Here is a 949,745-nt window from a genome sequence, read left to right as displayed (position 1 = left end):
CTGCACGTGGCTTTGGGGAGAGCTCACGATTGTCATGCTCCTCTCCAAGGCTACATCGGGTAGTTGGGGAAGGTTTGATCTCCACTGGATCCGGCCATCTTGCAAACATGTCCTTGACCCGAGAGAGGCACCACAACTGAAAACACAAATGGCCTGAAGTGTGTATACACCTACGAGGAGTCAGCAGCGATGCATTTATTAAAATCAACAAAAATGATAGCTAATCGTAGAAATAAGTATTAATAACTTCTGCAACCCTGGGTACCTATGCATTTATTTGCTGAGATGTTACTTCACCCCATACGACACCTTCCCACTTGGGACCCTCACAGCTATTCGTGGCAGAGCTCACGGGCTGGTCACATGGCTCGATCACATTTTCCAGCGCTCAGATGTCCTAAAATGGTCATAGGACTGAGCTCTTCCTCGTGGAATGTCAGAGGAAATGATGTCGGCAACTCCCGAGTCTGGCCCATGAAAACCCCCCACAAGCTGTACCCCATGCTCCCTGCTTCTTCCAGCCTCATGTGGACAAGCACGGCAGGTTCAAGGTGGACTAAAGCCAGAGTCACAGGCAGAAGAAGCCCAGGTCCTGGAGTCGCTGCCTAGAGGGCTGCTGGCCGATAAGGAACATGCATTTTGGTTTTCACAGGGGCTAGAAATGAACTTCTACAATTTTAGAGCCGATTTACAGCTGGCACTTGTTCATGACAGGAGCTAGTATGAGCTTGACTAACACCAACTCTCACAGCCTATCCTACTTTGTATTAGACTCATGTATAGACTTTTAAAAATCCCCTTTCAGACTGTAAACACCTCTGTGTATTTGGAGTTGCTCAAATGGTTGCTAAGTAAGTCTACCGAAGAGACGGCAACTGTGGTCAGGTGGCAATCCTCATTAAAAATACAGAGGGGGGAGGGATAAAGTGGGAGACTGGGACTGACACACACACACCGCTATATATAAGATAGGTAGCTAATGGGACCCTACTGTCCAGCACAGGGAACTCTACTCAACACTGTAATGACCTATGTGGGAAAAGAACCTAAAAAGGAGTGGATACGTGTATATGTATAACTGATTCACTTTGCTGTACACCTGAAACTAACGTACATTGTAAATCAACTCTAACAAAAATTGTTTTAAAATACAGAGAGGCATCCAGACACACAGTCGTATAAGGACAGAGAGCAGACGGGAAAACAGGCCTGAATTCCCGTTTTTGGAGGCCTATGACATTTTGTCTGTCTGGAAAGACAGTAAAGCACAACGTCCTAGTGATATTAAAAAAGAAAAGAAAGCATAATCCTGTATTAAGCTATTCACCTACAGCAAGACCTCAGCAACAGCACATTGTGTTTTACTAACGCACTTCTAGCCCTGCATACTTGGGACTCCAGACACACCTGCTCTACATCCCTGACGCCTCATGGAGAGGATGAAGGGCTGGACCACATAAGCCCTAAAGTCCTGTCCAGCCCTCACAGCCCTGGCATCTACTGACCAGTCCACCAATCCAGTTAAATTGGCTTATTAAGTCTATTAGGCAATTTATTATGCTTTCAAAATAAATTGTCTAAAAAATTTCCAACCTTTCATGAAGGTAAAGCCTAATAAAACACTAAAGTAATTTTTAGTTCTGAAAAACAAAAGTTAATGAAGATGATTGGATAGTGTCATTAAAAAAAAATCTCATCTTGTGATAGGTAAAAAATATTATCTCATTTTGGGCTTCCCTGGTGGCACAGTGGTTAAGAATCCGCCTGCCAATGCAGGGGACACAGGTTCGAGCCCTGGTCTGGGAAGATCCCACATGCTGCAGAGCAACTAAGCCCGTGCGTCACAACTACTGAGCCTGCGCTCTAGAGCCCGTGCATCACAACTACCGAGCCTGCACTCTAGAGCCTGCGAGCCACAACTACTGAGCCCGTGAGCCACAACTACTGAAGCCCGCGCGCCTAGAGCCCGTGCTCCGCAACAAGAGAAGCCACCGCGATGAGAAGCCCATGCACCGCAACGAAGAGTAGCCCCCACTCGCTGCAACTAAAGAAAGCCCGCGCGCAGCAACGAAGACCCAACACAGCCAAAAATAAATAAATAAATAGATAAATTTATTTATTTAAAAAAACACTATCTCATTTTAAACTGCATTTCTTTGATTATTCACAAGGGCAGATGCGTTTAGATGATTCTTAGGCATTTGTATTTCCTCTTTCATATGTCATTTAGTTTTAAGATGAGAACACTTCAGCAGGACCACATCTTTCAGCCAGCGGCCAACTGAGGGAGGCCAGAGGATCCTGCCCAGAACTGTCACCAGCTCTGGGGACAGAAGTGTAGGACTCCTTGCCTTGGTTCAGCTCTGCATCTCTGAGTGCACACCGGACTATCATGTGTTAAATGCAATGGAAGCACAGCATTGGCAGCGAGCAGGGGTCCATATTTATTCTCTTTCTGTGACAGCCACATCCAATGAAAGAAAAAAACAGGGTTACAAATTCCACCCAGGATCTGGAAAGCCAGCTGGGCTGCTGGAGCTTCTTTCTACTTCTCCATGAATAAACATTCTACTGAGGAGTCCTGAACAAACAATGCCTCTAATCACGTGTGAGGCAGAGAGGTCCCCAAACTCCACTAACCAGGAGACAGTGGCTTTGCCTGGCGGACTCTAGCGCAAAAATGTGTTTTTGCCAAAGAAACCCTGTGACTCTGTAACTGGATATGGGCTGAAGTCACTCAGAGGGCGGAAGTGTTGAATCAGGGGGCATTTTTTGGCTCTGCTGCTTACCCCAACCTAACCGTGCTCTGTGGCCACAGCCCTATCCCAACATCACCCCGCTGGGTTCCACCAGCAAAATAAAACAACACTGTGGGTTTCAAAATCAGTTAGAAATTTTGTTTACAAAAACGGCTTGAAGTGCCCGCCGCCGCAGCAGCAGATCTACTAAAATTGGAAAGACACAGAGAAGATCTATATCTTCTGTACGTACCTTCAATACTAGCATGGCCTCAGCAAGGGTGATGCAAATTTGGGACAAGGTCCCTATTTTATATGTTGGTTATACCTCAGTAAAAAAACAGATTTAAAAAACTGCCAGAGAGGAAAATTCTAATGAGGACCCTCATTAGATGGGTCTAATGCCCAGTAGCCAGTGCCCCCAAGCTCAAGTCAAGGACACATTAGCAGGAGCAAGAACAAGGTAGGAGCGTTCTTGCTCTCCCACAAAGGGCCTCACCCTTGCGGATGCCACCATGTGGGGTGTCAGGGACTGGCAGGCCAGCTGGGCCTGGCGCTCTGACATGTGTCACGGCTTTCCCGTGGTGGCACAGAGTGGCTGCATCCCCTGCCCCGCAGAAAGGCCTGAGTTTTTCACCCACAGGAACGCGAACACGAATCCCGATGATAATTTCCAGCTTAAAATGGCCAGACCCTTAGGAAAATCTCAGTGATAAAAGGTACTCGTGTTTGTGTCAAGAGAAACCACACACCCAACCTGAAAAGCCAGTATCAACAACCAAAATGACAATGGAAAACTGCACAGCAGAACCCAGCAAGTATAATGTGACCCGACTGGGCGCCATAGGGAACAGCATGGAGCAGGGTACGGCAACGATGAAATGACTGTATTTTTCCAACATTAAGGAAACATCCTCAAAGACAGAGGCAGACCCAGAAAGGTCTGTGCGTTCTCTGTCCCAGTTCCTGGGCAGTCCCGGGATGCTCCCCATGACACAGAGTCTCTGATCTAGGCTTTAAAAAACAGCTTCCGGGGGCTTCCCTGGTGGTACAGTGGTTGAGAATCTGCCTGCTAATTCAGGGGACACGGGTTCAAGCCCTGGTCTGGGAAGATCCCACATGCTGCAGAGCAACTAGGCCCGTGAGCCACAACTACTGAGCCTGCACGTCTGGAGCCTGTGCTCCGCAACAAGAGAGGCCACGATAGTGAGAGGCCCGCGCACCGCGATGAAGAGTGGACCCCGCTTGCCACAACTAGAGAAAGCCCTCGCACAGAAATGAAGACCCAACACAGCCAAAAATAAAAATAAATAAAAATTAAAAGAAGGCTCAACGTTAAAAAAAAAAACAGCTTCCTTTTCCCTCTCTCCCTCACTCTACCCCCCACCTGCAACACAGATTAACCAAAGAAAAGTGATCAGACTGAAGGAATATTTATCGAGTGCCAACTGCATACACTGTACCAGGGGCTTCAGGATGTGGCTGAGCAGAAAGACAAACTCCCTGCTCTAGTTCAGCAAGTGCAGCCAGCCCAGAAAGGTCCAGGGAGGGTGTGGCAGTTACTGGGCAAGGGTGGCCACAGGGCTGCGGGTTAGGGTTAAGGCAAAGTGCCCGGCCCTTTTCTATTCCAGGGAGCAGCTGCCGCAGAATCTCTACCTGCTTGATTGGCCCGTTGAATAAACAGAACTTGTGATCATTTGTACGCATAGAAGTAAACCTCCCTTGACCTGTTAAGCCCCCTCTGACTTAAACAAACAAATAGCTTAAAAAAAAAAACTGAAACAAAATATACATAGAGTAAAATACACAAATCTTAAATACACAGCTTGATGAATTTTGGCATTTGCCTACACCCATGAAACCACCACCCAGATCCAGGTGCATCTAACCATGACGCAAACCAAACGGGTATGCTGCAGAAGAATGCAGAATAGAATCTGGTGGATCTCCGATACGCCTTTTTAAAGTTGTTTTATTGCTGTTGTTGATTTTATTTTGATGTTTAGAGATAGTTTACTCTTTTTGGGGGGAGGGGAGGGAGTGGGGTTGGTCCACTCAAGCAGGAGCTAGGAAACATTCTCCTACCAGGCACTAGGTGACACTCACCCAGGATGGAATATTCTGCTTGTTTAATCTTTCTGGATCCCTAACATCTAAGAAATGTTTAAGAAAACATTCAGGCTCCAACCTAATGCTGCCATATATTTGCAACCTTCCTGTTTAGAAAGGGGTGTGAAGCAGCTCATCCTTCATATGCAACCTGGGTGCTTTCTCAAGTATAACACCACAGACTTAATCCCTACAACTTTTATTTTTTCATTTTTTTGCAAGCCATTGCTTTTCCTGGGAGAATAGCAAATGATAGAAAATATTATTTTCAGGTCTTCAACTCTCTCTTTTCCAGCTTTGTCTTAGAATTTAAATGAACAGAATAAAAAAAAATTTTTTTAAGGAAAAACAAAACAGAATTCCCTGGCGGTCCAGTGGTTAGGTCTCGGCACTCTCACTGCTGGGGGCCAAGGTTGGATCCAATCCCTGGTCACAGAACTAAGTTCCCACAAGACCAAGTCATACATAGTGGCCGGGGGTGGTGGGGGGGGGAGAAAAGCAAAACAAAACAAACACCTCCCACCCTCAGTGTGGAACACGATCCATGCACCAGAATGGAACAACCAGCTCTCTCCCAGAGCCAAGGATAATTTAAGATGATCTAATTTAAACCATGGGATTCTTTGTTGTTGTTTTTCAAATTGAAGTATAGTTGATTTACAATATTGCATCAGTTTCAGGTGTACAGTACAATGACTGAGTATTTTTGCAGATTATACTCTATTATACATTATTACAAGATAATGGGTATAATTCCCTGTGCTGTACAATATATCCTTGTTGCTTCTCTAGTTTATATTGGGTTGGCCAAGAAGTTCATTCGGGCTTTTCCATAAGATGTTACAGAAAAACCCAAACAAATTCTTTGGCTAATCAATATATAGTAGTTTGTTAATCCTATACCTCTGATTTGTTCCCTCCCCTCTTCAACCATGAGATTCCTTATGGTGGTTAAGGATTGACAAATGCTCAAATCTTAAGCACTTCCTACCTTATACTATATAACACAGAAAAATATTAGCATATTAATTCACATAGTAGCCACGGCTTTCCGTCGGTGTATGACACCTTACAGCGTGTTTGTAGTAAATACTACGTCTATATGGAACATTATCATGGTCGGGTAGTAGCCTAAGGAAGCAGATGTGCCGTTTCTAACGTGAAGCACAACACAGGCTGCTGCTGAGGCCACAGTGCAGCTCACTCACTTCCACTCTGCCTGCTAGGACAGCTTCTTAGCTTACATGTTATTTTTCAAAGTATGTCAAACTTTTAACATTTGTATACAAAATTGGGAGCATGGAGAACCAGGCGAAAAGGGGATCCCAAAGGTGGGGATTCCCGTTTCCCCACAGCACTTTTTCTTTTAAGATATTTTATAATTTATTTCTTATTTATTTATTTATCCGCCCTCCACCCAGCACTTTTAACAGCTGCTCCCACCGTCACTCTGTTTGGAGTGGCTGCTTTTCCTCGCCTGCTGCGGTTTATCAATCAGCATCCCCATCACTTAGTGCCACAAGTGAGTCCCTGTCTGTGGACTTCTGCCCACATCTGATTATCCTTCCAGATGCACAGAGTTTTAATGAAACATCATACAAAGGCAAGCCTGCGTGCGGGGTTCCCAGAAGCTGTGCGGGCCCAGGAAAGACCCCATGACTTTGAGAAGGTCACTTCTCATTTTCCGCCTTGTTTGCTCCACTTGTAAAACCCAGTGCTGTCCTCACACGTCCTCACGGCGCCCTTGAAGCTTCAAAGGGAAGCATCGTCCAATCTCTAGGTTTCTCTCTTCTGCCCAAATGCTGACGGCTTAGTCCCCATAACTAACTAAATCAAGGAATTCTTGATGGTCCACAGCAGGCACGGACAACTTGAAAGAGTTACCTGAACTTTTTGGCTTTAAACAGTACGTTTAAACAGTATTGTTTAAAAATAAACAGCAAACAAACAACAGACAAAGAACCTCACTGAGTTCAGAGCTGAGACAAATTTTTCCAGCTTCAGGGACAATGTAGACAGGGTTTCCGTGCTGTTTTCATGCCCGGACACAGCGGGGAAGCCATGCCTGGAGTTAGTGGCCTCTTTGGGAATGACTGGCAGTCAGGAAAGCTGTGGATCCCATGACGTAAAGATGCGATTTTTATCTCCAACCATCTTTTCTGGGGTGTGAAGGGTTAACACCAGCAAGGCGAGATTTTGCTTTTGTACCCCTTGAGCTTCTGGCTGTTTTTTTTTTTTTTTAAACCTTTAACCCTATCCTCTTGGCAGAAAAGGGGACCTGGCTGTGAACTCGGCATCAGGGCCGACCCTTAGTCCTTCTCTGGGTCTGACATGATGTAAGGAATGTAAATGCTCTGGTTCATCCAAATAGGGCTTTCCAGCAAAGCCTGGCTCAGTGCCAGCACCCTTCCAGAAGGGAATAACCTTCAAACTCCGGCCCCGTAAAGCTGCAGACAGCAGAGTCCCAGGCCCGATATGGAGTTACAAACCAGTTCTGAGTAGGGTGGATCTTAATCCCCTCCCTGCTTTTGAAATATTTATCAAGATATAACATGGGCTTCCCTGGTGGCGCAGTGGTTGAGAGTCCGCCTGCCGATGCAGGGGACACGGGTTCGTGCCCCGATCCCGGAGGATCCCACATGCCGCGGAGCGGCTGGGCCCGCGAGCCATGGCCGCGGAGCCTGTGTGTCCGGAGCCTGTGCTCCGCGACGGGAGAGGCCACAGCAGTGAGAGGCCCGCGTACAGCAAAAAAAAAAAAAAAAAAGATATAACAGACCTACGAGGATCCTGACAAAAATGACCTTTCCCGCCAGAGAGAACGTAGCCTCAGGCCGGGGAGAAGCAGTCAAGCCAGCTGTCCACCCAGGTGGTGAGAGTTTGGAATTTACTCAGCCCTTGTGAGTCCCACGGCCTGTGCCTACTTCCCTTGGAAAAGAGAACTGAAACTGGTTAAAAATAGTTCTTCTCCAACCCCACCAGCCCTCTGCACTGAAGCTCCAGAGAGAGCCCGGGGTGCAGCACCCATGCTCACAAACAAGAAACAGCGCTCGGTAAAGATGGATACGCGCTCTGTTTCTGTAAATAAGTTCATTTATATCATTTTTTTAGATTCCACATATCAGTGATATCATACAATATTTGTCTTTCTCTTTCTGACTTACTTCACTTAATATGATAACCTCTAGGTCCATCCATGTTGCTGTGGAAATAGACTCACAGACACAGAAAACAAACATAGGGTTACCAGAGGGGATGGGGGGGAGGATAAATTAGGAGCTTGGGATGAACAGATACACACTACTATGTATAAAATAGATAAACAACAGAGACCTGCTCTATAGCACAGGGAACTATATTCAATGTCTTGTAATAACCTATAATGGAAAAGAACCTGAAAAAGAATAGATACATATTGTGTACATATATGTGTATGCATATACATAGATATGTGTGTGTATGTATATATAGCTGAATCACTTTGCTGTACACCTGAAACTATATTGTAAATCAACTATACCTCAATTAAAAATAAAAGGTTAAAAAAACTGATGCGGGGCTTCCCTGGTGGCGCAGGGGTTGAGAGTCTGCCTGCGATGCAGGGGACGCGGGTTTGTGCCCCGGTCCGGGAAGATCCCACGTGCTGCAGAGCGGCTGGGCCCGTGGACCATGGCCGCTGGGCCTGTGCGTCCGGAGCCTGTGCTCCGCAGCGGTAGAAGCCACAACAGTGAGAGGCCCGCGTACCGCAAAAAAAAACAAAAACAAAAACAAAAAAACTGATGCGTAGGAGCCCCTCCTCTCTCCATACGTTCTGCCTTTCCCACCTCCCCCTTCTCTGCAGGAGTAAACTAATCCTTATTCCCGGAGCACTTTGCCCTCTTCCGATCCTGCCACACTCCTCTTTTCCCAGCACTGCCCCCCTGAAGCCCCCCCAAGCTCCCTGAGGGCCTGCTCACCCAGAGGCCACCTGCACCTAGAGGGAGGGGCTGTTCCTCGGATAAAGGGCTAATAGGGAAGTAACCACTAGAGGGTGACATAGCTACACACAAGCGGCTTCCTGGGGCCTGAGTGAGGCCAGAGCCGGCCAGGCGTCCCGCTGGAGGCCCGGAGATGGAGCCAGGCGTGAGCACGTCACTCCAGTGAGCGCACTCACAGCGGTGCCCGCAGGCTCCGCCCTCGCAGTCTCCTTGTCTCATACACACACACACACACAGACCCACTTTGGCGGTCTACCAACCAGGGCCTTAGGTGTTGCACACGAAAGCTACCCCTCGTCATGGCCCATGACTGTTCATGGCGGGGTCTGCATCTCAGTCACTGGCAGCTGCTGCTTTCATGGACCCTCCTTGTTTGGTGTCGCGCAGAAACTGCACCCTAGCCAGGTGCGCTGACAAACTTACATGCATCCTCAGGGCAGCGGAGCAGTGATTTAGAAAGTGGCCGTAGGTCTAGACCATGGCGTTGAAATCCCGGTTCTGTGGACCAGATTGTCTTGAGCACTTACCTCTGTGCCGTGGTTTCCCCACCACGAAACAGAGGTAGTAATGGAACCTACTTCACAGTCATGTAGGTGGACCTATGGGAGGAAGAGCTGAGTCATACTCGTAAAGACCTTCAAAGAATGTCTAACACACAATAAATGTGCAATAAATACCAGGTATTCTGGGGACTTCCCTGGTGGTCCAGTGGCTAAGACTCCCCGCTTCCATTGCAAGGGGCCTGGGTTTGATCCCTGGCTGTGGAGCTAAGATTCTGCATGCTGCGTGGTGCAGCCAAAAAAAGAAAAAAAAAAAAAAAAAACAGCTATTTTGACGATGGCCAGGAGTCGTACTAGGAGGTTCTGTGCATTAACCCGCTCAATCCTCACAAAGCTCCCAAGATAAGAAAATTGCTAGTCTTATTTTACAGACAAGAAAACCGAGTCTCCAAGTGATGAAATAGCTTGTCCTAAGTCACGGAGCTGATAAGTGATAAAGTCAAGGTTTTGACCCAAAATCTGTCTGACTAAAAACCCACGTTCTATCACTACCTCACGGGGAAAACTTCGGACTTCACACCAGAGACTCAAAGGCAAAAGACAGTAGGCGGGGAGGACATAATTATTATAAATATTATTTGTATTTTACTAAAAAAGGAGAAACTTCAAGAAGTATAATTTCACAAAAGTTTTAAATCAGGAGAAGGAAAACCAGGGGGTGGGAGTTTCCAGCAGTACCTGGGAAACCCGCTGGATGTGCAAATTCTCGGTAGACCCCCACCAGATCTCTGACTCAGAGACCTTCGAAGTTACTCTGATACACATGCAAGTCGGAGAAGCCCAAGAAAGCATGAGAGTTGGTGATGAAAACCTAGGTCGGAGGAAAAAGGATGGATGTGTGTCTGGCAGACTCCGAGTCTGGGACTGTCTCTTGGTTTTCTGAATGGAGCACGACTCTTCCCGACGCCGGGAGGAGAGAATGAGGGGCACAGAGACAGGGGGCTCCCCCCACGTGAGGGACCGTCTCATCACGCTCTTGTGAGTTTGCTGTTTCCGCTCCTTTAACCTGCGCATTTCTTAAAAACAGGAAACAACATTTTTAAAATGTTTAACTGTCAGTAAGGATGTATCTGTACAATTTGGGGGCACATCCATGTGGGGCTTTTTTTGATGGTTCATTTATAAAAGAAAAAACCAGAACAGTGTTTATTAGCTCCCTCCTAAGGGCCAGGTTCCCCCGAGGGCCCTCCCTTTCCCCTGCGTGGTTTTTCTCAATGAGTTGTCACCACAGTTCTGTGACCAGGAGTGACTTTTCATTTTATAGATGAGGACATTGAAGCTCAAAGCGCTCTAGCCACAGAGCACACAGGCTGGAGGGCACACAGGCATAATGGAAGAGCCGGGACTCCGCTGCACAACTTGGGCTGCAAGTCTGGGGGACACAACTCCTCAGGACACTGCCTGGGGAACAGCCCTGTGTCAAAGGGCCTCGAGTCACGGGCACCTAGGGGAGCCCCCCTCGGACCTGGGCTGTCCCAGGGGTCAGTCAATGTCTCAGTGGTCCCCTCCCACCGCCCCCAGGGTGTGAGGCACCAAGCTCTATTGTCGGGCAAAATGAGGAGAAAGACAGCTGATTTAAAATAATTTTTTCCCAAGGCAATCTCTGTTCTAAAAACAGTAGCAAAGTCCAAACCATGAACTAAGAATTTCTGACTTCAGAAGCCAAATTCCAGTTCCGGATAGACAACAGTTAAAGTTTCTTATTCTTGAAAGAGAATAAAGAGAAAAAGCTAAGAATTCTTTGAAAAGGTGACTCTTTTTGGGGGGCCACGTCGCACGGCTTGTGGGATCTTGGTTCCCCAACCAGGGATTGAACCCGGGCCCTCAACAGTGAAAGTGCCGAGTCCTAACCACTGGGCCGCCAGGGAATTCCCTGAAAAGGAAATTTTCAATATTCTTCAGTACTGAAGAATCAGAACAATATATGACAATGTATGTTTGCTATTAGGGCATTCTTATTTTTTCCTAAACTAGTAAGGTAAAGCCAGCCTGTTCTCTAAATAAATTTCCACCCTATGTAATGACTTTCCTCCCATCAAAACTATTCAAATTCGAGGCTTCTCTGCAGTGGTCCTCTAAACTGAGAACGTTTTATTTATAACCATCACTCCACTGGCACTTACCCCGCTGATAATACGGAAACTATTTTGTAGCATGTTGCTGGGTCCTGAGTCCTAAGAAGCAGACATACCCTCTGCATCTTTGGCTACTCCAGGGCACAGAGCCGTGCACACCAGATGTAGGAACATTTCCTGAACGATCACATGATTGAAAACCCACCTTCCCAAGCGTTCAGTGCTTGGAAATGGCTACATTTACAATATGGCTTGTTTTATTTTAGCGTTGTCATAGCTACTTGCTTGGTAACAAGTACCTAAGGTGTTTGTTAATATTAACAAATAATAACTGATACTTAGGGTTATTCGATCAAAGTATTTCTAATCCTTTGGTCGGGTGCCTGAAAATATGAAGATATATGTTAGGCTTCCCTGGTGGCGCAGTGGTTAAGAATCTGCCTGCCAATGCAGGGGACACATGTTCAAGCCCTGGTCCAGGAAGATCCCACATGCCACGGAGCAACTAAGCCCGTGCACCACAACTACTGAGCCTGCGCTCTAGAGCCTGCGAGCCACAACTAGTGAAGCCCGTGCGCCTAGAACCTGTGCTCTGCAACAAGAGAAGCCACCACAATGAGAAGCCCGTGCACTGCAATGAAGAGTAGCCCCCACTTGCCACAACTAGAGAAAGCCCACGTGCAGCAACGAAGACCCACGCAGCCAAAAAATAAATAAATTTTAAAAAAATAATAATAAAATAAATAAATTATTTTAAAAAGAAAATATATGTTACAGTTAACACTCAAAAGTTGCAAACAACATATTTCAAATGCAGCCGCATTTCCAGTGTAAAAGGAGGGGGTGTCCATTCATCCGGGGGTGATTATTAATAGCACCCCGTCTCTTTTGCATGAGTTTTTCCAGTTTGTACATGAAAGGGCATGGTCATCCTCAGGAGAGGGCTCCAGCTACCCAGACCTCAAGCCCTTATTTTTATTGGGGTGGATAAAGCCCTTGTTTACAGGATACAATGTGCTAATAATTTGGGAGAGAGTAAACAAATATTTCGGGGTTCCAGCAATTTGTTGACGTGAGGACAATTTTCACCTATTTTTCCTATTTATTTACATCTTCATTTCACAATGTTGGTTCTGTTTAAATCTTTTCATTTTTAATTGTGGTAAAATATGTATAACGTAAAACCACCTTAACCATTCTAAAGTGTACAATTCAATAGTGTTAAGTACATTCATATTGTGCAACAAATTTCCAGAACTTGTTCATCTTGCAAAACTGAAACTCTGTGCCCCAAAACAGCCCCCCTCCCTCAGCCTCTGGCAGCCACCCTTCTACTTTCTGTTTCTGTGATTCTGACTATTCTACATACCTCATATAAGCGAAATAATACAGTATTTGTCTTTTTGTGACTGGCTTACTTCACTCAGCATGATGTCTTCAAGCTCCCTCCATGCTGTGGTGTGTGACAGGATTTCCTTCCTTTTTAAAGGCTGAATAATGTTCCATCGTATGGATAGACCGCCTGTGTTTATCCATGATCTGTGAGGGACACTTGGTTGCTCCTACCTTTTGGCTGTTGCAGATAATGCTATGAACTTGGATGTACAAATGGTGCATCTAGACTCTGCTTTTATTTATTTTTGGTATATGCCCAGAAGTGGAATTGCTGGATCATAAGGTAGTTCTATTTTTAAGCCTCCATACTGTTTCCCACAGCAGCCATACCAGTTCACATTCCCACCAACAGCACGCCAGGGCTCCAATATCTCTACCTCCTCAGCAACACTTGTTATTTTCTGTTTTATTCATTGTAGCCATCCTAACGGGTGTGAGATAATATCTCATTGTGGTTTTGATTAACATTTCCCTAATGCTTAATGATGTTGAGCATCTTTTCACCTGCTTGTTGACCATCTGTATGTCTTCTTTAGAGAACTGTCTGTTCAAGTCCTTTGCGCATTGTTCAGTGAGGTTGTTCTGTTGTTGTTTCTAGTTAAATATTCTCTTTGCACTCAGTGAATCAAGTCCTCACTATGTCTTACCTTTTCTCTAATCAAGAGGTGCCCCAGGATACTCTCCTGCTTAGAATTACTTAGGAATAGAGAGAATGTTGCCTTGACATGGGGAAGTAGTTGGAAAGGCACGATCTTATAAACCTCAGATATCCATTGTTACTGGTGGTCCAGAAAAGTTTTGACATGTATGAAGTCTTTCGTAAAGAGATTATATAATTGTTATCGTTCTCATTCACTTCAGTTCAACCACATTTACAGAGCGCCTACTGCGAGGCATCCATTGTGCCATGGATACTTTAGAGTTAACATAAAACACACACAACATGTTTTAACTCCTTTGATCCAATGCCCACCAGCTAGACTCTGGGTCACTGTTTCTGGACACCTACATTCTTTTTTTTTTTAAATAAATTAATTTAATTTAATTTATTTTTATTTTTGGCTGCGTTGGGTCTTCGTTGCTGCGCACGGGCTTTCTCTAGTTGTGGTGAGCGGGGGCTACTCTTCATTGCGGTGCACGGGTTTCTCATTGCAGTGGCTTCTCTCGTGGCAGAGCACAGGCTCTAGGCACGTGGGCTTCAGTAGTTGTGGCTCGTGGGCTCTAGAGCGCAGGCTCAGTAGTTGTGGCACACGGGCTTAGTTGCTCTGCGGCAGGTGGGATCTTCCTGGACCAGGGCTCGAACCCGTGTCCCCTGCATTGGCAGGCGGACTCTTAACCACTGTGCCACCAGGGAAGCTCTGGACACATATATTCTTGAATGAGGAGTTTAAAAGCTACGGATCTCTTCTGATCTTTCCTGCCTCTCTGTGTGAGGAAGCATACATCCTTTTTTTTTTTAATATTTATTTATTTGGTCGTGTCAGGTCTTAGTTGTGGCTCGCGGGCTCCTTAGTTGAGACATGCGGGCTCCCTAGCTGTGGCATGAGAACTCTTGGTTGCGACATGCATGTGGGATCTAGTTCCCTGACCAGGGATTGAACCCAGGCCCCCAGCATGGGGAGCGTGGAGTCCCAACCACTGCGCCACCAGGGAAGTCCCAGGAAGCATACATACATCCTTAAGTAAGCCTGATCTTTGGGTTGGGCCTCACAATTTTCCCAGGCCCCACCCAGATGAAAAACACACCCTATCTGAAAAACCAGTGTCTTTAAAATTCTTGGTAAAGTTTTAGAGACTCTGTACACAGGGCTATCACCTCTGCTTCTAAACAGAAGTTCAGAAATCATTCAGAAAAAAACTTCACCTTGGTTGCAAGCCGCTGAATCATATACAAAAGTCTCAACCTGGGCTCAAAATATGAGTAGCTGTCCACGGGACCCTCTACATTGATATACATCTTCTCCAGACCACCAGTCTCTGGTCCATAATTCCCTCCACCTATTTTTGCATCCTAAATCACAGCCTAAACTGAAACCCCCAAGAAGCCAGTGCATGTGAAACTATCCCTATTCTCGGGGTTGCATTAGGAACAATGCGAAATGTCGGGCTGAGACAGGGCTCAGAGAGGCTCATGGTTTCCCAGAGGGTAACTGTTGAGAAAATCCCTGGAGATTATCCAGTCCATCTGCCCTAGTGAAACACAAGGAAACTGAGCCTCAGAAAGGGGAGACACCTCCTCCATGCCCCAGACTCAGCAGAGGGCTCACCTGATGCCACTCTGTTTCCCCACTAATGTGCGTTTTCTAAGATACGTCTTGATGTTTATTCTCCTGTTTATTGAACGTGAACACAATCCTACTGCTGAAAATCCTTGTCACATATGTTTGAACGCCTTACATAAAAGGTCCTGAATTAATAACATTCTAGAGTTAAACTCAAGAAAAAACTTCACTAGATCTAGGAGCAGGTGGTCAACTTCTCGAGAAAGCGCTTCCGGGCACCTCTGAACTACTTTTCAGACTTGAGAGCAGCAGGGGGTCTGGAGGAGGGACACGGCTAACTAAGCTCCTCCTCTTCAGGTCAGCCCCCACCCCGCCCCCCACTGGTGGTCTAGCACTTTGTTTTGCGATAAGGAGGATTAAGGTGTTGTGGATTAAGACCTTGATATCAACACAAACACATCGGACATCCACAGAACAACAGAAAAAGTCACTTCACGTAGTGCGTAAGATAAAAGTTTAGGTGGCAGTGACTGAGACCAGTGTATGCCTAGATACAGCCCAGGAGAAGAGTGCCAACCCAGGTGCAGCGCAGAATTGAGACTGTCACTGCACAGCACATTTGGAATCCTCTAGATGACCAACACAACCCTACATGATTCCAGGAGGGTTATAAAAATCTCTGGGCCTTACACCACGTGCATCGTGGGTGAAGGATTTTGCTTCTGCATTTCCTGATTTAGGAACAGGGGAGGTGGGTGGCAGTCTGAAAAGGTATTCTGCCTATTACTTATCTGTATGTATTTGGCCCGCTACTGGTCTCCTGGGCAAAAGAGAAGTGGCCAAAAGGGGACCTCATATACTGAATATGGAACCCAGTCAAAACCTTGTTCAGGTTCTCAAAGAGTCAATGAAACCATTCTCCTTTTTTGATAGCTGAACCAGGCTGTCTTGCATCTTGTTGTGTGGATCCACAAATTCCTTAAAAACACAGAGGGTCATTTTCTGGTTCAAAAATTCTTGGTTTGAAGGTAGTTAAAATGAAACTCTTTTGAAACCCTCTCCTCTGAGTGGGCATTTAAGACCCAGGAGCCACGCTCTAGACTGGCGCATTCCATGGTTCCAGAGAACACAGTTTGTAAACGAACAGACATTTGCTGGAGCACCTTAAACCAAGCCCAATCGTCACTCTGTTTTGTCAAAATATAAAATTGGATCGGCACATACGAACACATTGTCGGCACAACTGGGCCCTTCATCGTCTAAGAGGCTGACAAGAAAGAAAGCGGTGGCCATAAGGGTTGAGGGGAGGCTGCTCCCTCAGGGCGCGAGGCAGGCGGAGGCGACGCGGCGCAGCCCAGGGCTGCCGGCCGAGTGCGGAAGCGGAGGAAGTTGTGATGCATCAGGGGCCGAGGGAGCGCACTGGCGGCGGTGTCTGGAAACACCCGGAACATGCTAGAAGGAAGTGGTAATGGCTAGATCCAGAGTGCGCCCTGGGGGGAGGCCGTGCTCGGCTAAGGGACGCGCGGGTAGTCCTGAGTTTCTTCCCAGTTTAGGGCACAAGACTGGAGAGAAAGGAACCGTGGGAAGCCGCCCACTGGGGAGGGCCGAGGAGGTGGCTGCACAGACGCGCGGCGGGGCCCCGGGGACGGAGGCGGGGAGGAGAGCGGGGCGGTCACCGAGCAGCGGTCCGGGGAGGAGGGTCTTGCGGGAGGATAAAGGGAGCGGGCTGGAGGCTGGGCCGGGAGCGCGCGGGGAGGCCTCGGACCCGGCGGCGCGGAGCCTAGGCACGGGCCGGGCGTGGCCGGCGGCTCCCCGCGGTCGGTGGAGGCGGCGGAAGCGGTGGCGGCGGGCCCGGCCGGCGCCCCGACGGCGCGCACAGGGTTAACCCGCGGCGGGCCGGCGCTCGGTTTCCAGGACAACGCCGGCAGTTCCGGCGCGCAGGCTCGTACCATCGCGCGCGCGCGGGGGAGCGCGGGGGGCGGGGGCGCGGAGGCGCGGAGAGCAGCGGGTCCGGCCCGGACGCCCCCGGCGCGGCCGCCGCTCGCCCCGGGTCGGCTCCGCGCGCGCGCTCCGTGCCGGCCGGCGCTGCCCCGCGCGCGGACGCGGGGGCCGAGCGCGCGCCGGCCCGAAGTCCCCCCGCCGGGGCGGCCGAGTGCGGGCGGCCCGCTGGCAGCTTTGAAAAGCGGGCGAGGACAAAGGCGGCCGCAGCCTCCCGGCGCCCAGCCCGAGCGCGCAGCCCGGCCCGCGCGGCGCCGGAGGATGCGGCCGGGGGCGCGGCGGCGGCGGCGGCGGGGCGCGCGGGGCGGCGCGGGCCGGGCGCGGCAGGGCTGAGCCCAGCAAGGGCCGGGCTGCGGGGGCGCCCGCCCGGGATGTGAGCGCCGAGCGCGCCGGGCGGGGAGGGCGGGCAGGGCGGCAGGAAGGACGCGCGGACGGGAGGAGGAGCGGCGCCGAGCCGGAAGGCGGGAGGCGCGTCCGTTGGGCCCGCGGCGCGGCCGGCCAGCCGCCTCGTCGCTCGGGCGGGAGCGGGGCCCGCGCCTCCTCCCCGGCGCCGCGGGGAGGAAGATGGAGACGCACATCTCGTGCCTGTTCCCCGAGCTGCTGGCCATGATCTTCGGCTACCTGGACGTGCGCGACAAGGGGCGCGCGGCGCAGGTGTGCACGGCCTGGCGGGACGCCGCCTACCACAAGTCGGTGTGGCGGGGGGTGGAGGCCAAGCTGCACCTGCGCCGGGCCAACCCGTCGCTGTTCCCCAGCCTGCAGGCCCGGGGCATCCGCCGGGTGCAGATCCTGAGCCTGCGCCGCAGCCTCAGCTACGTGATCCAGGGCATGGCCAACATCGAGAGCCTCAACCTCAGCGGCTGCTACAACCTCACCGACAACGGACTGGGCCACGCGTTCGTTCAGGAGATCGGCTCGCTGCGCGCCCTCAACCTGAGCCTCTGCAAGCAGATCACCGACAGCAGCCTGGGCCGCATAGCCCAGTACCTCAAGGGCCTGGAGGTGCTGGAGCTGGGCGGCTGCAGCAACATCACCAACACCGGCCTCCTGCTCATCGCCTGGGGCCTGCAGCGCCTCAAGAGCCTTAATCTCCGCAGCTGCCGCCACCTCTCGGACGTGGGCATCGGGCACCTGGCCGGCATGACGCGCAGCGCGGCCGAGGGCTGCCTGGGCCTGGAGCAGCTCACGCTGCAGGACTGCCAGAAGCTCACGGATCTGTCTCTGAAGCACATCTCCCGGGGGCTGACCGGCCTGAGGCTCCTCAACCTCAGCTTCTGCGGAGGCATCTCGGACGCAGGCCTCCTGCACCTGTCGCACATGGGCAGCCTGCGCAGCCTTAACCTGCGCTCCTGCGACAACATCAGTGACACGGGCATCATGCATCTGGCCATGGGCAGCCTGCGCCTCTCGGGGCTGGATGTGTCCTTCTGTGACAAGGTGGGGGACCAGAGCTTGGCTTACATAGCGCAGGGGCTGGACGGCCTCAAGTCCCTGTCCCTCTGCTCCTGCCACATCAGCGACGATGGCATCAACCGCATGGTGCGGCAGATGCACGGGCTGCGCACACTCAACATCGGGCAGTGTGTACGCATCACGGACAAGGGCCTGGAGCTGATCGCCGAGCACCTGAGCCAGCTCACCGGCATCGACCTGTACGGCTGCACCCGCATCACCAAGCGCGGCCTGGAGCGCATCACGCAGCTGCCCTGCCTCAAGGTACTCAACCTGGGCCTCTGGCAGATGACGGACAGTGAGAAGGTCAGGTGAGGGCGGCAGCACCAACTCCCCCGGCCCCGCCCTGTTCGTCCTCCTGCCACCGCCGCGGCCCCCGCGCTCACTCGACACGCACACGTAGACCCAGAGCATTGCCGCGGACGCGGTGGGGGCGATGACGCGGAGCCCCAGGCTCGTCCTCCCCTCCCCCACCTCGTTGCGTCCGGGGTCCCTCCGCCACCCACACCCTCTCCTTTTCCCCGAGGATGCGGAGATGGACTCGCCACCCACCAGCCACTCCTCCCAGCAGGGGTTTGGAGGACGGATTGAGCTACCGTATCCCCGCTGCGCTGCATTTGGAAACGGGGGTGGGGAGTGACCAGTCCTTTCAGCCCTGGGGAGTTGGGGAAAATGTCTGCCTTCACTTAAGCTTTCATTTGAATACTGTGATCTGGTTTTTATTTCGAAACGTATAAAAGCAAACCCAACTACAACGGCCTTTTCACCCTTCCACTTCGTAACTAATCCCAGTCTCTCCTCATCAGTCCTTTGACAGTACTCTGCTACTCACGCTCATTTCATTTGTATTGTCTTTCTTTTTTTATTTTTTGAAGAAAGTTGACATCATGGTCTCTTTTTTTTTTCTGCTGAGTATAGTCTATATATTATATATATATAAATTATATATATATGTGTGTGTGTGTGTATATATATATATATATATACATATATATATATATATGTATGTGTGTGTGTGTGTGTGTCTGGCTACCTCGTCTTAGTTTACTTTTTTCTCTGAAGCCCTGGAATTCTACAAGAGAGATATTTTGAGACTGAAACATTTTTGTGCCTGGACTGGAAGGATGCCCATCGGGTCTGTACATCTTTTTTGTTTTGGCTTCTTCCCAAACCCCATCCACCCCGTGTATCCCACTTCACATTCTGGTTCTGCTTTCCTTTTTCTCCTTGTCCATAGGGATTTGAGGGCCCAGCCGTGATCCTAAATCTTGACTTAATTTATAGCACAAATGTGTGGGAGACATGAGAGTTGGACTGTTTTGTTTTTTGTCTGTTTGTTTGAGATGCAGATTGTGTCTTGAAAATGATGATTATATATGCAGATTCTGCCCTGCCCTCCCCCTCTTTCAAGTTTCCCCACGAAAAGGTCACACAGTGAGGGTTCCTGTTGGGAGCCGAGAAGCTTCCAGAGCCCCCGGGGCTGAAATGTGAAGGGGAGGAGACTGAAATTCATGTCTTGTCTCTGCTCTGTTAATAAAACGGGAGTTTGTGGGTTTTTAAACATTCTGTTTCTAAATGGAGGAGTAGATGCCTTTATTTTGATGGGGGTTGGGACTTGTGGCTTTAAAAAAAATCACTTTTGTGTAGGATGTACATTTTTGTTGGATTTTTTTTTTGGTTTGTTTATTGTTTTTTAGAATCCTCCACAGCAACATGCGAGACCATGGAGTTAAAGAAACCCAGAGACCTTTATCAATTAATTGTACTGTTTGTGAATTTGTATAAATAATAACAAAGATCCTCTTAAAACGTTTATATTCTTACAGTAAAAGGTTAAACTGATATTTATATAATAAAAGAGGAAATATGAAGTATGTTTTTGAAAAAAAAAAAACCAAAAACAAAAGCCTTGTATCTGTGCATTATTTTTAAGGCAGTGTGTGTTTGGGTCCAGGCCACAGTAGGAGGTGCTGTTTTGCGTCTCTGAAGTAAAAGTATAAGATGCAGAGTTCTATGCAGCCTGTGTGGTGTGAGCTCATGGTGAAAAATTTATCCTATATAAGGTTTACCACTGACATCTACATGTTTTGTTGCTAGAAATGTGATTGGAATGGCGATTTATATAACTTCTGGTTCTGAACTGTCAACAACATGGAAATTTAAAGAAACTGAACAAAATGAAACTTCTTCTTAAACCAGATTTGTAAGAGTCAGTTTCACCAGGGTGGCCAGTTTTTCTCCACATGGACATGAGATCTAGGGGTGATGTTCGAGAAATGCGTCCTGAGATGTGGAAGTGGGAAGAAAGATGGGTTTCTTGCCCTGAGGGGTTGTGGGGAGGCTGCGAGGGGGCGGGGAGGGCGCCAGGGCCATTGTTGGGAAAGTTAAGGGCGCTCAGTCATGCGGACTGAGGCTCAGTGTGAGCAGGGCGGCAGGGCGGCAGGGCGGGGGCGGGGGCCCCTCCTTAGCATTCCCCGCCAGCCCCGCCAGCCCCGCCAGCCCCGCCAGCGCCGCCGGGTTGGAGCACTTTCCTGGGGGCGGGGAGGCCGGCCTGGAGTTCTGGCACATTTGCATTTTAAGAAGGCGGCCACTCGAACCCTGGTGAGGGTTCTTAGACTGAATTGGGGCTGAATACCAACAATTCCAGCAAAGAGCTCCCTTTGGTAGACAATAACTAAATCATCTGACACCCTGTGGTTGGGCTGTGGAAACGGAAGTGTATAAATGCGCCAGCAGTGGGGTTTTTCATATTCCTGTTTCGCAGAGGTCTGTCTTACTTGTTTCTGAGGGTTTTTTTTTTTTTAAATACTGATCCCAGGAAGAGCCGATAAGAATAGCACAAAACTTTCCTGGATCAACACCTCTTTCCAGGAAGAGAGCTAGAACCAGGTTTCTCTTGGGTAGGACTGTTTTGTAAAGTTTCCAAGCTTGCTGTACGGGCCTGTCACAAAAGCTGCATTGTTCCTTCTTGGAGAGCCATCACAAGTGGGTCTAATGGAGCCTGACACTAGATCCATCTTCCTTTTCTTTGGGGAAGGTGTGGATCTCTTTCTTCCCTCTTAGGTTACAGTGCTTACTGCCTGGAAAAAAAAATGTGTGAACCCTAGTAAGAAGAGACTGAATCAGGGTCAGCTTTCTGATTTAGCATTTGCCTCTACAGCACGTGAAGCTTCCACAAGCTGTGAGTTCTTAGGCTGTTTTTCTTCCAAGAGATCGTGTGGCTGTGCAGATTCACTAAGAACCTGGGCACCTCCTAAGTCTTAGGCTCTGTGCTCACCTTCATTTAATACAAAAAGTAATCCTACCAACTATAACTGCAAGGTTTTCTGTTTCTCTGCTTTGTCTTGGTTTTTACTTTAAAGGTTAAATATAAGCTTGACTCAAGGCTGGTAAATTACTGTTTGGAAGTTAAGATCACGGGCCTGGTGTCCTCATCCTGAACTGGTCATAGTTTAGAATGTATCTGGAGTGTCTCGGGAAAGATGAATAAACCTCCTTGCATCAGTCAGAGGTGACTGCTTATCCCTCAACCTTTTTTGTCAGAAAGAAAGGAATCAGGGTTGAGAACCAATGGTGTGCTCTGCCTGGTACTTGGAAATTTCTCCTAGTCCTCAAAGCAACCTGCTGAAGGGTACCCTCTTTTCCAGATAGGAATACTGCTCGACTAAAGTCAGCCAGCCACTAAGTCCAGCCCCATTCCACTCCACGAGAAGGATCAGCTACTGATCGCACCTTGGTTTCCAGGAAGGCGACTTCCCAGAAGCGAGTGGTGGCTGTCTGAACCCAGGATGGACAAGCTCAGGCCAAGGGCACCAATTGAAAGGGAGTAAAAGTGGATTTGGCCTCACCATACCTACAGGAATGGAAGGAAATGCTTCTAAAGAATAGAAGCACTAAGAACATAAGTGGATATGTAATATGTGGGTGGTGCACAAGTTGAGGCACTTCAGGGCAATTTTGAGAATAACAGAAAAAACCTGGCTCAGGTATTTGCGAAAACTTCAGAACTGAAAAAACAATAGGAACTTAGTGTAAACTTTATCACCTGGAAGCAATAAACCTCAGTAGGAACTGTGTTGGTGGCAGTCAGGAAAGGGTTCCGCGTACTTGTCCACGACTCATGGGGCAAAAGCCATGAAACATCTGCTGAGAGGATGATGTGTAAGTGAACGGCGGGGTTCAGACAGTGTCTGCAGCCTCCTCAAGACCACGACAGGCCTCTAGCTAAGAGTGCTGGGTGTTGCTGAATAATAATTCTCCCTGCCATAGACGCCTTCCTGCCCAATTCCTCCGTCCTAAGGCGGGGAGGGCCCACTTGATTTATCCCACCTTTGGCAGCAGTGACAAGGATGCTTGCCTGACTTACGGTACATCCTTAAACAGTTAAGAAAATTCAAACTGATCATTATTCTTTCATGATTCAAATCAACAGCAAAGATCTGAAAAAGCCAATGTTCCTTTTATGGGCATTCCTTTTTAAAGGTAAGAGCCTTCTCTTAAACGGAGACATACGATATGTAAATTGAAGCATGGCTTATCCCCCAAATCCAGGTGCTTTCCCACAGTAGTTATTAGATGCTGATCTTGCAATATAAGTAAAACCCTTCTCTTCCAACTTAGAGAATCTGAACTCAAGTTTTCCAAGGGGAGAGGGGAGTGGCCCCCAGGGACCCCTGTGTTTCCAAAGGATAAGCCCCTCTTCTTAAGAGACCAGATTTGTAAAACAAAACCAAGACCTTCTGACAACCATTGCCCTGCTCCCAGGGCTCTGCTGCGGCCAGGGGGCCAGTGAGTCAACCCGAGGTTGCCCCCTCTGCTGCCCCTCCCCCCGCATCAGACGTCACCCCCTTTAAAAAGTTAATTCTGTCCCTTTAATAGAGGGCAAGACCTAAATTGTGTGCCACCGTGACCCCTGAGGAGTCAGGGGCAAGGCTTCTGGTGAAATCATGTGGGTCCTGGGCAAAGCACAGGATTAGAAATCAGAAATCTGCATCGAATCCCGAGCCAGTGCCCAGGCCACACCTCCGTCTCATCTTGTCAAGGTGCTTGCTCAAACGGTACGGAGCAAGTTAAATTTTTTGAAAAGTGAATGTTGTCAGACAGAGGAGACCTCATATTTGGATCAGTGCCAACTATTAAGAATTTAGAACGTCTCCGAGGTGAGTGCACAGCTGGGAAAATAGCGAACACTCAGGTCTCGGATAGAAAAGGGGTATTTCCAGACCTTTAAATGTCCACAACTGATCAGTTTCAGCCTTTTCCTCTTTCGCAGGGGTGGAGGTCAGGGTCTGACCTGGCCTGGTGGAGCTGCCTGTACCACCTGGAGCGCTGGGTACCATGGACAAAGCCGCTCCTCCCGTTTAGGGCAAGAGGAAGTCGGCACGAGAGCAGAAGTGACGGCACGAGACGGGGTACGTTGACATCCCCCCCAAACAAAACAATCCAAGTGGAATCCCTCCATCTCCTGTTTCTTAACCCAGGAAAGTGCACATATTTTCTGAAAAGAAGACTTAAGTTTTTTATTATCTCATCACTCTTCCACTTTGTGTAAAGGACAAATGCCCCATGTCCTGTGCATTCGCTTTCATCTGTGAGAGTGGACAGCATCCGGGTCACACAGGCGGGATGTGGATGCGGCCCGCGGACGCACGGAGTCTCGACCGTGTTTGGCTTCCCTGTCTCCGGATTTGTGTTTCCCCAAAGCTGGTGGATTCCGGACATTTAATTTTATAAACGGGGAAAGAGGCTGGATGAGGGTGAAAGACTGCCCGGGTGACCGCCCCAGACTTTACCCATCACTGGGGAGGCCAGTCCCCAGCAGGAGGGAGCCGGGGGTCCTTCCTTCCCTGAGCTGCTGTCAAGCAACACCCGACCCCCCGCTTCTGAAGAGAGCTGAGCTAGAGCACATTATTTTCATCTGGAGTAAACACCCCGAATGCTGAAAGTTATTATTATTATTTAATAAGCATTACTTATGCAAACTCAGACATGTACGTTACATATGCAAACTCCTTTTTCAAGAAGCCGGAAAACTAGTGCAAGGAGTTGGTAAACGGGCTTAGGGTACTGGTTGGTCCGAGTACGACTGAGGGTCCAGTTGGTCCCCTGTCGTCCTCAAGCACCTGGGCCAGCTCTCCAGCACTGCTCGGTCATGGACAGTGACAAACAGACGACGCAAAGGCCTCCATGCTGAGAAGTCACAACTCCACACGCCCGGGGCCGCCTGTCACAAAGGAGAACTGAGCTGTGTGAGCACCAGGTGTTTTCTCATCACTCAAGGATAAAACGTCCTGACTTTACAGATGTTTTACCGACAAATCCCTCCTGTCCCGAAAGAATAAAAGGGTCTAGTCTAGTGTGTTCACATCAGCACCGCTTCTGTTCCCTGCTCTCCGGGGGATGTAACCCTCAGGCCCGCTCACGGCACCAGCAACGACCCCCTGCCAGATCAGGGCCTGAGCGACAGGAACGGCACAGACACAGCGGGGAAAGAGCCCAGTCCAGATTCATTTCTTATAAATAGTGTGGAATTACTCCACATGGTTTGGAAAGCATTGTTTTCCCCATCTAAAAAGATGATGCAAATATTTACTACAAATGTTTGTTTGTTTGTAATAGTGTTCCTCCTTAGGGAAGGTTTACCCCAAACTGGCATTTTTATGCGCACGCTTGTGTACGTTTGTGTAGGAATAGCTACCGGCTTCCATTTTGCTTTTTGAGAAGTGGTCTCTAAATAGAGAGGAACCCCCAAAACTAGTCCTCATATTCCTTAGAATCTTCAGTAAAATCACTGAGGCCAAAACTGGTCAGATGCGTGAAATAAGGGAGGAACTGCAACAGTTAAACCCCTCAAATTCTTGCCTTCTTAGATGGAAGATACACTAACCAGGGCCTTCCATTTTTACCTCAGTGTTTTAAACCTCAGCTTCCTAGCTTCAAAGCCCACTGCTATGAACTACCAAAAAGAAAAAGAAAAAAGGCCAGTAGGTGTGCCTTGAGCAAACTATATGAAAATACAGCATTAAAGTGACAACTTCGAGCTCTTCTAGTTCATTTCGAATGCACAAAATTTAGTGTCTTGCAGGGATCTATGGTACGGCCAGGTTCTGTGGCCTGAACATTGTCGAGCTCCCAGCGCAGCTTCCTGACATAGCGGGCAGAGAAGCTCTTCGGGTTTTCTGAGCCTGGACTGGATAGACAACTGGCCTTCCCAGCCTCCCTGGCGTCCAGACGCCTGGCCATTGTGCTCGGAGTCAAAGGGCGACAGGACAGTGACCCATAGCAAGACAGCTGGCCTATCTTTTCCCCAGACGCAAGGGTCTAATGCTCAATGGAATCACAGAAGGACCCGCGGAACTTCACTCCAGTAAAGCAGGGCACGGGGTTTCGCAGGGACAGCCTCACCCCTGCTTGCATCGGACGCTGAACTGCGTCTCTCTGAGTTAGGAGGCAGGTCGCACGGCGCCTCGTGAAAGGCAGGGGGGGAAAGTCCATCCTGCCTCTTGCTGCGTTGTTCCTCGACCTTCCCATCCCCCGCAAACCCCCTCCCACCTTCTCCCACCCATTCACCCTCCCCGCGGGGATGCAGCCCTGCGTCGTGGCCACACCAGTGTCAGAGGCGGGCGTCTGACCTCGTGCTTTCCTTGACCCCAAGTGCACTAAGACGATTTTAGGATCCACTGCGGGGCAGAAAAGTAAAGGACGGTTCATGCAAAACTCCACGTATTTGTTTTCCACGTGGAAAGACGGACGGCGCCTGCTAGCCCCGAGACCCGTCAGCAGGTGGCAGCATTGCCTGCGAGCTGGATGCCCTCCGGCAGGTGCCCCCCCCCACCCCCCGTCGCCTCCCCACAAAGACCTTCCCGGTGTGAGTGAGAGCTGGCGAGACAACCTCATGTCGCCAAGAAGATGAAACGGAATTTTTAAGTATTGGTGGAGTCAGGGACCCCGGCGCTGGGCACTCGGCTTGGGAGCAGGTATCAGATGCGCCTTCGGGACGGTGCTCTGATGTACCTGGCGGGAATCAAACATCAACTCCTAACTTTTCTTTAAGACCATCTCATACAGATCCTGTTAGGTTGCCATATTCGGGGAGTTTGGGAGAAAAACTTGGGAAAAAGTTTACACTCATACATGGAAACATCCATTTTAACAGGAGGAGCAAAAGTGCTGGCTTTTTTAAAATTACACACACACACACACAAAAATATTAAAACATTTTTAGGAGTATCAATTTTTAGTTTTTTATTATCAACCTGAGTATCTTCTAAAGGAGCCCATGAAAGCGAGAATGATTAAGAGCCCTGATAAAGCAAGTGAGGCTGTTCACATACCTAAATTCCTCCCCTGGAAAACAGACATGAGGAACAGGAAGCAGAAATTAAGACAAGGAGAAAGAACTTCTGAGCCAACTTGGCCAGATTCTGTAAAATGCCACAACGAGGGACAGGCTGGGGTCTCCTGCCCTCTTGGCCCCGAGTGTCTGGCCTCGGGGAATGAAAGCAAGGATCTGGAGGGCAGTTGGTGCAGATGTGGAATAAAAGTGTGGAAGGTGGAGGTGGCCGTGTCCTGGGGCTGCTCCTGCCATGCCGTGCCATCCCAATGAGGCTCGCCCCCAGCACGGTGACACAAAGGTCATTTTGGGTTAGAAAATGGGAGAAGAGAAAGGAGAAGCTTCTGGAACTCAGGGCCCAGGCACGAAGCAGATCACTGCTCCTGCCAGCAACCAAGAAGGTCGTAGGAAACCAGAAAACCTCCCGGCAGCTTCGTGGACTCCCAGGCTGAAATACACTGTTGTCAGTGACACACAGAACGAATACAGATTCAGGGAAACAACCCGGAAAAAGAAAACAGGTGGCAGAGGAGAGAAAAGAGGACACGGATCACTCACGTCAAGCGGAGGGGACCAGGGCACAGAGGCCAGGCGAGGTGAGTGCAGGGGAGGCCAACGGCCAGCATGCCCAGCCTGGACCCCAGGAGGCACTGGGAGGGGTGTCTGGGGCCACCATCTCCGGGAACAGCGTTCCTGGGCTGCTCGTGTTGTCAGGAAGATAGTCCTTCTTCCTCTGGTTGTGTGACTCAAACACGAGACAAAAATTCCGATTACTGGGTCCCCGGGCTGGCCTGGGGAGCTGGCAGTAGGGTGTTGGGTCCCCGGTAAGGGGACGGGTCCCACTCTCAGAGTGTGGCTGTTACTGCCCAGCCTCCTGGCCGTCACCGTCAGGACAAAGGTTCTGTGCTACCCACTCTCCCCATCCTGCAGAGAAAACCACCCAGAATGACAGCGACCCAGGGCTGTTATGTGACACCTCCTGTGTCGTGAGGCTCCCCTGGCCTGGACTCTGTCCCTCGATCCCCAGGAGTCGGGCCTCTGCGCTGTCCTGGCCGGCACTCGACTCACCCCACGGAGACAGCTTCTGTTTTAGGTCATGTCCCCAGCCCCAGCCCCAGCGGCCCCGGCACAGTGAGCAAAGCCAGGCGGCCAGCACCGCACGTGCACACACCCCTCACCTTCCTCTGTCCGCTCCGTCCTCCCCACAACAATACAGGGGCCACGCGGCCATCACTGGCCCCCTGAAGGGGTCCGGCCGGGCCACCCGGTCCCTGAGTCAATGGAGACCACGGCGGGCGTGCAGGCTGGCCTGGAGTGGGAGCCAGGCACGCGGTGGGCACGACCTGGAGCACACAGGCCCCTCCGTGCAGCCCTGACCCGGCGCCTTCTGCCTGATGCCTGGAGGGAAAGCCCCACGAGCACCCCACGCCTGGGGGTCCCCATGCCTGGGGGTCCCCGCGCCCTCGGCTGCTCCTGCCTCTGCACCTGCCGTGAACTCGCGGGGCCACTGAGGCCCTGTGGGCAAGTGGCCGCCGACACCTTCCCGCCTTCCCAGAGCCCAGACAGGCCGGCTGGTGCTAATCCACCCGCCGCGCAGCTCAGCAGCTCCGCTCCCCTAAGCCCCTGATAACGGTTTTACTAAAATCCTCTTTTGATGGAAAAAAATCCCAGCTGGACATTTCAGGCCTCGCACAATGTACAGGCCTGCGGGTCCCTTTCCCACCTCACAAAGGCCTCTAATCAAGTGGAAAATGTGCTGGAGGCCAGAGGTTGGGTCTGCAATTATTTTTTAAGGGATTACGGAGAAGAATAGGGGCAACGAGGCCCTCCCCCGCTTTGTTTTCCATTTGGTCCTGCTCGGCATGCTTGGGGCTGGGGGAAGCCACCCAGATCTCCGCACCCCAGGCCTCACCTCTCCCTGCCCCGTGGAAGGATGGCATCTTTGAACACCATCGCTTCAGGAAGATTGAGAGAGTCTGGAAGCAACATGCAGGCCCTATTCTGACCCCGTTTAAGCCCCTATTTATAAAACCACTATGGAGCGGGCTCCCGTGTGTGGGGAGAGCCCTCATTCATTAACCTCTGACCCCGCTCTGTATGCAGAGGGGAGGGTCCATACGCTGCTGGGACTGGGAGCATTCACTGGGGCTTCCCAGGCTTTGGAGGGCAAGAGGTCGTGTTCCCAATGTCGCCAGATCCCCTCCTCCTTATTTATATACATTGACCCTTCCCCTCACACTGAGCAAATATCCAGGAAACTCCTAAGGCAAAACATGGATAAAAATACAAGACACCAACCATTTTTATCAGCCTATTTGGAATCTTCGTTTAAAAATGCACACTACAGAAGGGAGTCTGTCTTCCCTGTACATTGGGAAGGACCTTTTCTGATGTCATTCGTACAGGAACGTTCATTAAAGGTCGCCTGATAAAAGGTGAACATCTCAGGTTGGCCCTCTGTTCTCATCCTTCTATTTCAGCCTAGAGAAATGGCTCACCCTTCTACACCAGCTGGTTAGTGATGTATGCAGATCCGCAGTAAAAAGGACATGACCACAAATTCCTAAACTCATTCTGGGATGATCAAGGATTAGGCTGTTTGGCTCTGAAAGTTAGAGGTCAGCGTATATTTCAAAATAAATACGAGGCTGAGTGATAATTTTCAGGTCCCTTCTTCAAAGTCCCTAAAATAAAAGCAACTACCAAAAGCAAAACAATACCTCTGGCCTGTTTTCATCAGTATTTATGACTTACTGACATGTTTTGCCTCATTGATTTTGCAGTTCTCTCTCAGAAGGACCCTAAACAATCAAGTAGATGGAGAGAAACACAATTCTTACATTTAATATCTTACACGAAACACGATGCAGATATCATAATAGTATTTCATGTCGGCCTTCAAAGTTCCTTTGGTGGGTGTTACAGGAGGAGAGGACCACATAGTTCCCCTAAAGAAAGCAAGTCGGGGTGGACCCTGTGGGGTCCTCTCCCCAAATCGTGACAAACACGTTTGCTGAATCACTTCTGCTGCTTTTCAAAGCGTGACAGCTTTCTCCAGGAATGAGTAATCTTCACCCTGCTGTAGAAGAAGACGAGCTTCTCTGGAAAGGTGAAGTGATACATTTAAGGGCATCGCAGGAGACAGTGGACCATCTCTAAAGTAGAGCCTGAGGGGGCCTGGCTCCTGAAATAAGGGCAACTCATGAGATAAGCCTGCCTTACAGGGGAGGGGTCCCAAAGCCTCCTCTCCCAGTATACTTCCTGAGTCACCCACCACTCAGAATGCTGGCTCACCTCTGTCCTGGGCTTACCACCATGATTTTGGTATTCGTCATTACCCTTATACTTCTCCATCCTTTGAACATACTCTGTTGAACAGAATATCAGTTGTTTTCAAAGCCACTCTTCTTACCAAAACCAGTTTGGGGGAGAGTAAAATAGCAATTTGGAAACAATAATCTGATAAAATACGGACAGCAACACATCTCAGATTTCTCAGGACAGATGAAACTTTTAGTACTTTGGAATGTAAACCTCTTTCAGACTCTCATTAGATCACAAAGGTTTCTAAAAATCAACTTAAGACCAACTCTCTTAATTTTCCATTCAAAATACAAGATGAACATACACAGAATTAAGAAGTACAAAATATGGGCTTTCAAATTAACGAGAAAGTTTTGTTCAAGGTCTAAAGAGAGAAGGAAATTATATCTTGAGGTTGAAATGTTATCAGTCCAGGAATGAATAGTCTTCATCCTGCTTTAGGAGAAGATGAACTTCTTCTCCTAAAGGTGAAGTGATACATTCAAGGGCATCACAGGAGACAGTGGACCATCTCTATCCTGAAGAAGATATGAAACACTGCTTCTCCAGATCACACTGGGTGGGGAACTACAGGAGAAACGGAGCCTCATTTCTCCACAGTATTTTCTTCAGTTCTTCCTCTCCTGCTCTTGATAAACCAGGTGACGACATCTCACTCCTGCCCCAGCTGTCGCTGCGCAATTGCTTCATATTTCTGAAATTCTCCTGTTCACTCATTTTCCATCGTTACGGGCGCACTCATATTCTGACTCACCTAATTCTCTAAACCTCCACCTCCATGCCAGGTCCCCTGCGGGGACCACCGCATTCCTGACTCTGAGGCCCTCGGCTTCCCTGCCCTGCCCTACAAGCCCATGCCCAGCACCTCCCAACAGCCATGGAGCCTCCCAGAAACATCCAGACTGTGGTGGCCAGAGAGTGAAGGCTGCCATTCCTGCAGTTGACCGGCAATCTCTACACAGAAGCTTTTAAATATTATTATTACTACAATATGCCTGCCTATTTAAGGCTGTTCTTAAAAGTGATATATAAACCTTTATTTCAAAAATCTGTGGACTTCCCTGGTGGTCCAGTGGTTAAGATTCCACACTCCCAATGCAGGGGGCCCAGGTTCTATCCCTGGTTGGGGAACTAGATCACGCACGCCCCTGCACACTGCAACTAAGGCCCAGCGCAGCCAAATGAATAAATATTTTTTTAAAAAAGACCCAAAAGTCTGTATTTAAAAAAATCATCCAGAATAGAAAAATTTGGATGGCAAAGCTGCCTTCTGATCCTCATCTGATGCCACTTCCCTCCCCTGAGGGGCCCCGTTGACAGTGGACCGTATCCTTTTGGACCCAACTCCAGCTTTCAGAGTTGACAACAGTGGTGAGGTGACAAATGCCTCCAATTTGGGACTGATGATCTTATTCTTGATCTGTATAAGATCTTGAAATTAACCATCTGTCAGCACGGGTTAGGCCCCCAGAGGGTCCACGGTAATTGGGCAACTAAGACTACTTCCCCCTGGGTCTCCAGCTTCAGAACCTCTTCCAGGTCCTCCCTGGGACGATGATGAGTTTATCTACGTGGTGCTGACAGTCATGCGGCAGGGCTGATAGCGCTTGAGCCCGGCTTTATCAGTTATGGAGCTAAAACCGCTTTAAGAGCCTATAAAAACGCTGACAAGTATTCCTTCTGACCAACCCATATGATGGTGGGTTCACATCACAAGAGCCTGCCGGTTTATTTGGATTAATTCCTAACTAATAGTTTAAATGCTCTAGTTTATGAATGACTTTTTTTCTTTCTTTCTTTTTTTTTTCGGTATGCGGGCCTCTCACTGTTGTGTCCTCTCCCGTTGCGGAGCACAGGCTCCGGATGCGCAGGCCCAGCGGCCATGGCTCACGGGCCTAGCCGCTCCGCGGCATGTGGGATCCTCCCGGACGGGGGCACGAACCCGTGTCCCCTGCATTGGCAGGCGGACTCTCAACCACTGCGCCACCAGGGAAGCCCCTATGAATGACTTTTTAAAAATACAAATTAGTGTGGGCTCAAGGCTATCTTTCGCTTGGTAAATGTTTTATTTGGCAGTGATCGTGGCAGAGGCCCTGCTCGGGCTTCCTTGCAGACCCCTTTCTTGGTGCCCAGAGGAGTGTCTCCTGTGTGTTTCAGGGGGAAACACAGTCGGGGGCGGGGGTCCTGCTTCCCAGAGTGCTCGGTGCAGGAGGCTGGGCTGCGGCCCAGGAGGCGGAGCTGAGGTTCACGCCATCCAAGGCCAAGTTCCCTCCAGCCCAGGCCCCTGGCTCCGGTCAGCCAGGTCGGCCTGGACTTTGTCAGTGACGCACAAGCTAAAGAGTTTCGAGGGAGGCCAGGCCGGCCCAGGTCCCTGATGTCCAGGATGGTCTGAGTTGTCCCTGCACCCTCTCCGGTCACTCTGTTCTATTACAGAAAGGGTTTGTGAGAAGGAAAGGAGTGATTTAAGGGTTCCTCCTGCCCTTCGAAGCCAGTGAAATGTAGACAGAAACCTCGCTGGGCTGTGCGGGGGGCACACCTCTGCGGGCATCTCTGGGTAGACACGAGCCCAGGGCACAGGCCCCCGGATCTGGGGCTTCCCTGCACCGGGACCCCGTTGTCCCAAGATCCCACAGAGGGAGAAGGTTGGGGGCTTGAGCCCCAGGACCCAAGACGCCACCCTGAGGGTGGCACCTTCCCTCACCCTCCCTCCACGAGTGTGAAAACCCAGCACACGCTCTGCTCACCGTGGCTCCCAGGAGGCTGCCAGGCACCTCCGTGGGCTCCCAGGACTGTCAGCTCCGATGCAGACACAGCTGGACAAAAGCCAACAGCAGCTCCAGGGGCAAGGACCCCGGTGCTGGGGGTGGAGAGGGTCCACCGGATCCCAGAGCATCCTGCATGAGCTTCACAAGTGGGCTTCTGGGGCGAGCGGGAGATGGGAGACCAACAAGGAGGAGGACATGGTCCCAGGGCCCCTGTCAGTGTTTATTTAAAGTGCCTTTAACCCCAGTCCTGCACAAAGACCTGTGCTCATAGCTGGAATACTCAGGGCCAGAGACAGGTAGGTAGGTAGGTAGGTACCTACTAGGCAGATAGTCTGTCTAGCCTGACTTTCTTTTTGTTCAGCTTTTAATCAGCATCTCCCGAGAAAGTGAACTACTTTTATCTCAAAGTGGAAGAAACGAACCCCAGTGAGCAAAGAAGGATAAAGCTGTGGAGGATCTTCATTTTTATTTTCATAGAAGTTTTTTTTCCTCTCTCAGGGTTTTGCTTATCCGTCCATATACGTCCATAGGAAATATTATTCTTAGAGTCCAGAGTCTGTTCACATTTGTTTGTATAGATTTTTAAGGCAAATGAAAGACAAGCAGAGTATGCTTTGATACCAAGTGTTGTACTTAGATGGTGTGTTTAGATCTTTCTCATCCAGCTCAGGGGCAATTCGTCTATCATGACTGACCTAAAATTACTTTTGAAATACACTATCGAGTTCATCAAAGACCACTTGTAAAAGAAGGCCCCTAACTTTTCCAACAAACTCCTACCCACTTCTCGATGACCCTGACGATGCTTGACTTGTACTGAAGTGCTCAGCAGAACACCTGGGGCTGTGACCGGCCAGGTCCCTAGGGAAGGCAGGCTCCTGCTTGCTGCCCACACCCAACCGTTAAAGCATGCACAAGGCAGGTCTGCAAAACTTCGTGGGGTTTATTATCGCCAAGGCCCCAGATTTGGAACCCTCAGAGGAAGGGTCTGGAGATCGCCCCGGCCAAGCCGGCCGCGTGGCCCTCGTCAGCTCCTGGGCGCGTGCGCTGTCTCCGCTCCGCCACCAGCCTGCACGCACCCCGCCTCTGGTTCACACGCCGCTTCTCCAGGTGTGGTCTCTGGATGACCTTTACACAGGAGTCGCCTGGGTGCTTGCCAGCAATGTATTTTTCAGGGGGAAGGGTTCACAACCTCTCTATCCCCAGAGATGTCTTCTAAAAATGGACACCGATCACACTTCTATCCTGCTTAAACACCTCCACCAGCTTCCTGTCGGTAAAGGATAAAGTCCCAGCTCGTCACTAAGGTCCTGAAAGCCATCGGGGCCCCAGTCACACGTCGAGGCTAACCTCCCACCAGCCCTCATCCTCCTCAACTCCAGTGCATGCTATGCCCCAGGCCTAGAATGTTCTTCTCCTCTGTGTGATTGGAGAGCGCTTCTCACCCTCCAAGGCCAGGCTCACGTGAACTTTGTGAAGCCCCCCGTTTCTGTGTCCCCACAGACACAGAAACCGTTTTGGTCCCCTGGCCACCACAGTCTGGATGTTTCTGGGAAGCTCCGTGGCTGTTGGGAGGTGCTGGGGATGGGTTGTAGGGCAGGGCAGGGAAGCCGAGGGCCTCAGAGTCAGGAATGTGGTGGTCCCCGCAGGGCCTGCGGATGCTGAATTGAGATTGTTAGGCATGGAGATGGTGGTTTAGAGAATTAGGTGAGTCAGAATTTGAGTGCGCCCGTAACGATGGAAAATGAGTGAACAGGAGAATTTCAGAAATATGAAGCAATTGTTTTTGGTCCTTCCCTGAAACAGTTTCAATCACTTGACAAATCATTATCATTCATTAGTAATGTTTCTGAGTGTCCCTATGTGAAAGAAATCCGCCACACATTTCACACAGATGCAATTTCTCTCCCTGTGGAGTTTTCCTGTTAATGGAAACGATGTAGAATATATACGTCTTCCATTTACATCTCCTGTTTGTGTTTGTTGTTGCTTCTTGTTTTGTCTTTCTCTCTCTCTGGTCCTGAGGAATAATTTCCTGGCTTTATAAACCAAGGTGCTCACTTCCTTGAGCACCTTGAGTGAGGGGATGCTTTGTGAAAGAACACAGATTTAAAGAGGACTGGGGTGAGCAATGGAAGAGAGCCGAGGAGAGGTGGACTAACCGGGCTGCCCTCCCTCCCGGCATGGAGAACCCCCCTGGTGGTGGCCCCCTCCTGCAGGGAGCAAGGAGAATCGCTGGGGACAAAAGGAGGGGAAACTGATAACTAGCAAACTGTATCCCACCATCAGAGTTCTCACTGCCTCTTCTCAAATTACCTGGTCACTTTGATCCATCAAATTCTCCTGGTCCACATTTCATAGCCACAGGGACTGGATTCCACAGGACACAGCTGAGGAATCCCAGAGAGGCTCAGCGTTCACCAACGTTCTCTTCCAAAGCTCTCTACCAGCTGTTAGTCCAGCTCTGACAGCCCTGGGGTTGGAGAACTTGGTCTCTTTTGTTTGTTCTAGAAACTGCTGCCTGCACCCGGTCTAAGGACACTGATAAGAATCCCCTTCCCGCTGCCCAGTGGGCCTTCTGGTTTGGGCTCTGGTGTAAGGGTCCCAGGGCATGAGCTTCCCTACATGTGAACCTGGCAGGCTTAGATCTGTGGTGTAGGGAGCCTTCCTAAAAACACGAGAGTAGCATCCAGGGGTGTGGACAATTTGAGGGTAGACCTCGTATTGAATCACAAAGATTTAGAGGCAGTGATTATCTAGTCCCGTGGCTTTAAACTTATTATTATTATTTTTTAAGAAATAGAAGTCTGCTTTTCTACTGATATCATATGTTGAAGCAAAAGAAATAAAAACATGCGTGTAGCTGATATGTGGGGAGGGGAAGGGACCTCCAGACTGGCCCCTAATTAAGAAATGTCTCAAAAACATCTTTTCTAGCCCACTCAATCCATTTTACAGATGAGGAAATGGGTACACAGGGAGATCAGGTCGATTTCCAGATCACAGAGCCAGGGACCAGTCCAAATTTCCTGATGCTTAATCCTCTGCCCTTTCCATTATCACACCCTGTCTTTGACAATCTATTCTGAACCTACGGAATTACATGTGGCAATATTAAGCCACAAAAATTACTGACTCGATGCTTTCATTAGAGACTCCCTCCTGTTCATTTCCTCAGAATAAGTTTTTAGTTCTTTGTCCCACATTAACTCCAGTCGGTAATTTTGAATTCCTCTTGGCAGAGGTAATATAGGTCAGATTCCATTAAACACATATCACTACAGTAAAAAAAAAAATTTCAAACCCAGCTCGTGGTCTACAGACTCCAGTCAAATTTAATCAGCGAGAGTTTAGTACTAAACTGCAAAAGAATTTCAATAGTGTTTTGAATTTTACTGTAAAGAGATCTGCCTATAGTATATCCGTTGGCCTCGTGTTGGAAGATTGGATCATTCAGACAGCAGTGGGCTTCCAAGCCCTCCACCATCAAAGTGGCTGCATGTTACAGAATCTGACACTAGGACATCCTGGCCAGGACCCCTGAGGAATTTACCCCCCTCCACTTAGCTCCCCAGGTAGTCAGATATGATGTGCAATTTGCTGCCCTGGCTCAGAGAGAACAACCGCCAGCTTTCCCCAAGCCCCTCATGGTCCCCCATGGCCCCTGCCGCACCCTCTGGGATGGGCTCTCTAATCCCAGCTTCGTCAGTAAGAAGCTGGGTTATTTACAAGACCGGAGGGCTTGTTAAAGCAATAATGTCCAAGGCAGTTTAAAAGAAGGGAAGATGAGTGAGAATTGGAAAGAAATGTATTTGCATATCTGAAAACTAGGGGCAGGGCAGAGGCAGGCTGAGGCGGGTATGGGATGGGAGGCTGGCAACTCTGTGAAAGCGCCTGGGAGCGGGGGTCCCTTGGACTCAGCCCTGTACCCTTGGGGTCACCGGGTGGGGTGATGCTGCCGTGACAGGAAGGATTGGTCCCAGAAGTGATGGCAACGAGAGGGAGGGTGCAGGAACGAGGAACTTGTCCACACAGAGCATAAATCCAAGGCCGAGATCCAAGTCAAACATCGTATTGGAAAGAAGAAACAGAACAGAAACATTTCAGATGACAAAGCTGAAACTCTGAGATGAGGCTCCTGAGATCTGCCTCTCGTGCCTGACGGCCAGAATCTCAACCCTGTCATCTCTAGACACCGAGTCCCGGACACTCGAGGCCCCGGGGGCAGAGGGATCCCGCCCGCCACGCAGGGGATCCGGGCAGGGGACGAGGTGTACGGGGCCAGCGCACCCCCTACCCGGGTTTCTCAACCATTAGCTTGTACTTGGAACCTGGTATTAGAACAGTTCATGCTGGGACGCTCTCTGAACTCTTGCCCTGTCTGGCACTTCTTGCCATGCAAAGGGAGGAGAATTTTAACAGCACTGAAAAAACAAGGGAGAGAGGATGAAACACTTGTAAAAGCTTTTGCTAGCATTGAGTCGTGCACGCACAAGCCTGCAAGTGGTAAACGGACTATATGTTCTATAACACGTCTGACCTCACGGGGCAGCCAGGCTAAGTTAGGGCTGAGAACCAAGCTGAGGTTCTAAACATCAGGGGCTTTTAAATACCTCTGAACTACATATATGCAGGGGCCTACAGCTTTCTGACGGGGGCTGAGCTCTGGGAGCACGTAAAGTCTGCACCACAGAGGACAGAGCAGTGGGGTCGAAAGCTCAGTTACCTCGGCGGCTTCCCTGCTGGCGCAGTGGTTAAGAATCCGCCTGCCAATGCAGGGGACACAGGTTCAAGCCCTGGTCCGGGAAGATCCCACATGACGCGGACCAACTAAGCCCACGCGCCACAACCAACTGAGCCTGTGCTCTAGAGCCCGTGAGCCACAACTACTGAAGCCCACGCGCCTAGAGCCCGTGCTCCACAACAAGAGAAGCCACTTCTGTGAAGAAGCCCACGCACCGCAGCCGAAGAGTAGTCCCAGCTCGCTGCAACTAGAGAAAGCCCACGCGCAGCAATAAAGACCCAACACGGCCAAAAAAAACAAAAAAGAAAAAGAAAAGAAAAAGAAAACTCAGTTACATTAACTGTTCGCTACAGGACCCTAAGCAAGTGAGCTACCTTCTGGTCCTCAGTTTCCTCATCTGTAAAATGGGAATATTAAGACCTACTTCATAGGGTTATGGTTGGAATCAATGGAATCAGGTGATGTATGCACAGCATCTACCACAGTGCCTGGTACCCACCAGATGCTTCGTCCATTCAACCAGTATCAACTGAGCATCTCACTATGTGCTGGACACTGGAAAGAAGAGTCAGGAGAGATGGAATGGTACCTGTCGCCTTGGAGCTTTCAGGATGGCCACTGGTCTAGGCACCAAATAGCACTTTCTGTGAACTCTCTTGACTGAGGTGTGCTGGGGGTACCAAGTAGGTAACGGAGACAAGGGAGATGCAGACTCTGTTCCTCAGCTGCTTAAATCTGATTGAAAACGTGACAGAACCACATCACTGATGGCTGTGCCACCAAGTCACTGTGGCTCAGCTTCTGTGTGAGTAGGACACAGAGGCTGGAAAGGATTTGGGGCTTGCAAGCCTGCCTGTGCATCAGAATCCCCCGGAGGAGCTTTTAACACTCCAGGTTCCGGGGCCCCTCCCCAGACCTGCCGGATCAGAATCCTTAAGGGCAGGGGCTCGGGGATCTGCCATGATTCTTAAAACGTCCCAAGGAATCAAATGCAGATATCTTGGTCTCGGTCCATCTGTAAGACCCTTTTTATCAGTAAGGTTCTGCGATAAGTTGCTGTAACGCAAGCTGAAGCTAAGGGTGCCACAGAAAAGGCCTAGGAAAGTGTCATGAGGGTTAGGAGAAGGGGAGGTGGCTGGAACCCGAACTTGAGGTCTAGAAGGGAAACAGAAGCCAAACGTCTGGCCGGGGGACAAAGCCCTTGAATGGGAATAATCGGACGGAGGTTGGAGAGGTAGGTTGAGACCAACTTCACTCATTCATTCATTCATTCACTGTGTGGCCTTACTTGGAAATAGGGTCTTTATAGAGGTAATCAAGTTAAAATGAGGTCATTAGGGTGGGCCCTAATCCAATATGACTGAAGCCCTTATAAAAAGGGGAAATTTGGAGACAGACAGACAAGCACAGGGGTTGGGGGGGAAGACGATGTGAAGACACAGGGAGAGCGTCAGGCGAAGGTGGGGGGATGGGAGCGTGCGTCTACAAGCCAAGGCCCCAAAGATTGCTGCAAACCACCAGAAGCTGAGCCAGGGGGCTGGAGCAGATCCCCCTCATGGCTTCGGGACGAGCCAATCCTGCAGGCACCTTGATCTCAGACTTCCAGCCTCCGGACTGTGAGACAATAGGTTTCTGTCATTTTAAGTCCCCCAGCTTGTGGTTGGTGCTTTGTTGCTGCAGGCCCTGGAAAGTGATACGTGATGGAACAGCAAAGGGAACAGGGGCCAAAGAACTGTCAGAGGCTGTACAGTACAGCCCTGACTGCTCCTTTCTGCTAACTGTGCACCCAGGGGTGCCTGGGACCCCTCACTGAGTATAACCAGCATCCATAAGTATTTGCTGAGTAATTAAGGAGACGTCGGGGGAAAAGGGGGCGTAAAGAGGGGTGCTCGGGGAGCACAATGGGACGCAGAGGAAACGTACACTCAGTCCCAGATGCGCGAAGTTCTCCAGGGGAAGCTGATGCAGGAGGGGACTTGGGGGAGAAGTCTGGGCAGAGATGAAGTTTCAGGAATTGCCCATCTAGAAAGAATAGACCAGATGCACTTAGGAAAATATATAGGAGAAGAAAAGAGTGTAATTTAGGGTCTCAGAAAAGAACAGAGGAAGTGGAGAGGGAAAGGAGATGGACAAGCCGGTGGCCCAAGTTCAAGAAGGAGGCAGCTGCAGGGCCCTGGATGGGGACGCGGGCTGGACACGCGTCACTTCCTGTCCAGGCAACTATGGGTCTGTTTTCCTTCCTTCCTTCTTCCCTCCCTCCTTCCTTCCTTCCTTTTTTAAAACATAAATCCATGGCAAGTCTTGAATGGTTTTAAATGAAGTGGCTTTTTTTTTTTTGGCTGTGTTGGGTCTTCACTGCCGTGTGCGGGCTTTTTCTCTAGCTGTGGCGAGCGGGGGCTACTCTTCGTTGCAGTGCACAGGCTTCTCATTGCGGCAGCTTGTCTTGTTGCAGAGCACGGGCTCTAGGCGTGCGGGCTTCAGTAGTTGTGGCACACAGGCTCAGTAGTTGTGGTTCTTGGGCTCTAGAGCGCAGGCTCAGTAGTTGTGGCACACGGGCTTAGCTGCTCTGTGGCATGTGGGATCTTCCCGGACCAGGGCTCGAACCCGTGTCCCCTGCGTTGGCAGGCGGATTCTTAACCACTGCACCACCAGGGAAGCCCAAATGAAGTGGGTTTTGAATTTCTTAAGTTCACAAAAAGGTTCTGCGGGGGGGAAAATGTGTTATTGCTAATCCTGAGTGTTTCAACAGCAACCTTAACCTGAAAAGCTCAAAGAGCATAGGATCAAGCAAATAATCGAGTAGAAAAGATCATCTCCCTCATGTCACAGATAAGAATGTTCAGGAAGTACAGATCTGTAGCTCAGTTTTACCCAGAATATCAGGTTCAGGTGAAGAGCTGGGTTCTGACTCCTGGGCACATATTCAAATCAAAGCACCAGCCGGTTTATTCATTCATTCGACCCGTTACTGATCAGTTGGCACCTGCCCTAGAGGCACAGAGATGAATCGAATCATCCAGGCACTTCAGACAGGCGCACTGTCAGGTAGTTTTTAAAAAATGTTAAAGACCTTAACTAGAGAAACTTTTAAAAACAATAATGTTCCCTTGCTGACTGACTGGGTAAACAATACATGGACTCCTGGATGAACCTTGAGGATCCTGTGCTGAATGAAATAAGCCAGGCACAAAAGGAGAAACACGATAAGCCACTTATCTGAGGTGCCTAGAATTGGCAAATTCAGACAGAAAGTAGGACGGTGGTGACCATGGGCTGGGGGAAGGGATGGGACTGAGCTAACGGGGGCTGAGTCTCAGTTTGGGAAGATGAAAACATTCTGGAGATGGACGGTGGTGACGGCCGCACAGCAATGGGATTGTACTCAAAGTCACAGAACTGAACACTCAGAAAGAGCTACAACGGTAAATTTTAGGGTATGTACATTTTACCACAATTAAAAAAAGCCACACACACACAAAAAAAACCCCCACAATAATGTTTGTGAATCTATCAGGTAACTGAACAAATTGAAGTTCTTTTTCCAGGAGCCGCTATCTGAACACAAAGCCTTTCAGCTCAGTGAATTGCTAAGTTGTTATGCTTCCAGATTCTACGCTGAAAGGAAAGTATTCCACTTTCTCTCGCCCAATTTGATAGCTAGCACTGCCCCATGGATCAAAAGCCACATGGAGGCCTTTGTGCCTGTGAGTCATGTGTGACAAGTTCTTACCCTGCACAATTAGGCAGCCGATGATGCTGACACAGAGTTCCACCACCAGGGAGAAGGGAGGCTCCCTCCGCCCGGCTGCCACAGAAGGGAAACTGCTGCAGGGCCCATGCAGAAAGAGACCCATTCCCACCCCGACCAGGGAAGCTGTCCTTTCATTTAAATTGCGTGTCACCAGCGACAGTAACTATTAACATTGGTCTAACAACTGGCATTGGAAGCTTCCTTTTAATACACAGAGAAGGTGTGACTGACCTCACTCAAGTAAAGAGACCAGGTCTAAGCTGCTATTCCAGGACACGCTACACATTTTACAGTTTTTATCACAATTAATTAGCATTTGCATGGTTAAAAGTAACTTTTGGCTTTTACTTTATTACATGTTCGCTTCCAGAAATGTTAGAAAATAAGGATAAGAAAGGGGAAGAAATAGCACTTAAAACTGTCACCTAGAAACTAACGCCACTTTGTAAATCAACTATACTGCACTCAAAACAAACAAAAAGACCCTCTATCACCTAGAGAGAACCACAACCTAGAGAGAACCACAACTTACACTCGGCCACAGCACTTTTAGCTGCAGCTTGCCCTCTATTCCATTTTCTGAAGTTCCATCCCTTGTACGGAATTTACCACCCTCCCCAGTTACAAATGCCAAGTGTGATCCAGAAGGAAGGCGGGGGTGACTTTCGCGGCATCTCACAGTCTGGAGGAAGGGGCGTCAGAGTCAGAATTCAGTTCTCCTCTGGCCGTCCACGCCTCCTGCCACTGCAGTAACCATGTGGACAGTTAAAGCCACCGCCAACCACAGCCAGAGCTGCTGGCTGAAAACACAACCTCCTCTGAGATGGTTTCCGTTATTTGGATGTTTGAGAGCCGGCCAGAGCCTGGCCTGGCCGCTGAGTGAACATCTGCGTGAGGGACCGGCCAGAGAGCCACCCGGCAGCTGGGGGCCATATGGGCAAGGAGCCTCCCAGCCAGCAAGGCTTCCCTGCACCCCCTCCTCCCTGTACCCCTCCTCCCCCTGCACCTCCCTGCTCCCACCCCTCCTCCTCCCTCCTCCCCTGCTCCCCCGCCTCCTCCCCCTCCTCCCCCTCCCCCTCCCCCTCCTCCTCCCCCTGCTCCCCCTCCTCCTCCTCCCCCTCCTCCCCTTCTTCCTCCCCCTCCTCCTCCCCCTGCTCCCCCTCCTCCTCCTCCCCCCTCCTCCTCCCCCTCCCCCCTCCTCCTCCCCCTCCTCCCCTTCCTCCTCCCCCTCCTCTTCCCCCTGCTCCCCCTCCTCCCTCCCCCTCCCCCTCCCCCTCCTCCTGCTCCCCCCTCCTCCTCCCCCCTCCTCCTCCCCCCTCCTCCCCTTCCTCCTCCCTCCTCCTCCCTCCTCCCCCCTGCACCCCCTCCAAGGATGGAGAGCAGTGCCTGGGCCTTCACAGTCCTTCACAAAGCACATAGTCCTAGGAAGCCACCATGCATCAAAGTCGACACTCCAGAACATTCTATCACAGTTTAACAATTCTGAAATCAAATGCAAATTTCAATGCTGTCAGCTAAACACATTTCAGTGACAGAACTGTCATTGCCACTGAATGAGAGAAACCGGTCACAGTTGTTCATCCTGTTGTCACTTCAGCTGAGCAATGTCCACTGTTGGTACCACACACACTGAGTTTACCTGCAATTTAAAGTGTCTTCAAAAAGATGACACCAGGATTCAGCATCGAAACACAAAGTTCTTACAAACACTGCAAAGCAGGAGGGCTGTTGTAAACTCACTGTTTCATGGGACTGTCTGAAAGGCCCTGTATCATAGGCAATTGGCACTGTTTTTCTCTCTTTGCCACAAAGAAGCACAGCATAAAACCAAAGGAGTCCAAGAACCCTTGGTTCATGTCAAGCTTAGCATCTCAGTAATTTTCTCACAGAGCCCCCAGGCCTCAAGAAATAGCGGATCGTTCCACTGAGTGAGTAGTTAAGTCCAAACAACGCAATAAGCCTTTATGTTCCAACTTAGAGCCATTTGAGAAGATGAAGCACATAATTTGAGAGAAAACTATTTTCACCTCATTCTTAAACAACCTCACAATAACCCCTCAAGGTGAGCTCTCAACCCCCTTCAGAGATGAGGAAGTTGAAGGTCAGAGAAGTTCAATGCCTTTCCCAAGGCATCAGAGCTAATAAATGCTTCTGCCTTGTAATATGTGTCTTTTGGTTTTTTTGTTTCTCCTTTGAGGCAAGGACTGTCTTAGCCGTGTCTGCTTCAGCAGAACCTAGCACAGCATCTTGCCACAAAATAAAATAAATAGTTCTTGAATTAAATAATCTCTTCCAAAGAACTCCTCCGGTTACAGCATCTTTGGCATTTTGAGTAGCTAACTCTGCACTCGCCACGTTGAAGAGGATGATGAGAAAAAGATGAAGGGAAGAAAGGAAATGAAGGGAAGAAAGCACGGCTGGTGGCAGAGCCCGGACAGAGGTGGCCGAGCGTTACCAAGTGGAGACCCTCGTGGGTCTGTGAATTCGTTTCATTCTCCTCACGTGCCCTCCCCACATCCTGAGCCTGAGTGCAGGATGTACGGTTACCATGGCGCTGGCAGAAACTGTCTCCGGGGCACGCACCCAGGAGAAAGCCTGGGCAGATTGGTGGATGTGACACGAGATGTGCCCACAGGCCCCTGTGGCTCTGAAATGACAGCACATGGAGAAGCGGGGACCAGAGAGCTCCTGAGACCTCAGGACCCATCCACGGGGAGCCACGTGTGGACAGAAAGCTCAGTAAACAGGACTGAACAGAAACCATCTGGGAGCCACCACTGAGCCCCAGAGTGAGCAGTCCCCGCACCCCTCCTTCCAGGCCCTGGGTCTCCCCTGCCCCTCCCGATGCGGCGGTCGGGGCAACAAGGTGGCAAAACGAAAGCAGCCTGGCAGTGCCTGCTGTGACCTGGGCCTCTGTGGACACGAGTGTCCTCACACGTCACCCCCTCGGCTAGCGGCAGGGCACACGGCGGTCACGAAGGCAGGTGCTGGCCTGAGGTCAGAGAGCCTGGTCTCCGACCCAGAGCCTCTGAGTCAGGACTGTCCCCCTCACCTCTAATCCTCAAAGCCTTCTCACCCCCATAAAGAGGGGCATGCGGCAGAGTGGATCGACTGTCCTAGAATACGAAGCATCAACCTATTCCCACCTGCTCTCGGAAAGTGATTCCCATGAACGACAGGGCTGCCAGTGGACGGAAGGAACTGCCTGGAATGGAGAGCTGCCTGACCCCCAGTGACGGTCATGCCACTGAAATACGACAAACACTTCTCAGGATATTTAATATCCAATTAGAATTTCATGTTATCTCTAATCAGCTCCAATTATCTTAAGAGGCATCATGAACACACAACTCCATGAATTTCAATTCGCATTTATTTAAAAGGCATACACCGGGTAGTATTTTGGGAGAAGGAAGAGAAGAGTGGTCACAACACATAATGATACATGTTGCCTTTCCAAAAAGTCTACTTTTATTTTCAGAGGGCTTTCATTCACCTCTAAACTTCTTAAATTGTGCAAGACACAAAGGGTGTGAAGCTCAGGTGACTGTGGAGTTTGAACATCCCTAAGACCCCCGAGCTCCAACGGCAGGTGCCTCACTTGGTCAGCGTTCCCCTTCCACAAGCCAACTGTCAATGGGGCTTTGGTGCACAAGCCATCTGCCCCAAAGGAAAGTCCCCAGGCTTCTGAGATCCTGCAACCCTCAGGATACCAGGTAGTGACAAGTACAGGATTTCCTACTTATTATCTAAGAAAACAACATTAAGTACTCCAAATAATATGAAGATTTCTATTTTGTCAATCTGTCATGGCTGGACTGGATCTTCTAAAGATGCTCAGGTTACTTTCTCTACCGATAACTAATGCAGGATGTCTCAGAGACCTGTATTAACTACTCAACATATTTCTTCTTCAGTGACACAATGCACCCAAAAGTAAGGAACCCACAAAAGAGGAGAAAGGATTTGCAAATCATATATCTGATAAGCTACCATATAATAATAATGCAACTCAATAATTAAAAGACAAAAAATCCAATTTTTAAAATGGGAAAAGGATCTGAATAGACATTTCTCCAAAAAAGATATACAAGTAGCCAATAAGCATGAAAAGATGCTCAACATCACTAGACATCAGGGAAATGCAGATCAAAACCATAGTGAAATACTTCATACCGATCTTAGTCTGTCATAACCAAATACCATAGACTGGGGGCTTAAACAACAGAAACATATTTTCTCACAGTTCTGGAGGCTGCAAGTCCAAGATCAACGTGCAAACACAGCTGAGTTCTGGTGAAGGCTCTCTTCCTAGTTTTCAGATGGCCGCCTTCCCACTGTGTCCTCACATGGCAGAGGGAGGAGAAGCAAGCTCTGGTGTCTCTTGCTCTTATCAGGGCACTAATCCCCATCATGAGGGCCCCACCCTCATGACCTAATCTAACCCCAGCTGACTCCGAAAGGCCCCACCTCCTAATATCACCACACTGGAAGGGAGGACTGCAACATGGCAATTTTGGGGGAAATAATTCAGCCCATGGCCTTACTTATTAGGATAGCTATAATTAAAAAGACAGATAATAACAAGTATTGACAAGGTGTGGAGAAATCAGAACTCTCATACACTGCTGGTGGCATTTTACAATGGTACAGCCACTTTGAAAAAGTCTGCCACCTCCTCAAAGGGTTAAACATAGAGTTACCAAATGACCCAAATTCTAAATTTCACTCCTTGGTATCTGCCCCAAAGAAACGAAAACATACTTCCACACAAAAACTCATGCACAAATGTTGACAGCGACGTTATTCATAATAGCCAAAAAGTAGAAACAACCTTAATATCCATCAACTGATGAAAGGATAAATAAAAGGTGGCCTAGCCATAGGCCACAAAAGAAATGAAGTACTACAACATGGATTAACCTGGAAAACATTATGTTAAGTGAAAGAAGCCAGTACAAAACACCACATATTGCGTGATCCCATTTTTATGAAAAGTCCAGAATAGGCAAATCTATAGTGATAGAAAGTGGATCAGTGTTTGCCTAGGGCTGGTAGGGGAGTTGGAGGAAAATGAAGTGATTGCTAATGGGTGTGGGATTTCTTCTGGGGGATGAAAATGTTCTAAAATTGACTGTGATTATGGTTGTTCAACACGGTGAACATACTAAAGACCACTGAATTACACACTTAAAATGAGTGAATTGTATGGTATGTGAATTATATCTCAATATCTTTAAAAAGTAAGTAGTAGCTAACACCCCTGGAGTCCAGCTGAGATATGCCTTAGGAGTAAGGACCTTGCCCTTGAGTAAGACCTCTTCTAAACACAGTCTAATAAAATCTCAAACCAAGCCCTAACAAGATCTACAGGAAAGACGGAGTTAGAGTTTGAGCCCTGCCAAGTTAAAGTCTGTGCTGCCAACAGATTTGTACTAACCAAGTGCCACACCACACCTACATTGGCACCAAGTGATCAGCCAGTAATTTAATTGTCTGCCAAAGCAAGAAACAACACATTTCAGAGACTGACAACAAAATCCAGAGTCTTTAAAACATAGTAACACAATGCCCAATATTCAATAAAAAAAATCACTGGACATAAATAAATAAATAGGAAAAAGTTGAGAAAAAATAGTTAAGATAAATAAAATTTGACATGGTCTAGATGTTGAACTTAGTTAACAAAGACTTCGACGCAGCTATTACAATCATATTTAAATCATGAAAAAAAATGTTCAAAGAATTTAATAAAAACTTGATCTTTTTTTTTTTTTTTTTTTTTTTTTACAAATCCACATTTATTTATTTACTTTTCAGTAAGTTTAAATCCTTGAAGGGTACAGCATCACACGGATTCTGTGTCCAATGGCCTTAGCAGGAAGATTGCTTCGGAATTTGGCACGAACCATGCCACTGAAAAACTTGATCTTAATGTGGAAACAGATAGGGAATCTCAGGAAAGAAATGGAGACTATATAAAGAACCAAGTGAAAATGTAAGCATGGAAAAGTACAATAACTAAAATGAAAAATTCCCTGGATAATCTTAACAGCAAACTGGAGAAAGAGTCAGTGAACACTTAGACACAGCAATAGAAATTATCTAATCTGAAGAACAGAGAGAAAAAAAGGATTAAAGAAAAATGAACTAAATTCCAGGAACCTGAGTGACAATATCCATCAGCCTAATATAAGTGTAATGAAAGTACCAAGATAAGAGGATGAAAATGGGGCAGAAACAATATTTGAAGAAAAATGACCAAAAATTCCCCAAATTTGATGAAAACCACTAACTCATAGATCTAAGAAGCTCACTAGACCCCAAGAAGGATAAACATAAAAAGAACCATGCCTAGGCACATCACAGTCAAACTGCTGAAACATAAAGATAAAATATTGAAAGTGTGGGGATTGTGGAGTTGGCAGAGACACAGTATGTAGAGGGAACAAAGACTTTGAAAAAGATAGCTGCTTCCTCATTAAAACTACAGAGGACAGAACATGATGAAACAGCACCTTTAAAGTGCTGGAAAAAAAAATGTGTCCAGCAAACATGTCCTTCAAAAACAAAGATGAAGTGGAGACATTTTCAAGTAAATGAAAGTGAGGGAATTCATTATCAGCAGACCTGCAGTATAAGAAATGCTAAAGGATATCCATAAGGCTAGGAACCCAGAAGAATGAAGAATACCTAAAATGGTAAATAAGCGTGTAAGTATAAAAGACTCTTCTCTTTCTTCAAATAATTTACTTAAAGGACACATGACTTTGTAAAGCCAAAGTTCGAACTCTATAAGGAGGGGTTTATAACATATGTAAAAGGAAAAGATATGACAATATACAAAGGGTTAGGAGCACGTAAGTAGACTTATGCTGTTGTACGTTTATCATATCTGCAAAGTATGCTCTGTGAAGAGGTCCTCTAAATGGACCTGATTATTTAAGGATGCTACAGTTAGTTCTACAGCAACACACACGCCCCTTGCCAAAAAAAAAGCAGGGAGGGGATGCATGGAAAACAAATACCAACGTGGCAGACTTTAACCAAACCATAACAAAAATTGCATTAAATGATCCAAAGTTAACATCCTCAGTGGGAGGAAGGCCGACATCATGTACCCCAGAGAAGATGCACTGAGGGACAGACCGTCCCTCCTGTAGTATTCCTGCCCCAAATGTACAGCCACGACCTGCTCGTGAGGGAACACCAGGCAACCGAAACTGAGGGAGGGACAGTCTGCACGTGTACACATCCAAGTGTCAAGGTCAAGGAAGACAAGAGAAACACCAGGCAGTATCACTGACTGGAGGAGACTGATGCGACGTGACAACTAAATTTAATGTGAGACTCAGGACTGTATTGGACTGGGGGCCAGAAAAAGACATTAGGGAAAAGCTGGTGAAATTGGAAGATCTGTGAAGTACTTAATAATACTGTAGCAATGTTAATTTCCTGTTGTTTCCTGTGCTATGGTTATAGAAAAATATTAACATTAGGGGAAATGACACTATTTTTTGCAACATTTCTGTAAAAAAGCTCAAATAATTTCAAAGCCAAAAGTTGAAAGATGGTACTAGATGTAAATAGACTAAACAGGACGATTAAAAGACAGAGACTGTCATATTAACCAAAATCTAGAATAACCTAAATGTCCATCCAAAGTGAATTCAATGGTATATACCCAGCAATTAAAAGGAATGAACTACTAATATCTCAACAACATGGAAAAATCTCACAGATACTATGCTGAGCAAAAGAAGCCGGACAGCAAAGAGCTGAAACAAAACCCCTGAGAATTCTGGTATAATTCTGCTTATGTGAAATTCTAGAACAGGCAAGACTAACCTAGAACGACATCAATCACATCAGTGGTTGCCTGAGTTGCAGTGGGTGTTGGCATGGAGAGACAGTAAGGGGACCAGGGGACTTTCCAGGGGAATGGAAATACCTTGATTCGGGAGGCAGTTGAATGAGTTTGTCCAAATTTATTGAACTGTACACTTAACAATAGATGAATTACATTGTATGCACATTATACTTCAGTAAAGTTGATCAAAAAGAAAAAGTAAGGGAAATCCCTGGTGGTCCAGCGGTTAAGACTCCACGCTTCCACTGCAGAGGGCACGGGTTTGATCCCTGGTCGGGCAACTAAGATCCTGCATGCTGCGTGGTTTGGCCAATAAATAAATAAATAAAAAGAAAAAAGGAAAAGAAAAAGTTGCACACACACTCCCTCCCCCATTCAGCTGCGGCAATACAGGGCAGCACGTGAAGAAACAGAGGGCAGAACGCGTGAAGCTTATGAGTTTTGAGGCCGCCAAGATTTCCCCCAGCCTCCAGATGCAAACAGCATGTGCACCCATAAAAGCTAGAGGCCACTTAAGGCTCTTCCTTAAGGACGATTAGCAGTGCACCTCAACAATCTCACTCAAAAGAAAACAGTTCAAAGCTGTCTGGCAAAGTGGAGACCAGGATTCTCCTGATTTAGTTACAGTATAACAAACTGTATCTGAAAATGCAAAGTCGCTGAGGTCAGATTACTGTGGAATTGACAGGTTTGTGTAGTTTATTAATGCCACACCTAAATGTGAAAATAACACCAAGGTGACCCCTTCTCTCCAGACATAACCCAGCCTCAGATGACGTAGGCAGAGCTAGTCACTGGCTATTGCACAAGGGTGGTTTGCGAGGTTGTTTAGAAGCATAATTAGAGAGAACACCTGCTGGGCAGGGCTTTCTATGGGCAAGGCCCTGCTAAGTGCTTTCCACGTGTTTCCTTTAATCCTCTCAACGGCCTCTAACAGATGAGGAAACAGAGGGCAAGAAGGTTTGGGTGGCTGGTTCAAGAGCACCTATGTGTGTGGTCACACTGCTGGTGATTTTGTGTTGTCTTTGTTTTGGTTCGTTTTTTTTTTTTGGCTGTGTGGCTTGCGGGATCTTAGTTTTCCGACCAGGGAATCAAACCCGAACCCTCAGCAGTGAAAGCGCCGAGTCTTAACCACTGGACCGCCAGGGAATTCTCACTGCTGGTGAGTTTTGGGGCCGGGACCGGGCTCCTACTGGGCTGCAGAAGTTGATGTTTTAAGCACTGTACGTAGAGATTAGACGTCCTCTTTCATGATGAACACATTGTGTTCATGGTGATGATATTTTGTCTGACATACCTTCCAAGGCCAAGGCAGTGAAACAGGAAAATATAAAATGGAAAAAACCAAAAAGCCCGGAACTCTAGTTATAGGATGTAACTTCCTTTTGATCCTTTGGGATAGGATTTTGCCTTACCAGACAAGCTTCCACAAAGTTTCCAAAGACTCTCTCCTAGAAATAGAGGAATGAGAGGACAGGTGCCACGTAGGAATCACTGTTGAGTCACCAGGGGCTGTGTCTCGTCAGTGGATTTGAAAAGCCTCTGGGTCACCTATCCACTCGGTACATCCTGCAGGGATGAACAGTGCCTCACAGTGGTTATAAGCCACTTTCACACACATCGTCTCACTTAATTCTACAACTTGGTGAGGTAGGCATTGGTGGGGTGCATTGTGAACCCCAACAAACAAATTACAAATGAGGACAGGGAGACTTGTCCAAGGTCCCTGGGAACACAGGGGCAGTGACCCTGGACTTCTGATTCACAGGTGACCACAGGGGGCCGACCGTCCTCAAGCATCCGGGTCCAAGGTCTGTGGGACATCTGGTCTTTGCCTAGAATTTCCCACCTCAGTTCTAACTCTTAGTCAATAGATGGTCAGCATGGAGGTGACACTCTGAATACTCTATTTGGCAAACAACAGAAGCACATTTCCAAGGGAACAGCAAGGCAGGCACCAGGAAATGACAACAGGTCATCTTAGTAAACAGTGATCAATGACATTGACTTATGTCACCAAATCTAAGATGCCATTTATCTTAAAATGCACCATTATTCCATCCCACTAAGAGAGAAAAGTACTCCCAATTAAACACATTGATTTTAAGATGAATCCTACAACAAGGTCCTACTGGATAGTGCAGAGAACTATTCAATATCCTAAGATAAACCCAAATGGAAAAGAATATTTTTTAAAATTTATTTTATTTTATTTATTTTTTGGCTGCGTTGGGTCTTCGTTACTGTGCGTGGGCTTTCTCTAGTTGCGGTGAGCGGGGGCTACTCTTTGTTGCGGTGCACGGGCTTCTCATTGTGGTGGCTTCTCTTGTTGCAGAGCATGGGCTCTAGGTGCGCGGGCTTCAGTAGTTGTGGCATGCGGGCTCAGTAGTTGTGCCTCACGGGCTCTAGAGCGCAGGCTCAGTAGTTGTGGTGCATGGGCTTAGTTGCTCCGTGGCATGTGGGATCTTCCCAGACCAGGGCTCAAACCCATTTTCCCCTGCATTGGCAGGCGGATTCTCAACCACTGCGCCACCAGGGAAGTCCCAAGAATGTGTGTGTATATATATCTATATCTATATATTTATATCTATATATATATCTGAATCACTTTACTGTACAGCAGTAATTAACACAACATTGTAAATCAACTATACTTCAGTAAAATAAATTTTAAAAGATTATTAAGCTAGCTTTATGTTAAATTTCAAATGAATCCCTTAAGATGCATCCTGATCTCAGATATGTTAAAATGTGTCTTAGCATAGAGAACAGACTTGTGGTTGCCAAGGGGGAGGGGGTGGGGAAGGGATGGATTTCGAGTTTGGGATTAGAAGATGCAAACTATTACATATAGAATGGATAAACAACAAGGTCCTACTGTAGAGCACAGGGATATTCAATATCCTGTGATAAACCATCATGGAAAAGAATATGAAAAAGAATATATATATATACACATATGTATAACTGAGTCACTTTGCTGAACAGCAGGAATGAATACAACTTTGTAAATCAACTCTATGGCTATAAAATAAATTTTTACAATGTGTCTTAGTATTGATGAAATACGGTAATCCATGACCAGCTTTCTCCAACTGGGGTGATAACCTTCTTAGGGGTCACTAGCTCATTAGTTTATCAACACTACTGAGTGCTAACGATGCTGATGGCTGGGGCTACTCCAGGGACCCACTCAGGTTGGGTCCTTCAAGGAAAATTCCAAGAGCCTGGAGCCATGAGCCCACAACAGCGCCTTGTGAGAGCGGCTGTCACAGAGGTGAACTTTCAGATTTCCTTTGTCTCCTCACTGCCAAAACCAGCCGAGTTACACTCAGTCCTTCTGGACCAAACCCTAAGCAGGCACTGGAGCACCTGGGTGACGGCTCCTTGACACCTTCAATTTGTTCAGCAGAGAGTTAAAGAAGGGGGCTGACACTGACTCCGTGCAGGAATTGCCTTAATTCACACAACTCATCACAGTGGATTCTCAGAATAACCCTATGAGTTGGCCATTATTATCCCTGTTTAAAAGATGAAGAACAGGTCTTCCCTGGTGGCACAGTGGTTGAGCGTCCGCCTGCCGATGCGGGGGACGCGGGTTCGTGCCCCGGTCTGGGAGGATCCCACATGCCGCGGAGCGGCTGGGCCCGTGAGCCATGGCTGCTGAGCCTGCACGTCCGGAGCCTGTGCTCCGCAACGGGAGAGGCCACAACAGTGAGAGGCCCGCGTACCGCAAAAAAAAAAAAAAAAAAAAAAGATGAAGAACAGGGAGCTCAGAAAAGCTCAGCAACCAGGGGGAGGTCTATCAGGTGTGAATGGCCGAGTGGGGATTCAAACCCATGTCCATCCACTTGCCCCCAAAGGCCACACGCTTTCCACTACACGGGGGACAGAAAGCAGGGAGGGCAAAGGCCTTTACAAGCCTGAAAATCACAGCCATGCTAACCTGAAGCCTGGAAGGCTTATGCTGTCTAAACAACCGCACAGCAAACAACCACCCTTCTGCTGCAGGATGCCCCACTCTCAGGGGACCCGCCGGTCAGCAGTAAGGCTGGTCACCCCCCCCACCCCCGAGGTGGTCCCCTGCACTGCCCCAGCTGCACAGAGGGCCTCCCCTAAGATCTGCTGAGAACACAGCGTAACCAGCCACGTGCCTGGTAGGGAGGATGAGACGTGAACACAAATGATCACGACGTAAGACAAAGTGTGAAAAGGGCCACACAGATGACCTCTGAACTGCAGCAGCCTGCAAGCTCCCAGCCAGAGAGGTCATTTCTGACAGAGGCGGGCAGGGGGCTGGCATCTGAGGCGCACCTTGAAGGACAGGCGGGGTCCCACAGGAAGGAGGAGGGGGAGGGCGCCTGGCTCAAGCGGACATCGGGGAATGGGACTCCGGTTTGGCTGCAGCACAGAGAAGCAGAGAAGAGAAGCCTGGGAATGTCAGCAGGGTGAGGATTGAAGGCTACTGAACACCAGAGTCAAGATATTCTATCAATTCAGTAGGGTCGCAAGGAGTCACTCAAGGATGTCGAGCAGGGGACGGACCCAGGGCGGCAGGGTGACCGTCTGGGAGCAGGTGACTGATGTCCCTGGGGAGTGGACCAGGGACCAACAGCTGGTGGGAGAGCGGGGGCCCGAATTCACATCCCTCACATAAGGGCTCACGCCCAGGCAAGAGCCCCCAAACAGGATGCGAAATGGATAATAATTCCAAGGGATTTAAGGGAAACGGAGATAAGGAGAGATTCTCAGGAAAGGAACAGACGCCTTCAGAACAGCGGTGCTCAACCAGGGGCAATGCTGCCCCCAGGGGAGAATGGGCCACGTCTGCAGACATTTGTGGTTGTCATCACACTGGAGGGCAGGTGCTACTGGCGTCTAGTGGGTAGGGGTCAGGGATGCTGCTAAACACCCCACAATGGATAGAACAGCCCCTACTACAAAGAATCATTGGGTCCAAACTGATCAACAGTGTCAAGGTTTAGAAACATGGTTTGGGGACCATAAGGAGAGGAAAGCGGTACCCATGTTCCACTCACCAGGCAGCTCATGAGCCCAAAGGCAGAGGAAGCACAGGGCTTTCTCTGCAGAGACACAGCTACTCACCAGGACCAGTACACACCTCTCCCCACGCCTTTCCTCTACATTCCTGCGCACGTGCTACGGCCAGGCCCGACAGGCACCGAGGGTGAGGACAGGAGCAGCCCCTGCCCTCAAGGCATCACCTTCCAGAAGGGGGACAAGCACAGAAGAAACACACACGTGTCTGAAAATGCTTACGTGCTTGCACATGTCGCTGTGGTACAGACTGAAGGGGGCACCTTTTTCCTGCACGAGCCGGGAGGCCAGCAGGGCACTTGGAGCAAAACAGTGACACGACCTGACCTGTCTGAGCAGGACGGCCGCCGCTGCAGCAGGGAGACCAGTGGGGAGGCCGCTGGTGGTGGACTGAGCCGGGGTGGGGGGGGTGGAGGGGGTGAGGAGAGGCCGGGGATCTGGGGATCCTCTGGGAAATTAGACATGTCAAGATCCACTGCTGCTGGGCTTCCCTGGTGGCGCAGTGGTTGAGAGTCCGCCTGCCGATGCAGGGGACACGGGTTCGTGCCCCGGTCCAGGAGGATCCCACATGCCGCGGAGCGGCTGGGCCCGTGAGCCGTGGCCGCTGAGCCTGCGCGTCCGGAGCCTGTGCTCCGCAACGGGAGAGGCCGCAACAGTGAGAGGCCCGCATACCGGAAAAAAAAAAAAAAAAAAAAAAAAGATCCACTGCTGGACTGAATGTGGGCCGTGAGAGAAGGAGAGAAACCAAGGAGGAGCCAGGGCTTACGGCGCGAGCGACTTGGAGGGTGAGATGGAGCAGGTCTAAGGGGAAAGGTCAGAAGGTCAGGCTGGGATGCCCCTCAGACCTTCTAGAGAAGGTGCTGCTTGAACAATCGAGATACCAGTCTGAAGGTCAAGGGAGAGGGGCCAGCAGGAGATGACGGTGTGAGATTAGCAAGGGCCTGTCGCCTGCAAAGCCAGTGGGTCCCCGCTTGTCAGCCCGAGGTCCCCTGTGGTCACAAGGAAAGTCTGGGACGACCGGCAGAGGCGTTTGGTGGGGCGGAGTCAGTGGATCTGAACGCCTCTCGGTGGGAAAGCCTCTCCAGCGTGCACTCGAGCCCTGCTCCGCTGCCGGCTACTCTACCACCACCCTCCCCTCACCCTCCCCTCCGTTTGGCCCTGCCGGCTCCTGGGCGCACCTGAGGGCGAGGCCCTCCACAGGTGCTCTGCGGGTGGACGGACCTGGCCTGGGGAAAAGGAAGACGCCCTCGGGGGATCCCCCCCTGTGTATTTAAAGCGTACTTCAGGTTTGATTTTGCAGAGGTTACCTTTTTAAGAACAAGAAAAGACAACATGTCAAGATCTTGAGTGGTTTCCAAACACAGGGAGTCTCCCAGCATCTGCTTAGTTAAAAGGACTCGTGTGAGACGGGGCCCTGCTTGACCCCCAACCCTACAAGCCCCATCAGCATCCTGAGAGCGTCCACTCTCCTTCCCTTCATAACAGCCAACGCTGAACACCCATCCCCTCCCGTCGGTGGTCGCTCCACAAACCGGGACCCTCCATCCCACGAAAGTCACGCCGAATGGGATGCGGTTGACGCCCACGAGCGTCACTTCCAGGACTGGCGGGAACACGCTGACACTGCTAACAGGAGCAGGGCGGGTTCCAGGTTCCCCCCTCACAGCTCGCAGCCAACGACGCCCAGCCCCGCACAGCCTAGCGCCCTGCACACCCAGATCCTCACCACCACGGCCTCTCGGCAACCACGTGAGAGGAACAGACAGTTACTGTTTCCACTTACAAGTGAGGCAACCAAGGTACAGAGAAGCCGGGTTACGTGGCTGGCTTCGGAGAGCCGGGCCACAGCCGCAGTGCCACCCTGAGGCCCAGCCTCTAGCGTCTTAGCTTCCCGCAGCCTGCGGACTCGGGGCATAAGCCACAGTGCCACCCAGGACCCTCATGCCATCCGCCAGCCCCTGCTCCCCAGCGGACAGGACATTTCTAGCCCTACGCTTAAATACAAAATCTCTTTAAAGGTTTAACTACTTTGATTGCAGCTCTTGTACGCCAGACAAGATCTGTATGAAGTATTTAGTAATTCATTACTCAGTTCCCCAGGAGAAACTTCCCAGCGAGCATGGGTGACGTACATAATCTTAGAGACGATTCCACAAAGGGAATCAACTTCCTTCAACCTCCCCCAGAGACAGGAACGCCATCATCTCTGGGTATCCGCTGGGAAGAGGAAGGGTGGGCCCAGCAGGAACAGAGCCCAGGGCTGCTCTGAGGCTTCTCCCCCAAAGTCCCCTCCAAAAGGGGACACAGTGAGACCCGGCAGCGAACAGGGTCACCCCGAGCCCGTGTCAGAAAAGCTTTGTTCTCGCTTCTTTTGCTCTCCCAGCGGGGCTCAGAGCAGATCTACTGACTGGACATTCCAGATAACTCGGATGTGACCTTCAGGGGCTAAAGTCTGTAAACCAAGAACTTCTCAGACTGAAGCCAAGACCTCGGGAAATCCACCCCGACCCTTTATCCATTAGTGAGACAGGAGTGACCCTGGAGGGGTTAGCATTTCTGGGGCTCAGGGACCCTGGGTGCCCCCCAGGAACTCAGGCCCTGGCCCCTAAGTCACCAGCAGCTGGACACAGGGCCTCGAGCCATCCTTGGGAGGCCGACTAACCACAGGGGCCCCTCCGGGCCAGAGCCCAAAGCCAGGAGCACAACCTGAGCCTCCAGCTGGCCCACAAGCCCTGCCTGCAGGCCTGCAGGGGGTGAAACAGTAACTCTGTGAAAGCAGCCCCGCTGCCCCTCCGTCACGGCCCCTCTGTCGGGAACGGACGCCTTTGATTGGCTGCCCCCCCCCACCCCCAGGCCTGGTCCACAGCAGAGGGATTTCCAAAACGGAACCAGCTAGAGCTGTTTGAAACAACAGACTGTTAGAACTGGAAGGGCCTCCAGGGCAGTCTAATCCCAAGCCCCACATGACGGGAGAGACAACTGAGCCCCCCAGAAGAGATGCTACAATGCACCCCTCCCCCCAGTACACCTCCCCTTGAAACCTCACACAAGAACAGGACATACAGGCGGGCTGGGTCCTCCTGGGCTTTGGAGGGTCGGGGTGCAAAAAGAAACACCCCTGTGTCTGAGAAAACACCCCTGTGTCTTTAGGGCCTGCACTTGCTCCCAAGGGGGCCCTGGGGCCCTGGGCTGGGCTGGCGACAATTACAGTCAGCATGAGGGTCTCGGTGGCAAGGCTTGAGCTCCCTGAAACTTCTGTGCCTGATATTTGGATGGCTCAGGGGAGATCTTCCCCCAGGACCAACCAGCTTCCAAAAAGAGTTGGGAAGGAAGCCCCGCGGGCAGAGGCTGGGAGGAGAGAGGCTGTAGAAAGTCTGGAGGAGAACTCAGGCCGCACAGCTGGGAAAGACCCAGCTGCAACCACAGGGGCAAGGAAGTCTGCAAACGCTGCCCAGCGGCCAGCAGGGCGAGACCAAGAGCCAGTGGGTCAAACTGGGATGAGGGGGTGGAGGCTTAAATTTACCCAGGGAAACAGAGCCCACTGGGGGGCTGGGAGGAGTGGGCCGTGACTGCCAAGGCTGGCCAGACTGGACCAAACTGCAGGCCCGCGGTCCCAGCTCTGCCAACTCGCTGCCTGGGGGAGTGGATGGTCACCCCTCAGAGATGGGGAGAAGGTGACTTTTTTTTTTAACATCTTTATTGCAGTATAATTGCTTCACAATGGTGTGTTCATTTCTGCTGTGTAACAAAGTGAATCAGCTATACGTATACCTATACATATATCCCCATATCCCCTCCTTCTTGCGTCTCCCTCCCACCCACCGTATCTCACCCCTCTAGGTGGTCACAAAGCACCGAGCTGATCTCCCTGTGCTATGCAGCTGCTTCCCACTAGCTATCTATTCTACATTTGGTAGTGTATATATGTCCATGCCACTCTCTCACTTCGTCCCAGCTAAGCTGGGAGAAGGTGACTTTTACCATGAAAGGTGGTTCAGATGGAAAACGATAGGGCCTTTCATCTTCATCACAGTGTCCGCTCCCAACCCCTCTGCTGGATTTCTCTGGAGTGCTGGAGGCAGTTTGAAGACACTTAATAGAAACCAGCCAGGGATGCCCCTGGGGTGAGGATGGGGAGCCCCCATGTCCTCTCCTCACTCGGGGTTTCTAGATCTGCTATCGTGAGTCTTGAGAGACTTGAAGGGGCTACAAAGACAGCACCAACCGACTGACCACTGAAAACCCTGGGGACCATGCTCAGGTGTGGGGATGGAGCACGGGGGGCGTCTGAGGACCTGTTCGGAAGATGATGAGGGGATGAATGACAGGCAGGCTGGAAAGGAGCTTGGGAGCACAGACCAGAGCGGCGAACAGGAAAGCTTCGTGGCCTTACTGGTGCTTACTTCGGAGGCGGCGAGGCCTAGCACTTTATGTAAAGCCTCCTCCCCTGCTAGACGCGCCGGCCGTGGCCGTCCAGGACCCGCAGAACCACCCCAGGAGTGAAAATTAGAACAGGCTCGCCTGGGCTCCTCTCCTTCTTGAAGAAGAGCCAACAAAAAACCTTCCAGCTGCCGCCGGGGCAAGACCAGGGTGAAATACGCAGGTGAAGAACAATCCCAGATTTTTTCTTTTCACAGCATATGGCTCCCAGCAATTTGGCTTAAGCTTTGGGCATAGAAATTTTTTTTTCAGAAAACAGTTGTTTCAAGCCAACAAGACACCCTTGGAGACATGAGCACGACCAAAGGACACGAAGAGGGCTGCTTTCGGGCACACGGAGCAGACGCCTGCTCACACATTCATACTGGAATACACGGGAAGTCGGGGCCTGGGAAAGCAGGGCCGGCTCCTGCTTCCCGGCAGGCAGACCCCAGCAGGTCCCACGCCCAAGGGCTGGTTTTCTTTAGGAACGGAGCGGGGCTGCCCTTAGGTCCTTATCCACACGTCACCTCGGTAGGTGCTTTGCTCCACAAACTTCCTTCCCTGCGTCTGCTCCACCTGCGCCTTTTGGGGCGGGGACCTGGCCCCAGTCTGCCTCTGGCCTTGGGCCCCGGACTGGACCTCCCCCCAAAGAGCGCAGCCACTTCACTCCTCCCGCCAGCGCGCAGAGGGCTCTGAGCACTGCCTTTCCTTCCCAGGAGACGCACCTCCTTCCTCCTGCTATTTATAACCACAGATCTTCTGTGTGAAGAGAGAACAGATGCTATTTTGAAACAGAGGAAACCACCACTCAGCCTTCCACGTTCCACAGGTCGGCAGTTCTGCCGGGGGACGCGCGTGTGTTCCTGGCGGGCGTGTGGGCACAGGCTCGGGGCCGGGCCTCACTCACCCACGCCTGAGATTGGAGCCTTGCCTTTGAAAAGTAAACTGCACTTATCACCATCAACAGGAGGGCCGGGGTCCAGGAAACGGTCCTCAGTTTTCCTAGAGTGTGCCCGCTGTGCCCTGGCCCTTATGTTGCCTTAGGGCCAGCCTCAGGAGGGGTCACCATAAGCTTCCAGCCCTGTGCCTGCCTGGGTGCTGGTGTTTGGCCAGGAGCGTGACTCTGCCCCACTGGAGTTTTCCGCACCCATGCTGATGGCATGGCATCACAGCTCTGGCAAGTGGGCACTTCCTTGGCCGCTAGACTGGTAACACGATCCTGGCCTTTCTCCTCCAGGTACCAGGCTGAAACTCTGCCCAGGGTTGAGGCAACTGAAAGCTGTTGCCAAGCAGCCAGGTGGCAAAAGCAGTGAAGAAGGCCCGGGGTAAAGTGGAGAGTAAGTTCCCCAGAACACCTGGGTCACCACTCAGCTCCCTTCTCTGTAAAACAGAAGCAGTCCCGCTTCAGGCAAGTGGAATGGTCTCTCACGAAGACTTGCAGGATGAGAACCTCTAGGAACGGGGGCTCTAACTAGATTGCGTGGCCAAATGTCCCCCGAGGCTCCACGAGGAGGTGGCGAATGGCCACCCCGCACCTCTCCCGGCTGGGATGGAAGAGGCAGGGCGAGCGGAGGCGCAATGAAAGAAAACAGAAAACTAGGAAGACCAGCCGGAGACCTGCTCGGGCTTAGGCAGGAATCCAGGCACCAAACTAGCACTGCTCGCGGGGGTTAAAAGAATCCAGATGCAGCTCTCGCCACAGTCTGGCGGGCGCGGGGCGCAGACCCCACCGCGGACCCCAGCTGGGCCCGAGCGAGCCGGGAAAAGCGCGCGGGAAGCTCGGGGGCTCGCGGCGCGCGGACGGGCCGGGGCCGAGCCTACGCGCCCGGGGGCGGCTCCCCGCGGCTCCGCGGTCGCCGCCCGGGGACCGAAAGCGGCGACACCCGCCCGCCAGGAGGGCGGGGACCCTCGCTACCTGCCGGCTGGGGGCGGCCCGGGCGCGGCGAGAGCCCGCGGCCCCAGCTTTGTTCGGCGGCGGGGACCCCTTCCCCTGCGCGCCCCCCGCGCCGCCGGGCCCCGGCCCGCAGACCCGTCCCGGGCCGAGCTCGCGGTCCCCGGGCGCGGTGGGTGGAGGGGAGGCCCCTCCCGGACCCCACCTCCCCGTTCCCGATCCGGGTGCCCCGACCGGCCCGCGGGCGCAGGGAAGTTGGGCGGCGGGGCGCGGGTTCCCGTTTCCCGGCCGCCGCCAGGCTTACCTGCGCGTCCGCGGCTTGTCAGGCCCGCGGGCTCCGGCTCGCTCTCCGCCCGGCCCGGCCCTTCTAGCGCCCGCGGGGCCGGGGCGGCCGGGGACGCCGACTCTTCGCGCTGCGCTCCGGTCCCGCCGAGTGTCCGCCCGGCCCCGGGGGTCGGCCGGTCGCCCCCGCGGAGCCCGCGCTCCTTGCCCCGAGGGCTCCCGCGCGGCGCCGGGTCCGAGCCGATGGGCGGAGGCGGGGCGCGGGCGGCGGCCAAGCGGAGGAGGCCGGGCCCTGCGCGGGGCTCGGGCCGCCGGCTGCGCGCTCCTCTCCGCCGCGGCCGGGAACTTGGGCCCGAGTTGGCTGCGGCGGTGGCGGCCGCGGCTCTGAGTGTAGGGCCGGGGCCGGCCGGCGGGTCCCGGGCCCCGCGCTCCGCCCCGCGCCTCCTCCCCGCCCCCGCCCCGCCGCGCCGCGCCGAGCCAACCCGCCCCCGGGGCTCCTCGCGGGCGGCACCCGGCCTCGCACCTGCCTCCGCTCCCCGCGCGCCCGCTCCTCCGCGGGCCCCGACCCCCGGGCGCGCGTGGGGAGCGCCCCCCGAACCCTCCGCACACCCACCGGACCCTTCGCCGGAACTCGACCTGGTCCTCCGGGAGCACCTGGGGTCTCACGCGCCAGCAGCCCCCGGGGCGTCCAGCGCTCCTGCGGGGAGCCCCCAACTCAGGGACTGCGGGGCTGGAGGCTCTGGGACTCACGTAGTAGCTTTTCTACCCACATCAAACTATCCTCCTTGAATCTCCCCAAGGAGTGGAGTGATCTGTTATTTCTGCCTCACAAACCCGAGCCATTCCCTCTGGTCCTGGACCCCTTTCGACAGCACCCAGCAGAGCCATCCCTGGGACAAGGAACGCTGACGCGGCGCGGGTACACCAAGACGGGTGCTTCCACATGGGAAACGCGCGCTCCCATCGCTCCTGGGACAGCGTCCGGCCTGAATCAGTCCACAGTCACTGACGGGTGCCTGAAAAGTCACTAGAGGCTCGGCTGGGACCGATGGCCCCAAGTCTGGGTAGTGCACCCTGGGTGAGCCGCCCCAGAGGGAGTAGCCAAGGTCCCACGGAGGCAGAGGTCCAGCTCCGGCCCTGGACCCTATTCCAGACCCCAGCACCAGGGCACCGACCAACGGGGCCAGCATGGTTGGAGGCCGGCCCTCCAACTGCTTTTTTTTTTTTTTTCAAAGTTCTGAACCCCCCCAACCTTCTCTTCCCTGAGTAGGAGGTCGCTCTGCTAAAGAAATTGCCTTTGAATGCAGTACAGTGAGAAGAAAAAAAAAAACAATAGCAGTAATCGAAGGCTTGGCCTTTTTAAATTAGTAACTGAACAGGGTGACCACCTTCCCCTTTCAGTGGGGGAAGGGACCGCGGGGGGCGGGCGGTGCTCAGGGAACGAGGGACCAGGAGCCCACCGTATTGGGCTGGCAATAAGGAGCTATTGTCCTCCGGGTTTTACAATAAGGAAAGTAAGAGCAGTTTTAGCAAATACCAGACTAATTAGAGGGAAAGTCTTGCTTGGAATTGTGCCGTCTTGGCCGGAGGTGCCTGACGACTCTTCTCACCTCGCAGTGAATGGGGTTTATGAGACCAGGTCCAGCAACCTGAAATGAATGGCCTATAATTGCCGTGCCCCCCCCCCGCCCCCTTCACGGAGGGGAACTAGTTCAAGGCTTTATCTTTGGGGACAGATGAAACCCAGAGGGTAGCTGGCCTCATTCAGGATGAAAGCTTTGAATCCACCTTGTCAGATTACAAATAGGCTCAGTTCCTCTCCTCCTGAGAAGAAAGCATCGGCTCTGGGGTTAGGGTCTTTGCGGGAGGTCAAGGGAAGGCCTCATGCAGGAGGAGGCCCTGATCATTCCAGAATGCAAACTGGGAGAATTTGGGGATTCACTTCACACTCACATTTCTTGAGCCCTAAACACAGATGGCTGAGAGCAGTTCCCAGCCACAGGAAGTTTAAAGTCTAAAGGAAGGAGCACAAGAACGGGCCACTTTGCTTGCTCCCCCCTCCAGCTGACCACCCAGGGGGAGGGCAGGTGACAGCAACCCCAGCTGTCCCTGGGGTGGCCCTGCACCTCCCACCTCCATCTCGGTCCAAGATGAGTCAACAGTTGTGGTCCAGCGAGGGAAGCTGCAGCCCGCCCCCCAGGAAAGGAGCATGTGGCTGAGTAGCTGGGAAAGCATTCACACGAGGAGCCCCGAGTCCTGGGCTGGATTCCCAAGGGAAGTGGTGAGCGCCCCACTGCCTGAGTCAGCCCGGAGATGAGAGCCGATGGGACTGTGGACAGATCTTGCCCATGTTTTGTCTGTGATTGCTGGGTGGGGTCTCTTGCCTTCTCCCCCAGATAGAACATACCCTGCCTTGGCATTTGTGGTTTAAACAAAGAAAGAGAAAGCAAGGATTTGGACATATGGAAATTAGTAAAGACTCCTGCTTTTTATTGGAGACGCTATTCCCCCGTCCTGGTCATGCCCTCACAGGCCACCAGCCACATTGGGAGGCCCCTTCCAAGCCAGAACAGCTAACGAAACCCCATCAGAAAGAGACAGGAGGAGCCAGCCTGTCGGGGTATTAGGTCTAGGGCTGACCCCTGCCCCTTGGGCTGTGCATGCTGAGGGCGACCGTTCCCTTTCCATCCCAGCCCCGGGAGGAAGTGCTTCGGGGAGCGCGGCTGCTCCAGATGGAGGAGGAGAAAAGCGCCCTGAAGTGGGAAAGTCCTCCCCCCACCCCAGTCTGCTTCTCTAGCCCTTTCTAAGGGTTTATAGGGATGCACAGAAAATTTCTTGGGGGCACCAGCCTGATGAGCCTTTGAAGCGAGAAGACACAGAGGCAAAACCAGTAACCGCTCTCCCAACAGCTACTTCATAGGCACATTGCCTGTGCCATTCGGTGTTCATTTTGTGCTTCTTATCTGGATGCCTTTCTGAGAACGAGGGCTGACAAAAATGGTAGATTCGGACCCAAATGTCCAGATACCATCCATAGATTCCCCCACGGCCTCAACGGTAGCTGAGACATTCTGGGACGTGTGGGTCAGGGGAATTCTAAGCGCTGAAGGCAGCAGGTAAGAAGAAAATTCTGCTGTCATGAGCTCGAATCTGGCTCTGCAGTTCACTTCTTGGGAAAAAGTTCACCCCAAGAGGCCAGCAGCCCAAGGAATCTGTATAAAGGCAGAAGGAGGCTAAAGTATTGACAGTTTCAACTGCTGATATGTGCAGAGTTACGTTTTATCTTGCTTGAGATCCATCAAATGAGGACGGCTCCGCTCACCGCACTTGGAGGGGTCTCCTGTAACCAGTTCTCCCCAAAGAGAGGCCAAGTGCCCTCCAGCGTGAGATCTAACGAGGGTGCTGAGCAGGGGGCTCCACGTCAGCCCCCCCGGGAAGTCCAGACTCACTGCCTGTGGGATCTTGGGCAAGATGCCATTGCTGTCTCTCAGCCCCGGTTTCCTCATCTGCAAAGGAGTAAGACGGCAGCCTGCCTGGGGGAACCTGAGGACTAAGTCAGGCAATTCAGGTGAGGAAACCGAGAACCACGTCTTATATGTGGTACACACTCAATAAAAACTAGTAACAGTATTACTACTCCACAGTAGACAGGGCCTGAGTTCGTTCCCATTTGGACAATCTGCTGTGGCTCTCAGCCCTTGAACTCCTGGATCTTCATCCCCATTTTTCTCCTACGAGAAGACATACAGGGCCCTAAATTGTTCCTTGAATGAATTACTGCTTCACAAATATGTAGAATGAGGCAGCTGAAGGTGTCACTAAAAACTGGCAGCCTCCATCAGCATCACCTGCCAGGGCCCCAGTGTGCGTGGACAGGAAGCCCTCGCGGGCGGGGCCCCGGGAATAAACTGCTCCAGAGTATGGCCCAAAGGGAGGCCCTGTTTGGAGTCGCCACGGACACGAAATGCTACCTCCCTTTTGAGATGCCAGTGTCCCCATGTCCCCGTTTCCCCTTCTCAGCTTTGACTGAAGTCCTTTCGTGTGTTCTGTACGGACGGATGTAGGAGGGCACAGGGACACAGTGCCCGTGTCAGGAGGTCTGCCCTCACGGTGGGGCTGGGGGCCGCAGAGGGGCACACAGCCAGGTCAGGTGCCCCGCTGTAGATCCCGGTGCCCTCAGGACGGGGTGGACCCCGCGCAGGTCACCTCCTCTCTTGGGGCCGCAGTATCCTCGCTAACCTCACAAAGCCAAGACTGGGTCAAAGGGAAAGGGAAGCGGCTGGAGGTGTGGGTGGGAGACGAGACTCTGACCCCACGACCATCTCGTTTTGAGGGTCAGTGGGGCGGTCAAGTGTTGACGGCAGGAAACAGCGACCCGGAGCGGGGTTAGAGGTCGGGGTGGCTGGAGACGCAGCTCCAGCACACTGAACTGATAACTACGAAAGCCAGACGGCCAGGGTCAAGGTGGGAGGGGATGGAGCCTTGGGGATAATCCCTGGGAGGAGAGCCCCAGGCAGGGGCCCTGGGGTCAAGTGATGTGCTCTTCATAATATGGCCCCTGGACACGCTTGAAATCAGAAGAAAAGTGAGGCGGGTGAGAAATTCCTGGTGTTAGAGGAGGGGGCCAGGAGCTCCGAGGGGTGGTTAGCAGTCCACGCCCTGAGGGGCCTTCCTCCCTCCTCTCCTGGGGATGTTGAGTCTTATGACCAGAGGGTGTCTCACCATCCTCGGGCTCCGAAATTGCTGCTTGGGAGGGTTCCTAGGGCCCTGGTGGGTTGGATTGCGGGTTCGTCAGAATCTCCCAGGAAAGACTGTTACAAACACAGACTCCCAGGCTTGCACCTCAGGCCTTCTGAGGAGGTGTGTCTATGGTCTGTACTTTTAAGACCCCACAGGTGATTCTGGTCCTTAGCTCAGTCTGAGACTCGGCCACAGGGTCCCACAGGTCCACACCCAGCAAGCCTGAGAGGAGAGGAGAGGCGCCCTGGCTCCCAGAGGCCCAGGCGGACAGCAGGGCGGAGGGGAGCCCACCTGGGTCCCCAGCCCGACTCCAGCCCACCTTGGCCTTGGCGATGCATCATTCGAGACTGGGCTCCAGGTCCACCATCACCATGGTGTTTGCGAGTTAACTTTCGCTAAATGGTACTAATGAGGATGAAAAGGAAATCCACAGGAAATCCAATCATCTCCTGGTTAAGTAATGCTTTGTCCCCGGACCTATCATTATCATCAAAAGCATTTATAAACTTCTGAATTCCACCTTCTGAGCTGGGAAGCTTTGCTGGCAGTTTCCTGGCTGGAACTTTTGTTTGGCTTGAGAAAAAATGGTTATACCACAAGAGGCGAACAGTGACACATGGGAATATATCATCGTAATGGACAGGAGTTACATCAGACAATGTGAAATTTTAAGCACTTAGCCCAACACCCTCCCCTGTTCTCTGATCTTTTTCACTCTGTCTACAAGCCTCTGGGTCCTAATACATAACTAAGTTCAGCACCTGCACTAACCCTGGATGTCCTTAAACAGGATGATCAATGAAAACAAGTCACAGGAAACAGCAATCAGCTTCAACGCTAATTAGACTCTGGGGATTCTGCCTTCCTAGAGGCCCTTCTTGAGACTTCATGCTCTGGCTATGAAGACAGTGAGAGAGAAAGATGATGAGCAAAGAGACTGAAATTATATTCAGTGATTCCTTTCAAGTTTCAACCATGGGCCTTAAACACCTCTGATTCTAAGAGAAGAAACATATAAATGCCGTTGGCTTTGAGAGACTTGTTGGTGGGCTGGAGGGGCTGACCCGTGTTTCCCAAACCTGAGTGGGTGGGAGGGAAACTGATAAGGAGAGAACAGAGTGGGAGGTGACTGCCCAGGAGGGGAAAGTGCTGGCTAGTGACCTCACCCCCTCCTTTATCAAACTCCTAACCGCCCCTCCTCCCCCCAGCCCTGCTTCATTTCCTTTTTGCCTTTCTTGTAGCCTGGTAACCACACCTGTATCCCGTCGGCTGATTTCATTCGTGGGCTGCCATCTGGGGTGCATTTTAAGCAGGAATTTCTGGAAACAGAAGAGCTACCAGACCCACAGCAGATTCTCCAGGGGTGGAATTTCAGGCACCGCGGCATCTGGATGGAGGAGATGCTTCAGGGCCCTGGGGGTAGGTGGGACGCTGGGAGCCTTCCCAGTACCTTCAGATCTCAACACCCAGGCGGCCGCCCACCTCCAGTTCGCTCCCCAAGGCTCTGTCAGGGCTCCCCCTGTCCCAGCTGGTGGCAGGCAGCCAGGAGCTGCTCGCTCAGCTTTTCAGTTTAAATGTCCACCTGGGTTTGCAGTGAGTGACAGGGACACGGTCTCCGGAAGCTGACAGAGAAGGCCCAGGTCATCGAAACCCAGGCCTGGCAATCCAGGGTCCCCAGGAATTTCACCCGCTGGGATGGGTTTTGAGTGTGTGTTTCAAAGATGCCTTCATTCTAACAGTTAAAGGTTCAGACCCGACCTGGTCACCATCAATATTCTAAAAGCCTCTCCCTCTGCACTTAGAGAACCCTGAGCGTGGCCGCTATGACAGCGACCTGGACAAACAGAGGACACTCTTGCCCCGGCTATGAAGCACGTACGTTTTGACTTAGGGCCAAGCCCTGGCCCGAGAGCCTTTGATGTGGGGAGACAGAGATGAATCAGGCGGTTGGCAGTTGGGCCAGAGAGAGGGAGGGAGGGGTGTTTCTCTCTGGGGAGGAGTTGGCTCAGAGCTGCCGGAGGAGGGGAGGGAGGGCCGGAGCTGGGGGGCCTGAGCAGGGGTGGCCCGAGGGGGGCGAGAGTGGGCAGCCGGCGGGCGTGCTGGGAGGGCCTTGGTTCAGCCGCCAACGCCATGGGCTGGAGGGTCCCCACCAGCCGAGTGGAGTCCTCACTGCTTGAAACAGAAGAGTGAACTCTCAGCCTTGTCCCCTGGGGGCCGAGGGAAGACCGTCACCCCCAGTGAGGGAGGGGTGACAAGGAGGCCCCTCACTGCCCAGGACTGGCCTCCAGATTCCCTGCTACCGAGAGGTGGTCCTGAGACCGACAGTGCTGAAGATGGTGCATCCTGTCCTGTTCCGCACGGACAGCCCCATCGCCCCAGCCCAGCCCCACGCCGGGGCCCAGCTTTAACCGCAGAGCCCAGTCTGACTTTCTTTCCCGTCTCAGTGGGCTCGGGAGGGGCTGGCGGGCTGGTAGCAATAAAGGATGTTTTGAGCAGCTGAAGCCACAGGCAAACGCTCAGCTATGGACAAGCTGTGGGGCAGCCCCAGGGCACTACCCGTCTGCTCATTGCCCAGGGCAGCCAACAGGAGGAAGGAACCACCTGGGCCGTGTTCCTAACCAAGGGAGACGTTCACCTGCTTGCAGCCCTGGCCCGGCCAGGCCTCCTCGCCCTCCAGTAGCCCCCTGGGTGTCCCTCCACCTTCCTCGGGGCCCTGGTGCGGTGGTCGGGGAGGGAACACCCTCTCCAGCATAAGAACCACTGTTTGGGAAGCGCAGACCCTGGAGCCCAGCTCTTGGGAAAACCTTCCAGATTAGGATAGTTCCCATGGCAACGAGTGAGGGTGCTTTATCAGTTACACCATGTCACAGGGATAACTGTTAGCTTTTATGGATTTTCCACTAGTATGTGGTGCCAGGAAATGTGTGCAGGGACACCTGCTCGGTCCAGAGATTATATTGTAACAGCGTCAGAACAGCGCTGACCAGTCCTAATGGAGCACGAACCGCGAGCTGAGGAATGTGACCCTCCTGACGGCGCTCTGAGGACAGCACCCTTGTCGTCCCATCTTGCAGGTGAGAATGCTGAGACCCAGCGAGGCCAGGGGGACCCAGGTCAGGCCTCACCTGTCCCCAGGTGTACAAGAGCCAATGTGGAGACAGAGGCTTCTCCAAACTCCGCCCCAAACACCCCAGGTCTCCATCTCACGCCCACCATCACTCAGGGGCGGGAGTCACGCTGGCCCAGTTCTATAAATAGCGGTGGGGGGGGGGCGGGCTGGGCTGGAGACCGTGGGAGAAATGCAGACGATAAAGTGCTTTTCTGCGTAATCTGTTCAAGCTCACAAGGAGGCAGGAAACCAATTTCCCCCAAACCAAGAAAAAGGGCAGTTCTCTGGCCCCTAGGGCTGGAGACATGATGCTTTTAATAAAACAATTCTGGGGCGGTACCTGGAGCTCCGGGGAACGAGCGCTACCTGCCAAGCTGCTCAGGCCGGGTCAGGCCCGAGCAGCGGGAGGCTGCTGCTTCCTGTGCGCTGTGTCCCCTCCTGCCCCACCAGCCGGAGGCTGCAAAGAAAGCAAAGACCCACTGGATCCCAGGGTGGGAGGCTCCCCCTGGTGGCCCCGTGGACCCCCTTGCCGGTGGCCCCTGGGGTCTCAACGGGAGGAGGGAAGGAAGCAGAGGTTTGAACAAGTCCAGAGTCTGCCATAGGAGAGGCCGGTGCACTCCTGGGCGTGAACCCAGGAATTGAGAAGATGCATCAGGACCCTGAGTTCACAAGAGCAGAGGGGTGGGAACAGCTCAGACATCCACTGACTGACGGAGGGATAAACACAACGCGTAGACACACCCAGTGGAACATTATTCAGTCTTAAAAAGGAAAGAAAATTTGACTCACGCTACAGCATGGATGAAAGTTGAAGTCGCTGTGCTCAGTGACATAAGCCAGACACAAAAGGACAAATATTGTGTGACTCCACTTATGTGAGGGCACCGAGAAGAGTCAAATACATAGAGACAAAAAGCAGAATAGTGCTTACCAGGGGCTGGGGGAGGGGCGGCAGGAGTCTTTACTGTTTAGTGGGGACGGAGCTTCAGGTGGGGAAGATGAAAAAGTTCTGGAGACGGATGATTGCACTACAGTGTGAATGTACTTAACACTATTGAACTGGACACTTAGAAATGGTTAAAATGGTAAATTTAATGTTATTTATATTTTACCATAATAAGAAAAAAAAAACAAGAAAAGAAAAAGAGGAAATGTGTCCATCCATTCCTGTGGGGATAAACACACCTTTTTCCAGAGTTCTAAAAAATTTCCCAAATCACCCAATTTGTGCTGAAATTTCCTGGGCTTGTCTCAGCCTAGAATGGAATCTAGGGGGAATACTGTCTTAAAATCCACTCAGTTTGGAAGAATAAATTGGGAAGGATTCCTGTATCTGATGTGAAAACTTACAATATAGTTGGAGTAATCAAGGCAGCATGGCTTAATGGAAGGACAGACAGACCAGTGGAACAGGGTACGGAGCCTGGGAACAGACCCACACAAACATCCCCAAATGCTGTTGACAAAGCTGCAAAAGCAGTTCAATGGGGGGATGGTTGTCCCCAGCAGTTCAGTCTTTTTTTTTTTCCCAACATATTTATTGCAGTATAATTGCTCTACAATGGTGCGTTAGCTTCTGCTGTGTAACAAAGTGAATCAGTTATACATATACATATGTCCCCATATCTCCTCCCTCTTGCGTCTCCCTCCCACCCTCCCTATCCCACCCCTCTAGGTGGTCACAAAGCACTGAGCTGATCTCCCTGTGCTATGCAGCTGCTTCCCACCAGCCATCCATTCTACATGTGGTAGTGGGACGAACAGTCTTTTCAGCAAGGGGTGCTGGGGCCACTGGGCACCCATAGGTTGAAAATGTGAGCCTCAACATCATACAAAAATCAGCGTGCTCATCACCAGCCACTAGGAACACGCCAGTGAAATCCCCGGTGAGGTGTCACCCCAGACCCACGAGAAGAGCTAAAATGCACAGAGCGACAACACCAAACCCTGGTGAGGCTGTGGGAAGCTGGCTCTCCCATAAGTTGCCAGTGGGAATGCAAAATGGTGCAGCCACTCTGGAAAAGAGTCTGGCAGTTTCTTTAAAAACTAAACATACACGCACCGTACAATCTGGCATTCGCACACCTGGGCCTTTATCCCAGAGAAATGAAAACTTGCACTCCCACAGAACCTGTACCTGGAAGTTCACAGCAGCTCTATTTGTAACAGCCCAGACTTGGAAACGGCCCACATGTCCCTCAACAGGTCAGTGTGTGAACAAAACGTGGCCCGTCCATACCACTCAGCGACCAAAAGGGACCAACACTGATCCGTGCAACAATCAGGGTGGATCTCAAAGACATTCTCCTGAGAAAAGCCATTCTCAAAGGTTACAGACCGAGGGGCTTCCCCGGTGGCGCAGTGGTTGAGAGTCCGCCTGCCAATGCGGGGGACACGGGTTCGTGCCCTGGTCCGGGAAGATCCCACATGCCGTGGAGCGGCTGGGCCCATGAGCCATGGCTGCTGAGCCTGCGCGTCCGGACCCTGTGCTCCGCAACGGGAGAGGCCACGGCAGTGAGAGGCCTGCGTACCGCAACAAACAAACAAACAAAAAAAGGTTACAGACCGTGTGATTCCATTTATGCGACAGTCTTGAAACAATGAGATGGGAGCAGAAGGGTGGGCCAGGCTACGGAGGGAGCACGAGGGTGACCTTTGTGGCCAAGGAACTATTCCATATCTTGACCAACTACACACACAATGAAATTGCAGGAGCACACACGTGCACACGCACATACACAGCCCGAGTACACCGGTGACACCTGAGTAAGGAAGGTCTGTAGGCTGTACCGTCAGTTTCCCGGTTTTGACCTGCTGTGTGAGATGTGACCATTGGCACAAACTGGATGAAGGGTATGAGGACCTTTCTGTACTATTTTTCTAACTTCTTATGACTCCATAATCATTATTTTTCAAAAGACTAGGAAAAAAATTCCACTCACCTCAAGGGACAAGGGATAAAGGGAAGTAAGTGCAGTGGGGCGTTGATGCCAGCCAGGCTCTGTCCATGGATCATCTGGTCCAGCCACCCCTGTGGTCCCATGAAGTCTGTCTTGTCCCATTTTAGGGACAAGGACACCAGGGCCCAAAGTGGAGGAATTGTGCTTCAGACCAAGTCTGTGTGCCATCTCTGGGGAGTGGAAGCATCGTCAGGCAGCCTTTGAGACAGAAGAGGACCGAGGAAGTGGCGGGTTTGCCACAGTGGCCGTCACCCCGGAAACAAGCTCCATCTCGGACTGAGCAGTTCATCCCCTTGGGTTCCTGTTGGATGTCATCGTGTGAGCTGGCTGGTGTCCCTGCCTCCTGAAGTCTCATGTCCTCTAAACGCCCCCTTTGCCACCACGCTCTCCAGCCATCAGCCCAGGGGGCCCTGACTGAAGGCTGATCTCGGCCTGGTGCTTGGCTGTCCCCTCAAGGAATGTCCCTGTTTCTTCCCGTTGCTCCAAGTGCCCTCTCGCTGAAAGAGCTGGTGGTCCCACGCGGACGCCCACGGTCCTTTCACAGCTCTCAGCTCGTCTAGGATCCATCCTCTTCCCCGACCTGCCTCCCCAGCACCCAGGGTGTCCCCGTGCTTCACCCTCAAGAATGTGCGTCTCCCTGGCACAGGGCGGGTGCTCTGGGTGCGCTCGTCCGACGAGTGATTGTGAACGTGCCACGGTGGCCTCGTGCTGATAGGAACCGCGTGTCTATAGGTTGGTCTTACCTTTGCCACCCGATGGCGGGTCCCTCAGCCGCCCAGTTCCTGCTCTCCTGGCCCCGAGCCCAGGACGCAGCTTTAAAGCAGCCACGAACCACGAGCCCCCCTCACCCCCTTGCTGGACGCGCACCTTCACCCCTGGGTTCAGGCCTGACCTCCTGTGCCCCTGACACAGCACCCGCTGCATGCAATGTAGACGCACAGCTCCGTCACTGGTAACACCCACTCCTGCACCCACACTGCAGGTGGCGCTCGGGCACCACCCGTACAGACCAAGCCCTAACAACCCCTGGAACCCGGCCCCGGTCCAGAATTGTGACAAGAGGAAAATTCCGGCATGCCCTGGTTGGGGGTCGGCAGACCACACCTCAGGGGCCAGATCCAGCCCACTGCCTGTTTTTGCATGATCTGCAAGCTAAGAACAGCGTCTACATTTTAAAGTGGTTGGAAAAAAATTTTTTAAAGAATAATATTACATGACACGTGAAAATTAGATGAAATTTGAACTTCAGCGTCTACAAATAGAGTTTCATCAGAAGACACACTTTTATCCACAGCCAAGCAGAGACTGTATGGACGGCAAAGCCTACCATCAAGACTTCCTACAAAATGAAAGAATGGGGCCCTCATTTAAAAAAGTAGTTAAGGGACTTCCCTGGTGGCACAGTGGTTAAGAATCCGCCTGCCAATGCAGGGGACACGGGTTCGAGCCCTGGTCTGGGATGATCCCACGTGCCACAGAGCAGCTAAGCCTGTGTGCCACAACTACTGAGCCCGTGCTCTGCAACAAGAGAAGCCATCACAATGAGAAGCCCGTGCACCGCAACAAAGAGCAGCCCCCGCTCGCCACAACTAGAGAAAGCCCATGCACAGCAACAAAGACCCAATGCAGCCAAAAATAAATAAATAAAATAAATAAATTTATTTTAAAAAATGGTTAAGAATCCCACGATGGTCATAGTAGAGCAGAGGACGAGTGTGGTGGCCCCTCTAAACCCAGGGTCCTGAGTGACACCCATGAAGCTGGCCTGTCTGTCTCACTACAGAGGAACATTGCCAACATCTGCTCTGGGGGGTCAAACATCAACTGCTTTTTAAAATTTTATTATTATTATTATTATTTTTTGCGGTACACAGGCCTCTCCTGTTGTGGCCTCTCCCGTTGCGGAGCACAGGCCCCGGACGCGCAGGCTCAGCGGCCATGGCTCACGGGCCCAGCCGCTCCGCGGCATGTGGGATATTCCCGGACCGGGGCACGAACCCGTGTCTCCTGCATCGGCAGGTGGACTCTCAAGCACTGCGCCACCAGGGAAGCCCTATTTTTTAATTAATGTTAATCTTCCAGCAAAACATTTAGAGGCAGTTATTAAAGTGTTTCTGGACACACTTTGAACAGAAATTATTCAGTACGAGGACACAACATGGGTTCACTAAAAATAAATCATCCCAGATTAGACTCATTTTCCTTTCTGGTGGGATATCTGCTGGGGGTGGGAGGTGCCATGCATGTGTGGGTGCCCCAGCCCTTCCGCTCAGGCAGTCACCCCACACTCACCCCAAAGTATCAGGGATAGTCTGTGACATTCCTTCTCTTCATGCAGGAAGTCAAAATTTTAAAGTGTAGTTTTGAGTTTTCTCATTTCTCAGATATCTTGATAGCTCCTTTGAAAGTCTGCTCCATAAGCCTTGTAGTTGGGTTGAAAAGTTCTGTTTGAAAGTTACTTCCAAGTTATTTGGGGTTTTTCTCAAGCCGTTTCAGAGGCTGTGCGTGAAGTTGAGTATGTGTTGGTGTTTTTGTCAGATACAGCAATTAAATTTGGTACAAACGTAGGTAGCAGCTATAGTTTCTGGCTCCACAGTGGGGAGTAGGTGAACCCCCATCTCATCCCCAAGGTTCACATCTACACTTTGCAGTTGCTGGCAATTTGAGAATCCCAGTGAGCGCTATAGTTTGGAAGCATCAACTGTCTCTGCCGTCTCCGCTGGATGCTGGATTTATTTATTAAACAAAATGTGAGATGCCGCCTCCATGGGTGGCATCAGTGGGGTGCCCGTGCCTGGTCGGAGTAAACAGCATTGACCTTTGCTGCTTCTGGTAGCACAGACCGATTCTTGCTGAAGTAGGAAGGGCTGGAGATGGATCCAGGTTCAGCCTGTGCCTGGCCTCCAGTCAACCAGCTCTCAGGCGGACCTTGGGGAAGACACGCCCTGAGCTGGGGCCACGGCGGGAAAGAGCTGTAGCTGCCGTGTGATTCAGGCGGGGCTGGGGCCCTAGTGCAGGGGGCTCGAGTGCGGTGCTGGAGGGGGCACGGCCTGCAGGGTGGGGATCTGGGCCTGCCCCCGAGTGGCCATGGGACCACGACCGGCAGGCTTAGTGTTTCCAGACCTCCTTCTGTTTAAAATGAAGAGACCGGACAGGATTGTTTTTAAGATCCTTTGCAGCTCTCATCACCCACAAGTCTACAAGGAAGAATTTCCTAACATGAAAATCTGTTCAAAGATAGAACTGGTGGCCCCAAGAGTGCGAGGGGCTGTGTGTAGTCCAGGGGATCCTGTAATAAGAGGGGAGTTTGGGCAACCCCTTAATAGAAAGCAGCTTCTCTCTACTTCCGATATAAAGTGAATTCCTCACAGGGTTTCTGCTCTAAACCAAACAAATCTCATAAAAGGTAGTTTACTCAACCTTCTTATGCCCTGTTCCCTGTTTGGAAAGCAGAGGAAGCATGCAGGTGTCCTTTTAGGGCAGAGCAGAGGGAGGCAAAAGGATGACTGGACAGCCTGGGGCTACAGGGAGGGTGCGTCTGGGATGGGCCAGCAAGGAGCTGCCAGGACACTGTCAATGTTTCAGGGACACTGGCCCTGAACCGGGGTCGGGGCTGAGCAAGGGAGCGGGGAGGCCCCGGGGAGGCTGGTGCCGGGGAGCCAATGAGCAATGACCGGGCAGTGGACAGGCCTTGGTGCCGGGCGGACTGGCTCAGGCTTCATCCTGGGCTAAGAGGAACCTTGAGAGATTCTAGGCAAGGGAGCAACAGTGACCAAAGCAGTGCCCAAGACTGCAGGGATCTGGTGTGGAGCAGCCTTTAAAATTAAAAAAATTTTTGTGTGTGTGACAAAAAACATATAACAGGGCTTCCCTGGTGGCGCAGTGGTTGAGAGTCCACCTGCCGATGCAGGGGACGCGGGTTCGTGCCCCGGTCCGGGAAGATCCCACATGCCGTGGAGAGGCTGGGCCCGTGAGCCATGGCCACTGAGCCTGCGCGTCCGGAGCCTGTGCTCCGCAACGGGAGAGGCCACAACAGTGAGAGGCCCGCGTACCGCAAAAAAACATATAACAGAACATTTATGATTTTAACTATTGGTAAGTACACAATGCAGTGACACTGAATTCACAATGTTGAATAATCATCACCACAATCTACGCTCAAAAGTTTCATGTCATCCGCAACAAAAACTCCATTCTACATTGTTTGTATTTATTTTTTAATTAATTTTTTTATTGTGATAAAATTTACATAACATAAATGTTACCATTTTAACCATTTTTTAGTGCATAATTCAGTGGCATTAAGTACATTCACGTTGTTGTGTGACCATCACCACGGCTCACATCCAGAACTTTTTCATCTTCCCAAACTGAGACTGTCCCTGGTAAACACTAACTTCCCATCCCCCTCCTCCAGCCGCTGACAACCACGCTCCTACTTTCTGTTCCTGTGAATTTGCCTATTCTAGGGACCTCCATAAGAGGAATCACACAATATTTGTCCTTTTGGGTCTGGCTTAATCACTTAGCATAATGTCTTCAAGTCTCCTCCATGTTGTATCCTGTGTCAGGATTTCTTTTCTTTCTTTTTTTTTTTTAAGGCTGAATAACATTCCATCTTATGGATACTTTGTTTCATCTGTTCATCCATCCATGGACACTTGTATCGCTTCCACCTTTTGGCTTTTGTGAATATGCTGCCATGAACATGCGTGTACAGGCATCTCTTTAAGACCCTCAGCTGTCTGGGGTTAGACCCAGAAGTAGAGCTGCCAGGTCACCTGGTAGTTAGTTTAGTTTAATTTCGGAGGGAATGGCCGTATCACTTGCCGGTACCTTTGAAAGAGCCCCACAAGCTATACCCAGAGAAGAGGCAGGAGAGCCTTTAAGGCAGGAGAGGTGGAGCCAGGCCGGGGGCCGGGCAGCCCGGGGGTCTACCCAGCTGGCCGCAGCCGGACAGCGTGAGCCCGTGTACGCGGCATCCCGCTCTGAGCTCTGATTCCTTCCCATCCATTCGTGGAGTGCGTTTTTATTGAGCACCTAGGATGCTCCGGACGCTCTTGTATGCAGAGGGTACACTGATGAGAGAACAGATGTGAGCCGCATCTCTCTGAAATGCAGACGGGACCCCAGTCGGTCGCGTGGGCAGGGCTGGCTTGGCGTCCAGCTCATCGCAGGCACTTAATCAGCAGCCCCTTCCTGCCCTCCGCTTGCAGCCGGGCGACCGAGGGCACCGCATGTGCTCTACAAGTAACTCCCTTCTCAGTCTCGTTTCTTAAACTCACGGGGGGCCACGAGTCACCCCCGGCAACGGCGACTGATGCAAATCTGGACACAGACCTCACAGGGGCCCCCGGAAGAGCTGGTGAGACACAGACGTGAACCCCGGCGTCGGGCCAGGAGAGTGCCCAGCAAGCCGCCCGGCTGCCCACAGCTGGGGCTCTGAGTCCGGGAGGCTAAGGAGGGAGCGTGAGGGCGCGCGGAGGGGAGAATCCCGGCACGCAGGCCGCCCCACGCTCCTGCCCGGCCGCGTCCTCCCGCTCTGATGCCTTCTGGATCAGCTCAGGAGCCTCGCCCCAGACATGGTCCAAGTTGGCAACAGCTACACGTTGGGCTGTTTGGCTTTTAATAAAGTTTATGATTTAAATCTTGCACTCTTAACACCTTCTTTGCAAGCCTCCGAGGGGAACAAAAATGTGGAAGTTGTTTACTCATTTCCTTCATGTCAGGGAGACCCTCTGGGCCAAAGCCTGTGGGTACGTGTGCGTGTGAACATGCAGTTCGGTTGTGTGGCTGTCCATACACACACGCACACGCACATCCACAAGCACACGCTCAGGGGGAGGGGAGGAACCTTTAGAGAGACTGGCTGCCACCGCAGTCCCTGCAACTTCCCCAAACATCAAACGAGCCTTCAGCACGAAGACCCTCCTCTGAAGAAGCAACACCTGCCTTAGGCTCTGTGTCTCTGCCCCCTGTGGTCGGCGACGTAGGAAGGAGCCTCGTCAGACTGCTCAGAAGCTGCTGGAAAGAAAGGAAAATCTCAAGGCCCCAGAGGACCCGATCCCAGGGGAGCCGATGGTGAGGCCACAGCAAGACCCTCAGCCAGGTCCCGGGCTCCAGGCTCAGTCCCAGCCGCCCCCCTCCCAGCCTGGAGGCAGGATTGTGACCGGGTCGTGGGCAGACAGGGTCCCCCCAGGCTGGCCCTCAGGGGAGGCCTCCTCCTGACAGCCACCTGGCCAGTACACTTCCAGCCACACGGGCCGGAACCGGGCCCGCTGTGGGACGGTCCTGGAGTCAAGGCTCGTGGGAGGCTGCCGAGTGCACAGCAGTCCCAGTGTGAGCACAAGTATGCGCCACTGCATGCAGGGGCCCCAGAGAAGGAGCAGCCGCCCGCCTGCCCTCGGGGGCCTTCCAGCCACAGGCCTGGGCTGGGGAGCAGGGGTCAGCTGTCCCCCCACCCCCCGAGCTGGTCTTGGATGGGGACACTGCACCTCCCACAGGTTCTGGTCCACGTCGGGGGCTGCGGGCTGGACCCCACGGCGTGACGTCCTGGCTCAAGTACCCGGCATCAGGCTCCAGTCTCCCAGGTCCATTTTGCCACTGTGACTAACAGGCTGGGCGGACAAAGTCCGCGTTCAGGAGCCTGTCCCTGTGGGAGGAGAGCATGGCCGCGGCTGATGAGGCCGGCGTGTTGGCATCTGGGTTTTTCCCTCTACAGCGGAAGCAACATGACTGTTGGCATCGATGTCCCTGGGGGAGGGCACTGCAGCCAGGATGGGGGGGCCTGGAACAGGGCAGGTGAAGAGGCCTGTGACCCCCAACAGGAGACTTCCCACTCCAGGTCCCGCGTCCCCCATCTGTGGGCGTGGACATCCTTATCTCTATTTTAAAAATGAGGAAACTGAAGGTGAGGGAAGCCAGGTGGACTCTCCAGGGCCACACACCCGACCTGCAGTACAGACCGGAGGGGGACCCCGTCTGTCTACTCCTGGCCCACTGGCCTTCCCGCTCATGGCCAAGGGCCCCACGGGCCAAGCCCTACTTTGCTCTGGTTGCCCGCCCGTCCAGCAGGGTGGGGATACTGCTCCCTGTACCTCTGCAGGCCCCACAGAGGCCAAGCGTGGGGAGGGGCCAGGCAGCCTGGAGACTCGGTCCCTCGATGGCCCCCTGGACAGGAAGGCTGAGTGGCTACTCGAGTTTTCTTTTTCCCTAAAGCATCAGGTGGCTCATCCTGACGTCCACACTATGGTGACAACCCAAGGAGAGCCTGACCGAGCCCTCCAGCCACCCTCCTCCTCGAGCTGGCCGGGCGTGGAGGCCCTGCCATCGTGATCGGGAGGCCGCCCACTGCCCAGCCAAGCTCCGGGCGGGGATGCCGCAGCTTCCCGCCAAAGCCCGACGGGAATCCTGAGAAATAAATTCATGGGTGGATGCTGTCCTCGCCCTCCCGGGACCGCGGAGCATGTCCCTTCAGGCACAGGCAGCCTGGGGACGCCCAGGGTGGGCAACAGGTGCCAGGCGCCGTGTGGATGGCAGCGGGAAGGCAGGGCGTCCCTCCGGGCCCAGGCCCCCGGGGGCCCCCCTGCCCGGTTCCTGCTGGTGAGAGCGTGGCTCCCCTCTACCCTCTGAACCCCTGCTGGCCTCGATGCCCCAAACCCTCCGGCCAGGGGAGGTGTCCCCACATCCTCAGGCCCTCCCTGGCTCTGAGCCCTGGACTGGCCACGAGCCACTCAGAGAACAGGGAGGGAGGCTGGGGACACCGACAGGGGTCAACCCCCAGGCCCCTCACTCCCTGCTGTGTAACCAGGACCCGGGCCCAGCCTCCTCCCAGTGCGTCCCACAGCCTCGGGCTGGCGGACCGCTCCCTCCCAGTCCAGACACCCAGCTGCCTTTCCCCGGTCAGCTCCCCGCAGTGGCTGCAGGGGGGACCTGGGCGCGTGTGCCACACTCCCTAGCAGGCCTTCCTCTCCAGGGCATCGCAGGCCTCCGGGCACTGACCTTGGGCCCCGCCGTGCCCTCCAGCCGAGTGAGGGACCTTGCCCTGGGGACACCAGACCACTCGCCCGTGTCCCTTCCTGCCTCCCCCTTATCCTTGAACCCCTCTGCTGGCAAAACTGTCTTCCAAGGTCAAACTTGAGGCCTGTGAAGAGCACGGCCTGCCCTCCTCTGCCCATCTCCCCTCCCCACCCCGCCCCCGTGGACCCCGCGCGCCCAGAGAGGTGGCCACTGACGGGGGTGGAGGGCATAGCTCTGGAGACAGAGCCCCGCCATGGACGAGGGCACGGCCCTGGGAAAGCTGTGTGGCCGCCCTGGGCTCATCTGTGAAATGGGGCAAGAGGACCTACCACACGCGACGGCTACAAAGGTGCCACGAGACAAACACGTGATGTGCCGAGTCCTGAACTGGCGCCCAGGCCACGGTCCTGGGAGCCCGAAGCTGAGCCGCTGAGCGTCGGTGAGGGATCCGGGGGTCTTGGGGGAAGGTCCGTGTGGGATTCCTGGCAAGCACAGCTGCAGGGTGTGAATGTTTAATAAGGCACACACGGTAGACAGAGCAGTGTGAAGAGCTGGGTGCCCAACGCCCGGCTTGGACAATGACTCGCAGCCAGTCTCCCTGTGTCCACATCTTGCTCGTCACTGCCTCCACGGCACACGGGCTGGATGATCTTAAAGCAAATCGCAGATGTGAAGAAAGCAATTCTATGCTTCACAGTCTTAAAGCAGCTTTCAAACAGGTGAAACATGATCATCCATTATCCCCGTTACAGCTTGTGACCTAGAGAAGGTTGGGAGATGAGGTCGAGGGCGGCCGAGGCTCCGGGCTGCGAGTCCAGGGTCCCCCCCGGACACGTGGGAAAGCGTGTGGATCTCAAGCCAGCGTCCTCAGAATGGTCCCTCACCCCAGGGTCTAACCAGCCCCTAACTGTCTTTGGGTCAGCCCGAGATGCTCCAAATAATCGCAATCTTCTCCGGATCCAGAGAGAAAAACAAGTTAATGGATGGAATTCTCCACTGAAACTTCTCCTCTCACGTATTTTCCTTAAACCTCGGGGTCTCTGCATCCCTTTGTCTGCAGCTGAGCTGGTGACCACGGGGTGCATCAACAAGCAGTGAGACAGAATGAATGGAAAACCCTGGGACAGCGACCACTGCCACCTGACGGCTGGCTGTGGACACATCTGCTCATGCTGGTGATTTCGTGCAGCAAAGTCCACGTCCTGCCAGCGAAACTGTTCCCGCTTTACAAGGGAAGGACGGGCAGCAGCGGGTCTTCAGCCCTGTGAGCAGCGCTGCGTCCCAGGCTGGAGGGGGTGAGGCCGGGCAGAGCCGGGCGTGGCAGGGCTACGGGGTGGCGGCAGTCGGCCCCCAGTGCCAACACCCGGGTAGGGGGTCAGCAGCACCTGCACGAGAGCAGGCCAGCCCCGCCGTGGGGGAGACACAGAAACAAGCGAAGCAGAAAACCAACTCTCACCAGAGTGCCCCGAATAATTCCTCCCTGAGCATCAGGCCCAAGACAAATGCCAAAGCTGGAGATTTTCTGAGCAGATGCTCTCGGCAGCCTGGTACTCCTGGTACCCGCCTTCTGTCGGCTGATGCAGCTCACACCTCTGAGTCTACACATGGGCGCACGCCCCAGGGGAGCTCCAGCACCCCCTGAACCAGGCCCTCTGAAGCCGTGCCCGCCCTGTGGGCACTTGTTCTAAGCTCTGGAACCGTCAGAGCTGAATCGGGGACAGGGGCTTGGGCCTTGGTGTGCGGACTGTAAAACACAATGAGGGGGTTGCCAAGCTGGAGTCCAGGGGGGCACCCAGAGGGGCACCCCCTTCTCCGCGTCAGGGCCAGGGTGCTGTCCACTCTTCCTCCCTCCCTCCCCTGACCCGGGCATCCCTGGTACCCCGAGTGGGGATGACCTCGTGGGGACCACGGGCCTCTCCTGCTTTGCAAGCATCTGAGGACACATTCCACTTGGATGAGAAGACTGCATGAGGCTCAAAGAAAGACACAGCACGTGATTTTTAAATAACTTTATAATTTCCTGATGGATTTAGTTTGTGAATAAAAAAGAAAAAAACGAACAAAGTGTTTACAATAATTATCAAGGCAGATTCGACTCTAACTCAGTTTCTCTGTAACGTCATGATTGTGTCAGCCACGCGACGGGGCAGGTGCACAGCTGAAGGCAGCGGTGCGTTTGCTCACAGACCCCACCCCTCGGCCGCTACTGTTGCCAGAAGGAACTCAAGCTACAGGGGGTCAGTGCCCGGCGCCCTGGGGCCTCATCAAAGGGCAGCTCTCTCTCTGGAGCAGCAGGAGCCGTCTCAGGAGTCCACCCCCTGCACACCCGCTGGGCTCGAAGGCCCTGGGCCGCCCCCAGGGGTCCACCGTGCAGAGGTGGAGCACAATACTGCTGTGGGAGGGTGGGGGGCTGCCCCAGCCCGGGGTGGGGGCTCGCTGGCTTTGGCAGGGGCCACTTCCTTTCCTGGCCAGGCTACTGCTAGGGCCCAGACGGACGGCCTGGGCCTGGGAGACCTGGGGTCTAAAAAGCTTTCAGGGAAAGGATCCAGGGACTGAAGCCAAAGGAACTGGGCTCTGAGGAGGACTCACCCATCCAGATCATAGGCTCCAGGCTGGCCGGGGCTCGGCCCGTCTTGGATGGGCCACCGGAAGATATAGCACCAAGTGGGCAGGAAGAGGTCCGGCGCCAGGCCCAGGTGACCACACAGCATCCGGCACACGGGGCTGCGGCCAGTGTGGGCTCACAGATCTGGAAACACCCCACAGAGGTCCTGAAGGTGGATGGGCAAACCGGGGCCCAGGAGCCTGTTCCCCTAACTCAGCGGTTGCCTCCTTCCCTGGGTGGTCGCCTGCCTGGACCACGGCCACCGTGTTTCCCCAGAGGCCAGCTCAGCTGCCATCCCAGCCAACTCGGGGGGTGTGGAAGGAGCCTGGCTGCCCCATAGCTTGAATTCCTTTATTAACATGAGGTTGGTGGGATTTTTTAAAACACAGCTCTTTAATTTTTCAGTCCTACAACTACTTTGTAATATCTTAATAATCTCAACAATGGACACAAGGTAACCACCCCAATTCTCTGAACCACATAGACAACATCGACAAGCAGAGAAACAAAAGAGGAGGTGGGTGTGGGACAAAAACCCACTGCCCCCAAATCAATCCCTAAAACCATCTCTCCCCCAAGAGTCAGGAGGAGAAATACCTACAACAGGGTCACAGCACTCGCCAAACACACTGGAAAAACCCAGGAGACACTTGGTTACAGTTTTGACACTAAAAAGTTTGGAAAGTTTTTGCTTAAAAAGAGTAAGACAGCCATTTTGTTCAGAAGGATTCCCCTGGATGTTTTCTTCTTGCCCAAATATTCCCTTAGTTCACGTGGGGGAAACACCAGATTCCTCTGAAGACACTTCTTTGACGGTGCGTCCCTGCCAAGAAGCCGGGGCCGGCAGTGCGGGTGCGCCCAGGTCTGCTCGGCCCAGCTGCCTGCCCCCACGCAGCCCCCCGGCCCCCAGCCACACACCCCCTGCCCCCCGCGCCCTCCCCTCCCCTCTCCTCCCGCAGCCCTGGGCTCCCGCCGGTGGGGCATGAAGCTGCGGGGGCGGGACACAGGGTCTGTGGGGACTCGGGGAAAAAACACTCGAGGGCCACATCTGCATGGCCACGCCCTCCTCCCCTGCTCTTGCCTCAAAGGCCCCGAGGCCACCCGTGGGCCTGTGCTTACACAGCAGCAAATCCCAACGCCGATCCTGACCATCAGCCATCGGCCAAAACTCGGAGACGACTTCCTCTTCTCCTCTCCCTCTGAGGAGCGGGTGAGCCTGTGGCTCCTGCGGAAAACCCAACAGACCTTTATGGACACAAAGGGCAGAGCCCCGTTGCCGCCATCCACACTGGAGGTGCCTCAGGTCCCGTCTGCTTCACTAGTATTTCTAAAGCCCAAGTGTCAGGAAGAGAGGAGCCTTCAGATGGTAAGGTACACGGTCAAGGTTAGAGCCGAGATGGATTTGGGGATTCCCATTCACATCTCTTCACATGTTAAAGCCCACTTAAAATCTTCTCCATTTCAAACGGTATCCAAGTCCTTGCAAATCTCAGTCCAGACACTGCATCAAGAGCTCAGTGAATGCCTGCGATGGAGGTACATGGGAAGAGGAGACGGTCGCATTGTCCTTCTTGTGTCCTGAGCCCCAGGGCAGATGACACCCACTCTTCCTCTTGCTTCCCCCTTCATGATGACTTTGATCTGGGTACAGAGCTTCAGGTGCTACGGGGAACGAGACTTGCCAATGGGATGGAGGAGTTTGGTGGACATCACAGGTAACCCGCAGTGAGTTTTCAAGGTTACAGATCTTCGGTAGCAGCTGCATGAACTTGTGAAACCATGAATATCATAAGAGGTCACGGAATGACAGATCTCATGTGATGGGAATTGTGCATTTAGCAAATGTTGGCTCAACGAATGACCTGAACTTAGTAAGACACTCTAAATGCTAAAAAACTATGTTAACTTTGCCTGTGGTATAAAGGCAGGTCCTTGTTCACTATTAAACTTTAACCAGAGCCGACTTTCATCCAGGACCAAACAGCCCCTAGAACCATTTGAGATGCTAGGATGACCACCCAAGATGCACCGAGCAGAGTCCCGCTATGGTTCAGAGACAGACAGATGGCGTCTGCCCAGAAACTGTTCTTCTCAGAAGCACTTGCCCAGAGGAATCCCATAAGGCTCTGGAGGGGAAGCCACAGGAAGGAGAGCAGGCAGGAGGGCAGGTGGCAGGGATGGAATCTGACGGGTGACGTGGAATCAGCAGGACCCGGGAGACCAGCTAGAGAGAAGCCGGCCAGGCCCGCCGCTGCTCTGCACGTGGCCTCTGTTCCTGTTCCCTGTTTGCTGTGGTCCCGGGGAGGGTGTCTTTCTACTGCAGTTCTTGCTCTGTGGTGGACAGCATGAGATTCCGACTCCAGCCCTAAAATACTGGGGGCTTTCTACATGATTTATGGACAGTGCCATAAACAAATGGGATTGAGGTAATTGACCACAAACGGCCACCACTTGCTGTCTAACCTCCGCTGCACCCCCTCTCTGGCCAGCCTGGCTATCAGGAAGCATCTCAGTAAGAAATTTATGAGCAGAGTCCATTTAAACCTTCGGTAAGGAGCACCCGACAGCTTCTCACAGGGAGAGCTTGTTTTACGGCAGGGAGTCAGGGCCGCTGGAGATGTGACCATATAAGTTAATGGTACAGTCACGGGCTGCTGGCGGGAAGATACAGGACTGACGGCTGTGAGGGCCTAACAGGCAGCATCGGAGAACTTGGCGTCGGGGGGAAAGGAGAAAACGCAAGACAGACCCATGGAGCCCAGCAACTCTTACCAGGATGTGAGTGTCTGGTGGGTGTCTGGCCAGAGAGGTGGTCAAGGGGCTACAGAGCTGGGTGAAGTGACCTACTTCTTGGTGCCTGGTATTTAAGGCTGCCATTATCCACGCCTGGGGAAGATGTCAATACCTTCCACGGGATTTGCAACTTTGGGGTCAATTTTGTGATTTGCAACATGGACCTGGCCGAGTTCGACAAGGTGCTCCTGGACGTGTAGAGAAAACACCATCCACCGCTGCAGCCCATTAAACAGTACACTCTCTCGGGGGACAAAACCCTGAATCCCGAGTCACCAGATGGGATCCTGCAGGCGAGTAAGTGACTCAGCCTTCTGCCCACCAAGACCCATAAATCCCATTATAACGAGAAGTGCTGATTTGTGGAAGATTTTCCTGGAAAAGATACCTTCTATTAAGATGGGGGAGGGGAAGGGTATGCCTCTTACTGTTCTGACTTGACCAGGTGGGTCTCACAGAATCCTCGACTGCCCTCCCTCCCTGCAGAGGCTTTCTTCCAGGATGGGTGCCCGACAGCGACTTGCACACAGTAGGCACTTCATAACGGTTATCCGAATGAAAGAAAGGGGGAAGGGATGCGTGTGGGATGAGAAACACTCATCCGAAGCAGAAGCTCTGGATCAGGAGGAAAGCTGAAGGGGGGAGGCTGGGCCCCCTGAGCGTGGAGCGCGGGCGGTGGGGTGACGCAGAAGCACCCCGTGGGCCCTAGACTGCTGACGAGGGAGGTGTTTGGGAGAAGCCGGCCTGACCCCGAGGACCGGTCGCCTTCCACAGAAGCAGAGCTGCGGGGGTGACCACACTGCCCTCTTCTCTTTCAGTGACAGATGTGCTCTGACACACCAAGCCAAAGGTCCTCAACAAGAGGGACTCGGCCCAGAGGCCAGGAGAAGCGCAGGGGCCAGTGAGGCACGGAGGCCAGGATCTCCGAGCCCCGGCGCAGCCTGCCCGCCGTCCCGCACAGACGGCCCTCGTGGAGAGTAACCAGGACGGATGGGAAAGAGCAGAGTCGGTCGGCTCTCTGTCCCTGTTCTCTCTCCCCACCGTCTCTTTTTCTAATACTCTTTTTGAGATTGTTTCTCGTCTTTTTCACCCTTTTACGAGAAAGCACCTGTTGTGACGTCAGAACGCACGGCACCCTGGTCTGCAGGGAAGGCGTCTCTCAGTGAGCTGAGCTCTGCAGAGTCCAGACTTAGTCCGCACGCCACGCACAGAAGGGAGGAGGGCTCTCCCCCGTGTCCCTCTGTCAGGGCACAGCCGCCCGCGTCCACGGTGTCACTGCTGATGGCTGGATGGCAGCTCTCCACAGAGGCTCGGCCACTCACCCACCCTGGACAGCAGGACAATTAGCGCAGAGACAACAGCGGAAGATAGGAAGACAGACGCAGAAACGGTGCTGGAGCCACACTCGCGGGACTAACCAAGACAGGGCAGAGTCTGGAGTGTGTGTTGGCTGCCAAGAGCCGTCTGAGCGCCCCCTCCTCGTACTTCTCCCTCCTCGGCTCCTGGGCTCATCGAGCGGGCTATGGTACTGGGCTGGCCGCTCCCCACGGAGACGGTCACGATGACTCCTCCAGGGCGCTGACCACCTGCTCCAGGATGTCGGGGCAGTGGTCTGCGATCTGCTGCAGGATGGCGTTGGCAAACTCCTGTAGCTCTGAGCTGTCCCGCTCTCCCTTCTCTAACTCGTGCTGAAGCTGCAAGGAGAGATGGATTCAGATAAAAGAAAACAACCCTATTGGCACTGAGTTAAGAACGATTGTTCACCAACAAAGAGATGACACGTGCAACGTGGATAAAACTGGAGGGCATTGTGCTCAGTGAAAGAAGCCAGACAGAGAAAGATACATACTGCGTGGTGGTGTCACTTATATGTGGAATCTGGGGGAAAAAAAGTCAAATCAAATTCAGAGACACAGAGAGTAGAACAGTAGTTGCCAGGGGCTGGGGGGGGGGGTGTGAGAAATGGCAGCGGGTGGTGAAAGGGCACAAACTTTCAGTTATGAGATGAATGAGGTCTGAGGTCTAAGGTACAACATAATGACTAGACTCCGTAACACTGTGCTGCAGACTTGAACTCCGCTAAGAGAGCAGGACTTAAGTGTTCTCATACAGAAAAAAAGGAAATCGTGAGATGACGTATGTGTTAATAACTCGACCGAAAGGATGGAGAATCCCTTCGTGATGTCTGTGTACATCACACCATCAGGGTATATACCTTGAATATATTACAATTTTGTCAATTTTTGCTCAATAAAGCTAAAAAAGAAAAGAGAAATGACAAAAAAGAGGCAGTTTCTATGTGAAGTCTTCCTGTGTCAAAATTAACAATCAGGAAAGTGTAAAAGTAAATATCAAATGTCTCTTCCTGAAAACGAAGGTTAGTGACTGGTCCGAGGCCCCGAGAAGGTGACCTGCAGAGCTGGGCTCCCACCCCAGGGCTCGCACTCCGGGAGTATCCTCCCACTGGGCGACACCATCACTCACAGGCCCAGGAGAGGGAGGGGTACACGCGTGATCAGGCAGGATCTTCATCTTGCACCCTGCTCCCTGCGTGAGCGGGGCTTCCCCCACTGGCCACGTGCCACTCCCTTGCTGACTGAGCCAAAGAGAGACACGCCAGTCCTCTGTTTGTTTACAAGTATATTTCCTATTGTTTTAAACACTCTCTGACATTCCTTGAGGCCCCGAACCAGCATGTACTGAGGGCCTACTATGTGCTAGGTGCTGAAAGACGAACGGATCTGCACGTACACAGATGATTATGACCCAGCAGGGAAAGGGCCACGACCGAGGCCTGAACACGCTTCGGGGGAGTCAGGAGGATGTCCGCTTCACCCTGGAGGGGTCCGAGATGTTCCCGAACAGGAGCGTGCCCAGGAGATCAGAGACAGAAGAGGCGGTCAAGCAATAAAGCAAGTGCAGACGCACAGAGCCACCTTGGGGCTTGGTGCAGACCTAGGGAGAGTGAGCTTCCCCTGCAGCTGCAGCATCAGGTAGGGGGCTGGGTGCGCAACGACAGAGGTGAAGCTGAAGGGACACACTGGGGCCAGACAGCACACACAGAGCTACGGGGCTCAGACTTCATCTGGTTAGAGCAACAAGGACGACACCAGCAGCAGCAAGTCCGAGACCTTTAAAACGGCAGAGCGACGCGATCAGCTTCGCTTTCTCAGAAGACACGAGGAAGATAAAGCACGTCAGCCTGAGTGGAAGGAGGGACATGTCGAGGGAGGTTACTGTCACGAGCCCGGGTAGAGTGAAGCAGGACTAGACCTAAGGTGGGCCCAGGAACATGGGGGGACCAGGTGGGTGGGAGATCTTCCGAAGGCAGGACTGGCGGGAGGCAGGGTTACGTGAGAGAGAACAGAGAGGCAGACAAATAAGACTGAAACTACAGGAGGCGGAGCAGGTTTTAGGAGAGGAAGTAAATTAAAACTTGAGTTTAGGGGCTTCCCTGGTGGCGCTGGTTCGAGCCCTGGTCCGGGAAGATCCCACATGCTGCGGAGCAACTAAGCCCGCGAGCCACAACTACTGAGCCCGTGAGCCACAATTACTGAAGCCCACGCACCTAGAGCCCGCGCTCTGCAACGAAAGAAGCCGCCGCAGTGAGAAGCTCGCGCACCGCAACAAAGAATAGCCCCCGCTCGCCACAACTAGAGAAAGCCCACACGCAGCAACAAAGACCCAACACAGCCAAAACTAAAAAATATATATATATATATAAATTGAGTTTAAAGTGTAGTTAAAAACGTAGGCTCTGGAGTTAGGCTGCCTGGGACTCAATGCCAGCTCTGCCGATTATTAGTCTGTATGACCTGGACCCCTTGGAGCCTCAGTTTCCTCATCTGTAAAAAGAGGCAATAATATTTATAGGGTTGTTTTAATGACTTAATGAGATAGTCATATAAAGTACAGTACAATGCCAGACACACAGAAAATGCTTGGGAAATGTTAGATGTTGTTGTCGTTATTGTTACTGTTTTTATTAAACAGATAAGATTACCCAGAAAAGAGCATGTAGATTAAAATGCAAAAAGAATCCAAGTTTCAATTACACTGTTGACAGAATCTAGATGCTCTGAGCCAAGAATGACTACGCTGCTTTTTCAAACATCAATATAGCAAAGAGCTGGGAACAGATTTGGCAGTCTTCTTTCTGTTAAACGTTGCTAAAAGACCAGGACGTGCAAGGGCCAGATTCAGACCACACGAAGTCTTGGTGTACCTCAAGCTCTGGCTGCATCGTATGAATAAGAGTCTCTGAAACAGGGAAACCAGGGAGGCAAGGGGCCTTGTGAACACGGCTGCACAGGCCGTAACCCAGAAATACTGCTCGGTGAAAATGCTGCAGCTCTCAGGCCTCTTCAACCAGCTGAAGTAAGTGAGGAGGTTCTGAGGTTGTACTGCTTCAGTTTCTTACCTTAATCCTTCCCAGGAATTCTCTGGACAACTTTGGTTTACATTCTGAGCCAGGAATCTTCACAAGTCATGTAGCTATTGCCCATAAAATATTTTTTATTCTAATTTGGGTTCTGTTAAGTTGATAATCATGAAGTTACTAATGAATATATTTTAGTTTAACAACATTTTTTCAAGGGTTTTATTTTTCTGATTTAAAAAGTATTACACATGCATTGTAGAAAATTTAGAAAAAAAAGGCACCCCCCAAAATCACCTATAATATTAGCATCAGGAGATAACCACTTCTATATAGTCACATATTCCTTGAGACTTTGTTTTATTATACATACATGTAATTTTAGAAACAAAATGGCAATGATATTATATAGATTATATATACGCTGATTTTGTTTTCACCTAAAAATATGCTCTAAATAATTTCCAAACCAAATCCCAAAGGCTCTTTCTGAACCTTGGTAACTGATTCTAAAATTTATCCTGACGTTTAAATATATAAAAAGAGCCAAGAAAACATTATAAAGGAAGAAAAATGATGTAGGACTTGCCCTACCAGATTATAAAACAGTATAAAAGCACACTAATTAGAAGAGTATTATATTGATAAAATTAGATCAGTGGGATTTGGAATATGATCAAGATGCATTTGAAATCAGTGAATTGTATTAGGAAAACTTGGCCCAGTTGTGGTTAGATTCCTACTCATGTCATACGTAAACATAATTTAAAACTGGCTAAAGATCTAAATTTAAAAATTATACTGGGGCTTCACTGGTGGCGCAGTGGTTAAGAATCCGCCTGCCAATGCAGGGGACATGGGTTCGAGCCCTGGTCCAGCAAGATCCCACATGCCGCGGACCAGCTAAGCCTGTGCGCCACAGCTACTGAGCCTGTGCTATAGAGCCCGCAAGCCACAACTACTGAGCCCGTGTGCCACAACTACTGAGCCCACATGCCTAGAGCCCGTGCTCCGCAACAAGAGAAGCCACCGCAACGAGAAGCCCGGGCACCACAACGAAGAGTAGCCCCTGCTCACCGCAACCAGAGAAAAGCCTGCGCGCAGCAATGAAGACCCAGCGCAGCCAAAAATAAATAAATAAATAAATGAAATAAATTTATATAAAAAATAGAAATGTAAAAACATTCATTCAAAAAGTATTGACTGATTTGCCCATGAAAAGGAAGGCAGTTCTGATACATGCTACAATATGAACCATGAACACATTATCTGGACTGAAAGAAGCCAGTCACAGAAGATCACACTGTATGATTCCATTTTTATGAAATGTCCAGACAAGGCAAATCCAGAGTTAGAAAGCGGATCAGTGGTTGCCCAGGGCTAGGGTGGGACGGGGTGATCAGAGGGAATGATGAAAATGTTAGAAAGCTGATTGTGGTAATGGTCGCACAAGTCTGAGAACATACTAAACCTATTACATTGTACGTTGTAAACGGGTGGATTGTATGATGTGTGAATTATATCTCAAAAAAACTGTAAAAGCATACTGCCTGAGTCCTGCATGCAAAGTGCTGTAAAGGCCACAGAGAGGAATGAATGAGCGCTACGGCCCTCAGCTTGGGTAGAAAGGGGAGTTGGCAGTAGATGTTAGAGGACAGGAGAAAGGGTCACTCCAAACAGACAAACAGTACGAGCTGACCAGGCGCGGAGGAGGAGGAGATGCGCTTGGTTGGTCCCCGAGGTTTGGGTCTCTGCAGAAGCAGCGCCAGGTGTCCCCAGGCCGGCCAGGCGCAGGCACTGCCCCCAGGACCCCCCAGGCCACTCCACGCTCTCAGTGAAGCGAGCACCTCTTTACCAGAACAGCAGAGACAAACTGGCGTAAGTTAAGAGAGCGACAGCAGGTACGGCTAGGAGGCGGGGTTAGAGGAAATACACAGGAGCCCCGGAGGGGTGGAGACCGAGAGCGGGAATGTGATTATGACCCACAGACATCAGGGGCGAAGCAGAGGTGGGAAGGGTGACAGCCCTGGAGGGGGACGCAGAGCCAGAAGTGATGGAAGAAGACCAGGGGACAAAGCAGAGGTCGACGTAAGGCTATGCTTTTTCCAACATCTAATGAATGGTCTGCCTAGGAAAAGGTGTTTAAACACAGACAGGGTCAGAAGAATCAAAAGTTGAGAGAAGGCAGTGTTCCTTCATTGGCGGGAGCCACTCTCCATCCCGCAGGCCTTCCTCTGTCTCCAGGGGTTACGGCTGGTTTGCACTTTATCTGGAAGCAGCATTAAACATGGGCACGGCTGAGCAGGGAGAGACTTCACTGGCACTTGATCCATTATAGGCTAACATTTCCTGTCTTGAAAAGAACTCTCAAAGATCAACCTTTCTTGTGAAACTGGAATTACTTTTTAAATGAGGATTTTTGTTTTGACTTTGAAATGCAAAGCTTTAGTCATCCTGAAGTCCAAGGAGCACCGAATGTGTCGGGAACATGTGGTTAAAACTTCAGGCCACTTAGGAAAGAGAGGCAACGTGAGGAAACCAAACGAGCAGCTTTAGACAGCTGTATTATACAGCACAGGTGGGAAAACAAATCTTGAGATGGATTAGTACCTCGTGATTTTAAAATGTTTCATTAGCATGCACAGCGCGTGTAAAAAAGGAAGTTTCTGCATGGTTTCAGATGTGGCAGGTCCCATGGATGAAGTGGGAAAGGTATATTCCAGCTTCTGAAACTTAATTTATCAGATCTCACTCAAGATATTCCTGTCCCCGCCCCTGCCCCACCCTCAGGTCTGCCTATCCATCCCTCACCACCTCCCCAAAGAAAGGGCTCCTTGGACTTCACACCAGGGAAGAATTTCCCAAAACGCACACACGTGTGCTATTTGGGATTTAATGGAAATGCTGATCACATCTCAGCCACAGTGAATCATATCCTTCGCTGTCCCTCTTCCCTTCCTTGTTAAAGCTACAAATCCAAATTTGGTGGATATAAATATGACTGAGTAATCCAACGAGATCTTCCATATCCTAGTCTCTGCTTTCTAATACTGGCAGGCCAGTTCCACCACTGCAAGTACCACAGTGAAAAATACTGTCTTCTTGCTTACTTTCTTTTTTTTTTTTTCGTGGTACGCGGGCCTCTCACTGTTTTGGCCTCTCCCGTTGTGGAGCACAGGCTCCGGATGCCCAGGCTCAGCGGCCATGGCTCACGGGCCCAGCCGCTCCGCAGCATGTGGGATCTTCCCGGACCGGGGCACAAACCCACGTCCCCTGCATTGGCAGGCGGACTCTCAACCACTGCGTCACCAGGGAAGCCCTTGTTTACTTTCTTAAAAACATTATAATTATACGTAGCATGTAGGTTTACACAATCTCCCTGCTAGATACAGAGATGCAATTTTCCCTGTATGTATTGAAGGCTTTGCATCTAAAGACAAACAACAACAACCCTAAAAACATCTCCAAGTAAATTAATTTCCACTAAACTGCAAAACAAACTTGTTCCCACGAATCCCGCAAGCTCCTTCTGTAATGTAAGCATTAAGTCCCGTACCTCAGCATCTCCGTTTCCTCCATATATAGAATATCTAACACAAAACCTTCCTCAAGTGTCTTGGGCCTCTTTCTACTTAACCTTAAGTGAACTAAGATGCTCTGGAGGAAGGGACTCTTGTAGTAAGAGATGTACAAGTATGTGCCTCCAATAGAGAAAACAGAATACAGGCTCTGCTAAAAGAAACAGGGGCTTGGAAATGTGGGTCAGGATGACCGGAGGGCAGCGTCCTGCACGTGGGCCTGCTGCTGTCGGTGGCAAAGGGCACGGCTCAGGACAGCTCACGGTGCCAGCAGCCACGAGCCTGAGGACCGTTACTACGGCAACGCAGGCCTGACACAGCCTACCTCAAAACGACCCCACGACACTGCTGTTCTTCCTCCTTCTCCAGGCTACCTTGACCACCTCCCACGTCTCTGTTCCGTCAACTAATTCTGTTTCCAACCTCTGCTCTCCCCGATCTTCGACCACAGCCTCAGGGGGCACTCTCATCCAAACTTTCTGAGTCTGCATATCACAGGCGAGACCAATTTTCCTTTCTTTCACCATCAAACATCTAAAAGAACAGTCTACATTTGCTACCTCTGTTTCTCATTTCCCTCCTTAACGTCTCAGAATTTAGTTTTTGCCATTTCACCAAAACTGCTCTCTCCAAAGTTTGCTAAACTAAGACTTCTATGCTGAAAACCACAGGACGTTATTTGGAGAAGTAACACAGCTCTTAAATGGAGGAATACGACATGATGACAGATTGGAAGGCTCAAATTTGTAAAAGTGTTGGTTCTGCCCAAACTACCTATAGATTCAGCGTAATTTAAATCACAACCACGGCAGGTGTGTGTGTGTGTGTGTGTGTGTGTAACTGACACGCTGACTCAGAGTGCGAGAGGAAATGCAGAGCCCAGAACAGCCCGAGCAACCTTGGGGAACGATCATGGAGAAATCTTGCTACAACACAAAGCTCCCGTTATTAACACAGCTTGCGACTGGCACAAGAACAGACACAGAGACCAAAGGAACAGAACAGAGAATCCAGAGGATTAGCCCAATCCTGGGAGTAACCCGAATGTCCATCAACAACTGAATGATCAACTAACTGTGGATATTCACGCAGTGCAGTGTCAGCGGTGAGAATGGATGAACCACACCCACGCACAACGTGCTGCTGAACGGAAGCCAGACAGCAGAGTTCACACTGGGTGATCCTGGGCATATAAAGCTTAGAAACAGGCAAAGCCAGCCTGTGGCGCTGAAGGCAGGCTGCTCCGGGAGGTGCACTTGTGACTGGAAAGCAGCTCTGCCTCTTGTGCCCGGTGCTCGGTCCACGAGCGTGTAAACGCACAGACTTGTACACATACGACTCCTGTAGTATATTCTGTGTAGCTGTCATACCTCAAACCCTAAGACTCCAAACCAAACCGAACCTCAAGGATCCCCTAACAGCACCACCTGTCGGTCGCTGGTCTTCGTCCAACACAAGCCCCCCTGGACACTTGGCCCTGGGGACACCTGCTCTGAACTCTCCCTCCCGGGCTTCCTGGCTCTCCTCTACCTGTCCATTAGTCCATCTGTGCGTTTCTTCCCTGTCCCACGGCTGCTCCTCCCCTTTCTGCTTCCGGCCCGACACGCAGGGGTTCCCTGAGGCCTAAGGAGACTGTCCTCTGTTGCCCTTGGGTCACCCTGTCCATCCTCGCTCCATGCAGTTCAATAATCATAGCGACTAACCTGCTGGACATGGATCCCGGCCGGGTCTGCTCTACGTGCTTTAGTGAACCAGCACATTTCATCTACTTTCTTTGCCAACTTAATTATTTCTTTTCAGGTGGGTTTTGTAAGATGTTTTTATTTAGCAGAGAACTGCACACATATACAAAACAGAACAGTATAATAACCCTCATATGACCTAAATTTAACCATTTTCAAGGTATGTATAATTGTAGCTCCCTTCTTTCTCCCGAGCTTCAGACTAACATTCAAATGCCTGATAAACACTTTTTTGTGAATGTTTCACTTATACATCAAATCATAGTGTTCATACTGTTTAATAAACTGTTCTTTTCACTTAATAATGACTAAAAATAGTTTGTCATGTGATTAAGTATTCTTCTAAAACCCAATTTTTAAATGGGCTGCATTGTAATCCTTTTAATGGATGTATTGTAATTTAACTAATTCCATTATTAGAAATGTAGTTTGTTTTCAGTTTTTCACTACTATAAATATTAATGTGTTGAAATTTTCTGTACATAAATCTTTGCATATCTGTGACTGTTTTCTTAGAATTCCTGGGTCAAAGGGTATACACCTTTTTAAAGTTTCTGACATGTTACAAAACTGTTCAGAACAGTTGTACTAATTTTCAGTCAACAAATAAGGATGACCATTTCCCAGCCTCCCGGTCCACTGGGGTCACACACCCCCCTCAACCTTGCCAATATGACAGGGCTGCTTTCGTTTGCAGTTCTTTATAGTTCTTTTCATTTGTGATGAAGCCAAAAATAGAGGCGAAACATTTAAAAATATATTTATTGGCCATTTCGTCTTCTGTGAAATTCTTGTTAGCGCCTTTTCCAGGCCACGTTTCTTTCAGTTTAGTTTCTTCCTTGCTGATCTCCTGGTCACAACCCTAACACAGGCTCTCATATCTTAGCATCTTTTGCTTATTGCAATAGCTTCACAATCATTTCAACCTTGGTTTGTAGGAGTAATCTTTCTAAAACAGGTTGGATTAGGTTCACTCCTCTTCCAAGATCTTAAGTGATTTCCTACCTACAACAGAGTCCAATCTCTTGGGCATGGCAGCCACCCTCCGGCCCCATCCTACTTTTCCAATTTCATCTCCTGGTATGTCCGTGCCACCCTCTGCCTTTGCTTTCACTCTGATGAGGTTCCCTCACCCTGGGGTGTGGACAATCTTACCTCCTACACCTCCCTCTTCCCCATCTAACTTATTCTTCCTGGTGGAGATCATTCGCCCCTTTTGTCTGTGGAGACATCCCTTTTCAGAGGTGAACACTGCTGAAGTATTCATTTTGTCTCGTTTCAAGAGTTCGCTACATGTTCAATTCCCCAACTCTTCAGCAAGCTCCTCAATGAATTCTTTTTTACATACCATGTCTGCCTAGCAAAACAACCTGCACATAGCAGACAATCGAAAAACAACTGGAGAATGAACTAAAGGAAAAGATGCTAATCCTGGGGGAAAACACCCATAACTTTCCCAAGAGCTTTTTAAGACAAATCTGAAGCATCTCCAAATCAAGACTGTCTGATGGTGCAGGCCTTGTAGCAGGACACATCAACTGTCCATGGTAACACCCACGTTGCTAAAATTCCCAAAAGACAGAATATGGCGCAAGCACAGGATACCAAGGTGGCCTCTGGCAGGAACTTTCTGGCTTTGTCTGCTGAATGTTATGATAATGTATTCTGTTCTTAGTAGCTATTCCAGCCCTCAGAGTAGTAATATGATTTCTAGAGGGACTCCAGCCAAGAATCACAAACGCAACAGCAACCCAATCTGGATGCTCAAAGCAACACACGTGGGAGGGTGTGTAGCAGAAAGGCAGGGGGGGCGTGTCAGCCTCCACCGCTGCCCAGGGAAGACGGCATTTCAGAGAGGATACCTCACAGCCTCACACTCCACAAAGACACGTCATGAAAGGCTGACCGTGAGAGAGACCACTCCAGCCCCCTTCCTGCTTTCCACATCAGGACAGCTGTCAGAGAGCAGAGCTGACAGTGGAAGGATGATCCGGACACAGCCGGGCGGGACGGAGGGGCAGAGGTACAGCGGAGGACGGGCTGACAGGCCTGAAACTGCCCAGAACATCCACCGCCAGCACAAGTCAGGGTTTCAGGGCAGGGGCGGCCTCTCTCCACAGCCGAGTCAAGGCCAAGGGAGAGCGAACAGAAACCCGTGAAAAAGGGAAGGCTTAAAAGAGAGAAAAAGCCTTATTTCAAGGCAAATAGTCCTCTATTCACAGACACATGATGAGGTGAAAGAGGAGGATGGAGGGATGGTTACAAGAAACCTGACTGAACAGATTCAGTCGTGCTTGGTAGTGACTCAGGTTAATTTGTTTCTGCAGCTCGTTTGGTGGTGGGTGGGAAATTACACTCAGTTTTGTTTAATCTGAATCTGAACTTGAAGTTTTTGACAGCTAGGTCCCAGGATGCAGAGGCCATGAGGTCTGAGCTGTAAACGGACATGATGACTGGAGCCTTCCAGAAGTGACGGTCAAGCCGAAGTGGTCCTCTATCCTGGCCAGATCTGGGTTACAGTCCCCAGCCCCAATTAGCAGGCTGCTTAACTACATTTACCCAGGAGATATGAAGACATGAAATACCCCGAGTTTGGATTTTCGAACAACTAGAATAAATTGCAATGTATTTTGTCATAATTATCTGCTGAATAAAACATAAAACTTACATGGTCAGAGGGACCTGACAGGATGGCGGATATTTCATACCCAGGTAGTAAATATTTCATTTACTTTTCTACAGGAATTGGGTCACTTTTTTTGCTCTGTAGAATCCCTCTAGCATTTAGTAACAGGGAAAATGAAAGTTGCCCTTGAAGAATCTGTCCTACGATACTCCCCACAGATTACGATAAACTCCAAGGCCCTCCCTTCCTTGTATTTCAAGTCCAAGCTTGCAGCTTGAATCTCCCAGTTTCCTTCCCAACGTCTCCCCCAACCCCAGCTGCCTACCGTTAAGAGCCTGAAGCAGCTGCCACCCTGCCCCGGACTCCGCAAGATGACCGGATGCGGTGGTGACTGTGAAGTTGCTGCTGGGCCTTCCCCTCCCCCTTCCCTGCCTTGCAATGAACCCCTCTGCCCGGCAGTGTCTGGATTTGTCTTCCTAAAGAAGGAAAGACTGTTGTTGCTTAGGCCAAAAGTAAACAACGTGTCATTGCTCCTCCATGATGAATCTGGAACAAAACGATGCAATAAAAACAAGAGTCCATTCCACCAAGGGGATCCACAGTCAGTTTCACTGATGACAACAGGCCTCTGCACAGCGATTTCCTCAAGATTCAATCTGGTGAAATAAAGGAACTTCCTCCTCTCCTTCCCTCACCTCACGACAGGTAGCAAGGTAGGAGGAAAGCCCCGGCACTAAGGCCTCCCGAAGCATGAAAATCATAAATGACTTCCCAGTAATGCCAAGAGCACGTTAAGCCTGGCACGTAGCGGGTGCTCCCTAAACGGTTACTGAATGAATGCTTGCCATGTGCCTTAGGGGAGCTAGATTTTTCAATGGTTAAAAACTAAACAAAGAGGGGCTTCCCTGGTGGCGCAGTGGTTGAGAGTCCACCTGCTGATGCAGGGGACACGGGTTCGTGCCCCGGTCCGGGAAGATCCCACATGCCGCGGAGCGGCTGGGCCCGTGAGCCATGGCCGCTGAGCCTGCGCGCCCGGAGCCTGTGCTCCGCAACGGGAGAGGCCACAACAGTGAGAGGCCCGCGTACCGCAAAACAAACAAACAAACAACAGACAAAAAAAACCTAAACAAAAATAAAAACAAACCAAGAGCTTCTCTGCTTCCCGGCTATGGCACCGAAAATCCTGCAGTGTGGTACTGGCAACCCCCTAGCCCCGAAGGCAGAGAGGGTTTTTTGTGACTCTGTATTAGTACAAAGCACACAATTTAGTTTCTACACTAACCCCCTCCCCTACAAAATATCAAACAGTGGAACTACCAGACCTAAAAGCAGGCCGATTCCAAAACTGAGAATCAAAAGCCTGGACAGGAGCTAACAGAACCCGCAGGTCAATTCTCTAACCTTAAAGTGAGGCGAGCAAGGCCTAAAGAGGTGACGGTGCAGTTCAGGCTGATGGAGCGTGCACCCCGGGAAACCTGGGGCTCGTCCTTCACGCGCTGCCAGCAAGCGGTCAGGGACCAAACTGCCGTCTCCAGACGCACAAGTGCTCCGGAGAGAAAAAGAGGGTATCTCTCCTGCCTGAGGCAAGTTTTACAAGGAAGCTGGTCTTGCTGGCTAACCACCGGACCGCTTAGAGTCGGCATGTCACTGTGGCTTATCATCTTTTGAAGGTTAGTGTCAGTCACGGTTTTGTGAGAGTCAACAACCTGGAGTCAAGGGACCCAGGTGAACTGGGGTCAGTGGATCTAGGGACCAAAACACAGGCTGCTAACACCTGGATACAGCAGGAGCTGGAACCAGGTACAGACAGTGATGCAACAGTCCAGGTTCAGACACAGTTATCTGTACATAAACCAGCACAAACTTCTGCTTGCTGATAATTCTGTTCTGTACTTGCAGATGTCACTAACATACTGTCTTAATTTCTAACCTACTTAGGTCTAGACACTTCTAAAATGCTGGATGCGCTCCTGCCTGAAGTATTCTTCCCTGGCTGAGATAATCTGAGTTCTTTTTCGTGATATTCAACCTCCCAGGTTACTCTCTTTCCAGAAAGGTTCTGTCTTGATACAGATGTTATACCTTCTCTGAACGAGTTAGGGAAGGGAGTGAACAGAGGAGGAGACAGAAGACATGGCTACAAAAGATAAAAGTGGGAAGAGACACCCCCCGCCCAAACCCAGTAGGAGGTTTACATTGGGCTGATTGGCCTCCTATACATTAAATTTCAAGAATCAAGAGAATGGGGGGGTGGGAAGAGAATGGGGAATCCTCTCTTGTGTAAAAACCTTGCAGAACACCAAAGGAATCTGACGTATCATCCCATTCAAACAACAAGCCAGTTGTGACTATAGGTGATACCACGGTATTGTGTAACTGAAATTTGCTAAGTAGAACTTTAGAAAAGGTAAGTAATGTGAGATGAGAAATGTGTTAGTTAACTTGATGAGGGGAATCCTTTCACAATGTATATGTATAGCAATCATCACATTGTCCACTTTGAACATCTTACAATTTTATCTGTCAGTTGTATCCCAATAAAGCTGAAAAGAGCAAGCCAGGTACCCATGTGGGTGGGGCGTTTAGATGCAGTGCTTCCTGAGGCAGAGACGGACCACTTCCCAGTCCAGACTTGCTGGGACAGCACTGGAGGCTGGAGAAAGTACAGAGGTTTAAATGGGGAAGCAGAATTCCTGCCAGGCAGGATTTTAATTGGTAACACCTCACACCACCTCCTACAAACCTGTTAACTGACGTGAGTAGAGACATTCACTTTAAGAGCCTGTAGTTATCCACACGGGGAAGAATGTCCCTCTCTGTCAAAGGGACCATCAGAGCAGCAGCAGGGTTCTGAGAATCTTGGACACGGCCAGGCCAGGCTGGCCAGGCCAGGCCGGCCAGGCCAGCGTGTTTGGTTTGGTTTCAGAAACGAAACGTGTCAAAGGGAGAGGATTAAAAACAGGAAACAAACCACCCAAACAACTAAGAAATCTAATGCTGAGGCCATCAGGACGATAAGGACAAGGCTTTGCTGCATCTGAGATTTAAGTGCTAAACCAGCACACAGTTAATCCACGCCTATGAATCACTGCGGCTGAGCAGGTCCAGAGAGGGAAGCGGCCTCCACTGCAGTGGCACGTGCTCAGTGCACATTCCATGTCCAGCACGTGGCACCCGATTCTAGGGCCAGCGTGACGGGGAGAGACTGGCAAGGCTCCCTCAGGGAACCATGGATCTTGTTTGATTTTTGCTTTTTTTTAAGTGCCAACCTGACACATTCCCTGGGTGGTGTCTCCCAACTCCCTGGTAAGATGACAAAATGACCTTTTACAAGCTCCTGGCCCAGCAATTCAGAAGGGCCATGGAAGGGGTGCCACTACCGCTTCAGGCTCTGGGGCCGTGTGGGCTGTTCTGAGTGACCCCTGGGTACATGTGACCATCGTCTGGAGGACCATGTATGGTGATGGGGTGGGCACAACGTGAGGATAGGCACCTGTGCTGACGTGGAAAAGGCTGGTGGGGCGGGGCCTGGACGGTTAATTTTGGGTGCTAAAGGGAAGACAATGTGATGTGATTTGAAAGCTCTTGGGGAAAGCTGGGTTTGAAAGAAAAATATTCCCTTGGCCTCCTAAAGCTCAGGACTTCTGCAGTCATGTTTCCTTAGGTGAGGAAGGGTGAGAGGAGAAACCCAGGGACCTTCCAGTCTCATCTGGCTCAGCGGATGCTCAAGGCTCAGCACACGGGGAGCACAGTCCCCTGGAAAGCGTGGGCGAAGCCACGGTGCTGCAGGGCCCGAGCGGCCTCCCACAGTGTGGTTTCCATGCAGCGGGAATGGCCGCGGTGAGAAGGGAAGTGCACAGCACTCCCAGGAAGCTTCTCCCAGCCCCTGCAGGGGGGGCGGTCCCCGAGCTTCGCGAAGCGGCAGCTGGAGAGGGAGGCGGGCTCAACCTTCAGCAGCGGCCCGGTGAGCAAGGATGCTCTGCGCGGGCAAGAGGAGACGGGGGTGACAGGGTGGCGCACGGACCGCCCCGGGCACATGGCCCGGCGGCCCCTGCGTGCGGCTCTCCGGCTACCCCGCGGCCCGTGTCACCAGACAGGACAGAGCTCAGGAGCCAACCGCGCGGGGAGCAGGCCGGGGCTGGCAAAGCCACAGCCCCGAGGGAGGCTAAAGAAATCTCCGGACAGGCATTTTAATGACCTCCTATTCACTTTCCTCCCCGAAGAAAGTCCCAGTACTTGGTCAGCACACGGGGCCTGGGACAGACAGGCGTCCATGCCTCCACCCACGCGGCCTGAGCCCGACGGCGACGCCCGGCAGCCCTTTAACGCGGCCACCGAGAACACGCCTGTCTCGGGGGCGTCCTCTGGCAGGTGGAGGGGGTTTTCTCCCCCGGGGACTACAGGGGGATGTAGTGGGGACAGGTCTGGGACGGAGGGAAACGTCCAGGCCCCATCTGACCCCTCGGCTTCATCTTCCCGGGCAAGTCCTGTCGTGTCCACCTCAGCTCCCTCACATGCAAAGAGCCAGGGGCAGGGGATGAGGCTGAGTAAACGCAGCTGCTCCTGACGGAACAACACGGGACCCAGCTGAGCTCCCGAGACTGGAGGGTCGGAAGGGTCTCCTCTCCCGGCTCCTTGTCCGGCTCTCATCACAGGACGCTCCAGAAAACTCGATACCCTGTCTTTTCGGTGATACCGTCTTTTCAGTGACTCCCTGCCTTCCCACAAGGTGCATCCTGACGCCCATCTGTGCCAAACTTAATCTTATGAATAAATATCTGTGGACTCAAATTTAGGCTAAACACTTGCAGAGGGCTGCTGTGGACTTCAGCTGTGCGACAGGCCGACATCAGCGAACCCTAAGGACGATGATGCTTTATCACCAGGCCTGGGTCACAGTGGAGACTAAGCTGGTTTTTAACGTGGCACGTTGTTTCCGTCTGAACTCTCCTCTTCCCAGCCACTCACCGTTCCTGTCATCCTAGTGTTCAGGAGCCTCGGGCAGGCTAACGTGGGAGACACCGTGCTGCGCTTCCTAGAAACGCCTGCACTTAAAAAGGTACGAACCTCGGAGAGATGCTTGATTCAAAGGAATAAACTGAACCAGTGACCGTCAGGCAGGGGCTCCATCAAATACCCCACCCCCTACCTTAAGCTGACACCATAGCCTGCTTTTCTGTTAAGACGGCAGTAAGATCTTAGCATTTAAGTTTGGCTGAGAGTTTCTATTAGAAAACATTTTTTTTTTTTTAGTTTGATAACATTAAAACCACTATTTATCTTTAAAAAGAACCCCATGAAAAATCCCGTCCATCAAAACCTGATTTTTAGGGTGACTTCAATTTACGGCAAAATCTGTTATCTTCAGTGTTAAAATTACAGGCTCCCTTTCACCAGGAGCTCACGCTAGGTGGGGCATTTTCTCTTGTGCCAAAGTGGTCTTTAAAAAGAGGTAGACAAATCAGTAAGATAGCATTTATACGGTGCAGAAGAATGCCACTATCTTATCTCCAGAAAATTCCTGATTTCATTCATTCACTAAGCAAGCATCTGCTTCATACTTTATGCCTTTGTGTCTATTACACAGCTTTTAAAGAAAGGTCCAGTTTCTAAGTTGTGTCACAGGGCACTCTGGACTGACATCACCAGCAGGCCCTGCATCCCCACCTCCCCCCACCCAAGGGAGGATTCTGTAATTAGTGGATGTGAGCAAGACTCTCCAGCACCCCCTCCCTCTTAATAGGCGGGCCTCGTGATTTATGTGGAGGGCCGTCTCCAGAGCTTGCTTGGAAGTTGGTTGTTTGAAACGCTGAAATAATTACTTAAGTGGTAGTTAGGGCCCCAGGAGGCCCCATGGGCTACTGGCCATAATGTTATGGGCTGAGTCATGTCCCCTCCCCCAACTCACATGTTGAAGCTCTAACCCCCAAACCTTAGAATGCGACTGTATTTGGAGAAGTGATTTAAAGTGGTTAAATTCAGATAAGGCTGTTAGGGTGGGTCCCACTCCAATCTAACTGGTGTCCTTGTGAAAAAGAGGAAACTTGGACACCTACAGAGACACCGGGGATGTACCTGCATGGAAGAAGGCCGACGTGAGGACACAGTAAGAAGGCGGCTGTCTGCAAGCCAAGGAGAGAGGCCTCGGGAGAAACCAACCCTGCTGACACCTTGATCTTGGACTTCTACCTTCTACCTTCTGTTGTTTAAGTTACCCAGTCTGTGGTACTTTGTTATGGCGGCCTTACAAGCTAATACAGTATCGTTGGTGAGCAGTGTCACCTAACCATCACAAAACCTAACCATCACTCGTAACATTTTATATATTGGAAGATGCCTTCTGCGTCCCAACTCCTGCATCAGAAACACATCTTCACTTGCCCCAGTGGCAAGTGAGTGTGGCCTGGTCCCATCTTTCCCACTTAGCACTGGAAGGGGTTCAGGGAGAAAAACCTCACTGCTCCAGCGGCCCTGATGTTCCTACAAGAGGTGCAGGAGAGTCGCTTAGAGGCTCAGCGAGTACCAGGGACAAGTCAGAACAGCAGCAAGTGGGGACTGGGTCGCTGGGAAGAGGGGACACCTGGAGGGAGGTTGTGGCAGTATGTCCCCCACTCTCTGGGGAAGCAGCGCTTTAGGTCAGGGGGCACAGGGAGTCTAGGGGGGAACAGCAGCACTGTCTGTAAACTGGGAGAGGGGTGTGGTCCAACACCTTTTCCTTTTTTGAAATTCACACAGGTCTCCCCTAAGAATTCTGCTGTACATACATATGGCCAGCGTGACAATGAAGCTTGGCATCGTGCAGGTGCACTGGGGCAGAGATGTGGCTGGGACCATGCTGGACACTGCCCACTAGACGTTTAAGTGACTTCTGTTTCTAGACTGTCCCACCAAACCTTTGGTAAAGAATTAAATAGTGGTTTGAGGAAAGCTAAGGACAATTTATTTCAAAGCCCTGACTAGATGGGAAAACTGCCGTTTCCAAGGTTTCTCTGCTCCACGGGCTTTGAGGAGGCAGTCCCTGCCCCGGGCCAGTTTCTGGACGTTCGCAAGGGTAAATTTCCCTGCATTATCTCTGTAAGTCAATGTGCTGGACTGTAGGAGTTGTCAAGACTCATGAAAACTCCAAGATGGTAACTAACTGCTCCTGCAGGATCTCCGGGGAATCACAAGCGCTGACCTCCTCCTTCCGTGGGAATACTCTCAACACAAAGGAAAAACACAGGGCAGCTAAAAAATATTAAGATCTCTATAAATACAGAGCTTCATAATTAAAAAATGTTCCATATTCCTATTTCAGAGCCCTAAAGGGTCCAGTGCAAGATCAAGCTAATGGAAACAAAATTAAAGGTTCCTGCCCTCTTTGCTGTGAAGCTGAGGGCACAGGACACCTGAATTCACAGTAGGTGTTTCACGTTCATTTTTATTTAGTCTCGGCCAGCTGGGGGCAGGCCCTGGTGACGAGGATCAGGATGGGGAGGGAGAGACTGTGGACAAGAGAGAAACAGCAGAATCCCCTTCTCTGAGATAAGTTAAGGGAGGAGATGGTCTGGAGGGATCTTTTGTATCAAAAAAGCTCTGGTCTAGCTGAGTCTCGTAATACAGTATTCTCTCTCTCCACAAACAAGATGACGTAGCACGTTTAGCACAAAGCCTTTAAGTTTGCTCCTATTTAGGTGTATCCTTTCATGTGTCCACCATTCAGCTGCCCTCAGGTCAGGAGTGACTTGCAAAGAAGGATTAGTATCTGTGTCATTTCAACTGTGTGAGCGAGTTCCTCACCTCCTCTACGTTCAAATCCTCACTTCCTCTTCCTCCCCACAACCTTGTTTTAGGGGGTTTTACCAGAAGTCAGGCAACAGGCTCAGGGTCTCAGGGCCCAAGCCAGCAGCTGGCCAGGCCCTGTCCTCTCTCGTGGGGTCTCCCAGCGCTTCTACCTCCTTTTTTTTTTTTTTCCTTTTTAGAACAATCTCTTCTCTGCCAGATTTTCAACATCCAGCTGGCAAGATACTCTGCTCTTTGCATGAAAAGGTTAATGGAAGCTGTCAGAAGGAGGGGAGAGTGCCAGACTGTGAGAGCAGAGGGGAGAGAAAGAGTGAGGCTGCCCCACAGGGTTTTCTCATAAACGTGAGACAGACAGACACACACACACACACACACACTCCATCCCCAAGCCCAGTCAGGCACAGACCCCACCTGTCCTCAGGGCCTGCAGCTCTTGCTGCTGGATCACTGGTCACCTCGCTCAGCCCCTCATGCTCCGCCGCTCTTGGTCTTTTTGGACAAGAGTTCAATGTCGGAGCCGAGGAAACAAGTGCAAACATCGCAAAGAGAAGAAAACCAGATCAGAAACATGCAGGCTGGGAACCAGGACAGAGTTTGCTGCCCATAAAGAACCCATTCTTCTCTCTCTCGTTTTCTCTCCCCGTTGCCCCCAAAAGCTCCCATGTCCACGTGGCCCACTTGCGGGCTACGACGATCTGTGCAGATGCATTCACGAGAGAAGAGTGTCACGTCGTGACTGACGACCCACGAGCCCCCAGAATGAGGGCCCAGTGCCAGCCCGGCATCAACCATCCCAGACTCACCGCCCTGAAGAGAGAGGGGCAAGCCAAGCAGCCACTGATCAAAATCGAGAAAACAAATGGAAGAAGGGCTCCGAGGAGACGACGACGTCCGAGCCAAGTTGTGCAACAATACTTCCCTGAAGGTCAAAACTGGACTGGGTGCTGGGAAAGGGGCTGGAGTCCACAGCCGTGACCCACGGAGCGAGCTGGCCAGTGAGGGCTCATTCCAGCGTCGTCGGCCGTCAGGGGGCTGGCATTCGTGGTGGAAAAAGGACGTGTGCTCCAGGGAGAAATTCTACTTTCAGCTTTTCAGCAGAATCTGCCTATCAGTCGAACTGCTTCAAAAAGTTCGAGAGGAGACTGGAAATGGGGTGTGACTTTTCTGCTTTTGTTTTGAATTAAACTATCATTGACATACAGCAAGATGCACAGATCTCTGTACATCAGAGTGTACAATTTGATGAATTCTGATCAATATATATGCCCACATGACCGTCTCACCAACCAAAACACAGAACATTTCCATCGTCCCAGAAAGATTCCCAGGACCCCTTTCAGTCAATTCCCACAGGCGTCCAGCATTCTAGTTTCTATCACCACAGATGAGCTCTCCCTGTTCTGGAAATGCCATAAAAAGGGAATCAGACATTAATCAGATATTCTTTTGCACCTGGCGTCTTTTGCTTAACAGTGTTTTTGAGATTCATTCATAAAGTTGCTTGTATTAGTAGTTCGTTCCTTTTGGTTGCTGAGTAGTACTCCATTATATGATATATGGTAATTTAAAAAAATCTCTTCTGTTAATGAACATTTGGGTTGTTTCCAGTTTGGTGCTTTTACGAATAAAGCTGCTCTGAACAATTTTGTACACATCTTTTTGTGGACGTGTTTTCATTTTTCTTGAGTAAACAAGGAGGAGTGGGATTGTTGGGTTATAGGACAGGTGTGTATCTAATTTAACAAGAAACTGCCTAAGAGCTTTTCAAAGCCTTGGACCATCCTCACCACTGCACATAGAGTTCCAGCTACTCCACACCCTCGTGGACATTTGGTGAATGTGTAAAATTCACATTTGGTCAATTTTAGCCATTTTCTTGGAATTGCCCTATCTCACTGTGGCTTTCGTTTATGTGAGCACTGTTTTCGTGTGCTTGGTTTGTGTATTTTCTCTTGTGAACTGTCTGGTTCAAGTCTTCTGCTCATTTTAAAATTATGTTGTTTTGTCTTTTTGTTTCTGATTTTAAAAATATCTTCTCAATAGAAGTCCTTTGTTCAATATATACATTGTGAATATTTCCTCCCAGTTTTCTGATGAACAAAAGTTTAAAGTTTTGATAAAGTACAATTTTTCATTTTTTCCTCTCATGTTTAGTGTTTTATGTCTCTGTGCTTGCTGAATTGGGGGAAGTTTCAGCAACATATGTGCCATTTGGCTAATACCTAGAATTAAGACATAACGTTCATTTATCCCACTACAGGTGACATTACCTTCAGTCATTTGGGTTTAGATGGTGTCTGCCAAGTTTTTCCAATGTACATCAACTAAAAGGATTTTGTGCTAATTAACTGAAATAACTTTTTGTGTGCGTGTGTGAAGAGACACTTTTAGACTACGCAAATATCTTGTTCCTCAACCAACTTTCACCCACTGGTTTTCACGTTCATTGATGATTCCAGTTCAGATCAGTTATTACTGTGATGGTTGCCAAGTGGTGATTCTCTAACTCCGCCACTCTTTCTCCATGTATTAGCTGGCATTCTACTACAGGGCATGGCCCCTGCCCCACCATGTGTTTGCTTACTGATTTCTCTACACTAGTACAGACTCACAGATTCCTGTTCTACTCAGTGGGCTGTAATTTGTTACTATTATTAATTTTGCTACTCAAATTCCTGAAGATTTTGCTATTGGGAGACCCCATGTCCTTCCTCTTCTTCTTTTTTTAAAAATAAATTTATTTATTTTGGCTGTGTTGGGTCTTTATTGCTGTGTGTGGACTTTCTCTAATTGCGGTGAGCGGGGCCTAATCTTCATTGCGGCGCAGGGGCTTCTCATTGCGGTGGCTTCTCTTGTTGTGGAGCATGGACTCTAGGCACGTGGGCTTCAGTAGTTGTGGCATGCAGGCTCAGCAGTTGTGGTGCACAGGCTTAGTTGCTCCGTGGCATGTGGGATCTTCCTGGACCAGCGCTCGAACCCATGTCCCCTGCACTGGCAGGCGGATTCTTAACCACTGCACCACCAGGAAAGTCCCCCCCACCATGTCCTTCTGACATATCCCCGCCACTCTTGGAACACTCTGTTACTTTCTGGTATAAGATGCTCTGGATTTATGTTGTACTTTGCCACACACAGTCCTAGGCTGAGCCATGTCTCCAAGGAGCCCTGGTTCCTTTTGGTGAAAAAAGGCATCTATAAACCAAGAGCTGGGAGCTAGGTGAGCTCCTTGTTACTGGTGTGTCACTGCTTCTAGGTGCTTCAGCAGATAAAACTAGGAAATACACACATGTATCCATGTAGATGAGCACACAAATGTACACACAGAGAAAGCTAAGTCTATTATCTGTCAAAAACCCTGAGTCCATATGGACACCTCCAACAGCAACTGAATGCCACCGGACTTGCCTTCACCCTTCTGTATTTGTTACTTCCTCCTCCTGGAGTAACAAGCCTGCTCCCATGAGCTTCAGTATACTTACTCATTTGTTCAGTCTCCTTGTATGTAGCCAGTCTCCCAACCATCTGCACCATCATCTTGGTCCTTGCCTCCAAATGCCACCATGCCAGCTGAATCCTCAGCCCTGGCCCTGCCAAAAATGCTGGCCATGTGGCCCAAATCCTTGATCCCAGCCTGCCAAACACACCCGAATTTTTGGTCCCACCAAATATATAGGCCAGTGTCAGTGCCAGATTTATGGAAACACTAACAAGGTTTCCTGCCCAGGAGTTGGCAAGAGGGCCTGGCAAAGAAAACAAGACACCTTCTGTAGAAAGTGTGTGGTGTGGGAAACGTGGACCTGGAATTTCAATTATGAGCTGTGATTCTGGAAGATAACAGACAGTGGTCAAATATGGGGCTGTCCTAGAATCAACAGAGAAGATGTTTAAATCTAAAACTGAACCTAATGAAACCTTTTTCTTCATTCTAGCCACTTTGTACCACTATAGCATTCTACTTTGACACAACCTCAATCTACTTTTTCAAAGAAAGTTTCTCTAGGGCTCCAGAGCCATACTTAAAATGGTATGAGACTTACATTTATCTGAAAAATTTCAGCAACATCTTTTCTTCCAATAGCAAGTGACTAGAAGGCTCAGGTTCAGTAAACACTAATGAACAGAGAGATAGCCTGAGTAGTATGATGTCATTTATTTCAAATTTATATCACGTTGAACAATACTGCACATTGTTCGTGTAAACAAATATGTATATTAAAAAGGTAAAAACGTGGACTGTAAAAATGCGAACCAGTTCATGACATTGGTTGCCACCGCAGATGAAAAAGGAAAAATGCAACTGGGTACAAAAAAGACTTTAACTATATTTTGCATTAACAGGTGAGAGCAGCCTGCACTGGGAGAGGACAAGAGTGTGAAGGGGGAGCCCTGTGGTGTAGGCATGAAGGAGCTACTGAATCCAGGAAAAATCAGCATTCAAGACTTTGCACTAAATGTACAATTCACCACTGGAAAATTTAAAGCCTGTGGAGCGATGAAAGTAATTCAAACCCAGCTCAATTACTGACTTGACTCAGTTCCCAAATGCTAATGGTCTGATAGAAGAAGAGGAATTGCCTATTTCCAGACATAAATGTTATTAATCTCAGTTTCTACTCTTCTTTTACATATAATATTTACCGCTTAATAAAAAATAATGAGACACAAAAACAGCAAATGAACTTAAAGACATATTGATAGAAATTATCCAAACAGATAACAGGAATCTCCAAACGTAACATGAAAAAAATCCCCAAAAGAAACAAACAAAAGCCCCCAGACATCGAAGAGATGTGGAACGATATCAGATGGTCTAACAAATACATAATTGTAGATACAGAAAGGGGAGAGAAAGGGACGAAAGACATATCTGAAGAGATAAGAGCCAAGAATCTTCCAAAATTAATGAAAGACAACAAAACATAAGCCCAAGGGACACAGATTTCAAAAAGGATTTTAGCACAGACAGGAAATATAATGTAAAATACAAATAGGCACATTATTTTCAAATGGTTGAAAACAAAAGGTTAAAAAAAAAATCTTGAAAGCAGTCAGAGAAAAAAGAAACATGAGAGGGTGGGGGGGATCCCGCACACATAAATACAGCAGACTTTTCAATAGAAACTATGGAAGCCAGAAGAAAATGGAACAGCATCTTTAAAATATTAAAAAAACAGGAAGTCAATCTAGAATTCTATACCCAGAGAAGAATATCTTTCAAAAACAAGGTATTAGCTTGCATGGGCTGCCATAAGAAAGTACCACAGACTGGGTGGCTTAACAACAGAAATTTATTTCTCACAGTTCTGGAGGCTAGATGTCCAAGAGCAAGGTGTTGGCAGGGTTGTTTTTTTTTAAGGCCTCTCCTTATCTTACAGATGGTTGCGTTCTTGCTGTGTCCTCACGTTTTTTTTTTTTTTTCCTCTGTGAGCACACAGCCCTGGTGTCTCTGTATGTCCCAATCTCCTCTTTTTACAGGGACACCAATCAGATTGGATTAAGGCCCACCTATCAGCATCTTCTTAATTACCTTTAAAGGCTCGATCTCCAAATATAGTCACATTCTTGGAGTCAGGGATTCAATATATAAACTTTGCAGGGGACACAATTCAGCCCGTAACATCCTGCCTTCTGTACCCCCCAAACTCATGTTCTTCCCACACACAAAACACATTCACCCCCATCCCAACAGCCCAAGAGTCTTAACCCACTGCAGCATCAACTCTAAATCCCAAATCTCACGTAAATATCATCTAAATCAAGTGTGGGTGAGACTTAAAAAACATGATTCATCCTGAGGCAAAATTTAAATGTGGACCTGCTGAAACCAGACAAGTTATCTGCTCTAAAATACAATGGTGGGATGGGCATAGGCTGTCCCATTCCAAAAGGGAGACCCTGGAAAGAAGAGAAAGGGATCATGGGTCCCAAACAAGTCCAAAACCTAGCAGGTCAAATTCCATTAGATTTTTTAAAAATTTATTTATTTATTTATTTGGCTGCGTCGGGTCTTCATTGCGGCAGGTGGGGGATCTTTTGCTGCATCACTCGTTGTGGCTCGCGGGCTTCTCTCTACTTGTGGTGTGCAGGTTTTCTCTTCTCTAGTTGTAGTGCGCAGGCTCCAGAGAGCGTGGGCTCTGCAGTTTGTGGCACACGGGCTCTCTCGTTGAGGTGCGCAAGCTCAGTAGTTGTGGCGCGCGGGCTTAGTTGCCCTGCAACATGTGGGATCTTAGCTCCCTGACCAGGGATCGAACCCACGTCCCCTGCATTGGAAGGCATATTCTTTACCACTGGACCACCAGGGAAGTCCCTCATCAGATTTTAAGGCTTGAGAATAAGGCTCTTTGGCTGGAAGCTGTCCTCCAGGCCCACTGGGGTGGCAGCTCCAGCCCTCTGGCCCTGGGTGGCAGCCTGGCCTATTGAAATCAAGGAGGAAGAGACAGCCTTGCCCCCTAGACCTGTGTCCTCTAGGCTGGTGAATATATGTTGTCAACAAGAAACTCACTGTAGATATAAAGACGTCGACAGCTTAAAGGCAAATATATGAGAAAAGGTTTATCGTGCACTCACAATTCTAAAGAAAGCTGGAATGATTACATTAATGTTAGACAAAGCAGACTTCAGAGCATGGAGTATTACCAGCTTTGAAAAGAGATAGTACATCATGATAAAAGAGTCAAGTCATCAAGAAGATATAACAATCCTTAATGTGTATGCACTCAATAACAGAGCTTCAAGATACATAGAGCAAAAACCGATAAGGTAAGAAAAATAAACAAACCCATAAATTTAGGTGGTAAGATAGCCAGCCTCTAAGAGGGCAAAGGAAACAAAACAATTCTGGGAAATCTTCAGATGTAAAGTAATATTTCTGTAGGCCAGGCAGTTGCAGATAATAGGGTCATAACTCAGGATGGAGTCTGAGTGGTTCTTCTGACATCAATAGTCAGATTATCCAAAGCTACTGAAGGGCACTGAGGAAACTGTCTTGGGTCACCAAACAAACACTCAGCAAGGTATATACTAATAAGCATTCTTTACATGTACAGTACTGTGCCAGGCACTTTAGAAATATAAGACATGGTTCTGGCAGTGAAGAAACTCATCTAGTTAGGGAATAAGAATCATAACTATGAAATACAAAGTAATAAACTATGCAGAACTCACTAAAATTCACTCACTCATCTGAGTTAGTAAGCAAGTACCAAGTACCTGACGTGGTGCGAATTTTAAGATGAAAATGATACGGTTCATGTCCTCAGCTGACAGAAAGCCTAGACTAATGGGAAGACAGATATGAAAACTAGTAAGTACGAGTGCCACAGGTCCTACAGAAGCCCTAAGGAGGGAGCGGCACATTGGGCCTGGGGTTTCAGGAAAGAACTCATAAAAGAAATGATGTTTGAGCTGAGTTTAAAAACTCAGATTCCTATTTAGATATTCCCCAGGGAGACAAGGCAGGAAAGGGCAGAGCAGGCAGAGGGACCATTATGAGCAAAAGGACACAAATGTGAAAACTGTTAAGTCAATTAACAGTTTAAAAGGCTGTCAGTTGTTGTATGCTTCAGGGATAGGGTGAGAAGAGATGTGCATTTAAGAATCAGGCCAAATGAAAGATGTGCATTTAAGAATCAGGCCAAATGAAAGTTGCCTGACTTCTGCTTTGATAAGAAGTATGGACGGTATCCTGCCTGCCTTTCTCCTTCACTTTCTCTCATTCCTTCAACAAACCTTTACTGAGCAGATACTATGTGCTAGGCACTATTCTTCGTACAGACAACAGTGTTGAAAAAGACAGACAAGGCTTTTGTCCTGTCCTCATGGGGGTGTGTGACCAAGGGGAGCATGGCGGCAGTGAAATGCATGGGACATACAGAGTTGAGTAACACAAATGTCAGGTGCAGAAGGCTCTATATCCCCAAAGAAAACACACACACAAAATAAACCAACATGCATATTTAGTGGTGATCTCTATCTAATGTTTCTTGGGCTTCAAAAACTAAAGTCAAACCTTGCTCACAATAGGCAAGTCATTTTGTATTATCACAGGTCATCTTTCTCGACAGCCTGCACCACTCCCTTAAAATCTTACTTGGAGAGAGGGGACAGAAAATGGGTTGGTTTCTCCACCAAACTCTAACTGCTCTGGAGAAGCTGATGGAAGGTGTGGTTAGTTGCTGTGCCCCTTTACAGATGACCCTGGTCACCTGCTCCCCAGGTTTTCCAGGGATGCTGCTGAAGATAACAGTTTCATACACCTCATGCAACAACTTCAGTAACTGAAGCAGGTTATCAGCCAAGGGGAAACGTGACAATATTAACATGATTCACGTATGTGAGCAAAAGTGTTTGGATGATAACATGTGGGATGGCATGCCTTCTACTGAACTCCTGGTTTTTCACTCAAAACTTTCTAAAAAACTCTTAGCTTGAGATTTTCTACCTTGGCCTCACCCTGAAGGTATTTTTTTCCCCCTTAGAAAGACTGATTACTTCTATTCAGGCATATTTGGAAAACAGGACTGAGCTAAAATACTTTTTTTCATTTCAAAGACAAGTTGTTTCACAAAGAAATAATTTAATGCCAGTTAAACTTTGATACATCACTGTTCGTGCTTTAAGATGCCCTGTCTCTCTGCAAAATTTTGTAGTGGAGTTTCTAAAATTAACTGGCTGTGTGCTCTGTTTCCAGCGGGCTTCCAGTGGCATGTAAACTTCATGGTTATTAATATCAAAAGGAGCCACTAGAAATTCGATTTAATTCTGTCCTTTAAATTTCTCCCTCTTTTGAGAAGAAATTAAAATTTCCATGGCAACACGCTAAATTTGAGAGGTCGGCCTTACCTTTTCCATCACGCAAATCAGGTGGGTGACCGACAGGCCGTTAAATGGGTCTGTTTTTAGGCAAAGTCCACACCCGGGAGTCAGTCCCGCCCTGACCCCAGCGTGCAGTTCTCGACCCGCGGCCGTCACTGCTCCCTGTAACCTCACACCACAGGATGTGCCCTATTCGACACAGCCTCCGCTCACGCATCGTGGGTGAACAAATAGGAGGCATTCAGCTGGAAGACAGTGCACAGCTTCGACACTGGTGCAGAGCTTTAGCAGACTGATGCCACAATCACATCTACAAGGGGCTGGGACCCCATCAACCCCACTCTGTAGCCAGGGACAAAAGCAGCTTAGGATTACTGTTCTAAAGCTGCTCGATCTCTTCTTTTCTATTTTTATTTCTCAGTGTTTATTCAGTGTTTCTTTCTTTTACTTTCCATGTCTGCCCTCATCCCGTTTTCTCCTTGTTTCTTTTATTCATGGTTTTTGTCTCCTTTTAGCCTTCTCATTTTCTCTACTGAACTAAAAAAATCACGACATGGAAAAAAGAGAACCAATGGATTTTACAGGCAACAGTAAACAGAGAGTGGAGCACAGGAGGGGAACCTACACTAATTCATCTAATGGTCCTTTTATTGAAAAACTTAGGAGGTTGTGACCCACAGTTCCCCAGAGACAGCTGACTCGTCAAGGATCCTCATCCAGATATCCCCAACTCAGACTTCCTTTCCATGGTCACAATCACGAGTGGCCATCAGTTCTGTGAAATAACAGATTCCCCTTAACCCTCTCCCTTCTGAACCAGCCGTTTCTGATTCTTTGGCAAGTTACACTGAGGGAAGAATAAAGTGGGGCTTCCTTCAAATGGTAGCTCCTAATATCTACTGAAGAACCAACCACTGTTAAGAATCTTGACTCTGAACCCTGAATTCTCCAAGGCAGCTTCTACTGCATCAACCTAAAGAGCAGCTGAATTTTGTGAGGGTGTCGCCAGAGCTCAGGTGAGAGGCCTACCTGTTCCTGGGTCATCTTCTGCAGCTCATTCTCCCATGCTGCCTGGTCATCGTCCAAGTTATAGGAAGCTGGTGGAGTGAGTCCTTGAAGAATCAGGGGGTCTCGGTCATGGCAGAGGGCTGTCAGGTGTCCAATGTACAACTTTAGTTTGCTTCTGTTTTGGTCAAGTTCTAAGAGGGGCTGGATGATCTGAGGTGAAAAAAAATGAGGAAAGTCAAGGTCAATCTGAAACAAGAAGTTCCAGTCTCTTTATGCCTCCCAAGGCAAAGAAACGGAGCAAGACTAGAGCTCTTGTAATAACTACAGCAATCTTCAGGATTGTAAAGAGAAGCAGGTCCATACACCTGCACGTGTACACAGTCACACCCACCCACTGTTCTGGGGGCCGCGTGGGGACCGCTGGCATGTATATCAATGCGAGATGCAGTTCTGACTCTGGGCTGGAGATCAAGCACAGGGTGAGCTTGTTTTTGCAGAGGTGACATTCCTGATTCAGAAAGACTCCAGTTACTTCACAATTGCTCGTCCCATCTATTTACAAGGAGGTTACAAAAAACCGCTAGTGATTCACTTTGTTATGAAGCAGAAACGAACACCCCATTGTAAAGCAATTATACTCCAATAAAGATGTTAAAAAAAAAACCCCAAAACTGCTAGTGAAACGTGCTCATCTGAAAGCCTGATGCCACATGTTGCGTGTGTTCCTTCACCTCCTGCAATGGAAGGAAGGGTCTGCCTCCTGAGAAAGTGCGTGTTTTTCTCGGCCACGAGATGTGGTGAGTGAACTCATGACTAGATCTGCCTCCTGGCTGGAGCTCCCTCGTTCACTGGGCCGAGGCCATCTATCCTCCTTTTAATGGGTGACAGATAAATCCTTACACAACGCCAGACCCCTGAGCCTGAGCCCGGGCCCAGTGTGACGCTGGGTCTCTTCTCTTGAGTAGCAGTCCTGCGCTAACTCTGTTTTGTGTCCCCTTTACCCTGGATGGATAACTATCACCTCGGCTCCCTCTGAAAGCACATCAAAGGACAGATGACTTCATCGGGCGGCTCTCGGGCCCGATGACTCTTGGTACTGGCGAGCCTGAGGGGCGGAGGCAGAGTGGGCCGGCTCTCCAACGCCGAAACGCTGGCACAGCATCTGCCTGACACACAGCAGCTGGGGGAGCCGCCAACCCGCCAGATGCTGGCAGGTCCCAAACGTTCCCAGGGCTCACAGGCAGGGTCTGCACCTGCTGTGTGTCACCGGGCTGGCACTTTTCACCAGCAGGACACCTCTGACCCACCTAATGAACAAGGAGCTCACTAATCTTCAAGTCAACAGAAATAAGGCCTGGTGTTACTTTCAACAGTGACGCTGATTTCTTCCTGGCCTAAGAGGACTCCCCTGCTGCTTTCCTTTTAAGAGTTTCTAAAATAAAGTTTTATGTTTTTTATTGTGAAATCAATGCATATTTTACTCTGAAAAGTATGGGAGAAAATATAAAAGAAATAATAAATAGCCTATAGGTATTCCACCAAGAATACCACTTGCAACATTTTGCTGGTTTTCTTCCAAGTCTTTTTATAAACTTACATAAATCAACTTTTAACAGTATCATACTTCACGTTTTGCTTAATACCCTGTTTATCCATTTAGTGTTATATTGTGAGTACTATTCACATTACGTATTCCTGGAAAACATGATTTTTAATGGTTGCTTTATAAATATATCACATTTCCTCTGTTTCTAATACTATTTCCATAAAATAGTTAAGAGAGGGAACAGCCAAGGCTTAGTGTCTAAAACAATCTTTAACTTACTAGAGAGATCAGAGTTCAGAGTTTAGGCCTACGTGGTATAATACAATATAGAAATTGGAGCCTGTCTAGACAAACCAGAGAAAGTGAATACATTCAGCATTATTACTGTTTTTAAAACACACACACACACACACACACACACACAATTCTCTAAGGATAAAGGTTACACATTCAGGGGCTGGGGTGGAAGGCTCTGGGCTCTGTAAGGGACCCCTAATCAGCAGGCTCGTGGTATGAGTCCTGTGTTACCTGTGGTATCAACACTGCCAACCACAGAAGGACGAGACTGTTTTGCAGAGGATTTGGAGAGTGGGGAAGTTGGATAGATTTCCACAGACAACACTAATCTCTCAAAAAAGACTTGTATTTTATTCCTGGCCACAAATGCACACAGTGTAGAAGATTTAGAAAGAGTTCCAAAGCAGAATCTTTAAAGGCAAGTTCAAGGCAACTCCTTTAAATGCATGTTCACCTTGCACATCAATATCCCAACTGTCTAGCCATGGCTCTCCTACCACACCTCTCATGCCTCCGAGCACTGCAGCCCTATTTCATTTCCTTTTTTTTTTTTTTTTTTCAGTATGCGGGCATCTCACTGTTGCGGCCTCTCCCGCTGCAGAGCACAGGCTCCGGACGCGCAGGCTCAGAGGCCATGGCTCACGGGCCCCGCCGCTCCGCGGCACGTGGGATCCTCCCGGACCAGGGCACAAACCCGCGTCCCCTGCATCGGCAGGCGGACTCCCAACCACTGCACCACCAGGGAAGCCCTCCCATGTTTTTAGCTTGGCCTCCTCTAGCTTCTTTCATGGACACATTGATTTTAAAAAATCACTTTGGGGATTTTCATTGGATTTGTGCAACTTACTCCCATTCTTTGTGTGTGTGTCTGTGTATAGTTGCCATCATATCTGGGCTGCAAGGCTGAAAGAGCTGGTATCTTAGGTAATTACTGTTTGAGTTGGAAAACTGACATAAAAAAGCACGAGCACTGAGGAAGAAGACAATGTGATAGATGGTGGTAGTGGAGAGGTCAAATGTTTCACAGTAAAATGGAATCTGGAAAGATACTACCTCACTGCTGAATGACTGGGAATGAAAAAGTGGACTTTTTAGGTCCCTGTTCTTAATCAGAGATGAATCTCAAACTGATTTAAATGTATTTCATGCTGAGGTGCTGACAGATTACAAAATATGTAGTGTTTTGCACTCTGAAATTTTTCAAAGTCCAATTGAAAAGTTAAAAAATGATGGAGTTTGAAAAATTTTTCAAGGATAAAAATTCATTCCATGCAATGACCAAGATGCCCTTTCTTCTCATGTCAAAAGGAGTCGCTTTTTTAAAACAAAACAAAAAAACTATAGCGCTTACTCGGTGAAAGTGTATGAAACTGCCCAACCAGCACAATTCTCAAATCTATCCATCAAGGAAAAAAAAAAAAAAAGTCACCGTAGCCTCTCTGGGACACATTTAACCATGTCAATCACGTGGGAAATGTCCTTATCTCTTCCTTCTCCCCATCTAACTTGGGCAGGCCACTCAGAAAAGAAACTGCATTTCCCACAAGGTAGAACTGCCACTGCCTAATCTCAAGAGGGGAGAGGGACACTTGCCAAGTAGGAAGAGAACGCCTTACAGGATCCAGAGGTTATGTCTTTTGTCCACATACAACCTCAGTACATTGGCAAGAGGTCCTACCAAAAGCTGTCAGTAATGCGGTCAGACCACATCAGTCCTACAGCTATGCAGAATTAGAATTACCTATCTTTTTTTTGGCATAAAGAAAGTTAAAAAATGAACTTGTCAAGATAACCTCTGCTTTTATCAAATATAATGCCAAAATGTCAATATCCCCCCAATCCTACACTTACCGAGCTGTTAAGGAAAATAATTTAAATTATAAAGGGGAATGAGAGCTTTCTGGTTGACTTACTGAAAGCTTTGTTTCTTCTTGCAAGGATTTATTTATGTATCAGACCCTCAAATTGGCTTCAGAGGCCAGCATTTGACGACACACGGTGATGGAAGACAGTGACCTCCGGAAGGTGTTTATTTTAACCTCCCTTCCACTTGAGCAGGTTAGATGGCTAGAGATCTTTTGGAAGACAGACCAGCTGCTCCTCTATTGTTCGATACAGATTGCAGCTGAAAATTCTACAGCATCCCATTTCTGCAACCCATTTATCTAAGACACGGGAACACATGTTCTCGGACCAGGATGGGACGTTCAGCGAAAGGCCCCTCCAGTCAATTCCATGGTCTGCCCCCTTCTCCCCACTCCACTGTTTCTGTACTAGATCTTTAATCTAAGTATAGGTGGGTTGGTTATGGCACATTCTGGGAGCTCATTCTGAGAGGAAAGGTATACCCTGAACTGAATATCACTTGGGACTTAAGGCATTTGCCCTTGCAGTACTAATATTTTATTGTCTGGAAGATGCCACTGTTTTTCAAGCTAACATTTATTGATCATTTACTGTGTTCCTGGCAAATTATTTTTATACTTACTATGGTTCCTCTGTCACTACAAAATCCTCTTACTCTTCTTTCTATCTGCGGAACTCCTCGGAGGCAGGTTCAGCTGTCCCTGGATTACTGCATAAATGCCAGTAGCAGTTCTGACTTCTCACTGGGTCATCATTACACCACTGTCCCCCAGTGTAGGTTCACTAAAGAAATCCTGGAACAACTAACGTATTAACTTCCCAGAAACATTATTCTTTTAATGACATTCTTGTCCAGAGGCCTCAGCAGAGAGCTAAACTCTGAAAAGTAAAAAAGGAGGCAAGGGAATAAAATTCAATGGTCTAGCCTCAAAGTCTTTTCTCTCAAGAACTGACTTTACCTTCTTGGTTGCGGTGTGCGTGAGGATGAGGAAGATGAAGGGCGGTACTGGGTCTCTTCACAAAGTTTTGGACCTTTGTGTTACTTTCTCACTTAAATGCAGCTACTTTGTGCAAGAATGTGGTTCTTTGAACAGATATAGTAAACTGTCATGATATTTTTGCTACATTAACTAGATATACTGCATATCAAATCACACATATTGACACTAAAAAAATTATGTAATTCACTTAACAAACGTTCAGTGAATGCCTTTGTGCCACGCCACAGCCAGCTTTTGCTGGCAGGAATATTAAGAATGAGATGTGGTCCTGTTCTGCATTAAAAAAAAATCATGAAATAATGGAACTAATGTGTTGAGTGTATATAAGAATTCAAATGCATATATTCAGGATTTATCTTTGTTTTAACTTTAGTTTTGAAGTTTACTTTAGGCAGACCCTTAAATTGCTAAATCAACCTCTTTACCTTGATTTGAGGCTTAGTTTGACTTAGTCTTCACATATAAGGTTATAAAATTCAACAACTTGTTTATTCTTAGTGGTCTCTGAGATCCAACCTTTTAATTTAGCCTTCCCATTTGCAGCACAAACAGAAGGATACTCAATGGACCCCCTAAATGTTTTTGGTGTTATGGTCCTTACTCATTTGTAATCCTAGCAAGCTGAAAACAAATATGCCTTCGAGAATACCCCTCTATCTTATACTTCTCCTGCAAGAGAGACACTGGATAAACATACGCCTCTCAGGTCACACCCTCATAATAACTGATATAGAGCCAGGCTACAGAAGGGTTCATGAGATACACCTGCATGACCTTCATCAAAAAACAAACCTTATTGTTAACAATGGAAATCTGGAAAGTTTCAGCAGCTTTAGCCTGAGTTTGTGCTTAGTGAGAGAGCTACAGTCTTTGGAAAAAAAAAAATCTCTTTTAGGGGGAAGTCAATTTCTAAAGTTTCATGAAAAGTTAAAAAGATAACCTAAAGCTAAAGGCAAGAAAGTTCAGAGCTCCAAATCCTGACCCCCACTTCATAACCATTTTTCATGTGTGTCTATTTGACTCCTCAAACAAACTTTAGAGAATGGGACCGTCTTCCATTTATCTTCCCAAACAAAAAGTCACAACAAATACAAAACCCAGAATGACATTTCTTATGCTATAAATATTTACTAAGTACTTGGAATATTAGTTCTGTACTAAGCAGGGTCCCTTCCTCAGCATCTCTTACAGATGATCTACTATTACCACTTGTTTAGTTAATGGAATAACTAACCAGGCAATCACTTAGGTTCAATTAACTTTCTCATTCCCCTCATCTACATCCTGGGGACAAAGGTCTTCTCGTTGACCAAATGTGGGTCAGGCTCCCCTGACCTCTCTTCTCAACTGGGCCCTGACTTTTGGGTGTTCATGTTCATCTCTATATTGTCCAATTCCCCCAGGAATTCTAAGTTGGTTTGTATGTGACGGGGTTCCTCATCGCCCACTATCCCCCGGGCGATGTCTGATCACTCTGCCTGCCTGAGGCAAGAATCCAGTTAGGTTGGTTTAGCCAGAATCTCCCCCTATCCCTGATGTTTCCTCCTTAGGAAGTGTCCATCCACTGACCCCCACCTGCTCCTTGGCTGTAAATTCCCACTTTTCCTTGTTGTATTCAGAATTGGGCACTGTCTCTGTCTCCCTCACTGCAAAACCCCACTGCAGTGGCCCCTAAACCCATCGGGATTGTCCTGAATGAAGTCTGCCTCACTGTTCTTTAACAAGTGAGTAAGTACCACTAGGAGTTCACGTCCAGGGCCACTAGTGAAACCGAGTCCCCCTAAAACTGACCTCCTCTGCCGACAGTTTGTGATTAACCTCTCTAGGGGAAACTTTATTCCGTTTCTCGTCCTGAACCGGTTCCCCTAAGAGTGAGGAACACCAAAGAAAAGGGGGGACTGAAACCATGTGCAAGCCCCTGTGTCTATATCCTTCGAAGTAAAAGCCTTTTGCTTTAGTCTCTCAGCCCTCTCCCGAGTCTCAGGAGGCTGACTCCAGAGGGAATGACCAGGAACTGTGAAGTCGTGGAAGCAAAGAAGAGCTCTGGGTCAGGAACCTGGTAACAATTCACACTGCACACCAGCCACACAGCAGAGCTGTGAGATATGGATAAAGCCCTGACACACATTCCTAAGCTGTTTTTAGAGGAAGCAGACCCCCACAGATGAAAACTACTGACCATCAGAGAATGCAGACCCCAGGCTGGTTGAAACCGGAAGACTGGTGATGCTCGAAACTTCACCTTGTTGCCAACCAGTCTGAGAACTGCGTATGAGCTGATCATGCATCCTGTGACCCTCTCCCTCACACACACTGCCTTTAAAACCCCTTCCCTGCAAGCCATCGGGGAGTGTGGGTTTTCACCACGAGCTGCCCGTTCTCCCTGCCTGGCCCTGCAATAAACGCTGCACTTTCCTTCACCACAACCCGGTGTCAGTAGATTGGCTTTGCTGCGTGTGGGTGAGCAGATCCAGGTTTGGTGTGGTGACACTAGGTGGCTGAGATCAATAAACATTAATCAGAAATCTTACCACATACAGAAATGCTGGGTTCTAAAAGTAAAAACTCTCTCCAAAGGTTTCAGATTTAAAGAGCTTTACGGTTTGTTAAAGTTAGATGTGTCTTTGAAAACGGCAAAAGGTTTGAAACATGAAAAAAACAGTGGGAATCATTTAAAAAATAAAATGTGATCATTTCCTCTTAGTTTTACAACTCAGAAATCTGTTGTCAATTTTCCTTTAAGCATGCATTACCACTCCAGCAAAACAAAACATCCCCTATTTCTTGACCCAGATATGGAGACAAATATCCTGTACTCAAAGTTGTAAGGAGATAGGAAACAGAGTTTAGAATAAAATGAATCTTGAAATCTGAACTACAGAGCTGCTAACTGCATTTTGCCTATTTACTCCTTATTCAGTTAAAACCTATCCTATCGTATTCGGTACAAGGAATCCTAGTCGAATAGAGAGCAGAGTGTGTGGGCCCTGCCACTGAGGGAAGAAGCCTCCTGCTGAGCCCACCTCTTCATGGCCACGAGAGCAGCTTAAGGCTGGAGGTATTGCAAGGACTTGCTTCAGTATCTGGAAACTTGTAAAATCGAGGAAAATAAGGGCATTCACCAACAAGAAGGCAGACAGGTGAGCACAGACGAAGGCAGTGCACATCAATGGGCAGTAAGTGGAGAAAACGCTGCATGAGGCACCGAAGCCATCACGCGCTGACTAGTGGAGGGGACAGGAGGGGACGCATAGTGTGCACCCTGGGGGGATGGGCAGACGAGGCACAGGGAGGTAACTATCAGCGCGACTAGATTCAGAGATGCCAGTGGCGCGTGTCAAGCAGCCCTTCCTCCCTGCTCTCTCGATAGAGATGGGAAAGCACCTTCGATTTCGTGCCTGGCTTGAGGCTTGCCTTTCCACAGTAAATCATTTACTGTATTTTAGTAAACAACGTAGTGGGTTAAATATTTGTGTGTGTATGTGTGTATATATTTTACAGGAGTTCCCCACAGTAAAGTTCCAGGGCTATACTCTAATGAATTACAAATTATGGGGAAGAAAGGCTGGGCATGGGAAAGAAAATAAGGCAAAAGAGGGAGAAGAGGGGTTCACACTTTTCGAACAGGCCAGGCAACTGAAGGCTGATGCTGAATTTCAAAGGAAAAACTGGTAGGCAGTTGGCCACAGGCGAAAACGGTGGCCTCCACCCCGCCACGCCTGTGCACACACCCGCATGCTGCGGCTGACGACACCTGCTCCGCCCGGTCCTCTGAGCTCCGGCACCTGAAGTGCTCGGGCCGCGTCAGTGCTGCAGTCAAGCACTTCTCAGCACTATTACACCTTCTTCACAAGACAGAGGGGTGGATGCGAAAAGCAGTAACACGCTTGTTGCCTGCTGTGTGGAACACAGTAATGACCTTATCAGGACAGTTCATTTTCTTCTCTCTCTAGCCACTGGGCGTAGAAGGCAGGCCAAGCCGAGCTGTGCCCGGTGCACAAAAGGAACCTCCTGACCTGGCTAGGATCTCGGTAAGTAACCACGGATGCGAGTCTAGATTACGGGGAGACCGCCCAATCGCTCCGCCTCGAGGGCCACAGGGAGACAGACGAGCAGAGAGCCAAGCACGCTTATCTGGTGACTAGGAGACTTGATAGCCTATCTGTACAAGGGCTCCCAAGCGGAGGCCAGTCTCTGGAGGAGACTCCCCTGTGACTGGCAGTTATTTCAAGGCTGGGCTACAAGCAGGCGTGTGTGCGTGCACACACAGAGAAGCTGGAGGCGCAGACACGGGCAACTGGCCACTAGTCCCATCGTGACCGCAGCTCCAGCATCACACCCCACAGCACGGACTGCAGACGCGCAGCATCTCCAGCTGAAAGCGTGCGACGGCTGCAGCTCCAGTCACTGTGTGTCCGCAGGCTTTGGCTTCCCATCACACAGTGCTTCACAGGAACCTGGCCTTGGGGGCACAGGTGGGAGGGAGGGGTCCCCTATCACCTGGAAGGCAGGGAAGGTAGACATGTACCTGTAGCTGTGTGTACACATCAGAGACGGGTATCTGTGCTACTAGAGAAAGGCCACACACAGGAATTGAGTCTCTTAATGCTGAAGTCGGAAACAGCCAGGACATGACCCGTGACAGGCCGAAACACCTGTGAGTGCGTGTAAGGAGGCACATGTATACGCCTGCAGTGGCGAAAGGGGGCCGGCAGGATGGGAAGAAAGATCTGTGCAAAGTGGCCCTTAGCCCGGAATTCAGCTTTAGGATGGCTTAGCACTCTGCTTCACTGGGAGGATGGAAATGTTTCAGAAAACCATAAAAGAGCCCTTCAAGAACAGAAACCAGTACCAGGGCAGGGGGCACCAGGGGCATCTCCTTCACTCACTCTGGGCTGAACGAGTGCTGGGTTCTGGGGGCTGGCCTGGTGCGCCCCACCTCCACCCACTGCTCTGCTTGTGCCCACGCACCCCCTTCTCCATCTCTCCTCCTGACCCACCCACATGAAGAATCTTCATTTCCACTCCACACACACACACCAGAACCGTCATATATCTAGGAATCTAAGAGGGATCTTGGCTGCTCTGACAGAGCTGTCCTTGCTGGATTTATGTCTGCCACAGTCAATCAGGAAATCATATTGCAAAAGCAAATTCTTTCTGAAAATTTTATACACCATGAACAAAACCCATGGATTAACGATTTCCAGACATCACCCCTTCCACCTTGGGAGTAATCCAGGCTTTGGGTGGAAGAAAAAGATTTGGGAAAAACAAAAATTAGGAAGACTGTTTTTCTCTACCCATTTTCTTTATTTGGGGATAAAACCTCCACATGATCACTGAACTAATCTCTCCTCCCCCTACTTCTGAAAGTTAAAATTCCTTAGCGTGACACAAACTCTGACAGACATCACCATTTCAATGTTTCTAGCTGCTGAGGTTTAAGCAAAGCTTTATTATCGGAGGATATAACAGTTACTATGACAAAAGAGGTTCAGCTCAGAAATACCAGAAGTCCTACAAATTGTGGCTGATATTATATAGGGTAACCAGCCAGGGTAGTTCAAGATTAAATAATCTGGGGCACTCCAAGCCCTTCTCCGGAAGAAGGGCCCCTGTGCCCTGATTCTCCGGATCCCCCTGATCCAACACAGGGCTCAGTAAGTGCTGACTGAAGATCAATTCTGAAGTGTAGGGTCAGAGCAGGGCGGTCCCACTGGGATGCCAGATATGGAATGCTGAGAATGAGCAAACCCGCACATTCTGACTGAGCCAGGAGACCCTGAGGGAAAAACTGCAGAGTACGGCAAGTAAAAAAATGGGGTGCGGGGCAGTCCAAGGGGAAAGTTCCAAGGAACCAGAAATGGGGGTACATCTAGACTGAAGCATGTGAGGCTACCTGATATAACAAAGAATAAGCAGCTTCTGGTATAGTTGTAAAATGACCTGATAGCGGGGGAAAAAAGTTAAGTTTGTGCAGAATCTTCGTATTGGTTTTATCTACCAGGATCTAGTCCCACCTTTTAGTACTCATAAAAAACCTATCATGCACATCGACCCACATCCAAATTTTGTAGCAATTTTAGTGAGGGAATACAAAGGATAGAGACCATGTTTCTGATAGAATCAGAGGACGTAACACTTTATGGGTGTTTAGAAAACAGAAAACGACGGACAAGTGAAACAGAAACTCCCAACTCTAGAAAGCAAGCAAAAAAGAAAAGGGAGAGGAGAACACAGAAACACCTTTCTTCACCATGTTAATCTGTCCATGTTATTAGTGCTTTCCCTGGTTTCCTTCCAGGGAGTATACTTTTGGTGTTGTGGACTTGAACAGCAACGAACAGGAGGAAAAGCTCTCTCTGTGCTTTAAGCAAACTGCCCAAATGTATGCATCACACAATTTTGGGGGATTCTTCATACTCAGTTGCCTTGTGGGCTCTAGCAGCTATAACCTTCTCATATATGAGATGCTACTGCTGACAAGAAATAGAAACATGGGGAGCAAAGTCTCTGCCATCTTATTCATCTAAGCAGTAAAAGCTCATGACACTTGGTCTGATACATTTCTGTCATTTGTCTAGCAAGCCATCCACATATCATTTCCCAGATGTGCCATTTCAAAGAACAGTGCAGAGTCATCCTACAGCGGGCACGTGTGTTTCAGACCATCCTGTGAGTCCAGTGCTGCACGTTCTATGTACCTGGAGGTTTTCCGCTTTCCCTGACTCCATTACCATGCCTGTCTCAATGATCATACATTTCTGTGCATGAGAATAAAGCAACAGGTTCACGTGTTAAGACACATTCGTACGTTTATGTGCGTGCGCGCACACACGCACGCGGAATGTGGTCTGATTGGGAGGGCCCAGGCTCCTCTGAACTGGAACTCCTGCATCGTAGCATCTCTTGCATCAATGACAACGTGTATGTTCCAGGGAAGCACAGTTGTTTGTCCAGCTGCTTGTCTTACCTATGATTAGGTTAGCTGCTTCCCTCGTGGAACATTTTTGTTAGTTAGCCATGGAATTCACTGAGGTGGTCCTCAGCATCTCGTGATCTTAACTAGGAATTTTATCTACTTGAACACTTCTCTGGAAAGAGCAGCTGTGGCATCTCACACCTTACAGCACCACACGTTAAGCAGACACAGTGGTGTCACTCTTTCGTGCCAGGGAAGGCGATGTGACTGGCTGTGGCCAGGGCCATGGCCACGGCCATTAACACGATCATTCAAACACCACAGCCATACGCATGCAGGCCCTTGGCTGGTGATTATGTTAACTACTGGGCATCTAGTTTCAGAAACTGTGGTGAAGAAAGGCTTTTTTACCCAGAGGCTACCCTTCACAGGGACAGAGTTGTATCAGTCATGTTGTGTGCTGCAATATCTTTGCACTGCATTGATGACTCTGTGAAACACTGCAAAGCCACAAAGCAGTTAACAGCGTGGGCTCTGGAGACAGGCTGGCTTACCTCTGGGGCCTGCAACCTTCTAGCTATGAGACCTGGGACCAATTACTCGGAGGACAGTATACCTTATGAGACTGTAATAATCCACGTGTCCATCACATGGTAAGCTTCTTCAATAATTATTCACCATTATTATTTCCAAGAACCTGTTTTACCATCTGTAAAATGGGAATGACAATTCTCATCCGTGTGAGCATTTGAGCACATGTAAAATGTAAGGTACTCTTTTTTTTTTTTTTTTGCGGTACACGGGCCTCTCACTGTTGTGGCCTCTCTCGTTGTGGAGCATGGGCTCCGGACGCGCAGGCTCAGCAGCCATGGCTCACGGGCCCAGCCGCTCCGTGGCACATGGGATCTTCCCGGACCGGGGCACGAACCCGTGTCCCCTGCATCGGCAGGCGGACTCCCAACCACTGCGCCACCAGGGAAGCCCTGCAAGGTACTCTTGATAACTCCAGCTGACATGCTGACCCCGAGGACACCTTAACCCCATCATCTGCACGGAGCTCCAGCAATGACCGGATGGCTACAAAATGGCACATGAAGAGATGAGAAGCATAGAGAAGAACTGGAAAAGCAACACCATAGACCAGAGGTCAGTAAATAAATGACAGTCCATGGACCAAATCCAGCATCACTGCCTGTTTCTGTATAGTCCATCACTAAGAATGGGTTTTCAAATGGTTGGAAAAAAAAATCAAAAGGGTATCTGGTGACATGTGGAGATTATCTGAAAATCAAATTTCAGTGCCCATAAATAAAGTTATATTAATCATAGTCATATTAACCTTCACTCATTTACATATTGTCTGAGGCTGCTTTCCCACTGCAAGAGCAGAGCTGAATAGTTCTGACAAAGAGTAAAGTTCACAAAGTATAAAACGTTTACTATCTGGACCTTTATAAAAAGGTTTGCCAATCTCTACAGTAGACCTATTCCAGATAACAGGGTAACTTATAATATTAGGGAGGAAATGCTTATAATTTTCTTACAGATTACTTAAGAAATAAACAATAATTACTGTTAAAAAATTCAATTCACAATGAATAGTACTTGAATTAATAGTAATATCAACACAAAACAAAACATTGGCTAAACAGAAAACTGGATTTGGCAATGGGCATAAAAAGAAAATTCACAGTTGCAGAAAGTTCTAATGAGTAAAATTTGATCTGGACAAAATCCCTGATTGATAAATAAAGTCATTATAAAGTTTAAATATGGAAAAGAATTGATACTTAAATAATTCAATAAAATAAGAATATGGAAAAAGATGGACATTTTCAACCTCACGCCTGGAAAACTGATAAAGAAACTGAATTAACTTAGTTTCAGCTCCAGCAAATATTCAGTGAAAATCCCTTGACATTGGTATAACCTGATTTAGATGTTTGTGAACAGATCAAATGTTTCTACTGAGTCAAATATTCTCAAGGTTAAACATGGATAAAACACTAAGTATATCGTTCTGAGCACAGAGGAAGTTATCTTAGCGACCATCGAGGTCATCGACACCTGTCTCCTTGCCCCACTTTCTAAACAAAAAATTCAACGCCCGGGGAGGTGACCCGGGCCGTGAATGTGGCTGGACCGAAGTCACTCGGCGTCCAAGTGCCATAGCCACCATGGAACACATGGGCTTGTGCAGGGCTGTTTATGTGAACAGTGCCTGTAGGCAAGTTACCTTTCTGAACCACAGTGGGGCTTTCAGGCTGTGTTCTCTGTCTGCGATGTTTCTGAGAACCAAGCTTCCTGGTGATGAGCACACTGGCGATCCTCCTCCATCCCATCCACTGCCACGGCATCCAGGCCGCATGGCCTCCTCCAGGACAGCCAGAAGCTCTGACATCTCTCCTGCCCACCCTCCACAGGTTGCCACGGCACACAAAGGTCATCATGACCCACCCGTGCTGGCGGCACCAGCCATGTGGCTTGTCACCCTGCCCCAACACCTGTGGAGGTTGGCAGTAAGTCCACATGTGCTTTGACATGCCTTCCTCAAAAAGTAAAGCCTAAGATGCTCCGGCCCATTCAGCACAGATGGTCTCAGTGCCTTGCGCTGAAGGAACAGAACACAGTAGAGGTGGTGGTGTGTGACTTCTGATAATGGGTCATAAAAGTCACTGTGGCTTCCTCCTTGCTCCCTTCTCTTGAATCACTCATCTTGGGTCCAGATGGTGAGGAACTGAAAGTTCCTGCCGGTATGAGCTGTGGGTAAGCATCCTGGAACGGATGCTCCGTCCCCACCAAGCTTTGGACAACTACAGACCCAGCTGACATCCTGACTGCAACCCTGGAGACACACACGCAAGAAGAGCTACCCAGCCAAGCTGCTTCCGAATTCATGACCTGCAGAAAACACTGACCTAACAGGGGTGTATTGCTTTCAATGCTGCCAAGTTTGGGGGCAATGCGTTATGCAGAAATAGAGAATGAATTCACACCCTAAGCAGTATCCACAGGGAGCTACTGAGAGTTCAACAGATTTACAGTATATCTGCTTGGCAATCGCCTACTGTTCCTTCAAGATGCGGCACAGTGTTACCTCCTCTGTGAGCTCTTGAGTCTCTGGTGCAGACCTGGGTTTTCCTATGGCACCTCGAATTATTTTTTCTGTTGGAGAAAATCCGTCCTTTATTATTTGTTTTATAGTCTTGAAACATGTGCTTCAACCCATGTACCTAGTGCAGTGTACATAGGAGACTCCCAATAAATATTTTTGAGTTAATTCTCTCATTTCAGTCAGTTTTAAACCAAACAATAAAAACTTCAAACCGCACTACGGACTTATTCTGTATGACCTCAGGACCCAGGTGTCAGTAATAGACTGTGGAGAATGTGCATTTTAGTTTGTAAAAATATGAAGTCAGGGATAAACACTCTGGTTCAATTCTGGAGGATGTAACAGTGTGAATACTAGATTTCAAATAGTGACCCATCAACAAAATGACTATGAGAATTTAAACGTTTAAGATTTTTTCATTTAATACCCAAAATGCCAAAAGAAAAATCTGAATAACTTATTTTATATTCACATGAAAAGGAACCCAGACAGTGTAACAGCTTTTGGGGTCTGCCAAATCCCTCCTCACGCAGAAAGTCTGTGATTCTAGTCTTGAAGAAGAGAGAGAGGTATACGTTCAGTGTTGACTATCTTTCAATGAAAAGAAATGAAGTCTTGCTAACAAGTGGTTTGCCTTAAAACCTGAATTTTCACCGCAAAGAACTAGCCATCTGTTTTGAATATTATAAAGACTAAGCCTCTATTTGTGCTCAGCTTTGATCTCCTAGGATAATAGGAAGACAGTGATACAGTCCAGCTACACCTCAATCAAGTGTGCTCACTTAATTTATCCCAGAAATGCTGACTGACAGATCCAGCTGGAAACTTTAGTCTCGTCATCCCAGGATCAGGAAGAAGGAGGCAGACACATCAAGGGAGAGTAGCTTTTTTGTTTTGGTTGATGATGCATTTTTGTGTCCAAGAAAATATTCCTTTAACCCAAAACAGATAGTAACCCTAAAGACAGAGAGAATGTATAGAAAATAACAAATTAGGGAGAAGCTGAGGACAAGTTAATGAAAGAAATACTGCAGAACCCTACTGTAACAAGACTGTTGTTAAATAGTTCAGATAAAATGTGAGTCAAATCATATCCTCCAAAACATAACTCTATAAAATAAAAATGTGATATAATAGGCAAGTGTTAGGCTTATCTTCCAAAACTGGTATTAAAACGGGTCCTACCACATGTTAACTGAGGGGTGGCTGATAAACCTGACAATGTATTCTAGAAGGTGGACTGGGAAGCCAGCATGTCATAACCATGTCAGATTACAGGATAACCTGTTAGGGTACAGAGTATATTAAAAGATTAAAATATCTACTACAAATGAATAAAACTTTAAATAAAATACATGTAACTTTTCTTTAGGGTAAAAGCTCACCAGTTTTTTATTTCAAAAACTATTTATTGAGCTCCGTGGGGTCTCCCCATTTTCAGAGGACTGTGAAAAACAATTAGGATGTGAAGAATTTTATTTTGCATGAAGTACAAGGATATTTTTATTGTCCAGGAAGAATGTCTGAGTCACGAATGGTACCACAAACAGGAGGAAGACGGCACTTCCTTATTAGTCAAATGCTGGTAATTGTTAAGGTAAGAACCCATGCATCTGAGAGCTTATGTTCCAGAGATGTTTAAAACACTGCAATTTTCAGTCTAAGAAATACATCAAGTGAGCCACAGGACAATGTCACCTTAAATCATTCAGCAGAAACTACAAAAATGTAGGATGTACCTGTGGAACACTGTAAACTCTGTCTTAAAAATACACTGAGAGAAAGGTCTCTCCCCCAGATTACTCACAACTCACTCACGTGGCCTAAGAAGAGGTCCCTGCCTCACTGAGCTCATGTGATCACCAAGCCTGTCAAGAATCACTTACAGCCACCGTGCAGGGGTGGTGCTCCTGCTTCTTTCTACGGCCTGAAAATAATGCTCAGGTCAGAAAACTTCAGAAGAAAGTGTCACCTGCCACCAAGGGTGCTTCTTAAAGGTGATTAGGTCTGATAACATCTGTGGCTGACCTCCCGCACAGATACCTGGGAGAGGTGTCTACACTGTTGCTCAGGCAGTACTGGTGACATCATTGACGATTCAGTAAAGAAGACATTTCTTTTGCTGCAGGAAAAATTAATTACTAGGATTGTGGGTTACTTGTGCAAGGGGAGGAATGTTACTATATGAGGAGAGAGGAGAAACCTATAAAGTGAAGAGGAGCATCAAAGGATCTTGTAAATATTCGAGGATTTTACCACAATCAATACCAATGTCACACAGTCCTTTACTGAGCACTTCCTGTGTGCCAGGCAGAGGGCTAAGTGCACTGAATACATTATTACATGTAATCCTCCCAAGAATCTTCACTATAGGTTTTATTACTACCATTTAACAAATGAGGAACCTGATGCTTAGAGAACAGGTTGAGTGACTTGTGGGAAAATCCACAGCTACTGAGCTGGACTCAAATCAGATCTGGAGCCAAAGCATGCTATTTACCACCAAACTAAACAGCCATAAAGTAATATAACTGCCGTATAGGGGACACAGGAGAAAACATGCTTTGTCAGTTTCACAGGTAGGACATGAAAGGAGAAAATAAAAGAGACAGGATAAGTAAAATCAGAAACGAAAGAGGAGACGTTACAACTGATACCAGACAAATACAAAGAATCATGAGGCTACTACGAACAGCTATGTGCCAACAATTGGGACAGCCTAGAAGAACTGGATTAATTCCTAGAAACATACAACCTACCAAGGCTGAATCATGAAGAATTAGAAAATTTGAACAGACCAATAACAAGTAAGGGAACCGAATCAGTAATTAAAAACCTCCCAAGAAAGAAAAGCTGAGGACCAGCTGGTTTCATTAGTGAATTCTACCAAACATTTAAAGAATTAACAACAATCTTTTAAAAACTCTTCCGAAAAAATGTAAGAGGAGAGAACTCCTCCAAATTCATTTTACAATGCCAGCATTACCTGATACCAAACCAGAAAAAGATGCCACAAGAAAAGAAAATTACATGCCAATATCTCTGATGTACATAGATGGAAAAATTCTTGACAAAATATTAGCAAATCAAATTCAACAATACATTAAAAGGATCATATACCATGATCAAGTAGGGTTTATTCCAGGGATGCAAGGATGGTTCAACATCTGCAAATCAATCAATGTGACATACCACATTAACAAAATGAAGGACAAAAATCACATAATCATCTCAATAGATGCAGAAAAAGCATCTGACAAAATTTAACATCCACTTATTAAAAAAAAAAATCTCAACAAAGCAGAAACAGAGGGAACATTCCTCAACATAAAAAAGGCAATATAATGACAAGTCCACAGCTAACATAATACTCAATGGTGAAAAGCTGAGAGCTGTTCTTCTAAGATCAGGAACAAGACAAAGATGTCCACTCTCACCACTCTTATTCAACATGGTATTGGGAGTCCTAGCCAGAGCAGTTAGACAGGAAAGAGAAATAAAAGGCAGCCAAATAGAAATGGAAGAAGTAAAACTATCACTGTTTGCAGATGACATGATATTATATGCAGAAAACCATAAAGACTCTGTCAAAAAACTGTTAGAACTTATAAAAGAATTCAGTAATATTGCAGGATACAAAATTAATACACAAATCAGTTGCATTTCTATACACTAATAACACACTATCAAAAAGAGAAATTAAGAAAACAATCTCATTTACAATTGTATCAGAAAGAATAAAATACCTAGGAATAAATGTAACCAAGGAGGTAAAAGACCTGTTCCTTGAAAACTGTAAGACATTGATAAAAGAAATTGAAGAAGACACAAATAAATGGAAAGATAGTCTGTGCTCATAGATTTAAGGAATTAATACTGTCAAAATGTTCATACTACCCAAAGCAATATACAGATTCAATGCAATCCCCATCAAACTTCCAATGGCATTTTTCACAGAAACAGAACAAAGAATCCTAAAATTTGTATGAAACCATAAAAGACCCCCAAATAGCCAAAGAAATCTTGAGAAAGAAGAACGAAGCTGGAGGCATTATGCTCCCTGATTTCAAATATATTTCAAAGCTATAGTAATTAAAACAGTATGGTACTGGCATAAAAAGAGACATATAGATCAATGGAACAGAATAGAGAGCCCAGAAATAAACCCATGGATATGTTGGTCAATTAATTTATGACAAAGGAGCCAAGAATATACAAGGGGGAAAGGACAGTCTCTTCAATAAATGGTACTGGAAAACTGGACAGTTACATGCAAAAGAGTAAAACTGGACCAAAATCTTACACCATACACAAAAATTAACTCAAAAAGGATGAAAGCCTTGAATGTGAGACCTGAAACCATAAAACTTCTATAAGAAAACATAGGTGGTAAGCTCCTTGACATAGATCTTGGGGATGAATTTTTGAATCTGACACCGAAAGCACAAGCAACAAAAGCAAAAGTAAACTAGTGGGACTACATCAAACTGAAAAGCTTCTTCACAGCAAAGGAAACCATCAACAAAATGAAGACAACCTAGTGAACGGGAGAAAATATTTGCAAATCATATATCTGATAAGGGGCTAATATCCAAAATTTATAAAAAGTCATACAACTCAATAGCAAAAAATTCAACTAAAAGTGGGCAGAAGATTTAAATAGACATTTTTCTACAAAGACATACAGATGGCCAACAGGTACATGAAAAGGCACTCAACATAACTAATCATCAGGGAAATGCAAATCAAAACCACAATGAAATATCACCTCACACTTGTTGGTTACTACCAAAAAGACAAGTGATAAGTATTGGTGAGGATGTGGAGAAAAGGGAACCCTTGTGCACTGTTGGTGGGAATGTAAATTGATGCATGGAAAACAGCATGGAGATTCCTCAAAAAATTCAAAATAGAACTACCATATGATCCTGTAATTCCACTTCTGAGTGTATATCCAAAGGAAATAAAATCACTATCTTGAAAAGATATCTGCACGCCTGTGTCCCTTGCAGTGTTATTTATAATAGCGAAGACACACAGACAACCTAACTGTCCACTGATGGATAAAGAAAAATGTGGTGTATATACAGTTACCCTTGAACAATGCAGGGGTTAGGGGCACTGACCCTCTGAAGAGTCAAAAATCTGTGTATAACTTACAGTTGGCCTTTTGTTCTGTGGTGCCTCTGTATCCATCATTCCATAACTGCAGATTCAACCAACTGCCGATTGTGTAGTACTATACTACTTACTATTGCAAAAAAAAAAAAAAATCTATGTATAAGTGGATCTGTGCAGTTCAAACCTGTGTTGTTGAAGGGCCAACTGTACACACACACACACACACACACACAAATATTATTCAGCCAGTAAGAAAGAAGAAAATCCTGCCATTTGTGACAACATGGATGGACCTTGAGGGTATTATGCTTAGTGAAATAAGTCAGACAAAGAAAAAGACAAATACTCTACAATCTCACTTACATGTGGAACCTAGAAAAACCAAACTCATAGATACAGGGAACAGATTTGGCAGTTGCCTGTGGTGGGGTTTGGGGGTGGGTAAAACGGTTGAGGGGGTCAAAAGGTGTAAACTTCCAGTTATATGATAAATATGCCCTGGGGATATAAGGCATGGTGTCTATTGTATATCTGAAAGTTATTAAAAGAGTAGACCTTAAAGTTCTCATCACAAGAAAAAAAACTGTAATTATGTGAGGTGACAGATGTTAACTAAATTTATTGTGGTGATCATTTGGCAATATATACATATACCAAATCATTATGTTGTGCACCTTGGATTAATACAGTGCTATTTGTCACTTATAGCTCAAGAAAATGGGGGGGGAGGGGTTGCCATGTAGAGAATGAGCTTTGGTTTAAATAAACGTCAGGAGAAGAGTCAAAATGTAGGCAGAGATCATTAAAGTCAGGTGCTTATAAAGCTCCCATTCTTCTGTTACTTCTCTACTGAAACCATTCTATACTGTGTGTGCAACCAGATTATTATTTTCTCTTATGATTTAACTTGGAGTGCCTCCTCACTATATTATTATAAGGTTCTTTTTCTTTTTCCTCCTTCAGTGTTAAATATCACTAGCCTAGGGCCAATGCACAGTTAGCCTGGGAGGTTACTAACTTCCTAAAGTAAATACCTTTTTATCCATAGCATCTCATCCTCTATGACAGGGGTCCCCAACCCCCGGGCCACGGACCGCTACTGGTCATGGCCTGTTAGGAACCACACCGCATAGCAGGAGGGGAGTGGCGGGCAAGTGAGCGAAGCTCCATCTGTATTTACAGCCGCTCCCCATCGCTTGCATTACCACCTGAGCTCCACCTCGTGTCAGATCAGCTGTAGCATTAGATCCTCATAGGAGAGCAAACCCTACTGTGAACTGCGCATGCGAGGGATCTAGGTTGCGCGCTCCTTACGAGAATCTAATGCCTGATGACCTGAGGTGGAGCTGAAGTGGTGATGTTAGCGCTGGGGAGCGGCTGCAAATGCAGATCATCATTAGCAGAGAGGTTTGACTGCACAGAGACCATAATAAATCAATTGCTTTCAGACTCCTATCAAAACCCTATCAGTGAGTGGCAAGTGAAGACAAGCTCCCACTGATTCTGCATTATGGTGAGTTGCATAATTATTTCATTATACATCACCATGTAATAATAACAGAAATAACAATAAAGTAGAAATAAATAATAGAAATAATAATAAAATGCACAATAAATGTACTGTGCTTGAATTATCCTGAAACCATCCCCCTACCCCCACTCCCTGGTCCAGGGAAAAACTGTCTTCCACAAAACCGGTCCCTGGTGCCAAAAAGGTTGGGGACTGCTGCTCTGTGAGATGTCTAAAATAACAGCATAAAAAAGAAACATATACTTTTATATATAAAGGAAATGATGTTATCTGGCAATCTGCTCTCCAGAAAACACTAGAAAGTCAATATTCAATAAGTATTAATCGAATGCCTGTTATGGCCAGACAAGACAGAGTGACTTTTCATGTTAGTTTACACTGCTCCTTGTTGACTTAAGACTAATAAAGTAGATTTGAAGACAAAGAATATTCCTGGAAAATAAAGAGGGATATTTCATAATAACAGGGAGGTCAGTTTATCAAGAGTATACAACAATCAGAAATGGATGTGCAAATAATAACAGAGCTTCAAAATACATGAAGCAAAAATTGAGAATTCAAAGGACAAATAGAATAATTCCAATTATACCTGGAGATTTTAATACTCCTCTCTCAGCACTTAGTAGACTGCCCCCCACCCCCCTGCCAATTTTTAGTAAAGTCATAGAAGATCTGAACAACGCTGTCAGCCACCTGGACCTACCAATATTTATAGAACACTATATGCAATAACTAAAGAATATCATTCTTTTCAAGAGCACATGGTAAGTTCACCAAGATGATCATTTTCTGGGCCATAAAGCATAAGTCTGAGAAATGATTACATCTAGTAAGGCTCATACTTTGCTGGTACACATAGTGTTTAAAAAATTTTTTATACACAAAACATTATTTATGTTCTTAAGTTTGATAAGGCAAATCATCAACTTCAAAAGCTTGAAATTTTGTTAAGAAAATCTGTTCTCTGGAGAATTAGCAAGTAAAGTGGATAGCAGGTCAAGACTTGGGCAGTGTTTTAGGGATCACGCATGCATTTCTTTAGGTAAAACCTTTATAATATAATTATATTCACAGCACATTTTAGAAAACTTGAAATACTCTACCATAGAAATTCCAGCTGTGGCCAGCTAACTGCAAACTGCACTTTGTTAAACCAACGACTGTTAATATTTTAGTGCAGTGAGATCAAAAGTGCAATAATTAAAAAAAAATTGGTAGCATGTGAACACTTGTTAGGAGTTAGATTCTATTGTGGGAGAAGAGAAAGGAGAACGGAGACTCAGGAACAAGGTCATGTGAATGTGGCTCATTTCTCAGTCTCCTGGTGAGGTTACCTATGGGCCGTGTTTCCTATGACACCAACAGGACTGGGCTTCCTGCTAAGGCCTGCACAGAAGCTCCTGTGTTCTGCCAGAACAGACAAGGCAGCTTCACATTGGGGGAGGAGCCTGCTGAACTACATTCAACTCCTGCGTGGCCCCAACAGGCTCCACGATGACCAACTCCACCCACCCCCAGTAGGGTGTAGTGTAGATAAAGAGAATTAGCACACAGACTTTGTCAGCTTCAGCTTTGTCTGGCATGCAGGGTTCAAAGAGCTTTTTTTTTTTTTTTTTTTTAATTGGAGTATAATTGCTTTACAACGTTGCTGCACAACGAAGTGAATCAGCTATAGGTATACATATATCCCCTCCCCCTTGGACCTCCCTCCCACGCCCCCCATCCCACCCATCTAGGTCCCCACTGAGCACCAAGCTGAGCTCCCTGTGCTATACAGCAGGTTCCCACTAGCTGTCTCTTTTACACGTGGTGGTGTATGTATGTCAAACCTGATCTCCCAGTTCATCCCACACCCCTTTCCCCACCCCCTGTGTCCACACGCCCATCCTCTACTTCTGTGCAGATGGACCTAGAGTCTGTCATACAGAGTGAAGTAAGTCAGAAAGAGAAAAACAAATACTGTATATTAATGCACGTATGTGGAATCTAGAAAAATGGTATGGATGAACCTCTTTGCAGGGCAGGAACAGAGACCCAAAGAGCTTTGTGGTTGGCATCACGCATTTCAGCTTCTTTCACAGCTTCAGGATAAAGCCACATGGAAAGTTTCCCGTCTTCACAGTGCACGCCTCTTTCCACAGCTTACCTCATTGTTCTCCTCGGCTGTGTTTGCAGTGAGAGGTCTACACGACCCTCATCATTTTAAGGAGGGTAACACCAAGACACAGACTCTTCAGAAAGAAACAACTCCAGAAGAGTGAGATCGCCAACAAGCACGGGCAGTGAATCCAGGGGTGCAAGGCCACCAATACGTGTGAACTTACTCATCATAATTATTATTTTTTCTAAGAAAAGGATTTCCTCAGTCAAACCTCCAGGGCATCGGATCAAAGAGAGTTACTGACACAGCTGGACTATATTTTCTAGCCAATTGGCCTGGAAAGGAGAATCTAGACAGTGTCCTGGCAACCGTTTAACACAGCAGCAATCCATAAAAGAGGGAAAAAGAACTCTGTAGACCGACTTTTAAAAGTCTTCTTTTGCTTCTTTATTTCTCTTTATTTATAAGGACAGTTTGGGGGTAATATCCAAGCTCTAGGGGTTGTCCAGGGTAGGCACTCTGGAAGAATTACTGACCCTGAGAATGCAGAGCATTCTTCTATAGACAGAAACTAAAGGTTTTAGTCCATAGTACAGGTTTTTGTTTCTGTTTTTTTTTAAGACTATATACTTTAACTTATCATAAAAAGTATACCCCAAACCTACTGGCAGAGTATCTGATCAATTTTCTATTTCCAGTTTGATGTAAGTCACTATAAACCTTACCAGGACACTGTTAAATCATGCTAGACAGAGTAGTTTATAAATAAAATAACAACAGGAGAAATTTATCAACAGTTACATGCCCTGGAAGTTCTCCCCAAAATGCATAAAAGAAATTCTAAAAGTGACTATTAACACACAACAACAACAACAAAAGCCACAAGCCACAAACCCCAATCCCCACTATGTCACAAGCATAGCAATACACACAGGAATCAGGTGAAATGAGAAGGCAGAGAGCACACCAAGGATTTAGTGAATTACAGAGAAACAAGGCGTGAGATGATCGTGTGAAAAAAAAGTGACGGCAAACAAACAGAACGCATGTCTGTAGTTAAGGAGAGCCGTTTCTCACCGTGCTGAACAAATGGCTGCCCTAGGAGCACGTGGACGGCTATGCCCATATGCCCTCCTCCTCGTCCTACGGGACGGCAGAGACCCCAGAGCAGCGTGGGAACGAAAAGAGCTGGTTAGTATTCAAAACAGAGACACAAGCACGCTGTAGCAGCAGCAAACAGTCTCTCCTCTCCTGACCCTTTTTACATCAGGCTCTGACTCGTAATTAGTTTGTCACTGTACCTCCTGCCTGCCGACCTCTCTGAGACGCTCTCTCTATCCACTGCTGGATCTGGGCAACACTATCAAGTGGGAGGCTTTTCCTTATTTTTTGCCTTTTCCTCAACCTCTCCCCATTCCTGTGCGCCTCCCACTACTGCGAGGTACCCAATTCCTTGTAGGTATTAGTGAAACCCGTTTCAAGGAAAGGACCTAATACTCGTCGTATATACACTGGCGTCAACTTAATTCCAGGTACCCAGAAGCAGGCAGAAGCAGCCAAGTGATGTCTTGGCAGGAACAGACTGCTGACATCGAGGCACAGCTCTCCATGCTGCCTGTGTCAAAGACTGTACTGTTCTCCCTCTAAAACATAAGGTCTGCCTCAACCGGCTGAGAAAATGTCATCAAACCATGACTATACCTTCTGAATCTTAGAACAAAATTGCATTTTCGATATTATTGCTGCTTTCACCTGCAATATTTCTTCTTCTTCCCCTAAGACAAAGCTATGCTATCATTTGGAGGAGATGCTCAGTGGGGGAGTTTTCCTTGACTCTTTAGTCATATGGATGTAATTACTTAACTATTATTTTTCTCCCTCAGCTGTATATTTTAAGATTGAGTGTGATGGAGATGTTGAAATCTGACTTTTGGCAATGGGATATGAGGTAATCTGTTCACTACTCTCCCCCATCCATCATACTCAAGATCTTGGGAGAGTTTCCTTCTTCCAAAAAAACTGGCATTGAATATGGTTCCCCTTCAGGCTGACTCATCACTGCCTCTTCTGCACTGATGAGAAGTTGAAGGCAACAATTTAAGAATGACATAGATGGACGGATCCACCAAGGAGATGGGAGCGAAGAAGCTAAGTTTCAATCTTCACGTCTACTAGGTGATGAGCAGAGATTTTAAAATTTGCAGTTAGATAATATTCAGTAGTTACCTTTACACTGCACTGTGCATGCCTCACTGAGCTTACAAGCAAAGTTTTGTTTTTCTACTGAGGCACTGTTTCTTAAATAAGAAAAGCAGGACAGTTACAAATTAGTGAGTATCTCTGAGAAGATTAAATTTTTTTCTCATCTCAAGGATTCTTTAGTGTCCTCAAATCTGCTGAGTATCTCCTCTTAAAATATTCAGAATCATGTACCACCTTCCTCGACAGAAACTGACTCTGTGTTAAAAAAAAAAAAAGTTTTCAGAAACTGATTATTTTTATTTTTCTAACTTGCACCCCAGAACCTGTAATGTGCTAGTACAAAATACATCAAAATAAAAGCATACTGGTTTTCACAAGACAATCAAAAGCAGTCTTACCTGGTCTGGGGAGGGTTTATGGTTGGTTTGACTGGAATGGGAGGATCTGAAGTGGTCATCCTCATAATTGTCGGCCATGAGCTTCATTCGATTTTGTGTCTAAGAGGAAATGATGCGTAAGGTTAAATTTAGGTAAAATTTCTGTGACACACTGCAAAGTAACAAGTGCCTTAAGAATGTCCTAAGAAAGGATAAAACGAATCCTGTCTGAAATAAAATAAATTAAACACAGGATTTCTGAGGATATTGGGGGAAGAAAGTTTAGACACTATTATGGACTGAACTGGGTCCCCTCAAAATTCATGTTGAGGCCCTAACCCCCAAGCCGACTGTGTCTGCAGACAGCCTTTAGGAGATAAGTCAGGGTTCAGTGAGGTCATAAGGTGGGGCCCTAATCTGATGGGACTGCCGCCCTGTAAGAAGAGGAAGCGGGAGATGAGTCCCCCTGCCGCATGGGGACACAGTGAGGAGGAGGCCTCCGTGAGCCAGGAAGAGGGCTCTCACAGGAACCAAGGCAGCTGGCACCTTGATCTTGGACGTCCCCGCCTCCAGAATGGTGAGAAAATAAATTTCTGTTGTTTAAGTCACTCAGTCTATGGTATTTTGTTATGGCAGCCCAAGCAGGCTAAGACAAGCACCTAAATTTCCACAGGAATTTTGGAGGGAGGAGTAATCTCCCTAAATTAAGCACTTTATTGCAGTGCTTGTTTTTATTTTTTAAAATAAAGACTGGATTATACTACATATAGGATAGAACTCTGCTAACTCTATTTTTTCACTTCGTGATATTAGGACCCATCTTTCCAGGTTACCATAAAATTACTCACCCTTTTTAAGAACTATTCCATTTGGGGGGGATGTTATATAACATACAGACCATAAATATTGGGGGAAAAGTTATCATTATCTGTAAATGAAATCATTATATACCCAGAAAATCCAAGAGAATCAATTGAAAAATGATTACAATTTACAATAAAGTTCAGCAACGTGATCAGACAGAAGCTATAAATTAAAATTCAATAGCTTTTCTTTACACCACCAATAAACAATTCAGGTTTTGGAAATGAATTGAAGATTCTGAAATCCTTCTCTTCAACCCTAGACCAGAAGAGGATTATTATCCCACTGTCTCTTCTCCATGTTCACCAAAATGGAGGACTGGATTGGTAATTCTGTGTGCTTGGCTAATTTAAAACCCAGGTGAATATAATATATATATATATATATATATATATATATATATTATAAAACATTTTAGAGAATTCCCTTTGCAGAGCAAGCAATTCAGAAAATGCATGGTACCAACACTATGCATAAAATCAAACAGCAATATTTTTAAAACCTGAAGTTTTAAAAGCATTAAAAATACATTTGCTAACATTATATGATTCAAAAATGTTCACTGTAGATAATCTAAAACACAAAAAGAAAAAAAAAGAGAAAAATTACCTGTAAATCCCTCTAACCAGAGATAATCATTGTTAATATTTAGGTGCACCTGTTCAGCCTCTTCCCTATGAACATAAAAAGTAGCATGCTTTTCCGATTTATTCTCTATTTCTGCTACGATATGGTATTTTTTAAATTGCTATATCTTATGGTATATTTTGATATCTGGTAGGACATGTTGTCTTTCTCCACCAATTCTGCTTTGTCAAAATCTCATTGGGTATCTTTGACATATTTTCTTTTCTAGATGAATTTAAAACATTTTGTCTAGTTCCATAAAAAAGTTTAGAGAGATTTTTCTTCAGTATTTTTTCACATAATGATGCCTGAGCAAGGGTAGGGCCAAAGTGCCTGGGCCTGAATTCTAGTTCTGCCTCTCACCAGCTAGCTCAGCTGGGGCAAGCTACTCAAATGCTCGGAGCCTCAATTTCTTCACCTTTAAAATGAGAATAACAATACCTTCTCCCCATAGGACTGTTGTTAGGATTAACCGTGTTAATACAAGCTCTTAGAAAGGTGCGTGGCATACAATCAACACCCAATACATTTTAGCTATCACCACCGTTATGAACATTTCTTTTCATGTCATTAAGTATTATTCTAAAACCTAATTTTAACTGGCTGCATAGTATTCAGTTGAATAGATGTTTAACGAGTCCCATGTTGCTAGGCATTTGGGCTCTTTACATTTTCACCTAGTAATATATGCACATTTCTAAGCCAGTTCCTCCCTCCAGGATATAATGACAGCAGAGAAAATACTTATCAAGAAATTGTCTGTGATATCAAACTTATCTTTTCTGAGATGACTTACAGGGACCTTGAAAATATGTAGGGCACTGTTTCTTATGTCAAGCCATACTTATGACAAATGGAGAGTCGTCTGCAAGGCAGCTCTGGGGAAGCGTGAGGGAGACAGAGAAGGGCAAAGGGGCGCACCGGAAAGTGACTACATGCTGCACCTCACTCACTTTCACGTGGGTAAGAAACATTTCCCCATGGACTTTAATAGGACCCTGCAGCAAAAGTACACTTGGATTGTTATTATCTTAGAACATGACACGCAGTCTTTAATGCCTGATACCTAGTGTGAGTTTAAAAACTTAGAGAAGAACTAATAAAGCACATGCCAATCCACTTTCAAGGCAGGATGTATCTCAAGTATTTCTCAGGAATGAGAATGAAAGCCTCGCATGAGAACTGATCACAGGAGACAGATAAGACCACAGGTTACTTATTTGATCCATGTAAGCGAATGAAGAAATAGTCCTAAGAACGTCTCCATTTCTGAAAGACATGAGGTTTATCAAAATTTAGCTAGTGTTCCCAGGTCAAATATTCATTAATTTGGTGTGAAGTCTGTTTCCTGCACAGTCAGAAGCTGAGCACTAAGTATCTGACAGCTCACAGAGCAGTAGATATTATACAGATCATATAAAGGACACTCTGCTCAAGGATCTCTTGTTCTGCACTCTTCTTTTTTTTTTGTGGTACGCGGGCCTCTCACTGTTGTGGCCTCTCCCGTTGCGGAGCACAGGCTCCGGACGCGCAGGCTCAGCGGCCATGGCTCATGGCATGCCGCTCCACAGCATGTGGGATCTTTCCGGACCGGGGCACGAACCTGCGTCCCCTGCATCGGCAGGCGGACTCTCAACCACTGCACCACCAGGGAAGCCCTCTACGCTCTTCTTAAGATTAAGACCAGCAAGCATGAAAGGTACTTTATATCCAAATATTTTCCCTCTTGAACCATGCACGTGCATGTGCAGAGAGCCGAACTCCCATGGTCCCATGACATGAAGAACAAAGTTGTTTGAAGGAAGGAAGGAGAAAAAAAAAAAGGACAGGAGGAAACTTGCTGAGATAAACTTTTTAAGCTGTAAACACATATCTGTGTATATAGGTATACATACCCTCCCAGAGGAAAAGTTCATCGTTTATTCTGTTAATCTTTTCTTTTAGGACTAAGATGTCAATGCTCAAAAAAGGTGGTACAGAAACTATATATTTCACAGAAAAATACTTAGTTAGGTTAAGAAACAGTATATGTTGGTTATTCAAACCCAGGTATTAAAAGAAAAGGTTGGAATTCTGATCAGAGTTACCTGGTTGTTCACTAATCTGTCCTTTTTGGTTTCTGATAACACTATTAACCTACCTAAATGAGTTTTAGAAATAATACTACTTAGAAATATTCTGAGGTATTTTAGAAAACATATCATAAATAAGTCTTAACCTAACTAGCATTATTTCCAATTATAATTATCTTTAAGAAAGCATTAAAATTATTTCTGCCTACATTTGTTAAACTTTGGAAATCATTTTATTATAGTGAGTTTTAATTAAATTTTAATTTGCTATTTTGGTATTTGATATACAAAATGAGAAAAGCATAATCTTCATCATTTTCAGGTGGGTCGGACTCTGTTGGTTATAAACTTAGCAAAATTTCAACAAATTACCTATGAGCTTTATTTTAAACTTCATTTCATGAAAAAGTATGTTAGTCATTAATTATTCTTTTTTTTTTTTTTTTTTTTTTTTTTGCGGTACGTGGGCCTCTCACTGTTGTGGCCTCTTCCGTTGCAGAGCACAGGCTCGGGACGCGCAGGCTCAGCGGCCATGGCTCACAGGCCCAGCCGCTCCGCGGCATGTGGGATCTTCCCGGACTGGGAACCCACATCCACTGCATCGGCAGGCGGACTCTCAACCACTGCGCCACCAGGGAAGCCCTAGATCAGTTGCTTCTTAAGACTGCACTTCCATCATCCATGACAGCAGCTTGGTGAGAGCCTGCATTTTTTTTTTTTCTTTTTGCGGTACGCGGGCCTCTCACTGTTGTGGCCTCTCCCATTGCGGAGCATAGGCTCCGGAGGACGCAGGCTCAGCGGCCATGGCTCACGGGCCCAGCGGCACGTGGGATCTTCCCGGACCGGGGCACGAACCCGTGTCCCCTGCATCGGCAGGCAGACTCTCAACCACTGCGCCACCAGGGAAGCTCCATTAATTATTCTCAAGTTGTTCATTTTATACACACTTGACTGAAGATTATCCTTCTAGCTGGGAAAGCTCCTTTTCCACTGGTTGGACAGATTTTGGGGGACTCCTGTGAAGCAGTGTGGTAGGCAGGGGATGGCAACTAGATTAGAGGAGACAACCGTGCTGAATTTAGCCCGACAGCAGTCATGGTCAGACTACCTTCACATCCTATTTATTTTCTCAGCTGGAGTGCAAGGTCTAATAGAAAAGTGTGTCTCCTACTGATTTTGTTTTGCTTTTTAAAGATATCAGTTAGATAGTTTAATTTTGGTCCTGATTAGGACCAAAATGTGGAAGGAATAACCATCCTGTGCATTCTGTGTACAGTAGCCGACTTTCTGTGTCCTTCGGACACGAAATTACTCTTGCGTTCTGGCAAACATGAGCTAAGCTTGTCTTGTATATTTCTTGCCCCAGATCTGGAATCAGCTGGTTTACCAAAGAGCTCATTCATTCAGTGGGACAGGAGCGGGTGCTGGGTGCTCAGTGCTGCTGGATTACTGCTTTCTGGTTGTTTCAGCTGAGAGGTAGGAAAAACTTTCTTTCTTATTAAGAGGGAGAAAATTATAAATTAACAGTGATATTTTCAATTTAGATTTAAGATTCTAGATCTGCATCTTAAAGAATAAGTTTTTACTTCTTTGATTTTATACTTTATATATCTCTTTTCCTCTTATGCTGAAAAACCTTGGTTCCTAACAATAATGACATAATTACTTCTTATTTGCTTTATCCATCAATTTAATTCTTTGAAAAAACCAATACCAATGTAATCACTATCAATATGCCTTCAGGATGAGCTTTAAAACTTCTTGGCATTATTTTTTCTTCTCATTGGAGTATATCTTACTGAGAATGTATAGAGAAAAAGCTGTAATATATAAGGTTAGTTGAAATAATTCTCTGCTGTATGTGGCTATGCAACAATTTAATAAATCACTGGATTCATTTGTTTCAGTTTGTTTACAAAATTCAGGAATTGCTTTCCCCTCTTTCTGATGTCATTTTGTTTTTGATTATGTAAAACATCCATATGATTCTAGAGTCAAAACTATATAACTAGGCACTTTCAGAGAAGACTTGCTTTCAATCCTGCCTTCTCTATCCTGTTCCTTTCCTCTTTTCTTAGGAAATTTTTGGGGTAAATTTTAAATTTACCTTTACATTGTTCTTTCTGTAACTGTGAGCAAGCATACACTCTCACAAACATTCATGAATTTACCCACTTTTCTCACATAAGAAGTAGAATATTAATACACTATTCTGCATCTTGCTTTTTCATCTAACAACATATTCAAGTGGTCACTCCCTAACAGCAGAGATGTTTCCCACCCCCTTCTTCAGCTGCACAGTACTCCACCCCGTTGGGTGTACTGTCATTGGTTCAACCAGTCTCCCACTGCTGGGTATCCCCCACTGCTGGGTACCTGAGTTATTGCTAATCTACGGCTACTACACATGCTGTAGCAAACAATGTACCGGCACACGCGGAATTACCTTGCATATGTGTTATTTTGTGATTCTGAAAACGTATCTTTGGGACAGACTCCTAGAAGTGAAGCTTCTGGGTCAAAAAGTGAAAACATAGGTAAGTAATTTTATTACACGTTGCCAAATTCCCTCCACAGGACCTGTACATTTTGCGCTCCCACCGGCAGAGTTTTAAGAGTGTGTGACATGTGCAGCCCTGTCAACTGAATACGCTGTTAAACCCTTCCTTCATTTTGGCCAAATAGCACCTCAGTTTGACTTTATCTTAATATGAGTGAGGTTGGGCATGTATTCATGTTTAGAGACTATCTACATTTCTTCCCCTATGATCTTCCGTTCCTATCTTTTGACTATTCCCCCCACCCCCCATTAAATTGTTATTTTCTTCTCCATTTTTAGGAATGCTCTTTTTTGGGATATTAGCTCTTGGTGATGTAAGCTGCAATTTCTCTTCTGAAGTCGGACATCTGTCTTAATTTTCAGAGCCCACCCTCTCAACTACGACACTATCCTGTATCCACTGTTCTTCCTTCTGATCCTTATACTTCCTCTCTTTAGTTATTTTTAAATCTTCAAGAAAATATTGCCCGTCTAGGATCTTAAGTCTTCAGAGAAGTAATCTCCTCTGTTACATCCTCCTCGTTGTGGACTGACTGTGAGCTCATCCTAAGGGTCACATGTTTTTTTTCATGGTAATACTGTGATATCTGGGCTGTTGAAGGATCCCAGCAGTGATACGGTAATTGCTTCTGCTAGGCTCTAATGGGGCATACATTTTTATTCTAATATTTCAGGTAGGAGCTTCCCACGCCCAGTGGCAGTATCAATTTGTACTCTAAATCTGCTGGAGATACAGGCTTCAGAATTCTGACATCTTATAAGGGACCTGGGGTTCCTTCCCAAGGTCACAGCAAAGAAAAGCTTTTCTCATCTACTGGTGGTAAAGGTCTGACTCAGTTAGTCTTATTTCCTTTCCCTTGAAATGGCACTCGTCTGACTGTCCGACCTCGCGGCAGAAGTTCAGTTCCAGGTCCCCAGTTCATGTCATCCTAAAGTCCCGCCTTCTTTCCCTGTGCGGGCACTAAAACCCAGCCCCAGCCCTAACTGGTCACAACTGGTCATAATGCCCAGGGCTGCTGCTGCTTTAGTTCACACCCCTCTTTGCTTCTGACACCTGCAGATTTTTTCTGTCAATGAGCTCAATCACGCATCACAAATTCTGAGAGGGGGTTAAAGCTTATCCAGTATCTTTAGGTTTGGAACAAAAGGATTTCAGTGTTATCTGGAACCTCTGTCAGATTCTAATAATCTGTCTACATGTCTTTTCTTCCCATGGATTGTGAGTCTGTGAGGGCTAGGACAAAGACTCATTCACCCATGTATCAACCTAGTAACTAGTAAAATTGCCAGTATACATACATATACACACACACACACACACACACACACACACACACACACACACACACACACACACACACACACACACACACACACACACACACACATATATATTCCTTAACATATGTTTGCCAAATTCAAGAATCTATTTTCCATGGTTGTTACATTTGGGATTATATTTTATTATTGTTCCAGCAATGAGCTTCATATTTTGAAAGCTTTTTCTATGATATTACCTTTATTAAATAATGTTCTTTTCCATTTGTATTAATTAAAAATAGATACACTTACCAAACACAATTGCTCATAACTATGAAAAATCCAGCATTACCACAATGAGTTATCTCAGCCAAAAGAAAAGAAAATAGACATTTTAACTAACTAGCAGAGTTTTATCTCAAATAAAAACATAACTGCTGTTACTTATAATAGGTTCAAAAAGAACCCCAGCATCCAGGCACTCTGGTTTATAAGCACTTATAAGGTTCTTTTCTTTGATTTCCTCACATACAAATTGATTTATGTGTGAAAAGGAGAACTTCTGACTATAGATATACAGGTATTTTTTTTGTTACTCAGTGGATTTTTTTTTCTTAAGGTTTCATGTAATCTTCTCTTATCTAAAAGGATATACTTGAATACATCACCATTTATGGCATTAAGCTCATAGGATATCTGTTCTTTCTACATATTCTGTATTTCCTAGCAAAACTCTACTTTTTTTCCCCTCTTGGTAGAAAGCAAAGAAAACAAACACACAGCAAACTTTCTGATTTTTTTTTTAAAGGAGCCTAGGTTTCTCCATCTCATTATAATCATTCCTTAGTTCTTAGAAAGGTTTGTGTGGGATTCCTTGCTTCCCTAACTCAGAGACGCACATATTCCTTCTTTCTCAGCCTCCAGAAAGTATTTATTAATCTTAATGCTTAGTCGTGATTATTATGTATGTCTAACACTTTCCTATATGCCATGCAGACTGTAACTTTGAACTCTGAAGGAAGGAAGCTTATTCTTTCTCTCTTTCAACAAATATTAACATGAAAATAAAGACATATTCAGTGTTTTAAAACTAAAAAATACTTTAAATACTTTATAAGAATTTCTATTCTATTTCTAAATTTTGAGAGCTGTCCTGTTTCTGGCAGGCCCGTGGTGTGTATCTGTAGTATACTGGGGTGAAAAATCAGAGCCAGATCCACAAAGCTACAGGAATGAAATACCCTGTAGGCCGACTTGTTTATACTGACCCAAACCAATGTCTGAAATGAGACTGTTTAAAACAAAGTGCAATTGAAACTTTATTCCTGATCACTGCCTCAACTTTCTAGCACATACTTCTCATCTTTGCAATAAACCTAAAGTGACCCTTTAGGTTTACTTTTTTACTTGCAATAAACCCAGTTGTAATGTTATAAGGATCATTTCTTCCAGTTGTATCTGTTCTCAAAGAAACAGAAGCCCTACATTCTGCAAAATAACCAGAATGTTTAGGGGGAATATTAGCTGGATCCAGTGAGACTCACCATCATATCTAAGAAAAGAACAAAATGTAGGTAGATGTTTTCTGTTATTCTAGAAACCAGTGAACAAAGGTCAGGATCCGAGAGCATTTACCACAGCTTTGTTTATGGATTACGCGATCTGGGTGGCTAAGTATACAGTTAAAATTTTACAGATACAGGGGCTTCCCTGGTGGCGCAGTGGTTGAGCGTCCGCCTGCTGATGCAGGGGACACGGGTTCATGCCCCGGTCCGGGAGGATCCCACATGCCGCGGAGTGGCTGGGCCCGTGAGCCATGGCCGCTGAGCCTGCGCGTCCGGAGCCTGTGCTCCGCAACGGGAGAGGCCACAGCAGTGAGAGGCCCGCGTACCGCAAAAAAAAGAAAAAAAAAATTTTACAGATACAGAGGCCACGAAAAAGAGAAGTGACACTAAATTCCTTCACATGTAACAGAAAAGACCGAGCCCCCCCATTTAAAAAAAAATCTTAGATTGTGTTAAACACAAATTTAAAAAAATCATTTTCTCAAGGATGGTAGCACAAACTATAGGTATCTATTACAATGCATTCCAACCCAACAATTTAGTGCTCCAAAGCAGGAGAGTTTAGTACTCTCGCTTCAAACAGGACACCCTTCCCTTAGTAAATACACAGAAATTAACTTTAAGTTATTTTATGCTTTTTATATTAAAAAAAGTAAAAACATTTTCCTCTGTTTGAGGAATAGCTGAGCAGGCAATGGGGTAATCTTCAAGAATTTGAAGCACTTTTAAGCACACACACACAGAAAAAAGATGCCTTTTAGATAAGAAGGATCAAAATTCTTAAAGTAAGAAGTTTTGAGGGAATTTTATGCTTTCCTTTTACAAAACCATGGTCCATGTGTGGAAAAGGAATGAATGGAATTGACTCAAAATAAAGGTAACTATAAATTGTACACTCATGAGCACGTACACTGAAGTATCTTTAAACAAACCCAGGGATGTGAGAGCATTTGGGTTCTTACTGGAAACCATCCGTATGGAGAGCAACTGACAGAAGGCCAGACTCTGCAATACCACCTGTTCTTCCTGTTCTGTGAGACTTCATTATAAAAGGATTTCTCTGTACATATGTGCTTTCACAAACCTTCATATGTGGTTATGCTGGTAAAATCAGCAAATAACGACCAATGCGTTCTAGGCGTCTTCTCTAGTCTCCAAAGTTACTTCTTTTTTTTGTGAAATTGAGCTACATGGCTTTCAGTCTTTTGTGTAAAGGAAAAAAAACCCTGACATTTATTAGAATCAGGCCTTTCTAAAACAAAACAAAACAAAAATTAAATTTGAAAAAGTATCTTAGGGCTTCCCTGGTGGCACAGTGGTTGGGAGTCCGCCTGCCGATGCAGGGGACGCAGGTTCGTGCTCCGGTCTGAGAGGATCCCGCATGCCGCGGAGCGGCTAGGCCCGTGAGCCATGGCCACTGAGCCTGCGCGTCCGGAGCCTGTGCTCCACAACGGGAGAGGCCACAACAGTGAGAGGCCCGCGTACCGCAAAAAAAAAAAAAAAAAAAAGTATCTTAAATGATCTCATATATTTAAGGTTGTGGAAATACTTCACTGATCATTTCAATAAACTCAAGTATTTGAAAAACTCTGATTTCTAGAAATAAACGAGAAGCACCAGGCATAGATAGGTTCTAATAAGGAATGAATACCCATTAAGGATCATTTAAAAGGCATCAGTGGCTGAATAAATTAGTGAAACTAGACAGCAAAACTTGTCTGCTACTAGAGGTATCATTTTCTAAAACACATCAATAAGTGACTGGGGCTGGCGGGTAGGGTAGTGATTTCAAAAAAACTGGGTTATCTGAATACTGGCACTAAAGTTCAACCTCTACTGAGGTCACTTGGATATCTAAACCTAGAACATAACTATTGTCTTACTAAAGAGAAAAGGTAGTTTTGCCTAAGTCTTCCTTCAAATATAAAGGTTAGCTTTAACTTGCTGCTTCTAGAAGATGGAGCAGACATACTTTTCCCCATACCTCTGATAAGTACAAAAGTAAAACTAAAAACTATCTGTAAGCTATACATACAAATGTAAAACTACAGCCACACCAACATAAAAAAGGTGGAGAGAAGACACACTGGTTAAGGACACTGGGACCCAAAGAATGCCACAGGTGGTAAGTTCCCTGGATTTTCTTCTTGCCTCATGTATCAGACCTGGAGCTGGAAACCAGCGAGCTGGAAGCACCAACGGTCACAGAGAACAAAAGCCTGAGCTCTCTAGCCCAGGAGGCCTAGAGGGGAAAGGGGCAGCCTAGCAAGATAAAACCATTTTAGACAAATAATCACTCTACTCAAAAGGTCACAGGAAAAACTGCCACCCGTGGCAGCAAAGCTAAATGGTGAGCTGGGGCTTGTACCCCACAGCCTCCCCTCCCCCCGGGCACGTGTCAGAGGAAGCCAAGGAGGGGGCAGTAACCAAGCCCCCCCAGTGGCAGCGGGGACAGGCGGGCGGAGCGGTGAGTCCCACCCTGGGAAGTGTCAGAGGAGGCCCAGTGCTGCACAGCAGGAAGGAGGCCACGCCGCAGTGCTTATGGGGGGAGTCCTACTCATCCCGGCAGGAATAAGTCAGGGGAGGCCTAGCAGGGGTACAATTCATACCTCTCCCCGGAGAGATGGGGAGCCCCACTCCCTGGGTGTCAACAGAGGCAGAGGGGAGCCTGGATTTGCCTCCACTGGGCAGTAATGAGGCCTCACCACCCCCTCCTCTCTGCAGTGTGCCAACGAAAACCAGTTGGCAGAGATGGTTTAAATAAGACCCAGAGTCACAGGGCGTGACCCAGACCCCAAATGTCCAGGCACCGATAAAAAATCACTCCTCATACTGAGAACCAGGAAGATCGCCCACTGAATGAAAAAAGACAACTATGGTTAAAGGCACAGGGGAAGCGAAACCCTTCTTCTTGACAACAGACTTAGGTATTTGGGCAGCAGCTGATTAGCTACCACAGCTGGACTGTGAGGGGCCAGAAGCAGCCAGAAGCTGCTCCGAAGGCCTGCCCACCGAGTACCGCCCTCCCCAGCAAGCCTTGGTTCACCTCCTCCCAGCCCTGGGACAGGTCGGGGAGTCAGGCAGTGGGGGGCTGCTGTGTCTGCAGTAGACCTAACTCTTAGCAGCCGCTTCTGGGAAACTTCTAGGTCAGGAGAGCCTATCCAGCCCAGGTCTCTGTAGCCATCTGACCGCAGTTAGTCTGCAACTGGGTTCATCTGATCACCCAAAACTACAGCTTTATGTTGGTGGTGAGGACACCCCAGCCCCGAGAACCAGCCGCAGCCCTGCACTTCCTAGGCATGTGCAGGCAGGTCCTTTTGACTAGCCTCCCTGTTCTTAGGTTAAGAACAATTCCTTCTTTCTCACACACGTAGCTCCTTCCATTTAGATAAATAATAATAGTAAATATTAATTTTATCAACTCATAAGTTATCAATATATTTTTACTTTTATTGATTTGGAAATTATTAATTTGGAAACTTATTGATTTATTAATCCATATTAATGGACAGCTGTTTATAATCTAATTGATTTTTTAAAATTCTTAATTTATGTCACTAAGAAATACACAGATGTCCTAGAAATGTCCTACAAATGTCCTAGAAATACACAGAAATTTACTGGCTAAGGATCAGTTCTAATTATATCAAGATGTGAAGTACAATTTATTACCCAACTATATGAAAGACTAGTTCATGAAATAACTGTGGCACTTAAAGTGAATAGGTTAACCTAACCAAGAGTTAAAAAAAGAAAAGGTACTAGATATTTTTGCTAAGGGATTAAATGCAGAAAGATTGAAAACTTTAGGTTCTTTAAGGAAAATAGAGAAAGTAACCTGAAATCGATAGTATTTAGACTGAACTGTTTTCGGTAAGGAATTCTTTTACCCTACATTTATCTTACGTCTTCAAAATACGGCTGTAGAATGTTTAACTCCCATCCTCCTTGTTTCCAGGAACATACCTTTAATTTAAAATGTCAAAACAGCAAAAAGCCTGTGGGGTACATAATATCACAATTACCTGTGATGCACTGTGCCATAAATGCTTAAAGCATTCTCAACACATGCAAATCATGGAAAAAAGATCTTAAAAGCCCTGAAACCTTATAAAAAACTTCCAGCAGTTCTTATCCAATAAAGCCGATTCTGAACTCTAAACAATAGGGTGGTGGTGTACAGAGGGTATCTGTTTGCTGAGTTATATTATGTAAGGATTAAAAGAATGGCATGTGTTAATATTTTCATGCAAGTGTCAGAAAACAGTAAAAAGTAAACATAACGCCTATATTCTCTCTTGAGTAAGCAAATACATTTTTGATGGTACTTTTATGGTACTGGTACTTCTATTTTGATGACTCCAGAAATCAGTATTTCTAGCTCTCACCTCTATCTGCAGTCTAACTGCCTTCTTGATTATTTCCACCTAGGTGGATACACAGACACCTCACATTCCAAATATGGCCTTTCCTCTGGACCATTGGTCCCAATTAGCAAAGCCACCTCCACTTACATGCCTCAGACATTCCACGCTGGCCAGTGGTGTGTGGGTGGGAGTGACCTCAGGGCCCAAGTGCAGAAGCAGCAGCACCCAACCCGCCAGCTCTCCCTTCCTCTGCTGCAGTGACTGAGGAGGCCTCACACTGAGAGATTAGCTACAAAAACTGAAGCAGGCCTGGATTACTGAACTGCTGCACGCAGAGACCCGCAGTGGACCCTGCAGGACTGAGATGCATTAAACCACAATGATGCGCCTAGACTACGCACTACCCTCCATCTCAGCTGTCCTCTATCTTAAAATTTTTAATTAATTTTTCCTCTTTTTTTTTTTATTGTGGTAAAACATATATAAAATCTGCTGTTTTAACCACCTTAGGTATACAGTTCGGTGGTATTAAATACATTCACACTGTTGTGCAGCCATCACCATCATCCATCCCCACAGCCCCTTATCCCATAAAACTGAAACTCTATACCCTTCAGACGATAACTCTCTATTCTCCCCTGCCCTACCCCTGGCAGCTACCATTCCATTGTCTTTACAATTTCGATTACTCTAAGTACCTCGCACATGTGGACTCATACAGTATTTGATTTTTTGTGACTGGCTATTTTCACTGAGCATAACATCCTCAAGTTTCATCCATGTTGTAGCATTTTGCAAATTTTTAAAGTCTGAATAATGTTGCCTTGTATGTATATACCACAGTTTGCTTATCCATATTCCTTGACTGATGGACACTATGGTTGCTTCCACATCTTAGCTATTGTGAATAATGCTGTTCTGAATATAAGTGTACAAATATCTTGTCAAGATCCTGCCTTCAATTCTTCGGATAAATACCCAGAAGTGGAATTGCTGGATCATATGGTAATTCCATTTTAAATTTTTTGAGGAACTGCCATACTGTTTTCCACAGCAACCATACCATCTTATATTCTAATACTGCACAAGGATTCCAATTTCTCTGCATCTTAGCTAACACTTGTTTTCTGTTTTGATAACAGCTGTCCTAATGGGTGTGACATGGTATCTCATTATAGTTTGATTTGCATTTCCCTAAGATTAGTGATGTCGAGCATATTTTCACATTCTTATTGGCCATTTGTATGTCTTTGGAGAAATGTCTATGCAAGTCCTTTGCCTATTTTTGAATTGGGCTGTTTGTTTTTTTTGTTTGTTTGTTAGGTTTTAAAAGTTCTCTATATATTCTGCATATTAATCCCTTACCAGATATATGATTTGCAAATGTTTTCTCCCATCTGCTGGTTTCCTTTTTATTCTGTTGTGTCTTCTTGATATACAAAATTTTTAAATTTTCAGAAGTCCAAATTGCATATTTCTTTTGTGACCAGTGCCTTTAGTATCACATCCAAGAAATCACTGCCAAATCCAATGTCATGAAGTTTTTATACTGCTTTCTTCTAAAAATTTTATTGTTTTAGGTCTCATGCTCTGGTCCTTGATTCAGCTGGATTTAATTTTTGTATATGGTGTTAGGTAAGGGTCCAAATTTATTCTTTAGCATGTGGATATCCAGTTTTCCCAGCACCATTTGTTGAACTGACTGTCCTTTTCCCATTGAATGGTACTGGCACCCTTGTCAAAAATCATCTGACCATGTATGTAAGGGTTTATTTCTGGGCTCTCTATTCCACTGGTCTATACATCTGTCTTTAGACTAATAGCACATTGTTTTGATGCTTTTAGATTTGTAGTAAGTTTTGAAATCAGGAACTGTGAGTTCTCCAGTTTTGTTTTTTTTCAAGATTGTTCTGGCTTATTCAGGGTCCCCTGAGTTTGATTCCATATAGATATTAGGATGGGTTTTCTATTTCTGAAAAAAAGCATCTCTGGAATTTATATGTGACTGCATGAATCTGTAGATTGCTTTGGGTAGTAGTGATATTTTAACAATTTTAAGTCTTCCAAAACCATGAACCAGGAATATGCTTCCATTAATTTATGTCTTCTTTAAATTCTTTCAGCAATGTTTTGTATTTTTCATTGTACAAGTCTATCACCTCCTTGGTTAAGTTAATTCCTCAGTATTTTAATCTTTTTAATGCTATTGTGTGTGAAATTGCTTTTGTAATTTCTTTCTCAGGTTGTTCATTGTTCGTGTATAAAAATGCAAACAAATTTTTATATGTTGACTTAAAAAATTTTGTTTTGAAGATTACTATTATTCTATTTTATTTATTTATTTATTGGCTGCATTGGGTCTTAGCTGTGGCATGTGGGATCTTTCATTGTGGCACATGGGCTCTTCGTTGCGGTGGGCTGGCTTCTCTCTAATTGTGGCGTGTGGGCTCATCAGTTGCGGCACGCAGGCTCTCTAGTTGTGGCACGTAGGCTCCAGGGCGTGTGGGCTCAGTAGTTGCAGCATGCAGGCTCCAAAGTGTGTGGGCTCTGTTGTTGTGGAGTGCAGGCTTCAGAGTACGTGGGTTCTGTAGTTGTGGCATGCAGGCTCTCTAGTTGTGGCATGCGAGCTCAGTAGCTGCAGTGTGTGGGCTTACTTGCCTCATTGCTTGTGGGATCTTAATTCCCCAACCAGGGATTGAACCAGCATCCCCTGCACTGCAAGACAGATCCTTAACCACTGGACCACCAGGGAAGTCCTGTATGTTGACTCTTTGCATCCTACTTTGCTGAATTCATTTACTAGTTCTAACAGCTTTTTTTTTCTGTGAGAAATCCTTACGGTTTTCTACATATAAGCTCATACCACCTGCAAACAGAGATAATTCTGCTTCTTCCTTTCCAAACTGGAGTTCTTTTATTTATTTATTTTTGCCTAACTGCTCTGGATAGAACTTCCAGTACTATGTTGAAAAGAAATGGTGAGGGACTTCCCTGGCAGTCCAGTGGTTGAGACTTTGCCTTCCAATGCAGGGGGTGCGGTTTCGATCCCTGGTTGGGGAGCTAAGATCCCATATGCCTTGTGGCGAAAAAACCAAACCTTGAAGAAGAAGCAATATTGTAACAAATTCAATGAAGACTTTAAAAATGGTCCACATAAAAAAAAAAATCTTAAAAAAAAAAAAAAAAAGGCAAAGAAGTGGTGAAAGCAGGTACTCTTGCCTTGTTCCTGATCTCAGAGGAAAAGGTTTCATTTCAGTCTTTCACTATTGAAAATGATGTTTGCTGTGGGATTTTCATATATGGATTTTATTATGTGGAGGTAATTGAGTGTTTTTATCATAAAAGGGTGAACATAAAATTGGTTGAACTTTGTCAAACCAATTAAGATGATCATGTGATTTTTTCCCCTTTATTCTGCAGATGTGGTTTATTACATTGATTAATTTTTTTTTTTTTTTTTTTTTTTTTTTTGCGGTATGCGGGCCTCTCACTGTTGTGGCCTCTCCCGTTGCGGAGCACAGGCTCCGGACGCGCAGGCCCAGCGGCCATGGCTCACGGGCCCAGCCACTCCGCGGTATATGGGATCCTCCCAGACCGGGGCACGAACCCGTATCCCCTGCATCGGCAGGCGGACTCTCAACCACTGCGCCACCAGGGAGGCCCTACATTGATTAATTTTTGTATGTTGAACCAGCCTTGCATTCTGGGAACAAATCCCTCTTAGTCATGATATATGATGTTTTAATATGCTGTTGAATTCTGTATGCTAGTATTTTGCTGAGGATTTCTGCAACAATGTTCATGAAGGATACTGGTTTGTAGTTTTGTTTTTCTGTAGTCTCTCTGCCTGGCTTTGTTTTCAGGGTAATGCTGGCCTTACAGAATGAATTAGGAAGTATTCCTTTGCCTTCAATTTTTGGGAAACATCTGAGGAGGACAGGTATTAGTTCTTCTTTAAATGTTCTTCTTTAAAGAATTCAGGAATGAAGTCATCAGGTCTAGGGCTTTTCCTTGTTGGGAGATTTTTGATTACTGACTCAATCTTCTTACTAGGTCTAACTCAGATTTTCTATTTCTTCATGATTTAGTCTCGGTAGTTTTTTTGCTTCTAGGAATTTGTCTGTCTCATCTAGGTTATCCCATTTTTTGGCTTACAATTGTTCACAGTACTCTCTTATAATCCTTTTTATTTGTGAAGGATCATAAAAAGTTATGTTTACACTATACTGTAGCCTGTTAAATGTGTAATAAAAAATTACAGACTTTAATTAAAAAAATTGCTAAAAACTGCTATCATCTGAGCCTTCAGTGAGTTGTAGTAGTAAAATCAAAGATCACTGATCACAGATCACTGTAACAAATATGATAATAATGGAAAAGTCTGAAATATTGTGAGAATTACCAAAATGTGACATAGAGACACAAAGTGAGCAAATGGTGTCAGAAAAGTGTCACCTACAGACTTGCTTGATGCAAGGTCATCACAAACCTTCAATTTGTAAAACAAACAAACAAAAAAACAAACCAAAAAACCCCAACAACAACAAAACATGGTATCTGTGAAGCACAATAAAATGGAGTGCAATAAAATGAGGTATGCCTGTCTGCTGTTACTGCTGGGTAGAGTGTTTTGTATATGTCTGTAATGTCTAGTTGGTTTACTGTGTTTGTTTTTTTTTGCGGTACGCGGGCCTCTCACTGTTGTGGCCTCTCCCATTGCGGAGCACAGGCTCCGGACGCGCAGGCTCAGCGGCCATGGCTCACGGGCCTAGCCGCTCCGCGGCATGTGGGATCTTCCCGAACCAGGGCACGAACCCGTGTCCCCTGCATATGCAGGCGGACTCTCAACCACTGCGCCACCAGGGAAGCCCTACTGTGTTTTTTTTAATGTGTTATTTCCTTACTTATGTTCTGTCTGGTTGTTCTATCCATTACTGTGAATGGGGTACTGAAGTCTCCCAACTATTACTGTAGAACTGTCTACTTGTTCCTTCACTTATGTCAGGTTTTGCTTCATATATTTTGATGGTCTGTCCATTGGTGTGTAAATGTTTATATCTGTTTCACTGTCCTGCTGTATTGAACCTTTCATTAATATATAACATCCTTCTTTGTCTTTTGTAAACTCTTTCAATTTAAAGTCTGTTTTCTTATATTAGTAGAGCCACTTATGCTCTCTTATGGTCACTATTTGCATGGAGTATCTTTTTCCATCCTTTCATTTTTAAACTTTTTTGTGTCTTTGGACATCAAGTGGGCCTCCCGATGACAGCATGTAGTTGGTTTATCTGTTTTTATCCAATCTGTCAATCTCTGTCTTTTGATTGGAGAGTTTAACCAATTTAAAGTAGTTACTCATAAGGAAGGGCTTACTTCTGCCATTGTGCTATTTATTTTCTACATGCCCTATAGTTTTTTGGTTCCTCACTTCCTGCATTACTGCCTCCTCTTGTATTTAGTTGATTTTTTTTTTGTAGCAAAATGTTTAGATTCCTTTCTTACTTCCTTTTGTGTATATTCTCTATCTATTTTCTTTGTGGCTACCGTGGGGATTATATCTAACGTCCTAAAGTTATAACTGTCTAATCTGAATTTACACCAGCTTAACTTCAAAAACATATAAGAACTCTGCTCGTTTACAGCTCTGTCCCCACCCTTTCTAGCTGTTGATGTCACAAAACTACATGTTTATACAACGTGTAACCCAAAACATAAAAGTAATTCTTCTTAATGCACCAGTCTCCTAAATTATGTAGGAAACAAGACGTGGAGTTACATACCAAAGTTACAGTAATATGAGCTTTTACACATAATTTTTTTCCCTTAAATCTATTAGTCTCTTAAATGATGCATAAAACAAAAACTACAGTTACAAACCATTGTTACAATAATACTAGCTTTTATAACTGCCCATGTATTTACCTTTATTGAGATCTTTATTTCTCCATGCAGCTTCATGCTACTGTCTAGTGTCCTTTCATTTCACCCTGCAGGACTCCTGTGAGCATTTCTTGCAGGGCAGATCTAGTGGTCGTGATCTCCTGAAGCTTTTGTTTAACTCAGACTGTCTTAATTTCTCCCTCATTTTTTAAGGAGAGTTTTACTGGATATAGGATTCTTGGTTTTTTCTTTTAGCTCTTTGAATATATCAGCCTCCCCAAAAGAGTCTTCTGGCCTCCAAAGATTCCGGTAAGAAATCTGCTGAAAATCCTATTGAGGATCCCTTGTATGTGATGATTCTCTCTTCATCTTTTGAAAGTTTGATTATAATGTGTCTCACTTTGAATTCATCTTACTCAGAGTTTGTTGAGATTCATGCATGTTTACATTTATGTCTTTCAGCAAATTTGGGAAGTTTTCACCATTACTTCTTCAGATATTCTCCCCGCCCCTTTCCCTCTCTCTTCTTCTGGGATTCCCATGATGCGTAGTTGCTGTCCCATAGGTCCCTAGACTCTGTTCACTTTTCTTAAATCATTTTTCTTTCTGTTCCTCAGCCTTGATAATTTCCCTTATCCTATCCTCATGTGCACCGATTCTTTCTTCTGCCTGCTCAAATCTGCCTCTGAATCCCTCTAAGTGAATATTTCATTTCAGTTAATGAACTTTTCAGCTCCAGAATTTCTTTTTAGTTTCTTTTTAGGTTTTCTGTCTCTTTATTGATATTTCCATTTATCCACACATCATTTTCTTGACATCTTCATTCCAAAAGGGAGAAGTTGGAAGGAGTAAAGGGGTTGTCAGTTCCAAGCAATTTTGAAATCCAGCAGAACACATTCCATTAGGCTTCAAGGCCTGTGAACAAGGCCTCTGTGGCTCAAGGCTGTGCCCTCTGGCCACGTGGTGGCTTCACTGGCCTCTGCCTCTGGGCCCCCAGCAGCTCCGCTGACACAAAATCTTAACTTTAAAGTCTTGATTTTAAGGTAAAACTAATCAATCCTATCAGAATTCAGGCAAGCAGTCACTTGCAGGACTGAGCAGGGTATAGGGCCTGAAAGGGAGCATGAGGGCTTGGTTTTGGGGTGCTGGTAATGATCTGCTTCTTGGATGTGTACGCTGGCTACATGAGAGTGTTTCCTTGTGAACATTTACTGACATGTACACTTAGATGTGTACTTTTCTATGTGTATATTTCAATAAAAAAGATTTTTTTAAAAGGTTGTATAACAAGAAGATTTCAGCAATAGAGGAAATTATCTCTGGACAGAGAGAGTTATTTCCATTTAGCTCATGTTTTGTCATTCTCTACAGTTAAAACATTATGGTAATGAAAAGAAGATGTTAAGTTATGGCTGCTCCTACCAGCTGACATAAAAGTGAGAGACGTATTTTAGTCTCAGAGTATTAAAAGATATAATTTAGCTATTTTAACATTATATAGTAAGAGAAATAGTTATTGCATGGCCACAAGAACAGTTGTAAGCCAGTGGCTAGTAATATCATTACCATTCAGGTAGATAATCCAGGATTAGGAAATACTGTTATAAACAGTGAATGTCTAAATACAGTTAAAGATGGCAATCAGCTGAGTTAGAACCAGCCTTGAAAACTGCTTTCCTGTAGCATATAGCTCTGCCTGGTTATCTTTTCTAAACAATAAGGTAGATAGGGAGGCAACCGTGAGGAAAACTGTTGCAGAGATCACTTGATCTTACGAGTCTTCCATTTAGCAGAGACTGGGACAGAGCTGACTAGAGGGATAGCACACAGTGCGTCCTTTCTCTGGATCCGGGCCAGTGACTGAGAGCCGATGAAGAAGTCAACCAGGCTCTTACACGTGTTTAATGTGAGTCTTAATATACAGCTAGGTATTGGTTTCAGGCCTGCAAGGTGGATACATTTGCAAAGAGCACATATATATTTAAACATAGTTCAATCTCTTTGGATATTTCTGGTGAACTGGCTCATTAAAGTGCTAGGGAGGCCTGAAAGGTGCATGTTCAAAACTATTTTCAGAGACCACCTAATTTTAGAGTTGACTACTATTAGGCTGCAATTTCATACAAGTCCGGGAAAAACATCATACCCAATTCAGAATGCCATATTGAGGAACATGACTGGCAATATCACAAACTTTATTTTAAGCATTCTCTACCTTGAAAAACAGCTACCACAAATCCTGTTTTAGTACTAAAGCTCATCAATTTATTTAGTTAATTAAACTCTTACACTGTATAAAATCTTTGAAATACAGGGGGAAAAGCTCTTGAACCTCAGGTATAATAGATGTTCATTCTTTGGCAGTCACTGTTTTCTAGGAGCTTTTTTTTTTTTTTTTTTTGTTGCGGTATGTGGGCCTCTCACTGTTGTGGCCTCTCCCGTTGCGGAGCATAGGCTCCGGACGCACAGGCCCAGCGGCCATGGCTCACGGGCCCAGCCGCTCTGCGGCATGTGGGATCCTCCCAGACCGGGGCACGAACCCGTTTCCCCTGCATTGGCAGGCGGACTCTCAACCACTGCGCCACCAGGGAAGCCCTCTAGGAGCTTTTAACAGCTTTTCAATCTCTATTTGCTCTTCTTAAGAATGCAAATGTACTGATTCTTAAATTCTGCTGTTCAAAAGATATCTTAATAAATGATGTGTAATATTTTGGGGCCAGATTTCCATATATCTGCCCATGTACATATATGACAGTAACAGTATTTTCATACCAGAATCATTGGTGATGGTAATTTAGGATTACGACCACACAGGTTTTCAAACTTGGCTGCTTAAAAATCGGTCTCTCTGATTTCAGATGCCCTCTGAGTTCTCAGTCAGAACTCTCTAACTCTCATTAATTCAGTCAACAATTTCTAAGATAATTGTTGAAAATGAGAAGGTATCTGTTGACATAAGATGGGGAATAGATTTTGGCCTGTCAAGCTTCTGACTTTTTAAACTGAGCACAGTCCATTATGGTAATTTATTTTCACTGTAATTTAGAAAAGAGCTTATTAAAGTACTATTTATCACAAGAGAGAATTACTGGGTCATTAATAATACAGCTAAAGGTTACTGAAATCTCTAACCAAAAGCCCACGATGATGGCAACACATTTCAGTGTAGTGATCAGCAGTGTTGGCAATGGAGTGACATGATTTGTTCTAAATCCCAGCTCCATCGCTTACTAGCTGTGTGACTTTGGGCAAATAACTGTCTCTCTCTTAGCATCTCCTCTGTACAATAAGGATAACTGTACTTCACAGGGTTGTTGTGAAGAGTATGTGAGTTAATTCATGTGAAGCACTCAAAACAAGAGTTAGCTCAATAAATTTTAGATATTCTTATTTGTGAATAATGTTTTCAAGAAAGCCAGATAGTACGGGTGATTTAATTTGGTCGTGTACATTGTCCACGGGAAGGGCATTCTGTAACAGGTAATGTTATAGTTTTATATCACGCCTCTCATCCTTGAGTACAAATATCATTTAATTCCATATTCAATTTTTCTAAGTATCCACATTAGTTCAACAGGGACCGAAAGGGGCAGTAGGCATAGATTCTGTGGAGTACATTGGTCTGAACCGATCCCTGCCAAGAGAGGTTTAGTGGGGGAAAGGGGAACCACCCTACACCAGCCTTCCTTTTACTCATGTTTAATGAGATCCTCAGACCAAGGTCAGGGAGCACAGGAAACAGTTATAAATCATGCCACCTGACGGGAGAAGGAATAGGAGGGGCACGTGCACTGGGGCAGGAAATCTAGGTTGATTTATTTGCATTGAGACAATTCAAGAGGGATCAGGAGACTCAGAAGGTTTATAAATTCCCTGTGGCATCATAAAAGGCAGCGGTCTGACAATAGGAAGGGCAAGCTAGATTTGACGCTAGAAAAGAAGGGAAGAGTCTTATCAAAGTTTTGTGAAGAATTTTTCTACATCTGGAATTGATGACAAAAAAGATGGAAGAGATGGAAGAAAGGAGGTTGGGAGGATTCCAGATTTCCCCACATCTCCCAACCTCTGGACTTCACTTAACTCCAAGCAAGCAGAACTCATCAAAATATGATCTATTTCTTTGTAGGATACAAAAAAGGTTTCAAGGGGATAGTGAGTAACCAGGATTTTTTTTTTAACTTTAAAATGCAATACTTACTACTTTCATAAAATAAGGAAATTCCTATAGACAGATTTAAACAACCCTTACATATGTGTTTTCTTATGCTTTACAATTCCTTCTTTTAAAACTGTTCCCAATGTCAGCAATTAGCAGGTAATATAGCTATAGGTAAATATATTGAGTTGTCAAAAATTGGAAAATACAGAACTTTAGACCTCAAAATTAATTTTATCTATCCATCTAATATTATAGATGAGGAAGATAAGACCAGAGAGGTAAGTTAGGAAGCTTGTGACTTGATTCATTAAAAAAAAGAAAGAATAAATTAGTGGCCAACACTTAGATATCAAGAGATTTGTAAGTGAAGGGGGTCAAAAAGTACAAACTTCCAGTTATAAGATTAAGTCCTGGAGTGTGATGCACAGCATGGTGACGAGAGTGAACAACACTGTGCTGTACATTTGAAGGTTACTGAGAGTCAAGATCTTAAAAGTTTTCATCACAAGAAAAAAAAAATGTAACTGTGTGGTGATGGATGTAAACTGAACTCACTGTGGTGATCGTTTCACAATATACACACATATCACATCATTAGGTTGCACACCTAAAACTAACATAATGCTGTATGTCAATTACACCTCAATTTTAAAAGAGAGATTTATATATATGGATTCTCTGTGTGGGGGGGCGGTATGGATGACTGGATAACACAGGGCTCTCGTCTTGCACGGTCACAACGAGCTGGAATTAAAAGCGGCAGCCTCTCTGGACAAAGTACGTGGCCCCCAGTTCATCATGGTCTCTCCTCTTGTCTTACATGTGTCCCTCCCCTCTTGAGTTATGGCATCTGCCTGGCCCACACAGCCCTCAGGCTCGGGGCTATAAGGCAGCAGAGTACTGAATAGTACTCTGTAGGTTGTGAAGTGCTGTGTATTAGTTGATGGGGCTATTACTGCTCCAGATGATACACTTAGTTTATCAACAGAGTTGGAGCTGGAGCTGAGGTCTGGAGCTGGAGCAACAGTTACCGGTGGGGATTCCTACGTTTGAAGAGGACACTGTGGCTCAGAGTAAATAAGCAACAACTCGCAGGACAGCAAGTGAACAATGCTGCTGCTTCTTTCCTCCTCCCTCTTGCATTTTAGCTTCTGCCCAAAGGAGGACGAGAGTGTGAATGAAGAGAAGCAAAGAATGGCTTTGCTAATGTAAGGAAAAAAACCAATTCCATGGCTAGGAAATTCCAAACTACAAAGATGAGTCTTGAAGTGAAGATTAAAGCAGAGATTAAGCTGAGGAAGTAGAGGGCAATTGCAGAGGTGAGGGCAGTGAACGGAAAATGCTTTGCATCCAGTTCCTCTCAAATAAATCTGGATACCAGCGGCAGAAAACATGTAGCTGATCCTAATGTTTGTAGTGGTTTAGAGGAAGAAGTATGTATATTGAATACTTAATATGTAAGAATCTAGAACTGAAGGGAGATAGGATAATTAAAACGAGATGAGCACGTTTATCTGACCAAGTCAATACGGGCTGTTGAATCATGAAATAAGGATTGAACTGTAATCGTCTACTCTGTCAACTTCTGGATATTGGATATTCTAAGCAGAAGGTTTTCACTCTCTCTGATCACCACGTACCAGTCACCTTCAGGGAATAACGTCACACAGATGGCTGAGGGGCTGGCTCGTGGACACGGCAAGTACAGGACAGAGCAGGCAGGCCAGCACGACACACAGGGAAGGGGTCCTCCGGCGGCGCCAGACGCCCGTGTGTCCTCTGAGGGATGCCTGCTGCGTCCCAGCACCTGGCATTGCGGGAGCGTGCTGAGCGGATGCGCGGATGCTGGCCTCATCCCCAAGAACACAGGCGCTTGGCGAGGCGGCCGGATGCCTCTGGCTCTGCCCCCCACGAGCAGCCTCTGCAGCACTCCCGCTACCTCAACACTTGCTGTTTATTTTTTCCTTTGTTCACTGACAACTCAGGAGCTCTCTGTAGCTTTGCCCTATTGCTGTTCTCTTTTCATAGAACGTAAAATCGTTTTGTTATTCTCTCTCCAAAGTTAAATGTCACTTTTAAACTAGTTTTAATACTACGATGAATGGGTCTTCCCAGCTGTTCCAGAACTGGTGGCCCAGGCCCAACGCCGGGGACAAAGGCGAGCTCAGCAGGTCACGTTCTAGAAAGCCCACAAAGGGGGTGGGGGGGCAGAAAAGGCACCCCTGTCCACCAGGCCAGCCCCTCACAGCGCATGCCTTTTCTGGGTTGAGACTGGTGTGCGGTGACGCTAAGCCTGGTAGAAGGAGTCTTGACGTTATGGGGAGCAGACAGTCATGCACAAGGGGGGCCCCTGTGCTCAGTGAGAGAGGCTCAAAGAGAATTCAGCCCTAAATCCTAGAGTCTTCAATCTTGAAGACAGGGTTTGAGTAGAAGAAAAGGAAATAGGCTTCTCCTTCCTTTGTTTGGTACCTACTCAGGCATCAGACTTGTTGGTTTGCCTTGTGCTTATCTGAGGAGGAGAGAGGACACCTAGAGACAGAGGGCAGGACGGACAGAGGAGCACGTGGCAGCCGACACGCTCTCACTCTTCAGCCCAGCAAGGAGCAGCCAGGTGTGCGTCTTCTGGGCACTGATCACCCCTCGGGGGTCAACGTTGGCCAGAGAAGCAGCACCAAAGGGCTGCAATGGCATCAGAGGACCCCAACACCAAAGGAAGAGGGAGAAAGGCATGAAGAGGACAGGACTTGTACCCTCCTGCTGCAGGCCCCTCTTGGGGGCGGAGGCAGGCAAGAGAGGATGAAGCGAGGTTTGCTCTGATGCCTCATCTGCCTTCTGAGGTCAGAGAGTGAAGTGGTCTTTTCTAGAGCTGAACACACACATGGAATCACATAGCACGTACTCCTCTACACCTGAGCAGTGTCTCACCACAGGAGGACACCACTGTTTGCTTGTTCACTCACTTCTCGTAGCAGCCAGCCTTCCAGGCCGCCTGCACTGGTCCCCCCACGTTGTAGGCGGCTGGTGCACGTGCAACAGGACAGGGGGAAGTGATGGTGTGCCCCTTCCGAGACAGGTTATAGGGACATCGTGGCTTCCATCTTGGCTGCTCTCTTCCCCTCCCCTGGATCATGTGCTTAGGGGAAGCCAGCCCCATGTCCTAAGTAACCCTATGGAGAAGCCTAAAAGGTACAGAGCCCGGGGCCATGTGAGTGACCCCAGAAGTGAGCCCTGTTGCCCCAGCCAAGTGTCAGGTAACTGCAGGTCTGGCCAAGAGCCTGACTGTAAACTCATGGGGACCCTGAGTGAGAACGACCAGCTTGGGCCGGTGTCCTGGGCCTGCTCAGCGGCTGTCAGAACCCTTAGTTCTACCTGATGAAGCAACAAGTCAGGGGAGAAGTATCATGCAGGTACCCTGTGTGTCACAGGCAGCTCCCTGGAGACTAACCAACTGGTAACAGGAGAGCAGGCAGAACTTAGTAAAAGACAATTTCTGAAAGCAAGATTCACTTAATTCAGATATTTTTTCATACTGGACCTACTGAAAATACTTGGGGCAACAGTGAAGTCCCCCCTTTTCCATTAAGGACTTAGGGATTAGGGAAATTAAGCGGTCTTATGAGGCTAAAGAAGTAAAATACACAAAACACAACAGAAAACTAAGGAAGTCTGTGAAAATGCTTGTCTGAAGAGGACAGGATCCCCCCACTGCCGCCAGGACCACCCGGGGGTCACGCAAGGAAGGAGAGCGGGGACTGCTGGGAAAAGACTGCAGGGCCAGAAGGGCGATGTTTGGCCTGGGACAGTGAAACCGAAGACCAGAGACCCTGTGAGCAGGCTCGGCCAGGTGAGCAGGGGACGGCATGTCTGTCTGACAATCAGCTCACTTCCCCAGTGACAGACCCGTTTCCACCGAACATGCACCAGGAGACCTCAGCTCATGGCGCAGCTCTGCACGGACACACTGCTCGTCTCAAGACCTTGGTCCTCTCTGAAGACACTGACTGATCCTCACTAACTGCTCCCTAATGGAACAGGAGACAGCATCCACTTCCTAGCGGGGAGAACGAAGCACAGACCCAGGGCAGCCCCCCCGAGGTTTCTGCACCCACTACACAAGCACAGATGCATCGTTTACGACCCCTCCAGCCTCCTCAGTCAGCTGAGCTAGCCTTATCCATTCCTAGTTCTCCTATTGAACAAAACGGAAACTGATCATTTGTTCAGAAAATATGAAATAAGGACCAATTAGAATTAGTTACAGCTCTTAACATGAGACAGATTGAGCAATGTGAGCCGGGGTGACAAACTGCTGATAAATTTTTTTGCTCAGTTTTCTTCTGTAATATGAAAGAAGTCTATCTCTCTCTCTCTCTCTCTTTTTTTTTTGTCAAGCTAGGTGACCTGAAAATGATTATGTGGCAGAATTCCCACAAATGATGGATAAAGTGGTTGAACTTGCAATAAAGGGAGGCCCCCAGAGCACCTTTGTTTTACTTTCCCTTGTGTCACTGGCACCCAGGAGAGGCTGAAAGTTCATAGTGAATTCCATCTCTTAAAGGGATGATCGTCCAGGGGTACCAGAGCTTAAGTGGGTAAAAGTTTTCTTTCACTTGCAAATGAGCACTGGGTTGTTTTTTGCTGGTCATCTCTCTATCTTGCAGTAGGGAACATCTTCTGGTGTTTTCTCAGCAAAGTCAGCCACATAAAGTCTATTTATAAGCAGTTTTATTAGTCTTTAAAATAGAGAAAATATCTTTATTGTGTAAATAGTGATTCTTGTTTATTTGAACATTAAATATGATGCTAGGACTTCCCTGGTGGCGCAGTGGTTAAGAATCCGCTTGCCAATGCAGGGGACATGGGTTCCATCCCTGGTCCGGGAGGATCCCACATGCCGTGGAGCAACTAAGTTCATGCACCACAACTATTGAGCCCTCACACCTAGAGCTCGTGCTCTGCAACAAGAGAAGCCACCGCACCGCAACGAAGAGTAGCCCCCGCTCGCCACAACTAGAGAAAGCCTGCGCACAGCAACAAAGACCCAACACAGCCAAAAATAAATAAATGAAAAATGATGTTATCAATTGATGACTGATCCTCTAAAGTAGAAAAAAAGAAATTCCTTCACTTGAAAACTTTCCTCCTCTGATTACTTCAGGCAGAAGGGCAAATGTGGGCAGCCCAAATGTACAGAACAAGTGGCGGAGGATGAAGGGGATGACCCGGAAGGCAGGAGGTGGACACTCATGTACAACAGGAATGGCAGGAACAGCATTAAAGATGAAGAGGACTCAGACTTTGAAATTCAGCTTTCTCCTTATCTTCAAAGGGGAAAAAGATTTGCCCCAGTTTTAAAACTGTGGTAAAGTATACACAACATAAAATTTACCATTTTAACCGTTTTTAAGTGTGCAGTTCTGTCCATTAAGTACATTTATATTGCTGTGCAACCATCATCAATGAGGAAATTTCTAGCTTTTATTTTCACAGATGAAAGGCCTCATGTAAGTATGAAGCATTAAATTTGGGGAAGGTTTTGGGTGGAAAAGAAAAGGGCAAAACTTTGCTCTTACCATCAGAGCTTACCCAGCCTTGAATAGAAATCACTTAAATGAAAATATCCTTAGCGCCTTCTGTAGCGGGAATCTGACTGGACGTAAGGGATAAGACTTTTCACCCGCTGGTGGCATGTGCACACCACCACCAGCCCCACACCACTGCTGCCTGCCCTTACATGTGGCCTCTGCCCCTGGAGGCACCACTGAGGACCCCAACAGCACTTGCCAAGGACCACGCAGTTGTCAGTGCTGTGGACGACCCCTGCGGCCTGACCCCAAGAGACATGCAAAAAAACCCCTTCTAAAGCAGTCCTCTGACCAAGAATGCTCTGTGCTTCCTAGACAAAGCAGAGATTTGAAGGCTGAAGTCTCTGCTGGTGAAGATCAATTAGGTAAAGCTGAGACATCTGGCCCGAGATGGGAGACCTGAGTGCATGAGCTGGCACGGACGCGGGCAGCCTCCCCTCAGCCCCGCTAGTCATACCTGCTGCTTGAGCTGCTGCACGAGCCGGTCCTTCTCCCGCTTCAGGGCAGCCACTTCTTCCTGGGTCTTTTTCTTCGAGGATGAAAGCTCCAAAAGAGCTATATTGGCATCTTTCTCACTGATGGCGGCCAGAAGGGCTTCCTGCCTGCAAAAGAAAGAAAACATCCAGATTTCCATCTAGTCCTCACAGCAATCCTCAAGTTACTATTACCATTACCCCCATTTTATGGGTGACGAAACTAAGGCTTAGAGAGTGTATGCAGCTGCCCAAGTTCACACTTGAAGCAAATGGTCCGGGCAGGAATCCCATTCAGGGCTTCTTGACTCTAAATGTCTTTATCAGGTCGTTACACTGACATCTTAATGAAGAGTTCCTAGATCTAGTTGTAGTTAAACTTGGAAAGTAAACGAAGTTAATGACTTTTTTTTTAAAGTAAGAATTATCCTGTCATCTATACATTTTACCCATTTGACTCATTCTTTTGATAAGTATTCTGTGGTTTCCAGGCAAACGAGGCACCAGCAAAACGGAAAACATTTTTATGTACAGAATGTATAACAAACTGTAAACATTAGTAAATAGGATTCAGGAAATCAGCCAGCTGTTGCTGGGGCACTCTGAACATCTATGAATCTTTTTATCTCATCAATGCAAATACATTTCCAGTCAAGGCTTTCCTTGGCAATGATCTGCACATTTTGAAACAACAATTTAAACTTCACTGATTCCTTGTGGTTTACCTAACAACTATTTTTGGGTTTATACCCAGAAGGAAAAGAAGGTGGGATTTTAGGGGAGGGGCGTTGAACTGAGAAATTTACAAAACAATCAGAATGAAGTTGGTGAACAATTAGTCTCATAGTCCAAATGCATTCCTCTATAGCTCATCTTTTATGTAATACGTCATCTGGAAGAAGACAGATTTGATTTACAGGAACTATAAAAGTGGCCTGAGCTTTTGACCTGAGGAAATGCTGGATCTGAGAATGCAGTGCCCAAGTTTAACCTTGCTTCTGTCTCTTGTTAAGTTAATTACGCTTCAACAGCAGTCATATGGAAGAGTTTTAGTTTAGCCACAAACTGGAAGACTATCTTTCGCACATTCTGACAAGGATAGTCCAAACTCAGATGGGTAGGTCTGGGGAACTCTGAACGAGCAGTGCTAACAAATGGAAGACGCAGATCAGTTTACACCATGGAAATGAAGATTTGTTTAACTAGTCTTTGCTGTTGGAAGGGAAGATTCATTGACCTCGGTATAACTTTCCACTGTCCTCACTCTATATGAGTCTAAGAAATAGCAGATGGCTTATCCCATGAAGTCAACACCAAAGGGATAACGACAGTCTAAATATATCCACTGACCACTTGAAAAAAATATGTTAAGTGGTGAAATGAGCTTAAAGGTGAAGGAGTTCAAGATGGTCTCACTCTGCGGTTTCCTGTTAATTGCTGTCATCTGTTCCCTTTTGGGGAGCCCGGAGACTGACAAGCTGGAACGAGAAATGTGCCTTCTCAATAAGGGGGCTGCATTTCTGTGCATCAATAGTCAGAACGACACATTTAGCAGCAGGCAAATAACAGAAGACAAATGAAAGATAAATTACTCTGTCCAGTTAGACCAAGTCATGAGAACTTCTGCCGAATGCAAGATACAAGGCGATAGGATCTGAGTTCCATTCCGTACTTAAGGAAAGAAGCATCATAATATGAAATGGTAAAAAGTATCCTATACTATTGAAACATCTTGACTGAATTCCAAATTCTTTTATAAATGATATGCTTGGCCAGCTAGTGTGGTACAGTTAATCTCTGGGGTAAAATGTCACATTCCCCAAATGCAATATGATATAACAGGTGCCAATTCATATTCTAAATTTTAAAATAAAGGATGTGGCACTGGAGTCTGAGCCATTGGAATGGTGCCTTTTTTAATAAGATATATATTTTGAAGTCTTTTTTTCTTTTTCTATATGATTCAAATAGAAATTTTATTATGTCATTGATGCTATTTACTTTTTATTGAGCACTGATAATATACTATGAACTGCACAGAATCAAAATTTCTCTCCCATACCCAAGGTTCTCACCCTCTATAAATTCCCTAGCAGATTAACATAACACTGTCCTTTCCATTTTAAAACTATACTCTTGATATTGACTTCTACATGTGTATGTGCCTATAAAGGGCAATTCACAGTCAAGAGAATGAAATGTTTTGATTACATATTGCACATATGATCATGTAAACTCTGGGTAATGTTAGTATCTTTTGTGGGTTTATTAGCTTTCAGGTTTTTCTCTTGTTTTTGGAAGGGGACAGAGATTGTACTGTTTTGCCTATAATTTTGGTAAATTTGTTCTTTCCGACACCACGGGAAGAACAACTTCTTGAAAACAATTTGGAGGACAGGAACAAAAATAAAGCTAATAAATAGTAACAGCCATCTAATTTTTTGGGAATAAGAAAAACTCTTGCTCCCTCAATACATGTGATAGTAAAGACCATATTTGTAGTTGAGCTTATGTGGTTAAGTTTTACAAAGAACATTCAAGTGTCTGAACTAAAAAATTTTAAGAATACCCTGCTTTTTAGAGGGAATGGAGGGCTTCCCTGGTGGCGCAGTGGTTGAGAGTCCGCCTGCCAATGCAGGGGACGCGGGTTCGTGCCCCGGTCCAGGAAGATCCCACATGCCGCGGTCCGCAACGGGAGAGGCCACAGCAGTGAGAGGCCCGCGTACCGCCAAAAAAAAAAAAAAAAAAAAAAAAAAAAAAAAAAGAACCAGAGGGAATGGAATTTAGAGTGAAAAAAAGCAAATAGCAAAAAGGATTTTATTTTAGTAGCCACCTATTCTTAATATAACTGCTTCTTTGAAAAAAAAAGGTATTTTCTGATAACAAAGTAATGTTCATTCATTGGTGAAAAATGGAAAGATACAGAAAACTGTGAAGAAGGAAATAAAAATACCTGAAATAATTCCTTTCTAATCAGAGTCAATTACTTGAGAGCTGAAAGTCAGCTATTCTAACACTAATATGGCTATTTCAAAGAAAATGAACCTTGCTGGGGATTAATAATCAACTTCAAAAACTTTACTAATCCAAGGCTCTCCACAGAAAAGGAACACTTGCTGGTGGAACACTTCCTGACTTCGTTTCCCATAAGCCCATAGGGAGTAACACAAGCACATGAAGCACAAAAGGGAACATATATAGGCCACAAGCCCAGACAAAAGAAGAACTAAAATGCTCTTCCTGCCAAATCACTCTCCTTGTTCTGTTAGTGGCTTTTCCTCAGTTAAAAATAAAAAAAATTATTTGTTATAAAGCAAAAAGTAAAAATAAAAAAATAAAAAATAAAAAAAATTGAAAATGTGGACACAGAACCTTTCAAAGTGATTAGTAATTCCCTACTGCATGACTAACAGGCCCCCTGACTTGCATAATGAGTAGGTAGTAACAGAAATCCAACTTTAAGTCATTAGTCTAGTCACACCATCTCTGGTGCTGTAAACTACCATAACAGTTGAACCTGCCCTTTGACCTGCAAATTCTAATAGAATCAAGATGTCGCTAAAAGTTCTGCTGTGGCATTTGAGCTTCAAGAAATGGTAAGACCACCTTCTCTGTCCCCCTCCCCCTTCCAGCAAATTTCAGAAACAAGAGGCAAATACCCAAGGCAAGCGGAGCTCAAAATCCTGCTGGTAACTCCTGAATCCTTAAGGACAACACACGAGTGCTCTCTTGCTAGTAAATGACAGTGGTTAGCAATTTAAGAGTGAGTCCTAGGTAAGCGTGTGTTTAACAGAAATACAAGACAGAAAAGGAGTATGAATGAAGGGATATTATAACAGTTTATTTTTCCCTCTTCCTCCAACTGGGTATTCCAAACGGAATGATTAAATAATCGTGTTTCATAAGTTTCGTAATCCAGAAAACACGAGGAAAGAGAGCAGATGAAAGCAACAGTGAGATCAGTAGCTTTGGACGTATTACTGTCAAAGACATGTAGGCACAGTTTACTCCAATTTTAAGATGAATCTGAAATCCAGATTCTCTTACTGATGCCTCCTTTACTTGTAATTTAATCGGTTAACTATCCGGGGTGAAATCTCTTTCACCCCTTCGTTTCCCTTGGCGAGGAGGTCCTCCAGCCTCCCTCACGGAGGCCTCAGAGAGTGTGGCAGATACGCAACCTTACGAAAGCTCAGCGGGTGAGCCTGGATGAAATACCTGAACTTCCAAATCTGGTCCCTGAACATCTCCTTATGTCCTCTCTAGGGAGCCTTTACTCAGATACTCAGCATTATCTTTAATATAAAATGTCTACACGAGTCAGGTTTTCCATCCATCATAACGTATCTCCCATTCAACGTTAACTGAATCACCACACTTCTAGGCCCACAGCCTGAGAACACTGAAAAAATCTGATTTCCTCTTTGTTCCCCAGAACCAATATGCAAGTTCTGTTGATTCTTCCTTTCTAATAGTTTTTAATGAACCCACCACTTTGTACCTGCATGTTCACTATCATGGTCCCCACCATCCTTTTATCACGGGCCTGCATGATTCTTAAAACGCCTTCTCTGACCTCACTGCTGTTCTCACGGTCCTGCTTCCAGCATCACTTTCATCAGGTTTCTTAATGTATTAAACACTTGGGCCTAATACAGCTAAAATTTTCTATCTACTTCTTCCTCACTGTCTTCCAAGGACTGTGTGTCACTGAGACATGACTTGTTTTCACTTAGTTTTATGCTACACGCTCTACCTGAAAGGCCTGAGCTTTCTCCTCACCGGCTGCTAACTTCTCTCTGTTCAGCATTCCCTTCCAGCACTTTCACAGTTTAGCTTAATAGGCATCTGCTCTGTGAAGGTCCTTCAATTCTTCTACATGGGTCTGCTTCCCCAACTATACTATGCTTATGGCTCATGTCTTTAAAGTTTTCTTTTAATGTTGAGTTTATTGGTCTTTCAATTTGTTGCCTTGCTAATTTTTAAACTTTTTTTCTTTTTAATTGTGGTAAAATACACATAAAATTTACCATCTTAACCGTTTTTTAACCAAGACCAGGGACAGGAGGCTGTCACCTGAAGAGGGGGTGGGGTGGGTGTGCCCCCAGGACGGGGAAAGCGAGTGGTGCCAGGCCTCTGCTGCCCGCTGCCTTGCTGCAAAGTGCTCCCTGGGCTCCCAGTGGCCAGGGTACAGCCCAGGTCCCATCTGCTTAAGCACCATCCATTCTCCCTGAGCCAAGAGCTTGACCACAAGGGCCATGCTGGCCAGTGGCACAAGGCTCCAAATGCTGTTTCCCAAGCCGGCTGATCAGAGGCTGCAGCTAGGATTCCCTGCCAGGGGTCTGTGGGTCCACAGGGACCTGAAACAGATTTTCCAGGGTTTAAACATCTGTAAAAAATGTTTGTTTTCATTTTGATTACTCTAAAAAAGGACCCCCTTACCAGTCACAATGACAGAACTATTTTGTGACAACTAGCAATGAAAAGGTTTTCACAGATAAAAAAAAAATACACATAACATTTACCATCGTAACCGTGTTTAAGGGTTCAGTGCAGCAGTGTGAAGGACGTTCACACTGCTGTGCAACCAGCTCCAGAACTCTGTCTTGCACAACTTAAACTATGTATTAAACGATCCCCATCCTCCTTCCCAAAGTCCCTGGCAAACCACCCTTTACTTGTCTCTATGAATCAGGATACTCTAGAGCCTCACGTAAAGGCAGCCACACAGTATTCGTCCTTTTGTGACTGGCTTACGTCACTTAACATAAAGTCCTCAGGGTTCATCCCTGTGGCAGCATGTGTCAGAATCTCCCTTTTCTTCAAAGCTGAATAATACGCCACTGTACGCAGCCATCACACTTTGTCCATTCATCAGTCGATGGACATGTGGGTCGCTTCCACCTTTTGGCTACTGTGAATGCTCCTATCTTTAATTTTTAAAATGTATTATTTTCCTCCTAGAGTCCTGGTTCACGACTGTGAACACCAAAAGCTTGCACATACTGTTAGTTTTCTGCATTGCATGTGCCTAAACCATTTACACTTTTTTCTCTTCTTTTCTTTTGGCTGCAGTTACTCTACACTCTGATATTATCTGCCAGTCTTTCTTTTTTTTTTTTTTTGCCTAAAGTCTTTGCTCAGAAACAGCTGGAATACAAGCTCCACGAAGGCAGGGTGTCTGTCTATTGTGCTATGTGTCCCAAGTGCCAAGAGTGGCTCCTGGCACCGACAGACACTTCATACATGCACCCTGAACCAACAGCTCCTCCAGCTCTGACTCCATTCCCATCTGCTGTAGTGGTTCCCAACTGCTCCAGTGTTTTCACTTATTCTGAAGCTGGGCTTCACTGTATTTTTTTAAAGGGCTTCAAACGCTTGGCTTATTTATTTATTTATTTATTTATTTATTTTTGGCTGTGCTGGGTCTTCATTTCTGTGCGAGGGCTTTCTCTAGTTGCGGCAAGTGGGGGCCACTCTTCATCACGGTGCGCGGGCCTCTAACTATCGCGGCCTCTCTTGTTGCAGAGCACAGGCTCCAGACGCGCAGGCTCAGCAGTTGTGGCTCACGGGCCCAGTTGCTCCACGGCATGTGGGATCTTCCCAGACCAGGGCTCGAACCCGTGTCCCCTACATTAGCAGGCAGATTCTCAACCACTGCGCCACGAGGGAAGCCCCACTGTATTTTTAAGACTTTTTTTTTTTTTCAGTCCAGCAGCATGGAAAGCAACTGAGCAGAGGGTTAGACTAGGGGATATCAAAATTTGAAAATATGAAAAAAACCAAGACTAGAAAGAGACCACTAGCTCTGGCCAATTCACATTTCATTAAAAGAAGAGTTTTGCTTTTCTCTAACTAGACAGAGGACAACTGGAGAAGTAGGTTCAATTCTGGAGGCCATGATTTAAGAGGCAATTAAAAGTAGAGGGATCCAAAGGAAGGTGACAGGATGGGGTTATACAAGGGCATATTAATCCAAAAAGATTTACCCACAGAGCATGACTGATATCAGAATAGCAGAAACAGGAAAGGCAGAAATAGGATTTTAATCTGTGTCTCTCTAGAAAGCACACATGACACTAAAGGGAGGACAGTCACAAAGATACAGATTTCACTTTATAAAGTGATCATCTAACGTATTATCTCCTGTTAATAAGTAGAACTGGGAAGCCTAAAAAATGACAGGGCTTCTCCTGACTAGGTGTGTAAGGAGGTTATCAGAGGTATTGTATAAATGATTTTGCTTTGAGTGGTAAGTCTGTCCCCCTTTTAACTGTAAGATTTCAGCACAGTGAATGAGATGAAACAACAATGCTAAGTGCCAATAAATCGTATAGGCCATATGTGCTGAAGTAAGTGATACAGCAGAAAAAGAAAATCACCTGGGGCCGAGGACATGGGAAGTCAGTGGGCCTTATTTTGACAGAGATAATAAGAAAGACAGAGAAAGTGATGTGTATAAAAGCACAGGTCGTGTGAGGACACACGGCATGACTGGATTAGAGGGTTTCTATAGCGAAAGGACAGAGGGAGGGGGATGCTGAAAAGGTGGCTTTGGTTCGGGGCACGGATGGTCTGGAAGGGCAAGAAGGAGTAAACACCGACTGTGACACCCCTGAGGGTTCTAACCTGAACCCGGCAGACAGAGGGTACTCAAAATGCTGAATAAGGAATGATCTGATTTTGAATATAATATAGAAGCATCAAAAGTTCCAGAAAAGTAAAGGAAGGTCTTAGAGAGACTGACTTAGAGGCAAAGAGGAGAGATGAAATGATTCTGGAAGCAGAAGGGTCAGGAGGCTCCTGCTAGAGATGTATCATGAGCAGAATTCTTACATTACAAAAAAAGTTTTTAAAGAACTAAGAATAGAATGCTGCTGTCTGACTCTGGATTCCAGAGTCACAGGAGGACTGTGATAAATCGCTATACTATTCAAAGAATATGAAACACACAATCAGTATTGGATATATGTTTTGATGATGGAAAGAAACTTTTAAACGTCACCAAACATAGACTATCTGAGGGCATTTGATCCAGCAGCAGAGCTGGGGTCCTGCCTCATGTGACCTTCTCACAGCAAGGGGCCAGCCCTCTGCACACGATCCTGCTCCACCTCCTGAAACAGGGGAAAGAGACACACTGGCAAGAGAATGGGTAGAGAAGTTATCCCGGTATTGTCGAACTTCTGTATTTCAGAAGTGCTTGAAAAGAATCAAAATTAACATAAAGGCAGAAATTGCTGGTAGTTACAGCTCAGTAAAGGAGGCTGATTGAACAAAATTTTGTGCAGAAAAGCTGTATTCAGCTTTTCTCCTCACTTTTTCTGAAAAATGAGCATTTTGATATATCCAACCCACCACAGGTTATGACAAGTTTGGAAAATGGAGTTTTACTGTGATATTGATACTTCTGCTGTAAAGCTTCTGCCTGCTTCTCAGACGGGTAAAAACTTGATGACTGTATTCCATGTGTTAGGAAAAAAACCCCAAGAGCCTATATCTTTTCCATTTGTTTAAATATAAAAATTGTAATCTAGTCCACAGAGAGATAGAAAGCAGATCAGTGGCTGCCCGGGACCGGGGGCAGGGCTGCAGAATAACTAGAAAGGCCCATGAGAGCTTTTGGAAGTGGATTATAGCTCGACTATGGTGGCAATTACAAGTGTATACAGTTGTCCAAGCTCACCATACTGTGCACATGGGCACCATAAATACGGCATAAACTACATTCCATGATTATATCGGCTTGCCCCAAAGTAAATGTCCTCGATTCCAGCTCCCCTGGGACTACTGAAAGTTTAATATTACCAGGATATAAAGATGATTCTTCTTATCCTATGTTTCCTTAAAATATAGCAAACATCCAGTTGCTTCCCTCATAAAATATACCTGTACTTACACTTCAAATGAAAGATAAGTTCTTCAAAGAATTCATTTTAGGAAGTTATATAAAAACATTTATTCAATAATGCTGCCAAATTTATCTTTAAAACTGACTTCAAAATCTATTACATTATTTAAGTATTTGGAATTATGACAAACATCCTTTTTATTAAACTGAATTTAAGTTCTGACATCAAGTCTGGGCACTGAAGTTAGACAACCAGTCAAGATGATATGTTTTTAGGACCACAGTGAGGATAAAAATATATTTATTTTCAGGGACACCTCGTGAAGCAGCTCTGGAAGCAACTGCCAAGAAAAGGATTACAAACATATTTGTAGCAATGACAGCGCCAAGGGAATAAGTGTAAAACTGTCCAGGTGACTATTTTGAGACCAGTCGGATCCTCAGTTCCTACATTCGTATTAAAAAAAAAATCCTTACCACTTCATAGACAAACCATATCTTCATGATAGATCAGGACAACACAATCTTCTCTAAACAATATTGTATCTGGAGACCCCCTTCTGCTGAGTATGACTTCCAGACTCTTGTTGTTGATACTCTAAGTTCCTTTACTTTTGAATTATCCTTAATCAAAGTAGCTTGTTCCTTTGGTAGCTCAGTGTGCCCTCCCCTCCCCACTCCTGCTTCTGGGGTGCCATGCGTCAGTGAGCCACCGTGGATTACGTGAATGGGGGTAAAACCACAGGAATGGTGGAGAAACAAGAAAGGATGACTTTGAACCCATGATAACTTTATAGAGCAGAATTAATATACCAAAGTTTGGACTTTGACAAGAAAGAGACATACACTTGTATACAGTTTGCTCTGTTATTTTTGTCGGAGCAGGTTAACATATGTCCTAACTAGTTTTAATTAAATGTTTTAAATCCACTTAGCATTTTGTATACAAGAGGGAAAATCTATGAAAAGTCTACAAATAGTAAAATGACAATATAACTGGAATCTAAAAATTAGAAGAGCAATTGAGATAGGAATTAACCACAGAATACATTCTTTTTTTTTTTTTTTTTGGCGGTACACGGGCCTCTCACTGCTGTGGCCTCTCCCGTTGTGGAGCACAGGCTCCGGACGCGCAGGCCCAGCGGCCATGGCTCACGGGCCCAGCCGCTCCGCGGCATGTGGGATCTTCCCGGACCGGGGCACGAACCCGTGTCCCCTGCATCGGCAGGCGGACTCTCAACCACTGCGCCACCAGGGAAGCCCAGAATACATTCTTTAAAAAAAAAAAAAAGAAGCTAGAAGAGAAAGGCATACCTTGTTAAGATAATGTCTGCTTATTTAATATGTCATTTTACTTACTGATTAGAATAAGATCCACTAAAAATTTAGAGGATCCAAAGTCAGTTGGAAAATATTGGCACACAGTACCTTTCTTTAAAACAAATCTAGAACTATAAAATTAGTCAACTATCAAATTGTAAGTAAAATGTATCTCTACATTCTCCATGTTAGAGGATTCGATTGATGATGTATCTTTTGTGATATCCAAAGATGTGGAGACCAACAGTCCCTTCAATATGTTAAGCAGGAATTACAATTTATGGTGAAACATTACACCAGGAAGGAAAACAGTATCATTCAGATGAGTGTCTCAGGCTTTGTTCTCTATACAATCACAGCTCACTAGTGATTTGTCTCTATCTCTGGTTCAGTGTAGAAGTGATTACTGAATTCTACCTAATGTCCACCTGTTTCCAGAGAGAACTCATAAAAAGGAAGAACGTGTTTTATTTGATCTAAAGTGATCTGTTGTTCATACCACAATTACTGATGCTCGTCTTAAAAGGAAAAAAGCCTCCCTTGACTTGCTTTCCCCTAAAGCTGCTATGCCTTCTGGTCAAAAATTTTGGGACTCCAATACAGTATTGGATTCCTGATTTCAAGATGGCAGAACAAAGACCTAGCAGCTCCCAATTCCTCTGGAAAATCACCCCCAAACAACAGAAGAGCAAAAACCAGAAACAAACCCTATCTTTGAAGATACAAGATTTATGTTATGCTGAAGTGTAATATATAAAGAGAAAATGGACATGGAAATTCTTAGCACAAGAAAGTCAATCCAAAGTGCCTACAGAGGGAAGGACTTATGAGAGGGAAGTAGATTTACCTGCAGAATCAAGAAGAGCTCAAGAATGCTAAGTCCACCACTGTGGAAAGGTGTGTAACTCAAAGAAGTATAGCAGACTTGCTTTACAAGCAGTGATTCTCAAACATAACAGAAATTATTAGAAATGGAAGGCTGTTCTCTACTCCTGACCTACCGAATCTGAATTTCAGGGAACAGCCAAGCCACCTATACTTTTTTTTTTTTTTTTTTTTTTTTTTTTTTGCGGTACGCGGGCCTCTCACTGTTGTGGCCTCTCCCGTTGCGGAGCACAGGCTCCGGACGCGCAGGCTCAGCGGCCGTGGCTCACGGGCCCAGCCGCTCCGCGGCATGTGGGATCCTCCCGGACTGGGGCTCGAACCCGTGTCCCCCTGCATTGGCAGGTGGATTCTTAACCACTGCGCCACCAGGGAAATCCGAAACAACTGATTTAAAAGACCAACAGTAAGGTGTTAGGTTTCCCTGATTCCCCACATCCTTGCCAAGACTGGGTTTTTAATATTTGTATTTACTTTTCCAAATTTACTAAGTACATACAAAATCTTCCAGTTCCACTGTAAAAATGATCAGCTTTCAAACTCTTAAATTCTGACGACACTGCAGATACTCATGAGACTGACCATCGCTGAACTTAGAGATATCACGCAGAGATGACTCATGTGGTGTGGTTCTACCCAACAGATTGTCTGAAAGGCGAGCATTTCATGATGTATTTATAGGCAAATTTCCTCCTATCTTCATGGCAAGGGCCATCACAAGATAGACAGGTGAATGTAGGATCTTCTGCTTTCTAAATTCTGCCTTTAAAAATAGCTGGCAAGCCAAGGGAGTTTTTGTTGGGGATTTACTCAAATCCTACCAAAATCCCTAGTGAATTATGTCTTAAACCCAATGATTTGTGTTGGAAATCCGGGGGGTAAAAACCGCTTAGCATGAGCCTCAAGAGATGAAGTTAAGTAGTGGGTTCACAGTAACATCTGGGGATGATGTGTACAGAAAGATTTATATGGCCTTTTCTTTCATTTTGTCTTTACTATTTCATAATAGTAGGTCCTTTATGCCTCATGCTTGATAGTATAATATGAACAGAACACTTCAGAATATGAACTTCCCTTATAAAGATACAGTCCCTTCAAAATAATGGTCTGCTGGTTATTGTTATATCCACACTTTGGGCTGTATCATTCACTGTGTCTTCTTTTCTTAGTAAGTTTCTGTTTCCAAAGGAAAATAAAGTCTTCTTACATTGTTCCTCAGAACTCAAACACCAGAATCCCTCCATTTATTTAGATGTCTGTTTTAAGAATCATTGAATGCTTTAAGCAATTAATCTCTGCACTTTGTCACTGTCCCACTGTTTACTTAACCTTTTCCAGTTGTAGATAGATAACATGTCCATACCAGCTGTCCACATGGTGCTACCATGGGGGCTGTCTGCCTTGCCTTTAGCTTGCACTGCATTCCGAGTCTCTTTGCTATGACATCTGCTAGAAGAATGCCAGTGTATCATGGCACTCATTCTCCACCTTCTAGCACAATCAAGAGCCCAGTGTGCCTTGATTTCACAAAACGGCCAACATTATACAGAACATCTAATGTCTGGATTTGTGGTACACTGCCTGAAATAAAAAGTCGGAACCGTTCCAATGAGTAAATATCCCAGATATTCTGCAAGCTGTCTATGAAGCCCTTTGAGAGCTGTAGGGATACATATGCATGACTGCTGGGGTGCTGCGAGGGGCCTGAAGATGCTGGGCTGCTGAGATGCTGAAGGTCACCAAGGTACGTGCTGGACAAAACAGCTGAAAGCAAACTCTGCAATGGATTAAGGATTCAACAATTCCATCATTCACCTCCTATCAGTCTGTTGGCAAAAATTGTAAGAACAACTCCTCTCCTACACAGGTTTCCAACGAAACATCTGGTGGGGAAGTCCTATAGGAATACACAGAGGTGACTATGCTTGCACTCGCTAGATGAACTGTTACTGTTGTCGGCTGGGAGCCCGTGTTCTCTGCATCCTCCCTTAGGTTCCAGCTGCTTGTCAAGTGATCGACATAAATTGGGAAGCAGGGCCTCTACACCTGTTTTTCCATTTTACATATAAGGGGCACATGGTGAGGGTAGGCATACAAGGAGGGGAGATGTAGAATCTTCTGATAAAAGTGTTTTTTTTTAAATTTTGAAGTTTCTCTGCATTAGCAATTGTATTATTTTTAATAGGGAAAATACGTTCAAAATAGTAAAGCAATAACCATCGCTTTACTTCTCAAAGATATAGGAAAAGGACAACTGAAAATATTATTTCAAAGTAAGTTTTAGAATTTATGGTATGTAAACTAAAAACGTTTTTAAACTTTAAAATTTTTGCTTATTTTAACAAGAGTAGTAAAGATTTTAAAACTATGGAAAATGATAACGATTACTGCTCGTAATTTGTTATGGCCTCCGGATCTCTTCCTCCCCAACTGAGTATTTTCTCTCTTACAGCACCTCTGTTTGCCTTATGTTATAGCAGCGTATACACTTTTCCCACTTCTGAAAGCTGATCAATGACATGAAATTTACCATGTCCACTTCAACTCAGCCAATCTTTGAACCACGTGTAGTGAGTGCCTAACTGGTACCTTCCTCGCAGGGGTAATTCCATTTTACTAGTCACTCTGTGACTAGTTAGCTCAGCTGATCAGAGCAAGAGTAATAAAGACAAGATACTTTCTCTTATTTCCGGTCTGTTCCACAACCAAAATTTTTACCTCTAGCACACATTTCTCAAAAGTGTATTCCACAGAAGTAAGGCAAGAGATATTAACAAATGTCCCATGGAGAAAGATTGCCATAGTCAAATAAATAGGAGGAACACTGGACCTAACAGGACACTGGCACAGACCTTATAAGAGCTTTTTATGATGTAAGTTACATATCTTTAATAGAAGGCCATGTTTTAAAGCAGGGTTCCCCTAATTACTGCCCACAGGCCAAGTCTGTCCACCACTTGTTTATGCACAGTCCATGAGCAAAGAATGGCTTTTACATTTTCATATGGTTGAAAATTTAAGGAAAAGAATATTTTTGTGATATAATATAAAATAATATTTTGTGAAAATGATATGAAATTCAAGTTTCAGTGTCTATAAATAAAATTTTAATGGAATGCAAACATACTCATTTGTTTAAGTATTTTCTATGGCTGCTTCAGCACTACAACAGGAAATTTGGGTGGTCTGACAGAGACCAAATGGCCCTTAAAATCCAATACATTTAGAAAAGGTTTGCCAATCCTATTACAGACCATTTCCAAACTTACTTGAATGGAACCCTACTTCCTTCCTTCCTTCCATGTCTCAGGTAACACCTTGAGATGTAGTATTCCAAGAAAACAGTTTGGAAAGTGGTGATTTAAGGATAAGCCAATGGTTCCCCAAGAGAATAAATAGTCTTAACGAACTGGGTAAAAGTTTACCATGATCAACACTGTCATGATTACTACACAGCTAGATGCTTTGCTAAGCACTTTACATGGATTAAGTAATAAATCCTTACAACTACCCTATGAACTTGAGAGAGGAGACATCTAGTAGGCAGTTGTACTGATGGGCCTGAGTTAAAGATGGGTGTGGAAATGGTCAGCATAGAAGGTAGGTGAAATAATACACGGGCCCACCAAGATCAGGAGGGGCACACAGCACTGGTGGAAGAAAAGCCTGTAAAAAACTGAGGGCAAAAGTCTTAGTAGAAAACAAGGTGTGAGTGAGTGGTATCTTGGAAGCCAGAGAAAGTTTCAAGAAATAAGAAGTGATCAAACACTTTAAAGTGTTTATGGACAAGCCAAGAAAAAGAATGCAAAATCTCCTTTGGATTTAGCTTTCAGAATGTTACTGGTTAGTTTAGAAAGCAGTTTCAGTGCTGGGATTGAACAGGGTTGAGGAGTAAACAGCAGGAAAGAAGTAGAAAGAGACCATAAATTAGTCTTTCAAGATCACAGAGAGCAAAACTAGGATCACAGACTCTTAGAACAGCAAAAGGCCTTACAGACCATCAAATCCATCCTTGAAAATAATTGCTTGATTTTGTTCCATTACATTCCTGTCAAGTAACCCTCCAGCTTACGCTTAGACACATTTAAAGACATGGAATTCTAGTTATCCCAAAGCGGCCTACACTAGCTTTGATAACCCCGCTATTAGAAATGACTTTATAATCAATCCTGAAAGCTTCTCTTCTAAATTCCTTAATTCTATCACTTTAGGCCACATTAAAGAAATTTAATCACTCTTCCACATAACTGTCTTTTTAATATTTAGAAATGCTATTCTTTCTCCTTAGTGCTAAACAATTGCTTGCCAAAAGTTTGTCCAAGGTGCCATGGCCTAATTTTGCTCTTCCTTAAGCCCAAGTACACTGAATACAAGTCTTACAGAGCCAGGTGATCTGTATGAACTGGCATTTGATGGGCTAATTGGCTGATGAATTTCTAAGATAAGCAAATATGTCTAGATATTTTATTTAAAGCAATCTGTAAGCTGTATCATGTGTAAAGTCTACTCCTTAAATCTAAGTTAAGCAAAGAGCTGATAAATGTTGGACCTCTTGCCTCGATTATCTTGGAGAACAAAGTAAGACTTATAACTGGAGAAAACCATTCGAAAAGATACATGCACCCCCCACTTTGTTCATGGTAGCACTATTTACAATAGCCAAGACATGGAAGCAACCAAAATGTCCCTCAACAGATAAATACAGAAGATGTGATATATATATATACACTCACACATACACACACAACGTGTATATGTATATATATACATATATACATACACGTGCACGTGCGCGCCCGCACGCACGTGTGCGCGTGCGCACACACACACACACACACACAATGGAATATTACTCAGCCATAAAAAAGAATGAAACAATGCCATCTGCAGCAACATGGATGGACCTAGAGATGATCATACTAAGAAATAAGTCAGGAAAAGAAAGACAAATACCATATGATATCACTTATATGTGGAATCTAAAAAAAATGATACAAATGAACTTACTTACAAAGTAGAAACAGATTCACAGAGTTCAAAAACAAACTCATGGTTACCAAAGGGGAAAGATTGGGGGGAGGGATAATTTAGGAGTTTGGGATTAATATATACACACTACTATATATAAAATAGATAATCAACAAGGACCTACTGTACAGGGAACTCTACTCAATATTCTGTAATAATCTATATTACCTATATTCCTATTTTTACCTATATTCTGTAATAACCTAATATTGGGAAAAGAATCTGAAAAAGAATACATATATACATATGTATGTATAACTGAAACTAACACAACATTGTAAATCAACTATACTCCAATATAAAATAAAAATTACATTAGAAAAAGAAATTAATATAAAGAGTACAAATAAAATGTGGATTTTCAATGGCTCTTTCATGATCAGACTGATATTAGGAAACTTTATAGGGATTAAAATACAACATTACTGGGGAATGTTCCTGCTTGAGTCATATGAGGCAAAATGAAATGACCTCCTGTGAATTGTATCAAAGTTGACATAGGGCCTTATTATCTTTTACTGATTGGCTAAGAGTTCAGATATCTTCTCTCTGTTAGTTTCTACGGCAATCTCTGCAGAGCAGGAATCCTTAATGTACCATATCTCTGCAACTACCCTAGGAAGTTAAGAAAATTAAAAGACTTTTGCAAAGAAAAAACAACAAAACATTATATCTTAGTTTATGAAGTTCATTATTTGATTTGCCCAAATACACCTCTGGGCGAGATGACTCATTGCTTCTCATACCCTAGAATTTTATCACAATGAGAACTAAGAGATCGGGTTGAGTACATATGCTTAGATGGCATAGAAGACAACATTTTAAAAAGAAAAAAGATATTTCAAACAAAGTAGTCCTGTTCTAGAGTAAATACGCATTGTCTTACACAGGAGATCACGAATATAAGATTTATTTTGTACATACTTTGAAAGAAACCAAAAGAGAGAGAGCAACAGAAAGTAAATGTAAAACTCTCCAGATAATCTCTACTATGTGTATTATTTTAATTTTCACAAATTTCTGTGACTACTCTGTGCATGTCCCATCATACTTGAGGGTAACTGCTTTAAGAGCCTAAGACCAAAGGTGCAGGGAATGAGAGATTATTTGAGGATCTACTGACAGATCTCAATTTGATGTTTTCTGGATTAAGATTATGAATTCGAAGAACATTCTAGCCACAAAAATTCACCATTCTATGTAAAACATAATTATACAAATTCACAAACTACACATGATAACATTCAAACCATTTGCAGTTTGGCTCCAAACCAATTTTCCCAGCCTGATCCTTGAATATTTGGAAAATTCTTATGTTCCCCAAATATATGCTTCCCATTCTTAGTGCCTTTTAAATTCTTTTCACCTAAAATGCAGTCTTGGGTGGATGGAGTCCGGTGACCCCTAAGAGCCCCGGGAAGCAATGAGGTGGGTGAAGCCTTAGGCCTTCTGAAGCTCCAGGGAGAGCAGGGGATTTCCATATATTGTGTTGGATGGAAAGGAGGCCGAATGGGTCTTTGGGCCTTCTGAGGCAGTATATACTAAGCAGTGATTTATTTATCAACTGTTTAACCATATGAGAAAAGGAACTGGTTGTTTTCTTCTAAAAAGTTATTTGTAAATGACACTTGTAAAACTGGAAAATAAACCCTTTCCAATTTGACTGGTTAATCACATACATCTAGAAATTATTTTCCCCCTGCATTTCATTAATAATGTCTCTGCATTAAATAAGAGAATCTTAAATTCTTTAAGCATATAAATCTTTATATTCTGGATACTCTTGTTGAGAAGCATGTACCGTTATTTTATTTTAAAAAAACATGTTTAAAAATTTCAAATATCAAGAGACTGAGAAGTCCAGTCACAGACTGGGAGAAAATATTTGCAAAAGACGCATCTGATAAAGGACTGTTATCCAAAATATGCAAACAGTTCTTAAGACTCAACAATGAGAACCTGATTAAAAAATGGGCAGAACTCCCGGGCACATTGCCAAAGACGATACACCCATGAAAGATGCTCCATATCATCAGGGATACGCAAACTGAAATGATGAGACACCATGACACACCTATTAAAATGGCCAAAATCTGAACACTAACACCACCAATGCTGGTGAGGATATGGAGAAACAGGGACTCTCGTTCACTGCTGGTGGAAACGCAAAAACATACAGCCACTTTGGAAGACGGTTTGGCAGTTTCGTACTCACAAAACTAACCCTACTCTGACCACATGATCCAGCAAACACACTGCTTTGTATTTACCCAAGTGAACCAAAACCTATCTCACACAGAAACCTGGACAGGGATGTTTACAGCAGCCTTATTCATAATTGCCAAAACTTAGAAAATCCTTCAGTGAGTGAGTGGATAAACTGTGGCACATCCAGACAATAAAATATTATTTGGTGCTAAAAAGAAATGAGCTATAAAGCCATGAAAAAGACATGAAAGGAACTTAAATTCATATTACTAAGTGAAAGAAGCCATTTGACAAGGCTACCTACTATACAATTCCAACTATATGACATTTTGGAAAAGGCAAAATTATGGAGACTGTGAAAAGATTAGTGGTTGCCAGGGGGTGGGGGGAGGGAGGGATAAAGAGATAATAAGGAGAGCATAGAGGACGCCTGGGGCAGCGAAAATACTCTGTATGATACTACAATGGTGAGTACATGTCACCGTACATCTGTCAAAACCCACAGAACATGCAAAACTATGAGCGAACCCTAATGTAAACTATGGACTTTGGGTGACAGTGATGCACCAATGTAGGGTCACTGATTATGATACATGTGCCCGCAGTTGTCACTGGGGGAGACTGTGCGTGTACAGGGGTGGGAGGAATGGGGACTCTCTGTCCTTCTGCCCAATTTTGCTGTGAACCTAAAAAATAAAGTTTATTAATTAAAAAAAAAAGTCCAATAACTAAAGCCAGAGTTAGTTAAAAGTCTCTGTTGAGAGGATGAAAAGATAACGTACGGACTGGGAGAAAATATTTGCAAACCACATATCTGACAAAAGACTACTATTCAGAATAAAGAACTCTCAAAACTCAACAGTAAAAAAAAAAAAAAATCCCATTAGAAAATGGGAAGAAGGCTGAAAAGCATATAGAGGGCAAATAAGCACATGAAAAAGATATTCAACATCATTCTCCTTTCGGGAAATGCAAATTAAAACCACAGTGAGAGGGCTTCCCTGGTGGTGCAGTGGTTAAGAATCCACCTGCCAATGCAGGGGACACGGGTTCGAGCCCAGGTCCGGGAAGATCCCACATGCCCCGGAGCAGCTAAGCCCGTGTGCCACAACTACTGGCCCTGCTCTCTAGAGCCCACCAGCCACAACTACTGAAGCCCATGTGCCTAGAGCCCATGCTCCGCAACAAGAGAAGCCACGACAATGAGAAGCCCGTGCACCAAAACAAAGAGTAGCCCCCACACGCCGCAACTAGAGAAAGCCCGCGCACAGCTACGAAGACCCAACGCAGCCAAATATAAAAACAAATAAATAAATTTATATATTAAAAAAACAAAACACAATGAGATATCACTATACAACTATCAAACTTGCTAAAATAAGAAAAGAGACAATGACAAATGCTGGTGAAGATGGAGAAAAACAGGATCATTTGTACAGTGCTGCTGAGAACATAATATGGCACTGTCAGTCTGGAAAACTGTTTGGCAATTTCCTAAAATATTAAACGTGCAACTACCGTATGATCCAGCAACTGTATACCTGGACATTTATTCCAGAAAAGTGAAAACTTGACTTCACACAAAAATCTGTACACAAATACTTATAGCAGGTTTATTCATGATGGCCAAAACTGGAAACAACCCAGGAAAATTAAACAAACTGTATTACATCCACATTATGCAGTATCACTCGGTAATAAAAAGGAAGGAACTGCTGTAGACACAACAATCTCAATGAATCTCCAGATAATTATGCAGAGTGAAAAAAAATCTGAGAAGATTACATACAGTATGGTTCCATTTAGATAACATTCTTGAAATGACAGAATTATGGAAACAGAAAACAGATCAGCGTCTGCCAAGAGATGAGGAGGGGGCAGGGATGAGAGGGAAGTAGGTGTGGTTATAAAAGGGAATCTCCGTGGTGTATCTTGATGACATCAGCGTCTGTGGTTGTGATACTGTGCACAAAATCACAAGACGTTACCACTGGGGAAACTACCTTAAGAGTACAGGGGATCTCTCTGTATTATTTCTTACAAATACATGTGAATCTACAATAATCTCAAAATAAACAGTTTAACGAAAACAACAAGACTATTTCATTCAGGTTAAAATGAAAAAATATCATGCTGTCCGTATTTGGCTCAGTATTTGGCTACCCATATAAATCCTAAGTGCAATTCTAACAGATTCTCTTTATTAGAGCTGGGGAATCAAATGAAGCTCAGAAAGCTGGGCAGAACTCCAAGCTTACTGCAACACTGGGAATCATAAATTTAGGTACAAAAGAGGATGACTGATCGTGGCTTAGTAGTCCAGTGAAGAATTTTCCAAACAAAAATTTCTTGAAAAGCCTATGAGCAACAATCTAAAATATTCAAGTCAGTTCTACTTTACAGAAGTAAATTCAAGAGAAAATATTAGTGACAACTACGTTTCAGAGCTATTTTTTAGGTTTGTAAGCAACGAATCAAAGATTGGGTAGACTGAAACAGCACACAAAAAGCCCGAGGACACATTCCGAGAAGGATGCTGGACTTAACCAGTTCTGGACTGTACATCCCTATGAAACAGGAAGAGATCTCTTGGACATGACATGAGCTGCGGCTGGCTCTGCCCTATCTCACTTCATGGATTTATGGCACTTCCCCAGTCAAATACCCATCCCAGAAACCATGTGTGGCTTACACGACTGTCATTCCTACTATGGTATGGCATAAATAAATCACGGGGTTGGGTCAGTACAGCCAGCCTGGAAAGTGACTCAAGGAGTCAGCAGTACCGTCCCTAGGGCTATGTGCTTTATCACAGTAAACCTCGGAACAAGATACGACTTCCGGACTCAAGAAGCAGCCTTTAAATCAGGGCACCTGGGCAGCCCTGGAATCACTTAAAAAATACAATAGGTCTCAGTCCACCGCAGTTCCTCAGTGCTGGCCTGCACTCGCCCCAGGCCAGTTGCTTTTAACACTATTCAAAATGAATCCTTTCTGAGTGAATTATTATGGTGAGAGAACTATTGAACAAACCTAAACGCATCCCATCCTCTGATCTCCTTTCCTTTGACCTCCGTTTTTCCCTGACTTTATTTACCCATTCAAGAAAATAACATTCCCCAAGTCAAATTTCCCTCTTGAGCCTTTTCCCAGACTTTAAAACCAAGTCTGGGAAAAACCCAAGAAGGCCACCTTTCGGTGCTTAAAATAAAAAAGCAAGGGACCGTGAGCCTGGTTTCCCCTACATGAGGCAATAAAGAGCACGAGCTGGAGTCATGCTGGGGACAGACCTGCCAGGGCGTCGCTGGGCTTGGAGACCTGCACTGCCATCAGCGTGACCTGTGCAGACAGTACAGATACTCCAAACCAGGACTGGCAATAGGGCCAACCTCTCGTCCAGGAGAACAGGAAATATAACCAGCTGTAAAGGTTATGTGTTGGTTGAAAAGGGCTTTTGACATTAAGCTCTAAGTATAATCACCAAGCTATCTGTTATGTTCTCAACTGTTTGAATAAAATGCTTAACGCCACTAAGACAAACAAAAACCACATTCCTAGTTATCAAAAAGAACTACTTTTAAGCCAAGATGCCAAACAGTTTTTAGCTAGACAAAAAAACTACTAATCCGAATCAATCTCACTTTACAGATTTACTGAAGCCTCCAAGCCAAAGGCCAGTCACATACTAATATTAACTTATGCTTCCCCTTGTAGAAACCCTGTATCATGACCATAGAGCTGACTCCAATGCCCCGATCCTTTGGGGGTACACTGAGACAAATTTACTTTAATTCAGTAAAGACCTACTTGATTGTATATATTTGGGAACAACAGGTACAAAACAGTAAGAGACAGGCTGAGTGAAAACATGGAGTCTGGCTCATGAGCCCCGCCACACCATCCCCCGTCACGGAGATGACTGGACTGTACACATGCCTCAGGTGTTCAAACCCTTAGCATGAAACTTGAGGCCCAGGGGAACCACAACGATTAAATCGCAAACATATCAAGGCTCAAGGCTTTCCAGTGAATCAAAAAGAGAGAAAAGAAATGACATTTTTTTTTTTTTTTTTGGTGGTACTCAGGCCTCTCACTGTTGTGGCCTCTCCCGCTGCGGAGCACAGGCTCTGGACGGGCAGGCCCAGAGGCCATGGCTCATGGGCCCAGCTGCTCCGCGGCATGTGGGATCCTCCCGGACCGGGGCACGAACCTGTGTCCCCTGCATCGGCAGGCGGACTCCCAACCAGTGCGCCACCAGGGAAGCCCAAGAAATGACATTTTGATGGCAATGTGATGCTCATATCTCAAGGGACAAGGTCTTCATAAGTCCTGATAGGAAGCCTTGTCACGTTATATTGTAAAATATTATACATTTTTCTCCCTTAAGCTGATTCTTCATCATTGACCACACAGTCCAACAAGTTTCCTAAAAAGAACTCAGTAATGGAAGTTCTTTAATTAATGAATACTAAAACCTCTGGAAACAAGAGACACAGACATTTCCTTCTCAATGACCTCTGGCTGTGTCCTGCTGAAGAAGACATCCAAACCTGGAAGAGGCAGGGGCAGGTCATCTGCTCTGGTCATGGAGTGTTCCTTACTAGAAGAGCCACACGCCTTTGCAGCCCGCCAGGCGGCACAAAACACACTGCAAAATGAATCACACTCTAGAGAAGCAACTAACTGGAGAGATATATGAGAAAACGGCATTTAAAAAAATAACGTTCACTTCTAGATAAGCCTTGAATTCTTAACCTGGAAGCAAAAAGGATGATTTTTGTGGCATATGTGAAAATTGATACCAATCACAAAATCCATTTAGTAGTTTGTAGGAAATAACGTCTTAAGGACCATCAAAATGTCAGTAGATAGGTTTAAGTTGTATATAATTTTTCGACATAGCAATTACTACATTATCTCAACTTCCCTCTTCAAAGCAATTAATTTTTATTTGGGTGCATTTTAAACTGACTAGTAAGTTAAGCACACTTGGAAAAAGGAAAAAAGTTCCTGGCATTAAAATGTATCTTAGTATTTTGATGACATATTTCAAGAAGATACATTTGAAAACTGCAAACAGTTAAGTCTTGACAAAGATGAATAACTGTTTGTCTCATTTCTGTTACTATTTAAACACTGGGCTACAAAATACCATCGTCAATCGATCCTAGCCCCAAGTCTAACTGCCCCCCCAAAACAAAAAAAACTCAAGATTAAATAAACACATGTCACAACACAGTTTCCCAGACACTACAGTAACTAGGTATAGTACAGTTAACCAAGCCAGGACCCATGTGGACACCAAATCCAGAGATGCTCAAGTCCCGCACATAAAATGGTGCACTGCAGTCGGCCCCCGCATCTTCCGGCTCCGCATCTCAGGATTCAACCAACAACACCTGAGCTGCTTCCACCCTCTGGCTACTGTGAACTGTGCTGCTGTGAACATATGTGTACAAGTATCTGTTTGAGTGTTTGTTTTCAATTCTTTGGGGCATATACCTAGGAGTGGAAACGCTGTGCCACTTGTATTTGTAAATACAGTTGTACAGGAGCACAGCCGCATTTATTTATTAACATGCTGGCTATGGTTGCTTTTACACCTCAATGGAGAGTGAGCAGTTGTGAAAGAGACCATGTGTCCTACAAAGCCTAACACGTATTCTATCTGGACCTTTGCAGAAAAAAGTTTGCTGACTCTTGTTATAGTCCATTATAGTAAGATGTAGAAGGGGTGGAGAAGCAGCTGATTTTGTCTTATAAAGTTAGGAGGCCTGTGTGTGTGTGTGTGTGTGTGTGTGTGTGTGTGTGTGTTCTGAAGGGGGCAATGGGAAGGGGATCATTAGGTCCTAACAATACTACCTTGGAAAAAATCATTCATATTCTGTTTTGACGTTGAGGTGAGGGTCACCGTGCTAACCCACTACATTAAAGCATTTGCTGAGTGCTTTTCAAAGGAGGCTTCAGAGCGAGACTGAGCTTTACATTTTATGATTACAGGTTAACTACAGTTCCTCATTTTCTCGACACTGTATTCTCCCTTGGCTTTTGAGAAGTCACACTTAACTGGTTTACTATCTAACTCATATCATTTCTTCCCCTCCCCGACATGGTAAGTTCCCCAGTGTTCCAGCTTAGGCCCCCCTTTCATTTTATACTCACTGCTCATTCCTTTTGTTTGAGCTACAAACCTACAGATACCCAACTGTCTACTGGACAGTTATAACAATGTCCTGTATCTCAGTGGACCACATCCACATCCACCTGTGTCTCACTCCGACCGACACCTGTCATCCTGAGCTCCTCTATCTCCTAACCCACTATGTCCAACCAATAACCAGCATGTTACACCTCTTCTGTCTTTTGAATTCAATTTCTCAAAAGTCCCTTAAACCTCATAAGCACTGCTGTGTGTCAGGATCCCAACAACTACGGTGTTTCCATGGCTTAAATTTTGTCCTCTACACCTCATTCTCCACAGCAGAGTCACACATCTGAAACGCAAATATGAACGTCACTTACATGTTCAAAACATTCAGTAGCTGTTCACTGCTCCCGAGATGGAGCGGCCAGCCTCCAGAATGACCCCCGAATGACTCCGCAGCCAGGCATTCACACCCTTCTGCAGCCTTTTCTGCGTAACACCAGTGCTGATCTGGGACCAACAGAAGATGGCAGAGGTGATGCTTATCTCTTCCACGATGAGGTTATAAAAGAGACCGTGTGCCCTCTCACTCCTGGACCACTTGCTCTGTGAGCTGCCCCACGGTGAGGCACCGAGGTCTCCTGCAAACAGCTGGGGAGGGAGTGAGGACTCTTCTCAACAACCAGGTGGAGCAGCCACAGTCAAGCTTCAGAGGACTTCGGCCCCAGATGGCCCCTCAGCTGCACTTTCATGAGAGGTTGGGGCCAGAAGCACACAGCTAAGTGGTTCCCGAATGCCTGACCATCAGGAACTGAGATAATAATTGTTTTAAGTCACTAAGTTTGGGATAATTTGTTGACTAATACACAGGATAAAGGCCAAATTCCTTGGAATGGTACAGAAGGCCCTTGGTGAGCTTTAATAACGCCTCTCTTGCTCCCATCATGCATTATAATTTACGCCCCAATACTACTGAAGTACTTGTAATTCTCCATGTCTTGTCAACTGCTTCCCAGCTTTTACAATCCTTCTCTGATACCACAACCACCTAGAAGCTGGCCCTGATCATCAACTCCCATCTCCCCTTACGTCGTACGTAATTGGAGCACTGCCAGAACTCTGTGCTACCCCCACACACAGCACACCCAAGGCCAGTGCACGGCACAACTGGCGATGTGATCAGTATGTGAACGGCACGGTGTGTCCACACACACAGCAGCTTTATGTATATGCTCCCATTTTAACTTGATCATGCTTTAGTATACTTGCTTATATATCTTCCCTTAGCACCTAAAATAGGTATTCAATAAGCCCTTGTTGAATGAACAGACCTGTGTTAAATTTTCAGTATAATCGTATCACACAAACACTTAAAACATACAACTTTAAAGAACAAGAATTGTGCAGAACTGGCAATTAAAATTTTCATTTCCTATTTTTAATTCTAACTCGCGACACAAACTTTTCATCCACAGAAAAGGAACAGACTATAGAGATGTAGTGAACGTATCCTAGGCAATCCATGTCCAAAACAGAAAAATTTTTTGTTGTTAATAGAACAAAACATGTAAATTTTAGGTCCCTTTTCACATCATGAAACACATGGAAAGTGATAATATTTGTATAGAGAACTGATGTGAAAGGCTGAGGCTGCTCTTGGCCCAGTGCTGATGCCTGTCTGTGATACTGCAGTGGAATGCAGCTTCCTGGGTCACATATACAGTATTCTTTCAGATCGCCTTTAAAACTAAATACGTCAAATTTGCCTAAAGGTGGCAGATTTCAGAATCCAACTCCCCACCCAGTACTTAGGAAAAATAATCAAAACACTGTAAAAGCCGCAGGAACCAAACAAGACAAAGGTCACAATCTTGACTTTAGCTACAGGTAAGGAAACAAAACCTCTGGTGGGGATGGACGAGTCCTTGACTGTATTCTAAGTCCAGAAGCAATCCAAGGTCAGAAGTGAGGGGAAAAAATCATGAGCGTTCCCAGTAATAACCTCAAATTTGGAGGAAAAAGATTGAAAGGGCAAACTGACAGTTCAAGAAATGAAAGTCAGGAGGAACACTTATCTCTAGAAGTCTCAGTATAGGCAAGAGAAACTACCAGGATATGCCGTTTTCTAGGAAACACTAAAGAATTTAGCAAAGGATCTGAACCCTACTCGCTTCTACCAAGATGAACATAGGACATTAATCAAAATTTCAGAAGGAAAAAACAGAGACCAGGTCTTCCGACAAAGACTGTGCATGGCCCTAGCTGAGGCACTGTCCCTTCTCCCCACACTCTCAGACCAAAAGCAGACTGAAGTCAACTCCCAGCCACTCACACTTACTCTCAGAGGAGGAAGCTACGAGGTTTCAGATAAGGTGGGGGTAGGAAAGATACTAGGGAACAGCTGCCCACTCTACATTAGAAGACACAGATCCAGGAATTTCATAACCAACTAAATCTTCAAGTATAATGGCAAAATAAATATTATCCAGCATGCAAAAACAAAACATGAAAAGAAGAATTCAATATCCGTAAGCCTTTGCTTAAAAAACCAATTAAAGATAAAATTCAATAAACAAAACAAAACAAAAAAATCAAAGAATTCAGGAAAAGTAAAGAGCAGATTCAGAAAAGGGCAGGTGACAAAGCACGGAATTTAGATGTGGAACCTACACTGAGTTAATTTGGAAATTATAGTTATAAAATCAAATGTAAATATTGTAAACCTTGGCGAAGCTGAAATTATCAATAAAGCATATCTTTAAATACTGGCGAGAAGTGAAAACTTCATTTTTGAGAGCATGATTAAATGCTGCTGAAAAACATGACCTAATCTTTTAGTCTTTTCCTATCCTTGGAAAGATGTCTTAGGAATTCTTCTGCTGAACAGTAAAGAAATACTCAGTTGAAACTCCATTTGCTCATTCTGTTACAATCAGGTAAAATGAAATTCAGTTTTTATTCAAAATGGCATGTTTCTACGACCCCACTAATTTTCCCCCTATTTTTCCTTCTGTATATGTGCTTTAGAAATATGACAGGAATCAATACTTACTACAAATGATGACTTCCCAAACAGTTGGTTTTGGGGCTATTTTTTTTCTTTCTTATTTCTACTTTCGCTATTGCTTAAATTAAAAAAAAAAATAAGTAAATAACATAATTAAAAACCTGACTTGAGGGCTTCCCTGGTGGCGCAGTGGTTGAGAGTCCGCCTGCTGATGCAGGGGACACGGGTTCGTGCCCCGGTCCGGGAGGATCCCACGTGCCGCGGAGCGGCTGGGCCCGTGAGCCATGGCCGCTGAGCCTGCACGTCCGGAGCCTGTGCTCCGCAACGGGAGAGGCCACAAACAGTGAGAGGCCTGCGTACCGCAAAAAAACCAAAAACAAACAAAAACAAACAAACAAACAAAAAACCTGACTTGAGGCACAGTGTGACACAAGAAAAAGCATGTGTTTGGACTTCAACTCTGCCTTATACTTGCTGTGTGATCTGAGACAAGTAATTTCTTGAATCTCATTTTCCTATCCATAAAATGGTAATACAAATGCCTAAATTTCCCAGAGTAGCTGTTAAGATTTTGACAATTTAAAATACGACACCTCTATTATAGCTGTGAATCTGGCATGAGGAAGGCACTTAACAAATTTTAGTTTTCCTAGAGAGCTCAGGTTGCGACAACAGAAGTAGAAAGAAGAAACCCACTTATACTCTTGGTCTTATATTTCTCTCCAATTATATCTTTTAACCTTTAGTCAATAGTCAAATGGATATGAGTTGGGTTTTTTCTAATTTATTTGTTATTTTTATTTATTTATTTTTGGCTGTGTTTGGTCTTCGCTGCAGTGTGCGGGCTTCTCATTGCAGTGGCTTCTCTCATTGTGGAGCACGGGCTCTAGGCGTGTGGGCTTCAGTAGTTGTGGCACGTGGGCTCAGTAGGTATGGCTCACGGGCTCTAGAGCACAGGCTCAGTAGTTGTGGTGCACGGGCTTAGCTGCTCCGTGGCATGTGGGATCTTCCCAGGCCAGGGATTGAACCCGTGTCCCCTGCATTGGCAGGCGGATTCTCAACCACTGCGCCACCAGGGAAGCCCTGGATATGAGTTTTATATCCCAACATTAGTGTGCCTAAGGGCTGTTAGTTTTGTTACAACATGATGATGAAAATGTACCAGAAGGAGTTTTCAATATAAACTTCCATGTGGTTCCCGAGTCTTTCCTTTCCTCCTCTTGAGAAATCAGTCTTTTCTGGACTCAATGCAAAGAGAATATCACATTTAAAGTGAGAAATCAGTCTCTTCTGGACTCAATGCAAAGAGAATATCACATTTAAAGTGCGTTAAAAATATCTTTTCCTCCACTGAGATTCTGACAGAATCTACTGAATTCCGAGAGCAAAAGTCATGATGAGCAAAGAAAAACAAGCACCACAAAACCGATCAAGTTATCTTAAAAAAAAAAAAAAAAGCTCCTCCCCAAAAGGGACAATCCCCCTCCTCTTCAGGCCCATAAAACGATTTTAACATAGTTAGATGTTTTATTTATAGACAAAGATGAAAATGTTTTAACACATGAAGTCTGTAATTTAAAAGGGAAGCCTCTCACCACAGCTCATTTCAGCACATCAGCACGTAGCTCGGAAGCACTAGGACAGGGAGGCCCAGCACTAAACGGGAATCAGGGCTGTGCGGAAGGAAAGGAAAGCAGCTGAGACCCAAGACAGAAGGGAGAGAGGCAAGAAGACTCATGACACACATGGTCAGAGGGGTAGAAAGGGTAGTTAAGTGCTTGAGGGATGAGTTAGTAACAGCTACATAACTTCCTTTAGAAATGGATCCATATCAATACCAACATAACTAACCTCCAAAGTGACGACACATCTTCTTCAAGGAAGAATAGACACATAGTTTTTATAGTAGATATCGTTTTCCTGATGTAGCTTACAGAAACCTTCTAAATTAAAAGTAGCATGGGGACTTCCCTGGTGGTGCAGTGGTTAAGAATCTGCCTGCCAATGCAGGGGACACGGGTTCGAGCCCTGGTCTGGGAAGATCCCACGTGCAGTGGAGCAACTAAGCCCGTGCGCCACAACTACTGAACCTGCGCACTAGAGCCCATGAGCCACAACTACTGAGCCCGCGCACCGAGAGCCCGTGCTCCACGAGCCCATGCGCCACAACAAGAGAAGCCACTGCAATGAGAAGCCCGCACACTGCAACGAAGAGTAGCCCCCGCTTGCCGCAATTAGAGAAAGCCCGCGTGCAGCAATGAAGACCCAAAGCAGCCATAAATAAATAAGTTAGTAAGTAAGTAAGTAGGTAGGTAAATAATAAAAAAATAAAAGTAGCATGATGAATGGAATGTTTTCATGCCAAATGGAATGTTTTCATGCCAAAATAATGAGAAGCAGAGTTCCCAAAATGTAAATTACAAAGATTAATACCAAAACTGCTATCATTTAATGTGCCATGAAATATTTTAAAATCAATGATACAGGCTAACTAGTTGCAACAAATGGTACTCTCCTTGGCGTGATGGAGTCTATAACGGAAAAAAACGGTCCTTTGCTTCAGAAGCTTGTCTGCACAGGGCTCTGCTGGTCTCATGGTGCAGACACAAGAAATCCCAGAAGAGCTGCAACATCTGCTTTAAGCCCAGGAACTCCCACACCTGTCTGTACAAACAGGGACGTTTCTGAATAAACACTTCAAAGCTGCCGAGTGCCAGGACTGGTCAGTTCAGGGGCTGTCAGGAGTTGTGGACAGCATGAGTGACAGGCAAAAAGATCACCTAGGTATTTATCTCATTAATCTTCGAGTGTGCTTAATTCTTTTTTTTTTTTTTTTTTTTGCTGTACGCGGGCCTCTCACTGCTGTGGCCTCTCCCGTTGCGGAGCACAGGCTCCGGACACACAGGCTCCGCGGCCATGGCTCGCGGGCCCAGCCGCTCCGCGGCATGTGGGATCTTCCGGGATCGGGGCACGAACCCGTGTCCCCTGCATCGGCAGGCGGACTCTCAACCACTGCGCCACCAGGGAAGCCCGAGTGTGCTTAATTCTTAAATTTAGAGTGTTCCTGTCTGGACTCATCCAACGGATTCCTTACTGGTCTTCTGCTCTGGTCTCTCCCCATTCCAATCCACCCTTAATAGAACCAGCACTATTTTCCTGAAATATGGATCGGACTGTGTCACTTCCCTGTTCCCTATGTCTACAGAATAAAAATTTTAATTAGTGGCATAGCATACAAGGCCCTTCCAGCATCTTCCTTCAGAATTTGCCTCAAATATTCTTTGCCCCAGCAATACTAAATTTCTGATGGTTCCTCAAATACACCTTAGTATTTCATACCTCTATGACTTTTCATTTTCTACTTTATTTGGTCTATTAATACTTTCAAAGCTCTCTTCTCTTATTCCTCCTAAGAGACAGCTAGGGGGTCTGTGACGCCTGCCTTAACCATCCCAGGTAGACCTGGGTCCCTCCCTTGCTTCAAGCTCCCGCTGAACCCAGCTCATATGTCTTTTATATCTATCAACACAGTATATTATGATTTCCTGCCTTCCATGCCTTTCATACATGAATTCCCAAGACAGACCAGTAACTGGCACAAACTGTTTATCTCTCTATGAAATACACGAAGAAATTCTGATAAATATTTTTCCAAAGTTCAAACAAAGATTTGAATATCCACTCAGTGATTCAGAAACAAACCTGTCCACAGAATTACCTTAAGTATGCCAGGCTGATCTTGGAGCCTCAAATTAATCCTGACACACACTACAACATGGATGAAACCTGAGTTCATCATGCTATGTGATAAAAGCCAGTCAAAAAAAGACATACTGTATGATTCCACTTAGAAGACTTATCTAAATTAGTCAAATTCATAGAAACATAAAGTAGAATGGTGGTGACCAGGGGCTGGGGCAAGGGGGAAAGGATGAGCTCTTCAATGCAAGATGCAATGTTCTGGAGATTGGTTTTACAACAAGGTGAATATACATAACACTATGGAACTGCATTTAAAAATGATTAAGATGGTAAATTTTATGTTATGTGTTTTCTTTAACTGTATAAACTATTTATTAACAGACAACGCCCACAAATTTATTTCTTCTTGGGCACACCTGCAGTACAGCCATGGCGGCCCGTGGTCTTGGTGTGCTGGCCTGGACACCAAGTCCCCAGAAGTGGCACAGCCTCTGTGGGTCCAAGTCTTCTCCGGTCGCTCCAGGTCTTCCCAGAGCTTGTTGTCCAGACCCTTGGCCAGGACCTGGCTGTGTTTTCCATCCTTCAGGTCCTCTGTCTGTCTAAGAACCAGTCTGGGGTCCTGTACTGGCGTGGATTCTGCATGATGGTGACCACACGTGGCACCTCATCCTCAGTGGGCTGTCCTGGTCAGGTCCACGTCTGCTTTCCTCAATACCACAAGGGTGGATCTTCGCCCCACACCCTTAATTGCAGCGACGGCAAAGGCAATCTTCCATCGCCCACCGATGTGGGTGCTGAGTGCTTGCGAATGTGGTGGACCTTCTCAGGGATCGCTAGGGAAATGGTGGCGGCCTCAGCGGTGGCGTGCGAGCCTCCAGTGAAAGAGCTATGTTTTTTTTATTTCAATAAAAAAATTTGAATTAGGGACACCCTGGTGGTCCAGTGGTTAAGAATCCACCTTCTACTGCAGGGGACGCGGGTTTGATCCCTGGTCAGGGAACTAAGATCCCACGTGCTGCGGGGCAACTAAGCCTGCGTGCTGCAGCTACAGAGCTCACAGACTCTGGAGCCCATGCGCCACAACTACTGAGCCCACGCACTCTGGAGCTTGCACACCGCAACTAGAGAAGCCCGCACACCAAAACAAAAGATCTTGCATGCCGCAACAAAGATCCCGTGTGCCACAACTAAGACCCGATGCAGCCAAATAAATAAATAAATAAATTTTTAAAATTTGAATTAAAGAAAGGCAACTGCAAGTTAAAAAATATAATTACAATGCTTAGGAAAGCCTATTCTAGAGCAATGCCTAAACACATGGTAGACACACAATAGTTTTCATGACTGAATGTGTTAAGTAACTAAATTTCTCTAGTAGATGATATGTATTTCTGGGATATAGTTTATTTCTCTGGGAATCCTCATTTAATCCCCCAATTCTGTCACGTATTTCCTATAGTATAGAATGAATGGGATTTCATGGGAAAATAGAAATGTTAATATCCAATGTTTTAAATCAGTATTTGTTTGTTTCTCTGGAAGAACAGTAAAAACAGAGGTGGAATGAAGTGGCAATATACCACTTAGAGTTAAAATAACAGGAACTGGAAAACACTTTAACAAAAGGAGACCAGGAAAATAGCTTGTGGTATATCATTCAGTGGAATATTATGATATTTAAAATAATGATATACATCATTAACTGATTTAGAAAGATTTTTCATATTTATTGCTAGGTGGTAAAAATCTTTATATGGAGATACAAACAGAATGAAGAATAGTCATACAACAAATAATTAGTTAGCTCTAGGGTAGGATTACAAGTGATTTTAATTTCCCTCTCTAAATGTTTAGGAAATATCTGATTTAAACATATTAGCATGTACTCTTTTATAACAAGAAAAAAATAAAACCGTTCCACTCTGATTCAAGTCCAGTGTTTCCCTGTTGATTTTCTGTCTAGAAGACTCATCCACTGTTTAAAGTGGGGTGCTGAAGTACCTGCTTTTACTGTATTCTCTACTGCTGCCTTCAGATCTGTTTGTATTTGCTTAACATTTTCAGGTGTTCCAATGTTGGGAACATATAAAATTACGACTATTTTGTCTTCTTGATGAACTGACCCCTTAATCATTACATAATGATCTTTTTGTCTCTAGTTACTGTTTTTGGCTTAAAGTCCATTTTGTCTAGTGTAACTACACCTGCTCTCGTTTTGTTTCTGCTTTCAGGGAGTATCTTTCTCCATTCTTTCACTTTGAGCCTATGTGTTTCTTTAAAGCCAAAGTGAGTCTCTCGTAGGCAGCATATGGTTGGGTCTTGTTATTTTATCCATACAGCTAATCTATGTGTTTTGATTAGAGAATTCAACCCGTTTACATTTAGAACAATTATTGAAGGTAAGCACTTCTTAATATGCCATCTTATTCATAGTTTTCTGGCTGTTTTCTAGTTCCCTTGTTTCTTTCTTCCTCTCTTACTGCCTTCCTTTGTGAAATGGTGATTTTCCACAGTGCTATGCTTTGATTCCCTTCTCTTTATCTTTTGTGAATCTACTGTAGGTTTCTGCTTTGCCATTACCATGAGGCTGAAATAAAACATTTTATAGCTCTAATAGTCTATTTCAAGGTAGTAACAACTTAGATCATACATAAAAACTCTACCCCTTTACCCCTTTTATGGTTTTGATGTCACATTTTATCTTTTAATACTGTGTATTAATTAACAAATTACAGCAGTTACAGTTATTGTTAATACTCTTATCCTTTAACTCCAGAACTTTAAAACTCTTGTTTTATATCAGAGTTAAAACGCCACCATATTACAGTATTAGAATATTCTGAATTTGGTTATATACTTCCCTTTACCAGTGTGTTGTATATTTTCATGTCTTCAAGTCACTAATTAGCGACCTTTCACTTCAGCTTGAAAAACTCCTTTCAGCATTTCGGATAAGGCAGGTCTGGTGATGAGGAGCTCCCTCAGCTTTTGTTTGTCTGGGAAACTCTTAATCTCTCCTTCAGTTTCTCAAGGACAGCTTTGCCAGGTAAAGTATTCTTGGTTGGCAGTTTTTTTCTTTCAGCGGCTTGAATGTACCATCCCACTCTCCCCTGGGGGTAAGGTTTCTGCTAATAAAGCAACTGACAGCCTTATAGGGATTCCCTTGTAAGTTATTTAAGCTTTTTTCCCTCCTGCTTTTAAGATTCTCTGCTTGTCTTTGGTTTTTGACAACTTTATTACAAAGTTTCTTGGAGAGATTTCTTTTTTATCAGTTTTATGGAAATAGAATCAACATAGAACACTGTGTAAGTTTAAGGTACATGACATAATGACACATAGAGAAATGATCACCACAATAAGTCTAGTTAACACCAATCACCTCACATAGCACCAAACGTTTTTTTCCCTCGTGATGAGAACTTCTGGGTTTACTTACTCTCTTGGCAGCTTTCAACTATACCACAGATCAGTGCTAACTGCAGACTCCATGTTGTATATTACATTCGTGGTGCTTATTAACCTTATAACAGGAAGTTTGTACATCTTGACCACCCTCACCCAATTCCCCCACTGCCCACCTCCAGTAACCACATATCTAACCTCTTTTTGATGTTTCTTTTTGCAGATTCCACACATTAAGTAAGATCTTTCAATATTTGTCTTTCTTTGACTTACTTTACTTAGTATAATGTCCTCCAAGTCTATCCCATGTATTGCAAATGACAAGATTTCCTTCCTTTTTCATGGCTGAATAATATTCTTGTGTGAGACATTTTCTTTAACCATTCATCTGTTGATGGACACTTAGGTTGTTTCCATGTCTAGATTATTGTAAATAATGCTGCAATGAACATGCGGATGCAGGAGATATCTTTTCGAGATAGTGATTTTATTTTCTTACAATATATACCCAGAAGTGGGGTTGCTGGATCATATGATAGTTCTGTTTTTAATTTTTTGAGGAAACTCTGTCTTCTATGGTGGTTGTACCAATTTACATTCCCACCAACAGTGCACAAGGGTTCCCTTTTCTCCACATCCTCACCAACACTTGTTATTTCTCGTTTTTTTTTTTTATGATAGTCATTTTAACAGGTGGGAGGTGATATCTCACTGCAGTTTTCATTTGCATTTCCCTGATGATTAGTCATGCTGAACACCTTCCCACATACCTGTTGGCCATGTGAGTATCTTCTTTGGAAAAATGACTATTCAGGTACTTTGTCCATTTTTAATTGTATTATTTAGTTTTTTTTGCTACTGAGTTGTATGAGTTCATATATATTGGTATCAACCCCTTATCAGACATGACTTGCAAATATTTTCTCCCATTTGGTAGACTGCCTTTTCATTTTCTTGATGGTTACCTTTGCTGTGCAGAAGTTTTTCAGTTTGATGTAGTCCCACATGTTGGTTTTTGCTTTTGTTGCCTTTACTTTTGGTATCAAATCCAAAAAATCATTGCCAAGACCAATATCAAGAGCTTAACCCCTATGTTTTCTTCTAGGAGATTTATGGTTTCAGGTTTTATGTTCAAGTCTTTAATCTATTTTGAGTTGATTTTTGATTTTTTGTGTATGGTGTAAGACAGGGGTCCAGTTTCATTCTTTTGCATGTAGTGGTCCAGTTTTCCCAACATCATTTATTGAGAGACTTCCCTTTTCCCACTGAGTATTCTTGGCTATTTTTGTCATAAACTAATTGACCATATACGTATGGGTTTCTTTCGATTCTGTTCCATTGGTCTATGTGTCTGTTTTTATGCCAGCACCATAGTCTTTTGATCACTATAGCTTTATATATAGTTTGAAATCAGGAAGAGTGATGCCTCCAGCTTTGTTCTTCTTTCTCAGGATTGCTTTGGCTACTTGAGGTCTTTTGTGGTTCCATACAAATTTTACAGTTGTTTTTTCTACTTTCATAAGAAATGCCATTGGAATCTTAGGAGAGATAAGGTGTCTATAGATAGCTTTGGATAGTACAGACGTAACATAATGTCTATATGTTAATTAATATTGAATATTAATTCTTCTAATCTATAAACACAGGATATCTTTCGATTTATTTGTGTCTTCTTCAATTTCTTTCATCAAAGTCTTAGAGTTTTCCATATATAGATCTTTTACCTCCTCGGTTAAATTTATTTTTAGTATTTTATTGTTTTGATATTATTATAAATAGGATCATTTTCTTTATTTCTTTTTCAGATAATTTGTTGTCAGTGTATAGAAATGCAACTGATTTTTGTATGTTGATTCTGTCCTGCAACTTTACTGACTTTGTTAATTAGATCTAAGTTTTTTTGTCATATCTTTGATTTTCTATATATAAAATCATGTTATGTACAAATAGAGACAATTTTACTTCTTCCTTTTCACCTCTGATGCCTTTTATTTCTATTCCTTGTTTAATTGTGCTGGCAAGGAATATCAGTACTATGCTGGTTAGGAAGGAGAGGATTTCTTTAAGTTGTTTTGTTTGGTGACTTATGAGGTTCATGTACTTCAGTATCCAAATCTCTCCCCAGATTTGGCAAGTTCTCAGTTATTATTTCTTTAACTAAGCTTTCCGCCCCCTTCTCACCCTCTTCTCCTTTTGGAACCCCAATAATTCACAGATTGGTTCTCCTGATGGTATCCCACAGATCATTTGGGTGTTTCCTCACTCCTGTGTTATTGTTGTTCTCCTCTGACTGGGTAATTTCAAAGCTTGTGTCTTCATTCTCACTGATTCTTTACTCTGCTTGACCAAGTCTGCTGTTGATGCAGCAGACTTTTCATTACACTCAATGAAATGAATGAAATTCACTGATCCTCAAATGGATCGATCTGGCCTCTCTTAGCCTGTCTAAGTCTGCATCTCAACCTTTCTCCCTTCATGATGCAAGAGACACAATAACTTCCAGGAGGCCAAGAGCCCACACACAAGGAATCCTTCAGTTAGAGAAGGGGAGAGAGAGGAACTTCTGTTTGGTTCTTTTTCATGATTTCTTATCTCATTAAACTTCTCATTTTGTCCCTATATTATTTTTCTGATTTCACCAAATTGTCTGTTTTCTTGCAGTTCACTGAGTTTCCTTGAAACAGATATTTTGAATTCTTTACTGAGTAAATCATAGATCTCCACATCTTTAGGCTCAGTACGGAAGGTTACTGTGATCCTTCAGTGGTGTCATGCTTCCTTGATTTTCAATGTTCCTTTGAGTTTTGATTGCTGCCTTCACATTTGCAGGTGCAGCCACCACCAGGCTTTATTAACTGCCTGCTTCAGTGCATCCAAACTCACTTTTTTTACTCCAATGGAGTGCTAGATCTCTGTAAACCTGGACTTCCACAAAGGCTCTCTTCTCTGTGGGTGACTGTTTAAGTCAGTGTTCTCCAGGGGCTCCCAGACCTCAGTCAAGAGGACCTGGAGCTGGCTCATGAGTCACTTCAGGGTCTACAGTGGGGAATGAGGTCTGTCTGCCTATACATACACAATGCATGGGTGGGCGATATTCCTTCCAGATCTCTTTGTGTATGATGACAGATCCTACAGCTCCCATAAAGACACTTTTATTCCTAGATGGATGCTGAATATTTGGGGGGCGGGGTGTAGGTGGAAGGAAACATCTTATGCCTCCACAATGCTGATGTCACTTGTCTTTCCACTTTGAAAAATAAAAATTTACTGCTCCCCTGCAAAGAACTGTTGACAAGATTAGAGAGATACCAGAAATTGCTTCCCGCAGTCTATATATGGTTTACACAAGTGTTTCATCTGCATGGCATTTTGTTTTTAAGTGAACATGAATGCTTTGACACTGTCCCACTTTAATCATTTATATTATTTTCCATTTCAATAATTTACATTATCTGCTTAGCCCTTGAACACATCTGAATTTGCTACTACAGGCTTTTAAGATTGAAAAACTGGACCAAGCAACCATGGCAGAACCTTCTCACTTATGTAAATTGAACAGTGTACTCCTCACATTCAGGTGGCTGCTTTAAAACTTAGAGTTATCTCAAATTCAAAAGCATGACATTTTGGTGGGAGAGGACTACTTCCAGCACAGTATACTGCTAAGCCTGGAAGTCCCTCTGGTTCCATCCATCCTGGCTATGCTGAATAAATGTCTGAGCACTTGAGTGTAAACTAGAAATCTTGCAACCTAAGTAAGGGTCACCACTGTGGCCAGTGCTGAAATCTGGGCCACCCAGGGCACATCACCAGAGCAGAATAAAAATATCCATAGAACTATGCAGGATCAATTATTCAAGACAAAACGAAATGAGCAATCCTTGATTCCTCCATTTCCTTCATCCCCAATATCCAAACCATCAGAATGCCAAAGGCTCAACTTACAAAATACATTATAGATCTATAAACTTTAAAAACATAAATTACACCATGCCACCTCCCTGGTCAAAATTCTCTGACGGTTTCCCACTCTATTTAGAATAAAATTCAAACTCCTTTAAGACCTTAAATGACCTGGGTCTTGCCTACATCTTTGGGCACATTTCCTATGAATCCCCTCATTTATTATACTCAATGGTTTTGTTTCTATTTTTCTAACAGACCAAGTTCAATCCTGCATCAGGGCCTCTGTATTTGGACCAATTTATGCCTGGAATGCTCTTACCCCAGACAGTCACATGGCTAACTTCTTTACAACATTAAGGAGATAAAGTTCAAGGAAAACCTAAAAGAAGCATTCTTAGACCCCCTAATCTAAAAATTTCCCCAACCCCAACATATTATAAAATCCCTCCAGCAGTCAATTTCTATGTAAGCTTTCTTATATTTTCTTCCCGTTACTTAATCCTTGTCTGAAACTATCTTGTTTACTTATTTTATGTCTAAAATACACTAAAATGTATCCTCCACCTCCATAAAGGCAGGGCTCTTATCTGCCTTGATCACTTGTGTATCTCTTGATATTAGAGAACTTTCTAGCGCATAATGCTACTTAACCAATGTCTGGTGAATGAATTAACCGATCTTCAATAACTGTATCATTTGTCAGTAGCGATATGAACTTCCCATTATCCCTTTCAGCTTGGTGTCTGAAAGCTCCTCCAATCCAATGGAGACTCCATTAAAATGATACTGAAGAAAGATAAAAAGGAAATAACTTCTGTTATGGGTTTATTTCCTATTTGTATTTCTTTAGTATCAATATCAGATGGGACCGTTCAAAGAATTTCTGAAAGAGATAAAAAGAAGCAAGTGCACTGCCAGGTGAACAGGAGTGGAGGAGTGTCCTGCAGTCCAGGGAAATGCAGTAGGAGGCTAACGGTGAGATGGAAGCGAGTCCTCCCTGAAAGACTCCAAAGAAGTTCAGGACTCAAACAAGCCTGTGGGCGGGACAGAAAGGAGGAGCCAAAAATAAGGGAATTCATTCAAACTCTTAACTACTAACTCACTGCAGCAGCTGTCCCTCCTCACTTTCCTGTCTTCTTATACAGGACATGCGGCTTATTATTCCCCCCAGCTATAACAAGCAAGCAAGCAAAGAAATATGACTGGGTCCTCTATGATACTAAATAAACGACTTAGGGAGAGGTAAAGCTCTTATGTCAGAATTGGTGCCCCTGAGTGAATTCTTCATTCTAGACTTGGGGGGACCCTCCAACCTGGATCTACGCCCATCCATCCTAACGAGATGTCTGACAGTTAACAAGTTCTGTTTATGTAAATAAAACTACTTGCCAGCTGCCTCATTCAGAGGAGAGGCCTAGCAGGAAAGTAAACCTATAAACACCACTAAAGGAATCTCAATGCAGCCACCTACTGCAATCAACTCAGTTCTTAAATATGAATGGGCCATTAAGGATCATCAGACGTTTGTGGAAAACCTCCAAAATGAAAGAGAAAATAAATAATAACTGAGGTAGAAGGAAATACCACTCAGGAAACAGATGAAAGTTCTTAAAAAGGTCTAATGACTTTTCTCAGAGAAATTCAAGAAGGTATTAAAGCTACAAAACAAAATCTAGGAGGTCATGAAAAAAGAACATTAGATTATAAGACAGTTAAAACACTCATTACCAAAATTAAAAAAATTCAAAAGGACTGAGAGAAAGTCAAGAAAATACCCCCAAAACTGAAGAAATAAAACCCAAAGAGTTAAAAATATAAGAGAAATTGAGGATTAGTCTAGGAAGGTCCCAAATCCAACTACTAGAGGTTTTAAAAGGTGAGACCAGTTAAAAATGAAGGAAAGGCCATTATCAAAAAATCTACAAACGATAAATGCTGGAGAGGGTGTGGAGAAAAGGGAACCCTCTTGCACTGTTGGTGGGAATGTAAATTGATACAGCCGCTACAGAGAACAATATGGAGGTTCCTTAAAAAACTACAAATAGAACTACTATATAACCCAGCAATCCCACTACTGGGCATATACCCTGAGAAAACCATAATTCAAAAAGAGTCATGTACCACAGTGTTCACTGAAGCACTATTTACTATAGCCAGGACATGGAAACAATCTAAGTGTCCACTGACAGATGAATGGATAAAGAAGATGCGGCACATTATATACAATGGAATATTATTCAGCCATAAAAAGAAATGAAATTGAGTTATCTGTAGTGAGGTGGATGGACCTAGAGTCTGTCATACAGAGTGAAGTCAGTCAGAAGGAGAAAAACAAATACCGTACGCTAACACATACATATAGAATCAAAAAAATAAAATGGTTCTGATGACCCTAAGGGCAGGACAGGAATAAAGACACAGACGTAGGGAATGGACTTGAGGACACGGGGAGGGGGAAGGGTAAGCTGGGACGAAGTGAGAGAGTGGCAAGGACATATACACACTACCAAATGTAAAACAGATAGCTAGTGGGAAGCAGCTGCATAGCACGTGGAGATCAGCTCGGTGCTTTGTGACCACCTAGAGGGATGGGGTAGGGAGGTGGGGGGAGGGAGAGGTAAGAAGAGGAGATATGGGGATATACATATACATATGACTGATTCACTTTGTTGTGCAGCGCAAACTAGCACAACATTATGAAGCAATTATACTCCAATAAGATGTTAAAAAAACATTAAAAAATTTTTTAAAAAGTAAAAGAATTGACACTATATAAATAAAAAAAACTTCCCTAAGTTCATATTCTGCCTAAGACCAAGAAAGGAAGGAGAAGGAGCCTCTCTATGAATATCAAAAAGACAAGTGTTTCATCACATAATAAGTAGGAAATGACCTATCAAATATTTCCTGAAATCAGAGGACCAATTTTAAGCCATTGATACACCTTTTGATTAGTATGATCACAACCATGACTGATAACAATGTTGATTTAATTTAATTCTCACAACAACCTAAAGAGGCGCTATAATTATTTTCATTTCAGAGATGGGAGAGACACAGATAAATTAATTAACTTATTTGAATTCACACAGCTAAAAAATGGCTGAGATTCTAACTCTGATTTTGACCTATATGATTAAATAGCAACATTACCAATAAAAATATGATTACTGAAAATATTGTAATCTGACAAGCCTGTAAATCTAAGAAGCAATTTATAATAAAAAATTCTATTAACGGAAAAATGTTAAATGTCTCCATAGTGATGCAATTAGCAAAACCCAGAATGCAGGGCTAAGAACTTGGTTTTTTTCAACAAATATACTGAAAGGGGTAAAAGAGATGGAAGGGAACTTAAAATAGACTTAAGAGACATATAAAGCAGCTTCAACATAGACATTGATTTGGATGCTGAGTTCCAAAAGCTACAAATAATCAAAAGTACAAACCATTTAGAAATAGCCTGATAAATGTTAACACTAACTTTGATGAAAATAAAGAATTACTGTTAAGTTTTTTCAGCTGTGATAATGGTACTGTTGCCATGTTTTAAACAGAACTCTCATCTTTTAGAAATATATACTGAATGACCTAGGATAAAATAATATGATGTCTACAATTTGCTTCAAAATAAAACAGAATGGGGGAAGTAAGAATACAGATAAAATAAAATTAGTCATAAGTTGATCACTGTTAAAGATGAATGACAAACACCGAAGTTCACTGTTCTACTTTTAAATATGTTTAAAATTTTCCATAAAAAAACCACCCCATGTCTTGAACACTGGAATCACACAAAATGTTATTACTTGAGTTATAGACTGAGTATCAGAAACTGAAAAACTTGCATTTGATTGACTTATTAAAAAAGAAAAATCACAAGACACAAAACAACGAGTTGCCAAAGTAACGGAAGAGGCGCCCAGCTCTTCTCGCCTAGTACACGGTGACATTCCAACTCATCATGTAAAGGTTTGCTGTTCACAAGTAAAGATTTTTGGTTACAGGAGTGTTTATAAAAGGAACATTGAGCAATGCAGAGGGTATCATACATTACAAAAGTAATAAATTTTTTTGCTACATATGATTGATTATTTTTAAATTTTAGAGAGTTTCAAAGCCCAGCAATATTCCATGTTTAGTAAACATTCATTAATTAAACAATGTTTGCCTGTTCACACTGACCTGCCACTGTGTGGGGCAGAGTGGGTGCAGGAAGTGCCGCTGCCCGCAGGGGTGCAGTATGTGAGGTGGGGAGGGGTGGACAGACGGAAGAGGGAGCAAATGCTTCACTGCTGTGAGGCCTGGAGAACAATGGTCAGCAGAAGCATAATCTCCATTTAGAATAATGAGAGATTCACCAGCATCTGAGACTGAAAACAACACTGGAAGGTTGACTTTAAGTACTGACATTGTTTTCAACTGAGTTTGAGATGGTTCGAAAACATTCCCAGAAATCAAATAAACAGGTGTAGCTAATAATTCTGGGATGTCTAATTTGGCCTACTATATGCAGTATCAGATAGTTTTTAAATATATATATCTCCCTCATCCTCACCCTGGGTAAAATGTGGCCACAGTTATTTCTCTGCACATAATTCATTCTCATTCTCATTCTCTCTCTCTCTCTCTCTCTCTCTCACACACACACACACACACACACACAGTCCTTCCAATGTTTCCTCTTTGCCTGGATTACAGTGACTGGGACTATAACCTCTGACTTGCTATGTTGAGAGTAACACGATGTATATTCTTCTTTGGTCTCCATGAGTGACAGGTACCCTGGAAAGTCCACCAGTTAATCTTCTTGAGATGCATTCTAGGAAGAAGTAAAAATCTTGGCAGGCTCCAGAGTGAGGCGAGTGCACTGTCTGGGTTCCCCTCCCACTCGGCCAGGAGGGCAGACTTTCAGGTTCATTATCAACTCAACAGTATGCCTGTCGGCTGTCAAGGGTGAGAGAAGGCTGAGCCTCTTAAGGCGTCCTGGACTTTCTGACTTCTCTAAAGTAAAAGCAAATCCATAACAGACAGGTATGTTTTAAACCTACTGCACCCATTTATCCACTTTAATTTACTGGATCAACTAGCTCAGAGTAGGAAATGCCTAACACTGGATTTGCCATTACATGGCCACTATTCGAACACCCTATTATCAGGACTAAGGGTGGGAAGGTGGCCATGTGAGTTCAGGGGAGACAGGAGCACTGACTTACCTCTCATATGACCCTAACAACGTGGGCTCAAGTCTGACTGAGAAGCAGAGCTTAGAAGGTAACACAGCAGAAATGAAATCCTGGTAAAGAGGGTGAAGCACAGTGGAAGGGAGAAACAGCTAACAATGGTCTCAAGAAGTACTTTCGTGTTGCACATTTAAAAGAAGAAACATGTGGGGTTTTTCGATTTTTTTTTTTTTTTTTTTTTTTTTTCTTTTTGCGGTATGCGGGCCTCTCACTGTTGTGGCCTTTCCCGTTGCGGAGCACAGGCTCCGGATGCGCAGGCCCAGCGGCCATGGCTCACGGGCCCAGCCGCTCCGCGGCATATGGGATCCTCCCAGACCGGGGCACGAACCCGTATCCCCTGCATCGGCAGGCGGACCCTCAACCACTGCGCCACCAGGGAGGCCCTGTTTTGTTTTTTAAAGCAGACAAAAACAAAAAGCAATCATTCCTTCTAAGCAAAATATTTTCCCAACGTCTTTTCTATTTTGGAATGTGGGTTTAAGTCTTTAATTTTTCTCTGGGTAAAACGTGGCCACACAATTTCTCTGCAACTGATGTACTATTCTTTCTGCCCACACTCAGACTTTAAAATTAGAATTACTCAGGTTTCAGACACTACATACTTATGCCCAACTTTACTGTCAGAAGTATATAGAATATTCACATTCCTCACAAAACATATACTGTATACCAACTTGGACCCTCTTTTTTAAGATATAAGGTTACTTTACAAATGTAATTTTTCCTATTGTGATGTTGAAGAAGCTTAGCAATAAAAAGAGAGATGGAAGAAAAAGAAGGTTTCTCAATTCCTAGACTAGAATTCTCTTTATTAATCCACTGTTGAGGCACACTAACTCTTACTTATTTTTAATCAGCAAGAGTAAGGAAAAATCACACGTGGAAAAGAAAGTCAGAGGTAATTGAATTAATCCAACAAAACCTAAAATGGACATATTGAGGTTGGCAAACTGGAAAACCAAGTTGGAAATGAAAGTTTAGAAAATACAAACAGGCTCAAAATGGGAAAATGACTACTGAGGCAAGTTACAGCAATTTTCAGTAAAGATGGAAGTTCAGAATTGGAGAACTGTACCAGTTGAGAAGAGGTGGACCTAAAAGAAACTGCTGAGAACTGTGGAATTATCATCACTGAAGATGTTCATATGCTGGAATCCAACACCCGCCTTTCTGGAATGGGGTCAGTGTATGAATGCTTAATTCACAGCAATTTCTATAATTGCTGATCTTATAATTCCAGATCTTATCAAGAAAGAAAAAAAGGATGAACCAATAGTTTTTTTTTCTCATTGAAAATTGTACACATGAGAATAAATGAATATGGATGTTTCTTGGAAGAGTGGAAAGAATCCAGTGGCAATCAAAGTGGGATCTGGCACCAGTTCTGTCACTAAGTTGGCTTCTGACTGTGCATGAATCACTTGGCCATTCCGAATGCCAGTTCCCTTACATGTAAAGTAAGAGAACGGAAAGGAAGGGAGGAGACCAGTGTGCACCGGGAGCTGGTCCACACCTGCTCTCTTCTCGTGGCAAGATGCCGACAGCATCCCTGTGGGTAGTGACTGCTCTGCTCCTTCTCATGAGTGATGGAGGTTGGTTCACAGAGGCTAACTTGCCCAAGGTCACACCTGCAGAGTAGGCAGCAGAGACAGGGTGTGTGTCCAGCCCGGTTTGACTCTGAGGTCCGAGATGGAAACAAAACTGTACTGCCGCCTCTCAGGAGTCTCAAACAGTACCAGTGACCTAAGTTCTCTCTGGTTTACTCTTGAGAGACTCGCCACCCCTTCTGCCATTTCCTGACTGAAGTCGCTTCTTCGGGATCCCGTACCCACTCCCGACAGGATCTCGTGGCCCGGTCCCCAACCTCATCTACTGCCCACATAGTGACCAGAGGGTATTCCTAAGAGATACAAACTTGGCCCGGTCCCCAACCTCATCTACTGCCCACATAGTGACCAGAGGGTATTCCTAAGAGATACAAACTTGGCTTTTTGTTTTTTGGGTTTTTTTTTTTGCAGTATGTGGGCCTCTCACTGCTGTGGCCTCTGCCGTTGCGGAGCACAGGCTCCGGACACGCAGGCTCAGCGGCCATGGCTCACGGGCCCAGCCGCTCCGCGGCATGTGGGATCCTCCCGGACCGGGGCACGAACCCGTGTCCCATACATCGGCAGGCAGACTCTCAACCACTGCGCCACCAGGGAAGCCCCAAACTTGTTATTTTTATATCCTTACAATAAAGGCTCGAAATACAGGAAAAATGCCCAAAGCTTGGGAAACACACACTGAAGTCTTCATAGTGTGCTCCCAACTTTCTGCCTGCTGCTGCCCGAACACAGCCATGCCTTTAGCGCTGAAGACTGACGGGGATCACTCTTCCTTTCATCCGCACAGAAGACTTCCCCAGCCTTCAAGTACAGTCTGTCCCTACCAAGCAGCCCCCTCCATCCACGCAGCTCCAGCGCTGACCAGCCCAGAAGGAGTCTCCCCCTCCTCCTCCTCCTTCCCTCTGTGGCAAAAACCTTAACCTTTAAACCATAACTCATTTGTCATCATCTCCTCTGTGATCTCCTCCCCATCAAATTCCCTGTGAGCTGGTTCTTTCTTTGAGCTTCCATACCTTTACCAGATACCATCTTACATTCGTTTTGAGCCTGTCTTCTCTACTGTGAACTCCCGGGGTTTTATTTACCTTTGTATTATTGCCCCCGCCCCCTTATCACCTATCAGTGTCTGGCCAATAATAATGACCAGACTTAATAATTTAAGTTTGTTAAATGAATTAATAAATCTGAAGAGGGGAATGCCTTCCTCAAAAGTGAACATCCCTGCTTCCTCACGGACACTGCAGTGGCCTCATTTCCAGCAAACCATCAAACCACAAGAGGTCAAAACTCATTGTGTTTAGGGTGTTTGCGTGTATGGTGCAAGGGTGAGTAAGGGGCAGGAGAGGAGGAGAGAAGCGAGGGCAGAAGAAGGAGCTAGGAAGACGGCTCAGACTAGACTGCGCAGGGCTCTCCAAGAAGCGGAGGTTTATCCTCCAGGAGGTGGGTGCTACTGAAAGAATTTTAAGCTGGGAAACGACACTGCCATGTTTACTGTGTGAGAAGCTGTTTAGCAGCCAGTGAAGTCGGAATTCAAAGGTGAAAACAGGCTGAAGACAGAGGACTCAGGAGGCAGTCTGGTTCCAGAGCTCCCCTCTCAGTAGTAAAGGGAGGGAAGCCTGCCCAGAGTGAGCGCGGATGGCAGACGGGCAAGCTCAGGCCGAAGGGAGCGCCAACGCTCAAGTAGTGCAAACAGTTCACGTCCATAATTACTTACTATCTACTATACATTATAATAATTAATGTGTGCTAGGTACTGCGATGGAGAGAGATAAATGAGAAACGATCCACAGTGAAGTGGGGAACACAGACTTACAAACAAATAACTAAAATACAGAATTACGGTTCAAAACAAACAAAAAAAAGGTCATTACCAGAGATAAATAAGAAGTATGAGAAAAGGGTACCACAGAGTCAAAGGGAGGAAACAGTCTCGAGGGGAAAAAAAAAAGGAGGGGGTTAACTAGTAGGGTACAAAATATTATAGAGCATCACATACAATGAGGACGGAAAAGATAACAGTTTGCTTCTTAACTTTTGTTAAGTAAATAAATTCTGAAATTTCCTATTGAAAAAGGTGGTGTCTCCAATTAGGTATTTTCCCCCAGGTGTAGATTAGAAATTCCCATAGTTCTAAACACTGTATAAGACTAATTCAATGTCGAATACTTTAACAATGCGGGATCTAAGTCTCTTACTGTATCAAGTAGGTAGATATCAATTCAAGTATATAGTCCTATATGAGCACAAGGACATTTATTCAGTCTCCTATTACAAATTTGCAAGCATATGACTGACTACTCCTCAAAGCATTAAAACATAGAAAATGATCTGATCACTTGTTCTAAAAGGACTGGTATGGAAAGAAGTAATTCCTTATTTCTAGGAATATGCTATTAACATGGGAGCGATTATGTATTTACTTAATTTTATTAGCACGAGAGGTGAGAAATGCTCCACACTGTGTAGTTGGGTACAATGAATTCAATAAACTTATGGAAGCAGCAAACAGTAAAGGAAGACAAACACTTATTATATAAACACCCAAGTGTTATTTATAAAGATTTCTAAACCAACTGCCTGCTTTCTCAGTATAGTACCTAAAACCATGGGTAAAAGATACTCCATCTGGGCCTCCCTGGTGGCGCAGTGGTTGAGAGTCCGCCTGCCGATGCAGGGGATACGGGTTCGTGCCCCGGTCTGGGAGGATCCCATATGCCGCGGAGCGGCTGGGCCCGTGAGCCATGGCCGCTGGGCCTGCGCATCCGGAGCCTGTGCTCCGCAACGGGAGAGGCCACAACAGTGAGAGGCCCGCATACCGCAAAAAGAAAAAAAAAAAAAGATACTCCATCTGAAGTGCCCATAGAGAATCTTCATCAGGAGTAGAACAAACTTTAAGTCTCAAGTTTCTAGGAATGAAGCCTAGTTTGCCTTTAAATTACACTCAGAAGTAAAAGAGATAACTCAAAGCAGAAGCTACATTTTCTATGCTGATAATTCAATGTATAATTGATGACTTAAACACATCATTGACAATCAGGCTCCATGGTGTATGAGCAGCAGGCAACTGCCACTTTCACAAGAGGTACTTGTGTCTCATGAGAATATGCAGTAAAAAAAATTTAATCCTGAGATAAAGTCACAAACATGTGTAGCAAAGTGAAGGTCAATTGATTTGTAATAGGTACTGGAGGGAAAAGACTGAGAAAATAGGAGTAAATCTAGCTTGTTAACAGCAGGAGTAAAAGGCAATCAAGTACAGACAATGCTCCTTACTCCTGGTAGCGATGCTCTATAAAGCAGCTGTGAACACTGAATTCACAAATCCTGACCTGCTGCTCCTAAGGGAAATATAGGATGAGGTTTCTGCGAGCTTCTGGGTACAACGTTTACACCAACCAGTCCATACCTAACCATGTTTTATGTGTTTTTGTTAAAGACACCATATTTAACATACACTGTTGACTCATTAACACTGGACTCCAGGCCAAGAACACGACCTACTGCTCACGCCTGAATGGAGCTTCACCAGCACACGTGTTTCCTCCGTAAGGCACATCAGAGGTACACCAGGCAGCCCTTCGTGCAAAGAGGGGAAACAAGTGGCCTCCACAGACCGTGAAGAGGACCCTGTGTGGAGTGTGAGAGCCAGACGAGAAGGCAGGCAGCACGTGGCGCAGCCCCAGTGGGATGTGCACGGAGGTGAGTCACAAAGCCTGGCCACTCTGCCCCCGTCCACGAATGGCTGTGAGAGTGTCTGAGTGCTGCGTCTGGAGTTACAAATAAGTGTTAGCAGCAGGTGAACTGGCATATACGGAACCCACAAATAATGAGGGGTGACTTTACTTCTCTCTCAAATGTATTAAAAGCAAACAAACCTTTGTTTTCCACCCCATTAATCAATCCTGCTTCCTATTAGAGTGACTGTGAACTGACGAGGGCCACCTCTCTTTGCATCAGTTTTGCTTCCAGTTTAGAAAAGACACAATGTAGCTGCATATCAAGAAACTAAGTTAAATCCAGGACAAAATCCTGAGGGATTCCCTATGCTTCAAGAATCACAACATTGTAACTTCTTGAATAAGAACATGTAAGGAAAATTGTGGATGAACTCAGTAAAGACTGAGTTTATGAATGGATCTGAACAACAAACTGGAATTCTTAATTCTGTATCTCCTCAGATTATACTTTACATGATAAGGATTCCCTTTTTCAAATTCTAAGGTTAATCTCATTCCTAGTGGATTCCTGGCATGGAAAGGTTCAGAAAGGTACAGGTCTGATTCCATCCGACATCAGTATTCTTCCACCAACTGTGAGAGCTTAATTTTATATATGAACACTCTACCACTGATTTCATGTAGACAACTTTGTTTCTATGAGAAATAAAAATGTGCTCCACAGTCATGGAAGTGGAAGAATTTACTAAGTAGAGATAATGGGCAAGTCACAGCTTAATAAATCCCTACATTTTAAAAAAAGGTGCTGAGAATTCACTTTTCCATTACAAAGGCCTATGAGTGAACACAGCTGCAGGAAGCAGCCTGAGAAATATAGGGCAGATTTTATTTTTTTAATGACCATTTTAGGGCTTCCCTGGTGGCTCAGTGGTTAAGAATCCGCCTGCCAATGCAGGGGACATGGGTTCGAGCCCTGGTCTCGGAAGATCCCAAATGCCGCAGAGCAACTAAGCCCGTGCGCCACAACTACTGAGGCCTGCGCTCTACAGCCCGCGAGCCACAACTACAGAGCCCGCGAGCCACAACTACTGAAGCCCGCGTGCCTAGAACCTGTGCTTCACAATAAGAGAAGCCACCGCAATGAGAAGCCCGCACAAAGAGCAGCCCCCGCTTGCAGCAACTAGAGAAAGACTGTGCACAGCAGCGAAGACCCAACGCAGCCACAAATAAATAAATTTATAAAGAAAAAAAATTACCATTCTAAGAATGGCGATGGATGTTGTCTAATTCGTTCTACAATAATAGAATAACCTTCCTCCTCCCTCTCTCCATTCTTTCACAAAACACTCACAGGCCATGTAATGTACTAGAAGGTACAAGATGAAAACAATCTGGCCTCAATAAATAGTGAACCTATTGGAAGAGACTATAAGTAAAGAGGTAAATAAAATCTAGTGTGGTCTTTCTGTAAGATATCCAAACTGAAAGATATCCAAACAAATTTTTATCTACAGTGGAATGGATAAATAAACTAAGGTACAGTCATAGCCTGGACTACTACACAGCAACAAGAATAAATGAACTACAACCACACGTAGGGGTAGCAGAAAGCAGGAGAGACATCACGGAGAGCTACACATACCATACTAAGAAAAATAAGTTTTCTTGTGGAGGATGTAAAGGGTCGGAGATGGTGACGTTGAAGAATTTTAAGGAGAAGATTCAGCAGATCTTAATTTTATACCAATCATTACGTCAGGCAATGTGAAGCATGCGTTACAATGAGACAAGAAGACCTCTTAGGAGGCAATTAAGGAAATCCAAGCAAAAACCACCATGAAGGTACAAATTATGGTACAGAGAGGACAAGAGAAATCAAGTATTTAGAAACAAAATGTTTGTGAGCAGGAGAGTCAAAGAGGAGTCCCAGAATCATTCTAGAAGGAGCATGTGGCATTTTTTTTCTCTGCAATATTTTTTGTGATAATAAGACTCTTTAAGGGTTAGCTAAGCTTTGCGGCCACAGAAAAAAATTCTAAAATGGAAATTGCAAAAGTTACCCCCCAAAATATTTTTGAATGTTGTATACATTGGATATTCTATATTATATAGGTAGAATAGAATACAAACTGCAGACCTGCTGCATAATTGTGTATGTTGTAGTCCACACATAGAAACTGTAATGTTTATAGATAAGGTAGCCCATGTAGAAGCTGACCTTCTGAGGAAAATATGTGAAAACCTTGAGGTTTTGTAACATCTTCAAAGAGTTAGAAACGGTGGACACCAGAACTCTTGATAAACAAAGTAAAGAACACAGTAGTATCTGTTATTTTAGTGCTGTTCTAACTGTACTGAAATAAGTGAAACAGTATAAAATATCAAAATGTTCTACATGTAGAAAGGAAAATATTAAGTGAAATTCCTTCAGTAACACAGAATGCAGTATGTGTGTGTATACATATTACATGTTTAGATATTTTAGTGAATTTAAGCAGAGGTCATCCAAAGACTCACAGGGAAAGCAGCAGATAGTATATTAACATAAGAATGAGTTACAGCAGTTGAGTATGCTTCTGAATATGAACTCTTGTAACATTTCAGAAGAAAGTCTGGAGAGTAATTAGATTAATAACCTATGAAGTCAATTTAAATACCTAAAATCACTTTCTGTTCTCTTAAGTAGTAAATATAAAAAGAAGGACTTTCATAGCTACACATTTATTTGTGTTAGTGAATAATTTATCTTTTATAATTGCTGACCATCTGAAGTGGCAAAGAGATTGGAGTGGGTAATCTGAAGCACTCCCAAGCAAACTGATGCAGAGAAAAAGGATAAAAGTCATATGCAAGATGCAAAATTTGGGGAAGAGAATAAAACAAAAAAGAAACAAAACAAAACAAAAAGAATTGCACTTAGGATCTCTTCGGTTCTTTGGAGTTGGAGACCAATACTCAAGGCAGCTTGGATGTTTATAGAAACCACTGGTTTCTAGAAAGTTTTATAGAAACTTGCCAAGAGTCTTTTCTAATTTGATATTCTTGACAAGGAAAGTTTTATGAAGTCCTTGAGTTACAAATGACTTGGGAGGGAAAACGAATGGAGTAAGTTTGGAAGAAACACAAGACATTTTAATATACCGTAGTGATAACATGTACTTATTTTCAAAAGCTGATATTCTTCCGCTATGTGTATATACACAACACTAATTCAAAATTTATTTCTTTGCAGGAATTACCCAGAAGCTATCACTGGCTAAATTACAGCGGCTTATAAGTAGATCCAGTTTACACACACACACACACACACACACACACACACACACACATCAATACAAGACTACAACATACATGCCTGATAACATATGAGCCTGGCTTAAGGGTTGCTCATGTCAGCTTCTGAATAAATGTTTTACTCACTGTAACAGCTCTATTCTCTCTGCGTGTGCGTGTATATATATATAAAACTAATAAATATATATTAGTTTCCCACTCGTATTCATTTTTCCATTGTCTGGTAACATAAAAGAAGTCACCGTCACAAAGATCAAGCCTGGGTAATGGCCTCCTTCTGAGTAAAATAAATGGTTCAATTCTGCCTCTATATTCACATTTAAATAGAGTGCAACAGACAACAGACATTCTCTGATTAAGTTTTATTCCTCTAAATACTACCTCTCAGGATTTCATATTACAGAAATATCTTTGGCTGAAAGAATGGAAGGAATCCAAAAGAACTTACTCTCTGCTCAAATGCAGCATGAGCTGGCCACTGTGTTATCCACTTTCCCACAGTTTCTCATTGAATTATGCAACTCTGCAAGACAAGCATCTACTAGTTTCATTTACATACATGAGAAAACAGAAATTCAGAGTAAATTAAATGTTTATGCTGAAGGTCACACAGTGTACATTTAAATTTAGTTCTAATTTGAAAGCTCATGCTTTTACTACCATGTTAAAGAAATATTTAAAATATTACATAGGTAATACATTCACATGGTTAAAAATTTTTTAAACGTTTGAAAAAATATATTTATGCGTGTGTGTGCTTGTCTGACCTTTGTGTGTCATTTTCCCTCCCACTGACCCGGATGATAACACATAAGCATGTGTGTGCCTGCATACGCATATGCTCTTGCCTCCCCCTTGAAAACACTTTGCACACTGCTTTCCACCCTGCTTTTTCATTCAACAATATTAGCTAGAATTACAGATGCATATGCTGTCTTACCCTACAATTCCACTGCTGGGGTTCTATGCTACAGAAATACTCACACATCGGTTGAAATACCTTTTATACAAGTTATTCTTATATTTATGAAAATTCTGTCTTATTATGAATGTGTTACTATTTTGCAGCAGTGTGTGTAAAATGGCTAAGTGTCAGGAGTAACTTAAATGGCCATCGGTGGAGGACTAAGTAAGTACAGTACCGTGGAATACCATACTGCTGAAGGAGGACGAGAGGGAGTAACGCAAGGCATCCCAAATATAGAACTGGGTCAGCAAAAACTTAAAAGACAGATAATACACAGTACACGCAGGAGTCTGTGGCAGGGCCTTTTGTTAAGAGGAGTTTAGCGATGGGAATCAAAATAAAATTTGCTTCACGTTTTGACTCAGTAATCCCATTAATGAATCTCTCCCAGAGAATATGCTTAAATATGTGAGAAGACGCAAGTATAACAATGTTCTTTGCAGTACTGTTTGTAATTTTGCAAAACTGGAAAAAAATCTGTATGACCTTGAGCAGAAAAATGATAGAAAAAACACTGGGACATCTATACAAGGGAACACCAAGCAGTTGTTAAACAGAATATGCAGATCTTTATGTTGACATTAATAAGTACACACGACACTTTTCAGTTAAAATACTAACTGCAGGACAATGTGTCTAACACTTTGTTTACATATGTAAAGTCAGAAAGACAATATGTCAAAGAAAATGAACTGAGAGGCCTCCTCCCACCATAAACACACAGGAGTCGCACAAGTGTTCTCTATGCCTTCCCAGTCCTACCAGAGCTTTAGCCACTCTGAAAATTAAACCTTATTACAGGTTAAGTAAAGAAATCCAGGATTTAAACATGCCAGGTACATCTCTGTGATGGCCACAAGTGTGAAAACATAAGTTAAATTATGAACACTTCTAATGATAAACTCAACTCACGATGCTTCAGCAATGATACCAAAAGGTAATATAGAAGAACCTAAATGGAAAGACAAAGTCTGAAGTGATACCTCATCACGATGAAGTCCTGCCATCAACCCAAGCGACACTTTTAGCAACGCAGGTTTATGGGACTGACTGGCAATGTGTGCATGGACACCAGACACTGCTCTGTATCCAGAGGGCTTAGCGCATCAACAGCAAAAAGCAACGTGAGGAACGGAAACTCAATGAGTCCTGATTACAACAATCACCTGTTTGGGGGCTTTCAAAGCAGTTACCAAATCCGAGATGGGGCAAGGGTTAAGAATTTTTCTATTTGCTATCTGAGCAAAGCAGAAAGCTAATCAACAGAGGCAAGTGCTAGCTTTAAACCACATGTGCAAAAAACATACCACGTATAACATCAACAGTAAGGGTGAATTAAACATCAAAACTGATTCTTAAATTATACTCTCAGCATAACTGGGTAATAAAACTGACATTGACTTGACACGAAGGAATGAAGAAATGATCATTGTGGACTATAACGTAGCAGAAATAACAAGAGCTATCATCAAGCAAGCATCAGTAAGGTCAAAAGTCAGGAGCATGGAAGAAATATGGGCTGAAAGTTCTCTCCTTTGGGGACTCTTCCCTCTTTTTGTTGGGTATGACATATTCTAACACTTAATTACTCCTACAGAGGAAATGCTTTTCTAGAAACTCTTCTTCACAATTACAAAGAGCTGAGAATCACACAGTAAATTTTTGGCAGTTAACCTGGGCGAGACTGTTGCTTGGAGCTGCTACCCCCAAACACTAAGCTTCCCAGCGAACAGGGCTGCTGTGGCCCATGAACTCATCTCTGTGGAGGGCCCCACCGAGAGCCCCGCGTGTTCTACAGCTCGTGCCAACACCCCTTTCAACCCTCCAAAGGCTCGCTTGCAACTCTGCATAAATTGCCAGTGTCTCTTGGCTCCAGAGACAGCTTCACCTGCAGGGCTTCATTTTTCTGTTTGACACCTACTGTTGATTTTCCTGCATACTACAAAAGAGCCCTCTTCAGTGTTTCTCACACAATGACACAATCAGTCCTCTGTAACTCAGAAGAGGATTAATGATTGGGTTTTATTTGATTGTAGTTTTGATTAATCCTGACTTTGTTCAATTTGTGACCTTTGCTGGAATCCCAAGGGCTGGGAATTAGAAAATGCACACTGCACCACTGTACTCGGAGCAGTGTGAGCTTGCCAATTTACTTCATGCCTCATTAGCCACAAAAGCTATGAAATTGTAGTCCAAAACAGCTTCACATTTTTTCAGGCTATGGGTACAAAATTCTGTATGAGCTTTTCTTTCTGATTTAAATATAGTAAGCCAATAATTAAGTCTATCCTGGTTAAGCTCATAGGGTCCTAATTGCAATTGGCAGTTACCTCAGTAAATTATCAAACCCAGGCAAGTCATATCATGATGTAGCTGTCCTGACTTCCTGAGGCTTGGAATTATTAATAGTTTTCGTGAAAGGGTGGGAAAAAAATCTGACTTTTTGGATTGCAAACAATTACAATATTCTTTAATAAATTTGTTTTTGGCATTAAACCGAATTTATATGACTAAATTTATCCTAGTTTGTGTTAAATCTTAAAGATATCACACCGTGGAAAAGTTGCTGTAGTTTTTCATTGTTTACTATTTGAGAATCAGCTATTTATAATGTTTTTATAAATAATTTATAATACATAACATTCTACATAAAAGTGTTACCTTTTGGAGCTTCCAGAATCAACAAATTATTTATAAGAAACTGTAGAAGATGCCCCTTTCTGTGATACTCAATTCTGCTATTGATTAACTAAAAAAAAAGTTCATTAAAGAATGGAGAAATTATACATATAAATGTACACTGCTTCACCAATTTTTGATGCAGGAGAGGTCCAAAGCTCACCATGTGATCCAATGCCTTAAATTCTGCATTGTACAAAAAAGACCCCTCAAGTTCCAAGTTTGTTAAAGTAGGGCTACTTCTTAAAGACATTTGAAAGTAATTTCAGTTTAAAACACTTTTAGATTAAAGAAATTTCCCCCCATAGTCAACGATTACCTCACTTTTACCTAATTCAAAAATGATTTTTAAACAATGATTTTTACTTTTATCTTCTTTCCAAAACATTCAGCTTTAGTTTCACAGAAATATTTTTTTTCTTACAAGTATGTCATTGGTTCCATATAAGATAAAAACACATAATTACAATATCCTGAATAACTGGAATAAACAAATGTGGAAAAAAACATAACTAACTTTCAGTAATCGCTCAACACGTTAGCTGAGATGCGTGGGGTATATTTCAGGATCTGGACTGTGAATGGGACAGTACAAGTAAAATGTTTAAAATCAAACTCAATTTGTGTGAAAGAATGGACCAACTCATGAATAGGGTGGATGACTCAAGCCTAAAAATCAATGTGATTTAACAGAGAGTGGTCTTTTTTTTTAGGAGTAAGAGAAGAATCAACCAAAGTTAATATATTAAATTATATATTTAAGTATATTAAAATATATTTTAAAAACAACTGCTTTTCTTCTCTGAGAAGCAAATGCATTTTAGAATCACCCTCAATGGGTTAAGAGGTCACAAGCAAACATACTACCCTCTTACTTGTTTCTGTCTATCACCCTTCATGCTTAAGACCAGAGGTCAAGCTAAAGGTACTGAAGGGGCATTCAGCAATACTAAATTCAGAACAAGAGCTCTAATGCTGTATGCAACCACACCCCTATCACAGATAAACAGTCCCACTTATTCCCATTATTGAGGAAATCATACAAATAGTAGCCACAAGCAGGAGAAAATGCACTGTTAAGACAAGAAATTATGCTATCCAACCCCCAAACTGAGACGCAAAAGACAAAATGATGTTCTTGGGGGAAAAGGGAGTTATACTGTTTTCAAACAATGCAATTATGTAACCCTGGATAGCATAAACAAGAATTGGTTTAGTTTTCCATACTACAAATTCAATCATAGAAAGCCAATGGAAAAGTTTTTATATTACTCAAACTTAATCAAATTCCATTCCATTCAGCTGCTGAATGTGTTGAAAACACTTATTTTTGGCTATATAATGTATCTCCACAGGAAGAAAGAAAACCATGACTAGTTCAAGAGAAACAGCCAGAAAGATAATTGATAACTCTATGTAATAAAGCAACTGTTCTTTTTTTTGAGCAAAAAAATAGAAGAGTGCTTATAAAGTTCCACTCCAAGAAATTTCTAGTCTAAAATAAGTTGTACAAGTTAAGTCCTGGTAACCCAGAACCTATACAGAAAAAAAATTCTGACTGTGATGCTTGCAGGCAATAAAGCAACAATGGATCTAGGTTAGAAGTGACAATAAAAATTGCATTGATAAATTATTTTCCTAGACATATGTAGAAACACCAAAGGCACATCTCTCTCTCTTGTTCTCTAAGTTCATAAGGCCTTGTGTATCTCGCTACCAGAAAAAAATTCCTTATACTTGATCACCCCAGTTCTACTATTTTAGGTTTTTGCAATTGATTCTATAAACCAACAACCACCGTCACATTAGATTTTTAATGACACTTATCAACCTACTCCACATTATGTAACTAAAGCAGTAACCTTAAGAATCTGGTTCATTACAAATGAAACCAAAGACTTTGCATTGTGTTTCTTAAAGAACAAAGTCTCAATGGGAAAATGGAAAAGGAAATAAGAAGACATTCAAAAACAGTATATCCATGTCAGTCAATACATTATATTAAATCATAATTTAAAAGTTCTACATGAAAGATGGAGAAGATTAAAATTCAAGCAAATTATCTCAGGATTTATGTATAAAATCCATAACATGGGCTCAAAGGTCCCGTGTGATGTAAATCTTGTCCTTTTCATGCGTTCTGAATACCTAACCCCATTTTCTACACTTGACCACACTAGCTTCCCTTCAGATCCTTGAACACCCTAAGCCCTTCCCATCACTGGACCTCTCTTTATGCTAATTCCTCTGCCTGGAATGTTCTGCTCTTCCTCCAGTTCCTTACTGGTTTCTCAATCAGATGGCACTCTTACTCATTCCTCAGGTCTTTTTTCTATCTAAATCTTTAAATACTTCCAATATTTTTTTCAGCTTATTGAGACATTACTGATGTATAATATATAAAAGTTTAAGGTGTAAGGTGTACCATGTGATGATTTGATACACAGTGATGCACAGCTTGCTTCTTTTAATGGTATCTCATAATTCATGTTGGCTTTCTTCACTCCTTTTTATTCCTTTTGCTCCTCTGACTGGATGATTTCAAGTGACCTGTGTTCTAGTTAACTAATTCTTTCTTCTGCTTGGTCAGGTCTGCTATTGAAGCTCTCTAGTAAATTCTTCAGTTCAATCAATATATTCTTCAATTCTAGGATTTCTGTTTGGTTTTCTTCAATGGTTTCTCTTTCTTTACTGAACTTCTCATTTGTTCATGCATTGTTTTCTTAATTTCATTTAGTTGCCCAGCTGCTTTTTTTAAATTGAAGTATAACTGATTTACAATGCTGTGTTAGTCTCAGGTGTACAGCAAAGTAATTTAAATATGTATATTCTTTATATATATAATTCATATATATACATTCTCTGAGTGTGTGTGAATATATATATTCTTTTTCGGATTATTTTCTTATAGGTTATTACAAAATATTGAGTATACTTCCCTGTGCTATACAGTAGGTCCCTGTTGGTTATCTATATTACATATAATAAAATTTATATATTTGTTAATCCCAAAGTCCTAATTTGTCCTTCCTCCTCTTTCCCCTTCGGTAAACGTAAGTTTGTTTTCTATGTCTGTGGGTCTATTTCTGTTTTGTATGCAAGTTCAGTTATATCTTTTTTTTTTTAAGATTCCACATATAAGCAATATCATATGATATTTTATCTTTTTCTGTCTGGCTTACTTCACTTAGTATGATAATCTCTAGGTCCATTCATGTTGCTGCAAATGGCATTATTTCGTTCTTTTTTATGGCTGAGTAATAGTCCATTGTATATATGTACCACATCTTCTTTATCCATTCATCTATCAGTGGACATTTAGGTTGCTTCCATGTCTTAGCTATTGTAAACAGTGCTGCAATGAACACTGGGGTGCATGTATCTTTTCAAATTATGGGTTTTTTTGTAGTTCACTGAATTTTTTTAAGAGGATTATTATTCTAAATTATTTTCCAGACAATTCATAGATCTCCACTTCTTTAGGGTCAATCATCGGAGTTGTATTAGTTTTCTTTGGTGGAATTATGCTTCCTTGATTATTCATGATCCTTTTGGCCTTGCTTTGGTGCTGTGCATTTGAGAAAGTAGGCACTTCTTCCAGTTTTTACAAACTGGCTTTGGCAAGCAAAGCCCTTCATTGGTCAGCCCATCCAGAGATTCTGGGTAGGCCGTCTGGTGGTATCTGCAGTCAGACTGGCTTATGGAGTCCCTGAACAAACAGATCAGGTACCTGGGTCAGTGGAGATGAGCCTGGTGCTTGAGTCTGTGCTGATGGGCTGGGACCTGCATCTGCATGGGAAGATCTGGATCTTGGGTCCACTGGGGTGGACCTGGTATTTGGGTCTGCAGGTATTTGCATCTGCAGGAGCCAGCCCAGTGCTGGGAAGGGCCAAGAGCCTGGTTTTACAGGAGCCAACCTGAAAGCTGCGGCCACAGGAGCTGGCTGTAGATTAGGTCTATAGGGGCCCATCTGGGAGTCTGGATCTGTGGGAATCGGCCTCGAAGATGAGGCAGCTGTGGTAGCAGGGGGTCCGTCTTGGTCCTGGAATGAGCTGGGAACCTGTGTATGCAGGAGCTGGTCTGGAGTCTAGAACCACAGAGACTAGCCTGGCACTTGGAGTAGCTGGGGGTCTGGAGCCATGGGAGCTGGCCTGGTGCTGGGGTGGGTCAAAAGCATGGGTCTGTGGTAGTTGGCCTGGCACTAGGTCTAGCTAGGACCTGGGTATGCAGGTGCCCACCTGGAACCTAGGTTCAAGAGGGATGATTGTAAGCCTGGGGCCACAGGAACCACCCAAGGCTTCAGGAGCAACCTGGTGCTAGGATGTGCTGGGGGTCCAGGTTCACTGGAACCAGAAAGGAGCTTGGGGCCACAGGAGGTGCCTAGGGCAGCAGCAGGAGCCAGCAGGCACTGGGACCTGGGTTTGCAGGAACACACAGGGAGCCACTCAAGGCTGCAGGAGTTGGCCTGGTGCCAGGGTGGACCAACTCTAGGGGTCCATGGTAAAGCTGGTCACTTTCCTTTCCTCACGGGGTGGGTGTCTGCACTATGCTGTCTGGGCTTAGGGGAAAGATAATGGGAATACTGTAAATCTATCTTTCCTACCCTCCTCAATGTACCTTTATTTCTGTGCTTCATGCAGGGTTGGAATCCCTCACATGAATCCTTGGCTCTTACAAAGGTATTTTTGTGCAGGGACAGCTGTTCCAACTGATGTTTCTGGCAGGAGCAAGAGTGCTAGGGAGCCCTATGCCACCATTTTGCTGACATCACTCTCATTCCTCAGGTCTTAAATGCCACCTCATATGGAAGATCATTGCACATTAGCTCAGACTCCTTATTATACATTTTAATTTACTACTATACTTTTTGTTAATTAGACATTATAATCATAACTAAATTATTATTTGCTTAACAGGTCATCTTATCACTAGACTATTAGATTAAGGAACTGAATACATCTTGTTCAAAAGCACATTAATGTCCAGTACGGTTCCTGAAACACAGGTACTATTACAGACATATATTAAAAGACAGAAAAAAGAAACAAAGAATAGGAAGGAAGAAGAGAGAGGGAGGAAGAGCAGAGGATGAGAGAAGTGGGAGCCAACTGAAACACTTAACTGGGAAAACTTTCCCAATGTTGAGTATGTTTATAAAAAATAAGCCAAGATATTACACCACTTTTTGTAATGAAAAAGATGGGCTGTATATATATTAACATAGCATAATTTAATAACCTGGACCAAGCATTATATACTACTCTACCAGCTACAAGTTCACAGAAATCATCAGCTAGAATTAAATGTAGAGACAGACTGATGGAAACATGCTATTAGAATAACTACTGGTCAACCAAGGCAAGTCTCATGCTTCTAACTCTACTGCCATTTGATAAAAGCAAACACAAATACATTTAACACTGTACGAATGGAACAGGGAAGAGAAGCTAGTGGTCCCTTTTTCTTGGAATGTAGCTGTGTCTGTTTTAGGGCTCCTGGAAATTCTAGGTTACGCTAGCGAGTGCAGTTAAGTAAGACAGGCAGGATTCAGATCCCAGTATGTCTATCCTTAAAGTTCATACCGGAGAAGACAGCTAACTGCTGCAAGTTATGAAACACGAACTTGATTATAGGCCTCCTGTATCCCTGAGAAATGTTCCCACTCTTAGGGTAACATTCCTCATTCTCCACATTTCTATGCCTCTGTTCCCAGTCTCACTCCCTTGAGAGTTATCTGATTGGCAAGTTTTGAAGAAAGAGATAAACATGCTCATTTTAGCCCTTCTGCTCTCCTGTCTTCGGATTCGTCTGCCTATGCAGAATGTACACCCTGTTCTGCTCTCTGCATGTAGTAAAGTGCCTGCAGTTATCTAGCTGTGCTCTAATTCACGAGTGAAATAGTAGGAAGGCTACTTGGCTGCAAATATAAAGTCGTGTACTCTAATCAGCTTTATCAGTATAAAGATAATAATACTTTTATCTCCCTTTTTCTGAGTCCTCTGTTTATCCAGAAAATCTTTGGCAAGGGATACAAAACATACCTGCCCAGGAGTAAAAATCCAGAAGAAAATTCATCCTTTTTACTATATATAGTAGTACTTTTAGAGGTTTAAACTGTTGTTTCTTTCCAATCCCCAAATGTTCTAACCTCTGATTATTCATTAAGATTCTAATAAGTAATACAGCAGTAATTAACAGCCAAGGACTGTTTTAAGTGTTTCACATGTAGTAACTTATTTATTCCCCTCAACACCATGTATTATTATTAATCTCCATTTGATAGATGAGGAAACTGAGTAACTGAGAGGTTAAATAATCTTGCACGTGGTCACACAGATAGGAAATGGTGATGGCTCTTTTAAAACCAAATTGGGCCCAAGAGTCTATGCCCTTAACTAGTCTTCCTCAGTTTAGTGGGTCTTGAGGGTCTTTACTTTGTTTTCACAAAGTAAACAAGAATGAAAAGGAACAGAAAATATCAGTACACAGCGAGTAGAAGTCCTGTTTTGTTTGGTACTTGTTTCAGTTATTTGCGTGTGTTTGTGTGTATATGAGTGAAAGAGAGACAGGACAAAGGAGGGGAGGGGGAGAGAGAGCGAGAGAGAGAGAGGAGATGTAAAAAGCTCTTCCTCCTGGGGTCAGAGTCTCTGTTCTTAATTAAGATGCCCGCTGTCTCCCCACAGGCCGGCGAAGAGCCCTGGGTCCTCTGGTAACAGCCTGGGACACACTTCACCCTCTTCCCCTAGAGTCTGGCATAGCAGCCATTCTTCCTGAACTAGGGTGCCATCGAGTCTTATTAGCTAGTATCATTCCACAATGCTACCACGGTTCCCACCCTGCCCCAGGGAACTCAAAGGGGCACTGAAGATTATTTTCAACTTGGGGCAGAAACAGTGACATCTGTTAGGCAACATATGAACCACTAGCTTGAGGTGGCTCCAGCACTTGCATCGCCCACAGATACATATGTCAAGACAGTCTCCGTCTGTGAACTTGAGTTCCGAAGCTTGCTGCGATGAAGAGCCCAGTACAGGAGCGCACCGAAATCAACGCAGGACAAGAAATGAAGGTGGCAGTGGCCAATCTGATCCCCAGATCTGAAAACTGTGCAGTGCCCAGTAAGCACACACTCCATTAGTAAGTTACTGTGGTGATGAGAGAACAAAACTAAAATATTCTTTCTTTCAATTTACGTATTATCTTTGAAGTGATCAGCAAATCGTTAGGACATAAATATTTAAAATGTATAAGCATAATTATTATTAAGAACTGTTAGGTATTTATTTTGGCCTGGAGGCCATGAAAAATTGACTGACTGCACTGAAACCAAGAAAATTTGGGGGACCTCTGCCCTACAATAAATAAAAACTTCCCTTAAGAAGCTGTAAGATAAAGTCTAGCATTTAAGTTGTAAGAAATTTCAAGTACTCCTTCATTCTGTGCACGTGGAACAACATAAATGGCTTTTGTTTTTCATTAAAGAGCCCTCACTAATATAACTGAATATGAGCTCTCAGGTCTTTCTCTGCTTCTAATCTGCTGCAATACTCTGGGATCCAACAGAAAAGTGCCTATGGAGTCATCACTATTATTCATGCAAAAAACTTACTGCTAAAAAATAATAAAAATATCAACTGTAAAAATATGATAATTCAGCAGCCATTCACCTCTTATCTTATCCCTGTCTCTGGCAGAGCTAGGACTCTGCCCTACCTGACAAGCAATTCTGCTATTTTAAATAATGAAATAAGGTCTTCCTTATGCATGATGAGTGTTCACACAAACATGAGCTTTGGGATTTAACTCCTGATGTTTTGAACCATGTTGTCAGTATCCAAATGGGATTTACAGTGGAGCAAAGCCACCACTGTTCACACTGCATTACAGCTACACTAAAACACAACAAGATACCACAGTATTTTCATCTGGAACTTTTTATTAGCCTACAGTTCAGTTCAGTTCGAGCCCATGAAATGCGCAGTGCTTTCTAAGTTGAAAGCCTCTATTTACAGTACTTCTTTAAGTAGCTGAGATGGAGGAGGAATACCACACAGGATATGATCCCTCTGACCTAAAGAGCAAGTAAAAATGCTCAATTTTAAATAAAAACTCTTGGGTAGCATAAAGGAATCATCAACTTAACAGTGATTGGTGACTAAAACACTGCTCTGGTCTTAGTTTAAAGTAAAAAACAAAATACAGCTCTTGAGTCTTCTTATGCTTTAAATGTGAAAACAAAGATGGGATAGGGAAGCACCCAAAGCTAAAAAGTGGTGGGATGAGAGGAAGCTGCTATGGCAAAGAAATGCCTTTACACTAACGACACCCCAGGGTGAACTGAAGGGAAGAGTCAATTCATTCAAAATCCAACGTGCAGTTTCTACTCAATGCGAAGCTCTAAGTAACGACCAACACCCTACCTCACATGATTCTAGAGCCTGCAGACTTATTAAAGCATCTGTTCAGAACTGCAGAGCAGAGGTATAGAGGTGGGGGTAGGGTGGGGTCTCATTTTATGTACCACTTATTAAACTGAACTATTCCTTCTTTCTTTATTGGCCCAAACTTAAGTGACATGATTAACTATCTTCAGGGAAAAAAACAAATTTAGTTTATCTTCATTTTCAATTCAAAGACACTGACAGCAGCTGACATTTGCTAAAATAGCCCTCATCTTAGTGACAAAAGAAGTGGGATTCGAATGAGCACTGGCAGGTAATGGGTGGGCTCTGGGGCCGTTCCTGCTCTGGGGTCCATCAGTACTTCCCAGAATGGTGACTGGGAAGAAGAACGGATCTGCCCGCTGTCCCTACATGAACCTTCCTGAAAATAACTATGCTAAAGTATTTCTATTGTTTGCATGTGATGGATACATCATCATTTATATGTGTTGTGCAATTATCTGGATACTTTCTAACAGATGGAATAACAATAAAATGAGAGGAAAACACTCTCTTAATTAGCACAGGCCCAAGATATGCACATCTGTCCTGGTGAAGAAACCCTCTGATGAGGCCTTCTTCCACATCTGGAACCACTGACAGCTTTGAGCCTTATTACACTTCATCGCAATAGGGCTTCATCCCCAGAAAGAAGGGCTGGAGGATCCACTTAATAACACAACAACTTAACCCTGGTGTCTCAGAATTTTCATACTGAGGGGTTTAGTCACATTAAGCCCGCCTATAAAATAAAAGTAAAACAAATAAAAAATCAGAGTGAGAAATAATAAGAAATGTCCTCAAGCACAATTTTACACGGAGAAATTGAAAAACACAAGCACGTGTGACTGTCTTATCTCTCCAGGAAATTAGTAGCCAAAGAGCTTCACTCCTCCAGTTTCTACTTCAATACTAATGGGTTCTGCAATTACCACATGGAACAAGCCCCCTGAATACCACCTGGTCTACCTCCCAGCAGTAAATTCCACTCCCATGCTTGTCATGGCTCATTTAGATAGCACAGTGAGCTTCCTCTGTGAGCCTGCTCCCAGAGCTCAGAGTTGAAGATATAATGAGATACGAAGGTGTTTATCATGAAGTAGAATGGAACTCTGAGCCAAAGCAACAGGAGATGGATATCACGAGCAGGCTGAGAACAGAAAGGTTTTTTTCTTTAAAGTATATTGGAAAAATAAACTATTCCATAAGACACAAAGTTTGGGTGAAGATGAAAATTTTTAAGCAGAAGTAACTCTCCACCTTACAGAAACTTAAGAGAAAATAACATTTCAGAAACCAAGTAGGGCCAGCACATCTTTCATCATTGCTTCTTGCTACCTTTCCACATAAAATTTTTTTTTTTTTTTGCAGTATGCGGGCCTCTCACTGTTGTGGCCTCTCCCGTTGCGGAGCACAGGCTCCGGACGCGCAGGCTCAGCGGCCATGGCTCACAGGCCCAGCCGCTCTGCGGCATGTGGGATCCTCCCAGACCGGGGCACGAACCCGTGTCCCCTGCATCGGCAGGCGGATTCTCAACCACTGCGCCACCAGGGAAGCCCCCACATAAAATTTTGGTTCAACAGAGTTGTAATCTACCCCATCCCGCAAGAAATGGCAAAAATTTTGCAACAGATATTCTGTCTAAAAAGTAGCAATCAAAATCCTTGTTATGGATTTTGAAGACTTCAAGAAGGAAAAGTATGCATATAAAAATAAAGGCCAAAAAAATAAATTAAGAGAAGGAAAAAAACCTAAATTCTGAAAACCAATTTGGTTTAAATTGAAACTTACACTTCTGATAAACATTATGAACTAAGCCAACATATAAGGATGCTTCCCTCTTGCTCCAAACTCATGAAAACACTGCATAAAATAGAAACTGACCATGAGGTATCAAGCATGAGCTAAACTAAACTGGAAGTGCCAATAATGAAGATAGAACTCAAAGCACTGATGAGAGATAAAGTAGAAACGGCTCATAAGGGGTAAAACACTTGGCTATAAGCCTTAATAACTAAGGGCTAGGGAAGAGGTTCCTGGATTCAGGCTCCACAGGAGACAGAAATAACCTATGCATTACAGCTAAAGAAGGTCACAAAGGTTGGCTCCATCTGTAAAATAGGGACCAGAAAAACGCTGCCTACCAGCCCAGCGGGGCAGTGAAGAGTCCAGAGTTTTGGGTGTGAAAAGAATCACCCATGAGAACTCGCTGGTAAATGAGATACACAAAATTCCAAGCACATAAACTCACACAAAAACTGGTCCAGAAACAGTGAAACTCACTGTCTCAGACAAGCTCAAAGCTGATCTGAAGGAATAAGACTCCCAAGGTAAGTAGCCCCACAGAAGATGAGCTCATAGTCAAAGATTACAAACCATATAAGAAAACAAATCCTCATGAGGAAAGTTAAAGAGTTACAAGAGACTTCACATTGTAAAAACTAGAAACAACTGAACTGTGTTAAAGGGCATTTAAATAGATATGAGAAGCTCTCCTAACAGAATGCCATGTATCAGACTCTCCAGATTAATCAGTATCCTTTCTCCATTCCAATAAATTCACTGATGTCCGAGGCATATTGACATAGGGCATCTAGGAGGCAACTGCAGAAGACTGTATCGGGCTGCCTTCCAACTTGGTTCATGGGTCCACCCCTTCTTCAGCACGACTCAAAGATAAACACGCTCTTTCCAGACCTCAGAGGTAGGTACTAATAGAGTAAGACAAAAAAAGGTGCACTTTTCCCTTCCCAGTGACTTGGCATGTGACTTGGTCTGGCCAAACGGATGAAGAAGGTTAGTTATAGTTAGTCTGCTGTGGAAGGAAGCTGTGAAGGACTTCTGGGAAAGTTTTTCTTACATGTAAGAAAGAGACCTAGGAATACCTGGAAATGATGTCATCACCCTGATTCCGGCCTGAGGGTAAAATCAACATACCGTCTAATGCCAGGATACCTGGTCAACAGATAATTTTAAACATTTCTACTGTAGCTGTATTTATGCCTCTTTTGCTTACCTTTTATAGACTATTTTTTCTCACTACAATGTATTCAATAATAATATTGTGAAATCAACATTGAATACTCCCCCATAATCTTATGAAATTAAACCACCACACCCTGGATAAAACATGAATCAACAGGAAAAGCTCAGGAAACCAAAAGACCTAAAATACACAAGGAGAAATTTCTACATATAAAAATTTGGATATAGCTAATGGGAGGCTTAGAGAAAAATTTATAGCCTTCTATAATAACTGACAATATTCGAGTAATTTGGAAAAAAGTAAACATGGTAAATGTAAGGAAAGTAGAAGGAAATGATAATAGACCAGAAACTAGTAGAGTGAAAACAAACATAAAATAGAGGTGAACAAAATCCCAATCTAGCTCCTGAAAAAAAAATATAAAGTACACAAACTTCTAGTAACACTAAACAAGAAAAAAAAAAGTCACAAAGCATATGAATTAAACAGGGCATATATACAGTATAGATTTAAAAAGCACCACCTGGGCTTCCCTGGTGGCGCAGTGGTTGGGAGTCCGCCTGCCGATGCAGGGGACACGGGTTCGTGCCCCGGTCCGGAAAGATCCCACGTGCCGCGGAGCGGCTGGGCCCGTGAGCCATGGCCGCTGAGCCTGCGTGTCTGGAGCCTGTGCTCCGCAACGGGAGAGGACGCAACAGTGAGAGGCCTGCGTACCGCAAAAAAAAAAAAAAAAAAAAAAAAGCACCACCAATCAGAAATAATAGCATTGCCCTATTAGATCCACTGAGAAACAAACTTTTACTGTGTTAAGTCACAGAAAGTTTTCAGCAGGTTGTGCTACTCTAACTAACAAAGCTAATAAGGGGTAACAGGATATATATAGAACAGCAGTATTTTTTTAAAGATAGCTTTTTACATACCAGGAATAAAAAAGTAGAGAATTTAATTGAAAAAATATATCATTCATGATAGCAGCAAATGAGGTATCTAGAAATAAATCTAATGTAGATGTGTGAGAATTTTGCTGAGAAAATGCACAAAATGCTAATGAAAGTCATAAAAGAAAACTTAAATAAATGGATAAATAGGCTATGTAAGTGGATGACAAGACTTACTGTTTATAATAAATATCTAATTTTGCCTAGTCTATTAATAAATGCAAGTTCTTATCAAAGTCCCAAAAGAGTTTTTTTTTAAGAACCTAGTCAACATCATTATAAAATTTCTATGAAAGAGTGAAGTTCCAGGTGATTCTGACTGAAGCACACTGAGGAGACTTCTGTCCTGCCATACACCAGAACTTAAAAGCAGAACAGTATATAAAACAGTAACAATCTAGCACGGCCATAACAGGTAAATGGAAAACTGAACAGAGCCCAGGAACAGACTCAGGCACATATGGGCACTTACCATATTATATAGGGGATATTACAACTGGCTTTCCATAGCGAAAAACTAGAATAAAAAACTTTGCTCACACAATACATTTTAGGTATCTTAAGGACTTACGTGTGGACACAAAACTTTAACACACATAAAAACATTCTGTAAAAAATATAACATCCATTACAGAATGTTTTATCAAACGATGCACCCCTCTTATATGGCTGTTTATGTTTATCTTCACCCACAGAAATCATGTGTGCATAATAAGTCTATGAGCTCTGTGATGTGAGGAAAAAAATACATCATCTCAGTGAATATTTTACCCACAGTGCTTAGCACAGTTTTGGAGCACATAGTCTAGAAACAAGGTGTAAATGGTGTAAAAACGCTCTAAAAAACAAAACAAAGAGCAAAGTGATGGGGGCACCAGTGTTGACTGGGAAGATTTAAGCTGGTTTCTTTACAGGCAATGTGATTTGGTGTCAGCCTTGAGAAAAGGGTGGAACCATAAAAGGCAGAATATGGAGAAAGCATTTAAGACAGAAGAAAGGTTTTAGCAAAAGCATTAAGGAGGGAGAATGTAAGTTTGAATAGATTTGGGATAATGGAGATAAGAACCATAGAGGGAAATAAAGCCAGAAATGCTCCAAGGGACAAAATTATGGAGAGCTGATTGAAATACAGAGCTTTTGAAGGTTTGTAAACGTCAGTGCAACATAATTAGATTTATGTTCCCAGTGAAAGTAAGAAACTTATTTCCATTGAGCAACTGGCTAGAAAAAAAATGCTTTGAATATACGCCTATATATCAGAAAGGTCATGACTACTTTTATCCAGTTCATATTCAACTCAGTGATGTGGACTACACTGCCCAAAGATTTAAAAAAGAAAATAAAAGCAAATGAAAATAGTAATATAAGACTTTATTATATTTCATGTGATGGGACAGAGAACCATGATATGAAATGAGTACTTCTAATATCTGCCTTTCACAAAAAAAAAAAAGATACAGTGAAGAGGTCTTGATTCTTTTTTTAAAAAGTTAATGAATAATGTCCATACACATGTCTGAATCAATCACACTCCCCCCACCTTTCCAATGCATAGCCTTTATTTTATCTAACTCTAAGAGTAATACACCCTCATTATGGAAAATGCAACAGGTATGAGAAAGAAAAAAAACACCCATATTTCCACCATTCAAAGATAAGTACTTCTAACATTTTGGTGATTATTCTTCCCAGCTTTAATTTTTTTGTTAAAAAATGCATCTACATATACACACAGAAAAATCAGTTTTATGCTTTTTTTTCTCACTTAACATTGTATCATAAATGCTTCCCCAATTTCTTATTCTTTGAATGAATCGATCACACTTTTATGAGAGAACTACCCTATTTTTACTGTCTCTTTTTATAATGTTAACCCTCAACTCCAGATTCTGAGCATTGGATAAAGGCGATTAGACACATTCGCAAATTATGAATGCTTTATAAATGAGCTAAGAAAATGTAAGCAAAAAGAAAATATATACAAGCAAGACAGTATGATAAAAACAAGAAATGATGAAAGAAAACGAAGATATGCAGAGTAGATGTGGCTGAAGATAAAGGAACACCAATTGGATGACTATATGTCTGGGGTACTGTGAGCTTGAGAGACAACACCAACGTGAGGCCAGAGCCCAAGAGGGCAGATGTATTCTGATAGGTTCACTCCAGATGTATACGTTGCCCTCCTGTGAAACTAAGCTTAATTTCAAGATCAAACTGTTTGCTATCTCTGCTAGGTAGTAACCACCTTGCTCTAAAAAGCAACAGTATCTCTAACAGAAAATGCATGGCCACAAACACTAAGAAGAAATAACTTAATTCTGGGTGGAAAATTATACCAATGTCCATGGATGCTGTAAGAATGTCATTATGTGGAAGAAAAGGCAATGAAGAAAAAGAATAAATCCAGTCATAATTTCTTTCACATGCATAGCAAAGACATTCTCTGCTAAAAGGAGGGGTTCATCTGTTTCCCCCCCGACAGTGACTCCTGTATAAAACTTATGTGCACATCACAGATATTTCCCTTAGCAAATATTCCTAAACAAATAGACATCCTAACCAAATAGTTTCCTAGAACATTAAACCACAAAGAAAAGAACTCTGGATCTGAACAATGTTCAATCTGTCTTGAAGATCTAACTTGTAGAAATGACAAACAACATAAAGGCTGTTTAAAAATCATCAGTAATTTGGTTATACATCCTCTTAGAACACTTAATGTGAAAATAATTCAGTACAATTCAAAGAATATTTCCTGAGTGCCAATGTGTTGGGTACTGTGCTTGTTTTTCAGGATTCAAGAGAGGAACACTTCTGAATGTCAGGAGTCTGGAGGAAGATGATAAAGCTTGCAAATAAATGACTGTAACACAATGGGGTAAATCCTATAGAAACAGACATAATAGAGATTTAACTGTCATCTGCAAAGTTATATACAAAAATCCTTTACACATAAGTATCTTTCACCTTTATCATTCAATTCTTTTCATTTTCTTAATGGTGTCTTTTGAAGAAAAGCCTTTAATTTTGATGAAGTACAATTTATCATTTTTTTCTTTTATGGTTAGTATATTATGTATACTAAAATAATCTTTGCTTATTCCAAAGTTTCCCACTTTTTTCCAGAAGTTTATGGTTCTCCTTTTATGTTTAGGTCTATGATCCACTTTGAACTAATTTCTGCATATAGTATGAGGTCCCTACCTCACTTTACCCTACACACATCCAGTTGTAGCTGCATCATTTATTGAAAACACAAGTGTTTCCCCATTAAATTACACTGGTGCCTGTGACTGTGTATCTGTGGGTCTATTCGGTACTCTTCATTCTGTTCCATTATTCTACATGTCAGTGTTCATGCCCTAACCATACTTTTAATCACTGTCATTGTAGACCAAGACTACACAACTGATAGTGAAAGTCTTCCAACTCTGTTCTTTTTCTTTCTCTTTTTAAATTTAATTTTTATATAGCAGGTTCTTATTAGTTATCTATTTTATGCATATTAGTGTATATATGTCAATCCCAATCTCCCAATTCATCCTCCTCTACACTTCCCCCTCATGGTGTCCATACGTTTGTTCTTTACATCTGTATCTCTATTTCTGCCTTACAAACCAGTTCATCGGTACCATTTTTCTATATTCCACATATATGCATTAATATACGATATTTGTTTTTCTCTTTCTGACTTACTTCACTCAGCATGACAGTCTCTAGGTCCATCCACGTCTCTACAAATGACCCAATTTTGTTCCTTTTTATGGCTAATATTCCATTGCATATAGGTACCACATCTTCATTATCCATTCATCTGTTGATGGGCATTCAGGTTGCTTCCATGATGTGGCTTTGTAAATAGTGCTGCAATGAACATTGGGGTGCATGTGTCTTTTTGAACTATGGTTTTCTCTGGGTATATGACCAGTAGTGGGATTGCTGGGTCATATGGTACTTCTATTTTCAGTGTTTTAAGGAACCTCCATACTGTTGTCCATAGTGGATGTATAGATTTACATTCCCAGCAACAGTGCAGGAGGGTTCCCTTTCCTGCACACCCTCTCCAGCATTTGTTGTTTGTAGATTTTGTGATCATGCCCATTCCAACTGTTGAGCCCATTCTAATTAGTGATGTTGAGCAGCTTTTCATGTGCTCCTTGGCCATGTGTATATCTTCTTTGGAGAAATGTCTATTTAGGTCTTCTGCCCATTTTTTGATTGGGCTGTTTGTTTTTTAAAATTGAGCTGAATGAGCTGTTTATATGTTTTGGAGATTAATCCTTTGCCTGTTGATTCGCTTGCAAATATTTTCTCCCATTCTGACGGTTGTCTTTTCGTCTTATACAGGTTTCCTTCACTGTGCAAAAGCTTTTAAGTTTAATTAGGTTCCATATGTTTATTTTTGTTTTTATTTCCATTACTCTAGGAGGTGGGTCAAACAAGATCTTGCTGTGATTTATGTCAAAGAGTGTTCTTCCTATGTTTTCCTCAAAGAGTTTTATAGTGTCCAGTCTTACATTTAGGTCTTTAATCCATTTTGAGTTTATTTTTGTGTGTGGTATTAGGGAATGTTCTAATTTCATTCTTTTACATGTAGCTGTCCAGTTTTCCCAGCACCACTTATTATTATTATTTTAAAATTTTATTTATTCATTTTTGGCTGCATTGGGTCTTCATTGCTGTGTGCGGGCTTCCTCTAGTTGTGGTGAGCTGGGGCTACTCTTTGTTGCGGTGCACGGGCTTCTCAATGCGGTGGCCTCTCCTGTTGCAGAGCCTGGGCTCTAGGCGCACAGGCTTCTGTAGTTGTGGCATGTGGGCTCAGTAGTTGTGGCTCATGGGCTCTAGAGCGCAGGTTCAGTAGTTGTGGAGCCCGGGCTTAGTTGCTCCATAGCATGTGGGATCTTCCCGGACCAGGGCTTGAACCCATGTCCCCTGCATAGGCAGGCGGATTCTCATCTTGATTGATTTGCGTATAGTGAAGAATCCTTGCATCCCTGGGATAAATCCCACTTGATCATGGTGTATGATCCTTTTCATGTGTTGTTGGATTCTGTTTCCTAGTATTTTGTTGAGGATTTTTGCATCTATATTCATCAGTGATATTGGTCTGTAATTTTCTTTTTTAGTAGTATTTCTGTCTGGTTTAGGTATCAGGGTGATGGTGGCCTCGTAGAATGAGTTTGGGAGTGTTCCTTCCTCTGCAATTTTTGGGAAGAGTTTGAGAAGGATGGGTTTTAGCTCTTCTTTAAATGGTTGATAGAATTCACCTGTGAAGCCATCTTCACAGGCTGTACTTCACAGTCCTGGACTTTTGTTTGTTGCAAGATTTTTAATAACTATTTCAATTTCATTACTTGTGATTGGTTTTTTCATATTTTCTATTTCTTCCTGGTTCAGTCTTGAAAGGTTGTACCTTTCTAAGAATTTGTCCATTTCTTCCAGGTTGTCCATTTTATTGGCATAGAGTTGCTTGCAGTAGTCTCTTATGATACTTTGTATTTCTGTGGTGTCCACTGTAACTTCTCCTTTTTCACTTGTAATTTTATTGATCTGAGTCCTCTCCCGCTTTTCCTTGATGATTCTGGCTAGAGGTCTACCAATTTTGTTTATGTTCTCATAGAACCAGCTTTTAATTTTATTGATCTTTGCTACTGTTTTCTTTGTTTCTGCTTCATTTATTTCTGCTCTGATCTTTCTTTCCTTCTACTGACTGAATTTTGTTTGCTCTTCCTTCTCTAGTTGCTTTAGGTGTAAGGTTAGATTGGTTTTTAAATTTTATTTATTTATTTTGGCTGCATTGGGTTTTTGTTGATGCACACAGGCTTTCTCTAGTTGTGGCAAGCAGGGGTTGCTTTTTGTTGCACTGCGCAGGCTTCTCATTGTGGTGGCTTCCCTTGTTGCAGAGCACAGGCTCTAGGCACATGGGCTTCAGTAGCTGTGGCTTGTGGGTTCTAGAGCGCAGGCTCAGTAGTTGTGGTGCACAGGCTTAGTTGCTCCATGACATGTGGGATCTTCCTATAGCAGGGCTTGAACCTGTGTCCCAGGCATTGGCAGGTGGATTCTTAACCACAGCGCCACCAGGGAAGTCCCAGGTTAGACTGTTTGAGATTTTTCTTGTTTCTTGAGGTAGGACTGTATTGCTATAAACTTCCCTCTTAGAATTGCTTTTGCTGCATCCCATAGGTTTTGCATTGTCGTGTTTTTGTTGTCATTTGTCTCTAGGGATTTTCTGATTTCCTCTTTGATTTCTTCAGTAACCTCTTGGTTATTTAGCAACGTATTGTTTAGCCTCCATGTGTTTGTTTTTTACATTTTATTCCCTGTAATTTATTTCTAATCTCATAGCGTTGTGGTCAGAAAAGATACTTGATATGATTTCAATTTTCTTAAATTTACTGAGGCTTGATTTGTGACCCAAGGTGTGATCTATCCTGGAGAATGTTCCATGTGCACTTGAGAAGAAAGTGTAACACGCTGTTTTCGGATGCAATGTCCTATAAACATCAATTAAATCTATCTGGTCTACTGTGTCATTTAAAGCTTGTGTTTCCTTATTAATTTTCTGTTTAGATGATCTGTCCATTGGTGTAAGTGAGGTGTTAAAGTCCCCCACTATTATTGTGTTACTGTTGACTTCCTCTTTTATAGCTGTTAGCAGTTGCCTTATGTATTGAGGTGCTTCTATGTTGGCTGCATATATATTTATAATTGTTACATCTTCTTCTTGGATTGAACCCTTGATCATGAGGTAGTGTCCTTCCTTTAGGACAGTGTCCATTAGGTAGTGTCTCTTGTAACATTCTTTTTTTTTTTTTTTTTTTTTTTTTGTGGTACACGGGCCTCTCACTGTTGTGGCCTCTTCCGTTGCGGAGCACAGGCTCCAGACGCACAGGCTCAGCGGCCATGGCTCATGGGCCCAGCCGCTCTGCGGCATGTGGGATCTTCCCGGACTGGGGCACGAACCCGTGTCCCCTGCATCGGCAGGCAGACACTCAACCACTGCACCATCAGGGAAGCCCAGAAGACACTTTTTTTTTTTTTTTTTTTTTTTTTTGCAGATCCAGTTTTGATACACCATATTTTTCAAGGAATTTGTCTATTATATCTAAATTATCAAATTTATTGGCATAAAGTTGTTCAAAATATTCTCTTTTTAAATGCCATTAGAGGGACTTCCCTGGTGGTCCAGTGAGTAAGAATCTGCGTTCCCAATGCAGGAGCCTGGGTCCGATCCCTGGTTGGGGAACCAGATCCCGCATGCATGCCACAACTAAGAGTCCCCATGCCACAACTAAGAAGCCTGCATGCTGCAACTAAGACCCAGCACAGCCTAAATAAATAAATATTTTTAAAAATGATTCTATTTAAAAAAAATAAATAAATGCCATTAGAACCTCAAGTGATATCCACTCTTGCCCTCTTCCATTACAAAAATTTGGTAATTTATGAGTCTTCATTTTTCCCTTGATCAGTCTTGCAAGGGGCCTACCAATTCCATTGTTTCTTTGAAGAACCCATGGTTGACTGTAAGTTCTCTGTGCTGCTAGTTTTCTATTTCCTTGATTTCTGCTCTTATCTATATTATTTCCTTCATTCTATTCACTTTCATTTGCTTTACTCTTCTTTTTAAATTCTCTTAGTGTGGAAACAGTTCACTGAATTAAACTTTCTTATTTTGTAATATAGGCATTTAAAGGTATACATTTCACTCTAAGCACTACTTGAGCTGCATGACACAAAATTTCACATTTGTGTTTTCATTTTCATTCAGTTCAAAATGACTTCTCATATTCCTTATGACTTCTTCTCTGAGCCACGGTATTTAGAATTGTATTATTTAATTTCCGAACATTGGGGGATTTTTCAAAAAATCTTATTATTACCTTCTAATTTAATCCCACTGTGGTCAGAGAACAATTCTGACATATTTTAGTCTTCTGAAACTTATTAAGATTTGTTTTTATGGCCCAGCATATGGTCCTCATTGGTGAACATTCCATACATATTTGAAAAACATATATATTCTTCAGTTGTTGGGTGTACTACTCTATAAATATTAAATAGATCAAGTTGACAGTCTTCAGAGCTTCTATATTTTTACTGCTTGTTTTTGGTTCACTTATTCTATCACTTTCTGAGAAATCAGGGTTATAAGCTCCAGCAATGACTGATGAGTATAGATCTGTCTGGTTTTCCCTTTAGTTGTCAGTTGGCTCTTCATGAATTTTGAAGCTCTGTACTAGGTGCATGCATATGAAGGATTGTTATGTCTTTCTGGTTAATTATCTGCTTCATCATTATGACATGTACTTCTTTATCTCCAGGAATACTCTCTGGAAGTCTCTTTTACCTGATACTAATATAGCCATACCAGATTTCTTATGATGACTATTTACAAGGACTACCTTTGTACATTCTTTAAATTTTAACCTACTTGTGTTTATTACACTGTATGTCTTGTAGACAGCATTGTTTCTTTTTTCATCAATTCTAATAATCTCTGTCCGTTAACTAGAGTGTTTAGCCCGTTTGATTTTGACCTAACTACTGATATGCTGAATTTATATCTATCAGCCATTTACCCCTCTCTGCTTCACTCCTCTCTTGTTCCTTTGCTGTCCTTTTTCTTCTGGGTAAATGAAGTAATTTTTAGTGTATTTTATTTCCTCTATTGGATTTTGAGCTTTTCGTTTTTGGTTTTGCTTTTGGTAGTTGCTCTACAGCTAACAATATGCACCTTTAAACTTATCAAAGTCTATCTAGATTAGAAATTATAAAACTTTGGGACTTCCCTGGTGGTCCAGTGGTTAAGAATCCACCTTCCAATGCAGGGGATACGGGTTCAATCCCATATCTTAAGTCAGGGAACTAAGATCCCACATGCCACAGGGCAACTAAGCCCACGTGCTCTAGAGCCTGCATACCACAACTAGAGAGCCTGCACACTGCAATAGAGATCCCACATGCCACAACTAAGACCAAATGCAGCCAAATAAATAAATAAATAAATAAATAAATTTTTAAAAAAAGAAAATGACTTAAACAAAAATTCGAGACTGATAGTTTGTATTTTTACTTCACAAAGTTAACAACCTGACGACCATATGTTCCTACCCTCCCCAGTCTTCCGTGCTACTGTTGTCATACCTTTCAGTTTTACACCTATTATAAACTCCACCATTCAATGATATTATTGTTGCTTTAGAGTCAGTTGTCTATACATATCAGCTTATTTACCACGTGTGTTCTTCATTCCTTCCTGCAGATTCATGCTTCCATCTGGTTTCATTTCCTTTCAGCTGGAAGAACATCCTTTAGCATTTCTTACAGAATATGTTTTTTCAGAAATGAATATTTTTTTAATTGAAATATAGTTGATGTACAATATTATATTAGTTACAGGTGTACAATATAGTGATTCACAATTTTTAAAGGTTATATTCCATTTATAGTTATTATAAAATAGTGGCTATATATCCTGTGCTGTACAATATATCTCCGTAGCTTACTGTATTTTAGTTTCTTTTAATTTTTAAATTTTTTTTAAATTAATTTTTTAATTGGAGTATAGTTGATTTACAATGTTGTGTTAGTTTCTGCTATACAGCAAAGCGAATCAGCCATCACGAAGACATACCTCCACTTAGAGATGAATTCTTTTCATATTTATTTATCTGAAAAATGTCTATATTTAACCCTAGTTTTTGGACTTTGTTTGTTTGTTTTTTGGTCCTAGAATTCTAGGCTGACAAATTTTCTTTCAGTACCTTAAAAAAAGTTCCATTTTATTCTGATCTCCAATTTTTGGATAAGAACTCAGCTATCACAGTTTCCCTTTACATACTGTTTTTTTCTTCCCTTGCTGCCTCTGTTATTGTCTTTATATTTTGTTTCTAGCAATTATATTATAATGTTTATAGGTGTGATTTTCTTTGTATTTATCCAGCTTGGTTTCACTAAGTTTCTAGGATCTGTAAATATACACGCTTTTTAAAAAGACTATTTTTTAGAGCACTTTTAGGTTAACAAAAAAATTGAGAGGGATGCACAGAGATTTCCCCATACACCTTCATAAATCAATGTATTTTAAATCAAAGAAATATTTCAGCCAATATTTTTACAGACTTTTTTCTACCCCCTTCTCACTCTTTTACCCTTCTGGAATTCCAGTTACATGTATATTAGCCCATTTGATAATGTCCAACACGTCATGGAGGCTCTATTCATTTTGTAAAAACCCTTTTTCTCACAGTTGTTCACACTGGATTATTTCTATTGATCTGTTTTAAAATTTATGGACTCTTTCTTTTGAAGGCTCTAATCTGTCATTAAGACCATCCACTGAATTTTTTCATTTAAATTTCCATTTTTAAAATGTTTTCCTTTCTCGGCTGAGATTTCCTATATGTTCTATCATCAACATTACATTTTCTTTAAGACTTTGAAGCACACTTATAGGAGTGACTTTAAAATCACTGTTAATTCCAATATCTAGGACTTCTCTGACTTGCTTTCTACTGCATGTTTTTGTTCACTATGGGTTACATGTTACTGTTCTTTGAATGTCTGGCGATATTTTTTAATTGAATATAGAACACTGTAGATCATACACTACAGAGACTCTGGATTCTGTTATTTTCTTCTGAAAAGCAATGATTTTTATTCTAGTAGATAATTCAGTTAATGGCTGATTTCCTTGACCTTGTATAGGCTTGGATTTATCCTTTGTTGCGCTGATCTGTTGAAAGCTCAGGGTATTTCCCAAACCTCTCTATCTTGATGGGACTCATCCTCCAAATTCTACTGTCCCTGTAGACTTCCTTGGGGCTTTCAGTTTTGTTACTATCGTCATCTATAGTTAGCTTTATTGTAGGTCATGGTACCTACTCCTAAAACCCAGACTTTCTGCTATCTCAGCAAGACGCCTGAGGTTTCAACAGGACTTTTGCCACTGTGACTGGGTTGGAACTGAAACTTCCCCAGCACTGCCGCTCTAACCCTAGCATCACAATTCCACTTCCACCCCCGGAGCAGCTTATCACTGGTAGGGCCTTGGGGAGTCTGACCCAGTGAACACGAGGCTTAGTCCTCATGGTGGACACCTGACCCCCAACTTCCGCTCAGTGTACTGTTTACATATAAATCACTTCTCTGATGTCCTCAGCGCATTTGCAACTATAGCATCAAGGATGTCAGAAGGTCACCTAGTCGGAGAATCATATGAGTTTTAACACGACAGGAACCTTAGAGGTGCAGGAAACCCTTTCGCTTCAGCACGAGCAAACTGCCAACCTGAAAAGTTAAGTGCAAACTTAACAATTTTCAATTGTGAGTATCATGCTTTGCAAATATGCAGCTTGACCAATTTCAAAGTGTTTTTATCACGTTATCTCATTTAATCCTCACCACAACCTCATGAGGTAGGTCAAAGTATTATTACCCCAGTTTATAACGAGCTCAAACTGTAAACACATTCTTTGCTACAAAGAGCATCTTATAATACTCTTTTACTCAGAATCTTCAGCCAGGAAAAGCTTATGATTAAATAAATGGATTACTATTTCTACATACAAAGCTTGAGGGAAGTTTTATCCATTTACAGAATGAGCAAATACCTTTATGGTACTCTGAGGGACACAGAGAATGAAGATCCTGAAAGGAAAATAATTTTTTTTTAATCCCAAACTAAAAAAGCCTCTCATAACGGTATATTATGTACAAAACTTTTCTTAAAATGAGTATTGCAATTAGCTTAAGGCATTAGGTTACCTACCTGGAAGAGCTGTCCCTTTAACTGTTTCAACTGTATTAAACAAAGGGACTAGGGTTCAACCTACAACTCCAGTAGAGAAAAAAATAAAAAGATAAGTAAGAAGTAGGACAATAATCCCACTCCTTTCCCCTTTAGGAAAAAGAGGATGACCTATATTCTTAATTTCATCCCTGCACAAGCGAGGACATTCTTGCACACAAACCATATACTGATGGGGGAAAGACAGAATTATAAAAACTGGAAAGGAGAGGGACTTTGGGGCTTTTATCTGAAAACTTCAGCTCTTTACTTAGAGATTACCACAGCCATTTAAGACATTTTAAATGAAAAAAATGTTTAGGAAGCATGATTTCTTCAGGAGAGTGGTTTTTTCTGTTTGGAATTTATATCTGGCCTTAAATGGCTAAAAGGCAGAATGGATTTAGGATTAAGGGAGGAGAACGGGCAAGGGATATTAGGGTTGTTTGTAAATGATCCTAATTCAGGTCACAAGAAAAACATTTGAAATACGCGTGCCTCATCTCGAGAGAAGCTGAGCATCAAGGTCACCATTTAGGATCAGGGAGAGTAAGGGACTCAAACACTGTACTGTAAATACTGTAATTACTGTACTTAAGAAACCCATCTCCGTCACTGTCCTTAACAACTCAGAGCCCCACCTAAACTCCTAGTGCTGATGAGAAGAGATGTTTGACAGTTGATACCACACATTCTGTGAAGTAGGAAGCGTGAGAGAGCTGGATGTGAGGGTAGAAAACGAAGGGACAGGATTAAGGAGTTAACCAAGGCTAGGAAGGAAGTCCCCAAGTCAAGAGTTAGAAACTTTTCTTTATAATTTTAATGAGGACCAGTCCCACTAGTGTTATTTATTGCTATACTATACAGCATACTTTGCTTTCTTTGTCAACTCAAGTGTAGGAAATTTTCATAAGAATTTATGTGATTTCCCACAAAATATTTAAAGCTCAGTATTTCAGGCCACTGTGAAAAATGCTTCCAACTCCACTAAAAGTCCTTTGTCATATGTCCAATGACTCAAACAAAGGCATTTGGTGAAGTATACATGTGTGGCTTTGCAAAAAGTATACATGTTCTAGTTCTTACCTATCTTAAAAGGCATTTCAATTTGTTACTAGTATATAATTTGCACAACTATTATCAATTTTGTGGTTAATTTGGAAGACTGTCATAGATCCCCAAATGGGATTTTATTTTTTAATGTCAGCAACTCTACAATAAATTTTAAAATGAAATTCTACAGATTAGGAGATAAAATAATTTAAAATACAGTCTCATTTTAATTATTCAAAGTAAAACAGGTTGATCACCTAACTATACTAACTCCAAATAGCCTGAACTTTTCCCAGTAACCATTTTCTACAGCTTCCTTAATTCCAAGCATACTGCATTTTTCTCTCAAATTAAAAGGCAAATATTTTTTAAATGTCAGAATTCAGATTATATTACTGAACTCTTCTTAGGTACATAAGAAAATTTATTTTACGGGGGTGGGAAGTTAGGTCTTTCTGAGCCAGAAGTCATCTCACGAGTATATAATGTGGCCCACAGCGCTTTGGACTTCTCTAGCAACTTTATTAATGGGATGCTATTTATCACACAGTTCTAGATTCTCAAAGAAACAAAAGAGCGATTCCACCACCACCTTCCGAAACAAACCAATTCTCAGTATAGTCAAATGCGTAGTTTGATAAAAGTTTACTCAAAATAAAACGTGAGTCTTTTGAGCTGTATTCATAATGCTAACATAGGGTGAGACTGCAGTCGGACTTTGAATGCAGGGCAGTGGAGAAGGAATCAGCTCATCTAGAAATCTTTTTTTTTTTTTTTCGGTACGCGGGCCCCTCCCATTGTGGAGCACAGGCTCCGGACGCACAGGCTCAGTGGCCATGGCTCATGGGCCCAGCCGCTCCGCGGCATGTGGGATGCTCCTGGACTGGGGCACGAACCCGTGTCCCCTGCATCGGCAGGCGGACTCTCAACCACTGCGCCACCAGGGAAGCCACATCTAGAAATCTTGATAGTGAAGCTCGTGACCTGAACTGATACTCAGAATTTATTATGGTTGTTATTTTATTATTTTCCTCCCTCTCCCGTTCATCCCTTCTTTCTTAGTCAAAGAGGTTAACATAAAAGTGAAGTAAAAAAACAGTGATTAACAAAACCACAGCATAAGGAGAAGAACCAATATGAGATCTGCCAATGAAAATGTCCCTTCTCCCCAAGGCTAGCCAACCAACTCGAGTGCTTCTTCTGAGACACTGGCAGGCTACCAGGTGAACACTTCCACATCTCCCCAAACTCACGGCCGTCTGTCTGTAACAGACACTCAAAAATTACAATTATAAATACTAGGGATAGAAGAGAACTATCAGGGCATTCCTTTTGGTTTGACTAGTTCAAGATTATTCCAGAAAACTAGACTATTCTGGTGCTTTGCTGAAGGACTGTCTCTACAAATAGGCCAACCATCCTTTCTTCAGGGAAGATTTTTCTTATTCCAGATTCAGAGTCACACATGTGCATGTTTCAGGCTCTTGTGCACATTGCATTCCCTTCATATTTCTTCTACATTTCAAGTTCTCTGGTTATAGTAAACAAGTCCTTTTAACTTGTTCAGTTATTATTAATAAAACAATGAAAACATTTAAAATATGGTGGGTCCTGCCATAACTACAGAAGGAAGAATCTTTTTGTCATTGCCAACAACCACAGATAGGATATTACCTTTCTTCTTTTAAATTTTGCTCAAATACTTTTCTGTTTTCCTGCAAATTGTTGCCAGTAAGTACATGCAGCAAGCTAACAATACCCACTACTAAGGGTTTCCTATGCCAGGTACTGCTCTCAATCTCATATATTAAAAATTTCTTATTCTACTGTGATGAAAATGCTATGAAGCAGGAACTATCATTATTGCCATTTTACAAATAAGGAGACTGAAGCACAAGAAGGCTAACTAAACTTGCTGAAGACACAGAGCTAATAAGTGGCAGAGTTAGAATCCAGATTCAGGCTCTTTCATTCCAGGAAGTATGCTCTCACTATTTGCCATAAGTAATTAGATGCAGATATCATGCAGAACTACTTGGGGGGAGTGAACTCCTTGCAAACTGACAATGAACGAAGCAAATTCTGAGCAAAGTTGTAGAACTGAGACACTCCCAACCCAGGACAGATGATTAGCAGAAACTGTTCAACATATGGAGAGGAGTCCAGAACATAGCAGAAGAAAGTCTATTCCCTTGTCAGCTATGCAGTGAAAAGGAATCAAAAGTTTACTGTATCAGAACCCACAATATGTCATTCATAGTGTTTTGTGTATAATTATGCTTAGGTTAACTGTACAGCTTTTGATTGAGGTTTTATGAATTATTACTTAATATTTGTATGCCAAACTTTAAAAAATTAAACTCTAGTTGATTTACATTATTATGTTAGTTTCCGGTGTACAGCATAGTGATTCAATATTTTTATACATTATACTCCGTTTAAAATTTTTATAAAATAATGGCTATATTTCCCTGTTCTGTACAATAAATTGCTGTAGCTAATCTCCAAAGTATACAAACAGCTCATATAGCTCAATATCAAAAAACAAGCCACCCAATCAAAAAATGGGCAGAAGATCTAAATAGACATTTCTCCAAAGAAGACATACAGATGGCCAAAAGGCACATGAAAAGATGCTCAACGTCGCTAATTATCAGAGAAATGCAAATCAAAACAACAATGAGATATCACCTCACATCAGTAAGAATGGCCATCATCAAAAAAATCTACAAACAGTAAATGCTGGAGAGGGCATGGAGAAAAGGGAACCTTCTTACACTGATGGTGGGAATGTAAACTGGTGCACCCACTATGGAGAATAGTATGGAGGTTCCTTAAGAAACTAAAAATAGAGTTACCATATGATCCAGCAATCCCACTCCTGGGCATACATCCAGAGAAAACCATAATTCAAAAAGATACATGCAACCCAGTGTTCATTGCAGCTCTATTACAATAGCCAAGACATAGAAGTAACCTACATGTCCATCAATAGATGAATGGATAAAGAAGATGTGTTTTATATATTTATACATATATATGTATACACACACACACACGAACAGTATTCAGCCATAAAAAGGAATGAAATAATGCCATTTGCAGCAACATGCATGGACCTAGAGATAATCATACTAAGTGAAGTAATCTGGACAGAGAAAGACAAATATCATGATATCACTTATATGTGGAACCTAAAAAAAAAAAAAAAAGATACAAATGAACTTACATACAAAACAGAAACAGACCCACAGACATAGAAAACAAATTTATGGTTACCAAAGGAGAAAAGAGCGTGGGGGAGGGATACATTAGGAGTTTGGGATTAGCCACCACTCTCAACAGCATGTTTGGATAGACGATTAGGCCTGAAGTGCTTAATTTGTTTAAAAAAAGGTATTAAACAACCATTTTATTAAGATATGAAAATGAGAGGCAACAATAAGGAGAAATTTAAGTGCAAATTAAAGCAAGGACTACTTTAAAAACGTTAAGTCAGTAAGTCTGCATGACAAAAATCTTGTAGAAAACCTAAGAACAGCATGATGCTGTAGTAGTATCTCCTGAGCAAACGAGGAAGGTGATTTAAGAGACAGGTCACCTGTCAGAGCCACGTTTTAACACCTTATTTCTAGAACTTTTATTTAATGTTTATTCATCAAATTTCTATACCACTTATAAGTTCTCTGAATACTTTAATTACTTATCCCACGCCTTAGTGCGTGAGTTCTTGATCTTACCAAAAACAGTTTTGCAAATCACACTATTTTTCTGAAATGTAATCTCTAACCTGGGTTGGCAAGGGAAGTCCATAAGAAAGTTTAGCACTGTGGTTCCAAAAATAATAATAATAAAACAAAAAAATCTCATGCAATTCCCTTCTAATGGTTTAAAGTCAAGCATTCTTTAAAAAATTCTTTCATATCTTTTCAAAGTCCAAATAATAAAGGAAAATTCCTTTACAAATCCACCACTGTTTTGCTATGGACACTTGAACTGCGTGGGAAAGATTTGACAAGTCAAGTCAAGGTATTGGTACACAGAGAAAACGACACAATACTCCTATACCGTTGCTTTAGCAGGGCCTGTTTGTGCTTAGGAGTATCACATCGATACCTTGTATTCCCGAATATTATATCCATCCTTCTTCTATGTTCTTATCATCAGTGATAAAACCTTGTCTTAAACTGCTTCTACTAACCTGCTCGTAAGAAGCAAACTTTCTCATCATGATACTCAGAACCCTAAATTCTCCCCTTTCTCCCTGCGTATCAACCTATTTCTGGCTTCAGTATCTGTCACTTCTGAGAGCACATCACCTGTAATACTTTTCTAAAAGATCAGGCTCTCTTAACCTCCCACTGTGTCCTAATAATCCATAAGCACAGGGGACACCCCGACATTTGTTTCCTCAACTCCTGGGCTGCCGTCATGATAACAAAACAATCATGCCCCATGAAAATTCATGCTGAGGTGTCATGGCAAGATCCTCTGCTACTTTGTAATTCTCATATTCAACATTTATTGATAGTTCAAAGTAGCAGAAAAGAAGAGGGGATGTTAGCTGCAAGCACTGGCTGGGCTCAGAAAGACTGTTTACTTTAGGTCAGAGAGAGTGCGTATTTATTGCAGAGAAGAAGGAACTAACAGAAAGTGAGCAAAGATTATGTGAAAGAAAATTAATGGAGACAGATTGCAGAGGAGGGAACCAGAGCTTAAATCTGTGATAGAAATAAGAAGAGAGCTTGGTGAAGGAGAGACAGTATCTCCTCTGAGTCAGAAGAGAAGACGGCAAAAACACAGGTAACTGCTGAGGTGATGAAGGTAGCCGAGGGGTCCCAGCATAGACTTGGTTTCAGTAAAATGAGAGCAGGACAATTACATAGGGGTGGGGATTGGAGTGGTGGAGAAAGTACTAAGGGACTTAAAAAAGAGACATACTTGTTCTGAAGAGAAGGAAACCAGAACTTTTCAAAGTCACAGAGGAGAAAAAGAAGCAGCTGTATTATGCACAGCAGATATATACAGCCTTCACAACAGACTATCTCAAGGAAGCTGCAAGATGCCTGGAAAGTAGGAAAATGATGTAAAGAAAGGTTCTGCTAAAAGTGGCAATTTTGTAAAAACTGACTGGAGAGTGTGGCAAATATTAATGGTTAAATATGGGGGATGGGTATAAGGAGGTTCATTATACTATTCTCTACTTTTGTGCACCTTTGGAAATGTTTATAATAAAAAATGTTTTTAAAAATTGCCTAGCCATCATATGACCTCAGGAGCAATGGTTATCTTCCTCAGAAAGCTCAACAACTTGCCAGAACTTTCCAGAAGGTTCTAGGAATTTCAGAGACACAATTGCATATGGAGACATACACTCTAGAGGACTGCAAAATTCAATGACAGGGAGGCAAAAAAAGTTTCTATTTGACCAGGATTTGTCCCAAATTTGTTCTAAGGAGTGAGAAACACAAGTGAGCATTAAAATTAGGCTAAGTGGGTCAGGCGTGACAAACAGGGCCAGAAGATGAAAGCGATGAGGACAAGTATTTCTACTAAGCATATGCCTGAAGAACAATATTATAGAACTTACTTCATCTCCAGAACTTCCTCTAAGTGTTTTCTTCTCTCGGCCCGAAGGTTGGTCAAATGAGTTTCCTTCTCTGCCAGTGACTGCTGAGTGCAGGACAGCTTCGCCTTCATGGACTCCAGCTCCTGTTTTACCTTCTCCATGGCCATCAGTAACTCCTCCACCTACGATCAATACAGAAAAGACAGAAACTGAGCATCTGGGTCAGGTATAGTCAGAGGAGCTGGGCAGTGGGCAATACCTGGGTCCACAAAATTGAAGACACACCCATCAAAAATTCTGTACTCTCGCAGGATCAGACATAAATGGCAGTTAAAGAAATACGTCTCTCATCTTCCCTCCACTATAATTCTTCTCAGTTTAGGTCCAAAAAACCCTCATTTTCTTTTTGACAAATATAAGGGCATCAGAAGTAACACTGTGCCAGAAACAATCCCTTCTAAGGAATTTATTTGGAAACAGTCAAGAAACTTCCATGGAAATAACAATATAATGCAGATAAAAATATAAGGAACAAAATCATAATAAATATTTCTAGAAGGATTTTAGGAAATAAAAGCCATAAACTTGACTAATACCAGATGCAGAATAAACATAAATGAGTCATTTTTATTCGTTCAAACTAAGATTCTTCTGTTTATACCATTACAAAGAATTTCTTGTTAAAGAAACAGCTAGAATTCAATCAGATAATTTCCTGCTCTAAAGCTAGGTAGGTAGAGATTTTTTGAGGAAGGCAGGAAGAAAAGAAAAAAAATATATGACCAGATAGAGAAGAGACAGAATGCTTTTAAAAGACCTGTAAAGGACTTCCCTGGTGGCGCAGTGGTTAAAAATCTGCCTGCCAATGCAGGGGACACGGGGTTGAGCCGTGGTCCGGGAAGATCCCACATGCCATGGAGCACCTAAGCCCGTGCACCACAACTACTGAGCCTCTGCTCTAGAGCCTGTGAGCTGCAACTACTGAGCCCACGTGCCACAACTACTGAAGCCCGCATGTCTAGAGCCCATGCTCCACAACAAGAAAAGCCAACGCAATGAGAAGCCCGTGCACCACAACGAAGAGTAGCCCCTGCTCACTGCAACTAGAAAAAGCCCACGTGTAGCAATGAAGACCCAACACAGCCAAAAATATAAATAACTAAATAAATAAATTTATTTTAAAATAACTAAATAAAATAAAAGACCTGTAAAAACATGAGAGAAAGAAGACAGAATGCTAAAACACAAGAAACTAAGAGAGCAAGTTCTGTACTTTATCAGTTATTTCCACTTACTCCAGGTGGTTCCAAAATCAGATTTAAATAAACATGTTCATCTTAATTCAGAGGCAAAAATATGTTGCCAAAATATCTGTTATTACCTAAAAAGAACCTCAACCATAAAATCAAACAGCCAAGTATACCAATCACAAGAGTTTACAGTCAGTTTGCTACTTGACAAGAAATAATCTTGGTTATAATCCTTTCCAGAGGTAGAGGTGAGTGTAGGTAGATGGACTGGTAACAGCTGTTAAAAAGTTACATTTAGTTTTTTGGCACTTGAATTATTTTACTTTGGGTATCTTCTCAGAAGTGATCAAGTTAATGCTCTCAGCTAAACAGCATCCTGACAGTCCCAGTTGCTGTGAGATTTCTTCTTATTATGCAGATCTCTTTGGATATGTATTCACATACCAGCAAGCTTTATAAGAACATATAACTGCATGCCTTTTTGAAAACTGTCAATAAGGATGATTCTACATTATCAGTTTAATTCATATAAAATCTTAGCAAAAACTAGATTAAATTATGCCCCAAGGTATACTCTTATAACACAAAATCAGCCATCAACAGCATCATTTATAGAAGGTCTAATAAATAGTGAGATGTGTCCATCTTTTATGAACTTAAGCGTATCTCACAACATCTCCCTCCCATCCTGTCCTTCACTGCTCCAGGCAAGCAATGGTATCAGTTTCTTATATAACTTGAAGAGATATCTTATACATCCACAAGCAAGCATGTATAAACTATTCCTCCTTTTCCTATACAAAGGTAAGCCCACTCTATACATACTCTTATGCATCTAAAATTTTTAGTAAATTTTTATTGAAATACAACATAAATACAGAAAAATACATAAAAATTATAAATGTACAACCTGAAGAATTCTAAGTGAACAAAGCTATATAAAGAGCACACAGACCAATAACCAGAACACTACCATCACTCCAACCCCCCCCATATCCTTTTTCTAGATTAAGAGTAACCATTACTCTAACACTCTAGATTAGTTTTGTCTCTTTGTTTTAACTTTATACAAATGGAATTACATAGTATATAATTTTAAGCACAGATTCCCCCCCCGCCCACTGGTGTTATATCTGTGAGATTCATCTACATTGCTGGGTAAAACTGTAGTTCTGTAATTCTCATAACTGTATGATATTCCACTATGCGAAAATAGTAAAATTTACTGAAGGCACTTTTGATAAACAGAAGTTTTAAATTTTAATGGCATTTAACAAAATTTTTCCTTTATGCATGTTTATGTTCAGAGCTTTTTGTATGATGAATATGGCAATTTTGTCAACCTCAAGGTCATGAGGATATTATTCTTTCTTCTAAATCCTTTATTGGACTATATATTCACATTTAACTACATAACATATATGCAATTGATTTTTTAATATGGTATAATGGTCAGACTCATTTTTATCAACATGGATATCCAATAGACACAGCACTGCGAACAGTAGAAGGACTTCACAGTCACGGTAGGAAGGTACTTTTGGCCTGCTTGGCAAAAGATCAGAAATTACTTAAAGACAACTTATAAATTATAGGAAAAATAATTTAATAATGTTTTATATTGCACATAACCACCTTTAAATTTCATAAATGATCAATCTGAAATACCATATGCACTGGTAAAAGGTGTATGTATATATTCCAGAGCTAAGAGCAAAACACACACTTACATACTCACGACCCAGTAGTTTTTGTTAAGTGCAATTATTCAACTGTATCCTCTGACTCTCCTGTGATAGGTCATCACTATTCTTAATTTGTGTACTTATTTCCTTGCATTTCTTTATTTTTACCTCTGATGCATATATTCCAAAATAAATCACTACTCAGTTTTATCAGTTTATGAACACTGAAAAAATGGTATCTACTGACTTTATTTCATCCCAAATTATGTTTATTCATGCATATCAAACAAGGGCCCACCACAGGAGTATAACCCGGATCCAAGAGCAAGGCACACACCTACGTGCTCACCACTCCAGAGTTCAAAGCAATGACAGTCAACAGCACTAAGGACCACAGCTCTGAAGCTTACGGTTTCTCACTAAACTGAATGGGCTCCTTGGGAACATTACTGGTTCCAGATTAGGAGGCAGAAATATACAAAAGACGGACTTCGTACATGTAGTGCCAAAAGAGCAGGAGACAATAAGGGTCAAGACACAGAAACTCTGGTAAAACCAGAGGAAATACAGCCGAAGGACGAGAAGAAGAACGCCTAGAGGGGTACCCCTATGACTACAGATGCAAAAAGCGCTACGAAGTCAAAGCCCGCAGGACGTACACACTGAGGTTCATCCCAAGAATGCAAGGTTGGTGTAACATAGAAAAGAAACGCAATAAATCATGCTAACAAAAGACATGACAAAAGCCACGTGATCATTTCAAAAGAGACAGAAAAAGCATTTGACAATTCCCAAAACCCTTTCGTGATAAAAACATGCAAGAAACTAGGAGTAGAGGAGAACCTCCTCAAGCCAATAAATGGCATCTATGAAAAACTTTTAATGATGAAAGACTGCATGCTTTCCCTCTAAGACCAAGAACAAGGCCAGGATGTCCGTTCTCACCACTTCTGTTTAATATTGTACTAGAGATGACAGCCAGTAAAAAGTAAGCTGCAAAAAACTTAAAGGCATCCATATTGGAAAGGAAGACATACAATTTTCTCTAGCTGAAGATGATACAATCTTATAAAGAGAATAATCCTAAGGTATCCATTTAAAAAAGTAAACAAATAGGGGCTTCCCTGGTGGTGCAGTGGTTGAGAATCCGCCTACCAATGCAGGGGACACGGGATTGAGCCCTGGTCCGGGAAGATCCCACATGCCGCGGAGCAACTAAACCCGTGTACCACAACTACAGAGCCTGCGCTCTAGAGCCCGCGAGCCACAACTACTGAGCCCGTGTGCTGCAATTACTGAAGCCCGCATGCCTAGAGCCCATGGTCCACGAGAAAAGCCACCGCAACGAGACGGCCGTGCACCGCAACAAATAGTAGCCCCCACTCGCTGCAACTACAGAAAGCCCACGCGCAGCCATGAAGACCCAACACAGCCAAGAATAAATTACAATAAATAAATTTTTAAAAAGTAAACAAATAAGTATACAGAGATTACAGGATACAAGATCAATATATAAAAATCAACTGTATATCAATACGTAGACAATGAACATTCCAAAAATGAAAGTAAGAAGACAATTCCATTTAATAGAGCATAAAAAAGAAGGAAACACCTAGGTATAAATTTAGCAAAAAAAAGCAAGGTTTCTGTTGAAAACTATAAAAGATTGCTAAAAGAAATTAAAGATTTAAATAAATAGAATGAAAACACGTTCATGGATTGAAAGATGTAATATTAAGATGGCAAACTGATCTACAGGTTCAACAAAATCCCTATAAAACTCTCTCTTTTTTTCCCAGAAACTGACAAGCTGATCCTAAAACTCATATGGAAATGAAAGACAGCTAAAATAAGTAATCTGGGGGTGGGGAGTGGGAAAGAGGACTCATACTTCTTGACTTCAAAACTTACTACAGAGTTTCAGGATGGTACTGGCATAAGGATGGACAAAGAGACCAATGGAAAAGAACTGAGAATCCAGAGATAAACCCTAACTTTTATGGTAAACTGATTTTTGACAAGAGTGTCAAGGCAATTCAATGAGGGAAGAATATTCTTTTGATTGAAAGGTGCTTGGACAACTGACCTATTGCTTTACATTTTAAAGTTCCCATGCCATTAACTTCTTAGCGAAAATGAGTCTGGATTCAGTTGATTGTTTTTTTTTAATGATACTGTTTATGGTGTTCCTCTGGTCCTCACGTTTCTTGTAAACTGACAGTAATAGGTAAAGGCTTCACGAGATTTGGGTTTGCTTTGTCTTTCTGACAACAGTACTCCATAGGCAAGGTGTGTACATCATATTATATCACATAATGACTGTCTCACTTTTAGCAATAACACTGATCAGTGTCTCAGAACCATTTATTGAAAAATCCATTCTATCTTCACCTTTGACATCCATCCAGTATCCCCGTAAGCATGGATATGTTTCTATGATTTCTATTATGATCCACTGGTTTGCCTATTCCTACACCAAAACCACATTATTTTAATTATTATAGCTTTATAAGGTTTGACATCTAAGAGAAATGGTGTTCTCTTTTCAAGAGCATCTTAGCTATTTTTGAATTTCTGCAAAAAATATTTCCTGAGTCTAGCATAGTCCGGGCACTGTTCTACAACAGTTTATGGAAGAGATATATATTTAGGACTTTAATATCTTTCAGAAAAGATTTATAATTTTCCCCATAATGATCTTGAACATTCTAATAATATCTATTCCTTGGAACTTTATACTTTTTTAAATGCTATATTAAATATTATCTTTTTAAAAAAATGTAATTTTCATTTTGGTGCAGGCTATAGAAATGCAACTGATTTCTATAAACTTACACTGTATCTAGTGTCTACTTAAACACTCTTTATGGGGGCTTCCCGGGTGGCGCAGTGGTTGAGAGTCCGCCTGCTGATGCAGGGGACAGGGGTTTGTGCCCCGGTCCGGGAAGATCCCACGGAGCGGCTGGGCCCGTGAGCCATGGCCGCTGAGCCTGTGAGTCCGGAGCCTGTGCTCCGCAACGGGAGAGGCCACAACAGTGAGAGGCCCGCGTACCGCATTAAAAAAAAAAATACTCTTTATGGACTTCTTCTCTACTATGTAGACAACCATTCGTATATCTTAATGATAGTTTTCTCTCTTACCTTCCAATCCTTATAGTATTTCTTTCTTTTACTTGCCTTACTGCAGAACCCAGAAAGTCTACAAAGATGTTGACAGCATGCACTCTGTCTCATTCCTGATCATAAATAGAATACTTTAAAAGTTTTATTCATAAGTAAGTAGTATAATTTTTAATAGCTGTCCTTTGACAGGTTAAGGAAATTCCCGTCTACTACTAGCTAGTTAAGAATTTTTTAAAATTATAAATTAATATAAAGTTTCTACATTTCTTGAGATGATTATATGACTTTTCTCCTATCATATTTTAATGTGGTAGACTACAGTAATTGGTCTTCTAATGAAACCAATATTAAAATCCTGGAATAAACCTAACTTCTTCAAGCATATCTTTCTTTTTCACATACACTCATTTTGAACTGGCAATATTTTGTTTAGGAATTTTTGTATTTATGTTCGTGCTTGAGACAGGCCTAAACTTTTACTTTCCTGTATTAACTTTGTCAAGTTTTGATATGAAGTTATGCTGGCCTTATAAAATATGTCCCTCTTTTTTATTTTTCTGGAATTGTTTCTATAAGACTGAAATGATTTGTTCCTTGTATGTTTATTAAAAATCACCAGTATAACTCTCTGGGCTTGAAATTTGTGGGAAAAAGTTTTATTACCAACTCTTTTTTTTTTTTCAGGTTTTCTTTTTCATATTTAGCTAGCTTTGCTAAGTTTCATTTTCCTTGGCTTTGCTCATTTAGTCTAAATCTTCAAATGTACTGGCAAAGATATTCTTGTATCTTTTCAATACTGGCGGGACTTGTAGTCAGGAGCCCTTTATCATTCCAAAAGTTGCTTGCTCACGGTGCCTTCTTTCTTTTTCTCTTTTAGTCTCACCAAAGGCCAGTCAATTGTCTTAGTGTTTTCAAAGGACCAATTCTGGGTGTTATGGATCCTTTTTATAAAAAGGGGGGAGGTTTGTCTCTTAGACTCTCTACCTTGGGCTGCCATGGACATTTTCTTTTGTCCTGCCAAGATACAAAAACCAACGTTCAAGTTCAACAGCTTACCAAGTACTTTTCTTTGAATTCCCTCTCTATTCATCCCCTGGCCTGAGAATTTTCTACATTCTTGACAACTTATGAATGCATATTTTATCAGCCATCTTCAATTGTTTCTGTGGAAGTTATTTTCCCAGCATCTAGTCTGCCATGGTTACAGATATGTTTTATCTTTCATTCCAAACTTGAACTTACAGAATTTTCCTTGTTAGTAAAACACAATTTTCTTAAAGATTGCTTAATTTTCCCATCCATTTGAGTGCCAGATCAAGGTATCAAGGTATTTCTACCTCAGATCATACACACATCCAAATAAGCTTTAAAGCACTTTAGCATTTAATGCAAGAATGGTGCCATAAACCAGGATTTCCAACTAATCACCTGATTTGTGCTCTGGTTCCAAGCCAGGGAAACAGCTTCAAAGCCAGATGGAAATTCTTCACTTTCTGTTACTTTCCCACAGTCCCAGAGAACACATTCAGCTGTCTCCACTCGGACACCCACCCCGCTCTGTGCCCACCACACAGCAGTTGTTGTGTAGTTTTGGGTACAGACACTGAGAAATGAAGGTAATGAAAGCCTAGTAGAAGAAGAGATACATAGCACACCGAACAATGAAGAAATTCTCCACAATTTTAAAATGTACTCCAGGTCACAGTATGATTTTCGAAAGCACACGCTATAAGACATTAAAAAAAAACAGAGCTGGGATTCAAGTATGTAACCTAACTGCCTCCACTAAAATATTAAGGAGAAAGTTCAGGGCTGACAGTGTGCAGTGCCAGCAGGACCAGATGGTTTGCTTAAATCACAAGCTAATAAACTTTTACTCAGAATAAGAAGGGAACAAATCATGGCTTTACCACAGACCCATTTTCCCTAAGAGAGCAAAGCAACTGGGCGCTTCAGGTAGGTGCTGGCAGAGACTGAATCTTCAAGTTTCCCGCCTTCTTCTGTTCTACAACGAAGAGCAAACTACTTTTTGTAGTTTCCAAGATGCTTATGGAAAATCTTGTTACAGTTTCTTGGGAAGATAAGAGGCATAAGTCTCCAAAGGAGAAAAAAATGATTAGAAGAAAAAAGGAGGGGTACAAAAAGAAGATTATCTAGAGGTTAAGCATTCATTGTGTAAGTCAGATTTTCATAAGTCCCCTAGTTTTCCTGATTTCAATGAAATTCTAGATTAAGACACACTCTGTTATACAACGCCCCCCCCCAATCTAGCTCGAGTTGAGAAGCATGTCTGAAGTATTAATGAGAACTTACATACATACCTACATACATACATTCCCCTACCTTCTCCTAACAAACTGCTTTAGGTACCTCACAACCACTGCTAATGAGAATTTGAATTCACAGAATTCCCAAGAGATTTATGCTAGTATTTATACTAGAAATCTTCTCTTTATCCCCATATGTTCTCTTTGTCAAAGCATGGTAATTCTTTGACCAGGTATATACCAATAGTGCAGTATTTTATGAATATGGAATACCTATAGCTATTACAATAATAATAAGAGCAACTTACATTATTTGAATGCGCTAAGCCTTTTACATATGTTGTCTCATCATCCTCACAAGGATCCTATGAGGTGGCATTATTGTTAGCGTCAGTTTTACAGAAGAGGAAGCAGGTTCAGAGAGTTTAAGTGCCTTACCCCAGGTCACACAGCCGGAGGAGGCAGAGTTAGGGTTCCAACCAGGCGGTCATTCCACCGCTGTTCACAGTTAATGCTGCTTTGCTACAATGTATCAGTGTTCAAAAAGTCCTAAAACAGCCTCCCACAACTGTATCTAACGAATCCCTCTGGGGAGTGTGCCTGTGCCCACTTTTGCATCTTTCTATCCCTCCTTTCTCTCCCTTCTCTCCCATCTGCTCCCCCCCCACCAGGTACTTAACTCCCTCCATGTGCCAGGCACTGTGTATTATACCACCAGGGCTTAACAGAAATACGTGTGCTTCCCTAGTGCTCCATGTAGAGATACAGTCATTAACTAATAATATTTGTAAATGTATAATCATAAATCATGAATAAGGAAGGAAGAACAAGACGCCATGAGAATAAGTAACATGAGGGCTTCCCTGGTGGCGCAGTGGTTGAGAGCCTGCCTGCCGATATAGCGGACATGAGTTCGTGCCCCGGTCCGGGAAAATCCCACATGCCGTGGAGCGGCTGGGCCCGTGAGCCATGGCCGCTGAGCCTGTGCGTCCGGAGCCTGTGCTCCGCAACGGGAGAGGCCACAACAGTGAGAGGCCCGCGTACTGCAAAAAAAAAAAAAAAAAAAAAGAATAAGTAACATGAGGCTTTGATCTATGTTTTGGGGGCCTAGAGAAAGTTTCCCCAAGAAAGTCAAGGAGCAGATGGGGAGGAAAAGAGCATTCCAGCTCCAGGGCCCAGCAAGTTTAGAAACCCTGAAGTGGGAATGCATATACCTACAAGAGAAGATGAAAAGGATGAAAGTATCGCAAGCCCTGAGATCAAGGGGAAGGAGGGGGCACACGTGGCAGGAAAGGAGGAAGCGGGCAGATGCAGGGCTGTGCAGGCCATACGGGGGGTCCCCAGAGCAACAGAGGTACCAAAGGATGTGACCAAACAGAGGAGCGAGATGATTTAGAATGCTAAAATCAGAATGACTAAAATAATGGGCCAAGGAATCTAAGCTGAACAGAGAGCGACGCAAAGCCAGGGCCAGTGGATTGGTACAAAGCAAAAAGAGACAAAGCAACCCAAGAAAGATAGTTGCAGTGGAAACCTGAAAGCTGAAATGACAGGGAAGTGTGATCTGAGAGGAGGACGCTGTAATGAGTGGGCTGGAGGTGGACTGGGGTAGCAAGCTCTAGGACGCCAGATATGGAATGAAGAAAGGCGGTGACCTCTCGGGCCAGGAAGCAGAGAGGAGAGACAAGCGGGTTATCCACACAGATGCTGAAGCTGGTGAGGCAGCAAACGTCTGCAGCGAAAAGCTTCGCGCTACAGCTGAACAGCATGAGCCCTGAGGAAGCAGAGGCCCTTACATGGGTGTGATGGACCCGTGGTCTGAAGGGTTACAGGAAGCAAGACGGAATTAACATTTACGGACCACCAGGAAGGGCTGTGGGGAGTTTCCAGGGGAGAGGCCAGATGACTTCGGGCAGAGAAGGTGAACGTGGCCCAAGAAGTAAAATAAGAATGTATGTGCCAGGGGCAGGCACAGGGCAGATATTCAATGAGTATTTGTTGAACGGGTGAATAAATGGAGACGGATGAATCTGTGAATTCTGGTGACGTAGCAGGAAATGTAAAAGGGATGAGAAGAGTGGAAGAGCTGGGTTAGGGCAAGAGAGCATTGAACACTACGGGGACGCAGGTGCAGAGCACAGACGCTCGGGGGCTTCTGGGGGTGGGGGGCAACGTCGGCTCAAATGCAGGACGAGAGGCAGAGCCAAAGAATGGACTCCAATAGGTCCGCGGAAGAGAGTGGGCACCGCAAAATGAAGCTGATGCCCCTAAAAGAAGAATTTAAATAGTTTGCGTTTTTAGTCCCCATGTGAATGCATATGACATAGGATAGTGTTGATTATAACTCTCTATTCTGTTTATTGAAAATAAGATATAAGTGATTCTTGAGGTAACCTAATGGTAACAGATACCACTGAATTTAGCAGAATAATGTTAGGCTGAGGGACTGTCAGGCACTACTCTTATCTTTCATTCCGGACTTTATAAAGGAACCCAAACATGGGTAGAAGGCACAGATAACAGTACTGAAGAAACAAACCACAGAAACCACAGTTCAACTTTGGGATCCACTCGATTTCTTGACCTTTTATATATAGTTGGATTTCGCCAATACTCGACAATGCCAAATAAAACCAGCAAATGACACTTTTAATAATTAATGTGCTCCATGGGTGAGGAATTTACAAAGTGTTTTTACCGTCCCTCAAAATATGCTTCACATCCCCTTAGGACACTGAATAAGGCTTAACAATGCATGCGGCTCACAAGTACCCACACAGTTGAGGCTGACATGCAGGGGCGCTCAGTTCACACTGACTGGCTGTATTCCTTCACTGGTAGCTGCCTTTAAGTTTCCAGTAACATTGCGCTGTGGTAACAAATCTTCAACTGAAGATCAATTTTAAAAGAGTGGAAACACAAAAATGTGAAACAAATGCTTCTTTTTCAAGCCATCTCAATTTTCCTTTTTTTTTTTTAAACCAACGCAGAGGGCTTGGGTACATAAATCCTATAATAAGCACTCATCACTCCAAAGTGGAGCTTGAAAAACCAGACACCAATAAAATGTGGGTGCACATTTTCAAAGCAAAGCAAATGTCCCCCTACTGGTAGGACTCTCATCATCTGAGTGACTGAGGGTGGAAAGAGGCTTTGGAAGGGCCAATGTTTATCTCACTGCCAATTCTCCTTAGGTAATTTCTTGGTAACACAGCATCAAAACTAAAAGGTAAAAAATCTGAATTAAGCACTGAAAACTATTTTTTCCAGAGACTGTTACTTGATTAATGTCTCCTATAATTTGCTTATCTTAGCAACAAACAGGTTGTACCAGAATCAAGTAAAATATAAAATTAATAATTTCCTAGGTCCACATAAACTCCACGGCTCCTATTCTATGCCTATAAGAAAGAAGGACAGAAATAATCTAAATAACATCACATTTTCTTTCTCCAGCGAAGAAGATGGGACAACTATCATTTTGCACTTTTCTGCATCTGGGTAACTCAGGAAAAGAAATACAAAAAGAGGAGGAATGACAAGATTTTCCCTTGAACTTCGAGCTCTGGTAAGTTCCCTCCTGAAAAAAAACTGTTTCTGCATTGCTGGGAAGTCAAGGTAACAGGATACAGTACATGATAGGAGGGCTGTATAAGTTGCCTAGGTTTTGGAAAGAAATCTCCTTAGTTAAAATTATGTATTTGGTTATTTGGAGAAAGCCTTAATTCACCTTTATTACAGAAAACAGCAGTCCTCTCACTAGCATGAAGTCACCAACAGGGAAGAGAGCATTTAGGGCTCAAGCCCTTCCTCTAAGGTCAAATGAACAATTTGAATAAAACAGCTTCAGACTGTTTCCTTAAGTTTTCAACAATGAAACCAAAAACTTACTGGCATTTTAACTGGAAATGTTAATCCTCATTTGCATTGCTAAAAAAAATCAAATAGCTACCTAGAAGTAAAAAAGTGACATTTCATTAATTAGAGATACATTTTGTGGGGAAAACATATTTCAATATAACCCCTGAAAAATGGTTACAAAGAAAATATTGACCAATGACAGTTATTTGACCTTATCAAAAGTATATTAAATAAAAGTGTGGGATTTAATGTCTGGCAACCCAAGGATACCAAGAGGGAACTCATAAGTATCTCACACACACACACAGGATTATTCTGGTCTGGCCATAGTAAATGAGGCTGAACATTTGTGTACTGCCTTTAGAGGCTACCAAAACACTTGTGGGGGATTAAGTTACTCCACACAGGTGAGAGTACAGAGCCCTAGAAAGACTATGAAACTCGCCCTACATCACAGTTAATAAACAGAAGAAACCGAACCCACGTCACTTGATGCTGGCACAAAGCCCTTCACACCCACCCTCACTGCCTCTTCGTTAATTCACTAAAGAGGGTGGAGGTCAGAGGTAGAGACACAGGAGCACCAACGCAGAGCTTGGGCCACGCCACACACGAGAACTATCTGCTGTGTAGGATAAGTGCCATTGTGCAGATTTCTCTAGGAAAATATGTTTCACTAAAAACATCCAGGAAGGCACAGCCAAGGAGAACATAAACTGCATATAAAGATCAGCAGGAAGCCATCTGGCTCCCACGATTCCACCTTCAGCCGTATCCTGGATGACTGCCTCTATCATCAATAACTTGGTTTCTCAAACTGCACAGCAGGAGGTAACAGAATAAGGGCCAGACACCCCAAGAACCATTACAAGCAAACTAAACATCATCTGTTACAGATCTGCCACAAAGATTCCAAAAGCACTTCCCAGTGTGGCAGTGGTTACACAGTTTAGACACAAGTATAAAAACACACCTACTTTGAAAACCAGCATCTACAGACTCCGGCACTCAACTGTGTGGTTCATTTTGGGGTGTGCCAAGGTTTTATTTCTTCTCCACTGCAGTTAATTTTTTCATCTGATTTTAACTTTTGAAAACACAGATGTGGCCCTTTTGTTAAATAAAAAGAAAAAATCAACCTGAAATTCAGAGACACAGATATTTCCTGAAGTTCCAGGATAACATAATTATGTACTATTTTTTCAAAACTTTTCAAAAGTAAGAAACTAACCAAAAAGACAACCAGAAGTGTACTATTTTAAGAACTACTTTACGAACTCCTGATGAATATAGGGGTTTTGTTTTGCTTTTTTGTCATAACCATTGCATGTGGTTACTTCCTGGAGGCTTCAGTTTTCTTTCAGACTTTCTTTAGCTGTTGTCTAGTGACCCCATCTGGCAAAATTATAGAGGAAGTTATATTGGCCCAAGCTTCTAGCAAGTCAAACTTTTTTTATTTTATGTAAGAAGGAAATAAGAAAATAGAAGTTCAGGGTGAAAGAATTTTAAGGATTTTTAGCTTCATCCTTCTATAATACATAGGATAAGAGGAAAACCATGTAATTAAGAAAAGGTCATGCCATTCTAACTGAAGGAATTCATGTTGCTGCCTTTTCCTTGTTATTCTTGAAGATGCTTGTTTAGTATTCTGATCTTCTATTAAAAGTTGTATTAAAACTCTGAGACTTCTGCTTGCTTAATACAAAGATGAAGTAATTAATTCAAAAGTGTATCCAGCATAACTGGATGAATAAGATTTTGAATAGGACAAAGTTGTTTAAATTTTTAAGTACAGAGTTACTAAAAACAGAGAAATGTCAGTTTAAACCATGAAAATTGGCCTGAGATTATAGGCTTTAGTTGTCTCTCATTCTTACTATCAACATTCAGAGCTTGATTTTACTAAACGGGGTAAAAATTACACGCAGAAACGGAAGGAATGCTTTTAAAACACTGAGAGTTTCATTTTAATTCACCATCTGACTTATTCTGCACTTGTGAAGGTGGCTACAACATTCACACAGTTTCAACTCTTCTTTTGAACATTCGCTGTCTGAGACATTTGAGTTTTTAGACATGCTGTTATTTGAACATATTTGGGTAATTTCCATTAATAAGTGGATTGAAATGCAGAATAATATTGGGTCGCCGTTACCGCAGACTGTATCATTCCTTTAACTTGAAGCCCATTTCATACTTCTCTCTAAGATCAAAAGGAGGAGAAGTCTAAACATGGAGATTTCTGCTATGGCCGGGTACAGCCATTTAACTTCTTCTTTCAACAAGCCAGAGATGGCAGAACTCTCTTTGAAGTGGCAGCCCTGTTGGCCTTTGAAGTCCCTTGTCAATTGCAGAAAGGCTCTGGTGGGGTTTGTTTTGTAGCCAGCTGTCACCGTGAAGGCAGACATGACGTATTTCCAGCAGTCTCACTTCAGGGTCTGTCAAGTGACTGATTTCATAACCAGTCACCATAACAAAGGAGATTCAAACTCACTGACATGAGAGCAAGGGTCCACAGTGAAACTTACTAGGCTCCTCTTGACAGAGCCTGATTTAAATACTCAAGTGATTACACAATGGCAAAGAGATGACGGCTGTGAAGTTAACTGTCACATCTCCTCGGATCCTTGAATATTAAAAATGTACTTTCCATATGTTTATCAATAAAATGTTTCATAACAACAGTATCTTCAATCTTTGCACTGAGGAGAAATGATGACTTCTGCAGAAATCAGTAAACTGCTTTAAAAGCAGAGTTTACACTGCTAACTTACAACTAGGCTCTCTTATGTAAGACAATGATTCCCTATAGTTCTGAGACACATGTTTGCATTTGTAATGCTTTTAGACTGCTCAGCTGCTCAAGTCAAAAATCCCCACCACTCCTGACACAGAAATCAGTTTAAGACTTAAAAGGATAAGTAAAGAAAAACAATTTAACATGTGTTAAGAAACTTCTATAAGCTATAAATATAGCCCATGATAGCACTATATAAAAGGAAACAATCTTAATAATATTACAAATCTATTTTTAAGGTGGGGAGAGATGATACCAATCTTGAAAAATCAAATGTTAAATTTACCAATGATGATCAGAAGTATTAATCCCACTGGAAGGAAAACAGGGTAAGAACAATAAGATTTTCCTACTAATCTGACCATAGTTTATACCTGTTATGTAGAATGTTTTGAGCTTTCACATGTTTTTATGAACATGGCTTGCTGCTGTCAGAGCAGAAGACCAGATGTACACAAGACGTGTAGCTCCCAGGGGCTCTCGGACCAACCTCAGTGTGGCTAGTGCTGCACGTTCATCCCAGGAAACACAAGTCCTCTATTTCCCACTGAAGGTAGGTCACAGGAATCCCAATGATGATTCCTAAATTTTACTTTTCCATTCTGGCTACCATGCTTTAAACTCAAGCAACAAAAAAAAGGTAAATTACACTCAAATAACGGTATCTATTCTAAGTCTTTAAATCTTCAGTTCTGAAATCTTTTGAGTTTTTCTGATCAGATGACAAAGCGCTTCATTAAATCCTATGGAAAGGAACTGTAGCAAAGAGTAAAACATGTATTAATTAAAAAAAATGTTTGGTAATGTCTGTAAAAATCATAAACTTACCATGAAACTTTAAATTGTTTAGTAAATAAAGTGATGCTGCTGTTATTAGGGGTATAGACACTCAGGTGGTCAGAATTAAACTTCATTCATTCACTCATGCACTCAAAAAATATTCATTGATTGCCACTATGTATCAGACGTGACGGTAGGTATCAAAGATACAACAGTAAACAAGACACAGCCTGGCCCTCACGGAGCTTTCTTTCTTCTAGAGAAGACAGAGAGTCTCTTTGGTGACAGTAAATAAGTCATAACAACACAGTAAAACAAACAGTATAGGATGCTGCTGCAGAACATGGGGGAGACACGTAACTCAGACTTGGAAGGTCAGAGAGGGCTGTATGGAAGGAGAAGTGGGATTTATGCAGACAAGAGAAAAGGGCAAAGATGAAGGCACTGCTTCATATAGAGGGAAATGCAGTTTCATAAATGCAAACCAGTCTTCACCCTTCTGTAAAAGGACCCAGTGAGCACTGATGCTCTTTTTCTATCCAAGAAATATTAAATACACCCAAGATTTTATTACTGAAAATGATTAAACAAGACTACTGAGAAAGCATTATCGTGGTGACTGGCAATTAACAGGTAATCAGTAAAGCAGTAGTTGTATTAAGAGAAAGATGTTACGTACACTTCCTGTGTGCCACATTTTCTGGTAATAAGCCGGGCACATATTTATGGAGTCATCAAAGGCTTACTTTGCAGAAATATACAGAGTAAACAGGTACTCTCTCAGTTTATGTGCGTTTGAGGTTAACTGGAAGAGGCTTGTATGTTGTGAATGGCAAACACAAAGCTAAAGTGAAGAAAGAAAAGCCAGCCATACCTCATCTCCCGACTTTATATTCTGGGCTCAGAGCACTCTTCTGAGCTAAACCTGTATATCCAACTGCCTGCTTGACATCATGAGAAACAGGACACAGGTACTTCCAATTTAATATGTACAAAGCTGAGCCCCTACCTTAAACTCCTCCTCCCCCGGCTTCCACAGAGTTGAATAAACACCACCGCCCTCCACTTACACCGTCATGGCAGAAAAGGTGGGCATCGGCCCCCCACATCCTCCTCCCTAACCTTCCCCACGCAGACCAGCAGCAGACCCTGCTCATCCCACCTCCAAGCGGCCAACACCCTCCCACGCCCTTGCATCATGCAGTATCTTCCTGACAGGCACGGCCCTCCTACCCTTGCTCTCTATTTATTCTTCAGATAACTGCCAGAAGAGTCTCTCAAAACCTAAAATGGATTTTCATCACTCTTGTGTTTGAAACGATTTAAACCGCAATCTGGTTTCTTCCTACCTCTCCAGTTTCATGTCAGACCATCTGTTCTCACTTGTTTATTTACCCACTCGCCTACGTACGCGCTCAGCCACCAGCTCACTTCTACTCACTCCTCTCCACTAACCGGTTTTCCTTTGGTTCTCTGACTGCACCTCGCTCTTCCATCAGGGTGTCCACACACCGTGGTTCCCCCGGAGGTACACCTCTGGCCATTCTTAATCTCACTAAGTCCTGTATACTTTTCCATGTCTCAGTTTAAGCATCAATGCCTTTGGGATGCCTTCCCTGACCATTCATTCTAAATAAGGTCCTCTTGTTATACTCTTTCATAAAACACTATACAGGACTATTATTTGTTTGTGGTACCACTTTAAAGAATATGTTTAAATCTGTGATCACCGGATCTCCCTAACATATAAACGCCGTTAGGAGAAGGGACCATTTTGTCTGGCTCACAAAAATAGTCACAGCTTCTAGAACATAGCAGCCTCTCAATAAAATTAATTAAATGAACAATGGAGTAAATGAAATAGGTGATATCTCTGAGGGCATTAAACTCTTAACAGTGCTGGGGTGGCACATACTCCTGGTGGACAGACACCTCCTTCTCACTTGTATAACTTATTCTACTCCTTTTTCTGACACTAACTCTAACGCTCATGCTATAAATTTAAGTGTCTAGTTATATGAGTATGGGGAAACACACATGATTATGACAGCTCATATTTCCCCATTATTTCTTAAAGGAAAAATTACTTTTGACAAACATGTAGACCACGGACGTTTTCCCAAAAACAAAAGTGAAAAAAGGACCAAGGACAAGCAAAAAAGTGCATGTACTTGTCTATTTCATTTCTACAACTCTGACAGGCTCAGGAGAAAAAAACTAAGTCGGAGCTGCTAAGTACATGTGTGTCTATGTATCTATCCATCCATCTAACACATCAGAGAATCCAGCTGTCTGATACACTGACCACTGGACAGATTAATTAAATAAATATAAAAACTCAGTCCTGCCGGGGCTCTAGCCACAGTTGATGTATTCAACTGGAACATGTGGCTGGGCTGTCATCTTACTCACATCTTATAAGACGTACCCAGTGTCTCCAGGTTCTACTGGATAGTGCTCCTATAAAGACTTCAGAGGCTTCAGTAACCATCAAGCACTTGTAATGAAAAATGTATATCCACAGAATTTATGTCAAAAGTGAAAAAGTGGGCTTCCCTGGTGGCGCAGTGGTTGAGAGTCCGCCTGCCGATGCGGGGGACACAGGCTCGTGCCCCGGTCCGGGAAGATCCCACATGCCGCGGAGCGGCTGGGCCCGTGAGCCATGGCCGCTGAGCCTGCGCGTCCGGAGCCTGTGCTCCACAACGGGAGAGGCTGCGACAGTGAGAGGCCCGCGTACCGCAAAAAAAAAAAAAAAAAAAAAAAAAAAAAGTGAAAAAGTAACCTCTGTTTAGAATTCAAATCCCTTTAATGGGGAATGGGATTTGGGTACCACATGTGAGCACCAAGAGTGTGCGCTGCTAGTGGAAAAACCTCTGTTTTCTAGGCACTTTCAGTACACAGGAAGTGTGTGTGTACATCCATGTGTTTAAGGGGAGAAAAGGCATGAAAATCCAAACAGGTATTTCCAATTGCAGTTTAAGGTTATGAGGATCAAACACAGATCTTTTAAATCCTAAATATTTTGTATCTTCTTATTTCTAGGAATAAGGTATAAGCATAATGTTCTAAAATCCATATTTTGCTTTAAATAGTGCTAAAAAAGTATTCTTTTCTTTTCTCCTTCCTAAAGGAACCCACAGAATACACGACTTTGTAAAACTGAAAAATATTTAGCATTAGGATAGGATTTCACAGTACACATTTCTAGTCCTTTACTAAAGCTACCCAAACTATCTTCATGAGGAAAACCTAAAAGTAAACTGGAAAATAATGGACAGACTACGATCCTGCACTGACCTAAGACACACTCTCAGAGGATGAACAACCCAATGACCAAAACCATGCCCACCTGAGCAACCTGTTAGCTGGCTGTGGCATCCTCAGTTGATGTAGATACTACAAATTCTAGGCCAGGCAAGGGGAGAGGACAAGGATTTCCTCAATTCACAGGAATCAAAACTTCATATATATGTAACTGGGAACTTTTAACAATAAGCATGTCATCACTGGTACCGAATCAACTAGGTAGGGTCTATAGATAGTAAGTTTCTCTGGGGCCTAGCCAGGTTGGACCAGTCCTCCCCTTGGAGCTATCGAGGGCAGTGGTGGTAACAAGAGAAGTATCAGTAGTAGCTAATGTTGACCGACTACTACTCTCTTTACACATACAACAGCCTCTCTTCATGCGGCAGATATACTACATTATGCCAGCACCTTTATAGCACTATATACCAGCACCACGTTTCTTTGACAGCTCAAGAACTGACACAGAAATAACTCGCCCAAGATCACAATTTGTAAGTGATGGAACCATAATTCCAACCAAGGCTTCCAACTTGAGAACCCACTTTTCTAGCCACCAGGTACTACAGTTTCCCTAAAGTTCTGCAGTGGCCTTCTGAACTAGAGAGTCACAGTATAAAATCTCTGTACCTAACGTATCACTTCTGCCTTTCTTGGACTTGATTCTCCTAACACTGATGATGCTAATTTCAGCTTTGTAGGATAAGAGTGTTTTCTCAGATGAGACGAAAACGCCTGAGGGAAAAACTGGTTTGAGGGTAAGAAATAAGGAGTTCCGAATTTGGATGGTTTCAGGTTGAGATTTCAATGAAATACTGGAGTAAAGATACAAAATAGATATGAAGTAGCCTTAGTTTGGATCTCAGAAGAGAGAACCGGCCTGAACGTACAAACCTGGCGTGGTAGCAATTCTACTACTAACTACTAATGCAGCTCACATTCTTCAGCACAATTTCTTAGCTCTTGTCCTGAACACGTTTTTTGCTAAGGCACTCTCATCTCAGAAAATGGAACCACCACCTCTCAGGCGTCCTGTCGGAAATCAAAGGATCATTTTTGTTTCTTTTTCACCCTTACCCATACATGCAATTCATCAGATCTTTTTAGCTCTGTTTCCATTCTAAACCCGTTCACTCTTCTCCACCGCCACTGCCAGTATATGAGGTACTCAGCCTAATCTGCCCACCCTCCCCTAGACCAGGAGTCTTCCACAATGACTGTGTTTGTACACCTCTTAAAGAGTTTATGTAACTAGGATCTTGATATATGATTTTTTGGCATCATAAGTTAGAGTTGGTATCGCATCATAAGTTAAAGAGTTGGTAGGCATCGGGGGAATTTACCTCAACATAATAGAGGCCATATATGACAAACCCACAGCCAGTATCGTTCTCCATGGTGGAAACCTGAAACCATTTCCACTAAGATCAGGAAGGAGAAAAGGTTGCCCACTCTCACTACTATTGCTCAACATAGTTTTGGAAGTTTTAGCCACAGTAGTCAGAGAAGAAAAAGGAAAGGAATCAAAATCAGAAAAGAAGAAGTAAAACTGTCACTGTTTGCAGATGACATGATACTATACATAGAGAATCCTAAAGATACTACCAGAAAACTACTAGAGCTAATCAATGAATTTGGTAAAGTAGCAAGATACAAAATTAATGCACAGATATCTGTTGCATTCCTATACACTAATGATGAAAAATCTGAAAGAGAAATTAAGGAAACACTCCCATTTACCATTGCAACAAAAAGAATAAAACACCTAAGAATAAACCTACCTAAGGAGACAAAAGACCTGTATGCAGAAAACTATAAGACACTGATGAAAGAAATTAAAGGTGATACAAACAGATGGAGAGATACACCATGTTCTTGGACTGGAAGAATCAACCTTGTGAAAATGACTATACTACCCAAAGTAATCTACAGATTCAGTGCAATCCCTATCAAACTACCAATGGCATTTTTCACAGAACTAGAACAAAAATATTTCACAATTTGTATGGAAACACAAAAGACCCCAAATAGCCAAAGCAATCTTGAGAAAGAGAAACGGAGCTGGAGGAATCAGGCTCCCTGACTTCAGACTATGCTACAAAGCTACAGTAATCAAGACAGTATGGTACTGGCACAAAAACAGAAATACAGATCAATGGAACAGGATAGAAAGCCCATGTACATATGGTCACCTTATCTTTGATGAAGGAGGCCAGAATATACAGTGGAGAAAAGACAGCCTCTTCAATAAGTGGTGCTGGGAAAACTGGACAGCTACATGTAAAAGAATGAAATTAGAACACTCCCTAACACCATACACAAAAATAAACTCAAAATGGATTACAGACCTAAATGTAAAGCCAGACACTACAAAACTATTAGAGGAAAACATAGGCAGAACACTCTGTGACATAAATCACAGCAAGATCCTTTCTGACCCACCTCCTAGAGAAATGGAAATAAAAACAAAAATAAACAAATGGGACCTAATGAAACTTAGAAGCTTTTGCACAGCAAAGGAGACCATAAACAAGACGAAAAGACAACCCTCAGAATGGGAGCAAATATTTGCAAATGAAGCAACTGACAAAGGATTAATCTCCAAAATATACAAGCAGCTCATGCAGCTCAATATCAAAAAAACGAACAACCCAATCCAAAAATGGGCTGAAGACCTAAATAGACATTTCTCCAAAGAAGACATACAGATGGCCAAGAAGCACATGAAGAGCTGCTCAACATCACCAATTATTAGAGAAATGCAAATCAAAACTACAGTGAGGTATCACCTCACACCAGTTAGAATGGGCATCATCAGAAAATCTACAAACAAATGCTGGAGAGGGTGCAGAGAAAAGGGAACCCTCCTGCACTGTTGGTGGGAATGTAAATTGATACAGCCACTATGGAAAACAGTATGGAGTTTCCTTAAAAAACTAAAGATAGAATTACCATATGATCCAGCAATCCCACTACTGGGCATATACCCTGAGAAAACCATAATTTAAAAAGACACATGCACCCCAGTGTTCACTGCAGCACTATTTACAATAATCAGGTCATGGAAGCAACCTAAATGCCCATTGACAGACGAATGGATAAAGAAGTTGCGGTACATATATACAATGGAATACTACTCAGCCATAAAAAGGAACAAAATTGAGTCATTTGTTGAGACGTGGGTGGATCTAGAGACTGTCATACAGAGTGCAGTAAGTCAGAAAGAGAAAAACAAATATCGTGTATTAATGCATGTATGTGGAACCTAGAAAAATGGTACAGATGAACCGGTTTGCAGGGCAGAAGTTGAGACACAGATGTAGAGAACAAACGTATGGACACCAAGTGGGGAAAGCAGCCGGGGAGTGGGGATGGTGGTGTGCTGAATCCGGCAACTGGGATTGACATATATACACTGATGTGTATAAAACTGATGACTAATAAGAACCTGCAGTATAAAAAGCAAACAAACAAAACAACTAATACTAAACTTTCTTTGGGTTATTTGTATGGAAATATGTTAATATAAATGTTTCAGACATTACATGAAATTCATAAAAATCTTATACGTCCTGGTATAATGTTATAAGTCATAAATTCTAGTTATTACTTTAAAATGTATATCTCAGAAATAACTAAATTTCCTTGTCAACTGCATTATTATGAACTTTCATCAAATCTTTAACTGTGGTCATTTTTAAGTCTTTTGTCACTTACAGACAGTTCTTGGTGTACTCTGATGCTTTTGCAAATATGTTCCTATAAAAGGGTTTCATCATCAAGGAATTCATAGAAAAGACTCTGACAAGTCCAGGTTTCTGGTAACTGACTATACTGCTGAACTGAATGAATAAGCATTTTCAGAACTCTAATGGAAAACTGATGAACTCATAAAAGTGCTAACAAAAGATCAAGATGAAAAAAAAATTAATTACATGGGACTGAGTGAACTGATGAGGATGATTATAATTTTTGTGACTTTCTGTTTGAATTAAAAAAAAATCCCACAAGGACTCAGAGGCAAAAAATATACAAATCAATTTTCACTGCAAAGTAAAGGAGCTGTTACAGTGGAGGATTACTGGACTGAATGTCAATATTACGACATAGTATGAGTGTGTTTCGTGTTTGGTACTTGCAATCATTGCTGCTTTTGTTGTGGTCATCCATTTACAATGCTTGGTGTCAGTCTATTTATCTCTTGTAAAAATAAAATACAGTGTGTGTGTGTGTGAAAAAAAAAGTACAAGAAAAATAAATAAAATAAAAATACAAATGGCTTATTAATATCAATCAATCAGCCTCAGAAAGCAAATTATAAACAGTTCACACAATAGCTTAAAAAAGAACATGTAGGGCTTCCCTGGTGGCGCAGTGGTTGAGAGTCCGCCTGCCGATGCAGGGGACACGGGTTCGTGCCCCGATCCCGGAAGATCCCACATGCCGCGGAGCGGCTGGGCCCGCGAGCCATGGCCGCGGAGCCTGTGTGTCCGGAGCCTGTGCTCCGCAACGGGAGAGGCCACAGCAGTGAGAGGCCCGCGTACAGCAAAAAAAAAAAAAAAAAAAAAAAAAAAAAAGAACATGTAACAGCAGTCTATATACCATGACATGATTTATTATTAATTGCCAAAATTTCTACATGATCTCTAGTATGTAAGCCTTGTCACTAAACAATGATCCCAAAGCAGAAAAAAATCTTTACAGAAAGACAAAATGGGGAACATTTTGAAAATAGAGGGAAGAATGTAAAAAAGGTAAAATCAAGATACAAAAAAATCCCTCTTTACCCTGGAACAATGGTTGACACTACCCCTTCTCTGAGGCTCTCCACTACCCAAGCTCTGTTTAAGTGTACATTAATAAATATTCAAATAGAAAGTGGACCGAGACATTTATCTAAGAATAGGGCACTGAAAGAAACTCATTCTGGAAAGATCAATTTTCCTTCAGCTTTGCTAATAAATGTCAGTTTGTCTTTCCACACTTGACACTAAAGAAACCAGATCCTTGTATCTAAGTTATGAGGGGACTCCCTGGTAGTACACACCATGACACGTCTGCTTTGAAAGGTACTCTTCTTCCTTGCTATGGAGCTACCCTAGCTCACAAGAGCTCTGGTGGTCTGATCAAAGGGCTCCCCAAAAGATTCATGTCACCCTCTCACTGAACACTTTTTACAAATAGTTTGGCACTTATGTTTCTCCAATAAAGAGATGGAAACAACACTGGAAAAAAGACACTCTTATAATGGGAACTGAGATTAGAGCCTTCACTTGTTAAAACTATTTCTTCCATTCAGACCTCCCACCTTTAGTTATTCTTCCTAATAAAAAGTTTAAAGCAAGGGTAGAGAATCTAAAAAGACATATAAAAACAGAGAAAACAAACAGAAACAGCAGAATTCTTTAACAAGTCACCTCCGGGTTGAGATGCTGATGTGGGACTCCCAGGCGTCATGACATCTATGTCCTTCATACCTGTTACCAACCTCAACTTGTTATAACTTTAACGGCTCTTGTGAACAAGACAGGCTATAAAATAAATAAACCTTTTGCTATTTAAATCAACATCTTTGACTCAGAAGTGTTTGTGTTTTCCCATTCAATTTAAAAGCAGGGTTGTGCTCAGTCTGGTGACAGACAGCCAAGTTAAATTTCATCTCATCAGATGTGTCAGCATATACAACATCAATATATACAAGTCAGCCCCAAATATGTAACGCACAAATGACTGCATTAACATGAATCAATTCTTAATATGGCTATGTTTTAATTCTTATTTAACTCTAAATACTTACACTAGGTGAAGTGCTTTGAAACCCTGCAAACATACATTATGTACTGTTCACCTAAGCCATACTGGCTGGGCTTCACCCTCCTTTAACCAGCAGCACTGCCGTTAACTGTAAAAAATCGCAGACCTGTTTTTCAGCACTGGTCCTGGCTGACTCCTCCTGTGCCAGCACCATCTCTCGCTCTGCAGTTATCTGTACACTTTCTCTTAGTGCTTCTTCCAGCTCTTCAATCCTGTCATCCTTCTTACGGAGACTGTCCTGGAAAACGACGGAAGACCAGGTGAAGGAGACTAATTAACTCAAGGAGAGCCCATTTATCAAGAAAGGGCTATGTGCTTATAAAATGTTCTTCCCTTCAGAAGTACATCTTGGCCAAAAAGATATGGACACAAAGGAAAGAATAAAACAGGGGAAGAGAGACGTAAAGAGGTTGAAGAAGTATATTATTAAGAGCAAAGGGTCAAGTTAGTTAAGCAAGAGAAACCTGTGATGGACTTTCTCCATAACACACAGAAGAAAATTGTTTGTGTTAGGCAGATAGGCAGCAGGGGCTTGATTATTTTAAAATGCAAAGCTGTTTTTGAACTACTCTCTAAACTGGGCTGAGAGCCAGCTTTGATGAAGCCTAAGTCACAACACTCAATAGCTAAACACTCTCTCCCTGCAAAGTTAAGCCTAGATGAAAAAGTTAAGTAAACAGCATGATCGGTCAGATTATATGCTACATATAGACAATTGTTGGCAAATTCATTTTTTTAAAAAAAGAAATGCAAAAGGAGATTTTTCCCAATGAATTCAAGAGAGTAAAGTTTTCTCTCAATCTCATATAAGAAAACTAAAAATAACTGTGATAAGTAACTGGTCTGGCTAAGGATGAGTAATTTGGTTAGACAACCAAAACCCACTAGGCCTAATATTCTACACAAGTCTAAGAAGTAACTTTTGGGGAGGTAAATATGGATTTCTACCAGAAAGACAAACAAAATCCTACAGGACTTTAAAATCATGTAAGACAGACGATCTTAAAATAAGAAGAATAAATGAAACAGTTTTCAAGTAGTATGAAGAACTGGATTCATCAGATTACTCTAAGCATTTCTTCTTTAAATTCTTATAGAACCAGAAGACCAAGAATAAAGAGCTGCCTTTTATTAATAGATGAAACAAAGAACAAGATTTGTCCATTCATTCTCCAACTTTCTGAACACTCATATCAGCAAAAGATACCAAAGGATTTTGTCTTTTATCTATGCAACTCTTATTTGATCTTATTGTAGTTCAGTTTTCATAAGCACAAAGTACAAGAAAGTCCTTTTTTGACAACTCTGTCTTCAGAAATCTAGAATTGAAATCTCTCAAAGGTAAGTCAGATTCTTCTCCCAACTTTGATGGAATGGCATCTATTATTTAACATCCTTCCTAATAAAAAGTTGTTATATCTTTTGCTCTCTCCCACTTTTCTCAATTAAAAAAAAAGATTTAGGAAAAAGAATATTCACATTTTGATGATGTATGTTCTTTTTTTTTTTTTTAAGTTTTCATTCTTCTCGGAGATAATGTTATAAAATACTCTGATTTAGTCCCTAAGTAAGGTTCTATTTTATGCAGGGCAGTTTAGCTACATCAAAAAAATGCTCTTTGTTGAAATCTAAATGCTTCCAGTTTGCTTGCCATTAACAGCAGAGTACAATAAGGGTTTCTACAACGAGGCCAAGCAGAGAGAGACAAGGAATGACTCCCGTGAAAACAAAGTCCAACATAGTTTCTCTTGATTCAAAGAAAATGAAATGTAACAGGATTAAGTGGAAAGGAATGGATGCAATGATCAGTGCAGTCCTGTCAAATCCTCTAATGAATAACTACATCTGTAGTAACACGGGATTCTGAATTACAGATTCCTGTAAGCAAACAGAAACACAAATGTTTCCCATTATCAATTAGCTATGAATAGCTCAGTATTATGTTTATATCCAGCCTATTGCATCCTTCACCCTTAAACTGTCTTCTGGAGATCTCCTGAGAGGCTTCTGGTAACCTAACCTAAAATGAGGGTTATTCCAAATAGCTTCCCAGGAACCCAATTTCAAGCAAACAGTTTACTTGCTCTTCTGCATGGGCCAAAAAACAGCTTTGAGGCTTTATCAATAAAACTTTTTTTTAGAGCGAGGATAATTAGTAATTTGTCATAAGGCAGATGATCAGTGCAGGTTTTCATACTGAAAGTTTCCCTGAAACCAGTGTTAAAACCAGAGTCTACCAGATGAGCTGTGTGTGCACGGTCATTTATTTAAAAGTTTTCTGGACCTAATGGCAAAGCCTGGTTCAAAATCTTTCTCCATGACAAAAACGAAAAACAGAAGCCAAGTGAAACCACAAATAAAAAGAAAAGGAGAAGACTGTTGAATCATTTTTATGAGATACTGTAAGTCATGTTACATCTCAGTATAAAACTAAGTATGGGACCATCTGCTCTAAGGAAATCATATTAAACCAGGGCAGTAACGAGAAAAATGAAGATAGCAAATCAAATAACCCCCACCATCTTTAACGAAGTCCAACTACTGAAACCATATAGTGAATAAAATTTGGCTCTAGTTTTGTTTTTGGAATCTTAACAGATATCTGCTAAGGCAAACCAAGGAAGTTTCCTTTGTACTGAACAAAACCTTGAATCTATTTCATTTAATAAAATATTGAGCCAATGCCAGAAATAAATAGAACCTTTTAGTTCTACAAATATTGGAGCCCTAACCACACTGCTAGGTCATATTTATAATTATTCTTTCTTGTCCTCACTATTTCTTCAAGGTTAAATACATTTTTCTGCACTTAGATTATAATATGGGTACTTTTTTGTAACGTTTAGAATACTAGAGAAAAGAAAAGATCTTAAAAAGTTTAGAAAGGGCAAAAATGATCACCCACAAAGAATAAAAAAATGGAAGGCAGTGGAATTTTTAATGGCAACACAGAAAACTAGAAGACAATTGAGGCGATGCCTTTAAAACTCCGAGGGAAAGATGACTTCTGATATAGAATTCTACATCCAAACTATCAATCTAATGTGAGGGTGGAATGCAAAGTCTGAAAAACTTGATCCCACATCACAGACCCTCAGAGAGCTACCAGGTCTGTGTTCTGTCTCAAATGTGCATGGTGAAGGGAACTGTGGAGGTGACAACAAGCCTGGAGAATAAGTACAGTTTGGAGTAGAGGAAAGAAATGCCAGGAAAGATGTTTCCAAGAAAAAAGTGCATGTAGAGATTCCCTGAGGTTAATTAATAAGGGATGATGTATTTTACAACAGTAACAATATTGGGAGGAATGTCATGGTTGGAGAAAGGAATTTGGGAATAAACTGGTGATATGTATACAAATAACTAATAAAACAAACAAACCAATTACCACCACCAGGAAAAACTACGAGTCCAATAAAGGAAATGAAGTCGTAATACACTACGTGCCTTGGTCACAATAATGCAAAACTTGATATAACTATATTGGAAAGACAGAGAGGGAAGAATGCGGGGTGACTTGTGTAAAAAAGCCAATTCCTCATCACTCAGGATAAGAAGTCAACACATAACTAATGTCCAAATGAGAAAAATAATCAAATAACGATAAAAAAGTGGAAGTAAACAACAGAAGAAACAACCCAAAGAGGTGAAAGTGGTCATCTCCGAGGGGCAGGAATCAAGGTTAGACAAGAACGAGGCAGATGAGCCGTGCAGTACTGCCTTGCTTTGTATACGATAGAAATATATATTGCTCTGAAAAAAATCAAAATGAAATTAAAAATGTTAAAAGAATAGCACACACTGCCAAGTAAATTAATAAGAATATAGAGAACTTTTGGAAATAGTTATAAATGTGGTGACTATTTCAGATACTGATACTCTAAACATATTAACTATTTATCATGGAAAGAGAAGAGCTGGCCGGACAAATGTGTCACAACTCAGTGCTAATGGCAAAAAGGAATACAAGTTTAAGAAAACAACATGTACGAATTTTAAGCCACTGTACTCTTCAGTTTTCTCTTCAAAAGTCCTGTGAAGACACAGAGAACAGACGTGTGGTTGCCAAGGGGGTGGGGGGATGGGAGACAGAGGGATGGGGAGTTTGGGATGAGCAGATGCAAACCATTATACACAGAATGGATAACAATAAGCTCCTATTGTACAGCACAGGGAACTATATTCAATGTCCTCTGATAAACCATAATGGAAAAGAATATGGAAAAGAATGTACATGTATAACTGAGTCACTGTTGTATGGCAGAAATGGACACAACATTGTAAATCAACTAGACTTGAATAAAATAAAATTTTTAAAAAGTCCTGTGAATTTCTTCATGCCAATAATTTGCACGAGTAGGTCAAAATGATGATGATAAATTCTTTTCCAGTCTTTAGGTAACTGGGATACTCCAAATAATAACATTTTTTAAAGGAATGATAATGTTGCCATAAGTTCTGCTATTAAACCAAAGATTCTGAAGATATCTAAAGCTTAAATATCTCAACAGCCGAGGTCTGAGGCCCAAGCCAAGAGCTTTCAAAACGGTCCCCCATCCCCTTTTCTGTGCAAATGGTTTCATACACACATATACACACACACACATACACATACCTATAAAAATAGTAGTGAGTAGATTTCGGTGATAGAGTTTGACACAGAATTCTGGTGATAAAACTGCTCGTCTATACTATACTTAACAGTGTGTTTTGGTTTGAAGAGAAAAGTCTCTCATGTGTTCACTGCCCTAACTTTGAGCAGAAGTGACAGTGACCACCATATCCTCTGAATGTGTGTGACGCAATAAAATGTCACTTGGTAAAGTGGTGGACTTCAGAAACTGTGAAACACAACAGACTCGGTACACTCTCAGGCCCAGGCTCAAGGAAGTAGGGGATGTGCTGAGCCCCCGGAAAGTACTCCTTGGTGGCTCTGAGAGGGATCGTACCAAGTACAGCCTAAGGCCCTGAATGTGCTTTACAGTCTTAACTAGACTTTCTCTTTCAAAAAGTCCACATTCACCCATCTTCAACATAAATCATGAGGCAGCCACACCACTCAAGTTTGTAATCCTGGAGAAATCTACACAGAACCTCCGAGATCCCTAGTCCCTTCTATCCCTGGGATGCTCCACAGGCTCGAAGGCTCTGAGGCATCCAGAAAGCAGAAAGATGACTTATGGGAACTAAATGTAGATAGAGATTAAAGTTAAGTTCAAGAACTTCATTTCTGTTGTTCATACGCATTATTGATTTGCAGCTAGCCTGGAATAAAGTCATAACTTCTCATTTGTCTTGTCCAGTGCAACACAGCCACTAGCCACATGTAGCTAATGAGCACTTACAATGTGTCCAAACTAAGATGTGCTATAAATTCTAAAGACTTACTGCCTCCCCAAAAAAGGAATGTAAAATATTTCATTAATAATCTTCACATTGATTATATATTGAAATGGTAATATTTTGGATACACTGGATTAAGTACATTATTAAAATTAAAGTCATCTGTTTCCTTTTCGTTTTTTTAATGATGCTATTAGAAAATGCAAAATTATACGTGTGCTCACGTTGTATTTCTACTGGACACCACTCAAGTTTTTACATACGAAATGCATCTATAAAAGGCTATACAACACACCATGTTTTACATAAATTCATAACTCTTCTCTTAATTCATAGCCCGTCAGCACATAAATATGAGGTACTAGGTGAGAATCCTTACGGAAAACACTGTCAAAAGCTCTAACAAGTGATTGAAAATTACTGCAGTGATAACATGAGTAAAAGAAATTCAAATGGCACTTACTGTTCTATCAACAGAGAAAACTAAACTGTGAATTGAAAGGAAAAAGAAGAATTCAGGCATGTGGCAGATCACTTTAGTACCTAGGATACAAAGTGCCCATGTTAGCTATTTATTGTATCAATTTAACAAGTTACCTCAATACTTAGCAGCTTAAAAGAACAGTGAACATTTTTTGTCTCACACAGTTTCTGTGGGTCAGAAACTCAAGAGCAGCTTAACCTAACAGTCTGGTTCCAGGTTCTCTCCCGGGAGGACAGCTGAGATGCCTGCCAGGATTCAGTCCTCTGCCTCCTCTTACATGGTTGGCAAGTTGGTGACGACCACTGGCAAGGGTCCTGTCCACATGGCACCTGGCACTCCTCAGAGCAGGTGACCCTGGAGAGCAAGGCAGGGCATCCATGTCTCTTGTGTTCCTGCTTCAGAAGTCACATACCATCACATCTGACACTTTCTACTGTGTACAAAGACTAACCCTGCCACAAGACGACACAAGGCCACAAATACCAAGAGGTAAGGATGCTCTGGGGCCATCTTGGAAGATGGTTTTCATAGTACCCGAGGGTATAGCTCCAGTACAAGAAAACTGGATTATCAACGAAGCAATGAAGAATGAAAACAGTGATTAACAGTACTGCTTCTGAGAGAAAAATAACTGTTAGGATAAGAGAGCCTTTACTACAAAGACACAGCTTTTGTTATGAGATTATATTAAAGTGGAACCCAAATGATACCAAATTAAAATGAAATCACATACCTAAAATGTAAACGGCAGACATTCAGAAGACATCACAAAATTGGGTTATGGATCAGCATATCATTGGATATGAGATCAGCAAAATATGCATTCTGTCAGGAATTATTTAGAAGAAAGTCTGCAACTAGATTGAGTTCTAAGGAGAGATGTTTTCTTGTGATTATGGTAAACATCAGAGTAATCCAACTTAATTCAATAACAGTTCAGTCCTAAGAATACACAACAATATGCCAGTCAATCAAAGTTCAAACTGAAAACAATTACTGGGTCAATGTTTAGAGAGCTATACAATAGAGGTTTATTAATACGTTTAGCCTCCACATTTTGGGGGAATTAAGCCAGTTTTTTAAGAAAATATGAGAATGAAATATTCACAGTCTTGCTGGCTCCCACTGAGTAAAGCCCTCTATAAACTCCTGATCCCTCATGGATTTTGATGATAATTAAGTCTACTCTTTATGCCAACTCTACTTATTAGCTGGGGTCCAATGAGACCACTTCATTCACAGAGGAAAGGGTTCGACGCAGGTGGGTTTTGTGACTAGTTTTGGGGGGATGGTAGAGGGAGAACAAGAGGAAAGGGGAAGCTACTAAAGAATTTCTTATATCTTTAAACAAGAAGCCTCCTATACTCAAACGAGATTAGAGCAAAAGCTGTGACAGCTGTAACTTCACTCAGGCAACTGAAGAAGACGACTGGACTGGACCCTTTAGCAAATCCCATAATCCCACTCCCCTAAAACACTCCTCTGAACTTTACTTCTTGACATCAGCTCTGTCAACATCAGCTATAAACCAGCTGTAAGACTCTATTCCCCACTGCCTTGCCTTCAGATCAAACGTTCAATAAGGAAAGCAAAGGCAAAAGGAAACAAGGAACAACAGCAATTAAAAATTAATTTTTTGTTCTCTTCAAATAGCTCCCTCAAAATTAAAAGAAAAAAAAAGGCTCACTATACAGTAACATAAAAGAAATCACTTGATACGGACAGATCTCATTAAGCTTTTCTCAGCAGCAGAAGGAAGGTCACTGCAGATTTCATGAAAATCTGAGGGAACAGCCCCCCACGTCCACTCATCCCCCTGCCCTGGCCCTGCCAGTGGAGGTCATTCCCTCAGCTTAACATTAAGAGCCACTTCCTCTGGGGTAAACACCACTTACCAGAGAGTTTAACATGCTCTGAAAGATATTAATGTTAACTGCTATCCATTTATCCTTACTGTGAAGAGACCATGCTTCCTTCTTCGTCACGCTCAACCCCACTGCTATACCTCCTCCCCATCCCCCAAACATAAATACACATGCGGAAGATTTCATTAAAATCATTCAACAGGTCAGAATTCAATTACCAACTGCTCAGATGCTTGGGGTGGGGGGGGTTGAAGCCAGATGCATTGATGAGGTCAATTTTAAGAAATGAAAGCTAGCCTAACACAGAGACAGAATTTGGTTACACACCAACCACTTTTTGGTTTAAGGAAATGCTTTGGGTTCAAATGTAAAGATATTTTCTCCCCCTGTTCTCTTTAAAGTCCCCCAAATATCTCCCACAGTTTACATTGTTAAAAATCAAAGTCAAAACAAAAGCAGATGCATTTCATTAAGGAAATGGAAACATATACATATAAAATGATGCTTTATATAAATAACTTTTATGGAACACCGAGTACAAATATCCCACATAGACTGGCCAGGTTCTCATCTTGAAAATTCTGGTAGCTGGTAACAGAAGTTCAGGCAAGGACATGGGGTTTACCTAATCGTAGGACACGTCTCCTCTGATCACTAATGCTTATTAAAAAGAATAAGCACAAATTTTCAAAGTCTTCCCCCAAAACCCCAAAGACAGCCTTTTACTTAATATAATAAACAATTGATGTGGTCCACAAGAGGCTGTCTCTTGCCTCTGAGGTCTTGGCAAAGGTGCGATATATATACCTGTTTCTGCTCTCTCTTAAAAATAAAAGGAATCTCTTTGGAGATTCCACTTTCCAAATGCAAAGGAGGAGTTTCCACAATAACACAAAGGAAAGGATTAAACCATATGTTTCACTGAAGTGAGACCCTAGTAACTTGTGAGAAATTTCATGACAAATGTAACTTTAACCACTTACTGTTTTATGGGGAGCATTCCTGAAATAAGCTCAAATGATGTGATTAAAAGTTCCCATAGAAGAGGGCTAAACTTAACTGCAGGAAATAGCTTAGTAGGCTACACAATCATACTATCAATACACATTCTTTCAGTAAATTTCATTGGCTATCAAATGGAACTGAATTTTGTCCAGGGGAAAACATGTCTACTGAGGACATTTCAAACATGGCAGAATTTCTTAAAGTCATTTTGAGACTTGTTTTGCTTTTTCCTAAATGGTAAGAAGTGGCACAGTTTGAGCTAAAAGCTTTAAAACTTTGCACATGTGCCAACAATATGAGTAGGTGCTTTACCTGCAGGAAAACACAATTTTCAAGTTAATTTCAGCAACTATCCACAGGGTTGTAAAAACAGATGCTGATTTGTATGTACACTTTTCCTATATAATCCCTAACTCCATTTAATATTTGTTGAGAACTCCATAAAAACCCAGTTATGCTCATATTCTAGATAGAAAAAGCCCTAAGAAAAAAACTCATCCAAAGGGAACAAAGGATATAGAATTAAATCTTTAAATAGGTCAAGAAGGTCTGTTAAGAAGAAGCCAAAATTTATTTTTACAAAAACAAGAAGAACATTAATACATCAGAGGTATCTTGAATGTGACACATCACATACTATTTCTGGAAGGATGTCAGATAATCAATTTTTTAAAAGGTTATCTTAAACTATTATCCCTATGGTCAATGGAAAAAGCAAGGATAAGTGGTCTTCATTTCAGAAAGAAAAAAAAAAATCTCTTACCAAAATGGAAGAAAACAATTTTTTGTAGGTAGAGCAAATAAAATACAACTGTAAAGAAAAACACAAATGTTTCACTGATTCTGCATCTAAGAGGAGAATATGCCTAAATACATGTAAAGCTGCATTCCCCTATCTCTATTTCTATTGTTTTCACTTTCTTTGAACCTTATTCTTAATAGTCATTGGTCTCAGGAGAGCTGGCTCACAATGTTCTTTCAGCAGTCCCATTAATCTCCCTGACAGTCCTCTCTCTCAAGGTTAAATTCAGATACTTATCTTTGTCATAAATAAAAACAAAGCACCAAACCACTACTGATATGAGCCACTACCCCCAGTTCCGTCTGCTTTGCCGTATTAGAACCTGCAGTTCTGTCAAAAGACAAAGTGTCACTGCTGAAAGAATAAAAATATAAAAGGTAAACATCCTGAACCAAGGGAAGATGGCATTTCCTTTGTTAAAATATGCGAGGCCCTTAGAGGGTAACCTGTGAAATTTTAAAGAATATAGGGTGCTAAATATAATATCATCATACAAAATTTTTTAAATTTGTAACTAAATTTTTATTACTTATAACAATAATTGTAGCTGTAATTAATGAACAGCTGCCTCTGTAAAAGATTAAGAAAGGCTAAAAAGAAATGTTAAAAATAGCCCTTAACCTAAGGCAGATATAAATTAGTCGGGGGGGGGGGGGTGGCGGGGGCGGAGAAAATGATTAAATCACACAGGAACAATTCTAAAACAATGTATTGAAAAATATAAAACAATAAAATATAATTAAACATACAGGCTGAGGAACAACAGATAAGACAATAACAAGAACAGGGTAGAGTTCATCAACAAAAGTTAATTTTAAGCCAGAATCTTCAGGCAGTAAAACTGGACATCCGCAGGAAGAAGACTGCATAGGTAGAAGAGCATAAATTAGAAAACCAATAAACTATATTTAAGGAACACCAACACTATCAGGTTGTATAGAATAGAGTAGCTATGCTAGTGAGTATCTCACCTAAAAATGAGGCTAGAAATACTTCAAGGATTTGGTTGACAGGAAGCTCCCAAGGGCAGGCTAAGATGCTTGTGAATGAGAGGTCTTGCAATCTATTGATGCAACTGAAATCAATAAACAATTTTATAGAGAACCAACAATGGGCAAAGTACCAAGACAGGGTTCCCAAACTCAAATATACGGGGAAACAACACACAAACCAACAGCATATAATACAAGGTAAGAAAATAAGCCTTGAAATCAAAGCAGAAACAAGCTGTAATGGAACTGCAACACAGTGTGATTAATTCCCACCGCAAGGATTTAGGCAGGCTTTACAAGGGAGGGAACATTTGATCTGAACCTTAAAAGATGGGTAGGCTTTCAGTACAAAGCTTTTCTAATCCCAAAATGACCATCAGTCAAATCAGCTAAGATTATGCTTCCACGTAATGCTTATTTGGGAGGCTCTTGTTGCTGGGATTTACCTAATTCCAGCTCTTCACGCAGCAATTACTTATGAATTCCACTACAGCACATCTTTTCACATATCCAGCACACAAAAAAATGTTTTAATAAGCATATCTAATGTTCACAGGGGGAAAAAATTCTTATTTATCTCTATATCCTCACAGCACTCAGCGGAATGACAATTCCACAATGGGCACTCAATAAATGTTTACTGAGGATAACCACAGATTATTCTGAAATCTGATGCAGCCAACTGCAGTGAAACATGGCTTACAGAAAATGTGAATGAAACAACGCAGATCTAAATGTAACTAATACAGAGCTAAGTTCTTGTGTAGTGGAAACAGAAAGCCTGGCAAACTTCGACACAGACTGTCAACAGAAGAGGCGCTATAATCGAAAAACATGATAGTAGGAAAAACATGATAGTAGGAAAGGCCTGTCACCAATCTGTGCCTCATTGCTTTTATCATTCATGTCCTTTATTTGTGAATATCAACTGGAATTGTAAAATAGTTTAAATGTTAGTATGCAAGGACCATGGCAGAAACTCTTTAAATACCCACTGTATAACCACGTCTTAGAACAGTCACACATATACCTAAGATATTCCAAAGATCTTGCGAGGGGCAGTGAATTTTGGTGAGCGTGTGACAGAAATACTGGCAAGGTAAGTATCTGGATTGCTGTGGGACCATCTACTATGCTCAAGGTCAACAGGGCAGAATGTAAGGCACCCCTTTCCCCAGACCAGGGGGATCGCTGGGTACTTTCTCTCTTGACCATCCTGGACACACTGGATCAGACCACACACGGATGCTGTCCTTCTCAGGCTCTCAGCAGCATTAACAATCCTCTCCTGCCTTCAGTGATGTTATACTCTCCTTTTTCTCTCCCGCTTCAACTGGCCTCTTCATTTCAGCTTCCTTTCAAGCACCACCCTCTCCTAGTCTGTCCCAGCTCTAAACGGTGAGGATCCTAAGGGTTCAGCTCTAACTACATTTCCTTCTGTCAATATTTTATCTCTAGACAGTATCTGATTCTTATGGATTAAAATATGATTTTTGATTTTTAAGCTCAAGTCTCCAAAATTAATTTAACTACACCAGACTTCTCTAAACTTCAAATCTGTACTTCCAACTGCTGGCTTGACATCTCCATTAGGGTATCTCCCAGATACAGTCACATGTTGAAAATGGATTTGTTCTCTTTCCCTGGAAACCTGTTGACCTCACCCTCAGGGTTCGCCCATCTCATCACTGAGCATCGCCCCACACCCTGTTCCCCATATGCCAGGAAACCTAGGAGCCATCCCCCTTCCTTCTTCTCCTTTAGTGCCCACATTCCAACCCACGAGACATTCTTGCCTGTTCTACCTAAATGTAACAAATCTCAAACCCACCCTCTCTTCTTTTTTCTCTTCTGAGCCTCCAAAAACCTCTATCATCACCTCTCACCTTCATTATTACTACAGGGCCTCCTACTATGATCTGAGCTCCTTTGGAGGAGGGACATTGTTCATCATCACTATTTACACAAAGCAGGTGTGCAAGACATATTTACTGACATACACTTTCTTCATAACCACTCTTATCCCATTCTAATCCGTTGTCCAAATACTGCAAAAAAAAAAAAAAAAAAAAAAAACAGTACTCTCAAAATGCAAATCAAATCCTGTCCATCTTTACTTAAGGTGCTTCGCTACTTATAAAATTTAAACTTCATACACGGCCTACAAGGTCCGGCATTACTAACCCACACGGGTGCCTGTGTGCCACCTCACTCACCACACTCTGGTCCTCGAACAACCTAAGGTAAGGTTTTACTTACCTTAGGGATTCCCTCCGCTTTAAACACTGTTTCCTCTGCTTTGCTTTTTAAGACCTCATCTTCATGTCATACCCTCAGAAGGGACATCTCTGATGGCTCTCCCTAAATTTGCTGCCTACCATCTTTCCCTCCTCCACTATCTTTCACGTGCCCGGTTTATTTCCTTACAGCACTTACCATAATTTTTACTTACTTGTTCACTTAGTTTTATCATTATATTCTCCTCCATGAGACAATATGCTCCAGAGGGCAGGGAACATGTCTTTTCGTAACTGCATAACCAAAGTTTAGCAACAGAGTTCTACACTTAGAGAGCATTCAATAAATTTATATTGAATAAATGCAAGACATCAAGTATGTCTAAAGAAAATGAGCAAAATTAAACCTAGTATCTTGGAGGGATAGAGACTTGTCAAGACATATCAACTCTAATAATAATGGTCTATTATCGATATCACCATGGCTTTAAGATTTGGGTCAAATCTTTGGAATAGTCAACTTGCTAAACTGAATTCTAAATTAAATGATGGCTTTAGGATGTCAAACAATATGGAGAACACAATAATATCTGCACTGCAAATTTAGAGATGGTATATGAAAAAAGCCCAAGATATCTATCCTGTATCATTACGTTTGGTGGTAAGATGTTTCTGAAATTCATAACTCACTTGTTTAAAGGAGATGGGAAAGTGAAGTGGGTGATTATAAGTGCTGAGGAAATATAGAGTCAATGATTATTTTTAATAAAATTTTAATTCTGAACTATTTACAGACATACAGAAAAGTTGCAAAAATAGTACAGAGTTCCCATACACTCCTCACCTAGCCTTCTGTAAAGAGCTTACATAACCACAGCACAGTGATCAAAACTAGGAAATTCACATTGGCACAATACCATTAACCAAACTAAAGATCTTATTCTAACTTCCTCAGTTTTTCCCTAATGTCCTTTATCTGTTCCAGGATTTAACCCAGGATCCCACATTTCATTTAGTTGACATTTCTTCTAAGTGTCCTCCAATCCATCTAAAACAGTGTTCAGTCTGTCTTTCCCTGTCTTTCAAATTCTTGACATTTTTAAATATACTGCTCAGTTATTTTGTAAAAAGTCCCAGAATTTGGATTTGTCTGGTTTTTTCTCACGATGGAAATGAGGTTATGCATTTTGCAGACACACATCCGCATCTCTATACCTCCCTGTCTGCATATAAATTGAACACCAGGAGTTCTTACTAGTATTTCTGATTCCAGTCTAGCACCCCAGGTGCTTTTTCATTATTCTTTCTTGAATAATGAAAAAACTCAGCCTTCATTACCTACAATATATTTCTTTATTATTACAACATTTATGCACAGTTCTTCTGTCTTTAGCTTCACAGTATTCAAGAAAATGGCTTCCAAAGCTCCTTAGGTCCATTCCCTTCTTCCCCACCCCTTTGAGGGCAGTTATGTTACTCATTTATAAAACTGGTTCATCTGTTAGGGTTTGTACTCCTTCTGGGGTTCCCCCAACCCCACACCTTGACTGGTTTTATCTAGTTTTTGGGAAGGGTAAAGAGAAGTGTCACTTTCTCCTCAAACCTACCACCCCCATCCCCTTCCCCTTCTTTCTACTAATCCCCTCCCAACCACTCCCTTAGATAACTGGTCTCTTTCATTTCTAGCTTATTGTTCCTGTTTTCTTCGGCAAAAAGGATCAGATATATGTGTGTTCTCTCATAATGAGCAGCATACTACAGAGAGTCTTTTGTGTACCCCTCACCCCGGCTTGACAAGATGTCCTGGAAATCACTCCACATCAGTTCGTTAGAGATCTCCCTCATTCCTTTTTGGAGCTGCCAGTCTCCAATGTGGATGCACCACAGTGGATTCAAGCACTCCCTTATCTATAAGCAATTATGTTGTCTGCAATACTTTTCAATTAGTACAATACTGCAAATAACCTTGTGTACATGACCTGTGAACAACGTGGGGCTTAATCTGAGTATAATTACAGTCAGCCCTCCGCATATGAGGTTCCTCTGCATCCATGGCTTCAAACCACAGACCATGTGGAACTGTAGTATTTACTACGGAAAACTGTCCGTGTATAAGTGGGTCCTCGAGTTCAAAACTGTGTTGTTCAAGGGTCATCTGTAAGTGTATCTTTATACTGTTGGAGATGTGTCTTCAGACACATCTAGACATTGGAGAGCTGGGGCAGTACCTGCCTATGTATATAAAAAAAATCGCTCTGGGGACTTTACAAATTATTAAGAGCACAAAAGGGCTTCTAAAACCAAAAAGTCTGAGACTAGTTAATGTAGATCATAGTAATAACTGTTCAAAACACGAAAGTACAAACAGGATGCAGTCGAGTGCCTTCACAACTAAGGCCATGCTAAACAGCAGCAGTGTTTACAGCCTGTGAGATCCCGCGATTCCCTCTATTCTCAGGGTAGCATTTTCATTTCATATGTAAGGTATCTGTTTAATCTCTTCAGGACACTTTTAATGTGTTGAGCCAAGAATAAAGTAAAAACTTATCTCGAAACTCACTTTATGCCAAAAAGAAATACTTTTATTTCCACCTGAAGTATTTTAAAAAATGGAAAATTAGAACAAAATGAAGATACCTTTTCAGAACACTTTCAAAATAAAACATGGAATTTTGAATTAAAGAAAAAACACACAGAAGAGCAAGGACAACGAATGTGCAAATGCTACGCACAACTGTCAAGGATAAGCCTCACACATGATGTTGAACAAAAGAAGCCACGGAAGAATAAATATGATCGCTCTATTTACGTAAAGCAAAAATATGTAAAACGAATCTATACTTTTTAAAAATATATACACAGGTTGTAAAGAAAAGCAAAGAACAATAAAAGTCACAATAATGAAGGAAGGGAAGAAATGATGATTGGGAAGGAATACATAAATGATTTCTGGGATGCCAGCAGTATTCCAATTCCTTGAGACAATCACTTTACGTGTATTATTCACACTGTGCATGTGAGTGTGTGTGTGTGCTTTATGTACTTTTTAAAATGTATATTATTCTTCAGAATAAAGAAAGTTAAATGAAAAAGTAATACCACCGCTTTGTGACAAACTGTAACCAGAAAGAGTGAGGTCACCAATGAACTAAACACCATAACTGGCAGTCACTGAATAACGAAAGGCAAAAACGAACCTTCTAGTTTAACCCAAGCTTTACTCTTCACAAACAAAAGAAAATACACTGTGTGTTTATTAACATGATAAGCATAATTAATCTTTGGAAGCCAAGGTGGCATCTGATAAAGATTAAATATTCATTACTCATCAAAGTTCAAAACATTAGTTATAAAGCATTTCTTTTTAACATGATAAAAAATATTTTTTAATCCTCAAATTACTATTATGCCCATACTGGAAATACTACAATAATTCCTTCCCTTCACTTCACCTATTTCATGGAAACATCAGTAATGGACTCATATGTACATTCAGAAATTTAAAACAAAAACAAATTCAGATAATGAGAACTTTTAAAAATACAAATCCTCAAACAATTGCTTTTCTACTCCCCTACTCCCCCATGGATTCTACCATTAGCCATTTCTCCAAGAATCTCTAGTGTCTTTCAGTGGGGACTCATATTTAGGGATCACAATAGGGTCCTAGGGATACTCGCCACCACTGGGTTGTCATTTGCAATGACACAGTTAAGAAACAAGTAGCAGAGCTAGTGAGTAAAAGAGCTGAGATCAGATCCAAAGTGTCCTGCTTGTAGTCCAGTGCTCTTTTCACATATCTGAATGAATTGCATCCGTGTGTATCTTGCATATGGCCATCAGCTATCATTTTTCATAACTTGAATATCTGTCACCTACTGAGACACCTAGGAAAAGTCACTCATCCACACTCTAAATTCATTTTGTCTATATGTAATACATAAACAAATAATCTGATTCACTTATCTGCCGGGTTATATAAAGAGGAAACAAGAGATGACCTATGAAAGCACTTTTTGTGTTACTGTAACACCTGACAGAAGATTAGAAGGGCACGCTTCGGTTTACAAAGACAGACTGGTAGCAGAAACCATTATCTGGCAGGGGTGTGGGGAATGAGACAGATGAAACGGGTAAGGCGCTGCCATAAACAAGGGCTTGTCTTATAAAACAAATAAATATTCTCTATAAGTAAAAACAATGTGATCCTAGTCCAGAAAGCAGGTTGAACTGAAAGCCTAGAAACAGCCTAATTATTAAACAATTTCATAAACCATAAAGATGTCAATTCAAACGTATGAGCAGTGAAATAATTTTCTATAAATACTCTAGTGTAATTGTTAGCAATGAAGAAAAAAATAAGACCCTCACAACACAAACTACCCTAAAATTATTTAAATTAAAAAGTAGGGGGCTTCCCTGGTGGTGCAGTGGTTGAGAGTCCGCCTGCCGATGCAGGGGACACGGGTTCGTGCCCTAGTCTGGGAAGATCCCACATGCCGCAGAGCGGCTGGGCCCGTGAGCCATGGCCGCTGAGCCTGTGCGTCCGGAGCCCGTGCTCCGCAACGGAAGAGGCCACAATAGTGAGAGGCCCGCGTACCGCAAAAAAAAAAAAAAAAAAAAGTAAAGGTTAAAAATGAAAGCCCAAAACAACTTAAAAATATTTATAGGTAAATGTTTATATGTTCTCAAAATGGGGATAAACTAAGCAAAAAATCTACAGGGAAAAAGCCACCATGGAAGACAGAGATAGATTTAATTACATTAATAAACAAATGAAAATATAAGATATGAAAAAATACTCTTCCTCACTGGTAATCAGAGAAATATAAATTAAAACAAAAATTAAATATTTTCCACCCACCAGATTGGCACTAAAAAATAAAAACGGAGGAAGAAAATTTATAGTATCAACTGTTATTGACAAGGGTGAGGGAAAACTGGTATGCTGCTTTTTCAAAAGCTGGTATATTTGAGGAAATTCATACTGTTTCTATATGGAGTATGTATTTTATAATCAAAGTTGTATAAAAGAGGAATGAAAAAGGGAATTAAAAAGTCGGATTTTCAGGTCAGAAATGAATTTGTTATAAAGCCTAAAAATGGTTTCTACATAACAGATAACTCCTCCAAATCTCTCCAGTAAAGATTTCTGTGGCTATGCAATGTGGCATAAACACTATCACACCAATTAGAAACTATAATGAGAGAAAAACAACCTGGCAGTGGCTAGCAGTCCTGGCAGGAGTTTTAGAGATTTCCACCACGTCTACGGCATTCTCTAAACTTAAACTTTCATTCAGACAGGCGAGAGATCCAGGGAGTCTCAGTTAAAGTCACAGCCGAGCCACTAAGAAAGCTGTGTGCATGTAGGTAATTCAGTTTCTCTGAGACTATTTCCTCATCTGTAAAATGTGCAAAACCCATCTGCCCCTCTGGACTAGTGAAGGTTAGAAACAGTGAATGACCAGGCTCTGGTTTCCAGCACTGGGCAAACAGCTGGCACTTACATGGTCACTGCTACTCTTGTTACTGAGTCTGGTTTAACTTAGTCTTGTGAATAATTAGGTCCAAACATCGATTATGTCTCCAGTGAAGTAAAAAAGTATGTTTTAATACATTCTGTATGACTGAAATACACTCTCTAAATTGAACTTTTTAAAAGTAAGGAAAGGGCCTCCCTGGTGGCGCAGTGGTTGAGAGTCCGCCTGCCGATGCAGGGGATACGGGTTCGTGCCCCGGACTGGGAGGATCCCATATGCCGCGGCGGCTGGGCCCGTGAGCCATGGCCGCTGAGCCTGTGCGTCCGGAGCCTGTGCTCCGCAACGGGAGAGGCCACAGCAGTGAGAGGCCCGCGTACAGCAAAAAATACAAAAATAAAATAAAAAAATAAAAAAATAAAAGTAAGGAAAGAAAGAGGAAGGGGGGAAAAGGTACGAAAGGTGGGGGGGGAAAGGAAAGGAAGATGGAACGAAGAAGGAAGCCAGGCAAAAACCAAGACTGGCAATGCACTTTAATGAAGGAAAATGGCCAATCGTTACGCCGACCACCTGAAGCTCAACAGGCCCCACTCACCACACGGACACTGAACTTACCAAGGAGGCGGGATTCCCTTGAGGAGACAGACTTTCTCCTTTGCTGAGGTTTCCTCACAAAGCTGTGGAATAGAACTTGCCTTTTCTATTTAAAGCCATACCTTTACTGCTAAACAGTTGGTCTGAGAGGAAGGCAGCGGGCAGGGTTAGAAAGAGAGGAGAAGCAGGATGGAGAGTGAGCCACGTGCAAGCGGGGAGGGAACCTGCTGGCCCAGGGCCGGGCCCCCTGCCCACCTGCAGCTGCTGGGAGCTGTCACTGAGGGTGTCCTCCCTGCGGCGGGCCTCCTCCAGCATCTGCGCGCTTTTCTTCTTCTCCACCTGCTCCTTGTGCTTCAGGTTTGCTACCTTCTTATTCTGGTCTTTCACTTGCCTGTGGATAAGGGGAGAAAAATCAAGCTCTTCATATATACGCACAGGAAAGAATGTTTATTCGCCGACTTACACCACTGACCTCCAAAAACACCTGAGAACCAGCAGGAGTTCCTGCTGCAAAACAATCCCCCCAACACTGCCAAGCTCTTTCCCATCAATGGCAGCAAGCTGTTAACCAGGATGTTCTGGGAGCACGTATTTAAGCGTGTACCTTAGGAAGCACAATGAAATCATAAAACAAAAAAAAGGCACGGGATAGTGTGAAATGGCAGAAAAAGGAAATAAAATTCAGAGATTTTTGCTGGAAATATGAAAACAGGCTCTTGACATCAATGCTATGAAACTATAGAATGGCTATTTAAGAAAGGTTTGTAATACAACTCTAATTTTACTGTTATTAAATATTTGAAACTTTCAAAAAGCTATATATAACATATATGTATATAAAACAGTCACATAAAGATCCAGGGCCCCAGCTTAAGCAACAGATCATCCTATCTACTTCTGAAGCTCCCTATCCAACTCCACTGCCTCCACACTAAGATAAGAAAACTAGACCAAATGCTAGGTCACGGGTAAAGAAGACTAATTTCACCAGACTGGAATCATGATTACCAATCAAAAAATATGTTTAAGGCACTGCCCAGGAGAACATGGGCTCTGGAATGCAAGAGGATCTACATTTGTTTATGCTCTGACAGTCTGTGAAGCTCTTTACATTCTCCTTACTCATTAGGTAGACAAGTATTTGGTTAAACACCTCTCTCATGTACCAAGCATGAGAAATATCAATCCATGAATAAAAATAGTTCCTGCTCTCAAACACCTCCCAGGCATCCAAGCACATACAGGGTATACTAAGTGCTATAAGAAAGTGCCCAGAAAAGGGGTCAGGGGTGGTCGTGATGATCGGGAAAAGCTTCCTGGAAAACGATCTACCAACTTTCCTAAGGGATTAGTCCAAAGGTTACTAGGTGAGAGAACAGCAGGACTAAAGCCCTGATAAAAGCAGAACGTGTCCCGTTGGGAGAAGCCACATTCACTATGACTGCAGCTTAAAGCTGGAGCAGCAGAACAAAGGAAAAGGAAGCCAAAGGTAAATGAAAGCCACATAATTATATCATGCTGAGCAAGGAAGTTGCAGTTTATCCTAAGTGTGTAAGACTTTATGTATGGAGATGATATAATCAGATTTCCAAACTTTTGGAAACAAATCGAAGGGGATTCATGGAAACAAATCAAAGGGAGGATGCAACAATTAGAAAAGAATTCACTCAACTCTGCCTTAGAGTTGCATCAATAAACTGAACTAATAATGAGACCATACAAGCCACCATGGTCTATATTTAATTAACATCCTTTAAATCAGGTAATGACAGCCTGTGGTGAGGTCTCCTCTCAACACATTCTATAAAAGTTGCTTTATCTCCAAACTACATCATCACGGTTTGTCAGATAAAATACAGGACATCCAAATCCATATTTCAGATAAATGACAAATAATGTTTTAGTATAAGTATGGCCCAATATTTATGACATATTAATACAAAAAATTATTCAGTGTATATCTGAAATTCAATTTTAACTGGGCATCTCATATTTTTATTTGCTAAATCTGACAACCCTACAGAAACTCAAATCTTGACTAATTGTGAAATTAGTCTTTCCTCCCTTCTCTATTGAATTTGCCATCTTTAGCTCATCTACAGAATACCAGGTAGTTATCTACAACTGCTCTCTAGACAAGCAACATTTACCACTTCTCAACGCATAATGGCGTGAAATTCAATACTCTTCAGTGGAAGATCAGGTAGGTAGATCAGCACAAGTCTGTTCACACACTTATTTCTACCAATGAATCATCCAAAACAGTAACACTATTTTATTTTAGGAGAAGTTAGTTAACAGAGGTGTGGCTACACTGTGCTTACGTGGCCTACTACAAAAAACTCCAGGCAATATTACTGCTTGAAAGGAAAATAAATTAGGAAATATACTCTTGAACAATAAAGGTATTTAAGAACGCCAAAAGAATGACAAATGGAAGAAAAAAATGCAATTAACAACAGATCATTCTCTCAGATGATAAACTCTTGCCCATACGTCGAACTCCTTGTAAATAGATCGCACAGGGTCAGAAATGCTCTTGGCCTATAGAGCCCTGAACGCTTTGGCTGAAAAGCAAGAAAATAACTAAGCCCTCACAATTCTACTAGACTTCTTTTTGTGAATGACATCTTATGAGGTTTTAGGGACTAGCATCAGTCAATAATGAAAAAAATTTTCTAAAATGTGCAGAGAAATGGTTGTATGACCTAGTTTGATTTTAGAAATCAATGTAGAACTCTTTCAACAAACTAGATGAAACAGACTATAACAACAGGAAGGTACTTGAGCAAGTCATAAAGTATTTAAATTTTATTACATAACAATACAGGGACTCTGGTCTTAACACAGTTAGTAGGAAGCATCGCACAGATTCCAAACATTTGTCACGAAGACAGGTCTGCAAAGGCCACTGCTAAATAAAACATGGGTAATAATAATATTGCGCTTAATCTGTTTAGATCTATGAGTGAAAGAGACGACATTTATAGGCGTAACTTCCTGAATGTCTTGCCTTTAGCCAAAGGTGCTGCTATATAATAAAAAGCAAAGATGAATTATGGACTCAATCATGTCTTTTCATCTAAACATGGAATTCGTTCTTTGTATTCATTCTCTGGGGCTAATGTCACTGAACAGGAACTAAAGAGATGTGTGTTTAAGGATACAGAGTGTGAACCTTTAGTCATCGTCACTCTAAATAAAATCTCTGCTCTGTTCTGAAGGGAAAGGCCGACAGAGGAGGGCAGGGGAGGAAGAGCAGAAACAAATCCATTCAAAATGGAAAAGCTCAGTGGAGACATGAAAATACAACACTACAGGTAATTGTCACTATTAACACAAAACAGGCTAAAACAAACACTGAATGAATAAGTACCTTGCCCAAAGTCATACAATGAAGTAGTCTAAACATCCAATCCAATCTCAAACCATCAATAAATTATATTCTCTTGATGAGTTATTCAACTGGACTTGGCAAAACCGTAATTAAAATGATGAAATGCTTCTATATATATATTAAAAAAAAAGCACTAAATTCCAATCTGGAATGACAAGAGGGTTTTTAATATATTACAGCCAAAATGATTCTTGCCACTGGAAAAACAAAACTTGTTATATTTTTTATTACTTGAAAAATAAACTTATTTAGAAATAAGTATAGTTTAATGGCATTTACTGTTAACTAAAAATGAATCAGCTAAGAATATTATAATTAACCTAACTTGTAACTCAGAGAATTATGTCTACACCAATGACTTCCATGGACAAATTCTTCTGGAGCCTTTCATAAGGTTTTGTTTAGAGACATTTAGATCAAAATCTGTCATGCAAAAATCAAAATACAGAACAAAGTGATAAAACTTCCCAGTAAAACTATGAGAGCCCTTGAAGCTTAAGTTACGGAGGAAAGTCCTCCAAATACAGGGCAAAAGACTTCATGATATTTTTCTCCTAAAGCTGAATTGTGATCAGACTTGGAATTACTTAAGTGGTACCCTAACTGTTTTACTACAATGTGGAGAAAATATTTAGAGTAGAAAATTGGAAAATCACTTTTAAAATGCAGTATTTGTGCTTGCTATGTTTATTGCAAACACTGTAAGATTTCTTCCATAATGAATATGGTCTACTCAAAGTAGAGTTCCATAAAAATGTTTAAAAAACAAAACAAAACTGAGTCTTTGGTAGTAACAAGTCAGGTGACCAATAATGGAGATGAAAAAGGAATTTTTTAAAAGAACGTGAGAAACATCAAGAATTAAGAAACATGTAAAAGAAGAAAAGCAAAACAGGCCAAAACTCAACAAGGTGGTAAGAGAGCTAGCAGAAAACAATGTCACATAAACTATTAAAAAGCAGAGCTCCAAAAAGAAGAGAGAGAGTCAAAAATCTAACACCCCAGAGAGGCCGGTAGGCCCGAGACAGACAAGTCCACTAAATTTGGCAGAGTACCAGTGAAGCAATTTTAGCACAGCACTGAGAGAAGATTCCAAATTATATTGCTTTGGAAAATAAATGGGAAGTGTGAACGTGGAGGCATCAAGCATAAATGATTCTTTCAAAAACTGTGCAAATAAATAGAAAAGAAAAAGTAAAAGGTAAAAGTAAGATACTGTAGTGAACTGAAACCAACGAAAAGACACTGGAAGGATTGCTTCCATGTCTTTTTAAGGATGGGGAAAACCAGGATATGTTTTATGTTTGGGAGAGTCAGTGGGAAGAAAGGGAAGAGAAACAGGGAAATAAGGAGAAGGAGGATTCAATTTATGGAACAAGGTTTTGAAAACTGGTCAGAGGGAAAGAATGAACAGGAAGTTTAGCCTCGGAACAGAGCTGGGTCATTTGTCCCACTGACAAATGTAAGGTAAGGATGAGCGAAGAGAGACATTCTGAGACTGCTGATACGTAGAGAGAAGGAAGAGGATGGTTAAGAACCCCTTCATGAATTAGATTCATATAAGTAATTATGAAACAAAGGTTTATTTATTTTTTTAACATACACCCCAAACAAACTGCTTATTTTTAAAGAGTCAAATGTAAGAAGACTTTTTCAGAAATATCGTCAAGCACTGAGAAGAAATATCAGGGAGAGAGATTTGGAAAAGAGAACCTTTTTCCCAAAAAAAGCCTCAACTTCATCTTTCTACCTAAAATAGAAGCTTCAGCACCTTAAAAATAGAGTCTGAAAGTATCATTACAGAAGGGACACGGCTTCTTTTATCATCTTCTACACATAACATACACAGCTTTGCACTTTCTATTAATAGTGACAGGAGTCAAGAGCACACTGTAGTGTTTTAAAGACGCTGAAACGTATGGCACCGTACTATGGTATCCTGGACCAAACAGGAGTCCATGAAAAGAGCAAAAAGGAGTAATTGTAACAGCTCCGTTTACTGACGGCTCACCTGGTGCCAGACGCTGTTCCAAGTGTTATCTGCATTAACTCATTCAAAGTTTCAGATACTAGAGAACTACTCCAATTTTACAGATGGGAAAATTACAGATGAGAAATCTGCCTAAGAACACCTGAGCAATCTGGGACTCTAATCCCTAGGCTAGAGTGCATATCATATAAAAAGCCCTGAGGCTGAAATGAGAATATCTGGCTTCAAATCTAAGTACCACCACTAACTAGTTGGCTCACCCTAGATGTAGAAATCATGTTCCCTAATCCCAGATCCTCATCAGAATAACAATCTGTCCTGTGTAACCCACGTGCTGACAATATTTTCTGAACCCTATCAGAAATTCTCACACCTTAATTTACATTGCCATGGCTCATATGCAAAATAAATAACTTTTAAAATGCAGGTTTCTGATTGTTTTCTGCCAGCTTCCGTTACTAATTTACTTACTAATGAAGACAGATGCGTTAGAGTTACTTAATGGACTCTGTACTTGTGTTACTTGCCTAAAAAGTGGAAATTCACGAACCTCTCTACATACTTGCTGGGCAGATCAACTGAAATAAAACCTGTAAAGCTTCTCCCATAGAGCCTCTGACACATGAACAGCAGGACTGGTGGCTGTTTTTGTCACCACCAGTTCTACCATTCAGCAGAGTCACAAAACAACCCCCAAACTGAAAGGGTATGTGTAGGTTTGTGTACGTGAAATAATTCAAAGGTTCTTATAAAAATCCACAGACTGTGGCAATTTTCCCTCCCTCCTTCATGCTGCACTTTACCTACTAATATAACAGCCAGAATGTCTCTGGATGAAAATATAATAAAATTAAAGCAATATTTTTCACTTCCTCATTCCTCTAGTGGCTTCCTTTCATCCTCATTTCTTTCTCAGTCCAAACCTGGTCAGTCTGATTCTCGCTTTCTGACCACTCTCACTATCTTTTGAAGCACAGAACCGTGAATCCACTCTTCTGATAAATCTAAGATTCGTGACATTTTCTGCACTCATAACTGAATTTCTAGACATCTCGTTCCTGGGATAAGTTCCATCATTTCAGTTGCTTATAGGAATTCAAGACAACGTTAGTATACAATGTTCTGTTACATATCTTTGTTTTAGGACAAGCATACTGACCTTGAGGTGAGACTGAAGGAAACAGCAAATCCAGGAAGAAAGTGTGAAAGAGAAAGTTAGAAAAAATTAGTGAGGCCAATTATCAGAAATAATATTATTCACAGACATAGACAAAATATAAAGCACAGGATTAGAGAAGGGAAAGGAGTCACACAGATTCTGCACTGGTAACAAAAATTAGTAATTTCAGATTTTCAACAAGTGTATTTTCATATTAGATTACACCACTGTACCTTAATGTAAGTTTCTAAAGGAACAAATTTTGTCTAAAATTTACCATTTCCTAGGGCAGGAAAAAAAGTAGTTTCTTAAACACAAAGGAAAAGAAAAGAAGGCTAGCTGCTCCCCTCCTCGTTTAAGTAGTTAACTGTGATCCTACAACGTCAGTCAGCTTAGTTCTACACACACCCATCTTAGAACTGACAACTCCTTTACCCACCCCAGTCCATTTCTTAGACCCAAGTTATCCAGGAGCAAAAGCAGAAAAACACTGACAGCTTCAGTTATTCTGTAGAATACAGAACTCTAATTCATTTGGAAATTTTTGAAATAATTTTCTCAAATGTGAAAATAATGTTTTCCTAATTACAGCCATTATTTCTCATTCCAAATCTATCAAATCCACCCCCAATGGTGCAATCTAAAAGCAATAATGAAGAATATATGGTTCTATAAACATCAATTCATTTCCCGTACTGCTCAGCAGAAAGAGATGCAAAGTAGCCATGCTTCATATTCCTACCCTAGCATGAAGCCCCTGAGGTTCATTATTGCTTTTCATAACAACAGGCAGTTTTCCCTTTTTAAAAATTAATCAATTTCATTGAAAGTAGTATCGATATTATCCTCCGAATACTTAAGACTTCTAACAGCCAGTGCCATCCAGCTTACCTTCAGCATCTAAATTTTACTTTAAGAATCTAAAACAAGAAGTTTATTTCTTGAATGCAAGCACCATTTCAACTTGCACTTTAATGTTTTCTAATATTTCAGTACTAAAACGAGAGTTTTTAAAAACTCATTGTCACAATAATGAAAGGCAAAGATAACAAGATTTATGATCACCATTATATAAGATAAATAGATGGAAAACAGAGAAACAAAATGACAAACAAAACTCCTCACAACCACACAGCGAATACGTGGTGGATCCGTGAGAGGAATGTAGGTCTGCTGACACACCTCCTGGGCATACTTTATATGTCCTATGATGCTTACAGATTCCTGAAGGGATCTACAAAAATCCATGGATCTTTGGCATTTGGAAAACAGTGTAGAATGCAGACAATGTTCAAAGTCAAAGAGAGGCCAATCATTTATCTAAATGACTATTCCCAATGATCTTTTTTATTTTTGTTGGTTATGACACATTACGTTAGAATAATTTTAGATCAACAATGACACTCACTGAAATCTCATACAGATGCAAAGCTTTATAAGAGACACGAGAAAATCCCTGAAAAAAGAAAAATTAAGCTTATTCCTGTCAAGAGTGAGCAACCTTAAGGATCTTTTTAACTATTTTACAGTTCAGGCGTCATATTTCACTTTGGCATCAAACTTTAGCTCTTGGGAAATAAATTTAGGAGAAAAAAAAATCTGCATTCAGAATAGCTATATATAATGCTAATGTTTCCAGTGTAAAGTAAAAACTTGAGGTAACCATCAAAATTTCTATCAAGACTGTAATAAATTATAAGGTGCTGTGCCCACAAGAAACTTTAGGAATATGGCCTAATAGAATTGACTATGTAAAGCTGCGTGATTTATTCTTCTTTTAAATGAAATCAGTGAAATTCATCTAGGAGGAAGAAGAAAGAAACAAGCGCCACCCCCCGCAAAGCAAGCTGAAGCCAGCAGTATCAGACAAAGAACCAGTCACCTTCCGTTATAACAGTCGCAGCATCTCGTTTTCCCTTTTTCTTTCCATTTTTTTAAACACAACCCATTCTCCCTCAAGAAAGCACAGTCACCGCACTCATTTCTCCTCTGTTCCAACTACATCAAGACCACATTCACCAACACTGTCCTTCGTGGATCAAAGATACATGACTATAAATTTAAAAGTATGGAAATGCTTTAAGGAACCATTTTCCTCATGAATTGTATACTAGTTTACACCAAATCTATATACAGCTTAATATTAATTTCCCTATGGGAGATTTCTGAAGACATTAAGCTGAATGATCAATTCAGGATTTCTTTACAGAAAAGATATTTACAAATATGAAGATTAAATATGTAGGTTTATATTCTCAGGTTATACTGTGCCAAAGATGCCTGAATATACTGTGATACCAATATAAAATCACAAACATAAAACCCACTTTCCCAATGAAAATGACAAAAAAAATTTTAGGTCAACCTAAGCAAATAAACTTTCAGGATGCAGTTAAAACAGTCAAATATCTAATTATAATAGTAAACATATTCATCTGGTTACACACATTTAAAATGGAATACATGAGACGATAACGTTAATTTGGAAATACTTCCTTCCACCCCAGTCACTGAAATAATTTTATTCACTCTCTTTGCGCACATCTTCAATATCAATTCACCAAAGGAAGAAGATGCGCCATTACTTTATGTATTACTAAGAAATAAAAAAATATATACCAATTAAATCACGCCATTATTTATTTACGTATCCCAGTTTCAGTGATGTTAAAATGTAAAAATACAAGTTAGAATTGGTATTTCACTGTGACAGAAGAGGAGAGAGGTTATCTATACTTTTGTTTAACCTGCAGATAGAAAAGTAACCCTATTGAATTATATGAAATAAGAATACTTAATGTATATGCATTTACTTATATTTTTACAGAAAGAAAAGTACATGTGCAAGGGTAAACATATTACAAACATATAGAAGAAACAAATATAAAAATATATTCAATATCACAAACAAGGGTATAAGGCACTATTGAATCTCCATCTGTTTGATGAAAGGTCTGAATGTGTGGGGGATGGGAAGATAAAAGGGAAGAAATGTGGGATGATTAGACAGTAAAATGAGAAAGGAGCTGTGTCTCTATGTTTTAACATATGTATTTATTGGGCCCACAACAATGTACAGTCTTGGGACAGAATGTGATAGATACTATAACAAAAGCACACACACACAAAAAAGGAGAAATTACTACCTAAGAGAGGTCAGTAAACTTTTTTTTTCCCCAAAAAAAGATAACAATTAAAAGGGGTCAAATTCCCACAAATGAATAAGGGGAAAGAAAATTTTAGTCAAAGAGAAAATACTCAGAAAAAGCAGCTAACAAAAAAGCATTCATCTCCTAATTCTAAAGCCCAGTTTTAAAGAAAACAAAGAGTTAAATCTACTAATATCAGACCCAAAGTTGGAAATATCCTGTAAACTCTAAGTTTGCCAACACATTTTGAAAGATTTATAAAAAATAAAAATAACTCCATTTTCATTACATAAAATTTCAGATACTAGTAAGCTTTAAAAGCAAATAAAAAAACTTAAAAGGTCATATCCTCGAGCCATGAGGATTTAAGCCTAGCAACTATCTTCCCTAAATTCTCCAAATACCACCAGAGAAGTACCTTCTCTTACACATGCACACGTGCAAATAACACCACAGACTAAATCTCACTCCTGGCATGATAGGAAAACGACCCCATTCTTTGTGTTCAAGCTCAGTTCATTATTTTGATCTTGAACTACAGAAGTATAGATTCCTCTCACTTACCAAAATGAGGTTAACAGTTACCGCTTTAGCAATTTAGACAGTTAATTCAGGGGCAAACTACCTTGAGCCTGAATTCTGAGCAAGCTGGGAACATCCTTACTTAAAAAAAAAAAAATCAAGCAGCTCCAGATCTTATGAATAGATCATATACCAGTTTTTTAACAGAGCCAGTTGTTTATAAATCAGAATGTAGTTCCCTTGGAAACATTATAAACACAGGTTAAGTTCTCTTGCTAGTCCACAAAATTTAAGTTTAATCATGATGTAAAAGCCTAGAACTAATAGTTCTAGATGAGGTCTGGAAAAGACAGCAAAGAAAATGAAAGTGACCATCACAAAGCAGAGAAACTAAGTTTCCTCCTAATATTATAACTACTTACAAGACTGGCCCCAAACTGTGTTTAAGTACCTATACGTATGTGTGTGTGTGTGTAAATAACAACACTGATTCCTGGTTCTCTTGCCTTTGTCAGAATAGTACCAAGAGCAGCACACTACCCCGCCTTTCCCTCTCCATTTCACACCTCCATCCACGCTACAGTTCTAGGACCTAAAATTAGGGGCCTAGGATCCAAACAACCTCGCAAACCATTATCATTTAATACTGGTCACAAAAATTAGAAGACCAGACTTAAGAGTCTGAAGTTCAACAAGAAGCCCCTTTTCTATAATAATTCTGTATCCTGGGGCACACATTAATTGAGTATGTTAAGTATTACTTCCCAGGAGAGCTCTACCAGACCGCGAATGGAAACCTCCTCACTGAAATTTCTAGGTACCGGCAAGCTGTGGAAGAACGCCTCTGCCAGCCTACAGAGGAAAAGTCCGCTCCTTGCTGGAGCTTTGGTCTTCTGAGGCTAGATGATAAACTCCTTGAAGGCAGAGATTTTGTTTGTTTTGTTCCCTGTTGTGTCCCCAGAGCACAGAACAGTGACCAGCAAATTAGAGCCTTCATAAGTAGAAAAATTAATTCATTAATTAATGAAGAAGGAAAGGGTATATTTTGTGGCAAGGAGGAGAGTGAGTTATGGAGTGAAAAACAACTCACAGATTGGCTACTGTTCTCAAGAGCTTGATAACTACAAATCTGACTAACAGTAGCGTTTTTAGAGATGCATATTTAAAGGGAGAGTAACCAGGTAAAAGCAATAAGGAATGAAAAGAACTTTAGAGCTTTCAAAGATTAAACATGTCTAAGAAAACATGTCCTTTCTTCTCATCTTTTAATCCCTCTTATAAATTTCAAAACACAACCCCAAATGAAATCTATATCCATTAAAATTCCAGTTTTTATATTCCCACAAATCAGGAAATATAGTAAATCTAAATTTCTTATAAATTATTTAGGTTACACAATAACATTCTATTATTCTTTACATCACTGAAAATTCCTAACTTTCATAAACCAAAGGCAATCCTTTATACCTAAGTTATGTGAAAAATCAGAAGACGGGTGTCATTCTCCAAACATATAAGTTTCTAAGTGGGATGCTGAATCTAATTTAAATAAACCTCACATTAGAGTAAATTGAGGATTTCTAGTGCAAACACCAAACTCTGCAGATTCATTAGTGCTTCTGTATCAGAAAAAAAAATGTAATAAAGCAAATACAGAAGCAAAATTATGCACGGGGGATAATGCTCCCAGTATACTGCCATGGCATGGGTATTTAGCTAAAGGGACACAAGTGAAAGAGCAGACAACAAGCAGTCTTTCAGGAGTCTGAAAAGATACTACTATCAGAATTTCATCAGCCTACATTACTAAACATTTTAAACCTTATGCCAAAGAAAAGGCTATTCATCACGCATCTAAATAGAAACTATAATATGCTCACTTTAGAAGAGAAATATTCAATTTACATTTTGGGTTCCTCATGCTAATCTAAGTCAATCTACTCATATAACATGTCAATGTTTAGGTTTGTTTTTACTATTATTTTCTCCCTTAAAGTCATCTGTGGAGACTATCCAGAGCCACCAGGTGATGACTTTCTTGAAGTGTCAACCTGGGTGGGCTACAGCACCCAGTTAACTTACCAACACTAATCTAGATGTTGCTATGAAGGTATTTTGAGGATATAAGTAAAGCCTATAATCCATTTAAGTAAAGGAGATTACTATCCCAGATAATAGAAGTGGGCATCTCTCAATTCTTTGGAAGGCCCTAAAAGCAGGTTTCCCAAGGAAAGAAAAGAAATTTTGCCTGCGGACCACAGTTCTGGCCCGTGCTCATGGGACTTCTATCCTGCAGGTGATCTCCTCCTGACAGCTTTCCCATACACATTTCAGACTTGCTTAGCCAGCTGCTGACAATCATGCAAGACAATTCCTTGTAATAAATCTGATATATATATATCATATATGTTTCAATCCAAAAATATATATTTCAATCCAAAAATGAATTGAAACATTTTTCAAGCAAGGTATCTGGAATAGCAAGCAATAATTTCAATGCAGAGCTCTAATACAAAAAAATCAAACTGAAAAATAAAACTTTATCAAGAAATTTCTTTTCTGAAATACTGAAATACATTTAGTGGGAAGTCACTAATCCATCAGAAGTATCGTATTTTAAAATCTATAGAGTTAAGATTTGAATAAAAGTCTGATTTCAAAAAAAAATAAAAAATAAATAAAATCTATGAAGTACTGTTGATTTCAGGGTGACACAAAAGCAAAGAAAGGCATGTACTCATGTAAGTATGTAAGGAGAGAGTGTGTGTGTGTGTGTGCACACGCACGTGTGCTGGGGGTAAAGATGCAGTGCAGAGAAGACGTACAAAAAACATACATAATCTAATCTTGAGACTCTGATAACTTGTTAATTCTGATTTAAAGAATTTTATCCACCCATCTTATCCAGAACCAGACCAGAAAACATGAATAGAGTTAATATCAAAATAAGAGGAAACAAATGAGTAGGTGATCAGATCATTTATTCACACTTTCAACTTAGTGAAGAAGAATTGTGAGGGTTGGACTTTATCCTTTTAGTTTTTTGAAAATCAAAATTCTATGGGTACAGAACAAGAGGAAAAAATTACTTCTAGGGGAAAATATCAAGTCTACCAATATGCTAAAAATTTAAAACTCAGTAAACAACTTATGAAAGTATTCTACTACTTCCCAACATTCAAGAGCATGAAAATAAAATACTTCTATGAATCAGGCTCAAAGGAGTCACGCGGATTAATGACTTCACTCTGTCACTGCCAGTCTCTCTGACTGTTCAGAATACAGTGATAAATGCAGTTCTACTGGAAGAAGTATTTCTATGCACTTGTGAATTTATGTTAAATGCATGGTATAAAGGAAGAGGCCAAGAGGCATATGCTTTATCTTTAGTTCAAAATACCCTAACAAGAAAAAAAGGCAAAGAAAATTCCAAGAGAGCTATCTGGCTGGTTCTGTTTAAACAAAGCTCATTTTGAAGAAGTCAAAGTCAGAGATCAAAAAAAAATCACATCCAAGTCTCCTAAATTGTCCTCAAAATGTCCCTCCTTCTAAATTTGACCTATGTACCAATGTAATAGCTTGCTTCTCCACAATACAGAGTCTAAAAATTCACAGCCCAAAAGAGCAACAGCTCAACATAAAAGGTGTAAACCAATTAAAAATTTTAACTCCTTGAACTTGAGGTTCATTTGTTCCTTAAACAGATAAATAAATAATTAGAGAGCAAGTGGCTATCTGCACTCTCTTGATTAGCCAGTAGAAAACTTTCATTTCTTAATCAATGAATACTTTCTCTTTCCAATCAATGATGCTGAAGTCCATAGCTTCCTAATCTATTCCCACTCTGTGTTGCCTTTCAGAGACTACAAAAATGAAGTTACACTGACTTAGAATAAAAAGTAGGTAATAAAGTAAATTCAGAGAGGCAGATATATTGGAAAAATATGTCCCGAAAAGTACATAGTTTTAAAACCATCCTTCAACCTTTCTAACATAGAGAGTGCCTCTTCAGCTTCCCTTTCCTTACCTTTCCAACTCAGCAATCTTCTTATCTTTGTCATTCTTCTCATTTTCCACCTCCTTCAAGATTTCCAAGAGGCGGTCAACTTCTGCCTGGGCCTTGCTAGAGTCATCTTTGTACCTGGCAATCTCTCTCTCCAATTGCTGTATTCGATCACTCATCTCTGGACTGGCTCTGGCTTCCAGTGCTGCCTCGTGTGCCTACAAAGAAAATGTCCAAATTCTATCAGATATACATACAGTGGTAGTGGGCAAACCATGTCCCCAAAAGCCACCTATACTCCAATTTCAACAGGGTATTATCAAACATCTAATAGCTAGCCTTCAATTTATAAGGTCTTCTCTGCTTAAATATTACACAGACAAAATATCACTACACAGTTACAATTTTTTTTTATAACTGGAGGTTTGTACCTTTTGACCACCTCCACCCATTATACAAACACACACACACACACACACACACACACACACACACAGCCCTCCATTTCTGACAATTACCAATCTGGTCTCTGTATCTATGAGTTCAGTTTTTGGTTGGTTTTTGGTTTTTACATTCCACATATAAGTGAGATCATACAGTTTTTGTCTTTCTCTGTCTGACTTATTTCACTGCCCTGCTTTAGAAACAGACATGATAAAATAGTCAAATTCATTCAACATCTACCAGAACTAAAAAAGCTGTATAAGACAGGTATATTGTTAATTAAGATCTCTGTGATCTACTTTCAAATTCCTGGGCATAGGTAACTTATTGATTCCATAAACAGTTATGTGTTAATGAATAAAACTAAAGCTGATTCCCAAATATAATTAATAAATTATTTTTATTACATTATTATTTTAGATTTTATTCTAAACAGCAAAATTCATACAAATACCTTCATAAAACAAGAATGAGTAGGCCTGTTCCATACGGGAAACTACTGTAACTCCAGTTTCAACATGTAAAAAACTCAGAAGTCATCACTACCTTTCTTACAAGAAAAAGTTGAAAAACAGAAAATCAATGATTTTTCTAGGACCTATCAGAGAACTGAGGTCACAGGAGAAGTTACCCCTCCAACATCAAGAGACACTGGCAAACCCACAGAGCTGAAGCTGAGATCTGCTCACCTGGAGCAGAAGCTGTGAGCAGAAACACTTAAGTGGTAATTTTAAGGAACTGCTGTGGGCTGAGTGTGGACGTACAAGCAAAAGAGTGAGAAAAGTCCCAGGGCCGGCGGTTTTAGGGGGGGCCCATACTTTCATGGGCTTTAATCCAGGAACTACACCAGGGTCTCACAGTGAAGAGCCAACAAAAATCCCCTTGTGGTTCTGGCTCCAGGAGGGGAAGAGTAACAATTGTGAAATATGCCCAAAGCGTACTCTATCCAAAGACAGACCCTCAGGAGTAAAAATTTTAACAGAGCTTTATCCCACCTGGGGAAAGGGCATTTCTCCCACTCTAGCCCCTGCTAGTAAAAAATAAGACTCATATATTTGACACAGATGTTGGAATTATCAGACAGGGAATTTAAAGCAACTATGATAAATAGCTAAAGGCACAGGACTTCCCTGGTGGTCCAGTGGCTAAGAATCCGCCTTCCAGTGTGGGGGACACTGGTTTGATCCCTGGTCAGGGAACTAAGACCCCACATGCCGCAGGGCAACTAAGCCCGCGTGCCACAAGTACTGAGCCTCCGCGCCTAGAGAGCCTGCGTGCCACAAACGACAGAGCCCATGCGCTCTGGAGCCCTTGTGCCACCACTAGAGAGCCCATGCATCACAATGAAGATCCCACGTGCCACAACTAAGACCCAACACAGCCAAATAAATAAATAAATAAATAAAATATTTTTAAAAAATAGTTAAAGGCGCTAAGGGGAAAAGGAGACAACATCCAAGAACAGAGGGGCAATGTAAGCAGAGAAATGGACACTCCAAGGAAGAATGAGAAGGAAATGCCACATATTAAAAACATGTAAGATCTTGCTTATAATGTGGAATCTAACAAAGGTGAACTCGTAAAAGCAGAGGGTAGAAGGGTGGTTGCCAGGGGCTGGGGGCGGGGGAAATGGGAAGATGTTGGTCAAAGTGTACAAACTTTCAGTTATAAGATGTATAAGTCCTGGGGATCTAACGTATACGATATTGACTCTAGTTAACAATGTTGTGTTGCATACCTGAAATTTGCTAAGAGAATACATCTTAAAAAGTGTTCTCAACAACCTAAGTGTCCATCAGTGGATGAATGGATAAGAAAATGTGGTATGTACGTATATATGTATGTACACACACAGAGGAATATTACTCAGCCATAAAAAGGGGGAAAGTCTTTTCATTTGCCGCAATATGGATGAAACTTGAGAACATGCTAAGTGAGATAAGTCAGACAGAGTAGATAAATATCATTATGATTGCACTTATATATGGAATCTAAAACAAAAACAAAAAGACCAAGCTCATCGATACAGAGAAAAGACCGGCAGCCTGCCAGAAGCGGGGAGTCAGAGGTGGGCGACATGGGTGAAGGTGACCAGAAGGTACACATTTCCAGTTACAAAACAGTAAGTCCTGGGGATGTGATGTACAGCATGGTGACTATAAATATGTACTGCATATGTGAAAGTTGCTAAGAGAATAAATCTTAAAAGTTCTCATCACAAGAAAAAAAATTTATAACTATGTATATTGATGGATGTTCAATAGATTTACTGTGGTGATGATTTTGCAATATATACAAATATTGAGTTGTTATGTTGTACACCAGAAACTAATAAAATGTTATATGTCAATTATACTACAATTTTTTTTTTTTTTTTTCTGTACGCGGGCCTCTCACTGCTGTGGCCTCTCCCGTTGCGGAGCACAGGCTCCAGACGCGCAGGCTCAGTGGCCATGGCTCATGGGCCCGGCCGCTCAGCGGCATGTGGGATACTCCTGGACCGGGGCACGAACCCGTGTCCCCTGCATCAGCAGGCGGACTCTCAACCACTGAGCCACCAGGGAAGCCCCTATACTACAATTTTTAAAAAGTGTTCTCACCACACACATGAAAAAAGGTAACTATTTAAGGTTGATGAATGTGTTAATTAGCTTGACTGTGGTAACCATTTCACAACGCATACATAGATTAAAGCATCATGTTGTACACCTTAAATATATACAATTTCTGGCATTGAAAAAGCTGAGGAAAAAGAAAAGAGTGAAAATGTATATTGCAAACTCTAGAGCAACCTATATTTAGGTTGGAGGAGGGCGCTGTGGGAGGAGTATAATAGGAAAACATCACTAATTAATTAAAATGAAAATTTACAGTCGTCCAGAATGAAAGAAGGGAAAATATGAAAAGTAAAATGGCAATTAGTAGAAAAACAAGTAATAAATCAGAGTAGGGGGAAGCCACCAAGTCCTCTATCCAAAGGTAACTTTATTTTTTCTCATGAACCTAAACACAAAGTTTAAGAGATCATAAAAATGACCAGCTATAGAAGTATCATGATAACAAGGAGATTAAAAATAAATAAAGAGAAAATGTGGGATTGTCATAAATAGGCAAGTTTGGAATATTAGTGAATAACATTTATTACTCTTGTCAGTTACTGCTCAGTTTCATAATCCTAAATACATCTAACAGACTTATCTTCAATATTCCAACATTAAATAGAAAATTACTTCCACTTATTTAGTGAGGGGTAAAAAAGTCAATTACCAAATCTGAATTAGTTAATCTCAAAAAAAGTATTTTCCGGGCTTCCCTGGTGGCACAGTGGTTGAGAGTCCGCCTGCCAATGCAGGGGACACGGGTTCGTGCCCCGGTCTGGGAAGAAGATCCCACATGCCGCAGAGCGGCTGGGCCTGTGAGCCATGGCCGCTGAGCCTGTGCGTCCAGAGCCTGTGCTCCGCAATGGGAGAGGCCACAACAGTGAGAGGCCCGCGTACCGGAAAAAAAAAAAAGTATTCTCCTACTTATTCAAAAGTAACTTTAAGCTACTGGATTTTCTTCCTTTCCTTAGCTTAAGAATATGACTTCATTTCTGGCATACCCTAAATAATGATTCATCACGAGGTGTTCATGCTGAACACACCCAATGTATGGAAAAAGAACACCACCAAGTCTCAATACTAGGCTGGGCCCCCTTTTCATCAGTAACCACATGAACTGGACCCAATTAATCAGAGTTGGTAACTCAGAGATAATAAGTATGAAAGTGCTTTGAAAACTACCAACTGCCATATAAGTATTAGAGAGGTATAAATCAATGAAATGGATAGTAAATACCTGTACCAAATTCTAATATTCACTGGTATGGGTGACTATCACTGTTAAATTATCTCTTTCCAGGAAGCCTAATGCTAATAGAAGAAAAATATCAGATAATTGAGATTTTTACATTGTGGTCTTACATTTCATCTATAAAGGAGCTGCATATTTTAATCTTACTCTGAATTGCCAATTTTCTAAGAGTTCGGGGACTCTCAGGAGTAAAGTAAAATCGGACAAGAATGCCAAGAGAATTAATCAAGGGATAAATGGTATTTTGAATTTTAGGAGATTATTACTCCACTGGTAAGTTATTCCATATGGACACTATAGAGTTTTCTACTATGCTGTTATTTAAAGCAAAGAAAGAACAGTAATCAAGACAGTATGGTACTGGCACAAAAACAGAAATACAGATCAATGGAACAGGATAAAAAGCCCAGAGATAAACCCACGCACATATGGTCACCTTATTCTTGACAAAGGAGGCAAGAATATACAGTGGAGAAAAGACAGCCTCTTCAATAAGTGGTGCTGGGAAAACTGGACAGCTACATGTAAAAGAATGAAATTAGAACACTCCTTAACACCATACACAAAAATAAACTCAAAATGGGTTAAAGACCTAAATGTAAGACCAGATACTATAAAACTCTTAGAGGAAAACATAGGAAGAGCACTCTAGGACAGAAATCACAGCAAGATCCTTTTTGACCCACCTCCTAGAGAAATGGAAATAAAAACAAAAATAAAAGCTTTTACACAGCAAAGGAAACTTAAAAGCTTTTACACAGCAAAGGAAACCATAAACAAGACGAAAAGACAACCCTCAGAATGGGAGAAAATATTTGCAAATGAAGCAACTGACAAAGGATTAATCTCAAAAATATACAAGCAGCTCATGCAGCTCAATATCAAAAAAACAAACAACCCAATCCAAAAATGGGCAGAAGACCTAAACAAACATTTCTCCAAAGAAGATATACAGATTTCCAACAAACACACGAAAGGATGCTCAACATCACTAATCATTGGAGAAATGCAAATCCAAACTACAATGAGGTATCATCTCACACCAGTCAGAAGGGCCATCATCAAAAAATCTAGAAACAATAAATGCTGGAGAGGGTGTGGAGAAAAGGGAAACCTCTTGCACTGTTGGTGGGAATGTAAATCGATACAACCACTGTGGAGAACAGTATGGAGGTTCCTTAAAAAACTAAAAATAGAACTACTATATAACCCAGCAATCCCACTACTGGGCATATACCCTGAGAAAACCATAATTCAAAAAGAGTCATGTACCACAATGCTCATTGCAGCTCTATTTACAATAGCCAGGACATGGAAGCAACCTAAGTGTCCATCAACAGACGAATGGATAAAGAAGATGTTGCACATATATACAATGGAATATTACTCAGCCATAAAAAGAAACGAAATTGAGTTATTTGTAGTGAGGTGGATGGGCCTAGAGTGTGTCATACAGAGTGAAGTTAAGTCAGAAAGAGAAAAACAAATACCGTATGCTAACACGTATATATGGAATCTAAAAAAAAAAAAGGTTCTGAAGAACCTAGGGGCAGGACAGGAATAAAGACGCAGACGTAGAGAATGTACTTGAGTACACGGGGAGGGGGAGGGGGAAGCTGGGACGAAGTGAGAGAGTGGCATGGATATATATACGCTACCAAATGTAAAACAGATAGCTAGTGGGAAGCAGCCGCATAGCACAGGGAGATCAGCTCGGTGCTTTGTGACCACCTAGAGGGGTGGGATAGGGAGGATGGGATGGAGATGCAAGAGGGAGGAGATATGGGGATATAGGTATATGTATAGCTGATTCACTTTGTTATAAAGCGGAAACTTAAAAAAAATAAATAAATAAAGCAAAGCAAGAAATTGGAAAAGTTTTCTTTAACCTTTTTCAACTGCGAGTCCATCTTCAGACACTCTTCCTTCTTCTGCTCCAAAGCAATTTCTAGTGTCTTAAGCCGTGAGTCCTTTTTCAGTCCTGCGGAAGCCAGGGAAGAAGCATGCTCTTTCAGATCCAAGAGTGAAGCCTAAAAGAAGCAACATACATCTCGAATAAATACTATTTATTAACAAAATGGAGAATTAAATTCTTAAATTTATTTTCCTGGTGGTTTGTAGTTTCTTTCTATTAGCATATACTGACATATTTCCATTTCAAGAACATGAAATACAGAACAAAAACATTAGCTCTGGCTTTCAAGTCCTAACTGAAACAAAATGAATTCCCAAGAAATACCAACTGAAAAGTGATTTAAAGAGCTCTACCAATACATGTCCATTCCCACAAAATAAATCGAAGTAGGTCAAGCTTTGTGAATGTAAGCAGTCAACCTTAGTAGCTACACTGACTTTTTTCTTCTCTTCTAATTTTGGAAGAAACATTCTATTAGAAACTTAAATTCCCATAAATTTTCCTAAAGATACTAGAAAGAAAACCCTGAGAATGTCCCTAAAGCTCATGATTATCTGATCACAAGGCATCAGGCATTTTTGCTATTTAGGTGACATCGACAAGATTCTTCAAACGTAAAATCAAAGTATATTAAGTCACCTAATTGGTCAACAATCATTTAAGATTTCTCTGCCAATGTTGAGGTGATCGTTAAGAGCTGATGTAAATAGACTGTCCTCCTGTGCATATTCCGTTCGTCTATCAGCTTCCTCACCATTAGCACAATATTCCTCCAAATGTAACTGGAGAAATACTGTTATTTTAGGATCTGTAAAGTGTCATTAACAAGTAAGAAGCCAACTCATAACAGCTGGAAGAGGTAAGAGGTAAGACTTAGGAAATAAATGATTCAATCTACTACATCTCTGCAAAGCTTCCTGAAATAATCCCTGCTATAAGAAGATTCTTTAAATCTTCCAACAGATCCTTTTTTTATATGCATTATGTAAACACCAACAACATATACACACAATGCACTGGCTAAGCAAACCAAATAATTCCATTTTGGTGATCTTGACCTCTTTCTCTGAGAGGTCGCCTTGCAATAGGCTGACTTTTTCTTTCAGGTCTTTAAGATCTTTTTTGTAGTTATCAATTTCCTCCTGCTTTTCTCGCTCATCTCGGTCCCGCTGGTCCTTTAAGCGTTCGATTGTCCGCTCCTGATAAGAGAGCACATCAATACATGAGAAAATTCCTTTCGTACTTCTATCATATGACTGCAGTTCAGCTTCTAGCTGATAAAATTTCACACTTCCATCCTCCATTCAAAAGACAGTGAAAGGGCCTCCCTGGTGGCGCAGTGGTTGAGAGTCCGCCTGCCGATGCAGGGGATACGGGTTCGTGCCCCGGTCTGGGAGGATCCCATATGCCGCGGAGCGGCTGGGCCCATGAGCCATGGCCGCTGGGCCTGCGCATCCGGAGCCTGTGCTCCGCAACGGGAGAGGCCACAACAGTGAGAGGCCCACATACCGCAAAAAGAAAAAAAAAAAAAAAAAAAAAGACAGTGAAAGGTTGTTAATAATTTACCTTTTAAAGAATTCAACCTTCCAACCTATCTTGCCCTAACATACATGTGGTTTTGTTCTTTTGATTCCCCTAGGTTTCTTTTCCTATAACCTTAATTAGTATTAGATGTCCCTGAAGTATTCTTTTGGAATAATCTCATTTATTCAAATCCCAAGCAACAAAAAACTTATACATATACTCTAAGGACAATAAGTAGCAAATATTTCTTTTCTATATATAATTCACATGTTGCCTACAAAGCAATGGAAACAACTCACAACTCACACAGCAAAAAGGAGGAGGTTGGAGAGATTATGATTTGTTGAGCTTAAAGCATAAAGAAGGATAAAGAAAAGAGAAACCATTAAAACTTCTGTCAACAGATACTCAGGAAGTTTGAAAGTTGAAGCAATTTAAGTATATTTATGGGTATTATTTCTGAATATATTCGGGGATCAAGCCTTGATCCCTGGGCAGGAAGCCTGAAACATTCTGAGTCCAAGAGGCTTAAGGAACAGTAACCCCATTCCCTAAAGAAAAAATAATAATAAGAAGAAGAATCCAATTAAAATGCCCCACCAAGAGTCCTTAAACCTCCTCCAAGACATTAACACTTGTCATGTTGCGCCACTTCTTTATTTAGTCAACCATTCCTGAAAAAACTAGGTTTGCTCACAATGAAGTGGCAAGGCCACGACTAGAAAAACAGCAAGTACACCGTATTAATAACTAAAATCCACGGATATCTTAGATCCCAGGGCGGCACAGTAAAAGAGGCCTAATGCTGCCTCCTGACGGTCAGTGTCTGACATCCCCACATCACCGAATTCTAGCTGACCATACACATGAAAAGAACACAGTAAACAGGGAGCGCACGGCTGATTCTTTAGAAACGTCAGCCACTGCCCTCCAGCACGGAGTCCATCCTGCCTAGCAACAGATGCTTAAATTGGCAACAACAAAACGAATCTTCTCCCCCTCACCCTGGGTACGTCGGCAACAGGACAGGCAGCTCTCTTCCCTTCTGCCACGGTGACGTCTCCTGCCTCCTCTATCAAGTCTCGTCACTAGAGTGACTTTCGGATTACCGAGACAGCAGGAGAAACGTGTCTGTGGGGGTCCGGGCCAGTCACCCACCTTCTCGGCGAGGGCCTCCTCCAAAGTCGTCAAGGCGGTGTCGGTGCTGCTGGTGTCAGCCTGCAAGGACCTGACTCGCTCCTTCAAGCTGCTCATCTGCTTTTCCTTGTCTCTAAGTTGCTCTTGGAGATTGTCAATCTGAGTTGTGCACACACGTTTAAGGGGGGGGGGAAGGAAATCAAGAGAAACACAAACAGTCACAATAAAAATCATTTTAAGTTGGAAACAGGTAGATCAGGGTGGTCAGTGGGTGCCCCGTAGAAATAATGTAACCCTAAGGGTCTTAGAACGTCATGCAAAGCTTTAAACTGAGAATTTATAGCCAGAAGAGAGAAAAGACATACACATGGGTATGGCTATACATGCAGAGTCGTAAATCTCCATAAAGAAATAAGGAAAGTAGCTAGGGAGAGAAGAGCCAACATATAGGGATGGGGATAAAGGGTCTTACGACCTACAGAGAGGAAAGCCATGAGAAACTGGATTACTTCCAAAGCAACAGTGCAAATGCCCAGAGAGATTCCTTTAAAAAATGCTGAGGGAGGACAGCGAGTTGAACAGCTGTACGCTAAGAAAAACAAATCAGCCGTAAAAAGGAAAAACTGTTCTTAAATGCTAGTGTTCAAGTTAGGTTTTTATATCATCTTTTATTTGAACAGCAAGCATTTTCAATGAAATTTATTATTATAGTTATTCATTCCTTTATATACACTAGTACGCATTCATTTACTCAAAAAACGATTGGTGAATTCTCTATTATATGCCAGGCACTAGTGACACAAAGAAAAATGAACAGACCCATTTTCATTATAAGATGGGAAGGGGACTTGATGTAGCTGAATCCAAGCTATGGATGGGCTTCCGTGCCATCCTAACGAGCACACATTTTACTCTAGACAGATGGGAACTATAAGGGACTTTTAAGCAAAGAAATGGTCCGGTCAGTTCTGTATTTCAGACTGATAATTCTGATAGCTGTGGAGAAGATATTCAATATCTAAGGGGAGTTACGTAGAGACATGAAAACAGCTAGGAGATCATATCAATTCAGGTAAGAGAGTTTGGAAACTAAATGAGCTAAGAGAGATGGAAAATAGGGGATGGGTTTGTGAAACAGCGTGGAAACAGCATATTATCACTAGGGAGACTCCCGTACACACAATGAAAAACAGTAAGCAAAAATATGGAGGAACTGTAGAGAGATATTCTTAATAAGCAAAAGGAAAATAAGTAAGACAACTATTCTAAAATTCACAAACTTCATTCTTTCATTCAGCGACATGCTAGGCAGTTTTCTAGGTGTTGAGGATAAAGAATTAATCCAAACGGACAAAAATCCCTACCCTCAAAGAGCTTAATCCTAATACGGTAGACAAGGAATGAATGAATGAAATGAACATAGTATGTAGGATGGTGATAAGTCCTACGGAGAAAAATGAAGCAGGAGAATATATTATCATCATCTACTCTTGAACTAGCTGGTTTATTTCACATGGCTTTCAAAAAGCAACATAAATGTTATCTGCTTTGGGATGACTTTCTTGCTCTTACCTCCATGACAATAAGATGACCACAGTCTGTATGCCATCACACGTGAACAAAGTATTGATCTATATACATACATATACACATCCCCCATTCTTTTCTCTATCTATACACTTGCCTCCATTCTCCCACTTATCTCTACATTATAACGCGAATCTCCAACCACACTGTTATTACTCATTCCATACACATCTCCACAAACAGACTGGATCCTACTCCTCTACCCCAGCTTTGTGTCTTCGTATCTGGCACACATCAGGTCTATAATAAATATTGGCTCATTAGTCAGTAAATAATACATAAGCTTGGATTTTTATAAACTGTATTTAGGCATACACATAAACTTCTGCCAAGAAAAGAACTACAAAAGAACCTAAATCCAACCTTCCAATAATTCCTGCATCAATCAATTTAATATAAGCTCTTGAAGGGTCTGCTTCATTCCAAGCAGACCCTTCCCAGGGGAAGAAAAAAAGGTCCCTCTCTACAGTCCATGAGAATTCCACAGCAGAACAAATAAGCTAAGCGGAAAGATTCAGTGAACTCAGAATAGGGAACCATGAGTACTGTAAGGCTTGGATTTTCACTCTTTAACAAAGGAAGAATCCTACAGGTGAACCATTGAAATTGGCTCCAGTCTTTTCTATGCCAATAAAGTCCAAAGCATACTGTGAGAGGAAAGACCATCACATATGAAAAGCATTAGTTTCCTTTAGTTTAATCAGACTCTCCTATTGGAATCTCATATGTATCAATACTTAGGTAAATTCACAACCACTAAATAGATTTTGCCACTTAAAAATCTAGTACTCCATAACATACAGATGGCAATGCCCTGGTGTTTACATGTTTAACCAGCTGTGCGGGTCATCTTAGTTGCTGACATATAAACCTTATACAAAAAAAAAAGATATGCTCATTCTGTTGATTAGACTTTTTTTTACCAAGAAAGAGCAGTACAACCACCTTTTTAAAAAAATAAAATTTAATAGAACCAACCAAGTTTTACATACAAGAAAACAGAGATTTGTTTTATGAGCCCACCTAATATACAAACAGCCCTTACATGCATAATAAGGATTATACCCCTCTTTCTCCTCCATCATCAGCATCTAAGAAAAAATTAAGACGTTAACTGTTAACAATTCCACTTGTATAATTTGTATGTAGTCCAAGTATTAAAGGGATCCATTATTCTTTGCCAGCAAAAACAAACAAAAAAAACCCAAACAAACCAACAAACAAAAAGACTTTTCCTGATATACTCAGGTGCAGAAGCTGCTAAACCAGGCAAAATCCCCATTAACAAGTTCTCCCTAAGCTACTTTCTTATCCAATTACCCAGCTGTCTAAACTGTTGAGTTGGAGGGGAGGAAGAGGATGGCTATTCCTGGGGAGCAGAAATAGCCATTCCACTGTGAAGAAAGGGCAGCGCTCACTAGAGCTGTCTCCTTTGGGCAAGCTGCTATCGGCAAGGAAGACTTGCAGTAGACGCAGATATGTGCAAACCAGCTGCAAGAGCATTAACCCAAAAGAGGCTCTGTGCGGTGTGTGGGAGGATGGGTGTGTACAAAGCACTTTCCGTTTACCCAGCATCCTGATGGACAGCAGCTGAATCCTACTGAAAACTCCTTTTATATATCCTCACTTTGGTTGTGACTCAAAATCGTGATTTTGTGATCAAGGCTCTCTGGGTTCAGACACCTTGCTAACCAAGGGGTGTATGAATGCTATCATGTTAATCTTGCCATTATTCTCTTCTTTTAACTAATCCAATATAGAGGCTGTGAAAACCGTTCACCCTAATAGTCCCATATCACACCATTTCAGTATTTACTATGCAATTTCTATAAAATATATAGTGGAAATCCCATTCTATACCAAGTTCAATTATCCACAGGATCTAAAATACACTATTTACAAAAGCTTTGAATATAACAGCTAAGAGAAAAACTGGATCAGTTATGCACATACTTGACTGTTAATGATAAAGATGATTGTTTCAGAATCATGCTAAGTGGAAAAATACTCCTTTAAATATGCTCAGAATATCTACCCCCCAAAAAGAGGAAAACTTTCCATTTTGTAGAAACAGAAACCACGGAATCCCTAAAATGGCAATATGATAAAAATAACAAGAAATTACTCGTGATGGGGGTGGTGGAGGAGGCAGAGGCAGTGGCGACACGAGGGGCCACTAACACAGAGAGTGTGGTATGTGTCAGGCACTGTTTTCAGAAATCTATGTATAACAGCTATTGAAGCTCCACCACAAGACTATAATTATTAGGCAATCGAGCTCCAGAATTGTACTCTTAATCACTGTGCTATAAATAATATGTTCTATGATGGGGGGAAAAAAAAGAAAGAAAAGAAGAATCACACAAAGATGTCTCAAGCATCTTTCCATAAATGATTCCTTGTTATTAAGTAGTGTTTATCAATAAACACAATGTTATTACTACAGTCACATATGAAAATATTCTCCCCTACAGAAGCAAAGAAGGAAGGGTGGAGGTACCAAGCCACTGCCAATGCAGAAGAGCACCTTCCACGTACTTCCGTGTATAGTCAAACATAACACACTAAAGCTGTTGGGCAGAACCAAAGGTACTTGATATCAGGATCAATATCATGATAGTATTAGGACAGTCTGTTTAGCCTTTCAAGGGATAGAAGGAGGCTAGTTTATTTACACACACGGACTAAGGAGCACTTAACATTAGCTAAAAAAGCGTTTCTTCTTTTACTTTAATAACTTATACTTAATAATACTGAAAATCAATAAAAATTGTTGCAGAAAATGATGTATTTTATAATTCTATGGGCTCTTCCTACTTTATGCACAACCGATCTGTATTAAGAAGAAATCATTAAGCAGCTATTAACATGTATTCAATTTCTGCATGAGTAAAATTGTGTAGAGATCGAAGGAATTGGTGTTTATTCTATATATGTGTCCCTGGTGATAAATAGGGAGGGGGAGGGTCAATCAGGTTTATACATACAGCCTAAAATCATACAGAAAAACTAAGAGTGAAGAATTCAAGAAGGAAACACTTTTAAATAACTATTTAGAGAAAGAAGGCGTTTTCCTTAAAATGACCTCTCTAATTAGAGTACAACCCTGTTAACTGGACTAGAAAGAAAATAGAAATAATTATTACATTATATAGAGCCTTTCTTCTCCTCGTACAATTCTTATTTTACAAAGAGAGAAAAACTGATGAAAGAGGAGGAAGACTAATGCAGAATGCATGTTGCACGTGAATCCATCAAATCTGCACACCAGCTCCACAGTGGCACAGATTTCTTAACATCTTTTGTTTTGGTTTTTATCAGCATTGCCAGTTGTCAGAAACTATCATGGTTCAACGTGGGTGATTTATTCCTAGTCAAGTGAAACTGATTACTCTGCTGCTGAGGCCCTAATCACTGAGCAAACTATAGAAGGGACTTCCTATAGGATGTAGTTCTAAGGGACAAGGAATCCCAAAATACTTCTTGCAGTCACCTAGCTACTTGGAACATCACTTAAAGGAAAGAATTTTTTTGATGATGCCTCCACACTTGTTCTAAGCAGCCATCAGTGTCAAATGTATTGTGCAAAGTAAGTTACTCAGAAAGGCTCTGACCTTTACCTTCTTGGTTAATAATACCTCTCAGTATCAGTGGTAAAAGTACAGTCTGGATGAACTGGTCATAATCAGCTGGCCAAAGAGATCTACAGTAATCAATGGAATCTAAAAAGGAAAAATTCACTAAGTCCCCTGATCTACGCAATTGTTTGTCTACCATCCTGCAGGCCCGTGAAATGTACTAACAAGGCACAACTATACTTTACCAAAATGATCAGGGTTTGCCCAGACTGTACTGGCCTCTAGATTTTACTTGTCCAGTTATGTGTTTCCAATGATGAGAGGATACAAGAGTTAACAAAGTCATGTGGAACTCTAAGCAGTGTTTTGAACACAATTTAGGTTGTTAAAACTCCCATATCTATATTCTCAATTACTGTTTAGGGTCTTCAATAAGCCCAGCAAAGATTCTGGCTGACAACCAATTATTTCTTTGGTTGAGTTTCCCTCCCAATTGTGCTGTTCTCTCACCATATAAGTAATGGACAGATTACCAAGATAAATAAATAGCTAGCTATGTCCCACTGGGCAAGTTACTTGTTCTTTCTAATTACTTACCTACAAGACAAAGACCACTAATAGTACTTTCAATTCTAAAATACAACTGTATTCTTATGATGGGAAAGACGAGAACATTGAAAAAGTAATAAACTTCAGCAGAGTACTACTGTATTTTATCTTAAAAACTGTTCAAATTGAACTATACAGGAAGTATAGGTATGACCTTTAGGAAAATACAGAGTCCATTGCTCTGGTCAGATTTTATTAATTGCTGGGAGGGAAGGTAAGTTCCTTCACAGACTTGCTCATGGTACAGATAATGGAACTAGGGACCTCTTGAATTAAAATAACTGGATAATATGAAGCAAAAGCTGGTGAGACCAAAGGTCACTGCTAGTCAAGATCTGCTTGGTAGACAATTAAGGAAATGGCTCAAATACTTCTTTTTATATCTGGCAGGCATATATAAAAACTTGACGGATATTCATACGCTAAAATTGCTCAAAAAAAAAAAAGAGGATCCATAAATCTATAGTGGCTATCCTTTTGAAGCGGCGGCAATGACGAGACTGTACTTAGGACCTCAATTCACATCTATACAAATGGCATCCCTTGAAGTTGTACAATAATAATAGATAGAACACTCTTGGATGTAATAGTTCACTACATTTTAGTGATGAAAGAACTCAGTATTTTTAAGTAACTAATTAAAGCAGACACACTAGGCTTAGTTTCTGCCCATCCCCCCACAAAGAACCACTATTCTTTGTATTACTTTTTACCAATAACAAAGTTGGGAAAAATCAAGTACATAACAATAGAAGGCTAGCTAAATTAAATATGCTCTATCAACCATTACAGTTCATATACTTGGTGATTAATTAAGGATATGCAAACTTCTTTATTATATATATTACATGAAAATGAAAAGTTATCAAAATGTACAATATTATCCCAATTTGAAGGAAAAGTTTACTTTTACATAGAATTTTCCTTGTTATACCTTTTTCACATTTTTCAAATATTCAGAATGGACATACATCATTTCACTGATAATGACAAAAGCAATAATTTTCTAACTCCTATCTGAGAAATCTTAGGATTTACAAGAAATATGATTAGAATCATGAAAAGAGAGATTCTCCTAACATATGCACTTACCAACATGGGAAATCTCTAGGGGTTTCTGTGGGACATGTGAGCATTTCTATTTAACCCACACCTTCCACAGGTTCATACTGTGGGACGAAACCAAGCTGTCAGAGACTTGGGGGGTTTTCCGCAATGCCAAAGAAAGACTGAGAGATGACAGATGAATCCAGAGAAACCAAGACTTTCAAAACCTATTTGAAATATAAGGTGCAAAGGAAACAGCAATAGGATGCTTCACATATTTTAAGTCTAAATTCAAGTTCATCTCACTAAATTTTTATTTTAGCCAGGCCTACTTTTATGGCCTGAAGTAAGCTAACTTGTACTAAAAGTCAATCCTAGTGTGACAAGGCTAGGCTTCCCAAGAAGCAGACCTTGAGACAGATTTTACTGTTCAAGAAATTAGAGGGTGCTCTTGGGATCAATACCAGTGGAAAGGAAGTGGTGGGGGGAGCATGATGGTGCAGAGGGAGAAATTAGGATTCCACGAAGTCCCAAAGGATTCAGACAACCCCATGGGGAGCTCTGAATCTGTGATGACCTTTCAGAGCTGCTCCAAGTCAAGGCAATGGATTCAAGCTCTTGTACCCTACAAGGATCAATCACTGGGTACCAATGGGAAGGGATGTGGCCTTGTACAAGGTAGGTCTCTTTAGCCAAGGCAATCTCCACAGGGGATACTTCCAGCACCTGGGGGAATACATCCTTCAACCCTCAGGGGGGATCTGGGTCACTCGTCACAGCATCCATTATACCCAGCAGCTATGTATGCTCTTTCTAGTTAAATAATATTTAACATGAAATTGTAATTGCCCTCAATTTATGCTATTTTTGAACCATATACATAATTTTATGGCTTTGTAAAACCTAGAGACCCTTGTATCCCAACTTGATTGTTTCGCCAATGGTGGGCATTTTGAAGCAGGAGCTCAGGGATGGCCTTTAAGGTGTGTCTGACATCCCAGTCCACACAAATGAGCCATGTGCATTTTTACATGAAGAGCACCCACAGCTTTCATCAGATTGTCAAAAGGGTAGGAGAAAAGTAAAAAATCATTAATTAGTGGCATTCTTTTCAAATACCCACAGTATTTTCTAAAACGAATAGCCACTTCACTTAAAATTGCTTGCTTAGCTGTTTTACAAAGATACTGTGTTACCAAATTTGCTGTGTAAGAGTTTGGCCTGGTTGGGATGCAGGGAGAATAGATCCAAACAACAGTTCCTCACCTATATGCAATGGAAGCCCAAGAATCTTATTAAATTTAGTAAATTCTCCTTGGTCAACTTGAATGATTTTTCTAATCTGAAAAGCCCCTGTAGGAAAAAAGAGTGTCAGGAGAAAAAAGTAAGGAGGTCTGGCAATTACAGGAAGATAAAACAGATAAAGGACAAAATACATGTCTGATGCTGGAAGCTATTTTCTGGTGAGGGTATACATAGTGGTATGGCAGAGAGAAGGAAGAGCACAAAAAGCTACTTCATCAAAGTTTGATTTAATAACTTCTTCAGGAGGTTAATTATTTCAACTTCTCAACTAGAGTTGACAGGCACCTAGGCGTCTATCCAAACAGGCATTCCCACAGGTGAGAATGCAATGCAAGTTAATTCATGCCAAATTATAAGCAGTTTTAAGCAGAAGAAAATATTAACTGTGCTTCAAAACTCTGACCAAGAATATTTTTTCCAAATCCTTTTCCCCTTTCTAGATACTTATCTATGTAATATTTATACTGTGACAAGTTCCTACTACAAGGTCTCCTGAGAGACTACTAAGAACAACCTTTGTCCCAAAAGGAAACTGACCCTTCCATACTGACTTGTTCATTACCATTTTTCAAGTTTAAAATATGTTTTCAGTCAAAAGAGAACTCAGGGCACTCCAAACTAGAGCTTGCAAGACTCTGAGAATATTAATATGGCATACGATCAATAGAAAATGGACATATTACATAAATCCTCAAATTATTCATGAAGCTACTTAAAAGTCCAAAGAAATGATGTTTAGTAAGAGTCAAAATTATTTCTGTGTTGTACAAAGCATTACACTATAAGCCTTTGAATGCTTCTTGTTTATATTATACCCTAGCACTTAAAAATAAAGCATTTATCCAAAGGCTATGTTCTCTCAGGTCCATTCCTATTGCCTCCATGATAATGGTGGTAGAAAAAGTTTCTACATCTCTCCAGGTGAAAAATACAAGGCTCTTTAAAAACACATCCACTCTTATCCCAGGAATGCCAGATTGATTCACCATACAAAAATCAATCAATATAATGTACCATATTAATAAAGAACAGAAAACACATAATCATCCCAATAGCTACAGAAAAAGCATCTGACAAAATCCAACACCTCTTCATGATAAAAAACACTCAATAAACTAGGAATAGAAGGGAACTTCCTCAACTGGATAAAAGGCATCTGTAAAAAACCCAGTTAACATCATACTTAAGGTGAAAAATGAAAACCTTTCCCCTAAGATAAAGAACAAGACAAGGATGTCCATTCTCACCACCTCTATTCATCATTATACTGGACAATTAGGGAAGGGCAATTAGGGAAGAAAAAGAAATAAAAGGCAGCCACATTGGAAAGAAAAGGTACAGCTACCTCTATTTGCAGATGGCATTATCTTATACATAGAAAATACTAAAGAATCCACTAAAACACCATTAAAGATAATAAACCAATTTAGCCAAATTTCAAAACCCAAGACCAATAAACAAAAATCACTTGTATGTCTTTACACTAAATACAAATAATCTAAAAATGAAGTAAAGAAAATTCCATTTACCATAGCATCAAAAATAATAAAATATTTAGGAATAAATTTAAAGAAGTGCAAGGCTTGTAAACTGAAAACTACAAAACATCAATGAAAGAAACTAAAAACAACCTAAATAAGTTAAAAGACATCCTGTGTTGATCAACTGAAAGACCTGACGTTGGGGGGGGGGTTACTTCTTTTTTTGGACTCCCAAAAGCCAAAACGATCTTGAAAAGGAACAAAGGTAGAGGATTCACAGTGTCCAATATCAAAACCTATTACAAAGCTACAGTAACCAAGACAGTGTGATGTGGGAAACAGACAGACATATAAATTGATGGAACAGAACTTAAAGTTCAGAAATGAACATGTGTGTCTATGTACAACTGATTTTTAGCAATGGTCCCAAGACCATTCAGTGGAAAAAGAACAGTCTTTTCAACAAATGGTGCTGGGACAAATGGATATCCACATGCAAAATAATGAAGTTGGATCCCTACCTTACACCATATACAAAAATTAACTAGGAATGGACCAAAGATCTAAATGTAAAAGCTAAAACTATAAAACTCTTAGAAGAAAACACAGGAGGAAATCTTTGTGACCTTCAATTAGGCAATGGTTCTTAGATATGATGTCAAAAACATAAGCAACTAAGGAAAAAACAGATAAATTGGACTTCATCAAATTTAAAACTTTTGTGCATCAAAGGATGCTATCAAGACAGTGAAGAGATAACCCAGAGAATGGGAGAAATATTTGCAAATCACTTATCTGATATGGATGGAATTTCCCGAATAAAGACTTTCTAGAACTCAACAATAAAAAGACAAATAACTCAATTTAAAAATGGGCAAAGGATCTGAATAGACATTTCTCCAAAGAAGATACACAGATGGCCAGCAATTACATGAAATGACATTCAACATCATTAGTCATTATGGAAATACAAGTCAAAACCACAACAACATACCACTGCACACCCATTAGAATGGCTATTTGAAAAAGAAAAATAACTAGTGTTGGCAGAAATGTAAAATGGTTCAGCCGCTTTAGAAACAGTTTGGCAGTTCCTCAAAAAGTTACAGGTAAAGTTAACATCAATTCCATTCCAAGATATAAACTCAAGAGAAATGGAAAACATATGTTTATACAAAAACTTGTACATAGATGTAACATAATCATTATTCAAGTGGAAACCACCCAAACGTCCAGAAACTGACGAATGGATAAAAAAAAATGTGCTATATTCATTACTATGGAATATTATTCAGCCATAAAAAGGAATAAAGTACTACACTTGCTACAACATAATGAACCTTGAGAACATTAAGTTAAAGAAGCAAGACATAAAAAGCTACATATTATATGATTACATTTATATGAAATGTCTAGAATAGGCAAATTGATAAAGACAAAAAGGTAGTGGTTGTGGAGTACAGGGGTTGTGACAGGTATGGGTTTCTTTTTAAGGTCATGAAAATGTTCTGGAATTGGACAAAAGTGATGGTTGCACAACCTTGTAAGTATACCAAAAACAACTGAATTATATAGTTTAAATTAGTAAAGTTTATGGTATGTGAATTATATCTCCATTAGGGAGGAAAAAAAGGCATCAATCCAATTAACCCCATGGTGCTAGCTTTAAAAGTCAAGGTTCCCCCCTCTCCCCCTCCACCCAGGGGTTTTTACAACCAAAAAATGTTTCTAGACCTTGTACAATGCCCCTTTTGAGACAAAACTGTCCCTCCCTTCCCAACTAAGAAACACTGATATAAATGGAATAAAATTATAATCTATTAATTTGAAGTGTCTATCTTTAAAAAGCATAGTTTCTGTGACAGAATAAGAAAATAGAAAGAAAAAAAAAAAGTCAAGGTTCCCAATATCCATCAATGAAGCATGAAACTACTCTAGTACTGAGATTTATCTGGCGTTATTCCCCAAATAACACAAATACAGATAACAGTTTAGTCAAGTTTCTCTGTTCTTAATGGACTTAAAAATTCTCTTGCAGTCACTGTGTCATCCATGCACATACTCAGTCTGACGCGCTTCTAGATGGCGTCTCTTCCACGTCAGATCACTCATACGCAAAAGTTTTCATCTAGACAGTTGTGCTGCTCACCTATGATGATCTCCAAATTAAATACGTAGCATTAATTCACCTTCTGCTGTCAGCCTGCCCTTTCCACACACCTTATTCCTCTGTACCCTTTTCCTATCAATTATTTTCATACCCAGTGATAATGCCTCAACTGGGTAAAACAATTTAAAACTGTTTAGAATTCCTTCTGGTTTGAAGTGACTTCTGTTGACAGCAATGGATGATAGTAGACGTCCTATGAATAAGAGATTAAAACACTGAGCAAACAAACAAACAAACAACAGAAAAAAACACTGAGCAGAACATAGAAATACACAAAAAAGTCATACGACAACAGAAAAGAAAGTGAGAGCTTTATTACCATACCGCACAAACAAAACCTCGCCCTCATATTCTCAATCCTTTATCCAACATTTTTATTCAACTGGAGCAGATATTTTGCACAGACGGCCGCAACAAGGTCTCCGACTTTACGGCTCTTCTGTAAGTGGCTTTGCCACTCCTCCAGTAAGATGTGGAGCATTTTTCTTGACGCTCCCGCCACCAAATCAAGTTAGGTCCTGTGACTACTGTGACCAAAAGAGTACAGACAAAAGGAATCCCCTGCTGCTTCCAAACCAACTCCTAGCGTAACCCTTAACTGGCCACGTAGCCAGAGGCCAAGGAATACCCAGGCAGGATGTATGCAAATGAAGCAGCCATCCTGGTAGTGGGTCACCCAGCTGCAGACACCCCCAGCTGTCACCAAACAAATCAGGGACAAACTACGGAAGACAGTCCTTCCTGAATTCCTGATTCACAAATAAAATGACTGTTTACTCCACTAAGCTTCAGCGATAGTTTATTATGCAGCGTGAGGTCTTCCTCCCCCCCACCCCCGTCTATCTTTACAAGGCTATTGTTCTTTCTGTTTTAATCACTGATATCGAAAGTGTATTGTTTCTAGATTATCAGAAGATAGGGATGAGGCATGCTGTGTTTTCTTTTATTGTTTTTAATTTTTGGAGAGGGGTGTTCTGGAAGAGGAGGGATGGTGAGGAGGAACATATAATGAAAAGATATTTTGTAACAAAGTAAACTAAGATCCTCCCTTTTTTAGAAAATAATTCTTCAATCATTGTAAGATGTCACTTGTATAATACCAGGATCATTTAAAAACAGTTATCTACTGACAAATGGAAGTTAAATCAGACTTTGCAAGTTCAACTATCTACCCTCCTTAAGGTTTACTTGAAAAAGCGAGGGGAAAAAAGTTATATGAAGCAAAGTAAATCCATATGGAGCATATTCCCCAGCAGAAATGTTATCATCAATCAGACTTTATTTACTATGCATTGTTTTTTCAATAAAATATTTCAAGAATTTAGCTATACATATTTACCACTGAGGAAAAAATTTTTAATTAAACTGAGTTCTATTAAAAAATAATAAAGAAAGAAAGAAAAGGGAAAACTCTAATGCCTAAGTATATTAAGTTTCCAACTTAAAATCCAATTAGGGCCTGACCTGCTCTTCTTTCAACTTAGCTTCATTAACAGCTGGCTTGTGATTTTAAAATAATATTTAGAAAACATTAAAATTAATCCTTATTAAAAATAAAAGCAGAATTTTAAAAATATTAATTTTCTCAGAATAAATTAGTAAATATTGTTTTCAATGATAAAATATATTCTTTCCATTTTATGATATGGAAAAAGTGAAGAAACTAACATGTCCTTAAGTCAAGACTCTACGGCAAACAAATAGAGTATATAAAGAACCTATTCTTTCTGACTTCGTACCGAAAACAAAATAACAGGAGACTTAAAGAACCAATCTAGGACCACAAAAATGGAAAACTTTCTAATTCAATTATCAGTTAGCTTTCTGCTACTGATAAATCTAAACTCTAAATACCAAAACCTAGGACACTGGAGGTGCAGGCAAGGTGAAATAAAGAGACGTTACAGAGGCAGAGAAGGGGAGGATGAGAACGTCTGCGTCAGCAAATTAAACTCCAAGCTACGTTACCATTTATAATCAATCAAGCAAGAAGCTGTACAATTTCAACACAGATTCTGAATGCAGCTCAGATTCAAATGCTCAATTACATTTTCCAGGTCAGTGATTTATTATGAAGAGAAGGAATTTCCTGTGACACAAAACTACTTTAAACCGTAGGGGAGAGCCCTGGAGAGGAGAGGCCAGTGCTGACCCCATTGTACTGCAGGCTTGGCCGTCCGCGATTGTCTCATTTCACCTCTGAGCACAGGGCTATCCCCGTGCGTACACACACATATACCACCTAGAAAGTCGGAAGGCTTTGGGCAGGCAGTGGTGGCCCAGACAGAGCCAAAATCGCTCCAGAGTATGTGATTCACAATCCAGCCATTATCAAAGCTGCTACTATTTTCAGAAAACAAGGATTTTTAATGCATATTTAACACACCAAAGTAATGCCAAAGTAATACATTGTTTCCTGGTATTCTCCTTAAATATGAAAATAGTTAAATATTACTTAAATTTACAATTATAAGTAATATTTGTGAGAAAAATAATAGAGAATGCAGATGCCAAGAACAAGGAAAGGACGAAAGCAGAGTTACCATCTGATCTTCCTTATGGAATAAGTGTCTAAATCAAGAAGCAAAATAGGGACCTCCCTGGTGGCGTAGTGGTTAAGAATCCGCCTGCCAATGCAGAGGACACGGGTTCAAGCCCCGGGAAGATCCCACGTGCCATGGAGCAAATAAGCCCATGCACCACAACTACTGAGCCTGCGTGCCACAACTACTGAAGCCCACGAGCCTAGAGCCCATGCTCCGCAACAAGAGAAGCCACCACAATGAGAAGCCTGCGCACCGCAATGAAGAGTAGTCCCCACTCGCTGCAACTAGAGAAAGCCTGCGCGTAGCAATGAAGACCCAACACAGCCAAAAATAAATAAATTTAAAAAAAAAAAAGAAGAAGAAGCAAAGTAGGTTAAGTGTTGCATAGAATTAAGACATGTCTCCAGGGACTTCCCTCGTGGTCCAGTGGTAAAGAATCCACCTTACAATGCAGGGGATGATGGGTTGATCCCTGGTCAGGGAACTAAGATCCCACAAGCTGCAGGGGCAACTAAGCCCATGCGCCACAACTGCTGAGCCCACATGCCACAAACTATAGAGCCCACGAACTCTGGAACCTGCGTGCCACAACTACAGAGCCCATGCGCCCTGGAGCCTGCACACCACAGCTAGAGAAGAGAAAACCTGCTGCCACAACTACAAGAGAAGCCCACACGCTGCAACGAAAGACCCTGCGTGCCTCAATGAAGATCCCGCATGCTGCACCTAAGACCTGATGCAGCCAAAAGTAAATTTAATTAATTAATTAAAAAATAAAAAGACATGTCTCCAGGAAAATCTCAAGTTCCACCTGTAAGGTTATACTTCAATATACCACTGCAGGTAAATTTCTAAAGTTTTTGATGGAAAATCTTCAGGGCCAGGGGAAAGAAGAATTGAATTCTATTCATTAGTTTCCTAAATAAACGAATAGGACAATAAAGATGAGTACATTGTCTGAAAACCTTCTCATTATGTAAGAAATGGGAATAATTTCCCCAGAGACCAGGTAATATGAGAGATCATAATAAGAAAGCAAAGGCAGTGAGAGACAGAGCTCTACCAGAACTTTTTAGGAATCCGTATCACAAATGTATGAAGTACAGAGGTGAAATTCCAGGGCGCGACCCTCTGGAAAGGACACTATTCCCCGTTTTCATTCAAACCGCTCTCTCAGCTTGGGACGTCTTACCCCTTCCCCATCTGCCTAGCAAACTTTCACACACCTTTCAAGACTCGACTGCTAAGACTTCTCTTAGACTCCTTTCACACAAGGTCGAATCTGGAATGCCTTGCTTTGTGCCCACTGTACACCATTTGTATGGTAACTTCTTTAACTGCTACAACCCTGAGACTCTGAGAGCAGAAACGATCCTGTCTGTGTACTTAGCACAGTGCCAGGTGCACAGCAGAAGGCAACACTGACTGCATGAATGAGACAGCTGAGGACGCCTGGGAAGACTGGGACGCCCACAAGAACATAAAGTGACTTTGCAACTATAAATGTACTCAGTAAGGGGGGAAAGGAGAGAAGCAAAGAAGATTCCAGTGTATACAAATAGACACACTGCTTAGAAAGCTAGGCCAACGTGTACATCATCAGGTGGCTCACATCACTCTAAGAAGGAATTATACAGAATGAGATACAATGGACTCAGATTTTCAAGACAGATTTCTTCTGGATGAAGAACAGAGGAGAAAATGGATTTACAAAGGAACTGTACTGTATAGCACAGGGAACTCTGCTCGATATTCTGTAATAACTGAAATGGGACAAGAACTTGAAAAAGAATAGTTACATGTATATGTATAACTGAATCACTCTGCTGTACACCTGAAACTAACACAACATTGTAAATCAACTCGACTCCAATATAAAATAAAAATTTAAGGGCTGCCCTGGTGGTGCAGTGGTTGAGAGCCCGCCTGCCGATGCAGGGGACACGGGCTCGTGCACCGGTCCGGGAAGATCCCACATGCTGCGGAGCGGCTGGGCCCGTGAGCCATGGCCACTGAGCCTGCGCATCCGGAGCCTGTGCTCCGCAACGGGAGAGGCCACAACAGTGAGAGGCCCGCATACCACAAAAAAAAAATTAATTAATTAAAAAATTAAAAAGTAATAAAAAAATAAATTAGACCTGCAAACAAACTGGGATAACCAAAAAAACAAAACAAAACAAAAATCCTACAGACAACAAAAGGAGGTCTTAGAATTGTTTGGATAAACATATCAATCTGATAAGAGTTTTCTTACAATATACCACAAAAGTCCTTGCTGGGGCTATGCAACATTTTATCACCTACATGGACGTATAAAGAATATATTCATGGGCATCCCTGGTGGCGCAGTGGTTAAGAATCCGCCTGCTAATGCAGGGGACACGGGTTTGAGCCCTGGTCCGGGAAGATCCCACATGCCGCGGAGCAACTAAGCCTGTGCGTCACAACTACTGAGCCTGCGCTCTAGAGCCCGCGAGCCACAACTACTGAGCCCACATGCTGCAACTACTGAAGCCTGCACACCACAACTACTGAAGCCCGTGCGCCTAGAGCTTGTGCTCCACAACAAGAGAAGTCACCACAATGAGAAGCCTGTGCACAGCAACAAAGAGTAGCCTCCGCTTGCCACAACTAGAGAAAGCCCACACGCAGCAACAAAGACCCAACACAGCCAAAAATAAATAAATAAATTTACTTTTTTAAAAAAGAGAATATATTCATAAGGGTTGAAGGCATAAAACTGAAGGAGATAAATAGACTAAATAAATCAAGTTTCAAAAGATTCTCAAAGATTAGAATCATTGGCTGAATTTAGCAAAGTAAAATGTAATAAGAATAAACAATATTAACACCTATTAATATATGCATGGTATATAACACTTCGTGGGTTCCAAGGTGCTTTTATACACATTACATCATTTAACAATCCCCCCAAAGTAACTATTATACCCTGTCTATAGATGAGGAAACTGAGGGTTAGTCAGTTTTCCCATTACCACATTTCAGGGAGGGCCAAGAACAGAACATTAATTACCTTCTAATCATCTCTCTTGCAACTAGATTCAAAATTCCAAAGAGTACAAGTATGGAGGAAAAATGAGTGTAGAAAAACAACTGCCATCAGAAAAATTAATCAGGGCAAGTAAGAATAATGGGAGGAACAGCAATATTTCACTGAGGAAAATAAGATTTGGGAGCTGTCGAATATAGGCTCCCAATATCTAAAAAATCATCCTGCTGAAGGAGGATTACACTTGTTCAATACGGCCCAAGTTAATCTTAACCAGCAAATACAATAAGTAGCTAAATTCTGGTTCAAGGAAAGAGGGTCAAAACTGTCCAAGCCATTCATTCATCTTAATTGGACATATCTGACCATAAGCTGAATAAATCCATTTGCCAGACTTTGTAGGAAATTTTAATCAAACGAACAGCTGGGCTTTATCAAATGAGACTCTACATCTGCATCAGACATTGTTTCAAAATATACAAATAAACTTCTAGAGAAAGGTGGTTCTAATTTCACGATTATAAAATTAGGAATAAATTTAAAGTAAAACATAGGAAAAATTCTTTCTCAATGAAGATAGATATGTAGGTACAGAGAAGGTTTTTTCTAGGCATTTTTATTATTCATATTAAAATAAAAGGAAATATATAAAGTATATAATAAGCACTCATGTACCAGCAATGCAAATTAAACAGAAGTAAATCTGCCTCCAGGTATTTTAAATATATTTCAAATATAAATATATACCTATACGTTATGAAGTATGTTAAATTACACACAAACGCATTACCCATCGTAAGAATGAGAATTACCTAAACTACCTAAGATACTCATATATTCTTCCTTATCCCAACCTTCTTCCCTTCCCTACCTCCAGAAGAAATAACTTTGCTGAATTTTTATCCTGAATATTCCCTTGCCCTAAAACGAAAAGAATAATATATTCCACTGTGTAACTATACCACAACTTACTAACTCAATCATTCTGTCCATAAACATTTGCAAAGTGTTTCCTCAGTTCTGTTTTGGTTTTTTCCTTAATCCACACAACGTTACTATGAGCATTCTTACATACATCCTGGAGTTCATCGAAAGTGTATGTATCTGGCAGGGTACCCTTATGTTTAGTAAGCGCTTTCCAAAATAGCTGTACCTATTTGAAAACCCAACAACACTGTGTGAGAAATTCAGTTCCCATATTTACCAACACCTGATACTGTCAGACTTCTTAACGTTTGCCAACACAGCTTACAATAGTAAGTATAAAATGGTTTCCTAATCTGGTCTTATTTTACATTCCACTGATTACAGTGAGGGCACATAACTTTTCATATTTATTTGCCATGTATATTTCCTCTTATATAAATTTTATTAACACATACACAGGTTGTACAAAAACCTGCATCCTGACCTAAGATACGGGTGCATGCATAAACACCAAAGCAAGCATTTATTTCTGGGACAGAATGGAGGGGAATACTCTCAAGAAAAGATATGTCAAAGGACTTTGACTCTGTTTGAAATTTTACTTCCCAAGTTGAGTAATTACCATTACTTATTATGTTATTCTCTATGCTTTTTGAATCTCACAAATAATTAAATTATAAAATGTAAAAAGATAATATAAATGCATGGTCAACAAGCAAGCACCCAGAGGACTTCCCTGGCTGTCCAGTGGTTAAGACTATGCTTTCCAACGAAGGAGGTACAGGTTCAATCCCTGGTCAGAGAGCTAAAATCCCACATGCCTTGCGGCCAAAAAACCAAAACATCAAACAGAAGCAATACTGTAACAAATTCAATAAAGACTTTAAAAATGGTCCACATCAAAAAAAAATCTTAAATAAAAAGGTACACTTTAAAAAAAAAAAAAAAAAGCAAGCACCCAGGACCTCTCTTGAAAAAGTGTTCAAAGGAGTTCTTGGGGAACCAAGAATTAAAAGAAATGTAAACCTTGGGAACAGGTAAGCCATGGTGCTACAAACAGTGGTAAACATTAAATTTACTTAAACACAGAAATAAAGGCTAAACAATCTGAATCACTATTACAGAAAAGACTTTTTCCCCTTCAAAAACCAACACAATGTAAATACGAAAAGTATTGTGGACTCAGCAAAAGACAACAAAGCTTACCAACAAAAATCAGGTAGGGGGATTATAAACAAACTAAGTATTTTTCATAAAAAGCAGTCAAAGAAACAGAGGCAGATAAATGGAACAGACCAGAAACAGGCCCAGATTTAAACAATTTATTTTTGGCATTTCAAATCAGGAGGAAAAAGGTAAGATTATTTAATAAATATTATAATGATGACTGGCCACATATAAGAAGAAAAAGCTGAATCATTAAAGCCAATATATAAATTTTATAAAACAATTTTTAGGTATAAAGAAAAAAGAAACTTTAAAGGTACCAGAAGAAAGCATGCGTGAATTACTTAATAACCCTGGTGGGCATAAGGACTTTCTGAGCATGACCGAAAACTGAGAGGACACAGAGGAAAGGACAACTAAATTTGACACATAAATTCTAAAACAAATACCATAAAGGAAGTAAAAAAGAAAATGACAAACAAGAAAATATATTTGTAAAACATGAGAAAAGAGGCCAATGCACTTACTAGGGAACCCCTATAAATCAATAAGGGAAAAAAATGAACCATCTAATAGAAAAATGTAGAAATGACATGAATATGTAGCTTCAAAATAAAGAAAACCCTATGAAAAAATGCTCAACATGCACTCAAATTTAAATAAATATTAAGCAAGAAAGTAGATATTTTTGGAACTTCCCTGGTGGCGCAGTGGTTAAGAATCCACCTGCCAATGCAGGAGACACGGGTTCGAGCCTTGTTCCGGGAAGATCCCACATGCCGCGGAGCAACTAAGCCTGTGTGCCACAACGACTGAGCCTGCGCTCTAGAGCCCACAAGCCACAACTACTGAGGCTGCGCGTCTAGAGCCTGTGCTCCACAACAAGAGAAGCCACCGCAATGAGAAGCCCGTGCACCACAACGAAGGGTAGCCCCGGCTCGCTGCAACTAGAGAAAACCCACGCACAGCAACAAAGACCCAACGCAGCCATAAATGAATGAATGAATGAATGAATGAATGAATGAATGAATGAATAAATAAATAAATAAATAAATAAATAAATAGGGGGGCGGGGGGAGAGAGAGAGGAAGGAAGGAAGGAAGGAAGAAAGAAGATATTTTTAAATTATCTACCAGGTCAGTGGAAATTTTTTAAAGGTTTGGCAACAAACGTCTGATGAAGCTGTGCAGAAACTCATCTTAATATATAAAAGCACAAGCTTTTTAGAGAACTGGGCATCCATCAATTTTTTTAGATGCATACAATATCAATTCATGAATGAGGTATGTTTATGTCATTAATTGTTATGCTACTATAACAAATATATAAACAAGAAAAAAACCCTATAAATATCTACTTATACAGCTATAGGACATCAGTTAATTATGGTGCAAGTGAGACACCGAAAACCATGCAGACATTAAAAACAATGAGATAAAGCTACGTATAAAAAGACACAAAAAAATGTTTATTTTTAAACGAATAAAAAAGTATGATCCCACTTGTCTTTTTTAAAAAAGGTGTAGGGCCTCCCTGGTGGCGCAGTGGTTGAGAGTCCGCCTGCCGATGCAGGGGATACGGGTTCGTGCCCCGGTCTGGGAGGATCCCATATGCCGCGGAGCGGCTGGGCCCGTGAGCCATGGCCGCTGAGCCTGTGCGTCCGGAGCCTGTGCTCCGCAACGGGAGAGGCCACAACAGTGAGAGGCCCGCGTACAGCAAAAAAAAAAAAAAAAAAAAAAAAAAAGGTGTGTAACATACGTATGCCTATATATGCATAGATATTTTATAGGAGAGTATACAAATAATTACTAACAAGTTACATCTCTAAGGAGCTGCACTGAGAGGGTCAAAGGATGAGAAAAGGTAAGTTCATTTCATATGTTTTTGTACTTCTTGAATTTTTTTTACCTTGAACATATATTACTTTCATAATTTAAAACTAGCTAATTTTTTAATCCACATTGTCATTTCTTAGTGTCTTTTCTTTGAGGTATAACTGACATGTAACATTGTGTAGTTTCAGGTGTACAACATAATGATTCAGTATTTGTATATACTGTAAAATATCACCACAATTAAGTCTAGTTAACGTCTGTTACCATATATAGTTACGCAATTTCTTTTCCTGTGATGAGAACTTCTAAGATCTACTCTCTTAGCAAATTTCAAACATGCAGTACAGTACTGTTAACTATATTGAGTCACCATGCCATACGTAACATCACCAGGACTTATTTATTTTATAACTGCAAGTTTGCACCCTTTGACCCCCTTCTTAGTGCATTAAAATCTAGATTTTAAAACAGTTGAGTACATTTACTCAATATTTCAAATATTTCAAAATGAATATATTTCAAATATACTAGTGATTCTACATTATGCATAAAAATTAGACAAAAGAAGTTTCAGAGGCTAAACTTTTACAATGATTGTACAACTCTCTCCCCCAAAGTATACTTCAGAATTATTTTTTTCTATTAAAAAAATAATTGTGGGCACACTAGAGGTTAGTAGCAAAGTTACAGCAACAATCTACAGTGGGAATAACCCAGGGATTTACAGCAAGCCAAAACATTAATACACACTGACCAAGAAAAAAAAAGAATACTCAAGTGTATAACACGTTTTGCAAAGCTAATGTGTTTCAAAGTTCCCAATTATAAAGCAATATAGGGACTTCCCTGGTGGTCCACTGATTAAGAATCCACCTTCCAGTGCAGGGGACAGGGGTTCAATCCCTGGTCGGGGGAATAAGATCCCACATGCCAGGGGGCAACTAAGCCCATGCGCCACAACTAGAGAGAGAAAACCCACATGCCACAACTAGAGAGAAGCCCACGCGCCGCAACGAAAAGCTTATGCGCCACGATGAAAGGTCCCATATGCTGCAACTAAGACCTGACGCAGTCAAAAACAAACGAACAAACAAAACGCAATATAGGGGAAGTTTCTACAAGCTAAACATAGTCTAACCATATATCCAGCCATCATGCTCCTAGGTATTTACCCAAATGAGTTAAAAACTTGTGCCCACACAAAAACCTGTATGTGAATGTTTATAGCAGCTTTATTCATAATTGATAAAAATTGGAAGCAACCAAGATGTCCTTCTGCAGGTAATTACATAAACAAACTGTAGTACCTCAGACAACAGAATATTATTCAGTGATAAAAAGAAATGAGTTATCAAGCCATGAAATGAAATGGAGGAATTTTAAATGCATATAGTAAGTAAAAGAAATAAGTCCTGGAAAGGGTGCATACTGTATGATTCCAAATACTTGACATTCTGGAAAAGGCAAAACTATAAACAGTAAAAACATCTGTGGTAGCGAGCTGGGAGAGAGATGGATAGGTAGAACACAGAGATCTTTAGGGCAGTGAAGATACTCTGTATGACTCTGTAATGGTGGATCCATGTCATTATACATTCGGCAAAACCCACAGAACTGTACAAGACAAAGAGTGAAACCTACTGTAAGCTACAGACTTTAGTTAATAATAATGTACCAATATCGGTTCATCAGTTTTAACAAATGTACCACACCAATGCAAGATGTTAAAAACGGGAAACTGGGGGCAGAGAGTAAATGGGAAAATGCCCTAAAAATAAAGCCTGTTAATTTAACAAGAAGAAGAAAGCAATAGGGGGTATCTCAAAGGCATAGGGAAGGGAAGAGCCCAGCGGAAGGTGCTCGGCTGGGGTTGTAGTTAAGGTGGGACAAAACCAGGTGACAAGCAAGGAGGAAGGGGGAAGGGCCGCACCACAGCACACAGAGCACTCGTGTGGCCGGGGAGGGGCTGCTGACCCCATGCTCCTCTTGGGGAACTCACAGCGAGCCATTTGTTTGTGTTCTCCGCACTCACGCATTCTTCAAGTCTTGGTAACTGGAACATGTCTCTCTCCCGGCTCAGAAATGATCAGTGGAAAAGGAACCAAAACAAGTACCTCATTATGTGTCAAGATTAACCTGGGAAAACTGTGGGCTGTTGACTGAACTGCTTCTCTCAATCGGCTGGTACTCTAGCTTTAAAAGTTCCCAGGAGACAACCTGAAATCCAGAATCTTCTCAGAATAGAAAAGAGTGGGGGAAATTCTGAACACATCATCAAACAGTAAGAGCCTCAAGCCTTTGGAAAGAGCCCAAAGGCCAAAAGCAAGACCTGTAGAGCTCTGTCCACACTGGTGGGTAACCTGATGATTATCTAACAAATTCAGCATGTGTCTAACAGAGCTCCAGAAGAGTGAGAAACCTTGGGGTTCGTCTGAGTTAGAACAATCTTTGATTACAGCTGAGTCACCTCCGTGTTCTTAATACAAGTAAGACCTGGGGTCTTTTCACTGTGTCTATTCATGTGATAAATGTCGCCCTCCAGTGTGAAATGGAAGGATGCCCTTGTTCTGTGGGGAAGACAACTGTGGAAGAAGTAGCTATGAGGACGGAGAGAGCCACCTAGAATGCCCCCTCCAAACCCGTCAGCAGAAGGCCTCTTCCTGGGGGCCTCTAACAGATCCTGAATGCTGCAGAAACCCCAGAGGCTTGGGATCTGGGACCTTCCAGGAACTCAAGATCTCTCTTGCTGAGGTCCTTTCCATCATCACACGGACCAAAGTCCTCACCAAAGCCTTTGTGCTTCTCACCGCCTTCCTTACCAGGAAGCTCCACACGCCAGCCAACTATCTCACTGGCTCCCCGGCCAAGACCAATCTTCTTGGCTTTCATCTTGGTCATAGCCATCTGCATCACATATACCACCACCCACACCTGGAACTTTGGCCAAATCCTATGTGACATCTGGCTGTCTTCTGGAATCACGTGCTGTGTGCATCTCTGCATGACTGCTGTGGACGGGTACTGGCCATCACCAACATCCTGTAGTACAATAAACGCCAAATATGCGGCCTCTACAGTCACCATCGTCTGGGCCGTTTCATCTCCATCCTGTCGCTCTTCTCCCAGATCTCCTACATGACCTACTCCACAGATGGTGCCTTCTACATCCTGTCCGTGTGGCTCATCACCTTTCACACGGCCTCCTGAAGCCACCAGATCACCACAGCCCAGCTCATCAGAGTTCACTATACTCCCTCAACCCCCAGTCTCGCACTCAGCCAGCTCCCCTTTGTCAACCGCCTGAAAATCAAGCTTTTGCTCATAGAATCCTAGAGCAAGAGGACGTTTGCACCTCAAGAAAGGAAAGCCATAATAAAAATAATTATAGCTCTCTTGAGAACCTTTAACTGCCTCTAAACTTACTGTGTTTTTTTGTTTATTTTATGTGGATGCAAAAATTAAAGCTATTTCTATTTTATCAGCAAACAGTGGTCCAGGAAACACATCATGAAAGTTGAGTCTAATGATGTTGGTACAGTAACTTCTACAACAAAATAAGCAGGCAGAACATAAAGGCTCTAAGCACTGAAAATGACAGGTATAGAGGCATTATCTTAAAAGAAGCAGTAATAATCTAAACCAGGTTTGAAAGTAACTGTGCTACCTATTTGATAACTGTTTTAAGACAAATCAAAGTCTATAACATGACAAATTAGTGAGGCAGCTAGTGTACTAAAAAGAGCACAATTACCAGCCCTCTAGAGCCTACTCCACTGGCCCTCCACAGCGAAATGCAAAGAGACTAGACAAAGCATAATACATGTTATATTTGTATGATGTCCTGTAGTGTCAAAAAGCTTGAACACATACTACTGTCTAATCCTCCCAACAGGGAAGTTGTTGTCATGGATAAAGCTGCATTTTGGAATAAGACCAACCTTGTGACAAAAAACCTGAAGCTACCACTTTTTTAGCTAAACAAATTTGAACCTCCCTTATTATGTAATATGTCTGGGACTTTGTTGGTTTGGGGCTTGCTTTTGTTTTGGGGGCAGGAAAGGGGAGCATGCCAGAATGGATACCAAGGTATAAAAGTGTTTTATTAGTGAGTACTGAAATAACTTAATGGATTGGGACTAACATTTTTCTATTTCCTTTAAGAAATGGGAGAAGAAAGTTTAGAGTATATTTTGTGAAAATTTTGTTTTAGCTGTACCTCTAAGCATGTATACCATACGTTGATACAGATTAATGTAAAATATATTTCTTATTATGTGTCATGGCCTAAAAATTTAGCCACTGATTATAACAAAGCAATCAAGATCTAAAATCCACTACCAAAAAGTTGCAAGGATTAAACAAGATTACAGATATAAAGTGGCTAACATAAGTGCTGCCACTCTGTTTTTACAAACTATGATTATTCCAGGATGATGAGGTGTTATTTCTAACTTCAAACCGCTGTTCACAGTTATTAAAAACTTTTTTTAATGTTTATCTAGTTAAAAATAAGATGTGCATTACTTTCAAACAACCTTTGGGTTCTAACCAATGTACTTGTGACTTGGCAAAATCCACCAACATTACAAATGCATATCCTTTCACCCAGCAATTCTACTTTAAGTAATTTACCTAGAAATATACTTCACTTATGAATAAACTAAATATGCACAATTTTAAAATGCAGCATCATTTTAAGCAGACTGTCCATCAGTGGAAACCTTGTAATAAACCGTAGCACATCCACACAGTGCTGTTGGTAACAATGAAGAAGCCCCGGGAGAAGTTTCAAAATATATTAATGGGAAAAAAAGGAAAGCAAAGGGAAATAAAGGAATGGTAACATTTGTGTTTAGAGAAACATTTTTGCTTTATATGGATTATGCATAAAATGTTTATGGAAGAACACAGAAAGAGGTAAACAGAAAAAAAGAATATGTATTTGCCTGTGTATATGTAAACTGTGCCTGGAAGCGTATACAAGAAACGGGTAAGGGGAAGTGAGCAGTTGGGGGTAAGGTGAGAAGAACATATGTATAAAAATGTAAAACAAAGTAGCATCCACTAACAAGATACTACAGTCACCCATCTAGAGTGATCAAATTTTTATGTTGACTCATTGAAAGCAAATGAAAACCAAATTAATAGAAGACAAATATTGAACATGGTCCTCTGTACACAAAAGAAAAGCTGAATTTGAGGTTTAGCGAAGAGAGTTTTATTCCTGGGCTATTGTTAGAGGTTAAAAGTAAACTGGGACAATGTCAAATATTTCTGATCTATCCCCTCAGCGGAGAAGAACAATAAATACCAGTGTCTACTATAACTATTATCTCCAAGGTAAAAGGGGGAGGGGAAGACAATTATTAGTACTTTCCTTATTTATTACAGTGTTAGCCTCTTTCCAGTTATGATTAAGGTAAAATAGGAAAGAAAGTCTTCCTTTCCTTGACGTACGTAGGTTAGATGTCATTACAGTAGCATGTGTTCCTATTCAAATTGCAGTCTTGCAAGAATCCCGGCCCACGTACTACCCTAATTCCTGGCCCTACAGTTGCCATACGAGACAGAAGATTAGGAGAGGTAGAAGAAGGCCAATGCAAATACTCGCAATTTACCAGGCACTTTTCAGAGACAGTAGCGTGGAAAATACTACTGAAGATACCAAACAGTGTGTACTTCGAAAGTGTAAACACTGAATATACAGAACAGTTTTCACAGTCTACCTCCTGCAGCAATGGTTTCAATTACGACCGGCAAAACTATAAACAGAGGAATGACAGGGGAACTCTGACAGCACTTAGGTGCAACTCAGTGGTAGGAATGAGGACGTGGGTCTGATGCGGGGCCCTGGGCTCAGAACGCCTGCACCTCACCTTCTTCTGAAGGACATTAACTTTCCGCTCCTTCACATCCAGCATGTCCTTGAGGTCATGGATCTCTCCAGCTTGTGTCCCCTTCTCCTCAGCCATGTCCTGGATTTGTTTTGTCTTCTTATTCAGCATGGTTTCCTTCTCTTCCAAACGCAACCGCAGAGCATCCACCTAAGAATATAACATTTTTACAAATGATTAATTGAAAAGAAAGGAACGTAATTCCTTCCAAATAGATGTGTACAGTTGCCTAAATGATACTTTTATAGTAAACTTTCATTAGAATCAAATAAAATACCACTCTAAATACAACTGTGACTATTTAGAAATGAAACCCTAAAATTTTGTGAGCACTTCCATAATAAAATAAAATTTACATCCGTTAAATTACAGTGTAATCAAAATAAATAGATCTGAATAAAGGGGACAAAATTGGAGAATTTATATAAAGGGGTTGAGCTTTGCTACTTCTATAAAAGTGGTATAATCTATTATGTTTCTCAAATTTTAGAATCATTTGGAGGATTTAAACAGAATGCCAGGCCAAGCCACCAGTTTCTAATTTGGCAGGGTTGGGGCTCAAGAATCAGTATTTCTAACAAGTTCCCAAGTGATGCTACACTGCTTTAGAAAATCCAAAATTAGAAAGAAAAACGAAAGCGTCACCAAACATGACACCTGCTGTATCACAGAATACAATCTAGCTGCAGCTGACAATCCCATAATGCACTTAGAGATCTGTAAGGCAAAACAAGATCTACTTTCAGATCTCAAGACTAGTCAGCTAAAGCTTGGTATCCACGTACCTTTACCACCAAAGTTGAATACCATCCATTAGGTATAATTTTAAAATAATTAGAAATCTAATATTAGTACTTATTTTTCCTTCCAGTTTTGGGATATAACTGACATACAACACTGTGTAAGTTTAAAGTGTACAGCATAATTATTTGACTTCCATGCATCATGAAGTGATTATCACAGTAAGTTTTGTGAACATCCATTGTCTCATACAGATACAAAACTAAAGAAATAGAAAACAACCTTTTCCTCGTGACGAGAACTCTTAGGATTTTCTCCCTCATTGACTTTCACATACAACACACAGCCATGCTGATTACCTTTTCCTGTTGTGCACCGCACCCCCAGTACTTTTTTTTTTTTTGCGGTACGCGGGCCTCTCACTGTTGTGGCCTCTCCCGTCACGGAGCACAGGCTCGGGACGCGCAGGCTCAGCGGCCATGGCTCACGGGCCCAGCCGCTCCGCGGCATGTGGGATCTTCCCAGACTGGGGCACGAACCCGCATCCCCTGCATCGGTAGGTGGACTCTCAACCACTGAGCCACCAGGGAAGCCCAGTATTTATTTACTTGATATCTGGACGTTTGTACCTTTTGACTATCTTCATCCAATCTCCCCTCCCCTGATTCCTCACCTCTGGTAACCACATATCTGGTCTCTTGCTCTGAGTCTGTTTGTTTTTCAAGTACAACTGACCTACAGCCCTATGTTACTTCCTGAAGCACAACAGTGTAAGTTGATGTTACTATACATCTCAAAAAGTCTATTACAATAAGTCACCACACAATAATATTCCACAGTTACTGACTGTATTCCCCACACTGTACATTTCATCCCCTTGACTCATTTATTTTGTTACTGGAAGTTTGTCCCTCTTAATCTCCCTCACCTATTTCTTTCCTCTCCCCATCCTCCTCTCCTCTGGCAACTACCTGTTTGTTCTCTATATCTATAATTCTGTTTCAGTTTTGCTATGTTTGTTCATTTGCTTTTTTAGATCCCACATATATGCGAAATCACACAGTATTTGGCTTTCTCTGTCTGGCTTACTTCACTTAGCATAATGTCCTCAAGGCCCATCCATGTTGTCACAAACAGCAGGATTTCCTTCTTTCTCATGGTTGAATAATAATATACACATACACAGACAACATCTTCTTTATCCATTCATCCACTGAGGGACACTTAGGTTGCTTCCATATCTTGGTTCATTAATGCTGTAATGAACATAGGGGTGTATGTATCTCTTATAATTAGTGTTTTTGTTTTCTTCAGATAAATACCCCCAGAGTGAACTGCTGGATCATACAGCAGTTCTACTTTTAATTTTTTGAGGACTCTCCATACTGTTTTCCACAGTGGCTGCACCAACTTACATTCCTACCAACAGTGCACAAGGATTCCCTTTCCTCCACAGACCACAGACTCACCAACACTTGTTACTTGCGGTCTTTTGGATAATAGCCGCTCTGACAGGTGTGAGGTGATATCTCATTTTAGTTTTGATTTGCATTTCCCTGATGATTAGTGATGTTGAGCATCTTTTCACATGCCTGTTGGCCATCTGTATGTCTTCTTTGGAAAAATGTCTACTCAGATCCTCTGCCCGTTTTTTGTGTTTTTTGTTTTTTTTTTTGCGGTACGTGGGCCTCTCACTGCTGTGGCCTCTCCCATTGCCGAGCACAGGCTCTGGACGCGCAGGCTCAGCGGCCATGGCTCATGGGCCCAGCCGCTCCGCGGCATGTGGGATCCTCCCGGACCGGGGCACGAACCCGTGTCCCCTTCATCGGCAGGCGGACTCTCAACCACTGCACCACCAGGGAAGCCCTCTCTGCCCGTTTTTTAATCAAGTTTTTTTTTTTATGTTGAATTGTATGAGTTCTTTGTATATTTTGGATGTTAACCCCTTATTGAATATATTATCTGCAAATATCTTCTCCAATTCAGTAGGTGGTCTTTTTGTTTTGTTAATAGCTTCCTTTGCTGTGCAAAAACTTTGTAGTTTGATGTGGTCCCACTTGTTTAGTTTTGCCTGTTTCCCTTGCCTGAGGAGACATATCCAAAAAAAATTACTAAGACTGATGTTGAAGAGGGTACTGCCTATATTTTCTTCCAGAAGTTTTATGGTTTCAGGTCTCACATTTAAGTCTTAAATCCATTTTGGTTTTTCGGTTATTTTTTTTAATTAATTTATTTATTTTTGACTGCGTTGGGTCTTCGTTGCTGCACGTGGGCTTTCTCTAGTTGTGGCGAGCGGGGGCTACTCTTTGTTGTGGTGTGCGGGTTTCTCATTGTGGCAGCTTCTCTTGTTGTGGAGCACGCGCTCTAGGCACACAGGCTTCAGCAGTTGTGGCATGTGGGCTCGAGAGCGCAGGCTCAGTAGTTGTGGTGCACAGGCTTAGTTGCTCTGTGGCATGTGGGGTCTTCCTGGATCAGGGCTCAAACCCGTGTCCCCTGCATTGGCAGGTGGATTCTTAACCACTGTGCCACCAAGGAAGTCCTTTTAATCCATTTTGAACTTGTTTTTGTGCATGATATGAGAGAGCAGTCCAGTTTCATTATTTTTCATGTAGCTGCCCAGTTTTCCCAACACCGTTTGTTGAAGAAGCTGCCTTTTCCCCACTCTATATTCTTGGCCCTTTGTCATAGATTAATTGCCCATATAAATGTGGATGTGTTTCTGGGCTCTCTATTATGTGCCATTGATCCATGTATCCATTTTTGTGCCAGTACCATACTGTTTTGATTACTGTAGCTTTATAATATAGTTTGAAATCAGGTAGCATGATACCTCCAGCTTTGTTCTTCTTTCTCAAGACTGTTTTGGCTATTTAGGGCCTTTTGTGTTTCCATACAGACTTTAGAATTATTCTAGTTCTATGAAGAATGCCATTGGCATTTTGTACTTATTTTAAAATCTATTCACAGCAAATTTCATTAAACATACTCACACACCAAATTCTTTTGTTTTTTTGCTTTCCCACTAAGGATTTATAGTTCAGCAAATAGTTACACATTTGATTACAGAAAAACAGGGAGGTGGGTTTCTTTCTGTTCAACAAAAATATAACATGAGTCATACATGCAAGCCACTTATGAAATTTTTAATTTTCTAGCAGCCACATTAAAAAGTGATAAAGGAACAGGTAAAATTAATTTTAATAATATATTTTATTTAATCTAATATATATACACATTATTGTCATTTCAAACCTATAGTCTATATAAAAAAACTATTAACAAGCTATTTTACATTTCTGTTTTGTACTAAGTCTTCAAAGCCCAATGCATATGGTAATTGACACTTATGTCACATCTCAATTTGGACTTGCCATGTTTCAAGTGCTCAATAGCCACATGTGGCTGGTGGCTACCACACTGACAGTGCACATCTAAGATAACAAGTATGTTTCTACAAAATATCTTTAATCTTGAACTTATACTATATTATTTTTCCTGTCTGAATGTAGAATAACCCACAAAGAAAAAATAGGTCAGACTTCCCTGGTGGCGCAGTGGTTAAGAATCCGCCTGCCAATGCAGGGGGACACAGGATTGAGCCCTGGTCTAGGAAATTCCCACATGCTGCAGAGCAACGAAACCCATGCGCCACAACTACTGAGCCTGCGCTCTAGAGCCTGCAAGCCACAGCTACTGAGCCCGTGTGCCACAACTACTGAAGCCTGTGTGCCTAGGGCCCGTGCTCCACAACGAGAAGCCACTGCAATAAGAAGCCTGCACACCGCAACGAAGTAGCCCCCGCTCGCCGCAACTAGAGAAAGCCCACGTGCAGCAACGAAGACCCAACGCAGCCCAACGATTAATTAATTATTTATTTATTTTTAAAAATAGGTAATATGGGTAATGACTCACAGAGAGAATACCAAAACATCAGGAAATATTATTATTACATTATATCATAACTATATTATTACATCAATAACATATTGAAACTATATTATATCAAAACAATAAGGTATCTGAGAACCAGTACTGTATGTTTAGTGGTACTTACTGCTCAATAAGTATTGTGGAAAATTCCCTAGGAGACCAGTCTCATTTGAGACTGATATAGATAAGCCATCATGTACTTACAAATTACGTTGGACCATGCTGGAGAGGAAAAACATGTAAATAAACAACATTTCATTCTGCTAAACTGTATTTCTCTCAACCACCTCAATGCCACCAGTCTCACCAAGCCAGAAATTGGGGAAGCCGTCTTTTCAGGTCTCATTTATAATTCGTCAGCACAAGTTCCACTGCCCCCTCAATAAACACTCTTGCACCTCTAATTTTCCTCTATTCTTCTTTAATTAATGATACAGGGTAAACCTTATTACATTCTGGAAAGGTCCACCTAAGAACTTTCAAACTCTGAAAATCTTATTTCTGAAACACGGTTCTTTCCTTTCTTCTATGCCTACTAAATCTACTCTTTGTCCAAAGTATAACCTCTGATCTATCATCCCTAACTTTTTGTTATTCACCTCCATTCTGGTTTTATTTGTTTTTCTCCCAGCCTGAGCAATCATTTCAAATACAGCCTCACATCATCTTTTTTTTTTTCCAGTCATGTTTATTTTTACAGACCTTTACTTCTGTATTAAACAGTTTTCTTCATTCTACCCTCAGACTTCTGAACCTTCCTGCACATGGTCATGTATATGCTTGCCAACCACATACACAGCATATCAAAAGTCCTCAGGGGGCTTCCCTGGTGGCGCAGTGGTTGAGAGTCCGCCTGCCGATGCAGGGGACATGGGTTCGTGCCCCGGTCCGGGAAGATCCCACATGTCGTGGAGCGGCTGGGCCCGTGAGCCATGGCCGCTGAGCCTGCGCGTCCGGAGCCTGTGCTCCGCAACGGGAGAGGCCACAGCAGTGAGAGGCCCGCGTACCGCAAAAAAAAAAAAAAAAAAAAAAAAAAAAGTCCTCAGGATTCTATTCTCAAGCATCGTATTTTCTTCCCTTGTATTTTCCCTGTGGAAAATTTCAATTTCCCATGGTAACCGGCAAAACTGGTACTTTGAGAAGAAAGCAGACCCAAGATCTCAAAGCTAAAAATAAGTGATAGAGCATGGATTTAAGATTAAATGGTCTGTCTTCAGATCCTAAGCTCTTAACCACTAATTCTGTAAGATTTCATATATGTAAAACTCTACAAAATGCAAACTAATTACAGTAACAGAAAGCAGACCAAGGGTTGCCTGGATATGAGGGAGGAAGTGGGGAGGAGTGAAGAACATCAGGGAGAGGCAGAAGAAAGGGGTTACAAAGAGGTACAAGAAAACTCAGGGGACAGTGTTCTTTATCTTGATCATGCCATTGGTTTCAGAGGTGTGTGTCAAAACTTAACAAACTGTACATTTTGAATATATGCAGTTTATTTGATGTCAATAAATTTGATTTTTTTAAGTAAGCAAAATTAGAAAGCATGGTATTAGAACAGGAATAAACCAACAGACATTTGCCACGGAAATGCGAGCCCACACACTCACACCACTTAGTGACCCACACACATATAAACAGAGGTGACACTGTAATCAGTGAGGAAAGGGCAGAGTATCAAACTGTTTTTAGACAACTGGCTACCCATACTGAGGGAGGGGGGAAGAACCCTGACTCATATCATACACAAAAATGAATTCTAGAGGAATTAAAGCTCTCTATATAAAAAGCAGATCTTTAAAACTTTTAGAAAGAAAGATACTTTTTTTGTTTGTTTGTTTGTTTGGGTTTTTTTTTTGCGGTACACAGGCCTCTCACTGTTGGGGCCTCTCCCGTTGCGGAGCACAGGCTCCGGACACGCAGGCCCAGTGGCCATGGCTCACGGGCCCAGCTGCTCTGCGGCACGTGGGATCCTCCCAGACCGGGGCACGAACCCGTGTCCCCTGCATCGGCAGGTGGACTCTCAACCACTGTGCCACCAGGGAAGCCCAAGAAAGATACTTTTTAAGTATCTTTTAAGACAGGGCAGCATGGAAGGATTTTTTTTTTTTTTAAAAGACCCAGAAAGGATACATCATAAAGAAAAAGTACTGGTAAGGCCAACTACGTTAAAATTCAAAACTCCTACACGTCATTTACCATATTAAAATGTTTTAGTATTTTACCTATATTTTAAGTGCCTGAAATGGTTCTTAGTAAAAATACTACTAAGGAAAATAGAGGCATATTTATACTAGCTTTTTAAATTTTTATTTTATTTATTTTTATTTTTGGCTGTGCTGGGTCTTCGCTGCTGTGCATGGGCTTTCTCTAGATACAGCGAGCAGGGGCTACTCTTCGTTGCAGTGTGCGGGCTTTTCATTGTAGTGATTTCTCTTGTTGTGGAGCATGGGCTACAGGCGCATGGGGTTCAGCAGCTTTGGCACGCAGGCTCAGGAGCTGTGGCTCGAGGGCTCTAGAGCGCAGGCTCAGTAGTTGTGGCGCACGGACTTTGTTGCTCCACAGCATGTGGGATCTTCCTGGACCAGGGATCGAACCTGTGTCCCCTGTATTGGCAGGCGGATTCTTAACCACTGCGCCACCAGGGAAGTCCCTACACTAGCTTTTTTAAATGTTGATATTTTGTCAACTGGTCAAAATTAAATGTGATGCAATACTGAACTTCAATTTTCAAAATGTATGACCATTTACAATCACTCCAAAAAAATTAAATGCCTAGGTATAAATCTAACAAAACATGTACAGGCTCTGTATGCTGAAAATTATAAACGGCTAATGAAAGCAACTGAAGAAGGTCTAAATGAGTTCTTCCCATGAATAGTATATGAAATGGAAACTTGACATGTGTAAAGATAGCCAATCTACTTAAATTTTTCCTCAAAGACAAGGAAAAAGAAAAGATTACTCAGCAGTGACAAAAAAAAAAAAAAAAGTGTTTTACTGACAAACAGTAGAACTACAATAAGCCAAGCCCAGCGAATCCAAAAGATGTTACATTACAAATTTCCAGTTTTGGTGCCTGAATTCAGCACTAGAGAGCTCAGAGCAAGAATCAAAATCCAATGCAGAACAAAGATGGAATACATGATCACCACTGAGTTCTCCAATGGTCCTTTCTAAAGTGCAAGGTGACAAAATTCCTGAAGCTACCCCCAGTTTTCCTTCATCTACCTATTAAAATCAGAAACACTCCACTATGCAAAGAAGGAAAAAAGGTCCAGAAGGGAAATGTCAGAACAGACTGAATATTTATTCAACAGGGAGAAAAGAACTGCCACCACAGAGTGAAGATGCTTGTGAATAGGAAATTCAACGACCAGGCTGTCGAGATGCCAGAAGAACTCACTGACCCCTATCCACCTGGCATTTGTTGAGGCTCAGCTCCAGCCCGCCTACATGGCTACTAGTCCCATCAGACAGTATCAGATGTGGTTCCTATTAGTGAACCCATTACAGGGCATCCATCAGTCAGGGCGAGTCAAGAGGGAGCTCTCCGTGAACCCTCTGACCCACTGCACAGTTAAAGAGGTCAAAGTCTTAGAAAGTACACATGCCACAAATCTAAAAATAAATAAATCTCATGCCAAGTCATTTCTACCTAATTCCTACATTCTAATTTGTATTCTGTATACTATATATTCCACCTCCAATATGTATTCTATATATTCCAATAACCACAAGCGAAAAAACAAAGCAACTTACCTTAAAAACATTTTACCCGATACCCCTGAAATACACTATTAAATTCTTATTGCAGAAGTCAAAAGCCCAGACATTTAAACCTGTAGATAAGCCTGAACTGCCTTGTCTCTCAGTTCTTCTCAGCATTAATTTCAGAAAAATGAAAGGCTTTCCATCTGTGGGTCAGGAATCAGAATGCAGCAGGAAAACGTCCCTCATCACTTCTAAATGTTTCTCATTCTGATGGGACCAATGTCTCAGGATAATAACTGTGAGGTCTCATATTTGTTGCTTCTTTACCAAAAGTACCCAGATGCCCCAGCTGCACTTTTATGTTAGATCCCTGACTCTGCTAAGTGACCTGGAAATGGGCCTGCACTAACCACTCATAAATACCCGCATGCCGATTTGAGGGAATGTCAGGTATGAGACCCACAAGAATTGGTGACTGAAAAAGGTAAAGAATGAAAACTCTTGTTATAAACATACAAACCTTTGGTGTTATTGCAGTGGAAAATGCAGGTTTTGACATTAAAAATATTTCATATCACAAATATTAGCCACAGAAACTACCCAAGCCCACAGCCTAATTACTAAGTGATCTTTTCTTTTTAAAAAAAAAATAAATTTATTTATTATTTATTTTTTGCTGCATTGGGTCTTTGTTGCTGCATGGCTTTCTCTAGTTGCGTCAAGCGGGGGCTACTCCTCGTTGTGCAGCTTGGGCTCCAGGTGCACGGGCTTCAGTACTTGTGACTCGTGGTCTCTAGAGTGCAGGCTCAGTAATTGTGGCCCACAGGCTTAGTTGCTCCACGGCATGTGGGATCTTCCCGGACCAGGGATCGAACCCGTGTCCCCTGCATTGGCAGGCGGATTCTTAACCACTGCACCACCAGAGAAGCCCTACTAAGTGATCTTTTCAATTCAAATCAGCTGTGTACACTTTTTCTTGGTCTGCTTTTTCATGCAATGCAGAGTTTAAATGGGCTGGTCTGGAGATCTGAGATAAAAATAACCACAAAAACCACTTTGCTACTACTAGATTAATTGCTCTGAATTCTACACTGATCTTTTGGTTTGGTGTGAACTAAATTCAGAGTATAATTTTGCGTGAGGTCCGTATTTTGCAAACCACAAAAAACATATTCAGGAAAGTCCCTCGGAGACTAGTAGGACACACAGTCATCACCCTAACACCATTCTTGGCAGGAGGAATAAGACCTTGTTTATTCACATCAACTGAGCTGAAGGAACAGCATCTAACCAGCTTGCCAAGCATCAAGGTCTGTGGCAAACAGGTTATGCCAACTTCAACAAAATCAGAAGGTTCTTCCTCCACAAGACTTTCTCTACCAATGGACATGAACAGAAAAATGGCTCCATTGCTCTTTTGGCCTTTTACTTCTGATCACAAAAGTATTAGTTATCTCAACCCATCTTAACCTTCTTTTGTTTTACATCAGTAAACAGATCTACCTAAAAGCACAAGAGCACCAGTAACTGCATGCCAGTAACAATGGCATGTTTCCTATAATTCTTCTTTTGCAATTATATGACTCACTGCCTTTCTAACTCTCTGACCACACCATTTCAGTTTTCTTCACTGGATCCTCTGTCATCTCCCCCTCTTTACATCTCACTCTATACAACCTTCCCCTGGAGAAACCAATGCATCCCTAAGGCTTTAGCCACTACCCCCATAATGACAGCTTCCGAATATTTATTCCTAGCCTCTTCCTAGCCCCAACCAGTTCTAAAAACCTGAGATTCCAACAAAAGTTTCTGCTTTCACTGAATATTTAGTTTAGAATGAGCTTTTTTTTTTAAACTTTTCTTTTAAAGGACCTTTAAAGATCACCTAATGTGGTCAAACATAAATGTAAGTTAAATCTGAGTACTGTCTACTATATTGTTTTCTGCATTTTTCCTATATTTCATAATTTTTTAAAAATTTATGTATGTATTTATTTGGTTGTGTTGGGTCTTTGTTGCTGCGTGCGGGCTTTTTTTAGTTGTGGCGAGCTGAGGTTACTCTTAGTTGCAGTACGCGGGCTTCTCATTGCGGTGGCCTCTCTTGTTGCAGAGCACGGGCTCTAGGCGGACAGGCTTCAGTAGTTGTGGCACATGGGCTCAGTAGCTGTGGCTCGCAGGCTCTAGAGCGCAGGCTCAGTAGTCGTGGCGCATGGGCTTAGTTGCTCTGCGGCATGTGGGATCTTCCCGGACCAGGGCTCAAACCCGTGTCCCCTGCTTTGGCAGGCGGATTCTTAACCACTGTGCCACCAGGAAAGTCCCCATAAATTTTTAAAAAATTAAATAATCTAAACTACTCCTAATTTTAAAGCTGAGGAAATCAAAGCCGAAACTAAGTGACTTGCCCAAGATCACTAAGTATAATTTCCTATCACCACATCTCCCACTGTTCCCATCTAGAAAGGAGGATGAATGAAGGGCGTTGGGTCATGAGACTGAGAATGTACACAAGCAGACCTTATAAAAGGCTATTTCAACAAACTGCACTGAGTTCTGTTTGACATTCCAACAAAAGGTTGAAGAGCTCAGAGAAACTTGCAAAAGGCCACAGGCAGAGATGTGTCATTCAACAGTGCACAGTTTATCTGTACAAGGGTGGGAGGGGGGGCCTACAAAGTTATCATCTAAAAAAACCAGCGACGATATTTTAAAGGTTTATTTATTTATTTATTTATTTATTTTTGCGGTATGCGGGCCTCTCACTGCTGTGCCCTCTCCCGTTGCGGAGCACAGGCTCCGCGGCCATGACTCAGGCTCAGCGGCCCCGCCGCTCCGCGGCATGTGGGATCTTCCCGGACCGGGGCGCGAACCTGTGTCCTCTGCATCGGCAAGCAGACGCTCAACCACTGCGCCACCAGGGAAGCCCCCAGCGACGATATTTTAAACCCACTGATATTTAATATTCACCTCCAAATTCAGGTAAGAACTTCATAATTAAAAAATCTATTCTAGCCACATTAAACATCTATTCTAACCTTAGGAAGTTGGTATTATTATTATTCTCAGTGACAGATGAGAAAATGGAGGATTACAGAGGTAAAATAACTCATCCAAGGTCACATAACTAATAAATGTAGAAGGCTATTTCAAGCCCAGGTCTGACAAGCCCATACTTTGACCACAGTGCTACTAAATCCAGACCACCTCTGTGAAGGTCAACAGATTAAAGGAGATGTTCATAAAACAGGAGTAATTCCATAGATACTATATACTGTACACTGCCCAACACAAAAGGACCTCATACCATGGACCTTGAACAGGAAAAAAAACAGGTCTTTTCCCACATCCCGTTTTTCCTTAAAGAATTTTAAAATTAAAAAAAAAAACAAAAAACTGCTGAATCCATGTTCTTTTTCATATGTGCTTAATTTAGTGATTTGAGAGCTGGACGAAAGTCTAGGGTAGCTTCAGAGAGGAGGATGAGGTCAATTAAGAGAAATTATAGGGGGCTTTCTTGTGGCGCAGTGGTTAAGAATCCGCCTGCCAATACAGCGGACACAGGATCAAGCCCTGGTCCAGGAAGATCCCACACGCCGCGGAGCAACTAAGCCCGTGTACCACAACTACTGAGCCTGCATTCTAGAGCCTGCGAGCCACAACTAATGAGCCCACGTGCCACAACTACTGAAGCCTGCAAGCCTAGAGACTGTGCTCTGAAACAAGAGAAGCCACTGCAATGAGAAGCCCGTGCACCACAACAAAAAGTAGCCTCCCCTCACCGCCAACTAGAGAAAGCCCGCACGCAGCAACGAACACCTAATGCAGCCAAAAATAAATAAATAAATAAAATAAATTTATTTTTTTAAAAAAGAGCAATTATAGGAACAGAAATATAGCAATTATAGAAATAGATGAGAACTTTCAAAGAGCTGGTTCAAACTGTCTTTTATGGGATCCAACAGGAGAAAGCTGCTTTGGAAAAAGTGAGCCTTGTCAAGTGTCACCAGAGTAACTTAAGAAAAAAAAGCAAATCCTGATAAACAGGCATATAACATTCATATAATCACCCCAAATTCAAAAGGAAGTTAGCTTTTCTACTGTTATCTTTTAGAATGAGACCCTTATATTTGAGCAGTTGTCCTAATAACTTACAGGGGTAATTGCTGAAACTCAGTCCTAAAAACAAATATAAAAACCATCCAAGAATGACCACAAATACAGTCTTTGTTCTCTATGGTACAAGAAACCAATCACAAGCCCATCTGTGTGAGACCTAGCTAATGAGAACACTATTTCAGAGGCGGGTACAAAGAGAAGGATGGATTGCCAAGGGGAAGAAGTCATCTATTAGACTGTGACAAGCTTGCATTATCAGTAACCAACTGCCTGGTTCCCTGGTTCCCTGGTTCCCACACCTGCCACCTCCATCCAAAACTATCACAGCAGCAAACCTGGCAATAGGCTCACCTCCAAAACACTGGCGCCCTCTTTTGACCCTTTTGTAGTACTGCATGCATACCAGGCATTGATGTGAAAAAGTCTAATAAAGCCACAAATTAATAAATTTGCAGGTAACATTTTTCAGATAATTCTATATTTGCAATTCCCTGAATAAACCTTAATTTAGCTTGATAAAAATATTAAACAGCAGACCTTCTACATAAAATTTATGCCAGTGAAAAGAAAAGCAACAATGTTCTCTTAACTGTTTTAACAGTTTACATATATTAGTTGATAGTATTACAAGAATTAGAATGATGCCAATAACTGACAAAGACCCTACTATGTGCCAGGCACTAGGAGTGAATAAGTTAGTTTAATGCTAACAACCTAATGAGGCAGGAACTCCTCTTCATCTTACAGATGTAAAACAAGGCACAATGAACCTAAGTAATGTGCCCAGGACCCTGCACCTGGTAGCAAGTGGTAAAACTGAAGTCCACACTCAGTAACTGTGACGCCAGAGCCAGAGCCTTATTTATCCCAAAATATCCCTCTGAGGTATCATGATAAAATGAAACGTGATCAAAATAGAAAAAGTATAAGTTGTAAGGAAAATTATAAATACATCATCCAAATCTCTCATTTTCAACAAAATCCCAAACTGTAAAACAATAAAATACTACATGAAACATTTTGGTCATTTTCCCATTCCCCCTCGTTTGAAGATTCTGAACTTCTGGGTCTGAGATTTTTTTTTTTTTTATGCATTCTTTTTACTACCCATTCCTTTTTCATTACGCTATGCCTTTATTTATCTATTATCTTGTTCTTTAAAAGAAAAGAAAAAATTAATCCATACTGTATGCTTTATTTTTCTTCTATACAGCAGAACTGCTTACCTATTCCTACCTAAATTCTCTATTTCACTGAGATATTTAGAAAATATTTTCCTTAAGACAGCAAATCCAAATAGCATCATCAATTCCTTCTCATTGCAAATATGATAGATTCTCATCTGTCTGGAATTATTTAGTGTGTTCCTACCTCTAATCAAAGCTGGCAGACTAGCTAATCTTCTAATATTTCTAAAAATGCTAACTTTATTTTCAAACAGGACATGAAGGCACGTGTCTAATAATCTGCAGTTCAAAACAAGATTTATCTCAAACATTTCTGAATTCCACAGTTTGCCTACTTAAAGCTATTCATAATACCAAAAATTAAGGACACTTAATGACCCAACACAGGCTGACCAAGCTCACTCCCATTCATGACTGAAAGATTTACCACGGGTGAGGACAAATGCTTTTACAACTACCTTTTCATTTCATAACATTAGTTTAAAGTCTACTTAGAAGCACAGACTTAGTCAAAGTCTGAAGTATCAAAAACATATCTTAACTGCACTGATTTAATTTGTTCGATACAAGAACAATAGAAACAAGACGGTTAGAGTTTAGTACTATAACTGACCACATCGCTAAAGAATCCATCACCACAGTATCCATAGCTCCCGTATCTCAACACAACAAGAAGTGCACAGGTAAACGCACAAGAAAAGGCGCTGAGGAATGGGCTCCGTGCAAACCCCATGACTCCTGTTACCTCGGTCTGCAGGATGGCAGCCCTCTGCTCTTTAGCAGTCAAGGACTCCTTCAGCACTTCAACGTGCTGCTTGCTGTCTGAGAACTGGTTGGTGAGTGTTTCCAACTTTGTCTGTAGGGCCAGTAGTTCGGTGTCCTTTCTGGACAGCTCCTGCTTCACCTGACCAATCTAGAGAAGAAGAAAAAGCAGCATAAGGAAAAAAGAAATAAAACCACCACCTCTGATCTGGATCTTTGACAGATCCACGTCAAGATATACAGCATTAACTTTATGACAGGACACAATTCATCTTTTTGCATCATCTAATCTCAGCGGACCCCCCACCAAAAAAAAAAAAACAAAGCTTATTCAACTAATAGCAAAATTTCCAGTTTTCATGTATTGTCTCCCCTAAACTTTTGAAATCCGTTAGAAAAGGAATGGAAGAAGAAAAATCCCGATTCACTTAGATGACTATGAGATAGCAGTAAGCATCTGAACACGACTAAAGCAGTTTTCATCTTCTTAAGTCATAGGAAACTTCAAATCATACAGCAGGATTAGTGTAGATGGAATACAGAAAGAAAAAGGAAACGTCCTACTATTGCTATTTAAACTCAAAAGCTGCACATTTATTTCTTCATTGTCCTTTTTTCATTCTCAAATGAAAGTGTACATAAAGTCCTTCTTAAAAAGCCACTTTAGTGTTATAAGGCATTATAAACATGTGCTTTCTAAAAATTATATAATTTTGAGGAGTTAGGGGTACTGAACTAAAAAAAAGATTCCACCTACAAAGTTATATTACCTACGACATGTCATATCAACTAAATGGATAAAAGTATATAACCTAAATAAAGAACGCATAAAATCTCATTCTGTAAGAATCTACATGTATCATCAAATTTGAATTACTCTGACAAGAGTAATCCATAAATCAACAGGTGCCACTCACTCTCCCATAAATTCTTCTCATCTTAACTTAGAAAACATTTAACAATCAAACATCTCCTTTACATTTCTACTGTGTTTCTAAGAATTTTTACTCTTTTATTCTAAATGTAAGCCAAATTAACAGACATCATATCTGTTTTTACATTATATCTACTGCCTAAGCAAGGTAGCTAGCTATACACTAAAATATAGACTCTTGGAAGTATAAATTTGATAAGAAGTCAGTAATCTCAGTATCACTGATGACACAAAAAATACTTTGTAAAAAGTTGAATGTATCTAAAGTATTTTGACTGTAATAATCTTAGGCATAAGGGACAAAGCTTTCGAGAATAATTTCCCATGAGAAAGTATGAAATAAATTTTACTGTAATTAAAATTACTTTTAAGGAGCACTAAAAATAAACTTATAATTTACTGTTCTGTTTCAGCAGGAAGACAAGCATTTTTCTCATATGCATGAAATCTCTACTTACAAATATAATATTCATTCATTCAACAAACATTTCTGTGTGCTCACTGTATGCAAAATACTCGCAGCTGCTAAGGAAATCAGTGGAAGATAGCTGTAAACAGCAGCTACTTCCAGCCTGTAACACAGATACGTACCCAGGAGCTGCCACATACTGTAATGGTGTAGCATCTTTCATGACATCCCTTTACCAACATCCCACCCCTAACAAACAGAATGCACTAAAAACGCACTTGTGGTATGAATGGTCAGGAGAAACGTTCAAAATGTTCTCACCTCGTCAGCTAGAGAACTATGGCTTAAAGATTACTCAAATTTCCAGCTACCTCTGGACCATGTGATCAAAAATAAATATAAAATCTCAGTTTCCTCATCATCTGCATTGCTAAATAATCCTCAAATAATGCTATACTGACCATAAAGATTGAGAAAAAGAAGAAAATATTCTAAATAGAAGAGTTTAGAAGCACAAATTTTCCTTAAAAGTTAGGAGCATAAGGCTTTTGCAGTCAATCCCACGTGAGAACAAATGAGTGTGTCTTCTTGGGTAACTACCTCTTTAAGCCTTGGTTTCCTGATCAGTAAGATGGAGAAAGCAAACCAGTGCCACTGTATTGCATACAGATTAAACCAAAAAAAATGTATAGAATGTTTAGCCTGTTGTTCGACACAAAAAGAAATTAATAATACTAGCTGAGGAACAAAAGTTATAGATCAACTTCTCCTCTAGACAATACATGGTTACAACAAACCAAACTGGACCCTTTTAGACAAAATATCTCACTTTTCTATCTATACTATAAAGTGGTCCATAAATAGCAAACACTAAATTAGCACAAGTGGTTTTTTTTTCTTGTAATGCTGCATTCCAGTCTCATCCTACCGTAATTTTCAGAAGCAGGTTTTTTTCCTGACACTTGTGAGACAAATGTGTGCACAGCCTAGTATAGGGCAGTGGAGTGCAGAGCTTACCAGCACAGGTTCTGGAACCAAATGGCTTGTGTAAAAATCAAACTCTGCCTCTTACTGTGTTTCCTGAGCACCACTGTGTTACCTCAGCTTCCTTATCCGTAAACTGGGTTGAGAATATACCTACCTTAGTAGGTTATAAAATGCTTATAATAAGTACTCAAGTGTTAGCTATTTTATTGTAATCATTTTATCACAGTTTGAAATGGAATTTCAAGTTCTCTAGACAGATGATTGAGCTACTGAATAGATTTAGAGACTTTAAGTTTCATGCTACTTCTAATTTACTAGATAACTAAATAAGCTAATCACTTCAATACATCTGTTCCAAAGAAAGTAAAATTTGTTGCAAAATCACCTATCGGGGACTTAAAGATGATGTCTACATATGAAGGTAAAGCACTTCACTCAAGAAATCAGATTGAAATAAACCCTGGGTGATGGACCTAGAACATCTGCACATTCTTTGTACCTAAGAAGAGAAAGAGATCATGCACATAAATCAACAAGTTTCTGGTAACAGGAAAGGAGTCGAGAAAAAACAGCTTTGAAGCACCATCCACACAGTGACAAAGCAACAATAAAAAACCAGGGTCAGAGCTTCCAGAGCACATGAGGGCTCGCTGCACACAGGGTGGCACGCGGGTCAAACGGGTGAACAGGAGTCAGTTAAAGAGCAGAGCAGGCTGGTTAGTGCTAGTACCGGGCAAAGCTGCCGACCACAGAGTGAAAGTGTGAGCGCCCAGAGCCAGAGCAGCAGGGTCCCACTGTGGGATCACTGCACGCAAAGGGTAAATCTTACGGCAAAGACCTCGGCCTGAAGACCAGCCGCTCTCTTTTTCAGCTCCTCCCCTTGAGCCTCTTTCGAATTTAGCTCCTCCTTCAGTTGCTCTACCTGTCACGACATTGTTATTCTTTTTCACTCATGTGTCAACTTAGGTCTTTTTATTATCTGCTTTTGAGCCAGAGCAGTAACTGGAAATAACAATAACTCATATAACACAATCAAATCTGTTCCCCTAATTTCCTCTTCAAAGGACCCTAGATGGGCTCACTGTTTTCACAGGGTAATGGACTGAAATGGGCTAATCAGCAAATGGGAAGTAGAGACAATATTTTATTTTGTTCTCAAGTTAGAATGACAAATCAAAACTAACAGCAAGTTGGATATGTGAATTTTTAAGTTCTAAAAGTTACATGAAATTGGCCATAGTCATTGGTAACAGATTCTTAAAATAACAGAGGAATATTCTACTGACTTATATGCAGGTATGGGTATCACAGAAAGAAGCCAGAAACTGTATCATTAAAGGAACAGTTTTCACTTCTGAGAAATTAGGGAACTAACACAATTGGGATATGGGGGGCAGGGGGAGGGGAAGGAACACTTATTTTCTAGCTAATATTTTACAATTGAAATTATGATCTTTAAAACACCACAGACCTGATAAACTGATAACTGTAATAAACTAAATCCTCCAATTTGCCTAAAATAGTTTATAGAATCAAAATAAATGCCTTTGGCTCTAAGGAAGAAATACTGTGACTGAGGTTATAATACAGACTGATATGTCTCAGCGATGCTTCTCCTACTGTACATACACCCCAAGTGCACGTGGGAAACAATAAACCTGATACACATGGGTCTTCTCCAACGGAGAGCACAAAGGGGTTTCCTTTAGGGAACTGTGTTTGAAGGGAAAACACGATTTTATTTAAGCCATTTCAGGAAAAAAAAAGGGGGGAGGTGGATTCAGTCTCTTAGGCTGAATTTCACTTCTATATTTGTTCACAAGACATAGAGAACATGATGTTTCATATAGTGAGAAAAACTCATCTGGATGTCATCCTACTAATCGCCTCAGAAGTACTGGTAGACGTGAAATGTTAAACTGTGATGATACACACTTAGCCTCATACAAGTAATTTTCTTTTAAGTGAAATTTGAAAGAACTATACAACATCAGTAATTCTGACTTTAATTCTGGGAAGTTCTATCTGAAAGAATTACGGTACAAGTATTCTTCCCTGAAGCCTGATAAAACAGCGTGAAGTCCATCATCACTAAAGAAGTAGGAACATGCATCAATTTTTCAAACCCCATTTAAAAATTACGGTATCACACACCATTACCTTGTTTTTCATAAATTTAGAATGGCTCCGATAGACCTCCATTTGCTTCATTTCTTCCTCTCGTTCTTCAGTACTCAAAGCCCCGTTCGATTTCAGCATCTGAATCTCCTCTTCCAAGTCTCGGAGCCCACGCTCCATAGAGGAAATTTTTGAATCCTGAGGACAAAGGAAGATTTAGACATTAAAGTATTCGCAAAAAGTCAGAGAGGTTACACAAGCCTGTCTTTACAGATGTGAAATTTAATAAAGAAAAACAAATATGTAGAAATATTGCAACTGGTGCCTTGCTTCTAAAATATATCCTTCACGGCCATATGGTGGAGAGGAGAAGGACTGAGATCTATACTATGATTTTTTCCTCTACCCTTTCCTCTGCACCCTTTTGATTAAAGTTGAGAGTATTAACTAAAGAAGTAGAAGCAATGGAAAACTAGTTAAAGTTTCTTAGTACTTTATGGTCAACAAACTTCTAGTGAAAACATTTATAATATTAACAGTAAAACCTTTTCTAGCTATAGTATTTTATCGTTTTACTTGATGACCCCTAAAAGGTTTATTTCTGCCCCCAAAGGAGTGGGGAAAAGAGTAAGAAGGTTTCAAAGACTTACACAATAATGTGCATAACCGTATCTACAATAATAAAGATCTGATAACCTCCCACTGCAGAAAAACAAAGGGATGAATAATTACGTTAACAGTTACACTTTATCACATAGTGGTCCCGCCTTATCCACAGTTTTATTTTCCGTGGTTCTGCTTTCTGTGGTTTCAGTTACCCGAGGCCAACTGCGGTCAGAAAATATCATATGGAAAATTCCAGAAAAAAACAATTCAGAAGTTTTAAACTGTGCACCGCTGTTCCAATCAACATGATGAAATCTCACACCATCCCATTCTGTCCCACCGGAATGTGAATCATCCCTTGGTCCAGTGTAACCCCGCCCGTAGTCACTCACAGCAGTCATCTCGGTTATCAGATGGACAGTCCTGGCATCACAGTGCTTGTGTTCAAGTGACTGTTTTTATGTGACAATATTTTTTTTAATACCGTCCCCAAAGCACAAGAGTAGTGATGCTGGCAATTCAGATTTGACAAAGAGAAGCTGTAAGGTGCTTCTTTTAAGTGAAAAGGTGGAAGTTTTCACTAAGAGAAAAAATCATATGCTGAGGTTGCTACGATCTACAGTAAGAACGAATCTTCCAGCAGTGAAATTGGGATGAAGGAAAAAGAAATTTGTGCCAGTTTTGCTGTTGCACCTCAAACTGCAAAAGTTACGGCTACAGTGCATGACAAGTGCTCAGTTTAGATGAAGAAGGCATTAGATTTGTGCAGTAAGATACTGAGAGAGAGAGAATGAGACCTATTCACATAACTTCCATTACAGCATACTGTTATAACTGTTCTGTTTTACTATTAATTACTGTTGTTAATCCCTTACACACTGTGCCTAATTTATAAAATTAATCATAGGTACGTATAGGAAAAAACATAGTATATATGGGGTTCGGTACCACCTGTGATTTCAGTCCACTGAGGGTGGTGGAACCTGTCCCTGCAGATAAGGGGAGGTTACTTACTGCATTAGTAACCTTACTTATTCACTATACTTCACCATGCATGTGAAATATCTCATAATGATTTCTAAAAAGAAACATCACTGTCCTTATAAATCAGCATCACCATGAATATCACCTCCTAGTACAACAACCATCTATACTCATTTTCTTGGTTTTGTCTGTCACAGTATCTAGCTTATCCCCAGATTACTTTAGATGTCATCAATTACAGCAAAACTCCTCCATAGAGTAGATACTTTCACATCTATAGTTGCATATACTTATTCACCTAGGAAGTAAAGACCTTAAAGAGCATAAAGTCAGTACAGCTTTATTTTATTCGGAATTTTAGAGAAACCATTCCTTTAGGAAGCAATCTTGAGACTGACTTCCTCTTTTCACTTTACCTCAAACCTGTCTTGACTGACCTTCCTTGCTATCTGAGAGTGTGCCGATAAAAGTTAAAGGATTTATCATGAGACAATTACAACTAGCTATTTTTAGGTTTGGGGGAGATGGGAGGGCTGTACTCCTCTGACTTGCATTGCATTACCTTTAAAAATAACACAACAAAAATTTTCTTTTACAAATCTATTCAAATGCAACTTACATTTAGTTCAAAATTAAACATATTAAATTAACACAATCAGAGACGTTCTAAACCTAAACCAGGATTTTGATTTACTCGTTTAAAACTACCCTGGCCCATAAAGAATAAATCAATAAACAACTTCAAATGCACTATCTGAAAATCCCAACACAGACAGAGAGGCAGCTCTTGACCAAATCAGACACTCACTATCAAATCATGCACCATAAAATCTGCACCTAAAAAGGGACCATAACTGCAGCTCTGAACGCCATGAGGCAGAAAAAGAACCTGCCACGCTACTTTCTGGGATGAGGCCAGAAAATTAACGCCTGGTATGTTGGACTAGTTGTAGCACCGACCAGTACTCAGGCTGGGTTTATGTGAGGACAGCCCCTTCCAAGGAGGTTTCTTACTCCTAGAATGTATAATGACGAAATAAATAAATTCTTTATCATCTTCCTACTCTATCCTTGCCCGGCCCTGGGTCTCCATCATTCATCAACCAACCCCACGGAGTCCACTGAAATCCTCTGCTCGTTGTTAAATTTCCCAAGTCCTCAACTTTTTTTTCAAAAGTTGTCTCCCTGCTCTAAGTAAACCCAGGCTTTCCCAAAGGATATAATTTCCCTGAACGCTCTCCAGTGAAGTCCACTAATCCCCCAGCATCACAGAGTGGCAGGGAGAAGTGTGGGCACCTCCAGGTTCCTCGATGCTGCTCCCATCTAAAGCTCACACGCCTCTTCACTCTCCCTCCACGCGGCTGCCATCTAGGGGCTCACCCCGCCACTCCCGCCCACGGAAGAAGTCTTCAGCACCCGGCTGACAACAGATCTCTCCTTCAAATGCCACTCTTGCCATAATCCTAGGACTTCAATGTCCGACTTCCTTGACGTCCGTAATTCCAACGCCCGCATCCTCTGGCCCATTTGAGCTCTCCAGTTTACAAGACCACATCACCCGGGACTCTCCTCCCAGGCCTGACACACCGTCACTCACATTAACTGCTGCTCTTGCATCTCACAGAGTCCTCCACCTCCCTAACTTCTACGTTTTCTCCCAACCTGTCCATCCATTCTGAATTCTCTTCCTTCCTATCCAGGCTACATTCCTGGACCGATCATCCCAACTACTCCTTCACCTCCACCTTCAATTCACTTGCATCCCAGTAATTCTGCTATATCTACCCAGCAAAACTCTAACCCTAGAGCAGTCCAGTAATTCCTCCCTGCTCCTCCACTGCTAAAGGGAAAAGAAAAAGTCAGAGAAGGGAGAAGGAAGCAGAGGGAAGAAAGTGGGAGAAAGGAGGAGGGAGAGGAGGAGGAGGAGGAGAGAGAAAAGAATATTACGTCACCTTGAAGACAGCTGGGCTCTTTTATAATCCACCATCACCTCCTTTCCCATTTCCCCCAAAGACCAGTCTAGATCTTCATGATCCTCTCAAGCTCATGCCACACTCTCAGCATCTCAGCTACTTCATCTGCAATTTCAACATAACATCCACCTGACCCCACTGGGCCACCAGAATCTCAGTCTCTTGCTTCTTAGCAGAATGGCTGGAGGTTAACACAACTTAAAATGGATCTACTGCCAGTTAAAACCAGTACACTTCCTTATGCCATCAAAAGGCAAGCAAAGTAATTCTGTGAACATAGGTACACTCGTGTGTTTTTAGGTTCCAACAGGGATCAGAAAATAACATGTACAAATAAACTTGTGGGAAATGTGAACATGTAATTAAACCTTTCTAGAGGTTGTTTACAAGATTATGTTCAAGACTATGAACTGTCTAACTATAAAGAACCCAGAATCCACTAATTTGGTATTTGTTTGGTAAACCCTTTCCCCAGTGAGAATAAAGATATATACAACAATAAAAACAAGTTTTAAGAGGAAATCATCTAAATTAAGAGAACCATTCTGATAACTGTACTTGAGAAGCATCTGTTTACATAAAACTATTTATATACCAAAAACTAAAGATTCTTGTCACATCAACAAATATTAAATGAAGGCACATGATGCAAAATACCATGTCAAACTTTTTAGGGGATACAAAGAAGTTAAAAAAAGAGACAGAGAGGGAAGAAGGGGGAGAGGGAGGGGTCCCTACCTGTAAGAGTCTTCCAGCTCTTGCAAGAAAGAACATGTTGTTAATAAAAATAATAATAGCATAGCAGCTAACACTGACTGAATGTTTGCTATGTGCCAGGTCCTGTTTAAAGTGTTTTACTTGTTTTAACTAATTTAAACCACAAAAGAACCCATGGGATAGGTACTATTGTTATCACCATTTATCAATAAAGAAATAAAGGCATGGAGAGGTTAGGTTACTTGTTCTATGTCATACAACTGGTTAAATAAAGCCAGATTCTGAATCCAGGGAATTTAACATAGACGGCAAGTGCTTAGTCACCAATCACCATAACATTCAGCCTGAAGATTTCTAACTACTCAGTAACTTAAAGCAGAGGTTTTCAAAGTATAGTCCGTGAAAACCTGGGGGTGCCTCCTAGCCCTTTTGAGAAGTCAAAACTTTCTTCATAATAATACTATAACTTTATGTGCCTTTTCCACGGTGTTAACACGTGCACTAAAAGTATAAAGGACAGGCAAAAGCGCTCGTGCCTCTGGACAACAGCGCCAAACCGTACTAGCGGTCAGTGTATTCTTCAGTGTCAGCGCTCTCAGACAAAAAAGAAAAATAAGAAAGAACATTTTAAAAACACTGGCTCACTTAGGAATGTCCCTGGTGACTTTTCATGTGCTCAACCCTTGAGTATGTATCTTTGCACCATTCTGTGTGATGAGACAGGAGGGGGCCAGGCCCGGCTGCTGCGTCCTGGGTGTGATGCTGCTCTGGGTGCTCTGTGAGCTGCAAGCTGAATCAGGTACTTTTTTCACGGAACTCTATTCTTACTCGAGAGAAGAACTGACACACAAACTTGGTATTTGGCAGACATTTTCTTAAAAACAAATGAAATGAGTCATTTTAAGAGAATAAGGGGCCCTGATATCAAAAGCTTTGAGAACAGCTGACTCCAAGAAACACTGGAGGAAACAAAACTGAAGTTCATTTAAGGTGTCATTTTCATTAAGTCTTACTATTTCTTCTCAGCCTACAAAATGAGTGAACTATTATTACATACCACTTTCTTAAACTCACACATGAAAGTGTGATCACTTGAAAGTGTGAAATGACACACAAGATTCCTTAGGAAGTTCTCACTTACCTTCATTTCGATAACAGTTTGCAGAGCTTTAGTTTTGGCAGAATCGGGGGCATTCTCAAATCTCCGATGCATCTCCTATACAAGAGAAGCAAAAAAGAGAGTAAGTGTCCTCCTTTTCACTCTCATTTTTTCAAGAGCAGGGTGGAGAAGCGAGGGAGTAGTAGTTACATGCAAAGATGACTACCCCGGCCTTGTGAGACACTCTGATCCACTTTCTGTCTTCCTGACCTTTCCCTGTGGACCTGGGAGCACACAGACTGCATTCAGGCTAAGGGGCACAGGAGGATCCCCGTCTCTGCACACCTGGTTATACACGGTAAGTCACACAGACCCCAGCCACCACAAGAGGTGAAGCTCCGGCACGTCCCCAGGTTGTGTGTCACTCTTCCACAGGACTCCGAGACATATTATCAGAACTCCAAACAATCCAAAAAGGGGATTAGAAATAGTTCCTTTTTAAAAGGAGAAATCAGGACTTCCCCGGTGGCGCAGTGGTTAGGAATCCGCCTGCCGATGCAGGGGACACGGGTTCGAGCCCTGATCCGGGAAGATCCCACATGCCGCAGAGCAACTAAGCCTGTGCACAACTACTGAGCCTGCGCTCTAGAGCCCATGAGCCACAACTACTGAAGCCCGTGCGCCTAGAGCCTGTGCTCCGCAACAGGAGAGGCCACCGCAATGAGAAGCCCGCGCACCGCAATGAAGAGTAGCCCCCGCTCACCGCAACTGGAGAAAGCCCGTGCGCAGCAATGAAGACCCAACACGGCCAAAAATAAATAAATTTATTTAAAAAAAAAAAAGAAAAAGGAGAAATCAAAGTAGTCACAGTCCACACTGCACAAAACAACTGAAAGCATTTGTGTTGACAACCTCCTTTGCATAGCATCCTCCCCCAGAGCAACAACCACCGGGCTACCTACGATGGAAATCTCTCTCTAGAGGGGCTACGATCAGAAAGAAAAAGAAGGTAAGACTGCTGAACAAGTTTCCTAAACAGTCTACCTGTAGCAAATAGCAGAAAAACATAGCTATTTTTTTCAATCCAAATGTCAGTGCGTTCAGGATCAGAAAGGTAAGAAGGAGATGGTAGAATATCACAGTTAGGGTTTTCAAGGATCACCCTGAAGTTACCAGACCTCCTCAGGCTATTTTCTTGTCAGATTCTGTCAATGTCTCTGAGTCAGCCAGTACTTCCAGAGTACCCTGGTACAGCCCCTAGTGATGGCAGAGAATACAGATGGATACTTTCCACCTGAACAGTGCTGGTGGAATTCTAGCCCTGCCCGCTGCTCTGCCCATTTGACATGTATATAGATGTTTACTAGGTCACTCAAACTTATTTCATCCAAAACAAAACTCGTGATTTTCTCCTCTTCAGCCTAGCCCCTCCTCTGAAGACTGATGAGTCTTGCCCATCTCCTTAAATGGCATTACCTGCCGGTGGTTCAAGCCAAACAGCACAGTGTCTCCTCTCATTCCTCCCACATCTTCACTTCCTACCACCTTCTAGAGCAGGTCCTAATTGTTCCAGCTCCAAAAGATTTCTTGAATTTATCATTTCACTCCACTTCCAGTCTAGTTTAAGCCTAGATTACTACAACAGCCTCGAGTTAAGTTTCCTTTCCTCTGTCCATTTTAAAGAAAGCAATGGTGTACTCTAGATAAAGCATCAACAAATCATGGCAGTAGTCTGTTTTCAATCCTTCAACGAGTTTCCTATTTACTTCTCACCCTCTACAAGGTCAACACAATCTGATCATAACAGACAGAAGACTAGCCCTCCTGTCATAACTATGTTAAAATTAGACAAAAATGCATAAAGCAACTGTTTTCAGACACTGGAAAACAAGCAGCACAGCACTATGATCCTTGAGAGAAGAGAAACTAACAAGGTTATGGTCCGGACTTGCTATCCAATATGTGATGCAGGGAGAGGAAGACCAAATGGAAAACAGCAGTCCCGCAGAGCTCAGAAGACAGATCAGTGGGTAAGAGTCCCAAAGACAGTAGAAATGTGCAGAGAAGAATGACACAGAGGAAGAAGCTAGCCAGAAGAGCAGCAGTGTCTGATCTGACAGGGGTCCCCTGGAGTCTTTGACCAAATACTAAGCCTGCATGTACAGGGAAAGACTCCACAGTGTCGAAGAACAACTACTGGGGACAGAACAACCACCAGAGAGCTATGAGTTGAGCAACTACCTGAACTCACATGGGGCTGGGAAGAATTCAAGCTCCAAAGAGCCAGAGTGGAGAGAACATCAGAGGCACTGAGCAGCGACACCTGAGAGGCCACGTCTTAGGAGGAGAGACAATCTAGCCCTGGAGGGAAGGCCACTTAGACTACAGCCAACAGTGTAAAAGCAAGTCTCATTAAGGATCGAGTTAATCCACAATTAACCCCTGCAAGATAAAACACTTCACTAAGACAGTAAAATGCAGAACACATTAATCCAGGACAAAATCTGAACACATTAGTTCAGACCATAATCACCTCTCACCTGCATTAAAACAACAAACTCATCAGTTACCCCCCAGCCTCTAGTCAGTCCACACTGAATCTACTCCCTACACTGTAAACAGGTGATAAATTGGGCACGCAGATATTTAATAATATGTTTAATAAATGACTGCAAACTTTAAAATGTAACAAAAATAAAATGAATCTTGCTAATTGTAAATAATCATCACCTCTTAATAAAGTCCTCTAACCTACACTTCACATTTTTCACTTAATATTTCTGTATCTACTTGAAATACTAAAACTGCATTTCTTTGAAATATCTCACAATTCAGACCCTGAACTAATTTCATCTGACGCCTTTCCCATTACCTACTTCCAAATTAGGGAAATTTCGAAATGCTTTACAGTGAAACTATTACAATTTCATTTTAAACTCTAGCAAGCATATTAGCAATATATAAGGAAAGAAATCCATTTGAATAAAAAAAAATCCTCCTCTGCTAAGGAACTAGGGTGCACTTTAAACCATTCGCAGGCATGAAGCTTTCCTGTTAAGATCCTGTAAAACCTATCGGTTGTAACAGATTTCCATTCAAAGGCCTGCGCATTCAAGCTCATTATGAACACGTCCTGCAGTCAGTGGGCTGACCGGCGCCCCCTTCCCAGAGAGCACATCGAGCCTCTGACTCCTGCACTGTTAATAAAGGGACAGGACTCTGGGAATAAAAAAGAATGTACCATTCAGACAAATGTAAGAAGTCGAATGTGCTAGCACTTGCTTTATTTCCCTCTTTTTAGCCTGAAAATTTTCACTCTACACAAATTAAAATACAGGCAGAATTATCTGGATCTTGTTATACTGTCAACTGTGGTACACGGTAGAAAATGTGTTCAGTTCCTCTCACTGATTTACTAAAGAATAATGACTAGAGAAGGAAAACAAACAAGTTAGGAACAAAATTTATCCGTTGTGAGTAGTTTCTTTCTTTTAAAAAGTAAATCAACATTTACTTACACAACTGAGAGAAAGGAGCATTTGTGACTGAAAAGTAGTACTTATGTCTGAAATTTCTTTCTTTCAAGTTTCAGGTTTTAGCCTCCAGCACCCTTGGTTCAAGGGCAGACGTCCCTTCAGCAGATTTCAATCCTCCACACGAGTTCTGGGCTTACTGTACTCCACACGGAGAAGTGAAGAAGGAACCCGCACTACTCTTCCTGTACCTCAACTCCGCCGTTGTCAGACAGCACTGCACTTTGACCCTTTACCATCTCAAGTAACGCATGCTTCTGAGAAAACATATCTTCCTGTCAAAATGGGAATGAGGTACAAATGACACACCAAAAAAAAAGGTGAGGAAGGATAACCTGAATCAAGTTATGCGATGCAACTGTTCACACTTTCCAAAATCACTAGGAAAGGGCAAACTAACTAGGGATGCTTTTTCTTTTTTATTTCTTCCTACTCTTTTGTCCAAGGTTTCTATTTTTTTTCTATATATGTTTATTTCTCTTTTTTTCCCTCTAACCTCCTCTGCTTTTACCTTACAACTGCCAAAGATACAAATAGGCATTCCTCAGACATGTTAGAGCCAGAATTCCTAGCCTAGAACCTAGTTAAAGAGTAGGACTTTTAAACCTCAAACACTGCTGCAAATATTAACATGAGAGCAGTTGTACTAAACAAGGTTTGTTGACTGAAATATTATAGAGACAAAAATTAACATACGTGTAAATGTTTTAAAACAAATTAGTATTCTAATTTCTTTTTTCTTTTTTTTTTTTTTTTTTGGCCGTGTCGTGCATCATGCGGATCTTAGTTCCCCGACCAGGAATCGAACCCGTGGCCCCCGAAGTGGAAGCGCAGAGTCCTAACGACTGGACCGCCAGGGAATTCCCAACAAATTAGTATTTTATTCATCACAATAGGATCTACATTTCAAAAAAACAGGAGCACATATAGAACCGAAATATTTATTCAGCCTATAGACAATGCTTGGTATGCATATGGATACCCGATCCAAAAATTCCATAGCCAATTCAGGTATGTTCTGCCAACAGACTGAGAACCAAACTTTGGTGTATCACAGAATCAATCACCTGTAAAGCCTGTTAAAACTCCATACGCCTGGCCCCAGGCACTAACCATGTCTTGAGTGTAGTTCAGTATGTGTCCAATAGATGTCTTCACGCTTCTATCCATCAAAGGAAAGGCACTCCAGTAAACAATACAAAACCTAACAATAAGTCACGTAACAATGTAATTTCAGTACAAACAGAAAATACAATGCTTAATTTAATTTTTGTTTTTCTTCTTTGGCTTTTATTTGGGGGAATTATTTACCTGCTATCTACAGAATCATGTTCATAAACAAAATGGAAAACTAATCACAAATGTTCCTGGATATGAATGCCATTTTAATGTTACTGTATTTCATCAAATCTAAGATGCCACTGATTGTAAGGCAAATCACTGTTTAATGTGTTGGAAAGAAAAGAAGGAAATACCTCCAAATAAACCATGACCCAAGCTTCTATCATTCAGAATTTTTATTTTATACTGATTGCAAGACCCTTTTTTACTTATTTAACCATAAAGTTTAATCATATATCGTTTTGAACTGTTTTATAATTTTCTCCAAACCAATAACTGTTTGTTTCAATGCTGATTCACAGCATAATATTACTGAAGACATAATGAACAACAGCTAAAGTTAACATGAGAAATAGCAACAATGCTCACAACACTGACTAAAATGAGCAGCTGTTAACTGTTTGTGAGTACACAGGCAAACAAATCGAGCAGGACTGCGGCCTTGCTGACAGAGATTTCAAGATGCCATCAAGGATAAGACTTATTAACTCAATTTCATACTGTTGAGATGGGAAAAACTATGAGCCTTGGAATTGATGAAAACCCGCTTTTTTAAAAGATGGACAATAATCCAATAATAATAAAACCTATGGATATCCCAGTGTTGCCAGCCCTCAATTCTTTCTGCCTTTCTTGACACACTAGTGATATAATGTACAATAGCCATTTCAAGTCACCACTCACCCAACCTACAGTTGTTAAGTTCTTTATTAGACTTCCTTGTTCACTCGTAATTCTCCCTCCCCCATTTATTCTCAACACAGCCAGAGTAAATTTTAAAAGCTAAACTAGATCACTCCCTTGATTAAACACTGGCGCAGTTTTCTCTTGTACTTTGAATAAAATTGTTGCATTACCTGCAGGGATCCTGAAGGCGAGTGCTTTGTCTCCTAGAGGGCATGGATTTTTGTTTTGTTCACTGTTACTGTATCTCCCTGTGCTCTGCACATGGGTTAGTGCCCAATAAATATCCGATGAATGGAATGTGTGACTCTGGCCCTGGCTACCTCTTCAACCTCTCATCTCATGCCTGTCTTCCCCTTAGACCATATGCTTTTGTCCTCTAGTCTCCTTGCTGTCTCCTGAAAACTCCTTCTCATCAGGCTTTTGAAACTGTTAACCTTCTTCATGAAATGATTTCACCCAAATGCTCAGCAAGACTGTTTCAACTTGCTTCAGATCTCCCTTAAAGGGCACCTCCTCAAAGATGCTTACCCTGTTTATCCCCTCTCCCAACATAATTAGACTCAACTAATTTATTTCCTCTCATAATTATCAGTTTATTGTCTCTCACCAGATTTTTAAGTTCTAGGAGGGCACAGACCATGTGTTCTGACATGAAAAATGTATACCCAGCGTGTATCCCAGGGTCACATACATTTTAGAAGCTCAATGGATGTTTGTTGAGTAATGAGCAAAGAAAGGCTGTGCCAAGTGCCTCCAGCACCTTGTCACTCTGGAAAGGAAACAGTCGAGCCACATGTTACAAAGTTTTACTCCAAATTACCATCTGAGCTTCTGTTACCTGTATTTTCTAACATACACAAATTCAATTGTTTAAGGCTCTTGCTATGGCAATAAAAGATTCTTTCCTGTCTCAAGATTGTTTTAAAAGCTTTTTCTTACATTCTCTTCTAGTGTTGTTATTTTTTAAGAAGTAGCTCTTTACTTCTTCTAGAACTTAATTTGATGTAACTATGTATTGTTTTCCAAATAGATGGCGATTATTCCCAAACATGTATCATATGCTTAAAACTATATTACTTCTGGGTTCTATTCTGTCTCATCAATCTAGCTATCTATTACTGTGCCAGTACCACACATTTTAATATCACTGGGTTTAAAACACATATATCATGAGCTGCTTAAACAAGTGTTCCCGCACTGTTCTTCTTGCAAAGAAACTGCAACATCATTTGGGCACGTGTCAAGAATATTCCTATTGGGATTACATTAAATTCAGAGTTGGGGGAAAGCAGCATCTTTATATTAATGTTCCCATCTACACTGTAATGAAAATTTAGCCCTATCCTTTCCATTACCGTTACTGATATTATTTATTCCATTTTCCTTATCTAACTGCACTGCCTAACACTTCCAGAATAATGTAAATACTGATGAACACAGCTGTCTTTGCCTCTCCCTAACTTTAATGGATGCGTTTAGTGTACGTCAGAGTAAGCACAATTCTGGTTACTAGTTTAAAATATGTTTATAATACACATTTACTGAGTTGTTTTATTTAAATCATGCTATAAAAGTATCATTCAATTCTTAATTTTAGTTCATTTGGTTTAGTTTTCAAAGTGTCTGTAACATTTTATCTAATGTCTTTGAGATAGCTATCAAACACTACAAGGTTATCTTTTCCTTTCACCTATTACAAATTATAACTGTGAATGACATATTGAGCCGTTCTGGATTCCTAGAATAAACTCCTTTTGGTCAGAATATTATCCTTTTATCATAATGCTGATTTTATCTGCCAATATCTTATTTATAACTTCTATATCTAAGGTCATGAGCAAAACTGGTTTGGGGTTTTAGTTTGTTTTCTAACCTTTGTTAGGTTTTAGTATCCAGTGGTCACACTGGAGAAAAAAGAATTGGAAAAGCTATCCTTCCTTCTGTAAGCTCCAGGCTTAAACTTCTTTCCCTACATTTCAACTTATTCAACCAACATTTCTTGAGTACCCACTGTGCAAGATAAAATTTCATATGTATATATATATATATATCCATCCACATCCTTGGTGCAAAAAATTAAGTGAACAATGAAGAAACACACATGGAAGTATACTATAATATTACTGGCTCATCTACATATATGTATAGAGCTGCACAAGGAAGACTTCACAGCAGAACTGAAATTTGAGCTAAGTCTTGAAGGCAAGTAGGAGAAAAAGAAAGGAGAACCAGCATTCTAAACATGTGTTCCTGAAGCAATCACTTCTACTTGCTCTTAAATAATTTTAATCCATAGGACTGTGTTTCCTGTAAGATGATGCTACATTACTAATAGCAACTGGAATTGTGTATTGATACAACTGACAGGGCCTATATTTCTTTCCACATTATGTTCAGAAGTGGGACTTAATATTTGTAGAGCTTGTTACTTCAAAATTAGTCTTAAATTCAAGTTTTTTCCTACTACTTGTTCAAATTCACCATATTTCTGGTTGCTCTCTGCCAGAATAACACTGTGGCTTTTCATAATCCTTAACTATTCACTATTTATTAACTCCAAAACTCAAAAATAAATGGGCACAGGTTGAAATATTCAGAACAGAAGGAGTAAAAACATAACATTCAAAGTTCATCACGATGCTGGTAGGGTTTTCATGCTGCATGCTGTTTGATTTGAGATGATTACACCTCTAACAATGTTCTATGGCCAGGCTCCAGGTTACCTAATTAAAATATAAACTCTTTAAAGTAAACTGAAAGAAACTCAGGATGGTGCCTACAACACAGTAGTTGATAGAAAATTTTCTAAAACAATACAGTCCAGTAATTTGAAGATTGTAACGTACATAGCTGCAGATTAACCGTAAAAATACAGTATATGCTTCTGCGAGGATAAACTGGTCCAATCACTCTGGGAGACAAGACTGATATTCAGAGTTTTGAAAACGTACACACCCTGGGCAAATTCATTTCTGGAAATTTATGCTAAAGAAAAAAATTAATGTACAGGGGTATATGGTTAGGGATATTCAGTGCAGCACAGTTTTATAATAATGAAAAATTAACAGTAGTCTAAATTTTCAACAGTAAGAAGTATAAATAAATGCAACAGAACGTTATAAATTCAATTGAAATTACACAACTCTACATGTACTGACAAAGAAAGAAAGATGGTCAAGACTAATTATTAAGAAAAGCGGGTAACATTATGCATCACTGCACTACCTAATACAGTAGCCACTACCTACACAGAGATACTTAAATTTAAATTTGACTAATTAAATTTAATTTTAAATTAGTTATATTTAAATAAAATTTAAAATTCAGTTCCTCAGTCACACGAACCACATTTCAACTGCTCAATAGTCACATGTAGCCAGTGGCTACCGTATTGCAGAGAGCAGATATAGACCGTTTCCATCATCAGGGGAAGTTGCTGTTTTGCTGCTTTTAACTGCCTTCCTCACACTTCATTTAAAAAGGGATTATTCAGACTGGCACTGAAATAGTTCTGAGACTTTTTCCCCCCTATCCAAATGTGAAAATTATCTGAAGACTCTGACCTCACACAGGGAAGTAGAGCTGTCATTTTTTTTAATTCCATGTAAGATGAATTCTTCACTTAAGCTTTCTTAAAATGAGGCATTACACAGACAAGTGAAACATTATCAGTAGTCACAGTGGTAAGCTAAAGTCTGAGCTTCCCCTCTGAAAATAAGTGGCAGCATGCCTCTGTATCACTCCCTCTAGCTGTGCCTCCAGGGCAGCAAATTGTTTTTTTAAAATTTATTTTTGGCTGCACTGGGTCTTCGTTGCTACACGCGGGCTTTCCCTAGTTGCGGCGAGCGGGGACTACTCTTCATTGCGGTGAGCGGGCCTCTCATTGTGGTGGCCTCTCTTGTTGCGGAGCACGGGGACTAGGCACATGGGCTCAGTAGCTGTGGCTCGAGGGCTCTAGAGCACAGGCTCAGCAGTTGTAGCGCACGGGCTTAGTTGCTCCACGGCATGTGGGATCTTCCCGGACCAGGGATCGAACCCATGTACCCTGCATTGGCAGGCGGATTCTTAACCACTATGCCACCAGGGAAGCCCAGCAAATAATTTCTATCACATATCTTTTACAGCAAGACAACAGTTTCCATGGAAACCACAGGGCAAACATCCATTACTGCTGCCTAGGACTTTATAAGCACACCGAAACTGAGGGAATCACGTACTTTCAATTATTAATATTTTAAAATTGAGCAGTAGTTAGCTACTCTAACTCTGGTTTTGTTGTGTGTGTCTCTATGAACAAATCAAGAGATGAGTAACAAATCAAGAAAATTCTGTGGCCCTCTAGCAACAAAATGAGTCTATAGAAATCAGGAGGGGGAAAAAAAAAACGAGAAAGGTATTAAGCCAGTATACATGCCAGCCAACGTCATCTCATACAAGACAGCAAATCAGAACAGAAATCAGTGCAGAACTTAGGTAAGAAAGAAGAAATTCCCTTGCACTAGCTCAGGAGAGCATATAAATTTATCTAGGTCAAAATGCTGACTAATCAGGAAAAAAAGACAGTCATAACAACTGAGAAAGTGGCCACTCACCTCTCTCAACAGAGCGTTCTCTTTTTCCTTCTGCTCCAAAAGGCTTTCGAGGTGGTGGACGTGCATCTCTGCCTCTGCCAGTCTCCTTGTTCTCTCATGGTCCTCCTCAGTAGCCTTAGCAGAAAGCCCCTTGCTCTGCAACATCTCCAGAAGCTTCTTGATGGATTCGTCCCGAGCATTCAGCGTTTGCTTCTGAGTCTCAATCCGCAGCTCCATCTCCTCCAGAGTCTTTCGAAGGAGGAACAGCTCCTTGGCCTGCCGCTCATGCTCAGTGTGCAGCCTCTGAAAGTTCTCCTCTGTCAGCTCTGTCACACAAGGCTCACCAGTCCTACTGTTACTATCCTGTTGAAACAGCTGGTTCAGGTCCCTCTGGATCCGCAATTCATCCTGGAGAGCCTGGATTGTCATCTGCATGTGCTGGTATAAAGACAAAGAAGAAAACCCAAATGAGCTTTCCTCCTCAAGTAGCAGAAACAAAGCAGATGAAAGCAGCTACCACAGCTCTCAGAACCCGGCATTTAGCAAATGAGGATTCACATTATTCTGTTTTACACTGTCTTTAAAAATGATTGAGATCATCTGTAAAATGTCAGTAATTTAATTTGTGTTTATTACAAACAGGAAACAAGGTAAGTCTGGCAGCTCCTCACTTTGCTTGACTAAATAAAGACACTGTTCAAGATTAACAGAAGGTATTACATGGAACTAAAGGTGAGGAGAGGGGAAAGACACAAAATTTCACCAAAAGACACAAAGGATGTCAAAATACACAATGACTTTTAAGTGTTTTACAATTAAGTTAGCACATTAAACAATAAACATATGAGTGCATGCCAGAACGTGCTTAGCACTCCTTATGTGCTAATTCATTTAATCCTCACTATAACACATGTACTATTATTTGAATTTTATTGATGATGACACCAGGCATGCAGAGACTTAAATAGCTCACCCCAAGATCACACAGTAAGTAACAGAGCTGGCATTCGAATTAAAGCAATTCTCGCAGCCCACTGAAGCTAGTACCCAAAGGTAATAAGATAACTTGAAGCTTTAAAAACAAAACACAAAAAACTGAGGCTGTGTGAGCTATTTACACAGAAGAAGATAACAATATAAGTGAGTAATTGGAGTAATTAAATGAAAATGTTAGTGCAGATAAGCTAGTAAAATGTTTCAGAGGGTATATCTTTAGCCTGCATCGCTAACGAAGGTATATGAACCTTTACTCTGAATGGATAAATTCTAGAACATTATACAAAGAACCTAAAAGGAAGTTACATCAAGAATCATGTTTTTAGAAATGAAGAAGCAACAACAGAAAATCACTCTTTGTATGCAAGGTAGTCAAGGTCTGGCAGTGTGCCGCAGTGGAAGGAAACTAACCCACAATCAGAAGACATGAGTTTTAGTTCCAGCTCTCACACTGAAGAGCAACCTAATTTGGAACACACTGCCATCTTTCTGGGTTTCAGATTCCTCATATTTAAAATGAGGATATAAATGCCTGTACCATCTTTTCACAGAGCTAATAATATCACTGAAATCTTTGTGGCATATATGTTAAAACATACATTGTTTAAAATTTTTGGCAAACTGCAAAACAGCAGTAAATATCTCAAGGAAATGATCTGGCAAGTGTACAAAGATGCTCACTGTTGTTTATACCAGTGACAAAATTAGAAACAACCTAAATGGATATTAATAGGTGATGAGTTAAGTAAATGAGAAATGTCCACCCAGTTTAATACCATGCATCAATTTTTTTAAATGTAGATTTATATTTGCTCATTAAAAACTACAGTTACAACATATTAAGCGTAAAAAAGCAGATATATAATAGCAAGTATAGGATGATCGCAATTCTAATTTTTAAAAAGTATATACATGCAGAGAAAAGTCTAAAAGGATGCAAACAATTACCAGTGTCTGGGTATGGGTAGATTTTACATTTTTCTTCACCTTTCTTCTATATCTAAATCCCCTACAGTAAGCAAGTAATCAATAAAAAGAGACATTTTTACCTTTAAAAATAAGAGAAAAGATTTCAGAGATGCCTGCTTGGCTGTGTTCAATTTGCTACCACTTTGGTTAAAAGGGAGGGAACAATAAATATTTACTATTTACTATAAATAAAAAATATCATAAGAAATAAAAATACTTCTGTAATGTTACACAAGAAATAATTAATTTCGGGGAATGGAGGAAGGCAAGAAGGGAGGAAGGGAGGAACGAACTGGAATCACTGAGGGACAACATGTAAGAAAACTTTATTCTATTCCGCATAAAAATTTTTTTAACTGAGGTGTAACTGACATTGAAAATTTTTTAATAATAGCTTTATTGAGACATAATTCACACATACCATAAAGTTTGCCAGTTTAAAGTGTGTAAGTCAGCAGTTTTCAGCATATTAAAAGTTATACATTGATCACTACTATCTAATTCTAGAACACTGCCATCACCCCTGAAGAGAAATCCCATATACATCTGCAGTCACTTCCCAGCCACTTCCCATCTTTCTCTCCTCCTAACCCTCCTCTTGAATTTGAACTAAATGTATGTACTACCCACTCAAAAATTAAATTTAAAAAAATGCCTAATGATATTTTTCAGCCTCAAAAAGGAAGGAAATGCTGACACACACTGCAACATGGATGGACACTATGCCAAATGAAATAAGCCCGTCACAAAAGACAAATATTACACGAGTCCACTTACATGAGGGTCCCTAGAGCAGTCTACCTCACAGAGACAGGAAGCACAAGAGTGGTTGCCAGGGGCTGGGGAGATGGGAGACAGGGAGTGACTATTTGATGGGTGCAGAGATTCAGTTTTACAGGATGAAAAGAGTTGTGGAGATGGATGGTGGTGATGGTTGCAAAACAATATGAATGTACCTTATGAACTGTACACCTGAAAATTGGTTAAGATGGTAAATTTAACATGGTGAATGTAAGCTGTATTTTACAACAATTTTAAACACTGAGGAAAAAATATGCCTGCCATAGAATTCCAGTGTGTTGATATTAAATAATTTACTTATAACTATTGATAAATATTTAGTTTGGTTCTCATTTTCCACTATTATAACAGGCACCTTCACATGTATATTTCTGCACATCTATCCAAATTTTTCCTGGAGATAAATTCTGAAAGGTGGAATTCCTGGATCAGAGGGTATGCAGTTATGATTTTAATACACACAACAAATTATCTCTAAAAGGGTTTGTACAGATTTAAACTTCCACCAAACGATGTCTGAGCACTTTCCTATACCTTTGACAACTGGGTATTTTCTTTCTTCCCTTTCTTTTTTGGGCTTTTCTTTGATTACAAGTAAGACTGAATATCTATTCACATATCTACAGGCGCTTTGTATTCCTTCCTTTGTGACTCATCTGTTCTTGTTCTTTGCTCATTTTGTTTTGGGGACATTTAACCTTTCTCTTAATCCACTTTAATATCTTTTTATATTTGGAAAACAACCTTTTGCCTGCTGTGCATGTTACAAATATATTTCCAAATCTGTCATTTTTCTTTTAACATAGTTTATGGCAACTTAAATAGAGAATTTTTTTAGTGCAAAGATAAGAACCTCTTCTTTTATAGTTTCTGGTTTTGGTATTATGCTTAGCAAGTAGTGAACTTTCAATTATGGCAGTCTTCAAACTCTCGAAAAGCACTGGCTTTTTCTTACGAAAAATAAATTTACAATAAAATTATCAGGTATTTGAATTCATGAATATGATTCTTTAAATAAATTTAACTACCCGCATCATGCTGTAAAGATTCTCAACAGTTGTTGGGAGCTCAAAATCCTTAATAAAAAGATGTGTCAAAATGCTAATTCTCTGAAGCCTATAATCAACCCCCTGTTTCATTCTTTACCTTTGGAAGTCAAAAAATCCAAATAAATCCTGAGCAAGTTTATCCCACAGGGAAATATCAGAAGTTAAATTCAACAATGAAACTGATTTCTAGGTACAACGGTCCCTCCTTTTCTGGACACTCATCACCAAATTCATTCAAATCAAGAGAAACAGATGCTGACGACAGCTAACAGTCTCACATACACTTTGGCACTTGTGATTATTCCAGTATGGCAAGCACTGTTTTGGTGAAGAAAGAAAATACAACGACTAATGTGCCCTGCTTCTTCAGCTCTGCGTGCACCCATTTTACTAGAATATAGAATTAAAATGATGCTCTGACTGGTAGCTGAGAAGGCTACACAGCAACTTCTCCATTGAAATGGGAATCAGCACCCCTTCTTTAGGCTACATTCAAACTAGATTGATTCACTTTATAAAAATTCCTGCCAATTCCCTTGGGAGAAGAAAGAAGCAGCGGGCCACAAGCCAGGCTGCTCTTTCTCTAGCACATTCATACTGAAGATAAAGTGAGCATATCTGCACATATCACAGACATTTACCATGATCGACCAAAATCAGACATGCTGAATTTCGTAGGACCATCTCAGTTGTCAGATATTAGGAAAATTTCTATTTGGGAATTCTGCTCATGACACTCTCCAAAATGATCTCACACTTCTCACATTCCAAATTGTACACCAACACTCACTAGTCTACTTCTGCTCACTCTAACACTCAGCTTGAAATGGAAGACTGGAAAAATAACTGCTTAAAATTTAGTTCAAGGATTGTGCTATTACACCAAGCTGTATCTCAATGAAATGGTAGGATGTTGTGAACATCAGTAATGAAAATTCTTAAATCTCTGATAGGGTTTATGATCTTTTTTTTAGAAAAATACATCTCAAAAACAACAAAAGATCACACCAATGCTTCATATATTTTAGACAAATATCAGAAGCTCTTCTGAGGCAAAACTTCCATTAGTTTCTCTGAACAAGAGAACGCTTTGATCCAGTTTATCCTGATTTCTAAAATGACAGAACCATGGAGTCTAGAGCTATTTTTAGTTACAGAAAAAGAATATTATGGATACATGAAAATGGTCATCATCACAAACATTATACTGCATCCCAGAGAGTTCAATGCACTATTTGCCAAGATAACCATTAGAAAAAATACCAGTACTGCATCCTATTATGTTAAATTAAGAACGATTTTTTTCTGAAACATGTAAATACATACATTGAGTAAACTCTATCAATGCAAAATGCAAAAGAGTTTATAATGATTCTTACTAACATCATCCAAGTCGATCCTCAGGCTCTGTGATGTTCTGATCTGTGCTGTACCGTATGTGCCCCTAAGAAGAGCACTTACCAGCCCAATCTGCAATTTATTTCTTTGTATCTGTCTTCAAGAAAAACTTTCTAGAACTTGGGACTTTCATCTTTTTACTCTGGGGCACGGCACAGTGTTTGGTATAATAAGTGCTCAATAAATTTTTGATGAAAGATTGACAAAAACAGATTTTCACGCATTATTTTGTAAGTAAATGGCTACTAGATAGTAGATGCAAATCAAGTCCCTGGAAAATTGTATCTTTCCCCTATAACAGAGAGTTACTCTCATTCTGTAACAATTAGTTCCTTACCAGCTAACACAAAAAAAGTCTATCTCAAATACAAACTGGCCAAAATACTAAATGCAATCCTAATTTTTTAAAAAAATGTTAATTATACACTCTGGATTTATTTGTGCTTGACCTGAAGTGAAGAGAAGCATTTTCAAATAATTAACTGTCAACAAGTATCTTTTATACTTTTAATACTATACAACATACACAAAAAGTGTAGGATAGAGTTCTTGTCCAAAAACAGAGCTTACAAAGTGGTAAAACTTAATAGCTATATATACACACTCACACACCAGCACTATACCTTAGTATAAATTTTAAATTAAGAATATTCAAGAAGGAGAAATGGGACACATAAAAGCACTTATTATATATGCAACATACTCAAATGAAGTTTAGATTCTATAAGATCACTATGATTTGGATTCATGAATCTTTAATATGAAAAGAAAGTATTCTAATTTCTATCATTTTAGAAGAAACTCGAAGTTTTTTAATGAGTCTGAATCTCCAAGACTGAGACAAAGGAAGCGCCTCTAAGGGAATTCATTCCGCCTGATCATTCGTCTAGTATTCTTTCCGTTGATTCTTTCAGTTGATGACTAGGATTTATTTTCTGTGCAGCAAAGCACACTGTAAACTCTCAAATATTAAACCAAAACCAAGTTCTCAGACTGATCTAAACACAAGCAAGAGACATACTACAATGCAAGAAACAACCACACCAGAATTCAAATGGATACATTAAATTGTTTAAATGAATGCTACTTTGAGCTTATTCTCCTCTAAAAAAGATGTCAGAGTCAAGAAAATGAACAAGCAATTATTCCAGATTCCTAGCAGCTACTCTCTGCTACTGAATCCAGGAGAGAAAAAAGAATATCTGCCTTTATACCAGCATAACCCAGAAGAGAAATTAAAGAATAAACGAAAATACTATCAAAATGGGGAAGTCCCAAGGTCATTAATACATTCTATTATTGTGTGCTCATCAAGACAACTCAAGTGACAATAAACTGATTTTAGTACAAGTTCTAGAAATCCCAAATAGCTTTCAGTTACCCAAACTCCCATACCATTTACTTACCCCTTAGCCTCTACTTAAAGAGTATCCTCTACCCGTTCCCTCACTTTCACTCCCAGCTAAATCCTACCTGTCCTTTCATCCTTAGATCAGGCATTATCTCCTCTAGAAAGCCTGTCTGACTCTCAAACTGAACAAAAGGCAAAAATAGAGAGGAAGGAATGGGTGGAGGAAGAAAAGTACAGAAAGAAGAAAAGATAATATCCTAAACCAGATATTACAATAGTAAAAATATCATACTAAGCAATGTCAGGGTTGAAGACGTCATTCCATTAAAAAATAACATCAAAATAAAAAAATTTTTTTAACCTTAAAAGTAAAATCAAACAGCAGAGGGATCCTATAGTAACCATCTCCATAGTGTTTAACTTGAGAATGCTCAGTACTAACAAAGCAATGGCAGAATTAAATACAAGGGACCATAAAGGTACTGTTCAGTCTAGCAGCATTTTAAGTATCAAGCTCACTTCTTTCTTCATGCTCTACAACCCAAAAGTTTCAAGCACCTGCAACAGATGTCAATGAGGTTAACAAAATTCCCAGATTTAGTCCCTGAAATACTAGTATATAAATCAAGAAGAAAGAAGGGTAAAGAAAGAAGAGTTAAGCGATACCAATCAGCTGTGAACATGTTAAGAGCTAACCCTGGCAATGCTACAACTGGGAGTGGATTCAGCTGAATAAACACACACCGGAGGCAGCAGCTTGGCTGTTTGGGGGGTGGGTGGGGGGGTCCCCGCTGACATTTAGCTGCAGCTCATGGCAGAAAGCTAACAGGGGTTAATGTCTGTGTCTCACAGAGCTATGTCAACACTGAAGTCACTGTGTGCCCAAAGCTTTCCAGAAGCTATAGAATTCCCTTCTCCTTTTTTCCCCCTCCTTTTCCTCCAGAAAAAGAGAAGAGGCAAGGAAGACTGATATTGAGGGAGAGTACAAAGAGATCATGACCGTACAGTCTTACAGAAAAGCACTCGTGTACACTGCCATTGTTTAAGATGCTTTCACACACACTATCACTAAACTGTGTTAAATTGAAATTAAGCCCACCAAAATTATTTACATAAATAATTCTGTCTTGGGGAGAAAATAGCATAGAACATATACAAAGAACATCAGCTAACCAGAATAAACCAACCAAATTACTCACATTTTTTTTCAAGACTTACATCTTTAATAATGGGCTTTCTTGTAAAAATCAAATCTACACTAGGCAACTGATAGACTACAATAGTCCACTGTTATATTTTGTTCTAGAGATACTAAAACCAAGTGCAGTAAGACAAGAGAAGGAAATCAAAGGTATAAGAATTAGAAAGCAAGAAACAGTCATTATACAGGATGAAAACTCAGAAGAAATTACAGACAAAATATCTGTATCATTAAGAGTCCAGCAAGGGACTTCCCTGGTGGTCCAGTGGTTAAGAATCCACCTTCTAATGCAGAGGACGCGGGTTCTGCATCCCACATGCCACGGGGCAACTCAGCACGTGCCACGACTACAGAGCCCACCAGAGCCCACACGCTCTGGAGCCCGCGCACCGCAACAAAAGGTCCTGCATGCCGCAAGGAATATCCCGCGTGCAGCAACTAAGACCTGACGCAGCCAAAAATAAAATAAATAAGTAAATAAATATTTTTTAAAAAAGAGTTTAGCAAGCCTGGTGCATATAAGATCAACATATAAAATTTAACTGCATTTCTCTACAAGGAACAAATCTTTAAAAAGTGTAATTAAAAAGAAAAAGAAAGAGAAAGAGAATCTTGATAAATAAAACCAAAGAAGCATCTGGGGATAAAATAACAATAAAAAGTCAAACTATTATGGAGAAAATCATAATTGTTTCGAAAGCAAAACACCAAGGTATAAATATAAATTTTTGTACACAATCCCTTAATTTTTCCATGGCAACCATCAAATAAGGCATATCTAAGACTCTTTTGCACATGCTTCTGTAAAAATGTTAAGTAGACAAAAGAAATCTAAAAATTAATAAAAATTTTTTGAAAATCAATTTAGGTAGTAAACAGACAATACAAAAGATTGCTTCATGTTTTAGCAGCATATTGAGAGGAAATAAAACCATATGGGATCTTCATGGGGTATTTAAAAGGAAATACATTTGTTTTCTTGACTCTCACCAATTTTATCACATAAACTCCAGTAAATACACGTGTTACCATTATTTTCATTTATCTCCTATATCCATATTTACTCATCACGTTGTATTTTCAATTTGAATACTTAGGTCTATGACCACAAAATCTTTCACTTCACTTCAGCTGACTGCATACTTTTAGAGGAAAGTTAAACATGCACTTACCCTATGACCCAGCGACTCCACTTCTAGATATTTCCGCAAGAGAAATAAAAGCATGGCCACAAACAAATCTGTATAAAAATGTTTACAACCGCTTTATTCATAAGAGCCAAAACTGGAAACAACCCCATCAACAGGAGAATGGATAAACTGATTATGCAATATCCGTGCAATGAAAACTACTCAATATTAGGATGACTATGGATACATGCAACAACACGAATAAACTTAAAAAAAATAGTACGCTGAGCAAAAGAAGCCAAACACAACAGAGTACAGACTATATGGTTCCATGTATAGGAGGTTCTAGAGCAGGCAAAACTAATCTAAAGTGAAAGGAATTAGAACACTATCTATGTGTTGGGGGCAGGGAAAATACTGATTGGGAAGGAGCTCAAGGGAACCTTATGGGATGATGGAAATGTTCTATATCTTCATAAGACTGCATTATACGACTACTGGCATTTGTCAAAACTCATGGAACTATGATACTGAAGATCCATGTATTTTGCTGTATGTAAACTATACTCCAACAAAAAATAAATATATTAAAAGAGAAAAAAGTAACAGATATAGGTCTGAAAAGGGAAAAGTAAATAAATATTCAAGAAAACTTCTTAACAAGTAGGAATGACTTCACTTAAAAGAAAGAAGGATAATTTAGTTGATTTTTAAGAACACTTCCAGTTCCAACATGTATTATGCTCTATCACCTAATTCAATTGTAACCCTGCATTCTTAAAAAGGTTAGAGAAGAAAGCAGAAGCTTGGGGCTACAGAGGCTCATTCAAATATACAACAACGTATGGAAATCACCATCAACAATTTGCCTTATTTGTTTCAGATATCTCTCTCTCTCTCCCTCACCCCTCACTGTTGCTTATTTAAAATTCGCATAAGTGATGTCATCTGTTCTTGAGTCTCTTTGCAAATTGCTTATGTTACTCAACATAATGTGTCTGAGAATGTAAACTGGTATAGCCACTATGGGAAACAGTAATGGAGGTTCCTCAAAAAATTAAAAATAGAACTGCCATTAGATCCAGCAATTCCACTTCTGAGTTTTTATCCAAAGAAAACAAAAATACTAACTCGAAAAGATATCGGCACCCCCATGTTCACTGCAGCATTATTTATAATACCCAAGATATGGAAACAACCTAAGTGTCCATCAGTGGATGAATGGATAAAGAAAATGTGGTGTGTATACCTATACACATAAGTGTATATATTATTATTCGGCATAAAAAAAATAAGATCTTACCATTTCGGCGGGCGGGGGGGGGCGGACCACAAGCTCACAGATAGAGAACAGATAGGTGGTTGCCAGAGGTGGGGGACAGGGAGTGGGTGAAATGGGTCAAGGGAGTCAAAAGGTACAAACTTCCAGTTATAAAAATAAATAAGTCCTGGGAATATAATGTACAGCATGGTGACTATAGTTAATAACACTGTATTACATACTTGAAAGTTGCTAAGAGAGTAGATCTTAAAAGTTCTCATCCCAAGAAAAAAAAGTTCTTTGTAACTATGTGTGGTGATGGATGTTAACCAGACCCAGTGTGTTGATCATTTTGTAATGTATCCCAACAGCAAAATATTGAAACTAATATAATATTATATGTCAACAATGCTTCAATTTTTTAAAAACATGTTTGAGATTTATCCACACTGATATACATAACTCTAGTTCATTCACTTTTATGAACTGTATAATACAGGTTTCACAATTCCTTATCCAAAATTCTAAAATCCAAAGAGCTTTAAAAAGACTAAATTTTTCTCCAAGCTTAATGGAAAAACCTGACTCAACTGCTATGAGGCTATTTACCATTTATTTATCCAATTTAATATGAATATTCCTAAGTTTTGCTACAGATTTAATATGTGTGATTACTGGGTATTGTCCAAACCCCGATGGGAGTATTATTACACAATATGCAGTTTGTATACTGGATTACCTTTCAAAATCTGAAAAAAAATCTAAATTCCAACATACATGTGCCCTAAGTATTTTGGAGGAAAGGACTGTGTACTCATATTCCACTTTGTGAATAAATACCAACTTATCCACTCACCTACTGAGGAACAGTTAGATGTTTTTCCACTTTTTTCCCTGTTACAAGCATATGTACATCTACCTATCTCCTTGTGCACATGTGCAAAAGTTTCTCAAGGAGACACACAGAAATGAAACTGCCAGGTAGTAGAGTGTGTCTTCAACCTTACTGGTCATTTAAACGTACCTTTTTCAATTTACTATAAACAAGATGCATGACACAGATGATAAAAGGGAGCAGATATCTAGCCTATAACTTTCATATCTACAGAACCATTAATCATATAACACTTTCCATTAATCGTAAAACCACTTTCCTAGAAGGAAATTTTTGGTGGAAATGGATTGGGTTGCTACTTAAAAAAAAAAAAAAAAAGCTAAATGATTGTGCATTCAATTCCATCCGTAAGGAATAAAGACAGAGTGTTTTCAAAGAAAGTTGTTACTTATGAAGCTACTTTAATTAGCAGAGCCCTAGTATTGCTGTAAGGCATGAGAATTTTTTTTAAAAGAAAAAATTCTACCCGCAGGATCTTTTCTCTCTGAAAGAAGGAATTAGAGAAGAAACAGAAAAGATCGGAAAGAACCCTAATTTCTCTCCGCTCACCCTACTTCCTAAAATGGCATCTTTCCCTGAGAATCTCCACAAAATACAACTACTTTAATCTCAGTACCAAAATTTTGATGTCAAAGATTCCTATAAAAATGATCTTAGAGATAAGGACACTGAAAATCTGAAAGCAACAATAATCAACAGTTTCAAGTATTTCCTTTCTATCCCTTTCATATTTATTGGAAAAGTAAATAAATAAGCAGACTTCTTTTTTCTATCAGGTATTTGAGAAACAAAAAAGTAATACAGGGATACCTGATTCATTACTAATGTTTAAAATATTTTTAAACTAAATTTATGAATTGGGATAGATGCTTATATAATTCTTTTTTTCTGACAGTTTTTAAGAACACATTCTTTGATCCCCATATTATAAGGAGAATAGGCTTTTTAAATAAAGCTACTTGCTTAACCCAAGGTACCTAAACAAAAACAAGAAAACTTAAATGAGAGGTTCACAAAGGAACATTTGATGACGTTAGTGAACCTAAAATATTTCATATTTCTAATACAGACTTAAGCAAAAGAAAATATGAATCCCAACGTATGGACAAGTGCCACAAAAACACAAAACCTACAGGAACACAAGAACAGCACTTTATCCTAGGTGGAAAAACGAACCCCTAGCCTATTTCAATACTAGAAGAATGACAGATTCTGAGAGGGCTCTGGCTACCTTGGGAGTTCTCTCCATCAAGAACAAGAGCTAGTAATTAACATGAAACAGTCCATTTCAGACAATTATGCCCACATAGGAGACAGTGCTGTTGAAAAATAAACTTAACCAAACATTGGAGAACAGAAAAAAAATATTGAAGTATAATCCCTCACTGAAGGAAGAAAGATCTTCAGTTAGTAGCAGGCATTATGCTCCCTGACACAGACACAATGGCAGGTGGGTATAATAAACATGGTCTGCCTCCACATAAAGGTAGATAAGACAGATAACGGTGGATAAGAGAGTCATTAATCCCAACAGCAACAAAAATACACAATTATAACTGCAAACAGGGATAAAAGCTATAAATCCAAGGTACTAAAAGATGAGAAGATTTGGGGGCTGGGTGAGATCTGAAGAATGAGTTAACGTCCATTAACTATTTAAAGACACAACACTTCTACCGTGAGGAGAAGACTACTTAGATGAAGACCCTCAAGAAGGAGGGGGCACAGCACATTTGAGGGATTAAGGAGACTGAGCACCAAGGAAGTGTGACAAGAGTTTTAATGGACTTTAAGGGCAACAGGAAGCCCTGCCAAAGTTTTGAGCAGAGTATGATCATCTCTACCATCATCACTAATAGTGATGCCAGGCACATACTACCACATTTAATTCTTAGAACAAGTACATGAGGTAAGAATTATATAACCATTTTACAGATGAGGAAACTAAGGTTTGGAAAGACTTAGCAGCCTGCCAAGCTCACATAACTAGTGAGTGGTGGAGCCAGGATTCAAACATCACATGGGCACTTTCAAAAGCTCAGACTGGCTGCAATGAGGCTGCACATCAGGGGGAAAGAGAAAGACTGGGGAAAATTGGGAGACCACTGCAATAATGTCAGCCAACAGTGACATGACCAAACTACGACAGTGGCTGTGGGGTGGGAAAATGGATGGCTTAGAGAAATACTTCAGAGAAAAAAGATCACCAGGATTTGACTAGCAGGGTGGGAAATGAGGGAGTGAAGCAATCAAGGAAAATTCTGAAGTTTCTGACTTAAACACTATGGACAAGTTGGTGGCACCATAAACAAAAATGGGAAAAAATAAGGAAGGACCAGAATTGATGGGGAAATCTTGAGCTGAATGTCATGTGCTTTTGAGATGCTGAGAAAAGGTTTGAGGGAGCAACTGGGCATGTGGGTCTGGAGCTTAGAGGAATGATATGAGCTAAAGATGTAAGTGTGGAAGCTCACATACACAGATGTTAACTGAGGCCAAGGTAGTGAATGAGCCTCCCTAGGAAAAGAAAACACAGCAAGAGGAGACAGTCATAGGACTGATTCAACATTAGACGGCAGGCAGAGGGTGAGAGGCAGGCAAAGGAGACAAGAGGAGCAGTCAGAGAAGTGGGCAGAAATCAGGAAAACGGTGTCACAGAAACTGAAAGAAGCTGATAAGGACCCTTTCTCTAAAGGGAGAACACAGACCAAGAAAGATCTGGCTCTGGGTTCAATCCTTGGTTCCATCAGGATGACTTCAGTGAAGTTAATTAAATACCCTGAGCCTTAATTTATTAATCTGTACTATGAACATTATGAAATGTAATCTATAGGGTTATTATAACAATTAGCAGTAAGACAGAACACCTATCACACTGTCAGTTATCAGTAAATAGCAGTTACTGTTGTTGCTGCTGTTTGTAAAATCAAAAGGTTTGGTTAGTGGCTTATTGAAGCCAGCCCTGGGAAGCCCTAGGGGTTCTAAAGAACATCTTCAGGGAATGCCTGGCAGGGCCACACTGGGGCATCTGGGCTCCCCAGTCCTGTCGCAATCAGAACAGCTTTGCCTTCTTTTTCATTTTACTTCTTAAAATAAGTTTTAGGGACTTGCCTGGTGGCACAGCGGTTGGGAATCCACCTGCTAATGCAGGCGACACGGGTTTGAGCCCTGGTCCAGGAGATCCCACATGCCGTGGAGCAACTAAGCCTGTGCGCCACAACTACTGAGCCTGCGCTCTAGAGCCCACACGCCTAGAGCCCGTGCTCCACAACAAGACAGGCCACCACAGTGAGAAGCCTGCGCCCCACACCACTCGCCGCAACTAGCGAAACCCTGTGCGCAGCAACGAAGACCCAACACAGCCAAAAATAAATAAATAAAGTTTTTTAAAAATAAGTTTTATTTTCATATCTGAATAATATTCATTTGAAAAAAGGGGTCTGCAGCTTAAAGTGTTTTTCAAAAAGCAATGACTGGATCACCTCAATAGTCCCTTCAATTCACTTGGATTACAGCTAGCAACTCTTTTTTTTTTCTTTTTTTGAATTTTTGAAGTTTATTTTATTTATTTTTTTACACAGCAGGTTCTTATTAGTTATCTATTTTATACATATTAGCATATATATGTCAATCCCAATCTCCCAGTTCATCCCATCGCCACCACCCCCCCCCCCGCCACTTTCCCCCCTTGGTGTCCATACGTTTGTTCTCTACATCTGTGTCTCTATTTCTGCCCTGCAAACCAGTTCATCTGTACCATTTACAGCTTGTAACTCTTAACCAAAGCGAAACATGTGAGAAATAAGGACAAAACAACACACTCGATAACATAATCCCTAACATGAACCTTATTAGTTATGATTATTTAATTAGAATAATGGTTATAAATCAATTAGCTCTGTTTATCTACTGAAAATTGTACAAGGGTCAGTGCCATTACTGCCACTGAAGCACCACAGCCTTATAATCAGCAATTTTTGGTTTGTTTGCTTAAGATTATAACCCCATGAACAGTGAAGAAAAGAGTTAAGCAGCATTAAAATCACAAAGGGCTTTCTTTTTTCATGAAGAATAAAGTTGGTTAGTGTGCTCAAATTACTTGTTTTCTTTATGAAAGCCCTGCATGAAGAAAACCAATTAGTAAAGAATCAAAATATCTCACCAGCCTTTTCTCATTGAAATCAGTACCTCTAAAAACTTTCTTTTAATATCCTTTTCTTATGCTATTGATTGTTTGTAACTAATCACTTTCCATGTCATCATTGTGTGTGGTCCTCTTGTGATAATCATCCCACACTCTCCAGTTTAGTCTATTGAGCAATCACCACTCTGGTGCAGCTGAAAATTCTCAGGGACACTAGCTTGAATCTCTGTGGCACAGATGTCCTAATACTTCATTTTAAAATGGGACAAAGGTTTTACAGAGCCTTGCTGATATTTTGTCCCAGACACTGGCTGTCTTTTTCATCTAGGACATAATCAAAAATGTACTGTATTTTTAAAAAATGTACTGTGTAAGTTTTTTAACTACAGCTTTAGAATTTACACTCTTGAATAGTAAGTCAGTTCTCTTAAATGACAGAATTTGCTCCTATTTAATTGCTGGAAATTTTAAGCAATTAAATAGGAGCTGACGGTGGATCAATAGTTGTCTTCATTTTAACAGCTCACCCAATAATGAGGAACATGAGAACTGCATCTGGAAGATTTGGTGTGAAAGGAAATGACTTCTGAAAGGCTGACTGATTTATTTGTGCTGATACTGGCACTGACTGCCCTACTTTAGGCAGGATGGTTAGGGAAGGACTCTTTGAAGAAGTACCATTTAAGCTGACACTTGAGGCAGCCAGCATATGAGAAGAGTGGGGTAAGAAAGTCTGGCAGCACATAAGAATAAAGAGTTAAGAATAGCAAACATATATATATATGTATATGTGTATATGTATGTGTGTGTGTGTATACATATATTTGAAGGAAATTCTTTTCAATGCCCATCGGCCATTAATACAAATTGCAAGCCTGTTATAATCAAATCAATGTAGTCCTGGAAAAAGAATATCAACAAAGAGATCAATGGAACAAATCTCACAATAATTAAGCACTTAAGAAAGAAAAAGGAGGGCTTCCCTGGTGGCACAGTGGTTGAGAGTCTGCCTGCCGATGCAGGGGACACGGGTTAGTGTCCCGGTCTGGGAAGATTACACATGCCGCGGAGCAGCTGGGCCCGTGAGCCATGGCCGCTGAGCCTGTGCATCCGAAGCCTGTGCTCCGCAACGGGAGAGGCCACAACAGTGAGAGGCCCACGTACAGCAAAAAAAAAAAAAAAAAAAGAAAATGGTAATAGGAACATACATATCGATAATTACCTTAAATGTAAGTGGATTAAATGCTCCAACCAAAAGACACAGACTGCTGAATGGATACAAAAACAAGACCCGTATATATGCTGTCTACAAGAGACCCACTTCAGACCTAGGGACACATACAGACTGAAAGTGAAGGGATGGAAAAAGATATTCCATGCAAATGGAAATCAAAAGAAAGCTGGAGTAGCAATTCTTATATCAGACAAAATAGACTTTAAAATAAAGACTATTAGAAGAGACAAAGAAGGACACTACATAATGATCAAGGGATCAATCCAAGAAGAATATAACAACTATAAATATTTATGCACCCAACATAGGAGCACCTCAATACATAAGGCAAATGCTAACAGCCATAAAAGGGGAACTCAACAGTAATATGATCATAGTAGGGGACTTTTAACACCCCACTTTCACCAATGGACAGATCATCCAAAATGAAAATACATAAGGAAACACAGGCTTTAAATGATACATTAAACAAGATTGACTTAATTGATATTTACAGGACATTCCATCCAAAACAACAGAATACACTTTCTTCTCAAGTGCTCATGGAACATTCTCCAGGATAGATCATATCTTGGGTCACAAAGCAAACTTTGATAAATTTAAGAAAATTGAAATTGTATGAAGTATCTTTTCAGACCACAATGCTATTTGACTAGATATCAATTACAGTAAAAATCTGTAAAAAATACAAATACATGGAGACTAAACAATATACTATTTAATAACCAAGAGGTCACTGAAGAAATCAAACAGGAAATCAGAAAATACCTAGAAACAAATGACAACAAAAACACGACGACCCAAAACCTATGGGATGCAGCAAAAGCAGTTCTAAGAGGGAAGTTTATAGCAATACGATCCTACCTCAAGAAACAAGAAACATCTCAAATAAACAACCTAACCTTACACCTAAAGCAATTAGAGAAAAGAAGAACAAAAACACCCCAAAATTAGCAGAAGGAAAGAAATCATAAAGATCAGATCAGAAATAAATGAAAAAGAAATGAAGGAAAAAATAGCAAAGATCAATAAAACTAAAAGCTGGTTCTTTGAGAAGATAAACAAAATTGATAAACCATTAGCCAAACTCATCAAGAAAAAAAGGGAGAAGACTCAAATCAACAGAACTAGAAATGAAAAAGAAGTAACAACTGACACTGCAGAAATACAAAGGATCATGAGAGATTACTACATGCAACCATATGCCAATAAAATGGACAACCTGGAAGAAATGGACAAATTCTTAGAAAAGCAGAACCTTCCGAGACTGAACCAGGAAGAAATAGAAAATATAAACAGACCAATGACAAGGACTGAAATTGAGACTGTGATTAAAAATCTTCCCCCCAAAAAGCCCAGAACCAGATGGTTTCACAGGCGAATTCTACCAAACATTTAGAGAAGAGCTAACACCTATCCTTCTCAAACTCTTCCAAAATAGAGCAGAAGGAGGAACACTCCCACACTCATTCTACAAGGTCACCATAACCCTGATACCAAAACCAGACAAAGAAAGAAAACTACAGGCCAATATCACTGATGAATATAGATGCAAAAATCCTCAACAAAATACCAGCAAACAGAATCCAACAGCACATTAAAAGGATCATACACCATGATCAAGTGGGGTTTATCCTGGAATGCAAGGATTCTTCCATATATACAAATCAATCAATGTGATACACCACATTAACAAATTGAAGAATAAAAACCATATGATCATCTCAATAGATGCAGAAAAAGCTTTTGACAAAATTCAACACCCATTTATGATAAAAACCCTGCAGAAAGTAGGCACAGAAGGAACTTATCTCAACAGAATAAAGGCCATATATGACAAACCCACAGCCAACATCGTTCTCAATGGTGAAAACCTGAAACCATTTCCACTAAGACCAGGAACAACACAAGGTTGTCCACTCACCACTATTATTCAACACAGTTTTGGAAGTTTTAGCCACAGCAATCAGAGAAGAAAAAGAAATAAAAGGAATCCAAATCAGAAAACAAGAAGTAGAGCTGTCACTGTTTGCAGATGATATGATACTATACATAGAGAATCCTAAAGATACTACCAGAAAACTACTAGAGCTAATCAATGAATTTGGTAAAGTAGCAGGATACAAAATTAATGCACAGAAATCTCTTGCATTCCTATACACTAATGATGAAAAATCTGAAAGAGAAATTAAGGAAACACTCCTATTTACCACTGCAACAAAAAGAATAAAATACCTAGGAATAAACCTACCCAAGGAGACAAAAGACCTGTATGCATAAAACTATAAGACACTGATGAAAGAAATTAAAGATGATACAAACAGATGGAGAGATATACCATGTTCTTGGATTGGAAGAATCAATATTGTGAAAATGACTATACTACGCAAAGCAATCTACAGATTCGGTGCAATCCCTATCAAACTACCAATGGCATTTTTCACAGAACTACAATAAAAAATTTCACAATTTGTATGGAAACACAAAAGACCCCAAATAGCCAAAGCAATCTTGAGAAAGAAAAACGGAGCTGGCGGAATCAGGCTCCTTGACTTCAGTCTATACTACAAAGCTACAGTAATCAAGACAGTATGGTACTGTCTCAAAAACAGAAATATAGATCAGTAGAACAGGATAGAAAGCCCAGACATAAACCCACGCACATATGGTCACCTTATTTTTGATACAGGAGGCAAGAATATACAATGGAGAAAAGACAGCCTCTTCAATAAGTGGTGTTGGGAAAACTGGACAGCTACAGGTAAAATAATGAAATTAGAACACTCCCTAACACCATACACAAAAATAAACTCAAAATGGATTAAAGACATAAATGTAAGGCCAAACACTATAAAACTCTTAGAGGAAAATATAGGCAGAACACTCTGTGACATAAATCACAGAAAGATCCTTTTTGTCCCACCTCCTAGAGAAAGGGAAATAAAAATAAAAATAAACAAATGGGACCTAATGAAACTTAAAAGCTTTTGCACAGCAAAGGAAACCATAAGCAAGATGAAAAGACAACCCTCAGAAAGGGAGAAAATATTTGCAAATGAAGCAACTGACAAAGATTAATCTCTAAAATATACAAGCAGTTCATGCAGCTCAATATCAAAAAAAAACAAACAACCCAATCCAAAAATGGGCAGAAGACCTAAACAAACATTTCTCCAAAGAAGATATACAGATTGTCAACAAACACATGAAAGGATGCTCAACATCGTTAATCATTAGAGAAATGCAAATCAAAACTATAATGAGGTATCACCTCACACCAGTCAGAATGGCCATCATCAAAATATCTACAAACAGTAAATGCTGGAGAGGGTGTGGAGAAAAGGGAACCCTCTTGCACTGTTGGTGGGAATGTAAATTGATACAGCCACTATGGAGAACAGTATGGAAGTTCCTTAAAAAACTAAAAATAGAACTATCATATGACCCAGTAATCCCACTACTGGGCATATACCCTGAGAAAACCATAATTCAAAAAGAGTCATGTATCACAATGTTCATTGCAGCACTATTTACAATAGCCAGGACATGGAAGCAACCTAAGTGTTGTCCATCGACAGATGAATGGATAAAGGAGATGTGACACATATATACAATGGAATACTACTTAGCCATAAAAAGAAATGAAATTGAGTTATTTGTAGTGAGGTGGATGGACGTAGGAGTCTGTCATACAGAGTGAAGTAAGTCAAAAAGAGAAAAACAAATACAGTATGCTAACACATATATATGGAATCTAAAAAAAAAAATGTTATGAAGAACCTAGGGGCAGGACAGGAATAAAGACGCAGACTTAGAGAATGGACTTGAGGACATGGGGAGGGGGAAGGGGAAGCTGGGACTAAGTGAGAGAGTGGCATGGACATAAATACACTATCAAATATAAAACAGATAGCTAGTGGGAAGAAGCCACATAGCACAGGGAGATCATCTCAGTGTTTTGTGACCACTAGAGGGGTGGGGTAGGGAGGGTGGAAGGGAGACGCAAGAGGGAAGAGATATGGGGATATATGTATATGTATAGCTGATTCACTTTGTTATAAAGCAGAAACTAACACACCATTGTAAAGCAATTATACTCCAATGACGATGTTAACAAAAAAGAAAATGAAAAGTCCGAAATGTCTTACAATAGAACGGCTAAAAATGTGGCAATTTTATGTAGTCATTTAAAATAATGCTCCTGAAGAATATGTACTAAGATAGGAGAAATGTTTACCTCATATTAAATTTAAAAAATAATACAAAGAGAGAGTGACAGTGTTTGTGTACACACACACAGACAAATAGACACACAAATACAATCCCAACTGGGTATGTCTATGACAAACGTGATTACAGGAGAGTTTTTCTCCTACGTACATTTATGTATTCTTAAAATGTTTTACCATATTTATTTATTATTTTGTAATGAGGAAAAAAATGTTCTAAAAATGACTGTGTAAGTTACTATATTATCTACCCTGTGTTTGGAGAAAGAGGCAACATTGCTAAAATACAATATCTGCTTCCTAAAGACAACATAATTGTGTTTCATAAAATAAGAGAGACTGAATTATAGAACACAGAGAACAATATTCTTAGCAGTGCTACTCTGATAACAGGCCCTTCCACATATTTCAAAGTCAGTCTTCTAGGAGTAAAGTTAGTCTCCAGTCAAGAAACTTTGATTACAACCACATAAACTATGAAATTCGCTGACCCTTCAAATATACACTAATGAGGGACATTTAGAAGCTATTAAGCAATAGTTTTCCTTGCTTTCCTTCCTATATGTAAAATCTGCCTGTTATGAAAATCCCTTCCCCACTATCATCAAGGTTCTAATCAAGTTCAAAGTTCACAGAACTGTAAAACTTTGGCAGCAAATAACATGAAATCAATATATAAAAGCTTCATCAGGCAATATAAATATGATCCGTATACTCAAGAGAAACTCTCATTTAAGCAACCCACATAGAGTTTACAGACACAGACAGTAACAGAGAAACTGTAAAATCATCTTATGCTTCTAACAAAAGCACTAGTAAGAGTTTATGCCTATCATTCAGAAACTCTGAAGTCACTGTTTGACATTTGGAACAAGACTATAACAGGATCTTTGAAATCAAAATGTCAAGCTGACACAACCAGCTATGGAAATTACTCTATAAAGCAGTAGCTAAAATGGAGTACAGTCAAAGTGGCAAACTCCAAAGGACACACACAGTCTGTTTTGCTATAAAGTGTGTTTTTAATATCACGAATTAGCTCACACATGATCATGATAAACAGAGGACTAATCATTACATCAAAGCTCTGTTGGTTCATAAGCAATTTTTCCAAAGCAAAGGAACCACAGAGGACAGATGCAGAATTATACCCACTAGCAGGAAAGGAGAATGCCCTCAGCCTGGTTGCTGCATAAACAGGAATCCTTTCAGCTTTATTTCAGGACAATTAAAAATGAGCACCTGCAGCAGGGCTCCCTTCTTACAGGAGTGCACCCTGAAGCGTTCACAGCCCTCAGTTCAAGGCAGGCTGCACTTGATCTTGTGCTCAGAGATCCACCTCCATCTGCATTGTCTCAGCACTGCAAGCAAGCATCTCTACTGGATTATTTTTATGACTTTCAATACCCACTGGAGCAGCCTCCAGCCACAATGACCTGCAATCCTGGGGCTATCCAAGTTACCTCCTGAGGTACCATTTATTATTTCTTTTAACTGTTCTGGTTACAAAGTTGCACAGATTTTTGAGGAGTCTCCCCCAAACATTAATTACTTTCCTATAGCAAACTTTCATAGACACTATCGACTTTTCAAAAGTCAATCTAGTGGTTGACAACCTACATATTTTTCAGTAAAATAGTAAAATTTTAAATATCTAAGTACATCTCACATAGAGAGAGCAAATGTTTTATCATGAAGCTTATGTTTTGATTATTTAGGCATATATATATTCTATATATTACATGATGTAACATATATTTCTACAATGGATTATGACCAAAAAAGTGCTTAGTTTATGCTAAATATACATTACTAAAATAATTCAAAATATTAGCTAGGGAATTCCCTGGCGTTTCAGTGGTTAAGACTCGGCACTTTCACTGCAGTGGCCCAGGTTCAATCCCTGGTCAGGGAACTAAGATCCCGCACACACGGCACGGCCAAAAAATAAATTTAAAAAAAATAAATTAGGGCTTCCCTGGTGGCGCAGTGGTTGGGAGTCCGCCTGCCGATGCGGGGGACGCGCATTCGTGCCCCGGTCTGGGAGGATCCCACGTGCCGCGGAGCGGCTGGGCCCGTGAGCCGTGGCCGCTGGGCCTGCGCGTCCGGAGCCTGTGCTTCGCGGCGGGAGAGGCCACAGCAGTGAGAGGTCCGCGTACAGCACAAAAAAATAAATAAATAAATAAATAAATTAGCTGTAACTAAATAGCTTAAAAAGAAATATTGATTAACTACTAAATGTTACTAAGTTTTCATTAGGGACTTCCCTGGTGGTCCAGCGGTTAAGACTCTGCCCTCCCAATGTAGGGCGCCCAGGTTCGATCCCTGGTCAGGGAACTAGATCCCACATGCCACAGCTAAGAGCCCGCATGCCGCAACTAAAAGATCCCACATGCCACAACGAAGATCCCATGTACCGCAACTAAGACCCGGAGCAACTAAATAAATAAATACTTTAAAAAAAAACAAACTCCATCTTTGTCCCCTGCTAAAACTTACATTAAAAAAACAAAAAGTTTTCACTAAATGATCACCAGCGTTTAAACTCAAAGTGCTACTGAAGGAGGCAAACATACATTCACATAACACGGGGGTCCCCGACCACCACCACCGGTCATGGCCTGTCAGGAACTGGGCCACATAGCAGGAGGTGAGCGGCCAGGGAGCAAAGCTTCATCTATATTTACAGCCGCTCCCCATCGCTTGCATTACCACCTGAGCTCCACCTCCTGTCAGATCACCAATGGCATTAGATTCTCACAGGAGAGCGAACCCTACTGTGAACTGCGCATGCAAGGGATCTAGGTTGCGCGCTCCTTATGAGAATCTAATGCCTGATGACCTGAGGTGGAGCTGAAGTGGTGACGCTAGCGCTGGGGAGCGGCTGCAAATGCAGATCATCATTAGCAGAGAGGTTTGACTGCACAGAGACTATAATAAATCTATTGCTTGCAGACTCATTTCAAAACCCTCTCAGTGAGTGGCAAATGAAAACAAGCTCCCACTGATTCTGCATTACGGTGAGTTGCATAATTATTTCATTATATAGTACAATGTAATCATAATAGAAATAAAGTGCACAATAAATGTAATGCGCTTGAATCATTCCCAAACCATGCCCCCCCACCACCCCTCCGCCGGCCGTGGAAAAACTGTCTTCCACAAAACCGGTCCCTGGTGCCAAAAAGGTTGGGGACCACTGATATAATGTTCTCAATGGACCAGTCATGCCTAAAACAGCGATATCTGACAAACCCCAAAAAGAGTATATTTAACCAGGATTTAGAACTAGGCACAAAAAAAAAGAAAAAGGGAAAAAGAAAATAAACTATCAAAACAGAATTCCTTTCCAAGTTAAAAAAATTAATTTACTATTTCTTTTAAACAAATCACATTTAAACTATTTCATACAACATACATATTTTCGTTACATTTTTAAGTATAATTTTCATTGTTTCTTTTAAATCAAAAATATCAAACTTAGGGAACTCCCTGGTGGTCCAGTGGTTAGGACTCTGAGCTTCCACTGCCAGGGGCCCGGGTTTGATCCCTGGTTGGGTAACTAACATCTCGCAAGCTGTGCAGCACGGCCAAAAAAAAATCGAACTTAAATACATGAGGTTGCAAATACAAACACTTCTTCTGTAAGGGAAAAAAAAATCTTTTCAACTACAATATAGAAAACTGTAAGATTAAAAAAAGAATTCAAAAAGGTGCAAGTTCATAATCAGATGCTTCAAACTGGCAGTTTCCAAAGCATCTGATTAATACAACAAATCTAAATTTATGACTTAAGATGCTCTAAACATAACCAGAGCAAGGTAAAGAACAAAAGTGTTCCCTACTGTCCAGTCTTTGATTAGATTTCAAGAGCTCACTCTTAACTTGATTGATAAACTAGGTTTAAAGTGATTCAAGTCAGTATCTTAAAGAATTTTTTAAGCCCACTAATACAGTTCTTTGTTTTTCTTGTTCCTAATACCTATCTTGCAATGCTGCCATAAGGATTAGAATAAATACGTGTGAAGTCTCCAGCCTATAGTAAATACTCAATAAGTGACAGTTATAATCATCTTCGTAAGATGATGATAGCTGCTCATAAACTTTAAAAAATAATAATTTATTGAGATGAAATTCACATAACATAAAATTAACCTTTTTATTTATTATTTATTTATTTTTGGCTGCGTTGGGTCTTTGTTGTTGTGCGCAGGCTTTCTCTAGTTGCGGCGAGCGGGGTCTACTCTTCGTTGTGGTGCACAGGCTTCTCACTGCCGTGGCTTCTCTTGTTGTGGAGTACGGGCTCTAGGCGCATGGGCTTCAGTAGTTGTGACACGCAGGTTCAGTAGTTGTGGCTCACGGGCTCTAGAGCACAGGCTCAGTAGCTGTGGCACACAGGCTTAGTTGCTCCGTGGCATGTGGTATCTTCCCAGACCAACGCTCAAACCCGTGTCCCCTGCATTGGCAAGTGCATTCTTAACCAATGCGCCACCAGGGAAGTCCCCAAATTAACCATTTTAAAGAGAACAGTTCAGTGGCATTTAGTGTATCTGCAATTTTGTGCAACCACCACCTTCATCTAGTGCCAAAATATTTCCATTACTCCAAAGTAAAACTCCTTCCTTACCCATTAAGTAGTTTCTCCCCACTTCACCCTGCTCTCACCCCCTGGTAACCACTAATTGGTGTTCTATCTCTCTAGATAAATCTATTGTAAATATTTCATATAAGTGGAATCATATAATAGATGACCTTTTGTATCTGGTTTCTTTCACTTAATATAATATTTTGGAGTTATAACCACATCACAGTGTGTATCAGAACTGAATCCCTTTTTATGCCTGAATAACATTCTGTTTATGCATATACCCATTTTATTTATCCATTCATCCATGATGAACATGTGAACTACTTCCAACTTTTGGTTATTGTGAATTTTTTCTATAAACATGCATATACATGTACTTGTTTTGAGTGTCAGTTCTCAGTTCTTTTGAGTATATACTTAGGAGTGAAACTGCAAAGTTATATGGTAATTTTATATTTAGCTTTTTTGAGGAACTGCCAAACTGTTTTCCACAGTGCCTGAACCACAGTGCCCTGAACTAATGCAGGGGACATGGGTTCAATCCCTGGTCTAGGAAGATCCCACATGCCGCGGAGCAACTAAGCCCATGTGCCACAACTACTGAGACTGTGCTCTAGAGCCCGTGAGCCACAACTACTGAAACTCATGCGCCTAGAGCCCATGCTCTGCAACAGGAGAAGCCACCACAATGAGAAGCCCGCACACCACAACGAAAAGTAGCCCCTGCTCACTGCAACTAGAAAAAGCCCGTGCGCAGCAATGAAGGCCCAAGGCAGTCAAATAAATGACTTAAATTTAAAAATCAATAAATAAATACAATTATTTAAAAAAGAAAAAAAATCCATTATACTCCAACTGAGAAAAAACACTGAAAATGTTTTGGTGGGTATCCTTGAAAACATTTCTTCCTATGCTGAAATTCACCTTTAAAGAAAAAAAAATTATAATGCTTACCATATACCAGTCCCTATTCTAAATGCACTATGTATTTTAACTAATATAACCCTCACATCTCCCCCATGATGCACTATTATTTTCATTTTACAAATAAGGAAACCAAGACACACAGAAGAAAATTAACCTGCCCTAGGTCACTTGGATCATAAGTGGCAGAACCACCCAGCAGTCTGACCCCATAGTTTTGTGGGGGTTTTGGGGGGGTTTTTTGCGGGGGGGAGGTATTTTTGGCTGCACTGGGTCTTCGTTGCTGCACGCGGGCTTTCTCTAGTTGCAGCAAGCGGGGCCTACTCTTCATTGTGGTGCGTGGCCTTCTCATTGCGGTGGCTTCTCTTGTTGCAGAGCACAGGCTCTAGGCATGCGGGCCCAGTAGTTGTGGCTCGTGGGCTCAGTAGTTGTGGCGCGCAGGCCCTAGAGCTCAGGCTCAGTAGTTGTGGCACATGGGCTTAGCTGCTCCACAGCATGTGGGATCTTCCTGGACCAGGGCTCAAGCCCGTGTCCCCTGCATTGGCAGGTGGATTCTTAACCACTGTGCCACCAGGGAAGTCCTGTGCTTTTAATACTATATTATAATGACTCTATACCGCCTCCAAAAAAACTGACCATTGTATACCTATATACCATTTGTAATCCCCTAGTATATTATGAATATCTTTCCATTCCAATGACTTTCTTAAAATCCTGAAATTGTGGGACATATACTACATATTTTGATATACTGAGTTTTTAAAGCTATATATAAAATATCAAATTTGAAGAAATCCTTAACATTAATATTCTGTTCTTATGAATAATCTAATTCTTGAAGCTAGTCTAGGCCAAAATACTCTAGAATTCCACCTCTACAAAAATTCATCTTTAAGAAACTCCAGAGCATATCTATTTCATGATAACATGCTTTTAAACTCCTCAAATACCTGTCACCGTTTCTTTCTCTTTCTCCTCACTCCCCTTTCTTAAAAAAAATCCCTCAAAGCACCCAGCATACTACTGGGCATTCATAGTAGGCACTCAATAAATATTTACTGATAGACTGGCTAGACAATGCTATGTTGGATAGAGATCACGCAGAAACAATGGTCATCTTGTGAGAGTGAATGCAGCTGGACCTCCTTTCTCTCATCAGGAAACCACATGGATACCCACAAAGCAGTCCATCCAGATAATGCACAGTGACACACCACTAGAAAAACAGCTAACGCTGCCACTCACTTTGCGTAAATGCTGAACTTTGACTGCACTGAGGTCAATAAATATACAAACAGGCAAGTTACAAACCAAGATAATTTTTTTTTTTTTTTTTTTTCTTTTTGCGGTACACGGGCCTCTCACTGTTGTGGCCTCTCCCATTGCGGAGCACAGGCTCCGGACGCGCAGGCCCAGCGGCCATGGCTCATGGGCCCAGCCGCTCCGCGGCATACGGGATCTTCCCAGACCGGGGCACGAACCCGTGTCCCCTGCATCGGCAGGCGGACTCGCAACCACTGCGCCACCAGGGAAGCCCGATAATTTTTTTTAAAGTGGGGTGAGGTGAGAATCCTAGTAACACACAAATGACAGGCAAAAACAAAAATCCTAAAGGGCTTGCTACACGCAGCCCTAGCCAATTCCAAGTGCTCTGTGATGTCTGTCACAGCACAGGGTGCGCCCAGGTCCTGGAGAACCATTTTGCAGCCCCCTGCAAAGAGGGAAGGCAGTTCCCAATGAGCCTCAGATTTCAAAGTCTGGCTAATCCTCGTGAATTGAGAATCATGATGGTTCAAACTTTGAATATAGAATTTTTATAGCATATAACATTTAAATAATATTCTTTGTGAATTTTCCGATCCTGATCCATGAATAAAGGGAATTCAGTTTAAAAAATAATAGCCTATATATTTTTTCTGAATCTAGAAGGCCAGGGCACTAGAGATAACATAGGTACTACACTTTGACAAGCAAATTACTGGAAACACTTGAAACATGAGCAAATACTGCCTAGAAAGGCAGGGTAGCTTGAAGACCACACTCCCATTTGTAAGGGAAATAAAGGTGGTTTCCAAAAAAAGAGACCAAACTCCCAGACTGTATGATAACTGAAGCAGACACCTCAGCAATGTGCAAAGTCTCTACTTTTGTCTTCTACATATACTTAGTATGAGGGCTGCAAATACGAGCTTGCCTGCTTGTTAAAACAAAAACAGAGAGGATTAGTTTCTTAAGGTCTACTTTATGAGTGAAGATAAAGACTTCTAACAAGAGGGAACAAATAATCCAAGAAGGAAAACAAACAGAAAGAGTCTGGAAGAAAGCAGAAAGAAACAAGTGTGTCAAGAGGATAATTTACAGGAAATATGTGATATTTAGAACAAATGAATAGATAGGTGGGTGGATGGGAAGGAGGGAGGGAAGGAGGGAGGCGAATTGAAGCTATACAAAGCTTTTCATCAAACAGTCCATACTTTCCAAAGCCACATACAAATCCTCACTTCAAAGAATGGTGAGGAAAACTCACAGAATCTAGCAAGTTCAGGGAATCCTATTATTAGCTTCAAGATGAAAAAATATACAGAAGTGATTGATAATGTCCTTCAGAAGAATATAAAAACAGCATAATTTCAATCTCACGAAACTAACTTGGCTGGGGAGGTCTCTACCAAAATAGAGACATCTATTAAATAGGCTCTATTAAATAGAGCCATCTATTTAAAGCAGAAGAAAAAGCTAGGCTAGACTAATCAAAACCACTTTCACTGTTCCAGAATCAAGCTGACAGCACTAATTATGAACTCAGTGTTTTTTCCTCATTTTGTACATAATGTCAGTTATATTTAAGGAAAAACAAATTGTTTTAGAACTGAACAAACGATACAGTTATCCCTTCAGGTTCTAGGTTCCTATGTTTTCACAGCTGTCACATTTTCACACCACTGTACAGAGCAGCTTACCCTTTCTCCTCCCAGATGTCGACATACAAATGAACTCCGCTTATTAATTCTGTCAACTATTCAAATAAACAAATTGCTTAAATATAAAACAGGGTACCACGATTGCATCTGGCAATCTCATTTTTAAATATATAATACTTTTTGATGTTTTTCTCAGATTGAGCATATAACCATGATTGTACTTTTTTTCTGTCCTTATTTCACTTTGTTGCCTAAAAGACTGATCAAACAAGTTAACAGAGCACAGTTACCTCTTCAAGATTATGGTAGTTCACCCCAAAGAGCACTGATCTCAAGCCCAGAGAAGTTGCCATACTTCACTCCTTGTAAAATTGTGAAATAAGGTGAAATTGTGAAATACATTGGAAAAGTGTAAAATAAGATACAGCAGCCTATTAAGACCAAAAAGGGAATACTAATTCATAAGGAATATTTCTCTACACACCGCTAACATTTGCTAATTCGAGGTAATGTATACATGGGTTTGTGCTTGTTTTATTATTTTTAAACTTTTCTGGATATACATAGAGAAAATAAATCTAAGTCTAGTGTTCAAGGTTTCTAGCTGGGTTGACTAGATTAGTGTTTCTTCAAGTGTGATGCCTGGACCAGCAGCAAAGCATCACCTGGGAAACTGTTAAAAGCGTAAATTCTTGGGCCCGGCTCCAGACCCACTCAATCAGAAACGCTCAGGGTGAGGCCCAGCAATTTGTGTTTCAACAAACCCTCTAGGTAATTCTGATGCACACGTAAGTCTGAGCACCATCTGACTAGGTACAAGATCTTACCATTCACCCAGAACAGAAAACAAGAGAAGCAGGCTGGGGCAGAGGAGATAACCAGGATAAATAAAGAGCCTTCGTGCTTTAACTCACCTTCTTTTCCCTCCTTCCTGCCACACCCCTAGGTGGCCACTGTCTGCCTTCTAACTCTCCCAGATAAATTTATTTAGCACTCATGAATTTATGCTTCTTAGTCTGTTTACATTGTACTCTTTTTTTTAATTTCTAAATTCTCAGCGCAAAATATACATTACAATTACCTGGGAAACTGATGCCCACCGCTTCCACCATATGAGGACAAGCGAGGAGAAGGCAGCAACCGGGAAGAGGGTCCTCGCCAGAACCAACCCTGCCATGCGACACCCTGATCTACAACCTCCAACCTCCAGAACTGGGAGAAGTAAATGTCTGTTGTTTATTTAAAAAACAAACAAACAAAACTGATGCCCAGGTCCTATCCCATACCAATTAAATCAGATTTTCTGCAGCTGGGGACTGGCCAAAAGTATTTAAAATCTCCCCAGGCAATTCTAGTGTACAATCAGCAGAAAACCACTCAGTCTAAATGAAAGTTCTTGTCTCTATTTAATATATTTCCAAGTATGATGAGGAAAGTACTTGTATCAGAATCACCAGGGGCACATTTCTCAAAATGATAGTTAAGATAATCTTCAATGATATATATATATGACCTTTTTAAAAAATAGCTATGTATTTACTTTTACAGGTTTTTTTTTTTTTTGCAAGTGATATGATTTCCACATATGGCAGTGAGAATTTCCTTTTTAAATGCCTCCATTTTTTTAAAGTGTGCCAACTTTTTAAAAAAACTAAATAAGAGAATAGCACCAGGGATGGGGCAAACATTGCAAAGATGCTAAGGGAACAAAAAAGTTTGGTTAACCTTGACCAAGGTGCTTGTTAAAGATACAGATTCCTGAGGCCTACCCCACAGTCCTAAGCCAGAAACTTGGGAGTGGGGTCCAGAAATGTACATTTTTATCAAGTGCTCCCAGGTGATTCTTATTCACTAAAGCTTAGAAATGCTCTAGTAAGAGGTATGTGAGCCTTTTGCCACTAGGCAGAGAACAAGTTTGGATGTCAAAGGGAACCCTCTCATTCCATTCATTTCACTACCACCACTTCCTGGTCTCACAGGATGAGCCCAGCTACACCTGCCAGGTGAGGAAGAAGCAGTCCCTAGGTGAAGAGCCATCCTGACTTCCCATTCCGTCCCTTTACTGCAAGTCTCTCGGAAGCCAGAGCTCATTCTAATTTTGCTCTCTTCTCACCTGTACATCCTCCTCAGCAACAGCGCTATGCCTTGAGCATGGCCACTACAACAGACTACCTCTCGCCCCGCGCTCATTCACCTCTCCAGCTACCCTGTGAAGCTAATGTTTTTGAAATGTCACAAAATACTGACATAATCTAATCGCCCCAGGTTATATCTGTGTTCTCAGATTCCAATGATAAGCATTCTCTAACCATTCAAATTGAAATTGTGTTTAACTACTTGTCTATTGTAGCTTGGAAACAAGTCACCCCACTAGACAGAGGGCTGAGAACAGGTTTCAGTTCACCTAGCAACTCTTATCCATTAGTTGTAGCCAGGGGTTCTTGACCTTGACAGCACATTAGCATTACCTGGGGAGCTTTTAAAACTCCCCACATGGAGGCCGCACCCCAGCCCCAATTAAATCAGAATCTCCGGGGGCGAGGGTGAGACCGGCATCTTTCCCCCTGCCCCCTCAGGCTTCTCAGGTGATGCCAACATGCAGCCAAGGTTGAGAACCACGGAGCTGGGCTCAGCTAGCAAGATCACCAGCACAGGCTTAGAAGCTGTCTGCCATGGGTGGGCAACGCTGTTGCCATTACTGCGCGAGATTCACTTAGCCAGATACAGGAGACTGACACGACAGAGACTTCTGAGGACAAAAATGCCAAGTCCCAACACTAATATTTAAATATAAGTTCAAAGCATATTTAAATACAAGTTCAAAGTTCAACACGATACAGCACAAACAATTTCAATTGTTTTTGGAGTATCTGTGATACAAATCCCTTTCATCTTCATTATACTCAGTAAAATTAGATCTATTAATTCAACATCCTGGACAGACTGCAGTCTAATATACTGTAAATCTTTTGAGTATGTGGAATTCAGATTTTAAAATGTATTTTGTAATAAATATGCCACAAAAAAATTTACTATACAACATCAAGTGAAAAGTATATTCTTAAAAAAAGTAATAACATTCATTTTACTCTTGGTGTGACAAAGAAATGATGCTTAATTTTAGGAAGCTACAATTCTTCTAATAAATGAAAACCTGGCAAAGAGAGTCACAGTTGTATCCACTTCCTGCCATAAATGCCAACAGCAAGTACATCCAATTTCAAGTTCCTCTGAAGCCAGTGAGTGGGCAGAAAAAAAATCATAGCCAAAATGGGAAGCACATGGCATTCATTCTTTGAAAAAAAGTCAGCAGTGGATTACAACCAGGAGGGGAAGCCATCTGTCACAAGAAAAGGAGGTGGCAGCTATCAAGGACTAAAACATGCCACCTCAACCGGGGCAGGGTCAAGTCTTAGATTTTAATTCCAGCTAACTCTTGCAATAAGAACAGTTTTCAAAATTATTAGTGTCAAATTATGGATGGAATGGGTAAGAAGAAGAAAAATCTACCAACACAGTTCAATTCTACCAACACTGTAACTCTTGCCTTGCTATGAGGAAGAGCAACAACATAGTAGGTGGAAATCACACACACGTAAAAATCAGAACAAGTCAACACCTGGACAAATTCAATTTCCTCAAGTATAAAAAGGACTGGCGGTTTTATCTGCGTTGTATTTCTAGGCTATAAACACTGGCCCAAAATGAAAAAGGAGAGCAACTTTCTGAACAGGAGAGTAAAAGTGAACCCAAGTCAAAAATCACCTTTGGGGGCTTCCCTGGTGGCGCAGTGGTTGAGAGTCCGCCTGCTGATGCAGGGGACGTGGGTTCATGCCCCAGTCCGGGAAGATCCCACATGCCGCGGAGCGGCTGGGCCCGTGAGCCGTGGCCGCTGAGCCTCCGCTTCCGTGGCCGCTGAGCCTCCGCTTCCGGTGTGCTCCGCAATGGGAGAGGCCACAACAGTGAGAGGCCCGCATACCACAAAAAACAAAACAAAACAAAACAAAACAAAATCACCTTTGCCACTGCCCCACCCTTCACCTAGCCCTCCAGCCACCCTTGCCACGCCCAAGCCCTGCAGAACACTGGAGCTCCTGCTTTGGGCTCCACCTTTAAAAAGGTAAACTCTTTGGGCAACTTCAAAGATTCAAAAAAATAACCTTACTGAAGTGTCAGGCCTATCTTCTCTATGGTCCTAAACCCACTAAAATTGGTTTCAGACACAGTAGGCTTCTAGGCTTCAAAGGATCCCAACAGTATCAGTTACCGTCATTTTTAAATCTCAAAATACAGGTGATGTTTCATTCAGATAAAGTGTAGCCACTAGACCTCTATTTACTGAAAGCTGCATTTTATACTGTCGTCAGAATGCATAAAAGCTGTTTCTGAATATGATACAATATTTGTGAAATTATAATTGGTCACACTAAGTCCAGTTTAGTCCCTCACTTGCTAACATTCCTTCCCTCATTCTAGTGGTTTCTGAAACCTTACTTCCTCCCCTCAGAGCCTTCTTCCCTAAAAGACAGTGATTTCCTCTAGAATAGATTCATCTAAATATCCAACTACTGGTGATTCAATTTTTTTTCAGACTTTGGCATACAAAGCCATATTTATTCTTTTTTTTAAAACGCCATTACATTTTCTAATTAAACTCATCTGTTTGGGCTTCCCTGGTGCGGCTGGGCCCGTGAGCCATGGCCGCTGAGCCTGTGTGTCCGCAGGCTGTGCTCCGCAACGGGAGAGGCCACAGCAGTGAGAGGCCTGCGTACTGCAAAAAGGAAAAAAGGAAAAAAAAAACAAAAAAAACTCATCTGTTTGCATCAACAAAAGTTTAATTTTTAATACAATCGACTTGGGAGGTATACCTTCTGCTCCTTAAGAACAAAATAATAAATGTTTATGATGACGGCGAAGAACACAGTCACTCTCTACCAAGGTAATAGTTATTATTCTAATTATACCAAAAATTAGACAATATGGTCCAGAAATGACCTTCACTATCTTACTACCTACGTCAATAAGTAGATCATCTCAATCAACAAACCTCTGGGAAAAATCTACGGAGTCCAACGAACAAAAAAGTTCAGGAATCATGAAGCAATCAATGTTCATTTCTTCATTCTACTCCTCAATAACATTTTGAGCAACTATAGCATAAGGCTACTTCCCTCTTTTCCTGAAATAATTAACATAAATGTGAAGAATGCATTTCGTGTCCTGAAGTGTCCTATTTGTTTCTTCTTCCTGACCATCTAGTACAGTAGGAAGCAGCACAGTCGTGGAGCTCAACTTCTGGGCTTGAATCCTGCCTCTGCCACTTAACTGCTGTGTGACCTCGGGCAAGTTACGTATTCTCTCTAAGCCTCTGTTTCCGTATCAGTAAAATAAAAATAACAGTACCTACCTCCATAAGATTGTCATGATGATTAATAATATAGGCAGAGCACATAAAATGGGGCCTGCTTCTTAGCAAACACTATACAAGCTATTACTACTTTGAGTAGTAGTAGCCGTTAGTTATCACTACTTATTCTGTTGTCTAAACCAGATGTCAGCAAACTTTCTCTGTAAAGGGCCAGGTTAAATATTTCAGGTTTAAAGGACCATATGGACTCTGTCACAAATACTTAACTATACCGTTGCAGTGGGAAAGCAGCCATAGACAATACACAAATAAATAAGCATGCCTATGTTCCAATCAAACTTTATGTATGGACACTGAAGTTTGGATTTCATGTAATTTTCACATTCACAAAAACTACTCTTCATTTTTTTTCAATCATTTAAAAATGTAAAAACCATTCTTAGCTTGCAGGGGATGTATGAATCCTCTGGACATGATTTGGCCCACAGACTGTAACATAAAACCCCTGTTGTAAATCAATGCATCTTAAATGCCAGACTGTGACCAAGTTTGCACCAATCCTTAATAAAATCGTCACTGTAAACTTAAAAGCTGTATTTTCTTGGGAAGGACTGTTCTTTACTCTGTAATTATGCAATTCCAACTCCTCTGGTGTTACAGTGTTTTTCCTCTTATAAAATGATACTAAGAGTATGAAGTCATTTATCTTTTTTTAATTGTCTTTACTTGACAATCCCATGCCAGGTCCACCCCCCTACATTTTTGGGGGGGGGCGTGGGGGAGTGGTTGTTGTTGTTTATTTCTTATTTTACTGGTGTGTGAACTCCAAGTCTAGGAATCATTAACCTAAAGCTTTCTGCCTAATCAAAACAAGAAAAGTAGTGATATGTGTCACTGACACCTGCTGATAGTTAAACTAACCAAATTACAACTTTATCATCTGCTAAGCTGTTCACCTGAATCTCTTTTCTCAGCCCTTTCTCTTAACTTAAGGTTGACTCCTTCCCAGAAGTATTTGGATCCTATGATACTTCCCTTCTTGTATTTCCTCCTCCAACTAAAATATTCACATTTAATAAATGACTATGTACATGTTAATTTTTCAATAAATATTTTAAACAAGTATCTGCATTTCACTCAGTTGTTCTTAGTTGAAAATGCCACAATGACATTTTATTTGGCTTTGTAACCAGAAAGACCAAGAACTGTCACTTCCCAGATACGAGGTGTGAACAGATTACTCTCTTGATTTTTAGTTTCTTCACCTATAAATGAGGACAGTATCACTTCCCTACAGGATTTTTGTTAGCATTAAAAATAACATATGAAAGAATCTAGTATGGCATTTGTAAATGCTCTATAAAAGTAGTTATTAACGTGTTCATTGGGTTTCTACAGGAGGCACTCAGAGATGTATTTGACAACAGTGTCACTGTAAGGCTTAATTTTCACTGACAAATCTACTACACTATTTTTTTTTTTTTTTCGGTACGCAGGCCTCTCACTGCCGTGGCCTCTCCCATTGCGGAGCACAGGCTCTGGACGCGCAGGCTCAGCGGCCATGGCTCACGGGCCCAGCCGCTCCGCGGCATGTGGGATCTTCCCAGACCGGGGCACGAACCCGTGTCCCCTGCATCGGCAGGCGGACTCTCAACCACTGTGCCACCAGGGAAGCCCTACACTATTTTTAAAGGTACGGTAGATGATATGTAAAAACCAAAGAGAACACCACATGTAACGCTACATTTTTAATGGCAGTGAAGTAATAACAGAGATAATATGAGCAAAGAGCACTTTTTAGTGACATATATTAATATTTATATAAAAATTTCAGCTAGAAAAAAGTAACAGCACAGAAATAAATAGTTTTAAATAAACACAAGTAAATATAAACATTCTGTGTTGTCCATCCTCAAGAATTCTCCACTGTTTTGTAAAGGTTAAGTCTTCTTCATACAAAGTCACATAGTTTAAATTATTTACAGAGAGTTTTGGGTCCAACTAACCAGCCAGAAACTCCTTACCACAGAGATAAAACAGAGCAGTAAAAAAATTATTTCCAGCAGTATTACATTCCTTTTGGGAAAGCACTCTATAATTCATGGATGAGTCATTGTGGAAATAAAAATGTTAAATAATGGGTAAGACTGTAACTGAAAATCCTGAGAGCTAATTACCCTACTCAAAGTTCCTGGTAACTCCTTCAGGAATATTAAGGCTACACTGGTACTAATTAGTTACCCAAATGAAACTTATTATCCATTGTGACCCACTTTCTAGAAAAACCGTATAGGTCCCATGCTACTGCTTCCCTCCTCACAGCAGATTATAAGATACATCCCATACTTCAAAAAATGTTCTACAACATTCTTTGTATTTATGAAATACAAGACTTGGCTCCAATTGACATTGATTGCTCTGTATACCTATTATGGCATTTAGTCTTGTCCATAATTTTATACATATTATCTCCTTTAATTTCATTTAATTATCACAACAATCATAAAAGCATTTTCTCCATGTGACAACTGATGAAACTCACAAGACAGCTCTTTGCTCTTTATATGCAAGCACTGATTTTATGCTGCCTACCCTGGAAAGGACATCAATAGTCAAGTATTTCTCATTCCCAGAAGGGCCTACCTTGGTTATGTGAATCAGTCTTGAACCAGGGCATTAAATCAAAGTGAAGAGATTCTTAGAGAGGATTCCATTAGGAAAACTGACAAAAACAAATCAGATAACTGGTGGGACTTCCCTGGTGGTCCAGCAGTTAAGACTCCGCACTCCCAATGCAGGGGGCCTGGGTTCCATCCCTGGTCAGGGAACTAGATACCGCATGCCACAACTAAAGATCCCACATGCCATAACGAAGATCCTGCATGTGGCAACGAAGATCCCACGTGCCGCAACTAAGACCCAGCACAGCCAAATAAATAATAAGTTTTTTTTTTGGATCAGATAACTGTAGAAGTAAGAAAGAATCTCTAGAGACCACCTTGTCCAACCCTCTAGGGTTTACAGATGAGAAAACGGGTCCAAAAAGATTAAACCATGTACCCATGGTCACACACCTAGTTACTACTGACTGGCAGAGCCAGGATCAAAATGAGAATGCAAGTCTCCTTTTTTAGAATCAGTGTCCTATCCACCACACCAGTGATTCCCAAGCTCATCAGACCCAAGGCCACCCTTCCCTTTCTTATAACAAGTATTTTGTAATGTGCCCTTTACTATCTTAAAATAAAATTCATAGATAATAAGCCTACCCTCACATGCAATCCAAAAATATTAATATAATGCTCTGTGAAAGAAAGATAAGGAGTTTTATAATAAAATGACATGTATTTTAACATGTGAAATGCTGACATGGGCATGTGCAAAGAGAGGCTGTTTGGTGGATGCATTGGTCAACAATGCAATGTTGCTGCTTACGTCATTTTCTAAAATAATAAAAACTCTATATAAAGTTCCAAACAAAACAAAGTACGATCTTCCATCAACTTACACAGTAGTCCCAATGCTAGAAAATTCAATGTACACTGCAGCTATTCAAAACGATGCTAATGTATTCATGCACATTTATGTATATAGTTAGGATCTAGGTTCAGGTCATTATAAACAGATTTCTCATCTATACAAATTTTTGGCAAGATGTTTGAAAATCATATGGAATAAGGGAGAATTTTTCAATGCAAGGCTATCCTAAGCATTTCAGGGTATCTAGGAATCCTGGGCCCTCTCTACCCTAAATCCAAAAACTGCCTTCTGCATCCAAATTATGCTTCCAGCCAATGTTCCCAAAACTTTCCAACAATTGAGAACAACAAGTACCTATCACCAAAAATACCAAGAGAAATTCAGGAATCTATCCACTACCATTTAAGTAGATTCTCTTTTGACTGCTTCGTTTCTTGAAAATGCTCTGTACCATGGGTAGCATGTTTTCTCAGAGAAGCAAGAAATATACCTCATGAAATTACAGGATAGGAAAGGTTGGAACTCATTAAGTATGCTTCTCTCCTAAGAATTTGGCACCTATGCTAAGTGCCTATGCCCATGAAGAGCCATGTGGCTCTTAGAATAAATTATTAATTACTCAGATTATCAAATCTATGAAAGATAATTAAAACTAAGAACGTTTTCTGAATATATTCTTCTACTTTCTCAGTAGATTTTAAATCCTACACAACAACAGTTTTCACTTAGCTCCCAAAAAAATGTTTTTCTTTGAAATAGAGTGAATTCTGTAGGAATTTATAATGTAAACAGTGCAACTATGTAAAAATAAATAAATAAAAATACTATGCTTAAACAAAGATTTATCTGTGAACAGCTAATCAAAGCAGATTTGCTTTCATTTTAATACCATTATCTCAGACCAACAACAGGAATGATACTGGTGTACAAAGAATAATATATATAAATACCAGTCCAAAAGTCTTTACAGATGGTATGTAAGTCATCGATAACATACCATTATTTGTATTTTTTTGACAATGAAAATACCTGAATTACAGACACATATCTCTTCCTAGATTTCACAAAACATAGAAGGAGAACTCAATATAAATAATGAAGAAACTGGGGCTTCCCTGGTGGCACAGTGGTTGAGAGTCCGCCTGCCGATGCAGGGGACACAGGATCGTGCCCCGGTCGGGGAAGACCCCACATGCCGCGGAGCGGCTGGGCCTGTGAGCCATGGCTGCTGAGCCTGCTCATCCGGAGCCTGTGCTCCGCATCGGGAGAGGCCCCAACAGTGAGAGGCCCGCGTACCGCAAAAAAAAAAAAAAAAAAGAAGAAACTTAACCTGAAAAAATATTTCTCAGTTATGCTTTTAAGGACAAAGTTCTTCATCACAAAATTTTACAGCACAGAGGAAAATTTAAGAGATTAACTTGTCCAAATCCCTGCTCTAAAGCAAAAAAATGTATTGTGTGATAAACCAATGGGTGACAACCTCTCATCATATCTTATGCTGGCAGTATCAGAAAATAAAAATACATATTTTCTCTTTTTTTTTTTTTACCATTGAGAGAACTTAAAAACCAAATCAAGATGAAACATACAAAATAATAGGCCTAAACATTCACAAGGTAACTTTAGCAGAAACCAGCACATATCATGGGCTCTGCACTCAACGACAGCTCCCTATTTTAAGTTTAATAGGTATTCCTCAAGCACAGACTAGGTAATTAAAAAGTTACATAAAGTTTTCCATGAGAATGGCTTAAGATGCATTGCCTGCCAATATCCTTAGTCTTTAAAATTGAGCTCTCTTTCAGAATTTTACAGTGCTTTCTAATAGTTAAGAAATAGTAATACAGATTCCCACTGTCAAGGAATTCTTGATGATTTGCTCTCATTTTCAGGGCAACAAACTATAATGTTCAAGCACTGCTCACAAGTCAATTTTTAAAGTATGCAGTAGTTCTTGAAGAATTTAAGTCCTCCTTTATTTAAGGTTATGGATATTAAATGGCTCCCAGAGAGTGAACAAATTTAAAAATCACAATTACAACCAAAAACTGATCGATATATCCTTTTCCTTTTTTTAGTTTCTTCACAGTAAAAACTGGGTAACTGATGAGACAAAGAGGAATCCTTACTGCAAAACATTCAATAAGGAGAGTATTTACTGGTTAGCCAACTATAACTACTGGCTAAGACAGCCCACCCAAGGCACCTCTCTAATGACAGAAAAATATATACCATCAACAAACAAGAAGAAGAAAACATTGGATCTTTTGACCTTTTTCAACTTGCTGCTATTCCTTTCAGTGATGTTTCTACTAAGGGGTACTATGTATTTCTAGAAGTCTATTATCCTCCTATTCATTATACCCTACAAAATAAGATACAGTGTGAAAAGAACAATCCAGGAGAAAATGTAAGTATTCTTTACATAGATCCTCTAAATCACTAAGACACTTTAATGTTAATGTTAATTCAGGAGTCCAAAAATTCAAGAAAGCAATTTACCACCTTAATAGTTTTCACGTTGCTTTCAGCTTTATTTCTAGTTTAAGGGCAGTTCAGCAGAAAAATACAATAATACAAAGGGGGTGTTCAATATTTGTCAAATCAACAATATTAAATATTAAACATTAAAACTAGTATTTAAAAACAGATGAACACTTTCATAAGCTTGCCAGAAAAAGGGTGGCATCTCTAACCACGGTTTATATCTGAGAACGCACAACCAAAACGATTAAGGATAGATATCAAAGCAGGAAGTTTCATTCAATGCACATGGACAAATTCATTCCAAAACTTTGAAGAAGCACTTTTCCAGCTTTCTAAAACAGCAAAGCTTTCTATTATTTAATACTGTCTGGGCTGCATTTTGGTATTAGGTTTTATCCAGTCTTTTCCCATTATTTACTGTTACATGTTTCCTAAACCATGGCGAAGAAGCAAAAGCCTTGCTGATGTCAAAGACCACGACGTTTTATTACAACACAACAGATAAGAGAAGAGGGGTACTATAGCTAAAGAATAAACTAATCGAGGCCCTCAGTGGCAACCTCTTACCAGAGTCAGAAGACCCCAGTAAGGCCTTTAGACTTGTAGTCCCTTCTGCCTGGAACATTTCACCGCCAAGAGTCACATCATTCAGGTCTCTCTTTCTCAGAGGCATAAAGCACTTCTGCTGCACACTGAAATACAATGGCTGTCTCAGTGAGCACCATTTTAAAAGACTGAACTCAAAACCAATGATTATTCAGACTCAGGTATACGGATAAGTTTTTCTCAAAATTTAAACTAACCTGTCAACTCAAAGACGATAACTGGCAATACTTCTTGCCAATGATAAAATCCCGAGTTTCAAGGAAAACTCAGAATTTTGGAAAACTTGTATCTCCTGCCTGGTGAGCTTACCAATACTTGAAGACTCTTCTGATGAAACAGGAAGTGTTATTAATGAATGGATTTTTTTAATCTGTCTAATGAAATGTGTCAACATTGGGAAGACCTACATAACTCAATGAAACAATATTTTCCAAATGACCAATATACAGTGTTGCAAAAGCAGGAGAAGGCATATGTATTATTCATGTATGTCCTCTACATGTAAAAGATCTGTTCAAAGGGCAAGACAGACCAATTTATTTTAATGTAACAAAGTACGGAAAGGTCACTGATAGGATTTCAGATTCCACACTGCACTAACTGTAGGAAACTACCACTCACTGATGAAAATGTTCTACAATTACATTATGGTTTTCATCGCACACCTCGCAGTAAATTTACTAAAACAATTAATTGAATTGTACACTTAAAAGGGATGAAGCTTATGGCATGTAAATCATACCTCAATAAAGCGTTAAAAATAAAAACTACCACTTGTCCAATTTTGGTGTGGTTTCAAAACATATCCACGGGCTTTCCTGGTGGCACAGTGGTTAAGAATCCATCTGCCAATGCAGGGGACACAGGTTCAAGCCCTGGTACGGGAAGATCCCACATGCCGCAGAGCAACTAAGCCTGTGCACCTAGTTGAGCCTGCACTGAGCCTGCACTCTAGAACCCGCGAGCCACAACTACTGAAGCCCATGTGCCTCAACTACTGAAGCCCGTGTGCCTAGAGCCCATGCTCTGCAACAAGAGAAGCCACCGCAACAGAAGCCCGCGCACTGCAACGAAGAGCAGCCCCTGCTCGCCAAAACTAGAGAAAGCCCGCGTGCAGCAACAAAGACCCAATGCAGCCAAAAATAAATTATATATGTGTGTGTGTATATATATATATATATATATATATATATATATATCTCCACAATTACCTGAAAAGGCTTTTAAAATACTCCTGCCAGGGCTTTCCTGGTGGCGCAGTGGTTAAGAATCCGACTGCCAATGCAGGGGACACAGGTTCAAGCCCTGGCCCGGGAAGATCCCACATGCCACGGAGCAACTAAGCCCGTGCGTCACAACTACTGAGCCTGCGCTCTGGAGCCCGTGAGCCACAACAACTGAAGCCCACGGGCCTAGAGCCTGTGCTCCACAACAAGAGAAGCCACAGCAATGAGAAGCCCGTGCACCACAACAAGGAGTAGCCCCCACTCGCCGCCACTAGAGAAAAGCCCACGTGCAGCAACGAAGACCCAATTCAGCCAAAAATAAATAAATAATAAAATAAAATACTCCTGCCTTTTCCAACCACTTATTTATATGAAGCCTGAGTTTCTTCATATACTTCAACCCAAACAACAAATTGCAACAGACCACTGAAAGCAGAAGCAGATATGACAGTTAGCTGTCGTCTATTAAGCCAGACATTAGACTTGCAAAACTATTTTTCATTAAAAATGTTATTTATGTTAACATTTAATGTGTTCATTATTTTTAAATATATCAGTAAATATTTTTTGAATTTCTATTTTAGTCTCCAATATGGCAAATATTGATAGATAAACACCTACATAAACAAAAGCTACTTGAGGTTCCTTAATAATTTTTACAAGTGTACCGAATCCTGAGGCCAGTTTGAGAACTGATGCTAAAGGCGACCATAGCTGAGTGCCTGAGGGCTCCTCCAAAATCATAACAGTTCCAAGGGTGGTTTCAAAGCAAAATAGGTCCTGCATATCACATGCTCTGGAAGTATATGAACCACTAGCCACAGCTAGGGATGGTACAGTATGCACATCAAGGCTGAATTGTTTCTCTCCTTCTTAATCTACAAGGTCCACAGATGAAATTAAGCTGGACAGGTGTCATTGCAACCAAGTATTCTCCACCAATTGTCAAAATGCAACAGAACTTACCATGAGCTTATTAGGTAGGACAGACTGCAGAACAAACAGAAAGGGAGGTAGTTTCAGTAAGCATTACTGCTGATAATATGGAAAAATAAAAGGAACACATTTATGTTAAAGACTAGCTTTCCAACTCCAGAAGGAAAAATAAATGTTTTTGGAGATGCACATGGCAGCACAGAAAGTGAGAAGAAACAGTTCATAAAAGATTTCTAATCTTGTCCTCAGGGAAGAACAGAACATTTTCAATATGAAGTTAATCATTTTCTTGCTGAAAGCACATTTCCACAGTACTTCTCTTTTTGACAAATTTATTCCAAATTCATCATGCAGAGGTACCTGATTTCAATGAACTTGTTAACTAAAACAAAATAAAGGACGTCTATTAGCAAAGGTTCGTTCATGACAGGATATAAACATTCACCTTTCTAAATGAAGAGTGACTTTCAGTAATCGAGAGAGTCACTCAAGTTATCTACCATCAAAGAGAAATACCACAAGAAAGACAGAAGACCAAGACACAGACACAGCGGGTGAGAAATCATACATAAAACATGTGCCGTTTAATGGCTTCTCTCTTCCTCTCCACTCCTAACTCCCACAAGCAGGGACATTCAGCTTGTGGGACTGAACTAACTAGATCAGTAAAACTTCCAACATTAACAAGCAAACATATAACAACATCCCTGTGCCTGTACCTGAGGTCACAGTCACTAGCCTCTTATTTGCAAATACTTACGAAAAACTTCTCCTCAAATAATGAAAACTAAATTCACCATTTCTTACCGTTAATCTAGTTCTACCTTCTAATCTCTAACCATTTATCATCAATGGCAAAAACATTTCCTCAGTCTCAATACCACAGTTCATCGTAGTCTTCTCTCTTGCCATCACAGTCTATATCCAAATATCTCTTTGAAAATACTTCGTGGATGTGCACCTCCTTCCCCATTCCTATTACCCAAATAAATCCAGGCCTCCTGCAAGGAACTCATTCGCTTTCCCTGCCTGCCTTCCTTCAATCTGCTCTGCAGACGAACAATAAAAGCTGCTCCTAAACAATTTTTTTGGTTATGTCATTCATTCCCTTGTTCGAGAACACCCTAGGGCAACTAACTTCCTGTTACTTTCTTCAAATTCTTCTTTGAATAAGTCAGATTAGAAAGAAAAAAGTTACACACTTTTAAAGGATGAATTAAATTATACCTCAATAAAGTTGTCATAAAGGGAGAGAGGGAGGAAGCTAGGCCGGGAGCAGCAAAAGAGGGTGGGGGGGGGGAACTCTTTAAATGGCTGCCGGAGAAGTCACTGCAGGCACCCTGCAGAGCTGAAAGACCAGGAGCACCCACACAGCTGTCAGAGGCATCTGGCCTCCCAGGAACCAATTCCAGTGACGGTCAAGCACTGGACTGTGAAACTGACTCTTGCATCAAATGGATATAGCTTTGTTAGAAAATACATTCCTCCATGGAGCCAGAACGTAAAACCTTCATATCTGTACTCATTTTTCCAGTACTGGCTTTCCAAGAAAAATACCAAAGAAGAAAGAAAGGGAAAAAACTGCCTTCTTCATGGCGGCCCGTCGAAACACAGAGTATAACTAAAATGCCACACGTCTCTCCTTCAGAGTTCCCACAACCACTTGTTATAAAGCATGGTTTCCAGGCCCCTCCAATACTCTTCCAGGCAAGCAAATAGAGCACTGGTAACATGATAGCAAGTTCCAGGGGCAGCATGATTTTAAAAAGTAAAATGGAACTATGACCTCCCTTGATCAATATTAGTGCAACTAAAAAAAACAAGTTCATTTTCTGGTTTCTTTTGCACGAAAGAATAAAAAATGGGTTTCCCAACTCATATCTAAGCTGCTATCTTCATAGATTCTGTAAATTAGCAAACCCATAAAACCAATTCTATAACTGAGATGAAATCACACACTAGACCACACGGCAAAATGTAACAGAGGGGAAAGAGAGACTGCAATCCTCTGGCAACTTCTCCTATTTCCTCACAAATAAGCCCTGTCAGGTATTTGTACAACAGTTTTTATTAGATTCACTGGATCATTTTCCATAATACTCCACTACATCCCAGGTAAGCAAATTTACCAGCTCTACAAGAAGCCAGTTTCCCACATGCATTTATATACCTTCCCACATGAAAAATCCAATGGATGGGTAGCTTATATTTCTATAAGCCACACATGAACAAATTTTGCTTCTCAGAATGACTGTTAACTCCCCAAAAGGAGCATATCTATCTCAGATTTGACTTAATTTTCTCAGGACATCTTCTCAGGACATTCTCCACAGTGCCTCTAACACATGCCATTTCTGGAACGCCAGAAAAGATCAAATCTATCTGGAAAAGAGACTAGAATACTGATTTATCCACAATACTCTGAATAATCATTCATAATTCATCTCTGTGTTAAAACGGGATTATCAAAAAGAAAAGTTAAACAAATAGTCCAAGACAGAGATCCCAGATTTTTAAATCAGACGCTAAATGACAGTGAAACAATTAGCAACCTCATGAAAAAGTTTATTTAAATTCAAATAATAATGGCTTTCACCATGTGACAAATCAAGGTACAGCCTAAAATTATTAAAATGTTAATAGTCACGAGTGTCCAAACAGTGAGAACAAATGACAAAACAAAGATTTACAGAGAGCAAGTCTCTTTTTAAATTTCTGAACTTCAAATTCTCTTGATCCCTAAATAAATAAAATCAAAATAAAAAAATCAGAATCCTGAATAAAATCAAACTCCAAGAGCAAAAAAATACAAAAAGCAAAACATTAAACTCACTTGCCATACTATAATATTTTTAAAATGTATTCTGATCACACAAAATTCCAATGAAAGTGGTTTAAAATAATTATTTTAAAAATAAGCTTCCAACTAAACATACAGGAATATTACAAGGCATAATAACCAAAAAGAAGTATGACAGTATCTTTATTAGATGTTGGTTAGAATAAAATTAAAAAATATAAATCATCCAAAGCCTTAGCTTTGCAATTAACCAAGCTCACAGCTGGACTTTTATTCTTCATCAAGTAAACACACCAAAAGCCTTCCTCGGGCTTCCCTGGTGGCGCAGTGGTTGAGAGTCCGCCTGCCGATGCAGGGGACACAGGTTCGTGCCCCGGTCCGGGAAGATCCCACATGCCGCGGAGCGGCTGGGCCCGTGAGCCATGGCCGCTGAGCCTGCGCCTCCGGAGCCTGTGCTCCTCAACGGGAGAGGCCACAACAGTGAGAGGCCCGCGTACCGAGAAAAAAAAAAAAAAAAAAGCCTTCCTCATTCTCAATTTAAAACAAGAAAAAGAAAAGGCTTTTCCTGTTAAAACATATATTGTTCCACTTCTCCAACCACCAGTACTTGAAAGTACAGTAACAAAAGGAGTACAAAACATAAAAACAGCTGGATATTTATTTTTGAAACAGTCTTCTAAAAGGACTTCCTAATAATGAGCCATACACATTAGGCAATTCTAAGCAAATGTGTTTCTTCATTTGATAGGATTCTAGACCAAGATCTCTGTGGTCCAATCAGATCAAACATTTAGAATGTATCCAAATCCCCAATCTCAAACTGAAATGGGGACATTTGTTTAATTACTGTAAATCCTATTAAACCAATCTTCTTTGTAAAGTGGAAAATGTCCAACCTCTGAGGGCTATGGAGGGTGTAATGAATGCAAAGTTTAATTAGGGCCCACTGCCGGCTCACTATAATCTATTAATTAGCATTCTCAGTTCTCTGTATCTCATTGCAGTGTCTCACTTTACTTTAAAATTGCACCCTTCATTTTTTGGACCAAAGTTATACAATTTTAGGATTGTGTGGTAATTATAGTGGGTGCAGGAAGAATACACTCTTGCCAGCACTGGTGTATAATTAGGGCAGGGGGCGGAATCTTGATAAGGCATTGTTCACCCTCCTTCAGCACATATGGTTTTTTTGGCATCAGAGCCCTGTGGACTGTTTCACTTCCACTGGACTAAAGTGCTGAGTTCCCACCATGGTCTTTTCAGAAGATTCAAATATTTGCCTTTGAATGTAGCTTGATAATTAGAAAGGTTATTGTCACTGCTTTTTATCCACACAGCTTTTAAAGTATAGGCATAATTAGCTGCCTGAATTATGTGAAAATAAAGAAGTAAGCCAATAATTTTTTTTCCTCGTTAAAATGGACTGGAAATTTCCAGGTCGCTGGAAAATTAAAACCGTCTTGGTGATAGGCATATTTTCAGCACCATAAAAAAGGTACACTGAAGGCTAGCTAATTCAATGATAAATTCAATAACCTCAATTTAACAATCAACTTCTACCAAAACCTAATTTATATTTGATATATACCAATCACAGCAAGCTGCCTTTCTTCCACCTTAAATCCTCAAATTTGAAGAATTAAAGAACTTTTTTAAAAAAGGATCCTGAAGTTAAACTTTCCTAAATGTCAAGAGAAAGAACTGCTACTCATTGTTGGTACTTAATAAATATGTACAACATCAATGTTAACTTTTTAAAATTAATTTCCATTCTGTACTGTCAACATATTGATTTGCCTTGTGATAGGTATTTTTTTTAAGATTGACTTTTTTAACATTTACTATGGTAAATCTTAACGCTATACCCCACACTTAAGTTACATAGCCTGAATAATTTTGATAATGGATCTTAGAGCATGTGGCAAAATCACATTCTCATAAGAAGTGAAAAAAGATAATATATGCTGAAAGAAAAGAGGAAGAGAAAGAGAAGCTAGGGAAAAGAAACAAGCAAGAATGGTGAGCAAGCAGACATGGCAGCCAGAAAAAAATTAAAGCACAGGACCAATCTGGAAAAGGCGAAGAAATGGAGAGCACAAAATACTAAGAAAAACAGGAAGAAGGAAAATAAATGAACCAAGAAGGGAAAAACCTAAGAAAGAAAAGAGAAAGAATGGCTCATTTCATTTATGTACATGAATTGTTTCATACATACAGAATACAGAAAGGCAAACATATATATATAACTAACCTGGTTTTCCTCCTGCACAACTCTATACTGTTCCTTCCAAATACTGATTTTGGAAGCTTCATCTTTTCTCAGGGCTCGTTCTTTCTTCAGCTCTGGGCTCCAGAAGGTCTTGATGCTATTCATTGAAGAACTTAATTTGCTCTCCTTTACTTCCACATCCTTTCGCAAGAGATCATTTTCCCTTAATACTTCCTTCAGCTGTGTCTGCAGATCCATGATTGTGTTATCTCTTGCTTGACGAAGAGAGTGAGGAACGGTGGATGCCATGCTCACAGGAGGGAGATGATGCTCTCCAAATGCTATGGTGTCACTAGCAACCCCACTGCTCGCTATATTGGGGCTACTGCCCATAGCAGTCATCCTCACGCCGTAAGGCAGACGTCCTCCAGAACGGCCAAGTGTCATGGTGCTTTTAGGTGTTTCTGAACCCACATTTTCATGGTCACTTAGGTACATAGGGCCAGAAGTGGCATAGGCAGCATTTAAGGACTGGATATTCTCCATTGAAAGGGTTTTCCCACTGCCACCTCCGACGCTGCTTCCAGAACTCCCTCCTGTACTATTGGTTCGACGATGACCCAAGCGAGGGGAACGTGGAAGCCGAGGTGACCGCCCAGGGCTCTGGTTGCTTGGTTCCACCTTCCCAACTGAGCGAGCACTTCCATACATGGTTGCAAGATGAATTCAGGTGCCAGGAAAGGTGTAAAGCAGAAAACAAAATACGGAACTCTGTAAGGTTTCTCTATGGCTATAAGTCTGCTGAAGGCTAATCAGAAATACCAGGTCCTCAGCTGCCCAATCTTGAAGAAATAGCATACACCATATCTGTAATGAAAAGATCACACATTAACTCCTCCAATAAGAAATATTTCCCCTCTCAGACACTTTTCATTGCCCCCCTTGAGCAAGACCTCCCCTTCGATCATCTATTTACTCCTGCCCCTGTCTACAGCGTAACTTATTTCTCAGTAAACATCACTGTAAAAACACTCAACATGTCTCAAAACTGAATACTAAGACCATACCAAGCAAAGGGAAAAGAAAAAGAGATAAGAGTGTAAAGATTGGCAAGAAAAAGATAAAACTCAGTGTTTGAATATATGATTTTTCTAACTGGAAAATCCAAGATCATCAGCTGACAAGTACTAGAACCAATAAGAGAACTCAACAAACTGTTTAGGCACAGATCAATATATACATATCAGTACTTTTCTGTACACTAGTAATAACTAGAAAATGCAATTAAAAAAAAATCCCATTCACAAGAGCAACAAAACCGTAAAGACACTTTGCTATATAACAAAAATGTGCAAGAATGTTTGGAAAAACTACAAAACACTCCTGAACAAAAGGAAAGTTACCCATGTTCACTGATGAGAAGACAAACATTGTAAAGGTGTCCGTTCTTCCCCAACTACTCCACACGCCAATGAAAATCTCTACAGGATTCCTCACATAACCCAACAAGCTGACTCCAAAATTCAAACGGAGGAGTAAAGGTACAACAATAACCAAAATAATCTGAAATAGAAGAACAAAGGAAGATGTCCCCTAAATAGCAAGACACATTACAGGTCCATGATCCTTTATTTGCAATGCAAAAATGTTTTAAAACTCTGAAAAAAATTTTTTTTTCTTTTTAACTCATTTAGTGGCAAAACCTGGCATGATTTGATATGAGGTCACTTGTTTATACGTATCTCACCTAGTGCGATTATTCATACACGTCACTGGGAAAACAATGTGTATGATTACAGGATACTGCATAACGCCCACTGGGCATTATGGGGAAAAGACCTGGACTCCAAAACCACATCTGACCCTTAGAATTTCTCATAAGGACTCGGAGCCTTTTAAAGCTATAGTGATTAAAACTGTACAGAAATGGCCAAGAATAGGCTCTAAATTATATATGTGAATTTAGTATATGCTAAAAGTAACATTTCAAAACAGTGAGGAAAGGACAAATCATTCAATAAATGGAGTTTGAACAACTGGTGCTCTTGGAAAAAAATAAGTTACATCCCTACTTCACACAGTACACAGAAATAAATTCTACGTACATTAAAGATACAAATTTTAAAACTATTAAAAGTACCAGAAGAGGGACTTCCCTGGTGGCACAGTGGTTAAGAATCGGCTTGTCAACGCAGGGGACACAGGTTCGATTCCTGGTCCAGGAAGATCCCACATGCTGCGGAGCAACTAAGCTTGTGTGCCACAACTACTGAGCCTGCGGTCTAGAGCCCGCAAGCCACAACTACTGAGCCCGTGTGCCTAGAGCCCGCAAGCCACAACTACTGAGCCCGTGTGCCTAGAGCCCGCGCCCCGCAACAAGAGAAGCCACCGCAGTGAGAAGCCCGCGCACAGCAACGAAGACCCAACGCAGCCAAAAATAAGTAAATAAATAAATAAGTTTTTTAAATAAGTACTAGAAGAAAACTTAGGTGAATATTCTTGTGAACTTGAGTTAAGGTAGGGCTTCTTAAATAAGAAACAAAAGGCAAAAAAACAAAGAAAAATGACTAATATTCAATCATGTCAAAATGACAAAATACACCAAAAATTAAAAGAAAAACCAAACCCTTGGTGAAAAAATATCTAACATATGTATAAAGATTTGTATACAAAATATATAAAGAATTCCTACATGAGAAATGCCAAATTTGAAACAGCAGTGGTTAGATGGGGGGGGAAATGTTTGTGGAGGCTTTAGCTTCACTTGTAAAGCTTTAGACTCAACAATACTCAAATGCTTGAATTTTTTAATAGAAAAATATGTTCATATTCTACAAGTATAGTAATTAAGACAAATTTTAAAAACATATCATAGCTATCTACTTTCTACACTCCTCTCAAACATAAATCAATACAGATTTAAAATAGATCTCTGTGATTTCCTAATATCATTCTACCAAAGAACTGGCTTAGGTCAAGAAACAGATTTCAGGGCCTCCCTGGTGGCGCAGTGGTTGAGAGTCCGCCTGCCGACGCAGGGGATACGGGTTCGTGCCCCGGTCTGGGAGGATCCCATATGCCGCGGAGCGGCTGGGCCCGTGAGCCATGGCCGCTGGGCCTGCGCATCCGGAGCCTGTGCTCCGCAACGGGAGAGGCCACAACAGTGAGAGGCCCGCATACCGCAAAAAGAAAAAAAAAAAAAAATTAAAAAAAAAAAAAAAAAAAAAGAAACAGATTTCAACATATTAAATAATATTTTAATATGCAATTGAGAGTGAAATCCAAGTAAATCACATGGTCAAAAGATTTTAAAGGGTCTATATATTTGAACCAAACTCATACAAGTTAAAGATCTTCAGAAATATGAATATACTGGCAGTCTTGTCTCTAGTGATCCAGGAAATAGACCTAAGGTAACAACAAGCAGGACAGGAAAAACAGAGTCTGAGCCTTCCATCTCAGAAATAGCAATAGTTGGGCTTCCCTGGTGGCGCAGTGGTTGAGAGTCCGCCTGCCGATGCAGGGGACACGGGTTTGTGCCCCGGTCCAGGAAGATCCCACATGCCGCGGAGCGGCTGGGCCCGTGAGCCATGGCCGCTGAGCCTGCGCATCCGGAGCCTGTGCTCTGCAACAGGAGAGGCCACAACAGTGAGAGGCCCGCGTACCGCAAAAAAAAAAAAAAAAGAAAAGAAATAGCAATAGTCCACCAAGTTCAGATATTGCAATATTCTGCTAGTAATGTTAGGAAATTCCTTCCCAGGACTAACCTACCTCAGAAAGTAAACATTCCTTTTCATGATTAATCTGGACTGTAAGGTAGGTGACACACTACTGTTCACATCAATTCTATTTCAAGACCAAAGAGGGATGCAAAGTTTTTTTTTTTAAGTAATCTGAACACTGCTTAAAATAAGAGAGCTATTCATTACCCAGAATCCCTTGAATGAGAACAGAAGCTAACATACAGTGTTTACCATATGTCAGGCACTGTGCTAAGAATTTTATAAGATTTAATTTAATATTTATAAGCCCCCTACAACACAGGCATTGTCGTTAGCTCCACTTTACAGATGAAGAAAGTGAGGCCTATAGGTGTTAAGTGACTTAGCTATTAAGTGGTAGGTGCCCTAATTCCAGAGCCCTGGAAACCCTTAACTACTATGCTTATCCACTATCATCTGCTGATGTTAACACCTCAATTGTCTGTAGGATATTAAAGGCCTCCAGTTTTAAGGCAGGGTGTCCTGCTAATCTAGGACTCTAAACCTAAACTTTAAGGCACACCTTAGGTTTTCCATGTTGTAATGCTTAAATAATCACATTTATCTTTCTGTTAAGGAGAAAGTCTTTTTTTAAAAGATGGTGGGCAAAAAGAACAAAATAAGGAAAACTAACAAAATAAAGAATAATAATTCAGAGTGTCAGGAATCATGCCATCAGAACTTTAAAGTGCCACAGTCAAGAAAAAAATTCCCAACTGTGCTTTTGTGCAAAACTCTATTTTCCTGTAGTCAAGTAACTAAGCCACACTATTAAATAGGCTAAGATCCAGCAACAAAAATCCACATCGAGTTTTCAACATTAGTGGGTGCACTCTAACGTTCAAGCCACTTTCAGACCCAAAATGGCATTTGCATGTGGAGTCTTTTGTTGCTATCAGAACCATATTCATTTCTACAACAAAAGAAGAGAATTCACCAGCTCTGTCTAAAGCCCTCATTCTGGCTTTCTAATATGAGCTTCAGGGAAGACTGGGTTTAAAAATGTTTAATTTCTTTTAAAAGTCTGCCAGATCCATCACCACAAGATAATAATTCTTGCACTTTAAACAGCTAACAAAAAAGAATTCTGACCAAAAAAAGTTAAGCCATATGATTCCATTTATATAAACTTCTAGAAGGATTCCATTAGGACAGAAAGTGCATCAGTATGTGCCTGGGGCTGGGGCTGAGGGAGGCATGCATCGTGGAGGGGTAGGAGGAAACTTTCGGAGTGATGGAAATGTCTACTATCTTGACTGGGGTGAGGCTTCCCAGGCTATATACAGGTCAAAACTCATCAAACTACACACTTTAAATATGTTCCGTTTATTGTACATAAATTATACCACAAAAGTTTGAAAAAAATAATTTCACATTCCAAACTCCCCTGCCCTTGATTAATCCAAAAGAAACACCTTCACCAATTACCTACCCGGAGTCCTGACTGCTGCTGGAAAAAATCATGCAGCTGTTCAGTTTGAGCTCATAGTGTTGGCCCCAGAGTCCTACAAGTCCCTTAGTCTGCTTCCTATCCAATATTTTGTTAGCTCCCTGTCTAGTACCTGTGGTGGTTACTTCAAACCTTCTCCTCCCACTTATCAGACAGAACACAGGAGTCTGCTGCGTCAGAGACAAAGAACTGCATTACTCACGGCATAGCCAGCAGTATAAGCATCCTGTTACCCCCAAGTCCCACAAGGTGGCACAAGGGGGCCTAGACAGATGCTACACATGCAGTAGATTCACGGAGGAACGCTGAGCTTAGGGAATCCACCACTTCTACAGTACGCAGCAAGTAAGCCTGGTCTCCCCCCGTGGGAGACGTTACCCCATCCCTCGAGGTGGCTCGCTGCAAACACAATCCTGAGAAACGACCCAGGTTAAGAGCAGTCAGGCCCTCGCATTCAGGACATGCAGGAAAGAAGAGACCCATGGAGGACTCACTCTCCCGGCAAGTATCTGCGGTAGTTTTAAGGTACCTGAATAAATTCTTTGATACTCCTCCCTTCAAGAGGGGAAGCAAAATTCCTCTCCCTTTGAATGCGTACTAGACTTAAAGGATTTGCTTCTGATGATGTATCACTTCCAAGACTAACTCATAAAGACACTGGGACTTCTGTCTTGGTCACTCTCTTGGATCACTCGCTGTGGGGGAGTTAGCTACCATGCTGTAAGGGTACTCGAGCTACCCTACAGAGAGCACCACGTCATGAGGAACTGAGGCCTCCTGCCAACAGCCACACGAGACGGCTTGGAAAGGGATCCTGCCACCCCAGCCAAGCCTTCAGAACTGCAGACTCAACTGATATCTTGACTGCAATCTCATGAAATACTTTAAGCCAGATCACCCAGCTATGCTCTTCATAAAAACTGTGAGATAATGTCTGTTTGTTTAATCCAGTAAGTTTTGAGGTAACTTTTTATACAAGAGGTAACTAACACAGTACTATTTCCTAAAACTTCTGTTTCAAGTGTGCATATGAATACACATGTGCGTACTGGATCACAATTTAAAATGTGTTTCTTTTTATAGGTTCTAAACAATTCTCAACACCTTGCCAGAATGATCTTCTAATACAACAATATCCAAGTAAGTCAGAATCCCTGTTACCCCAAGTCCCACAAAGTGACACAGAGGGGTCCGAACAGAACCCTTCAGGAGGTCCGAGAGCAAAACTATTTTCATAATATTATGACATTATTTGTTTTTTTACTGTACATTCTCACAAATATATAGCAGTGTTTTCCAAAGGCTACATGACATGTGGGATTATCCCAATGACAGCTAATGGAATGTGTACTTGTGTACTCTTACGTTCTAAAAATTTCTCAGTTTTACTTTCTAATATGGTAAATAGTATAGCCTACATAAACAAAAGCTATTTAGACTCTTCATAATTTATGAGTGTACAGGGATGCTGGACCAAAAAAAAGTTTAAGACCCACTGCTCTAAAATTTAAATATGACATAATCGTACACATCTACATACTTCCTTTGATGGCATCCCAAAATAAGAATCCAAATTCCTTGGCACTGCATATAAAAATTTTCTTGATTTGGGCCCTGCCTACCTCTCTAGACAGGTTACTTCTTAACCACTCTCCTTTTCCATGTGCCAACCAAGGTCAAGTACCTGCAATTTCCCGAAACACCATGCTCTCTCTTGCTTCCATGACCTTCCTCTTCCCCATCAACTGGCTAACTACTTACTACTCATTCTTCCAAACTAAGTATAATAGTCACAATCCTACACAAACCATTAAACCCCTCAGTCTAATTTAGGTGCCCTTCTTATGGAATCAGGGGCTTTTAAAATAATATACTTACTATGTTTTAATTAACTACTTCCTTAAAGGCAAAGGAATGCCGTATCTCCAAAACCTAGTGCAGTGCCTAATACAAATCAAGTATGCAAAAGTGTTTGCTGACTCCACAAGTTAACCTAAATACTAGTTAAATTCATTAAGATAGTTCTTAAACATTCAGAAGGTGGTAGTCATCTTGAAATTAGTTTATAGGACCTGAAACTAAATGCAATTAAGACAAATATAATGAAAGCCTTTTGAACATTTCCTTCATGTTAATAAACTTTATTTTAAAATTTTAACCAAATTCCATAAACTGACAACCTCCTCTATATTTACTGCTATGTAGTTTTGTCCTCTAGTATCACGCCCTGAAAATCATAAAGAAACTTACCGAATAGTCAAGATTTCAATTTTTAAAAAATAAATTGTTGGGGGGACTTCCCTGGTAGCACAGTGGTTGGGGGTCCGCCTGCCGATGCGGGGGACGCGGGTTCGTGCCCCGGTCCCGGAGGATCCCACATGCTGCAGAGCGGCTGGGCCCATGAGCCATGGCCCCTGAGCCTGCGCGTCCGGAGCCTGTGCTCCACCGCGGGAGAGGCTACAACAGTGAGAGGCCCGCGTACCGTAAGTAAGTAAGTAAATAAGTAAGTAAATAAAAGTAAGTAAGTAAGTGAGTGAGTGAGTAAGTAAGTAAAGTAAGTAAGTAAGTTAGTTAATTAATTAATTAATTAATTAATTAATTGTTGGGGCTTCCCTGGTGGTCCAGTGGTAAAGAATCCGCCTTCTAATGCAGGGGACACGAGTTTGATCCCTGGTCGGCAAACTAAGATCCCACATGCCGCAGGGCAACTAATCCCACCCGCCACAACTACTGAGCTTACCTGCCTCAACTAGAGAGCCCACCTGCCGCAAACTACAGAGCCCATGCGCTCTAGAGCTCACGTGCTGCAACTAGAGAGAGAAAACCCACACACCACAACTAGAGAGAAGGCTGCGCACAGCAATGAAGAGCCCCCGAGCTGCAATGAAAGATCCCGCATGCCTCAACAAAGATCCCGCGTGCCACAACTAAGACCAGAAGCAGCCATAAAAATAAAATAAATAAATAATAAATATTTTAAAAAGTAAATTGTTCTCCTTGCATGCATAAGAATAGGGAATTCTGTACCTAAATCTTAATTCCAAGAAAACAGCATAAACTCAACAAGAACAGACTAATACCCCTCATCTTCTAAGAAAATTTTTAAATTCATACACACACACACAAACACACACAGCAATCATGCCTATGTGTACGTATCTGTTCTCAATACTGAAAAATCTCTGTCAAGTTAATATCATAGCCAGACTTATCAACTACCTAAAATGAGTTGTTTTATCCTATATTTTGAGTTTTAAAAAATACCTAAAAAACCAGCACAACATTTAAATCTCTGCAAATCTGCCCAGATTTAGGTTTTTAAAAAAGTTCCTAAAATCTAATTCTGATAAGAACATTACCAGAAATCTGGTTTATCTTAAATTTGGTGTTTATTAACAACATAGTTCACCATCAATTCCTACTTCCATATTCCCATAAAAAATTTACAATTTTTAGAGCTCTTCAAGTTCACCAAAGGAGGATTCTTTACTCTAAAACAGCATGAAAGCCTTAAAATACTGGGGCTCCCTATCAAGAGAAGGCACAACTGTTTCTCAGAAAAGAAAGTCAAAAAAACTAAAAAGAATTCAGTTCTGGTGATATACACCTATAAGCAAAGTTGTTTTTTTTTTTTAATATACAAGACAGTCAACATTCAAAAAGATTAGGTTAATTTTTTTTTTTTTTTTTTTCCGGTACGGGTCTCTCACTGTTGTGGCCCCTCTTGTTGTGGAGTACAGGCTCCGGACGCGCAGGCTCAGCGGCTATGGCTCACGGGCCCAGCCGCTCTGCGGCATGTGGGATCCTCCCGGACCAGGGCACGAACCCGTGTCCCCTGCATCGGCAGGCGGACTCTCAACCACTGCGCCACCAGGGAAGCCCCCTAGGTTAATTTTTAAAACAATGAAGTCACTTTTTTTAAACTTACCCAAATGAAGTGGAATGGCAAAAGTTAAAAATACAATTCCAAATCATGAAGCAATGGTGCTCAGGATACATGGACATGGTAGTTTTCATATTTTCCTCCATAATTAACACTGCTGCCCTCTGTATTAAAGCATATTAGTAACACTCTGCTCAAGTATGAAACCAAAAATGTAACCTGAAATCTTTTCTACAGGGTAAGTGTAAAAATGTGCAAAACAAAATGCAATGCATAGACCTTAAATATTTACATTTCACCCTAACAAGCCCCCTGTGAAGTAATTCTTATCATGCTCCTGAGGCTTAGTTGTGTAGCAACTAGAAGGGAAGGCTTGGGCTGGTTCAGCTCCACCATTTAAACATTGTAGCTTTCAACAAATAAATAAATCTCACAGAGCCGCAGTATCATCTGTTAAATGGGCATATCATCTTCCTCAAAGGATAGCTAAAAAGATCAAATCAGTGAGTGAGTATATAATATCTGGTTCCTGGTAGGTTGTCAATAAATGTTAGTCATTGCATATCTAGGAATTTATCTTACACATATTTTCACACAAGTGGGAAAACTGAGTAAAAATAAACTGCAGACTTCTTTGAAATAACAAGACTCTGGTTAATAGTCTATATAATTACGGGAATACTGTGCAGCTATGAAAAAGAATAAGGTTAAGTCTGCAAGTAGTGATAAGAAAAGAGATACAAGATATACAAGATACATTTTTTAACATCTTTATTGGAGTATAATTGCTTTACAATGTTGTGTTAGTTTCTGCTGTATAACAAAGTGAATCAGCTATACGTATACATATATCCCCATATCCCCTCCCTCTTGTGTCTCCCTCCCACCCCCCCTATTCCACCCCTCTAGGTGGTTGCAAAGCACCAAGTTGATCTCCCTGTGCTATGCGGCTGCTTCCCACTAGCCATCCATTTTACATTTGGTAGTGTATATATGTCAGTGTTACTCTCTCACTTCCTCCCAGCTTACCCTTCCCCCTCCCCATGTCCTCAAGTCCATTCTCTACATCTTGTGTCTTTATTCCTGTCCTGCCCCTAGGGTCGTCAGAAACTTTTTTTTTTTAGATTCCATATATATATATATATATGTTAGCATACAGTATTTGTTTTTCTCTTTCTGACTTACTTCATTCTGTATGACAGACTCTAGGTCCATCCACCTCACTACAAATAACTCAAGTTCGTTCCTTTTTATGGCTAATATTCCATTGTATATATGTACCACATCTCCTTTATCCATTCATCTGTCGATGGACACTTAGGTTGCTTCCATGTCCTGGCTATTGTAAATAGTGCTGCAATGAACACTGTGGTACATGACTCTTTTTGAATTATGGTTTTCTCAGGGTATATGCCCAGCAGTGGGATTGCTGGGTCGTATGGTAATTCTACTTTTAGTTTTTTAAGGAACCTCCATACTGTTCTCCATAGTGGCTGTATCAGTTTACATTCCCACCAACAGTGCAAGAGGGTTCCCTTTTCTCCACACACTCTCCAGCATTTATTGTTTGTAGATTTTTTGATGATGGCCATTCTGACCGGTGTGAGGTGATACCACATTGTGGTTTTGATTTGCATTTCTCTAATGATTAGTGATGTTGAGCATCCTTTCATGTGTTTGTTGACAATCTGTATATCTTCTTTGGAGAAATGTTTGTTTAGGTCTTCTGCCCATTTTTGGATTAGGGTGTTTTTTTGATATTGAGTTGCATGAGCTGCTTGTATATTTTGGAGATTAATCCCTTGTCAGTTGTTTCGTTTGCAAATATTTTCTCCCATTCTGAGGGTTGTCTTTTTGTCCTTTTTATCGTTTCCTTTGCTGTGCAAAAGCTTTTAAGTTTCATTAGGTCCCATTTGTTTATTTTTGTTTTAATTTCCATTTCTCTAGGAGGTGGGTCAAAAAGGATCTTGCTGTGATTGATGTCATAGAGTGTTCTGCCTATGTTTTCCTCTAAGAGTTTTATAATGTCTGGCCTTACATTTAGGTCTTTAATCCATTTTGAGTTTATTTTTGTGTATCGTGTTACAGAGTGTTCTAATTTCGTTATTTATGTAGCTGTCCAGTTTTCCCAGCACCACTTAGTGAAGAGGCTGTCTTTTCTCCATTGTATATTCTTGCCTCCTTTATCAAAGATAAGGTGACCATATGTGCGTGGGTTTATCTCTGGGCTTTCTATCCTGTTCCATTGATCTATACTTCTGTTTTTGTGCCAGTACCATACATTTTTAAATTTATAAAAAGAATATAAGAATTCGTGGGGAAAAGTGGGTTGTCACATTTTTCTTTTCTGCACTGAGGTTTTAACATGAATATGAATTACTTTTATGATTTAAAACGTAATTATAGGGCTTCCCTGGTGGCACAGTGGTTGAGAGTCCGCCTGCCGATGTAGGGGACACGGGTTCGTGCCCTAGTCTGGGAGGATCCCACATGCCGCGGAGCGGCTGGGCCCGTGAGCCATGGCCGCTGAGCCTGCGCGTCCGGAGCCTGTGCTCCGCAACGGGAGAGGCCGCAACAGTGACAGGCCGCGTACCACACACACACAAAAAAAGTAGTTATAGACCCATACATATATGGACAACTCATTTGTGACAGAAGTGCAGAGGCGATACAGTGGAGAAAGCGAGGCAGTGGGGCTCCCATGGAAGGAGGCCTGAAGGCACACCTCCATGGCTGCCGCAGTCCACCCCCGACCCTGCAGTCATGTCTGCGCACAGGGACGGGAAGCAGCTTCCCCAGGATTCTCACGGCCTCTGTTCTTGATGGGATCAGAGAAGAGGAAGGTTACTGGAAGAAACTAGAGCTGCCGCTGGTCTCAGGAGCACAAATGGTCCAATCTCTCCCTCCTCCACTACCCTAAACGGCACCCAGCCTCAGTTTTCACCCAGCAAGGCTTAGTGGCTTACCTGATGGCAACCCAAACACTCCTTCCTAATAGGCCCTCGGCAACCATGTCCTTCTCAGGCCAGGGCTGCTGCACATGTCCGTTCACAGTTAAGATGGGGCAAGGGGGTACCAAAAGGTGTCCAGCTGGATCACCTCGGTTCTGCTACATGCATTATCCCTGCCCCCATTACGGTCACAATAGTGAAAAGTTACGATCTAAATGTCCAGCAATGGGGCACTGGCTATGTAAGTTAAGGCACAACTATAAGATGCGTTACTATCTATAATGAGCTGAATAGCATCCCCCCAAAATTCACGTCCACTAGAAACCCCAGAATGTAACCTTATTTGGAAATCAAGTCTTTGCAGATGTAACCAAGTTAAGATGAGTTTATACTGGACTATGTTAGGTTCTAAATCCAACTGGTGTCTTTCTATGAGGAGAGAGAGAGATTCAGTCACAGAGACGCACAATAAGAAGACCATGCAAGAAGGGAGGCTGAGATTGGAGTGATGCTGTTACAAGCTAAGGAACACCAAGGATTGCCAGGAGCCACCAGAAGCCAGGAAGAGGCAACGAGGGATCCTCTTTAGGGGCTTGAGAGGGAGCAAGGCGTTGCCTACACTGATTTTGGACTTCTAGCCTCCAGAATTATGAGAGAATAAATGTCTATTGCTTTATGCCACCAAGTTTCTAGTAATTTGTTACAGGAGACCTAGAAAATACACCATGTCATTACAAATGATGATGTGGCTCTATACTTAACAACAGAGAAAGGTATTTGTGATCTATTGTCAAACCAAGCAGAAAAATGAAAAAGTTATACACACAGATTCCACCTGAGTTTGTGTTTTTAATGTTACAGCAGGATAAACGATTCTGGGCAGTAAGATTTGGGGGTGATAATCTCACTTCCTCTCCAAGCCATAAATTTTTTTTCTATGAAGACATACTATTTTCATAATCAGGACAAAACAATAAACCAATTTTGGGAAGGATAGTGTAAAGATATCCAACAGAAATGGTATAGATAAGGCTCTAGGTACCAAAAACTCCCACTACCACTTCTAGAATAAAGCCAGAATGGCTTCCTTATAGCCAAACTCAATGGATTCTCTTCACTTCTACTGCATTTGATGCTACTGAACACTTCTTTTTATTTTTTTAATAAATTTATTTATTTGTTTGTTTGTTTATTTTTGGCTGCATTGGGTCTTCATTCGTATGCAGGCTTTCTCTAGTTGCAGTGAACAGGGGCCACCCTTCACCACGGTGCCCGGGCTTCTCACTGTGGTGGCCTCTCCCAGTGCAGAGCACGAGCTCCAGGTGCTCGGGCTTCAGTAGTTGTGGCACATGGGCTCAGCAGCTGTGGCTCGCGGGCTCTAGAGCGCAGGCTCAGCAGCCATGTCACATGGGCCTAGTTGCTCCACAGCATGTGGGATCCTCCCGGACCAGGGCTCAAACCCGTGTACCCTGCAATGGCAGGCAGATTCTCAACCACTGCGCCACCAGGGAAGTCCCACTATTGAACACTTCTACCTTGAAACTCTTACCTGGCTCTGCCTAATACTCTTCTGCTACTCCTACTATCTCTCCAGGACAATTCTTTTCTACTACATTTTATTGGCTCCTCTTCCTCCGCCTACCTTTAAAACACTAGTATATGCATATGATATCACTTATATGTGGAATCTAAAATAAGACACAAATGCATCTATATATGAAACAGAAACAGAATCATGGACATAGAGTACATACTGGTGGTTGCCAAGGCAGAGGGGGCTGGGGGAGGGATGGAATGGGAGGTTGGGATTAGCAGATGTAGGCTTTTATATATGGAATGAATAAGCAACAAGGTCCTACTGTATAGCACAGAGAACTGTATTCTATATCCTGTGATAAACCATAATGGAAATTAACAGAACACTGTAAATCAACTATACTTCAATTTAAAAAAATATGGATAAAACACTGGTGTATGCCTTAGAGTGCTGTCCTCAAACATGTTCCTGGGCAATCACAGCCACTGTTTCAACTAGTTTCAATTATTACCTATTTTAAGTAGCTACTTATTTTAATTTAGGTTATCTCAATATTCCCAACTCTGGCTTCTTCCTTGGGCTGCAGACTTACATGATCAACTACTTACTGTACGTATCTGCCAAGATTTCCCATAGGCAACTCAACAGCTCTAACTGAACATATATTTTCCCTAAATATGTTCCTCTCCTCCTATGTTCCCTATTTTGATAGAATTCATTTTGACTCCCCCTTTTCACTCCTCTATTCAGCTTCCCATTAACTAATCAATCACTGTGCACCATCAAGCTTATCTTTCTAATATACTTCCTTTCCATCAAGCTTATCTTTCTAATATGTTTCCTTTCTGTCTCTACTGACTCATCCTGTGTGGCCAGTACTATCAAAACAATCTCCGAGGGCTTCCCTGGTGGCGCAGTGGTTGAGAGTCCGCCTGCCGATGCAGGAGACGCGGGTTCGTGCCCCGGTCCGGGAAGATCCCACGTGCCGCGGAGCAGCTAGGCCCGTGAGCCATGGCCACTGAGCCTGCGCGTCCGGAGCCTGTGCTCTGCAACGGGAGAGGCCACAACAGTGAGAGGCCCGCGTACCACAAAAAAAAAAAAAAAAAACAATCTCCGAAAACAGTCTCCTTGCCTATACAGTCTTGCCTCTTTCCAATCTACTGATGATCCTTAATTTTATTTTCTCAACCCAACATATTTAAGGGATATGACACATTATCATCATCAATAACAGCAGTTCATTTTGATAGACATTCTCAAATTGAGGGTGGGGGAACATGAGGTCAGAGGGTTATTTTTCATTTGATAAGAGCTCCATATTCTAATGTCCTACTCTGGACATTTCATATAAATACAATAAGAGGCCTTTTGTGTCTGGTTTCTTTCATTTAGCATAATGTTTTCATGGTTCCTTTATTTTGTAGCATGTATCAGTACTTCAATCCGTTTTATGCTGAATAGTATTTCACTGTATGGATATTCTACATTTTGCTTATCCATTCATCAGCTGATGGACATTTGGGTTGTTGATATAATGAATAATCCTACTACAGACATTCGTGTACAAGTTTCTGTGTGGATAAAAGTCTACAATTCTCTCAGGTATATACCTAAGAGTGGAATTGTTTGGGCAATATAAAAGCTCTGTTTAGGGAATTCCCTTGTGGTCTAGTGGTTAGGATTTGGCGCTTTCACTGCCCTGGCCCGGGTTCAATCCCTGGTTAGGGAACTGAGATCCTGCAAGCCACACGGCGCGGCCAAAAAAAAACAAAAACAAAACCTCTGTTTTGGGCTTCCCTGGTGGCGCAGTGGTTGAGAGTCCGCCTGCCGATTCAGGGGACACGGGTTCGTGCCCCGGTCCGGGAAGATCCCACATGGCGCGGAGCGGCTGGGCCCGTGAGCCATGGCCGCTAAGCCTGCGCGTCCGGAGCCTGTGCTCCGCAACGGGAGAGGCCACAACACTGAGAGGCCCGCGTACCGCCAAAAAAAAAAAAAACTCTGTTTTAACTTTTTAAGAAATGTCAAACTGTTTTCCAAAGCATCTGCAACATTTCACATTCTTAGCAGCAACCTATGAGGGGCCCAATTTCTCCACATCCTCACCAATACCTTTTACTATATGTCTTTTTTATTACAGTCATCCTAGTGAATATGAAGTGTTATTTTATTGTGGTCTTGATTTATGACTTTTCATTTAAATAATAATCTTTAAAAAATCACAAGCATATTTGGAGTCATTTGGTGTACTTTTTGGTACACTTTTTGGTATTATGTGTTATTAATGTATTTAACCTATGACATTAAATGTTACTATTAAATGAGTGATACATGCATGTAGAAATAAAAATTCAAAATAAAAATTCAAACAATAAAAAGTAAGTCTCTCCCCACTGAGTTCTCCTCATTAGAGATAACTACTTTTGACCATTCTGCTTTTAATTCTAGTGGTTACCTCCATTAACTCTAAATTATTTAACTCCTAATCACTAAATTTAATCTCCATAACTCTAAATTATTTCTTCATAACATTTATTACCATATAATACGCAATTTATTTCACTTCGCTGTTTATTGTCAGTCTCCTTCACTAGAGTGAAAGCTCCATGAGGACAGTGACTGTTCCCTTCTCTGTTCACTGCTGCACCTCAGCACCTAGAATGGGGCCTGGCACATAAAAGGTAGTCAATAAATTTATATTAAATTAAGGAATAAGTATCTACTTCTTGATTTATCTAAATCTTCAAATACATTTTCTTGAGTCTCTCCCCATAAAAGGTGAAGAATTTTGTTCATAACCCTCTTTTTTTCCCAATTTTTGTTGAATTATACTTTACTTTTAGTTTTCTAATGGTTATCTTTATAATTTTAACTAATATACCTTAACTTTCCCCCATAAAATTTAAACTCTTAACCTCCCACCACCATTTCAGTGTATGATGAGGAATAGAGAGTTCCAATACACCCAGCTACCTCACGTTAATGACCTACACCGTTACTTTTACATTGTATAGGTATGTGACATTTATTTTCTGATCTATAACTGTCTTTTCTTTGTCTACAAATCAGTTCTGAAGACAGAAAGTCAATAAATAGTTTACAATATGATGATAACGTAAACAACACTCACTGCAGAACCAAGTAGTAATTGGAACTACAGAGAACACACAATTCCATTTGTTCCCTTCCGAGGATTTAAGACAATTTATAATTACCCTCTTTACATGTTGTCTGTATTTCTTATTACACCATACTCTATGAAAATAGGATTTTTATACACACACGCCCCCTTGTTCATTACTGTATCATGCACAGCCCTTACTACTATACCTGGCACACAGTTATGCATTCAATAAGTACATGTTTGTAAATAGATGAATAGATTTGTGGAAGGAAGGGGAGGGGAGAAAAGAAGACGGAAGGTCAGATCATCAAGGATATCAAAGCCAATCTACTTTAGACATTAAGTATCTTTATACAACATCATCCTCCAGCATCAACCTGGGACAGAGTTAAAGTGGAAGGAAATGAATCTACATACCCTATGAGATCTATCAGTCAAGCAAATGTCAACTAAACATTAAGTTAGAATTTTTTAATAAGTGGTATCCTGTTTCTGTAATTATAAAATTTTTATTGCTTTTAATAACTCATTTCTCCTATTTTTAAAACCCTTCTATACACGGGGCGGGGGGGGGGTTGAGTTTTTCTCCCTTAGTTCTTCAGTACAGTTCCTTCTGAAAAACTTCAATCTTAACTGCTAGAAGAAAAGTGCTTTTTCTATCCCTTAACCAGAATATATAGATGGCCATAAAGAAGCAGTAATAGTGAGAATAATCCACGTCAATGCCTCAGAAGGAACTAGGGAAATAAATGCTGCTGAGACAGAACAGAAAAACATGGAAGGTGGAAGAGATATAACTGCAGAGGTCAATTCTTTGTGATCTAAGGTTTTTCTTGACATTTTAAATCCTACTACTCATATTCATTACTGTATCACCATGAGTTCTTAAAACAGCAACAACAAAACTGAGTTCAGACCTGGCCACTACTATATACTCACACCACAAAGCCTGTCATCTAGGTCAGGAAAACCATAAACAGAAGAATACTAGAAAACTCCAGGATCATTTTTCCCTACAAGAAAAGCACTGGTTCAAAAAGCTATGTACTGAGAGAGAACACCCGTTCCCGACCCCAGGCTGGCCCCACCCTCCAGACACCCATATATACCCACTGAGAATCCTGGAGTATACCCAGGGGCCTAAAATTTTAAAAAACTTCCACACAATGACTGTATGTTAGCCTTTCACTCTCACTCCTCCCACTAACAGCTACAAGCATAACATGCAACTCTCACTCTTTCCTCACAGATTAGAAGGATAATAATAGTTCTCTACAACCTGAGTCTCCAAAGGAGCACCAAATCATAAATCAAAGGAAAGCAGAAAATCTTTTAATAGCAACATAGTAACCTACTTCAAATTAATTACAACTGGAAAGGCTGACACAGATGTGCTATCAGATATTTATAAGGTGAACTAGAAAATACGTCACCCATTAGCTATTTAAAGCTTTCTATATGAAATTCTGACATAAATCACAAAATTACTAGTCCTACCTGCTGCGATGGGTTATACTAGTACTAATTAGCATCGATTATCAGAAAATGAGTTGAATATTTTAAAACGCTGTTATTTCAACATTTTTCTTATTGAAGTATAGTTGATTTACAATATTGTGTTAGTTTCAGGTGTACAGCACAGTGCTTCAGTTTATATATACATACATATATACATATTCTTTTTCAGATTCTTTTCCTGTTTAGGTTATTACAAAATACTGAGTGGAGTTCCCTATGCTGTACAGCAGGTCCTTGTTGGTTATCTATTTTATATACAGTCGTGTGCATATGTTAATCCCACACTCCTTATTCCTCCCCCACAACATTTTTTAAGATTCTGTTCATTTTGTTAAAGGGTTAAATATGTCACTAGGGACAAGAAGTGTGCTGCTATCTTAAGTCCTCTATGAAAAGATTAACAATAGACCAAAATTTTTAAATCCAATTCAAGTACACTTTTGCAGAATCTATCAAATTTTAAATGTGTATACCCTCTGACCTAGAAGTCTCACTTTTAAAATTATTCTCTGTGAGACATATTTCACAAGTTTAAAGATATATGTACAATGATGTTCAATTATTGTATTATTTTGTACCAGCAAAAAAGAGACAACTTAAGTTTCCACCAACAAGAGACTGGTTAGATAAATTATCATATTTCCACACTATAAAATAGAATACAGCTGTGAACAAAAATTTTAAGTAAATCTCTATATCTGACAATCTCTATAAAGACATCTATGACATACTGTGAAGTGGGAAAAAAAAGCAAGTTACAGAAGAACTGTATAATACAATCCCATCAGTAGACAAAAGTAGAGACGTATGTTGGCAAACACACAGAAATGATTTGGATAGCAAGAAGCTATTTCTGAAAGGTCAGATAGAGCTACTTTCTCCCTTGTATATATAGGTACTTCTTTTTTTCTTTTCTTTTTCAATTGTTTTAACAGTGAGCACGTATTACTTTTAGTCACACACAAAGTCTCCCTACAACTAAGGGCTTCAATAAGCCCCTCAACCATTCAACACTATAATATGGTAATGAATGGGCTAGGCCCCTTACTAGGAGGTTAAAAACAACCCTACAAGTTAAAGGAAGCACAGATGTCTCTGCTTCCACCCTCAGCATGTAGCATAGCAGTTTTGCTAACACCAGACATCAGGTTGTATGATCTTAACCTGATTCTCCTGGAGACCAAAAAGTATAGAACTGTGAGGCTAAAGCAGCACAGTTTTGATGACATACCAACAAGAAAGAGCACCTCTGCAAGGAGCAGCCATGACACACCTGTCACAGTTGCCGTTTCATTCTTTTTTAGGGAAGGGTGAGAAGGTTGAGTAACTCAGTTACAATCAAGGTAATTGTGGGTTTTAATAATTGTTATCAATCATTTAATCAAGTTAATTGTAAGGTCTATCAAAGTTCTCACCATGACAAATACCTTGTCAAGCAGATACTTAAAGCAAACACAAAGTTATTTATTAATCACGGTTGTTCTCTACTTATATCAGCAACCTGAGCTACTTAGTTCAAAAGAGCCAAGTTCTAGGTTGTGTAGCCTTCCCCAGTGACTCCAGTCCTCACCGCTATCTGATTTCTAAAAATCCTAAAATATTAAATTGTTTGGATGGTAGTTACATTGTCTTCCATTTTATACCACATCTCATACTACATTACGATCAATTCAACAAATCCTACCGGACTGATTAAACTGAAAAAATACACTGAATAGACACACATGTTTCCAACCACATATCTCAATTCTAAAAATCTCTGAAAACCCCAAAATTTTGTAACTAATTTGGTGACAACATCATACCTGAACTCATACCGAAATACCAATGTGTTTGATGAAGGAATTGGAGGGTGCCCCCCACCTTGCTTGGAAAGTTAGATAATATATAGTGTATGCATCATATCACCTTTCTAAAATCTGAGAAATTCTGAATTCTGGCCCAAAATATCTTGGATACAGACCTGTGTTATTGGATAAGAGTAAACAGTCACACCACCGTTGGTAAAGACATTTATAATCAGCGAGAGCTATGCAAAAAGTTTTTAACTCTACAATTATTTATTAAACTAGGTAGTGAGTACACAGATATTTATTAATTAGACAATTCTATCTTTTTGCATGTCTGAAACATTTCATAAATTTAAAAGTTTAAGTGAAAAGTTATAAGTACCCAATGTTTTATTTTCTTCCTTAAAATAATAAAAGCATTTGTGTCGAAAGTGTTTATTTTCATCCTTAAAAAAATAAGAGCATTTGGGAAGCAGCAAGTTTGAAAACGGTTAAGGGTCTTAAAAACATTCATATCTTTTGATCCAATAATTCCAAAAACAGGAAACCCATCTATTTAAATGACCCAAAATGTAGAGAAAACCAGCTACATTATGACTTATGATATACAAGCTTTACTAGTACTCATTCAGTTGGAAAATGTTTAAGTGAAATCTTTATGATTTAACATGCCATCTACAAAAAACATTTATAACCAATGTCTGATATAAAAAATGTTTATAATACAGTAAGTGAAAGTGGGTACACATTTTGACATACAGTATACTCTCAATTTTGAAAATACAGTTGACCCGTGAACAACACAGGTTTAAACCTCACGGGTCCACTTACATATGGATTTTTTTTTCAACAGTAAATACTACAGTATTACACAACACATGGATGGCTAAATCTGCGGACATGGAGGAATCCCTGTCATGGAGGGCCAACTGTAAGTTATACACAGATTTTTGACTGCAGGGAGGGTCAGAGGCCCCCACTGGTTCAAGGATCAACTGTATACATATAAGCATAGCAAAAAGAATGGTAGGAAATCTGTTTACTTTCTTCTTAACAGTTGCCAAAATTTTCCAAAAGGAAAGAAAAAAAATGTTTAAAAAGAAACAATATTTAAGCCACTGTAAATTAAGGTGAGCATTTCTTCCTTTTGGACCTGGTGTCAGAAAACCTGCCCAGCACAGCACTTCTGTGAAAGCCCGCGTGCAGCAACAAAGACCCAACGCAGCCAAAAATAAATAAATTTACTTTTTAAAAAAAGTCACAATTCCTTCCTCTTTGACCTAGTAAAGTCCATTTTTCTCCTCTTTGTTACCATGCTTCCCTGAATACCATGAATTACCAAGGGATTTTTTTCATCATAATCCCTTACATGTTTGTACCCAAATGTAGAATTATAGACTCTTAAATTCTATAGATTTAGCCCAGAATACAATGAAATCACAAATTTTAAAGTATCCAGAGCGATTCAAGCAGAATTCACCAGTTCCTGGAATAACCAAGAAAAAGAATGTGACCAGAATACATTTCAAGGTTCCAGAATTAAAACAGTTTTTCTATTACAAAGTCCACTTAAGTGAAACTTTACAGAAGAAATACCATGTTACACTGCACATTAAAAAAAAAAAAACTTTTATATCATTGTATAACGCATTTAACATAATGAGCAGTCATCAGTATGAAAAATAAGTGTATTTCCTCTATTTTAAGATATAATTTTCTTCATAATTTAAAGTTTCAGAAATTGGGATCCAGCTCATAACAACATGTAAAATTAAAATAGGGTTTTTTCCCTAAAAAAAGAATAAATTATTAAATTGATGGTACACTCCACAAAAAATGGCAACTAAGAAATGAGGAGACATGGCACTATACGTGGTAAATACTCGCCATGAATACTTCCTTTAACCCTTCTGGCAAACCTTTCAGGAGAGAGATTTTATCATCCCCTTTCTAGATGAGGAGACTACAGCTTAGAAAGGCTCAGTACGTTGCCCAAGATCACACATCTGACTCTAAACTCAGACTCTCAACCACTGCAATGTGCTGCATCCTCATCTACTATGTTACTCTCACCAGATAGATTTATAGACTTCTTTTTTTAATGGAGCACGGAGAACTTAATATTGGGCTGTCCTAAATCAAGCTTGTTTTTTTATCTCCACATTCCTCACAGTCCCCACCATCTACCTGTCTATTCCTACACCTCTTACCTGAGCTCCAGACCCGAATTTCCAACTATCAAATGAAGGCAACTGATTATTCCAGAGCTGCACTGTCCAATGGTAGCCACTAGCCACGTGTGGCTGTTGAGCACTTGAAATGTGCTAGTGAGACTGAGGAGCTGAATTTTTAATATTATTTTATTGTCATTAAAAGTTAAATGTAGGGCTTCCCTGGTGGCGCAGTGGTTGAGAGTCCGCCTGCCGATGCAGGGGATACGGGTTCGTGCCCCGGTCTGGGAAGATCCCACATGCCGCGGAGCGGCTGGGCCCGTGAGCCATGGCCGCTGAGCCTGCGCATACGGAGCCTGTGCTCTGCAACGGGAGTGGCCACAACAGTGAGAGGCCCGCATACCGCAAAAAAAAAAAAAAAAAAAAGTTAAATGTAAAAACTGGTAATTCAGTTACTGAAAATTTTAAGCATGTTTGAAACAAGTTGGATATGTGAATCTATTTTTTCAACTGTAAATTTTTATGAACTCTAAATACAGATCAAGTATTTCTGATACAATCTTCGCATCTGAATTAAGATATGCTATAAAAGTATACAATTGATTTTAAATACTTAGTATGAAGAAATAATGTAAAATGGCTCATTAATAATTTTTTAAATGACATGTTTCAACATGTTGAAAATGACATTTTGGATGCACTGGGTTAAATAAAATATATTATAAAATTATGAAATCTAACCATTTCTTTTTACTCTATAATGTGGCTACTCAAATTTTCATTATGAAAGTGGCTCATACTACATGTCTACTGGACAGTGCCCTTCCTAGAGATTCCTGTTGCCCTCACCACAGCCGTCAATAGCTCAATGAATGGCATCACCATCCCTCTAGGGCAATGCTGTCCTACAGAACCTTCTCTGATCATGAAAGTGTTCCATATCTGATGATGACTGGATGGTGGTGGTGATAATTGTTTCTGACTCACAGAATCCCTAGGTTATTGTGGAGACAGAGTTGTTAGGAGACTGGAGAATACCACCTATTATTCTGACTTTCCTCTGGGGGAAGAGGTAGTCGGTACCAAAACTTGCAGACCAGGGTTAGGCAGCAGAACTTTCTGTGACAATGACAATGTTCTATATCTGCACCATCCGACACAGACGCCACGAGTCCCATCTGGCTACTGAGTACATGAAATACGGCTAGTGCACCTGAAGAACTAAATTTTAAATCTTAATTCATTTAAATCAGTTTAAATTTAAATACCCATATATAGTGGCTACTGTATTAGGCAGCACTGCTTCTAACCTACCTGCTCCATCTGGAAGTCTGGAAGTCACCTTAGTCTCCTGCCTCACCACCAACTGCCCCTTCTCCCACGAAAGTACACACACACACACACACACACACACACACACAGATATTCAATTAGCCAGCCCTGTGTTCTTTAAAGATTTCATTTCGGTATGCTTCTCTATCCCCACTGTCACTACTTTCTTTTTCAGGCTTTAACAAGATTAAGGCCACAGCCTCCTAGTTGGCCTCCTCACTTAGCCTCCTCCTACCCACTCCCTGTAAAATGTAAATAAAATTTGTTATTTCCTTTACACGAAAGTCTCCAAAGTCTTGGCATTGCCCCAAGGTAAAACTCTAGACTCTAATATGATTGACAAAGCCCTCCATGATCCAAACCCCATTTCCAGCCTCATCTTTCACCACTCCCGTCCACCTCCCAATTCTTGCTCATATCATTAACCCTCATCATGCTCTATTAAAACTGCCTGTGTACTTGTCTCCTTCAATGTCTCTAGCATCCTGAGAGCAGAGACAGCGTCTCAAAAATTATATTGCTAAGATGGAGCACAATACACAGTACACAAATGAAGCATACTAGAGTTTCTATAAATATTTTTTGAATGAGGGAAGAAAAGGGAAAAAAGAAAAAAGGAAACAGATGTGTACTCTGGGACAACTATGAAAATAAAAAATTTGTAAAGCAGATATTTTTGCTATATTATTTAAAAGAATTTTAATATGAATTTAAGTAAAGAATCAACCCCTAATTTCAAGGAAATCATGATTGGTGCTTTTAAGAAAGGCATATAAAAAACTTGCTATGTAGAAATACATACTATATTACCTGCATTTGTGAGTTTAAACCTAAAGAATAATTTATATTCTTTTTCTTTTTTAATATTTACTTCTACTTATTTATTTGGTTGCGCTGGGTCTTAGTTGCAGCAGGCATGCTCCTTAGTTGCAGCTCGCCGGCTCCTTAGTTGTGGCATGCGAACTCTTGGTTGTGGGATCTAGTTCCCTGACCAGGGAGGGTGGAGTCTTATCCACTGCACCACCAGGGAAGTCCCTATATCTATTTTCAATTAACTTATTTTCAATAACCAGGAATACAGATAGAAATTGCTGCTCTATTAAAATCAAGAAATACTAAGCCTAAGCAGTACTCCAATTATTTCAGAATGGATTCAGAAACTTGGCAACACTAGAAAATTAACAGCAAACCACTAGAAAAACCATCAGAAAAATCAAGTGAAATGTCCAATAACACCACTTTCAATAACTTCTTCTACTTTATAACTTTCTACTTATGCATGGGAGAAAAATATCAAGCAAAGTTCAGCCTAAATTTGATACAGCAGTTTAGAAAGGGATGCAAAACTATCTGAAATGGGCTTTCCCGGTGGCGCAGTGGTTGACAGTCCGCCTGCCGATGCAGGGGACACAGGTTCGTGCCCCGGTCCGGGAGGTCCCACATGCCGCAGAGTGGCTAGGCCCGTGAGCCATGGCCACTGAGCCTGCGCGTCCAGAGCCTGTGCTCCGCAACGGGAGAGGCCACAACAGTGAGAGGCCCGTGTATCAAAAAAAAAACAAACCTATCTGAAATACTCGAAATTATCTGCCACTAATGAAAGCGAAGTGAATACTGCCATGAGGGTAGAAAAGTCACCTGTGTGGCATCTGAAAGGATGGGTCCTGAAAGATCTGAAGGCATGTACGCAAAAATACTGTTGTAAAACACAGCTACTTTTTGTTTCAGAAGAAATCCTGAGCCTCTCGGATCTTTAATAACTTCTTACTGATTAATCATAAGTTCAACTTAGTCTTTCTTCCTTGAAAGAAAAGGTCAGCAACAGTAAATTCTATATGTATGAGGAGAAAAATCATACATATACACAGAAGGGGAAAAAGTCAGGTAGAAATGAATTTAAAAACCTGTGTAATCAGCCACATTAACAGGTTAAAAGAAAAAAAGACTGTCTCAATAGATATGAAAATGTATCAGGTAGATTTTAACATTTATTAATGATTAAAAATATTAACAAATTAGGAAGAGAAGGAAACTATCTCAATCTAACAAAGGATAGGTGCAAAGGCAAATAAGTGTCTGTAGGGGAACAGGCACCTCTGCTGCTGCATGTCTGGTGACCTGTAGCATTCTGAGTCTAGGCAGAACGCTTCTGACCTCCTCCTGCCCCCCATGCACCACCCCCAACCCCAGTCCCACCGCCAAGAACAGGAGAGGATGGGAGGCCTACAAGAGGCAGCTACCAGGCCATCTCCCACAGTTCCCCTCTCTCCCTTGGAGGCTGTCATGAGAGAGTGTCTCTTTGCTGCCTGGAGTCTGATGAGGCAGGAGACTTTCAGCCCTACCCATCTCAGAACAGAGCTGTAGAATATGAAACCACGTAGGGGCAAATTAGAATGGGCTCCTTAGTGATAGGGCATCCCACAGCTCACTGTAGTCATCAGCAATGGTTTTGTTTTGGTGTCATCCTTTTTGGCCTGTGGGACAAGAGTCATAGAGAGCTGGCATCTTTGGCTCCACTGCCCACGTAAGTGATAAACTGTCTGACCCGGAAGTGTTCATTGTATCTATACCAGTCAAATCAGTCAGACCTTGGTCTTGGTCTTGGCCTTGCCTTGTCTTGTGTGTGTGTGCCTGACAACACCATACTTCACAGCAAAGAATTAGCTGCCCCAGCAACCACTGATTTGCCTTTTCTAGAAATTTCATGTAAATAAAATTATAAATGGCAGTTTTTTCCCTGAGCAAAACATTTTTTTTTTTTTTTTTTTTCTTTTTGCGGTATGCGGGCCTCTCACTGTTGTGGCCTCTCCCGTTGCGGAGCACAGGCTCCGGATGCGCAGGCCCAGCGGCCATGGCTCACGGGCCCAGCCGCTCCGCGGCATATGGGATCCTCCCAGACCGGGGCACGAACCCGTATCCCCTGCATCGGCAGGCGGACTCTCAACCACTGCGCCACCAGGGAGGCCCTGAGCAAAACATTTTTGAGGTTCATTTATGTTGCTAAATGTATCAGTAGTTGTTCCTTCTTATTACTCAGTAGTATTCCATTATATGAATATACTGTATTTTGCTTATCAACTCATCAGTTGATGGACATTTGGATGGCTTCTGAGATTTGCTATTAAGAATAATGCTGCTATGAATATCTGCACACAAGTCTTTGTGTGGACATATGTTTTCATTTCTCTTGGCTAGATACCTGAGTCGAATGGTTGAGGACATACAGTAAATACATGTTTAATTTAAGAAACTACCAAACTGTTTTCCAAAATCAGTGTAATATTTAACATTCCTACCAACAATGTATAAGAATCTCAGTTTCTCCACATCCTTGCTAATACTTGGTACTTCAATCTTTGGACTTTACCATTCTAGTGGGTATGCAGTGGCATCATACTGTGAGTTTAATTTGCATTTTCCTAATGAATAATGATGGTGAGCATCTTTTTCAAGTGCTTACTGCCATCAAGATATCTTCTTTGGTGAAGTGCCTACTCAAATCTTTTGCCCATTTTGGGGGGGTGATGTTTATCTTATTTTTTTTTTGTAAGAGTTCTTTAGATATTCTGAATGTTAAGTCCTTTACCAGATATGTGATTTGCAACTATCCTCTCCTGAGGATAGTTCTCTTTTGTATTTTCTTAATGAATTCTTTTGAAAAGCAAAATTTTCTAATTTTGATAAAAGCCAATTTATCAATATTTTTCTTTTATGAGGCATGTTTTTGGTGTCATATCTAACCCAAGGTCTCAAAGATTCTCCTATGTGGTGAGGCTTGAGGTTCACTTTTTTTTTTTTTTTTTGCATATTGAGATCTAATTGTTGTAGTACCTTTTGTTGAAAAGTCTATCCTTTCTTCCACTGAATTACCCTCTCACCTTTGTTGAAAATTAATTAACCATATATGTGTGTTTGTATCTGGACTTAATTCCATTGATGTCTACGTCTGTCTCTATGCTGATACCACTCCTGTTACTAACCATGACAGTCACTGACAGACAATGAATGTCAAGACATTCCTGGAAAAAAACAAGGTGAGAGCACTTACTCTACCAGGTATGAAGACTTACTATAAAGCTATAGTAACTAAGACAGTCTGGCACTGGACCGAGACAGAGAAACCAGTAGAACACAACAGAGAGCCTCAATTTATTACAAAGCAGTTGAAAAAGGAAGGAACTGTCAATAAATGATGCTGAGAAAATCAGGAACCAAATGGGAAAAAAATAAACCTCACAGCATATGCAAAAATCAATTATAGGCAGATCATGGTGCTATATGAGAAAAGTATAGCAACAACACTTCCAGAAAATAACAGAAGAGTAACTTCATGACCTTAGAGTAGGAAAAGATTTCTTAAACAGGACATAAAAAGCACCAACCATATAAAGGAAAACATTAACTGGACTACACTAAAATTAAGAATCCAGTTCTTCAAAAGACACCATTAAGAGAACAAAACAGCAAACCATAGAGTAGAGTGGAAATATTCGCGACACAAATAACCAAAGAAGGGCTCATTTCCAAAATACATAACTCCTATAAATTAATTAGAACAAGAAAGATAATCCAACAGAAAACTGAGCAAGATATCTGAATAAGCACTTCACGAAAGGTTCTCCAAATGACCAAAAGACAGAAAGGTATTTAACCTCATTTGTAACTGGTGAAAAGCAAATTAAAACTATAAGATACCACTATAAATCAATCCACCAGAATGGCTGAAATTAATAACACTGACAGTAATGGCAAGGATATAGAACAAAAGAAACTCTCAAATACTGCTTCAGGGCATGTAAGTTTGTACAACTACATAGGAATAGTTGGCACTTATCTAGTAAAATTGCACATACGCATACTCTATCACTGAGCACTTTTTTTTTTTTTTTTTTTTTTGCGGGATGCGGGCCTCTCACTGTTGTGGCCTCTCCCGTTGCGGAGCACAGGCTCCGGACGCGCAGGCTCAGCGGCCATGGCTCACGGGCCCAGCCGCTCCGCGGCATGTGGGATCTTCCCGGACCGGGGCACAAACCCGTGTCCCCTGCATCGGCAGGCAGACTCTCAACCACTGCGCCACCAGGGAAGCCCTCTATCACTGAGCACTTTTATTCCTGGCTATGAAGGCATCAAAAATACGTGCACCAAAAGACTTGTGTAATAACGGTCATAGTGGCATAATTCATAATGCCCCAAAACTGGAAACAACCTAAATATCCATCATTAAAAAAATGAATAAGTTGTGATGAACAGAATACTATTTAGCGATGAAAATGACTAAACTACAGCTACACACAACAAATCTAAATCTCACAAAATGTTGAGTCAAAGAAGCCAGACATGAAAGAATATATACAACATGATTCTATGCATATAAAGTTGGAAAACAGATAAAACTAAATAATAGAATTATATGAAGAAAAGCAAGAAAATGATTCCAGTGCAAGTCAGGACAGTAGTTACCTTTATAGGGAAAGGAATGGGTTGTGATTGGTAAGGGGCAAAGAAAGTTTTTAGAACGCTGGCAAGGTCCTAATGTTTGACCTAGATGATGGTTATACCAGTGTTTATTCCATAAGTTATCAAGCTATACATTTGTTTTATACACTTTTCTAAATGTCTGTTACATTCAAGAAGGGCTTCAAGAGGGAATTAATTCCTTCAATTGATAAGTTATATTCCCATAATAAAATTATGTTTAAGGTCCAAACTTCTACTTCGTGAAATGTTTTCACAATTTCAGAGATGTTTAACTGAAGTTCAGACAATGAGTTACCTAATTTCCATGAAAAGGGCTTTTAAACAAAAAAGGAAAAAGAAGGAAAAAATGAAAAGAATATACATACACACACATAAAGGGGCTGTCAGATGGAAACCATTGTCTATTCATCTCACAGCACACCATATTAAAGAAAGCTAAAAGGAATACAAGGTTTAGCTTCATTCTGGGTGAACCACTAAAAATGAGAGTTCATATGGACTTCAGGTGACAGTGATGTGTTAATGAAAGTTCACCAGTTATAATAAATGTCCCACTCTGGTGGGAGACTGATAATGGGGGAGGCTATGCATGGGTGGGGGCAGGGATTCTATGGGAAATCTCTACCTCCACTCAATTTTGCTGAAAACCTAAAGCTGCTCTAAAAAATAAACTCTTTAAAGTGTTCAAGAGTTGCTGTATCTCTAAAGCACAGCTCTGATCATGTGTCTCCTAATTAAAAACCTTCAATAGCTAGCAACACAGTATCTCAAGATTGGAAGGAACCTTAAAAATTACTCATTCAATGCCTGGAACACAACAGGGGATGCAGTACCTCATAAAAACATTCACACCATCACTGGACAGCAATGATTTACAAAGTCCATAGGGAATAGTAAAATGGAAGGTTGCAGGAGAGGGAAAATCAAGAACACTACATGTATTTCTGGCTTGAACAACTGGTAGTGTCATTTAACAAATTAAGGAACATCAGAAAAGAGAGGAATCATACATTTAGTTTTGGATGTGCTGAGTGTAAGGGGCATCCAAGTGGAAATACTGGATAACAATAGCCCTTAGACACAAAAGAGCGGTAAAAGCTGAAGACAGAAAAATGAATATCAGCATACAGATGAAAAATGAAATAGAAAATGAGATGAATATGACCTAGCAATCCCATTACTGGGCATATACCCTGAGAAAACCATAATTCAAAGAGTCATGTACCACAGTGTTCATTGAAGCACTGTTTACAATAGCCAGGACATGGAAGCAACCTAAATGCCCATCGACAGATGAATGGATAAAGAAGATATGGCACATATATACAATGGAATATATTACTCAGCCATTAAAAAAATGAAATTGAGTTATCTGTAGTGAGGTGGATGGACCTAGAGACTGCCATACAGAGTGAAGTCAAGTCAGAAAGAGAAAAACAAATACCGTATGCTAACACATATATATGGAATCTAAAAAAAAAAAAAAAGGGGGGGTTCTGAAGAACCTAGGGGCAGGACAGGAATAAAGACGCAGACGTAGAGAATGGACCTGAGGACACGGGGAGGAGGAAGGGGAAGCTGGGACGAAGTGAGAGAGTGGCATGGACATATATACACTACCAAACGTAAAATAGATAGCTAGTGGGAAGCAGCCGCATAGCACAGGGAGATCAGCTCGGTGCTTTGTGACCACCTAGAGGGGTGGGATAGGGAGGGTGGGAGGGAGACGCAAGAAGGAGGGGATATGGGGATATATGTATATGTATAGCTGATTCACTTTGTTAAAAAGCAGCAACTAACACACCATTGTAAAGCAATTATACTCCAATAAAGATGTTAAAAAAATAAAAATAAAAGGTTTCTACTAAAAAAAAAAAAAAGAAGAAGAAGAAAGAAAATGAGATGAGCCAGAGAAATTCAAACATTTAATGAATGGTAGAAAAAGATTCAACAAAGGTGACTGGAAAGAGAGCCCAGAGAACCGGGAAGAACAGAAGCATAATCTAAAGATCCCAAAAGAAGTGAGAGTTTTACAAAAGGAGAAATCTACTGTGTCGAACACAGCTGTAGTGGGCAATCTTAAAAATGGCTCTGAATGCTGTCTGCCTCTGAGTATTCATGCTCTTGTGGACTCCTCTCTTGCCTGTGCTGGACCTAGTGACCCCCTTCAAATGAACAGGATACAGCAAAAGTGACAGACTGTCACTTCTGAGGTTAGGTCACAAAAAGACTGGCTAGTAACTCCCCTCCTCAATCTCCTTGATAGAGGGCTCGACCCATGTTGTGAGTAATCCTATGCAGAGACCCAAATGGCAAAGAGACTGATTTCTCCATCAAACAGCAAGCAAGGACCTCAGGCCTGCCACGAGCCACATGACTGAGCTGGACTCAGACCCTCCCCCAGCTGAGCTTTGAGATGACCAGTCCTAGTCAACATCTGATTGCAGCCTTATGAATGACCCTGAATCTCACACACCAAACCCAGATGCCTGCCAAAGAAACTGTGAAACAATAAATGTTTGTTGTTTTAAGTTAAGTTTGGGGGTAATTTGTTACATAGCAATAGACAACTAGTACAGATGCTAAGAGGTTAAATAAATGGAGAGAAAAATAGCCAGTGTATTTAAAGAAAGCCGTTAGTAATCCCAGCAAACATTTCAGTGAAATTGTGGCAACAGAAACGAGACAAATAGATTGAGAAGAAAATTACAGGTGAAGAAATGGAAACATAAAGCAAACGTAGACAACTTCCTCAACAAATTCTGGCTGTAAAGCAAAGAGCAAAGCAACTTAAAGCAAAAGGCAAAGAAGTATGAAGTTGGAGAAGAATCTGTTGTCAAAAATGAGAGACTTCTCTTAAAGTTTAAGTGATGATAAAAACAAGCCAGTTGGGGGATTTCCCTGGTGGTCCAGTGGTTAAGACTCCGTGCTCCCAATGCAGTGGGTCCCAGTTCGATCCCTGGTCAGGGAACTAGATCCCACATGCTGCAACTAAGACCTGGCGCAGCCAAATAAGTAAATAAATATTAAAAAAAAAAAAAAAAGAAGAAGCCAGTTGTGTGGGGAAATACACTCTCAAGGAACTTCATTCCATTACTAAGAAACTCCTCTAAAAGTTCTCAGTACCTCTCTGCCTTCACTGAAAGCTGGCTTTCCCAGGATGCCTCTTCCCATGCAGCCCTTTCAAGTGGAGGCTATGAAGTCTCTCAACGTGTTTTTGGGAAACGAGGCAGGTACCCTTCTTTCCTCCACTGCCACCTCCAGACCACTACTCCTGAACCCTCATATAAAATCCTTGTTACTCGGATTTTCATGCTACTCAGCAACACAGTCTTCTACCTCCATCTCTTCACTATCAGCTAGTGATGACCTGGACACCCTCCACACTCAGCGAGGATACGCTGGCAGCTAGTTTACATCGCCTCTATCTTCTACGCCACCACTCCTGGATCTTTCCAATACTATAAACCTGGATGAGGCAGCTAACACCAGTTCCTCTAACCCAGAGGTCCCCAACCTTTTTGGCACCAGGGACTGGTTTCGTGGAAAACAATTCTCCCACGGCCAGGGTGGGGGTCGGGGGGCTGGTGGATGGTTCAGGCGGTGATGCAAGCGGTGGGGAGCAGCAGATTACACTTCGCTTGCTCGCCTCTCACATCCTCCTGCCGTGCAGCCCAGGAGTTGGGGACCCCTGCCCTAACCCATCACCTGCAGTAAGCAGATCTCCATTCTCTGCGGCTAGCCATTTACAACTAGTTGTGACTTCACTTAATTGTACCATTCTCCATTCAGTCATCAAATATTTAGTAAGTATCTGTTATTTGCTTAGTAGAGAACACATGACAGTCCCTCTTCTCATGAAATCTAGGACATTATTTTCCACAAAGACAGCATGAAAAGATCTAACTGAAGTCTAGACACATTACGACTACTACATTTCCTTTATTAATCAGTCTGGGAACCATGTCAGTTCTAGAAAACTAGAATTATTGTCTGATGTGACCTAGTGAATCCATGCTGTATCCCAGCAATCACCTGTCCCCTGACAAGGCTTCTAAAACTACTTTTTAACTTTTTAAATAATCTGTTCTAAAATATTGCCATAATTCAATTAGATTCCTCAATCTGTAAGTGTGTAACTGTGCTGCCCTAAACAGTAGCCACTAGTCACAGTGGCTATTTAAATTAATTGCAATAAAATTAACAATGCAGTTTCTCCGTCACACTGGCCACATTTCAAGTGTTCAAAAAGCACATGTAACTAGTGGCTACTGTATTTGATGGTCAAGGATAGAATATTTCTATCATCACCCAAAGTTCTATTAAACAGTGCTGGTCTAAAGTTTTTGGTATTCACTTCCTTCTTCCCCGGAAAAAGTTAACATGAGATCATTTTCCAGTCTCCTGAGCCCTCTCTGGGGCTCCAAGACATCCTAAGGAATTCCATACTTCAGGATCATTACCACCATCATCAAAGTCACCATGCTCAAAATCACCACCACCACCACAATGTCATCATCAGGGCAGCTGATTTTTATTGAGTACTTGCTGTATTCCAAGCATTTTATTAAAAGCTTTATGAGCATTAGCTCATTTATTCTTCACAACAATCACATCAGACAGGACTATTATTCTCATCTAATGAGAGTTTAACTGAGTTTTAGACAATAAAGTTTCTCATCCAAAGTTACATAGCTAGGAAGTGACTGCAATCCACAGTTTAAGCCAATTAATCATGTAATTATTTTGCCTTTTTAAGACAACACACTTTTTCACAGAAAGGAGAAGTGATGCCCACACCTCACACGAGCACTCAACATTCCAGCCAGACCAGACTCTCTTCAGATCACTCTACCTGCCCTGCAGCTTTCTTGCCTTTCTTGCCTTTGGGTCCTGCACATGCTGTTCCCTCTGCCTGCATCCTTTTCATCTGGCCAAATACTACTTATCCTTAAGATCTCATCTCAGATCTTCCTACAATCCATCCTATGAGCCAATTCATGCAACTAAATAAACCACTAACTAATTTGACTTTTACACAAACCTATGCTTCTGTTCAATCAGAGAATATTAAAAGTAACACTAAATGGCTTCACTACCATTTAACTGGAAACAAAGTAATTCACAAACGTTTTCCCCACACAATACGCAAAACAATACTTAACTTAAAAACCAAAGGTCGGGGCCTCCCTGGTGGTGCAGTGGTTAAGAATCCACCTGCCAACGCAGGAGACACTGGTGCAAGCCCTGGTCTGGGAAGACCCCACATGCCACGGAGCAACTAAGCCCGTGCGCCAAAACTGCTCAGCCTGCGCACCTAGAGCCCACACACTGCAACGAAGAGTAGCCCCCGCTCGCCACAACTAGAGAAAGCCCACGCGCAGCAACGAAGACCCAACGCAGCCAAAAATTAATTAATTAATTAATTTTTTTTTTTTTTTTTTTTTAAAGAGAGCTTTAAAACCAAAGGTCAGGGGAATGACTACTAATGAGTTTGGGGCTTCTTTTTGGGAGGATGAAATGTTCTAAAATTGATCGTGGTGATGACCAAAAGAATTTAATTGTACACTTTAATGGGTGAATCGTATGGTATGTGGGTTGTCTCTCAATAAAGCTGTGATTTAAAAAAAAAAAAAAGCTCTGCAGGTAGCTAGACTTAAATTATAAAAACAAATATTAAGCCTGTAAAAAAAAATACACAGGGGATAAAAATACTTGTTATATTTATGCAATTTTGAAATAGCTAAATGCTGTGTTATTGCACAAAATTTCACTGGTTAGGATAAACAAGAAACTGGAAACAGTGTCTGCCTTCAGGAGTACTGGATGGGACAGAAGAGACTTATTTTTTTCCCTGTATACTTTAACTTCTGATTTGATACATGCATTAGAAAAATAAGTGTACATATAATTAGTAACAACAGTGTCATAACTCTCCTTAGTACAAGTATAAACTCCCAGGTTGCATATTTTGTTCTGAAAAGAATAAAGAATGAAATATATATGTTTTTAAAAATCAGTCAAAAGAAGTAAAAAACTGAAAGATTCTTACATTTGTCTCATCTCACACTAAAAAGCATTTAGTCATTTCTCTGTTATTAGACATTATAATCAGGCAGAATTCTTGCTCACCCAACAGTCTGACACATCTTTAAACAATGACACAGTTGAACATTCCCTCCTCCTTGAAAACTTCCTTTCCTTCATTTCTAGTACATCACACTCTCCTGGTTTTCCTCCTACCTCAATAACCTCTTATTAATCTCCTTTGCTGAATTCCTCTTCACTTCCCAAGAAGGTGTCCAGAAGGTAAGTTCCATGAAGGTGGGAATTTTTGTCAGCTTTGTTCACTACTGTATTCCCAAAGGCTAAAAAAAGTACCCAGAACCATACTCAATAAATAACTGTTGAATGAATAAATGAATGAATCAGCACCTCCAGGCTCACATTTTGAAAAGCCATAGAAGTAAACTATATTCCACATAACCTTTATGCTTAATTTACTGTATTACATTATATTTCTCTGAAAATTTATAATCAATACACTGTTTATTATTGGATTAGCCAAAATACTTCATTCCCTGCTCTTTCTCCATCGATGTGTTTTACACAGTATGTGCAAAACGCACATTTAACAGCTCTTATACTACTTCTAAAAGCATAAACGGGGCTTCCCTGGTGGCGCAGTGGTTGAGAGTCCGCCTGCCGACGCAGGGGACACAGGTTTGTGCCCTGGTCCGGGAAGATCCCACATGCCGCGGAGCGGCTGGGCCCGTGAGCCATGGCCGCTGAGCCTGCGCGTCCGGAGCCTGTGCTCTGCAACGGGAGAGGCCACAACGGTGAGAGGCCCGCGTACCGAGAAAAAAAAAAAAAAAAAAAAAAGCTACATAAAAGCATAAACGTAGCATAGAAAAAGAGCAGCTGTTGCTATGGGAATTTTCACTTTTGTTTCTAGTACTAACATTGAATTAACACAATGACATACTTATCTGACTTTAGTAATTAAAAAAAAGGGGGGGACACCCCAGTAGACTTAACTAAGATATCACAGTAATGACTAGCAAGCCACATTTCTTGAAAAATAAAACGTACCAGTTTTCTCAGCCTTAAGAAATTCTAAAGAGAAATAGAACACTTCTACCTTACATTTTCCCCAAAACATATGATTGCATTCCAACAAGAAGAATCACATCCCACTGTCAGCCATGGAAATGTCATTTTAGCACTGTACAAAGTTTCACCGCTATTTTAGTTCACATTTGTCCCCATGTGTACCCCTTTAAATCAAAGTATAATTTATAAGCCAAACCCAGATATGTGAATTTTAGTCTTTCCTTCTAAGTGACTAATCCAATATCAAAACAATTATTGTACCAACTTATAATTTGACCTGTCGGAATACAATTAAATCTTTAGTTTATAATTACAAATTGGACCACACCCTTTCTCACTTAATAGCTATTATATCATCTGTTTCCTACAAGTTTCGTCAAGCAGAAATATTTGCTAGAATAATCTGCTCATTAAGTAGGCATGTTAAAAAAGGCACCTACTGACACTCATTCTGTATATTTCTCTCTCGGGTTATGGGAAAGCACTTCCCTGGCTATGTTCCCAAATAAATTGAGTAAGCCTTTGGAAAGTCACTGCTTAAACTCCATTTCATGACGGTTTCCCTTCCTCCATAAATGAATTACTGAGAGTCATGGCTACTTCCATCCATTACATAACAAATGTCAAACTCAGGGCCTGTTTTCCGAGGAAGAAATAGCTTAAATGATATTAACTGATAGGTAAGGCCAGTGAATACTGTAATCTAATAGGGAGCAGGAATCCAGAAAAGAAGATTCTGATTTAATGTGCTAGGTTGTGAAACACTGAAGTGAAGAACGTTGAACACTGTTTACTCTTAGTAACATCTCCCTATACAACGACAGACACACGCCCCCAAAATGTTACTAAAGTGCATTTTAAAAGCACCTGACTCCAAGAACATTTCTGAGAAATTGAGGGACCTACCAAAAAAAAAATTATTCCACTTCACTTTTTTTTTTTTTTTTTTTTTGCGGTTCGCGGGCCTCTCACTGCTGTGGTCTTTCCCGTTGCGGAGCACAGGCTCCGGACGCGCAGGCTCAGCGGCCATGGCTCACGGGCCCAGCCGCTCCGCGGCATGTGGGATCTTCCCAGACCGGGGCACGAACCTGTGTCCCCTGCATCAGCAGGCGGACTCTCAACCACTACGCCACCAGGGAAGCCCTCCACTTCACTTTTAAAGTGTCTAATAAAGACACGTGCAATTGAGAAATTTTCGAAATCTCCAATAACTAAGTGTTAATTAAGTGTAAATTTACAACAATTAAACACAAAATAGCTGTCAAGGTTTACTAAAACATGAGTTGTAAAAGACAGTTGTGCTTCAAAACATTTAAGCATGTTTCGCATAATTAGCGCCAACAGAACTATTCAAATTGTTCATTGTATCCATCCAAAGCAGTCAACCAGAACCACGTGCGACTACTCCTCAGAAACGTGTCTTCCAAAGCAACCACCTGATCCTCAGGCCCTCTCTTAAGGGGCCAGGATAGAGCTCTGAAAACGAGGTGGCATAGAGATCGTTCAGGCACAGAAGAAAGACTGGAAGATAACGCCTTTAAGGAACTAAGTGTACTGGGACCTATTCCCCAATGTTGCTGCCAGAAGGAAGTTGTCTAACCCAAGATCTCGCTCTTCTTGAACGGTGCAGAGCTCCAAACCCATCCACGCTCACACCCCGAGCCAAAAGCAGAGGGATTCTCCCCCCGCCGACGCCCCACCCGCTCCGCCTGGAGGAAAAAAAGAAAAAAAGACCCCAAATCCTAAAGTAGAGATGTGAGACCTAGTGCAATAGCTTCTCCAACTGCCTCAAAGGCAACATCCACAGCTCATCTTCCTTCTGGAAGCCAACCCTCCATCTCCTACCTGACCACTTCATAGCAGGAAAAAAACGAGAATCCTCGTCTCTTTCAACGCTGTACATCAATACCCCAACCCCAGACCCAGCCGACCGCACCCCAGCCTCCCGGGGCTCCGCGAGGCGTACACCTCCCCACCTCGCGCGCAACACCAAGCCTCAGAAGCCGGGCGCCAGCAGCCGCCGCCGCCGCCGCCGCCCCCGAGATCGTCGGTGGGCTGGGTGGGGCCACCCTCCCGGACGTCCCATCCCCCCGGCAGGGCGCGGAGGGGGAGGGGTCCCCGCGCCTCACCTACGGCTCCGCCCTCCCCGGGGGCGCGCTGCCGGGACCCAGCCAGGGCCGTGAGGAGGAGCGGGCGGAGGAGAGCCGAGGGGCCTAGCGCCAGCAACGGGCGGGAAGCTCCAGGCGCCGCCCGACCCCGAGCTGCCGCCACTGCGGCCGTCTCACCCTGCTCAGGGCTGCCGCTGCCGCTGCCGCTGCTGCCCGGGCGCCGTCGCCGCCGCCGCCACCACCGCTACCGCCGCCGCCGCCGCCGCCGCCGCCGCCACCACCACCACAGCCACAGCTCGGCCCGGGCGCCGACGTCACCGCGCCCCGCCCCCTGCGCGATTTCCCCAGCCCCGCCCCGGGCTGACGTCAGCGCGAGCCCCGCCCCCGCCCGACCGCGCCCGGTCGGCGTCCCGCAGCCTCCCGGGAGCGCGACTCGGGCGCGCGCGGGCCTCGGGCACTTTCCGGGGTCTGGCGGGTGGGGGCTCTGGGCTGTTGGCCGGCGCGGGCGCACACGCGCACACGGCAGGCGTCGGTCGGGCGGCGTCTGTCTCCTCCCGCTTGCCGTAGGAGGCAATGCGGCGCAGACAGTGGGCCGCCGCCTCAGCCGCTGCCTCAGGGGGCTAGTCACGCAGAGCCCGGGGCTAGCCGCCCCGAGGAGCCTGGCGCCCGCGGACAGGTGGGCTTCCCGCCCTAAGGCCCTCGGGCTGCCCGCACGGCCCGGGAGACGCCGCCAGCGGCCTGTTCGCGGTTCGCCTCGGCGGCCGGGGAGGGAGGGAGGGCGGCGCGGACGGTCGTCCCGGTCCTCGCGGGCGGCAGCTGGCCCGGCGTCGGGCTCCCCAGTTTCTGGTACCGAAGCTCAGACGGGTTTCCTTGTCGGAGCCACGCACCGTTAATGTAAGGCCGTAGGTAAGCTATCGCTGCACTAAGAAAGTAAGAGTGATTTGAATCGTGTTTATTCCCGGCTGGCGATTGTTTTATCAGTAACTCTAAACGCCCCTGAGAGCAGTTGAGTCACCGCCAGCGTCCACGCCCTCGTGGCCCCACTGTCGCTTTCCTGTCCCTCGTCGGGGTTCTCGTCCCTTCATTCGTCATCGCATCCCCATCCCGCCCAGCGTCCCCCAGCCTGCTGTACAGTCGCCCCCTTCCGTAGGGTCCGCACGCGGCCGCCGCTGTGAGGACCGCTGCCGGGGGACGCTCGGTCCTGCCAAATGAAGCATCCTAAAGTGTTTCATTTTCTCGGGCACCCGACTTCACTCAGGAATACGCCAACTTCCTGTGAATGTTTCTCACGAGCCTTCTTATCTGACTGCTGATCCGCTCGTCCTGCTGCTCCCCAGCGGTGTGGTGAGATGAAGGGAAAGCAAAGTGGACTCCTCTTATCTTTCTAGTTTCCATTCTGCCAGTGTCTACGTGTGTGACCTTGGGAAAATCCCATTACTCCTGGGTCCTGCTTTTCGTAACTGTAAAAGGGGGTGTGAACGACATGTCTCAGATCTATCCCATCCCTGAAATGTAGGGATCTGAAGAATGTGAGATGCTAAGCATTGTTATTCATGCACGGGAGTACTGTCCATATCACAGACTCAGAAATTTTTTTGGTTTCTTTTTTGTCATTCCACTGTTCTTTTTTCTTATTTCCTACTCTGCCCCACATATCTTTTTTTAAACCTACGCTTAGGATTTTTTTTTTTAATTAAAGCTGGCTGAGTGCATGCATTCGTTGCCTCTTCTTCCTGGAACCCCATTAAAATGCTAATAAAGGAATGAAAAAATGATACAAACCCGTACAAAACAGAAAATGGGAAGGAAGCCACCAAGAGATTTTTTTTTTCTAATGTTACACACAGAAAGTGGGTGAGGTCTGGTTAAACAAAATGGAAGAAACCATAATGTGGAATAGGCATTGGGGGGGTACTGCAGCTGAAGAAGGAGGCCTACCTGCCAGAAGTGATTTAGAGAAACTGAAATTTGGAGACACTGACAAGACAGAGCAAGAGTGAGAAGCAGGGCTGAAAACAAGGACACTAAATAAAGGTCTCTATGTAGAACAGCAGAACCCTCCCTATACCTCAGATACAATAGCTAGGCATTTATCCCAGGCTAAAAGTCAAGCTTTTTTATCATCTCAGGGGAGCATTTGATGACTAAGAGTAAAGCATTCTTTATTCTGGCACAATAGCCAGTTTCCTACCCACTCACCCTAGAGGCAAGTTGGCAAGACCCTCCCAAGTTGTAAAGATGCGTCATCAGCATCCAACTACTTCATCTTAAATATGAATGGACAACCAGGGACCGTTAGGTGTTTAAGGGAAGTCTGCAACTTGGGGCTGGGGAAGAGAGGGAGAGGATAAGGAGAAAATGTGACCAGAGAGGAAAAAGAAACTTCAGAGAACTTAATGATATGCTCACAAACTTTTATTAGAGGTATGAAACAAGGATAATGTACTCAGATAAGTAACAATCCAAGAACAAAAAGTAAGTCTTGAAATTAGAAATAGGAAATTGCCAAAATTATAAATTCACTGGAAGTGTTGAAAGGTAAAGTCCGTGCAATTTTAAGAAGAATAGAAGAAATACGCAAAGCAATGGAAATTGCAAGAGAAAATAAAAGAAAAATAAAAAGTCAATCCAACAAGACTAATATTACAAGAGAAAGAGAAAAGAGAGTAAATAAAAGATGGAAAATTACCCCAAAAATAATGGAACAAAATTTCCCAGAGCTGAAAATGTCCATTAGTGGAGAACAAAAACAACTTTGTGAAATGTTAAAACTCTAAAGATAAAGAGAAGATCCTGAATTTCCAAAGGAAAAATGTGACCCATAGGGACCTCCCTAGTGGTCCAGTGGTAGAGAATCTGCCTTCCAATGCAAGGGACGCAGGTTCGATCCCTAGTCGGGGAACTAAGATCCCACATGCCGTGGAGCAACTAAACCAGTGTGCCTCAGCTAGAGCCCACATGCCACAAACTACAGAGCCCACTCTCTGGAACCCATGCACCACAACTAGAGAGAGAGAAAACCTGCACACCACAACTGAAGAGAAGCCCACACACCTAAAGGAAAGATCCCGAGTGCCGCACCTAAGACCCGACACAGCCATAAATAAATAAATAAATAATAATAATAATAAAAAGTGACCCGTAAAAGAGTAAGACTCACACTGCGATTAGAATTCTTACCAGCAACACTAGATAAGAGAAGATAACGATGACCTTCAAGTTTCTGAGGGAAATATTTCTTTAACTTCAAATGCTAAGAATTTTTTATTAAAAAAAAACTCTATTCCTAGCTGAATTATCATTAAGAGAACAAAATGAAAACTTTCAGATATGCAGAGACTCATAAAGTCAAACTCCCACATAGGCTTTTTTTCAAAATTTAAAGATGAGGTAGAAATGAGGTTTCTGACAGCATCCCTATCCAGGATTCACTAGATCTAATTCAGTAGTAAAGGGAAGTCCCAAGAGCTAGGCTAGATTGGGATGGAAAGATAGGAGTTCTGGGAGAGGATTCAACTGAATAATTACTATGATAGAGAGCTTAGAAAATGCTGGTTTCTGGTGTTCAACTTTTAGACCAAACTTGTTAATAAATTATAATCTTGCTGTAGTTAAAGCATAGTTTATAAATTATACCCATGTTGACAACATAAAGGTAAAAATACAGCTGGCAGTTTAAAATGTGAAACAAGAAAGGTAGAGGTAAAGGGAAAAGCACTCAAGAGACGATGTGTATAGTTGGCAGAATAAGAAGCGGTTGCTAAAGTGTACCGTTAGAAGTAAGAAAAGTGACCAGTGGAGGAGCAAGAAATTATTAGGCTTACTGAGAGGACAGGAAGACACGAGGTACAGGGTTTATAATTAAGCTAAATCGTCATCAAGAAATAATAGAAGACTTAATATCGTTAAGATAAGCAGTACTCCTCCATTTGTTCTGCACATTCTATGCAATCCTATCAAAAATCCCAACTGCCTTTTTTTTTTCTAGAAATTGACAAGCAGATCCTAAAATTCACATGGCAATGCAAGGGACTCAGAGTAGCCAAAAGAATCTTGAAAAAAAAAAAAAGTTGAAACACTCATTCTTCCTGCTTTCAAAACTGACTACAAAACTACAGTAATCAAGATAGTGTGTTGTACCAGAATAATGATAGACATATATATCATGGAAAATAATTGAGACTTCAGAAATAACCCACACATTTATGGACAGTTGATTCACTGGGAAAATAGTCTTTTCAACAAAGGGTGCTGGGACAGTTGTATAACCATATGCAAAAGAATGAAATTGGACCCCTACCTCACATACGCAAAAATTAATTAAAGGAACTTCCCTGGTGGTGCAGTGGTTAAGAATCCGCCTGCCAAGGCAGGGGACATGGGTTCGACTCATGGTCCAGGAAGATCCCACATGCCACGGAGCAACTAAGCCCGTGCACCACAACTATTGAGCCTGCGCTCTAGAGCCCACGAGCCACAACTACTGATCCCACGTGACACAACTACTGAAGCCCGCGTGCCTAGAGCCCACGCTCTGCGACAAGAGAAGCCACCGCATTGAGAAGCCCACGCACCGCAACGAAGAGTACCCCCACTCACCACAACTAGAGAAAGCCCGTGTGCAGCAGTGAAGACCCAACGCAGCCAAAATTAATTAATTAATTAAATTTTTAAAAAATTAATTCAAAGTGGATCATAGACCTAAATATAAATGCTAAAACTATAATACTCTTAGAAAAAAACAGGTGTAAACCTTCATGACCTTGGATTAGGCAATAGTTTCTTAGCTATGAAACCAAAACCATAAGTGACGAAATTTTAAAATTGGACTCCATCAAAATGGAATATACAAAACTTTTGTATATTCGGCTTTAAAAAGTATGGTGAGCCTTGAAGACATTATACCAAATGAAATAACCCAATCACAAAAGGACTGTATATTGTATGATTTCATTTATATGAGGTACCTAGAATAGTAAAATTCACAGAGACAGAAAGCAGAAGGGTGGTTGCCAGGGGTTGGGGGAAGGCAGATGGGCATTTGCAAGCCAACCAAACCTGCCAATACCATGATCTTGGATGTCCAGCCTCCAGAAATGTGTGAAATAAATTTCTGTTGTTTATGCTACCCAGTCTGTGATATTTTGTTACGGCATCCTCACCAGACTAATACAGATTTTGGTACTGAGGAGTGGGGTACTACTGTAACAAATACCTTAAACATGTGGAAGGGGCTTTGGAAGTGGGTAATGAGTAGAGGCTGGAAGATATTTGAGGTGCATGTTAGGAAAAGCCTAGATTGCCTTGAAGAGAGACTCTTGGTAGAAATGTAAACGTTAAAAGGTGACTGTAGTGAGATCTCAGAAATGAGGAGCATGTTATTGGGAACTGGAGGAAAGGTGACCCTTATTATAAAGTGGCAAAGAACTTGGCCAAACTGTTTCCTAGTGTTGTGTGGAAGGTAGAAATTAAAAGTGATAAACTATGATATTTAGCTGCAGAGATTTCTAAGCAAAGTGTTGGTGGTGTGGCCTGATTTCTTCTTACTGCTTGTAGTATACAGGAGGTGAGAGAGAAATTAAAGGAGTTGTTAAGCAAAAAGGAACCATAACCTAAAGATTTGGAAAATTCTTAGCCTATCTGCAATATTGTAACTTGCAAGAAATATATACTGGTGAGCATTTTGTAATATGCTTAAATGTCAAATCACTATGTTGTACACCTGAAACTAACATGTACATATCATACAATACATCAACTATACTTCAATTTAAAAAAAAGAAATATACATTTGGTCATGCATATGACCAAAATATATCTCATGTTTGGTCTTCATCCAAGGTTCTTGACTCACAGCTCCCAGAACCCTTGGAATTTCCTGAGGGATAAGAGCAACAGGAACTTCTCTTGTCATAATGTTTGGTCTCTACTCCTCAGTTCCTGAAATCACTTTCAGAGTCATAAAGGTAAAATGGACGTCTTGTTATTTGTAACAAGCCCCTTTCTGCCACAACAGGATTTATGTTAATGAGGTGACTTTTGGAAAGCCCTAAGTATGGGGGCTTGTCAGCAAAGAACCCAACCATGGATACTTTCCGTCCCACCCCCTGACCTCCAGGGAGGGAAGAGAGGCTAGAGGTTGGATCAGTTGCCAATGACCAATGATTTGATCAATCATGTCTATGTAATGAAGACTCCACAACACTCAAAAGGACAAGGCTCAGAGAGCTTCTGGATGGTGAATACCTGGATAAGTGGGGAGAGTGACACACCAGGAGGGGACGTGGAAGCTCTGCGCCCTCTCCCCATACCTTGCCCGTTGTGTCTCTTCCATCTGGCTCTTCCTTTTATAATACCCTTTTATAACAAACCAGTCATCCAGTATGTAAAAATGTTTCTCTAAGTTCTAGGAGCCACTCTGGCAAATTAATCAAACCCAAGAAAGGGGTCATAAGAACCTTTGATTTATACCCATCAGTCAGAAATACAGTTCACAAGCTGGACTTGCAATTGGCATCCTGAGTTGGGAGAGATTGTTGGCACCTCCAGTTTGTGGCCAGTTGGTCAGAAGCACAGGTAACAACCTTGCTTGCATCTGGCATCCTGAGAGGGCAAGAGGGGTGTACAGCAGCCTTGTGGGACTGAGCACTTAACCTGCAGAACCCGATGCTGTCTCTGCGTAGATAGTGTCAAAATTGAGCTGAGATGCAGGACACCCAGCTGGTACCCAGAGACTTGCTCCTTGGTGGTGTTGGGAAACCACCCCAACTCCTCGCATGTTGGAATTAGGTGTAGAACCCAATTACTATCCATATTACGATAAAAGAAGAAGTATGTTCTGGAGAATACATCAAGGGTGTAGCTGGATAGTCATTTGATAAAGAGGTCATGGGTGCAACTCATGGATTTAATCAGTCATCTCATAAGTAACCAGGAATAGAAATAAGATTATACCAGTAGAAACACTGCCAGTTTGAACTAAAGGGCATAGAGACAACAAAATGGAGGAATACTGTCAGACTTCTGGGAGTCTACAGGATAGGACAATAGAGCTATCTGGCTGCCAATTCACATCACCCTTCAAGAAAAGTGAGAAATGGCACCCAAAGTGATTCAAAGATCAACAGGGCTGCTACTCCAGCCACCAGCCCAGAGAGTACAGGTCTGGGGGGCAAGCTGTCTCCTTGGTTTCAGTGGAGCCTGCTACCAACCAGTGCCTCAGGAATAAAGCTCATGTGCAGGGCTGAGGGGGTGGGGCCACCACCCAGGGCCAAGGGGATGAGGTTGCCACCCCAGTGGGCCTGGAAGGCAGAGCATTGAGCCCAAAAGGATTACTCTCGAGCCTTAAAATCTAATGAAATTTGCCTTGCTGGGTTTTGTACTCGCTTTGGACCCATTTCCCTTTCTTCTTCCTGATTTCTCTCTTTTAGAATAGAATATCTCTCTATGCCTGTCTCACCAGTGTATTTTGGGACCGCATAACTTGTCTGATGTCGCAGGCTCACAGCCGGCAAGGAATTTTGCCTTTGAGTGAATGATATCTCAAGTCGCAACCATACCTGATGATATTCAGGTGAGACTTTGCACTTAGAGTTGATGCTGGAATGGGTTAAGACTTTGGGATGGGGGTGAATGTGTTTGCCTCTGAGACGGACAAGAATATTGGGTATCCAGAGGGCAGAATGTTTTGGACTGAGCTGCATTCTCCCAAAATTTATGTGTGGAAGCCCTAACCCACAATGTGACTATATTTGGAGACAGGGCTTTTAAAGAGCTGGTTACAGTTAAATGAGGTCCTATACAGTCTGTGGTATTTTGTTATGGCAGCCCTAGTAGGCTAATTCAGACACCACCAGGAAAGTAAGAAGACAGTACACAGAATGGGGAAAAACATTTGCAACCACATATCTGATATTATATCCAGAATATGTAAATAATTCTTACAACTCAACAATAAAAAGACAACCCATTAAAAAATGGGTATAGGATTTGAATAGATGTTTCTCCAAAGAAGACATATAAATAGCCAATAAGTACATGAAAAGATGCTCAACATCATCCGTCATTAGGGAAATGCAAATCGAAACCACAGTGAGAAACCACACCCACTAGGATGGCCATAATCAAAAAGAGCATAACTGTTAGTGAGGACTTAGAGAAACCAGAACCCTCATATACACCTGGTGGAAATGTAAGATGGTGTAGTCACCTTGTAAAAGTCTGACAGTTCCTTGAAATGTTGAATATAGAGTTATCATAAGACCCAGCAGTTCTACTCCTAGCTATATACCTAAAAGAATTTAAGATATCCACACAAAACCACAGACTTTTGTATATGAATATTATAGCAGCATTATTCATAATAGCTGGACAGTGGAAATTAAATCATGAATAAATTCAAAAATAATAATAATTTTTAACAAATTGCTGACCTGCAAGAAAGTAAAGGAATTGCCCTCAAAGACTCAGTGGCTTATAAACAGCAAATATTTATTCTTAAGTTAGTTGGGATTTGACAGCTGGAGGGAGGAGGGGCAGTCAGCTGCTGTGCTGTGCTGTGCTCGAGGTACGAATCAGTTCCACACGTCTCCCATTCAAGGAACCAGACTAAAGGAGCAGTAGTCACCTGGGTTGTATTTTCCTCATGATGGCAAACAAGCATACAAGAGGCTAAGCCACAGAATCACTTGAAGCTTCTGCTCAAGTGTGTCATATATGTCCTGTGTGCTCACACTTCATTAACCAAAGCAAGTCACACAGCCAGGTCCAACATAATGGTGTGGGAAAGTATACTCCTTTCATGGAGTAGAGGAAAGGAAGAAAAAAGGGAAGGAAAAAGACATGCCTTTCCCTTTAAGAGAACTTCCTAAAAAATTGTGCACACCACTTCTTTTTATATCCCATGGTAAGAGCTTAGTTCATGGTCATTCCTTGCTGAAGGGCAAATTGGAAATATAGACTTTATTGTGGATGGTCATGTACCCAGTTAATAAGTTATATTACTAAAATAAGGAGAAAATGACTATTGAGAGAAACTATCAATCTGCCACAAATTTCTAAAACAATTAACTGATATTTAAAAACTTAATAGGGGGCTTCCCAGGTGGCGCAGTGGTTAAGAACCTGCCTGCCAGTGCAGGGGACACAGGTTCGAGCCCTGGTTCGGGAAGATCCCACATGCCGAGGAGCAACTAAGCCTGTGAGCCACAACTACTGAGCCCGTGTGCCACAGCTACTGAAGCCTGCGTGCCTAGAGCCTGTGCTCTGCAGCAAGAGAAACCACCACATTGAGAAGCCCGCGCACTGCAACAAGAAGTAGCCCCTGCTTGCCGCAACTACAGAAAACCCATGCGCAGCAACGGAGACCCAACGCAGCCAAAAATAAATAAATGAAATAAATAAATTTATAAATAAATAAGTAAAGACAGGGAGGATAGAAAAGGCAATCTCCTACTTTAAATCTACTTAGAGTCCCTTAAGGAGAATCTAGAGAAAGGAGGTAAGCATCTGTTCATATAATGGGTTCATATAATGGGTGAGGACTTTCCAAACCAATAAGAGACATAAATCTATAGATCAGGAATCACTAAGAACAGGACCAGTAAAAAGAAATCCAATCTGGATACAGTGTAGCGAAACCGAGAACATAAAAGACAACACATCTTAAAGTCAGTTGCATTAGTTTCCCAGGTCTGCTGTAACAAAGTGCCACAAACTGAATGGCTTAACATCACAGGAATTTATATAGTCTCATAGTTCTAGAGGCTGGAAGTCCAAACTCCAGGTGTCAGCAGGGCCTTGGTCCCTGTGAAGGGGAGGGGAGAACCCTTCCCTCCCCTCCCTAGTTTCTGGTGATTTGCGGCTGTCCTTGGCATTCCTTAGCTTGCATCTGCAGCCCTTCAGTGCCTGCCTCCCTGTCACATGGCATTCCCCTTTTGAATGTCTGTGTCTCTTTTCCTCTTCTGATAAGGCACCCAGTTATATTGGATTAAGGGCCCACCCTTCTCCAATATGGCCTTATCTTAACTAATGGTGTCCACAATGACGCTCTTTCAAAACAAGGTCACGTTCTTAGGCACTGGGGATTAGGGCTTTAACCTATCTTTCTGAGGAATACAATTCAACCCATAACATGAGACAAATAAATATCAGCTTACTTACAAAGGAACAGTAATTGGCTGATGACAAACTTATGAACACACAAGGGAAGCTGGAAGACAGAATAATCTCTCCAAGTGCTGAGAGACAATAACTGTCATCTCAGAATTGTGTACCCAGTAACACTAATTTATAAGATCAAGGACAAAATAAAGACATTTTCAAGTAAACAAAAGCACATGGTTTATTACCAATTGATCTTCATTAAAGGAAAATCTAAATGATACTTAAAGGAAAATAATCCTGCAGATGAGGATCCAGAGGCATACACAGCTGCAGTCTGTGCCACCAAAAGGGGTACAGAGGGACTTAAAGGGGCCAAAGCTAAAAACAGAATCTGACTGCCAAGTGGGAAGCATGTCCACACTGATAGGAACCCAGGGTTTTTCTCCCCCTGGGGGTCTCATGATCATTAACCATCTGTGTCAGCAAAAGGCAGTCTTCCAGCTTTCCTATCAGATGAAGGCAGGGGTAAAAGTTGATAGGAAACTTACATGACTTGGGTGCATTCCTGTGAGTGGGCTAAAGCTCAGTGATGCAGAAAGGGGAGGGGTAGGACTGCGGGCCTAAGATGGGGCTGACAAAATGGATTCAGTGAGGCTCAGCCACACAGCATCACTGGGGACCATGACAAGAGCAGTTTATTCAGGTGGTTGAGTTGAAAATTTGATTAATTGGTTCAAGAGAGAATGGGATGGATGGAAGTACAAGTTGTGAGTATTAGCAATTCTTTAGAGAATTTCTGTTATAAACAGGAGTGGGGAAATATGAGGTCAACATTATGTTCCCATGTACCTTTCTCCTATTCCTAAATTCCACCTGACGTCATCCACCTCTGGTTTGGGATACTTGTACGTGGAGGCATACTGGCTGGTATAACAGTTTGGGATTCTCCCTTTATTACCTGTTTTATTTGCATAATGAGAAGATAACTAGACTTACGTATTAAGTGTTAAGTATCTCCTACAGCATTTTAACTCCAAAATTGCAGAGAGGAGTATGAGAATAGTTTTTTAATCATTACTTCACCATACACAATATTATCTAACTTTACCTTTTATATTTGAAGTTTTTTATACCTGATTAATGTCCATATTTATGTGAGGGTGAAAAAGAATTTACCACAGTAAGGTTTATAGTTATAGTTTTATGTCAAATTATATAACCACAAATACTAGAAGGCAGTATAGCAGAGTCTCAGGGGCAAGGGCTCTGGAATCAGACTGCCTGGGTTCATATTCTGGCTTAACCTATCCAGGCCCTATTTCCTCATCTAAACTAGAGATAATAATTGTAAAGGTATTATAAGGATTAAATGGGGAAATACATGTAAAGTGCTTAGACTAGTAAACACTTACTAAGTATATAGTAAGTCCTTGATAAAGTTAACTAGTGTTATTACTAAGCAGTGAATCAACTGTCAGTAAGAGAAGACCTGACTTACAGTGGCTTCAGTAAGAAGGGTTTGTTCTGCTCACACAGCAGACACCCTGAATATAGGTGGCTGCTAAAATTTGCTCATTGCTACAATGCCAGGGCTTGGCTTCACTTCAGTTCCCTTGGACTTTCCCTCATGATTACACCATCACCAATCACCACATTCTCAAACAAAGGCATTCAAAGGCAGAAAGCAGGAGGCAAGGAAACAGAATTTCTGCCCCTGTGCCTTTCTCCTTTTAGGGAGGAAACCACCACTCTGTGTGTTGTGTTGTGTTCTTCAAGATTGTCTTAGTTTGAGAAAGCCCTCTGGCTAAGAAATGGAGGTGCTGGCTTTTGGTGGTCAGGCAGTCCTAAGTGCACTGATGTGGTCCACGTGAGGGGCACGGATGGGCGAGGCACCAGCTTGCTGCTACAGCTGTCTAAAGGGCATCTGATGTGGTACATATATACCTGGAATACTGCTCAGCCGTAAAAAAGATTGAAATAATGCCATTTCAGCAACATCGATGGACCGAGAGATTATCATACTAAGTGAAGTAAGTCAGACAGAGAAAGACAAATACTATATGATATCACTTATATGTGGAATCTAAAATATGGCACAAATGAATTTATCTACAAAACAGAAACAGACTCACAGACATAGAGAACAGACTTGTGGTTGTCAAGAGGGAGGGGGTTTGGGGAGGGATGGATTGGGAGTTTGGGATGAGAAGATACACACTACTATATATAAAATAGGTAAACAACAAGGTCCAACTGTATAGCACAGGGAACTATATTCAATATCCTATAACAAACCATAATGGAAAAAAAATTTTTAATAAAGGGCATCTAAAATCTTACACATTCAAGAACACACTTCTAGGGCTTCCCTGGTGGCGCAGTGGTTGAGAATCTGCCTGGTAATGCAGGGGACACGGGTTCGAGCCCTGGTCTGGGAAGATCCCACATGCTGCGGAGCCTGTGCGCAACAACTACTGAGCCTGCACTCTAGAGCCTGCGAGCCACAACTACTGAGCCCGCGTGCCACAACTACTGTAGCCCACGTGCCTAGAGCCCAAGCTCTGCAACAAGAGAAGCCACTGCAATGAGAAGCCCACACACGGCAAGGAAGAGTAGCCTCCACTCGCTGCAACTAGAGAAAGCCTGTGCAGCAACGAAGACCCAATGCAACCAAAAATCAATAAATAAATTTACTTAAAAAAAAAAAAACACTTCTAATTTCTACCCCCAAACCTGCTCTTCCCACATGTTCCCCATCTCAGTAGGTGGCAACTCCATCCTTCCTGTTACTCAGACCAAATGTTGGAGTGAGTCCTCCTTAATTCCTCTGTCTTACACATCCCATTCAATTACACTGTAGTTAATTAATCCTGTCAGATCTACCTTCAGATTCTGTCCAGAATCCAACCGCTTTCATCACCTCTGTCATCACCATTCTGACCCAACCAACCATCGTTTCTTGCCTGTATTATTTCAGTAGTTTCCTGACCGCTCTCTGCTTTCTCCCCCACCATCCTTTCAAAAGCTAGATCATAATTATGTCACCTTCTTGCTCAAAACCCTCCAGTCTCAGAGTAAAACCCAGTTTCTTCTCATGGCCTGTAACTCCTCTAAGAGATTTGGTCCTCTCCGACTCTTCCCTTGCCTGCTACTCGCCCTTTAGCTCAGGCTGCCCCAGCTGCACTGACCTACTTGCTGTTCTTCAGTCATGCCAAGCATGCTCCCACCTCAAGACTCTTCTGATGGGCACAGTCTTCTGCCACAGAGCTTCCAGGCTTGATTCCTCACTTCCTTCAAGTCCCCGATGTCACCACCCTGAAGTCATCCCTGCCCCTCTCCGTACTCCCTGCCCCCCTCGCTGTTTTAGTCTTCTTCATCTAACATGCTATATATGTGTATTTATATACATGGATGTACTATGCTTCTTTCTTTATTTTCTGTCTCCCCCACAGAAATGTAAGTTCTGTGAGGGAAGGGACTTTCTTTTTTTCCCTGTTTTACCCCTAGTGCTTGGAACCTATTAGACACTTGGGGGAAAAATGCTGAATGAGTAAATGAATGAGCAAATAATATTATATAAAAAAAAAAAAAAAGCTAACTGCCTGATGCCCAGACTGCAGCCGTGACACAAACTGCTCCATCTTTTTTTTTTAACAGAAACCATTTTATGTATTTATTTTTGGCTGCGTTGGGTTTTAGTTGCGGCATGTGGGATCTTTCTTTGCAGCGCATGGGCTTCTCTCTAGTTGTGGCACACGGGTTCCAGAGTGCGCAGCCTCAGTAGTTGCGGCATGCAGACTTAGTTGCCCTGCTGCATGTGGGATCTTAGTTCCCCGACCAGGGATCGAACCCACGTCCCCTCCATTGGAAGGTGGATTCTTAACCACGGGACCACCAGGGAAGTCCCAGCAAACAATATTGAACATTCAGGTTGCTTCAAGCTTTGTGTGTACAAGGCTTTGTGCATTTTCTTTCCGTGTTTTATGATTAATACCTTTTATGAATAATTCTCAAAATGAGATTATTGAATAGGAAGGTAAAGGCATTTTTTGGCTTTTAATAAAAATAATCAAATTGTTTTCCAAAATATTTAAACCAGTTATGTAGAGGGCACCAGTTATATGATGGTCCTGCTAGGCATTCTACGTTTAAACTGTGCCATAAATTTTATAAGAAAGACTAGAAAAATTGATTATTTTTCCATATTTATTTATAACCATCAATAGTAATGTCACTTTTTTCTTTTCAGTTTTATTGAGATGTAATTGACATACAGCACTGTATAAGTTTAAAGTGTACAGCATAATGATTTGACTTACATACATCATGAAATGCTTATCACAATAAGTTTAGTGAACATCCATCACCATATGTAGATACAAAAATTAAAGAAAAAGAAAATTTTTTTCCTTCTGATGAGAACATCAATGTATTTTTTTTTTTTTTTTTTTTTTTTTTTTTTTTTTTTTTTTTTTGCGGTATGCGGGCCTCTCACTGTTGTGGCCTCCCCCGTTGCGGAGCACAGGCTCCGGACGCGCAGGCCCAGCGGCCATGGCTCACGGGCCCAGCCGCTCCGCGGCATATGGGATCCTCCCAGACCGGGGCACGAACCCGTATCCCCTGCATCGGCAGGCGGACTCTCAACCACTGCGCCACCAGGGAGGCCCATCATCAATGTATTTTTAAATAAATTAATTAATGTAATATAAATATTACTTTAAAAAATTAAAATCTCACCCACAGGCTTTCTCAGGTTCTTTCACCTTTTTGGTTCTGACCTATCCTTAGCTGACCTTAATTAAAGGTGAACTTAGTAACCTACTTTAGACAGTGCTTCCTATGTTCCTCCACTAAGTGTCATACCGGCCTCACAAGTTCTGGATTCTAAGTCCCGTTTATTAGCTTTTATCGTGGTTATAGATTCTCATGCTGGAGGCAAAGGCTGTTTTCTCTGCCTCCATGACTATTTGCCCTTTTTAAAAGTCCCATGCCCCTGCCCGCAATACGTTCTTTATCCTCTAATAATATGAATACAAGTATAGCTTATATACGCACACTTGAGTATACTTTATACAGCTGTAAATATTTACATAGAATGAGAGTAGTTATATATAATCATACATGTATTTTTTGTGGTTCAAGATCTCAGCAAGGGATGTACCTGGCTTTGGTTATCGATGAGAAATGTAGCTAATAGAACATTCAAATTACTCTGATACCCCATCCAAAATAACTCAGTTGTTAGTTCACTTTCTTCAGATACCACCTTGTCTCGTGAGCCACCTACTCCCAGATGTTACTCTAAATTACCATTTGCAGTCACTTCTCACAATGCCCACTCCCAGCTGCCTTTCTAATTCAACATTTTACAGTTCCTGCTTTGTTGCTGTTCTTTCTAGTTGTCATTTTAATCTGAGAGCTAATTATCTTTGTCAACCACCATTCCTCATAGGCCAAACTTCCAAACTGCAAGGCTTTCAGGAAGTCATTTGGTTAAATATTCCCTCATTTTTGGTTACAAATCCCTTGCTTTTTATTTTAAACTATGGAAAGCTTCGTGACTGTATTAGATTGTGCTAAATAAGAATCCAGTGACCACACTAATCAGCAAAATGATTGTGACTCTGGAAACCAAGACTAAATTGCAGTTATATCACTGGAAGTGTAGGTGGGATGTATGAAGACCTTTCTCAGTGCTCACTGATGTGACATTTAAGTCAATAGAATGGAGGTAACAGTTCCTAAATTATCACCTATAGATAGATAGATATTGTGCCTAGTAAACCTTTCTACATAGTTTCTTCATTTTGCCCCTTCTAGATTTTGTACTTCACACTTAATATTGTAAAAGCATACTTGTTTTTTGCATTCCTGTAAAGCAAATAACATGTTCAATTGTGAATATATATAAGTGAATATTTTCATGTTTTATCTAACATTTCACATATATAATTCAATTAGTGCAATCCCACCCAATTCTCATTTAAATAAAATTATTGACCATTTTACTTTTGGTATGAATCAATTCTCATTGTTGGAATTTTAAATAATTCTTTGGTGTTCCTGGGATGCAAAAAAAACAAAAACAAAAACAAAACCCTAAAAGCATGTATTTTTTTCCTACAAAACTCACTAATTCTTCATTTGTTCAACAACTATTTATTGAATTTCTGTTGTGTGCAAAGTATAGTTCATGATAGTGAGGATATAGTAGACAAACTCTCTGCCCCCACTGAACTTGTATCCCTATAGGGGTACTATATTACTAGTATATTACCAGTATTTACTATTAATATAGTTATACTTTAACTATATTACAAAGCTATAGTAATCAAAACAGTATGGTACTGGCTTTAAGACAGGCACATAGACCAATGGAACAGAATTTGGAGCCCAGAAATAAGCATATACAGTCAACTAATAACTGACTAGGGAGCCAAGAATACTCAACAGGGAAAAGATAGTTTCTTCAATAAACAGTGCTGGGAAAACTGGATATTCACATGCAAATAAATGAAACTGTATCCCTATCTTACACTACTCACAAAAATTAACTCAGAGTGGATTAAAGACTTAAATGTAAGACCAGAAACAGTAAAACTCATAGAAGAAAACGTAGGGTAAAAGCTTCTTGACATTGGTCTTGGCAACAATTTTTTGAAACACAAGCAACAAAGCAAAAATCAATAAGTGGGACTATAGCTGGGAGCTCCCTGGCAGTCCAGTGGTTAGGACTCAGTGTTTTCACTGCCATGGCCCGGGTTCAATCCCTGGTCAGGGAACTAAGATCCTGCAAGCTGCGTGGCATGTTAAAAAAAAAACAAAAAAAACAGTGGGACTATGATAAACTAAAAAGCTCTGAACAACAAAAGAAACAATCCAAAAAATGAAAAGACAACCTATAGAATGGGAGAAAATATTTGCAAACCACATATCTGGTAAGGGCACTAATATCCAAAATATATCAGGAACTCCTACAGCTCAATAGGAAAAAAACAATCTGATTAAAAATTAGAGAAAGGAGCTAAATAGACATTTTTCTAAAGGAGACATACAAATGGCCAACAGGTACATGAAAAGATGTTCATCAGGGAAATGTAAGTCAAAGCCACGAGATACTGCCTTACAACTGTTAGAATAGATATTATCAAGAAGACAAGAAATAACACAGTTGGCAAGGATGTGGAGAATGTAAATTGCTACAGCCACTATGGAAAAAAATTAAAAATAGAACTACCATATGATCCAGCAATTCCACTTCTAGGTATTTACCCAAAGGAAACAAAAACACTAACTTGAAAAGATATCTGCACCCCCATGTTCATTGCAGCATTATTTACAATAACCAAGATGTGGAAGCAACCTAAGTGGCCATGGATGGATAAATGGATAAAGAAGATGTGGTACATATATACACAATGGTATATTACTCAGCCATAAAAAATTAATGAAATCTTGCCATTTGTGACAACATAGATGGACCTTGAGGGCATTATGCTAAGTGAAATAAGTCAGGCAGAGAAAGAGAAACACTGTATGATCTCACTTATATGTAGAATCTAACCAAACCCTCAAACTCATGGAAACAGAGAGTAGATTGGTGGTTAGGGAATGGGGGTGGGGAAGGATGTCTGAAAATGGTCAAAGGGTACCAACTTCTAGTTATAAGATGAATAAGTTCTGGGGGTGTATGTACAGCATGGCGACTGGTTAATACTACATTGTATACTTCAAGTTGCTAAGAAAGTACATACTAAAAATTTTCACCACACACACACACAAACACACAAAGGTAACAATGTGAGGTGATGGATGGGTTAACTAACCTTTTTCTGGTAATCATTTCACAGTACATATGTATATCAAATCATCATATTATACACCTTAAACTTACATAATGTAATAAAGGAAAAAGAAGAAAAGTGTGTAAATATATATTGGTCTCTGTCCCTGCTTCCTGGCACAGAGCTCCTAAAACTCTTGTAATCTTCCTAAATGATAAAAGTGCTAAAAGCATCTTTTGTTCTAACATTTTGTCGTTGACCCTGGTTCGTGACACAGAGATTTAGGAATCCTTTGACATTTTCTTCATGATAGGAGTGTCTTTTGTTCCAATGAGGTGACTCTGGGTGGGTTTCTAAATAACTTCAGGATGGGGCAGGGGAGGTGCTGGTCACCAGAAAGACCAAGCCATGATTAGAAGTTTGGAACATTTAGACCACACCCCCCATCCTCTGAGAAGGCAAGAGGGGCTGGAGACTGAGCTAATGATCGATCATGCCTATGTGATGAACTCTCCATAAAAATCCCAAAATTGGGGTTTGGAGAGCTTATGGTTGGTGAACATATCCATGTATTGGGAGGGCGGCACACCCCAACTCCATGGGGACAGAAGCTCCTGCGCTTGGGACCCTCCTGACCCAGTTCCTACATATCTTCTCATCTGGCTATTCATCTTGTGTCCTTTATCATATCCTTTGTTACATAATAAACTGGTAGACCTAATTAAGTGTTTCCCTGAGTTTTGTGACCTCTTCTAGCAAATGATCAAATCCAAGAAGGCCAGTAGGGGGAACCTCTGATTTGTAGACAACTCAGACAGAATTGGTGGATAGCTTGGGGACCTATTATTTGCAAATGGCGTTTGAAGTGAGGGTCAGTCTTGTGGGACTGAACCCTTAACCCGTGGAGTCTGCCTAACTCCAGTTAGTGTCAGAACTGAATGGCATTGTAGGACGCCCAGCTGGTGTTGTAGAGAATTGCATATGTGGAAAACCCACACATTTGGTGTTGGAAGAGTGAGTGTGTCAATATTATGAGAGTAAAGGAGAAATACACAGGAGGAAGAGGGTAGTTTTTCCCTTATAGTTTCTCACTCATTTCATTTCGTTCTTTGCAAAGTCACTTTATCAGAGACGCCTTCCCCAAATCATCACTCCATCTAAACAGCACCACCGTTCTCATCATGCTAGCTCCTGCCTCAGTCTTCGTCATAGCCCTTCCTTCTACCAGCCATACCGTGTATTTGTTTGCTTGCTCGACCTTTCTCTGCCTTCTAGGATACAAGTTCCGTGGGATCCTGGACTTTGTTCTTCGCTCCATCCTCACTGCCTGCATTGGTGTCTTTCACATAGGAATGGCTTAATCAATATTTATTTGATGAAAGGTGAATAAATGAATGAATGAGAAATACTAACCCTTTACTATACTATGGGAACCCCTAACTGGTAAAATATTGTGAAGTGACATGTTATACAGCACTCTACACAAAACAGAAGAAAGCCACATATCTCACACGGAAGCTTAAGACCATTTTAACTACATAAATGAACACTTTCCTTTTAAAAAATTGTTCTTCTATGCCCAGCAAAGGAAAACCATCAACAAAATGAAAAGACAACATGTGGAATGGGAGAAAATATTGGCAAATGATGTGATTGACAAGGGGTTAATATCCAAAATATACAGACAGCTCAAATAACTCAATATCGAAAAAACAAACAACCCAATCAAAAAATGGGCAGAAGAGCTAAATAGACATTTTTGCAAAGAAGACATACAGATGGCTAACAGGCACATGAAAAGATGCTCAACATTGCTAATTATTAGAGAAATGCAAATCAAAACCACAATGAGGACTTCCCTGGTGGGGCAGTGGTTAAGAATCCGCCTGCCAATGCAGGGGACACGGGTTCGAGCCCTGGCCCAGGAAGATCCTACATGCCGCGGAGCAACTAAGCCTGTGGGCCATAACTACTGAGCCTGCGCTCTAGAGCCCACAAGCCACAACTACTGAGCCCGTGTGCCACAACCACTGAAGCCCGTGCACCTAGAGCCCGTGCTCTGCAACAAGAGAAGCCACTGCAATGAGAAGCCCGCACACCACAACGAAGAGTAGTCCCCGCTTACTGCAACTAGAGAAAGCCCGCGCAGCAACGAAGACCCAACGCAGCCAAAAATAAATAAGTAAGTAAGTAAATAAATAAATAAATAAACAAATTTATTTAAAAACAAAATAGGACAAGGAATACCTGTATACACTTTACCCAGATATGCCTTATAGTTAACACTTCACTCCATTTGCTTTATCTGTGTTCTATGTATCTATCTATCTATCCATCCATCTATCTATAATTAAAGGGTGAGTTTCATCCATTGTCGCTCTTTAACCCTAAATACTTCAGTGTGTATTTCCTAAGGATAAGGGTTTTTCTCCTCTAACATAACCACAGTTGTCAGCTTTATAAATTCATAAGATTACATTGATTTCAGAATGTCATCGATCATCCATATTCCAGCATGATCAACTGAGCCAAAAACGTCCTTTACGGCATTTTCCCCCTCCAGCACAGGATCCAGTCTAGGGTCGGGTACTACATTTGTTTGTCAGATCTCTTTACCCTCTCCGATCCCGGGACATTTTCATAGCCTTTGTCTTTTCTGACACTGACATTTTGAAGAAGGCAGTGTCTACCACCCCTGCGCCTAACACACACTTTTTCTCTTGTAACTGAACGTTCCTCATTCTGCACTTGTCTGATGTTTCTTGTGATTGGACGGAGGTTACGCATTCTCTGTTGGAACACGGCGAGGGGATGCGGTGTCCTCCTCGGGGCATCGCATCTGGAGACAGTGTCCCGCTATCCTCATCACCTGGTCAAGGTTTGCCCAACTTCTCCACCGTACCATTACTGTTGTTGTTTTGTCTTCCTTCCTCCTTTGCAGCGTATGTCTATGGGGAGACAGTTTAACATCATGCCAGTATGCTCCTCATCCAAATCTCCCCTCAGATTTAACATCCATTGATGATGCTTGCCTGATTCAATCTTTACCACGACAGTAGCCAAATGATCATTTTCCAACTCCAGCACCTCCTCAACATTTGCCAGTTGACCCTTGTCATTCTGGTTTTTTTTTTTTTTAATTGGGAAGGACTCATCAATTCTTCTCAGTACAACTTTCCACATATCCCAAAAGTCAGATAAATCTCTCAGCACCGTTTTTCCCCCTGTGGACATTCCATCTGGAGCTCTTCGTCCTCTCCTCCACTTCAGACTCGTGGTCCCCTGGCTGCTGCGCAGCTGCCTTCCTGAGATTTTCACTTCTTATCATCTAAGGAATTTCATGGCCTTTTTTCTGTGTTGGATCCTGTTTCCTGAGTCCTGTGCCTTCCTCTTTCTTAGTTTCCTTTTATGTTTTGAAGAGAAGAGACATTCTTCTCTAGCTTTCTGAGAAAAGGTAGGCAACAAGTTAATTTTTTTTGAGCATATGTGTGTCTAAAAATATCTTTACTTATTCATTCACTTTACTGATAATTTGGGTATTGAATTCTAGGTTAGAAGTTATTTTCCCTTGGAATCTTTAGTGTCTTTTAGCTTCTGTTGCGGCACGGAGGAAGTCCAAATGCAGTCTGATTCCTGATACTTTTTTTTTTTTTTTTTTTTTTTTTTGCGGTACGCGGGCCTCTCACCGCTGTGGCCTCTCCCGCCGCGCAGCACAGGCTCCGGACGCGCAGGCTCAGTGGCCATGGCTCACGGGCCCAGCCGCTCCGAGAGGCACGTGGGATTTTCCCAGACCGGGGCACGAACCCGCGTCCCCTGCATCGGCAGGCGGACTCCCAACCACTGCGCCACCAGGGAAGCCCCCTGATACTTTTGATGTAACCTGATACTTTGTATGTAACATACTTTTTTGGTTGGCATTCTGAATACTTTCATTTAAAGTATTTCCTCTACCTCTTATGGTATAAAATTTCTCAGTGTAGCTCCTTTTTAATTCATCATTCTGAGGCCTGGGGTGGGACCTTTCAATATGAAGATGTATGTCTTTCAGGTCTGAAGAGTTTTTTTGTGTTTTCTCTGTATTAATTTCTTCCAGGTGTTTTCTTATTCTCTCTTTCTGGAATACCTATTTGTCAGATGTTGGACTTGAACTGATGCTTTAATTTTCATATTGTTTCTCTTTTATTATCCATCTCTTCGACCAACTTTCTGAGACATTTTTTTTAACCTTATCTTCCAAACTTATTAGTGAAATTTTTATGTTAGGTATCATATTTTAAATTTCTAAGTGCTTTTTTTTTTTTTACATCTTCATTGGAGTATAATTGCTTTACAATGGTGTGTTAGTTTCTGCTTTATAACAAAGTGAATCAGTTATACATATAGATATGTTCCCTTATCTCTTCCCTCTTGTGTCTCCCTCCCTCCCACCCTCCCTTTCCCACCCCTCCAGGTGGTCACAAAGCACCGATCTGATCTCCCTGTGCTGTGCGGCTGCTTCCCACCAGCTATCTACCTTACGTTTGGTAGTGTATATATGTCCATGCCTCTCTCTCGCTTTGTCACAGCTTACCCTTCCCCCTCCCCATATCCTCAAGTCCATTCTCTAGTAGGTCTGTGTCTTTATTCCTGTCTTACCCCTAGGTTCTTCATGACATTTTTTTTTCTTAAATTCCATATATATGTGTTAGCATATGGTATTTGTCTTTCTCTTTCTGACTTACTTCACTCTGTAGGACAGACTCTAGGTCTATCCACCTCATTACAAATTGCTCGATTTCGTTTCTTTTTATGGCTGAGTAATATTCCATTGTATATATGTGCCACATCTTCTTTATCCATTCCTCCGATGATGGACACTTAGGTTGTTTCCATCTCCGGGCTATTGTAAATAGAACTGCAATGAAGATTTTGGTACATGACTCCTTTTGAATTATGGTTTTCTCAGGGTATATGCCCAGTAGTGGGATTGCTGGGTCATATGGTAGTTCTATTTGTAGTTTTTTAAGGAAGCTCCATACTGTTCTCCATAGTGGCTGTATCCATTTACATTCCCACTAACAGTGCAAAAGGGTTCCCTTTTCTCCACACCCTCTCCAGCATTTGTTGTTTGTAGATTTTCTGATGATGCCCATTCTAACTGGTGTGAGGTGATACCTCATTGTAGTTTTTTTTTTTTTTTTTCGGTATGCAGGCTTCTCACTGCTGTGGCCTTTCCCGTTGCGGAGCACAGGCTCCGGACGCGCAGGCTCAGCAGCCATGGCTCACGGGCCCAGCCGCTCCGCGGCATGTGGGATCTTCCCGGACCGGGGCACAAACCCGTGTCCCCTGCATTGGCAGGCGGACTCTCAACCACTGCGCCACCAGGGAAGCCCTCATTGTAGTTTTGATTTTCAGTTCTCTAATAATTAGTGATGTTGAGCAGTTTTTCATGTGCTTCTTGGCCTTCTGTATGTCTTCTTTGGAGAAATGTCTGCTTAGGGGGCTTCCCTGGTGGTGCAGTGGTTGAGAGTCTGCCTGCCGATGCAGGGTACACGGGTTTGTGCCCCGGTCCGGGAAGATCCCACATGCCGCAGAGCGGCTGGGCCCGTGGGCCATGGCTGCTGAGCCTGTGTGTCCGGAGCCTGTGCTCCACAACGGGAGAGGCCACAACAGTGAGAGGCCCGCGTACCGCAAAAAAAAAAAAAAAAAAAAAAAAAGAAATGTCTGCTTAGGTCTTCTGCCCATTTTTGGATTGGGTTGTTTGGTTTTTTAATACTGAGCTGCATGAGCTGTTTATATATTTTGGAGATTAATCCTTTGTCTGACGATTCATTTGCAAATATTTTCTCCCATTCTGAGGGTTGTCTTTTCGTCTTGTTTATGGTTTCCTTTGCTGTGCAAAAGATTTAAGTTTCATTAGGTCCTATTTGTTTATTTTTGTTTTTATTTCCATTACTCTAGGAGGTGGGTCAAAAAAGATCTTGCTGGGATTTATGTCAAAGAGTGTTCTTCCTATGTTTTCCTCTAAGAGTTTTATAGTGTCTGGTCTTACATTTAGGTCTCTAATCCATTTTGAGTTTATTTTTGTGTATAGTGTTAGGGAGCATTCTAATTTCATTCTTTTACATGTAGCTGTCCAGTTTTCCCAGCACCACTTATTGAAGAGACTGTCTTTTCTCCATTATATATCCTTGCTTCCTTTGTCATAGATTAGTTGACCATAGGTGTGTGGGTTTATCTCTGGGCTTTCTATTCTGTTCCATTGATCTATATTTCTTTTTTTGTGCCAGTACCATATTGTCTTGATTACTGTAGCTTTGTAGTATGGTCTGAAGTCAGGGAGTCTGATTCCTCCAGCTCCGTTTTTTTCCCTCAAGACTGCTTTGGCTATTCGGGGTCTTTTGTATCTCCATACAAATTTTAAGATTTTTTAAATTTTCTAGTTCTGTAAAAAAATGCCATTGGTAATTTGATAGGGATTGTATTGAATCTGTAGATTGCTTTGGGTAGTATAGTCATTTTCACAATATTGATTCTTCCAATCCAAGAACATGGTATATCTCTCCATCTGCTGGTATCATCTTTAATTTCTTTCATCAGTGTCTTATAGTTTTCTGCATACAGGTCTTTTGTCTCCCTAGGTAGGTTTATTCCTGGGTATTTTATTCTTTTTGTTGCAATGGTAAATGGGAGTGTTTTCTTAATTTCTCTTTCACATTTTTCATCATTAGTGTATAGGAATGCAAGAGATTTCTGTGCATTAATTTTGTATCCTGTAACTTTACCAGATTCATTGATTAGCTCTAGCAGTTTTCTGGTGGCATCTTTAGGATTCTCTATGTATAGTATCATGTCATCTGCAAACAGTGACAGTTTTACTTCTTCTTTTCCAATTTGTATTCCCTTTATTTCTTTTTCTTCTCTGATGGCCGTGGCTAGGACTTCCAAATCTATGTTGAATAATAGTGGTGAGAGTGGACATCCTTGTCTTGTTCCTGAACTTAGAGGAAATGCTTTCAGTTTTTCACCACTGAGAATGATGTTTGCTGTGGGTTTGTCGTATATGGCCTTTATTTTGTTGAAGTAGGCTCCCTCTGTGCCCACTTTCTGGAGAGTTTTTATCATAAATGGGTGTTGAATTTTGTCAAAAGCTTTTTCTGCATCTATTGAAATGATCATATGGTTTTTCTTCTTCAATTTATTAATATGGTGTATCACATTGATTGATTTGCGTATATTGAAGAATTCTTGCATCTCTGGGATAAATCCCACTTGATCATGGTGTATGATCCTTTTAATGTGTTGTTGGATTCTGTTTGCCAGTATTTTGTTGAGGATTTTTGCATCTATATTTATATACTTATTTTAATATGTATGCTTTTTGGTTTTATTAAAGTTAAACCTTTTTTCCTATTTATTATCTTTCTCCTTTTGTGAAATATCCACTCACTTCATTTGTCTATATTTCCTGAGTTGTTAGAAGTTTTTATATATGAATTCTCTTCACCATACATGTCAATAATATTTCCCCCTTTTTCTTGTTTATTTTCTCCTTCCAGAAGCTAAAAAAGTTGAATGTAGGTAGCTACAGTTATCCATCTTTTACTTCATGATTACTTTATCAGCTTTTATAGTTAGAAAGCTTTTTTCTGCGTTCTGAGGTCGGATATTCTTCTGCATATGTTTTTTACTTTGTTTTATGTGTATCTGCGTATATTTAACATTTCGCCCTTGAATTCAGCTGTAATTTATTTCAGTGCATATTTTGATAAGGAATATAACCCCAAACAGTAACTGTCCCAGCACCATTTGGAAGCCAACATTCCTTTCTTTACCAAATGCATTGGGGGTGGGGGGGCGGGGGGTGTTCCCGGGAGGAGTGAGCAGTCAGCCCAGCAGGAAGTGACTCGCCCGGGGCTTTGCTGCTCACATGGAGGTCCGCGCGGCTAGAAGGGCGCCGGGGCAACAGCTGGAAAACGCAGAGACTGATTTTGTTGGAGTTTTCCGCAATCAGCTCGGAGTCGCGATGACAACTTTTTAATCTTGCTTTGCTCGGTGCTGTAAGACGTCCCGAGCGCATGTCGCCACGCAGCGTCTCCCGACGCGAGCGCCTGGGAGTCCTGCAGACCCGGGGGCGGGGGTGGGGGTGGGGAGTGCGGGGAGGTGGGCGTGTGGAGCCAGGACGGAGACTGGGATGTGTGCGGGGCGGTGACTGGCGTGTGCCGGGCGGGAGCGGGCGCGGCCTGGGCCGGCGGGCTCCTCGGCCTGCGATCCAGGCCGCGCTCTGACGACCGGCCTTATTAGGATGCAGGGGAACGGTCCTCTCCCGCAGCAGCCTAGGGGCACTGAGCGGCGCCGAGCGGTCCTGCCGCCCCTCGTCGGGCTCGGGCTGCCGGGCTGGGAGCGCTGAGGGCGGCGCCACGAGGCCGGGCGAGCTCGCCGGCCGCCAGGGGGCAGCAGAGAGCCCGGCAGCGCAGGGTCCGCGGAAGCCAAGCGGAGGGAGCGGCGGCACGGAGGTCAGGTTCGCGCTGTTAGCTTGCTTTTGCGGCTCTCGACAAACGGCTCTGCTCCCCCTCCGACTTGACTTGCGACTCCTCTTCCTGTGCCCGGCAGCGGCCCGGCACATTTTCGGTCGGACCTTCTTCCGAGGGCCCTTCCGCGCGTTCACGCAGTTATGGCCCGGGGCAGAGCGGCCCGGACCTTTTCCCCAGCGTTCTCTGCGCGGTCGTGCCGGAGCGCTCTTCTCCGCGTTCAGCCCACCCCAGCCAGGCGCGCTCTCCCGCCTGGACCTCCTTCCCAGCGTCCTCTGCGCGGCTGTGCGCGAGCGCTCTTGCCCGCGTTCAGTCGGGACGGAGCTTCGTGCGCCCTGCGTGGCGGAGGTTCGTGAGTGGGGTCTCCGCCGGGTGGGGAGCTCGTCTTGGGAGTCCCGGCCCAATGGTCCTAGGCCCAGCAGCGTGTGCTGAACCGCGAGGGCGCTGGGGCCCGAGGGCGCCGGGACGGGCGGGGCGGGGACTGGGCCGCGGGGTATTTGGTGCCCGCGGGCGGGGATGTCCGCGGCTGGGCCGCCGGGCGGGAGAGGCTACGGCGGGGACGGAGTTAACCGTTTAGGAGGGATTTGACAGGTGAGCGCGTCTTCAGCCTTTCTAGACCTTTCTTTAAAAATTGAGAGAGAATTCACATACGACTAAATTCATCCTTCTAAAGAGACCAGTTGAGTGGTTTTTAGTCAGGGGATTGGGCCGCCATCACCGCTGTCCAATTGCAGAGCGTTTCATCGCCCCGGAAGGAAATCCCGAGCTCGTAGCAGACGCTTCTCCTGTCCCGCTCCCCAGCCCCACCGGGCCGCTTTCTGTCTCTGAGTTTGCGGGGCCAGGATAGTTCACCTCAGTGCAGTCAGACGGCGTTCGTCCTCTCGTGGGCGGCTCCTTGCGCGCTGCCTAGGTCCTCGGGGTTCGTCCGCAGTAGCAGTGGTCGGCACTCGCCCCTTTTTACGGCCGAATGGTACTAGTTCAGCGTAGGGAGAGACCATGTTGTGTTTCTCCGTCAGTCGATGGGCATTTGGGTTTTTGCACCTTTTGGCTTCCGAGACCTTTTGAGGTCTGTTCCTCCACGGAACTCAGAGTCGGAGGCACAGTCAACTTAAAACCCTTCTCCCAACATTGAACTCTGGGATCGGACCAGGTCGTGTCCAGTGGCGTCGGGTCAGCTGTCTTGCAGGAAAGTTTGCCAGGGTTTCTGTCCTCGGCTCAGCACTTGCTCGGCCGTCGGCTGTGGTGGTCACAGGCAGAGAAGCGTCGGTGTGCGGGTGTCATCAGCGATGCCGCCAAGACCTGTTGGCGCGTGATAGGAACCTGGTGGACTCGGAGGTGAGCGCATGAAGGTGGCTGAGAGCTGTGGGAGAGAGACGTCTGACCTCCGAGCACGCCCAGTTCATCTCCGTTATTTGCGGATGCACGGCCCGGCTAACACTCCTCGGGAGCCTCCAAGTAGATAGCAGGGCCAACGCGCCCGTCCCCAGCTCAGGTCCAGCAAGGCGTCCCCCTGCCTTCTTGTCTCCGCTCACACTGTAAACCTGCGTCCTTGTTGTGGCATGTTTAGTGCCACAGTTTTATGCTTTTCGTTAGTGATTCCACGTTCTTTAACGCATTTTTTAAATATTGAATGAGGGATTCTTTAAATTCTATAGTTCTTTACAACGTTCAGAAGTTCCACTGCCCCGCTCTCGCCCCTCCCTTCTTCCCTCTCCCCACTGGCAACCACTGGTTTGTTCTCTGTATTTGTAAGTCTGCTTCTTTTTTGTTTGGTTCACTAGTTTGTTGTGTTTTTTAGATTCCACATATAAGTGATATCATGCAGTATCTGTCTTTGTCTCTCTGACTTATTTCACTTAGCACAGTGCCCTCCAAGTCCATCCATGTTGCTGTGATTTCACGGTTTAGAATGTTCTCCAAGCTTAGTGCTGAAGTGCTGTGTGGTGTTCCGAAGTGCAGGGTGGCTGTGATGTGCCTTACAGAGACGCGCACGGCAAGCTTCTCTTAGATGAGCTTTGTTCGGGCCTGAGTTATGTGCTGTTGGCTGTGATTTCAGTAGTTATGCATCAACAATACATACGAAATAGGGTGCCTTTAATAGACAGAAGCAGGCAAAGCAAGCTTTTGTACTGACTGGTCGATGAAACTGTAGTGACTGGGGGCTCGCAGGAACCTAGGCCTGTATTTCTGCTAAGAGCAGTGGCTCGGTATTGGATTATTGAGTGTTCATGGTAACTGTAGAACATGAGTATCATGAATAGTGAGAATGGACTATGTAACCAATTTAGTTATTCAAGGGCAGAAAGCCTAGTGGGGATATTGATTCAACTTCTGTGACTTTTAACATTTGTCCACTCAGGGTATTCATTTATTTTATTTATTTATTTATTTATTTATTTACTTACTTTTTTTTTGCGGTACGCAGGCCTCTCACTGTTGTGGCCTCTCCTGCTGCGGAGCACAGGCTCCGGACGCGCAGGCTCAGCGGCCATGGCTCACGGGCCCAGCCGCTCCGCGGCATGTGGGATCTTCCCGGACCGGGGCACGAACCCACGTCCCCTGCATTGGCAGGCAGACTCTCAACCACTGCGCCACCAGGGCAGCTCCTCAAGGTATTCATTTTTAATAACGTTCTGGCAGTTTTGAAGCGAAGAGGAGCTAAAATAAAGCTAAAATGCTCTTTATTCTGCAAGCTAGGTAGGGACTCTGCTCAGTCCTGGAGATTCGGTAGTTAGTATACGGCCCCGCTGTTCTCCAGCAGCGGAGTGTGGGTTATGGTGTGCTGTGATAAATGTCTAAATGCTATGGGAACATAGGGTTAATTCTGTTGAGAGTGTAGTGAGGTGTGTAAGGCTTCAAGGAAGAGATGACATTTTGAGATCTGTTTCCTTCTTTTTACTTAAATAATTCTTTTTCTACTCTTGCTAAATTTTGAAAGAAGTATTACGAACATGAGAGTAGCACGTACATAAATGAAAATAAAGAATTTTGATACCCAGTCCTGTTCTTCTTGATCTGCACAGTCAGAACTTCACCGGTCACTGAGCTTGGTCACTTCTGCCTGTGATGCAAATCCAGAGTCCACCCTCTCTCTCCGTGGCTGTTTTCTTGGTTGAGCCTCTGTCATTTCCTCTCTGGACTGTTGTAACGTAGACTCCAGCTGCTCTCTCCATCAGTTATTCGCTGCTGACACAGACCTTTAATTCTCAGCCTAAAATTTCCATTGCTGTCCCACGTTTACAAACTAAAGTTTTAAGCTTTTAAAGGTGGCTTATTTAACCCTTCATGATAATGCCCTGCCCTGTCTTTAATAAAGACGAGGTCAGACAAAAGAGGAAACTATCCTTATGTAGCGTGCCTTCTTTCCTCTTTACTCCTTCCTTCCTTTTTCCCTCCCTCCACATATAATTAGAAATGCTTTTAGGTGATAAGGAAATAGATGAGAATAAAAAAACATTTTTGCCAATCTTCTTAATATCTTGAATTCATCAATTTCGTGCTTACAGCCACTATCTTAGCTAAGGCTCTTACCCCTCACCCCCCCCAAAAGTCTTTTTTTTTTTTGGTCATATGTTTTTATTTCTTTGGAAAAACACCTATCAGAAGAATTCTTGGGTCATATGGCAAATGCATGTTTAATTTCTAAAGAAATTGTCAGATTTGTTTCAAAAATGATAAAACCATAAAGCTTCTAGAAGAAAATATGGAAGAATATCGTCATGATCTGGAGGTGTGCAAAGGTTTCTTAGACAAGACTTAGAAAGCAATAACCACTGGGGAAAAAAAAAAGATAAATTGGATTACATCAAAATTGAAAACTTCTCATTTAAGGTAACTAAGAAAATGAATAGACAAGCTCTGACACCTGTTTGACAAGGAACTGATATCCAAGGTATATAAAGAACCATTAGGGTTCAAGGCCTGAGACTAATCCTCTGTGGCCTGCTGCTCTAAACTCTGGAATGCTGGCTTCATCTTCAAGACATTCTTTTTTCATGAAGGGTACCATGTGTTTATAGCTGAGTAGTTTTATCAGCCTGTTTCCTGCCAACAGTGTATGAGCATTCTGGTTACTTCACATCCTTGCCAACTTTTAGTGTTGTCAGTCTTTATTTTTAGCCATTCTAGTGGGTGTAGAGTGGTATGTCATTATGGTTGGTTTTAATTTTAGTCCTTGATTACTAATGATGTTGAGCACTTTTTCCTGTGTTTATTGACATTTTTATATCTTCCTTTGTGAAATGCCTGCTCAGATCTTTTGCCCATTTAAGATTGGGTTATGGGCCTCCCTGGTGGCGCAGTGGTTGAGGGTCCGCCTGCCGATGCAGGGGATGCGGGTTCGTGCCCCGGTCTGGGAGGATCCCGTATGCCGCGGAGCGGCTGGGCCTGTGGGCCATGGCCGCTGGGCCTGCGCGTCCGGGGCCTGTGCTCCGCAGCGGGAGAGGCCACAACAGTGAGAGGCCCGCATACCGCAAAAAGAAAAAAAAAAAAAAAAAAAAAAAAAAAGATTGGGTTAATTGTCTTTTTATTATTGAGTTGTAGGAGTTCTTTATATGTCCTTTTTATATCCTGGATATCAGTCTTCGTGGTTGCCTATTCATTTTCTTAGAGTTGTTTTTGATAAGCAAAGTTTTACATTTTGATGTAGTCATATTTGTCATTTTTTCTTTTATAATTATTGCTTTCTGAGTCCTAAGTAAGAAATCTTGGTTACCTCCAGGTTGTGAAGGTACACTTATGTATTTTCTTGTAGAAATTTTATAGTTTTAGCTTTCATGTTTAGGCCTATGATCCATCTCTAGTTTTTGTGAATGGTGTGAAAATTATTTTGTGAAGAATATTAAATGTTCTTCCCATACAGATATCCAGTTGTTCCAGTATCATTTGTTGAAAATGCCATTTTACTGCATTGGTACCTTTGTTGACATTCAGATGACTGTATACATGGCAGTTGATGTCTGGACTCTTCTGTTTCGTTGATCAGTCCTTATGTCAGTACCACCCTGTTTTAATTATAGTAGATCTTTTTTTAAAAAATAAATAAATAAATACATTTATTCATTTATTTATTTATTTTTGGCTGCGTTGGGTCTTTGTTGCTGTTTGCGGGCTTTCTCTAGTTGCGGCGAGTGGGGGCTACTCTTTGTTGCGGTGCATGGGCTTCTCATTGCGGTGGCTTTTCTTGTTGCGGAGCGTGGGCTCTATGTGCGCGGGCTTCAGTAGTTGTGGCTCGCGGGCTCTAGAGCACAGCCTCAGTAGTTATGGCGCACGGGCTTAGTTGCTCCATGGCATGTAGGATCTTCCCGGACCAGGGCTCGAACCCGTGTCCCCTGCATGGGCAGGTGGATTCTTAACCACTGCACCACCAGGGAAGCCCTATAGTAAGTCTTGAAGTTGTGCAGTGTAGGTCAACAACTTTGTTGTTTTTCAAGTTTGATTTGTTTAGTTTAGATCCTTTGCATTTTCCACATAAATGTTAGAATCATCATCTTACCAGTTTCTAAAAAAAGTCTCGTGGGATTATGATTGCAATGGCATTGAATCTTTCGATCAATTTGGGAAGAATTTACATATTAACAGTATAGAGTCTTCAAATGTATGAACGTGGTGCATCTCCTGTTTAATTTAGGTCTTTAATTTCTTCTGGTACTGTTTTATAGTTTGAAGAGGTCTTATGCATTGTTCATTAAAATTACTCCTAAGTATGTTTTTTTAACTCATAGTGGAGCCATCATTCACATTGTTGCTCTGTATACAGTGTGCCATTTTCTTCTGACTGCTTCTAAGGTTTTCTCTTTATTTTTGGTTTTTAGCATTTTGCCTATGGTGTATCTAAGTGTGATTTCCTTTGTGTTTATCCTGCTTTGAGATTTGCAGATCTTCCTAAATCTATAAACTTATGCCTTTCACCCAATTTGGGAAAATTTGAGCCATTATTTAAAAAAAATTTTTATCCCCATTCTCTTTAACCTTTTCGTTTGGGACTTTGATTATATGTGTTAGCCATTTTGATGTTTTCCCCCAGGACCCTGAAGCTCCTTTGTTATTTTCAATCTTTTATTTTTTCTTCTTTTTCAGATTATTTAATTTCTTTTGAACTATCTTAAGTTCACTATTGAACTATCTTAAGTTCTTTTTTATATCTAATTTTGCATTTTGTGAACAGGATTGACAGTTTGGGGTGATTTACAAGATTCCTTCTTCGAGTGTTTCCTATTCTTTTAGTAATTTTATTATTTATTTACATTTTGGCTGCGTTGGCTTGTCGTTGCTGGGCCCCGGCTTCCTCTCCAGTGGTGGCAGGCAGGGGCTACTCTTCGTTGCAGTGCACGGACTTCTCTTTGCGGTGGCTTCTCTTGTTGTGGAGCACGGGCTCTAGGCGCTTGGGCTTCAGTAGTTACAGCTCGTGGGCTCTAAAGCACAGGCTCAGTAGTTGTGGCGCATGGGCTTAGTTGCTCTGTGGCATGTGAGATCTTCCCAGACCAGAGCTCGAACCCGTGTCCCCTCATTGGCAGGCGGATTCTTAACCACTGCGCCACCAGGGAAGCCCTCCTTTGACTTTTAAATGTTCTCTTGTCTTATAGGATCCTAAATTTTGCCCTTCACAGGACAGTCTCAAAGGGCATCCGTCATTCCTTTTCCTTCTTCTCAGAAGCCCCGCCTTGCCAGTTCTGCCTCACTGAGTTGTACACACACTTGGCTCTTTCTCCAGAGGCTGCACTCATCTCCCAGAACGTTTCGTCGGTATCTTCATACCTAGTGTGGGTCTTCTTTTTCCGGGAGTGATTTTAGTTCTATCTTGGGGTCTGCATCCTTCTCTTCCCCTTCTATGCATTTCTCTTCCCATCTGGGTCCCACCTTGCTCTCCTCAAAAAGTCGAGATGAGAGTTCGAGAACTATCTCCACCAGAAATTGATATATATATATTTTTACTTCTAGGCAATTTGAAACTTCCATTTTCAGTCTTCTAATTATGTTAGGAGATACAGGATATTTGTGGTTTTATTTGTTCCTTTTGTTGGTGCATATAGGTTTTGGCAGATGTATTGGGATATTTAGATTTATGTAGCTGCCATAACTTTGGCTATCAGGAAGTCTTTCCTAACATTTTATTTTGAAAAATTTGAAGCCTCTAGGAAAGTTATACAATGAATGCCTGCATATCCTTCACCTAGATTCATAGGTTTGTTACTTTATCTCTTTCTCTCCCTGTCTTTACACATGCACACATTTTATTAGTTGAATGATTTGAGAGTAAGTTGCAGAAAACATGACAGTTTTTTCTAATACCTCATCATGTATCTCCTAGTAACAAGTTCATTCTCCTGTATGATCATGATAGAGTTATCACACTCAGTATCTGTAACAGTGATACAGAACCATTGTCCAATATGCAGTTCATCATCAGATTTCCCCCATTGCCTTAGTCATATCCTTTACAGATTTTTTTTTTCTGATCTAAACTCCTATAAAGGGTCACACAGTGTGTTGTCCGGTCTCTTCAGTCTCCTTTAATCTAGAAGAGTTCACTGTCCTTTTTGTTTTGCTTTGTTTTGTTTTCTGAGGCACTGATATTTTTGAGGAGTTCAGGCCTGGTAGATTTCCACTTGTCTGATTGTTTCCTCATGATTAGAGCCACAACTGGATTGGCAGAGATGTTGGTGATGTTATTCTGTCTGACTGCTTGGTTAAGGTGGCTGCCAGATTTCTCCAGTGTGGGGGTGTCTTTTGCCCCCTCCATGTCTTCTCCAAATGCAAGTAGTGTATCTGGGGACTGACCTCAAGACACACCGGGAGAACAGAGAGGCAGTGAGGAGGGACGGAAAAGGCAGGCAGCAAAGGGTGCAAACCCAAGCTGATTCCACCAGGAGCCTGGAGCCAGCGCAGAACTCACGGCTTAGCGTATCCTACAGAAGGGCTGAGAAATCTAGGGTCTTTAAATGCCAGCTCCCGTCAGTCACTGAGGGCCGCTCCAGGGGCGTCCGTTCTCTGGTACTTGCAGCTGACCCTGGACAGGTGCAGAATGGGCCCGATGCCAAGCAAGCCCGCAGGCAGAGATGCAGGTGTTGGCGTGTGGAAGTTAGGCTGGGCGTGTGCTGTTGCGGTGAGAGCTGATGGGATAGTTAGCACAGCGCCCCTAGTGTCTGCTAGGCCTGGGGACCCCAGGACCTAGAGCTTGAGGCAAAAGCTTATGTGCTATTGTTTTTTAGGAAGTGCAAGTCCAGGAAGCAGAAGTGAAGGAAAAGGGGATTGAGGAGAGATGGAAGATGAAGTCAGTTCAAGCGTGCATTTCCAAGCTGGCCACCCCTTGGTAACAAGGACACTGATTGCTTGGTTTCCTTAAGCTGTCTCCCTGGAGGAGGTATAAAGAGCCACACCCCAGGACAGCCACCTAAATGAGGGGAGGAGAGGATTTACTCCTCAGCGCCTTTGTCTCCCTGGTAAAAGGTTTGCCCCGTGGTACATCACCTCCCCCAGATGTGCAGATTGTGCATGTGTGGGCATCAGGTGGGTCCCACGGGTTCTCACACCTCAAATGCAGGAGGGAGGCCAAGGGTGGGAGGTAAGAGGCATCCCTGTGAGCAGGAAGTAGGGGCCGTAGGGTTGTGCCCTCGCGTATGTGGTCCTCCTAATGGCAGCCAGGGTGGAGACAGTGGTCTGAGGCCTCAGAGACAGGCAGGGCCAAGACTTGAGGTCCTGCGTAAGATACGCCTGATACATTGGGAATCTACTTTGGTTTAACAGATACGCATGTACATACCCATAAAACACACATATACAAGCACAGTCATATGTGAAGAAGATAACAGCTGTCTGTTGCTGGTGGGGATCCAGCCACATTTTACTTCTTCCCATAGTTTTGATATATTTAAAGCTTTCTACAATAAAGATTTTAATTTTATAACAGGAAAATGGTTTGTGGACAGTTTTAGAAAGGGAGGCGGAGCAGTAAGCACTTTTTCCAAAGTTAAAACTGGCAAAAAGAATAATTCCAGGGCTTCCCTGGTGGCGCAGTGGTTAAGAATCCACCTGCCCATGCAGGGGACACGGGTTCAAGCCCTGGTCCAGGAAGATCCCACATGCCATGGAGCGACTAAGCCCGTGCGCCAGAACTACTGAGCCTGCGCTCTAGAGCCTGTGAGTCACAACTACTGAAACCTGCGTGCCTAGAGCCCGTGCTCCATAACAAGAGAAGCCACCGCAATGAGAAGCCCACGCACCGCAACGAAGAGTAGCCCCCGCTCACTGCAGCTAGAGAAAAGCTCGCATGCAGCAACAAAGACCCAACGTGGCCAAAAAATAAATAAGTAAATTTTTTTAAAAAAAGAATAATTCCATGTTTTAGTCTATGGACAGAGACTGGTTTTGTCGTTTTTTCAATATATTGAATCTTTTTTTTTTTTTTTTTTTGTGGTATGCGGGCCTCTCACTGTTGTGGCCTTTCCCGCTGCGGAGCACACGCTCCGGACATGCAGGCCCAGCGGCCATGGCTCACGGGCCCAGCCGCTCTGCGGCATGTGGGATCCTCCCGGACCGGGGCACGAACCTGTGTCCCCCGCATCAGCAGGCGGACTCTCAACCACTGCGCCACCAGGGAAGCCCAATATATTGAATCTTATAAGATTGTTTAGAAAAGTAGAAACAAATTGCTTTTTAAATGTGAGAAGTGTAACTTGCCTTATAAAATTAGTTTCTAGAATTAAAATATATACTTTGTCTATATATCCTGCATTATGTATTTCATTCACTGGTGTATCCGTTCATTTAATATTCAGACACTTCCCTTCCTGACCACCTACTATGAGCAGGTTACTATGCTAGGCCCTGGGGGTGCCACAGAGAGTCAGGAAGAACTCCCCACCTTCTAGGGGCTCCTACTGGAGTGGGGAGAAATGGATGTGGTAGAGACAGTACTCACCAAATATTTCAATGCCTTCTTACATTTCCCAGCCTCTGGGGCCATGTGACTAGTTCTGTCTAGGGAACTGTGACCAGAGTGATGCATGTCACAGCTAAGGCAGCTATGAGCCAGTGTGACTGCTCCAGCTCTGCCTACTCCTGCAGCGATGACCTCAGGGGTCACACATGCCAGACGGCATAGCTATATGGACAGGGCTGCCAGACTGTATTAAATCTTTCGTGAGTGAGATAGAAATCTTTTCTGTGTTAAGCTATTTCCCTCCTTTTTAAAAATTGTGGTAAAATGTACATAATGTAAAATTTATCATTTTAACCATTTTTAAGCATGCAGTTCAGTGGCATTAGCACATTTGCAGTGTATACCCTTGTTTTTAACAGATAACCAGATAGGTTCTCATTTGAAACTTTGTGAATATCCTGTTCACCTACAACTTTTTAGTATCCCACTCCGTGACCTATGGGCCAAATCTGCCACCTCTTTTTGTAATAAAGTTTTTGTTTGTTTCTTAGTTTTTATTTTATTTATTTATTTTTGGCCATGCTGTGTGGCATGCAGGATCTTAGTTCCCTGACCAAGGATTGAACCCATGTCCCCTGTAGTGGAAGTGCCGAGTGTTAACCGCTGGACCGTCAGGGAAGTCCCTAAGTTTTTATTTTATATTGGAGCCTAGTTGATTAACAGTGTTGTGTTCGTTTCAGGTGTACTGCAAAGTGATTCAGTAATACATATACATGTATTTATTCTTTTTCAGTTTCTTTTCCCATCTAGGTTATTACTGAATATTGGGCAGTGTTCCCTGTGCTATACATTAGGTCCCTGTTGGTTATCCATTTTAAATATAGCCGTGTGTATGTGTCAGTCCCAAACTCCCAATCTATCCCTCCCCGCCGGCCTTCCTCCCTGGCAACCATAAGTTTGTTTTCTAAGTCTGTGAGTCTCTTTCTGTTTTGTAAATAAGTTCATTTGTGTAATAAAGTTTTATTGGGACACAACCACGCCCATTCATTTATGTATTGTCTATGGCTACTTTCACGCTAAAACGCCAAAGTGAAGTAGTGACAGAGACCATATAACCTGCAACACCTAACATATTTACTCTCTGGCCCTTTATGGAAAAAGTTTGCTGACCCCTGCTTTATGGAACAGGTATTTAAGTTTTTATCTTTATTAAAATAATACATGCACATATTTGAAAAGGAAATAGCACTAAAAGTTTTATTTTTAAAAAGGCGAGCCCTGCTGCACTGTTCTTCACACCAGCACCACTCCTAAGAGATGTTTCGTTCTTTTACTTGTCTTTTCTGGCATTTCTAGTTCTAAGTAATATCCTCATTCCACTATTTCTTGATTCAACAATTTTAGACACTAACTATTGACTAACCTAGTATAGGCCACTATCCTACTTTTTAGTGCAAGATTATAAATAAATTTACCATTTCTTAGCTGAAAGGTAATGTTTTTTTTAGAACTTTTTTTGTATTTTATTTATTTATTTATATATTTATTTTATTTATTTGGCTGTGTTGGGTCTTCGTTGCTGCGCGTGGGCTTTCTCTAGTTGTGGTGAGCGGGGGCTACTCTTGGTAGCGGTGGCTTCTCTGGTTGTGGAGCACGGGCTCTAGGCGCGCGGGCTTGAATAGTTGTGGCTTGAGGACTCTAGAGCGCACGGGCTTAGTTGCTCCGTGGCATGTGGGATCTTCCCGGACCAGGGCTCGAACCCGTGTCCCCTGCCTTGGCAGGCGGATTCTTAACCACTGCGCCACCAGGGAAGTCCTGAAAGGTAATGTTTTATGATCATTTAGTTTTCTGCATTTTCATCATCATGTATGTAAGAAAATTAACAAGAACTTAGCAATAACTAACATTTATTTAGTATTTCGTATGTGCCAGGCACTCTTCTGATGTAGTTTTTTTTTAAGTTGAAGTCGAGTTGATCTACAGTGTTGTGTTAATTACTGCTGTACAGCAAGGTGATTCAGTTTTTTATATATATATATACACACACACACACACACATTCTTTCTTTTATATTCTTTTCCATGATGGTTTATCACAGGATATTGAATGTAGTTCTCTGCTGTACAGTAGGCCCTGTTGTTGATCCGTTCTATGTATAAAAGCCTACATCTGCTCACCCCAACCTCCCACTCCATCCCTCCCCCAAGCCTCTCCCCCTTGGCAACCACCAGTCTGTTCTCTATGTCTGTGATTCTGTTTCTGTTTTGCAGATAGGTTCATTTGTGCCATATTTTAGATGCTACAGATAAGTGATATCATATATTTATCTTTCTCTTTCTGACTTAATTTCATTTAGTATGATAATCTCTAGTTGCATTAATGCAATTTTTATGCAGTTTCTCATTTAATCTTTACAGAACCCCTAGGAAATGTAGATACTATTGTTATCTCCATTTTCTAGATGATGAAACATCATTTAGAGAGATTATGTGATTTTTCTCTTGGTCAAGACCTCGTGGGTGATGGAGCCAGAAATCACCATTTGAAATGTCAGCTCTTAAACACCGTCTTGGAACACTGCGTGGGGAATCATACTGGTTGACGTTCATAGACTTGTGGTCCTACTGTGAGTGAACATTCTGAAGATTTATAGCATGCAGATGTGCTGAGGCCCAACTTTGTTGGATCTGAGGCGGGTGGGGCACTCAGGTAGCCGGTCAGCCAGCTGCAGCTGCTTTTTCTGAGGGTAATTCTCTTTTCTAATAGACTGCACACTTGCGTGGTCTCAGTCTAATGCAGTGGCTCTCAAACTGGAGCTTGTGTCAGAATCATGGGGTGGGCTTGGTCCAGCACTCAAACTTGGGCCTCGCCTCTGGTTTTGGATTCAGTGGGTCTGGGGTGGGGCCTGAGAATGTGCATTTGTAACAAGGTCCCAGGCGATAAAGAAACTGCAGAGACTACTAGTGGTTTAATGCTGTGCCCTTTCTGAACACAGGGTCTTCTGTGCCATCTGGCTCTTCCATTGCGTCACGTCTGTTACACTCCTCCCGCCTGCTGGCGTGTTGGCTCCGCAACAGCAGTTCAGCTACCGTGGCCTGTGTTTCCTCTTCAACCCCACAGAGGTCAGGGTCACGATGCCCATATAGCAGGTGGTCATAAGCTGGTTGTTAGCTCTCCCCTAGCATGCTTTTGTAATTTTGACTTTTTCAATTATGAACATTGTAATTATAACATACAATAGATTCTTATTGTAAAAATCACCTTTAATAGCACCACCATGCTAGCAAAATTTTAGCAGAAAGGTAGAAGCAGACCCTAAAGGATTTTCAGTGGCTTGTTAGGTGATAGCTAAGCACTGAGGAACTTGGCCCTTGACTGGGTCAGTGTTTAAAGTATGCAAGGAAAGTTACTTCATCTGATTTTTAGTAGAGGCTCTTGCCTTTTACCACTAGCATTCTTTGAGATCATTTTTTTAATCTTCTTTTTATTTAGAGGTCAGCCTGAATCAACATGTCTGGGACTGAAGAAGCAATTCTTAGTGGCCATCCTGCTGGTGGCAACTCTGTATTATGCTTTGGTCAGGTACGTGTGTTTTTTTCATACCTGGAAGGAATAAGGTTAAGTACAGCAAGGTGATTCACTTAATGATTAATGATTCACTTAATGATTCACTTAATGAGGTCAAGTGAAAAAGGTATGGGGAAGCCATTGGTAGAGCGCCATCATACACATGTAAGCGGTTTTATTGTTTTTTTTCATTTAAGTGCATCATTTGGGAGTCTTTGACAAGCTCTGAGGGCATTTTGGAACTTTAGCAGCACTGGGGGTTACATTTAGATTTAAATTTTATTTATTTTTTGGATAGATTACATTTTCATATGCTGTAACATTCAAAATGACACAGACTGTATGTAAAAAGTCTCACTATTTCCTATCACTCTTGTCCATATGTCACCCAGATCTCTTTTTTGGAGGCATCCAAGGTTTCTGGTGTTGTACTCTTTGTGGAGATGTTCTGTGCATATAAGGGAGATTCTTGCTTTGTCCCCCCAAATTCTATCTTTGTCTTACCAGAAATCTATTTGTGTGTACTTATTCCATTTAAATAGGGCAAGGGGAAAAGTACTGAGGGGATGAAAATCTAAACAAGTAGGAGTGTATTTCTCTATGTGTAGGATGGGACATTGTTGGGCTAGAGAAGAGGACAAATGGAAGCAAGGCTTCCTGTCATGTTTTCTCCTCTCCTACTCCCTTGCCTATATACATGTCATATAGACTCCGAGGAGGGAAGTTCCAGTTTCCCAGTTCTGGCTCGAGAAAGTTTTGTAGGGATGGTAACATATTAATAACATCTAAGGCAGTGGTTTTCAAAATGTGGTCCAGTGACCCCTGGGGGTCCACAAGGCCTTTCAGAGTCTGTGATATCAAGATTATTTTCATAATAATACTAAAATACTCTGTGCCTTATTCACTCTCATTCTTTCATGAGTGAGGGTGGAGTTTTCCAGAGACCGTATAGCATGTGCTGATACCATTGCTCTGATGGTTACTGGAATGTGTGCCTGCAGAGTTTCTCATTTTTAATTCCTAGTATTGATAGATATAACCCACATAAACAAAAGCTCATAGGATCCTCAGTACTTTTGAAGAGCGTAAAGGGGTCTGGAGACCAGAAAGTTGGAGACTTGCTGATAAGGAATGGTGGAAATGTCAGTTTAATTTTCCCTTTCTGGATTACAGTACCAATACACAGCAGAAGAGTACCAGGCCATCCAGAATGCTCTGAGGCAGAGGCTGGGCCCAGAATACATAAGTAGCCGCATGGCTGGAGGAGGCCAGAAGGTAAGAGTTTACATGCCTGAAAAGTGGGCGCCCACAGTGCTGACCATTTCCATGAACTTGCCAACTCCCTCTCTGATCCTCATGGATTCAGAAGGTCTCTCATTCACTGTTAGTGGATGTTTATTTGTGTCTTTGGGCGGGGATGGGTTCCAGCCTTCACTGTCATCTGCAGTGGCCCAAGCATGGCCTGGCCCAAGACACTAGTTCTAATTGGCTCCTCTGGAAGATCTTTGAATTAAGTTCACTGAGAAATTCTCTGGAATGTTTAAGGGTGGTTTTGCCAAAAAAGCTGGTAAGGAATAAATTAATTTTTTTTTTTTTTTTGCGGTACACGGGCCTCTCACTGCTGTGGCTTCTCCTGTTGCGGAGCACAGGCTCTGGACGCGCAGGCTCAGCGGCCTTGGCTCACTGGCCCAGCCGCTCCGCAGCACGTGGGATCTTCCCAGACCCGGGCATGAACCCGCGTCCCCGGACTCTCAACCACTGCGCCACCAGGGAAGCCCAGATTAAGTAAATTTTGATCTACATTTAAGTATGGCAAGGAATTTTAACAAGCTTTTTTTTCTTCTTTAAATTTTTCCAGGTGTGTTACATCGAGGGTCACAGGGTAATTAATCTGGCCAATGAGATGTTTGGGTACAATGGCTGGGCACACTCTATCACACAACAGAACGTGGGTGAGTATGCTTCCTGGCAGTGGCTGCTTCTTCGTTTCCCTTCGTTGGCATTGGCTGACTTCTGGCAGGAGTGTTTTGTAGGCAAGGACCTAGGGAAGGTGTGCTCAGTCGCCAGCAGGAGGAATACAGGTGAGGCACAGGGATCAGTATCCTCTTCAACTGGTTCTCTTTCCCACTCCTAGATTTTGTTGACCTTAACAATGGCAAGTTCTACGTGGGCGTCTGTGCATTTGTGAGAGTCCAGCTGAAGGTGAGGGTGATGGAGGGGACGTGCTGCCTGCAGGCACGGGGCAGGTGGGAGAGTGAGCAGGTACGGAGGCCTCGGGACCCAGAGAGGGGGTGGGGTTGTTCAGACATCCTCCCTCATGTGCCCCTAAGAGAATTTTGAGGAACTCTGTTCTCTTGCACGTTTTTAAGTTGACTCAGTTTTCACCATATATATAAACAGTTGTAAGGGTGTATTTTTTGGCATATTGTAAAATTTTACATTCTAAAATAAATCTGTTACATCTTTTTAACACATACCAATGTATTCTAAATACCATAGAGGATTAAATGCTGTCATCCAATTAAAAAAATACATGCGCAAGCTATTTTTCTTTTTCTTTCTTTCTTTTTAAATACTTACTTATTTATTTGGTTGCACTGGGTCTTAGTTGTGTCGTGCAGGGTCTTTAGCTGCGCACGCAGGATCTAGTTCCCCAACCAGGGATTGAACCTGGACCCCCTGCGTTGGGCGCATGGAGCCTTAACCACTGGACCACCAGGGAAGTCCCTATTTTTCCTTTTTTTTTTTTTTTTTTTTTTTTTTTTTTTTTTGCGGTATGCGGGCCTCTCACTGTTGTGGCCTCTCCCGTTGCGGAGCACAGGCTCCGGATGCGCAGGCCCAGCGGCCATGGCTCACGGGCCCAGCCGCTCCGCGGCATATGGGATCCTCCCAGACCGGGGCACGAACCCGTATCCCCTGCATCGGCAGGCAGACTCTCAACCACTGCGCCACCAGGGAGGCCCTATTTTTCCTTTTTTTGAGCAAGTTATTCTTCGGTCATCAGGCATCTTACGTTGTTTCTTCTTGAACACGTATTTCCATTCCATTTCCCCTCTGGCTTTTATCCTAATATAAGATATATGATTGAAAACCTTTTATTAATGATAATCTTATTATACTTCTGTGTGTGTGTGTGTGTGTGTGTGTGTGTATGTAAAAATTTTAGGGGATAAATTTCCAGTGACCTTAAGGCTCTAACTATTGAGAAATTTCTTCTGGATTGAGTTACTATTGATATTACAGGTACTGTTAATACACAATTTAGTCAGTTGTGTTTATGTTGAAGAGACAACATAACTACATCAAAATATTTATATTTAATAAAATTTTATGGAAAATGCATTTCTTGATAAGATGGATGAGCTGTTTGTTTTCTATTCAGTTAGTTTGTATATCCATAATTAATACTACTTATTCCTAGGCTAAACATTTAGCATTAATTCTATTCTGACTTATTTTTATAAATACTACCGAGAACCTTATTCACATAAACAAACTGAGAATGAATGAGTTTCGTTACAGTGTCATTCATTTCTTTGACTCCTGAGTTACCTATCAGAAATCACAATGCTATCATCAAACATTATACTCAGCTCTGTCAGCCAACAGCTTGATCAGGCCCACCTTCACTTTTGGTAGAAGCCGAGAAACAGGTACCACCTGACTTGTGAGAGGATTTGCTGTCCAGTCGTTAGAATCTGTTAAATATAATATTTCAAATTTTTGGTTTGGTGCCCCAGAGGTTCTCATAGTGTGGGTAATGTGTCTTAGTAAGATGTGAGGCGGGTCAGGTGTGTGCCTGGTTATGTGAAGAGGAAGGAGAATTGTCTTGCACTTGGAGCATAGGCACATCTCTAGGCAGATCCGGTCCAGGAAGTAGCCCTGGAAATGGACTCTGGCAACTCCGCCTGTGTTCCAGGCCCTGGGCTCTGTCCAGCCAGTCTGAACACTGACGCTTGAGGAAGAGGAGAGCTCTGCAGCCAGGGACGGGGCTGCAGCTCCTCACGTTGGACCCTGAACTCCTTTTCTGTCCCCAGGATGGTTCGTATCATGAGGATGTGGGCTATGGTGTCAGCGAGGGCCTCAAGTCCAAAGCCTTGTCTTTGGAGAAGGCGAGGAAGGAGGCAGTGACCGATGGGCTGAAGCGAGCACTGAGGTAGGCAGATCCTGTTCTTCTCAGCTCTGGGTAATAACATCCACGTGGTTCAGAAGTCGAAATAACATAAGTCTTCCTCCCACCCTTGGCCCTGTGCAGCCTGTTTTCCTGCTCTCTTCTGTCTTTCCCCAGTGCTTCTTTATGCTGAGGGCCCACTTTTGGGGGAATAAGTGACAGAATCCTGTGTTCTCTGTTCTGTACTTGACCTTGCCTTCCCCACCCCTCTCATCAGCAGTGTGTCTTGGAGACCTTTCCACACGAGCACATAGGTTGTTTCCTCATTCTCTTTAATACACCTACACAGTTCTTCATTATGTATATGTAACATAGTTAACTTCGTTTCATAAACCAGGGTTTTTAACCTTTTTTTGGGTCATAGATGCCTTTGAGAATTGAATTACCAGAAAAATACATGTAAAACATGCACTAAAAATGGGCAGTACCATAACCCATGGGGGAATCCAGCTATCCCAAGTAAAGAACTTTGGTCCTGGAGGTTTGTGCCCCTAAAGTGTGCGTGCTCACTATTACTGGGGAATTGGAGCAGTCCTTGGGAGACATTCTCTGCTGTGGAATTTGTGTTCCGCGTTGGGAGGTATAGCTAGTGGGATTTTGTGCGTGCTTGCTCAGCCTTCCTGTGCTCACTGCCCGTCCCGAGGGCAGGGGTTTGTGACTGTTGTGCTCACTGCTGTATTCTCAGAACCTGATGCAGATGCGTAATGAACATTTTTGAATGCTTATCAGAGTCCATTTCCTCTGCTGTGTTGAGAAGCAGCTTGTACAAAGGGTGTAGTTCTGTCCTCTGATATTTACATATAACGTTCTCAACCCCGTTCCCCTTTTTTTTCTTACCCTTAGAAGTTTCGGGAATGCACTTGGAAATTGTATTCTGGACAAAGACTATCTGAGGTCACTAAACAAGCTTCCACACCAGGTATGTTAGAAGTGGTGGAATGGAATGCGTTGCAGTAAAGGTGAAACTGATGATGCTTTTGTGTCATGAGTGAGTATTTGGTGATGGAGAGAGAAAAAGTGAAGACTTGGCTGGCATGTATTTCAGACAACTTTGAACATAAGAGCCAGCAGGAACCAATTACCGTAATGTACCCATGAGGAAATTGAAGCCTGGAGCATTTGTGTTACTTGTCTCTTATGTAGAGAGAACCGTGCTTGGCAGTGGTCTGTGAGGCAGAAGGAGCTCAGATCCCTTGCAGCACCACTGCCATTTCTTACGAACACTCAGAGCCTCACCCGTTCAACCTTCCTGCTCTTCCTTAGCTCGGGTGTCTTTAAGGTTTAGCTCTCCCTTGTTTCTGTACTTGCGTGTCATGTGATCTGTGCATTTGCCTTCGGAGAATGGGGTCTGGAGTTTAGCATGCCTGGGCCAGTCAGGCTCTGGAGCATTCCTGTTGCCTGGTGCAGTGTGGCTGCTTCGCCTGTGGTTCTTTGGGTCCCTGCAGTGCCACCACCCTGGGCAGCCTTCCCTCTCTGGTACTTGAGGGCTTCTTTTTCTTGTGCTGCCCCTAAGAGAGGTGTGTGTCAATTGGCAGCTGTCAAAACTCCATTTCTTGGGGCTTCCCTGGTGGCGCAGTGGTTGAGAGTCCGCCTGCCGATGCAGGGGACACGGGCTCGTGCCCCGGTCCGGGAAGATCCCACATGCCGCGGAGCGGCTGGGCCCGTGAGCCATGGCCGCTGGGCCTGCGCGTCCGGAGCCTGTGCTCCGCAACGGGAGAGGCCACAACAGTGAGAGGCCCGCGTACCGCAAAAAAACCCAAAAAACAAAAAAACTCCATTTCTTTCCTTTTTCTAAATCCTTTTTACATACTATTGGACTCACTTTGCTAATATTTTGTTGAGGATTTCTGCTATATTTATGAGGGATATTGTAGTTTTCTTTTTTTAAAACATTGTGGTAAAAAACACATAACATGAAAATTACCATTTTAACCATTTTTAAGTGTACAGTTCAGTAGGGAAACACATCCCCAGAACTTACAACATGGAAACCTCTGCACCCGTAAACTCCCCGTTACCCCTCCTTCAGCCCCTGGCAACCACCATCCTGCTTTCTGTTTCTATGCCTTTGACTGTTTTCAGTACCTCATGTAAGTGCAGTCGTACAGTTGATGTCTTTCTGTGACTGGCTCTGTTACTCAGGATGACGTCCCCAAAGTTCATCTGTGTTGTAGCAGGTGTCAGAAGTTCCTCCCTTTCTAAGGCTGAGTAACGCTCCATTGTATGTGTGTATCACATTTTCTCTGTCCCTTCATCCACCAATGGATATGTGGGTTGCTTCCATCTCAGGCTGTTGCGAATACGGCTGTAATGACCATAGATGTGCAAATACGTCTTGAGGACTCTGTTTTCAGTTATTTTGGACATATATCCAGCAGTCGGGTTGCTGGATCGTATGGTGGGTTTTTTTTAATTTTTTTGAGGAACTTCCATACTGTTTTCTATGATGGCTGCACTATTTTGCAGCTCAGCCAACAGTGCACAAGGGTTCTGATTTCTCCACATCCTTGCCAACATGTGTTGTTTTCTGCTTTTTCGATAGTAGCTATCCTAATGGGTGTGATTTGCATTTCTCTGATGATTAGTGATGTTGAACATCTTTTCATGTGCTTATTGCCCATTTGTGTATCATCTTTGGAGAAATGTCTGCTCAGGTTCTTTGCCCATTTTTTAATTGGGCTATTTGATTTATTTGTTGTCAAGTTGTAGGAGTTCTTTATATTATTCTGGCTATTAACTCCTTATGAGAGATATGATTGCAAAGTTTTTTCCCATTCCATAGCTTGCCTTTTAAGTTTGATATAGCTCCATTTGTGTATTTTTGCTTTTTTTGTTGCATTTTGGTGTCATATCCAAGAAATCATTGCCAAATTCAATGTCATGAAGTTTTTCTTCCCCTGTGTTTTCTTCTTTGAGTTTTATAGTTTTGGGTCTTATATTTAGGTATTTAATCTATCTTTTTTTTTTTTTTTTTTTTTTTTTTTTTTTCGGTACGCGGGCCTCTCACTGCTGTGGCCTCTCCCGTTGCGGAGCACAGGCTCCGGACGCGCAGGCCCAGCGGCCATGGCCCACGGGCCCAGCCGCTCCGCGGCATATGGGATCCTCCCGGACCGGGGCACGAACCCGTATCCCCCGCATCGGCAGGCGGACTCCCAACCACTGCGCCACCAGGGAGGCCCGATTTAATCTATCTTGAATTTATTTTTGTATATGATGTAAGATACAGGTCTAACTTCATTCTTTTGCATGTGGATATTCAGTTTTTCCAGCGTCATTTGTTGAAGAGACTCCTTTCCCCATTGTGTAGTCTTGGCACGCTTGCTAAAGATCATTTGGTCATACGTGAGGATTTATCTCTGGGCTTTCTGTATTATTACATTGACCTACACACCTGCCTTTATGGCAGTATCATACTGTTTTGATTACTGAAGCTTTGTAATATGTTTGGAAACCAGGAGGTCCTCCAATTTTGTTCCTTTTTTTTTTCAAAATTATTTTTGCTATTTGAGGTCCCTTGAGATTCTTTATACATTTTAAGATGAATTTTTTTATTTATGCAAAAAATGCTATTGGAATTTTGATAGGGATTACACTGAATCTGTAGACCACTTTGGTAGTATGCATATCTTAACAATATTAAGTCTTCCAGTTCATGAACATGGGAAGTCTTTCCATCTATTTGTGCCTTCTTTAATTTCTTTCAGCAATGTTTCATAGTTTTCAGTGTACAAGTCTTTCACCTTGGTTAGGTTTATTCCGAAGTATTTTATTCTTTTTCATGCTATTGTAAATGGAATTGTTGTCTTAATTTTGATTGTTCATTATTAGTGTATAGAGACACGACTGTTATTTATGTGGATTTTGTATCCTGAAACTTTGCTGAATTTGTTTATTAATTCTGACAGGGTTTTTTTGTTGAGTCTTTAGGGTTTTCTACATAGAAGATCAAGTAATCTGCAACCAGAGATAACTTTACTTCTTCCTTTCCAATTTGGATTCCTTTTTTTCCCTTGCCTAATTGCTCTGGCTAGGACTTCCAATATGTTAAGAAGTAGTGAGAGTGGGCATCCTTGCCTTGTTCCTGATCTTCCAGGAAAAGCTTTCAGTCTTCACCATTGAGTATGATGTTAACTGTAGGCTTTTCGTATATGGCCTTTATTATGTTGAGGTTGTTTCCTTCTGTTCCTAATTTGTTGAATGTTTTTATCATGAAATAAATATTGAATCTTGTCAGACATTTTTTTTGCATCAATTTAGATGAACAGGTGGTTTTGTTATGGATCACATTGATTGATTTGTGTATGTCGAACCATCTTTGCATTTCAAGAATAAACCTCTCTTGGTCATGGTGTATAATACTTTTAATGTGCTGTTAAATTTGGTGAGCTGGTATTTCATTGAGGATTTTTGCATCAATATTCATCAGGGATATTGGTCTATAGTTTTCTTGTAGTGTCTTTTTTTCCACCCTCCTCTTATAGTGTTTTTGCCTGGCTTTGGTATCAGAATAATGCTGGCCTCACAGAATGAACTTGGAAGTGTTCCCTCCTTTTCAGTTTTTTGGAAGGGTTTGACGGTTGGTGTTAATTCTTTAAATGTTTGGTAGAATTTTCCAGTGAAGCCATTTAGTCCTGGGCTTTTTTTGTTGTTGTTATTAGGTTTTTGTTTACTAAAACACTCTTCTACTAGTTACTGGTCTATTTCTGTTTCTTCATGATTCAGTCTTGGTAGGTTGTGTGTTTTAGGAATGTATCCATTTCTTCTAGGCTATCTGATTTGTTGGTGTACAGCTGTTCATAGTATTCTCATCATCTTTTTTTTTTTTTTGCGGTACGCGGGCTTCTCACCGCTGCGGCCTCTCCCGCTGCGGAGCACAGGCTCCGGACGCGCAGGCTCAGCGGCCATGGCTCTCGGGCCCAGCCGCTCCGCGGCATGTGGGATCTTCCCGGACCGGGGCACGAACCCGCGTCCCCTGCATCGGCCGGCGGACTCTCCACCACTGCGCCACCAGGGAAGCCCTGCCCTGTGCTCTATTTCCTATCTTCCCTAGCTTGTGTCAGCTAGGAACTTCCCGGTTAGTACTGCTTTTGCTGCATATGTAAGTTTTGGTATGCTGTGTTTTCATTTTCATTTGTCTCAAGATATTTTCTAATTTCCCTTGTGATTTATTTGACCCGTTGGTTGTCTTAAGAAAGTACTAATTTCCACGTTTGTGAATTTTCCATTTTTCCTTCTGCCATTGATTTCCAGTTTCATTCCATTGTGATCAGCAAAGATACTTTTTGTATAATTTCTGCCTTCTTCAATTTAAGACTTGTTTTGTAGCCTAACGTGTGGTCTCTCCTGGAGAATATTCCATTTGTACTTGAGGAGAATGTATATTGTGCTGTTGCTGGGTGGAATATTCTATGTCTTAGGTCCATATGGTCTGTAGTTTTCAAATCTTCTGTTTTCTTATTGACCTTCTGTTTGGTTCTGTCTGTTACTGAAAGCAGGGTACTGAAGTCTTCTACTATTATTGTCTTGCTGTGTATTTCTCCCTTCAAATCTGTCAAAGTTTGCTTTACATATTTAGGAGCTCTGATGTTTGGTATATAAGTATTTATAGTTGTTATAGCTTCACAGTTAATTGACCCTTTTATTATTATAGAATGTCCTCTTTTGTCTCTTGTAACAGTTTTTGACGTAAAGTCTATTTTTTCTTATATTACTATAGCCTCCCCTGCTCCCTTTTGGGTGCCATTTACATGGAATATCTTTTTCCATCCTTTCACCTTCAGCCTGTGTTATGTCTTTAGATCTGAAGTGAGTCTAATGTAGGAAGTATGTAGTTGTATCTTGTTTTTTGAATCCATCCAGCCAATCTATGGCTTTTGGTTGGGGAGTTTGATCCATTTACCTTTATTATTGACAGGGAAGGGCTTAGTATTGTCATTTTGTTAATCGTTGTCTGTATGTCCTGTAGCTTAGCTTTTTTTTTTGTCCCTTCTTTCCTCTCTTACTGCTGTCCTTTGTGTTGTGTTGATTATTTTGGTAGTAACATGATTTGATTCCCTTCTTGTTTACTTTTGTGTATATCCTATAGATATTTATAGATATTTCTGGGCTCTCTATTCTGTTCCATTGATCTATGTCTGTTTTTGTGCCAATACCATTCTGTTAATTACTAGAGCTTTGTAAGGTAGTTTGAAATCAGGAGGTGTGATGCCTCCAGCTTTGTTCTTCTTTCTCAGGATTGCTTTGGTTATTCAGGGTCTTTTGTGGTTCCATACAAATTTTAGGATTGTTTGTTCTATTTGTGTGAAAAATGCCTTTGGAATTTTGATATGGATTGCATTGAATTTGTAGATGGCTTTGGGTATAGACATTTTCATAATATTGACTTGCAATTCATGAGTGTGGAATATCTTTCCATTTATTTGTATCCACCTCTTTCAGTGTCTTCTAGTTTTCTGAGTACAGGTCTTTCATCTCTTTGGTTAAATTTATTCCCAGGTGTTTCTTTTTGATGCAATTGTAAATAGGATTGTTTTCTTAATTTCTCTTTCTGATAGTTCATCGTACTGTCTTTGACTTTTGACATTTTGATTACAATATGCCTTGTTCTCTTTGGGCTCATCCTAGATGTAGTTCTTTGAGCTTCTTGAATTTATACATCTTTTCTTTCCTCAGATTTTGGAAGTTTTTCACCAGTAATTCATTTCTCTTTGTTGATACTCTCATTTTGTATATACATCATCATTTTCCTGATTTCTTCGAGCTGTCTGTCTGTGATCTCCTAGTTCACTGAGCATCCTTGAGTTATTTTAGTTTCTTTGTCAGGCAGCTCATAGCTCTTCATTTCTTCAGGGTGAGTTTTTTGAGTTTCATTTTGTTCCTTTAATTGGGCCATGTCTGTTTCTTTATATGTGATCTTTTGCTGAGATTTGGGCATTTGAAAAAACCACCACCTCTCCCAGTCTTTCTGTACTGGCTTTGTGCAGGGGAAGATCTGTGCCAGTCAGCCCAGCTGGAGGTTCTAGGACCTCTCAGGTCTTTTAGTCTCCTGCTTCTTCTGGCATCCGACTGCAGAACTGCAGCTCTTATGTGCTGTGGCGCTCACCTGTTTTTAGTGACTTTCAAACTCTGCTCCCGATTCTGTCAGCATTTTGTCAGGTGAGACAGAAACCAGTGCCTTGGGCAGCCTCCAGACAAGCCCCGTAACTTCAGATGCACAGTCCACTCTTTTGTTTCCGCCCAGAGGGAAGCGCCCCAGTGTGGGAGGTTTCCTCTGCTTGTACTGCTCTGTGCCAGACAGGGGCAGGGGCACGGCCGTGGGCGGGCAGGCACGCAGCACGCCGTGCACTTGGCTCCCTCGTTTGCTGGAACCTCGTCTTGGTTTTGTGTCGGCCTGAGTGCTGTAGCCTGTCATGTGGCCACTGGGGTCCGTACAGAGGCATCGGGTCTGTGTACTGCTGTCAGCGTGGTGTCTCTGAGAGAGACTTGGAGCCTCTGGTCTGCCGTGTGCTGACGTCACTCTCCATTGCTTCGTCACTTTTTTCTTTCAATGAATGTTTTAAACCAAGTGCAACATATATATAGAAAACGGCATACATCATAATGGCACAGCCTGATGAATGTTTAGAAGTGAACACTGCTATGTTTTACAAACCAGACAGGGAAACAGAATATTATCAGCACTCCAGGGCCCCATTTTGCCCCCTCCCACTCACTACCTTGATTTTATCTTTTCAAAAGTAACTACTGTTCTGACTTCTAGTCTCAGATTTATTCCTGTTTTTGAACTTTCTATAATGGGATTGTACAGTTTATGCTTTACAAACAGTGACTGAAGTATTTAAAAGTACATATAGACATGCAGACAATGCACACGTCATAAATGTTCAGCTTGATGAATTCTAAGACCAGACACACCTACATAACCGGCATCTGAGTCACGGTGGAGCATCCCCGTGTCCCAGAATGTCTCGATTGTGTGTCCCTTGCAGTTGCTGCCGAGGCCTCCCCTTCTCCTCATTACCGAGGAAAACCACTTTTGACAACACAGGTTAGTGTTGACTGTTCTGTACTTTTTGGGGTCAAATCGTTTAACTGTTTTGTGTCTGGCTTTCCTTCCACACGTGCGTGGGATTCACTCTTAACTGCATGTAGTGGCATTTCCAGTGCTGTATCTTCTCTGTTGCACGAGTCTACCACAGTTGACTTTCCCAGACTGACTTGACAGACGTTTGCGGTTTTCATAGCCTTTGGTTGTGTTGGATACAGGGCTGCCGTCAGCGTTTGGGTGCGCCTCTCGCTGCACACACTCACCCATTTACCTTGGGAACTGCTGGCTCGGCTCAGAGGGCTGGGCATATGCCTAGTTTTAGTAGATTCTTCCAGTTTCCAGTATGGTTGTACTAACTCACACTCCCACCTGGCAGTGTATGAGTTCCAATTATTCTATACATTCAATAGCACTTAGCATCATCAGTCTTTTAAAATTTTTTCAGTGCTCATTTTTTCCCCCCGTTTCTTTTATTGTGGTAAAACATACATAACACAATGTACCATCTTAGACATTGTAAGGGTACAGTTCAGGGGTACTAAATACATTCATAATGTGGGATACTCATCACCACCATCTATCTCTGTAGCTCTTTTCTAACTGAAACTCTAGACCCGTTAAACATGACGCCAGCACCCCTCTCCACACAGCCCTGGGCACCATCTACTTTGTCTCTTTGGTCTGGCTACTCTAAGGGCCTCATGTCAGTGGAGTCATCTCTTGCCTGTCCTTTTGTGACTGGCCTGTTTGACTGAGGAGAATGTCCTCAAGGTTCATCCATGTCATAGCATAAACTCATTTCTCTTTTTTTTTCTTTCTTTTTTGGCAGTACCATGCGGCCTGCAGGATGATCTCAGTTCCCTGGCCAGGGATTGAATGAACCTGGCCACGGCAATGAAAGCCCAGAATCCTAACCACTAGGCCACCAGGGAACTCCCCGCATAAGCTCATTTCTGTTTATTTTTTTATTTTTATTTTTTTGCGGTACACGGGCCTCTCACTGTTGTGGCCTCTCACTGTTGTGGCCTCTCCTGTTGCGGAGCACAGGCTCCGGATGCGCAGGCCCAGCGGCCATGGCTCACGGGCCCAGCCGCTCCGCGGCATGTGGGATCTTCCCGGACCGGGGCACGAACCCGTGTCCCCTGCATCGGCAGGCGGACTCTCAACCACTGCGCCACCAGGGAAGCCCTGTTTAACTTATTTACTTCTCAATGTCAGTACGAAATTTCACAGTATAATTTTCATTTTCATGTTATCTTTATCCAAAATGTAGTCATCTCAATCCCTCATATTCCTTTATTCTATCAGCATCATATTATTAATTGAGAGAGGAGCTCTCCCAAGTGAAAAATCTCTGGGTTTCTGTAGTGTGATGATGTGTGATCATTTCCATTAAAAAAAAAAGTAGACAGCATCAGATCCGGTTGCCAAGAAAAGATTCAAATTAGATTTTACAGAGCATTTGCCCTAAATAAAAACTGAAGTATGATTCCTTCTTATCAAAACTTCATTAATACATAATGGCATAGGTGGAAAATGAAATTGTTTTATTCCTCCTATAATTAAAATGACTTGAACTGATGGATCCCTTGTCCCAGCTCCTTAGGACCTAGAAGGAATGGTGGATAGAGGATCGTGAAATGCCATTTTTCAGGTATCCAGGTCCTTGAGGAGGGGGAAGAGCAGTTGGAAGAAGTTTTCTCCCTTTTTCCCTCATTAGCCGCCTCTTGAAGTGGACTTAACTAAAGCGAAGAGACAAGACTTTGAACCATCTGTGGAACAAGCCAGATATAGCAGCTGCCGACAGAACCTGACTCTGGGACCCCCCAAACCACAGGAGGTGACGTCCCCTTGCAGACCAAGCCACCACGTTGTGATACAGGGGATGAGGACAGCAGCTCCGGGTGCAGGCCGCGTGCCCTCCCCGCCCCTGCTCCTTCCCAGGTGTCTCCCCCCGCCTCCCACTCCTGCCTTCACTTCAGAGCCAGCACACTGGCTGGCCCGTGTGCTCCCTTGGGAACTGTGTGTTGCTGCTCACCAGTTAACTCAGGAACTCACCTCCCTGTTGCTCTCCTGATGCAGAAGCCCGACCTCCGCTGCCACAGAGAGCGATGCCACGTACCAGCGGAAGCTCCGGCAAAGACAGCTGCAGCAGCGGTTCCGGGAGCAGATGGAGAAACAGCAGCAGGAACCCCCGTCTGGCCCACCCGCCGAGAAGCAGGGTCCTGGTGAGAGGACAGAGCACGGGCTCTGGGGGCGACCCTGCTCCCCCGACTCTGCAGCAGGTCGGGTCTGCACACAGCACAGAGGCGGCTACGGGCTCAAACCGTCACGTCCTGCCTTGCGTTGCCCCATGACTGAAGGAAGACACTGGTCTTTTGGGGGAAGGAGGCGGGCCCTGACATAACCTGGAACTAGATGTCTCAGGGGACAGAGCTTTTTTTTTTTTTTTTTTTTTTTTTTTTTAACTTTTGGCTGCGTTGGGTCTTTGTTGCTGTGCACGGGGGCTTTCTGTAGCTGTGGCGAGCGGGGGCTACTCTTCGTTGCAGTGTGCGGGCTCATTGCAGTGGCTTCTCTTGTTGCAGAGCACGGGCTCTAGTAGTTGTGGCATGTGGGCTCAGTAGTTGTGGCTCGCGGGCTCTAGAGTGCAGTCTCAGTAGTTGTGGTGCATGGGCATTGTTGCTTCGCGGCATGTGGGATCTTCCTGGACCGGGCTTGAACCCGTGTCCCTTCCACTGGCAGGTGGATTCTTAACCACTGCACCCCCAGGGAAGCCCCTGAGCTGTCTCTGAACATAGAGCAAAGTTGGGTTTGAAGAGAATGAGTTTCTGGCAATTCCTTATCCCTGAACTTTTTATTTCAGAGTCCAGGTTCAGTGGGAGTAGTAGATACAGATTTTCTTGGAGTCTTTCTCAGAGACTAGAAACAAAGAAAGACCAAGTGGATTTTTGCCCAGCTTCTCCCTAAAAATTACGAAGAAGGTTCAGAGGACTTGCTTCATGTTTAGTTCTTTATAATTCCCCTCAGCACTACTGGCAGGCTGAGGTTAATGTAGGGAAAAAACCCAAAAAACTTACTGTGCTGGGGATGCTCTTAATAAGAATTATTATTCTAGGTCTTTAGCTTCCAAACCATTGCAGAAGCTCTGGGGGTCAGGGGTGGAGGAGGAGTCATCTCCAGGACTTCCCCCACCCCGAATCACACAGTCATCATCTTGGTTTTACATATTCATTTCTGCTTAAGATTTTGTTTGAACAAGGGTTATAGCTTCAAATAGTAAAAATTGGACAAGACGGCTTACAATAACTCTTCTGTTTCTGCTGCTAAAGGAGAAACAAACTTCTCAGGTCTTTTTCACAGTTTGATGAGAAGAAAGAATATAGTATCGTCAGTCCTATTTTACATAGATCTGTAGGTAGGACCAGGATGCAGGGTCCCGAGTTCTACTGCTGGCCGTGCCGACGAGTGTAACCCCAGGCGGCTTGGCACACACTTCCAAGGCTGCCCCTGGCCCAGCTTGGTTACGTGGTTTTGTCTTTTCTCTTGCAGCAGCGCTGCCACCGGTGCCACCTGCCGGAGCTGCTGCTTCAGAGCCGCTCACCCAGACGGACGTGTTTCCAGGTCAGGAGGGCTAAAGGAATGACTTCAGTCCTAATCAGTAAATACCTATCAAGTGCCTGTAAGTTACTGTGCTGTATACTTGCCGTGCTCACAAATACATTTCAAAACAGGCATGTAAAATATCTTCATTTCCATTGGTTTTGTAGAAAGTGCTGATAGCACATACGCAGCTCCTCCGCTGTCGGGACCCGAGAGAGGCTTTGGTGTACTTTCACGGGTCGGGGAAAGAAATCCCCAACGCCGTCGTATAGAGCGCTCATGATACGGCCTTTCTCACGACCTGTTATTTGTCCAGCACCTCGTTTGTTGATGCTGCATTTGCTTGTGACCTCTGTCCTTGCAGACAGTCTTGAAATGTGGTACGTGGCTCTAGATGCAGGGGACAGTGTGGTCAAGCCCTTGTCTAAACCAGAACCGCCACAGACCCCTGCCGCCTCCGTCCTGCAGAACGAGATGGAGACCTGGAACAGGACCCCACAGAGCCTTTGCCACCAGAATCCACAGGCAAAATCCGGACCCTGGCACCTTCAAACTTACAACCTTAACCAACACGTAACAGGTAGCAAAGTGTTTTAGGAACAGAAATGGAAGGGAGAACCTGGGTATAATTCTATGAATCGTAAAGAAAGAATGACATTCCGTTTTAAGAAGTTGGAGGGGACTCATGCCAGACCAGTAGCAGTCTAAGAAAATGGAGTGTAACTGGATTAAGAGTCGCAAGTCTTCCTTGGGGTCCTGACCTGAGGTGCAGCTCTTTCTAGCTGATAGTAGTGGGACACTGAAGCATGGCTGCATTAAGAGCTTTCCTCTTAAAAGCAGGCCTGTCATGATCTCTACTGCAGCTTGGTCTAGTGTTAACAGTGGGACCTGTCCCCCTCATAACAATTTTCATTCTTGGCCTTTAGTTTAAAGTAGGACAGTTAACTAATACGATTCAAAAGTTATTAGCTGTCAGTTTATTCCTTATTTTTAAATCATGGCAGCTGTATGTGAACAATCTTCTCTTCCATAGGAGACTGTGATTCATATAGGAAGAACCAGGACACGAAGAAAAGGAAATTGGATCCATCTTGACCAAGGCTCCGTTCACCTCACTGGATTCTGTCACACAGAGACTTTCAAAAACTGCTTCTTGGTCATGAAATGACTCATCATTCCTAGGGAATGAGCTTTACCTCTGGGGATTTACCTTGCTTCATGCTCAACTTCACCAGAGGATTTCACTATTGGAACCTGACGCAGATCAAGCTGGGCAGGTTGGGAAGCCCTGCGGAGATTAAACAAACAAACACCTTTTCTTTGGCTCTTCACTATTTATTCCTAAGCTTTTATGTTAATAAAGGTAGAAATTCTAGGAATCACAGTGGCCACCTTCCCCACGCACCAACCTCGACAGCGGGCCTGCGCTTTGTCACTCTGTGTGACCTCTGACCCCTTTTGCTGCCACTCATCTACAACAATCTGTCATTTACAGGCTCATCATGAAACTAATTCCATTTTTTCCTAATAAGGAAATAATCTAAGACCAAAGAAAAGGCATTTTAAGAAAGCAAAATAAAATCCTACTTTGTAACAAAATAACAGACATACCTCTTTTTATTGCACTTTGCAGATTTTTTTTTTTTTTTTTTTATTAACAAATTGAAGGTTTTTGGCAACCCTGTGTTGAGCATTTTCCCAACAGCATTTTAAAGTATATATTGTTTTAGGGACTTCCCTGGTGGTCCAGTGGTTAAGACTCCACACTCCCAAGGCAGGGGTCCCGGGTTCGATCCATGGCCAGGGAACTAGATCCCGCATGCCACCACTAAGACCCGGTGCAGCCAAGTAAATAAATAAATATTTTTTAAATATATTCTTAAAAAAAGGGTATATATTGTTTTAGATATAATGCTATTCCAGACATAACAGGCTACAGTGTAAACGTTTATACGTACTGGAAAACCACAAAAATCTGCATGACATAAGCAACTGTTTAGCTATTTCGGATGTGCGATTATCACCCACCTTAACATAAATTCTTTTAGTGTTTAGATGTTTCATAATCCTTTCCCCCAACTAATGTGTGCGCAGTTTTACTTTTTAAGGGCATTTTGGGCTGGGCCTTGTACCCAGTCTTGAGTTTGTTGGAGCACAGGCCCATCTGTGGGAAGCTGTGCCCCTAGGCCACCGCCGCACCTCTGGAAGACGAGCAGGCGGCTTTCCCCGACCTCCCTCCACCTCACCTGAGCTGCACAGCTTTGGGCATAGATTCATCTTCTGATTTTCATATCCTTACCATGGTCTTCAGAAAATATATCTTGCCTGTCTGCAGCATCTTAGTTCAGGTCAGAACTGCTGTTAAAAAAAAAGGTCCTGGAAATAGGAATCCAGTTATAAATTGCACACAAGTCAAATCAGAGCTAATGAGATCACGAAAAAGACGTGTGCTGAAAATGAAACCCCACAGCTCAAGAAAAGCAAGTTTGGTTTATTTGAATGGTTTCATCTACAACGGTAACAAACGGAAGCAGAAAGCGCGACCCCCGGGGTTTATCCCAAACTCACGGGTTGACGGGCTGCCGAGAATCCCCGAGGTTTGAATTTAGTCTTTTTTTTTTTTAACAGTGTACATTGTTAAATAATGTAAGGAAAACATTTATAATTCAGAAAGAATTTTTTTAATGTGGAAAAAGATACTCAAAGTGTACTATTAACACAAAAATAATTTAAACAGTTCAGTAGCACTAGGTTCATTCCTCTAGGCTTCAGTTATTTCATCCACAGGAGGGGGAAAAAAATCAACAGTAAATAAAAGCAGTTCTTACTTTCCACCTGTGAATGAAGAGATCTCAAAATGATTAAACCAAAGAAACCAAATAGTCACGTGCTGCACTCCGGCTCCCCTTTCCTCTGCTGCGGAGCCCTGCCTCCTTGCCCAGGGGTCCGTCCCCCACTTCCTTGGCGCTTCTTGTTCTCTCCTTACTCTTGTCATCTCCCGAGGATTATAAGCAGGAGAAAAAGTAAGTAAACAGTTTCAAAGCAAAGCCTGCCCTTTTCATTTCTACCTTCCTAAAACCTTCAGCTCTCATTTGCATCTTTGGGGTCTCGGCTAACTTAATAAAGAAAATGACCAACGGAGGACAGGACAGCCATCCAGGCTCTTCCTGTCATGGGGATTCCTGGGATGTGCCACTGAGGTGGGTAAGAGGTTGGAAATAGGTCAGTTTCCCAGCTCAAGAGTCAAGACAAGAAGCACCCCAAAATTAAGAGTCCAGGCTTCTTTCCCCACCTTCTGGGAGAACAGAGATCCCAAACTCAGGCAATGAGGAGAGTATTTCCTGAAAGTTCTGAAAGTAACAGAACTGCCCATTACAACTAGGCACAGCACTAAATAATACTGGTTGGTTGCAGTTATTATTACTTCAGGGGAATATCTGTTTACAGAGAACGTGAGAACATCAGCTGTAATTCTAGAAATAAGGTGGCGCAAGAGATTATGATCCTGCAACCATTTGGACATTATATAGGAAGTGGGTAGGAATAAGCATTCTTTCCTACGATGCTTAATTCAGATGTGGGTCCACTTTCCACAAACTACAGTACCCCAAGCTGAGAAATACACGGTACATTTGCACCAAGAGGGAAGCAATCCAAATGATTTTTCTTAGAACAACTTCCTCCATCTGTGACATTTCACTATCACATTTCCCAGCTTAAAACCTAGCGCCGCCCCCCACCCACCCCCACCCCGTGCCCTTCCCTTTATATTCAGCCATTTCTTCCAGGTCTCCTCTGCTCAAGCCCAGCTCAGGTAAGTAAGGCTTATGGCAGCCACTGGCCAAGCATCACCTATCTTCAAAACAAGTCTGTTCTCCCATCCTGTAGTCTTTCTTTTTCTTTCATCACTTACCGCATACCACGCTCAACACTGCCCGAGTTTGTGACAACCCCCTCCTCACCCGTCCTGAAACAGAGTTTTCTGCTTGTAACCACTACTGTCAACTTCTCACCTGCTCATCTGACACCTGCTCTAGACAAAATTGTTGAATGACTGGAAAAAAAATACTCTTTCCATTTCCTTATTGCATAATCCACTGCTAGGTCACATGGACCCAAGGTCTCCTTCCACACGCCCTTTTGCTGACTGGGGTCTGATGAGAAGTTGATGTTAACGGCAGAAGCAATAGAAGTCCAAGGCACTAAAACATCCAGCAAGCAATACTGGGAGAACAGAAGTATTCAAGTACAGTAATTTATACAATTTTACATTCACATTTATTTACCTAATACAATGGAAATACAAAGGAGAAAGTAAAGTCTCAACAGGTAAAGGACAGAGCTAGCTTTTTTCAACTTTTTAAACCTTTCATATCTTACTCTTAAAACTACTGTTGTCCAACAACATTTATATATCACAGTGTTTCCACATCAAAACTGATGGCAAAGTTACATGTCCGCAGGGAACTTAATTTTTTTTTTTTTCCTAATGGCTAATGCTGCAGTCAAAGCTGCGAATATCATTTGCTTAAAGCACTAATGACCTATTGTAAGAAAGGGTTGAAACCTCCGTCCCCTGGTGTTTTCACTGGGTTCTAAAGATTGGCTGGGGTGGGGACAGGGTAGGAGAGAGCCCAATAGTTTAATTTTTTGTCTTGCGGTTTGGGGTGGGTACCAAGATTAAGAGCCCCACTACTAGAGAACACAGATGGGCTTTGCTTTTCCACTGAGCTCTCTAGAAGCTTTCTGATCAACACGATTCTCTTTCCGAGTGCTCACCGTTGGGGAGAGATAACAGCATACACACAAGAAGCCTGCTCTTTCTTTCCTTCTCATCCCACTCCATAAACGGTGAAAGCAGAGGGAGACTCTCCACTCTGAGGGCTCTAAGCGGTATTAAACATATTCCTGTCTGGCAAGAAATAACCAGTTAAATGCAGTGCTAGTAGTTAGTATGTAGGCTACTTTCCCACCCCCCTCCCACCTGCCCCTCACCATTCCACCTCCTGCCCCCAAATCTACTCCGTTAACGCCTCTAGGTCTAAGTGGTCCTCAGGTTGGAACCTGGGGGGTTGCTGATGGACTTCTGCAAGTTGCTGATGTTGAAGTTCTGTAAGGAGGCAGTTCCCACAGGTTGGAACTGGCTAAGTGGCTGCGTTGCTGGGCCGCCCGTGCCGCTCCACTGCGTGCCAAAGGCGGGGGCTGGGAAACCGTACTGCTGTGGGGGGCCCATGGGCTTGGGGAAGTGGCCTAGAGAGGTAGCTGATGCTGCAGAGATGGGGGCGGAGCCACCCAGGGTTGAGGTCATGGAGACGCACAGCTGACCAGGTGCGGAGAACTTCCTTGCCATGCCAGGGCCCTGAGGAGAGAACAATGCCGGGTGAAGCTGGTGTGGGTGTGAAATGGGTGGAACTGAGACAGAATTCCAGAAGCGGGCTGCTCTCATCTTGCAGGGGACAGTGAAAACAACACCCAGCCAACCTTCCATCATAATTATTGGCTCTTTATATTTACCAAATACTTGTTCTGATTGGAGGTGGGTGGTGTCATGTGTGTGTAGTTCAGAGTGTGAAAGGAAAAGGGAAGAAAAAACTGGGCTGACCGATACAGAGCTCGGGATTCAGCGCAGGAAAACTAAAAGGGGACCTGGGTGTTTTTTGTCGTTTTTTGAAAATGTTAAAACTCATGAGCTACTGAAGAAGGTCCCTCACGTGAGTGAGACGCGTGCTCACTGATACTCTGATGGACCTGGAAAATGGCAAAAGGGGCAGACTGACCTCGTAACTCATGTGTCCTTTGCTTCCTCTCCTGCCTGAGAGATTCATGGCGTCTCGTGCCCAGTTGTCCACCAACTTGTGCAGGTCATCTGTGAACGTGCCCTTCCTGCTGGACGTCATGGCAGGAGGCTGAGCCTGGGCGGCCTGGCTGTTCACAGTTCCCCCAACGGTGTTTGTGCTGCTGGTCCCTAGAGTTAGAAGAAGCAACAGAGAACAACCATTAAAAGAGGCCTGGGTTGTAATTTCAGGGAGAGGAAAAACTTCCGAGGATGATGAATGGCAAACCACAGAATGGGGAAGATGAAGTGGGAAGCCATGCAAGAAAAGGAAGGTTCCAAGGTTCTCATGTAGCCAAATGCTCTGGCATCACAGGGTAATGAAAACAGGTTCTCTTCAGGAGCTCCAGACCAGGCTGAACGACTCCGGACAAGGGAACGCACAGAGGGCGGGGACCTCCTCCTGCCCGTTCTCATGGCATCCTGGAGCACGGACACTCGCTGCTGGGCCTCTATGCCCAGCATCACCTGGGGGAGAGGAGGGCTGTGCGGTGTGGCCAGTGAGCCTGGCTGCTCTAGAATGCTGCAGAACAGGGCAAGAGAAGGGGATCCCTGGAGCACTGGGCAGGGTTCATGGAGGAGTTAAAGGAACGCAAAGACAAGCCCCAGGAAAGATGGGCTCCCAAACCACGTGGGACCATCATGGTCTTCAGCCATTCTTTCACAGAAAGGGGCGACAAGAGAAAGCGTGCTCTGGTCGGAAACCTTTTTCACCTGGACCCATAAACATGAATTGTGGGAGTTAAGGCTTCAACGTCTCCCCATTTCCTTTGAGTAAAGAACCAGGAGCGCTCAGAAGGAAGGCTCTCTACGGTGTGCCTGAGTCTTTCAGCTCCAGGAAGGCATGGCTTCCCAAAGATGACCTCAGTTCCGCTGCTTCAAGGCCTCTACGGCCCCCACTCCCCAGAAGAGCAAGCACTCTCATGCGCGCCGGGCTGAGGCAGGGGTGCGGAGGGGGAGGACGCTTTGGGGCTGTGATGAAGGAATTCTATTTCTATGGTTCGATGAGAAAGAAAGGAGTCTGTGTCCTGCCTGATTTCGGCTCTGCTGGAGGGCACACTGGCGATTATTCGAAGAGGCGAGTTTTAGGGAAGAGGGAAAGAAGAGTCACGTCTTGTGTTTTCCCGTCACCCCCCACTTTCTTACCAGATCTCACATTTGCTGCACAATAAATGAAAGCTGCTGGGGTAGGCTGTGAGCCATCAGGACTTAAGATCCCCAAATACTGCCAGGGCTAGATATTTAAATACATGCATCTTCCTGCTTTCAAGATCCAAGCGGCACCAGAGCACAGCAGCACACCGGAAGCAACTCTGCCACGCAGAAGCCCCCTGTAATCCACTGCTGCTCTTGAGGTCAGTTTGCACCCTGCCACCCGGGAATGGCACACCGAGCACGCGTGTCCTAGAGGAACAGCTATTCTGAGGTGAAGCTGCAGAGTGAGAGCGGCACGTGCTTCTTATCACCAAGGCAAGACAACCCGGGACGGCTGCACGTGTTGTCAGCTCACGCTCAGTGCCCGCCAGAGCCACGGGGGCTGCTGCTACCACACACACCGTGTAAAGGGAAGAGTAAGCTCCCTGTGGAACAGGAGGCCCAGGTGCAAAGTGGAAAAGCACAGGAGACAACGTTCCTCGAACAGCAGCAGTGAGACAGCGCTGGGGTGGGAGGCGCAGGCAGCGAGGATGGCGGTCGTGCTAATGGCGAGAGCCCGAGAGCAAAGCACATCACATGCGTGAGGACCACCAGCCTCCTTGAATGACAGCTGCTTCGCGAGCTGGATGGCGAGTGAGACGATGGAAACAAAACATAATCACAAGTGAGCAGAGCTGTCAAAAGCCAAATTCAGAAGCTTGCAGAGCTGAGCACTGCTGGCCACAAACTGCTCGTGCTAGAACCACACCCTCTGGTCTCATGCCAGTCGCCGCTGATGCTGAGGTCCCTTTATGGCCTCATCTTGTTACACGACACTGGATTCTGAATGTGGGGTTTACACCACGGGGGAGAGTCGGCCTCACAGTTCACCTTCTCATTCTGGCTTCTGAAAATAGCTTTCCCATTAAAGGACACAGACAAACACACACATCCCTTTCTGACCAGGAATTAACTCCTGGGAAGAGATGACTTGGCTAATAAAACCCAGGAGAACGGGGAGTGTGTCTGGCCCACTGCAGCACTAAAGTGCTGGCGAGCGCTGGTAAAGCGGGTACTTCTGAGAACGCTGCTTGCCTTCCCGGGAGGATACTGACTATCCTTTGAACCGTTTTCAGTTCTGCTGAAAGCTCTACAAGTCATGCATCCTTTACCACCAGAAATTCACTTTGATGTTCTCCTGCCGTGATACACGCCCCCATCCCATCCCCGCCCCACCGCTGGATCCTAGTAACAACGCCTACTATGAACCACAGCTTACTGCCCAGTCTCCCAAGCACAGAGTTTTCTGGAGGGGCCTCTCGGAGGCTGCTGGGCTGCTGAACTGTCCTCGCTCTCACGAGAAGCCTCCTGTCTGCACGGAGTGTCCCTGTCCTCAGCAGCCCAGCAGCCGCTCCCACTGCGATGTGAGGGCCTGGGCTCTCACAGGCCGCGGTCCCGGTTGAATCCCCGTGGGCGCGTGGTGGCGGGCTCACGTTTCTGACTACAGGACTCTCTCCCAAGGAGCCAGGCCTCCCCGAGGCCCCTACGCACATCCGCAGGCGCTTCCACCCACAGCTGTCACAGAGCCGGGGCACGGGGCCGTCAATGAGAGCACTATGAGGCGACCTTGAATCTGGAAGGACAGCCAGTGGCGGCAACTGAGCATGTTAAAGACGACACCAGAAAAGGGTGCAGGACTAGCCGGACGGGAGCTGGGAGTCCGAAAGTCATGAGGCTTCGGGATTCAAAGACCTCAAGGGCAACAGGCTTTGCAATCAAGGGCCCGAAGTAACAGAAAGAAAGGATAATTACTACAGAGCTGGTTGCAAGGACAGACTTTTTTCACCATCTTCCCTGAAGCACAAAGAGAGAGCAATGTGTTAAAGATAAGGAAACATCAGTGTAAAATATTTAGAATCTCCAAACAGCACACAAAGTCCCAGCAAGAGAAAGCAGGAGGGGAGACAGACTGGAGGGACCCGGGAGCCCTGCCACAGATGCCATTCTGTATGATGGAACCTCCTGGCTGCTGGTTCCCGGCTGGCAGAAGTGAGTTTCCACACCCAGTCTTTGTACCTAGAAGAGCGATGCCCTGCACCAAGGTTCAGGATGAACCCCAGTCTCTCTCTGGGTCTCACTGCTTGAATTTCAAACACCCAAGCAGTCTCTCCACTGACCCTGTCCCCCACTCCTGCTTCTCTTGCTGGGTTGTTAACAAAGCACTCAATTAAATGCATTAACAATTCTACCACAGGAGGCTGACAGATGATACCATTGTTACAGTTTTAATTTAAATTGGCTAATACTCTATTTCCACATCCTAGACATACAATACTAACCCTATCCCTCCTAGAAAAATCTTTAAAAATATGTGGAAAACAAGCAACTTTTGAACATAAATAAAGCATTAAGCCAAGCCGTGCTTCCAAACCATTATCTATTTTGAAAGCATAGAGTAAAGCATCAGAGACTAGTTAAGACCCCATGCCTGTGAACCCCGGTTCTCTTTCCATATTTGCTTTTTGGTTTTTTTTTTTTTTTCTTTTGGCCTCGCTGTGCACCTTCCAGGATGGGATCTTAGTTCCCTGACCAGGGACTGAACCTGGGGCCACGGCAGTGAAATCGCCGAGTCCTAACCATGGGCCCTCCATATCTGCTTTAAACCTGCCTCTTGTGATTTGTTCATCAAGGCTTACGTGATGTACAGTGACATGCCTTCAACAGAGGTAGGGCCTCTCATTTTAAGACCCAAAAGGAAGTGATAAAATTTAATACTTCTAACCACTTTCACCTGAACAACAGTGTAATACCACCTACCTTTAAGAGTGTGATGAGAATTTACTGAATTATTTAATCTGAAGTGGTACCTGTCACACTACACTTCCTTCACAAAAAAGCCTTGGTTCTCTTTCTTCCCTCTTAGACATTTCAGGCTACCTAACACAGGCCTGACACATCACATTTTATTTCAAAACACTCGTCTCCTACTGTTAATGTCTTTTCCTCTTTCTAGCTGGACATATAAATTAAATGCTTACTTAAGTGTCAAGGAGCTAATATTCTTGGTCCAGCCTAGCCTTGCCAGAAAAGCTACTGATCTCAGTGCTCAAAAACCTACCATATTGGGGCTTCCCTTGTGGCGCAGTAGTTGAGAGTCCGCCTGCCGATGCAGGGGACGTGGGTTCATGCCCCGGTCCGGGAAGATCCCACATGCCGCGGAGCGGCTGGGCCCGTGAGCCGTGGCCGCTGAGCCTGCGTGTCTGGAGCCTGTGCTCCGCAACGGAAGAGGCCACAGCAGTGAGAGGCCCGTGTACCGCAAAAAAAAAAAAAAAAAAAAAAAGAAACCTACCAAATTGGGTAAGCCTTCCACCTCCCTCTTTGTTAAACAGCCCTAGACTAGTGCCCAAGGACCTCTGAACCATACTCAAAAACAACAATGGTCCGAGCACATGCATTTAAAAAGCACTTTAATAACCACATCAGAAGTTTGAGGCCTTAACAGAGAGGATCTTTACCTGAACTCTAACAAAGGTTTTCTACTTGAGCCTTATTTTTGTTTAAAAAATTTTTATTTCAACATACGTTTACCGACTACCTGCTACGTGCCAGGTAGGTGTGGTTTAATCAGAGAGAAATAATGTCTTGTGCATGTGATCTTATCTGATTTGTGTAGGACCACCTGCATTCCACACATGGGGAGATGGGCTGGAGAGGTTGGTGACTTGCTATTGTGCCCTGTTTGGGGGAAGAAAGCTGAGAAATCCCAGCATTCTTGTTAAAAAGCCCATTTTTGCTTGCAGGTGGCCCTCCGGTCTTTAGTAAGCCTTATAAGAACTACACTGAAACCCTTTCTGAAATTCTGATTTTATGGAGTTACAGGGTAGTGGTGGTGAAAACATCCAATGAAGAGATTCTAGCATGTTCTCAATTGATAGATGGTTACGCTTAATTGAGGGGGGAAAAAAAAGATTCCAACCTACTCTGAAGAAGAAGAGAAAAACAGGGTGTAACTTTTCCTGGTACCAGTGGCCAAGATGCTTTCTGTGGCTTCTAATGCCACAGCAGGGGGCAGTGCATGCCCTCTGTCATGGGCCTAGGAAGAGGCAGTTCTTCCGGAAACTTATTTTGACGTTTACAGAAACCTACTGTTATTTCTACATCTTTCATCATAATTAAGAGACCCAAACTTCTGAGGGTAATAGTAGTTCAGCCAAGACAGATGCACATGGACTGCGTGAAACAACAGGTCCAAGCAGCAGAAACACAGGACAGGAAGGAGTAAAGGTGTTACACACAAAGAGCCAAGCAGGGCGTACTCAGAAATCGGGTCCTCCTGCCACCAGGCTTGAGCGCCGCCTGCTCAGACGCACAGCTAGACTTCGCACAGCCTGTGAGAGGGGAAGGACGGGGGAGAACAGGGAGAGAAGAGACAGAACACAGCTACGAGACGTTAGAACCCGAGGCTGGAGAGTGAGATGCGCTAGGACAGCACACAGAGGAACGAGCTTCCAGGACAGGCCCGGACGTGGGGCAGGAGGGTCAGGCGCAGTCCTGCCACCCGCCCAGCCCGAGCGCCTCCCCCAAGTACACTCACCCTGCTGGGAGGCGGCCTGACGCCTGACTTCCGTGGCGCTGTGGCGGAAGCACCTACCTCACTACCTAGATTCCTGATTTCCCTCTTCTCCGCCCACAGGCCCAACTCCTTCCAGCTTCTGTTCTCATGTTACCAGAAGGTCTTTCCTCTACAGGAACGTTCTGAGTGATCATCTTATTAAACATGTGTTTATTAACCTATATTTGGGAAGTAGATTATGGGTAAAAACTTGAATGGACTTGAATTCATTTTAGTATGTGTCTCTCATACTTAGAAATTTTAGAAGTCTACACTGACTAATCAAATGCATTAACTTTCCGAAATGGCTATAACTCCTTAGAATGTGGTCCAGGAAATCCCAGTCTAGTATTAAAGCATAAGCTCCAAATCCCAAAGGAGTCACTCATTTCACTGAGGCTTCACAGGGCACAGATGTCACTTTTTACTGTAGCCCCTTGAGAAACCCTATTTCCACCCGATGGGAGCAGTGATCCCACCTCATCTAGCCGTCACCCACTCCCCTTACAGCCCAAAGAGCCACATGGGTCCCGTGCGGCTGGCTCCTGGTCAGCTGCTCCTCCAACCCACCTCAACAGGCTCCTCAGCAGGCTTTTGTCCCATGTATGGCAATATCTCCATTTTAATGTTCTTGGAAGATGCTGGCTGCTTTGATCTCTTACCTTGACCTGGAGCAGAGAGGCTTGGTACTGAAATGGCACCATCACTGGTGAAGGCTGAATACAGGTTGTCACTGGAGGGAGATGGCTTAAGGGGCTGTAACAGCTGATTCTGCCCCGTCTCTGGGATGTTGCCAGGAGCGGGGAGGGTCTGCTGGGGGTGCAAGACTGAAGCTGCACTCTGGCCAGACAGGTTACCTGCCAAAAGACACAGCGGCATGAGGGAACGTGCACAGCCTTCCAACCGCACCTGACAGGCACTGTTTTTCCTCCAGTGTGTCCCACTGACGGATTAATAATGGGCCAAAAAGTATAGGAGATCAAAGAGCAAGGGTCTCACTGACAGGAGGGGAAGTGAGACATAGCAGGAGACTCAACAGGCAACAGGGCTACAGGACCCCATCCCTGAAGATGCTGAGCCATAGATAGCCTGGATGATTCCAAGTCTGAGCTGAGTAAGAAGACTAGCACGTGCAGTGGACATGAGAGAATTCCATTTTGCAATCTCAGCATTGCCTTTTTTACCCTCTTATAAACACTGAGTTGGATCATGATACAAATTGGTTCCAGAGACAGTCTCTGCTTAGTTTTTCCTGTACATGTGTCAGATCAAGTACAAAAGAGGTGTCGAAAATGATGTAGGGATTGGAGAGTAATGCATATTTTAAATTATTCTTAAAAGGTGGCTTTCAGGGATTCCCTGGTGGCACAGTGGTTGAGAGTCCGCCTGCCGATGCAGGGAACACGGGTTCGTGCCCCGGTCCGGGAAGATCCCACATGCCGCAGAGCAGTGGGCCCGTGAGCCATGGCTGCTGAGCCTGAGCGTCCGGAGCCTGTGCTCCACAACGGGAGAGGCCACAACAGTGAGAGGCCCGCGTACCACAAAAAAAAAAAAAAAAAAAAAGGTGGCTTTCAGTCGTTAGCCAGGTGGCCTGAAATGGACTAACTTTTCTATTCCTTAGTAGCTAGTGGACTAGAAGTCCAGCAAAAAGAAGGTCAAAGTTGGGATCAGAATCTGAATTAGCTTCTATTGCTTATCATCACATGTCTCCTAATGAATTCGTTCTCATGTGCTAGAGAAAAGATTTGGGTCTCTGAAAGCTTCCAGAGAATGGAAAGCTGTTAAGTTTACAACTGCTTTCCAACATATTTATATTAGAACTGTAGAGCAAGTATGAGGTATAAACTTATTTTAGCTGCTTTTACTTTTCAACTAGTTATCTGTTAACATTACCATAATTTCACCAAAGGGTAAAAACTCGCTATCATAATAAAAAATAGGCAAACTACAGTTCATTTCCAGAGATTATGATTTAACTATTTTTTTGCTTATAAACACTAGCAAGTTCTTTATTCCAATATAGATAAATAAAACAAAAACTTTAGCCAAGGAAATTATCATATGACATACCCAAATACTTATATGAAATTTACATTCATCCCAGTCGTAATTATGACCAATTCATTCATTAAAAAGGAAGAATCGACCTGGACTTTACTAACAGAGAACAGTGAATTTTCTCTCAACTGCCTACGAGCTTGGGGAAATGTGAGCTCCATGAGCTAGCAGGCAAAGCTAAGTGTCTTATCCTCATCAACAACTATAAACGGAGGCAATATGGATTACAAAGGAACAGGTCACAGCACTGACCTGTCCTCCATAAACTCAAAAGACGTTCTGTAAATATGGGGAGTAGACAAGGCAAGGAAGCAAGCATATTAGGGAAGTCAAACGCCTTCGAAATTTAACAAATGTTCTGTAGGTTATATACACATTTGGAGACAAAAACATAAGGTGGGACAGCCATGGCTGACCTGGTCCAGGGCTTTTATTCCCCAAGGAACTGCTGCGACTAGACTTGCTGCCTTTGCTTTTGGTGGGTCGCCTTCTCCTCCCTGCAAGGGGGGCAGCTGGGGGAATGATGACGGCAGGAGGAACCTTGCCCAGTTTGGTATACAAAGATTCAATTTCATGCTTCTGGCGACTCTGCAGGTCTTGAATCTCTTTAAGATGTCTATGAAAGATAACCAAGCATAACTGAAAGACAGTATAACCACCTTTGTTCACACAAGAATGAACACCGTTATTTAACCTCCATTCACGTGTTTACTCACCAGTGAACCTTCCCCCGAATGTACTGAATCTACCTGCTGTCACCTTGTGACTCTAGTGTGTCAGCTCCTCTCGCTGGCCTCCGCTACCCAAGCCAAATTCCAGCAAGCTCCTAGCCAACCACAAGTGGTTGGTGATGTGTTAGGAGAAAGAGATTTCCCGACTTGGGAGCTCTACACAGGAATACTGAACTTGCAAATCGGACCCAGTTCATCAAACGTGACTAAGAAAACCTGCTATCGTAATCTATATCCCAGTGTCATTACCAGATCCATCTGGTAGACCAACAATAGCTAAGATGAGGTTCACAACGCAAAAGAGCTACTGACGACAGTAACATGCTACGAGTCACGCCCAGGTGCTGAAGCAGCTCTGTAAGAACTACCTTCAGACAGCCAGCTCTTGTACACCCCACCCTCTAGCTCTGGGGGCCAGCTCTTCATACGGCTCTGCTGGTACCCTTTCACAGGAGAAACGCACGTACTTTTCTCGTAGCCGCCGCAGCTCTAACCTCAAGTCCTCATCTTCAATATCTGATTCATTGTCGCTGCTCATGTAAGAGGAGTTGAAGGAATGACTCAGGCCCTGGACAGGGAGGCTCTGTGAGCTCAGCTGTGGGGAGTGCGGACTCCCTGAGCCATCGTCCGCATCCCGACCGAGGAAGGCAGCCTCCAGGTCAGAGGACGGCCCGTTCAGATGTGAAGCCTCTGACAGTTCGGGCTTCTCTTTCTTTGGTATCACAGGAGGAAGGACATCATGTCCCAAAGCCAGAAAAGGAGGAGATACCACTGGTCCCTCCTTCTTTGCCTCAGTAATCTCGTCTTCGGTTCTTGAAACGGAGAAACGACCGACTTTGCTTGCTGTAGTTGTCACCTGAAAACGTCCAACCTTGGTAGGCTGCCCAGTTTCTGACGTTGCTTCTGAGGCAGGAGTTTTACGGGCGCTATCCGGCATATCTGAAGAGATGCCACAGATGGCTATCCCATTGGGCTCTGGCTTCACCAGGGTACTCTCTGGACTACTGCTTGATAGCACTGAGGACTCTGAAGTACTGGATTCAAAATGAACAGACTTTACATCTTCTGACTTATTTTTACCCTCTTTCTGGGGATCATCCATTGCAACTGAAACCTGACGGAAAGAGACCAAAAATGAATCACTTTATTTCCCAGTCTGAGTAGGCTGATTGTTTACATAGCCCCTCCATCTCTGACTGTGAAAATAAACTGAATACCATTCACTGTAGAGCATGACATATCTATACTGAGATGTACAGATGAGATGTAGATTCTGAGCGGCTGGCTAAGCTAACTAAGTAAATTATTTACTTTCATATCTCATGTTGTGCACAGGACTCAGATTACATCTTAATGAAAATATAAATAACAACAGGTCATGGAATATTGAAGGTTGCTTGTGAACAAGAAAAACTACAAACATTAAATCCAATAAATGTTAAATGCCAGCTAAGCTTCAAGAATCAGCACAACTAGCTGGTGCTAAAAGAAGGATCTAGATCGTTGTCCTAGTTCGACAATGTATTATAAATACAAACTCAGGGCGGCGACAAGCTCTGAGAACCTCAGTTTACAAATGAGAAAAATATGACCTAATACCCCAACTTCAAGTGCTATCATGAGAATAATAAGAAAGCAGGTGTGAAAACAGAAAAAGAAAAAAAAAAAAGATTTTCAAAGCTTGTATAGCCCTATGTACTAAGCCAGAAAATGTTCACTTGTTTCCCAACTGGGAAAATACAATTAGATGGTATTATTTGATGATGACTCAGTATTTTCCCTTTGGAAATTAATCCTAAGAAAATTATCCTAAACATGGAAAATGTTTTTATATACAAAGACATTCACTGTTACTTTACTTACTATGTTGGAAAAATTAGAAACAACCTAATGACTGACAATAGGAAAATGGTTAGATAAACCTAGTACTAGATGGGAAAAAGCTACTAAGTATCAATATCATTCAGAGGAGAGCAGGGCCAATTTTAGATATACACATGTACAGAGCAAAAGGAATAGAAAGAAACACACCCCCAAAAGTAATCCCAGGGGTGGGGTGGAAGGATGGGCAGACAGTGTGACTATCTACTGTTTCTCTACTGTTCTAAATATTCTTTATTTTCTTTAATTAGCATGTATTATTTTTAAGAGGGGAAAATGATAAAGAGCTAAAAAGTGCTTTATATAAAAGAAATAGATCATTGATGGCAATTAGGTCCCAAAAGGTAGATAATAATTTTATTATATACACACTCCCCCCAAATTGGGAATCCCTTTTTTATTATATACACAATCCCCCAGCAGTGACTGTCTTACCTGAAATCGCCCCATCTTAAAAACACCAGTTCCTGAAGTGGGTGCTAGGATAGGACCTTCTGTGACTTGAGACACTGAAACAAGTACATGGAGGAGGAAAAGAACTTAAATCAGCATCCTTTTTTAGTTGGCTTCTTTTTGCTTCAGCCAGAAACACAGCAAAATGAGACTACTATCAGAAGAAGAAAGTTGTTACAGGCAAGGGAGATTTCCTTACCTCCCTTTCCCTGACCCTGTCCAACAAGGGGAAACAGTTACTGTTTGCTTTCCTACTAGACACCTTGAGTGTGAAAGACTGTATCGTTGTGAAACCCTCTACCTTCCCTTGTACACTCGCACAGAGGACATGGCACTGTTTGGAGGAATAAAAGTCACACAGCAGCAAGGCGGCTTCACGGCTTAACTCAAACATGAAGAGATACTATAAAAACTAAGGCTGGGCTTCCCTGGTGGCGCAGTAGTTGAGAGTCCGCCTGCCAATGCAGGGGACACGGGTTCGTGCCCCGGTCCAGGAAGATCCCACATGCCACGGAGCGGCTAGGCCCGTGAGCCATGGCCACTGAGCCTGTGCATCCGGAGCCTGTGCTCCGCAACGGGAGAGGCCACAACAGTGAGAGGCCCGCGTACCGCAAAAACAAACAAACAAAAAAACAAACAAAAAAACTAAGGCTAACAGGAAATGACACTACAATTTCATCCTATAATTCAAAGACAGAAATAAATGAAGCGAACAATAAGATTTTACCTAGGATACTAAAGACCCATTTTTAAATGAAAACCAGCTATGGCAAACTGGTTTAGGCAACATTTAAGCAAAATCCTGGAACAGGACAGTGTAAGTGGCAGAATCACTGGTAAGTAGTTTTGAGCAACTTTAAAGCCACCGAGGTCCTCCTCTTTAGGGACAATCACTTGTTTGAGTTTCTTTCTAGAGATAATTAATATATATCAGCATTTTCTTTATTTTATACAACTAGCAGAATATTGATTTTGATATTTTCATTTAATGATGTAACTTAGAGATCTTTCCGTATCAGTCTCATTCTTTTTAATGGCTGCATAGTGTTGTAGTGTATGTATATGTTATATACATATGAAAAAATTTTAAATGTACCATATTTTATCCAGGCTTCTACTGATGGAAATTTAACTTATTCCAAACTTTTTTACTATAAAAGTGCTCTAATATGTATATTCTTATAGATCTGTGAAATAAATACCTAAAAATAGAAGTATTGGGTTGGCCAAAAAGTTCATTTAGGAACCCAAACAAACTTTTTGGCCAACCCAACACTGAATCGCTGTCATTTAAAATGCTGACAAACATAAACTGATCTCCAAAAAGGCTGTACCAAGTCACCAGTGGCTTTTAAACTTCTGAATTTACCAAGGACAGGCGAGAAATACGATCACTTGTAGTTTTATTCTGCATTTCTGTTTCATAAAGGAAGTTAAGTATCTTCATGTCTAAGTTTCTTTTTTTTCTGTATCTTTTGATTTTTTCTTGGTCCATGCCAAATTTACAGAAATTCTTTATATTAACAAAACTAGTCCTTTTTGTGATACGAATATACAACACACACATTTCCCAGTTTTCCATTTATCTTTGGACATAACAGTACTTTTTCCCCCATGCATAAGTTTAAAATCTATTAATGCTTCTGGGTTGGGGATTAGATGTAATAATAACATCTTTCTCTATATCAGGGAGCAGCAAACTATGATCTGTGGACCAAATTTAGCCCACTGCTTGTTTTTATAAATAAATTTTATTGGAACACAGTTAAACTCCTTCCTTTATTTATTATCTATTACTCCTTTTAGGCTACAATATGTTGGATACTTGAGTAGCTGTGACAGAGACTGTATGGACAGCAAAACCTAAAATATTCCCTTCCTGGCCTTTTACAGAACAAGTTTGTCAACCCTGCTCTAGACAGCTGGAAAAAAAAAAAGAGATTCCTTTTGTTTTCGTACAGTTCTATTTTATGACCTCATTTTCCATCTTTGTTCCATTTTGAATTTACTTTGGCCTAGGCTAGTGATCTATCTTTACTTTTTTCCAAATGGCTGTCCAGTTGTCCCAAACCATTTACTGAAATATCCCTTTTCTCAATGATTTGAAAGGCCACCTTTTTCATTTTCTACATTCCATTTTAGTTTGTCCATTTCTAATCTGTTCCACTGATTTTCAAGTCACTTCTTTTAAAATGAGAGCCAATTCAGATTGTGACTGCCTTGAAAATAATTTACTTTAGAAAGGTTTTAAGTGAAATTTAGCACTTAAGGAAGACAGGAAGAAGTAAGAGCATTCAGGTAATCTTATTAATAGTTGCACAGGGAATTACATTTATGTCAAGTGGTGTGGAGGAGAATGGATATAATAAAAGGGGAAATTATTATTAAGCATGTGCTATATAAAATTACATTAAGCATATCTCATTCAATTATTTTCACTTTTGATTATAAATGATTCTGAAGGAAAAGGCAACAAAAAATAAGTGTTACATTTCCCAGGTTCTGTGGGACTGATGGTGAAGAGATTTACAACAAAACTTCACAGCACTAGTCGTTGATAATGAACTTAGGACTAAGCACATGGTGATAGGAGTTCTAAGAAAACATTGAAGTTCTTGGTAGGGACAATTTTTACAAAATTAAGTTGGAAATGTGCCTTTTTAAAAAAGAGATACTTATGGACAGACCAATTCTAGAGACTCCAGAAACAGATAAAAATGTTTGGGGGCTTCCCTGGTGGCGCAGTGGTTAAGAATCCGCCTGCCAATGCAGGGGACTCGGGTTCGAGCCCTGGTCTGTGAAGATCCCACATGCTGTGGAGCAACCAAGCCCATGTGCCGTAACTACTGAAGCCTGTGCTCTAGAGCCCACGAGCCACAACTACTGAGACTGTGTGCCACAACTACTGAAGCCTGCACGCCTAGAGCCCATGCTCTGCAACAGGAGAAGCCACCGCAATGAGAAGCCCGCGCACCGCAACAAAGAGTAGCCCCTGCTCGCCGCAACTAGAAAGCCCACGCACAGCAATGAAGACTCAACACAGCCAAAAAAATAAAATAATAATGTTTAAACTGATGATTTGAAATCTTGCATTTGTATTTCTACCATCCATGCTGTTCAAACTTATCTATATTTCTATACATCTCAAAAGCCAAGAGGTGGCCAATATATTAACTTTTATAAATATGCTTGAATTTCCTTGTATCTCTTACCAAGGATTTATTTGGCTGAGCTAATAATAACAAAGGGTCTTATGCCAAGAAACTATCATTACTCCCTGGCATGCTACCCCTTAAAAAAAAAAGTAAAAAATTCACAACTTTGCTGATATTACATGCTCTCAATATTAGTATCAATGCTCCTCAATCATGAAATACATAAAAATGTTGTTCAACAGTCTCAAGTACACCTACGAACTCTCGAGAACGTGTCTTTGAAATAGTAACCTCTACCATCAGTTACAGGAAGGTTGGAAGTGGGAATACAGAGGAAGAAGGGTGCTTCTCACCATCCTTCTGAAGCTGGGCTCCTGCTTCCACAACTGCTGCTGGAGCCACCACGGACACGGGCTGCAAACACACACAGATACACAACATCTTTAGCATCAGTGACTTAAAAAGAGTGACTTTATAACCTAAAAATAAGTCTGATGTAAAGAAAGACAGGCATTTTAGAGATTTTTAAAAGAAATTTTGAGTCTTAACCTTTCCAAACTGCTTTCTTAATTTTTTTCATGGAATGCTCAGAAGTATAACTTGGATATTAATAGAAAAAGTAGTTTTACTCAGAACATTATCGTGTCACAAGCCTAAAAGGAAGAAGTTAAGACTTCGAACTTAAAGTATAGCCTCCTCCAAAGCATAAACACAAAGTCCATAGAACTGATCTGTGGTATGATTCTAACCACAGGTAAGACAAGAAAAGTGTCTCCCAAATCAAATTTTTTCCATAGTTACACTACTGGGTCAGTGTTACTCTTTCATTCATCGTCTCATTTCTGTCGACTGGAACAAGCAAAGACTCTGATTAGGCGTTAAAGGTATTAATAATGGTCTAGGTTACAGCTTATATTCCAGGAATATAATATATTAGGGTTGCGGGGCGATTTTATCAGAACTCACACCAACTGCAGACGTCAGCACAACGGTCTCTGGACTGAGCGTTCTTCTCAGCTGAGCATCCAGATCTCCCAGGGGCTGCTGGGGCTGAAGGACACAACACAGTGAGCACAGCCTCGGGCACAGCCAGAGCCGGCTTACACAGGACACACTGCTTCCTGCGTCAGGGCCACACAACATAACATGCGTCTGCTCACTCAACATGAAACTCAATATCCTAAGTTCAACTTAGCTGTACTGCTTAAATCAATTACCAAGCTCTCAAAATTTTACTGTCAAGTTCTCAAGCCACAGAAAAACTCAGTTACATTTATGTTTTTACAGTTTTGAAGTCTTCTTTCTTAACCTTCTATGTTTGATGTTACTTAGAGATAGAAAAGTTAACTATCTGTCCTCTTCTTAAAAATATATTCTGAAACATGTATCAAGATTGATTGGTAGATTAACTGTACTGTTCCCTATTTTCTTTTTCAGTTGGGTACATCTTTCTGAGAGCCTGTCCTTATGAATAAAAGATGGCATTAACATACTCTGTCACTATCTTGGCTTCTATCAACCTATGCCTCTCCAGCCTTCATCTATGCTTCTCCCTCTATATGCAGCACCATCCACTTATCCTTACCCACTACGTATCTAATTTGCAGTTTCTCATCACATTTTGGGCCCTCTCAGGAACTGGAATACATGTTTTTAATGAGAAAATAGGTTCAAGACTTTCACAATGCATTTTTTTTTCAAAATTTAGCAGCCTATGGAATCGGTTCTCTATTGTAGTTATTACTTTATTATGGCAAGTTCCTTAAATTATGTTTTACTGTACATCTGGGATTAAAGAAGTAGGATAAATTCAGACTTCAAGTTAGCAATTTACCATGTTTTTCTTATATCTTATTCTAAAATAAAATCCTAATTTATTTTCAATGTTTACTAGCTTGTCCCATGTCAGAAGTTTTTTCATAGTTACAATGGGATCATACCAAGTACTTTATTTATGGGAATTCAACTAATGTGTAGGGTGGGGGGTAGGGTGGGAAAGGGAAATAATAATTTAAATAGTGCAGGCAATTCTGACCCGTAGTGAGCAGAACTGAGTGTGAGATGGGACTCTCACATTCACGTCACCGGTCTCAGTTCTTCTTGGAGCAGTCTCATGTTAGCTGAGCTGTGTGGTTTTTGTATTTTAAGATATAATACCTGTTTTTTATAAACATGACCCTTACACCCAATTACTTCATTCGGTGGTCACTGAAAAAAAATGTCAAACATTCAAGAAAAAACAGGTTGTACTGAACTCATAGAAAAAGGGCGCTACCAGTTATCAGGGTGGTACCCTTTCCTCAGGAACGTTCACAGTTAATTTTGATGACATATAATTTTTCACTTCCACAATGGTCGAATCTTTCACTGTTCTACAAAAGTATGAATGACAGAGGAATTATATTTCTTTTGGCAAACTGTCACGTTTGCTATTTTCTTTTTTTGTTAAGATATGAAAATATATTAATATCAAATGATTTTTAGATGATTTGCTTCTTACTTTAAGTAGGGCCTGTATCATCAGCTATGGTGTTTTAAAAGAAAGTTTTTACTAAGTCAAAAATCAAATAGGAGCCAGAAGGCAAGATCATGCAATGGAGAATTTAAATAAGCTTTGTGAAAGAAAGGAGAGGCACAAAAAGAAATCTGCCAAGTCTTAGGGCACCTGCGTTAGTGAAGGTCCTGGAAAAGGTGGCAGCTGCTCGCTGGGTGGAGTACCAGCTGGAAGTTCAGTACCCACTGGCAGCACCTACAGACACGAAGGGAAATTCAAGTCCATGAGACACTAAGAGTAAAGACTGCACACTGGAGAGCAAACCAACTAATTCAAATGCAGAAGCATAAGAATAAAATGTATCTAGTTAAGGCAAGCTTGTCACCTGGGTTACGCTCTGGTATCTACCTTAAATAAAGGACATTATAACCATGATACCCGTTACAGGGGTTACTATGACATACCAATAAACGAACAGAAAAGTTTAGTAAAAGGCTATCCCTAGTGAAAGTAGAGAGAACAAAGGCTGTTTAGACACAAGAGGCACAGTCCCGATACTCCTGAGCCTCTTATTTGGTACAGTATTATCAGGCTTTCCTGGGAAAACAAAACAGTTCAGAAATAACCATGGGGCAGGTCTGATAACGAAAGGCATCAGAAATCTAATACTATCAAGTAATCTGTATTTTGTCTGAGTGAAGCCTCTATATTACCCTGCTGTAAAAAGAGTCTCACATCAATGGCAATGCAGAAAGATGGGCGAAGCATACAATACAGGAGGAGAAACACAGCCTTGTTATTTGGAGAAGATGAGAGACTGAATATGGCAGAATGAGAGGAAGCCACCATAGCAGAACCAGAAAACACATTCTAGTTATTTTATCCCTAGCATTAGATTAATTTCTCCTCCACCATACCGAAGTCATCACCAACTTCCACCGTTTTATAGACCTCAAACTGTACATCTATGGCATCTGAGCAAGGCAGAGAATTTGCTTCATTCTCATGGAAACAAAAACTGTGAACTGCTGTTACTATGTACAATCGCCAGCAGAAACATTCAGCTCCCTTTTGGGACACGGATTTCTTCAGTCTGTACCAATTCAGAAATAATGCCTGTATTTTACCTAACTGTTATACACTCTTAGAAAATCTTACAACATAAACCCCCAATCCTGCCATATTTCATAAAAAAAAAACCCTCATGTTCATGTACATACATCCTAAAATCACCTTCAATCAATTTATTTAATAAATACCGAGTACCTACCACAAGCTAGGCATCTTTATAACTATACTGCAAGGCTGTATTGTAAAAAGGGGAGGGGGAGAAGAGTGACCATATTTTTCAAACTATTTCAAAACGAGAAGCTTACTGGAGGCTTAGTTAAAGGTGGCTTTGGTGCAGCAGTTCCAGGTTTCACTCCTGGTACAGTGCTGACTGGGGTGGAAACTTGCCCAGGAGTGACCGCTGGTATAACTGACGAACCAGTTGTTCCTAAGGGCAAACTGGTTGGTGGTAAGCAAGTACTTGTAGTGGAAGTCATGAGTTTGCTTGGTGCAACAGCAGTGGTTGGGAGGCCTGGTGTGACGGCGGTCTCCATGACGAATGACGTGTCCAGCGAGACAGAAGCATGCTGAACTCCAGATGAGCTGTGCTCACTAAAGAGAGACCGCAGTTTTTCCTCTAAAGTCTTTATGTCATCAATCCCAGGAGCTTTGGGTTGAGTATCAGCGTCTATCTCAGGACAGTGAGTATGGGGCTGGTTGGGAAGCAAAGCTGGTTGAGGTTGACTATGAATTAGTGTCTGCTGTACAGCAGGCACATTGGCAACAGGTTGTACCAAAGGTGGGATACTAGCTACTTGGGGTAGTAAAGGTGTGGAAGTAGGTCCTGCCTGGGAAAGGGCAGGGGTAGAAGCCACAGCTGATGGGATGACCAAAGGATGAGCCACACCAGGCTGAGAAACAGCACTAGATACCCCTGCTCCCAGGGACGGAGAGGCAGATGACGTGGGGAGGGACAAAGCCAATCCGGTCATGCTGCTGTGAGATACCTTATCCAGTGCGTGCGCACTAACCACTACAGTCTCAGCTCGCGTAAGAGCAGAGGTGCTGCTGCTGGGGGGAAGGGACGGCTGTGCAGCTAGACTCGGGACGGGAGCGGTGGCCGACACGGATGTGAGCGCGGCTGCCCCAGCCATGCTGCCCGCTACCTGCTGCGACGATACAGGTGAAGGCTTAGCGCCTGGGGCGGCAGCACTGCTCACTGCAGAGGCCGCCGTCACTGCGACTGGTACAGAGGGGAACGTGCCTGTACTGCAAACAACGCTCCCAGGTGTGGGAGCCTGCACTGACTGGGATGTCGCTGACACTGAGACAACTGCAGGCACTGAGATGCTTGGCACCACACTGGGAAGTACCGGGGATTCAGATGCAGGTGGTACAGGGAGACCACTGGAGGGCATTACACCTGTGCAGGTGGCAACTCCAGCAATGCCCTTTTCAGTGGGCACTGCCACCTCAGACTGAACGGCTGATGTGGAAGCGTCACTAAGAGGGAAGCCCGTGGCAGGGGCTGCCGCCGAGGGTACGGCTGCCGCTGTGGCTGGAGCTCCAGCAGGGCTGATCACGGAAGGGGGCACTGCTGGGAACGCTGGCCCCGTTGGGCGGAAGTTGGCAGGTGCTGTGCTCGGCCCCTCTGCCATTTGCCCACGTCTAAGTTCAGAAAAGGCCTGCTGTAGACTAAGGGATGAAGCAGAGTGAGACAAGCTCATTCCAGCGCCAGCAGATGTAGAAGCAGCAACTGCAAAGGAAAATAAAAACTCAGAATCAGTTCTTTTTAAAGAGGTGGGTTCAAAAGACTGTCTGAACAATCTACTTTTGGGATTCCCAGCAATGCCACATACCAACAAGGTATAAAACCTCCCCCAAGGACATGCTAGGCTCTAAAACGGCTAAGTGATATAGCAGTTCCAGCAAAAGAAATGATCTTGTATGAATATCTATTTCTGAAAAAACACGGAGTAACCTCAAACGATATACAGCAGCGCTAAATGGAGATACAAACACACAGTGCTGAATCTACGCAGTATCAATCACACGGGCTGTATCTAGTATGGCCACCCTTCTGTGCCCTTTTGCTCAAATCCTCTCCATTCATCACCTATTTCCCTGTCTCCAAATGTTTGTCTGTTGGTCAGTCTCAATTTTCTACTGTTATTTATTGTCTATGTCATCATTTGAACTACTGCTTGATGACCAAGCTTCCAATAAAGGAGAGACACAGGATTTATATATGTATGTGGTAGAAGCAATTCCTTACCTGTATCTGATACTTCACTGAAAATTTTTGATTCTCGTAATCGACTTTCTGGCACAGGACTTACTATAAACCGTCTTCCAGCAGAATGAACAACTTGAGTTAAAGAACTGGTAGGAAGGCCTGCTTAAAAAGAAACAAACCATTTAATTGCATTATTATTATATACATTGTCACTCACACAAAGCTTCAAGGTTCCATTATTAGCACAAAACTTCTTAGGTCAAAGGTAAGAACAAACAGTGGAAAGAAAAAAATTCACCTATTTGCTGTGGCATGGAAGATGCAGGCATTGGTTGTTTGAACTCTCCTTCCAATTTCTACAACAAACAAAAGTGATTAAATTCATTCTCCCACTCAATCTTAATGAGCAGGCAAAGCAAATCGCCACATGCAAAAAGAACATAAATGTTGATAATCTCAGTTACAGGTGTAATGTGGTACCGCTGGACATCGTGCAAGGCAAATTTAGCAAATATTTAACATAAACGAAGCTTCACTATGGGAACACTGAACCTACTTGAGAGCCTGCAAAGCCATAGTCATCCTTTCCCTGGAGACTCTCCAATCCCTGGTCACCCTCTGGCTCCACACTGACGTCCTCACTGAGCATTTCATCAGCTTTTTCAATAATATCCCGCACTTGTTCCACAAATGCCTCTCTCTCCATTGCCAGAATAAAGTCATTGTTCACCTGTAAAAGAAATGTGACATTAGCTTAATTAATAGTGTTTCCCAAGCTTTAGCTCATTCAATCACCACTTTCATGACTTCTGTCCTATCTGCATACCACCTGTATTATTATTTAGTTAATATTTAATATGTAAGTTAGTTCTTCAATACCTAGTTAGACATGCCCTACACAAAAGCACCTCTAAGTCACAGGTTTGGTGTGCTAGTTATATTCACATTGAAATAAATATTTCACTGTCAAAATAGTTTACAAAATATTGCATATGTGCCTAGGGCAGTGGATACGAAGATAAAGTATGAAGGAAAAATTTGGAACTCCAAAAACAGACATACCATAATTGTTGCTATCTCCTCAGGGTTGTCACCATCTAAATCAAATTTGAATGTAACCATTTTCCGATTGTGAGTCTCTAATTGACATTCTACTACCCGGTCTCCTTTATTTGAAACCTGAAAAGAAAAAAGAAAAGGTACTTCATATCTCAGAAGAACAATGCTCAGATCTGTTACTGAATGTGACAAAGTAACATAGGTTAACTTAAGCCGAATGTTACCACTATTCCTTGAAGCACTGCTACTTTGCCTCTTAAACTAGGAGCAAGAAAACCTTAAGAAAATATCAGCCTTTCAGCTACTTACACATCTTCCACTGAAGGGTCTGGTAAGAATGTAAGATCTTTGTTTTACAAATAAAAACTATTTTTTTTTTAGAAATATGCAATTTAACAATATCATTTGGGTGATACAAGATCCTAAACTTTCATCAATCCACCCAAGCCTTAGAAGTATTTAAATGGTATGAACTAACTATATGAAACCCAGAAGTCAGCAATACTTACATTCAAAATTCTCAATTTTGGGCGTGAAGTCTTTTCGTGACGAGAGCGACTTCTCACGGACTTTCGGTAATGCCGTTTGGCAGCCCTCCCTTCATGCCTCCCGCTGGACGATGGGGCATTCTCATTGCCGTCGCTCATACCTGAGGCTACATCTGAATGTGCACTTCGGGAAAAAAGGTTCAGTTTATGATGAGATTTGAAGGTGAGACATTTTAAAGTTTCCTACCATCCTATCTACCAGTCAAGAAAGGAGAACTGGACTGTCACATACCTGTCTACGGAAGAGACCAATGTAGCAGGCTGGGTGGGTTGTGGCTGAGCCTCCGGCACTGGCTCTGGAGGAGCCACCTGAGAGACGCCCTGAGTGATCTGTAAACAGAAAGGATACTTCACACCCTGGCAGTAATATACTGGATTTATTGTCGACCATCCCCAAGAAGCTACTCGTCTTTTCCTTATCCCTCCTCTAAGTCCTAGAAGCACTACATTTACTAGTAATTCTTAATATTCAGCATCTACAGACAGTCATCTTAAAATTGCAAAGGAAATTTCTAAAGCTAGTCTCCGGTATAGACTGCACAGTGTGTCATCAGCAAAAACAGCTTCTAGGTAGTGAGAAACTACAACCTGCCGTGCAGCCAGCATCTCACCAGAATGTGCAACAGGGCAGGCAGAGCAAAGTGCAAAGACAGCTCAGAGCTTTCTCCAAGAGGGGCAAAAATGATCACCGGGAGCACAGCAGGGCCAGGTATTCTGGTGACTCTGCCAATGGCAGGAGTTTGTGAAAGGCTAAGAACAGCGGCTGAACGGACAGCTAGAGAAGGGACGTGCTAGCAGGGCTATCTCCTCCAAGGCACACTCACTTCCCAACAGAGCAGCCAGTGGCAACAAGGCCCCACACTGGCATTTCACTCGGCTGCAAGAAGAAGTCATTCAGAAGTTAGTTTGCGATAGTTTCCAAGTGCATTCTAAACCAGGGGAACCTATGTTTCTCCTTTGTCATTTTTATCCCATTATACATAGAGTTTAGACATAAACATGCAGGAATTCCATTTACCTCCAGAGCTGCTTGCTGGGAGGATGTAGTGGGGGCTTGTGCTAAACTCACTGCTGGCTGGGACATTTGAACCTGTCCTCCTATACTGCCCACAGGAGCCAAAAGGCTTGATTCCACATAAGGCTGCACCACTGTAGGAAAGTAACCTGGTGCAGCCAGTGCTTCTGCCGGCATGGGAGGGGACAGGACTGTAGAAGGAATGCACACAGAAGCCACGCTGGAAGAGGGAGCAAGATTTGAGTCTCCTGGGTACTGTGGTGGCAGTCGAGGTGGGAAGCCCTGTGACAGAAACGAGGAAGGGGAATTAGTGCAGGTTGGGTCATCAAATGAGCAAAACAGCAAGACAAGCAAGAAAAGAAAAAGAAAAAAAAAAAAAAAGGGAACATAGCGAAGAAAAGTAGCCTGATCTCTTTCTAATATAATTTAAAGAAGATTCTTGAAATGAAATGGTTAACTGATTTCAATTTAGGGGACGGGACTGTACACAACTATACTTTTAAGTTGCTATTTTTTCCCTCCTGGAGACTATTTAAATAGGAGGAATAGACATAATTCCTTCTAGAAAATACCTACTTTCTACCCAGTCAAACAGGAGAATGCAAAAACTCTTCAAGATATCAGTCATTCCAGTCATATAATGACTTGCTAATATTCTAAATCTAAACCCTGAAGCTTTTTACTGATACCATGTTGGCTACCCATATTTACTCTTCCCATAAAAAAAAGTAGCCCGATATATTCTATTATTAGCCATATCTAGCTTTCAATCAGCTTACACTGAATATTGAGAGAACCATTTTTCTCCCAAGAGATGTCTTGGGGAAAATGGAAATGAGTCATCAGACATCATCGCCCTGTCCTTTCTCAGAATTTTACTGTTTTAGCATCTCTGGTTGAGATCAGCAACTTTTGTTATTGTTAGTTATTCTGATATTCAGTTATTAGGTTTTTAAGTCCTTGATGTTCTATCATTAGAACCAAACCCTCTGGTGCCCTCCTTCTCACCAGCCAACACGGTACCTGGTAGAGAACATCTCCAGAGGGGAGTGGAGCCTCAGCAGTCTGCCCGAGGTTAGCGGCTATCCCCATGGACTGAACTGCTGGCTGCAGGAGCTGCGGGTGAGCCTGACTTGGCAGGTGAGTCACAGGCTGCAGGAGGGTGGGAAGCTGACTAGGGACCACGGTGGGTCCCCCTGGGGCTGCAGCTGCTGGAGCAGAGGAAGCCAAGGTAAGCAGAGGCTGATTAACGCCAGCTGCCATGGTGACAGGAAGTGGGGAGAAAGCTGGCTGAGGAGCTGAGGGGATCTGAGAGACAGGGTACTGGGGGAGTGAGGAAGGCGGGAGTGGCTGTCCCACAGGGAGGAAGTGAGCACCAGAATGGACTGGAACAACTGAGGGCTGTGTCGCGACTGGGATCTGAGGTTCGCCTTGGATAGTTGGTACTGGCTGGGAAACTGGAAGCTGGGAAGGTAAAGAAAAACAAAACAGACAGACTTTAAAAAAAAAAAGCAAGGCTGCCAAAAGCAAGACTTATGTATTAGCCAAAAAGAAAGAAAATTAAAACAAACACCAAACCCCTGCATACATTAGTGTAAGTTAATGTGCCACATAAGAGCAGGGAGAGGACGACAGGAGACAAGAGGCTGATAGACTGGCTGCTGTTCCAAACCTTTTGTGGTAGGAATTCTGCTCATGCTTCATCGTTCACCAATAAAGAGAACCCTTCCATACGAAAGGTTGTTTTCTTTATAGCCTGGCTGAGATATGTTTCACATACCATAATCCACTGGCATGTTTGCTGTCACTGAATCTACAACTGATACTACAGTGATTACTGAAATTCAAAGGACTTCCTTCCCAGTGGAGTTAGAGCTCATCCATAGTGCTTCCACAATTCTTAAGTCTAACACAGGCCTGTAAAAGTAGGTCTAATTACTATATTTCACTGATTGTATGATGCAATCATCCCTTTCCATCACCTGGTCATTTTAATGTTTAGGACATTAAGATATATCTTACAATTAATGGTATGTCAGTTCTCAGTGTTACATAAAATAATGGTGCATTTTACAATTGACAGTATCTCAGATGTGATGAAATATGACAGAAACAATACAAGCACAAGCCCCCATGTTAAAGCTGAAAAAAGGTCATTCAGAAGAGCTTATCTTCTACAGGGTTACTTTTCTTTCCTTTTTTTTTAAAAAAAAAATACTTATTTATTATTTATTTGGCTGTGCCGGGTCTTAGTTGCAACACGCAGGATCTTTAGTTGCAGCATGCGGGATCTAGTTCCCTGACCAGGGGTCGAACCTGGGCCCCCTGCATTGGGAGCACGGAGTCTTAGCCACTGGGCCACTAGGGAAGTCCCCAGGGTTACTTTTCAAGTGACTAGAAGGATAACTTAGAAAAAAAAATCATTCCATATAAGGGTTTTTTATGACTTCAGAAGGCAATGAAGGAAGGAAACAATGCATAAGTCTACGTGAAAACACAGCATAATTGCAAACCTAGAATGATAGGTACAACTGACAATTCTAGAAAATGTCATAGGTTCAATTACTACAGCACCTTTATCAGTTCTATACCTGTCAAACTGATTTTAGGCTGATAAACCTAAAAGTTAAACATTTTTGGATTATCGCTGCTGTATATACACATTTATATTAACCAATGCATATATACAAAAGAAGCAATTTTCACTTCATTTTTGCAGTGAAAATAACGAATTTTCACCATTAGGGAAGGTAGAAGTCATGTGGCACTCCTTTCTAGAAGTTAAGCGTTCACCTGTTTTCCTGCTGACACATGCGAAAAGGACTGTGGAGGTTGAGGCTGACTTGTGGGCTGTGCAGTCATGGCCTCGCTGGAGGCTGACGTCTGGGGAAGTGCATACTGCGCTGTCTGCTGAGAGGGGGCTGTCTGCTGCACTCCTTGCTGCTGAGAAGAAAACCATCACTCAGTTTTATTTCAAGTCATTAACAGCATGTTTCTAAGGAAGTATGTTTGCCTATCAGTGTCGGTAAAAGATGGCAATTTTAGTAATCAAGACATGCACAAACCCAAATTCACCAATTCCCCTTTTTACACATTTTTCTTTTTCATCTGGTCTTCTTTATTTGTGATGGTACAACCAAGAACTAACCCATGTTTCAAAGTTTGAGTCACCACTGGCTCTTCACCTAACAGGCTCCTTGCCCCAGTAGCAGCTCAGGTATTTACAAACACCTTCAGACACCATGTCCAAACAGACCCTCTCTCCTCCAAATTCCTCCCTCTTTGTTCCCATTTCTTGATAGCAGCTCTCACTTTGGTCCTATATTTAACTAATCCAATCTCTTCCTTTAATCTCTTTCCCTTAATCTATCAATATTTCATCAACTGTGTAATTTGCTTAAAGAATAGCTTTGATAATGGCTACAAAATGGGAGAAAAGCATTGAATTTTGAACTTCAGCTTTACCATTTACTAGCTGTGATACCTTAGAGATTGCTCATTTTCCTGCCAAAATGAGGTTTCCTTCTTTGAAAACAAGGATACTATCACTCAACTCAACGTACGGCAAAGGGAATGTCATCTGGAAATCAAGCATGTGCTAGGCACTCTGGTATAATACACCTAAACTTGATGAATGGCATGTAATTGTACCCAAACACTAAATTTTGCTATAAAATTAATGGCCCCCTCTAGCCTAACAAAAATCGGAACTTCATAGCTGACTTTCAAGACTCTTTAATACCTATAACTAATTTAAATTTTTTAATTTTTAAATACAAAAACAACACCTGTTTGTAATAAAAATTTTAAGCAATATATTAGATTAATAGAGTTAAATGAAAATACCCAACCTCATTTCTCCACAGGCAATCACAATTAGTGGTTTGGTGCATCGACTTTATGGATTTCCTTCTAGGCATAAGTGGTCATTTACACACAAGCTGATTTTGTTTTTAAAAACAAAACAAAAACACACCCATTTTATAAATACTGTTCTCTGACATGCCATTTTCATTTTATTTATCAATGGCACTGATATCCTAATGATGAACACTTTGGTTGATTGAATTTTGTTACTTAAAATAATGCTGCAACCAATGATAGCCTTTAGCAGCCTTAGCAGCCTTCAAACATATAATACAGTATTATCAACTACAGTCACTATGCTGTACATTGCATCCCCAAGACTTATTTATTTTTGTTTTTATGTCTATTATGCATCTACCCACCTTAACAAGCATCCTAGATTTTGTTAGGTGATAATCTGCAAATAATATTTTTACTTTCCTGATATTTATTCCTCATGTCTTTCTTATCATACCAATTAAAACCATCAAAAGAACCCTGAAATATAACAGTGACCGTAGTCATGTTGTATCCTTATTTATTTCTGATAATGATTCTTAACTTAAAAAAATTAGGAACAAATGGCTGAATTATATAAAATTTATTTTCAGCAACTAAGATATATCATATGTATCCGACTGTAAGGCAGCTCTGAATATAAGACAATTTTGCCCGTTTTCCCACTAAGAAAGAAGAACCAAGAAAGTAGAAAACCTTTTTGATTAACTTGAATATATTTAAACTTTAAGGAATTCACTGTGAACTATCTACAGTTATCTAAGCCATTAATTTTCATACCTAAATAAGATCATCTTTTATATAAATATACTAATTCAGAAATGTTGCTTCCCTTGCCTCATTCAAATTCTTCACATTGTAATTATACATCAGCATTTTTATCTTCAGGGAAGCTACACTATGAATGATCTCGCTTTTCTGGCGCATAACATAGTACTTTTTCTTTAAGTTGTGTCTTGAGGTAAAATCTGCAGTGACAAGCATCTGCTTGATTATTAGTATTAGGACAATTCTATTGTTTTTGCAATTGTCTTACAGGTGTATATTCATGTAACCTTTAAGTGATCTTTAAATGTTATTTACAATGAACCTGGAGCAGTGAAGTTGTTCCCCTAAGGACAAAATCTATGTTTAATGTCTTGGCATATATAAAACCAATTCTGTCAGATATTGCCTGTAAACACTTCCAACTACATACACCATTTAAGGTCCTTACAGGCACACTTGTTCTCAACAGTTTCACTTTATTCCATTAATATTTTTTTGTTTTATTGTTCAAAGCAAAGACCAGTAAGAGCCCCGTGATGTGAGCCTAATAAAGGTTTGACTACATGGTGATCCCCCTTCTTCATAAGGGTTCAATCTGAGCAAAACCCCCCCTTATATTTGGGCGCACAATTACCTCCCTCCCGCACCCCCATCAACGCAGACCCTTGCTTACATCACGATTTGGACTCAATCAGCTCTTTCCTGAACTCACACCTTCACTTGTTTTTTATGTTTTAGGCCGTGCCACGTGGCATGTGGGATCCTAGTTCCCTGTCCAGGGATCAAACTAGTGCCCCCTGCATTGGGAGCACGGAGTCCTAACCATAAGTCCTGACTTATCTGTATTCTAGCTACACTGAACCCAAGGGTTGTTTGTTTGTCTCACAGCTTTCTACCTTTGTGCCTTCTACCTTGCTTATACTGCCCCCCTGCCCTTTTCTTTGGGCCTAGAATATTCCTTATCCTTCATCTGAATCTAACTCATAATCAGAGTCCAGTTCAAATGCTCTTTCATAAACCTACAGATATCCCCCTCCCTGCTCAGAAGAGATATAGTCTCCTCCTTTCATGGAGTCAGACTACTTGGATTTAAATTCCTTCTATCTTTTAGAAGCTGTGTAAGTTTGGGTAAAGTACTTAGCTTCTCCAGATCTCGTTTCAGCTTTCCCATCTGTACAATGGAAATAATGATAGTACCTATATTTATATTGTTCATAGAAGGATTAAATAAAAACACAGGTAGATTGCTTTGCACACTGTATATAATGTTAGCTATTATCCTTACTCGTTTTGTAGGAGTTGACGTATATATTTACCAGATTATTCAGGCTCCCTGAAAGTAGCCTTATATATCCATCTTGGTAGTCCATCAGTGCCTAGCACATGGTCCTTCAGAGCATGAACTCAGTTAGGAAAAAACTGTTTAATTAGTTGTGTGTGTGTAAGCTGTTTAAGTAGCTGTGTGTGTGTACTGTAAAAAATGAGCAGTTTATTTTTTATTTTTATTTTTTTTTGCTGTACGCGGGCCTCTCACTGTTGTGGCCTCTCCCGTTGCGGAGCACAGGCTCCGAATGCACAGGCTCAGCGGCCATGGCTCACGGGCCCAGCCACTCCGCGGCATGTGGGATCCTCCTGGACCGGGGCACAAGCCCGTGTCCCCTGCATTGGCAGGTGGACTCTCAACCACTGCGCCACCAGGGAGGCCCCAAAATGAGCAGTTTTATAAACATATACTCTCACTCCTTGCTTAGAATAATTGAGAGGCATGTATGCCACTTATACATTAAAGCATTTATAGAGAAGTGGCACCTCTGGATAGGACAGGAGTATATGGTGTGTGTGGTTTTTTTTTTTACACAATCACACTGGCTAATAATCAACACTTTAGCCAAATAAGTACTGTTTAGCGTAGCAACTTGGCATCATGCTTTGCATAAAACTGCCTCTTGAAAACAGCCTGTACTGACCGTGTACTATCTGTTGGACAAGGGTGCTTGAAAAAAATGTTCATGAGCCTTAGTTGAACAAAAAGTAAGAGATACCTACAGACTCTACATGTGCCCTATGGATGAAATTATTAAGGAAGCAGGGTAGCTCATGACCTTTCGTGGCAGCAAAATACTCAGATTTCCAGTAGGAGAAAGCTATTTCTGGTACCTCATTAAGACACGATATACCACTAGAAAAGATTCTTGATAAAAACATGAAAAGAAGCAATCCTTTATTCAGTATATTTCAGAAACACAAGAAGTAAAGTAAATTTAAGCTAAAGTTCATCTCTTTCCTCACACTAGTAAAATTAGAGAGATTGTTTTCCTAAGGTGGTGTTGGGACGTGACGGTATGCAAAACAAACATCAGATCTAAAAACAGACTCTAACTGTACAGTACAGAAAGTTTACAATCTTTCTTTTCTGGATTTAAATCTTTCCCCAGAAGATAAAACAAATAAATACAGCTCCTTGGGTACCTTTGCAGAATCATGAATCCCCGTAGAACTTTAATGCACAAAAAAGAAAACTACTGTAGAAATCTTGGATTCTGGTTTGTAATGTTTAGTTCTATCTATCTATTGGCTACGCAACCCTGGAAAAGTTAAATATTCTAGACTGCATACACTTATTTAGATTGAGGGCTCAATTTTATGATTCTACTTAACTCATCCTATATTTAAAATAACTCACAAAATAAAAGTATCTGAAAAAAGCATCACTGAAACGGGAATTTTTGTTTGTACTGTAGAGATAGCCATTTAGTCAGATCTTTTCCCAGAAGAGTCAAACACCTGATTCTTTTAACCTGACATTTGTGGAGCTGCCCCCTGCCCCCCGACTGTGCATACTTTCGCCACCATTAAACTCAATGGCTTATTTCACTGCTTCATAACAAATTCCTTTGGAAAAGGAAAAACAGAGCATACACTTAAATCTGCACATTTTATTGGTATTGGCCTGTGTCCAATGATAAGTAAATTAGGAGACTGGTATCCATGATAGCGTTTCTGTCCTCACTCAGCTTTATGTAACTTTTAATTTGTATTCTTATCAGGGGTTGTTAATATAATTAAACCCGTTAAGGTTGGCAAAAATGTCACTACTTGAACATAACTATAAATATATAGATTCAGACACTTGTCTGGAAGAAAGGGCAGGAGCAAGACAAAACGTGTAATTCCCAGCCCTTCCATTCTATAAGATAGAGGTGTTGGCCACAGCGAAAATGTATATACAGGCACCTCAGAGACATTACAGGTTTGGTTCGGATCACTGCAATAAAGTGAATATTGCAATAATCCAAGTCACATGAATTTTTTTGTTTCCTAGTACATATGCCTCACTGTAGTCTATTAAGTATGAAACAGCATCATGACTAAAAAGACAATGTGTGTACCTTAATTTAAAAACTGCTTTATTGTTAATAGATGCTAACCATCATCTGAGCCTTCAGCAAGTCATAATCCTTTTGCAATAGTAACATCAAAGATCACTGATCACAGATCACCATAACAAATATAATAGTAATGAAGATGTTTGAAATAAGTGTGGGAATTAGCAAAACGTGACACAGAGACACGAAATGAGCAAATGCTGTTGGAAAAATGGTGCTGACAGACTTGCCTGAAGCAGGGTTAATACAAATCTTCAACTTGTAAAAAAAAAAAAAAAAAAAAGTAGTACCTACGAAGCACAAGAAAGCGAAGCACAGTAAAACGAGGTTTGCCTGTATAACCAAGCTAATCTTGTACAAGGAACATCTAATCTTAAACCAGCATCAAATGACCACATGATCACATGCTGGACTGTAAGCAGGCCATTTGTAAGGAGAATTGAAAACTTAGTTTCAAAAATTGATAGAAACAAGCCAATTTAGAATTTGGTGGTTTGAAAACACCTGCATAGGGAACTATCAACAAAATAATTCACTGGGAAGTTTTTTTTTTTTTTTTTTTTCCTTCTGGTACGCGGGCCCCTCACTGCTGTGGCCTCTCCCGCTGCGGAGCACAGGCTCCGGACGCGCAGGCTCAGCGGCCACGGCTCACGGGCCCAGCCGCTCCGCGGCATGTGGGATCCTCCCGGACCGGGGCACGAAGCCGTGTCCCCTGCATCGGCAGGCGGACTCTCGACCACTGCGCCACCAGGGAAGCCTGACTGGGAAGTTTTTATGACACATGTAGTGGCTATAAATTTTATCTGAAACAGATAATATTCGATTGTGCCCCCAAAGCATTATTTCCATGTAAATAATTACTGTTAATATCAGTGATGCACTACAGATATTTAATTTTACAATTACCAGTTTTGCTGTTGAATACATCAGCATTATACTAATCCCTTGAGTTCTCTGAACCTTTGGGAACAAATTCCCCAAATCAGAAGTTTAAAACATTTTTTCAAAGTTCCTCAAGTAGTTGTTCTTAGGCTTTCATTCATTTTAGCATAAAACCTGATGCCCCACCCCACAGATTAGAAATAATTAAAAAGGAGTGGAGCATTACTGGGGTCAAGCACAATGAAAGCAAGGGTAAAATGCTCACAAGAGGACAAATCGTGAAATAGAGAGACACAAAATTGACATTCTTTGTACAGTTGATCCTCAAACAACACGGGTTTGAACAGCGTGGGTTCACTTATATGTTAATTTTTTTCAATAAGTACATACTTCAGTACTATGCGATCCAAGATTGGCTTAATCTGTCGATGTGTAACTTCAGAGAGGGAGGACCCACTATAAAGTTATGCACAGATTTTTGACTGTGCAGAAGGCCTGTGCCCCTAACCCCCTGTGCTGTTCAAGGGTCAACCGTATTGTTAAAATAGTGTAGAATCATCTGTTTAAGAAGGCACATAAAGTATGTCAGTAAAAATAATTCTTTTGAATTTCAATATATGTCTAATCTAATAGACCATTCAAAAATACATTAAACAAAAGATTTTCTAAAATGTTACTGAAGACAGGAAATGTTATGCTTCTGGATTTTCCTTTCAAAAACTTAGCAAGCCATTTACATCAGGAATCCAATTCATGAAAGACGTAAAACAGTGTTTTGGCTATTGCTAATCCATAAAATGTAGCAATGAGTTGCTCTCACCTGCTGAGAATGTTGTATGGGTTGGGAGGATGAAACCCCTGTTAAACTACTTGAAGATTGCTGACCCTGGCTCTGCCCCTGTGCCTGAAGGAGAGAAGTGAATACAAAAAATTAGAGAAGCCCAAAGGTATGTTTATACAGAGGTCAGCATTTTGCAATAAATATGTGAGCTCCTGAGAGTCTGCCTGAGCAAGATGAAACATTCGCTTGATTAAGTATGTAGGGAGAGACCGCTGGGGCATGTTTTTAAAGAGAAGGTTAGAGAAGGATCATATTACAGAACATACTCTGATTCCATGCAAAAACCACTGATGGTTAAAACCTAACCTACCCTGCTGCTCAGGCTATATTTTTTGTACTATTTTTGTAAAATAGTAAGATTCAAAATAAAATTATTATTGAAAGTAATCAGGCAAAATAATAAGACTATCAGTGTGAAAAAACGATCCAAACAATTACAGAAAAAAGGGTATTTAATAATGCTATTTGGTTCCTTTTGCTATTTCTTGTAGTGCTATAGTGACTTTTGTCAAAAATGTAAAAAAAATTGTTATCATCATTACCTGCCAAGTACCTAGAGCAATGGCTCTCAACCAGGGGCACTTCTGGGAACCCCATGCCCCTTCCCAAAGATGTCTGGCAGTGTCTGGGGCTAGTTTTGGTTGTCACAACTGCTTCTGGTACTTGGTGGGGGGAGGCCAGGGATGCTGCTGAACACTCTACAAATGCACAGGGCAGCCCTCACAGCAAAGAGCCATCTCACCTAAAATGTCCATACGATTGGAATTTGAGAAACCCTCACCTAGAAGAGATCTTAAGTTAAAATAAATTAGAAGGTGAGAACTGAATGCAGGACTTGATAATAGGTGAGCTAAGAAAACGAAAAGGCCCACCTTTGCTGTTTCATTTCAGTTTAGAGGGGCTTCTCTGAAGCTTACTTGGATAGAACATCACATTCTACTGCATCTTAACCACTGTGAGTATACATTCTTTCTGCACCTTTTCTGTAAACTACCTGATGTTTGAAATTTCATTTTGGAAAGTTTAAAAGGAGCAAGGCTGGCAGTGCATACACGTTCACAGTATGGGCTGGCAACCAGTGTGTTAATGTGAGTGTACCATACCGCATGTACACACAGTACAGATTTTCAAGTTTCTGGATCTTTTTGCTTAGTACTGCTCTAAGTAACTGATACTTTATGTATTTTGGGGGTGTTAATTTATGCCCCTGAAGGGGGAAGAACATAGGAAGAAAGTACAAAGAAGAACATATAGTTCTTTATAGAAGAGCGGGATATTTAAAGCATCCAAATGATATCTTGAATATATAATTGCAAAGTTTCCTATTTAACTGCATAGTCTCCCACATAAATTTTATAAGACTTACACATTTGACAAAATGTATCAAAGGAATTATATATGAAATAGTCATTACTGACTCCACTTCTTGAATGCTGTTACATCCATCACTTTGTCTTTATTTGCAAGAGGGTGCATATACTCATATTCATAAACAACAAAATGTAAATTTGTTGAGGAAAAATCTAAGAACTGAGGTATCTAATGGTCTTTACCCTGCAAACATGTACCACAAATCCCAAAAACAAAACAAAAAAACCCCCGCCACCCACACTAGATTCTAACTTAGTTGCTAAAAATTAGAATCAGTCAATTTTGTGGATTAACATTTTATTTGAACATATAACACACAGTGACCTGTTTGACTAATGCCTTTTTTTTTTTTTTTTTTTTTTTTGCGGTATGCGGGCCTCTCACTGTCGTGGCCTCTCCCGTTGCGGAGCACAGGCTCCGGACGCGCAGGCTCAGCGGCCATGGCTCACGGGCCCAGCCGCTCCGCGGCATGTGGGATCTTCCCGGACCGGGGCACGAACCCGTGTCCCCTGCATCGGCAGGCGGACTCTCAACCACTGAGCCACCAGGGAAGCCCTGATTAATGACATTTTTAAAAGGCATCCTCACTTGTTAAGACAAATTCCTAAGATGTTTCCTCTCTGTCTTTTAAGATCCTTCCATACTAATGAAAACTCTGTATATTCCTAACACTACTTTAAAAAAAAAAAAAAAGATTCCCTATTTTTCATTCTTTGCATTTTACAGGAAAAGAAATGTTATCTTCTCTATGTTTTTAAAAACTAGCCATGTTTGTTTCTAGGGAGAAAGAAATACTTCACATTAATATTTGTAAATAATCAATGCTCAGTCAACTTCACAGACATTTATGTGTTCACTACTAGTTGAAAACTCTGTCCACTCTACATATGGACGGAAGTAACTGATTTTGATGAGTAACTAAAAGTCTAGTTTTTGTGCTCTTTTCCAAGGGTGTACACGTTATAGGTAAATCAGGCCGCTTCTGTCTCATATTTTGCTCTTAAATACAAGTAGTTTAAAATCACCCCCCCAATGGAGAAACTCCATAATAAAATTAAACAATATCCCTCATGAATGGAAAGGAGGGATAGAAAACTTAAACGTAACGGTGCACAGTAGGGTAGTGTAAAAGAACCGTGGAAGTTTTCCTATAACCTGTGGATGGAGTGCAGATCCTCCTGAAGAAAATGAGGCAGATAAAACCTGCGGAGATGCGGCTCCTTGGGGGAAACAGAAGAAAAGTGGGGATTCTTGTAACACTGTCTGAGGCAGATGGATAAAGGGTAATGAGACGTCAGAGCCAAAAGGTGCAGCTGCTCCCCCTGTAGGGGGAGGTGACTGAAAATCACTGGGGTCTGAAGAAGTGATTTGTGAGGAATCACTGGAATATTCTGGGCTTCCTATGGGCCAGCTCTGTCCGGTGGGCTCTACCACAGAGACGGTCAGTTCTGGGGCCTGGAAATCATGCTGTTCTTCAGTCACAGGCTGCAGGCGGCCGTGTAATCCTGTGGATTGAGGAGGTGGTTCTTCCTGATTCAAGTCCACAGCAACCTGTCGATTTCGGTAAATGCGCTGAGGCAAAACTCCTCCTCCTCCTTCTCCTGAAGAGGAGCGTGGAGTACGAGCGTGAAACTCAAATACACAATTGCTTCTGCTCTCATTGTTAGGAGTTAACACAGCAGGTGCAGAATGAGGAACAAAGACAGGGTGAAATTTCAAGCCTGTAGCATCTGTACTGATAGGTGCAGAAATGCTAGAGAGAGGAGATCCTGGGCTCAGTCCAGAATCTAATCTTAAATTCTGGAGGTGTCCTACCACGAAAGCCTGTCCGGATGGAAATTCAAAGACAGAACTTGAGGTAGGGCCCCCTTGCCCTGGCTTCTGTTCAGATGTCTGTCTCACAGGACTTGACAGGACTGGTGAGTTGTATGGAATACCCTCAAACTGTTCTGCCACCTGGGCCTGGTATTGTACCCCAGCTAGATACACTGCTTCCTGAGGAATAAAGTAGTGAGCTTCTTCCGGAAGTACTAGTCCAGGTCTATAGTCACTGTAAACTTGAGTTGGTTCAAACATAGGTTGGACCTGTATCTCACATGGCTCTCCAGTGACTCTACTGGCTGCAGTACCCAACATAACTACAGCCTCTGGTGTCCAGTTAGTTGGGCTGCCACCAGGTGGAAGAAGATTTTGGCCAACAGTCCTCAGCAGGGGTTGGAAGTGGTGAGTTTGGGCTTCCAAGAAGGAGGTGCTCTTACGCCGCTGGGAAATGGCCACCTTCGGTGGACAGGTGGGAGGTGGTGAAAAAGAAACTGGACGTTCATGAATAGTTGGGAAAAATATCTGTGATTCTGGGTATGTTGGGGTCCCCCCACACGGATGCGCCATGGACTGAGGCTGTATCAACATGAATAAGACAAGTAATTCATACATTCATATGTGAAATTACATTGACATGCACAATTGGGTAACTGTGTAATGCTATGAAACGGTTACACCAAATTTATAATTAATAAAGAAATAACAATGCTTTTGGAAATTATGTGCATAGTAAAAATCCATTAAATACATCCAGGGTCAATAAAATTATTCTGTGGGACTCTTTGCATTAGATAAGAGCTGCTTTTCCACAACTTTCCCCTCTCAAAGGAAATGGAAGAATTTAACCTTCTAAGTGATTATTCTGCTTTTACCTACAATTTGTATGTTCACTCATAACTGTACCAAGTCTTCCTACTCTGAAGCCTTATTGTCTGCTGGTGTGTTAGAGGCTCCAAGGGTTCATTTCTGATCAACTAACAGTATGTCTTCTGACTAGACATCAGAAGAGATTTTTGGTGGATAGTAAAATATACACAACTTGGCCAGTGACTGTCATGTCTTTCCCCTGTCTGCCCCAAACCAAATGCAGTTAATTTTACTACATGAAACATGTTACAGATGCCAAATCATTGAATGTCCACTTTTCTGATTCTAGCTGTGTTGACTAATTTGGTGTTCAAATCAGGTGAAAAGGATAATTTAAATAAGAGCCAACTTGATTTAATAGCACTTTCTGTCACAGAGGCAGTTCTAGATTAAAAACTCTAAAGTTAGAATCGTACCCTGTCAAATGCAAACAGTACACACTGTAATAATTCACTTTCACGGACTCTTTTTTTAAAAGGGTAGATCAGTTTCATTCTTTCAATAGGGAAGACCCCTATCAAATAGGCAAAATGGCTCCACTGTTACTTCTTCACAACAGCTAAAAGGAGGTTTCTGTTTTGACTCAGAATGCTCCATTTTACTGTTGTTTATTCAAAGAGTATCCCAAAGCCATAAAACACTATACAGTTAATCACTCTCCTAGGTAAAAACCTCAAGATTTGAGGGTTGCTAGATCAGAATGTTAACTAAATTCTCTATCTGGGAAAGCAGCAGCAAAGTACCACAGTATTTAAAACAACTCTGAAAGATAGACCTTCCATAGACATTAATGGGGCCAAAGAAAATCACATGTACTATATGTGTATCTAATGTATTCCATTAGAGTCAAGATCCCACCTTATTCAAAGAAAAAAAATTTCCAAGAGGGAACATTATGTGGGGCCTTTTAGTTTGCTGACACCTCATTTTAAACAGCTAACAAATTAAAAGCAACTTTCCCTCTTCAATTATTCTTCACTCACTGTTGGAAAAAAAATGGACTCATCCAGTGTCATTAGTGTCTCTTTGCAATGAAGTGAGGAGAAAACATGTTTGGGTAATGTTTGATAAAGAGAAAATTTGCTTTTGATTAAGCCAATGAGTTTAAAATTAAATAATACACACATTTTTTGCTAAGATATGAAAATGCAAGGATCTGAATACATTGGTGGGGGATAGGAGAATATAACAAAAGCTCAATTTTATGGCTCCCCGCTGATAGATGCCAAGGGTGTTAGAAGCATTCTCTCTCATGACCCCCTTAAAGCCTTACATAACAAAAAGTTACGGAACCATAGGAAAAACTGGTAACGTAAAAGCATAATATATTACTAAGTCTAGCCCTGTTCTTTACTTAATTCGTATTAAAATTCTTGATGCCTGGATGTATTCACTGGTAATAAGTTTTGTCAGGAAGTTTATGTTACATACAGTACTGACAAAGAGGGAAGGCAGGCTGGAGCGTCGGTGCTTGCGCTGAAAGGCAGAGTGCATAGGCAGGACACTCTCCAATGCTTTAGCAAGCTTTTCGGCAAAGGTGTCCTCAGGGGCAGTCCGAAGGAGGGAAGGAGAAGGAGGTGCAGACGGCACTGGTGGTGGGGTGGAAGGAGCACTGGGAGAGATGCGGGACAGAGAGGGAACAGCAGAAAGATGGGGGACACAAACTGACAAGCTACGGCCACGACGAGGCTAGACAGAAAACAAACACACACATGAAAAACATGGCACTCTGAAAACAGGATAACCAAAGGTACAATGGTAACAGGGCATATACTTGACGTAAAGAAATGCTCCACCCTCCTCAACGGCACAAAGCCATGTTTTGAGGAGACGGAATCCCGCAAAGCACCCTTGGCAGATCGTAACTATTCTCTCTGCACTGTTGGTCACGTATGAACAGCCACCACAATGACCAAGTATCTTCCTAAACACTCTGCAGTAACATTCACTGTTAGGAGTGTACGAGTCAGACTGACCGCCTGACTGAGGCAGCAGAAGGCGGGGCAGACGATGAACGGTGGCCTGCAGTGTCTGCAAACTTATCAAGAGTGAACAAGAGTGAATTCTATTAGTTCCACGTACATTATAAAACGTAGAAGATTTTAAACCTGGGTCGCTCTGCAGGAGCTCTGGAAACCTCAGCCATGAAAGATTTCTCAGTTCTATTTTAGAAGGCATTAGATAAAAAAGTTGTTGGCCCACAGTATTGTACTTACTACAGGTGCCTATCTTTATCTATAAAGTTACAAAGTCATCCCCTACTAGGAGGAGCATTAGCTTTCTAGACATAATTCGTAATAGATACAGGAAACATTCTGTATTTTCATTAAAGTAGTCAATGGAAAAATATCTGAAATGTGAATCTCTAAAGAATAACATTACATTTTTTTTCAGCCACATCAGAGGTTCAACTTTGGTTTACAAAGTTAGAAAGTTTGAAGCACCTTAACATAAAGGTTTTAATATAGCTACAAAGCAGTAAATCTAACGCTGCAAGGCTGTCCTGAGCAAGTCTGTTATTTCCTTTTAGATATTGTGAACTGTGTGATTGATTACATTTTTTTTCCCACTCTTGCTTCTCTTTTATTTTTAATTCCACTTATAATTGATACATACTGTTGTAAGCCACAGTAAATTCTTTCTGGAATTAGAAAGGAATAATTATAAAAGTTTTGAAAAATCCTCAATATTTAATAATTCTTCATAATACTTCCACAGAATATTGTCATAAAAAGGCAAGAAGTCTGTCATATTTCATTAAAGTCTGCTTTTAGAGCATCAAATGTAGCTGTATTTGTGGCGCAAATATTTAACATCTTCATAAATGATCAGTCCATTTCCTTTTCTAAAACAGAGACCCAAAGTTCATAAACCCTGTGATGAGGGAAGCCAAGAGATTAAAAATAGTTTTTAAAATATCTATAGTTATGATGATCCAGAAGAAATCAACAAGAGTAGAAAGTGACAAGAAATGCTGACAAATAATATTTGTTAGATCACAGAAATACACCTGTACAGTCTGTATAAAGCTCTTCTACCCTACCTACTTATTTTAAAGGTTAGAGAAGTAGGTTGTTAGAACATTAGTACATTGGAAGTTTTCTTTCTGTTACTGTGGCCATCCATTCTTGAGACCTAGCCAAACATCTTTTATTCTAAGCTGTAGGATAAGAGACCACAACAAGCCGAAGTATTTTCTTACCAGAAAAAGATAGAGTTTCATTTAATGAAGAGCAAGAGTTCCACGAATTCAGATTAAAAGCTTTCTGAGAAAGAGGGACAATCTATCTGCCTAAAGATCTCACTAAACAAGGGCCCTACAGTGACGAGTAATTCTCAGCTCCTTCCTGAGGCAGAAAATGCATCTTATTGACCTCTGAAGACTTCACGGAGGGTCAACATAAGAAATGGGGTATTATCTAATGATCTATTTGAACATTCTCTATATGAGAAGCAAGAGTGGCTAATGTAAAACATTGGTAATAATGTGTGTATATATGTGTGTATGTATGTGTATATATGCATAGATATAAATGTATAAAATATTTCAGGATATAATTTCTATAAGCTGATGCTGAAAATAAATCAGTCATAAAACAGATACCAAAATAAAGGGAAAAAGCAAATGAACATATACTGGGGAAGGAACTCGCGTCCAACACAGACTTTAAGGCAAGAACACGCATAGCAACTGATGATTGAACACAAGCGCTAAATTAAATGGTCATTCCTTCACTATAGAGTACTCACATGCAGCATTCTATCATGGCCTGAAGTCTTACCTGTGTTTTATACATTAAGACACCTTACAAAAAACACTCAGTAATTCTTTTAAGTAACTTCTGAAAAACTCTCCTTGCCCCCTCCCCCAAACCACTTGTGTGCCCGTCTTACACTGCTTGGAACAGTTTCAACACTGAAGGGCTAAAGAGAGCATTATCTTTAATCAAACGCAGATCGGTTTAAATCTTGTAAACAGTGTCTTCACACATTAATGTAGGTATCCTCCCCTGCCTGAATGACTCCGATTATACTCTATGATAAACCTGCCTCCTTTGGAAATGTGCCATTTGTATTTTTTACTCTGGACTCATGCTGTTACTAATTTGGCAGAAGAGTCTGAACTGAACACATTATAGGCTTACACTCTCTTGCACGGCTACTCACCATACTTGAGGGTGGATATACCCCATGGGGCTGAGCCTGTGCTTGGACAACAGACGCTGTGTGCCCTGGGAGGGTGCCAGTGGAATGTGCCTGCTCATGCTGGGAACCATACGAAACTGTCTGTTGGCTGCTCACTCGAGACTCTGTGAAGACAGAAGATCCCTGACCACTGTCAACCGTCCCGTCAGCTGAAGGAGAAATAAATTGCCAAAAAACAAGACAAAGAGACAAATCATGAAAAGAAGGTTCCCATTTTCCCATCATAAACCCCTGATTTTAGGGTTAATTGGTTTTTTTCTTTGCACAGACCTGAACTAAATAAAAAATAAATACTAATTTTACTAAGTAGATTTCCATGTTTAAATGAGGGATCCATACAGAAAAAAGTTCTGTCTTAAAAAAAAAAATTCCCTGGCTATCGCAGTATTTTCCTACCTGAAGAACAAGGGGAATAAAACAGAATGTTACTAGTCAGCCTGAAGTTTGACACAGCTTCCAAAGTCTTAACTGTGGAGACCAGTGGGTTCTTAGTATTGAGAAGGTAGTTCAAAATACTAACTAGCAGTCTCATTAGTTTCTAGTTTATACGTTATTCAGCTTTGCTAAAAGAGTTGAACCGGATTAGTGGGTTCAAAAATAAGCAGCTAAGACAAACTTGTCATTTTTCACTACTAATTATATTTTAAGGAATTATGAAAAGTAGAGATCTACAAATTAGAACCTTCAAGATGTTGGAACCTGTAGAATTGTTTTCTATCCTAATCCCGTTTCCTCACTGTCCCATCCATACTCTATTAGCTACGGACGTAAGAAAGGTAGATGGCAACCATTTCAAACTTCTTATTTACACATTAGATTTCTACTTCAAAACCAAGAGGTCAGTGTGAAATGATGACTGAGAAGACAAAAAGTCGACTAGGAGTATCTTCAGCAACCCTGCCCGCTTCCCCCAGGACTCACACAACACAGACACACCAGGTGGCTGGTGCTGCAGCTGCTGGTGCTGATCTGCCTCGGGCTCCTCCGGCTCCACTTGTGTGGAAACAGAAGCTGAAGTGGTCGAGGCAGCGGGTCCGCCAGTGCACGTCGAAGGGGGCTGCGGGGCTCCCGCCTGCGAAGCACTGGACTGCTGCTCCCCCTGCTGTTTGAGGCTGCTCTCTTCCTGCTTTCTTTTTTCTTGCTCCTCCCGCACCAACTGACGCTGTTCTCGCTTTCTCTTAATTAATGACACTCTATCTTTGATGGCTTTTGCCATGGTCTTGTGATCACCTTCACAGACATACCCAGAGTCTACCTGGAGGATAAAAGGGTACATTAGGAAGCAACAGGATATCAAAAGAAAACAAACCAAACGCAAAAAAAGGTACTTTTGGGGAGAAAAGTAGAGAAGAAGGGGAAGAAAGAACTCTCTAAGGACTGGTCTTAACCAAACTGTGGAACTACTGGTCTGCATTATGCACTTCGCCACCATATTCTGAGATACTCATGGGGTGGGTGCTATTATCTTTGTAGAAACTCATGGGGTACATGTACCTTCACTAACTATAACAACAAAACAATGGGGAACCTAAACATCAAAGTTTTTATTTATTTATTTTTATTTTAAATTTTTATTTATTTAATTTATCTTGGTTGCACCAGGTCTTAGTTGCAGCATGGGCGCTCTTTAGTTGCGGCATGCATGTGGGATCTAGTTCCCTGACCAGGGATCGAACCCAAGTCCCCTGCATTGGAGGGCAGATTCTTAACCACTGCACCACCAGGGAAGTCCCAACATCAAAGTTTTTAAACCAAAAGGCTCATTCTATTATATTCACTCTATTTCCCACTCACATGTAACCATCAATATTATTATTAACCTGTGTTGCTTTTACATCCTTTCACTAGACAACCACTTGACCAGATAAAACAACTGAGGTAAATATATGAAGGTTAAAAATAAAAACCTCAAACAGTATAAAAACCTGACAATTAAAAATAAGTACCTCTTTCATACCTGACCCCTTCTCAGAGGTAAGTAGTACTGAATGATTCTAACACATTCTAGCAGAGACAGTCTGTGAGTATCTTTGCACAGTAAATGGTTATTTAGGCACCATGGCAAGCCTAAGATGGGTGAAGAGTTTCCTTTTTTTTTTTTTTTTTAAGAGTTTCCTTTTTGAATAGTGATCTTTTAGACATACTTCAAAAATGATTCACCAAGGGCTGCCTACTAATAATTGATCTTGAAAACTCCCTTTGAAGTAAAAACAATGTGTGATCTATTTATAGGGTTTGTCCAGATAACTGATCAAAGGCTACTGTATCAGTATTTAGAAAACATACCTTGTCATTCTAACTAAATAGGTTATACTAATTAGGAGTCAGTCAACCTTACAGACTTTCAAAATTACTTCAGAATGCTTTCTGGTTCGTTCTCTCTCTCTTTCTGTATGTCTGTCTGCCCGCTTGCCTGTCTGTCTGTCCATCCATCCTTATACGTATCTATGTCTATACACATCTCCTAAAATACACATATCTATGTCTATACAATTCTCCTAAAATAAAAATAACTTTTAGGGCCATTAATCAACACAATTTTATATCAGTGGAATATGCCATACACACTGCTTCATAAACTGCTTTTCTGCTCAACAGTATCCATGTATATAAGTCTACATCAATTTTTAAATGGCTGATTAGTGTTAATTTACCATTTCTTGAGCAACCTCTTCTGGCACATCTCTCTCCAAGTCAAAGGAAAACTCAATAGCTTCATTGTCTTTGTATTTCCCCTTTAATTTCTTAGTATCTTCAATACGTAGCCATAATTTAATGGCTATCTTTTCGCCATCATCTTCTTCTGCTAATTCTACCCGTACCCCCGTCTCCTCCTGGAAGAAGGCATGGTTCAAAAGGTCTTTGATAGAGTATCTTCAAAAGAGAGGGGAAAGAAACAAAAAACAAAATGCCATTAGATTTAAAAGATACTTTTCGGGCTTCCCTGGCGGCGCAGTGGTTGAGAGTCCGCCGCCGATACAGGGGACACGGGTTCGTGCCCCAGTCTGGGAGGATCCCACATGCCGTGGAGCGGCTGGGCCCGTGAGCCATGGCCGCTGAGCCTGTGCGTCCGGAGCCTTTGCTCTGCAACGGGAGAGGCCACAACAGTGAGAGGCCCGCATACCGCAAAAAAAATAAAAAATAAAAAAATAAAATAAAAGATACTTTTCAAGTATGGCTGATTATTGTTATTGGAATAATGAAAACAGACTGCAAAAAGAAGAAAAAGGGAAATTCTGTAACTCATTCTACATTGCTCCATTTGAACAGTGATTATAGTTTTATTCAAGTTACAGAACATCAGAACCATCTCATTTATGAATAAGAGCTCAAAGTGATACCTTTAAAATCTAATGATCTAATCTCATCTTAGTTAATAGTGTACTAATAATAGCGAGTAATACATAGAATATCATAGCTTCAAAATACCACATAATCATTTACATAGTGCTTATAGTTAACAAAAAATCTCGTATGCATGATCTCATCTGATCCTTGACCAACATCCAATGAAATATCATTTCCTGATTATTAGGAAATGGATCCTCAGAGAGACTGACAATCTTGCTCACAGTTATAAAAGTCATAAATGGTGGAATCAAAACTTGAAAATCTTTTTATTTCTAGTACATTACCTTCTACTACAGCAACCTTTATTTACTCCAATAAATCCTCTCAATTCTTTGTTCAACACCTTGTGTATTAGGCAAGCAGAAGTCTGACTGTGGAACAATTTTCTCTAGATAAATGGTCTCAAAATACCAGTAATCCAGTAAACTGTTCCATCCAGAAAAGAAACAAGAGTAACACACTCTAAGACTGGAGACAAATATTCCTTTATTTACAGTTTTTTTTAAAAGTTCTTAAAGAGATTAAAGACTCTCCTTTTCAAGCAGTGTATATGAAAATAGAAACCCAACTAAATTTCTACTAAAAAGCCTTAAAGATCATGATGTTAAGTTCTTCCAAATAACAAAGTTATGAAAAGAATATGAGACTGGAGAAGTGAAGATATGGAATTCTTTAATTTGGTTGATGTACCTGATCACTTGCATTCTTCAGGAGGTAGATTATACTCAATTTACAATTTCTATCTGCACTACCTGGTCTACTTTTTCTTCTCTGGAGGGTGAGGGGGGATGGTGAAAGTAGATTATTTTTCAAAAACAGACACTGGACCTTTGCCATGCCTAACGGGTGATGAATCAGCTATATGGCAGATCAGATACTTGCCCCTCCTGTGAGAAAAGTCCTCTGTAAGCATAAGTGACTAAGCCAGATCTCCTCCCAAGCTCTGGGTGAAGTCATCTCTTTTTACTCAAAGGAATTTTGACATTTTGCTCTTCTTCAGTTCTGGCATAGTAACAGCAAATCAAGACCTGCATAGCTGAGTTGATTTTAAAGAGCCAATATTTTATTTCATTTTTTAGAATTCAATGGGTAAAGGACTAAGGAACAGATCTGCTGCGTTAAGGACAGAACCCTACTGAGTTTTACAAATCATGTTGATGTTGTAAGTAGTTCTTACTGAATGCAGCAGCTATGTTTAAGGTGGTTTTGGTTTAATTAAACTCTACCAAACCACATTCTTACAACATTTCAGTATACCAAATCTGAATACTACCTTCAATGGACAGAACTCTACTTCTAAAGATGTTACAAGACATAAACAGAGAAACTAATCACAAGTGAAGTATTAAATACACCTTAGACTGAGTGTTCTATTGAGAGCCTATTACACTTGAAGTTTTTGTTTAAGCAATACCCAGGTCAAAAGAGGCAACTTACCTTTCATCTTTGTTTTGCCGTATGCATCCTTCAATAATTTCCTTCACTTCAGGAATTGCTACTTTGTCAAAACTGGCTGGCTTCACCCCCTGAAAATCATAAAAATAGCGACAGAAACACATTAAGGAAGACAGGGACTTTGAACTTTATTTTTACTTGTCTCTTAAGGTTCTACTAGATTCCTTCTTACCATCCTGGCTTTTTTCTGATTTGCCTGCAAGATCTAGTCCATGCAGGGTCAGAGCTTGGAAGTGGCAATTTAGCCCCTACGAGATAACAGTAGTTAAGATAGTGGAGTCACTTACTTCCATAGCTTCATATGGCTAGCAAAAAATTTAGGCTGTTGTTAACATCTTTTGCTGTGTTTCAGGTAATGGAAGTTACTGGCTAAAAAGAAGGCCAAATGTTCTAATTGGTTAGAAGATCTTCTGTTCAACCTCGTTCCCTAACACATTAATCAACATAACATTTATGGGCATGAATTTGCATGCTTAGTTTGGCAAGTATTCTACTATTATAGTATACCTTAACAACCTCAACCAGAAGTTAAGAATTTGGACTGGTTTGGCATGATAACTGAAGAGCAAATTGTCTTGTACATATGAAACATAAAATGACAAGTGATACATCAGACCCACATGAAAGACAAGCTCTCCAATTAATTTCTGAAGAAAATTCAATATCACTATTATATATAATACTAAACAGCATCACAGTAGTATTTTAGAATCTTCACAAAGTGTAAATTCTTTGCAAATAAAATTTCAGCAGTGTATGGAAAATATATATAAGAAAGAAGAATAACAAACTACTCCTGTCTGAGAGGTGGTGTGGAGAAAAACATATTATCTATTCTTGCCTCATCTCATCTAAGTAACCACATGGATTGATTTGAAGTAGCAACACCGATATACTGTCCAAGTGGCACTGTAAGTCTATAACCACATAACACACAGGGAGTAGGAAACAGGAGACAGGACTAGAGAAGTTAGAATATATTATAAATTATAATCAGCTACTGTCTCAGTGATGATATATATTAGAATTAGTGATATAATTTGATAAATCACAGAGATGTGTGTAATCTCTCACAGATTGAAATGAAATATATCAAATGGTTACCTCTGAAGTCTTTAAATACTAGAGTTGTGGTGGGATAATTCTCATCAATTACTCACTACATTATTCAAAAGTCCTAAAGATAAACTAATTAATTAATTAATTAATTAATTTAAAAAGGGGAAGGGACTTCCCTGGTGGCACAGTGGTTAAGAATTGGCCTGCCAATGCAGCGGGCACAGGTTTGAGCCCTGGTCCAGGAAGATCCCGCATGCTGCGGAGCAACTAAGCCCATGTGCCACAACTACTGAGCCTGCGCTCTAGAGCCCGCGAGCCACAACTACTGAGTCCGCGCGCCTAGAGCCCGTGCTCTGCAACAAGAGAAGCCACCACAATGAGAAGCCCACGCACTGCAACGAAGAGTAGCCCCCGCTCGCTGCAACTAGAGAAAGCCCGCACACAGCAGTGAAGACCCAACACAGCCAAAAATAAATAAATAAATAATCAATTAATCAATCAATTTTTTTTAAAAAAGTCCTGATTTGGAGGATTCTCCCTCTAGGGCTAACTTTCCACAACACGAAACTGTCTAATAAGGCTGACCCTAAAGTTAAAAATCCATGTATTTAAAATGTTTGTTTCTAAGTAATGACTACAAAGATAAGTATTTGTATTTTCCTCAATCTTTTTATTTTTCAAGACCAGCTAAGTTTTCCAACTAGTCTTTGTCTTCACATAATCATTCTAATGAAAACAAAAAATAATGCTGCTGAAGCAAAAGAATGCTTTAACTGAGCAAGCTGGTATGGTATTTCAAATTAAAGCTAAAGAAAACAGGAACTGTTTTAAGGAAAAAAAGGATGATGCTCACTAAAAGTTCTCTGGTAGTAGAAACACTGGAGATTTTGTTTTATATTTGTTTTTCTACAATAAACATGTAAAAGTGTATAAAAGCAAACTTTTAAGATGCTATTTATAAATATAATGGGAAAAACAATTAGAATACCATATATTAAGTTCTTAGAACATTCACTATTGGCAGAAAATTATCTGGAGGACTGTTCTTTGCTAAAATTGGACATTAATACACAGTTGGCCTTTGCATGTAAAGACATTCCATATGTTACAGGGAAGTAGTTAAAAGAGGGTATAGACTATGATTAGAAAAAATGTTCCTACTTCCATAAACACATACACTTTAGAGGAATGTAGTTTAGCCTTCTGGCAATAAAACTCTACATACTGAGTTAATAAATCACACCTATGCTGACTATATTAAAAGACTCTTCGTTTCAATTTAGCATAGGCATATTGGAAAGATCAAAGGATGTAATAGAAGACTTGAAATCACTGTGAACTGGACAAGCAGAAGCAGCTCTGAGCTTCAGAGTCCCTGTCTAGCAAATGGGGATAATACCTGTCCAACAATATTCATGGGAACTAGAATCATATGTGATTATCTAGGTTGAAATCTCTTTGGATTATTAAGTTTGCTGACCTAAGACACACCTCTGACTTCAAAGGCCATCACCAAAGATAATAAAGCTTACAGTTAAAAGGAAGCAAAGAATTCTCTTCGAAAAATAATCACCAAGATCCACAGTGAACCTGCTTTCATCCTTGGTTATCCTTAAAAATAACCCTCTTGTTAATCCTACCTATGCAGACATGACTTTCCAAACAGGAAATCCTATTTACAAGTAGAAATGCTAGTTGAACAAATGAGATATAAGGTTGTAATGACAAAACCAGCGACTACGCATCATATAACACATTGACTCTACTAGGTTAAGCTGCTTTCTCAACGTATAGCCAAGTCTTAGGTACAGAAAATTCCATACCAATGCTACACAACATATTCAGATGCCACTGCTGCCTTAAAAAATGTTGCAGGTGCCAAGACAGCCAATAAAACGGAGACAGTCCAGCAGCTGGTATTAAAACATTACCCACTGAGATAATGAAAAAGACAAGAAGAAATCTCAGCAACCATCAAGAAACCAGAATTATCAAAGTATGTAACAGAAGTATTCTGAATCATTTGCAAAGAAGCAAGAATATATAGGGATTATATCCTAAAAATGACCAAAAAAAAAAAAAAAAGTAACAATGAGCATGAAACGTCAATGACCCTGAAAGTGACCTACAGAAAATGCATCTGGGACACATGATGGAAAGCTACTTAAAATAAGCACAGGTTTCAATACACAGCACTCATCACACTTAGAGGCTTCTTGTTCTTAAGAGATAAGAGAACTCTAATACGTATAAAATGGATAACTAATAAGAACCGGCTGTATAAAAAAATAAATTAAATTAAATTAAAAAATTAAAAAAGAGATAAGAGAACTCTATTTTTTTATAATTGATAATTTTTAAAATTAAAAAGTTGGTTTAAGATTATTCTAAAACACGATTTAAGCACCAGACAGAACAAAATAATAAGAAAATATTTTAATGATAATATTTCATCTTTTTTCCTTTTAATTTATGTATTTCAACAAAGATAATCAATGAGTCTGAAAATCCTTCAAATGTCACCTCTTTTCTATACTGTCTGATTTAGCCCCAGAGTCCTATTCTAGTCCTGTTCTGACCAGCAGAAGCCAAGTTTTGCTCACCTATTCTGAATGAGGTTCAAAAATACAAAACAGAAAAGTGCTAAGGCAGATAAATTGGGCTAATGTTTTACATATAAGAAAAATTAAGTTAGTCAAAGACACGCACCCTGTCACTCCATCCTTCCAGAGCTAGCAACCTGCCAGCTCTAGAAATATTCTTCCTTACTGTTGTAATTCACAGGATCTCTCTCTAGGCAGCAGTGCCATATTATGTTTTTTGACATGGGACAGTAACATGTTTCTCTGCATTAAACAAAAGTACTTCTTGAACGGCTAACGTACATTCATTTAAGGCACTTTTGTGATTATATAAAATTATATATTCTCTTAAACAAAAAAACAAAGGTGACTCTTGTGCAGTTTTAAATGGAGTACAAAAAGAAAACAATAACAACAATTGTGACTCTCCAAGGGCACACCGAGAGTGGATATTAAAAAAAAAAAGAGTTGATAAAAATGTTTATAAAATATGTTGCTTTATTTAAACTAAGAAAAATCCCAAACACATACATGCATCTTACAGACTAAGTTTTTCTGTCAATTCTATATACCTATAGTTTGCAACTAATCTGCTGGAATAATAAAAGTGAGTCATAATAAAAATATAAGTGAGTCATAATATAGTATTCTCTGGTTCAATCTTCTAGCTCTTAAAAAGTGTCAGCACTTGCTTCTTAAAAACTTACGTTTCAAATGTGTTAGGGTAACATTTTCCTTTTCATAAGAGCAAAACTTTTCCTAACCATTCAGAATTGAGAAAAGTCTCCGTCCTCCTCATACAAAATGTTGTGTAAGTTAACTAAACTACAAAACTAAATTATTTTTAAAAGCATTCTGAACTAAACACTCTCAATACTTTAACTGAAACTTTCCACACATATCATCAAATGGCTACAACATACCTTTTGTATACACTGGAAATTCTTACCCACCTCATTTACACAATCCTTTTGAGGACAGCAGCAGCAATGAGAATTTACGATGACAAACACTGAGCAAAAATCTCTCTTTGTAAAATCCATCAGAAAAGGCAAAATAGACTTGTTACAGTTAGAGGAAAATGAAGGGGGAAATATATAAGATGTAAATTAACAGAGTAACTTAGCCCACAGCATAAGCAAGGCAGACATCAAAATCAGGCTGAAGTTTAGTTTCTTGTTTAACACTAGCCATGCTTCCCCAACTCTCAGACATAAGTTTGCTCTGAGCCAACAATGTACTTATTCTAGATCGGCCCTTTAAACAAAACTACATGCCAAACAGCAGGGAAACTTAGTCTGCTACTCCTCCTCCTGCTTCTCCTCCAACAGCAGCAGATCCCTAAACAAGCAAAATAAGATTTTTTCACTTGCTCAAAGCTCCACCCATTATGTCCACAGGTTCTGCCTCCTTGACAGCAAAACCTACACCAGCAATCTGTTTATCTAAACACTCCCTTCCCCTTAATCATGTTGAAACTATGCTTTAAAAGAAAATGGGGAACGAATTCAATGACCAAAATGTAAACTAAGAATATACAGCCAAAAGAACACTGGACAAGGAAATCCTAGCGCTGGGAGTGAGCGCCTAGTCCAACCTCTCATGCACCACGTCTGTGTGACCTGGGCCACATTCCGTAAACTCACTGGAAAAGTGAGCATAACAGTTCTTGTTAACCTAATGTAAAAAGTGGTGACATTAAGGTAAACTGCCTTACCACTGTCTCATGGTACATTAAAAAATAAATAAATAGCTGTGAACAGCTTCTTATCACCCAGAAGTGGTAAGAATTTATCCTTCTCCGTTCCCTCCTATTATTAAAAGCCTTAATATGAAGATCTACCTAAAGACATTTCTATTTGCCAGGAAGATCTCATGGAGCCAAATGGCTACTACTTTGATTTTAGTGATTAAGGAAAGGTTTTTCTTCATGCCATTAACAAAGATGGTAGAAAAAGCACTGTTCATTGCAATATTATAATGGATAACATAACAAAGTGCTATCCCTTGTAATTTGGTAAGCCTGAATCCCCATCAAGACAGTGGGTACTTAGGCTTTAATTACTCAGTAACAGGAGGATAAGGGCTTAGAAGTTATTTGGTAGGATTATTTCTACTCTAAAGGCTAGAAATGACTATTATTTCTAACAAGCTATCTCAAAGTAGTTGCCACAGATCTCTTGCTCAACACAATCTGTCACTACAAAGTACACTAAGTAGGCAGTGTAGGATGCCAGCTATTGCTCATAAATACAGCAGTGTGGTCCACCAATGCCTCTGACTTAAGTGTCTGACCAAAGCTGCTTAGGACTATGCTAAGCTAAATGAAAACGGAAGAGCCAGAAAACGGGCACCATGCTCCCTGCTTCAGAGGTTCATCAGACATAAACACATGAGTAGGTTTTTAAACTTTACTGTGCAACAAACAAAACCAAAAATGAGGTAGCTTTTTTTGGACAATGGTATAATGTAGGCACAAATATCTAGCTCTATGAAGATGAGGCTTTTTTTATATATCAAAATAAACGTTTCCAATGTAAACAGTTCATATGTCTAAACTCTACTTCTTCCTTCTCTTCAAGTCAGTGTCTTTCTCTGGATTTCCTCCATTTCTTTCAGTGGTATCATTATTTCCAGAAATAGAAACCTTAGTCTTCTTGGATGCTTCTTCTCCCACAATATTTAAGTACTATTATTCTCTAGGAGCTCTTTAAACAATGAGAAATGTTTAAAACAGCTTGTATATAGTTCTGCTGCTAGTACTCCCACTGCCCCTCCAAAAGCCAAAGATCTCTGGTTGGACAAAATGAGATTTTTACTGGCTTGTTACTTCTCAAAATCATTGCTTCTTCTGCATAACAACTGTGACCACCAAAATCCAGATTATCAACACCTCACCTCTTTAAACTTAGACCAATTTAAGATGGGTCTCACTGTTTCTATTCTCTCCAATTTGTATTTTACACTGTGGCCAGCTCAATCATCTGGCTTCATCTAATCATCTGACATTTAATTAACCATTTCCAATCATCTGACATCATTTAACTCACAACACGTTACTCAAATATGGTTAACAGTTCTCCACACCTACAAGATGACCACAGGATCACAGATCTAGAAAGAATCTGAGTTAGAGTCCCAACTTGTTCAAATGAGAAAACTGTAAATCAAAGAGATTAATGCCATGTCAAAGATGGAATTAATTCATTAATTCACTGGCATCTACGAGGTGTCATGTCCAGTCTAGTCTAGTACGTATAAGACACCTACTAGATATACTGCATTACCTTCAGCACCTAGAATACAACAAATAGAGCTTATATTCTAGTGGGTAAGGGCATAGTCAATGGTAAAGCAAAAACTAGAATCCAGATTCAACAATGTCTAGTTCAGTGTTACTTCTAGCCCACATTATAGTGCTTTTAATTTAATTTCCTTAATCTGGGGTGAAAAGCCCTCACAAGTCAACTTCTACCTACCTCTGTACTCCTATCCCCCCCAAATAAGTCCAGCCAAATTAGTTCCTTTTTCACTGAATACTTAATGCACATTTTCACAAGAATATTCTTTCTACTGCCCCCTTTTTCAGTCAACTGAGTCCTACCCTTCTTTCAAGGTATACCTCAAATCACACATACAGAGAAGGTGGCAACTACAAAGTATTTGTATGAATCTTCTGGCATATAAATTATTTACAAGATACCAAGAAACTCAATACTATTATAATTTACTTAAGCACAGTAGAAACCATCTCTCTATATCCTATCAGTTTTTATTCTGTAGTCTAATGCTGTGTGAATTATAGATCAACATTCAGTTGGGATAAGTAAAACTAGCTTTTCTGTGAAATTCTGAAATAGGGATTTCACAATTGTTTTTTAGCACCGAAAATGTTGGGAATGATACCCAACTGTTTGGTTTAAGATTAATGGTCTGATTAAGACCCTTTAATATTAATCAAATCACAGGACAGTAATAGAATGACTTTGAAAATCATGCAAAATGTTCCTAAGATACACCCTATGATACACCAAGTTTCCTCTTATGTGTATAATTTAAATTTATTGGATGGAAATAGGAATAAAATTTATAAAGGAATCATTTCAGCTAATTCCAGTGGATTTAGACCTCTGGGATATCACACACACACACAAAATCCAACTGCTAAAGAAAAAAATACAAAGTTTTTCCTAACTTTTCAAACCCTATCTATAATCAGGAATCAGCTTCACTTGTTTCTGTAAAAAAGTAGGGTGAAATGCAATCTGTTATATAAAAGCCAAAAGGAATTTCACCCCAACTGCTTTAATTCTGTTTTTCCCAGACAGAATGTTCAAACCTTGCAGTCCAAAGGCTAATGGAATCAGTGACAAAGTCAAATTACACAAACAAAGTAATTAAAAATCCCCATTATTTCTAACTTGGTTGTTATGAGGCTGGATCCAGCCAGATTCTTACTGGTATGAACCATTAGTTTACAGGAATTTGAACATACCTTATGATCCCATTGGAAAACAAGCCTCTTCAAACTCCCTACCAAATCCAACTAGCTCTATCCAAGGAAATTAGTTGACCTCATGACTCCCCAAGGCTCATTACTCTCTGGATACATGAAAGCTTGTGTACTGCTCCAATCTCAAATGAACTATCCTCCATATAAAAAACTGATGTCACTGCTTACCGTAGTTTCTATTCTTTTAATAGCAGACAAAAATTGTGCTAAGTACATTACTACTCTTATTTTGATCTTTTCATTGCCAATGGCAGAAAACTTCAAGATAAGTTTTTCTCTTTTGAACAGGGATCATGAACCCTGTTAAACAGGGGCTCAAACCTGTGACACCAATCTGAGACTTATGCTACCCACGTACCCTAAATTTTTTTCCCTTGAAATCTAGGGGAAAAAGTTTACAAAACAGAAACGGGAAAAGGAAAACGTTTTAAGGTTTGTATTAGTGTTATGTTAGAGATGCTTGATTTCTGACCCTACTATTAGTATTTCTCCTTCATGTCCTTGGGCAAAATGCTTAACCTCTGAATCTATCTTCTCACCTGTAAAATGAAGGTATTATCTACTTATCAAAATATAAAAGATTAAAATAAGATAGTATATGTAAAGCACTTTGCAAGGTGATTGGCAAGAAGCAAGATGATAAATAAATGTGAGCTCATTTTCACTCATTTAAAACTTGGCTTGGGCTTCCCTGGTGGTGCAGTGGTTGAGAGTCCGCCTGCGGATGCAGGGGACGTGGGTTCGTGCCCCGGTCCGGGAAGATCCCACATGCCGCGGAGCGGCTGGGCCCGTGAGCCATGGCCGCTGAGCCTGCGCATCCAGAGCCTGTGCTCCGCAAAGGAAGAGGCCACAACAATGAGAGGCCCGCGTACCGCAAAAAAAACAAAAAAAAACTTGGCTTTATTTTAAGTTCATTAAACACATTTTAAACACTGCTATTTGCTGAATGTTGCTAGGTAAAAGAATAGAACAAGAGACAACTTACTTCACTACTAAGCATGTCATAATGATGTTAATGGTAATAATGGCCACACCTAATAAGTACTGACTGCTAACTGATTTAGGCACTTTTCTCATGTAATCCTCATTACCAGCTTAGGCTCAGAGAAGTTAATTAACTTGCCCAAGGTATCAGCTAGGAAATGACACTGCTGGGATCTGAACTCAAGCAGACCCAACTCCAGAGCCCATTTCCTCCACAGGCAACACTGTGTTTCACTCCATATAGTTCTGTATTCGTGTATTCATCTCGCAAACACTGACTGAGTGCCTATTACCTGCCAGGCTCTAAGCACTAGGAAAACAGCCAAGAACAACTCAAATAAAACCCCCAACCACAGAATTTATATTCTAATTGGGGCTTTAGATAAACACTGTTAGGCTGTGATAAAAGCCATGAAGAAAAATAAAACCATAGGGGATAGAAGTAAAGTGTGTGCACATGTAAGACTGTTTTAGATGGATGGGCAGGAAAGGCCTCTCTGAGACCTGAATGAAATGCATGTGCAGAACAATGACACACAACGGTTCTTTATCAGTGCACCATAGAATATAGTTATTAAACCGGTACATTACACATTTACCTATCCTATCCTTACACAGACAGGTTTAAATACTCTCAGGTCACGGACTGACACTGTACTAGAAATTTATGAATTCAGTACAGAATTTTGACATGAGCAGGGGAGCTGGGATCAGAATAACAGAATAACTCTGTTATTTTCTAGATATGTAATCATGGGCTAGCCATCCTGGGCTTCAGACTTTTTATTTAAAAGTGTAGACAACAGTACTAGTAAACCACCCCCAATGAGGGATGTTGGAAGAATTAAATTACATAATATATGCAAGGTGTTTAATGCAATGTCTGAGACATAGGATGTATATGTGTTAATATTTACACTGCTATCATCTGCTATTTACATGGCAGTTGTACCACTGCAAGGCCAGACATGTAGTAGTGAACTGGTCTACAGAGAGAAAAAACCCTGTCCTTGAGAGGCTCAGTTCTCATGGTGGGGGGACAACAGTTAGTATCAATATAATTATCATTATAGTATATTAATAAGACAGAGGTTGAGTATGATGGAAATACTTAAGGGGCAACAATATTGGCATGACTTTCTTCAAGAATCCTAGGACTTCCCTGGTGACGCTGTGGTTAAGTATCCGCCTGCCAATGCAGGGGACACGGATTTGATCCCTGGTCTGGGAAGATCCCACATGCCGTGGAGCAACTAAGCCCATGTGCCACGGCTCCTGAGCCTACGCAACACAACTACTGAAGCCCACACTCCCTAGAGCTTGCACACTGCAACTACTAAAGCCCATGCTCTGCAATAAGAGAAGCCACCACAATGAGAAGCCCGCACAGCACAACAAAGAGTAACCCCCGCTCGCTGCAACTAGAGAAAGCCCATGTGCACCAACGAAGACCCAACACAGCCAAAAAAAAGAAAAAAGAACCCTAGAAATATTTCTGGTAAAGAGCTCCAGATGACTGGGGTTACTGGCTCATTCCTTCATACAGATCTGCCTTAGCATCCCTGACAGAGGCCAATAAAGCTCTCAATTTAAACCAACTTTCTCAGGAATACTGTCTCTGACTCTCTCAATGAGATCAAAACCCTGTACTTCATTATGTCTATAAAATCCACGTGCTTTATTATATTTACGACTTCTATGTTTACCTTCCCTACAAGAAGGTGAAAGAACACTGAAGCATATGTCTTGTTCACTGCTATATCCTCAACCTGGCACACAGAAGACACCTAACTAATGGCTGTTAAATACGTGAATAATCGTTAAAATAAATTGAAAAGAAACTGAGAACTAGAGTTTATGGTTCAACTGACTAGAGGTCTGTGATCTTCAAACCTAAAAAAGTAACCCTGAGCTGTTAAACACTCTTCTTTGTATCCCATTTCTAAGATAGTACGAAACCCATAGGAGGCCTTGTGAGTTTAGGAGGGGGCAGTTCACTGACTACTCTTGGTAAACAGGGGGTGCGTGGTAGATCTAGGATGGAAACCAGGAATCTGGACTGGCAGGGGGCAGTTTGCATTAGGAAGTTTGATGATCTCTTGATGGATAACCAAACATGTTTCCTTAATAAATGTGCAATCGCTATGCAATCGTTAGGATATGCTGACATATCCTTTAAAAAAATTAGTTAGGGCTTCCCTGGTGGCGCAGCGGTTGAGAGTCTGCCTGCCGATGCAGGGGACACGGGTTCGTGCCCCAGTCCGGGAAGATCCCACATGCTGCGGAGCAGCTGGGCCCGTGAACCATGGCTGCTGAGCCTGTGCGTCCGAAGCCTGTGCTCCGCAACGGGAGAGGCCACAAAAGTGAGAGGCCCGCGTACCGCAAAAAAAAAAAAAAAAAAAAAAATTAGTTAAATTTACACCCAAAGCAAACTTAAGGGAAAGTACAATACTTCAAGGTGTATTTCAACAGAGTCACCACTATTGCTTATACAATCATATAAATCATTGTATAATCAAGGTAAACTCCCCACACAATTATCTCAGCACCCAAAACATGAGAAAAACTTTAGAAAATTAAAAAAGGACATAGCCCTTTTTATTCTTCATTGGAAGCCAGAAGATGGGAATGGAGGTTAGTGAAACCAAGACAGAGTTTCCCAGATAAGAAATATAATAACTGAAGTACAGAATAACGGACTGTAGATAATACAGAGCTCAGTTTTCACAGCTGTGAGGAAAAACAAAGAACAAGTAAATGTCTGCAGTATCCTCAGTGACCAAGGGTTCCAAAAATTCCAACTGACTTAACTCCTCAAGCTTTTTATTCCAGCTTTTCCACGGCTTGACTTACTATTTTGCGTTTTTAAAAAGCAACTCTTGAATAGGCAGGAAAAAATACAATTAAATAGGGTTAGATTTCTAAGTCAACTTGGTTACTTATAATGCTAGTAAAAAAGTTCCATGAACAATGGAACAAAAATTTATTCAAATAATGCTTGATACTATAATATTTAGTCTTTTTTTTTAATTTAACCAAAAATAAGGTATACAGAACTGGAAGGGACCTGAGGTGATCACTGTTGTAGCTCACACTTCTCAAACTTTAATGTACACACAAATCATCTTTGGATCTTGTAAAATGCTGGTTTTGACTCAATCCGTCTGGGACGGGGCCAAAATTTTACATTTTTATAATAACAAGTGTCCTAGGATGCCAATTCTGCTGGTTGTGGGGACTGCACTTTGCACAGCAAAGATCTCAATAGTGATTTGAGAAATGATGGAAGAGCATGTGAATAGATGACTTTTTCAAATGCCTTTCTAGTCCTGGAATTTTGACTCTATTAAAGTTATTGTTTTCTGCTCTAGTTGTACCAAATAGCTTTTCCCAGTCTACAAAAATATATTGTATACGTACATATATAAAGTGTATCAGTTTCTACTTGCTACTATTCAATTCCACGTTAGTAGGATAATTTTAGTATTTCTAAGGTGACCTTATTTTGCAGGGTAAACTCAACTGTCCCAAACTGACATAGTGTCTAACTTGACTATATCTGGGATTCCTTTAATTGAATCATTTATTCTTCAAAGTATCACTGAGTGCCTACAATGTGCCATATGCTATGCTACAAACACAAAAGTACAAACAAAGATTTAATAAATCGGGCTCTAGGACAACACCTTTTAAAAAACACTGTGGGCTTCCCTGGTGGCGCAGTGGTTGGGAGTCCGCCTGCCAATGCAGGGGACGTGGGTTCGTGCCCCAGTCTGGGAGGATCCCACATGCCGCGGAGCGGCTGGGCCCATGAGCCATGGCTGCTGAGCCTGCGCATTCGGAGCCTGTGCTCCGCAATGGGAGGGGCCACAGCAGTGAGAGGCCCGGGTACCGAAAAAAAAAAATAAAAAAAATAAAAAAAAATAAAAAACACTGTATATTTCATCCTTCCTGTTCCCAATTCCTTTCCAGAGGTGAGGGTGGCTATAGGTTCAAACAGTTTAAACAATGAGAAAAGGAGGAAGAAACTACAGAAATAGAAAGAAATAAAACCTGTTGAACATTAAAAATGTGGTACATTGATACAATGCAATATTATTCAGCTACAAAAAGGACGGAAGTACTGATTCATGCTAAAACATGGCTAAACCTTAAAAATGTTACGCTAAATCAAAGCATAACACAAAAACAAAGTGTAACACAAAAGGCCATATATTTTATGATTCTATTGTATGAAATGTCCACAACAGGCAAATCAAATCCATAAAGACAGAAAGTAGATTAGTGCTTGCCAGGGGCTGGGTGGAAGAGGAATGCGGAGCGACTGCTAACAGGTGTGGGGTTTCTTTTTTGGGGTGATGGAGTGGCATTAGTGGTGATGATTGCAGAACACTGTAAATACACTAAAACCCACTGAATTTTACACCTTCAAATGATTTAAATGGAGAATTTCATGGTATGTGAACTATCTTAAAAAAAAAAAAAACCACAACCCATTGACAAACTGAAAAAAGGGTAAATACTACACTAAGACTATGGAAACAGTGATATTGGTCTTTCTAGGGTCTATTAAACTAATGCCAAACACTTTTTTCATTTGAGAAGGGGATTTTCTTCTCAACTGAGCTGGAGTTTGCATTTGCAAATAAAGATTCATTTGTTGATTAGACAGTGTCTCAAATGCATTATCTTAAAAATCAAATTAATTTGTTTTCTTTACTTTTATCAAATAATTGTTTATATAAACTTTTATCTGATTTTATGGCAGTACTGTGCCTGACAGTCTGAAGCCAAAGAACAAACACTGCTTTTAGCCCTGAGCCTCCACTGAGTAGATTTAATCAAATAGGGTTTACACTATTTTTCACCTACTCATCCTACACAGTCATTATTTTTAACCAGTTTAACATATTTGGTGGGTAAGGTATAGAACAAGGTAGAATTTAATACAGGTCACCCATAAATTCTGCATTAAAAAAAAAAAAGTCCTACCATATAATTTATAACTTTATTTCTTTAAACAGCAGAGTTATTTTTTAGACTTCATTTTACATAAAGAAACTAAAATTCTATGATCCCTCGAGATACTTTAAGTACCAACCTTTATTTGTTTAGAGAAATAATCAGGAACTGAATTCACAAGATTAATTAGAGACACCTATCACTAGACAACCCGGTAATGCCTAGGCAGTGTCTCTAACAGCAAAGCACTGTCTGATGGTTCATAACAAAATCTACCAAGTTTCAAAGTAGAAATATTGCAAGACCCACAAAGAAGGCTGGTGGCTGAGAGACAGTAGAGAATGTTTAAATATATGGCTATCTGATGGATACTTCATTCTTCTGGTTTATTCACTATCAAAACATTCAGTACTGCTGGCAGGAAAATGAAAGATATTTGTTAATAAGTCTTTGTGTTTAAAATCCAGAATGATCACCTCAAGCAGTAGTACTGGGTTTAAGATGCTATTTATTCTTAGGCAATAGAAATAATAAATATGGCCAGTGAAAAATGGGTGTTACATTAAAACCTGTTATGTTTTCGCCACAGAATTAAAGTGATAGTTCTACTCTTAACAGAGACAAAAGACTGCCCACAAATTATCAGAGCTAATAATTTAAGTAACTACTTGCTCACACTGAGATTCTCCTGCCTACTCCAAGTACAGAGGCTAATAGCATTCTAATAGAACATTATCACCACTTTTGCAGATTAGAAATTAGTTACAGAACTCTTCAGAGGAGAATTTTTAATGAAGTTCTGGTGTCATGTGTTTGATTTTTTTTTGAATGTTTGAATTTTATTTTATTTTTTTATACAGCAGGTTCTTATTAGTTATCCATTTTATACATATTAGTGTATATATGTCAATCCCAATCTCCCAATTCATCCCACCCCACCCCGCCACTTTCCCCCCTTGGTGTCCATACGTTTGCTCTCTACATCTGTGTCTCTATTTCTGTCCTGCAAACCGGTTCATCTGTACCATTTTTCCTAGGTTCCACATATATGTGTTAATATACGATATTTGTTTTTCTCTTTCTGGTGTCATGTGTTTAGAATCGGAGTCAGCAACAATCCCCGTTAAGAGCCAAACAGTACATAATTTAGGATTTTTGAACCACAGAGTCTGTTGCAATTACTCAACTCTGCCATTGTAATATGTGAAAACAGACATAGATAATACAGAAACAAATAAGTGGCTGTGTCATTACTTTCTTTATGGACACTGAAATTTGAATTTTATATAATTTTCATAGGTCATCACATATTATTCTTCTTATGGTTTCCCCCTCAACCATTTAGGAATGTAAAAAGAATTCTTAGCTCATGGGCTGTACAAAAATGGATAGGAGGCTGGATTTGGCCCGTGGATCAAAGTTTGCTAATCCCTGGTTTAGAGTGTGATGGAGTGAAAAAGTTATAGACAGTAAGTTAGTAAATAAATTACACAAACCATTTTACATACAAATTGTAAATTTTATAGTCCTAAAATTTAATGTATTTAACCTCTTAATCAGGTTTAATATTCAGTTTGATCTCCTTAAGAAGATATGTATTTACAAAGGGTATTTTCACATTATTATTTGTTTTCATAAATATTAGGTGGAAAAGAACACCTTAGCTTAATTGAATTCAAATTCATAAAGAAAATCAATCTCTTGTCCATCCACTTTGGCCATCTCTACTTTAACTCCTTACTTCAGTCTATTGGTTATTCCTTCAGATCAGTGCAATAGCCACTTAACTGGGTTTTCAGCTTTTTAGTGTTTCCTCATAAATCCATCTTCCACTCTACAGCCAGAATAATCGTTTAACAATTTAAGTCTGATCTTATGACACCTACCAAGTCTTTTTTTTTGCGGGGGGGGGGGGCTGCACCTCGTGGCCTGTGGGGTCTTAGCTCCCCGACCAGGGATTGAACTCAGGCCCTTGGCAGTGAAGGCATGGAGTCCTAACCACTGGACCACCAGGGAATTCCCACAACACCTACCAAGGCTTATAGAGGCTGCAATGGTTCCCCCAGTGCTCAAGTATAGTCTAAACTTTCACTTTCCTCCCTTATCCCTTGTCTCTTCTTTTTCCTATTTTCAAACTGTAGACATACAAAGATTTTTCACATGCAACTCTATCTTAGTCTTTCCCTATTTATTTAACATAATTTTCCTAACCTGTCCAAACTCAATTAGGCACTACTTCTATGTGCTTCTGTTACGTACCTATCCCTAGAATAACTGCTTTTACACCCTATGGTAACAGTCTGGTTTACTTGTTTGTTCTCCTTCGCCTAGTAATAAACTCTTGAGAGACAGGTTTGTGTTTTACTTAACTATAATATTCAATACCTAGGATCTAGAAAGAAGTCTGGAACATAATAGAGACTTAAATATTTGTTGGATGAACCCATGAACTGTTACGGGTTGAACTGCGTCCCCTGCCCCCACCCCCACAAAAGATATGTTAAAATTCTGATCCTCAGTTTCTCAGAATGTGACCTTATTTGGAAATAGGATCACTGCAGGTATAATTAGTTAGAATGAGGTCAACCTGGAGTTGGGTGGCCACAACTCAATCTGACCAGTCCTTATAAGAAGAGGAGACATGAGACACAGACAGATGAGGGGTGAACTCCATGTGATGCTTTCTAGTGTTGTTCCCTTTTGCATGGTTTGATGTTATACAGCTTCTTAGATGTGGCCTAAGATCACCAGTCAGTTAGGACAAGACTTACACTGGTCACTCGACGGTAGATCTGCGCAGCATTTTGGCACTCGGAGTAAGGGTATTCAGATGTGGCCATCTCAAGCATGCACATCCCAAAAGCATAAACATCAACGGATTCATCATATTTCTCCTCATACATCTCAGGGGCCATGAACTCTGGGGTACCTTAAATTAAAAGAATGATTCAGACTTAGTGTGAGGAGAAGCTGCGATTCATGGGGAGGGCAACAGCAGAGGGGTTGACCTGTGAGAGAGAAGAAAGTGGAAGGGGGGTAAGAGGTGAGGGAGGAAAAAGAAAGAAAGGTAGGTAGGTAGGTGGTGGGGGGAGAGGAAAGAAATCATCTTAGTCTGTTCCATCAAATATGTTATAGATCTTACACTACAACTCCTTTAAAAAAACTGGCACAGGATCAAGTGTCTATTTATTTACTGTTTCAAATGGATTAGTGTTATACAATGTCAAAATAGAGCCTTGCATAAAACTCATATTGAAAACAAACGGAAGGAAAAGGTAAGAGACTACCAAGGAATAAAGTAGATATAATGGCATCTACCTGTAAGATAGGATGATGGGTTAAAAAAGATCAAAATACTTGTCTGCCCCCTACTGTACGGTAGCTGTAAGGTTAACATTCATATAATCGCTAGTCTCTTGCCATTAACATTCCATCTGATCAGTTTCACTTTTAAGGTGGCTTTTCAGTAAAAAAAACCTGATATTCAATACATTTTTAAAATGATAAAATAAACTGTAATTGTCTATAAAGGCCACTCACCAGAGCCCTTTTCTTCACACACTTCCGACCCCCCCTGCAGTACACAAACCTACTGCAGATGTAAGAAGTGTAGTGAGGCACATCCTATAGACACACACACAAATAATTCGGTCTGCACTTGAGTTCTCAGACTGAATTATGAGCATAGAGTGTATGATTCCACACACCAGGTTTCCAATGTTTCCAAAGAAATTAAGCCCGAATACCTCAAATTATGGGACATTTCTAAGAACAGGCTTGCACACTATGGTTTAAACAAAAAAAGAAGAAAAAACCCTCTTGGGACAGAGATTAAGATGCCAAAGACAATCAAAGAACTGTTTCCTATAAGGAGGGCAAGAAGGAAATTCATCTTTAAATAACTCTTTTCCCAGGAACACTATTTTGTAAGGATGTGCAAATTACTGGTGTTCAATGTTTTTCTTATTAAAACATGGGATTCTAGCTCACTTAAAAATGAATGGCTTTCTTGTTGTTATTGTTGTCACCTTTTGGGAGAGTAGAGTGTTTGTGAAGATTTCAAGTTTTCAAATTGCCATACCCTCTTCAGAAAGTGAAAGCTTATAAAATAATCAGCATTAAATTATTTTTCCAGCTGCAACTCTCTAACATACAGTTAAAGGCTGAAAGGACAGACTTGTTGTGTAGATCAGTGATTCTCAAGAATGACGATTTGCCCTACAGGGGACACCTAGCAAAGTCCAGAGACATTTTTGGTTGTAACAACTGGGGAGAAGTGGGCAAGGGGACATGCTACTGGCATCCAGTGAGTAGGACCAGGGATGCTGCTAAATCATCTTACAATGAACAGGACAGTCCTTATAACAAAGAGCTGTCTAACCCAAAATGTCAATAGTACTGAGGCTGAAAACTGTTTCAGGTATATCTTCTGAAGAGTAGGAAAAAAGTTGATAATCAACCATCATATTTTCACATTTTAAAATAAAGTTTTAATAGGTAGATATTTTTGAATATACATATATCCAACAGACTTCTTCAGAAACTAAATTACATATAAATTCAATTTCTTTTATGGGGAAAGTAACATACTTTATCTGTTATATAAGTAAGTATATGATACTAAGTATCAATGAAATGACTCAGTAAGGTTAACAATTATTACATAATGGTTTGTCAGCAAAGTTCACTTTACTTCTCTTCATATAACTTTACAAAACAACAATGGTCTTCAAGATGATTCTAGAGGCAAAGAAACAGAGAACTCCACATCACTTTCTGGGTTCAAGCTCTGAATTTCTGAAGGTTTATTTCACATAATAAAAGCTCTGACAAGGTCAGGTTTCTAAATAAAAGGAATGTCAGAAAGCCAGTGAGACTGCAAGGTACACCTGAAACATACCTATCACACTCTTGGCAAAAGAAGCCCGCTTCAGGGTTGCCAGACCTAGGTCTCCAATCTTGACTGAGCCTGTAGGGCCAGTGATAAAGATGTTGTCACACTTAAGATCCCGGTGAATAATAGGTGGAGTCCGAGTATGAAGAAACTGAAGTCCTTTAAGAATCTGACGGCACCAGCTTCTCAGAACTTTGATCTTCATCACCTTAAACCTTTTCAGGTACCTAGAAAAGGCAAGGTACACCAAACAGGTTATCAATGATATGCATTTATTACTTTGAAGAATTCCATTAAATTCTAGCATATCTGAGATGGGAATATCAAGTTCAGAATATTAAGATTCAGTAAGCTTAGGTTAGTGCTACTTTTAGTAAGGTTAAAGGGGACAGGATAATAAGTAGTTGGCAAGCAAATTCTGATAACAAAGCACAAAAAATAAATTCCTTAAAATCAGACCACTGCTAAAATGATTTAGAAGTTAAGAGGCAGAGTTCGACTTCTGGTAATGGTGAAGCAACTCTTATTGGATGCAGATGTAATTATGAACTCTAGTGAATACACACACACACACAACTACTCGAAAGCTCTGGCGGAATCAAAATCAGGCATAAGCTGGAAGGGAGTACACACGAGGGAAAAGGGAAAGCACTAGTCTGTGGGGGTCGCTCAAACCTGGACTGAATCCTGGAGCATTATTGGCTGAGGAATGAATACGAGGATACAGTTGAAGATTACCGCAGGGTCTAGAACAATGTTATTCAACAGAACTTTCTACAATGACAGTCTGTCCAATACAATACTCACTAGACAAATAAGAATATTCTTTTTTTTTTTTTTGCGGTATGCGAGCCTCTCCCGTTGCGGAGCACAGGCTCCGGACGCACAGGCTCAGCGGCCAGGGCTCACGGGCCCAGCCGCTCCGCGGCATGTGGGATCTTCCCGGACCGGGGCATGAACCCGTGTCCCCTGCATCGGCAGGCGGACTCTCAACCAATGCACCACCAGGGAAGTCCAAGAATATTCATATTTAAATGAATTAATTAAAATAAAAAATTTTCATTTCCCAGTTGCACTAGTCACATTTCAAGTGCTCAACAACTGCATTGTAGCAAGTGGCTACCATTTTGGATGGTGCAGATTACAGAACATTTCCTTCACTACAGAAAGTTCTGTTGGACAGCAGAGATCTAGAAAGTAAAGGAGGCAGGGTGGTGGGTTGGACGGTGCGGGTGGTGTGTAATCCCAGAAAGGAGGTACAGGGGCTTCCCTGGTGGTGCAGTGGTTAAGAATCCGGCTGCCGGGGCTTCCTTGGTGGCACAGTGGTTAAGAATCCGGCTGCCGGGGCTTCCCTGGTGGTGCAGTGATTGAGAGTCTGCCTGCCGATGCAGGGGACACGGGTTCATGCCCCAGTCCGGGAAGATCCCACATGTCGCGGAGCGGCTAGGCCCGTAAGCCATGGTCGCTAAGCCCGCGCATCCGGAGCCTGTGCTCCGCAACGGGAGAGGCCACAACAGTGAGACGCCCGCATACCGCGCAAAAAAAAAAAAAAAAATTAAAAAAAAAAAAAAAGAAAGAGGTATAGAAGGGCATCTCCAAATTCTGTATATTCACTCTGCCTAAATCTCTGGCTGACCTCTGAAATGTGTATGTGTAGCAGAGTCCAAGCAGCCCAGCTAATGCTAAAAGAACAGGACAGAGATTTCTGATGAACTGAGTTCTGATACTATTTTATCTGGAAATAGTCAGGGAAAAAATGAAGAGCACTGATGGTAAATATAAAAGACTACATTTTCCTATTACTGTCTTTATGTTACACATATGACTACTTAAAGGAAAATTTATAACACTGTATTACAGGATCTAAACAGTAAATGTAACATATGAAAATTATAGCATAAAGTATAAGTACTAGAAATACATGGGCCTATATTTTTGCAAGTTTCCTTTATTTTACATGAAATTGTACAGTAACAACCCTAAGCATGTTGTCAAAAGTTAAAGATATAAATGCAGTATCTAAAGCAACCACTAAAAAAGATATTTCAAATGCGCACGCGCACACACACAAACACACACACACACACACACACACGGAGTTTAACCAAAAAGCTAATACAGAAACTAATACGAAATATTAAAAATAAATTAAAAAATGAAACTCTGCTTCACCTGGGTGGGATATGAGGTAATTAAAGAAAACTAATGGTGAAAGTTGGTTTTATGGTTTTAAAAATATATATAAAAACAGAGTTACTTCTGGAGGGTGAGGAAAGGGCTGACTGGAAAGGGCTGGCTAGGAAGAGGTTTAAGGGCATGTATTGAGATGATGGAAATGTTCTATATCTTAACAGTTTCGATTACATGAGTGAGGTATCACATTAATAGGACAAAGGGGAAAACAACGTGATCATTTCAATTCATGCAGAAAAGGCATCAGACAAAATCCAACACCTTTCCATGATAAAAAAAAAAAAAACTCAAACTAAGAATAGTGGAGAATATATTCAACATGATAAAGAGCATTTTATGAAAAACCCACAGCTATACTACAGTGGTGAAACACTGAAAGCTTTCCCATTAAGACTGGGAATAAGACAAGAATAACCACTGCTCTTCAGTGTTGTACTAGAAACTCTAGCCAGATTAATTAGGCAAGAAAAAGAAAGGTACCCAAATTGGAAAGGAAGAAGTAAAACTCCCTCTATTTGCAGATAACAAGATCCTATATATAGAAAATTCTAAAGAATACATACAGACATGCACACACAACTAGAGTTAATAAACAAATTCAGCAAAATTGCCAGAGTACAAGATCAACATGCACAAATGAGCTGTGTTGTACACCCCAACAATTAACAACCTGAAAAGGAAAGCAAGAAAACAATTCCATTTGCAACAGCATCCAAAAGAATAAAATACTCAGGAATAAATTCAACCAAGGAAGCGAAAGATTTATACACTAAAAACTAGAAAACACTGTTGAAAGAAATTAAAGGACACCTAAATAAAATGGAGAGATGGGTTCATGGATTGGAAAACTTAATATAGTAAAGATGGCAATATCAGCCAAAGTGACCCACAGATTCGATATATCTACAGATAGATTTGATTATATCTACAGATGCAATCAAAATTCTAACAGCTTTTTTGCAGAAATGGAAAGCTAATCCTCAGGTTCATATGGAATTACAAGGGGCCCCAAATAGCCAAAACAATATCGAAAAAGAAGAACAAAATTGGAGGACTCAGTTTTTCCAATTTCAAAACATATCACAAAGCTAGGTTTTGTAGTATTAAAACAGTGTGGTATTAGCATAAGTATAGATACATACAATAGTGGAATAGTATGGAGGGTCCAGAAATAAACCCATGCATCTATGGTTAAATGATTTTTGACAGGGGTGTCAAGATCATTCAACAGGGAAAGAATAGTCTCTTCAACAAACGGTGCTGGGACAACTGGATATCCACATGCAACAGAATGGAGTTGGATCCCACACCTCACACATACACAAATGTTGACTCAAAAAATGCAACGATCTAAATAAAAGAGCTAAATCTATAAAACTCTTAGAAGAAAAGTTAGGGGTAAATCTGCATGACCTTGGTTTTGGCAATGGATTCTTAGATATAACCCTAAAGACACAAGCAATAGGGGAAAAAAAAACAGATAAACTGGACTTAATCAAAATCTAAAGCTTTGTGCATCACATGACGTCATTAAAGAGTGAAAAGAATATACAGAATGGGAAAAATATATTTGCAAATCATGTACCTGATAAGGGTTTAGCTTACAGAATATATAAAGAACTCTTACAACTCAACAAAAAGACAAGCAACCCAATTTAAAAATGGACAAAGTGGGCAAAGAGTTGAATAGACATTTCTCCAAAGATGTATAACATGCACATGATAAGATGCTCAACATCATTACTCTCTAGGGAAATGCAAATCAAATGAGATACCTACCATGTCACAGCCAGCAAGATGGCTATTAAAAAACCAAAAACAAACAAAAAAAACCAACTGTTGGCAAGAATATGGAAAAATTGGAACCCTTATACATTGCTAGTGGGAATGTAAAATGGTTCAGCCATTGTGGAAAACAGTTTGGTGGTTCCTCAAAAAGTTAAACACAGAATTACCATATGACTCAGCAATTCTACTCAAAGGTATGTATGTATCTAAAAGGCATGAAAACGGGTACTCAAATAAGCACTTGTACACAAATGTTCATGGTGGAAACAGCCCAAATGTCTATCAATAAGTGAGTGGATAAACAAATTGTGGTATATCCACAAAATATTATTTAGTCATGAAAAGGAATGAAGTACTGATACATGCTACAACATGAACCTTGAAAACAAGGTAAGTGAAAGTAGCCAAACACAAACACATATTTTATATTCCATTTATATGAAATACCTTGATCAGATAAATCCTTAGAGACAGAAAATAGTTGGTGGTTGCCAAAGGCTGGGGCAAAGGAAGAAAGGGGAATTGTTTAACGGGTTTTAGTTTTGCAAGATGAAGAATTCTCGAGATTGGCTACACAGCAACATGAATATAGTTAACTAAACTATACACTTAAAAATGATTAAGGGCTTCCCTGGTGGCACAGTGGTTAAGAATCCGCCTGCCAATGCAGGGGACACGGGTTTGAGCCCTGGTCTGGGATGATCCCACACGCTGTGGAGCAACTAAGCCCGTGTGCCACAACTACTGAGCCTGCGTGCCACAGCTACTGATGCCCGCGCGCCTAGAGCTGGTGCTCCACAACAAGAGAAGCCACGGCAACGAGAAGCCTGCACACCGCAAAGAAGAGTAGCCCTCACTCGCCACAACTAGAGAAAGCCCGCACGCAGCAACAAAGACCCAACACAGCCAAAAAAAAGTATAGATAAAATAAATTTTTAAAAAATGATTAAGATGGTAAATTGTATATGTTTTTACCAGAGTAAAAAACAAATGCCCATCTATAAATCCTAGAGATCAGCTAGTCCACTTACTTTACACATGGAGAACTGAGGGCCAGAGAAGGGGATCTACTTGCCCTAAGTCACAGCTGGTCAAAGTCAGAGCAGAGAGCAGACTCCTACTCTAAGTCTAGTGCTTTCTACTTTACCTCTTGCTGCATTTGCTTTGAGGCTCAGAAACTGAAACAGATAATGATGGGGAAAATAGAACTTTAAACTTAAAAGAAAAATGGTTAGAAACTTAGATCATGTGCAATTAAAGAGAAAATATACTATGTGGGAAGGGTTATGGGGAGTAACTGCTTAATGAGTATGGGGTGTTCTTTTAAGGTGATGAAAATGTTTACGAACTTGACAGATGTGGTTACACAACACTGTAAATGTAATAAATGTCACTGAATTGTACACTTCAAAAAGGTTAATTTTGTTATATGAATTTCATCAAAAAATTTTTTAAAAACCTAACTTTATTTCTATCTACTGACAGACTACTGACAACCCACTAAGTATTCAAACCAGAAAAAGAATCTCAAGATGCAGCTATATAAACAACTACTACCACAGAACTTTCCTTAATTCATTCAAATATTTATCAAGTTTCAGGCATAATGCTAGGGAGCAGAGTCTAGGAAAAGAAACAGGCATGTGAATAACAAGAAGCATGGACGACTAGGATAAAGATGTTGCCATAAATATTAGAAAAGTTGGATGGGAAAATTAGAATGTGCAGGAGGGAAATAATCTGTTGGCTTTTCAACATGTTAATTTTGAGCATCCAAGAGCATCCAGGATTATCTACATCCAGGAAATACAAGACTATGTTTCAAAGATCTGGGATTAATTAGCTCAGTAGCATTAACTACAGAAGGTTATAAAGAATAAATACACACTACAGAGACAATTTTTCACAATCCAATTCTTCCACAAAAAATTTACACCATAAAAGTTACTCTACTTTCCTCCCTGAGTACAAATAGATACTCTAAGAGACATGGGACTCCAAAGGCATACAGGGAATTTCTGCATTTAACCTATCCATATTCCTGAAAGGGATGATAGGTCTAGATGTTTTGGCTTCAATTTCTGATGCTTTGGGAAATGAAATTATCTAGTGATAAATGTCACAATACAACTTGCATTTGATACAATATGTGCATAGTTGTAGCAAAAACTGCCCAATATGAGGTGATAAAATAAATGGGTAAAGCTTGTCAATAAGCTTCAATTTCACTTTAACCACTAGAGGGCTACCTTGTCATTTGATTTCTGATCTCTTAGCCACTCAATTTTAGAAATGCCAATCACCATAACTTAAAGCAACTAGGCTTATTCTGCAACAACTTCTCATTTAAATACTTACCAATACATAATTATCAAACCACTTTATACACCAGAGGACCTTGTGGGCAGGAAAATGTGCTCATATACTAACATTTGGAGCAACTCTTCATTCCCTCCTTAGTATACTGGGCAACAACAGAAGAACTGATAAGGCCTGAAATAAGAAAATTCAAGTTCTCTCATACTTCTTGGTCAGCTTTTACAATATTGATGAACTTACGTTTTAAGTGTTCCAGATGTCATAAGTTCAGTCACCAAAACGATGCACTTCTTTCCCTTTACTGTGGATTCCCAGGAATCATAGAATCGGACAATATTGGGATGCTGAAGACCCTTTAACATTTCAGCCTCTTCTTTAAATCTCTGCCTCTCAGACTTTGTTAACTTTCGATCCTAAAATCAAAAAGCAAGACAGAATACAGTTCAAGACTGGGAGTTTGGGATTGACATGTACACACTACTATATTTAAGACAGATAACCAACAAGGACCTACTGTACAGCACAGGGAACTCTTGCTCAATATTGTGTAATAACCTAAAAGGGAAAAGAATTTGAAAAAGAATAGATACATGTATATGTATAACTGAATCACTTTGCTGTACACCTAAAACAAAAACAAAGAAAAAACAAACAGAATATGCTTTTAAGATAATAAAACTCCAAGTCACATAGTTACACTTAGATGCTAAACATGTACTAAATTATAATGACCAATACTGTTAAAATAAAACATCCTAACACTGAAGTTACTAATAATTAATAATTTCATCAGCCTGTTATATGAGTGTGAGAACAGGCTAAAGTGTTTTTTAAGAAAACTCTTGATTATAAAGTCATGCTTGAGGGATTTCCCTGGTGGTGTAGTGGTTAAGAATCCACCTGCCAATGCAGGGGACACGGGTTCGAGCCCTGGTCCGGGAAGATCCCACATGCTGTGGAGCAACTAAGCCTGTGCGCCACAGCTACTAGCCCGCAGGCCACCACTACTGACGCCCGCACACCTGGAGCCTGTGCTCTGCAACAAGAGAAGCCACCACAATGAGAAGCCCTGAGAAGCCCGGGCACCACAACGAAGAGCAGCCCTTGCTCACCGCAACTAGAGAAAGCCTACATGCAGCAACGAAGACCTAACGCAGCCAAAAAATAAATAAATAACTTAATAAAATAAAGTCATGCTTGAGATTATTTTAGTATCTTTACTGTTAATGTGTGCTTCAGATACACATTTTTTAGGTGCAGTTAATTTACCACTTCCAAAATAAGTCACCTATTGACAGAGATATGCAATTTAATAATGGAACAAGTATGGGTTTTGGAAGTGGTGAGATCTAAATATAAATTCTGTCTTTGCTTCAACTAAAATTTCCTTCATGAATAAAGTCAAGTCCTCCGTATTCATGAGTTCGCATACCCAGATTCAGCCAACTGCAAATCAAAAATGGGCGGGGGGGATCAGAAAATTCCAAAAAGCAAAACCTGTAGAGATGATTTAGAAGTATATGGGAAGATATGCAAATACTGTGCCATTTTATAAAAGGGACTTGAGCACCCACAGGGGTGGAGGGTGGGGTCCTGGAACCAATTCCCACCACCCCCCCAGGATATTGAGGGATGACTGTGTATATATACCTTCACCTCATAGGACTCTTGTAAGAATTAAATAATCTACTAGGTAGATTTTAATTTAATTTAGTCTACTAGGTAGATTTATTTAAAGTGCCTAGCACTTCATAGGTTAATTCACTTCTTATCTGAGATAACTGGAGAAAAGCACTTAACCTGTTGTTCTTCCCTTAACAGAGTCCCATACACACAAGCTCTGTACTGTCCTGTAAATTAAAATTGAAACTGTCATATAATATTCTATCAAAGCACATAATACGTATTTTAACGAAATAGTCCAGGCATACAATAACGTAATGTGTCTATGATACAGTTAATTAATTAAACATTAAAGATGTAATTTAAACCTTCCTATGTAACTAGATGGCCTTTCCCATCACTACTCCTCACCCTTGAATAACAACTACTACCCTGATCAGATATACCATTCCCATATGGGTTTTTACACTTTAGGTGAAATGTTAAGATTTCATAAAAAGAAGTTATAGAGCATGTACTATTTGGAAGGTGGCTATTTTCCACTCAACATTGTTTGAGCTCATCCATGATGGTACAAGGAGACGTTACAAGATATCTACCATATTACTGTAACTCCATTCATTATCACTGCTATGCAGTTATCCACTGTCTGAATACACCACAATTTATATATAATCTCCTACTGATCAATCTTTAGGCGCTTCCCCATTTTTTTGCTATTACAATATGGCAAAGGTTTTGCAGTGTTAATCTCTAGGGTGCAGGCTCTTATCTTGGAGTCTATAAACCCCTTTAAGGCAGGTTTGTGAACATGTGTGAAAACAAATATATCTTTATTTTTCATTAACCTTGAATTGAAACTTAATATTTCCTTGAATGAATGTATGTACCTAATAGCATTCAGCAGTACCTATGATTTGTCACCAACAGACCTAGGTATTTTCATATCACGTTAACAGTGGTTGCAGATTATCTCAAAATACCACACTAGGCATTACTTCGAAATTATGATAGCTATTAGATCTTCCAGTAGATCTTATTAATATACACTAATAATGCATACTATATCACAAATTTAAAAGTTTTGATAACTATTTTAATATAATTTGTTTCCAATATAATCCTATGTATTTTACTATATGGACTTAAAACAAAACATTTTCTAGCCTTCACTAGCCTTCTGGGGCACACAAAAAAGAGAAAGTACACCTATTAGGATATATAGCTAGCGGTAGAAGTGCATAGGGAATAGGCATCTTCAGTCTTCACAGGTATCAACAAATTGCTTTTCAAAGGGACTGTACCAACTGAGTTTCCCAACAACTTTGTATGAAGGTTCCCACTGCAGTACATGGTCACTAGCAACTGGTATTATCAGAGATTAACTTTTGTCAATTTGATGGGTGTAAGTCATGTTCTATAGTTTAATTTACATTTTCAGAGTCACCAAAAAGTGTTAAGAAACTTTGTTTTCTTTGCAGACTACTTAAGACCCCTCTTCTGCAAGGAACTGATGCTTTATCTGACTTGTAGCAGTTCTTAATAGATTATGGATGCTAATCCTTTATTGGTTTTATGAGTTACAAATACCTTTTCTCAATTTGTGGTTTGTATGTTCACCTTGTTTATGATGTCTTGATTTACAGATGTTTTTATTTCACTGTATTTCAATTCATCTATCTTTTACTTTGTGGTAGGTGGATTTTATGTCTTCAGTAATTTTTCCAGACACTAAGGTCATAAATATTTTTCTTTTCCTTTTTAAAATATAAATGTGTTTTGTTTGCCACATCTGGGAATTGTTGAGGAATTTATTTGGTTGGGTAAAAGAAGGGCTGGCTGTTATTTCTGTTCTGTATCAACCAATGGCCCCCATACCATTTAACGAACAATCCATCCTTTCCATAAAAGTACAGTCCTGTCTCTGGATTCTACACTCTGTTCCATGGTCTGTCTAGTCCTGTGCTAATACCACACTTTCTTAATTGCTCTCACTCTTGAGTGATAGTTTAGCTGGATGTAGAATTCTAGGTTGGTTCTCTTTCAGCACTACCAAGATACTGTTTCATGGTACTCTGGCATCTACTGTAGCCCTCGGTATCCATGTCCTCCTTTGTAGGTTATCTGTATTTTCTCTCTGGTTACTCTGAAGACTTTTTAAAAAAATTGTGCTCTACTCATTCACTACCATGCATCTAAGGTTTATTTTATACATAATGGGGCTAATTGTGCTTTTTAAGCCCAAAGTTTCAGGTATTTGTCTTCGCATCAGGAAAATTCTCAACGATTACCTTTTTGATTACTGCCTCCTTCCATTCTCCATTCTCTTCTAAGTTTTTCTATGTATGTCTGTATGTGTTATGTGTAAGGGTGTGTGTGCGTGAAACCTTACTCAATCCTTCATATCTTTTAACGTCTCTCTCATTTTCCGTTTCTTTCTCTCTGCTGCCTTCTGGGCAGTGTTCTCAGATCTACCTTCTTGTTCATGAATTCTCTCAAGTTATTATCACATCTAACCTGCTTATTACCTTAAAAATTTTTTTTAATTAATCAAACTTTAAAGTCTAAAAGAGGCAGAGATGCAAAGGACACGTGGCAAGGTCTCAGTCCCTGCTCCAGAAATAAGAGATGAACACAAACTAGACACTTGCAACTAGCCATACAAGTCTTCAAGGGCTGGGTATACTGGTGAGTCAGACTACATTTGGACATCTGTACAGAGAATAAAACGAGGTCAAGCAGTCAGTCTGTCACCAAAAGTACCCACCAGAGGGTTTGATAAAGGGAATTCAGTCACTACTTCAGTCCCTACTTTCCCAGCTAGCATCAAAAACAAAGCAAGGTGGGAAAAAAGGGGAAAAAAAGAAAAAGAAAAAACGTTGGGCACTAACTAAAGACTGCAGTGGAGAAGGAATTCTCCTGCCACTTCTCTAGGCCCAGTGCCTGGGGGAGGGATTTGTCCCCCCTCAGTGGTAACCCCACACATGGGGTTTGGAAGGAGAAATGATAACTGGTGGCTCAATTTGCAATGATCCCCACCAACCTCCACCCCATCCCTGCTTCATGAACAGACAAGTTTTCCCAGCATCCTCCTTGGAGTTTCCTCCCTCTCAGGGTTCATCTCCAAAATTATTTCCATCTCCAAATCATCACTGCAAGATTGCCTTCTCTCAAAGTTCTATAAAAGCCCACTTTCACAGCCCAATATCACTTTTATTCCCACTCCTAACCTGAAGCTGCAACCATCCACAAGTCACATACCCTGTCCACTGAGACTCAGATCCATAGCTGTTTCATCTTGGTCTATCTTCCTAAACCGTTCCTTTCCCAGAGAACAGACGGCCAAAGGGCCAAAGGACAAGTCGAAGTATCTGGGGCCAGATGACTGAGGAAAGCGGCACTTGTTACTTAGTTTTTAATTGCAATACATTTTCATTTCTTGAAGCTCTTTTTGGATCTTTATCAAATCAGTCATTCACTGCCCCCTCCAATACCATCTTGATGTTTCTGTGGTTTTAGTTTTTAATCCTTTAATTCTTTTAAAATAATGTGCTTTAGGGGCTCAATTCAATAACACTTTTATCTGAGTTACTGGGGATCTAATTTTGCCTAGTGTTTTGGCTGCTGACATTCATTCATGGTGGTTTGTTTCCTCACATGATTAACAACAGTGGATAATATGGTTATCTTAAACTGTGATTTGTCTGTTGGAATATCCTCAGTTGTGGGTGTACTGCTGTGGACAGGCTCTGAGTTTATTTATGCCTAGTGCTGCAGGGATATTACTTAGTCTTGGTGATGCCTGCATGTAATCAGTTCAAATTTGAATCTCATACTTTTATGAATACAGGTCCCTGATTATGTATTCTCAGGGTAAACTTTTTTCAGCTGACTTGGGAAAAACTGTCTTTTCCCTGACTCAGAAACTGAAATTTTCTCTTGTCTGTCTTTATAATATTAAAGGTTTTGTTCCCTTTTAAAGAACAAGTTTATTGGATCTCAGTTCCAATACCTGCTCGGGCTTAAGACTTCATCTATCCTTGGGAGACAGTAAAACCACGTGTCTTAGTTAACAAGATTGGCAATTGTCCCAAGAAAAACCCTAGTGTCAATTCATGCTTTTCCTACTCTGGTTTCTAGTTTCTTCTTAGTTTTCAGACCTTGGAAATTATCCTGACAGCCTTATAAGCTCAGCTATGCATTTAAAAGGATAGGTTTCTGTAGTTCCTCTCATCAAAATTTTCAGAATGTCTGGTATTTTACAGTGGAAAGAGTTTTCAGCTTGTTTGTTTTTCTATTTGCTGACAATAGGGTTCCCCAATATATGTTTTTAAAAAAATATTGTTTACCATATATTCTTAAATGTTCCTCATTTAAGGAAACTTTATTCAAAAAATGAAGGAAGGGCTTCCCTGGTGGCGCAGTGGTTGGGAGTCCGCCTGCCGATGCAGGGGACACAGGTTCGTGCCCCGGTCCGGGAAGATCCCACATGCCACGGAGCGGCTGGGCCCGTGAGCCATGGCCACTGGGTCTGCGCGTCTGGAGCCTGTGCTCCGCAACGGGAGAGGCCACAACAGTGAGAGGCCCGCGTAACGCAAAAAAAAAATTGAAAAAAAAAAAAAAGAAGGAAAATCTAGATCACTTGCTGACTCTCTTATACATTACTGCTGAATTACAAAAACTTATTTTAAAGAAATTGTGAAAAGTTAAGCTATTCTCAAAACAATCAGAAGACAGTAATCACGAGCCAAATGAATTATAATATTCTACCTCCCATTAAGTGATATTTAATTGTTATATTTTAACATACAGTCTACCTGACTGTCTTGATAACTACTCTTATTTTCTGTAGCATGCAACATTCATTTCAGTTTTAGCAATTAATGTATATATTCATATATGTTTAATTAAATTTTAACAAATGCTTGAGTACCCTGTGTCAGACAACAGGACAGGACAAACATTAGAGACAAGGTTCCTGCTATTCTAGACCTTACAATGTAAGAGGCAGAGGCATTAATTTTATTAGGTATTATAAAGAGAAAAAACTGAGTGCTTTGAGAGCATATCACAAAAGACCCAATTCTGTGTGCACAAGCTAGTGTTAGCCCCCATATCAGCAGGTTACCCTAAGGGTTGAGATCATGAGCATGAAAGTACCCACAGTTCTAGTTTTACAATACTTGAAATGCTTAAGACCACAAGAGTCAGTAAAAAGTGCTAAAGGCAAACTTCGAAATGCAGGACAGACTGGAGGCGAGGAGACTCACAACTTTAATAACAGTGAGCTACAGAATTTAAATTTATTTATTTAAATTTGTTTATTCACTCAGAGTTTAGAGCTTCTGGAAAGTCTATCACTTACAGTAGACCACTGTAGCTGAAACTTGGAATATACATTATACAGGATAAGGTAGTATACAGTACTTAATAGCCAATGAAATGCTTTCTCTCTACTGGTATATAACTTTAGCCAGAAACTGTCACTAGACGTTAACCAAAACTGTAGCCTAATCATTCTACATGGTTACCTAAATTTTAATTTTAGTTTAAAACCTACTTAAAGACTGTTTCTTTCACATCTACAATTCCAAGTTTTCAAAACTGCTTTAAAGTACACAAGGCTTGTAAACCCTTTCTGCAGAAACTCAAACCAAAGTAATTCACTCGTGTCTGTCTCTACTACCACCACCCTATTTCAAGCCGTCACGGTCTCCTCTGGATTTCTGCAATAACCTACTAGCTGTTTCCACACGGCTAAACTTCTCCCTGTACAATGTGTTTTTCCACTCTGTCCAAATACAACCAAAATATTTTAAGGTCAACTTAATCAATTCTGCGGTATGCGTACTTTATTAATTCTTAGAAATACTGTTTTCCACATTTTAAACATCTCTGAAATTAGAATGTATCATATAATTGAAATCTTAGACTCAGTGAAGTACTGTATGTCCTAATCCTGTTAGGATAAAGGTGGAAAATCATTGTGACCAATGAGGTCCCACACAATGCAATCCTTGCCCACTTTTCGAGCCTAATTTCTTGTCACTCTCATGTGCCTTTCTCAGACATGTCATGCTTCTTCCCACTCAGGTCCTTCACACACGCTGTTCCCTCCATACAGGATGCCCTTCCATCAATCTTTTTTCCCTGGTTAATGCCCAGCCATCCTTCAAAGATCTGTCATTTCCACGGGGATACCTTCCTTGGCTGCCCCTCACTCTAGATTAAATCACCCCCTGCCATATATATGTATAGTTTCATGAACTATGTATATGCCTCTTTCAGAGCTCTTAATCACAATATACTGAGACTTACTCTAAAAGCAGTGACAAAGTGCCTTTTTCAGTGTTCCATCTTTAGCATCTGACAACCTAGCATTCATTGTTCAATTGCCATATGTTGAATGAATCCATGAATGTGTTTTCCAAAAAAAAGTGTGTGTGTACATTTTTCACAAGTAGTTAGCATTTCCCCAGGAATAGAAGAAATTCCTATGACTTAAAAGCAAGGTGAGGATTGTCAAACACTATGACCAACCTGCAATGGTCAATGCTGCCACCATTCTGATTTTAAAAAGTATTTGTTAAAAGCCATTGTAAAAAAATCTGCCAACTACTTATTTATAGCAAAGTATAAATAGGGTGGGCAGGGGGACCAAACAGGGACTTCTTCCTTCTTCCAAAAACCTACAATCAATTTTCTTCTGAAGAATAAATACACTGAATGGCAACCTTAAAATTCTATGGGATTACTGTGTTTAACTTTTACCTAATTTTGCCTAGAAGTCATCTATACTGTAAACAGAGGCTATTTTATATGTCTATTACAGATTTTTATCCTCTCTGAAAGCTACTGATGATTTATTTTAAGGGGTCTGAGAACCTCACTTTAAACCTTTAACAGTAGAAATATGACTACAGGGACTTCCGTGGCAGCACAGTGGTTAAGAATCCACCTGACAATGCAGGGGACACAGGTTCGAGGCCTGGTCCAGGAAGATCCCACATGCCGCGGAGCAACTAAGCCTGTGAGCCACAACTACTGAGCCCGTGTGCCACAACTACTGAAGCCCATGCGCCTAGAGCCTGTGCTCTGCAACAAGAAGCCACGACAACAAGAAGCCTGCACACTGCAACGAAAGAGTAGACCCCACTCGCTGCAACTAGAGAAAGCCTGTGCGCAGCAAGGAAGACCCAACACAGCCAAAAATAAATAAATTAAATAAATTTTAAAAGAAAGAAAGAAAGAAATGAGTACAGATTCTCAACTAAGTAGGGAAAAAACCCAAACAAATAATTTGGTGCTTCTTTCAATAATCTGTCAACTTGTTCTATCTATAAGTCTTCTATTTTTAAAATCTAGGACCATTTCGTATCTCAGAGAACTATACTATTTTAGCATCCAAAAGAATTGGTTAAGACAAAGTCAAATAGATCAAAACTAACATAAGCAAATAGACCTGTAAGAACAGCTGGGGTTTTAAAAATAATATTTGTTGGGTGTTTGCTATTTACACTAACTGGTTGTTTTACTTCTGTTTTCATTCTCAGAAAACCCTTGTGAGATATTAGGAAATATTACTTTATTTTAACAGATGAACAGACTCAGAGAAAGTTAATATCTTCCTCCAATTCACAATGAAAAGCAGAACCATGAACTAACTGAAAATTTGATTCATAGCTCATGTTCCATTCACTATACTAGACAAACATATTTAAGTTCTTCTACAACATTTTTCAGAAAAGCCACGTTGATATTTCTGCTATTAACCAGGGATCACTGAAAAGAACTAGGCACTTTACTAAATTATAAGTTATAGCTGAAGGTAAAATAGGAGTATATATTGTTTAAACATTATCAACTGTCAAATATAACAAAAAAGTGGACTCACAGATATATAGAGAACACACCAGTGGTTACCAGTGGAGGAGAGGGCTAATCTAGGGGATGGGGGAGTGGGAGGTACAAACTACTGGGTGTACCATAGGCTACAAGGATGTATTGTACAACATAGGAAATACAGCCAATATTTTGTAACAACTGTAAATGGACTGTAACCTTTAAAAAACTGTATCAAAAATTAAAGACTTCAACACTTAAAAAAGCATTACCAAGTGTTAAATTATCATGAAGACAATGCATTACCAAGTGTTAAATTATCGTGAAGACAATGATAAAATTTATTTTTTATTTTAAGTATCAAATGAGATTGAGAACAGATTAGCACGACTGCTGCTTTTTGGTGCCTCTTCTCCAGCATTATCAAACTGGATATTCCTGGGGGCTTGATATACTATCCCAATTGCAACATTCATTACCTTCAGGGCAAACAAGAGCTGATGCAGCTAACACGCTCTATTCATTTCATTCATTTCTTTCCACCTACATAAAATTGTTTTGACAGGCTAAATGAACAAAACCAAGGATCACTGTCACATGACCTCCCATAACATGCACAGCCCCCGGAGGCTAAGGGGTGGAGGTGGGGGTCCAACAACTGAAACAATTGTTCATCTCAGTACCATCCAAATAACAGTGCTCAGTAGATTATTTGCTGATGCAATTTCTTCTTGGGTGAGTGAGAAACACAATGCTAGTATTTGGTACAATGGCCTTACAGCAATTTTACATCTTCAGTTCCTTGCTTTGTACAAAGTTATTTTATTTTAAATATCCTCTAGTCTCTTTATCCCTAAATTTCGGTATTTTCTGAAGTAACAATCCTACGCCTTCCTATTGCTTATTTTATCAGCCCCAGAAGCAAACCTTCCAAATAAATTGTGCAACTGAAACAGTGAGCTTGATTTTCATTAAATTAAACCAGAAATATTCACTTTATTAGCTAATATCTGTACCCCCAGAAAATTTGACCCTCTAGACTTAGTAACAACTTCTATTGCATTTTATTTTTAGCAATATTCAAAGTTTTACTACTAAATTAAGACCACATGTGATAAGTCTACATATCACAACATGGGTGGAGAAGTATCTGGAATTCCTTGATTAGAATATTTTAGGTCAATATTGGAGTCCTCCCTACTTATCATTTTCTGCACCACACTGACTTAGCAAAGACCTAGGCATCTATTCCATTTTTTAAAGTGATACTAGCTGTTGGGTGTTGGAATACGGAAATAAAAACTTGTCTTCAGTCAGAGAGAACAGCAGTTTGAAACATTGCTTTCCAATGCAGCATGGGTTCCAGTTAACATTTACCAAAAATTTTAAAAATTATTCTGTATTTTGAAAGAAGGAATCACATAAATGACTATTTAGTCTGGCATACCTATCTCTCATAGGCCTACATGGTCTAATAACAATTCAAAGACTGCAGGAAAGTATTTTGTACTCTAAATACTTCTATCTACTAAATACTTTGTCCTATTCTTCTTGAAAACTCCCAAATAATTAGACACTGAAGGCCTGGGGAAAGGTGGGAAAAATAACTCATAGAAGCAGAATAATGATGCTCATGCAAAAACTCTTAACTGTTAACAACAGTGACAAAGATTAATAAGGCTTTTAAGGTGTTTTGAAATACAATATGAAAATTAAACCTGGATTTTATGTAGCCAAATCTACAGAGTAAAACTCCTACTACAAATTTCGTTATGACCTTCCAGTCTGATACCCTTAAAGAGGAACAGGGTCTATCCCATAGAGAAGAGAGTCTACTTGAATTTTCCTCAATAGGTCAATAGATATGATAATTACGGGGCAGGGGCAGGGAGTAGATGGACATTTAAAAAATGACACTGTGTCCCTTGCTTCTCCCTAGCATCCTCTAAGAACTATTCTGAAATAGTCCCAGTTTCATAAAGACAGAAAAAAAGGTCATCAAAAGAAAAGCAAAAAAGAACCTGGCTGTTCTATCTAACTCCTCCTCCACTGATCCCTTCTTCCTCTGGCTCATCTTTGTTTGCATTTTTTAAAATTTATTTATAAAAAGGTTCTCTGTATCAAAGCAGGAGGAAAAAATAATTACTTACACAAGAAAATCTACAGTGCTTTCTCAAACCAGATGTGTGCCAATTTATATAGTTCTACCACTAAGCATCCTGTACTTCACCCCCAAACCTGGGCCACAAATATATAAATCTGGGGCCTGAGATTCTCTTCACCCCTCTCTTTTCAGGGGCACAAAAACCAAATGGAACTCAAAAATATCTAGAGCCTGGCACATATAGAAACTTTTATGTTAATGCTAAAAATATAGCAGATACTTTTAACACCTGAACCACAAAAATGTAAACACATTTAGTCCTATTAGAAAACAGCAAACTATTTTCACTAAATGACTAAAAATATCCATTGTATATAATGTAGCAAAATTCAGAACACTACCCATAGCCATTCTCATAAATTTTAAAAGGTTTTATTTAGATAAATTAGATTCATTTGAATGTGAAGGCAATTAACTGACAAGGCTAAATTTCAATTGTTATAGGTAGGGCCCTATACTAAAACTTTCTAAAGAAAACAAAAAGGCCAAGGAGGGGCAAGAAGGGGAGATGAATGTGGGCACAAAGATCCAAAAATTTTTATTACAGGAAGAAAATTTTACACTTCAGAGACAAATGTTACCCTGCAATGGATATAGAAAACAGTGTCCGAAGCTTTTTTGAATGGGGTAATGAAGGGTTGCCAAAGGGGGAGACCAAGAAAGCAAAAACTAAGTGGGTCATCCTGTTAAGAATCTGCCACCACAGGAAAGCAAACGTGGTGGGCACAAATCACAAAAACAGCAAGAATCTCATCACAGAATTCAGAGCCTGATATCCAAACTTGTTTCATTTTGTTCAGGAAGAAATCAATAAAATAAAGTCCAGTATATAAGAACACAATGTATTAGCTTTTCAGTGTGCATGACAAAATATTCATCTAAGAAAATAAGAATGCAAAATTTTTTTTTAATTAGAAAAAAAAAAAGGAGGGAGGACTCCTTAACATACCTGTTCATGTAACTTTAAATACTCCTATGTTATCTTTTCTTCTAGAACCCTCTAATCAACTCAGTCTTAACCTCTCTCTCTTTACCATACCACTTGAGGGGCATGGAATAAATATTTAAGCTTTCCAAGGAAACCCAGAAGTGCAGAAAGCAGTAAGATTTGAAGAGTAAGGAAAAAACAACAAACAAACAAACAAAACCCTGAAAACCTGATTTGCACAAGCACATCTGCCCTAACAGAGTTTTATATTGAGAATAAATACTTGATATCCTCATGCTTATTACCAAGGTCGGACTATTTTACTGTAATGTTTTACTAATTCTGGAGTTCAAATTAATATTTACAAATGTCTACTGCACATTTTACGACCAAAGACTCAATATACCTCCAACCCTACAAAGTTTCTTCCACAAGTCAGCTTATCCACTTCAATTTCCCTGTTTCTCTTTGTCTTCCCAAGCAGTAAAGTTGGAATCTCTTTTTATCTCTGAAATTCCATCATTTTCCACATCTCATTTACATTACTGCAACCTAGTACAACTACCTCCTATCAAAATAACTATTGCCTAATTACTTTTTTCCTGCTTCAATCTCTCTCTTAGATGCAGATGATCTCCAAAACACTCTATAATCACACCAAGTCCCCTGCTCTAAAATAGTGAGTGTAAAATTAGCCAATCAATTTCACCCAATTACAAGAATCTTCTGGGGCGCTCCTTAACCAAGGATTCTAGGGCATTACCTAGTGAATCAATCAACAGGTGAAAGAACCTGTTATGACCAGTAAGTTTGGGAAATCCTCTATGACATCAAATCCATATTCTAAAGCCACTCAGATCCACCTTATTTTTCAACACTTTCCAAAACAACCCACCACAGGCAGGAGGGAATCCTATATTCTCACATGGCATACTCATCTCTTCTTCTACATGCCTATAACTAAAGAAACTGACATTAAGTTTCTCCTTGTTGTAAAATGGAAACACCATCTTTCTTGACTAGTAGCTAAGAGTTATTTTCAGGATTCAACATACTGCATGTGAGCTTTTAAAACTGTGAAAATAATTATACAAAGAACATAATTTTTATGTCAGATACTCCATTCATAGCGATTTATTCCTCTATACGTACTCCTGAATATAATTCACATTTGGCCGTTTTTACACTGCAGTGGAACAGACTACCTGAAGAAGTCATCTGGAGAAGTTAGCATTTTCTTAATTTGGGACTACAGACATATCAGGGGTGGGTAAAAGAATTCTGTGCTCTAACTTAGACAATTAATTACAAATTTATATATGTATATTCTGGCTCAACTAATGGACCAGAAGATTTCTTTCATAAGGCACTTTGCTTTTTTAATTACATTAGCAACCAAATGATAACCTAAGTGGCAAATTATAAATTCAATGTATTAATTGTTAATTTCATTAATAAATTAATGCTGGCTGCAAGCAGGTTGGGCACACATGCCCTACTGTCAGCAAATTTCCCCATTAGTTACTCAGAAGTCCTTTACCAGTTAAAGATAATATTTCTGCAGTTTTAATTTGTAATTGAAAAAGACATTCTCATAAGAATAAGTTATTTATAAAGGAAGACTGTAACAATTGGGTTTAGACTGGCAAGTAAACATTAATTTGACATTAGTTGGTTTTAATTTGCATTAAATTGAAAGTCTGTTTTGATTTTATAGTTGTGTAAGATCTATAAAGCACAGGGTGTATATATTTTTTCTTCTACCTATGCAAGTAATATTTTAATAATTTAAGTCACGCTAAGTGTCATAATTTTTTTTCCTTTAAAACATGTCTAACAACGAGATAGAACTTCAAATCCATTAGGAGGCTACTGTTAACAACAAAAAACAAAAACAAAAAAACTTAGAGACTAACAAGTGTTAGCAAAGATACAGAGAAACTAGAACCCTTGTGCATTACTGGTAGGAATATAAAATGGTGCAGCCACTGTGGAAAGTTTGGCATTTACTCAAAAAGCTAAACACATAATTACCATATAACCCAGCAATTCCACCCCTAGGTTTATACTCAAAAGAACTGAAGCAGAGACTAGAACAGATAACTTGTACACCAATGTTCATTGCAACAGTATTCACAGTAGCCAAAGGGTGGAAACAGCCCAACTGCCCATCAGCAGATGAATGGAAAATAAAACCTGGTAAATATGTAAAATGAATATTATTCTTCCTTAAAAAAGAAGTTCTGATACATGCTATAATATGGATGAAACATGAGGACATTACGCTAAGTGAAATAATACAGACACAAAAGGACAAATACATGACTGCCACTTATATGAGATTCCTAGAATAGGCAAATTCAGAGACAGAAAGTAGGAAAGAGGTCATCAGAGGCTGCGGGGAGGGGAGAATGGGGAGGTAAGTATTCAATAAGTTCAGACTCGCAGTCTGGGAGGATGAAAAGTTCTGAATATAGATGGTGGTGATGATTGCACAACGCATTGTTAATGAACTTAACAATTGTATATACACTTACAAAATGGTACATTTTAGAAAACTGATGCTGTCTATATCCAACCCCCTACAAGTCTAAACATTACTGGATTTTGTGGAACCCTGTTCTTGACACTTAAGTAAATGAAGTACAAAATTCAATTCAGGGTAGGTGAGGCAGGGGGATGCTACTGGGGAGAAGCCCACTGAGAACTTCAAAAAGTATAAACCATGTTTCTACTTCCTATACTAGATAAGCACTTGATGTGTATGTTGAAATATGAGATATTGTATATAGTTCTTTTACACTTAAGAGAAAAATAATGTCTACTGATCACCTTTATCAACTCCCTAAATAAGAGAAAAATAAGTTCTAAGTTTCACATTTTCTTATTTTCAAGGCAAGTAAATAATTCTACCTCAATACCGGTCTCTTCATATGTTTAACTAGGAACTAGACTAGTTTTTGCATTAATATTATTATTATTATAACCTAATCCAACTGTCATTTCACCCAATGAATTGATTTTAATGTATCTCTTTTTTAAAAAATCACTGTTAACAACATGATCAGTGGGTATACAGGGAATGTAAATATTTTAAAACTTTACATAAACCTTTTAAAGAATACAGAAATGTAAAATATACATATATCTATGTATGCACCTTCTGTATTTGTCACATCTTAATGTTCTGCCATATTTGCTTTAGATTATTTTGTAAGAAATAAAAGTACTGTTCTTCCCTCCCCCTCCACATAGCTAGCCACTGTCTGGAATATGGCATTTATCATGCCAATGTATATTTTTATAGTTTTACAACATATGTACACATTTATGAATGATATACTGTACTGTTTTATATATTCTGATTTTTTTGTGTGTGGTACGTGGGCCTCTCACTGTTGTGGCCTCTCCCGTTGCAGAGCACAGGCTCTGGACGCGCAGGCTCAGCGGCCACGGCTCACGGGCCCAGCCGCTCCGCGGCACGTGGGATCTTCCCAGATCGGGGCACGAACCCGTGTCCCCTGCATCGGCAGGCGGACACTCAACCACTGCGCCACCAGGGAAGCCCTGATGCCTTAATTCTTGTTTCAATACTCCAGTTCCTTTAAACACAGTACATGCCATGGTCTTCTGGCATCTAATATTGGAGTGAAGAGTCTGATTTTAGATCTTTAGTAAGTAACAGTATTTCTCTACATGGATATTTATAAGCTGCCCTTCTCCCAATCTTTAAAGTTCAATTATTTTGCTAGATTCTTTGTGTAAGATGTGGGTCTCTTCTTGGTTTTTGACTAGAATGAAATAAGTTCTATCTGTATACAAATAACTTTTTTGTTTTTAACTCAGAAGAGTCTTCTTCTAGTCTATCAGCTATTGGTCTCTTAGAAATCTCAATTATCCATAAATTGTTTCTCTCTTCTCTGAATTCACTTCTCATTATTTTTGTCTTTCTTCTTTCATCTGCATTCTGAAAGTAACCTCCTTGTCACTCATTAGATTTTTTGGTTTTTTTTTTACCAAGTTCAACGTGGTTTTATATTCTGCTATTGTTTTCTTGAATTGCTTTCTCCAGCCCTCCTTAAAATATTCTGATTTTCTTTCTCTCGTGCCAAAAGTCAAGTCTCCATGTATCTTACTGAATATGTTGGCATTTTAACTTATACTTTTGGATCCTGCATGGTTCTTCTGGATTCTCTTCTTACACCCATGCTTTTTTCTTTTGGCTCTTTCTTAAACAAGGATAGATCTTCCAAACCTGTGTTTATAGCCCCACTGTATGCCACACATGTGGGAGGCAGGTGACTGGGTGGGAAAATTGACAGCCACCCAGCAAGAAACCTGAATGCTAGAGAAAAGCTGAATGATTTTATTACTCTCTCTCCATACAATACCACAAATTCATTGCCAAATGAAAAGGTGATTGAAGAAGATGAAGCCAAAAATGCAGGGCGGGGGGGAAAGGATTTAAAACTATGTCAGATAGTTAATAAAAAATTTTAAAAACTTAAAAGCTTTTGCACAGCAAAGGAAACCATAAACAAGACCAAAAGACAACCCTCAGAATGGGAGAAAATATTTGCAAATGAAGCAACTGACAAAGGATTAATCTCCAAAATTTATAAGCAGCTCATGCAGCTCAATAACAAAAAAACAAACAACCCAATCCAAAAATGGGCAGAAGACCTAAATAGACATTTCTCCACAGAAGATATACAGACTGCCAACAAACACATGAAAGGATGCTCAACATCTTTACTCATTAGAGAAATGCAAATCAAAACTACAATGAGATATCATCTCACACCAGTCAGAATGGCCATCATCAAAAAATCTGGAAACAATAAATGCTGGAGAGGGTGTGGAAAAAAGGGAACACTCTTGCACTGCTGGTGGGAATGTGAATTGGTACAGCCGCTATGGAGAACAGTATGGAGGTTCCTTAAAAAACTACAAATAGAACTACCGTATGACCCAGCAATCCCACTACTGGGCATATACCATGAGAAAACCATAATTCAAAGAGAGACATGTACCAAAATGTTCATAGCAGCCCTATTTACAATAGCCCGGAGATGGAAACAACCTAAGTGTCCATCATCGGATGAATGGATAAAGAAGATGTGGCACATATATACAATGGAATATTACTCAGCCATAAAAAGAAATGAAATTGAGCTATTTGTAATGAGGTGGATAGACCTAGAGTCTGTCATACAGAGTGAAGTAAGTCAGAAAGAGAAAGACAAATACTGTATGCTAACACATATATATGGAATTTAAGAAAAAAAAATGTCATGAAGAACATAAGGGTAAGACAGGAATAAAGACACAGGCCTACTAGAGAATGGACTTGAGGATAGGGGGAGGGGGAAGGGTAAGCTGTGACAAAGTGAAAGAGCGGCATGGACATATATACACTACCAAACGTAAGGTAGATAGCTAGTGGGAAGCAGCCGCATAGCACAGGGAGATCAGCTCGGTGCTTTGTGACCGCCTGGAGGGGTGGGATAGGGAGGGTGGGAGGGAGACGCAAAGGGGAGGGGATATGGAAACATATGTATATGTATAACTGATTAAATTTGTTATAAAGCAAAAAAAAAAAAAAAAAGAAAAAAAAAATTTTCTCCTGGATTTTGTGATAATTTTTGGTAATTACATCTTTTAGGTTTGTAACTTGTGATTTCTTCTCTCATTTCATGTAAATATATATTTTCATAATTTCTTTAAAAAATTTTTTTAGAGTACATTAACAAATATTGTGACTATAAAACAGTAAAACTGGAAATGAAAGGGCAGGGAACTAGAAGTAACTCTTAGAAATTAAAGATATGCTCATCAAAATAAAAATTCAATGAACGCTTGCAAAAATAAATGCGAAATCAAAATAGCAGACGGGGCTTCCCTGGTGGCTCAGTGGTTGAGAGTCCGCCTAACCATGCAGGGGACACGGGTTCGTGCCCCGGTCCGGGAAGATCCCACGTGCCACAAAGCGGCTAGGCCCGTGAGCCATGGCCGCTGAGCCTGCGCGTCCGGAGCCTGTGCTCCGCAGCGGGAGAGGCCACAACAGTGAGAGACCCGCGTACCGCAAAAAAAATAAAAAATAAAAAAACAAAAAAATAGCAGACAAGGGGGACTTCTCTGGTGGTCCATTGGTTAAGACCCTGCCTTCCAACACAGGGACATGGGTTCGATCCCTGGTCGGGGAAATAAGATCCCACATGCTGCGCGGCAACGAAGATCCCATGTGCTGCAACTAAGACCCAGTCAAAAAAAAAAAAAAAAAAAAAGCAGATAGGGGGTTGGTGGCAGAGATAAGGAGGTGGGGTGGGGGTGGGGGTGGGGGTGGGGGTGGGGGAGGAGCAGAGTCATTACAAGAGTTTCAACATACAAATAAATATGCCCCAGAAAAAAGAGAACAGGGAAAAATAAGAGTAGAAATTAGAACATTCCCCAAAGCAGAGAAACATTTCAAGGGTCCATAACAAACAACCCAACACAACGGATGGTGAGACAAAGTAAAAACAAAACTAACAGAAAGGACGCCCATTCCTGTAAGTTTACAAAACCAAAAAATATCCAGAGGGTGAGGAGAAATATCAGCAGTACCAAGGAGAAAAAAATGATATTAACAGAATCCTAAACAAACACAGAATTCAAAGTTTACCATAATGCATTCTTTCTTATTAGCAAACTTATTACCATACTTTCTTCTATTTGTCTTATACTGACAAATTTTAAAAAAAGAGACGAACAAAAGGGATTCAGGAAACATATTCAATCCATTAAGAAAAACAAACAAAAGCCACACACAGTTGTGCAGCATACTTAGAGAGCACCAAGTCCAGAACAGGGGTATAGAAAACTCTGAAAGGAAGACTCAATGTATCGGGTAGGACAATGTAAAGAAGGCTTTGAAAATGTGCTAAGAAAAACACCAAGGCAACTGGAAACTACATGAAAAACAAAGCAGTACACATTAGTACAAAAAGGAACTGTATCCATACAACATGGCTCAGAGATAGATATGGACGGTCATAAATACTTGATTTTCACTTTCTAGACATTTTTAAAGCACAGAGACAATGTTAATATTACTCATCTTGATAATTTAAAATACATATAATGAAGGTTAGACGGTAGAATTGAAGAGAAGATGGTACGGGTGGTATTATCTTCATCTTACAAAGTAGAACAGAAACCGCCTTTGATGGGACAATAACTAAGCGTGTGGCATAGGTAGATTATCTAAAGTTGCCACTGAAACCATTTAAACTCTGATCATTTCCATACCACCATTAGGGCTGCTGCTATAATATCACGAACTTTTTTTCTTTTAACCTAATGTTCCCTCAAAAATCCATCTTCTTATAAACCTTAAATTTATGGTTAAAAGAAATCTTATATTACTACTCTGAATAAAATCCAGTGATCTGGGCTTCCCTGGTGGCGCAGTGGTTGAGAGTCCGCCTGCCGATGCAGGGGATACGTGTTCGTGCCCCGGTCCGGGAGGATCCCACATGCCGCGGAGCGGCTGGGTCCGTGAGCCATGGCCGCTGAGCCTCTGCGTCCGGAGCCTGTGCTCCGGAACGGGAGAGGCCACAATGGTGAGAGGCCCGCGTACCACAAAAGGAAAAAAAAAAAAAAAATCCAGTGATCTGAGGTTTGCACATCCATTCAAGGCTAAAATAAAAAAGATACACAAGAACAAATGTTGACAAAGACACAGAGAAAGTGGAACCCTAATTCACTGCTGATAAGAATGTAAAATGGTGCTACCACTTTGGAAAACGGACTGACAGTTCCTCAAAAGATTCAATATTGAGTTACTTTATGACCTAGCAATTCCAATCTTCAGTATCAGCCCAAGAGAAACAAAGTATATGTCCCTACAAAAACTAGTGGCATTAATGTTCATAGCCGCATTATTCATAATAACCAAAAAGGTGGAAACAACACAAATATCAATGATGAATGGATAAAAAAATGTCACATATTTTGAAATATTACTCATTGTATGGATATTACATAAAAAAGAATGACATACTGATACGTGAAGTACGGATTCATGCATACAACATGGATTGAAAACATTATGCTAAGTAGAAGCCAGTCACAAAAGGCCACATATTGAATTATTTCACTTATATAAAATGTCCAGAACAGGCAAATCGCTGGAGATAGAAAGTAGGTTAGTAGTTGCCCACAGCTGGACGGTTGGAGAGAAAAGAGGTTTCTTTTGGGGGTGATGAAAATGTTAGAAAATTGATTGTTATGATGGTTACACAACTCTGTAAATATATTAAAAAACCACTTGATTTTATACTTTAAATGGGTGAATGGTATGGTACGTGAGTTATCTCAAAGCTGCTTTTAAAAAATGCAGATGGCAAGTTAATAAAATAACACAAACCACCATCAAATGAATTTAAAAGCCGCCATATTTAGTCAAACCTACGGTCTGTCTAATCCAGTGCTCTGTCCCTGACGGTGCCAAGAAAACAACAATAAACCATATACAGAGTAAGAAGAAACGGTCCATTTCCTTTAGAAAAGATTAGGGAGAGAGTTCTAAAGCCGTACTATCACTCATCTAAATCCTTTAAAGAACTGTTATCAGCCTCTCTTTGTACTTGCAATAATTAGTTCCAATGTTTACTAGCCACTGAACAGAGAAATACTATCCTTATTTTTATCCTCAATTTACTATTTAGTTCTTTTGTGCATGTGTCATTTTAATAGATGACAGGAAGACCAATATAATAATATATTCTCCCTCATAATTTTATATAGACTTTTCAGGTCATCCAACTTTGGCAAGATCTGCTTTATAAAGTTCTTCCACAGACAGCTAACAATTTGGTATCTCAATGATTCTAAAAACCACAAAGAAAAGGTCTCATTCATTCTTCATGACACAGCCCTTTAACCATCTGGCAACAGCCATCATTGCTAGACCCCCTAGAGATTTTATTCTTTAGATGCAGAGGGCTGACTGTGCTCTACTGCTACAAGTTTATTTCTTAGCTATAGAAGGATGATACAGAAGTGTCCTGGCCTTATTTCTTAATAATAGTAGCTACTATATGTTAGTATACCAAGAACTAGTTACCATGCTAGAGAGGCCATACGTAGTCTCATTTAGTATTTGTAATAACCCTAAAAGGTACATGCTATCATTATCCTCTCTTAACAAATGAAGAAAACAGAGGCTTTCATGGCTTAGCTGGCAGTTGAATCCAAACTGTGTCTCTTTTCCTCAGAATTCCACAGAACCTCCACGAGTTAAAGTTAAGGATGAAAAAGCAAGTCACAGAACAATATGTTTACAATTTTTTTAAAATGTGAATATGTATTTGTGTAAAGGCATGGAGAACTGGAAGCACATGAAAACACATGAAATACAAGGTTGCCTCTGGGCAAAGGAGTGAAAGCAGGAAGGCAGGGGCAAGAAGAAACTTTCAGGTTCTGCTGTAAACATTTACATATAGCTTTAATATTAAACAATGTAAATGTATTCCTATTTGCATGTTTTTTTCTTACAAGAGTAACAAAATTACAAAAATAGAAAAAAAGAGTTTTATTAACCAGAACTAAGACTACTATAGTTTTGCACCAAGCTCTTTGACCTTTAGATCTTTGCTCTTCCTCAGCCTATAACCTACGTTTTTCCCTCCCAGGCTTTCATGTGGCTAATTTCTTCCTCCAGAAAACTTCCTTGACAAACTCTCCCACTTTTGGGGGGTAGGAAGTAGCAGTGTTTCAGTATTACCAAGATAGTTAAGAAAGTTCCTGTCCTTAGGCCTCAGTGGCGAAAAGGCAGACAGACAGTTTAGTGTAATGGGAAATCCCATAATTCTTCTCTTCTGTTGCGATCAGTCTGGCTTTAAGTCCTGAGCAGAATGAAACTGCTATTCCTCACTGAAGCCCCGAAATGGGATATTATGATGTGTACTTAAACCTGGACTAATAACTGACTCTTGTGTTGCCATATGTATAAAAAATACAGACTGAAAACAACAAACATTCTCCCAACTTAAAGTTATAAATGGAGAGAAAATTATCAGGAAAGGACATATCAATCATATTAATAGTTAATGTTATATACTTAAGTACAATGCTCTGTGCTAAATAAACTACAAAAACAGACAATTTTATCTGCCCTCCTCAATATCTTTCACAAAGTAAATCATCAATAAATACCTGACAAACTAAAATGGCTCACCATTTTATGGCAGGTTATGCATGAAATGTACCTTTTTAAAAAAAAAAGAAGAAGAAGCCCTCTCAAGCAAATATAAATTGCTTGAGAGTTTACTTGCTTGGCCAAATACAAACTTAAACCAGGAACTACAGAAAAGCACAGATCTAGGTTTCAGGTAAATCAAGGACTGTGTTGTACAAGAAGTTCTTATCACATAAGTGTTACAAAGAACCAATATTTATAAGAGCATCCTGGTATTGCTAAAATTTTGTATATACACATAAAAATTTCCAGATGGGCCTCACTATTCATGCAGTAATTGCCTCTTTTTCTCTCAGATACAAGAAAGACCTTTTTTATATGTTCATAATTTTTTAAAAAACATAGTAAAATTCTATTACTGACATTTCTAGATTTCTTTTCCAAGTTTGACAATTACTATATACTGTGCTACTATGACATCCACAAAATTTATAATAACCCACCAACCCTAACAGAAACAATTTTAATCCCTTCTAAACATATCAGGCTCTCTAGGGTTTAAAAAGATCAAAGACAATTGTCTCCAGCATCTTAAGAGCACCGTTTCCTTAGTTTTCCACTACAGCTGCAACTCATTTCCCTGAACAACCCCGCTTCTAAACCTAGCTGTACAGGCCAAATAATATCAAGCACGTCATTTAACCTTTCTGGACTTCTACATCTTCACCTCTAAAATCAGAAGGACAAGATAAGGCAGAACCAAAAGATGTACTTAAGTTCCGTTCCAAAAGAAAGAGAGAGAGAGAGAGAAAGGAAGAAAATGAAGATAAGGGAAAAGAAAGAAGGAAAGGGGAGTGAGGGAGGGAAGGGAGAGACAAAAGTATCATTTAGGCTGTAAACTCTATCTCCCAAAGTTAAAAAAAAAAGTTAATACTAAAGTATGGGACATCAAAAGATTTTTGTCATTTTGAAACAGTGATTAGCAGTTTCCTACAAGGCCTTTATCTCACAGAACACATTTCATTCAACTAAACCAGTTGCTACATGTTCCTTTTAATAGAAGGTGAAGACAAATTCCTAGGGAAATATGTTAAACATGTTTACTATTCTTTTTGTGTGTGTGTGTGTGCCTCTCACCGCTGTGGCCCCACCCCTTGCGGAGCACAGGCTCCGGACGCGCAGGCCCAGCAGCCATGGCTCACGGGCCCAGCCACTCCGTGGCACGAGGGATCCTCCCAGACCGGGGCACAAACCCGTGTCCCCTGCATCGGCAGGCGGACTCTCAACCACTGCGCCACCAGGGAAGCCCATGTTTACTATTCTTAAAAAAAGAAAAGACAAGCAGCAATGAGGATAGCTTAGAAGGATAAGGGAAAGTCTTCCTACTAATCTCCCCCTGTCCACAAAACTCAGTTTAGAAACCACTTTATCCAAAAGTGGTTTCCTTCTACTCTAACTTCCTCCCCATCATTCAAGACTGAGTTAAGTAGCAGGTATTGTCAGCTGTCTACCAGCCATTCCCAAACTCCCTTCTTCTTGCTAACAATATTCACTTATTTGGTTCAAGTATCTATCCTGTGATAGAAGAAAAGTAGGTCCTATCTCTAGTCCAAGGGAATGAATCATGGTTGGCCTAAACCAATCTCAGAGGTCCCATTTCCAATACTTGATTTAGGCATGGGCGTGTGACCACAACTCTGGCCAGTGAAACATTAGACAATCTGAAAGAAACTGTTTCTGGGACTTCCCTGGTGGTCCAGTGGGTAAGACTCCACTCTCCCAATGCAGGGGGCCCAGGTTCAATCCCTGGTGGGGAAACTAGATCCCACATGCCGCAATGAAGATCCTGCGTGCTGCAACTAAGACCCAGTGCAGCCTAAATAAATAAATCAATCTTAAAAAAAAAAAAAGAAAGAAAGAAACTGTTTCTTCTGCTGCTGAATACTCCAGGATGCATGTGATGCTCGAGACTGGGGCCATAAGGGGCAATGGTCTGAGAGTTGCAAAGAGATCTTTGATGACATAACTGAATCAACCTACCTGGAAATGGCCTACCTCTTATGAAAGATTATAAAAGTAAAGTAGGCCTTTCTGCTACTTGCAACCAGAAACATCCTGAGAACTCTCAGCGTTTTCAGAAGACACTTTATCAAAGTAGATGTATCTAAAAATACTATCACAGGACTTTTCGCAAAGACTATTTGCAACTGAGAATGGCTTCTTGATCTTTGCAGTGTCTGGGCTGAGAGTATATCCTCAATACGTGTCCCGCGAATGACTGTGCTGGTGTACGTGTGTAAGGTAGGAAGGAGATGAAGCTAAAAATGTCAGTTGCAGCAAAAACCTGACCAAGCTAAGGAATTTAAACTTACCTTGTAAAAGGCCATGATTTCCCCAAATGGTGTCACATAGAACACTGTTCTGACACATTACCAGACATACCAAGAAAGAGTACCAAATGCATTTGGGAAATGTTGGTAAACCTAAGTTAAACAGGTTTCTTTAATGCAGGACTTCTTCTGAATCTACAATACGCAACATGCACTCTTAACTCCCAAATGTTAGTCAGGAAAAAGCAATTTTAGGCAATGGAAAGTAACATGAAATATCAAGTTTGTTTCATAAAAACAAGTCTGGTGGCAGTGCAGAAACAAAAGATTTTTATGTATGATTGGGTGGGGTAGTATGGTGGGTACATGCAAGGGGTGATGCAGCTGAATGCTGACTAGATTATCAAAACAAGATGATGGCCTAAATTAAGGCAATGGAGAGGGGAAAAAAGAACAGAAAAGAGAGAATAGGTAGGGTTTAATTAAATGGGAAGAAACAAGAGTTGAAATATAACCACACAGTTTCTACCTCAGGAAATGTGACACAATTAACCTGAGCACTGAATAGAGAAAGAAGGGCTAATATAGGTAGTAAAATTGGGGACAGAATCTAAATTTTTTGACTAGTAGGGCACATTATTTACCACACCATACTATCCTGGTTAAAAGTTATGCTTTAATTTTAATAGAAAACATTCTGTGTTTTTTTATTTTATTCTTTAATATTAACTGTCTATATATTGTACACTGTCATGCCTCTCAATAACTACAATGAAAAACCATTGGGATTTTGTGCTACATCTTTTTTCCGATTTATGATTCTTATTATAAAACAGCAGCCCTGTTTGGTGCCATCAACAAAAAAGGACCCTCTCCCAAAGTGATAGGCTGCCTATGAATCTTACCCCCTCACCTCCCAATCTATTTCTATTCCAAGTCCCTACCCTTTCCTTCACCCCCGGTTTCACCAGCAAAGATGTAATGTAAGCTCGGTATCCTCTTTCATTAATGCCTTAGTTGAAGTGAGCATGTGGTCTTCATATCTGAGCATTAAACTATTAAGTATTTCCACAAAAAGTGTGATAAACAGAGGTTAAAGTCTAAACAACTTTTAAAGTTACTGGTAACCAAGCAGATAAATAGATAGCATTTAATGTTGTTCTCTTCCATTTTTAAATAGGTTTCTCTTGCATACGTAACATATTTCAGACAATGTGTGGCTATCAGCTTTTGCTGGCTATTCCAGGAACAATCATTTCTAGTACTGGCATTACAGGCCTTTTTCACTTAAAAGTCAACAAATGACCCATAAACTTTTAGAATATGATCTATATATGCATAAGCTGACCTCATGTTAGCACTGTATACCTGTAAAATTATATTTTACTAAAAATCTGGATAATGATTAATTTCCATGTAGTATTACATATAGTAACTTTTTTCTTTTTTAATTTCAAGAGGCTGATGGGCAAGGACAATCTATCCTGAAACTCTATGTCTGTCTATGACAGTTTAATGTCTTGACTTGGCTACAGTCCCCACTTATTCAAATGAACACTAACCAAGGTGTTGCTGTAAAGGTATTTCGTAGACGTAGTTAATACCTAAAATCAGTTAACTTTAAGTAAAGGAGTCTATCCTCAATAATGTGAGTGGGTCTCATCCTATCATTTGAAAGGCAGTAAGAACAAAACTGATATTTCCTGAGGAAGAAGAAATTCCGCCTCAAGACTGCAGAATCAGGTTCTCCAAGATCTTCCAACTTGATGGCCTGCCCTGCCCTGCCCTGCCCTGTGGATTTCAGACTTGCCAGCTCCAACAATCATATAAGCTAATTCCTTGAAATGAAATAAATCTATAATATGTGATATTGTGATTTATATTAATATACATTTGGTCTTCATCCCTATTCCTGGCACAGAACTCCTAAAAGCCTTGGAATTTCCAAAGTAATTTTTAAAGCGTCTTTTGTTATGTTAAAAAAGTGATGTTTAGAAAGCCTTTGGGCAACCTAAGGATGGGGGCTGACTGCTAGGGGAACCACCCATGGGATTAGAAGGCTGGAACTTTCAGTGCCACCTCTGACCTCCTGGGGAGGAGACAGGGGCAGGAGATTAAGATTAATCACCAGTGGCCAAAGATTTAATCAATCATGCCTATGTATTGATAACAGAGCCTCCATAAGCCCCCAAAAGGACAGGTTTGGAAAGCTTCTGGGTGTGGAAACATGTAGCGATCTGGAGAGAGTGGCATGCTTGGAGAGGGCATGGAAGATCCATGCCCCTTCCCGTATACCTTGCCCTATGCACCTCTTCCATCTGGGTGCTCCTGAGTTAAATATCCTTTTATAATAAACCAGATAATAAATCAGCATTGTAGTAATCAAAATGTTTTCTTAAGTTCTGTGAACTGCTCTGGTAGATTAATTGAACTGGGGGAGGGGGTTGTTGGAAACTCTGATTTATAGCCAGCTGGTCAGAAAAGCAAAGGTAACAACCCTGGAGTGGGAGCAACCCTGGAGTGGGAGCAGTCTTGTGGGACTGAGCCCTTAACCTGTGGGATATGACACTACTGTCAAGTAGACAGTATCTGAATTGAGTTAAATTTGTGGGACACCCAGCTGGTGTTGAAGAATTGCTTGGCAGTGTGGGAAAAACACACACAGTAAATAATCTCCTATTAGTTCTATTTCTCTGGAGAACCCTGACTGATACACTACCTCTCACACCCAAAGTACACTTACACAAACACACACATACTATGTAATTAAAGCATTTAGATACCCATGACACCATCCAAGATGTTAATATTTTTGGTCAAACCTATCCAGAAGGTGGAAGAGGGGATAAAGGGAGAAAGAGAGGGAATAAACAGATAGTGGCCAAAATAAAAAAATAAATAAAAGTAGAAAACTCAGCTGAACAGAAGACAGACTTGAGTCTTTACTAGAGAGCACCCAACACACAATACAGAATAATAAACATGGAATTGTAAAAAGCATGAAGATGAATTTCTTAAAACATACAGAAAGCAAATACGGATTAAGGACCAGGTATGCATCAACAAATGGGACCCACAAGAACTATGCTACTTAACATAGTTTCAAGCTTTTGTTAATAACTGACATCTAATAATGATAATAACTAACAGTTATCGAGTCCTTACAATATGCCAGGCCCTGTTCTGTGTCTTATATATATTAACACATTTAAACTTAGCAACGTCCCAGTGAGGTATGTACTGTTATTATTCTCTAAGGATGGAGAAATGGAGGCACAAATGGGTCACAGTCAAAAAGTAGCAAAGCCAAGCCAAGATCCAAACACAAGCTGTCTTGATCTAGAGGCTGTGCATTTTTTCGTTATACCCAAGAAATAAGAGAAATAGTATCATTTTAAAAAATATAGTAACTAGTACTAAAATGTTATATTTCAACACAAATTTTAGGGTTATCAGTTGAATAATGAAAATATATAAAACATACAGACCACGAGGGATAAAAATGCATCAAAGAAAATCAGGCTAAAGAAAGGAAGGGCAGAAATAAAATGCATAGAAGGCAGGAAGAAGACCAACTCCAAACATATCAATTACCACTATAAATGTGAATAAGTTAAAGTTCTCTATTTTAAGAGAGACCTTTGGCGGGACTTCCCTGGTGGTCCAGTGGCTAAGACTCCACACTCCCAATGCAGGGGACCCGGGTTCTATCCTTGGTCAGGGAACTAGATCCCACATGCCGCGACTAAGACTTCATATGCCGCAACTAAAGATCTCACGTGCCACAACTAAGACACAGCACAGTCAAATAAATAAATTAAAAATATAATTTTGGGGGGGCTTCCCTGGTGGTGCAGTGGTTGAGAGTCCGCCTGCCGATGCAAGGGATGTGGGTTCATGCCCCGGTCTGGAAGGATCCCACATGCCGCGGAGCGGCCGGGCCCGTGAGCCATGGCCGCTGGGCCTGCGCATCCAGAGCCTGTGCTCTGCGACGGGAGAGGCCACAACAGTGAGAGGCCTGCGTACCGCAAAAAAAAAAAAAAAAGTTGAATTATGTAAGACACTCATAATCACATGAAAAACAAAAATGAACAAAACCATAAGAAAAACGTACACAACATAGCATATGAAAATTCACTACAATATTACCAGTATTATTTCTGGATGGCTGAAACTCAGGTCGTTTTATTTTTTAATTGAGTTAAAACTGGCATATCACACTACATCAGTCTCAGGTATACAACATAATGATTTGATTGTATATACTGAGAAATGATCACCACAGTAAGTCTAGTTAATACCCATCACCATACACAGTTACAAAAACCTTTTTTTCTGGTGATGAGAACTTTTCAGATCTACTCTCTTAGTACTATTCAAATATGCAATGCAGTATTATTAACTACGGTCACCATGCTGTACATTAAATCTCACTACTTTTGTATAACTGGAAGTCAGTACCTTTTGACCCCCTGTATCTGTTTCGCCCCCTCGCCCCACCCTGACTCTGACAACTACCAATCTGTTCTATCTATGAGCTCAATTTCTGCTGCTCTTGTTGTTTTTAAGGCCCTACATATAAATGAGATCATACGGTATTTGACTTTCTCTCTTTGATTTATTTCATTTAGCATAATGCCTGCAAGGTCCATCTATGGTGTAACAAATGTCAAGATTTCATTCTTTTTCATGGCTGAATATTTCACTGTTCATAAGTAACACAGGTAGTTTTTCCTTTCACCTCTAGATCTTCCAAAATGTGCATATCGAGAGAATATTAATATTCTAATAATGAAAATATTTTAAATAAATACGTTTTCTTCAACTTGAAACTGAGGAGAACTCAGGAGAATCAGATTTCACCAATGCCTGCAACCATAGCCTCACTACTGATACAGCATAATATAAAACTTTTATCACCAACTTCTTGAGATGGTGGGATAAGTTTGCTCAACAACAGTTGAGCAAGAGGTCCTTAGGATTCAGGAGTAAAAAAAACTGAGTTGTCGTTCGTGCCCCGGTCCGGGAAGATCCCACATACCGCGGAGCGGCCGGGCCCGTGAGCCATGGCCGCTGAGCCTGCGCGTCCGGAGCCTGTGCTCTGCAACGGGAGAGGCCACGACAGTGAGAGGCCCGCGTACCGCAAAAAAAAAAACAAAACTGAGTTGTCCAGTGATGGTAGCCACTAGATAAATATGGCTAGTAAAATACTTCTTTGAAATGTTGCTGGGAGGGAACTATACTCAGTATCTTGTAATAACCTATAATGGAAGAGAATGTAAAAAAAAGAATATACTTAGATATATATATATGTATAACTGAATCACTTTGCTGTACATCTGAAACTAACAACACTGTAAATCAACTATATTTCAATTAAAATTTTTTAAAAAAGAAATGTTCCTTAAAAAACTAAAAATAGAACTACCATATGACCCCAGCAATCCCACTACTGGGCATATACCCTGAGAAAACCATAATTCAAAAAGAGTCATGTAGCACAATGTTCACTGCGGCTCTATTTACAATAGCCAGGACATGGAAGCAACCTAAGCGTCCATCGACAGATGAATGGATAAAGAAGATGTGGCACATATATACAATGGAGTATTACTCAGCCATAAAAAGAAACGAAACTGAGTTATTTGTAGTGAGGTGGGTGGACCTAGAGACTGTCATACAGAGTGAAGTAAGTCAGAAAGAGAAAAATAAATACAGTATGCTAACACATATATATGGAATCTAAAAAAAAAAAAAAAAAAAACATGGTTCTGAAGAACCTAGGACCAGGACAGGAATAAAGACGCAGATGTAGAGAATGGACTTGAGGACACAGGGAGGGGGAAGGGTAAGCTGGGACGAAGTGAGAGAGTGGCATGGACTTATATATACTACCAAATGTAAAATAGATAGCTAGTGGGAAGTAGCCGCATAGCACAGGGAGACCAGCTAGAGGGGTGGGGTAGGGAGGGTGGGAGGGAGACGCAAGAGGGAGGAGATATGGGGATATATGTATATGTATAGCTGATTCACTTTGCTATAAAGCAGAAACTAACATACCACTGTAAAGCAATTATACTCCAATAAAGATGTTAAAAAAAAAAAAGAAATGTTGCTGGTGTGAATTGAGCTATGTTGTGTAAAATATATACTGCATTTTGAAGATTTAATAGAAAAAGAATATAAAGTATCTTTATAACTTTTATAGACATGTTATAATGATATTTAGATATACTGGGTTATATAAAATATATTATTAAAATTAATTCTACCTCTTTCTTATCTTCTTTTAACATGGCTACCAGAAAATTTAAACTACATATGTGGTACTCATTATATTTCTATTGGACAGTGCTGATTAAGGGCATTAATTTTTTAAACCTACTTAATTAGTCATGAAATCTCTCACTACAATTTTATTTCCACCTTGTTTTCCTTGAATTTCACTTAGATTTCTAAACTCTAATCAATTTCATTGACTTAGGAACCCCATAGTGATATATTCAATGATATATTTACAACAAAGCCCCATGGGAGGATCCTCAATTTTAGAAACATTATTCCACCAAATAGTTCCCTTGGTTTTCTCATCTATAAAACAGGGATGACAACATACTATATGCAGGGTTACTGAGAGAACTGAATGAAATGATGTACTACAGGACGAGTAAGTGGCACTGTTATAGACTTGCTAGATTAAATAGTCATCTGTGTTATTAAATAGTCAGCTATGTCAACTGCTACTATACAACTTTCTCTCAGAATTCAGGATTCAAATTCAAGACTCAATGAAATGAAAATTAGGTCGTGAACTTTCAGGGTCACTTCAGGCCAGAAACCTCCAGAAGTTAATATCCAAAGACTATGATAATGACTTATAATTGCATAAAATTTCACACTGTACTGTGAGTATACTGCATTTTGGATTATTTCTTTAAATAAATTTATTTATTTATTTAAAATAACCCAGTCAAGTACATAAATCATCATTTTGAGATGAGGAAAAAGGCTCAGAATTTAAGAGAGTGAGAGGTCCAGGGTCACAAATATTAAGTATTATTCCAAGAAAACTTTATTTTAATCCTTACATTTAAAAAAGTAAGCTACAAATTCCATAAGAACTCAAACCTGGGGGCAGGGGAGGCCTGTGGGGAGATAAAGGAATCTGAGAGAACTAAAAGATTGTCAAGTTTGAGTTAAGTATCTCTTTCTCTCCATATATATAGATAGGTAGATATAGATATATCTATCTATATATCTCTTGAGGATCAGAACACAAAAGCAAAGAACTTATTTAAAATAACAGCACATGTATGCCTTAAAATTAAATCTGTGTTTTCTACAAAATACCTTTAAAAACTCAAATCCAAAAAGGTGCTGAAGATTTTTTGTGCCACCGGTTTGTGTCATAGCTAATGCCAGTATTGTGTCTATTAATAAGGGACTAAATAAAAAGCAGAAATAAAACTAACAGATCATTAAATTATCTACATTGAAGACTAAGCATATGCCTAACTTTGGCTGTTACGAAAAATCATTATCATTTGTTCCTTCCTGAGAATGAACACCATGTTCAGAGCTTGTGTGTTCTTGCTGCCACTGTTAACAAACAATGGCGGGAGCTAAAATTCATACAGCCACTACATGTTCACTTTGTGGAAAATACTCATCAACAACTTACTGCTTGATTTAACAAGTTTAAAAAAAAAAAAAAAGGACCCAGCTTCAAGTTTATACTCTAAATGGAGGGTTTTTCAACGAGTAGACTGTAAATCACCTTGTAAAAAAAAATGAAATAGAAAACATAACTCATCACTACTAAGGTAAGTATTCTGTGAAACTTCTGTCATTTAAAATGTGTATGTACTAGGTCATAACGTAAAATGTATTTCTTAGAATGAGGCTCAGTTAAAAAGATTTGAAAGCCACTGAAAAGTAGTCTGTCTATAGCAAAGCTACTATACATTAAGTAACTGGAGAAGTGTTGGGGAAATCAGGCTGAATCTAAGTAAAAATCTTCCTTTTTGATTGTTCAAGAGAACACAAAGCAAATTTAAGGCAACAGACCAAAGTTGAAAGGATCCTTAAACAATTCTACCACTGATTTTATCAATAAGACAACATACTTACCCAAGGTCATTCTTCTACAGTTAGCATTAGAACCAAGTTTCCCATTTTACTTCTCTTTGCACTAAATTAGGCTGCAAAAAGCCACTTTAAAAGACATTATCAGCATTTAATGGATAATTCTGAATTTCCTATTTTGGTTTCTAATAACCAAAAGAAACTGCAGTTTAACATGCAACCATTTCCTTAAGCACTCTTCTACTAGATTAATGACCACACCAGCTTGCCCATTAAAAGCTTTTCCCAGCTAGTTACTTGGTACTTAGCTTTTTATGGCACTTTTCTTTTCCCATTATGCTCAGTAGTGCATGCAACACACCAAGTTTAGGAATGCAACACACTGCTTTTGAAAATGCATGGCCGGGGCCACAATATAAATGAAAATTTCCTAAACTATATTCTGTCCAAATTTTAGAAGCAAAGTGCTACAAAATGTAATTAAATCAGATGGGCTTTTTTGGTACTCTGTGTACCTCACTCATAATGAAACATTATAAATATTTTAAGTGGTCTCATTCACAACAATAAACCTGGGTATATATGCAAAATGCTTCATTCTCATCTCCTGACAAATAAGTCTTCACCAATAACTGAGTCAGTAAGAAAAGAAAAGAAACATGTAATGACTGAAGTCTAAAGAGAGGTGATCTCTCTACAAAGAGCAAGAAAGATTAAACATTTCAAGTGGTGGGTAGATTATCACCATTCCATTCTACAAGCAATGGTTTATTTCTATATCCTTTCTCCTAATATCCATAATAAAGTCATAGTATTATTTGCAAAGAACCCCCAAAAAAGATGCCCCAAATTATTTCTATAAAGAACATTAATTGTTCACCTTTAAACAATTGTTAATGATTACCAACAAAATTCCAGATTTAAAAAATTGCTAAACACTGGGAATGGCCAAGATATGAAGTTATTTCTTCTGACTTCTGAGCCTTATGCTGAGTAGTCAAACCAAGGTAGTACACAGAAATTTCAAACAAATGCACGGAAGAGGAAATGGAAGCTGAATGAGGTAGTGTCCTTCACACCCAAACAAAAGAAAATGTCTTAGTTATTCTTTATTTCTCAAACGTCCAGTATAGTGGGAGAGATATTTTTTAAAAACCAGTATTTGTATTCCAGTCCAGTCAATTCACAAGACTGTATATGAATTTTTCTCTTAGAAGATTAAAGGAAAGGGAATTTATATAAATATATGTGTGTATGTGTATATTTTAAAGTTATACTCACAGCAACATATCTTAGATTATTTTCCCAGCAGGGAATTCTAAATCTGAAAGCAAGTACCACTCACATGCAAACAGAAGAGCTGCCAAAGTTCACTCACTCATTTTTCTAAAATATAACAAAAATAAATATATTATTCAACTCTTTTGAGAGAGCAGACAATATGATCATCACCGTTAGGAGAAATACATAATCAGTGGCAGTTTTAACAGAAGAGAATGCTATCCTCCTGAACGTGTAAGGGAAAAAAAACCCTCAGACAATCCATTTTCCATTTTAGAGTAGTAAAATAAGCAAAACTGCAAACTCCCATTCCTCCAACAACATTCCCCATAGTTGCTTACTCCTCCCATGTTTATTCCTCCTTCAGTTCCAAAATTTTCTTAAAATTGAGCTTCCTGGCAATATGTGATTTTGATAATAGTATTTTTAGAACCCCACCCTGGCCCTGTGGTGGGGTTCACCATGTTACCAGGGAGAAGTCACACCTATTACTAGACCACTACCGGTATTACTGAGAAGAAGTTAACATTTTTGTTCTACAGTTTAACATACATATTCCTAGTGGTTTTCTCTCAGACTCTTTCATTTTTCCACAGCTTGGTTACGTGCGCCTCTTTGCATAGTTGGTATGTCCCGTCCTATATTATTAAGTCGTTCATACTCTTAAGCCCTAATCACAGTGAGCATCAGCACCATCAGTGTCTCCTTCCGACTCCCACAACTCACGTTCTAATAACAAACTGCTCACCTAGTATGAAAATCAAGTAGTCACAATATGTCAACTCTTCTAGGTTTATATTATATTTCATTAAATATCTTACCATTAGCATTTCTACACAAAGTTTAATGTCTTTATAAAATCTTTTTAAAACTCAAGCACCAGATCATAATCACAGGTATGAAAAATCTAAATATTAAATACTATAAGACAACAGCTCTCTTCTGGTTTCTCACAGGTTAAGTAAACAGTTTAAACAAAATTTAGCCTAATTATAAGCAAAGATGTGAAATCACTTAGGTTGGAAGATAATTCCCCTTCAGTGAAAATATTATAATTGAAATCATTAAGAAACCAGGAGCCAGCTACTACTACTTACAGATTTCTAAGCTGGGCACTAAATAAGAAGTGAGGCTTGAAATCCATCTATAGCCACTAACAAGGTATCCGTCGCCAGAAGTTCTGAATTATGTTTCAGTCACATTTCCCTGTGGCTACAATTCAAAATTAAATACCACTCAAAGCTTAACTTTAACAGTACAATGCTGCCATATCTCAACAGGACACAAAGACAGATGAAAAATATTGTAAATTTTTGTATGCCAATCATTCTAAAGTTTCCCGGGCCTGTGGTAAATTATTGTTTAAATATAGCTACCATGTAATATTAATATTTGTTTATTTGAGCAACTACAGTGAACTTTGATACTAAATGTTTGATACCATCTGTCATTTCAAAAGAAACCCTGAGAAAACCATAATTCAAAAAGAGTCATGTACCACAATGTTCATTGCAGCACTATTTACAATAGCCAGGACATGGAAGCAACCTAAGTGTCCATCGACAGATAAATGGATAAAGATGTGGCACATATATACAATGGAATATTACTCAGCCATAAAAAGAAACGAAACTGAGTTATTTGTCGTGAGGTGGATGGACCTAGAGTCTGTCATACACAGTGAAGTCAGTCAGAAAGAGAAAAACAAATACCATATGCTAACGCATATACATGGCATCTAAAAAAAAATGGTACTGATGAACCCAGTTGCAGGGCAGAAATAAAGACATAGACATAGAGAATGGACGTGAGGACACGGGGTGGGAGGGGAAGCTGGGGTGAAGTGAGAGTAGCATCGACATATATACACTACCGAATGTAAAATAGTGAGCTACTGGGAAGCAGCAGCATAGCACAGGGAGATCAGCTCCGTCCTTTGCGATGACCTAGAGGGGTGGGATAGGGAGGGTGGGAGGGAGGCTCCAGAGGGAGGGGATATGGGGACATGTGTATGCATATGGCTGATTCACTTTGGTGTACAACAGAAACTAACACAGCACTGTGAAGCAATTATTCTCCAATAAAGATCTATTTTTAAAAAAGAAAGAAAGAAATGAAGCACTTATAGCAAGTTTTGCTTTCCCTCTCTTCGAATGCTTCCCGTAGTATCACAATTACTTGAGAAATTACGCAGCTGGCTAAAAGTTCCACAGTAGACCATATCTAGCTCTATGTCAAAATTCTAGCAGACTACATTTGTCCCAAAGTAACACAAGCATCTAACTCTATGACAAAATCTTGATTTCACACAGAATCTAACTCTTTAGCTATTTAAAAACAGCAAATGAAAAGCACAGATACTGACTGATTTTATCCAATGAAAACAGTGACCAAAAGTAACAACGTACATCATGGAATGGGTTTAACATACGCAAATAATTCTCAATAAATCACAGAACACTAGTGTCAACTGAAAAAAAATGAGAACTGAGAATTCCACAATAGCAATAAAAGGGACTATGATCATGAAGACCAGTCCTTTATCTTCCAAACTTCTGGATGAGCACCTACTTCTGTGAATAGGTCTTTGTAAACATTCTAGTCAACAATTACAACTCAAGTAGAGGATTACTGAGCAATTTTCTACAGTTCATATTCCTTTCTAAATCCCCCCCCCTTTTTTTTACTGCCTCTTAGAAGTCCTTGGAAAACCAAGTAACTTCTCTCCAAAAGCACCAGCCCCGTTACAAATGCCATACAAAGAAGAACACATTGAGATTCAATTTTAACTTCATGTACTTAAGACATAACATCAAATGCCAGATTAAAAACTGAAATATTACCAATTTGGTCTTTGGGTCACACACAGACAGCCTAAACTATTCACTTTAATGTACACTACTAGGTAATTATAAAGTTTGAAAAGAAGCATGCTGGCTTTTAAAAGAAGAACTTGGGACTTCCCTGGCGGTCCAGTGGTTAAGACTCTGCACTTCCACTGCAAGGGGCACAGGGTTGATCCCTGGTCCGGGAACTAAGATGCCACATGCTGCGCAGCCCGGCCAAAAACAAAGAAACAAACAAAGAAAAACCATAAAACAAGAATGAAAAGGCAAAAAATAGAAAGAAACAAGAATGATTTGAGCTCAACTCTCACCTCTCTACCATTTGCTAGTTGTGATCTGGGCAAATCATTTAATTTCAGCCTCTTCACCTGTAAAATGGTGATTGATCTCTGTGTCACAAGAATTAAATGAGAATGTATGTAAAACACAGTGCTTGGTCCATAAACAGTACCAAATCCTCACCCTTCTCCCAAGTCCCTTAAACAGAAACATACACTTCAAACTTTCTATCAGACTTCACATTAGACCCTAGAAGGAGTTGCTCATGAAAACACAACTTGTCATAATAAGACAGAAATTTAAAGCAAACTGAATGAAAAATCATTGTGTCACAAAAAACAGTATTACTTGATGTGCGGTTTACCTCATCACATTAAGTAATGTCTTACTCTCTAAATGCTAATAATGAAAATAGAAATGAGGGAAGAACGACTAATGTGACTGTAAAAGTAAAATTTTAAACACTGACGAGAAGCTATACATTCGTTAAAAATCTGTTTCTGTATATAGAGTTAAAATTTGAATCTTAATACTATAGCATAAATATGTCCACAACGACAAAACAATTTTTAACACCAAGATCAGAAAAATAAGAAATTAGAATCTTACGTATCAACTTTAGAGGGAAGACTCACTATAACGAAAAAGTAATGAAGAAAACAGAATCAAAGACAATACGAAAGAATTAGAAAAAAGCCACAGATTACAAAAAAAAAAAAAATTAGCAAGAAATAAACTGTTGGGCCTCCCTGGTGGCGCAGTGGTTGAGAGTCCGCCTGCCGATGCAGGGGATACGGGTTCGTGCCCCGGTCTGGGAGGATCCCATATGCCGCGGAGCGGCTGGGCCCGTGAGCCATGGCCGCTGGGCCTGCGCGTCCGGAGCCTGTGCTCCGCAACGGGAGAGGCCACAACAGTGAGAGGCCCGCGTACCGCAAAAAGAAAAAAAAAAAAAGAAATAAACTGTTATCCAAAATATACAAACTCTTAAAAAACTCAACAATAAGAAAACGAACAATCTGATATAAAAATGGGCCAAAAACTTAACAGACACATCATCAAAGAAGATAAACAACTGGCAAATAAGCACATGAAAAACCCACATATGTCATCAGGGAAATGAAAATTTAAAAAATGAGATACCACTACACACCTATGGCCAAAACCTGGATCACCAACAACACAAATGCTGATCAGGACGTGGGGCAACAGGAACTCTCATTCATTACTAGTGGGAATGCAAAATGGTACTTTGGAAGACAGTTTGGCAGTTTCATAACAAAACTAAACATTTCTTACCATACAATCCAGCAATCATGCTACTTGGTATATACCCAAAGGAGTTGAAAACATCGATCCACATAAAAACCTGCATAAAGGTGTTCACAGCAGTTTATTCGTAAGTGCCAAAACTTGGAAGCAACGGAGATGCCCTTTAGAGGTGAATGGATAAACAAACTGGTATATACAAACAATGGAATATTATTCAGCACTAAAAAGAAATGTGCTATCAAGCCATGAAAAGACAGAGGAATCTTACATGCATATTACTAAGTGAAAAAAGCCAATCTGAAAAGGCTGCGTGTACAGCATGATTCCGACTACATGATTTTTTGGAAAATGGAAAACTATGAAGACAGTAAAAAGATTACTGGTTGCCAGAGGTGAGGATGGGAAAGAGATGAATAGACAGAGCACAGAAGACTTTTAGGAAGTGAAAATACTCTGTATGATATAATATAATATGTAGTTATACATTCATCCAGATCCATAGAATATATAACACCAAAACTGTGATTATGATGTGTAGGTTTGTCCTCGGTTTAAAAAAAAAAAAAAAAAGTACCATTCTGCATTCTGGTGACTGATGTTGATAATAGGGGAGGGTATGTATGTGTGGGGGGAAAGGAGTATATTGAGAAATCTCTATCTCCCTCTCAAGTTTTGCTGTAAACCTAAAACTGCTCTATAAAATTAAGTCTTATGAAGAAAAATTAAAAAAGAATATTGTACCGCTGACAATCAGTTCCCAGCACTGGAAAAGATTTGTTGAAAATATAATTAATATTAATTTTAATAATATTAATTTGATCTGAAGAATTTATGAAAATTGATTAGGGGAGAAAAGCACATGAAAGTAGGCAAAATATATCAAAAGACAAAAGAGGGAATACAATTTCTTATCAAGCAAATGGGGACAAGTCCTGAAGACATAAAATATAAAGCAATGAGAAAGTTTTAAGATAATATATTGATAAATGGGCAGTGAAAATAAGGACTCTCACTTGGGTCACTGTATCTATTCTGGAAAACAATCTCGCAATATGCAGAAAGTACTTAAATGTTCATACTCTTAGAAACAATAATTCTATTTCTGAATTTAACACTAAGAAAATAGTTCTCAACAGTGAAATCGGAGGTATTAATTTGTGTTTTGTTCACAAGGCAATAGGTAAATTCCTTTCCCTTATTCCAAGCCTTTGAAGTCCTTAGCCTCAGGGTCTTTTGTGTTATTTTAGAACCAGCAATTAGAAGACAATCCCCTCAGCTGGCTTCTGTTTGAGAAAGCCCAGGCCCAAAGAGAGTAACCAGAGCGAGCGGGGATGAAAGGAATGAGGAGTTTGAGCAGGAGGAAACTGGAGGGAAAGAAGGGGATTAGAGGATTCACCCAGACCAAGATCAATACCCTCAGCCCCACAGGGAGGTGAGCAGGTAATGGAGAGACAATGACGGTAAGAACTGTGTTTCAGAAGCTTCTAGAGAAGATCCTATTACCCAATAGTCTCTCTAACTTGGCCTTCAAAAGAACCTTCCAGGCTTAACATAAACAAGCATGTCAATGACAAGCAGTGTAGGCAGAAGACTAGAAAGGCCTTTCCTGATAAGGTTCTGGACTATGTGAAGCTATCCAAGGATTGGGGGAAGGAGGAGGTGTACAGCAGAATAACAACCGACTAAATTAGGTGAGGACAGAACACAGATTAATTTTAGTAGAATACGAATATGGTATTTCATAGGTACAACCTATAAAATAAGACTCATGCCTACTGTATTTATAATCAAAAATATAACCCTGGGGGTAAACTATGCTGTTTCCACATAAGGAACTATCATACAGCTGTTAAAAATATTTATACTAATTCTTATGTTACAATGACTTACAAAATTATCATAGTATAAAATTAGTGGGCCAAACATTCTAACTGATTTTCTCTTACTGAGAATTAAAAAGGAATAATACGTACTCAAGTAGGAATTCAGGTGTTGTACATACTAACTCAAGAGCAAAACGCCCGTTCTGAAACTGATGTCACACTGCATGTGCAGTGGTACTCAGTATGAAAACAATTGTAACAGTGCACAAACACCGCCTTTGTTTAAATCTAAATATATATGATCACATACACACACACCTATGATTCCAGTAGAGCATGAGTTCCGTGAGGGCAGGGTTTTTCCTCTATTTGCCAACTAAGTACCTGGCACATAGGAATTCAATAAATATTTCCTGAGTAAGTATAAAACCCACCTTGAGGGGTAGGGAGAAACAGAAGGAAAATGTTCCAAAGTGATACATCAGCATTGTCTTTTAGTGATAGAAATTTAGAGGGGTTGTTTTGGTTTCTATTTTTCCCTGTCCTCTAAGATGTCTCTGCATATACATACCTTCTACAACGGAAAAAAACAATTAGGAAGCAGTCCACTTTAATTGCATTAAGAATTTCCTATATTTTCAAAACATCTCTGTAGAGTTCTACAGCAGCTCTAGAGTACACTTAGCTGAAAATTTAAATAAAGGAAGCAGATTTAAGTTATCTGGAGTGGGTAGGAAGTAGAAAAAGCACACTAAGGCTTTTTACCCTTTGTAGTTTAGTCAATATACAAAACTAAACTTCCTCAAAGAACTTTTAATGTACCATTATTAAAGCCCCTAATACTCAACTTTTATAAACTTTTCAACCACAGTAACTGTTCTAGAAGCAAACTACTGATTTAAAATATTCTGACCATGCCCAAAATCATAAGAGGCAGTGAATGAACTCTCTGCTAATCTCTCAACAAAGGCTGAAAATGAAAAAACTAATCAGCTTTGCAATATACCAACCATGACTTTTAAACTTCTGTTCAGGGTGATCAAATGCATCAATCATCAGTTTCCAAGATTTAGCTAAAAGTAAATGTTGGCATTTGTGAGCCAAACATTCTAACTGATTTTCTCTTACTGAGAATTAAAAAGAAATAATACGTACTCAAGTAGGAATTCAAGTGTTGTACATACTAACTTAAGAGCAAAATGTTAGTTCTGAAACTGATGTCATAACTGCATGTGCAGTGGTAAAAAGTCAAAACCAATTATAATAACAGTGCACAAATACTTATTATTTTTATCTAAATACCTAGTACTTTTTTATCTAAAATTTCAAATTTTTAACATAAGAAATGCCTTTTTCTATGAGATAAGTCAAGCAAATTATGCCACCTTAATAGCATAATCACAGCTATATTAACACACACACACCAATTATGACTATAAACAGTATTTGTTGGTTTTGATCTAAAAACCTCAAATTTTTAAAAAATTTATTTTTTGCATTTTATTTTTTATACAGCAGGTTCTTATTAGTTATCTATTTTATACATATTAGTGTATATATGTCAATCCCAACCTCCCAATTCATCCCCTCTCAAACCCCCCCCCGCCACCTTCCCCCCTTGGTGTCCATATGTTTGTTCTCTACATCTGTGTCTCTATTTCTGCCCTGCAAACCGGTTCGTCTGTACCATTTTTCTAGATTCCACATATATGCGTTAATATACGATATTTGTTTTCTCTTTCTGACTTACTTCACTCTGTATGACAGTCTCTAGATCCATCCACGTCTCTACAAATGACCCAGTTTCGTTCCTTTTTATGGCTAAGTAATATTCCACTGTTATATGTACCACATCTTCTTTATCCATTCGTCTGTCGATGGGCATTTAGGCTACTTCCATGACCTAGCTATTGTAAACAGTGCTTCAATGAACACTGGGGTACATGTGTCTTTTTGAATTATGGTTTTCTCTGGGTATACGCCCAGTAGTGGGATTGCTGGGTCATATGGTAATTCTATTTTTAGTTTTTTAAGGAACCTCCATACTGTTCTCCATAGTGACTGTATCCATTTACAGTCCCATCAACAGGGCAAGAGGGTTCCCTTTTCTCCACACCTTCTCCAGCATTTGTTGTTTGTAGATTTTCTGATGATGCTCATTCTAACTGGTGTGAGGTGATAACCTCACTGTAGTTTTGATTTGCATTTCTCTAATAATTAGTGATGTTCAGCAGCTTTTCATGTGCCTCTTGGCCATCTGTATGTCTTCTTTGGAGAAATCTCTAAATCTTCTGCCCATTTTTTGAGTGGGTTGTTTTTTTAATACTGAGCTGCATGAGCTGTTTATATATTTTGGAGATTGTTATTTTGTTGATTCGTTTGCAAATATTTTCTCCCATTCTGAGGGTTGTCTTTTCATCTTGTTTGTAGTCTCCTTTGCTTTGCAAAAGCTTTTAAGTTTCATTAAGTCCCATTTGTTTATTTTTGTTTCTCTTTCCCTTACTCTAGGAGGTGGGTCAAAAAGGATCTTGCTATGATTTATGTCAAAGAGTGCTCTTCCTATGTTTTCCTCTCAGAGTTTTATAGTGTCTGGCCTTACATTTAGGTCTCTAATCCATTTTGAGTTTACTTTTGTGTATGGTGATAAGGAGTGTTCTAATTTCACTCTTTTACATGTAGCTGTCCAGTTTTCCCAGCACCACTTATTGAAGAGACTGTCTTTTCTCCACTGTATATCCTTGCCTCTTTTGTCACAGATTAGTTGACCATATGTGCGTGGGTTTATCTCTGGGCTTTCTATCCTGTTCCATTGATATATATTTCTGGTTTTGTGCCAGTACCATATTGTCTTGATTACTGTAGCTTTGTAGTATAGTCTGAAGCCAGGGAGTCTGATTCCTCCAGCTCCGTTTTTTTCCCTCAAGATTGCTTTGGCTATTCGGGGTCTTTTGTCTCCATACAAATTTTAAGATTTTTTGCTCTAGTTCTGTAAAAAAAGCCACTGGTAATTTGACAGGGACTGCATTGAATCTGTAGATTGCTTTGGGTAGTGTAGTCATCTTTACAATACTGATTCTTCTAATTCAAGAACATGGTATATCTCTCCATCTGTTTGTGTTATCATTGATTTCTTTCATCAGTGTCTTATAGTTTTCTGAGTACGGATCTTTTACCTCCTCAGGTAGGTTTATTCCTAGGTATTTTATTCTTTGTGTTGCAAAGGTGAATGGGATTGTTTCCTTAATTCCTCTTTCTGATCTTTCGTTGTTAGTATATAGGAATGCAAAAGATTTCTGTGCATTAATTTTGCATCCTGCAACTTTACCAAATCCATTGATTAGCTCTAGTAGTTTTCTGGTGGCAACTTTAGGATTCTCTATGTATAGTATCATGTCATCTGCAAACAGTGACAGTTTTACTTCTTCTTTTCCAATTTGTATTCCTTTTATTCCTTCTTCTTCTCTGATTGCCATGGCTAGGACTTCCAAAACTATGTTGAATAATAGTGGCGAGAGTGGACATCCTTGTCTTGTTCCTGATCTTAGAGGAAATGCTTTCAGTTTTTCACCACTGAGAACGATGTTTGCTGTCGGTTTGTCATATATGGCCTTTATTATGTTGAGGTAGGTTCCCTCTATGCTCACTTTCTGAGGAGTTTTTATCATAAATGGGTGTTGAATTTTGTCAAAAGCTTTTTCTGCGTCTATTGAGATGATCATATGGTTTTTCTTCTTCAATTTGTTAATATGGTGTATCACATTGATTGATTTGCGTATATTGAAGAATCCTTGCATCCCCAAGATAAATCCTACTTGTTCATGGTGTATGATCCTTTTAATGTGTTGTTGGATTCTGTAAAAACCTCAGATTTTTAAATGGGAAAATGTTTTTGCTATGCAGTACAACAGGCAAAGTGTACCACCATACAGTATGATCACAACTATAAGAAGAAAAACACACAGAAATTATGTTAACAATGTTTATCTCTGGATGAAGAGATACATTCCAGGTAATTTTTATTTCCTTTTTCCCTCTAATTTACTAATTTTTATAATGAGAATGTGTTACTTTTATAAAATTTTCTTATAAATATTTTTTGTGTGTGATTATAACAACTATGGTAGAAATAAATGAAGCTTATAATTCAGATAACTGAGTCAAAATCAAATTAACATGTAGCTCTAAAAAATGACTATCAAAAGGTCCTTATACAAAAGGAAAATAGGTTTCTGGGGCCATTAAATTACCATATAGAGTTTGAAAAGCATTGTCTTGGCATCTCAAATATTTTACAACTTTATTAAAGCAGTTAGCTACATTTTCAGTAATCTTCTCATCCTTATTTATTGTACAGGAACAGCTATTCAAAAAATTAACTATTTTGGAAAAATAACACAAATAAGTTGTTGAACTATAAATAATGTCTCTTTTTAGGAGCAAAAGACACCAAAAATCATGAAAACTATTTCTCGACATCATGAAAACAGGAATATGGGCACTAAATTGGTCAACCAGGTTAAGGAGCCACAGTGGCCAGTAATGATCAAAGAATATAAATAAAGCAGCAAGTTTACACGTTCAATATACATCCAAACATGCATTAGCAGTTTATTTGAAATAGACAAAAGTGTTTACAAGTATTTCAAGATATTTGCCAAAAAACTGACTTCTAACGTTCTCTTGGCAATAACTAAAGTACCCAAAGAGTAAGACCATAAGAAATATTTCTGATACAGACATGCTGGAAAACAACAAAAGATAAAATTTTAAAGAACTGGACGCCAATTTTCATAATAATCAGGTATTAAAAGCACCACAAACCAAAAAGAAAAGACTTTAAAAACCCAAATTTCAGTACTTCCCTGGTGGTCCAGTGGGTAAGACTCCGCGCTCCCAATGCACGGGGCCCAGGTCCGATCCCTGGTCAGGGAACTAGATCCCGCATGCATGCCACAACTAAGACCCAGGGCAGCCTAAATGAATAAATAAATAAATAAAAAGAACAAAACACCAAATTTCTATGTTCAGCAACAGTAAAAGAATTATGGTTTGCAAAGGGTGCTAATGAAAGAAACCACAAGAGAGGCATGGACATATATACACTACCAAACGTAAGGTAGATAGATAGTGGGAAGCAGCCGCATAGCACAGGGAGATCAGCTGGGTGCTTTGTGACCGCCTGGAGGGGTGGGATAGGGAGGGTGGGAGGGAGGGAGACGCAAGAGGGAAGGGATGTGGGAACAGATGTATATGTATGACTGATTCACTTTGTTATAAAGCAGAAACTAATTAAAAAAAAAGAAACCACAAAAAGGAAGGTGTTAAGATATTTTTTAAAAGGAAGTAGTAAACTTAATTTACTGCAGCATCAGCTCTCTTAAAACATTTTATTTTAACAGAATAGTCTAAGTCAGTGGTGGCCAACAGAAACATAATGTGAACCACACATGCAATTTTAAATGTTCAGGCAGCCACATTAAATAAAGTAAAAAGAAATAGATGAAATTAATAATATATTTATTTACCCAATACATCCAAACATTATCATTTTAACATGTAATCAATTTTTTAATTGGAATATTTTAACTTTAAAAAAAATACTAAGCCTTCAAAATCCAATGTGTCTTTTTTATACACAGTGTGTCTTAATCTGGATGCTAAATTTTCATCAGAAAAAACTTAGAAAACACTAATTATGAATAATCTTGATACTAAGATTCATAGAAGTTATCTGTATTTATAGCAAATTCATGGCAGTTCATGTCACCTGTTTTCTTGTAAGGCTTTAAAAAAAAAAAAAAAAAAGCTGCATTATATCCCCAAAAGCAGCAGCAGAGAGAATGTAAAAGGACAGAAAGTAAATTAATTTTAAAAGAGTAATGCTGCCAAGATGTAGAGAACAACTGAATGGACACCAAGGGGGGAAAGTGGTGGGGGTGGTGGTGGGATGAACTGGGAGATTGGGATTGACATATATACACTAATATGTATAAAATAGATGACTAATAAGAACCTGCTGTATAAAAAATAAATTAAATAAAATTCAAAAATTAAAAAAAAAAAAGATTACTGCCGCCAGAGAAGATGTTAGAGGGAGAAGGGATGGTAGCCCCACTGCAGTGAGAAGGGTGCCTGAGGGACACCAGCTCAGAGGAGCTAAGAGAATGGCTACTCTGAACTGTTTGTACTCTCAACACCCTGACACCAATGGCATGGTGTTTTTCATGTCACCAACAAATTTTTCAGCTCTCTGGTCCCCAATTGGGTGTCCTACGGATTCAATTCATTTCTGATACTAACCACCTGGAGTAAGCATGGACTCCGCAGATTAAGGGCTCAGTCCTACAACAGTGTCTCCACTTCAGATGCTTGCAAGTCCCAGGTTGCCACCTATACTTCTGACCAACGAACAATAAATCCGGGGTTTCCATGACCCCCTCCTCAGGTTTGACAACTTGCCAGAGTGGCTCAAAGAACTCAGGAACAGCCAAATGTAGTAGATGCAGAGGGCAAGGTATAGGAGGAGGAGGGCCACAGAGCTTCCATGCCCTCCCTCTCTGATATACCCCCTCCTAGCACCTTAAAGTGTTCATGAACCCAGAAGCTCTCTAAACTCTGCTGATTAGGGTTTTTTTTTTTTTTTTGCGTTACACGGGCCTCTCACTGTTGTGGCCTCTCCCGTTGCGGAGCACAGGCTCCGGACACGTAGGCTCAGCGGCCATGACTCACGGGCCCAGCCGCTCTGCGGCACGTGGGATCTTCCCGGACCAGGGCACGAACCCGTGTCCCCCTGCATCGGCAGGTGGACTCTCAACCACTGCGCCAACAGGGAAGCCCCGATTAGGGGTTTTTATGGAGGTTTTACTACATATGCTTGGCTGAGTAAATCACTGGCCATCAGTGAGTAGCTCCATCTCCAGCTCCTCTTCCCCTCCTCCCACAGAGGTGGAGGTGGGAATAATGCTGAAAGCTCCAACCCTCTAATCATGGCAGGGTCTTTCTGGTGACCAGCCCCTACCCTGAAGCCATCTAAGGGCCAGCCAGTCAAGAGTCACCTCATTAGAGCAAAAGATACTCCCATCCCTCTGGAACTTCCAAGGCATTTAGGAGCTCTGTCAGGAATCAGGGGTAAAAATCACATAAATTATTTCTAGACTATGTCAATTCATACATACATTTAGGATAATGAGAAGCAAGTCTGTCACTCTCAGAGAAGTGGGGTGTACATATATGGAAAAGGGGAAAGCTAGAATGAACTCTGTGTTGAATGAGCATTAGAGATATCAACATGAACTCATAGTTTTCAATAGATATAGATGTATACACACACACAGAGGCAAAAACACATGCATACACATAAGTATTTCCTAACTCTTCACTAGAAGAGTCTGGAAACAGTGATGCCCCAGGAGCCTTGTGCACACTTGACCCCCAGATCTCATTTTCTGAATTCTGTTCTACCATAAAAGGAACCAGGCTCCTTGGAGAAATGGCTGGTCCACTGCTGGGATGCAGAAAGAGGAAGAAGAACCTGGAATATCTTGTACAAAAAGTAAGATTATAATAAAAAATGATAGGATCATGTTAATTAAAAGGACACAGGAAGCAGCTTCTGGCCAGATGTGGGCCAACTGCTATGTTTGAAAGTATTTCACAGTAAAGAGTTTTTTAAAAAGTATTACTCTATCTGTCTATCATGTGAAGAGGGAAAAAATTATATTGTATAACATTTAGTTCAGTACTGGTTGTTAAAAAAGTCATCTTTAGTCACTGTAGAGGGTAAGGATGATAGATGTTTAAAATACTAAACTAATAAGGTATTCAAACCAAGTGAATACTCAGTAAGATCTATGAAAGCCTGTAAGGGTGGTATTTATGGGAAGTATGGCAGTTTCACTTCTGTCCTTATAAGAGGAATGGAAAACAGTCAAGATTCTCAGCACAGAAATCAAAGCTATGCTTTAGCCATAAGATGCTCACCAGCAACATATCACTAACCCTCCCCTCTCCACTTACGTCCAAGAAAAAAAAATCTGTAGAGACATCAGAAACTACTGGTACAAATGCAACACAGACAGTTTGTTCACGAAAAGTAAAATCTAAACTAGCACCTCTATGTAGTAGAGTGCTTGGTTAGGCAGAACCAATATTTAAATTGAGAGTCTAATATTTAAAAATTTCTGGTGGTTTTTTCTTTTGTCCAGGCAAAAAAGCAATGTACCTTGGAGTCATCATCATTTTTCTGGAAGAACCACTTGAGTGGACCTTCTCAGTTTGTAACTGAAGCAAATTCTCTGGACCAAGAGAAAAGGTACACAGCAGACTCTATTCTGACTTGATAAAAGCTATCCCTATGAGTAATATTAAATAGTCCTGAAATAAGATAAAGTGTGTAGAAAGTATGCAAAAAAAGGCCAGAAAGTGTTCTGGTAAGCAACTAAGACTCCAAGGCGTTCCCTTCTAAGTTTACTGTTATTAGAAATTCTCCGATCGACTTAAATGGCCCTGAATGAGGTCCACTGGCAGCCAAGTTTCCCCCATGTTATACATACACAATGACGCAACTTACCTTGAAATAAAAGAGAATGAAAATCTAACCCTATGCCTGGGGATGAAAGAGGGAGGGGCGACTTGCACAGTGTGTAGGTGAAGCTGAAAACCCTTAGAGGCCCAGCTACTCTAACCACAACAGTAATATTCTGTAAATCTGTCATATTTTGAGGTGACATCTTGTGTGCCCCAAGTATGGTTACCCCTGCTGTAATGGTATAGGACTGTCTGATTTAAAGAACCATTTTAGCCTAAAGAATATCCAGGAATCCAGGCCTATGGGATGATATGCTTATTATTCTGTGCTGGTACGTAGGTATATAAGCAAATACCACTAATGCACTTTAAGAGTATTACCAAACTTAATACAAAGTCTTGCTACTTGGAGAAGAAAACTTCACTTACCTGGAAATCTTACTGGAGATGAGAAAACATCTTATTTCCATAACAATGCTGAATAAATTAAATGTTCCAGAGGATTTCAAAACATAATTATGTAATTTATACAAGATTTCTATTTGGAGTTCATAGAAACAAAAGAGGCAAATACTTCTCAATAGTATATATAAAATGTCAAAGTAAACAGTGAAGAGAAGGAAAAAGAAGAGGTAAGATTAAAAAAAAAATCAGGGGAAAAAAGTCAATTCATACTGTCAGTATCAAGCACTAAAGCTACAAACTATAACCTCAATCTCCAAAGTAAATAAAACTAAGTCCTATGGAAATTATATAATAGCAATTAACATGTTATCTATTCATTGTAGATCCAATATCCTTAAGTCTGCTTTCCTGGTGAGTAAAAGGTAGCATTGATACAATTTTAGGAATTTGTAAGTCCAATTAATTATTACTAACAATGTAAAACTTGAAAATGAACAATCTGTATACACAGAAGTCATCTAAAGACCACTGACCAGGGCTTCCCTGGTGGCGCGGTGGTTGAGAATCTGCCTGCTAATGCAGGGGACATGGGTTCGAGCCCTGGGCTGGGAGGATCCCACATGCCACGGAGCAACTAGGCCCGTGAGCCACAACTACTGAGCCTGCGCGTCTGGAGCCTGTGCTCCTCAACAAGAGAGGCTGCGATAGTGAGAGGCCCCCGCTTGCCACAACTAGAGAAAGTCCTCGCACAGAAACTAAGATCCAACATAGCAAAAATAAATAAATTAATTAATTAATAAACTCCTACCCCCAACACCTTCTGTAAAAAAAAAAAAAGACCACTGACCAAAATCCTACTAACACTGTAACCTTCCAATTTGTCTCTATTAGGTAGAAATTTGATACACATAGAACACTAGAAATAATATTCCTTCTCCTTAAAGATTTAAGTCTGAACAGAACGTTCTAGGGACCTCCCTGGTGGTCCGGTGGTTAAGACTTCACGCTTCCACTGCAGGGGGCACGGGTTCCATCCCTGGTCGGGGAACTAGGATCCCGCACGTTGAGTGGCCAAATAAATAAATAAATAAAACTAATAAAAATAAATAAACAGAACATTCTATATCCAATGTAAATAACCAATGTAATAACCAATGTAAATAACATCTAAAAAACCTTGGACACACCAAGAAGTTAATAAAACAAACACGCCATCTCCCTCCTTATAGCATCTATATATGTACAGTGGCTAAAAGGCCACTTAAGTGGAGAGTTATTTCATGAACTCAAAGTATAAAAGGTACATGTTTCTCAACAACAAATTATAATTGCTAACAGAGCAAAAGGACTTAGAATTCCACTAGAACTCAAACTTCTTCCTTGTTTAACTGAAGTATTCTGCAGTGGAAAAAACAAGGACTCAGGCCATGTGATCTTAAACAAGTTATTAAACCTGAGTTAGCTTCCTCAAATATAAAAGTAAGAACATATCTGCCTTGTATTGTTGTTGTGAGAATAACAAAAAATATGATATGGGCATAGCACTGTGCCTGTCACAAGAAAAAAAAAGTCCTATCAGGTAGGTAAGTATTAGTAATTATTAATACTTTTCAGATTAATTAGCAAGGAACACTCTTCAAAAAGACAAGGGCTAGGGCTTCCCTGGTGGCACAGTGGTTAAGAATCTGCCTGCCATTGCAGGGGACATGGGTTCAAGCCCTGGTCCAGGAAGATCCCACATGCCATGGAGCAACTAAGCCTGTGCGCCACAACTACCGAGCCTGCGCTCTAGAGCCCGTGAGCCACAACTGCTGAAGCCCGCATACCTAGAGACCGTGCTCCCCAACAAGAGGAGCCACTGCAATGAGAAGCCCACGCACCGCAACAAAGAGTAGTCCCCACTCGCCTCAACTAAAGAAAGCCTGCGCACAGCAATGAAGACCCCACGCAGCCAAAAATAATAAATAAATAAAATAAACAAAATTTTTTTAAAAAGACAAGGGCTGAAGAAAGTATATGCAGTTATTTAGGCTTTTTGTTGTAAAAAAGTCCACTTTGACCACACCCTAGAAACAGTATAATAATTAAGAACCTTTCTCATAATGGAGTTTCATTTGAGATCTGTTTCCTCAAGTGACACACAAAGACGGTCATTTTAGATGCTCCACTAATAAAGTATGTATCACTGGACTAATACGCAAAGGTAGCATTAATGCCAGGAGAGAAACAAACTGTTTTTTAAGAATCAGCACATCACTCCCAACAACTGAGTATTCTGGAAACTAGTTGATAAATGGCATATGAAGTATGAAAATTCTTTAGGTTGAATTTAACCATTCATAAAGAATAACCAAAACTAAAACAGTAACTGGCTTAGAATAGACTCTTACGATAGATACTGAGGCAGAGAAAGCAGACGAAATATTATATTTCAATGCTTCAACTTTTTAGGCCTTTCCTTGATCATCCATCTATCCACATCATCCTTGATCACGCCTTCTACTTACCCAATCTTTCTTGCCCTGTATTTGTTCAAACTTGTCTAAAGAAATGGCCTACTATTTTTTTTTTTTTTTTTTTTGCGGTACGCGGGCCTCTCACTGTTGTGGCCTCTCCCGTTGCGGAGCACAGGCTCTGGACGCACAGGCTCAGCGGCCATGGCTCACAGGCCCAGCCGCTCCACGGCATGTGGGATCTTCCCGGACCGGGGCACGAACCCACGTCCCCTGCATCGGCAGGCGGACTCTCAACCACTGCGCCATCAGGGAAGCCCTGGCCTACTATTTTTGTCTCTACTTCTTAACCTCCCTCCGCCACTGTTTAAACCCACTGCAAAGTTTCCACTCTTCTGAAACTGTTAAGATCACCAAGTATCTGGAGCAAATGTGACATAATGTTAATTTTTATTAATTCTGCATGTATATGTGAGTTTGTGATAACATCCTTTGTATATCTTTTCCAAAAAAGGAAGTACTTATTATTATTAACAGAGAACACATTTTTTAAAAATATTTAACACTTGTTATAAAAGCACCACACTGTATGTTCTTTGTGGTGTGAATTATATCTCAATAAAGCTATTTCTTTTTTAAAGCACAACTTAACACACGATCTAGATACAGCACATTCCAACAGAACCTTCTGCCATGATGGAAATGTCTATATGTGCCATCCAGTATGGTAGCCACACATGGCTTCTGACCACTTGAAATGTGGCCAGTACTACTGAAGGATTAAGTTTAAATTTTTTATTTCATTTTAATTAATTTTAATTTAAATTGCCACCTAAGGCTTTATAGATAGAGAACTTTATTGGACAGTGACCAGCCCAGAAATCTAGGATATTAGCAGAGACTTATGCATCTACTTATGCGCTCCTCCCTTATGCAACCTCCCCTCTCATGTAGATAATCTTGAATGTTGTTGGTTAATGACTTAATAGCCAAATGCAATAAACAACTTCAACTGGCTAAACTAATCTCTACACTTTTTTTCTATGCCTTCTAACATCCATTATCCACAACTACTACTATGCCAATTGGACTTCTCTGCTATATTCCTTCCTGGAATTTTATTCCCTTGATATTACCATTCTCCTAATGTTCTACTTAGCCTAACCCCTGGGCTCCTTTTTCCTTTGCCCACCCATCAATTTTTCCTGTTTTGCCCTAGGCCCATTATCCTCCCCTGTCTCTTCCTCACTTCTCTCTTCATATATATCCTCTCCTTAGATGATTCCATTTACCTCCATTATTTCAGCTATGACTAATATAAACAGCCTCTATTTCTACCTCAGACCCACTATTTGAGCTTCATGAATGTATCCAACAGCCTGGCTGAACTTCCTGGAGGTTTCACAAGTATCTCAAAGTCAACATGTCAAACTGAATACATCTTCATACCCCTTCCCCTCTCAAAAAAACAAAACTCCTATTCTTTCTTATTTCCTCCCTCAGTTGACCGAACCATCATCTATCCCCACCCACTCTCTTACCCATGCTTCATTTTTCCTCCAAACTCCACTTAATCCCTAAACTCTGCATATTTTATCTACTAAATATTTAAAGATTCCACTCCTCTATTACTGTCCTAGTTCAGGCCCTAGAACTCTCATACCCACACATAAAACTAAACTCTACACATCCCTCGTACTCCTTAAACCCATTCTCCACAATTACTACTATGCAAATCTGCCAATTAACTTCTCTACTTAAAATGCTCTCCACCACCTACAGCTGAGCATTTGTGTGGGAAGGGTGTGAGGACAGTTGGAAGAACATGTAAATATGATAATGTCTAGGAACTCTTCAGCATGTTAAAGAGATGATATGTTGTACTTCCCAAACTTACCTTACTCCACAATGACCTCCCCGTCCAAGTCACAAGGATATCCACAAAGAGATGAATACAGCCACCCCTCAGTGTCCAGCAGGGACTGGTTCCAGGGATGCTCCCCGACCCCCACCCCACGGATACCGAAACCCACGGACGCTCAAGTCCCTTCTAGAGACCGGTGCTGCATTTGTATATGACTTCTACACACGCTCCTGTGTACTTTACGTCACCTCTAGAGTACTGATAACGCCTACCGCAATGTGAATGCTGACACAAAGAGTTGTGGACACGATGGAAGTGCTATGCACACAGTCGCCACAAGGGCGGCAACTTCAACTTTGGCTTTTGGGAACTTTCTGGCATTTCTTTTTCCTGGATCTTTTCTATCTACAGTTGGTTGAATCTGCGGATGCGGAACCTGCAGATATGGAGGGCGACTGCATATCATGTGATTTAGCTCAAAACTATTAGCCATGAAGATGATCCTATCATTATCCCAAACAACCTGTTTACTTCTATCGACTAACAGAGGAAATGTGTACATCAATAATTATTCCATTCACTAATTCGCTTCACCTCTCACTGTTTGGTTTATATATTAGTGTTTGATTAACACAAGACCATTCACCATGTACATAATGACCAAAACACAGATCACCTGTCATTGAGAAGCTGAACCCTGCCTGCACAAAAGGCATCTACAGAAACAGTGGTTTTACTTAACTAACCCGAATAGGACGATTATAACAAGTAGATTTCCAAACACTTTTTAAAATTATTCTTAAACTCTTAAATTTCTCAAGATTTCTTAAATTCCAGGGAAAACTGTATTTGCTTGTGCTGACAGACAGCTTATCTGATGATTCTTTTCTAAAAATCATTAAGCACATTAATGTAGCACAGCATATTTAATATGTCAATCTTGTAACGCCAAGACTCAAGTCACAACATCAAAAACTAAATTCTTTATGAACGCCCACCTGAAAAGTCTAAATTAATACAAATTAAGGTGGATATTATACAATCAATTAAGTCAACCACAAAACCAAGCAAATACTAAAGTTTCTCCTCTTCTGCGGAACATATCAATAACCAATCTTTTTAAAGCCACACACAAAATTAAGCCTGCCACCTGTCAAAGGCATAATCCTCTTCCAAATAAAAACACTCTTAAGAGGGCTTCCCGGGTGGCGCAGTGGTTGAGAGTCCGCCTGCCGATGCAGGGGACACGGGTTTGTGCCCCGATCCGGGAAGATCCCACATGCGGCAGAGCAGCTGGGCCCGTGAGCCATGGCCGCTGAGCCTGTATCCGGAGCCTGTGCTCCGCAACGGGAGAGGCCACAACAGTGAGAGGCCCAAGTATCGCAAAAAAAAACACTCTTAAGAAAAGCTTCTGGCAATTTCTCTTCAGTCTGAAAAACTACTCCCCTTCTTCTTAAGATTTAATAAAATCCCTAAACTGACAGAACAAAAAGCTCCTAAAACCCAACTTTAACTAAGAAGTTTAAAATAATTAATTTGTAACAAGTGATAACTTAGAGCCTTCAAAATGGATTTTTTTAAAAGCATCATCGTTTACATTTTTCAAAGTACCTTCACATAGTACTTCAGTTGCTTCTCAACAATCCTGTGAAGTTAGTAAGACATGTTACTAATAAATCAGTGCTACAGATTAAGTTCCTTACTCAGGGTCAGGTAATTGGGTAACAAAGTTTTCTGCCTTTGAGTTGGTTTCCGTTATACAGTGTTGTATTATACCAGAGTCAATCTCCAAATACAAGATTAGAGAATCTGCTGTGGCCCAATGAAAGGCAAGGAATATGGATGAAACAACCCTGAGATCTACAACTATTTCTAACCTAATAACAGAAAAAACTTAATATTTATCAAAGTATACTGAGCATCTATCAATACTTATATCTTCAAAAAACCCAAAGACTAGTGGAGTAGACAGAGAATGTACATGATTTTTAATTAATGTGAAGAAAACTATAAGAATGATCCCAAGAGGAAAGATCCTAGTAAATTCGGGAAACTAGTAATTCAGAAAGGCTGCCATTTGGGAAGGTGACAGGTCATAAAATTAGAAAGTTAGGCAGAGGACAGCTAAAGCTAAGGAATCTGAAAACACTGATGACACCGTTCAGCTCCAACATTTCTCCGATAAGTATGGTAGCCAAAGTAAGAGTTCTGCTACATTTTTCAAGCATAAATGTAAACAAATCAAAATTTTCATCAGTACCCTCAAAAAGATAGCCTAAAAAAGATGCTGCATCATCACAGTTAATGTTTATGTGCCAGGCTCTGTCCTAAATGTTTTTTATATATACTAATTCATTTAATCATCACAACAACTCTGTAAAATAAGTGCTCTTATTACATTCCATTTTACAGATAAGAAACTAGCACAGAAGTTTACCCAAGGTTACACAATCATTAGCTGAGCCAGGATCTGAATTGAAAGTCAGGCATTTTAAGTTCTTAATCACTGTGTTACACTGCAGAAAAATAGTGCCTTCTCCAAATTCAGGTAATGCTAAGTCTCACCTATTCCTGCACACTTGATTGACTTTTTTTAAACACGGGACCAAACAAAATGCAAGATGCTAACAATAAGTAAATATAAAGAACTGCTACAACAAAACCTGGTAACTAATTATAGTGAATTTTCCCCTAGTATATGAACATTTTCAGAAATTTTAATTTGAACATAACCACTCTTGCTGTTTTTACAGCTTTATCTAAAAAATTTAGAAGTTACCAGAAAACACAAATAACAGGTTTAAGATGATTTCTGAAAATGAGAGCCCCGTTTTAGTTGAACATTTCTACAGGGATTAACTAGGATGACTTTCAAATGACCAGGACCTTGCACTAGCATCCAAATGTCGAAGAGTGAACTGAGTCACCAGGCAACAAAAGATTCCCAATTTGTTTTACACAAAAACAACCTCTTGGGCATCCCTGGTGGCGCAGTGGTTAGGAATCTGCCTGCCAATGCAGGGGACTCGGGTTCAAGCCCTGGTCTGGGAAGATCCCACATGCCACAGAGCAGCTAAGCCCGTGTGCCACAACTACTGAGCCTGTGCTCTAGAGCCCATGAACCACAACTACTGAGCCTGTGAGCCACAACTACTGAAGCCACGTGCCTAGAGCCCGTGCTCTGCAACAAGAGAAGCCACCGCACCAAAACAAAGAGCAGCCCCCATCACTGCAACCAGAGAAAGCCCGTGTGTAGCAATGAAAACCCAACGCAGCCATCAATCAATCAATCAATCTATATTTAAAAAATGGTCATCAAAAACAAATCTTAAGAAAAAAAATCTCTTTCCAAGTTCTTACACTAGAAACAACTGTGATACTAAAGGTAAATAAGAGAAAAGGAAAACATTTAAGCCCTTAAGACTAAGTAAGAACTAACTATATTAAAAAAAAAAAAAACCTAAATGTAATTCTTTTTCCTGTACCACAAAGTTACTTCTTAAGGCAATAAATCTACATATATTTTAAATTAAATCTTACCTACCCAAAATTATCCTGTCCTTAGTTCTATTCTGTCCTGTTTAGAAGGGACAAAGGATTACTTCGAACAAGTCACCAATCATTCTTTAATTTGCACAGCAGCTACCCTTGAGTTACCTGAATTCTGCCCATACTCCAAAAATCACTGACTCGGAGAATTTAAAAACAAACAAGAAAAACTCCAAAGACTATTCCCTGAAATTTAGTTCCTGAAACTAAAAGTTACTGCGGGTTCCTAAAAAACCAGAAATGTGGCACAAATTTTAAAAATACAGGTAAGAAAAATCCTCAATATTCAAATGGGAAGATACAGTTCAATGAATTATTTTAAGAACTATAGCAAAGAAATGTTATGGTTTCTTAACCACAGAACCACATCCAATTTCTGCAGCACTGACAAACTTTTCATAAAACATTAGTATCATATACTCATGATGAGACATGAGCCTTGACTTGCGAAAAGCCAGAGAAAAGTAGACAGTAAGTATTTTGGAGCTTAATCAAAATTTATGATTTGACCTCTCCTTTCAGGTAGGTCTGGAAACAATCTCAACAATATATCAAGTGAACTCAGTATTTAGAAGTTGCATGGGGAGAAAAGTGCTTAGAGTAAAGCAACCATTCTTGAATCTCCATGTTTTCTTCAAGCAAACTATGCTATGTTTCTTTAAAACAAAAAGCAAAGAAGAACCCTTCCTAAAAAAGCAACATAAATTCTGCAAAGTGCAGCAATAACATTTTCTGACCAAGACAACAGAGAAGTAAAATTAAAGCACAGCCTACCTAATAAAACCAGGTAAAGAAATTTTCACCTTAAAATATCTCAGTTATCTCTTAAAATCCTGTGGTTTCAAAGTATTACCTATATATTATTTATTAAGAGTCAATATTTGTTTTACTAAGTAACTATGCATATTGTGACTCTAAAAATAAGCTTCATGAAAACAAATTTGACTTGTATACCACACTCACCCATTCTCCACCCCAAAAAGCCTATTTATTTCTCCATTTGAAGTGATAAAATCCACACCCAAATCAGAAGTCTGGAATTTGCCATGGTTACAGGATAGGATTTCTTCAAACATCTGACAGTAACTTCCACGCCAAAACAGAACAGCTTCATTGGAGATTACTAATTAACCATCTGCTGCATTACAAATGCTTTAACATTTCTCAAATTATGAGATCCCAACCAGTTTAATTTCCATTCTTTATCAACCCAAGCAAGTCATTTACCTGCTCTGTGACTTCAGGTTCTTTATTTATCAAATAAGCACCTGGGCAGAATAACCTAAGATTTCCTCCAGTTTTAATATACAAGATTTTTAACTCAACAGCTGAACACAATATTTCTCCAGTCCTCCTACAGAAAAATATGCGTATTAATAAATATACATTTAGTGAAAAAAGCTTTCCTTTTTTCCCAGTGATTTAGTAATCCCTTGGCTTGTCCTTCAGTTTAGATCCAAAGGCAAAAACCCAAACACTAACCTATTGAATAGGTTATCAGGCAAAAGTTCTGGCCAAAAAATCATAAACACTGTCCAACTACTGCTATAAAGGATCCTGGGGCTAAGATAATCACATTTTAAAAACCAAAATGAAAAATTGTAGAAGTAGGGTCAAATGACATATATGGAAGGTTCCAAACCAGGGTACCACTCAATTAACTAGGATTCATTTGGTTCTCCAGCCAAACCCTGAACTAACATAAAAATAATATGGCGATATTGTTATATGTAAGGATAGCAGATACTCTTTGGTTTAACCATGACCATGCCTAGGTAGAGAACAAAACAAAAAAGTCATCAGTTCTAGGAACAACTGAGAAGCTTAGACAAAATTCTTATTCTGACATTAGACAAATTGAGGTTTTTTTCCCCACTGTATCATTAGTTTCAGGATAATAAACTATCAGAAAATTCCAAGTGACAAAAAAAGAAAACACACACATTACATCCATAAAGTGCTCAACATTTACTTGGGTCTAGTCTTAAGAGAGTAAGGTAACTAATTAAGGAAAAAAAAACTGTTACAAAAAGCACCTATTCAAATATGAAACTATAGAAGAATAAAATCCAGGATCAGTAGCAATAAGCACCCGAGGTACAAAAAAGAAACAGGTGTCTGCCTGTAAACCAAAAGAAATCAGATCTAAGTTTTTGAGTATGACTGACCAACCAGAATAACGTTATAGTTTCACAATTTTTTTAAAAAAAAGGTCTGCCACCTTCCCAACTCTAAAACACGATAAAATTGAGTAGGTTTTATTTCACAGTGCCTTAGAAGTTCTATATCACTAACTATAAAACTTAAGAAATTACATTCCAAAAAAACCTGTCAGGTTTGAAGTTTACTTCCTTCCACATGTTAATTTCCCTTCACACTTGATATGGCCTTGGTCATTTGGAAGGTGACATTCAAAGGGTTAAGTGTTAACATATTAGTTCATGGATAATAGGTAAATTCCTAGACCACTCAGGTACTTTCATATCCTAATTCAGCTTGGTCCATTGTCTTGGCAAGAAGAATATGGATACTGGCATTTTTCATGTATAATGTAAGTGGCTTTTGCATTCAGTTCAACTCTGCTTCTTCCAATAACCTATGTATGTTCACTTGCCGGTGAGGACAACATTCAATCAAGCTGCTACAGGTCAAGCAACAAGTAGCCGAAACCCAGCTATCTGAACCTAGAATATCCTTGTCAACCAGGATGACACACCATGAAAATCATTTCATTTACACCATGAAAATCTCCCAGAGAGGTGAAAAAGGAAGCTTTGTGACTCCTTTGTACTCCTGGGAAAGTCTGGCTTAAAAACTTTTTACAACAAAGTTAAAACAACGATAATGACGTTACGACTCTCAAAGCACAAATACAATTTTACATAAGCTCCTGTACTCCCCACTACCCACAGTACAGCGAATGGGCTGAAGACATAGTGGTTTTAATTAACAACGTCAGATCACTGCTCTCATAAGGTTTATGCACCATTAGGTGAAACAGTATCAACCACTTACCTTCTAGTCCCAAATTATTTATCCGGAGAAGGAAGCCTTTCTTACAGTTTATTACAGCCTGTGTGATCACCAACTAAGATATATCCAAGGGAAAGTCAGTCAGGAACACGGCCGTTCTCAATTTAAAAGGACAGCCTGATCTCAGGAACGGAAACACGCATCTAACACACCAGCAGCTCATCACTGCAGACGCCCTGAGGAGCACAAGGCAAGAAGACTCTACCTTCCTAATTCAAAAACTTCCCCACTAATTCCGTTTCCTGCCAGACGAGTAAAACAATGACGAAGAGGCAATGCGTTTGTTATCAGGATGACTTTCATCACTCCTCCCTAGGAGCAAAGCTCTTTGGCTACCGATACTAACCCCTATCCTACCCAAACACCTAGGTGCATGCCCCAAATTCTAGTTTCTCTTCCAAAAGCTGGGCTCCCCCCATTTCGGAGCAAACAATCAGAGAAAGACATGCAAAGGGCGAACTCGGCAAACTGGCCGAACCGAGCCAAATCGGGGATCCAAACCACCGAGAAATAAAGAAGTAGGTGGGGCATACCTGCAGTTCACACCAGGCGACCTCCACGGTGGTTTCGGTGTCCAGACCTTTGTAGACCGTCTTAAAGGAGCCCCTGCCGATCTCGATGTCAAACTTGAGAAAGCGGCCATCATTGGACATTCCCACGGCCTTGGTCTCCAGCTCTTCGATGTCATCCTGCTGCTGGCTCCGTTCCTCCTGGGGTTCCTTGGCGCTGCCGCCGCCGCTGCCACTTCTCGACGACGGGGGCTCCTCTTTGCTCCCCGCGTGGCCGGGCTGGGCAACCTGACGGTCTCTGCCGGCGCTGCCCGGGGCCGAGGCGGCGGCTGGGCCCGCGGCGACCGGCTCCCCGGGGGCAGCGGCGGCGGCGGGCGGCTGCTGGGCCACATGTGCGGCAGCGGGGGTCAGGGTCTCCTCGCGCTGGGGCTCCGGGGGGCTCCGCTGCGGGACCACCGCGGCCGCGCTCGTCTGGGGCAGCGGGAGGGGGAGGCCGGGCAGCTCCAGCGCCGTGGCGTTGGAATCGCAGATGACGCTGCGGCGGAAAAAGCGGTGCTCCGTGGTGGTGGTCGCGGCCACCCCCCGGCTGTCCTTGTCCATGGTGTGGCGGCGACGCCGGTACTCCTCCGTCCTGCCGGCTTCGGCGTCGGCCGCCGCGGCGCCCAGTTTCTCTCCCACCGAGGAGTCCGAACTGGAGCCATTCTTGGGGGGAGGCGCCGGCGGCGAGAGGAACAGGGAGCCCGGCGTGCTGCTCTGCTGGTCGGCGGCGCCGCCAGACATGGTGGGAGCGGGAGCGGGAGCGAGGCGGGCGGCTCGAATTCGCGGAAGAAGGGGGCCGGCCCGGGGCGGCGATGCTGCGGGCCGACGGCCCCTCACTCGGCACTGACTCGGCGGCCCGAGCGGGAGGCGGGGCCGCGGGCCCGGTTGCGGCGGCCGCTGCGGCTCTCGAGGCGCGCTGGTCGGGGGCGGCGGCGGGGCGGAGGCACGGGGGCTGGCGCCTCACGGCCCGCAGCCATCGTGCGGCAAGCGGCTGCCGGGCGGGCTAGAGCGGCGGGGGCGCGCGGTCATGGGGGCGGCGCGGCGGCCCGCACCAGTCCAGACGGAGGCGGCCCGGCTGCCCGACGCCGCCGCGGCCCGGGGCGGGCTGGGCCCTGGGGCGGCGGCGCGCGCGGACCCCCGAGCGGCGGCGGTTCGGCGCGGAGGCAGGGGAGGCCGCGCCGGGGCTCGCGGCCAGGCGAGCGGCCGCTCCTCCTCCCCGCCCTGCTGGACGGCCTCACAGGCCGCCCATCGCCCGACGCGAGGGGCCGACGCGCGACGCGGAGGAGCGGCCCCCGGCCCCAGGCCTCGCCGCCCGCCCCGCGCCGGGCGGACCCCGTCCTCTCAGGGCCGGGGCCGGGGGCTGACGGAGGGAGGGCTGGCGTGGGAGGGCCGGAGCTTGCTGTTCCTCCGGGCTGAGGAGGGCCGGGAGAAGAAGGGCAGTCACCCGGTTGGGCACCTTCTGTCACGAAGACGGGTGCAGAGACGCCACGAGAAACGCGGCGTCCACGGGCGAAACTCGGCGCTAAATGGCGCCGAGAGTCTGAAGCCTCCACACAGCCCGCTCGGGCCCCGCCCCCCGGTGCCCGTGGCGCCCCACCCCCACACCGCTCTCGGGGCTCTCGCGCAGGCGTGCCCGCCCCAAGGCCCACTGGGACTTGTAGTTGGCGCCTTGAGGAATGAATGGGACAGAGGAGGAAGGCGCCTACGGCTCCCGTGATGCCCTGCGATGGCTTAGGCTGATGCCTGACGGGAGCTGTAGTTCTCTCTGAAACCTCCCCTTCTGGAAGGCGGATGGGAGCGTCACCGTGAGTCGCTAAGCCCCATCCTTCAGTGGGCGCTAGCTAGGAAAATCATGACTTAGCCATTAATTGTGTTAGGAAGGAAGGGAGAAGAAAAGGAGAGGGAGGCAGGACAAGGGGAGAGGCTCCCACCATGCTGTGCCGAGGCGAGAGCGAGCTCTTGGGGTTGCCATGGATGGAAAAAGAGCTGCTGTTCCTGTTAAATGTGGAGCGGCGTTGGTGCCGCGACCGGGGCGTGGGCAGAGAGCCGGGGTAGCTCGACCCCTTTCCTGGGGCGACAGACTTTGTGCGTAACATTGATTGGATAGGTTAGGGAACCTCCCTTGCATGGCACTTAAGGCCGCATCCTAGGCTCCAGCCCAGGACAGATATTCTGGCTCTCAAGAGACGGGCCGCCCCACTGCAGTCAAGGGTCACAGCGAACTCCGCCCGGAAAAAGCGCGCAGCGCACGCGGGAGGGGGCGGATTCAAGAAGAGACGGGGTCTAACGTATCTTTGCGGCTTTTACCACAAACTTGAGAGCCGAGTTGACTCGGATGAAACTTAATGTCCGCCTGTGTTTGCTTGGTGCTTATTAGTAAAACAGCATCCAGCTTCCTCTAGAGGTGCCTGCATGTACCCGTGTGATTGACACCACGGCTTTGGACGTGCGGCTTTCTCGAAAGCATCCTTGGGCTCCCGGGACCTTTGCTCCTCGCAGCCACTCAAGATGGTGCAGGTGATGAGCACCAGGGGGCGCCCGACAGAGGAGGAAGCCGAACCCAGATGGCGGTTGAACGCCTAGCCCAACGGTAGGAGCGGGAAGCGCTGAAACGTGCGCAACCGCGCCGAGCGCGCGCGCTCCGCTCAGTCTCCGGCCCCCGAGACCGCTGGGCACTCGCTCCGGAGCGCACGGCCCGCGCGGCCGCACAGGAAGGACAGCGGTTGGAAGCAGCCGGACGTTAAGATACCTTAGCGCTTAGTTTCCTAGCAAATGCCCAAACGGGCTGCATGAGCTCCACTTGGAGAAGTTTGTCTCTACAATTTATAGCAATTAATCTGATACGTAGAATAGTTACACTATTTCTCAATTTTTTGTTTATCAAAAGCTACCCTTTGAGGTATACAAAAAAAATTTGCTGTAAAACCGATGGTTGTTAGGTTTTATGAAGGTGGAAGATTATGAACATCTTAAAATGCGAGTTTAGTAGGGGCCACTTGAGTCTTCAAATATTAGAGTTCCATTGTTTTAAAGAATATGCCCTTCACTCATTTCCTATGGTAACGGCAAATATCATTATGGTCTATGTATTAAGTGGTTTGTCTCAACCGTAAACTCGGTGCAAAGCAAGGGGAGAAATGACTTTAAAGTACATTTGTATGGTACTTCTTGAGGCAGCTTCTTAGAACTTGCACAATTGTTGATTTACTAGGAAAAGCAGGCTACTTTAAAACATGAGACAACTAATTATAAATTGATGAGTTAAAGGGAGATCAGTAAATCACAATGTTCGTGTTTTGGCACCATAAGAAAAATGAGGATATTTCTGTGTGAATGGTCATTAAAAGCCTTTATTACTACCTGGCCCTGCTTACTGGGCCATGAACCTTTGGCCACACTGCATTGGACACAAGTCCCATGACAACCACCATGCCCTATTGACATGTTATTTCAGCAGGGAACAACTAAATTCATTGTAAATAATTTAATTAACTGTTGACTTAAAACTAGGCTTGCCCATGTGACAGCTTTTCCTACTTGTGTTATGTTAGCTTCACAGGTACAATGTTAGATTTAAAGCTTAAACTGTTTATGTGAATATTTTACTACGGACACTTATTTGTTCCGCTCCCTTTTCAACACTTACCCACTTTCAGTTAGCATGGTATTTTCTATTACTCATTACTATTATATCCCTAATAGTTCTTTTCCTTTCTCTGTCACTTCAATTATCAAGTAAAGAATTGACCTCTCTATAATCCATATAAAACATCAAGAGGTAGGAGAAAGAACCCAGGACACCATGGATGCACTAAGCTCAGATTTGACTTCCTGGTGGGTAGGTCCATACTAAGAATACAAGTATTTTATTTTCTCTCATCATATTCTTAATTCACTTTAGTCCTTATTCATTTTCTCACGTTGATTCATGTTTCTTTCTAGTTCCCATCCATTCACATTTTATGTTTACATGGTCCCTGCCATTGGTAACTAGCCAGCAATGAAAGCCAGAGATGCCTGTGATTTAGACAGTGGCTGAATACACAAAATCTATTTTATTTTGTATGCGGCATAATTCATAGGGTAGCACCTTGAAGTGTAGAGAAAAAAAATACCATCTTAAGAGAATTCCTCTTTTTTTGTCTCTTTTCCCTCATTTCTCATGCTCTTTTGTCTATGATACTTCTTATTTTACCTCCTTGTTATTTGCAACTCAAGGAAGAAGGGAGAATCAGACAGTTAAACAGTGAAGAATAGATTTTTAAACTTTTTTTAATTATAAATGAAATAAAGGGGGATGAGACTTGCCCTATATCAAAGCAAATTGGAAAACCATAGGATTAAACCTGTACGGTATTGAGATAAGCATAGATAATGGAGAGAATACAGAAACGTGTATTTAGAGTTCCATGTGTGTATGAGCATCCCATAAATGACAAAGATGGCGTTTCAAGTCAGTGGGGGAAAGCTTAATAAACAGTGCTTGATCAATTAGTTATTAGTTTGAAAAACAAATTAGGTTACATGTCTACCTCGCACCATTTACAAAATTAATATCCACACAGTTTAAAGAGCTATTTTTTTTAAAGAGCTGTAAGAATTTTTAAAATATAGGGGAACATGGGATAGGAAAGGACTTCAAAGAACAATCCAAGAGCCATAAAGAAAAACATTTGACTATTATCAAAGTTGACAATTCTGGTCAATAAAGCACAAATGATGAGCTGGCAGAAAAACTTAGAACCTATATAACAAAAGCCTAATAACCAAAATACATAAATAACACCTTAAACCACAAAGAAAAAGACACCTGTATAGAAAAGGGGGGAGAAGGTAGGAAAAGACAATTCAGACAGTAGGAAATGCAAATGACTGAAAAAATTCTGGAATCCAGTAACTAGGGAAGTGCAAGCTAAAATAAGATATATATTTATTCTTCAAAAAAATTAGCAAAATTTTTAAGGATTTACAATATCAAGTGTTGGCAAGGGTGTGGAGAAACTCGTGCTATTAATGATAACATAAATTAGTACAACTTTTTTTGAGGGCAATTTGTTAGTTAAAATGTACAATGTGCATAGCCATTGATCCAGCAGTCTCCCTTTCTGGTACCCACCTGAGAGAAATACTTGCGCATGTGCACGAAAAATGAGAAGGTCCACTACAGCTTTGTAATCAAAAAGTGAAACAATCTGCATGTATGTTGACAAGAAAATAAACTATGGTATACTTAATTTTGACAACACCATGCAGCAGTAGAAGAGCAGGAAGTAAATATATATGTGGTCACATAAAAATAGTAAAAAACTCAAGTTGCAGAATAATAGGTATTAGATCATATGTTATATTTTTAAATTATGTTTCTATATGTATTTAAATGCACAGAGAAAAAGTCTGGGCAATACCCACCAAAATGATATGGGAATCCATATCATCTTCCAGGCCTTACCAAGTTCTTACAAGAAGAGATTTATCAGAATTACCTAGGAAGCTATTACAAAATACACCGGTTGGAGCGTTTCACCACCACCACCCCACCCAACCTGGGTGTATTTTTGGTGAAAGAATTCATTGCAAGCAGACCTGCACTACAATAAAAGTGGGGGGTTTTTAAGTTATTTAGGAAAAGAAAATGTTAGTAGATGGATTAGTAAATTAGGATTTCAACAGGGAATGAGAAACACTGGAAAAAATAAATTTGTTGGGAAATAGAAAAGCATTCTTTTAAATCACATTAAAAGATAAATATCAATTTAAAGAAAACATAATAATAATGTATATAACTTACCTTTATAAATTTATAAATTACTTTTATATATAAAAGAAAATGGATAACAATTACAGCACAAAGGACAGATGGGGGTAATGGAAGAATACCATTATAAAGTTAACACAATATGTGAAATGGCATAATATTATTTGAGGGTAAATTATAATAAGCTAAAAATATATACAAGGCTTCTCTGGTGGCGCAGTGGTTGAGAGTCTGCCTGCCGATGCAGGGGACATGGGTTCGTGCCCTGGTCCGGGAAGATCCCACATGCCGCAGAGCGGCTGGGCCCGTGAGCCATGGCAGCTGAGCCTGTGCGTCCGGAGCCTGTGCTCCACAACGGGAGAGGCCACAACAGTGAGAGGCCCGCGTACCGGGAAAAAAAAAAAAAAAAAAAAAAAAAATATATATATATATATATATATATATATACAGTAAACACTAAATCACTAAAATTATAAAAGTTATAATTAATAAGCCAATAGTAAAGATAAAACTGAATCATTAAAAAAATACTTAAATCAAAAGAAGGCAGAAAGGGGCTTCCCTGGTGGCGCGGTGGCTGGGAGTCCGCCTGCTGATGCAGGGGACGTGGGTTCGTGCCCCGGTCTGGGAGGATCCCACATGCCGCGGAGCGGCTGGGCCCGTGAGCCATGGCCACTGGGCCTGCGCATCCGGAGCCTGTGCTCCGCAACGGGAGAGGCCTCAGCGGTGGGAGGCCTGAGTACCGCAAAAAAAAAAAAAGAAGGCAGAAAAAGAAGAAAAATAAAACACATGGAGCAACTAGAAAACAGAAAGCAACAGGAAAATTTCAATCCAACCATACTGACAGTATCAATAAATGCAAATGGTTTAAACTCTTCTAAACTCTGTAATTAAAAGGAAGATATTGACAGAGTGGATAAAAAAAGCAACATCCAACCATATGCTGCCTATTTAAAAAAAAAACACTTTAAATATCAAGACACAGATTAGAAGTAAAAGGATGAAAAAAGATACATTATGCAAATACTAATCAAAGGAAAACAAGAGTAGCTATATTAATACTAAAAAGGACTATTAACAGGGATAGAGAGGAATATATCATAATGATAAAGGGTCACCTCATCAAGAAGACATTTCAGTCCTAAATATGTATGCACCTAATAACAGGACTTCAAACTTCATGACGCAAAAACTCTGAAAAGAAAAAGTAGACAAAGTTTGCAACTATGGTAGGATATTTCAAAATTCTTCATTCATTATAGAGCAAGTAGACAACATCATTACAGATATATGGTACAAGGTAAAAATTTGCAGGATAAAGCTAAAGCAGTGCTTAGAGGGAAATGTACAACATTAAATGGTTATATTGGAAAAGAAGAAAGATCTAAAATCAACTTCTCAAGATTCTATCCTAAAAAATTAAAAAGAAAATGGGAAATTAGCTCAGAGTAAGCAGAAAGAAGAAAATATTAAATGAAGAGTGGAAATCAGTGAAATAGAAAGTGGAAAAACAGTAGCCCATATCAATGAAACCTCCAAGTTTCTTTGAAAAGATTGATAAACCTCTAGCCAGATTAATCACAAATAGAGAAGAGTCAACTTACCAATGTCAGGAACACAAGTGGGGACATCATAGTATATCCTGCAGAAATTAAAAGAGTAATTGGAGAATATGCTGAACTACTTTATGTCAATATATTGACAAATACGATGAACAAATATCTTGAAACACAAACTATTAATGTTCACTCAAGAAAAAAGAAAACTTAGTGGCCCTATATCAAGGAAATTGAATTTATAGTTAATCTTCTCACAGAGAAAACTCCAGGTCCAATGACTTCATTGGTGAATTATACCAAGCACATAAGGAAATATAATCATATAATACAAACTGTATTGCAAACTTTTCAGAAAACAGAGTAGAAACAATTCCCAGCTCATACTATCAGGCTAACATTACCCAGTTACCAAAACCAGACAAAGATATTACACAAAAAGAAAACTACAGTTTAATATCTATCATGAACATGATATAAAAATCCTGAACAAAATTTTAGTAAATGGAAAACCAGTGATATTTTTTAAAAAAGGATAATATATCATGTTCAAGTTGGGTTTATCTCAAGATATAATAATAAACATAATATAATACAAAAATAATCAGTGTGATTGGCCATATCAGCAAACAAAAAAATCATATGATCATCTCAATACATGCATAAAAATCACTTGACAAAACTCAACAAGTATTCATTATTAAAAACATCCTTCCACTGACTATAAATAAAAGGGAACTTTTTCAATGTGATAAAGTTCATCTACAAAAAACCTAGAGCTAACATCATGCTTAATGATGGAAGAACAAATGCTTTCTCTCTAAGATGGCAGACAAGGTAAGCATATTCACTCCCACTACTTTATATAACATGGTACTGGCAGTCCTGCCCAATGTAACAAGAGAGGATGAAAGATGAGGCATGCAGACTATAAAGAAAGAAGTAAAGCTGCCTTTACTCACAGATGGCCTAAGGAATGTAAAAAAAAAAAAAAGTACTACTAGAACTAAGAAGTGACTTAACAAGGACACTGGATACAAGGTCAATATACAAAGATCAATTGCATTTCTATGTACAAGCAATGGACACTCTAAAAGTAAAATTCTTTAAATGTATCGCTTGGCTTTCAGACTTCAGCAAGTTTCCAGTGACTGTCCCCTCACAGAAACATCAATTTGAACGAATATCCACATGCAAAAATACCTTCACAAGAGCTAAGGATTCCACGTGGGGGTTAGAGCACCTGGGTGGAGCACAGCAGTAAGAAAAGATGCATTGAGGAGGGAAGGAAAGACAGTTTCACATTATCTCTGTCACCCCTTCCCCAACCCCAGGCAGCCCAGTGTGAAGAGAGACACCCTCCCAGTGGGAGAAAGTGAATGAAATGAACACTTGACTTTACTAAGGCCCCAGGACCAGGCCTACCCCAATGCCAGACTGACCCCTGTGGCCCCAGGCTCCAGCAGAACCAGAGCCCCGGCCTGCCCCAGCAAACCTCAGCACTGGGCCAGCCCCCATGGGACCAGGCTTGATGCCTAATATTACAGTCCTAGACACCAGGCCTGCCTCTGTGGACTCAGGTCTTCAACCTACCACCACAGCCTTAGGTACCAGACCTGCCCCATGGATCCAAGTGCCAAGCTCAACCCAGTGGACCCAGGCTTCAGGCCCACCCCATGATGGACTGAGGCACTAGGCCTGCCCACCTGTTGACCCAGGCACCAGACTTGCTTGCTGAAGGGCTCCAGAGCAAGCCTGGAGATAAGCAACAGATGTGCAACCCAGAATCTCTGGATGGGCTGCCTGGTGAAGGGCTGTCCCTGTCGAAATCTGTCTGTAAAGACTAGAAGAGATGCCTACTTCTTCAAGTGTACATACATCAACATGAGGCCACAAGGATCACAAATAATCAAGTAAACATGCTATCACCAAAGTAAAATAATAGAGCTCCAATAACTGATCCCAAAGTAATGGAGAGCTATGAACTGTCCGACCAAAAATTGAGAATAATCCTCTTAAAGAAATTCAGTGAAATGTAAGAAAATACAAACAACTAAATGAAACTAGTGATTTCCTGGGTATGACACCGAAAGCACAAGCAACAAAAGCAAAAATAAACAAGTGGGGCTTCATCAAACTAAAAAGCCTCTGCAATGCAAAGGAAGTAATCAAAAAATGAAAAGGCAACCTACAGAATGGGGGAAAATGTTTGCAAACCATAGAGCTGATAAGGGATTAATATCTAAAATATGTAAGGAACTCATACAACTCGACACCAAAAAAACAAATAACCTGATTTAAGAATGAGCAAAGGACCTGAATAGATATTTTTCAGAAGAAGACATCTAAATGGCCAACAGGTATATGAAAAAGTGCTCAGTGTCACTAATCATCAAGGAAATGCAAGTCAAAACCTCAATGAGGTAACACCTCACACCAGTTAGAATGACTGTCACCAAAAAGACAAGAAATAAGTGTTGGCAAGGATGTGGAGAAAAGGGGACCCTTCTGCACTGTTGGTGGGAATGTCACTTAGTGCAGCCATGATGGAAAACAGCATGGAGGTTCCTCAAGAAAGTAAAAATAGAACTACTATATGATCCAGCAATTCTACCTCTGGGTATTTATTTGAAGGAAATGAAAACACTAACTTGGAAAGATATGTGCACTCCCATGTTCGTAGTAGCATTATTTACAGTAGCCAAGACATGGAAGCAACCTAAGTGTCCATCAATGGATGAATGGATAAAGAAGATGAGGTATATACACAAAATGGAATATTATTCAGCCATGAGGTAAAAGAAAATCCTGCCATTTGTGGCAACATGGATGAACCTTGAAAACATGCTAAATGAAATAAGCCAGACAGAGAAAGACAAATACTATACGATCTCACATATGGAATCTGGAAAAAAAAATGACTGAATTCATAGAAGCAAAGAATAAGAATGGGGGGGCAGTGGCAGTGGAGGAAACAAGGAGATGTTGGTCAAAGGGTACAAAACTGCAGTTATGTAGGATGAATAAGTCCAGAGATCTAATTACAGGCATGATGACTATACCTAATAATACTGTATTGAACACTGAAAATATGTTAAGAGAGTAGATTTCAGGCAAACTCATCACAACCAAAAATGTAATTATCTGAGATGATATGTTAATTAGCTTTACTATACTAATAATTTCATTATGGATATGTAAATCAAATCATCAAAAATATATACAATTTTTATTTTAAAAGATATAAATAAATTTAGTGTTAATTAAAATAGTGTCAAGAACATACTATACTTAGGAATAAATTTAGCAAACTATGCACAAGATTTATATACTAAAAGCCACAAAATATTACTGAGAGAAATTAAAGACATAAATAAATGGGAAGATATATCCTGTTTTGGATCAGAACACTCAATAGTGTTAAGATGTTAGTTCTCCCAAAATTGATCTATAGATTCAATGCAACCTCAGTCAAAATCCCAGCAGACTTTTTAAAAATGAAAATTGACAGGGACTTCCCTGGTGGTCCAGTAGTAAAGAATCCACCTTCCAATGCAGGGGACGCAGGTTCAATCCCTGGTGGGGAACTAAGATCCCACATGCCGTGGGGCAAGTAAGCCACAACTACTGAGCTCGTGTGCCTCAACAAGAGAGACTGCATGCTGCAAACTACAGAGCCCGTGTGCTCTGGAGCCTGCGCCACAACTAGAGAGAAGCCAGCGTGCCACAAAAGAGCCCGTGGCCTCAACGGAAGGTTCTGTGTGCTGCAACTAAGACCCAGTGCAGCCAAAAAAGAAAAAAGAAAAGAAAACTGCTCTGATTTTTTCAATACCTACGTGTAAAAGAGACTAGGAAAATACAGCCACTGTAATACTTTAAGACAGCATATAACGGAGGAGTCTTAAAAAAAAATTGACAGACTGATTCTAAATTTACATAGAAATAAAAGGACCTGATATAGCAGAAACAATTTTGAAAAAGAACAAAGTTGAAAGACTTACACTACCTGATTTCAAGACTCACTATAAAGCTGCAGTCATGGGCTTCCCTGGTGGCGCAGTGGTTGAGAGTCCGCCTGCCGATGCAGGGGACACGGGTTCGTGCCCCGGTCCGGGAAGATCCCGCATGCCACAGAGTGGCTGGGCCCGTGAGCCATGGCCGCTGAGCCTGCGCGTCCGGAGCCTGTGCTCCGCAACGGGAGAGGCCACAACAGTGAGAGGCCCGCGTACTACAAAAAAAAAAAAAAAAAAAAAAAGCTGCAGTCATCAAAACAGTGTGGTCCTGACATAAAGACTGACAAATGATCAGTTGATCAGAATAGTGAGTGCCAAAATACAAATAGACAAAGGTGCCAAGGTAATTCAAAGGAGAAAGGGTAGCCTTTACAACAAATAATGCTGGAACAACTGGGTAGCCAATCCTTTCCTCATACAGTACATAAAACTTTACTTGAGTTGGGTCATACACTTAAATATAAGAGTTAAAACTGTAAAACTTCCAGAACAAAACGTAGGAGAAAATAATTGTGATCTTGGGTTAGGCAAAGAATTTTTGGACACAAAATGCACATAAAGAAAAAATTGTTAAACTGGACTTCATAAAATTTGTTTATATTTGTTTTTTAAAATAAATGTTATAAAAATGAAAAGGCCACAGAATAAATATTGCAAAACAAATATCTGGAAAAATATTTGTAAACAAAATATGTAGGGAACTCTTACGACTCAACATTAAGATAAATAGTGCAATTAAAAAACAGTGTGCAAGCCGCAGAGCACAGGGAGATCAGCTCGGTGCTTTGTGACCGCCTGCAGGGGTGGGATGGGGAGGGTGGGAGGGAGGGAGATGCATGAGGGAAGGGATGTGGGAACAGATGTATATGTATGACTGATTCACTTTGTTATAAAGCAGAAACTAATAAAAAAAAAAAGTGTGCAAAAGATTTGAACAGATACTTTACCAAAGAAGATAAATGGATGACAAATAGGCACATGAACAGATGTATTGCATCATAATTAGTCATTGATGTAGTGAAAATTAAAACCACAGTGTCATATTACCACATACTTCCTAGAATGACTAAAGGAGACAGAGAATACCAAGTGTTGACAAGGATTCAGAGCACCTGGTTCTCTCACACATTGCTGATGGGACCACAGTGGTACAGCCAGTGTGGAAAATAGTGTGACCTTCTAATAAAGTTGAACATACACTTGCCATAGAATCCAACAAACCCACTGCTAGTTATTTCCCAAGAGACATGGAAATGTATGTCCACACAAAGGCATTTCAGAGTAATTTTATTTGTGATAGCCAAATACCTATCAAAAGGTAATGAATGGGGGCTTCCCTGGTGGCGCAGTGGTTGAGAGTCCACCTGCCGATGCAGGGGACACGGGTTCGTGCCCCGGTCCGGGAAGATCCCACATGCCGCGGAGCAGCCGGGCCCGTGAGCCATGGCCGCTGAGCCTGCGTGTCTGGAGCCTGTGCTCTGCAACGGGAGAGGTCACAGCAGTGAGAGGCCCGCGTACTGCAAAAAAACAAACAAACAAAAAACAAAAAGAAACAAAAAAAAAGGTAATGAATGGGTAAGTAAACTGTGGTATTTCCATGTAATGGAATGCTACTGAACAATACAAAGAAACAAACTACTGATATGTACAATAATATGGATGAATCTCAAGAGCATTATGCTAGCTGAAAGAAGCCAGACACAAAAGACTACAGATTTCATTTATACGTCAATCTAGAAAAGGCAAAATTATAGAAACAGATCTGTTCCTGGGTTGGTGGGGGGAGTGGGGACAGGGATTGACTGCAAAGGAGCACGAGGGAACTTTTTTTCTTTCTTTTTTTTCTTTTTGGCTGCACTGTGGGGCATTCTGGATCTTAGCTCCTCAACCAGGGATGGAACCCGTGCCCCCTGCAGTGGAAGCATGGAGTCTTAACTGCTGGGCCGCCAGGCAAGTCCCTTGAGGGAACATTTTGAGTGAAGGAAATGTTTTCTATCTTGATTTTAGTTGCGGTTACGGGACTGTATTCATTCAAAACTCATTGAACAGTACACTTTAAATGGGTGAATTTTAATTGTACATAGATTACACTGCAATAAAGCAGATTTTTTAAATGGCATATAATTCTACCAAAATTAGTCATTTATGATCAAGGAAAATTATATGTGCTACTTTAACATTCATAATTTTAGATGTAGTGTTAACTTTCTGACTCTTAAGATGATGATTTTACTGAACATATGTTGCTTAATTAATCTCCACAGTCAGATTTACTCTGTAACTAGAAAGAGTATTCAGCAAATTCAGTAACAGCAGCAATAATATTTCATCTTCCAAATGTCCGTATGTGTTTAGACCAATTGAAGACATTGTAAATTTGCTCTCTTAGAATGGCTGAAAATTAGGTAAAGAGCTCCAAGTTCTACACTGAGTAATGATCTAGAGTAGACAGAAGTATACACTATTTTAAGACAATACTAAGAGTCCTTAAATAGTAGTCTCATTTTTCTCCAACTTAATCACAAAGCTCATAAAGTTATACACAATACAAGGAAACAATCGGGGCAGGTGATGAAGGAAGAGGAACCCGGGCCATCTAGGGCTGTAGTGATGAGACTAGCAGAACCGGGCCCTTCGCTGAACTGAATTCATCATCAGTTGGTTTTCCTTTGTCAGGGTGGCAAGTTGCTTCAACCTACTCCCTTTGGGACTTCCGGTGAAGTTTCTTTATAATTTCTCTAGGAAAATCCTGAAATGATTACTTCTTTCCCCCTCCACTACTTTCACTCTGTCATCCTCTCCTAAACTAATTCTCCATTTCTTTTGTGTGGATCTCTAGACCACTGGAGAGGAAGCATGTCTGATTTCACATTTTATATGCAGTATGATCTTAATTCTTGAATAAGAGTGCTAAACACTAACACAAGTCACGATGCTAGTAAGAGCCAGGTTAGGGATGTGCATGTGGAATCTAAGTCTGGAACGCGGGGGTTCCCTAGAGAAAGACAAGGCAGTGCTGCCTCACAGCTTAGTGCACCCTGGGAGCAGCTTGTCACAGTAGACCTTTCCAACTGCCAGGCTGACTTCAGCTCTCCATCCGTGCATCTCTGCAGCTCTTACCCCTGAGCTTCAACAGAGGGATTAAGCTATGACAGAATAGGATTGGGGAATCTTACCACTTATCTCTGCCTGTAACAAACCAGGACAGACTGAAGTGCTGGATCAGCTACCCAAGAATCAGGATGTAAGGGCTAGACCTTGGTTAGAAAAAATAGTCACAGGTAGTCATTAGAATGGGCCCAAAAGGCTGAACCCTGGCCCAAAGAGAAAGTTAAAGCCCTTGTAGAGACTTCGCCCCTATCTTATTGCCAAATAAACTTTGGTTAAATTTTTTTAATAAATGGGAAAAAAATCTTACCTCTGCAGGTTCCTGTGACACACGGTTATTACCTAAAGACAGAAAACATTCCAAAAAAGACTGACTAAGATGTTTTCAAGTGGACAGGTCCTCTCAGGAAGCATCTTCTGGTCATCACATTACATGAACAGAACATCATGTAATGACTTCTGGAAAAACCTATCAGCTTGCTATGGGGATGTTATTGACTTTTCCACATGTTTAAGCCTTTTTTCCACATCTGATATAGGCCTTCTGTAAACAAGGTCTGTGCCTCATAACAACTGTGTCCTCTGCAATACCTGGGAAGGGGCCCTGGTCATAGCAGATGTCAACCATGTGATTAATTTAAAACGTTAAATTTAACTCTGTGTATCCAATATCACCCCCCCACACACACACACACACACACTTTCATACACACACATAACAAACTAGGTCTCTAATAAATTCTGTTCATCAGAACAGCAAAAGACACACTTTTAAAAATTACATTATTTTATCTCTATAAAGGCCAGAAAACCATTTTATTTGTTAACACTCTTTAAAAACTAACCTTCATTGTTTTTTTCTTCCAGGAGTATACATTTTATTTTTAGAAAATTTACAAAACAGAGATAAGCAAAAAAAAAAAAAGTGTAAAAACCACTCATAATTCTACCACAGAGAAACATATTAACATTTTGATATATTTCCTTCCAATATTTTTCTATGCTTTTTTTTTTTTTTAAAGAAGATGTTGGGGGTAGGAGTTTTTAGTAATTTATTCATTTTTGCTGTGTTGGGTCTTCGTTTCTGTGCGAGGGCTTTCTCTAATTGTGGCAACCGGGAGCCACTCTTCATCGTGGTGCGCGGGCCTCTGACTATCGCGGCCTCTCCCGTTGCGGAGCACAGGCTCCAGACGCGCAGGTTCAGCAGTTGTGGCTCACGGGCCTAGTTGCTCCGCGGCATGTGGGATCCTCCCAGACCAGGGCTCGAGCCCGTGTCCCCTGCATTGGCAGGCAGATTCTCAACCACTGCGCCACCAGGGAAGCCCCGCTTTTACTTTTATATACGTTTCTTCCTTTCTTTTTTTTTTTACTTCATGAACATGTTTTATTTTTTAACCTAACACTATAATCATATTTCCATCAAAATTATCACTAATTTTTAAATATACAACATTATTTTAAGTGACAGCATAATCTTTCATCACATGGCTGAACTAAAACTTATTTAAACACTACTTCAGTTGGGACTTTTAAGTTGTTACTAGTATTTCACTACTAGATACAAGACGCTTGTGGAAGATCTGTCTCTATCCCCAGGCCTATGAGTGGAAGTTATGTGCACTGGGGAATAGAGAAAGGGTAAAAATGTGAGCTGACTCCACCATGACAGAGACATCCTTCTTCTCTTCCAGGCCTAGCACATCAACAGACTTCCCTTAAGAACGATCTTTTAAATTATCATTATTTAAATACTAAATATAGTACATAGAGCTTCAGTTTCTTTACCTCTGCATCCCAGCGTGGCTCACCCAGTCATCCAATTTGCCCAACTCATCTTTACACTCATTCCTCCTTTCCAAAAATTGGTTTCTGTCTTCCCTAATACTAATGACAGTTCACTTCATGAGAAGAACACTTCAAACTTTATGCAATCCGATAATCCTGCTGCACTGTAATCACATGTAGAAAATACATAATTAGACTGGATATTATCAGTAGCGCGTTCTCTTGAGGAGCTGGGGGGGAGGACAAAAACAAACTTCTTAATGAGATCCTGTTTGTCGGTACAAGCTTGTATTAGAGCCTTTAATTCTTACTGTTAGAGGCTCTGTAATGAGCCCAATTAGACGTAGTTCAGTTAAGAGATGTTAACTAGACGTATTGCCGTGATCATTTTGAAATATATACAAATACCAAATCACTACATTGGACACTTGAAACTGATATAATGTTGTATGTCAATTATACCTTAACTAAAAAAAAAACAAGGAAGAAGAGAAATATTTCAGTAAAGGAGGAGAGATAATGTGACAAAAACAACACAGACTGGCAGGTTAAGTCCCTCAAACTAACATTTTTTTTTTCCCGTGATCATTGAGAATAACAAGAGTTGACAATGGGGAAAAAGTGGGGAAGGAAATAAGTAGGAAATCGTGACAAATAGACATGAGAGCCAAGCTCCATTTAAAGGTCAACAAATCCATTTAGGTATTACGATACCTGTCAGCTTCTAACACACTATAATCTTTCAGTATTTATTATTAACCAGAGGTTTTTTTTAAAGGCCTTCCTTTATTTTTTTTTTTCAGGTAAAAATAAGGCACCAGGGACAGTCAATATTGTGTCGAATAAAGTCTGACCTGCTTAATCCTGACAAGAGTCCACTGCACAGTTAAAAATTGACAGTAGTCGCCGAACTTGCAGTGGCAATTTGAGTGACTGAATCTAAACGAGGCCAGCAGTCCTAATCCTCAAATTTAATTTAGGATTAAACAGTTTTCTAGCTGGGTTTGCATGTCTGTGTGTTTGAAAGGTGATGCAATGACATACTCAAACTGGTTATTTTACTGTAGTTTTAATTCTTAAAATGTGTTAATTGGTCTTTAATGGTTATTGTTCACGACAGATCCACTCTAATAGCATCCTGTATTTTCCTAGTATCTTTCAAACTAAAAGCTTTTCACATAGTCGTACTCTTATTTTCATTTTCCCACACTCCCTTTGAGCAAGGGAGGGGGATGAGATAAAACAGGTGGGAAAACAAAGACACAGAAAGGGAAGTGTGTGGCCCTGGTCACCCAGCCAGTGACTAAACTAGACCAGTGGGTTCTCTTACATCCAAATTATAACGTCCAGCTAGACCAAGGCATTGGATCTTACAGATTCTTTCCCCCTCGTATTTGCTGGTGAGAAAGAAACTTCCTATCTGAAAGTATACCTTTCTGGGCAAATAGCAAGTGCTAAGGGTGCTCTTTCGTTCTCTTTATGTTCCAGATATGCAATCTGGAACCAGGGCAGAAATCCTGAGAGAGGAAACTAAATTTGCAGATGATGATCCAAGAGTTTTCCTTACACTGAATTTGGGATACATATTTTATTTATTTATTTATTTATTTATTTATTTATTTATTTATTTATGGCTGCACTGGGTCTTTGTTGCTGTGTGTAGGCTTTCTCTCGTTGCAGTGAGTGGGGGCTACTCTTTGTTGCGGTGTGCAGGCCTCTCACTGTGGTGGCCTCTCCTGTTGGGGAGCACGGGCTCTAGGTGCATGGGCTTCAGTAGTTGTGGCACATGGGCTCAGTAGCTGTGGCACACAGGCCCAGCCACTCCGCAGCATGTGGGATCTTCCCGGACCAGGGATCGAACCCGTGTCCCCTGCATTGGCAGGTGGATTCTTAACCACTGCGCTGCCAGGGAAGTCCAAGAATTTGGGATTTTTAAAACACAAAGCTGTATAAGCACATGTATTCTCTAGACAAACTAACTGGGTGTCTCCAAAGGGCAGACTGGGAGAAGTTACAAGGAGACATATTTTAGCTTAATGTAAGCAAGAATTAATGTAATTAATGTAATCAAGAATTAATGTAAGCACTCACACTTTCTGATTTCAAAAACATACTACAAAGCTACAGTAATCAAGGTAAGGTGGTACTGGGATACAGATAAACAGATAGATCAATGGAATAGAATTGAGTGTCTAGAAATAATCCCTCACATTTGTGATAAGTTGACAACAAGAATGTCAAGACCACTCAATGGGAAAAAGTAGTTTTTTCAACAAATGGTGCTGGGACAACTGGATAGCCACAGACAAGAAAAAGAAAGTGAATACCTACTTCATACCATACACAAAACTTAACTCAAAATGAATCACAGATCCAAATGTAAGAGCAAAACCCATAAAACACCTAGAAGAAAACCTAGGAGTGAATCTCTGTGAGCTTTAGCTAGGCTATGGTTTCTTAGATAAGCACAAGCAACAACAAGAAAAAAGAGATTCACTGGACTTCACTGTTGTTAGGAATGTAAAGCGGTGCAGCTGCTTTGGAAAACAGTCTGGCACTTCCTCAGAAGGTTAAACACAGGATTACCATGCAATTCCAGCAACTCCAGCTGGAATTATGCTACTTATATATTTGATAAATGGAGATAAGAGGATACAAAAGCTTAGGAAAATTCCACTCCAAAGTACATACCCAAGAGAAATAAAACATGTCCAAACAAAAAATTGTACGTGAATGTCCATAGCAGCATTATTCGTAATAGCCAAAAAGTGGAAACAACTCAAATGTCCATCAACCAATGAATGGATAAATAAGTTGTGGTATATCCATACAATGGAATATAATTCGGGCATGAAAATGAATGAAGTACTAACACATGCTACAACATGGATGGACTTTGAAAACATTACGAATAATCTGCTGTTAATCCCATCCACTATACTCATTATCTCAGACATTACAGTTTTTATTTCTAGAGGTTGATTTTGGGTCTTTTAAAAATATCTTCCACATCTCTACTTAATGTAGTCAATCCTTCCTTGAGCCTCTGAAGCTATGGAACAGAGTTATAATAGCTATTTTAATGTCTTTGCCTGCTAATTCTAATATCTGCATCAGTTCTGAGTCAGTTTGTTTACTTTCCCCATTACGGGTCATAATTCCCAGTATGCCCACTAAATTTTCATTAATTCCATTGACTGTGAATTTACCTTGCTGAGTGCTGGGTATTTTTGTAGTCCCAATTCTTGAGTTTGTTCTGGGGCACAGTTGTTTGGATACAGTTTGATCCTTTCAAGTCTTTTTTTTTTTTTTTAATTTGTTAGGCAGGACCAGGGCAGCATTTAGTCGAGAGCCAATTTTGCCCCACAACTGAGGCAAAATCCTTCTGAGTACTTTGCCTAATGGCTTGTGAATTATAAGATTTCCAATCTGGCTAGCGGGAACAGGCACTATTCAGGTCCTGTATGAGTTCTTGTTACTGTTCGCATAATACTTTCAGGTGGCTCTTTCCCTGACCTTGAACAGTTTCCTCACACTCATGTGCTGGTGAGTATTCTACTGAATACCTAAGGGGGACCCTCTGAAGATCTGTAGATTTTTGTTGCTGTCATTTTTCTGTCTGTGTAGCTCTCTCCTATCTGGTATTCTGTCTTGCAAACTCTAGCTGTCTTGGTCTCTCTGGACTCTAGCTTCAGCTCCTCACCTCAGGGAATCTTCGAGGCTCTACCCAGATTTCACCTTTCCATGCCACCATCTGGAAAATCTCTCAAGGCAGTAGGCTGGGCACTCACAGGGCTTACCTCATTTGTTCCCCATTTCATCAGGCCTGATGTCCAATATCTCAAAAATGGCTATTTAAAAAATATATTTTGTCTAGATTTTTAGTTATTTCTGGTGGGTGGGTAAATTTGGCCCCTTTTACTCCATCTTGATAGGAAGTGGAAGTCCAAGCTCATGCTAAATTTAGCAAAAAAGTAGAATTAACTGGTTCACAAAACCACAGAAAGGAAGAAAGTATACTGGCCTTAAAGTTGACTGGATTTTTTGACTCAAGTTTCACCAGAACACTTTCTCTTTCTCTCTCCCTCTGTCTGTCTGTCTCATTTCTACTTCTATATTTTGGCCACATTCAAGTGGAGGTCACAGCCACTGTCAGCTCTAGAGCCCACCCTGACAGCCAGCATGCCAAAGACAAAGACAGAACTCCTTTTCCATCTCCAACTTGGATAATTCGGTGGAAGGAGGGGCCTGACTTGGATGTATCCCATGTCTATGCACCAACCACTAAGCCCTAGAGGGTATGTTAAAAGGCTGACCCAAGAAGCAACAATCAAAAATGTATATCATCTACCTTACTATTGTACACGTAGGTTTGGGCATTTGTAAGTATTTTCTCATAATAACTTCCTGTAAATTGCTGTGTCAAAGGTTTTAGACAAAGCTTTTTTCATATTGTCAACTGTTCCACTGAAAAGTTGATACCACTTCACCCTCCCACCCACAGTGGGTAATTGGTACATTTCCCCTCACCATTACCAACACCAGGTACTTTTTTATTTTTTCAGTGTTACAAAGCTGCCTGGTGAAAACAATTTATTTCACTGTTATTTTAATTTGCAGTTCTTTATTATTCCTGAAATCAAATGTTTTTCATAGATATTCATTCATACAGTGGGTATTTACTGAGTGCCCGCTATGTGACAGTCACTATTCTAGACACTAAAGGTATATTAGCCTTTTGTATTTTTTATTTTGTGACTTTCTTATCATTTGGTCATTTTTCTACTGAGGCATTTGTCTTTTTTCTTATTATCTGTGAGAATTTCTTATGTACAGATGGCATCAACTCTGTCACACACATAGCAAAATTTTAAAGGTTAAGTCATTTGTCTTTAATTTTGTTTTTTATAATATTTTAGTGTACAACTGTTTAATGTGTCAAATCCTTTAGATCCCTGCCCTTGACATTGATGTAGTCTTGTCACTTTGAAGCAGGTCACATCTGGCATGTTAGCCAGTTTCTGTTTGAGATTCACCAAGTCATACGTAAAAATCAGCTCTCTGGCATGTGCCCCTCCCAGAGCTTAATCTACTCTGGCTCCTTATACGGCTCCCGGGGCTGCAGGCAGTGATTCAAAACAGGTTTTCTCCCAAAAGGCTAATTAAGAGAGGGAAGACTTCTGCTTCAGGTTCATCACAGACTTGGGTTATAAACAAATATTCTAGGTGATAATGTTATCTGCTTATCAATTTAAGAAAATCTATGAATAATGAGACTATTAAGTCAAATAACAACACATTTATTTTTCATTTAGGACTCTTTAAATTTTGATTTGCTCTGATCTGACAGCTGACATTTCCTGGTAGTCCCAGGAGAAAAGCAGGACAACAGCGTCCAAAAATGTAGGTTTGCAGGAGCTGCTTCTCTCACACAGGCTCATTTATCTGGAACAAATATCCTGCATATTCAGTAAAAGTAACAAACCGAAACATGAAGAATGTGGCTTCTTGGCTATGTTAGAAGGGGTCTTCTAGGCTCCAAATATATATATTTTTAATGTGTAAAATACACAAAACTTTCCTGCTATCGTTTGCTTGGCAAAGTTAGTGTCCAGTAAAACTTTCTGCAATGATAGAAATGTTCTATATCTGTGCTGTTCAAGATGGGAACCATTAGCCACATATGTGGCTACAGAGCTCTTGAAATGTGGCCAGTGAGGCTGAGAAAATAAATTTTAAATTTTTTATTACATTTCAATTAATTTAAGTTTAGATAGCCACGTGTGTAGGGTTACCAGATTTAGCAAATAAAAATATAGGATGCTCAGTTAATTATTAATTTCAGATAAGTGACAGATAATTTTGTAGTTTAAGTATATCCCAAATATTGCATGGGACAAATTTACACTACAAATTTATTCTTTATTTATCTGAAATTCAAATTTAACTGGGTGTCCTATATTTTAACTAGCAACGTTATATATGTGGCTAGTGTCTACCATATTGGACAATGCAGGTTTGAAGAACTCACAAAGTTCTTCACAATTACTCAAAGACTCTTGCAGGATTAAATCAAGGAGGAAAAATGGTTATGGTCATATCTTGGCAAGAAAAAGTGGCCTGGATTCTGAAAGAAAGCCATTAGATGCCAGGACCAGGACACCAAAGCAATTAAATTCAATCCAACAATCGTTTATTGGAAGCCTTCTGTGTGCAGAAAACATACTCAGCTGTATATGCCAGTATGGCTGTACAAATTGCTGAGACCAGTGTCCATTTGATTTGGTTGGTTCCTGTTCTGTACTGGGTGTTAACTATCTTGAATATCATCCCTGACTGTGAAGAAAACAAGGCAGGATGTCTGGAGATCCTCCTCTCCAGGCATTTACAACCTGATAGAACAGCAGCTTTAAAAACAAACAAAATCGGGCTTCCCTGGTGGCGCGGTGGTTGAGAGTCCACCTGCCGATGCAGGGGACACGGGTTCATGCCCCGGTCTGGGAAGATCCCACGGAGCGGCTGGGCTGCCGCAGAGCGGCTGGGCCCGTGAGCCATGGCCGCTGAGCCTGCGCGTCCGGAGCCTGTGCTCCGCAACGGGAGAGGCCACAACAGCGAGAGGCCCGCGTACCGCAAAAACAAACAAAAAAACAAAATCAAGAAGCCCTTTAACAAAAGATAGATGCTAAGTGATATATACAAGGAAAATGCTATGGGAATGTAAAGTGTCAGCCATGGAGGGAACCACCGATGGGTGAGGTCGTTTGCTCGGTTGTGGTGTTTTGTTTGCTTTGTGTTGCCAAGGTCTAATAAACTCATCTTCTTACCTTTTCTTCCTCGAGCTTGACACATTTTACAAACAAGACTTGTAGACCCCCATACGATTAAATCAAGGTGGGCATACTGGTGCAGGTATACTCCAAGAGAAATTCCACCACTTTCTGTAAAGAGAGCCAAACCAGTGAAATGCTATTCAAAGCAAAAAGACATGTGTAGAGCGCCTACCCTGATTCTGGGCTATGGAGTTAAGTTTCCAGGTGCAGCAGTCCAGTTATTCTACTTCCTTAATTTCTGCAGTTGAGAAGAAAAACACAGACTTCTCCATCAAGCCACAGACAGAGCTGGCTTGTATCAGGCCATCTAGGCCCGGCTCTGGGCCCATCTCCACTGCGGAAAACTGCCAGTCACACGGTGGCCCTTTCTCCTCCCCTCCCCAATCTCAGCTCCTAGATGAAATCTCGGACAGTTGTCCATCTGAAATCTATCATGTCTGACATCATGACAGTTCAACATTTCCCCTAGACTTCGAACTCTGAATGTGGCTCACAGCTGCACGGTAGGTTAGGGCAGGTTATAGCAGCTGCAGTGTTGGCTGTTGGTGGTTCACAGCTGAGCTCCCTCTGAAGGACCCTTGGCGAGGGAGCTGCCTTGGCCAAGGCTCCACCCTTCCCTGGGGCCACCAGCATCAAACGGCTGGTCACTGGGGATGTGAGGCCACACCTCGTTTTAGTGGGGACAACTCTGCACCGTTATCCAGCCTCCACGGGCTCAGCTGAGGCCCCTGGTGCCACAGCATCAAAGTTCACCTTCTCCCTCTGCCCAATTCTGCTTCCTTTACTGCCGTACACGTTTCATTCCTAAGAATACACTCCACCTCCAAAAAAACACACACAAAAAACAAAATAACCCCAACACCCTGTATGTATGTCTCCATCTAGGAGTCTGTTTCAGGGGAGACTTACCGAAGACATAGGTTGTTGAAATATCTCTTTAAGTAAACTTCAGCTTCTTACGACAAACTTCTCACTTTGTTGAGACTGGCTTTTTCTATTGCTTGGGAAAAACATGGCCTGAACTGCCTTTTTCCAGACAGATGGGCAAACTTCACAGAGGCAGGAGACTGAGAAGTTTCTGGAATGAGAGGAACCTTCCAGTGTTGGTTATATTATGTGGGGTGAGCAGACAGGTGCCTGCAATTAATCTTCCTATTCCTCAGTAAAGTGCCAGGACCCAGCGAGATATATAGACTGCTAAATACCCCTGAGCTAATCCAATCCTGCCCGGCAAAACAGTCACTTATTACAGGGAAGGCCTCCCAAGAGCCAATTTCACGCTCTGCTGGGAATAACTCCCTCCTCTTTCTTCCAGGAGACTTCCCACTTGTCCCTCTCCTGACTAACTTTTCTTGCAAGAATAAGAGCTGCTCTTTGGAGTCTTGGAAGTGGACTTTGCCACCTCTGATTCACAGCCACTTTCTCTTGTGGAATCTGACCAACATGTCTCTTATGGCCAGCTGTCACCCATTCATCTTTCCTCTGGCTTTGTGCCTTCTTTCGGCTTAGCTGCAAAGTGGGAAACGAGGGTGGAGTGGAGGGCGGTGCTTACACGGATGGAGTTCCTACTGTGTACCAAGCACTGTGCTGGGCGCTTCACATTATCTCATTAAACCTCACAATAAACCTGGAAGACATATAATATATATGTGTGTGTGTATATACGTAGATATATATGTGTATATATATTACACATACAATATATATGCCCTTCCCCCACCCTCCAAACACACACAACACCAAGGTTCAAAGAGTTACATAACTTAGTTCTTTAAGATGTGTAACCTCTCCTCTTTAGGAAGTTATCAGTCTTAGCTAGGTTTCCGTATGATTGTGAAGCAGCGTCCTAGGCTAATTCTAATGCAACTTATGTCCGTATTGGTCAAACTTGGTCCGATAGTGGTCTGGAGGCAGATCTAGCCCTTCAATAACCCCTAATTTTAGACTGTAAATCCTTTACAGTCTAAACTGTCCTAATGCTGTAGGTCGGAGGAGGCATCAGAAACTGGGAGAATCTCCTACCAGCTGACCAACCTTCTTGTTGTATAACGGATTAATGAACTCATTTAACGAGTATTTACTGCACTGTTACTGCCTACCATGTGCAGGAAGCATGGTTGGGGGATGCTGAGGCCCAGGAACGAAGAGCATGGACTCGGGTCAGACTGCTTGAGTGTGAACCCAGGCTCCATCACTTAGGAGCAGCGTGACCTATTCAAGATCTACTATACTAGATACTAGATATTAATCTACTCTACTAGGTATTGCTAATCTCTTGGGTCCTCAGGTTTTTCACTTGTAAAGTAGAGATAAAGCACCTATGTCATGGGGTGGTGGGTAGTTGTGAGGTTTAAATAGGATTGTCTATGTAAAAACAATCAGGATCCTGATTCAGGAAACACATGGTTTGGGAGGGGAGATAAGATGTGTGTGTAAATAACAATACAAATTTAGAAAGTGATGGATGCTTTGACGGTAGAAATCATGCGTGGTGAAATTTAGAGGAAGGAAAGATTACTTCTAGGTGAGGAAATCAGAGAAGACTTCTTGCATAAAATAGCATTCAAGTTGATGATATTCACACTGACCAGTAATAAACCTGTGAGTGGCAACCCTCTTGTCAACCAGTAAGTACCATCTAAAGTTTAAAACAGCACCAAGGGGGCTTCCCTGGTGGCGCAGTGGTTGAGAGTCCGCCTGCCGATGCAGGGGACACGGGTTCGTGCCCCGGTCCGGGAAGATTCCACATGCCGCGGAGCGGCTGGGCCCGTGAGCCATGGCTGCTGAGCCTGCGCGTCCGGAGCCTGTGCTCCACAACGGGAGAGGCCACGGCAGTGAGAGGCCCACGTACCGAAAAAAAAAAAAAAAAAAAGCACCAAGGGACTTCCCTGGTGGCACAGTGGTTAAGAATCCACCTGCCAATGCAGGGAACACGGGGTCGAGCCCTGGTCCAGGAAGATCCCACATGCCGCAGAGCAGCTAAGCCCATGCACCACAACTACTGAGCCCACACACCACAACTACTGAAGCCTACACGCCTAGAGCCCGTGCTCTGCAACAAGAGAAGCCACTGCAATGAGAAGCCCACGTACCACAACAAAGAGTAGCCCCAGCTCGCCTCAACTAGAGAAAGCCCATGCGCAGCAACGAAGACACAACACAGCCAAAAAAAATAAATTGTTTTTTTAAAAAAGCACCAAGTAACTGAGCCCTGGAATACAGTATCATGAGGCTGGGTGCCCAATGGGGATGATGACGTGCCTATGAGATCAGGAGAGGGTAACACATGTCCAACCCACAGATTCTGCTTTCCAGGCGACTCCACAGCATCATTCTGACCCTGGCAAGGTTTCTCCTGCCCAGGTGACTTTAGTCTGGGAAACACTCCAAATTAATGACTGTTGGCAAGAGTTTATAAAGTACACACCACGAGCCCTGAACAATGGTATGGGAAAGGATATCAAAGAGAGAGAGAGAGGGGGCTTCCCTGGTGGCGCAGTGGTTGAGAGTCTGCCTGCCGATGCAGAGGACACGGGTTCGTGCCCCAGTCCGGGAAGATCCCACATGCTGCGGAGAGGCTGGGCCCGTGAGCCATGGCCGCTGAGCCTGCGCTCCGCAACGGGAGAGGCCACAACAGTGAGAGGCCCGCGTACCACAAAAAAAAAAAAAAGAGAGAGACAGAGAGAGGGACTTACCTGGCGGTCCTGTGGTTAAGACTTCGCCTTCCAATGCAGCGGGTGTGGGTTTGATCCCTGGTCCGGGAGCTAAGATCCCACATGCCTCGCAGCCAAAAAACCAAAACATAAAACAGAAGCAATATTGTAACAAATTCAATAAAGACTTTACAAATGGTCCACATCGAAAAAAAAAATCTTTAAAAAAAAAGGGACTTCCCTGGTGGCGCAGTGGTTAAGAATCCGCCTGCCAACGCAGGGGACACAGGTTCAAGCCCTGGTCCAGGAAGATCCCACATGCCGCGGAGCAACTAAGCCCATGTGCCACAACTACTGAGCCTGCGCTCTAGTGTCCATGAGCCATAACTACTGAGCCCACGTGCCACAACTATGGAAGCCCGCATGCCTAGAGCCCGTGCTCCGCAACGAGAAGCCACCGCAATGAGAAGCCTGTGCACCACAACGAAGAGTAGCTCCCGCTCACCACAACTAGAGAAAGCCCGCGTGCAGCAACGAAGATGCAAAGCAGCCAAAAATAAATAAATAAAATAAAATAAATTTTTTTAAAAAGAGAGAGAGAGGGGCTTCCCTGGTGGCGCAGTGGTTGAGAGTCCGCCTGCCGATGCAGGGGATATGGGTTCGTGCCGCAGTCCGGGAAGATCCCACATGCCGCGGAGCGGCTAGACCCGTGAGCCATGGCCGCTGAGCCTGTGTGTCCGGAGCCTGTGCTCCGCAACGGGAGAGGCCACAACAGTGAGAGGCCCGCGTACCGCCAAAAAAAAAAAAAAAAGAGAGAGAGAGAGAGAGAGAGAGAGAGAGAAAGAGAAGAAGGAGAAGAAGAAGAAGGAGGAAAAGAAAAATATGTGACCTCTCTTTCAGGGAGTTTATATGGTCTAGTTAGGAAGATAAGATTAACATACAAAATGGTTTTTATAACATTTATTGTTCGTTCTCCTGTTTAGAAAAGCAATACAATTTCACTGCAGAAAATTTAGAAAATTAAATAGAAGAAAAGCAAAACCATTCCAAATCTCATTACCCGAGATTAACCACAGTTAACAGCGTGAAGTGTGAAGTTTTCCAGCCCATCCTCCCCACGCTTGCAGACAGCACACTGTCCCTACCCTCACCTCACACTTGCTCATGGGAGGGGGTTCCTGGGGATCATAAATCCTCCCGTTTCCTCTTTCCCTTCTGGAGATGTCTGCCTGGGAATGTGATTTGGCTTAAAGCACAGAGAAGGGTTTTTTTAAGCCTCTTCAGGCTCTCAGTGTAGCCATCGATCAACGACAGCTCTGTGGAGGATGATTCCCAGGCAGATGGGCCTCTTGTAAGGTGAGGACAAAGGAATTGGCTGCCACAGCTCTGCACCAAAACACTAAGGCTATTCCCACTTGGGTCAGAAAGCATCATGTTGTTTATGGGGAAATGGTTTCTTCTATAAGGCTGCTCCGGAGAGCACCGTACTGGAGAGTTAATATTAGTCGTGTGTGTGCGCGTGTGAGTGTGCTTGTGATTCTGGATGACTAGGAAGAAACCCTAATTCTGCATCTCTCAAGGGCACTGAGAGCTTAAAAGGATGCAGGCCCACTTTGAGAGGACCTGCTTAAGGCAAGGCCCCCTGTGGTGGGCGTCTAGACTACAGGTCCTCAGCTAGGAGCCCCACGCAGTGTCGGATGGTACTGCGCTTACAACTGAAATTAGCATTCAACGGGAAACCATCAGGAAATACCGTATACGTTTTTGGATTTTCAGCTTTTATTGAAAGAAAGAGAAAGAAAGAAAGAAAGAAGGGAGGGAAGGGAGGAGGGAAGGCGGGAAGGAAGGTCTGATAATCAAGGGCTCTTTTTTTTTAATTAAGGAAATTAGCCCTTTGGGTGTCATATTTTTTCCTGGTGTGCTGTCTTTTTAATTTGGGGGGGCTTTTAACTGCTGTCATTTGTTTTTATTTCTGTGCAGAAATTTTAAATTATTATGTAGTCAAATATATCAATCATTTCTTCTATGACTTCTGAATTTCATACCTTGCTCAGAAAGATTTTAGTCACCTGTATGAGTTTGCAAACCTGCCATAACAGAGTACCACAGACAGGGTGGCTTAAACAACAGAAATTTATTTCCTCTCAGTTCCGGAGGCTGGAGGTCCAAATCAAGGTGTCGTCAGGATTGGTTTCTTCTGAGGCCTCTCTCCTTGGCTTTATAAATTTATTTATTTATTTATTTTTGGCTGTGTTGGGTCTTCGTTTCTGTGCGAGGGCTTTCTCTAGTTGTGGCAAGCGGGGGCCACTCTTTTTTTTTTTTTTTTTTTTTTTTTTTGCTGTACGCGGGCCTCTCACTGCTGTGGCCTCTCCCGTTGCGCAGCACAGGCTCCGGACGCACAGGCTCAGCGGCCATGGCTCACGGGCCCAGCCACTCCGCGGCATATGGGATCCTCCCAGACCGGGGCACGAACCCGTATCCCCTGCATCGGCAGGCGGACTCTCAACCACTGCGCCACCAGGGAGGCCCTAGTTGTGGCAAGCGGGGGCCACTCTTCATCGCAGTGCGCGGGCCTCTCACTGTCACGGCCTCTCTTGTTGCGGAGCACAGGCTCCAGATGCGCAGGCTCAGTAGTTGTGGCTCACGGGCCCAGTTGCTCCGCGGCATGTGGGATCTTCCCAGACCAGGGCTTGAACCCGTGTCCCCTGCATTGGCAGGCAGATTCTCAACCACTGCGCCACCAGGGAAGCCCCTCTCCTTGGCTTTAGACAGCTGTCTTCTCCCTGTGTCTTCTCTCTGTGCCTGTCTGTGTCCTAATCTCTTCTTACATGGACACCAGTCATATCGGATTAGGGCCCACTGCTATGGCCTTATTTTAAATTTAATGACCTTCCCTATCTCCAAAAACAGTCACATTCTGAGATACTGGGGGTTAGGACTTCAACATATGAATTTTGAGGGAACACAATTCAGCCCCTAACATCATCCAAGATTATTTCCTTAAATTCTCCAACTGTTTTACTTTTAATGGTTTTATTTTTAACATCCAAATATTTGATCCATCTGGAATTTGTTTTGGTATAAGCAATGAGGTAGGGATCTAATTTTTTTTCTAGATAGTAAGTTAAATGTTTCAACTCCATTTATTAATAATTTTACCCCCAAAATCTTGATATTCTGCCTTTTTCTTTTTTTAAATTTATTTAAATTTATTTTATTTTTGGCTGTGTTGGGTCTTTGTTGCTGTGCATGGGCTTTCTCTAGTTGCGGCGAGCGGGGGCTACTCTTCATTGCGGTGCGCGGGCTTCTCATTGCAGTGGCTTCTCTTGTTGTGGAGCACGGGCTCTAGGTACGCGGGCTCAGTAGTTGTGGCCCACAGGCTCTAGAGCGCGGGCTCAGTAGTTGTGGCGCACGGGCTTAGCTGCTCTGCGGCATGTGGGATCTTCCCGGACCAGGGATCGAACCTATGTCCCCTGCCTTGGCAGGCGTATTCTTAACCACTGTGCCACCAGGGAAGCCCTCTACCTTTTTCTTATACACATTTCTCATGTATATTTGGGTCTATTTCTGGATACTATTTTATACCACTAATCTGTCAATTCCTGTGCCACTGGCAAACTTTTAATTATGGTAATTTTATAATATATTTCAATACTCTAGGGCTAATCTTACCCTGTTATTTTTCCTTTTCAGAACTTTATCACAATTTTTGCACGCTTACCTTTCAGCATTTACTTTAGCATTGCCTTGTCTAGTTCTAGAAAAGTTCTGATGGCATTTTTGGGGGGTCAAATATATAGGTGAATTTAAGAAGACTTTACATGTTTGTATAATTGGGACTCTACATGTCAATATCATTTCTTAGCATTGTTTACCCTTTTGTACTGCTTGACTTTTTAACCATGTACATGTCTTGTTTTTTGAGACCAGGAAAACGTGCGTTTCCATTCAAATAAAAAACAGAAAATGTAAAAGAATGCAGCAGAGGTAAACAACGATTAGCAGACATAAATTTATCTAGAGGAGCCACTTTGGAGCTCCTTAAATTCTCAACCCCACAATTACATCTTCTGTTTATGGTAAGTCTTGCTTTCTCACGGTTGGAGCAAAATAGATTCAGCAACACATTTTGACACAGTCTGCATGCTGCACCAATAAGAAATGTTAGTTCTCCCTTCTGCCGCATCTCATCTGTGCAAATTCAAAAGAGGCGCGCCTCTCTCAAAGGTTGTCCAGGCTGAGAGAGGCCGACGGTAGACGTAGCTGGCTTCCCTAACCCTCCCCGGCCACGGCCATCACTGTGTGACCGCCCCCAGGAGGGTCAGCTTCCCAGCGACAAAGAAGCTGCTCCAGGACCTCCTGCAGCCTCACCAGCGATCAGCTGCTCTTGTCACACGAGCTCCAGCGTCCTGCCTGCCCTCCCGGAGCACAGCCCAGGCCCCGTGCGCCAGCGCCCCGGCCTATAGCGCAGGGAGGTGGTGAATCCGGAGCCACACTTCTGAAGAGGCGGTTTCCAGCGCTGCTGCTTGGGTGCCAAGTGAAGGCCTGCTAGCTCTCCCCTTTTCTTCCTTGCTTCGTGCATTCCCGTTCCGCACACGTGTGGGAGGATCCTTTTGACACCAAGTCAGCACCGTGTCACTCCTGGGCTCACAGCCCTCCGCTGAGCTGCCACCTCGCCCAGAGTGAGAACCCGAGTCCTCACAGTGGCCGACTTCTGGTTCCACATGATGCGCCCGCCCACCCCAACGCTTGTGACCTCACCTCCAGTTCCTCTCCCTGCTCTTCACTCTCCTCCACCACGCTGGCCTCCTCGCTGTCCCCTTAGCACCCGGAGCTCCCTCACCTCAGACGGCCCCACGGGCCAGTCCCGCACCTCCTTCAGATCTTTATGCAAATGTCACCGTCACAGGGAGGCGTTTTCTGGTCACCCTACCTAACACTGTAAGCCCTATGCTCCCCACCCCTGTTCCTGACTTTATTTTTCTTGTCAGAAATAACAGCATACTTGTTTCTTAATTAGCATCCGTCTCCCCTCACTAGAATGTAGGCAGGGATCTTCGTCTGTTTGGTTGAGCGCTGTAGCCCCAGAGCTTAGCACAGTTGCCTGCTGGAAAGGTGTTCACAGGCTCACAGACGTCTGCTGAATGAATGAACCGGTGACGAATCCCTCTGGGCTGGCATCAAGGAGATCCACCATCTCCCATCTCCCCAGAGCCACTCAGGCTTTGGAGTCCCTGGCTCTGGCTCACAGAGTAAGAGCTTCACTTTCATGGAACCATTCAACTGAGATCTGGGACACCTAGAGGCACAGCTCCCCTTAGTTTTTCAAGGAAACTGCCTTGTTTGCAGAGTGAATAATTAAGATCTCTTCAAAGATAAACCAAATCTAATTTTGCCTATAGTCAAACCTTCCTTGTTTAATAGGAAGGAAGCTCTGCTGGCCATGATGCATTTATTCATTGTGCATTTATTGTAATTTGATGCGTAGCTTTACTGAAATAAATCTGTTTGCTAGTTCCCTTAGTCAGGGGAGAGAGGGTGCTCAGATATTCATTTATTGAGTGCCGACTAGAGCCAGGATCTTATACGGCGCTGGAGATAACTCCTGCCTTCATGAAACTCACAGTCTCCTGGGGGAGACACACAATAAACTGAGTAGTAAACATACCGTTACAAGCTGGAAAAAGAACTATGAAGGTAACAGAGAGAATACTGTGACAGATGATAACGGAGATGGACCCTCTTCGATACGGGCAAGGAAGGCCTGTCTGAGGAGAAAATATTTAAGCTGAAATTTGAGGGTGAGGAAGAGTCAGCCACGGCACACGCGGACACGGAGATCTGGTGTGTTCTCAGAGCTGACAGGAGGCCGAGGCAGCTGGAGCAAAGCGAACGACAAGAAGAAGGCCTCGAGGATGTTGAGGATGTTGGCAAGATGAGGCCAGACCGTGGATCCCCCTGCAGGTCTCTGTGCACCGTGCAACCACTGAGGAGTTATTAAGCGGGTGATGACCTAATCCAACGCGCTTCGCTAAACACTCACTCTGACTCTTGTATGAGTATGGCAGCTACCAGCCACACGTGGCCACTGAGCACTTGAAATATGGCACGTCAGAGCTGAGGTGCACTGCAAGTATACAGTCTACATGGTTTGCTATGTCTAACGTGACATTAAAAATGTAAAGTATCTCATTAATAATTTGTATATTGATTACACGTTGAAATGGTATTTTGAATACATTAGGCTAGTAGAATGTATGATTAAAATTAATGTCACCAGTTTTGTTTTGGTTTTAGTTTAAAGTGGCTACTGGAAAAATTTTGATTACACACGTGGTCATGTTCTATTTCTGTGGACACTGCTGCTCTTGCTGTTTACGAAAAACAGACTTGAGGGACTTCTCTAGTGGTCTAGTGGTTAGGATTCGGTGCGTTCACGGAGGTGGTCCGGGGTTCGTTGGGGAACTGAGATCCTGCAAGCTGTGCAGTGTGGACAAAGAGAAAAAGAAAAGCAGACTTGAGAGGGAGCAAGGGGGAAGTGAGATGACCAGTGATGAGGCTCTTGCTGGAATTCAGAAACGATGGGCTAGTTATCATGATGGCGAGGGTGTTAGCATAGAAAATGGAGAGAAGTATCAATAAATACATTTGAGGTCTGGTTTTTGGTGGTGATGGGGGGTGGATCTGTAGGATTGACTGATGAATCAAGGATGACTCCCACATTTCTGACTTGAGCAGCAGGTTACATGGAAGGGCTGTTACTGGGATGAGTAAAACCAGGGGAGGGGTGGGAAGGGAATCCCAAGCCCAGTGTTGGACATACTGAGATAGCCCCTCCCAAAGGAGGTGTCAAGCTGGCAGCTCTGAGGCCGGAGCTCAGAGGAGAGGTTTGGACTAGACTAGAGAGAAAATTTTGAGCACATAAGAGGTACAGGGGGTTAGGAAGATGGTGTAGAGAAAAAGAGAAGAGGGCTGGAGCACGGGACCCCAGTGGGCCAGTTAGTTCATGCGTCATAAAGACAAGGGCCCCCAAAGGGAGCAAAGGAACAGAGACCTAAGAGGGACACAGGGGAGTCGTGGTGCCACCAAACAAAGGGAGGAGCCTGAGAAAGAGTGTTCCCAGCGCTGACCACTAGCCGGAGAGTCCAACAGAGAAGCACCGACAGAGTCCAGAGGTCCCAGCTACGTGGGGCCGGATCCAGCGCTGAACCCAAAGAGGCCACCTGTCGGCGCAGGAAGGGAGGGAGATGGTGGTGGACGGAGGGGCAGTCCGCGGTGAAGACTTAACTCTTCCAAGAGGTCTGGCTCGAGGAGGGCACCCGGAGAGAGAAGAAGAGTGCGGGAACGGTGATTCAAGCTGGGTGGGATTAAGGACACGGGACGGGACAGGCGTGAGCAAAGGGACATAGCCCTCCAGTGGTGGAGGAGAGGTGATGGGCCACGGGGGCAGGAAGCTCCAGCCTCGGGGCTCCTCCCTGCCTGCGGCCCTTTCAAGGCCTCGTTTCGATTTTTAATTTTGTGTTTTTTCTTAAAGCGGGTCCCCAAGTTCCACAGGCCGCGGGGCCGCGCAAAACCTGGCTCCTCCACACCCCGCCCCCAGCATGGAGGGACTGACGTTTGATAAGAGGAGAGACGGCCCAGGGTTTCTCGAACTTCAGTGATGACAATAAATGAAAAAAGCCTCAAGACATGAAACATTTTGTCAGAGGGACCCAGGAATTTGGGTCCCCAGCTTGAGAGTCACTGACGTGCTGGAGGCGTTCACACACCGGACTCGGGACGGGAACCCGAGGCCAGGCTGGCTTCACGGAGTGTGGCCTGCGTGGCCTCAGAGGCTCAGAAGGACCCCGGGCTCGGTTTAGTGGCGTGCTGTCAGCACCTTCAAGTTCCTCATAGTATCGGAACAAGGGGCCGCACATTTTCACTCTGTACTGGGCCCTGCAAGTTATGCAGGGGTCCTGGCCAAATGGTGATATGTGACTTTTTGAAAACTGAGATACAATTCACATGCTGTAATCCCTGACTCAGTGGTGCCTCCGTTTCCTCATCTTCAAGTCACCGCGACGAACCCCCTCTGAGGTGGGTGATGGGACAATGAACGTGAGTTCCGTGGGCTCCTCCGACCAGGTGACTCTTGCCACAGAGTAAGCCCTCGGCTGCGTCTGGGGCATCACGGCTCAGCGTGCCCTGGTTTCCCGCAGCTGAGGCTTTCTGTTCTCAACCCCACCGATGGGATTTTTTTCTTCGTTTTTCCACCAACAGCCTTTTCCAAATAAGGGTTAAATACATCGATCGCATCTTTCTCTCTCCCAAGCTGTCTCTGCTAGGGCTTGGGTCCGTCAGTGACTGCCCCGTGCAAGAGGTACAAGCAGATGCAGACGCAGCACCGGACTGGGCAGAGCTGGGGCTTTCGGTCCCCTTCCTCCTGAGGGGGCCTGAGACATCAGATGGGCAGAGTTAGTGAGAGAAGGAGAGAGAGAGGCAGGTCTGTTTCCGGCGTTTGCAGGGCTCAAGGCACAAATACAGACAAAGAAACACACGACAGAGTTAACATTTAAAGTTTAAAACTTAGGCTCACAAGCTGTTAAAATCTTATATCCTTCTACTTTGACAAACATATTTTCGTAACGCTGGCTTGGTTTAAATCTGGAGTTTTCGCTGGAACGTGATAGTGTGAAGTGAGCCGGCCACCAGTCCTCTCCACGTCTCTCCCCATTCGTGGCTGAAAACGTTTCGGACGCGATGGGGCAGTAGCCACAGAGGGACGGAAGGCACTGGGGACAGAGAACTTCCAAATCTTGCCCTTGAGCCAAGCCGGGCTTGTGAGGACATCCTGGTTTTATGATCACGATGGGGGTTCAGTCCTCAGGATCGGGGAAGATGCAGGAAAGCTGGGGCCCACCGAGGACAGCGCTCAGGTTCACGCCGGCACCCGCGCCCTGCACACCTTGGGGTTCACTCCCCAGCCTCTCAAGGTCCTCTTCATGAATGACTGCCCGGCAGTACCAGGTGCCTTCCCGTGGGCTTGATAAGCGCAGCAAAGGTGCATGTAGAGAAGGCAAGGCGCGGCAGGAGGTCTTGAAGAACGGGTCCCCAGACGCCGTGTTTTCCGGCCTTTCCGCAGCTGATCTCAGCCTGTGTCCTTTTTTTTTTTCCACAGTGGCCTCCAATTTATTTTTTTTAATTTATTTTTTATTAGTTTCTGCTTTATAACAAAGTGAATCAGTTATACTGTTCCCATATCCTTTCCCTCTTGCATCTCCCTCCCTCCCACCCTCCCTATCCCACCCCTCTAGGTGGTCACAAAGCACCGAGCTGATCTCCCTGTGCTATGCGGCTGCTTCCCACTAGCTATCTATTTTACATTTGGTAGTATATATAAGTCCATGCCACTCTTTCACTTTGTCACAGCTTACCCTTCCCCCTCCCCATATCCTCAAGTCCATTCTCAAGTAGGTCTGTGTCTTTATTCCCGTCTTACCCCTAGGTTCTTCATGACATTTTTTTTCCTTAAATTCCATATATATGTGTTAGCATACAGTATTTGTCTTTCTCTGTCTGACTTACTTCACTCTGTATGACAGACTCTAGGTCTATCCACCTCACTACAAATAGCTCAATTTCGTTTCTTTTTATTCAGCCTGTGTCCTTGAGAAGAACAGGATGAGGTGTTGGCTCTCACATGGGAGATGCGGGGGTCGGGGGGGCTAGACACGGATGTCCACGGGAAGTCGTGGTGAGGAGAGCAGACCTTGGATGGATGTCCAAGGTCTCCCCCCGAGAGGGATAAGCTTCAGCCTGATGTGAGGCCACCACGGTCCCCAGCACGACGGGAAACAGAATTTAGCCGAGCTCCTGGTAGCTGCCTTGCTTTCCAGTATTTATGTCAAAGAGATCATGAGCAGCAGATGGAGCTGCCAGGTGGCAAGAATCTTCCTGAGAATGAAGTCAAGACAGGAGAAAACAGAGTCCACAGACTCAGGGAGACAGCGGACACGAGCGACCCATCTGAGGACGGGGGACCCGGCCTTGCTGAAGACGAGAACTTGACCATCTTGGCTACAGGACAAGAAACTGTTCCTCTGCTTTTTTTTTTTTTCCCACGAGTGAGTTTAAATCGGTTTTCTGTCACTTGTGGATGAAAGAGTCCCGACTGATGCCCGGAGCAAGGCTCTATAACGTGCACGGGTGGAGAGCTGAGGTGAGCTGATGGTACAGAGACGATCCTTCCAAATGGGAGTGTGGTGTAAACTAGACACATCACTTTGCAGTGCGCGGGCCTCTCACTGCCGTGGCCTCTCCCGTTGCGGAGCACAGGCTCCGGACGTGCAGGCTCAGCGGCCATGGCTCACGGGCCCAGCCGCTCCACGGCATGTGGGATCTTCCCGGACCGGGGCACGAACCCGTGTCCCCTGCATCGGCAGGCGGACTCTCAACCACTCCGCCACCAGGGAAGCCCGACACATCACTTTGAACGAGACCCGATCTATGTTCTCCAGGGAGCTGTACAAGCACGTGACCCGGAGCAGCCGCTCCTCCTAACTCCACTCCCTTAACTACCACCCAGCTACCATCACCACACCCTGTCCCTTCCCACAACATACACACACCAACCACTGCCTGAAATTCTCCAGCGTGGAGAGCAAAGAAGCAAAGAAAGCCATAGCTATGTCCACCAACCAACTGACAGTAAGACTGTTTTTGCTACTGACTCCCAGGGTAAAGGGCATATTGTCGTAATGACATGATCACACACAAATCCTTACTGAGCTCCTACTAGGTGTAAGGCATTAGGATAAATACTGTGGCACGTTCAGGGGAGTGGAAAACACTGGTCCTTCCTTCAAAGAGTTTATAAAGTTAATGGGGAGATAAAGCCTAAATAGTGTATAAAGAAAGTTTTTAAAAAAATACAAGTGTTTGGGAAACAGTTTGGCAGTTCCTAAGACAGTTAAACATGGAGTTACCATTTGATTCTACTCCTAGGTATTTACCCAAGTTTTGTCCACACAAAACTTGTATATGAATGTTCTGTTCACATCAGTACTATTCACAATAGGCAAAAGGTAGAAACAACCCAAATGTCTCTCAACTGAGGAATGGATAAACAAAATGTGGTATAGCCATACAATGGAATACTATTCAGCCATAACAAGGAATAAAGTATTATGGAACAATGAAAATTATATATCTAGTCTCTGTCCCTGGTTCCTGGCACAGAGCTCCTAAAACCCTTGGAATTTCCTAAGTAACAGGGGAGTCTTTTGTTATGCATAACAAGCCCCTTTCAACCACACCTGAGTTTATGCTAATGAGTTGACTCTTGGTGGGCCCCTAGAAGGCTTCAGGTTGGGAGCTGGTGGCAAGAAAGACCAATCCATGATTAGAAAGTTGGACCTTTCAGCTCCATCCCCAACATCCAGGGAGGGAAGAGGGGCAGGAGATTGAGTTCAATCACTAGTGGCTATTGATTTAATCAACCACGTAATGAAACTCCATAGAACCCCCTAAATAATGGGGCTCAGAGAGCTTCTGGGTTGATGAACACATCAAAGTGCTGGGAGGGTGGTATGCCCTGAGAAGGCTTCAAGCTCTGGGCCCCCCCTCACCATGCTTGGCCCCATGCACCTCTTCCATTGCCTGGTCCTGAGCTGGAGCCTTTATAATAAACTGGTTACTCTAAGTGAAGTGCTTTCCTCAGTTCTGTGAGTCGGAGTCATTCTAGCGAATTATCAAACTTAAGCGGGGGAGTGGTCATGGGAACCCCTGAATTTGTAGTTTCCTGGGCAGAAATGTGGGTAGCCTGGGCACCCCATTGCAGTTGGTGTCTGAAGTGGGAGCAGTCTTGTGGGACTTAATCTGTGGGGTCTGGGGCTCACTCCAGGAGTTAGTGGAAAAACTGAATTGAATTGTAGGGCACCCAGCTGGTGGCAAAGAATTGGCTGGTGTCAGGAAGAAAGAACTCAGAAGTACTGGCACAGGCTACAACATGGATGAACCTTGAAGCCATTATGCTAAGCGAAAGAATCCAGACACAAAAGGTCATGTATTGTATGATTCCATTAATATCAAATGTCCAGAATGGGCCAGTTTCTAGAGACAGAAAGCAGATTAGTGGTTCGTGGGGACTTGGAGGAGGGGAGAACTGGGAGTGACGGTTAGTGAATACAGGTTTCTGTTTGGAGCGATGAAAAGGTTTGGGCGTTAGATGGTGGGGATGATTGTACAACTTTGTGACTATACTGAGACCACTGAATTGTACACTTAAAAAACAAATTAGTAAATAAACCTTTGATTAAAAAAGCAAAAGGAAGGCGTGTGACCCAGCTACACAGGAGAAGCTATCACACTGGCGGCCCCTGCACAAAACAATGCGCTGTGAGGAGCTATAATGACAGGCAGGAGAGATGACAGCTTCGGGTCAACTGGAAGTGACTTTAAAATAGCTGATTCCATAACAGTGGCTATTTTCAGGCTATTGCTTTTGCTTAGCCTAATACAGAAACCAAGTATTTCTATCTTAACCACATAGCCAAATCCTTCCTTGCTGAGTCCTTTTTTTTTTTTTTTTTTTTTTGTGGTACACGGGCCTCTCACTGTTGTGGCCTCTCCCATTGTGGAGCACAGGCTCCAGATGCGCAGGCTCAGCGGCCATGGCTCACGGGCCCAGCCACTCCGCGGCATGTGGGATCTTCCCGGACCGGGGCACAAACCCGTGTCCCCTGCACCAGCAGGCGGACTCTCAACCACTGTGCCACCAGGGAAGCCCCTTGCTGACTCTTAACATTTATTTTCCTTTTATCTTATATCGCTGGTCACAAGAAATCATTTGTTATTTTTGACTAAAAAAAAAAAAAAGATATATCAAAAGACTAAGGTTGCTGTATTAGCCTGTGTTCTTCCTGGAAAGCAAGGATTGAGACCAAGGCTTGAGTAAAAGCGTTGGAGCTGGTGGGGGCTAGGTGGGCAGTAATCTCATGGAACTGGGGAAAGTAAAACAGGAAAGGAGGGAAAACCGGTACAAAGGTGTGTTTTCATAAGGGTTGTTGTAGGAAACTGAGTCTCTGTCTCTTTAGGACTTTCTGAGAAGCCATGTTGAATGGCCTCAGAATTATGCACCTTAGATCGGGAAGGACTGGTTCTTGATCCCATTGGTCAAGGTTCTCCCCACAGGGCACTGACTCCCCTGCACTTCTGGGCTGTGAGTGCTGAGTGGATTCTGCAGGTATCCCTCAACTCAGTCTCTGAGTTCTGGGGCAGAATACAAGAACTGCGCCCAAGAAAAGTTGGTGGCTTCTCCATGGGACTTACACCATTGGCTCCCCTGGGCCTCAGGACTTCAGATTTGGGCTGGAGCTGCATCACCAGGTCTCCATGGCCTCCATCTTGCTGACAGCAGATTGTGAGACTTTTCAGCCTGACATTGCATTAGAGGACATTGGATGCTTGTAAAATCATGCCTAACGTAGATGCTTAACCTGACATTAAGAGAGTCATAATGAGCTGTGCAGCTACCGAGAAATCATAGGAACCCCTTCCTTGGTCTCCTAGACTGTTCCTCTGGGGACAGCTAAGTACCATGTTGTGAGGACACTCAAGCAGCCCTACAGAGAAAACCTAAGAAGATCTAAGGCTTCCTGCCAACAGCCAGCACCAATTTTCTGAGAAGGTGTAGCTATAGAGAAGGTGTAGTCTAGGAAATAAGCCCTCACCAAACACTGTGAAAAATAAGTTTATGTAGTTTGTGAGAAAAAAAGTTGGGAGGCTGGAGCAAAAGGTAGCCAATTAATAATTTTTAAAAAATTATAGGGCTTCCCTGGTGGCGCAGTGGTTGAGAGTCCGCCTGTCGATGCAGGGGACATGGGTCCGTGCCCTGGTCCAGGAAGATCCCACATGCCGTGGAGTGGCTGGGCCCGTGAGCCATGGCCGCTAGGCCTGCGCGTCCGGAGCCTGTGCTCCGCAGCGGGAGGGGCCACAACAGTGAGAGGCCCACGTACCTCAAAAAAAAAAAAAAAAATTATAACACCTTAACTTTACACAGTGTTAATATCAAATACATTTCAATTTAAAAATGCATACAAAGGAACTTCCCTGGTGGCACAGTGGTTAAGAATCCACCTGCCAATGCAGGGGACATGGGTTCGATCCCTGGTCCGAGAGGATCCCACGTGCCATGGAGCAACTAAGCCCGTGTGCCACAACTACTGAGCCTGCTCTCTAGAGCCCACAAGCTACAACTACTGAGCCCTTGTGCCACAACTACTGAAGCCCACACGCCTAGAGCCCACGCTCCGCAACAAGAGAAGCCACCGCAATGAGAAGCTCACGCACCACAACGAAGAGTAGCCCCCGCTCGCCGCAACTAGAGAAAGCCCGTGCACAGCAATGAAGACCCAACGCAGCCAAAAATGAATAAATAAAATAAATAAAAATTTTTTAAATGTGTGAAAAAAAATAGGCAATGAAAGTTAAGAGATCAATACAAGATGGAATTGTTTCAGGCTGAAGAAGTACGGAATCATGAAAGAGGCAAAGCTTAGACTTGTAATATTAACATAGCTCCATATAATACCTGGGTTCATTACTGTATTTACTTAAATATATTTTGTTTATATATTGCTTACAATTTAAGTAATTCTCACCTTCCTTATCTTAGCAGGAAACTTAAAAACATGTAAACATAAAAGAAAATAAGACTGGGGAAAGATAGTCTTTTCAACAAATGGTGCTGGGAAAACTAGATATTCACATGCATGAAGTTGGATCCTTACTTCACACCATACACAAAAACTAACTTGAAATGGATGAAAGACCTAAACATAAGTACTAAAACTATAATGCTCTTAGAAGAAAACATAGGGAAAATTTTCATGACATTGGATTCAGCAGTGATTTGGCACCTGACAACAAAAGTACAGGCAAGAAAAGAAAAAGTAAATAAATTGGACTTGATCAAAATTCAAAACATTTGTGCACCCAAGAATACTACCAAGAGAGTGAAAAGACAGCCTATAGAATGGGGGAAAATATTTGCAAATCATATATCAGATAAGGAATTAGTATCCAGAATATATAAAGAACTCCTACATTTCAATAACCAAAAAAACACACTACTCAATACAGAAATGGGCAAAAGACTTGCATAGACATTTCTTCAAAGCAGATATTCAGATGGCCAATAAGCACATAAAAAGATGATCAACATCACCAGTCATTAGGAAAAAGCAAATCAAGACCAAAATGAGATACCACTTCACATCCATTAGAATGGCTATTATACATATTTTTTTAAGAAAACGAAAGTGGAAAATGTTGGTAAGGATGTGGAGAAATTGAAACCTTAGTGCACTGCTGATGGGAATGTAAAATAGTGTATCCACTATGGAAAACAGTTTGACAGTTCCTCAAAAGCTAAACATAGTATTACCATATGATCTAGCAATTCTACTTCTGGGTATACACCCAAAGGAATTGAAAGCAGGAACTGAGATATTTTACACCCATGTCCATAGAAGAATCATTCACCACAGTCAAAAGGTAGACACAACCACAAGTTCCAAGGATGAATGGATTTTAAAAAGTGGCCCATCCATGCACTGGAATATTATTCAGTCCTAACAAGGAAGGAAATTCTGACGCATGCTACAACATGGATGCACCTTGAAGACATTATACTATGTGAACTAAGACAGACACAAAAGAACAAATACCGTATGATTCTGCTTATATGAGGTACCTAGAATAGGCACATTCATAGGGACAGAAAGCAGATCCAAGGTTACCAAGGTCTGGGGCGGGAGGTATGCGGTTATTGTTTAGTGGGTAGAGAGTTTCTGCATGGGGTCACAAAAAAGTTTTGGAAACATATTGGTGATGGTTGCACAACACTGTGAATGTAATTAATTACCACTGAATTACATGTTAAAAATGGTTAAAATGGTAAATTTTATGTTACACGTATTTTACCACAATTTTAAAAAAGTGCCAAAAGGAAGGAAGGGAGGGAGGGAGGGAGGAAGGAAGGAGGGAACAGAATGATGTCGAAAGTTCTTCAAAGGGACCCCTTCAGCAACATCCAGGGCAAATTGGTAACGTCTTAAATTAATAAAACAATTTTTAGGGGCCTCTGGAATAGGCAATAAGGCAAACTGGATGAGCAGGACAGGTGACTGTCGCCTGTGTGTCAAGTGGGGCATCTATAGCTGCCGCGCCTGGTAGTGACAATGCTTTGAGAAAAGCAGCTTCAAGTTGGGCGGTTGGCTAGGGTTACTCTGAAATCGAACCCCTGCGGGGTTGAGCTTTCCTACTGACCTCATTGTTTGGCTGCTCTTTTGTTGCAATGAGCCAAGACCAAGGCCAGATCCCCACCTGGCAGCCAGGATTCAGGAGTGTCTCTTCATCTTCTGCCACCGGCTGCTATTGATCCTGCTGTGTTATCTTTGCTTTTCAAACGTCAGACTTTGAGCCCTTCCAGGCACTTTTTGCCAGAGGTGCTGAATGGGCTTCAGAACCCTTGTTCTTGTTCTTCATGTTTCGCACCTGCTGTTGTGACTGCCCTCCGAGAGTCACAGCAAATGGGCCTTCCTTGCAGTTTCCTTTGACAGTGGCGTACGACCTGCTCCAGCTGGTGTGCGGCCAGGAATCCAGGCGTTCTCTCCACTCTCTTCCGCATTCTGCCTTCAGACTATCTTTGTTGGACATAAGAAGTGCCTGTCCTCACAGCCACCACACGTCCAGCCCCGTGGTGGGCATTCCTGCATGTGGCACTATTTCCCCTGAGAACTTCCTGCTCGCTCTTTTCCGTGATTCTTCAAGGCTTTGTCTTTTGTATCCTGTGGGGGGATTTAGCTCTCTCTTTCAAAGGCTTATGCTGGGCAGCATCAGATCTATGACTATTTTCAGAGAACTGTGTACATGGGGAAAAGTCTGAGAAATGTTCTCTTAAATGCTCTCTTAATGAAATTTAATTTTGACATTTTGCCACATGAAAGTTTTTTTTTTAATTGTGGTAAAAGACACCAAACATAAAATTTACCATCTTAAGCATTTTTAAGTGTGCAGTTCAGTAGTGTTGCGTATATTCACACTGTTGTGCAACCAACCCCCAGAACCCTTTTCGTCTTGTAAAACTGAAACTCTGTCCCAATTAAACAGAAACTCCCCTTCCCCCTCCTCCACCCAGCCCCTGGTACCACCACTCTACTTTCAGTCTCTGTGAATCTGACTAGTCTGTACCTCATATAAGTGGAATCGTGCAATATTTGTCTTTTGGTGTCTGGCTTATTTCATTTAGCATAACACTTTCAAGGTTCATCCATGGTGTAGCATGTGTAAGAATCTCCATTGTGCATATACACCACATTTTGCTTATCTATTCATCCGTTGATGGATTTTGGGTTGTTTCCACCTTTTGGCTGTCATGAACAATGCTGCTATGAACATGGCTGTACAAATACTTTTCATTGCTTTTGGGTATATACCCAGCAGCAGGATTGCCGGATCATATGGTAATTCTATTTTTAATTTTTTTTAGGAACTGCTATACTGTTACATAAAAGTTTTAGAGGATAACAAAGTCACCCAGAAATGATCAATGGAGGAGACTGGATTAAAGTAATGCAAGATGATATCTTTGGCATCTTTAAAATTCATCATCAATATTTTCTTTGTCCTTGGCTTTTCCTTAGACCCGTCTCTTGCCTTTCATTTTAGCCTACAGAGTGAAGATGGTACAGTTCTCAGAGTACCCGAGGCCTCTGGTAACAGCCTCAGTCTGTTGGAGAGTGCCTTTGGGATCCACAGCAGAGGAGGAAGGAGGGGTGAGTAGAAGGAGGAGCGGAGCTGCCACGCAGGCGTGATGGCAGGTGTGACGGCAGCCTCACCCAGCCCCACAGGGAGCTCAGGCTCCAAAATGGCTCATCATGTAAATTCCATGTCGGGCCGAAACAGCGGAGCCTTTATACCCTCCTTGGTCACTGAATATGGGCTGCCTTGGAAAGGACACAACGTTGAGCTAGGGAACCCTTTGCAGCTGAGGCGGGTTCTGGAGCCAGCAGCTGTCAGCCACATTCCAGCAGCTGGGGCCACACGTCCATCCCTGAAGGGGAGTCGGCAGCAGATCACCATGTCCACCACAGTAGTTTCTGGGAAAGACTACTGAGGAAAGCTTCAGAAGTATAGAAGGTCATGGTCCACGGGCACCAGCGGGAATGCGGCCATGCTACCATATGATATCACTTATATGTGGAATCTAAACTATGACACAAATGAACTTATCTATAAAACAGACCCACAGACATAGAGAACAGACCTGTGCTTGCCAAGCAGGGAGTGAAGGGGGTGGGGGAGGGAAGGATTGGGAGTTTGGGATGAGCAGATGAAAACTATTATACACAGGATGGATAAAAAACAAGGTCTTACTGTACAGCACAGGGAACTATGTTCAATATCCTGTGATAAACCATAATGGAAAAGAATATGAAAAAGGATGAATATGTATATGTATAACTGAATCACTTTGCTGTGCAGAAGAAATTAACGCAACATTGTAAATCAACTCTACTTCAATAAAAGTACATTTTTGAAAATGTGGCCGTGTTAGCACAAAGCAGGTCATTCGCTGTGAGTAGGAGGGTCTGTGTGTGGTGGTGAAGAGCACAGACCACCCGGGTGGGAATCCTCCGCTCTGTCCTTCCCAGCTGGGTGACCGTGGTCAGGTTATGAACCTCCCTGTGCTTCAGTGTCCTCCTGTGACGAGGGGTCATACTAGAATCTGTCTCATGTAAGCGCTTGCCATCGTGTCACACCCATAGCGAGCACCGTATGTGTAACTGTTTTCACAGATATACGGAGTTTCATGAAGGCTCTGAAAGAAGATAGGGGCTTTAGAACCTACAGAATCCGCGGTAAACTGGAAGGAAGGTGAGGATTCAGAGAGCTAGGTGCAAAATGAGCAATGAAAATGAACGAGGCAGGGACTTCCCTGGTGGCGCAGTGGTTAAGAATTCACCTGCCACTGCGGGGGACATGGGTTCAAGCTGTGGTCCGGGAAGATCCCACATGCCGTGGAGCAACTAAGCCCGAGAGCCACAACTACTGAGCCTGCGCTCTAGAGCCCGCCAGCCACAACTACTAAAGCGTACGTGCCACAGCTACCGAAGCCCATGCGCCTAGAGCCCGTGCTCTGCAACGAGAGGCCACCACAATGAGAAGCCCGCGCACTGCAATGAAGAGTAGCCCCTGCTCACCACCACGAGAGAAAGCTCGCACACAGCAACGAAGACCCAACGCAGCCAAAAATTAATTAATTAATTTTTAAAAAATGAACAAGGCAGCACAGCACTAGTGAGAAATGAGACACACAGAGAAAATAATAAAAATGGCTGGGAGGTCTTCCCTGGTGGCGCAGTGGTTGAGAGTCCGCCTGCCGATGTAGGGGACACGGGTTCGTGCCCCGGTCCGGGAAGATCCCACATGCCACGGAGCGGCTGGGCCCGTAAGCCATGGCCGCTGAGCCTGTGCGTCTGGAGCCTGTGCTCTGCAATGGGAGAGGCCACAACAGTGAGAGGCCCGCGTACCACCAAAAAAAAAAAAAAAAAAAAAATGGCTGGGAAAAGACTGTCCAAGTGAACCTGAAAATCAAAGGGCAACAAATTAACCAATTTGAAAACAAAAACACGACAGGGAATTGGTTCTCTGAATATTTGAAGGATCTTACTTGTAGCACAATTGTGACTCCCACTCCCTTTCCTCTTTCCAGTCACCCCACTACTTTTCATCCTCCTCCTCCTCCTCAAGACCCAACCCCTAGTGACCCATGCCTAGGAACTGCCCCTGTAGGCACATCTACTACAAGCACAAATGTAGTAGGACTTGGATGCTGCCATGAAGCAGGTTAAGGAGAAGATGAGACAAGAAGACCGATACACAATGTGTATAAAAGTCAAAACATTTCAAGCTAGAACATAAAGCAAAACAAAAGAAAAAAGAATGAGAGCGCCTTCATACACTTGACTGACAAATGATCTTTAACTTTTCTGACTTGAATGGAGTCCTGCACCATCGCGTGCACGTGAGTTGGACCTCTCCCCCTAGACGTCTTACTCCTGCTTCGCTCAGGATCGTAGGAGTCTGCAGAGCTAAGCCCACCCAAACCTGCGAGAAGGGCCTCCTCTGGGCTAAGTGTGGTCTGAGTTGTGGTGTGTGTGTGTTCGGCCTTGTATTGGATACTGGATTTCCCCCCGACTTCCCAGCATAACAGCACATCTTAGAAAAGCGGCTAAGCTCCTGAGAAAACTGCGGACGAAGGGAGAGAGCATGCAGAGATGCCCACGCTCAGAGCCCCCCTTTAGCCACCGCGCCAACAACGGAGCAGTACTCTCCTCCCTCAGTCAGCAGGACGCATTGTTCTCGGGCTGCAACACGAGTGGGATAAACAGCAGCTGTGAGGCCCCTGCCCCTCCGCCTCGCCTCGGAGGCCCAGCTGCGGAATGTGAGAAGCCCCGCCTCAGTACAGCCGGTTCTGACAGCTCTCCAAAGACAGAGTCATGGAGATGGGGACCTCAGACCACTCGTTACACACAAAAGATCACCTGCAAGGGAACAGTAGGAGGAGGCTGAGAAGTCACAAGAGCCGTTGGCACTAATATTTTCCTATATTCTGCATATGCAATAACTAGAGAAACAACGTAGTTTTGCATAATTTATATAAATATATTGGCATCTGCCAAGCCTTATGTAACCTCTGAGTCAATTTTCAAGTTTTTCTACTTTTTTTTCTTAACGTTTATGATGATTTTCTGCACCGCCATCCCTCGGATTCCTTAGATATGTAGTGAATTTGCACTTTCCAGGGTAGGTATGTTCTCTGAAGTCGCTGCAGGTTAGGGCCCTGCACGTCTCTGGCCAGGTTTTCGTCGACTGAAGTCATTACCACTGAACTTAGGGCCCACAGCACATAACTTGTGCTCACCGGGAGCACTAGTTTCTCTGTGAGGCACAGCACAGGCTTCTGCACTTAAGACCACGAGGCAGCACTTCAGCACTGTGCCCGGAGGCCATTGTCTACAGCAAAAACACCAACAAAAAGCACAAAACTGCGAAAATGTGGCACAGCGTGGACCTCTTGTTTAAGAGTGAATAAGACACTTGTTTCCAAAAGGAGCAGAACCAAGAAGGAGAGCATTGCTTCCACCCACCAGAGCTGGGGCCACGCGGGCGCTGGGACAGCTCTGCGCGTGTCTGCACGACCTCAGAAGCCCTGCCAGCTCTGACTCTGGGGTTACAAACACATTTTAGCAAGTAGACAAATTCACAAATACAGAATCCTATAACTGTACAAAGTAGAGAGTGCAAATGTTTTGTGGGTGAAATCTTGCATGTAAGCAGAAATCAAGAAGACGTGGTTCTTCAGCTTTCAGAACGTGGAGAATTCTATTCCAAGTACACTTTGGGATGCACTAGCCTTCGTGCATAGAAGTGACAGTGCCACGTTCCCTAACTCCACTGTCATGAGACCACGTATTGGGAGATGGTTTTCTGTTATTGGCCATGTACTAGCTCGAAGCCAGCGATTCTCAAAGCATGGCCCTGGATGGAACTGTGAGAAATGCAAATTCTCTAGCAGATGCAAACTATTACATATAGAATGGGTAAACAACAAGGTCCCATTCTATAGCACAGGGAACTGTATTCAATATCCTGTGATAAGCCATAATGGAAGAGAATATGAAAAAGGATGTATGTGTGTATATATATATATATATGCACAACTGAGTCACTGTGCTGTACACCTGAAACTGATACAACATTGTAAGTCAACTATGCTTCAATTTAAAAAAATAACAGAAATGTAAATTCTAGGGCCCTGCTCAGATCTACAGGATCAGAATCTCTGGCGATGGATCCAGCAATCTGGGTTTTAAAAGGCCCTCCAGGAGATTGTGCTGTGCCCGCAAGTTTGACAACACTGCTCTAAGCCATGCAACTCAGCTGGTCCCCCTGGTGGCTATTGGCCTGTGGTGGGCCTGCTTCGCTGTCCTTCCCTGTGGAAAGAGCCAGGGCTTCAAAGTCAGAATTGGGGTCAAATCCCACTTCTGCCTTTTGTAACGGGGAGACCTTAAATGACTGAGATACTCTGACCTTACAGTTTCCTCATCTGTGAAAATGCAGAGATTAAAAGAAATGGTAGATGAGAGGCCCTCAGGAAATGTTAGCATTCTTTCATTTCCCTCCCTTTCATTATTCATTCTTGAATGAAACATGATGGGTGATGAAAAAAACCCCAGAGAGACAGTGTCCTTTCTTCAGAATAGAACAGAGCTTGGGGTTTATCTCAGAGAAAACAATTACTATGTTCATCACTCTCTCCCTCCCCTTCCATTCCGCCCCCCCCCCCCCCCCCCCGCTTCTCTCTCTCTCTCTCTTTGTAAGGAAAGCTGAGACTCTGCTCTCAGTGTAGCTAGAGGGGGGAAAACACACTGGTGTCCTTTAAAGAGAACTCAGACTGTTTCACTGAGCTCCCTTACCTTCATAAACAGGCAAAACGTCAGTCCCTGGACTCCTTACGTTCCTTCTATTTCCCTGTCTTCTGCCTCTGCTCAGCAACTTCTCATTCTGCTCTCCTTTAGCCGAAGGCACTAGGAATTCCTTGCAGTTGGCTTGCGAGGATCCTTGAGGGCTTTATTTGAAAAATGGGTCAGGGCTTCCCTGGTGGCGCAGTGGTTGAGAGTCCGCCTGCTGATGCAGGGGACACGGGTTCGTGCCCCGGTCCGGGAACCCACGTGCCGCGGAGCGGCTGGGCCCGTGAGCCATGGCCGCTGAGCCTGCACGTCCGGAGCTTGTGCTCCGCAACGGGAGAGCCACGACAGTGAGAGGTCCACGTACCGCAAAAAAAAAAAAAAAAAGGGGGTCAGTACAGTCTACTGCCAACGCCTCCCCCACCACCAACCCCCCAGATGGAGGTGAGGGAGAATCCAGGTTGCAACTTGCCAGCCCTTACCCTGAGCCACACACGGTCACTAAAATCAAAATAGCGCCCAGCAAGGTGCCGTGTTCACAGAATGTAATTCTGCGTGTTGGAAATTGCCTTTTTTGGCTCCTCCTAGGATGGCAGTCGATCTTCTTTGGCTGCCTGCAGTGACACTACCTTCCTGAAGACCTGCTACTGCTGCCAGCGTATAAAATAGTTTGCCACAGTCTTGATTCCTCGCCCCCGAGCACTGGTACCGCATTAGGCTCAGTTGGCATTCAGCAGGCTAACCGACATTTACAGTGAGGAAGAGAGGGTTGCAGTCTTGGAATTTTACTGGTAAAAACCAACAGGAATTTAATGGTAAAAACCAACTACCCTGTTCTGAGCCAGGGGAATTCCTTAATACAGCTTTCGAGATATCTCACCAGCCTTCCTCACCTTAATTTTTTTATGCTTCAACTCAGACTCTGCTTCAGCTGGACACACCTATTACCATCTCCTTCCCCATGCAATTTCCTCCTCTAAAAAACAGAGCTGGAGGAAGCTGAGACCCAGAAAAGAGAGGTGATTGACCCAGATCACATTTGGGTCCAGGGCTCCTTCTCTAGCATCACATCTCTCTTTCCGACTCCTAAGCCATTATCTCAGGCCTTCCCTATAATTCCAAACCTTGCTTTCTCCTTTCTACCAAAGACTGCCCTCAAACCTGTCAAATGTCTCTTGAAAATTCATCTTCTTTGAGAAATCAGACCTTTCTGATCCTCACCTGACTCGGATCACCCCATTTACTACGAGATCCTTTCTCTTTCAAGCAAAGAATTATAGACCGTAGGACCATAGCCATTTCTGGCTTACAGGATTATCCCAATGTTTATAGATAAGGACCCCAACTAGCTAAGTCATTTGTTTGAGGTCCCTAAACTGGTTAAGGAACAAAGCCATGTCCAGAACTCAAGTCTTTGAGTCCGTCGTTCAAGATTTTCTGTTTTTACTGCATGGAAGTCTCTATCTGTGCTTCTTTTCTCAATCAATATTATGTCTTTCCATGAGGTCCCATCTTCTAATATCCTTTGTCACCATTACCATTATCATAATGTCAATCAACAGCACGACTCAGCAGCTCCCCAGAGCACCCTGCACGGTGCCAGTGCATACCCTGTAACCATTACTGATGGCCCAGCCCCTTAACTCTTTTTCCTTGTATCCCAAATGATTCCAGCTTTATCACCCAATGAGTGTCCATCACCCTCAAAACTCAAGGAGACCAGAGTTGGTACAATAAAAGACACATTGCTACTGAGGCAGGAGATCCACTCCTTTATTTGAAACACCAAATATCAAAATACAACTTGCTGAACTGAAAGAGCCTGATAGATGGGGCTCATATGGGACATAATATCATGGAAGTTGACCCAAGTCTTGTCTAGTAGGACTCACAGGACCTGACACCAACTAGTGTGAAGGTGCTGGATTTCAGAAGAGCCTATTACACCCTGGCTACCATGTACTGGCAGCAAGGAACTCCTGACTCAAGCTGGGCCAATCCGACTCTCTAATGGCAGTTTAGAACTGAGATCTAACACTCTGGTATGTGTCCTTTGGAGGCTAGGATTGTGCAGTGATGTAAACCTAGGGTCCAGATGGCCATGCCTGATGAAGCTGTGAAAGAGAGAAGGAAGCAGAATCTCAGAGAAGCAGAGGTAAGACACTCAAAGAAACAGACAGTGATCTTGGGTCCTGATTCCCACTCCTGGTCCCAGCTCTTTGTGGTCTGTAGGAAACCCAATAAATCCACTAAGCCCTCTCTACTCCCCTTTCTTCCTTTTTTTCCCTTTGGCCTGCTGGCTTCTCAGCAACCAGGAAGTCTTAAGTAAGACCCTCCCCTTCGTCCCAGAGCTGAGAGGTGAATGGAGCAGCTGCCCCTGGCCGGGAGGTCAGGGAGAGGCTTGCCAAGGACTGGAAGGCAGTGACTGGTTCCCTCTCTCCAGGTGGTAGTGCTGGTCAGGCTGTGATTTTCTGTGAATCAGAGCTCTCAAGCACAGGTGTTTCCCTTGGGCCCACCCCCATCCAGGTAAACAGCAACTGTTGCCAGCCTTCAGCACTCACACGATTTAATTGCCCCTCACGCACTTCTCTCTGAAGCACCTGGAGGACACTTTTGTTTGGCTGGGGACAGAAACAAGCTCAAAGCCTTATTAAAGTGAATCCAACTGGCCTTGGCTTTTTGCCTCTAATCTCTGTTGGGGAGTCGAGATTCCCCAACTTTAGTCACTAGCACTGCTTTCAGGATTTTTGACATTTCCACATACCACCTGTACTATAATTTGCTTACTATTTAAACATATATGTATTTTTACAAGTTTGTTTCTCCTAACCTATACTGTTCATGAATGAAACCGCAGGCTTTAATGCATATTCTATGTCTTCTAACACGTGCAAAGCTATTACGCATAGCCTATCTCATCTGTGCAGCACACGGCCTGGCACACAGGATGTACCTGGGGGACGTTAACTACCGTTGATGTCGGTACTGTACCCCCCAGTCCTTCCCTTTGTTCGCTCCTCTTTATTTCCTTTCTTCTCAGCTGAGGTTTGAAACAGGCACCAGCATGAAATGGGTTTGCTTACTGAAGTGTATGGAATTTCTACAAATCCCTTCAGTGGCCAGGATAGAAAGCTAAGCATGCAGCCTCTGCTTGGTCCAGATCTGTGGTATCTAATGATGTGACTTACTGCTCTGTCTGCAGCAGTGGCTGAGATAATGACCCTGTTTCCATAGAACCTAGTTCCTAGAGGGTTCAAAGCCCCACAGACCTTGTCTAACTCATCCCTACTGAGGGAGGACCAGCGTTATCTTCCTCGTTTTTCAGGTGGGGGAATCAAGACCCTAACAGGCCTGGTCTGGTTATCAGCAACTCTGTGACAGAGCGGCACAAAAGCACCCAGGCCCCCCGGTTCAGAGGCCACGATGCTGCCTTAGTGCACCACTTCCCATTTGACGTGGAATGTCATGCGAGTCTTCCAGAAGTGAGCAGGAAGAGTGTTCTGGCTCAAATAAAATGGGATCACTGGGTTAAACACAGTTAAGACTGGCTTCTTTTCTGCAGCACTTCAACCTTTCACATGCCAATGTGCATTAGGATTCACCAACAGGAAGACAGAGAATACTTACTTTTGGAGATGTGACCACAGCCCTACCTACTTAGCAATTCTTAAGATAGTTTTCCTCAGAGCACTAGTTTAGAAGCAGGGCCTCAGTTGAGGATACTGGTATGAATTCTACTCAGCTGATTCCTTTCCATTATAAATTCAAGCTGCTCTTGGAATGCTGAAAAATAACCATGTCTGAAGTTATTCTACTCCCGCATCCCTCTGGTCCCACCCTGGAGACTAAGATCTCATTCCTGTATCACAAGTCATTACACACCCGGGGAGCTGATTCCCTCCACGGCTTGCCTTGGTCACACACTTACTAATGTGCAATATTTCAGCTCTTTATTTGGTCCTTTTTAAAATTAAAATGGGGACTTCCCTGGTGGCACAGTGGTTAAGAATCTGCCTGCCAATGCAGGGGACACGGGTTCGAGCCGTGGTCCGGGAAGATCCCACATGCCGCAGAGCAACTAAGCCCGTGTGCCACAGCTACTGAGCCTGTGCTCTAGAGCCTGTGAGCCACAACTACTGAAGCCCGCGCGCCTAGAGCCCGTGCTCCGCAACAAGAGAAGCCACCGCAATGAGAAGCCTGCGCACCGCAATGAAGAGTAGCCCCCGCTCGCCGCAACTAGAGAAAGCCTGCGCGCAATGAAGACCCAATGCAGCCAAAAAATTAATTAAATTAAATTAAATTTTTTTTTAAAAAAGACCACAGCACTCCTAGAAACAGAAGTGAAGTATCCTGTCTCCTGGCTCAAGGCCGGTTTTCACTACTGAAGTGATTCCTTGGCTTAAATGTGCAGGTTAGGCATATGACTGAGCCCTTTGAATTATCCAGACTCTGTGTTTCTCATTTGGATGTTTAGCATGAAATACTGTGTGGGGAGGGAAGGAAGAGACAGTCGTGGAAACATCTGCTTTAGAAATATAAAGTGGATCCAAAAATATATCTCCACAGGGGAGCCCTCTTGTTATACCGACGAGGAAGATGAGAACCAATCCCGGGTAGAGAGTCACCTTGGTTATGTCAGGCTCTTCCTTAGTTTAGTGGTCATGCTAAGGATGGATGAGCAGCATCCCCACCCCGAAGGTGGGGCTCCCTCGCTGCAGGAGAAATGGAGCACAGTCAACAGACAGAGCCTGAAGAGGAGGTCATGTGACAGAGGATTCATGCTCTATGCACTTTTGTTTTCTGAAGAGGTTTGAGACAGCTTGAAAAAGGACATGCACACCATAAATATCAGGATTGTTGAAAGTAAGAGGAAGCAAAGCAGAAAGCCCACCATACACACTGAGGATACATTTGTCTCTGAGCTTTCTGGCAACCGCAACAAAAAGGGAAACATGTTATAAAGAAAGGTGGATGCCTACCACTTATCCACAAAGATATTATCCAATTATCCAATTATCCAAAAAGATTTTCCTGGAACTAAATTCTTTAAAAAATTTTTTTCACCTAAGACCTTATTTTAGGGGCCACTGTGCAATATAATGGACAATGTCCTGGACAGTGGCTTTATAATAAATGCAGAAATTTTCAATCTAAGCTTGTTTCCTGTAAACAAGCTATGGCATCAGACTGGTCTCTGATGAAGAGCAAGATACTTACTATTTCTAGGCCTCAGTTTCCTCTCCTATAAAATGAAGGAATTGCCTTTTAGATCAGAGAAGAGGTAGGAAAACCTATCAAATTCATCTGCGAGTTTATTCAAAATACACGTTTTTTACATTTTCCCTACCACCTGCATATCAAATGCTTTGTGAAAAGTCATTCCAGATGACTTAACAGTAATGAGGGTAACATAACACTCACGTACTCTCCACTTAAAATGAACAACTGTTAACATTTAGTCGTATGTTCTTTAGACCTTGAAAGTAAAAAGAAGGAATAAAACATTACAGATAAAGATGAAGTCCCTGTATCAGTTAGGATGGGCTAGGCTCTACTGCAGTAACAGACAGAGTTCCATCATCTTAGGGGCTGAAAACAGCAAAGGTCTGTTTCTCGATCACGCTTCATGTTCACTGTGGGGCATTTGGGGACTTTGTTGTGCGCTGTCCTCAGTCCAGGACCCAGGCTGAAGAAGTAGCCTGAAACATCGCTAGTCACTACAGCAAAAGGAAAAAGGCACAGTAAATTGTGCATGTGGTTCTTTTTATTTTTTTTTTTACATTTTTTAAATTGAAGTATAGTTGATTTACAATGTTGTGTTAGTTTCTGCTGTATGGCAAAGTGATTCAGTTATACATATATATATATATACATATATTTTTAAATATTCTTTTCCATTATGGTTTATCACAGTAAATTGAATATAGTTCCCCGTGCTTCTTACACCTTCCACACAGAAGTAACACCTCTACTCACATTCTTCTGGCTAAGGTAAGTCATAGGGCCATTCCTACCTGCTGAGAATGTGAGGAAGTACAGTCCTACAGAGCCTTTGAGGAAAGCCAGAATATTCATGAAGAGACCCGACGATGTCCCCTGTGCTTCTCTCCCCAGATAGTTTCCTTTCTGTTCAGAGCCAGCCACTACCATGAACTAGGTGCATATCTAGACCCTATTTTATATTTTTACTGCAAAGAAGCATTTATAAATAATATATACCATCAATTTGTGTGTTTCACAAAACATTTGTTAATGATATCACACTTTTATGTTATCCTACAATTTTTTCAATGAACATTTTGTTTTCAGGATTTATTTATGCTGAGTCATATCGATCTGGCTCATTTATTTAATCTGCTGCATAAAATTCCATACCATCAATAGACTGTGACTTATTTATCCATCCCCTACAGATGAACAAACTGTTTCTAACTTTTTATAATTACTGGTAGTGTGTACTGTAAATATGTTTGGGAGTATCCCCTGGCAGTCTTTCTCAGCTGGGTTTAACAAGACAAATGTCAAAATGCAACCACTGTATGTAATGAATTAACTTCCCTCCTAAGCACCTAGAATAATACCAGTCTGCACAATCCTTGGGAGAGCTGAGAAAGTAGTCACTCAAGTAACTGTGTTCCCTGGGTCATGAAGAACCCATATGAGAATTTGCTGAGAGTATAACATAGAAGTAGATGGCAAGGTTTTAAAATATGGACATTTTCAACTTTTCTATGTATTGCCAGATTGTTCTCCAAAAATTGTAATTCCCATCAGATGTGAATGAGTTCTCTTTTTCTGACACCTTTACCAACACTTGTTATTTTAATTAATAAAAAATTTTACTGAAGTATAGCTGATTTACAATGTTGTGTTAATTTCTTCTGTACAGCAAAGTGACTCAGTTATACGTATACATATTCTATTGCATATTCTTTTCCATTATGGTTTATCACAGGATACTGACCATAGTTCCCTGTGTTATACAGTAGGACCTTGTTGTTTATCCATCCTATATATAATAGTTTGCATCTGCTAATCCCAAACCCCCAAACTTTCCCTCCCCCATCTCCCTCCCACTTGGTAACCACAAGTCTGTTCTCTAAGTCTGTGAGTCTGTTTCTCCTTCGTAGGTAAGTTCATTTGTGTTGTATTATAGATTCCACATATACGTGGTATCACATGGTATTTGTCTTTCTCTTTCTGACTTACCTCACTTAGTATGATAATCTCTAGGTCTATCCATGTTGCTTCAAATGGCATTATTTCATTCTTTTTTATGGCTGAGTAATATTCCATTGTATATATATACCTCATCTTCTTTATCCACTTATTTGTCAATGGACATTTAGGTTGTTTGTCTTGGCTATTGTAAATAGTGCCGCTATGTACATAGGGGTGCACATACCTAGTTTTGTCTGGGTATATACCCAGGAGTGGGATGCTGGATCATATGTCAACACTTGCTATTGTCAGATATTCTACTTGTGGCCAATCCCATGAGTGGGAAATAGCATCTCATTGTTTTAGGTCATGTGCCCCTGATTACCAGTGAAATGAGCATTTTTTCATAGTTAGCAGTTGCATTTCTTTTTCTGTGCAACACTGTTCAAATTCCTTGCCCATTTCTCTTCTGGGTTATGTTTTTCCTGTGGATTTGTAGTAGTTGTTATACATTTTGAATCTAATGGTTCATCTGTTACTATGTGGCCATCTCCAGGCGATTCTGGTACCTCCTCCACCCACACATCACACGCCACTAAAGTCATTACTTTTTTTTTGGGCTGTGTTGGGTTATCGTTGCTGTGCGTGGGCTTTCTCTAGTTGCGGCGAGCGGGGGCTACTCTTCGTTGTGGTGCACGGGCTTCTCATTGAACTGGCTTCTCTTGCTGCGGAGCACGGGCTCTAGGCACACGGGTTTCACTAGTTGCAGCACACAGGCTCAGTAGTTGTGGTGTGCACAGGCTCGGTAGCTGTGGCACACAGGCTTAGCTGCTCTGCAGCATGTGGGATCTTCCTGGACCACAGATCGAACCCATGTCACCTGAATTGGCAGGCGGATTCTTAACCACTGCACCACCAGGGAAGTTCCTCTTTTTCTTTTTTTTTAAGTCATTTTAATCTCTAACATTTTATGTATCCATATCATGACTTGATACAGATACATATATACACCCAAACCAAGGACATTTTAAACCAAGCTACAAAGAGTTCTACTAAATATACAGATGCATTTTATATATTCCTTCTATCCCTAAGTAACCTCTTCCCTGAACAGAGGACATATTCTGGATTTGCCTAAATTACAAAGAACTTTGGAATGGCCAGATCTAGACACGGCTGTGTTTGTTACACACAGTTACTGTTACCTGAAGATCAGCCAGTCCAAATGCCCTCTTCACAGAGGACTTCTCTGACCTCGTGGGCAAAAGAACTGTTTAAAATAAGCTGACCGGTCCTTTAAATGAAACTGGATTTGTGGTTACTCTCTAACAGACCAAGGCAGAGCAGTCAATGGTGCCCTGTGCTCATGCACTGTCGATAGTGTCTTGAAAAGAGAACATTAGCTTAAAAGACATTCTAAGGGCAAAATTACTGTGGTGAGTATAGCAGTAAGCGGAGATTCAAATTTTTCCTAAAACCTCGTCATTATTAAAGTTGACTCTGTGCAGCAGTGTATTAGGATCATGACGTTTTTATGGTATTTTTTTCTTTTTCTCTAGTTCCCAAACATCCTATAATAGACTTATACTATATTAATAATTCAGAAATCATAACGAGAAACAAAACCAAAATGTAACCCACTGCGATTACAAGGATTCTCAGTTTCTCAATTAGGCGTTTACTTCAAGTGGAGGGAGAAATCAAAGAAAAGCATGAGGGCCTTTCCCGTTTGTAAGTTTTTCAAAGTCAATGTGAAAGTGCTAGAAACCTGCAGGCTCACCCAGGATGGGGGAGGAAGTGGCCCAAATGCTGTGACTTAAGGTGCTGTGATGGAGGGGGAGGACCAGAATGGAGGGAGGAGGCAAAGTTCAAGGGGGTCCTGGAAGAGGTTTTCACGCCTGGCTAGCAAGGCAGCAGGTACGGGGAAAGAAGGCCAGGAGATCTGGTGCACAAAAAGTGTGAGCCGGGGCTCTGACTGCCCGTGGGTAGGTCACTCAACCTCGCCTGTGAAATGCAGGTCATGCCCAGGGCTGTCATGAGCCCCACAGGCAACAACGTCTGTGAAAGCACTTGGTAAACGCTGAAGTCCCCTTTTATAACTCAGGTGAGTTATTACTAGTGAGAAAAGGGTGCCAGTGCTTTTGCAAACAGCGGAGAGAAAAACAGCTCCAAGCCGGGGGCAGGGCGGGAACGCTGCCCACGACAGAGAGCAGTGCACACAACACGGGGACCAATCCATGCCTGTCCCCGCCTTCTTCTGTGACTGATCTGGGGCCATCTTCCGGGGGGCACACTCAGGACACGGCGACTTGGGGGAAGAACACGTTGTACACGCACCGTGTCTATCTAAAGTCTAATGACGCTATTCCTCATTAGATCTCCTTGTACAACATCGGGTTAAGAGTGCTTGCCAGCAAAGGGTTCCACGTCATCTAGGTCTACCCCAGTGCCCTTCACCTTCGGGGTGGGGGGAGGGGATGACATCACCGGATATTGTTATCAAAGAAACTGGCCTCAGGCTGGTGTCCCTGACTCAGCTGCTTCAGCTCCCCAAGACTCGGTTGACTCCAGGGAGTGACAACTGCCATGACACATGTGTTCTTTCCCTCACGCACCCCTAAGGCTGCATTTCGTAATCTTTCTTTCCCCTAAAAGGTTAATTGTACACTGTCTTCCTTTAAACCACAGTTCACCAGAAAAAAAAAAAAAATCGTGGCATGTGTGACGTATAGGAGGAGGCCTTCAGGCCCGACCCACCCCCCAGCCCCCAGTTCCTGATCCCTGGGACCACAAATATGATGGCAGTTTTCACTGAGAAACTAAGGCCTCCAAAGAAATTCTAATTTGCAGTGACTTAAGCTTGGCTCTTGGCTTAGAAATCCCTAGCTTTGGGAAAGGCCTACCTATTAGGACCTTTCCTCATTACACTGTTGGAGGAGCTCTTATGGGCTCCATGTTACAGATGTGGCTACTGAGACTTAGAGAGATTACGTTGCCCAGAGTCTGGAATGGTGTATGGTAAGGTTTTTAGTATTAGTTTCAGAACGGGTTTTTTACATGTAGCTCAGTGATTGCCAAGGGGGAGAAGGTAAGTGCACACCTCCTACAGGGATATTTGAGCATGCGTGCGTGCGTGTGTAGGTGTGTCTCCAAGGGGAAGGCTGAAATTATATTCAATATAATAATTTTAGGTGTGGTTGGAAAACAAACCCTATTGATTTCCTTTGGCAAATTGTAGAAAGTAAAATTTGACAAACATCTTCTTGGTTATTGAGGATATGCAAAGATATCTTCCTTAATATGGAGGGCATCCTGAGCAGGGAGAGTGAGATGTTTATGGTCTACTTATCAGATGGGGGATGTAGGTTCAGTCTCCACTGGCTACATATTCCTGCTTTGGATCATTCATGCTTTGTATTTAATATCATCTTGCAGTGGAATTATTCTCAGTGTTGTGTATCTGGAACTTCACTATTTGTCACAAATAGCCACTCCTAATTTTCTCCTGTATTTAATGACATAGTGTATGGTCTGAATGTCTTTGCCCCCTACCAAATTCACATGTTGAAATCCTAACCCCCAAAGGTAATGTTACTAAGCAGGGCCTTGGAAGGTGATTAGTTCACAAGGATGGAGCCCTTCTGAATGGGATTAGTGCTCTTATAAAAGCACAAAGGCCCCTGGCCCCTTCTACCACGTGAGGTTACAAAGAGAGGTCTGTAGCCTGGAAGACGGCCCTCACCCAGCCACGCTGGCAGCCTGATCTCGGACCTCCAGCCTGCAGAACAGGGAGCAATAAATTTCTGTTGTTCATAAGCTACCCAGTCTGTGGTATTTTCTTATAGCAGCCCGAACTGACTAAGGCATGTTAGGAAAAAAGTACTCATGGTATAAAATGGAAAGAATGCAAGGTTTTACCTATAGTATAATCTCAATTTTATGAAACTTTTTTTTTTACTGATTTATAAGTTAGTATGAGAGGCAGTGTGTCATAGCTGGAGAAAGCATGGACCTGCAGTCAGAAAAACTAAGGTGTGAATATGGTCTCCGCTGCTTACTACCTGTATAAACTCTCTGCTCCCCTATTGTCTTATCTGCAAAATGGAGAGGGTGGGGAAAGAAGAACATTTGTTTCAGGAAAGTTGACTTAAATTAGAACTAATTTAAGTGAAATACTTGACACATAGAAAGCACCAATAAATGATCTTCAAATTATTCTGAGGAGGGACTAGAAAGAGCCAGCCTCCCAGGCATATGACTGCGGCCACACGGGGCCTGGCACTTGGCAGGGCTCCAAAAGTGGTGTAATGCTGTGCTGCCATCATCTTAAAATGTGTAATAATGTTTTAACAAGGGGCTCCACATTTTCATTTTGCACTGGGACCTGCAAATTACAGAGCTAGTTCTCGGAAAACACACACACACACACACACGGAAAAGATTGAAAAGCAATAAACCAAAATGTTAACAGTTTATCTTTGGGTGATTTTTATTTTATTGCTTATCCTTCTGTGTATGCTACATTTTCTGTAATGAACATATATTACTTTTTTAATCAAGAAAAAAATGAATACATGTTCCTTTATAAAACTGTTCTCCCCATTTTGCAGATGAGTAAAACCAAGATAACAGATAGGAAATGACTCACCTAAGGCCACATTCTGACGTGTGAGTAGGAAACTGGGCTTCTAGCTCTGCAACCCTCTCTCGGGTCTGAGTTACCCAGTGTTTCCAGCAAGAGTCTCTTTGGGCCTCTGACTTGCTTTGGGAACCAGCACCACACTCTGCAGAATGACCCGTCAGAAGCCCGGGATCACTGCCCTGGGTGCACCCACTCGGGCTGACTGCTCTGGGAGCTTCAGAAGCAGAAGCCACGGTCCTGTTCTCGAAGGGTTTCCAGACTAGTTGTACACAAGATGGTGAAGTAAATACTGCTGTGCGCACTCTAGATGCTGCGAGAACAGCGGGGGAGGAACTGGCTGTCAGGAGAGCAACTGAGAGCGTTGAGCACAAAGCCTTTTCAGTAGGGCTGCTCACCAGGAAAACAGAAGGGACGCTGGAGTTGGCTCCTTTGAAGGCCCCCCACCCCGCTCCCCTCTGCGAAGGTATCCAGAGGTGAGCAGAGGGGAGGAGGGCGTTATAAATGCACAGGATAATCCCGTTTGTATTTTCCACAGTTCGCGGCATTAAGGGTCTCTGACAAAATCCCACCGAGACGGTTTCTTTATTTCACACTCAGAGCCCGAGCAGCAGCCAGCCCCGCCCTCTGACTTCCCCTCCTGCGCTTCCTCTTCCCCTCCTGCTTCTCTTGGTTGAGCAACCAAATCCGAACTTTTGGTGCTATTCCCCCACCCTGCCACCACGAATGTCCCGTGAAGGTCCGCACGCTGTATCCCACTTAACCCAAACTGCTTCCTCCGAGGACCAGACCTTCGTAGACCAGCGTCTTTAAGGACCTTTAGAACTCATCTCGGGCAGAATTTTCTAGGCTCAGACTCGAGGCTCTGGGCTGAGATGAAAACAGGGGAAGCACTCAGGAGAGTTAAACAGCCAGGCTCAGGCCGGTGATCCTCAAGTGAAAATTATCGTTAGCTCCATTATGGAGTTCTTCTTACTCCGTGCCGGGCAGGTAGTTTGCTTTACGTCCATGATCAGATTTAGCGGCACCTGCTGGCCTCCATCCTTCCCACACCCAAGCCCAAGTCCTGGTGCCACTCAGACTTCACTGTCTGGGGACACTCTGTCAGCAAAGAGGCTCTGTGGACCAGCATCGACATGCTGCTGGGGTAAACGGCCATAATTTTGACTGTGCTTTTAAAATGTTCTTCTTCCTGTTCTTTTTTTTCCCCTAATATGTCATTTCAAGACTTGAAAAACTCCACACAATTTTGTGTGACTTGTGATCACCCAGCCCCGACACACCCAAAGGCCCTTAGACGCTTACGAGCCACGCTACCCGCTCAGAATTCGAGGGGATCCCAGGAGGTACCTTAAGGGATAACTTGAGAAATAGAGGGTGGGACAGGTGAGACGGGAGTGATGTGACTCCAGGGTCCCAGCAGCCTCACTTTAACCTGCTTTATGGTAATATCTGTACAAGATTTCATCTAAGAAACGGTTCCCTTGCTTTGAAAAGTTTGCAGTCTCTCTCTCCTACTACTAAGAAGACATCAGCTATTATTCTCCCTTAAGCCCCAAGAGAGTGCCAGGCACCTTTTAATCACAGAGGTGAGAGGTGTTTCATACCAACACGAGGAGGCCCTGTTACTAATCATTCAGTGAACTGTGAGTCACAGTTAAAATCCCCCTACTCTGAATGCAAAAGAACACGGGGATTTTACTTACAGTACCAAGAGCATCCCTGGGCCTCGTGGGGCATTCCCGTGAGAGCTGTGCGCCCTGAGCTCCTATTTATGTCACATCAGCCTTTGCCTACTAAACATCCATCAAGAGATGCACACCCATGGTGGGAATCTTTAATATGTGGTGGCCACTGCTCAGCAATGCTTTGAATATACGAATTTTGGTTTAGAACTTCACTGTCCAATATGGTAGCTACTGGCTATTTAAACATAAACATACGGAAATTAAATAAAATTTAAAATTCAGATTCTGTCACACTAGCCACATTTCATGTGCTCAATTCCTCCATGTGACTAATGGCTGTTTTGCCAAGCAGTGAAGATGGAAATGTTCTGTTGGAAAGTGCCAGAGTCACCCAACCTCATTCTTAACGATCCCTTTGGCCAACTGGGCCCCTTATCCGTCCCTGAACTGGTAACTCTCTCCAAAGACCCCCCCAGAAGTTTCCCTTTCCCATCCATCCTAGCTCTAGGATTCCTGGAGCAGTGACTTTGGAAGTGGCTGAATTCATGTACAAGTGAGCACAAATGAGTTTGTAAGTATGCTCTGAAGTTTGCCTTTAATCTCACTTCTGTATCTTGTTTGTTGTATGTCTGCCCTGTCTCCACTAGCAGAGGTAACAGATGGGGGTAATTTTTCCTAAAATTTGCCTCATTACATAAAGACTCCTTGAGAAATCCTTAACTTTTACTTACTAAGATTCAGACCTGGATCTGAGATCTTCTACTGTTAGGCGAGAAGTGTTTAATATAAACACACGTTAGAAACAGAATTTAAGAGCTGAAGGGATTTAGGAATCATCTTTTTTGACAGCATCACTTTTCACGAAGGAGAATATAAGACCCAGAGAGGTTCAGTGATGTGCCTGAGAGCCTACAGTGACTCAGCACACGCAGGGTCCCAGGTCCCCCGGTTCTCACCCCAGGGCTTCTCTCACAATGCAGCATTAAGGGATCTTCTCAGTGCTGGCTTCTGTAGGACCCGACAGCTCTTTGCTCCCCCTACATAGCAAGACAGCCCTCAGGTCTCACAGTAGGCCCCCTATTCCATGACCACTTTCTGAGTTGCTCTGAGTGTTTACTTATCTACAAGTTCAAGCATATTAAAAAAAAAAAAAAAAAAAAAAACTTCCCAAGAGGCAGTTTCCCTAAAAATGTCCCTTGGGCTTCCCACTGCAGAAGTCACCCTAGCAGTAAAGAGAAACAGACTGAAGAGCCACCTTGTAGGTATAGTTTCAGTATTACAGCCAAAGGGCAGAAGCACTCTCCACTAGAGCTTAACTTTCCATGCACATGTCTCACAAGGGCATGTATTTTTTATTTTGCATGTATTTTTTATTTTATCTCATATTGTCCTTGCAGTGGGAGCTCAGCTGTCACCTCTCAAGTGGGAATAAGACTTGAAAGACGTGGTCTGGCATAGAAAACAAACTTATGGTTACCAATGGGGATAGTGGGGTGGGGGGAGCAGGGGGGATAAATTAAGAGTTTGGGATTGACATGTACACACTACTATATATAAAATAGATAAACAACAAGCACCTGCTGTATAGCACAGGGAACCATATTCAATATTTTGTAATAGCCTATAATGGAAAAGAATCTGAAAAAGAACATATATATATGTATATATGCACACACACACACATATATGTAAATATGTGCACACACACACATATATATACACACACATATAACTGAATTACTTTGCTGTACACCTGAAACTAACACAACATTATAAATTAACTATCCTTCAATTTAAAAAAAAAGGTTATAAAAAAATACGATAAATTTTTTAAAAAAGGACCTGGTCTGGGAGCTTAGACATGGCTGTGATAATGAAGACTCCAGATCCTCTTTCTGTTTAGAAACAGAAGTCAGCAGACTATGGCCTGTAGGGCCAAACTGGGTTCACTATCTGTTTTTGTAAATAAAGTTTTATTGAAACATGGCAATAGTCCCTTATTTACATATGGTCTATGACTGCTTTCAGGCTGCAACAGCAGAGTTGAGTAGTTGCAACAGAAACCAGATGGCCTAAAAGGCTAAAAAATATCTGTTCTCTGTCCCTTTACAGAAAAAGTTTGCAGAGCCCTGGTCCAGAGTCACAGAAGATAAACCACTTTCTAAATCCTGCTTGCTATTTACTTCCAAATGATGCTTATGAGGTGGGGAAAGGTCCAAATCCAGGAAAAATCTTCCAAACTAAAACCATTATTATAGCCAATTACAGCTGTTTCCTTTTAAAACCAATGTGCTTATTAATAAGGATTTGGGGGGTGAATATATTCAGGTGATTTTCTCTTTTTAATTTTCATGTTCTGATTTCCCCTCTATTTAGCCAGATGCATCCATATTGTCTACAGGATGATTGGGATTGTTACAAACAGAACTGCAAGGAGAAATTAATAGTTGATATTTTGCTTCTGACATCCAAAATAAGGTTTTCCAGCAAGATGATATTTTTGATAGCTAGGTTTTGTTGAGAATGAGGATTTTCTAAATTTCTTTATTTCCTTTTTGAATTATTATCATAGAGTCCCACATAAGGCAAGTCCCAACCAAACAGAAAAAGAAGACAAAGCCCACCTCTTCTGATCCTAGGTTATGTGGATTGTGGGAAGAAGGAAAGCAGAGGAAGAGAAAGCAGGTATTCCGACATGGGTGTCAATCTCCCCTCTCTGAGCCAAAATCATGGGTAAGAGCATGACTCTGAATCCAGATTGCCTGGGTTAAAATCTTGGTTCAACCCTGGGCAATTTAACCTCTTTGTGTTTCTGTTTCCTCATCTGTAAAACAGGGGTAATGGTATTACTTTCCTTGCAGAATTGTTATGAGAACAGAGTGAGTGAGTGTTGAAGAGCTTAGAATAGTGTTTGTTTACTTAGTGGCATTGTGGTGGAGGATGCGGGGGATGGATGTTACAGAAGATCTTGGAAGGAATGCTGAGAAGAGGGTGGGCTCTATCTCTCACTCTCATTTTGGGGTCTGGAAGGAGATCACCCCAAAGGCTGCCCCTGCACCAACCTGGAGCAGCCCCATCAAAGCAAATTCTTCACCAGAAGTGGGGCTGAGCTTGTCCTCCAGCGACTCAGGACCGAGAGCCGAGTGCCTGGTAGGAGGGTTTCCAGAGGGAATCGTCTTGGGGCGGGAGTGGGGGCGAGGAGACCACTGAGCTGGGACCACTGGGATGGGACCACTGGGAGGGCATCTGAGTCATAGCAGGTCTCAGATGGTCCAGTCACCACCAGAGCCCAGATGGGGCAGAGTCAGCAAGGGAGCCCACCACGTCCCTAAGAGCAAAGAGAGAAGGACCACGTGTTATCCTGACCACAGCCATCAGCCACCGACGCCAGCAGGAGGCCCAGCCTCACCCCAGCAGTCACCAATCCAGGGGGTGCCTGGCCCCTGCCAACAACTCCAGAGTAGAAAGCAGCAGAGATGGACAGGCCACCACCCCTCCACCACCAAGCATTTGGAAACCACACCCCTCTCCTGTGGGGAAGAGGGGTGGAAACTGGAAAGACTGTGTATTCTATCCAAACTGTTTACTATTTAAATTAAATCCAAGTATGTTCAGACTTCCCTGGTGGCGAAGTGGTTAAGAATCCGCCTGCCAATGTAGGGGACACGGGTTCGATCCCTGGTCTGGGAAGATCCCACATGCCGCAGAGCAGCTAAGCCCGTGCACCACAACTACTGAGCCTGTGCTCTAGAGCCCACGAACCACAACAACTGAGCCCATGTGCTGCAACTACTGAAGCCCGTGCTCCGCAACAAGAGAAGCCACTGCAATGAGAAGCCCATGCACAGCAACCAAGAGTAGCCCCCGCTCACCACAACTAGACAAAGCCCGCACGCAGCAACAAAGACCCAACGCAGCCAAAAATAAAATAAATAAATAATTCTTTTTAAAAAAATCTAAGTATGTTTATTAGATTAGGTTGAAATATAGTCCTCATATCACGGTCCAGCCCTCCTTCTCACCACTTGTCCAGCAGGATGGGGACTTATAAACATATTAGATCATTCAGTAGAAATAAAGAAATTCCCCTTTTTATTGTTGCACATTTGAGGGTGGCGGGAGTACATTTGTGACTCTGCCACTCTCCCCCCACCTTCAAACTGGATTACACGCTTAATGTCGCCTCTTACGCCCACACATGCACAAGCTGGTGTCTAAAACCAGCTTCAGGAACAAGCCCGAGGAGTTTTTGGCTCTTAGGTAAACAAGAGAAAGAAAACCTTTCCCAAAAAAAGACTCATTCCTGGTAGCTTTATTTTAAAAGCAGGGAAAATGCAACTCCTTGCATAAACAGAATTTGAAAGCACATTTTTCTGCTCTCTTTCTAGCTAATCAAGGGAGAAAATGACAACCAACCTCTCAATAAAAATGTATTGTTCACTCACTTCATAGAATAAGGCCTATGCTTTGGGTCTATTAGGTAAACTACAATTTTTTTTTTTAACTTTTAGGGACAGAGGGAACACAGGAAAGAGCAGAAATCCCTAAGCCTCAGTCTTGGGAATATGCTGGAGGCCACCCACCCTTGGTGACTGGAGACCCCACTCAGTTCCACCAGCGTGAAGTCAGACGGTGTCCTCTGGCTGTTCCTCAATTTCCAGGATAAATCCACAGGGTTTAGTAAAGCTCTAGCTCAAAGCAGACTGGGTGACCTCAGACGGCTCCTGTGGGGCAGGAGGGGCGTTGGGGCCACTGGGGTAAAAACAATGCTGTCACCACCAACCCAAAAGGCCACCTGTCAGCGTGCCACGTGCCACTGCCTGGAGCGTGCACACGTGGGCACACATACACACACACACGCACACGTGTATGCACGTGTACACTCCCCAGGGGCCGAGGCCAGGACGGCATCCCACATCAGATGGGTGGATAGCAGGTCTGTCTCGCCAGCCGGGAGCTCTCTCCCACCCAGAGAAAACAGCAGAGACCAGACAGCAGAGCCTGGGCAGCCCACGCAGTCTGACCAACACTGGTCTGTGAAGGCAGCAGGATGGAACCAGAAAGCGGAATCATCGACCTTCAAGTAAGTTCTCTGTGGGAGAAAGGGGAGTGGAGACGGGGAGAAGAGGTGAAGCCGGGGAGGAAGGGTGAATGTCTTGGTCACTTGATATTCTCCCCTTGCGCCTATTCCCTTTGTCTCTGCTTCCCTGCCTGGTTCTCTGCTTGTTCTGAAATATGTGAGAAATGTACTGTTTAAATCCCTCTTGGCCTCTGCTTCCTCCTGTCAAAGAGTTAATTATGTTGGTATTACCAGAAACCCATTTCACATTCCAAACGGCGCTTTTCCCCAAACCCCAGGACTTATTTGAGGGCTGCCAGGCAGTTCTCCAGAGAGGGGGAAAGACAGGAGTTTGGGGTTAGGGAGGGGGCAGCTAGCCAGCTCTGCACTTCACAGGTTGGAAAGAACTGGAGCCATTCCCCAAACCTCCCCACAGGACAGAGCGTCTCATTTGAACCGGGCAAGGGAAGGACACCAGGGTAACTGACCAGGAGGAAGCAGAGACCTGTGCTCCCCTCCCTGGGACAGGTGTGGCGGCACCCGAAGGTCCAGTCCAGCATCGCAGGAGGCAGAGGAGGCTTCTGGTGGGAAGGGGTCAGGTCGCTGGGATCAGTACTTTCTGACTCTGTCTACTGAACAGGGTCGACCCTCCTAATTTAGAGACCACAGAGGCTGATGAGAAACTTTCAGAGTCGAACAGTTGAAGGACGGAGAAGGACTCTGGAGGTCAAGCGTTTTTGATCACAGAAGCTGTTCTTCAAGCACAATCCTAAGCAGCACCCCATACATGCTTCAGATCAAAGGGGAGCTGCTGGGCATGTGGGGCAGGGTGGTGGGAGCCTCCGCCTCGGCCCCTCCACCCCTGGGACAAAACCAGGGAGGTTCTAGGATTGCTTGGAGACCTGTGTCCAAACCATTGATGCAGTATGACCACATCTCAGTGTGGCTTTCCTTGTCATCCAGCCCCAAACGTGGTCCCACCTCGTTTGCTGGTCCCTCCACCTGGGACGCTCTTTTGCTTGCCTGGTCTCCTCTAACACATTCAGGTCTTGGCCGGAAGGCCACTGCCTCGGGGAGACCTTCCCTGCCCCCTCTCAGAGGAAACCTCCTCCCAGTTTGTCCCTATCCGTCACTATCTGCAGTTATGCTATTTGTTTCTTGCTTACTTATTCAACCTCATCACTCTCATTAGGACATAAACTCCATGAGAGCAGGGCCTCCTCTGTTTATTTATTGCTGGATCCCCAGTGTCCAGGGATGCACTTGGTACACAGCAGTTGCTCAGAAAATATCTGTTCAATGAAGGAGTTAAGGAAACCATGAGGGGGTCAACTATAAGGTCGTCAGTTCAGGACTCCAACACAATTTTCTGACCAGGGGTGTTTTCTCTTTTTACTTCGTCTGGTTCTTGCTTCCACTGGATCCTGAGTAGCTAAGGAAACAGTATTGTTCATTTTCAGTCTCTGAAGAACAAGTTTCTTACGTGCGGATGGGTTAAACAATCCTAAGTTACAGGCTAAGGACTCTGCACTTGAAAGAAAGGTTCAGAAAGAAAGAGGTCGGTAGGACTGCGGAGGAAGGACCAGCCAGACCTTGAAAAACATCTCTACCTCTGGCAGGTAGCTGCCGTGAGGGTGCCCTTCTCTTCTTCACTAGAAGGAGAGTTATTCTCTCTCTCTTAATATACTTTTTTTAAAATTTATCTTTATTTTTTATTTATTTATTTTTGGTCTTCGTTACTGCACGTGGGCTTTTTCTCTAGTTGCGGCGAGCAGGGGCTACTCCTTGTTGTGGTGCGTGGGCTTCTCATTGTGGTGGCTTCTCTTCTTGTGGAGCACGGGCTCTAGGTGCGCGGACTTCAGTAGTTGTGGCACGCAGGATCAGCAGTTGTGGTTTGTGGGCTCTAGAGCACAGGCTCAGTAGTTGTGGCACGTGGGCTTAGTTGTTCCGCGGCATTTGGGATCTTCCCAGACCAGGGCTCGAATCTGTGTCCCCTGCATTGGCAGGCGGATTCTTAACTACTGAGCCACCAGGGAAGTCCCTAATATACTCTTTTATTCTGGAATCTTACTCACACCTCCCTTAGGTCATTTGTTTACTTGGTCAGAAGGTTATCCATTAGTTTCCACAACTTCCCAACTAGCTATCTGGATCACATTAAGTCTTGGATCCTTTTGGGGAAACTGCAGTCATCTGAGAAGGTGAGCTTCGGTTAAGGACAGGTGGAGGTGTCTGTCACCTCGTGGCACGATTTCACCCTCTCCTCACATGGCAGCTGCCACGTGAAATCCAGAGGAGAGCCATGTATAAAGACCCTGGGATATTACTGACTGAATAAATAGTTCCTGCTCTGTTTGGGGGATGGTTTCCCACGGGTGGTAAAGCTCTATTACTGTAACTCAGCATTTTATCCATTCATTCAACTCGTGTCCTCTGATCAATGGATGACAATATACTTCACTCCATGCTTGCTAGGTATGGAAAAGTTATCTTATTTCATGAGGTCAATATAGTGGGTTGAATTTCTGTATGAGCTAAATAATGTTGCTCTGTTCTATAACCCCAAGACTAATTCTTAAACTTGTAAATGTGTTATTTATTCCAAGAATGACAGCTAGAATGTGAACGATTTACTGTTGTCCATCCTGGTCACCCCAGTCCAAACAACGAGAGCACAGTATTTAAACCAGGCAACTTTCTTTACCATGTAAATATTGTTCTCCCCTTTATAATCCTGACCTTAGAGACTTCACTTATGTTAAGTACCTAGGTTAAATCTTATTGCTCAGTACCCCATCACCAAAACAAACCAAACCAAAGGAAGAAAAATATTTACTGTGCTTCAGCACTCCAAGCACCAAAGAAACCATGATACCTGACCTTAGAAAGCTTATAATTAAGTGAAGGAAATATACACAATTAACTATAATATACTGTTTAGTTAAAACAGTGTTTCCCAAAGATGTAGTATAATTACCACCGATGGGTAGAAAAGGTTCTACTAATGGCTGACAATTTTTTTGAAAAGATTTTTTTTTTAAGATTTTAATTTAATTTATTTTTGGCTGCATTGGGTCTTCGTTGCTGCACGTGGGCTTTCTCTAGTTGCGGCGAGTGGGGACTACTCTTTGTTGTGGTGTGCGGGCTTCTCCTTGTAGTGGTTTCTCTTGTTGTGGAGCACGGGCTCTAGGCGTGTGGGCTTCAGTAGTTGTGGCACGCAGGGTCAGTGGTTGTGGCACGTGGGGTCAGTAGTTGTGGCATGCTGGCTTAGTTGTTCCACGGCGTGTGGGATCTTCCTGGACGAGGGATCGAACCCATGTCCCCTGCATTGGCAGGCGGATTCTTATCTACTGTGCCACCAGGGAAGTCCCTGACAATTTTTTATGGTCACGGTTATCGTTATAGTTTTAGTGTGTATTACAAAAAGTGTAACTAATCCATTAAACCTGCGATTTCAAAACTTTTACTGCTTAGGATGACACTAAAGTAAGTGGCATGATACACTTTAACACCTTAGGCAGCCCTTGCGACTCTCGTGGTCACACCCTGCATGGTTGAACAACTGTATGTCTTACCTGTTCAGAAGTGTGATGGTTCAGATGATATGAATCACAGGTGTGTGTGTGTCTGTGCGTACTGCTGGTTTCTTTTCACTAAAACACTGAGATCTCGAACGAGGCACAGCTGAAGTTTGGGAAACTCCCATCTAAAGAGCATTAATTTAAGCTTCTGCAATCAACACTGCAGGTGCTTTCCCAGGTCAGGACCTGTGAGCCTGGGATGGCTATAGTGGCACAGTTCCGGGTGAAAAAGAGTGACACGTTCCTCAAAGCAGGCTGCCTCTACCCGGGGAACGACGGGACCCGCCCCTCTCCCAGGCTCTGGACTTGACTTGTTTTCCATCTTTCCCCAGCTCCCAGAGTCTGGATGGATGAAGGGGTGAGGACAATCCCTTTCTTCCCCTTCAACCAGAGTTGCACCCCGACCCGGAGTGCGGAGTCCAAGCTGCCCTCCGTACTCCTTCCCAAACTGAGCTCTTCTCCTGTTTGCAGATTCCCCTAAATAGATTCAGTCCTCCGCCCCCTTTTTTCCACCTGTGCTGCATGTGGAAGCAGGCAGGAAGATGGTCGGAGATGGTCTCCTAGTAGAATAACTAAGACTCGTACATACCAAATGCAAATGCAGTGGGGAAGGGGTGAAGTACAGCAAGAGACGGATAGAATGCAATGGGAGTGGAGAAAAAACTACTCACGAATAGGAGGCTGTAGACAAAGTGCTCGGGAAATATTTTCAAATGGAAGTCCAGAAAACAACTTGTTAGTACGTAGCAAGAGACTTAAAAATGACCCAGTAACCCCACTTCTAGAATCAGCCTAATGATCAGACACACGTTCAGAGGTGTGAGGATGTTCACTGAAATATTATTCGTAACAAAAATGGAGTGTCCAACATTGAAGGAATGGTTAAGTAAATTTTGGTACATCTGTGAATGATATCATGGAATATTTTTTTTCAATATTTGGGAAGACTATTTAAAGGAATACCAAAATTCTAATTATATCTTAATTCAAAAAAGTAATATATACAGAATGTTTATACAGAAGTATATAAACATTTATCCCAATTTCCTTTAAAAATCATATAGAGTAAATACGTGCAGGAAAACTATTCACAAGACACACGCCAAAATGTTAATACTGGTTATTTCTGGATTATAAATACTTATTTTCTTCTCTTACTTTTATTATATTTTTACTTTTTATTTCCTCTACATGTTTTCCACCAACCCGTATATTATATTTAGAAGAGAAAAAAACCTGCAGTTTAAAAAAGAAAATCAAAGAAGCAGATGTGCCTATACGCAAATGAGAAGGTTTGTGACCATGAGCCACAGCGGATATATACACACATATGTATTAATTCCCCGTCTCTGATTACCACAGAAATAAACAGCTGACTAATCTTTTATGTAAGTAGGCTTCTCCTTTTAAGTGGTTGTCCCACTTTTTAAAAGTTTTACGTAGTATCGCAACTCTTGTTTTTCACATCTGAGAGTGCTCCAAGAACAGATTTCAGAAATGTAAAATCCAGGGACAGGCCTGCAGACCACTGAGCCCCTTCAGAGGGAGACTATCAGACATGAGTTGGAGAGTGGGGGGCTGCATACCTGAGTTACATTCTATACCTGACGATTCTAATAACATGTCCAGCTACCACCCACAGAAAAATGTAAAAATCACTTGTATTAAATAGAAAGATACAGAGGTGATAGCTAGACAGACAGACTGATGACAGAAAGATCTGGGATGCCTTCTTGGAGGAGGTGGTCACTGGGTGAACTCAGAAGCACAAACAGGACCCTGAGCAGCAGAGGACATTCTAGTGTTGAGGACAGTGTGAACAAAGGCAGAAAATCATGGGGCATATTTGGGGAAGGATGAGCAACCCAGTTCGTCTAGACTACATGGTAAATGGAGGAGAGACAGCGAGAAATACGATTATAGAGGTAGGTTGGAACCAGATCATGATGGACCCTGAAGGCCGTGTCACCATCCTCTGGGATGAAGTGACCAATGACTCTGGTGATGGATGCTCTGTGCTTTGCAGAATGACCTGGGCTCTCAGATGGAGGTCCTGGAAAGAGGTGGGAAAGGAATGAAAAACGTGGCTGTGTCTCCCAAGACCTAACCCCCTCCCAGAGCTGGGCTTAGAAATGGGACCTGGAGGGGCAGACCTAGCAGACCGAAGGCCTTCAGAAGAAAACTGAGGTCCAGAGATGTGTGATGTTTAATTGGGCCTTAGAATCCTCACACCTGTCCAAATCAGCCACCACACTGGGCCGTGTATCTAGACAGCAGACAAACTCCTCAGTAAATACCCACATACAAGGGTGAGTTAACAGATACGGTGTTTACTGAGGAGTTTGCCAGGCAATTTGCCAGGCACAGTGAAAGGGTCTTTCGAATACTAGAAGCAAATAAACCTCCCACCCACCCCATGGCCACGACTCCACGTTTAACGGAGGAGAAACTGAAACTCAGGGAAGCCACACGCAGCATCAGGGCAGGAGAGTGACAGGGCAGGACTCAAATCTAGGTTTTCTTTTTGCTCTGCTCTGGCTCAGTGGTTTTCAGATGTGGTCCTGGTGCAGCTGCTTCCCGTCCCTTGGGAGCTTGTTAGAAATGCAAATTCTCAGTCCCTGCTCCAAATCTGCAGGAGCAGAAACGCTGGGCACCGGGCCCAGCAATCTGTATCTTAACATGTCCCTTGGTAATTCTGATGCACATAAAGTTTCAGAACCACTGCTGAGACATGGCTGATTGATGCTGGGACAGCGGGCAGTATGGAGGCCCCAAGACTGGCCCCGTTTCTCCCAGGTAATGCTAGATCGATAAGCCAAGGGGTAGCACTGGCACCAGACCTAGAGGAACGCAGCCCACCCAGGGTCAGGCAGGGAGGGTGGCAAAGCAAGGGCCCAGGCTGGAGCAGATGCCAGGGAGGCGGGGTTGCCAGTCACTTTCTGAGAGCACAAAGGTTCTGGGCCTCACAAGTCCAAACTTCTCGGTTTGATGCAGGCACCCCACACTGCCACTGCTGCTACCTGCCTGCCACCTACTTGTGGGGATTTACACCCACTCTGATGAGAGATGGTTTGGGGTTACTGCAGCCTGGCAAACAGGTGTTTTAGACAGGCCCACCCCACTAGGGAGATTAAGCAGGATGAAGGGCACCGGTGAAGATGGATGTCTCTCCCCCGTCACCCAGCCCTGCAGCTACGCGAGGAGGGCAACTCCGGGCAAGAGTGGGACTTTCCTACAGGGCACCCCGCACGGCCGCCCGGGTCGGGGGTGCTCGCTTTCTCTTGGGGTGGAGAAAAAAAGGCACAGGGCCTTGGGGACAGGAGGAGGGAGGGCAGGAGCAGTTCTCAAACACCAGCCAGGTGGGGTCATGCAATCCGGCGGGTCACTACAAAAGGGCTGCGGTGTCCTGGACGGCCAGCCTCGGAGCTGGGAGCTCGCCAGGCCCCAGCCAGGAAAATGGGAAACCCCTGGGCCTCTCCGAGGTGACCTCCCTGCTTCCACGGCCCCCATCCAGGAACCGGGGTAGTTCACCCCCGGGTGCGAGGCTCAGGCTTCGGTCTTTGTTTTGTGTGCTTGCCTCGTGCCAGGGGAACACGTTTTCAGTCCTAATCTGTACGCAGCCAGGCTGCTCTCCTTCACGCAGCCGGGACCTTTCCCCTTCAGCTGCAGTTTCCTAGAAATGTGGCGGCCCAGTCTTATGATTCAAACAGTGCTCAGTCCCTATGGATAGCAGGGCAGGGCGGGGCCGGCAGTGATGGACCTTTAGTGCCACGCCCTGTCTCTGCCTAGGCCTTCCTGGTTTTCCCAGCAACCTACGTGATTTAATGCTCATCCACACCCCCTGCTGTGAGCGCCCTTCGGGAGGAGGAGGGGTGGGGGTGGAGAAACAGGAGATCTTGCCAAACCCGTCATTGCTCTGGTTGCCATAGCAGCCTCTGTGAGCCGGACAGACAGCCAGGGCCTTCCCGGCCCCAGGCGGCTTCCAGGCTGCCACGCTCAAGGAGCAGAAGCTGCAGGCTCTGGGTGAAAGCTGAGATCTCTCGTCTCCAGCAGCCTAGCGGGTGTTCAGGAAGCTGGAAGAGGAGGCGGGGGGAAGGAGGAGAGCAAGGGGTAGACAAGCTTCTGTTCAGTGCAGCGTCCACTGGTGTCCCCAGACCCCAAGAGTTCAGGATCACCTGCACTGTCCCGACATGCATTTCCCAGTAACAGCAGCCCGTAGGGGACTGTCACTGTGCAAGACGGCGGGGCGGGGGCGGCGGGGATGAAGACACAGACCTACTAGAGAATAGACTTGAGGATATGGGGAGGGGGAAGGGTAAGCTGGGACGAAGTGAGAGAGTGGCATGGACATATATACACTACCAAATGTAAAACAGATAGCTAGTGGGAAGCAGCCACATAGCACAGGGAGATCAGCTCGGTGCTTTGTGACCACCTAGAGGGGTGGGATATGGAGTGTGGGAGGGAGACGCAAGAGTGAAGAGATATGGGAACACATGTATACGTATAACTGATTCACTTTGTTATAAAGCAGAAACTAACACACCATTGTAAAGCAATTATACTCCAATAAAGATGATAAAAAAAAAAGACGGCAGGACAGAGAGGCTGAGGGACAGAGACAGGGACAGAGGGAGCGCTGTTATTTTGTTTTCCATTCTCCATGGGACCTGCAGTATTTTTTCCTCCTCCCATAAGATGTCAGCGTCCTCCCCCACCACCCTGATGTGACCTACTTATCTACACCCTTTAAAGGGAGGGACCCTGGAAGGCATCCCAGTCCAGGGCAGTTCTCAGTTTCAAAGAGACGAGCTCTTTAATAAGGGAAATCCAGAAGCTGTAAAATCGGGGGGCAAGATGGTAGGGAGGTCAGGCAAGGCTGGGAAGAAGGGGGATAGAGGTGGGTGGCACTGGAGGACAGTGCTCAGCGGTGGCCGCTGGCCATCAGGCCCGAGTCATGCCATGACTAAGGGGAAGAGGTATGGGGCGCAGAAGGAGTGGCGGAGCAGCAGATACCGACTGCTGGAGAGAGCGCACAACACAGGGAAAACCGAACAAAATGCCAGCTCATGCAGCTTCCCCACTGTCTGCCCCTAGTCCACCGAGCTGAGGTATCTCATCTCTGAGCCCCTGTTTCCTCATCTGCAAAATGGGGATAAGAATTTCTACCTCAGAAGACTGATGAAAAGATTAAGTTATTTACCCCACCCTCTGTTCCCTCCTAAAGAAAACTCGATTAGGTCTCAACAATGGCACCCACAGGATAAAAGCCACTACTTCTAAGCACTACCTATTCGGCAGGAGACGCTGTAAACGTAGTTTATCTCACGTAATTCTGCGAGGAATGTAATATGCCCGAAAAGGAATCCAAGGCTCAGAGGAGTTAAATCATTTATGCAAAGTCACGCAGCTAAGAGCAGAGCTGAGGTTCACATTCATGGCTGTCCACCCAAGGCATGTGCTCTTAAACACCTCCCCTGGACTGTAGCATCACTGGCCTTAATGAGAAAGGATTTGGCAAAACCTGTGTCCCCAAATCTTAAGTAAATTTAGAATGCTGAGTCAGATTGGGGCTGGAGGAATCAAAAAATAACTGGGCTGTATAATGCTATCGTTTTGTCCTCTTGGCACTCAGCAGAAGCTGTCCTGCAGTCTGGAGGCCGTAAACGGCTATCTGGTCTCGAGCTGCTGGGCCTCCAGCCTGGCCCCCCTCCAAGCCATTCTCCTCACTGTAGCCACAGAGAACATTTTCCTGCTCCCAGGAGTGGTTCCCAGTTGCCCTCAGGATTACATCCAGACCCAGTGTGGCCAGGGCCTCTCCTATCCTTAGTAGACCTTAGGCCTAGTAGGCAGGCCCTACCCCATTTTTTATAAAATGTACTAAAATGCACCCATATCATTCACTAAATATGAATTTTTTCATGCACAAAAATTTGAAAGGACTTTTAATAATTTGAACGTTGAAAATGATTCATTTAAGTATTCAGTTTTCATATGTAGGTGCCAATGCATTTTTTTTCAGGCCTCAAATATTTGGGGCCTTTGGAAAGCTTATAAGCATTATGCACATGGTTCCCTAATGGGTCAAACAGCCCTCTGGGTAGCCCGGGGCCACCTTCCCTGCGTCCCTGTTGTAAATATTGTTTACTCTGCCTAGAATTTTTCTCCTTCTACAGCTCTAAGTACTCACGCCATTCTCTCCTCCCTCATTGCCTTGCAGTTTATTTATTTTGACCTACGGTCACAGATACTTAACCTCTCAGTTTCCTTGTGTGTAAAATACGTTTTAATAAAACAGGAATAATGGCGATACCTACCTCATAGGATACATTTTAAGAGGATAAGTTAATACATGAAGTATGATTCATGAACCATCACCTGGAAGCTGGTTAGAAATGCAGAATCTCAGCCCCGCCCCCGAGATGGATGGAATCAGAACAAGATCCCCCTGTGATTCAAAGGCACATTTAAGTGTGAGAAGCACTGCACTAAAGCACTTATGAAAATGCCTGTTACTTAATAAACACTCAGTAAATGACAGCCGTGTTGATTACTATTGTCATGACTATTAAAGGTCAAACTTTCATAGTTGTCTCCAGTTTCCCCTCTTGACTTACTTTTAACTTCCGAACTCTAGTTCAGTGGTTTTCAAACGGAGTTCCTGGGGAACACTGGCATCCTGGGCGCACCCCAGCTAAATGCTGAGGTTACAGTCAAGACGTGTTTGTTTCCTGCACTCAGGTAGCCTCCCTCCATCTGCAGGAGACAGAAGGAAAGAGGTGATTGCAGTAGGTGGCGTGACACCGGCTACCAAGAAAAGGATGCAGAGGTGCTTCAGTGGCGGCTGACCCCGGCTTGCTGGGTCAAGGAAAGTGCTATTTAAATCTAAGAGCTGAAAGACGAGCTGGTAACTCAGGATTCACCCCCAAAGTGTGGTTCCTATTTAAACGGTGGACTGACTGCTCCCACAGTGTGAGAGGGGCTGGAAAGGGCTTAAACCTTGCTCTAGGGACCAAAGATCTACTACGTAGGTCTAGATCGACTGGCCTTGCTGTTTGCTCCCCCAGGCAGACAAGGGAGCCATGGGGATTTAAGTCTGGACCCTACGTGGTGTCCTGGTACGAAGCCCAGTCACTTAAAAGAAATTTTGGCTCCGTTGCCAACTGACCCTCAGTAGTTGTAGAACTGTTACGCTGGGCACCTTGGTTTCCTCATTTGCAGGACGAAAATGATATGCCCCTACAGGGTTCCTCTAAGAATTAAGTGAAAGGCAGGAGGTCCAGTCCTAGGAACACAGCAGGGCAGAGGCAAGGGTTCCCGGGTTCTGGGCTGTGCAGCAGCATCTGGACCCGCGTGGGCTGGACCTCTGACGCTGCAAGCATTTCTTCCGATATGTACTTGCAAAGACCACCCCCCAGCCCGGGCTGCGGGGCTGAGCGGCCGAAACAGCCAGTCAGCGAGCAAGATGCGGGGCGGTCAGCTGGGGTGAGCCGGGGTCGTGAGTGGCTGGTTCTGGAGCGAAGGGAAGGCGCGCTGTTTCCCGGGCCGGGGCAGCCCCTAACGGATGCTCTGAGGGCCCCAGAACAGAACTGGCCCAGTGCAGCCGCTGGCAAGGGCCCCGTGGAAACGAGAACACTCTACAAACGAGAACACTCCTTACACGGAGGTTACCACGTCCTCTACAGGGCGTCCACTGCATCTGGCCTTTCCCGCCCGACGCGCCACGAGAGGCCAGCCGGCGCAGGGCCAGGAGGCCGCGCGCCGGTCCGCCGCCGATTGGCTGCGAGGAGACGGACCGCCTTTGATTGGCCGCAAGGAGGCCGGGCAGATGCCAATTGGCTGCGAGGAGGCCGGGCCGTCGCCGATTGGTTGAGAGGAAGCCGGGCCACCGCCGATTGGCTGCGAGGGGACCCGTTGGACCACTCCGCGGGCCCGGCCCAGCGAAAGCGAGGTCAGCTGACTGGGTTGAGCCCGTGGAGAAGAAGCCGAGGTCTGGCGCTGGGCGGGTGGTGGGTTTGGCCTTGAGCTTTTGTTACGTGGCTGTATTGCTTCCTTCCGCGGCAGAAGGCCGAGGCCAGCCCTCGCTCTTTTCTGAAGCAAAACACCCCCTCCCCACCCCGCGGCTCCGGCCCGAGGGCAGAGGGCCCTCTTCCCGCCGCGCCTCGCGGGGCGGACGCGCTGACCGTGGGCGGGGCCGACGGGGCTATTTCGGTTCCTTCTCTGCCCCGAGTCTTTGGCTTCCTGCTGAGTTTCCCTGCGATTCCCTTAGGCCATTAGTGACCACAGACAACCACTTTCCGAGCACTTACTTTACGTCAAGCAGGCCCTTTGCGTATTTCTTTGCCTGACTTTTCAGGGCAACAGTGCGGCTATCATTAACCCCCATTTACAAAAGAGAAATCATGCAGTTCAGAGAACTTAATTTGCTGAATGTCACAGTTAAGAAGTGGTTCAGCTGGGATTCACCTCTTCGCTGTCTTGAGTGCAGCGCTGTGCACGTTACCCCTGGCTGCCCTCCCTCCGGGTGAGGCCATGCCAGGACCATGCTGAAGAATGGTTGTGGTCAGCCCCATTCTGCCCTGGAGTCACATTTGGGGGGCCAGGCTAGGAAGTAACCCAGCTCCAGGGAATTGTTAGAAAAGATTTCCCCTAGAGCCTGTTTCTTTAGCACAGGGATCTAAATCAAAGCTTGTGATCTGGAATTCTTTCCTGGCTTCTGTGAGAAGCACCCAGGCTTGGGGCATATTCCGCCTCCCCTCCTCATGCCCCTTCCCGCCCCTTGACCCTGCAGAGAAAGAACAAGGCACCGCATTTGTCCAAAGCCTCTCCAATGGGAACTCATCTGCAAATCAGGCATAAACATCATGAACCTAGAGAAGGGGAAAGTAAGGCACAGGGCACTTCTGGGCAGTCCCCCTCCAGTGGGCAGAGTGCTTGAGAAGGACAAGTCTCCCAGGTCCTCTCCCACTTGTCCCCACGGAGTAAACACATCTCACACCCCCAGGAAAACCTCTTCTCAGTGAGAGGGCAGGACTGTGTGAGAAAGTATAAGTGACAGCTTTGAAAATCAGACACATTGTACACGTGGAAGACAGGGTTTTTGTTTTGATGGGACATCAGTAAGGCCATGGCTGGGTTTTTTTGGTTTTTGTTTTTGTTTTGCGGTATGCGGGCCTCTCACTGTTGTGGCCTCTCCCATTGTGCTCCGGACGCGCAGGCTCAGCGGCCATGGCTTACGGGCCCAGCCGCTCCGCGACATGTGGGATCTTCCCGGACCGGGGCACGAACCCGCGTCCCCTGCATCGGCAGGCGGACTCTCAACCACTAGTGCCACCAGGGAAGCCCCCCTAGTTAACCTTTTTTAAAGCTTCAGTTTCCACATTTGTAAAATACGGACTTCGGATAAGATGGTCCCTAAGCTGCCCCCAATTTGGAAACTCCTGATTCTGCAGCGTCCAGATATTTTCATTAAATGACGCTCACCTCCTCATCTCAACAACGTGTTAATCATCTGACTAACTGTTCAGCTTCCCTGCTTTATGAGATCATCTGTGCCGGTTCCAAGTGCATCTGGCTGCCACAGAGCAAACATTCCATGCGTGAGCTGGGGGTACATGTTGTTGGGATGCTAGGTCTGGCAAACTTGAGGCATGCTGGTTTAACTTGAAACAGCACGAATCACAATGCAGTCCCCAATAGGCTACTGGGGGCCTGGGCCTGGGGTAGAGCCTCCCGATTCATTTTCAGGTAGCATTGGGTGTCATGCCTTGGAGGCGCCAAGAGCCTTCGCCTACCTACGATCCTCAAACAGTTATCAGGCCTACCCTACCTTCCGTCAGGTGGGGGCCATTACACCCCTAACCATCAGCCTTGTCTGCTAAGTCGAGGTTCTACTTAATAGGATCCACAGTTGGGACTAAAATCGTCCTCAGGAGGCACTTGCCAGATAATCTATGTATATCCCATGACTACACACAATCACGGCAAATGGTCATGATCTCTCAGTAGCAACCCACACAGTTTCCAGAAGGCATCAGAAGCTCCTTATAGGTACCTCAAGCCTTCAAATCCACAGATAAAGCCATAGGTTAGGGTGGGACACAGGATTCTTTTTTCTTTTTAGTTAATTGTCACACCACGTTCTGAGTGCCATCACTGAGGGAAGGAAGAGAAGGGGTGGGAAAGGGCACAGTTTTCAACACCTTCAGCACAGTGGTTAATAAAACAGGCTTTGGAGCTAGACTGCTTGGGCTTGAATCCTGGGTCTTCAATTTTCTTGCTGTGCTAACCAAAGGCAAATTACGTAACCTCTCTGTGCCTCAGTTGCTTACAGGACTATTATGAGGGTGAAATGTATTAATTGATGTAAAACACCAAAAGCAATGCCTGCCCCATATAAGTGCTCTGTGAGTGTGACTGTTCTCATGGCGAGTCTGTGCTAACTGCCTTCCACGTATTATTTATTTAACATTATCAACAATTCCTTCTGAAAAGGAAAATACAGGAAGTTACTGAGTTCTACACTAGTTATAACAATGTCTGTGACTGGGGGGATATATAAGAAAGGAAGTAAACATATCTGGACCAAGGCCTTGTTTCTTCTATTAGTCCTTTCTATGTAAAGGGTTTCATACTATGCCTGATTATGCTTTTTTGACGCAGTAATATGAATTGGAAATCTTTCCATGTCAGAACATGTAGATCCACCTCGTTCTTTTTAACTGCTGTGCAGTATTACATAATATGGATATAAATAGACTCTTTACCCATTCCCATATATTCCTTGTGCACCTAATGTTTTCTGTGTCCATGTAGGATGTGGAAGGGAGCACAGGTGGCAAAGAAGCATAGAGCCTGTTCCCCAAGAGGCTTGTAATTTTGTGGGGGGATTCAGGACTTAGATTAAATAATCAGAGACAAGTACAAGTACAAGACAGTATGTAATAAAGTATCAAATTGAATTTGTGTCCATGCTAGTGATTTAACAGGAATAACTACAGATTGTAACAGTGGAGCTGAGGGCCTGCCTCCTGGAAGCCCTGGCTGGGATAGAGAGGAAATTTACCCATTAATTCTTCCAGCCTCATTGAAAAATTACTCAAGACAGGAAGCTCCAGCCTGCACTCACTTAACAACAGTGCGACACAGCAGCACTGGTGTCCCAGCTGGAGGTGAAATGCTGCAGGCCTGGTGTCTCCTGCAGCTGCCTAGGGGTGGGCAGCCCCTTCCTGCTAACGCGCTGCAGGGGCTCGTCCTCCCCTCCACCTTCTGACGAGGGCTCGTGCTGCTCTCCCTGAATCCCAGGCGGTGCCAAGCCCTCCAGGCGCAGCAACTCTGTTCCACGAGCCAGAACGAGCTCCCTTCTCTGAGGTCCTCAGTCCTCCGTTTGGCTCTGCTTCCTTGGGAAGAATTTGCTGGGTCGTGAGAGCAGTTGCCCCATAGGCCCGGCTGGGGACATTCTGTGCGTAGGTCCTCAGAAGCATTTGCTGAGGCTGTCTTTCTTTTACCCCAGCCCTGAGCACGAGTCACTACCTAAATCAGTAACACTTGGCTGCCTCAGAGAATTAGGTGGTGTCAAAGCCCACACTTGACATTCCTTCCGCGAGGCCCTACCCAGCGACATTTTCATACCTTAGTGGGAGTAAACCTTTCAGCCTCATCCTTGACCACTTATGCTTCCACACATGCCTCTGTACGGACAAAGTCAACAGTCAATGAACAGAAAAATATTTACTAGGTACTTCCTATGGATTTAACTTCATACAAAGCATGGGGTTAGGGATTTGGGGGGAGGGAGGGTTATAGGAAAAGAGAGACAGGGTCCTGCCTTAGGGGCTTAATACCTTGATACACAGAGGAACGCAACACAGTAGGTCCCCAAGTGGTCACAGCTGGTGGCGTGGGAGAGCAGAGAAGCAACGTGGAAGGGAGCGGAGGGCCCCTACCAAGACGCTCTTGACAGGAGCGTCTATTCTCACCTCCCAAAGAATCCACGTCAGCATCTCTGGGGAGTGAGTTCAGTAGGACAGGATGACCCAGTGTAGCAAACAGATCCAAGTCTGGTCACAGGGTCACAGGAAGTCAGTGTTTCCCCGGTCATTTGAATGACTATCCCACTTTTTCCTCTAATTTTGAATTTTCCGATACAGAAAAGTGGAAAGGCTTGTGCAATGAATATTCTTAAACCCTTCACCTACGTTCATCAATGCTCTGACGTTTACTTTATCTCTTTCTATAGTTACACATTTCCCCCTCATTTGGAAGTAAGTTGCAGATACCATCCCTAAATACTTCAGATCTTCTAAAAAAAAGTGTTCTCCTGCACAGCCTCAATATCATGTTACTCTGAAGAAACTGAACACTGATACACAGTTCACAGTCACTTTTCCCAATTGTCCGCACAATGCCCTCTATAGCTTTTCTCCTTTTTTAAAAAAAAAATTGAAATAGAATCAAGGATTAGTCATTGCATTTGGGTGCCTTGTCTCTCAAGTCTCTTTTAATCTGTAACAGGGCCCTACTCCCCTTTTTTTTCCGTTGCATCATCTTGACATTTCTGAGGAGTGCAGGTCAGTCATTTTGGAGAATGACCCACAATTTGGATTTGTCTGTTTTCTCATGACTGAAAGTAGGTTCTATTTCTTTTTCTTAAAATTATGGTGGTGAAACATCTGTATCACAAAATTTACCATTTTAACCATGTTTAAGTGTCAATTCAGTGGCCATAAGTACATTCATAATATGGTGCAACCATCACCACTATCCATTTCCAGAATGTTTTCATCATCTCAAACAGAAATTCCATACCCATTAAACACTAACTCCCCATATCCTGAACCCCCAGCTCCTGGCAACCATTATTCTAATACCTTCCGTGTCTATGAATTTGCCTATTCTAGGTACCTCATATAAGTAGAATCATATGATATGTGTCCTTTTGTGATTGACATTTCACTTAGCATAATGTTTTCAAGGTTCATCCCTGTTGTCGCATGGGTCAGAATTTCCTTCCTTTTTAAGACTGAATAATATTCCATTGTATGTACCACATTTTGTTTATCCACTCATCTGTGGACAGACAACTTGGGTTGTCTCCAACTTTTGGCTACTGTGTATACTGTTGATATGAACAGTGGGGCACAAGTAACTGTTTGAGTCCCTGCTTTCACTCCTTTGGGGTAAATACCTGGGAGTGGAACTGCTGGATCATATGGTGACTCTGTTTATCTTTTTTATTTATTTATTTATTTATTTATTTATTTATTTTTGCTGTGTTGGGTCTTCGTTTCTGTGTGAGGGCTTTCTCTAGTTGTGGCAAGCGGGGGCCACTCTTCATCGCGGTGCTTGGGCCTCTCACTGTCGCAGCCTCTCTTGTTGCGGAACACAAGCTCCAGATGCGCAGGCTCAGTAGTTGTGGCACACGGGCCTGGCTGCTCCGTGGCATGTGGGATCTTCCCAGTCCAGGGCTTGAACCCGTGTCCCCTACAGCAGGCAGATTCTCAGCCACTGTGCCACCAGGGAAGCCCCTGTTTATCTTTTTGAGGAACTGCCTGTTTTCCACAGTGGCTGCATCATTTTACATTCTCACCAGCTTCTGATTCTCATGAGGCGTCCAATTTCTCCACATCCTTGCCCAGCCTTTTTTTTTTTTGTATTTATTTATTTTTCATAATAGTCATCCTAATGGTAAGAGGTAGTATCTCATTGAGGTTTTGATTCGCATCTCCTTAATGACTAATAATGTTGAGCGTCTTTTTATGTGCTTATTGGCCATTTGTATATCTTCTTTGGAGAAATGTCTATTCAAGTCATTTAACCATTTTTTAATCGGGTTGTTTGTTTTTCTTTAAGTTATAGAAGTTCTTTTCATATTCTAGGTGTTAATCCCTTACAGATATATAATTTGCGAATATTTTCCTCCCTTTCTGTGGGTCATCTTTGCGCTCTCTTCATAGTGTCCTTTAATGCACAAAAGTTTTTAATTTTGATGAAGTCTAAATTATCTATTTTTCTTTTGTTGGTGCTTTTGGTGTCCTATCTTAGAAATCATTGCCTCAGCCAGTGTCACAAAGATTTTCCTCTATGTTTTCTTCTAAGAGTTCCATAGTTTTCGCTTTTTTTTTTTTTTTTTTTTTTTTTTTTCCGGTACGCGGGCCTCTCACTGTTGTGGCCTCTCCCGTTGCGGAGCACAGGCTCCGGAAGCGCAGGCTCAGCGGCCATGGCTCACGGGCCCAGCCGCTCCGTGGCATGTGGGATCCTCCCGGACAGGGGCACGAACCCGTGTCCCCTGCATCAGCGGGCGGACTCTCAACCACTGTGCCACCAAGGAAGCCCAGTTTTAGCTTCTAAGTTTAGGTCTTTGACCCATTCTGAGCTAATTTTTGTATATGGTGTAAGGTAAGGGTCCAATTTCATTCTTTTGCATGTGGGAATATCCAGTTTTTCCAGTTCGCTGAAGAGACTGCCCTTTCCCCCACTGAATGGTCTTGGCACCTTCGTCAGAAGTCAAGTATTTCTGGGTTCTCTACTCCATTGATCTGTATGCCTGCTCTGTTCAATTTCAAGACGTATATGGCTTCTTCCAACCTCCTCCTAATACTTGTATCCACTCCCTCAAAGAGAAGGAGAATGAGGAGGAAAAGTCTTAACCACCAAGGAATTTAATGTTATGGGGCCCTGGATCTGGATTTGAAAGCCGGGACACGTGCAATCTTCTTGAGGTGCCCAGTTTTCAGATAAACATTCAAATTGTTGGTGTTGAGCAAGCTATGTATTCTATCTGAATCCATCCACTTACTAAGGCACAAACATTCTCTACATTTTTTCCCCTGTTACCAAACTTAGAGGACTCAAATATGCTTCAAGCCATGTTCTTTTGAAATCCTACACAATGCGAATGAGATTGATGTCGTATGTGTGTTTAGCTTTTAACTCACAGAAGAGGGAGGTTTGCAAATAAACAACAGTTATTTACTGAGTACACTTTATGTGGGGCACTGTAACATAAAATTCATATTCATGGTGGCTTACAGTGTAGTTGGAGAGGCAAAGTATGTATATATACGTGTGACTTGATGAGTACTTGGAGATGGGAGAGATGAAAACTGAAATAGTTGGCAAAATCTCCAAAGGTGGGGTCTTCAGGGGATTGTTCCAGAGAAAGGGTATATTGAGATTCAGGGTTGAAAGTGAAGAATACTCAGTACTGAAACACAAAGGCAGGAATGAGTAAGCTCTCTGGGGACAGTGAGAAGAGCAGCCCGACTAGATTGGCAGACGTGTGTGGGAGAGCACGAGTGGATGGGTGGGGTGCGGCCAAATTATGTCGGATTTTAAATACCCAGGCAAAGGAATGTGCGCCTGATTGGTCAGACAGTAGGTCACCCTTAAAAGTTCTTAAATGATGTGATTAATTTTCTGAATGGAGGAGTGGGGTCCTGTTTTAGGTAGGTTGGTCCAGGAGGGGATGTGGGATAGATTACTGGAGAAGAGGAAGTGATTGATTTCTCATTAGGGCTTCCCTGGAAAGAAAAGGAGTAGCTCTCTGCCCCAAGTCCAACTCCAGACTGAGGTGTATTGGCAACCCTTCTTACTGAAATCTGCTGTTAGAAAATGAACTGGATCTGAGATCCTATGAGGTCTTACCCATGTTCAGCCCAGCCCACTAACCTTTTGTGGCACGAAATTCCCACTGCCGGTTCTGTTTTGCTTTGGCGCCCTCCCCAGACTGCCTCATCATGCTGCCATGCTTCCAAAGCTTCCAAGCTACAGGCAGGGCGGTCATTTTAGTTTCTTCTTTTTTACAAAAGGTCAAGTTTTCTAAAGCTATTAGTGGGTCAGCTGGAATTTGTCTGTGCTGAGAAGGTGCAGGAAAACTGGGGGACGCTGCAGCTGACCTTTAGAGCCTTCTCGCCGTTTCTCCCCCTCCTCCCACCTCCCTGCCCAAGATGCTGAGCCTCATCAGGACCTGGTACTTCCTCTTCACTCAAGGCTTTCCCACAACAGCTGAAAACTGCCTGTGACACACACAAGGGATTCAAGCCGCTGTGTCCCAGACAGGAATGTTGAGCCTTGCCAGGTGACATTCTGGGGGTCACAGGAAAACAGAAGCTAAGCAGAAAGTGTCCTGTGGGCTAGAATCAGAGAGATGCAAGGTCACCGGTGAACATTCTGGAGCGCAGCGCTGGACGACGCCGTGGGGAGAACCATCAGGCTGACACCCCCTGTGGTCAGAGGCTAGCTGCATTTTTACCCTCCCCTCCCTGACTGAATACTCCCAACTCTGGCATCTCCTCAGATGGCTACCGTGTTTGGTTTTCAACCAGGACAAACAAAGAGAAGGGGTTTGTTTTCCTGTCTGCTTTTGCTGAATGGAATCTCTGATTCTATTTACCAATCATGCCTCAGACACCCTGGGGCTGGTTAGGACTTTAAACGCTGAGCACACTGGACTCCTAGCTTTACTGAACCCTTTTCCATATCCTGAGCCTGGTACAAACTTCATCCTTTCCCTTCACCCCCAGCGTCCCTTCAATCTGTGGGTGATTCTGCAGCCAATTCCTGGCTAATATTTCACCCACAAATGACTATGTCAGCTGAACTTCCTCAAACTTGAGCATCCTTACCAGATATTTTGGGCTTCCTCACAATGTATCTTCAGATCTGCATGCCTTTCTGGTATAATTCTGAAGTGGTGAAAAGTCTCTAACTTTGAAGGGCATAAAGTAAGCTCAGCCCCCTAAGGGGTGTTGCAGAAATCTGGAGTTCTACCCTATTCATACCTCATTGCCGCCTTCCAGGAGTTTCAGACAAGATGTCTTAGAAAGCTTTGTGCTTTGGCGTTACATTTTTCACCTCTTTTTCCCTCTAACTGAAGATGGGATGAGGAGCATGAAAAGGGGCTGTGAATCAGAATGATTAGAAAACAGCACACGCAATATGAGGCGTCTTTACCCTTCCTGCTTCTGCTCCCAGGGGTCAGGAGGTAGAGGCAGCTCTCAGGTAAGTAAATTTGCAGATGCCCACGCATGTCCAGAGCATTCCCAGTCATTAGAGACTGCCCAGCGGGGGCGGGGGGGGCAGCCTTCCGTCTGGGGTTTCTTTTAGAACTTTTGTCCCGAGAGCATCCTGTTCTGTTATATACATACCCACGGCCATCGCCAAATTGCTAGGTTGAGTACAGCCGTGCTCAAGGGCCTGGCACTGGGTTAGAAACAGAAACTGAGCTTCAAGGCCCGGTGGGAGCCTGACACGGGAGCTGTGGCCCAGTCCTCCCCACACGCCCTTTGCACTTGCCTCTCCTCCTCCTCCTCCTTGAGATCCCAGGCTTAACCCCCTCCTCGCTCGACTGTTGAGGCATGCCTAAATGTTTTCAGATGCACGGTCCAGAACATCAGGCATAAAGCCGATCCGCCCTCACATGGGTGGGTGGCTTGGCTGCTCCCCACCCGGGAGGGGAAGAGGCTGAGCTGGGGTCTCTCGGAAGGGGGCCCTTGGCCCAGACGCACAGCCCCTGAGTGAGGACGCCCACGCAGGGAAGGGTCGGCGTCCTGCTCTATTTAGAACCGGCTTTCCTGCTAGTACAGGCCAGAGGGCCACTCTGGCTATAACTGTGACTGGAGAGCCACTTTCCTTCAAAGCTCTATTTTCAGGCGTTTACCATTTTCTTTAAAGCCTCACAGGCAGGCAGCCCCGGAGCACTCAGTCTCCCGAGGAAGGAGCCTGGGAGGAGTTTGGTCCAATTTCTCTGAGGGGCTGGAGAGGGCCTGTCCATCACTTAGATGGTCAGTGAGCCTCGGTTCGCTGTATGGACGGACCAGGAAGGCGAGCTACCGCCCGCTTTGCAGACCTGTGCTTTCTCCATCCAGCTGGCACAGCGGCCAGTGGAGCTGGACAGCCTGGGTTCAAACCCCACGTTGCTGGTTGTGAGACCTGCTTACTAGCTGTGTGAACTTGGGCAAGCTCCTCACCAGTGGCACCTACCTTACCGGATGGCTGTGTAGGACGGGCACTGACCTATAGCACATAAGCAACACCATAATGATACGTTCTCTTTCTTTGTCTGTAAACTGAGGAAATGCTATTAACTGTTGTGCCAGTCCTTCGGCCCAGTGGACAGCAAGCGTGTCCACTGTGTGTGGGTGACGCCAGGAGGAGACACGCAGGGAAGGAAGGGCCTGGCTCCCAGCCTCTGGGAGAGCCCGAGACTCCCAGAGAGGCTCCCAGAAAATACGCAACAAGGGAGAAACCCGCTCCCCACTCTCCCTCGTGGAAAGGGCCATGACACAGAGGCCTGTCACAGGCTCGGGCCCGGGGGCACTTCCCCACCCCGAGTGGGACGCCAGCTCAGCCCGGGGTCAGAGGGAGCTGTGGAGGGGTCTGCAGGCCTCTGATACGGCCGGCCACTCCTCGCGCTGGGCGGCCTCCTGTCTGGCGTGGGGTGTGAAAGAGGAGCCGGAGGACTGACAGAACTTGGCCTTACGGTCAGAAAGAGGGACACAGACATAGAGAACAAACGTATGGACACCCAGGGGTGGTGGTGGGATGTACTGGGAGATTGGGATTGACCTAGATACACTACTTTGTATAAAACAGATGACTAATAAGAACCTGCTGTATAAAAAAAATAAATAAAATTCAAAAATAAAAAAAGAACTTGGCCTTGCCGACTGACAGAGATTCTGGCCAGGGTCTCTCGAGCAGCTAGCTGATGGGCTCCTGTCACTGGGCCCGAAATCCGCCCCCGAGACTCTGGCTCCGCCTCCGGGCCTGGCCCCGCACTCAGAGCCCAGGCTCCGGGCTCACTGGTGCCACCCTCGGTGTGTGTGGAGGGCCACAGCCATGTCCCCTACGTCTGCCCCTGCCTCTCTTGAAGCCCCAGTCCACTCTGGGCTTTCACAATCAGAATCCTTGCTTTACTTTGTCCATCCAAATCCTACCTAAATCTGTCACGTCCATGTCAGTCTCACCTCCTCCATGAAGCCCTCCCTGCCTGCCCAGCTCACACCACCAGTCTCACTCTCCTAAGTTTCCTAGTTACCTGTTCCATTCACCTGGAAATTAGGAATTTACTTAATTATACGTCCCCCAATATTTGAGCACTCGTTTGACTGCAAGGCACTGGGGGGGAGGTGTTGAGGGACATCTCTAGAAGGAAAGGTCATCTTCTATCAAGAAGCTTAGATTCTAAAGGGATGGCCTGGAAAACTCCTTCCTGCCGTATGTTGCTTTTCAGGTCTGATGGTATTATTTAACTCAGTAATAATAAACAATTGAGGGGTACTCGCTGTGTGCTGGTCCTGTTCTAAGGACTTTACGTGGACTGTTTGACCTGTGACAGTCCTCCTGTAATGTAAGCGCTATTATGACTACTTTACAGATAAGGAAACTAAGACGCAGGAAGGTTAGATGATTGCCCAGCGTCAGCTCGCGAGACAGCCGGCGTGTGAACCAGGCTGCTTGACTCGGCTGCTCTGCTCTTAGCCTCTGTGCCGTATTTGCCCTGGGTTTCGCCCTCTCCGTCCAACGAGAGTGAAACCCCCAGAGGCAGGCACCTTGTCTCATCCCTCCTCACAGCCCTGCAGCCCTTGGTGCGTCACGGCCTCTGTAGGTGGGGCTGTGTGGAGGTCGTGAGCGCTCAGTGTCCAGGGAGGCTGTGGCCAACAGGCTGAGCAGCACAGAGGAGAGGGGGTCGCCCACGAGTCCTTAGGTCTGGGGCAACAGAACTGGGAAAGGAGTCCAGGACGCCAGGGCCCAGACACTGCTCTGTACTGACTTCTAGCTCACACTGCCTCCTTGCTAACCCCGTGCCTGCCCCCAGCCCAGACCAGGCAGGCATCCAGCTAGGCCTTAGGAGGCCTTATGTGACGTAGGCCCACTGGGAACAGGCCCAGAAGCCATAGTAACTTCAGGTTAATGCTTACCAGGACCAGGGAGACGCAAACAGCGCCTGGAAACAGGAATGTTCCGTCTTGAGGACAGACTCAACCTCCCCCAGGTGTACCAGCCTCCAGCATCTTCGGGGTTTCTTACCATATCTGCCAAGTTACAGGGGTTGTACGTCTGAGAACAGAGAGCACTTCAGGCAAGAAAATATCTGTCCTCATTCACGGGACAGATTCCCTGAAGCTTAATGAAAATCTTGCTCATGTGCCAGTTACTCACCTATCATGTTATCTATTTCTTTCATATTCACTGATCGCCTGCGTAGCATAAGAAGCTATGTAAGCACCAAAGACACACACACAAAACCTGGCTTCCTGCCCTCCAGCAGCTTACAGTCTCATACGGGAGATGATTCTAGCTCTAGACACACATATCTACAACGTGAGCTGTGTGATAATGATTATCCTAGCAACCATTTATTAACTGCTTACCCTTTGCATCTGTGCTAATAAATGTTTTATTTTATTTTATTTTTTTTATTTTATTATTTTTTTTGCGGTACGCGGGCCTCTCACTGTTGTGGCCTCTCCCGTTGCGGAGCACAGGCTCTGGACGCGCAGGCCCAGCGGCCATGGCTCCCGGGCCCTGCCGCTCCGCGGCATGTGGGATCCTCCCGGACCGGGGCACGAACCCGTGTCCCCTGCATCGGCAGGCAGACTCTCAGTCACTGCGCCACCAGGGAAGCCCCTAATAAATGTTTTAATAGAGTTTACCTCATTTAATCTTTATAGCAAATCTGGATATAATTATCCCCACTCCACACATGGTGGTTAAAGCTCTGAGAAATTAATTTGTAGCAGAGTTACGATTCAAGCCCAGGTTTGTTGGACCTTGGAGTCTGCTGTTCTCTTGAGAGGTTCAGACTGAGCACCAATGAAAACAGAGGTCAAGGTCACTTTTGGCTTAGTTGACCAGAGCATCTTGGTGGAAGAGGATCCTGTAGAAGTCTCTTCTAGATGACTCTTCCTTCTTCTTCTTTTTTTTTTTTAACTTTTTCTCCAAGCTAGCCTCCACAGAACTACCAAATTAACCTTTCTAAGATACAGCTATGATCATCATGAACTCCTTTGCTCAGAAACCTTCAGTGATCCCCCTAAAAATCCCAAACTCCTCTTAAGCCTGACATTCAAGGTCCCCGGGGCCAGGTCCATCCAGGCTCTCCAGCCTCCTTTCTGCCCCCTCCCTCGTGTTCTTGCCAAACAGAACTGTTTGCTCTTCCGTGTGCCCTCACCACCACTGCTTCTGATCACCTCAGGCCACTCCGTCCACCTAGAATCTCTTCCTCATCTTGGTCTCTCCAACTCTTACCCACCCTTCAAGGTCCCGCTGAAATGTCACTTGCTATGTGACAGACAATTACTAAGCTAGGGTATATTTATTTATATATTTTAAAAACATGTATTTATTTATGCATCTTATTTTCTCCAGTGGACAGCTAGTTCTTTGAAAGCAGAATCCAAATCTCATTTGGTCTTCTATTTTCCCATATCCTAGTATATCTTTTTTTTTTTTTTTTTTTTTTTTTTTTTGCGGTACGCGGGACTCTCACTGTTGTGGCCTCGCCCGTTGCGGAGCACAGGCTCCAGACGCACAGGCCCAGCGGCCATGGCTCACGGGCCCAGCCGCTCCGTGGCATGTGGGATCTTCCCGGACCGGGGCACGAACCCGCGTCCCCTGCATCGGCAGGCGGACTCTCAACCACTGTGCCACCAGGGAAGACCCCTAGTATATCTTTATGTTCTTCCATATCCTAGCATCCTAACCTGATTAGCGCTCCATAAATATTTATTGGATAAGTTAATTTTTAAAATCAAAGAATAAAATAATTCAGTGGGCGGATCTGAATGTGTAGGGTCCTCCCCTGCCAATCTGCCTTCGAGGGGCTCCTACCATTACACGATTTGCAAAGATATCTAGACAAGTATATGTTTAGGGTCCTAGAAAGCTGGGACAGAATTGAACCCAGCAGGGTGAGACTGTGGAGAACAATGCATCATTTGCACAGCACATTGTTCAGGAAAAGGATGGGACTAGAGTTTAGGGTGGGGGAGAGGAAAGGCTGTAATAGAAATGAATTTCATTCTTTGCAATATTACCCAACATCCTGGTATTTGGGGAATGTACCTCCCTTGTCCGGTGTGAACTGTGGCACCCTCGCCAAGCCCGGCAGCCTAGACTCTCCCTGGTGGGCCGGTTGGTTTTCCTCTGAGCCCCTCCAGACGTCCTGCCCCCTCACTCATCCCGGGGCATATGATGGATGTGAACTAAGTCTAAGGATGGATGCTCTTGGGCCAGTCGAGCTTGGGCCCGGGTTGATAAATGACCACTGGACCTTTAGATTCAGAGTGATGTCTTGTGTGGACAGGAAAAGCCCCTCCCTGACTTGAGCTCATTCATTCGGGGTCTCCCAGCACTGAGCATGCTGAGAGGGCTGTCTCAGCAGGAGGATGAGCCCCAGAACACGCGTCTTTACGCAGGATCTGAAGGTGAAAGGGGAGCTGCACCTGGGCGGGGGTGGGGGGCCCTGGGAGCTGGGGATCCTTCTCAGAGATGAGACCAGCTTTCCATTTCTGGGATGACAGGGCTGCAGGCCCACAGTCTCGAGGGTAGAAATGTATAAAAACGGCACTGTCGGGGGAGGGGTCCTGCCTCTCGGATGGTTTCTGTTCCCAGGCCCCTTTCTTGGCTCCATTCACCTTGCACCTGCTGCCCAGAGAGCCCAGCCTCCAGGTGAGGTCTGCACATGCGATGCTCCACCTTAAAGCACGCAGCCTGAGTCTGACGTGTCTTTCCAAACTTAAGGAGCCTGTAATAGCAGGTTGGGAAATGGGACGCTTTGAGGTCCCATTAAAAGTCTTGTGGGACTTCAGGGCTTAGGTCTGTGGAAAACGAGGAGAAGGTAAATGTAAACTTATTGAAAGCAACCCACGTGAGAGCAGGATCTCCTCACCCGGGGTCCACGGGGAATTCAGGGGATGGTGAACCCGCTGAAACTATGTGTGAAAATTATCCATGTACGGGTAGGTGTGGCTGCATTTTTTTCTGGAACAAGGGTCTGTAACCTTTATCAGATTCTTAATAGGTCTGTGACCTCCTGAAAAGTTAAACAAAACAACACAAAGCATTTTTCTAGAGGATAAAGGTGGGAACTGAGTGTCAGGGGAATTTGTAGGACATTCCAACTCCTCCCATTTCCCATGTGCTGCAAACGTGTGCAGTGGGAAACAATGACAAATGCAGGGAAGTGACAGGTCACCTTTTAAAAAAGACCTTCAAACGGGCAGCATCCTGAGGCTTTCCGGGGTTTTCTTATAAAAGTTGTCCTCCTCCCCTCCAGTAACACCGCCCGTCTCACCTGTCCCCATCCTTCCATCTTGCCTTCACGGCCACAGGACCGCCTACTCCACTCTCTGCTCCTTGTGCAAGGGCACCGAGGCCAGGAGGGGAGGGGGCTCGTTTGTCAGGCCGGAATAGGAGCCGGTCCAGGAAAGGCTGAGCACGCCCTTCATCTGATCCCGTAGGAGCCAAACTCCTCAAGCTTGTACCCCTTAAACGCTTCAAAAACTCCTCTGGATTCCTCCAAGTAATTGTCACTGTACTTTTAGTGTCCGCGAATGAAAAGCTACATGCTGATAGAAAGCTACAGGGCATTCAATAATCCTTTTAATATGTACTTTTAAAATTACAGCAGCATCTCTGTGTGCTTGGAAAACAGCACAGCACCTACCTGCAAGGTGATTTATTTGGTCTAGAGGCAATGCTTAGTGTGCATGTAGTATCAAGGACCCCCTACTGTAACTGAGGACCCTCCCCTATCTCACAAAGTGGGAATCACTGGTCTAATTTCAGCTCTTCACTTCACAGTTGAGGAAACTGTGGTCTAGAAAACGAAGCGCTTCATTACAGAACCCAGGTCCCCTAACTATCTCCTGGGCTCTCTGTGGGGTGCTCTTAGGGCACCCAGTCTCCCATGAGCCCTGGGACTGCTCCCCCTCCCACATCTGCTCCCCGCACTAAGACGCCTCTGAAGGGCACCTGAGGGGAGGAAGGACTCCTCAGGGCTTGCGGGGTCTGGGAAACAATCAGAGAAGAGAGTCAACCATGTAATGCCAGGCCTTGGCAGCAAACTAGACCACAAAGCCCCGACGATGGCCGCCATGGGCTGAGGGTGGATGGGCTGGGAAAGCCCACCTCCTTCAGTCCTCACAACAGAGTTAAGTATTATCTTTATCATCTGCATTTTACAGAGGAGGAGACGGAAGTTTAAAGAGGTAATGACAAGGTCACACAGTCACTGAAGGCTTCAGAGAGAGGATTCAAAGCCAAGTCTAAATCCAGACCCCGAGCTGGTGACCGCTTTGCAATGTTGCGGCACGTGAGGCTGGCTGGGCTCTGGATTCTTGGTCCCACTTTAGGACTAACTTATTTTGCTACCCCGGCGCTCAGGGAATCATTCTAAACCCAGGCGCAGCTTAGCAGTAACGCAGAAGCCCCTCTCTTCCAGGAGCCGGGGGTATCTTCGCCACACCTTCCAGGGACTCCACCCTTGAGGGCGGAGGCGCTGAGCCTTTCAAAGTCACAAAGGAGGCTGGAGAGGCTCAGTGCCTCTGCTCGCTCCCAGCTCTGCTCAGGCCGCTCTCCGTCCTAAGATGCCCCCTCCCCAGCTCGCTTACTAACTAAAGGGAATGGGCCCAGGTAAAGGCTTCCCTTCCCCAGGAAGCCCTTCAGAACCACGTGCTTCCACACTGATTTTTCATTCCTTCCGAAGCATCTTCTCTTTGGCCTTAAACACAGCTTCTGCCTTTTGTCTCTTCTGACTCATGCGTGAGAGTCTTACACCCCAGCAAGCTCCTTGAAAGCAGGGACCAAGTCTTAGACGTATTCTGTCTCCCCAGGCCCAAGCTCCCAGCTCGGGGCTGGACACACCATGGCCCGCAAATAAGAACTTGCTGAATTAAATCCGATGGTGCTGAGAACAAATGTCCTCCCTCCAGAAGGACATATCATTTGGGCTACTGCTCGCTCCAGATGCTACGGGCTCCCCACTCCCTACCCCCTCCCCATGAGGCTCATGAACCTGCTGGGGTTTGTTTTTGGCCCCTTTTCAGAAAGAAACCTGACCTTTCCGAGGACTTTTGTCTGTGGGGCCCCCGTGGCTCTGCCTGGAAGACGTAAGACCTGTTTCTCCGCGGCTCCGGAGCCCAGGGCCGTGGGTCAGAAGCAGAGACGAGGAAGGCGTGGTCACCTCCACTCCTGTCACTTCTCCAGGGCTCTTGTGGACCAAGTGTGTTTGCCTTTTGCTACCCTGGGAGGCTGAGAGCCTCTTTTTCTCTGCAGACTGAGACGGGACGTCTCGGGGTAAGAGGTAGTTCAGCTTCTGCTCCGACACCCCTGTCTCCCCCAAGCCCAGCTCTCTGGCACCGTGACTGAGTGGGCCCCTGGCCGTGGTGCTGTCCCCTGGACCTTCGCTGGGTCAGCCCAGACCGCTAACTGAGGCCTGTGGGAGTCTTGAGCCAGCCACACACCTCCCTGAACCTCATTTTCTTTTTTTTTTTTTTTTTTTTTTTGCGGTATGCGGGCCTCTCACTGTTGTGGCCTCTCCCGTTGCGGAGCACAGGCTCCGGACGCGCAGCCTCAGCGGCCATGGCTCACGGGCCCAGCCGTTCCGCGGCATGTGGGATCTTCCCGGACCGGGGCACGAACCCGTGTCCCCTGCATCGGCAGGCGGACTCTCAACCACTGCGCCACCAGGGAAGCCCTGAACCTCAGTTTCTTGATCTGTAAAGTGGAGGGGCTGGGCACCGTTGAGCACTAGATTCCTCCCTGCAGTAATGTTCTAGGGCCCTAAAATAACACGGCCTTCTCAACACCTCCCCCACTGCTTCCCCCATCCCGACACCGACTGCCCCAGGATTTTTAACCTCACTACAGTCAGGGCAGAGCCTCGGTATCGTCCAGCTAGGAGCTCCCATGCGCTGGGATAGGCCTGTAGACAGAATAGGGTTGCCGCCATCCAGCGCCCTAGAAAACTGGGGCGCGCGGCAACGGCGGGGACACAGGGGCCTTTACTCAGTTTGATGATGAATCAGTAAGTCAGATTCTCCCCTAGTTACCTTTGGAAAAGTTACCTTTTGGTAGTCTAAAAGTTACCTTTTACTGCAGTACTATTATTCACTGAATAATTTTAATAACAAAAACATCTGAAAATTTGACCTCTTCTTTACAGTTTATGAAATGGTGTTACAGCTACTAACTCAATTTAAAAATCCTCATGACAACCCCATGTAGAAGACAGGGATTATTATTCCCATTTTATAGACCAGATGAATGGTCAGATTTACCTAAGTTACCCAACCAGAATGACAGCGCTGAGAATGAATGTCCCAATAGAAACCATAGGTTCCTGGAAGCCAGGAGCAAATACACACCCTTTTAAGGATTCTTACTTTACCACAGGAGAGGTCAGTGGAGCATTTGAAGGAACAATCTCGCTAATATATAAATTATATGCAAATAACACATGAGTGTGGCTCTGGAGGTTTTGAGCCAAGAGCTTGGAGGCCTCTTGCAAAGGGACATGGCAGCTCTCATTCAATCCCTTCTCACAAGCGGGAGCAGAGAAAGCCGAGGAGGCTGTGAGGAAGCGGATATGGGGCCATTTCCAGCCTGCTTTGTTCTCTCTCCTGACAGTTCTTGTCAGGGGAGAGAGGGAATGGGAACAGTAGCAGGGACCTGGGCCGGCGAAGGGCACAGAGAAAAGAGCTGCTACATGTGGCTCCTGTCCGCACCCTGCAGCTCTGCCCAGCGCTGGACAGGAAAAGAGAACCGGACTCGGGCTCTGGGTCCTTCACGAAGCTGCCCTCACCCCAGGAAGGCAGGGAGGGAGGGAGGGAGCTCCAGCTGTGACCCCTCCACGGGCCCCAGTTCTCTGACTCGCATGCGCCAGGCCCCGCTGGGACCGAGCCTCCTGCTAGAATGTGGCAGAGTCTAATTCTTCTCTCCAGAAAGACGTTGAAAATGGTGACCAAGTTAAACTATACAATCACCTAAATTGGGCAAAGGAAAACGAGGTGACCCTTAAGAAGGTGATGTAAGACCTCTATACCTACATCATGTACCATCTGGAGAGGCAAGTCAGGTGACCTCGGGGCAGCTCTTCTACAACTTTATATACTGTCCCCCAGGACAGGAAGGAAGTCAGCTGCTCTACGGCAGGAAAAGCCCTGGGTCAGGCAGGAAAAGCCACTCATCTGGGTCATCCCAGGAAGACTTGCTGACCAGAATCCATCGGGTGACCGCAGAGCTACAATTGACAACATTTCTTAGAAAAGAAAACCACTGCGCTGTACTTACTCAAGGCTAGACACTTTAAAATCATCTCATTTAAACCTCGCAACATCTCTGTAAGAGAGGAACTCTTTGGGACCTCGTTTTACAGGGGGTAAAGGTCAAGGTCGCTAGCCCATGGCAGAGCCAGGTTTACACTCAGGAAGGGTGACCCGGAGCCTGCACTCTTGCCCAGAGCACAGCGCTGCCTCCACGTGGGGGGTCTTTGACCCGTGACACCCAGAGGAGAAGCCAGAGTCAGGGACGGCCAGGCTTGGTAGCGACTGAGGCCTCTGGACAGCAGTGGCTTCAGATCAACTTGTGAAGCAGAAGCCAGTTCTGAGGACCCAGGGCAGTTGCCCAACTTCTGTGGTTCAACAGAGAGCTGGGGTGAGGAAATCAGAACATCCTGGGGTGCAAGCAGGGGACAGAGAACACGCCGACACCATGGGCGGGCAGGGACACCCTGCAAGCCTCCGTCTGCAGTCACCTTGAAGACTCAGGGACCCGGGAGAAAAAGCACAGGGGCCAGACTGGTCCTTCCATCCCGAAGAGCTTGAGGGCTTCACAGACACCCCTTCATTACACGCCCAGGAGGGAAGGGGAGGTGAACTGTGCTTCGGCCGGGTCACGGGCCTCAGCAGCTGTCGTGAAGACAGGTCTGGAGGTAGAGGGACGTGGGCAGTGGGTTCTGGGGAGCAGGTGTCAGACGTGGTTTCTCAGCTCAGCCGGGGCTTTGACTTCAAGGGAGGGAGCCCGGGGAGCCTGTGTGGGGCACACGCTGGTCCCTAGCGTCTTTCTCCTGACGCCATCTAGGCATGTGCCAGGCTTCACAACAACAACTTTCCTAGGTTAGGGGACCCAGGACAAGAGCAGGGGTGACCACACTCCTCATGAAATGCAGGCAACTTGAGCATTGCAAGTGCCAGAGACTTGCCACATTCATCTTGGAAGGCAAGCGCCTGGGGATTTTTAATCCTTTATTGGCATAACTAGGGATTCTTATCTCCAGGATTAGGTCAAGAAGAGGCTGCTGTATGGAAGGGTGTTCCATTTGGGACAAATCTTCAAGGTATTTGAGGAAGGAGAGCACCATGCAGTTTCCTTGCACCGTTCACAAGTCTTGCTTCTAATTTAGAAGTTGCGAGATAGGCCCACGTCATAGTTGAGAGGCCCCTGATCTTGGCACCTTGACCTCCTTCCTATTTGGGGACAGGGCGGGGGTGGGTTTCCTGGTGAAACTGTAACACTGTCGTTGTCATTTGCCCTGGACCAGAGCGTACACTTCCACCGTCCTGAAGAGAGCACGCGTACGGAGGATTTCCCGACATTCCATCCCTGAAAACTTTGTGCTGCTGCTACCCACGGATCCAGACAGGGGTCCTCCCTAGATCAGGCCCGTGAACCTACACATATTCCTTTTCCCTGCAGTGCAACCCATAAGTAATCAGCAGAACGCAAGGCATCTTGAGGCACAAACCAGAGAGAGGTTAGTCATTTGTAGGTACACTACCCAGTTGCTCAATGCAGCGTGACACAGTCAACCCCAATGACCAGGTCCTCATCACTGCCTCTGTTTCCCGCCTCCCTCCTCTGGCCCCGACTCCTGGAGAAGTCTAGGTCTGCTCCTGGAACTATTCTGTCTGCAGGACTTTGCTTCAGTCTCGGCCAGGCAGCCACTCAGGATGGTGGCGTGGTTCTAGGTTTCCACATCCAGAAATCCCCTTGCACCAGTCCTTCACCTTCCTGAGGACTTCCTCTGCCCCCAGGAATTCTCATCGGCTTTTTTAACCAGTTTACCTCTAGCCCATCCCCTTAAGAGAGCTCTCTGTAGCGCTTCACCCCAGACGGGGCCCGCTAGGATGGATACCCGTGGCTCGGAGAGCAGTCCGCACTTTTCAGCCCAGTCCTTCCCTGTGCTCCCCACACCCACACCAATCAACCGGGCCTGCTCTTGCCTATCCGCGGGTACTGAAGCAGGTATAGGAAATTGTGTGGGGCACAGTTCCTGTGATCCAGGAGCGCGCGGCCCACGGGCTGAGTCTCACACGTAGCCCTCGGCACTACCCCATGGTACACACTGTCCTGGGGGATGAACCCGATGCTTTGGGAGGATTGAGAAAGAGGGATAGATTCAGCCTACGGGGCTGAGGAAGGCTTCCCAGTTGAGCTGGGCTCTGAAGGGTAAGTGGGGTTTCTTCAAGTAGAAAAAAGAACAGGAGACAGGTACAGCTTTTGAAAGGGCAGGATCAGTCCTTTTAAAAAATCATGCTCCTTTTGATAAACGTAATAAGTTCCCACGTTCACTCTATCACCTGAGATTCCGATGTGCCTTCCTCGTGGGGCCTGCATCTCTCCTTTGAGAGTCACTCACTAAAGTGAGAGATAACTATAGATTGTCATTTCTACCATCACAGTGAAACCAGAAAGGGTTCCTCCGTGCATGCACATACACACACACACCTTTTGCACGTTCACACCATTGCTCACCCCTGATTCTTCAGAGAACCTCCCTGGGGTCCCTGCTTGGCCTCTGTGGTAACGTCAGGGGCGTGAGCATGTGAGCGGGAGAGGTCAAGACCTTGGGCTGGACCACAGCCTCCCGAGCCGGGCAGCTTCCTTGTCTTTGCCTGAGAGCTGTGCTGTTCTCAGGGCGCTGACACTGCATGCCACCCGGCGTGTGAAGACACAGTCCTGCCCTCAGGCCCCGGGGAACCTGAGCTAGAGATAGACTCAGCTCTGGGTGCAAACTCAGCCCGAAAAGAGCAGGCAGGCTGGGCCCTGAGGTCCGAGGCCTCCGTCTCCTTGTCTGAGGAAAAAGCGAGCTGACTCAGGACCTCTCAGAAGAAGGCAGCTCTCGGGCGGCTGCGGAGTAGCGGATAAGAGGGAGGCGGAATCAGTCAGGACGTCTGGGGATGGAGGGGGAGGGTGGCCGTGGGTGAGCGGGAAACGCGGGCAGAGGCCAGGACTGGGGGAGGAGGTGAGAGGGCAGCACGTGGCCAGCGAAGGGGCCTCCTGCCAAGGCTCCTGCGGACACGGGCACACCTCCCTCCCCAACCCGCCCTGGGGCCCACAGCCCACCTCTGCCGAGCAGGTGCCCCTGGAGAAGGCTGGAAAGCAAAGGCAGAAAGACGGAAGGGATGGGCCTTCAGGAGGAATACGACCCGGCATCAAAGACCCGCCGTTCCCGCTAGACCACCAACTCCCTCCCTGGTACCGTCTCCCCAGTCGCGCGTCTCAGGCGAGCTGCTTCTCCTCCCTCAACCTCGTTTTCCTCTTCTGGAAGATGAGTTCTTGTAGGGTTTGGGGTTTTTTTTTAATTGAAGTATAGCCGATTTATAACAGTGTGTTAGTTTCAGGTGTACGGCAAAGAGATTCCAGTTTATATATCTATTCTTTCTCAGAGTCTTTGCTCTCATAGGTTATTACATGATACTGTGCTGTACAGCAGGTCCTTGTTTTTTATCTGTTTTATATAGAGTGGTGTGTATGTGTTAATCCCAAACTCCCAATTTATCCCTCCGCCGCACCTGCAGGGTTTAAATGAGACAACACCTTGGACAGTGCCACACGCCACGCCTGGCACGCAGTGGACACACTCTCGTTACTCCTTCGGTGGAGGAAAAGCCAGTTACTCTTTAAAATACATGGTGAGACTCAGAAGTAGAGAGAATGACCCAGAAACAAGAGAAAAGGATCTGTTCGCATTTTTCTAGGAGACGCAGAAATGGCAGGTTAGACACAGCCATCGTGGGGTTTGCTCGTCAGCAGGTGGGTGGCTCAGAGCACCCAAATCAGGCCAGCCTGGGGGCAGGGGAGGGGGTGTGAGGAGGAACCCTGGGGCCAGGGCCAGGGTCCCATCCAGGCTCAGCCACTGGACTGTGTGGCTTTGGGTGCATCACTTAACCTCCGTGGCCACACTTTGCCTGGTGCCTTTTGTCCCTTTCACCCCGATTCTGCGATTCCATGAGGCCTCCCAGCACCATCCCTTGGACAGTTCATGGACTGGTCTGCTAGCCAGTCAATCAGGCAATCAATCTATCCATCCATTTAGTTCACCTCTGACACTTCTATTGTCACAATGATGAAAGCATCCCAAGTGAGGGGTAGGGGGGCTGCAGAGGCGGAGGCCCCCATTTCACAAGGATACCCAGATCTTTATAAGGATCAGGGGAGACTCAGGCACTTCTGGTTAGGGGACAGAAATGAACCTGAAGCACCGAAGACCAGGAGGGGGATTTATTACAGGCGGCAGGGTCATTCCCAGAAACCACAGGCAGGCGATCAGGGGGCCCATCACTGGAAGCAGAAGCCAGGACGCCCCGCGGCCCCGGCGGCTTCCTTCCCTGTGCCCCACTCCTGCTCCTCCCTGCGCATCGCGGTTCATGTCATCAGCACAGGCTTCATGGCAACCGTGATCTCATTTCCAAACACAGGGGAGAGAGAATCTGATTGGCCCTGCCCTGGTGGGATGCTGAGTCCACTCAGCCTCAGCCAGAGGAGCCAGGCATGCATAGGCCACTGTGATAATCCTGTAGATACGATCTCACTAGGCTACCTCCTGGTGAGTGGATGGGGGGCGGGGTGGGTGGGGCGATCTCAGAGCAGGGGAGGTTGTGACTGGCCTGACAGCCCAGCGGGGGTTGTGTCCATCAGGACACATGTTTGGCTGCTGTAACCAGACCCCAGAGAATAGAGGCTTAGGCAAGACGACAGTTTCTCTCCGTGTGTAGCGGTGTCAGTGCAAACAGCCCAGGGATAATACGGTGGTTCCGCGGTGTTGGGGACCCAGGCTCCTCTTGCTTGTAGCTCTTCCCTCAGGATGTCTGCCTTGTGCACATGGGTGAGGATGGCTCCCCACAATGTCCACATCTGCAGTCAAGGAAAGACGGGGAGGGAAGGCATGGGCCTTCCTTTCAAGGGCACAGTCACTGCTGCTAACTTCTCAACGACCAGAACTTGGTAATGTGGACATGGTGCAAGAGAGATATGGGGAAAGGATGTCCAGCTAGGTGGTCCTGCACCCAGTCAACAACCTGTGAGGTCAAGTAGATGCTGGGGACAACATCCTACATGGGGCAATATGGCCTTGGTTCCTGGGAACTCAGGGAGGTGTCTATCTCTCCTGACTGTGGCTTTGGGAGGAGGTTATGCCACGGAAGAGCGTGGCCAGCACGGGAAGACCGTCAACGTGGGCCCTGCCAAGGAAGATGGGCTGGCCGAGTTCACACCAGCGATGTCTAAATGTTCTGCTCTCTTACACCACGGCGAGGAAGTGCCTCTTCCCCTCCCCTAATTCAGGGTGCAGAACAGGACTTTCTTGGGCCAGGTTGCGGAAGTCAGTGTGGTAACACGGGGTCCTGTAAAGAGGTGGTTTCCAGGGCTGCGGTTCTTGTAGCCCCAGCGCGGGTTGCTTGCCTAGGGGAGCAGAAGTCTCTTCCTGAAAGCACTGGACCCACACGCTGTGTTCCTGCCGGGCAACCCCGTCCCTCGGCTGTGTTGGGAGCAGCTGATCCAGCAGTGAGGCCGTGCGGAGCTCCTACTGCATGCAGGGCAGGTGCTGGCTGCTGGGCGGGACCCGTGGCGGGGGAGGCTAAGCCCACTGTCCCTCCTCTCGGCCGCGAGCCTGACCTTCTCTTCAGCCACAAGCTTCCGGCTCACCAGTACTTACTTGACAGGCGAGAGGCTTGGTGTCAGCGAATGGATGGGTCATGAGTCATGGTGAACAGGGCAGTTTTGCGGCTGAGCAGTCACCGCCCTGCACTGCGCTTTGGGCCAGAGAGGAGATGCCAGGGGGGCCGATGCCCGTCCCTGAGCAGCACTGGTTCTGTGCCTGTTGGGTGTCGGGATGGGGGAGGCGGGGGGTGGATAAAGGAGCAGGAACTAGGGGTGGACCTCGCAGCTCTCGGTCACAGTGACGTCCAGGGTGGGAGGAGAGTCAGCGGCAGAGCTGAGCCCGGGTCCACCTGTGGCCTAACACGACATGGCTCCGACTGATCTGAGCGACCTTCCACGTTCAAATATCACTTCCCTCATTGTAAAAAACCAGATAGGGACTTTCCTGGTGGCGCAGTGGTTAAGAATCCGCCTGCCAAGGCAGGGGACACGGGTTCGAGCCCTGGTCCGGGAAGATTCCACATGCCACGGAGCAACTAAGCCCGTGTACCACAACTACTGAGCCTGCGCTCTAGAGCCCGCGAGCCACAACTACTGAGCCCACGTGCCACAACTACTGAAGCCCGCACGCTCTAGAGCCCGTGCTCCACAACAAGAAAAGCCACTGCAATGAGAAGCCCGCACACCGCAACAAAGAGTAGCCCCCGCTCGCCACAACTAGAGAAAGCCTGTGTGCAGCAACGAAGACCCAACGCAGCCAAAAATCAAACAAACAAACAAACAAAAAACCCAGATAATAACTGTCTTGTTGAATCTAAGGATTTACACAATGAAGAGCACCGGCAAAGGTGAGGTCTGTGCTCACTGGTCTCCGTGCCCTTCAGCACTGCACCTGGACACACCTCCGTGTGTGTAGTGACCCCCCCGTGCGCACTGTGTGGACCGAACCCCTGGGATCGACTGGTCCATTTACATGCAAGGAAACTGAAAGCCAGCAAGGGACGGAGACTGGCCTAGGTGCCACGGGCCAGCGGGGATGACAGGCCTGGAGAGCCCTGGTCAGGACGGGCCTCTGTCCATCAGCACCAGGGCCCTTCCTCTCCGAGTGGCAGCGCCCAAGTTGGATTCAGATCTTCCACCTCCAGTGCCTCTGCTCCCACCCCTCACTGCACTGTCCCCAGCTTGGTTGACTAACAGCATAAAGGCCGGAAAGGGACCGGTCTGCAGGAGAGCTGTCGCAGATCCCTGCCCACCAGGGCACCGGTGCCTGGGGCTCAAGTACAGTACAGAGGCTGAGGAGCAGGGGCTCTGGAGCCAGACTGCCTGGGTTGGAGTCGGAGTTGGCCACTCATGAGCTACATAACTTCATTTCATCCCTTTATGCCTCAGCTTCCTCATCTGGAAAATGGGGATCGAGATGGTATTTCAGGTCACAAGGCTGCTGTGCTTAGGAAAGTCCTGGCGTACAGAGTGCACGTAGTTAAGTGTCTGCGGCTGTTTGAGGCTCCTAAGTGTCAGACCTTTATAGAGGTGGTGACTACAGTTGGCCTTCACAGGACAGCCTTTTGCTGATGGTGGAGTTTGTTGTTTCCAGATAGGACGAGATTCCCACAGGTGTTTTAAAGGACTGGGGGCTCTGCAAACTCTTGGAGGACTGGGCGCTTCTCCCGTAGAGACGGTCAAGGACTGAGTACAGGGCCGTCCAGTTGGTGGACGGTTAGAAAACAGTGACCAATAACTCCTGGGGAGGTACAGACCTGGGAGGACGTCCTCTATCCACATACCCTGAGGGCTGAGATGGGACACCAGCTTCCTACAGACACATCTCCTTTTCCTTTAAAAATCTTTAAAATCCCAGCTTTTATTCAAATTTGCTCAGCGTTGGAAAGTCAACGGAACCCTCAGCACAAAGAAGGTGGCTGAAAGCCAAGAGGACCAGAGCCAGGAAAACTGTGGTGCAGGCAGCCCTGCTCCTGCCAAGAGTGGGATACGATTCCAACCCTACCCGCTCCCGAGTGCTGGGGCAGGACACCTGCTCTGCTGAGAAGGTGGCCCTAGCTCAGCCTCGCCCCCTCCCCAGCCCACCCGCCGGGCATCATCCCGGGCTCACTCACTCACAGCCACACCTGAGAGGTGGCGTTCCTCATGCTCTCCCATGTCAACACCTGGCCTGACTAACCTGACAGGTTCCTGGAGTACAGCCGTCACCTGCTTCCTGCTACAAACATGCTTTCTGCCTTCTCTGCTGTGCGCCTGCCTGTCTTTGTAATTTGGTCCCGAGCACCATGTGCCATGGTCCCAGGGATGCTTCCCGAGATGGTCACCCCAAAGTGGTCCCAGCTCCGCCAGCATTCTCACCGTCATCATCCACAGAATACCTTGCAGAGGACTGGCTATGCGGTCAGGTATTTTAGACAGTATCTTTAATCCACCCAGCACCCAAACTCGCAAGGTTGACCTATTAGGACAGTGCTTCTCAGACGTGAATGTGCATATAAGTCACCGGGGAGTCTTGTTAAAACGCAGATTCGGCTGCATAGGTCTGGGGAAAGCCTGACATCCTGCATTTCTAGCAAGCTCCCAGGTGATATCGATGCTGCTGGTTCTAACTCTTTGAGGAGCAAATGTATCAGGAGGAACATTCTGGTTGCAAGTGACCGAAATCCAATGTGAACTGGATAAGCAGGAAGATGAATTTATCACGAGGATGTCGAGTGTCTCACAAGGCCAGCTACGGCACGAAAGCTGGGCCTCGGGAAGAGCTGGCGCCCGGGAGGGCTCTCCCGGCCTCCGGACTCTGCTTTCTCCTCGCGCCCACTTCATGGCTTTGTTCTTCCTCGGTCCCTTCCTTCCGTCCACTCTGTTCTGGTTAGTGCCAAGCAACACTCCCCACAGGCCTGTGGATTCTGTGTCTTCTTCCTGGATCTACTCTTTGATTTGGTCGTGCATATCTTCCAGTAACTTCCTAAGAAAGTGAGCAAGGGAAGCAAAATTTTTGCTACTTACGTAACTGAAAATATCTTTACACTTGATTGACAATCTGCCTGAGTATAGAATTTTAGCTTCCAGAGTGGCTGTTGTGATAACCAATGCCATTTCCATTCTCTAGCCTTTATACCTCGTGTCTGAAAACTTTTAGATTCTTCTCTCCGCTCTCCAGTGTTCTCAGGCTTCACAGTGGTGTGCCCTGGGGTGGGTCTTTCCTCGTTCATTATACTAGGCACTTGACGAGTCCTTATGACCCGGAAACTTTTGTCCTCCTGCTCTAGAAAAAAAATTTTTTTAATTATTTATTTGGTTATTTCTTTCCCTCTCTTTTCTTTGTTCAACCTGTCAGGAACCCGTTATTAGGATGTTGGATCTCCTGACAGGATCCTTCAATCTTCTTATCTTCTGTATCTAATTGGCCATCTCTATCTCTTTATTTTAATTTCTGTGAGGTTTCACAAACCTCTTTTTCTAACTTTTCAAGTTGAGTTTAAAAAATTTATATTTTTATTTCATATTTTTAATTTCCAAGAGTTCTTTTTTTGTTGTTATTCTCGGAATAGTCCTTCTTCTTTTCCTTTTTAAAAAATATTTATTTATTTATTTATTTATTTATTTGGCTGCATCGTGTCTTATTTGCAGCATGCAGGATCCTTGCTGCGGCATGCGGGATCTTTCAGCATGGTGCTCAGGTTTCTCTCTAGTTGTGGCGTGGTTTTTCTCTCTCTAGTTGTGGCGCGTGGGCTCCAGGGCACGTGAGCTCTGTAGTTTGCAGCATCTGGGCTCTAACTGAGGCACACGAGCTCAGTAGTTGTGGCACACGGGCTTAGTTGCTTCATGGCATGTGGAATCTTAGTTCCCCGACCAGGGATCGAACCCACGTCCCCTGAATTGGAAGGCGGATTCTTTACCACCAGACCACTGGGGAAGTCCCTATTCCTTCTTTTAACGGAATACTGTTATTATTTCATTGATGTAATAGCTTCTCTACTGTCTCCAGGGATATTATTATTATTATTTTCCTGTTTTGAAGTTTTTTTCTCTCTACATTCTTTTCTCTGAGTTTCTGGTTTCTTACTTATGGTCTCTTTCATGTAACTTTCTATTTATATTAAAGGGCGAGGGGCTTCCCTGGTGGTGCAGTGGTTGAGAGTCCGCCTGCCGATGCAGGGGACACGGGTTTGTGCCCCGGTCCGGGAGGATCCCACATGCCACGGAGCAGCTGGGCCCGTGAGCCATGGTCACTGGGCCTGTGCGTCTGGAGCCTGTGCTCCGCAGCGGGAGAGGCCACAGCAGTGAGAGGCCCGCGTACAGCAAAAAAAAAAAAAAATAAGGGCGAGGCACTAAACAGTTTACTGGAAGGGGAACTAAGTAGTGACAGATAGAAGACCACTTCATTGTACCCTTTTCATTCTTTTGAATTCTGAGCCACATTAGCAGAAAGTGTATTCAAAAAACAAACGTTTTTAAAGTTTATTTTAAGCTTTATGTGCATGGGTGTAGCTCATCCATTGAAGAACTTCACTGTAGACAAATAGAGGGGACTTCTAAATGTCAGTGTTTAAAAGTCTTCTCTCTGGGTCATCAAGTCTTTTCTGATGAGAATCTTCTAGACCTGTGTCTGGGGATAGGTGTTGGGGAAGGGTATCCACCTGGCTGACAGTTTTCTTGAATGAGGGTGGAAGGAGGGCTGAAAATCCCACCGTTCAGAATGCAGATTTTCAGCCAGGGACCTCAACCCTCTCCCAGCTACACATACAACCGACCTGTCGGCCTCTAGCACCTGCTCCTCAAACTATCTGTGCTGAAGGACCAGTTATTAATCCCCCAATCTGTGAGGCCCCACACACAGTCCTACTGCACATGACAGTACACGTGACCCACCATGCGTGATCCACAGTAGGGGGTCAAACATCCAAACTGGCCTGTATCCTGTCCAGCAAGAAGCCAGTGAGCATACACCTGAATGTTGAGGCAATTTCAGATTTCTATAAAGATTCTAAGCACTCTTACCTTTTGTACTTCTGTATCTTCTTGGGGCTAGTAACAAAGCCCGTGGACCTAAACCAGTTCACAACCACACTCTGAGAGCACTGCTCTAGAAAAGAACAAATCCCTAGATTCTTGCCTTGAGGAGGAGCTGCCACCAGGCTTGCGGGGCGGCGGGGGGGAATCTGGAGGGTGGAACTGCTCTGTAAATAGGCTTTCGGGCCATCCCCCACCTCAGCTCTGCACTTCACTCTCACACGCCTTGGTACCCTGTTTCCAAATCTAGTGCCTTCCTGAACTGCTCATGTCCTTTCTGCAGGCACCAGGACACAGCATCTACTGCTCAGCAGAGTCATGTACACCTCCTCATGCTACGTGTTTCTGTTCCCATTCTCTTTGCCCTTGCAGTTTATACTTTTAAAAATACATATATTGTTGTTAAGATGGCAATACTCCCCACATTGATGTACAGATTTAATGAAATCCCCATCAAAATCCCAGCTGATTTCTTTGCAGAGTTGATCCTAAAATTCATATAGAATTTCAAGGGACCCAGAATAGCCAAAATCATCTTGAAAAAAAAAACAACAAGTTTGGAGAACTCACATCTCCCAACTTCAAAACTTACAACAAAGCTACATTAATCAAGTAATCAAGTGTGATAGTGGCCTAAGGATAGACATATGGGTCAGTGGAATAGAACTGAGAGTTCAGAAATAAGCCCTCAGCTCTATGATCAACTGATCTTCAACAACAGTGCCAAGACAATTTGATGCGGGGGTGGGTGGGGGAATAGTCTTTTCAGCAAGTGTTGTTGAGACACTAGATATCCACATGCAAAAGAATGAAGTTGAACACCTACCTCACACCGTACACAAAAACTAACTCAAAATGAATCATAGACCTAAATGTAAGAGCTAGAATTTTAAAACTCTTAGAAGAAAATATAAGAGTAAATCTTCATGAGGCAAAGCCTTCTTAGATATGATACTGAAAGCGCAAGTAACATAGGGAAAAATAAATTGGACTCATGAAAATTAAAAACTTTTGTGTCTCAAATGACACCATCAAGAAAGTGAAAAGAGAACCTACACATTGGGAGAAATATTTGCAGATCATATATCTGATGAGAGACTTGTATGCAGAATATATTTTTTAAAAACTTTTACAATCTATGATAAAAAGACAAATGACTCAAAATTTAAATGAGCAAAGGATCTAAATAGACATTTTCCCAAAGAAGATATACAACAGCACATGAAAAGATACTCAACGTCATTAGCCACCACGGAAATACAAATTTAAACCATAATGAAATACTACTTTATACTCACTGGGAGGGTATTATCAAAAAGACAGATAATAACAAGTGTTGTTAAGGATGTGGAGAAACCGGAACCACACATACTACTGGTGGGAATGTAAAATGGTGCAGCCACTTTGGAAAACAGTCTGGCGGTTCCTCAAAAAGTTAAACGTAGACCATATAACCCAGCAATTCCACTCTTAGGTATATATATTCATGCAATGAACAACTGTCCAAAGCAACGTTATTCATAATAGCTAAAAAGTGGAAACAACTCAAACGTCCATCAGTTGAAGAATGGATAAATAAAATGTGGTACATCCATACAATGGACTATTTTTCAACAATGAAAAAGAAATAAAGCATTGATACATGCTACAACGTGAATGAATTTTGAAAACATTATGCTAAGTGAAAGTCACAATGGATCACTTTTCTATGATTCCATTTACATAAAATGCCCAGAATAGGGAAATCTATACAGACAGAAAGTAGCTTAGTGGTTGCCTAGTCTGGGGCCTTGTTGGTCGGGGAGGAAATGGGTATAGGGTTTCTTTTAGGGGTGATGAAAATGTTCTAAGATGGATTGTGGCGATGGTTGCACAACTCTGTGACCATACTAAAAGCTACTGAATTGCACACTCTAAATAGGTGAATCGTATGGTATGTCCATAAAGTGGTTGTAATGGATCTGGCCCACCAGATCTGACTGCAGGTCTCCAGTGCCATCAGCTTTGACTGTGGGCATCTCCAGCATGTCTCACGTACAGGGCTTCTCAGTTATCACCATGTTAGGGGATCAAATCCGAAGTCACACATTTGTTCTTAACCTAATGGTACTTTATCAGATTGCTATTGGCTTCATTAGGGGATGTACCTAAAAATGGTGTTTACTGAGTCAGACAAGTTAATAAACTGTGCCTGACTTCACTCTCTTATTACATAGGAAACGGTTTCTTTTATTTTTAAAGAAGAGATCTGGGCTTCCCTGGTGGCGCAGTGGTTGAGAGTCCGCCTGCCGATGCAGGGGACACGGGTTCATGCCCCGGTCCGGGAAGATGCCACATGCCACGGAGCGGCTGGGCCCATGAGCCATGGCCGCTGAGCCTGCGCGTCCAGAGCCTGTGCTCCACAGTGGGAGAGGCCACAACAGTGAGAGGCCCGCATACTGAAAAAAAAAAAAAAAAAAAAAAAGAAGAGATCTCTTTTTATTAAAAGCAAATAATACAAAGAGCACCTGCCTACTTGCCAGCCTAGGAATGCATTCTTAAATGAGGATACAAACCCAGTTCATTTATTTAATCAACAAATATTTATCGAGCATTTACTATGCACTGGCTACTCTACCAGATTCCGTGAAGGCAATGGTGAACAAATTATAGAGAGGAGAGAGCTAAATAAATAAGCCTTTAGGTCAGTGTCAAAGGACAGAGATATCCCTGCCAGAGGACTTGGTGCTGTTTTAACTACTGAGACGTTCAGAGAAAGGTCTATCCATCTTTTTTTTTCCCTTTGAGAACTCAAGGTTGAGTTTTTAAAATTACATAAATATTAGAATAAGACTAACAGAAATGGAAAAAAGGAAGTTTACAGCAATTCTGCCACCTGGCCCTCCCCCATCAATCTAATTTCAAAACTTTTCTCCACTCCACCCATTTTTTAAAGCTTCCAGCTCCATTTCCCCCAGAGCTTTGTCCACCTTTGCTGCATGTCTCTCCGAGGACCCAGTTCAAAGGACCTCCTGAGACTCACTGAGAATTTCAGGCCTGAAGCGTTGAAGCCTGGTGTCAGCCAGGACTCCCCAGTTGCTCAGGAGCCTGGGGTGGGGGCCAAAGGAGTAAACGTGAATCCCAGCTCCAGCTCACTTCAGGGCGCATTCCACACGACTCAGAAACCACGCAGCAGAGGCCAAAGGAGGGGGGCAGAGGGCGCCGTGCCCAGCTCGGCAGAGGCAAGTCCCTGCCTTGCAGAAGGTTTGAGGGTCAGAGACGTGCTGTAAAGTCTGGCACGGCCTCGGTTCTCGGGAATGGTGGCTTGTGCTGTCTCTAGGACACCTATCCTGTTCTCAGGAGCTGCGATCCCCCTAAATTTCTAGGAGTCAGCTTTGTTATTCTCATTACTCGGGGAGTAGAATTTTTTTTAACGTTAAAAGGCTTATTTTGCAATATGACTACAAAGTAATACATCCTCTTATAGATCTCTGAAATTTTTCAAAAAACAACACAAAATCAAAATAATCCATAATCTGACCACTCAGAAACAACCAGTTAACACTTTCAGGTATAGCCTCCCAGTATTTGCTCTATGTGCATAGCATGATAAATTACACATCTTTGTGTCCTACTTTGTATCCTAATGAAATTATTCGAACATTACCCATGTCATCATAATACTTACATAAAAGCATTTAAAATAACTAGCATTTAAAAATACTAATATCCCATAGTATGATTATAGCATAATGACTTAACCAATCCGGTATTGTTAGTTACATCCGGTATTCACTGTTACACATAGTACCATCGTGAACATTCTTAAAGCTAAATCCTTGCACACATTTCTAATTATTTTCCCAGGATAAATTTCTAAAATGGAACTACCAGGTCAGGCCTTTGAGACCCACTCACAAATTAACTGGGAAGGAAATACTTTTTAAGATTGTGTTTTATCTGTTTAACGTTTCTCTCTTTTTCTACTTATAAAAGAAATACATTCTTGTCCAAAAAAAATTTTTTTAATTGTAGAAACATATATTAAAAAGGATTTAAATTTCCCTGAATTCTACTGTCCAGAGATAATGCTACTAACAGTTTGGTGTATATCAGGAGCACCTCACATGACACCAAGTGGTTGGACTCAACTGATGGCCACTTTCTAAACGTCTCCCCGCTTTCCGTCGTTCCCCACAAGCCCAGGCTGAGTCGTGAGAGAGCTCCTTCTCTGAAGGTTGCCTGTGGCCAGGACTGCGCCATCCGCATACTTGGCTCAAGCCAAGCTGGCAACACAGACAAGCTGGGGAGGCCACCTCGGCCCCTCTCTGGATCCAGCGCCAGTCCCCTCCCCGGGAACAGGAAGGGGGAAGGGCCACCAGAATGGAGCAGAGGTGACATCCACCTGCTGGACGCACGTTCTGGCACTCAGCCCCTTGCTGCCCAGGGGCAGTGAGTGAAAGCCCCTGTGATATGGCCGAGTCTGGAATCCTCCTAGGGCACACGAGAGTCAGGTCACTGGAAAGTACTATCTGTACGTATCCACACACACATGGGGTTCACAGCCATGGGCTCACACACGGCATCAGCACCTGGATTCTGTCCACCAAGCTCCCTAGCCCCCACCCCCCCATCTACCAACATGCCCGTTTCTCGACAGAAAACTTTTCTTCAGATACTTGTGAGATGTGTTTATATATGAGAGACTAACTTGTCTCTGGAGGGAACCTCCCACCTAAACAAAAGAGCCCAGAGTCACAAAGAAAAACCCTATTGGTGATCACAAAAGGTCCCTTATGCTGGAAGGTTCGATATTATACTAGAGGCGCAGCCAGACAAAAGCCTTCGGGCCCTCGGGCCTGCAACAGTCTAACATCCCTGCAGACCAGCCTCACCCCAGTCCATCCTCGCCTTCCATTCAGAGTTCCCTCCACTTTTCCTGCTACAGTTCCTATGCCATCATCTCCTAGTGCTAACTGCTGCTGGTAACTCCAATTAGGAAATGCCCCTTCCTCCTCTATGACATCTTCTTGGCCAACGACAAGAAGTGGGAATTGCACTTGGCCCTATTGTCTCAAGGTACAATTTTTTGGAGACTTTTTCACCTCATCATATGTATAAAACATCTCCTTGACTTTATGTAGTATGAATAATGAGCGCTACCTTTATTCCTTGATGTGTCTGACCTATTTTCACTTGTCCATTCCTTATATGTTTTCACTTGTCCATTCCTTATAACTGGTTAAGTCTGTCAGTGTCAACATGTTACCATGTTCTCGGTACAACCCTTAGCATCCCTGTCCACAAAAAAGAAGCCCGTCTGTAACAGAGCATATGGTAACAGCAGCAGTTCTAAGGGTCATTGAGCAGTTACTATGTGCCAGGCACTGTTGGGAGTCCTTTAAGTGCATTAACCCATTTAGCCCTCACAGCAACCCTATCAGGAAGGCATTACTGTTATTTTCATTTCACCTGTAAGAAAACTGAGGCATAGAGAGGTTAACTGTCTCGCCCAAGGTCACACAGGTGGTAGCACCAGACAGTACTCAAGAGCTCGCCACCTCTAACTGCTGACATTTTAGTGTACAGCAGTCCACTTTTTACCTGTGCATGTAAACCATTTTGTTTTATTTTAGAAAATTGGGATCATAGATATACTTAATAGATGTTGTGTGTTTCTTTGTTCAGGATATAAGTTTGTCATATTTGCCTTTTACTTTTAAGAAGTTCTTCATGTGGCAGAAAAGTTTAACATTTTGATATCTATTAATTTTTTTCTTTGTGATTTCTGCCACATGAAGTCACAGGTTTTTTTTTTTAATGTTTGAAAAAATCCTTCCCCATTAAAGGGTTATTATCTTGTTTTCTGGTTTTATTGTTTCTTTTTTACCTTTAGCAATTTGAGCTATTTAAAATTTATTCGACGAATAATGTATCCCTTTCCCTGGGGTAAGTTTTGATATTTCCTTAAGATCTGTTGACTGATCTGTTTATTTAATAGATGTTATTTTGTAGGGCAAGTCTTCCCTCTTCAGTCTTTTTTTCTAAGTGTTTTAACATTTTGCCAAAATGCCTTAATATTTTGCCAAATGAACAATAGAATTATTACATCAAGTTGGCTTGGCAATAAACCTAACAAATTATTTTGAGAAGAGTTGACATATTTAAGATATTCAGATTTCTAATTTTTTCCATTAAAAATCATCTTCTACCATATTTGTAACATCTTTATCAATTGTCCTTTTGTCTACTTGTATTTTCTTTTTGTTTTTTCTTGATTACATTTACAGAGAATGGTTTATTATACTTTATTTTTTTTTAATTTTTTAATTTTTTTTGGCCATGCTGCGCAGCTTGCAGGATCTTAGTACCCCGACCAGAGACTGAACCTGGGCCACATCAGTGAAAGCGCCAAGTCCTAACCACTGGACCACCAGGGAATTCCCAATATACTCTTCTTTCAAAAAACAAAAATCAATCCCAGAGGTTTATATACTAAATCTGTTGACACTATGCTCTGTAATGTCACAAATTTCGGGAATCATCTTAATTTTGTTCTTTTTCTCTATTTTCCTTATGTGTGTTTAACTGTTCTTTTCATAACTTTTCTGAGGTGAATTTCAGTCTGCTTATTTTCATCATTTCTTATACTGGCAGCATTTACCTTTAATACAATTTTGACTATATTCCATAATATGTTCTGATTCTCATAATTAGCTAAGGAGTCTGTAAATGATTTTTGTTTTTAAAGAGAAGGAAGTTTTATTCAGGGAGATACACACTCCGTAGACAGAGTGTGGGCCATCTCGGAAGGCAAGAGAGGCTGTAATGATTTTTTTTAAACAGCACTTTTGGAATATAATTTATATACCATCAAATTCACCTGTTTACAGTGTGCAGTTTAGAGAGCTGTACAACCAGCACCAGAACCTAATTTTAGAACATTTCTGTTATCCTAAAAGAAACCTTGTACCTGTTGTCACTTACCTCTCACTCCTCCCTCCTCCCGACCCTGGCAACTATTGCTCTATTTTCTATCTCAATAGATGTGCCTATTCCAGACATTTCATATAAATGGAAAGATGTAATACGTGGTGTTTTGTGTCTGGCTTCTTACACTTAGCATGTTCTCAAGGTTCATCATGTCATGGCCTGTATCAGAACTCCATTCCTTTTTATGGCCAAAAAACAGTCCATTGTATGTAGATTCTACATCTGACTTATCTGTTCCCTGACTGATGGACATCTGGGTTGTTTCTACTACAGCTATTATGAACACAGTGCTGCTATGAACATCCATGTACAAGTTTTCATGTGGACAAATGTTTTCACTTCTCTTGGGTGGACATCTAGGAGTGGTATTGCTGGGTTACATGGTAACTCTCTGTTTAGCCTTTGGAGAACTGCCAAGCAGTCCGAAGTGGTTCGTTCCACCATTTTACATTCCCACGAGCAATGAGAGTTCCGGTTTCTGCACATCCTCATCAACTGTTGGTATTTCAATCATTTTTACTGTAGCCATTCTAGTGGGTGTGAAATGGTGTCTCATTGATTTGCAGTGATAACTTATGATGACTAATTATGTTGAGCATCTTTCCATGTGCTTATCAGCTGTTCATGTAGCTTTTAAAGAAAACGGCCATTTTAAATTAGGGTTTTTGTCTTCTTATTTATTGGGTTGTAAGAGTTCTTTATATATTCTGGATAGTAACCCCTTATCAGATATATGATTTGTAAATATTTTCTCCCATTCCGTGAGTTCCCTTTTCATTTTCTTGATGGTGTCATTTGAAGCACACAAACAAAAAAAAATTTTTAATGCTTCATTAAATGTATTTATTTATTTATTTTGGCCACGCTGCGAGGCATTTGGGATCTTAGTTCCCCGACCAGGGATTGAACCCACGCCCCCTGCAGTGGAAGCACGGAGTCCTAACCACTGGACCACCAGGGAATTCCCAAAAGTTTTTAATTTTGATGAAGTCCAATTAATTTTTCTCTTATCACTTATGTTTTTGGTGTCGTTTCTTAAAAAAAACACCGTCTAACCCAAGGTCAGAAAGATTTACTACTATATTTTCTTCTAAGTGTTTTATAGTTTTAATTCTTTAATTTAGGTCTATATTCTATTTTGAGTTAATTTCTGTATATGATGTGAGACCAGGGTCCAAGTTCAGCCTTTTGCATATAAATATCCAGTTGAGGTGTGCTCTAAGTGTAAAATACACACTGAATTCTACAGACTTAGAATTACTAATATGCTTAAAGGAATAAAGAAGATTGAAAGGATAGAGGAAGAACAGAGACTATCAAAGTAAACTTGAAATATTAACAAACTAACAAAATAGAGTCTCTAGCAATGGTGAAAAAAGCCAAAAAGCGGAATACCTCCAGCAATGATAGTAATTATCATTGGTAGTAACACCTCTGGTATGATTCCACAGGTACTGCACTATTTTACATATATTTTCCCTTTTCATCTGCACAGCAGTCCAGTGAGGTAGGAACCATTATTTGTCCCCATCTTCAGGAGACTAAGGCTTAGGGAACCCAGCTTGTCCAAGGTCACCAGGCAGGCAAGTAGGAAAGCCAGGCCTGACCCCACTCTGAGTTCAAAGTCCACATTTTTATCTGTTATAGATTCTTGCAAGAATGCAACAAGAATGCAAACAAGATATGCATTTTGGCTACAGCCTGGCCTAGATTTTAGACAGTTGGAGGGATGAGGAGAGCAGGAGGAGTGAGGGGTGACTTGGCCAAAGTGGGGGATCTCTCTCTGCTCAAAACTGCCAGCTCATGTCACGGAGCACACCTGCTGTTAGCTGGTTCCGGCTCTCAGAAAGCTCTCCCGTTAAAATGACGCCCAGGCCCTGCCCCCACGAAGCCTGATAGCGCCCCCAGCCCAGCCGCACCATGAGATAAGACACGAGGAGGGACCTGGGGAAAGAGGCCAGCCTGGTGACGCCCGACTGCTCCCTCCATGACGTCCGTCCACAGCAGACACCATCCCTCCAGGGACTCAGGGCTCAGCCCAGAGCCCTCTGGTTTAAGACCAGCTCTACGGAGCTCCGATAAGCGCTGCCCTTCCAGAGGCTTCTGCAATCAGAATTGCCCCCGACCCTCTGGCCAAGGCAGCAGATGAGCCAGCCTTCAGTCCTAGGCAGGGGGTTCTCAGCAGCTGCGGGTGGGAGAGAGCAGGGACCGTTGCATCAGGAGAGTCAGCCCTCACATGGCTGACGTGTGTGGGGCTGCCGTGGTGAACGTGCAGGGCCATTTCTGCCCCAGCGGAGTGCTGTCAGCAGGCAGGAGGTGAGGGGTGACGCTGCAGGGAGTTGTGAAATCTAGGCGCAGTGCCGCTGGGATCTTGCTGAGGGCTGGGGCCCCATCAGCCTGTAGGACGTAAAGCTGCCTCCACTGTTGGTTCACAAAAACCATGGAAGGAGTGGGGTCCTGACAACCCTGACATCCAGGCAAGAGCCAGAGGACCCGGGGGCCATCACACCACCCCCATGATCTGGACCGTGATGCACGATTTGCCACCTGCTTGGAAGTGGTATTGCCCTGGGTGGTGGACTCTGGCCCCTGACAGGCTCCTAGATGCCCTGGTGCAGTGACCCTGCTAGATTGTTGTCATCGGCACCAGGCAAATAGGTGCCCCTCACTTGATGCAGAGCCGCGCTCCTGGAAAGCCTTTCATGAGCTGAATCCTACAGGGCTACACTGCTGCAGGCGAGATTCCAGACTGCGGGTTCAAACAGAAACCCAGGGGTCATCCTTACCCCTCCCTTTCCCACACCCTCCGCCTCCATCATTCAGCAGCTCCCCCCATTCCACTTCCATCCCCAGCACCCCGCCCTGTCTCCTGGACTCCTGACTCTGCCCTCCCGTCCAAGCTGGTGCTGCCTTCGTGGTGAGCCTTCTAAAATGTAAGGAGGGCTTCCCTGGTGGCTTAGTGGTTAAGAATCTGCCTGCCAATGCAGGGGGACACGGGTTCGAGCCATGGTCCGGGAAGATCCCACATGCCGCGGAGAAACTAAGCCCATGCGCCACAACTACTGAGCTTGCGTGCCGCAACTACTGAAGCCCATGCGCCTAGAGCCGGCGCACCGCAACCAACAGTAGCCCCCACTCGCCGCAACTAGAGAAAGCCCGTGCACAGCAACGAAGACCCAACGCAGCCAAAAGTAAAAAACAAATTAATTAATTAATTGAAAAATAAAAAATAAAATGTAAGGCTATCACTTCTCACTGCTCCCCGGGGCTCCAGGATAAAGTCTGAGGACCTTATGGGACCGCCCAGCCTGCCCCACACGCCCGCACCTCTCCTATAACCTGCCATCTTGTATCCATGCCCAAGGACCCCTTGGGTCCTGAGCTTGAACCTGCTGCTCCCTCCCTGAGATTCTGGCTCCTCCTCCACTCCAGGAGAACTAAGCCTGGAACATGCTTCTCCCTGCCCTGGCACCTTCCAGGCCTGAGGACTCCCCTAGATCTTCCATCTGTCTCCCCCAGTAGAGAAGAAGTTCCCTGAGGGCAGGGGCTGTGTTCCTCAGTCTCTGCAGCCCCAACATCTAGCATCAGTGCCCAGGACTCAGCCGGTGCACCTGGAACCTGCTTATAGAATAAATGAATATCCAGGAGAGGGTGTTGTTCTGCTATTTATTTATTGTATTCTTAATCTTTATTATATTTTTCCTGATTATAAAAGAAGGATGTGTGGGTATTCTATTGCTTCTTTCCCTTCTATTGAGGAGCTGTTGGAAGCTCCATAGTCAGGCAGAGAAAAGAAGAACGAGTGCATTCACCACACTGAAAGTATGTTGTCTACAAAGTAATAAGCATTTATTGAGTACCTGCTGTGTTCATAGCTCAGACCCTAAGTTCAGTGTTGGAGACAATGTCGCTGATTCCACAGAGCTCACTTGCACTCAAACTTAAGCAGAAATGCAACAATAATTTACATGCTTATTAAGAGAGAATTTAGAAATTTTAAGTAAGATTCAGTCATCAACACCAGGTTAAGCTCCTGTAGATACCCTTGGAATGACCACAGTTTGCATTTAATGTCTGGCATGGAATCGTAAAGGAATGAGGTTTTCATATTTTACTGTTTTTAGCACACCTAGGTCAAATCTTCACTGTACCCTACAATTAGTTACTTCAACCATTTTTTTCATTAACCACTTTTTACTCTATAATAACTATAGTTGCCTTGCCTAGTTGTTACCTATTTTCTCTGTGTTCATCTAAAATAAAGCATGACAGACCAAAAAAAAAAAGATGTGTTAGTTGTCAAAAATTGAAATTGAGAAAATATATAATTTAGAAAGGGGAAGTCCTTACTGTGAGATAAATTCTTTCCATATTTTATACTATGCTTACACGAATGCACAGTAGTATAAAATAGATACTCTGAATATTTCGTTTAGTTTTTACCAATATAAGATCATATCGTGGACTTCCCTGGTGGTCCAGTGGGTAAGACTCTGCGCTCCCAATGCTGGGGGCCTGGGTTCGATCCCTGGTCGGAGAAGTTCCACACGCCATTTGGTGCAGCCAGAAAAATAAATAAATAAAGTAAATAATAAAGATCATATCTTATAAACAGCGCATACAGCTCAATATCAAAAAAACAACCCAATCCAAAAATGGGCAGAAGACCTAAACAGACATTTCTCCAAAGAAGACATACAGATGGCCAACAGGCACATGAAAAGATGCTCAACATCGCTATTTATTAGAAAAATGCAAATCAAAACTACAATGAGGTATTACCTCATACCTGTTAGAATGGCTATCATCAAAAAGACAAGAAATAACAAGTGTTGGTGAGAATGTGGAGAAAAAAGAACCCTACAACACTGTTGGCGGAAATGTAAGTTGGTGCAGCCACTATGGAAAACAGTATGGAGCTTCCTTAAAAAACTAAAAATAGAGCTACCATATGATCCAGCAATCCCACTGCTGGGCATATATCCAGAAAAGAGGAAAACTCTAATTTGAGAAGATAGATGCACCCCAATGTTCATAGCAGCACTATTTACAATAGCCAAGAATGGAAGCAACCCAAATGTCCATCGACAGATGACTGGATAAAGAACATGTGGTATATAGGTGTATACACACACACACACACACATATATACACAATGTAATACTACTCATCCATAAAAAGAATGAAATAATGCCATTTGCAGCAACATGGATGGACCTAGAGATTATCACACTAAGTGAAGTAAGCCAGACAAAGACAAATATCATATGATATAACTTATAGGTGGAATCTAAAATATGATACAAATGAACTTATTTACAAAAGAGAAATAGACTCACAGACACTGAGAACAAACTTATGATTACCAAAAGTGAGCAGGGGAGGGATAAACTAGGAATTTGGGATTAACATATACACACGACTATATATAAAATAGATAACAACAAGGACCTACTGTATAGCACAAGGAACTATACTCAGTGTCTTGTAATAACCTATAATGGCAAGGAATTTGAAAAAGAATGTGTGTATATATATTTATCTGAATCACTTTGCTGTACACCTGAAACTATCACAACACTGTAAATCAACCATACTTCAATTGAAAATATCATATTATATTCATAATGACTTTTCCCCTTTAAATACATTTCATATTACATTGTATATATCTTCCCACATCTATGCATAGGATCCCACATCTACCTCAATCTTTTTAAACTTTTTTTTAAAATACATTTATTTATTTATTTATTTATTTATTTATGGCTGTGTTGGGTCTTTGTTGCTGCACACAGGCTTTCTCTAGTTGCAGCGAGCGGGGGCTACTGTTCATTGTGGTGCACAGGCTTCTCATTGTGGTGGCTTCTCTTGTTGCTGAGCATGTGCTCTAGGCACACGGACTTCAGTAGTTGTGGCTCGCGGGCTCACTAGTTGTGGCTCGTGGGCTCCAGAGCGCAGGCTCAGTAGTTGTGGAGCACAGGCTTAGTTGCTCTGTGGCATGTGGGATCTTCCCGGAACAGGGCTCGAACCCACATCCCCTACATTGGCAGGTGGATTCTTAACTACTGCGCCACCAGGGAAGTCCTACCTCAATGTTTTTAAAGACATACATAGTATTTCATTGTGTGGATATAGCCTGATTTATTTAGCTAACATGTCATGGGTTAGAAGTTGGGTCATTTCCAATTTTTTTGCATTCCCAACAATGATGCAGTGAATATCTTGTCTTTTTGCACTTTGGGGAACATTTTCTGTGGGAGAAACTCCTAGCAGTGGACTTATTAGGTAAATGGATAAGAATATTTAAAATTTTAATAGATAATTGCCAAATTGTCCTTCAAAAAAGATCGTAGTAAATTTGGGTAATTTGTGTAATAATTTACATTCCTACCAAGTGTGTGAAAATGCTTGTTTATCCACATTCACCAACACTGAGAACGATCAGTCTCTTAAATCTTTGCCAATCTAAAAGGACACACACACACACACACACACACACACACACATGATATAGCTATTTGTGATTATTCTTCAGTGCTTGTTTGTCCATATTCTCTATTTTTCTATTGGCTTCTCTTTAAAAACTTCTGTGTAAAGCAGGGAAATCAGTCCTTTGTCCTATGTGTTGCAATTTTTCCTCACTTGTCTTTGTCCTCCGACATTTTACGTTGTGTGGCAGTGTGGTGAGTGGCTGCAGAACAGAATCTGAAGGTAGACTACTAGGTAATCCTTGTTTGTCTCTAATTTACCAGCTCAGTGACCAAGATTCAGTTACTTAACCTTGGGTTCATGGGCTTTTTTTGCGGTACGCGGGCCTCTCACTGTTGTAGCCTCTCCCGTTGCGGAGCACAGGCTTCGGACGCGCAGGCTCAGTGGCCATGGCTCACGGGCCCAGCCACTCCACGGCATGTGGGATCTTCCCGGACCGGGGCACGAACCCGTGTCCCCAGCATCGGCAGGCGGACTCTCTACCACTGCGCCACCAGGGAAGCCCCATGGGCTTTTATGAGAATGAAATGAGTTAAATGTGTAGAAAGGGTCCGGCACAGTGCTTAGCATGAAAAAAGTGCTATGGGGGTATATGCTGTTGTTATTATTATCTTGTATTCAAATAGCTTTCATTTATATGCAATCAAATTCACTGATACTTTATGACTTCTGGATTTCACGTCATGCTTACAAAGACTTTCCTCAATCTAAGATTAGAAAAATATCCACCAAGCGTGCCATTTAAAGGAGTCTGTGGAGAGTCCATTTGCAAAATGGATCTCCCCTCCCCAGCCCTCCCCCACTGTGCTCCTTCTAAGTCAATTCAGGATGGTTTTAAAGGGGAGGCCTGCCTGTGTTTCCATCATGTGCAAGGACCAGGGAAGGTAGAAGGCACAGTGCTTTGGGAAATGGATGACAGTAGCTGTCGTTTCATGTCTAAAGGGTGGGCCTGGGCCGGTCACCCCTGCCTCATTAACTAAACCACTTCTGCTTGTCCATAAGTGGCAGCCTCATGCCAAGTTTCTGACCCTAAAGGAATTCATAGTCCAACATGAGAACAGACTAGTCATCAGACGGAAGGTGTCACTGAAGGCCTCGTGGGGCGAAAGCATCCCTGATGGGAGGAGACTTACAGGGTGGTGGCGAGGAGCGGGGCAGAGGACGTTCCCAACACAGGGACAGGATGTTCCATCAAGACTCTGCAAACACACGCCAGACCCTCCCGCTACCTCTGCCCGCAGTCCCCTGGGGTGTGGTGCTGGAAGGAGGTGGCTAGGTGGAGACCAGCCAGAGGCCAGAGCAAGGAGCCGAGACTAAGACAGGAAATCTGGCTTCTCTCTCAGCTCCAGGACTTAACTAGTCAGACGGTCTTAAGGAAGTGACTTCACTCCTCCGCGCTCATTCGTTCATCCTTAAAATGCATCCTCAGCTTGTGTCCTTAGGCAGCTGTGCAAATTCTATACGATTACACATGGGCAAACATTCTGTCCTGTACAACATAAATATCTGAGACCCTCGGGCACTTTCTGCTGCTAACTGGTGACTGCAGTTGTTCCTGCCTGGGGGCTTCACTGTGGGTTAGGCCGCTGCTTTCCCTGGGGCTCCGCCCTGCTCCCTGAAGTGGGGCAGCTTCGCAGGGACCCAGGCCTCCATGTTTGCACCCCTTCCTGGTCGCCTGCGTCTCTACCCGACTCTCCTAGTCCTGTTGTTGACCCAGATCAGGGCTGTACTCCAGCACCCTTTAACCCTGACAAAGCTCCCACCCAGGAAGGGCTGAGCCTCCTCCCCTGACAGGTTTCGGTAGCAGGATTAGAAATTGCTCGCAGGCGCTTTTGGCCTTGTTTTCCCCAGACACTAGTGTGGGCCCTCTCCATCTCTGGCAATTCCACCATCTGCTCAGATTAAGGGTGAAAGGGCAGCGAGCATCCGGACCTCAACTCCTCTCCACACCACTAGAGCCCAGCCAACAGTGTCCTCCAGTGGGCGGCAGTGGTTGCCTCAGGAGAGCAGAGTCCTGGAGGTCTGAAGACCACTGCGGAGGGCAGCCCCCGAGCCTGGCACCCACGGTCCAACGTATAGGGCTCCTTTGCGGGAAGGGCACTTGGTGGGAGTTCAGGAGCCTGGGTTCCAGTTTCAGCACTGGCTGGTCATGTGACCTTGGACGGGTCCCTTGCCCTCTCTGGTTCTCGGTTTCTTCTTTGGTAAAAAAGAGGGTCGGGCACAGGGCTGAAACTGATGCCCTGCTGGCAGACAGAAGTGTGCACGGTTGGTTTGGGGCTGAACACCCTAAAGTGAGGCCGGCATTTCCCATGAGAAGAATTTCCTGCCACTTCCACCATGGAAGGCATCTGTGTTTGTGTTCTTTGCTGCTCCCCAGTCCTGGAGCTTGGGAAAGGAGCTAGGAGCCTCTGGCCTTTGTGGCACCATTATTTAAGAGAGGCAGAAAATGCCACTGGCCACCAACAGGAAGAGCTAAGTACAGAACCAGATCTGGCAGGTTATCTCACCTCTGGAGGCCAACCTTAACCCAAGATGCAGTGAAGAGTCACTGCGTTTCCCAAGGGCGGTGGTCCTCTTGGCAACAGAAATCCTTAAGCCTTTTCCCCTGCACTTACTAGCAGACTGGGCTGGCTTCAAGGGGCCTGCTCAGAAGGGTCAGCACTGAGAAAGGGCCCGTGCTTGGTTTAATGCCATTACCATCTTGAAATTCTTCATACTTTTTCTTTTTTTTTTTTTTTTTTCCGCTGCCATGCGGGATACAGGATCTTAGTTCCTCGACCAGGGATCAAACCCGTGCCCCCTGGATTGGGAACGTGAAGTCTTAACCACTGGACCGCCAGGGTAGTCTCTCCTAATACATTTTGAACTAGGGGCCCTCAGGTTCATTTCGTACTGGACCTGCAAAGGATTCTATGAACACCCACTTTGAAACTTTCACCAGTCTCTCCATTAGGGTACTGGTTCCCAAGGCAGGACTCTGATCTCCAGAGGAAGGACATCCTGAAGGACTCTTCTAGTCCCTCAAGATCAGCTGAGACGGCATACAAGTCCACAAATTCTCCTCCAGCCTCCCCAAGTGGGTGGTCTCCTGTTTCCCACTTCATTTGTCTCTCTCACACGGCACCCACCTCTTTCTGTAACTCATCCCGGACTCCTCGCCCCCAGGCCGTGCCCTCTGTACTCTGACTTCCTCAAAATAGAGGATGCTCGATAAATGTTTGTTGACTGAGGAAAGCAAACAGAGCTATCTTCTCAGGACAGGGTGCAGGGCAGTGCACACAGTGGGTGCTCAATCCATGCTGCTGACTCCTGCACAGAGCAGGCTGGGGCACTGCACCACATGGCCGTGCCTGTCCTCAGCCAAGGCATCACACGGACCATCATTCTCTCCCCTTCCGACCTGGTGAGGAAGGAAGGACAGGCCAGGGTTTCCTGGTGTGGAGGTGGACGGACTATTCCCTCCCCAGCCCTGGGGTTCCAGTGCCAAAATGCCCTGCAGGAAAGGGTACTAAGAACCCCCGACACTTGCAAAGCCCTTTAAAGTTTAAAACCCGCTTTCATTGACTTTCTCCTCAAACTGTCTTGCAAGTCAACATGAATACTCCAAATACCAACTGTGGCTTGTTGTTCTAACATTTTTCCTTTCACTGAGTATATTCCTGGAGGAAAAATTAGGAAATGCAGATAAAGCCCAAAGAACAAGGACACCTCAAATCCTAGGGCCTAGAGATGACACTGTTAACATTTTAGTCCATATCTCATGAGATTTATCTCTGTACGTAATATATACCTTTCAAAACAGGACAACACTGTCACTGCTTTGTAATCTTATTATTCCCAGTTTTACAGGAGGCTAACAGAGGTCGCAGGTCATACAGCTGCTAGGGGTAGCGCTGGGGCCCGACTCTGGTGTCCTGACTCTGACGCTGGTGTCTGTATCCCTGAATCCGGCTGCTACTCGGACTCCACAGGGCCCGGAGGGGCTGATGGCCATGGGAACAGAGCCCCAGCCAAGAAGGGTTTGCTCGGACTGGGCTTCAGGGAAAACACCCCGAAACTGCCTGGGTGTCCCACAGCTCAGCACGGGCGGGGCAGGGCCAGGCCCGTGGCTCAGAGTTCCCACCTCTGCAAATCTGGACTTTGTCTGGCAGTAAACAGTCACAGGGATACGGGGTCAGCTGTCAGGCAGGGGCCCAGAGGGAGCAGGTGTCAGGTGGCAGGACCGGGCCACACAGCAGTGACCCTAGAGAGCAATTGGATATCTGTCTGGTGGCCTTGGAGGGCTTGTCTGTTTGTATTTTTAGAAAAAGTGAGGGCGCAGCAGTGACCTAGCAACTGCCTCGCTGCCTGGGCAACGCCCTGGGCAGTGGAAAGGGGCTTCCAGCCTGAGTCCAGGCTGGTGGCTAAGGGCAGGACCGGCCGCCTCCCTTCCTTCTTTCCCTCCCCCCTCCCTCCCTCCTTCCTGAGCACACACTACTAGCCAAATACTGAGTTAGGCACTAGAGGAAAGATTTCCTCAGGGCCCTGGCCTTCCACGAAGGTGGCAAAAGAACGAGAGCTGACCAGAGGCTTACGGAACAATAGTGGTCAAGAGCGAGAGCTCTGGCCTCAGACAGACCCAGGTTCAAATCTTGACTCCCCTATCTCTAGCTGTGTGACCTCAGGCAAGTTGCTTAATCTCTCTGAACCTGCATTTCCCCTCTTCTTAAGGTCTATGAGAAGCAAATGAGATAGTGCATAAACACACTTAGAAGAAGGCCTGGAACCTGGTAAGGGCTGGATAAACGCAGCTATGGAAAGAGAGGCTGTACCTTTGGAAGCATTCTGGAGCTCGGGCTGCCCAGCAGGGTCAGCATCACGGCTGGATCATTCCAGAGGATGCCGTGGGGTTTGGCTTGGCTGAGAACGAGCCTGGGGCTTTAACGGCCCTTCAGCCAAGGGTCTGGCAGCCTGGCAGCGGCTCACCCCTTCCACCACACGCTAGCCCCTCACAGTGAAGGAGGGGCCTGCATCCTCTCGTTTTGCCATAGAGGAGGCTGGGAAGCAGTGGGGTTGTGGGTGCTGCCTGAGGTCACCGGGGAAAGAAATGGCAGCCGGCTCCAAGCCCAGGGCCACCCGTCTGCTGACCTTCATCTCCCCCAGACCCTGGCCCACGACACCAGAGCTGCCGCTCAGGGTGCAGGAGTTGGGGCTGGGAGTTGTGATCCTGAGGCAGGAAGTGGGGTCTGCTGGGCCTGGGGGGAGAGCGGTGACTCCTGGGGCTGCGGCGGGGGTGGCAGCAATCCTGGCAGGCAGGCTCTGGGCCGAGAGGGCATCTGACTCAGGGCCGGCCGACCCTGAGGGCTGTTTGCCCTGGCTTTGCTATCTGGGACCCAGTGCCCTGGGGACGCCTCACCATCTTGATCCCACCCACCTGGAGCTGCAGCTGGGCTTCTTCCAGTGAAAACAACAGCATCCCCCGTCCTCTGTGCCTGCCTGTCTATGCCCGGCCCCTGGCAGTGCCGACCCCAGGGACAATGGACACACATGCACACACACACGCACACACACGCACACGCGCTGAGGCTGAGCACGGAAGGCCGCATCAGGAGTGGACGCGCCTATGGAAGACAGGCACTTTCCTGCACCCACGGAGGGCTCCGTGTAAGAGGCCCAGCCGGGGAGAACAGCTCACAGTGGTCCTCCCTCCTCAGCCCCGGTGAATGAATACAGGGGTGCCAGAGCCATCGTTGGCTCGTCAGGCTAGGTGCCGGGCTCTGGAATATAGCCATGAGCAACACGGATAAAGTCCTTGTTTCCGTAAAGCTTATCTACTGGGGTGGGACTGAAAAGGTCTTTTTATCTCCCTTATGCTTCCCCCTTTATGCACTTGATGCTCTACTAATCCCTGTCATTTTAGGGGATTAGGGGAACAGGGGTGTCGGGAAGGCGGCAATCTCGTGGTATCCTCGCTGCCCAGCACATGCTAGGAGCGGAGAACACGTAGGATGTTGGCAGGTCTGCGCACGGCTGGGTGGGGTGGGAAATTCACCACCTTCCCTTTTCCCATCTCCGTGACAGGTATGATGTCCCGATGAGGTGTGCTCCCCTGGACCGAAGCCAGGGACTGCCGGCACAGCTCTCACTGCTTCTCATTCTAATTGCCTGAGGTGCCAAGGAAGTAACGCTCGCCTTTTGCAAACATATCCTCTAGTGGGAACGTACAAAACTCATATGCACTGTCGTGTGGAATGTTGCTATTTTGCTTTATGATGAATTGTTCCGAGAGTCGTTTTCACTTACCCGTGTGTAGGCTTCCTATCTGGACACAGGTTCCGCCGCAAAATCTAAGGTTCTACAAAACCAAGAAAGGCTCAGTAAATGTTTGAGTGAAGACATGAAGAGGGTCTAAGGATAAACGTGTCAGGACCTGTAAACAGGCACGTGGTGGGCAAGACCCGGCACTGGGGACGGGAGCTGCTGGCATGTGCGGCTGGGGCCAAATGAATAAATTGGTTTTATTCGCCATTCAGGGGGGAGGTCTGGAGAGATACCCTCTGCATCCTTCAGGGTCCACCTCTGAGGGGTTTCGGGACCTATGCTTCCAGGGACTAAAGACTGTAGTGGTTAAGGACACAGGCTCTTTGGAACTTCCCTGGTGGTCCAGTGGTTAAGACTCTGTGCTTCCACTGTGGGGGGTTCGGGTTTGATCCCTGGTTGGGGAACTAAGATCCTATATACTGTGTGGCACAGCCAGAAAAAGAAAAAAAAAAAAAAAAGGACACAGGCTCCAGAGCCTGCCTGGGTTCAAATCCCAACTCTAATTTCAACAGCTGGGTGATCCTGGCCAAAAGTACTGAACTGTTCTAAGCCTTGACTTTCTCATCTGTAAAACAGGTGTTGTTAAAAGAACTCAGTGACAGTCGATGGAAGTGTCTAGCACGGAGCTTAGAAGACTGTAAGCATGTGAGGCGTTGGCCATGAGCTCAGTGTGGCAGTGCAACGTAGACCAGTGGCCCTCACACTTGAGGTGCATCGGACTCCCCGGAAGGCTTGTTGAAACACAGAGGGCTGGGTACCACCCCGAGTTTCTGAGTCAGCAGGTCGAGGGTAGAATCTGAGAATCTGCATTTCCAACAAGTTCCCAGGCGATGCTGCAGCTGATGCTTTAGGGGCCATACTTTGAGAAACACTGGTCTAGAGGAGGGAGGACTCAGGTGTAGGATCTGGGAGCTGGGGCCATCCCTCAGTGTCTGGTGACTCTGGGCAGTTCATCTCTTTGAGCCTCCATGTCTTTGCTTGTAATGGGACTCTTAATACCCACTTCACAGGAATTCCCTGGCGGTCCAGCGGTTAGGACTCTGGGCTTTCACTGCTGAGGGCCCGGGTTCAATTCCTGGTCGGGGAACTAAGATCCTGCAAGTTTCTCCGTGTGGCCAAAAAAACCCCCAAACAAAAAAACCAACTTCGTGGGGTTGTGCCTGGCCTACAGCAGTCTCAGTATTTAGTTATTATTGTTTGAATTTTGGCTCAGTTTGTTGGCCCTTGAAGGATGGGTAGGATTAGCATGAGCAGAGATGGGCCAGGCGGGCTTGCGGGATGCTGCTGAGAACCCCAAAGCCCGGAGCAAAGGGCTGGATGGATCTGGAAGCCCCAGAGCAATGTGCTAATTCAGAAAGAACTCGTTTTCCAATTCTATGGAAGTTTCTATGTGGCAAATCCACAATTAACTTTGGACCCTGACCCAGTTGGCTGACAAGGTGACCTCTCACAGGGGAGGTGGAAAATGCTGCCTAAGAAAAAGGAAGCAGGCCCCACGGGGTTCCTATCACAGCCCCCGCGCCTTCCCGTCCCTGCCTGCCCACTCTGCTCCCGCGTGTCCACAGCCCCCTTTTGTCAGAGAGAAAGCCTGTCACCTCTGGACTCACAGGGGGATCAAAATCCCTGGGGCCCCTGGCCAGGCCGGGCTGCCCCAGGGCCCACGCAACCGTGTGCACCTGGGGCAGGGCTGGCGCCTCATAAGACTGCGCCCAGGGCTCAGAGGAGATTTCTGGGCCAGTTTGGTGTTATGACAGGAACAGCACGCAGACACCCCATCCGCGGTGGATCAGAGCCTGTTGACATTTAAGGGCGAGACCCATTGCTCTTGGCACAGGAACGCTGCAGGCTGAGTGTCTCAGGGGTCCGGGCCTTGGCAGGCTTTGGCCTGAAGACCAGCGGCAGCAGCCAGCCTGAGTCACTGGTTCCCTGAGGCAGGATACCCGGGGAAACAGGGCTCTCCCTGGACCAGGGGCACAGATTCACTGTCCAAACAGCACCCTCCTCACCCTCCTCCTCAGTCCTTGGGCCTGAAATCCCACCCTCAGAGATCCATTCTTTGATCTTTTTCAAAAAAACTCTTTGAAGTAACTCTTTCATATAAAAAATTCCCTGCTGTGATCATTTACTGTGCATTTAATGTGGGCAAATCACTGAGCCTGGCACTGTGGAGACCCAGGAATACGGAAGATGGATTCCCCACAGGAAAGCAGGTGGCCGGAGGGGCCACCTGGAGGGCTCCGAACACAGCCCAGGGTCTAGAAGGGAGGGCCGGCCTCCCAGGGGGCACGGGGAAGAAAGGCCTTTAGTCCTGGAGGGGGCAGGAGCAGGTGGAAGGCTGGGGCGTGTTCAGGGACCAGTGAGTCACGCGGTATGGCCCAGTAAGGACGGTGGGCCCTCAGCCCCTCCAGGGAGGGCAGAGGGGCAGGACGCCAGCTGGAGACGCAGGTGGACGCCAGCTGGGGGTTCTGCACGGCAGGGACCGTGGGCATGTGTAGGTGGGCTTGTCTGAGAATCTCCCTCCCTGAGAGATGGGCCTGGAGCAGCTTGAAGGGGAGCGTCCCCCAGGTGGGCGAGGAGACAGGTTCCCGGATGGGTAGAGAAGGGTTTCAAAGACCAGGGGTGCTGCTGAGAAGACAAACCTTCGGAATGTGGGCTGGGTCGGGCTGAGTCAGCACCTAGTACTTAAATGCCTCCAGGCCCACAGGTGGGAGTGTGGTCCTGAGTAGGAGGGTTTTCTCTCTCACCTCATCCTTGTTCTAAGGCTTCACAGCTTTCAAAGCACATTCACCCACATTAGTTCACTGATCTTTTTAACAGCACTTTGGGCTAAACAGGGCATATTATTCCATTTCACACATGGAGAAACTAAAGCCTAGGTGAGGTGAAGTTATAAATTCTGCTTTATATAAACCACTGGCCTTTTGGGGTGCATATCCGTTTCTGTTTTATTATTTATTTATTTACTATTTATTTTTAGATAGTTCAAACATTTACACGAGTCAAAATTCAAAATGTCCGGATGAAAGCTTCTCTGTCAACCCTATTCTTCCAGCTGCCCGGGTCAACTCTTACCAGTTTGAACTCAAGCCTTTTGACTATGGGTGTAGGGCCGTTTCTGCCACAGTGGGGCAGGGGCTCAGGACACAGCCCCCCTGTAGATTCAGGAAAGCCCAACATAAGTGCCACCCCAGGAGGGGTGTTATACCTCCTCTGAGCAAGTGTCCATTTGGTCTTCTTTCATCTGAGGCCACATAAATCTATCTTTAGAGCCTAAACTCCTTGGAGACAGGGAGTCTATCTTCAACTTCTGGGAGGTCATAGAGTAGGGGTTAAAATTAGAGGCTCTGGCATATAGAGAACTGGGATAAAAACTGTGCTGTGGGACAAGTTACTTAGGCTCTCTGAGGCCCTGTTTTTTCAGCTACGACAAGGATGCCCTCCCCAACTTCACAGGGCTGTGGGGACTGGATAAGATGACCTATGTCCCGTGTTTAGCAGTGTGTCAGGCACAAGGTCTGTAATCTGTAAGTGGGAACTGCCACCATTCCCCGTGTTCTGGGGCGCACGTGTGTCTGCAGTATGACAGACCTGGGCACCCTTTCACCCTTAATCCTGACAGAGAATCAGGGATCTCAGGCACCTCATCAAAGGCAAATCGGCGCAGTAGGTCACTCACATCCATGTACCTGAACCAATCGCTCGCTCTTCCTGGGCTGGGATCTGCCCTTCCCTTTTGTGAAACCAGCCCTCCAAAGGCCGGCTCTTCACTGTCTCCTTTCAGGTGTTTTTTCTGGGTAGTTGGGCATTTTGACAGAGGGGCCGACAGCCCACAGCTCCTCTGGGCCTATTTTGTCTAATGCCCTGAGTTTGAACTGATACACGGGGAAGCTGTCATATGGCTTTTCTCAGGGCTGACAGGAATGACTCACTGGAGGGTCACCCCTGCCCTGGAGCTGCCGAGGGCAAGTGACTCATGGCCTCTGCCTCTCAGAAGCCATGTCCTCGGCCCCTGAGACTCCAGGCAGAGGAGGGGGCTTCCCCGCTCCTAGATGGCTCTGGGTTGGAAGGGAGCCAATAAATCATTTATCCCACCTCCCTCGACTCGCAGATAAGAAAGGGAACCTGGTGATGGGAACAGGCACACAGCCAGCTTGTTGCAGGAGCAGGATTTGTACCTGCCGTGACTTCTGTGGTTCCCTCTGGACCGCTGCAGCTCCCCACCTCTGGGCCTTCCAACCACAGCGCCCTCACTCCTGCCTCGGGCTCCAGGTCCTAAACACTCTGAGCAGCGGATCCCGTGGCTTTTTGGTAGGACACTTACTTACCCCTTTGGAAGAACATCCCTGGAATCTTGTTTCCAAGAAAGGGCAGAATGATCTGTTGGAGCTGGTGTTCCCACGGACCTTAGGGTCAATAAACAATATAAAATTGTGTTTACTTTTCTTTTAAAAGAGTTATTCCTTTCCCATCCAACTCAAGTTTTGTCAAGAAACAAAAATATAGGCCAGCAAGGATTAAGGGATAAATAATTGTCTGGCAGAACAATGGAGCAATCCGTGACTTCAAGGGATGGAATCCACACCAGCCTTGGGAGCTGGGACTTGGCAAGCAAGCCAGAGCCCGGGAACAGGGAAGTCTGAGCGGGACGGAGGGCAGGGCGAGGAAAAGGGAGGGAAACGGCTGTGCTGGGGCAGGGCCAGGCGGGGGGCAACTCGGGGGACCCGGGGAGGGGTCTGTGGTGTCATCCCACCCCATCTCCCAACCCAGGTCCTCTGGCCGCCCAGAACCCCGGAGCCCGGACTTCCTATCAGCAAGGCCCTGCCTAGACGCTCAGCTGCCGCGGGTGGGCAGGTTGAGGGGCGCGCGCCTCTCCAGCAGGGGCTCGTCTCAGGCTTGGCGCCCCGCTGTCCTGGAGGAACAGTGCAGGGCGGGGGTGGGGGCCTGAGACATAGACACTGAGGGTCAGGGGTCACGGCAAGACGCACTTCAGACGGGAAAAGTCCGAGGCTCGGAGTTCTCTTTGCTTTGGGGAGGAGCCCGCTCACTCGGCCTCCAGAAAGGGATCTCCTCGGTTTGTGGATGTGGAAACTGAGGCCCAAAGTGGGAGGCCCAGAGCCGGGGGTCCCGGCCGCCAGCCCCCGGCCCACGCCCGGAGGAGTCAGACGACAACAGGGGCCTGGGCAGGCCAGCGCCCACCGCGCCCGCGCGCTCCGCAGACCCCCGGGCGCAAGGGGCGGACCCCGCGGAGCCGCCGGTAGTCCCGGGTGGGAAGGGGCCGGGCGGGGAGGGCGCGGGCGGAGGAACTGAAGTGACTCAGGCCGGTGCTCAGGCCGGGCCTTTGTTCCCGGGACGCCGGCCTTAAAGGGCCAGCGCCCGAGGCAGGAGCGCGCCCGGCGGCCTCCCCCCGCCCCCGCCCCCGCCCCCACTCCTCCTGGGGTCGCTCCTGGGCTCCGGGCTGTCGGCAGAAAGGGGGACGTCCTGCAGGATTCAGGGGTTCATCCAATCGAATCCTCAGGCCATAAGGGAGGGCCCTCAGGTCATTTCAATCATCCCTCTGCCTCAGGTCAGGGCTGCACGTAAAGTGGCTCAGAGGGATTAAGAAAACCCTTTTCCTGCTTTTTAAAGATACTGCCACGGGGCGACCCCTTTCTAGGCAGCGTCTCCCAGGGTCTCCCAGCCATCTGTCTTCTAACCAAGTCCCCACCCTGCAAGGTGACCCACCTATGCAGGCCCCAATATCAGGACTGGATCATTTGAACCCTCATTTGACACGCTTGGTGGGTTTTAGGCCTGCCTGGGCAGACCTGTGAACAGGCTCCCGTCCCGGGCCTCCACGGGGGTCCAGGTTTCACACCAGTCCTGTCCTGTCCGTGGATCCCTCGCCACTCCGCCCCGCAACGCCGCGCAGCTGGTACCAAAGTTGCTCCTCCTGGCCTTGAGCGCCACCACGTGGACACGGGAGAACGGTGCCCTGGGGGACTTAGAGGGGCCCCTGAGAGCTTCCCGCCACCACTCTCAGTTAAAGCAGCCCGAACTGGCACAAATCAGAATAAAAGCAGGCCCTAAATTAAAGAGGAGAGGATGCGGCCTGTCCCCTCCTGTGCTCCTGGGAACCCACATCCTCTGTGAAGCGATGGCCCTGAGATCACTTAACAACCAAAGCCCATCAGGTCTATTAAAACCTAGGAACAGCCGTCTTTGCTGAGGCTCTGGAAGACCTGTGCCTGTGATACCCACCCCTGCTACCCCTGCCTGCCTCCACGCACTATCTGCTTGATGCTCAAAAACAAAACAAAACAACGGAACACCACTAGAGGTTGGGATTTATGGTTTCATCCACTGTTCATATGCAACTTTTCGGAGAAGGGGGGGGTCTCTCCCTGAAGCTTTCTTAGTAATTTCAGTTTATCAGGTCTTGGACTTAGAGCCGGGTTTGGAAGGAGGAGAAAGTGCAGAGCTCGTCGCTATGGGCAAACTGGAGGTGGGGGTGGGGGTGGGGAACGGGGGCAAAGAAGCCCCAGCTCACAGCTGTGCCCGGCAGAGGCCTCTGCGTCGTGGAGAGAGCCAGGGGCTGCCCCATGGACTCTCTCTCCTTGTGAGGGCATTTTATACCCAGAACAAACATTCACCAGGTAAGCTAGGACCACAGGCTGTAGCCTCAGGGCCGACAGGGACAGTGTGGGCTTCGTGGGGTATTGGCCTTGGGATCCCTGGCCCTAACCAACCAGGCCAGCCAGCTCCAGAGAAGCCCAGCATCCAAAAGGGGCACCCAGAACCCTCTGAGACCTGCCCCATCCAACCACCCGCGCACCCGCCCGCTCAAAAGACATCCCATCCAGGCTGTAACAACTCCGAGGCCTCCCTTCCTCTCCTTTCTCACCCCCATTCTCCTTCATTTCCATGACAGCCTGACCCTAAATCAAGACCATAACCTTTCAGTGGGTCTCCCTGTCTCCGGGCCCTCATGAGCTGATGCATCCCAAGCGCCATACTAAATGAATCTCCCTAAAACCTACCCAGGTTCTCTTGAGTGACTGCAGGGTTGCCTGCACCACCCAGTCTGAATTTCTTGGTCCAGCGCAGAGGCCCACACCACAGGCGCTGCATCGTGACTCTCTCTTTTAGAGTGACTTCTCAAGAAGAAGAGCTTCGTTTTAATATTTCAAAATCAAATCAAATGTAAATTATGCTTCAATAAATTCTCACCAAAAAGTAATAGAAAAACCAACGAAGAGCTTTTGGCCAGTATGTTTTGCTGTGTGCGTGCATGTGGGCACACAGACGTGTGCCCGAGCAGGGCTGCGGCTCCAGAGCTCCCCACGAGGGCCGAGTGGGACCCACAGGCAGCTCCTGTTCCATTTGTGAAGCTCTGCACCCCACCTCGGGGCCGCATCGTTCTGGAAGAAGAGGTGCCTTTTCCTTCTCCAGCCAGCCCTCAGAGCTGAGACGCTTTCCTCTCGGAGGAAAAGAGCCACCCAAAGCCAGGCCTGGCCCAGGTAAAATGGCGAATAAAATGAGGACTGCTCGTTTACAAGCAGCCCAGACTCCTCCTCCCTTTCGATGTGTGAAGGTGTGAAGCAGAGTGACCCTCCATGAAACAGAAATTACAACACAGCATCATTTCCAAGTTCAAACGCACGTAAGGGTTTTCTAGCCCACCTCTATTCTTTCAGACCACGGCACCGAGAAGGGGTTACCTGCCCTCGCTTCCCACCTGGTGAGGGGAGACCTTTAAAACCCCACTCCTCTTCCCAGACTCTCAACCACTTTCCCTCCGGAGCCTCCCAGGTAAGCCTGTGTATTGTCCCCTACAGCCTGGGAACGCCAGCCCCAGGAGGAGCCCGCCCATCAACCTGAACCACTATGCCACCAAGAAGAGCGTGGCAGAGAGCATGCTGGACGTGGCCCTCTTTGTATCTAACGCCACGCAGCTGAAAGCGGTGCTGGAGCAGGGGCCGTCCTCGCATCACTACACCACCCTCGTCACCCTCATCAGCATCTCTCTGCTTCTGCAGGTGGTCATTGGAATCCTCCTCTTGGTCATTGGTAAGGAGCCCAGGCCTGGAATTGGCCTCGGGGTGGGGGGATGCCTCCCCGGTGGGAAGAAAAGCCCCAAGTGCCTCCCTGTCACACCCTGCATTTGCACAGGCCACCTTCTCAGCCATAACCTGCTGTTAGCCCTGTGCACCTTCAAATGCCCAAGTAACAACCACACAGTGCGGGGAGGCACCCTGTCCCACCTCCTGGTATCCCATCTAGTGGCCACTCCATAATACCTGCTGAATGACTATGCTAACTCATAGCAGCGTTCCTTTGAGCCTCTTGTGCGAGCGTGCATCCCTACTCTTAGAAGACCCAGTATAACTTCACAAATCCCGGCTCTACTGAGTACCACATGGATAGCCCACACCGGTCAGTTGGGGAGAAAGCATCTCAGCACAATGGCTGCCACCTCCCTTGATCTCTGAGGGACCAGACTTTCTCTGGACTATAGCGGCTGTGGTGGGGGAAGCTCCAGGCTGTGGCCACCGCCCCCCCGCAGACACTTACCTGCCACTCCCCCTTCTCCACAGCTCGACTGAACCTCAACGAGGTAGAAAAGCAGTGGCGACTAAACCAGCTCAACAATGCAGCCACCGCCTTGGTCTTCATCACCGTCATCATCAACGTCTTCATCACGGCCTTCGGGGCACATAAGACTGGGTTCCTGGCTGCCAGGACCTCAAGGACCCCTCTCTGAACACAGCCTAGAAGGCAGGTGAGGGAGGATGGGAGGTCCCCAGGTGGCCCTTCTCACCTCTGGGGGTTTGGGCTGAGAGAGAGAGAGCCTCGCCAAGCAAAAGGTGAAGAATATAGACCTGAGGCAGGGATGGGCTCTTGGAGAAGAGCTTGGCTTGGGACTCACCAGGGTCCCCTTGTGCTCTCTCTTCTTAGGCTGGGCTTCTCTCCAGCCTGGGCTGGGTGGAGGCTGTGGTTAGTGGGAGGAGGAGGGAGATGTGGGTTTTCTCCTTGGCACTGTCTGGCAGCCCGTACAGCTCCAATCGTGGTCCACGGGCCGGCAGCGCCAACAAAACCACTGGGAACTGGCCGGCAGTGAAGAGCCTCAGGCCCCGCTTCAGATTCAGATCTGAACCTGCACCTGCGTCCTGAGAAGCCTGCCAGGGCAATCGTGGGACACTTAAGCCTGAGGCACTGGTCTGACCTGCCCTCCTCACCATCTCTCTGCTTCCCTACAGGTTCTGGGCCGGCCACTGCTTCCTGCTCTCTCCCCCGCTGATCTGCCAGGCTGATGGGCACAGTCCACAGCCCCTGGGAGAGGTCCTGGAAGGGCAACGTAGATGCCCTTGCTTCCTACCCTCGGCCCTGGAACAAAGATGGGCCCTTTTACCAGCTTAAGTGAACTCATATCGGTCCGGTGTCCTGAGCTCGGACTGGGGTACCACCCACCTTCCTCCTGGCAGCACCTCCTGTACCTCAGGCATGCCTACCGAAGGCTGGGCCTGCCCAGCCTAAGGCCTCTGGTTCTGACCCCACCCCATTCCTCCGCTCCGCTCCAGGCCTGTTTTCCCTTCCTGTGGGATGGAATGATTTCTCTTTATAAAGGTTTCTGCAAATCCACTGTGAGTCTTTATGTCTTCAGCTGGGGAGGCTTGGGCACCCGGGCTGCTCTCTCCATCTGTGTCCTAGAAACGGCTCAAAGGAGCAACCCCTAGCCTGGAGGGAGAAGAGGCTTTTTTTTTTTTTTTTTTTTTTTTTGCGGTATGCGGGCCTCTCACTGTTGTGGACTCCCCCGTTGCGGAGCACAGGCTCCGGATGCGCAGGCCCAGCGGCCATGGCTCACGGGCCCAGCCGCTCCGCGGCATATGGGATCCTCCCAGACCGGGGCACGAACCCGTATCCCCTGCATCGGCAGGCGGACTCTCAACCACTGCGCCACCAGGGAGGCCCGAGAAGAGGCTTTTAAGTCATTCCCTCTCCTCTGGGTCCTGCTGAGTCAAATTTCCCGGGCCGAGTGCCTTGGGCTAATTACCATCTGCTGCATCAGTGGCAGACGAGTCATTTCTGGATTGGTGTGTGTACGCATGATGCTTTTTGAGAACCTACTATAGGCTGCCCCAGCTTTCATAGCAGCACCTTCTCTTGGGCATGAGTTTAAGGAATACAAACTAATTTTGATCTCTACCTAGACCAAATATGACTAGGACAGTACCTTTGTACCTGTAAAGCAGCAACAGGGCACCCCCAGCTCAAACAGAAATGACTTTTCGATTGTCTGCTCTTTTATTTTTATTTATTTTAACATTTTATTTATTTATTTGTCTGCATCAGGTCTTAGTTGCAGCACGCAGGATCTTCATTGCGGTGCGCAGGCTTCTCTAGTTGCGGCGCGCGGGCTGCTCTCTAGTTGTGGCACGTGGGCTCCAGAGCCCGTGGGCTCACTAGTTGCAGCACGCGGGCTCAGTTGCCCCGTGGCATGTGGGATCTTAGTTCCCCGACCAGGGATCGAACCCGCATCCCTTGCGTTGCAAGCTGGATTCTTAACCACTGGACCGCCCGGGAAGTCCCTATCTGCTCTTTTAGGATAAGCCACACCTCAGTTTCTCTCCACTGTTTACCCAACCATCCTTTCTCAACTAAAACCACCAACCTCCATGAATCTAGTGCTCAGAAAATGCTCCTCAGACAGGAACCAGGTGCGCCCCTTCGAGTAAACCACAGCCCAGGGAGGGCTGACCCCACCTGCCAGGCGGTGAAGGGTGGAGGGTCCCTGACACGTCCATCAGAGGCCTGACAGCTGCAGGACAGTGACGTGAACCCTGGGCCCAGCCCTCTCCCACCCTGATGGGCAAGAGGAAAACACAAGAGCGTTTTGTTTTCTGAGAAGATGCTGTATTCAATGCTTTCCCTCCCCCACCCTACACATTTCCCTACAGAGTAGGGGCTGTGCCAGGCCCTCTCCATTAAGGCAGGCGGTGTGGAGGTAACAAACATCAAACACAAGGCACTGGCTGGGGCAGAGGGGGTGATGGATCAGGCAGGGGAGGCTGGGCGGGCTCCCGTCGTCAGGAGGGGTGGGGAGGCTGGGCGGGCTCCTGTCGTCAGGAGGGGTGAAGCGGGAGGGCTGTCTGGGTAGATTTGGGCCTTGCAGGGCGATGCCCAGGGATGCGAGTGGCCCCAGAAAGAAACCTGGCACCGCAGCCAGCCAACTGCCACTCTCACCTACTCCCTACAGCCCTTTTCCCAAGGCACGGAGCCTGAGCAGGGACCATAAAAAGCCACGGCCTGAGGGCAGATATGGCCTCCGTAAACCACAGTCTATGAATTGAAAAGCCTGTGTCCTTCCTGATTTCTTAAGAGGGAGGCAGGGATTCTCTTCAACCTCCAGAAGGTTCTCGAGGGGCTCCATTCTCCCACACGTCAAGTTCATGCTCTTGGTGAATGCAGGGCCCACCAAGTAGACCCTGCAGCTCCACGTGCTGTGACTTGGACTCCGCCACAGCACGGAGCCTGGGCCCAGCTGACTGGCCCCCTGGGCCCTGCTGCACCTCCCCCTACGCCCTTCCTCACAGACACCGGGCTTCGAGATGCAGCGTGCGATGCACCGTTGGTGAATCAGAGCGCGGCAGAGGCAGCAGTGGTAGACGAATCCCCAGCCACGAAGGCGTCTGGGATCATTAGTGCAAGAGAAGTGCGTGGTCGTAGGTGACAGAGGGTGCCCCAGACTACGATGGTCAGGGGCTGTGTTCCCTGAAACGGCTTCACGTTTCACCCTCCGGCCCTGCTCCCTTCCACGTGAGGAAGTAGTCCAGAGCGATGCCCTCGCCTCCCCAGACCTTCCCCCGGGGTCCCTGTTCCCTAGTTCCGAGTGTCTTCCTCCTCGTCTTCCCCACCGGGCCGGCCTGGGGCCCCCTCTGCAGGAGGGAGCTGGGCTGTGAGGACTCAAGCTTCCCACTTCCCTTCTCATCCCTTCCCGCTGGATCCCACCCCTCCTCTCACCCTCTCCCGGCTCGGCTTCACATGGTCCCCAAGGCCCAGCTCACAGGCCGCTGGGACAGAAAGGGGCTTCTCGTCCCTGCCTTCCCCACCTTGCCCATGATACACGGCCTATTCACCCAACACCAGGGGGCCAGGAGCCCCCTGCCCATCGTGACACCGGGAAGAGGATGCCAGTCTGGAGTTAGTGCCACCTGGAGGGTAAGGTTAATGCCCTAATTGGTGGCCAGCTGTCGGGTGGCCACCTGGGAGAGATATGCGTGTCCTGCAGTCACATGCCTGCGGGAGAGCTGAGAACGGCTCCACGTGAGGCCGGCTCCTCGGTTACAAATCAGCTGTTGGTCAAGGACCGAGGGACGCACCTGTGGGTCTGAGGTATGTGGGGCCCCCCTAAATGCACGACTGCCCACTCACAGTCAGTGCTGGATCTGGACAGTTACAGTTTTGGTTTTCTGCTAAAAAAAATAAAAACCCCAATAAAATAAGTCCAATAGGAGAGCTTCCCAGTCCACGGCCACTGCCCCCTGAGGAGCACAGGGTGGACGCTGGAAGGGACTTCCCGGTCAGGGTGGTGTCACCCAGGCAAAGGCTTTCCTTCCTCAACCCAGTTCCGCCGCCCTTCCCGGGAGCTGTCCCGTCTCTTTCCCATCTCCTGGCCCCAGAGGCCCAGAGGTGGGGAGAGGCCTTGGCCTCCTCCCATGGAGGACAGCTGCCGGAGCAGGGGGTGTCGGCTTGGAGGCCCCTTGGGCCCAGTGCGGCCCCTGCTCCCCGCCCTCTCCCCCTCCGGCAGCAAGCGGGCACTGGCCAGGCCACCGTGGTGCAGGGGCCGGAAGCGGTGGGTCCAGCGGGCCACCCCCGGGGTTATGGCGTCTTCATCTGGCGGCGGTTCCACATGCCTCGCTTGGAATGGAAGTGATGGAAGAAATTCCGGAGGGAGAGACGCTCCACTTCCAGGCCTGCTTGGAGGATCCTGGGTGGGAAGGGGCGGGATGAGCAACAGGTGCACAGAGGCGGGGGTGGGGAGGGGGCCCCCGAGGAGCCTGCCTTCCACGTCTCCGCCAGGCCCTGTCCCTGTCACCCTCTGGCTACTCCCCACGGGGCAGGGGAGCGGGTGGGGCGTGCAAAGAGAGCCAAAGGGCCTGGGCTGGAAGCCCAGCTCCGGACCTATGAGGCTCGGCATCTTTCAGAGCCTCTCCCTCTAGAAAAGATAACGATGGGCTGGATAACAGCGAGGGTGAGGTGAGAACCAGAGATGATGGAGGCAGGGGACGGGGCTGGGGGGTGGAGGACACAGAGCAGACCTCTCCCATCCCTCCCCGCCCCCTTTCCCTATGCATGGCCTGTTGGGAGGCCTGCGCTTCCAGCAGGTGGAAATAACTGGAATTTGGAGCCGTTTCTCTCTCCTCGGGCTTCAGAGGAGGCAGGGAGGTCCAGGACTGGTCGAGGTCTGCCTCTTGGCTGTGGTGGAGGTAACACCAGCCTAGGCTTCTGTCCACCTTGGGGTCTGACTGACAGAGTTTTATGGGAGCTGCGTTACCTAATACAAGCTCCCTCACCCTCCCTCCTTTGCACCTTAAATTCCCTTAGTATTGTCACCTTCCCTCCTGCCTGCTCTCTAGGGAAAAAACAAACAGACCGGGTTGTTAAGCCTCCAACAGCCATAGCTGTGAGATTTGGGGCAAGTTGTTAACTTCTCCCCAAGGCTCAGTTTTCTCACCTGGAGAACGGAGACAATCACACCTACCTCACAGAGGTCTGGGGAGGAATAAAGGAGGTGATGGATGTAAATCACCTGCCAAGTACAGGCGCCCAGTGATGGGTGGGTGAGGAAGTGCCCTGTCTCTCAGGAAGAAGAGCGTATCTTCCCTGTCAAGGTCCCCTCTCCCCCGGAGCCCCTGACCTTGCCTGTCCACCTCCTCTGGGCACTGTTCCAGCAATTACACCCTTTCTCTCTTGGATTTTTCCCCTCTCCCTCCTTTGCCCCCACCCCTTAAGCTCAAATCTCAAGGGATCGTCTGCCTTCCCTCCCCTTCTCTTGGCAATAAGTTCTTGAAGGAGGAATCTCAGACGAAGCCTCCACTTCCTCACCACCCACGTGCTCTGAAATCCCCTCACCCTGGGGTCCCACCGGCCTGCTCTCTGCTGCAAGCCCTCTTCCCACCCGCGCCCTGCCGGCTGCTCCTGCCTCTTCTTTACATACCACAGACCCTGTCCTCCTCCCCCCAACTCCCTTCTACCAGGTTCCAGGGACCCAGAACCTCCCGGATACCTGTTGCCCTTTAATGGTCCACACTGGCTCTTTTCCCGACCCTCTGCCGGGTCTCTTATCCACCGCCACAAGCTCAGCCTCCTCCCCAGCCGTGTTCTCCCGAGTGGGCAGGCGGGAGCCTTGCCGAGAACAGTCCCATTCACATCCACACAGCTCGGAGTCTGTGTTCTTCCCCCTGACAGTCTGCCAGGCACCCACCACACCCGCCCTGTGACACAGGCAGAGGCAGTACCCCCTCCAGTAGATGCAGTCTCAGCCAGGGAAGGAATCTGACCCCCAAGAGGCGGTGCTGGGCCTGGGGGGGATCGAGCCCTGCCCCCATCCCAGGGCCCCCCACCCCAGGTCTCTCAGGTGCCCTCGCTCCCCACTCACCTGTCCAACAGCTCCCAGTCCTCTCCACCCCAGCGGTCTCGGAACTCCTTGGTGTTCATGCCCCCGATCCTGTCCAGGTCTGACTTGTAGATGCCGAGCAGCCCAAATCCATTCACCTCCCAGTAGCCTGTGGACAGACAAGCTCCAGATGAGCTGACCCAGGGCCAGGAGGACAGAGAAGACTGAGGCTGAAAACTCTCATCTGAACGAGCCCCTTGCCTATTTGCGGGGGAAGCCCCCCGAGCTAAGGTTCCGGGTCCAGGGAAGGCAGCAGTCCTACCAGGGAGGGACCAAGGGCTGGTGGCAGCCCTACAGGAGGCTCTGACGGCAGCAGCCCCCGGGCGTGGGGAATCCTCCTCCCATCTCTGTATCCTCACACAGCGCGCCGTCTGGCACAGAGTAAGTGCTTAATAAAGGTCTGATGAACAAAAGAAGGGGAAGATGAGGCGGGAAACGCTCATCGCTGCTGCTGCGTCAGCTCAGCCCTGGGGGCACTTCTCTGCGGTCTGTCCAGGGCGGGCAGGGGAGCGGAAGGGGAGGGTGGGGAAAGGTGCTGCCATCGTAGGCATGACTATTTCCAGCTCTGGGTTAAGAAGCAAGGCAGAGGGGCCTTTCCTACCCTCCCCAGCCCAGGACAGGCTCACCCTCAGGCCACTGGGGAGTGGCACCGCAGTGCAGCCTCATGACCATGGGGGCGAAGGCCATCTTGCCCTCCACACAGTGCTTCCGGATGGTGTCGACGATTCCAGCTGGGAAGTGGATGTGGAGGTCGCAGAGGAAGATGATGCTGTGCGGGTCCTGGGGACAGAGGTGGGAGGGTCAGCAGCCCCTACAGACCCCGGCGAGGAGGCCAGGCCGCTCTCTAGGACAATCCTCAGGCTCTTTCCCATTTCAGTGACTGACAAACTTGCGTGAAACAAACTGTCGGATGGGTTTCCAGGGTACTGGGCATCAGGGCACTGTTCTCACCATCACAGAGGGAATCCCGACTCCTCCCCGACCTTTCATGGACTCCGAGGACCCCGCACGAACGCTCCCACCCCGGTACCGGGCCTGCGGCGCAGCAGAGAGGCCCCCGTGTCCTTGACCCTTCCTCCCCGAGGAGCCGGCCGTCTGTGCGTCTCTTCAGCAGCCTTAGTCACGTCTCTCAGGCCGCTTACCTTCACCAGGTCCACGCCAGCCTGAAGCCCGGCTGAGCGTTCGAAGTTCCCACTTAGCTTCATGTACTGGTAGCTGCGGGGAGAGCAGAGAGGGGCTGAGCCTCAGGGCCCAGCTGTGGCAGTCCCAGGTGGAAGCTGGCAGGCAGAGAAGAGGCGGCGCGTGCTCCTGGGATGGGCCTACGGGCAGGCGGGTGCGGCCTCTGGGAAAAGCTAGAGGCTGGGAATCAGGGAAGCTGGCGGGGCTTCAGGAAGAGATGGCTCAAGCTGTGCCCTGCCGAGAACACCCTCACCTGCGCAGCCTGGACCTTCTCAGGGCCATCTCGATGTCCATGTCCTCGCTGCTGTAGTCGGTGATGATGATGTTGAAGTGCGGGTCGCCGGTGACACCGAACAGGGTCTCCATGTCTCTGATGAATTGCTGCACCCAGCGTGCCTGGTTCTTTACTGCCCGGTGGGGCAGGCGGGGCGGGCGGGGAGAAAGAAGCAGAGGTAACGCAAAGGAGGGCACCTCCACTCCCGGTTCCTGCGCGCTCAGGAGTCCCATCAGACTTTGGCTGAGGGTAATGTGGCTACGGGCAAGGTCAGCAGAGCAGCGGGGGACGGAGGGCAGAGGGAGAGCTCACCGTTACAGGGGCCTCTACGTCCCCCCCGCCCCCGCACAGCCTCCCAGGGAGGGCTCTGTGGGAAGGCCAGGGGCTGGGGCTTGTCATCAGCTCGGCATGGTTACCCTGCTGGGCTCTCACATTCAGACCCTCTAGCTGTCCATCTTACGGTCAGCCTTCACGTTCCGTCCGACCCTACGGTTACACTCCTTGAGGGCTCCCCTCTCTTGTTATAAAAACCAGCCAGCCTGCCCTCCCTGTCTCACTGCCCCAGGCCAGCTGTAAAGCCCAGGCCAGCAGCCCCGGCTGATTTTTACATCCAACCCTGAATGCTGGTTCAGTAAGAAGAGCCGCTGGCCTATGAGTCAGCGTCCTTCCCAGCTCCGGCCCTGACTGCCCACATGACCTCAGACTAGTTACTTTTCTCCTGTGAGCCCCAGTTTCCCAAAGTGGCCTCTCCCACGAGTTCTTGTGAAATCACATCAGGGAGCAGAGACCGGGGGCTCGGGATCACGAGAGGCCCCTGCTCCGCGGACAGTGCCCAGGTGGCAGGAGGCTCACCCGGCACGACAAAGTGGACCACGGCATGGTGGTTCCAGGAGAAGCCCTGGGGCCAGCACAGCTTGGGCTCCAGGGCCCGGGCACTCAGGACATGTCTCTGGCGGTCGTGTGGGCTCCACACCAGGCCTTGCAGGTTCCGGGCCTCGGCCTCTTCCCCACCAGCGGCATCGACGCCCTGCCTGCCATGCGTGGACACGAACTCCGAGAGCCGCACCAGGTGCTGGCCTCGTTCCAGCAGCTCAAGCTCCAGCAGGTAGCGGCCCCCACGGAGATGGTCCTGACGCTTCTCCACGTTCACGATGCGCCGCAGCTGGTACCTCCTGGCGGAAAGGGTGTGGGGCTTGGGTCACTCTTCCCGCACGTGGGAGCAAGGCCAGTCGTCAGGAGACCTTGGTCTTTGCCCAGCTTTGCCGCTGGCTAACATGCTCGCGCGAGGCTCACTCGCTCCAGTGAGCACTGCTGCCATCTTTAAAAATGCACCTAGTGGGCTTCCCTGGTGGCGCAGTGGTTGAGAATCCGCCTGCCAATGCAGGAGACACGGGTTCAAGCTCTGGTCCGGGAAGATCCCACGTGCCATGGAGCAACTAAGCCCATGCGCCACAACTACTGAGCCTGTGCTCTAGAGCCCGCAAGCCACAACTACTGAGCCTGCGTGCCGCAACTACTAAAGCCCGCGCACCTAGAGCCTGTACTCCGCAACAAGAGAAGCCACCGCAATGAGAAGCCCGCACACCGCAACAAAGAGTAGCCCCCGCTCGTGGCAACTAGAGAAAGCCCACATGCAGTAACAAAGACCTAATGCAGCCAAAAATAAAATTAATTAATTTTAAAAATAAATAAATTAAAAAAAATAAAAGCAATGAAAATGTTCTGGAATCACATAGCGGTGGCGGCTGCACAACATCCTGAATACACTTAAAAACCACTGAATTGTACACTCCAAAATGCTGAACTGATTGGCATGTGCCTTTTATCTCAACCAGAAAAATGTTGGTGGGTTGAATGAATGAATGAAACAACAAAGCACTCATCCATGTCTTCTGCCCCCGCCCTTCTAGCCCACATCTGGGTCTCAAGGTGTCTTTTTAGCCCCCGTTTTGCCTGTCCCATCTCTTTACCAGCTCCCTCCCTGAGAGTCTTCCCAGTGTTCAGCTCGCATCCTGGGCCAGGCCCCAGGGATCTCAGCCCTTGCCTGAGACCCGACAGGCACTCATCCTCCCAGGCGCCTGCGGCCAGGGCCCCCCCCCCCCGCCTAGCCCACGAGAGCCCTTTACCTTACCCCCGGCTGCGCTGGTTAAGCTTCTTCAAGAAGACCCGCGTGACCTCGAGCGCCTCCTGCTCGGGAAGCAGCAGGTTGCCAGACGTGTTACAGCTCAGGTCAATCCAGTCGGTCCGCAGGGCTTGGAAGTCGAGGTTGCCGGCACTGAAGGTCTGGTCCCAGTTCACCACCGGGTCGAACATGGACAGGTATTCCAACACCTCACTCACATCCTCCTCCTCCTCCTCCTCTTCGCCCTCGTCCTCTCCCTCCGCTCGTCCTTCCTGGCCGGCAGCTGCTGCCAACACCTCCTCCCCCTCCTTAGGCCAACCCCCCCTGGGGTCCGGAGGCTCCATCCTGTCACCCCTTCTCTGCTTTGCAATGTATGACTCAACTTGATTCAGCCACTGGGACTGCCCCAGCGTCTTCCCGGGGCTGCCACCCGCGGGTCTGGGCCTCTTCACTGGAGGCGGGTGCCCTGCTGGGTGTCCCGGGGGCCACTTGTCAGGATGCCGTGGGGCCTGGTGGGGCTCGGGGTTGGGCTTCCTGGCCTTCTTCTCTGCTGGCTGGGCCGGGATGGTGCTGGTCCTCGCTGGGAAGGGGGCTGTGGAGTTCTGCGTGGGAGAGGGCACCACCAGGCCCGCCTGGGGCTGAGCCAGAAGTCTCCGCAGGCTTCGGAGGCGGCGGTTGGTGGCGTTCTGCCCGGGGGCTGTCGGGGGCCCTTGCTTCCCCTCTGGTGTCCTGGCGTTCTGGCCGTCAGGGGCAGGGGTGTCCTCTGCTGCTTCTCCGTACTGGGATTCTTCTAGAAGGCCTTCCTCGGAACCTGCTGTCAACAACAACCATCCCTTGTGTGGGGTTTCAACCTCTCCCCAGCAAGATCCACAAGATGGCTGAGGACCAGTGGGTGAGACAGTGGGGGTCCCTGGCGGGGTCTGCCCTGGGCCCGGGGTGAGTTACTCAACCTCAGCTAAAGCCAGGGTCTCCCTCTTCCATAGAGTTGCTGTCAGGAGTGAGTGACACGAAGACAGAAAGCACGAGCCGGGGCCTGGCACGTGCAGGGACCCAGCAGACAGCCCCACTCAGTCCCCAGTGCTGCAAGGAGAGAGGCCACAGGAAGACGGTGCTTCTGCAGAGCAGAGCTTCCCTAAAGATGGGCCGGGGTAGCGAGGCCCTCGGGCGTCCCCCAGGGCCCTTCGTCCTCTACATGTGCCTTGGAAAGGAAGAGGGGGAGAAGGGCTCCTCCCCCCACCCTTGGGGCTGAGAGGAAGGGCTGTGGGGTTTGCATTCTAAGCTCCTGCGGGGGGAGGGGGCGGCTGGCACAGTCTGGACTGTCACCCTCCGGCCTGGCCTGGAAGCTCGGCTGTCATTCTGTACCTGGCTGCTCTGGCCCCTGCTTCGGAGGCTGGTCAATCTTGATGTAGTCCTGAAAGCTGAGCCTGCAGGAGTGAGGGAGGCTGGCATGGGCACCGCGCAGGCCATGGCGGGGGCGGGAGGGGCGGCCTGAGGTCACGCCTGGCCGGGGCTGCAGCAGGGAGGCTGCGTGTGTGCACGTGTGCTTGTGTGAAGCACCCAGGAAGCGCCAAGGCTCCTTGGTGGAGGGTCTCTGTGGCCTTTCTGGTCCAGGCAGCCCTCCCGGCTCCTGCCCCATCAGTGTCTCACCTGTCCTGGTAGTAGGAGTTTTCCTGGTAGAAGCACTTATTATGGGTCTCCATGTGGCTCAGGCGGGTGTAGTCATTGGGGTAAACAAAGGACAGGTGAACCTGGAGGCGGAGAGCAGGGCTGCTGTGGACGCAGCATCTGGATTCCACCCCACCCTTGACGTGCCCTCCCCTGGGCTCTGGACAGAACGTGCCCGAGTCAAGCTCCCCGGGTGCACGTCCCCGTCTCCTGCCCTGGCTCGTCTCCTGCCCTGGCTCGTTCTCCGCAGCTGCAGCCAAGGCCACCCCACCCCCATCCCTCCTGCGGCCTTTCCCTCTCCTGCCACCTCCCACAGTCCCGAGACAACCCGTTACTCCCTGCACTGTCTTTTGCCCCCTTTCAACATAGCTCGAGGCCTCGGCCACCAAAAGCCTTCTCAGCCCTGCCCCACGGCTGCCCCCAGCCTCTCCCGCCATCACCTCTGGACCCGGGGGCGCAGCGGGGTCCTGCCCCTGGGGCTTCCGTGTGGGCTAGGGGTTCTCTAAAGCGGAGCTTCACCTCACCAGCGCCTTGTCTATAAGTTTAATAAATACCGCCACCCTCGGGGCGGAGGGTGGGAGGCCTCAGCCAGCCCTCCCCGCACAGCTCCGGGCTCCGCAGGGCAGCCCATCCGGGCCGGGCACAGAGAAATGCCGGTTCTCTGGGCCCCAGGAGGCATCCCGCCCGCAGGTGTGTGGCGTGGGGAGGAGGGGCCAGCCTCTGCAGTCCCGGTCACGGGCAGCGAGCCCCCTCCCACGCCTGTCCCCACCGCCTGGCCCGAGACTTACAAACCGGAGTCCCTGGTAGCGCTGCAGACGAAGCCCGTCCACCAGGTAGCTGGGCTTGTAGGGACAGTCGGGCAGGATGCGACGGAGCTGGGACCTGGGGATCAGGGGCACTGGGGCAGAAGGGGGCGGGGTGAGGTTGGGTGAGGGAGCCTGAAACAGGCCGGCTCACAGCCACAAAGCCTCCCGGCTGCGGGGCGAGGGCTGGACCTGCGGCCCCGAGCCCACACATTTCTGTATTCACTCGTGGCAGCGTCCAGCCCGGCAGCTGAGGCCACCAAGCGGAGACTGCCACCACTCTTGGGGGTGGGGGTGGATTCCAGGGGCAGCTGGAGGCAGAGAGCTCGCACGCGGCGCCTGATTCGAGGCACAGGACAGTGCTGGGATCGCTGTAAAGGGCCAGCCTCAAAACAGGCCTAGAAACTCCCAGCGAGGCCAAGAAGCCTCCCCCTAGTGTGGTGTCAGTAACTGAATTCCCTTCCGGTGGTCATGGTGGGGTGGGGGGACAGGGCTGGAAGGGGACACTTTGTCGTCTTTTAAAATGTAAACACTCTGGACAGCTTAAGACTCCTACACCTTAGTGGGGACGTACTTCTCTCACTGGAGGCAAGAGCTAGAATCCAATAAGAAACCCATATACGTGATTGCAGAGGGCACACCTGGGTTCTGGCTCTATTTCTTGTCCTGTAATGTTTGCACTGTAATGATTTGTACAGTTGCAAAGCTGTACATCTATATTTTTGTAGCTTTCTGTATGCATGTTATATTTCATACAAGTAAAAGAAAAGAGTCTCTGATTTGGGGATATTGCGGTAGCACAGAGGCCTCCTCCCCGACATCTGTGGACCTGGCAGTGCGTCCCCCGGAGGGAGGTCAAGCCCGCGGTGAGGTCGTACCTCGATAGAGGGTGTCCCGAGGGTCGGGCCGCAGCATGTCGGCCAGGGGCTGCTCATCACTGGAAAGAGGGTCTGGGGAGCCTGCATGGCTGGCTGCTGTCTGCGGGATGTGGCCCACCTCATCCATCCTCAGGACTGTCTCATCTGGGCCCAGGGAGGAAAGAACAGAGGGCAGCTGGACTCCCAGAGAAAGTCAGCCCAGAAGCCAGGCCCCTGCCTCCTGGAGGGGCCAGGAAGGGGCCGACTGAAGGCTTCCGTATCCCCAGGCTGGTACAGTATGGGATGCGCTCAATCCCGCTTCCCCCCAGCCCTGCCTCCACAACCTGTGGTCTCCCTTGGACCCCCTCCACCAGCCCCAGCCCCAGCACACACCACAGTTTTGTGTGAGCTGGAAAAAGCCACCTCTTCCTCAAAATGTTTTAACTGCTATCTGCTGGAAATTCATCATTAGAAGTCTGTTTATTTAACAAACACACGAAGGGCACTTACTAAATAATAAGCCAGGCGCTGATCCAAGCATCTTACAAATATCAACACATTTAATCCTCAGAGCTGCTGTGGCTTATGTACTATTATCATCATTCCTACTTTACAGACAAGGAACTTGGGCAAAGGGAAGCGAAGTCACGTGCCTGAGATCACACAAAGCTGAGTGAACCCAGGCCGTGTGTCTCAGCCTCTCCAGCAGACAAGCCCACGCCCACCAAGCAGGGAGCCCCTAGGCTTCCAGCACCCACTCCTCACCTCCGTCTGGGGGCCTGGTGTTCAAGACTACTTGTCCCCTATCTGACCAGCCCTGGGGGCTGGCTGCTTGTCTTTGCTCTCTGCTTCCTGAGATCATCTGCCGTGGCCCCAGATAAGAGCTCCGTTACCTCTGGCCCATCTCACTGGTTTCTTACCTGAATTTGCCTCGGGCTTCCTTTTTCTTGGTTCACACTCAATCTATGGATTCCAATCTCCCTTCTTCTTCTGGCACCAACTGGCCCTTCTGCCCTGACCTCCTGCTTCGGTCACCGGCAGCCTCCCCCAACCCCTCTCGCCCCTTCCTCACTGCCGCCCTCTCCTGTGAACCAGACCTTCCGTTCCGCTCTCCATCCTGCCCTCCGCACATACGCTCTTCCCACCATCTCCCAGTCTCCTCCAGACCCACCTTCCCTTCCTCGCCAGGGCTTCTGCTCTGCCAGCTCCTCCTATACCTGGGCCCACACGGCCCACCTACCAGTGGTGACTTCTCAGTGGGGCCTCCAGGCAGGGGGAAATCATAAGCAACAACAAGTATACTCGGGGCGTCCACTGACTGCAGCCTGAGAGAGGTGAGAACGCTGTCTCTCCTCTGGCCACAGCCGTGTGAGAACCATGGCGGCTCATCTGCAAAATAGGGACTGGCCTCCCTCAGAGGCTTTTCATCTGGAGTGAGCGTCCTGGTCTCTGGATCCCCTTGAAATCATACAGACAACACCGTGTGGAGGCGGACGGGCGTTTTTCTGGGGCGAGGGCTCGCAGAGGTTCCGGAAGGCGCTCACAGGTCACCGACCCCCCGGGAGCTAAGGACCTCTGACCGTAGCGCCCCTTCAGGTTCTGCTCCTTGGTCCGGACCCTCCACAGCTTGTTCCAAGCAGCCCTCCCGGCCCCCTCAAGCCAGCCCCACCGCGGCCCGTCCCCAGGCTGGGGCAGGACACTCACTGGTGAAGAGGGACAGGGAAGCGGAGTCAATGATGCTGAACTTGGCCCCGGGGTCATTCCGTCGCCACTGGGAAAGGAGAGAGGGTGGACGCGGCAGGTCGGAGGTGGCTGATTTGGAACAGGGCTCCAGGGCCTGGGCAGAGGGGCGGCCAGGCACAGAGGCGGAGGGGACCTCGGGGGCTCACCGCGACTTCCACGTGGTCGGTGCCCTGGTCGTTCTGCTTGTGTAGCACCTCGAAGTAGTACCTGCGGGCGGCTGACAGGCTGGCAGGAGAGGGCAGGGAACAGGGGGCTGTCTCCCAGGCCCCCACGCAGCCTGAGCCCGCTCCCAGCGCCGCACACGCCCCGTCCCTCCCTCCCTGCTCCTGGTCCCAGGGACCTGCTGGTGGGCGTCTGGGTCAGAAGCCCCATCACCGCTTACTGACAGGGCGGCCTCAGTCTTCTCTCCCGTGAGATGGGATAACAACAGCACTAACCTCCCAGGATACTCAGCTCTCTGTTAACCCTCAGAGAGCTGTTCCTATGTGGAGGCACCGTGCTAAGTGCTTTATACACATGAACTCGTGTAATCCCTGTTTGCAGATAAGAACCCCGAGGCGCAGAAAATTTGGGTAATTTGCCCAAAGTCCCCAGGTAATAAGGGGCGCAGTTGGGGTTTGGACCCGGGCAGTCTGGCTTTAGAGCCCTCATCCTCGGCTGCCGTGCTGAGTCACACGGGAAGTGGGGACCTCGGGGGCTGGCACGGTCAGTGCTCTGGACAAGCTGTACTGTCTCAGTACCATCAACATCAGCACCGGAACCTTCAAGCCAACACGTGTTCTCGCCAGTGTGTGTGGGCCACCAGGTGGCGCTCTGGGGGCGGGGATAGTTCCCATCCCAGCCACCACAGGCCTTCCCTCCAGCCTGCCCAGGGGCCCCTGACATTCGGAACTTTCTGCAGCTCAGAAAGAGCAGCGGTGGTCCAGCTGTGGACCCTGCAGGGATGGAGAAAACAGGCAAGCAAGGGCGGGGAGAAAGGAGACCCATTCTGTTTTCCAGTCCTGAGTGCTACTGAACAGCTGTGTGACCCTCATTAAGTCACAGCCCTCTCTGGGCCTCAGTTCCTCATCTGTAAAGTGAGGAAGAATGGGCCAGGTGGTCTCTAATCAAAGACTTGGTTTACCTGAATGCACGTGGCCCTGGCTCACTGAACCTCTGTGATGGGGCGGGGGGCGGGGAGTGGGGAAGTGCCCCCTGGACCCGGGCCCCGGCCCTGAGCTGGCCTCTCGGCACCTGACGGAGGCTGGGGTTTCTGCCGCTCCTGTCACCACGCTCCCTACTCACCTCACTGGCTTGGACATTTGACTCCGAAATTTCCCGAATTCTCCAGGGGCAGTCCACTCTTTTCCAGTCTGGAGGTGTGGGGAGCAAGGGAAGAGAAGGGCGGACGCAAAGGCAAAGTGTGGAGGGTGGGAAGTGGTGAGTGAGGGGCCACAGGCAGAAGGAGAGAGGAGGAGAGTGGGAGGAGGGGGGCGGGGAGATGGGGAGGGTGGGAGGGGACGTGGGACCACTCGGGAAGTAACTTCCCCTCCCCCAGCAGCCGCGCCCACCGCGTGAATCCTCAGCATCAGGACCAGAGCACCCAGGATGGGTGTGGCCCAGTCCTGAGTCTTCCCGGGGTCTGTTCCCGGCCACACCCAGTCCATCCCTCTGTAGGATGGGAGGCAACGGGGGAGAATGCTGCTTCTCATGCCCCTTCCCTGGTGTCACACCAGACTGTCCTGATGGAGGCAGGTGACCTGGCTCCTGGGGGCAGTGGGAGGGCCAATGGGGCCGTGGGGACCCTACCTTGCCGACGCTGGCCAGCAGCTGCAGGCCTGAGACCTGGTCATCCGGGCTCAGCCAGAATTCTGCGTTGTCGTCGGCGGCAATGGCAAACTGGATCTCCCCTGGGCGTGAGGGCAGTTTCCAGGTGAGAGCAGGACGGGCCTCCACATAGTGGGCTCAGGGTAAATCCTCTTTGGGGGCTTGCTGCTAGGCTCCCCTCTTTGTAAAGTGGGGGTCTCTACACCCTGGGAGACCCCGTGGAGATGGAGACTTACAGGGAAGGACAAGCTAGTTCCAGACCCTTCAAATCAGGGCGTGAAGTGGCCGCCTGGGGGCCTGCGTGAGCCCTCACCACGGCCAAACTCCCCCCTCCCCCGAGGGTAGGCTAACAGGCGATGTGCTCCAGGCACCCTGAGAGCTCGGGCAGGACGGGGAAGAGCAGGATCCGGGGCTGGCCTCACCATCGGTAAAGGGGTGCAGGTAGCCAAAGATGCGGAGGCCATAGTTGGTCCACCTGGGGGACACGGCCAGCTTCCTCAGGGTTGTGCGGATCTGTGCCAGGAAACCAGAGGGGAATCATTACCCGGAAGAGGGAAGAGGGATATGAAGAGGTTGGTCTGCTCAGGGCTGGTAGGAGGATGAGGAGGGAGTGAGGCAGGCAAGCCTCCCGCTCCCACTTGCTTCTTTATCCAGGTGACCTGGAACAGTGCACAGCCCCACAGCCGTACGTGGCGGCCTCCCGGGTAAACTATATTGCCAAGGAGATCCCCGGGAAGGGAACGAGGGAGACACTGTGGGCGTTAGAAGGGGGCCCACGGGATAAAGGAAAGGAAACGAACCAGAAAAAAGCAAGGGAAGGTGAGGAAGACAGAAGCCGGGTGCAGGGGTGAGAGCCAGGAGCGGGGCAGGAGGGGAGCGCGGCAGGAGGCACTCACGTGTGGGTACAGGGGGAAGTGGAGGTCCCTCCGCAGCTGCTGCATGGAGCTGCCGCACCAGTCTTCAAACACATGCAGGTTGACGCGGCCCCGGAACTGCACGGGACAGGGACAGGGTGTGAGCGTGAGACGGGGCCGGCCTGCAGCCGCGGCCCGAGCGCCCCTCACTGTTGAAGGTCATGGTCCACGCCAGTCCCATTCCCATCCTCGGCACCCACGGCTGCCTGGGGAAGCTCATCCCCGTGGCCTGGCCCTGAGGCCTGGGGCTGTTTTTCTGTCCTTGCACGTGTCCACGCGCCCACATGCATGTACACGCACATACACACACTCCCGGCTCTTTCCATGCAGGAAGTGGGCTGGTCTGCATCCCCCAGGCAGGGGGAGTACCAGCCAGGACAGAATGGCAGGAGGGAGGTGCCAGGCTGGGGTTCCAGCCGGACCCGCTCTCCCTCCCCTACCGCCTCTACTGCCTCGTAAGAGGACACCCGCACAGCTGTCTGGGTGAAACCTCATCCACCCGTGGTCTTCGTGCTACTGGCTGCCCTCGTGGGGAAGCAGCTGGCAAAGCTGCAGGAGGTCTGGGGGCCCCATCGGCAGAAGGGCTCTGACGGCTCTCCTGGGAGCTCAGAGCTTCATGCTGCCCAGGCCTCTGCCGGGATGCCCACCAGGTGCCTGGGCCTTCGGGGCAGCCCTGGGAAGGTAGGAGCACGGAGGTACCTGCCTCCCCTCCTCGGTTGTGGGGCTGGTGGGCAGGGGACTGAGCTTGGAGGCCGGGAGCACAGGGCCCCCCGGGGAGGGGAGGGGAGGGCAAGGGCAGCAGCCAGGACCCTGAGTGGGTGGAAGGGTGGGGAGTGGGAGAGGGGAGGGGGTGGGGACAGGGTCCCAAGTTATCCTGACAAAGGGCTTCAGATCACCCCATCCCAGCCCTTCCCAACTCCCCGCACCCCTCCCCAGCTTCATCTCCAGGTGCGGGAGGTGGGCCCCCATCAGGCCACACAGACAGGCCCTGCCCTTCCAGCCCTCAGATATTCAGGTATCAAAATCCAAGCCACCCTTAAGGAAGACAGCGGAGGAAAGGACAGCCAGACTGGAAGCCCAGACAGAAGGGCTTCAGCAAGAGACCTACAGGGAGGGATGACGGGGGAAAGAAGGGACCGGGGAGAGCCCCCAGACAGGACGGTCCCGTCCCCACGCGGAGAGCCTGTCACCCCGTCCCCTCAGCAACCTGGCTCTTCCCGGGGCCGCGGGTAGCAGCCGTCGCTCCCCAGAATATGAGTGGGGCGCTGGGACGGGTGGGAGAGAGAATGTGGGCTGGGTAGGTGGGGGGCGGGCTAGGGCTTCTTGGAACGAAAGAATGGGGACATTGTGCTACTTCTGGGGAAATTCCTAAGTCCCGTTTACAAGACTCAGTTGTCTCCTCCATGCCCCTCCCGGGAGACTCTGAGTCCACAGCAAACTGGGGGGGGGGGCACGCCCCCAGAAGTCTGCTGTGCTCAGCCAGGAGGCCAGAGGCTACAAGGGCTTGGGCAGGGAAAGGAGGAAGGAGCTGGGCTAGCCCCCCCGACCTGCCCCTCAGGGCCCTGCTTATGTAGCAGCGGGGCCTGAGATGCTGCGGGGAAACCCAGGCAGGGGGAGGACTATCCACATCCCCGGGGGCTAGGCCCTGACTCAGCACAGAGCCAGCACTCCAGCCATGTTCCACCTGCCCTCAGGCTGTAGGAGGGGATGGACACCATCCCTGAGGGACCAGTGGGCGCCTTCTTCCTCCCCGGGCCCTGACTGGTGACCCGCCCCCCCTCCAGGGCCCATGTCCCTCCAAGCTTTGGAGAAGCTTGTGTTGGGCAGGGACGTGGGACTCTGGCTTGTCGGCACTGCTCTCTGACCCCTCTTTCTACTGGCCAGCAGAGCTAAGGCCCAGGGAAGAGCACTGGTTACTCCCATGCCCAGAACACGTCCACGGCCAAAGACGGATTGGAAACCCCCGCCTACAAGCAGTAGAGAAAATACCTGTTGAACCCTCTCATTTTATTATTTTTTATTTTATTTCTTTCTCTTTTTTGGCCACGCCACACGGCATGCGGGATCTTAGTTTCCCAACCAGGGATCGAACCTGCGCCCCCTGCAGTGGAAGCTCGGAGTCCTAACCACAGGACCACCAGGGAAGTCCCCTGAACCCTCTCATTTTAGAGGTGAGAATATTGAAACCCAGAGAGGTAAATTGAGCCCCTAAGGGCACACAGCAATGAACCCTGTGGAAGTGGGAGGGCTTCTGGGGGTGCGGATGCAGCCTGGTGGGTGCTCACCCACCACGTCCACTGCCTTCCACCCACCACAGGGTCTCTGCCAGCCTCGCTGGGCTCACAGAGCCTCCCAATCGGATGGAGGCGTCTCCCACCACTGACTTCTCACACTGCCTGTAGAACTCTCTTTCTAGAGACAGATCTGATCACGCCACTCCGCCGCTTCATACCTCCGAGGGTTCCCTGAGGCTTCTGAACAAAACCTCACCCTGTCTTCCCAGCCCCACCTCACCCCACTCCCGGTCATACCTACACCCCAGCGCACACACGCCTCTGTGCCTTTGCAGATGCTGTTTCCTGCTTGGAAGGCCCTTTCCTTCCCCACCCTGCAAACTCCAGCTCACCCTTCAAGGTTCTTTTCAAATCTCTCTCCCTAGGCTTCTGCAACTTCCCCAGGCAGAGTTCCAGCTCCCTCTGTGGGTTCCCTGCACATCTTAATGATCTGAGTGAACAAATGCTTGGAGAAGCTAAGTCTGGAACCATATGTTCCTTCATTTATTCTATAAGCACCAAATGTCTGCTTTGTACCCGTGATGACGCAAAGATGAAAACGGTTCCTCAGAGGAGAGAGACACGCAGACAAACGAGCCACCTCTGTCAGGGCTACTGCAGAGGCTGAGATGCAGAGGGCGCGAAGGCGGGGTGGCCAGGTCCACCTCCAGGAGGGGTGAGCAGCCCAGCACGGGTGTGAGCACAGACCATGCCGCTGCTCTGCCAGCTCGAGACCAGCACACCTGGCTGGACCACGTGACTTCCACCCAGCAGGACAATGAGGTCACCAGTTCCTACACACCGGACTCCCGTTCAGAGTTTCTAGCACCTGAGCTACTATTTTTTCTTTTTTAATAAATTTATTTACTTATTTATTTTTGGCTGTGTTGGGTCTTCATTGCTGCACACGGGCTTTCTCTAGTTGTGGTAAGCGGGGGCTGCTCATTGCGGTGGCTTCTCTTGTTGCGGAGCACGGGCTCTAGGCGCCGCGGGCTTCAGTAGTTGTGGCACGTGGGCTCAGTAGTTGTGGCTCGAGGGCCCTAGAGCGCAGGCTCAGTAGTTGTGGCGCACGGGCTTAGTTGCTCCGCGGCATGTGGGATCTTCCCAGATCAGGGCTCGAACCCTTGTCCCCTGCATTGGCAGGCGGATTCTCAACCACTGCGTCACCAGGGAAGCCCACCCGAGCTACTCGATTCCTGTTCACACCTGCCCCTTGAGGGAGCTCCCACTGGGAATCCAGGGGGTCCCGGCTCCAAGAGGATAAGAGGTGGCTCTAGATTTGGAGGACAGGGCCCGAGGCCCGTCTGGTGGAATTCTGATGGAGGGAATTATCCCCATTGGAACAGATGGTTTGTAATTGAACTGTGGTGTCACTTGTGTCTCCCCACGGTGACAACGTGTATGATGGTGGTGGTTCAGGGCCCTGAATAAAGGGCAGCCTGATCCGCTCTGAAACCCGTACACAAACGTTCACGGCAGCTTTATTCCCAAGAGCCAAAAGCAGAAACAACCCAAATACCCATCTATCGAGGATCATAAAATGTGGTCCATCCACACAGTGGAAGATTATTCAGCAAAACAATGAACAAAGTTCTGATATACATGCTGCCACATGGATGGGCCTCGAAAACGTAATGCCAAGTGAGAGAAGCCAGACACAAAAGGCCACACAGAGCATACGATTCCCTTTATGTGAAGTGTCCAGAACAGGCAGGTCTAGAGAGACAGAGTAGATTAGTGCTTGCTGGGGGCTGGGGGCTGGGGGTTAGTGAAGGGGTGATGGCCCACAGGTGAGGGGTCTCCTTAGTAGTGAGGAAAATGTTCTAAATTGAAAGTGATGGATGCACAACTCCATGACTATACTAAAAGCTACTGAATTGTACAGGTTAAATGGGTGAATTATATGGTATATGAACTATATCTCAATGAAACGGAGAAAAAAGCGGGGGGAGCCTGAGAAGGGGAATCAAGGTCCCAGCCCTCCTCTCAGGAGAGAGACACCACCTCACCAAGCCCGCGTGACGTCACCCATGGACTCTGACTTGCTTTGATCTGATTCTGCGTTCACCAAATATCTTTCTTATAATTATTTTGGTTTTCTGGGGGGAGCGGCCTGAGCAGCAGACAGTGTCTGGTCAGTGGACCGTATACTGACTGGTAAGTGAATAAACTGGCAGTGAGGTTTGTTAATTAGTGGGGGTTGCTAGTCAGTGTTTTATGATCTGGGCTGACAGGGACAAGTTTTTGAGAGCGGTTACCCCAGGAAGCCCAGCCCACCAGCCGTCCACTCCCGGTCTGACAGGGAGTGGACTGACTAAGCCTGCTTCGCTTGAGAGAGACTGCTGGCCTCGGAGACCCTGAACTGCTGGCGGCCAAGGGCTGGGGCGGGGAGACGGTCAAGGGAGAGACCACGGTCAGCCTTCCCGTGTTCTCTCCGTGCTCACCGGCAGGGCAGGGCTGCAGTAGCTACGCCACCTTGGGGGAGTGCCTGAGTCAACCCCTCTGGAGCCATCGCCAGGAAAGGGGTAACAACAGTGCAACCTGCCAGCCCTGACAGCTAGTAGATGTTCAGTAAATGACATGTGTCCTTCACCTGAGCACTTCCTGCTGAAACCGTACGTCAAAAGGCAGGAGACAGGTAAGGAGAGGGGAACCGAGGTCCCCACGACGGGCTGGAGGAGAGGGCACCACTGCAGCTGGGAGACGGCATATGCTACTTATTTAAACTGGGCCTAGTTATCCTTGCTGGTAAGATAAGGAGACTGGATCAGTGATTCCCTGAAGATCCAGGAAGACTGTAATGAGGATTTTATAAGCCACTTTTTTTTCTTTTGGCCACGCCGCGTGGCTTGTGGAATCTTAGTTCCCCGACCAGGGATTGAACCCCGGCCCTCGGCAGTGAGGGCCCAGAGTCCTAACCACTGGACCGCCAGGGAATTCCCTATAAGCCACTTTTAATAATAAAAGGACAAAGTCCGTGGAGATCAGGCATTTACCACCAAAAGGCTAAACACACTTACTAAAAGATCAACTATTTCTTTAAAAAGTCAATCCTATTTTAATCACTATTTACTGTTTGTCACTGCTGTCATGGAGATATATACGTATATATCTCCATCCTTGATTGGCCAAAAAAGGTAAGAAAACTAATGATTAATAAATGCAGAATATTATGTAGTTATAATCTTTCAAAATCATTGGTTCATTAAGAAAAATGATCCAGGGACTTCCCTGGCGGTCCAGGGGTTAGGGCTCCGCGTTTCCACTGCAGGGGGCACGGGTTTGATTCCTGGGGAACTAAGATCCCGAGAGCCGAGGCCAAAAATAAAAAATAAAGAATCCGGGCTTCCCTGGTGGCGCAGTGGTTGAGAGTCCGCCTGCCGATGCAGGGGACACGGGTTCGTGCCCCGGTCCGGGAAGATCCCACATGCCGCGGAGCGGCTGGGCCCGTGAGCCATGGCCGCTGAGCCTGCGTGTCCGGAGCCTGTGCTCCGCAACGGGAGAGGCCACAGCAGTGAGAGGCCCGCGTACCGCAAAAAAAAGAAAAGAAAAAAAAAAAAAAGAATCCAACTGTCCTCAAAGAACAGAAGGCTGGATCGCTGGACCAATGATTTTCACCATGCCATCTCCAGGTGGGGCAGGGCAGGGCCTAATTACCTGATGATATCACCTGGTGTTGTAATCCATCCTCTCTCAGGGTTTAAACAGAGGCAATTTCACAGTGTAGATAACCTACCATCATATTATGTATGACACTGCATCCTTCACGCCTGCCCCACGGCAAATGGGTGGACTGGAAATAAAATCACCCAGGCGGAAGAGGTCAACCTGTGACAGGTGTGGACGAGATGACGGGCTGGCTGACAGCACCCAGGCAAGAAAGGCCTGGACAAGTTGCATGATACAAAACCTAAATTTAAAATGTTCACCCCCAAAGCACCACGCTGCTCTGGAGTATCTGCACAAGCTTTTACTCAAGGTGATCTTGTGCATGTGATTAACCTCCTGAGTTTCTGCTTCTTCACTGAAAGAAAAAGAATCTGTCAAATCCTATGTACACAAAAGGTATGATGATGCTTATGACAACTTTCATTCACATGTTTAACTGCTTCCTATAAAAATTTTCTAAAGCAGAGTTTCCTAGTATATGTCTCTTAGAACACTGGTTTCATAGAATATTAATGGTTCACGGGAAACGGTAGTTCAGGAGGCAAATAAGTTTGGTACCTGCTGAGCTAATAAACCAAGTCAAACACATGACCGCAGAACTCAGAGCCTTTCATGTGCTAATGTGTACTTCCAGGGAGTGGATGTCTATAGATCTGAAACCGTATTTAACAGTGGATTCCTTTCTGCCTGGAGTATCTTAGGGGATTTAATGGTCCATGAAAGACAGTTTGGGAAGCCGAATTTTATAACTGGGGATTAACACGGACATGAAAGTCCTGTAGCTTTCCTCAGCTTTGCTTTTCTCACCCATAAAATGAGGATATTGTGTTATCCTAAAGGGTCATAAAGCTGACAGGAGATTATGCACAAAGCCTGGCACCCAGTAGGCCCCTTGCAAGTGTCAGAGCTTCTCTAAAGGAAGAAAATTCAGTGAGCCCGGAACCCTTTCATTTTTTTCTTCAAATTAGATGAAAAAAAAAATTTTTTTTTAGAGGAAAATTTTTAATAACAACCACTAGAAGAAAATTTTCTGGAGCCTCTGGAATTACCTATAAACACTGTTTTTTAACCCTCTCCAAGAGCAGCCTCACCTCTGACAGCCAGGGGACCGGCTTATTCCACTTCAGGTAGCTGCTGTTCCCCATGCCACCTCTCGCAGAGTCTTGGCCCTGGCAGAACAGAGAAGAATGAACTTGGTGGGAATATTAGGGTGACAACAGGATCGGGGCCCCTTGAAAGTGCCTGTGGAAGCAGAGGGTCAGGAGACCCAGGCTTATCAACTTACAGACACTCCCTTTTCTGGCTCACACTATATCCCTCAGGAATATACCTCCAATGTATACCCCTGAGGTGCTTCTACTTTCCTGACTTTTCTCAGTCTTCTCATATAGAAAAATTTTTTCTAATTAGGCCAGGCTCTCCTGGGGGCAGGGACCTTGCCTCCCTCTTCTGTGACTCATCTGTCCTAACAAGTGGGAGCCCCCTTGGGGGAGACACCCCAACCCCTCCCTACCCTGCAGGTCCATGGGTGCAGTTTGGCTCTGGTCCGGCCTTGGAGATCCATGTCTGTTCTAGGTTCAGAGGCTCAACCTTAGGGCTCCAGGCTGAACTGGACCTCAAGTTCCCTAATCCCACCCAGAGCAGCTTCTAGGGACCATCAGCCCAAGAAACACCATAGGGAAAATGCCCCAGTACAAATCTGTCCCCCAGTTATTTGCAGGGAGGGGCCGTCTCTACCGCATCATCTCTGACTCTTAGCGGCAAGCACCTGGGACTGTCACTAAAGTACCAGCCCAGTCCTCATCCCGGCAAGAGGCGAGAGGTGCTGGTCCGGCTCAGGCTACTGATGGAGGCCACATGCCTGGACGGCTCAGACTTGGGCATCTTGAACTATGCGACAAGGCTTTGGGGAAGGCAGGATGGACGTCTCTACCCATGAAGCTAGGAGAGCCCATGAGGCCAGCCTGCCATCCAGGGACTCCCTCTGCTCTGCCCTCTCCTAACACAGGACGTGAGGGTGCCCTTAAGGCTCTGTGGGCAGGGGGAGCCGAGGACCCACGTTAACGCACCAGCAGGGAGGACGGGCTGACCCTGCCACGTACCTTGAGGCCCAGCCTCTGGGGACGGTAGAACTGGAGATTTGGATCCACAGCCGGAATGTTCCTGCTGGCCAGAGCCTTGGCCAGTTCTCTCCAGCTGCCATACCCTGAGGAAGGGAAAGAAGAAGAGAGGAAGAAGGTCAGCACGACCTGAAGACCTCATAAATCTGCGAGATTCAGGGCGTAATAACAGAGGTAATCGTGTACCTTCTGTGGCTCCCGAGCCCTCGTCTTGGGGTGGGTGTGAAGTGGGGTGGAGTGTGGGGGGACAGTTACAACCTCGGCCAAGGTCAACACGGCAGAGAGCAAGGGCATGAGCTCATCTCCTGTTAGGACTCGCTGTCTTTCCTAATTCAGAGGAGGAACCAGGCCAGGGGAACCCGGAGCTTTGTCCTGCCATGTGACCACCACAGGCTGCCTGTCGAGGCCAATTTCGCCCAAAAGCCACTGGGTGCACGGCGGCCGAGCTGAGCTTTCCCCTCACAACCTCCCTGCCCCCGAGCCAGGGAGCCGGTGGGGCTATCTGATGGGGGGCCCTCCCCCTGCCCGCCGTTAAGTCGCTGGGCTGCTGGATGGACCCAGAGCTGGGGGCGCCACGAGACCATGGGCCAGGACTTGGCGTTTGCCTGTCAGAATTATAAACAGCTGAAGATATGAGATTTGAGGCCCAGCTCCTCCTGGATGCATCTAGAGGCTGTGTGTGACGGCTGACATCTGTGCCCTGAGGCCCTGGAGCCTGTCGGCTTTCACACATCTGGGAAGGTAACAGCCAAACCACGGTGAGAATGAGGGAGATGTGCATGCATTCACAGCCACGCAAAGGGGCAAGGAGCCGCCGAGGGTTCGGCGGGGGAGAATCAGAGCTCAGTGGTCAGCACGGCTGTCCACTGGGGGCCGGGGCTGCCCACAGGTCAGGGGGACACTCGGGCAGGATGGAGACTTTGTGGAACCATAAGGCAGAATCACAGGCCACCAAGAGCTGGGAGGGGCCTTCAAGACCACCTAGTCCTCATTTCAGGTAAGGAAATGGAAGCCCAGCTATCTGAAGTCACTTAGCAAACACAGTTGACCCCCTTGTCCACAGCGGATACACTCAAGACCCCCAGTGGATGCCTGAAACCATAGTACTGAACCCCATATATACGATGTTTTTTCCTATACATACTTACGATTAAGTTTAATTTACAAATTAGGGACCGTGAGAGATTAATCATGTTAACTAAAAATCAAATAGAGCAGTTATAACAATATATTGTAATAAAAGTTACGTGAATGAGTCTCTCTCAAAATATTTTATTGTACAAATTGAATGCCTCTGCCGTCTTAATGGAGCACTTATTCACTATGGCCGCAGCTTTTGCAGTTTGAGGTGTGACAGCAAAACTAGCAAACATTTCTTTTCCCTTCTTCACAATTTCATGAAGAAAAGATTCGCTCTTGCCGTAGATCTTAGCAACCTTAGCATACAGTTTTTTTTTCTTTCTTTAAGTTTCACCTTTTCACTTAAAAGAAGCACCTTGGGCCTCCCTGGTGGCGCAGTGGTTGAGAGTCCGCCTGCCGATGCAGGGGATATGGGTTCGTGCCCCGGTCTGGGAGGATCCCATATGCCGCGGAGCGGCTGGGCCCGTGAGCCATGGCCGCTGGGCCTGCGCGTCCGGAGCCTGTGCTCCACAACGGGGGAGGCCACAACAGTGAAAGGCCCGCATACCGCAAAAAAAAAAAAAAAAAAAAAAAAAAAAAAAAAAAAAAAGAAGCACCTTATGGCTCTCCTTTGGCAAATGTGAATTTCCAGCATCACTGCCGTGGCACTGTGGGGACGGTATTAAGTAAAATAAGGGTCACTTGAACACAAGCACTGTGATGCCAGGACAGTCCATCTGGTAACTGAGACAGCTACTAAATGACTAACAGTGGGAGGGGCTGGAGAAAGGGGGTGACTCACTTCCTGGGCAAGACGGAGCAGGATGGAGCAGGACAGCGTGAGATTTCATCACGCCGATCAGAATGGTACACACTTGAAAGCTTATTAATTGTTTCTAGAATTTCCCATTTAATATTTTCAGACCCTGGTTGACCTTGGGTAACAGGAACCGCTGAAAGTGAAGTCATGGCTCAGGTAGGACCACTGTAGTGACAAAGCTAAGGCTAGAACCCAAGAGTTCAGAGGGAACCCATGGGGCTGCAAAAGCGCAGAAAGCTCTCCAACAGCTTCATCAAGATGCTCCCAGGACACTGCAGTGGGCGCTGCCCGGGAGTTAGACTGGCACCACTGGCCACGGTGAGCCAAGAGATGCCTGGAAGCAGAGGCATCCGAGGAGCCCCAGGCGGGCACCAGTAGAGGCACGGCCAGCCAACCAGACACAGAGGAAAGAGCACAGCCCACAGAAGGTGGACATCAGCGCTTTGCCAGAGTGTGTGTGTGTGAATACCTCCAGGAAGGTGGGTGGAACGTGGGGCGCGGCGGGGGAGCTTTTCTTACCCAGTTACATGCTGGGTGCTCCACAGGGTTTACTCAGCACCTCGCAGGCATGATCCCACCTGGGCCAGGTCTGATTACCCTCACTTCACAGATGGGGAAAGAAAAGCCCAGGGCTGAGGGTCACAGAGTCCGTTGTTTCGAAGCCGGCATCGGAACAGAGGGCCTGTCTGCCTCACCAGCCAGCGTTTCCTCTTCCCACCTACATTTTCTCCTGTGGATGCTGTTTGGTGTGGACTTGGAGGAGACCCGGGGGCAGAGCGTCCGCTGGGGGTCTGTGCCCCTGGGTTTCTGCGCAGACATTAACCGTCTGCTCGTGTTATGTTTATCGGACTTCCGCAGGTTTATCCTGCTGCCCTCAAGGTCTCTGCTGTTTCCATGGCTGGCCAGCAGGCAGGCAGAAACAAGTCAGACTAGTTCGACGCACAGAGATGTTCTCGGGAAGAGGATCCCGGAGCCAGTGCGGTGACGTGAGGTGGAGGGAGGGAGGTAGGGAATCAGAAAGAGAAAGAATGTTCCCAGACCCAGCCCTACCTTCCTGCCTGGTGTTCCTGCGCTAACCCGGCTAAGACACTGCTAACAAAGGAGCCCCATCCCTGCCCAGGCCCCGGGGGCTGCGGGTTAGTAGCTGGAGGCTCAGGGGCCTGGGGGACAAATGAGTCGCACCGTGGGAGGGCTGCCTTGCTTCTGCCTCAGAACGACTGGGTCACCTCTTCCTGGACTTTGCTCTGTGGCTGAAAACGACCTACTCGTAGACAAGGTTGTGAGGATATAACCCTACAAATTCAATTTGCCGGGGCTTCCCTGGTGGCGCAGTGGTTGAGAGTCCGCCTGCCGATGCAGGGGACACGGGTTCATGCCCCGGTCCGGGAGGATCCCACAGGCCATGGAGCGGCTGGGCCCGTGAGCCATGGCCGCTGAGCCTGCACATCCGGAGGCTGTGCTCCGCAACGGGAGAGGCCACAACAGTGAGAGGCCCCCGTACCGCAAAAAAAAAAAAAATCAATTTGCCGCAGCCGAGGGAGTTCCAGCGTGTCTCCCAGGCACTTTCTTTCCCACACACTAGATTTCAGTGCCAGCCAAATTCTTTGACTCCTGGAAAGTGAGACAAGTCACCCCAAGGTCAATGGACTCTCCCCCGGTGGTCTTCACCATGCCGTGTCCTCGCATTTACTGGGAAATGACAAGGAACACCCTCTCCTGGACCAAACTTTGGAAGGGCTCCTGTGAGCACTCTTTTCGACTAGGCCATGGCCCTTGGGCCCTGTCCTTGGCCTGCCCAGCCCAGATTTTAGGAAGAATCCTGTTAACTCTGTTTACAAAACCCTCCACCCTTGATACCTGAACCCAATCAGGTAGCCAGGATGCTGCTAGGCCGGGCCAGCAGGAACCCCCCACCCTGATGTCTTCTCCTGGCAATCCTCCATCCACTGACCCCTCACGCTGCTTGTGGGCTGTAAATCCCTGGCTGCCTTTGGAACTGAGCTCACCTCGATACCTCAGTCTCTTTCCCACACTGCGATAGTACTGAATGAAACCTGTCCATCACCTTTAACTTGTGGCCTGGCTCTATTTCTCTTTAAAAGAGGGTAACAGGTGGCTCTCCCAGTAAACAAGGACAATCCACGGACGGGAGGGGAGGTCAGTGGTTAAACCTAACCAGGCCCTGCCCAGGTCACAGGTGCGTCTGGATGGCTTTGAAATTACTTGCAGCAAGACAATCAACAGCCCAGCCTTTAGCAGTTCAAGGAGCAGGCAACGCCCTTGGCAGACTTCACAGTGTGGAAAAGACAAGAAGGCTTGGAGTCAGGAAGATCTCCATGGATGGCCACCATTATAAATGGTAACCGCCTGAGCAAGTAACTGAACCTCTCTGGTCTTATCTCTCTGGCTGGTGGAGATAAGACCCCTGCCCCTGCCGTGAGGATTAAACACTGTGCATGTCAGACACAGCTAGCACCCTGTCCCCCAACAATGTCTGAGTTCAGGGTTTTGGACTTGGGCGTCAGAAGATGTGAGTCCCAGCACCTCGAGAATTTTATAAAAACCGGGAACGGCCAGTCGCCACCCCTCTCCTCTGTGCAGAGAAGCAAGAGGACCATGGGCAGCAGCGACTCAGTGGTGGGGGTAACAGACAGCACTTCCTCTCTGCTGCCCGGCTGTTCTCGGCGCCCCTCCCGTCACCCACCTATCCTCCCAACCCCATTAATATTCACTGAGTGCATAGTAGGCGTCAGGCACGTGTGGAGCTTTTCCGCTGTGTTAACCCTGCCCGAGGTACCCTGGCCCCGCTTAGCCCCCTGGGGGAACCAGGAGCTAAAGAATGTGCTGATTTAACTATTGACACTTGTCACCTGCCCTCGGGTAAGTGAACTCCTGCTCCTGGCCAGAGCGCCAGCTGCCAGGGCCCCTTTCTCCTGCAACAGGTGTCACATTTGTGCCAGGAGACAGACACCCCGATCTCAGGTGACAGATAAAGCACCACCGTGGGCCTCACATTCTGCCCTCACAAAGCTGGGCTATCAAATGCACCATCAGCCGGAACTCTGCCAACATCTCTCCTCTGTGCTATGGGGACTCTTCAAAGGCCTGGAGAGCATCTCTTTGGCTCTTTGGTGAAAATACAGCATAAGTACAGCCCTTGGTGCTTTCTTTTTCTTTTTTTTTCAGATGATACTTTTTAAAAATTTATTTATTTTATTTTTGGCTGCGTTGGGTCTTCATTGCTGCGCGGGCTTTTCTCTAGTTGCGGCGAGCAGGGGCTACTCTTTGTTGCAGTGCATGGGCTTCTCATTGCAGTGGCTTCTCTTGTTGCGGAGCACGGGCTCTAGGCACGTGGGCTTCAGTGGTTGTGGCACGCGGGCTCAGTAGTTGTGGCACACGGGCTCAGTAGTTGTGGCGCAAGAGCTCTAGAGTGCAGGCTCAGTAGTTGTGGTGCACGGGCTTAGTTGCTCCGCGGCATGTGGGATCTTCCCCGACCAGGGGTCGAACCCATGTCCCCTGCATTGGCAGGCGGACTCTTAACCACTGCGCCACCAGGGAAGTCCCCCTTGCTGCTTTTTTTTAAAAAAAAACACTCTCACCTACATTATTTCCCTGTGAACTGTTGTCGTCTTCTTTAGAGATGAGGAAACAGAGAAGTGAAGTCACACAGTGAATGAGATAATCCATGTTAAGGACTTAGTGCTTGGAACACAACAAGCAATTAACACATTGCAGCTCATTAGTTTATGATCGGTCACAGCATTGCAGATGTGAAACTTGCATTGTTTCTCCTGATCTCTGGTCTGACTCTCTTGTTGATGTGTCATGTGGTCCACAGGGACATTCACACAAGGGGGAAAGGCAGCCCCTGGCTGCTCAGGCAGATTTTGGATAGATTGTGAAGTTTCAGCTGAGGGACTGGACATGGGGAGAGGAATCAAGAACGATTCAGGATTTCCGCCCTGGCCGTTGGAAGGCTGGAAGGCACTTACTGAGATGGGGAGGACGGGTGTCAGAGGAGAGGCAGGGCTGAGAGGAATGCCTAAGAGAGAAGTGGAAGCATGGCGGGGAGGGGGTGCAATGAACGTGGTGTTTCTGAAGCTCCATCTCCAGCTTGGGCAGGGCTCCGCTGGAAAGGGCTCCCACCTGCCCTAAGATGCACTTTGCGAGAGGGGAAGGCCTGCACCCTCAAGGGCTGTAGGAAGATGGGGTTCAAGGACAAGCCAGGAGGGCTGGTCCTACAGGCTCCATAGGTGTAAAGGACCCAAAGATCTGGGGTGAATGCAGACGATCTGCTAAGAAGCTCAGCGCCTGTAGAGAGAAAAGGTGGTGAACCCCAGAGGAGCTGAGCAGAGACAGAGCCCTTGTCCCACTAGAGAACAGCAGGTTGTCCAGGGAACAGGTCATGACACCCGGGCACGGCTCCACAAAGGCCAGGAACCAGCACGGAGTCCTGGGATGAAAAAGCAAGGCTCTGACCTTGGAGTGCACCCGAGGGCCAGTCATGTGGGCTCTGCAGAGCAAAGCTGCCGTGGCTGGACGCCAGCAGGGCCTGGACGCCACCAGAAACCCGAGGTGGCACAGTCAGGGATGAAGCCAGGGACTGTCACCTGGGAGAGAGTCTCTAAGGCAAACCAGAATCTCTGACAGCAAAGACACGGCCTTTCCTTTCCAGCCGTGACACCCCAGAGAACGTGATGCAAGAGGAACTATTATTAATGTAACCTTAACATTTACGTGTCGGGCATATACTTATATTTATAGTAAATGAAATATAGATGATTTTATTTAGTACAACAACCCTACAGGAAAATAAGGCTTAGAGGATAAAAATCTCACTGAAAGTCCCAGAGATAGTAAGTGACAGAAGATTTGAACGCTGTGTCTCGAATTCCATGCCTCTCTACGGAACAGACTTGAGAATCTGGTCCATCTATGCCACCTCCTCATCACCTGGTGTCAGGCACACCTTAGTCACTGGCCCATCCCTCCCCGATTACCTCCCACTCACCCGCCCACAACCCCCGACACCCCACAGACTAGCTCCCCACTCCCTCTAACGCCAGTAACGCCAATAACACCTCCCCATATAAGCCAAATAAGAGCAAGAGGGCGCATGGAAACCCAAACACCCCCAAACAGCTGGAAAACTGGGCAGAAAGCACCTGCGAGTAGGCCTGCTGCCCTCGCCCCGGCCTCTGAGCCTCTTCCTTCTCGACACGAGGGTGAACCATGCAGCTGCGGGTCTGGAGCAGGGTGGGCCCCAAGGAGGGTCCTAAGTGTGGGTCCAGCTCCGTCTCACGCTCCCTTGTAGCACAGGTACGGGGCGGAGGGTATGCAGGGCGGGAGACGGGTGGGGTCCCGAGGTCTCCCCAGCCATTCTTCAATTTGATGAGCAGAAATATGGAAAGGGTCCCGACGAGCCTCTCCCCCCTGCCCACCGGCTCCTAGGCTCAGAGCAGAATAGCCAGCCACCCCCAGCTCCCTGCCGAGCCTACCCTGAGCTGCCGTAGGGCTGGGGCTGCAGCAGGGCAGGCCGGGGCTCGTCAGCGAGACACAAGGGGCCGTGCCCACTGCCCTGCCGGCTGCCAACCGAGGGGGCCCAACGGGTGGCGTCGGAGCTGTGCCAGGGACGTGCTTGTGCACTTCAGCCCTGCTGCTTGTGTCCTGCTCACCCGGACATCCAGATCTGAGCATGAGACTTTAAGGGGGTGGGTGAGGCCTGCACCCAGCCCCGCTCTGTAACTTCCCACCCCCCGAGCTGCGGATCGACCCGCAGAGGCCCCCGAAGGTCTGGCCGGGCCCCAAGGCACCTCCAGGATATCGTCATCGTCACCATCATCGTGACAAAGAACAAAACAAACCCCACAACCTTTCAGGCGCCATGTACTCATCCGGGTCATGACAGGACAGCCAGAGCCACAAACACAGTTCTGTCCATGGGGAATGTCGACGAAGACCCCGGATGAAATGGGATGGTTTCAGGAACATCTGGAGGTAACAGGGTCCAGGATTTCTAAAACTGGTCCATGCCCACTGAAGAGGTGCTTTAATCCTCGGGTGGACCTGGTCAAGGACCCCATGGGTCAGACTCTCTTGTCCAGTCATCCCGCTGGACTGGGACACAGACAAGTTTCTGAACGTGGAGAAGCAGTGGGGCGATCCTTTCCCCTCCTGGAGTCTTTCAAAGAGGAAGTTCAGTGGCGGTCGAGGGTAAGCAATAGCAGGCTGGGAAGACTGAATGCATGAATCAATGAACCAACCTATCCCCAGGCACTTATTGAGCGCCTGTTGTATACTCAGTGCCCTGCTAACTGCTGCAATGGGGAGAAAGTACAAAAGGAGACATTCAGCTCCATCCACTCCTGGCACACCTGGGGTGGGCATCGTGGTGTGAAGGGATCCACGTGACTGTGGCCTCGTGCATGTGCTCTGGACCCACGCCGCGCCCCATGCAGGGCACACACAAGCCATTTCTGCTTTAGGCAACAGACAGCCGCACCTCAGGCCGCTGAGCTCACCAGACGCTGATGGTGTGATGCTGTGATGATTTTCCAGACGTGCAGGAACCTCAGACAAAGTACTCTGCAAACATTTTCTGTGACCAGAGAACTGGTCTCCAAGATCCCAGAGTTCTGGAGAAGCAACACAGAGAGAAGAAAACCCTGGTTCCAGAAGATGGCCCTGGAGTCATCCCAGAAGAAAAGTCACCAGGACCCACCTGAAGACCTGAAGCAGCCCACAGAAGCTCTGGGATTTGGAGCCACAGCGGACCACGGCCCAGCAGCTAGTCAAAGTCCATGCTCTTGCTCCCGTGCCTTTCCAGGTGGAAGGACACAGAAGTGGAGGCCTGAGATCCCAGAACTCTCTTTCCCGACTGGATAGAGGTGGGAGGGGTACTTTCCATAGTTAAACTGAACACTGGAAAAAAGATTGGGGGAGGGGGGAGTGGAGATTCCACTGGGAATGTGCCTTTAAAAAAGAAGAGAGAGGGCCTCCCTGGTGGCGCAGTGGTTGAGAGTCCGCCTGCCGATGCAGGGGATACGGGTTCGTGCCCCGGTCTGGGAGGATCCCATATGCCGCGGAGCGGCTGGGCCCGTGAGCCATGGCCGCTGGGCCTGCGCATCCGGAGCCTGTGCTCCGCAACGGGAGAGGCCACAACAGTGAGAGGCCCGCATACCGCAAAAAAAAAAAAAAAAAAAAGAAGAGAGAGGGACTTCCCTGGTGGCACAGTGGTTAAGAATCCACCTGCCAATGCAGGAGACATGGGCTCGAGCCCCGGTCCAGGAAGATCCCACATGCCACAGGACAACTAAGCCCATGCGCCACAAGTACTGAGCCCGTGAGCTGCAACCACTGAGACCGTGCGCCTAGAGCCCGTGCTCCACAACAAAGAAAAGCCACCACAGTGAGAAGCCCGCGCACCACAACAACGAGTAGCCCCCGCTCGCTGCAACTAGAGAAAAGCCCGGGCGCAGCAACGAAGACCCAACACAGCCGTAAATAAATAAATAAATAAATGAAATTATTTTTAAAAATTTTAAAAATAAAAAAGAAGAGAGCGTCACCCAGCCAACTAACGACAGACACGGGAGGGGAGAAGTGGGAAACATGAGACAGCAAAGTTAACTACGAAGACCATGGGGAGACCACAGTGAAATGCCAGAGGGGACCGGGAAGGGGAGCAGCACTGCTTCCAAAGCCCCCGTCCACCCATTAACCCGCCCACCCAGCAGCAGGCTGGTACCCTGTGCACATTACACGGTGACCATCACAGCTAACACGTGTGCACTTGCCCAGGCCGGCGTGTGCTAAGCACCGGACAGGCATTGTCTAGTTTAATCTTCGTACAATCCTGTCAGGATGGTGCTAATATTCTTCCTATTTTACAGGTGAGAAAACTGAGGCCCTGGGCAGTTCAGAGAGAGAGTACAATCTGCTCAAGACCTCAGAACCCTTAGAAAATAGAGCTGGGATTCTCAAACCCAGGGCATCTGACTCATTCCACGCCAGGGAAGTCCCATCATCTGACTCTTTTAAAACAAAAAAAGATTTCTTAACAGGTATCTAATACAGACCTTTTTGTTTGTTGAGTGAGGAAACAATGGAATCCAAAGGAAGCGGGAAGAGAGAGGCACCCCGAGGCCAAGGAAGTTTTCTAGGGCCACACAGGGACTAGGCTTGGGACCTAGAGCCACCAACCCCCAGGCCTCTCTCCCCTGATGTCTCCGCTGAGAACAATGTACTCTTTCAAGATGAACCCTCCTCTCTTCTCCATCAGCCTTGAGAACAAGGAAGATGAAGGATCTGATCTGAAGGCTGCCAGCCGCTAGCTGGTGAGGTCTGATGGAGCTGACGTGCCAAAGCCAAGCTGAGGTTGTTGTAACCTGTCCTGGGGAAGGAGGGCCAAGTGTGAGACTGGGAGGCATGCCCGGTAGTAGCTCTGGTCTCCAGCTGAGGACCTGGGCGCCGCGTTCCTCCAGCATATCACACTAGCAGAAGCTCAAGGGTGAGACCACACCTAGGACGGAGGCCGGCGTCCTGTGTTAGCCCCCAGCCCTGAGTCAGCAGCATCCCACCACGATCCATCCGTCCAATGCCTTCATGTCCAAGCTCTCTCTTATATTTTCATCCCAATCCTAGAGTCATGTCCATTTTGCTGACAGGGATACAGAGACCCACAGATAAGTGAACGGACTTGTCTACCATCAAAGGGGAGTCAGGGTTAAGACCACGCTAGAGCCGAGGCCTTTGATTCTGGGCCTGAGGCTCAGAGCATCACAGCACCGTGCTCACTCATGGCTGCTGGGTTCAGTGGGCTACAGGGAGCCTGGCTGGACTCAGTCTAGGAGAGCGTTGAGCGTTAGCACCGCACTGGCAGGAGCTAGGTCTCGTCATTACATTCACACTGTGTAAATCAGCTGGAATTAGAACCACCATTCTACTTCCTGTCTCTATGAATCTGACCACTGGACACCTCAGATAAGTAGAATCATACAATATTTGGCCTTTGGGTCTGGCTTCTTTCACTTAATGTTTTCAAGGTTCATCCGTGTGGTAGAATTTCCTTCCTTTTCCAGGCCGAACCATATCCCATCATACGGATGGACCACACTGTGTTCCTCCGTTCATCTGTCAACGGACATTTGGGTTGTTTCTACCTTTGGCTACTGTGAATAACACCGCTATGAACATGGGTGGGCAAGTGTCTGTTCGAATCCCTGCATTCTCTTCTTTTGGGAAGGCGCTCTCTTTTAAACTGCTAAAAACTTTGTCCATTCTTCCAGAGATAGGCCAAGGGGGGCCAGGCTGCTGCCCTCATGGCAGAGACATGGTGGGAAACCTCATGTCCACCTGAGGATGCAGGAAGTCTGTGGACCGTGGGTGGGAGCAGGGTGGAGCCTCCCAGCCAACAAGGTAAGAGGGAGAGCAGAACTTCCGAGGGTGCCCAGGGTGGGGCCCTCCGCGTGGACAGCGATGTCCTAGTCCACTAGCCTCTGTGGAGATGAGCAGTTTCAACACATCCCGGCTTCTGAGACAGGCTAAGTTACCTGGGCCCCTAGAACTCCAGCCCAGTGCCAACACAGGTCCACAAACTGGGGGCTACCCATCCTCAAGGAGACAGGTACGGGAGCTTAGAGTAAACATTGGGGACCTGTGGATGCAAGCTGACATTTCTGTAACACCAACATAGGACAGTGCGGTGTGAACCACTTTGGATGTCTCAAACTCCCACGGTGAGTCGTGAGGACTGCAAGCTGCTTACTGGTGATGCGTAGTAAGACCACACCTGTGACAGGCTGGGAGCCAACATCAAGAAGCAGACAAACTGGCTCTTCACTCAAGATAGTCTGTTCAGTTAGCATCAGGGGCCCTCCTGCCTGTCTTCCTTCCTTTCCCTCTCCTCCTTCCTAATTTGGACGAAAGGCAATTTGGGGAAAGACTACAGCGTGGCTCACAGAATCAGCAAGAAGCACACAACCAGGCTCCAGAAAGGCCAAGAACCAGGGCAGTGATGGAGACCCCACCAGCCGGTCAATGATGCTCCAAATATCTGTGTGTCTCTACTCAGAATACAGATTCCCAGGAAAGAGTCCGAGCGGCCCCAGCTTGGGCCGGGTGCCCCTCCAGTGGTGAAGGGAGACGTGCTGTGGGCAGGGGGGTTGAGACCCCTGCAACTCCTCTAGAAGAACAGGTGGAGGGAGGGAGACTGCTCCCTCCCTCCATGTGAAAACCAGTGGGGATTTTCTGAATCTTCCACGTGAAAATAGCTGAACTCAATAATTGACCATTATTCCTAAAACAAAAGTGGGACTTGTCGGAGAGTCCTACTTTTTAAGCAGGGGCACATAAAATGCAGATAGAGCTGAAAGTATGAAAGACGCAGACAGACAGAGTCGGTTCTATAATAATTAAAAGACTTTACAGAATAAGGGGCAGATGGGAGAGTTGATTATCTAGCATATCCTCAGGAAAAGTAAATTCCAGACTCATACAGACACACCACGTTCAAAACACCGTTCTTGGGAAGAGAGGTAAAACCATCATCTGTCAGAGCCTTTGAAAGTAACACTTCAATTCATTTTAACCTTGGTTAAAAAAAAAAAAGAAAAATGTAAGCACTGCAGTCGAAGGGGAGCTTAGAAATCATCACTGCAGCCCCCTCCATTCTACATTAAAAAAACTGACGTGTTGTCTGAGGTCACAAAGCAAGTCAGAGGCAGAGCCGGCACTAGAACCCAGGTCTCCTCCCTTCCAGATCAGGATCCTCCGTCCAGACCGCAGGAATAGCCTGGCTGTCCCCTGTGATGAGCCTGGGGCGAGGGGTGGGGGCGGTGACAGCACTCTGTGGTCTGTGATCCTAAGACTGAGCGTGGCCCCTCCTGAGGAAAGTTGGCCATGGTCTAAAGCAGCCTGGAGAACGTGTTTCTCTGGGTATTTGAGAGCTTGCTCGTTTGGGTCCAGACCAGTTCTCGACGTAGAAGCTGTGAGTGTATAAAGGCAGGCCTCAGAGCCCTTCAGAAGCAGAGCTGTGCCACATGCACCTCCGACCCCCTTCAGCCACAGCTTTAAGTATGAAGCTGTTCGGTTTCCTCTGAGACGAGATGGTGGAGTAGAAGGACCCCACCGAGCTCGCCTCCTCTCACGAAAACACCAAACTCACAACGAACTGCTGAACAACCATTGGCAAAAAAGACTGGAACCTACCAAAAGAGATGTTCTATGTCCGAAAACAAAGAAGCCACAATGAGATGGTAGGAGGGGCACTTTCACAATATAATCAAATCCCATAACCGCCGGGTGGGAGACCCACAAACTGCAAACTTCAGTTTAAAATACTCAACTCCATTAAAGCAATATCTGCATTTAAAATAAACTTGGTATGGGACTTCCCTGGTGGTGCAGTGGGTAAGACTCTGCGCTCCCAATGCAGGGGGACCCAGGTTCGATTCCTGGTCGGGGAACTAGATCCCGCATGCCGCAACTAAGAGTTTGCATGCCACAACTAAGGAGCCCGCGTGCCGCAACGAAGAGTCCACATGCCTCAACTAATGAGCCCGCATGCTGCAACAAAGATCCCTCATGCCACAAGTAAGACCCAGTGCAGCTAAATAAATATTTTAAAAATTTTAAAATAAATAAGATAAAATAAGCTTGGTATATTATAATGCATAACACTCAAATGCTTACTCAAGCTTACTTCTGTATGCAATGTTTTCCAGTACAGTAAGCCCCCTACCTACGAACGAGATCCATTCCGTGAGCACGTTCCTAAGTCCAACAGAGTTAGCCTAGGTACCCAACTAACACAATCGGCTATTTAGTACTGTACTGTAATAGGCTTATAATACTTTTCACACAAATGATACATAAAAAACAAACACAAAAAATAAAGAAAGCATTTTTAATCTTACCGTACAGTACCTTGAAAAGTACAGTAGTACGGTACAAGAGCTGGCACACAGGGTCTGGCATCGAGTGAACAGGCAGGAAGAGTTACTGACTGGAGGAGGGAGAGGAGGTGGGAGATGGTAGAGCTGAAGGGTCGTCAGCAACAGGAGACGGAGGAAGCTGCACTTTCACTCACGGCTGACGGTGACGGCACAGGTTCTGGACTTGAAATAAAGACACTGTACTCCTGTACTCTATACAGTCCTGTACAGTAAAGTACACAAAAGCACAACCACTTGTAGGGGATGCACACACGTGACAACGGACGCCAGACACGTGAACTAACTTAGGTGATTGGACATGTGAACGCACGTTTGCATCTTTGACAGTTCACAACTTGAAGGTGCGTATGTGAACTTGAAGGTCCACAACTTGAAGGACTTACTGTATGTGATCTAATAAGTGGCTGTAGTAAAGTTCAGAAGAAAGCTACTTTAAGGAACAAATCCAACTGTACCAGATACGCTTGTAAATAAACTTATGGCATTAAAAAAATGAAGATGGGGGCTTCCCTGGTGGCGCAGTGGTTGAGAGTCCGCCTGCCGATGCAGGGGACACGGGTTCGTGCCCCGATCCGGGAAGATCCCACATGCCGTGGAGCGGCTGGGCCCGTGAGCCATGGCCACTGAGCCTGTGCGTCTGGAGCCTGTGCTCCCCAACTGGAGAGGCCACAACAGCAAGAGGCCCGCGTACCACAAAAAAAAAAAAAAAAAAAAAAGAAGATGTTCGACGAACGACTAATGATTTCATGGAAATAACTCTCATTGTTTTTACCACAGTTTGTCCTCTAAGCACCTTTATTAAAAAATATTTAATCCACATACACAGAAATATCCACGAGCACATTAAATACTCCTTTGCCAGGTTATCTATCAACTTTCTACATGGAAGGAAAAAAGTACCCTCTTCTCTGGGTTAACGACCACTTTTTAAAATAAACAAAGGTAAGTATAGGTGAGAATAGGGAGGAATTTAGACTTGGTAGGAAAGGAGCCAGGCAGGAGCAGTGATGGTCAGCTCGGTTGATGTTATGTCTGTTTTCTACCTTCACATATAAGACTCTGCTCATTGGACTACAGTGTAGTTGTTAAAATAACTACATTACTGCCAATGCTACTGAGCTAAATACCATAAGAGAATCTCTACCGGGCTATTCTTAGCTTCACAAATGCAATGAGGACTTCCCTGGCAGCCCAGTGGTTAGAACTCTGTGCTTCCACTGCAGGGGGCACAGGTTCGATCCCTGGTCGGGGAACTAAGATCCCACGTGGCGTGTGGCGCAGCCAAAAAACACACACACACACACGCACACAAATGCAGTGAAACATTGCCCTCTAGGATGGCTGATTAAACTATTAGTATATGGTCTTTATATCCCTAACAGTCAAACACCAGCTCTAGGTCTATAGAGAAAAGGGCAATAAATAGGAGAGTGAAAATTTGATGAAGTCAACTGGTTATTTGATGTGTCAGTGACCACATTTTCTGAACCCAAAGTCCGGCTCTGTGGTCTGACCAAGGCAATAGCATGTCTGCAACAGTTCATCTTTCCTGGAAACCACGGCCAAACAGTCCCATTGTTTATTTGACACTAAATTATCGGTTTCACAGATCGCCATTGTCTTAGCCTCACCAAGTTTGCTAAACTCACTGGTGAAATGACCAGACAGGACTGATCTGTATAACTCGATCTAGCCTATCTATAGCTAGGTTAACAGGAATCTGGCCAAAGATGCACAAATAGCTCGAGAGGATAAAGTTCATTCCAAGACCCTGTACCCCATGCTGTGCCCTCGCCCCCCCCACCCCCGGCTCCTCACCATTTCCCCAGCACTCTCCTCCCCCTGAGACACAGGCCATACTGGACAGAGGGACAGCCGGTCCAAACCATACAAGAGGGGGCAGCACAGAATCACTGCGAGGCCAGGTATGTTTTGAAATTCCCCCACATCAAGGACACATGGAGGAGTAGAAAGCCAACGATGTCTAAGTGGCTCCCCTGGCAAATTAAAAAAAAAAGACTTTCAGAGTAAATGTCCCCAGGATGGCCACGAGCACTACGGAAGATGAGGTGAGGCTCCGCTCTACCCGCTTTTTTTTTTTTTTTGGTGGTATGCGGGCCTCTCACTGTTGTGGCCTCTCCCATTGCGGAGCACAGGCTCCGGACGCGCAGGCTCAGCGGCCATGGCTCATGGGCCCAGTCGCTCCGCGGCATGTGGGATCTTCCCGGACCAGGGCACGAACCCGCGTCCCCTGCATCGGCAGGCGGACTCTCAACCACTGCGCCACCAGGGAAGCCCTCTACCCACTTTTTGCTGAGGATACTAAGCTAAGAAACACGGTCACCCAACCCGAATATGTGTGCCCGATGTGTCTTAAAGAACTTCAGCAAACCAACAAATCAAGGTCCAGCAGGAACCAAAGAGGAACTCAAGGACTCATGCCCGAAATCAGACAGATGGACGGTGCTGATCCTTCCCAAAATAGGAGAAGGTGAAAGAGAGAGCTTTGGAGAAGGAGCCAGGCCCACAAGCACGCTCCAAAGACGCGGAGGCGGGGCTCACGACCACCGAGCCACGCGCTGCGATCAACCTTTGAGATCGCAACCTTTTGGTCGGAGCAGCTCTCGTTTTACCTGTGTGATACCTAAATGGTTTCTGGGGTACTTGTGAAGACAAGTGAGGCACTGAGAACTTAGATTATTTTTTGGCCTCCTGAGCATAAACTTTGATATTTAATGACCCGTGATAGCGGTCAGTATCCTAGTAATCCAGAAGACCCTTGGGGATCTATTAACTGTTTAGCATTCCCAGGTCTTAGGGGAATATGTTTTCCATCTTTCAAAGAGCCTGTTGTGGGCAATTTGAAGAGTAAGACGCAAATATTCCCCAGAGTGGGCAGAGCAGTGCGCTAGGTTTCCCCAGAGCTCACCAGCACACAAAAACAGATGCAGGCTTCGGACAAAGAAGGCACAGTCTCTTATTTATTTTGAAGTGGCTTCTTGGATCAGCTTCTTAGAGTTGCGAGGGCTGCACTAAATGGTTCATAGTGGGAAGGAAGCTCAAAAAAAAAGAGACCTGTGGAATTAAAGCGGAAGCTGCAGGCAGTCAATTAGCTGGATTTATTGAGCATCTAGTATGTACCCGTAGCCGCTCTGCCCGGCTCTATGTGAAGAGCCAGTGTGGGAGCCAGGAAGATCTGGAATCGAGCCCCAGCCCTGTCACTTCCAGCTGTGTGAGCTTTGGCAAGTTCCTTAACCTCTCAGGGCCTCAGCTGAGTCAGCTCGCCACCGCCCCCCCTTTCCCTTAGGAAGATTAATTAGATCCTTGAATGAATTAAACCAACATTTGCTCCCTGCAGACGGGGTAACAGGCAGCTTCCTCAGCATCACAGTACCAGCTGCTATTTACCAATTGTTTACCCCGTCCGGCATTTTTCATTCATTAATTTCCAACATACACTAACCCTTTAAGGTAAATATTTCTCTCCCCATTCTCCCAGTAATAAAACTCAGGTTTAAAGAGTCTACATGGGACTTCCCTGGTGGCGCAGTGGTTAAGAATCTGCCTGCCAATGCAGGGGACACAGGTTCGAGCCCTGGTCCAGGAAGATTCCACGTGCTGCGAGCAACTAAGCCCGCGAGCCACAACTACTGAGCCCATGCGCCACAACTACTGAAGCCCATGCGCCTAGAGCCCATGCTCCACAACAAGAGAAGCCACCGCAATGAGAAGCTTGCACACTGCAACGAAGAGTAGCCCCCGCTCACCGCAACTAGAGAAAGCCCGTGTGCAGCAACGAAGACCCAACACAGCCAGAAATAATAAACAAATAAAATAAATAAAATAAATAAAAATAAAACATTATAAAGAGTCGATCTACATGATTTACTCAAGATCCCAAAAGTGGCCAAACTGGGATTCAAACTAGACCTGTCTGGCTCCAAAGTTCACAGTCGTCCCACCACTGCCGGGTCGACCCTCCCAGCAGCCCGGTGACGGCGGTGGCTATGGAGCCGTGGCCGGGGGGAATCGGAGGCAAAGGACCCAGCCCAGGTCGGAAGGAGGAGCCTCAGCCAGCGCTGCTAACGCACAGAGGGCTCCGCTTCCACGCACAGGTCTGAGGCCTCCTGTGCTTCCACAACACAAGTCTGCTTCACACACGCAGGGCGCGGCGAGGCCCCTGGAGTTCAGAGAGGAGGATCCTGGTGGTCCGGGAAGACGTCGTGGTGAAGGAGGGCCAGGGCAGGGGCTCTGGGAGGCGGGTGGAGGTGCTGGGCCTGGGAATGGAAGCAAGTTGCCGCCCCTAAGGAGTCATGGTTTTTACAGGGCAACCTGTTGTTTCCATCTCCAAGCCCCACCCAGGCACCCACCTGGGCTCCCCGCGTGGAACACAGAAGTTTTTACCAAGATGAAAGTAGCCTATGAACACCACCCTCCCCCAGTGTCAGAGTGCAGAGGTTCACCAAGAGAAAGCGATGACCCCTGCAAGCCCCACTGCGCCCCCTCCGGGCCACCGCTCAGTTCTCTTGTTAATAATGCCCCTCATTACACCTACCTTCACAGCTGGATAACCCACCCTGGGGCTCAGTCTGGACTATCCTCTTTCCTGTCTATGCCCCCACTCTCTGGTCCTTGGGTATCCCGTCTGCACGTGGATGACTTCCCCAGCTGCCCCCGCCCGCCCCCCGAAATCCACATCTGTATCTCTGATTTACGAACCCACTCCCCTGCCTGGAGATCTGAGAGGCATCTCAAGCTCAACAGGCCTGAAACCAAACTCTTGATTTTTCCTGCCAAACGTGCTTGCTCCCCGTCCTCCCCATTTTAGTAACGGCAACTCCAGCCTTCCAACTGCCGGGTCAGAAATCTTTGACTCATTCTCGATTCCTCTCCCCACATACAATCCATCAGCAGGTCCACTCATCTGTGCCTTCAAAAGCTACCCAAAGTCTGACTTCTTCCGACACCTCTACTTCCTCCACCTCGTCCCGGCCCCCATCTCTCATCCGGTCCCTGTGCCTCTACCCTCACCCCCCACAGTTCAGCAGCCAGGGTGACCCCACCAAAATGTAGGCCACGTCAACCTCCTGCTCAAACGCTCCAGTTCCTTCCCAGCTCACTCCGAATACAATCCAAGGTCCTTTGGATCCTATGAGTGAGGTTTACTGGGGGCAGACCCAGGTTACACTGTTTCTTTTGGCAGCCTTATTATCAGCACCTGCTTGCACTATCAAAAGTGTCCCACAGAATGTAAATTGGTGCAGCCACTATGGAGAGTGGTATGGAGGTTCCTCAAAAAACTAAAAATAGGGCTTCCCTGGTGGCGCAGTGGTTGAGAGTCCACCTGCTGATGCAGGGGACACGGGTTCGTGCCCCGGTCCGGGAGGATCCCACATGCCGCGGAGCGGCTGGGCCCGTGAGCCATGGCCGCTGAGCCTGCGCGTCCGGAGCCTGTGCTCCGCAACGGGAGAGGCCACAACAGTGAGAGGCCCGCATACCGCAAAAAAAAAAAAAAAAACAAAACCTAAAAATAGAGCTGCCATATGATCCTGCAATCCTACTCTTGGGCATATATGCAGACAAGCTATAATTCAAAAAGACACATGCACCCCAATGTTCACAGCAGCGCTATTTACAGTAGCCAAGACATGGAAACAACCTAAATGCCCATTGACAGAGGAATGGATAAAGGAGATGTGGTAGATATGTACAGTGGAATACGACTCAGCCATAAAAAAGAATGAAATAATGCCATTTGCAGCAACATGGATGGACCTAGAGATGATCACACTAAGTGAAGTAAGTCAGACAGAGACAAATATCATATGATATCACTTATATGTGGAATCTAAAATATGACTCAAATGAACTTATCTATGAAACAGAAACAGACTCACGGACACAGAGAGCAGACTTGTGGTTGCCAAGGCGGGTGGGGGGGGTGGGGGAAGGCTGGACTGGGAGTCTGGGATGAGCAGATGCAAACTATTATATAGAGAATGGATAAATAACAAGGTTTTACTGTAGAGCCCAGGGAACTATATTCAGTATCCCGGGATAAACCATCATGGAAAAGAATATGAAAAAGAATGTATATGTATGTATAACTGAATCACCTTGCTGTACAGCAGAAATTAACACAACACTGTAAATCAACTCTACTTCAATAAAATAAAATTTTTTAAAAAGTGTCCCGCAGGGGCTTCCCTGGTGGCGCAGTGGTTGAGAGTCCGCCTGCCGATGCAGGGGACACGGCTTCGTGCCCCAGTCCGGGAAGATCCCACATGCCGCAGAGCGGCTGGACCCATGAGCCATGGCTGCTGAGCCTGCGCGTCCGGAGCCTGTGCTCCGCAACGGGAGAGGCCACAACGGTGAGAGGCCCGCGTACCGCAACAAAAACCAAAAAAAGTGTCCCACAGACGATAGGGTCACTCGACTGAAGATGCCTCTCATGTTAAATCTCTGCCCCGATCTCCTCTCCTGTCTCCTTATCACCGTTCCGCTCCAGCTGTTCTGTTTTCCTTGCTGTTCCTCCCACCACCAGGCATGCAGTACCTCAGGGTCTTCGCACCCCTAGACATGGACATGGCTGTTTCTCTCTTCCCTGGTCATCCCATCTACAACAGTTCTCTCTGCCCCCAGGTACCACCCTCTCTTACCCTGCATTATTTTTCTTTCTTTTTTTTTTTTTTTTTTGGCCGTGCCACGTGGCTGGCAGGATCTTAGTTCCCCGACCAGGGATAGAACCCGCAACCCGTACAGTGGAAGCGCGGAGCCTTTACCACTGGACCGTCGGGGAAGTCCCCGTTACTTTTCTTAATAGCGCTTATTACCACTTGACATGTTATGCGTGTGTGTGTATAAAATCTATCTTCTCCCCATACCTATTTTGTGTATTATGCCTAGCACACAGTAGGCACTTGTTGAGGAAATGATGTCACTGTTAAGAGTATCCATCCAGCTCCACACAGCGGTTAAAAGGAAGAGCTGCAGGGTCAGATGCCATGGTATCTATAGCTACATGATCTCAATCTCTAAGCCTTGGTTTCCTTCTCTAAAGTAATGATATTAGTAGGATTTACACCTTACAGGGCTACTGGTTATGAGGATCAAATGAGAGTGGCATATAGTAAGTGCTCAATAATACAGGAGATAATAATAGAAAAAACAAGGGTTAAAAACATTTAGCATTTAATATGTGCCAGGCAGTGTACTAAACATTTTATAAATATTATCTCATTTAATGCTCATAGAAACCCTTTGAGGTAGGTACTGTCATTATCTCCATTTTATAGATGAGGAAACTGAAGTTCAAAGAGGCTAAGTAACTTTCCCAAAGCCACACAGCTGGTAAGTGGCAGAGCCAGGATCTGACCCCACGGTCTCTGGTTCCAGCCTCTATTCTCACCCACTCTTCTGCTTTGATTACAAACTCTTCCTATGTGTGGTTCCTTTTGTTTTCTAACAATTCCAAGTGTTCTTCACAACCGGTGAACTGCAGAGAGATACATTCGGCCCGTGAACCACACGGGTTTGCGGTGTGTGGGTCCACTTAGATTGGATTTCTGTCAATAGTAAAGACAGTACTAGGACCACTGTAGGAATAATAATAATAGTTCAACAGTACGACATGATCTGCAGTTTGTTGGATCTGTGGACATGGAGCTGCAGATACAGAGGAACCACAGAGATGGGGGAACCGCTGATACGGAGGATTGACTATAAATTATACTCGGATTTTCGACTGGATGGGGAGTCATCACCAGAAGCCCTACCTCGTTCAAGGGTCAACTGCATATGAGTTTAAAGTATCTCTGCTCCTTCTCTCTCTTCTCATCACAACGACTGGTAACAGTCAGGCCAATTTCCATACCTTTGCGCTTGTTTGCACTCTAACAGAATTCTTAATTTTTTTGTTTTAAAAGATATATTCATATTACACATATATTACTCTGGAACTTGCTTTCCTCACATTGTGGACATTTCTCTAGGTTAAAACATAATCCATTTTTTAAAAATAGCTGCAATAACATTTCATGGTATGGCTATAGCACACGTTAGCAGACTGTTTTCCTACCGACAGCCATTCACTTGTTTCCAAACGATGCTTCCAGCTCGTGTGGCTGCTACGATCTCTACAATCAAGTTTCAAAGTGAGACGTCGAGGTACAATGTATTTTTAAAATTTTTAGTAATGGACGTATTACTTTTCAAAATGGTTTGAAAACAATCCACGTTGTCAACAGCGTGATTTAAAAGCGTCTGTTTCCAGGCAACTTCATCAGCACCACAGGTTCGTCTTTAAAATTTTTGCCAATCTGATGGAAGTATGTGTTTTTTAAAACACAGGTGAACTTACACTATACATATTATCCTGCAACTTGCCTTTCTTTTCCCTCAACGACAGTACCATGGACATCTTTTCAATTGTTGTAAACACTGCTGTTTACCTCATGCAATTCACCTCTGTGTCCTGGAGCACATTTCTTTCCCACGTGGGACAACTGATCTAGGAGCGAAGACGCTGACCTACCTTAATCGGCAAGAGAAGGTAGAAATTACATTAAAACAAGTACAGAATCACTTCACACCCAGTGGGATAGTGGTCATCAAAAAGACAGAAAACAACAAGTGCTGGTGAGGAGGTGGAAGAAATGGAAAGCCTCGTATACTGCTGGGGAGAATGCAAAACGGGGTGGCCGCTTCGGAAGACAGTCTGGCAGTTCCTCAAAAGGTTAAACATAGATACCATGATTCTACTCCTTGGTGCACACCCGGGAGAAACAAAAACATCACTATTCATAATAGCTGAAAAGTGGAAACCGCCCAAATGTCCATCAGTGGTGAACAACTAACAAAATGCAGTAGTGTATCCACAGTATGGATTATTCAGCCATAAAAAGAAATGAAATGCTGATCCAGACAATAAAATGGATGAGCCTCGAACGATGCTAAGTAAAAGCCAGCACCAAAGGCCACATATTGTACGATCCCATTGACGTGAAAGTCCACAAGAGGCCGATCCACAGAGACAGAAAGTAGATGAGAGGTCGCCAGTGCTCTGGGGGAAGGGAATAGGGAGTGACTACTGTGCGGTACTGGGTTTCTTTTGAAAATGATGAGAATTTTCTGGAATTAGATAGTGGTGATGGTTGCACAACCTCGTGAATATACTGAAACCACTGAATTGTACACTTTAATGAGCAAATACACCCACATGGCCTCTACTTCTCTTTCCACCCAACACCTGAGGCTCCCCACTCCCCACGCCTTCCCGAGCATCTCCACCTCCAGTTCAGTGATCCTCATCCCTAGAGAGCTGGCAACAGGTTTCTTTTCAAAGCTGCCCGGTAGGGTTTGTCGATAGCACTGCCCCCCCCCACCCCACTCAGACCCAACCCCCTCTACTTTGTACCCAGATCGTTTACTTATTAAACCAATTAGATTAAATGACTCACGCTGCACCCTTGGGCAGGAGGCGGGTAAACAGCTCACAAAAGAGTCTGACTTGTACTGGAAAGGGCCTGCTTCCCTCTCAGCCCAGACTCTCTTTACCAGGCCCTCCCCCCGCCCACCCCCCAACAAAGCATTTCTCAGGTCGCAGGAGGATGCCTGAGATGGGGGAGCGGTTTGCTGCCCCCGCCCACTGTGCTTTCTCACCCCCTAGGACGCCCACACCGATCCCTCAAAGAGCTGACAAAAAGAGCCTTATCTCCACTGCTTACAAAGCCAGCAGGCCACCAGCCCAGCATCCGGGCAAATGCTCGGTAGAATTCCTGGTTCTCCCAAAACCTGTCCCTGTGCAAAACGGCCGGGAGGGTATCTAGCACCCTTTGCTGCCACATCTTAGCCCCACACGGGGCACCTCGCTGCCCCATCTTGGGGTGCTCCATCCCTGTCAAGATGTGCTTGGCTTGCATGCCGTGGAGAGGCCCTGCAGCTAACTGGCTGAAGCAGGCGGACCACCTCATTCATCTTACCTAAAAACAAGGGTCAGGGTCTGGATGATTTCTCCGGGCTCTGAGACTCGTGACTGTTCAGTTCCATGAACACTGACCGAATTCACCGGGTCCTGGAGGGGACAACTGTCACAAGGTCTCCATCCCCAGGGAAGACAGCGGGGGATGGGAGGGCTGACTCCCAAGGACACACTCTCAGGACAGTGCAGGGGCTCCCTGGGTGTGTGGACAAGAGGGCCCCGGGTCCCCTTTGCTCCCGGCTTCCACACCCCACCCTGCACACGGTGGAGGCCGCAGTTAGAACCACCCTGATCTGCTCTCAGCATCTCCTTCCAAGCACTACCTCAGAGGCAGCCCCCCGTGACAGCTTGGAATCCGGGAGAGAGGTGTGATTTGAGTCAGATCCTGTCCTGGAGTGGAACCACATCCTCTCCTGCCAACCACCCCCCCCATCCAGGAATTTCCGCCTTTGTATATTTATAAGACTCTCTTAAAATAGGTCCCAGCAAACAGGAGCAGAGACCTGATTTGGGTCGATGAAATCAGCATTTGGGAGGGTAAAGAATCCTGGGAGCAAAGCTGGTATTTTCCCTCCTATTCCGTGTCTGGCTTCCAGTGCCATCCAAATCCCCCAGGAGGGCTCCCCTCCCCCATTCAGTGCTGCCCCCCAAGCTTCTCCTACCCTGGGAACCTCCCGGTCTCCTGTCCTCTCAGTGCAGAGTTTCTTAAAACACAGCAGTCCCCGGCCACCCTCTAATGCTCATTTATTGTTAAGCAGTTGCATTTTGCAAAGTACTTCTAGGCTGTCAGCCTTTTGCTCAACAAGCCCATCCACCCACCTAAACGGGGTCTGAGTTTTAGAAGGAGGGGACGCAACGACCAAGGGAAGGTCAGTAGGTACAGATGTCTGTCCTCTGCCCCCATCGGCCTCAGGACAAGTTGTCCATCATCTGTGAGGGGCTGGAAAGCAGGCAGTGATGAGAAAGGCAGCATCCCGGCTGGGGCCTGGCAGAGACTCCCGGTCGGGTGAGAAAAGCCAGTACGGTCTCCACCTTTCCCAGCGGAGCCTGGCACCTCTGCCCGGCGTGGGTTACACACCGTCTGGTCAGCCTCCCTGGGCTGCATGGGAGGAAAGGACGTCGGCTCCCCTGTTCCTTTCTGGGAAAGGACTTATTCTATTTTGCAGTGTGGGAAGCCTGCTGGGGGCTTTGTGGAAGGAGACAGAGGGTTGTCTCTTTCTTCCCTTACTCTGGTTTGTCTAAGTCCCAAGGCAGAGAAGGTCAGGCCTAAAAGGAGTCCGTTTGTAATCCCTGGCCGGGGGAAGAAGGGCCCTGGAGCTCTGCTACTGGGGCCTGTGTAAAGGAGAGGTCAGAGGTCAGAGAGAAAAGACCAGGGCTAAGGCAGTGGACGTGGGGTTTGGGATGGTGGGGAGTGTTTAAGGCAGGTCAGATGCTGTGGTGTTCCAAGGGACAACTACAGAGAACAAATCTGGGTTAAACAGGGGAAATATAAAAATAAGATGCTGGGCTTCCCTGGTGGCGCAGTGCTTAAGAATCCACCTGCCAATGCAGGGGACGCAGGTTTGAGTCCTAGTCCGGGAAGATCCCACATGTCACGGAGCAACTAAGCCCGTGCGCCACAACTACTGAGCCTGTGTTCTAGAGTCTGCAAGCCACAACTACTGAGCCCATGCGGCACAACTACTGATCCCGCATGCCTAGAGCCCGTGCTCTGCAACAAGAGAAGCCACCACAATGAGAAGCCTGCGCACCGCAACGAAGACCCAATGCAGCCAAAAATAAAAATAAATAAATGAAATAAAATAAAAAATAGCTTTTAAGTAGAAGGAAAGAGATGGAAATAAAAATAGAGGAGAATCAAAATTGGAAACCTTTGCTATATTCCACTGTCCTGTGATAGGAAGGGCACTGGGGCAGGGGTCAGGAGGCCGGGGTTTTGTCCTTGTTCTCTCACTAGTTTTGGGACCTCTCTGACCCTCGGTTTTCTTCCCTATCAAATGATGACATTTAAGGATATTCCAAATGTCACCTTCTGTGATTTGATGATAAACACACATAAATGAAAACTGCATGTTGCTGGCAGATCCATCATGGGTCCTCTTTAAATATTAAAGACCCCTTCCCCAATACATTTAAAATATTTCAGTCCCTAAAAAAAAATTCTGAACTGCACAGAATTTTTCAGGGACAAGTCTACAGGTACACTGTACCTATGCAGTTTTAGAGGTTAAAAAAATGAGAGAGAAATTGGGTTACAGTCTGATTTATAAGAAGAGTGTTGGCTGATGCTTAACTGGCTCAAATCTATGCAAATGAAAGAAGACAAAAAAGATGGGTGGAGTTGCAAATGGCAGTCCTCCCGCTTGTCCCCAAACTAGGGCTCTTCATGGGAGAGGGCTAGAAATCCTTGGCGGCTCTGCAGAGCTTTGTTTCCAGCTCCCCACGCACCGCCCCCAACTCCTATCAACTCCGGATGCCCAGGAGATTTGAGAGGCAGACCTATTCAGAGCCCTATCTCTCTGCAGATAGCAATCCTGGGCCTGGTTAACGTGAAACGAGGGTCTTCACTCGACAATGGAGTGTGGCGGGGAGACAGGATCACATCCAGTGGGAACATTCCGAAAATGGGACGAGAAAGCGTGAGAAAGGCCAGAAATCGCAAAAGCGCAACCCAAGGATGGGGACAAATTTCTCCCCCTAGCAAATTTCAGCAAGAGCCAGTTCTTAATCGATTTGGGGTTTATCCAAAGAAACTCTCCAATCCAAAAAGGATGGGGGCGGGGAGACAGTGTAGATGTGCCTTCCTTTCCCTGGCTGGGCTCTCAGGGTTGGAAAGGACACTGGTGCCACTGCCAGTTCCCGGGGGACAGTCAGCATGGTGGTCACCCACCCCTGTCTTTACCCTTTCACTTGATGTTAATTTATTCTAGGAAGAGAGTCAAAGCCGAGGTACCAGATAACTAGCTAATTCACCGCTTACATAGTGTAGAAGTCTGCTAAACCCTGTGGTGAATACAAAGGGAAAAGATGAGTCTTTTACAAAAGCACCAACAAATATAAATTAATATAGTGCAAACTAGTAAGTATTAAGCTGATGCGTAACTGGCTAAAATCTTAAACTAGTAAGTATTGAACTATACTAATTAATGTAATACAAACTGATTAGTGGGCATGGAATAATGGAGTGATTAGAAGTGCATGGAGTTAGCCTCGCAAGTGGTAAATCTGTGTAAGCCCAGCCTAGGCCCTCCTGCCCTGACCACGGCAGCCCTGGCACTCAAAGCAGACAGAACTTTGGACCTAGAAATCAGAACTAGATGTCATCCTGGTTCTGCCCCTCAGCCATGCTGCCACTCTTCAGTGGTGGGCCATTTTCTGTTTTAGCTTGTGTCAAAGAATAACAACCCCTGCCCTTTCCAGAATGTTACAAGAATCAATGAAAAAAAAAAAAAAACCAAACAAAAAAACCATTATATATATAATTAGTGCTCTGAAGTCCACGGAACGAAAAAGCACCAAGATCAATTCAAACAAGTTCTGTTTGTTAGTTTCCAATATGAAATAAAAGAGATTTCAAAGGCAAACCAAACGTAACAGTGGTCTTTGTTATGAGGTCTACACTTCCTTCTGGCCTGAGCTTGTCAGCATGCACGATAATTCGATCAATGACCCACACTGCCTGGCACAAAAAGGGAGACAGACCAGCGTGGCTAGACACCAGTTCTGCCCCCAGTCTCACTCACTTCACCCTTATCTCAACAGGGCACCCAGACCCCCGTCCCTCTCCCCTCCCATGATTTTATAACTGTGACTGGACAACCCCTTTAATCCCCTCCTTCTCCCTATAAAACTCACTGCCTTCTGGCAGCTTTAGGATTTCAGATACTGCAGGCCCAAGGCCCATCTTCCATCTGTACTCCTGGTTTCCCTCAGCTCCTTTCCTTCCCAACTCATCCCTTCCTCTCTAATTGCCTTTCTTCAGCTTTCCTTCTTTCCCTGGGGTAGCCCAGGAGACCTCCCCCTGATTTCTGAGTGAGGGGTCCCAAAGGAAGGAGGGAGGGGTATGAGGACAGTGCTGTGTGCAGTGAAGACATGGTTTTATCCTGTTATCTTTGGCTGACAGACAGCAGGTTAATTTTTTTTTTTTAAGATTTTTTGGTGTGGACCATTTTTAACGTCTTTATTGAATTTGTTACAATATTACTTCTGTTTTATATTTTGGTTTTCTGGCCACGAGGCATGTGGGATCTTAGCTCCCCAACCTGGGATCAAACCCGCACCCCCTGCATTGGAAGGTGAAGTCTTAACCACTGGACCGCCAGCAAAGTCCCAGCAGCAGGTTAATCTTACTGTACCTTCTCTCTATAACAAACTCTGCATATTACAGTGGGCAGGGGTTGGCTGATACTACAATCTCAGTGTCAAAGGGCTTCTTGCTCAGCTTTAGGCTGTGTGGCACTTGATGATACAAGGCAGGCTTAGCTGTCACCTTGGCCAAGCATCCTAGGCTACAAAGAAGTGGGCCACGTTTAACATTCCTTGATCCGTGGCCCAGAAGGGGGCTGGCAGAACCCCCAGGCAAAGTGTCAGAGAAAGGGACCCAACCCAGCAGTGGGCCATGGAGTCATAGACCTGTGTTTGACTCCTGGCTTTGCCATTTAGTTGGTAAACATCCTTGGACAAATTCTGACCCTCCCTGAGCTGAAAACTGGACCTCACGAGCTCCAACAGAACGGAACCGAAAGAAAACCTCACATGGGATCGCTGAACTGGGCAGTGTGTTTTGAGTTGAGGACCGCCACCCATCAGTGGTCCATGAAATCAACTTAGTGGAACACAAACAGTATCTTTAAAAAGAAATGAAAGGTGGGGCTTCCCTGGTGGCTCAGTGGTTGAGAGTCCGCCTGCCGATGCAGGGGACACGGGTTCGTGCCCCGGTCCGGGAAGATCCCACATGCCGCGGAGCGGCTGGGCCCGTGAGCCATGGCCACTGAGCCTGCGCGTCCGGAGCCTGTGCTCCACAACGGGAGAGGCCACAACAGCGAGAGGCCCGCGTACCGCACAAAAAAAAAAAAAAAAAGAAAGAAAGGAAAGCATCACAGTCACCCCTTGAGCTGCAGGAAGTATTGTGTTGTTAACTTGTTCCAGTTACGTCTATAACGGTAAGTGTATGTTTGTACTGGCGATGCAAAGTGCACTTTTCTGTGGATCATGGTAGAAAGGTTTGAGCCCCTGACCCAGAAGGATCAGCTAAGATCTGGGGAAGAGTGAGCAGGTGATGTCACATGCGTCCCCTACATGGAATACCCTGTCTGAATCTGTAAACGGTGGCCTGACATTCGTTCATTCATTCTTCTCAAACAACCCGGCCCCATCACCACACATGCTCCCCGGCACTCCCTTGCCCTCCCCCAACACTGGGACTTTGGCTTGGCCTCAGCATCTGTATTCCAATCCACTGTCTGGGGCTTGCCTACACCTCCCCAGTCCAACCATAAGCTCCCCAAGGGCAGCTGGCAGCTTCTTATCCCTTTCTCAACAGCTGGCAGCAGAGGCCCTGCACGGGGTGGGGAGGGGGGCACTCAGCAGCAGGGGAGCAGGTCCAGGTTTGTGGAGGGAGGACGGCTGGGTCCCTTTCGAATTCGATTCAACAGGATTCTTACCGAAGGCTCCTGCCATGCCAGGCACCGTGTTGGTACCATCGCTAGCATCGTAGTTAACTTGAAAAGAACATGAATTTTTTGTTTTTTGTGGTACGTGGGCCTCTCACTGTTGTGGCCTCTCCCATTGCAGAGCACAGGCTCCGGACGCACAGGCTCAGCGGCCATGGCTCACGGGCCCAGCCGCTCCGCGGCATGTGAGATCTTCCCGGACCGGGGCACGAACCCACATCCCCTGCATCGGCAGGCGGACTCTCAACCACTGCGCCACCAGGGAAGCCCAAGAACATAAATTATTATTCCAGCTTTAAGGGTGAAGAAACTGAGGTTCACCCAACAAGGAAGCAGCAAAGATTTGAACACTAGTCCAATTTTCTTATTATTCACCCATTCCTTCATTCATTCATTCTTTCAAAGGATACCTAACAAATGCCGACCATACGCTAGGCATCGTGCCCAGCACTGAAGACACAGATAAAGATCAACAGTCCCTGACCTCAAATAAGAGCTAACAGACACTTAAATATGTGAATTTGGTAAATGCTTAGAGAAGGGGATGGACAGAGCGGGCTGGATTTGAGACACGTTTCGTGATTATACGGGAGAGGTGGGAGGACTAGAGATTTTTATAGTTTACTTAAATTCAAGTCTACAATGTTGGATCTTTTTCTTTCTTTCTTTCTTTTTTTAACAACGGGCATGCATTACTTGTATAATTTTAACAAGAAGGACACAGGTGGTCAGCGGCGTCGGATGCTGCCGAGGCTGGCGGGCTGAGGCCTGGAGAAGTGGGGTCTGCCGGACCCCAGGTTGGGGGGACCTGCCCAGATAATCAGGGCTTGTCTGCGTGGTAGACGGTGAAGAAGTGGGGGCAGGGCTGCTGGGGGCGGTGGGGGAGGACAGGAGCCGACTTCGGACAATCTTTCATCTGACAAGCCCCAAGTTCCTTAAAGACATGGATTCAGGGCTCCACACTGCAAGGAGGGTTAGCAGCGATCGGAAATCTGAGACACAGACAGGAGAAGTGCTTTGTGCAAGAGCCGCGGAGGATTTGACCCCCAATGGCAGTGATGTCGGGGGCTCCCGGGAAAGGTGGGCTTGTGGGGCAGGGGGGTGGGGTGGGCGTGTGAGCTGCTGGGGGGGCGTGTGAGCTACAGGGGGGCGTGTGAACTGCAGGGGTGTGTGTGAGCTGCAGGGGGGGGCGTGTGAACTGCAGGGGTGTGTGTGAGCTGCAGGCACGGCCCTGGTGGAGGGGGGAGGCACAGCTGGGACGTGGGATCATGGGGTGCGGCCCTGGGTGGGTGGAGGACAGGGGTGCAGGAGAGAGAAGAGGTGGGCCAGGCCGCGGCACCCAGATCTCACCCTGGGCAATGCCAGGAACAGTGGGTGCAAACCCCATACGGCCTCAGCCTCCCGCTCGCCTCTGTTGAGCCACTGCACCTGCCTAGGAGTTGCTCCTCGGGAACTTGCTTAAACAGAAAGGAAAGATGTCACCCGTCCTGAAAAGATGGGAAGCACTGCCACACTGTCCGCTTCGGTGCTGGGCACCTCCCCACTCTTCCCCACCTTCCCAGACTTCACCGTCTCCTCCCCCGGCCTGTCGTGGCCTCTCTCCCTGAGGCTTTGCTGTCCCTTCCTCTCCCTCCTCCCACTGGTCTCTCCTCCCTCCTCTGACCCCTCTGCACTTGTGTCTCCACCCCACGTCCCCTGTACCACCTTCCACGTCCTGATGGTCCTGATCACTGGGACTAACTCGACACTGGGAGCAGAGCCCGCAAGGCTGTGACGACGGCTTCCGTCGGGGGAGGCCCAGCCCCGGGCAGGCGAAGGGCCCCGGCAACAGCTGCTGTAGGCAGAGCCCCGCCAAGAGCTCAAGGGTGCTGGGGGTGCTGGGGCCGCTGTCGACAGGTGGCCTGCACAGGCGGCCAACTGGGCCCATGCCCTAAGGGAGGTGATGGCAAAACCACCCATAAACAAGTTCATCTGCCTGGACCGGATCTCCCCTCCTGGAAGGACACCCAATCCTCACCTTGCGTGTCTGGTTTATCCTGAAGCCCAAGAGGCTCAGGCCCCTTCTCCCCCTGGCCTTTGTTCTCGGCCTTAGGGGAGGCCTAGATCCCTCCCGGGGGGCGGGACAAGATGTGTGACAGAGGCAGCAACACGGGGTGGGAGGCCGGGAAGGCCCCACCCCAGCCGGCTGAGAAATTCCTTCTGGTTCACATCTGCCAGCTGGCCAGTCCTCACACCCCACCCTGCGTGCGTCCGCACCCACACAGGGCCTGCTTCATAAGTCACCTGCTTGGACCTTAACTTGTTGATACCCGGCACCCGAGCTAAACGTACAAAGGTCAGAATGACCACAGCCAGGTAGGCGACTCCCATGATGCCACACCCAACCAGCTCAAGCTTCCTGACCTCTAAAAGAGGTCTGTCCGCAGATTTTACATTGTTGGGCTCCCTGGGCTCTGACCCAGATCACTCCCACCAGATTTTCCATCTTCCGGCCACACCAAAGCTCCATTGCCGGGTCCCTAGGTTCGCCAACTCACCATTTAATTGGATTTCCCAATTCCACCGTCAAAGAGATACCGTCATTGAGATTCTTTTCAGGGCAGGCCGATGCCCCCTTGGCTGTCCAGTTCCTGGAATGAGCCTTTTTAAGGATGGACTTGGGAACATCCAGGAAGACAACGTTATAAATGTCCCCTTATCAACACCAACTCTTCGACTCTGGGGTTCTGGGTAGTCTTGCCCTCAGTTTGTTGCTGCAATCAGGAAATTGTCTTCTCTTATAGGTACCAACCCAGCCATCCTGCGTCTCCCCACCACCCCGACCTATGATCCCACACATGCAGGAATCCTCGACTCCCGAGAGCTTATCAAAAACCAACAACATGGGTGTGGATCCAAAAAAAGAAAAAGAAAAAAAACCCCACAAACCAAGGAATGGATCAAGAACCAACTAAAATCAGGAAGTCAATGTTAAATGGGCAAACAGATGCAGCTATTAAAATTCATCGTGGGGGCTTCCCTGGTGGCGCAGTGGTTGAGAGTCCGCCTGCCGATGCAGGGGACACGGGTTCGTGCCCTGGTCCGGGAGGATCCCACATGCCGCGGAGCGGCTGGGCCCGTGAGCCATGGCCGCTGAGCCTGTGCGTCCGGAGCCTGTGCTCCGCAACGGGAGAGGCCGCAACAGTGAGAGGCCCGCGCACCTCAAAAAAAAAAAAAATCATCGTGGGTCTGAGAGCATCCCTCCAGCACGTAGTACAGGGCACTGGTTTGAAGCATCCAAAGCCAGCAGAGTATGGCCTTGTAGTGACCTGCAGTCTTAAGTGTCTAGTTTTGGGTGGCAAGTGGGCTTGGGTGGAAACGGGGGTGTGGGAGCTGGGGTGACACGGCAGCGCCTCGTTCGTTCAAAGCCACCGCTCAGCATAAGAGGTATGAAGGCCAACTTCACGATACTCTTCAGAAGCAGCATCAATCGGGAAGAGGGAAAAACAATCTCTCTTCGGGTCAACTGCGGGGCACTGCTAAGGTATCAATAAGCCCAGGAGCAAGCACAGAGGACTTGGCAAGTGGCCAGGGCGGGGGAGGGACATAAGGCTAGAGGAGCAGAAGCAGGTCTGTTTATTGTTTAGTCACTGCACCGGAAATCTGGGATGGGCGTCCAAGTCGGGGGGCAGGGGAGGGCAGGGACTAAGAAACCCAGTGGGCATTGTACCCAGGAGGGGTCTTAAGGATCACAGTGACTGCAAACAGGCTAGGAGGTGCTTTAGGGCAGGAAATGCAAACCCCCTGGAGGATGGCTGTCCTACTGCACAAGAGAGGAGCAACAGGGAGACGGCAAGCCGGCCTCACCAAGGACAGGGTGTCTACATCCTGGCAGGGAGACGAGGTGAAGGTGGAAGGATGGAGATGGGGAAGCCAAGCATGGCACCAAGTGCTCAGAGAGAATGCACAGAGGCCGTTCCTCAGGAAGAAGAGTTACCATGTGACCCAGCAATTCCACTCCTAGGTGTCCACCCAGAAGACTTGAAAACAGGTGTCAAAACAAATATTTGTGCACCAGTGTTTAGCACTATTCACAATAGCCAAAGGTGGAAGCAACCCAAATGTCCATCGACGGATGAATGGATACAAAAATGTGGTCTGTTCCACACAATGGAATATTATTCAGCCAGAGAAAGGAACAAAGTACTAATAACATGCTACAGTATGGATGCATCTTAAAACCGTTATGCTAAGTGAAGGAAGCCAGTCATAAAAGGTCACATACTCTCGGAATTCGTTTATACAAAATATCCAGAATAGGTAAATCCATAGAGACAGAAAGCAGATTAGAGGTTGGCAGGGTTGGGGGTAAGAGGAATGGAAAGTGACTGCCTGAAGGGTACGGAATCTTCTTTGGGGGTGATGAAAACGTCTTGGAACAGGGCAGCGGTGATGGTCGCACAACACTGCAGATGTACTAAATGCCACTGAACTGTACATTTTAAAAGGTCAGTGTTACATGAATTTCCCTTCATTTAAAAAAAAAAAGACGGCTTCCCTGGTGGCGCAGTGGTTGAGAGTCCGCCTGCCGATGCAGGAGACACGGTTTTGTGCCCCGGTCCAGGAAGCTCCCACATGCTGCAGAGCGGATGGGCCCGTGAGCCATGGCTGCTGAGCCTGCGCATCCGGAGCCTGTGCTCCGCAACGGGAGAGGCCACGACAGTGAGAGGCCCGTGTAGCACAAAAAAAAAAAAAAAAAAAAGGAGAAAGGACGTCCCTGCTGGTCCAGTGGTAAAGAATGCACCTTCCAGTGCAGGGTACACGGGTTTGATCCCTGGTTGGGGAACTGGGATCCCACATGCCGCAGGGCAACTAAGCCCACGTAGCACAACTACTGAGCTCGTGTGCCTCATCTAGAGAGCCCGCGTGACACAAACTACAGAGCCCATGTGGAGCCTGCACACCACAACTGGAGAGAGAAAACACGCATGCCACAACAAAGAGCCCACGTGCCACAATGAAAGATCCCACACGCCTCAAGGAAGACCCTGCGTGCAGAAACTAAGACCCGATGCAGCCAAAACAAAAAAGAAGAAGAAGAAGAATGAATAAAGTCAGTAAGGGAACAAGTGTGAGAGACGCCAAAAGAGAAAACAGGAACTAGAGGTGGGCAAGGGGTTGAGTTACCATCACTTGTTCTCCAGGTCCACTGCTCTCAGCCTTTTCTCTGCCATAATCCTTGACAGGTGACCTGTCATGGCACATCCTTGGGCATAGTTGGGGCTCTTTGCAGCTCTCAAGGAGCTAAAGAATTTCAACCTTTTCTCCACGCCTCAAGAAAGAGTATTGGAATACAAGTGAGGGAAAAGGTCATAAAAGCGCTTTTATTTTATAGATATATATATGAACACAAAATATATACTACCAGTAAAGTGTAACAATGTATATATACTTTTTTTTTTTTTTTTTTTTTTTCGGTACGCGGGCTTCTCACTGCTGTGGCCCCTCCCGTTGCGGAGCACAGGCTCCGGACGCACAGGCTCAGCAGCCATGGCTCACGGGCCCAGCCGCTCCGCGGCATGTGGGATCTTCCCGGACCGGGGCACGAACCCGCGTCCCCTGCATAGGCAGGCGGACTCTCAACCACTGCGCCACCAGGGAAGCCCTATATATACTTTTAAAATATAAATCATCCATGAGCATTGATATTCTTGTAATTCTTCTCTTCATAACCGCCTGGCCCTTGCTTCCATCATTTCATGGGGATACAATTTGGGAGATTAGGATTGACATAAACACACTACCATGTGTAAAATAGATAGCTAGGGGAACCTGCCGTATAGCACAGGGAGCTCAGCTTGGTGCTCTGTGACGACCTAGATGGATTGGATGGTGGGGGGACGGTGTGAGGCTCAAGAGGGAGGGGATATGTGTATACATACAGCTGATTCACTTCACTGTACAGGAGAAACTAACACAACATTGTAGAGCAATTTTACTCCAATAAAAAAAAATGAAGAAAAAAGAAAGCTACCCAAAGGCAAGACGTAACCCTGAACTGCTCCAGCATACTCAGGACTACCATTAACCTATCTGGTACCTTTGTGCCCTTCCTCTGGGCACGCAACTTGGTAAGTGGAGCTCATGCTAGATTTTGTCCCCGCACACTCCCCAGAAGGGGAGCATCTGTGCAATATACAACCTGCACAACTGTACACACAAGCCCTGAGCACAGGTTGGAAACATAATGGATACTTCCTAAGTGCTGAAAATAGGAAGCAAACTTAGACATCATCACATCTCACCTATGGCATATTTGAGGTCTAGGCGACCCTTCAGTTTCTTATTTCAGATGGTACATTTGGGGAAGGGTGCACTGGTCAACTGAGTGAAGGCTTACAATGAAAGTCAAAGTGATAAAAGAGAAAGTCCCAAGAATTCCAGAGGAAATGAGGAGCCTCAAAGAGGGCAACTGGAAAGCCTCCCCCAGTTAAGTGAACCACTAAGCCAAAAGCACTTAAGAGCAGTATATTGAGGTAGCTAGGAGCATGGATTCTGAAGTCAGATAGACCTGGATTGAAATCCTGACTCTGTTACAGTTGGCCTGTGCTAAACTTTCTGAGCCTCAGTTTACTTATCTGTAAAAGAAAAATAATACCTACTTCGAAAGGGGGCTTTTAAGATTTAAATGAGGGGAGGGGCAAGATGGGGGTAGGAGATTAAGAGGTACAAACTACTATCTATAAAATAAATAAGTTACAAGGGTGTATAGTACAACACAGGGAATATAGCTAATATTTTATAATAACTATAAATGGAGTATAACCTTTAAACATTGTGAATCACTAGGTTGTACACCTGAAACATATAATATTGTACATTAACCATATCTCAATTTTTGAAAAAGGCCTTAGACATCAAGAGACAAAAGACTGAACAGTGGAAAAAAAAAGATTTAAATGAGCTATCGTACAGAACGTGCTCCACAAATACCAGTCATTACTAACCCTGCTTATGCCAGAGTCTGAAGCTAACAAACTCTAGGTCTCCCTTTACACCCCCAGATTTCTAACTCCTAACCAAAGGAGCCAGGTGGGGACTCTCACAGTGTTTCTCAAAATAACAAGTGAAATCTGATCCTAAACCCTGTAAATGCTCTGATTAATGACTCTGGGTTACCAAGGAAAAGACACCCCAGGGAATGTACCGGCAGTCCAGCAGTTAGGATTCTGTGCTTCCACTGAAGGGGGCATGGGTTTGATCCCTGGTCGGGGAACTAAGATCCCACATGCCTCGTGGCACAGCCAAAAAAAAACAAACAAACAACCTAGGCCCCCATCATCAGACAGGCAGCCTGCCTTCCACTCTCCCATCGCTGCCCTAGGGGCCCTGTGTGCTCCAGCTTTTGGTGCTCGTGCCACTTGCTCATTGCCACGGCTGGTGACCAGGGGCCGATCGGTGGGTCTTCCTTCATCCCTGTCCTAACGCCTCAGCTTCCAGTACGACTCACGGGTCTCTGAGACAAGGAAAGTCATACCCCTCCGGAAGTTCTCCCAAGCCATACGAGTTACACCTGCATGTTAAGCTGGTCCCTTCCAATCCTGCAGTGCTGCTACAGAGTGGGGAGGAGGGAGAAGAAACTCAGAGCCCAAGGACTCACCTGCTGGCCTCCTGGCTCCTAAATTCAGCGTATGGCTAAGTGAGCAGAGTTCAGCTTAAGTAAAGGGCCACTGGCTTTCCCTGCTGGTGCCGTGGATAAGAACCCGCCTGCCAGTGCAGGGGACACAGGTTCGAGCCCTGGTCCGGGAAGATCCCACATGCCACGAAGCAACTAAGCCTGTGCGCCACAACTACCGAGCCTGTGCTCTAGAGCCCATGAGCCACAACTACTGAGCCCATGAGTCACAACTACTGAGCCCACGTGCTACAACTACCAAACCCCACACACCTAAAGCCCATGCTCCACAACAAAAGAAGCCACCACAATGAGAAGCCCACGCACCGCAACCAAGAGTAGCTCCCACTCACCACAACTGGAGAAAGCCCACGCACAGCAATGGAGACCCAACGCAGCCAAAAATGAATGAATGAAAGAATGCATAAATAAATAAATAAATAAATACTGTTTGAAATGCCAGAGCTTGCAACGTGAACTCTCTGACTGATGGTACATTTTGCAGAATGGACAATAAGGCCCTTTTCTAAAGGTGACCTATGCCCATGAGGATGAGAACTGCATTGAGAAGACCTCAGGCTGAGAGACCGATGCAGAAGCATGGTCAACCTCCCAGCACAGACTCTGATGCTGCTGGGCCATCAGTTCCAGGTGATGTAGAAAACGCACCACCCACCTTGATGGCTATTGTTACTTTTATTAATTTTTTAAACTATCTCCAAATCTTGATGATTCACATTTAAATGAGATGGAAAATGTACCTGAGGCCAAGTTAAAAGCTCCTAGATAAAGGTAGGAACTACTAAGCAAAGTGGCCGATATACTGACAGTTTTTAAACTCTTGATAGATATAATGGTGAATTACTGAAAGCTTTCCCTCTAAGATCAAAACAACATTCATTATATTTCAACATTGAACTTACTAGCCACCACAGTAAGGCAAGAAAAAGAAATAAAAGGCATAGTGACAGGAAAGGAACGAATAAAACTGCATTTATTCTTAATTCAAAGATTATGTACTTAGAAAACCCAAAGCAACTGAGAAATTATTAAAACTATTAAAATTAATGAATTAGGGGCTTCCCTGGTGGCGCAGCGGTTGAGAATCCAATGCAGGCGACACGGGTTCGAGCCCTGGTCCAGGAAGATCCCACATGCCACGGAGCAACTAAGCCCATGTTCCACAACTACTGAGCCTGCGCTCTAGAGCCCGCAAGCCACAACTACTAAGCCCACGTGCCACAACTACTTAAGCCCGCGTGCCTAGAGCCTGTGCTCCACAACAAGAGAAGCCACTGCAATGAGAAGCCACGCACCACAACGAAGAATAGCCCCTGCCTGCCGCAACTAGAGAAAGCCCACACGCAGCATCGAAGACCCAACACAGCCAAAAATAAATAAATAAATAATTTTAAAGTGTTTAAGAAAATTAATGAATTAATTAGCAGGGTTGCAAGACACAGGGTCAATATACAAGTCAATTGTATTTTCTACATACTATCAATAAACAATTGAAAATGAAATTTAAAATACAATATTTACAAGAATATCAGACACATTGGAATAAAACGTCAGACACATTGGAATAAATTTAGTGGAAGATGTGCATGAACTTGACATTGAAAACTACAAACCATTGTTCAGAGAAATTAAAGAAAACCTGCAGGGAATTCCCTTGTGGTCCAGTGGTTAGGACTCGGGGCTTTCACTGACAGGGTCCAGGTTCAATCCCTGGTCAGAGAACTAAATCCACAATCTGCATGGCACAGCCAAAAAGAAAGAAAGAGAGAGAGAGAGAGAGAGGGAAAGAAAGGAAGGAAGGAAGAAAGAAAAGAAAGAAAGATGCCATAAAAAAAAGAAAACCTGTATAAGTAGAGAAATATTACATTTTTAATTGGAAGACTCAGTATTACTAAGATGTCCATTCTCTCACAATTTCATTCCATTCAAAATCCCAGCAGACTTTTTCTAGAACTTCATAATGAGCTGATTCTAAAATTTGTAGGAAGGCTAAAGGACCATAAATAGTTAGGAAAATCATAAAGAAAAAGACCAAAGTTGGATGACTTACACTATAAGATTTCATAACTTACAATAGTGACAGCAATTAAAACAGTATGATATAGGTATCAAATTTGGATAGTCCAATAGAAGAGTCCAGAAATACACACACACACACACACACACACACACACACACACACACACCTGATTTTCAATAAGGATTCCAATGCAGTTCAATGGGGAAAGGAAAACAGGAAAATATTTTAAAATAGAGTTAGAACATACAGATATCTGCATGGGAAAAAATTAAACTTAATCCATATCTGTCACCATACAGAAAATTAATTCAAAATGGATCACAGAACTAAAGTCAAAAGCTAAGTTTCTAGAAGAAAATATATCTAGAAGATAATAGCTTAATAATCTTAGGATAGGAAAAGATTTATTACACAGGACATAAAAGGCACTAATGATAAAAGACAAAAAAAATTAACTGGACCTCATCGAAACTAAAAACTGCTCATTAAAAGACAAAGAAAAAGCCTGAAAGTGAGGGGGAAATGTGTAAAATGTGTCTGACAGAGGACTCGTATCCAGAATATTAAAAAGAACTCCTACAAGTCAATAAGACAATTCAATTTAAAAGTGACCTAAGATTTAAATACTTCATGAAAGATACAGGAATAGCCAACAAGCAAATGGCAAGGTCCTCAACCTCACTGGTCAACTAGGAAATATAAAGTAAAACCATAATGAGATACCACCTCAAAACCACTTGAATTACTAAAATTAAAAGACTGATATTGCCAAATGTTGTAAGGATGTCCACCAACTGTAATGCTTATACCTTAGTAGTGAGAGTATAAAATGATACAGATACTATGAAAACAGTTTAGCAGTTTCTTATAAAAATCAAACATATACCTACCCTATGACCCAGAAATTCTACTCTTATATACCCAAAAGAAATAAAAGTACATGTCTACACAAAGTCTTGCATAAGAAAGTTTATAGTAGTTTTATCTACAATAGCCCAAACTGGAAAGAACCCAAATCCCCATCAAGAGAAGAATGGATAAACAAATTGTGGTTTAGCCAAAATTCGGAATACTACTCATCAATTAAAAAAAAAAAAAAAACAGGGCTTCCCTGGTGGCACAGTGGTTGAGAGTCCGCCTGCCGATGCAGGAGACGTGGGTTCGTGCCCCGGTCCGGGAAGATCCCACATGCCGTGGAGTGGCTGGGCCCGTGAGCCATGGCCGCTGAGCCTGCACGTCTGGAGCCTGTGCTCCGCAACGGGAGAGGCCACAACAGTGAGAGGCCCGCGTACCGCAAAAACAAAAACAAAAACAAAAAACTGTTGCAAACAACAACGTGGACAAATCTCAAAACCATTTCTAGTGAAAGTACCAGACACGAGCCCATTACTGCACGACTCCATTCACACACAGATCTTCCTCGACTTATGACGGGGTCGTGTCCCAATAAACCCATCATAAGTTGAAAACATCATAAATCGAAAATGCATTTAATACACCTAACCTACCAACCATCACAGCTTAACCCCTCCTAGCTTAAACATGCTCAGAACACTTATATCAACTTACAGTTGGGCAAAATCACCTCACACAAAACCTATTTTATTATAAAGTGTTGAATATCTCATGTAATTTATTGAGTATTGTACTGAAAGTGAAAAACAGAACCGCTGTCTGGGTGCTACAGGATGGTTCTAAGTGTATCAGTTCTTCACCTTCATGACTGCAGAGCTGCCTGGGAGTTGTGGCTGCTGCTGCCCAGCATCTCGAGAGAGGATCAGACCATGTATTACTACTGCTGCAAAAGATCAAAATTCAAAATGCAAAGTACAGTTTTGGGTTTTTTTTGGCCATGCCCCGAGGCTTGCGGAATCTTAGTTCCCTGACCTGGGCCCCTGGTAGTGAAAGCATGGAGTCCTAACCACTGGACCGCCAGGGAATTCCCCAAAGTACAGTTTCTACTGAATGCCTCTCGCATTTGTACCATCGTAAAGTCGAAAAATCGTTAAGTCAAACCATCATAATTCAGGGAACATCTGAATGAAGTTCAAGAACAGGCAAAGCGAATCTATTAGAGAAATCAGAACAGTGGTTGCCCAGGAGGAGCTGATTGAAGAGGGGCTTTATCCCCTGCCCTAAAACTCCTCTGTACTCCACTGACTCACGCCTCCCCTTTGCCCTAACCCCAGTCACTGATCTTTTTACTGTCTCCACAATTTCACCTTTTCCAGAATGTCAAATAGTTGGAATCATACAGCATGTGGCCTTTTCAGACTGGCTTCTTTCATTTAATAATTCGCAGTTAAGGTTTCTCCATGTCTTCATGGCTTTGACAGCTCATTCCTTCTTAGTGCACTGTCTGGATGTACCAGTTTATTTGCACCATTCACCTCCTGAAGGACATCTTTTTTTTTTTTTTAACATCTTTATTGGAGTACAATTGCTTTACAATGCTGTGTTAGTTTCTGCTGTATAACAAAGTGAATCAGCTATACATATACATACATCCCCATATCTCCTCCCTCTTGCGTCTCCCTCCCTCCCACCCTCCCTATCCCACCCCTCTAGGTGGTCACAAAGCACCAAGCTGATCTCCCGGTGTGATGCAGCTGCTTCCCACTAGCTATCTGTTTTACATTTGGTAGTGTATATATGTCCATGCCACTCTCTCACTTCGTCCCAGCTTCCCCTTCCCCCTCCCCGTGTCCTCAGGTCCATTCTCTACGTCTGCATCTTTATTCCTGTGAAGGACATCTTGGTTGCTTCCAAGTTTTGGTAATTGTAACTAAAGCTGTTATAACATCTGTGTGCAGGTTTTGGTGTGCACACAATCCTTTAGGTAAATACCAAGGAGCATGATTACTGGAGTAGATGGTAAGAGTATGTTTAGTTTTGTAAGAAACAGCCTAACTGTCTTTCAAGTGGCTGTACCATTTTGCATTCCCACCAGCAATGAATGAGAGTTTCTGTTGCTCCACATCCTCACCAGCATTTGGTGTTCTCAGTGTTTTTGATTTTGGCCATTCTTACAGGTGTGTAGTGATATCTCACTGTTGTTTTAACTTGCAATTCCCTAATATCATATGATGTTCAACATATTTTTCATATGCTTACTTGTCATCTGGATATCTTCTTTGATGAGATACCTTTTTGGGTCTTTTGCCCACTTTTTAAAATCAGGCCATTCTTTTTCTTATTGTTGACTTTAAGAGTTCTTTGTAGGGGCTTCCCTGGTGGCGCAGTGGTTGAGAGTCCGCCTGCCGATGCAGGGGGCATGGGTTCATGCCCCGGTCTAGGAGGATCCCACATGCCGTGGAGCGGCTGGGCCCGTGAGCCATGGCCGCTGAGCCTGCGCGTCCGGAGCCTGTGCTCTGCAACGGGAGAGGCCGCAACAGTGAGAGGCCCGCATACCGCAAAAAAAAAAAAAAAAAAAAAAAAAGAGTTCTTTGTGTATTTTGGGTAACAGTATCACGCGTGTCTTTTGCAAATATTTCCCCCAGTCTGTTACTTGTGTTCCCATCCTACTGACATTGATTTTTGCAGAGTAGAAGATTTTAACTGCAATGCAGTCCAGTTTACCAATTATTTCTTTCATGGATTGTGGCTTTGGTGTTGTATCTCAAGTCCTTGTTATACCTAACATGAGATGGTTTTCTCCTGTTAACTTCCAGGAGTTTTATAGTTTTGTGTTTTAGATCTTGTAATCCATTTTGAGCTGATTTTTGTGAAATGTGTAAGGTCTGCCCTAGATTCATTTTTTCGCATGTGGACGTCCAGTTGTTCCAGCACCATTCATTGAAAAGACTATCTTTGCTCTATTTTACTGCCTTTGCTCCTTTGTCAAAGACCAGTTGACTAAATGTGGGTCTGTTTCTGGGCTCTCTATTCCATTCTGTTGACCTACTTGGCTTTTCTTTTTTTTTCCTGTTTTTTTTTTTGTCAATACCACAGTGTCTTGATTACTACTGTAGAGTTATAGTAAGTCTCAAAGTTGAGTGGTATCAGTCCTCCAGTTTTGTTCCTCTCCTTCAACGGTGAGTTGGTTATTATGGGTCTTTTGCCTCACCATATAAACTTTAGATCAGACTGTATATATCCATAAAATAACTTGCTGAGTTTTTGACTGGGAGTGCATTGAATCTATATATCAAGTTGGGAAGAACTGACATCTTGACAATATTAAGTCTTCCTATCTATGAACTTAGAATAGCTTTCCATTTATTTAGTTCTTCTTTGATATCTTTCATAAGAGGTTTATAGTTTTCCTCATAACTCTTGTACATATTTTATTAGACACCTAAGTATTTCATGGGGGGGGGGTTCTAATGTAAGTGATAATGTGTTTTTAATTTCAAATTCCTTGTTCATTACTGGCGTGTGGGAAAGAGATTTAACTTTTGTATACTGATCTTGTATCCTGCAACCTTGCTACACTTGCTTATTAGTTCCAGGAATTTGGGGGGTTTTGGAGGGTTTTTTGTCGATTCTTTCAGATTTTCTGCATAGACGATATCATCTGTGAACAAAGGTGGTTTTGTTTCTTCCTTCCCAATCTGTGTACTTTTATTTCCTTTTCTTGTCTTGTTGCATTAGCTAGGACTTCCAGTATAATGAAAAACAGTGGTAAGAAGGGACATTCTTGCCTTGTTTCTAAACTTGACAAAAGCTTTGAGCTTCTTACCATTAAGTACAATATTAGCTGTGGGTGTTTTTGTAGATGTTCTTTGTCAGGTTGAGGAAGTTCACCTCTATTCCTAGTTTGCTGAGATTTTTTATCATGGATATTGGATTTTGTCAAATGTTTTTCCTGTATGTATCCATATGATCATGTGATTTTTCTTCTTTAGCCTGTTGATATGATGGAAAACACTAATTGATTTTTGAGTATTGAACCAGCCTTGCACACCTGGGATAAATTCCACTTGACTATGGTGTATAATTATTTTTATACACTGTGGATTCAGTTTGCTAATATTTTTTAAGACGTTTATTTTATTTATTTTTTAATAAATTTATTTATTTTATTTATTTATTATTTTTGTCTGTGTTGGGTCTTTGTTGCTGGGCGCAGGCCTTCTCTAGTTGCAGCGAGCAGGGGCTACTCTTTGTTGTGGTGTGCGGGCTTCTCACTGCAGTGGCTTCTCTTGTTGCGGAGCATGGGCTCTAGGCGCGTAGGCTTCCGTAGCTGTGGTGTGCAGGCTTCAGTAGTTGTGGCTCGTGGGCTTAGTTGCTCCGCGGCATGTGGGATCTTCCCAGACCAGGGCTCGAACCCATGTCCCCTGAATTGGCAGACGGATTCTTAACCACTGCGCCACCAGGGAAGCCCCCAGTTTGCTAATATTTTGTTGAGGATTTTTGCAGCTATGTTCATGAGAGATAATGGTCTGCAGTTTTCTTTTCTTGTAAGTTCTCCCCCCTGGTTCTAGTATTAGGGTAATGCTGTCCTCATAGAATGAACTGTAAGTAAAGTTGACCCTTGAACACCACTAGTTTGAGCTTTGTGGATCCACTTATACACGGACATTTTTCAATAGTAAATACTACAGTACCACATAATCTGTGGTTGGTTGAATCCATGGATGCAGAAGAACTGTAGATACTAAGGGCCAACTATAAATTATACCCCTGCATTGTTCAAGGGTCAACTGTATTCCCTCTGCTTTTATCCTCTGAAAGAGACTGTTGAGAATTGGTATACTTTCTTCATTAAATGTTTAGTAGAATTCACCAGTAAGCCCACCTGAGTTTTGTGCTTTCTGTTTTGGAAGGTTATTAATCATTTATTGAATTTGTTTAATAGATATACACCTATTCAGATTGTCCATTTCTTCCTATGTAAGTTTTAGCAGACTGGATCTCTCAAAGAATTGGTCCAGTTCAACAATTATTATTATTATTATTATTATTAAATTTGTAGGCAGAGCGCTGTTCATAATATTCCTTTATCATCTTCTTCATGCCCATGAAATCTATAGTGATGTCCCCTCTTTCATTTGATACTAGTCATTTGTGTCTTCTCTCTTTTTTTCTTAGCTTGGCTAGAGGCTTATCAACTTTATTGATCTTTCCAAAGAACCACCAGCTCTTGGTTTCATAGATTTTCTCTACTGATTTCCTATTTTCAATTTCACTTATATTTCTGATCTGATCTTTAAAATTTCTTTCCTTGCTTACTTTGGAGTTAATTTGCTCTTCTTTTTCTAGCATCCTAGGGTGGAAGCTTAGGTTATTGATTTCAGATCTTTCTTCTTTTCTTATACATACATTAAAACAATGCTATAAACTTCCCTCTAAGCACTGCTTTCACTGTATCCCACAAATTTTAATAAGCGGTATTTTCTCTTTCATTTTGTTCAAAATATTTTTGAAATTTTCTTGACTCATTATTTAGAAGTATGTTGTTTAATCTCCAAGTATTTGAAGTTTTCCAGCAATCTTTTTGGTATTTATTTCTAGTTTAATTCCATTGCAGTCCAAAAGCAGACACTGTATGATTTCTACTCTTTTAAATTTGTTAAAGTGTGCTTTATGGCCCAGAAAGTGATCTTGGTGAATATTCAGTGTGAGCTTAAGAAGAATGCGTAATATGGTGTTGTTGGGTGAAGTAGTCTATAAAAGTCAATTATACCCAGTTGACTGATGATGCTGTTGAGTTCAACTATGTCCTTACTGATCTTCTGCCTGCTGGATCAGCCACTTCTGATAGAGGGGTATTACAGTCTCCAACTATCTTAGTGGATTCATCTATTTCTCCTTGCAATTCCATCATTTTTTGCCTCACATATTTTGATGCTTTGCTATTAGTCACATACACATTAAGGATTGTTATGTCTTCCTATTGTATAAGTATCTAATGCCCCTCTTTATCTCTGATAAGTTTCTTTGCTCTGAAATCTGCTCTGTCTGAAATATAGCTATTCCTGCTTTCTTTTGATTAATGTTAGCATGGTATATCTTCCTCCATTCTTTTACTTTTAATCTATATGTATCTTTATACTTAAAGTTGGTTTCCTGTAGACAATGTAGGTTGCATCTTATTTTTGGATCCATGTGACAATCCGTCTTTTAACTGGTGTATTTAGACCCACTGATGTTTAAAGCATACATATAAGCATACATAATCAAATACACTGTTGCTATTATTATTTTGAACTGTTATCTGTGAAACATAAAATTTTTTTAATTTTACTTTCATGTATTCATTCTCAATACTCTTCCTTTCTTTATATAGATGAGTTTCTCACCTATATAGTTTTCCTTCCCTCTGAAGAACTTCTTTTAACATTTCTTGCAAAGTAGGTGCACTGGCAATAAATTCCCCCAATTTTTGTTTGTCTGAGAAAGTATTTCTCTTTCACTTGTGAAGGATAATTTCACAGGGTACAGAGTTCTAGGTTGGTGTTTTTTCTCTCAACACTTTAGATACTTCACTGCATTCTCTTCTTACTGGCATGGTTTCTGAGATGTCAGATGTAATTCTTACCTTTGCTCCTCTATAAGTGAGGCGTTCCACCCACCCCCAACTTCTTTCAGGATGTTTTTCTTTATCTTTGATATTCTGAAGTTTGAATATGATTGGGGGGAGGGGATTTATCTTGCTTGGTATTCTCTGAGCTTCCTGGATCTGTAGTTTGATGTTTGACATTCATTTGGGGAAATTCTCAGTCATTATTGCTTCAAATATTTCTTCTGTTCCTTTCTCTCTTCTCCTCTGGTATTCCCATTACACATGTTACGCATTTTGTATTGACAGTCGTCCCGCAGTTCTTGGATAGTCCATCCTGTTCTGTTTTGTTTTGTTTTCCTCAGTCCTTTTTCTCTTTACTTTTCAGGTTTGGAAGTTTCTATCATCACATGCTCAAGCTCAGAGATTCTTTCCTTGGCATGTCCAGTCTATTCATGAGCCCATCAAAGGCATCCTTTATCTCTGTTACAGTGGCTTTGATCTCCAGCATTTCTTTTTCATTCTTTCTTGGAATTTTGATCTTTCTCCTTACATCATCCATCTGCTTTTGCATGGTCTACTTTTCCCATTAAAGCTCTTAGCACATTAATCATAGATTTTTAAATTCCTGGTCTAATACAGGATGGCTAGAATGGCCTCGAGTTGGGTATTTCCCTTCCCCCAGGTATGTCAGGCTCTGGGAAAATACCTTCTCCTTAGGGCAGACCTTGTTAAGAAGTACAGGGTGCTCTGGCACATTTCAAAATGGTCCTCTCCCTTCCCCCTGCCGGAAGCATATGGGTATTTTCCTCCAGTGTTCACTGTAGGTGAATGAGGACCTGGTAGAGCTCCAGGAAGTAAAAACACAGAAGTGTAACCTCCCACCCCCATGACTGGGCACCCCTTAAGTTTTGGTTTTTTTCATTTCTTTTATTGAGATTTAATTGACATAAAGTGTACAACATGTTGAGTTCATACATTTATATGCTGCAATATGATTACCACCGTAGTGTTTGCTAACAGCTCTATCACGTCACATATTTATGGTGGGAACAATTATGATCAAGTCTCTTAGCAACTTGGAAGCTTATAATTCAGTATTGTTGACCGTAATCACTATGCTACGTGTTAGCTCTCCCCCCTGAAGTTTTCAACTCTCAGACTTGTCTACACGGAGTCTCCAGCAATTTGTCAATTACAGGTTAGGTTTTCCTACCTTGGCACTGGTTCCTATGGAGCTTTCTGCTCCACTATGTTTTGTTTTTAAATTAACTATCTTTGAGTATAATTAATATACAATAAAATGTATCCATTTTAAGTAAACAGTTGCATGAGTGCTGACAAACATATATGCCTGTATAACCTCCACCCCTTTGCCTGGATTATTCAGCTTCCTGGATGGTCTAGCATGCAGCTGGGGCTGAGAACCACTGCTCTGTCATTCTCTGTGGCCAGCCAAGGGCTTGGGACTCCCAACTCTGAGGTTATTCACTTATTTCTGGGTCTTGGTTTCTTCACATCTCTTGCTCCTGGATGGAACCTCTGTGAGCACCACCCACCACAAGAGTACCTATTTGCTGATTCCTAATATTATAGAATCCAGCTCAAAGTGGACACAAAATTTCCTTAAATGGTCACCTCAGCTATCTCTCACATATCTGTTGAGCCTGTAGCCATTTCCCATAGCTGGCTCCTCCCTCCGCATCTCTCGATTTTAGCCACCCTTAGACTGTAAGGACCTCTTTCCTCTCCCTGCCCATCTTCCCTGGGGAATGCAGCTACCTCTGCTCCCATCAGGGTGTGAGGAAGAGCCTGGCCTGGCCCTCTGTCTTCATTGTCCCTCACCTCCATTTATCTAAGTTCTCTGCATCATTTAAGTCCCAGTTCAAATTCCACCTCCACCACAAACCCTTCCTCCCCCAGCTAGATTTTCTTTCTCTTACCTGTACCAGGCACTTGAGCACATAATCATGCTCCAGGTTCCCTTAGCACTCACCTTGCACTAGTTATTTCAAACAATCAAATTCAATTAAACAAATATGGAATCAGCTGAGGGCTTTCTTTGAAGAAGGCATAATGCTAGGTTCTGGGCAATACCAGAACTAAGACCCAAAACAGATATGGTTCCTGCCCTCACATGACAGACTCTAAACAAAAGTAATAAGCTTGGGCTTCCCTGGTGGCGCGGTGGTTGAGAGTCCGCCTGCCGATGTAGGGGACACGCGTTTGTGCCCTGGTCCGGGAAGATCCCACATGCCGTGGAGTGGCTAGGCCCGTGAGCCATGGCCGCTGAGCCTGCGCGTCCGGAGCCTGTGCTCCGCAACAGGAGAGGCCACAACAGTGAGAGGCCCGCGAATCCCCCCCCCCAAAAAAAAAAAGTAATAAGCTTTACCCAAGGTGAGGGGGTCTCTGGGCACTGGGGAGAACAAGCCAAGGGGATGTACTATTTCTGATGTACACATCTGTCTGTGCAAGAACACCATAGCTCCTGCAATACCAACAGGGTGGGGTTCACACTTCTCTGTACCTGCTGCAGCTCTCACACACCGAATTACCAAATGTTCATTGACTGGACCTGAACTCACAGAACAGGTACTGTTGGACAGGTATGGGGTCATCACAGGGGGTAATTTAGCATCCTCCAACACTAAGCTTTTTTTTTTTTTTTTTTTTTTCATTTTCTCCTCTTTCCTTTCCTGCTCACTGTCTTTCCTTCCCTGTTCCTTGTCCCATTTCCAGGCTTCCCTGGCCTAATCCTGGACTAGCCTGGGGCCCAGCGGCATCCTGGTCATTGCTCAGCTGTGTACTCCCTTCCTCTTCATGGCCCTTTATTTCTTAGCTCATCCCATGTGGAGAGAAACCGCAGCCCTAAGGTGGTCTACCTTGGCTACTTGTTAGAATCACCTGGAAAGCTGATGCTTAGCCCTCATCCATCCCCCAACCTAACTGATTGACTTGAGGTGAGGTCTTGGTAAGGATAGTCCTTCAAGTTCTCCAGGTGATTCAAATGTGCAGCCAGATTGAGAACCACTGGGACAGACAAAGGATTTCAAAGCCTTCCCCTTCTCAGCTGAGGATGATGATGCCTCCCCAGAGATAACCACAGAACTTGGCGTGGGCCAACAGAACAGTATCGCTCACGATGGGGGTGGGCTAGGGCTTTGTATCTCTAGCATCTCAGCTCCGGAATGGACGTCATGGCAAAGTTGAAGCCAGCTCCCCTGGAGAAGGCAGGGAGAAGAGAGTTTTATTAACAGACGAATGCTGAGAGCAAGAAGGCAGACTGCCTGGTGCTCTCGGTGGGGCAGAGGGAAGATCAGAGGAGGTACTACCTAAGAAGTAGCTGGCACAGCATTATTTCTCAATAAGAGTCATCTTTCACACTGATACAGTGCTTTTAGATTCAAATTATTTGCACAAGAAGGAACACCAAGTAAAATGAGTTCCACTTATCAAACCGGGAAGTAGAAGTTTAGAGAGATTAAGTAACCTTCCTGCCTTTGCATCCTCCACCCAACCCCATAGGCCAACTGACTGCAAAATCAACCCATGTAATGGCTAGGATGTCTGCACTCAAACTTGACTGCAAAGATGACTCGCCACAAAACCCTGAACAAGGTAAGTAACCTCTCTGAACTTCAGTTTTCTCACCTGTAAAGTGGCATCTATATACAGGCTCCCATCCCCCCCAGAGCCATTGTGAAGACTGAATGAGCTCCTTGCAAAGTACACACGGTGGGTTATTATTACAATAGCTCTGCACTAGCACTCCTCACCTGCCAGGTAATAACTGACTGACCTGTCCCTCTTCTCCTTACCCAAGCTCCCCAAAGGCCATTTTTCTGTAGTTTGTAAACTCCCTGTATTTTTAAAATTACTTTTTAAAAGAATTATATCATACATATAAAAGAATATAGATGAATGGTTTAAAGAATAACACCTGGACTTCCCTGGTGGCGCAGTGGTTAAGAATCCGCCTGCCAATGCAGGGGACACGGGTTCGAGCCCTGGTCCAGGAAGATCCCACATGCCACAGAGCAACTAAGCCTGTGCGCCACAACTACCGAGCCTGCGCTCTAGAGCCTGTGAACCACAACTACTGAGCCCACGTGCCACAACTACTGAAGCCTGCAAGCCTAGAGCCTGTGCTCCGCAACAAGAGAAGCCACCGCAATGAGGAGCCCGTGCACCACAACCAAGAGTAGCCTCCACTCATGGCAACTAGAGAAAGCCCACATGCAGCAACGAAGACCCAACGCAGCCAAAAATAAATAAATAAATAAACTTATTTTTAAAAAAAAGAATTACACTTGTGTGCCCATCAGTCTGCCTAAGAAGTAGACATAATCAATTCCTTTGAAGCCCCTTGTGTCTCTGTCCAATCTCATTCCCATCTCTCTCCCCCAAAATAACCACCTTCCTGAACTGTTTCCTTGATCTTTTTTTTGAAGGTCAAAATCTTTAATTTTTGCCAATATGACGGTGGGAAACATGGTATCTTTTTGTTGTTGTTTCCTTGATTTTCTTTTCACCAAAAACAGATTGAGTCCCAGCAACTATTTTTCATCTTTGTATCCCCAGAATATTGAACTTTACAGTATTCAATAAATATCGGATAAATGAAGAAATGTCCTAGCAGAACTAGAACCAGAACTGGTTTTTTTAATTCTCATCTGCTTAACCTTGGGCAAGCTTCTCTAGTCCTCAGTCTCCTCATGTGTAAAAGGTGAGGACAGGTTCCATGCTCCCTGGGTCCCCTTCCAGCACAAGTCTACGATTAACCCAGGAGCTGTCTCCTGGGGCTGGGACTTGGCATGCTGGAGAATGATGTCACAGCCTCCAACAGGTGTGTCCTGACCCACTGGTGGGCTTCGCGTGGGTGACACAGGTGCCAGTATCAACCCCTTGAGTTCCCGGGGCAGCAGAACCCTAGGGCTGGCTGTCTCCAGCCACAAATATGCTTATCTCTCTACCTCCATATGTGATGCAAATATCTTCTTCCGTCATTTTTGACGTTTGCCAAGAGGAAAAAGGTTGAGAAAAACGATATTAGACTTAGCTTGGTGGTGAGCGGGAGGCTGGATTTAGCCCATAAACCCAGGACAGTCTGGGGATTCTCTCTCTTCTCCATGTTGCCCCAGCTGCCCCACGATGGAGGTGCCCTATCAGTAGTTTCCGGGGTACAGAGCCACCTAGAAAGAGATGGAGGACTGAACTATCTTAATGCAAGAAGGGGAAAGGAACACTTGGAGAAAGCAGTGGCTTCAGGTCCCCCACCCTGTGCAGAGGAACCCTTGTCCCCCCAGGCCATCCCTGCAGCTGGGACAGAGGCAGGAATGTGTTCCCGAGAGCAGACCTGGAGGGCTGGGCCCAGGGCTCCCGGCAGGCAGCCCAGCCCCACTGCCAGGCAGCCACAGCTGTTGGCAGGGAGTCCCCAGGTCTAAAATTAGCGTCCTGCTCTCCACCCAGGCAGCTCCACGCTCCCTCTGCCAGATGGGCCCTGCGGTGAGGTAATGGGAGCCTGGGAGCCTCAGGACAGCAAGGGGGCAGGGACCCAGCACACAGCAGAGTCCTGCTTCCCCCTCAGGGTCGGCCTCGGGCTGGGGACCGGGAACAGGAGCATGTGTATGGAAGCTCAGCTTCCCCTCCGCGTCTGCACCTCTGGGTACACGCTGTCCTGTTCTGAGCTCGAGGTCCAGCAAGGAAAGGAACACACACTCTCCTGAGAGCTTAAATGTGCCCGGGCCTCAGTGGCCACCACGGCCTTGTGGGGTCAGGATCATCATTCCCATCACACAGAGACCATGGGGACGCTCGCCGAGTCAGCTGACCTGAGCCAGGGACCTTGGGAGGGAGAATCCAGAAGTGCCCGCCCCCTTCTTTGGGAGGGGCATCTCCTCCAGGAGGGGCACCTTTTGAGGTGGAGCCCGAGCCCGTGGCTCCCTGACCCCCACCTCCAAGCCCCCCGGCTTCTGACAGTCTGGTCAGGAAGCCTGTGGCTGGCGCTGCAAAAATAAGAGGCCAATCCCGGGCAGCAGGCCTGCCTCTGGGGGCTGAGCACACAGAGGGCTGCCCAGGGGCAGGGAGGGACGGCGGGGAGGCTCAGGGCGGGGGACTGCTCAGAAATGCAGAGGAGGAGGAGGGCTACAAGGAAGATGACCGTGGTCACCAGGGGCTGTGAGATGCTTGCAAGGTCACTGAGCCCCTCCAGCCAAAGGCTTCCGAGACCATCGCCCCAAGGCCCATTACCCAGGGCTCATCCAGCCTCACCCCTCCCTCACTGACCCCACCTGGGGAGCCTATCCTCCTACCCCCAGGGGAGTGGGGGAGGGGAAGGTGGGGGACGGCCACTGTCTCGCCAGTAAGAGCTGGACCCAGTGCCCAGCTCCCACTTCTGCCTGCCTGGGAAGGCAGGGTCACACGGCTAGGAAGGCAGTAGAGACCGGCTCTGAACCCGGCACCTTCTCGCCTCCAACCTTTCTCCAGCCACCTCCAGCTCAGAACCCTCAGTGCAAACACCACTTCCTCTGCGAACAACGTCAGAGCCATAGAGCACCTCAAGGACAAAGGAGCGGAGCCCACTCCATCTGCAAATAAGGAAACTGAGGCCCACAGGGCAGAACTGACTTGCTCAAAGTCACAGAGCCAGTTCAGATCAGAACCAAGACTGGAACCCAGGTCCCCTGGCTCCAGCCCAGGGTCCTTTCCCCCAACACTGCGCTGAAAAGAAAGCCCAGATGCTCCGGTTCTGTAACATGGCTTCTCCTCTCCTCCTTCTGCTAGGACAAGCCTCAGTCGATCAGCCAGCTCACCAGTGACCTCCTGCTGCTTGGCCAAGCACGCCAGGCCTCCCTTCGGGACCTCTCACCCGCACCTGACCCCGCTGCTCATCTCTTCCTTAGCAGCACGACTCCTCCTCCACGTTTCCCTCACGGTTCGTTCTGTCTCCCTCATTGGCTGGCTGTGGACAGCCAAAGGCCCCCGCAGGTGCAGCCCCTTCTGCTGAAGACCAGATTCCACATCCCACTCCCCCATTCCAGCTCTGGCAGCCCACGGAACATCCATCAGCTGGTGGAGGGGAGGGCTCTGGGCAGGAGAGGACAGTGACACCCTTAAGGCACAGCCGTGAACCACCCAAAGGCCCTGCGCAGGAGCTGAGCTGCCCAGGGGAGAGCCTGGACCACAGACTGCAGCCCGCTGAGCTCCTGAGCCATCCGCATCTCTCTCTTGTTCTGAGAGTCGGAACTCTTCAGTGGGTCTCGCGGGTTTGTCTATGCTGGCACCTCTTGCCTGCCCTCTCTAATAAAGGAGCAGCCCTATCTGCTGTCTTCCCCGTGAATTCCAAGGTTCAGCATGCAAATGGTCCCCCACCCATAGACTTTGGCCGAGGACACCCTCCCAGACAGGTGGAAATGACTAATCTTCCTTCGGGAAAAGGGGCTGCAGCCTCTAATCCCAAAGTATGCCGGCAGCCTGACTGGCTCCAAGTTCCCAGGAAGAAGGTTCCACGTGAAACAAGGCCCACTGTTCTCCCCAGGCATCCATGCGTCCCTCACGTGACTGGTTCATGAAAGCCCTGCCAGCTGGGGAAAGTGCTCACCGCCCTGGGAGTTTCCAAACCTTCTCAGAGACATAAAGGAGCAGAAAAGTATAGAAAAACAACTCCTTCTTGAGAATTTTTTTTTCTTGGTTTTAGAAGAAACAACTTTGGGGTTTTTTTCTGCCTTTCAGGCTTCCCGACGTCTAAATATACCAAGCGTAATCATTTATTGTAAAACCAAGTTATGTACAATATATGTTTATCTTGCTATACTAAGAGAAAACTACTTTGGATCTGTAAGGGGTGCCAAAAATATTCCATAGTTGTTTCCCTAAAAATATTACAGTATATTTTCATTTCCCAGAAATCGAACCCCCCCTAATTTTTTTTTAATTAGTCTCTGCTTTACAACAAAGTGAATCAGTCATACATATACATCTGTTCCCACATCCCCTCCCTCCTGCGTCTCCCTCCCTCCCACCCTCCCCATCCCACCCCTCCAGGCGGCCACAAAGCACCGAGCAGATCCCCCCGCGCCACGCGGCCACCCCCCACCAACCATCCACCCCACGCCCAGCAGTGTATACACGTCCATGCCTCTCCCCCGCCCGGAACCCCCCCTTAATTTTTATATCAGCAAGTACCTTGGGCAGCTTATGCCCATTTCTTTTTCTCAAAGTGGTAAATATCAACTTCCAATTTAATAGCACCTGCTTCTGTAAATGTTTCCCTGCAACAGACAGGTGGTATTTCCTAAGTAATATAATTAAAGCTTCACTATTGTAGAATGTTACTTATGCAAATATTTTTCCAATTTTCATGCATCAGAGCAAAGTTGAATTCTTATTCAACAGGCTAAATCAAGCTTTAATATTATTTTTTCCCTCTCCTCTCTGAACTCTTCCAAACACATTCTGAACCCACTTATTGCTGTCTACCTGCAATTTTTCTTCAACTTGTCATCCATTTCATCTTTTACCCCCAAAAAGAATTGCCAGTTACAGACTTTCATAATCCTAGTACTAGGATTATGAAAACATCAGCCCTCATCCGCTTGTATCCTTCTACAGAGAAGAAAGAAGATAACATTTTTCAAAATTTGTTACATATTTTCCTACCAAAGGGTTTCATGATTCACGTGCTTCTGGATTCTTCTGATTTAAAATCAACTTTGTCGCAGTGAACACTGTGGTACATGTCCCTTTTTGAATTATGGTTTTCTCAGGGTATGTGCCCAGTAGTGGGATTGCTGGGTCGTATGGTAGTTCTATTATTAGTTGTGTAAGGAACCTCCATACTGCTTTCCATAGTGGTTGTAAGCAATTATACTCCAATAAAGATCTATTAAATCAATCAATCAATCAACTTTGTCTATTCCTATTCCCCATCCCTCCTCAACTCAAGGAGGTAAGATAGAAAATCATAACTCCACGCGTTTTTGTTTTTTTTTTAAGGTCTATGCTTCTTTAGCAGAATGGGCTCTGTTTTGAGGATGGGAGGGTGCAAGGGACAAAGGGACCTGCTAGGTGAGGACTGTCACGTCTTGGCTGCCCTTTGCAATACGAGAATTCAACATCAGTAAGAACTTCCTTGCAGGTGACCTTCAGCTATCAGTGCGCTATCAATGCAGAGTGTCGCTGGAGAAATTCAGAAAACCCACACATCAGCCCAACAGCAGCTGAGCTGGACACATGATCCACCCCCAGCTAAATGGCAATGACTTCAGCTAGGTAACTGGCAAGATAAATAGATCTGAGAACCAGTCATATGCATACTTAGTACACATCAGGGAAAAAGGACCACGTGAATCTCAGACATTAAAAGCAAGCTTCTCGGGCTTCCCTGGTGGCACAGTGGTTGAGAGTCCACCTGCCGATGCAGGGGACACGGGTTCGTGCCCCGGTCCGGGAAGATCCCACATGCCGCGGAGCGGCTGGGCCCGTGAGCCATGGCCGCTGAGCCTGCGCGTCCGGAGCCTGTGCTCCGCAACGGGAGAGGCCACAACAGTGAGAGGCCCGCGTACCGCAAAAAAAAGGAAGCTTCTCAGCAAACAGAAAGGGATGGTGAGAGCACTGCGTGGGCACTGGGAGTTCTGGGCCCAGCACTGCTCCCTGGGCAGGTGCTGAAAACACTCTCGGCCTTAAATCCTTCACTGGTAAAATCAGAAGGCTGGGCAAACACTGCACTTTAAGAGGCAACTCCAGTCAACTTGTAGTGACAGCCTGGCGAGCTGTGTTGAGAAAAATTCTGAGTCTGCAACTGGGCTCAGGAAGAGAATTTCATGTTCTACTGGAGATGCCTGCCACTGACCCGGAATAAGAAATACAGGTATTTTCCATCTCAGAATTTTAAAATCTCTGTGCTCCATTCCTATCCTAGGATTCTTTATGATATGTGAGAGAAAGCACCCAAAAACCAATCAAAAGAGAGACAAAGGGGCTTTACAAGCTGACTAAGTGATAATCAATAATAATAGCTAACAGTTATTAAACAGTATGTACCAGGAACTGTTCTAAATACTTTATATGTGTTACTTCACTTAACTGTCATGATAAAACCCAGTGAGGTAGGTACTACTATTAATAATTCCATTTTATAGATAAGGAACCAGGACACATTGATGCTCAGTCACCTGCTCACAGATTTAAACTCAGGTAGTCTGACTTCAGAGACTTGCTCAGTCATACGCTAGGAAGGAAAGGAGGGAGGGAGGGAGGGAAGAAAGGGAGGGAGGGAGAAAGGGAAGAGTAAAGACACTGGCAGGTGGCGTGGAGGACACCACAGCAACCTCAGAAGTTAAGGCAGAAGGGCTGGCAGTGTCCACACAGGGGAAATGCAGGCCCAGCAAAGGTTGTGCGGGTTGAATTCTATCAGCGCTGAATTCTATCAATTCCATGAGTGCTCGTGGGGAGGGTGAAGCAAACTGCCATGACCGGACACTTGGGAGCCACCTCTGGCTTCTCTGACAACCTAAGCTGGAGTTCACAAGACCAACCCAGACAAAGGAGGCATCAAAGAAGATACCAGCTGTGAGTTTCAGATTGTTCAACAGACGTTCCAGAAAGGGTGAGGTCGGCTGGCACAGAAACAACGAGGAAGGCTTCAGGAAAGGGATGGGGCTGACAGGACGGGCAGGGGCATGAACGGCAGGCAGAAGGGTATCGTGAGCCTGCAGAGCAGCAGTGAAGAGTTTGAGGAAGACCAGCCCGAGGGACAGGAGACCCCAGCTCCGGTTCCCCATGGCGAGAAGCGACCGTGAAGCTACTGCTCTCTGGACAGTCACTCCCAGAGTTTATACACGCTCTTCTGCATCTCCTAGCAGCCGGACTGCTTCCTGGCTCTTTGTCCCCCTCCCCACCACCGCAACTAGGGTAGAGGGATTTAATTGGGAGGATGTCCCCAAGTCAACCAAACCCTGAGAATTTACCATGTGCAGGTATCGGGCAAGGCACTCAGGCAGAGTTCTCAACTAGGGATCCACGGAGGAGTGTCAGGGGCCTGTGCAGCTCCCCAGAATATTATGCAAAATATGAGAGGGGAGGCAAATTTCTGGGGAGAGGGTCGCCAGTTTCCTCATCAGATTCTTACAAGTGTACACAAGCCACAAAAGGTTAAAAATCTCTGCACCAGGGAGACCAAGGGGAAAGTGCCCAGGTCCGGCACTCAAGAAATGCAATCTCGTGGGGGAAGACAGATAAACAGAAATAACTCAGGCAAGGCAGCCTCTGAGAAGTACCCTAACGGGGTACAAAAAAGAGTGAGGGAGGGGGGCAGAGGTTCATTCCAACAGGGATGCCCATAGGATGTGCTCCCCACACCCCAGTTTTGGGATCCAAGTTTGCAAAGAAGGAAAAACAGACATTACAGGAAGTCCCCTACATATGAACCTTCAAGTTGCAAAATTTCAGATACAAACGTGCGTTCCATCAACGTCAGGCGTGAGTGAAACTGCAGCTTCCTCCGTCTCCTGTTGCTGACAACCCTTCAGCTCTACCATCTCCCACCTCCTCTCCCTCCTCCAGTCAGTAACTCTTCCTGCCTGTTCACTCGATGCCAGCCCCGGTGTGCCAGCTGTCGTGCTGGATTACTGTATCTTTCAAGGGAACGTACTGTAAGATTAAAAATGTTTTAAGTTTTGGGTTTATTTGGTTTTATGTATTAGTTGTGTGAAAAGTATTATAAACCTATCACAGTACAGCACTATATAGCCGATTGTGTTAGCTGGGTACCTAGGCTAGCTTTGTTGGACTTAGGAACAAATCGGACTTACAGAACTCGTTCGTTTGTAGAGGACTTACTGTATTACTTCTCCCCAAGGCTAGACAGAGCCCCTGGCCAGAGCCCCTGGCTCAGGTACTCCCAGCAGGAGGGGGAAGGAGGACACTGCTCCAGGACTATGGGAGGTGGCAGGAAGATACTCTTCCTGGAAACGAGCGCTGACCCTGGTCCACCCGTCCCCCCTCTGCCAGCTCCCATCCTCTGAATTCCTGGGGTGCTTGTGGCACTGACCCTCGGGAGCCCCTCACTCTCCCGGCCTCAATTCTCCCACCCTCCATCCAAAAACTTTGTGCCATCACCTGTTTCATTCTCTCCCAAGACCTCACCGCCATCTGAAATTCTCATCTCTTTGTTGAAGTGTTCATTACCTGTCTTGTCCTCATGAAATGTAAGCTCCATGACAGCAAAGCCCTGAAATGTCTGGTTCCCTTCTCCATCCCTAATACCTACAACACTGCCTAGCACATACGCACACTCACTACATATTTGGTGAATGAGTGTCTGTCTCCTGTCCCTTTGTATGTATTCTCTTGAAGGACCAGCACGGCATCCCAGTCCCAGAGGAAAGTGTAAGAAGAAACAGAGGCACTTTCTTCCCCAGAGACCACTCCTGAGATACTGGATGTGCAAGGCGGCCCTTAATTTAAATGATCACGGCAGAGCATAGCCAGAGGACCACATGTGAAGCCCAGAACTTTAGTATCCTATCACCTTCTGCATCAACAATACTGCCAAAGTGTCACGTGTTTCTTTGACAGGTCTCAGCTTTCCTGTCACCCTCCTCAGCTAGGCACTCATCGCCCACACCTTAGGTCACTGCAGTGACCACCTAGGTGGCCTCTGTCGCCAAACCATCTTACGAACCTCCAGCAGCTTCATCTGCCAATAATCACTGTTCCTAGGACATAAAAGGTGTCCACAGACTTCCCTGCTGATCCAGTGGTAAAGAATCTGCCTTCCAATGCAGGGGATGTGGGCTCGATCCCTAGTCGGGGAACTAAGATCCCACATGCCGCGGAGCCACTAAGCCCACATGCCACAACTACTGAGCTGGCACGCCTCACCAGAGAGCCCGCGTGCCCACGCTCTCTGGAGCCTGTGCGCCACAACAAGAGAGAAGCCCAGGTGCTGCAACGAAGACCCCGCAAGCCGCAACTAAAGACCCGAAACAGCCAAAAAAAGTAAATAAAATAAATTTTAAAATAAATAAAGAACTGCTTTAAAAAAAAAAGAAAAAAAGGTGTCCAGTAAGTGTCTGAAGAATTAAAGCATGAATCCGTGGATGAAAATAAGAAACGCTGCCTTCATCATATCAAATCCCTGCTTTCAAAAATCTATGTTGCAATACAACAAACTAGTGAATATAACAAAAAAGAAATAGACTCCCAGATAAAGAGAACAACCTAGTGGCTACCTGTTGGGAGAGGGAAGGGGGGAGGGGCAATAAAGGGGTAGGGGGTTAACAGATACAAACTACTATGTATAATAAAAATCAGCTACAATGATATATTGTACAACACGGGGAATACAGTCAATATTTTATAATAACTATGAATGGAGTATAGCCTTTAAGAACTGTGAATCACAACAGACTCACAGACTTAGAGAACAGACTTAAGATACCGGGGGGATAAAAAAAAATTAAAAAAAAATAAAAAATAAAAATAAAAATAAAAAATTAAAAAAATTAAAAAAATTAAAAAAATAAATTAATTAATTAAAAAAAAAGATACCGGGGGGAAAATGTGGGGCGGAGGGATAGTTAGGAAGTTTGGGATTGACATATACACATGGCTATATTTTAAATGGATAACCAACAGGGACCTACTGTATAGCACAGGGAACTCTGCTCAATATTCTGTAGCAACCTAACTGGGAAAAGAATTGGAAAAAGAACAGATACATGTATATGTATAACTGAATCACTTTGTTGTACACCTGAAACTAATACAACATTGTTAATCAACTATACTCCAATATGAAATAAAAAGTTTAAAAAAATGTGAATCATTATATTGTACGCCTGTAACTTATATAATATTGTACATCAACTGTACTTCAACTGAAAAAAAGACATAAAAAAATTCTATATTGCTCTCTACCAAGTTCAAATGCGCAGCACCCTAGCACTTGAGACTCTGCAATCACGTCCACCCTTCCAATTTCATCTCCTTCACACTGTGGGAGCCTCTGCCCTCAGGATCTGAGTTCCCTAAACTTTTAGCTAGCTTATGCTAGACACCCCCTCCAAATAGCCACCTTTGCTTAGACACACACACACACACACCCCAATAACAACAGACTCTTGGAGCTGGAGGAGGTCTTAAAAATTCAAGCCATGATATGTATATGTATAGCTGATTCACTTTATTATAAAGCAGAAACTAACACACCATTATAAAGCAATTACACTCCAATAAAGATGTTAAAAAATAAATAAAAAATAAAAATAAAAAACTTCAAGCCAGAGCTCTTCTTTTGGGGAAATACAGCAGAACACTAAGAAATGCTGCATAAAATTTGACAAACTTCTTATTTACATAGCTAAGGGCTCCATAAAGTAAGGGCAATCTCCAGGGGTCAAAAAATGAAGGTGTGAACATTGGTGCAGCTCTAGATAACATACTAGGCAAAATTAATTTTAGAGTCTTAAACACAGAACAATTTTTAAAAGGAACCAAATCTGAAGTAGAACCAAGTAAAACTTACAGATATGAACAATACAGTCATTGAACCGAAAGAAAAAATGGGGTAGATGCCTCTGCCTCAATGTCCCTCCCTAATTTTCTACCCCTCTTTGTGCCTATGCAGCTTGCCTGCCTTCTGTTGCTGGAAGTTGTTCACCTGAGATGTGCTCTCAGCCTCTCCCTTTTCCCAGCCCTCTGCTCAGCTGAAATAAAGAAGCAGAACCAGGAACTGAGAATTCACCCCGACACTCTGTGCCTGGCTCCTGGGGAAGCCTTCCAAGTCCTCACCTCACCCCCCCCCGCCCCAAATCTTTGGCTAAGAGGTGGTGGTGAGAGGTCCAGAGATCAGCTGGCGGGCAAGGGGGTTGTGCATGTGCACAGGCCTGCAAACATCCATTTGGACCCCGGTTGGCAGGAAGGGTGGAAAGGAGAGGATCAGGGGATTTGTAAGAAGATCTCAGCAGAGAGGCCTTTAATCTTTGAAGCAACTGCTTGAATGGAGGCCACATTGTCAGGGATGACCTTGGAGGCCAAATAGCCAGAAGCGCTGGGATAACTGCCACCCCTCCGCCAGGCAACTGAGTCTTGAAAGACCGGAGCCCAAAGTCCAAAGACGGACTGGCCCTTTGGCCCCTTTGTGACACGGTAGTGGCTCCAAACCAGACCCGGAAACAAGCATCCCATTGAATGGAAGACTGCGAAACTGAAGCCCTCAAAAGAAACAGGACCTGTGCAAGCACCCACGATAAGTCAGCTTCAGAGCTTGGATTAAAACAGAGATAAAGCCCAGTGTTCCTGCCTCTGAGTCCCGGAAGTCCTCCGAGCATACTCAGGGACACGCAGTAGAGCGACAGGCTACGTTGCCCAACTGCTGAACTTTGGTGCCCTGGCCCATCGCCAAATGGCTCTCATTCTCCACAAAACCCTTGACTTCTAACCCACCCCTCCCCATCAGTGCAGATCTGTGTCTGGGGTGCAGACAGAAAGATGGAGGATGGAAAAGAGACTGGTGGCAGAATGTGCATGTGGTGGCAGGTGCAGGCGTGGATGGCCTGGAGACGGTGGAGGGACCGGGCACAGCTGTGTCACGGGCCAAGAAGCTGGAGAGACAGTGGCAAGAGGGCCTGCTGAGGAATGCATCTCCATACTCCTGCCTGCCAGCCTTTTTCTAATTCCTACCAGATTGTAAACTCTGAAGGGGAAGAAATGGGAGCCAACTCTCTCCTAGCTCCTGACATGTGCAAGGCTTATGTTCAATCTAACTGGGCACTTCACATGTGCAAGGCTGGCTAAATCTTATCGAATCGAATCATAAGAAAAGCTCCACAGGGAGGTCATATAACCCCATTACCCAGACGAAGCATCTGAGGCTTGAAAAGGAATAAGTACTTTATACAAAGTCCTACAGCTGGTGAGAAATAAAGCTTGGATTCGAACCCTGCCCTGTCTTTAAATTCCATAAGTTTTTCCAGGAATCATCAATGCTTTTTATCCCATTCAGTCCCCCACAAAAAACTAAATGCTCCATAAACATTTTACTTAAGTTTTAAAATATATCACCTCTGCAGCCATTCAAGATTTACAAAATAAAAAAGAATTGAAAACTACACATCACTCAATTTCCTGGGCACTTATACGGGCGTACCTGGCTTTACTGCAGTTCGCAGATATTGGATTTTTTTTTTATTCAAACAGAAAGTCACAGAAATTATAATCATCCTCACCAGTTCACTCAGTCCCATGTAATTAATTTTTTTTCATCTTGATCTTTTGTTAGCACTTTTATGAACTCATCAGTTTTCCATTAGAGTTCTGAAGATGCTTATTCATTCAGTTCAGCAGTATAGTCAGTTACCAGAAACCTGTGCTTGTCAGAGTCTTTTCCATGAATTCCCTGAAGATGAAACCCTTTTATAGGAACATTTTTGCAAAAGCATCAGAGTACACCCAGAACTGTCTGTAAATGACAAGACTTAAAAATGACCATGGTTAAAGATTTGATGAAAGTTCATAATAATGCAATTGACAAGGAAATTTAGTTATTTCTGAGACATACATTTTAAAATAATAACTAGAATTATGACTTATAACATTATACCAGAACATATAAGATTTTTACGAATTTCCTGTAACGTCTGAAACATTTATATTAACATATTTCCATACAAATAACCCAAAGAAAGTTTAGTATGTTTTTTAATTTTTTAATTTAATTTAATTTAGTTTTTTATATAGCAGATTCTTATTAGTCATCAATTTTATACACATCAGTGTATACATGTCAATCCCAATCGCCCAATTCAGATACTGGATTTTTTACAAATTGAAGGTTTGTGGCAACCCTGCATTGAGTGTCGAGCAAGTGTATCAGCACCACTCTTCCAACAGCCTTTGCTCAGTTCGTGTCTCTGTGTCACATTTTGGTAATTCCCACAGTATTTCAAATTTTTTCATTATTATTCTCTTTGTTATGGTGATCTGTGATCCGTGATCGTTGATGTTACTTACTTTTTTTAATGATGTCACTATTACAAAAAGATTATGTCTCACTGAAGCCTCAGATGATGGTTAGCATTTTTGTAACCAATAAATTTTTTCCCTGAATTCGACCAAAAACGTGTCTTTGAATGAAGGTATGTAGATTTTTTTTTTAGACATAATGCTACTGCACACTTAATTGACTACAGTATAGTGTAAACATAACTGTTATAGGCACTGGGAAACCAAAACATCTGTGTGACCCTCTTGCAATATTCACTTTATTGTGGAGGTCTGGAACTGAACCCACAGTATCTCCCAGGTCTGCCTCTATAAAATCCATGGTTTGTCTGAAATATCATTTCTCTATTCCCACCCCCACCTTTCCTTCTCCTTTTCCCACCCTGGGCCCTCTTCCCAGGTCTTGGTGCCATAAAGCGTAATTCCACCTGCAATGGCTTATGGGATCTTAGTTCCCCAACCAGGGATCGAACCTGGGCCCTGGCAGTGAAAGCGCCGAGTCCTAACCAGGGAATTCCCAAAAACACAGTTTAAAGGAAGAGAAGAAATGGGTAGGAGGCAGATAACACCTCTTCCCCTGGCCTGTTTTCTCATCTGTTAGTAAAGGGGCTGGACGGATGATGTTTGTGACTTTCTGCATCCAGAAGCCACAGCTCTTCAGACTCCTGGTCCCCCCACTGGCCTGGGGGGAGGTCAGAAGCCCAAAGGACAAACTTGAGGTTCCTGGCCTTCCTGGCCAGTCCCCTGGGTTTTTTAATTAGTATTGTCCGGGGTGCCCCAAGCTTTATTAAATTTTCCTTACATTTATGTCATTGTTTCCAATGACAGTGGCTCAGGCCCCAGCATGTCAGTAAATTCCAAGCTTTTGATGTCCGCTTCACACATAAGGAGGTGAGAATTTATTTTTGAATGTCATTCAATTTTTCAATACCTAAATAGACTAAAAACAAAAAAAGTCAGGAAAATAATAATTCATGTTTTGGGGGGTTTTTAATCTAGAATTCTTTCCAGAATCCAGCATCTGGTTATCACAGCTATTATACTTTATTTTTTCTTTTCAAGAATCTCTAGGTCAGAGTAGTGGGATTATAGGTGACTGTCAGTTTCTTCTTCATACTTTTATATATACCATAGCACTTTTATTGATTTCTTTATGCCTTGATTTGGTCCAGAAAAAGTTAAAGTGGCTTGCAAGTACCACAGAATATAAGATGACATAAACTAATAGTAGTTGTGGGAAAAAAAGAAAAAGACAGAGGAATCAAATTGGTACCAAAGTGAAAATCATAAAATCTTTTACACTTTTTTCCAAATGAACCAAAAACTGAATTCTAAAGCTTTCTAGTAACCAACACAAAGGGAGAAACCTGAGTGGTTATATAATGTACATGGCCAATAAAAATGAAAATAAACGGATTGCTCAGAGAGCAGAGCTAGTTCTAATATCAAGATCAGAAGAAAAGTTCTCATCACAAGAAAAAAAATTGTAATTATGTGTGATGATGGATACTAACTAAACGTATTGGGGTGATCAGTTTGCAATGTATACATATATCACATCATTATGTTGTACATTTTAATATGTCAGTTATACCTCTAAAACTGGAAAAAAAAATAAAGACCAGAAGAAACGTTTCTGGAAGGTTCTCAAACACAGGATAAGCAATGACTCTCAGTCCCATCCTTGGAGAATTTCACAGGGCTATATCTCATAGCACTTAGGTCCTGGGTCTTGCCCCTCCTTAAGTTACTGGATCAGTTGTACTAGGTGCCTAATGCACAAAAAGGTAATTTTATAGGGGTTAATGTGGTCCAGATACACAGCGATTATCTGGTATAATGAACATGTGTTGTTTTTATAATCATTTCCATTGTGATTCTATTTCCATAAAGTATAAAAATAGACTATATTAATCTATGCTTATGGTAGTGACAGAAATCGCTGGTACCATTGTTTCTTCATCAGGGTGTTCGTGACAAGGGTATGCTCAGTTTGTGGAGATTCATCAAGCTGTACCCTTACATGTGCACTTTTCTGTACATGTAACATACTCCCATGGGAATTTCCTGGTGGTCCAGCGGTTAGGATTCCGGGCTTTCAATGCCAGGGGCCCAGGTTCGATCCCTAGTCAGGGAACTAAGATCCCACAAGCCACGTGGGGCGGCCAAAAAAAAGAAACCAAACCAAACAAAAAAACCCCAACAAACAAAAAAGGTACTTCCATGAAAAGTACAACAAAACAAAACAGGGACCACATGGACAATTTGCATGCTTATTTTCAAAAAAAGTTGGTCAATGGTAAAATAAATTTTTAAGTTTAGCATAAGAAGTATATTACATGCTAAAATATCACAGAGATTAAAAAAATATTCATTTTTGCTCATCTCATGGATACTTCTAACAGTGAAAGCAGTGCTTGTTGGAACCTAAGAGTCTAAAAATTCAATCTATCCGTCATGCTTTGCTCAGATGTATAACACATTCAGCCCAGGACCCTTTATATACACCCCATCCAAACTACTCTCACCCCTTCCAGTAGTACTTTTTAGACCAGGTAACATATAAATCTATTAATTGTGGATCACAAGGTCAAAGGAGGGTTGTCTGAAAGCTCAGAACGTATGCTTGGCCTAGCTGAGACCTCATCATCGTCGGATAGAAGGAAGCGTGCTCGTGGAAATTAAAAGGGTAGGCTCTGAGAGCGGTGGAACTCGGTAGAGAAGCAGACAGTCAGCGGCCAACCGCAAGAACAGCCTCCAGGCCCCCTTCCAAAGCAAACGCTGCTCTGGCGGCTGCTCCGCTCCGCTCCATAAAGCCCAGGCCAGGCTCTGGGGCCTGGAAAACTACTGCAGTGCGCCACCAGCCACTCCTAAAGCCAGCACAGAAGTGGCTGCTTCAAAGGCCTCGTGCTGCAAAGCAGTCAGAACCGTGCGGAGCATCTGGACACCTCCCAGGACAGGGGCGGCCGGCAGCCCAACCACCACCGAGCAGGAGATCGGGGCCTCAGCCCACACGAGGATCCCTGGGTGACAGAAGGATAGCGGGGCCAGCTGTGCTGCTGGGATTCTGCGGCCACGTCAGAAAGGACAAGAGAGACCAGGAAAGGAGAGGCCAAGGCTGGGTGAAGGCCCCTGTCCTCACACCCTGTGGTCCTGGTACAGACGGCGCTGGTCCAGAGGAAACATACTTTTAATAGGAAAAGCACCGATGGCTTAAGTCTTATCCTTTGCATTTGTGTTTAAAGGCTATTGCTGTTTATATGTATTATGGTACGAGGAACAAGAATTCCGAGGTTCTATTCTTGGATCCATCACTGATAAGCCAAGTATCTGCCAGTGGAAAATATCAGGTGCTTGGAAATGCAGAGCTTACCATCCATAACCAGAAGGTATTTGAGTGCCTAGTATTTGCCCTGAATTGAATACTGGCTTGAAGTTCCATGCAGCAGCCAGGTGGCCAGAATGGCAGCATAAAGAGAGGTAAGTAGGACAGAGGAAAAGGAGCCAGAGGCTCCATGGGAACGAGGGGCAGCCCAGCCAGGGCGACATGCGACAGGGACCCGGGCCCAAGGGGCCCACGAAGCAGCTGTGCTGCCCTCCACACTTGCCTCTGCTCCGAGGCTCAGTTCTAAGCCACGGCCTTCCCGCTCTGCCACACATCTGTCTCATCTGTTTTTTCCCTCTCTCCTGGCCTGCGTCTCAGATTACCGTTCTGCCCTGAGCTACCTCTGTCACTGGAGGGTTTGTCTCCCTTCCAAATCGGAATGTCTGTGGTGACCCCGGGAGCCGCAGGGCCCGCCTGACATCTGTGGCTATGCCACCGCAGCCCACTCGGAGTCACTTAGGAATCGCAGGGGCCAGCCGGGCAGATGTGTTATAGGTTTCAGGCTTGGAAACACCTTGGGGTTTAGCAGGTACACTGGACACTTAAATGGGGACATTGCAGACCCAGCCTTGTGAGATGTGGAAAGAGGCTGGTGTGCACCACCATTCGGCCCTGGCTCTGTGGCCAGCTGTGATCGCTTGGTTCCAGCACCAAGCTGGTCTCAGCAGTAGGTCAATTATAGAGCAAAGAACCTAGAAACCATTTTAGTCCAGACCTCTGCCCTCAGGCAGGACGTAGCTAATCCAGTCTGAACAAATGGGTATAGCTCATTAAAAGCTGCCAGGACGGGGTCTTTAACTTCCAATAATAGTCTGTGCCCGGGGTTGCTTTCAGCCAGTACACACCGGTACACCTGTGCCAGTTCTCAAAATACTGGAACACTTATGAATGTGTTGGTATATAGTGAATGCCCCAGGCCCTCTGACTGTCCCACTAGAGCCCTGACCTGTCCTCAGGAGAGCTCCATGACCCAGCAGCTAAAGACTAATGCCAGCCACAGCAAGGAACCTCCCGCCCCATCCCAGCACCACCATCCATACCAAAGTACAGTATGGTTAAACAGCTTGACTATTTCCCTATCCATTCTACAACACTACCTTATTCTAAAACTTTCGACTGCTTTCTCTCATCTACTGAATAAACGCCACCCTTTAAGGTTGTTATTCAAAGTCTTTCACACTATGGCACCATCCCCTATCCTCCTTCACACCCTCTGTTTCACCAAACCCAGATGCTCAACATTTCCAAACACTAACTTTTCCTTGACTATTGGTCTTGGCTTCTGCTGCTCTCTCTGCCTGGAATAGCTTTCTCTTTCTGCGTCCACTAAAGTCTTACCAACTCCTCAAGATCTCCTGAAATGTCACCACTTCCATGAAATATTAGTTGAAAGAGCCGTGTCTCATTTCCAGAAGTGTCACAGCAATGTGTAGGTTCTACCTCTGTAAAACTTAATGGTTGTCTCCTATTACGATTATTCTCATACGCACCTGAACTCCCCTCCTAGAGGGAAAGCTGTGAGAGGCAGAAACCATAACAGAGCCATCACCACATCTAAGTGACCGAGCACAATGCCCTGCTCGAGCTATGTGCTAAACAAATACTTGTTTAAATGAGTGAGTATGAAGCCCGCGCACCTAGAGCCCGTGCTCTGCAGCAAGAGAAGCCACCGCAATGAGAAGCCCGCGCACCGCAACTAGAGAAAGCCCGCACGCAGCAACAAAGACCCAACGCAGCCAAAAATAAATAAATGAATAAATAAATTTATAAAAAATAATAACAAATAAATAAGTGCGTGAGTGAGTAAACAGCTCTCGTTCTTTTGTCCAAGGGACCCATTCTTCTATCCGTGAACAGTTTCGGTGGCTTCTCCCTGAAGTTACTCCAAATGTGGTTGTATCTTTTTCTACAGATAGAGCCCAAACTGCATATCACCCATCTCAAACTACAGGGTTATTCCATAAGAAGCAGGAAGCACGCTCCCTGTCATTACTTGACCACTCTGGAGTTTGTAACTACCAGCTCTCCATACACTTCTCCCAGCACCAGATCAGGGCGGCAGTCACAAAGGGACAGGCAAATGAAAGGTTCTTGGTAACGGAGGCTGGCCTTACAGATCACAGGAAGGCTGGTGGTGCAGTGAGCTGGCAGGGGCTGCTAGAGAGAGGCAGGGTGGCTTGCTGGCAAGCAGAGCCAAGCTGGGGCTCTGGTTGCTGCTGTATGCCAGGGTGTATGGGAGGGAAGGCTAGCAACCCTCTTACCGCTCTGCTTTCTAATCCCTCCTTCCCCACTCTCCCTCCAGAGGAATGGCTGGGAGTAAGACCTATAAGACAAGACAGGACTTTGATGCATGATGTCTGAGCTTCTTAAAAACAAAGGGTGGGGGACCAGGAGCCAGAAAGCACAGCCACTGTCTAAATCTCATTCCAAAAGGAAATCAAGGAAAGAGTAGAATACGATGGGACAACCCGGCATGACAAGCCACCCTGATAGCAGGTGGGCTTCAGGGTTCTAAGAGGCTGAGAAGAAGATACAAGGGATCCATCAGTGCCCAGGCTTGGACCCCCGTTATAAACAAGTTAGGGAAACGGAAAGCCAATTCTGGACTAGGAAGCTGAGAACATTCTTCTGGAGAAGGGTCAGTTTGGAAAAGGAAACAAAGAATAAGGAAACCCAGTCAGAAAGTGAAGATTCATCTAGAAGGGAAAAGAAACTGACCCAGGAATTGATGGCTAAGGATGAGACAGCCAACAGGAGACAGAGGTTGGGAGCCAGGTGTGAGATGATAGTTATGGCAAACTGCTTCCGGACTCTGAGGAGAAAACTCACTTGGGGTAAAGGAAAAGTATGTGCTGGGGGGTGAGGGAGGCGGATGGGAGGCCATTCATTTCAGGGTCACAAAGCAACTGCTTTGCTCTCTGGTTTTGGTTTTTTTTTGGCCATGCCGTAACATGTGGTATCTTAGTTTCCTGACCACGAATGGAATCCGTGCCCCCTGCAGTGGAAACGTGGAGTCCTAACCACTGGACCGCCAGGGAAGTCTCTCCTCTCTGGTTTTAATCTGTGCAGAGGACTCCACTGGCTACCAGGTTAACAAGATGGTGGCCAAGGAGGTGAGAAGGGAGATCCCTCCCAGGGCCTCCCATCCACCCACACTCCACCTGGGCTCATCCACGGGGGACTCTCTGAGTGGCCGTGGTATGGAAGAGTGGATACACTCTGTCTTTCAGAGGAGCAAGAAAGGCTTGGGGAGCTGAGGGAAGGCAGATCGGTCTTCAGAAGGAAGAACTCTTCCTACCTGAGACCTGTGGACCTGACTTGGGAAGACCCTTCCTCGTGGTGTGCTGGGCTCCCTGACCCTGGAAATGCTCAGGCGGGGAGATCACACAATCGTAGTGTTCACATTGAAAGGAACCAACTCCCTCCTTCTACCTGAGAAGCATGCCATTTGCGCATGCATTTCCCAACTAGTTAGCGTCAGAACCAGGAATGGAAGCCCAGTCTCCAAACACACAGCCAGAAATATTTCAGCAGCCACAGAGTGAGAGGTTCCGCCATAAATACCCATCTCTGTCCTGAACCAGCTCAATTACTGACCCTAGTAATTCCCTGTCTTTGGCCACAAGAGGAGGCAAAGCACCACACCCAGCCCTGGCCAGAACAGCTGACACAAGAACTTAGAGCATCTTCTCACCAGAGTTTCATCAGTCGTCCCTTAGGTTTCCTGAAAGGGGGAATGTCTATAATTCCATACGTTGTCTGGAATTATAAACCTCCACCCTTCAGGCTTGGGAAGGGCACCTAGTAGTTCTGGGAGTTTCTCTTTTTTCCAACTATTGCAGCGACCTTTTACACAGTGCCTGACACTTCGGAGGTTTTACTTCACTCCGTCGGTAGTAAACTGAAAATCACCTCGGACAGGCATGCCTGTTGAAGTAAAAAGAGAAAGAGAGCATCTCCTCCTTTTTCCTAGGAGGAAACTGAGACAGAAAAATTAAGTGGCTCTGGCTCCGTGGAAAAAGAGAAGCAGGAATCTACCCACTGCCCGGCCCACTGAGCTGCCCTGAGCAGGGTCTGGGGGTTCAGCTCATTCCGCAGGGTTCCCGAGGGGGGCTGCAGACAACCCGCTGCGGGTGGGGGGTGGCCAGGACCAGGAGAGGGGACCGCTCGAGGGAGGTGGGAGACTTGGAGGAAGAGGAAGGGGCTGGGAGGGGAGTGGCCTGTGGGAAGCAGGGGAGGCGAGTGGCAAACGGCGGTATCGTTAAAATAAAGGACCCCTCCCCGAAAACGCCGCAGGGGAGCAAACGGAGCGAGCCACGGAGAAGGCGGGTAGCAAAGTTTGGGTCGCGCAGACTGGAGCGAGCGGCCTGGTGGAGGCGGCCGAGGGCGCTCCAGACACGGACCTCAGCCGGCGTGGACGCGTTTCTCTGGCACCGGGTCTGCGAGCCCAGCGCGGCCAGGGGTGGCCCCGAGGCTCCCCCGGCTTCCCTCCCGGCTTCCCGCCCGGCACCTGGAGACCCAGCGAGGTGAAGACCCGGTCTGAGATGGGGGGAGGGTCCCCCCCGAAGCGGGAGCCGCCGGCCCTGCCCCCTCCCTGCTACGCGCCTGCCGCGGCCCCGGCGCTACTCACTCCGGTTCAGGGGGTTCCCGCCGACCTGGGCCGACGCCGCCAGTTCCAGATAAAGAGTCCAGAGCCCCACGGACACCACGGCGAGCAGCAGCAGCAGCCGGAAGCGCCTCCGCAGCAGCTTGACCGGGCGCAGGAGCAGCAGCAGCCGCGCGGCCCGAGGGCCCCCCATGGCGCTGCGCCCCCGGCCCCGGCCCGGCCCCGGCCCGGCCCCGGACGGCTCTCAGCGCCGCGCCCCGGCCGCCCGCCCCGGCCGCCCCGCCGCGGGGCGCCGGCTCATGCTCCTCCTGAGGCCCCGCCGGCTCCTGCTCACGCCCGGACGTGGGCTCGCTGCCGGCCGCCCCGCCGCTCCTCACTCGCCGCCCGCTCTTGGGCTGCCCATGAGGAGGCTACCCAGGTGCGCCGCCCCGCCCCGCGCCGCGCCCCGCCCCCTCCCGCGCCGCCCGCGCCTCCCGCGCCTCCGCCCGCCGCCCACCTGCCCCGCCCCCGGCCCCGCCCCGCCCCGCCCCCGCGGCACAGGTGGGCCCCGCCCCCGAGCGGAGCCGGGAGGGGGACGGCCGCTCGGGCCTCGCTGGTCAATCCCCGGCGCCTCCGCCAGCCGGGGGTGCGTGGGGCAGGTGTGATCTGCACTCTACTCCCCAAGCACGAGTGAGGTCGAAGCTTTGTAGACGCGGGGCGCGGGGCGGGGGTAGTGCTGGGGAGGCTGCGGCTTGGGGCGTTTCGTGGTCCGCAGCGACCCTACTCCTGCCTTAGAGTAGACATCGGAGCTGGGGAACCCTGGCGCCTCAATTCAGCCGCGGTCTCCTCTCCCAACCACATCTCCAAGAGACCCTGGGAGAGTTATACGGCCCCCAGGGTAAACCCAAGTGGTTGCTCCCAGACGAGGATGACAGAGCCTGGGGGGAGAATGGATGTTGGAGGGTTCTGAGGAAAAATTACAAATCAGAAAAGAAACCAACAAAACGACAACAACATAAACACAAACTCACTCCTAGAGTTAAAAAAGTTCATCAAGATATTCTGAATTCCAATTCTCTGCCTTCAGGCAGGTAAAACATTATTATCTGATTTAAATGAGAGAATTAAGGTCCAGAGGAGCACAGTGGACTGCCTAAGGTCATTCATCGAGGAACACTGCAGTTTTCTTTTTTGCTTTTTCTCCTGGGGACAATGCTCAGGAGACTATGGAGAAAGCAGGGGGTCAAAAGCATTCCCGGACATTTTTAAGCCAAATGAACAACGTGCAAATACTGTTGAAACACAGCTGTTCACATAACTGAGTGGTTTCCCCTTCCCTCTGCTACCACTGTAGCTGGATGTTCAACCATCCCATAGGCCCTACGGGACTATTGGAACTTTTCTAATTAGACCCCCAACTCCAGGCTCCCCACCTGCCACCCCCCCATCTCCTCCACTACCACCAGATCGTCTTTGTAAAATCCTCTATGCATCCATACACCTGCTTGAAAATGTGCTTACTGATTAAAGTGCAAACTGTAAATCTGGCATTCAAGGTCTTCCGAAACCTTTTCCAACTTTACGTGGCCACGTGAAAGCTGCTCCAGCTAAAATGAGTTTATTCACCCCCTCCAACACATTTTCCTTTCCAGTTGGTCTAGTTGGTCAGGTCTGACCCCTCCTCCAAGGTCCATTTCAGGTCTGTGAAGCTTTCTTGGACCCGCCCAGTCCTGAGTAACCCCATCCTCCTTGGAGCTTTAGCACAACTGGCAGCTTGATGTGTACCCACCCACTGGTAGGTGCACACTCCCTTTGAGTTTGAGTATAGTCCCCCAACTTCCCTGTAAGGCTTCAAAAGTGAGAACTGAAAAACAAATATTGTATATTAATGCATATATGTGGAATGTAGAGAAATGGCATAGATGATCTTATTTGCAAAGCAGAAATAGAGACACAGACGTAGAGAACAAACAAACAAACGTATGGATACCAAGGGGGAAGTCGGGCGGGGTGTGGGGGGAATGAATTGGGAGATTGGGATTGACCTATATACACTATTGATACTATGTATAAAATAGATAACTAATGAGAACTGACTGTAGAGCACAGAAAGCTCTACTCAATGCTCTGTGGTGACCTAAATGGGAAGGAAATTCAAAAAAAGAGGGGATATATGTGTACGAATAGGTGATTCACTTTGTTGCACAGTAGAAACTAACACATTATAAAACAACTCTACTACAATAAAAATTAATTTTAAAAAAAGAGGGGGGGAGAACTGTGCATCCTCAGGATGCAGCACAGCGTCTGTTTGTCACTTGGTACCCTTTGAGGAGGGAGGTAGCCCCAGGAGGGAAAGTCCCCCAGAATTCTCAGTGTAGTTCTTCAGCAAAAGGTGAATCTGAAGGACAATTCTCTACTAATAGCCCCAGGGAAATGTCTCTGTGAAGGTCCAAACCACAGCTGTGTGCACTTCCCACCCCTTCTTTCTCTCCAAAAGACCAAGACAGGAGCGGCCAGAGGGTACAAGCTTGGCCAAGACAGGTGGGAGGTGACCAGGGCCCCTGCACATGGAGTCTCTCTCTCTCACTGGGGGCAACCACCCTGGACATTAGGCTGAATCACTTTCAGGACTTTGTATGAAAATTGGTGGCAGCCCCACCATTCTCTCCTTAAAGACTGGCCCTCTGGGGAGAAGTATACCACCACTTCAATCTACCAGACCCTTGAAGTGTTTATTATGTGGGAACTGGCAGAGATATAAAACATAGAGCATGCCATCCAGTTGAGGAAAAAGACATTCCGCTAAAAAAGAAAAGTGACACTTTAAAGGTAGAGTTTCTGGTCCAAATAGTGAATTCCAAAGAAATTCAGAAAACAAAAGAGATCAGTCTGCACCTCTCAGTTCTGTGCCCTCCTTTTCTCACTCCTCCTCTGTTCCTATAGCTTGAACAGATGGTTACTTTCCTGCCTCTGGTGAGAGGGCACAGGGGTGGGGAGGGGTGAGGAGGCCAGGAGACTCCTGGGACTCTCCCTCCCTCTTCTGTTCTCTTTCCTGCTGTGGTTGCCTCACATTAGACCCTGATTTCACACCACTTGCTCCAAATCCCTTTTCGACTCCTAGTGACATCACAGCAGGAAAGGATCTGGACTTTGAGACCCAAATTCCTTTCTCAATCAGTTGAGCTTGCTGTCCTCCTCCCTCAGATCCAGAGGTATTTGTGGTGACAATTTTTGGTGGCATAATATTGCCACCGAGGTCTGCTCATCGTCGTGTCCATTTAACTGGATGCTCACGGGTTCTTCTGATGATTTTCTCCATCCTTTCACTCTCCCACTTCAGCCCTGGCACCTGCCCTCAATGGCCCAGGGCCATATCACACAAACTGTACCCGAAAGGAGGAAATAAGTTCCAGCACGTCACCTGTAGTATTGATGGGACAGACTGTGTCTTTGGCTTGGCAAGGATGTCAGAGTCCAGCCAAACCACAAAGGTTCTTCTCCCAAATTACAGAGGCTTTCTAAGAGAAGTCAACCTAAGCTTTCTAAAATGGGCCGAGGCTAGCACAGGGAGCAAAAATTCTGATTTGTAAAAGGGAGGGGTGTCCACTGACCTATAGGTATAAGAGCAGAACTCTTGTATCCAGAGCAATTCTTACTCTAGACTATAGGGATGTCAGAATATACTAAATCCCGTAACCCCAGCGCTACCCTTCCCCTTTCCTAAAATCTGATGTCTACGTTATCATGCAGCACCTTGGGGGAATTCCCTGGTAGTCCAGTGGTTAGGACTCTGCGCTCTCACTGCTGAGGGCCTGGGTTCGATCCCTGGTCAAGGAACTAAGATCCCACAAGCCACGCGGCATGGCCAAAAGAATACGAATGATAGTAATGCAGCACCTTGAGCTTACAGCATGTGTGTGTTATTTCTCACTGTCACAGGAGACGAACAGGGGACATATTCTCCATTTTACAGACAGACTTCACAAGTAAGCTTCAGTTTCTTGAAGGTGACCTGCACCAAGTTCACGTGACCAGTAAGTGATGGAATCAGGGCTAAAACCAGATCTTAAGCCTCTGGCGCTCTTCCCATTGCACCCAGAGAGTCCTCCCTCTCCCACCCCACCCTCCATATTGCTTTCTACCCACACAGACCCTCACCCTCCTCTTCTCTTTTACTACGGGAGCTTCCCTGCTATTCAAATGTATTTCATGGAGATACCTTGGTTGGAAATTCCAGTGATAAACCAGTGAGGAACTCTGGGCCGTCACTAAGCCAGTGTCTTCAACTGAGACACAGAGGCCTGAGATCCTTTGAGAGAAATCCTGAGAGAGAAATGAACAGTGCTGAAGTGATCCCCAAGGGCCACAGTCAACTCATGTAACTCATCCATACCCAAAGCTGTAGGTTTCTCTGATCCCATTCTGCACGTAGGAAATGGGCTCAGAGATGATAAATAACTTACTCAAGGTGATGTAGGTAACCTTATCTCACATGGGACTCAAACTCAGGCTTTCGAAGTTCAGACCTGGTACTTTTTTGTTTTCTCCCTTTGCACATATTGCTACCCTGGAGAAATATATTCACCCTGGAAACTGTGAGCTCACTCTCAGCACATCCGTAAGTCCGTAACCCACTTGGCCACATGATCGTTCTTCTCATCCTCTCCTCCCCACCCTCACCTCCTCACCCTCACTCATGCTGCCTGGGCGGCTCTTTACTAAAGACGTCTTTTTTTTTTTTCCTGTCCCTTTCTTCCACGAGTCCATCTTTCACAAATCTTTCTGAAGAGTTTGCTACTGCAGTGGTCAACCCCAGGAGAAGGTGGAGACCCTCACTGAATGCTTCTTATTGGCTACTTCTCCTGATTTCCAATGCAGTTGAACCCTTCTCTCTGGCTGATAGAAAGAATTGTATGAGCCCGGGCCAAGCCCCTAGCCTTAGCTCCGCCATCTGTGGTCCTAAATCATTTTGCATACTGGACTGGGAAACAGATGAATATTTACCATCCCTGTAGAAGGATCTGTGCAAGACTACATCACAGAGAGTAAAGGGAACCAGAGGAAGAGGGCAGAGATGTTGTGCTGAAGGGTCAGAACAAAGCTCATTGGCTGGGAAAGATCCCAGGCAGTTCACGTACTGAGAGCATAAAACTTCATCTCCCTCCCAAGCAAATGAGTCTTGAATGCAGTCCTCAAACTCGAGGCGTGACCCAGACCAGAACTATACGCTTTGAAGCTTTTTTGGCATCTATGGCTGGGTTGGGCTTCCCTTTCCAGCCTGCACTGTGATTGCCTCCAAACCAGTACAAGCTCTCTTCCAGCATTCTGCCCCCAGGAAAGAGGATTCCCCAGCAAGTCAATAGACAATTACCCAAGTTGAAAAACTAACTTTGACTTGTGCAGTTTTCACCTGAGTAATACCAATTATTTCCCTCCACTCAGGTTTGCTTGTTTGCTGGGAAACCTACAAGGAGAAAGGGTGAACAGTAGTCTTGGTTGCTCATTCGTTGTTGCTGAAACAGAAGCTAAATCAGCTCTCCCTGAAGCTCCGCCTCCTGTCTCTCTGACACTAAACTCTGTGGAAAGATATTCTCTCACCTTCTCTGGGAAGATGGTCTCTCCTGTCTGCACCTTCCAGCCTGCTACTACAGATACTGGCAAGGAGCTTTGCACTGAAGCTGAGGATGACGACCCATGGTTCTGAGTAAACGTATGACGTCTAGAAGCTGTGTGACTTACAGTGGCTCCAGACCCACGGTCCACAGCGCCCGTACCTCTGAGTGAAGTCTTGGGGTTTCCGTCTTTCCTCCCAAGGACACATTCCACAGACCGGGTCCCTACGAGTACAGACACACAGGTGTACACACACTCCCCTTTGGGGGCTGCACAGATGGCAGCTTCTCACGCCTTAGCTCTCTGGCACCACCTCCTGCAGTGCTGAGGGTGTTCTCTCAGCATCTCCTGAATAACCTGTAGGTCTCCAGGCCTCTGAGCGAAGCTGGGTTTCCTGCCTCTATTCTTTGATCCTGGAAAAAGAAACTCTTTCATGTACGTCTCCCACTCCTGACTTCACAACTTCTCCTGTCCCCAACAGGGCTTGTCGGTGACCACACCTGTCCTACATTCTATAGTCTGTACTGCTTCTGAAGCATCCAGCCCAGAAGTCATTCCATAAACACTTAGTAATCACGGAACATGTTCTTACTCCCTGCTCATAGGAGGTTCCGCCTCTTTTAAAGCCCATTCATGTAAGGACGCCTTCCTCTCATAAAGCAGAAACGGGAGCATGGATGTCCCTGCCCTTGCCTCAAATACCACTGAAGCCACTCCTCTGCCGGGGGCGCTGCAGGCAGCCCAGGCAAGGGATCTGCGGGGCAATGTCAACCTACCTAATGGCTTTGCTGGGGAATAACAATGATCCCAAAGCCCGGGACATGTGCCGAGTGCCACAGAGCAGCTCGAGTGCTCCAGCCCCAGACAGACTTTCTGAAAACCTTCTTTGTCTGAGTTCACAGGTCCAGGCTATGAACCCTTGTGCGAGAACCCCAGTCACGCCACTTAGCGTTCAATCACTGCAGCATCTCAGCAGCCCGACTCAGGTTCCAGACAGTGAAGCTGGGCACCGATGGGGCTGAGCTGTTGGTTTCAGGTTTCTCAGCTGTGTTATCTAAGGACCGGCTGCTTGGGATTTGATCGGGGCTGGTTTGGGAGAGAGGCAGACGCTGTCTTTTCCCCAGAACAGACTCCTCTTTGAGCTGGGCCGCCACCCGGACTGGGGATGGAAAAAAGAAAACACAAATCCCCACTGTATGTGGTTCTCCGGAATTTAGCTTGGCCCTGGAGAGGGAAAGTTAAGAGCAACATCGCTCTCCTCTCCAGGCCCTCTGCAGGCAGCAAACCCCATTAACTGAGGCTTGTCGGGACTGGGAAGGCTTAGGGCGGGGCCAGGAGCGAGCTCTGACCCTCTGAGCAGGGGCCGAGGCGCCTGTCTCCTTCCAGGTCAGTACTAAAGTGCTGAGGGCAGGGGACTGATTTCAAGTCCGTTTAGGAGGACCGACGAACATAGAACATTCTCCTCTGGCCAGGCTCCGGCGAAAGGAGACCAGCCCCGTCTAAGAACTTGGAAGGAGACAGTCAGTGAAACGAGTCAGGGGATGCAGTTCGGGTTCTGTTTTCCTGGCCCCTCACGTTCTGCGCACATTCACCACGTATAGGTGGTGGTGACCGAGGGCCATTGGGGAGGGTGCTCGGCCTAAGGACCTGTCTTGTGGAGAACATGACCTGCTGAGTTCTTCCTAAGCTTTCAGAGCTGATGAAAACTTCTTCTGCCTTGACAAAGCTTCTGCTCTTCATCCAGGCCTCTTACCTCTTACCGTCCAAAGAGGGCTGTCCGTGCAGATCACTGAGAGACGTGTGTGGAAAATCTTTTATTCTGTCATCCCAGGTCTTTCTAGGGGACATTGCACACTCAGTTGTCCTTCAGAGTATTTAGAAGGTGACCTCAGAGACAACCAATCCGTCTCTGAATTATTTTTCTCATCTTGGTCAGCTCTCCTTTGCTATCCATTTTCCAATCCTAGTGTGATCCTGGCTTTCTAGGTGGAATAGTTTTCTTCCAGGTGTGATTTCCCTTAAATTCCATACCGTTCTCAAGGGCAATTACCCCTGCTTTCAGAGACCTCCAGAAGAAATCCCACATCCTCACCATTTGTAGTTGGAGTTGTGGAAAAACATGAGCTCACACGGCGGGGAGGGGCTGTGAAGAGAGCCTGTCTGAACCCTGGGAACCAACACTGATGGGATGCACAGAAGAGGGGTCAGAGGTGAGGAGGGGGCCCGCCCAGCAGACACAGGAGTCTGTCGAGAACAGGGCTCAAAGGGGCAGAGGGCGGGGGCGGGGCAGGTGGGGACAGGGCGGCACATCTCAAATGCCAGCACTTGGGAGGTGAGGCCGGGGACCAGCTTTGACCACAGGGAGATGGGGAGGGATGAAGTTGAGAGGGGTCGGGTCAGACTGAGCCGAGGTGACACTCAGAATCCCAAAGATATTAGGATTTAAGCAGAGAACATAGAGAGAAAGAAGAGTTTTATACGGTTGTTTTTGGGGGGGGTTGGTGTTCGTTGGTTTGACATGAAGTGAGAAAGAGAACAGAGCTATTTGCCCACAGAGAACAGAGCTATTTTCTGCAGAAGCTTATCAGGTGCTGGCTGGGCCTGGGGAGTGACACAAGAAAAGCAGGGCTGTGGTGGGCAATTGCTCTGAGTAAACGAATCCTGGACAGACCAGTTCAATCTATGTATCACCGAGCTTGGGGCCAAAGGAAATCTCGTAACAATCCGCATGACAACACTACTGCAGTCGCTCGTCCAGGTTTTAGGTCCCTCTATTCCATACTTATGTTTTTAATTAACGTTTATTGGAGTCGAGTGGAGTTACAATGTTCTGTTAGTTTCTGCTGTACAGCACAGTGCGTCAGTTCTACATAGATCCACTCTTCTTTAGATTCTTTTCCCATATAGGTCAGTTAATATTTAATGATCACTGTTCAAATGTCAAGCTGAGGTGGCCAATTAAGAGACTCTGGAACTGTCAACAGAGCAATATCAAGATTGTGCTCATTTAAAAGTAGCCCGGACGTTGCTAGACACTAAGGTGCTTAGTGGATCTGAGACAACTGGGAGCCAGAAGGAGAAGAAAATGTCACAAAACCAGCATAAGGCCCAACATTGTGATCCAATCTGGAGTTACTGAGATGCAAAAACTGCAGACTAACCATGTCCACATGGAATGGGGGGGAGACTGGATCCTGTACATAGGATCACTCTGCTCTTTCTTACCACCATGTGCGAATCTACAATTATCTAAAATGGATAGATAGGTAGGTAGGTAGGTAGAGGTAAGCTGACGTATCAAGCATATTATTTTATAATGAATATTTGTCTAAAATAAAAAAAAATCTTTAGCATGCCAACTTGAAATGCCTCTATAACCCAAATTCCAATGTAAATTGGGTGTATTTCTCAACCTCATATTCCTTGCCATTGGCTGGTCTGTTCCTGTGTCAGTACAACACAGTTGATTTTTTTTTTTTTTTTTTTTACTTATTTCTGGCTGCGTTGGGTCTTCGTTGCTGCGCGCGGGCTTTCTCTAGTTGCGGCGAGAGGGAGCTACTCTTCGCTGCGGCGTGCGGGCTTCTCATTGTGGTGGCTTCTCTTGTGGAGCATGGGCTCTAGGCGTGCAGGCTTCAGTAGCTGTGGCGCATAGGCTTCTATACACAGTGACGTGGGTGTACTGTGTTGTCACCTTAGGAGGTAAGTAATTCTCCAGAAGTCCAGGCTGTATCCACACCAGCGTTTTGTAGGGCTAACTTGAAACTAGGCTACTAGCCAGTGCAGGAGAGGAAGCCTTCACAGCTCAGAACCATCAAGCAATGTTTTCATAGCGAGACTTAAAAAAACCCTTTCCAAACACTTTCTTTGCTGAGCCTCTCCTTTCGCTTGGCAGCCAAGCCTCCCTCCAGCTCCACCTTTTGTTCTGCTGCTCTGCCTATCCCTTTTTAAAAAAAAATATTAATTTATTTATTTGGTTGTGTCATGTCTTAGCTGCTGCAGGCAGGCTCCTTAGTTGCGGCAGATGGGCTCCTTAGTTGTGGCTCTAGGGCTCCTTATTTGTGGCATGCAAACTCTCAGTTGTGGCATGCATGTGGGATCTAGTTCCCTGACCAGGGATCGAACCCAGGCCCCTTGCATTGGGAGCACAGAGTCTTATCCACTGTGCCACCAGGGAAGTCCCTCTTTTTTTTTTTTTTTTTTGAGTAGCTAGGTCCAAACACTTTATTTTTTACTTATTATTTAAAAAAATTTTTGGCTACGCCACACAGCTTGCAGGAGCTTAGTTCCCCGACCAGGGATTAAACCCAGGCCTCCACAGTGAAAGTGCAAAGTCCTAACCACTGGACCACCAGGGAATTGCCTGGTCTGCCTATTCCGATCCTTTTGGGGCTCTGTGCCCGTATCCTGGGGAAGCTGGGAGGGTGCGTGAAGCAGACTGGCTTGGCTTGCTACAGTCGGAGGCGTTTTTCCATCGGCAGTCAGCTCAGCTCCGTGTCCTTCGCCAAGACCTACTCTTAACAATTCTACCACCTGCCCCTCGTCACCCTTTCCTGTCTTGCCACTCTTCTCAAGCTCCAGTCACATCAGTGCCCCATCTCACTTTCGGTGAACGGCTTTGATTTTATTTTCTATATGAAAAGCGAGGCAGCCACCCTTCCACAGCTACCTGCTTCTCTGCTCTGATTGGCCTCCATCTGCACCGGCTCTCACCCTCCTGCAGCTTCTTCCTTCACAAACACCCCCTCATCCCTCTGCCCTCAGTACCATCCTCTGGCTTTTTCCTTTCAGTCTATAAATGTGATCCCGTCTTCCCCAACCTGAAACCAAGGAAAACTGCTTTCCTTGGTCTTATCATCTCCAGAGCTACTTCCCATCTTCCTCCTTGTCTCACTCCTCAGCCTAATAGGGGCCCACTTCCGTCTCCACTTCACTGGAATTGCTTTAAATTCACCTGCTACTAAATCACCAAATCCAATATCGCAATTCTAGTTTAGCTTATTTTTCTGCAGTGTTTGGCAATGCTGCCAACCTCTCACTTCTTGAAGTTCTCGTTCCCCTAAGTTTCCAGAACACTGTTTTCTCGTTATTCAGACCGTTCCTTTCTTACCAGCCATCTCTCTGACCATTAAGGTTTCCCCCTCACCTACATCCATAGTTTGGATCCACGATTTCTATCTTTAATCCCAACTTCTCTTCGGAGCTCCATATCCCTATTCTCAAATTTACTGGAAACCCACTGCTAAATCTCAGTTAATGGTGTCACTGTACACATGGTTCCTCGAGCCAGAAACTCTGGAGTTGGAGAACTACCCTTAACTCTTTCCTAACACTCACATCCACCACAAAGAAATGATGTCCTGGGCTTCCCTGGTGGCGCAGTGATTGAGAGTCCGCCTGCCGATGCAGGGGACACGGGTTTGTGCCCCGGTCCGGGAGGATCCCACATGCCGCGGAGCAGCTGGGCCCGTGAGCCATGACCTCTGAGCCTGTGCATCTGGAGCCTGTGCTCTGCAACAGGAGAGGCCACAGCAGTGAGAGGCCCGCATACCACACACACACACACAAAAAAGTCCTTTCTACTCCTGAGTGTCCCTCAGGCCTGTCCCCTCCTCTCTATTCCTGAAGTCTCCCTCTAGCTCAGGCCAGGAATTTCTCTTCTGGATCAGGGCTGTAGCCATCTCCTTTCTTCTGTTCTCATGTACCGTGAGTGGTGAGAGCATAGTCTGCTATGTTACAAATATTACAGGGAATCTTGGTAGCCAACCTAGTGTGGTGTGGGTGGAGACGCAGTAGGAATCATAAGACTGGACCAAAAATAACATGGCCAGAGGCGATTTTATGTTGTGAAAAATCACATAAATTTCATGGATAAAAAAGTGATTTATTCCTAAGCAACTCCTATAAACAGAAATTTTAAAAAGCAAAGCAGATGACACCAATGGCTCTTTTCTGAAGATCTAAAGACCATCCTTGCGACTTCCCTGGTGGCGCAGTGGATAAGACTCCGCGCTCCCAGTGCTGGGGGCCCGGGTTCAATCCCTGGTCAGGGAATTAGATCCCACATGCATGCTGCAACTAAGAGTTTGCATGCTTCAACTAAGGAGCCCTGGAGCCACAACTAAGGAGCCAGCCTGCCGAATCTAAGGAGCCCACGTGCTACAACTAAGGAGCTGGTGGCTGCAATTAAGACCTGGCACAACCAAATAAATAAATAATAAATATTAAAAAAAAAAAAAGAGACCATCCTTTGCTTGGTTCCTGCAGATACTGCAATAAGCCCTGGTATTTAGTGATTGTGCCTTACCCTGATTCACAGTACAAAGATTTCCCAAGAAATAAACATTTCATAGATTTCTTATTGCATCATGCTTACTCTCACCCCTAATTTTTAAGAAAGTGAGTTTGCACTTCAGATTCTTTCTTCATGCATGAATTGATATCACTATGCTTCTTTTTAAATTTATTTTTATTTATTATCTTTAAAAACAGAAATTTTTTTTGGCCCTACCACGCAGCATGCATCATCTTAGTTCCCCAACCAGGGATGGAACCCATGCCCCCTGCAGTGGAAGGGCGGATTCTTAATCACTAGACTGCCAGGATGCTTCTGATTTTGGTTATTGGGTCTTTTTTTCCATTTTAAAGCAAAACCAAATGTTTTCAATTATTGCAAAGGTCTTGAAATATGTAACAGATTTACATTATTCTGTTAAGTGAAATTTCATACCATTTCTTATGCCCCATGTTCTAGGACTCTGTCTCCTGTATCCTACTTCCCCAAACTTTCCGTTCTCCCTGCCTTTGCACATGTTCTTTTTCCACCTGAAATGCCCAGTCCTCTGACTCCAAAATTACCTCTAAGTTCAGCTCAAACATTACCTCATTTTAGTCACCTTTTCTGCTTTCTGTCCTCTTCACCCACAGCGCTCATCTTCCCACCAACCTTTGGAGCACAAACACTGTTTTTGTCTTCTCTGTAAACTTAAGATCCAGCACAATTTCTAGGATGTACAAAGCACATAAAAAAAAATGCTGAATGAAGGAATGAATGGTATTAAATACATCTTGGAATCTGAATGACAATGTTGGGAAATAGATAGGAAGTCAGTTGAAGCCAAAATATAGAAAATAGTTAACTGTCATTGAGCGCCCACTGTATGTGAGGCACACAACTAAGCCGTTTCATAGACTTAAAAAAATTGATAAACAACCCACATAAAATTCACCCTTTTTTTTTTTTTTTTGGCCGCACCACACAGCATGCGGAATCTTAGTTCCCCAATCAGGGATTGAACCTGTGCCCTCCTGCAGTGGAAGCATAGAATACTAACCACTGGACCTCCAGGGAAGTCCAACATTCACCCTTTTAAAGTATGCAATTTAGTGGCTTTTCATACATCCACAGATTTGCAAACCGTCACCTGAAAGAAACCCTGTACCCATTAGCAGTCACTACGCATTCCTCCCTCTCCTTGGGAATGAACTACGTTCGTTTTCTATGGATTTGCCTGTTGTGATGTTTCACTTATATGGATCATTAAACATGTGGCCTTTCGTGTGTGGCTTCTTTCACGGAGCATCATGTTTTCCAGGCTCACCCACGCTACAGCACGGGTCAGGACTTCAGTCCTTTCTAGGGCTGAACGATATTCAATTGTCGGGATGAATGACATTTTGTTTACCTGTTCACCAGTGGATGGACGTTTGGGTTGTTTCCACTTTTCTTAGCTACTATGAATAATGCTGCTTTGAACATCTTTGTACAGTTTTTGTGGATATGTATTTTCATTTATCTTGGATGCACACCTAAGGAGTCAAAGTGAAGGATCACATGGTAACTGTTTAACTTTTTTTTCATTGAAGTATAGGTGATTTACAATGTTGTGTTAGTTTCAGGGTGTACAGCACAGCGATTCAGTTATACATACATATATATGTAAGAATATGTATATATTCTTTTTCAGATTCTTTTCCCTTATAGGTTATCACAAGATATTGAGTATAGCTCCCTGTGCTATACAGGTCCTTGTTGGTTACCTATTTTATTTATTTTATTTTTTTTTATTTTTTTTTGCGTTACAGGGGCCTCCCACTGTTGTGGCCTCTCCCGTTGCGGAGCACAGGCTCCGGACGTGCAGGCTCAGTGGCCATGGCTCACGGGCCCAGCCGCTCACGGCATGTGGGATCTTCCCAAACCGGGGCACGAACCCGCGTCCCCTGCATCGGCAGGCGGACTCTCAACCACTGCGCCACCAGGGAAGCCCCACCTATTTTATTTTTTAAAAATTTATTTATTTATTATTTCTGGCTGCATTGGGTCTTTGTTGCTGCACGTGGGCTTTCTCTAGTTGCGGCGAGCGGGGGCTACTCCTTGCTGCGGTGCACGGGCTTCTCATTGCAGTGGCTTCTCTTGTTGTGGAGCACGGGCTCTAGGCGCACAGGCTTCAATAGTCATAGCACACAGGCTCGCAAGTAGTTGTGGCTCGTGGGCTCTAGAGCGCAGACTCAGTAGTTGTGGCGCATGGGCTCAGTAGTTGTGGCTTGCGGGCTCCAGAGCACAGGCTCAGTAGTTGTGGCGCACGGGCTTAGTTGCTCCGTGGCATGTGGGATCTTCCCGGACCAGGGCTCGAGCCTGTGTCCCCTGCATTGGCGGGCGGATTTTTAACCACTGCACCACCAGGGACGTCCTGGTTATCTATCTTATATATAGTAGTGTGTATATGTTAATCCCAAACTCCTAATTTATCCCTCCTCACCCTTTCCCGTTTGGCACGTGTTTAACTTTTGGTAACTGCTAGACTGCATTCCAAAGTGGCAGTACCATTTTACAATCCCACCAGCAATACATGAGGCTTCCAGTTTCTCCACACCCTTGCTGGCACTACTATCTTGTTTATTCTAGCCATCCTGGTTGGTGTGAAGTGGTGTCTCATTGTTGATTCCACTTCTTTAGTAACTAATGTTGAGCATTTTTTCATGTGCTTATTGTCCATTTGTATATTTTCTTGGAGAAATGCCTATTTGGATCCCTGGGCCACTTTCTGTGTTGTTTTTTATTGCTGAGTTGTAAGAATTCTTAACATACTCCCGCTACTAGATTTTCTCTTTCTTAATCCTCGCAATCACCCTGCTTAAGCAGGTAGCTTGATCTCCATTGTTTAGGTAGAGACTAGAGCCTGGAATTCTAGTGAGAGGCATGACAGAACCTACATCTGTGGGTCTCCAAAGCCTGTGCTCTTCCCACTACTCTTTACTGCCTCTTGGTGACGGAGTAGCTTTAACTGACAGTGAGGTTTAGAGAGCGGCTACACTAGTGTGTGGTTAATATGAAGACCAACGAACGTCGCTGGAGTTGAGGCCAGGGCGCTAGAAACGTTACTGACTCACTGCTGAACCCAGTGGGGGGAGGCCTAAGTAGCATATGAAATAAAATCTCTAAGATTCCTTCTTATTCTGAAATCCTGTGATTTGATAAGCCTTTTTGTTTTGCCCAGCATCAAAAGAGCAACAGTCCTGGATAGCTAAGGCCTTAAGTGTTATTAGGACAAAAGGAAGCACCGCCCACTGACGTACATCCCTCTGAAGCCCAGGACTGGTCCCTCTGGGAATCTGTCTCAGTTTATTAGCGAAAGGCACTTGATCTGCTATCATAGGCTTTGGGGAAAAAAAAAAAAAAGCAGTATCTCCTACTGGCAGTTAAATCACCACTTTTCCTTAACACAAATATGAAACCCTGAGTTCTTCCCTTTGTCGTGGGTAAGAGAATGATGCTATGCTAAGCCAAGACCAACTGAATTCCCAGAGGCTGTTCAGGTACATTCACAATGACTTTGCCCCAAGTGCACAGCTATTTGCCGAGAAAAAGGACAGAGATGGAAAAAATGGACACAATTTTAGTGTCATCATCTTACACTATCTTTGCTACCTCCAAAACGAGACGATTTCAAGGGATGCATTTAGGAGAACTTTAATACTTGTACAGCACTGTAGAAACCATGGACTAGGTAAGTAAACTGAGTCATCAATAAAGTATAAACGTGGTTTTAACAAGAAATTATAGAAAACTCAAATAGAATATGTTCAATTATATATTTTATTGAAAAATAGTTAAATTAAAATATATACATTATTTTTAAAAAACCACAGTACTGGTAAAATACTGAAATTTTCATACAAGGCTCATTGAAGTTTCGCTCATGCTTACCGAAGTGGCACCTTTCCTTTCCTAGACAAACATTTTGCTTAAGAGTAGGGCCTCTGGTGCCCTCTGGTGGAACTTCCTGAGATTGGGTGTCCAGAAAGGAACCCAGGCTCTACAGCTCAGGGCCGACAGAACTGTGGCCTCTGACAGGCTGTGATCTGAAGCCTTTGCCCTCTGATGGGGAGAAAGTCAAACTGAGACCGGCGCCTTTATCTCCTGGGGTAGGCGTTCCTCCCACGAACACTCAGCCAAGCTCACAGCAAAAATGCTCTTTTTTGTCATTGCCTTCTTAAAAAAAAAAAAAAAAAAAAAACCCAAAAACCCTGTCATTATAAATGGGAGAAATAATGTGGGAAAGTCTGTAAGTAATTCAGAGTATAATCCAGATCAAATCACACCCCCAGCCCCACCCCCGCAAAAAAAAAAAAACACACAGAAAAGGTTAACAGGACAGCAAAAATCATAAAGCTTAGGATGCAAAAAAAGCTGATCTTCACCTTACCTTTGTAACAATGGATACCACTACTCTAGACAACTCTGTGCCTACAGTTTCTGGGAGAAGGTGACCTTCTCCTCACATTTCAGGAAGCAGACCTACTCCAGATATGTGCCAGTCCTAAAAAGTAAACATCAGCAGAGTCTAAGTTCATTCTCCAGGCTGAATACTTTGGACTTGAGGTTCCTCAGTTCTCCTTGTATCTTATGTGCTCGTCTGTTGCTGTCACGAACCTCATACAAGATGGCAAGATCCTGGTTTGCCCGGGTGTTAAGTGTTGCCTAGAGATTTGAAAAGAAGAAGAAGAAATGATTACGGCAGATGCCAGAGGAGAGAAACCAGTCATAAAGACCAGGCTCTGTTGGCTCCTTTTTATGAGTCTTTTAGTACATAGGATAGCTTCGATCCTTAGTTTAGTGACTAGCTAAAAGAAGGGAAATATGGAGTAGAATTAAGGCACAAAAGGCATGAGACGCTTTGCTTTCCCACACGATAGTAAAGGAGCCTTGAGATCGAGGTCAATCAGCAACTAACAGTGAGTAAAAAGAAGAGACCAATATAAACATTATTAGTAAATTTGCCGAACAATGAAAGAAAGCATCTCTTCTTTTCCGTCATTAACCTGCTTGTCACACAGTGATCATTCAGGGTGTGTGGATGACCGGTTCAACCTCTCTAAGGAGGGCAACTCGGATTCTACACAAAGCCAGGTCTGACAGGAAAAATTGCTTTTTAACTCAGCTACTCACTTTCCCCATTTGTAAAACAGACACAGTTCTTTGTTTCCTTTCGGTCGCGCCGTGCAGCTTGTGGACCTTAGTTCCCCGACCGGGTACTGAACCCCGGCCCCGGCAGTGAAAGCGCCGAGTACACATCACTGGACCGCCAGGGAGTTCCCCACAGACACAGTTCTTTTAATCTACTCCTTGAGTTGGGCGGGACGAACATTTCTGAGTTTAGCTGAGGTGGGGGTAGATGATGCCGTCATTCAATTACCTCAGTCTATGCTGTCCTCCCCCCGGCACGCACTGTTTAAACTGATTTTTGTGGGAGTGAAAGGGTGGGGGTGCGGCCCAGCTTTCCTCTGAGGGGCCCTCGTGCCCGCCTGCTCACCCGCACCCCTTTTCTCCCTCTTGGTAATTCAGGATCAATTACCTTATAGAGCATCTGCTCCAAGTCCTTCAGTTTTTGCTTGAGAGCCTTAATATCCGTCTTAAAGCCTTCTACTTCCAAGACACGTCGGTTCTCCAAGGCCTCGTAGCGTTTCGTCATGACCTGTAGACGCCTCCCCATCTTGTTGGTGCGATCCTAAACACAGGGACACGGGAGGGCATTGGTGGAGCTGAGGGAGCAGCCCCGCGCCAGCTGCACTGCCCACCCCGTCGCGAGTGCAGAGAACTTCACACCTTAAAGATCTCTCTCCTCACTCCCTCCTCCTCACGAATTTGGGCAAGTTGTTCTTCTAGGGAAATGCACTGCTCTTGGTACATGCTGGACAGCTTTTTCTCTTGTACTATCTTTTCCTTCAGGGACTGTAGGTGAAAAGGAAAAAGAAATTAATACTCTGTTCTGGAATTCAGACAACTCATATAGCACTTAGGTAAAGAAAGGAAAGAAAGGACTTCTAGAAGTACAAAATGAGTTAAGCAATAAGACTCCAGCAAGGAACTCTGGAGAATGTTTGAAAACCTATTTCTAGAGGATTCTCTTAGCTTTTTTCCTGAAGTGTACACAGTAGAAATTCTTTAAAATAAAACAAATATTTTTGGCTCTGGGAAGAATCAGATAATGGAATTCAGAACTGTACCAAGTAAGACATTACAACATACGTTTTGGGACACATTTCTGAAGTCCTCCTTTAGAAAGGAAGAAACATCAACAATACTTAAAATACACATCTTCCATTGAGCAGCCAGAATGATCTTGAAAAAAACCCAAATCAGAAGTCACCTCCTTACACACAATCCTTCAAAGACATAGAAAAGCTGAGAGCTGCGTCTTCTCAGCAGGACCGGGAAGGCCCCACGCGAGGGCCGCCCACCGCCCACCTCCGTGCTCACTCCTCCACGCCCACCACGACCTCCTCCCTCACACCGGCTCTTCCCCGTCTGCCTGATGCTCTTCCCTGAGGTCTGTTTGGCAAGTTCAGTCCCATTTTTCAGGTCTCAGCAAAAACACCAGACTTAAGGCGGTACGCCTGTGCTTCTCTACAGAAGTACACCTCCAACAATATATAATCTTCGTACAACCCTTTTATTCCTTAGTACCACTTAATTTTTTTTTAATTAAAAATTTTTTTTGTTTTTTTTGGCCGCGCTACGTGGCTTGCGTGATCTCAGTTCCCCAACCAGGGACTGAACCGGGGCCACAGCAGTGAGAGCCCAGAATCCTAACCACTGGCCACCAGGGAACTCCCAGTACCACTTTTTTATAACCCATCATTTTCTTGGTTATTTGTTAATGTTGCTGTTCTTTCTCACCCATTAGAATGTAATAGCTTGTTTACTGCCCCAGGGCCTAGCTCAAAGTAGGACTGCGACAAGTAATTGTTGAATGAATTTATCGATCAAGCCATACTTTAATTTTCTGAATCTGCAAACACTATAGTGATGAGCTACTCTTTGAAACCTACTTCTTGAGGTTGTTGCTACAACAGCTTCCTGGACTGAATGGATCTTATTTGACAATTATTAGGTTCTTTGAAATTCTCTGAGTTCTTTCAACAATTCCAGGAAAAAAAATTCTGTAAAAGATAGAGGAAACTACCTTAATGTATTCATTTTGGTTGTAATGACTCTCATGAACTGGCCAAACTTTTCCAACTTTATCTTCTTTCTTCTTACACTGCACCCTGTATTGCTTAATCTTTGACATCAAATGATCCTTTTCAAGCATCCAGGACTTCTCCTTATTTTGGTTTTCAAATTTGAGTTGCAAAAAGTCTTTGGTGCTCTCATAGAGCAGTTCCTTGGTGTGATGGAGACTAGGAAAGAATGTACAAATGTGGACATGAAGATGCTTCTACGGCACATGTGACACAGTTATTCCAAACAAAGCAAAGACACAGGTCCTTTAAATATGGCACAATATGTAAATTCTATAAAATATTATTAGCAGTTTTAAAAACACGTTTCATCTGTTCACTGGCAATCTTACATATTTTATCGGACAAAGTATAATGCATCTACACTGGTTCACAGACTGGTCATTACAGATATTATCCCGAGCGCTGATTTCAGGTTATATAATTAGAAGGACTATAGAAATATTTACACACAGCCTAAGTATGGACTTTTCCCAGGCACCAGACTTTACAATAAAGAACTAAACCACGGTGTTCTGAATGAAGGTTAACACGAGTTCTAAAATGTCAAAACAGCTTTGCTTTTTTCTGTGCTGTGCTCCACATGTAAGCTGCCCAGCGTCAAATCCTGGCCTTTTTTCGAGATCAACTTCCTCTATGGAGGCGCCTCAACAACTTCAGCCCACGCGGTCTCTCCATTCTCTGAAATTCCCCATCGCTTTAAATCTACGTCCCTGTGCTGTAATTTGACACTTGCTTAACCTTACTTATCATTTATTTTTGCCCTGACACCACTAGATCATCAAGGACAGTACCAACTACTGGATACACTCAGGTACTAAATAGATTCCTGCTGACTGAGATTTAGGAAAAGGCAAATGATGTTTCCATCTTCAAAAAAGAATATCCCTAAGAGTTAGAACTCATTAGTTTAATATCAACAGCTAGAAAAATACTGTATCAAATGATCAAACTGCTTGCAAAGGGTATTAAATACCGTGAGGCAACCGCTGCAGTTTTCCACTGAACAAATGTTGTCAGATGCACGTAGTTCTTTTCACGAATAACACAGTACAGAGATAAGGGGAAAATGATAACATAATGCCAGAAAGCTAACTGTCACCAGAGGAATATATATATTATATACAGAGAATACACATATATATCCTTATTTAGGTACGTGCACACGTGTATAAAGAGGGAGAAATTGATTCAGTTACCACAAGGACTGCTCTTGCTTTCAACATTTTACTCTATCTTATGTTATGGTCTCCGTTACAAACTGGGAAAGCATGATCTTGTTAGCGTACAAATGGTTTGAAAGTGACACCTAAAGGGCAGCCATTAATAGCCTTGGATTTCACGCCATTCAATACTCTCAGGATGATGATGTAATGGAAGGAGCTGACTGTGTGCTTGGATACGCAGGTGACGCTAAACTAGGATGGTTATTAATAATCTGGAAGACAGATATAAAATTACAATTTACTGTGAAAATTTAAAAATACTGTTCCCTTAAAAACAATTAAAACCCAACAAAGAGTGGAGCTGCTATACTTAAGCACAAAATACCAAAAATAAAAACGGAGAAGTACCAGCCAAATGCAAACATGACACTATGTTAAAAGAAGCAGAGCCTGCCGAGGGCTGCGAGGCATCTTCTACCTGCTCTGATCAGAGAGCTCAACTTGAGTATCACCTCCAATTTTAGTGGCCACACTTTAAAATGGAGGAAGAGACACTAAAAGAAGTCTGAGAAGACAAATATAAAACACAACAGGACGAAGAATGCAACGTGAAAAAAAATTTTAAAATGTAGGAAGTTTAATGCAGAAAAGAGAAGGTAAAGTAAAGATCAGCAGGTGTTCAAGAATTATTTGTTATGCACACGGTGCAGGGCAGAGGCTACAGCAAGACCCTGGGAACAGGCCCACCACGCAGTCATGCTGGTCACCACGGGAAACGGGGGAGGAGGCGTGTACCTCTGCTTGGGAAAGGCGTCAGAGAAGGGGTGACACTGCATAGCGAGGGGCCTGCTACACCCCAAGTGCTCTGTGAACAACGGTGTTACTAGTCTGACTGAAGAACCAGGTGAACTACAGCCCCAGAGGAGCAGAGACTGAGGGCTGAGGCTCCTAAGGGCTGATGCAGCAGGAATCCATCAGAAGATACACGCAGTGAGGAAGCCTGCAGAGCACAAGGGGACCAGTGCCGGGAAGCGCAGTTAGTTACGGCAACAGTTTAAACAAGAACACAGCCTGGGCCAAGGTGGTAAGAAAAACAGGGCAGAGAATGGACTGGACAGGTTTCCCAGGCTCACACCTGACAGGGTCTGGAATTAGGGAACAGGAGAGCCAGGAGTCGAAGATCATCCTGAGGTTCCAAGCTTGGTAAACTAGGTGGATGTGACAGCATTAAACTAAACGGGGGCTTCCCTGGTGACGCAGTGGTTAAGAATCCACCTGCCAATGCAAGGGACATGGGTTCCATCCCTGGCCCGGGAAGATCCCACATGCCGCGGAGCAACTAAGCCCATGCGCCACAACTACTGAGCCTGCGCTCTAGAGCCCGTGAGCCACAACTACTGAGCTCATGTGCCACAACTACTGAAGCCCGTGCGCCTAGAGCCCATGCTCTGCAACGAGAGAAGCCACTGCAATGAGAAGCCCCACTTGCCACAACTAGAGAAAGACCACGTGCAGCAATGAAGACCCAACGCAGCCAAAAATAAAATAAATAAAATAAAATAAATTACACACACAAAAAAGAAACGGGAAAAGAATGAAGTAGCAGGTTTGAGGTGGGGGAGGGGCACTCGTTGGGAAAGAGAAAGTTGAGTTTCAATCAGTAAATTTGAGGTGTTCAAACATATTTGCCTGAAGATGTCTTTACAGCCCAGCTCTGGCCACTGGAAGCAGACAGAAGGCTGAGGAGGGTTAGACAGGAGGGAAAGACAGGTGCTGAAGGAACCAAGGGAGACTAATTTCAAAGAGGGGGTGATGAGAGGGGCCAGACACATAGAAAGACACTCATTACAGCTGGGACTGTGCAGAGGTAACTGGTCACAGAAATTAAGAAATCAGTGATGACGTCAGAGAGGGCACACTTAGTAAAATGGGGGGACGAAAGCAGACTGCAGAAAGCGGGGGGACAGGCAGGCAAGTCTGGGGCAAAACAGCAGGTTCAGATAGTTTCCACTTTCTTGTGCAGGTATGTTATACTGAGTCAGGTAACACATCAGTGGAGAAAAGGACATTTCCTGACAATAAGATCAAGCTAAAACCCGCAAATGGGTTGAAGGCAGTGTGTGGAATCCCCTCAGCCCTTCAGGAGAAGCATCAGCATCAGAGCACCCAGGAGCCTGGAGAGAGGCGGGCATCTGGCAAGACACCTCCTCAGCGCCAGGACCCTGTGCTGCGAATGGACAGGACTGCCACCTTCTAAACCAGCCGGCAAACACCTTAAACCCACTGGGTGCGGCCTTCTTCAACACTCACTTTCTGGTGAGCTCTGCGACTCTCTCCCGATCCCTCTGCTGGTGAGCTTGCACTTCCTCCATGCGGATCCGCCGCTCCTCCACGAGCCCCGCCACCTGCTCCTGTGAGAGCCTGCTCCGCTCTTCCAGCTGGGCCTGCAGCGCTTCCACCTGGACGGGCCGAAGGGGCGAGGTGTCCACTCCCGCCCTGCCCCACTCACTTCTCACCTCTAAGTGAGCCTTTCTCCAGAAAAATTTAAAAACAAAAACCCCACCAACAAAAGCACAGCAGCACAACAAACAGGAGGAAAACCTCAGCTGGACTCCTCTTCACTGTCTTACAAGTGGGCTACACAAGAACAGACTCCGCCCACACCAAGCAAAACACCTACATCACACCAGGAAAGCTGGAAAAGCCAGTCTCCCCTACCTGGGGCTCTCACCTTCTCACCATCTCCCTTTCTGGACTTTTAGGACCGTCTCCCTTTTAAGACTTCCTAGTTGCACAGACAGAGAATGACTCGTTTCTTCACTGTTAAATTTAAAAAGTAGAGCAGAATGTGTATAATGTAATTTCCTTCTCTGAGTCTGGCTCTCACAACCCCAAATAGAGCTACTGGCCAAAGGTAGAAACAGTCATTTAAATCAATACGCCCCCTGATAAGGACAGGAACTTGAGTGCAAGATGAAAAATCATGGTGCAAGTGACATACAGAGACCAGGTGGTTAGAGGATGACTTGCTACTTCCCTAGACTTTAGAACACATGCACCAGACAAATGGACTCATCCCCAAAGGTCAGTGTATTGGGACAGACAACCGCAGCTCTGTGTGTCCTGGCGCCAGCTGCAGAGGGAGTTCTGACCGTGATGGCTCTATTGGGAGGACTCGGCCTACAAGCTGAACGAACTGCAGGTTCAGAAAAGCACTGCTACAATGGTGGAAAACAGGGTAATGCTTGTAACACAGAACCCTGTGAAATTAGGAACCTCAGCCTTCCAATCACATGGCGTCTGGATGGACCATGTGGGCAAGGAGGCACTCGGCATATGTGGCGCCTGAGCCAGGCTGGTGGACAGAGATGGTTGTGGTCTGTACCTGCAGGATGAGGGTCTGCACGTCCCTCTGGTGCAGCTGGGCACTCTCCTCCTTCTGTCTCACTGCTGGTTTTCTCCTGCTGCCTTTAGAATCTAAAATAGAACATAAAAGTGAGGCAAGACCTCTACTTAGCTTTTCTTTCTGCTATTCAAGCATCAACATTACCTTTGCAGAGGAGTTTGGTTTCCTTTATCTGTAAGGGAAGGAAAGGAAGAAAAAGGACAATGTACAATAACTATAGTGCTAAATTGTTCAAAGAGGAATCTCTTAAGGGAACTCTGCTAGGGTGTCATCTGGATAGTAATATTCATCTTTCTGAAGAATACACTACTCAAGTTTCCTTTGGAGTTGTCTATTTTCTTTGTAAAATCTTATTTAATTAGAAAGGGTAATGAATAAAAATACTAAATCCAAACATTTTAGTTATAATGTATAACCCAATTTTCAATGGACAAGATGATTTTAAAAATAAGCAACATTAAAATTGCACTAAACATAATTTAATTCTTTAGATAATTCAAGAAGCTTATTTAGGGACTTTCCTGGTGGTCCAGTGGGTAAGACTCCATGCTCCCAATGCGGGGGGACAGGGTTCAATCCCTGGTCAGGGAACTAGATCACAAGTGTATACCACAACTAAGAAGCCTGCATGCCACAACTAAAGATCCTGCATACCGCAACTAAACATGCCACAGCGAAGATCCTGCGTGCCACAACTAAGATCCGGCACAGCCAAAATAAATAAATAAACATTAAAAAAAAAAAAAAAAGAAGCTTATTTTTTTCTTTTTTTAAATTGAGGTATAGTTAATTTACAACATTAGTTTCAGGTGTACAACACAGTGATTCAAAATTTTTATAGATTATACTCCATTTATAGTTATTATGAAGTATTGGCTATATTCCCTGTGCTGTACAATATAACCTTGTAGCTTATTTATTTTATACATAGTGGTTGGTACCTGTTAATCCCCTACCCCTATTTCACCTCTCCTCCCTTCCCTCTCCCGACTGGTAACCACTAGTTTGTTCTCTGTATCTGTGAGTCAGTTTCTGTTTTGTTATTCTCACTAGTTTGCTTTATTTTTTAGCTTCCACATATAAGTGATAACATATGATATTTGTCTTTCTCTGTCTGACTCATTTCACTTAGCATAATGCCCTCTAAATCCATCCATGTTGCTGAAAATGGCAAGACTTCATTCCTTGCTATGGCTGAGTAGTATTCCACTGTGTATATATATACACCACATCTTCTTTATCTATTCATCTATTGATGAACACTTGGGTTGCTTCCATATCTTGGCCATTATAAATAATACTGCTGTGAACATTGGGATGCACATATATTTTCAAATTAAAGTTTTCATTTTCTTTGTAAGAGAGTAGATCTTAAAACCTCCCATCACACACAAAAAAACAAACTTGTAACCACATGCGTAGTGATGCATGTTAGCTAGACTTACTGTGGTGAACATTTTGTAATATATACAAATATCAAATTACTATGTTGTACACTTGAAACTAATGTTATATGTCAATTATATCTCAACTAAAAAAAAAGAAAAAGAAAGAAAATTGGGATTTCCATTAAAAAAAGAGAGAGAAGGACAAGGAGACTGAGGCTTAGAGAGGCTAATTAATAGTCTGTGATTCCAGAAGTTGTCCAAATCTGTTGTATGACTTATCACCATAAGCATGTTAATTATATATTTTTTATTCTACTTCATTAAAACAACATGGAAAGGTTTAAAAAACAAGGCAGCTCAGTAAGATCTTAGACCACCAGAGGCATCAGTACGAACATTCATTATCACTGTATGGTATGAAAAAGTTTCTAATTATTTGTACTGTGCTTTTTAACTCTGCATCAATAAGAATGTCTAATAATGTGGTTGGTACCTGCTCTGAAAGCTGAAGATTCATTCTGTTCACTTACTTCTACAGCTTGGATAGTCTTTTGGAGAATGCTGACCTGAAGAATCAAAAAAAAGAGAAAAAAAGGTACAGAAATAGCCTTCTTATAAATGCAATATTTCACTTTTTAGCTTTAGTTCTGCAGATTAAACATTATTCGTAAATTAAATTGGTCAAAATTGATACAATCATATGAGGATGTCATGCATATGAGAGACCAAAGTGGACAAAGTAACAAATTGGATAAAACCCAGTGTTTTGAATATAAATTGGATAAAACCAGTGTTGGTGATATAAATGAAAAAATAAAACCTCAGGGTTATTTGGCAATATCGGCCAAAAAAAAAAAAGCAGCCTTTGACAAGGTCCTTTAGGAAAGTAACAGAAACACAGAAGTATGCATATAAAGATATGTATAAAAATTGCTCATTGAAGAACTGCTTACAGAAGTGAAAAAATGGAAATCTCAAATACACAAATATTTCTATATGAATGGAGAAAGAGCTTTCTCTCTCTTATGGGAGACTGCCACTTTTATATTAGATTCCTGAAATATGTGTGTTGTTTTAACAAAGACCATGCATGAATTTTGTCATCAGTATAAACAAAGATTTAAAAAGAAACTAGTACCGAAACTTGTTCCCACACTAAGTCTGCTCCTGCTATCCTCTCTAATCTCATCCAAAACATCTTCTCCTCTGAGCTTTAGGTTTCCAAATGGTGAAACGGGGTAAACAATGTTACTTCCAAGGTTTTTGAAAAAAAAGAAAAAAATCACAAAGCTCTTTGTAATTAGAGAAAATGCTTTGAAAACTTAGGTAAATGTGAGAGTACCATAGCTATTTCTCCTTCTAGCTTCTTTAACAAGAACCAAAATTATTCTGATTATGGACCCCAGCTTGTATTTTGTAAAAGCCATGCCCACCCTGCTATACAAAGGATTACTTACTTTGTTGGGAGGCTCCTTATAAAAATAGGTCACTTCTCCAGTGTCTGTTCCCACAAGAGCCAAGAGATTCTGAATCTTTTTCTTGTCTTCTAGCTCCCTGCAATTCTCATAGGGAATAAGCAAACAGTGTCCAGAGTACGTAAATTTTTGTTTAAAGGCTCTTCCTTCTGACTTTTTTTTTTTTTTTTTTTTGGTGGTGCCACTTGGCACGCAGGATCTTTAGTTCTCCAACCAGAGATCGAACCCATGCTCCCTTCAATGGAAGCACGGAGTCTTAACCACTGGACTGCCAGGGAAGTCCCTCATTTATTTTTAAAGCAATGATAACCTCAAGTTAAAATTAAATAGGATTAACCCTCCTACACTGTTGGTGGGAATGTAAATTGGTACACCCACTATGGAGATCAGTATGGAGGTTCCTTAAAAAGCTAAAAATAGAATTACCATATGATCCAGCAATCCAACTCCTGGGCATATATCTGGAAAAGATGAAAACTATCTAATTTGAAAAGATACATGCACCCCCAGTGTTCACAGCAGCACTATTTATCGAATATAATAGCCAAGACGTGGAAACAACCTAAGTGTCCATCAACAGAGGAATGGATAAAGAAGATGTGGTGCATATACATACATACACACACACACACGCATACATAATGGAATATTACTCAGCCATAAAAAAGAATGAAATAATGCCATTTGCAGCAACATGGATGGACCCAGAGATCATCATACTAAGTGAAGTGAGTCAGACAGAGAAAGACAAATATACGATATCACTTATATGTGGAATCTAAAAAAATTATACAAATGAACTTATTTACAAAACAGAAATAGACTCATAGACATAGAAAACAAACTTACGGTTTATAAAACAGAAATAGACTCACAGACATAGAAAACAGACTTACAGTTACCAAAGGGAAAGCAGTGGAGGGATAAATTAGGAGTTTGGGATTAACAGACATACATCACTATATATAAAATAGATAACCAACAAGGACCTACTGTATAGCACAGGGAACTCTACTCAGTATTCTGTAATAACATGAGAATCTGAAAAATAGATGTATATGTATACACACATACATACATATAGATATACATATGTATAACTGAACTACTTTTCTGTGCACCTGAAACACTGTCAATGAACTATACATCAATTAAAAAAAAAAGTCAGGGCTTCCCTGGTGGCGCAGTGGTTAAGAATCGCCTGCCAATGCAGGGGACACAGGTTCAAGCCCTGGTCCGGGAAGATCCCACATGCCGCGGAGCAACTAAGCCCTTGTGCCACAACTACTGAGCCTGCGCTCTAGAGCTTGCAAGTCACAACTACTGAGCTCGCGAGCCTAGAGCCCGTTCTCTGCAACAAGAGAAGCCACCGCAATGAGAAGCCCGTACACCACAACAAAGAGTAGCCCCTGCTCGCCGCAACTAGAGAAAAGCCCACACGCAGCAACAAAGACCCAATGCAGCCAAAAATAAGTTAAAAAAAGAAAAGGTCAACAGAGAGGAGTCAGCATCTGCAACAGGCTCCAAAAATTAATTAACTAAATTAAATTACATAGGATTTATCTAGACCTTACCTCTAAATCTTTTTGAATTTTATTTTTTTATACAGCAGGTTCTTATTAGTTATCTATTTCATACACATTAGTGTATATATGTCAATCCCATGGCAGTGACTGAGGCCTGCTGTAACTGAGTCGCAGTTCAACTTCTGCCCACTCAGACGTCCCTTACTCCCTCACAGGTGGTTTATTCCTGAGAGCACTCCCCAACGCACCTCCTGCAAGCAAATCTCCACCGCAGAGTTTGTTTTCCAGGGAACCCAACCAAAGACAGTTGATACCAGAAATGGACCAAGGAAGCAAATTTTAAAATGACATTTCAGAGCCTGTGATATGATGTGTTACAGAACACAGTGTTCTTAGGAGCAAGACAGATGAGTGGTCAACAGGGTATACCTTAAACAATTAAATACAATTAAAGATGCAGGGGGGACTTCCCTGGCCGTCCAGTGGTTAGGACTCCGCACTTCCACTGCAGGGGGCATGGGTTCCATCCCTGGTTGGGGAACTAAGATCCCACATGCCGCGCGGCACAGCCAAAAAAGAAAAAAAAAAAAATGGGGGGGAGCTGGGGGCTGTATATTCTATACAAACTCACAATCTCTGACCCATTTTCCACACTTCTACTGGTTTTAAGACCCAGAGACTGTTGCCTAAAGGAGAAGCTGTATCTCCCAGGAAGTAAGACCTGGTGATACCACAGCAAGTGTACATTGTAATGATTCCCTCATTACCTCCAAGGGCTTATGCCATTTATTCAAGTAATCGTACACTGTGGGAAAGGAAATACCCAGACATTTCAAGGATTGCTGGATACAGAGTCTGAGCTGACTCTGACACCTGGTGACGTGATCATTATCTAGGGCATTTGGGACCCATGCAATAAATGGAATTTTGGTCCAGGTCCAGCTCAAGCTCAAAGTGGGTCCACTGGATCCAGACCCAGTCAGTGGTCATTTCCCCCATCTCCAAATGTGTAATTGGAATGGACATAATTGGTAGTTGGCAAAGCCTCCAAATTGCTTTCTTTGTTTCTGTGCTAAAGCAAGTGGCAGCCTCTGAAACTGCACCCCCAACCCCAGCCACGATGGCAAATAAAGACCTAAAGGATGCAGAGGTGGAGGTCCCCATCAAATCCCCATCAATTCACAAGTATGACTCATGCAAAACCACACAGTAACAGTGGACTACTACCAAGTAGGTCCAATTCCGGTGACTGTGCCAGATGTAGCAGAATTTGTGCTAGAGCAAATTAACTTGGTTTTAGGTACACAGCAATGGCTACTGATTAAGCAAACGTATTCCTTCCCACTCGTAACAGGACCAGAGCAGTTCTCATTCACGTGAGGTGAACAACAGTACACTTTTACAGGCTTTCCCAGGACCTTGTTCACTCTTCTGCTCTCTATCAAACTTGTCCAAAAGGACCCGGATCTGGCCATTCCACACATCATATCAGTTCACTGCTGAGATATCATATTAAATCAGACTGGATAGACAAGAAGTGGCGAGTGTGTTAGAACCTCACATGAGCTCCAAAGGGTCAGAGGTAAACCCTACAAAGCATATCCGTGAAGTTTTAGGAGTCTGATCTAGGCTTGCCAGGATACTGGCAAGGACAAATTCCTGCATCTCACACCTACCACCACCAAGAAGGAAGCACAATGCAGGAAGAACTCCTCAGTTTCTGAAGACAACTTTTCCATACTTTGGAACATTACTCTGACCCATAAATCAGGTGACGTGGAAGGTGAGGTTTCAGTATGGCCCAGGGAAGTTCTGCATTAGGTCAAGGCTGAAACTATTAAGGAGATTAAATCAGTAATCAAAAACCTCCCAACAAAGAAAAACCCTCGACCTGATGGCTTCAGTGGTGAATTCAACTAAACATTTAAAGAAGGACTAACTCCAATCATTTTCAGACTTTTCCAGAAACTGAAGAAAAGGCGACACTTCCTAGCACTTCCTATGAAGCCAGCAGTGCCCTGATGCCAAAGCCAGACAAACATTACAGAACTACTACAGACCAATATCCCTTATGAACATTGATATAAAAATCCTCAACAAAATATTAGCAAACTGGTATTCAGCAGCATATTAAAAGGATTATACACCATGAGTAAGTGGAATTCATTCCCGGAATGCAAGCAAGCATGGTTCAACATATGAAAATCAATCAAAGTAATACAGCACATTAACAGAATGAAGGAAGAAAACATACGATCATCATCTGATACAGAAAAAGCATCTGACAACATTCAACACCCTTCTGTGACAAAAACATTCAACAAATTAGGGATGGAAGGAAACCACCTCTGCACAATAAAAGCCACATATGAAAAACCCACAGCTAACATCATACTCAATGGTGAAAGACTGAAAATTCTCTTCTAAGACCAAGAACAAGACAAGGATGACCATTTTACAACTTCTATTTAACAAAGTATTGGAAGTCCTAGCCAGAGCAAGTAGAGAAGAAAAAGAAAGAAAAGACACCCAAATTGGAAAGCAAGAAATAAAATTACCTTTGTTCACAGACGACACAATTTTATACATAGAAAACCCTAAGGGTTCCACAAAAAACAAACAAGCAAAAAACTCTTGGAACTAGTAAGTGAATTCAGCAAAGGAGCATAACACAAATTCAACATGCATTTCTATACACTGTCAACAATCCGAAAAGGAAATTAAGAATTTGATATACAATAGCATCTAAAAGAATAAAACATGCAGGAATTAACCAAGGAAGCAAAAGACTTACACACTGAAAACACTGCTGAAAGAAATGAAAGAATAAACAAATGGGAAAACATTCTGTGTCCATGGACTAGAAGATGTAACATTAAGATGTCAATATTACTCAGAGCAATCTATAGATTCAGTGCAATTCCTATAAAAATCCCAGCATTTTTTACAGAAATAGAAAAATCTACCCTAAAATTCACATGGAACTTCAGGGGACTCCAAATAGTCAAAATAATCTTGAAAAAGAACAAAGTTGGAGGGCTCACACTGCTTGATTTCAAAACTTTAGTACAAAACTACAGTAATCAAAACAGTGTGCTACTCCAAACAACAACAAAGGGAATTCCCTGGCAATCCAGTGGTTACTACTCTGCACTTGCACTGCAGGGGGCACGGGTTCAATCCCTGGTCAGGGAACTAAGATCGTGCATGCCATGCAACGTGGCCAAAACAAAACAACACACACACATATACACAAACAAAACAGTGCGGTACTGGCATAATGACGGACAAACAGACCAACAAAATACAACAGAGAGCCCAGAAATAAGTCCTGCATAGACGGTCAAATGATTTTCAACTTTCAATGGGGAAAAAGTCTTTTCAACAAACGGTCCTGGGAAAACTAGGTATCCACGTGCAAAAGAATGAAGTTGGACCCTTACCTAATACATATACAAAAATTAACTCAAAATGGATCAAAAATCTAAATGTAACATCAAAAACTATAAAACTCTGGGCTTCCCTGGTGGCGCAGTGGTTAAGAATCCTCCTGCCATTGCAGGGGACACGGGTTCGAGTCCTGGTCCGGGAAGATCCCACACGCCGCGGAGCAGCTAAGCCCATGTGCCACAACTACTGAGCCTGCACTCTAGAGCCGGTGAGCCACAACTACTGAGCCTGTGTGCCACAACTACTGAAGCCTATGCGCCTAGAGCCTGTGCTCCGCAACAAGAGAAGCCACCACAGTGAGAAGCCCGCGTGCCACAATGAAGAGTAGCCCCACTCGCCTCAACTTGAGAAAGCCCGTGTGCAGCAATGAAGACCCAACACAGCCAAAAATAAATAAGTAAATAAACTAAATAAATTTAAAAAAAAGAAAACTCTTAGAAAAAAACATAGTGATATTGGATTTGGCAGTGATTTTTTGGATTTGACACCAAAAGCAGAAGCAATAAAAGGAAAAATCTACAAATTGGACCTTATGAAAATTAAAAACTTTAGTGCAGGGCTTCCCTGGTGGCGCAGTGGTTGGGAGTCCGCCTGCCGATGCAGGGGACGCAGGTTCGTGCCCCAGTCCGGGAGGATCCCACGTGCCACAGAGCGGCTGGGCCCGTGAACCATGGCCGCTGAGCCTGTGCGTCCGGGGCCTGTGCTCTGCAGCAGGAGAGGCCGCAGCAGTGAGAGGCCCGTGTACCGCAAAAACAAACAGACAAAAAAAAAAAAAAAAAAACTTTAGTGCATCAAAGAACACTATCAAAAGCGTAAAATGGCAACTCTCAGAATGGGAGAGAACACTAGCAAATCACTTATCTGATAAGCGATTAATATCCAGAATATATAAAGAACTCCTAAAACTAAATAACAGCAAAAAAAACTCAATTCAAAAATGGGCAAAGGACTGAAATAGACATTTCTCTAAAGAAAATATACAAATGACCAATAAGCAATGGAAAAAATGCTCATCGTCAGTAATCATTAGGGCAATGCAAATCAAAATAACAATGAGATACTACTTGACATCTGTAAGGATGGCTTATTATTAAAAAATGGAAAACAGGGCTTCTCTGGTGGTGCAGTGGTTAAGAATCCGACTGCCAATGCAGGGGACACGGGTTCAAGCCCTAGTCCGGGAAGATTCCCACATGCCATAGAGCAACTAAGCCTGTGCGCCACAACTATTGAGCCTGCACTCTAGAGCCCACGAGCCACAACTACTGAAGCCCACACACCTAGAGCCTGTGCTCCGCAACGAGAAGCCACTGAAATGAGAAGCCTGTGTACCGCAGCAAAGAGTAGCCCCCTCTTGCCACAACTAGAGAAAGCCTGTGTGCAGCCACGAAGACCCAACACAGCCAAAAATAAATAAATAAATAAATAATTTTTTAAAAAAGGAAAACAATTGCTGGTGTGCTTTAGAAGAAATTGGAACCCTTGTGCACTGCTGGTGGGAATGTAAAATGGTGCAGCCACTGTGGAAAACAGTATGCTGGTTCTTCAAAACAAATAATTAAACACAGAATTAGCATTTGATCTAATAATTCCACTTCTGGATAGATACACAAAAGAACTGAAAGCAGGAACTTGAACAGGTATTTGTACCCCCATGTCCAGAGCAGTGTTATTCACAACAGCTAGACTGTTCAAACAACTCACATGTCCATCAACACATGAATGGATAAACAAAATGTGGTGTATACATACAATGAAATATCATTTGGCCTTAAAAAGGAATGAAATTCTGACATATATGTTGTACAATGTGGATGAACCTTGAAAAGATTATGCTAAGTGAAATAAGCCAGACACAAAAGGACAAATACCATATGATTCCACTTATATGAGGCCTAGAATAGTCAAATACATAGAGACAGAAAATAGAATAGTGGTTACTAGGGGCTGGGGGAGGGGAAATGGGGAGTTAGGGTTTAGTGTTTGGGATGATGAAAAAGTTCTGGAGGTGGATGGTGGGTGGTATGGCTGCACGATGACGTGAATGTACTTACTGATATTGAACGCTACCCTTAAAAATGATTAAAATGGTAAATTTTAGGTTAAGTATATTTTACCACAATAAAAAAAAAAAGTGCACTGTAGTGGATGCCATGGAACACTGCTCAGATGCCGCCTTCAGGACCAAGATGCCCATAACCCGGGAGCTGCCCTTGGCTGAAGGGGGCTGCCTCTCCCGAGCTTATCTCCCTGGTGGCAGCCTGCATGCAATGACTGACCACTCCCTGTGGGGTTGGCTAAGGCCTCTGTTACCTCGGTGGACTCTACCACAGTTCAAATTCTCCCTCAACCCAAATCCGCTCATAGCTGTTCTTCCTAAGGGCCTCCCTGCTAACCACCGTGCAGGCAAATCTCCATCTCAGAGCCTGTCCCCTGGGAATGCAGCCTAAGAGAAGGAACACAGAGAAATGTATCTTGTTGAGTTTGATTTAGAAATATACCCCCAACAGTTCCCTTCTCTCACTTGGTACCTGATTCTCAGTCGGTCGTTTTCTGAGTAGAGGCGTAAGACATGCTCCCGCTCCTGGAAGAGGCAGACCTGCATGTCGCTTAGAGCTTTCTGCAGCTCAGCAATCTCGTCCTCCCTCTGCTGCAAATCCCATTCAAGTTTATGCTGGGGAAAAAGGTAGTTGAAAAGACACTGGGCTTCATAGGAGTATCTCTCGTTGGATGCGGCGGAGTCAGTTCATGTAGAAATGTTACAAAGTGGATGGTTTCAGTAATACAGGATCCAAATGACAACAACAGGCTGTGTACAGACAAGTTTAAAACTACAAAGTGAGCATGATGTTTGCAATCAACATCAGAGCTCTCATGGCTCCTTTTACAGACGAGAGAACCCAGGACACCACACGATCCACCTGTTCTAGTCACACTTTCAACGCTTTCTATGTAAGAAGCACTGTTATGAAATCCTGGAAAACAAAGATGAAAAGGTATGATTCCTGCCCACAGAGCTGAGGAACTGTGTGGGGAGACAGACATGCCAACAATTAAAATGCAAGAATTATTTAATGGAGAAGCACGCACGGTAAAATGGTAGAGGGAGGGAAGGTATGGCAGGAGAAGAATCCCTGGAGCGTGTTGGGGAAGTCAGAGTCCACCACCAGTAAGCTGAAGCCTGAGAGGAAGGCCGTTAGAGACAAGCAGAGGGCAGTGCTCTCGGGAAAGAGCGTGGTAAACCAGCACGAACCAGCAAAGAGCCGGAAATGCTTGGCCGACCACGAGGACCTCAGCATCACTGGAGTGGAAAGCGAGAGGTGGCCGGGGCGGTGTGGCGCTGGAGGCTGGGACCGTGGAAGGTGCTCAGGTGAGAGGAAACTGGAGTTTGAATAGTGCGGCAGCAGCAGTGATGAGGTGGCTGGAAGGGACTGAGCGACATTCAGGACGCAGAATCAATGGGTCTTAGCGAATGACTGAACGAAGGCCTGGGCAGAACTGCAGGCAATGACGCCAGTCATGAAGCCGCAGAATAAAGAAGAGTGAAGAGACGGGGTGAACGGAGGGAAATGGCAGCGGTCTGTGCACACGCATGGGCGGGGAGAGGAAAAGGAGGTTCCTTCAGATACAGACACACCACCCTGGAGCTCAGGAGGAGAACGAGTCAGCACTAGTTACCTGGATGTCACAGTCCCATAGGCAGAACTACAATGCACGGATGAAACGAGATCGTTTACGGTGGAATTGGGAACAACTTCGGAGGACTAAGGAAGGAGAGCTGTTAACGGACACTGAGAACCGGTCAGAGGGGGGGGACGGACACTGGGAAAGACAAATGACACCGGAATCAAGACGGGAGCAGAGTTTGGGGAAAGGAGACGTCGACAGTGACCAACACTGCAAAGGGCACAGAGAGATGAGGTCCTGGAGTCCACAGGTGGAGCAGCGAGGACAGGACCCCACTGCAGTCAAGGAGTCGCCGAGTGGGTGATGAAGTCAAACTATTCCGGAAGGGTGGCTGGGAAGGAAGGCGCCTCCCCGCTGAGAGAGTAGCTGGGGGTGCAGCTAGAGGGGTGCCTTTCTCTTTTGTTGGGAAAGACTTAAATCTGTCCATATACTGAGGAGGAAAAGCCAATGTCAGGCAAGAGGTTAAAAACAGAACACAAAGGGGAGTTCCCTGATGGCCTAATAGTTAAGATTTGGGGCTTTCACCGCCACGGCCTGGGTTCAATCCCTGGTCGGGGAACTGAGATCCTGAAAGCTGTGCAGCATGGCCAAAAAATAAATTAAAAAAAAAAAAAACAGAACACAAAGAGGCGAGGTAGCAAAGCAGGGTTTCTCAGGAAGGAAAGGGGGGTGGGGAACAGAGAAAGTGCTGGATCGGTTCAGCTCACTATGGTCCTGGATCAGTGAGGAGGAGGAGATGGATATGAACGCAGGTGACTGTGTGTGGATGGGCAGGAAGCTGGTGTTCCCTCTGTGAACTGAGAAGCAAGGCTGCCTGAGGAGAGAGGGAGCCTGCGGGCCGGAAGAGAGCAGTGAAGGCAGGGCACAGGCGTGCAGGGACGGGGAGCCGACCACTGATGGGTAAGAAAACTGCTGCGTGGTGACTGAGGATACAGATGATTTGTTTGCCAGGAATTTATCCTGTAATGACCTGTGACCTTTCTAGGACAGTGGTTCTCAACTGGGGTGGTTTTGCCTATGACTCCAGGAGAAATCTGGCAATGTCTGGAGGTGTGTTGGACTGTCACAACTTGGGGGTGGGGTGGGCTACCGGTATCCAGGGAGTAGAGGCCCGGGATGCTGCTACACATCCTGCATGCACAGGACAGTCCTCACAACAAAGAATCATCAGCCCTCACGTCGGTAAGGCCGAGGCTGAGAAGCCCTGCTCCAGGACACAGGTGGTCGAGGATGGGGTTAAGCCACAGGGAGGGCTTCTGCCGGGCAAGGGGCACAGGTGAGCAGGGCCGCGTGCAGGCAGCACAGCGACTAGACTACTGGAGAGAAGCCCATGGGCTTCGGGTTAGAAGCAGGACACGGTGGCCAGAAGCTGCCCTGCTGCCCTGAGCACACCGAGAAGCCAGGAGCTGTGGAGGCGACACAGAAGCGAAGTCAGGTGTGAGGGAGAGAGAACCAGAGGTGCACAAGAGGCTGAGACAAAGAGTGAAGACTTTAGAGCTGGAGCACTCTAGGGCATCGTGATCCAACGGAGCACCTAGAGGGTACGCAGCTCGGCTGGGGTGGAGGGGATCAAACGAGGATGTTGAGGACTTTGCTGGTGGCGCAGTGGTTAAGAATCCGCCTGCCAAAGCAAGGGACGTGGGTTTGAGCCCTGGTCCAGGAAGATCCCACGTGCCGCGGAGCAACTAAGCCCATGCGCCACAACTACTGAGCCTGTGCTCTAGAGCCCGTGAGCCAGAACTACTGAGCCCACGAGCCACAACTACTGGAGCCCGTGAGCCTAGAGCCTGTGCTCCGCAACAAGAGAAGCCACCGCGATGAGAAGCCCACGCACTGCAACGAAGACCCAACGCAGCCAAAAATAAATAAATAAATACATAAAGAGGACGTTGACACGTGTACTGTGACACCAGCTGGCACTCGAAGGCCTTCTCAGCAACGGACGGGCTCACTCAGAGGGCGCGAGGGTGCACCGGCTCCTCCTCACCTGCCCTTCGCAGGCCTCTCTGTACAGCTCCAGCTTCTTCAACAGGCCCTCGTTTTCTGCCTCACACTCAGACATCATCTTCTGGTAATATTCTAGAAGTTCCTGAGAAGGGCAGAGGACGGCCAGACGATCTTCCACTGAAGGCAAGGGAGTTGACTGCACGGAATCGGAGAAAGACACCCCCTTCCACCTGGTGGGGCCACTGAAGCCACCGGCAGCTTCATGCTTGGGGAGAGCCGTCAGCCTGTGTGAGATTAGGAAGGACACGTTCATAAACTGTCTGAACATTTATGAGATGTTACAATTTCTTAAATTAAAAATCAGGGTTTATGTCCTTAAAGTGCTTATAATTAAGGTGCTCACAAACCTTGAAAGTTTGATGTTACAGGTTCGTGAATAATCTTATGAACTGCTTTCCAGGTATTAAAGGTTTAAGGCTGGATTCAAAATACAAGTTAGAGAGTAAAAAAAATCATTAAAAAAAAAAAAGGAATATCAACTAAGTAAGACCAGATAGTGACAGTCAGAAAATTTGATACTATAAGACATACAGCAATAGGAACACTTATATGCTGTTGATGGAGTGTAATTTGGTGAAACTACAGACAGTAAATTGGCACAATCTAGTAAAATTGCAATTTCTCTTGTCCGCACAGACATACAAGGTAACACATACAAAAATGTTCATAATAACATTATTTGTGATAACAAAAACAGTAAAGCTTCCAACGTCTGTTTGATAGGATAGTGGATAAACTATGGTATATTCATACAGTGGAATATTCTCAAAGTTATAGAAACTATGAATTACAGATACATGTATGAATATGAATGAATTATCCAAATATTAAATGCAAAAATGTATGTAGATGCATATACAGACGATATTGCCATTTAAGATTAGAACATGCATAATGGAACAGTTTATTTTTAGGGGTAGATATATAAGTGGGAAAATTATTAAGGAAGGGCATGATAAAGATTCAGGATTAGAAAATACAGCCTAGCCAGTAACCACAGGACCAATCAGACCCTAGTGTCTAGCATCAAAGACTTGAATTACAGGGACCAAGACCAGCCAAGATCAAAGGCTAATCAAAGGCTGGACCAGAGGGTTTTTTTGTTTGTTTGCTTTTAGCAAACAAGAGACTTAAGCTGAAAACAATGAAAGTTAGAAAACAAATGATACAGAAGTGGAGAAATCCTCACGTGAGAATTAATCCACTTTGGCTAACTGCCTGCAATTTATTATACAACAACAAAATAGACCACAGAGTAGAGAAATTTTATACCAGAAGCCCAGAGCTGTAGTTAATGAAGGTTATGGGCAGCACTTTTAATAAGTGAGCACGTACAGGAAAGACATTAAAATCCGCTTTCAGCTAGCATGAAGAACAAATATTTTCTCAATCATTAAAAGCTCACAACAGAAATATTACTGTACTTAGTTTCATGTTTTGAAAGGGTGTTGCCTTATAACTCTGGGATATAGGTTAATAGATAAACTAAGCGGTATTTCTGAGATTCTGCAAACCAGAGTGTGGCAGTGAGGATGAGGATGAGGCGTCATGCAGGTTGACACAGAGGCAGAGTCCAAAGTCCCCTGTGTTTGTCTATGGGTTGTTTCCTCTGTCAACCAAGGGTCCACTGGCACCGTATGAGGCCCACATAAAATGCCTGTATCCTTGTGTTAACATCTACTATGTCCTAGTTTTTAATCTAAATTCCACATAATTAGAGAAATGAGGTCTAATACAGTCCAAATCCAAAACTCTTCTAGTTCCTAAGCCCATGTGTACTAAGGTGACAGAAGTCTGGATTCTTTATTTCAACAACTCAAAAATAAGCAAACGTCTTACTTTCTGCAGACAGGGGATTGCATCGGGGTAAAGTTCATGCTGTCCTTTCCCACCTGTCAAATACACAAAAACTCAGAATGAGGGGTCAGGAACAGAAAAAAACCACAGGACGTACAGACAGGTCCCTCCCCACCAGCATCAGATGTGCTTCCGACAGCATCAGAATGTGATGTTTTATTTTTATTTTTTGTTTATTATTTTTTTTTGCCACACTGCTGGGCATGTGGGATCTTAGTTCCCCGACCAGGGATCGAACCCATGCCCCCTGCATTGGAAGGTGGAGTCTTAGCCACTGGACCACCAGGGGACACCCCAGAATGTGATGTTTTAGAATGTAGTATTCTTTAAAGTAGTGCCAAATCCTGAAATTCTATGAAGGCATTCTTCCTTATTATTATTTTCAAATAAAATCAGAATGGCATTTAGTATTTCGATGGACAAGCACACAAAAGAACAGCCTTAGTATGAAGGTTTACTGCAACAAATTTACATGCAAAACAAATTTACAATCCTTTTGCTGAAATTATAGGAGAGGGAGATGCAGAAAAGTTTCTAATAACCAAGAGAAATTAAGTGGATATTAAGGTAGAGGACCCATCATGCTAAATTTAAGGTAAATAAAAAGCCATTGATATTATCTTTATTTGGTGTGCTGTGTCCACTGTTTCCCATCCTCCTCCACTCAACAAGTCACTCCTGGATTTGTGTGTCTGAGAGTGTTAACCTCCCTTTTAAAATACTGCTTTGTCGTTGAGAGCTCTGAAATCAGACGGACTTGGATTTGAGTCAAGGTTCTGTCCCCTATTAGCTGTGTGACCTCAGGCAAGTTTTTACTTAACCTCTCTAAACTTCAGTTACTTATTAGAAAATGGGGATAATAGCATTATGTCATAAGTTGGTGTAAGGATTAAATGAACAAAAGGGCTGAGCACGTGTCCAACACATTTAAGCACTCAATAAATGCAGATGACTGCTGTTTTCACTGAAAATTTTACTCCCTTGGTTCACAAGGTTCTGTCTTCAGGGACTTCCCTGGTGGTCCAGTGGTTAAGACTCCACGCTCCCAATGCAGGGGACCTGGTTCCATCCCTTGTCAGGGAACTAGTCCCGCATGTTGCAACTAAGACCCGGCAGAGCTAAATAAATTTAAAAAAAAAAAAAAAAAAAAGGCTCTGTCTTCAACTTTCTTGACTACTTCCTCTATCCATTTCTTCAGGAACATCATTATTCCCACTGCTTTTATGATTACCGCTATCATCTAAAACACTACCTGGCAAAGAGTAACTAACAAGTACTTGTTTAATGAATAAATGACATCTCTTTCCATCTCCTGACTTGAATTCCCAATTATGTAACAGACATTTTCACCTATATGTCCCACTGGAGCTTGAAATGTTTCACTTAAAAAAAAAAAAAAATCCCAGACTGAAGCAGCTCACTCTTGGGTCACGAACCCAAAGATTTGGTCAAAATTTACCTATGAAACTCCTTAATATTAAAAAAAAAAAAAAATCATTCAAGTCACATATTTTTTAGCACCTCAGAGCTAACACTCCCCAAATCAAATACAGCATCTTTGTCATACAAACATATTCCTTCTTTCATATTTTAGTTAATAATTCAGCATCTTCCAAACCACCTGGACTTGAAATTTTATTTTATTTTCTTTTTTTGCGGTACGCGGGCCTCTCACTGTTGTGGCCTCTCCCATTGCGGAGCACAGGCTCCAGACGCGCAGGCTCAGCGGCCATGGCTCACAGGCCCAGCCGCTCCGCGGCATGTGGGATCCTCCCGGACCGGGGCACGAACCCGTGTCCCCTGGAAATTTTATTTTTTTAATTTTATTTTTATTATAGTTGCTTTACAATATTGTGTTAGTTTCTACTGTACAGCAAAGTGAATCAGCTCTACATATACATATATCCCCTTTTTTGGATTTCCTTCCCATTTAGGTCACCACAGAGCACTGAGTAGAGTTCCCTGTGCTCTACAGTAGGTTCTCGTTAGATATCTTTTTACATAATATCAATAGTGCATATATGTCAATCCCAATCTCCCAACTCATCCCACCCCCGCTTTCCCCCTTGGTATCTATACTCTACGTTGGACTTGAAAATTTAAATTCATCATTTCATTACTCCTTCTCTTGACCCTTTCATCCAACCGTATGAAAATCCTCTATATTTGGACAATGGCCATGTTAACTCAGGATCTCCACATCTTCTTACCCACCCTACTACAATGGCTTAACTGTTTTACCACCCCGCCCCTCTCCTGGACCATCTTCTAATAAGTCGTAACATTCATCCATGGCTCCTGAGAGTCTAATGCACTAAGTCAAACTCTGCCTAAACGTCATGCCTTTTTAAATTTAAGAACCAAACCTACCTCTCCTACCTTACTTCCCTCCACTTCCCTAACGTGCCCTTGGTTTCCAGATAACCTTGCCTCCGTGCCTTTGTTCATGAGCCTCCCTCCAGCTGGACCACATTTCCCTCCACTCTCATAATTTCACTTAATGAAATCCCATCTCAGCACGAAAACTCAAATACTACCTCCTCCATCTCTTCTCTGCATCTCTCCATCCAAAAATGAACTAACTGCAAAAGAATCCCATTTGTAATTGTCTAAAACTGAACACAGTAGAGTTCTTTGTGGCTACCACCTCTCCCACGATGGTGTACGTTCCCTGTAGGTGGGAACATGGTTCTATCTCCCTAAAGAACGATACCCTTGTTTATAGACAAACTACTTAGTTTCAGCCAGCTTCTATCCATCCCTGTGATACCCCTGTTTAGGTATATATATATTTATAGCTTGTCTATTTACAATTAACATCTGCTTAGCACTTGAACATTTATTATTTTCTTTACTCCACAACTCTGTTTAGCATTTTTATTACCCCTCAACTTTACAAGTGAGGAAAGTGAGGCTGAGACCGGCGGGGGTGAGGGAATTCCAGGAGCCCACATTCCGTACGCTTTTCTCCATTTCTCCCCGTCTTGACCCCTGGTGACCACAGCCCCCCATCCTCCAGCGCCCTCCCTCCACCCCCACAAGCCCTCCAGCGCCCTCCCCGCCCCCCACCAGCCCTCCGGCAGGTGCTAACGGTTCCCTCCGGCCTCCCGACGAGCCCTCTCAGACTCACACCCCTCCCCTTTGCACTCTTCCCGCAGTTACTTCCCCGCACCCCACCTTTTTCTCCCCAGACCCCTTCCCTGACCCCCGTTCCGGAACCCGGAACTCTACTCACGCCGCTCAGAGCCGCAGACGCCGAGAGCCCAACCGAAAAACAAGTCAAACTACCGGGCGTCGCGGCGCCACGGAACGTGCAAGAGCCCGTCCAATCGCCCACTGGTTTACACGGCCCTCTGGATTGCGCACCAATAGAAAAGCTGTTCACACAGAGGCCCGCCCCATTCCCGCTCTCCCTCGCGCGCCTTGCCCCGCAGAGGTCGCCGGGAAATGTAGTTTTCCTTCTGCACACAGCTCTCTGGATGGAGGAGGTGGCCCGGCAGCAACCCAGCGCCTCCCGGTACTGGTGGTGTTGATGTTTGGGGTCCGACGCCCTAGTTCTGGCGCACTTTAGGGCTCCCAGTTTAGGCTTTCTCAACTAGCTTGTTTTCATGAAAGATGATGCAGAAATGCTGTGCATAATCACAGGATTATTATGAGTTGGAATGTACGAGTTTATCTCAAGGAGGTGAAGAGTCTTAAGAAGATAGTTTCTCCTTCAATGACCTGATGGCGTAGAGCTAAGACAGGACCTGTGGATCAGTTTCTACAGTCAGAGGAGTATGTATATAAATGTTGTTATTATCAGGTAGCAGACACATCCTCCTTTTCCTGAGAGGTGTGAGAAACTGTCTTTAATCATATATGTTAGTTCAGAGGCTAATTGTGGTCTCATCTTTGCGGAAGAGTTGGGTGTAGGGGGAAAGGCACTTTAATCTCAGAGCTGCAGCTACTGAGACAGGCTGCGATGTGGGACCCTTTACTGCAATGCTTGCACCTGGACAAACGTCTCCTCCAGCAACAGCATACAAAGAAACTATGAGAGACTAAAAATAACTGCATGCCTGCACAGTTGGGGCAAAACAGGAACAGGAAGATACAGCAAGGCCAAAACCCACCTGCCACGATCCCTGCACACAGCACTACCAGGGGGTGGGCAGACCCCCTAAGCCACTCCTCCGGCCCGGGATTGAGCAAGGGCACCTGTTTCTTGTTTTCACTCCCTCCCTGCTGCAAAATGAGTCCCAATAAAGCCTTGCCTGAATTCCTTGTCTGGCCTCTTACCAATTTCTGTTGATTGAAAAATCCAAGGACCCTGGTTGGTAACACTACTGGTATGGAAAAGCTGGGACTCTTCACTGGTCTGAGACCTAAGGAAGTCTAAAAGGAACTTGCCATCTTCTAAATCTGCTTTTTTTCCCCGTTTGTGATTTTCTGTTAGTTACATCAAGATTTTCCCAGACACCTTGGCTCACTATTTTTGTCTCTCTTTTGGCACCTGCATTTTTTAAAAAAACAAATCATGGTGATCTTACCTTCCTACTAGTTCTCAAATTTATATCTTGCTTATTTATTTCCACTCTGTGTCTCATTCCTTTTAACTTGGATTACTTCAATAGGCTTCTAACTGGTGTTTTTGCCTCAGGCTTTTTTTTTTTTTACTTCTCCAATCCATTCCTTAAAAGCTGCTTTTTTTTTTTTTTTTTTTTAAAGCACACTTCTGGATAGGTCATACTGTTACCGACCTGGGTTCTTGGACTCTTTAATCATTAGAAATTGATGAGGCCAGAAGAGAAATTCAGGCAAGGCTTTATTGGGGCTCATGCTTCAGCAGGGAGGAGTGAAAACAAGTAAACAGGTGTCTTTGCTGGCTCGCCGAAGGTGGGGTGGTGAGATGGTCCCTTAACTGGGGTAAGGGTATGGATGGATCGGTGGATCGGCCGGAGGGGTGGCTTAGGGCGTCTGCCCACCCCCCTGGTGGTGCTGTGTGCAGGGATCGTGGCAGGTGGGTTTTGGCCTTTTTGTATCTTACTGTTCATAATTTGCCCCGACCACAGATGCATGCAGTTATTTTTAGTTCCTTATAGTTTCTTTGTGGTCTGTCGCTGGAGGAGAAGATGTTTGTTCAGCTGCAAGCACTGCAGTAAAGGGTCCCAGGTCCCAGGTCCCAGCCTGTCTCAATACTCCTGCTCATAACTTCTGGTGACTCCCCACAGAGTAGAGAATGAAATCCATATAGTAATAGGGCACTCAAACACTGCCACAGTCTGACCATACTTTCTCTATTATAATAAATAACTAGTTATTTCCTGAATGTAGCATGTACTTTCCAGCTTTGGCTCACACGCTTCTATCTGGATTGACCCTTTCCATGCATCTTCATACATTTCTACCAAGGCCAATGCAAATACCATTTCCTTAATCGGTTGTTATTCCTTCCCTTTGATATTCTGTAGCAAGTTGTCATTATATATTTCATAGCACAGCTTCTATTTAGATGTCATCAATCTTGAGTCCTTCTCTGACAGCCCTATCCCCCCCAACACCCTCCACACCCTCCCTTCTCTACTTTTTAAAATACCTCATCACTGCCTAGAATAGTATATATTTGCTAGTGCTCATGATTTTGTCTCTCCTCACCGCTAGAATCTAAGTTCTGTGAGGAGACATACTTTGTCTTCTTGTTGTTGTTGCTCACTGCCCATATATCCAGCACATAGAAGATTGCCTGGCACCTAGCTAAATTCATCGATAATGATGTTCCTCGCCTTACAGCAGTCCTTTATTTGCTCAGTGGAAAAGGATAGGTGATTAGGAATCCATTCAAGGTCATACAAATTAAATCATAGTGAAGTAACTAATACTTATATCTTGGGTAAAGCATAAGCTGTGGACACTTTGAGGGAAGGTAGCCATAGATTAAATATGAGTGTTTAAATATGAATGATTTGAAAGTAGTTGTTGATACCTTAATTAAGGGAGGACAATAAAAAGTGATAATTTGCAAGTAGTTTCTGTTGACTTCAATTAAGGTACAAATATTTTCATTGATTGTCTTGAAGAAGAGAAAAAATAAAACTATCAATTACATATGAAGAATATGTCAAGGTTTAAATTTTTTTCAAAAATTGTGGAATTTTAAGGCAATGGTGAAGCCAATAATAAGTTCAGTTAGTACAGCATAGTATTCCAGGAGAAGAAAGAGAAGGTAAATATAGAGGAGCTTTGGTTAAGAAAATACATTTATATCAGAGTTGTTGTTTGTTGTTGTTGTTTTGGCCATACCACATGGCATGTGGGATCTTAGTTTCCCAACCAGGGATCGAACCCGTGCCCCCTGCCGTGGAAGTGCAGAGTCTTAAGCGCTCGACTGCCAGGGAAGTCCCCAGAGTTTTTAACATAGTGATCTTTCATTTAAACATTAAGATACAGAAAAGGAAGTTATAAAGGAAGGGATTAATTCAATATTGCACAGCAGCAGTTCATAAGAATTTGGAGATCGCTTGTAAGTGTCAGGCCTACATCATATTCAATGGCTCTGGTAGGAACGTGATCTGAAGATTTTTTTCATGCAATATTTCAAGTGATGTTTACAGTTGATCCTTGAAAAGCACAGGTTTGAACTGCATGGGTCCATTTATATGTGGATTTTTTTTCAATAGTAGATACTACAGAACTCCATGATCCCAGGTTGGTTGAATCCATGGATGTGGAATTGTGGATAAGGAGAAACTGCAGATACTGAGGAACCATGGACACAGCGGACTGGAAATCATAGTGGATTTTTGATTGCATGGAGGGTTGCTGCCCCTAATCCCTGTGTTGTTCGAGGGTCAGCTTATTTCCTTATTAACATCATGATGGGGACTTCCCTGGCGGTCCAGGGGTTAAGACTCCATGCTCCCAATGCAGGGGGTCCGGGTTCGATCCCTGGTCAGGGAACTAGATCCTGCATGCTGCAGCTAAAGATCCCGCATGCTACAATGAAGATCTCTCATGGGAAAACGAAGATCTTGTGTGCGGCAGCGAAGACCTGGAGCTGCCAAATAAAAACAAACAAACAAAAAACATCATGATAAGGGAAGAAGGAATATTTTAAGCCATAGCTTTTCAACCTGTATAGTTCATAAAAATGGAATTTCTCCCTCCTATTCTGATTTGTCCCCTATGAAGTACTTGGAGTCTGTCTTCCCAAACCCCACTTAAAAATGTGTCTTAAGTATATAGTATATGTATTCCTATTAATTGACTCTGTTGGCTTTTACTTTCTCTACTTTGTAGTACAAATAACAATTTTTGTCTCTTTTCTAAATACTAAGTCTGGTTTTGCTAGGTCCATATACATGCCTTCCCCAGACTCCATTCTGACGCACATTAAGAAGCACTGGAGTAAAGTGATCAAACGTAGCGTTGGGTGGGAACTCAATATTCATACACGTTTATTGAATTGAACATAATTGAATTCAATCACAGACCACCAGATACAAAATGAACTGTCATTATTTTGGCCTAAATGAATTTAAGGGTTTGTTAATTACACTTGAGTTCTTGTAATGTTAAAGTATGTCAGAGAACCCATTTTATTGCATCTTAGAAGAACCTAGTGACATATACAGTGTAAAAACTTAAATGTTTAAATATTTAAGAATCAAAGATCTGTTGTTGAGACTGTTGCTCTAATAGGTTATTTACTTTTCTTTCCTCTTTAAAAAATTATTTATTTATTTATTTATTGGCTGCATTGAGTCTTTGTTGCTGTGCGCGGGCTTTCTCTAGTTGCGGCGAGCGGGGGCTGCTCTTCATTGCGGTGCGCGGGCTTCTCATTGTGGTGGCTTCTCCTGTTGCGGAGCACAGGCTCTAGGCATGCAGGCTTCAGTAGTTATGGCACACAGGCTCAGTAGTTGTAGCTTGTGGGCTCTAGAGTGCAGCGGTACGGGGGCCTCTCACTGTCGTGGCCTCTCCCGTTGCAGAGCACAGGCTCCGGATGCGCAGGCTCAGCGTCCATGGCTCACGGGCCCAGCCGCTCCGCGGCATGTGGGATCTTCCCGGACCAGGGCACAAACCCATGTCCCCTGCATCGGCAGGTGGACTCTCAACCACTGCATCACCAGGTAAGTCCCTCTTTCCTCTTTTTAAAGCAGGTCTTTTCCAGTCCTTTCTCCTTTATTATGTTAATTCAAATTATAGGATAAACCAGCAGTTTTCAAAGTGTGGTCTACAGACTCCTATTTGTCCCCAGGACCCTTTGGTTCCTGAGATACTTTCTGAAGGTCTTGCAGTCAAAAGTATTTTCATACTAATACTAAGATGCTATTTTCCTTTTTCACCAATGATATTTGTCCCAATGGTGCAAATGCGATGGTGGGTGAAATTGCTGGTCCTGTAGCACACACACATCACAGTGGCACCAACACACTGTAGAAGTGTTCTTCATCACATGCACTCATGGTTTAAAAAAAGCCAGTTTTACTTAAGAATACCAGATGAAGCAGTAAAAATGATACATTTTAATAAACCTTGACTCTTTAATACATGTCTTTTCTAATAGTCTGTGATGAAATGGGAAGTACACGTGGTGTACTTCTGCACACAGAAGTGGGAGTGTTTGCTCAAGGGAAAACACAAGCTAAACTAGCCATTTTTTCCATGGAACACCAGAAGGCCTAATAGACAAACTATAGTTATTCAGATCTAGGTTTTTGACAGACATTTTCTTGAAGATGAACAATGTGAGCCCATCTCTTCAGTGGAAACAATGGATGGTATTTATTGATTGAATATTTGAGCTTTTCCAGTGAAAATTGTAATTTTGGAAACTTGTTTCTGTCAGTATGAGTTTGACAGCTTCCCAATTTTTTTATAAGTTCAATGGTAATATTTTTGTGATTTAAAAAATAATATATGATATGCATCAACATTTGGAAGATCTGTATAACTCAGTGAACCAACATTTTTGAAATGATCAGTGCATGATGTTACAAAATGACTGGGTAAAAAGTCCATTCAAGGACAAATGTTGACTACCATTTTAATACAACAGAGTACAAAAAGTTCATTGATAAAATTTTAGATTCCACATTGCTAGCCTCAAAGAAATTACAATGATTTGAAAAGGCTAAAATTTTAAAAAATACTTGTCCCTTTTCCATTCACACCTGTGTGGTGTTGGATTTTCTTCATATATTTTAACCCAAACAACATATCACAACAGATTGAGGGCAGAAATAGATGTGAGAATCTAGCTGGATGCCACTAAGCTAAATATTTTTTTTTAATTTCAAAAACTGTAAACCAATGCCACTCTTTTCACTAAATTTCTTTTGGAGAATATTGTTATTACTTATCAAATATATTTATGTTAATGTGTGTGATGTGTTAACTCGGAGGGTGTTTTTTTGGATGAGATTAACATCTAATCAATGAACTTTTAAGTACAGCAGATTGCTCTCCATAATGTGGGTGGGCCTCATCCAATCAGTTGAAGGCTTGACTAGAACAAAAAGCCAGCTGGTGCATTGAAGTCACCACAAAAGTTTCTGTGGGGCTTCCCTGGCAGTGCAGTGGTTGAGAGTCCGCCTGCCGATGCAGGGGACACGGGTTCGTGCCCCGGTCGGGGAAGATCCCACATGCCATGGAGCAGCTGGGCCCGTGAGCCATGGCTGCTGAGCCTGCGTGTCCAGAGCCTGTGCTCAGCAACAGGAGAGGCCACAACAGTGAGAGGCCCACGTGCAGCAAAAAAAAAAGAAAAATTTCTTTGTACTGCATGGAGAAGCTAAGAGAGGAAGCTTGGGGGTAAGACAGCAAACAATAAAGGAGTTTGGAGTTGGCGAGTTTGTTTGTTTTTTTTTTTTTTGGTTTTGGTTTGTTTTTGGCCCTGCCATGTGGCTTGCAGGGATCTTAGTTCCCCGACCAGGGATCAAACCCATGTCCCCTGCATTGGGAGCACGGAGTCTTAACCACTGGACCGCCAGGGAAGTCCCTGGAGTTGAGTTTGGAGATGAAAAGTGACGAGGTGAATTCTGGACTTTAGACCAAGCAACCTGATAAATGAGTGGAAAGAGATATGACAGGGGACAAGAACTGAGCTGTTATCACAGTCCAGGGGAGAGAGAATTTAAATTAGGATCGTGATAATTTGGATGGAGACATGGGTGGATTTAAGGTTTTTAGATGATAGAATCTCCAGACTTGACACAGGGTTGTATGTGGGTAGTGAGAGAGCAAGAGTTTAAGGATTACTTCTGGATTTCTGGATCAGGCAACTGAATAGATGAATGAAGTCATCCGTGGAAACTGGAAACACTGAAAAAACAGTGGGGAACTATGAGTTCAAGGCACATTTAGTTTACCAAAGTCGAGTTGTCCAGTAGGTAGCTAGATGTACTGGCTTGTAACTCAGGAGAGGAGTCCAAGCTGCAAGTACAGATTCGGCAGTCATTAGCCATAGCTGGCAATTTAGCTCCTGGGGGAAGCTGAGATTGAACAGGGAGCATGAGATCGAGCCCTGGGAAGTAAGTCTTCCTTCCAATAGATAATACAAGAACTACTGTTTCACGGTTTCTTCTTTAGTACTTTCTGCGTCATTCTCAGCAACTTGGGAGGAAGCGTCTACGCCCGCCGGCACAGAGATGTTCGACAAGCAGGGCCAGTACAGCTGCCGTAGCTGTCACTGAAAACTGAGAAAGGCTTCAACGGTTGGAAAAGCAAGGTCAACAGCCGTTGCTTCTCTGAGGACGAAATCAATTCCCGGATGGTGGCGAAGGCCGGCCCACGGGGAGATTCGGGCGGGTGGGCTGG

General features: G+C 43.7%; 8 protein-coding genes, 1 long non-coding RNA gene and 1 pseudogene across 64 annotated transcripts in view; 3 read left to right on the top strand and 7 right to left on the bottom strand.

Moving 5' to 3' along the window:
• Window positions 1-61,361, bottom strand: part of WNT5B (Wnt family member 5B) — an 84,415-nt gene extending 23,054 nt beyond the window's left edge. The window contains exon 1 of the mRNA XM_082636571.1: window positions 60,985-61,361. The gene's annotated coding sequence lies outside the window, so the exon portion shown is untranslated. The remainder of the gene's footprint in view (window positions 1-60,984) is intronic.
• FBXL14 (F-box and leucine rich repeat protein 14) lies at window positions 17,523-20,283 on the top strand (the record flags this gene model as incomplete). Its single annotated transcript, XM_082634952.1, is given in 3 exon segments — window positions 17,523-18,834; window positions 20,221-20,252; window positions 20,255-20,283. Coding segments are annotated over 3 exon segments (1,260 nt in total). The 5' UTR covers window positions 17,523-17,635.
• A 21,973-nt stretch (window positions 61,362-83,334) lies between the features above and the next one.
• On the bottom strand, window positions 83,335-472,319 carry ERC1 (ELKS/RAB6-interacting/CAST family member 1). Of its 6 annotated transcripts, none has more exons than XM_082635263.1 (19): window positions 472,227-472,319; window positions 433,882-434,706; window positions 385,658-386,074; window positions 375,547-375,621; window positions 370,168-370,323; window positions 368,837-368,929; window positions 365,661-365,828; window positions 351,216-351,383; window positions 324,099-324,236; window positions 322,475-322,615; window positions 321,391-321,531; window positions 315,230-315,423; window positions 301,241-301,376; window positions 282,293-282,424; window positions 257,328-257,488; window positions 170,595-170,739; window positions 141,220-141,318; window positions 115,138-115,326; window positions 83,335-86,882 (listed from the first exon to the last, which is right to left on the bottom strand). In XM_082635263.1, exons 2-19 carry the CDS (start codon window positions 434,548-434,550, stop codon window positions 86,745-86,747), a joined length of 3,360 nt encoding a protein of 1,119 aa, XP_082491389.1. In that variant the 5' UTR covers window positions 434,551-434,706; window positions 472,227-472,319; the 3' UTR covers window positions 83,335-86,744. The 6 variants fall into 6 exon arrangements, with proteins under 6 accessions (XP_082491389.1, XP_082491393.1, XP_082491390.1 ...); XM_082635267.1 differs by having other exon boundaries at window positions 368,846-368,929; XM_082635264.1 differs by lacking the exon at window positions 472,227-472,319 and adding an exon at window positions 472,071-472,218.
• Window positions 201,095-205,936, bottom strand: LOC309812510 (small ribosomal subunit protein uS13-like; annotated as a pseudogene). The gene is made up of 2 exons: window positions 205,926-205,936; window positions 201,095-202,639 (listed from the first exon to the last, which is right to left on the bottom strand). The product of its transcript is annotated as a small ribosomal subunit protein uS13-like (transcript).
• A 175-nt stretch (window positions 472,320-472,494) lies between the features above and the next one.
• Window positions 472,495-529,029, top strand: RAD52 (RAD52 homolog, DNA repair protein). 22 transcript variants are annotated; one of them, XM_082635286.1, is made up of 14 exons: window positions 472,495-472,955; window positions 479,480-479,622; window positions 511,323-511,449; window positions 511,820-511,909; window positions 513,068-513,169; window positions 513,753-513,846; window positions 514,029-514,156; window positions 515,932-516,050; window positions 516,909-516,984; window positions 525,833-526,056; window positions 526,195-526,340; window positions 527,662-527,733; window positions 528,077-528,292; window positions 528,746-529,029. In XM_082635286.1, the coding sequence occupies exons 4-14, from the start codon at window positions 511,838-511,840 to the stop codon at window positions 528,805-528,807; spliced, it is 1,311 nt and encodes a 436-aa protein (XP_082491412.1). In that variant the 5' UTR covers window positions 472,495-472,955; window positions 479,480-479,622; window positions 511,323-511,449; window positions 511,820-511,837; the 3' UTR covers window positions 528,808-529,029. The 22 variants fall into 22 exon arrangements, with proteins under 22 accessions (XP_082491412.1, XP_082491411.1, XP_082491398.1 ...); XM_082635284.1 differs by lacking the exons at window positions 472,495-472,955; window positions 479,480-479,622 and adding exons at window positions 498,110-498,432; window positions 510,789-510,953; XM_082635270.1 differs by lacking the exons at window positions 472,495-472,955; window positions 479,480-479,622 and adding exons at window positions 498,110-498,437; window positions 510,838-510,953.
• Window positions 529,030-530,183: 1,154 nt separating this feature from the next.
• Window positions 530,184-665,973, bottom strand: WNK1 (WNK lysine deficient protein kinase 1). Of its 20 annotated transcripts, XM_082637109.1 has the most exons (30): window positions 665,094-665,973; window positions 604,318-604,490; window positions 597,784-598,004; window positions 595,655-595,812; window positions 578,766-578,854; window positions 576,632-576,851; window positions 574,899-575,232; window positions 573,939-574,126; window positions 568,239-569,480; window positions 565,692-565,775; window positions 558,765-558,914; window positions 557,348-557,435; window positions 556,995-557,179; window positions 555,975-556,253; window positions 555,189-555,286; window positions 554,918-555,080; window positions 554,412-554,528; window positions 553,906-554,079; window positions 553,648-553,705; window positions 553,389-553,511; window positions 551,440-552,869; window positions 550,235-550,318; window positions 548,536-548,619; window positions 547,923-547,983; window positions 544,397-544,470; window positions 542,548-543,194; window positions 541,766-541,965; window positions 539,954-540,148; window positions 533,490-533,677; window positions 530,184-533,071 (listed from the first exon to the last, which is right to left on the bottom strand). In XM_082637109.1, exons 1-30 carry the CDS (start codon window positions 665,847-665,849, stop codon window positions 532,754-532,756), a joined length of 8,181 nt encoding a protein of 2,726 aa, XP_082493235.1. In that variant the 5' UTR covers window positions 665,850-665,973; the 3' UTR covers window positions 530,184-532,753. The 20 variants fall into 20 exon arrangements, with proteins under 20 accessions (XP_082493235.1, XP_082493219.1, XP_082493230.1 ...); XM_082637093.1 differs by having other exon boundaries at window positions 556,995-557,435; XM_082637104.1 differs by having other exon boundaries at window positions 553,389-553,508; window positions 556,995-557,435.
• A 5,897-nt stretch (window positions 665,974-671,870) lies between these two features.
• On the bottom strand, window positions 671,871-799,386 carry LOC309811679. 5 transcript variants are annotated; one of them, XR_014295226.1, is made up of 8 exons: window positions 799,103-799,386; window positions 798,443-798,520; window positions 794,100-794,151; window positions 743,071-743,209; window positions 689,065-689,233; window positions 688,150-688,263; window positions 672,468-672,505; window positions 671,871-672,057 (listed from the first exon to the last, which is right to left on the bottom strand). It is a non-coding gene; the product is annotated as an uncharacterized lncRNA (long non-coding RNA). The 5 variants fall into 5 exon arrangements; XR_014295227.1 differs by lacking the exons at window positions 671,871-672,057; window positions 672,468-672,505 and adding an exon at window positions 686,255-686,770; XR_014295228.1 differs by lacking the exons at window positions 671,871-672,057; window positions 672,468-672,505; window positions 688,150-688,263; window positions 689,065-689,233 and adding an exon at window positions 719,513-720,042.
• Window positions 799,387-801,669: 2,283 nt separating this feature from the next.
• On the top strand, window positions 801,670-803,688 carry NINJ2 (ninjurin 2). 3 transcript variants are annotated; one of them, XM_082636339.1, is made up of 4 exons: window positions 801,670-801,834; window positions 801,932-802,163; window positions 802,691-802,871; window positions 803,354-803,688. In XM_082636339.1, exons 2-3 carry the CDS (start codon window positions 802,010-802,012, stop codon window positions 802,855-802,857), a joined length of 321 nt encoding a protein of 106 aa, XP_082492465.1. In that variant the 5' UTR covers window positions 801,670-801,834; window positions 801,932-802,009; the 3' UTR covers window positions 802,858-802,871; window positions 803,354-803,688. The 3 variants fall into 3 exon arrangements, with proteins under 3 accessions (XP_082492465.1, XP_082492464.1, XP_082492466.1); XM_082636338.1 differs by having other exon boundaries at window positions 801,759-802,163; XM_082636340.1 differs by having other exon boundaries at window positions 801,759-802,163; window positions 802,691-802,875.
• A 1,365-nt stretch (window positions 803,689-805,053) lies between these two features.
• Window positions 805,054-900,066, bottom strand: B4GALNT3 (beta-1,4-N-acetyl-galactosaminyltransferase 3; the record flags this gene model as incomplete). 2 transcript variants are annotated; one of them, XM_082635116.1, is made up of 20 exons in its annotated part: window positions 805,054-807,081; window positions 808,753-808,879; window positions 809,397-809,550; window positions 809,913-809,985; window positions 810,203-810,356; window positions 811,076-811,395; window positions 812,355-813,159; window positions 813,708-813,769; window positions 813,993-814,093; window positions 814,799-814,908; window positions 815,692-815,835; window positions 817,375-817,441; window positions 817,560-817,638; window positions 818,698-818,765; window positions 819,202-819,302; window positions 819,642-819,732; window positions 820,116-820,211; window positions 827,167-827,244; window positions 828,178-828,281; window positions 899,898-900,066. In XM_082635116.1, the coding sequence occupies 20 exons, from the start codon at window positions 900,064-900,066 to the stop codon at window positions 806,973-806,975; spliced, it is 3,012 nt and encodes a 1,003-aa protein (XP_082491242.1). In that variant the 3' UTR covers window positions 805,054-806,972. The 2 variants fall into 2 exon arrangements, with proteins under 2 accessions (XP_082491242.1, XP_082491243.1); XM_082635117.1 differs by having other exon boundaries at window positions 812,355-813,156.
• Window positions 900,067-915,547: 15,481 nt separating this feature from the next.
• CCDC77 (coiled-coil domain containing 77) lies at window positions 915,548-942,249 on the bottom strand. 3 transcript variants are annotated; one of them, XR_014295395.1, is made up of 13 exons: window positions 942,187-942,249; window positions 938,934-938,986; window positions 937,075-937,318; window positions 933,932-934,074; window positions 926,407-926,503; window positions 925,443-925,515; window positions 923,541-923,632; window positions 922,466-922,614; window positions 918,932-919,148; window positions 917,572-917,697; window positions 917,321-917,473; window positions 916,172-916,446; window positions 915,548-915,957 (listed from the first exon to the last, which is right to left on the bottom strand). XR_014295395.1 is itself a non-coding variant. In XM_082636847.1 (12 exons), the coding sequence occupies exons 2-12, from the start codon at window positions 938,969-938,971 to the stop codon at window positions 916,300-916,302; spliced, it is 1,479 nt and encodes a 492-aa protein (XP_082492973.1). In that variant the 5' UTR covers window positions 938,972-938,986; window positions 942,187-942,249; the 3' UTR covers window positions 915,548-916,299. The 3 variants fall into 3 exon arrangements, 2 of the variants coding, with proteins under 2 accessions (XP_082492973.1, XP_082492974.1); XM_082636847.1 differs by having other exon boundaries at window positions 915,548-916,446; XM_082636848.1 differs by lacking the exons at window positions 938,934-938,986; window positions 942,187-942,249 and having other exon boundaries at window positions 915,548-916,446; window positions 936,965-937,080.
• Between the last annotated feature and the right edge of the window lie 7,496 nt (window positions 942,250-949,745).

This window comes from Mesoplodon mirus (genome assembly GCF_964341445.2).
Source record: "Mesoplodon mirus genome assembly, chromosome: 11".
NCBI lineage: Eukaryota > Metazoa > Chordata > Mammalia > Artiodactyla > Ziphiidae > Mesoplodon > Mesoplodon mirus.
Note: the sequence above shows the minus strand (reverse complement) of the source record. Positions and strands in the feature narration are given on the sequence as shown.

What these genes read in the sequence shown, in the direction of transcription:
- NINJ2 (XM_082636339.1), top strand. Translation starts at nt 802,010, where the DNA reads ATGCTGGACGTGGCCCTCTTTGTATCTAACGCCACGCAGCTGAAAGCG. An exon ending in AATCCTCCTCTTGGTCATTG is followed by an intron (nt 802,164 to 802,690) that starts GTAAGGAGCCCA and finishes CCTTCTCCACAG; the next exon opens with CTCGACTGAACCTCAACGAG.
- ERC1 (XM_082635263.1), bottom strand. Translation starts at nt 434,550, where the DNA reads ATGTATGGAAGTGCTCGCTCAGTTGGGAAGGTGGAACCAAGCAACCAG. An exon ending in ACAGCTCCCAGCAGCTGCAG is followed by an intron (nt 282,425 to 301,240) that starts GTGGGCAGGGGG and finishes GTCGTTTTCCAG; the next exon opens with GACAGTCTCCGTAAGAAGGA. An exon ending in TGCAGCAGCTCAAGCAGCAG is followed by an intron (nt 141,319 to 170,594) that starts GTATGACTAGCG and finishes ATTTCCTCTTAG; the next exon opens with ACACAAAATCGAATGAAGCT.
- RAD52 (XM_082635286.1), top strand. Translation starts at nt 511,838, where the DNA reads ATGTCTGGGACTGAAGAAGCAATTCTTAGTGGCCATCCTGCTGGTGGC. An exon ending in GCAGGTGGGAGAGTGAGCAG is followed by an intron (nt 514,157 to 515,931) that starts GTACGGAGGCCT and finishes TTCTGTCCCCAG; the next exon opens with GATGGTTCGTATCATGAGGA. An exon ending in GGGCTGAAGCGAGCACTGAG is followed by an intron (nt 516,051 to 516,908) that starts GTAGGCAGATCC and finishes TCTTACCCTTAG; the next exon opens with AAGTTTCGGGAATGCACTTG.
- CCDC77 (XM_082636847.1), bottom strand. Translation starts at nt 938,971, where the DNA reads ATGAACTTTACCCCGATGCAATCCCCTGTCTGCAGAAA. An exon ending in GAGAGGCCTGCGAAGGGCAG is followed by an intron (nt 934,075 to 937,074) that starts GTGAGGAGGAGC and finishes CTTTTTCCCCAG; the next exon opens with CATAAACTTGAATGGGATTT. An exon ending in TGAGGAGAGAGATCTTTAAG is followed by an intron (nt 917,474 to 917,571) that starts GTGTGAAGTTCT and finishes CCCTGTGTTTAG; the next exon opens with GATCGCACCAACAAGATGGG.
- WNK1 (XM_082637093.1), bottom strand. Translation starts at nt 665,849, where the DNA reads ATGTCTGGCGGCGCCGCCGACCAGCAGAGCAGCACGCCGGGCTCCCTG. An exon ending in CCATACAACATTCTCAGCAG is followed by an intron (nt 558,915 to 565,691) that starts GTGAGAGCAACT and finishes TTTTCTTCTCAG; the next exon opens with CAGCAAGGAGTGCAGCAGAC. An exon ending in CAGTGAAGTATCAGATACAG is followed by an intron (nt 552,870 to 553,388) that starts GTAAGGAATTGC and finishes TTTCCTTTGCAG; the next exon opens with TTGCTGCTTCTACATCTGCT.